Source organism: Canis lupus, chromosome 10, assembly GCF_011100685.1.
Source record: "Canis lupus familiaris isolate Mischka breed German Shepherd chromosome 10, alternate assembly UU_Cfam_GSD_1.0, whole genome shotgun sequence".
Lineage (NCBI taxonomy): Eukaryota > Metazoa > Chordata > Mammalia > Carnivora > Canidae > Canis > Canis lupus.
In genome coordinates this window covers 44,918,974-45,933,164 of record NC_049231.1, presented here as the reverse complement: position 1 = coordinate 45,933,164, position 1,014,191 = coordinate 44,918,974, and the positions used below count along the sequence as shown (strand labels likewise).

General features: G+C 40.1%; 8 protein-coding genes, 3 long non-coding RNA genes and 1 pseudogene across 43 annotated transcripts; 6 read left to right on the top strand and 6 right to left on the bottom strand.

Annotated features, from left to right (window-relative positions):
- Positions 1-14,515: 14,515 nt before the first annotated feature.
- LOC106559399 lies at positions 14,516-14,872 on the bottom strand (annotated as a pseudogene).
- A 34,873-nt stretch (positions 14,873-49,745) lies between these two features.
- TMEM131 (transmembrane protein 131) lies at positions 49,746-277,188 on the bottom strand. Its single transcript, XM_038551086.1, has 41 exons — positions 276,990-277,188; positions 216,557-216,618; positions 185,316-185,356; positions 170,384-170,452; positions 150,091-150,214; positions 129,707-129,823; positions 127,169-127,291; positions 123,066-123,146; positions 120,219-120,369; positions 120,059-120,115; positions 119,054-119,115; positions 110,114-110,222; positions 106,679-106,787; positions 105,485-105,638; positions 105,221-105,391; positions 104,072-104,182; positions 103,843-103,977; positions 99,645-99,749; positions 97,690-97,776; positions 94,938-95,090; positions 94,762-94,837; positions 94,467-94,584; positions 92,445-92,583; positions 92,221-92,330; positions 91,701-91,767; positions 86,271-86,422; positions 85,707-85,849; positions 85,088-85,274; positions 83,844-84,029; positions 82,897-83,055; positions 81,893-82,476; positions 69,783-69,958; positions 65,730-65,857; positions 59,602-59,726; positions 59,256-59,405; positions 55,130-55,295; positions 53,848-53,969; positions 53,665-53,761; positions 52,791-52,888; positions 51,863-52,023; positions 49,746-50,821 (listed from the first exon to the last, which is right to left on the bottom strand). Exons 1-41 carry the CDS (start codon positions 277,186-277,188, stop codon positions 50,537-50,539), a joined length of 5,649 nt encoding a protein of 1,882 aa, XP_038407014.1. The 3' UTR covers positions 49,746-50,536.
- A 29,147-nt stretch (positions 277,189-306,335) lies between these two features.
- On the top strand, positions 306,336-307,810 carry LOC119876730 (dnaJ homolog subfamily A member 1). The gene has a single exon (XM_038551085.1). It carries the CDS (start codon positions 306,453-306,455, stop codon positions 307,644-307,646), a length of 1,194 nt encoding a protein of 397 aa, XP_038407013.1. The 5' UTR covers positions 306,336-306,452; the 3' UTR covers positions 307,647-307,810.
- A 66,574-nt stretch (positions 307,811-374,384) lies between these two features.
- Positions 374,385-603,960, top strand: VWA3B (von Willebrand factor A domain containing 3B). 8 transcript variants are annotated; one of them, XM_038551080.1, is made up of 30 exons: positions 374,385-374,577; positions 378,850-379,081; positions 388,849-388,943; positions 390,954-391,204; positions 392,937-393,096; positions 399,610-399,779; positions 403,405-403,520; positions 425,031-425,156; positions 450,538-450,734; positions 457,848-458,002; positions 464,369-464,507; positions 465,537-465,668; positions 476,929-477,027; positions 483,598-483,780; positions 491,787-491,917; positions 494,301-494,458; positions 511,396-511,512; positions 512,930-513,017; positions 513,110-513,257; positions 525,090-525,208; positions 529,801-529,851; positions 536,019-536,223; positions 555,037-555,148; positions 562,335-562,459; positions 563,699-563,836; positions 565,906-566,006; positions 576,602-576,781; positions 577,161-577,212; positions 578,492-578,591; positions 603,907-603,941. In XM_038551080.1, exons 2-30 carry the CDS (start codon positions 378,886-378,888, stop codon positions 603,924-603,926), a joined length of 3,864 nt encoding a protein of 1,287 aa, XP_038407008.1. In that variant the 5' UTR covers positions 374,385-374,577; positions 378,850-378,885; the 3' UTR covers positions 603,927-603,941. The 8 variants fall into 8 exon arrangements, 5 of the variants coding, with proteins under 5 accessions (XP_038407008.1, XP_038407009.1, XP_038407011.1 ...); XR_005365789.1 differs by lacking the exons at positions 578,492-578,591; positions 603,907-603,941 and adding an exon at positions 577,664-577,727 and having other exon boundaries at positions 577,068-577,212; XM_038551081.1 differs by lacking the exon at positions 578,492-578,591 and having other exon boundaries at positions 603,907-603,960.
- Positions 603,961-604,466: 506 nt separating this feature from the next.
- On the bottom strand, positions 604,467-607,468 carry LOC119873660. The gene is made up of 3 exons (XR_005365792.1): positions 607,014-607,468; positions 605,886-606,100; positions 604,467-604,622 (listed from the first exon to the last, which is right to left on the bottom strand). It is a non-coding gene; the product is annotated as an uncharacterized LOC119873660 (long non-coding RNA).
- A 14,826-nt stretch (positions 607,469-622,294) lies between these two features.
- CNGA3 (cyclic nucleotide gated channel subunit alpha 3) lies at positions 622,295-649,048 on the top strand. The gene is given in 8 exon segments (NM_001301112.1): positions 622,295-622,380; positions 630,731-630,844; positions 632,982-633,161; positions 635,694-635,744; positions 642,094-642,162; positions 643,375-643,482; positions 645,567-645,673; positions 647,637-649,048. Coding segments are annotated over 8 exon segments (2,127 nt in total).
- Positions 636,703-661,546, bottom strand: LOC111097716. Of its 2 annotated transcripts, XR_005365790.1 has the most exons (5): positions 661,245-661,546; positions 646,951-647,109; positions 642,592-642,681; positions 639,738-639,788; positions 636,703-637,488 (listed from the first exon to the last, which is right to left on the bottom strand). It is a non-coding gene; the product is annotated as an uncharacterized LOC111097716 (long non-coding RNA). The 2 variants fall into 2 exon arrangements; XR_005365791.1 differs by lacking the exon at positions 646,951-647,109.
- Positions 661,547-661,788: 242 nt separating this feature from the next.
- INPP4A (inositol polyphosphate-4-phosphatase type I A) lies at positions 661,789-796,737 on the top strand. 17 transcript variants are annotated; one of them, XM_038551059.1, is made up of 26 exons: positions 661,789-661,847; positions 737,765-737,835; positions 738,753-738,961; positions 739,563-739,607; positions 746,379-746,497; positions 748,925-749,041; positions 749,327-749,406; positions 751,007-751,118; positions 751,925-752,015; positions 752,505-752,652; positions 755,316-755,446; positions 757,765-757,869; positions 758,373-758,481; positions 760,707-760,724; positions 763,273-763,456; positions 764,941-765,159; positions 766,215-766,470; positions 770,133-770,165; positions 774,244-774,416; positions 775,418-775,541; positions 776,695-776,821; positions 777,125-777,265; positions 778,948-779,045; positions 780,985-781,097; positions 784,780-784,934; positions 794,077-796,737. In XM_038551059.1, exons 3-26 carry the CDS (start codon positions 738,856-738,858, stop codon positions 794,207-794,209), a joined length of 2,937 nt encoding a protein of 978 aa, XP_038406987.1. In that variant the 5' UTR covers positions 661,789-661,847; positions 737,765-737,835; positions 738,753-738,855; the 3' UTR covers positions 794,210-796,737. The 17 variants fall into 17 exon arrangements, with proteins under 17 accessions (XP_038406987.1, XP_038406995.1, XP_038406984.1 ...); XM_038551067.1 differs by lacking the exon at positions 794,077-796,737 and adding an exon at positions 791,448-794,070; XM_038551056.1 differs by lacking the exon at positions 794,077-796,737 and adding an exon at positions 789,057-791,441 and having other exon boundaries at positions 760,710-760,724.
- A 6,186-nt stretch (positions 796,738-802,923) lies between these two features.
- COA5 (cytochrome c oxidase assembly factor 5) lies at positions 802,924-810,083 on the bottom strand. Its single transcript, XM_038551079.1, has 3 exons — positions 809,874-810,083; positions 804,160-804,243; positions 802,924-803,452 (listed from the first exon to the last, which is right to left on the bottom strand). The coding sequence occupies exons 1-3, from the start codon at positions 809,970-809,972 to the stop codon at positions 803,411-803,413; spliced, it is 225 nt and encodes a 74-aa protein (XP_038407007.1). The 5' UTR covers positions 809,973-810,083; the 3' UTR covers positions 802,924-803,410.
- Positions 810,029-825,016, top strand: UNC50 (unc-50 inner nuclear membrane RNA binding protein). Of its 3 annotated transcripts, none has more exons than XM_038551076.1 (6): positions 810,029-810,140; positions 811,330-811,613; positions 812,356-812,476; positions 823,529-823,668; positions 823,755-823,856; positions 824,698-825,016. In XM_038551076.1, exons 2-6 carry the CDS (start codon positions 811,334-811,336, stop codon positions 824,832-824,834), a joined length of 780 nt encoding a protein of 259 aa, XP_038407004.1. In that variant the 5' UTR covers positions 810,029-810,140; positions 811,330-811,333; the 3' UTR covers positions 824,835-825,016. The 3 variants fall into 3 exon arrangements, with proteins under 3 accessions (XP_038407004.1, XP_038407005.1, XP_038407006.1); XM_038551077.1 differs by lacking the exon at positions 810,029-810,140 and adding an exon at positions 810,147-810,280; XM_038551078.1 differs by lacking the exon at positions 810,029-810,140 and adding an exon at positions 810,371-810,586.
- A 1,372-nt stretch (positions 825,017-826,388) lies between these two features.
- Positions 826,389-952,615, bottom strand: MGAT4A (alpha-1,3-mannosyl-glycoprotein 4-beta-N-acetylglucosaminyltransferase A). 6 transcript variants are annotated; one of them, XM_038551073.1, is made up of 16 exons: positions 952,595-952,615; positions 947,241-947,570; positions 903,713-903,880; positions 901,373-901,513; positions 880,287-880,420; positions 863,685-863,731; positions 860,468-860,581; positions 858,975-859,050; positions 851,444-851,558; positions 850,168-850,298; positions 846,721-846,828; positions 846,409-846,602; positions 841,880-841,958; positions 841,141-841,207; positions 831,778-831,890; positions 826,389-831,662 (listed from the first exon to the last, which is right to left on the bottom strand). In XM_038551073.1, exons 2-16 carry the CDS (start codon positions 947,332-947,334, stop codon positions 831,636-831,638), a joined length of 1,608 nt encoding a protein of 535 aa, XP_038407001.1. In that variant the 5' UTR covers positions 947,335-947,570; positions 952,595-952,615; the 3' UTR covers positions 826,389-831,635. The 6 variants fall into 6 exon arrangements, with proteins under 6 accessions (XP_038407001.1, XP_038406999.1, XP_038407000.1 ...); XM_038551071.1 differs by lacking the exon at positions 952,595-952,615 and adding an exon at positions 951,930-951,999; XM_038551072.1 differs by lacking the exon at positions 952,595-952,615 and adding an exon at positions 951,825-951,845.
- Positions 833,324-846,753, top strand: LOC119873659. Of its 2 annotated transcripts, none has more exons than XR_005365785.1 (3): positions 833,324-833,470; positions 844,927-845,067; positions 846,607-846,753. It is a non-coding gene; the product is annotated as an uncharacterized LOC119873659 (long non-coding RNA). The 2 variants fall into 2 exon arrangements; XR_005365786.1 differs by having other exon boundaries at positions 833,357-833,530.
- Positions 952,616-1,014,191: the final 61,576 nt, after the last annotated feature.

The following is a 1,014,191-nucleotide window of genomic DNA, read 5'->3' as shown; positions in this document are numbered from 1 at the left end:
GGGAAAGATACTATTTCATTGTGTAAATGGACAAATTAGCATTTCTCTTATAAGTGGCATGGTTGAACAATATTTTCAAATATGCGTATGGGTATGATGAGGCCTCTCAGCCACCAGAGAATGTGCATCATCTCAGGAATAAAAGAAAAGCTCAGCCCTCTGGCCATGTGGGTGGGGAAGGGATGTGGCAATATTCTAACTTTCCTTTGATTTATCGTTTTTTCCCCCTCTCCTTTTATGTCCCTTCACAGTTTTAAATTTCTCCCTTTTCTGTTGGCTGGGGTCCCATGCGCTTATTGCTTTGTCCTTATCTGAGGGTGCCTTTGAGCCAAAGGACAGGGCTGTGAAGCCCCAGGAAGAATGTTCCATGTGACAAAATTCTGATGTGCTACATAAATTTCCCGCTTAATTCTTGGGGTGCCTGGCTGGCTCAGTCAGATAAGTGTCTGGCTTGATTTCAGCTCATGATCTTTGGGTCATAGGATTTCAGCCCTGTGTTGGGCTGCATGCTGAATATGGAGTCTGCTTGAGATTCTCTTTCCCTCTCCTCTGCCCCTCCCTCCACTTGTCCATGTACTTTCTCTCTAAAATAAATAAAAGCTTTAAAAAAATTTCCCACTTAATTTTCAAAAATCTGCCTATGGTGGGGACCCTGAGGCTTAGAGATGTTAAGACACAAACCCAGCATTTAATGACAAATATATACAAGAGGCAATTCTATTGGCTGCTTTTCTAGTCTTCACTTAACCAAATCCTCTCAGACATCAAGATTCTGTTTAAGTTCCAGAGAAGAGAGGCTGCTAACTCTCCATCTTGAAGAGAAACCTATTGTCTCACTCTGCCCAGTCAAGGAATAGAAATCTTGTCTCTCATCTAGGAAGGAGTTGTGGAGTTTAGCTCAGTACAGTCTTACACTTCAGAGAAAGAAGAGAGAAAGAAAGAAGGAGAGAAAAACAGGACATCCATGCTCTTCAGAGAACCTAACTCCTGGGTTTGGCCTTGGCTCCAGGTCTATGTCTGCCACTAGAATCTGATGTGACTTTGCTAAATCCATTCTCAGTTCTGGGTCTCCATTTCCCCGTCTATTGAATTTTTATTCTAGTAACTATACTTTTTATATTTGAGCTCTAACTCAGAGTTTTTTCCATTCACTTGTTTTTGCTTCATAGTCTCCTGTTATTATTTTATGGTGGTTATTCCTTCCTTTGAGTCATTTAATATATTTGCTGTTAAGCCCTTTTTAGATTGTTCTTATTCTCTATTTTCTCAGAGATAAATTCTTGTAGTTGGGGAGTTTGTGGGAACCTCATGTAGTGGTTGTGACTCCATTACCTCAGGATATTTCTCCCACGTATACTTAGAGCCTTATAAGAGCATGTACTCTTGCCCTTGTATATTAGTGGTCCCTATGCTGGTCCTAGCCTCCTATGGGTAGGTGGATGCTTCAGTCCTGTCATTGAGCACCTCTGCTATCACCTCTTGTTCATGTTTGCCTGTCATTTCTAAGGTTTGAAGTGGGATGGGTGGTTTCAGTGTGTACTTGGTTTGCTATCTTAAATAGAACTCCAAGTTTATAATCTATAAACATATCGCAGATCTAATGGAAGCTCAGAGAGGTGGCCTGACTTGTTCAAGAACACACACCTAAAAGGAAAATTATAATCTGGCTAGACCCTCTCCATTACTTTCTGCATCTAGCAGCCTGGGTGCTAATCTCAGTTTTGACTCATTGCTAGCTATGTGTTCCTTGGCCAATTTTTAAAATTCTGTTAGCTGGAGAGTAGCAACTATTAGTATCTCTATCCTTCAGATATACAAGACAGACTCAAAGTGAAATGAAAAAGTGGCAGAAGAAGTAAAAAAACATGACAAGGTTTAACCTGTTATATTAGAAGAGGTGTGGATCTGGAGCCTGGGTATATGACCTCAGGCAGGTCACTTAGTCTCTTGGAGTTGCAGTTTTTTCATCTATAAAATGAGGTCAATAATTACACTTACCTCTCTAGGTAGATAAGTGAAGTGAGAAAATGCATGAGATTGACACATAGTAGGTGCTTAATAAACATTACTTTCTTCCAGGGAGGAGAGTAAACTGGGTGACTATGGGAGTGGAGGAATGTGACAGTTTATTCATCAAATCCCTCAGGGTTTTGAAAACCAAGTGGGGAGAGATTTTCCATGGACCCAAAGAAAGAACAAAGAATAACAGGGAAGGATCCAGGGAAGACAGATTTTAAGCTCAATTTTAGAAAAACTATGTGGACTTAACCAATCTGGAAGGAGCTGACTTTAGAGGGAGTGAGTTCCTAGCCACTTAAGGAGGCCAAACAGAGTCCAGCAATAAACCCATACAGCTATGGCTAATTGATTTTTGACAAGGGAGCTAAGTCTGTTTATTGGGGGAAGGAATAGTCTCTTCAACAAATGATTCTGGGACAACTGGATTCCCAGATGCAAAAGAATGAAGTCATACTTCTACCTCACATCATATATTAAATTAAACTGAAAATGGCTCAAAGACCTACATATAGGAGGCAACCCCCCAAAAAACCCCACCGCCAAACAAAACAAAAACAAAAAACCCAAACTCTTAGAAGAAATCATAGGGGTAAATCTTCATGATCTTGGATTTGGCAATGGATTCTTAGATATGATACTAAAATCATAAATGGCAAAGAGAAATAGATAAATTGGCTTTCAACAAAATTAAACTCCTGTGCCTCAAAAGACATTATCACAAAAGTGAAAAAAAAACAACCCACAAATGGGCAACACTTTGCAAGCCATGTATCTGATAAGGATCAGAATATATAAAGAACACCTACAATTTTACAACAAAAAGACAACCCAGTTAAAAACTGGGCAAAGGACTTGAATAGACATTTTCCCAAAATGCAGATCAAAACTGTAATGAGATACCATTTCAAATCCACAAAGATGGCTAGAATAAAAATTTTCTTTTAGATAAAAACCCCAGAAAATAACAAGTATTGATGAGGATGTGGAAAAATTGGAACCTTCATATATTTCTTGTAGGAATGTAAAATGGTGCAGTATAGTGGAAAACAATTCCATGGTTCCTCACAAAGCTAAACATAGAATTACCATATGATCCAGCAATTCCACTTTTGGGTATATACCCCAAATAATTGAAGGCAGGAACTCACACAGATATTTGTACACCAATGTTCACTATAGTATTATTCAATAGACAAAAGGTGGAAATAACCCAAAATCTATCAACAGATGAGTAGATAAGCAATATGTGGTGTGTACATATGATGAAATATTTCTCTGTCATAAAAAAGGAATAAAGACCTGACACAAGTTACAATGTGGACAAACCTTGCAAATATTATACTAAGTGAAATAAACCAGACACAAAAGAAATATTGTATGGTTCCACTTATATGAAATATCTAGTGTGGATAAAGGTTCCCAGGGACTGAGTAAAATGAGGACTGAGGAATTATTGGTTAATATGTACAGAGTTTCAGTTTGTGGTAATGGAAAAATTTTAGAAATAGTGGTAATTGAGTAACATTGTGAGTGTAATTAAGGGAACTGAATTATACACCTAAAAATGGTTAAAATGGCAAATCTTGTATTATATATATGACAAATAAACTTTAAAAACTCGTAAGTTTTCAAAAAGCAAATACATAGTTGCTTTATAGAAGTCTAATGAGGATCAAGATAAAGCAGAATGTTTCCTGCTTAGAGGACAACTATGACGTCTGCTTTGCCACAATTATGTTTATGAGACCTGTGTTTTTAGGTTTCAGTTTGAGTAGAGGTGAAGAGAACATTCAGAGGAAGTTAAGATTATTTTGCTGCTGTTGTGGCTGCCACTGAAACAAAATGGAAGTGCCTTGATAGTTGGAGATAGGCAAAGTATGGGGTCAGATTAGGTCAATGACTTCCACATTTATTTTTACTGTGACTCACAGTATGAAATACAATTTACAGCATGACCCAGTAAACACAATTAAAAAAAAAAAAAAAAGATTAGTCATTTTAGAGCAGCCCGGGTGGCTCAGTGGTTTAGCGCCGCCTTCAGCCCAGGGTGTGATCCTGGGGACTCAGGATTGAGTCCTGCGTCCAGCTCCCTGAGTGGAGCCTGCTTCTCCCTCTGCCTGTGTCTCTGCCTCTCTCTCTCTCTCTCTGTCTCTCATGAATGAACAAATAAAAATCTTAAAAAAAAAGAAACTTAAAAAAATAAAATAAAGATTAGTCATTTTAGATTTTGGACCAAAAATTGTGTTGAAGAATCATAAGGTAGTGCCTTCTAGAGGATTCTAAAAACTCCTCAGTTTAAGATTTCCAGAAGGAATGGCTGTCCAGTATCCCAGAGAAGGTGATGTATATTTGGTGATGGTTCAGGAAACAAGAATCTAAGGATAAATATTTTGAAATGAAATTGACCTGTCAGTTGTTAACAGTACTGTAGATCATATGGAGGGAGGTGTTTTGGAAATGTCGTTTGTATATGTTGTGATAAAGTTGGAGGTGACATCTGAGTTCCTCATTAATTAATCATGTTTGTTTACAATAAGGTAGCATCCAAGACTAGGAATGAAATTTCCAAATTCATAGAAATGCCTAATGCTAACTCATAAGGAAAGAGTGAGAAAGCAATAGCAAGGAAATAATTATTCACGATGTTGATGATGGGACTTAAACCCAATGCTGTCATGACAAGGGAAGGCAGTTCCTTTTAATTACTGTGTTGGTACAGTACTTGTAATTAAAGACTAAAAACTCAGCCTACTCAGAAAGTTGAAAGCAGGTTTTAGCTAATCAAGATGAAGCTCATTTTGTTGTTTTTAATATGTCACAACCATTTCTTCTTCCTTTCCCTAATTTTTTTTACTTTTTTTTTTTGTTTGTTTGGAATTTCCTGTGGTGAAGAGGAAAATGGAATTCACTCAAGAAAATAAGCCATGAATAATCTGATCTTTCTTTACTCTGGCCAAGGGCTGGTCTGCTGAACTGCAGGAGTGTTATTATCTATGAAATAGAAATATCAGAATCTTTCAAAGTTAATGATTATTTTGAACTGACCCCTTTGTGACCACAGCACCCTGGGCTGTATGTGACACATGGAAGGTGTTCTGGGGTATTATGGGCATTTTTCTTCTGCTCTGCCATCCGGTATGAAGTAGTTGGGCATTTTTTAAGGCGGTTTTCAATGGAAAACTTGCACAGTATGAGTACTCCAAGATCCATGCCATTCTAAAAGTAATTTCTGGTTCTTATTTGATAAACAGTACAGCTTTGTAGCACTTAAAGGCCAATGTTTAATTTCTAAAAATAGCAAGAAAGGAAAGTCTCCCAATATTTGGAAACCAACACACTTCTGAATAATCCATGGGTTTGGGACACCTGGGTGGCTCAGCGGTTAAGTGCTTTTATTTATTCATAATAAATAAAGTCTTAAAAAAATAATTCATGGGATTAAGAAATCACAAATGAAAAAATACTTGGAATTGAATGAACTTAAACATCAAAAATTGGGGGAGGGAACAAAAACAGTATTTAGGGAGGTTAGCATTAAATGCATATTTTAGAAAAGAAAAAATATCTAAAATCAGTAATCTAAGTGTCTACCTTACATAACTAGAAAAAGAAGAGCAATTTAAGTCTAAAGCAAGCAGAAGAGGGCAGCCCCGGTGGCTCAGAGGGTTAGTGCCGCCTTCAGCCCAGGGTGTGATCTTGGAGTCCCGGGATTGAGTCCCACATCAGGATCCCTGCATGGAGCCTGCTTCTCCCTCTGCCTGTGTCTCTGCCTCTCTCTCTCTCTGTGTCTCTCATGAATAAATAAAATCTTAAAAAAAAATAAAGCAAGCAGAAGAAAAGAAATTATAGAAATTAGAGCAGAAATCAATAAAATTGAAAACAATAGAGAAAATCACCAAAGCCAAAAGTTTGTGAAAATGTAAATAAAAATTGATAAAGCTTTAGTCAAGTGAAGAAAAAAAAAAAAGGACATACAAAAAAAAAAAAAAAAAAAAAAAAAAAAAAAAAAGGACATACAAATTTGTAATATCAGTAATGAGAGAAGGGTCATCACTAATGATTAAAAAGATAACAAAGGAACACTATCAACACTTTGTAACTTACAAATTTAATAGCTTAGATGAAATGGACCATTTATTGAAGGACACAAACTACAAAAACTCTCACAGAATAGGTAATCTGAATTGCTTATACAATTAAAGAAATTGAAGTAATAATAAATAACATTCCAAGATGAAGAAAGAACGCACCAGAACACAATGGTTTCACTGGTGAATTCTACCAAACATTTAAGGAAGAAATGATACCAATTCTCCACAATCTCTTCCAGAAAACAGAAGCAGAGGAAGCAATTTTTAACTTATTGTGTAAGGCCAACAGTACCCTAATAGCAACACTAGATAAAAGAATTATAAGAAGGGAAAACTATAGAGCAATATCTCTCATTATCATAGATGCAAGTTGAATCCAACAGTGCATTATACACCACAAAAATTCAACACCTATTCATGATAAAAATCCAGCAGACTGGTAATAGAGGGGAATTTCCTAACTTGGTGACGAACATACATAAAAAAACCTATAGCCCAACACCATTCATGATAAAAACTCTTGGTAAACTAGGAATAGAGAAGAATGTCCTGAACCTGATAAAGAATATCTCCATATCTAAAAAAAAAATCCCAAAAACATTAAAGCTAACATTTTACTTCATGATGAGAAACTTGAAGCTTTCCCACTAAGGCAGGAACAAGGTAAGGATGTCTCCTCTCATCACTCCTTTTCAACATTGCTGGAGGTTCTAGTTAGTGCACTAAGACAACACACAGAAATAAAAGATACACAGACTGGGAAGGAAGAAATAAAAATATTGTTTGTAGGTGATGCAACTGTTTATGTAGAAAATCCAAAAGAATCAACAACAACAAAATCCTGGAACAAATAAGCAATTATGGCAAAGTTGCAGGATGCAAGGTTAAAAAATCAGTTGCTTTCCTGTGTACCAGAACTGAACAAGTAGAATTTGAAATGAAAATACATTACCATTTACATTAGCACTGCCCCAAATTTAAATACTTAATATATCTAAAATGAGTCTCTTGTAGACAGCAAATAGATGGGTCCTGCTTTTTTATCCAGTCTGACAACCTGCACCTTTTGATGGGGTCATTAAGCCCATTCACATTACTATTGAAAGATATGAGTTTAGTGTCATCATGATACCTATTCAGTCCTTGTTTTTGTGGATTGTTCCATTGGACTTCTTAAAGGGGAATTTTAAGAGTCCCCCTTAAAATTTCTTGCAGAGCTGGTATCAGATAAAGGGCTAATTTCCAAGATCTATAAAGAATTTATTAAACTCAACAGCAAAGAAACAAACAATCCAATCATGAAATGGGCAAAAGACATGAACAGAAATCTCACAGAGGAAGACATAGACATGGCCAACAAGCACATGAGAAAATGCTCTGCATCACTTGCCATCAGGGAAATACAAATCAAAACCACAATGAGATACCACCTCACACCAGTGAGAATGGGGAAAATTAACAAGACAGGAAACAAGTGTTGGAGAGGATGTGGAGAAAGGGGAACCCTCTTGCACTGGTGGTGGGAATGTGAACTGGTGCAGCCACTCTGGAAAACTGTGTGGAGGTTCCTCAAAGAGTTAAAAATAGATCTGCCCTACGACCCAGCAATTGCACTGTTGGGGATTTACCCCAAAGATACAGATGCAATGAAACGCCGGGACACCTGCACCCCGATGTTTCTAGCAGCAATGTCCACAATAGCCAAACTGTGGAAGGAGCCTCGGTGTCCATCAAAAGATGAATGGATAAAGAAGATGTGGTTTATACAATGGAATATTACTCAGCCATTAGAAATGACAAATAACCACCATTTGCTTCGACTTGGATGGAACTGGAGGGTACTATGCTGAGTGAAATAAGTCAATCGGAGAAGGGCAAGCATTATATGGTCTCATTCATTTGGGGAATATAAAAATTAGTGAAAGGGAATAAAGGGGAAAGGAGAAAAAATAAGTGGGAAATATCAGAAAGGGAGACAGAACATGAAAGACTCCTAACTCTGGGAAATGAACTAGGGGTGGTGGAAGGGGAGGAGGGTGGGGGGTGGGGGTGACTGGGTGGTGGGCACTGAGGTGGGCACTTGACAGGATGAGCACTGGGTGTTATTCTGTATCTTGGCAAATTGAACACCAATAAAAACTAAATTTATTAAAAAAATAGTATAAATCTAAAGAAAGATGTACAAGATGTATGTGAAGAAAATCACAAAACTGACGCACATCAGGGGCACCTGGTGGCTCTGTTGGTTAAGCGTCCCACTCTTGATCTCAGCTCTGGTCTTGATCTCAGGGTCGTGAGTTCAAGCCCCACACTGGGCTCCATGCTGGGCATGGAGCTTACTTAAAAACAAGCAAACAAACAAACAAAACAAAAAAAAAACTAATGCTATATCCTAAGTAAGTGAGGAGATACATGGATAGGAAGACTCAGTATTGTCAATATGTCAGTTTTTCCCAACTTGTCTCTTACACTGTTAGTAGGAATGCACACTGGTGCATCCACTCTGGAATAACAGTATGGAAGTGCCTCAAAGGTTAAGAATAGAACTACCCTATGACCCAGCAATAGCACTGCTAGTATTTACCCAAAGGATACAAAAATAGTGATTCAGAGAGGCACATGCACCCCGATGTCTATAGCAGTAATGTCTGCAATAGCTAAAATATTAAGAGTCTAGATATTCATCAACAGATGAATGGATAAAGATTAAAGATGTGGTATTTAAATACAAGATACAATGCAATCATCAAAAAGAATGAAATCTTGCCATTTGCAATGATGTGGATGGAATTAAAATGTATTCTAAACAAAATAAGTCAGAGAAAGACAAATATCATATGATTTCACTCATATATGGAATTTAAGAAACAAAACTGATGAACATAGGGGAAGGGAAAGAAAAATAAAATAAGATAAAAACAGAGAGGGAGGCAAACCATAAGAGGCTCTTAACTATAGGAAACAAACTAAGGGTTGCTGGAGGGGAGGTGGGGGGGATGGAGTAATGGGTGATGGGTATTAAGGAGGGTACTTGATGGAATAAGCACTGGGTGATATATGCAACCAATGAATCACTAAATTCTACCCTGAAATTAATAATACACTACATATTAACTAACTTGAGTTTAAATGAAGCAAACAAAAGGCTGTCAGTTCTTCTCAACCTGACCTACAGAGTCCATGCAATCCCAATCAGAATCCTAGCAAGTTATTTTGTAGATATCAACAATCTAAAATTTATGGAAGAGACAAAAGACCCAGAATAGCCAAAACAGTGTTTAAGAGGATGAAGTTGGGGGACTGACACTACCTAACTTTAAAGACTTACTACCAAGCTGTAGTAATCAAGGCAGTGTGGTATTGATGAAATCATAGACAAGTAGATCAATGGAGAAGAATAGAGAGCCCAGAAATAGACCCACATAAACATAGTCAAGTGATCTTTCATGAAAGAGCACAGGCAATGCAATGGAGCAAAGATAATCTTCAACAAATGATGCGGGATACCCACATGCAAAAACATGAATCTAAACATAGAACTTAACATCCTTCCTAAAAATTAACACAAAATGGATCACAGGCCTAAATACAAAATGCAAAACTTAAATTCCTAGAAGATAACATAAGGGGAAAACCTAGGTTCTTGGGTATGGTGATTTTCTTTTAGATATATCGCCAAAGTCACAATCCATGAAAGAAATAATTGATAAGCTAGACTGCCTTGAAATTTAAAACTTCTTCTTTGTGAAAGACACTGTCAAGAGGGTGAGAAGACAAGCCACAGGCTGGGAGAACATATTTGTAAAAGCACATTTATTAAGGACTGTTATCCAAAATATACAAAAAACTCTTAAAACTCAACAACAATAAAACAAATAACTGGGTTAAAAATGGGCCAAAGATCTTAACAGATACATCACCAAAGAGGATTTATAGATGGTAAATGAAAAGCATATGAAAAGGTGCTCTACATCACATGTCATCAGGAAGATGCAAATTAAAACAATGAAATACCACTACACACTCATTAGAATGGGCAAAATTTGGAACACTGACAACGTCAAATCCTGATGGATGTGGAGTTGAAGATGTGGAGTAATAGGAACTCTCCTTCATTGCTGGTGGGAATGCAAAATGGTGCAGCCACTTTGAAAGACAGTTTGGGGGTTTCTCACAAAACTAACCAGACTCTTACCATACTATCCAGCAATTGTGATCCTTGGTATTTAATCCATAGGAGTTGAAAACATGTCCCCACAAAACCTGCATAAGAAGTTTTGAGCAGGGGATCCCTGGGTGGCCCAGCAGTTTAGCTCCTGCCTTCGGTCCAGGGCATAATCCTGGAGTCCCGAGATTGAGTCCCGCATTGGGCTCCCTTCATGGAGCCTGATTCTCCCTCTGCCTATGTCTCTGCCTCTCTCTCTCGCTCTCATGAATAAATAAATAAAATCTTTAAAAAAAAGTTTTGAGCAGCTTTATTTATAATTGCCAAAACTTGGAAGCAACCTAGATGTCCTTTAGTAGGTGAATGGATAAATAATTTGTGTTACATCCAGACAATGGAATATTATCTGGAGCTAAAAAAACAAATGAACTATCAAGCTATGAAAAGATATGGAGAAAACTTAAATATATATGATTAAGTAAAAGAAGCCAATCTAAAAGAAAAAGGCATACTGTATGATTCCAGCTATATAACATTCTGGGAAAGGCAAAACTATAGAGACAGTAAAAATTTTAGTGGTTGCCAGGGATTGGGAATCGGAAGGGATAAATAGGTGGGTCACAGATAATTTTCAGGGCAGTGAAAATGCTGTATGAAAGTCTTGTGATGGATACATGTCATTACATTTTTGTCCAAATCCATAAAATGTACAATACCAAGAATGAACAGTATATAAACTATGGACTTTATGGATTATGATGTGTCAGTGTAGTAGGCTCATCAATTGTTAAAAAAGTACTATTGTGGTTGGGAATGTTGATAATGAAGGAGGCTATCCATGTGTTGCGGCAGGGAATATTTGGAAAAAATATATATCTTCCCTTCAATTTTGTTGTGAACCTAAAACTACTCTAGGAAACAAGACTTATTAAGCAAACACTACAGTTTGCATCAAAGATTAATGGTGAGAAACTGGACACTTTCCTCATAAGACGGAGAACAAGGTAAGAATGTTGTCTTTTAGCTTTTGCATTCCCATTATACTAGAAGTCTTAGTTACTCTAATAAGACATGAAAAGGGAATAAAAAAATATACAGATTGAAAAGGAAGAAATAGAATTTTTTAAAAATTTTTAAAAAATTTATTTATGATAGGCACACAGTGAGAGAGAGAGAGGCAGAGACACAGGCAGAGGGAGAAGCAGGCTCCATGCACCGGGAGCCCGATGTGGGATTCGATCCCCGGTCTCCAGGATCGCGCCCTGGGCCAAAGGCAGGCGCCAAACCGCTGCACCACCCAGGGATCCCTGCGCCACCCAGGGATCCCGAAATAGAATTTTTTAAACAGAAATTATTGTGTAGAATACTAAAGAATCAATCAACCAAAAAAAAAAAAAAAAAAAACACCCCTCTCCTCAAAAGAGTAAAACTCTTGAAACTAATAAGCAGGTATAGCAAGGCTTCAAGGTAAAAGGTTGATATACAAGGTTGCTTTCCTATATACCAGCAATAAACACTGAGCATATGAAATTTAAAAAACATACCATTTAGAGTAGCATACAAAAAATGAAATCTGATAAAATATGCATAAGATCTATATAGGTGGTATTTTGATAGGGATTGCATTAACTGTGTGGATTGGTTTGGGAAGTATAGACATTTTAACATTGTTCTTCCAATCCATGAACATGGAATGTTTTTCCATTTCTTTGTGTCCTCATCAATTTCTTTTATAAGTGCTTTATGGTTTACAGAGTACAGATCTTTTACCTCGTTGGTTAGGTTTATTCCTAGGTATCTTCTGTTTTTTTGGTGCAATTGTAAATGGGATTGATTCCTTGATTTCTTTTCTGCTACTTCATTATTGGTGTACAGAAATGCAACATATTTCTGTATGTTGATTTCGTTTTTAAAAATATTTTATTTAAAATATTTTGTGTGTGTTTGTGTGTGTGTGTGTGTGTGTGTGTGAGAGAGAGAGAGAGAGAGAGAGAGAGAGAGAAAGAACTAGAGAGAGAGCAAGCACAAGCCAAGGGTAGAAGCAGAGGAAGAGAGAGAAGCAGACTCCCCATTGAGCAGGGATCCTGATGTGGGGCTTGGTCTTAGGACCCTGGGATCATGACCTGAGCAAAAGGCAGACACTTAAAAAAAAATAAAGGGATCCCTGGGTGGCGCAGCGGTTTGGCGCCTGCCTTTGGCCCGGGGCGCGATCCTGGAGACCCAGGATCGAATCCCACATCGGGCTCCCGGTGCATGGAACCTGCTTCTCCCTCTGCCTATGTCTCTGCCTCTCTCTTTAAAAAAAATAAATAAATAAAAATAAAAGGCAGACACTTAACTACTGAGACATCCAGGTGTCCTATTAAATGCTTTTTCAGCATCAATTGAGATAATCATGTGATGTTCTTCCTTCATTCTGTTAATGTTGTATATTACATTGATTGTTTTTTGTATGTTGGATCATCTTTCAGTCCAGGAATAGATACCACTTGGTTGTGGTGCATAATCCTTTTAATATAGTGCTGGATTCAGTTTGCTAGTATTTTGTTGAAGATTTTGCTTCAGTATCATCAGGGATATTGGTCTATAGATTTCCTGTAGTATGTGTGTTTGGCTTTGGTATCCAAGTAATGATAGCCTCATAGACTAAGTTAGCAAGTGTTCTTCTTCAATGTTTTGGAAGAATTTGAAAAGGGTTGGTATTAATTCTTCTGTAAATGTTTGGTAGAATTTACTAGGGAAGCCATCTGGTCTTGAGTTTTCTTTTTGGGAGATTTCTGATTACTTATTCAATCTCCTGACTAGTTATAGTTATATATACTATTCAGATTTTCTACTTCCTAATGATTCTATCCTGGTAGACTTTGCATTTCTAGGAGTTTGTCCATTTTTTATTCAATTTATTGGCATACAAGTGTTTAGGGTGCTTTCTTACAATCCTTTTTATTTCTGTAAAGTGGATAGTAACATCCTCTCTTTCATTTTGTTGTAATTTGGTCCTTCCCTCTTTTTTCTTTGTCAGTCTAACCAAAGTTTTGCCAATTTTGTTGATCTTTTTAAAGAACCAACTTATGGTTTCACTAATTTTCTCTATTACTTGTCTGTTTTCTATTTTATTTATCTCTGTTCTAGTCTTTAGTATTTCCTTCCTTCTGCTAGATTTTGTTTGATTTTGTTCTTGTTTTTCTAGTTCCTTAAGTATAAACTTAGGTTTTGATTTGAAACCTTTCCTCTTTTTTAATATAAGCATTTCTACCAATAAATTTCCCTGTTACCATTGCTCTCACTGCATCCCATAAGTTTTGGCACATTCACATGGAATTGGGCAGCTGTTGCTAGTAAGTTGCAAGCTCTACATGAGTGTTAGATCAGTTTGAAGTCTGTTCCCTTGTCAAAAGTTTAACACTGATAGAAGGTCAGCCTCACATTCGGGTGTTTGGAAATTGATTAGCTAGGATAGATCTGGTCAAAAAGACCTTGGTGGCAAGCCAGATGTCCTATTACATCTCACTAGAGGGAAGGAGGCTGTTCTAAGCCCTGCCTAACTGGTCAGGTTGGAGACACCAGCGATGTTTCTTCGACTACCAATAACTCCTCCTAGCAGCACAGCTGCTGTTGTGTCTTACCCCATTCTGTCATCTCAGCTTCACCATGGGCTGTTCAGATGGTGACATTCTGAACTGAGGAAGAGCCAAGGAACTTCTGGCCAGACATAGCTGTCTGTCATCTTGGGGCTCTAGGCTTGACTGAAACATCACATTAGTGCTTGGTTTCAGGCTGGACACTGCCAGAAGCCTACTGCTTTACCTCTGTTGAAAAGAAGGCCTCCAAGGTCTTTTCAGTTTATTGGAGGAAGGAATTACACAAGTCCAAGTTAAAAGCAGATCCCACATGGTTACAAACCTACAAGCTGTGAAGTTTTCAATTTGTGACAAGGGGTAGAAGGGAAATTCTACTCATTGCAAGGAAAACCTCATTTGAGGGGCACCTGGGTGGCTCAGTGGTCGAGTGTCTGCCTTTGGCTTGGGTTGTGAGCCCAGGGTGCTGGGATCAAATTCCGCATTGGGCTCCCTGCAATGGGACTGCTTCTCCCTCCACCTATGTCTCTGCCTCTCTTTCTGTGTCTCTCATGAATAAGCTTTTAAAAAAGTCTGAAAGAAGAGAAAAGAAAAGAACATAAAAGAAAAGAAAAGAAGAAAAGAAAGAAAACCTCATTTGGGCTTTATTGATCCAGAAGCTCTTAAAACCCATGAACCTTCAGCTGGTCATCCTTAGCTTGTCCAGTCTCTAGGAGGAGCTGGCCCATGTTCTTGTGCTGGTCACCCTTTAGCTGAATTATTTCTTCATATTCTGGATGCTCAGTTACAGTGCCATTACAGGCAAATTTCTTCTTAAATGCCTTTACTAGTTTATTTTTTTTTATCATAATCATTAGTGATCCCTTAGATAGTAGTAGGGGTGTTCCTGCCATTTCTCTATTGAATCTTACATGGATATAATCCTCAGTGCAAACAGGAAGTAGATCATCACCCTTACTTGCATCAGCAAAGGGGCTGAAAGAGTGGACGTTCTGGATAGCAGATGTAATATGATTCATTTTCTTCAGTAGAAATGGCCTGTGGAAGGTGGTGGTGGGGGAAGGCAGACTGGGGTATGGAATGCGCAGAAGCTTGGGAGCAAAAGAGAGAGGCTGCTGAGTCCTCTGTGGTGGCTCAGTGACTGGGGCTTATCTTCATTTTCATTTATCCCAAGACATTTTAAATTTATTTTTGGACTCCTTTGTTGTTTAAGAATGTGTTTTTAATTCTCACATAGTGAATTTTCCAGTTATATTTTTGCTGTTGATTTCTCTTGTAATCTCTTGTTGTATTCCTTGTAACAAAAAAAAATACCTCGTATGACTTCAATCTTTTTATGTTTAAGACTGCTCTGTGTCTATATATGGTCTAACCTAGAGAATGTTCCATGTGTACTTGAGAGAAATGTATTTTCCTGTTGTTGCTGCTGGGTGGCGTGTTCTGTTTTATATCTGTTAGGTCAAATTGTTCTACAGAGCTGTTCAGTTTCTCTACTTCCTTACTGATAACCTTTTTGCCTAGTCTATCCATTATTTTTTTTCCCATTTTTTAAATTGAAGTTTGATTTTCCAACATATAGTATAACACCCAGTGCTCATCCCGTCAAGTGCCCCCTTCAGTTCCCATCACCCAGTCCCCCGCCCACCTCCCCTTCCACTACCCTTTGTTTGTTTCCCAGAGTTAGGAGTCTCTCATGTTTTGTCACCCTCTCTAATTTTTCTCACTCATTTTCCCTTATAATCCTTTTCACTATTTCTTATATTCCCCATATGAGTGAAACCATATAATGATTGTCCTTCTCCAATAGACTTACTTCACTCAGCATAATACTCTCCAGTTCCATCCACGTCGAAGCAAATGGTGGGTATTCATCCTTTCTAATGGCTGAGTAATATTCCATTGTATATATAGACCACATCTTCTTTATCCATTCATCTGTCAAAGGACATCTAGGTTCCTTCCACAGTTTGGCTATTGTGGACATTGCTGCTACAAACATTGGGGTGCAGGTGTCTCAGTCTTTGACTGCATCTGTATCTTTGGGGTAAATCCCCAGTAGTGCAATTGCTGGGTGATACGGTTGTTCTATTTTTAACTCTTTGAGGAGAGTTACAGTGTCATGTTATCTGTGAAGAGGGAGAGTTTGACTTCTTCTTTGCCAATTTGAATGACTTTTATTTCTTTTTGTTGCCTGATTGCTGAGGCTAGGACTTCTAGTACTATGTTGAATAGCAGTGGTGAGACTGGACATCCCTGTCATGTTCCTGATCTTGGGGGAAAGGCTCTCAGTGTTTCCCCACTGAGAATGATATTTACTGTGGGTTTTTCATAGATGGCTTTTAAGATACTGAGGAATGTTCCCTCTATCCCTACACTCTGAAGAGTTTTGATCAGGAATAGCTGCTGTATTTTGTCAAATTCTTTCTTGGCATGTATTAGGAGGATCATATGGTTCTTGTTTTTTCTCTTGTTGATGTGATCTATCACTTTGATTGTTTTATGAGTGTAAAACCACCCTTGCATCCCGGGGATAAATCCCACTTGATCATGGTGAAGAATCTTCTTAATGTACTGTTGGATCCTATTGGCTAGTATCTTGTTGAGAATTTTTGCATCTGTGTTCATCACGGATATTGGTCTATAATTCTCCTTTTTGGTGAGGTCTTCATCTGGTTTTGGAATCAAGGTGATGCTGGCTTCATAAAATGAGTTTGGAAGTATTCCATCCCTTTCTATCCTTCGGAACAGCTTTAGTAGAATAGGTATTATTTCTCCTTTAAATGTTTGATAGAATTCCCCTGAGAAGCCATCTGGCCCTGTATTTTTGTGTCTTGGGAGGTTTTTGATGACTGCTTCAATTTCAAAAAAAAAAAAAGTAAAGAAGAAAAGAGAAAAAAAGCGAAAAAAAAAAGGGGGGGGGAGAATGGGGGATGGTGGTGGTGAAGAAGTAGTAATGGAGAGAGAATGTAGTCTACCTGAGGGGTCCTAGAGGGTGATCCTCTTGGTTCTGAGTGTATTTTGTTCTGTATGCTAGAAGATGCTCAATCCCAAATTTATATAAACCAGTAATACTTATAGAAAGCCCCAACACTGACCACCAAAACATAAACAACATAAAAGAGGGGAACAGAATGGGAAGAGAGAATATAATCTCACAGAACCAGCACGGTATTCCACTTGGTTCTGGGCGCATGCTGGTCATGTTTAGAAAGTATTAAATTCTGCCATTGTAGAACAAAACGAGGCAGAGAACACAAAAAGAACAAAACAAAATTAACTTGAATATGTTGAAGGGAATCCAGAAGTGAAAAATATATCTAAGACATGTAATTGTAGAAATATGAAAGTCAAAAAGGAAAAAACTTAAAAATGAAGAGCTGGTAAAACATGGTAGTTAAGATGGGAAAAGAGAAAAAAATATTGAAAAGTTTTAGTCTGCTATGAAAACAAGTTGTAATGGAAAAAGGGAAAAAATTTTTAAAGAGGGGGGACCCTCTAGTTCTATATACTATATTCCCTCAATTTTCCCTTGGTCCTGGAGCTTTCCAGCGCTGCTTAGTGAAAAACTTGCTCTTCCCTTGTTCTTCCAGCTGGTCTTCTGGGGGAGGGGTCGGCTGTGCTGATTCTCAGGTGTGTGTGCCTGAGCAGAGATGCCCCACCCCTCGCCAGGTGCTGGGCTCAGTGTGAGCTGTTTACCCCGTGAGGCCTCTGTTCCCTGGTGGCCCTGCCTCTCCCAGGCACCAGGTGAAACATGGAGGAAAAAGTACAATGGCAGTGACCAGATTTCCAGCTCTGGAGTCAGCTCTCCGTGAGTAACTACCGCAGCCCCCCAGTATGCACTGGCCTAGATGCCCCTGGGGCAGGTGCGGGTGCGCTGATCTGCACAGCTTGGGGGGCGCCCAGTGGCAGGAGAGCCCTCGCTGTCCTGTGCCCTCCCCACTGCTACCTGTTCCTGGGGGAACGCAGGATCCTGGCTTTGTCCACTTGGGCACCCTGGGATCTGAGGCCCTGTGCTGCTGGAACCGTGCTCCTGCCTAACCGACAGGCTGCTCCCAAATGCCCCAGGGCTGCGGGGCTCCAGCCCTTTACTGAGATCCCACCTCGGTTTGTGGTGAGCTTTTCCCCAGGGCGCCCCTCCTCTAATAGTGATTCCGGGAATCTTGAGGCTTCACTGCCCGCCCCCCTGCAATTCTGCCCGATTTCCCTGCTAAGCACTTTTCCATCTGAAAAAAAATCCGGTGCGGATTTTTAAAGTTCCCGCTTTTCCAGGGCTGGGCTTTCCTGTCCCAGAGGCTCTCTTGGCTCCGCTTTAGCCTGGCTCCTCACGGGGCCCCTCCCCCACTTCTTTCTTTTCCTTTTCCTTTTTCCTTTCCTTTCCTTTCACCTTGTTAGAAGCAAAAACTTTTTTTCTCTGTAGTGTTCTAGCTGTTCTCTCTTTAAATTGCAGGTCGAATTCGTAGGTGTTCAGGATGTTTTGAAAGTTACCTGGGGAAGTTGGTGGGACCAGGTGAGTTGAAGACCCTACTCTTCTTCCGCCATCTTGTCCCCTGGTCTATCCATTATTGAAAGTAGAATATCGAGGTCTGTACTAGGATTGTAGAGCTATCTATTTCTCCCTTTAATTCTGTGAGTGTTTCATATATTTAGGAGTGCTGATGTCTGGTGCATATGTAGCTGTTGAGTTATAATTGACATGGTACATTAGTTTTAGGTGTACAACATGATTCCACATTTGTATATATTGTAAAATGATCACTACAACAAATCTAGTTAACATCTATCATCATGCATGGTTACAATTTTTTTCTTGTGTTGAGAACTTTTAAAATATACTCTCATAGCAACTTACAAGTATACAATACAATATCATTGACCATAGTTACCATGTTGTACATTATATCCCATGACTTTTTAATTTTATAACTAAACTTGTACCTTTTGACCCCCTTACCCATTGTATCCATCCGTGGCCCCTGGAAAACACTAATCTGTTATCTGTATCTAGGAGTTTATCTCTTTTTGTTATTTATTTATTTTATTTTAATCTTTTTAGATTTCACTTATAAGTAAAATCATGTAGTATTTGTCTCTGTCTGACTTAGTTTACTTAGCATAAGGTCTGACGTTTCAACCATGTTGTCACAAATGTCAAGATTTCCTCTCTTTATTTGATGGAATAACATTCTGGTGTGTGTGTGTGTGTGTGTGTGTGTGGTGTGGTGTGTGTGTGTGATGTTTTAAACATTTTCTTCATCTATCAATGGACACTTTGTTGGGTGCATATATATTTATAGTTATTATATATTCTTAGTGAATTGACCTTTTTGTTACTATATAATGTCCTCTTTGTCTAATAGTTTCTGACTTAAAGTCTAATTTTTCTTATATTAGTGTAGCCACCCCTGCTGTCTTTTGGTTACATTTGCATGAAAATACCCTTTATTTTCAATTTATGTGGGTCCTTAGATCTAAAATGAGCCTCTTGGGGTACCTGGGTGGCTGAGTTGGTTAAGCATCTACCTTTGGCTTGGGTCATGGTCCCAGTGTCCTGGAATCAAGCCCCACATTGGGTTCCCGCTCAGGGAGGAGACTGCTTCTCCCTCTCTCTCTGTTGCTCCCCCTGCTTGTGCTCTCTTGCTCTCTGTCAAATAAATAAAATCTTTTAAAAAATAAAATAAAATGAGTGTCTTGTAGACAGCATATAGTTGGATCCTAGTTTGTTTTTTTTTTTAAGTATCTATTTTGCAAATTTATGTCTTTTGGTTGGGGAGTTTAATCAAATGAATATTTGCCATTTTAGTACTTATTTTCTATATGTCTGATAGTTTTTTTTTTTTTTTTGGCTATCATTTCTTTCATTACTGCTTTCCTATCTATTTGGTTGATTTTTGTAGTAACACAGTTTGAATCCCTTGTTTCCATTTCTGTATATGCTCTAGATATTTTCTTTGTAGTTACCATGGGCATTACATGTAACATCCTAAAGTTACAGTAATCTATCTTAAATTGATGTCAACCTAACTTTGCTTGCATAGAAAAAGCTACCCCCTTACAATTCTGCCTCTTTCCCGTATTATTGATGTCATATATTACATTTTTACATATTGTGTATCCATTAACATATATTTATACTTATTTTTGTGCAGTTATCTTTTAAATATTATAGAAAATAAAGAATATAAAACAAAATTATAATAATATTCTCTTATTTGTCCATGTATTTATCTTTACTGGAGGGTTTTATGTTTTCATATGGCTTCAAGTTACTGTCTAATATCCTTTCATTTCAACCCAAAAGACTCCCTTGACTATTTTTTATAGGGCAGGCTAATGGTGTAGAACTCCTTTCACTTTTGTCTGTATGAGAATGTCTTACTTCTTCCTCTTTTATTATTTATCTGTCCATTCATTTATTTACTTTTATTGAAGCATAGTTGACATACAATGTTACATTAGTTTCAGTTATACAACATAATGATTCAGCAACTCTGAATGTTAGTCTGTGCTTACCACAAGTGTAGCTACCATCTGTCACCATACAATGCTATTACAATATCACTAACTATATTCCCTGTGCTGTACTTTTCATTCCTGTAGCTTGTTCTTTCCATAAGTGGAAGTTTGTACCTCAATTCCATTCATCTGTTTTTTCCATTTTCCATCCCCCAGCCATTTCCCTTCCAGCAACCACCTGTTCATTCTTTGTACTTATAGGTCTGTTTCTGCTTTTTTTTGTTTGTTTATTGTTTTCATTTATCTTGTTTTAGATTCCACCTGTAAGCAAAATCATAATGTATTTGTCTTTCTTTCTGTCTAATTTCACTTAACATAATACCTACTAGGTCCTTCCATGTTGTTGCAAATGTCAAGATCTATTCTTTTTTTTTTTTTTTTTACAGCTGAGTAATATTCCATTGCATACATATGCACACCCCACATCTTTATTCATCGATTGATGGACACTTGGAGTACTTCCATATCTTGTCTATTGTAAATAATACTGCAATAAACATAGAAGTTCATATATCTTTTTGAATTACTGTTTTTATTTTCTTTGGGTAATTACCCAGGAGTGGAATTATTGGATCATATGGTATTTCCATCTTTAGTTTTTGAGGAATCTCCATACTGTTTCCCACAGTACTTGTATCAGTTTGCATTCCCATCAACAGTATTTCTTTTAAAGTCTACTTTGTGTGACATAAGTATTGCTACTGTGTTTTTTTTTTTTTTTCACTTCCATTTGCATGGAATCTTTTTCCGTCCCTTTGAGTCAGTATGTGTCTTGAGGTCTGAAGTGAGTCTCTTGTAGACAATATATAGGTGAATGTTGTGTTTTCATTTATTTATTTATTTATTCATTCATTCATTCATGAGAGACACAGAAAGAGAGGCAGAGACAGAAGCAGAGGAAGAAGCAGCTTCCATGCAGAGAACCTGATGTGGGACTTGATCCCAGGACTCTGGGATCACACCCTGAGCCAAAGGCAAACACTCAACCGCTGAGCCACCCAGGCATCCCGAGTGTTGTGTTTTCAACCATTCAGTCACCCTATGTCTTTTGAGTGGAGCATTAGATCATTTACATTTAAAGTAATCATTTGTATGTATTTACTTCTTACTAATTTGCTAATTGTTTTCTGGTTATTTTTCTAGTCTTTTCTGCTCTTGTTCTTTTTGATTGATGATTTTCTTTAGTATAAAGCTTGTATTACTCTCTCTTTACTTTTTGTATATTATTATACGGTTTAGTTTTACCATGAGTTTCATACATAACACTTAAAATATATAGCAGTCCATATTAAGTTGATGGTTATTTAAATTCAAACACATTCAAAAAGCACATTTTTTACTCTTTTTCATCCATGTTATAGGTATATGATGTCATATTTTACATCTTTTTATTTTATGAATCCCTTAACTAATTTTTATAGATATAATTTTACTACTTTGTGTTTTAACCTTCATATTAGCTTTATAAGTGATTGATATATTACTTTGTATATGCCTTTACCCATTAAATTTTTTCCTTTTATAATTTTCTTCTTGTTATTGCCTTTTCTTTCCACTTAAAGAAATCACTTTAGCATTTTTTATAAGGTTGGTTTAGTGTGATGAACTACTTTGACTTTTGTTTGTCTGGGAAACTCTTAATTTCTCCTTCAGTTCTGAATGATAATTTGCCAGGTAGAGTATTCATGGTTGTAGGTTTCTTCCTTTTAGCACTTTGAATACATCATGATGCTCTCTTTGGGCCTGCAAAGTTTCTGCTGAAAAGCCAGCTGATAGTCTCATGGTATTTCCATTGTATGTAACTATTTCCTTCCTTTTTGCTGATTTCAAAATCCTATCTTTAAGCTTTGACATTTTAATTATTATGTGTCATGATGTGGACCTGCTTTGGTTCATCTTGTTTGGAACTATCTGTGCCTCTTGGACCTGGACATCTGTTCCTTCCCCAGGTTAGGGAAGTTTTCAGCTATTATTTCTTCAAATAAATTTTCTGTCCCTGTTCTTTCTTTTCCCTCCAGGACTGCTATAATGTGAATGTTTGCTTAATGTTGTCCAAGAGATTCCTTAACCTGTCATCATTTATTTCCTTTTCTTTATTTCTTCTCCTTCCCTTTCTCTCTCCCTTCCTCCCAGATAACTTTTGCAGTATTCAAAGAATGGCCTTTTGTAGGAACATCCCCTTTGTTGCTGCCTGTGTCTGGTAGCTTTGGTTGGCTGGCTGGAGCTAGAGCAGTCATTGGCCAGTGTTTTCAGGCCACTCTTCACCAGTGCTTCCCTGGTGGTATGGCTGGAGCTGGAATGGGCACAGACCAGGTAGTTCCAGGGTGCTCCACAAGGGGGGCCGCCATGGCAAAGTGGCTGAAGCTAAATCATATGACCTGGAGTATACTCTATGTGGGTAGTACCCTGGTGGGAGGGCTGAAGCTGCAGTAGATATAGGTCAGGTGGTTCTGGGCACTCTGCTAGGACAGCTGGGACTGAAGCAGGCACAGGCAAGGGGTTCCTGAGGGACACCATACCATGTTCTGGTGGGATGGCTGGAGCTCAAGAGGGGAAGGCCAGAGGGTCTTCTGCAGGAGGTGCCCTGGTGGGACAGCTGGAGCTGAAGTTGATGTTGTCCTGATGTGTGCTGCACCAGGGCAGCTTTGGTGGGACAGTAGGAGTTGATGTAGGTATGGGGGGGTGGTGCCTGCCTTGGGGAAACAGTTGGAACTGGTGTGGTCTAAAGGCCTTGGGCGTACTGGGGTGGAAAGCCAGCTAAAGTGCCCAGACTTTGCTCTCATTTGTACCATCATGGTGAAGGGTATGTAAACAATGGTATAGGCCACCACTTTGACTCCAGAGAGAGTTCCAGTAGTTCTACCTGGTGTGGCAGTTGTTTTAGAGTTAGTAAATGATTTTCCTTCACTTGTAATCTAGTTGCCATTTAAACCACTTTTTTTTTTTTTTTCTGGGTCCCAGGTCAGGCAAATCTGTGCAAAGTCCCTTGGTCCTATCCTTTTCTACTATATTTACGGCTTTGGGGATGGGGTTCCCATTGTGACTGTGTTTCTGTCTCTCTGGCCTTTCTCTATGTAGTCCTACTATCCTTGTGTAGTAGCTGTCTAATAAGCCCTCGGTTCTCTTTCAGGAAAAATTGCTCTTCATGTAGGTATAGACTCAGTGTGTCCAGGAAAGGAGGTGAATTCAGTTTTTGTATGCTATCATCTTGCATCCTTTCTCATATTTGAAGGACAGTTTTGTTCTATATAGAATTCTTAGTTGTCAGTTATTTTTCTTTCAACACTTTCAATGTATCATCCTATTGCCTTCTGGCCTCCAAGGTGGTTGCTGAGGAATCTACTCATGGTCTTCTTGGGGACATCTTGTATGTAAGGAGTCGTTTTTCTCTTGCTGCTTTCAAGATTCTCTTTCTGTCTTTCGATAGTTTGATTATAATGTGTCTTGGTGTGGGTTTATATGGGAAATCCTACTTGGAATTCTTTGAGCTTTTTGGATTTTTAAAAAAATATTTATTCATCTTAAAGAGGGGGAGGGGCAGTGGGTGAAGGAGAGAAAGAGAATCTCAAGCAGACTCCCCATTGAGCGTGGAGCCTGACATGGGGCTTGATCTCATGACCCTGAGATCATGACCTGAGCTGAAGTCAAGAGTTGGATGCTTACATGACTGAGCCACTCAGTTGCCCCAGAGGTTTGGATTTTTTATACCCATTTCTTTCCTCAAATTTGGGAGATGTTCAGCCACTATTTCTTCAAATAATCTATTTGCCCCCTTTACTCTCTCTTCTTCTGGGACTTTCATAATGTATATATATTGATCTGCATGATGGTTTCTCATAAGTTCCTTAGGCTCTATTTTCTTGATTCTTTTTCTTTTTATTCTTCAGATTCAATAATTGCAAATAACCTGTCTTCAAGTTTGCTGATTCTTTCTTCTGCCAGTTCAAGTCTGATCGAGTCTGCTTGACCTCCTTTAATGAATTTTTCAATTTAATTATTGTATTTTTAGCTCCAGAATTTCGATTGGTTATTTTTTAAAAGCTTATTTGACATATTATTGACATATAATGTTATATTAGTTTCAGTGTATGGTACAGTGATTCAACAATTCTATATATTACACCATGATAAGTGTGATCATTGTGTATCACCATACAACATTAACACATTTTAACTATATTTCCTATGCTGAACTTTCCATCACCTTGACTTCTTTATTTTATAATAAAGTTTGTATAATTCCCTTTGCCCATTTCACCCATCCCTCTCCCTCTTCCCCTCTGGCAACCACCAGTTCTCTGTATTAATGGGATCCATTTCTGTTTTTTGTGTTTGTTCATTTATTTGTTTTTTTTTTTTTAAGATTTTACTTATTTATTCATGAGAGACACAGAGAGAGAGAGTGAGCAGCAGAGACACAGGCAGAGGGAGAAGCAGGGAGCCCAACATGGAACTCGATCCTGGGACTCCAGAATCATGCCCTGGGCTGCAGGCAGGTGCTTAACCACTGAGCCACCCAGGAGTCCCCATTTATTTTGTTTTTTAGAATTCATATATACATGAAACAATATGATATTTGTGTTTCTCTGACTTATCACTTGGCATAATGCCCATTAGTTCCATCCATATCCCAAAGACATACAAGTGGCTAATAAGCACATGGAGAGATGTTCAACATAACTGATCATTAGGGAAATGCAAATTAAAACCAGAATGAGATAATACTTCAAAAAGAGAAAAGAAAAGAAAAACAATAACAAATGTTGGAGAAGATATGGAGAAATTGGAACACTCATACATTGCTGACGGGGATGTCAAATAGTGTAACTGCTTTGGAAAGACAGTTTGGTAGTTCCTTAAAAAGTTAAACATATTTACCATTTGACTCAGCAATTCCACCTCAAGGTAATACCCTACAGAATTAGAAACATATGTTTAACAAAACTTTTATATGAATATATTATGTATACAAGCAGCATTATTCGTAATAGCCAAAAAGTGGAAACAACCAAAATGTCCAAGCATTGATGAATGAATAGATGTAGTATATACATACAATGGAATATTATGCAACCATAAGAAGGAATGAAGCACTAATATGTGTTACAACATCTATTAACCTTGTAAACATTATTCTATGTGAAAGAAGAATGATACAGAAGGCTTTATATTGTATGATTCTATTTACATGATATAGCAAATGTAGGCAGATCCATAGAAACAGAAAGTGGATTAGTTAGTTGCTCAGGACTGGGGTTAGGAAGTGATAGCTAATGAGTATGTTTTTTTTTTTTTTTGGCAGGGGGCAAGTGGTGATGAAATGTTCTGGAATTATAAATGCTTTTTGAAATTGGAGTATAGTTCACATGAAATATTGATGCTAGTTTCAGGTGTACAGCATAGTGATTTGACAATTATATACACTATGAAATGCTAACTATGATAAGTGTGGTTATCATCTGTTACCATACAAACTTACCATATAATTGGTTATATTCCCTATGACTTATTTATTGAAATTTTCTGGAATTTTATACGATGACTATTCTACCACATTGTGAATATACTAAAAACCACTGAATTGTACATTTTAAGATGGTTAAAATTGTGAATTTTATTTTATGTGAATTTTACCTAAAAATGATGCAGAAGAGTGTTTATTTTTTTTAAGATTTTATTTATTTACTCATGAGAGACACACAGAGAGAGGCAGAGATATGGGCAGAGGGAGAAGCAGGCTCCTTGTGATGTAGGGCTTAATCTTGGAACCCCAGGATCATACCCTGAGCTGAAGGCAGATGCTCAACCACTGAGCCACCCAGGCATCCCCAGAAGTGTCTGTTGAACATAGCTGCACTAGCAACCTGGTTTCTCTTTTCCTCTTTGACCATTGGAGGACTCGTTGGCCATCTGTTGTAACAATGTCAGCTCTATAGCATTTAAGACTCTGGAAATGTGTCATATCTGCCAACTATAGTGCAGATAATTGAGAGGAACAAAATGACTTTTTTAGTTTCAGGGGTACAATATAGTGATTCAATAATTCTGTACATTACTTAGTGCTCATCACAATTAAGTATCCTCTTAATCCCGTTCACCTATTTTACACATCACTCCAACCACCTCTGCTCTGGTAACCATTAGTGTGTTCTCTAAAAGACTGTTTATGTCTCTTTTTTCCTTTGCTTTGTTTCTTAAATTCCACAAGGGTGAAATATGGTATTTGTTTTTCTTTGATTTATTTTGCTTAGTGTTATACTCTCTAGCTCCACCCATGTTGTTGCAAGTGGCAAGATTTCCTTCTTTTTTATAGCTGAGTAATATTCCATTGTACATATACACCACATCTTCTTTATCCTTTCATCTATCAATGGACACTTGGGTTACTTCCATATTTTGGCTATTGTAAGTAATGTTGCAATAAACATAGGAGCACAACTATCTTTTCAAATTAGTGTTTTCATATTCTTTGGGTAAATACCCAGTGGAGTTACATATAGTAATTCTATTTTTTAATTTCTAAAGGAGTATCCACACTGTTTTCCAGAGTGGCTGCAGCAGTTCACATTCCCACCAACGGTGTATGAAATTTCCTTTTTCCTCACATCCTTGCCAACACTTGTCGTTTCTTTTGTTTTTTTATTTTAGCCATTCTGACAGGTGTAAGGTGATGTCTCATTGTGGTTTTGATTTGAATTTCCTTGATGATTAGTGATGTTGAGAATCTTTTCATGTGTCTATTTTCCATCTGTATGTCTTCTGCCCATTTTTTTAGTTGGATCATGTGGTTTTGGGGTGTTGAGTTGTATACATTTTATATTTTAGATACTAATTGTTTATCAGATATGTCATTTTCAAATATCTTTTCCCATTCTGTAGGTTGCCTTTTAGTTTTTTTTTTTTTTTTTGCCTTTTAGTTTTGGTGGTTGTTTCCTTTGCTGTGCAGAAACTTTTTATTTTAATTTGGTCCCAATAGTTTATTTTTAATTTTATTTTCCTTGCCTCAGGAGATATATCTAGAAAAATGTTGCCATGAGTGATGTCAGATAAATTACTACCTGTGCTTTCTTCTAGGATTTTTATAATTTCAGGTCTCATATTTGTGTCTTTAATCCATTTTGAGTTTACTTTGTTACAGTGCAAGGAAGTGGTCCAGTTTCATTCTTTTGCATGCACCTGTCCATTTTTCACAACACTATTTGTTGTCTCATTGCATATTCTTGCCTCCTCTGTTGAAGACTAATTGACCATATACTCATGGGTTTGTTTCTAGGCTTTCTATCCTGATCTATTGATTTATATATCTACTTTTGTGCCAGTACCATACTGTTTTTATTACTATAGCTTTGTAGAATAACTTGAAATCTGGAATTGTGATACTTCCAGCTTTTTAAAAATTATTATTATTATTCCTATCGACTACAGTAAATCTTTAAAATGTGTCTGGGCCTTTAGCAGGCCAGATTGAATTACTGTATGGTGAAGTAGTGGCCCCAATAATTTGTTCCTTTAGGAGTTTTTAATTGTTTTCCTTAATTTGAGTATGTCCTATTAAAATATTTTCTAAATGGGACCTCTAAGGCACTTAGCCTTATCAGTTCTATGATCAGTTCTTAGGAACTGTAGTACTCATGTCCCAGGGTATTTTTCTGTTTCAAGATTGTTTTGGCTATTTGGGGTGTTTTGGTGTTACACACAAATTTTAGGAGTATTTGTTCTTGTTCTATGAAGAATGTTTTTGGTATATTGATAGGGATTTTATAAATCTGTAGATTGCCTTGGGTAGTATGGACATTTTAGTAATATTTGTCCTCCCAATCCATGAACATGGAATATCTTTCTATTTGTTTGTATTGTCTTCAATTTCTTTCATCAGTATTTTATAGTTTCAAACTACAAATCTTTCACCTTCTTGGTTAAATTTATTCCTAGGCATTTTATTATTTTGGGTGCAATTGTAAATGAGATTGTTTTCTTAATTTTTCTTTCTGCTACTTCATTATTAATATTTAGAAATGTAACAGATTTATGTACACTGATATTGTATCCTGTGACCTTACTAAATTCATTTATTGGTTCTTGTAGTTTTTTGGTGTAGTATTTAAGGTTTTCTACATATAGTATTGTGTCATCTGCAAATAGTGAAAGTTTTAATACTTTCTTACCAATTTGGATGCCTTTTGTTCCTTTTTTTTTTAATCTGACTGCGGTGGCAGGACTTCCAGTACTGTGTTGAGTAAAAGTGGTGAGAGAGAACATCTTTGTCTTGTTCCTGATCTTAGGAAAAAAGCTATCAATTTTTCACCATTGAGAATGATGTTAGCTGTGAGTTTTTCATAGCTGGCCTTTATTAAGTTGAGGTATATTCCCTCTAAACCTACTTTGTTGAGGGTTTTTATAATGAATGGACGTTGTAATTTTTCCTGCATCTGTTGAGATGATCATATGGTTTTTTACCCTTTCTCTTGTTAATGTAGTATATATCATGTTGATTGATTTGTGGATATTGACCCACCCTTCCATTTTGGGAATAAATCCCACTTGATTGTGTTGAATGATTTTTAAATGTATTTTTGGATTCAGTTTGCCAATATTTCATTGAGGATTTTTGCATGTATGTTCATCAGAGATATTGGCTTGTAGTTATTTATTTTTGTTTCTTTTTTAAGTGTCTTTGTCTAGTTTTGGTATCAGGGTAATGCTTTACTCATAATGATTTTGAAAGCTTTCCTTTTCTATTTTTGGGAATAGTTTGAGGAGAGTAGGTATTAACTCTTCTCTAAATATTTGGTAGAATTCACCTGTGAAGTTGTCTGGTCCTGGATTTTTGTTTGTCAGGAGTTTTTAATTTATTGATTCAATTTCAGTGCTGGTGGTTGATCTGTTCAAATTTCCTACTTCTTCCTGATTCAGTTTTGGGAGGTTATATGTATCTAGGAATTTATCCGTTTTTTTCTAGGTTGTCCAATTTGTTGGCATATACTTTTTCATAATGTCTTATAATCAATTATATTTCTGTGGTGTGGTTATTTTCTGTTTTCATTTCTGATTTTGTTTATTTGAGTCCTTTTTTTTTTTTTTTGATGAGTCTGGCTGAAGACTTATAAATTTTGTTGATCTTTTCAAAGAACCAGCTCCTAGTTTCCTTGATTTGTTATATTTTTTAAGTTTCTATATTATTTATTTCTGCTCTTTATTATTTCCTTCCTCCTGTTGGTTTTAGATTTTCCTTATTCTTTTTTTCTAGCTCCTTTAGGTTAAAGTCAGGTTATTTGAGATTTTTCTTGCTTCTTGAGGTAGGCCCATATTGCTATAATCTTCCCTCTTAGGGCAGCCCCGGTGGCTCAGTGGTTTGGTGCTGCCTGCAGCCCGGGGTGTGATCCTGGAGATCCGGGATCCAGTCCCACGTCCGGCTCCCTGCATGGAGCCTGCTTCTCCCTCTGCCTGTGTCTCTGCTTCTCTCTCTCTCTGTCTCAATAAATAAATAAAATCTTTAAAAAAAATCTTCCCTCTTAGAACAGCTTTTGTTGCATCCCCAAAGATTTTGGACTGTTGTGTTTTCATTTATCTCCATGTATTTTTTTTTACTTCCTCTTCAATTTCTTGGGTGACCCATTCATTATTTAATTGCATGTTATTTAATCTCCATGTATTTGTGCTCTTTCTAAATTTTTCCTTGTCGTTGGTTTCTAGATTCATAGCATTGTGGTTGGAAGAGATGCATGGTATGGCCTTGATCTTTTTGTCTTTGTTGAGACTTGTTTTATGACATAATACGTGATCTATTCTGGAGAATGTTCTATGTGCACTTTTTATTTTAATTTTTTATTGACGTATAGTTAACAGTGTTGTATTAGTTTCATATGTAAAATATAATAACAATTTTGCATTACTCAGTGCTCACCACAATAGGTGTACTCCCAATCCCCTTCACCTATTTCACCCATTCCCCCACTCACCTCCTGTCTGGCAATTACCAGTTTTTTCTTTGTATTCAAGAGTTTAGTTTTTCACTTGTCTCCTTTTTTTCCTTCATTCATTTGTTTCTGAAATTCCGCATGAGTGAAGTCATATGGTATTGGTCTTTATCTGACTTATTTCACTTAGCATTAAACCTTCTAGATCCATCCATGTTGTTGCAAATGGCAAGATCTCATTCTTTATGAGGACTTAACTTTTTAAAAAAAATTTAAAAAGTCATGACATTTTCTTCTTCTTTTCCTAATTTCTTGTTGTTCTGATTTTCCTCAAATTAGGAGGAAAGAGGAAAAGAACTAAGAAAACATGACTGTGACCATAAAAAGTCAGTTGTGTATTTCCACCCAGCCAAAGGGCTGGTCTAGTGAACTGCCTGGGTAGTGTCTAAGCAGCAGAAATGCCAGGATCTTTTTTTAACCTATGATTATGTTAGACTGACCCCTGCTGGCTGCCGTGTCTGGCACAGAGACATTCTATAGGTTCTTAAAGCCAGTTCTCTCAGCCCTGTCATTTCTATAAAGTAGGTCAGTGGGATTTCATCATGAGGATATTTTCAATATCCAGTATGTTTTCTCCAGAGTTCATGCTTATTCTAAAATGATTTTTTATTCCAATTTTATAAAATGTACAGATTTGTGTCACTTTAAGTTCAAATTTTTATTTTCTATGAATTGCTTTATATAACATTTCTCCTGAAAATAGAATCACAGATTCCCATCCCTGTTTGACCCAGGAGACCAGGAGAATACATTGATTGTGATCTCATTTGTTCTTGTTATGTTGACTGATATGTCTCTGATGGTTTAGTTTGGGAGTACATTTGTAGAGGAAGTATTGCTTATGGTGACTGTACATTTTCTGTTAGAAGCAGAAAGCTAGAAGAGCATGAGCAGTAGCCTGCCTTTAGGGAGATGAGGAATGGGGGGTGGAGTTAGGGTAGAGATGGGGAGGTGCTTTTCTCAAAGGGACAGTTATGGGGCAAAGAGAAGGGGATAATGAAAGACAATAGGTCTTTCTCAGCAGCAACAAGCCATGCTGCCCTGGGGTTCTGGGTGGGCAATGCATGTCATGGACTCAGGTCTGCAGATGTTTCTAGTAACAGCAGTAAAGCCATGACTGTAAGCACAAGTTCAGAAGTGAGAGGGTGACAGAGTAAAGCAATTAAGTCACTGAAGGATACTGGATGTGTTAAATTTGCAATCCCACCCTGGCTAACTGGAAAAGAAGGTGGGAATTTGTGGGCATACCAGACCTGATGCAGCCTCTTCTCTCTAGAAAAAATAAATAAATAAAATAAAAATTTAAAAAAGGGTATGGGCCAGGAGGATCCCTTAGGCTATGATAGATACCATATCCAAACCCAGTTCCTTTAAGAAACTTGCCCTGCATTTGCTGTCACAAGGTGTTCTGACAGACAGGGAATGAAGCAATGGCCATCTAATGTTTACTGTGGATCCAGGTGCATGGTGAAGGGTGGGCAAGTGCAGGGGCAGGGCTGAGTGAGGTAGCAAGGAGCTCAGGGTGTCTCAGGTCCATTCTCCCTGCCAATATGAATTAAATCCCCTAGGAAAGTTTGTATTTCAAAGGCTTAGCACTTGACATGCCCTTGGAATAATTTATCACAGTGACCAATAGGAATGGGAAGTGCTGGGATGCCTGGGTAGCTTAGCGGTTGAGGATCTGCCTTTGGCTCAGGGCATGATCCTGGAACTGGGGATCAAGTCCCACATCGGGCTCCCTGCGGGGAGCCTGCTTCTCCCTCTGTATCTCTGTCTCTCTCATGAATAAAGAAATAAAATCTTAAAAAAGAATAGGAAGTGCTGTATTTATTTTGAAAAATGTTCTTGAGATATAATTAGCATAAAACATTAATTTCAGGTATACATGATTTGATGTTTTTATATATTACAAATGATCACAATAAATCTAATTAACATCCATCACCATATAGTTAAAAAAATTTTTTTGCCTTGTAATGGGAACTTTTAAGATTTGTGCTCTCAGTCACTTTCAGATATATAATAGTGTATTATTTACTATAGTTACCATGTTGTACATCACATCCCATGACTTCCTTTACCCATTTCACCTCCACCCCCAACCACCAATTGATTCTCTGTATCTATGAGTTTGATTTTTTGTTTTATTTAAAATTTGGAATTATTTTTCTTCAGGTATAATTAACATACAGTATTATATTAGTTTCAGGCACAAAAATAATGATTTAACAATTCTATATATTTCTCAATGCTCATAGATAAGTGTACTCTTAATTTCCTTTGTATCACTCATCCTGTTACCATCCTCTCGTCTGGCAACCACCAGTGTTTTCTCTGTATTTAAGAGTCTGTTTTCCTGTTTATCTCTTTTTCCTTTGTTTATTTCTTAAATTCCACATCTGAGTGAAATCATGTAGAATTTGTGTTTCTCTGACTGATATTTCTGGTAGCATTATAACCCTCTAAGTTCATCCATCCATCCCTTCTTTTCATTGGTGAGTAATATTCCATTATGGATGTATACTACATCTTCTTTATCCATTTATCTATTGATAGACACTAGGGTTGTTTCCATATCTTGGGTATCATAAATAATGCTGTAATAAACATAGGAGTGCATATAGTTTTTTGAATTAATGTTTTTGCTTTCTTTGGGTAAATATCTAGTAGTGAAATTACTGGATTCATTTGGTAATTCTATTTTTAATTTTTTGAGAAACTCTTATACTGTTTCCCACAGTAGCTGTACCAATTTATAATCCCACCAACAATGCATGAGAGCTTCCTTTTCTCCACATCCTTGGTAACAGTTATGATTTCTTTTGTTTTTTATTTTACCCATTCTGACAGGTATAAAGTGATTTCATATCTATTGTGGTTTTAATTTGTATTTCCTTGATATTTAGTGATGTTGAGCATCTTTTCATGTGTCTGTTGGCCATGCATAATGTCATCTTTAGAAAAATGTCTGTTCTTGTCTTCCTATTTTAAAATTCAATTATTTGTGTTTTTTTTGGTGTTGAATCATGTCTTTATATATTTTGGTTACTAACTTCTTGTCACTATGTCATTTGCAAATATCTTCTTGCATTCTATAGGTTGTCTTTTAGTTTTGTTGTTTGATTCCTTTGCTGTGAAAATGCTTTTTATTTTGGTGTAGTCCCAATAGTTTAATTTTGCTTTCATTTCCCTTGTCTTGAGGAGACATATCTAGAAAAATGTTTCTATGGCTGATGTCAAAATATCACTGCCTATATTTTCCTCTAGGAATTTTATGGTCTTATGTATTGCATTTATGTCTAATTTATTTTGAATTTGTTTTTGTGAATGACATAAGAAAGTGGTCCAATTTCATTTCTTTATATATAGTTGTCCAGTTTTCCTGACACCATTTGTTGAAGACTGTCTTTTTCCCCATTGTATATTATTGCCTCCTCTGTCATAGATTAATTAGCCTTATAAGTGTGTTTGTTTCTGGACTCTCAGTCTATACCACTGATCTATGTGTCTATTTTTGTGCCAGTACCACACTATTTTAATTACTATAGCTTTGTAGTATGTGTTGAAATCTGGGATTGTGATACATCCAGCTTTGTTGTTCTTTCTCAAGATTGCTTTGGCTAGTCAGGGTCTTTTATGGTTTCATCAAATTTTAGGATTGTTTGTCTTGCTCAGTGAAAACTACTGGTATTCTGATAGGGATTGCACTAGATTTGTAGTTTGCTTTGGGTAGTATGGACATTTATACAATATTCACCTAATCCATGAACATGGTATATCTTTCCATTTGTTTGTATCATTTTTTATTTCTTTCATCAATGTTTTATAGTTTTTGGAGTACAGGTCTTTCACCTCTTTGGTTAAATTTATTCGTAGGCATTTTATTGTTTTTTTTTTTTTTTTGGTGCAGTTGTAAATGAGATGGCTTTCTTAATTCCTTTCTGCTACTTCATTATCAGTGTATTGAAATGCAAGGGATTTCTGCATGTTAATTTTGTATCCTGCAAACTTACTGAATTCATTTATCAGTTGTAGTAGTTTTTGGTTGGAGTCTTCCAAGTTTTCTCTATATAGTATCCTGTCATCTGCAAATAGTGTAAGTTTTATTTTCTTACCAGTTTGGATGCCTTTTATTCCTTTTCTTGTCTGATTGCTGTGGCTAGGACTCCCAGTATTATGTTGAATTAAAGTGGTAAGAGTGGACATTCTTGTCTTATTCTTGATCTCAGGGGAAAGCTCATTTTTTCCCATTGAGTTTGATGTTAGCTGAAGGTTTTTCATATCTGGCCTTTATTGAGGTGTGTTCCTTTAGCCCTACTTTATTGAAAGTTTTTATAATGAATGGATGTTGTACCTTGACCTTGTCAAGTGCTCTTTCTGCAGCTAGCAAGATGATCATATGGTTTTTATCCTTTCTCTTGTAAATGTGATGTATCACATTGGTTTATTTGTGAATATGGAACCATCCTTCCATCCCTGGAATAAATCCCACTTAATTGTAGTGAATGATTTTTTAAATGTATTGTTGGGTATGGTTTGCTAATATTTTGTTGAGGATCTTTGTATCTATACTCATCAGATATTGACCTGTAGTTCTCTTTTTGTGGTGTATCTTTATTTGGTTTTGGTATCAGGGTCATACTGGTATTGTAGAATGAATTTGAAAGCTTCCTTTTCTATTTTTTGGAATAGTTTTAGAAGAATAGGTATTAACTCTTTTAAAAATATTTGGTAGAATTCACCTGTGAAGCAATCAGGTCCAGGACTTTTATTCTTTTGGAATTTCTTAGCTTACTCATTCAAATTTATTGCTAGTAATCAATCTGTTTAAATTTTCTGTTTCTTCTTGATTTAGTTTTGGAAGATTATTTATCCATTTTTTCTAGGTTGTCCAATTTGTTAGCATACACTTTTTCATAATATTGTCTTATAATCATTTGTATTTTTTGTGGTATCAGCTGTTATTTCTCCTTTTGTGATTTTGAGTTCTCCCTCCTCCCCTCCCCACCATGAATCTAGCTACAGTTTTATCAATTTTGTTGATTTTTTCAAAGAACCATCTTCTTGCTTCATTGATCTGTTCTATTGTTTTATTAACTCTCTCTCTCTCTCATTTATTTCTGCTCTAGTATTTATTATTTTCTTCCCTCTACTGGCTTTGGGCTTTGCCCTACTTTTTTCTAGCTCTCTTAGGTGTCCTGTTAGTTTTTTTGAGAGTTTCTTTGCTTCTTGAGGTAGGGCCATATTGTTATAATCTTCCAGAAAAGCTTTTGCTGCATTCCAAAGATTTTGAAACATGGTGTTTTCATTTTGTCTCCGTGTATTTTTTTGAATTTCCTCTTTGATTTCTTGGTTGACTCATTCACTGTTTAACGGCATGTTATTTAGCTTCCATGTATTTGTGTTCTTTCCAGGTATTTTCTTGTGATTGATTTCTAATTTTATACCACTGGTGGATGGAAAAGGTGCATGATATTATTTTGGTCTTTATGAATTTATTGAGACTTGTTTTGTGTCCTAATATGCTCTATTCTGAGAATGTACCATGTACACATGAAAAGAATGTATATTCTGCTGTTTTTGGATGGAATGTTCTGAATATATCTGTCAGGTCCATCTGGTCCAATGTACCATTCCAAGCCACTGTTTCCTTGTTGACTTTCTGTCTGGATGATCCATCCATTGATGTAAGTGAGGTGTTAAAGTCTTCTATTATTGTATAATTGTGAATTTCTTCCTTTATTTCTGTTAATAGCTGCTTTATGTATTTGGGTGCCCTTATATTGGGCGTATAAAAATTTATATCTTCTTGTTAGATTATTCTCTTTATTGTTATGTAGTATTTTTCTTTGTCGCTTGTTACAGTTTTTGTTTTAGAGTCTATTTTTTCTAATAATTATTGCTACTTCAGCTTTCTTTTCACATCCATTTGCATGGTAATTGTTTTTCCATCTTTTCACTTTCAATCTGCATGTGTCTTTTGATCTGAAATGAGTCTCTTGTAGGCAGCATATAGATGGGTCTTGGTTTTTTTATTCACTTGTCACCCTATGTCTTTTGATTGGAGCATTTAGGCCTTTATATTCAAAGTAGTTGTTGATAGTTACATATTGACATTTTGTTACTTGTTTTACAATTGTTTTTGTAGTTCTTTGTTATTTTCTCCTTGTTCTTTCTTCCTTGTGGTTTGATGGTTTTCTTTAGAGTTATGCTTGCATGGCTTTTTATTTATTTTTTGTGTATCAAAGATTTTTAATTTGTGGTTACATTTAGGCTCATATATATCATCTTATGCATATAGCAGTCTATGTGAAGTTGATGGTTGCTTAAGTTTGAATCTGTTCTAAAAGCACTAATTTTTATGCCGCCACCACACATATTTTTTGTATGTAACATCATACTCTTATTTTGTGAATCCCTTGGCTGATTTTTATAGATATAACTGATTTTACTGCTTTTGTAAGTAATAATCTACTTTAGTAGATTAATTAAGTAATCTACTTTTATTATATTTGTATTTACCTATGAAAATTTTTCCTTTCATTATTTTTTTTTTTACTCCTGATTATAGCCTTTTCTTTCCACTCCAAAAATTCCTTTTACCATTTATTGTAAGGCTGGTTTAGTAGTGATGAACTCCTTTAACTTTGTTAATGCCTTTAACTTTGTAAACTCCAAAATTTGTCTGGGAAACTTTCTCTCATATTCTTTTTTTAAAAAATATTTTATTTATTTATTTGACAGAGAAAGAGGGAGAGAGCACACACACAAGCAGGGGGAGTGGCAGGGTGGGAGAGAGAGAAGTAGGCTCCCTGCTGAGCAGATAGCCTGACATGGGGCTCGAGCCCAGGACTCTGGTATCATTACCTGCACCGAAGGCAGACACCCAGGCACTCTTTCTCTTTTACTTTGAATGATGGCCTTGCTGGTAGTTTATTCTTTGGTTGCAGGTTTTCTCCTTTCAGTACTTTGGATATATCATGTCACTCCCCTCTGGCTTGCAAAGTTTATGCTGATTGCTTTATGGGGTTTCCCTTGTATGTAGCTGTTTTCTCTTATTGCTTTAAAAACTCTCTATCACTACTTTTACTTTTTTTTTCTTTTCAAAAATTTTATTTCAATTCTAGTTAGTTGAGATGCCTGGGTGACTCAGTGGTTGAACATCTGCCTTTGGCTCAGGGCATGATACCAGGGTCTGGGGATCAAGCCCCACATTTGGCTCCCTGTGAGGAGCATGCTTATCCCTCTGCCTATGTCTCTGCCTCTATCTCTTTGTCTGTCATGCATAAATAAAATCTTTTTTTAAAAATTCCAGTTAGTTAACATACAGTGCAATATTGGTTTTGGGAATAGAATTCAATGATTCATCACTTATAACACCCAGTGCTCATCATAACAAGTGCCCTCCATAATATCCATCACTCATCTAGCCCATCCCCTCTACCTCCCTCCATCAGCCCTCAGTTTGTTCCCTTCATTTTAATTATTATGTATATTGGTGTGGACCTCCTTGGGTAGATTTTGTTGGGGGCTCTCTGTGCCTCCTGGATCTGGATGTCTGTTTCTTTCCCAGGATTAGGAAAATTTTCAGCTATTATTTCTTCAAACAAGGTTCTGTCCCCCTTTTCTCTCTCTTCTCCTGGGATTCCTATAATGATAGTGTTATTATGCTTGATGATGTCATTGAGTTCCCTGAACCTAATCTCATTTTTTCTTCTTTTTTCTTTTTGTTGTTTGGCTTGGTGCTTTCCATTATTCTGTCTTCCTACTCACTGGTCCCCTCTTCTAATGTTATTGATTCTGTTCTAGGGCATTATAAATTTCAGTTGAGTTCTCCATCTCTTATTGGTTCTTTTTAATATTTTCTATCTCTTGGTTGAATGTTTCACTGAGATCGTCCACTCTTCTCAAGTCCAGTACATATTTTTATGACCATTATTTTGAATTCTTTATTAAGTATATTGCTTATCTTTGTTTCATTTAGCTCTCTTGCTCTAGTTTTGTCTTGTTCAGGACATATTTTTATTCAGGACATATTTTTCTGTTTCCTCATTTTGTCTGACTCTCTGTGTTTGTTTCTATGTATTAGGAAAGTCTGTTACATCTCCTGATCTTGAAAATAATGGCCTTAAGAATAAGAAGTCCTGTGGTGTCTTGCAGTGCAATGTCCTCTGTTCACCAGAACCAGGTGCTTCAGCAGTGTTCCCTATTTAGGTTGTATGCACCCTACTATTGTGACTAATCTGTGTTTACCTTTAGTCCAGTTGGTTGCAATGGCCCACTTAGCCTGTTGTGGGCATGGTTTGGTTCTTATGCTCTTAAGGGGACAATCTGGATCTGCTGTGGGCTTGTAGTTGGGCAGGTTCAGCAGTCAGACCAGATGCCTGCCCTCAGCCTGTCACCTGTGGCAGTAGTTACACTGGACTGCAAAGTACTCACCCCTCCTTGTCACCTGAGAGGATTTTCTCGTGGGTGGGGCCTGCAGTTAAACCAGATGCCTTCCCCCAATCCATCTGTTGGGCCTGCAGTGACCCTGAACTACAGATGTCTCTCCACATGCTGCTTCCTGAGAGGTTTTTGTTGGTGGGTAGAGCCAGCAGGCAGACCAGATGTTTGCCCTCAGTTCATCTGCTGTAGTTGAACTGGTATGTGGTTATCTTCCCCTCTCCCCGGGGCAAGAGTCACTTTGGAATGACACCAGTCCTTTCCCAGGCTGCTTACAGGGTGTGTTGCAAGAGAAACTACTTTGGAGGGATGCCTACTGGGTGGAGGCAGGTTAAATGGGGGCAGATCTGCAGGAGAACTCGGGTGCAGAGTGAGTGTTGTTAGCAAGGTAGGCACAGAGTGTTCTCACTGGTTCCTTCAGGTGTCTGGCTATCTAGGCATGTGTGTGTGTGTGTGGGGGGGGGGGCGGGGTGGGTAATGGTGTCTGCCAGCTCTTTTGTTCTTGGATAAGTCTCCTAAGATCCTGCATGTTGAGAGATCAGAAAATAAATCTTCACATATACTCCAGGCACTTTTCAAACTGTTGCTTTAATGCTGTATCTTTGTTGGGTTGTTATGCTGTCTTTAAGGGTGGGGACTCTGACTATTGCCCTCTGACTCTTCCAGAGCTAAGCCCACTGATTTTTAAAGTACCAGAGGTAAGCCCTGCTGATGGCAAATACTTGCAAAGTTAAGTCTCACTGGTTTTCAAAGCCAAATATTATGGGGGCTTGTACTTCCAGTGAAGGTCCTCTGCCTGATGTGGGGTCCACTCCTCTCCCTTCTCTGTGCGGGTGGTTCCCTCCCATTTGTGGTTAGTCTTGCTGGGAGTTTGTTTCCCAACCATGTCTCCACCCCTCCTGCTCTTTTTGATGTGTCCTCTCTATGATTAATTGTATAGAGTCTGTTCCGTCAGTCTTTGGGCCATTTTCTGGGCTAGTTCACAGATGTGGCTATTACCTAGGCATGCCCATGGGACGAGGTGAGCCTGATATCTTCCGACTCTGCCATCTTCCCAGAAGTCTAAAGTGTGGCTTTTTTCTGTGCCCCATGAATGTGCTCAGCATTCCTCAGTATCATCCCTCCCCAGTAAAACTTACAGCATTGGGAGTGAGGATTCCCTTCACATAGATAGATAAGTCTCTATCTCTCTTGCTGTACTCTATGTGGTTCCTCTCATTTTTTTCCAGAAGCTGTTCAATCAGCCCTCAGTTTTTCTTCAGGAGGAACTGCTCTATAAATAGGTGTAGATTTGGTGTGTCTATGGTGAGGGTGAGTTCAGGGTCTTCATACATTGCCATGTTAGATTATTTTCCAATTATTGATAGGTATGTACTTATTTCCATTTTGTTGTTTTTCTTTTTTTTAAATTTTTTTTATTTGTTTATGATAGTCACACACAGAGCGAGAGAGAGGCAGAGACACAGGCAGAGGGAGAAGCAGGCTCCATGCACTGGGAGCCAGAGGTGGGATTCGATCCCGGATCTCCAGGATCGCGCCCTGGGCCAAAGGCAGGCGCTAAACCACTGTGCCACCCAGGGATCCCCATTTTGTTGTTTTTCTTTAGCTATTTTGTGATTGCTTTGTTCTTTTCTTCTTGTTCACTTCCTTTTTGATTTGATGATTTTCTGTAGTTTTATGCTTAGATTTCTTTCTCTTTTGTGTATCTACCATAAGGCTTTCTCTTTGTTATTTACTTTGAGGCTTACATTAAATAGCTTATAACTGCTATTTTGAGTTGAAATACTTCAGTGTGAACACAATCAGAAAGTCTACATTTTTATTCCCCCTCTCCACATACTGTGTTTTTGATTCCAACATTTACACCTTTTATCTTATGTACTCATTAACAAACTATACAGTTTTTAAAAAGATTTATTTATTTATTTAAAATATTTATTTATTTATTTATTTATTTATTTATTTATTTATTTATGATAGACAGAGAGAGAGAGAGAGAGAGAGAGAGAGAGGCAGAGGGAGAAGCAGGCTCCATGCCGGGAGCCCGACGTGCGACTAGATCCCGGGACTTCAGGATCGCATCCTGGGCCAAAGGCAGGCGCTAAACCACTGAGCCACCCAGGGATCCCCACTATTACAGTTTTTAGTCATTTCTACCACTTTTGTTTTTTGACTTTTATGATAGCTTTGTAAGTGCTTAAGTCACCATATTTGCAATATTAGATTATTCTAGTTTTACTATATATTTACCTTTACCATTGAGGTTTATACTTTATGTTTTCCTATTAGTAATTAGTGCCCATTTGTTTTCTTTTTTTAAGAAAAAATATTTATTTATTCATGAAAGAGACACACACACACACACAGAGGCAGAGACATAGACAGAAGGAGAGGAAGGCTCCATGCAGGGAGCCCGATGTGTCACTCGATCCCGGGACTGTGGGATCATGTCCTGACCCAAAGGCAGATGATTAAACACTGAGCCACCCAAGCATCCTCTATTTGTTTTCTTTTAAAGAAACATTGGATATTTCTTATAAGGCCTGTCTAGTGATGATGAACTCCTTTAGCTTTTGCTTGTCTGGAAAACTTTCCTTCAATTCCAAAGGACAGCTTTGCTGGGTAGAGTATTCTTGGTTGGCAGTTTTTTTTCTTTTAGCACTCTTAATATATTGTATTACTTCTTTCTGGCCTGCAAAGTTTGTGCTGAGAAATATGATAGTCTACTGAGTGTTTCCTTATTTTTGGCAAGTTGTTTTTCTCTTGTTGCTTTTAAGATTCTCTCCTTGTCTTTAGCTTTGAGACTAATTACATGTGTCTTGTTTTGGATCTCTTGGGTTAATCTTATTTGGAATTCTCTGGGCTTCCTAGATCTGGATTTCTGTGTCCATCCCCAGATTAAGAAAGTTTCAGCTATTAGTTCCTCAATAATTTTACTGTTCCTTTCTCTCTTCTCCTTTAGGGACTCCTATAATATAAATGTTGGTTTGTTTGATGTTGTCCTATGTGTCCCTTAAGCTATTTTTATTCTTTTTCATCCTTTAGAAGTTTTTCTTCTCCAATTGGTAAGTTACAATGCCCTGTGTTCAGATTCAGTGACCTTTTCTTTTGCCTCTTCTAGTTTGCTGCTGAACAGTTCAGTTATTGTATTCTTCAGCTCTGTGACTTCTATTTGGTACTTTCTTATATTTTCTATCTGTGTTGAAATTCTCACTTTGTTCATTCATTCTTCTCCTGAGCACAGTATCTTTATGACCATTATTTTGACCCTTCATCAGGTAAGTCATTTATTTTCACTTCATTATGGTGTTTTTCTGAGGATTTACCTTGGTTCTTTCACGTGGAACATATTATTCTTTTTCTTCATTTTCCTTATATCTCTGTGTTGTTTTCTATGCCTTAGATAAAATAGTCACCTTTCCAAATCTTAAAGCACAGACTCAATTGGAGATAGTCCTTATTATTAAGCCCTTCTTAAGCTCTTGGCTGTCTCTCAAACCTTGGAACTTAGCACCTAGAGTTAGTCTGTTTGGAGGCCAATCAAGCAGCTGCTTTTAGACTATGCAGATAAGCTTCTTTCAGGGGAATACTGGAAGCTGGGAGTTTCTGTTGGCTCCCTCTGCACTGAGCCCTGTTATCCTGTTGAGCCTGTGAACACAAATCCTATTGGCCACTGGAGCCAGGCTACCAAAGGAAGTTATTTTCTAAGTTGCAGACACAAAAGCAAGGCATCAGACATATACACAAGCTTCTTTCTCAGAGACACTGATGATCTGGGGAAGGGCAGAGGGAGAGCATGAATATGTGCCTGCCAGCCTCCCACTCTATGCGGAGTCACCCCTAGATGTGTGTTTAATTAGCTTGCCCTTCAGGCCATAGCTATGAAGATAAGCTAATAGGCTTCTTCACAGAAGAAGCCTTCTTCACCTTTACTGGTGACTTGAAGCAAGGTAGAGGAGAGTGCAAAGATGGACCCTGGCTTATGTTCCCTGGGAGCAACTTCATAGGCCCCTAGATGTGTGCCAAATCAGAGGCCTGTCTCTCATGGCTAAGCTGTAAGGCAAGCAAATAAGCTTCTTTCACAGAAAGACTGGGGGTGTGCTATCTTAACTGTGCCCTGGGGTGGTGGCCAATCAAAAACTGTTTGTTATAGTCCCATGGGACCTATGAAACAAGCCATCCTGGCCACCAGAGTCAGGTGATCAAGGGGGACCCCCTGGGTGGCAGGCATGAAAACCAGAAAACCAGATACATGTACAAGCTCCTTTCCTGGAAATACTGGCAATTTGGAGTATGGCAGAGGGAAAGTGTGAAGATAGTATTCATCTGTGGACTTTGGAGATGAGACATCCCTGACAGTATCTCTAACATTACCCCCATTTAATATAATTAGCAATTTATTTCTGCAATTATGAGTAATATCAAGAATTTTGTTAGAACTCTAAGGTTTTTGGTAATATAAGTTGGTAATCCTAAAACATAATGCAGATCACAACTTTTCCCATTTACTTTTTACCTAACCAAGGGCTTGTTACGACAATTTATAATAGCTTCTCTGAATTTCTCCAACTTTTGTTACCAATGAGAGTACATAGTATGTTTCTAGGTTAATCTTGTTTTTTTTTTTTTTGTTTATGTTTTTTAGAATAATGGTCAGCCCAAGAAGTCTGGGTCTTTGTGTTTTCATAGTTATTGTTTTTATAGCTATTTTCTTAGATAGTTGTAAAGCATATAAAACGTCTTTATGGGGCACCTAAGTGGCTCAGTCGATTAGGTAACTGACTCTGATTTCAGCTCAAATCATGATCTCAGAGTCATGAGATCGGGGCCCTTCTCAGCAGGAAGTCTTGCTTCTCTCCCTCTTCCCTCTGTCTCTCCCCATCAAATAAGTAAATCCTTAAAAAAGTCTTTGTCATTCAACTTTTATAGGATTTTTGTCAAAGAAAGTATTTTTAAAAGACTCTTTGAGTAAAAAGAAGTTAAAATCCCCCCAAATGTAACTATGTACAATACAGTAATAGAAAGCAGCATCGTATGTATCTGTCCTCACTAGAAATTAGCAAAGCTGGATCCTGGAGTGACATTCACTCCTTGATCTTCCACCCAGAAATTAGCAACGCCTCCTTCCAAGTGGAGTCCAGGGGAAGGCAGAGCACCTTTATCTGTCTCTCTAGGTCACTTGCTCTGCTTGACCCCTTTTATGTGGTTCTAATACCGTTTCTGCTTGAGGGAAATGGTGGCAAGCGGTGAGCCACCAGTTCCCAAGTGGTATCAGCTGAAAGAAGAACTTTCAGCACCACGGACAGCACCCCAGTCTGTTCTGTGCTCCAGGCTCCTGCCACTGTTTCCCGACCTCCAACCCTGTGTTCTCACGACCCTTTACCTGGGGGCAGGGAGATGGGGAAGCAATTTATCATTCCTTGACCCTTGGCTAGCTCTGGCCAGTGACTGGCCCTGCCACTTCTGCAAGAATCCATCTCCAGAGCTGGTTCTTTTGCCTCTTTCAGTCAAGGACTCAATGAACCCCAACTCCACACAGCTCGGGAGGCGAGGTGTGGCGTGCCAGAAGTTGGCCAGAATCCTGCAGTTGCAGCCTTCCTAGCATCTTTCCTCCACCTTCCCTTTGTTTCTAGTCATTTGGCAACTTCTTACTTTCCAATCATAATAGAAGATATATATTTATAAAAAAATAATCCACACGTAAGCGACCTGCACAGTTCAAACTCATGTTGTTCAAGGGGCAAATGTATATCATCATCTAAAAGCATTTGCATATTTTGTTAATCTGACATTTAAGAAAGGGTAAATTAAAAAAAATTAAAGATTTTATTTATTCATAAGAGACAGAGAGAGAGAGAGAGAAGCAGAGATACAGGCAGAGGGAGAAGCAGGCTCCATGCAGGGATTCTGATGTGGGACTCGATTCCAGAACTCCAGGATCACAACCTGAGCCAAAGGCAGATGCTCAACCACTGAGCCACCCAGGTGCCCCTGTATGTCTTCTTTGGAGAAATATTTGTTCATGTCTTCTTCCCATTTCTTGACTGGACTTTTTGTTTTTGAGTGTTCAGTTTGATAAGTTCTTTATAGATCTTGGATACTAGTCCTTTGTCTGATAAGACACTTGCAAATATCTTTTCCCATTCTGTACATTGCCTTTTAGTTTTGTTTCCTTTGCTGTGTAAAAGCTTTTTATCTTGATGAAGTTCCAATAGGTTTTTTTTTCTTTCTTTTGTTTCTCTTGCCTTTGGAGACAAAGCAAGTCGCTGCAGCCATGGTCATAAAGGTTGATGCCTGCATTCTCCCATAGGATTTTGATGGATTCCTGTCTCATATTTAGATCTTTCATTCATTTTGAGTTAATTTTTATATATGATGTATGAAAGTGGTCTAGTTTCATCTTCTACGTGTGGCTGTCCAATTTTTCCAATACCATTTGTTGAAGAGACTTTTATACATTGGATAGTCTTTCCTGCTTTGTCAAAGATTAGTTGATCATAGAGTTGAGGGCCCATTTCTAGGTTCTCTATTCTGTTCCATTGATCTATGTGCCTGTTTTTGTGTCAGTACCATACTGTCTTGATGATCACAGCTTTGCAATAGAGCTTGAAGTCTGGAATAGTGATGCCACTAACTTTGGTTTCTTTTTCAACATTCCTCTGTCTAGTTGAGTTCTTTTCTGGTTTCATACAAATTTTAGGATTATTTGGGATGCCTGGGTGGCTCAGTGGTTGAGCGTCTGCCTTTGGCTCAGGGCATGATCCCAGGATCTGGGATAGAGTCCCACATGGGGCTCCCTGTGAGGACCCTGCTTCTCCCTCTGCCTACCATCTGCCTCTGTGTGTGTGTGTGTGTGTGTGTGTCTTTCATGAATAAATAAATAGTTTAAAAAATTTTTTAGGATTATTTGTTCCAGCTCTGTGAAAAATGTTGATGGTAATTTGATAGAGATGGCATTGAATGTGTAGATTGCTTTGGGTAGCAGAGACACTTTAACAATATTTGTTCTTCCAATCCATGAGCATGGAATGTTTTTCCATTTCTTTGTGTCTTCCTCAATTTCTTTCATAAGTGTTCAATAGTTTTCAGAGTACAGATCTTTTACCTCATTGGTTAGGTTATTTCCTTTTTTTTTTTTTTTTTTGGTTAGGTTTATTCCTAAGTATCTTACGGTTTTTGGTGCAATTGTAAATGGAATCAATTCCTTAATTTATCTTTCTTCAGTCTTATTGTGAGTATAGAAATGCAACTGATTTCTATGCATTGATTCTTGTATCCTGCCACATTGCTGAATTCCTGTATGAGTTCTATCAATGTTTTGGTAGAGTCTTTTGGGTTTTCTACATATAGTATCATGTGATCTGTGAAGTGAAAGTTTGACTTCTTCTTTGCCAATTTGGATGCCTTTTATTTCTTTTTGTTGTCTGATTGCTGAGGCTAGGATTTCCAGTACTATGTTGAATAACAGTGGTGAGAGTGGACATCTTTGTCCTGTTACTGACCTTAAGGGAAAAACTTCTTCCCTGCTGAGGCTGATATTTGCTGTGGGTTTCTCATATATGGGCTTTATTATATTGAGGTATGTTTTCTCTATCTCTACATGACAGAGTTTTTATTAGGAAAGGATGCTGTATTTTGTCAAATGCTTTTTCTACATATACTGAGGGGATCATATGATTCTTGTCCTTTCTTTTATTAATATGGTGTATCACATTGGTTGATTTGTAAATATTGAACCAGTCTTGCCCCTGGGAACAATCCCATTTGGTTGTGGTGAATAATCATTTTAATGTACTGTTGAATCTTATTAGCTAGTATCTTGGTGAGAATTTTTGCATGCATGTTCACCAGGGATATTGGTCTGTAATTTTCCTTTTTGATGGGGTCTTTGTCTGGTTTTGGGATCAAGGTAATGCTGGCCTTATAGAATGAGTTTGGAAGTTTTCCTTCCATTTCTGTTTTTTAAAGAGTTTCAGAAGAATAGGTATTAATTCTTTAAATGTTTTTTTTAATGATTTCTTTTTTTAAAATATTTTATTTATTTATGACAGATACAGAGAGAGAGAGAGAGAGAGAGAGAGAGAGAGAGAGGCAGAGACACCGGCAGAGGGAGAAGCAGGCTCCATGCACCGGGAGCCCGATGTGGGATTCGATCCTGGGTCTCCAGGATCACGCCCTGGGCCAAAGGCAGGCGCCAAACCGCTGCGCCACCCAGGGATCCCTAATTCTTTAAATGTTTGGTATAATTCTGCTGGGAGGCCATCTGGCCCTAAACTCATTTGTTGGGAGATTTTTGATTACTAATTCAATTTCTTTGCTGGTTATGAGTCTGTTCAGGTTTTCTATTTCTTCCTGTTTGTTTTGGTAGTTTATACGTTTCTAGGAATGTATCCATTTCTTTCAGATTGCCTATTTTGTTGGCATATAGTAGCTCATAATATGTTATAATTGTATTTCTTTGGTGTTGTGATCTTTCCTTATTGTTTTGAGTCCTTTCTCTTCTTTTTAATAATTCTGGTTGGGAGTTTATCAATCTTACTGTTTTGTTTTTTTCCAAAGAACCAGCTCTTAGTTTTATCTGTCTTACTGTTCTTTGGTTTCTAGTTCATTGATTTCTGCTCTAATCTTTATTCTCTTTTCCTGCTGGGTTAAGGCTTTCTTTGCTGGTCTTTCTCCAGTTCCTTTAGGTGTGAGGTTAGGTTGTATATTTGAGACCTTTCTTGTTTCTGAGAAAGATTTGTATTGATATATACTTCCCTCTTACGACTGCCTTTGCTATATCCCAAAGGTTCTGAACTGTCATGTTTTCATTTTCATTTGCTTCCATGAATTTTAAAATTCCTCTTTAATTTCCTGGTTGACCCATTCATACTTTAGTAAGATGCTCTTCAACTTCCATGTATTTGTGTTCCTTCCAAATTTTTTCCTGTAGTTGACTTCAGGTTTTAAAGCATTGTGGTCTGATTATTCATTCCATGCATGGAATAATCTCAGTCTTTTTGTACTGGTTGAGGCCTGATTTGCGACTCAGTATGTGATCTGTTCTAGAGAATGTTCCATGTGGACTCAAGAAGAATGTGTATTCTGCTGCTTTAGCATGAAATGCTCTGAGTACACCTGTTAAGTCCATCTGGTCCAGTGTGTTGTTCAAAGCCCTTGTTCCATTGTTGGTCTCTGTCTTAAATGATCTGTCCATTGCTGTATGGGGTGTACAAGTCCTCTACTATTATTGTATTATTATTTATTTCTTTAATTTTATTATTAATTGGTTTATTTATATATTTGGCTGCTCCCAAGTTAGGGACGTAAATATTTACAATTGTTACATCTTGTTGGAATAGACCCTTTCATTATGATATAGTGTTCTTCTTCATCTCCTATTACAGTCTTTGGTTTAAAATCTAGTTTGTGTGATAGAAGGATAGGTACTCCAGGTTTCTTTTGATGTCCATTGGTATGATAAATGGTTCTCTACCCCCACACTTTCAATCTGGAGATGTCTTTGGGTCTAAATGAGTATCTTGTAAGCAATCCATTCTGATACCCTACGTCTTTTGATTGGAGCCTTTAGTCCGTTTATATTTTAAAGATTTATGTATTTTTATTTTTGGAGAAGGGAGGGAGGGAAAGCAAGCATGAGCAGGGATAGGGGCAGAGGGCAAGGAAGACAGTCCCAAGCTGCCTTCTCATGGGGAGTGCAGAGCCCAATGTGGGGCTTGATCTCACAACCCTAAGATCATAACCTGAGCTGATATGAAGAGCTGGATGCTTAACTGAGCCATCCAGGTGCCCCAGAGCTTTTACTTTTAAATTCAACTTTAGCTTAGTGCAGGGTGAACTATTGTGTTAACAAGTTTTTCACCAACTATTAGATCGACTTCTGTCAAGAGTTCAGGTTAGGTGGGGATGTTGCCAGGCAACCACGTACTGGGAGTTATTTGGAAGTAACAAAGTAACAGCAGAAGCTCTTTTTTGTATTTTTTTCGTTTCATGTGGATGGATGGTGCTACTGAGAGCAGCATAGGGTGAAATTAGAACTTAAAAGAGGAAGGCCTTTGGGAGTCTCAGGTCATTCTTATGAAGAAGTTCAGGAGCCCTTAAGGAGATACCTTTATTGAGGTGAAGTTTGCAAACCATGTTTCTTTTGTAAATGAGGGTTAATACAAAGCTCACCTGTTTTCATACCTCTGTAATGCCTTATGTGCTTTTGTGGAGAAAGACTCTCAAGCCTTAAGTGTGTCTCAGTTTTGCAAGTGCACACAGGAGATCCTGAGTGAGACTGTGTAAGGTCCAGGTCTGCGATGGGTCCAGAGCACCAGAGCTCTGACTGTACAGGAATCTGGTGCCCCGAGGGGCAAAATACAGGTTGGAAAAGCTATGTGGCTGGTTCTACTGAGTGTTGGTGTAAAGCAGAGAAGAGGTCGGACTCAAATTCATTTTGTATATTTCACCTAAACCAGTCTGACCTTGAGGATGGTTGGATTTTTTTTAATGATGTAATTGACCTCAGAACATTTATGGTTAGCATCTCCTGGTTACCCAGCAAGGCTGAGTGTTCAGAGGCTGGCTTTAAAATAGACTGCAAATAAGCAGGTGGGAGAGAAAAGCAAATTGGAGCAGGTAAGACTTTCTGAAAGATTAAACCAAGTTGATGCATTTTGGCATACCCAACTTGCCTGGTATGTGTTATTTCTACAGGTGCCATTAGGATTTGTGGGTATTTTAAAATTGGGAAAGAGTCAACACACTTCTGTTTAAACGAATACATTTTAGGCATGTCAATTGTTTTCTCTCAAGGACCTTTGGTGACCACCATGGAAAGACATGGAATTTAGTTAGACCACAGGAGGTTCCAGCTACGATAAATCAAACTGCACAGGCAATGATAGAATGATATATTTTGGGGTGAGAGGATCCAAGTAAATTCATCTTGCCATAAAGAAGGGACACACAACTATTCAAGGCTTTTGAAAAAAGCATCATTTATTTCAAAGTACAACACAAAGTTGTATTTTTAAGAAATACACATTCAATCTTGTATCCCAAGACTTGGCTATGTGCATTTCAGTTTATCTTTAAAATAAATTCAGGTATACAAATGGTACATACCTCAAGTACAAACAGCACAGAAAATGCATATGGTCTCAACCGAATGTTTTTACATTCATTCACTGTTCTTAAAGTTGACTTACATTTCTGTAATCTGCTTTTAAACCAAGACAGCCTTATTTTAAAAAAATACTCTGTATTTTTCAGCACAAAGTCCTCATACATTTTTAAAATTAGATCTTGGTGCATAATATTGCGAAATTATTAAAAACCAAACTTGGTAATTTAATAAAATTGTCACATGCCAGGACTTCTGAATCAACTCAAATTATTTCCTTAGCTGTAAATGTCAAATTTGTGTTCATACAGATAAATAAAGGATGGAAGAAGACAGGTGGTGGAAACTTGATAGCAGTTAAGGTTTTTCAGATGTACAGGTCTTATTAGAGTTTGTGGCTGAGTCCAGACTTTTCCCTAAAAGCACAACAGCAAATCTCGTATTCTCATAATTGCAAGAAAGATCTGAAAGAAGCGAGTGGTACAAGCCTGCCCTGCTTGAATCTGTTTTGCAAAGATGAGGAGGGTGGGGAGTGGGAAGCTACAGCAGTAACAGCCTTAAAAAGAGGTCTCAAAACTGGCATATCATGATCTAGATGAAGGGCCCCCACTTTGTGGTTTTGTTTTTTTTTTTGCCTAATTTCAATTCTCATGAGGGAAGTGTGAATTAGACCAAGGATCAGAGCTTCTTCTTCCGATTGTGGGGCTCCATATCCGCCATGGGTTGTAGGTCTGCCCCAAATCGTCGGCTGGGCCAGAGGTGGAGGGAGCATGGGAAGCAGAGGAGTTCTCTGTGCCCATGAGGCCAATGCTGGGCAGCGTGCTGGCTGGAGTGGTGAAGGGCAGGGTACTGTTCAGGTTGCTGGACCAGATCGAGCTGCTGAACGGAGTGCTGGTCCACAAGCTGCTGGTGTTGCCAAGGATCGACTGACAAGACAGAAAATACACAGCATGGAGCAGGCAGGTGGCAACGCTGGCGAAGCTTATGCTACAAATCAGGGCTGGGCCATAGTTTCTTTCACCTTACTTTGAAACAAATGTTTTTCACATACAGCCATCTCAGAGTCTGAGCAGACAGGTCTGATAACTTAAGGAAGAGTTGACAAACTACAGTCAGTGGGCCCGATCCAGCCCTGCCTGTTTCTGCAAATAAAAGGTTTGCTAGAACACGCTGTAGCAGCTTGCTGATGTGCCGTCTGGCTACTTCTTGCTACTGTGGCAGAGGTGACCAGATGCAAAGCAGCAATGTATGGTCAGCAAAGCCTACAGTATTTACTGACCCCTGCTTTAGAAGCATCTTAACCATTCTTTAAAACTGAAGCCAGAATGACTTCAAGTGATGACAAGCTTTGAAATATATGAAGGTAAAATATCTGCTTTCAACCCTGCCTGCCTAATTTAGTTTTCCTGAGAATGCAGAAGGAATCACAGTGGGGTGAGAGCTGAAACCAGTAATTATCTTGGTAAGAATACTTTTTTGGAACATGATCTTTACAGAAAAATTTAGCTGAAAACCAAACAAAGGTACACTGGAAAAGCTCAAGCTAAGACAGAGTTGTTTCCCAGAAGCAAACTCAATGCAACCTTCTAGCAGCTGGCTCTTGGGGGCCCAAGGGGCCACAGGACAGAGAGGCTGAAGCCCACTGTCAGTGCCGTCTGGCTCCCAGCCTCATGTGCAGGCTGATTCGCAGGCTGGGAAGAGGCTGATGACTCCTCAACTAGGAGACACAGCCACAGGTGCTCACTTGTTCTTCCTCTAATTTCTGGACTGTAATAGCTCTGAGGACTAGGGATGGGTCACTCTGGAAGAATACGAAGACCCAGCAATGGGGACCCTAAAGGAACTAGCCTTCACCTTCCACACTGCCGTCTGGTCTTTATATAACAGCGTCAGTGTCGCCTGAGTAACAGCGACAAAACCAGCAGTAATGATGAGGGAGCAGGAGAGGCCAAGGCCTGAGTACTCACTGTGGCCGTGTGGGTCGGGGAACTGGAACTGCCTGGCCAGGAAGGGCTGGGATCCGTTGCTGGGGAGTCCCAAAGGTAGGAAGGGCCACTGCTAAACTCGTTCCAGCCTCTTTGGGAGGCCTGATTGCATGACCGAGATAACCCGAGTTTGCTGAAAACCTCTGCAAGGGAGGAAACCATCAAGTCTGTATTACTGTGCCACGTTCACTCACCTAGGACAAAACGGGGCATTCACTCGGAGGCGCCTGGGCCCCACTGCTCACTCGGAGCCTCCCACCTGGCCTATCAGCCCACCACACCCTGGGGGAATGGGGCACCGGGGCAGTCCCCGGAACCCAAGCACGCGGCACCCAATCTGAGCTCTTTACCCGTCCCATCACTGAATGGCATCAAGTGCAAACACCCCAGCTTTGACATGACTGCATCTAATGCAAAGTTCACATTATTGCCTCTAATTCCAGACACCAAGTAAGGAGCCCAGCATGGCCTGGAGTAATCTCTCAGACACAGAAGGCTTGCTCAAGTTCTTAAATAAATGCTGGGGAACACAAACCAACCGGCACTCACGGCCCTGAGCTGGCTCCAACAGACCCCTGGGCTGGTAACGGGTGGGGGAAGGGGGGAGGAGACCCTTCTGACAGCTTCTTGCTGGGCCTCGCTCTTCATGGACCACTGTCCCAGGGGCTGAGGAGGCCTGGGCTCCCGAGCACCTGACTGGGAGAGCAGCAGGCAGCTGCCCTAGAGTCAGCCTGCATACATCCGGTCTCTTGGTGCTGGACTCCAAGGACAAGGAGACGCACCTGGGAAACGCCTGCTAAATGACGGGCTTTCCTATTTCATGCGTTTCTCCACACACAAAACTAGGCCTCATCTTCCTTCCTTCTTTGTCCACAGGCTTATTAGTGTAGGTCTAGTGTTAAACACTCACCACCAGTTAGGTTAAAAGAATTTCCAAAGGCCGAGAACGAATTGAGGGGTGTGAAGTCAGGGCTGCTGGGGTTGCTGGCGGGACTCCACAAACCCGAGCTGGATGTTACAGGAGGAAAATGCAACACACAGAGATGTATAATGGTTAGTGGGAACAGGCCTGTTACGCATGGCTTCAGAAACAGCAGGCGCTGCTTCAACTGGGGGCACTCAGATATTAAAGACAAAGGCAGAACTGAACATGGCTTCTCTGCTACACAGGATTCAGGCACAGAGAGGTCCTGCGCTCCTAGCCTCCCGGAAGCTGCAAGCCTGGTTCAAAGCAAGTGTTTTGCAGAGAGAACAGGTATGGTTTTTCTCTTATGTTTATTTTTTGGTAATGGAAGATTTATTTAAAAACTTCAAATCTAGGACTCATTCCTTTTAGTACAAGGTAGGTAAAATTGGTGCTGTACTAACAACCTTTACTGTTATTTATCTGGGAAAATGAACCGAGGCAATAAGTGCATGTATGCCTGGGAGGGTTGCTTGGGTCAGGAAAGTGTCGCCTCCAATTAATTTACTATACACTGTCTAGTACTATAATTTCCTTCTCAATCACATTTTGTTCCCTATCGCTAATTATCAGATCACATCTTTTCTTATGACAGACCATGCTAATGAAGAAGGATGAAAACACACCTGCCCCTCTGTTGGGGAAGCCAACCAGTAGAAGCACAGCAACCAGGCTTTCTGCTTCCACCCCAAAGATAAGAGTTCCTAGAGGCACCGACCACTTTGATGGCCTACTTCTAATCTAGGGGAAATACGCCTATGGATGGAAGAACCTAACCTTGACTTTTATTTTTCTTTTGATTAAGAATGGTCTACTGTACCTGTCTGAGCCATCGCTGTCGACAGGAGTGTGTGAAATGCCAAGGCTGCTGGAAAAATCTGTTTTGTTTGAAGAAACTTTAGCAAAGCCATTCCCACCTGTAACAATGGACTCTGAATCAATGAAAGACAATTCCACCATGCCCGAAGCCCAGCTGTGAAAGGTCTGACAGCAAGCCACTCACCTGGGCTTTTGTCGTAGCCGGCTGTGACTGCAGCAAAAGTGGGGTTGCCATTCTTGCCAGGGAGTGAGGCTGCTTTTGTCAATTTGTGTTTGCTTCCATTTGGCTGCTTGGTTTTAGGGTCACTTGAAGGAAGAGGCAGAGAGAAGGGTCATTCCTCCGTAGTCCATGGTGGAGGCCCATGGGGGGGGGGGGGCGGGCAATTGTCTTAGGTGGTGTGGCTGCCACAGGGTGGAGCCCACACAGTACCCTCACTGTGGCTGGGCCCAGGTTTGGATGGGAACCTGGAAACAGCCCAGGGCAGCCCCCAGAGCATGGCTTGGCCTCATGTAAAATGTTCCCAGACCCAAGACTGTGCCATCAGTCTCAGAGGACGTAAGGTACTTCAGGGAAAGGTGTGAAAATAGAAGGGCAGGGATGAGCAACTAGAAAGGCTGCTCTCATTTTAGAGAACACTAGATAGGGAGCCACCAGTCATGGGCCGAGGAGGACAATAAGGGCTCGCTGGTGGGCAACAACAGGTGACAGGGCTGAAGGCTCCTGTCCAGTACTATAGTACTAGTCAGGACCTGGTATGGTGCCTGGTTCGGTAAGGGCCCTGAGCAGGGCAGCCTGCCCCCGGCTCAGTCCTCACTGCCTCTTTGGCAAGAGAGAAACACTGGGCAGGCTTGCTGTGGGTTCAGGCCAGTGGTTCCCCAGTGCAAAAGCAGGGAGGGTGATGGCACCTGAGCCGGGCTTGCTGGGGCGGACATATAGTGCTGATGGAACTCCTTCCAGGCTCCTCTCTCCCACTGAGGTTATTGTTACACTGAGTTAGGCAAACACAGTGGGGGCTCTGGGTCTCCAGGGAGGAGCAAGGAGCACAGTCAAGGGGTGGTCGCAGCCTCCTATGTGCACGGCACCTCCTGCAGCCCCTCTGGCGGCAGCCAGTCTCGCACCAGACCCTGCCCTTGTAACCGCTCGGCTCCACTGCCAGAAGGTCAAAATAAATGTCCTGTAAAGCCACTTCCTCAATACACAAGGCATCTGTAGATCTTCATTTACTACTTAGGATGCTTACTGACTCTTGATTTAGAATGTAATTCTACGAAGTTAAATGATGCACTGCTGGGATGGGACACTGCACACTCCCCCCCTCCCCCTGCAAAGGGCAGAACACTGCAGAGGACAGACACGAGAGGCAAGCCAGGGCAGCAGGCTGTGACCACTGAGCGTTTCCACTCGGAGGGCACAAGCATTTACAGAGCTTAGTCATCTCAAGAGTGGGGAGCAGCCAGGGACCCACCTGCTGGAGCTGCTGTTGACGATGCTGCTGTAGCTGCCCCGGGCCGAGAACGGGCAAGGAGCAGCGGGGGGAGAGGGAGAGGCAGGTGTCGGTGAGGTCTGACGTTGTTTTAAGAAAATGTCTGCGTTGAGGGTTTGCAGAGAAAGTTTATAAAGACTGTCCGTAGCTGGAAATGAAAAATAAAGGGTCTCAATGTAGCATTTTGATTTTTACTTTTGAAATTAGTTACTTTTGATGTTCTGATACAATTCAGAACTCAAGGGCTTCTATAAAAAAACCCAAAAGCTTTTACATGTCTTCTGTTTAAAGGTTTGAAAGGAAAAAGGGAAGTCCTGTGTGTCTCTGCACTCTGAGGCTTTCCGAGTCCCCAGTGTGACTGCTCTCTGCTCAGTGCTCTACAGGACCCTCCTGGACTGCTCCTCCCACCTCAGGCTGCAAAGGCGGCTTTTCCAGGTCCTTCAGGGACAGCCAGGTGATGTCACTGCTTGGAACTGGAAAGAGTCTCTGTCCTTCCACCCAGGCTCATACCTGCAGCAGGTGCAGGGTGGCAGGCGAAACGCCCCCGAGTCCTACAATGAGACCCTACCCTGCACGGCATGGGCACCCCTGGTGCGCTGCCACCCCCAGGCTGTTTTCCAAGGATCCAAGCTCCTAGGAGAGTCCTGCTGCCCTGCAGGGTAATGTGTACACAGGTGTTTGAAAGTTTTAAAACAGAAAAAACTTCTGTCGTGAAATATTTGTTTTGCACTCACTAAAAGGAAACACATATGATCTCTTTAAGAAAACGGCATCCTCTTGAATGTCTACCATGTGCAGCATGGTGGCATCCTGCTCCGGCTACTGCGATACAAGAGTTTGTGCAAAGGAGGGGCTCTGGCTTCTGCAAATTCAGTCTCCATGGGCTCCTGGTGTGTGAGGTGGCACATCTACCCAGTTATCCTGGCCCACCTGCCTCGCCTTGTCTCCCTCATTTCTCATCCCGGCCCAACACAGCTTGCTCTTCCGCCCTGGCACATTTCCATCTTATCCCCTCCTGATGGCCCTTCGTGCCCCATGCCAGCCCCGTCTACAGTGAAGATGGTCTGCTCTACTCTCATTTTCTGTGAAGGGTCTGTTTCACTTCCAGAACTGAAGCCTGCTTGGCACGGTGTTTCCACTTCCGTTGTGATTCTCTCCCACACCAGTGATTCTCCCCAAACTCCCAGTGATTCTCCCCAAACCCCAATCTGATTCTCGCTCAGACCCTGGATAAAGCTGCATGTTCCTCGGTTATGTCAAGGCATCAGTTATGGCACAGTCATACTTAACACCCTTCCTGTTGAAGCCCAGGCTATCTGTTCATTCGCCATCCTCAGTGCCATCTTGTACCTACCCCAGGATTCTGACTTTCCTCAGTGGTACTGGCACCTTATTCACTGTCCTTGTCTTCACTCCACAATTCTCACACCTCATTATGTGGATAATCCCTTCCTTACATGCTCTGTTGTCTGTGGACTTGCTGCCTGTGCTCAGGGCCCATCTCAAATGCCATCTCCTGTACGGGTCCTGCTCAAAGCTATCCACCTTTTTGCCTGCCTTGGAAGCCACCACAGCACAGTGTGACGGTCTGGTATCACTTCTACATGTAGGGTCGTTATTTGTACAACTGTCCTGATCCTTCCCTAGCCCCTCTTGTATGTCACCATTTCTGATCTTCCCCCAGTCCTCAAGAAGTGAGTTAGGAACTGTCCACAGTGGAACAGGCCACATGCTGTCTCATGTGTGCTTGTAGGCCCCAGTGCTCAGCCTGGGGGAGAGTGCATGGCATCCCCTCACAACTGCCCTTTAGTGGGATGTGTTTCACTGGGCCAGTAACTGCAGAGCACTTAATAAATGTTGGAACAAAACAGGAGAAGTTAAGAAAAGTCAGAAAAAGACCTTATGGACTAATGTTTGAAGAAGGAAGAGAGATTGGGGGAAAGGTAGGAGGTGATCAAGAATAGCACAGGGCATGTGCAATTAGAGAACTTGTTGACTCAATATACTTCCTCTGTGGCTTTCTATTTGCCTTTCAGTAACCCCTCGGATTTGTTGTCTTTTAAAGTCATGACATTGTTCCAGGATAATTTTCTCAGTATCTCCAATGGATACAGGATACCATGCTATAAGGGGTGCTGCCTGAGGGTAGAGAGATCTCTATACATGGATTCCCAGTGAGGTGTGGGCTTGGCACAGCCTTGAATGGAAGATGCTTTAACCTGCTGGGAAGCCTAGAAAGTGAAGTGGTACTAACAGGGTTTGGAGGCTAGGTCTCAGCCAGATCCATTATCAGCAAAGGGTGGAAGAGGGAGAAAAGATGAGAAAGCAGGGTAGGGGAAGTGAATTAGAATCAGTCTTGGTTCTTAATGGTTCATGTAGCAATAATGTGTATATAATGAAGCCCTGCTAGAACTTTTGAGTAAGGTTGGTGGAGAGAGCAGAGAGGTTATAGGTTGTGGGATCAAGGTAAGGTATTCCTTGGCTGAACACAAAATAATTATGCAGAGGTGGGCCTTGGAGTGAGTATACACTTTTTCCAGTGGCAAAGCCATTCAGCTGTATGATAGGGAGCTCTGCCCTGAGGCACTGAGCTCTCTTGGTAGGCATCAGTTGGCCTTCCTGGATGGGCCTGGGGAGGAAACAGAGGCCCACAGCACTGTGTTTTTCAAACATTTTCTTCTCCAGACCATTTGTCTAGCATTTCTCACATTTCTCCCCTCCTGAGGTGTGGAGCCAAACTCACATGGGGTTGGATCTGGTCATCTTTTTCTCCTCTATCCCAAAGGAGTGATGCTCCTCAGGAACCACTTGGTGGTAACACCGTCACAGCCAGCTCTCTTGTCTTGAAGGCTGTGACCGAGGCCATGACCCTTCTTTCCTGCACCATGTATTGTATTACTCACACCAGCAGAGCTTATGTTCACATCACTGGGTTGCAAACAACTCTATGAAACTCACTCCCTGGGAACACTGTATTCCCAGTGCTGGAAACCTCCCACCATGGAGGTGATGTCTGTTTAATGTGTAACTGCCCAAATCAAAGTAGAAGCCAAGGACCAGCGTCCAGTTGAAACCTCAGAGGGGAATCTAACAAAAAGCATTCAGCCTGGACACAGGGACTACTGGGAGATTTGTTCAAGACCTCTTGAATGATCAGGGATTTAGGTTTATACCTCAACCCCAGGCAAAAAATAGTATTAAAAGTGCCAGGACATCTCCTAGCAATTAGGGGGCTACAGATTTTAACACAGCACCTCTGTCCACTGTGTATTTATATAAGTGAATATGTAAAAGGCACCATGCTTAATGTATACTGCACTTGGGTTTTCAAGTTCTTTTTCTCATTCAACTCACTGAGGGCTTCCATCACCCACTCTTTCATTTAAATCCCCCTTGACCCCAAACAATCTTGTTGTTCAACCTCGATTTTCCCTCTGGCACAAACTAAGTGTGAATTCACTCTAAACACATGAATCAGTCCTCAAGCTGGTCCACTCTTGACCCTAAATCCCTATAATTAGGCCCCTCCCTTGGGTTGTCTCTGTTATCTTCTATTTTGGGTCCTAAGTATCTAGGATGAGGACCTCTATCTTATTTTAGTAGCCTGTGCTACTGTCATGATTTATGGTAGGCCAAGTTTGACAAACAAGATCAAGAACCTAGTGAGTAAAATAATGAAACCCTCACATAGGCTGTTTATGTAAAAGATGTGTCAAGTTGAAGGAAGATTGAATTTTTACAAAATTATTACACTGTAAATGTATGAGGAACTAATAATGGCTACAGTTTCATAAAGAAGTATTTCTTTGGATGATTCAGTGCTCCAGACAGATCTTTCCATTTTGTATACTGGGAAGTGGTGTGGTTTACCACCTCTGGATAAAGAGCCCTCGTGTGAACTGTCTACTGTTTTCTCTGGTGTAAACACTCTCAAAAAGGCCAAAAAAATGATGACAGTTTCACAAAGGGCAGAACAATGGGCTTTGGCTGGCTGGTAGAAGTAGCTTCCAGCAGACTGCAGATGCCAGGCCTCCTTTCAAAGCAACACACCCTGTGGGGTTTTTCTGCCCAGAGTAGGGCAACGTGGTTTCTAAATCCCCATACTTACAGCTGCCGGGTTTGTGAACTGGCACGGAATCCCATTCTGGTGGTGGAGAGTCTTTTTCACCCTCTGAGCTACTGGTGTTGCCTAGTTCTTGACTATTGGGGAGGAATTTTGCTAGGACAGGTGGCCTGTTATCCACTAACTTAGTTGTACCTGCACAAAAATCGGGAGAAAAAAAAATCATTAATGGAGGATAATTCCTTTCAGGTCTTGTCTCAATGAACCTCCTAATGAGGATGAGAACACCACTGCAGCTTCTTATAGCTACTAATTGATTACTGGTAACTTACAACTACTAGTTACTAATACAACGAATCATGGAAATATCTGTACAGTCAAATGAAAATACCTTTTGTTTTCTGGGAATTTCGTGATTTGGATCCACTTGTCAATGCAGTTGGAAGAGGAATCTTGGTAGGGAGATTTCTGCGCTGTTTACTTTCCAATGGGGGGGTATAAGGGAGCTCTAAAGAACTGGAAGACAATCACGGGTGGAAAATTCAGATGTATGCCTTCGTTTTGGAGTAGAGAGTAGAAGTCATTGATGATGCTACAATTTTCACTGTATATGTTTCTCTAATCTGGCCTCCTCAGGCACTATGTAGTCATGGTCCTAATTTAACACTGCTGCTTTCCAAATGTTTCTAAGACTGTTCAGGAGACACACAGCACTTGCAGATTTATCCTTTGCTACAATGAATGGAAGTCCATTATTTGATAATATAGAATGAGTTAGAGTACCCACAACCTCACATAATATGTAAAACCTTTAGCACAGACTTGCTGTTTTGGGGGATGCTAAATACAGTCATTTTGCTTGTTAAGGAGTCTCTCCCAGCATTTGGACTACTAGCAGGATTCCTGAATGTGGAGATTCTGAAAGGTCTCAGACTTAAAATGTCAAAGGGTCTGCACATGTTTCTCATAGAAACCATGAAATGAAGCAGGGCTAAGATCCTGGGTCACCTATGAAAATTCACTAGCCTACTGCAGAGCAGCAGGATTAAGTAAGGGATTTGCCTAAGTTCTAGGGTGAGTAGGGAGAAAAGGATTTTCTTCTTTATTCTTGAACTCAAGGTTAACCCTGAGCAAAAAATTTAAGTATTCTTTTTTATTTATTTAGAGTGCACATGATTCTAAAAGATTTAGAGGTTAGCCTAACATAATAAACATGTATGAAGAGAATTGGCTCTGACCTTTCTGTCCAAGGCAAAATGGGAGGCATGCTGGGGTATTTTAAGTTTCCGTAGCCTGCTGAAGAAAATGTTAACATTGCCTGGGAGAGGAACGCCTGGGTGGCTCAGTGGTTGAGCATCTGCCTTCAGCTCAGGGTGTGATCTCTGGGTCCTGGGATCAAGTCCCACATCAGGCTCTCTATAGGGAGCCTGCTTCTCCCGTCTCAATCTGTCTTTCATGAATAAATAAATAAAATCTTTAAAAAAAAATTCACTGGAAGAGAAGCAATCTCTAGGAGAAATGGGTAGATGACCTTATAGGAGGTAGCAGTGTGAGCAATGTAACTATCTGGAAGAATAAAGATATTCTTTACAAAATTGTTTCTGTAATGCCCACCAAGATCAAGTCATAGGCTTCGGAAGGCCCCTGATGGAAGCTAAGCTAACGTGGTCCATAGAAGGGCATTTTCCCGAGAAGGCTGAGACATAGCTGAGAGAACCCAGGGGCCTCTTATGAGAATTCTTCCAAAAATCATCAGTGATCTCTACCTTCTCCTGGTGATGGCCAGAAAGCTGTCAGTTCAAGGCTGAGCTGATAGCTTGCTTTTCATTAAAAATCTGACAAAGTTTACTGGCTGATGTAGATATTCTAAAGTGGGTGTGTCTCTGGCATTTTCTACCTTAGGGTACTTCCTATTCTGTCCCCAAGCCCCAGGTGTGTGAATCCAACACACCCCTCTGGCTTCCCCCAGCCTATCCTTCAGGTTCTTTCTTCATGCACGGCATTACCTTCCTACCTTGCTACTCCACTTCTCACTCCTAGAAGGCAGCCAGTGTTTGCTAGGTTCTGGGACAGGGACAGCCCACCATACTACACTAGATCTCAAAGGTCAGAATGTTTCAAACCTTCCAGACTATAGGATAGTATATAAATATTATTAATAATATAAAGAAATATATTTTAACATAGGCTATTTACAAATATTTATATGGTAGTAGGTTAAAGGTCATTTTCTTTTCTTTCTTTTGTTTCTATGTATTTTACAAATTTTCTATAATAAATAAATAGGTATTATATTTGGAATTAGTAAAAGAGCCAACCAAAAATCCAAAGGGCTCAGTTAACCCAAGTAAGTAGAATTTTTGGCAAGTTAACAAACCAGTGTGAAAAAATTTACTGTTTACGGGCAAGAATATTAATGCTACAGTTTTATAAATCTTCCATGTCCTTCCACTTCTGACAGTGTTATTTAAAAACTCCATCTTAAAAAAGAAACCCAAAAAACAAAGGCTCCCATGAAACAGAAACAGACACCTCTGGTGGTGGTGGCAGAGGTAGGTGTGTGGAAGTTATTTTTAAATTAAGTCATTTATAAGTACGGGGGTGGGGGTGGGGGCTATTTATACAAACATAACTCTATGCCACTGTAAAATTAGTTGGCTTTTAAGAAAAAAAGGTGCCAGATACCTATTTTTGCTGATTCATACTTGCCTAAATTAAGCTAGATGATCTTTATCAATAAACCTTCTTTAAAGGCTTTTGAATAAAATAGGTTAAGAGCCTACTTAATTGAAATGATTCTTTCTAAAAGGGAAAAAGTGTAAGGTAGTTTCAGATGCCAGGCTTTATTTTTGCTCATGTAATGTGCAGTCTATGCCCCCGTCTGGGGAAGGAGGGGGAGGCAGAGAGCTAAAGCCAAGGCTAGAGCTTTCCCAGTGCTCTCAGGTCAGGAGGCCAGTGTGTGAAATGTGGCGCCCATGGCTCTGAGTGGAATGCGCTGTTAGAGCAGAATAGTAGATAGTCCAATTATTCTATGAAAACTTTTCTCCCCCTTCATTTTAGATTATTACCTTTAAGCCATACAGCATGTAAAATGTTGACAAATAAAGAAAACAGAAGGATAGTTGCTATCCTAAACCAGGCCCAGTTCCACAGAGTCCTTTCTGTGCCTGAGATGGAACTCTCATTCCCTGGCATCTTGGACCTAAAATACAGTCTTCTGGAAGTCTACAGGCCGATTCCCTTCTATGGAGTCGAAGCTGGCCAAGATGGATTGGCTAGGTCTCTGCTATTGCAACACTTTGCTCCCCACTCCCAGGAAATGATTTTTTGAGGTAAACTTGTAGGAGTATGGTAGGAAGTGGCTACAGTGGCAGAGATGATGACACTGCTCTGGGTTTATCACCCTCCTATTTATAAGAACACTAATTCAAATTCCTCAACCTTTCAGGATATGGCCTTCTGGCTTAGAGTTAACATAATACTCCAGTAATTTATTTATTTTTTATTTTTTTATTTTTTTTACTCCAGTAATTTAAAGACAGTATTTAAAGACTAATTTTTGATAAAGCAAATGTGAACTAAGTCCACAGATTTTATTAATATTAGAATACAACATTTTGGCTAACTGACATGTAGAAGAAACATTTATTCCCAATCAGATAAAGCTTTAAAAAGAAGGTGATAATACATATATGACTTATTAATGGTATCTTTTTTTTTTTAAATCTGGATACTGGTTATTTTTTTTAATTTATTTTTTATTTATTTATGATAGTCACAGAGAGAGAGAGAGAGAGAGAGAGAGAGAGAGAGGCAGAGACACAGGCAGAGGGAGAAGCAGGCTCCATGCACCAGGAGCCCGACGTGGGATTTGATCCCGGGTCTCCAGGATCATGCCCTGAGCCAAAGGCAGGTGCTAAACCGCTGCGCCACACAGGGATCCCATGGTATCTCTTTTTAAGAGTGCATCTATACCTTTCAGATTGCAGAATCACAGAGTAAGATACTGACAGTACTTCTGAGGTGACAGGAGTTTTGGGCATCATTGATATTAGGACTGGCAGTGATTTCACCTGAGTGACAGAGCAAGACCCTTACTGTCATAACTCAGTGTACACAGGGAATGGCTCTATTTGGAGAGGCCACATTTCTGGTTATTAAAAAAAAAAAAACCAAACCCAGTCTTTGTTTAACTCCATATTTAAGTGATGAACTAATGAATTCTGACTCTTAATATTTTTATTACTTAATACTTCCTTGAGTTTGGAAAAATGTAAAACAAGATTGGTGAGTTTGAAGACATTAGATTAAGGAGATTAGAAGGGTAAGGGTGCATATGGATTTCTCCAGTTACAAAAGACAATTTAAAAAGATTAATTCAGAAACGTTAAACTGTCTTGCTAGTAATGATTTTTCTCTTAACTATGTAGCAGGAAGTCATGAGTTATCCTTGTAACCATCCCTTGACAGAGAGCCAGTAGAGAAATGGCTACTGTAGCCTTTTCTTTACCAGAGAACTTGAAATCTTTACAAAGTTAGTGGCATGCAAGTGAAATCTCTTATAAAATTTTCAAAATCAAATCTGCTAATAGTCAACTTGTTTTATAAAAAAAATCAGAATACAGTAGAAGTCAGAGGAAAAGGGATGAGGGTAAAATTAACATGTTGTATTTGTATGAAAAATACTATATCTCTGAGCTCAGGCATCAAGGCTAATACACATAGTGCAGAATGGGCAAAAGTCACCCGTGGAATGGTTTTGCTATGGTATTTCTGCTAATGGTCAATTTCATAAAAATTTGTAATATAACAGAAGTCAGAGTGGAAGAGGGATGAAGGTAAGAATTAACACGTACAAACTGTTTAAAAAAATTATGTCTGACAGCTCAGGCATCAAGGCTAATCAAGAAGATTTGGGAAAAATCAGCTATGGAATGTTTTGTTCTGATCATTTTTAGAAGCTTGGTTTTTAAATTTGTGGTGAGAATTACAGCATGATTGTCTATTCTTACAAGATCTCCATGAAAACTAGGGTGTTTCATAATTTGTATTTTTTAGCCTCATAATCTTAGAAATATCTGATCAATCACCTAAGTCTAAAAAAGGTCTAGAAGAATAATCCCTATCATTAGAGTATTATTCCTGTCCTGGGGTACCAGAATGTTGTTAGCACTAATTAGTGCCGCAGGTTGATTGTTCTCAAGAGAGATCCAAGTGTGTCAACCATTACTCCATTTGACATTGCTTCCAGCTGGGTCAGACTATTTTCAACAAACTGTGGGACTGGATCACTCAAATAACAATCTGCACATGAGTGAATTTTAGGTATAAATATTCTGTTAGTAATTAATGACTGCCATATGCTGTATTATTTCATAACTTCAGGGACGAGATTTCATTTTACTAGAGTTAACACCTAATTTCTTATTAGCTTCTGGTTCTATGGAAGAGACTGCCCATGCCTGAGTTAAGCTATCTAGGGAAAGAGTCTAGTTTCTTGGTATTTCTGGAAAGCTCACCTATTATTCCCAGAATTAGAGTATTTAATAGGCCTTCCAAAAATGTAAGGCCAAGTCTAATGATAACAATGCTCTCCTTTAGTAATTTATACCCAATTTCTTCAAATTCCTAGGTCAATGCTCACTTACCACACAAGGTGAATGTCAGCTTCTATGCTGATCAACTATGAAGGGCATGAACATTGTTAAAACTAAAATTAGCTTATTTGGGAGATCTAAGGTTTAATGAAAGTATGATGTAGCCTTAGTTAATGACCCAATAATTCAACCGTTTCATTTACTTGAAGAAACGTTCTGGAGCAAGCCTTCCCTGTGGGGTCCACCAGAATCCTGTTCCATGGTGACTAGAATGGAGTTATTTCCTACTTAATTCTTATCTGATAGGGGATATCTATCCCGAGCATTTTTTTTTAAATGAAAGAGAGATAGAAAAGAGGGGGAAGGGCAGAAGGAGAGACAGAATCTCCAGCAGACTTTCTGCTGGGCAAGGAGTCTGATTTTGGGACTCAATCCCAGGACCCTGAAATCATGATCTGAGCTAAAATCGAGAGTCAGCTTGACTGACTGAACCACCCAGGTGCCCCTGCCCTGAACATTTTTAAGGTAAGAATAAATTATTTCTAGAAATTCTAGAATCCGATTGCAGCTCTGGGTTAGTGAAAAGATCATAGCTCTTTTTGAGAAAAGTTATACTCCTACCTGTAGTTAAACTATCAAGGTCACCTTTGTACAGAACTGAAATGGCTCTCTGCCTGGGAACAAATTACTAACCTAAATTTTCATAACAAGTCATTAACTCTGCCTTTTACATGTCTGACATCAGAAGTATGTGGTCCCCTATCAACACTGGCATTAGAAAAAACCTGAGAGTAATACAGTGCAGTCGTGGCTTTTGTTGCAGAAACCCCATAATAACCAACCCACCCACAAAAACATGACCCAATTTCACCGTAATGTCTTATGTATACCTTATTTCTCCACATACATGAATTTTTCTTACCTGGGTTTCACATCTGTTGGGATTTCTTTCTTAACATTTAAGAGTTTTTTGCTTTTTTGCTTCACTTGAGACATTTCATTTTCATGTTTTTCAGGCATGGCTTGTTTTCCCTTTTGCTTTTCTGTATCCTGTAAAAGAGGTACACTTAATTGCTGAGAAGGATTAATAAAAATGAGTGACATAGTCCTACATGAAGGCAGAAACACAAAACCAAAGATGTAGCAGATAAATGTTTTATGTGTAAAAACAATAAACTCCTTTCTATCTTTATTGTGGTCTGTCAATTTTTTAGCCTTTGATTATTAAGTTTCGGTGAGCCTGAATTATAACAAATATTATTTTATTTATACTTGTAACTGCCTGGGGTGGGTGGTGGCAGTGGCAGCAGCATATTGATAGCCTTCATTTTTAAGCACTGGGGGGTAAAACCTTGCTCTTTTATAAGAAAAGTCAGCTTGGAAAACAATATAAAATCATACAGTCCTGAGAATGTTCCTAATCCTAAGTACAGGTAAAATTCAGAGCAAGAAAACAGTGCAGGCAATACTAAGTGTTCACACCTATTCATGAGGCATTCACAAATGACACTGTGATTATGTGTTATGGTGGGTTTAATGCTAACCATTCACCCCCAATGAGAGGGGCTTAGTTATTCATTCACTCACTCAACTTACTAGTTACCCCCTTGGTGCTAGGCAATGGGGGTCCAGGGCCCTTCCTCGAGGACTATGAAGTCTAGCAGGTGGGAGATGCATATGATGGTTGGAGATGAACTTGTACCCCGGTGTGGAACTAAATGTCCACTGGCTATGACCGGAGCAGAGGAGGGCCTGAGTCTTACCTGGCCTGAGTGTGGAGCCTACACTGAGAAGGCCACACCTGAGCTGCACCTTAAAGCCATGCTGTGTCACTGGTCTGCCCACTGCGGTTTCTGGGCCTTGACTGGGTAAGTACCAAAACCGCACCTACGCATGTTTATAGTAATTCCTTGCTGTTGTGGCATCCAAGCATGAGACCAGTGAGCCTGTCTCCCAAAAAGGGCAAAGATCCACTCAGGTATTACTGACCTCACTGGGGAACTGCATGTGGCATGGGTGTGTACTTCTCATGTGTGGTAGAACCACCTATATGACAGATTGGAAATAAACACCCTGGTTCTTCATCACACATAGCTGGAGCAGCACTGTGTGCAAGGATGTCCTGAGACTAAGCAGGGGGACAGACAGGGGAAGGACATGTTCAACAAGAGGGCACAGCTGTGGGTATGGGAGGAGTTACTGGCACAAGGTAAATGAGAAGCTACCCAGCTTCATTTATGGTCATTAAAGCAACCCGGGTTTTAATAAGTCATGTCAGGTCAATCTACTTAGCTGTCAGGAGTAAATAACCAGAAAAAGGGCTAAAACACCCTCTTGCCCACACACCTTTTAAGACTATTCTGAGTTATTCAAGAAGTATTTCTTGAACACTTGACTCAACAAGGACTTTGTATACCATGAACTCTTTGAGGACAAGTAGATGCCTTTTTGTCCTCAGCTGTCTCCCAAGCACAACGTCTGGCACTCCAGTGCTCAGTATCTATTTTCATTAAAAAAGATTTTGAGTATAGCTGACACAAATGTTGCTTAAGTTTCAAGGTACAACATAGTGATTCACATCTCTATACATTATGCTATGCTCACCCTGTGTTGCTCCTACTGCTCACCAATCAATGCTACTGTGATATCATTGCCTATATTCCCTATGCTGTGCCTTTCATCCCTGTGACTCTTTCATTCCACAATTGGAAGCCTGTATCTCCCACTCCCTCTCATCCATTTTTGCCCATCTCCCCATCTCTTTCCCTCTGGTCACCACCAGTTTGTTCTCTGTATTTGTGGGTATGATTCTGCTTTTTGTTCGTTTACTCATTTGTTTTGTGTTTTAGATTATACACATGTGAAAACAGGTGGTTGTCTTTCTCAGTTTGACTTTTTAAATCTAGCATAACCTACTCCATCTATGCTGTCATAAGCAGCAGGAGCTCATCCTTTTTAATGGCTGTATAATAATCCACATATGCCTTCCTTTTTGAATGAATAGGTAGAAGGTTGGAAAAGGTATCTATGGGAAAGTGACCTATTAAGTCTGTTATCTGTTAGGAAGAAAACACAACTGACAAACAGATCAGTCAAAAAGAAATAAAAACAGATAAACTATATGCAAGAGGAGGAGGAATAAAAACCAATCAGAAGGGAGGATGGTGGGCATGGAGGCCACACGGAGTTGGCACTGTGTCTCTAAGAAACAAATGGTGGGGAAGGAGATGGGAGGATCAGGAGGAAATGAATAGAGGAAAGAATTATGCCAGTATGTGCAGAGAATGGTGGCAGATGGGGGTCAGCTGGAGAGAAGCATTATGAGAAAAGCTGGAAGGGCAGGAAAGGAAGTGAGGAAACACTCTGAAGAAAGCCTGCCCTGAAAGTGCTTTCCAAATGCTTATTCGTATCATTGAACCCATTGGGATTCCACTCGAAGACGAGCAGATGGTATTCTGCTTCTCCGAAGGAATCTGTTAGAAAAAATATAGTACAGAACTCCAGGACTATGCACCGTACCAAGGGCAGACAGAGCACCCAACCAAATGTGAAGGATGCAAAGGAAAATGGAGTTGACAAGAAAAATAAGTCACATAAAAATTTCATTAAAAAATTAACATATGCAGATGACACTGTTAGATATCTTTAAGAAATGATTCCTTAGGTCACTAGATTAAAACTGAAAAAGAAATTTGGGCCTGTAATATTAAAGGCTATATTAAGATCATATTAAATTTGGAATATAGTTATCCAAAAATAAAAATGTCAAAATAGAATTATGCCCTTACTTTTCCGCATAGCACTCATAACTCACAGTCTCAGACCTGTTCCCAAAAGTAACTTTACCTTCCATTTACCTAATGCCACTAAATACCAGGCATTTTGCAGTATTATTTGACACTGGTGGCCACCCTGATTGCTGAGGACTTTGAGAAGGGAGGCAGTTTTTTTTTTAATAATAAATTTATTTTTTATTGGTGTTCAATTTGCCAACATACAGAATAACACGCAGTGCTCATCCCGTCAAGTGCCCCCCTCAGTGCCCGTCACCCATTCACCCCCACCCCCCGCCCTCCTCCCCTTCCACCACCCCTAGTTCGTTTCCCAGAGTTAGGAGTCTTTATGTTCGGGAGGCAGCTTTCTTGATAAGTGGTGATGTGCACTAAGCTGGGTCCCCAGTTCTGGGTGACCACTAGAGCCTTGGGTCTTTCCCTGGCCACCTTCTTCTCCAGGATAGTCACTGCCCTAACTGAGGAAGGAGTGAGCTGCTACTGAAGCCTGCCATACCAGCAGTGATAAAGACAGGAAAAGTCTAATATAATTAAAATGGTCTAGTTCCTTCTCATTCTCTTGTGATACTTAAAATTTGAAACCAATTTCATGAGCCAGAGAAGTTTCTATTCCAGACAGTCCCTAACTTTCAAGCAGTGTTTGCAATCTCTAACTATTTTACTTGATCAACATGCTTGCCAATGTTCTTGCCTGGGAGCAATCAAGATCTCCATCCTGGGGGTTGTGACTGCTTCCTGCAAGACAGTGACTGGGCATACCTGTGCACATGGAGAAGCAGTCCCCAGAACATGTGCCTATGTTAAGGATAAAAGGTTCATTCTGTATTAAAAAGCCTGATCTACATATGGTTTCACTCATATGTGGAATATAAGAAATAGTGAAAGGGACCATAGGGAAAGGAGGAAAACTGAACAGGGAAAAATGAGAGGAGAATACAAACCATGAGAGACTCCTAACTCTGGGAAACAAACAAAGGGTTGCAGGAGGGGAGAAAGATGGGAGGGAGACGGTGACTGGGCGACGGGTACTAAGGAGAGCATTTGATGAGATGAGCACTGGGTGTTATACTATATGTTGGCAAATTGAACTGAAATAAAATACTGAGCAACAACAAAAAAGCCCAGTCTATGAGACAGGGTCTTGGGCACTACAAGAGACACTCTCTTCTCTCATTTGTTGATACCTCCTTGAGGAGAGGCTCTGTGTCTGGGTTGGAGGTCTCTGTGGTGGTGGAGGAGCTGTCGTCATCAGCCAAGGAGTCTTTTAGATCATCTTCCTGTGGCTTTCCCTTTCCCTTCTTCTCCTTTTCCTCTTGCTTCTTAGGTGGTTTCACCTTGCGCTGAAGAGGTTTTCCTTTCCCTGGGGATGAGAATCAAAGTAAAGTAACTTCTTGATTTTTAAATAGCTCAGTGAATATGGCCCTTATAACTTTTCTCCAACAGACTGGATTCTTTCTCATTAACAAAGGTTTCTTTCTCTACCTTTTTTCTTTAATTAAAGCTTTCCAAATCATGTTTGACTTTTTGATTAGAATATTTGTAAAAATCAGTTTTATTGAGACATAATTTATGTACAATAAGATAAACGCACTTTGAGTGTACAGTTCAATGATTTTTGGCAAACTTAGTAGTTTTGACAAATCTACGTCTGTCTTAGAATACTTTTTATACCCCTGAGGATGATGTAGTAGCTTTGAAAAATCACTGAAGTGAAAACCAGAGATCCTTTCAAATCTGTTTGGAGATGGAAGCCTGAAAGGGACACAGGATGAGCAGCACATGTGCATCATCCGAGGGGTGCTAAGAGGTCCAGTGGCAGAGCCATGGTGGCAGAGTCCAAATCCTGGCTCTCCCTAACCAGATGTGTGGTCTTGGCCTCCCATCTGTAAGCTAGGAGACACAACACCTCATAGGGTTGAAATGAGGAATTGCATAAAGCCTTCAGAGCAGTGCCTACCACATGAACACACCAGAGAATATTCTATATGGACAGACTGAAACAGAGCTATAGAGAGCCTAGTATTTTAAAAAGATGTGGATGTTCCTAAGACAAATGAGAAACCAACCCACGACATATTTGAGTGCCCACTATTTCCCAGGCAGTGCTCCATGTCCTGGGAATACATCTGTAGCACCAACAACATAATCCTTGCCCTCACTGAGCTAGCTGCATTACAGTGGAAGAGAAATCCCCAGATTCTGTGGAATCACCTGGCAGGTAGGCAGGTTAAAGCCTGCAGATGCTACATAAGTCAAAGTCTAACCCATTCTATATATGTCATTTAAAAATCACATCCTTTTGATAATGATAGCTTAAACAAGTTATATAAATCCTAATGTTTCATGGCCACAGTTAATGTTGCCAGAAACACAAACTTTGGAGTCTAGAAGAGGTGCTGGCAAACTATGGCCCATAGACAAGATCTGACCTGTGGCCCGTTTTGTATGGCTTGTGAGGTGAGAATGGTTTTTTTCATTTTTAAGTGATCGAAAAAAAGAAACAATATATGACAGAGACAGTTGGTGGCGCACCAAGCTTCACATATTTACTGTCTGGCCCTTTGCAGAAAACCTCTGCTGGGCCTGATCTAGAAAAATAACAGGTAAAGCTCTTTTAGGAATGTCATTTTGTCATTTACTTTCACACCGATTCCAGGAGGTAATAAATTTGAAACCATAACTAGGACATTATGTCTCAAAAATTGAGAAGCCTTTGTCTTAGCGGAAGACTGGCCAGTTGGTTTAATTATAACAGCTCCTGATCCACTTCTGCCATGCCAAACGGGAAGGAGCCTGTCTGGCTCTGGCCCCGGCCCCATGAGACCCCGGATTTCTCAGACTGAGTTCAACAGTACTTAGAGTACTGCAAACTTTCCCAAGTGACTGACAGCAATCCAGCAATCCCCCATGCAAGGAATTTCTCACCTGCAATTATACAATTCTGTCATGCTTATGGTTCACTGGGTGAGGGGCATTATTTGTATAAATAATCTGTATCTACAATAACCCCAAACCTGCTTAATTAAATAGGAAAGTGCTAGAAGTGATTGTTTAAACTGGCTCAAATTTTGAAGATACGGATATACAAAGGAGAAAAACACTTAACAAACCAATAGTTGAAAATTTGGGTAAAAAAGCTTACTTCTGACAGATGCTTTTTATCTCCAAATCCCCATCTTTTATTAATTTCTTAATATCCTGCACTTGGAATTCTGTCCCTAGCATCTTAATGAATGGGATTTTGAAAAGGTTAACAATAATGCCTTAACTGTCCTATCAATGACCTCTAGTACTCCTCATTCTGCAAGTTCAATTGGACACTGGATTATCTCTCTTCCCACTCCTGCCAGACCACAGATTATTATCCTTTTCTGGTACTGTGATTCTTTTGGCAACTTTTTTGCTGGCTTCATCTTTGCTGATGTCCCTAAAGAGATCTGCCCTTGGAACTTCTCTTCCTCCTTTGTATTATCCCTGGGGGATCACTTTAATTAAACTGACATAAGCAATTCAAATCTATGCTCAAAACTGAGTTAAATATCCTAAAAACATCTTCTGGAATCTTAGTCTGTAACAATCATTCTTAATCTCCTGCACTTTAGCCTAAGGAGCTTTTAACAAATATTGCTTTGTTTGGGCTCCACCCTGAGATTCTAATTAAGCATTTCTGTGTGGGACGTGGTGTGGGTAATTTTTAAGAAGCTTCTCAACTGATTCTACTGTATAACTAGGCTGAGAATCAGTAGTCATAAATCAACACAATCACTACAGTGTCAATCCAATGGCTCAGGCTAGCAGCTACCTCATTGTCCTGGATGGTTTCTTCAGCTGCTTCGGTTTCCAATTTCAAATGTTGGTGGGAAGGGAGAGAGCATGCTTTCATCAAAGGACTAATAATAATTTGGACTGGATCAGCCTGATGACAGGCCTATGTGCCCTGAAAGACTGCACGTACAGGGGTGGCCTCTGCCTTCCTCTTGCCACTTCATACAGTGGGGTAAGAAGCTTATTTCTCAGCAAAGCTTGTTCCCAACGATCTCTTCTATTCCTCGGGGATTGGTTCCCAGTGGAAAGATTGGGCTTTGGGGAAAGGAGAGTCTAAAATGTTTTGCTAGGAGGGGACTGGGAAGTGGGAATCAGAAGTGAGAGGGAAACTGCCCTCTCTAAGATAAATTATTACCTCGATACACAGTGGAGGACACAGGTATCACCTGTCTTAAGGGAACCATGTCTTAACTGGTGCATAATATATATAAAAATTAACCCATCTAAATAAAGACTCTACAAACTGAAGGGAGATACAGCTGAGAAAAACAATGTTTCCAGCACTGGGCAAGGGATATACCCAATGTGAGTGACAGGGTCCTCAGGCTTCACACCACGGTCTGGATGAACGGTCCCTGATGCCACTCACCCTCTGTCTGCCTACTGCTACCATCACCAAGTGGACTCTTGATTGAGGATGCTACCTGACCTGCTGTGGGCAGCATTTACCCCCTCTGCCCTATTCCTCATATAGTTTAAGCACCTGAAGGGCAGCGATCAACCTTACTCATCTCTCCATCCTCAGCACCTTACGTGGTACCCAGCACATAGCAGGTGTGCAGCCAATGTCTGCCAAGCTGTACAAGTTGGTTTTGTGCCTTTCTAAACACTGAAATATGCCTACACTGTGACCTGCTCTGAGCTTCCACATGCCAAGTCTGGAAGCTTATCCCACCTCACTCTTTTATGAGTAACATATCAAGATTTGAATCCAAAGTTGGTCTTCATAGTAAACCGCATGATTCCATGTATAGAACATTCTCGAAATGACATATTATAGTATTATAGAAGTGGATATTAATGGTTGCCAGGGGTTAAGGAAGGGATAGGAGTGGGAGGGAAGTGGGTGTGGTGAGAAAGGACACATAAGGGATCATTACGGAGATATAAATGTTCTGTATCTTGACTAGATCAGCATCAGTACAGGCATACTGGAGATATTGCAGGTTTGGTTCCAGACCACCACAATAAAGGGAGTCAAATTAATTTTCTGGTTTCCTAGTACATATGAAAGTTATGTTTACAATATATTGTCATCTATTAAGTGTGCAATAGCATTGTATCTGAAGAAACCCCAAATGTATGTACTTAAAAAATACTGCTAAAATGTTAAGCATCATCTGAGCTTTCAGGGAGTTATAATCACTGAAACAGATCACCAAATAAGTTTAATAATGAAAAAGTTTGAAATATTGAGAGGATTGCCAAAATGTGACACAGAGACATGAAGTGAGCAAATGCTATTGGAAAAATGCCGCCAATATACTTGCTTAGTGTAGGATTGCCACAAGCTGTAAGAAACTGCAGTTATCTGGTGAATGGCAATAAAGTTAGGCACAGTAAGATGACGCATGCCTGTATCCTGGGGGTTTGATATTGTACTGTTGACTAAATTATGTCCAGTTGGTGGTTACTATGCTTACTCATAAAAATGGTCAGAATGAAACAGTTTCTTCATTGCTTTAAAGCCTAACCAAGTATTATTTTTTCTAATAATTGAGTGGATACAAAACTCTTTCATTGGCAAAAGCCATTTGTCCCTGTCTGCAGGGTACTTTAGGGCTGACCTATGTTTATACAAGAACACAGGCAGGCTGCTAAATATTTGTGACAGAGTACCATGTGCATCTTACAGATCTGACATCTTTACTCAACAGTGAAGTTCTGAGCCTCATCAAATAATCCAAATATGAGCTGACTATATTCTGTAGTCACCACGACTGTTGTGCACGTGGGTGAGGCTGACTGTACATCTAAGAGGCATGATATAGAGGAGGGGTTATGATTGATTTAATGTTATAACACCAACATAAAGCATCTATGTGAAGAACATTCCCATACTCTCTCCAATAAAGACACAATGCCCATTCTGTTAATCAGTGTCCTCAGATCCCTGGGTGGCTCGGTAGTTTGGCGCCTGCCTTTGGTCCGGCGTGCGATCCTGGAGTCCCGGGATGGAGTCCTGCGTCGGGCTCCCTCCATGGGGCCTGCTTCTCCCTCTGCCTGTGTCTCTGCCTCTCTCTCTCTCTCTCTATCATGAATGAGTAAATAAAATCTTAAAAAAAAAAAAATCAGTGTCCTCAGATTGAAACTGGAATTTAATGTAAGCAAAGTCTGTTTTTTTTTTTTTCAGATGAATTCTCAGGCTTCCATTTCCTGCATGAGAACTATATAACAATGTTTTACTTTGGCCCTGCTGCCTGGAACTATGCTGCTCAATTTAACACTTAATGGTAACAACTAAGTTTTCTAGGTTTCTGAGGAGAGAGGACCATAATTAACAGCAAAAGATAAAAACATCAAAAACTCTTTTTTGTCTTTTATTCACTGCTTTACACATGCTTTAATAATTTAAGCCACCTCCAATTATTTTAAGTAGGCAAAGTATGAATTATAAATTTAAAGCCTATATCGTACTCATTTACTTTTTGTCTTCCCTAAGTACTGAATACATGAATTTGTAATTAACTAGTTTGGGCAAGCTACTTTGGCTCTCCTACTTGAAGTCATTTCATTAACTTCTACCCAAAATAATTGCTTTAGGAAAGTTTCAATTACCAGCAAAGTGGTTTCTCTGAATATGTGCAGTCCCTGGCAGCAGTGAACTCCAGGCAGGCCATGTAGTATCAACTATAACACCTGACTAGAATGTCTAGAGAAGCACTAATTTTAGCAGGAATTTGTCTTCCTCCTCACGTTTTGGCTGCTGAAATGGTCTACATGAGGCCAATAAATAATACAGACCCATACACAATTTACTTGGGTTAGTACTGGTCATGCAAAGTTACTTCCCTAAACAGTAACTTTATAGGAGTATGTTAAATTAAAACGTAAATAATGCATATGAAAAAAAACTCTTCAGGAGTTCTTTAAGCTAAAGCAAATACTGTTTTCAAAGTTTTACAGTAATATTATTTTGTCTAGGTTCTGTGCTTATATTGTGAAGATATTTGTTTAGCTAAATACAAATTAGAAAAGAAGTCCTTATTAAATGGAATAATTTTACTTCTAACCCAGGCAAGGAATTAATAATGAATCTGTAAGAACACCCATGCTCTTTTTGCTCCAGCTTTTCTTGTACCTTTATAAGGTTGTACATACCATTTGTGATAGTAAGCAGAACCAATAAGGTATCCAGGAATAGAAAAAAAAAAAAAAAAAAAAAGGCTACACTAACACAACTTCTAGTACACCGAATTCAATTATGTAGGGTTTTTATAAAATTACTGCACTGGATTAATTTTGGATTTGTTTATTCTAGAAACCAAGTATCACAGATAATCAAAGGCATGCTTAACTACAACTTAATGTTGGGAGAGGACAGTTTCTGTCCCGTCTAGGCATTTCTCTCCACTCCTTTTAAGGGCAATTCCTTGTCTGCCCAAAAACCACCAGCGGGACCGCACTGGTGCCCACCTCCCAAGGGCATTCCCTGGTTATATTCACTAGTGGGTTAACAGAGGTTATCCCAATCACCTGTGCACCTTGTTGAGTGCAGAGTCTGATTCAGCAGTCTGGGCTGGGGACCATGATTCTCCATTTCTACAGGCCCTGGGTGATGTCATTATTGCTGGTCCCCGCACTACAATTTCGGGTAGCTAATACTGCCAACTGCTCCCCTTGTGCTGATACTAGCTTTACTCTGGGCTCCCTCAGGTCCACTTCTCCACTCGTATTGGGCAAATCAAGTTAGATTTATTCTAAGGACTGGTTACCTTTGCCTGTGGGACAATATATAGTAGTGGAAGAGGTAGTGGAAAGTTTCTCAACCAAGCCTCAGGCTTCACCAATACTTGGCAGATGCCCTGCTTTTGGAGGGAGGTGAGGTTAGGTAGATTTTATAATGTTAGCTCTGAATCTAGTTTGTCTGTTTCCTTGCAAATAGCCTGGAAGGCAGATCAGATCTATGCACCTAGACCCCTCTACATCTGTGACAACTGCATATATATTGTTCCTGCACACAGTCTGGCCTCACTACTGTACCCTGCATGTCTTCTAGTCTTCCCCTGAGGAGCCTGGCACCAGCCTCATGGACTTCCCCTGATTCTCAATCTCCTATCGTCTGGGCTCCGGGCCTTGCCTGGATCAGGTTAATCATCAGTACCTCTGAAATCCAAAAAGCTCTCTGAGTTTTTCTCCTTAACTCATTTAGAAACAAAACTCAAGGGATGCCTGGGTGGCTCAGATGGTTAAATGTCTATCTTTGACTCAGGCCATGGCCCGAGGGTCCTGGGATTAAGCCCTGTATCGGGCTCTCTGCTCAATGGGGAGCCTGCTTCTCCCTCTTGCTGCCACTCTGCCTACTTGTGCTTTCTGTCAAACAAATAAGTAAACTCATTAAAAAAAAAAAGAAATAAAACTTGAGGCCTAAACTCTTGGTGGTACAACTTAAGGCAAACTGACGTTAGTCTTATGAATCATATGGTGCATGAACTTCCCAGAATTCTAATTCCCAAACACATGAAGCTTCCAGAGAGTTATGTAAGGGACCACAGACCTGTAGCTCTGGGGCCTCACTGTTGCTAACAGGCTTTACTTCTACTATACGTCCACATCCCATTTCCAAGGCTGCACGTAAGAACCTGTTACTGCCCAGAACTGCTTTTCCTCTGAAAGGCCTCACTTTCAGACCACAGTCTCCTGTCATTCCCTTGCTTCTACCATCCCTGTAGTTAGACGTGCTGGATCTCCTATCCCTTGACTGTCCATGTTCTCCTTGTTTGTGGGGCTCCTTCTGGCCTGACGTCCTTCTCTATCCTGCAAATTCCACACAATCTGGCAGATGCATCTCTCTCCTGCCAACAGCCCCCATGGCATTCTCAGCTCCGGTCTTTTTTTTTTTTTTTTGCCACCCCAGCCCTGCAGAACCCCGACAGAGCTGTAACACAACTCTCCAGCTTTCACTCCTCACCCCTGGGCTGCGGTGGAGGACAGAGAAAAAGGGCCAAAGTGTGATCTTGCCCCTCAGCTGGGGCTATGTTACCTGAGGGGCTGCTTTGCACATTTGGCTTTCATGTCCCATAGACTCCCAGTCCACAGAAATGTAAGCTTGTTGGAGTCAGAATACTCCAAACTGTCTGTTTTCTGTTTCTACCCTACTCCACCCTCAGTCCCAGCAACTGTGACTTCAGCTCAAACAGAAGCTCTTCTGACTCCCAGTACCGCCTCTTCATCTCTACCCATTCATCTGCATCCACAAAGCTGTGGAATGAGTGCTCTCCCCGGTCCCCGCTTTTTAAAAAATATTTTATTTATTTATTCCTCAGACACACAGAGAGAGTCAGACACAGGCAGGGGGAGAAGCAGGCTCCCCCCAAGGAGCCCAATGTGGGACTCAATCCCAGACTCTGGGATCACAGCCCTAGTGGAAGTCAGACGTTCAACCGCTGAGCCACTCAGGTGTCCCAAGTGTCCCTTCTTTTATAATCTACTGAACTGGGTCTCACCTCACCCTCCTCTTTGGGCACTTGCTTTTCTTCTTTTTGGAGGCAGCAGGGCAGTGTAGTTATAAGCTGAGAGCTTAGACTCAGGCCTGGGCATGGCCTCCCATATATACCTGTTGCAATCTTTCTTTCTGGACTAGATTCCTACCTGGAGACAGAGTCACAGAAGTGCCCATCATGATGGTGCACAAGGCATGCACAGTTGGGCCTAGACCGCTAGTAAGTGTTGACCAACGCCACTGCTCTCAGCTCTACTAGCTTTTTGTCCTTCATTCATAGATATTTCCAAACACTATGCTTCCCGTTTTTTCATGAAAAATACTACCACACAATATATTTACCCTCCCATCTTTTTTTTGGCTAAAAGTTAAAGAACATGGAAACTACAGATTAAAGAGTAAATGCCCCCTTACTTGCCCTCAATGCATACACTAAGTGGTTGCTATTAACACTCAACTCTCTATGTCACCGTAACCTGGTTTCTAGTCCTATCACTTCACAGAAACTACTCTGCTAAGGTCAAGCAATATCCTAGCTGCCAGGCTCTGTGCTGTTCTACCTTTGCTTCTTTTGGCATTGCTGGGATATGCCAACCACATCTTTTCCCGGCTTTCTGTCATACTGTCTGGTGGCCTCCTTACTGGTCCTGTCCTCAGGATTCTGTCTTTAGCCCCCTGCTTGTCCCATTTCTCGCCCATAAGACTATGTTCCAGGTAGACATCAGTGCTGAGGTGTTCCAAAGCTCCTTTCAACTCAGCAGGTGAGTTGAGCACCATTTCCTGCCCTAATAACAATCACAGCAGGAGCTACATCCCACAATGTTAGGTAGTAGCTATCTTCTCCAATTTAAAGATAACAAATGGGGGCTCAGAGAATAAATTTCATAGAGTCACACAATAAGGGGCAGAGCCATGATTTAATCTGGGCTTGCCTTGTGGCTGAGCCTGGCCTCAGTACTATGTGCTACTGTGCATCTCCCTACCCTAGATAAAGCTGTCTCTCATGCTACCAAAGCCAGAAATGAGCATGGCTGCAGATTCCACCATTTCTTCAGTTAATGCAGATACTGACAAGTGACTGCACTAGCTTCAGAGCTTCTTCAGGTTTTAACTCTTAATCCAGCAATGGCCTCTGTCCAGTCCCTTAAGATTCTGTATTGTTGGGGAAGAAACCACACAGCTATAGAGTCTAATGACTGCCCATTAGAGGCGCTGCTCAGGTCAGGTGTGAACAGAGGGCATTTCTGGGTGCCAGCTTCTCTGGGGAGTAGTGACAGGAGGAATGACTATGGAAATGGCTGGCTGGCCTACAATCTAGGTAAGACCTAGGAGATCATATTTATTTGGAGAGAAGTCACTCTGAGTGGTCTCCAATAGTAGAAATTACATAAGCTCACTACAAAGTAGACTTTTGGTCTGAGATACTGTGGGGAGGCAGGGGGACCAAGGTGCTTCTGAAAACAGAAGGTTCACATTTGAAGTGAACATGATGATGGTTTGCAGAGGCTTGGGGTAAGCTTTAGAGAGGTTATAAAGGCTCTCCCCAGCTAAAAGCCTATGATTTTATGACACACCACTATTTTGCAACCTGAGGATGAATGCCCACCTTTTAAAGTTCACTTAAGAGGCTAGTATTCCACATGTATCTTACACTTCAATAAAAACACTTGTTTTGTTTCCTTCCTTCTTTCTAAACAGCAGCAGTAGGAAGGATAACAAGTAGAATGGCCACTCATATAATGCCTGGAATCATTATGTCCTCATGGGCTCAAGAATCACTAATGATGTGGTGGTACCCATACCCCTTCATTCAATAGGTTTTAGTAGGTCGATTCTAGCACCACTGTGATAATTAAAAAAACATTTTTTAATTTTAAAATTTATGTTCTAGATGAATGACCCTGAAAATAAAAATGGACCTATCACATTGATGTTAGTGGATTATTTTAGACATAGGCAGTGAGGTATTCAGTTTGACTGCCAAATTCTTTCTGGTAAGGAATGATAATATATGTTTATTTTATTCATGCCCTCAATATGGGAAAAACACATTATATAACTTGATCTAATAAAAAGAATCTTAAGCGTTCCATTAATATTACTATAAAAATTACCCTAAAATAAGTAAGTTCTATTAATAATAAGTTAACAAAAACTATATTCTCTGGAAAAAGTTAAATAATATTCAAGACATTTTGCTCTTTTGTAAATTGAAATGCATGTACTTCTACGAGGACTCTATATAACTAGTTTTCGTATCACTGGGATTAGGAAATTCTCTAATAGAAAGTCCTGGATTCTGGGATATTGGTTTCTTTCTTTCTTTCTTTTTTTTTTTTTTTTTTACATTGGTTTCTTCTGGCCTCTCAGGATGGCCATGTTCTCTGTCCCCCGTGTAAACAAAAGGCAACCCCCCCCGCCCCCCCGCCCCATACACCAGTGAGGGAGATACTGAAACAGACCTGGAATAATAATGTGCTAGCAGGGCTGCCTGGGAGAGAGAGGAAGATGCAAAAAGTTCAGGCTGTAAAGGGATTACATTGAAATATAGCTACAGACCGATTCTTGGTTTTTATATTTTGATTTTGGAAGTTACCAAATAGCCTACCTCTGTGTATATGTGTATATGTGATGTCTAAGATGAATCCCACTAAACTCTACCCTTCTGGTGTTTATGCTCTGTGGAATTCTCTCTCCTGGAGTACAGGCCAGACCACATTTCTAATGAGCAGAACACTGAAAAAGTGATGTGATGTCACTTCCAAGATTAGGTCGTAAGCGACTGTGACTTCTGTCCTACTAGCTTCTTCTCTCTCTTGCCTTCTAAGCTTCCTTGCTCTGGTGAAGCCAATTGCTTTAAAGTGCCCTATGGAGAGGACCCATGAGGCTGGTGGCACAGCCAGCAGGGGAACTGAGATTCTCAGTCCAATAGTCCATGAAGAACTGAATCCTGCTATCAATCACCTGAGTGAGCTAGGAAGCAGATCCACCTTCAGTTGAACTAAAGATGGCTTCAGTCCCAGGAAATATCTTGACTACAGTTTTGTAAGCCAGAGAACCCAGCTAAGCTGCACCCTGATGCCTGACCCACAGCAACTCTGAGATAGTAAATGTGGGCATTTTAAGTGATGAAGTTTTGGGGTAATTTGCTACTGAGAAATAGGTAACTAATACAGTATACAGAACTCCAAAGCAGGGGTCAACAAACTTTTTCTGTAAAGAGCTAGATAGTAAATATTTTCAGGTTTGTGTCCCTTATGGTCTCTCGCAGCTACTCAACATTGTTGTAGCATGAAAGCAGCCATAGACAATATGGAAATGAATGAGCATGGCTATGCCCCAATAAAATTTTATTTATAAAAACAGGTGGTGACTTGGCCCCCTGGCTGTGGTCTGCCAACCCCTGCTCTCAGTACATGTTCTGTGGAAATAATATTTTTGAGTTAAAAGGGATGGTCTCCATTTTACCATTATATTAAAAAGGAGTCTAACAATGAAAAAAAAAAAAAAAGGCTCAGCCTATCACAACACAATAATCACAGAAAGCTGAAAATGGAATCAGATGTCTAACAAATTTCTAAATTTGGTAAATAATCTAAGAAATTCAAGTATCTCTTATGATAAATGTACCTCTCTGTTTGCATCAGATATGGAAAAGCTGAAGTGCAAACTAGAGGTAAATTTAAGCCTGAAAAACACCTACTAAATCAGCTGTTTATCACAACCACGATCACAATAGCTCCTTAATTATGCACCTGCTTTCCCCTCATACATCATGCTTTTCTGACAGTGAGAACGGATGATTACCTTTGCTTTTTGACAATGGTGATGGCGGCTGCTCTGTAAACACTTCTAGGGGTGGGGAATCATGGTGGTCGAAGTCTTTGTCCATGGCTTCTATGAGACTGGTGATGTCTGAGTCCTCTGAGCTGTGCCTTGTACTGCTGGCACGTTCTGGGTGGGAAGGGTGTGAGAGGGGGGCGGGTGATAGCCTTTCCAGCTGTGGTTCCTGGTGCTGAGGCACTGGTGGTGGTGGTGGAGGTGGGGAGTGCTGCTCCAGCGGGCTGTGGACATGGTGCTGACTGCTGTGCTGGCTCTGTTTGGCCCCTTTGGACTTTCTGCCTGCTGCATGACCTTGGGCCGCTGCATTTGAATCTAAGATGAGGGGGCTTGCTTTGCTAGCAGATTGTGCAGAAGTCCTACTAGAGGTACTTGAGCTGTTTTTGGCTCTGACGTTTTCCACGTCAGCTGAGTTTCTATTGCTATGAGTGCTGTGCGGGTGGACTGGTGGGCCACAGTGCTTATGACTCCCTGCACTGGGTCGGGATGACGAGCCGCCTGCTCCGCAGAACCCCCTACTGTGACCAGGGTCACAGCTGAGTGTGTTCAAGCTGAAAAAAGGACCAACTGCAGATCAGTGAATAGCAACTTATAAAATCTAAGATTAAAAAAATTTTATTTCATCAGTACAGCCACAAGAGAAATATAAACTACTCTAAGGAAAAAAAAAACAAACCCAGCAAGAAACAGGAATACTTTCCACAATTGTATAGGGTCTATATCTGAAAATTTAGGAATCAAGTAAGTGATCTAGTGAAGAATATTTTAACCTTCACCAACATAATAAAAACATGGGGTTTGCTGTGAGTTCTTAGTAGAGAAGATAGCTATACACAAGAGATTACTAAGTAATTAGAATTAAGATTTCTTCCCCCTTGAGCAAAGATGAAAAGAAAAACTTATTTTTTCTTTTAATTACATCAGCCACATCTATGTATACTAAAGAATTTATTTCCAGTATGTGAACATACTTTCCTTCAGATGAAATACCAACGATTCTCCTGAGATCAAATGGTCTTCCCACATCAAAGGGTGGGTTCGAGGCCTCAAAGGATAGTCGCCTTCTAAATGGCTCCCAAATTCCTTGAGCTTCTAAATAGGCTGTTCCAATGACCAAGAGAAACAGTGCACTGCAGGGGCAGAGAAGGTGGAGAGTGGGGTTCATCTATTAGTGTACAGGTAACAAAGTTTGATATGAAAGGCAGATAAAGCATAACAGGTTATAAAAAACAGACGTGTGTGGCAATTCTTGTTGGACTAGACAAAAACAAAGCATCAGGGATAAAAGTTTGCACACTCACTTTTACAGAATGCCAACTTACATGGAGGCTTATATAGAGGAAATAATTAACTTGTATCAGAATAGACACTTGGAGGATACTTTTCCTTTTCAAAAAGCAGCTTTTACCTTGTGGTTTTAAATTCTCTAGACTATTCTTTTCCCTTAAAGGACATGCGGGGTAACCATGTAAATTTAGAGGCATATCTATCAGATTTTCCAAACACATAAATATACTGAAAAAAAGATATGGTTGCCGAGGATTTGAAAAATATATCTCATGTTTTGTGTTACTTCGCCCTGTTTCAAAAAAAATATATGTTGAGTAAGTTACATATGCGCAAATCAAGTAACTTTACCTGGTAAATCATGAGTGATTTTTCTCCTTTAAGAAATTAACATGTACTTATTTTAAGAAATTTTAAAGGTAAAAGACTTTTGCTTATTGTCTATGCCACTCAAGCAGGGTTCAGTTCTGACTGCTCCTACTAGTATATGCAGACTTGATCGGGGCAAAAAGATTTGTTCTGTTTGCTTACAGATTCCCAGCACCCAGAAAGGTGCCTGGCACACAGTGGGCATGTGATGATCAGTGTCTAGTGATGCCTGAATACCAGCCTCAAAAGAAGACACAAATACCTCATTATTCCTGAGATGATGATGTACAGAGCCAGCTCCCAGTTAGGTCTGGGTAGGGCTTCTGCACAGGTTGCTAACATATGATATGGAAGGGATGCATTCAATACAAATACAAATTCGGAGCCACTGGTTGTTATAAACTTCAGTTCACGAATCACTCTAGAAGCCGTGAAATCAGGAGTAAACCTAAAACAGAATAGTGGCAGTTAGACTAGTTTCAAAAACACACCACAGCCGTTTACAATACCAATCCCATACAACTTTGAAATCTCAAAGAGAATTTTAAAGCCTGATACTTCTCTTTAACTTTCTCATTTTAAGATGGAGGAAGCATTATCCTATGAGGTTAATAACAAATACAACTACATTCTGCTCATAACTGGAGAAACTGCATGAAAAAGAACAATAATCTACATACTTATTATTTCAGGAAGTGCTGAGTTTCTCTCCCTCCCTCTTTTCTCTTCTATCTGAATCCACTCTCTTCCCTCGATATATTTCCAATAATGCCTTAAAAAAACCACACACACAGAACCAAAACCATCCTAGCCCTACTGATCTTCTCTTCGTCCCTACTGTACTGTTTTCTGCACTATTTTGTTTTTATTTTTTATTAACTGTATGCTCTCCAACCAATGATTTGCACCTTGAGGACATCTTATTTTCCACCAAGCACTATGACTTATATGAGTATTATCATACACACTGAGTGATTGTCCATTGAAGATCATGAAATTATCACTCAATTAAGGGGACAGAGGTTACATTTTATTACATATACTCTATAATCTAACAAGTTATCAATTAATTGTTAAAATAGGCTGCAACTATTTCTGATATAGGCCTTAAAACTGCCTTCTGACCTAAATATTATACACTTCTACATTGTACAACATGGAAAAACTGCACATGTGTGATACTGCTCTGTTACTGAGACTGAATTTATAGTCAATTTCCTACCGGTACCTTATACTTTAACACAACCCTGAAAATAATTTTGAAGCTGATCTCTAAGCTGATCTCTAAGATTATCTGATCCATTTTGGATACAGAGGAAGTTTCACAATTTTGAAAACAAAGATATGAAGAAATAATTGAAAATTAAGTGGAAAAAAGTCATGAGTACATTTGTGAATAAAGATCTTTTCCGTGAGCATGAACACGTATCTTTGCAGTTTGAACAACTGTAGTACTTGAAGTTAATGAAAAGCTGGTGATTCATTACACCTCATAAGAATACTTACAATATGATTATGTCTTTAGAGGCGTTGGCACTTAGTGCAAACTCTTGACAATTAATGACTTTAAAGCCATATCCCTCACATGAGTACCCACTGACTTCAATGGTTTCTATGTGAATCTGAAGCTGCCCTGTATTCTCTACTTTAAATGTTCTTTTCAATGTGAAATTTGGTTCTCTTAGTTTCAAACCTAAAGGAAAGAAAATCAAGAGTGAATATAAATCTTGCTAGCCTGTGGTCCAAGTCCAAATGATTGTCACATTCTCCATAAATATTGCCAAACATTATGAACCACCTCCTCAGGCCAAGAGATGAGCTGGTACCCAGACTTCATTAGCAAGTACTTCACTTTGTTGTGTCACTTTAGAGAGAAGTTTAATTATGATTTATTTTTCATACTCAGAGTAAATCGTCTTAAGACATGCAATGAATATTGAGCCTTTAAGCCTCTGAAGATCCAAATCAAACAACCCTGAAAGCAAGTCAGGGTATTTCATTAAAAATCTGAAGTATCCATCATTAATACATACACGTGCACATATAGAAATACTGTCCATTTGGGTGGAATTATGTATTTTTAGAAGCAAATGCTGAAAGTTGTGGCTTAGTTAGGAATACTTACTATCTGTACAATCTTTTAACAATGCTTCTGTGATTTTAAAGCGTAAGGAACTCCCTGGACCTGGAAGCTTGCCTGCCACCCTCAAGTTCTCAGTTGTTCCTTGTCCCTGGACCATCACAGCATCCACCACGGTCAGATTATTTCTATGCAAGAACAAGAATTACAGAATTTTCTCCCATTAAATTTGCATAAGAAATTATAAATTTGCAGTACTTATAATTGATCTATAATTTTTAGTGTTTAATAAACCACATAGAAATGAATATACTAAACTGAAGAGTGAAACATTTACACTTTAAGAATTAAAAATCTTTACACAGAGAGAAGCAAGTTTTTCATTTTTAAGAGTCACACATGGTACAGTCAGAACACTATTCAGGCTTTCAAGTTATAAACGTAGTCACAGAGGTACATTTCATCAGGTGTGGTATATTGTGTGCATGTGTGGACAAACCAAATACCCTATTAAATAAATCAGACACACAAAATCATATTAAAAGAAATCAAATAAGGACTTCCGAATAAGTACTGAAAATCAACTCACATTTAAATCACAGAACATACCTGATTATGATTAGTGAAGAAACAGTTCTGTTGTGAATGGGAGTAAACTTTACTTTCACAGATTTCTTTTCTCCAGGTTTTAAAATCAGGTTTAAAACTGAATGTCGAGAAAGGCCTTCTGTAAATCCTGTTGAACTCTGCAGTGGATGAGTCTTCAATCGTGAGATAAACAAATAGAAGTCACTACTTCTCTCTGGAGGAAGTTTTTTCCTTTACCCCATCCACAGTCCAGTATTAGCTTCTTGAATTAAGTATGTGAACAGTTTTACCCCCATGATTTAGATACTGGTTAGCTTGCAAGCAGAAGTGGGCAACCAGTGGTGATCCCTCTCATTAAGTCCCTGAAAGGGCTCTGATCCTCACATCACCATAGTCCCTTATTTGTACTGAGCAGTTGATTTTGTATATAGATCTTTTTATTTTTAACTTAAAAAAATTTCTGAAATGTAATACACATATATAAAAAGGATATAAATCTAAGAAGCACAGCTTAATGTTTTAGCACAAACAGCTATACAACCAGCAACCCAGCACCCTGAAGTCCTATCATTGTTATTCCCACTTCTGGCCAGTTTTCCTGCTCCTTCCTCCATCCTTCCCCCTCTAATGGGTATCAGCTGAAGGGTCTTCAGGGTGTCATCAGACTTTTTTATTTATAAAAATACTTCCAACTCATATCAATCTATCTTTGAACTTTATTTTGAAAGCCCAGCACATAATTACTGTTTAACATTTGATGACTGAAAATTTAATAACCAAGATGGCTTGACAGCCAGTTACAGATAAGATTTAAATATTCATTTTTTAATTAAAAATATAGTTTACACATAAGGATACAGTGTTCCAATTTTTAAGCAATATTAAATTTAAACTTTTTTTGGGGGGGAAGGGTTGGCAACACTTGGCTATTAATGTCCATGGCTCTGCTAACATGTGGAAGGGGAGTGAGGTTTGCATGACTTTCTGCTCCACTTGGCATACTTAGGTTTAAAACATATAGATCTTAGGTTTAAAACATATAGATCTATCTACTTGTGTTAGCATGATTCTGCAAACATAACTTATAGTCAATAGACTTAATGAAGCCACTACTTTTTAACTCATGCTTCTGAGGCAAAAAATTTTCTTCTGCATCTAACATTCTTCTCTGTCAATGTCTACTAGGACAACAGAATATCCTGACTGCTCCAAAATGGTTAATAAAAGTTCTCTTCTCGATAAACTATTCTGAGTAACTGATGGACACATTACATACTATACATATATTCCCAATAAACACTAATTTAAACTCTGATGACCTGGCAAACATTTGAGGATGTTGTGATGCCTCAGGGATATCATTAAGGCTTCAATTAATTCTCAATAATTATGCAGTAATGGCTCTTTAGAGAGTGACCAATGGGACCCCCACGGATTTCAGAAGCTTTTCAGGATATCTATGGTGTCAGAACTATTTTTGTAACACTGACAGATGTTATCTATCTTTTCCACTGTGTCGACATTTGCACCGGTGGTCAGCAAAATCAATGGCAGGTAAAACAACTGACCCTTTAGCTAAAAGTAAGACCATGGTATCTAACTTCTCTATAACTACTGTCTTCTTCACTGATATGTACTTGTACCTAAAAAAAAAAAAAACTACTGATTAAGCAGTTAATGATATTAATTTTAATAAATCTCAATCTCTGGGCACATGCATTTTTAATACTATGATACAATGAGAAATTTGCATAAAGCACTCCTGCTGCCTACTTAAGCACCATGTTGTCCTGAAAAGCTATCATCTGAGATGCAAACTGAATTAGTTCTTTTCTCATGGAAAACCATTTATACTTGAAAGAATGACAATCCATCTGTGATTATTCACACTTGGGTATTTGGTAGACATTTTCACAAAAATGAAGTGTGTCTGTCCAATTAAGGAAAAACAACTTAAGTACCTGTTGCCAGTGATAAAATTTGAGTGAGAAAATTTAGAAATTTGGAAGACTTGAATCTACCCCTGTGAACTTCATAGCTTTTCAATAATTAAAGAATTCCTTGATGAGACTGATAGTTATATTAGTGCATGTGATTTTTTTTTTTTTAATTTTGTAGAGTGAATCATGTCAACATTTGGAAGCTCTGCATCTCAGTGAACCAGTATTTTCCAAATGACTGATGCATGCTGGTAGAATTACTTAAAAAGGCAATTAAGACACTCTTTTTGACAACTATGTATCTGTGCCAGGTCAGATATTTTTCATATACTTCAACCAAAACAATAGATCATGAAAGACTAAATGCAGAAGCAGTGGGAATCTGTGTATTACATCTGAGAGCCATAAAGAGATCTGTAAAAATGTATAACAGTCCGCTCTTGCAAAAAATCTTTTTGGGGGGCAGCCCGGGTGGCTCAGCAGTTTAGCGCCGCCTTCAGCCCAGGGTGTGATCCTGGAGTCCTAGGATCGAGGTCCCATGTCGGGCTCCTGCGTGGAGCCTGCTTCTCCCTCTGCCTGTGTCTCTGCCTCTCTCTGTGTGTCTCTCATGAATAAATAAAATCTTAAAAAAAAAAATCTTTTTGGGAAAATACAGCTATTTTTAATTTTTATGTTATCTATGTTAAATGGAGTTTATTATTACTTTAAATGAACTAAATCAATATTTTAAAGATCTGTTTTTTTTCCAGTTTTGAGAAATAATTGACATACATCACTGTATAAATTTAAGGCATGATGGTTTGATGTACATATACTGTAAAATGATTACCACAACAGGTTCAGCCAGCATCCAACTTTTCATTCAGATACAATGAAAAGAGTAGAAAAAAGAATAAAAGGAAAAAAAAATTTCTCCTTGTGATGAGCAATCTTAGGACCACTCTCTTAACAACTATAGTCAACATGTTGTATGTACATCACATCCCTAGCACTTACTCATCCTATAACTGGAAGTTTGTACCTTCTGACCACTTCCCTCCAATTCCCTCTTCCCTCACCCCTCTGCCTCTGGTAACAAGTCTGATCAGTTTCTCTAGAGGTTTAGGTTTTTATGCGTAACACCATTAAGGTCTATTCATGTTGTCACAAATGGTAGGATTTCCTGTTGTTTTTTTTTTTTTTACAGCTGAGTAATATTGCATTTTATAAAAATATATGTACATATATATGTATAAATACATACACACACACTACAACTTCTTTACAGCTGAGTAACACTGCATTATATATTATACGATCTATATCCTATAACACACACACACACACACACACACACACACACACACTACTTCTTTATCCATTCACTCATCAATGGACACTTACACTGTTTCCATGCTTCGGCTATTATAAATAATGCTGCTAGGAAATGGGGGTGCAGATATCTGTTTGAGTTAGTGTTTTTGTTTCCTTTGGATATAGTCCTAGAAGTGGAATTGCTGGCTCATATAGTAGTTCTATTTTTAATTTTTTGAGGATCCTCCATGCTGTTTCTGATAGTGGTTGTACCAATTTATATTCCTACTCTTTTTTCCACATAGACACCAGCATTTGTAATATCCAGTCTTTCTGATAATAGTCATTCTAATAGGTGTGCAATGATATCTCATTGTGGTTTTAATTTGCATTTCCCTAATGACTAGTGATGTTGTGCATCTTTTCACATACCTTTTGGCCTTTTGTACAAAAGATCTCTCAGTTTTAATTTTTAATATGGTAAATACTGATAGATATAACCCACATGAACATAAAACCTCTTTGGAATCATGAATAATTTTTAAGACTGTTAAAGGAGTCCTGAGACCAAATACTTTGAAAACCACAGGTTTTATAAACAATATAGAGAACTATGATAGAATTTATCTTCACTTTACCCAAAGACTTAGAATTTCATATTTAGAATACATTTCTGAGGTCTAGAGTATTCTTATTCATCCTCTTGTCTCTCAGAGTACCTACACTTCAGTGTTTTAAACCTTGTAAATAACATTAAAGAACTTGTTTTTGATAAGAAAAAAAGATAAATATTACCTCATTTACTTCTTATGTGTATTTGCTCCCTTATAAAAGCAGAGCGAAAGGAATTTCTGATTATTGAGCTTTCTAATTATTTGGAATTTAGATAACCTTGAGCTTATTAGGTTGTCATTTTATGCATGGAAAAAACTGACCATTAAAATCTTGAGAAGATTCCAAGAGAAGGGCATGAGACTAGAATATATGACTGTCTACATTTCAGTCTAATGTTCTATTTGGCAGAAAAAAGATACTGAAAATTACTTTAAAAAAAAAAGATTTTATTTATTTGAGAAAGCGCGAGCAGAGAGGAGGGGCAGAGGGGAAGAGAGAAAGAGAGAAGCAGACTACCCCCTGATGCAGGGCTCAATCCCAGGACCCCAGGAATCCTGATCTGAGCTGAAGGCTGACGCTTAACTGACTGAGCCACCTTGGCATCACTGAAAATTACTTTCTTATACAAAACTGGCTTATAGACAGTAAAAAAAACCTATTATTCTACAAAGGTGTAGCTAACCCATGTCTTATAGAGTGGGAAAGAACACAAGTATTTCAAGAACTATAAAATATCTGGTTTGACAGGCTAATTAGGGAACCTAATCAGCAATGACCATGTGGCATGACAACATACAGATGAGAGCTCTCAGGTCTGAGAGAAATAGACTTGAATTTGGCCTTGCCACTTGACACAGGTATGAACTTGGGCAAGTTTCTTCCTTTTCCTGAGCTTTGTTTTTCCCTAGCAACAGAACAAGGAAATACTTACCTTTTAGGGTAGTTAGTAATTGCCCAGCCTGGCTGCTGTAATGTGAATATACCTGTTATAATGCTGACACACATTAGATGCTCATGCAATAGTGGGAAGCATTCTTCAATGCAGCCCCCAAATACTGAAAACCTTCCCAGCTGCTTTTCTTTCCTGGCCTTCTTAGCCACAGACTGACTTATCTAATGAACATTCACCATGGTCTTTCTAAATACCAAGGAGCCATTTGAAGGGCTTCCCGTGAGCTTGTTTAATCTATTCAAAAACTATTGGACTCGCATTCATGGAGCTTACAATTTTATTTGGAAGAATCCAAAATAAAAATTTAAATGATCAAGCTCAGTACTTTGGAGCTTAATAAAAATACATTATGTTAGTATATATACCTCATTTAGATATTCTCAGGTTTCTGGTAGCCAGTATTATAAACCTTTATGGGCTAAGGGGTGTTGCCTGCAAATAGGAACTTTCTACCCAGTGTGCCTCATGTTGATCTAAATCCCATCCATTCCTCCTGGGTTTTTGGCCTCTAAAATAATTATTGGACTGCTCTGACTTTTTCAGTAACTTCTCCTTGAGCCAAATTTAAGGATAGTCAGTAGTTTTCCTCCACGTTTGTACTGATCATATCATAGTTATTTCTCTGGGATAGTATGAAGTTTGCATACTTACACTGTTTCTGAAGACTTGGAATTCTAGTGTTCTTAAATCAATCTTTGCCACCTTACTCAAGTTAAATCTAAAATTAAAAAAAGTACATATTTTTCTTTATAAACAGCATCATAGTTAAAGGGTAATTAGACTAATTATCAAATTACCTTTTGGCAGATTTTGAGGTCAATATTGCCAGATTAATAGCCTCCAAAAATTAAAGGCCACAACTTATAGTTATTTCGTTCATTTTTTAAAACTAAAATATTTGAAAGGTTCTAGCTTTCTAATTTATTTATTTTTAAATAATTTTTTTTAGAAAGGAGTTCAACATTACTTTTTCTGGTCTTAAACTGAAAAATCTTCTAGATATTTAACATATTATCAATCTCTCCCCAGAATCTTCCCTCAATTTTAATTATGAATCTAGAATTTCTCTAAGCCAAATCTATTACTGTATAACTACAGTAAAGTTTTAAATGTGTAAAATAATAATTCAATGCTAATATAGAACATTTTGATTATTTAAAGCAATGCTTACCTTGATATTAACTTATCTACAAAGACTGAAGGATTGGAATATAAAGCCAGAGGAATAAATTGAATATAGACAGGAACATCTGCAGGATTTTCTAAAGTAATCTCTTCTTCCTTAAACAAAGTAACAAAACATTAAATGAAAGGTTTCCATAGTTAAAATTAAGAGTAGACACTTTATAGCCCCATTATAAATTTCCAAAAATCAATGTCATTCTGAATACTTACTGAGGAGCAGTTTGTATTAGTAAGTGGAAATTTCAAGTGCCGGGGTGAGCTAATTATAGAAGGCCAGGAGAGCTCAGCAGTGATTTTGGATAGTATATTTTTTTGAAGGTCTGTATTTACTTCAAATAAAGCACTCAATCTAGAAAAAATAATTTGTAAGTCACTATATCAAAATGAAATATTTGAGTTTTCTGAATGCAAGAAGTTCTACTAGGCTTGTATACTTGAGAAATTTTATTCTGGCCCTGAATAAATAAAGGTTTATTTGCTCTGACATTTTACTATGCTTTTAATAGACATGTATGAAGATGTCTCTGTTTTGGCACAAAGATTGCCAAAGTCTCTATCCCTGATCACCTGTGTTGTTTTCATACTGAATATGTGAAGCACAAGGCAGACATATACAGACAACATATGTTGGTAAAGGGATCCTAAACAATCTTGCATGCCTAGTGGAAAGATCTAGACACCAACAGTAAGGTGCTGATGCATATTCATCAGTAGAACTTATGAGAAGGCAGTGTACTGCTCGGCATATGGCTTTCCTCCCCTTGAGATTAAAAACAAAATGAAGGAAAATCCTGATATGCAATGAATACGAATATGTCAGGTGAAGTGGTAATACATATGAGAGTTTTGTGCAGATATACATAATGTTATCAGCAATATTCAGGACCTTATTTAAATATTTCCCTACTTATAAGTGCTCATAAGCCAGCTGTTTAGAACTCAAGAATACATTCCCTAATGAAACAATATTACATACGGGGCTAAGGTCCCTGACCCAAACACTGAAGCCTATTTTAATCCACAATACTACTGAGTTATGACACTCTAATATTGTTAAGAGTACAGGTTTTATAAGACTATGGACAGAAATTCTCTGTAGTGTGTACAGGGACAAGGTAACACAAAGGCAGGTGCAGGGAGAATGCCACAGTCACTGAGCACCCGGGACATGATGGTATGGACAGACGGGGAGCCCAGGTTTTTGGCTGTGAAGTGCTCGGCACACAAGGAGGAAGGTAGAGGTTTTGGTGGAAGGGAGGTGAAGAGGTTCCTTGGCAGCGCTCCAAGCTATTTATTCATAACATTAACATTTATGAGACTCTATACATTGTAATGTCTGTAATGGAAATGCAGGGGACCAAGAACTACTGAGTTCATTAGAGGGGTCTTGACTTATTTTAACCATTTTAAAGTAGAAATTTAACTCTCTTTTGCCTTAAAAAAAATTCTGATAGTAGACAGTTCAAATAAATAGAAACTCTCAGATTTAATCACTAACGGTTTGAAAAATTTATAGTACTATAAGTTAGATTATTTAGATACTAAGAAATACATTCAAATAAGCCAAGTGAAGAACAGTTTTTATCATTTGTCATATTATCAATATTCCAGTCAAATTCTCTTCTGGAGCACAAGAAAAACTGTACTTCTACACTGCTAAGGAAGTGTGTTCCTGCTTTTGAATCCAGGTAGTGATTTGTCATTAGCACGCTTTCTGCCTGCCACAGATATATAGTTGAGCCTTAGTAAACTGGCCTCCAGGTGCCCCCTAATGGCTCACCACTTGGAAAGGGAGAAGGTGGTTCTTTTCACAGTGGCCAAATGAATACTTGGTCTCTCCGCTGTCAGACTGAACTAGGAAATGTTTTCTTTGCCTTTATCAGAGGTCAGTGGTAGGTAAAAACTTTCTTACGGAAATGTCTGTATCTAAGGTGAACAGTGTATTCATTCTATATAAATAGTTATATTCAACTTCAAATAGTTCTTTGATTTTAAGGTATCTAGAGTACTGGAGAAAAGAGAAAACTGGTAGTGTGTAAATTTCTGAGCAACATGCAATTAAAATGTCAACTCAAGATGCCTCATTAATAATTTTCTGAAGATGAGGCATTATTTTCTTAGCTAGAGAGAAGTAAAATAACCTAATATAAGAGTAACATTTAGAAAGTAGTATCAACAGAGACAATTCAAACTTGTAAAGATAGCTAAACATACTTAAAGCAAACCACTCACCTATGACCTGAATTTTCCTTTATTCCCATCCATCCTTTGAACAGGCTTTGATGCAAATCCCAGTCAGCATCCCACGTGTCTTCCTGCATGGCTACACCAGGTTGTACTTTGGGTTCGGCTAAAACAAGGAAACTTATGACACACTCGGCCTACCTCTACATCCACTTATCATTTTTCCCTCAAATGATTTCCACAGTACCAAGGGAAGGAGATGAACTTTCAAAGTGGCAGCCTTTCATCAAAGAATCTTTTGGGTGGAGTGAAGGGTATGAGTGAGAACAGTAAGATAACTTACATTTGGATAGAAAAGGCAAGCCAACATAGCAATGATCCCCACACTGCAGTCCAGGATCAAAATAAATGTTTGCAATCTATAAAGAGGCACAGGAAAACAGTGAATCCCAAATCCACAGAAGGTCATAGTAACACAATACTAACAGATGGGAATCCTCAAATATGATGTTTTCAAACCTTTGACTTTTTTCCTGGCTCCAAGTCTTCTTTATTGCCCCGTAATCGTTTGTAGTAAAATCGTACATCTTCTGACAAAGATCGTATTTGTTGTATCTTTACCTTCTGTGAGAAGGAATTCATAATATTTAAGCTTTGATGAACTATTTTTCCCTGGAGAAAGAAAACAAACAAAATCATTAATATACGGCTGGATTTTCTTAAGAACACACAATTTAGAGCCTACATATTTTTCAGAAACCAAACCCCAAAAGACACTTTGAATTTTTATCACTTGATAATCTCTAATTTTGTAATCAGAGCCCTCCCAAATATATATTTGTTTTCACAGCCTGCTACATAAAAATTAGAGGACAAATCTCTGCAATCTTGTGAAAATGAAATAAGACAGTAAGAAAAACATTCACACTTAATGTTAAAATAATGAGGCTGCCAACAAAGGTAACAAAGATAGCTCTGAATAAAGGAAATGGTCACTGTCAGTTTTTGAAATAAGGTTCGTTTATGCCAAGGCCAGGCTATCCTCAAAGTATCCAAATTCAGGATGAAATAATTTAATTCTAAAATCAAAAGCCAAAAAAAAAAAAAAAAAAAGACCCCCCCCATCAGATTTATTTAGAAGAATTTTCTTTTAAAAAGAAAAATATCATCTGTGCCAAAGAGAAATTAGACATCTTTTAAAAATACAGGTTATCTAATATATTAACACAGCAGACAGATTAAATCACCAGATAACCAATGATAGCTCTTAATCAGCTGCATGCTTCTCCCTATGATATCAGATTTTAAGCAAAAAATTAAATGATTTAAATAGTCCTAAGAATTATATTATAATCTTTATTTTCTTTTGTTTGAGTACAGAATTTTATCTTATAATCTGATTCTTAGCCATTTCAAGAAGTCTTGAAAATGACCATATCTACTGGGCTAATACCTGGTATTAGAAGACACAGAAATTAAGGGAGTGCACAGAAAAAAAAAAGAGTTGAATGAGGGTGAGGTTAAAAGTTAACACTCATCTTTTGTAGCCTAGCCAGAGGAAACAGAGCAGAATGTTATCAGAGGCCCAGTATGCTACTGGGATGGGGAGAACAGAGAAGGAAGCACAAGGCCTCTGACCAGCTGTGTCTTCCTGGCATGCACTGGTAATAACCATTTTGCTCAAGTCCATGTCTTGTCTCTTAGGGGTATGTGTTGTATCAGGGGTGGTGGTCAAAGAGGTAACAGATATAAACTCATTTTACGATGGTATTCAAATATTAAGTACTAAACTATGAGTACTTGAAATGTTTATTTGGATGTATTGTTTTCATTCAATTGGCACTAGTATACCCTACTAGATGAGAGATTTTACAGAACCTGGTGATTGTTATGGAATGAATGTGAACCCCCTCCCCTCACTCAGAGTTGAAATTCTAACCCTCAACAAGATAGTATTAGAGGTGGGGCTTTTGGGAGGTGATTAGGTCATAGGGTGGAGTCCCAGTGAATGGGATTAGTGACCTTAAAGGAGAGAGAAAATAAATAGCTCACCCTCCCTCCCTGCTCTTCTGGCTAAATGGGGATACAGTAAGAAATAGCCATTTGCAAATCCAGGAGGAATGCCCTCACCGCACACCGGATCTGCCCGGCGCTTTCATCTTGAGCTTCCTAGCTTTCAGAACTGTGAGAAATAAATGTTTGTTGTTTAAGCCATGCAATCTATGGTAATTCTTTATAATAGCCTAAGGCAATAACATCAAGTTAGTTTGTGATTCTAAGTAAATATCTGGTCATGTAAGGCATCTGAGGATATCTAAAAGTTTGATCCTATTTGTTCAAAACCAACACCTTGTTTTTATACAGATGCTTTCTCTTTTACTCCATCCATGGGCCTTTCACTGTGTCATCTACTGAATTATTCTCTTCCAGGATTTATGCTGCGTGTAAGGAGATCATTGATTGAAAAGGCAGTTGAAGAAAGGACAAGGTCGTTTTAAATAAATAAGGAAGGGGAAGAGGAAGGGCATTCAAGACAGACGAACAGCCAAGCTTCAGAAGTATGAAAGGACTTTACTGCCTCCGCCAATGCCCTCATCCAAACCTCTTCTTGACACTTTTCAAATGGACTGTGAACAGGGTCCCTGGATTGGTCTCAGGCACTCTACTGTCACTTCCTTCTGCCAGAGAAGCAATGTTTTTAAAGATCAGCTTATATGATGAAAAACCTCTGCTTAAAAACTTTAGATTTTCATGGACTTAAATGCATCATTTTTTTCATGCTATCACTCCAACATGTCATTCCCATCTTCTCTCTTAAAATTTCCCTCCATTCTTGTCAAACTGGGCAACTCATACTGCGTAAAGCCATCTCAGACTTTACTATCTCTGTGCCTGAATGCTAGTTTTTACCACCCCTATCTATCCTGCCAAAAGAACATTCTAAGCCAGCTCACATGTACCTTCAACAATTACATGTGTATCTCATAGCACGTCATTTTTATACCTTTTAGGGCAATTTCTATATCCTGCTTTACATTTGTGAATCTTGGGCTCATATCCCAATCTAGATGGAAAACTTTTTGGGAGATGTAACTATTTCTTATTCCTCTTATACCTCTTATAGAACCTGGTTCAATGTCTTACCTTAAAGTAAATTATTGATAAAGAATAACTGACTTTACTGTTGGATTCTAGGAACACAGAGATAAAGGCAAAGAAAAAATTATATATATATATATATATATATAAATCCGTAAATGAAATCCCTTACTGGAAAAGAAGGTGGAAGAACCATGTGTTTTGGGAAGCAAGTCAGTGAACCCACTGCAATTACAGCCTTCACAGGAATTGTTAGGATCTGTGGAGTAAAGCAGACCATAAAGAAGTAAGTGTTTACGTCTGAGATTGAGTTTGACCATTACTGCATTATTTTTGAGGATGTAAAGAAAGTCATTTTGGGGTTATATTAACAATAACCAATGCAAAAGCAGTATTAAAATTACCCATGAAAATTGTTTAATTTGACCAGTGTACTCCATCAAATGCTATGAAATACAATAAACTTCGATGTATTTTCAGTGATTCATTGAAAACATAGTAAATAAGACCAAACAGTAGGGAAGGAGGAAGGAAGAATTGATTTTTCGTAATACAGGTTATTTTGTAGACTATTAATTTAACAAGGAAAGTCAAATTATACTCCTAAAACAATGTATGAAACACTTAGTATTTTCTAGACTTATATAGTTCTGTATTTTTTGTATGCAGCAATAAATAAACATCAGCTTAATTTAAAAAATAAGTTCAACATTATAGATGTTGAATATCAACTCCATACTATATGTAGCTCAAAAAGATACGTTTTAAAATATTTTTTCCTAATTCTCATTTTGATCCACACTAACAAAAATTTGTCTTAGCTATGAAATGTACTTATTTCTATTGTGACTGATGAATTCTTGTGATTCAAGTCATGTCATTCAAGTGACATACATGAATTCTTCACTTACGGAGGTTATTTGATACACTCCCAACAAATCCATTATTATTATATATTATTTACATATATTACATACATTATTATTATTAAATGACCAGCTTTGTTTATTCTGAATTAGCTTTGTTTCATGTGGGGGTTGTATGTGCTGAAAATAGTTAGGAGACCAGCAGTAGCAACTTGTTGAATTCAGCAGTGTTCAACTTCCCAAAGAACTTGTAAATATTAAATTAAAATGCTGAGTGAAGTAAGTCAGTCGGAGAAGGACAAGCATTATATGTTCTCATTCATGTGGGGAATATAAATAATAGTGAAAGGGAAATATAAGGGAAGGGAGAAGAAACGTGTGGGAAATATCAGAAAGGGAGACAGAACATAAAGACTGCTAACTCTGGGAAACGAACTGGGGGTGGTGGAAGGGGAGGAGGGCGGGGGGTGGGAGTGATTGGGTGACGGGCACTGGGGGTTATTCTGTATGTTGGTAAATTGAACACCAATAAAAAATAAATTAAAAAAATAAAAAAAATAAAAAAAATAAATTAAAATACTTAAGTGTGGCAGAAATATATCCATTCAAAATCTCATTGAATGCAATAAACACCACAAATAGTTTTTCAAAAGCTCAATGATTTTCACTTTGGCCCTTGACTTAGAATGACTGATGTAAATACAGTCATAAGAATTCAAATTAAGATGTGATTTCTTCTTTTCTTTTCAAATTTTTATTTACTTATACATGAGAGAAAGTCAGAGACATAGGCAGAGGGAGAAGCAGGCTCCCCATGGGACCTGGGATCATGCTCTGAGCTGAATGCAGACACTCAACCACTGAGCCACCCAGGCATCCCTAAGATGTGTTTTCTTGATTGTATATTCCTTTTTGGAAAAATTACACAGAAGGCTATTAATGACTGCAGAAGAATCAGTGATCTCATTCAGGAATTTCAGTTAGGATCTGTGCAATGCTATAACTATGTGTAAGCAGATTTCCAACACAATTATAAATGTGCCAAAGCCATTTTACTGAAGTTGTTTTTAGTTAAGAGGTTTGGGCATTATCAGACTACCATGAGCTAATGAACACCAAGACTGTGTAAACTCTTCTCAAAAGCTCAGTTTTTAAGGTATGGAACAGTTAAACTATAACTTTATCAGTAAACTTAGCTGTTTCTGTAAAAGGACTGAATTATCAGAAAAACTTCATTAACATGAATCTCCATAGTCTTTACCTCATAGTCTGTGGTGATCTGTATGGCTCCATCATGAATCCCTTCCAGTTTTTTGGCAGTAAGTTTGACTCTGAACACTGCAAAATAGCCTGAAGATAATATTACCTGTTTATGGTAAAAATGACATTGTTCATTAATCTCGCTAGTTGAGGTTTCCTATTAAAATGGTAAAGAGCAATATTGTGATGAACTGTCTTCGAAATTCTAACATACACTGTATGACACTGAATTACCGCACCATCTTGTACAAATATCTCAGAATAATGCCCATCCTTAGATGATTATTTACTATACTTATTCATTGCGCCAACAAGAAAAATGGCTCCCCGAGGAACAGTCAGATTCCCATCTGCCAAGGTAGAAAGGGGTTTGGTCTCCACACATCCTACATGTCCCTGCATGGACAGAGAGGGTGAGGGTGGAGCAAAGGGACACACCCTTCCACTGACCCTTCAGCCACATTAGGGCATTAAGCATGCACAGAGTTGGTTTTGTTTCAAGTTCTGAATTTAACTCTGCACATTAAGAATCAGGCCTTCAGAGCAACTGAGATTGGGGTCATATGAAAACATCAAAAATCATGGAAAGAAGAGTTAAGCAATAAAAATTTGAAAGAAGTATGGAAATTTTATTTGTTTTCTCAAGCTATTTGCTGATGTTTCTCACACTCTTCTCTTAAACTGAGGTATAGTTAACATATAACATGATATCAGTCTTAGGTGTAGATCATAATGATTCAAGATTTGTATGTATTATAAAATGATCACAATAAATCTAATCACCTCCCATCACCATACATAATTAAAACATTTTTTTCCTTGAGAACTTTTAATTACCCTCCTAACAACTTTCACATATACAACGCCTTGTTATTAATATAGTTACCATGCTGTATGTTATGTTCCCATGATTTATTTTTAACTAGAAGTTTGTACATTTTGACCCCCTTCCTCCATTTTGCCACTCCATTTCCCTACCTGCGTGAACCATCAATCTGATCTCTGTACCTATGAGCTTGGTTCATTTTCTTTTGTTCTTTTAGAGTCTACATCTAAGTGAAGTCATATGGTATTTATTTTTCTCTGTCTGACTTCTTTCACTTAACATAAGTGAAAGATCCATGTTGCTTCAAATGGTGAGATTCTATTCTTTTTTTATGGCTGAGTAGTATTCCTGTGTGTGTGTGTGTGTGTGTGTGTGTGTGTTGTATGAAACAATCACATCTTCTTTATCTATTTATTCACTGATGGTCATTTAGGTTGTTTTCATATCTTGGCTACTGTACATAATGCTTGATAAATATGGGGGTGCATTTATCTTTTTGAGTGTTTTTGTTTTCTTCAGATAAACACCCAGACGTAGAATTACTGGATCATATGTTATTTCTAATTGAGGCATCTCTATACTATTTTCTACAGTGGCTGTTTCCACCAACAGTAGATGAGGGTTTCCTTTTCTCTACATTCTCACCAACATTTGCAATTTCTTGTCTTTCTGATAGCCACTCTAACAGGTGTGCAGTGATACCTCATTGTGGTCTTGATCTGCATTTTCCTGATGATGAGTGATGTTGAGCATCTTTTCATGTGTCTGTTGGCCAACTGTATGTCTTCTTTGGAGGAAATGTCTATTCAAATCCTCTGTCCACTTCAAAATCAGAATGCTTGTTTTTTTTTTGCAATTGAGTTGTGTCAGTTTTTAAAATATATTTTGGATATTAACTCCTTATTGGACATATAATTTGCAAATATTTTCTTCCACACAGTAAGTTGCTTTTTCCTTTTGTTGATGGCTTCCTTTGCTATGCAGAAGCTTTTTAGATGGATGTAGTTCCAACAATTTCTGCTTTCTTTGTCTTTGCTTTTGGAGTCAGATCCAAAAAAATCATCACCAAGACTGCTGTCAAGGGACTTATTCTCTTCTTCTAGGGGGTTTTATGGTTCCAGGTCTTAAATTTAAGTCTTTCATCCATTCTGAGTCGATTTTTGTGTGTGGTGTGTGACAGTGGTTGTCCACTTTCCTTCTGTCAGTACTTTTTTCAATTGTGAAATTCCCAAAGAAAGTAATTCATTTTTGAAGTTGTACTTTAATTATTAGTTATATTTTATCGAGAATTCATATTTAGCTTAAAATAACAAATGTTGATACACCAAAGGTATGCACATTCTTCTTTTAAGAAGTGTTTTCTGTGTGTTGATTTTGTGGCAATTCTAATACTTTCTACTGTATAGACTGCCTAAATCAGAACACAGGTCTGAAGAGCACACAGTTGTTGGCACTGTGTGTTTCATAAGGAACAAGACCGTAATTTAGCTCACAGCTTTGCTTTTGGGAAAACAGTCGAAAATTTAAGCATTATAAGCTTAAAAAAAATCATTTTGTGGAATTGCTATTTTGAAGTTGGCACCTCACTACAACTTCTTTTAAGATTCCTAACAATGATCTCATCTTTCTGTCCTTTGTTTTTAAATTTATAGTTTTATATACAAGCTAATTCTAAAGCCTAAATTGTCTAACAAGCTTTATGCTATTAAATGGACTTCTCAAATTTACATAGTATGTGTTAACATATGCTATTTATGGCTAGAAATGATCCAGATTTCTAGAATTATTAGATTTATGATGTCTTACTAGGAAATAGTAAAATTCAACCAAATAGGAGTGGATATACATATGATTTTACTCTAACTTCACTGTTGAATATATTAATGGCTGGCTTAATTATTATCATTTTTCTACATTCTATTTTTATTAAAAATAAAACCCTAGCTGGAGTGAAAATATTACTTCTCATGGACATATACTTCTTTGTTTTAAAAGAATGCTTTATTTTTGAATCAAATTTAAAACAAATTATTAAAATATAAAGAGCCATAAATTACCACTGTTCACAAATATCTGATTATGTAGCTTGAATGCTACATAGTTGCAATTAGAATATACATTATTTAAAACTGTTTTCCACTATTTCATGAATCCTCTTCCAAGTTATTACAATCATTTATAATTTTTTATTTGTAAATTTTATTTACTAATTTTTTATTTGTAAATTCAATAATAAGATCATGATTTACTTTATGCATTTGATGGTTTCCAGGTATTTGAAATTATTCATAACGCTATTACAAACATCTTGATTCTCACAGCTTTTAGTTCTTTTTAAAAATTTTTAATTTTAATACTGTTTTATAATATATCCAAATTGTTAACATTTTAACATGTAATCAATATTAAAAATTATTTACAACCCAAAACTAAGTCTTCAAATCTAGTGTGTATTTGACACAAGACATCTTAACTGAGATTAGCCACATTTCAAGGGCTCAGTAGCCACCTGTTAATTAGTTGCTACCGTCTTGGGCAGTACAGTTTTATACCAGTGAGTTTTAGCTCTTTAAATTACTTCTATGGGAAGAATTCTCAGGAGTGGTACATACTGCCAAACTGCCCTCCAAAAGGATCCTTCTACCACAAATTATTTAAATAAATTTTTATATCCTATGGCATTCCATAGAAGTGTATTTGTTAATCATCTCTGTGCTTAAGAACATTTTCTCTTTCTTTTGTAAAACAGCCACAAGAAATTCTTTCCTTAACTTATAGATATGTTACGCTCCTTCTCACACAAGGTAACTCTACTAGTTCTGTTCTGAGTAGGTATAAACTCCAAGTTCCACTTTCACTAGCGGCAAGGGCTTTTACTGACATATGTGTTTTCTTTTGTTTCATCATGCTCTTTAGTGACCAAATGTACATATTTATAAGATAGAATAAAAGTACATGGGCAGATCTACTAACGGATCAAACAATGTTTGTCTTACTGATACTCTCTTCTAATTGAAAGCAATTTCTACCAATGTGCAGGGCTATCTCTTTTGCCAAATAAATTCAATGAACATAGCTTTAGTTTAGTACTAATGGGAATTTCTCTTATAATGACATTTGTGTTACAAAAAAATTATTTAGATTTTGTTACAGAAGCTTTTATGACAAAGTAGAACTTAACTTCTTTGGGTTTCAAGTGCCCTAGTCATAAGAGGGGTTGAAGTAGACTACCCACAGAACATTTTAATATCAAATAACTGATGCTAGTATGAGTTTCATAAAAATATTAGTTCAAGTATGCGTCACAGAAATAGTCTTTTATTTGGTGTTAGACATACAACTAAGTTTAAGCAAACAATAAGAGTTTACTTACTGATGATTGCTCTGATAAAGAGGATTTTTCTAATTCTGGAAGGCTTGCAATTATTGTAGTTCTATTGCCTCTTTCAGTAGCTACGAGTTCTATTGATAAACCGTCTCCTATGATGTGCCAACTTTTTATAGCCAACTTAAAAAAGAGAAAGATAGGAAAGGGATATTATTGCAGCACTGGTAGAAAACCCTTAAATGTGATTTAGAATAAAAACAGATTCTTTTTTTACCTCAATTGGATTGCTGTTTATAATTGCAAATAAAATATTACTTGCTTCTGTAGCACTCAATATGCCAAAATCTATGAAACGTTCCTCTATTTTGGGGGGTAATACAAAGTACTGAAAGATATAAAGAACTAGATTAAACATTAAATCACACTTATATAAAAGCATGTTATCAAGAGAAAGTAGTTTTATGGACATACTAAGGTTTCTATATTTTATGTCAATATACACATATACACACATATAAAATATAATTAAGAATTCTGTACAATGAAGTATTTTGAGTAATCAGAAATGAAAACACTCATAGTCTCTATTGAATAACTATTTCTCCTCTGAAGGCACATAAAAGAAGCAGGAAGCTTAAGTACTAGGGAGGAGTAAGTAGAGCCCCAGAAGATTAGGGAAAAAGTCCCTGGTCTCAGTAAATATTATGCATTCATGAGAGCAGCCACAAATATATAATCACTCAAGCAAAACAAATGAAGGAGTGGGATAATACTGAAAAGTCCCTCAGCTCTGAAATTCTTATTGATGTCAGCTTTTTAGAGAAGTACATCTCTATGTGTTCTAATTTTCTTTTTATCTTTCATATCTTTCTTATCAGTTTCATCTCTTATCTAAAGTTCTTTCGTTGATTATCCTAAGGATAGCTTAGTTCGGATTTTTTTTCCTGGCTTATGTTCTGCATTAGAAAGACTTTTCTTCTTTCCTGCTATTCCAACTGTGTCTTTACCACCTTACTTTATTATTTGTTTCTTTTCTTTCTGCTATCTTTCCTGGTTTTGCTCACTATTTCCTTAAGTAATTCCCTCTTTGCCCTTCTTGTGTTATTTTTTCCCTGCTTATTATTTTCTTCCACTTAGTTTCCCCATGATTATAACAGTTTAAAAGCAAAACCAAGAGAAAGCACAACGTGGAAAAGTTCTAAGTGCCAACCGTAACAAAGGGACTCAGCTGTGTCACAAGAGCTGGCTGCTGGGAAGGGTGAAAAGCAGCTATCTTGGCAGTACCGAGAGAGGAGGGATTAGAGTAACGTCTAGAGCTCAGAAAATGCAAAGTTTAAGCATGTACAAAATGATCTCCTAATACCATCTGGACACACAAAAGATGGCTGGGAGCTTAACTTTTAAAGGTAGGTAACATACTTACATCTAAAAAGCCTGTATATACCCGCACAGGTAAATGAAATTTAGAGGCATTGGTAATAAGTAAAATATTGTTATCTATATGCATGGATGATGTGGATGGCATAAAAAACAGAGTAAAAATGTATCCTGATTCATTTGGAAGAATTAAGACTGGTTTGCTGAAGTTGTGAACCTAGGAAATGAAGGGAGAGAAAAAAAACAATGGGTCAGCATCATCTAGTTGGTGGAGCAGGAAAATGAAGAGTATGGGGGTTCCCAGACATACTTTAAACATTGTCTTGGCTTCTTCTGGTAGCAACACATCATGAATGAGGATCGCAAAGCTGAAAGTGTTAGTCAGGTAAATCGGCCTTTCCACAGGGTCAGCAGGACTGTCTCGGATGTGAAATAATGTGGCAGCATGATCAAATCCCAGATACCTATTTGAAAAAACATAAACAAAATAAATCATTTTTATCTCCGTGTGTGAATTTAAAATCCAAGTTCTTCAGCTGTAATAATTTTAAAATTTTCTGTTGTAGCATTAAGGCCTGTTACTAGAGAATTAGAACTATGAATATTTCAAGCCTGAGCGCATGATTTAAAACAGCTTGCAAAATATCAACATGTAATATAAAGGATTATTCTCTACTTAATTACATGCAATCAAACAATTAAAATCAAGAACATATTAACGGAAGGTTTTAAGCTACTTAAAAAGATCATGTTTATCATTTAATTGCAACCAGTATTGTTAAAATGAGTCCCTACAAAGTTGGATATTAAACTATTATTGTTTCAAGTATAATCAGAAAATGAACTATATATTATTACCAATTTATAAAAGGTTGTAATTCTGGAACACTGATTACAAGTTTATAAAGGAATACAAATTATTTTGTTTCAAGTGACAATATATTTTAACAACAAGACACAACTGCTTGTATGTTACAAAAAGAATTACAGAAAGGAAATAGCTCCAATGATTTAAATATTATTTAAAAATCACTATTTCATTTTTCTATTGCATTAATGAATCACTAAGACTTCATTTAAGCCCAAATCATATCATCCCATTTATCTTTTTCTTCCAAAAAAAACGTAAAAACAGGAAAATTTTCTCCTTTATATAAAAAGTTGTTCTTTTCAACAATACTTTCACGGAGCTTATGTGAATTTGGCTACTACTTTTGCTAAGGTCAATTAGCAGGAAAACAGAATTTACTGATTAGTGAAAAGTTATAAATATTATTATTATTATTTTTAAATTTTTATTTATTTATGATAGTCACAGAGAGAGAGAGAGAGAGAGAGAGAGAGGCAGAGACACAGGCAGAGGGAGAAGCAGGCTCCATGCACCGGGAGCCTGACGTGGGATTCGATCCCGGGTCTCCAGGATCGCGCCCTGGGCCAAAGGCAGGCACTAAACTGCTGTGCCACCCAGGGATCCCTATAAATCTTATTTTAAAGAGAAACTTACCCGTCTAAAACTTCAGCTTGATATGGTATTTCGAGTTTAGAATAACTCTTTTCCTTTGCTTTAACAGTTATTTTCCCAGAAAACTGAGATGGTTTTCTTGCCTTTGATGCTAAAAGGAAACATAAAAAATAATATCTGTCAGCTTTTGATACCAGGGTTTATTCAGAGGAGGATGAGTGTGACTTGATGCAGACTGACAAAATCTTTTAACAACAAAGTTGAGCTTTCAGACTGGCAAACAGGAGATTTCTACAACATTTTACATCCAAAAAGGGAAAAATATTTTAATTTTCCTGTAATGGGATTAAACAGATAAGGAATTAGCAAGTGAAGACAACTTAAGAGGAAAAAACACTCAATTTGAGCTCCTTCCCTTTAGCCCTAAGCTGTGGCTTTCCTTACACTAGAGCTTTTCACCCTGGGCACTATTAACGTTTTAGGCCAGGTTAGATCTTTCTAGAGTGCAAGGGCTGTCCATCCTGTGCATTAAAGAATGCTTTGCAGCATCACAGGCCTCTACCTGCTAGGCAGCAGTAACAGCCCCTAGATGTGACAACCAAAAATGTTTGTGGACACTGCCAAATATACCCTGGCCTGGGAGGCAAAACTGGCTCCTATTGAGATCCACTGGTTTATAGCTATATTAAGAATAACATTCCTTGTATGCTAGACTCTTGTTATAAATATCAGTAAAGTAGCATTGTACAAGAAGTGCCAGGTGTCATGAGTTATGACTTCCTGTATTAGCCAACCCCAGCTCATAGTATAAGACCCTCCCTGCCATCATACTGTCCTCAGATATGAAGCGAAATCCTTAGATTTTGTGGCAATTATGAATTATTCCCTCTGTGATTACAGAAATAGATTTGGTTGGATCCAATCTGGATACCCATCAGATGTTCCTTTCAAAGCAAATAAAGAAGCTGTTTAACTTTATGCTGTTTAAGGTACTTCAGGAACACTTCTAGTTAGGAGAATTTATCTGTGAGTTCTGCAAATGTGCATTATTCAACTTTAGCAGAAAAAAAAGAAAAATAAAAAAATGGTATGACATCTAGCATGTGGCTAAGCAGATAGTGACTTCAGATTTTTAAAACTCCCATTAAGCCCCATTTCTTTTTGCTTGCTGTATAGCCATGACTGGGTTTATTATTTTAGGAGGCTTTACAATATTCCCTTATGCACAGGGGTGGTGGAAGGAGAGGTGTGAGTTGAAAGGTCAAAGGATTTTCCCATGATAATAAAAACCATTTTTAAGAAATGTAGCATTTGCTTTAAAAGATACTTTTCCTTTTACTAATATTACACAATTTAAGAAACATTTATTTTTTTAAAGAATTTTTATTATTTTTGTAATTTTATTTATTTGTCAAAGAGAGAGAGAAAGCACAATCAAGGATATCAGGAGAGAGAGAAGCAGAATCACCACTGAGCAGGGAGCCTGATGTGGGGCTTGTGGGTCCTGGGATCATGACCTGAGCCAAAAGCGAATGCTTAACTGACTGAGCCTCCCAGGTGCCCCAAGACAGACTTTTTTTTAGAATCTGTGACCTCAGAGAGCCAACATTACTGACACTCATTTATCTCAAGAAGGGAAACATTCACTAGGTTGTTGAATCAGGAACTGGAGAAGAAGAGCTTGAGAGAACTATATAGCACACCCGCTCCTGGTATGCAACTCCCCTACTGCTTGGATTTAACAGAAGGATGGATCCTTCTCAGGGTCTCAGTTCTCAGTGTCAGGAATTACTACTGCCCACTCTCAGTGAGAGAAGAGAAGAGAATGCACCTGCTGATGCTGATACTGGTAGATGTTACTGTAGTATCCCAGCAACAGAGAAGACAATTTATCATAAATCTGGAAATAACTGTGGCATCAAAATTCTCTACAATACTATTTTTTGATAGCTGGGTTATGAAAGTATGACACATATTTAATCTTGATTTCTTCAGGAGTTTTCTCCGATCTCAAATAGGATGAACACTAAAGCTTGGCATCCAGCCTGTGTACTGCTCCAGATCCTCTCCAGAACTCTTCATGTAAAAAAGTGCAGATGCTGTCGCAAACACTGTACAGTCTTACAGTATTCCTTTTTATTTTTTTTATTGGAGTTCAATTTGCCAACATATAGCATAACACCCAGTGCTCATCCCATCCAGTGCCCCCCTCAGTGCCCGTCACCTAGTCACCCCCACCCCCGCCCACCTCTCTTTCTACCACCCCTTGTTCGTTTCCCAGAGTTGGGAGTCTCTCATGTTCTGTCTCCCTTTCTGATATTTCCCACTCATTTTTCCTCCTTTCCCCTTTATTCCCTTTCACTATTTTTTATATGCCCCAAATGAATGAGACCATATAATGTTTGTCCTTTTCCAATTGACTTATTTCACTCAGCATAATACCCTCCAGTTTCATCCACATCGAAGCAGGTGGTGTGTATTGGTCGTTTCTAATGGCTGAGTAATATACTTGGTAGGTCACAGTGATCAAACACTCTCTTCTGATGAGGAGTGTGGCTGTGAAATGTGAGCTATGAGCAGAGAGGTGGCTTCATCATAAAGCCAAAGCGTAAGCTTCAGGGCTCCTCACTTGCAAGAGCCCTTATGAGAAAAGCCCCATTTGAGTGGCAGTGCTCATTGAGTATAATTATATAAACAGTTAAGCAGCCATTAAATCACTATTTTAAAAACTTTGTGATAGCAAACTCAATAAATGTTCTAGTAAAGTGGGCAAAACTGAATAAAAACATGCAATTAAAATATGTTAAAGCATGGGTTAACATTTCAAATGTCAAAATACATAATATACAAGTCTGAAATAATAGTTAATTTTTTTTCAGTTCTCTAATTTGACAATGCTATCATAAAGGTTATTATTTTAGGTTAGGCAGAATTGTCTGCCTTGTTTAAAAAGCCAGTACATGAAACTGTTATGGAGAATACTTTATTTCTATTCTCAAATTCAAACATGCTTCTGAAATTCAAATACATTATCACTCAATTACAAAAAATGACATAAGGCAAAGCTTACTAGGTATATATGTGAAAACGCAGATCACAAAAATTTAATTACAATTCTAATGTATTGGCTAATACTAATTTCAGTTTATGAACTTGCATTTTCTTTTGTGAAGCAATCAAATAAGAGTTTGTAATGGTTTATAAAGAGGTGATGGGGATTAAGGAGTGCATTTGCTGAAATGACCCCAGGATGTTGTATGGAAGTGTTGAATTACTACACTGTACATCTGAAACTAATATTACACTGTATGTTAACTAATTGGAATTCAAAGAGAAACGAAAAAAAAAAAAAAAACCTAAGTTGTAATGTAAAATCTGACTGTAAAATGATGTTTCTATATTAAGATGTCAATATACATGCCTTCTAGTTTACCAAAATAAGATCACTTCATCAGAGAGAGAAAGCTAAATACTTACCATCAAAACTAATACTTGCAACCTTGGTATATTTACTTTCCGAAGCTTTTAATGTAATTGGTTTAAAGTGTACCGTTATAGCATCATTTTGTGGTGTAGGTCGAACACTCTGCAAACAGAACAATATATATCGCATTATTTTAGTTTAATGGTTCAGTTACATTACACTGGAAGAGTGTACTGGAAAAGCAAAGCAGAACCAAAATTGGAAAAGATTATGTGCTCCCTTTAAATAGAATAAGCCGCGCTGACACCACTTCACATTAATTTCATTAGAATATCTTCATGAAATAAAATGATGGCCAGAAGAAAAGTATATGATAGGTGAGTATAAAAATCTGGAGACAAACCAGGGTAGACACTGGGTATGAATACATAAAACAGAAAATAAAGATATTTATTTTCTAAATAAGTGCCCAATTCATACATGAGAGGAAGAGATGTGATAGGGTGCCTCTTAAAGAACTTCACAATACCAAATGTAATATCCTGACTATATGAAGATGAAGAATAAACATGAATTTGGAAACTGGTACTCCACTGCAAAAGCAGTTTTGCAGATCCCACTTTTGGTGGTGCTTTCTCTATGTCTCTAGGATGTGGCTGTGCAAGTGAGGTATGCCGCTGTCACCAGGCAGGGCTAAGCTCGCAGCTGTGGGCCTGAGGAGTAGTGTGGACTGAAGGGCTTTTTAGCATGGAGAGGTCAGAACAGTTCAAACTTAAAAAATAAAATCTTTCTATTCAACAAATTAACCTTTAATAACAAACACAGTAAAAGCTTGCATTTTTGGAGCAAGCCAGAAAAATAAATGCATTTTAAAGTGCAGTTACTTTTTTATTATCCTTACTGACACAAAGCATTTGTCATCAGAAGGAACCTTAAAGATCGCTACCTGATTCCCTGTTTTACAGATGAAGAGAACCTTGCAATGTGGAGTGGTATTTCAATAGCTAGTCACCAAGAGGTGGGGCTGGAAACCAGATGCTCTGAGTTGGTCCAGGGTCTGGGCCCTTTACTTGGCATCTAGTGCCTAAACATATATTAATGAAGTCATGGTATTGTACACAAATCTTGATCAATAATCTTCCTTTAGAATTCAATTAGAATCTTACTTCGGTCTTAAAACCCTTCTAGGGGGAATCCCTGGGTGCTCAGCAGTTTAGCGCCTATCTTTGGACCAGGGCATGATCCTGGAGTCCTGGGATCGAGTCCCACATCGAGCTCCCTGCATGGATCCTGCTTCTCCCTCTGCCTGTGTCTCTGCCTCTCTCTCTCTCTCTGTATCTCTCGTGAATAAGTAAATAAAATCTTAAAAACAAAACAAAACAAAAAAAAAAAACAAACCCTTCGAGGGTTTTTGGTGAATTTTCAGGGGCTTTATAAACTTGTTGTCAAAGCCTTATGTTTCTCATTGAAATAACACAGTTCTCTTCTGTGACCCTTACCAGGTGTGCCTGCTAACATGAGTGCAGTCAGATCCCCGCAGGTCACCCAAGTTCTTCCCCCGGCTCCCTACCCCCCTTTTCAGTTGATCCACAAAAGTGGAATCTGACTAAATTGAATAAGGGGCAGTTACGTGAAGGCAGAAGAAGCACCTGAGAAGAGTAGGAAGAAAAACTGCTCATTTTGCATTGTGTTCGCGATCACAGGGAACAAAGCTGGTTATACACGTGATTACGGATACTGCTTTTACACCAGACAGCAGGGCACCTCCCTTTTCAATCAGTGGTTAGTCTTTACTGGGTCTGAAATGATGGCGCTAAGGATGGTTCTGCAGTTCTCTGAGCTAGAAATCTTAATAGCCTGAGCTCTTGGCCTTAGGCTCTCTCAGGATTTTAACTTATCTTTCTTCTGAATTTCTCATTTGCTTTTGAATCTCTACTTGGGGCTGCAAGTGGATTTGTTCATATTGATATATTCATTATCAATAAGCTTGCTGTTAGTAGCAATCATTTAAGATACAAATTTCTTCATTCCTTGAAGCCTGTGTGTGCACGTCTATTATTTTTAACAATAAAAGCAGTTTGATCTGTGAGATAAACTACAAAATGGAAAGGTTTCATATACTATACTACTACACTAATGCTTCTTCCAAATGAAAGGAAGGCAGCACAGAAGTAAATATGAGTGCCACAGTGATCCTTTATGCAACAAAAGGATATTAACTATTTAACTAGAAGTGTCAGTTTGAGTAAGCTGTCTTACTCTGGGCCTTATTTTTCCTGCCTCTCACTAGAGAGATTGGATTAGGTATTTTGTAAGATTCTATCTATCTACAAAGTATTGTGATTTTAATTTTGTTCTTTTTTCAAATGAGCCACTTTCATCCTGAGGTCATTTGTTAGAGAGATGATCAGATGAAGTTTTGTAGTTTGCAGAGGACTTCCACATGCTCTACTGAACATGACAAAGCAGCAATGGAATCCTGACCATTTTCAAACATGCTTAAAGTGGCAGTTCAGTAGTAACAACCATAACACTTTTTGTGCGTTATCAGCCTGCACAATACCATACTAGAAACAACTAAGCAATGGTATTTTGTTGAAATATAGTCACTGTAAGCTGTTTGTGGGAATGCAAACTGGTGCAGTCACTCTGGAAACCAGTATGGAGGTTCTTCAAAAAGTTAAATTAGAGCTACCCTATGACCCAGCAATTACACTACTAGTCATTTATCTGAGGATACACATATAGTGGTTCTAAGGTATACACACACTCCAATGTTCATAGCAGTAAAGTCCACAATAGCCAAAGTATGGAAAGAGCCCAGATGTCCACTGACAGATGAATGGATAAAGAAGATGTGGTAAATATATACACAATAGAATACTACTCAGCCATCAAAAAGAATGAAATCTTGCCATTTGCAACGATGTGGATGGAAATAGAGGGTATTATGCTAAGCGAAATAAGTCAGTCAGAGAAAGACAAAGACCATATGATCTCACTCATATGTGGAATTTAAGAAATAAAACAGATGAACCTAGAGGAAGGGAAGGAAAAATAAAATAAGATGAAAACAGAAAAGGAGGCAAACCATAAGAGATTCTTAACTATAGGAAACTGAGGATTGCTGGAGGGGAGATGGGTGGAGGGATGGGGTAACAGGGTGATGGGCATTAAGGAGAGCATTTCATGTAGTGAGTACTGGATATTATATGCAACTGATCAATCACTAAACTCTAGTTCTGAAACTAACTACACTAAATGTTAATTAAACTGAATTTAAATAAAAAAATTTAAAAATACACTCACTGTTAAGTAGTAAGATCTTAGAACACCTGATGAAAAATATTTTTCTCACATGAAATATATTACTTTAAGGATTTCCTTATCACAGGACATTTTTTATATTCAGTATTATTGCCTTTATATATATATATATATATTATACTAATAGTAAACAAATATTCAACTGACTTATGTTCCATATGAATGATCTCAATTGTTCACTTATTATCATTGAAAAAAAACCCCCAAGCCTAAATCAGCTAAAATCCATTTTTTTTAAGATTTTATTTATTCATGAGACACAGAGAAAGAGAGAGAGAGAGAGAGAGAGGCAGAGACATAGGCAGAGGGAGAAGCAGGCTCCATGCAGGGAGCCCGATGTGGGACTCGATCCCGGGACTCCAGGATCACGCCCTGAGCCGAAGGCAGACACTAAACCGCTGAGTCACCCAGGGAACCCTAAAATCCATTTTTCAAGGAAACAAAAACAAAGGCAAACAAATAAAACACCTAAATAGTTGGCTCATTCTGGTGGCTTTAAAGAAAAAATAATAGATGATCATTAACTTGTATTAAGCATATTTACACTAACAATCTGTTTTACTATTAATCACTAACTGTTGCTTACTAAAGATAATTGAGAAGTGGAAAAAAATATGGCAAGATTCCCAGGAAAGGCAGCTTGCACATGTTCTAAATATAGTTCTAGTCTTTTCTCATGATATTCATACACAACTATGCTCAGTAACTCTCAATTCAGATTGAAAGGCCCAGGACATTCTGAAACTATTTACAAAAACATCTGAATAAGCAAGGAAAATAACCTTTCAGCATGTAACAATTGTATTTTTAACAATAGGTACACAAATTCACTAAAGCTCATATGAAGATGATAGTGGCAAAACTGAGAGATCGATCGATCTATCTATCTATCTATCTATCTATCTATCTATCTATCTATCTATCTATCTATGATTTTTACCCATCAATCAGCAAGGAAACTTTGTACTAATGTTCCTCTTAAGATATCTCAAGCAAATTTATTCCATCATTTATACCACACTGCTTTTTTAAGTGGTGCAGAAAATCATATTTTCAAAGTTGCACTACAATGTCAGGGAGGCTTGAACCTGGGCATTTTGTCCATTCACAGGTGAGAAACTCTTATTTTGAGACACTTGCTTTAGGACTCCCATATCTAGAAAGATGAGGATACTCTGGATTCCCGGAAGGGGAATTAAAAAACCCTTCAGCTTCTAGTAACACCTAGTTTATCCTAAGATGTTACGTATTTGTGAAATGGACAGAGGTAGGGGCACTTCTAAAAATGTCAGTCTCTATGTCTGGTATATTATGCAGAAAAATAGAGGGGAAAAAAAACCTTAGGAAGCTCTCTTAAAACTCTGTTTCCACAGTAGATGCATTTGTCCCTGGGCAATACAGTAAGAAGTCTAAGCTAACAAACATTATCTCAAGTGGACCAGTGCAACAGATTCCCAACTCACTGTAGGGCACTTTCCACAAAGTAGCTACTATGACTTTTACGACACATAAATCAGATGATCTTGCTCCCTTGCTTAAAATTCTAGAATTTGCTGTTGCACTTATAATAAAATCTAAATACCTCTCAAAGCTCAGAAAGCCATGATGAACTCGTGGGCCCTCACCTTTTACACTCAACCCTTATTACTTGTTTCCCATGACATCCAAAGCTGTTTCTGCTGTGGGCCCAACTTCTAACTCTTCAGTTATTACCTCAAACATCGGCTTCTCAGAGACAACCCTAACTAAACCACCTCCCTCCCACACACACATGGATTCTGTTTCTTTTTTGTTAGAACTTGGTTCAATTTACAATAATGTTGTATACTTGTCATCAGTCTCCCAAGCTAAACGGTGAGCTCAATAGGGGCAGAAACCCTGGATGTCTGATTTACCACTGTGTTCTCAGTACCTAGTATAGAAGCTGGCTTAGAGTTGACGTTCATTAGATATTTACTGGGTGAATAAAGGAAGAATGAATGAGGAAATAAGACAAAACTACCAAAACACTGGTAGAGTGTAGGCTCTGGACATTAGAAAAAATACAAGCACAAGTACCTACAGATGCAGATACACAGACAAATATTACAGATCAATGTTTTTAGTAGAAATACTGAATATGAAATTAAAATGATGTATCTGTAAAGATTCGATTGGTATCATTATATACTAACATACTTTTAAGTAACTTGAGTTTCTACAGTTGAAGAAGTCGCTTCAAAAAAAAAGCTTTGATTCATTCTGCTTCTTTGGAAAACTAGAACCTGTGTATGTTATATAGGACTGCTGTATCAAATAAAGTAATCCATGTAAAGAACCTGGCATAGTGCCTGACCCATAGTTAAGAACAAAAATGTTGACTTATCATGTATCCTTAAAGGCAGAACATGGGACTCTTTCCTTCTAAGTTATAAGTAAATTGAATACTATGGTATTTTTTCATATTTTTATGATTAATTGATAATTTCATTTTAAAGAAAATGTTTATTGAAAAAGACATTTGTTTTGGCCCGTTCATTGTATGTAAAAAGTTAGAAAGATTGCTTGGGCTAAGTAAAAGCATTTTTTTCATCAAATCTCTCAATTCTTCCATTTGGGGAAGTAACTGCAGGAATGAAGTCTGCCCAACATTAAAGTTCTTCTAACGACCCTGCATTGTGCCATGGTGTCCCACAGACAGAAGAAACCAGTCATGGACAAACAGCATGGAGAACACACAAAAATAAAAATTATCTGACATCTTGAACTGAGGCAATAGCCGGGTGATCCATCGACAGCCAGTGTCTGCCCTACAGCCAAAGAGCTGCTCTCCGCAGCCAAAGAGGGATCTCCAAATGTGCTGCCAGGAAGCTGTGCTATGAGATGCTTTCCCAGTGGAGAAAATACTTGGGCTTACCAGAGAGAAAAAGGGCTGGGAAGAGTGGTACACTAACCATTGATACAGTAAATGTGCTCTATGTGGCCAACTGGGGCAAAGAAGAAATCAGCATCAAAAAGTTCAAAGAAGGTAATAAGTTGCAGCCAAAGCAATCTAAACTAATCTAGCAGAAGGAATCATACTCTATTAGGGAGAAAACTTGGATAAACTAACCCAGAGAATTCTGAACATAAAGAATCACAATTCTGGATAAAGAAAGATTTTAAAATGTTAACCTGGAACAGCGATACTGAGACCTTTGCGTTTCATTTTAGGTAAAATCTAAAACGTGTGCTGTGTTTATGGCTGGGGAGGGAAGTCTAACTAACAGGTTTTCTAATTTTTTACTTTGCAAATGTGAGGGTGATGGTGGCAAGGGATCAAGGGGGGAATCTCCTACTACCTACCATCTTTATTCATCACATAAAGGATGTTTTAATGGCAAACAAATAGGGAAAATTAACAAAACAAAAAATTAGCTATTTTAAAGGATCAACAAAATTGACAACCTTAACTAGACTGACCAAAACCACTTTTTAAATACAGAGAAGACTAAATTACTAAAATCAAGAATGACTAAATTACTAAAATTGAGAATGAAAAATAGATGTTACTATCTACTTCATAGGGACAAAAGAATTGTAAGGGAATGCTATGAACACTGGTATGCTAACCAATTAGGAACTTGAGACACAATGACATAATCCCTAGGAAGACATAAGCCACGGAAACTTAGGCAAGAAGAAACAAAATCTGAAAAGGCCTTAAGAGAATGAATTTCACAACTTCCCACAAAGAGAAACCCTGGCCCAGAGACTTCATCGGTGAATTCTACCAAACATTTAAGAGGAGTTAACAATAATCCTTCACAAACTCTTCCCAAAAATTGAAGAAGAGAGAATACTTCCCAACTCATTCTACTGGAAAACAAAGATAACAACAGAGTTATCTACCACCTTTATAAGACAATAGATATTTTAACATCAAACAAAGAAAACAAGTATATTATTGCATAACAGTACTTATCTAGAAAGGGTATTTATATTAACATATGTACAACTCACATTTATACTATTCTTATTTTGCTCATTTTTCTATAGACTTGTGAAAATGTCAATATAGTTAAAGAACCAAAACCAGTCACTAACCCCTCAATAAAGTAACAAACCACGTTATGTATTTAGAAAGATGTAATTAATTACTGCTATAAATAGGAATTACAAAGAAATTATAGAACAGAAACATTCATCGAATATTTTGTTATGTAAAGTCATTATTGGAGAACATGTTGATAGTGGCATTCCATAGGGACTGAGGACAATCTTTCCAAAAACTGAATTAAAAAAAAAAAAATCAAGTCACTGAATCAAAAAAAAAAAAAAACAAAAAAGAATATATTTTTAAAAGCAAGCATATAAAAACATATGCACTATGCTTGCTATTTAAGAAGAAAAATAACAAAAATAAGAGACATAATGCTGCTGTTTACTGCTTTTGTGTTTTGTTTCAATGGCATCAAGGTGGCCAGGTCAAAAGAACTGTTCCTCATCATCTGTGGTGCAGTCCCAACCCTTGAGGACCCTTGAGGAAGTCATCTTCCTGTGATCACAGCAGGCCCAGGCAACTGCGATACAGGTCTGTCAGCCTGCAATAGTGGACAGGCGGGAACTCTAAGTGAGGCAGTTTCACAGCCCACTGTGGAGTGGGGGAAGTTCTCTACCAGATCCCATCCCCTCAGTTTTCTACCTAGCAGGAAAAAATACTAGGTCAGATGGCAGGACATTGCCTGGACTATGATCAGTGAGTACTGTTATCGTACATTAATATGGTTACCTGGGATGACCATCTTTTGTTCCCTCATTTAGGGTTTGTAAACTCTCTTCTCTTTGGTCTACTCCACTAGCTGGCAGTAAACTCTGGATTTGACCATGGATGGACAAAGGTCCTTTAAGTCTTATGCCCATTTGATGTATTTCATTTTATTAGAATTCTCTGAATTTTGTCTTCTGACATCAGCACAGGTTATAATAAAAATGTACTGCCTCCTTTTTCCATTATTCCCTATGTACGTTTCTTGGGGACTTTGCCAGGAGGTAAAGTTGTGGGCCAAACCAAAATTTGGATCTCTCTCTCTCTTTTTCCCCTAAAACTGTGTAATGGCTTCCCAATTCCACTGAAAGGCATCGAAGTCACTTGTTCTATGTGCATGTGTGAAAGGAAGAGAAGATCCTAGTCTATGGTCTGCTATCTAGTATGTATAATAGCTGCCAATTAGAAGGGGTCCCTTTGACAAATATTAACAGCATTCTAACATTACCTACCATATCTCTGCTTTATTATTTCTCTTCCCAATTCAACTGAACTCATTTTCCCCTTTCTTTTTACTTTATCCATATCTTACATCTAAAAACTAAACCTGATGGAATCCTTATAATCCATTTTTCTTTGTACCTGGTACACACCCTAGGATTTATTAGATCCATAAGCCCCTTATATGATTCTGCCTAAAGAAGAACCTCAGGGACTTTGGTTCAGACTTAGCTTGGGGAAGATCACCTACTTTCCCTCTCATCCTTAAAATCTGTTGGTTATAGGCAGGCTAGGTTTCTCACATAACACTTAGAACTGAAGTGTCACTAGGCCACCATAAAACAGAATCCTTTAGAGTAAGAGTTTAATTATTTTTAACTCTGTTGTAAGTTTAAAAACAAAGAATATATAAATTAGGAGAAAACAGATAAAAACTTACTGTTATTGGTACATCTTTTGTTCCCGAATTTAATAAATGAAGGTTTAAAACTTTTGGTAGATCTGTTAAAATTGAAGAAAAGAAATATTTCTTTAACAGGTGTGCTTTATAACAAGCTAGAATTTTTACCTTATTAGGTATCAGAATGAATCTATTCTAGAATGTGAAAAGAACTACAATCACATTAATAAAAAGAATGTGATTCTATCTAATTCACAGATAGCAGTCACCTTACTCACAAGGATACAGTGTATTACAAGAACTGCCCCCTCCTAAATAACCACAAAAACAAAACAAAACACAATCTATTAGTGGAATTAGACATTACTAATCTTTTAGTTTTCTAGTAAAGCATAAGGAAGCAAATTGATAATGTGCAATGCGAAATTATATTAAAACTGAATCTAATTTTCAAAAAGTGGTCTTCAATCCTAAACAATCAAATTCTAATCACATATGGACCACAGAAATTCCAAGTTATAATTATTTCTATTTTTTCCTTAATAAATCCTTTAGCTTGAGTATTTTCAATTTTAGAATTTGATTGTTTTCTTTGGCCACCTGGGGCAAAATTTAACATTTTTAGTATAATATAACTGAGTAATCCATTTCTAAGTAAGAATCCAGAAGTAAAGCTTTTTATTTCCTTTCTGAAAAAGATTCAGTGTAACTGAACATGTGACAAACTGGATTCAAAAACTCAGAAACTACCTTCTGCCTCAATCTTCTGTTTGGAAGACTTACACTTATCTCACGACCTTGCTTTCCCACCTGGTAAGCAACTGATGTCCCTCAGAGAAATGGGGTATGAACCTGTAAGGGCTTTGAGTTACCAACAATAGCTTTCTACGTGATCCTGTGACCCACTGAAAGGTAACTTTCAAAGCTGAGTTACCAGGGAGTTAAAGTAGAGCCAGCTGTTCAGCTCTGATCAGAGGGATTCTTCTTCTTCTTCTTTTTTTTTTTTTTAAAGACTTACAAAAAAACACGGTCTCTTTTCTTTACCTTGTGTTCGTAGTGTACCAAAATCTAACATTTCGGTTGAGGAATAAATTCCAGGAGCTTGGAAAAGAGAAGAGTAAACCATTAGATTTCACTTTGCCCAGAGTAAGATGCATAGAAGACAAAACAAACACTTCTGCAGCTCCTTTGGTTTTCCACTAACCTGTTGTAACTTCTACCTCAACAGGAAGAATGATAAACTCTGTGCTGTCTGAAGCATTTGTCTTTATTCTGATGAAGGCTGTGTGATTATCTGCTTCTCTGGATGAAAAGCTGGCTCTCATCACTCCCTTGGTTTCATAAGGAGGAATTTCCTGACAAGTTAACAGACCATAATATAGCACAGCTTTTGTAATGTTGCAAAACCACCACAGTTTAGTGAATAAGATGACAATGACTCAAAGATGCATTATTATTTTATATACCTACTAAGAAGAAAAGCATTGCCAATTAAACAAATATATTCCATGGATTGTAACAGACTCTAGTTTCGAAGAACATTAAAATATTAAAAAAAAAAGTGCATCTTAGAATTGATGAAGCATGGGGTAAAACTGAACAAAGTGAAAGAAATAAAATCTGAAAACAAATTGTCAGTTTCAAAATTATCATTAAAAGAATTAATCTATAAAATCAGTTATTCTTTAACATAACACCTGGGCATATAATTCAGTCCTAAAATTCTCTAACAAATAGAAATGTCATCATCAGAGGGAAATGCTTTTCCAGAAGTCTAAAGAGGAATCTCTTTAAATAATAACATAGAGAGCTTAGATCTCGTCTTTTCATTTAAAATTGAACTCAACAGAGCTTCCCAGGCAAATCTATAGTTCATCAACTCCTTTTAGTAAGGCTCTTAGCAAGTAAGACAGTAAAAATTTTCAGGCCTGTAATGAGAGAACACTCATATTCACTAGAAAGAAGATGCATTGGGGGAAAAAATTTTTTTTTGAGATATAATTCTTATCACTTCTTGGCCTGTTGGCTAAGATCAAGTGGAGATGGAATTCTTTTCCGGTTTTACAACAATCTGGCTTCCTTGGGATCACCAGAATTGCTCTGCACACACCTTCTGGCATATTTGAGGAGATCCTGTGACAGAACTTATTGGTCTTCACTTACCTCTATTCTCTGAACTTTTTAGCCTCAAAGTAGGGAAGAAGTGATTGGAACCCTCCTGGGACCACTAGAGATGCACCATCTACTTCCCCATCTCTAGGGAGCTGACTTGGTCTCTGGACTTATGTACACTGTAAATGGGCTGAGGGCGAGGTCAAGGCCAATTGACTTTTTTCTTACTCTAGGTTTGTAGGAATAAGAATAACTCTATCTTTCCTTGTAGCCACTGGGAGTATTAAAACATTATGCCACCTCTGCTACCATTCATTATAGTTCCTAACTAATTAGAAATCTGAATTCTCAGGGATCCCTGGGTGGCTCAGTGATTTGGTGCCTGCCTTTGGCCCCGGGCGCGATCCTGGAGTCCCAGGATCGAGTCCCATGTCAGGCTCCTGGCATGGAGCCTGCTTCTCCCTCTGCCTGTGTCTCTGCCTCTCCCTCTCTATGTCTATCATGAATAAATAAATAAAATCTTTTAAAAAAATCTGAATTCTCTTATGTTTATTAGATACCAATTATATTTCACAGTTAATTCTGAGTTCTTCTATCTATCTAGATAGTTCTACAAATTGAATAGTTTATAGTTAATTCTCTGAAGCACTGTTTTACATACTATTTCTCCCAAAGACTTTTTCAAACAATAACAAAATTTCAAGATGAAGCATTTTTGTGAAAGAATATAAATGAACTATCCATTACATATTTCTACTTGCTAATGTGTTCCAATATCTGAGGAGTTAACCAAATCCTTGACAAATTTGTTTCTAATTGCTCAAGTTAACATCCTAAAAATGTCCCTTCCACATCTATTCCTTAGTTGAGACTGGTCAGAAGACAGAACAAAAAGATAGGTGTGTTTAATAGAGCAATTAATAAATACATTTGGGGCAGCCCAGGTGGCTCAGCGGTTTAGCGCTGCCTTCGGCCCAGGGTTTGGTCCTGGAGACCTGGGATCAAGTCCCACATCGGGCTCCCTGAATGGAGCCTGCTTCTCCCTCTGTCTGTGTTTGCCTCTCTCTCTCTCTGTGTGTCTCTCATGAATAAATAAATAAAAATCTTAAAAAATAAATTTGATCTTCAGACCTTATTCGTAGCAATAAAGTCTGTTGTCTTCAGTTATGGATAAGAAGCAATCTGAATATCATTGGTACAAGAACTGCTCTTACTATGTCATTCCCCTCTTTGATTAAGGCATGGTAGATAACATTTAAAGAAAAACCTTCCTATGGCAGGAAATTTTACAACTAAGGTAGTTGCTACATAATCATTGATTTGGTTAATATTTGCCAGCATTTTCTCAGGAAAAGTGTTTCTCTAAGCACTGACAGAAACTAGTGTTCAATATTCAACAATATTTTTTTTTTTTTTTTTTTAATATTCAACAATATTAAAGGTGGATGTCGATTACCTAAGAATTTAAAATTCTCTAAGTTGTCACGAGGGCTTGAGTACGTTCCCTCTGAAAATGTCATCTCTATCAATAATAAGCCTGCATGTTCAATTCTCTATCTCACACATATAATGAATCCTTCTCACAAATTTTTTTTTCTTAATCTTAGCAGAGAGCACATTATAAATGATTAGATTCAGAGACAACTTTACCAATATTATTCTGTGAAAAGAATAGTTGAAATCTCTTCCTTTCCACACAGTGGGTTAAATCTCTGACCAATTTTGTTCACTGTTCTTTCCAAAGATTACTTATACTTTTCTCTCCCTGTATCATCCAATTTTCAAATATATCTGATGTAAATTTAAAATTAAGATATAATTAAGGGAAAGGCACCCACATTTACATAGGTGATAAATGTAGTGTATAACTCCTGGTTTACTTAAGAAAATAATTGGTTCCATGTGACCACACATGAGGAAAAAGTATACCAGCACTCACCCACAGTTTCCTGGTGCCTCCTTGTTGACCCGTTGGAAGCTCTAGGTGAAGATCTCCTCCACTAGAGTACATTTCTACAACCTGTGACAAAAGAGCACATGATGATTAAGTTTGATATCATATTCTCAATGCAAGCCATTTGCTGTTACACAGAAATGAGCCTGACACCCTGTGTGGTAGAAAAATAAAAATATTTACAGATATAAAAGTAGGATAAATATCATGTCTTATCACTGGAGTCAGTGCTTCACATGTGTGACCAACGGTGGTTATTTTTAATTAAAACAAGGTAAATTTCCCAACAGCAGAGTTAATTTTCAAATATTAAACTTTGAAACAGTAGTTATTTTGACAATGGATTAAAGAAAATTCATCCGTAGAACACTTTTTATTTTTTCCCAAAGGAAAAATAGTTTATGAAAATACAAATTTTATACTTCTTATATTAACACAAGTGCTTCTTTAGTCACACACTTATAAAAAGATCTAGGAGCAGATCTAACAACTACTATAATCGTGAAATAGTGAAGAATATGTTATTTTGGGATATATGTAACCGTTTTAATGCAGTATGATAGCATTTGGTTTCTCTTTGTGGCAAAATCACAGCAAATGTTAATACCTCTGTGGCTTGTACCTATACTCATGATTTTGCAGAGATGTAACTGATGTACAATAAACTACCCATATTTCAAGCACACAACTTGGTAACTTCTGACACACATATGCAAGGGTGAAGCTACCACTGCAATTAAGACATTAAATATACCCATTATCTCCACATTTTCTTCATGCCTTTTGCAATCTCTTTATGCCCCCTTACGAGAGGGGGGACCAATGAGCTGTGCTTGGTCATTCTAAATTAGGTTTGTATCTTCTAGAGCTTCATATAAATGGAATCATACAGTATGCACTTTTGTTCCCGGCTATTTTTACTCAATGTAATTATTTTGAGATTCACCATGTTGTTGTATATATTAATAGTTCATTTCTTTTCAATTTTATGGTTATGCCACAATTTTTGATCCATTCACCTACTGATGGACATTTGGGTTGCTTCCAGTTTTTGGTCTTTACAGATAAAGCTGCATTTGTATAAGTCTTTGTGTGACCATCTGCTTTCTTTTCTCTTCTGTAAATACCTAGGGAGAGAATGGGTCATATGGCAGGAGACTTTCTTTTAAAGGCAGGTAACCCTATCTCTTAAAAAGAATATACTTAATTAAATACAAATTTGGGGTGAAGTAAAAGAATGGGTGGAAGACATTCACTTGTTTTATCACATAAGTCCTTAAGGAGGACATAAAAAAAGACAAAGCAAGAAAAACAGCAATACTCTAGTATAAACTTAAAGGTTGTTGATGTATGTTGTTAAAGTAATACATTTAGCAAAGACTGACAAGCTAAGATTTTCTTTGAGTATTATTGTTACCTGCCTTCTGAATTATTATTACAGTGTTTCCCTATAGTCCCAGTTGTATTAATAGTGATACCACTTTAACTGATGGAGTGACTGTAGAACCTTTTCTGAAAACCCACATCATATATTATTTTGTTTAATCTTCCAAGGTATTAAGGAAACAAGCATAACAATGTGTGGAAACAGAAGATTAAAAGGTGGACTACTGATTATAACGAAAGGAATAAGGAAACGGGGACAGAAAAGGCCACATTATAAAATTCAAAGGAAAGATCACATTAAAACTAGGAACACAACATATTCCTGATTTTAAGTCCAGTGCTATTTATTCTAATTTAGCAACATATAGATAAAAAGGAAGCCAAAAATATATAGAGAATATAATTTATGTAAAAAAATTTGCACAAAGAATGTTTATTTTTGGGTGTCCACATATATGCATGCAAATACACTGAAAAGGGTCTGACAAGACACACCAAGATAGTACGCATAGTATATATGAAGAGAGGGTTGGGACTAGAACTGTGCTAATACAACAGTTATTAGCTACATGTGATTATTTAAAATAACTGAAATAAAATAAAACAAAATGTTCAGTTCTTCAGTCACCCTAGCCACAAATTCAATTGTTCATTAACCACATGTGGCTGCTGGCTGCTGTACTGAACAAAGCAGATACAGATACATCATCAAAAAGAATTCTACTGGATAGCACTGGATTAAAAAGTAGAAATTCAAGAGGACTTGTGCTTCACATGTTTGAATTGTTAACATTTTTTTTCAGTGAGAACACACTCATATTTGTGTTTTATATATAATCAGTTGCAACTTATTTACAGTATTTTTTTTAATTATTTATTTATTTATTTACGATAGTCACACACACACAGAGAGAGAGAGAGAGAGAGAGGCAGAGACACAGGCAGAGAGAGAAGCAGGCTCCATGCACCGGAAGCCCGACGTGGGATTTGATCACGGATCTCCAGGATCGCGCCCTGAGCCAAAGGCAGGCGCCAAACCGCTGCACCACCCAGGGATCCCCTACAGTACTTTCTTAAATTTAATGATAAAACTAATGGACACAGCATAACATAGAACCATCAGGTAAGAGTGCCTTCTAGGTAAATCTCAACTGGTTTTAAGAGGGCAGTTTTGGTTTTTCCAAATGCTCTCCTATATGCTGGTGAAAAGTCCAGTTTAGCATATATTCTTCATTAAAATGTTCTAATTGGAAAAAGTCTAGATAAACAACAACAATAAAAATCAGTTGATGGAAAACAGTCAAAGAAAGCAGCAAGAATTTATGAAATTCTGTATAATTTGTGATAAAAATTAGAACAGGGAAAATACACCATTATGTAAAGTTAGCCCAAAGGATATAAATGATCAAGTGATGATGAAGAGGAAATACTTTTCACCATAAAAACAGGACAGAAGAATACTTTCTTCTTTTGTAATAAAGATATCTAGTTAAAAATAATTCAAATTTGGACAGAATATTTTTATTTTTAAAAAAGATTTTATTTATTTATTCATTAGAGACAGAGAGAGAGAGAAAGAGAGAAAGGCAGAGACACAGGCAGAGGGAGAAGCAGGCTCCATGCAGGGAGCCCGACGTGGGACTTGATCTCCGGTCTCCAGGATCCTGCCCTGGGCTGAAGGTGGCACTAAACCGCTGAGCCACCCGGGCTGCCCTGGGCAGAATATTTTTATTAGAAGCTATGCTCACCAAATGTTAGCCAGGTGTCAGGGAGAAAACTCTTTCTTGCTAATTTAGTAAATAATCTCACAATTCATGCTCTAAAAATCTCACTATGCTCTTCCTCATTTTCTCTTTCTTTGTGAACATTTCTACCAGGGGTTTCTGAGATGACAAGAAGAATCATTTTGGTTGTGAAAGCTCTGTAGCTTACCACAATATGTAGTGTTTTCCCTCCACTGGTCACGTTTAAGCTAGTGTTAAGGCCTGTAGTACTGGTCCTAAAGAACTCTGGGAAGCGTGGGTGTGGATATTATGGACTATTTTGGAAAGTATCCAGAATACTTTCCAATCAGATGACACAACTTGAAGCTACAGTGGCAGCAAATGTCACATAATTGGAAGTCGTTGGGGATGTAAGGTGGGCATTTTAGGAAGTACATAAAGGAGCAACACTGACCACTCCCACTGTACAGAGACAGAATTAGGGAGGAGATTCCAGATTTGAAAACAGTCAGTACTAACAGACTGAGTAAGATTAGGAGCTGGATTTTTTAATTAAAAGAAAAAAAAAAGTTTGCTTTTAATCATGATTCTATATTACCCTACCCTTGGACTTTTAATTTTCAGGCTGCCATCACCCAAAACTTATTAGCAAAAATAAGTTTTAAAAAAATTTATGTTATGCCAGAAAAGTAGTGGCATTATGTAGCTGAAAACTCTTAAGTTAAATGCAGAGCTGCTAAACTCTACCACCAGAGAAACCACAGTTTTAAAAGTGGTTCCAAAAATTCAATACCAGGACTACTGTAACCCAAAATTCCAACCACAGCAAGCTGCACTAGAAGAATACCCCCACTTTGATATATCCATAAAACTTCATTATTTTAAATAGTCTCAGAAACTCTAACAAACTGAGATTTCATGCTAAGTATTAATTTTTGCCAAAATGAAACTCATTCAAAATCACCATCATAAACTCACCTGTAAAGGCTCACTATGAGGATTGTGTATATTTATGATAGGTGAGAAACTGCTGTTCACAGGGACTCTGGCCCCAAGGAATGGCCTCAGTCGATATGGGTTTGGAACTCCAACACCAAATACCTATTTTAAGGGTGAAAAAAAATACATTTTGAGTTGTTTTGATAACTAACATTTTTATAGTTATAACTGACTGATCTAGGGAAATCTAGGGAGTCTTATTTAGATGGAAAATCTTTACCTTTAAAAAAAAAAAAAAAGAAAATCTTTACCTTTAAAAAGAACACTCATGTAATTTCTATAACTGATTTGGCTACACATTTGATTTACTACATATATATGTATATGTATTTGGAATTATTTCTATAATATATTGGAAATTAAAATGGCAGCAGTCCTTCATGAGTTCATAGAATAGACAAAAGAAGAAAATAGGGAATCAAAAGATTTCTTTACTCCAACCACAGCGAGATGGATCTAGGGCCCAAGCAATTTCTCAAATATTAAGCCCAGCTCCAGGTCATACCCACATAGGAAGCCAAGGCCCTGGGCTGACGGACTAAACAGGATGAACCAGTCATTCAAATGAAAATATTTATTAAGTGCCCATGATGTGCTAGGCACAAATATATACAGTACTGAATGATTCAATAGTGAATAAGATAGATAATATGCCTGCTGTCATAAAGCTTATATTCCAGTATGAGGGATGGACTAGATAACAATAAAAAAGTTTTTTTTTTTTTTTTTTAAGGATTTTATTTATTTACTCATGAGAGACAGAGAATGAGAGGCAGAGACACAGGCAGAGGGAGAAGCAGGCTCCCTCCGGGGAGCCTGATGTGGGACTCGATTCCAGGACCCCAGGATCACAACCTGAGCCAAAGGCAGATGCTCAACCACTGAGCCACCCAGGTGCCCACAATAAAAAAGTTCTAAAGAAACAGGTAATTGGATAACTGGCTGGGGTGAGGCTGGGAAGTGATGTAAGCTGATGTCACCAGTAAGATGAGAAAAAGCCAGCAACGAGAGTGTATTCAGGTAAGGGGAAGTATACAAAGGGCATGACATGGGAAAGGGTTTACCTATCTGAAGAAGCATGGTCAAACGGAATGAGGTAAGAGGAATATATGGGAATCAGAATCTCAGAGCCTTGCTGGCCTTGGTAAAAAGTTTACATTTTGCTCTAAGAGCAATGGGACAACATTAGGATTTCCATGGGCAAGTTGACTAGATGTGATTTATGTTCACAGAGGATCCCTCTGACTACAGTGAATGATGGCCTGTGGTAGGGCCTGGGGAGGTGTGGAGGGTCTGTTGGGAGGCTACTATGTCATCCAGTAAGAGGCAACAATGGCAGTGAAGAAGAGAGAGGTAGACAGACTCAAGATATATTTAGGAGGGGGATTTTGTGAAAGACTAGATGTGGAGAGGTGAAGAAAGACAGCTGGCCACTGAGGCTCTACTTGAGAATGACCTGATCACAACCCTCAGGTAGTCCAGCCTGGCCACAACCATCCAGACAATTGGGGGTGCCTCTGTAGAGCAAAGGTCTTAATATTCTTATGACAGTCTTCATTTACTCAACAGGTGCATGTTAAATGAATGTCATCTATACAGCACTTCAAAGTTACTCATCTATACAGGCTGTCTACTAAAGAACCATTAAAAAAAAAAAAAAAAAAGAACCATTAAAGACTTATTCACCATAAACAAACACAAGTGCCTGACTAATTAGTTTACTCTGACACTAGTTTTCAAGATATATGGTATGTTCTGGGTCCTGAAGAAGAAATGCTCAAAAGAAAATAATAAAAACTGTCAAGTAAGACATTAGCTAAGTAAGGAGCTCAGTGTTCCAAGTGCACTGTAACACAGTAGTTAATAGGATGGTCTTTGTAATTACATTATTGAATCCCTGCTCAATAACCCATTAATATCATAATTTCAGCCAATTATTTAACCTTTTGAAACTTCACTTTCCTTAACTAAAATAATGAGGACAATGGTATCTATAACACAGGCAGAAATGCATGTAGAGTATGTAGTACAGTGCCATATAAACAATTCTTAATGATCTTGATAACCTTGATATTCCAAAATTTTGATTCATAAAACATTAACAATCTTTAATAACCTAAACAATACTTACACGTAAAAAGAACAATCTTAATCTATTTACTAAAGAAGAGTAGGCATGTATGTTTTAATCTTGAAACTATTATTCAGTGTGCTTCATAAATGCACAAAGTAAAATTTAAAAAATTTAGTCAGTGTAAAATATTCATCATTCTTTTGCTAACCAATCTTACATTAATGCTTTAGCTGAGCTTTAAAAGATTGTTCAGTCTGATCTGAACAGGGATGGTCACAGCCACAGCAGTGAGTAAAAATGCTCTAAATAAGTCTAAACTCTTACATTCCCTATTATCCTATTATGAGTTTTTAAAGAGAGTTCTTGATAGGCTGTCCTATGATACATCAGAGATGAAGGCTATAGTTTATAAAATAAGTGAAAGTCTTAATCCTGGTTCTTACCTGGTATGTAAATACCCCGTGATTGGATGTGTTAATAAATAAAGTATTTTCTACATTTCCCACTACTCTTGCAAGAAAAACTACATCAAATGATGTATTTCCTCCTGGAAGTATTTTCTGAAAAAGAACAGCAATAAAAAAAGTTAAATTAAGTTAAATTAATACATAAAAATATGATTATGCTAACCACAATTAAATAGCTTAAGTTCTCTAAAAACTATGTCTTCATACTGATGTCTCCAGTCATACCATTTTGCCAATTAGTAGCCTAAAACCCTCTACAGCAGATGGTTTCCTTAGATTCTATTCATTCAACAATCACCAAGCTGGAATGAAGTGCCTAATTATAAGCTGTTCCCTCATCACATAATCAGGTAGGAGTTGAGCCAAGGCTGAGCTTCTTATATAGATGTACTATTCTACTACTAAGCAGAAACTTGTTATTCCAAAGAAGAAATAAGCCCAGGCCTCAACCCCTTGACCTCTGTCACCCATTGACACAAGGCACTGTTATGTGTCTACATCTTAAATTAGGAAAGAAGGCAGGCAGGGTGGCAGTTACGTGCAGAAACTCACTCCTGTTATTTTGTGCAGATTGAGAATATCATTGTAGTTAGTGAAATAAAACATTATTACAACAAAACAATGGGGCTACTCCATGGACTTTAAGGGACCATGACAAGTTCTGTCTGTGATGAAGCCTTATAATGCAGATATCGACCTCTCTCTTTCTGCCTCCATGGCTTGAACTCTAAAAAGCTCCCCAGACTGTAGCTTAAAATACATGGCACTGAGACTTCTGGCTTTACCTTATGATACAGAAAGCTGGAAAGAACATTTCCCCTGCTTATCAACAATCAATAACCTACAAAATCATAAATTTCCTTGAACCTATCACAGAGTTTATGTAACAAGTAGCCCCAAATTTGAGGAAAGACAAGCACTGCCAAGGAGAGATGGAATGTACTAGCTCACCCATGGCAGAGAATGGGAAGATGAGGCTACCATATAAGAGGGTAAAATGCATTCAGCTAAAATTTTTACACTCTGCTAAAAGCTTATAGAAAGCTGAAAGGAGACTATTCAACCACTGGAAGCTGTAGACACTAGATGGAGGTCACACTTGAGCCAAAGTCAGTAACAGAAGATACTTGGTAAATCTCTAAGTAGCTTGAAATTAACACACTTCTCAATGACCCAGTGGTCAAAGAAGTAGTCACAGGGAAATTAAAATATTTTGAATCAACTTTAAATTAAAACACAGCATACCAAAATTGTTGGCTGTAGCTAAAGCAACACTGGAAATGTATACAATTACATGCTTATTTTGAGAAGAAATGCTTCAAAAATCAGTAATCTATGCTTCCACTTTGAGAAACTAGAAAAAAGAGTAAATTAAACCCAAAATATCCAAAAGGAAGAAAACAATAGACAAAAGGAAGGAAGCAGAAAGGAATAAAATAAAAAATAGAAAAATAGTAGAAAGTCAATAAAACCAGAAGATAATGCCTCAAAAAGGTCCATAAACTGATAAAACCCCAGACAAAATGACCAAGATTAAAAAGGAAGAAAACAAAACTATAAGAAATTGAAATGTGAGCATTAATATATACCTTTCACACAAAAAATAGGATGATCAAGGAATATTACAAACAACTGTATGACCATAAATCTAATAACTAGAAGAAATGGACAGATTCTTTGAAAAACACAATCTGCCAAAGCTCATTCAAAATGAAACAATCTAGACAGACTTATATCTATTAAAGAAGTTTAAATTTGTAATTTAAAACCTTCCCACAAAGAAAAGTCCAAGCCCAGATGGTTTCATTGGTAGAATGGCAGAATTCTCTACCAAATACTTAAGAAGGAATTATCTTAAGTATTTTACAGCACACGGAAAAGGAGATAACATTCCCCACCTTGTTTACTGGTTCAGCATTACCCTGATACCAAGACCAAAGACTTGAAGAGAAAAGAAAACCACGTCAATATGCCTCATGAATGTACACATATAATCAATTACAAAATATTGGCAACTTAAATCCAGTCAATATATAAAAAATGGTAATACATCAAATGACCAAGTGGTTTTTTATCTTGACAATTCAACTCTAGGGCAACAGGCAAAAGTCAAATCAATGTAACTGGTATTATCAACTTACTACAGAAGAAAAGTCAGATGGTCATTTTTATTTTTTTTAAGATTTTGTTTGTTTATTCATGAGACACACAGAGAGAGAGAGAGAGAGAGAGAGGTAGAGACACAGGCAGAGGGAGAAGCAGGCTCCATGCAAGGAGCCTGATGTGGGACTTGATCCCGGATCCCAGGATCATGCACTGGGCCAAAGTCAGACACTCAAGTCAGACACCCAGGTGTCCCATCAGATGGTCATTTCAAAAGGTGCATAAAACAAATTGACAAAATCCAATACCCACTCATGATTAGAAATCTCAGTAAACTGATCAGTAGAAGAGAAATTCCTCAACCTGATAAAGAACATCTAAAAAACCCTATCTAGAGCTACCATATTTCATGGTGAATGACTGAATGCTTTCCTCCTGAAATATAGCACAAGGCAGGGATGTCCTCTCATGTTAGCTGATCAACATTATATTGGAAGTATTAGTGCAATGAGGCAAGAAAAAGAAATAAAAGGCATACATATTAGAAACTAAGAACAATCTGTCTTCATTCACAAACAACATAGCTGTCTCTATAAAGAACTCCAAAAATATCTTCAAAAATCCTTCCAAAATAAAAGAGTTTAACCAAGTCACAGGAATCAAGGTCAATGTATAATGATCAGTTGTTATTTCCATACACTACCAATGAACAATGGAATTCCAGTTTTTTAAAAAGTATCATTTACAATCACACACACAAAAATACTGAGGTATAAATCTATTAATGTGCAAGTTCTATAAGATGAAAACTACAAAATACTGCTGAAAGAAATCAAAGTCTTTAAAAAATGGAGAGACATACTGTGTTCACGGATCAGAAGATTCAATTGTTAAAATGTTAATTCTCCACCAATTGATTTATATATCCAATGCAACTGCAATAAAAATTTCAGTCTAAGGGAAAGAGCTACATGCAATGTTGAGATAATATCCTATAGCAGAAAAAGTACAATGGTGATAGGAAAACTGATGAAATTCATGTAAGTTTTTTAAAAGATTTTGAGAGTTGGGGGCGGGGGCATGGGTAAAGGGGAAGGACAGAGGGAGAGGGACAAGAGGAGTCTGATGTGGGGCTTGATCCCAGGACCCTGAAATCATGACCTGAGACGAAGGCAGATGCTTAACCAACTGAGCCACCCAGGCGCCCTTCATATAAGTTTTTTAATAATATTGTACCAATGTTAATCTCCTTGTTTTGATAATTGTATATAAGATGTTAGCACTAGGAGAAAGTGGGTAAGGAATCCAAGGAGATTATCTGTGCATATTTTTTAAATACATTTAAGAGTACTTCAAAATAACATAATACAAAAACCACAGCAAGATTTAAAATAAAAGAAGCTGATTCCAAACTTTAGATAGCAAGAAAAGGGAATAAAAAGAGCCAAACAAGGGCACCTGGGTGACTCAGTCAGTTAAGCGTTTGCCTTCGGGTTAAGTCATGATCTCCAGGTCCTGGGATCAAGCCCTGGATTGGGCTTTCTGCTCAGTGGGGAGCCTGCTTCTCCCTCTCCCTCTGCTCCTCCCTACCCGCTCACATTCTCTCTCTCTCTCAAATAAATAAAATCTTAAAAAAAAATTAAAAAGAGCAAAAACAATTTTGAAAAAAGGAAAACCTGGAGGACTCATAATATCTAGAAATTATTCAAAAGCTCCAGTAAACATAAAAGTGTGATATTGGTGGAGGGTAGACATTTTAGAGTCCACCTATTAGATACATATTAGAACATAAGGGAGAGTCCAAGAAATAGACCCACACACTTACAAGGTCAACTGATTTTTGGCAAAAATGTAGAGGGATTTGAAAGAAGCCTTTCCAATCAATGGTGTAGGAACAACTGTATATTTATATGCAATACAAAATGAGCTTGATCTGCAACTCATACCATAAACAAAGATTAAATCAAAATGGATCATAGACCTAAATATAAAATCTAAAACTATTAAACTTCTGGAAGAAAAACTGGAGAAAATTTTTGTGACGTTGGTTTAGGCAAAGAGTTCTTTGCTACAAGTCCAAAAAGCATGACCCATAAAAGAAAACTTGATAAAATGGACTTCATGGAAATTAAAAACTTGTCTTTGGAAACATTCTGTAAAGAGAATGAAAAGACATGCTGCAAACAGGAAGAAAAGATTTGCAAATCACATATGTGATAAAGACATATCTAGAATATATAAAGAACTCTCAAGAACTCATTTAAGAAAACAACCCAATTAAAAAACAGGTGGGAGAATTGCAGACATTTCACCAAAGAAAATAGATGGTTGGCAAATAAGCAACTGAAAAGATGTTCACCATCGTTAATAACAAATGTAAATTAAAACAAAAATTAAAAATAAAACAAAAATGAACACCATACAACTACTCTAGTGACTAAAATTAAAAACAAGCAAACAAAAATCCATCCTCACAATACTAAGTACTAACAAAGATGCTGAACAACTGGAGCATACATTCATTCCTGGTGGGAATGCAAAATGGTACAGTCACTATGAGAAACTGTTAAGCATATACTTAGTGTAAGACTCAGCAATTCCATTCCTAAGTATTTATATAAGGGAAATGAGGAAATGAAACATTTATGTTCACACAAAAATCTATATATGAACATTTATAGTGGTTTTATTTATAATAACTCCAAATTGAGAAGAATGTAAATATCTTTAACTGGTGAATGGATAAACAAACTGGAATACTGACATCTAATGAAATATTACTGAGCAATAAAGTGGTACAAAGAATGGATATATATCCAACTACATGGATAATGTGAAATGCATTATGCTAAATGAATAAGTCAGACTCAAAGAGCTATATACTGCATCGCTCCATTTATATAACCTCTGAAATAGGGTATACTCAGAGGCTTGAGTTGACTGAGTCATTGATTACATCACTATGAGTTTGTCAAAACTCAGAACTATACGTTAAAATGGGTGAATTTTACTGAAAGTATACCATTATATATAACATATATATAATTTGCATGATATATAATTTGCAGATTCACTCAAGACTGTATTTTAGCCTGGATCTTTTTTATAAGGGTCTTCAGTTTCCTGGAACAAGGACAAGTAATTGAATGTTTAGGTTAACCACTGGAAGGCAAGAATCAACTCAAATCTACTTTAAGACAACAAAAATCTCTAAATAAAACAGATAATTTCACTAAACACATGCAGTCTGTCCACACTTCTCACAGCTGTGAATTTAACTCTAAGGGGTCATATTCCTGGCCACCTATTTATCACCCTCATTACCCCTTGGACAGTTCAGGACTCACTGCTGACATCTAGGGGCACAGAGAAGAACCTCAAGGCTGTTTGAGAAAAGAACATTATTTTTCCCATCTAAGATGCCAGTGCTTATAATACAGATGCTAAATTTTGTAACACTAAAAGATGCAGAGCTAATCAGAAACTTCCATGTTTCAAAGCAAGAAATAAGGATAACAAAAATCTCACAGAAAGGAGCAGTGAAGAAATCTGTATGGCTCATTCTGGGCACTGTATTGAGGGAGGAAAACTAATTTACTCTCAAAATTTCAACTGTAACTCAGGACTCATGCAGATTTATAATATGATTATATAATAATAGTCCCTCAAAACCTCAAGCAGTAAATATAATGTTTAGCTGGTAGCGCTGAGACCACTAGTATTGTCACTCTGGGGAAAAAAAATCAACTTCAATGCAAGCTAACAGGGACAGTACTATGCCCTTCACTGTAAGATGGGCTCCAATTTCAGAGACATAAAAATGTTGAAAAAATTGTTTTAGAATCAATGAGTATGGTACTCCTGTTTGACAGTAGTTCTAATGTCAATGAAAAAGATATTCATAAGGCCTGTGTTTACTACAGGGAAATTTTTCCAGCGAGAGAAAAACTGGTTTCCTTTAAAATTTTTATAGGAACTTATGTACATATTTAAATAATATCTTTCAAAAGCCCATCTAAATTTAAAAAGGAAGGCACATTATCATGGAACACTTAATTCCTTTTTTTTTTTTAAGTTTTATTTATTTATTCATGAGAGACAGAGAGAAAGAGAGAGAGAGAGAGGCAGAGACTTAGGCAGAGAGAGAAGCAGGCTCCATGCAAGGGAGCCTGATATGGGCCTTGATCCCGGGACTCCAGGAACATGTCCTGGGCCAAAGGCAGACGCTTAACCATTGAGCCACCCAGGCGTCCCAGGAACACTTAATTCTTTGTATAATCTTTTACCACTATCAGAATTGGCTATCTAGTCTTGAGTAAGTAGGTGATGTACTGGAGACCTCAGTTTCTAGTTAGGTCACTAAGAAACTGCGATTTTGGCAAGTCTTTTTAACCTCTGTAGGTTTCTTTCTATCTTTTTCTTTCTTTCTTTTTTTTTTTTTTTTTTAAAGATTTTATTTATTTATTCATGAAAGACACGGGGGGAGGGACAGAGACACAGGCAGAGGGAGAAGCAGGCTCTGTGCCAGGAACCTGATGTGGGACTTGATCCTGCGACTCCAGGATCACATCCTGAGCCAAAGGCAGGCGCTAAACCGCTGAGCCACCCAGGGATCCCCCCTCTGTAGGTTTCAGTGTCTCCTAATTTCAAAATGAGCCAGTTTTATTAGATGATCTCTGAGATCTTAATTATTTTTTTTTTGAGATCTTAATTATTAAATAAACCATAAACATGATCAATCTTGTTGCTTAATTCCTATGCAAGATGAGGCTTTGCTTTACGATGTCATTTACATCCAGGGAGGGGTGGAGAAGAGTCTAGAAATCAGAGTACAAGTTCTCTTTGATAGTTCTTAATACCTATCAAGACTTGATTCCAGGGGGATCCCTGGGTGGCTCAGCGGTTTGGCGCCTGCCTTTGGCCCAGGGTGCGATCCTGGAGTCCCGGGATCGAGTCCCACGTCGGGCTCCCAGCATGGAGCCTGCTTCTCCCTCCTCCTGTATCTCTGCCTCTCTTTCTCTCTATGTCTATCATAAATAAATAAATCTTAAAAAAAAAAAAAAAGACTTGACTCCACTATAATTTCAGTACTTTAAGAAGACCCTGAGATAGAAAAAACAAACATTTCTTTTCTTCTTTTTTTAGTAACAGGGAAAATCTAATTACAAGTGACACATAAGGATGTAACAGAACAGCAGGCTCAGGAATGTAATCTTCCCATTAAGAATTCATCAGATTGGGATCCCTGGGTGGTGCAGCAGTTTAGTGCCTGCCTTTGGCCCAGGGCGTGATCCTGGAGACCCAGGATCGAGTCCCACGTGGGGCTCCCGGTGCATGGAGCCTGCTTCTCCCTCTGCCTGTGTCTCTGCCTCTCTCTCTCTCTGTGTGTGTGTGTGTGTAACTAAAAGAAAGAAAAGAAAGAAAATAAAGAAAAGAAAGAAAGAAAGAAAGAATTCATCAGATTTGCGACAATGTATTCTTTTGTCCACTTTCCTGCACACTTTCTAAATTAGATGAATTTGGTGTGATAAAAAATTAGAAAACAGTATAAAAAGTAATGAAGAACAAGTAAGGTGTGCTAGCTCTAACCTAACATTATGTGCAGCTAAGTATTTCACCTTTGTATCATTGCTCATTCCCTGGCTGGCTCCCTTGGTAAGCTCATCTCCAGGTCCATGACTTCACCACGGACTCTTAAACTTCCATTTCGAATCCAGTCCTTTCTCTTATAATCTGAACTCAGACACCGATTGTCACTTGGCACTTGTACCTGAATGTCTAAGAGACATCTCAAATCTAACTCGTTGAAAACTGAACTACTGATTATACTCCCCAAACCTGCTCTATCCTCAGCTTCTCCACTCGGGTTGATAACAACTCTGTCATTTTGGTAGCTTGGGACAAAAATCATAGAGTCAGTCTTGACTCTTTTTCTTAGTCCCACATCAGGAAACCCTATTGGCTATATCCTTCAAATATATCCCAATTCCAACAGCTTTCTTCACTTCTTCACTCTTGTCAGAGTAATTGTCTTCCTACCATTAGGTGCTGCAACAGCTAATGTAACCGGTGTCCCTGATTCTCCCCTTGCTCTTCTGCAGTCTCTTTTTAATAGATTCTTAAAAAACAAAAGCTATCATTTCATTTCTCAGCTCAAATCCATGGAGGTTTCCAATTTCAATCAGGATAAGAGCCAAAGTACTCATCATAGCTTGTAAGGCCCTTCACACTTTGCCCCCTCCCATCCTCCTTCACTTCTCTCACCCTTGGTCACTCTGGTTTAGCCACACTGTCCTCTTTACATACAGTCATACGTTCACATCGGACCCTTTGTGCTGTCTGGAATGTTGTTCTTCCATATATTCCACTTCCTTCCATTCAGTACACTCTCTGACCTCCTTCAAATCTGTTCAAAATGTCACCTTCTAAATGAAGCCTGTGCTATCCTACTGAAAACTGGAGGAGTGATGGCAGCATAAGATGTTCCTCCTTTTTGTCCCCCTTTGAAGTTATAGTAGATTAGAAATCCATTTACAAACAGAAGGGCCTTTGTAGGAATTGTGGGATTCAGCACCATATGCCAGGGGACCTAGGAATTGTCTCGACCACTTGTGCATCTGGTAGTAGGTAGATAGACTTCAGCATGGGCTGCAGAACCAGTGCACTTGTCCCAACCACTTTCGCCATGGTGGGGACAAAAGTTGGAGAGTGCTGTCCTAGGCAAAATCCCATACAAGACATACGTTACAAAAGTCCAGGCTTTCTGTGGACACAATGAAGCAAAAAAAGAAAGTATGGTCACAGTAGAGACCATAAGTGGAATTTTCCAAGTGCCACCCCCCCTCCCCTCCCCCATGGGAACACTCCATGGGAGTGAATTATCCAGCAGTGGGACTTCTACAACAAGGGAAAAGGAGAGCAGTAAGCGAGTACCCGGCTACCCCACTAATGCAGGACACAGCAGGAGAAACTTGTTTCTCTCCAGTAGCACCCAGAGCACTGAAGCAGGACCTCCAAACTGGGGAAGGGAGAAGAGCAGAAAAGAGATAGGTAAGAACATCAAAGGGCATTAAAGGTATATAATTCCTGGAGACTGCACTCAGGACTTCAGCAAACAGTCTGCCCATGAGCCTCTGGGAATACTTTGCCCAAAGATATGCCCACGTTGTCTATAGGCACCCCAATGTCCTGAGTGCTAAACCCACATCTCTTCTCACTCCCAAGCGCAGTGGTGAGAGCAAGTCCGTAAATGGACTGTTATCAGAAAAACAGCAGGATGTGTGGGCAAGGCTGAAACCACAAATTAGAGTAACACCTTCTAGAAAATCTAAAAGGTAGAGAAAATCCAAATATAACAGCACCAACAAATAATATACCCCATCTGAAGACAACTAGTAAAGATTTAGGAAAGGGTCTGCTACTTTAAACACAAAAGCAGAAATGTAAAACTACAAGGAACATGAAAAAAAAATGTGATCACTAGAAGAACAGTAATTCTCCAAGCAAGAGCACAGATTTTTGCAATCTAGTTGATGAAGGATTCAAAGCAATTCTTTTTTTTTTTTTTCTTTAAGATTTTCTTTCTTGTTTTGACAGAGAGAGAGAGCACAAGCAGGGAGAGTGGCAGGGAGAGGGAGAGGCAGGCTCCCCACTGAGCAGGGAGCCTGATACGGGGCTCAATCCCAGGACCCTGGGATCATGACCTGAGCCGAAGGTAGACGCTTAACCAACTAGCCATCCAGGAGTCCCCTCAAAGTAGTTCTTTCGAATAAACTCAGTGATCTACAAGAAAACTCAGGAAACAATACATAAACAAAATGAGACCCTTAACAAAGAGAAGAAATAATAAAAAAGAACAAAACTGAAATTCTGGAACTTAAGATTTCAATGACTAAATGAAAAAACAATGCAGGGCAGCCCAGATGGCTCAGCAGTTTAGCGCTGCCTTCAGCCCAAGGCGTGATCCTGGAGATCCGGGATCGAGTCCCATGTCGGGCTCCCTGCGTGGAGCCTGCTTCTCCCTCTGCCTATGTCTCTGCCTCTCTCTCTCTCTCTCTGTGCCTCTCATGAATAAATAAATAAAATCTTAAAAAAAATAAATAAATGAAAAAAACAATGCAATAGAGAGCATGTACAGCAGAGTAAAACAAAGAAAAGACAGAATATGTAATCTAGAAATTCTAAATTATCCAATTAGAATAGAACAAAGGAAAAAGAATAAGAGTGAAGAAAGCCTATTGGAACTATGGGATTCCATCAAAGAACAAATATAATAATCCAAGCACCAGATAAAAGAGGGAGAAGGGGGCAGAAAGTTTATTTAAAGAAATAATAGCTGAGAACTTCTCAAACCTGGGGAGATGCTTGGATACCACGTTCATGAAGCTAATGGGTCATCCTATTACCTCAATGCAAAAGACCTTCTCCGACACATGGTGTAATGAAACAGTCAAAAATCAAAGATAAAGAGAGAATCCTAAAAGAACCCAGAAAAAAAGATTGTAAACTATAAAGGAACTCCATGAGGCTATTAGTGATTTCCCAGCAGAAACCCTACGGGCCAAGAGAGAGTGGATGACATACTCAAAGTACTGAAAGAAAAAAACTGCTACCCAAGAATGCTCTCATCTGACAAAGTTCTCCTTCAGATGCAAAGGAGAAATAAAGACTTTCTTGGACTAACAATTCACTGGTGAATTCTGAGGGAGTTCGTCACCCCCAGACTAACTTTTAAGAAATGCTGAAAGGAGTTCTAGCTGAAATGAAAAGATGTTAATAGTGGTCCAAAAACATGAAAGTATACGACACACTGGGTAAAGGCAAATATACAGTCAGACATAGAAAATCCTAATTCTGTAAAAGGATGATGTGTTAACCTCTTAACTGTAGTAGAAAGGTTAAAGAAGAACATTAAAATTAATTATAGCTACTATAATTTATCAATGAGCACACAATTTAAAAAGAGGTAAATAATGACATCAAGCATATTAAAGAGGGAAGAGTAAAGGGTAAAGCTTTTACACAACTGAAGTTGTTATCAGCTTAAAATGGATGGCTTTATGTTTTATGTAAACTTCATGGTACCAAGAGGCAAAAACAGATTCACAAAAGTTAAAGAAAGGGGAAACAGACCGACACCATGAAAAATCATGAATCTATAAAGGCCGGTAGAAAGAGAGGCAAAGGGATGCCTGGGTGGATCAGGGGTTAAGCGTCTTCCTTCACCTCAGGGAATAATCACAGGATCTGGGATCGAGTCACGCATCAGGCTCCCTTTGAGGAGCCTGCTTCTCCCTCTGCCTATGTCTCTGTCTCTCATGAATAAATCAATTAAAAAAAAAGAATAAGAAGAAACAGAGGGAAAAAGAATCAGTGGAGACACAAAATCACCAGAAAGCCATTAAGACGACTGCATTAGTAAGCCCTTATATATCAAGAATAACTCTAAATATAAATGAATTGATTCACCAACCAAAAGGAACACAGACTAGATAAAGAAATGAGACCCAATTCTATACTGCCTAGAGAAGGCAAACTTCTGCTTTAAGGGCACACATTGGTTCAAAGTGAAGAGCTGGAAAAAGACATTCAGTGCAAGTAGAAACCAAAAGAGAGTGAAGGCTGCTATGCTTATATCGGATGAAATAGACTTTAAAAGCCAAAAATGGTAATAAGAGACAAAGTAGGTCATAATATAATAATAAAGGGGTCAATATGTAAAGAGGATATAACAACTGTAAATACATTACCCAACATAAGAGTACCTAAATATATTAACAAATATTAACAGATTTGAAGGAAGAAAAAGATGACAATACAATAACAGCAAGGGACTTCAATACCCCCACTTTCATCAATGGATATCATCCAGACAGAACATCAACAGGGAAATGGACGTGAATCACTGATTAAACCAAATAGACATAACGGACATTTACAGATCAATCCATCCCATAGCAGCAAATACATGTTCTTCTCAAGTGCACACAAAACATTCTCCAACGCAGACCATATGACAGTACACATACCACGTCTAATGGTAAGTAATAATATCAAGTATATTTTCAGTCATAACGGTATGCAACTAGAAATCAATCAAAGGAAAGCTGGAAAATCTACAAATGTGTGTAATTTAAAAAAAAAATTTAAAAAGATTTTATTTATTCATGAGAGACAGAAGAAGAGAGAGAGAGGCAGAGACACAGGCAGAAGGAGAAGCAGGCTCCATGCAGGGAGCCTGACATGGGACTCGATCCCAGGTCTACAGGATCATACCTGGGCTGAAGGCGGCGCCAAACCACCGAGCCACCCGGGCTGCCCCAAATGTGTGTAAATTAAACAACATACTCCTGACAACCAAAAGGGTCCAAAAAGAAATCAAAAGGGAAACCCCCCCAAAAATTGAAACAAATGAAAATGGAAATATACCATACCAAAACTTATGGGATGCTGCAAAAGCAGTTCTAAGAGGGACTTTATAGTTGTAAATGCATATATTAAGAAAATAGAAACATCTCAAATAAACAACCTAACTTTACACCTCAAGGAACTGGAAATAGAACTATAAGCCCAAGTCCAAAATTAGCAAAAGGAAAGAAATAAAAATCAGAGCAGAAATAAATAAAATAGAGACCAGAAAAACAATAAGGAAAAAAACCAGTGAAACTAAGAGCTGGTTTCAAACAGATAAAACAAAATCAGCAAATCTTCAGCTACACAAACCATGAAAGAAGAAGACAAAATCCAAAGTCAGAAATGAAAAAGGAGACATTACAATTGATACTACAGAAATACATGGGATCATAAGAGACTAGTATGAACAATTATATACCAACAAATTAGATAACCTTTAAGAAATGGATAAATTCTCAGAAACATACAACCTACCAAGACTGAATCATGAAGAGAAAATCTGAAAAGAACAGTGAGTAAGGAGACTGAATCAGTAATCAAAAACCTCTCAACATAGAAAACCACAGGATAAGCTGGTTTCACTAATGAATTCTACCAAACATTTAAAGAATTAATGCCAATCCTTCTCAAACACTTCTAAAAATTTGAAGGGACAGAACACTTTAAAATTCATTTTATGAAGCCAGCGTTATCCTGATACCAAAGCCAACAAGGACAAACAAGAAAACTATAGACCAATACTCTTGATGAATACAGATGAAAAAGTTCTCAAAAAATATTAGCAAACTGAATTCAACACACAAAGTATTATACACCATGACCAAGCAGGATTTCTCCCTGGGATGAAAGGATAGTTCAATACATATAAATCAATAAATGTGATACATCATATTAACAGAATGAAAGATAAAAATCAAATGATCATCTCAATAAATGCAGAAACACATTTGACAAAACACAACATATTTTCATGATAAAAACTCTCAACAGACTGGGTACAGATATGACATAACTCTGTATGATCAAGGCCATATATGGAAAATCCATAGCTCACATCATACTCAACATAAAAAACTGAAAGCTTTTCCGCTAGGATCAGGAACAAGATAAGGGTGTCCACCCTACCATGCTTACTCAGCGTAATAATGGAAGGCCTAGTTAGACCAGTTAGGCAAGATAAAGAAATGAAAGGCATCTGAATCAGGAAGGAAGAGGTAAAATTGTCATATTTGCAGATGATCTGATCTTATATATAGAAAATCCTAAATATAGACTCAACCAAAAAAACTGTACAGTGTAAACATAAATTTTATGTGCCCTGGAAAACTAAAAAATTCATTTCATTGTGATGTTCACTTTATTATGATAATCACTTTACTTTACTCCAGTGGTCTGGAACTAAACCTGTAATATCTGAGATGTATCTGTGTTATGAAAACTACAAAACCTTGATGAAAGAAACGAAAGACACAAACAGATGGAAAGATATTTCACTCGTTGATTGGAAGAATTAATATTCCAGTAACTGTCTGTTAAAATGTCCATACTACCTTAAAGTCATCTGTAGAGTCAAGGCAATTCCCATCAATATCCCAAAGGCATTTTTAGAGAAATAGATAAAACAATCCTAAAATTTGTATGGAACCATAAGACTCCAAATAGCCAAAGCAATCATGAGAAAGAACAAAGCCTAAGGCATCACACTTCCTGCTTTCAAACTATACCATGAAGCTGCTGTAATTAAAATAGTATAGTACTGGCAAATAAACCAATGGAACAGAACAGTCCAGGAATAAATCTCCGCATATATAGTCAACTAATATTTGACAAGGAAGCCAAGAACACTCAAATGGTGTTAGAAAAACTGGATAACCAGATGCAGAAAAATGAAATTAGATCTCTATCTTCCATCACTCACCAAAATTAATTAAAAATGGATTAAAGGCTTAAACTTAAGACCTGATACAATAAACATCTAGAAGAAAACACTGATATTGGTGTAGGCCATGATTTTTTTAAACATGACACTAAAGTCCAAGAAACAAAAGCAAAAATCAGTAAGTGGAACTATATCAAATTAAAAAACCTCTGCAGAGCAAAATAAAAGATCAACAAAATAGAAAGGAAACGTGTAACATGGAAGAAGATATTTGCAAATCCTATGTCAGATAAGGGGTTAATATCTAATATACATAAAGAACTCATAAAACTCAATAACAAAACCCCAAAAATCTGATTAAAAAATGATTATATCAGATATATATATATATATAAAGACAGATGTTATCTGAGCAACAAAACAGGTATTTTCCCAAAGACATAGCCAACAGGTATACAAAAAGATGCTTGACAATTTTATTTGTCAGGGAAATGCAAATCAAAACCACAGTGAGATATCACTTCACAACTGTTAGAATGGCTATCACTAAGAAGAGAAGAGAGAACAAGTGTCGATGAGATGCAGAAATATGGAAATCCTGTACACTGTTGGTGGTAATGTAAATTGGTTCAAAACGGTATGGAGGTTCCTCAAAAATTAAAAATAGAACAAAATAATCTGGCAGTCCTACTTCTGGGTATTTACCCAAAGAAAATGAAAATAGGCTATCAAAGAGATATTCACTCCCATTTTTACTGTAGCATTATTCACAATAGCCAAATATAGAAACAACCCAAGTATCTTATCAACAAATAGATTAAAAAGACAGTGCGCATACCCACCCCCACACACACCCCATGGAATACTTATTCAGCCATGAGAAAAAAGGAAATCCTGCCATTTGCAACATGGATGGGCCTTGAGCGCATTGTGCTAAAGGAGGTAAGCCAGACAGAAAAAGACAAATCCTTTCTGCTATTGCTATATGGAATTTTAAAACGCCAAACTTGTAAAAATCAGAGCATAGAATGGTGGTTACCAAGGACTAGATGGTGGGGAAATTGGTGATACATAATTGAAGGGTACAAATGTAGAAGAAAAAGAAGTTCTAGACATCTAATGCAGAGCACAGTGATCATAGACAACACTGTATTATAAACTTCAAAGCTCCTAAGAAACTAGTATAGTTCCTACCAGAAAAGGGAAATGAGAATTAAGTGACATGATAGAGGTGTTAGCTAACCCTATAGTGGTAATCATATTGCAATATATAAATGTATCAAATCAACACACTGTCCATCTTAAATTTACAGTGTTATAATGTCAACTGTATATCTCAGACTTACACAATGTTAAATGTCAATTATATCACAATTAAAAAAAAATTGGACCACACCTCCCACTGTACTCCTAATCCATTTATCCTACTTTTTTTTTTTTAATTTTTATTTATTTATGATAGTCACACAGAGAGAGAGAGAGAGAGAGAGAGAGAGAGAGGCAGAGACACAGGCAGAGGGAGAAGCAGGCTCCATGCACCGGGAGCCCGACGTGGGATTCGATCCCGGGTCTCCAGGATCGCGCCCTGGGCCAAAGGCAGGCGCCAAACCGCTGCGCCACCAAGGGATCCCTATCCTACTTTTTCTGTGCTCATCATCTAATCATCTGCTCATTACCATCCAGTATTCTATAAAATTTACTTATTATTCTTGCCTTCTCCCCTCTATTGCTATCTCCCAAGCTCCCCAGAAGTATCATAAGTGAAGGATCTTTGTTTTTCAGTGATAAATCCAAAGTGCCGGGCACTTAGTAGGCATTTAAGAAATATTTGTTTAAGTCCTTATTTCCACACAGATAGTAAACTATTTTCTAATTTAAATTTTCTTACATGCCTTAAATTCCAAAAGTAGTGCTTATTTTACTTGGAGATACAGTATCAAGATGTATGAAGAAACAGTTAATACAACAAACCTTCCCCCATTCTCTTCCTTTTCAGCTTATCTAGTTAACCTATCTGTACCTTACTCTGACTCTTATTAACTGTCCAAATATGTACGTCATTTTTACTTTTTATAAAAATGGCATCATATCCTACTCTACAATGTGCTTTTCTTACATATTAACACAAATATCATAGTAATCTGTCAACAGATATAGATTAATTCATTCTATTATCCACATCATAATATTCCATACTATTGCTAGATTACATTTTGTTCAATTCCCATTAACATATGTGGATATCAGAGTTTAACCTGAAATAGAATAAACAATGTCCAGGCTTCTATATCTAACTAAAAATAATCATTGATATTCATTAATGACCTTCAACCTCATGAGAAGAGATTATATTAAGCATAATAAAATATATGGGCTAAAAAGTTTTAATTTTAGTCACAGACTGAAACAATGTTTTCCTAGTTAATCTTCGGGTTATCTGAAAATTTAATCGATCAAAAGGTTCTAGACAATCATGGAAAAGTAATTTGTGTATGCTTACCTATATCTGTTAGGCACTGCATTTTTATAAATCTTACTATAATCAAAATTTGACTATTATAACTAGAGTATTAAAAATCTGCATTCTTTGATACAAAACATATACTACATATTTTATGGCCAATATACAAAACAGTCACGAAAGATGAATAGGTCTAAATTGCAGTCTTAATATTATGGTATTTTAAATTATAATTATAACTAACTAGATAATTATAGTTAATTAACAGGTAATTACAATAACAGATAATTATTAGAAGTCATATATAGAAAAACAAATTTTCATATAACCACATTCCTTATTACTCTTATTTTCTTGATTTTCAGGTTAAAAGAAACCCTTACTAAGGGGATTATTTGTGTGTGGGTTATTATATGGTTATACAAAACTTGGGCCTTTTAAAAACAATAATCACTCTTTTCTCTATTTCCTTCTAGCTAATTAATGTAAAGATGATATTGGTAAATACCCAAAAACTTAAGTGAGTTACAGAAAATTTCCATTCTCAAGGAAATAAGATCTGACCAGGAATTCTAAAGGTGACAAAGAGTTAAAATTGCTCTCCTGGACACAAAAAGACTCTTTTCATCTTTCACCAAAGGCTGCCATAGGCCTAAAACTGAAGTGAAGGGGAAATAAAGTTATCTCTTTCCCCAAGAGTTCATTTCATTTCTCCCATCCACTTCTTGAGGTGCTGGAGTCCACACCTTACTGCAGGGAACTAAGATGGAAACCAAGAGGAAGAAGTAAGAAAAGATAGCATAGACTTCAGCCACCTCTTTTTGAAGCTAAAACTAGGTGAGTTAACTAGATTTTGACAGGTTATAATAGATTTTTATTGTTTAATTCCATATCCTGACAAATTAGTTTTTAACTTGTCCTTTGACTAACATACACATTTAGTTTTTCTTTTGAAGATTTTTTTTTTGAAGAATTTTCAGAAAAACTCTTCTCTTTGCATAAAGTTCATGTGTAGAAATAGGTCCCTGGGAAAGTCTAGTTCGGAAATGTCAAGCTAGTGGCCGTTAGCTTGTTTTGTTTGGTCTACACCATCTGTCTTTCTAAAATTGAGTTTATTTTCAATGTGTAAAAGCTGGAAGATATCATATAAAAATTCCTATTTCTGATTTTTCTTGGAATATGAGAATTACCAGGCATGGACTTACATTCCCACATGGTAACCACTGGCTAGAGCTGAGTGTGAGCTGATCGCTTTGGACAGGACACATGTTCTCCAGGTGACCCTCACTCCATGTGGCCTCCTTCGCTCATTTACATTTTCTATGTGGTTCCTATAACAATCTTTATTTGTAACTCTTGGTTTAGTCTTTGTCTTACAATAGCAACATGAAAAAAGTGAAAAGTCTGGCCTTTATAAGGGGTGAAGCTTGGGAGTTTAGAAACAACAAAACATTGCTTGAATTAGCAAAGAACGTTAAAAAGTTAAAAATAAAATCTGTAGGGCAGTTGTGAACTATTTTTAAATTGTTTCCATTTTCACTTCACTATTTTGCTATTTAACCAAACATGTCTCTACACATTGGCCATGCCCCAGAAGCTGGGTTGTTGAATTTAGGCATAAGTGTACCTCTATATTCAGGTGGTAACATATACGTCACACTATAGTTTAATAAGATACAAATCAGTGGGTAGGCCATAGAGCACCTAGACCCTCAGCTCCGGTCCTGTCATTAACTGCATGAGAGGTGCAATCTCTGGAGTTGAGTGCTTTCTTCGTTTGTATAATGAGGGTACTGGACTGGATGAATACATGAGTCTCTCCCAGCACAGGCATTCTATTATTTGAGAACATCAGCACGTTTATAAAAGCTCTGAAAACATCTTTTAGGTAACAATAAAAAATAACTCAAGGAAAACTTATTTTAAGAAATATTTTCAAAAAGGGGTGTTTTCCAGGAGTACCACAAAAATAAAATCTTTATTACTGAAAGCAACATGCTAACTCATCAGTTCCTTGTTAATAGAATACTTTTAAATTTAAAAAAGTCAAAATTGGGATCCCTGGGTGGCGCAGCGGTTTGGCGCCTGCCTTTGGCCCAGGGCGCGATCCTGGAGACCTGGGATCGAATCCCACATCGGGCTCCCGGTGCATGGAGCCTGCTTCTCCCTCTGCCTGTGTCTCTGCCTCTCTCTCTCTCTCTGTGACTATCATAAATAAATAAAAAATAAAAATAAAAAAAAAATAAAAAAATTAAAAAGTCAAAATTATGTTCCCCCTTTTTTTCTCCAGAAGTTGCTAGCTAAGGACAACCTATGATGAAGTAGGATTTTTGAAAAGAGGAATGGAAAATCTAAATAATTTATATAATTTTAGCTGCTTTTTAAAAAAGTTGCTTTTTATTTGGTCATCTCTCTTCAAAGGAGCCAGTGAAAACTCTGGGAAGATGAAATTAGGTTCCATTCATTTACTTCCCTCTGATACTTGCTTTTTAGCTTTTTTGGGAGCTCATTTATTATTATTTTTTTGCATCCTATCTATTAAAGCTTAATGTGTGTATTCTCTCAAATCCAAAATTTATGAAGACCCAAATTTTTGGTCAGATAATTTTTTTAAATAACAAGTTTGCATACTATCTACAAAAATGATTGTAAAGTTAAATTTTAGAAGGTACTTTTGGTAGGTGGAACTCTAAAATAGCTCCCCAAATTTCCTGCCCTTATCTCTGAAATTGTAATTATGAGGAGATACCATGCCTGTGGTTATTTACATTACACCATAAAAGGGATTTTGCAAACGTAGCTGAGGTCATCAGTTAGTTGACTCAATTAACCAAAAAAGAGACTATCCAGATGGTCCTAACCCAATGGCATGATTGAGGCAGAATTTTCTCCACTGGTGCTGGCTCGAAGATGCTGACAAGCAATGTGGGCGCCCTAGGAAACTGAGAGAGGTCCCTGGCTAAGAGCCAGCAGTGAATTGGGTCCCCAGTTCTAAAAGCACAAGAAACTGAATTCTGAGTGAGTTGGGAAGTGGATTTTCCTACAGTCCAGTCGAGGACTCAGCCCTGCTGACAATTTAATTACAGCCTTATTATGATACTCTGAGCAAAGAGCCTACTGGACTTATGACTTATACTATGTGCTAAGTGGGTGTTGTTTTAAGCTATCATGTTTGTGGTAGTTTATTATGGAATAATAGAAATCTAACACGGTACTGAGGAATCACTTATTATTAAAAAGGAAAAAAGTCAACTAAATTTCTGACTGCTACATTTTTCAGAGTGCTTTGGTTCAAAGTTAAATTGTTAAGTTGTTTGATGTTGAGAAAAACAATGTGTATTTAAAAGAAGTGGTAATTCTTAGGAAATGAGGCAAACTGAAACCCAGAACAAACATGAAACATTCACATTGGATTTTAATTATAGCAAAATTAGATTATACATGAAAAAATCTAGATATTTCAATTTCAAACTTAAGGGAAACGTTTATAGTGGAAATACTTACCCTATTTTGAAAAAATGATGCATGAAAATGTGATGTTGTAGCAGATATTGATACTAAAGTAATAGTTTCTTCAGAACTAGGATTATGTAAGTAAACTTTTTCCATTTTTGGCATTCCAACTGGCCTGGAAAAGCAACAAAACAAAACAAAACAAAACAAAAAAAACACCAAAAAAAAAAAGTCATAAGTACTTCAAAGATTATTTCGGGTTGTTAAAAAATTAAATATCAAAACTATTAGACAAATACATATCTAAACATATAAAATTATTTATTAAATTGCTTTATATTTAAAGTTACACATGAAAATGCATTCAACAAATATATAGTGAGTGCTAATTTTATGTCACACATTGAGCCAGGGACTGGGATATGAGGAAGCAAATCTCTGCCTGAAAGAAGCTTCCAGTCTAGTGAGGAAGCAGGCAGGGAACAAAATAGTCAGATCCTTTCATTGCTCTCTGTAATACCACCCTGCTTTCCTACTAATTCTGAATCATGTCCTCTTCTCCCTCAAATTCCACTAATACATGTTTTTCAATTTAGGAGAAACTGAGTGGCAAAGTTATGTGAGCAGATCTGCCTTATGAGTTAGGGGCTATTATTGTTCTCACTTTATAGATGAGGACACTGAGGTGCAAAAAAGTTACTTCACTTCAAAAGTTACAGTCCAAAGTCATACTTGGAATCTAAATTTGAATCCAGGCTATCTGGCTTTAGTCCATGTCCTAACCTATCATTCTAAACTGCCTCCTCTCAAAGGAACAACATAAAACACACACTCAGTGGTCTGATATCCAAAGACCAATTTTAATGTTCTCCTTGGCATCCACATTAGTTTGTCTTAAGAGTGAAATCTCTTCAGTTATGTAGTCCACTAAGTACATACACAGCTAATCTTAGTTGTACAGACCTCCTAACTCCTACAGTATCAGAGAATTCTACATATAAATTACATTTCTTCTTCACATTCTCTATTCATTTAATTGGCACTAGTCTTATTTCCTTAACAAGATTATCAGCACTTCTCTGACAAAGGTTACATTATATATGCACTGTGTAACCCCACATTATCGAGCACAGGCACTTGGTAAGAGTGTGCATAGGTAAGCTTGCTCCCCTCCACATCCCCCAGTGGAAATTAAGATCCTCCCTAACCCGGCATCACTCAACTTAAGCAAGTAACTAACTCCCTATGTTTTCACAACCTGGTTCAGGCTGGTTTCATATGCATGGCCCCCATGTCTTTACCAATCTCTTTGTTCTGTGTTTTCCTCTAACCTCTTTGCCGATCCAAATCCCCATTTTCTAATTCAAATACAACTTCTTTCATAAGGTCCTCTCTTCGGGCAACCATTCAGGTCTACATTTTTATTTTATTCATGCTACTGCTCTCCTTGAACACCCTAACTCCCCATACACATATAAACAACAATGCTGGAAAAATGTAGAAGCTAGAGAAAGGTACTGATTCCATCCAAGGATTAACTAAAAAACAGTAAGAAACCCTTGTGGGGAACAGAAGGTTGCCTTGAACTGGCAGGTGGGGAAAAGTGAGGGACAAAGAATAGCTTAAGCTGACAATGAGAGGCCAGGGAAAAGGAAGTTTTCACAACTTTATTCTTCTCCATTTCCTTCCCTGCTTGCCTGGGGACAGTCAGAGCCTTCCTCTTCAACCTAGAAAATAGCAGAGGGGCTTACAGAGATGAGAAGCTGATAATCAACTACTCTGGAGCATACTTACCTCTAACTCCTCTCTTTGGTCTTCTAAAGACCAAGGGCTGTTTCATTACAATTTAGGAGGATATGTCCATCTAGATGTTTCTGTCTAAGCACTATCAGATAGAATGCTGGCCCACATAGGACAATCAATAATTTTTACATGTATAAGAGTGTGTAGTTGGGTCTTTCTACTTTGGGGAATCTCTCTCTTCTTAAATTCACAAGAGACAAGGGCCAAAAGGCTTGGTATTTTGCCCTTCCTCAATATGCATTACAATACAAGAGCTCTTAAGTTCATACATCAAAACAACATCATCTGTGAGGAGTATAATCAATTAGAAAACATACCATGTTGTGATAAACTGTAGTGTTCCCAATCTTTGATAGAGCCTGTGAGAGGATCACACATCTCCACTTCATTAACATTAGGCTTGGCCATAATGTTTTCTTTGGCCAATGAAATGTGAGCCAATGTGACATATAACATTAAGTTTTAAAAGTCATCTTGTACTCTTTCTCCTCTTGTATACTGTTCCAAGAAATGGCATTTCTCAGAGAGGAGTGCTGATTTCAGTGTTAATCCCACTAAAATTTTGGGTTTGGTTGTGGTCATTTATAATGGGTAAGGGCTGAATAATACAAATCTGAAGTTGGAAAAGTTAAACAAGAACTAAAAATAAGCACAATGTAATATACTTAAGGAGATATGGCAAAATAGTAAAACAAAGAAATCATACAGAAAACAAAAAAATGCTAGTACAAAAATATTATGTATATGGGTAGATAAAAGTAAGTTGGAAAATCAGGCTGACAATTTAGTTCAGAATTCAGCAAGAAAAAAATATATTTAGAATATTTTAAAAGAGCTAAAACAAAACAAAACAACAACAACAACAAAAACAAACCCAAAGAGAAGCAGATATGTAGGACATAACTAGAAATGGTTATATTTAGAAGATGGACTGTAGGAATATTTAAAGAATATGGACAAAATTAATGGGCAAAATCCAAACTTTAAAAAAAATGATAAACTAATTATTTTTCTTTAAAGATTTATTTATTTGAGAGAAAGCATGTGTGCACAAAGGTGGGGAGGGGGGAGAGAGTGGAGGGAGCAGAGGGAGAGGAGGAGAGAAACTTTAGCAGACTCTGTACTCAGAGAGGTGCCTGACCCAAGGCTTTATTTCACCATCCTGAGACTGTGACCTGAGCCTAAATCAAGAGTAGGAGGCTTAACCAACCATGCCACTCAGGAACCCCAAAGGTAAACGAATTCTTTTTTTTTTTTTTTTTAAAGATTTTATTTATTTATTCATGAGAGAGACAGAGAGAAGCAGAGCCATAGGCAGAGGGAGAAGCAGGCTAAGGCTCCCTGCGGGGAGCCTGATGCGGTACTTGATCCCAGAACCTGAGCCAAAGGGAGATATTCCACCACTGAGCCACGCAGGCATCCCAGATAAACTAATTCTTAATTGAAAGGGTTTATGACAAAGAAACTTCTTACTTAATTAAACACAGAGTAAAATTTAAGAAAGTTGCAAGAGTTCTTTATACAATGTGAATATAATCATCTTAGGAGATTTTTGCAAGTATTTTTTCCCATTGTGTGGAATCTTTTGATTTTCTTGAAGGTATCATTTGTAGTACAAAAATTTTTAATTTTTATGTAATTCAATTTGTGTGTTTTGTCTTTTATCACTTGTGCTTCTGAAGTCATATCTAAGAAACCACTGCATAAACCATAATGGAGATATATTCTAATGTTTTCTTCTAAAGGTTTTATAGTTTACCTTTATTACACTTACATTTAGCTCTATGGTATACTTTGATTTTTGTGTATGGTGTGAGGCTGGAATCCAACTTAATTCTTCTGCATGTGGATACCCTGTTGTCAAGCACCATTCGTTGCAAAAACTATTCTTTCTATATTTAATTGTATTGGCACCCTTGTCAAAATCAGTTTGCAAAAAACAAAGTTCTATTTCTGGAATCCAAATTGTTTTCCATTTACTTATATTGTTTATCCTTTAAAATTTTTTTTAAAGATTTTATTTATTTATTCATGAGAGACACACACAGAGAGAGGCAGAGACATAGGCAGAGGGAGAAGCAGGCTTCATGCAGGGAGCCCGATGTGGGACTCAAGCCTGGGACTCCAGGATCACGCCCTGGGCTGATGGTAGACAATCAACCACTGAGCCACCCAGGTGTCCCTTATATGTCTATCCTTATGGCAGTGTCACAGTGTCTTGACTAAAACTTGTAGAAGGTTTCCGATATTGGGCACTGAAAGTTCTCCCACACTGGTCTCCTTTTAAGAGAATGGCTACTTTTGTTAAACTTATATCTAAGCATTTTACTTTTTGAGTTATTATAAGTGAAATTGTTTTAATTGTTCATTGCTAATATGCAGAAATATAACTTATTTTGCATACTGACCTTATATCCTGTAACCTTGAACTCACTTGAAGTAGATTGCTTATGATTTTCTATATATAAGAGTATAACACCTAAAAATAGAGATGGTTTTACTTTTTCCTTTCTAGTCTCAGCACCTTTTGTTTCTTACTCGTGTAATAGCCCTGTTCTTGATGTAAGGGGAAATCTCTCAGTCTTTCACTATTAAATATGATGTTTGCTGTGGGACTTTCATAGGTGCTCTTTATCAGGCTGAGAAAATTCTATTCCTATTTTTTGAGTATTATTATCATGAAAAGATGTATTTCCAAATCCTTTTTGTTTACTGACATGATTGTGCTTTTCTCCCCTTTATTCTATTAACATGGTGTATATTACATTAATTGAATTTCAGTTGTGGGGCTTGAATTCAAGACCCTGAGATTAAGACCTCAGCTGAGATCAAGAGTTGAACACAGAACGAACTCAGCCATCCAGGCACCCCAGTATATGATCATTTTTATGTGTTGCTGATTTTGGTTTTTATTATTTTGTGAAGGAATTTCAACAAAAGGGGTATTGATCTGTACTTTTCTTATAGCATCTTTATGTGGTTTTGGTATAATGATAATGCAGGCCTAACATACTAATTTGGGAAACGTTCCCTTTTCTATATTACTTGGAAACGTTTATAATGGACTGGTATTACTACTTCTTTGAATTTTTGGTAGAATTAATTCCTAAGACTTTCTGTATGTCACAACTTTCATTCTGGGAAGTATCTTGATTACTAATTCAAACTCTTTACTTGTTATAAGTCTATTCAGATTTTCTATTTCTGCTTAGGTCAGTTTCGGTAATTATGTAATTACCAAATTTATGTCTTTTTAGGAATTTGTCCATTTCAACTAAGTTAATGAATTTGTTAGTATACAGTTATTCATGGCATTACTTTATAATCCTTTTTTAAAAATTATTTCTGTAAGGCTGATAGTAATGTCATCTCTTTCACTCCTGATTCTAGTAATTTAAGAGTCCTTTTTATTGCTTGGTCAGTCTAGCTAATAAGAGTTTGTCAATTTTGTTGCTCTTTTCAAAGAACCAATTTCTTATTTTTTTCTATTAATCTGTATTTCACTTATTTCTAGTCTTCATTATTTTTTGCTTTCTAATTATTTTTATCCTTGCTTTTCTTCTAGTTTCTTAAAGTAGAAGGTTAGGTTTCTGATTTGAGATTTGTTTTCTGTGATTATTAAGACATTTATAACTGTAACTTTCTTCCTGGGCAATGCTTCTACTGCATCTCATAAGTTCTGGTATGTTATATTTTTATTTCACTCATCTGAAAGCATTTTCTCATTCCTCTCTTGATTTTCTTCTTTGATTCACTGGTTATTAAAGAACATGTTGCTTAATATCTCAACTTTTTTTTCTGTATTGCTTTCCAGCTATTTAACTGGGGACAAAGTTACCAGAGAACATACTTTATATGACTTTAAAACTTACTGGGGCTTGCATTATGGTCTAGCATATGGTCTATCCTGGAGAACAGTCTGTGTGTGTGTGTGTGTGAGAAGTATAAGTACTTTGTTGTTGAGTGGAATGTTCTATAGATGTCTACTAGACCTAGGAGCTCTGTACTGTTTTCAGGATTTCTATGTCTTTTGTTATCTCTTGCTTAGTCTATCTGTTATTGAAAGTGGAGTACTAAAGTTTCTATGAATGCTGAATTGTCTATTTTTCCCTTCAGTTCTGTCAGTTTTACTTCCTTTACTTTGGGTTTCTATTGTTAGTTAAGTCTTGCTTTTTTAATCTGAAAATTTTGGTCTCTTAATTGGTGTATTTAGACTATTTATATTTAATGTAATTATTGATATAGTTAAAGTCCATCTGCTAGTTATTTTCTATTCTCTCTTCTTTGTTTATAACTCTTTTATATGCACAATTTTAAAATCTTGGTACAACTAAACTAAAAATCAATAACAAAAAGATAATGTGGTTCTCTATAAATACGTAAATAGATCAATGGATGTGTAAATAACCCATGGATCAAAGACAAAATCTGAATAAAAATTAAGAACTATCTGAAACTGAATGAAAGTGAAAAACTTAACTCATTAAAAGCTTATATAATACAGTTCATTCTGTGCTTACAGAAAAATTCATGAATTTAAATCTACATATTTGAAAAGAAAAAAGCCTAAAAGTTAATGAGCATCCATGTCATTAGAAAAAGAACAGCAAATTTAAATCTAAAGAAAGTACAGGGATCCCTGGGTGGCGCAGCGGTTTGGCGTCTGCCTTTGGCCCAGGGCGCGATCCTGGAGACCCGGGATCGAATCCCACGTCGGGCTCCCAGTGCATGGAGCCTGCTTCTCCCTCTGCCTGTGTATTTGCCTCTCTCTCTCTCTCTCTCTCTCTCTCTGGGACTATCATAAAATAAATAAAAATTAAAAAAAAAAGAAAGTACAAAGAAAGAAATGATAAAAATAAGAGTGGAAATCAGTGGGGTAAAATACATAAAATAGAAAGATCTATGAAGTCAGAAGTTCACACGTCTTGGGGGTAAAAACTAGTAAGTTGATAACTACTTGACAAGATTGAGGGAAAAAAAAGAGATGGCACAAAATATCAATATCAGCAATGATAAAAGGAATTACCACTACAGATGCTACAAACATTAAAACAATCATAAAATGATATTAGCAACTTTATGTTAGTAAATTTGAAAGTTATCCTAAAATTGCCAAACTCCTAGAAAAACACAGCTTACCAAAACTGGTAAAGATTTTAAAAATATATAAGCATTACAAAAAATAAAACTTATAAAGAGGCATCTGGTGACTTAATCAGTTAAGTGTCTGACTCTTAATCTCAGCTCAAGTCTTGACCTCAGGGTCATAAGTTCAAGCCCTGCATTGGGCTCCACATTTATAAAAAAACAAGACGAAACAAAAAGCTACTAAAGAAATTAAATTCATAATCTAAAATCTTACTACAAAGAAAATTCCAGTCCAGGAGTACTCTACTGGCAAATTATACCAAATATTTAAAGGTAATATTCTACTAATTATTTGAGGAGAAAAGTGAAATACAGATACAAAATGGGGAAAAATGAAGAAGACCTCTATGACTCTAGATCTGAGTTGGGAAAATATGTATTAGAATTATCAGTATGAGACATGATTTACATATATGCATTTTTATTTTTAAATTATTATTCTTTTAGAGAGAGAGAGAGAGAGGGGAGAGAGAGGGGTGCAGGGCAGAGGGAGGAGAGCATCTTAAGCAGGCTCCATGCCCAGCTTGATTTCTCAACCCTGAGATGATGACCTGAGCTGAAACCAAGAATCTGATGCTTAACTGACTGAGCTATCCAGGTGCTTCTACGTATATGCATTTATATATATGCATATATTTGACCATAGATCTGTTCATGCAAGCCTAGAAGCAATGACTTTCAGAGCAATAAGCACACTTGGTGCCTAGATATGATTTGAAATGTCATTCCACGTTAAAACAAACCAAGACCTCTTGTACTTTTGGGTCATTCCAAGTCTAGGACAAGGAAAACAGAAGGAAGTCTAGAATGTCTTATTGAATCAGAAAGCAAAGAAATGTTCAAAGCTTAATGGGACATATCAAAAAGCAACAGGAATCAGCTTAAACAGGCTCCCATTGGGAAAATATAAAGAGATAGATACTCTAACTTAATACTAATCAGAGAAATACAAAATTAACAATGAAGTATCACATTATCCCTATTTATCTAGCAAAATTGAAAAGTTGGCTAATATTAAGTGTTAGTGCAAATGTAGGGAATGTGGAACTATAGGAATGCACATGCACTACTCTTATGAGTATAAAGTAGCACAGATATTCACAAAAGCAATCAGGCAATACCTAGATAGTGAAGTGAACTCACAGTCTATGACCCATGAATTCCACTCCTGGCCTTATATTCCAAAGAAATTCTTATGACAGTCCATAGTGAACCTGTAAGAGGATTTTGTTGCAGGGCGGTCTGTGGTGGTAGGGTATTAGAGGCAATATGCATAGCCACTGAAGAAAAAGAGTTATGGGTAAAATATGGATACTTTACTATTGTTAGAAATAAGAGAACAGATGGACATAGAACAAAAATGGACCTTTAAAAAAGAAAGAAATAGAATGAACTATGCAGCCACTAAGGAAAACAGCATGGAGGTTCCTCAAAAGTTAAAAATAGAACTACCATATGATCCAGCAATCTCACTTCTTCCCATATCCAAAGGAAATGAAAAGAGGATCTCGAAGAGATATCTGCACTCCCATGTTCACTGCAGCATTATTCACAATAGCCAAGATATGGAAATAAATGAAGTATCAATCGATGAATGGTTAAAGAAGATATGGTACATATGTATACACAGTTGTCAATACTGTACTATATACTTGAGTTGCTAAAACCTTAAATGTTCTCACCACAAAAGAGAAGTGGTAATTATGTGATGTGTTGGAGGTGTTAGCGAACGCTACAGTGGTAATCATTTTGCAATATGTGAGCATATCAAATCAACATATTGTGTACCTTAAATTTATATAATGCCACATATCAATTATATCTCAATAAAGCCAAAAAAACCCAGAATGAACTATATCACAATATTCGTATACTAAAATGTAATTACATAAATTAAAAATATATAATAATATCTATCTGGGTGGCAGATGTAAAACTACATATATACCTTACGCATTTTTCTGTGTGTATACATTTCCTGAAAAAAGGTAAAAACAGTGTTAAGGTAAAGTAATGAGAATACGCTGGAAAGGAACACTGCTCTACAATTGTTAAGCATCATCCTATAAAACTAGAATAAAGCATTTGGAGGTTGGTTTGTTTAGAGTGACCACATCAGTCAAGATGCTTTTGCTGGATGAATTTTTCACTTGAGGTTGATGAAAGGTATTCAGTGAAGGCCTGTATTTGAGCCAGCTTTATAATGATGCTGGCTTATTTTTATAGCTGATTCTTATAAAACTATATAACGCTCAACCCAATTTAGTCAGAAAGTGAGCCCTGTATGTTAAATATGATGCCTCAAGAATTCAATTTTAAAAGTATTTTAACAAATGCTATATAAAGTAGAATATTAAGAACTCAGGGTGGAAGTATTACAATTAAACATTACAAAAAATAAACTCAAAGGTCATTTTATTGTCCAAGTAGAAATCTTAGTCTGTTTCCTTATGGGTTTTTGTGTAACTTCCTCACTAGGACTTCATAGTTTGTTTTTTCTCTTTTAAATCCTTAAAGTCAGAAGTTGGTCAGAATTTGTTGTATTCAAGCTGACTTAATAGTTACATTATTTCACTTGATTTTCATATTCTGTATCATCTAAATCAACATCAAAATCTAATTTGCCACCACTTTACTCAGTTCTTCTGCAGCTTTATCTACAGTTTAACCTTGGACTATTTTAAACATCTTGTCTTTTCTAGAATGGAGGAACAGTCTCTTCTGCATCACACAGAAAATGTAGGGTTTATCTGCATAAGGTTTACCCATTATGTAAATAAGAACTATTCAATTTTAATGGTTTTGATAATGGTCTGCGCTATGGTTTATTTTACACATCATTTGATAATTTCTTTATAATGATGACATGAAGTTTTGTTGTGGTGGTTAATGTCTTCTGCTGCCTCTAAGGGCTAAACACCAAGTCTTACTCCCCTTCTGAGAGCTCATCAATGTAGATGCTACGACCTCTTGTCACAAGTGGAAAGGATGTGGAACCAAAAACCTGGTCCAAAATCATTTTATATCTTACAGCCCAACCACCATGAGGTCCAAAATCTTTCTGTGGCTCAACAGACCAGCAGTGAGGGAAAAAACCCAAATGTGCAACCAGGACTTGGTCCTGAGGCAGGGACAGAGAGGTATCTACAGAAAGGCTTACGACAACACATTTAGGGTTAGGAAGTAGGAAGCTGAGTGCCCTCAGAAACTCTTTAAACTTAGTGGAATTCCTCTTGTCTCTGGTAAAAAGTTTCTCAGGAGCTAGACCCCTTAACCAACGACTCATCAATCCCAGGTAGGGGTCACAGGACCATGGAAGTGGGGAAGTAGGTATAAATCCAGCTAGGGCATCAAATTTTGGGCAGGATGCTGCAGGGAGAAGCTGTATAAAGACAATATGGAAGATAAAACTCTTTTTCCTCAAGCCTGATATAGACATATATAGAGAACAACAGTACGCAGAAATAAAAATGTCCTTACATCCTGAAAGTTTAACACTAATGTGCTTTCTTCAATAAATATGCTCTTTTACAATTCAAGTGTTCTGTGGGCTACCTGGCAATCACTCATTCACCTTCCTATGAATTTATTCTTAAATGTTTTCTCTCCTGTGACCTTAGTGTCCTCAATCTCAGTTAAGATAGAAGACAGAATATAAGATGGACAGTTAGTCTGAGGGATCCTTCTGGAAGACAGGACTCAAGATGGCCTGCTACAGGAGAGGACTATGATGAGGTAAAGAAGCAAGCTTGGAGGTACTGGGAGCCTGAAAGCAGGGAGTGAATCAGAATGTACAATGCTGCTAAGGCTGGCCTCACCCTTTCTTCCAGGGATCAAAGAGGAAAGGCCCTGGCCACACCCTATAGAAATGAACCTTTGCTCAGAGGAGAAGGGTCATCTACTTACGTTCTTCAAAGAAGGTTGGAGTAAGGAGAGTAAAGGTCTCAGGAAAGGTGTCAGTAGGCTACTCTAGTTAGGCAGGCTCAGACAGAGCAGGATTCCTGCAGCTCTGGGCAGTCCACACCACAGGAAACAGAGGGAGTCCTCCTTGAACAGCCCTCATATAAACAGCTTCCCCCATCCCCTGTCTCCTCAGTTCCCTTGGAAATATGAACAGAATCCATGATAAAGGAGGAAACTGAAAGGAGAATGTCACACTGAAACATGGAAAACTTTGGCCAAGGTACTAATGCATGCTTACTTGTAAATAAATAAGCAGTGCATTAGTTTTCTGCAACATAACAAATAACCACAAACTTAGAGGCTTTAAGTGACCCATTTATTACCCTGCAAGTCTGTAAGTCTGAAGTCCAGGCCCAGCATGACTAATTGATGTGGTCAGGGTTTCACTCACTCAAGCTCAAAATCCTCTCCTAGGCTTACATAGGTTATTAGTGATATTTAGGTTATTTTCTGTCTCATGCCATATGGCTCTCTCCATTTCTAAAATCAGCACAAGACACTCCCTGCATCAAACACCTCTCATAATTGAAATCACTGTATTTCTGTCTATGACTGCTACAAATGTTGACATGACATCAGCTCAGGGCGTCAGATTATCTCCCTATCTTAAAAGGACCTTAATTACTTTCAAAATCCTTTATAGAAACATCTAGATTAGTGTTTGATTGGGAGAAGATGTGTGAGCATCTTGGAGACCAGGAATTTGGGGGACCATCTTAGAATTCTGTTTGTCAAAAGCAGCATGTGTAACTGCGTGGCTAGACAGGTAAGATTTAAAAATAAAACAAAGATTTCCAAATGCCTGCAGTGCTGGTTCTGTTTATTTCCACTGTCAGCTACTCCGAGGACAGAAGGAGATAAATCAAGCAGAATCAAATACATGGCTGTTCTCTGGGCTGTTTGTGCACAGCTACCGACCGTCCGTATTCCGGAAGAGTCTGAGGTACAAAAGAATTAGGAAGAAGCAGCTATGAACTAGAGACTGGTCTGGAAAGTTGCAATTTTGTGGTCAGTGGCAAGTTTCCTATGCCACAGAAAGACACGCAATGCCAGGAAACAGCTGAAGAAATGGCTGAGCAACTGCCCTCAGACAAACCTTATGAATGACAGTGACATAGCACTCTACTAAACACAACTTTTGGCAGGAAACTGGGCCGAATCAATATGCAGTACTTTATACCACTCAATTACCACAAAATCAGAGCATCTTCTTGTACACATTTAGGATTGAGGGCTGAGGGAGCTGTTGGGGGAACAGTTAAAAATTGAAAAAGTGAAAAGGCACCAAACATCCCTTAAGAAAAGAGAACATACTTGATTTTATCAGAATAGAAAAAATGATTAGAAGAGGCAGCTTTCATAAACTGAATTTAACTTGAAAATGAAGACCTCCATTTTAGTAACAAACTATTCAATAAAGTCCATTTTTAAAGTCATTAATTAGGTCTCCATTTTAAGCTTTAGACTTGAAACCAGGATTTTCTGCACTTAATAATTACATAAACCAAAGAACTCAGTAAACCAAGTTTCCACCCAAAGCATCTTTTACAGTCTGCAATAAATGTCTGAAAAAAGGAGTCGTTATGGAAACAAAAATATTTAATAGCATTGGCATAAATAACTAGGAGGGGTGCAGAGGGATGGGGGGAGGTGGTCATGCTCAGATTGCTCCAACTAATTGTTACAGAGAGAGCAGGGAAGGGAGGGCAGAAGGGAAAGGATGAGAATTAAAGAATAAATTTAAAGGTAACGGATGAAAACAAAGCCTATTTTTGAAGAAAGTTATGGTGAAAGAAGCCCTAGAGGGCAGTAGGGATATTCAGAGTAGTGAGAGGAGTCAGTACAGATGGGTACTGACTAGAAGGCGGCCAGGGTACTAGAGCTGCATCCTTGCTAAAGGGCTTGAAACTCTCCTGGAAGCCCTGGATGACCATCAAATGCAACTGAGAATGGTCAATTCTATCCAATTTAAAGTTTTTCCACATACTGCAAGGGGTGTTTTAAAATTATGAGTGACTTCTAGTTTAGCAAAAAGACCACAAGCAGTATGGAAATAGTTACAGAAAATATAAGGCAAAACTTCAGTGCATGAGTCAAGGTAGTAAGCAATGATAACTCTACTTTTAATTTTTGGAAAAAATATTATAAAGTGTTCTGTTAATACTTTCTTCTTGAATCCTAAAATTGCTGCTATATATATTAAGTCAATGAAACATTTACAGCATGGGCAATACAGTACGCTGCCAGGTCAAGAAAAGGTATAGCAAATGTTCAATGTAGTCTGGCAAAAACACTTGAGAATGTAAAATTAATTGATTTAATCTTGTTGGACTTAAAAATAATATATGTGTTAAGTGTGAAATATGCACCAGAGATACAAAGATAAAGATTAGATGTCTACTTCCCTTCTAAACCAGGCTGTGAAGATAAATTACCTTAACAATTAGACAATTGGAGAAATAACCAGCATGCTGACAGAAGTTAGTAGATGTCATGACTAAGGAGACTCTGATTCCATTTTTTATTTTTGATTCCTGACAGTTTTCAAGCCCCATAATGTCCCTTCACGTTACATCCCACAACCGAGCAAGCCAATAAGAAAGCCTGGACTCTTTCTCTTAGATCCAGCAAGAACTTCAAACTTTCCAAGTCCGTACAAGCCTCACCCCCAGCCACCATAAAAGCCAAGCGTGTCTCCTTTCTCTGCTCTCTCAGGCCATTTTTTCAGACTTGCTTGGGAGCCCACCCTGCTCTCCCCAGAAGGCTTCATTATAGGAGTATAATAAACTGTTCTGCACCCTCTTCATGTGTGTGCATTAATATCACCTTCTTGACAAGTGAACCAAATTTTGGGTGAACACAATACCATGGAAGCAGAGAGAAAACAGTTTCTACTTAGGAAGGCTAGGGAAGGCTTGCTGTATGAAGAGCTACACTCTACAGTACTGAAGGCCTTTAGGCACAGAGTTGTAGTGGACTTCAACTGGAGTAATACCCATTGTACAATTTCTCTTCATTGGGTGAAATCCTGAGACACAGGACAACACCTAGAAGACATGTTCACTATCAAATGCCCCCCTTGCTTGACTGATGGGGTAGATACCTGATCTAAGCATGGGTCATCATTGTACTACTCTTGAGATTTTTCAAACTAAGGAAAAAAGAAGCTATGCTGTGATGGAGGGAAGCTACAGAAACCTAGTCCTAAGAACACTAGTAGATTTATTCTTATCACTGTAGGAAAAAGATATTGTCAGTGGAAGAGAATAAGCCAATACAGAGTGAGGCAGAGATGACAAAGAAGACTCCTGGTGGTGCTGGATAACATGGATCCTTCCTGTTGTCCCTGCGTCACAGCTCCATTTCTGACCTTTCTGTAGATACATTACAGTCCTCAGTGTTCCTTCCAAAACATGCTCATTTTTGCCTCATCTAGTTTCAGTCAGATTTCAAATACTTAGGATCAAACATCTGAAGCACTGGCTAAAACAGAGGGAATACAGGCACTCTATAATTACTGTTAATTTTTTTATAATATGAATAGCAGTACTGTAGTTATGTCTTTACATATGGAAATGTGTGCTGAAGAGTATAGGGATAAAATGTTACTATGTCCGCTACTTTCAAATGATTTAAACTTGACAAAAATATGAATGTGGCAAAACTCTTAATTATTGAATTTAGGTTAAAAGTACATTCATTATTTGTTCTTTCACTTTTTTTCTTAATTCTGTGAAAGCACCCATAACAGCTTACAAAGACCACTTACTTCAGGAAATGGTAAGTCATCCTTCACAGGGGTGGCTTAGGGTGGGGAGGCATATAAGAAAGGTAAAGGACAGATTTTATGTGGAGAAATTTAGCATCTATCCTAAAGATGCTAGGAAACCATCAAAGGATTTTTTTTTTTTTTTTTTTTTTTTTTTTGTGGAAAAGAGTATTAGGAAATGACATGCATGATTAGGTTTGGATAGCAAAAAGATTTCCCTGTCAATAGCATTGATCATAAATTGGAAAATGGCAGGCATGTGGTAAAAGTTTAGATAAGAAGTGATGAGGGGGCAGCCTGGGTGGCTCAGCGGTTTAGCACCGCCTTCAGCCAGGGCATGATTCTGGAGAGCTGCGATCGAGTCCCATGTCAGGCTCCTTGCATGGAGCCTGCTTCTCCCTCTGCCTGTGTCTCTCTGCCTCTCTCTGTCTTATGAATAACTAAATTAAACCTTAAAAAAAAAAAAAAAGAAGTGATGAGGGCCTGAATTAAGAGGAGAAGCGTAAGAAGGGTTAGAGAAGAGCAGACATGAGGAGTAGACAGAAGTCTGGTAATGGATTCAGTGGGAGAAGGGATAGAGTGCTCTGAGAAAAGAAAAGAATCCAGGAAACATCAGGATTGTTGGCTTTGGTGACTGACTTGCACCATTCATGGAGACTGGAGATCCAGAGCAAGAGCAGGGGACACTGAGTTTAAGGTGTGTTGCTGGAGACACAGCTAAGTGTCTGGAGAGAAGGGTGACATACAGATCAGGAACCCATAGGCATATGCCAAGGGCACCTGAGAGAGCACCCCATAAGGAAATGTGGAGTTGGCTGAAAAGGGATGAAGGAAGAGAAGCAGCTATAGTTAGGGGACAGACAGGGAGCAGAACCCTGAAAGAGACTAAGAAAAAAGGGCTTTAGACACAGGAAGAAAACACAGAATGGTTCACAAGGATAAAGGCCAAGAAAGATCTGAGAGGGAGGAAGAAGTCAGCAGGGCCACATACTCTACAAGAGATCAAGAGACAAGATTAGTAAGTGTCACCTAACAAGAAGACCTAAAGTAGGGCAGTTCCAGGGTCGATTAATTCTGCAGTTCAACACTATTATCAAAGACACAAGTTCTTTCCATTTTTCTACTTTCAGACACATTTTGCTGGCTTTATCCTCAGAGTAGTACCCTTGATGGATTGCAAGATGGTTGCCATAGTACCCCAGGCATCGCATGCAGACAATATCCAGCATGGAAGAGGGGAAATTCTTTCTTAAGTCTCTTTTTTAAAGTGGGGGTGGGGTGGGGAATCTTGTTCCCAGAAATCCTTTAGTAGAACCTGACATCATATTATTGGGTAGAATTGGGTCATACATCTACCCCTTAACTGATCATAAACAAGAAGGGGAGTATTACAATTAACTCAGATTGATCAGCAATACTGAGCTGGGGACAGGATCACTTTTCCTAAGGTCTGGATAGCTGAAAACTCTGGGGTTGTATTAACAAAAATACTGAAGAGCTAACTAACAAGCATGAAAAGGGGCCACTCCGTACCAAGGTATTCTAATCTGATTTTTTTCCACATAATAATATTTATCTAAGAAAGAGCAGGGATTTTTGGAGGCTGAAAGAAAAGTGGTCAATGCAGGAAAAAATTCCAATCAAGTAAGCTTTATGCTTCTGAGAATGGAAGAAAGCCCAACATACAATAACTTTAAAGGAGGATGTATCCTAAAACTTCTCTGATTTCTTTTGGCAATCGGCTACTTTCTAACTCACTAATAATTTACCTTCTGCAGTGAAAATGCACAAGTTCACCTTCTTTGTACTTTCTACTTTCAATTTTCATAACAAGAAACTTAGCTCTAAAACTGCTAGGCAAATTCTTCCGATCATATTGCTTGCAATCTTCTAAGGGCAAACAAACTTCTAAATTTAGAAACCTCTCTGTTTATATCCGTGTGGTAGCCCTGTGGTAACCTGAGTGGGCTAAACTCCAGTCCCCAGAATTTCCTTATACGTCTCAGCTTAGGGTGGGTTACATGCGATGCACTCTCCTGAGAGCTGTAGAACATGGAAGGGAGGCAGCTGATGTTGTGTAGTATACACGTAACTTCTCCCAGTTATTCACTCAAACACCAATGTAGGTGCTGCTGGGGAGGGATTCTGCAGATGTAATTCAAGTCCCTAAACAGCTGACTTTAAATTAAAGAGAGATTAGGCATAGGCAGGCTTGTCTTAACTAGTCAGAAGCCTTTGCAAAGAGAATTTAGCCCTTGCCTAAACTAAGAGACTCCAAACAACAGATGAATCTACAATTGCTCTGCTTCCTCAGGATCTTCCCTGCCTGTGGACATCAGGCTTTAGCACTTGCCCTTGGAGTTCTAGTCTACTCAACAACACTGTTTTCCTGATGACTTGAAAACGTAACTTTCTCAGTTACTACTCATGATCCTCCCCTTTTGACTGCCTGCCCCTATATACTATGGGCTTGCTTAACCAGCTCCCACAATTATAAGCCAATACACAAAAACTCCACACTCATATACATACACACACACAAAATCTGACTGATTGAACCCTAATACACATGTATTCACATCTGCCCCCAAGTCCCACTTCTACAGATCCACTTTTACCTTTATGAGATAAAACCAGCTCCATTCAGTTTTCTCAGACTGAATGCAGAAAAGATTAAAATGATAGAATGTTTCCTTTTTCTTTTATTTCCACTATTTTGGAGCACCATGTAAATTTGCTGGTTTAGGGAATAGTTCAGTATACCTACTATATACCTTTCCTATGCTGTAATGAAGAGTTCATGCTGTGTTTCAAATAATTTCTTCATTGTATTACCCAATCCTTGCATGCACTGGAGTTCACCTTCCATTTGTACACATTCAATAAACTTCCACTGTTTCTCTCAGCTCATGAGATTTCAGTTCTAGTCTCTTAAAGAAATCCTATTTATTTCCTCTCTGTCATACATTAATTCACTTATTCCTATCAGTTCTTTGTTCATGATACCAAATTATTCTCTAGCCTAAATATTAACTGAAAATCTTTGTATTCTGTATATCCTTCATCTCATAACTCTGTTCTCAGGACTCTCTCCTGATGATAAAGTCCTGCTATGTTTAAATCGTTAGTTTCAGCACTGATTATAAGAACAAAAAAGTTTAAAATAATGCAAAAGAAGAAATGAACTGCACAAATGTATCTGTACAATTTGATGTTCTTTAATACCATAAAAGAAAATAACAGATAATTCAATAAAGAAAAAATACCTAACATATTATGTTTAGAAAGCAGGTTATAAAACAATGTATGTTCAGAATATACAGTTATGTCTTTTGTAACTTGATAAATAAATACAGATGCACAGAAAAAAGGACTTGAAGGAAAAAAGCTCAATGTTAATGTTTCTTAGTGGTGGGACTGCTGGCAATTTTCAATTTTCTTCTTTCTCCTGATAAGTATTTTCTAAGTTTACTACAATAGGCATGCACTGCTCATGTAATAAGCAAAATCCTAGTAAGTTCCGTAGTGGTGAGTTAATAATCTGTGGCCTAGAATACAGGCTTTCAGAAGGATATCTAGAAAACCCCTGAACCTGTGTGTACAATGCTGTGTGTGTAATGCTGTGTGCCTCTGTGTGCATTAGAAAAGGTAAAGGAAGAGGTTCACAGCTTTCATCAAGTCCTCAAGTGATCCATGATCAGAAAAAGGTTAAAACTACCCGTCTAGAATCTTGCATGATCTTACCTCAATTTCTCCTATTTCAGGTGTGGGGCATTATTTAAAGGGTCCAGGGAGACAGAATGTGAACAGGAATTCCCAATTCCTATTCAAGCATTTTGTATAGCTGAAAATGTCTTTTATCTCAAGTGATGTATAAAATTTGTAAAAACTTTCTCAAAAACAAATTATAAAGTCAAGAACAGCTGGATATAATTTTTGACAAGATCTTTCTAGAATGGTTACTGCTAAGCTTTCCAAATAAGAATACTCTGTGTTTGACACTAAGGATTTTGGTGTTGTATGCCAACCTCCTCTCCTGGCCCTCAGGTGGCATCCGAAATACCACTCTTACCCTAGTCTCAGAATGGAGTTCTGTTCTGGTCCATTCTAGGGTGAGCAAATATACTCCAAGAGCATTTTACTGTAGAGAGAAAACTTACTAGTAGTTAGAGAATAATGAACTCTCTTATGAAGATCAAAATATGTGTCACATGTGTTTCATTAAATTTATCTTGCATTTGACAGAAGACAACTGTAGGAGACATGTTACTGTGATTGGCTTAAGGTCTCTACTTTAGGTTCCTCACAATCTTGACATTGTATAGCTAAATGATTTTTATAAGACAGTAATGATAGTGATAGGTTTCCCATCTAAACATTATGATCTTTAACACCCAGAAGTCAATTTTACTTACATAATGACTATCAGAAATACTGACTCCATCTAGAAGTGCACAAAGAATCATATAAACTTTTCTCTGCATTCCTACCCCTAAAATCCATGGTCTCTGTGGGAATATAATCTTAAAAGATGAGATCTGCTATCAGATATCTTGCTTTATAGCTAACTACTCAACCATGGTTCTATACAAATATAATTAGTGTATTTGATGATTTCAGGTTTGAGACTGTAAATAAATTATTTAAACTTAATGTGTTTACCAGTAAAAAATGGTTAATTACAACTTTGACCACATTAAAGAAACCTATAATTTTCATTTACTGAATTAGAATAGATCTATATATAGTTTCTCCACCACTTACTTCCCTCTTAAATTCTTTCTTTCCCCCTGCTAATTTACCAGAGTGGCATTCCTTTAGCAGTTATATCACTCAGAAGTTCTCTTTATCTACTTGCTGAATTAGATTGGAACCAAATATAGGTGAAGATTTGTCTTTTCTTTGGTGTATCTGAGGTATGCAAAACCTGAGACCCAGAGGTAGAAGGGAAGGCAGAAATATGGTTGGAGGAAGCAATTCTATGGCTGAACCATGTCTTTCTGCAGGATTTTCTTTTGTTTGCTCTTCTGGGTTAGTGACAATAATATGTATTTGGTGATGTACAGAAGTCTGTACTTTAAAAGCACACACAAATAAATAATATTATCTTTCTAGGTACACATGGAAAATTTTAAATAGTAAAAGTGGAAATGAATAACTAAATCAGAAAATTAACCTGAGAGTTCTATGCTGCTTCTGAAGATAAGATCCTTTGAACCAGGGACTTTATTAGGTATCTTTCAAACTTCAAAAGTTAATATTATATATTAGACTCATAATAGGTACTTGCTTCCCATTTTCAAACTGCATTCAACAACACTGTTTTCCTGATGACTTGAAAACGTAACTTTCTCAGAGAGATAACATAGGTGAAAAGCAAGACAAACGCTTGCATAAAATACACGTAATAGTTTAGTGGGGGATCCCTGGTGGCGCAGTGGTTTGGCGCCTGCCTTTGGCCCAGGGCGCGATCCTGGAGACCCGGGATCAAATCCCACGTCGGGCTCCCGGTGCATGGAGCCTGCTTCTCCCTCTGCCTGTGTCTCTGCTTCTCTCTCTCTCTCTCTCTCTCTCTCTCTCTCTCTGTGACTATCATAAATAAATAAAAATTAAAAAAAAATAGTTTAGTGGGAGACCACGGTCTTAAAATTTTAAACTTACTGTTCATGGAAATCCAGCATCGGTGGCTCAAATCGTATAGGTCTGCAATTACCCCGATATAGAGATATACTGTAAATAAAAAGAAAAGAGCATAAGAAACAATTCTTTAAAGCATATATCCCCAAACTGAAGTCAGACACTTGAGTTTTGTCACAACAAAGTACTTTTAAGAAAAGTAGAGTCTAATGGAAAGGCGGGGGGGGGTACTTCTATTTAAAGGTATGTGAAAACAGAAAATGCTCAAGTAGACTCAATGTTGAAACTTATTTGGTTGCTACAGTTGATAATAATATATCTTAATATGTTCATTTGGCTTTTTTGGATACATGCACAATGAATAAGAAATAGTCAACACAACTAAATATACTTGGCAGATAATACAGTATACAGACAAAAAACATAATCTCATTGTAACTAGAGTGGCAAAGAACTAAACAAAAATGAATTTGGGGCTAGAAATTTTTAAGAATTGAAATATCTTTTTCATCTGAGAGTTTAGAACACATTGATCCATAATGTCTTAGCCTAAATATCTGAATATCATTTCTAACTATTCCACTAATACTAGAACTTCTCACTAAAACCAATTTCTAAACAGCAAGCCTCCTAGACATCACCATGACCTAACAATGATGTGATACAGAAATGACCTGGGGAAGGGGGGGATGTCCACATGCTTCAACTCATCTTTAAGTACTGAGAAAGTCAGAAATTCAGTAAGCTACTGAAGTTTCTAAATAATAGATGTTTATCTTTGTTGTATTTTAAGAAATGACATTAGAGCAAAACCATTCTGTAAAACTTTATTTCCATCACCACAACTCAGAAGAACACAAGTTTCAAATGATACAGTAATTTCATTCAGAAATACATGATGATATACATTAGAAATAGACAAGGACATTCAGAATACGTAGGAAATTTGCTTTAACTCAGTTCTATAAAGATTAAATAGTCTGAATAGTAGAATTGACGTGCTAAAAGTAATAAAGTCTTAAGGTATTTTTACCTTAAGATTATTTGATAATCCCTCTACATAGGCTGAACAGAAAAAAATGAAAAACACAAACAAGGAGGCAAACAGCAAATGTAAGATTCTACTTTACTAGAGCATAAATCTAAAGACACTGGGACAAAGAAGGCACAGTCCCTCCCCTCCCCTCCGCCCCAAGGCAGTATAGAATCTACTCCCTCTTGATTTCTGCTCTTCTTGGGCATGATATAACAAGGGCGCTTTCTGTCTCTTTTAAAATAAGAGATGCTGATCAGCTCATTAGTTTCAAGGGTGTGAAACCCAAACAATAAAATCTCAATCCAATCAAGGGGAAGAGTATAATGCATGAGGTTAATGTGTAGAAGTCATTAATTCATATACATAAACACTGACTGTATTAGATGCTAGAGACACAAAGATTAAGATACAGCTTTTTCTTTCACAAGACTGAGAATCTATTCCCCAAGTTGCAAAAGGCTATGTCTGAAGTGGCCCGGCAAGGTAAGAAAAAAACCAAAATAAAACCATACACGCTCCACTGATTGAACACAAATATAAGGATTGCAAAGGGGCTGTGTAGTGGCTGGGGCTATGGAAACAAACCAAAGAGTCTGCTCTCACTGTGCTAACATCCCAGTAGGGGAGACAAAAGTAGAATATATTAGGTAATATGGGACATATAAAGACAAACCAAACACAGTAGAAACAGAGGTCTTTCTGAGGAGGGACGCTAGAGCCAAGACCCAAATGGTGGAGATCTGGGGGAAGAACGGAGATACACTTGGCATGCTGAGGAACAAGAGGGCTGAAGTAGCCAGACTGACAGGAGAGAGGGGAAGAATAGAGGGGGTTGAGATCAGAGAAGTACAAAGGCCAAGTTTCCTTGCAGGAGTCTGGATTTTATTCTAAGTGTAACAAAAAGCCTCTATAGTGTCTTCTGCAAGGGAGTAACATGATCTGACACACCTGAAAGGTTAATTCTGGATGCTGTGTCAAGAACAGATGGTAGGAGCCCCAAAGTGGAGGCAGGGAAGTCCTGCAGTAGTTCAGACAAGAGGGGCTGGTAGCAGTGGTCTAGAGGGACTGCAAAGCAGAGTGGTGAGAAGTGGCTCTTTTCTGAATATATCTGGAAGCTAAAGCAATGGGTCATGCTGATGGATTGATTTTGAAACGTAAGAGAAAGGAGAGAAATCAAGGATGACATAATTATAAAATTTTGGCCTGAGAAAATGAGATATAGAGTCATAGAATGGGAAGAGTGGGTTAGAGGTGAGGAAGGATGGATGGGTTAGATGTTCAACTGTGTTTATTGTTTTAGACATTTAAATTTGAGATGTCTTACCTAGATGAGATTTTGAGTAGGCAGCTGGATATACAGGGGTATTGCTTTCCATAAAAATGTTACTGACTTTTGTGTACTGATCTTAAACTTAAACCCAAGTCACTCTGGCAAGTTAATTCTAACAGTTTGTATAGATTCCCCTTAGTTTCCCCGGCACTACATGGGCTGTCAAAACAATCACTACCTTGGGTTACTTCTGTAGATACATCATCAGCAAGTAACAACACTTCTACGTCTTCCTTATATATCCCTAGACCTTGTTTTCATTTTTTATGCCATGTGTGGGCTAAGACCTCCCAAAAAAATGCTCCACAGCAGTGTCCAGCAGTGTCCAACAACTGTTATTTACAGATTTCTCACAAAATATGATAGAGGGAACAATACATAAAAGATGATTCCCTCATAAATAAATGTATATTTTCAAAATAATAGCAGAGTTATGTCTAAGGAACAGTTTAATATTTGAGTGGGTACAGCAGGAGTTGTCATAGATATAATTTTATCTTAAAAAAATTGAATAACATAGCTGTCATGTATCCACAGCTGACTGAGACGTTTGCTACTATGCTTATTATAAAGAGGACAACATCCTCTTTAGCATTTTAGTAACAGAAAGCAAATGTTTGCAAATCTTTAATGTTGAAAACTAACCTGAGGCAGAAGTAACGTGATAAATGGTACTCTGCCACTTTCAAAGAAACAGAATCTGAGACATTATAATAGTATACTGCATGATTTTATGCTTTCCAGTGATTGTATCTGAAAGTCTCAAATATTTTATTCTTATTATTTACTTGGGGATAAGGGGATACAAAAAAAAAAAACTATTTTCTGACTTCAACCAAGAGAACAACTGGATAGATAGAAGAAATCTTGTGGGACATGGTCTAAATTTCTTGGTGAACTGTCGGTCAAAGTTAGGCAAGTGGCTTTCCAATGAAGGATGTAAAGCCTTCTTGGAGCTTTGGGAGTTTGTTTAAACTAGGAAACTTAAATTTGTTTCCTAAAGGCAATTACTACCTAAACAAAAGGTACTCTATGGCCCACTATTTCTTAAAGAATGCTTTGTAGGTCTACTGACACCTTAATCATCTAGGACACTTGTAGAAATGCAGATTCCAGGGCCCCTGCCACCATAATGTGATTCCTTACATCTAGTCTGAAGCCTAGAAACCAGTGTTTTATGTATGCTCTCACATTCAGGAATTACTCTTTTGCCATCCTGAGCCACAATAAGCATTGCAAGCAGAAGTAAGAGGGGACAAAAGTATCTTAACAAATAAAACTTTCAAAGTCAACAGTTTAAAAAAGTTTCAAATATGATTTCTTTTAGAGACAGCTAAAAAAACAGTGACTTACATTTTAGCTTAATTTTGCATTTCTCTAAGGACTAATAATGTTGAATATCATTTCATTTACTTATAGTCCAACTAGATATCTTCTTTGGTAAAGTGTCTATTCAAAGTTTTAAAACTGGGATGTTTGTCTTACTTAGAAGAGTTCTTTACAGGGGCAGTTGGGTGGCTCAGTGGTTTAGCATCTGCCTTTGGCTCAGGTTGTGATCCCGGAGTCCCAGGATCGAGTCCCACATCAAGCTCCTTGCAGGGAGGGTGCATCTTCCTCTATGTCTCTGCCTCTCTCTCTGTGTCTCTCATGAATAAATACATAAAATCTTAAAAAAAGAGAGTTCTTTACAGATTCTAGATATAGATGTACAGCAACCAGCACTTGGCAGACCGCGCTCCTCTTTGCTACAACATCCAAGTGGAGATCCTAGTCAGTGGCTATGCCCATTTGCAAAGTCAAGCAAGTGGCCCTGTCTTGCCAGGGATCTTGGTGGACAATTCCACATGATTTGGGTCCCTACCCAATGAACCATACTAGCCATGAGCCTGCTCTACAGTCCCATCTGGGCTGGGAAGCAAATTAAAAGACCTGCTTAGGGTTAAATATAACCTCCAGCCCCACCCAACCAGGAAGCCTAACCAGAATATCTGGGAAGCTGTATAGCTTAACCTGTAGCCCTGCTTAAAATGGCACTTGAGCAGAGAACTCACCTGCAGAGCTGAGCTGGTGGCCCCAACTGGCCAGGGAGCTTTGTGGGCAGCTATGCTAGATTCAGGTCCCCCACCATCAAGTCATAATGGCTATGGAGCCTGCTTTATGGCTCTTTGGGGGCAGGGAAGCAAATTCATAGTCCTGCCTAACTGCTGAGTATAGCACCCAATCTTGCTCAACTAAGAAGCATGAGCAGAGAATCTAGGCACTATGAAGGCCGTATTCCAGCTATGCATAGACAGGGAACCAAGACAGTAGTCCTATCCAACTGTTCCCAGGCAGTGACAACCGTACTGACATGAGATCTCCAAAAACATCCTTGGCCAAATAGAGACCTAGATGGTAATACGTCCCACTTGCCCAAGGACACTATCAGTTGACTCATCAAGAACCCTAAATTAAGCTGGCTAGAGAACTGTCTCTGCAAGGGCACACAACTAAACAAAAATTTTAAAAAATGCATGAATGAAATGAGAAGTTCAACAAAGAAAGAGAAACCATTAAAAAAAAATCATCAAACAGAAATCCTCGAGATGAAGAATACAACGACTGAACTGAAGAATTCAACAGAGACCTTCAACAACAGATCTGACCAATCAGAACAAAGAATCAATGAATTGAAAGGTCTTTTGAAATTACCCAACAACAAGAACAAAAAGAAAACAGAAAGGGAAAAAAGTGAAGAAAGCATGCTGGACTTATGGAATAACTTTAAGAGGAGCAATATAGAGTTGATCTTTGAACAACATGGGTTTGAACAGCATGGCTCCATGTATATACATCAATTTTTTTTACAACACGGTACTTTAAGTGTATTTTCTCTTAAAGTTTTCTGAATAACATTTTTTTCTAGCTTGCTTTATTTTTTTTAAAGATTTTTTTATTTATTCATTCATAAAAGACAGAGAGAGAGAGAGAGGCAGGCAGAGACACAGGCAGAGGGAGAAGCAGGCTCCATGCCAGGAGCCGGACGTGGGACTCGATCTCGGGTCTCCAGGATCACGCCCTGGGCCAAAGGCAGGCACTAAACCGCTCAGCCACCCCAGGGTCCCCTCTAGCTTGCTTTATTGGAAGAATACAGTGTATAATAGATAAAACAAACAATATATATGTTAATCAACCGTTCATGTTACCAGTAAGGCTTCTGGTCAACATTAGGCTATCAGTAGTTAAGTTTATGGAAAGTCAAAAGTTTTATGTGGATTTTCAAATGCACAAGAGGTTGATAAACCTAACCGACACATGGTTCAAGGAACAACTGTTGTTTTTAGCATATGAGTTTCAAAGTTTTTTTCATAAATTTATCCTCACGTATGTAACATCCTTTGAAGCTATTGTTATTTTTCTATAACATTTTTGCACTTGTAATATAGAAAGAATTGATACTAATTATGTAGTTTTCAATCTTATTAAATTCACTTATTCTCATATTTTTAGGATCTTCTATGTAGACAATCAGGTTTTTGTAGACAAACATCTTTCTTTTCTTCCTTCCCAAATGATGCCTCTTATTTCTATTTCTTGCCTTAATGTATTGACTAGCACATCTAGAACAATACTGAATAGAAGTGATGATGGTGGACATCTCTGCCTTCCTCTCAACAGAAACCAAGCATTCAATTTTTTATCATAAGCATCATGCTGTCCCTGCCCCCCCCCCCCCATCACACACGCACAGCTGCTCTTTATGAGACTGAGGAAATTCTTTTCTATTCCTAGTCTGCTGAGTATTTTAAATCATGAATAGATGTTGAATTGTGTCACATGCTTTAATTTCAATTTTAACAATTTCCCAAGCTATTAATGATTTCTTTAATTCTGCCCATGTCAAAAGACATAATGTATGATTGTTGGGTGCAGTGTTTAATAAATACCTATGAAGAAAAATATCTACCAGGTTAAGTTCGTTGATAATACAGTATTAAGTCTTTTATATCCTTACTGATGGATGAGTATTGAAATCTCCAACTATAACTATGAATTTATAATTGTGAATTTACCTTAATTTCTGTTTATTTTTTCTACATGTATTTAGAAGTCCTGATAGTAGGCTTAGAGACTTAAGACTGCTGTATCTTCATGATGAATTATCTCTTTTATAATAACAAAATGTCTCTTTTTATTTCTGATAATATTCCCTGTCCTAAAGTCTAATTTGTCTGATAGTGTTATTGCCTGCCCCATCTTTTTACTTTTAACTTACTTGCATTTTTATACTTAAGGTGCTTTTCTTCAAAATCAAATCTCCCTGATTACAGGGAAATAATATTTGCAACACAGGACTACTATCTCTAATAAGAAATAGTTTAACATGGAAGAAATAGAGGTGTCTTGGGTGGCTCAGATAGTTAAGCATCTGCCTTCCACTCAGGTCATGATTTCCAGGTCCTGGGATTGAGCTCTCAGCCCAGTGAGGAGTCTGCTTCTCCCTCTCTCCCTCTGCCTCTCCCCTTGCTTGTGCTCTTTATTTCCTTCTCTCAAACGAGTAAGTAAAATCTTAAAAAAAAACAAAAAAAACAAAATGGAAGATATAAATATCAAAGGTCCTATAGAAAAATGCATAGAATAAATACCAACAGACAATATCAAAAGATAAATATAAGCATGGGCTAACATATGTGGAAAGATATGCAACCTCACTCATAACTAGAGAAAGACAAACTAAAACTACATGACAGAATTTCTGACATATCAGAATGACAAAAATTAAAAAGTAGATAACAGGGTAGCCCCGGTGGCCCAGCAGTTTAGTGCCGCCTTCGGCCCAGGGTATGATCCTGGAGACCGGGAATCGAGTCCCACATTGGGCTTCCTGCACAGAGCCTCCTTCTCCCTCTGCCTGTGTCTCTGCCTCTCTCTCTCTCTCATGAATAAATAAATAAAAATCTTTTTTAAAAAAAGTATGATAACATATTCTATAGGAAAAGCTGTAGGAAAATTGGGACTCTATTTTACCAGTGAGGGGTATGCAAATTGGTACAGCTCTTGAAAGAGAATGTGGCAACACTAACAAAACTACATATGCATTTACCTTTTGACTCCGCAATTCCATGTCTAGGAATTTACCCTAATCATGTACTTTCAACAATACAAATTACATATGCACTTACCTTTTGACTCAGAAATCCTATTTGTAGGAATCTATTCTGCAGATAAGTTCCAAAAATATAAGTTCCAAAAAAAATATAAAAATAACGAGAAAGGTCTCTATAGGATATATTTTTAAATAGATGAAACAAAACACCAAAAAGTCTATACTATGCTTCCTTTTGAAGAGGAGGTATAAAAAATATCCACATGTTTGACACTTATATATAGTTCTGGCTTTTTGAATTCTATTGTTTCACATATTTAAAATAAGCGAAATCTTTAAAATGGAGGTAAAAAAATCTCAAGTGGAATACAGACAGAAACCAATGAGCCAAATTTTCTTCCAAATGAACATAATCACAATGCAGATGAGGATGGAGGGAGCAGTGGAGAAGGATGGAAAGAAAGGTGAAGAACACAACACATGTAAATTTTGAATAAAATATTTTGACCATATACACTCAAACTAAAGAAAATAAATTCTAAACGCTGTACTTCCAACTATTTGTTTTTCATGGTAGTATGCATTAACCAGTCTGAAATGAATTTATTTGTATTCTAAGATTGAGCATTCAAGTATATATTCTGTGGATAACTGAAGCCAGAGTTCTCATCACTGGAAAATACACGGAAACAAAAAGGGAAAGGACAGAAGGAACATTGTGGTGGTGTTTAAAAATTGGAGTTATCAGTAACAACTCATGGCTTTTATTTTATTTTATTTTTTTAATTTTTATTTATTTATGATAGTCACAGAGAGAGAGAGAGGCAGAGACTCAGGCAGAGGGAGAAGCAGGCTACATGCACCAGGAGCCCGATGTGGGATTCGATCCCGGGTCTCCAGGATCGCACCCTAGGCCAAAGGCAGGCGCCAAACCGCTGCGCCACCCAGGGATCCCAACTCATGGCTTTTAATAAACATAGATACAGAAATAGATGTGTGTGCACACACCCATAGAGAAGTATTTCTTCTTATCTCTCACTAACAAGACCTAGAGACAATGATACCTCAGGTGCAATGACATCCCAGCAGCAATGAGTACACATAGCACAGAGATCTTAGCTTGGAAATAGCCTCCATTAAAATGAAGCACAATTCTCTGAAATAGTGCGATGTTCCAGGGCTGGGGCAGGAAAATTAGGAAATAAGCCTGAAACATCTTGATGTGCAGTCTATACCTTGAATGCTAAGACCTCCCACACTATTCTTACGAAGATTATATAGATTTTGTTGAATAAATATTTCTCAATTCATTTTAAGTCCTCTGAACAATCTCCAGATACTCTGTCTTTGCTAATTTTAATTGTCCTAACAAATGCTTCTTATGGGAAGAAGTCCCCAAGTTCCTCACACCATCACTGCAGAAATCTCAATTCTGTCACACTTTTATTTAAGGTGAGAGTAATCTGGTGCTTTTAAAAAATAAGTGAGGTAAACTGGCCTTCTCAGAGGAGCTTACCAACATCTGCTCTGTGGTTTAGTGCAAAGTTAATCATATCTCTACTTAAGCTCACTTCTTGTAAGCTGACTTCCTATCAACAACTTACTAGTCTTCAAGATTTATGCAAAGTAGTACTTTTTTTTTGCATGTTTGTCACTTCATGTGCAGCTAAAAGCTCCAGAGTGAGAAAAAAGTACAAACCCAAATGAATTTTTTTTTTTTCCCAAATGAAATCTTAAGAAAACAACTGACGGACATTCCCTTTAACTTTTTCACAAAATTTAAAACAGATGTTAGTGAAACTGTAAATATTAGATTTTTTTTAAAGATTTTATTTATTTACTCACAAGAAACACACAGAGAGAGGCAGAGACACAGGCAGAAGGTGAAGCAGGCTTCCTGAGGGGAGCCCAATGTGGGACTTGAAGCCGGAACTCCAGGATCATGCCCTGAGCCAAAAGCAGATGCTCAACCACAGAGCTACTCAGGTGTCCCAATTATTAGCAGAGTTTATCTTCCACTAAGATATTACCAAGTTTTGGATCTAATTACAATCTTCCAGATGCTTATGGCTCACTGTAAGCAACCAAAATAGTTGCATTTAATACTAAGCAAATTATACAGTCAATTCAAGAATCTCAACACCACCCTAATTTGAAAAGTATTTTCCGGGCCAATATTTTTAGCTTATTCCCCAGCGATACCAGGAAACTTAGAGATTAGAAGAATCTGATTCTTCTTATGAATATTAAGTATACACACACACACACACACACATATTTTTCTCACCTAGCTGTATAAACTAACATTTTCAGCTCTTATAACAACAGTAGCATTACTCCCAACCCAAGACCTCCACATTAGCTGTTCCTCTGTCTGAAATGCTGTTCCCTAGGATTTTCCCCAGGTAAGCTTAAACACCTTTTCAGAGAAACCTTGCTTAACATCCAATCTAAAGAAGCAATGGAGTCCTGTCTATTCCAAACTACTCTAGAGCTGAGTTTATTTATTTAGTGGCTTACTGTTTTACCCATTGGAACATATGCTCTATACCAGGGCAAGAGTCTTGGACTATCTTGCCCAATCAGTACTGTAGTAGTTTTAAAATATGTGCACAGATTCTCTGATACTCCTCTCTTCAAGAGATGGAGGTTAATTCCCCTAGCTTTGGGTGTGACTTCTTATGAATGGAATATGGCAGAGGAGATGGTGTGTGACTCCAAGACTCAATTACAAAAGACACTGTGGCTTCCTCCTTAGTTTCTCCTGCATCACCTGCTCTGGGGGTCACTAGTTGTCAGGATGCGGCAACACTCAAGCAGCCCTATGGATGGTTTTGACATGGTGAAGAATGAAGGCCTCCTGCCAACAGCCAGCAAAAACTAAGACCCTGTGCCAAGAGTTATAGGAGTGAGCCATCCTGAAGAGGATCTAGCAGGTCCAGGCCTTCTGATGACTGCAGCTTCAGTTGATACCTGGACTGCCATCTCAGGAGGGATCCTGAGCCACAACTACTTCACTAAGGTACTCCCAAATTCCTCATTCACAGAAACAGGATCATACATGCTTGCTATCTGAAGCTGCTAGGTTTGGGGGTAGTTTATTACATGGAGAGAGAGAACAAATACAATTACTGAGTCACTAGCTCTTATAACAGAGCCTGGTATACACAAAGATCCAGCAAATGTTTGCTGAATGACTGAGCAAATAAATTATCAAGTACCCAAAACTTATGTTCATATAACATTTTAAAGTTTATAAACTACAGTTACCCAAATAAATATTTTCATTTGATTCTCACAGCAAACTTATATAACCTTGTATCATATACATCATGGAGAGAAATAATCTTTCCCAGTTTGCAAATGAAAGTCACACTCAGAGCAGTTAAGCAGTTGCTTTCAAGGCAACACAGATGGTAAACAGAGAACTCAGGACTTTTGATTCCTAATTTTTCATCACAGGGCTCCACAATCCTAGGAAAAATCAACCATAAAAAATGGCCTCATGTCACAAAATTTTAAATCATTACTGGTATTTATTATAATACTTTGGTGTTCAACTCAAATCAACACTGAGGGAACACTGTATGACACCCTCCACCATTATATCATAGAGCCAACCCATGCTTTTCAAACAAAACAGTATCATGTAATTGATAACCATATTAAAACAAGTGTGAAAGGGTGAACCAGAACACAGGAGAGGAATAGAAAAAAATGAGTATCCTGGAAAATTGTTTTTCGTGGTTTTACTTCCCACAATTCTGAGGTCATGAAAGCAGCAGTTCATTCCCTTGCAGAGTGTCCTGAAAGTCCTTGGAGCCAAGCCTGTCCCCAAAACTAATGGAGATGATAATGGTAGGTGGTGAGGGGGAGGAGGGAGGAAAAGGCAGGAGAGAAAGAAATGGTAGCCAGAGGCCAGCATCTACCATTGTACTGCCATACAATCCACTAGCTACAGAATCATTCTATCAGCTAAGGTTTTCATGATACAAATTTCCCTGTGGCAGGTTAAGTTTCACTTACAGAGTCAGAGTTTTGACCCAAAAGATCATGTACAGGCAATATAAGAAAGGACAGGGCTGAATCTACTGGCTTCGTAACAGCCAGAAGGCAGGCAGCACATGGATTATACAACTGGGAAGCAAAAACAGTGAAAAATTGATGCAGAAATGACTACAGAAGTTCAAAAGACAAAGCATCCCTCTCTCCCAGCAATCTCTAATGCTCAGTGGACACTGGTTGTGCCCCTAAGGAGAGACTGGTAGAGGCGGGCAATGTGCAGAGGTAGAGACCATGCTCTCAAGTCAGAAGCCAACCTTCAACTCAGCTATGACTTGGGCCTTGTGGACCATTTTGATGATTCAAGTGAAGCCCATGTGTGGGTCTTGTATACCTTGATTCCTACAACTAACCCCTTTAAAACATCCTTTTCAAGTGTGCTGCTTTCTTCCACAAAGTAGGCTCTGCTTTGTTACTTTAACACCTAGGCTTCATGATCACATCAGAGGGAATGTCTTCACTGCCCTTTGAGACACTTGTAGGGGCTGTGCATACAACAGTCCTGGCACGGAGCAGATATTTTTAAAAACTGCCAGGAATACTGTCTGCAAAGAGAATCGGGGGAATATGGAAGAACCGCATACTTGCTATGAAAACAAAGCAAACACAACACAGGACTGGTCATCTGAAGATGAGTTCTAACTGAAACTTTGCCGCTTTAGTCGTGAGCATATATCCTTGGGTCCTAAGGCTCTCAGCTTCCTCGTGTGTCAAGGGGCTCAATAAGACCATCTGTTAGGGTCTCCTGTACTTAGAATCCTCTTGAATCATGCAACTTGCATCTTAGTCAAATTCTTAAACCCAAACGCTGACATTTTTATCAAATAGTTTGTTTTTATACTGAAAAAATTTTAATTTCTATTGTTTTACAACTACATATCTTACTTACTTCTGTTGTTCTACAACTGCACGCTTTAGATTTTCATTCACATTTTATTTTATATATACATTTTCATTAAAGTTATGCTTACTGAAATGAGAGCTTTGGCAGTGTCTACTTTGTGCAGCAGTGAGCCACATATTAAAAAAAAACCACATGTGTGGAAGCTATGTTCTGATCATCATGTACTTTTTAAGTATGGAGGTTGTATTTGCTTTTCCATGTCACACATTTTTAAATGACTTAATAAGGCTAATTCGCAAATATAGTCCCTTAGTTTTTTGTTAGTTGATATGAGGCTCACAATCTAAATTTATACCTGTATATTGATATGGACTGAATTGCATCCCCCCCCAAATTTGTATGTTGATGCTCTAATCCCTAATATGACAAGTTTTGAGAGGTAATTTGGTTTAGAGAAGGTCACAGGAATGAAGCCTTCATGATAGTGTTAGTGCCTTTAAAAGAAATGACACCAGAGTGCTTGCTTCCATTCTCTCCCGCCACTTGGACCTCCTAGCCTCCAAAACTGTGAGAAATAAATGCTGTCTAAGCCACTCAGTCTGTGTGGTATTTTGTGACAGCAGCCTGGGCTAAAACATATGTTTAGTACCTAAACTAGCTTCATACCCACAGGGTATGCATACCAATTTGAACCCAGTCGTCTACTGAATTCATGATCTTAGTCAAAGAAAAAAAAAGTGAAGTGTGATGATTTTAAAACATTGCAAATCATCATCTGCTATTCCTGCCCTAGATAGATAGGGGTCATTCCCCTCACCCTGCCCCATCCCTACATCTTTCCCCCTTCCCCCATGCATGAATCAAGACCAACCCAAGTAACTGGCTGAACGGTAGCAGCTGACAGAGGTAACACTATGACTTTAGAGGGAAGGTCACAAAAAGTGGTAGTTTCTACTGGTTCTCTTTGCAATGTTCACTCTTGAAATCCAGCTATCATGCTGTGAGGGATGCCAAACAAGCCTTTGTGAAAAGACCACACAAAAGGGCCCACATGTAAGCATTCTAAGTGACAGCCCAGCTGAAGTCCCAGGTAACAAGCTACCATCAGCATGCAAGTGAACACGACTCCAGCTCCGGAGTCTCCCCAGCTGAGGCCCTGATCATCATGGAGCAGAGATAAGAAGTCTCTGCTGTGCTGTGTCTAAACTCCTGGCCTACAGATTCTGATGGCATAATATGATTGCTTTATGCCAGTAAACTGGAGTAGTTTGTTGGGCAGATGTAGATCCCAGATAAGTAGAACATGAGATCAGAATATAATTATGTACTGATGTAAATTCTTCATTATACTAGGAAAATAACTTAAGCCAAATCTTGATCATGGATAAATAACATCATCTTCATAAATGTAGCCAATATAATCTCATAGTTAATTTCCTAACGGCTGGAATGAAATAACAAGGAAGAAGCATAAGATAAGAGGTGTGCTCTCCCTCCCACTAGTTTAGCTCTAGAGGAGTCACAGAGTTCTACTAGGGTTCTTAGATGGTCTAGCCCATATGGCATCAGGCTAGATGTGTAGCGCTCTTGAAAACAATCCATCCTAGTGCCAAAAATATTTGGGAAGGAGTAGAGGGATGTAAGGGTGGCGTTATGCTTTATAATACAAAAGGCATACTATATACTCCCTTACTATAGGCAGTGGGTGTCTTTTGGGTAGGGCTCATGGGTAAAGCTGGTCTCAACAGGGCATATAACATTAGAACAATGGGAAGCAAGAGTTTCATTATTGTATTTATGAAGTTAAGCTTTAGTCGTCTTATGCTGAGTATGTGCTATTTCTCCCTCAAAATAAAGTTCTTTGCTAATAAAATCTGCATTTCAGTAGCCTGAGGATGTTCAAGGAGGTCTAATTCACAGCTCTTATTCTCTTTTAAATATCAAGTGCGGACCCTCACAGGGTATGGAAAGGTTATCAGGATAGTAACATTTTTTTTATATTGTTTCTCTAATAGATGTGAGAATCTACCAAAAAACCAAAGAATTTGGATGTGAGGAAGACATCTTCAAATTCACATGCACGTACATATTTTCATAATACCTGAGGGTACACTCCCTAGTTTATTATCATAGAGGAGCTGTGTTCAAAATGGGTCTCTTTTAGTCACAAGACTGGGTTTCATTGCTCTGAGTTCCTCCCCAGGGGCCTGCAGGCAGAAACCATGTAGTTATTGAGAAACAAAAATAGTCCATAAAAGGCAAGAAGAGCCATGAGAAGTTACTAGGGAGTTACAAAGCTGGCCCTTTAAGAAGCAAGAGGTGTTTCACCCCTTGTTATGAGTAACACCCCTTCAAATATGATGGGGAGAAGGGCTAAACAACACATTACATGCAAATTCAGATCTCAACTTGGTTTTCCATACTTGAAATACATGATAAAATGTAACTTATAACTTGCTCTTTCTTCTTCACCAAAAAAGCTGGTGTAGGAGAAGGACAGTATTGCTGGAATACCCCGGAAGGAACTGAAATTATGTTAGTATGTTATTAAATACAACAAATTTTATATATTATAAAATATATATATTCTTTCCTTACCTTTTCTGTTGATACGAACTGAGTCCAAGTGTTGTCTCAGTCTGTGAAAGGAAGAAAACAATGAAAATACTGAAAACAAACCTTTCTACTACAGACATACAGAACATCCAAAATATACTGCAGTTTCAAATTTGATCTTTTACTCACACTTAGATTTTCAGGTTAAACCCAATCCTTAAATCATATGAAATGATATTATGTAATTCGAATGAGAGAATAATTTGGGATTTAAATTTTAAACACACATGAAAAGAATACAAAGTAATGTGATTGATTTTTGCCACACTGGGACACCTGGGTGACTCAGCGGTTGAGTGTGCCTTTGGCTCAGGGCGTGGTCCCGGAGTCCCGGGATCAAGTCCCACATCGGGCTCCCTGCATGGAGCCTGCTTCTCTTTCTGCCTATGTCTCTGCCTCTCTCACTCTGTGTCTCTCATGAATGAATAAATAAAATATATTTTTTAAAAAGTTTCCCAAACCAATACATCCTGTGTGAAGAATCCTCTTTACAATTACTTTGTGAGGTTACTTGTGTCTCTCACTGCTCACTGCTTACCAACTGTGTAGCAGGTGCTGGTGTAGGGAGCCCTTCCCTTCCTCCAACTGCCAGGGAGCTCAAGGTTGTAGGCAAATGGAAAGGGAGACAGCCTTTTAAAACTAAATATACATGGAAGCCTGGGTGGCTCAGTCAGTTAAGCATCTGTCCTGGGCTAGGTCATGATCTCAGGGTCCTGGGATGGAACCCTGCATTGGGCTCTCTGCTCTATGGGGAGTCTGCTTCTTCCTTTCACTTTTCCCTCTGTGCGCAATCTCTCTCAAATTAATAAGTAAAATATTTTTTTTAAAAAACCTAAATAAATATGAAAGAACTAGGACAATGTTGAAAAGGTGCTGTGAAAGAGAATAAATAGGTGATATGCTTCAATATGTCATGAGGGTAGGCTTGTCTGAAGAGATCACATCTATACTGAATGTGATCAAGTGTAAAAAAGAGCTGTGTGTGGAAACAAGGCTGTATGGTGATGGAGAAAACAACATGTACACAGGTCCTACTTAGGAAAAAGCCTGGATGTTCAAGAATAGACAGAAGGTCTATTTGGATGGAGCTCAGAGGCAAAGGGCAAGAGAAGTTTATAATGAGGTTGAAAGGCTGGGCAAGGCCAAGACTATGCTGTGTCTTGGTAAGAAGCCAGGGTAAGAAGTTTGTAATGTGTTCTACTCAAATGAAATACAAAGGGGTCTGAAGGAGTAAGAGAGACTGAGACAGACATGGTCTGATTTAATTTTAAAGACAATATTCTGGCGGCAGTGTAGAGAGGATGGAGAAGAGGAGAACAAGTGAAAAAGCAAGAAATTGGTAGACAATCGGCAAAGGTAAGTTCTTAATGATATGTGAGAAAATGCCAAAACCTCTAAGGAATACCATCAGTGAACTTACCCCAAAAGATTAGTTTCTATGTTGTAATCAGAAAACAATAGAGTTGTGGCATTATTTTTCCCATTAAAATATATTATTTTGAAATAGTATTTTGGAGAATGTACATAGGAGAAATATGTGGGAAAATGACATTGTTTGAAAGTAAAAGCTCGAGTGAAGGTGAAGTGTCAGGATATCTGTAATTTTCTTTAAAATGTTTCAGCAATATGACTTGCATGTGCATGGAAGTATGTGTGTGTATAAAGCACATATGGCAAAATGTTAATAATCTATCTCAGGGTAGATAAACGGATATTCATTCTCAACTCTTTGTATTTTCTGTGCTTAAAAATATGTTTACCTTTTCATTATGAAAAAAATTTTTTAAGGATTTTATTTGAGAGAGAGAGAGAGAGAAAACAGGAGCAAGAGGAGGGGCAGAGGGAGAGGGAGAAGCAGACTTCCCACTGAGCAGGGAGCCAAACTCAGGGCTTGATCCTAGGACCCTGAGATCATAACTTGACCTAAAGGCAGGCACTTAATGAGCACCCAAAAGTCCCCAAGATTTTTTATTATGGGAGAAAATGTTTGCAAACCATGTATCTGATATAAAGGGTTAATATACAAATAAATAAAGAACTACTAAATTCAACGTTGCTATTAATAAACAGCAAACAAACAAACCTGATTAAAAAATGGGTAGGGGTGCCTGGGTGGCTCAGTTGGTTAAGCATTCACCTCTTAGTTTTAGCTCAGGTCATGATCTCAGGGTCATGAGATCAAGCCCTTGCGCTCCAAGCTCAGCATGGAATCTGCTAGAGATTCTCTCTTTCCCTCTCTCTCTGCTCCTCCCCTGTGCTCACACTTGCTCTCTAAAATAAATAAATAAATCTTTTTAAAAAATGAGTGATAGACATTTCTCCAAAGAATGTATACAAATGGCCAACGGGCCCACGAAAAAACACTCAACATCACTAATTATTAGGGAAATGAAATCAAAACTACAATGAGATACCACCTTATTCCCATCAGGATAGCAACTATCAAAAAACCAGAAAATAACAAGTGCTGGTAAGGTTGTGGAGAAATTGCTACCCTTGTGCACTGTTAATGGGAATGCAGAATGTAGTGCTGTGGTGGAAAATGGTATGGTGGTTCCTCAAAAAAATTAAATGTAGAATTACCACACGATCCAGCAATTCCACTTCTAGGCGTATACCCAAAAGAACTGAAAAGCAGAAAGCAGGGACACAAATATGTGACATTCATGTTCAGAGCAGCATGATCCACAATAAAGTGTGCAAGTAATCCAAGTGTCTACCAATGGATAAATGGACAAACAAAATGTGGTTTATATGTACAACAGAGTATTCAGCCTTAAAAAAGGAAGAAAATTCTGACATATACTACCACATGAAAGCATCTCAAAGACGAAGTCCATACTAAATGAAATAAACCAGTCACAAAAGTATAAATACTACATGATCCTATTTATATGAAGTACTTAAAATAGTCACATTAACAGAAAGTTGTATAGTGCTTGTCAAGGGTTAGGGTGAAGGGAATGAGGTATTATTATTTAATGAGTACAGAGCAATTTCGTTTTTGGATAATGAAAGAGTTCTGGAGCTGGTAGTGATGCAAAGACAAATACGAACGTACTCAGGGTCACTGAACTATATACAATTAAAATGTAATTTTTATGTTACATATATTTTACTACAATTTTTAAAAAGACAGGGTGGTATTGACATATAGACAAACAGATCAGCAGAACTGGAAAAAGTCCAAAATTGGACTCACATGTACAGTCATTTGATTTTCAACACAGGCATCAATGCAATTCAATGGAAAAACCTGTATCTTTTTCAGCAAATGGTGCTGGAACAATAGGACAAACTTATGTAAGGGAAAAATGAGCCTTTATCCTTATGTTACACCATGGACTCAAATTACTTTTATACATATCATAGTTTTAAGCATAAAAACTAAAATTATACAGCTTCAACAAGAAAACAAAGGCGATTATCTTTGCAATCTTGGAAACAAAGATTTCATGAAACAGACAAAAGCCACTAACTGTAAAAGAAAAAACTGACAGACTGGACTTCATAAAAATTTTAAAAATATTCTCACCAAAAGACATTGTTATGAAAATGAAAAGGCGAACCATATATTGAGAATATATGCTAATCACATATTTGATGAAATACTTGTATACTAAACATATAAAGAACATGTTAATCTAATAAAACCACACAGTCTTTTAAAATAAGCAATAATAAAAATATCAGCTAAGCACATGAAAAGATGCTCAGTATGTTATTAAGGAAAAGCAAATTTGAACTATAACCATATATTACACACCTTTTATAATGTCCAAAATTGAAAATACACCAAGAGTTTGAAGAATGTAGAACTAGAACTTCCACACATTGTTAGTGGGAATGTAAAACAGAACCACCACTCTAGAAAAAGCCTGGCAATTTTTTTACAAAATTAAACATACCCCTATCATGATGATGCCACTCCACTCCTAGATATTTCCCCAAGAGAAACACAAGAAAAATACTTGGACATGAATGATTACTGCAGCTTTATGTTTATAGCATGCTTACAGAAGTCAATACTGGAACAACCCAAATTTCCATTAACAGGTGAATGAATAAATGAATTGTGGTATATCTACACAGCAATAAAATACTACTCAGCAATAAAAAAGAATTAAAAACTGGGAACGTTTCTTTTTTCTTTAAACATTTATCATTTTACAACAATAAATTATTTTTTGAAAGAGCAGAAAATAACATTTGAGGAAAAAAAATAAACTGATGATACAATATAGATGAATCTCAAAATAAGTACGCTGAGTCAGACCAGACCTCCTTCCCACCCCATCAAAGTACATTTGTGTGAATGCATTTACATAAAATGGTTTACAATATAAGCTGATAGTGACAGCAGATCAGTGACTGCAATCGTCTAGAGATGGGAGAGTGAGGATGGAGGGATTGCCAAGGGTCACAAGTAAACTTCTGGGTGATGGATATGTTATCTTGATTTCAGTTATGGTTTCACAAGTGTATACGTATTTAGACTCTTCAAGTATTCTTTAAACATGTACAGTTTATTGTGTGTCACTCATACTTCAATAAAGAACATAACCTAAGAATTCTAGAACGTGCAGAACTCTGTGGTTCTCATGTGAAGTTGACAGAAAGGGAACTCAGAAAGTTTATCACCCATGCACACTTTCTTAAAGGGGAAAAAATTTTTCATGAAGACAATCTGGCCAACAAGATTACTCATGAAGAATTGCAAATGAGGAAGCTGTCTTGTGAAAGATAGGCAGATGGTCACGGCAAAGGAACTGTGGAAACAAGATTAGAAAAGCAGAAAGTAATGTTGTTTTTGAAGTGTAAGCCACAAAATAGAAAAGTCATTTAATTATAACAAATAAGAATAAAAATCTCAGCACATGCCAACAAAACACCCGAAGTATTGAAAGAGAAAGATCACAATAGACATTTTGTTTTTGAAGTAATTTGAGAAATAAAGGTTTAAAATATTTTAAATGTACATCTGAAAATTAAGCTCCTAAATCAAGAGTAAACAAAAAATAAAACATAAAAATTACATGGTATAAATATATATAGTATAAAATAAATGAGATAAACTCTTGTTTAAAAAAGACAAAAAGACTGTGTTAGAAAACCAAAGCCCAAATATAAACTGTAAATACCTAATACAAAATAATGCAGAAATGCTGACAAATTATGGGCAAAAACAGACAGGGTAAATGCCCCTACTCCCCAAAAAAGGAAGAAAAAACCACACCCTTAATGTTGTAAAGGTTACAACATTAATAATCTTAGAATGAAAAGATTTGTGAGTTTGTGGGTTTTAATTTGTATTTTCTGGGTGGATAATATGGCTGAGCAGTTTTCAAATGTCTTTTTGCCATCTGTACATTCTTTTCAGTAAAATATCTAGTCATGTCCTTTGCTGATTCTTGACTGGATTTTATTATTGAGTTTTGAGAGTTCTTTAGAAACTCTAAAAACTAGGTCCTTTGTCAGATATATGGTCTGCAAATATTTTCTCTTAGTCTATATATTCTCTGTTTTTTTATCTTCTTCACACAGTCTTTGGCAGAGCAAGCTTTTAATTTATCAGGTTTTCCTTTATGGATTGTACTTCTGGTATCAAGTCTTTGATGTCAAGAACTTCTGCCTAACCCTATATCCTGAAGTTTTTCTACAGTTTTTTTTTTCCCCTAAAAGCTTTATAGTGTTATATATTTTTGTATAGTTTTATATTTAAGTCTACAATCATTTTTTAGCTAATTTTTGTATAAGATGTGAGAGCTGTCTGAATATTTTAATACTGTTTTAATATCTTTTGGTGTTCTTTGTTCCTATTTTTAAGGCTATTTTTGAGCTAGCTATTTAACTTCTTTTGTACCACTTATTTTTAAAACAGAGGGTACGAAATGGTACTGTGAAGAGAGTACTGAGTCAAAAATTAGCATGTGATGGGGAGCAGATAGGTCTGAGAAGACTCAGAATTTGAAGTAAAAAAACAAAAACAAAACCAAAGAACCTGTGTTCAAATACCAACTCTGCTCTCACTAGCCAATAACCTTGGAAAATATCTGAAGAGGCTTTCTGTCAACTGCAAAGAGCTGTACAGATGTTAGCCTCTGATGAGGGACTTCTAGTGCCCCATACATTTCCCCACCTCCAAAAACAGGCAATTAACTTGACATTATGAGAAATAGCTGCTCTGGGCATAAAATTAGTTATTATAATGTAAAACTGACTGACTATGCAGAATGAGAAATCAAAGCTATGTTTGCAGAGAAAATCATGGAAAGGAAATAAGTATTAACCTGTATTACACTTGGGTATTGGGATATAAGGATAACCCCCAAGCCCCCACTCTAGAGCACAGTAGTTCAGAACTTAGGCTTTAGAGTCCAAAAGCTTGGTTTTGAATTCTGTTCTAGTTTTACCACATACTAAACATTTACTGGGTTAAATTACTTAAATTCTCTATTCTTTAATATGCTCCCCTGAAAAAGATCATAAAACTATTAACTAGCTCATGTTTTTAAGAATTTAAAAGAGTGTCTGGCACTTGACAATACCCAGTAAATACTATAGTTATTTATTATTTTTCCAAATTTTCCTATTTTCTACATCATATATTTCTTTTCTAATAGAACCACTTTCTTTAAAAAGAGGAGTACTTTAATAATTTTATAATTCTGTGTATGTCAAAATCACAGCTCCCTCTCCCCCCCCTTTTTTTTTAAAGATTTTATTTATTTATTCATTATAGACAGAGAGAGAGTGAGCGAGCACGCGGGGCAGAGACAAAGGCAGAGGGAGAAGCAGGCTCCATGCTGGGAGCCCGACGTGGGACTCGATCCCAGGACTCCAGGATCACACCCTGGGCCAAAGGCAGGCGCCAAACCACTGAACCACTCAGGGATCCCCTCCCTCTCCCTTTATCTTAAAAAAAACAGTAAGAAAATTTAGAACAGTGGTTGATAATTTACAGTCCATAAGCCAAATCTATCCTGCCATCAAATTTTGTTTTTCCTTTTCTTATAGTAAAATACACATGTGTAAAACTTACCATCTTAACTATTTTTAATTGTACAGTTCAGTGGCATCAAATTTATTTGCAGTGATGTGCAACCATCACCACCATGTATCTACAGAAATCCTTCCATCTTGCAAAGTTGAAATTCTGTAGCCATTAAACAACTCTCCATTCCCTCCTCCTTCCAGGCCTGTAGAGAACCATTCTATTTTCTGTCACTACAACTCTGACTACTCTAAGTACCTCATGTAAGTGGAACCATATAGTATTTATGTTTCTGTAACTGATTTATTTCACTTAGTGTATATCCTTAAGATTCATACACATGATACTACTATATGATAGGAGCAAACTCCACACCCCATGTCTGGGGACCTATCCTAAGAAGATAAGACCACATAACTTTTGACTTTGAAAACCAACGTAAAGTTAAGCTCCAATCAGTAGAGCTTAACACTGGGTACTTTAAAAATCAGTGGGTTTAGTTTGCTCTGGGAAAGCCAGAGGGCCTTAGGAAACAGAGTCCCTGCCTTTAAAGAGAAAACAAGACAAAGAATCCCATGGAGCTACATTAGCAGCAGTTTGAAAAGCACCTGGGGTTTATGTGAAGGTGATTTATTTACTAAAATCAACACGTGCTAGAGTGGCAGGGATCTTTAAGAGACTCCTCTATGAACAAAAGGCCTTCTATCTCCCACCCTCCCACGCAGCTGGACAGCTGTGGGAGCCAGTGAAAACACCCTCGTTGCTAAGACTGTGCACTACACACCAGCATTTTCCTGCAGATCTGCCCCATAAAACCTCCTCTACTTGGTAACACTCCATTCAAAGTGGCTCCTGCTATGTCACTTCCTGCAAGCAGTCCTGGCAGGGACCAATACCACTCCAAAGTAACTCCTGCTCTGGGAAAAGGGTAAGATAACCACACACACCAGTCTGACTGCAGCCCCAGCAGATAAACTGGGAGTAGACACCTGATCCAACTGCCAGCCCTGTCCACCAACAAAAAGATCTCAGGGGGCACCAGTTCCATGTAACTGCAGACCAGGGAAATGGGCTGAAGACAGGCATCTGGTCTGACCACTAGATACCACCTAACTAGAAGTGCGAGGTGGCTCTAGACTGGCTCTTTAACAGCACAGGGACCAAACTATGGCCCATACAGGTAAAGTGGGCAACGGCAACTGCAGCTGCCTGGAATGAAAGCAAATACAGCTTAGTCACAACAGTAGGGTACACGCAACCCACACAGGAGACACGCCTGTAATGCCTGGTTCTGATGAACCTGGGTCATTATGCTATGGGGCACCATAGAAACTCTTCTTCTGAAGGCCACTACTTTCAAAATCAGGAAACAGAGCTGATTTTTCCTAATACACAGAAATAAATTCAGAGAGTTAGACAAAACAAGGATACAGGAATATGTCCCAAATGAAAGAACAGGAATAAAAAATACCAGAAGAGCTACATGAAATGGAGATAAACAATATACCTAATAAAAAATTCAAAGTAATGGTCACAAAGACACTGGACTTGAGAGAAGAGAGTGAAGGATCTTAGAACTTCAACAAAAAGAAAATATAAAAAAGAACCAATCAGAGATGAATTCAATAATTGAAATTAAAAATATACTATAGGGAGTCAATAGCATATTGAAGGAGGCAAGAAGAACAGATCAGTGAGCTGGAAGACAGAGTAAATGGAAAGCAAACAAGCTGAAACAGCAAAAAGAAAAAAGAATAGTAAAAAATCAGAATAAATTAGGGAAACTCAGCGATACCAGTAAGTGTAATAACATTTGCATTACAGGGATCTGAGGAAAAGAAAGAGAAAACAGGACAAGAAATTTATTTGAAGAAATAATAGTTGAAAACTTCCTCACTCTGAGGAATGAAACAGATATCCAGATCTAGGAAGCACAGAGAATCTGCAACAAAATCAACCCAAGGAGGGCCACACCAAGACACACAATAATTAAGAGATTGGCATAATATCTTAAAAGTGCTGAAGGGAAAAACTTGAAACAGAAAATACTCTACCCAGCAAAGCTATCATTCAGAATAGAAGGAAAGAGAAAGAGTTTCCCAGACAAAAGTTAAAGAAGTTCATTATCACTAAACCAGTCTGACAATAGGAAAGGGAATTCTTTGACCGAAAAGGAAAGGCCATATCAGCAGTAAGAAAGTTATGAAAAGAAAAATTTCATAGGTAAATGCAAACATAATATAAGTAGTAGATTCAGCAACTATAAAAATAGTAGAGACATTAAAGCACAAAAGCAGTAAAATCAATTACATATATTAAAATGAGTCAAAAGATTCACAAAATAAAAGAATGGAGAGGATGACATTATAATACACAGAACATGGGTAGGGAGGAGTAAAAATTTAGTGCTTCTAGAATCAATTCAAACTTAACTGACCATCAACTTAATAATAACTACCATCAGCATAAGACTTATATATTAACCTAATGAAAAACACAAATTAAAAGCCTGTAATAGATATGCAAAAAATAGGGGCACCTACGTGGCTCCGTTGGTTAAGCGCCTGCCTTCAGCTCAGGTTATGATCCTGGGGTCTTGGGATTGAGCCCCACCTCTCCCTCTTCCTCTGCCTGCCACTTACCCTGCTTGTGCTCACTCTCTCTCTCCCTCTCTGTCAAATAAATAAATTTTTTAAAAATCTAAAAAAAAAAAAAAAAGAAAGCAAAAAATAAAAAGGAAAGAACCCAAGCATATTACTAAAGAAAGCCATCAAACAACAAGAAAGCATGAGAAGGAACAGAGAACTACAAAAACCACCATAAAACAAATGAACAAAATGGTAATCAGTACATATCTATCAACAATTACTTTAAATATGAATGCATTAAATGCTGCAATGAAAAGACACAGGGTGATGGAATGATAATAAAGCAAGATATATCTATATGCAGCCCACAGGAGATTCATTTCAGACCTATGGACACATGCAGATTGAAAGTAAAGAGATGGAAAAATACGTACTATGCAAATGAAATGAAAAGAAAGGTAGGGTAGCACACTTTTATCACAAAAAATGTGTCTTAAAACAAAGACTATATAACAAGAGACAAAGAAGGGCTCTACATAATGATAAAACAATCTAATAAGAGAATAATTGTAAATATTTATGCACCAAACATGACAGCATCTAAATATATAAAGCAATTGTTAAAATACATAAAAGAAATTGATAGTATTGCAGTAAAAGTAAAGGACTTTAACACCCCACTTACATCAATGAATAGATGATCCAGACAGAAAATCGACAAAGAAACAATAGCTTTGAATGACACACTGAACCAGAGGACCTAATAGATATATTCAGAACATTCCATTCCCAAACAGCAGAATACATGCTTTGAAGTGCACAAGGAACATTCTCCCAGATAGATCATGTTAGGCCATAAAAGAAGCCTCAATAAATTCAAAAAGAGTGAAATCATATTATGCATCTTTTCCAACCACAACAGTATGAAACTAGAAATCAATCTCAAGAAAAAAAATGTGCGAAGAACACAAATACATGGAAGCTAAGTAACATGCTACTGAACAATGAATGAGTCAACTGAGAAACCAGAGAAGAAATTAAAAAATATAGAGGTAAATGACAATGAAAACACAATGGCCCAAAATCTTTGCACTGAGGCAAAAACTGTTCTAAGACAGAAGATTATAAACATAACAGGCCTAGCTCAAGAAGCAAGAAAAATCTCAAATAAGTAATAAAACCATACACTGACAGGAGCTAGAAAAAGAAGAAAAAAAAGCTCAAATCTAGCAAAAGAAAAGAATAACAAAGATTATAGCAGATATAAATGAAATAGAGACTAAAAAAACAATGTAACATTAATGAAACCAGGAGTTGGTTCTTTGAAAAGATCAACATAAGCGATAAACCTTTACCAAAACTCACCAGAAAAAAAGGAGAAAGAGAGAAGATTCAAATAAACTCAGAAATGAAGGAAGAGACAAACAACTGAAAACACAAAATATAAAGGATTAGAACAGAATATTATGAAAAATTATAAGCCAACAATTTGGACAACCTAGAAGAAATGGATACGTTCCTAGAAACATAACCTTCCAAAACAGAATCCAGAAGAAATACAAAATTTGAGCAGACTGATTACCAGCAATGAAATTGAATCAGCAATCAAAAACTCCCAACAAACAAAAGTCCAGGACTAAAAAGATTCACCATTCACTAGGTGAATTCTACCAGAGAGAAAGCTATTCTTCTGAAATCATTCTAAAAAATAGAAGAGGAAGGAAAGCTTCCAAATTCATTCAACATGGCCAGCATTACTCTGATACCAAACCCAGATAAAGAAACTACAAAAAACTCAGCAATCAGACAACAAAAAAGAAAAAAAAGGCATTTAAATTGGCAAAGAAGAAGTCAAACTCTCCCTCTTTGCTGATGACATGATATTCTACATAGAAAACCCAAAAGACTCCACCCCTAAGATTGCTAGAACTCATACAGCAATTTGGCAGTGTGGCAGGATACAAAATCAATGCCCAGAAGTCAGTGGCATTTCTATACACTAACAATGAGACTGAAGAAAGAGAAATTAAGGAGTCAATCCCATTTACAATTGCACCCCAAAGCATAAGATACCTAGGAATAAACCTAACCAAAGGGGTAAAGGATCTATACCCTAAAAACTACAGAACACTTCTGAAAGAAATTGAGGAAGACACAAAGAGATGGAAAAATATTTTATGCTCATGGATTGGAAGAATTAATAGTGTAAAAATGTCACTGTTACCCAGGGCAATTTACACATTTAATGCAATCCCTATCAAAATACCATGGACTTTCTTCAGAGAGTTGGAACAAAGTATCTCAAGATTTGTGTGGAATCAGAAAAGACCCCGAATAGCCAGGGGAATTTTAAAAAAGAAAACCATAGCTGGGGGCGCATCACAATGCCGGATTTCAGGTTGTACTACAAAGCTGTGGCCATCAAGACAGTGTGGTACTGGCACAAAAACAGACACATATATCAATGGAACAGAATAGAGAATCCAGAAGTGGACCCTCAACTTTTTATTTTTAATTTTTTTTTATTTATTTATGATAGAGAGAGAGAGAGAGAGAGAGAGAGAGGCAGAGACACAGGGAGAGGGAGAAGCAGGCTCCATGCACTGGGAGCCCGACGTGGGATTTGATCCCGGGTCTCCAGGATCGCGCCCTGGGCCAAAGGCAGGCGCTAAACTGCTGCGCCACCCAGGGACCCCTGGACCCTCAACTTTATGGTAAACTAATATTTGACAAAGGAGGAAAGACTATCCACTGGAAAAAAGACAGTCTCTTCAATAAATGGTGCCGGGAAAATTGGACATCCACATGCAGAAGAATGAAACTAGACCACTCTCTTGCACCATACACAAAGATAAACTCAAAATGGATGAAAGATCTAAATGTGAGACAAGATTCCATCCAAATCCTAGAGAAGAACACAGGCAACACCCTTTTTGAACTCGGCCACAATAACTTCTTGCAAGACACATCCACGAAGGCAAAAGAAACAAAAGCAAAAATGAACTATTGGACTTCATCAAGATAAGAAGCTTTTGCACAGCAAAGGATACAGTCAACAAAACTAAAAGACAACCTACAGAATGGGAGAAGATATTCGCAAATGACATATCAGATAAAGGGCTAGTATCCAAGATCTATAAAGAACTTATTAAACTCAACAGCAAAGAAACAAACAATCCAATCATGAAATGGGCAAAAGACATGAACAGAAATCTCACAGAGGAAGACATAGACATGGCCAACAAGCACATGAGAAAACGCTCCGCATCACTTGCCATCAGGGAAATACAAATCAAAACCACAATGAGATACCACCTCACACCAGTGAGAATGGGGCAAATTAACAAGGCAGGAAACAACAAATGTTGGAGAGGATGCGGAGAAAAGGGAACCCTCTTACACTGTTGGTGGGAATGTGAACTGGTGCAGCCACTCTGGAAAACTGTGTGGAGGTTCCTCAAAGAGTTAAAAATAGATCTGCCCTACGACCCAGCAATTGCACTGCTGGGGATTTACCCCAAACATACAGATGCAATGAAACGCCGGGACACCTGCACCCTAATGTTTCTAGCAGCAATGTCCATAATAGTCAAACTGTGGAAGGAGCCTCGGTGTCCATCGAAAGATGAATGGATAAAGAATATTTGGTCTATGTATATAATGGAATATTACTCAGCCATTAGAAATGACAAATACCCACCATTTGCTTCGACGTGGATGGAACTGGAGGGTATTATGCTGAGTGAAATAAGTCAATCGGAGAAGGACAAACTTTATATGGTCTCATTCATTTGGGGAATATAAAAAATAGTGAAAGGGAATAAAGAGGAAAGGAGAAAAAATAAGTGGGAAATATCAGAAAGGGAGGCAGAATATGAAAGACTCCTAACTCTGGGAAACGAACTAGGGGTGGTGGAAGGGGAGGTGGGTGGGGGTTGGGGGTGACTGGGTGGCAGGCACTGAGGTGGGCACTTGACGGGATGAGCACTGGGTGTTATTCTGTATGTTGACAAATTGAACACCAATAAAAAATAAATTTATTATATAAAAAAAGGAACTACAAAAAAGAAAAACTATAGGCTAGTTATCTCTGATGAACACAGATACAAAAATCCTCAACCAAATATTAGCAAACTGAATCAAACAATACATTTTAAAAATCATTCATCATGATCAAGTGGGACTTATTTTTTTAAGATTTTATTTATTTATTCATGACACACACACACAGACATGGTGGCAGAGACACAGAGGGTGAAGCAGGCTCCATGCAGGAAGCCCAATGTGGACTCGATCCCGGGACTCCAGCATCACGCCCTGGGGGGAAGGCAGGCACTCAACTGCTGAGCCACTCAGGGATCCCTTCGTTTTTATTCTTTTGCAAATATTGAACAACCCTGTATCCCAGGAATAAATCCTACTTGTTTGGGATGCCTGGGTGGCTCAGCAGTTGAGCGTCTGCCTTCGGCTCAGGGCGTGATCCTGGAGTCCTGGGATCGAGTTCCACATCAGGCTCCCTGCATGGAGCCTGCCTCTCCCTCTGCCTGTGTCTCTGCCTCTCTCTCTGTGTCTCTCATGAATGAATAAATAAAATCTTAAAAAAAAATGAAAATATGATCATCTCAACAGATGCAGAAAAATCATCTGACAAAGTACAACATTGATTCATACTAGAAACTATCAACAAAGTAAGTGTAGGGGGAACATACCTCATTATAATAAAGGCCATATATGAAGAACCCACAGCTAACATCATACTCAGTGCTGAAAACTGAAGAGATTTTCTCCTAAGGTCAAGAATAAGACAAGGATATCCACTTCCATCATTTTTATTCAACACAGTACTGGGAGTCCTAGCCACAGCAGTCAAATAAAAAAAATAATAATAATAATAAAAGGCATCCAAATTGGTAAGGAAGAAGTAAAACTTTCACTATTTGCAGATGACAAGATACTATATATAGAAAACCCCAGAGACTCCACCAAAATACTAGAAGTGATTAATAAATTGAGTGAAGTTGTAAGATAAAAAATTAATCTAGAGAAATCTGTTGCATTTCTATATGCTAATAATAAAGTGGTAGAAAGAAAATAATCCCATTTACAATTGCACCAAAAATAATAAAACCCCTAGAAATAAACGTAACCAAGGATGGTAAAAGATCTGTACTCTGAAAACTACAAAATACTGATGAAAAAAGCTGAAGGCACAAACAAATGGAAAAATATTCCACAATTATGGATTGGAAGAATATTGTTAAATTACTCCTACAGCATATTACATGCACACATACATTTCCAAAGCAACCTGCAGATTTAATGCAATTCCTCTCAAAATACCAACAACATTTTTCACAAAATTAGAACAAATAATACTAACATTTGTATGAAACCACAAAAGATGTTGAACAGCCAAAGCAATCTTGAAAAAGAACAAAGCTGGAGGTGTCACAATCCCAGATTGCAAGACATCCGACAGAGCTACACTAATTAAAACAAATTGTTGCTGCCACAAAAAAAAAAGGGGGGGGGGGACACATAAATCAATGGAAAAGAATAGAGTCCAGAAATCAACTCATGGTTTTACTGTCAATTAATCTATGACAAAGGAATGAAGAATATACAGTGGGAAAAATAAGTCTCTTCAACAAATGGTGCCTGGAAAACTGGACAGCTACATGCAAAAGAACAAAACTGAACCAACTTCTTCTTATACAAAAATAAACTCAAAATAGGGTAAAAACTTAAATGTGATACTAGAAGCCATAAAACTTAGAAGAAATTATAAGCAGTCATTCATTTCTTTGATGTTAGCCAAAGAAACATCTTTCTAGATGTCTCCTAAGACAAGGGAAACAAAGGCAAAACCATTGGGAGTACACTGAAATAAAAGCCTTTGCAGTTAAGGAAACATTAACAAAACGGAAAGGCAACCTACTGAATGAAAGAAGATACCTGCAAATGATATACATGATAAGGGGTTAACATCCAAAATACATAAAGAACTTACACAACACTAAAAAAAAAAAAAAAAAAAAAACCCTATCTGATTTTAAAAATGGACAGAGGATCTGGATAGACATTGATCCAAAGAAGACATTCAGATGGCCATGAAAAGATGCTCAACATCACTAATCATTTGGGAAATGAAAATTAAGACACAATGAGATATCACTTTATATATGTTGGAATGGCTAAAATTAAAAATACAAGAAATAACAAGAGCTGGTGAGGATGTGGGAATGCAAATTGGGTCTGCCACTATAAAAAACAGTATGGAGGGGCCTCAAACATTCAAGATAGAATTACCATAGGATTCAGTAATTCCACTACTGGGTATTTACACAAAGATTACAAAAGCACTAATTCAAAAAGATATACTTATCCCTATGTTCAATACAGCACTATTTACAAGAGTCAAGTTATGGAAGCAAACCAAGTGTCCATGGATAGATGAATGGATAAAGAAGATGTGGTATGTATATATAATAGAATATTACTCAGCCATAAAAAGAATGAAATCTTGCCATCTGCAACAACATGGATGGATCTAGAGGATATAATGCTAAATGAAATAAGTTGGGCTGAGAAAGATAAATACCACATGATTTCAATTATCTACGGAACGTGAGAAACAAAACAAAGAAAAAAAGAAACAAACAAAAAACTCCAGACTCTTAAATACAGAGAAAAAAACTGGCAGTGGCCAGATGGGAAGTGGGTGTGTAGAGATGGGTGAAATAAAGGAGATTAAGAATACACTTTTCTTGAAGAGCACGGAGAAATGTAAAGAGTTGTTGAAACATCATTTTGTACACCTGTAACTAATATAACACTGTATGTTAATCATACTTGAATTAAAAAAAAAACAACTATTGAGACTTAAATGGTGGCCCCACATATGGTCTGTCCTGAAATAGGTCCCATGTGTACTTGTAAAGAATGTGTATGCTGTTACTGCATTTCCTTTTCTTTGTATTTTTAAAGTTAGTTTCTTCATTGTTACTCTAGAGATTATAATTTATATCTTACATTTTTAACAAACTAGTTTGAATACCAACTTGGCTTCAATAGTGTATTTACTTCTGTCATTTTGGTATTTGTTTTCTATATGGCTTATAGCTTTTTTTTTTTTTTTGTCCATTTCATTCTTTACTGTCATTTTTGTGTTTAGCTGATTTTTATAGCAAAATATTTAGATTCTTTTTGTGTATTTTCTATAGTTATTTTCTTCATAGTTCCCATGGGAACCCAACATCTTAGAGTTGTAACACTCTACAATATACAGAAACTTTACTTCTTTCTAGACTCATCCCTACACCTTTCAGTTATCAATGTCAGAAAATTTCATCTCTATGTAGTGTGTATCCAAAACACAAATAATTCTTTTAAATATAGTAGTCTTTAAACTATGTAGAAAATAAAATGTGGAATTACAAACCAAAGTTAACAAAAACCCTAGTTTTTAGACTATTAATTGCTTTTTAAAAATGCATTAGTCTCTTATACCATGTGGAAAACAAAAAGGGGAGTTGCAAACCACTTATAATAATACCAACCAACTTTTATAATTGCCCACATACTAACTTTTACTGTGATCTTTGTTTCTTCATATGGCTTTGAGTTGTTGTCTAGTATTGTTTCATTTTAACCTGCAGGACTCCCTTTAGCATCTCTTGTAAGGCATGTCTAATAGTAGTAAACCTCCTCAGCTTTTGCTTATCTGGGAATGTCTTCGCTTCTCCCTCACTTTTAAAGTACAGTTTTGTCTGATCTAGGATTCTTGGTTGATAGTTTTTGTTAGTGCACTAAATATATCAACTCACTGCTTTCTGGCCTCCAAAGTCTGTGATAAGAAATCTAATAATTTTAATAATTTTACTGTTTTAGCTTTTAAGACCATCTTTCAAAAGTTTGATTATATCTTAGTGCAGATCTCTGATGCTTATATTCATGGTTTTTGTTAAATCTGTGATATTTTCAGTCATTATTTTTTGAACACTCTACTCTGCCTCTTTCTCTTTTTTCCTTCCGGGACTCCCACAATGCCTATGTAGGTCTGAACCCCTCCAGTGAATTTTTCATTCCAGTTATTGTACTTTGAGATTTAGATTTTTTTAAAAAATATATTTTCAAAAAAATTTTTTAAGATTTATTTATTTATTCATGATAGATGTAGAGAGAGGAAGAGAGGCATAGGCACAGGAGGAGAGAGAAGCAGGCTCCATGCCGGGAGCCTGATGTGGGACTCGATCCCGGGACTCCAGGTTCATGTCCTGGGCCAAAGGCAGGTGCCAAACCGCTGAGCCACCCAGGGTTCCCCTAGATTTTCTTTTTCAAGGCTTCTTTTATCCCTCAGCTCCACTGAAGAGTAATTGCAAAATAAAAACTGTATTTATTTGAAGTATACAATGCGATGTATTCCTAAAGAGTATATATTGTGAAATGATCACCGCAACAAATGAGCTAATTAACATATTCATTACTTCAGTTACCTTTCTTGGGAGCAAAAACGGTTAAGATTTACTGTTAGCAAATATCAAGTATACAACACAGTATTATTAACTATGTTCACTCTACTGTACATTAAACCTCCAAAAATTCTTCATCTTACAAAACTGAAATACTATATATACCCTTTGGCCAACTATCATGACCCCATTTCCCATACCCTACAGGGTCTGACATCATTCTACTCTCTGCTTCTTTGAACTTAACATTTTTAGATTTCACATATAAGTGAAATTATACAGTATTTGTCTTTCACATAGTATCAAGTCCTCCAGGTTAATCCATGTTTTTGAAAATGGTGGTGGTCTCTTTCTTTGATATAATCAATCACCTTCCTTGTCTCTTGTGACAGTTTCTGGCTCAGGGTCTATTTTGTTTGATATAATACCCACTCCTGCCTCTTCTAGTTACTGTTTGCATGGAATATCTATTCTCAAGCCTTTCAGCATATGTGTGTCCTTAAAGCTAAAGGAAGTCTCCTATAGGCAGATTATGGTTGGGTATTGTTTTTTAAAAGTCCATTCAGCCACTCTATGCCTTTTGATTGGAGAATTTAATCCATTTACATTTAAAGTAATTATTAATAAGTGAGGACTCACTATTCCTATTTTGTTAATTTTTCTGATTGTTCTGTAGTCCCTTTTTCCTCTCGACACTCCCCCGTAATCTGATGATTTTTCTCTTGTAGTGGTACACTTCGATAACTTTCTATTTCTAAAACACAAGGTTTTTCATTTGTGCTCAACTATGAGGCTTGTATAAAACACATTATAGTTACAACATTTTATTTTAAGCCAGTAACAACTGAGCTTCACGAAAATCACTTTTACTTCTTCTTCATTCTATGTGATTGATGTTACAATTTGCATCATTTATATTATGTATCCATTAACAAATTATTTCAGTTATAGTTATTTTTCATACTTTTGTGTTTCATTTATGTTAGAGTTAAAAGCTTATACATTTACATATTTTCATGTTGCTAACTGGTATCTTTTCATTTTAGCTTGTAGAACTACTGTAGCTTTTTTTTTTTTTTTTTTTTTTTTGGTGAGGCAGGTCTAGTGGTGAGGAGTTTCAGCTTTTGTTTGCTGAGAAAATGTTTATTTCTCCTTCATTTCTGAAGGACAGCTTTGCTGGAAATAGTATCCCTGTCCGTTTTCTTGCTTTAGCACTTTGAATACATCATCACATTCTTGACCTGGAAGGTTTCTGCTAAGAAATTAGTTGACTGTCTTATCAGGGCTCCCTAGTGACATGTGCCCTTCTCTCTTGTTTATTCCTAGCTGTCCTAGAAGATTAGGCTCCATAGCTCAGCACTTGGTATGAGTTGAGACAAAAACTGGCCCCATGGAGGGTGCCCTAAGAAGTCAAGAGGATAGAAGAACACTCCAATCTCACTTTCCTATTGTGAAAGAAGTCACTGACTGAGGTGATCTCCTTGGCACTGAGCTAAGATGGTTTGGTGGAAGAACTAATGCAGGTGAAGTGAAATTGCTTTTCTTACCAGTATTAATCTGACTGCTCTCAGTTTGTGCTCTTCCGGGATACCTATACTTCATAGGTGAATTTTGAATTTCTCTCAAGGTATTTTGGTACCAATATTATTGCTATGTCAGTGTTTCTATGGAGGTATGAGACTCCAGGGCTCCTTACTCTGCCATCTTGATGATGTCACTTTTTTTTCCTTTTTCTTTTAAAAATTTTTAAAATTTAAATTAACATACAGTGTATTATTAGTTTCAGAGATAGAGTTCAATGATTTATCAGTCTTATATAATACCCAGTGCTCATTACATTATGTGCCCTCCTTAATGTCCATCATCTGGTAACCCCATCCTCCCCCCTTCCCTCCAGCAACCCTCAGTTTGTTTTTTATGATTAAGAGTCTCTTACAGTTTGCCTCCCTTGGTTTCATCTTGTTTTATTTTTCCCTCTCTTCCCCTATGATCCTCTGTTTTGTTTCTTAAATTCCACATATGAGTGAGATCATATGGTAATTGTCTTTCTGAGTGACTTATTTCGCTTAGCATAATACCCTCTAGTTCCATCCATGTCACTGCAAATGGCAAGATTTTGGGGGTGGGGGGGTGGGGGTTGATGGCTGAGTAGTATTCCATTGTGTGTGTGTGTGTGTGTGTACACATACCACATCTTTATTCATCTGTTGATGGACACCTAGGCTCTTTCCATAGTTTGGCTATTGTGGACATTGCTGCTATAAATATTGGGGTGCAGAAGTCCTTTCAGATGACTACATTTGTATCTTTGGGGTAAATACCTAGTAGTACAATTGCTGGGTTGTAGGGTAGCTCTATTTTCAACTTTGAAGGAATCTGCATACTGATGTCACTCTTTTTTGTTTCTTTTTTGAAAAGAAACTCTTTTCTTTCTTTTGTTTCTTTTTTGTTTTTTTTTTTCTTTTCTATCTTTTCACAGATATTTCCATTTTGTTTACACATCATTTTTCTGACTTTCTCTACACATTTTCCTTTAGCTTTTTGAGTATCTTTAAGAAAACTGTTATAAAGACTTTGTCTAGTATATCTGCCATTAGGACTTTTTCAGAGACAACTTCTGTTGATTTTTTTTCTCCCCATGAATGGGCTCCATTTCTTTGTACCATTGTTCTTTTTTTCTGTTGAAAACTGCACATGTGGGACACCTGGGTGGCTCAGCAGTTAAATGCCTTCCTTCATCCCAGGGTGTGATCCTGGAGTCTCATGATCGAGTCCCACATCGGGCTCCCTGCGTGGAGCCTGCTTCTCTCTCTGCCTATGTTTCTACCCCTGCCCCCTCTCACTGTTTCATGAATAAATAAATAAAATCTTTAAAAAAAAAAATAGAAAACTGCACATGTAAATCTAATAATGTAGTAATTGGACATCAGATTCTTCCCCTTTCATAGGGTTTGCTTTTCTTGTTTTTATTGCTTTTGCTTTTTTGATTATTGTAGGCTCCATCTATGCCAAACTTAAGCTCTTCTAGTCTTCCATGAGCCTGAGGCTTTCCCCGAACATTTGTAGTAATTTTCTAATTTCCCCCATATATGCAATTGTTTTTGAATGTCCTACTCATTAATGTCTGGCTCCCAAAAGGGAAAAAAGAGAAAAAGAAGGGGGGGGGGGTTGTTAGCCTTTTAAATTTTCTGGGTTACTTCAGGTGGAGAACTTTTAATAATGGGTGGAGCTGCAACAATGGCTACCTTCTTTGTCTATACCTTTGAGAGATCAGAAGTAGCGATCAGGGCATGGATCCCCAGTATTTCAAGGATAAACTCCTTTGTTGCTCACCATGGCTCCTGTAAGCTATGTACAAGCTGTTCAGTGCACATGTGCACAGCTACCTGCTACAGGACTAGAGGGTGGGAGTGGGTAGTTCCTTCTGTACTAAGAACTGAAATGAGTAAAATTTACTTCAATTTACTCCTAAGCCTTCCCCTGAAGTTGTAAGCTTTCAAAGACATCAGATAAATATTACCAATACACTGCTGTCTACATGGGGAAAGGATTCCGGCTGCTTCCTACTTCACTATCTTCCCAGAATCTTACACCTGGCACCAGTTTTTGGCAAATATAAGTTTTGTGACTATTTCTTATACACAGTCGGCTTTCATAGTAAAATGACAGGACTTGAGTAGTTGGGACACAGACCATTTCACATACAAACTCTAAAGTATTTAATACTTGCCCTTTACATAAAGTCTGGCAACTTCCAGTTTAGAAGAGCAACAAGAGTAATGTTTTTTTTTTTTTTAATTTAAATCCCTACATATGAAAATCTTTGACCTAAAAATCTAAGAAAACCAACCTGACATGACATGTCTTCTGATAAAAAACAATAAAAAATATACAATACTACTGGTATATTGTAACAGAATTCTGATGCTAACCACCTCAAGTTAGCATTAGAATCTACAGGTTAAAGGGCACAGTCCCTAACAAGACAGTCTGCACTTCATACACCAACCACAAGTTAGACAGTCTAAGCCATGTGCACTCTGACCACTGACTACAAATCTGGGGGGTTTCCATTATTCCTCCCCCTCAAGCTCAGAACTCAGAACTATTCTCGAATTAGTTTTCTTCTAAAGAAATACATATGGTGAGGTCTTGGGAGGCCCCCAAACAGAATTTCCATGCCCTCTCTCCATGGAATCAGAGTATGTCACTCTCCTGGAACATAAGTGTGCTTACTAACCAGGAAGCTCTATACAGCTTCAGTGTCAGAGTTTTTATTGGAGATTCATTTCAAAGGTATGATTTATTAAATCACTGGCTACCTATGTGATTGAACTCAATTTCTAGCCCACTTCTCCTTCTTGGAGGCAGTTGGGATGGTTCAAAGTCCAAACCCTCTAAACACATTATTGGTTTTTTTGATGACCAGCCCCCACCTTGAAGCATTAACTCAGGTATGATACAAGGGCTCATGGTAACAAAAACTTATTACTAAAGATGTTCCAAGATCTAAAGTTTCCCTAAAGGTAGAAAAATCTATATTCTTTGTCATACAAAAAAACTACCTTGAAATATTCTTGCCAAAAAAAGAAAATTTAATCTAAATCTGATATTCTGTATTTAGCTAACACTTGATAGAAAATCCACGAGAGAGGTATGTTAAATTACACCAAGAAGATGGTATTAGGTCAGCCTAGGTTGTAGGAAATCCTACAGACAAATGATCCAGTTTCTTCAACAACAAAAAATGGACATGGGGAAGTGGGTTAAAAGATACTTAAAATATATATTAAAAAAAAAAAGATATATATTAACCAAATGCAATGTATAGACCTTGCTTGGATCTTGATTTAAATAAACCAAATGTGAAAAAGAATTTTGAAATGGTGGAAGAAAACTGATACAGATCAACCAGGTATTAGGTGATATTAAGTGTTCTGGTTATCTAGTGCTGCATAATAAATTCAAAGTTTAACAGCTTAAAACAGCATTTTATTATTATCCTTCATGTTCTTTTGGGCTGACTAGACTCAGTTGGTTAGATCTCACTTGATATTTCTCAAACGGCTGCAGCCAGATGTGAGTTGTGGCTGATTCATCTGAAGGCTTAAAAGTGCTGCTCATCTACAGTGGCAGGAAAGTGATGATGCTTGGTAGGTGGGCACTTGGCTGGGACCACTGACTGCAGGACCAAATGGGGGCTCTTTATGTGGCTTAGGATCCTCATATCATGCCAACTGGGTCCCAAAAGAAATGTCCCAATTTCTAGAGGTCCAAGAGACCCAGGTAAAAGCTGCCAAGCTTCCTATGACCTAGTATTAATAATACTAGAATACCATCATGTTCTATTCATCAAGATACTATTATTATTGCTATATATAGTATACATTTAGTTATCCACATTTTTATTTTTTTAAAGATTTATTAATTTTAGGGCAGCCCTGGTGGCTCAATGGTTTAGCGCCGTCTTCAGCCTGGGGTGTGATCCTGGAGACCAGGGATCGAGTCCCATGTCGGGCTCCTGGCATGGAGCCTGTTTCTCCCTCTGCCTGTGTCTCTGACTCTCTCTTCTCTCTCTCTCTGTCATGAATAAATAAATCTTTTTAAAAAATTTATTTTAGAGAGAGAGAAGGAGAGCATGTGCACACATCTGTGGGGGCAGAGGAAGGGAGGGGGAGAAGAGAGAAAGAATATCCAGCAGACTCCCCACTGAGAGAGGAACCTGCCTCAGGACTCAATCCCACAACCCCAAGATTATGACCTGAACTGAAATCAAGAGTCGGGTGCTTAAATCAAGTCAGCTACCCAGGTGCCCTTACATATTTTTAATTTTAATGCTCTTTATCCTTTGCATTTTTGAGCTTCTGAGATCATTTACCTTCAGCCTGAAAAGTATTCTCCATTATTTCCTTTGGTGCAAATCTTCTGGTGATAAATTTTCTATGTTCCTATTTGAAAAAAAATTTTTTTTTTACACATAAAGGATATAAGGATATTTTCACTGTGTATAGAATTCTAGTTTTAATTTGTTTTCAGTAAATTTTATTATTTTTTGCCTCCTATTGTTTCAGTTTATAGGTCAGCTGTGAGCTAATTCTAGCCTTCTTTGAAGGTCTTCTCTTTTGTCTCTGGTTGTGTTTTGTGTGTGTGTTTTTTTTTTTAATATTTTATTTATTTATTCATGAGAGACAGAGAGAGAGAGAGAGAAGCAGAGACACAGAGGGAGAAGCAGGCTCCATGCAGGAGAGCCTGACGTAGGACTTGATCCCGAGTCTCCAGGATCATGCCCTGGGCTGAGAAGGCAGCGCTAAACCACTGAGCCACCCAGGATTATTATTTTAGATAATAATACAGATCTTTACATTTTACAGTGTATCTGTTTGCCTGTGATTATCAATAGTTTTAATATATACTGCTCAAATCTCCCTAAGAGGAAGGACTTGCCATCTAGCTATGAAAAAATGGTGCTAGCTATCAGCCCCTGACTATAGTAACTTTGGGATCAACTGTAGTAACTGAGATAAGTCCAAGTTATTTCTGAGCAACTCCCAGCCAATGAATGGGCCCAGCAGGTGTAGTAGGGCCTGACAACCTCTGTCCAATGTGGGATACTTCCAAAAAGCAGTCTTTGTTCAGAGTTCTCCACTGAGTTGGTCAAGATTCTGTATCACTGTCTGAAGCTCTTCCTACCCAATCCTATTTCCTCCCCCTTACTTTTCACAGGCAGTAGCCCTCCAATAAATCTCTAGTACTCCTTTAACTTTGTCTCAGGATCTTGCTGAGAACCCCAACATATGATAAAGGAGATCTATGCGGAGGGTGGAGAAAAACTATAATAAACAAGACACTTAACAGTGAAACGCTGAAGCTTTTATCTCTGAGATGAGGTATCAAAGTAGGGTCAAAGACACCTACTAAATACCACGTATATTCAACATCATACTGGTTGTAGCCAATAAAGTAAAGAAAAAGAATTAAAAACTAAAAGGATTGGAAAGTGAGAAACACATTATAAACCTCAGATTATAGTAGTTTATGGATCTAATCCAGAGCATCTAACTAGTTATTAGAATCAATAAGCAATTTAGCTAGTTTGCAGAGTAATAGTCAATATATAAAAAAAACCCTGCATTTTTACATTTTACATTAAGTCATATGAATTACCACTTTTATAGATCAGAAGAGGTAACAGAGAGCCCAGAAACACACACATACATGGATACTTATGAATAAAGTGTCACTGAAGAACACTGGGGAAAGAAAATATTGGGGAACAGTCAATAAAGTGTACTGGGACAAGTGAATATGTATATGAGAAATAAAACCATGACCTCACACCAATAACAAAATCAATTTGTTAGAATTACAGCTATAATTGTGAAAGGCAAAACAATAAACTTCTATATTTTAGATAATAATACAGGAGAATATCTTTATGACCTTGGATAAGAAAATATTTCTTTAGCAGTTCACAAAAAGTGTAAGCTATAATGGAAAAAAAGCTTAAACTACACTAAAATTAAAATTAATTAAAAGATTTCTGTTCATTGAAGTCACCATTATGTGTGGAAAGGGTAATCCACCAAGTAGAAAAGATATTTCTAATAGGGCACCTGGGTGGCTCTGTTGAGCATCTGCCTTTGGCTCAAGTCATGATCGCGGGTCCTGGGATTGAGTCCCACATCGGCCTCCCCGCAGGTAGCCTCCTTCTCCCTCTGCCTATGTCTCTGCCTTTCTCTCTGTCTCTCATGAATAAATAAAATCTTTAAAAAAAAAGATTAAAAAAAGATATTTCTAATATATATGTATATGTATGTGTGTGTGTGTGTGTGTATATATATCACACCAGAATTGTATCCGGATTTATAAAAAAAAAAAACCTCCTATCAAACAAGAGGGGGAAAGACATGCAATCCAAAAGCTAAATAGGGCAAAAGATTTGACTGAGATTTCACAAAAGATATCCAAATGGTAAAATAAACATAAAAAGTTGCTCCACCTTATTAAGAATCAGAAAAATGCAAATTAAAACTGCAGTAAGATACCATGACCTACACTTCAGAATGTTAAAAAAAAAAAAAAAAAACATATGAAGTATTGCAGAGCAATTCCTGATGATGGGACTGTAAACTGGAACAAGTACTCTGGAAAACCATATGGCATTATGTATGAAAATAGAAGGTTCAAAACCTATGTCCCAGCAGTTGCACTTAACTCTACCAGAAATACGTATGTTCACCAAAAAGATAGCAATTACTTATAACAGCCAAAATTGGAAACAAATGAAATGTCCAACAGCAGAAATGATATACAAATTGGGGCATGTTCATATAATGCAATACTATTCAGCAAGGAAAATGAATAACCGCAGTTACACTCAACAGCACAGAGAATCTTAGAAACGTAACACTAAGAAAAAGCTGGAAAAAATAATACAAATTGTATGAACTTCAAAAAACAGATGATACTATAGTGTTTAGTTTTTTTAAGATTTTATTTATTTATTCATGAGAGACACAGAGAGAAGGCAGAGACACAGGCAGAGGAAGAAGTAGGCTCCATGCAGAGAGCCCGATGTGGGACTCAATTCCAGAACTCTGGGATCATGCCCTGAGCTGAAGGCAGATGCTTACCTGCTGAGCCACCCAAGCACCCTAATACTACAGTGTTCAGAGACACATGCTCCGAAGGTAAGACTTCTAGGGAAAGAAATTATCATAAATTTCAGGACTATGGCCAACTTTTGGAGATAGTGACTGGGAGAGAGTTTCAGGGGGGAACTTAGGAGAGTGTTGGCATGTTTTTAGTTTTTAACTGGGGTAGTAGTTGTTTATAGGTATTTGCTTTGCAAAACCCCCCCACATTTTATGCATGTACGTATGAATTATATCTCACAATAAACACCTTAATTAAAGAAAAAGAAATAAAATTCTTAGACATCTTTACATTCCTTAGAAGACAACTCAATAATATAGGATCCCTAACTGAATAGTTAGAACCATTTATACTAGCCTACGTCTAGAATGAACCTGATTCATCTTACAGAATGCAGAGCTTCCAATGGCTTCAACTTCAAGCCATTTAGTTACAGAAACTAAAAAAACTTGTCTAGGAGCTCAAGTTATTCCCAGTAGCCTCTTTATAATTCCTGTTAAGTTTTACAATGGCTATCTTTAAAAATTAGTACCTTTTAAATGTAAGCTGGGTAGCTCCGTGGTTGAGCATCAGCCTTTGGCTCAGGTCATGATCCCCCAGTCCTGGGATCCAGTCCCACATAGGCTCCCCACAGGGAGCCTGATTCAACTTCTGCCTAGGTCTCTGCCTCTCTTTCTCTCTGCATCTCTCATGAATAAATAAATACAATCTTTAAAAAAAACAACAACAACAACAAAAAAAAAACAAATATAAGCTCACCCAAGAACAAGAGAATTACTAGACAACCAAACATGTTTGCTTGCTTATTCGGTTGAGTGTTTTGGTGTGTTGCAAATGACTGTCTAGTTAAGGAAGGCCTCTGCAGTCCTTTCCCCACCAACCTAACACAGAATAGAAGGCAAACTTTCCACAATCTTTTCCTCAACCTTCCTTTGAGAGGACTGAGAAAAGTTATTTCTGTAATATGAACTTTGGCTTACTAACATAGTCCTGCAGCTAAAATATTGGGGGCACAAGAGAAGTGGAACCTGTTATCTCTCATGTGTATGAAAAGATCTCTTAGACCTGAACTGTCTTCTAAGCACAACAATTAGGAATTTATCTCATTCCTCTAAGGCAACCTTGTTACTTCAGGTAACAAAGCCGTGGAAAATATAAAGTGTAAGAGCTCTGGAATCAAAACTGCTTCTTATTCTTCTCGTACCCCTTTTAGTACTGAAATTTGAGGCCAATTAATGAACTAGTTGAGACTCCAACAAATACTTTAAAAACACCAGTTCTAGCTATTCTTGCCTTATGTAGCTGAAAGCCAGGTAATGAGTACACATAATAGATGCCTGCAAGTTATGAGAACAACCAATGAGCATACAATGAGCACTCAAGAAAAAAAATTTTGTTTCTTGACCAAAATGAGAAAACAAAATTATGTGGTTCCATAGTTATGAGTTTTAAAAAACAAAGCTATGCATACATGTATTTTTCAACTCATGAACATTACGGAACTTGCCTTCTAACATCTTTAAATTCTATTTATTGTTCTGGTAGAATAGTGAAGGAAGGAAGAAGGAAAAAAGGAAGGGAGGTAGGGACAAAGGTAAGGGGAAGGAAGGAAGGGCAGGCAGGCATTTGGAATGGAAGGAAGATAGAAAAAGGAAAACACAAAGTCTTTTCCTTAGGCTTTATCTTTATTTGTTTATAAGAAAGTTAGATTAGGAAACAGGTAAAGGCTTTTAAGAGTATCTTTTATTATTCAATCTTATAATCTATCAAAGGAATGGGTCAAGAAGAGCCAACCACTCAGATCAGTTAGGACTGGAATGATGGTTTGAGATACTTCTTGACCTGCACCTCCTATGGTAATGAGTCTTCTGTTGAGAAGCAGAATCCTCAGTGTCTGTGTTCCTCTTAGGAATTGTTTCATCTTTCTATAGTCTATATACCAAATTTTAGTAGCCTTGCCAAACAGGAATGGCAACAGCCAAAGCACCAACTACAGAAAACATGAGCTAAGAGGATTACTGTGAGTTCTAATCATAACCTAGTAGGATTAGATTACCTAGTGGTAACCTAGGCAATACACTGGGAGGAACTGCACATGCATGGTGCTGTGGAAAGAGCTTTGAAAGCAGAAAAGTCTGGGTACTTACTAGATGTTGGATTGCTGCTCTAGTAAGTGAAGATTGAGCAAATTATTTAATTTTTATGAGCCTCATTTTATCTTTAAAAAACAAGGAAGGTAAATCCAAAGTTTCTAGCAAAATTTTTATGAGTTTTGGCAATTTTTATAGACTTATCATCAATTAATTTTCAGAGCTTAGAAAGTTACTATGAGCCAAGTTGCATGAATGTAACATAAAATTCAGGATTTGGGAAGCAATGCTCTCAGGCAAAATTCTCATTTTACATAATGCAACACAGGCTGTTGCTTTGACTCTCTCCCTGACTTAGTTCTAATTTAATTTGAAAAAAATTTGATATATATTCTGCCATAGGAATGCTACATGTACACACTTCTGTTCTAATCATATCATAAGAAATCCAGGAGTTGTTTAAGAAATAGTTTAACCTACTGGCAAATTATCATTAGAAAGAATGACATTATGTCAACATCAAAATTGTTATTTCTAGGACATGTTCTTCAGTATTAAAATGAACTTACACATATCTATTTAAAAGGATCTTATATTCTGCTACTTGAGGATAAATACACTATATATAGCATCTTGACATTAGACATTCTGCTGGAATCTTAGTGAGGTTTCAGTGTGGCTGAGATAACCAACTGGTACCACCTGTCCTCAACATTGTTCCTGTCTAAAATTACCTTTGCCAGAGAACTCTGAGGTCTTAACCAAGGTGTCAATCAAGCTCTTGTCCAAGCATTTCAGCAAACTCAAAGAGGATGAGCAAGTCACATCCCCGTCAAACTCTTCCACATCCAAGTCTATTTAGACAGGGACTCACAACCTCCCCCAATAAAAACACAAATCAAGCTCCAGAATTTTCAAAATGAATTACCACTTGCAACCTAGATGTCTAGTTCTTAAAAGACATGGATCCTTCTTCAATCAATAAAGAAAGGAGAATTTTCCAGAAATTCAGTCCTGATTTGCCTGTTATCCAGATCCTGCAAACCACCTAAAGGGAGATATTTAAAATAGTCATTCCTATCGGTTCTCTAAGTTCTCACCTTGCAACAGATTTAAAAACTAGAAAAGAGACACTAAGCTCATTTTCTAGTAAGGTAGCTTTATAAAATTTGAGATTATATATCTTTAGTTTTTATTCAGTTTTTCAATATAAAAGGCTGTACAAAGACTTTTCTGCAAGTATCATGCAGACACTGCCTGCTGTGTTTCTCAACATCTCTTACGTAAAGGTATGAATAATATGCTTATTTAAAAATTTGGAAGCAGGGAAAAAGTTATCATTCAGAACACTTACTTGCTTTATTGTCAGAGAAAAAGAACCTTAAAACCCATCACTTTTTTCTTGTTCTCTTTATTTGGTTTATTGTCTGAAATCTAAATTTATGATAAAATGCAAACAGAAATTTTATTTCAGGTCTCTAGCACAATTATTTTTTTTCTATTGCCTTAATCTAACTTTTAGTTTCCTTTCATTATTATAAGTTACAAGGAATATTTCTTCACAGCAATTTAAGTAATGTATTTAATTATAATTAAATAAATACACACATTATAGGCAGCATCACATATGAGAAAGACAATCATACCTGGAGTGAGAAAACAATAATTCTAATACCGGCCCCATTACCACAAAGTCATGGAATCTTTTGCACTTTCTTAAACTAAACCTTGGGAAGATTGTAAGTTATGCTACCAAACAGATGGTACTTGAAAGCATATGTTATAATTACAAAAGTGGTAAATACTATAAAACAAGCACAGAATATGATACAGGTTGGAAGAAGGAAAACATCTCAGCCATAAAAAATCAGAGGAGTGGTTAAGATGCTTTTCCTCTCTCTTTCAGCTCTGAAATTCTAGAACTGATTTTTAGCTAAGAAGATTAAAATAGGCTTCATGGGGTATCTGTGCTAGGTCTGAAAGGAAGGACACGAGATTCCAATTTTATGTATATTTAAAAATATGGCTTAGAATGGCAAGTGGAAAGATGATATAGATGTACATCTACAGAACTTATACTCTAGAGAAGTCTTCCTCCAGATAAATATTCTGAGGTCCAACATCTGAACAGAGTGTTTCACTCACTGGCTCCACACTCAAAGAGCTAACCACTAATTCCACTGTTCCTGATCTGATTCTCCTCACCTAAACACCTAACACCCCTCCAAGAAATACTGAATTTAAAAGATAATTCCTATAGCTAAGGAGATTTTTATTATTACTAATGACTCAGCTGACCTGTCTGCATATAAAGCTCATAAAATATATTTCACAGGAACCAGTTACATTTTTTAAAGATAAATAACAATCGGATATTATTCAAGGTTTGACACTGAGATAATTTTTCAACTTAAAATAAAATTACCTGTAGTAACCCTCCATCATCAAAACGTAGCACTTCTATTATGCTCTCCGACTGAATAAATGCTGTGAAGAAAACAAAACATACTATCACTTTATGGAAACATAAATTTGATTTAAATAAATATTTTACCTTAAATTTAACAAATACAATTATATATTTTTAAAAACATACTGCTTGATGGTTAAAGAGGAAAATACAATCTTTCAAGATTTTGGCAACTATGAAATGCTTTCAAATAAAACAATGCAATCCAATTAGAAAGCAGTTGTAACAACCTATAGGCTGTGTAAGCCACCTGCATAATATATTCCTGCTATACTGCCAGAAAGTACAAAATAGTCAAATTTAGATGCAGCTGATTATTTTCACCCACAGATAACTGAAAATATCACAAGCACATGGAAAAGATTATTAGAGGATTCCATTACCAAAAAAAAAAATGATAAACCAAAATTCTCTATCATCTGCTCTTTTATAGCAATGACAGGACTTGGAATCAACAGTCAAAAGAGCCTTGGAGGGAGAATGGGCAAGGAAAATGGCAAGAGGAGATTATTCCATTCCAAAAACCGGCACACAATGCAAAGACAAGATATTTCTAAAGTTCACATACTTTTAGCACATGATCTGGCGGTTGTGCTCACAGGTATTTACCCAACGGATTTGAAAACTTATGCCCACACAAAAATCTGCACTTCATTCTGTATAAGCAGCTCCATTCATAATTCCCCAAAATGGGACACAATCAAGACGATGTTCCTCAATAGGTGAGTAGATAGATAAACTATAGTATATCTATACAACAGTATTATTCAGCAATAAAAAATAAAAAGCTCCATACTGTTTGATTCTAAGTATATGACATTCTGGAAAAGGTTCTACTACAGAAACGGTTAAAAGACGAGAGGTTGCTTGAAGTTTTGGAAGAGTAATGAGGATGTGAGTAAGTGAAGCAAAGGAAATTTTGCAGAGCAGTAAAACTATTCTGTATGACGCTGGAATGGTAGCGTGTATACAGCACTATGCATTCATCGAAACAGAACTTTAGAGTGACCCTAATGTATGCAATTTAAAAATCCTTTAGGAGATCAAGGGATCCCAGGATGAAATGACAAAATAATTTAACTATATTACAAATCTATGAAACCACCTTACTGAAGTGGAGGGTAGAGAAAGGTGCTGACATAAGTAAAGTGAAAGCGAGTAGAAACTGTAAGACTAAAGGTAAAAGACTTAAAAAAAAAAAAAAAAGAAAGAAAGAAAGAAAAAGAAATTGTACATAAGCACTATACCCCAATTATTTCCCATGGGAGCTTGGATTAACAATTCTAATGTCACTATACATGTACACTGGAACTGAACAATTAAATACAAGGAGAGTGAAAGTCAGACTTCTCATTACTGGAGTAAGAGTTTACACAAAAGCAAGGGGAAGAAGCTATAATGATTCATATGATAATGAACCAAGTTGGCAACATCAGTATGAACTTATACTTAGTTTAATATACAGTTATGTACAGAAATATTTATAAATATGTGTATATGCAGGGGTTAGTATACATATACATACTTTCTTGCTTAGTCAGTTGAAAGGGCCTAGGAGCAATGATACCCCAATAGCATAATGTAGACCTAATGCATGGATCTTGGGTTCTAATACCATTCTCCAATAAAAGGAACCAGGGCTTCTTAGAGAAATGGCTCAATCTAGGACCAGGGCAGGATATATATATCACAAAATTGGAGTGCCTTATGGTCCCAGAAAGTAAGCAAGTGCTAAGCATCAACCACCCCCCCCCCAAAAAAAAAATCCTGTACTGATGAGAGTCTGTCAAAGGGATGTCAGAAATTAACAGAAAGAGTTTGCATATGGCCAAACCTGGAACTTGAGCAATACAATAGTGTTAGATTACAACCCAAAATAGAAGATTAATAGACATGGGTCCATACTGACATAAATAAATGATTGAATAAATGAATAAATGGGGTAGAAGATACAGAACTCCCAGGCAGAACCCTAAATAATTTATGTATCTAGAAGATGGAGCATAACTTCTCATCCATTAACAAATGTGGGATGCACACAGGGACTTCCTTCCAAAAAAAAAAACAATATGAAAAGGAGGGGGAAAAAGTATTTGTACAGTGGAGAAACTGGACAGATGTTAACTCAGATGATAAAGGTCAACATCCTCCAGCAAAATGTCATGCTGACAGTATGTACCCTTCATATGATATGACATAATAAAAATGGTACTTTATCTTTGTGGTCTTCCTCCTCAAAAATCACATAACCCCAGACACATTATAAGAAAAACAGACAAATCCCAAACAAGAAACATTCTACAAAATATCTGAGTAGTACTAAAAACTGTCAAAGTCATCAAAAACAAGGAAAGTCTAAGAGACTGTCACAGACCAGTGCAGCCTAAGCAGACAGGACTACCAAATGTAATGTGTTATCTTAGATAAGATCCTAGAAAAGAAAAAGGAAATTAGATAAAAACTAGGGAAATCTGAATAAAATATGGACATTAGTTAATAATCATATATTAATATTCATTTGTTACTTGTAAAAAAAAAGGGGTACCATACTAATGTAAGGTTTTAATAATAGGGTTTGGGTGGGCGAATGGGAACTCTGTGCTCTCTTTAAAATATTAATATAAATCTAAAACTTTTAAATAAAAAGTTTACTTTTGGGGCTGCCTGGCTGGGCTCAGTTGGAAGAGTATGTGACTCTTGATCTTAGGGTTCTGAGTTTGAGCCCCACATTGGGAGTAGAAATTACTTAAATAAATAAACAAACAAAAAAGCTGACTTTTAAAAAACTGAAACAATGATATTTCATTTAGCTTAATATAACATTCACTGATTCCTCTTTATTAGTCTTTGAGTATTCATCACAGAAGCAGCTTACTGTCTCATCCCACATACCTGGCTTTTCCAGTGTGACTAAAGCTGCAAGCCAAGTAGCAAGGTGAGATTAGATTACATTACCTAACTGGATGGTATTTCCAGCCTCCCAAGAATCACTTTTCCCTTGTTCTAATAATCATACCCCAATTTTATTTTGGGAAAGTCCTGTCCTTCATTTCTTGTGTATCTTCAACCACTGTGCCAATCTGCTCCACTGCACAGTCCCCATCAGTTCTTAGTATGTAGAGAATACTCAAATACTGAGCGCGTGAGTGAAATCCCACCTCTTTTGCTCAGATAGAAGTATTGGTATTTGCATTTGTTGATGCAAATGATCTCTTTCTGGTTTGTTATCTAGTAGTGAAAGCTTGTAGTTGGTTTCAGATTCACACTGTGAAGGTAAAAGGCTCTGCCTAGCTCACTCAGCCCATTTCAACCCCTTTTTCCACCTTTTAACATAAACTGAGATTTTAGATGATCTAGAAAATATCTTTTTGTGATACTCCTGTTGAAGACAGATTTATTGATGTAAGAACACAATTAATTAACAAGAATTAACCAAATAGCCAGATGCTCACAAATGAAGAGACAAAAAGAGTAGGAGCTCTTAGTTAGAAGCTTTCCATCTAGTCAGCAGTACAAAGGTACCAGAAACAAAACATGATCTATTTGGAGGTTGCTATTAGAGTTATGACAATGACTATCACCTAACTTCCCCCATCATCAAGCTAGATCACACCTTTAGCTAACTGAGGAGAACTTACCAATATAAAGATAAGGCAGCAAAATAATTTGGTTGTATAGTATTTTTAGTTAGGAGGTTTAAAAAAAAAAAAAAAAAAAACCATGAATTACCTTAGTTGAAAATAATCAGTAACAGCCACTGTTTTATAAAGTCCTAAAAGGAAAATATTGTATTATATATCATCAGCTTCCCTTAAAAGATGAAGAAATGAACAGAATTCAACTCAGGCATGAAATAAATTAAGATATTTTACTTTAAATAGCCAGTTATAAGAATGTCAAACTATGCCTAGAAAACCAAAACTGACACTAGATAAGTATTTAATCATTTGAAGTGTTAACAGTGTTAGGCTGTAAAATAAAAAAGTAACCAAAGTAAGTCAAATTCCTTCATTTCTGTATTCAAAACCATAACGTACATCTACTTCCTCTCAAGTTTTCCCCCTAATTTTATATTTTAAGTGAATCCCAAACTGTCCCAATGTTTCCCAGTTCAAACAGCAACCTATGTAATAGAATGAGAACATCTAATAATTATCATCACTATATTATTATTAATAACCTTCAAACTATCCTATGACCCAGACATTACAGGTTCCATTTTTAAATAAGCAGGTACAATGAGGTTATGCTTAAGGTCACTAAGCAAGAAAAGTGGCTAGAGATAAGACTATAAATTTCAGCAAAAGGACCCCAGAATCTATGGTTCTAAACCCATCACTATTTACTTACAAAGTAAATTTGGCATTATGACTAATGACACCTTAAAGCAACCTAATTTCTAAAATTAGGCATATATTTCCAATAACAAGTAAGGAAAGAAGGAAAGGATTTACATTTCTGGCTTTTATGATTTTGTAGGCATTAACTCTGCAAAGCTGGGCTCCATAAGATGTACTTTAAGGTCCCTGTAACCACCCACATTCTCATGATGTCTAAGAGGAACAAAGACATTTCCATACAGTGTAAAAATCTCCATGTGTTGGTCTTTAATCACTCACTTTCAAAACAGAAGTTGAGAAATTGAGTTCATTTACTTCCCTATCTTATTTAGTAATGAATGACACAAGAAAAATACCTTCAATTTATTTTTTTTTATTTTTTAAAATTTTTATTTATTTATGATAGTCACAGGAGAGAGAGAGAGAGAGAGAGAGAGGCAGAGACATAGGCAGAGGGAGAAGCAGGCTCCATGCACCAGGAGCCCGACGTGGGATTCGATCCCGGGTCTCCAGGATCGCGCCCTGGGCCAAAGGCAGGCGCTAAACTGCTGCGCCACCCAGGGATCCCCAATACCTTCAATTTAAAGGCAAATCTTTCTCTACTATGATTTTTTTCTTTTAGAGATTTTTTTCCCCTGAATGTTACAATCTGCCCGTTTCCCTACATCTTCTAAAATAATTGATGAAAACAATGAACATAAACAAGCAGTAGAAATATGTGTCATATGGGTATGGATGTGTGTGTGTGTGTGTGTGTGTGTGTGTGTGTACCAGGCATTGGGATCCTAGGCTGTAATCATTGATTCTCTACTTTCTAGCCTTCATGGTCTCCTCCATAAAGGGAGGAGGTTGGACTAGTAAAGTAAGTGACCTTTTAATAACCAGAAAGCAAAAAAAGGGCCACACAGGCAGGACTTGGAAAGGCACTCAAATCCTGTGTCAAACAATCACCCTGCCTGGAATATTCTCACGGCTATTGTTTTCTTCAAGTCTCCCCTCGAACACCATCCCTCAACCAGGCTTTCCTGAACTGCTCCAGGCAGTCCTGGATGCTCTATCATCTGCCCCATTCTAACTCATGACAATCTGTACTAGTTTCTGGTTTGCTTGTCATCTAGCACAAAGTTTGAAAAATGGCAGAATAAAAATGGTTAAAATAATGGCATTATTATTTCAGAATTCATTATTGTTAATGATATTATTAATATCCCTTTTACAGTTACACTTGCTCAGGATTTTATTTCAACAAATGCTCACTGATAAACATTTTTAAACATTCTGTACTAGATTTGTGTGAATCCCTTCTATCTGTAAAGATAGTCTGACTGAAACCTTATTTCACCCCTTATTAATTTTCTTATCTGAAAGATGTAATATATGTTGTCTTCTTCCCACACTAAAAATGCAAAGGAATTCACATGTCAAATTCTATTTTATCAAGACCACTCAATATTATCAACTCCGTAAAAAAAAAAAAAAGGCTGTGTCCATGTTATTTATTCCAACTCAAAAATACAGATTTATGCAACTCAGATGTGCCAGACACACATCTTACATCCAAAGAGGAGAGGCACATATATTTTCTAATTAATTTTATAGTTTATGATAAAATATCATAATTAATTTTCATTTTATCCTGAAGTGCTCAATTTATACAAAAAGATCAGTAAACTTAAGTTTTAAAATGTCTTAGAACCACCAATTACTCTAAACAAGCAACAGAAAATCACTAATACACAGAAGCACATCCTACTATTCCTCCCTAGCACAAGCAGGTAAATTAGGGGGAGTACCGGAGACAATATATAAAACAAGCAGATCAAAATAACAATATAGGGATCCCTGGGTGGCACAGCGGTTTGGCGCCTGCCTTTGGCCCAGGGCGCGATCCTGGAGACCCGGGATCGAATCCCACATCGGGCTCCCGGTGCATGGAGCCTGCTTCTCCCTCTGCCTATGTCTCTGCCTCTCTCTCTCTCTCTCTCTGACTATCATAAAATAAATAAAAAAAAAACAAACAAAAAAACCAAAATAACAATATAAAGGCTCTGAACATTATGCTGTTTCTGTAACCATAGGTCACAAAAGGATCTCTATAATAAACCTAAACAGCATGACTGACTACGAAACTAAAAAGTTTAGGGACACCTGGGTGGCTCAGCGATTGAGCGTCTGCCTTCAGCTCAGAGCATGTTCTCGGGTTCAAGGACCAAGTCCCACATCGTACTCCCTGCAAGGAGCCTACTTCTCCCTCTGCCTATGTCTCTCTCTGTTTCGCTCATGAATTAATAAATAAAATCTTTTAAAAAATAAATAATGTCCACAATAGCCAAACTGTGAAAGAAGCCTCGGTGTCTATATATTAAATGGAATATTAGCCATTTGAAATGACAAATGCTGTGACATGGATGGAACTGGAGGGTATTATGCTGAGTGAAGTAAATCAATCGGAGAAGGATAAACATTATATGGTCTCATTCATTTGGGGAATATAAAAAAATAGTGAAAGGGAATAAAGGGGAAGGGAGAGAAAAATGAGTGGGAAATATTAGTGAGGGTACAGAACATGGGAGACTCCTAACTCTGGGAAACGAACACGGGGTAGTGGAAGGGGAGGTGGGCAGGGGGATGGGGTGACTGGGTGATGGGCACTGAGGGGGGTACTTGATGGGATGAGCACTGGGTGTTATGCTATATGTTGGCACATCGAACTCCAATTAAGAAATATACTAAATAAATCTTTTCCAAGTTAAAAAATAAATTAAATTAAAAATTTAAATAGTATCCTACCACAATAGAAACAATCCAAGTGTCCATCAACAGATGAATGGACCAACAAAACACAGTATATAAATACAATGGATTATTATTCAGCAATAAAAATGAATGAAGTTAAAAAAAAAAAAAATGAATGAAGTTGATACATGCTACAAACATGGGTGGACCTTGAAAACATGCTAAGTGAAATATGACAGACACAAATGACTAATATTGTGATTCTACTTAAATGAAATATTTAATATAGGCAAATTCACTGAGACAGAAAGTACATTACAGGTTACCAGAGGCCAAAGTAAGGGGGAGTGGGAGTTATTTCTTAATGGTTACTGAGTCTTTGCGATGATGAGAAAGTTTTGGAACAGATAATGGTAATAGTGGCACAACATGAATGTAATTAATGCTACTCTATTGTACACTTAAAAATAATGGTAAATTTTGTGTTACATATGTCACTAATTTTTTTCAAAAAATTCCTGCACACAATATTAAAAAAAAACACTGCACCACTATATCTCATTAACTTGGACCCAAAAAAAGTACAACAAACTATAAATAAATTGAACCCAGAAATATAGAAAAAACTACACATCATAACCAATGAGATTTAAGTTGTAAAGACTGGCTTAAAATTTAAAAAACAATCAATATAATTCACTATGAACAGGCTAAAGAAGAAAAATAAAATTTTTAAAGATTTTATTTATTTATTCATGAGAGACACACAGAGAGAGGCAGAGACATAGGCAGAGGGAGAAGCAGGACCCTGGGATTACAACCTGAGCCAAAGGCAGATGCTCAACTACTGAGCCACCCAGGTGCCCCAAGAAGAAAAATTTCTTGATCATATCTACTGAAATAGAACAAGTACTTGACAAAAACCCAATACCCACTCATGACAAAAACTCTCAATAACATCGGAGAAAAGTAGAACTACCTCAATCTTCAGGTAATATCTTACTTAATGATTAAAAAATGAGACTGGGAATATCAGGGATGTGGCTCTTGCCGTTCTTAACATAGCATTAGAAGTTCTAGTCACAAGTCCTAGTCACTATAACAAAGCAAGAAAAAGAAAAACCTATACACTGGAAAAGAAATAACACTATCCCTATCTGCAAGTTCATAACTGTCTATGTAAAAATCCTAAGGACCCAAAAAGCAAACAAACGAAAACCTCATATACCTAATAAGCAAATTTAGCAAAGTTGCAGAATACAAGGTCAAAACCCAAAAGTCAATTGCATTTCTTTATATTAACAATGAACATGTGGAAAGCAAAGTTAAAACCATCATACTATATGAAATAATTAGATATTAAATGTAAGGTATCACGTACAGAATAATATACCAATATACTAAATGCTAATGAAAAAAAATTTTTTTTAATTTTTTTTTTTTTAATTTATGATAGTCATACAGAGAGAGAGAGAGAGAGAGGCAGAGACAGAGGCAGAGGGAGAAGCAGGCTCCATGCACAGGGAGCCCGACGTGGGATTCGATCCCGGGTCTCCAGGATTCGCGCCCTGGGCCAAAGGCAGGCGCCAAACCTGCTGCGCCACCCAGGGATCCCCCTGAAAAAAAAATTTTTAAGACCAAAATAAATGTGAAGATATACCACGTTCACAGAAGACTCAAAATAGTAAAAATGCCAATTCTTCCCATACCAACCTATAGTTTTAACACAAATCCTATGAAAATGGTTATTTGTAGACTAACACAAGCTTATTTTAAAAATTAGATAGAAAAATAAAAATAAATAAAAATTAGATGTAAAGGCACAAGCCCTAGAATTACTAAAAACAATCTTCAAAAATATGAAGTGAGAGCAATAACTCTAACAGATATTATATCTTACTATACCTATATCATTAGAGCACAATATTGCATACAAATGGACACATAAATCACTTGGATAAAACAGAAAACCTAGAAGTAGACCCAAACAAATAGGCCACCTTGACAAAAACCACAAAAGCAATTCATTGGATGAAGTATAATCTTAAAAAAAAAAAAAAAAAAAAAGCACCTAGACATCCACAGGCAAAAAGAAAAAAGGAAAAAAGAACCTTGACATCACTTCTCTACAAAAATTAACTCAAAATGGACCACAGATCTAAACAATTTTTTTTTAATTTTTTATTTATTTATGATAGTCACGCAGAGAGAGAGAGAGAGAGGCAGAGACACAGGCAGAGGGAGAAGCAGGCTCCATGCACTGGGAGCCTGACGTGGGATTCGATCCCGGGTCTCCAGGATCGCGCCCTAGGCCAAAGGCAGGCGCCAAACCACTGCGCCACCCAGGGATCCCAGACCACAGATCTAAAATGCAAAACTACAGCATTTAAAAAAAAATAATTGAGGAGAAAATCTTCAGAATTGAAGGTGGTAAAGAATTCTTAGAATTGACAACAGAAGCACAATTCAGGAAAGATAAAACTGAAAAAGTATACCTCATCAAAATCTAGAACTTTTACACTCCAATGACTGTTAAGAGAAAGGCAAAAAGGGCAAAAAGGTGAAAATTAAGGTGGAAATTTATCTAAACACATATTCAACAAAGGGCTAGATAGAATCTAAAGAAAATATATGAACAATTCTCAAAACCAAATAGAAAAAAAAAAATCCAATTAGAAAATAGGCAAAAGAGGGATCCCTGGGTGGCGCAGCGGTTTGGCGCCTGCTTTTGGCCAGGGCGCGATCCTGGAGATCCAGGATCGAATCCCACGTCAGGCTCCCGGTGCATGGAGCCTGCTTCTCCCTCTGCCTGTGTCTCTGCCTCTCTCTCTCTCACTGTGTGCCTATCATGAATAAATAAAAATTAAAAAAAAAAAAAAGGCAAAAGAGAGAAACAGACATTTCATCCAGATGGCACATAAGTGCAAGAAATGGCATTCAACATCATTAGCCATCAGGAATATGCAAACTCAGACCACACTATTAGAATGGCAAAAATTAAACAACTATCAGAATGTCATATCCAAATCATGATAATGTAGTATTGACAAGATGTTGCCATTGGGAGAATCTAGGTAGACTGAAGTGGTAGATTACAGTTAATTAGGTTACCAATTAGGTTAATAATAACCTAATTCTAAACTTTTTTTAAAAGGAAAAGTTGGGAATGAGATGTCTATGAGGGCTTTACAAAGCTCTGACGTCTTCCACGTAATCTAAAAGGCCATGTGTGCAAGGAGGCTATGTATATGCTCAGCAAAGACCTGAAGGCCTGAATGCTCTCATACCTGACTGACCCTGAGGTTTTTGTGTGAGCAGGATGTAAAGGCTAAGGCCTAACTGTCAACTGCCTGACTATTGAAGGTGTGCTCCAAGAGCCTCTTAGCAAAGACTGGGAGAATTACTGGTTCCAGGCATTTAAGGTAATCTCTGTTCAATTACTGGCTCACCATAAGCCTAACCAAGCCAACTTCAGTGACCATGTAGGACAAATAAGACACACTTAAAAGAATTAGTTCTGAAAGGACAAAAGAAACAAACAGCAACAACAACAAAACCTGAGGAGGGGAAAAATCTGATGGTCAACTGCGACATTATGTATTACTTTAAATGCCCAGTTCTCAATATAAAGTTGGAAGACAGGCAAATATATGGCCCATACAAAGGACAAGGGGTAGTCAATAGAAAGTGCTGCTGAGAAATCCAATGTTGGAATTACTAAACACTTTAAGTTAGCTGTACTAAAAATGTTCAAAGAATTAAAAGGAACCATACCTAAAGAACTAAAGGAAAATATGAAAATGATGTCTCACAATGTAGAAAATATTAAGGAGCTAGAACTTTTAAGAGAAATCAAACTAAAAAATAGTAATTGAAATTCTCTAGTTTTTAGTGAAATATTGTAGGCAATATAAAAACAAAACAAAACAAAACAAAACAAAAGGCACAATATGGCCAATACACAGAGGAAAAAGTGCAATGGATAGAAACTGTCCCTGAGGAAGTCCAGACAGGACTTACTGGGCAAAAATATTACATAAGCTACTATAAGCATGTTAGAAGTCAAGGAAACCATATGCAAACAAAAACTCCACAAAACAAAAACTAAAGGGTAATATGAGACTGTTGTCTCACCAAATAGAAAAATGTCACTAAAAAGAGAAAAAATTATGAAAAGAAAATATAAATCTGGCATAAAAAGTACAATAACTGAAATTTAAAAATCATTAAAAGGACTCAACAGCATATTTCAATAAGTGGAAGGAAAAAATCAACAAACTTGAAAACAGACTGAAATTATCTTGCCTGAGAAACAGAAACAAGAATGAAGAAAAATGAACAAAGTCTCAATAATTTAAGAGATACAGTCAAAACTACTAACATATGTACAACTGGTGTCCCAGGAGAGGAGAGAACAAAGAATGTAGGAAGAGTATTTGAAAATAGGTGGTATTAATCTGAACCAGAGTGTTATAAATTAAGATATCAGTCCCCATGACAATCATTAAAACAATTATGGACTTTTAAAAAATTATTACTAGAGAAAAAAGACATTTTATGACAAAGGGATCAATCTATCAAGAAGACATAGTAAATACAAATATATAGGCACCTCGTAAGACAGCTCTACAATACATTAAGCAAAAACTGAATGGTAGAAAACCATTCAAAAATGGGTAGAAAAACTAGGAAACAGATGGGTAGAAAAACTAAGCAAGAGATCAAGAGAGAAATAAGGACAGTTGAATAACACTAGAGGCCAACTAGACATCAACAGAACACTTCATCCAACAACTGAATATACATTCTCAAATGCACATGGAACATTCTGCAAGATAGGCCATGTGTTAATAAGCAAAACATATTACAATAACTTTAAAGACATGGAAGTCATACAGAATGTATTATCCAAGTACAATGGAATATAATTAGAAATTAGTAACAGTGTACACTAGAAAACTCAAAAAGTACCTGGAAATTTTAAAAATCCCATGAAAGGATAAAGATGTGATACACACACACACACAATGGAACTGTGTGCCATAAAAAAGAATGAAATCTTGCCATATGCAACAACGTGGATGGAGCTAGAGAGTATTATGTTAAACAAAATAATTCAGATAAAGACAAATACCCTACAATTTCACTCATATGTGGAATGTAAGAAACAAAACAAATGAACATAGGGGAGGAGAGGGAGGCAAACCAAGAAACAGACTCTTAAATATAGAGAATGAATTGATGATTAGGAAAAGAGTGTTGGGCAGGGGGATGGGTTAAAAAACTGATAGGTGTTAAGGAGGGCACTTTTGTGATGAGCACTGGATGCTGCATGTGACAGACCACTAAATTCTACGCATGAAACTAATATTGCACTGTATGTTAACAACTGGAATTTAAACCAAAACTTGGGGAAAAAACCCTAACCAATGTGTCAAGTAAGAAATCAGAAGAAAACTTAGAAAATATTTTGAAATAAATAAAAACAAAGGCACAAAATACCAAATCCAACAGATGTAGAAAGAATAATATAAATTAGAGTAAAAATAAATAAAATTGAGAACAGAGAAAGTAATGAAACAAAAATATGGTTCTTTCAAAACATCAACAAAATTGACAAATCTGGGGGCAGCCCGGGTGGCTCAGCAGTTTAGCACCGCCTTCGGCCCAGGGCGTGATCCTGGAGACCCAGGATCAAGTCCCATATCGGGCTCCCTGCATGGAGCCTGCTTCTTCTGCCTGTGTCTCTGCCTCTCTCTCTGTCTCTCTCATGAATAAATAAATAAAATCTTTTTTAAAAAATTGACAAATCTTTTGCTTAGGCTGACCAACAAAGAATTCATGAATGAAACAGGGAATATAATATGACTGCTGACCTAACAGAAATAAAAAAGAACCTACCAACCTTAGAGAAAAGTGATTATAAGAGAATAAGTAGGAGCAACTACATACTAACAACTTGGCCCAGATGAAATGGACAAATAATTAAGTAAACACAAACTACTTAAATTAAGTGAAGAATAAACAGAATATCTGAATGGACCTATAATAAGAGGTTCAATTAGTAATCAAAAATCTTCCTACAAAGAAAAGCCTAGGGACAGATAGTTTCATTGATAAATGTTACCAAATGTTTAAAGAACTAACACCAATAATTCACAAACTCCTCCAAATTTTAAGAGAAAAGGAAACAGTTCTCAACTTACTCTGAGGCCTTAATACTGATACTAAAATCAGATAAAGTTATCACAAAAAAAGAAACCAACATCCCTTATGAATATGGAGAATGAATTCTCAACCAAACACAGCAAACCACATTCAGCAACATATGCAGAGGATAATCTAAATAAATGGGAAGACATTTGATGTTCATAGTCTGTAAAACTTAATAATAATGTTGAGATTGCTAGACTCCTTCAACTGCTTATTTTTTTTCCAAACTGATAATTTGGCCCTAAAATTCTTAAGAAAATGCAAGGGACCCATAATAGCTAAAACCATCCTGAAAAAGAACATGGTGGAGGACTCGCATTTCTTGATTTCAAAACTTATTGCAAAGCTATACTAATCAAGACACTGTGCTACTAGGAATAAAGACAAATGTGCAGATTGATGGAACAGAACTGAGAGTCCAGAAAGATCAATCACATTTATGATCAATTGATTTATGACAGGAGTGCCAAAACAATTCAAAGAAGGAAAGGATAGTCTTTTAAACAAATGTTGGGAAAACTAACTGAAGGCAAAAAATAATAATAAAATAAAATAAATAAAAAGCTAGATTCTACCTTACACCATGTGCAAAAATTAACTCAAAATGGATCAAAAACCTGAGTTTAAGAGCTATAAAATCCTTAGAAGATAACACAAGTGAAATCTTCCCAACTGTGGATTAGGCAATATTTTTTATCTAAGACAGCTAAGCAATCAAAGACAAATATAGACACAATGGATCTCATCAGAATAAAAACCTTTGTGCTTCAAAAGGCACAATCAAGAAAGTGAAAAGATAACCCATAGAATGGGAGATTTTTGCAAATGATATATTTGTTAAGGGATATGTATGTAGACTACATATAAAGAACACCCACAACTCAATTTAAAAAAAAGACAAATATCCTAATTTTATAAAATGGATAAAAAATCCAAGTAAACATTTCTTCAAAAGAAGTAATGGCCAACGAACACATGAAAAGACACTCAAGATCAGTCCTCAGAGAAATACAAACCAAAACCAAAATAAGATACTACTTCACATATTCTAGAATGGCTATAACGAAATAGGTATACAATAATAAGCACTAGTGAAGAGGTGGCGAAATTGGAAACCAGTAAGTTGCTGGTGGGAGTAAAAAAAATGGAGCAGCCACTTTTAAAAACAGTTTGGCAGGGATCCCTGGGTGGCGCAGCGGTTTGGCGCCTGCCTTTGGCCCAGGGCGTGATCCTGGAGACCCAGGATGGAATCCCACATCAGGCTCCCGGTGCATGGGGCCTGCTTCTCCCTCTGCCTGTGTCTCTGCTTCTCTCTCTCTCTCTCTCTGTGACTATCATAAATAAAAAAAAAAAAAAAAAAAAAAAAAAAAAACAACAGTTTGGCAGTTTTCAAACAATAAGTGAATCTGGGTAAAGGTATGTGAGTGTTTTTTATTCTATTTTGATTCTTATAAATTTTCTAGAAGTTCAAAAATATTCGAAATAAGAAATTTATAAAAGAGAAAATCACTTATGCAATACTTATAAAATTTTGGTATTTAAACGCATTCACTCTTTTAAAAAGCCGTATCATGCTATGGTAAATGTCCAACTGGAAATACTGGAGGTGTTTAGTATGTTCACTGCTGGCACAGATTAACTTTGGCAAGAACAATAAACCATTCAAGTCTCTGTGACTGCAAGTGGTATTATAGCCATCTTAAAACTGTCTATTAAAATAATATGCCAACTCAGCTACTGTGCAAGGGATTTTATCTTGTATTTCCAACATGTAATAATATATAAGATACATAACATCTACACTGCATCCATATACAAACAAGCAATATATAACATCACATTTTAACATTGGTAAATAATCATCCATCTTATTAATATAGTTTTTATCCTCATGCCCAAAGAAATGACCCATAAAAGAAGTCTAAAGATGAAGAGCAAATTAAGCCTAAAATAGAAGAAAATAATAAAGAATACAAATCAATGAAATAGCAGAAAATAAAGAAAAATCAAAAGCTTTTTAAAATGTCTGAGAAGATGAATAAACCTCTAGCCACACTAGTCAGTAAAAAGTCACATATTAGAAACAAAAAATAAATAAATAAATGAGAGCCTGGACACATCTATACTCTCTATAGACAAAAGAAGGCTAATAATGGAATAGCATCAATAATTTTGTCAATTTAGTCAATGATTCAGATTATGAAATAGACAAATTCTTTCAAAAATTCAAATTACAGGGCAGCCCCGGTGGTGCAGCAGTTTAGCGCCGCCTGCAGCCCAGGGTGTGATCCTGGAGATTTGGGATTGAGTCCCACATCGGGCTCCCTGCCTGGAGACATCTCCTGATGTCTTCTCCCTTTGCCTGTGTCTCTGCCTTTCTCTCACTCTGTGTCTCTCATTAATAAATAAATAAAATCTTTAAAAAAATTTCAAATTACAAAGATCAGTCAAGAAAAAATAGTTAAGAATAGCTCTAGATGTATTAAATGAATCACCTTGCAGTTAAAAAGCTCACGGGGGGGCGGGGGGTGCCTGGGTGGCTCAGTTGGTTAAGTGTCTGCCTTCAGCTCAGGTCATGATCCTGGGGTACTGGAAACGAGCACATCAGGCTCCCTGCTCAGTGGGGAGCCTGCTTCTCCCTCTCCCTCTGCCTCTTCCCTCTGCTTGTATGCTCTCTCTCTCTCTCAAATAAATCTTTAAAAAAAAATCTCACAAAGAAACCTCCAGGCACAGATGGATTATTTTCCCAAATATTGAAGAAAAAAAATACCAATTCAACACCGACTCTCCAGAATATAGAAATGGAGAAACTTCCTGACTCACTTTATAAAGCCAGAATTACTGATTCCAAAAACAGACACTTTAATGGAAAAACTGCAAATATCCCTCATTATTACATATGCAAAATTTCTTATTAAAATTTCAGCAAAAGTAATCCATTAGTATACAAAAAGGATAAATATATCATGACTATATACAGTTTATCCTAGAAATGCTATGTTGGCTTAACATCCAAAATAATGATCATAATAATAATAATGAAATCCAACCTGTAAGACTAAAAAAAAACAACAAAAAAAACAGATGTATCTCAAAAGATGCAGGAAAGACATATGATAAAATATATCATCTTTCCATGATAAAAAGATCTTGGCAATGTAAGAACAAAAGGAACTTTTTTTTTAAAGATTTTATTTATTTATTCATGAGAGACACAAAGAGAGAGGCAGAAACACAGACAGAGGGAGAAGCAGGCTCCATGCAGGAAGCCCGATGCGGGATTCGATTCCAGGACCCCAGGATCACAATCTGAGCCAAAGGCAGATGGTCAACTGCTGAGCCACCCAGGCATCCCCAAAAGGAACTTTCTTACACTGATAAAAGTTTGTACCAAAGTCACAGTTAATAACATACTAAAGGATGAAAGATAAAATATTTTCCCTCTAAGATCAGAACAAAGTAAGGATGTTCCCTCTCACTACTCCTATTCAACGTATTGAAAAGTTTAGCCAACGCAAGAAGAAATAAAAGCATGTAGAGTGGAAAAGAGAGAAATAAAAAAAAAACAACAAAAACAATATTGATTCACAAACATGGCACATTTTTCCATTTATTTAGGTGTTCTTTAATTTCTTCAATTTTAGAGAGAGAACACACAAGTGGGACAAAGGGAGGAGGAGAGAGAATTCCCAGCAGACTCTGTGCTGAACACAGAGCCTGTTGCCAGGCTGGATCTTACAACCCTGAGATCACAATCTGAACCGAAAACAAGAGTCAGACACACAACTGACTGCAACCCAAGTGCCCCGAAAGACTCAATATTGTTAAGACATCAATTCTCCCCAGACTGATCTAGGTATTCAGTGCAATTCTAATAAAAATCTCACCAGACCTTTTTGTAGAAAGTCACAAAATGGTTCTAAAATATATAAGGAAAATCAAACAACCCAAAATTTAAGTAAAGATAGTTTTGAAAAAGAAAATAAGCACTGAAGGACTTAGCACATGATTTCAATGAGAGAATTTAATATAAGAGCTAAAAATTCAAAACTCCTAGAGATCAACAGATGATTTTAGTGACCTTGGGTTTGGCAATGATTTCCTAATTAGGCACAATACAAAAAAATTGTGAACTATATATAAACATAAAGAGATAAATTTGACTTGTTTTAAAACTTTTCTTTCTTTAAAAGATGTTATTACAGAAGTAAAAGTACAAGATACAGACTGGAAATAAATACTTGGGAAAACATTTATCTGACAAAGGATTTGTATCCAGATATATAAAGAGCTCTTATAACTAAATAATAAGAAAACAATGCAATTTTTAAAAAGCAAAAAGATTTAAAGAAACATCTAAGGAAAGACCCTATAAATGGCGCAAGAAGAAAAAAGTATATGAAAAGATGGTCAATATCCTCATTCAAGAAATACAAATTAGAACAATGAGGACATCAATACATAACCCATTGAAATGACTAAAAAATTCTTTAACATACCAAGGGTCAGCAAGGATGTGGAGGGATTAGAACTCTATTGTTGATGGGAATATAAAATGATGCAACCACTTTGGAAAACAGGTTGGCAGTTTTTTTTCCTTTCTTTCGTTCTTTTTTCTTTTTCTTTTTCTTTTTCTTTTTTTTTTTAAGATTTCATTTATTTGACAAGCGAGAACAAGAGCAGGGGGGAGGAGCAAACAGGAGCAGGGAGCCCATCTTGAATTGGGACCTGAGCCAAATCCTGATGCTTAACCAACTGAACCACCCAGATGCCCAGGTTAGCATTTCTTTAAAGTTGCCATATGTCCCAGATATTCTAGCCCTAGTCATTTACCCAAAGAAAATACATGTGCACACAAATATTTGTGCATGAATGTTATACGTAGCTTTATCTGGGATAGCTCAAAAATGGAAATTACCTAAACCCCCATCAATGGGTCAATGAATAAATAAATTGTAGTATATCCACACAATGGAAAACTAGTCAGCATTAAAAAGAAACTATTGAAACATAAAATATCTGAATGAATCTGAAGATAATTATGCTGAGTGAAAGGAGGCAGACAGCAAAAGAGTACATACTATATGGTTCTGTTTATGTAAAATAACAGAAAGCAAAAGGGTAGCTGCCTGGGTTTAAGGGGTGGGAAGTAGATTACAAAGAGTCACAAAGAAAATTTAGAAGGGTGCATATGATCATTATCTTTAGTGTGGTGATAGTTTCACCTGTATATACATGGATCAAAACTCAAACTGCACATTTTTAAAATGTGTACAGTTTATTGTACATCAATTTTACTGCAACAACCTTGTTTTAAAAAGTCAAAATTCCTTTCTGTATTCTACACATGGTTTGTTTCTTTGGTTGTTTTCATACAATAGCTTTTGAAGGATTCCAAATCACTACTTTATGTTAACTATATGAAGGGTTTTCTTCATAAGTACAACCATTCCCCTTATCTTATTCCTTGCACCTGTATACTCAACTAGCCTTATTATATTGAAATATTTCCCCTCAGAAATATGTAACATAAGGGAAGGGAGAAGAAATGTGTGGGAAATATCAGAAAGGGAGACAGAACATAAAGACTCCTAACTCTAGGAAACGAACTAGGGGTGGTGGAAGGGGAGGAGGGCGGGGAGTGGGGGTGAATGGGTGATGGGCACTGAGGGGGGCACTTGACGGGATGAGCACTGGGTGTTATTCTGTATGTTGGTAAATTGAACACCAATAAAAAATAAATTTATTTTAAAAAATCTCAATAATAAAAAAAAAGAAATATGTAACAGTCATGTGATGATGATGGCTATCAATTTCATTATGCTAAACAGATCTTTCTTGTAGAACAGCCATAATTTCAACACAAGTGAGACAAATAAATGCCTATCAAACCAGTGTTTAACCACTGCACTAAAGCAGTGAATGGCAGGGCAGTGGGTGGCTCAGCTGGTTAAGTGGCTGACTTTTGATTCTGGCTCAGTTCGTGGCCTCAGGGTCCTGGAATTGAGCCCCAATTTGGGCTCATACTCAGCAGGAAGTCCTCCTGGGGATTCTCTCTCCCTTTTCCCCTACCATTCCCCCTGCTCATGCATGTGCATACGCACATGTGCACGCTAATAAATAAATCTTAAAAAAAAAAAAAAAAGCAGAGAATTGGAAAAAGGATTTCCCAGTGAAAAATACTGGCAAAGCTTTATATTTTTTTTTTTTTCTGGCAAAGCTTTATATTCCAATTTTCATCTGGATGGCAATTATACTATCTATCTATATACACACACACACACACACACACACACACACAAATGTAAAAAGCCATATACCTATGTATATTCTTTAATGAATATAAGTTATGGTTCAATAAAAGATATTAGCCAACATTTGAGGGTACCAGTTCTATACTTTATAGACATTCCTACCTTCCCTCTCTGTGTCTTATCCCAGACATATCTCTGTGGCCTTGTAGCCTCAGTCCTCTCTCCAGAATGCTCAGAGCCTCATGCCTCTAAGCTTCTTTTCCCTCTTGGTACCCTTCCAGATTCCAGCAAAGATCATCAGGAAAAAAGGCCTCTTTACAGGATAGTCTCCCTCAGATGGTAACAGACTGGGGAAGTAATAAAAATAATAAACCTCAGCAACCTAGGAGAAACGCCGTTTTGACTTTTTTTAAAATGGTAATAAGTGTACCTCAGAAATCACACAGAAGCTCAATGAGTTCAGAGCCAGCCAAGGACATCTGTCTGCTGATCCTAGAGTCGAGTATATACACATCTACATCCTAATTTAATAGTTCAAGATTCCAAACTAGCCTTTTACACATCGGAATTAAAATCTGCTCAGCTGTAAACTTGTAACTAAGATGACTAAAATTTGAGCCAATAAAGTCAAAAAGGGGAATTAACTTTAATATTTTATGAGACACTAATGTCATTATAACAGCCTAAATTTGCAATAGAGGAAGTACAATGAGGCTGGACATAGCCAACAAACCAAGAGGAACTCATTTCCTAGAGAACATAGTTTTAGGATTTACCAGAGTCACCCATTTTAAAGTTAAAATGATTGACCAATAAGTATAGAACCAAAGAGATCCAAATAAACCAACAACTCGAGTGGAGACTCACAATAAACACCACCTGACATATTTTAAATGGCAAAATTCCCTTTGATTATGTGAAATTAATCTAAAGTGGTTAGAAAAACACAGTCTCATTTAAATTTGGTGTATAGGCTCTGGTCTAGTTTTGTGGTCTATAGTTCCAAAGACAATTTTATAACAAGCCTTTGTTTCATTCTTCTAGCCCTGCCTGAGCTCCCAGTGGATACCTTCAGGGGCTACACAAAGAGGGTGGGCAGGAGCACTTCTCTCAGCCACACAGTATGATGTGACTGGGTAGAAGAATGTCAGGCCTGCCGGTAGACAGCATTTACTGTGGCATGTTCTCTTGGTCACCCCATTGGTGAGATTCCCATTCTCTTCTCTACTGGGACTACTGCTGTGGGGAGACCAGGTCCATCACTGATGCCACTGGATAAATGTCTCACAGCAACATCCCTGCTGGACTCCCTCTTTCCTGGTCCTTTGGCCAGAAACAGCAGGTTTTTCTGTTCATCTATCTATGTCTGTTGGCAATTCCAAGTTGTAGGCCCTTCTAGTCTGGGATATAAGGGAAATAAAGTACAGAGACTCTACCATAGTGTCATCCTTCAAGTCCTAAAATCCCTACCCAATCTACCTTCTTTCCACCTTTCAGAATTTTTTAATGATAGTCTGTTGCTTCCAAGGTATTTAGTCTTATTCAGAGGTGAGGAACAGAGAAAAAGTAAGCCTATGCCATCTCACCAAACCTAAAAAGTAAATGCTGCTAAAACAAAGATAAAAGTGATCCAGAGTTTCCTAACAGACAATATTTTCAAATACAATAGAAAATCCCTCATGACACAAGACCACACAATGTAAATGAGAAAACGCAATCTATCAACTGAAGCCAAAACCAAGATAAATCCAATAATGGAACTGGCAAAGATTTTAAAGCTGCATAATATTAAAAATATACATAATAATGTTTCAGTAAGTAATTACAAATTCCCTTGAGAAAAATGGAAAATACAAATCTGAGTAAAGAAACATAAGTTATAAAAAAAGTAAATTATAGAAATGAAGGTTCTCAACTAAAGGTTAAGGAACTGAAAGTAAAATTCTTTAAGATCAAAACTCCCCAAATTTAGTGAAACATATAAACCTACAAAATAAATCCAAGACAGGATAAACCCAAAGAAGTTTGTGCCAGGACATGCCACAAATAAACTGCCAAAAACTAGACAAAAAGTCTTTTTTTTTTTTTTTAAAGATTTTATTTATTTATTTATTCATGACAGAGAGAGAGAGAGAGAGAGAGAAAGCAGAGACACAGGCAGAGGGAGAAGCAGGCTCCATGCAGGTAGCCTGACGTGGGACTCAATCCCGGGACTTCAGGATCACACCCTGGGCTAAAGGTGACACTAAATCACTGGGCCACCGGGGCTGCCTGACAAAAAGTCTTAAAAGCAGAGAAATGACATATTACCCACAGTAGAACAGCAATTCCTAGGAAAGTGGATTTCTCATCTGGGACCATGAGGACCTGAAGGAAATAGCAATACAAGAACTATCAATTGTGAATTCTACATCCAGCAAGCCATTCTTCAGGAAAGAAGGAAAAATTAAAATATTATCAAATGAAAGAAACCAAAAAACTTTGTCACCACCAGGCCTACCCTTAATAATGGCTAAGGTAAGCTCCCCCAAAAGAAAGGAAATGATAAAAGTAGACTTAGAAACAAAGAAAGAGATTTTAAAAATAGGGATAAATATAATAGACTATCTTTACCTTATGAGTTTCTTAAATCATACTTGATGAGACAAAATTTTAATGACATCGGTTGTATTAAATGTATAGAGATAAAATGCTTCAGAAATTATGTTATTGCATATTACATTATATTTATCTATTTATTTATTTAAAGTAGGCTCCAGGCCCAGCATGGAACCCAATGTGGGGTTTGAACTCATGACCCTGAGATCAAGACCTGAGCTGAGATCAAAAGACAGATGCTTAACCAACTGAGCCATCCAAGTGCCAGCAAAAATTATATCTTAAAAGGTGGGGAGGGCAATGGAATCCTAATGAAAGCAAGGTTTAGGATGCCTGGTTGCCTCAGTCATACACAGTATGCAACTCTTTATCTCAGAGTCGTGAGTTCAAGCCTCACGTTAGGTCTGAACCTACTTAAAATTAAAAAATTAAAAATTAAAGCAAGGTTTTAATACTACAAGTGGTAAAAAAAAGACTGATATGAGTAGCCTGTGATGAGTTACAAATGGTAGTGTAACGTGCAGAGCACCTACTAAGAAAAATATACAAAAGCAATACACTCAAAAACAATATAAAGAAAACAAGATGGAATCCATTAAAAAAAGGGGGGGGGGTTCTTTTAAGAAAGAGCAAAATAAACCCAAAGCAAGTAGAAGGAAGGAAATAAAACAAATAAGAGCAAAAATCAATGAAACTGAAAACAGGAAAACTATAGAAAAATAACACCAAAAGTTGGTTCTTTGGGAAAAAAAAAAAAAATCGACAAAATGGACAAGCTTCCAAGACTAAAACACACTAAAAAGAGAAGGCAGATATCATCAATACCAGGACTGAAAACAGGTAACAGCACTATAATTGCTATAGCCATTAAAAGATTAATAAGAGAATACAAAGAACAATTTCACCCTCATAAATTTAACAACTTAAAAAAACTTACCAATTCCTGAAAAACACAAAATACCAAAGCTCAACCAAGAAGAAACAGATGGCCGGCATATGTTTATAGTCATTTAAAACACTGAATTTGTCAATAGGAAGATTCCCCCAAAAAGAATTCCTTAGGCACAAATGATTTTACTGAAAGTCTTTATCAAACATTTAAAGGAGAAATAGCAACAATTTTACATAATCTATTCCAGAAAATAGAAGATGGGAATACTCACCAACTCTATGAAGGTAGTATTACCCTGATACCAAAGCCAGACAAAAACACAACAAAAAAAAATTTTTTTAGAACTACAGGCCAATATGCCTCATTAACTTAGATACAAAACCCTCAACAAAAAACTAGCAAACTGAATCTAGTAATGTGTAAAAGGAACTATACACCATGACTGATTAGTAGGATTTATTCAGCATGCAAGACTGATTCAAATATTTTAAAATTAATCAATAAAATCCACTATAGACAGTTAACTAAGAAGACTGTGTGATCAAAACAAATGATGCAGACAAAGCTTTTGATAAAATCCAACACCCATTCAAGACACACATTCTCAACGAAGAACAAAATGGAACTTCCTTCCCTCTATGAAAGAGCAATCTGCTAACAATGTCATTAATAGTGAAGAATGATATCCCCCTAAAACTGGGGAAAAGGTGAGGATATTGCTTTCACAACTCTTATTCACCATAGTATTAGAAATTCTAGCCATTGCAGTAAAGAAAAATAAATAAAAATGCACAGAACAGGAAAAAAGAAAAAAAAAACTCTCCCTACTTGCAGATGGCATGATAGTTTATGTAGAAAACCCAAAGGAATCTATAAAAAAAGAAAAAACAAAAAAACACTAAAACTCCTAGAATAAGTGAATTCAGTAAGGTAGCAAGATATAACACTCCAAAACCAATAACATTTCTATATACTAACAATGAACATGTGGAAACTAAAGTTAAAACCAAAAGACCATTTAAAATCAATACAAAAAATAAAATATTTAGGTATATACTTAACAAAATATGTATAGGATCTGTATGCTAAAAATCACACAGTGCTGATTTCTTTTAAAAGACCTAAGTATATGAACATACACACTGTAACATAATATAAATGTGCATTCACCCAAATTAGTATACAGAATTAATGTAATTTCTACCAGTATTTCAGCAAAGTTTTTTTTTATAGACATACACTATCTTACTCTAAAATATACACAGAGGGGATCCCGGGGCAGCTTAGCGGTTTACTGCCTGCCTCTGGCCCAGGGCGTGATCCTGAACTCCTGGGATCGAGTCCCACATTAGGTTCCCTGCACGGAGCCTGCTTCTCCCTCTGCCTGTGTCTCTGACTCTCTCTCTCTCTCTCTCTCTCTCTCTCTCTCTCTCTCTCTCTGTGTCTCTCATGAATAAATAAAATCTTTAAAATATAAAATAAAATATACATAGAAATGTATATTCCTTAAAGTAGCTAAAATAATCTTGGGATATAAGAATAAAGTGGAAGGAAAAAAAAAATAAAGGAGAAGGAATTACTCTATCCAATATTAAAAGCACTCAAGACAGAGTAGAACTGGAGGGATACACATAGATCAAAGGGAAACCACACAGAACCCAGAAACAGACTCACACAAATATCCCTAACTGATTCTGACAAAGGTGCAGAAGTAATTCACAAGAAAGACAGCCTTTTCGACAAATGGTGCTACAAGTAGGACACCTAGAAGAAATAAATAGTATCTTAGAACCAAGTTATTTTGTTTGTGCTAAGCAGAAATATGAACGTTATAAAATAGTTACAGATAATTTGTTTATACAGATAACAGTTTTTTTGTTTTTTGTTTTTTTTTTTTAATTGCAGTCCTTGTTTAACTCAAGGAGTTGCTCCTATATCAGCTTCAGGTGCAGATCAAATTCAAGTTTTTTTCAAGGAACTCATAAATGACAGGTCATGTTCCATAAATAGTAAAAGAATAAAAGACTTAATAATAGGAAAATTTCCTTGGGTACAGAAGTAATTGGGGGTAAAAAAAAATTATCAAAACGAGAATGTGTTATAATTAGAAATAAAGAGTTAAAGAATATTTCCTTTTTCAGTAAGCAGTGGAAACTAGATTTCTTTTTACTATTAAACATGATTTTTATAAATGCATGATTTAATATTTTTATTTACTGTCAGTCTTCAATAGCCTCTTTAATAGCTTATTCCCCACCTCTAAAATAAATTTTAAGTTTAAAAAATTATTTAACAAAAAAAAAAAAATTATTTAACACACTAACGTAAAAATGAAATTAGAGGTCCAAACACATTAAATGTGCAACTTTTTACAAAGAGAGAAAAAAAAGTTGAAGACACCAGTTTGGAAGGTTCCAAATCAACCAAAAATAAACAAAAATCCTACTATCCCTAAGTACTTAATGTTTTACTTAAATATAAATTTTAGCAGTATTATGAATTCTAATTTTTTTAGATTTATATATTTTCATGTTATCATCTGATTATAAGAGTACAAAAAAGTCATTATGCATATTTTTCCCCTCTAGCAACAAGGCACAAATCTTAATTTACCTCTAGTCTGTCCTGGTTTGCTTCAAAGCTCTAGGGATACCATTTTTGGCACTAACCATTGGCTATAAACAGAAGGTACAAGCTAACTCACAGAATAGGGAGGGGCAAGGTTACTTTAGGATCTCATCCTGGGGTAGGTCAATTTCAAACCTAAACTTAAAAAGAGAAACAAGTAACCTCTTCAGACATTAGGGGAAAGAAATGTGTTTAAGTGCTAAAATTTCTATTCCAAAAGGACATAGGTTTCCTGTTTTGAAAATGTACTGGAAAGTTTCCTACCTTTTGGCACAACTCCCAAGTATGCTGACAAATAAGTAAGGAAGAAAATTTCATAATTAGGCTTCCAAGATACAATTAGCTAATGACACAGTAGGTACTTTGATTATTATTTATTTATTTGTTTGTTTGTTTGTTTAGCTAAGTCCTGGTTTTTCCCATTTTTCTAGTAACTTGCTCAAAGCCATACTACATGTAAACAGCAAGGTCAGGATGGGAGCTCAGGCCAGTTTTTCAAAAATTCAGGCTCAGGCTTCCTCTCAACAATATTCCACACTAAAGAGGGGGAGGAGGTCTCTCAACATTGGCTTCTTGAAGGCAGAGGAATCCCATGGTAAACTAGTACAGTAACTAACCCTTAAATTGATCATTAATACAGCAGTTCTCACTGGGTGTGTCCTTGGATCCCTGCATCAAATCCCCTTGGTACTCAATAAAATGGAGGTTCTGGGTCTACATCTAAACCCACTGAATCCTATTCTCTGGGACTGAGCCTGGGACTTTGCATTTTATAGTGACACACAAGCTTTGGAGATTAGGGATTTAAAGGCCTTTTCAGCTGAAGCTAGGTGGATGACCAGATTTGAAGAGGAGTATGAAGGAAAAGGCTTAATTCAACCTCAGACATCCAGGATTTGAGAGAACAATGGAATAATGCAAGTGAAAATGCTGATGCAGGCAGTCCCAGGGCAGTATTTGAACTTGGGGAGAGAGGTCAGAACTGGAGACACTCCAGAAACAGATGAAAACTGAAGCTCCTAAGCTTTAAAAAGTCACCAAGGAAGAAATCGTAGAGAACCGTAATCTATATACAGTTCATATATAGGATAAGTATAGACGATTCTATATAATTCAGTACAGGGCAGGACTTCTCTCAGGCAGCAATGGAGTTACTGACAGTAGAGGTGTCTGAGAAAGAGCAACAGAAGGCAGAGCATGTATCATGCAGGCCAAAAGAGGAAGGTTCAACAATGTCTAAAGGTATTATATAAAGAGGATGGAGGGAAGGGGAAGCAAAGACTAAAATAAGCCACCAGGATTTGGCCAATTAGAAGCCACTACTAAGTCTTGAAACAGGTTTCAGAGTAGGAGAGCAAGACAACCAGTTTCTTTTTTTTTTTTTTTAAGACAACCAGTTTCATGTTAATCCAGTAATATTTTTAAAAATATGTAGTACATATTTAAGTTTACCTCAGTTGTCTACCAAAGTGTCTGATATTTTTGCAGTTCAGAATCCAATCAAGGATCATGCATTACAGATGGCTATAATGCTTCTTTAGTCTCTTTTCAATCAGAACAGTCTCAAATATTTTGTCTTTGATGACATATTTTTGAAGAATCCACACCTAATGTTTTACAGAGTATCCCACAATCTTGATTTACTTTACTACTGTGTCATGATGGGATTCAGATTAAACATTATTTAGATAACACTGCATCTCATCATCAGGGAGATACACTGGCTTTGTCTGACATTACTGGTGTTGCTAAACTGGATCACTTGGTTGATCCAAGTATCCACCAGATCTTTCCATCAGAAAGAGGTTGTTTTCCTTTTGTAAAAAACAAGTAGTCCACAGGGACCACACTGAGCTAGCAGGCATCGAACCGATAGCCTTTCACCAATGATTTTAGCATCCACTGATGATTCTTGCCTGAATCAATTATTACTCTGGTGGCTGTAAAATGGTGATTTTAATTTCAATCATTCATGGTACATTTGCTACATAACATTCTTTGGTAATGCCATTTTCATTTCCCTCCACCCTTTTCATTTTTGAGCATCACTATGGGCTCATGGATTTTTCTTCCAATAGAATTGATTACTGTTATTATTCTTTTTGATGCTCAAAATGTCCCAAATTTGGTCAAGTAGAGTCCCTTCAAGCCAGCTCATATCTTTATGATGTGTTCTCATTAGTCCTTGAGCACATTTTACTTCCTGGCACAAAAAATAGGTTTCAGGATCACCTTGTAGTTTTCCTCTCTGAGCTCTAGATGGTTTCCTGAAACAGCTTTAAAAAAAAAAAAAAAGACCAATTCTATATAAATATTTCAACATTAGAGGGGAAATACCTCATAATTAATTTTACAAGTCCATCATTATACTGCCACCACAAATAGACAAAATTTCAAAAACCTAAAACCAGTCCCCCATCAACACTAATACAAAAATGCTTAACAATGTTTTACAACACTGATCCAGCAATACATAAAAACTTAGTAACATAATGATCAAATAATGATAATACCAAGAATGCAATGTTGGTTTAACATTTTTTAAAAATGTTATTACATTTTAACATTACTTTAAAAAAGACCTATTTATAACCATCTCAACAGATATGGAAAAGTCATTTGACAAATTCACCAAATTGTAATGGAAACTATCAATGAACTAAGAATAGAAAGGAACATCTTCAATCTAATTATGAGCAACTAGGAAAAACCTATTATCATACACATGGTGAAAGACTGGATACCTTCCCCCTAAAACTGAGAACAAGGATGTCCATTCTTGCCACTTTTATTGAATGTTGTTCTGGAAATTTTAGCCACTGCATTGAGGCAAGAAAAAGCAGCAAAAGGCATACAGATTTGGGGTGCCTGGGTGGTGGTTCAGTTGGCTAAACATCTGACTCTTGATCCCAGGGTCATGAGTTCAAGCCACTTCTAGCATGGAATCTACTTTAAAAAAAAAGGGGGGGGGGGGGGAAGGCATACAGATTGGAATGGAAGCTGTAAAATTCTTCTTCACAGACATGATCATGTATGAATCTACCCAAAGTAGATGAATCCACATATGAATCTACCCTAAGACAGACATCATTAGAATCAATAAGTAAATTAATTAAGGCTGCAGGATACAAAGTCAACATACACAAATGAATATGTCTCTATATACTAACAACAAATGAAAAATAAAAATACAATTCTATTCACAATAGCATTCAAAAACCTAAAGGAACAAATTTAACAAAATACGTACAATACTTATACACTAAAAACTATAAAATACCTTTTAACAAAAGTAAAGACCTAAATAAAGAGACTGTTATGATGTCAGTTCTCTCTGAACGGACACCAAGATTCTAAGTCCCAACAGCCTTTTTTCTTTTTTTAGGAAATTGACAAGTCTAAAATATATATAGAAATGCAAATAAGCGAAAACAGCTAACATAATTTTTTTAAAATAAATTTGGAGAACTTTCACTACCTCTTTTAAAGACTTATTAAAAATTCTCAATAATCAAGACCGTGTGGTACTGACAAAAATTACTATTTCAATGAAACAGAATTAAGATACCCAAAATGGACAAATACATAGATGGTTAACTGATTGTGAGAAAGATTAGTTCAGAAAAATAAATTAATTTTCCAAAATTAAGTAGGAGAAAGGAAGTTCTTCATAATGGTGCTGGACTGGCTGAATACCTGTATGTAAATAATGAATATTTATTCTCTCCTCATAACAGATATTTTAAAAATTAGCTTAGAATGGATTATAGACCTAAAAGTAACACCTAAAACTATAATATTCTAGAGAAACAAATAGAAGTAAATCTTTGTGACTTTGTGGTGAAACTGTGGAAAAAACTGTTATAGGTCTCAGAAAGTAAAGAACCGTATGTGAAGAAGTTGAAAAATCAGACTTCACTTAACTTAAAATATTTGCTCTCAAAAAACTAAAAATGAAAAGGCAAATAATACACTCAGGAAAAAAACTATATATAGATAATAAGACATAAATAATAAAATATTAGCTATGTATCTGACAAAAGAATCACATACAGAATAGTAAAGAATTTATAAAAGCTAATAAAATTAAATGAATCAAAAGATTAACTAGAAACATTATAAAGAAGATCTATAAATAGCCTAGAACATGAAAAGATACTCATATCATTAGCTCTGAGGCAAAAGCTAATTAAAACCATTATGAAATACCACTACACATTTACTAAAATGACTGACAACACCAAGGGGGCAAAGACATACAGCAAGAATAGCTGGAAAACTCATGCACTGCTGGTGGTGACCAACTGGCCATTTCTAACAAAGGTAAACATAATCTTACCAAACATTCAACAATCCCACTAAGGTATTAAGTTAAAGAAACAAAAATATCTGTTAAAAAAAAAAAAAAAAAAAAACCTTTTCGGGTGCCTGGGTGGCTCACTTAAGCATCTGCCTTGTGCTCAGATCATGATCTCAGGATCCTGGGATCAAGCCCTTCTTAGTGGAGAGTCTGCTTCTCCCTCTACCCCTCCCCTTGCTCATTCTCTCTCCCTCAAATAAATAAATAAAATCTTTAAAAAAAAAGACTTTTACTTGTATGTTCATAAAACCTTTTGTCATAATAGACCAAAATGTGAAACAACCAAGATTTCCGTTAACAGGTGAATAAGTAAGTTGTAGTATATCCATATAAGAGATCAGTACTCAGCAATAAGAAGGAATAACCTACTATACATACAACATAAACGAATCTCAAAATCATTAAGGGAAATAAGTCAAGCAAACGACTGCAGTATGGTTCCAGTATGATTATATTTATTTTAAATTCTATAAAAAGCAAAACTATGATGACAGAAAGCAGATCAGGGGTTGCCTGGGGCCAGTAAAGAGAGGAAGGCATTGAATGCAAAGAGGCACAAGGGAACATTTTGAGATGGTGAAAGAGTCCTGTATTACAATGGTAATACAATGGTGGTGATTTCAGAACTGGGTATGTTTGTGAAACTAATCAAAGTGTACACTTAAAGGTGGTGAATTTATTGTATGCAAATTATTTCAATAAAGCTAGCTAAGCCATGAAAAAAAGAAGGTTGGCACAAGTCAATAAAGTTCACTTATCTTACAGGGCTGTTTTAGGTACATATTACTCTACAGCCATATATGCTCTAAATACCCCGAAGGCATACAACTGTCACCTAGTTTTCATCTTTTATTATTTCCTATGTAGTATGGGGAGAAGAAAACAGTTATGTTGCTTAATTTTTTTTAAGGTCATAGGAAGTAGGCAGCTTAAAAATATGTCTTCAAGATTGCTAGAACAATTTGATTTTCCACTTTAAATACCAAATAATGTTTATTACTACATCATGTATATAAAAAGGTTTCACATTCATTCAAATTTGTTGTGGTAAATTTCTATTAAGAGTTCAAAATATATGTATATGGAATGAACTAGTACTTGAAAGAATGTTATAACTTCAAATATAAACATTTTCCTCAACTTGGTTTTCTGACCCGTACATAAAAGTGGCACAGGTATAGTAATGTTTTATAACACTCCAACCTACCTCCTGGAAAACTAGCAAACCAAGCTTTCACATTCCTGCATGTTCTGCCAATAGGACAGTAGCAATCCCTTCACACCCATTACTGTAACACAGCTCAAGCAAAAGTCTCTTTTTCATTTTTAATCAGAATCCTATATCCTCAGACAAAAGAAAATAAAGGAAACTACCATCCAGAAGTTCCAAAATACTGGGGCAGCACTGGTGGCTCAGCGGTTTAACGCCTCCTTAGGCCCAGGGCATGATCCTGGAGACTCAGGATCAAGTCCCATGTCGGGCTCCCTGCATGGAGCCTGCTTCTCCCTCTGCCTGCGTCTCTGCCTCTCATGAATAAATAAAATCTTTAAAAAATAAAATAAATAAACAAATAAATAAAGTTCCAAAATACTGCTCTGAAATTTAGGATACTGGGACAACTCTTATGGCAGTCTATTGGGTTGACTCAAGGCTGACCTTTCACCTTTATTTCTTCACAATTATGCTCATGTCACTTTCTATTACTGAAATTGGTATGCAAGTTACACACCTCTCCTTTAAATTCAGTCCTACTGCAAACAACTACAGTTTGCAAGGATACAGTTAGGGAAGAAGTCAGTATTTTCCATAATTTCCTTAACACAGTCAAGTAATTCTCACCGAGGAAAGCAAAAAATTACATATAGTTAAGAATGGAGCTTGTTAAATACATAGTTAAGATATAATGTCCTTGGCTAAGTCAATCCTACTGCAATCAGACTGTTTTATCCTTATACTACACCTTCACTGCCAGACAAAAAAAATCTCATCAAAATAAAACATCTACTGAATGCCTTCTACCTACAGAGCACTGAATTAGACAATCTGCATGCACTATTCTTACTTAATCCTAACAAATCTTGAAAGATATTAATCTCTAAAATAAGGAGACATTATCAAATGATTACGATTACAACTATTAACTATTCTCAGGAAGATTTGGGAAAACACTGACTCATAATCTTTAAACTCCAGTTCCCTCACGTATATATTTCCTGTTAAAACAGGCAGTACTGTAGCATACCTGGTATATAATAGCCATCACTTACTAACCACCTACTATCAAGATTATTTATGGGGCTACTCGGCTATGCACAAATGGAAACTAGGAATAATAAATGTGGTGGTGTGACAAATCCTATGACTGGGCACCAACTCATCTGATCTCCAAACAGCACAGATTATTTAAAAATTCCCTGGTGTAATGAAAATTACTGCTTCCAGAAATATGAAGAAATTCTCCAGTGAATTTTGATTTGTAAGCTAGCCTACCCCTTGACAGGCTAACTTTGAAAGCTAGTTTCTGCCTTTCTTTATAGTCTGCCATAGAGAAATCATCTAAATATAATTTTGAAATTCACATAAAGGTAGAAATAGATGGTGATGACACTGGCCAAGTTTCCTGGTGTGGCTCTTTCAACTAGATCTAAAAATGTAAATAAGTAGAAAAAGAACGGTAATATAAGGATAATCCAATAAAAAAAAGTAAGCAGAACCTAAAGAAAAAAATTAATCAGAAGCAAAGTAGAAATTAAAGAAAAAGTTTACATGTGAGACTAGCAAATTTTTAAAAGATTTTATTTATTTCCAGGGGGAGGGGGGATGCACACATGAGTGAGCAAGTGTGTGTGCCCTGCAAACAGGGGGAGGGACAGGAAGAGGGATAACCAGACTCCCCACTGAGTGCAGAGCCCAATGTAAGGCTCCATCCCAGGACCCTGGGATTAGGACTTGAACTGAAATCAAGATACTGAGCCAGCCAGGAGTCCTAACACTAGCAAATGTTTATAGTTAAATTGCCATCATTAACTTGACAGGACTAGCTATATTTTTTTCCCTCTCATAAAACAAGTTTCCATTATGGATATCTAATTTGTTAAACTCTCTGATTACTAAGGCTGATGCAATGCATACACCAAACATGTAAACCTAGCACAGTAAGTAGAGTGGTTGCTCACTACATCATAATTCAGCAGAGGTTAAACCTGCACAGTGTCTGGCATTCCACTTAGATGCAGTCTTTCGGGGTGGTTAATAAGGTCTAGGAAGGGCAATTTACTTAAGCTACTTGATATTTTACTTATAAAGAACTCTTTTTAAATTCTCTTATCTCTTCCAATATTCAAATCTATTTAAATGTTCTGATCTTAAGTTTTTTTTTTTTTAATTTTTTATGATAGTTACACACACACGCACAGAGAGAGAGAGAGAGGCAGAGACACAGGCTGAGGGAGAAGCGGGCTCCATGCACCGGGAGCCTGACATGGGATTCGATCCCGGGTCTCCAGGATCACGCCCTGGGCCAAAGGCAGGCGCTAAACCGCTGCGCCACCCAGGGATCCCATGTTCTGATCTTAAAAGTACTCTGGGAAAGCAGAGTGCAATACAAATAAAAAATATACACTACTTGAGGACAAGAATCACCTCTTACTGGTCTCTGAGGCCTCAATGACCAACCCAGTGTCTCACACATACTTGGCCTGCAATACATGTTTGCTGAACTGAATATATGGAATACCTTCAGACTAAGGAGTCAGCCTAGTCCAATTGAAAATAACTACAATCTGGCTAGTCTGGTATTACACAAGCAGTCCAGATTGAAACACCATATGAATTTTGTAAGGACAACAAGAGCTAGCACTAATTTAGCACTTACTACATACCAAGCCCTACAGATGATCTCATTCAGTTCTCACACCAAGCCTAGAAGGTATTACTCCTACTATCCCCATCAAAACACATCAGGAGGCTGAGGCATGTGGGCTAGATAACCTCCTGATCACAATCAAAGTGGTATTCCAAATGACCTATACATCTAGTCTCTACAGGGAGATAGGAAGCCAAGCTCCATGTGAGGCTGATCGTTTATCAGAAAGACATGAGCTTGCTCTGATCAGACTTTTTTCCAGGAGTGTTCAAAGGTCTAAATTCAGCCACACCCATTTACTACATGAAACAAAAAAAAAGGCACACGTGTTAGATGGGTGGCCAGGGTGAGTCGAATGGACCTATGAAGAAGCAGTGTTTTGACTCACTGTAAAACTGGGTTATATGCATCCAGACCTAACATCCTTACTAGAATTGTTCTCTCCATTATATAAAATGACCAACATATCTTTATTTATACAATCAACTTAAGTCCTTCCTGTGGGCACACAACCTTGATACATATCTTTAACTCCACATTGTAATTATTTATGCCTGCCTCTCTAACAAGAAATTCTTAGAAGCTCATGACTAAGTCTTACTCATAAACTTATTCCCAGAGCCCAGCAGTGTGCTCAGTAAATATTGGTTGCATGAGAAAGGCAAAGTAATAGAGAACATGAAGTGTAACTTAGTATAGTGTGTAAACTTACTCACGTGTGACTACTGGATGAAAGGTTTGACAGGGCTCCATTTAAATTCCCTGTGTATAGACCAACTGGCAGAAAGGAGAAGGGAGTAAAAAATCAAAATATGAAGATCACATGGACATAAGGAATTTTAATAAATAATTAACAAATTATAATTAAAAATTATATACTTACTAACCTGAAACTTACAATGGGGAATTTTTCAAGAGGATTGATATTGAAGGAAAGATAGTGATGGTAGATTTATTAAGCATCCTCAAACCAAAAGTTTAAACTCCTCAACACTGCATAAAATATTTTTAATTCAATCTAAGAAGAAAAAGACTCAGTAACTTGCCCAAGGTCACAGAGCTACTAAGTACTAGAGTTTCAATGCTTTTCTTGTTATCAAACCATGCTGTCTTCCCACGTAACACATCCTGCTGAGAAGTCTTAAACAACTTTTTTAAGGTGGGGGGAAGGGAAGAGGAAAAAGGAAACCCCAAATTCCCTCTTTGAGACATAGACACATTATAACAAAGCTACTTACTCACTCAGTGTCAAGCCCAAGACCCAAAAATGAGTTACCTATTCTAAGCAAGGTCAGTTCACAGTGTGTTTGCTTACTTATGGGCCCCAAAAGCTTTATTCAAATCCAAACATTTGTAAGGAAGAAATGGTCCTGATAAGAAACGTGCAAACTGGATCACACTGAAATGTTTTTTTCTGATGGTTCCCAACTAAGGCCTTCTGCCTCCCAAAACAACCCTAGTCCACTTATTTCTGTCCATAGCAACTGGCCTATCTTGGGCAACCACTTGGAACTTGAAACTCAATGTCTGCAGGCCTGCTCACTCCACTGTGCTAGGGGCTAGGTCCAGAACTGTGTCTTTATCTTTCTAGACGTAGGCTAGGATAGAGCACCCACTAAATGAAAATGAATGAATGAATTTGCCAGTTCAGCCTAGTCTGATGGCCACATAAGAACTGAGATGTGACTACCAGATTAGGGCTCAGAAGGTCTATGTGAAAGAAAGAAAAAAGAAAGAAAGAAGAGAAGAGAAGAGAAGAGAAGAGAAGAGAAGAGAAGAGAAGAGAAGAGAAGAGAAGAGAGAAGAAGAGAGAAGAAAAGAGAAAAGAAAAGAGAAAAGAAAAGAGAAAAGAGAAGAAAGAAAAAGAAAGAAAGAAAGAAAAGAAAGGAAAGGAGGAAAGAAAAAAGAAAAGAAAAAAAGGAAAGGAAAGGAAAGGAAAGGAAAAAAAAAGAAAAAGTAAAGAGAAAAGAAAAGAATCAATGTTATGTTTTAAGCATTAACTTTTTTTTTTTTTTTTTTTTTTTTTAAGCATTAACATTTTGAAAAACCAACATGAAGTTCTGAGACAAACAAGGTCAGGAACTAGCCCACAGAGTATAATTCAATTTTCAACTGAGTCAAGATTTTCTGAGCACCTGCTGTGCACCATGCACAATGCAAGTAACAGTGGGTTCCTCTTTATCTATAAGGAGGGCTCTAAGAACCAGTTCCATCCTCAGAAGGAAGGCAGTCAGATGAAAACATAAATTCTGAAAGTATGCCAAGCAGTGTTGGCTTACACCTGCAGGAAAGACTGCACAAAGAGTGACTTTCAACAGCTTCTACTTGTCTGTGTGGTGAAGACAGAGACCTGACCATAGCAAGCTTCTCATCATAATGGGGACCCTTTACCCAACTTACCACCCAAGCCAGTTTTCTAAGGCACAGCCTTCCCATCAGAACAAGAAGGATATGACAAGTTATGCTAAATAGCTCACTTAACTCACTAAAGCACAATTTGCTGATATAATTACTGAGCAAAGACTTTTATCTTCAACTGTATAAAGGCTCTGAAGAGAAATCACCCTGTACATTGTGCATATGCTAAGGCCCCTAAAGATGTGCTGAGGATGGGTGGTGGCATGGAGGCTTAGACAGACCACTGTTTTATCACCAATTTCTTCCAGGCCCCAGGCCAATCTCCCTTGCTTAGGTCTTTCAGCCTATTCCCCAACATCTCTTTCTAAACCTCTCTCTGCTAGTGTTACCCTCTTTTCTCCCCTATGTCTATAGACACCTAATGCCTAGCTTACGTTTCAAAACTTTTCCTTTTCGGAATCTAGTTAATGCACTTTCAGGCTTGCTCTGTGATCTTCAAATGTATCTTTCTGTGCTGATGCTCCTCTACCTAGGCTGTTATCCCAAGGTCTTGGAGCACTCATTCTGCAATGATTCAGAAATCTATCTATACGCTCATCCGGTGAAGATTATCCATATCACTGTATACAATCTACTCCAATTTAAAAAACAAAAAAACTGACACTAAGAATCTTGAGGAACAGAACTAAGCTGAAACCCAAAGCCAAACACCTTCTCCCACAAGTAGCCTGGTACCCATCATGGGCTTTCATCAAAAGTACAACACTGGACTACCTGGTTTGCCTCAAATAATACAAAATCATCTCCTTCTCTAAATTTAACTCCGTGCCATTCAAAACAACTTGTCTGATGCTGAGCTATGCAAGGACACTAGATTAGTAGTCCACCTCTACAAACCAAGACCCTGGCAACATTCCATTCCATTCTCATTGTTGAGAATTGCTTTAATAGTGCTGCTGTAGCCAGTAAAGAAATGTTTCCAGGAATATGCTGCTATGAACTAGAAGTAGGAAACATGAGACATCTTCCAGGAGTATTCACTTAGGAAAAATTGTTTTTCTATTAAAATCAGCATGGAATGGAATGCAAACTTTGCCTATATGATTAAAATAAAAGACAACTACCTTAAAGAAATGGCTACCTCTGTGGGTATGTCCTTAATTAGACTTACCATGCCCCCAAGGAACTGCTTTAGTAGGGGGCAGCAGGGTGTTAAAGGCTGATGCAAGAGACAAAACCTCCAGCAGTTTTTTTTCCCCCTAGATGAAAGAGGCAGGAAGATGTGAACAGAACCACAGGCCAGAGAAAATAGCACAGAAAAAGGACTTTTTTTTTCAAGGTAGGAAGTATTCTCTAAAGATATCAAGAACAATTTGAGTACCCATGTAAAGTGCCTATTAAGCATGTGTATGCCCATTTTACAGCTGACAGAAGTCCACACTTAAATAATGTATTCTACAGACCACACAGCTAGCAAATGATAAACCAGTATGTAAAGGAAAGTCAGCCATCTGCAAAGCCTTGACCTTATCTATTTACCAGGCACCAGACCCCAGTCACAAACCAGCCAAATGGAAGAAGTGGTGTTCAGCCAGTCTGGGTCCAGGCCCCAGAACTGTGGCCATAGGAGGATGACAACCCTGATTCTGATCCTGCAACAAGGACAAAGTGCTGAGTTCTTTGGCCAACTTCTTATTGGTCTGCCATTCTGGGTACATCTAACTCATTTCCACCCAGGGGTGTGCCAAAGGCAGCGAAGCAGGACATAAGAAAGAAGCAGTAGAAGGTTTCATAAATGGCCTTCATTTATGTCACTGGCTTCACTGTGTGCTCTAAAAACTAGCCCTACTGACCTTCAACTGTGCTTGGTCATATAAAAGCCTAGTTTGTTTTTAATGTAGGAGAGGAGTAATAAAGTATGATTAAAATCTGCTTTACTGTTCTGCACTTTTGTTTCGAGCCTTGATTTCTAGATTAAATAGTAAAAGAAATATCATATTAAACAACTACTTTATCAAATATTCATCAAATATTATTTAGACATATGAGGAATAGGGGAGCCACAACACAAAGACAGCTGTGGAAGGAAAAGTGAAACATAATCACTGGGAGCTGCTCTACATAAATTACTCTTGTCAATATCAAGTACACGTAACCCTTCCCACAGAACCTTGGGTAAAGGTCAAGGAAAAATCATGGTTCTGCAACACTGACATTTGTCAGAGAGCACTGAAACTGTTGACATGCAGGAGATGACACTGCTAAAGACCTAACAGGAAAAGAACACACACCAGGACTTCCCAGCTGCACCACATGATACACAACAGAGCACAAGAAGTTAACACGATGGGAGGAAGGTGGGGTATGTTAAGAGAAGAAAATATTGAAATACAAGGTAGGTTAACATTGGTCTAAAAGTTACATTTATGGCAACACATCAACTTCACAAACCTGGGAAGTTTCTATAGACTGCCAGATAGAATGCTCGAAAAATTCTCAAATCACAACTTGTGAAGTAATCCATAAAAATTAAGATCTGAATTATATCCAAAACTAAAATAAACTATCTCTATATATTAGTATGTATGATAGACAAGTTATACACAACACTTTTTTAAAAGCGCAGATTTACAGTTTCATTGTTTCTAATAATATTTTTTAATGTGTGTAGGTTAAAAACAAAATTCTTAATATACCCATTTTTCTTCACTGTAACAAAAAAGAAAAATGTCTGAGACAAGGAGAAGGATGCTGAAAGCCATCTATCAATGACAGGCAAAATAATGTTCTCCCACCCCATAGATGTTCACATCCTAATTTCAGGTCCCTATGAATATGAATAGGTCCACAAGGCAAAAGGGAATTACTTAAAGCTGCAATCAACTGACAATAACAAGATTACTCTGGATTATCTGGGTAGGCCCAATATCCTTAAAAGTGGAATAAGGAAGCAGAAAAGAGAGGATCAGAGAGATGGCAGCATAAGAAAGACTTGGCCACCTGAATCTAACATTAACACTACATGTTAGCTACACTGGAATTAAGATAAAATTAAAATACAAAAAAAAAAAAAAAAAGGCTTGGCCAGATGTTGCTGGCTTTGAACACACAGGAAGGGGCTATAAGCCAAAGGAATGTGGGTGAACTCTGGAAGTTTAAAAAGCCAAACAGATTCTCCCCTAGTGCTTCCAAAAAGGACACAGCTCTACCAACACCATGATTTTAGCCCACATGATCCACTTTAGACTTCTGATATCTACAACTGTAAGATAAATTAGCATTGTTTCTAGCCACTAAGCTTGTGGTTATTTATTAGAGCAGGCAATAGGAAACTAATACACCATCCTATCTGATAATAATTACATAAAAATGTTTCTTGTATCAAGAGATTCAGGAACAGCACCATTTATTGAAGAGACTGTCTTTTTTCCAGTGGATAGTCTTTCCTCCTTTGTCGAGTATTAGTTGACCATAAAGTTGAGGGTCCACTTCTGGATTCTCTACTCTGTTCCATGGATCTATGTGTCTGTTTTTGTGCCAGTACCACACTGTCTTGAGGACCACAGCTTTGTAGTACAACCTGAAATCTGGCATTGTGATGCCCCCAGCTATGGTTTTCTTTTTTAATATTCCCCTGGCTGTTCGGGGTCTTTTCTGATTCCACACAAATCTTGAGATAATTTGTTCCAACTCTCTGAAGAAAGCCCATGGTATTTTGATAGGGATTGCATTAAATGTGCAAATTGCCCTGGGTAACATTGACATTTTCACAATATTAATTCTTCCACTCCATGAGCACGGAATATTTTTCCATCTCTTTGTGTCTTCCTCAATTTCTTTCAGAAGTGTTCTGTAGTTTTTAGGGTATAGATCCTTTACCTCTTTGGTTAGGTTTATTTCTAGGTATCTTATGCTTTTGGGTGCAATGGGATTGACTCCTTAATTTCTCTTTCTTCAGTCTCATTGTTAGTGTATAGAAATGCCACGGACTTCTGGGCATTGATTTTGTATCCTGCCACACTGCAATAAACGGTGCTGGGAAAACTGGACAGCCACATGCAGAAGAATGAAATTAGACCACTCTCTTGCAGCATACACAAAGATAAACTCAAAATGGATGAAAGATCTTAATGTGAGACAAGATTCCATCCAAACCCTAGAGGAGAACACAGGCAACACCCTTTTTGAACTTGGCCACAGCAACTTCTTGCAAGATACATCCATGAAGGCAAGAGAAACAAAAGCAAAAATGAACTATTGGGACTTCATCAAGATAAGAAGCTTTTGCACAGCAAAAGAAACAGTCAACAAAACTAAAAGACAACCTACAAAATGGGAGAAGATATTTGCAAATGACGTATCAGATAAAGGGCTAGTATCCAAGATCTATAAAGAACTTATTAAACTCAACAGCAAAGAAACAATCCAATCATGAAATGGGCAAAAGACATGAACAGAAATCTCACAGAGGAAGACACAGACATGGCCAACAAGCACGTGAGAAAATGCTCCGCATCACTTGCCATCAGGGAAATACAAATCAAAACCACAATGAGATACCACCTCACCCCAGTGAGAATGGGGCAAATTAACAAGGCAGGAAACAACAAATGTTGGAGAGGATGTGGAGAAAGGGGAACCCTCTTACACTGGTGGTGGGAATGTGAACTGGTGCAGCCACTCTGGAAAACTGTGTGGAGGTTCCTCAAAGAGTTAAAAATAGATCTGCCCTACGACCCAGCAATTGCACTCCTGGGGATTTAGCCCAAAGATACAGATGCAGTGAAACGCCGGGACACCTGCACCCCGATGTTTATAGCAGCAATGTCCACGATAGCCAAACTGTGGAAGGAGCCTCGGTGTCCATCGAAAGATGAATGGATAAAGAAGATGTGGTCTATGTATACGATGGAATATTACTCAGCCATTAGAAACGACAAATACCTACCATTTGTTTCGACGTGGATGGAACTGGAGGGTATTATGCTGAGTGAAATAAGTCAATCGGAGAAGGACAAACATTATATGGTCTCATTCATTTGAGGAATATAAAAAATAGTGAAAGGGAATAAAGGGGAAAAGAGAAAAAAATGAGTGGGAAATATCAGAAAGGGAGACAGAACATGAGAGACTCCTAACTCTGGGAAACGAACAAGGGGTGGTAGAAAGGGAGGTGGGCAGGGGGTGGGAGTGACTGGGTGATGGGCACTGAGGGGGCCACTTGACGGGATGAGCACTGGGTGTTATTCTATATGTTGGCAAATCGAACACCATAAAAAACAAATTTAAAAAAAAAGAAAAAAAAAAGAGATTCAGGAACAACACCTGAAAATAACAATGTTGGCTATACTAGAGAATAACAACTGATACAGATATCTAGACTTCTACTTCTGAGTATGATAGAATGACAGGGACCATACGTACCCTCCCACTAGAAACAACCAATCAGACAAAATACATGAAATGACAGTTTTCAGACCTTACAGATCAGTCAGTGAAGGACAACAATCCCTAAGAGATAGGAAACAAACAAGCTGAGCCCTATGATTGCCCTAATTTACTATCTTGAGAGAGTAAAGCCACAGTGCAGGCAGGGTAACTGTGATAGAGCCTGGTGGACTGAGTAGTTGAGACAGAGCTGAGAGTCTAAGGAATCCAAGTTAGTGAGAGTCCACTGGACAGAGTACCAGAAAGAAAAACACGGCACAGAGAACCCTGGAGAATCACTGAGTACTCAGCAAAATCCCAATCAGCACATGCACGTGAAGCAGCTACCGAAGGATGGTAAAAAATATCCAAAAGGATTCGAAGGACCAGTATGTGAGCCACTTAAAGTGCCTGTTCCCACCTGACAAACTGGAAAAACCCGTAATTCATGAGAATTGGGTCTTACCTTAGCTGTGGATAGTAATTAGTCCTAGACAGAGCACTGCTCCAGTGCTCTAACAAATCTTAAACACAAGCCTCCCAAAAAGATCAAGCTGTTTCAAGTAACTTAATTGATTCTTAAAACAAAGTTCAAGAATGAATTCATAACTAAAGCACCCAACAAAGTAAAATTCACAACATCTGGCATTCAATTACAGACGACTGAATAAAGAGGTTAAGAAAACATGAACCCATAAGAGAATAATCAGTTGGAACCAACCCAGAATTGGCACAAAAGTTAGAACCAGCTAATAAAAAAAATATTTTATAGATGTGTTCCGCATGTTTAAAAAGAAATAAAAGATATAAACAAAACTGAACTTATACTTCTATAGATAAAAACCACAATGTGTGAGATGAAAAATACACAATGGGATTAATGGCACATCAACATTGCAAAAGAAAAGATTAATGAACTCAAAGACACAAGCAGCAGAACCTATCCAAAATAAAATACACAAGAAACAAAAGCAAAAACTGAATAGGATATTGAGTTGTGGAATCAACTTCAAGCTGCCTAATACATGGATAACTAGAGTCCCAAAACTGAGGTTGGGGAGAGGAGGACAGGAAAAATATTTAAAGAAATAACAGCTGAAAAATTTCCAACCTTCATGAAAACTATAAATATACAGATCCAAGAAAACGCAATAAATCTGAAATACAAGAAACATGAGAAAACTCTACCAGGAGATATACAACTGTTCAAAACAAGGGGCAAAGAGAAAGCTTAAAAGAATCAAGAGAAAAAAACGTTATGTTACATAGAGAGAAACAAAGGAAACATGACATCAAATTTCTCATGGGAGGGAGGCCTGGGTGGCTCAGCGGTTGGGCGTCTGCCTTTGACTTAGGTTGTGACTCCAGGGTCCTGGGATGGAGTCTCACATTGGGCTCCATGGGAAGCTTGCTTCTCCCTCTGCCTATGTCTCTGCCTCTCTCTCTCTCTCATGAATAAATAAAATCTTAAAAAAATAAATTCAAAAGGATTCAACTCATGCCAAGTATAGTCTCCAACAAATGGCATTTAAATTATAACTCAATAATAAAAAAATCCTTGGTAAATCCCCAAGGTCCCCAAAATCAAAGATTTTAGTTCCTACCTTAAGAAACTAGAAAATGAAGAGCAAATTAAGCCCTATGGAAGCAGAAGAAAGGAAATAATGAGAGTCTTAGTGGAAATCAGTATAAAGAAAGATGGGAGAGAAAGACAAAAGAAAAACCAAAAGTTGTTTTTGAGCAGAATATTAAACATGATAAACCTTTGAACAGACTGACCAAGAAAAAAGAGGACACAAACTACATCAAGAATCAGAGGTGTCACCTCTACACATTCTACGAATATTCAAAAGATGAGAACATTATGAACAACCTTGTCAATAAATCTGACAACTTAAATGAAATTAATTCTTTGACAGACTTTAATTACCAAAGCTCACTCCAAAAAAGGTAACTTGAAAAGCCCTGTATCTTAAAAATTGACACTGTAGTTAAAAATCTCCCCACAAAAAAATTCCAGGCCCAGATGGCTTCAATTCTTAATTCTTATCACATGTCACAGGAAAAATGACACCAATTCTATATAGACTCTTCCGAAAAGTTAAAAAGGAAAAAATACCTCTCAACTAATTATTGGAGGCCAGTATTACCTTCATACCCAAAGTAAATATAAGAAAACATAACACTATCCTTCTGTTATGACCACAGACATAAAAAAAATCTAAACAAACTTTCAGTAACAACAAAAAAAAATCCAATAATACATTACAAGGGTAATATGTCATGATCAAGTAAGAAACTCAAGGCTAGTAATTCACCATATGAACAAGCTAAAAAATAACAACAACAACCCTCAATAGACACAGAAAAACCATTCAATAAATTCAATACCTATTCCTGCTAAAAACTATCATCACGCTGGACATAAAATTCTTCAACCTGAAAAAGAATATCTAGGAAAAATGTACAACTAAATCACACTTAGTGGTGAAAGATTCACTGCTTCCCGCCCCCCCTAAGTTTATGAACAAGACAGGAATGTTTAATCTTAACCACTTCTGTTAAACACTGTCCTACAGGTTCTAGCCAGTACAATCAGGCAACAAAATAAACTGTGACCAGACTGGAAAAGGAGAAGTAAAACTGTCTTTGTTTGCAAACATAATTATCAATGAAAATACAATGAAACTCATAGAAAAGTTATTAGAACTAATACATCCGTTTAGGAAGATTATAAAATACAAGATCAATATACAAATATCAATTCATTCCTATATATTAGTAATGAACAGTGACAACTGAATTTTAAAAAAATACCATTTAGAATACCATTTGATACTATTTAGAATAGTATCAAAAATATGAAATACTATGGGCGCCTGAGGGTCTAGATAAGTTAAATGACTGCCTTTGGCTTTTTTTTAAGATTTTATTTTTTCATGAGAGATATATATAGAGAGAGAGGCAAAGACATAGCAGAGGGAGAAGCAGGCTCCATGCAGAAAGCCCGAAGTGTGACTCGATCCTGGTACCCCAGGATCACGCCCTGAGCCAAAGGCAGACACCCAACCACATAGCTCCCCAGGCATCCCGCTACCTTTGGCTTAGATCATGATCTCAGGGTACTGAGATGGAGCCCCATACCAGGTTCCCTGATCAGTGGGGAGTCTTTATCCCTCTCCCTTTGCTGCTCCACCTGCTTGTGCTCTCTTGCTTGCACTCTCTCAAATAAATAAGTTAAATCTTTAAAAAAAAATACTAGAGATAAATCTGATAAAAAATATAAAAGATTTTTACAGTGACGACTACAAATTATTACTAAGAGAACTTAAAGACCTAAATACAGAAAATGTCTCTTTTCAGAAGACTATATTAATGTCCATTCTCCCCCAACTGATTATACATTTAACATAATCCCAATTAATATCTCAGCAATCTTTGTTACAGAAATTGATAATAGGACTCTCAAGTTCTTAGGGAAATGTGAAGGACCTAGAATAGGCAAGACAACTCTGAATAAGAAAAACAAAGTCTTGTAGGACTAACACTGTTTTAGTAATTATTACAAAGCTAATGTAGTCAAGACAGTGTTGTTCCAGCATCCAGATAGACGAATAGATTATTGGAACAAGAAACCTGATATAAACTGATACATGCATAGGCAACGGATTTTCAACAACTGTACTGACAATGCAGCAGGAAAAAAAAACAGCCTTTTCAAAGAAATCACACTAGAACTAGATATGCGTATGCAAAACAATATAAACTTGGATCCATACTTTGTTCCATACGTTAAAAAAAAAAAAAATGGACCATAGATCTAAATGGAAGACCTAAAACTATAAAACTTCTAGAAGAGAACACAGGAGAAAATATTTGATACTCTGAGTGAGGCAAAGATTTAGATGTAATACTAACAACACAATCTATTAAAGAACTTGATAAATTGGAACTTAATTAAAAACTCCTCTTCAAGAGAACGAAAATACAAGCCCCAGACATAGAGGAAATCTTTGCAAACGTGTATCTACAGAGGACTTACAGCCAGACTATGTGAGGAATTCTCAAATCTCAGTTAGAAAACAAATAATGCAATATACACATGGGCAAAAGATTTGAAGAGCTGGTTCACCAAAAAAGATACATGCATGTCAAATAAGCACATGGAAAGATGCTATCATTTTTTATTGAGGAATAACTACTTTGGAAAACAAATTAGCAGTTTATTAAGTTAAACATACAGCCACCACATGATTCAGATTTTCCACTCATAGGTACTTACCCAAGAGAAAAAGAAACATGTGCATGCAAAGACGTGTACGTCAATGTTCACAGAAGCTTTATTTGTAATAGACAAAAACTGGAAACAGCAAATATTTTCATTAAAATATGATGGATAAACAAATCATGGTATATTCACACACTGGAATACTATTCAGCAATTAAAAGGAATAAACTATGACACGTGCAAGAAATTGCATGAATTTCAAAGGCACTGTGGAAATAAAAGAAACCAATCTCAACATGATAGTCTCAAAACCATACATATCATATGATTTCATTTACGTGACATTCTCAAAAAGAGAAAACTATAGTGATGGAGAACATGTCATTTGCCAAGGTTTAGAAGTGTGGACACAGGGTGTGACGATAATGGCAAAGCCCGAGAGAGTTTTGGGGGGTAATGCACTGTTCTGTATCCTGATTGTGGTGGCAATTATGCAAACTTACTCATCTATTTATAGAACTACACACCACACATACACACAAACACAAAACATAAAATAATTTGTTAAAGTAGCATACTCTAACAGACAACACATATTCCCTTCACCCTTACCTCCTTCTCTTCCTCCTTTATCTTTGGTTCTCTTCTGCTTTCATTTTGCAGTATATCAGGTAATCACTGAATATCAGACTCTAGAGATCTTCTTCATTCGGTTTGCTAAGTATATAATAATAATCTGTATGGATGTAATATATTCAACTACACATATGGACATTTAGGCAGGTTCCAGTATTCTTCAATTACAAATAATGTTATGAATACCTTGTGCATATGTATTTTTTTATGTCAGAAGTGTACCTCCAGGGTCAGTTCCTAGGATTGGGACTGCTGGTTTTGTTTTTTTTTTTAATTTTTATTTATTTATGATAGTCACACACAGAGAGAGAGAGAGAGAGAGAGAGAGAGAGAGGCAGAGACACAGGCAGAGGGAGGAGCAGGCTCCATGCACCGGGAGCCCGATGTGGGATTCGATCCCGGGTCTCCAGGATCACACCCTGGGCCAAAGACAGGCGCTAAACCGCTGCACCACCCAGGGATCCCAAGGGACTGCTGGGTTTAAACCCTAAACATCTATGTAGTTGTGTCAGATAATGTGCTTAATTTCACTCCATTAAGGTTGTACCTTTTTTGCATTCCCACCAGCATGGTTGTGCTTTCCCACAAGTTCACCAGAGGTATTATCGAGCTTTTAAACTTCTGCCAGTCAGATAAGTGAGAAGCAATAGCTTATTTCGTTTCTTTTTTCTTAGACAAAAAGGACATTTGTCAATTTTTAAATAAACTTCTTAAATAACAGCTTTATTGAGATATAGTTCACATAGTATGGAATTTCTCATTTAAAATACAGCGTATAGTTTTTAGTATATTCACAGAGTTGTTCAATCATCACCACTAATTCCAGATCATTTTCATCATCCCAAAAAAGAAACCCCACACCTTTCAGCAGTCACTCCCAATTCTTTCCTCCCCCAGCCCTAAGCTGTCTCTACTGTCCTACTTTTTGTCTCTAACAATTTGCTATTGGGGACATTTTTTCCTGGTCACACATGGTCTTTTGTGCCTGGCTTCGTTCACTTAGCATGTTTTCAAGGTTCATTTGTATTTATAGCTTGCATCCATGCTTTATTTATTCTCTTTAATGGCTGAATAATATTCCGTTTTATTATCCATTCATGAGTTGATGGGACATTTGAGTTATTTCCACTTTTTGGTTATTATGAAAAATACTTCTATGAACATTCCTGAATGAGTTTGTGTGTGCACATGTTTTCATTTCTTTTGGGAATATACCCAAGAGAACTGCTGTAACATACAGTAACTCTATACTTAGCATTTTGAGGAGCTGCCAGTCTGTTTTCCAAAGTAACTGCACCATTTTATATTCTCAATAGCAATGTATGACATTTTAATTTCTCCACATCTTCACCAACACTTGTTATTACCTGTCATTTATATTACAAGTGTATCAGTGGGTGTAAAGTGGTATCTCATTTTAGTTTTGACTTGTATTTCTCTGATAGCCAATGACACTGAGCATCTTTTCATGTGCTTATTGCTTGGAGAAATGCCTATTCAGATCCTTTGTCCATTTATTAATTGGGTTGTCTTTTTTCTATTGAGCTATAAGAGTTCTTTATATGCTCTAGATACATGCTGCATATCAGGTGTGTGATTTACAAAAAATTTTGCCCATTCTATGGGCTGTCTTCACTTTTTTGACATTGACCTTTGAAACACAAAACTATTTCATTTTGATGACCAATTTATCTATTTTTTCTTTCACTGTTTGTGCTCTTGGTGTCTTATCTATCAGAGAAACTTAAACAAACACAGACTCGATGTTTGTGACAAGCTAAATAATGGCTTCTTAAGATATCCACGTCCCAATCCCCAGAATCTGTGAAAGTTAACTTTATATGGCAAAAGGCATTTTGTGGAAGTGATTAAGTTAAGGATTTGAGACAGGAGGATCACCCTAGATTATCTACAGGAGTCCAATATAATCACATTGGTCTTTACAAGAGGTAGGCAAATCAGAGGATCAGAAGGCAAGGTCACAATGAAAGAAGGTGGGGGGGGGGGGAATCCCTGGGTGGCTCAGAGGTTTAGCGCCTGCCACTGGCTCAGGGAGTGATCCTGGAGTCCCGGGATCAAGTGCTGCATCAGGCTCCCTGCATGGAGCCTGCTTCTCCCTCTGCCTATGTCCCTCCCTCCCTCTCTCTCTCTCTCTCTCTCTCTCTCTCTCTCAAATAAATAAATAAATAAATAAATAAATAAATAAATGAAATCTTTATAAAAGAAAAGAAAGAAGGTGGAATGATATGAGGAAGGGGCTATGAGCCAACAAATGCAGGCAGCATCTAGAAGCCCACAAAGGAGAGGAAAAAGATTCTCCACTAAAGCATCTAGAAGGAACACAGACATGCCAACATCTTGATTTTAGAATTCTGCCCTTCGGAACTATAAGAGAATAAATCTGCATTGTTTTAGAACACTAAAGTTGTGGTAATTTGCTACAGCAGTAATAGGAAATTAATATAGGGTGCAAGGTTTTAACTGGGGGTCTGGCCGTATAGGCACTCTCTGCCTTGCACATTCCAGACTCCCTAAAGGAAAGTAGGTATGCAGCATACATTACATGGACTTAAGATCTACTTAGGGAATTTCTTTTCTATTCCACTTATCTCTCTCTCTCTCTCTACACACACACACCAATATCTTACATTTTCCAAGTATATAAAGGCTTTACAGTATATATTTTAATAACTGCTTGTGCCAGTCACACCTCATAACTTTTCTTTTTCAGCATTTTCCCAGCATTCCTACATGTTTATTTTTCCATTTGAACTTTAACATCAATTTTCTTGACTATAAAAAATTGTTGGTATTTTTTAATTGCCAACTGTTACTAATTGTTAACTCAGAACTGACATCTTTATGATACTGAGTTCTCCCACCCAAGTGCAATAGAGGAACGTCTTTCCTCTATTGAAATCTCCTTCTCTAGCTACAAGAATGTTTTAGTTTTCCTCAAATTCTGCACATTTCTTCTTATTCTTCTTTCTTCTTATTCTTAAAACTACTTTTTGTTGTTGCTATTACTATTGACAGCTTTTTGGCAACATCTGACATATTTCAAAAGCTTTGAAAAAGAGTTTGGTAAAAAGAAACAAAGAAAAAAGAAAACAATAAAAATGCACACATTAGAGGGAGCAAATGTGTGAATGTGAGAGGGACCTGTTAGCAATTCAAGTTTAATGGGTATCATGGACAGGTTTTCTAGAGGGAACATAGATGTAGGTTAATTCACCAAGACAGGTCAGTGGAAGGAGTTAAGATAATTGCTGCTGTAATGCAAACAGCCAAAATCATTAACTTAAGAGTAAAAACCTATAAGAAAAGTTCATCTGATAAAACATTAACATAACATTTTGATCATATTTATTATCAAAAACATCTAATTCCAACCAATTGCCACAATCATACTTCACATAATGAGACACTGAAGGTACTTCCCTAAAAGATAAAAAAAGATAAGGCCTGCTTTTTCACTACTCTTATTTAACAGTACTTTAACACTCTAGCCAATACAGTACTACAGCATACATGTTAATATTATTGAATAAGCTATTATTCAATCATTTGGGGCCTACAAAAATGGCAATTTCATACAGCTCAACTTAATGTAAGGAAAATAAAGAGGAATATTAGATAAGATATCAAAAGGTTCCAAATTTGTCTAACATTTTAACACAACCGTAATCAAAAAGCAAATAGAATTTTATTTTCTTCAAAATGATTTTAAGGTTTACAGAGAATAAAAACAAAGTAGACAAGAAAATGCTTTCGGAAAAACAGTAATTTAGGGGGAGGGAATGACCTGTCAAGCCAGCTAATAAAACGGACAACTGAATAGAATAAAATACACAAAGATGGAATATTTAAATTTAAAACAAAAATATTTGTCAGTTAGGACAAAACCAGAAAATCAAGTAACTCATCCAACTGTATAACAGAATTTGCATGAAAAGGAAACACTGTGTATAACTCACTAAGTGGTGTTAAGGCAACTAACCATTTGAGACAAATAGATTCCCTACCTGATACCAAAAGACTGATGAATTAGAGATTTTCATTTAAAAATAGAATCGTAGAGAAAAAAATTAGTGAATATACTTTATGCATAGAGCTTTTTATACATAATAACAAAGGCAGTAACCATAAAGGAAAAGAGTGGCAGATTTGGCCAATAAATTTTAAAATAATGATAATAAATAGAAAATTCAAATGGAAATGGAAATTTGGAGAAACAAAATCCTTAATTAAGTGCTCATTTAAGTCAAAAATGAAAAATCCAAACCCCAATGAAAAAATTGACATAAGATCAAACAATACAAAGAAATACGGTTAGCAAATGTATAGGTTTTCAGTCTTCCTAGTAATTTTTTTAATGTCAGTCACCGTGCTAAGAGCTTTTCACCAACTACCTCAGTAAATCTTTGCAACAACTCAATAAGAACGATGCTGTTATTATCCCTACTCTATGGATAATGAAACTTAGATACAAAGTGGTCAATCATACTTACAAACATCACACAGCCAGAAAGCAGAAGATGACCAGAGCCCAAAGCCACTCTCTGAATCACTGTTTCCACTTCCCAACTATTACCTCTTAGAGTCCCAGGTAAGGTCATGAATTCTTTCTCACTGATTTAGGTAATTCACAAAGCACTTCTGTTATGTTCCTTCCTCCTCCAACTCCTGGCCATACATAGCAGAATGGTAGGTCCCAGAATTCTTTCCTTACTGACACACATTTTGACTTGGGTCCAAATGCAGAATACTGCCTAGGATCACTCAGAATTTCCCAAGGCTATGTGAATCTCAGCATACTAGGTAGAGCTCTTGACTCCTCCCTCTCTGAACCTGAGATACTACTTACACTTAACTGTATCACTCAGTAGTATGAAACCATCGTTAAGAAACAGTGGCAATTTTCTAAAAGTCAGTTAAAACAATGTGACAACTTTTCTTGCCAGAATGGTGAGGACTTAAGAGTAACAGCCAATGAGGGAAAGCTGGTACCCTCACAAAATACTGAACTGAAATATGAACTGACGGTTTTCTTCAAAGCCAATGAATGTGTCAATATCTATTTTTTTAAATGGGAAGTAGAGAAAAAGAGACAGAAGGAACAAAGACTAGAAAATTGATGACTGATGTTATTTTTTAAAAGATTTTATTTCTTTGGAAGAAAAAGAGGGTGTGAGTGAAAGGGAGAGAGAGAATTTGAAGCAGATTCCACACTGAGCACAGGGCCCAAAATGGGGCTCGATACCACCATGACAAGATCAGGACCTGAGCCAAAACCAAGAATTGGACACTTAACCAACTGAGCCACTCAGGCACCCAGTTCTTTATACTTGATAGATTATAGGAACTGCTCTCCATTTACTTATCTATATTTTATAACTAGTTTCGTTTTTACTATCAACATGAATTTTTTGTGAAAGTGAAAAAAGTTTTTCCAAACTGACCTCCAGACTGTATGTATAGAAAGACTTACTATATATTGTCATATTTTACTGGAGATTAAAACCATGTATTATACTATCACAAGCAAGGACTTCCCGGGAGTACTGACAGCCACAGAGGAATTGTAACCGAGAACAAACATATTTGAAGAGTTAAGGAAGAATTGACACCCAACATAGGGTTAATGATATGATTAAATGATAAGGCGTGCAAAGCAATTAACACAGAACTTGATACAAAGAAAGTACCTGATAAACACTAGCCATCATCATTAAGTAATTATAGGCATTACCAGAGGCAATAACCGCAAACAAAATATATTCCCAAATGGTGAAAATCAAAATTGTATAAATACTAGCTTTTCAGAAATATCTTTATTCATTCTGGTTCATTGTTAATTGGTTCTGGTTCACTGCCTCTTCTACCAAGAAAGGACTGCATTCACAGACTAGAAGACTTAATACTGTTTAGATGTCCAAACTACTAAAAGCAATTTACAGGTCAATGCAATTCTTATCAAAACCATGAGAGTACTTTTTGCATAAACAGAAAAAAAATCCTAAAATATGAGATTTAAAGGGATGCCAAACAGCCAAACCAAACTCTGAGGACTTACACTTCCTAATTTCAAAACATGTCACAAAACTACAGTAATAGAAAGTGTGGTATTTGCATGAAGAGACAGACCTATAGAATAGAGAGCCCAGAAATAAATTCTCATATATGATCACATGATCTTCATATAAGAGAAGGGTTCTTTTTTTTTTTTTTTTAAGATTTTATTTATTTATTCATGAGACACAGAGAGAGAGAGGCAGAGACACAGGCAGAGGGAGAAGCAGGCTCCAGGATCATGTCCTGGACTGAAGGCGGCGCTAAACCGCTGAGCCACCAGCGCTGCCCGAGAGAAGGGTTCTAAGACCACTCGATGGGGAAAGGACATCTCTTCAACAAATGGTGCTGGGAAAATAGGGTATTCACAAGCAAAAGAATGAATGTGGACACTCATCTTACATCTTATACAAAAATTAACTGTAAACAGATTAAGGAATAAAATGGAAAAACCTAAAAGTAAAATTCCTAGAGAAAACAGGGAAAAAGCTTCATGACATCAGATTTGACAATGTTTTCTCAGGTATGACATTAAAAGCACAAGCAACAAAAGCAAAAAATAGACAAATGGGACTACATCAGACCTGAAAACTTCTGTGTATAAAAGATTATAATCAAAAGAGTAAAAAAGTTACCTACAGAATGGGGAAAAAGTATCTGCAAATCATCTACCTGATGAGGAGTTCATAGTCAGTATATATAAAGAACCCCTCCAACTAAAAACAAATATAACCCAATTTAATAGTGGTCTAAGGACTTGGATACTTCCTCCCCCCCCCCCAAAAAAAATGTAAATGGCCAACAGGCATATGAAAAGATTCTCAATATCACTTACAAAAATGAAAATGAAAACCACAATAAGGTATAACCTTACTTTCATTAGGATGGCCACTATAAACAGACAAGAAAAATAGAAGATAACAACTAGTGATGAGGATGTAGAGGAAATGAAGTTTTGTGAACTGTTGATAGAATTGTAAAATGGTGCAGTTATATGGAAAATGGTATGGCAGTTGCTTTAAAAATCAAAAATAGAACTACCATATGATCCAGTAATCCCATTTGTGGGTATATGTCCCAAAAGAATAAAAAGCAGGATTTCAAAGAGACATTTTCACTCCCCTGTCCAAACGGAATTATTTACAACAGCCAAAAGCCAAAAAATAAAAGCAATCCAAATATCCTACTGATTGTTAAATAAATGGATAAACGAAAGCGAAAAAATGCTATACAACTACAACAGAATATTACTGAGCCTTAGAAAGGAAAGAAATATTGTCATATGCTACAATATGATGAACCTTCAGGATATTATGCTAAGTGAAATAAGCCAGCCACAAAAGACAAATCTGCTTGATTCCATTTATATGAGATATCTAAAGTAGTCAAAGTCATAAAAATGGAAAGTAGAATGATGGGACTGGAGCAGGGGAGAGAGAAATGGGGAGCTGCTGTTCAATGGACAGAGTTTCAGTTATGCAATATGAAAAAGTTCTGGAGATCTGTTCCATAACAATGTGAATATACTTAATACTACTGAACTGCACTCTTAAAATGGTTAGATGGTTAATTTTATGATTTTTAACAATTATATAGAAACAAACAAAACAGGTTTGACACTTGATCAGACAGACTTGAAGATCCTCTTAGACCTTAGGCATTTTTCATACTTTGCCATTAAGTGCTATATGCAACCAAATGAATCACACAGAGTTATGGCTTTTTAAAAATCTTTCTAAGGCAATCACACAAGAATGAAAGAAAAACTGATCTAATACTACAAACGAAACTAATGACTACCTAACCCAAAAATGCCTTCAGAAGAATGAACAAAGCATAGAAATGAACTTCTCTGGGAACTCCTGGAGCTCTAATGAAAGTCTCAAAGAGATTTCCCCACTGTCAAAAGCTGACACCACTACCAGCCTTTGGATTATTTCCAGTTCCTTATAATCAGGGCCAGTTTCTGAGAATAGTTCACATATCCAGACTAACTTGCCATACTAATCTAGAACTAAGCAATGGTCACAGAATTTAGCCTTAATCTTGACCCAAGAATATATTAGGTACTTCAATCATTGAGAACAGAATCAATAGCTTTCTTTTTTTTTTTTAATAGCTTTCATTACCAAATATCTGTTCCCTAGATTATCCATTCATGGGTTTCCTTGGGTTTCTTTTTTAAGAATGTACATGATCCAAAATGGCCTGTGATCATTTCAATGGTTAACAAGTAAATAGTAAGAGATATGGATGTTTACAGTTGTTTAAAAAAAATAAAAAAATAAAAAAAAAAGGTCCACTTCTCTAGAATACTTAATACACTGCCTTTTTAAGAACTGGCAGTTCTGCTCTTTCCCCAACTGGTATACATCAAAATCTACTACCTTAAGTACTACTACCTTAAGTACTCATCCAAGATTATACAGTTGGTTCTTTTTTTTTTTTTTTTTTTCTTCATTTATTTATGATAGTCACAGAGAGAGAGAGAGAGGCAGAGACACAGGCAGAGGGAGAAGCAGGCTCCATGCACCGGGAGCCTGACGTGGGATTTGATCCCGGGTCTCCAGGATCGCGCCCTGGGCCAAAGGCAGGCGCTAAACCGCTGCGCCACCCAGGGATCCCCTATACAGTTGGTTCTAGGAACAGACAGCTTGGGATGAAATCTTGGCTCAACTACCTACCAACTCTGTTACCTTCAGAATACTACTTAATTTCTCTGTGCCTGTTTCATGATCTATCAACTGGGGTACATGAGAATCTGAAACCTTAAATTCCGAAAGTTCTAAGTGTGGTTTACATAAGTGTATATCACTCAGTTACAAGAAAAATCAACAGGCAGAGAAGAAAAAAGTGGTGTCCCCCTGTCTTATTACAGTAGAATTCCTAATGACACCAGCAATCATGGTCAAGGTTTCACTTGTACTCTTAACTCTCCACCCAGTCTCAGGTATAAGAGGGAAGATAAGGTCATTTGAGGTAAACCTTCATTTAAAACTGAATGCCTGCTATATACATACACAGCTGTTGACAGAGGTTCAAAAATTCCAGTCTGCGTGAAGAAAGGTCACCCGTTCGATCATTTAAGTAGCTAAATGTGTCAGAATGAATGACAGATGAGTAATAAAGACAAAGCAAACAGAAATGGAGAAAGTCCACAGGTGAGAACCTACCCTAAGGCTGCTGGGCTGGAGGGTGTGGGAGAGCGGACCAAGAAGGTGAACAGACGTTGACACCACTTGCTAAGGGGTCAAAAATAAGACCAATGTGGCAGAGAGAATAATCCTAGTATTAATAAAAGCCAGGGAACCGGAGGTGGTGTGAGAGAATGCTGCCCAGGATGGGTACAGTGCACGCTGGTGGCTGGACACACACGTGAAAGAAGGCATCCATCCAGTGGGAGGCTAACGGCTAAGGCAGGATGATAACCAAGAAGTACAAAGTCATGGAAATGAAGGGAGAAAGGTTCTGAGAAGCAGCTATCAACAGTGTCTGATGCTGCTGAAAACAGATAGGAGAAAATTCAGCCATAGAAAAGAGGCCTCTCCATCTGCCAAGGCCAGTCAGGAAGCTTGAGCCATATGCAGATGAAAAAGAATTTCTAAAATATCAAGCATTCAGCAATGATTTAATTTTTCCCTAAGAGTAGTTTGGCTTATTACTACTCGGATGATAACAAATTAGATGATTTTACATCTATTCTCAAAGCTGATCTTTTTGGCAAGTGTCTATGAGGACCCACTGAAAGGATTATAAAGAGAAGGAAAATAGTCATTAACAAGAGAAAGAGGACACACTTTCTCCAACTACGGGATTCCAAAGCTTCTGGCGGAGGCAAACAGCTTTTCGTAAAAATAAGCCAACAAAAATTCATTAGTGAAGCAGTGTTAACAAAGTTAATATTCTACTTCCTAGGCTCTAAATTAAAGAGTAGCCATTCTACCACCATTCAAAGGATTAAAACACTTCACTCTTGAGAAAATCACTTTTAAAAATATTTTTACATTATAATCATTTGATTAGAAAAAAATGATTACCACTCCTAATTAATTCCACCATCCTCGGGATCCCTGGGTGGCGCAGCGGTTTGGCGCCTGCCTTTGGCCCAGGGTGCGATCCTGGAGACCGAGGATCGAGTCCCATGTCGGGCTCCCGGTGCATGGAGCCTGCTTCTCCCTCTGCCTAGGTCTCTGGCACCCCCACCCCCGTGACTATCATAAATAAATTAAAAAAATAAATAAAAAATAATAATTCTACCATCCTAAAATAACTCTAATTACATTTTAATCTCTTTTCTTCTGGCCTTTATCACTAAGTATTTTGTTCATATGCTTTGTAGATAAAACACTTTGTATGCTCCTCCTCCTGCATCCGTCACAAATACAACTTAAAACACAACTTTCCACACAAAACTAATGTATCCAGCAAACAAATATAAAAGTCCTAATACAGATTATCAAACTTTGCCTTGCCATTAATAGCTAGTTAATACATGTGACACTGAAATGTGTCACAAACTAAATCATATTCCTGAAAATCTATCCAAGTTTTATATCTACTAGATACATAAAATGTAGCTTTTTATTTATAATAAATTAAAAGACAACCGTGCCTTCCAAATACCCATTTCACAGTGAAATTTTATTACCTGATATATGATGCTTTTTAAAAAGTTTTTATTTGCTGGTCACAACAGGCAGATTAATAAATCAAAGCACTACTGGGGCACCTGGGTAGCTTAGTCAGGCATCCAACTCATGGTTTCAGCTCAGATCTTGATCTTAGGGTCACGGAATTGAGACCCTGGGCTCCGTGCTCAGTGCAGAGTCTGCTTGTCCCTCTCCCTCTGCTCCTCCCTCACACACTCACTCTCTTTCTCAAATAAATAAAAATCTTAAAAACCAACAAAATACAACTAAAAATTGTATGTTTAACATACACATATCTTCACAATATATTTTTTATCATATTTTCACTACAAACATGTTTTCACTATTCTCAATATCTAGATCTTAACTTCAAGAAAAATTTTGACACCAACCCAGAGTAAGTTATTTGTAGTAATTATAGAAACTTCTACCTCTCCCAACTCTTTCAAACTCCTTTCAAACTGCAGAACACAGCCAAAACATTCTCAAAGGTCCTTTTTCTCTGAAATAATTATACATCCCCATTGAACAGTAAAAGTGGATGTTAAGATATAGGAATGTTAAGACATCTAGGATGTTAAGACAAGGAATGGCTCCTGCTTCTGACTTAAGGAAATAAACATCTAGTCCAAACATAAAAAACTGCATTCAGTAATGTGCTTAGCTATTTCTGCTGTTTTTCTTCAGAGATAGTTTTATTTTGTTTTGAAGATTTTCTAGTGAAATTCTGCTGCAACGGAGGAAAAATATACAAAACACCCAGAGAATCATCATTAATATAGCAAGGAAATCTTAACCTTGAAAAATTACTAGTTTATACTACTAAAATAAATACAAAGAATCCTAGGGTTTAAACTGACAAACTGAACTCCGCTACCTTCAGAAATCTGCCCAGGCTTCCTGGGAAAATGAAAAAAAAAAAAAACCTCAACAGCACATTTTGGGGGCAAATGCTGTATTTGTGACCCATCAGACGCCAAACTCATGGTATCACAATCATGTAAAAATCAATCTCATTTCTTCTACTTACTCAAACAAAAACAATATTGTAGTTTGATCAGCAAGAAGGCTGAAAGCACAGGCCATTTTTGGAGCAACCTTCACGGAATATTTGATTAGAACCAGATCTCATCTATGATGGGCAGAGGCTTATGTTCTGTATTAGTATAATTACCATCAATATCTTGACTTGCTGGTTTGTACATTCAAACTGTTCATACAGACACAACATGAGTCACAAAAGCTGTTTGATTCTGCAAGGACCACTGATGGATTCAAATACATTTTTTCATACTTTACACCCTGGCAAGTCATTCTCCTCATCTGAGCCTTACATTGGTGAGTATTAGAGGCGTTCACTAAACCTTATAAACTAAACAAATAGGAAATTAACGAGTATCATTTAGACTGACATTTCTCAAACAAGGGATTTGTTAACTATACACAGCATATGTATGGCTGTGGGGGAAAAAGCAGCAGAAGGGTAATATAACCTTAATGTTTTATGAGACTCAATCATTATTTTATTTCCCTGTGCTAATGGCCCATGAAGATAGTCATTCACTCAAACAAATGTTAAATCCCTACTATGTGCCTGGCACTCTACAAGGTAAGCAAAAGAACAGAAAGGCAAGGACACAATACCTTCCAAGGACTAACCTGAAACAAAAGGAGACATGCCATTAAATTATTGCACTCTTTTAGCGCTTATAGGACACCAACTGCATGCCAGACCGTGCTGGACACACAATAGTAACAATCATCTAAGTGCAGATCTGTAACCAATCAATGAAAAGGCTTGACTAGTCCTAAAGCAGCAATATTTTATTCCGGAAATACTCTTGCCTCTGTCAATTAATTCTTTCTATAGATAGCCAATTCTCTGAATTATTTCCATCGATGTTCACCCAGACTAAGGCTGCTTACAGTTAAATGAGAGAATGTAATGTGTGGAACAAAAATAAAGAAACCGTAAAGAGAGGCACATTTGTACTTTAACATTAACCTCAGTAACGATTGCCTTCAATAACGATAAGAAGCGACTTAAGTCATAAAGCAGAACACCAACCCGAAAGTTACTGTGGCAAGACATTATTTTCTTGTAGTAGCAGTTCAGTGTGAAGTGGAAGCTAAACAAGTTTTGCTTAGCTTTTTAAAAACCACTCACTTTTAGTTATTTCTTTGTGAAAGCTCAGTGATCACTCATTTCCCTAAGCTCAAAAAAAAAAAAAAAAAAAAACAGGTAGTGCCAACACAGCTAGATGTTGGTCCTCTAGATTACAAAATAATTTTTAACCCTGTAGAAGTACCAGTTTTACAGTCATTCGATACTAATGCGCTTTTAAAAAAAAAAAAAAGGAAAAGAAAAAAACTGGGGTTCAGACCTTAACTAAATTATAGATAAAGGTCTGTACACTAGAAATGATATTTGTTTTTAAACTCTTCCATATTAAAGATGACAGCCCATCTTAACAACCTAAACTTACTAAAGAACTACACAGAACTGTATTATATAAACAGAACTGCTCGCTGAAAACAATCAATACTGCAAAGCGGTCAAGGAGAGGGAAGCTGAAGAAACAAGAGTCCTCTCCCAGAAACGTTTGAACGAATTCAAAGTAAAATCTTGTGAGCTGTTTTGATCCCTTTCCACCAGTCTTGCGATGTTTTTTATTACATTTTTCGGTGTGCACGCCGTTATTAAAACCACAACTAAAGGGGGGGGGGGAGTGTCCTAAATGTGACTATTAGCGGCGATCAGATCTAAACAGACGGCCCTCCGACCCAGTGGGCCAAGTGGCAAGAAATTACGAGAATTCAGGAAGTTTTGAAATGGCAGTGACAGGAGTCAAGGGGGAGCGGGGGCGAGGCAAGGGGAAGGAATCACGGAGGACAAGAGCAACTCCGTGCGGCCAACGCCGCGAGTTGGCATCGGAGCTGCAAGTTCCCGGCTCGGGACGGGGCTCGACCGAGCAACTTCGCGCCGCCCGCAGCTGCGCGCTCCGCCGCCCCCCGCGCCCCGCGCCCCGCGCCGAGCCCCTCCTCCCCGCTCGCAGCCCGGCGGCCGCCTCCGCGAGGGCGCTGACAGCCGCGGGGCCGGGCCCGGGAGATGCCGGCTGGCTGACACCCACCTTCCTTCTCGGCCCGCGCCGCGGCCACTACGAGGCTCAGCACCAGGTGCAGCGCTCCCAGTAGGCCGGCGGCCGCGCTCCGGGGACCCCCGCCGCGGCGGGCCGCGGGCTCCACACCGGCCCCTGCGGACGTGGAGGCGGCGGCGGCGGCGGCGGCGGCGGCGGCTCCTGCTGCTCCTCCTCCAGCCCGCTTCCCCATCCCTGCCGGCCGGGGCCCGCCGCGCTCGACGTCCGGCGCGGCCCTTCTCGGCGAGGCGGCGGCGGCGGCAGCGGCGGCGCGGGAGCCGTGGTCCGGGCTCTGGCCGCGGCGCCGGGGGCGAGAGTGGTTCCGGGCCCAGGGCTCGGGCTCCGGGCGTGGGTCTGGGTCCGTGCGTGCGTGTGAGCGAGAGTGTCAGTCACGGCCTCGGCCTCGGCATCGCCTACGAAGAGTCGAAGCGGAGAGGCCACGGGTCAAGCACGGCGGGCGGCCATACTGGAAACGGGCACGGGCCGCGGGCTCCGGGCGCTGGCCTGCGAGGGGCGGGGCGCGGCCCTGGGCACCGCCCCCGCCGTGCCGCCACCTAGGGGGCCAGCCGGCCGGTCTGTCTGACCCGGAGTCCGTGGGTTCGAACTTCTTGTCCCGCTCTCGGAGGCCCACGGCGTCACCGGCCGGACAGGACGCGGGCAGGACAACCCCAGCCTGTCACCGCTGCCCCGCGTTGGAGGAGGAGGGAGCCAGGCCCGGGCCCAGCCGCCAGGACTTATGATGGCGGCTCACGCTTCGCAGAGGCGGTGACGGCAATCACGTGGAGACAGGGAGGCCGTGCCGCGCAGCCGCCTTGGGGCGTGGGCGGGGCCGGAGGAGCTGCGGGGCGCCGGGGGAGGCCGGTCCGCTGCTCTAACGCGGGAACTGGCCCCTTGCGCTTGCATCTCCGGTACTGCAGTGCGAGAGCCTTCCAGAGCGCTGAGGACGCCTCCGGACCTCGAGGCCCCGCGCGGAAAATCCACTCCAGTGACTCCTCTTGGTCTCACCTCCGCCTTTCGGCCGTCTGAGGACACGCCTGGCCTGACTCAGTTCCTGGTGGCGCTGCTTGAGCCCTGGGACCTGCTCCATTCATCGTAATATCCTCAAGACACAGTACCCAGAAGCGCTGAATGGGATCGTCTCGCTCTTGGAATTGTGCCTGCTTTGCTGCAGGAAAACCCTTTGCTGTGTGTATCTAAAGCAGCAGTGACCCTGGACGGAGAGGGCAGATGGTTCTTTAGGAAAGTGCCCAGTGGCTAGGCTGCCTTTCTACGTCTTGAAATAATTCTTGAGACGCTGTGTACAGCTAGTTCCTGCGAGGCCCAAATCTAACGCCTTCTTTGGTCTCCTTCAGGAAGCCTTCTCAAGCCTTTTTCCACCTGAGGCCGAAGTTCTTGGTGGGCGTGGCTATTCCCTATACAATTTAAGTTCCTTGAGAGTCTCTCATTACTTGTCTTTCGTAACTTTCCGTAACTCCTAACTTGGTAACAATCTTAGTGACTTCCCCTAATTCCAGAGCCATTTGCTTATGCTTAGCGGTATTGGTTGAGTGAGTCCATATGTCTTTAAGGCTACGTTCACCCCAATATGTCTGAGAACTATAAAGGAAAGTAAGATCTCACAAAGACTTACAAAAGGAGCTCAAAGTGCTACCCTATGCAGTAGTCGTCTTTGTCAAGCAAACGCTTAAACTTTTGATTTGTAAATATATTTTTAATAGCCTTACTCCAGTGATTTTGAAAAGCAAATTTCTCTTCCTGAGTATTAGTGTTAAAATTGAGTAATCAAATCCTGTCCTTGATGTAATGAAGTCGGAATAATTATCTCTAACTTGGATCTCCTGTACTTGTGTATGTAAGGAAAGAAGGCTTTTTAACTCACTAAAGAAATCAAGCTCAAGGAAAAGTAACTGAGTGCCTTAGCTGTGTCTAAGTTTACCTTCCAACGTGCCGCACAGAGTTGGCCAACCCCGCCCCCATTACCGGGTTCAGGGCAGACAAGCCTCTCCAACTATGAAACGCTCAGGTTCTCTCACACAGGAATCAACCACATCCTCTGATTAGCCTGAGGCTCAAGAGCCACATGGGAAATAACTTGCATATGTCTATAATTGGAGCTTAGACATAATACAGACATGTTTGATCAGAGGCCAATTTCCCATGAAGCTAATGAAGCTTAAGTTTTAGGGCTTCTCTCTTACATAGGTTCCTTCCAAAGCCTTCCACCTAACTGTATTTATAAGCTTTAGTCTTGTTCTTAACGGTTAAGGTGATAATGGAAATTTGTTTCCCAGAAAGGACAAGAAGACTGCTGGGATAATAATAATAGAAGGAGGACTTAACCAGACAGCTTGGTAAACTGTTGGACACCTGAAGTTGAGCCACCATCAACCCATTATCCCCTCTCTCCCAACACTCATGTGCCTTGGGAAGGAGAAACTATGAGTTAAAAGAGAACTATCACCAAGGACCCTTCTGAAGTTCTTGATTAGCTCCAGACCTCCCTTCTTCCCTTTGAGGAATTAGAGAGACCTGAGCATTTGGCAGATGGAGGCAGGCTATTCATCTGGCAAAATTAAGGAAAATCTACTAAACCAGCGGTTCTCAATGTGCCATCCCCAGACCAGCAGCATCTGCATCACCTGAGAACTTGAGGGCCACCAATCTGTTTTAGCAAGCCACCTGACTGATTTTAGTATATGCTCGAGTTTGAAAACTTGATATAAGCCAGGAACTATAGGTTGTTGGGACTCCTCATCTTTTACTTGCTTTGCTCTCTAGCTAGATTAGTTAACTACTATTGGAAGCAGAGTTAAAAGGGACTCAGATGAATTGGGGCTTCAATCCCAGTTCTGCCTTTATTAGCTATATGATGATAGGCAAATTACTCAACTTTTCTAGCCTCACTTTTCTCTTGTGTAAAATGATACCTAATAAATTTGGGGAGATTAAGCAACATATAGACTATGTCTGGAACATAGTAGATTGTCAAACGTAGCCACTGAGTACTTATGTTTTCAAAACACCATATTAGGCACGGTGATAGTTCAAAGATCATTGATTTATACTCCCACTGCATTCACAAAATATTTAAGGAGGCTTACAAGAATACTTTCATTTAATACAAATATGTTTGAATTAAAATTTGAAATCAAAAGGAGAAAACACTGTTGGAAGTCCCCACAGCTCAACCTCACTGGCTCCCTAGTTTTCTGCATGTGGTCTACTGGTATTGGACACTACCTATGCTCTTTCAAGTCCCAACCACCAGACCTCACTGTGTCTATTGCTGGTCCCACCCTGGCATCTCATAGACCTCTTAAACTCACATGAACTCCTAATCTCCACCAGTGCCCTTTATTCACAGCTTTTCCTATCTCCAGGGCAACTGCAACTATCTAGTTGCATAGGCCATAAACCTAAGAGTTATTCTTTAGTCATCGCTGTGTACATCCAGAATCTAGCCACTTCTCATCACCTTCATGTCACACTCTGGCATGAATCGCACCGTCTTCTGCCAGAAATTCTGCAAGGACTTAGTAACAGTTTCCCATTTCCAACTACTTTTACGGTAAAAGGCATTCACTCACAGCACCTGCCTAATGGAATGCTGTGTTATACTTCAACGGGTTCAAGTCAATGGAAGCTGATAAAGGACTATGAACTTTGAGTGACCCCTAGGCCAGACCCTTATTAGACCTGACTGAAAACTTGTTCCTTTCTAGTGAACAAAGGGCCTTGTTTTATCTAACACTGTTCTTTCCTACCCAGAGTCCTTGTTTTCTGTCCTTGACTAGCATAACCACCTTGAACCTCCTTCCCTCTCTCTAGCACTTAAAAAACTCTGACTTTTCCTACTTCATGAATTATTTACTCAGTGAATTTTTTCACTGGTGTATTTCCTTGCCTGACAAGCATATAGATTCAGGTTTGATTTTTCTTTCTTTTCATTCTGGTGCTCTTTGCTTTATATTTTGATATAAACTTGCACCCTTATTGTCAACACAGTAGCCAGAATGACCCATTTAAAACATAAGACATCTCATCCCTCCTACAGTGGCTCTCATCTTAGGGTAAAACCAAGTCTCTTATGATGACCCACATGGCTGTACATGATCTGGCTCCCTGTGATCCTTGACTTCCAGGGTCAATCTGTTTCAGCTGAATCACCACTGTTTTGTTCCTCAAACCTATCACAGATGCTTCTGCTCCAGGGTCTATGCCCTAGCTCTTCCATCTGTCTGAAGTGCTTTCTTCTCCAGTTCTCTACTTAACTCTCTCACCTCCCTTCAGGCTTGAGTCCGTGACCACCTTCTCCACGAAGCATACTCTGATTACCATTGTTAATAGTGCAGTTCAACATGCCTACCCCCAAGTCCTAATCCTCCTTACTCTGTGCTTATTTTCTCTTTTTCCCATAAAAGTTATCACTTTAATCCTATATAATTTATTTACTCATTATGTATTGCCATTATCTGTCTTTCACCCCCATGTGTTTTGTTCACTAGTGTATCCCACGCTTCTAGAATGTATTAAGCACTTACACTTAAAGAGTGAATGGATGGATGGGTGGATGGAAGGATAAATTAATAAATAGAGCCAATAGATAAAGAACAGTAAGACATAGTTCTTCCACTCCATGGAACTTAGAATCCAGCAGATAAGATAGACAAGTACACAATATAATAGGAGGGAGTGAACCAAAGGAGAGAAGAGAGAGTTCAGGCAACAAGGGGTTCTACCAATTCCTTTATGTTTCCAACCTTTTCAACATCTTCAACTGATTTTTGTTTGTTTTTAGTTCTATGTTTCTTTCATCTAATTCAGAGTATGAATAAAGCCAGAGCAATCAGGTAAATAAGAAAGGTAGCATGTTGACAGTCTTCTACAATATACAGAGTGATCTCTTCATTTTTTTTAAAGACTTTATTTATTTATCCATGAGAGATACTGAAAGAGGCAGAGATAGAGAAGCAGGCTCCCTGCAGGGAGCCCAACATGAGACTGGATCCAGGACTCCAGGATCATGCCCTGGGCCAAAGGCGGCGCCAAACCCCTGAGCCACCCAGGCATCTGATCTCTTCATTTTGTCTGCTGTGTACCTTATTCCTTGTGAGGTTTCTCTTGGTGGTGTTCTTTTAATAAAGAATCAACTCACAAAGCCCCAGGTTTAAGTCTGCTCGACTTACTAGATAAGTCGTTGCAACCTAGGGTAGGGGAAGTAAACAAAGAGCTTAATGCTATAGGTTGAGGATAGTGATTTATGAGGTGGTGAGCTGATTCACTATCTCTGTGGACCCCATTGTATACGAAGCTCTTTACCCATATATTCCTCAAGACCAGATTCCTTTGCAGTTTCCAAATTCACATGAACTAAGGAAGACAATAACCACTATCACATATACACCTCTACTTATCACATCTTGATTTCAATGCTAGAATTTACTATAGTTTTAATATGTTCCTTCCAAACTGACACATTTTCTAAGCCTATATTATCTTTCTAGCATTTGTAAGAACTATTTTTCGTGGTAAACATCCTAATTTTAAATAAATGAAAAATTTCAGTCTGCCATTCAAATTCTCCACAACATATTCCAATATCTGTTCAAACTTTTCTCTCCTAGAAGACTTATTAATCTTATGACTTTTTGAACTATTTCATGTGGTCTTTCCAGTAAAAGGAAAGAGATAATATTCTTGAGGACAGAGGATACCTCAGTATTATTCTTCTTCCTCCCACCTCCCCTACTGTTGTTTTCTCTCATACTCAATAAGTACATTGAAATAGCATTTTTGGCTGTCCTGAGTTCCCAAACTGTCCTAAACACCATTATTAGAAAGACCTACTTCAACTATCATTCAGTTGTGCTTAAAAATGTCACCATTTGGTGGTAATTAGCAGCCTAGAAAAGCCATGGGGGGGGGGGGGGAGACATTGAACAATGTGTTGAGGGATTTTTGTGTTCCTACCTCTCCCTATTATTTAACTGTTTGTAACTGTAAAAATTCTGGGAATATTCAGTAAAGACAAGGACCAACATGTTCAAGAGCTCAGGTGGAGATCAGAAATGATGAAAAACAGAACTGAAGCAATACTGTACCAGAGTAAAATAATGACATCTGCTGAGATGTGCTATAGGAGAGACACAATTTTCTCTGCCAAGTCTAGTGTGAGTTCTGCAAATGAGGAATTAAGAATTGGCCACTATGTGTGGAGCCTATAATGGCAGTCTGAGAGCAGTTATCATAGCTAATACACACACATACTTGTGTAGTATTTTCTGTAAAGTGAATTCTACATTCTCTAAACATTATGGCATTAATTTCTGGTATTTTAACCACAAGTTAATTTTTTTTTTTTTTGAGAGAGAGTGAAAGAAAGTGCATGCATGCACACACGCAAGGTAGATGGAATGCAGGGAGAAGCAGATGAGACAGAGAAAGAGAATCTTAAGTAGGCTCTACACCTTGTGCAGAGCTGACTTGGGGCTGGATCCCATGACCCTGGATCATGACCTGAGCTGAAATCAAGAGTTGGATGCTTAACCGACTGAACACCAAGGTGCCCCCAAATTTTGTATTTTAAGTCTGGCATTTTCAAACCATGTGACATGGCTGGTAAAATGTTTTTATGACCACAAATTAACAAGTCTTTGAATTATTCTTAAAGAAAAGTGTCATCAAAGAAACTGCAAGTGCTCAAGAGTAATATTTGTGTTTCGGAGTTAGTCTACATTATGGTTGACATCTGTATTTTGTCATTAAGGTTTGATGCTTTTAATCCCTTTGATAGTACACAGGCCAGGGAATATTAATAGCAGACTCCTTGATCTTCATAAAATATGTGTTTTGTCAAACAATGGAAAATACAATTGCGAATAAGAGAACTTTTGTTGTTCTTGTAGAAAATATTGTTTTCTTTTTGGCAATACAGTTTCACTTGTAAATAGCCTCACACCAAAAATCTATAGGATTTTAGAACAAGAAATGACTGTAAATATTTAGTTAAGGCTTTGGAAGTATCTCCTCCACATCCAGCTATTGTTTGGCAAATTACTCAGCCTTTCTAAATCTGTTTTCACAGTTTCACGTTTTAAAAAATGGCAAAAGATAACTACTGATGGCTAGTTGTAAGGATTTAATAACTTCTGTGTAACTGTCTTGCACCTGGCAAGTCACCTGGCAAGTGCTCATTAATGTTCCTGTTGTAATAATGATCATCATTCTAGAAAAGGAAACTGAGGCTCAGAAATGAAAAGACTTGTCCAAGATAAAGGCAGCGCAGAATTTCACTCTGTCCATTTTATTTAATATTTTATATGTCTACAGTATTTAATTTGGCAGTGTTCTTATAATTTTTGTATTAATCTTATGATAATGCTAAAGGCTGAGGAATTAAAATTCTATTGCTCTTCCTAAGTGATAGCACAGATCAATCCAATAATATCATGAGGTGAATCAGGGCAGCCCGGGTGGCTCAGTGGTTTAGCACTGCCTTTAGCCCAGGGCCTGATCCTGGAGACTCAGGATCAAGTCCCACATCAGGCTCCCCGCCTGGAGCCTGCTTCTCTCTCTCTCTCTCATTAATAAATAAAATCTTTAAAAAAAAAAAAAAAGGTGAATCAAATGATTCCTCAAGAGGACTCTCCATAAAAGATTATTAGCCGAAGTTTGAACTTCCCTGAAAGTACAACTCAAACCTAAACTCTTTGTGCAGCCAAGGTAGGCCAAGTTATGCTGTGATAACAACTCCAAATTTCAATGACTTAAAACAACAGACTTATATCTCTCTTCCACTACATGTTGAAGCTGATGGAGTAAGCTGGGTCATTGTAGCATAGTAAAAAGAGTGCTTTTAAGAGTCTTATAATGGCAATTAAAGCATTCGATGGAATTGATTTTCTTCCATCTACTCACAACACATTGGTCACATCAAGTCATATGGCTGCACCTCACTTCAAAGGACAGGGAAGTGTAATCCTGCCTCTGGCTGGAGGGAGAGAAGGCAGGACAATTTAATAGCCCTAATGACTACCACAGGCTTTAAATTATTTTCTCTTCCCCTTGGAAGATAAGAAACAGCAGCCTGAGAAAAGATGGTGGAAACTGGTTTCAGTTTCTCATGATTTATAAAGTTATACAGATTAGCCTTAACTTTTTATAATTTATACTGTTGGTTTAATATATTTTTGTTTGTTTTAAATTTTTTATTTAAATTCCAGTTAATATACAGTGTAATATTAGTTTCAGGTGTACAACATAGTGATTTAACACTTCCATACATCACCTGGTGTTCATCACGACAAGTGCCCTCCTTATTCCCCTTCCCTTCTCCCCCATCCCCCCACCCACCTCCCCTCTGGTAACCATCAGTTTGTTCTCTCTAGTCAGAAGTCTATTTCTTGGTTTGGCTCTCTCTTTTTTTCCCTATGATTGTTGGTTTTGTTTCTTAAATTTCACATGTGTGAAGTCATATGGTATTTGTTTTTCTCTGACATTTTGCTTAGCATTATATTTTCTACTCCATCTATGTCATTGAAAATGGCAAGATTTCATTCTTTTTATGGCTGAGTAATATTCCATATTATATATATATTATATCTTCTTTCCTCCTTCATCAGTTGATGGACATTTGGGCTCTTTCCATAATTTGGGTATTGTAGATAATGCTGCTATGAACGCTGGGTACATGTATTCCTTCAAATTAGTATTTTTGTGTTCTTTGGATAAATACCTAGTAGTGCAATTGCTGAATCAAAATGTAGTTCAATTTTTAACTTTTTGGGGAGCCTCCATACTGCTTTCTAGGATGGCTGCACCAGTTTACATTCCCACCAACAGTGTAAGAGGGTTCCCCTTTCTTCGCATCATCTCCAACATCTGTTTTTTCTTATGTTGCTGATTTTAGCCATTCTGACAGGTGTGAGGTGTTATCTCATGGTAGTTTTGATTTGTATTTCCCTGATGATGAATGATATTGACTATCTTTTCATGTGGTTATACATGTCTATGTCTTCTTTGAGAAAAAGTCTATTCATGTCTTCTGCCCATTTTTTACTTGGATTATTTGTTTTTTGGGGTGCTGAGTTTATAAGCTCCTTTTAGATTTTGGATACTAACCCTTTTTTCAGATATGTCATTTGCAAATATCTTCTCCCATCCCATAGGTTGCCCTTTAGTTTTGTTGATTATTTCCTTCACTGTACAGAAGCTTTTTATTTTGATGAAGTCCCAATAGGTCATTTTTGCTTCTGTTTCTCCTGCCTCAGGAGACAATTCTAGAAAAAATACGCCACAGCTGATATCAAAGAGGTTATTGGTCTATGTTTTCCTTTACAATTTTTATGGTTTTCTGTCTCCATTTAGGTCTTTTATCCATTTTGAATTTATTTTTTGTGTATGGTATAAGAGAGTGGTCCAGTTTCATTCTTTTGCATGTTGCTATCCAGTTTTCCCAAAACCATTTGTTGAAGAAACTGTCTTTTCCATTAGATATTCTTTACTGGTTTGTCAAAAATTAATTGATCATATAGTTGTGGGTTCATTTCTGGGTTTTCTATTTTGTTCTATTGATCTATGTGTCTATTTTTATGCCAGAACCACACTGTCTCAATCTCTACAGCTTTGTAATACAGTTTGAAATCTGGTTTGATATATTTGAATGTAGTCACTGATGAACTCCAAAAGAAGTTGGAGAGAATTTAAATTTTAATTTTTAGAGTTTGTACATTAAAAAAAGCTGTAAGGCAATACTTGAATGCTGGCTGAATTTTTGATGAAGCATTGTTAATTGGTGTGATCATGGTTATTATGGATTTTTTTTAAAAAGACTTTATCTTTTAGAAATATATACTGAAATATTTATGAATGAAATGATATGATGGGATTTGCTTCAAAATAATCTACAAGGAAAAGGGGGGCATAGGGTAGGGTTACAAATGAAAGAAGATTAGTCATGAGTTGATTATTATTGAAGCCAGGCAACCAGCACATGGAGGTTTATTATCCCAGTCTCTCCACTTTTAGGTATGCTTGGAATTTTCCATAATAAAAAGTTTTTAAAAAGCAGCAATACACCGTCACACTGTCAGCTACTTCAGCCCGAGATCTAGCTTTTCTAGTTTAGCTAACAAGAGATCCCAGGCCATCACAGGTGCTGGTGGGGCCTGGCCTAGAAAATCAAATCATTAAGCTTCATCCAAAGTATTTGTGCACTTGCCAAATATTTGAAACAACCAAAGTTGGCCCAAGGTGGCAGCAGATAATGCCCACACCTTGTAGTATCTGGCAGGACCTCAGAACCACCTACTGTTGCCTACTAAAGAGGCTGAGTGCTCAGGCCTAAAGCCATGATTGCTTGTCTAGTTCAACATGTAAGACTCAAGTCCAACTCTGAGCTAAACTCCTCTTCTCAGATTACTCTTTAAGTAAAGACAGGACTCTAAAGTTGCTTTGATCATTAATGCAATGCACATAGACCATTGACATCTCTGAGGTATGTAGAAACGTGTGGGACATGAGCTTGGGCCACAAACAGACCTGAGACATGACACAAGGGCTACTTCAAATGCTCCACCCTGTTTCCCAAGGCCCCTGGACTTCATCAAAGTTCTTCTCCCCTGAGCCAGTCCACTGTCAGCTCTAGTCACTGCCTCCTTGTTCTTAATGGAGGAGCTGGTTGTAAGCATCATCAGGCTGACACCTGGTACATAGTACATCCTCCCTCTCTCAGCATGGCTCCCTTGCCTTGCCCACAGTTATGGATCTCTGTCACATGAATTTATTTTTCATGATCTTGCTTTCCCTGCCATAGGTGATTGGCAATGGACTCCTATCCAGCCTGGTCCAATCTGATACTCTTGAAAATTTCACTAAGAGATCTGGACATTGAGGGTGAATTCTGAGTTATGAAAATAGCAGAGCTTACATATGACCATCTCTAAACTTTTGCTGCAGGATCCTTAGAACTGTCTTGAGTCCTACAGTCCAGAGGACTGGCCATTTAACATTTGCACAGATGCCATGAAATAATCCAGTATGACTACATATGTCTGTATGTAGGACTAAGTTCCCTTTCTTTGTTGAGTGCCTTGAGGGTGTGGTGGGAAGGCTCTAAGATGGTCTCCAATTATCTCCATGTTCTGTTAATCACAGTTTTCTGTAAACCACACCCCCGCCCCCACCTGGAGTGTGGGCCGAATCCAGTAACACTTCTAATGAAGAGAATATGGCAAGAGTGATGTGATTATACTTTAAGATTAGGTTACAAAAATCTCTCTGTCCCCTCTGGGGGAAGAAAGCAGTGCTGCTGTTAATATCTGTATGGAAGAGCCCACTAGGCAAAGCCATAGCCCACAACCAGCAGGGACCTGAGGCTGGTCAAAGCTCCATGAGTACATTTGGAGAGTAACTGGGAGCCTTGTGATGACTAGGACTACAGGCCAGACTGACACTTCATTTATAGACTTGTGAGAAACCAAGCCAGAATAACCTAAGTAAGCTATCCCCAGATCATTGATAATAAGTGTTCATTGTTTTAAACTTCTTAGTTTGAGGTGATTTGTTACACAGCAACAGGTAGCTAATCCAAGGGGTTATGAATAATCAAAATGAAAAGGAAATCTTAAAAACTGATAAAAATGAAAGGAAAATTAGCCTAATCCAAATTTATGGTACTGGTTTTAATACTCCTTTTTCAGTATTTAATAAAAAAGGTATACAAAAATCATAAAAACAAAGAGGATTTCTGTAACACTTTCCAGCAATTTGACCTGATGTTTATGGAACACTTTACCTGTGAGCAGAACACACCATCTTTTCAAGTGTAGATGAGTTCATTAAGATACACCATCTGCTAGGCTGTGAAACAGTCCTTGATAAGTTTATCAGGACTCAAATCATTGCATATGTTCTTTAACCACAATGGAATTAAAATAGAAATAAATATTAGAAAGACATCAAGAAAGTGAAAATCCTCACATATTTGGAAATTAAACACTTTAAATAATGCACTTGTCAAAGAATAAAATCACAGGAGAAATAACGTGTTTTTGACTCAGGGATAATGAAGATCTGACATAATAAAATGTGTGGGATGAAGCATAAGCATCGCTTATGGGGGAAAAGGATAACTGTAATACCTACACTAGAAAAGAAGGAACGTTTAAAATAAATAATGTAAGTTTCTGCTTATAAAACCAAAAAATTATGCTCAGATAAATAGAAAGAAACAATAAAAATAGGAGTGAAAATTAATGAAATAGAAAATAGGCAAAAAATAGAGAAAAGCAAATAGTCCAAAAAAATTGGTGGTTGAAGGATCATTCTTCTGGCCTCCTGCTTCACTAACTCTTTCTTTCATTTTGGAGCTTGTTTTGACTATTAGACATGATGCTCAGCTCTGTCCTCATGACTAAGACTTCAGCTCCTATATCCTGTATCCACTCTAATTAGTTTAAACTGGAAGGAACTTATTAAGAGGCATTAGAAAAATCATTATGTCCTTAGAAGGGCTGAGATCTTAGGGACATTATCCAAAACCTCCTCACACAACCAGCATGCTCAGGAAAATCTGACCCCAGAACCACCCTGCCTCTGTCTCCACCGCACCAGCAACATGGTGCCTTGGGACCTGTTTCCTCTTGCAGTTGGCTTCCAAATGGTTTCTCATACTGATTTCATTTGATTGATGGAATCCAGTCAAATATCGGTACCCAAGTGGAAAGGGAGGCTAGGAAAGATAGGATCTGGCTTCTATAATTAAAGGTAACTTCACAATCTAGGAAATCATTAAAATATAGAGAAGGCATTTAAAAGATTTTAGAGGGCAGCCCCGATGGCCCAGCGGTTTAGTGCTGCCTTCAGCCTGGGGCGTGATCCTGGAGACCCGGGATCGAGTCCCACGTCAGGCTCCTGCATGGAGTCTGCTTCTCCCTCTACCTGTGTCTCTGCCTCTCTCTTCTCTCTGTGTGTGTGCCTCTCATGAATAAATAAAATAAAATCTTTTTAAAAAAATAAATAAAAGATTTTATATAGGCACTAAAAACTGATGAATATCTTAACTTCCGATTAGTTCTCAACACATTAGGCTTCTCAGCTAAGACATTCTGTTGTCTACCTCCACCATTCCTCCATCATTACTGCTGACCAGGGAACTCTCTTTTGGAACACTTCTTTCCTGCTATTTCCTTCTATATGTGGTATACTTTCCTAGGGTTCTGTTCATGCATTAATTGAATGTCTATCAATTGAGCCCCTACTACATGCCACACACTGTGGTAGGCACTGAAGACACAGTGCTGAGCAATCAGCTCAGTTTATGACCTTGTAGATTCTCACAGTATTCATTAGGACACTCCTATGGAAGGTGAGATAAACTGACACAAGCCAGATTAGCCAGAAAGGTAGATGTTATAATTAAAAAAATTAAAAGAGTCTCACAGGCCCCCAAGGACGGGGCTATGGGTGGGTTTCAGAAAGTATTTTGGAAAGAACAACTCTGAGAACACTTGCCTCTATGTACATCTCATCTGTTTCATTCCTATTGCTGAAGATGTGTGTTCTCTATCATTCCATTCCTATGACATGAAACATGTGGGCTGCAGTGTCTGCTCAAAACACAGAACAGACAGAACCAGAATTTCAGATTAGTTGCCAATTCGCGGGAAGGAGAAGTAGATGCGTTTGGGGGGTTGGTGTGGGGGACAGGTGTAGCATTTCAGGATATTTAAGGCCATTGGGGGGGCTCTTCCACTCCTGGTAAGAAGGGCACCAAAGGTCACAGTGAGCTGGGCTGATACTCTCAAATATTATACCACTTTGCCCAAGTTGCACAAGTAGGAATGTGATAGTGCTTGCACTTATTGATAAAGGCTATGAAGTAGCAGACATTCACCCTGACTTGGGCTCATCATGACTTCATAGAAAAATATGGAGTCAAAGACAAGCACTAAAAGCAGCAAAGGTAATTTAACTGTGACTCAAATCTTTGCTCTAGTTGTCCTATGATCTGATATACCACTACCATCAAAGTGATTGTCATTGTCACTTGGCACCCAATTTCTGGCACCGACACCATATAGCCACCAGTGTTCAAAGGCACATAAGAATGCCCATGTAAAATGTTTTTCATTGATTAAAAATAACAAAATCTTAGTCTTGGAAATCCATAATTTTTTAAAGTTACCATTAAAATATTCTTTATATTTGTTCTCAAACAGATCATTTCTCTTTTTAAAAAAGATTTTATTTATTTATTTGAGAGAGAGAGATCAGAGATAGCGACAGAGAGCAGGAGTGGGGAGGAGAGGGAGAAGCATGCTCCTCACTGAGCGGGGACTGCCATGTGACAGCTCAATCCCAGGACCTTGGGATCATGACTCTAGCAGCAGGAGACACTTAATGAACTGAGGCACCCAGGCGCCCCTCAAACCATTTCTACCATAGAAAGAGGGAAGAGAAAAAAAAAAAAAAAGAAAGAGGGAAGAGTCGGGCAGAGGAGGTGAAGGAAAAGCAAGGCTTCAAGGGAAGCAGGTGTAGCATACAGGGCTGCATAGTGGTAGGTGTCCTTGCAGGTGTGATGTCCCTAGGCCGGCCATGCTCAGCGGCAGAGAGAGGATCCTCACGTGGGTTCACCTCTTCCTCTGATTTCTGAAGTCAGGCTCACCCTTTTCCTGCCCTCGGGTTCTTTTGGGCTGTAATGCTTCCCTAGGAGTTTCATCTCCCACTTCTCAGACCCAGGTTTGCAGTTTCCAGAAACAGTCTAGTAGACCTGCCCTGCCCCCATGTTCGTGGTCCCTGCAGAGCCTCGTCTTGGGCTATCCCTAAATCTGTTTTTTAAATGCTAGTTTTCAAAAATCCATTTCCCCACAATTAAGTATAACTGTTTAGATAGACTGTTAAAAACAAATAAATATGAAAACAAAAAATGTGATATAGTACCCTCCAGTGCCTATAAAGTAAATTTCAGGTATATCCAACAGTGAAAGGTGAACAAAAGGAAAGTTATATTTCCTATGGATTTGGGGTGAAGCTCTCAGAATACAGAGCAAAGGTGTTCCTGTCTTCCTACAACCTTCCAGGAATACAGAATAGGAGCAAATACAGGGAGTTTACTCTGTGTTGCTAGACATTGAGAATCATTTCAAAGCTTTTTTGCCTCTTGATTACTTTTCTACCTATAGAAAATTTTATTTTAGTGGGAACTTGTGGAAGGATTGCAAATATTTTAGCATCTGTTTTCCCCTTACACTGAATTAGAATGTTTTATGTGGATCATTGTCATGAGAAAGTAAGGATTTAATTAAAATACTTAATAAACATATTCTAAAATTATTTTAAATTAGATTTATTCTTATTGCCTACTAAGGAGGTAAACAAAGCTTATCTTAGAATAATAGATATTGTAAAATATATTGTTTAATTAGTGAATACCTTGACACATAAAATTGTAACCACTGGTCCTACATCATGGTTAAGGCTTAGGATTGGAGCTCAGATTGCCTGCATTTTTTGTTTGCTTACTTTTTAACTTTAACTTTGAAATTATTGTATTCACATATAGGTGTAAGAAATAAAAACAGGAGAAATCCTGTGTACACTTAACTTGGTTTCCCCCAGTAGTAACATCTTGCAGAAGTATAGTATACCGTCAAAATTTGGAAATTGCTATTGGAACAATCCAGAGTTTTTTCAGATTTCACCCATTTTAATGCATTTGTGTGTGTTTGTGTGTGTGTTTAATTCCATCCAATTTTATCACCTGAATAATTGTGTAACTACCCTCCCAATCAAGATTCTGCTCCACTATCACAAGGATCTCTCATATTGCTCTTTTTATCACTACAGTCCCCTCTCTCCCTAACCTTTGGTGGCCATTAATCTGCTCTCTATCTCTATAACTTTGTTATTTCAAGAATGTTATGCTAGTGGAATCATTTTTGGCATTGACTTTTTCCTCCTCAGCAGAATTCCCTTGAGATCTTCCCAAGTTTTAATCCTGGCTTCATGTCTTACTGGCTGTGTGATCTTGGGCAAGTTATTTAACTTCTCTGTCCCAATTTCCATTCAAACCTAAGGTCCACCTGATTCCAAACCCTCACGGTCTCCAGCTACACCATCTACTTCTTACATGCAGTTGACAGGAGGCTTTTTTGGCTGTATCACAAGTTTCCCTATGGAACCTTGGAACGTGACTGGGACCATGGATTTTAAACCTCTCAACATTTCCAAACCAATATAGGGTAAGGAAAAATGCTATTGGGAAACACCAACTGGATATTGTAGGTATTTACATTTTTTAAAAATAGTCTTACTGTTTCACTAAGTGATTGTATGTATGTTCAAAGGTACATTGTTTTGAATGGAAGCCCGTTTCTTCTGCTGCTAGTTTTTGTCTTTGGTCGTTTTCTCCTTTATCAGTGAAGACTTTGTGCATACAGGTAGCATTTACCTGTTTTTTAAAAGTCACTTGATGTAGCCTTAGATTACGACACAGCTCTGAGTATACTGCCAAGGGAACAGTCCCCCTACTGTGCCAGTTGGCTGATTATCTGTGGTTATATGTGTATAAAGCATTTTTATAAGTTCACAGAGCTCTCGGCTCAAATGTCAGCTCTACAGAGAGGCCTCCCTGACCACCTCTAAAATAGCATCTGCCTCCTGTCTTTCTTCATTCCTTTACCCTACTATATTTATCTTCAGAGCTCTTGCCACCACTTGACACATTATAAATTTATTTGTTTACTGTCTGTCTCTCACCTTCAGAATGCAATCTTCAGGAAAGAAGGAACTCATATGCTCCCTGCTCTATTTTTGTTGCCTAATGTGGTCTCTGACACTATGACATTTTTGGAATGAACTAATGAAAGGCAGGAAGGAATGAGTGAGTTCTCCCATGGGTAGTAGAGGGAGGAAGGGGAACAGTTTATCCCTGGAGAAATGGGAGGACAGATGTTAACTTGAGCATGAAGGAGTCAGGGTATGTCAGTGACCTCCACTGGAGTCACAGGGCAGAGGTGAAAGGGTTCACAGAATGAAGGCAGGGACAGCCATAACAAAGGTAAGGAGAAGAACAACTCTGCAGCAGATCCCCGTCCACAAACTGGGGCACACAAGAAAAGCAACTTTATTTTTCTAAAACTTAACCCAATTCCTATTTTGAGTCTTGATGTTGACATTATGGAGGCACTTAGTAGCAGTAGAGTCACTGTCCTGTCCAACTTCTGCCCTGGGATTGGGCGGCGTGTTGACGTCATCCGCAGAGGGGTGAGAAATGCTACTGCCTGACTGTCTAGACTGGAGACACTGAGACCCATCCATGTTCTGAGCCTATCTCACCAGGGTTTCTCCTTCATCAGCTATTTCTGACTCACCCACTGGGTTCTGTTACAAGGAGGTCATTTCTCTACAGCTATGTTCTCTTTTTTAGCAATGCCCGTAATTTCTGTTCTCAATTCCGCGGTAAGTTTTAGTTCTTCATTCTCATCCCTGCATAAGACTTTTCCTCCTATTCTCAGGTCTAAAGGTTTGGTAATAAAATGAGGTAATTTTGCCTGGAGACTCCTACAGTGCCCTTTCTCATCATGAATGTTAGAGAACATTTCCTAATTAAAACATCTCATTTATTTCAGTAGGCATTCTTCTTAAATCAAGTACTCAGTTTCATTTAAATGATGGGTATTATATTACAGCTATATAGATTAATAAGGCATTAGTACCTGGGTTTCTTTTATTATAAATGAATTATTCATCTGAATAAAGTGTCTTTAAAAAACAATTTAAATATAATCATAATACCAACATTTCATGAGGGAAATTTTACCACTCTTATTAGATAGGTTTTACTTTTAAAAAGCTGGGGGTATTCATATCAAATGTTAGGAATTCAAAGAATCTAAGCCAGTAACCAGCAGAGTGTGGCAGACCCACCATGGAGGCCTGGGTGAACCCACCATTGAACCCCCTGATTTGGAGGCTCAAGGTGAGGTCTGAACATATGTGTGTCCTTGATCGCAAGTCCCAAGTATAATCCAACTCCTTTATTTATTTTACTAATAAAGAAATTGAAGCTCGGAAAAATGGTTTGTCCAACCTCACACATGTGAAAGAAGTGGTTTCCTTGAGTATATTCCAATAGGCAGAGACTCCAAGCTTTTCTGGGTGGCGATATTTAAAACTCATTACAAAACTCAACTTTCGTCATGACCTTAAAATTCTGTAAGTGAAAATGATGAAGAAATTCTTAGTTCCTACTGGAACCAACCCTCAAGTATTAGGTTAGCAGTTCTCAAAGGTCATATTTACATTTTGCCAGAGTCTGGTGCCTCAAAAGAAAACATCTTACAGTCTGGCCCGAGGCATAGTTGAGTTCATAGCAAGGGTGGGTGATGGACAGTGGACACACCTTGGTTAGAAGTGGGTTGAGAGACCTAGTGACTCTGTCATAGATGGTCCATCCTAACATGACCTGATGCTCAGATGGCCCTTGACATATCTTCATAGTACACTGGCTTTGCTCCTTCAGGACATGAATAGAAAAGGCCTGAGGACCTAGGACTCATCCTTGTCATGGATGTCACTCTCCAGAGAGTGTAAAACAAAAACTTACTTTGACTCTTTCCAAGAACTTACCTTATTATACTCTTTTACCATCAATTTTCTCAAAAGAACAGTGCAAATCTGCCATCTTAACCTCCTCAATACCTATGAGTCTAGTTGGTCCACATCCCACTGTTTCTGTGAAATAATACTGTTTCTTCTTTCATCTAATTAATATTTATAAAGTACGGAATTTGTGTCAGCCACTGGCTTAGGCTCAGGGTGAGCATAAAAGACATAGTTCCTATCTCATAATAACTTAAGACTCATGACACCACTACTTCCCAAAACACAATTAATGGATGAAAGCCCAAGCCCTTATCATCAATAAATATTAACAATAAGGCCCTGTAAAGTGGTTTTGATCAAACCCTCACCTTCTTTTGGGCCTAGTGTCTCAAATCTCCTACCTTCTATTTGGGGAATAACTGGCTGTTTCTCAGTTCTTGCTCCTTTTTCTGGCTGGAAGCTGAAGAAGACCACTAGACCACCAGGCAAGACAGGATGTGGCTTCTCAGTAACTTACTTTAGTTTCTTTTCTGAAGAGAATCTTAATATTTTGCCTTTGTGCTTGATCCCCTCAGTTTCACTATGATGTGACTGTAGGTGGATTTATTTCTATCCTGCTCATAATCCACTGTACTTTCTCCATTTGAGCACTCATCCTCCTTCAATTCTGGTAAATTCTCTGCCATTATCTCTGAAACATATTGCATCTTCCTAATTCTCTCTTCCTTTGGAACTCCTCTTAGTTTTCTATGGGGTTCTCTCATTCTCTATTTCACATTATACTGAATTTACTTCCATAATTTCTACTCTTTCCTCTCTGTGCTTTGGTGTGATTTCCTCAGACTCATCTTTCAAACCAATAGTTCTCTCTCTACTCATCTAGTCTGTTTGACTTGTCTATTGAGTTTCTAAAGTTTTAATGACTATATATTCCATTTCTAATTTTTTTTTGTTTCCTTATTCTCCCCCAATGTTTTCTTCCTGCCCTATGGATTTTATTCATTCTTTTATATTTTTGGACATTTTAAACTTCTCAGATTTTTTTATTATCATTAATTCTTGCAGTGTAAATTCCATCATTGGTTGTGTCTACTCAGTCTCTTCCTTATGATTTCCTATGACCACTTGTACTAACCTAATACTTCTGTGGTAACATAACCCAAATATTGCCAGGTAATATTCACTGTCTTCCTACAATGAGTGGTCAGTTTAGAGAGTATTGTTCTCACTGATGTTCAGACTTCACATTTTGTATGAAATAATTCATATCACTTTAAAGCCCTATTCTGAGGAGAATGGTTGGTTTTTCTAAGACTGGGATGGTGAAAATGAAGGAGAAAGTATCTTTCCAAATCACTTGGTCTATAGGTTTAATAGAAGGTAAGATGATAAAAAGCCTCTTCCTAAGTTGTTATAGCTATGTCACTATCAAGGCTAGATTTCAAGGATTTGAAAAAATTCTAACGGTTTTTGTCAAAGGACCTCATACTAAGGCATACATTTTCTCAAACATCTTCAAGTCTTCCATTTCTTCACCATCTGCTGCCATGTCTAGGCTACTAAACATCCTTGCTTCCCTCCTCCATATGCGCTTGGGAATGCCTCTACCATCCATCAGCATGCAGGTATGGAACATGACATGTGTCACAAGCTGAGAGAACATGGAACTCTTGACTTTGTCCCAAACCTTGCCCAAGTGCAGCTCAAGGCCATCAAAACTTTTTAGGTACACACATTATATCAATGAGTTGTAATGATCTGTTACTTAAAACTTTAAGTGTCTCATATACAAACCTGCTACCCGGAGGGCAGCTTGAGTATGTGACTTCTGTTGTATGATCATTGCAATACCAAAGGACATTCATAGAGATGGTTTCATGCTCTACTGCCCTCCAAGTATCCTATAATAGCCGTTTCCTGGTCTAGAGTCGAGGAGGCCACCACAGAGAGAAATAATATGAGCTTAGGTCCCTTCCCAGAAGGGTCACAGTGTTTCTGAGGAAAGAGTACTTGCATATATGAAACAATGAGAGTACGCAGCCAAATGCCAAATCATGTGGACCAGACTAAGGGAAGGGAAAGGAAAGAATGAGTTGGTAAAGCTTCTTGTGCAGACTCTGATCTACTCTAGGCTTGAGGGTTGAGTTGAGCCTGTGCATAAAACACTCCAGGTGTATGTGAGGATAAATACATGTTAGAATGTGCTGACTGCACAAGCTGCCCTTTTGGTATAAGTGGATAGGTAGGTATTGGAAGGGGGAGGGGCACCTGGATGGCTCAGTGGTTGAGCGTCTGCCTTTGGCTCAGGGTGTGATCCTGGGGTCCCTGGATTAAGTTCCACATCAGGCTCCCCACAGGAAGCCTACTTCTCCCTCTGCTTTTGTCTGCCTCTCTGTGTGTGTCTCTCACGAAAAAAATAAATAAGATCTTAAAAAAAAAAAAAAAAGGAAAGGGGCAGTAGTAAAAGGCAGGGAGTTGAGTGGGTAAGGAAGCTGGAAAGGAAAATACTGATAACTGACTGATGCTTAGGAGGGGAGGTGTTGGCAAGCAGATGACAAGCAGAAAATTATAGTAATGTAAGTAGCCACTGCTCACTATGTGCTCCTTATATGTAGGGCTTTGTGATAACTATGTTACATTAAGTTTCTCATTTAATCCTCACATATACTATGAATTAGAGGGTGCTTAGTATCCCCAGTTTCCAGATGAAGATCCTGAGGCTAAAGGAAGTTTATTAAGTTGCCCTAGGTTATACAGGTAGCAAGTGGTGAAGTATAGATTTGAACCCTGCCTCCTGAGTGTATGTTCCTAACAACCAGGAAATACTATACCTCTGAGAATTACAGTGACTTGCCTTAATGCTACAAAAATTGAAGCATGTATCATCTTGATCATTGTTTTCCGTCGATTGTCATTTGAAGTAAGACACTGCTCACTCAACAAATACTTATGATGCTGCCAATCCCTAGTTATATTGTACGCTGAGGAAATCAAGATGAGTCAGGTTGATCACTGCCCTCAAGGAAGTGACAAGCCCCATAAGGAGGTCACAAGAAGGAGAGTCATGCAAGCACATAATTATAATGCAGTATGGCAAATGATAGTTCAGTGGATATTTCTAGGTGCTAGGGAATGTGAATACTTTTAAAGCAGAGGAAGTAGTATTCAAGGGTATGGGGTGTGGGAGTGCGTGGTAGGTTAGGGAATGAGGAGTTAGAGGAGATAGAAGTACAAAATTCAAAGGTAATCTTCAAATATGTTCTTCAGACCATATTCCTGGGTGACATGAGTTTACCAGTCAAATATATGTGGAAAATATCGTGTCTTATAATTTCTTTTGGATATTCATAATGCATACAAGCATATTAAAGGCTTTATGAAGTACTGCAATAAACCAACCTGTCAACTCTTTTATAAAAATCTCCCATTTTAATTGTCCACTGAGTCCTTTTTTTTTTTTTTGCCCCATGATAGCATTTTTACTTTTCTCTTCAAGAATTTTGATTTTATATAGTTTTTATTTTTCTGTTGAGATTCGTTAGGTGTTCACTCACTAAGATCATATTTTCCTCTAATTCTTAGAACAGAAATTTTACATTTTGTTTAAAGTCTTTTTTGCTAGTTCTAAAACCTGGTCCATCTTAGATTTGGCTTCACTGCCTTAAAAAAATTACTGTGGATCACATTATCCTATTTCTTTGTATGTCTAGCAATTTATTATTATTTACTAGATATTGTGAGAATACATTTTAGAAACTCTGGTTTCTGTTCTCTCTGAAGGGTTCTGATTCTTGTTTTAGCAGGTTGATTAGTTAATGGGTTATTGCTAGGAACTTAGAAAGTCTTAGGTTTATACTTGATTAGTGTCAGTATGTGGAAAGTTCAAGATGTTTCCCAAGCCATTCTAACATGGTAGAAGTCAGCCTCAATCTCATCTCATCCCATGTGAACCTTTTTGGGACTTAGTTTTAAACTTTATTAGGGTGAGTTTGGAGTAGATGCTTCTACTATACCATTCTCAACATCATAGCATTTGCTGTCTTCTAAACTCAAGAGGTCTTTCTTTGCACATTAACAGCTCATCCCTCATCATCAGATTCATGGGCATTCCCCATATGGACTTCGGAGGTCCCTTTTCTTTATAGTTCCACCCTCTGCTATATCCCCCCCCCAACAGATTCCAGCTATTTCAGCTGACCCAAACTATTATTTCTACCTCCTCAGTTCAGATAGACCAGCGTTCTGCTTAGACTCCAACTCTCTGCTGTAGTCAGTTAAAACCTACCCTCTACCCTGCAAAAACAAACACACAAATAAACAAAAAACAAAGAACCCCCAAACTTTCCCCAAGCAGAAATTTGGGCAATGAAGACATTCACTTTTATAAGTTTCTTTTCTTTCAGGAATTACAGTCCTGTGCTGCTTGTTGTCCATTGCCTAAAACAATTACCTATGTAAATTGCCCTTTCATAGTTTATGGGAATCTCAGAAGGTGGAGTGGCTAATTCTATGAGAGGGAGTTTGGGAAGGCTGAAGAAAGAAGAGAATATTTAATTTTTAAAGGATGAATATTTAATCATATGGATGTGGGTATGTGAATACTTTTAAAGCAAAAGAAGTAGTATTCAAGGGTATGGGGTATGGGAGTGCAAGGTAGGTTAGGGAATGAGCAGTTAGAGGTTACCTGGTGCCATTTACCTTACCATGGTCAGAAATGGAAGTCCAATATTATTAAACAGCACATAAAACTGGCAACCTGCAAAATTTACTTTGAGAAATACCAAGATAAATTTATTCCTATTGTTAGCCCCATTTTTAGTAATAAGGACTCATATATTCTAGCAGCTTGCTTTACAACTCCATTTTGGATGTCTTAATAGGCCTCTTAAACTTAATATGTCTAAAGCAAGTCTTAATTTCCAAAGACTTTCTTCCATACCTGCTCTTTCCCCAGTATTCCCCACTTAGGTAAATGGTAACTTCATACATTTAGTTTCTCAGGCCAAAATCCTTAGTGCTGGTATTATCCTAGACTATGTTCTTTCTCTCATACTCTACATTCACTACATTAGTAGATCCTGTCTCTCTATATTCAAAATACATGCAGAATCTGATCACTTTTCACTTCTACATACTATCTTATGTTAAATGACCATCATCCTCAACTTGCACTATTGCAATAGCTTAAAAACTGGTCTCTCTGCCTTTTTCTTGGCACTTTCAGTCTATTTTTTATTTGGCAACCAAAGTGTACCTCTTAAAATGTAAGTCAGCTCATGTTATCCTCTATACAAACCCTTCCACTGGCTTCTCAACACACTTAGAATGAAATTCAAAGTCCTTCCTGTGGCCTAGAAAACCTGCATTGTTTTGAGCTCTGAATATCTCTTCCCCTCCTCCTTCTCTCTTCCTCTCTATCATGGCTCTTCAGCTATACTAACCTTCTTGGTGATATCTCTTGAATATGCCAGGCATGCTCCTATCAAAGAGCCTTTGAATCTGCTGACTCTCTTCCTAGAATGCTCTTCCTCCTAATATCCACAGGGCTCCGTCCCTCACATATATATGTTATATATGAAGAGAAGGCTTCCTTGACTGCCCTATGTAAGATTCTACTCTCTAGTGCCTTATGCGGTTTCATTTTTTTCATAGCATTTTTCATTGCCTGATATATGTTATATCTCTTCATTTACTTTTCTTTTCCCATTTAAAGTAAGCTGCACAAGAACAAAGACCTTTGTCTTCTTTGTTCATTGCTATACCCCAGGCCCCTAGAACAGTGGGTGGCACTTAGTAAACTCTCATTAAATGAAGTTGAACAAATTATATAAATTATAATAAATGTATTTAAATGTAATTTTTGTGAGGCAGTTCACAGTGATAAGGAAAGATTTTAATTTTAAAATTTTTAAATTTTTTTTTAATTTATTTATGAGAGAGAGAGAGAGAGAGAGGCAGAGACACAGGCAGAGGGAGAAGCAAGCTCCATGCACCGGGAGCCTGATGTGGGATTCGATCCCGGGTCTCCAGAATCGCGCCCTGGGCCAAAGGCAGGCGCCAAACCGCTGCGCCACCCAGGGATCCCAAGGAAAGATTTTAAAAGGCACCCTAAACTTCAAATACATTGGAAAAATCTGAATATTTTATTGACTCATAAACAAAGGCCATCAATGCAAATGTACTTGTTAGTTGCTATGTCTCATAGTGGGGAAATTACCTGGGAAGGTAATCTAAGTGAAGTTTCCTGGGTTTGATCATTTCCTAACCGGTTCATTTTAATAAAATCTGAGGAGAAGAACATATAAAAATAAGAAAAAAAAATGCAGCACCCTGGGACAATGCTATTATGCCATCTGTATCTTTCAGAAGAAACTATTTCCTGCCCCCCTTCTTCAACAGAAACAATGACATTCAAAGCCACAAATAGCCTCCATTACATGGAAGGTTTGTTATGCATAGGTTTTTTGTTTTTTTTTTTGTTTTGTTTTTTTTAAAGATTTTATTTATTTATTCATTCATGAGAGACATAGAGAGAAAGAGAGGCAGAGACACAGGGAGAGGGAGAAGCAGGCTCCATACAGGGAGCACGACATGGGACTCGATCCTGGGTCTCCAGAATCACACCCTGGGCTTAAGGCGGCGCTAACCGCTGAGCTACCCGGGCTGCCCTGTTATGCATAGGTTTGCTCTGGAGTATGAGAAAATGTGTCTGTAGAGTAAAAAAGACTCTTGTGTTTGCATTCATATAAAATGAGCAAATAACTATAGATCCTTACAGGAAGAGATTACCTGATAAAAATTCTGCCAAGATATGTTGATCCTCCTACATACTGGAGCTCTTATAAGGCCAAAGAACACTTCCTGAACAGAAGTAGGGCCAAAGAAGCAAATGCAATTTAATTACACCTTCTTTGGAATGAATTCTCATCTGAGATTGTTCCGTTTGCTCACTATTCCAGAAGAACACACCATGATAATATGAGCACATTATTCCAAGCCATTAGGATCAGCAAATCAAGGAATATTGGTTCCAATCTCCACACCTTCTTAAAGATCAAGAAAGGTCCTTAGGTACTTCCATTTTTTCAAATTCCTGATATGTTAAGAAAGGATGAAATTCCACAACAGGGCCACCAAAAATTGTAGTATATTTTATATACTTCCCTTGAACAAATAAATGTTTTTAAAACAAGAACATACAATATGCTGTCATTATGTCATTTGGAATAGCTCTGTGACTGTATAGAGACCTTATTTGGAAATAATATCAAAGGTCTAAACCTGGCCTCCTGAATACCCCCTGAATGTTGCTAAGATCTTTCATTGCTCAGCCAATGGTTCTGAGTGTTACAAGCTAAATCTCTTTAATTCTCACTTACTTCATTGCAATTTGATGGATAAATAGATGCCTTGATGTGCTGAGGCTGGTCTTGGTGGTAAAAAAAAAAAATTAATCATTTGACCAAATTAGCTGAAATATTCCAAGTAATTTATTAAAAAGCCTATTCCTAAAATCTCACTACCTACTGTTTATTTTAATAGTAGACAAAATGTTAAAAGTAGGACTTATAAAAATGAATTTCAAAGGGTGTTCTGGATTTGCAAGGTAAACCTCAGTGAGACCATACTTGTGTACACGCAGAGGCTTGTGAAAAATGTGGAAGTGTGGAGCATGAAAGTGATCAAACTGGGAGGAATCAGGGTATGCATTGACTAAGGATGTTAATTAATTCATCCATCTATCCAACAAATGTTTTACTCCTTATGTCCATTTATTCATCCACTCATCAATCCAATTCAATATTTACAGAGTGCCTACTATATGTCAGGGACTATGATAAGTATTGCCAGTACAGAGAATAGGATAGTAGTTCAAAGAACCCATTCTGGGGTGCCTGGATGGCTCAATTGGTAGAGCATGTGACTCTTGATCTCCAGGTCACAAGTTCAAGCCCCACATTGGCCATGGAGTCTACTTAAAATAAAATAAAATAAAATAAAATAAAATAAAATAAAATAAAATAAAAAGAACTCATTCTGGTTTGGGGTGGAAACAGCCTACAATGACAACCCAGATTATGAGTGCCCTCATAGATGTAAGCAGACTGCTCTTGTGCAGAGAGGACAGACAGCTACCTTAACCTAGGAAGATGAACAAATGCTATGACCCAATTCCTAATTTATTTCCATTTTGTCTTTCAATAAGAATGCTCTTGGAGCTATAAATAATAGAATATTGGTAAGAAGAAACTGAAGACCAAGATTTGAGACAAAAATGAAGGAGAGGCTCATATTTACCTACTCTAAATGAATTTGGATTTCTTTTAATATTTTACAGAGTCTCCAAGGGAAAGAGGTTCTATTTATTCTGTGTATTTTCAGGGGGCAAAACTAGGATAAATAGAGAAAAAGAAAGAGGAAAGGAGTTATAGCTCAGTATATAAAAGGCCTTTAAGTAAACATGTCTTTGAATTGTAAAGTTGTGTATATACCCTGTAGAAGAATTAGAATACAAAAGTAAAGTATTAACCTGAAGATCATTAAAATTATACTTAATCTCACAACTTAGTCATAATCATTGTTGACTATGTGGTATATTTCCATCCAATTTTGAGAAGCATTACATGGTTATGATTATGTAATATATGCAAATTCTATCTATCTTTTTAAACTTAACATTTAAGCATTTCCCACATCATTATAGATCTTCACAAAAAGTAATTTCAGAATTCTGGTTCCAACCAAAATGGAATAACTGTATTCTTCCCAGGATTTCCCTCTTAACAAATAAAAAAAACTCTGGATATAACACAACAAACAAGCATAGGAAGATTCTGAAAAGTGGAAAGAAGGCAGACTGTTTAAGAACATAAGGGCCTGGGGAACAACATGGTGGTGACTTTCCTGGGTTTCCTTTCTGCCTCTCAATGGACTGTTGGAGAAGCATGCAGTCTGGAACTACCAATAAGCACAGCAAAGAGGTAAAAAGGTCCAAGAAAATCTTATTCTCCCTGAACAAAGGACAAAAAAAAAAAAAAAAAAAAGAGAGAGAGACACAGAAAAGAACTGAAAACCTTTTTGATAACTTCTGCCCTACTCCAGCCAACATCAATGGACAAATATCCCCACCCAAGGTTTCTGTTATGCCAATATAGACCTACTCTTCCATTTTCCCTGACAGCGCCAAGGAAGCAGGAATGGAGTTCTGATTTAACCACCCAGTGGTATTGGCAGGGTCAAACAGGTAGCTAATCTTCTACCTGCCACCCAACAGAACCAACCAGTGCTCTGAGTTTCCTGCTTTGTTACTGTGTAAGGTCCAGTGGGTAGCAGAGCATCTATCCCCACCTGACAGCAATGAAACTGAAGGAGGCAGTTTGTGGTGAGGCTAGTCAGCCCTTCACATCTCCACCTAGGGATGGATGGGTTGTCTAAGCCTAGCAGAGAGATGAGTTTACACTTGACATGGAGACACTAAGACAGTAGGAGTCAGTGCTAACAAGGCTGCTGAGCTTCCACCCCACTCATTTGCAGTCACAGGCTGTATGAATCACTGCTCAACTTTTGTTAGGATGGTATCAGTGGGTGACCAGAAGGGAACGGAATGCCTACCAACTCCTTGACCTATATACAACATCTGTATGTCAAAATAGGTGACTGTCTGCTAAAAAAATATTAAGTAGAATTCAGTCTCATGGTGTAATAATCAAAATGTTCAGAATACAACTAAAAACCATAATATGAACAAACAAGAAAATCACAATTTGAGTGAGAGAGACAATCAACAGATGCCAACACTGAGATGACTCAGATGTTGGAATTATCTGATGAGGAATTTAACACAGCCATTCAGCAAGCAATACAAACAATTCAACAAGAAATTACAAACATGTTCGAAACACATTAAAAAATAGGAAGTTTTAGAAAACAAGTAAAAAATATTTTTTAAAGAATGAAGAGAATTAAATTATAAAAACTAAAAATATAATAACCCAATTAAAAAAAAAAAAAACCTCGAGTGGACTCAATGTCAGAAAAAAAAAATGTTATAGAGGAATGAATCAATAATATTGAGAATAAAACAATAGAATCCACAATTTGAACAGTGAAATAAAATACATGGAAAAAAAAAAAAGGACAGAACTGCAGGGACCTATGGAACTATGATGAAACATGTTGAACATTTATATTACTAGAGTCCTAGAAAGAAAGGTGAAAGAAAGTGGAGTTGAAAACATTTGAAACGGGATGCCTGGGTGGCTCAATGGTTGAGCAGCTGCCTTCAGCTCAGATCTTGATCCTGGGGTCCTGAGATTGAGTCCCACGTCAGAATCCCCACAGGGAGCCTGCTTCTCCCTCTGCCTATGTCTCTGACTCTGTGTCTCTCATGAATAAATAAATAAAACATTTTTTTTATAAAGAAAATATTTGAAACAATAATGACTGACAATTTCTCAATTTTGGCAAAAAATATAAAACAACACATGCAAGAATCTGAGTGAATCTCAAATAGTATAAAGCCAAAGAAATTCACACCAAGACACATCATAGTTAAACCTAAGGACAGGTTAAAAAAAAAAATCTTGAAGCAACCAGAAATGACATTTTACCTATATGGAAGAAACAATCTGAACAACCAAAGAGGTAAAAAGGAAGTGGCACAATATTTTTTTAAATGCTGAGAATAAGAATTGTCAACCATGGATTCTATATCTAGAAAAACTATCCTGGGGGAACTTTCCAGAACGCTCGGTGAGACGCGGAGGAGCGGCGGCTGCCCGAGCTGCGCCCAGCAACGCGCCCCTTCCCGCTCCCCCACACCGGCTTCGGCCCTCTCACCGGCTGTAGAAAATGGTGAAAGAAACCACTTACTATGATGTTTTGGGGGTCAAACCCAATGCCACCCAGGAGGAATTGAAAAAGGCTTACAGAAAACTGGCCTTGAAGTACCACCCTGATAAGAATCCAAATGAAGGAGAGAAGTTTAAACAGATTTCTCAAGCTTATGAAGTGCTCTCTGATGCAAAGAAAAGGGAATTATATGACAAAGGAGGAGAACAGGCAATTAAAGAAGGTGGAGCTGGTGGTGGTTTTGGCTCCCCCATGGACATCTTTGATATGTTTTTTGGAGGAGGAGGCAGGATGCAGAGAGAACGGAGAGGTAAAAATGTTGTACATCAGCTCTCAGTAACCTTAGAAGATCTCTATAATGGCGCAACAAGAAAACTAGCTCTGCAAAAGAATGTGATTTGCGATAAATGTGAAGGCCGAGGTGGTAAGAAAGGAGCAGTCGAATGTTGTCCCAATTGCCGAGGTACTGGAATGCAAATAAGAATTCATCAGATAGGACCTGGAATGGTTCAGCAAATTCAATCTGTGTGCATGGAGTGCCAGGGCCATGGGGAACGGATCAGTCCTAAAGATAGATGTAAAAGCTGCAACGGAAGGAAGATCGTTCGAGAGAAGAAGATTCTAGAGGTGCATATTGACAAAGGCATGAAAGATGGCCAGAAGATAACATTCCATGGTGAGGGAGACCAAGAACCAGGACTGGAACCAGGAGATATTATCATTGTTTTAGATCAGAAGGACCATGCTGTTTTTACTCGACGAGGAGAAGATCTTTTCATGTGTATGGATATACAGCTGGTTGAAGCCCTGTGTGGCTTTCAAAAGCCAATATCTACTCTTGACAACCGAACCATCGTCATCACCTCTCATCCAGGTCAGATTGTCAAGCATGGGGATATCAAGTGTGTGCTAAATGAAGGCATGCCAATTTATCGTAGACCATATGAGAAGGGTCGCCTAATCATCGAATTTAAGGTAAACTTCCCCGAGAATGGCTTTCTCTCTCCTGATAAACTTTCTTTGCTGGAAAAACTCCTACCTGAGAGGAAGGAAGTAGAAGAGACTGATGAAATGGACCAGGTAGAACTTGTGGACTTTGATCCCAATCAGGAGAGACGGCGCCATTACAATGGGGAAGCATATGAGGATGATGAACATCATCCTAGGGGTGGTGTTCAGTGTCAGACTTCTTAATGGGGCCGGTGAATAACACTGCTGCTGGCATTTTATATGCAGTAGTGGATGAGTGAAGGACTATAATCATAGCTCACTACTTGCTATTGTTTTTGTTTTAATATTCAACTATAGTAGTGTTTTAAAAGTTAAATGAAGAATAAACTCAAATATAAAAGCTCTGACTTTGCCCTGTATGTATGATGACTTCAGTGTGCAAGATAAGTTTAATACTGTAAAAACTACTTTAAAAAAAATCTCCCCTAGCGTTTGTTAGGCCATACCTTGTAATTGATTGCAGCTCTATGTATATGAAACAGTTCAGACTGAAATGCTAGGTGTATGTATTGACTTCAGTGTATGACCCTTAATTGTTAAAGCTATGAAGTTAAAACTTGTATTTAATTGGCAATCAGACAAAGAATTTATTAATTTGTAGAGAAGTGTTGGTCTGTAGTTACGTTAAGTAGGATTCATTGTGATGCCTCTGCATTTTATTGCCTCAACTGTTATTTGAAGATGGCATGCTATGTAATTTGGCCTGTGGTATCAGTGATAGAAAGGATACCTCTCTAAAGAAGTGGTTTATCATATGCTGCTGCTTGAGGGCTTGCACTTGTAGAATTGCATTCCCTTCTGTGCCATCTTTTTTTTTTAATATTATATATATATATATATATCAGTCCTGGTTACACTTTTTTTCCTTCTCTTTGGACCATGATAAACTTCAGAGTAGTGACTTCAGGAGCCAGGGTAACTTAGAGTGAAGAGACATTTATGTGGAGAAGTTAATTTGCATGTATGAGACAGGAAGGTGTCTTCTAGGTATGTGACAGGCTTACTTTAAACCATTTAACTTATGCTCCGAAGTAACTGTAATTTCATGTTGGTAGTATAGCAAATTATGATGAATAGCTTTAATTGTATGTTTAAAAGTCATGTTCACAAGCTTAAATCTGGAATCAGAATTAAGCAATTGAAATGTATGAATGTCTCCTTAATATACTGATTACAAAGCAAAAAAAAAAAAAAAAAAAAAAAAAAAAAAAAAATAGAAAAACTATCCTGGGATCCCTGGGTGGCGCAGCGGTTTGGCGCCTGCCTTTGGCCCAGGGCGCGATCCTGGAGACCCGGGATAGAATCCCATGTTGGGCTCCCTGCATGGAGCCTGCTTCTCCCTCTGCCTCTCTCTCTCTCTCTCTCTCTCTCTCTGTGTGTGACTATCATGAATAAATAAATAAAATCTTAAAAAAAAAAAGAAAAAGAAAAACCATTCTTCAAGATTGAAAGGGAAATAAAGACATTTTCAAACACAGGGAAACTAAGAGAACTTTCTGCTGGCAGACCTAGCCTTAAAGAAAGGCCAAAGGAAATTTTCTAAGGAAAAAAATCACAGAAGAAAGCTTGGAACTATAGAAGGGAAAGAATTATAAAAAGGGTTTAAAAAAAAAAAAAGGAGAGGTGTGTGCAGGTAAATATAATAGACTATCTCATTTCTCACATATTTCTTAAATAATATTTAACAATTGAAGCAAAAACCATAATATCTGATATAATCCATTTATGTAAGGGAAATATCAAAGAATTATATTTTAAAGTGCATAAATAGAAGAAAGATTTCTGCCTTCACTAAAAGTGGTAAAACAAAGACGACATATAAGTGATCAACAAGTATATAAAAAGATGCTCAACATTACTAATCATTAGGGAAATAGAAATCAAATAATGACCTGTTACTTCACATCTGTTAGGATGGTTATAGGTGTTGGCAAGGATGTGGACAAATTGGAACCCTGGTACACTGTTGGTGGGAATACAAAATAGTGCAGTTGCTATAGAAAACAATATTAAAGTTCCTCAAAAAATAAAAATTAGAACTACCATCTGATCCAACAATTCCACTTTTGGATATTTATCCAAAATAATTGAAATCAGGGTGGGGTAATTGGGTGATGGGCATTAAGGAGGACACTTGATGTAATGATCACTGGGTGTTATATGTAACTGATGAATCACTAAATTCTGCCTCTGAAACTAATAATACACTATACGCTAATTAAGTTAAATTTAAATAAAACATTTATTAAAAGAAAGAATGCTTTGGGGTTTTTTTGTTTGTTTTGCTTTGGGGTTTTTTAAAATGCTTTTTTTCCATCAATTGATGTGATCATATGATTTTTCTGTCTGAGCCTGTTAGTGTATTTCATTTGTTGACTTTTGAAGTCTAAATAAGACTTGCATAGCAAATGGAATAAATCCTGTTTTATTGTATATTTTTAATATGTTACTGGATTTGATTTGGTTAATATTTTATGAATAATTTTTATGACTAAGTTCATGAGAGATATTGGTCTACAGTTTTCTTTTCTGGCACTAAAATGAAAATTCATGAGCAGAGTTCAACAAATTTGAGCAAGCAGAAGAAAGAATCAGTGAATTTAAATACAGGCCAAATGTAATTCTTTAGCTTAAAGTATAGAAAGAAAAAGGAATGAAGGAAAATGAACAGACTCCTAGACTTTTTTGGCATCCCAAAAGAGGAGAGAGAGAGAAAGGCACAGAAATAATATAAGAAATCATGGCTCATCACTTCCCAAATATCATAAAAAACATTCATCTATACATCCAAGAAACCCAATATATTTCAAGTAGGACAAATTCCAAAAGATCCCCACCTAGAAACATCACAAGCAACCTGTTGATAGCTGAAGGCAAAAAATGAATCTTGAAAGCAGCAAGAAAGAAGCAACTCATTGTACATATGAGATCTTCAATAAGATTAACTGATGATTTCTTATCAGAAACCATAGAGCCAGAAGGCAATAGGATGAAACATTCAAAGTCCCAAAAGAAAAGACTGTTGACCAGGAATCCTATATCCAGTGAAATCTTTCAAAAAAAAGGGGGGGAGAAACTAAGATACTCCCTCATAAACAAAAACTGATCAAATTCATCACTTGCAAACCTGTCCTATAAGAAATACTAAAATAAGTCCACACAGAAATGAGAGGACACTAGACAGTCCTTTGATCTATTTAAAGATATGAAGAACACATATGTAGAGGTTACTACACAGATAACTGTAAAGGAAAAAATAAGCATACCTTTTGTTCTTAACACTTTTGCTCCTATTTGAATTAAAAGATAATTGCATAAAGCAATAATAGCAAACCTTTGTTGAGAGGCATACAATATATAAATATATAATTCCCATGAAATCTTGAAAAAGAAGGACAAAGTTGGAGGACTCACACTTCCCTTTCTCAAAATTTATACAAAGCTACAATAATCAAGATAGTGTAGAATTGGCATAAGGATAAACATGTAGATCAATAAAATAACACTGAGTGTTCAGAAATAAAACCATATGTCTATGGTCAATTGATTTTTGACAAAAGTGCCAAGACAATTCAAAGGTAGAAAGAAGAATCTTTTCAATAATTGGTGCCAGAACATCTGGGCTCTTTCCGTATTTTGGCTATTGTGGACATTGCTGCTATAAACAGTGGGGTGCATGTACTCCTTTGAATCACTATATTTGTATCCTTTGGATAAATACCCATCAGTGCAATTGCTGGCTTGTAGGGTAGTTTCTATTTTTTAACTTTTTGAGCACCCTCTATACGGTTTTCCAGAGTGGCTGCACCAGTTTGTATTCCCACCAACAGTGTAAGAGGGTTCCCCTTTCTCTGCATCCTTGCAAACACCTGCTGTTTCCTGATTTATTTTAGCCATTCTGACCAGCGTGAGGTGGTATCTCATTGTGGTTTTGATTTGTATTTCCCTGATGCCAAGTGATATTGAACATTTTTTCATGTGTCTGTTAGCCATTTGTATGGCTTCTTTGGAGAAATATCTGTTCATGTCTTCTGCCTATTTCTTGACTGTTTTTTGTTTTTGTTTTTCTTTTGAGGTATTGAGTTTGATTAAGTTTTTCATAGATTTTGGATACTAGCTCTTTATCTGATGTATTTGTGAATATCTTCTCCCATTCTGTAGGTTGCCTTTAGTTCTGTTGATTGTTTCCTTTGCTGTGCAAAAGCTTTATATCCTGATGAAGTTCCAATAGTTCATTTTTGCTTTTGTTTTTGTTTCCTTTGCCTTTGGAGACGTGTCTAGGAAGAAGTTGCTGCAGCTGAAGTCAAAGAGGTTGCTGCCTGTGTTCTCCTCTAGGACTGTGATGGATTCCTGTCTCATATTTAGTCTTTCATCCATTTGGAGTTTATTTTTGTGTATGGTATAAGGAGATAGTCTAGTTTCATTCTTCTGCATGTAGCTATCCAATTTTTCCAATACTATTTGTTGAAGAGACGGTCTTTTTTCCACTGGATATTCCAAAAGTCATTCTTGCTAAAAAAAAAAAAAAAAAAAAAAAATTCTTAGCAGACTAGGAAGAGACACGTAATTCCTAAATTTAATATGGAGCATCTACAAGAAATCTACAGCTAACATCATACTTAATGATGAAAGCCTGGATGCTTTCTCTCTAACTGGGAAAAAGGCAAAGATGTCTGCTCTTACCACTTTTAGTCAACAGAACACTGAAGGTTTTAAACAGTACAATAAGTAAAGAAAAAGAATTAAAATATGCACAGATTGTAAAAGAAATAAAATTACCCTTGTTTACAGGTGACATGATTATCTACTTAGAAAGTCCAAAGGGATCCATAAAATAATTTCTGGAACTAATAAGTGATTTTAGCAAGTTCCTAGGATGCAACATCAACACATACAAAATTCAGTCACAGTTCTGAAGACTAACAAAAACAGTTGGAATCCAATTTTTTTTAAAATTGCCATTTATAATCATTCCAAAGAAAATTAAGTAATTAGGTATAAATCTAATAGGCATATACAGGATCTGCATCCTAAAAATTGCAAATACTGGTCAATAAAACAAAACAAATGAATGGAGAGATACAGATTATTCATGGATTGTCATCCTCATCATTGTAAAGATGCCAATTCTCCCCAAATGATTTAGGCTTAACATAATTCCCATCAAAATCACAGCATAGACAAACTGATTGAATTCATGTAAAAAGATAAAGGAATTAGAATAGATAAATCAATTTTTAAAAAGAGGAATAAAGTAGAAGAAATCACTCTACTGATATTAGCACTTTCTATATACCTATATTTTTCCCTTCAAGTTTTAATTTAAATTCCAGTTAAACATATTACAAAGCTATATTAATCAAGGCAAGGTGTTATCAATGGAGAGATACATAGATTAAAGGAATAAAATAGATAATATCAAAGGAGATCTACAAAAAGATGCCCAAACGATTTTTTGACAACATTGCAAAAGATATTTAGTGGGAAAATTCAGTATCCTTTCTACAAATGGTATTAGAGCATTTGGACATCCATGGGCCAAAAAATAAATCTTGACTTAAAACTTGTACCTTATGCAAAAATTAACTCCGAATGAATCACAGACTTAAAGGTACAAAATTTATAGAATAAAACACAAAAGAAAATCTTTAGGTCCTTAATCCTGGTGAAGAGTTTTTAGGCTTAGCACCAAAAATGAGATCTATAAAAGGAAAAATGGGTACATTAGGCCTCATAAAAATTAAACAGTTTGCTCTTTAACAGGATAAAAAAGTATATGAAGAGTATTAAAACCTGGTAGAAATATTTGCAAACCATATATCTAACAAAGGCCTTGCATCTAGATTATATTTTTAAAAACCTCTCAAGACTCCCCAGGAAAAACAAAATAAAATCAACCAAAGCAAACAGTAAACAAAAACCCAATTAGAATATGTACAAAAGAATGATGAGACCTTTCACCAAAAAGGACATGCTAGTAACTAAACATGTGAAAAGGTGTTTAATATCATTAGCCACTATGGAAATGCAAATTAAAACCACAATGAAAACCCTACCTACCTATCTGGAGTAGCTAAGATGAAAAATAGTGACAGCATCAAACACTGGTAAGGATTCACTAAAACTGGAACTCATACATTGCTGGTAGGAATCTAAAATGGTACAATGATTCTGGAAAGCAGCTTTGCGATTTTTTAATAAAACTAAACACACAACTACTATTTACCCAGCACTTATACTTCTGAACATGTGTTCTAGTGAAATAAAACTTATATTTACACAAAAACCTGTGCATAGCAGCTTTATTTGTCATAACTTTAAACTAGAATCAACCTAGATGTCTTTCAACTGGCTAAACAAACTGTGGTACATCCATACCACAGAATACTACTACTCAGCTCTTAGAAGGAATGCATTATTGATACATGTAACAACCTGAATTGTTCTCAAGGGCAATATGTTGAGTGCAAAAAGCCAGCCTCCAAAGGTTACATGTTCTATGATTCCATTCATACAATTATTCTTGAAGTGACAAAATAATAGTGATAGAGAACAGATGAGTGGTTGCCAGGGGTTAAGGAAGAGATAAAGAGATGAGGGCGCTTGTTGTCCTAGCATGAGGGAGATCTTTGTGGTGGAGTAATTCTGTATCTTGATTGTGGTAGAGTTACATTAACCTACATGTCTCCCCCAGGGGTAACCTCTTGTGTAACTAGTATTATTGAAGCCAGAACCCAGGAAATTGACATTGGTAAAATCTGCAGAGCTTATTTGGATTTCACCAGTTCAACATTCTGTGTGTGTGTGTGTGTGTGCGTGCGCGCACGCGTGTATGTGTGTGTGCAGCTCTACTGTGTGAGGTTAAAAAATAGATTAAAAATTTTCAACAGGTATATTCCACAAACTCCAAATTTGGGTCATGTGAGCTGTTTCAGTCATCACTAGTAAAAACATTTGCAACTATACATCTTTGTGTACAAATCTTGCCCATGTTTTGCCCTGTTTCTTAATTTGGAACTGCTAGTTAATTGAATTTCATAGTTTTAGAGTAAGGAAGAACATTTTAACATTTGAGCTGTTCAAACTGGGATGAGCTATCCAGGGACCTAGTTGGAGCATTGTCATTGGTGAAGGTCAAGTACTGGCAGTGTGGTCACCTGTTAGGAATGCTGTAGAGGAGATGCCTATGTTGGTTGGATCAGGTAACTTCTGAGGTCCATGTATAACTCAGCATCCAGTGTGAACCATATCACAGGCCACCCTATGCAAGGATGATAAAACTGAATTCATTATCCTTCTCTTCAAACCTGCTCCTCCTCCTAGATTCTCTGCCTTAGCAGATGACATTACAATTGGACTGCTCATAGGGACTCACCCTAGACATCTCCCATCCATTTACCTTGTAACTGCCCTTAGTAGTCACCAGGTACTTGGAACTGTAGCTAAATATTTAGTTCCAAAATATTTCTCACCTCTGCTGCTTCTTTCCTTCCTGGCTGCCAAGCTACATCTGGCCTATCCTTTAGCCTATGGGTCTCTGCCTTCCCCCTACTGCTCTATAGATCTCCACTAATACACCTTTCACACTATAGTCAGGATAAGCTAGGGAGAAGCATGAAAGATGCTAACCCTTTTTTAAATACTTATTTGCTATCACAGCTTGTCTTTTTTGACATTCTAGAAAAACTTTCTCCCAAGTCAAGGAAGGGGTTAGGGAGAGGTGCTGGAGAGGAGAGGAAAACTCACTATTTCTTCACATACTGATATCCCAAAGGTTGACTATAAGCTCCTTGAGGGCAGGATCTGGGCCTGGAAGACCTTTAAATCTGACAGCCTGAAACACTAACCGTGTGCCTGGCATGGATCCAAGTTTACTGTGAAGCCTTCAACAACCCAGGAAGTAGTATCATTGTCATCACTGATATTGTACCACCACAGATAAGGATATTGAAACAGAAAGCACTCAAGAAATCAAAGACCAACTTACACTGGGATGCTGTTATCAAATCAAATTTTTGTAATGAAAAATTCATAGTGACTGTTGAAGTTTTGTTATACACTAAGGCAAATCAACTATTTGGCTTTATCCCCACTTTAAACAATTATTACTCCTTTGTATCATTTTTCATTTTCAGTGACTTTAGTGACTTAGGGGGCATGTCTAAATTCTTTAGACATTGGATAAAAGTTGTGTGACAGAGGATAAAAGTTTCACATTAGCTACAATCGGTTATTCGTATGTTAAAATGGTATAGACTGTAGAAAAAATGGTTAATCAAAGATATTAGGAACTAAAAAAAAAAGACTAAAAACAGGAACAATAATGCATTGATCAGGAGTGGGAGTGGGAAGTCTAAGATTGCATATGAACTGCGTGTGTGTGTGTATGTGTGTGTGGTCTGCTCCCATTCCTGTGTACAGTAACAATGGAATTAATGATACAGGTTTCTAGAGTTGCAGACAACCATTGTCATCAGAGCACTCAATCTCCTACCCAGGCACTCTTAATCCACAGGTTCCCTGAGAACTCTAACCACCAGCCACACAGGCTGCTTGTTTCACACATCTCCAAGCTAGCTCTGACTCCAACAGCCTTTCAGGCAGTGTGTTTTGAGTTAGGGTGTGTATTCATATCCTAGGGCTGCCACAACAAAGCACCACAAACTGGGAGGCTTAGAACAACAGAAATGTATGGTCTCACAGTTCTTAAGGCTGGAAGTCCAAAATCAAGGTGTTGGCAGAGCCATGCTCCCTCTGGAGCTTGTAGGGGATGGATCCTTCCTTGTCTCTTGCTAGCTTCTGGTGGTTTTCTGGCATTCTAGTTCTTTGACTTATAGGTGCCTTACTTCAATCTTCTGTCTTCAGATGATCCCCTTTCCTCTGTGTTTGTCTCTGGGTCCAAATTTCTTCTCTTTATAAAGACACCAATCATATTGGATTAGGAACACCTTAGTGACCACATTTCAACTTGATTACATCTGCAGAGACCCTATTTCCAAATAAGGTCACAGTCTGAGGTACTGGGGGTTAGGACTTCAACATAGCTTTTTTTCTGGGGGAAATAATTCAACGCATAACTGGGTCATAGGTCCACGGTTTCCTGAACTTATGGAGCTGGGAGGGCTCCATGGTACTGCCTTCCTCAAAATCACCTCCATCTTTGGGCATTTGGTTGGTTGGGTGCTGCCTGGGGAAAGCCTGCCCAGTACTCTGCTGCTATGAATATTAAGCACCTTGGATCCCAGATGTCACAGCAGGCAGGGGCTCCTCGGTGTAACTAATGCATCTGATGGCTCATCATGGGTGGAGACAGCCCAGCAGACCTCTGGGCTCATCTTCCTAGTTGTCCTTATTTACCCTTCAGCCTGAGGGCTTTCTATTTTTATCCTATTGTGTTGTATACTTGTTCTTACAACCTTCCTTAATTTTTTTTGGAATGAAATAAAGTATAAAAATAAATTAAATGAATGGCAATTCCCTGCCACAGTTTGGTGGCTTAACTAAATAGCAGCACAAGGGCAGGCTGTGATTTCTAAGGACTCAGTGTTGCCATGACAATCACAGGGCGCTGCCTCCTCCACTTGGCCCTTCCCCAACCTCCATTACTAAGTCCAGCTCATCCTTACGCCTCAGCCCAGCCTCGACCCTTCTGAGAAACTATCTCTGAGCAACAGACAGAACTACAGGGTTCTCCATTTGCCCCCTCCAAATCCTGGTCTCCCTCTGCTATACTCACCTTGTGGGATTTCGGTTGCTTGTTTAATTCTGTCTCTCTCTCTCTCTCTGGACAATAGGCTTCTCAAGGACAGATCACTTTATCAGTTATTTCTCCAAACACCTAATTCAGAACTTTGCCTTCAGGGACTCGCCATAGCAGTAGATGGAACACCAGCATTTATGTCTCCTGTAGGCCTACCTCTGGAGCTGCCATCACATGTTGCCAGATGTGGCTATTAAATTTGGAATTAAAATTGAATTTAAATTAACTCAAATTAAATCAATTAAAAGGAAAACAGTCCCACTAGCCTCATTTCAAGTGCTTAAGAAGCTACATATGGCTAGCAACTACCACATGGGACAACACAGCTATAGAGCATTTCCATCATCACAAAGTTCTACCAGACAGTGTTGGTCTAAAGGAGCCCATAACCAGTGCCTCCTGGGGATACTCTTAGTGTTTGCCCATTGCACTCCTAGCCCATCAGAGCTATGCCAACTAGGTTTAGCTTTGGAAACAGAAAAGAAAATGTAAGCAGTATATCCCTTTTTTAGGATCATGAGCTAATATCCCCTCACCAAAGAGATCAACATGAGTGGCAGGACACATTTGCCCACCAATCCCTAAACAAGCTTGGATCTTTCTGCCTCCATGTTTTTGCACATGCTATTCCTCTGCCTAGAATGTCCACCCTAAGAACTCCTAGTGTCTTACTCATTCTTCAGCTGTAAGTATATATGCCTTTACCTGCATAAATCCTTTCTTGATTTGTTCTCCCCTCAGTAGTGTGTGTGTGTGTGAAATTTTCCTTCTCACAGTACATCCTATATATTATTAGGTAGTGGTATCAGAACCTATGAGCAGATTATGTTCCATAATTAGCACAAAGAATAAACATCAAGTAAAACCAAAATTGCCCTTGAAATTCTCTTAAATCTGCCATAGAACATGCATTCTTGGTTTCATTTATACAACCCTGTAAAGCAATTCTTAGGGACATTGAATTGTAGATATGACTGAGAAGACTAAGGAGGAAGAAGCAGAAAGGAGATCCATAAACAGATATTCAGGCACACAAACCACATTCCCTTTAAGACAGCCAAAATTCCCCCTGATGGAGAATCATTCCCTCCAGTGGTACTCAAAGTATGCTCTGCAGGCCAGCAGCTTCAGGGTCACCTGGGAACTTGTTAGAAATGCAAATTTTGGGGCCCATCCCAGATGTACTTGATCAGAAACTCTGACTAATGAACTCTCCAGGTGATTCTGCTGCGAGTTAAATTTGAGAACCACTAGTTCACTCCCTCTGGCTCTAACATTCAGCCTCTGTAGCTAGTATAGGTTGGTGGATTTGTTTGCTATGTGAAGATGATGCTACAGTGAGGATGAAACATTCCAGGCCCTGAACTTTGAAAGCACCCAGCTCCGGGCCTAGCGTGTAGTGGGCCCTCCATATATGTTTGCTGAATTGTAATCTGCACAATCGAATGGTGTATTCTTTGAATGCAACTCTTTGAGGAGCTGGAGAAGATGTTGCCTACCTGCCTGCTGCTCTTCCCAGATGATGAACAGTGTCATTCCCACTCCTTTGGATACTAGTGTCTCACCTCAGAGGAAGTAGGAGGTTAGGTTTTAAAGTTTCCTGAGAACTTAAAGGGCATTGGAGATACACAACACATTCTCTGCCCCCAGGCGCTTACTCACTCATCCTCACAATCAAAAGCTCTGCACGGAGGCAGGTGAGGTCATTACGGTGGCAGAGAAGGGGCAGGAGCACTGGTGGAGTATGTGCTATGTTGCCAGCACTGTTTGTTCTGAGGGTTTTCCATGTAACCAAGCAATCCTCACAACAACGCTAGGAGGAGAGCACAGACATCATTCCCATCTCACACAGGCAAAATGCAAGTGGAGAGGGGTTACGTAACTCACTCACAGCTGGTTAGTATGAGGTAGAGTTGAGATTTGAACCCACTCTGGCTCGAGTTTCTGAGATCTAAACACTATCATCTGCTACCTCTCATACGGAGCCAAGTGAACTTTAAAAAGGATGTCCTATGGGGAAAATAAGGAGCATACTAATGTCCAGCCATGAGGAAAGGATTAAATAAATTCTGCGGGATTCATAAAATGGCATACTATATGGCTGTTAAGTATGCTGCCATAGGATTTACTTTGTCACATAGGAAGATGCTTTGGATCTAAAGACAGTGTGTATACATCCTTATTTTACCTCCACACACACATTATGGAAGGATAATGTGTGTATCAAAAAAAGACTAGAGGGTCACTAGAATCATTTACTAGAGTTTTATAACAAATGACCACAAATTCAGTGGCTTATAACAATGGAGACTTACTCTCTCACAGTTTTCTGGAGGCCAGAAGGTGTTGGCAGAGACATACTCTCTCTGAAGGCTCTAGCGAGGAAATTTCCTTGTCTCTTCCAGCTTCTGGTGGTCGTCAGCAGTTCTAGGTGCTCTTGGCTTGTAGATGCGTCACCTCAGTCTCTGCCTCCACCTCCATGTGCTCTTCTCCCCTGTCCTTGTGTGTCTGTTTCTATATCTCGGTTTTCTCTTCTTATAAGGACACCAGTCATTGGATTAGGGCCCATCCGGTATGATTTCATCTTAAGTTAACTGAGTACATCTGCACACGCTATATTTCCAAAGAAGGTCACATTCTGAGGTTCCAGATGAACGTTAATTTTGAGAGACACTATTCAACCTAGTATAGTCTGCCCTCTGGCACCTAAAAATTTGAATGCAAAATGCATTCACCCCATCCTAAGACTCCCAAACTCTTACCCTATTCTGGTATTAACTTTACACCCCAATTCTCGTGAAATCTAACAGTTCTCAACACGTATAAATGAGACAGGGTATGGTCCATCCTGGGTCAAAATCCACTCTGTGGATCTGTGAAACCTAGAAAATAAGTTGGCTGCTTCTAAAATATAGTGATGGGACAGGCAAAGGACAGAGAGGAGCATGCCCAATTATGCCACTGCCCTAACCTCCATAGCCACTGCCCCTTGACACTCAGTGTGTGAGATGCCCGGGACCACACAGTAGCACCTCCACCATACTGTTCCAGAAGAACCAAATGCCTCTACTACTGCTTCCCTGTTTATTCTAATCCTTGTCCATGCTTGATCACCTCATGTTGCTCACCTTTGTGTTCTAGTTTTCTATTGATGAGTCTAATTAAAAAAAAAAAAAAAAAACTTGTCACATGCTTTCTAGCTTTTTATGCTGGAATTTGAGACAGTGCTGAGTGAGTCAATTTGAAATGTTGACTATATTACATTATTTGTGGCACAGATATTCACAATAGTTTGTGAAACTGCACAATTTTGCTCTCGTGAAGTACATTTCTCTACCTTGTAAATGCTTTTTGTCTTGAATTTTCAACTTGTCTCCTATAGAGATTGTTATCCCTTTGTTACTTTTTGCTTTTTGTTTGTTTACCTTTGCCTGGGTCGCCCTTGCATATTTGTTTCCACAATTTTTAATCTTCCTGAGCATTTTGTTCTAAGTTTATTTCTTATATGTGGGTATGTTTCTGTATGTTGGAACTATGGGTTTTTTGTAATCCGGTATTGTTTTCCTGTTAATAGAAGAGCCTATTTCTATATTATATATATATTTATTTAGAGAGAGAGCAAGCCTGAGTGGGGGCATGGGGAGGGGAAAGGGGCTCTGCACTGGGTGTTGACCTCACAATGCTGAGGGGCTTGTGAGGGGCCCCTCACAATGCTGAGATCATTACCTGAGCCAAAATCAAGGGTCAGATACGTAACTGACTAAGCCACTCAGATGCTATATTTTAAATTTAATATCTTCAATTGCAATTCTGTCATTTTATGCTCTGCTTCTTGTTTTGATTGCTTTATAAAAAATCTTTCACTATATTGTCTGACTTTTTATGTGTGTTTCTGTGTGTGTGTATGTTTCAAATAATTAGAAGATATATATTTTGTCCTGGTGGATTCTTTTTAAAGAAATTTTTAATCGAAGTGTCATGTTGTGATCTGGTTTATGCTGGCCTCAACTTTTTGTCATTCACTGGAAAAGTTTGTGTATTGATGTTTGGAGAAATCCCCCACTGAAGCCATTGGAACTTAGAATTTTCTTTGTGAAAAGAGTTTTAATTATATATCCAAGTTTATTTAATAAATTAGTGATTACTATTAATTAAGTAATATATATTAATACTATGACTTATTTAGTATAATTTAATGTATAAATGTAGTCTGTACAATAAATATATTTAATAAAAAGTATTTATACTATCTATTCTTTCTTGAAACACTTGTTTTGGAAAATTGTGTTTTTCAAGGAATTTTTCCATTTCATCTACATGCTTAAGTTTATTGTAATTTTTAATATAGTCCATTATTTAAAAAAATATATTTTCATTATCTCTTTAACATCTACAAAATCTTTATATTGGTGTTTTTATGCTCTTTCTCTATTTTGTTCTCATTGGTCTTTATAGGAGATTACTAATTTTATTAGTCTAAATTTTAGGCTTTTAATTTTTTTCCTATACTATATATTATTCTTAGTACATTGATTAGCTTCTTGTTTCTGTCCCTTTTATTTTGATGATCTTTTCCTAGATTTTTTGAAAATTTTAAAAGATAAACTGGGGCATATGAAAATCTTAAAAGAGTTTGAGTAAAAATTGATTGGGGTAAGGCCAGGTGCTAAGCCAAAAGTGGTTAGGAGTGCTCCACTGACAGGAGCTAGGGGAAACTTTCATAGAGCAGAATCAGAAGCCAAGCAAAGAAATTATTTGATTGGTTTTGGCTTAAGCATTTGCCTTGTTTGGAAAAGCCTAATGGCTGTTTGTGATTGGTTGTTTGTAGGCTTTGATTTCTTGACCTTGAAGCATTTCAAGGCTTAAGGTTTGGGTTTGCTTTAGTAGGCTGCAAAGGATTGAGGTATGTTGGTCTAAAGGCCTACTGTTTATTTAATTTAACAAAATGATGCTTACGTAATTGACTCTTAGCCTTTTTTTTCCTCTCATAATATTTAGATTTAAAGCTATAAGGACACCTGGGTAGCTCAGCTGTTGAGCATCTGTCTTCGGCTCAGGGCATGACTCCCATTCAGGGATGGAGAGGAGCCTGATTCTCCCTCTGCCTATGTCTCTGCCTCTCTGTGTCTCTCATGAATAAATAAATAAAAATTTTTAAAAAGCTATAAATATCCCTCTAAGCCTGGTTTTAGCTGAATATCACATTGTTTATTTTCAATGTCATTTAATTTTAAGCATTTCATATTTCCATTATGATTACTACTTTGATGTCTAGATTATTTAGTGCATAATCACATCTTCCCATTAAACTGATTCTTTTACTATTATGAAATGTTCTTCTTTAACTGTAATAATTCTGTAATAAGTTCTTGTCTTAAACTCTACTTTTCTGATATTACTATAGCTATCACAGCTTGTTTTTGGTTGTTTGTATCATATATTTTTTCTATCCTTTTAATTTAATCTTTCTGGATCCCTATATTTAAAATGTTTCTGGGGTATCCCTGGGTGGCTCGGCGGTTTACCATCTGCCTTTGGCCTGGGGCGAGATCCTGGAGTCCCGGGATCGGGTCCCGCATCAGGCTCCCGGCATGGAGCCTGCTTCTCCCTCCTCCTGTGTCTCTGCCTCTCTCTCTCTCTATGTCTATCATAAATAAATAAATAAATAAATAAATAAATAAATACATAAATAAATAAATAAATCTTAAAAAAATAAAATGTTTCTGTTAAGCAGTATAGAATTTGATTCATTTTAATCAAATCTGACAGTCTTTCTTTTATTTAGTCCCTTTACATTGAATGTAATTATTGACGTACTTGAGTTTAAATCAATTAAATTACTATTTTTTCTATTTTTCTATATTTTCTTTGTTTATATTTCTCTCCTTTCGTGGTTTCCCAACATTAACAACTTTTTTTTTTTAGTTGTGTTTTTGTTATATCAGTCCATGCTCTTCCTTTTATAGTAAGATATACCATCTTTTATTGTTTGCTTACCTTAGAGATTGCAACGTACTTCTTTGATTTTTTTTAGTCTCCTTTAAATTAATATTTTAACCATTTTTCAGACAGTGCAAGGACCTTAGGACACTTCCATTTTCTTGCCTTCTACTTAACTTTTGTGCTATTCTTCTCATGTATTTTAGTTAAATATATATTTTAAACTCCTCAAGAAAAAAAAAACTATTTTAAGCTCAATTAATTTAGATTTATCCTCATTTTTACTTTTCTGGTTTTCTTCCTTCCTTCCTGCACCTCCAGTTGAAGTAAGTTTCCATCTGGCCTTTAAAAAGTAGATGGAAGAACTCTTTGTGCTCAATTAGGTAGTCTCCTGGTAAATGCAGACTCTAAGTTTTTTGGAAATTTTTGTTTTTTTATTCTTTGTTTGAAAATGACTTTATTTCATCTCCATTTTTGAATGCTATTTACTCCAGAGAGGGAATGCTAGTTTGGCAGTTGTATGCTTTCAGTACTTGAAAGATGACAATGCATTTCTTTGGGTTTTCCTAATTTCTGTTGAAAGTCATCTAGATGTGTATCTTTGAATGTAATGTGTTTTATTCTCTTTTTCTAACTAAGAAATGCTTTTATCTTTATCCTTTTATCCCTTTATCTTTGGTCTTTAGCCTTTGATGCTGTGTCTGGGTGTGGTTTACTTTGTATTTATCCTGCTAAAATTATTCAATCTGTGACTTGTTTACCATCATGTTTAGAAAATTATAAGCCAGATTCTCTGCTGTCACATTCTCTCTCAACTCTGTTTCTGGGACTTGAATTCTAGGTACATCAGACTTTTTCACCATGTCCCAAATGTCTCTTATGCTCTTTTCTGTATTTGTTATCCTTTGTTGTTTTTTGTTTCAGGATTACAATTTGGATATTTCCCACTGACCTATTTTCCAATTTCTTAATTCCCTCTTCTGAGTCTAATCTACTGTTCTCATTGGGAACGTTGATGTGATACAAAGGAGTGGATAACTGGAGAGATCTCTAAAGCGTTTACAATCTTTTGCTACTTTAATTTCATTTGCTTCCTTTTCTCAATTCTTCCTTTTATCTTACTGTGATTTTAACTAAGTCTCTTGTGTGCTTCATCTATTTTATTTAATCTTTGTTTCTGTAAATGTTTTGCTCTCTCACCCCACACTGCTTTCCCATGCTCTACCAATTCATATTCTATGTTCCTAATCTTAACATTCCTGGGCTCTTAAATCTGTGATTTGTGCTCTTTTTTTTCATAAGCAAATATTTCATTTCTTTCCGAATTTCTGAAACTATGTTTAATCAACTTTTTGTTTGTTCTTTTGGTAAGTGTTCATCTTCCACTTTCTCATTGTTACTTTTATAATTTTCTTTTTTGTGCTTTTTGTTTAGTTTCTGTGACTTTAAAAAATTAATAATCTTTTATAAATAGATGAATTCTTCCTAGAGGTTTAAAGTGAAGAGGGACTGGTGTCATTTCCCAAGCTAAAGATGGTTGTGTGTGTGAGTTCTTTTACACTTTATTTCTCTCTAGTCAGAAGAGATAAGCATGGCAGGAATGCTTACATTACCTTACCTCACCTTCACATTTCAGAATGCAAATGTGGCCTGTCTGTGTCCTTCCTCATTCAGTTTCATCTTTCTTATTTGTCAAGACTTTGGATTTAACCATTGTACAGAATCTCCAGCTACAAACCTTTACACAGTTCCTATTGTTCCAAAAAGATATTGTTGGTTTTGTTCCTTAGGGTGTGTCATTTACTTTGAGGAACTAGGCTTTCCTGCATTTGATTGATGTCTCCAACTGTGGATATCCTCTTATTATCTTCTCATGTGACTACTTGACCTTGACTGCATTTGTAAGCCCTTCCTCATCTATTTCGATTCAGGGTAATAGGTGTCACTTAATTTCTTTTAAGATACAGTTTTGTTCCTGTTTCTTATTCTCCTTCTTACTTTTTGGTGATTTTTCAAAGAAGAGGGAAATTACCCTCTTTACATTGCATTTTAAAACCAGAAGATTCACCCTGAAGGAGTGTTTTGCATACATTATTTTTAGTTTCAGTTCTGCACCACATATAATCTTTCAAGAATCATATTAAGTGGTGATTAGAGAACTGAATTTAAGTTTAAATTCAATCTTATCTGGTGCTACCAATGAAAATAACTCAATCAAATTGTCAGAAATTGTTGCACATGGCTAAATATGCATATGTGCAGGCAATGACAACCCCATCATAATGGTGACAGCTGGTAAAAATGTAAAAATATGGAAAAACAGTTTATGTTATTTCACCTGGGCCTGAATAATGGTTAGATTCCAACAGGCTGATGAAGAAGGTGAGCTCTTTTCATGGAGCAGCATCAACTTTTGAAAAGATTGAAATGTTAGGATGGATTTATATTTCAAAGTGCAAATAGTCCAATTGTGAAGGAAAATAGTTCTCTTTAATTCTATTATTTCATAGTATTCTCTCTCCTCCTCCCCTATTGAGTATGACTGGTGTGTCAGGCGTGCCTTGTACTTGCCAATATCTGTGCCATTACTCCATTTGTAATTCTTCTTTTCCTAGATAATCAACTCTGCTGATAAAAATCCTGCTTATCCTTCAAAACTCCACAGGCCTTTCCTGATTCTCCAACCAGAGATATGGATTTGCTTTTCACCTCTTGGACTGCATATTTCACAATTTTTTCAGAGCAGGTACTACTCCCCAGGGAAGCAAGGGTTATTACTTTGATGCTTTCATTCATCCCTCTGCCCTTGGAAAATTGTCTGTAAAACCAGCCTTCAAACTTTTGCTCTCCTGGTTCCCTCTATCTAATCAAAATTTTTCTCAATGGGATTCTCAACTTTGTTCTTATATACTTCTTGTTTTCTTGCTGGAACTTTCAGATCCTGTCCCCCACCTACTGTCTTGGTTTTTCTAGCTCCTGGCTGAAAATATATATAAAATTCCTATATTATTGACAAACCTGTCGATAAACTCCCAATTTCCAGAGTCTTTCATTCTCATGGGCACCACTCTTGCCCAGGTCATAATCCCCCAGCTGCCCATTGAACATTACTGGCTAGGATTTAGTCTTTGGATTATGTCATCTACTTCATGGACACTGAATATTTTTCTTGGATTTTAACTCTCTATATGCTTCTTTCACACTCTTGACTCCTTGAGTGGATCTTGCAATGGTAAGCACAGTGCCTTGCATGCAGAGGAGCTCAGAGGATATTTACTCAGTGCTGTTTGAATATGGGCACTTTAAGATAATTTGGGTACTGTTGTGCCCCAGCACTAGACACATCTTGGGGTGTGGTCCAGGTTCAAGTCCTGATTGCTTGAAAAGGTTGACAGCTTGTCACTTTCAGTATGAAAAGGACCAAAATTATCCCATTGGAATTGGGAATGTACATTTTCTGAATGTACCTCTCAGCTGTGCCTCTAGGACCCCCTCCCCCGCCCCCCCAGTCTCCTCTCCTGCCTCTCCCAACTTACGCTTAACCATTAGTCATATCAGACTCTTCAAGCTAGTCTGTAGGTTCACTGCCAGGCACTGGGCCTTTTTGTACTCTGTATCTCATCAAGGTCAAGCTCATACCTGACTCAGTGTTTGCATTCATTATATTTGTGGGTTGAATGCTTTCGTGCTCTAACTGTGCCTTTCATTCCTGCCATGCTTGCCTTCTGTGGCTGTCAGAATCTTTCCTTTCTCTTCTTTAAACTTCTGCCAGAGCATTTAATGACATTTGCATTTTTAATATTAATTGTTAATGTATACTCCTTTTATTGTTGATTAGAGAAAGGATAGAAGACAGAAGGGCCTGTGAAGGGATTGACAGCATGGCTCAGGGCCAGACAATTTTCTGTTTGAACTCTGCTATATTAGTTATCTATTATTACATAACCAATAATCCCAAAGTGACTAAAAGCAACAACTATTTCTTATTCCACACTTTCAGTGAAGCAGAAATTTGAGATCGACTTAGATGGATGGTTCCAAGCACAGATTCTTGCACATATTTGCAGTTAGCATGTCAGCTAGAGCTGCAGTCATCTGAAGGCTTGACTGGGGTCGAAGGGTTCACTTCTAGGATACTACATCCACATGGCTATTGGCAGGAATTCCTTGCCATGTGAGATTCTTCACCTTGGACATTCTCATGACATGACAGCTAACTTCTCCAAGAGCAAGGCAGTCCAAGAAAGAAAAGTCAGAAGCCACACATCTTTTATCTTTTTCTTAGAAATGATATGCCAGCATTTCTGTCATATTCTCTTGGTCCTACTGATTCTGATTCAATGTGGGAGGCTGGAACTATAGAAGGAAGCAGGCTACTGGAGGCCATCTTGGAGACTGGCCTAACACAACCTACATACCTAGGGTATTTCTTTGTGCAAGTTACCTCATCTCTCTAAGCCTCTGTTCCCTCACACAGAAATAATAATACTTACCTCATGGGGATTTATAAGGATTAAATGCTATAAATTAACTCAAACTGTTCCAGGATCTACCTCTTCCCCTTGCCCCTACTATTATTTAGGACTCTTCTAGGTAAGCCAGTTGTAACCCCTTGCCTGAAACCCACCAATCCTCTGCTCTCACCTCCTCTCCTTTTCATCCTCCTTCCTCCACACCAAGGGGTGGAGATGTGAATTTTCTAAACTGGAAGGGATGGGAGTGAGCCTCATTCTTCAAACCTTGATTCTCCTAAACATAATATTTGTGCTTCAGTCCTCCACATACCTCTAGGAACCCAAGCTTTGAAATCCAAAAAACAGGAGGAGTGTTTCTGGTATTTTTTTTTCCCTACCCTATCATATCCCTGATCATATATATATTTAAACAGAGGATACAATAGGATAAAATAGGGTTTTGGAGGAGCGGCTCCTAACCTTGACCAGCTTCCTGGAGCAGATGACAGCCAAATGCAAAGGAGGGCTGTCCATTGTGTTAGTTTCCTAAGGCTGCCCTATCAAAGTACCACAGACTAGATAGCTTAAAAGAACATAAATTTACTGTCTCACTGTTCTAGAGGCTAGATGTCCAAAATGAAAGTGTCAGCAGGACCATACTCTGTCTGAAACCTGTAGAGAAATCAGTCCTTATATCTTCCTAGCTTCTGGTAGTTTGCTGGAAGCTTTTGGTGTTCCTTGGCTTATAGCTGCATAGCTCTGATCTGTGCCTTCATCATAACATGGCATTCTGCCTATGTGTGTCTTAAACACACATATTAAAAAAACTGTTTTTTATGATTTTTGTTTTATGATTTATGTTTTTTATATATCAGTCATATTGGATTAGGAGTCCGTGCTACCCCAGCGTGACCTCATTTTTTTTTTTGTGACCTCATCTTAATTAATTACATCTGCAATTACACCATTTCCATATAAAGTACATTCTGGAGTGTGGGACTTAAGACTTCAGTAAATCTTTTTTGGGAGGACACAATTCAATCCATAACACCCAGGGAAGGATTGGGGCAGGACCTGAATGGGGTAAGGGCTCCGTGGGTAGAATGCACATATATAAACTCATATAGTTATAAAACATTTCTCCTGAGGCTGCCAACAGGGATTGCTTAGGGATGGCATGGGATGAAACAGTGGGGTGGGTAGCCCCAAGGTGTCATGGGAAAAGGGATAGGAGGCTGTGGGATGTGGGTGGTACAGAGTGAATCAAAGACAATGGTTAGACTGTGAAAAGAAACATGATCCCTAATGGAAGCTGGGACAAGCAGGGAACAAAGAAGCAAAGAAGCATTTTTCGATTCCTGGGTAAGCTTCTAAACTGAAATACTTGAAAAGTGATATAATTAGTTAGAATGGCAGGAAAAGGAAAGCCCAAGCAGATGCTTTGTGTTGTTCATGCGTATGCTACTTATGGAAACAGATTTCCTGGATCGTGCTCTTGGGAACTTCTGGAGATGAGGTATGTCATCAAGGAATGGTGCAGAGAAACATCTAACCTCAATAAGTATTAATGGAACAGTTTTTTTTTTTTTTTTTTTTCCTATGGTGGAAGGCAAAGATTGGTGCTCTGCATGAAATCTTCCTCTGCTAATTCTTGTGGTCTTATCTCCTCGTGCAAGGGGCTTAAACCATTTGAGGTCTATTGCTTGGCTCCAGTAAGGGCTCCCAGGCCTTACTTTTGACTTAGTATACTTCTATGTTAGCCAACACCCACATTTTGTTCCATTTGGTTTAGCTGTTTTAAAAAGTCATTCCACACTTTCCAAGTGACTGCTTGCTATCTTGTGAGCAAAACTTGCCCATGACTAAAGGCAGATTTCACACTGACTGCTTCATAGAGCAATTTAGGCACGGTTGGAGAGATACTGTCTGTTCTGCGAGTGTTATAAGTACTTTCAAATTTATTCCATCTTTCAATAGTTACTTGAGTGTCTACTACATGTCATAAGATTAAATATTCTGACTTTCCTAAGAAATTAGTCATCTGGCTTAGAAAATTTAAATATGTGGCATTTTTGAGTGTTTTCATTTAAAATATATTTGTCTTGGTGTTTCTTTAACTCTAATCTCACCCTTTTATTCTCTTTTTTTAAATTTTCTTTTTTTTAAATTGTATTTATTTATGATAGTCATATATATAGAGAGAGGCAGAGACATAGGCAGAGGGAGAAGCAGGCTCCATGCACCAGGAGCCCGATGTGGGATTTGATCCCAGGTCTGGAGGATCGCGCCCTGGGCCAAAGGCAGGTGCCAAACCGCTGCGCCACCCAGGGATCCCCTTTTATTCTCTTTTTAAAGAATTCAACAGAGATAATATAAAGATTCATTCTCTATTAGAGATGGAATTTCCTCTTCTAAACTCATTGCTGAGAAAAAATATTATCAGGCAAGGGCCTTAGACTAATGAAAAAAAGCTGTTTTCTGGTTTAAAGAACTTGTTCTTGTCATAAAGTTGGCTTTCTCACTTTGGAGAAACCACCAACACAAGTTTGCCTTGTTTTATTTTTAAAGAGGGGTTTAAGATGATTCTCAAAAATACTATGTTGAGCAAAAGAAGCCAGACAGAAAACAATACATTTATATGAAATTGTAGAAGACTCAAAACTAATCTATAGTAATAAAAAGGCAGAGTGGTGGTAGCCTAGGGCAGGATTTGGGAAAGAAATAAGTACAGAGTGGCTAGGGGGGAACTTTTTGTGAGAATAGAAATGTTCTGTATCACAACTGGCAGTGCTTACACAGATATATACATTTGTCAAAACTCATCAAGCCATGAGTTTACATGTGTTTTTATGTAAATTATACCTCAGTAAAATTGATTTAAAAGCAAGAACATAAATACAAAATGGAGCCAGGATCTGAATATACAGGAATTCTCAAGGGAATAGTGTAATTCAATAACGTTTAGTAAGCATACAGAGTTGTACAATCACCACCAAAATCCAATTTTAGAACATTTCTAGAACCCCAGTAAAAGCCTTTATACCCATTTGCTGTCAGTCTGCCTTGGAGCATATATTTTATTGTGATTTTGGGGAAAATGGGCTAAGGAAGTACCTTAAGTTGTCTGAGAACATTTGTTAGAGACCCCATAAAAAAAACTTTATCCTTAGTGAACTTGGCTTTGGGAGTGGCCTCACTCATGGTGTCTCAGGGGCCCCCTGGAGGAAGGCTTTTTTTTTTTTTTTTTAAGATTTTAGTTCCAGTTAGTTAACATATACTGCTATATTAGTCTCAGGTGTACAATATAGTGATTTAACACTTCCATACAAAATCCAATGCTCATCACAACAAATGTTGAGGTATGTTCCCTCTAAACTTATTTTGTTGACATTTTTTTTTATCATGCATGGATGTTATACTTTGTCAAAATGTGTCTGTCGAAATGATCATCTGGTTCCTACCCTTTCTTTTATTGATGTGATGTATTACATTGATTGATTTGCAAATACTAGAATAAATCCCAAGAATAAATCTCACTTGATTATGATGAATAATTTTTTTTTACATATTGTTGGATTTGGTTTGCTAGTATATGTCAAGGACTTTTGCTTCTATGTTCATCAGAGATACCAATCTCCTTTTTTGTGGTATCTTTATCTGGTTTTGGTATCAGGGTCATGCTGACCTCATAGAAGAATTTGGAAATTTTCCTTCCTTTTCCATTTTTTTTGGAAAAATTTGAGAAGAATAGCTGTTAACTCTTTTTTAAATGTTTAGTAGAATTTGCTTGTGAAGCCATCTGGTCCTGGACTCTTGTTTGTTGGGAGTCTTTGGCTACTGTTTCAATTTTTTTGCTGGTGATTGTGTGTTTAAATTTTCTATTTCTTTATGTTTCAGTTTTGATAGGTTATGTGTTTCTAGGAATTTATCCTTTTCTTCTAGATTTTCCAATTCATTGGCATATAGTTTGTCATAATATTCTCTTATAATTGCTGTGTTTCTATGGTATTGGTTGTTTTTTTCTCCTCTCTTATTTGTGATTTTATTTGAGTCCTTTCTCCTTTTTTCTTGACAAGTCTGGCTAGAGGTTTTTCAATTTTATTGACTTTTTTTTTTTTTTTCAAAGAAGCAGCTCCTGGTTTCATTGATCTGTACTACTGTTTATATAGTTTCTATATCATTTATTTCTGCTCTAGTCTTTATTATTTCCTTCCTTCTGTGGGTTTTAGGTTTTCTTTGTTGTTCTTTTCTTAGCTCCTCTGGGTGTAAGGTTAGTTTACTTGAAATTTTTCTTGCTTCTTGTGATAGACATTTCTTGCTATGAAACTTCCTCCTAGAATCAGTTTTGCTGGTTTTGGACCATTGTGTTTTCTTTTTCATCTATTTCCTTGCACTTTTTCATTTTTTCTTTTATTTCCTGACTCATTCATTATTTAGAAGCACGTTATTTAAATTCCATGTATATGTGATCTTTTCAGAGTTTTTCTTGTGGTTGACTTCTAGTTTCATAGTGTTGTGGTCAGAAAAGATTCATGGTATTACTTCAGTCTTCTTGGACTTGTTGCAGCTTATTTTGTAGACTAATATGTGATCTATTCTGGAGAATTTTCCATGTATACTTGAAAAGAATATGTATTCTGTTGTTTTAACATGAGATGTTCCAGTGTGTCATTCAAAACCACTGTTTCCTTGTTGATTTTCTGTTTAGATTATTTGTCCATTGATGCATGTGAGGTGTTAAAGTCCCCTACTATTATTGCATTATTATCGAGTAGTTCCTTTGTGTTTGTTATTAATTCTTTTATGTATTTGGGTGCTCCCATATTGGGTGCATAAATATTTAAAAGTGTTCTATCTTCTTGTTGGACTGTCCCCTTTATTATTATATATTGTCCTTCTTTATCTCTTGTTAAAGTCATTTTTTAAGTCTATTTTCTTTGATATAAATATTGAGACTCTAGCTTTCTTTTGACATCCATTTGCATGATAAATGTTTCTCCATTCCCTCACTTTCACACTGCAGGTGTCTTTAGGTCTAAAATGAGTCTCTTGTAGCGTATAGTTAGGTCTTTTTTTTTTTTTTAAATCTATTATGTCACCTTATGTCTTTTGATTGGAGCATTTAGTTTGTTTATATTTAAAATAATCATTGATAGGTATGTATTTATTGTCACTTTATTATTTGTTTTGTGTTTTTTTTTTTTTCTGAAGATTTTCTTTGATCCTTTCTTGTCTTTCTCCTTTCATGGTTTGCTGATTTTCTTTAGTGATATATTTACATTTCTTTTTATTCTTTGCACATTTATTAGTTTTTAAATATATGGTATCCATTAGGTTTGTATATAACCTCTTGTGGATATATCAGTCTATATTAAGTTAGTGGTCATTTAGGTTTGAACCATTCTTTACTCCTCTCCTCCTCATATCTTTGATATATGTTTTTATATTTTACATCATTTTATTTTCTGAGTTTCTTGACTGATTTTTTATTTTTTTACAGAAACATTATTTTTACTGCTTGCTTTTCTGTTTCCTACCTTTATACTACTAGTTTTGGTTTCTCCTTTCCACTCAGAATCCCCTTTAATATTTCTTGCAGGGCTGGCTTAGTGGTCACGAACTCATTTAGTTTTTGTTTGTCAGGGAAAGTCTTTATTATTCCTTCTCCTCTGAATGGTAGCCTTGCTGGATAGAGTATTCTTGGCTGTGGATTTTTTCCTATTCAGCACTTTGAATACATCATGCCATTCTCTTCTGGCTTGGAAAGTTTCTGCTGAAAAATTCCCTGCTAGTCTTATGGGTTTTCCCTTGTAAGTTACTGCCTTCTTTTCTCTTGCTGCTTAAAAAATTTTTTTCTTTATAACTATATTTTTGCACTTTAATTACAATATGTTCATGTGGATTTGCTTTTGTTGATTTAAGGGGCATTCTCTATGCCTACTGGATCTGGTATTTGTTTCTTTTCTCACATTAGGGAAATTCTCAGTGTTGCTTCAAATAAATTTTCTTTACCCTTTTTTCTTTTTTTCTTCTGGGACTCCTATAATATGACATTTGATGGAATCATCGAGTTCCCTAAATCTATTCTTGTTTGCATAATGCTTTTTTCTCTCTTTTGTTTACCTTGATTAATTTCCATTACTCTGTCTTCTAGGTCACTCATTTGTTATTTTGCTTTTCCGTCCTGTTGTTCATTCCATCAAATGTGTTTCTCATTTTATTTATTGAGCCCTTTATCTCTGCTATGTTATTCATTATCTCTGTGTTAAGGATCTCAGTCATGTTTTCTACTCTTTTTATGATCATTACTTTAAGTTTTCTATCAGGTATGTCAGTTATATCTGTTTTGCTTAGGTCTCTGACAGTGGCCTTGTCCTGTTCTTTCATTTTGGATGAATTTCTCTGTCTTCTCTTTTTGTCTATGGCTCTGTGCCTGTTTCTCTCTGTTTATGAAAGTCAACTATGTCTCCTGTTCTTGAGGGTAATGGCCTTATGAAGAAGAGATCCTAAAGTGGTGTTCCCTGTCCCTGGAGCCTTGTGCTTCTGGGAGTGTCTCCAATGTGTGTTACATGTGCCCTGCTATTTTTGTCCTGTATGCTTCAGGCCAATTGTCTTCAGAAGCTCTTTCTCTGTTGTGGGCGATGTTTGGTCCCTAAGTTGAATATGGCACATTTTAACTAGGTGTGTTCTAGTCTGCTTGTGAAATGAGACCTATTGCCACCTACTGCTGGTACTAAGGCTTCACAAAACTCTCAGGTTAGGAGATGAAGTATTGGCAAGGATTTGGACTAGTCTTCTGGGGGGAGGGGGACCTGCAGCACAAGGACTTAGACAAGCATGACTGGTAGGGATGGTTCCACTGGAGCATGGGCTTGGTGTAAGCAAGTTAGGTAGTGAGTGTCAGTGCTGTGCTGGTGCCCAGAGGTGGCTCTGTGCTTATGCTGAAGGGAAAGGGAAAGAAATGGTGCTGGCTAGTTCTTTTGATTCTTGAAGGGTCTCTCTATGGACAATGCTTCTCTGGGACACACTCCAAGGTGAGCAACTAACCACCCCACTGTGTGCCCCAGGCAGTCTTTAGATTGCTGTTTCTACACTGTATAGTCTTTGGCTGTTTGTCTCCATTCTGTCCAAGAGCAGCCCAGGGTCCTCCAAGCTCTTTTAGAGCCAAGCACAATGACCTTTAAAACTCCAAGCTTTAAGCCCCACTGGTTGCAATAACTCATGAAGTATAGCCCCTCCTGCTTTCCAAGCCAATTGCTCTGGGGACTCATTTTCCCTGAGTGGGCTCCTCTATGTGGTAGTCTGTCTCTCACCCTTCTCCATAGTTGCAGCTCCCTCTCTCTCAAGCCATGTCCCCACACTTCCTGCCTTCTTCAATGTGGCCTCTTCTCTCCCTTCAGTTCTGGAATTTGCTCTGCTAGTCTTTGAGTCAATTTCTGGATTATTTAGGATGATTTCATAATTATTTACTTGTATTTGAGGGATGAGTAATCCCAGGCTCATATTCTCTATGTTCCTCCATGAACCTCAAATGGATGGGCATAAGGAAGCCTATGGTTGTTTTCAGGTTCATCCTGCTGCCCTCTGAGCCCTGAGCTCTGCCCCTTACCCCAGATGCCCCTGCCTGGTCAATCTGCTTCCCTTATGTGCCTAGGCTGCTGTTAGGGCTCAAGTGCATAGCCTCTGCTTCTACCAGTTGTCCAAGAGCAGGACCAGGAAGAGCCTATTCCTGCTGGTCATCTATTGCTGGAAGCAGTGACAAGAGCAGGACTGAATATCCTAAGAGCAACACAAGTAAGTGGAGAGGTCACAGGAATGATCATGATAGACTTGGAATAAAAATTAACCTCACTTTGAACAATGATTGTGTTTTATCTGAAAATGATGATACACATTCAGAAATATGTGGTAACACTGCAACCATAATCTGCAGAAATCAAGGATAAAAAAAAGAAGAAGTTGGAAAGCAACCTGAGCCTCTCCTCCATGCTTCCATAGAAGGCCAAAGTTAAGGAACGATTAAGAGCTCAGGATTTACTTTTTATGTGCCTGATGGAAGTTAGCAATGAACAAAATAAACATAAGTCATTCATACACAGACTATCACAAATCTAAGGCTATGTGTTACAACTTCTTCAGAGTTAGGGGTGAGCTGAGGGTGTCTGTAGCTGGTTTGCATTGTTCTGAACGCACATCAGGCCTTAGGAGTGGAGTGTGTTTGAGAACAATGGGATAGCCTGGTCATCCCTGGACTACTGCTGTATTACAGATACAACCCCTGTGTTGGGGCTGTATTGAGTATGCCAACAAGTTGCACAGGGGTGCCTTGGCTTAACAAATTATCGATATATACACTATATGTTGAGTCACTGTTCTAATGGCTGGCTACACCATTGACAGGGCCCAGTGCAAGATGAAAATATGAGTCCCTTTGTTTACAAAGGAGGAAAATGGGTTTTTTGTTTTGTTTGTGTGTTTTAGTCTTTATCTCTTTTGATCTGATGAGGTGTTTCTTAATTTTCTATTTAATGTGGGTCCTCCTTTGACCATAGTGATTCTCATAGAGCAAGTGTGAACCCTCACAGATATCCAGGACCCCAACCCATAATTAGGTGCATAAGGCAAGTATGCTTGATCTTGATCTTCCCTGAAACAATGCTCAGCCCTCAGGAGTGGAGAGAAACAATGGCTACTGGGTAGGGGTGGAGGAATTGACAACAGATCTGGGGTTTATGAGACACAGCAAGAGGTGGAACTGCACTTGAGCTGAAGCTCCAAGCCCCTGATGCATGTTCCATTTTGCCATTAGAGTTCACATACAAAACACAAATTTAAAGATCAAATTTTTTTTTTTTAAGATTTCATTTGTTTATTTGAGAGAGAGAGAGAGAGAAAACAGGAGGAGGGGAGGGGCATAGGGAATGGGAGAAAAATCTCAAGCAGGCTCTATGTCAAGCCCAGAGCCTGACACAGTTTCATCTCATTACCCTGGGATCATGACCTGATCCAAAATCAAGAGTCCACTTAACTGACTGAACCATCCAGGCAGTCCCTGAAATAAAATTATTAAAGATTTCAAGATGGCAACCAAAGAGCACTAAACTCCAAGCAATTCCCTTCTGAGCTCATAGCCCTGTCTGGTCACATACTGGTTGTGAATCTATGGAGATAATCTTGATTGTTATTCATCCTTTATCACTCTGTGCAACCTCTCACTGACAGAATTTGCACCCAAATGTGCCAGGTACCCTGTCATGAATAGCAAGCATAATGTTCTAGAAAAGAGCTGGTAATGATAATGAATTTTCTGCTTGCTCCTTGGAAAACTCACTTAGCCTTTATGAATCTCGTTATCCTTATCTATCTGATGGACATTTAAATAGCTTCTTTTCAAAGATGTGAGGGCCAATAAAATAGGTAAACATATTTGTTTAAATTTATGGTTTTTAAATTTTTGAGTCTCTGGTATTAAGCAAGATGCCTAAAATCAGGAGAAAAATTCATTGTGCCCACATTCCCTAAGTCTTTTTTGTGCACAGTGCCAGCTATGTGCAATATTTTGACTCAGTGATGTTTTATCTTTCAGGACTCCTTTTCTATATAACCTTTCTTCCAACTCATTTCACATTCTTTTCCCCTGCTGCCTGCTAGCTCATTCAACATTGTTTTACCTGGACATCACTCCCCTGGTGGTGACTTCTGGTTCACATTCTCCTGATTCTCACCAAAATGTACCTGCTTAGTTTCCCATCTGCTTAAGGCTCTGCAAATTCTTCAGAGAGATAATGTGATGATATAATTTAAGGTAAATTTCCGCCACTCTAGCAGACTGTAGATGGTATTTGCATTTAAGCAAATAACTTTAATGTCTTAATTCAAGAAGCAGGTCAGCTAGGAATTTCAGAACTCTTAGGGTCAGTGGTGGAGATATATGAATAGCTGAGGCTACTGCAGAGCAGAACTGTGAATAAAGCCAGCCTGACTTTAGGGTAGAAGAGCTCTCTCAGAGAACAGCTGTAACATGAGGATCAGCAGGAGTTGGCTGATTACCTGGAAAGCTTCCCAGCCAGAAGTATAATTTTCAGGCTCAGAAGCTGAATTAGGCCCTCTGACAAAGGACTTGTTTGGTTGGCATTGTTTGTTTTTTCTTTTTCTTCTTACTTGAATGCAAATGTAATTAACTGAGGTCAGCCTCTCAGGTTCACTGGAGGCCCCACCTTCCTTATTGTCTGAACACTTCCCTCTTGGCTGGGTCATTAGCCCACATCCTCACCTTAAGGATGAGAAGTTGGTTTGGTTAAGACAGGCCAAGACCAGAGGGCTCTGCCTTTTGCTTGAGATCCTTTGTCAACCTTTCACATGCTGACCAGGGTGTGCCATCATTCCCAACAGCCAGTACCTGGAGTCTATCTGGTCTACTGCATTAGTTTTCTAAGGGCTGTTATAAACTGGGAGGCTTAAAACAACAGAAATTTATTCTGTTATGGTTAAAGAGGCTGGAAGTCCAAAATCAAAGTGTTGGCATGGCTGGTTCCTTGAGGAGGCTATGAGGGAGAAGCTGTTCCATGCCTCTTCTAGCTTTTGGTGGCCAGCTGGCAATTCTTGGTGTTTCTTGGCTTATAAATGCTTCACTCCAACTTCTGCCTCTTCACATGGCATACTCCCCTCTGTGTGTGCGTGTGTGTGTGTGTGTGTGTGTGTACGCACATGTGTTTTCTCTTCTTATAAAAATACTCATCATTGGATTAGGGCTCACCATTATCCAGTACCCTCATCTTAACTGATTATATCTGTCTGCAATGACTCTATTTCAAAAAAAGACTACATTCTGAAGTTCTAGTGGATATGAACTTTGGGGGGATACTGTGCAACCCAGTACTCCTCAGGTAAAGAAGAACCCAGGATGCTTAGGAATTTACATCCCTCCAACTCCTTTTCAGGGAGGAAGTACCCCCTAGCTACACAATTTGTAAGGCCCAGTGGAAAATGACAATGTAGGGTCCTTGTTAAAATTTTTTTTAAAGAATTTCAAGATGGTGAGAGTAGAGCATTAAACCAATCTCAGGCCCTTTTGAGTGAGAGGTTCTATATGACTGCAGAATCCCATGAAGCTAGCCCTGCCCTTGATTCTGATCAGGACAGCTCACAGAGAACACTTACACTGTCCCCATTGTCCCCTGGGGGCTCAAGCCAAAGTTACTTTCTTTGATAATGTATCTTTGTTTGTCTTCTCTCACTTCCCAGTCTTACCTCACTTGGCTACTGGTTATTCATTTTCTAATAAATCCCTTTCACCCAAATCTCCATCTCAGATCTACTTCTGGGCTACACCCCAGACTGACAGAGATTGCTCTACTCTAATTGGATGACTTTTGAAAAGACTATTGCTGGGAGATCCCCGGGTGGCTCAGTGGTTTAGCACCTGCCTTTGCCCTGGGGTGTGATCCTGGGGTGTGATCCTGGAGTCCCGGGATCAAGTCCCACATCAAGCTCCCTGCAGGGAGCTTCTTCCTACCCCCCACCCATGTCTCTCATGAATGAATAAATAAAATATTTAAAAGAAAAGAAAAGATCATTGCTGAGGCAGCATCGCATGGGAAAGGCTAGATCTCCATTTCTTTTCTCTATCTAAAGATAAATTTCCAAAGTAAATCTTCAATATACACAAGGGAACTTCTGGGAAAATAGAGTATATGCAATTTACTTATTCTTCTCATTAAGTAAAGCCAAAAGCCATTGACATTATGTAAAAAATAAATATAAGAAGACTGAGAGATGGAGAGGAGAGGGTAGACTAGCTTGGGATTTAGGATTTGAAGAATGACATGGTGGTGAGTTCTTTGGATTCTTTTCTTTTTTCTTTCTTTCTTTCTTTCTTTCTTTTTCTTTCTTTCTTCTTTCTTTCTTCTTTCTTTCTTTCTTTCTTCTTTCTTTCTTTCTTTCTTTCTTTCTTTCTTTCTTTCTTTCTTTCTTTCTTTCTTTCTTCTTTCTTTCCTTCCTTCCTTCCTTCCTTCCTTCCTTCCTTCCTTCCTTCCTTCCTTCCTCATATATTTCAGACTTAGAGCAGAAGAAGCTGAAAATGTGGAAATGTCAATGGTACAGACAAAAAAAGAAAGAAAGAAAGCCTTGTTAAAGCCTATTCTTTTTAGCCAAAGGGCCAGAAAAGAGACAGCCTATGACAGGAAACTTGAAGATAATAACTGATATACTCCAGCTAAATACTACAAACAAAAATCCCACCTATTCCAGCAAAGGCTGAGTGGGAAGCCTACACTTTCACCCTCATCAGTTGCAAAGATACACTCTAACCCCTTTTTCTAGCCAATGTTAAATAAGTATAATGGAGAGTCAGGGGGTTATTATTGCCCAGCAATAACAAGGCTATCCCCAGATGGTATCAGTGGAGGCCATGTGGAGATAAGTAAATGACAAACTCCTACTCCTTCCACCAAGGCAGGTACAGGCTAGTGAAGAGCCAGAATTTCCACCTATACCTGATAGTAATCAGGAGGACCATCACCCTTGAGTGTTTAAAGGTGGCCAAGTGGGAAACCTGGACTCTACCCTCATCTGGCAGTAAGAAGGAGGCAACCTCATTTCTGTTGAAGTGGTGTCAAAAGAAGCCAACTAAAACAGAAGTTTTAAATAAAATCCAGAATCTCATAATATAGTCCCCAATTGCCCAGGATTTAATTAAAAAATCACTCATCATATCAAGACCAGAAAGATCTCAGATGAATGAAAAAAAGACAATATATGCCAACACCAAGATGACAGAGACATTAGTTATCCTATGAGCATTTTATTTTATTTTTTTTTCCTATGAGCATTTTAAAGCAGCCATAGTAAAAATGCTTCAATGTCGAGCAATTATGAATATGCTCAAAACAAACAAAAAACTAGAAATTCTCAGCAAACAAATAATTTCCACAAATAAACAAGACATAAGGAAGAACCAATGGAAATTTTATGATTGAAAATTACAATAACCAAAAATGTAATAGGCTCAACAGCAAATTGGGTGATATGGAGAAAAGAATATGTGAACTTGAAGATAGAATATTATAAATTACTCTATTTAGACATCAGAGAGAAAATGCACTGAAAAAGTCAGCAGAATCTCTGGAAATTGACTATAACAAAATATTTAATACTTATCTATTGTATGTCCAGAATGAGGAGAAAGAAGAGAAAGGGAACAGGGCTAAAAAAGTCCTGGAAAAAACTTTTTTTTTCATGGCTAAAAAACTCCCCAAACTTGGCAAGAGATATAAAACTACAGATTGAAGAAGTTTAGTAAACACCAAACAGAATTAACACAAAGAAATTTGCACCCAGACACATTATAGTCAAAGTGTGAAAACTAAAGAGAAATATTAAAAAAAAAAAACTTCAAAGCAGCCAGAGAAACAATATCTTATCTATGAGGAATAAACAGTCTGAATGACAAAGATTTCTCATCAGAAACCATGGAGACTAGAAGTACACAATATTTTTGAAATACTGAAATTCTGGTAACCCAGAATCTTATATCTAGGAAAATCTTCTTCTTCTTCTTCTTCTCCCTCTCCTTCTCCCTCTCCTTCTCCTTCTCCTTCTCCTTCTCCTTCTCCTTCTCCTTCTCCTTCTCCTTCTCCTTCTCCTTCTTCTTCTTCTTCTTCGATAAATATTCTTAAGAAATGAAGATGAAATCAAGACATTTTAGGGGTGCCTGCATGGCTCAGTCAGTTAAGCATCTGCCATAGGCTTAGGTCATGATCCCGGGATCGAGTCCCATGCCAGGTGCCCTGCTCAGTGGAGTCTGCTTCTCCCTCTCCCTTTGCCCTTCTCCCTCTCCTGCTAATGTTCTCTCTCTCTCAAACAAATAAAGTCTTTTTTAAAAAAAGAAATTAAGACGTTTTCAATCGAAGGAAAAATAAACTATTGCCAGCAGACCTAACCTTAAAAAATGACTAAAAGAAGTTCTCTAAACAGAATAGAAATGTTAAAAAAAAAAAGGAACCTTAGAAAAGGAGAAAGAAAAACAGCAAAAATACAGTATATTCTCCTTCTCCTCTTGATTTTCCTGAACTGTGTTTGATGATGGAAACAAAAATTATAACACTATCTGATATTGTTCTAAATGTATGTAGAGGAAATATTTAAGAAAATTACAGTGTTAGTGAGAGACAGTAAAGGGCCATCAAGGAAAATAAATTTTTCTGTACTTCATTCAACGGGTAAAATGAGGATAGAACACTGTAATAATTTTTATATATATAATGCAATACCTATAGAAACTACTAGAAAAGCTACACAAAGAGGTGCCTGGGTGGCTCAGTTGGTTAAGCCTCTGCCTTTGGCCTAGGTCATGATCTCAGAGTCTTGGGATTGAGTCCCTTGTCAGGCTTCCTGCTCAGCAGAGAGTTTGCTTCTCTCTTTCCTCCCTACTCATGCTTTCTCATGCTGTCTCTAGTTCTCTCTCTCAAATAAATGGATAAAAATCTTAAAAAAAAAAAAAAACTACACAGAGAGATACACTCAAAAACACCACAGATAAAACAGAATTCTAACAAAATGTATAAATAACCCAAAATAAGTCAGGAAAAAAGAAAACACAGAAAAGAAAAACACAGAGAAAAAAATAAATGGCAGACTTAAGCCCTAAGATATACCATGCTAACACTAATCAAAAGAAACCTGGATCAATTTTAACTAGGGCTGCTATAATAAAATGCCATAAGGTAGGTGGCTTAAACAACAGGAGTTTATTGTCTTACAGTTCTGGAGGCCAGAGGTCCAAGAGTAAGGTGTCTGCAAGGCCACACCCTCTCTGAAGGTGAAGGGAAGGATCTGTTCTAGGACATTCTCCTAGCTTCTGATAGGTTCGTGGCTCGTGGCAGCATAACCCAATCTTCTCTTGGTGTTTTTCCTGTGTACGTATCTGTCTCTAAATTTCTCCTTTCTATATGGACAACAGTCTATATTGGGTTAGAGTTCTTACTCCAGAACAACTTCATCTTACCTATTTACATCTGCAACAGCCCTATTTCCAAATAAGGTCACATTGTGAGGTACTGGGTGGGGGGAAGGACACAACTTGGGGGAGATACAATTTCACAATTCAGCTCATATCGTTGGAGCAGCTGTATTAATTTCAGATAAAGCAGACCACAGAGCGAGAGTTCTTTCTGTGTGTTCTTTCTGTAATGTAAAGAACATTACATAATGATAAAAGAGTCCATTCTTCAAGAAGACATAACAATCCTTAATGGGTATGCACCTACCTAACAACATAGACAACAGACAACAGAGCATTCACTAAAATAGACCATATTCTAGGCTATAAAACACACTTTAACAAATATAAAAGAATAAAAATCATACAAAGTATGGTCTTAGATCACCATGGAAATAGGTTAGAAATCAACAACAGAAAGATGACTAAAAAAATCCCCAAATATTTGAAGATGAACAATATGCTTCTAAATAACATATGGGTTAGAGAAGTCTCAAGAGAAATTATAAAATATCTTGAACTGAATAAAAATGAAATAAAATTCATCAAAATTTGTGGGATGTAGCAAAAGCAATGTTGAGAAGGAAATTTATAGCACTGAGTGCATATATTAAAAGAGAAGGAAGATCTAGAATTTTTAATCCAAGGGATTTGAGAGCAAAGAAAATTACTAGCAACAGAGAGGATCAGTGTATCATAAAGGGTCCATCCACCAAGAAAACATAATAATCTTAAGTGTGTTTGTACCAAATAATAAGCTGCAAAATATGTGAAGGAAAACTGATATAAATGAAAGGAGAAAAAACCAGGTCCTTAATTGTAGATGGGAACTTTAATAATTTTTCATCAACATTTATAGAGCTACTAGACAGAAAATCAGCAAAAATTTAGAAGTACTCAACACCATCAACTAAGAAAATCTAATTGACTTTCATAGAAAACTCCATAGAACAATAGCAGAATACACATTCTTTTCAAGTGCCCACACTACATATACCAAGATAGACCATATTCTTGGCTTTGAAACAAATCTTCACAAATGTAAGGGAATTCTAACAATAGAGAGTGTGTTCTTCAACACACAGTAGAATCAAACTGGAAATTAATAGTATATGATAGGAGAATTTCCAAACACTTAGAAACCTAACAACATGCTTCTGAGTAATCCATAGGTTAAAAGGGAATTCTCAAGATTGATTTCAAAGTACATTGGATTGAATGAAAACACAACTCAAAATTTGTGGACACAACTAAAGCCATACTGAGAGGGCAATTGATAGTGCTAAATGCAAACATCGAAAAAACAAAATAATTCAAGCTCCTACCTCAAGAACCTAGAAAAAGAAGAGAAAAATAAACCTGCAAGTAAAAGGAAGGATATAGTAAAGATCAGAGCAGAAATCAATGAAATTAAAATAGAAATAAAAAATCATTTTAAAAAGGAAATACTTAGGTGTAAATCCAACATGACATGTTCAGGACTTATATGCTGAAACTACAAGATGTTCCTAGTTTATTCTCTTTTCAAATTGTCTTAGGTACTCAGTCCCTTTCCTTTCATATACATTTTAGAGTAAACACTCACACATTGCTGGTGGGGGTGTACAATAGTACAGCAGAAAGACAGTGGCAATTTCTTAAAAGATGAAACATGTAACCACCATGCAGCCTAGTAATTGTATCATAGGTTATTTTTTTTATCCTAGGAGAATGAAAACTTACATTCAAACAAAAAATATATACAGGAATATTTATAGCAACTTTATTCATAGTAGCCCCAAACTGAAAACAACCCAGATGTCCTCCAACAGAGGAAAGAATAAGGAAACTGTGGTACACCCATATTATGGAATTATATTCCACAATGAAAAGGAAGAAAACTATGGATACATTCAATAACTTGGATAAATCTCTAGGGTGTTAGGCTGTGTGATAAAAGCCAATTCTAAAAGGTTACGAAAGGCATGATTCCATTTATATCATATTCTCAGAACGACAAAATTTAGAAATGGAGGACAAAATAGTGGTTGATCAGGGTTTAAAGAGTGAGTGGATGTGGGGAAGGAAGTAGACATGGCTAGAAAAGCACAGCAGGAAGGATCCTTGAGGTGACAGACACGTTCTGCACCTTGACTGTATCCATGCCAATATCTTAGTTTTTATATTGTACTATAGGTTTACAAGATATCTTTGAGGAGAAAGTGGGTAATGGGTACATGGGATCTTCTATTTTATTTTTTACAACTGCATGTGAATCTACAATTGTCTCCAAAAAAAGTTTAATTTAAAACCGAAAAGATGCCCCAAAGGCTTTCTAATAATCCTCCTTTATTTTATTTTAACTATCCTTGATTTTTTCCCTTTTTTTCACCTTTGCAGCAATTACTATAATTGATTTGTGTCTTCCTGGGCAAGGGTTTTGATAAGGAAGAGGTAAGAAGTAGACCTTAAAAAGAAAAAAAAAACTCCTTATATTTGTAAAAATGCATGCTTCTCCGATATTCAACTCTCTGATAAATTTGAGGGTTTGCAAGACCTTGTCAGGGTCTGTGTTATCCCTGATGCTGGTGGCTGCTTCGCCACTGAATGGGTTGGCCCTCAGTTGTCCTCTACTAGTTCAGGGTGAAAAAACATTATCTGTTCTCTGTGACCTTGGCCAAACTCCCACAGAATCTGATGATTTCCTTCTGGGTCCATTATACCATGCTGGGCCACCGGTGGTCTCTGGGCTTCCTGTGCAGTGGTTAGCTATTGTGTCATGACCAATTTCTTTGCCAAGTTCCGCTTGCTGTGCCTCATCACGACAGCATTCCCTTTGCATTATTCTGACATGAGGTGTCAGGGTTTGGGCTGCAGTTGGAAGATCAGTTTTATCTCATGTGTACCGATGGCTTTCTTCTTCTGTATGGTAGGCTTCTCATTTATGTTACTAGAGATTACAGAACTTGAACTCTGTTATGATGGCTTCCCACTCTCCTAGGAGCAAACTTCAAAATAGCCATCCTGAGCTTCTCTTTGTGCCTTTGAATCTCATGAGCTTTTTCTATGTCAGTAGCCTACATAAAATCAAATAGATCACATATCTGAAGGAGGACATAAGTCTCAGGTGTGTTTTTTTTCACGGTAGTAATACTCCTTTGGCCTTTGGACCTTATAGACCTATTTCCTTATTTAAATAACTCTTGGAAAGCAGGAAATGGGAATTGGATTTCTGTAACATAGAGTATGATTTTTCTTTTCTGGGCATCACTTTTGTTTTATGACAGTTGGAAACATAGTGGATCTTGTGTTCTACATAGTGATCAGCAAAACCACTAGAAGAAGTGAGGGCCTAATGTATGTGTTATATGCAGGTACTAGAGGAAGTTTCTCCCATGGGCACTGTGAGGTCATAAAACAGCCTTTCCCGAACTGAGATCCCAGGGAATTGTGAATTTATGAGAAAATTAAATTTCTTGTGTTTTTAACACAATGGTAACCTAACAGAAATATTAATGTAAACTTTGGGGGTCATCTGGATGACCCTTATGAAGATATGGCCATTGATTACAGTATCATTTGGTGCCATGTAATTTCACTTTAAGAATTACAGGCTTGGGAGAAAAAAGCAAAGGAGGACATAGTATGTAAACAGGGTATTCTTCCAAAATAAAGGCCGAATGATGCCATGGCTTGACTAAAATTTCACAAGAGTTCAAAGGGAGAGGAAGATGGGAGAACTGTCATCAAATAAGAACACAGTGTTAGAGGCAAAGCTCTGGAAAATCATATTCCAGTTGTGAGCAGCAATTTAGGTTTTGCTAACCAGTATTATTCATATTAGTGAATTAATAATGTCAACTATTAATGAAAAAAAGTAACTGAAACTTAATAATATATAGATTATAATTTTTATTGGATTTGTTGTTTTGCTTGTTTCAAATCTCTAAAATTATTTACATAAAAAGTTTATATCTCATTCCAAGTTTATGTGTTTAAATAATATTTTAGGATTATAGTAATCAAGCACAGTTCTGGAAGTCCACAAGAATGCTTTTCCTTTAAGCATTATCCTGTCATAGAATAATTTTTGAACTGGAAATTTCCTCAGAGATTTAGTAGAGGAGAAACTGAAGCCTCGAGAGATTAAAGGACTTTGCAAGGTCAGACAACTAATCCTCAGCAGGGTTGTGACAGTACCAGGTCCTGGTCTCCAGCCCAGGCCCCCTTCCAAGTCACGGCTGTTCAAGAGAGTGATGCAGGAAGGTGGATTATTTAGCCCCAAAGGATTGGATGGAGATGTCCTCTCTAAAATAGAGGTTGGGAGCTTTACTTTTTCTTTTTCAGTCTGCTGACTCACAGGGGTATATGAACTGTGGGCCAGACACATTTGAAAAAAAAAAGAAGTTTGGAGACAAGATTGAGCATCTTTCCCCACCCACCTCCAGCAAACCCAGCAAGGCTGTGTTACCATCTACTACACCTTAATCACATTTGAATCAGAAGATGACACATGATGTGCTGAAGTGCCATTTTTAACATTTCTAAATTTCTCAGACAGTATGCATTAGAAAATGGGCTACCTAGTGGTTCTCTTATGGAAAGTTCTCTTCTAAAAAAAAAAAAAAAAAAAAAAAAAAAAGACTCAATTCTTTGAGGGCATCATCACTAATGCAGGCTGACAAATTTTGAACTTTAAGTTGATGTTTTTTAACCTTGAGTAGATAGTGAAATGATTCTCAAGCTTTGAACTTGTGCTATTTGTGGATGACAATCATCTGAGATACTATAACATAACGTATGCTTCATTGGCTCTAGCAACCTAGCAAATGATACAGGAATGTCCTTAGGTAATACTTAGGAGTGCCCAGGGGTACCTTCCAGGTGCTTACTAACACATCTAGTCAATTACCAAATGGTGTTGGCCATTTCTACGGTTTAATTTCCCCTGTGCTTGCCCTGTTTATTGGACAGTTCTATCATCTCCACTTCCTAACTGTGTTTTAAAAAATAGTTTATTTATTTGTGAGAAAGAGAGATGAATTCTGCCCATTTTGATCAGGGAAAAATTACATCTCTGCTTTCACTATCTTATGAACTGAAAAATTGCATTTCCCTCCATTATGAAAGTAGGCAGCAAACCATGGTAGAAGATGAGTACCAACAATTCTGCCACAGAAGAAATCTCAGGTATTTTCATGGATGTTACAGTTGTTGCAGACATCTCCAAATGTTGTTTATAATCATTATTACTTTAAAATCATAATAATTATTAGGTTTGCCACTAGATCTTATTATTTAAAGTTTTAATAAAAAACACACATATTATGATAGCACAAATTTAAAAAAATATTTTGAGAACTATATTTCAATATAACTGGTTTCCTTTATAATCCTATGTATTTTGTTTTATTTATTTAAAAGCCCCCTGCTTCCTATCACCCTGAGAAGGGGTCCATGGGCTTCCTAGACTGCTAAAGTTGTCTATGGCACAAAATGCTCATGAGACCCTGCTCTAGAGGATTAATTAACATAAGGGATGTTAGAAATTATTTTTCTCCCATGTCATTAGAACTGTTCAAGTTATGAGCCTGGCTCTTACATAGCTGGGGCACAAGAATAAGACCTGGCAGCTTACCATCTGCCTTTTGGACCAAGACCTTGGACCCGACTTTGTCTTCACTTTGCAAAGGACCTTATCACCTGGAAGGTTGGCTGGTCCTATGGTCAGGACATTGCTGTGTTGACTTTAGAGTAACGTTTTCTGGTGAGGTGTGTGCCATGAGTTGAACTGTGTCCTCCAAAATGATATGTTGAGGTCCTAACCCCTGGTACCTGTGAATGTGACCTTTCTGGAAATAGGGTCTTTGCATATATAATCAAGTTAAGATGAGGTCCAATAAAAAACAAAATTCAACTGAGTAAATTTCGAAGATCTCCTTGCTTTATTCAGTGATTCAGGAATCAGGCAATATCCCACCTAACATATATAGAGGAGCTCTAAGGAGTCGTACAAAATGAAAGACTTTGATACACAGAAGGGAGCAGGATAAATAAGTTATACTAGCAAAAAGTGGATTGACTGTGGCAAGATAACCTACGTTTAGGGGACAGCAAGAGTCTAGCAGGCAGATTACTTGACTAGTATTGACTAAACAACTTCAGCTTGATCTGTTTGACATTTTATTCCTGGGAAAGTCTGAAATTGTAATTAAGTATGAAGATTCAGTTTAGTGAAGTGGGACTTAGAGTAAGTGACTACATTTTGGGCCTATTATCTTGTTTTTAACAGTATCTGGGACCCAATCCAGTTTGACTGATGTCCATATAAGAAGAGAAGAGACACACAGGGAGAATGAGACACAGGAAGACACACAAGGAGAATGCCACATGACAACAGAGATGGAAATTTGAATGAGGCAGCTGCAAGCCAAGGAACACCAAGGATTGCCGGCCATCACCAGTACTGAGGGAGAGGGAAGGAATGATAATATTCAGTGTCTCAGAGGGAGCATGGCCCTGCTGACACCCTGCTTTTAGACTTCTAGCCTTCCAGAACTATGAGAGAATAGATTTCTGTTGTTTTAAATGACCAAGATTGGGTAGCCCGGGTGGCTCAGTGGTTTAGTGCCGCCTTCAGCCCAGGGCCTGATACTGGAGACCTGGGATCGAGTCCCACGTCAGGCTCCCTGCATGGAGCCTGCTTCTCTCCCTCTGCCTGTGTCTCTGCCTCTCTCTCTCTCTCTCTCTCTCTCTCATGAAAAAATAAAATCTTTAAAAAAAAATTAATGACCAAGATTGTAGTGCTTTGTTAGTGCAGCCCTAAGAAATGGGTCCACTATGTCTCAGAGTGCCTAATAAAGGAACAGTGGGAATCTCACTGAGGTCACAAAACTGGTTGTGTGACTTTCCGGGCCTTGTTGATAATGAGGCTTGTCCATGTGGCAGAATCTGGTCTGAGCCGAACACTGATTATTATGGGCCATCTGGTTGTTAGGTTGTGGGGAGGGAAATACATAGCAGCCACCCACTTCCAACTGGCAGAGCCTAGAGATACCCAAAATAGTAGCACAATTGTTGGGCCTAGGGATTAGCGTTGCTTAGTTGAAAACAGAATGCCTCTCTCCCTTTCTGGGTTAAATTCATCTAAAGCTGCCCCCATCCCACAAACGCTTCTAGTGAAATCGTCTCCTTACATTTTTATACATTGCCCCTTCTCTCTCTGGGATTCAAACACAAGTCCAGGGAAGCCTGGGTGGAAAGCCTTTTCACTGGCAAAGTCTATGCTGGTTCCACATAATTCTGTCGCCCTCTTCCTTTGGAGGAGTTCCTTCCCAAGGAGAGTTCAGTCCTTTACACCCAGACATAATGCAAGTCTGTCTGGTGGGTTTGCTAGAGATTTACCCTGTCTACTTCCCAGGAGTGGGTGGGGTTTTACCTCCATTGGGACCCTCCTCTCTATCCACACAATAGTCTTGTTTGCCCAAGAAATCAAACTCTACTAGGGTACCAACTCAGACAACCATTTTAGAAGACCCTTTGAGCTCTCAAGCAGGAGTGTTCCGAACCTAGAACACTCAAGTTAAAGATGAGGGACATCTCATTGCTTGTAGCTACCACTCCTTCCATTTTAAGTCCCCATTTCCTTCATGTTTGGCTCCAAATCTTCCTTCATCCAAGATTGTTTTTCCATCGAGACCTCTGCCTTCTCCTCTTGCCTGGAAATGTATCTTAAAATGGACTCCTACTCCCAGTATGTACATATGTGTATACACACACACACACACACACACTCCTTTAAAATACACTCATGCTCTCAATAGATGAATATGTATATGTGTGTATATATATATTTTTTTTACTTAAATATACCAGAGAATTCATAAGAGCCACCCAATCTTTCAATATTTCTCCCAGACCACAATGCAAAGTCAAATATTGACCTGCATTAATTTACATTCGTGTACACTAATCTTCAAATGTCAGAAAAATGGTCTTCAACATTCTCCTCCATTCCAGAGAGGGGAACTATGCAGCTCCTTTGCTCTCACACAACACCTTCAAAATGTCAAGTCCTGAGCCTCCAATTAAGTTATAAGTTAAAGAAAAAGCAAGCTCAAAATGTCTGTGAATGAGTCCTTCATGTTACTAAACTACCCAGCTTCATCTGCTAATTTTAGCCACTGAACTAACTCCCATTTATTGGAGATATAATTTACATACCATAAAATCCATTCATTTAAAGTGTACAATCAAGTGGTTTTTATCATAGTCACAGAATTATACAACCATCACCACTGTCTAATTCCAGAATATTTTCACCATGCTGAAAGGAAACCTTGTGCCCGTTAGCAGTCACTTCTCATTATCTTCTCTCCTACCGTGCAGGAGACTGCTATTTGACTTTGAAAAAGCCAACTCTATTACATTCTCTTTATGCATAACACAAAGAAAAAGGGGCAGGTGGCCATATAGATCCCCAGGAGATACTGGGAGTCAGGGGTTAAGTTGGTGTGGCAGCAGCAAGTGTGAAGAACACCCAGGGCTCTGACTTTGTAAACTTCAGCCACGCATGCTTCATTAGCAATAAGGCTTCGATAACCATGGAGAATGTTCGACAAGCTCAGGAATCTTTGTTTCTGATTCCTGGAGTGTTGCTGTAGGTGGTTGCTAGCTTTCAGTGCAAACAGAAACAAACTGAAATGTCCATTGAATGACTGGAAACTTGATTCTCTTGGACACAGTCCACTTGGGCCCCATTTGTCCTCACAGCAACCATTTGTCGGATCTGGCATTGCCCAATTGACATCATCTGTGCCCTTTTCCATGGCAAGGCCATTATTACATCACCAGCTAACTAAAGTTCTACATGATGAGAATAATTTTAAAGATACCTTTGGAAAATACAACTTAGCCTTAAAATACATAAATAGGCATATCCATTTTGCTAGGATGTTTTTAATGAATCTATAGTAATTCTAAGTATACTTGTAATTTTGGAAGTATAGTATCACACATTTTCAAATAATAATGTAAAAGGACATTTGTTTGTTGTTTATAAATTAGATTCCAAACCATTTTCAGCAGTGCTTTTTTCTTTTGATAGTACTTACTACTATGCAAATGATAAATGTTTTTACCTTGGTATTTTTTTAATTCAGTTCATCCCATTTCATTTATATATTTTCATATTGCGCCCTCATTTATAATCTCATAACAATTTATGCATTTATATTTATCAATATTTACCATATTAGAAGTTAAAACTATAAACTTCAAAAGCTCTTTAGTTCATTAAAAAAAAAACAAAACCCATTGTGTTAACATGAACAACGTATTTTAAAGAAAAATAAGTATATTTTCTAAAAAATGTAGTGGGAAGGAATGGCATTTTTTTATATTTTTGAAAATCTCTTTCATGACTGTCTCAATAGGAAACAGCTGGATTCTCTTCTTTAAAAAATAACAGTTTTATTTAGATATAATTTACATACTGTACCATTCATCCGTTTAAAGTGTACAATTCAATGGTTTTTAATATATTCACAGAGTTGTGCAACCATCACCACAATTAATTTTAGAACATTTTTATTACTCCCCAAAGAAACCTTGTATCCACTATCTGTCACTGCTTATTTCCCTTTATGTATATCCGCCCCACCCTACCATCCTGGTCTTGTTCTAGGCAACCACCGATCTGCTTTCTGCTTGTATGGATTTGCTTATTCTGGACATTTCACATAAATGGAATTAAACAATATGTGGCCCTTCATGACTGGTTTCTTTCACTTAGCATAGGGTTTTCAAGGTTCATCTACATTGTAGCATGTTCATAATTCATTTATTTTTACTGCTGAATCATATTCCATTGTATGTACATACCACATTTTGTTTATCCATTTATCAGTTGAAAAATATTTGGCCATATTCCCATTTTTTTACTATTATGAATAATGTTGCTTTAAGGTTTTTATCTGGTTAGAAGTTTATTTAGAAGTGTGTACAAGTTTCTGTATGGACATATATCTTTTTTCCTCTTGAGTGTATGCTTAGGAATGAAATTGCTAGATCATATGATAACTGTGTTTAGCATTTTGAGGAACTGCCAGATTGTTTCCCACAGTCTATTTTATATATCACCACCAACATAGGGAGTTCCAATTTCTCCACGTCCTCTCCAGCACTTATAATTATCTTTTAAATTTTTTGCTATATTAGGGAGTGTGAAGGACTACTTCATTATGGTTTTGATTTGTATTTCCCTAATGATTAATAATATTAAACATCTTTTCCTGTGCTTCTACATCTTCTTTGGAAGAATATCTACTCAGATCCTTTGTCCAATTTTTAATCGGCTTGTTTTTTTATTGTTGAATTGTAAGTGTCTTTATCTTTTTGTCTTTATCTTTTAGATACAAGTCCTTTCTCAGATATATGATCTGCAAATATGTTCTCTCATTGAATGAATTGTCATTTTACTCTTTTTGATTGTATCCTTTTCAGCACAAAAGTTTTTAATTTTGGTCATGACCTATTTCTGTTTTGTTTGGGTTTTTTTGCTTATATATTTGGCATCAAATCTAAGAAGCCATTGTTTAATCCAGGGTCATGACATTTAAGCTTATATTTTCTTCTGAGATTTTTTTATACTCATAGCACTTGCATTTAGGTCTTTGATCCACTTTGAATTAATTTTTATGTATAGCGTGTGGAAGGAATCCAACTGCATACTTTTGCATGATGATATTCAGTTGTCCCAACACCATCTGTTGGAAATAATATTCTTTCCCCGTTGGGTGGTCTTGGCATCCTTTTTGAGAATCAATTGACAATGAATGTGAGGACTTATTTCTGTGCTCTCAATTCTATTTTATTTCTCTGTATGTCTATCCTTATGCCAGTATCATACTATGTTGATCATTATAGTTTTGTATCAACTTTTAAAATCAGAACATGTGATTCCTTCAACTTTGGGTTGTTTTTTTTTTTTTTTTTTTGACATTGTTTGGTTATTCCTAGTCCCTTGCATTTCCATAGGAATTTTAGGATCATCTTGTTAATATCTGCAAAAACCAGCTAGAATTTTGATAGAGATTGCATTGAATCAATAACTCAATCTGGAAACTATTACCAAATTAATTTTAAGTCTCCCAATCCTTGACTAGAGGATATTTTGCACTTAACTAGGTCTCTTCAATTTCTTTCAACAATATTTAATTTTCAGATTATAAGTTTTGCATTTCTTTTCTTAATTTTATTCCTAAATACAAAAACGCAATTGATTTTTGTGTACTGATCTTGTACCCTACACTATAGCTGTACTTGTTTTTTTAGTTCTAATTGTCGTTTTAAAAAGATTCTAGGGCAGCCCGGGTGGCTCAGTGGTGTAGCGCATGTTTTCAGCCCAGGGTGTGATCCTGGAGATCCAGGATCGGGTCCTGCGTTGAGCTCCCTGCAATGGAGCCTGCTTCTCCCTCTTGCCTGTGCCTGTGCCTCTCTCTCTCTCATGAATAAAAAAATAAACTCTTTTAAAAAAATAAATAAAAATAAAAGGATTTTCTATATACAAGATCAGGTCATCTGAATATGGAGTTTTACTTCTTCCTTGCCATCCTAAGTGCTTTTTATTTCACTTTCTTGTCAAATTGACCTGGTTAGAACTACCAGTACAATGTTGAATAAAAGTACCAAAGTAGATATTTTTGTTTTGTTCCTGAGGTTGGGGGGAAAGCAGCCAGTCTTTTACTATTAAGTTTGATGTTAGCTTTAACAGATATCATTTATCAGGTTGAGAAAATTCCATTCTATTCCTGGTTTGTTCTGTTTTCATCAGAAAGAGTGTTGGATTTTGTAAAATGCTTTCTGCATATTGAAATATTCATGTGGGTACCGTCTTTTATTCTATTAATAAGTTACACTGAACTTATACAGGAATACATAGGAATATTGCATTCCTGGGATAAATCCCACCTGATTATGGTGTATGATACTTTTTATACATTGCCAGATTCAAGTTACTAATATTTTATTGAAGATTTTTATATCTGTATTCATAACAATATTGGCTTATAGTTTTCCTTGAGATGTCTTTTTTTAGTTTAGATATCAGGGTGATAGTGACCTCATAATAAGTTGTGAAGTAGTTCCTCCTCATTAAATTTTTGGAAGAATTTTTAAAGAATTGGTATTACTTCTTCTATAAGTGTTTTTTTAGATTTTACCAGTGAAGCAGTCTGGGTCTGGACTTTTGTCAGTTTTTCATTTTTAATTTAATATTTCAAATTGTTATAGGTCTATTCAGATCTTCTAGTTCTTCACAAGTCAGTTTCAATAGATTGTGTATGTCTTAGAATTTTTCTTTTCATCAGTTATCTAGTTTGTTGGCCTACTTGCTGTTTATACTTGTGTGCTGGTCTCAGCCTACTGATCATCAGTATTGTGGTTGGACCAGCCCTTGTGATTCTTATGATTGCAAAAAGCCCTTCAGTAATAACCATCAGAAAACTTAAGGAAGGGATCCCTGTGGTGCAGCGGTTTAGCGCCTGCCTTTGGCCCAGGGCGCGATCCTGGAGAACTGGGATCAAATCCCACTTCGGGCTCCTGGTGCATGGAGCCTGCTTCTCCCTCTGCCTATGTCTCTGCCTCTCTCTCTCTCTCTGTGACTATCATAAATAAATAAAAATTAAAAAAAAAAAGAAAACTTAAGGAAAATAAATGTTAATTCCTTATAAGACCTAGAAATTACACAGCACATGGGGGAAGGGGACACATAGCAAAGAAGGGAGTAGGGAGACAGAGAGAGTGAGCACATGGGTCTGGGGTTCTGCTCTTCTTTGGGTGGGGTGGGGGGCTAGGGGAATTTAAAACATAAGAGTGGGAATTTAAGGTGTGGCATGAATAAAAGCAAGAGGCCCAAATGGTCAGTTATTGCAATCAATCAGGATTTCTAAAACAAAGGCGCCTCAGTGGGGGGAGGTGTCCCCCTCTTAATCTCTTTGTGTGGCCAGCCATGTGTTTATTCAAGACAGCCATCGCTGAAATGTATGCCTTTGCAATCAAAGCTTAAATCAGGCACTCACATTACAAACAAAACAAAACAAAACAAAAAAAACAACTTTCAGAATTTACAATGCACTTATAATCCTTCTTATTTCTTTAAGCTTTGTAGTAATGTCCCATTCTTTCATTCTTCATTTTTGTCTTCTCTTTTTGTTTAATCTACCTAAAGGTTTGTCAATTTTGTTGACTTTTTCAAAGAACCAAAGTATGTTTCTTTGATTATCTTTATTGTTATATTGTTTATGTCATTAATTTCTACCCTGCTCTCTATAATTTTCTTTCTTCTACTTGCTTCAGGGATTAGTTTGTTCTTTTTGTCCTCCAATGTAGTAAGATGGAAAGTTAGGTTATTGATTTGAGAGGTTTCTTCTTTCTCTTAGAGAGGAGGAGGGAGGAGGAGGATGAGGAGGGGAGGAGGAGGAGAGGAGAGGAGTAGGAGGGAGGGGGAGGAGGAGGAGGAGGAGGAGGGGAGGAGGAGGAGGAGGAGGATGTAGGGAGGAGGAGGATGAGGAGGGGAGGAGGGAGGAGAGGAGGAGGAGGAGGAGGAGGAGGGAGGGGAGGAGACGAGATGGAGGAGGATCATGAGTGGGGTAGGTATTGAGGAGCATGAGAAAGAGGTCCCTATGCTTCTTCTTATTCTTCTTTTTTCTTCTTCTTATTCTTCTTTGCTTATTCTTCTTCTTTATTCTTTCTTTCTTTTCTTCTTCTTCTTCTTCTTCTTCTTCTTCTTCTTCTTCTTCTTCTTCTTCTTCTTTTTTGGATATGGTATTTAGAGCTATAAATTTTCCTCTAAGCAATGCTTTCACTGAATCCCAGAAGTATTGTTATGTGGTGTTTTCATTTTTATTCATCTCAAGGTATTTTCCAGTTTCCCTTCTAATGTCTTCTTTGACTCATTAGTTATTTATTTTTTTAAAAGATTTTATTTATTTATTCATAGAGACAGAGAGAGAGAGGGGGGCAGAGGCACAGGCAGCGGGAGAAGCAGGCTCCATGCAGGGAGCCCGACATGGGACTCGATCCACGGCGGCGCTAAACCACTGTGCCACCGGGGCTGCCCTCATTCGTTTTTTATTTTATTTATTTTTTATTTTTTTATTTTTATTTTTTTAACTTTTATTCATTTATGATAGTCATACAGAGAGAGAGAGAGAGAGAGGCAGAAACATAGGCAGAGGGAGAAGCAGGCTCCATGCACCGGGAGCCCGACGTGGGACTCGATCCCGGGTCTCCAGGATCGCGCCCTGGGCCAAAGGCAGGCGCTAAACCGCTGCGCCACCCAGGGATCCCCCCTCATTCATTTTTTAAAAGTGCATTGTTAACATTCCACGTATTTGCGAATTTCATAAATTTTTTTGTTATTAATTTACACTGCACTTTCAACATTTGTACTGTCTTTTAAAAATACCTGTCACATCTATTGGAGCTGTGTGTGTGTGTTGGGGGGGGGGGGCGTGTATTTGTGTGTTTGAATTTCCATCTTTAAATCTTAAAAAAAAGATTTATTTATTTATTTATTTACGATAGACATAGAGAGAGGTAGAGACACAGTCGGAGGAAGAAGCAGACTCCATGCTGGGAGCCCGACGCGGGACTCGATCCGGGACCCTAGGATCGCGCCCTGGGTCAAAGGCAGGTGCCAAACCGCTGAGCCACCCAGGGATCCCCCCAAAAGTCAGCTATTAATCTTATTGGAGGTCTTTTGTATGTATGTGATGACTCATTTTTCTCTTGCTGCTGTCAAGGTTTTCTTTTTCATTTGGCTGTTAGCATTTTTACTATGATGTGTCTGGGTGTGGGTTTTGTGTGTATATGATTCAATTTGGAGTTCATCAAGCTTCCTGAATATGTTGATCAATGTGTTTTTAAAATCAAATTTTGGACATTTTCAGCCATTATATCCTTGAGTTTTTTTTTGAACAATCATAATCTATCATTCTTTCAAGTAAAAATAATATTATATGGGTGGTATAGTTGTTTAAGCATCCAACTCTTGGTTTTAGCTCAGGTCATGATCTCAGGGTGGTGTGATTAAGCCCTGAGTTGGGCTTCTCACTCAGTGTAGAATCTGTTTAAGATTTTCTTTCCCTCTCCTTTGCACTCCCATCTCTCTGTCAAATAATGAATCTTTAAAAAATGATACTATATGAAAAAAGTCGCAGCAAATGTTTAAAGAGGGTTGAGATTTAATAAATTAGTAATTTGAATTTTAAAACAATTTAAGAGTTGATATTTGACACAATTAATACATTTGAGGATTCATCAAGGATATTCTTAAGTGAAATTTTCTTTTTCCTTTAGTATGTAGAGAAGAATGCAATGACTACCAGTACAGTATGATGCCACCACAAGGCTCCATGCTAACGTTCTAGCAATTTTACCCACCATTGCTTTGTGATATCAATACGAATGTCAACACAGTGAAAAAGACGAAGAGTATCTCAATATTATTATAAACATAATTTTGAACTTGTAGACTCCCTAGAAGGGCCTCTCTAGGAAAGTTGTTAAGTAAATGTATATGACCTCTATAGTACCAATAGTTTCCTTCTAAAATTGTTCAGCTGGCACTGCCCTACCTTAATCATCCATACCATTCTGAAGTACAAGTTTGATTGGGAGAATGAATAATTTCTAAAGTTTTATCCTGGTCCTGTGAATCTAATCTTAGCATGTTTTCACACAACTCTGCTGACCATACATGACTTCATGCTGGTTTTAATTACCAGTGCTTTACTTAAATTCAGTGCTTTACTTAAGTTGTAGCTTTCCTGACTATAACAGCTTTTGGAATGGAGAGACACAAACACAGAGAAGTTGGCCAGATTGCCCAAATGGGGAAATTTAGCTCCCTTATCTTTTCTAAGTCTTTAGTGATAAGAGCAAACATACGTAAGTTCTTTTGGACATGAGTAGTGTTCATTGTAACCCCCTTCCTTGGGTTCATCCCAAGTGGTACTGGATCTAAGATTCAAGAGATTTAAACTGCAGGCTCCTTCTAGTCTTACGGAAAAGTGTAAAAAGCTATGTTCTTCCTGTTCTGGCTAGAGCTTAGAACATCTGAGCATGTAGTCCATACACATGTAATGGCAATGATAATATCATCAAGAACAATAATGACAAGTCTAAGAAGGAGCTGCCAATTGCTACATGCAAAAGAATGCTACCTTGATCACACCTCTTTGAGCAGTAGGACATCTAAGAGGATATATTCTGAACTATCACATATAATCAAATTCATATCAAAATCAAGAACATTCTTTCTTTAGCTGCTGAGGTGAGGAATATAATTACCTATTAAAAAAAATCAGTTAACACATCTGTTTGGGGAGTTTCCTAGGTTATTCTTCCTCTTTTCTTAGCCCATTATTTGGTTTTTCTTTGTTTTTGTCTGTTGAGTCCACTAGTCTCAGAACCATGTGCTGGCTGGCACCAGGCAATGGATGACTTGATGCCCTTACTGAAATCATATATGTGCTAAGAGCAGGGGATGAGAAGCCCCATCTGCCTATCATATACCTGTCAGTGGGCCATATGCCACAACATTTTTTCTCAGTAGTAATTATCACTAAGGGCCAATACACCAGTTAAGGTTTTTAAAACCCAAGCTGAAACCAAGAGTCAGTCACTTAACTGACTGTAACCCAGACCCCTAGACATTTGGTAAGGTCTATAGTAGGTAGTATAGGTTGCAAGCAAATTAGATAGAGTCATGGACTTTTAGAGCCTTAATACATGTGGTAGATAAATAAAAAGACAAACTTTTATTTTTTTTTTTTTAAAAGACAAACTTTTAAAGCCAGGGTTTCCTAATCTTGAGGAATATGTGGAGTCATTGGAAGGAAAAGAAGACAGTCACTTTTGTCTTACATTATTTTTATTACAATATTTCTCTTTTTTTTAAAAGATTTATTTATTTATTTGAGAGAGAGTGAGGGAGGGGCAAAGGAGAGGGAGAGAGAGAATCTTTAGCAGTCTCCCTGCTGAGCATGGAATACAATACAGGGCTCAATCCCATTACACTGAGTTCGTGAGCTGAGCCTAAGTCACAAGTCTGATGCTCAACTGACCGAAACACCCAGCTGCCCCTATTATAATATTTCTTAAATTCACCAACATAAAGCTAGTAATAAAGTCCTCATGTTTTTAGCACTTATAAAAATTTAAAGCCAGAGGAGATTTATAAAATAAACACAGAAAGGCCAAGAAACCTAATAAAATTCAAGTTGGCATTTTGGATATGCTGCTGTTCTGCTGAGCCCACACTTCGACTTGCAGTGAGGATACGCTCTGACTGTCTCTACTGCAGGCTCTGTTACTGTATGTGACATGATGACTCCATTTTCCCACCACTGGTCTTTATCAAACTCCTGTGAAACCTCCTCTTATAGAGGTCGCTTTGACAGTCATTTTGTCTTGATGTGGAAGAAGGCATCATTTCATATTCGTGGTAATCTCCCAGTTCTTGTCTAATTATTGGAGACATTTATTTTTTTTTTTTTTGTTTTTTTTTTTTAAGATTTTTTTATTTATTTATTCATGAGAATACACAGAGAGGAGAGAGAGAGAGGCAGAGACACAGGCAGAGGGAGAAGCAGGCTCCATGCACCGAGAGCCCGATGTGGGATTCGATCCCGGGTCTCCAGGATCGTGCCCTGGGCCAAAGGCAGGCGCCAAACCGCTGCGCCACCCAGGGATCCCTATTGGAGACATTTAATTTCTGGCACCAACACATCCATAAACACAAGTAGACACAGTCACTCAAATCCCATTGGTTAATAGGACATCATTCAAATAATCATGAATGAGTCAAGAATATAGCTATATGTTTTTAAAGAAGATTAATAATGGAAATGAAAGCATAAAATTAACACATTTTCACAGAGCATTCATGGACATCCAAATATAAATTTAAGGAATATAAGGCTGGGAGTCTAGTGTAAGAAACATTGGTTATTTTTTGATGCATTAGAAAAAATGTACTGGTCTCTTTTATGTTTAGACACTAAGGGTTGGACATTCAAAGGGGAAGATATACTGGGCTGGGGGGGCAGCACCACACCAGCCAGTTCAATGTGTGCATGCAGCACTAGAGGCACGGTGCTCTGGAGACTAGAGGGAGGGTTTACCCAGTAGATGATATCAGTGCTGAGCCTTAATGAATGAGAAAGAATTCTCTAGGTGGAGAATGAGAGAGGAAAATGCAGAGTAGAGGGATCAATATCCCTGGAATGAGCGTTTGCATGTGTTTGCAATTCTATGTTATTATAGTAAGTCCAGTAAGCAATAGTGAGTACCTACTTTGTGTTTATTTCAGAGGGAACACAATAAAGTTCATGTCCTTACTTTGGGAAGCTGAGAATCTAATTGGAGATTCTAACTACACAGTGAACTTAGAAGGCAATATAGGATTGCTAAGGATGTGATTCAGAGTCTAGATGCAATAGGAGTGCCAAGCAGCCTGAGTGGCCCAGGAGTGTGGTGGTGAGAGCCAATTCCATGGGAGGGACAGCTGAACAAGACCTAGGAGGAAGGAAGAGAACAGCAAACCCTGCAGTGACATGCCTCCCAAAGGGCAGTCAATGAAGTATGCAGGGAGCTGAGGACATCCCCAAACTGAAAGGGAAACCTCACACATGAGAAGAGCTGGTATGGCCAGTAGAGTAATGGTGCCAAGCCTCTGTTCAATTTTGATCATGGAGGTCAACATGCTCTTTTTTTTTTTTTTTAAGATTTTATTTATTTATTCATGAAAGATACAGAGAAAGAGAGAGAGAGAGAGAGACGCAGAGACACAGGCAGAGGGAGAAACAGGCTCCCTGCAGGGAGCCTGACATGAAACTTGATCCTGGGTCTCCAGGATCAGGCCCTGGGCTGAAGGCGGCGCTAAACCGCTGAGCCACCGGGCTGCCCTCAACATGCTTTACCCAATCAAATCAATGACTTTCCTTCATCCCTTCTTCTCTCTCTCTTTTTTTTTTTTTAATTTTTATTTATTTATGATAGTCACAGAGAGAGAGAGAGAGAGAGAGGCAGAGACACAGGCAGAGGGAGAAGCAGGCTCCATGCACCGGGAGCCTGATGTGGGATTCAATCCCGGGTCTCCAGGATCGCGCCCTGGGCCAAAGGCAGGCGCCAAACCGCTGCGCCACCGAGGGATCCCCGCTTCTTCTCTTTACCACCAGTGAATCACCAACTGTATAGCAAGCAGAATTCACTACAGGTTGTTTGGTCAACTGGAGCCCACAGACCACATTCGATTAATATTCCACCTACCGTTATCAGGTTCCTGGAAAGAGTAACCATGACTGTACTTTAGGAATGTGCAGTTTCCTTAGGGATTCCATGTAGTGAGTTAGCTAGGAAAAGCTTTGACTGGATATGCTGGTTGAGGTCTTAGGTACCAAAGGCTTGCCAATGACATTAAGGCGAGGACTTGGTGAATGCCTGCTAAAGATGACTTTCAGTTGATCCTGATTGACTTTTTAATTTTAATTTAATTTAATTCAAATTATTTTTTAATTTAATTTAATTTTTTGAATAGGCTACACATTTTCTTGGTATATAAATCAAAAGACAGAAAACAATGTTTAGTGAAAAAATCCTTCTGCCTGTGTTCCAAACCACTCATTTCCCCCCCCGAGGGGCAACCAATATTACAATCTTGAGTCTCCTTTCCAGAGGTAGGGCACAGACAAGCAATCATATATATATACATTCTTAAAGAAAAGAATTGATTAGTGTTAGGTTTTCATATCGTAAATAACATTAAGGATGTATTTTCCTTCACTTAAGGGGCAATGGTTATTAGTTTCTCCAATTACAAAATAATGCACATTTATTATAAAAAACTAAAAACTACAAAAAGGAAAAGGAAGAAAACTGCATGTTATCATACCATTTGGAGGTAATCTCTGGGGACGTACAATTATTTATATTCCCTTTTAGTACAAGTACACTACACACAGAATATTACACTGGAGTCTTTTTGTTTTTACTTACTATAGTGTTTCAACCTTTCCAAGGTCTGCTATACATCGTTTTTAATGGCTTGTTTATATATATCATAATTTATTTAACCAAGGCCTCTTCTTTGAAACTCAAGTGGATTACAATTTTGTACCATTATAGACCTTTACTTGATATATATTTAGTCTTTATTTATTGATGACTTTGTAATTTAGGTGCAAATTTCCTAAGGGAAAAGATTGTGCTTGTCTTGATTACTTGTAGCCCTATAGCACCATGCCTGGCTATAAGGTTTAACTATTAGAAGACCATATGTGCAAAAAAAAAAAAAAAAAAAAAAAGGCAAATTTTAAGTGGATTTCAACCTCAACAATTTACTTCAATGAAATTAAATCTGACAACGGGTTGTGTTTCTGATTTCTCATATAAGTTGCTTTTTGGTTTGGAAGATAGGACAGGATCCTTTCACCTATAGTTGCAAATCCCATGGAGGACACACAAAGGGTTTGTTTATATTCTGTCATAAAAAGAAGATCTGTGAGAAGGGGCCTTAAATACAAGAATGAGGTCACAAACGGGCCTTCATTTCTAGTAAGCAGCACCTCTACAGTTCCTAGTATAGTAGGACAAAAGAGTATGGAATTAACAAGTTTAGGGCACCCTTCCCAGCTGAAACAAAGCAGATAAAACTTTCCCTTCACAAATGACTGTCAGAGAATGCCACTTGACACTACAAAAAGCTACTTCCTCAAAACAATCCCTTGTTCCTTAGGGAAGGTCTATTTTAAAAGATGATGGTCACTAGACAATTGTAGTCTTATTATTCTTCTAAACGAGGTAACAGAATCCCTTCAGCTTATTCAGTCTGCAAAGAAATCTTTCCCTATCCCTAACTTGAGTCTTCACAGTGGAAACAAAGATGCTTCCAGGGCAAAGGACAGACTAGCAAAGAAAGAGGGCAGATAGGGCCGGGCTTTTTAGAGTTCCACTCATAACACAGCTGAAGGTTAACATTTCAAGTCACAAAGAATGTCTATAGATGGCCCTGCATTGACAGAGTCCTGATGCCTGGCATAAAGGTGTCCAAGGAGATCAGAAACACTGAGTGCCCTGGTGGAGCAAGATGAATGGGGCGATTGTGCATTTGGGCACCCCATGGCATTGTTTCTGTCAAAAGAAACTTGCATAGCAGGCCCATGTTTGAGTTTAGGTGTGTGTAGGTGAAAAGAAATCTGCAAAGGTTTGACTTCGAAAACATTTGCAGAGAGAAGAGAAACAATCAAGGCTTTTTCTTCACAGGAAACTAGACTGTTGACTATTATGTGCCGAAGGAAGCTCTTTCTTGGGTCTGCTCTTTTCCAATGGTATAAAAAGCACTTCTACTTCTTGCTGATTTTTTTATAATGATCCTTAAGATGCTGATGGCAAAAGTTCCAACGCCTTCAGAATGGTACTTTTAACATTAACTTGGTCCACATTTATCTCCAATGCATTGGACTTTGCAATGGACCCAACACCTCAAAGATATTTTAGCTCTGTCTCTGTCAAGAACAAGATATAATCAACAAAAGTTCATAAAGTCAACTATATAAACTGAAACATATGCCCCCTTTAGGAAAAAAACTTTTATTTTAAACTAATTAGAGACTTAGAGGTATTTGTAAAAATAGTACAGAGAGTTCCCTATTCTCTTCCTGAGCTTCCAATGGTAACATGTTGCATAACTGCAGCACATTATCAAAACCAGGCAATTGACACTGACATTGGTGTTATTGCCATTATTCATTTTGACATTTGACAGTCTAAAAATAAAAACCTAAAGTCCTAACACCTAAGAAAAAGAATGAATTCTGTCTTCTGCTAAGATCTACTGCTGCCTGGTTCAAGTTCTCCACACTCCAGCCCGCTCAAGCTTTTTTGGTTTTGCAACATCCATGTCTTCTTTGAGCGAAGAAATGCTGTTTCCTGTAAGACTTGCTAACCCCCCGGAATACACAGATCAGGCCTCCTTATCCCCCCTCCCTGTGCCTAACAGACAACCTCCCTTCTACCAGAAGGGGAAGGTGGGATCTCTGGGGGTCTCTCCTGGTGTTCTTAAATGTTTTTTTTTAACTTTTTATTTCAAAATAACTATATATTCACAGGAAGCTGCAAAAATAGTACAGAGAAGTCTTGTATACCCTTCACCCAGTTTCTCCAGTGGTTACTTAAGGCTCAGTTTACTACATTTGGAAAAGATAATGAAGTTCTGCTGTTTTGTTTTGTCTTTTTGTTAAAGTTGGAAACACCAAAAAATTTTTTTTTTACTCTTTTTGTCCATTGAAAGAAAATCTATTATACCTGAAACTGTCTTATTCAAGAGATTGGGACTAATTGCTAACCAGTTAATTGAAAATGTAAGAATGATTTTAAAAAATGACAGATTCTACATACCTTACTTTAATTCAGCTCATGTAAAGGTGTTCGTTCTCCAATCTTTTGACATAGGGTTGTAGAAAAAAAAATCTGTGCTTCAGTGGAAAACAATGCATCATCTGTAGTTTACCCTTCTGCCTTATCAGATCAATTTTATGGAAGCTATTTTGTAAATCTGCAATATGGGTAACTGATACACATGCAAATTATGTCCTGTCTGGTAGAAATGGACTTCCCTCCCCACTGTGGAAAAGCCAGTCTCTGTCCTTTTGCACATTTAATTCAACATTATTTTATTCATATAAAATTAAAAAAAAAACTTTGCCTTTGAATTGGTTACAGTATCTTCCTGGTTTCTTCATTTGATGAGTTTAATAGAATTTTAACACATGTTCATTGTTATATCTGAACAAGAGTCATGATTTTATCTTTTTCTGAAACATCAGCATTCTTTTTTAAAAATTTAAATTCAATTTGCCAACATATATTATAATACCCAGTGCTCATCTCATCGTGTGCCCTCCTTAATATCCATCACCCAGTTACCCTATTTCCCCACCCACCTCTCCTTCTTTGTTTGTTTCCCAGAGTTAGAAGTCTCTCATGTTTTCCTCTCTCATTTTAGCCAATGGAATTGAAGTGAAAGGGAGGAAAGCCTCTTCTAGGTCTGGCCCACAGAAACCTCCCCACCGCCACTCCCTAGTTCTCTTTCCCCTTCTGCTGGTTTGCGATAGACCACACCTTGTAGGTCAGTGATAAAGACAGTGGAGTCAGAAGACATCAGGAAACTGGGTCCTTGGATCACTGCTTGGAGGACCTGCTGATCAGGAACATCACATTTGGTCTTTAAGTGAGAAAGATCTCGACTTCTGTAGGGTTTGAGCCAGTGTGTATTTTTGGCTTTGCTTGTTACAGCAGCTTAGCATCATTGTAACTGATCTAGAGTTTCTACCTGATGGCCACAGAGGAATATTAAGTCTTTCAGTGTGGATTACCTAGTTAAGGTAATCAATTAGCTTCATTATTCTGATGAAGTTGTTACCCTACAGAAATACCCTTAAAAAAAAAGTAGCAGGACTTAAGTTCCTCGTATCTTTATTCATTCCACAAAGTTGCATGGAGGACTTATTGCTTGTCAGGCACCACTCTGGTCTCTACAAATATGCAGAAAACTAAACAGACAAAAATCTCTGTTTTCTAAGAGCTCAGGGGAGAGACATATATGCAAAATTAATGTCAGAGAAGTTGGACAGTGACCTATGCTATGATGGAAAGTCAAGGAAGGCAGAGAGTATGGGAAAAAGAGAGTGTTGCCTGTGGTTTTCAGCGCCCCAGTCAAGGAAGACCTTGGTGAGAAGGTGACATTTGAGCAAAGACTTGAGGGTAGTGAGAGTAAATCACATGGTATCTGGAGGAAGAATACAGATTAAAGTTCTACTTCCACTACCCAGTTTCAAAAGTCAAGTCTATGTTGGGATGGGGGAGGATCCCCTCAGTATGCCTGCCTGTGATGCTTGCTTCTTCTCTTGCTCTTTGGACCAGCATCTTGGGTAGGTCCAAGGGCGCAAAAGACCTGGCCCCTGCACAAGGGGATTCTGAGCTGCTGGGAGAGTGCAACCCAGGGCAGCCGTGCACAGGTGTCTTGTTCAGCCCTCACTGCTGGCACCCATCAATGTGGCTGTATTCACCCCTCTTTTCATGGCGTGGGCTTCCTGTGGCCATCGACCCTTTAGTGTGTTTGCATTCTACCCTTCTGGTCCAAAGCCAGGCTCCTTCCTTCTCTGTTCCATGTCTGTCCTGGCAGCTTGATCAGAGAGTGTAAATAACTTGACTAAGATTGCAGAGTTTGTAAGAGTCTTTATTCAGTGCATAGGCCCATTGGCCCCTTGTCTCTGATTCCTACGCCCTTTATATCCCCTCTTTCTACACTTTGGATAGAATAGGTATGGCCCAGGAACAGAATTATTGCCTGTTGGTTTCATGAGGTTTGGCATATAGGCCCCCAAATTCTATTTAAAACAAAGGGCCACCTTATTACAATAATCAAGTGTGCAGTCACTGAGACACCCATGTATACCAAAACAGATAAGGGAATAAAGATGGATATGACCTATGTACCTGACACTTAATTTTATACAGCTAATTAATGGATACATCTCATTGGAAAGGGGTTACTTTTTGCTTCTCTTATTTAGATGAATTTATTCTTTTACAGAATGGCTCTATGGGATTTCTATTTCACATTAGTCATAATCTACTCCTTATCCTGTTCTTTCAGGAAATGCAGTTTGGATCTTAAAGACTGAGGCTTGCAGCTTTGCAAGGGATTTGAGCTTGGCATTCACCATGATGTTAGAAAAGTTCTCCACCAAGGGAAGAAGCCTACTAATTATGTATTCTCTTAAAATCATCCTTTAAGGAATAAAGGGGAAAGGAGAAAAAATGAGTGGGAAATATCAGGGAGGGAGACAGAACATGAGAGACTCCTAACTCTGGGAAACGAACTAGGGGTAGTGGAAGGGGAGGTGGGCAGGGGTGGGGGTGACTGGGTGACAGGCACTGAGAGGGGCACTTGATGGGATGAGCACTGGGTGTTATGCTATATGTTGGCAAATTGAACACCAATAGAAAATACATTTATAAAAAAATCATCCTTTAAGTTAAAGAGGACTTCAAAAGACAAAAGGGGGCATATATATAATGACTTTCTGGGAATTTTGCTTCAGCTTGTACTGTAGCTAAAAATCAACAATCTCTCCATTATCTGTTAATGATTCCAGAACAGGACTAATTCCTTGGTTAGGAGGAAGGACACATGTGAAACTGAGCTAAAAGGCTGGGTTTTGGGGTTTGGAGGGTGGAGACAAATTCCTGCCACCTTGAGAGAGGAGGTGGCATTGGCGGCTCCAGGTGAGTGAGGCCTTGGGGGCTTTGCTTGCCCTTTGGAAGCTTTAGCCATGGAATGATCCTTGATCCTTCACCTTCCAGAAGGTGGAGAGCTGGGAAAGGAAGCCTTAAGTAAATAAGAGGGCAGAGCCCCTTTCACCCCAAGTTTCTGAGCCCTGAAATATGTGAGACCATTGGCCCATTCCCAGAGGTGGAGTGGTCTCTGTGTCCCCACCTTTTCCAGCAACTCCTCAAAACCACACCATCTTTGGAGGACACAAAGACAACTCCATTTCTGTTTGAGGCTTTATTTATGCCCTATTCTTTTCTTGAAAGGCACAGAGCTACACTTAATAGCCCGTCCCTTATGCACCCACAAAAAACTTAAGACCAGAGTAGAATAATTCTGATTGAGAGCTGAAAGAGTTGGGGGAGGCCAAGGGTTTCAGAGAGATACTCTGGGTGAGTTCAAAGCATAATAAAAACCAAAACCAAAAACAAAAAAGCACCCACTCAACAAAGGTAACATTTCCATAGCCCTTAACTCCCAGAGAAACATAGGGCATTTGAAAGCTGACTTATAATAACATAATGGCATCTTCAATAGGTACTTGAGGAATATGTAGAGATAATCTTCACATGATCCTTTCTTAATATTTTACAAAAGCCCTTGGCATATATTATAAACCCAATCTTTGTAACAACATTTCTTTTTTTTTTTTGTATATTTTTTATTGGAGTTTGATTTGCCAACGTATAGTATAACACCCAGTGCTCATCCCGTCAATTGCCCTCCTCAGTGCCCGTCACCCAGTCACCCCATCCCCCTGCCCAGCTCACCTTCCAATAACCACCATTTGCTTCAATGTGGATGGAACTGGAAGGTATTATGCTGAGTGAAGTAAGTCAATTGGAGAAGGATAAACATTATGTGGTTTCACTCATACGGGGAATATAAAAAATAGTGAAAGGGATTATAGGGGAAAGGAGAGAAAATGAGTGGGAAAAATCAGAGAGGGTGACAAAACACGAGAGACTCCTAACTCTGTAACAACATTTCTATCTGAGCAAGAAAATGTCAGCATAGTTGGTCCTTGAAAGTAGGGTCAGGGATGCTGACATGAACAGTCGATTAACACATATTTTGTATGCTATATATATTATATACTATGTTCTTTTTTAATACTATATACTTTCAATGAAATAAATTAGAAAAATTAAGTTATTAAGAAAATCATAAGGAAAATACATATATGCTACTGTACTATGTTTATTGAAAAAAAATTCATGTAAAAGTGAGCCTGCACAGTGCAAACCCGTGTTGTCAAGCATCAAATATATATAGTTTTAGATGAAGCTAGACTAATGTGCCTGTATGTATTTTTCTCCAGCTCTCTATATATTCTGCATGCCCTTGCTTATGAGACTGACGCGCTGCCCACTGCGCTAAGAAGGCGGTTGCATGCCCTTGCTACCACATTCCTCCAGGCAGCTTGTTTTCTACTTCATTTCCTCAGGTGATGTATATAGCACAGTGGAAAGCAGAGTGCCTGCAACTCTTTCTGGCAGTTGTTTGCCAAAGGTTAAACCTTGGCTGATATGGCAAAGAGAAATTCCCAGTGCCCAGGGATTATGCTGTCCTCCCCATATTTTCCATCTTCTAGCAATTAGATGGGTCATGTGACTTGCTCTGGCCAATGGGTTATGAGTGGAAGCAAACATGAATGCATCAATACAATTGTGTGTGTGTATGTGTATGTTTTTAACACAAAATGCCCTATACCTCATGTATTTGTTTTGCAATTTGATTAAAAAAAAATCTCAACAGTATACCTTGGAACTTTTCTATATTGTCACAGAAAAGAACTTATTTTTAACTGCCATCATATCACAATGAGAATATACCATAATTTCAACTACTCCCTTATTGATGGACATGGAGATGATTTCCATTATTTTGCTATTTTGCGTTATAAAAATACTTCTGTATGTTCTCAAGGAAACCTACCAGGGGAATTGCTTGGCAGAAAGGTATGTACTTTCACACTTTTAAACCAATGATTAAAAAAAGTCTATTAACATTCAATTTACTACTATTTTACCTAGGATTTTTACAATTAAATTCATCAGTGAGAATGCTCTAACTCTTCTAATTTCATCTGTCTCCTCTCTTTCCTCTCTACCTTCACTCCTTAAGAAACAGGAGTATTGATCTAATTGGATCAGATTCCAAGATGTTGATGGTGCCAAGTTTACGAGTGTGAAGTTATCCACCGGGTGTGTTTCTCTCTCTGGCACTTTGCTCTTTCCCCCAGGGGAAGAAAGGGAAGCTATACCAGCTATATCTTCCTGTGGGCAGGTCCTCTTTTCTTTCTTCCTCCCACATAAGCAGTGCCACATATTTGCCTGCCAGGCATGGTAAGGAGCTGGTAGAAAGACCTGAGCTTAGAAGGGGAAAGGCTGGGCAGCCCCGGTGGTTCAGCGGTTTGGCGCCGCCTTTAGCCTGGGGTATGATCCTGGAGACCAGGGATTGAGTCCCACGTTGGGCTCCCTGAATGGAGCCTGCTTCTCCCTCTGCTTCTCTCTTTCTCTCTCTGTCATGAATAATTAAATACAATTTAAAAATAGTTTTTTGTTTTTGTTTTTATTTTTTTAAAAAAAAAAGAAGGGGAAAGGCCTTAGCTCTGAGTCCAAGTCCTGAACTCCCTCAGGGCTGCCCGGTCAATTTGTCCTTGGGTTAGAGGGACTGAAAACAGGAAACACCTATTGCCCATTGCCACTGGCCTATGTGTGCACTTTTCTCCTCAGGAACCATAAGAAGAGGATGACCCAGCCTAAGGCAAGATTCAGGCCCATCCCTGAGTAACATTTCCATATGATCAAAATCTTATCCAGCAGTATTGTCTTCACCAGGTTTTAGGATAAGTATCTATTTTGAAGAGTGATTTTAAATTTCCAAGTGTTTGGAAATTTTTTGTTTAGATAAGATATTGCTCAACTCTTAATTTACTAATCAGGATGGAGTAATAGACTAACAAGCATCCAGTTTATTTAAAAACAATGGCACGTTGCAAAGTAAACAGGAAGTGTGGGAGGGAGGGGTAATTAGAAAACAGACTTGCTTTATGCCATTCAATGTTGAGATGTGTGCTGTTAAAAACCCACTCAAATCCAGTGAGGTTTCCATTGTGGCATTAATATCCAGTTCTAAATGAATACTGTATAACTGGGATGATGGAAAATTTTTTTGGAGGAAATGAGGGCCAATAATTGATCAACACAGCATATAATGAGGGCAGCGTACTGAGACAGGTTGCTTGGGTTCAAATTCTGGGTGCTCAATTCGCTAGTTGAGGGCCTTGGAGGAGTTGCTCAATCTTATGTCTTAGTTTACTTGTCTGTAAAATGGGGATAGTTATGGTATTTTTTTCCTCCTGGAACTTTTGTAAGGATTGAAAGATGCAGTATATTTAAATTGCTTGGAACACTGTCTGGCATTCAATAAATACTAGCTATTGTTTTAAAAGTTGGCTAACCCTGAAGATAGTAATTATCAAGAGTAGAACAGTTATGCACAACAGCTCTATTCCTTACAAAAGATGTTAGATGGAGAGCCACAGGTCTGCAATCACTCCCCCAGTAGTGAACCATGAACTGCTGAACCTTCCCCTGCTCCCACACACTGATCTCCCTCAAGGCAGCCCCTGACAGCCCAAACACCTTAAACCAACTGCCCACCAAGGCAGTGGTGACTGAAATCTGACTTCGTTGCTCTACTCCCAACCCCCTCTCCCCGGCCTTCCTCTTCCAAGGGAGTGCTTTTGTGCTAAGTTTATCTCACACATATCTATGATTCTCTTTAATCAATATTCTACTGTTCTTTCTGGTTCCAGTTCTTGCAGTGGGTTAGAAAAAGTGGAGTCCCAGGATCGAGTCCTGCATCAGGCTCCCTGCATGGAACCTGCTTCTCCCTCTGTCTGTGTCTCTGCCTCTCTCTCTGTCTCTTTCTCTGTGTCTCTAATGAATAAATAAATAGTCTTAAAAAAAAAAAAGAAAAACTGTTTCTTCTCCCTTAGTTTCATGGGACTCTGTCCTCCTCCAAAGATTCTAATTATGATCGTAAGCATATATAGTGCCAGTAATAGACTTGTTTAAAGGAAAAGAAAAACCATTCAACCTGAAAAAAACAGCACAAAGGTCAAATAACAATCGAAGGGCTGTCACAAGCAGTACACCACTGCCAAGAGGGCTGACTGCCAACTGATGCTCGGTGTCTGGATAGGTGGGGAAAAATGATTGGGGCTGGAGTTCCATGGAAGGCTTTGTGAAGAGAGAAGAGCTTGAACTGACCCTGAATAGACCTGGGGCTCTGGGCCTCCCAAGCTGGTGCAATCCAGGTGAAGGGGGTGGTTTGAGTAAAGATATCTGTGGTCAGAGGCAGGCACCAGACTAGTACCTCTGCTGGAGCATTTATGTTGTGGGCAGTGGCAAAGAGTCTGAGGTAAGGATGGGAGTGACACGATAAATACCACTTATTAAGGTTGAGAGTAGGATACAAATGATCTGTGAAATGCAAATTCAAAACAAATTTGTTAAAGTTCAGAACAATGGTATATCACAACCTGTGCTAAAAGTATTCTTACTCTAGACCACTCAACACGCAAAAATGAAATGAGCCAACCTGTGGCTAGCTGATCTGAAGTCAGGAACAATTATACAATACTTCAAAAGGACCTAAGCTTCCTGCTTACTTATCTATCTACAATTTAAGTAATTAATGTTTAACACTTTCATATGAGCTAATGCATGAAGGCATATACACATAATTAACAAAAGCATAGAATCATTTACAATAACTTGCGTATAAGTGGCAAGTGTCCCAGGGAAGGGAAAATGCAAGGGGTGAAGGTGGGAACAGGAGTGCCTGGTGTGACCTTGTAAGGCAATGGGTTTGGCTGTGTGAATGCTAGGCGCTCTATCTAACTCATGAGACCCAATAATATTAGGCTGGCAGGGTGTGGACGCCAGGGATTACTGTGGCATTGGCAAATGTGGGCGTGGCTGCTACTACTTCCCTTCTGAGCACAATCATTTAGTATTGTTGAGTTTTTGTTCTCTGGTGGTGTGATTGCAGGTGTCATTTGTAAGGCTAATATGGTATACAATCTAACAATTTTATGGAATGATTTGTGACCTGAGATCAAACCTGTTAGTACCTTTAAAGTTATAAAGGCATTAAAAGAATGTAGGAAAAATAACCCCCCTGTGGATAAAGTAGACTTTTTTTGGGGGGGAGGGGAGGCTGGTGGCGGACAGAATTGTTCAGTTCTACTATTAACCATGTTTTATTAGATCTTTGATTCAAAAACCTACAAATGACCTGGTTACTTTTTGAGTTTTAAAATCTAAAACATAGTTTAATATCCCAACATTGTAAAACAGTACTTGCCTGTGGGATCTTAAATTAAGGCTTTAAAGACGCTTTTCATTAAGCACAAATTTATCTCCAAGGGCCTGAAAAATCAAAGGCTTATATTTTGAGCTCTTTGCCTGATATGGTCAAAACAAGTGTTAAAAATAAAGCTGAATGGAGAAAATAATGCCTTAGGAATACTCATATCTTATAGATAAGGGTATTTTTGGTAACTGCAGCCGCTCCTCCAAAATTGCAGCTCCATCTCACCTGTCTTACCTTCACTCACAGCCGCCCTACCTCTTTAAGCTTCTTTCCCTCAATTGTAAAATGAAAAACAATAGCTCTTCACAGCGTTCTGGTGAAAATTAAACAAAATGACGCAGGGATAAGTGCTCTGCAGGCTGAAAAGTAGGCACAAAAGTTAACTAACGTTTCCTGCGGTGCACTGGCCTCCCTCCGGTCTTGCCCTCCCGTCTTGGGCGCCTTCGCCCCTTACCCGGGCTCTGCGGTGTGTTATCTGCTTGTTAACTTAATTAATAAATATTCACCACCGTTGTTAATTTTCCTAGTAACAGTGGGTGCAGGGGTCGGTCCGCCCTGTTCCCTGGCGTGGGGCTCTTGCTTTGCGTCCCAAAGGAGGGCTTCGGGGGCGGGGGGCAGCCCAGGTGGCTCAGCGGTTTAGCGCCGCCTTCAGCCCAGGTGTGATCCTAGAGACCTGGGATCGAGTCCCGCGTCCGGCTCCCTGCACGGAGCCTGCTTCTCCCTCTGCCTGTGTCTCTGCATCTCTCTCTCTCTCTGTGTCTCTCATGAAAAGAATAAATAAAATCTTAAAAAAAAAAAAAAAAAAAAAAGGAGCCTTGGGGACCCGGACAGCTTTCCCAACCTCGCCCTCAAACTCGCTTCGAAGCCCCGCCCCTTCGGGCCGCTGGCCCCGCCCCCGCCGGGCGCGCGCTCTGTGGGCGGGGCCGGCTCAGGGAGCCGCTCCGTGATTGGCCGTGTCCAAGCAACCGCGGCGACGCCGTGGACAACACGCCGCGCGCTTTGCGCTGGGGTCACAGAGAGATCGAACGTCTGGAATCCTTCGCGCCAAGCGGCGACCCTTCGCCCGCGGGAGTCGCCGCTTTATCAACCAGCGGGATGCGCACCTCACCCGCCCTCTGGGGTCACGTGGCCCTCAGGGGAGGGGAGGGCGGCTGCTGAACAGGAACCTTCTTGGCTCTCCTCCGACAGATTGCCTAGTAAGTGGGATGCCATCCCTTCCATGCCAGAACCTTCGAGGTGCCGAGGTGTTCCGCAGGCTGTGGAGGGAAAGCTTGGAATTCGGCAGTGTCCGACCGCCCTCCACGAGAGGTTCCCCGAGCTACCCTTTGGCAGTAGGGCCGGCTGAGGCACAGGTGGCCCACCCCACCCCGCTCCCCGCGGAGCTCAGTCGCGCTGCTGGAGGACCAGCTCTGCTGGTTTCCGTCTCACCATGGGCCAACAGTAATAAGAAGTGAAGTGCACGTGGGCTTTGGAGTTAACACAAGAACCAAGACAAATTTATTTTTAAGAAGTAGTGATAACATGAATAGTCTAAAACAAAGGGATCTGCTTGGAGTCCAGCTTTCTGCAACTTTCCGGGTCTGGATTATCCTCTGGTGCTCTTCCATTCTTCCACGCTTAACGTGGTTTTCACACTCACGTCACTAGAACGAGCCCCATTTTCTTTTCCTCTTTTTATGTGGGCATAAACCTTCCTTAGGTTTAGTTTCCACTTGGGAGAGTTTTCCTTTGGTCTTTTTGGGAGCTCTTGGTTTCTTTCTTCTCAGAAGTGACCTTCCTAGAGCAGCCCAATTATTCCTAGATTTTCTTTTCTTGGCCCCTGTTTTCTCAACTGTGGGCCAACCCATTTCAGTCTCCTTGCCTCTACCCACATGATTGGAGCAGATGATCAAGAAGGCATGGCTAGCCTTGCTCCTCAAGGCCGGAGAATAGAGGGAGGAGTAGATTAAGGGTTTCTGGGGAAGAGTTGCAGCAGGATACCCACTGGGGCTTTATTCCAGCTTCCTTTCCCCCTGGAACAATTGTAATTCAACATCCACATAAATCACAAGATAGATCAACATAATCTAGACTTCATTTTCAGCAAGGACTAACAAGGATATAGGACATTTTGGGTGTTGATAATAAAACAGAACTATACCAGATGTTTGAGCTGAATAATGGACTTGAATTTGTGTACTGTGCCTCCATCTCTGACCTTATAGGACCTACTCTCTTAAGCCATGACAACTTCAAGGTGCTCACCTCAGGACAACCTTGGGGCATCTCTTGGCTGCCCCCAATGGGCAGATTTCAGCAGCACAGGCTGGCTGCCCCTGGTTCCTTTGATTGGGGCCTTTGGCTTGTGCCCACTTAACCTTTCTATTTTTTCCCCCCAGGCTCTGCCAGTCTGCTCCTGCCTTCAGCTCAGACTTTCAGTCCTTCTTAGTCTTTTATTTTTTTTCTGTTTATACTTCTTCATTCTATTTGGAAATCCCTTCCTATTTTCCCCAAACATTAGCTCTTGGGATAGATTTTAAAACTTAGGGCAGTGTTCAACTGTATTTGTTGTTTCTTACTTCTGGATTCCTCTGTTCCTCGATTTGCAATAACCTCGGGTAAAGAAATCTTGGAAAATCACACTAATAATAAAAGAACATAGTAATATCTGGAAAACAATATGTCTCCGTTAAAGAGACAGCTATTTCCTGATACTGGCCTTGTTCGACCTAAAAAAAATCACTGCCTTGTTTGAAAATCAGTATTCTCAGTAATTCTGAGTGATCAATTTAATTCAACTCAACACCATTACAAAGTGCCAGCTGTATCTAAGGCACGGTGCTGAGGACATTCATATAGTTTGTCCCTGTAGTCATTGAACCTTCTTTTAGTCTAGAGAACACATATCTGAAGTGCCCAAAGTCATACTGGGGAAGTGTCAATGTGAACGTTGGAACTTTGCTGGAGAGATGCTACAGAAGGTTGGTGAGAGGTCTGGAGAGGCTTAATGGAGGAAATAGAGTCTGAAATGGGCCTTGAAGGTTAAGATTTCACATAGGAGAACCACCTGAGACCAGCTTGGAGGTGGGAAAGCAGGTGGGTGATGTGTGGAGGGGTTGCTTTGTCAGGTCATTTGGCATCATTGCTCTGGTAGGCTTCCTTGCTCTGCCAGAATATCTCTTACCTAGTCTGAGCGAGTGATCCTTTCTTTTGGGAGATGCCCTTTCTTTCCTGTTTTCTTGGAATATTTACATTTTCCGGTTGCTTTCATTTCCGACAATATGGGTATTCTCAGGCTAAAAATCCCTAAGAATCGAGATCTGAATAAGAGTGACTCATACAGGTTCTCAAATTCAGTAGAGCCAACCAGACCTTTAAAAAATATTTACTTAAGTCTTTTTTAAAGCCATGTGAGTGCAGGAGGCACTGGGGCATGCACCTTAGCTGGAGGGTTCAGTTGCCTTTTGCTTAAAATCAAAACGGCTCCATTTGGCCTTAACACATATGACTTTTCTGAAACCTTTAAGTTTCCAAAATCCAGTTTAGGAGTCTTTTAAGGATAATTTACATAGCTGTGCTACCTTTTGAACCTATGACATGTAGTTCCCTCTAGTATGAAGAACATAGGCGGTGGGTGAATGTGTGTCAGGGAGAAGAAAGATTAATTGGACATGATGAAATAATAAAAAATCTTTATTCTGAGCTTCCTTTTCTTGTTTCCATGGAAACCGCTAGCCAAATTTAAAAGTCCTTCCGCTGGCAGTCTTTTTGGACAGATCTCAAATAGAAAGTTGAAGTCTGTTCTTATTTTCATATTCTGTGAATCTAAAGGAGGAGGAGAAGCCCAAACTTAATAGCCCATATGACTGGGAACTTGGGTGTAAAAAGGTACTTGGAGTAAAAGTGGGTATAAAAACAAGGTACAATTACTAAAGGATAATGACTTTTAAATAATTTATTTGGACATAGCTCTTTCCAGTCCATCAAGTGCTTTTCCATGCATTACTCATTCATTGCTAATAATAATATTCCTAATATCTTTTCATGAAACCTCCCTAGCTTCTGTCCAGTTGGCTTCTTTATTTGACTGATTTTCTTTTTTAAAGATTTTATTTATTCATTCATGAGAGACACTGAGAGAGAGAGAGAGGCAGAGACATAGGCAGAGGGAGAAGTAGGCTCCCTGCAGGAGCCCGATGTGGGACTTGATCCCAGAGCCTGGGATCATGCCCTGAGTGGAAGGCAGACGCTCAACCCGTGAGCCACCCAAGCGTCCCTTGACTGATTTTCATATCATAACCGAGACCTTCAGGGAATGTGGTTGGAGTTTTAGAAATGGGAAAAAAGAGCATTTCTGTTGTTGCAAAGTTTGACAGTCCAGGGAACAAACTTAAATGTGTTTCATGCTCTGGGTACAGAGGTTAAACAGACCTTTCTTTTTCTTCCAAGTTAATCACGCCCTGCCTGAAGTTGTGGTGAGTGGGTTAAGATTGCATGACAGTCTGGGCCACTCCTTTCCTCTTGTGTACACTAGCTATATTTAGGCAGGTCTAGATAAGTTTAATATGTAGCATATTGCCTTGAGTCTAGTTGGTCCCAGAACAGCTGGCCACATGATTCAGGATGTTTAAGTCCAACTTAATTTTTTTATTTTTTTTAAGTCCAACTTTAAAATAAGACATTTGGAGGGACGCCTGGGTGGCTCAGCGGTTGAGTGTCTGCCTTTTGCCCAGGGTGTGATCCTGGAGTCCTGAGATCAAGTCCTGCATCGGGCTCCCTGCATGGAGCCTGCTTCTCCCTATGCCTGTGTCTCTGCCTCTCTCTCTCTCTGTGTCTCTCATGAATAAATAAATAAATAAAATCTTAAAAAAAAAAAAGACATTTGGAAAGTGAATCCATGTATTCTATTCTGAGCCGTGATCTTGTTCCCACTCTGTCATTAGTTCCCTGTTACACATTCCACCTGTAGAACAGGTGTGTTTTCTCTCGGAGTTTTACCCTGTGTATCCTTTTTGGAAGTAAAAGGTTAGGTGTAATTATAATTGGAATATTGATGTGTAATGAAGGTTCAGGAGCAAATGTTTATTTTCCAAAATGGAAGAGCTTTGCATTTTTCTGGTTATAAAAGTAAATCCTCTTTCAGAAATGTTTTAATAATGTAAAAATTTAAACAACATAAGAAAGGCAAAAACTACACTTATGTCCACCACACAGATAAAAACTACTATAAACTGTTAACAGTTACCTTTCTCGATGTTTTTCTCCTTGTATATAGGGATATATGGATAGATATTGAATTTTGTGGATACATTTTAGCAATGTATGTGGATATCTTGTCAGCAAATATGCATCTATGTTAACATTTTTAACATGGTAGATGGAAATCCACTTAATGGTTGTACTGTAATTAATATGAAACCAATCCTCTGTTGATGTTAGATTGTTTCTAAGTCTTCAGGAATACTGATTTTTGACAATTGCCCTTATAGGAGGTCTCTGTGACTTACTTAGATCCCAATTCAGAGATGGCACTATCAGTCTTATCTTCCACCATCTCTGAGCAGCCGCTGCCGGGGCAGGAGGGACAAAGCAACACCAAAACAGACTTGGCTGGGCAGAGTCTCATCTCATCGGAGGAATGGCTTCAACTGCATGGGCTTAAGAACAACAAATTGACCTTGAAACAAATTCTGTCACAGATTGGATTCCCACACTGTGAAGGTAGAGTACTCAGAAAACAACACTGATTGGAAAACACAACCAGAATGCCGTCCTTTAGCCTTTGAGGTGGCTGCATCAACTCCAAACCTCCTCAAACCACAGACCTCTGAGCTTTTTTGATCTCACATCCTTCTTGGCAAAAAACGTGCATGGACCCCCAATGCATGTGTGTTACATAGAAGTATAATTGTCAGTCCACTCATTAAATATTAGTGATGCTTAATTTCATTCTTAGTCCTTTTCAAGATGAAATAAAAAATAAATAGAAGTTGTACATACTCTAGCGGATGTCTTCTTCATCCCTTGGAATGTATAAACCCCTTTAGGAAGCTGTTGATTAAGACAATGGCTGTGTGTGGTTTCGGGGAGAATGTGCTGTTTTCCTGTTGTGGCCTCTCTTATGTGACAGGCTAGCTTTTCTAAACACATTTAGAAATTTGGTTCTGAATTTTCAGTAGTACTGCCCTCCAACAGGTAGTATGAAATGGATGAGGATGTGTTTTATTTTTGTTTTTATTTATTTTCTGATGACATACTGATTTGGGTTGCTACTGAAATATAGGGCCTGAGGACCCGGAATACGGAAAGTCTTACAGAGTGTGATATAGCCCACCCAGTAGGTGTATCCTGTCCAACATGTCAGTAACACCCCAGTTGAGGAGCACTCCTCCAGTCAGGCAATTTCCAGTACTTGGATTTTACTCAGTAATTCTGGATTAGCCAATTAATAAATTAAACACATATTTATTGAGTGGCCAATAATAACTATGTTTTTGAGATTTTTTCACTTGTTCCCTTGGCAGTGTTGTTCCATATTGGTCATAAGGAAGGTCTAGGGGATGCGGCTTTGGACTGATCTGGAGGTCCATTCTAATGGCAAGGCCTTGCTTTTCAGATCTCAGGCTGTGTGTTCCCATTTATCCTTTCACAAGGGGTGGTACAGCCCTGCATCTTTGAAATACCTTTGGAATGGGGTTCTGCCAGAGTTGGGGTCTATGGGATTTTTTTCCCTTCTATATAAGGAAACAAAGCAGGAAAAGTTTGATGAGAAATTCTGTTCTGTATGGGTGCCTGGGTGTCTCAGTCAGTTAAACATCTGCCTTTGGCTGAGGTCATGAGCTCAGGGTCTTGGGATCAAGCCCCCTGTCAGTCTCCCTGCTCAATGGGGAGTCTGCTTTTCCCTCCTCCTCTGTTTCTCCCCCTGCAGGTGCTTGCTCTCCCTCTCTCTCTGAAATAAATAAATAAATAAAATCTTAAAAAAAAAAAAGAAGATGAAATTCTGTTCTGTAACAGGCATAGAGATTTTCTGTTTCATCATGCCAATGATGAAAGTTGGAAAGTTGTGTTTTTCAAGGTATTTGTCCTTTTCATCAATGTTTTTTTAATATATTAACAAAACATATTTCATAATATTCCCTTATTATTTTTTAGTGCCTGCAGAATCTATAGTGATGTTCCTTCTTTCAGATATAATCTGTGGGGTTTTTTTCTCACTTCTTTCTTGATAAGTCTTGTTCAGGGTATATCATAACTGTTTTCAAAAAACCAGATTTGGGGTTTGTTATTGTTGTTGTTTTCCCTATTCTTTGTTTTCTCTTTCATTGACATCTGCTTTGAACTTTATTATTTATTTTCTTTAACTTACTTTGAGTTTAATTTTCATTTCTTTTTCTAGCTTAAGGTGGAAACTTAGATAATTGCTCTTAAGCCTTTCTTCTCTTATAGTCATTTAAAATTTCTCTAAGCATTCCTTTAACTGAATCCAAATCTTGATAGGTAATATCTTCATTGTTACTGAGTTCAGAATATTTTTTTTCTCTGGTAGCTTTTTTCTTTGATTCATTTTTAAAAGAAATGTTTAATTTGTAAATATTTCAGGATTTTAAAAGATACCTTGTTATCTAATTTACTACAATTTATGTCAGAAAACATAGCCTGTAACAGTTACATCTTTTGAAATGTACTGAGATTTGTTTTATGGCCCAGCATGTATCTTGGTGCACATTTCATGCACACTTGAAAAGAATGTGTATTCTGCAGTTGTTAGGTGGTATTTGTAAATGTTCATTAGTTCAAGATGGTTGGTTTTATTCTATTATAGAGATGTGCAATGTCTTCAGAGATTTTTTTGCCTTGTGGTTTTGTCCATTTCTCCCTTTAGTACTCTCAGTTTTTTTTCTCTCAGTTTTATTCATGTAGTTTGAAGCTCTAAATATATATACATTTAGGGTTGTCATATCTTTTTGATGAATTGACAAATTTTCAAATGTCTGTCTTTATCTCAGTTGGTAGGCCTCATTTTGATGTTTACTTTGTCAGATATTGATACCACTGTAGCTTTCATATGCTTCATTTGCATGTGGCATATATGTTTACAGTTTTTTTCCTTTTAAACTATCTGTAGTCTGTCTACTTAAGGAGTGCCTCTTTAATCCATTCTCATAGTCTCTTTTAATTGTAGTGTTTGATTCTGTACATTTAATAATTGATGCAATTAGATTTAGGTATGCCATTCTATTTGTTTTCTATTTGTCTTATCTTTTTCTTTCCTCTGTTTCCCATTTCCTGCCTTCTTTTAGGTAAATTGAATATTTTTTAATATTTCATTTCATTTAAATTTTTCCATTTAAATTTCAATGGGCTTTTTACATATGCCTTTTTACATTATATTTTCAGTGGTTGTTCTAGTGATTATATCCTTGTCACAGTCTGCTAAAAGTTAACTTTGTACTATATCATGTAAGATGTAAGAATCTTGCAATAGTGCAACTCCACTTAGCCTCACTCTGGTCCTTAGTATTATTGTTTTAATATATTTTATTTTTATATACATCAAAAATCTCATAAGCCAATGTTATAATTACTGCTTTAAAAAGTCATTTGTCTTTTAAAGAAACTGAGAGGGAAAAAATAACATTTTACAATCTATATGTTTATTATTTATAATATTCTTCCTTCCTGTAAGACTTGCAGTTCCATCTGGTATTTGTTCCTGAAGAATTTCTTTTAAGCATTGCTTATAGTGCAGGTCCTGCTACTGACAGATTTTCTTAGTTTTTGTTTATCTAATATTGTTTTTATTTCACCTCTCTCTCTTTTTTTTGGATGATTGATTGGTTGGTTGATACTTTTTTTTTTTTTTTTTGAGAGAAAGAGAACACGTGCACTCACACTTATGTGTGCTACAAGAGGGGGAGAGGGGCAAAGGAAAAGGGAAATAGAGAATCCTAAGCAGGCTGTACACCCAGCACAGAGCACAAGGTGGGGCTTGATCCCACAACCTTGAGATCATGACCTTAACCAAAATCAAGAGTTGAACACCTAACCTACTGAGCCACCCAGATGCCTCATTGGTTGATACTTTTTATCCTGAAGTGATAGCTTTACAGGAAGTTGCAAAGATAATATAGAAAGATCCCAAATACCCTTCACTATGTTTCTCCTAATGGTTACATCTTATAAAGTTATAGTATAATATCAAATTCCCGGATTTGATATTGATGCAGTGTATGTGAATAATTCTGTGAAATTTTAGCACTTGTGTAGATTTGTGTAGTCACCACCACAATCAAGATTCAGAATGTTTATCACCACAAAAATCTCCCATGTGTTACAGTCTCCCTTGTGTTATATCATTATGGTCGTACAGACCCCCTACCTCCAATATCCTTAGCTTCTGGCAACCATCAGTCTGTTTTCTATTCCTAATTTTCTCATGTAGAGAATGTTTATATAAATGGAATCTTGTAGTATGTGACCTTTTGAGATTGGCATTTTTTTCATTTGGTATTATTTCTTTGAGGTTCATCCAAGTTGTTGCATGTAGCAATGGTTTGTTTCTTTTTATTGCAGTAGTTTTCCAGAATATGGATGTACCACTGTTTGTTTAGCCAGTCATCTTTAAAGACATCTGGATACTTTCTTTTTTTTTTAAGATTTTATTTATTTAATCATGAGAGACACACGGGGGTGGGGGGTGGGCAGAGACACAGACAGAGGGAGAAGCAGACTCCATGCAGGGAGCCTGATGTGGGACTTGATCCCGGGACTCCAGAATCATGTCCTGGGCTGAAGGCAGGCACTAAACCACTGAGCCACCCAGGGATCCCCATCTGGGTACTTTCCAGTTTGGGCCCATTACAAATAAGTGTATTATGAGCAGTTGTTTATAGGTTTTTGTGTAACCATAAGTTTTCATTTCTCTAGGGTAAATGCCTAGGAATGGAATTGCTATGTAGTATGTTAAGTGTGTGTTTATTTATTTATTTTTGTTTAGTTTTATTTTATTTTGTTAAGATACTGCCACACTTTTCCAAGGTGGTTATACCATTCACTTCAGTAATATATGAGAGAAACAGTTTCTCCGCATCATAACCAGCATTTGGTTTTGTCACCATTTAAAAGTTTTAGCTATTTTAATAGTTGTGTAGTGATATTTCATTGTGGTATTAAGCCTGTATTTCCCTAATGTCTAGTTTTGTTGAACATATTTTCATGTGCTATTGTCTTTGGCAAAATGAATGTTTCTTCATGCCTTCTGATCATTTTCTAATTAAATTTTTTAATGTTTAGTTTTGAGAGCTCATTATATATCCTAGATATGAACATGGCTTGCAGATATATTTTCCTAGTCTGTAGTTTATTTGTTTTCATCCTCTTAAGAGAGTTTCTCAGAGCAAAAGTTTTAAATTTTGGTGATTTTATTGATTTATTGATTTTTTTGCTTATATGATCTTGCTAATTCTTAAAGACTTTCTCCTATTTTTTTACCAAAATTTTATAGTTTTACATCTTGTATTTAGCCCATGATCAATTTGAGTTACTCCCTGTATAAATTTCATTTTTGGACTATGGATATCCAGTTACTCCAGCCCCTTTATTTAAAATGAAAATATTTTAAAAGCTTTTGCACACTGAAGAAAGCCATCAACAAAAAGACAACCTACTGAATGGGAGAAGACATTTGCAAGTAATATATCCAATAAGGGGTTAATATCCAAATTATATAAAGAACTTATACAACTCAACTAAAAAAACAACCTGATTTAAAAATGGGCCGAAGAGCTGAATAGACGTTTTTTCCAAAGAAGATATCCAGATGGCCAACAGACATGAAAAGTTGCTCAACATCACTCATCATCAGGGAAATGCAAATCAAAACCAAATGAGATATTATCTGTCAGGATGTCAGGATGGCTAAAATCAAAAATACCAGAAATAGCAAGTGTTGATGAGGGTGTGGAGAAAAAGGAACCCGTATACACTGGTGGTGGGAATGTAAACTGGTGCAGCCACTGTGGAAAACACTGTGGACATTCCTCAAAAAATTAAAAATAGAAACACCATATGATCTAGTAATTCCACTACTGTGTATTTACTCAAAGAAAAGGAAAACACTCATTTAAAAGATTTGCACCCCTATGTTTATTGAAGCATTATTTACAATAGCCAAGATGTGGAAGCAACCTAAGTGTCCACTGATAGACTAATGGATAAGGAAGATGTGGTATATACTTACAATGGACCATTATGAATCCATAAAAAGGGATGAGATCTTACCATTTACAACAATAAGGATAGACCTAGAGGGTATTGTGATAAGTAAAATAAGTCAGACTGAGGGGGATAAATATTACATGATTTTATTCATGTGGAATCTAAAAAACAAAATGAGTAAACAAATGAAAAGCAGAGTCAGACCTATGCAGGGGACCTTTGATTGGGTTGTCTGAGTTGGTGGCATGGAGGACACAAGATTTCAGGTATGGAATGAGTAAGTCACAAGAATAAAAGGCACAGCAAAGGGAATATAGCCAGTAATATTGTAATAGTGTTGTATAGTGACATATTGTAGCTACACTTATAGTGAGCATATAACATAGTATTTGGAGAAGTTGAATCACTGTGTAGTGCACCTGAAACCAATGTAACATTGTATATCAATATAGGAAAATAAAAAATGAAATGACAAAAGACTGTCCTTTCTCTTTTGTTTTACTTTTGCATCTTTGTTAAAAATTAGGTAGTTGTACTTGTATAGGATTATTTTTGGGTTCTCTGTTTTGTTTTATTTGTCCATGTGTCTGTGTCTCTACTAATAGATCTAGATTAATATAATTGTGTAATGTCTTGAAATGGGCATACGGATTCCTCCACTTTAATCTTTTTTTTTTAATATTTCTTCCTCCACTTTAATCTTTTTCAAAATTGTTTTAGCTACTCTAGTTTCTTTGCCTTTTCACATTTTAGAATAACTATGTGTTTACAAAAATATTGCTGGCATTTTGATAGAAATTGCATTAAACCTGAGTGCCAATTTAAGAATTGACATCTTTACTATGTTGAGTTTTCCAGTCCATGAATATGGAATATTTTTTCTATCTATTTATGTTTTTGATTCATTTCATCAGTTGTAATTTTCAGTATACAAGTCTTGGACATGTTTTGTATTTTGTTTTTCTAATCAATTGTAAATGCTCTTGTGTTTTCAATTTTGGTTTCCACATGTTCATTGCTAATATATAGAAATATGACTAATTTTTTAAGGTTGACCTTCTATCCTGTGACCTCATGTACTGGTTCTAAGAATTTTTTTGTTACTCTTGATTCCTTGAGATTTCTAGGTAGACCATCATGTCCTCTCCAGATAAAGTTTTCACTCTTCCTTTGTGATCTATATACCTTGTATTTCCTTGTCTTACAATGTGCTGGCTAGAAGCTTTCAGTACTGTGCTGCAGCAGTGAGAGTAGACATTCTTACCTCATATTAGATCTTTGGGGAAAGCTTTCAATCTTTTACCACTAAGTATAATGTTAGCTGTAAGTTTTTGTAGAATTAAAAAAATCAGGTTGAGGAAGGTCTCTTATTTTCCTAATGTGCTGAAAATTTTTATTATGAATGGGTATTGAATTTTGTCAAATGATTTCTCTATGTCAGTTGAAAGGATCATGTGATTTTTCTTTCTTCCCTAGCCTATTAATTTGGTTGATTATATTGATTGGTTTTTGAATATTGAGCCAATATAGCTAATGCATTTTTGATATGTAATCATGAAGGATATTAGTTTGTAGTTTTTTTTTTTTTATGCTTCCTTTGTCTGGTTTTGGTATGAAGGTAATATTGGCCTCATAGAATGAGTAGGGAAATGTTCCCTTGTATTCTATTTTCTGGAAAATATTATGTAGAATTTTAATTATTTCTTACATGTTTAGTAGAGTTCTCCAGAGAACCTATCCAGGCCTGGGGATTTCTTTTGAAAAGTTTTTAATTATAAATTCATTTCCTTATTAAGTAGGATCTATTTCATATTAAGAAAGTTGTGGCAGTTTGTGGTTTTTGTGGAATTCATTCATTTCATCTGATATGTGTTTGTGTGGAGTTGGTTACAGTATTCCATTATTCTTTTGATTTCTGAAGGGTCTTTTTTTTCTGTGCCATTCCTGGTATCAGTAATTCATGTCTTTTTTCCTTTTACTTTTGTCAGCTTTATTAACCTTATTAAAATTCAGCTTTTTATTTAATTTATTTTCTCTATTGCTTTCCTGTGTTCAATTTTCTTGATTTCTGCTTTGGTCTTTATTTTATATTTCCTTCTGTTTACTTTAGATTTGTTTTGCTATTCTTTTTTAGTTTCTTAAGATGAGAACTTAGATTATTGATTTGAGGCTTTTCATCTCTTCTTATATAAGCATTTAGTGCTATAAATTTCCCTCCTGGCAGTTCTTAAGCTGTGTTCCTCACATTTTTATATGTTGTATTATCATTTTCATTCAGTTTAAAGTATTTTTAAAATTTTCTGTTATATTTCCTCTTTGACGCATGGAATTTTTAGAAGCATGTTATTTAGTTTCCAAGAGTTTGGACATTTTCTTGTTATCTTTTTTTTTTTTTTTTTTTGTTTTGTTTTGTTTTTTTTTCTTGTTTTTTTTTTCTTGTTATCTTTTTGTTACTGATTTCTAGTTTGTTTCCATTGTGGACAGAGAACATGCTCTGTTGTTTTTAGTTCTTTTAAATTTTTTGAGGGTTTTTTTTTTTTTTTTTTATAGCCATGGATATGATTTGTCTTGGTATATATATTCTGCACTTGAAAAATAATGTGTATTCTTTTGTTGTTGTGTAGGTTTTTCTTTTCTTTCTTTTAAAAACATTTTGTTTATTTATTTGACAGAGGGAGTGAGAGCACAAGCAGAGGGAGTCACTGGCAGGCAGAGAGAGAAGCAGGTCCCCCAAGGAGCAGGGAGCCTGATGTAGGGTTCGATCCCAGGACCCTGGGATAATGACCTGATTTGAAGGCAGATGCTTAACAGACTGAGCTACCCAAGCACCCCTGGATTTTTCTATAAATGCCGATTAGATCCTGTTTGTTGATGGTATTGTTGAGTATCCTTGATGGTTTTCTGTCTTGCTATTCTATCAACTATTGAAAGGAGCAATATTGAAATTTTCAATTATAATTCTGCATTTGTCTTTTTTGCCTTTCAGTTCCATCAGTTTTTGCTTAAGATATTTGCAGTCTTTTGTTTGGTGCATACACATTTAGGATTGCTATGCTTCCTGGTGGGTTGACACTTAAATTTATATAATGTTCTGCTCTATCCCTAGCAATATTCTTTGCTTTAGTTTACTTTTCTTATATTAATAAAGTCGGTTTGCTTTCTTTTTATTAATATTTAAATGATGCCTCTTTTCTTTTTATACTTTTAACTTATATATGTCTTTATGTTTGAGGTAAGTTTCTTGTAGATACCCTATGATTGGGTCATTTTAAAAAATCCTCTTTGCCAATCACTAGCTTATTTTCTCTTTTTAAATTTACTTATTACATTTTTTTTTAATTTTTATTTTTTTATGATAGTCACAGAGAGAGAGAGAGAGGCAGAGACACAGGCAGAGGGAGAAGCAGGCTCCATGCACCGGGAGCCCGATGTGGGATTCGATCCTGGGTCTCCAGGATCGCGCCCTGGGCCAAAGGCAGGCGCCAAACCGCTGCGCCACCCAGGGATCCCTACATTTTGATTTTAATTCCAGTATAGTTAATATACAATATTATATTAGTTTCAGGTGTACAATATAGCAATTTGACAATTCTATCCATCACCTGGTATTCATTTTGACAAGTACATTCCTTAATCCCCATCAATCACCTATTTCACCCATTCCCTCACCCATCTACTCTCTGATAATCACCAGTTTGTTCTCTGTGGTTAAGAGTCTGTTTCTTGGTTTGTCTCTCTCTCTGCTTTTTTTTTCTTTGCTCATTTGTTTCTTAAATTCCACGTGAGTGAAATCATATGACATTCAGCTGTAAAAAACAAAAATGAAATCTTGCCATTTGCAATGACATGGATGGAGCTAGAAAATATAATGCTAAGTGAAATAAGTCAGAAAAAGCCAATCACTAACTTTTAATTGTTCTACTCAGGCCATTTACACCTAATATGATTATTAATTTGTTAGAGCTTAGACTGTGTATTGCCTTTTTGACCTCTGTCCTAATCATTCTGGACAAAAGAACCGGGAAACCAAGAAATAAACTTTGGTTTTCTTCTCCATTCATTCGTATTAAAGGATTATGCATGTCATAAATAGTTAACATATATCATAGCACCTAGAAACACTTCATTATTTATGACAGAATACCAAGCATCACAAATTTTTGGTGTCACTAGAGATATAATTTGAATGGTGTCAGGGAAAAATTTTTGAAATAAAAATAAGAAACGTTGGTAATGCACCATTTTGACTGCTTTTCGTTATAAAAATGCAGATTATGTGACTTCTCTGGGGAGACTTGTGGCATCCCGGTATGCTGATGGCCTGTTCCCACAGTTCTGCAGACCTGAAGACGGCAGAGTATACAATGTAAGTCAGCATTCCCTTGATGGACAGGCTCTATGTCCTGCTTCTGAGGTCTGGGAGTGGCCTATGTGAAGAGGCTTACACTGCTTCCTATTGATGCAGTGGAGCCAAGGCCTTATCAGGGCTGGAGGCTTTCTTGTGGCAGCGTGGAGCGTGCTGAAAGTTATGGCTTAGTTAGGACCTGGGAAGGGAAACACTTGACCTCTTAGAGATGAATGCATAAAGCTGTTCACCAGAAAGTGAAAATGTTTGCATGCATATCAATACTTTGTTTTCCCTTGAAAATAAAGGCAAAAGAATAGTATGACCAAAGTTAGCTGATAGGCAAGAGCAGCTACTGACCTGACAAATGCCATGGAGATAGAGGGCCACTTTTACAGGTAGTAGTGGACAGAGCAAGCAGCACCTCTTACCGAGGTCCTTAATTCTGGCAGTTCAACACATGACTTGTGTATACCCGTAAGTGTCTGTCCCTATGCACACCCTGGCCCACCACAGGAAGTTCAGAAAGACACATGTCCTATCACATCACTTTATGGATATTTGTTCATGTCACTGTATATCTGTGTACCACCTGGTAATTTCTTAATATTTAAAAAATTTAGGGGTGCCTGGTTGGCTCAGTTGGTGGAGCATGCGACTCTTGATCTCAGGGTTGTCAGTTTCAGCCCCACATTGGATGTAGAGATTACTTAAAAATAAAAATCTTTAAAAAAAAGTTTAAATTACATTTTGAACTTAGCCTGGTCGTAAGCAATAATATCCAAAGAATCCTGAGTTCGGTGTGCTAAGTATATTTTTTTATCTGAACTACATGGAAATCAGTAGGACTATTGTAACATCCATCTTTGTCATCTCATCACCTTCACAGCCACTGTGACATGGTCTTATCCTTGTTTCTGTACTGTGGTAGGAAGTTTAAAAAGTGCTGTGAATATTGATGAGAGATTTAGGAATTTTGCCATAAGCAGCCATGGAGAGCAACAGGAAGTGGTGCTGGAGCTTGAGGGATAAGCTGGAGAGACGTAGGAAATAGAGAAGAAAAGCAGTTTAAGGCAGAGGGAACGACATGAGCCAAGGCATGAGAATGTGGAATTATGTGGTGTGTTCAGAAAACACATTTTGCTTAACAATTTAGGTTATTTATACAGGGGTGCTCTGAGTGTTGTTAAAGGTAAAAATAAGTGCCAGGTCCTTCAAAATTTGATTCTTCACAGAATAGGGCACATTTTTTTCTTATTCCTTTTTTGTGTTCTTCTGCCTCCTTACTCCCTAAGAGGCCTTGTGCAGTTGTGACTGATCTGTGTGGACTGATGGTTTGTGTATACAAGAAATTGCCTGCAAGCCTCTGTCTCCTTTCAGGGATCTCTAAGTCATCAAGTGATCCAGGTACTGGGAAGCTTGGCCTCAGAGACAGAGGATACAGGGCACAGGTTGTGAGCAGGAGGATGAGTCACTGGGTGGCATCCCTAGAGGAAGCCAGGCAGATGTGCTGGCACGTCTAGAAGCATTTTCAGAAATATTTTTGGCATGTTGTCCTTAGGAAAACTTTTTGGTGAGACTTATTTTTCCATCTGCTTTTGCTGATTTCTCTTTTCTTGATCTCTGATTCCTTGAAAGTTCTTTTCTTCTACCTAATTCCTGAAAGTGTCCCCTGGACATCTTCTGGTAAAGATAATTCTATAATTATAAAGATAAAATGTAATTTAGAAACAGGTTTTTTTCCTTTTAAGTGCTTTGCTTTGAATAGATCACATCATCATCATTTCTTCTGTGAGGAATCATCCAAAGGTTTTTTTCTAGTTAAAAGATTGGAATACTTCCTCCTGGATTATATGGGGTTTGGAGGATCATCTACAAAATTGTTATTAATGTCCTGTTCTTGCTGGCAGAGGCCATGACTCAGTGGGTCCTGTTGTTTTGGTTGCATGATAGTTCAGATGACATATGCTGGTGTTTTTTTTTTTTTTCCTCTGTTTCTTCTTTTTTTAATCTGTTTTGATTTTCTTTAAGTTGACAGCTAAATCAGAACTGATCTATCAGTTTGTGGAACATCTAACACGAGCTGTGGAGAGTTACAAGCAGCGGATGGACTGGCTCACCAGCAGAAGCCGGCAAATTTTTGGTGTCATCTTGGAACAGTGCATCACCATAGTGCTGGATTTTGGTGGCATGCTGGAGGAGGAGCTTAATCTGTGTCAAGATGCTCTAATAATGGTCCTCCGGGAGCAGGTAGCTCACATAGCCAAGTTTAATATCATATGGTGAGTTCCCATTGGAAGGGGATATTTCAGTAAAACTTCATAAGTAGTTTTCTTTTATTTGGAGTTAGGTAACATAATTAACATAGTTCTTTGGGGAGGGAGGAGGTATCACCTTGTCATTTCCTAGAATATGTGATTCCAGGATAAGACCTACAGTAAAAACTTTTTATCTGCTTTGCATGTAGCATCTTCGTTTTTAAATTAGAGATTTACAAACCTACTTTTCTTCAATGCATGGTAAGGTCAAAATATGAGAATAAGAATTACATTGAATATATATTTAAGGCCATAAAAATCCTGTCATTTTAGATTTTAGCCTGAATAATGAACTCAGCCTTGTCACAGATATCACTGTTTTCAGACTGAGCTCGTGACTTCCCTTGTAAGTTGATCCCCTTAATACAACAGCAGGTGGCCGGTTTTATAGAATTTCCCGTATTTCAGAGTTTTCACAATTATTTATGGATTCTTGAATTCAAGAGAATTTGGGCTGGAAGGCCAACTTTTCATGTGGAACAGTGGTTTTACCTCCCTGATAGGAAAAATCTGGATGAAGCGGGCATCTCTCTGAGTTTTTCTTTTGAAGAAAATATTTTCAGCTAAACAAATGATGTCTTTGGGGATGACACCTAATTGTGTTCTATCACAGATTCCTATTTCTGTCACAGATATATTACTGAAGGAATAACGTCTTAAGTCTGCAATGCCTTAGCTTTTTGGGAACCTATGCTATTGTATTTAGGCCACTCAGCCTGATTTCTACCCAGAGGGGCCACATAGAGGTGACCCCTCTATGTGTGAGGCAGCCTCTGTCTCAGGGTGGGTTATGATGAACAGCCAAGGCTGGCTCATTAGTCCATGATTCATGTAGTTCTTATAATTATGAATATATAAATGATTCATATAATTTGTTTGATTATAAACACAGAGATAAATAAATTCAAATGGCTTTTCTTTCTTTTCTTTTTTTTTAAAAAGATTTTATTTATTCATGAGAGACACAGAGAGAGAGAGGCAGAGACATAGGCCGAGGGAGAAGTAGGCTTCATGCAGGGAGCCCGACGTGGGACTCCATCCTGGGTATCCAGGATTACACCCTGGACTGAAGGCGGTGCTAAACCCCTGAGCCACCTGAGCTGCCCATGGCTTTTCTTTCTTGAGGGGAATTCCATTATTCCTTTCTATGTCCAAACTACATGATTTCAACATATAGTCCCAGGATTTAAAAACTAGTGCTTTGCTGAACTCAATACTATTTTTGATCCAGAGGGGTAACTGATTGGAATTCAGAACAATGAAAACAGCGTTTTAAAAGAATTAGAAATGAAATTTTAGAGAAATAAAATTGCTGCTGATTTATAAATCTTAATGCTGTGAATCTTTATACATTTACTATTAATGGAAGATAGTTGTATATAAACTGGTTGTTTATGAAAATAACTCCCTCAATAATTTTAATGCAGCTGTTAATATCTACATTTTCGAGATTTTTAAATTCTCCTATATGCATTGTCTTTCCTAGTCAGTACAGCTTATGGAAGATAATGGTGCTTTGGAAAGCAATCTTAAACAGCTCACCTGATATGTGGGTGACTTTTAGAGGGCCAAGAGCTGCATTTTCTTTCCTTCAGCTCTGGTGATGTTAAGTGGCTTGTTGTTCTCAGCTCTGAGACTGAGGGCTGAGAGCTGTGTTGCCCACTGTCCCATGACAGGGCTATGTGATTGCTTTCAGGATTTCTCAGGAGCCTGTGAAATGGCAGGAAAATGCTGCTCCTGTGACAGAACAGTCCATAGCTGCTGCCATCAGTTGGGTTGAGAAACTGCCTTTTGAGCTGGCTGTGAGCCAGGCTAGCCGCCTGGATGTTCTGTTGGAAGCTGGGAAAGACAAAACGGTAAGTGTGCATCCATGGTGAGCCCCAGGTCACATAGGTGGCATCAAGTTTGTCTCTTCACACCCAGTATCCTCATACTGTCTTTCAGCTGACCTGGGTCCTCCCAGCAGCATCCCACAGAGATCCTATCTCTGGCATTGAGGAGCCCTATAAGTCTTAATCCTGTTCACCTCTGAATTTTGAACCAATTGAGAAATAGGTGATGGGCCCCAAGTGGGAATCAAAATAGCAGCTTTGGTGATGGCAGAGCCAGACCAACCAAAATAAGAATCTCTAACCCTGCCTTCTGAGCCTGGCAGGGCTCCCTCTGGGTGATTAAGGCATAGGGTAGACCCTCATTTAGCCAGTGCCAGCAGAGCCACATGCTGCTCACAGCCACTGAGCATTGAGAAAGGACAGGAAATTAGGCATAGTTGTTCATATCTCATATTTTAATTCTGCTCTTTTTATCCTGACAATTAGATAAATCAGTCTGTCTCTTATGGGGGAGAGAGGTTGGGAAGACTCTTCATAGAACCCTGAGTTTAAGGATATAGGGGTTCCCCACATCTATGTTCTGCATCTCTCCCAGTTCCTCTTCTTCACAAATGGGTCTGTCATGTGCTTTTCAAGGTAAAGTATATTTATGCAGATGAATCATCCATTTTTTAATATTACTGCATTCACATGTGCTTTTTGATAGGACCTTTTGAATATGAAGCTTTACTTGGAAGAAGTGTTGAAATGACAATGGTTTATGTTCTTTTAGCCATAAGGGTGTTTGTTTTTGTGAGTGATTCTAAGGATGGGACTTGAAAGGAGTGGCAAGCTAGTGGGGAAGGACTCTGGGCAGGTGGGGTCCTTTGGCAGCCTCAGCTTCCCTGGGGAACAGATCTGCTTTCCTTTTGGATATAAATACTTAATTAGTGCTTATTGATTGATATTAATTAATACTTAATTGCTTCCTCTGCTCTGGACTCTTGGTGATTCTGTGGATTTCGTGCTTTACTTTGCTACATTAAGAAGTCCTTTCTTGGGCAAGGAGGCCATGTGCTAGCACCTTGAAAGCATAGCCCCCAGTGGTCACCAGACTGTTTATTGATACTGAGGATGATAGTTTAAAATTGGAAATGCATTGTTTATCCTTTCGAAGCCAGAGGAACAAATGGTTCCCATTAAAGAACAAAATAGAAGCTACTTTGTTCTTTGGCCTTTCAAGTTTGTTTTAACATCTGTAAAATTTCAATTGTCTGGACACTATAATAAGCATTCACAAATGGAACATTATACAGGCTCTTAGATCCGTGTGCGTGTGTGTGTGTGTGTCCGTGTGAGCATGCCTGTATGTACACACATGCACGCACGGGTGTTCTGTTTCTTTGTTCACCTGGCAACCTCCGTCATAGCTGACTCTGGTGACCTGCCATGACTTGAAGATTTCCTGGTAACCTTTGATTTTCTATTTTACTTCTCTCTGGTTTGTGCTTCTCCTTTTTTGGGTTCATCTCCAGCCCAGGAAATATGGAACAATTAGTGAGTTCCAAGGAAGTTTTATAGAAGAGGAAGAACCCAGAGAGAGGTTAACAGGCACTGATTATCAAATGTCACTTAAAAACTCTTGAGAAGAGACTGTGGAGTATGGCAAATATACAACATGTTCAGACCACTGTATCCTTCTTCCTAGAGCTTATATCTGATGTGGTTCCCTAGGAAAATTCTAGTAACTGCAACTGCTTCCTATATAAAAATGCCATGCCCTATATTGGTGAGGTGTGTAGAGTGGGAAGAAGAACTGGTTCCCCTGAGGGACTGCTCCTCTGCCCTATGCCCTCATGCCCACCCCACTGAGTTTCAAATTGATCCACATAGCTGGAGTTTTCTATAAATAGAAAAGATATAAGGTTTAAGAAACTTTTGAATAGCAAATCTCAGTACCCAGACTTTTGCTAACAAGGATAATCTGCTTGGGTTAGCATCTCCCATGAGTGAGTCCTGAGAAGAATCCGGAGAGTGAGTATAATCTTGATTAGGTTAACATGGAAGTTGGGTTTTTGTACCTGATCCACATGAGGAGGAAGGGCCTACTGATGCACTGGGTAAGGGTGAAGGAGGATGCTCAGAGGCTGTTGGCCTCCTCCAGAAGTGGGCTTTGTACCCCTAGTTGGGTAAGAAGACTGATGAGGCAGGAATGACTGAGGGTGAGCCTTCGAATCCAGAGGCACCAGGCAGTGTGGGGTCTGCTTGAATCCCAGCTCTGATGGCAGCATGTAGAAAGCACTACTGATGGACGAAGTATCCTGTTGTGTCCTGTGTCAAAGGGCCTGGCTTATGGGGAAGGCAGCCTGTGGGGTACCGAGGCAACATCTGGCAGTTTAGAGGGGCTGCATTGTCCTCAGAGCCCAGGTATGCTGTCCAGTGCAGGGTGTCTGCTCTGCAGTGTCTCGTGGTCCCAGGATGCATCTTTGAGAGGTTGGTAGCTTTCTTGGCCCTTAATGAGGAGGGAGGGATATTGTTCTGGGAGGCCCTGGAAGGCCTGCTAATTCAGGTTATGAGGAATTTTTGGGAAAGAAAGGGCTGGCTATCCAAAGCCCTGATTCCCAACTACCTAAGAAGGCTAACTGAGGGGGCTTTGCTCCTACTTTCAGCAGAAGGCTACCTGCCCAAAGGGTCCCTGTGTTTCTTGTGTGTTGTCTCAGCCTCTTTTCCATCCAGCTGATAGGCACACATTTGTTTATTTAAAACAAAAATCCTTTTCACTGGTAGAGTAAATGGGTGAATTAGAGACAGACCCGTATGTTTCCATAAGGAACCTTCACCACTAGATAGTAAACTAAAGGGCTGGCCATACCAATCACAAGCTTGGCAGTCAGCCAGCCAGGCATCAGATCTTTTCACCTTGTCCCTAAAAATGACAGTGCCTGGCAAGGGCTTGATAAATGTTTGTTGGACATTGAAGGAATGGAAAATAAACATTGTTGAGATTCTTGAGGTTGGGTCTAGATGTGAGTCCAAGAAATTCCCATTCCCCAAATAATACAGATTTGAGTTTTTGGAATTGAAGGGTGAGAGTCTGCATGTGGGACCAGCAGAAGAATTTGCTGAGCTTTGGGTGGAGACAGGGACCCTGAAGCCTGGCAGGCCAGAAAGTTTGTGGTAGTCAGGGGTGTTAGGAAGGATTAGAGAACTGAGCCAGATTGACATCAAGAGGACAATAACCACTATGAGGGTATCAGAAAATCAAAATGGGCTGAATAAGGAAAGGGCTACCCCAGGTATAGGGAAAATCTGAAAGTCAGATCCAAGGTCTGGAGTTGGTCAAAACTGTTGAAACAGCCAAAGTTTGATGAAGAACAAGACAGAATTTTGCTAGGCTTTTCATTGCTGTTCTGGTTGACTTTCATTCTTGGAGAGTGGAGTTTTTTACAGCCAGAGGCTTCTGACAGGCTATAGCAGAGGACAGTCAGGTAGAAGCAGCTGCTGCCAGTCTGGTTCTCTTTTCCTACAAACCTATGTCTGAGAAGATGTCAAGGCCTCTTTAGCTGGGCTAAATGCAGGTTGCTGTGGACAGCTGCAGAACAAATGACTGAGGCAGAATAAGACATTTCAAGTGGAAACAGAAATGCTCTACCCTATTTTATGTTGTGTAAAATGACAAGAGTTTTTGACTCACAGTAAAATAACTGAATGGAACCCAAAATACTTCCTATATCTTGTGCTATCCAATTCAGTACAAATTAGCATTTAGGGAAATGCTGGTCAGTGAGAAAGTTGCTCCCGGTCCTGGCTGCTGCTGCTAATCCTCAAGACCGGCCCTTGCCCTGAGATGCTCAGAAGTACTGGGTCAGGGGAGAGGATTCCACTGAGGACACTTCCCTTGAACCATATAACCTCACCCAGTTTTTGGTCAGTGATGTTGATATCAGGGGTGGGAGCCTTGGATGGTGTGGGAGCCAAGGAAGTGAAAACAGTGCCTGTCTCTAGCCACCTTCCTCTCTCATAATCTTGCTCGCACAGTTCTGGGATTCACATCCGTCTCTAAGAGGTGACTAGCCTTGCCATGATGAGCCAACAGAATCAACTGCAAAGGCAGAAGCTCGTGGGGTTAGGCAGCTGAAAGACCAGGTCAATTAACCTGCCCAGACCTCAGTTTCTTCATCTGTAAACTGAGTGTGGTAATAAGAATTCATTTTTCCATGGGACTGTTGTGAGCTTTGAATAAAATAATTCATGTTGGCTTATCCCAAAGAGCAGATGACCCCAAAGCCAGGTCACTTTAAAAGGCATTTTGCCAGTTTGTGGGGGATGGGACTAGGTAAGCATATTTGCCTTCCTCTTCTTTTTTTCTCAGTGTCATTATGTGAGTGGAAATGAGAGGCAGGAAGGCAGTGTACAGGAGTGGATTGGGGGTGGGATAGGTGGTCTCATTAGAGAGCATGTCCCAGGAAATCCATAGCATGGATAACTGAAAACATAGGCAATTAAGAAGCTGAGACGTGAACTTAATAGTGAATAATCCCATAGACTGAGTAAAGACTCACTCCTGACTAACTGCTGGCTACTGCAACTTTTAGCTTGATGAAATCTCAAGGGAAAAACATTTCTGCACAAGGATTTCAGACTTTTAGGTCATCACCAGAGCAGAGCAGCTGAGTTGGCATGATGTGCAACAGAGATGTAGCATGTCAGAAGCCTTTGACGGACCACCTAGAGATGTTTGTCCTCACTCATTCCCTTGTTGAACTAACAAATCTTAGAAAATACTCCCTGTGTCTGTTCTCCTCCCTTGGGCCACATGTGACTGTAGATCCTTCTGTGAGGTGGAACCTGTCGCCAGGGTAAGGTTGGGCCTGGACTCAGCCAGAGCACTAATAACAGTGTGGCGAAGGGGAGCCTGTTTAACATATCTCAGCGAGATAACGAGTGACACAGGGGGAGAAGGGAAAGAAAATGCATTTGTTGGGAGAAGAATATTAGTTGCCTCACATGGAATGTGGAGAACTCCATTTCTTCCTTCTTTCAGTGTTTTTTCTGCCTCTCGGTAAATGGCTGAAAGAGAGAAACATCGTAGCTCAGTCTTTACTTCCCATTAGGTCCTTTTTTGAAATCAGGGAGTGGGTTTGAAAGGCCCTAGAGAGAGTCATGGGGTGGGGATGGGCTTTTCTGGTTGTCGCTGGAGTAGGCTGCTCCCAGCTCCACCCCTGGCCGTGGCCTCACTCCCAAGCAGAGCCCCTGGCCACCCTCCTCCCACTGCCTCTTGGGCACAGTCGGCCCCAGCTGCTGCAGCCAGGGTGGCCCAGCCAGCTGGGAGGCTGACCATGAGTCCTCTTATCTCTGGGCCATGTGTGTTTCAGCCCCAGGTTTGAAGTCAAATTAAGGTACCTGACTGTGTACCATCAGCTAACAGGGGTTTGTGATTAGAACAGAGAAAGGCTCATGAGTCCCAAGAGAGTGGTGACATCTATTTATTCCATCAAAACCAGTGCATTTTCTGGAGTTTCTCCCCCAGGTATCTGTGGAAACAATCAATTGGGATGTTTTAAGGGACAGATGTAGATGATATGTACTCTTAGATCTCTCTGGGTTTTAACTTTCTGAGATATATGCATACATATGTGGAGGTCTTCTTGTTTAAACTCAGTCACGAGGTACACTGCATTACCTTCCTTTTTATAAGTGAAAAACTGAAGCTATATCACTTGCCCAAGTTCACAAAACTCGTTGGTGGTAGGGATATGAAACACCATAGAAGGAAGAATCCTTGGGAAGAGCAAGAACAGTGGGTTGAGGCTGGGGTGGGACCCTGGTCACGGGGCCCCCTTGGGTGGATTTTGTGTCTCTAAGTTAAGCAGAGAGCACTTTGGGATTTTCTCCTGCCTGGGTGAGGTGTGCATCTCCCAGGTCCCTGGTGGAAGGTTGGGGTGTGTGTATGGTGGGGCTCCTGACATGGATTTGTTCATTCTTCTGTTCTCCTCATGGCCTGGCATGGTGGCAAGAGTCAAGGCCCAGTGTGTATAGACTTGGCTCCTGACATGCTCCATGAAGTCAGGACAGCCTCATCTTCCCAGGCATGTGTTTCCCTGTGACAGGAGAGCAGAGCATGAACCAAGTGGGAATATGACCTCCTAACCCCTTACTCTGCCTCAGGCTGAGGATAGATGAGTTTGTATTATAGAATTCTGGCATCACCATGGGAAATGGTTAATAAGCTTCCTGCTCACAGTGGCTGTGCCACTCCTGACTGTCTTATGTATCAATGGACTTGGTGGAAGATGTTTTCCATGTTGGCCAATCATATCCTTTTCATATAATACCTGAGACTGTGACCATTGGCAATAGACCATCTTGACACCAGGCCTTGAATATCTCATATCCTGACTTTGGCCCCCTAATGTCCTCACAAAACTTGGAGCAGTGCTGCTATTCTTGCTGTCCTCTACACCCAAAGGCCATTTTGTAGAAATTATATTGCCAGTGAATCCAGTACAAGGCTAGGGCACGTCAGGCAGATAAACTGTCAGTATTACTCTCTTACAGATTGAATCCATTTACTACTTTGTGGTGGGAGATGTTCCTGAGCAAACCAAGGGGCTTCTGCTTCAGAGGGCTTTGGAGATTCCATGCCCTGTCTGCACGGTGTCCTTCAATGCCAGAGGAGAAGGCACTATAGCTTTCTTGAAGGATCTGAGTGCCAAGACCCACAGCAGGTAGGCAGAAAATGTGTTCTTGAGTGGCAGTGGGTGAGCTGCCTGCTTCTGCAAATCAGCAGTAGTTTTCCTAACCAATTTGTTCCTGTGTTATCTTCTTTCCTGTTGCCTTTCATCTCCATGGCTTTTTCTTCTCTTCCTTGTATTAATCTTGCCTTATTCTTTTCTGTAAGTCTGATGCTTTGACTTTAGGGGTCCTTGCTGACCTGGAGGAGACTGCTCCCTCCAAAGCTAGCTACTTCCCAGAGAGCTTAGATGACTCACCCAGGAGTGCACCTGTCATATGTGAACTAACTGATCCAGAGCCTGCTCTGGTGCCTGCAGGCATTCACACTCAGAACTGCTATTCCCCTGCACTAATCATGCCAGGGCCAGGTACCAGACAACTTGGCGCAGCTCCTACACCCCAGAACCCACTGAAATTCTTCAGTTAGCCAATTCTGAACCTGCCTGCTCTGCCTCACCCATTTTATCCTGCAGAATCCACAATAAAGGCTCTTGCTCCTGTTTTTGCCATGTTCCCTCATGCCTGCTGACTGGCCCTGTGCTTCCCTGTGTGGTGTGGTGTGCCCCCTTATCTTGGGAACTATATTAGTAGTCATTTTGGGTCACCATAATAAATACCACAGACTGGATGGCTTAAACAAGAGAAATTTATTTCTCACACTTCTGGAGGTTGTAAAGTCCAAGATCAGAGTACTGGCTGATTCAGTTTCTGGTGAGAGCTCCCTTCCTGGCTTGTAGACAGCTGCCTTCCTAACTCTAACCTCTCATGGGAGGGAGGGAAGGATGGATGAAGGGGGAAAGGAGAGAGAGCGAGCGAGTGCACAAGCATGCCTGTAAGCTCTCAGGTGTATCTTCTTAAAAAGATACTAATCTTGGGGCACCTGGGTGGCTCAGTCAGTTGAGCATCTGACTCTTGATTTCAGCTCAGGTCATGATCTCAGGGTCCTGAGATTGAGTCCCATGGGGCTCTATGCTCAATAGGGAGTCTGTTTGAGATTCTATCCCTCTCCTGTGCCAACCCCATTCCTGCTCACTCTCTTACACACTCTGTCTTTCAAATAAATTAATAAATAAATCTTAAAAAAAAAAAAACCCAAAGGATACTAATTGCATTGAATCAGGGCCCTACCTTTATGACCTCATTTAACATTAATTACCTCCTAAAGGCTGTATCTCCAAATATGGTCAAATATAGTTGCATTGGGGCTTAAGTCTTCAACATATGAATTTGGGGGGTGGGAGATACACTATGGTCTACAGCAGCAGCTGTGAGTAGCAAACTGTATTTTCAGTGGCAGTTAAACTGATTCAGTGGCCTCATCATAGCTGAGTAATAACTGAATCTACATTTTTAAAACGTTCCCACCCTCGTCTGTGTGTATAGGTTTAGGTCTCTTGTGGAAAGAGATCAGCTACTTAAGTAGTTGTAAGGAAAATCCTTACAACTTGCCTCAGTTATCCTATCTGAAGTGGGTACAATTTCTGCCATTGAGCATTTGTTCCCAAATTTAATTGCTCATCATGTTTGCCTGGGGAGCTTGTTAATAATTCAGAGGTCCAGGGCTTCACCTTACAGGCTGATTCTACATAATAGAGGGGATCCTGGGAATATGCATATAATCATTCATTTTGCATAAGAGCTGCCTAGAGAGTTTGTTTAAAATGCAGACATGTTGCCCACAGCCCCAGAGATTCTGATTTTTGGGCTCTAGGGGAGGGCCAAGAATATTCATTCTTAACAGGACTCCTGGTGATTCTGAAGACCACTGCTCTGGCTCCCATGAAATATTTTGAAAATTTTTTAACATTAGATGTTTGGCTTTAATTCTGGGTTCCCAAATCCCAAATACAAGGGGTCTCCCTGTCCTACTTTTGCTAGTGGAGAGAGTAAAAGGCAACTGGCAGGACCACCTGTCTTGCTGGTCCCCTGCTTAATTCACATGGGGCACTTTCTCTGGGCTGGGGAGAGGTTGGGGGATAATTTAACATGGGAGAAGCTGCCATTCAGCTCCTGACTTCTAGGCTGTGTACAGTTGAGTGTGAGTTTTGCAGAAATGATGACATGTATACTATGTGCTTTCCTGTCCCTGCTCTGGCCCTTGCAAGTGCGTCCAGCTCACAACCGGTGGTGCTCTGGCCTGCCGCACCCCCTGACAGACCCCATGTCTCTTGGTCGGCATCCGCACACCTTTGGCTGTTGAAGTGCAGTTACTATGGAACTATAAAGGGTGTGCCCTGAGCTGCTCAGCTTGCAGGGAGGCTGGACTCTTGCTTCCCCAACGCCTGGGTCCGTGTCTGAACAGAGCCACCAGCCTACAAAGCAGGTTTTGCTTTCTGCACAGATGAGGGTGTATTAGCCAGAGGAAATGCCTGCCCCTATTTTCTTTTCTAATCCAGAGAATGGATCAGAGAGTAGGAAGTCCTGGGCACCAAAGGCCTTGGCTCTCAGGGTGTGGGACCTGGCGGGACAAACCTCAGCCATCCCCCCTCTGCCTTGTAAGAGGGTCACAGGACAAAGTAAACTGGCCATTTCTGCTCTGGTGGAAGGACCTGTGGGAGGCAGGCACGGCCAGATTAAGGGTCCATTGTCTGCATGAGGGGCTTTTGGAACAAGGCTGGCTTATTGATTTCCTTCAAGTCCTCATTCTAGTCCCACCTGAAACCCTTTAGAAATAGGCCTGAGTCTTTCCATGGCCCAGGTGAAGCCCCCACACCTCTCCTACCATTTGTGCATCCATCTCTCCATCCCAGCCCCTGCTTGAGGATTTTCTTCATGCTGAGGAACAGGCAGAGGCAGAACTCTTAAGGGGCTGGAGGAGCATTATCCAGAGATCTCCTATTAATCTGAAAGAAATTTCCTGCCATCACCATCTTTTTGGATTCCAGATAATTGGTGTCAAGGGTGTACTTAGCCCATCATTTTGTAGACTACTCTAGGGCTTTTTGAGCTTTAAGGTGCCCATGAACTCCCCAGGGATCTCGTTAAAGTGCTTATTCAGCCTCAGCAGATCCAGGTAGGGCCCAGGAATGTGCATCCCTGACCAGCTCCCAGATGCTGCTGCTGCTCATGGGACCACATTTTGAGGAATCAGGCCCTAAAAGCTTGTCCACACAAGAATTCTTTTCATTAGTGCTTCTACTTAGGTTTTGGGGAGGTGCGTGTTTGCCGAGTTAAAGTTGACTGAAGCCTATCAGCAATTGGCAGATGAGCTAATGGTGCCTGTTGTCGCCAGCTTTCAACACTGAACCCACAGGGCCATGGGCACTGTTGGGGCCTCATTAGACTGTTGGCTTGTCAACATGGTATTGACATGATTGAAGCCTGGGAACAGAAGGATAAATATAAAGCAGAGGATATCATTTTTCCTGGGTCAATAAATACCATTTGCTTGGGCTAATTACCCTCTAATGAAGAGAAGAGTCATCCATTAAAATCCTAACACATTTACAGTTCTCTCTTCTCTTGCCTGCCTGTCTTTTGTTTGGGGGAATTGACCAGGTACAGAGAAAAGCCGTGAAACATCTAAGATGCTTGGCACCACAGCAAGTTCACGGTCCTGGGAGAATGAATAGATGTGTGCACTAGTAGCCTAATGTTGCAAATCTCTTCATGTTTCAGATTCCACGCATTTGCAGAGAGAACAGAGTGTGTGGAGTTTCCAGCATTTGCCATAAAGGATGGTGACAGTGTAATTCCTTGGAATTTAAGGAAACTAAAGGGAAAACCCCCTCCAGGTATCTGGGATCAAAAACCCCCCACACAACAACACAGTGTGGTTTTTATCTTAGTAACTTCAGATTTTCTGCATCTTTGGGAAATAAAGCACTAGGTAGGGACTCACGGTATCTTTTTTTTATTATTTATATGGTCCAGGGCAGTTCATGATATTAATGCTGAGTTTGTCAACCTAGCAACCAGGCATAAGTTGATTACCACCAAGGGAAGTGGCCTAAGTAATAGGTGTTGAGCTACTGGAGAACCTTCTGGAGATGTGGTCCTGATGTGTCAGTACTGGACTTAGTGCCTGGGAAGGCAGGGCTGCTCTGCTGTCCAGGTGAGCTGGCTGCTGTAGTGAGGACACCCACAGTTCTTGTGGGTTCTCTGTAGCTCCGCCCAGTGACAGTAGTGCTTGTAGATTCATGTGTGGGATTGACCTGCCTCTTGCAAAGGCCAGGGCCCCACAGAAACCTGTGGAGGCAGAGTGAACCTCCCCCTTTCATTCAGAGAGGATGATCAGAGAGTTTAACAAGCATAGAGAGTGAGGTCACAAAATCAGAACTAGGTTCAGAAAAAACCTAGTGCCAGAAGGTTACTCAGAAAACCAAGTGGTGAGAGTTTCTTTGGGGCTGATGAAATTGCAAAGTGACAAAGACACCAAGTGAACTCCACCAAGAAAAGCAGAGAAGGAAGCTTGTGTTTGAGTGTGAGATGCTGTGGTGTGATGGCAAGTAGTGGTCTGAGAGGACCCATCCCCACCTCCACCCTCCTACTCATTTTAAGTCATTGACAGAAATCTCTAGCTTCAATATAAGGCAAGAACTACTCTTGGGAGGAGCGAAGAAGCTACAGGATCTGCTTGACCCTGTCATCTGCTTGACAGGGTCCTCTGTTTACAGGATGGTAGGGAGAGGCTCCCCAGAGAAGGGCACTGGGCCTGAGGAGGACACAGTTGCATTAAGGGGTGAGGTGGTCAGGTGGAGGCCAAGGCCGGGGGTTGAGTCACAAAGCCTGTCCCCTACACACACTTTGTGCCTCCAAGTAAGTAGGGGAGAGCCTCCTCTAGAGCTCAGTGGTGCTTATGGGTGGTACTGTTTCAGGTACCTTATGCCTTTATTGTGATGGTGAAGTGGCTATCTCCAGAGAATTTGAAAAAAATGTCAATTGTTAAGCAAGGTTACTGCTAAATCAAACAGAAAAAAATTAATTCAGGATATATACCATGCCTAGGGAAAGTAATTTGCCAGATTAAACCTCATGGGCAATGTTTCAATCAGGGTAAAGAGTGTGAGGTGGGACCCATTCCCCAAGACATGCCAGTTTTTGTAAAGGGGTTCAGTTCTGGGTTATGTGTTCCTTGGCAACTTAGTTATAAAGGGAAACCTATCTGGCCATGTAGCTTTACATTTTCAGCATCTACCATCTCCCCAACCCTGTGACTCATACAAATTAAATTATAGATTAAAACATTTTCTGAGGCTGAAGTGCTCAGAGTGTGGCCTGCCGTTCTAGTGCCATTTCAGTGAACCCACGTTCTGAATTTGAGGAGAGATCCCAAATCCTAAACATACAATCTTGTCTCCTCTATCCATCACAGTGTCCCAGAAATGCCAACATTGCATTTCTCTCACTCAGAAACTGCCCAGAAATCCCTGACAGGCTCTTCTGGAAAATGTGTGGTTTCCAACCTGATCCACAGCCTCAGAGGTAGACGATCAATCCCTCTTGCTCAGTGCCCTTTCCCTATTTCTCACCCTTGGAAAGCAAGCATTTGCCAGTGTGAGTTCACTTGGGCCCCTCTCCGGCCTGGGGAGGGAAGACGCCCCCTCAGGAAATCCTGCTCAGGGGTTTTTTGTGGCTCCTGTTGCATGGAAAGAGACTGTCAAGTGAGGGGTTGGAGGAACACTGCTCAGACAGCTGACCTGGCAACAGGAAGAAATTCCCTGCTATTACTGACTTTCTGGACTCCAGATAATTGTCTTTCAGGGTACAATTTCCCATTACCCCATGCACTACCCCTGTGCAGAAAAGCTGTAGTCAAGATAAATAAACATTTAAAAAACTGTAGTGAAATAATGTAACGTAAAGTTTACCATCTTAACTGTTTCAGTGCACAGTGCAGTAGTGCTAAGAATGTTCGCATTGCTGTGCACCCCATCTCCAGAATTCTTCTCGTCTACAAACCTGAAACTCTGTGCGGGTTAAAATGACAAATCCCCATTCTCCCCTCCCTCAGCTCTGGCATTTACCATTCTACTTTCTGTCTCTGAATTTGACTACTTAGGTACCCCTGTCTGGTATTGGTCATTTTGTGTCTGGCTCCTTTTACTCAGCTTGTGTCCTCCAAGTTCATCCATATTGTAACAGGTGTCAGAATCATCTTGTCTATGTATAGACCATATTTCTTTGTCCGTTTATCCATCAGTGGACGCTTGAGTTGCTTCCACCTTTTGGCTACTGTGCGGAATGCCGCCGTAAACACGCATATACGAATATCTCCTGGAGACTGCTTTGAGTTCTTGGCATATATACCCTAAAGGGAATATCTGGATCACGTATGTTCGTTCTGTTTTTAACTTTTGAGGAACGTCTGCATCGTTTTCCATAGCGGCTGCTCTGTTTTTCATTCCCATGGACAGTGGGTACTCCACATCTTCTCCAGCATTATTATTATTATTATTTTTTTTTTTGGTTTTTGGTTTGTTTTCTTTTTGGTTTTGGTCAGTAGCCATCCTCCTGGGTGGAAGGTGGTATCTCATTGTGGTTTTGATTTGCATTTTCCTAATGATTAGTGATTCTGGGCGTCTTTTCATGTGCTTGTTTAGATAATATTACAGTGCAGTGTTTTAAAAGTTCAAAATTGATGCTAAAAAAGCCATGGTGATCAGAATGTCACAATTTTAAATAAAGACAGGCTCCGGCATTGATGTGTTAAGTCATAATGGAGCCTGGGGTAAAGGGAAAAATGTATGCCTCTGTATACATGTTTTAATTTATTATTATTTTTTAAAGTATTTTTTATTTATTTGAGACACACACACACACACACACACACACACACACACACGCAGAGGGAGAAGCAGGCTCCATGCAGAGAGCCTGACATGGGACTCGATCCCGGGTCTCCAGGATCATGCCCTGGGCTGAAACCAGCGCTAAACCGCTGTGCCACCCGGGCTGCCCTAATTTATTATTTTTAATGATTGTGTCTGGGTTATTAAAATAGTTGAAAAGTATTGAAGAATTAAGATACAGGTGTATTGAAATGATGGTATTTTAAATTTAAATACTTTGGGAGTACATTTATAGCTCTTGCTGAAGTTTTTTTTTATCAATCAAGCATGGTTACTGCTTGCTCAATCCTGTCCCACCATGTAACCTCACTTTTGCATAGGGCCCCTACTTTCTAGCTCTGTCTTGATGTTTGCTGCCTCTGTAGAGCAACACATATTCACTCTAAATTGAGCCCTCAAAGATGCCTCTCCCACTGCCTTTACTTGGGTTTTTCCATCCCCTCTGCACATGTATTACCTTTCCGAGGACTCTTTCCTGACCCTCCTCTGCTGCTCTTCCCCTCTCAGGCTGCTTGTGAGGCATCTGCTTGTGGCTAATGAGTCACCACCAACAGGACAGCATCTCTTAGTGATGGTTTGGGAAGGGTCCAGAAACCAGGGCAGCCAAGAATCTCTTTATAAACTCTGGTATGCAAGATAGAGCTGTTAAAAATTTCATAGTCTTATTTTTGTCACTACCTCATTCCCATTTTCTCACACATTAGGGAGAGTTGTGCAGACTGTTTTTCCCCTGCTGTGGACATCCCCTGAATCCTGCAATCACAGAGTAATGTAATGACAGTAATAACAAAGGGAAAGGGGTGTGTGTGTGTGTGTGTGTGTGTGTGTGTGTGTGTAGGGTGCAGTAGTGATATTGGAGAGGTCATGGCATGGTCTCAGCCATCTACATTTCTGAAGCAAATCTCCACCTTTCAAGAAAGGAATGGTTTGCCACCTGCAAGAAGATAGGGCTAGGTCACTGAATGGCCCTGGGCTCTCCGCCATCGGCAGCGCTGGGATGGCCAGGTCATAATATGCCGGGCTCTCAGGAGTTGGATGTGGGAACCTGGGCGCTGGGTGGGCTCCTTACCTTTCACTTCTGGGGATGACTTCCTGCCTTAGAGAGTCTGCCTTCTCCCAGTGCAGGCTCCATCACCCCCAGATGGGCCCTCCTCACTGTGGAGAACAGGATTTTTGGTTTAGATATAGGAATTGTGGGAGATTAATTCTGGCAGATGACGCCTACTTGAAGCTGTGATTCTGTGCTTTCCATCCTCACAGCCATCCTTCCCCTCAGCTTTCTGCCTGGAGCTGACTGGGTCCCTGCCTGCGTTCACACTCACGGGGCAGTGAGCAACAGCACTCTCCTCCCGTGCTTCTCTCCATGTAGGTGTCCTGCCTCTTTTTCTTTTTTTTCTGGGCTTGACTATCTGTTGGAGAGGAGGAGGGGTACCAACAGAGCCTAATTACTGTGGGACCAGTGTGGTGCTGCCTCCGGGAGCTCTTCTGAGCCATCCGGCCCCCCTTCGGCAGGACTTCCCTTCTAGTTAATGAGGATGGGTTCTCTTCATGGTCTTTATATATCATGAAATATTCATCTCATCCATAAGCAAAATAAAACAGAGCCATTTGAGCTTCCCTGAATTCTAAGCACTTTTTTTTTTTTTTTTTTAAAGAAAAGATTCCTCTCCAGGACTGGGTAGTACTTTCACTGTTCTTGCCTGGGCCAGGCTTCCCCCTCCCCCGTAGTCTCCTGGCATGTGTCCCAGGCCACCTCTTTGATGGCAGGTTAAGAAGTGAGTCAGATGGGCAGGTAGCAGGGTCTCCTTGTGTTGGTGGCTGGCTCCTGAAGAATCTGTGGACTTTAGCTTCCTAATCCTCTACACAGATTCTATGATTCTGTGATTCTGGAGGTAATCCCATCAGTCAAGGGAATAGACAGAGGTGTGTACCTGTGGAAACCAGTCTATAATCACAGAATCACAGAATCCCCACTGAGCAGGGAGCCTGATGTGGGACTTGATCCCATGACCCCAATATCATGACCTGAGCCAAAGGCAGATGATCAACCACTGATCCACTCAGGTACCCCAAATTATATCTTTAAATATTTGTTCTGTTTCATTGGTTTTTATTATTTTAAAGTATAAATTATTTTTTATTATTTTCAAATTTAAGAAAAACTTAGACATTGCTTGGTATGTGCCAAGTACTATTCCAGTCTCTTATCAAATTTTAAGTCATTGGGTTCCCTGGGTGGCTCAGTGGTTTGGAGCCTGCCTTTGGCCCAGGGCGTGGTCCTGGAGTCCCAGGATCGAGTCCCACATCAGGCTCCCTGCATGGAGCCTGCTTCTCCCTCTGCCTTTGTCTCTGCCTCTCTCTCTCTCTCTGTGTCTCTCATGAATAAATAAATAAATAAATAACCCAAATTTTAAGTCATTTAATCTTTATAATGACCCTGTGGAGTAGATACTATTATTATCTTCATTTTAGTGATGGAGAAACTAAGACAAAGAGGTTATGAAGCTTCTGCAAATTCATATAGCAGAAAGGGCTAAGATTCAGACTCAGTTTATTCTCTTAACCTTTGCATCATGCTGGTTTTCTTCTTCAGGGACTCATTTTTTGTGTAAGGTATGATAGATTTCCATGGACTATCATATCTATCATTTTCCCTCTAATATTTTATTTTATTTTTGAATTTTATGTATTTAATATCTAATATTTTAAAAATACTTATGTTCATGTTCACCTTCTCTGGTTTCTTACAGTGAGTTCCATAGTATATTTTCTTCATTGAATTTCTACCAATTTCATCTGTGATTTGGTTTCTTCTTTCCTGAATATTTCATCTCTTCCTGTTTATTGCCATCTTACTCTTGAGTTCTTGTATTTTTGCTTCATTTTCTTCCTTCTTTGAGATGATGGCTTCATATATATTTTTTAACTTATGGTGAAATATTGATCATAATTTTTCATGTGTTTCTTGATAACATTTTTAGTGAATATTACTCATCTCTTGATAGTTTTGCTGTTCTTTTTTTTCATTATAGTAGCCTTGTTTGGATGCTGTGTGCATCCTTTTTATTATTCATAACTAAAGAGAGATAAGATAGATATCTGTATGGAGGTTGTATGGGAGGTAGTGAGGCAGGGGTCTGTGCTTCACTGCTCAAAGGCTTGCTTCTCTGCTGCTCAGAGAGAGAGGTTCCTACAAGTAAGTCTGTGCTGGGTGACACTTTGTGAAGCCTTACCTCTTCTGCTTTTCTCTAACAAATAGACTTTTGCTATAGCCCTTGTCATTGAGGTTCAAGTATCCAGTGTTGCCAACCAGGCACACCCTTGACTTTGGGTGGGTCCTCCACTTTCTAATACCTGCCCTAGCTGTCTGGACCATTCCAGGTGCACTTTCTCTGTGCTTACTTCACAGCTTCTGCCTATTTCAGCTGCTCTTGACAACCCTTAGCTGGATGTTTGGTGGAAGAAGGCAAATGTGTTTTCTTTTTTAATTCTCATACTCACCCCCCATAATCTTTAGGAAAACGAAAAGATACTGAGTTATATAGTTGTGTTTATCCTGGAAGTAAAGACTAAGTCTGGAATGTTCAGAGATGTATTAAAGTGAGCTCTAAAACCAACGTGAAACCTGATGTCTTCATCTTTTGTATGGAGTGGACAGTATCTTTCACTTTTTCTTGTCACCCATTTATGTGTCATGTATTATGTTACCAGTCACTTTATTTATATAAAATTAATAAAGTATCATTTGAACACTTAGCACATCTTTTATCAACTTCTCAAATTCCAAAATATTTTCCAATAGGTTGGCATAAAATTCTGGTGTTTTAAAGAGTACAATTTGTAAATTTTAAAAAAGTAACATTTTAGGTCATTTTTTTCCCTTCCCACTATTTCTTAGAAACCATGATATATCACTTCTAATTATTGGGTGAGACTGATAAAGTGTACTGACCTGCTCAGTGTTTAACTCTTGTTACTTTAAAGGGTTTTTTCCCAAAATGATTAAAACGTGTGTGTGTGTGTGTGTGTGTGTGTGTGTGTGTGTGTATGTGTTGTTAGGTGCATTATATACATTACCTCATTTAATCCTCAAAACAAGTATGTGAAGTGAGTGGTGGTATTATTCCAATTTTTCAAAAGAAAAACAGCCTTTGAATTCTTTTTTAAAGTTACATGACTGGTAAAGAGACAGAGCAGAAGGTCTGAGCCTAGGCTGTCATAAACATTATGCTTTCCTGCACTGTGCATAGTGTAGACAATTTAGAAAATACAGAGAAAAAGGAAGATAAATATTGTTGCCACCCAGAGATTTTTACTATTGAACAGACTGGTGTATTTCCTTCCAGTGTTCTTTATTGTATACTTTTTAAAAGAAAATTAAAGCATCAGCATCATATTATGTGCCACTTTGAATATTGCATTTTCCTTAATATCATAGCAAGTATTTTTCCATGTTCTTATAAAACTTCTGTAAGTGATATTAAAAGATACACAATTTGACTTTTGACCAACACAAGGGTTAAGAGCATCAAACCCTAAGCAGTAAAAAATCCACATTAACTTCTGACTCCCTGAAAACTTAACTACTAATAGCCTATTGTTGACCAGAAGCCTTATGATAACAAAAACAGTTGATTCACATATTTATTTTTATGTTATATGTGTTAAATATTGTGTTCTTATAATAAAGTAAGCTAGAATAAAGAAATGTTTTAAGAAAATCATAAGAGAAAATGTTTATAGTACTGTGCTGTATTGAAAAAAAATCTGTGTATAAGTGGTCCCACATAATTCAAACCCATGTTGTTTAAGGGTCATTTGTACTTCATTAAAGTGGTATACTATGATTTTATAAATCACTTGTTGTTGGACATTTGGGTAAGTTTGAATTTTTTTTGCTATTAGAGATAGTAAAGCACTTATCTTTTTCTGTGGTGTATTTCCTCCTGTATTTTAGACTTTTGGGGGAATAGATTTCCTAGTAGTGAAGATACTGGATCAACATGTTTGAACATTTTGATTAGTCTCTTACATGGACTTGCTTTCCAAAAACTGTTTTAAGTTGGTATAACTCAAGTCAACAGTGTATGGGGAATCTCCATTTCATGGAAACTGAATTTGCATAAAAATTGTTATCTCATTTATATCTGAATTTCTTCCATGAAGAAACTAATGTCATTAGTAGTAAATACTAGTGGAATTGGACATTTTTGTATTTAACTTCCTTTATGAAGTACCTGATTGTCTTTTGCCCATTTAAGTCTTGTATTTCTTATCATATCACGTGAACTCTTTGTATATTAATGACATTAACTGACCAGTATTATTACTTATTGATAGTTTATCCTAGTTATTGTTTTCCTTTTCATTTTGGCCATCATTTATATGCACCCTTAAAATTTGCATGGCAAGTTCAGTCTGTCAATTCTGTAACTTCTTTGTGATTCCGTATCTTTTCCTTTTGGTCTTTATGGCCTGAATTGAAAGTGAAAACAAAGATCTTTTTGGTCCCTCTAGATTTGTTTTTGAGGTGTGGTGTAATGTAAGGATTGTAAACAGATTTTTCCTTAAATAGCTAACAGTTGAATTCACATCATTCATACTCATGAACCTTTATCTTTCTTCACTGATGTCTGTGGCTTCCTTTGTAATATATTGCATCCCTGGGTGTAGGCTTGCTCCTGGGCCATCTGCCCTGCTCCATTGCCCTTTCCTGTTCTTGGCTTTCCTTTCTGGTGGTGACCTTTTGACATTAATTGGTCTTTCATCCTGCCCTGGATATTTATTGTAGATGTGAAAAACAAATCTGCTGTTATCCAAATCTTCATTTTGGGTGTTACCGGACTGAATCTTCTGAGGGGAGAGCACGTGTGCTTGGTTTCTGTGCTTCAGTAAATACTTACTTGTTTTCTCACAATATCCATGGACATTTTAAGGTTTTTATTTTTTGTACATGATACCTTTTTCTTTCCCTCCTTTCTCTTTTTTTCTTTTCTCCAGTCCTCTTCGCACACTATTTATTAATATAGTTTTGGGGAGGTCCAGTGGTACAACTTGAAAGCAAAACAAAAGATTGAGCTGTATCAGTGGTTTGCTTACTACAGCTTGTCAGTGTATTACATCCTTAAAGAAAATTTGGGAGAATAACGTTGGCATTTTTACTTATCATCAAGTAGAGATGGCTGTAATTATTCTCTAAAGTTTCCAAAGTCATTTAGAATGCTCCACCATAAACTAACAGAGACTGGGTAAACTAGATGCATTGCTACAAATTCTGATTTCATTTTATTTTGACATTTGATACTTATTGGCAAGTAGATATTTATAGGAGTCTGCCTTTCTCATAATGGGTTTAATAAAGAAATTATAGTAGTATCTGCAAATAAATTAATTATGCATGAATTATTACCAACTTTTAGGCTTTGTATTTTGGGGTAATTCCTTACATCAGTCTCTTCCTCTAAGAAAGTAAAAACTAGTTGTAGGCTGAGAGCAATTTTGTCTTGTTTCTTATTTCGTTGCAAAGACAACAATTGATATATCATGTATAGTCCTTTATTCTGCTCTTGCTTTGGGTTCTTGTATGTGTATTAATTCCCTGGAAGAATTTCCCTCCACATTGAAGTTTTTCCTGTTTATTTTTCTAGGATGTTCTTTTCAGGTGATGGAAAGCTTTTCCATTGTTTTGACAGAGACTGCTTAGGATGGTACATTAAATAGCACATGACATTTTAAGTTGTTCTTACATTACCTCCCAAGTGTTTAAGGTCAATCTTCTTTGACTGTCAAGAATGTTTAGAGAGAGGATAGGAAGGGGACTAGGGTTTGTGGCACGTCCTGCGTTAGCCCTCTTGAGCAGTTGTGCAGATGGTGGTGGCTACCCACCTCAGGGATCAAGAGGAGATTGCCTCTAACCCTGATTCTGTGGCCAGGAGCTGTCTAAAGACCTTCCTCCTGGACTTCTTTTATGGGAGAACTTTTATGGGACGAGGCATAGCCTTTTGTTCCCCTTGCCCTCTGGGATCCTCTGACTGCCAGCCCTGTGTTTGGTTTTCCCCAATCAGCCTGGATGAAAATTCAGCTCTTCTGTTATTTCCTTCTACTGCCCTTCTCTCACACTTTTCATTAGGAGTGACTTTAAATGCTACTGACCCTCTGGAAGTTGAGAAAAAACTGACATACATCCTCCTTGGCTCTTCCCTTCTATTTTCTCCTTTTGGGTTTCTGAAGCCTCTCACCATTCCTTTTTAATCCTAATGATGTGTATCTTGTAGTTGGGGTTTTTGATCTTCTTGGACCTGCTGGTTTATAGTTTCCATCAAATTTAGAAAGATTCAGCCATTATTTCTTAATCACAGGTCTATAGGTCAACTGTAGTTTGGTAAATCTAGGATGGACTTATCCTTTCTTAACTGGTGCTATCCAGGATATATTCTTATTGTCATGAATAGCATGAGCACAAGAGCCAGGCCAAACCATGCAGCCATACGTAAGGCCCCTGCTCATGTCATGTCCACTAACATTCCATTGGCCAAAGCCAATTACATAACTAAGTCCAACATCAGTGGGATGGGGAGGGAAGTAAATTTTTGCTAACAGCAATGGAAGCTTTCACAATCTTTTGTTCTTGTGTGGTTCTTTTTTTGGTTCTGGAAAACACTGCTGCTGGAAAGTGAATCAACTTTGGAATTAGACCTAGATTCAAACCCTAGTTTTGCCACTAACTATTTGTGTGACCTTAGCAAGTTACCTAACATTTCTAAACTATGTTCCCTCAGTTGTAAAAATGGTAATAACAGCATTTACCTCATACGGTTTTTGGGAAAATTAAAACATGTAACACACATGGAAATGTCTAGTGCAAAGTTGGCATTCAGTTAATGTTAGTTTCCTTTTGGGATTCCAAGTGGGCTTTTATTGCAGATACTGGTTCTAGAAAGTAAAACAATTTGACATGATACAAAAGCCTCTGTCATAAAGAATATTTTTAGAATAGTCATGATATTAACCATTTTATTTTCTTTTTTTTTTTTTTTTTTAAATTTTTTTATTTATTTATGATAGTTACAGAGAGAGAGAGAGAGGCAGAGACACAGGCAGAGGGAGAAGCAGGCTCCATGCACCGGGAGCCCGACGTGGGACTCGATCCCGGGTCTCCAGGATCGCGCCCTAGGCCAAAGGCAGGCGCCAAACCGCTGCGCCACCCAGGGATCCCAACCATTTTATTTTCATTCACAATGATGGATGAGAATTGGCATTTGGATCCAGGAAGTAATACAGTACTGTTCAACTATGTCCTGATAGGATGAAAGTCCATTTTTACGGGAGTACCCATTCTTCTGGTAGAAGTAGTAAGTAGGACTGTACTATGGGGCCTTTTCTCCATGCCTTTGTCCTACTTTCCTGTTGTCAGACTGGACTTAGGGAGAAGCTCGAATGGTGCAAGAATAGTTGTAAATTGGATGTGGTAGTTTTCAATTCTCAGAAGCTTTTGTGTAGATTGTTCTGGATGGGGTCTGGGTTATTGCTCTTTGGGGGAAGTAGCTGGTACTTTCCAGTGACTATATCTTTTTTTTTTTTTAAGATTTATTTATTTATGATAGACATAGAGAGAGAGAGAGAGAGAGAGAGAGAGAGAGGCAGAGACCCAGGCAGAGGGAGAAGCAGGCTCCCTGCAGGGAGCCCGACGCGGGACTCGATCCTGGGACTCCAGGATCGTGCCATGGGCCCAAAGGCAGGCACTAAACCGCTGAGCCACCCAGGGATCCCCCAGTGACTATATCTTAATTTTTAAGGGATATGGTCCTAATCCTATGGGGAGCTGGCCACTCCTTAGGTTGTGAAAGCCCTATGAGCCTCAAGTGAGGGGTCTATTTGGTGGTTTGGGATCTCCCTTTTAGGAAGGAAAAAGACTTCTGTTCTCTTGGGTTTGGAGCAGGCCTCATATTTTATATTGGTTCTCTTTTCTTGTTTTATCCTTGAAAAATTTAATTAAACTAAAATGGTAAATATGCAATAAGAAAATCATGTTAGGGCTGCCTGGGTGGCTCAGTGGTTGGGCATCTGCCTTAGCCTCAGGTCGTGATCCCAAGATCTGGGATCCAGTCCCTCATCGGGTTCCTGTGAAGAGCCTGCTTCTCCCTCTTTTTATGTCTCTGCCTCTCCCTTTCTGTCTGTGTCTCTCATGAATAAATAAATAAATCTTAAAAAAAAAAAAAAAGAAAATCATGTTAGAGTAAAAATGTCCACTTAAGGGCATCAGGCTAAAAAAAGGAAAGAATTCTGGCATTGATGTAGCTCTCCTGGGATCTAGACTGATTGATGACACTGAAAGTGGACTTAATTTAGATGGTCTATGATGTCAGGCTCTTCAGAATTGGAAATTCAAGACACTCCTATGGTAGAATGAGCATCCAGGCTGACAGCCAGGGTCAGAGCTCAGAGCTCCCACTTCAACCCAGAGCATCACACTTTATACCTGAGGAGCAGATGGAGGAGGAGTGGGGTGGGGGGAGGGAGGAGGAGGAGAAGGAGGAGAAAAATGAAGAGGAAGAGGAGGAGGCAAACTAGACAATTGGGGCAAAGTTGTAACTTCAACATGGTTTCATATATACAACCAAAAGAGCTATCAGCTCAGGACCCTCTCATGGTTCCAGGAGGTCAGAGATGGGCAGCACAGCACCTTTCACTTATATCTGTACCCATGTCAAGCATTGGTAATGAATTCCTCATCGTCCTTGCCACTGAGCAGCACTGCCCTAGGCCTCTGTATCGCTCGCTGGCCAGCCTCTAAGTGAGTGGAACTACAAACAGTTCACTGTACTCACCACCATATTGGCTCTTGACTCCAAGAAAACACTTTTCAATGAATAAATAAAAAGGAGTATCAGGTAATAGGAAAAGGCACTGTTTTTTCTGAGAATGTTTTTGTTTGTGTCTGGTATTCTTGGCAAAATGGAGTCAAAAAAGCTGCTCAGATCAGCTAGTTTTATTCTGAAGTCAAAAAATGGTATAGCTGTAAAAATTTGGCTGATTCTACCTTTGGAAACTGTACTTTTCTGTGTGTGTTGGTGGAGATAAATGCATGAACTAAAACTAAATATTATGAAACCAAACTTTATTTACTTTAAGATATGTTCAGGCTGTTAGGCTTGGAGAGAAAAAATAACCAAGTTGTGTTCTTGGAAGGCACTTCCGATCTTTAATTAGATATTTAAAGTTTACTGGCCCATCACTCAGGCTTGGCATTGCCTCTTTGTTTCTAATCTCTGATTTAATTTAGAAGCACTGATTGTAACTTACTGACAGCAGGAGGCTCTCAGAGGTCTTCTTTCTCCCTAGAACTCAGTTTAATTCAATGGATGATGCTGGAGCATCTGCACTTCCAAAATTGTTGTCACATTACAGTTTTCAAGGCTGAGAGACTTTAATTATCTCTGGAGTCCTGCTCCTTCCAATAACGGTTAGCCTTGAATTTCTGTGAGATGGTGCTCTGGTTAGTTAACAAGCATTTGTTCAACATCTTCTGTGTCTTTAGAAGCTCACAAAGGCTGAGGAGGAGATTCTGAAGGAATAAAAGACAAAGTTCCTATTCAGGAAACCCCAAACTTGTAGAATATTGATTATACTTCTGCTTGTTGATTTAAAAGTTGTCCTTTCCCACCATAACTCCAGGAGCCCAGTTTAGGATTTAAGAATTTCCCACCTCCACCTCTACCTTCTTTTTCCCTACCTCTGGTAGGTGTTAAGGCCTAGTTTTCCTAACCAGAGAGTAAGACACTTTCATGGCAGGGAACCCCTGTATCCCTTCCCCTATAGTGGGTTTGTATTCCAGGTTCCTTTGTTATTCTCAGCTCCTGGCTGCAGTATAGCCTGTCAGCAGGATGCCTCCACTGTTCACTGTAGTCCTTTTTTGGCACCAGGCAGTGGTGGGCACAGCCCAGTTTTCTGGTCACCAACACAATCAATCTTTTAGAATCCCACTGAAATAATTGAGTGGATCCAGACATCTTGCATCACCTAACAAAATATATGGCATAGAGTAATCCCTCAAGAATCTCTTAAAAATTAAAATGAATTACTAGGTAAAAGAACTAGTGTCAATTTCTGATTACCTTTGAATAAACTTGCCCTGGATTTGAGGGGACATTTGCTTTTGAAAGTCAAATACCAGGCTGAGCTCTGGGGATACATGTTGAAAAAGGAAGTCCCTCTCCTTAGGAAGTTTATGCTCTGGAACAGCCTATTTGGAAGTGTCTACCAGCTGTCAGGGATGTATCAGGGAGAGTGGTTATAGAAACAGATAAACATAGTTCTGTCTTCAAGGAAATCACAGTTGGATAAGGGAGACAAACATGCAGATAGCAGAAATCCAACACTTGAGAGCTCTCAGAGTTAATAACCCATGAGGCTGTCTTGTGGGTGACTGCTAATCCCAGTGCAGGCAGATACCAGCTAAACCAGCAGGTGTGTGTTGCTACTTGTCAGAATCTCACATTAGGCCCTGGCCTCAGAGACACAGCTCACCAACCATCATCACCTACATATCTGAATTATAGACCAGGTGCTTTTCATCCCAGAAAGAGATGAGTCTATAAGCCCCTTGAAGGAAACTAAGAACAACCAGCACATAACAAATAAGATTTGCTTACATAGATCTTGTATTGTGATCATTTATGAGGATACACAAGGACAGTGTTCAGTTGGAAAGAGAATGGGGAACTTTGGAGACAGACAGACCTGATTTGAATCCTGACTGCGCTACTTATTAGCTGTGTGGCCTTGGTTAAGTTTCTTAATTTCTCTGAACCACACTTTGCTCATCTGTGAAATGGGGGTGATGATTCTTACGTATGTGATCATTGTGAGAATAAATGAGGCAGTATGTTTCAGTGTCCAGCACAGTGGTTGGGACATAGTAGGCACAAAGTAAATTTTAGTTTTCCCCCTTTTCTCCTCCTTTATGCATTATAAAGGAGGCAATATAAAAGACATTTAATCTAAAATTAACAGCACTATTAGAAATTGTGGCATGTAATGAACCATATCGTGAGAATGGCTTGGAGTGGGTATCTAGAAGACAGTATGTCAGAGATTCTCCAGCACTCTAAAGGGAAAAAGAGCTCTAACTTCTTTGGAGAACACTTCTTTAGGGAAGGAATAGGGACATCAGGGTATTAGAATCTTGTTCCCAGAAATCACTTAACTTTTTTTCCCCAAGCCTATTTTGTATAGAAATAATTTGTTTGCATGCCTATCTTGCCTTTTAGACTAAGACTTTGCAAATTTCATTGCAAAAGAATCACTGGAATGCTTTTAAGAGTACAATTTCCTGGAGATCCCCCCCTCCAACCTAGAATGTATCTTGGGTATGGCCTAGGAGTTTACACTTTGATAAGCACATTGGGGGTTCTGACACAGGTACTGAGGATCACACTTTGGGAAGACTACACTGGAGTAAGAGCACCTCAAAAGCTTGGACTGTTTCCTATTCATTCTGTATTTCCAGTGCCCAGATATAATAGATATTGATTGAGTTTGGTTGAATAACTGAGTGAATAATGATTCTCTGAGAAGATGTCCTATTGAGAAGAGGATCTTTTACAATAATTGGCTCCTTGGGTCCTAGGTCAGTGTCTTGTGAGTTTGAAGAAAATAATTAGTCTGCTAAAACTTGTGAGTAAGACCCAGTCCCTGGTAGCCCACATGACCTATTTCACAAAAATGGGCTTTTGTTGAGGACAGGTGGCTGAGCAGATGCAAGCCTGGGGTTGCTCCCTCAAACAGTAGCTCTCACCTTACTATTTCTCTGTTGATTCAGGGTTAGAATTAAGGGTTAGAGACGAGGGAGCAGCTCTGTGACCATAATGCATTCCTTTTGTGTACTGTAGGTCCCTTAGGACCAAGAGAGGTTCAGGCCTTTCTTTGATGGAAAAGATGAAGAACAAGAGTTTTAACAAATTTTCTTTAAAGGAAACTCATAAAGTTCTCCTGAATTTTACTGTTTCATTAAAACACCTCTTGATTTGGTGCCTTTTAAAGGGTATTGCCTATTCTAAATTGAATAGATTTATTCAGCTAAACATTATCCATGGGCATTTGGGCATTGTTTCTTTAGATATTGCTTCTCTTTCCCTGTGCCCATGTCTTTATCCCTGCTTGCCCAGTAGCACCCAGAGCCTGGGGCCAACCTTCCTCTTGAGTTTGGTGGAGAATAATGATGGCTTATATTCACGTTTTCTAGGTGAATATTGGATGTGAGACTGCATTACATTTGTACTTTACAATGTTCCACTTAGAAGAGAGAGGCCTCAGGAGATAGTATCACACCCACTTATTAAGAGTTGCCCATACTTGGTGTTTGAAATTACTTTTAAGACATCGTGGCCCTTGTGAGACATATATATTCATTGCTCCAGGGAAATGCTAGATATTTATCCATTTGGTGAAATGACTCTATTTTCTTTAAATAAATTAGTGGTTAATTTCCATAGAGTGACTGAGTGCAGCTGCCCACACATCTCAGTGGTTGGGCGGTGGGGCCAGATCAAGCCAGAAACTGTTCTATGACCTCTCAACACCAAAACATCTTAATCTGGAATTTAACTCAAGTAACTGGGGATTTTCCATTGCAACAAAAACTACTGATTTCACCACTTGCATTACCTTCATAGATGTCACTTTCCCCTTTCACTGGGCCCTTATTATAATTTTAGATCTCTGGGGATTTTATTCACCTCCTAGTTTATTATGGTTAGAAAAAGACATTGCATTGCTTTCTGTAAATAGAAGCACGTGCTGCCTCTCCCTGAAAGTACTGCCTTTTGATAGTTCAGTTCTTTTAGAGTCTCACAGCTGAATAAGGAGGTTAGAGCTGCAGCAGACAGCGGTCTCTACCCACGTAGGTCAGATCTTCACCGAGGAGTCCTGGGCAGTGGGGAGGGATCACAGACAGATGAGCTGCACTGGGACTAGGGAGTGGTCTGGGAGTCAAGGTTGCTGATGGGGCTTTTAGTTTCTGGATTGCCCTCTCCCTGTGGTACATTAAATTGTCCTGGGAGCAGTGTCACATCTAGCTGCTTTTTGAATTGCCTTTCCTCTCCTGCCCTTGGAGTGCTAGTGTTTCAGATATGTGGGGAGGAGCCTTGTGTAGCTGTGGCAGGGAAGATCTAAAAAGGAAGGGACGTACTGTTTGAGGACACGACATGTTATTATCTGGAATACCTAGGGCACAGTCATGCTTAAATGATGTGAGTCTGTTACATGCTACTCAGAAGAATTTCTTGCAATATTGGGACCTAAGGCAGGTCAATCCTGAGGCAGGGCAATTCTCTGAGGAAAGAATGTATTAGGTGCTCAGTCATTGTTTCTTTGTAATAAGGACAATAAAAACAAGGAAGGATAAGAATTCTTGCTGAATCCTGGATCCTGTGCTAAGTGCTGTGGAAGATACAAAGAAAGAAAAGACACTGTCCCTAAATTTAAGACGTTTACCATCCAGTGAGTGAAGTCAGCCCATGTGAACACAGGCAGTAATCCAAGCCGATGTGCTCACACCATAGGAAAGCTTTAGACCATAGCTCTTGACAGCAGGATGACTGGGGACATACTGCTGAGTGGTGAGCTATGTTGTAAGCAGCTGCATACTAAAAATAAAGTGTCATGTTTATGAAGGATTGACTTAAATTAGACTGGATTCAAGGTCATGTAAATACTCTTTCACCATCACTGGCTGATACTTCTTTGTCTTCCTTGGAATTGAAGGTGGGGGTGACAGGCAGCCAGGAATTACATATACTATGAGCCTATTTAATGATGGGGTGGGGGGCGGACCTAAGAGTGTGTCCTGGCAGCAAAAATGACTGAGAACAGTGGTCCTGACTAATTCCTTCCACGGGACTGAGAAGGAGCTGGAGGCAGATCACAGTCTGGGATGGCTGGGCCAAGCTTGATGGTGGAGACTGAACAGTGCCTGAATGAAGGGTAGGGTGAGTGCAGGGGAGGGCTCTGAGGTTCCTGGTGGTGAAGATAGTGGCGTACAGGAATCCTAGAGGGCTGGGAGGACAGCGCCATGTGGCAGAGCGTTAGAGGGAATGTTGTAGGGCCTTGAACCCTGGACTCGATTGCAAACAGGGCCCTCAGCACTGGCAGTGCCCGTCCACCACATAGTAAGTGCTCGACAAATATTTGCCAAATGAATAATTAATGAATTGGACTCTGACAACTGGACTTTATCCTGTAGGTGAGACATGGAAGATTTGACAAGGAGGTGGTGTTCCCCTGACATATCAAAATATATTTGACCTGGGGCTCATTTCATTTGTTAAACCAGCCAGTCTGAGAAATCAATACCAGGTGCTAATGAAAAACAGCAGCTTAATGCGACCTCTCTCTCCCAGCTAGTGTCAGAATGCTGTCAGCCTTCAAATTGCTACCTCATGGCACATGGGAGATATCAGGGCTTGGGGTGGGAGGGGGATGTTTGGGTTGGAAGATTTTGTAGTTTGTCTGGATGTCTCTTTGAGGAACCATATCCTTCTTCTGTGCACAGCAGATCTTGACTGGCTTGTATCTTGATGATCAAAATCCGTATGGCTTTATTGTGGTTTTGTCTCCTCTCTGGTTTAGCCTGTGGCATCTCAAATTTATAAAGCTCTCTGAATACTGGGATTTCCTGTGCCTTGTCCTCCATCCTCTTGGTCTTCAGTAGGGCTATCTCCCTGGGCTGCAACTGTCTGTCATCCCAGCTAAGTCCCTTAGAAGTGACCCTGATAAAAATGGCAGCCCTTGCTCACTGCCTGTGGAATAATGAAATAGAACTTCTATGTCCTAAGATTTGCTTCTTATTGCTCTGCTGTTTTTCTTGTTTTATTTATTTATTTTTTTAATAATAAATTTATTTTTTATTGGTGTTCAATTTGCCAACATACAGAATAACACCCAGTGCTCATCCTGTCAAGTGCCCCCCTCAGTGCTCACCACCCAGTCACCCCCACCCCCCGCCCTCCCCCCTTCCACCACCCCTAGTTCATTTCCCAGAGTTAGGAGTCTTCCATGTTCTGTGTCCCTTTCTGATATTTCCTACCCATTTCTTCTCCCTTCCCTTCTATTCCCTTTCACTATTATCTATATTCCCCAAATGAATGAGACCATATAATGTTTGTCCTCCGATTGACTTATTTCACTTGTTTTATTGTTAAAGCAAGCCCAGTTAAATGGACAGTTTTGAGTTGCTTTGTTTTCTGATCACTAGTGTGGGAATTTGTAGGTGCATGATTATAATGACTAAACCAGTGTATCAATAATTTGATTACTACCACCTGCACAGGGAACATGCTGTCCATTGCTGACCCTTAAATACACTGTCCTGTATCATCAAGACCAGTTCTGTTCTTTGAATTTTCCCTTCGTTGCTAACCTCTTAAGACATTATTAGCAAGTCTGGGGAAAATGGAAAGCCTTGACTCATTCGAAACTTTTAAAGAAAGGATTCTGCTACATAACACCTCTGTGCTACAATAAGTAGCTGGAAGTCAGTTTTGCTTTTACAGCAGTCAGAAAGTCCTGTGGGCTTATGATTTGCATTTGGCAGCAGTTTGTGATATTTTTGGAGTTCCAGCATGGAACTGGGAACATATCACGTTTCACCCCTTGGGCTGTCAATGGCCGTAGAGCCACAGTGACCCTCCATCTCTGTCAGGGCTTGTCACTTGCTTCTTTATGAATATAGCTTTAATCCTCTCACTCGATCTAGCCAACTTTGGGAGAGCCAAATCCCTGGTATCCCTTTACTTCTGCCCTGCCCTTCTTGATTACTTTTGAAAGTTAGAAACATCGATCCTGTTCTGCCCTGGTCTGTCCTGGTTATTTAAAGTTAGTCCTTTCACCCTGGGTAGGTGAGTTTCCTGGGGGCAGCCCCTAGAGGTCTGGGGGTGGTAGTCTCTCATTCTCTGTGGGTATAGGATGTCAGACATCTGTGGACTGTTATGTAGACAGGCTTGGTAGGTGGGATCTTATTAGCAGCTGGGAGGAGGGGGCTGCAGGGACATTCTATAACTATCCATTCCTTTTCTAGGGCAACTATTCAGGGTGGCAGAGTTGGGATAAGTCATGCCAACTTGGCTTTGACTCCCTACTCTGACATTCATTGACAGTGTGACCTTGAACAATGCATATTGCCTCAGTTTATATGCAGCTGTAGAATGAGGACAAGATTAGAATTGGCCTGCAGAGCTGTGGTAGAGACAGAGACAATGTTTAGAAAGGCCCAAGCACAAAGCAGGTACCCTCAAAGGTATTTATCATTAAAGGGTTTGGACTAGCTTACTTTAATAACATCGTCAGAGTTCTCTCAACTGACTGTATAGAGTCAGTGAATTGAGTTAGTTGGTTTTTTAAGCTGTTTTTTAACTGGAATGAAGTTTTTAAAACTAGAGAATACATCTGCTAGATTCTTGTCTCTGCAACCATATTAGAACTCCCTGGTAGCCCCTGAGCTGCCTTGAGTAGTACCAGGCCAGTAGCTGGGCCCAGGGATGCCACTGAATAGATGATTCTCTTGTGGCCTCTTGGAGTCACCACTGGCCTCATGTGCACAACAGGCTCTAGTCAAGAGGTATGTGGAGATGATGGTAGGTTCACACAGAGTTTTAAGAACTAATAGAGATACTTAGGTGCTCTTTACCCAGTTTCCCCTGTCATAACATCTTGCAAAACTATAGAACATTACCATAGTCAGCACATTGATATTGATGTTGTCAAGATACCACCACAGGATCCCTCATGTTGCACTTCTATGGTCGTATCCCTTTCCCTCTTGCTCCTACACCCTCCGGAATCTCTGGAAACTACTCATCTGTTATGGCCTGGACTTCTTACTCGTGGAATAAAATGTTATTGATTGTGAGAATGAGATTAATATCTATATTAAGAAGCCATATAATTTTGAAAAAAATGTCACACAGCCAAGCCTAATCCTTAATTGAGACAGTAGAGATCCAGAAAAGGAGGCCAAAGAATCATTTCTTACATTAGGGGAAAATAAAGACTGTGAGGTGGTTTTCAGAGAAGTGGAAAATCTTAGCTTAAGAAAGGTTAGGAATTATTACTTTCACATGCCATTGAATTTACCTTCCTCACCCTGGCTTTTATTAGGTGCTTTTGAATAATTTTATTCTTTACCTTACTTGGGTATTCTCAAGAATTCATCTTAAAATATGGCTGGTACACATATTTACAAAGCTTTATTGAATCCTAAAGTCGGCATTTATGATTTCTTGAGATGACAGTACTTCCTTAGGGATTTTAGTTATGATTCTCAGATTAGTGGGGAAAGTGGAATTTGATGTTCAGAAATGTTCTAGAAACTTGGCTGGGGTGGGCAAGCTTCTGGGACTGCTAGAGAGTTCTTGGGCCTGCCAGAGCCGCCCACTCACGTTGTGTTTCTCTTCTCAGGAGCTGGAGTCAGAGAGGACGTGTTTCTCATTTGGAAGGAGATGGAGGAAGCCTGCAACACTCTGACCCAGATCCAGAGGCTGATCACTGAACTACCCAAGTCTAACGTGGCCACAATAGACCGCGGTGGGTGCTATTCATGTTTGTAGTGTAAGAGGCCTAATTGTTACTAGTTGGGGATGAAGGGCTGTTTCATGAGAGTTCTTTCAGAGTTGTGCTGTGGTTTGTGTGCGTGTGTGTATGTGAGTGAGAGTGTATGTGTGTGTGTGATTGTCCAAAAAAAAACCCCAGTTGGACTGGAAAGTGGTGACTCTTGCTAGGGGAAAGAGGCCTCAGTGTCGAGCTGGGCTCAGCGATGACTGCAGCATGGATAAGTGGGGATTTGTAGCCAAGGAGCAGGGTGGGGTTGGTGGATAGGAAATTCCTAAGAGGAAACATCAGGAGTAAAGGGGGATTCTGCTAAACTCACTTGACAGGATTCTTGCTGAAGGCAGGTTGGTGACCAGACATCACCTGGGGGTGGTAGGCTATGAGGAATTTTATCAGATACAGAGGGTGGGGGATTCTGGCTAAACTGACTTAGGGTTTTGCTAAAATTGGCTGATGAAAAGATAGACGTGGAAGTCCAAAGGTAGAGACCTAGTTGAGAAGAGAATTCAGAGGAACCTGAGTTTTGAGTGAGAAAGTCCTGGTTACAAATCCCAACTTTATCATTAAGCAATAACCTGAATTAATCTCTTTAAGTTTTACTTTATTTTTCTGTTAAATAATTATATCTGCCTTGAGGGATTATTTTAAAGATTAAGTAAAATGATGTATCCTTTGCACCAAGCAGGTATTTGATAAACATTAGCTTACTTTTTTCCCTTTCACAGTTAGAGAGTTAATATATTGATTCTCCTTTCTGAATTCTTGAGTTAGTAAAGGATTTCCTCTGTAGGGCACTGATTTCCATTACAGCACCTCTGGTAATAATGGTAGTTAACACTTAAAGCACATCCCTTACATGGCAAGCCCTGTGCTAGGCTCTTCACAGTATTAACTCATTTAACTCTTCCTATAAGCTTATAAGATAGGTGTTACCATTAGCTCTATTTAGGTTGAGTAACGTACCCAAGGCCACAGAACTAGAAGTGATGAAACCAGGACTCAAACCTAGTTACTACTTTTACTTTTATTAGTAAAAGTACCAAAGTCTGGCTTTCCCCCGAGACATTCCAGTTGAATCCATAGAGTATGTGATCTGGACATTGAGGGTTTTGAAAGCTCCCAGGTGATTTTAATATTCAGCAAAGTTTGGGAACCTTTGCCAGTCTATATTGCCTTTTAGTACCCTGCCTATATTACAGAGGTGTTAATGTGAAAGGAGAGCAAGGAGCCAGATCAGCTGGGGCAGAGATGCAGTTGAAGAGAAGTGGGGAAGGGACATGTGTAGAGGAAGAGGTTAAAAGCATGGGCAGACTTGCCCTGTGCAACCTGAGAAATTTCTGGGGACAGTGAGTTTTTAGTGTGGCTAGGTGTCCAGTTATGGGTCCGGGGCAGCCCAGCTGCAGTTTCTTTGCCAGTGCCAGCTCTCTGGAGTCCCCAAGGAGGGGCCTAATCAGGCTTATCCAGAGGGGCTGCTCATTTGTAGTGACATCATATACAGGATGAACCCAAAAAGTCCTCTGTCATCCCTGAAAGAATGAAAATGGGCTAAAGTCAGCATCCATGCTATACAAGGAGAATGATCCTGCTGCTCAGGTGTTTGGTAGAGTACAGTGGACTGAATTGTTCCCACAAAGTTCATGTATGAAAACTTTAACCGCCAATGTGATTGTATGAAGAGATAGGGCCTTTAAGAGAGGTAATTAAGGTTAAATGCGATCATAAGGCTGGGACCCTAATCCAGTATGACTGGTGTCCTTATATAAGAAGAGGAAGAGATGCCAGAGACTTCTCTCTTTCCACACGTGCACAGAGGAAAAGCTATGTGAGGATGACCGTTTACAAGCCAGAAAGAGATGCTTCACCAGAAACCAAGCCTGAGGGCACTTTGATCTTGGACTTGCAGTCTCCGGAACTGTGAGAAAATGAATTTATGTTGCTTAAGCCCCCAAGTCTATGGTATTTTGTTGTGGTAGCACAGGTGGGATAAAATAGGAGTATTTAAACTTGGGGTAGTTAGGTTTGAGGATTAACAGAAGATTTTTAGATACTATTCCTAAAGGAAACAGAAAAGAAAAACTTTTGGCCTCAGTAACATAGAAGGATAGATCATTGTCCCTTTATTTCAGTCTAACACAGACACATAGCTAAACACTAAACATTTTCAAAAAAAATGCTACAAGTATATCATTTCTATTTAAAAAGCAAAAGTTGTTCAGGACCTTTCCACTGTTGGGTACTCATTGAAACTTTTATAACCTTGCTTTGGCCCCAGAGGCCACATTTGGGGTATCTGACCTGTTCCTTTTGCCACCACAGCAGTGGTTTTGAGGCACAGGAGGGTCTGCTTAATGTGAAAGCATAGCCATTCCCTATGTTTGGCTGCCCAAGGCCTGCAAGGCCAAAGCAGATAGCATAGCCATCTGAAGGGGATGAGTTAGGAGTTAGGATGGAGGGCAGTTATATGGGCTTCCATTCATGTGAAACCTTCATGTGAATTAGACAAAGTCTACCTTCCTGGGTGTAACACCCCTTCGGCCAGGTTTACTGGTTCAGGGATCAGCTGGTGTATTGTTATACCAAAGGCCAGGAGGGTGATATATGGTAGGGATGACTCATCAGCTTGATGCCTAGGATAAGAAGATGGTGAGACTAGATACTTGTTACTAGTAATTTTGACCTCTTTAAATTGTCAAGAGTAGGACATGAGAACTCTCTGGAGGAAAAAACTGACAAAAATATAAGAAATATATTTTTTTTAACAAACTGAGCCACCCAGGTGCCCCTAAAATAATGATTTTAAAGACACTGGACCCTAAGCAATAAAGACCAGTGATCCCTGATATACCAAATATCCAGATTGAGCTCTGTGATTATCTCAACTTAATGCTTTAAGAGAGTTTCCAGGCCATGATGTAGGGAGAAGGATCCCAGGTGTAGCACAATAAACTTATGATTCTGGGAGACAGAGATAAGAGTCCAGGGAGACCAAGAAATCTAGATTTCTTAGGATGAATTACCAGAAAGGAGAGAGGCACACAGAGAGAGAATTCAGGAAATCTTCAGAGCCCCCCTTGAGAATTTCAGTTCAGTATGGATGAACTCTTTCATCTGGGGAGATTACCTGAGGCTGGGAAAGATCCATTGGGAAGAATTAGAAAGAAAAGGCTTAGAGCTCACACACAGCCAGAAACAGTACCTGTTCTTAACAGCCCGAAGTGGAATAATTCATAACTCATGGGGCACCAGGTGGACTACTTGGGAAAGTCTAGCCTCAGTAATAGGGAATGAGTAGCATTCAGTAGAGCTCTGGGCCCTCCTAGGAAATCATCAAAGCAAGATATGGAAGGAAAAAACTCTTTATAGGTAATGAAACTTCATCTCAGAACAAGGTTCTGGAAGATTTAAAAGAACACAAAAACAAGCAGTAGCCAACAAGGTAAAATTCACAATTGGCTTCCAATCAGAGATTACTAGGAGTGAAAAGAAGCAGGAAATGTTTCTCTTAATAATCTATCAATCCAAATTCACTGGGAACTGACACATTAGAATTGTCAGAAAAAGAAATTCAGTTATTATAACTGTATTCTATGTGTTTAAAAATTTAAGTAGGAATACGGATGGATATTTTTTAAAAAGGCATATATTGAACTTTTAGAGATGAAAAACTTTTAAGGAAGAAAATATCTTTGATGAAAACATGCTGAATGAGATCAATGGCAGATTATTAGACATTGCAGGAAAAAAAGATTAGTGAACTTGAAGACATAGCAATAGAAACTATACAAAATGAGACAATCAGAGAAAAAGAATAATAATAAGTAAAAACCAAACAAATAGACCCAGCAATTGCACTGTTGGGGATTTACCCCAAAGATACAAATGCAATGAAACGCCGGGACACCTGCACCCCGATGTTTATAGCAGCAATGGCCACGATAGCCAAACTGTGGAAGGAGCCTCGGTGTCCAACGAAAGATGAATGGATAAAGAAGATGTGGTTTATGTATACAATGGAATATTACTCAGCCATTAGAAATGACAAATACCCACCATTTGCTTCAACGTGGATGGAACTGGAGGGTATTATGCTGAGTGAAGTAAGTCAGTCGGAGAAGGACAAACATTATATGTTCTCATTCATTTGGGGAATATAAATAATAGTGAAAGGGAATATAAGGGAAGGGAGAAGTAATGTGTGGGAAATATCAGAAAGGGAAACAGAACGTAAAGACTGCTAACTCTGGGAAATGAACTAGGGGTGGTAGAAGGGGAGGAGGGCGGGGGGTGGGAGTGAATGGGTGATGGGTACTGGGGGTTATTCTGTATGTTAGTAAATTGAACACCAATAAAAAATAAATTAAAAAAAAAACAAACAAATAACAAACAAAAGAGCATCATTGAGCTTCAGTTGGCCAAAATATACATATAGATGGAATTTCCAAAGAGAGGAGAGAAGGGGGAACTGAAAAATATTGGAAGAAATAAAGATTGAAAAATGTCCAAGTTTGATGAAAACTTTACCTCAGAGATCTAAGTTCAATGGATGTCAAGTACAAGAAAATGAGGGAAAGTCTACCAATGGACATCATAATCAGTTTGCTCAAAACTGGTAATACAGAGGAAATCTTAAAAGCAACTAGAGGAAAAAGAAGAAATGTTGTATACAAAGGAACAAAAATAACCATGACAGCAGAATTCTTGTTGCAAGTAAAAAGATAGGGAAGCAACATCTTTTTTTTCATTTTAGTACTTTAAAATTTCAGCCTAAAATTATATAGTCCATGAAAATATCTTTAAAAAAAAGGCAAAATACAGATCTTCTCAGACATATGAAAGCTGAAAGAGAGTATTATCAGCACATCTGCCCTTCAGGAAATGTTAAAGGGCTTCCAACAGGAGGACAATGATACTTTTAAATGGAAAAATGAATGGAAATCATGGAGCTACAAAAAACAGAGAACACAGAAACTAACTACATGGACAAAGATACCATATTTTTCTATGGTATGCATAAGTTCCAAAGATGTCCAAATGTCTACTGATAGATGACTGGATAAATAATGGTGTGTGCATACAATGGAACATTATTCAGCCTTTAAAAGGAAAGAAATTCTGACACAGGCTACAACATGGATAAGTCTTGAAGGTGTTACACTAAGTGAAATAAGACACAAAATAACAAGTATTATATGAGCCCACCTATATGAGATACCTGGAATAGTCAAATTTATAAAGACAGAAAGTAGAATAGTGGTTTCAAGGGTTGGAGGGAATGGAGAATGGAGAGTTATTATTTAATGGGTGAACAGTTTCTGTTTGTGATACTGAAAAAGTTGTGGAGATGGATGGTGGTCATGGTTGCACAACAATATGAATTCTTAATGCCACTTAATTGCAATCCTGAAGATGGCTGAAGTGATAAATTCTTTTTTTTTTTGATAAATTCTATGTTATATATATTTTACTACAATTAAAACAATAACAACAACAACAAACCAGTGCATTACAAAAACAAAACAAACTCAGGAAAGGAGAAATGGAAGTATGCTATTATAAGGTTCTTATAGTGTACATGAAGTCATATAATATCAATTGAAATTAGGGCATGATATATTGAGGTGTTTGCTATATCTAAAATAACTACTAAATAACAAGCCAACAAAGGAGATAAAATGGAATTAAAAATACTTGATCCAAGATCTGTCAGGAGAAAAAAAAGAGAGCCAAGGACAGATAGGGCCGATAGAAGACAAATGGCAAGATGATAGACATAAACTTAACCATACATCAAAATGTATCAGTTTGTACATTTAAATGTGGTTTATTGTATGTCAGTTATACCTTAATACAGATGTTAATAAAGTAAAAGAGGAGGATGTGGATCACTCTTGAGATGCTGAGCTGTTCAGAGATATTGGTGCTAATGCATCTGAGCATTCTGTGTGTGTGTGTGTGTGTGTGTGTGTGTGTGTGTTTGAGTGTGCCAGGTATGACTCTCAAATAAGAAGATGGCTTTTCTCACAAAACGCTCAAGAAATTGTCCAAGTTAGGGAGACTTGACTCTTCTTTGAATGATTCTACAGCTTAAAACATTTCAGGAGCTCTTCATTTGTAGTAACCTTCACAACCATTTTATTACTCACTGGAGATAAGTCTAATCATGTTGTATAGTTATGCCAAGATTGGACTCCCAATACTTGATTGGTTCAAAATATCAAACTCAATGTCAAATGACAAGAAAGAGGCTAGAGGCACACTGAAGCCCTACAGTCAGTTCCAACCAAAAGCTCTATAGGAGTTTTGAGCACTTTTTTTTTTTAAACACACGGATGGGTGGGGGCAATGTTTGTTTTTATTATCACTGTATTAAACCACCAGTTAGATGTCTCTGTTGTTATAAGTTGTGATAAAGTACACAGATTTGGAATTGGAAAGATATTTCTAATCATGGCTCTGCCCACTCCTGTGTGACACTTGGCAAGACATTTAGTATCTGTGCTTCAGTTTCCTTATTTGCAAACTTGGCATGATAATGATAATACCTACTACACAGGGCTATTGTGAGGATTAAATGAAAAAATACATGTAAAAGATTTATAACTATCTTATCACATAATTAAAATGTAATGAAGTCTAAGAAAAGGTTAATGCATTTTTTCTTTCATTTATTGAGTGCTTACTATACATAGTTCTGTGCTAAATGATGAGTATCATGATAAGTAAAACGGACATGGGATAGGTGCTAATAAAGCAGCACCTTGTACCATTTCTTGCTTGGTGAGAGCAAAAAATCAGATGCACATGCAAATATAATTACCAGCTAGAATAGTGTGACTAAGGAAAAGTGTGAGTTCTTGAGCTATTGAATTTCTGGGGTCAAGGAAAGCTTTACTGAGGAAATATTATTGGAATGGATATCTGGAGATTGAGGAGTCAAGATAATAAGGTAAAGAGGTGGGAGTTAGGGAAGAGTATATGCTAGGCAACAGAATGACTCATGCAAAGGTCCTGAGTCAGGAAGAAGTATGGCACTTTAGAAGAATTTGGGCAAGATAATTGTGGGTAGATCTCAGAGATCAAGTTAGCAGTTGGCCCTTGATGAGTCTAGAACTGTGGGCAAGGACCAGATCATGGTGGGTCTATAGACCATCATATGAGATGTCAGTCCTTAATTTAAGACCAGTGGGAAACCACTCGAAGATTTTAAGCAAGGGAATGATGAAATCAGATTTGCATTTAGAAAAAAAAAATCACTTTGGCTACTAGGTGAGAAAAAGATTAGAAGAGGGAGGCCAAGTGAGGATGAGGAAGAGAGTTAAGGTGTATAAGTGAGAGGTGATAAGTAGGCAGATCTGAGGGAATATTCAGATATTGAACTTGGCTGGCAGGACTTGGGGGTGAGGAAGTTATAGGTGTCAAAGCCAAGTTCCTAGATGGATACCATACTAGAGGATAACCAGGTTTGCAGGTAAACGTGATGAGGCTAGTTTGGATTTATTAAGACTGAAGCACTCTAGAGAGACCAAACAGAGAAACAGGAGAGGCAATTGACTCTACAAGTCTGGAGTTCACATAGCTGTGAGTGATACACTGTTGGATGAATTGAGCATTCTTGATGTAAAGACATGGCCCCATCAAGTGGGAATGTCATGTTTCTGAATCTTTTACTCCAAGATCTTTGGCTTCTGATACATACGTAGAAGAACATATGTAAGTTCTCTATTCTGTACCAGTGATGCCCAATTAATGTAATAGATAAAGACTATTTTACCAACATGATGACTTAAGATCTGAAAGCAAAACAGACTGATTTACAGAGCCCTTGTACATATTTATTTTCTCAAGAATATATTTCCCTTTTGTTCAAGTAGGACTTGCAGGATGAGATCTAGGGCAGGGCACAGCTGGTTTCTTATGTAACCAAAAGCAAATCTAACACTTGGCAAAGTGCTCACACTTCCGGCAAGGCAAAAGAGAAAATAATATTTCTTCCCAGAACTGAATTTTTTCCAACATTCTTTTACACCTTTAAAACTCTTTATAGTTAAATGAATGTTGACAGGGCTGATTAATAAGCAGCAAGGATACTGCTAAAAGGGCCAGGATTTTGTTGAACTCAAATGCATTTTCATACAGTAAACTTGTATTTTCTAGATTAAAAAAAGAAACAGAAAAACATCTGTGTAAGAATATCATATAATGATTCTGCAAGTCAGAGTTTAAGCTGTCATTGTCATTCCTCCAAAATGTGGGAGAATAATTAGTTCATTAGAATCCTGTAGATGTGGGATCCCTGGGTGGCGCAGTGGTTTAGCGCCTGCCCTTGGCCCAGGGCGCGATCCTGGAGACCCAGGATCGAATCCCACGTCGGGCTCTCGGTGCATGGAGCCTGCTTCTCCCTCTGCCTGTGTCTCTGCCTCTCTCTCTCTCTCTCTCTGTGTGACTATCATAAATAAATAAAAATTAAAAAAAAAGAATCCTGTAGATGTGATGCATTAAATTTAGGAAGAATATTGGAATGTAACACAAACTATGATGAAATGTCAGAGCTAGAATCATTTTATTACAAAGTGACTGTGGTAAATAAAAATGAAAGTTCAACTTATCAAGATTTTTAGGATGCAGTGAAAGCAGTGCTTAGAGGGAAATTTATAACATTGAATGCATAAATTAGAAAAGAAGATAGCTCTAAAATCAGAAAGCTTCTACCTTAGGAAACTAGCAAAAGAAGAAAAAATTAAACCTACTGTACCCAGAAGAAAAAAAAAACAATAAAAATTAAAGCAGAAATCAATGAAGTTGGAAACAAGAAATTAGAAAAAAATCCAGCAAAATCAAAAGCTGGTTCTTTGAAAGGATAATAAAATCAATATGCCTCTAGCCAGGCTAAAAAAAAAAAAAAAAAAAAAAAAGACAAATTACAAATACCAAAAATTAAAGAGGAGACACATCACTAGAGATCCCATGGGTATTAAAAGAATAATAAAGGAATATTATGAAAATTCTATGCCCACGAATTTGAATGGGTCAATGGATAAAATGGATCAATTCTGTGAAAGACACAATTTGTCAAAACTTCCACAAGAAGAAACAGACTATCTGAATAGGCCTAAACCTACTAAAGAAATTGAATCAATAATTAATAACCTTTCATAACAGAAAGTACGTGACTCAAAAAAGGAATTGTGAAAGAAGCTAAGACAGAAGTGACTCGCCATATGCAAGAAATCTTCAGTAAAATGAATAGCTGATTTCTTTTTTTTTTTTTTTTTTTAAATATTTTATTTATTTATTTAGGATAGTCACAGAATGAGAGAGAGAGAGGCAGAGACACAGGCAGAGGGAGAAGCAGGCTCCATGCACCGGGAGCCCGACGTGGGATTCGATCCCGGGTCTCCAGGATCGCGCCCTGGGCCAAAGGCAGGCGCCAAACCGCTGCGCCACCCAGGGATCCCTGAATAGCTGATTTCTAATTAAACACCATGCAGGTCAGAAGCAATGGGATGAAATATACAAATTGGTAAAAGAGACTGTCAACCAAGAATGGTATATCTGGCAAAACTGCCCACCAAAAAGAAGGAGAAATTAAGACATTCAAGATTAACAAAAACAGATGTCATTGTTAGCAAACCTACCCTACTAGAAAAATATTAAAGGAAGTCCTTCAGGATGAAATGAAAGGATATTAGAGAGTAACTTGAATCCACATGAGTAGAGGGCACCAATAACTACATAGGTAAATTATAAAAAAACAGCATAAATGTAGTTTTTGTTTACTATAACTTTTTTTTTCTCTTATGAGATTTAAAAGACAACTGCATATATCAATACAGGAACACCTTGGAGATATTGTGGGTTTGGTTCCAGATCCCTGCAATAAAGTAAATATAACAGTAAATCAATTCAAGCTAATTGTTTGGTTTCCCAGTACATAAAAAGTTATATTTACACTATACTGTAGTCTATTAAGTATGTAATAACATTGTCTAAAAAAAAACACAAAGTACATACCTTATTCAAAAATTATTTTATTGCTAAAAAATGCTAACCATCACCAGAGCTTTTGGCAAGTCATACTGATCACAGATCATCATAACAAATGTAATAATAATGAAAAAAATTAAATATTATGAGAATTCCAAAATGTGACACAGAGACATGATGTGAGCAAATGCTGTTAAAGGAGTGGTTCTGATAAACTTGCTCAATGTGAAGTAGCCACATACCTTCAATTTGTAAAGCAACACAGTATTTGAGAAGTATGATAAAACAGGGTATGCCTGTACTAGGGATGTAGTGTACAACATGATGATGATAGCTAATGCTGCTATATGATATATAGAAAAGCTGTTAAGACAGTAAATCCTGAGAGTTCTCCTCACAAGAAGAAAAATTTTTCCTTTTTTTTCTTTCTTTTTGTTGTGTTTGTACGAGAATCTATTAATTGTATTAGTTGAAACTATTATAATTATCACTTCACAATATATAAAAATCAAACCATCATGCTGTATGCCTTAAACTTAGTGATGTATGTTAATTCTCAATAAAACTGGAAAATATGAAAAGACAACCCATAGTATAGGAGGAAATATTTGCAGATCACATGTTTGATAAGGATCTAGTGTCCAGAAGATATAAAGAACTTTTACAATTCAACAGAAAAAAGACCAACAGCCCAATTGAAAAATAGACAAAGAATTTGAACAGACATTTCCCCAAAAAAGATAGATAAATGGCCAAGAAGCACATGAAAAGATGTTGTGAGAGATATATAAGTGAAAACCACAGTGAGATAACACTTAACACCCACAAGGATGGCTATGATAAAAGAGATAGACAATAGCAAGTGTTGGCAAGATACAGAGAAAATGGAACCTTATACGTTGCTGGTGGGAATGTAAAATGGTGCACCCACTTTGAAAAGTCTGGCAAGTCTTCAAATGTTAAGATAGAGTTAGCTTATGTCCCAGCAATTCCACTCCTAGGTAAATACTCAAGGGAATTGAGAACATATGTTCATAGCATTTTCCAGAATAGATCACATGTTAGGCCACAAAATAATTGATAAATTCAAGAAGACTGAAATAATATCATGCATATTTTCCAACCACAGTGGTTTGAAAATAGAAATGAATCTCAGAAAAATAAAAGCTGCAAAGAACACAAATACATGTAGGCTAAATAACATGCTACTAAACAATAAATGGGGCAACCAAGAAATCAAAGGGGAAAGAAGATACATGGAGACATATGAAAACACAATGGTTCAAAATCGTTGGGATACAGCAAAAGCTATTCTAAGAGGGAAGATTTTAGCAATACAGGCCTACCTCAAGAAGAGGAAACATCTCAAACAAGCTAACCTGACACCTAAAGGGATTGGGAAAAGAAGAACAAAGCCCAATGCCAAGAGAAATAAGGACATGATAAGATTAGAGCAGAAATAAATGAAATAGAGTCTTAAAAAACAATAAAACAGAGAAACCAACTGGTTCTTTGAAAAGATCAACAAATTGATTAACCTTTAGCTAAACTCATCAAAAAGAGAGAATTCAAATAAAATCAGGAATGAAAGGGGAGAGATGATAACCAACACCACAAAAATACAAAGGTTTATCATAGAATATTATGAAAAAATCATATGCCTACAAATTGGGCAACATAGAAGAAATGAATAAATTCCTAGGAACATGTATCTTCCCAGAACTGAACCAGGAAAAATAGATGATTTGAACAGATCAATTACCAGCAGCAAAATTGAATCAGTAATCAAAAAACTCCCAACAAACGAAAACCTGGGACCAGGTGGCTTCACAGGTGAATACTACCAAACATTTAAAGAAAAGTTAATATCTTTTCTTCTCAAGCTATCTAAAAAATAGGAGAGGAAGGCAAGTTTCCAAATTGATTATCCAAGGCCAGTATTACTCTGATACCAAAACCAGATAAAGACACCACAAGAAAAGAAAACCACAGGCTAATATTTCTGATGAACATAGATTCAGAAATCCTCAGCCAGATATTAATAAACTAGATCCAGCAATCCATTAAAAAAATCATTCACCATGTTCAAGTGGGATTCATTCCAGGGATGCAACAGTGGTTCAATATTCACAAATTGATCAATGTAATACATCACATTGACAAGAGAAAGGATAAACACCATACAATTATCTCCATAGATGAAGGAAAAACATTTGGCATAGTACAACATCCATTTATAATAAAAACTCTCAACAGAGGATCGTACCTCAACATAATAAAGGCTATATATGAAAAATCCATAGATAATGTTGTCAATGGTGAAAAATTGAGAGCTTTTCCTCTAAGATCAGGAACAAGACAAAGATGTCCACTCTCACCACTTTTATTCAACATAGTACTGGAAGTCCCAGCCATAGCAGTCAGACAAGGAAAAAAAAGTATCCAAATTGGTGAAGAAGAAGTAAAACTTTCACTGTTTGCAAATGACATGACACTATATAAAGAAAATCCTAAAGACTCCATCAAAAGACTGCCTCAACTGATAAATGAATTTAGTGAAGTTGCAGGATGCAAAATTAACATACAGAAATCTGTTGCATTTATATACACTAATAATGAAGTAGCAGAAGAGAAATTGATAAAAGAAATTGAAGACAACACAGAATGATAGTGTGCTCATGGATTAGAAAAACCAATATTGTTAAAATGTCCATCCTAAAAGCAATCTAGAGATTTAATTCAATCCCTATGAAAATACATGTTTCACAGAACAAATAATCCTAAAATTTGTGTGGAATCACAAAGACCTCAAATAGCCAAAGCGGTCTTGAAAAAGAATAAACCTAGAGGTACCACAATCCCAGATTTCAAGACATACTACAAAGCTATTCTGATCAAAACAATATGGTACTGGTCCAAAAACAGACATAATGATCAATGGAACAGAATAGAAAGTCTAAAAATAAACCCAAGCTTTTATGGTCAGTTAATTTATAACAAAGGAAGCAAGAATATACAGTGAGAAAAAGACAACCTCTTCAACAAATGGTGTTGGGAAAGCTGGACAGCTACGTGCAAAAGAATGAAAATGCATCAGTGTCTTACACTACATACACAAATAAAATAGATTAAGAACCAAATATGATTAGCCACTCTGCACTGAGCAAAATGACTAGAAAGAACTCACCACAAAAGAAAGAATCAGAAACAGTACTCTCTGCCACAGAGTTACAGAATTTGGATTATAATTTGATGTCAGAAAGCCAATTCAGAAGCACAATTATAAAGCTCCTGGTGGCTCTGGAAAAAAGCATGAAGGATTCAAGAGACTTCATGACTGCATAATTTAGATCTAATCAGGTTGAAATTAAAAATCAATTAAATGAGATGCAATCCAAACTGGAGGTCCTAACGATGAGGGTTAATGAGGTAGAAGAAAGAGTGAGACAGAGAAGATAAATTGATGGTAAGGAAGGAAGCTGAGGAAAAAAAGAGAAAAACAATTAAAAGACTATGAGGAAAAGTTAAGGGAAATACCTCAGAAGGAAAAGTCTTTGTTTAATTGGGGTTCCAGAGAGTGCTGAAAGGGACAGAGGACCAGGAAGCATATTTGAACAAATCATAGCTGAGAACTTCCCTAATTTGGGAGGGAAACAGGCATTCAGATCCAAGAGATAGAGAGGTCCCCCCGCCCCAAAATCAATAAAAACCATTCAACACCTCAACATTTAATAGTAAAACTTGCAAATTCCAAAGATAAAGAGAAAATCCTTAAAGCAGCAAGAGACAAGAGATCCCTAACTTATATGGGAAGAAATATTAGATTAACAGCAGAACTCTCCACAGAGACCTGGCAGGCCAGAAAGGGCTGGTAGGATATATTCAGGGTCCTAAATGAGAAGAACATGCAGCCAAGAATAATTTATCCAGCAAGGCTCTCATTCCAAATGGAAGGAGAGATAAAGAGCTTCCAAGATAGGCAGAAACTGAAAGAATATGTGATCACCAAACCAGCTCTGCAAGAAATATTAAGGGGGACTCTGTAAAAGAAAGAGGATGCCCAAAGAAATAATCTACAAAAACAGGGACTGAATAGGTATTATGATGACACTAAATTCGTATCTTTCAATAGTAACCCTGAACATAAATGGGCTTAATGATCCCATCAAAAGACACAGGGTTTCAGACTGGATAAAAAAGCAAGACCCATCTATTTGCTGTCTACAAGAGACTCATTTTAGACCTAAGGACACCTACAGCCTGAAAACGAAAAGTTGGAGAACCATTTATCATTCAAATGGTCCCCCAAAGAAAGCAGGGGTAACAATCCTCACATCAGATAAATTAAAGTTTATCCCAAAGACTGTAGTAAGAGATGAAGAGGGACACTATATCCAACAAGAGGACCTAACAATCATGAATATTTATGCCCCTAATGTGGGAGCTGACAAGTATATCAATCAATTAATAACCAAAGTAAAGATATACTTAGATAATAATACACTAATACTGGGAGACTTCAACACTTTCTACAAAATGTTGCTTTCTACAAATGACAGATCTTCTAAGCACAACATCTCCAAAGAAACAAGATCTTTAAATGATACACTGGACCAGATGGATTTCACAGATATTATAGAACCTTACATCCAAATGCAACTGAATACACATTCTTCTCAAGTGCACATGGAACTTTCTCCAGAATAGACCACATACTGGGTCACAAATCAGGTCTTAACCGATACCAAAAGATTGGGATTGTCCCCTGCATATTTTCAGACCATAATGCTTTGAAACTACAACTAACTCACAAGAATAAATTTGGAAGAAATTCAAACAATGTGGAGGTTAAAGACCATCCTGCTAAAAGTTGAAAGGATCAACCAGGAAATTAGAGAAGAATTAAAAAGATTCATGGAAACTAGTGAGAATGAAGATACAACCACTCAAAATCTTTGGGATACAACAAAAGCAGTCCTAAGAGGGAAATATATCACTATTCAAGCATCCTTCAAAAAACTGGAAAAAACTCAAATACAAAAGCTAACCTTGCACCTAAAGGAACTGGAGAAAGAACAGCAAATAAAGCCTACACCCAGCAGAAGAAGAGAGTTAATAAAGATTTGAGCAGAACTCAACTAAATAGAGACCAGAAGAACTGTGGAACAGATCAACAAAACCAAGAGTTGGTTCTTTGAAAGAATTAATAAGATAGGTAAACCATTAGCCAGACTTATTAAAAACAAAAGAGAAAAGACTCAAATTAATAAAATCATGAATGAAAAAGGAGAGATCACCACCAATACCAAGGAAATACAATTTTAAAAACATATTATGAGCAGCTATATGCCAATAAATTAGGCAATCTAGAAGAAATGGATGCATTTCTGGAAAACCACAAACTACCAAAACTGGAACAGGAAGAAATAGAAAACCCAAACAGGCCAATAACCAGGGAAGAAATTGAAGCAGTCATCAAAAACCTCCCAAGACACAGAAGTCCAGGGCCAGATGGCTTCCGAGGGGAATTCTATCAAATGTTTAAAGAAGAAACAATACCTATTCTATGAAAGCTGTTCCAAAAGATAGAAAGGGATGGAGTACTTCCAAACTTGTTCTATGAGGCCAGCATCACCTTAATTCCAAAACCAGACAAAGACCCCACCGAAAAGGAGAATTATAGACCAATATCCCTGATGAACATAGATGGCAAAAATTCTCAACAAGATACTAGCCAATAGGATCCAACACTACATTAAGATTCTTCACCATGACCAAGTAGGATTTATCCCTGGGATGCAAGGCTGGTTCAACACTCATAAAGCAATCAACATGATAGATCATATCAACAAGAGAAAAAGCAAAGAACCATATGATCCTCTCAATAGATGCAGAGAAAGCATTTGACAAAATACAGCATCCATTCCTGATCAAAACTCTTCACAGTGTAGGGATAGAGGGAACATTCCTCAGCATCTTTTTTTTTTATGATAGTCACAGAGAGAGAGGGAGAAGCAGAGACACAGGCAGAGGGAGAAGCAGGCTCCATGCACCGGGAGCCCGACGTGGGATTCGATCCCCGGTCTCCAGGATCGCGCCCTGGGCCAAAGGTAGGCACCAAACCGCTGCGCCACCCAGGGATCCCCATTCCTCAGCATATTAAAAGCCATCTATGAAAAGCCCACAGCAAATATCATTCTCAATGGGGAAACACTGGGAGCCTTTCCCCTAACATCAGGAACACAACAGGGATGTCCACTCTCACCACTGCTATTCAACATAGTACTAGAAGTCCTAGCCTCAGCAATCAGGCAACAAAAAGAAATAAAAGGCATTTAAATTGGCAAAGAAGAATTCAAACTCTCCCTCTTCGCTGATACTGTATATAGAAAACCCAAAAGACTATACCCCAAGATTGCTAGAACTCATACAGCAATTTGGCAGTGTGACAGGATACAAAATCAATGCCCAGAAATCAGTGGCATTTCTATACATTAATCATGAAACTGAGGAAAGAGAAATTGAGGAGTCAATCCCATTTACAATTGCACCCCAAAGCATAAGATACCTAGGAATAAACCTAACCAAAGAAGTAAAGGATCTATACCCTAAAAACTACAGAACACTTCTGAAAGAAATCTAGGAAGACACAAAGAGATGGAAAAATATTTCATGCTCATGGATTGGAAGAATTAATATTGTGAAAATGTCAATGCTACCCAGGGCAATGTATATATTTAATGCAATCTCTATCAAAATACCATGGACTTTCTTCAGAGAGTTGGAACAAATCATCTTAAGATTTGTGTGGAATCAGAAAAGACCCCAAATAGCCAGGGGAATACTGAGAAAGAAAACCAGAGCTGGGGAATATTGAGAAAGAAAACCAGAGCTGGGGGTATCACAATGCCGGATTTCAGGTTGTACTACAAAGCTGTGATCATTAAGACAGTGTGGTACTGGCACCAAGACATACACATAGATCAATGGAACAGAATAGAGAGCCCAGAAATGGGCCCTCAACTCTATGGTCAACTAATAATTGACAAAGATGGAAAGGCTATCCAGTGGAAAAAGGATAGTCTATTCAATAAATGATGCTGGGAAAATTGGACAGCCACATGCAGAAGAATGAAACTAGACCATTCTCTTACACCATACACAAAGATAAACTCAAAATGGATGAAAGATCTAAATGTAAGAGAAGATTCCATCAAAATCCTAGAGGAGAACACAGGCAACACCCTTTTTGAACTTAGCCACAGCAACTTCTTGCAAGATACATCTATGAAGGCAAGGGAAACAAAAGCAAAAATGAATTATTGGGACTTCATCAAGATAAAAAGCTTCTGCACAGCAAAAGAAACAGTCAACAAAACTAAAAGACAACCTACAGAATGGGAGAAGGTATTTGCAAATGACATATCAGATAAAGGGCTAGTATCCAAGATCTATAAAGAACTTATTAAACTCAACAGCAAAGAAACAAACAATCCAATCATGAAATGGGCAAAAGACATGAACAGAAATCCCACAGAGGAAGACATAGACATGGCCAAAAAGCACATGAGAAAATGCTCCACATCACTTGCCATCAGGGAAATACAAATCAAAACCACAATGAGATACCACCTCACACCAGTGAGAATGGGGAAAATTAACAAACAGGAAACAAAATTTGGAGAGGATGTGGAGGGGAACCCTCCTGCACTGGTGGTGGGAATGTGAACTGGTGCAGCCACTCTGGAAAACTGTGTGGAGGTTCCTCAAAGAGTTAAAAATAGATCTGCCCTACGACCCAGCAATTGCACTGATGGGGATTTACCCCAAACATACAGATGCAGTGAAATGGCAGGACACCTGCACCCCGATGTTTATAGCAGCAATGTCCACAATAGCCAAACTGTGGAAGGAGCCTCAGTGTCCATCGAAAGATGAATGGATAAAGAAGATGTGGTCTATATATACAATGGAATATTACTCAGCCATTAGAAACTACAAATGCCCACCATTTGCTTCAATGTGGATGGAACTGGAGGGTATTATGCTGAGTGAAACAAGTCAATCAGAGAAGGACAAACATTATATGGTCTCATTCATTTGGGGAATATAAAAATTAGTGAAAGGGAATAAAGGAGAAAGGAGAGAGAAAATGAGTGGGAAATATCAGAGAGGATGACGAAACATGAGAGACACCTAACTCTCAGAAACGAACAAGGGGTGGTGGAAAGGGAGGTGGGTGGGGGGATGGGGTGACTGGGTGATGGGCACTGAGGAGGGCACTTGATGGGATGAGCACTGGGTGTTATGCTATATGTTGGTATATAGAACTCAATAAAAATTATATATAAAAAAAGAAAAAAATTATATATAGAAAAAGAACCAAATATGAGCCCTTACTCCGTAAAACTCCTGGATGGAAACATAGGCAGTAATTTTTTGACTTCAACTATAGAAACATTTTTCTAGATATGTCTTTTTCTGGCAAGGGAAGGGAAGCAAAAGCAGAATTAAACTATTGAACTGTACTAAAATAAAAAGGTTTTGCATAGCGAAGGAAACCATCAACAAAACAACAAGGTAACCTACTGAGTGATTTCAAATGATATCTCTGATAAGGAGCTAATGTCAAAAATATATAAAGAACTTATAGAACTCAACACACAAAAAAGCAAATAATCCAATTTTAAAATAGGCAGAGGACCTGAATATTTTTCTAAAGAAGATGTACAAAGGGCCCACAGACATGTGAAAAGATGCTCAACACTACTAATTATCAGGGAAATGTAGAATAAAACCACAGTGAAATATTACTTTGCACTTGTCAGAATGGCCAGAATAAAAAAGACAAGAAATAATAAGTATTGGTGAGGATGTGGAGAAAAATGAACGTTTGTGCACTGTTGGTGGGAATGCAGATTGGTGCAGCCACTGTGGAAACAGTATGGAATTTCCTCAAAAAATTAAAAATAGAATTACCAAATAACCCAGTAATTACACTACTGTGCATTTACCCAAGAAAGTGAAAATACTAATTCAAAAAGATATATGCACCCCTATGTTTATGTATTTTTAATAGTCAGGATATGGAAGTGACCCAAATGTCCATCAGTAGATGAAAGGATAAAGAAGATGTGGTATATATACACAATGGAATATTACTCGGCCATAAAAAATAGTGAAATATTGCTATTTGTAACAACATGAGTCAACCTAGAGAGTTTAATGCTGAGTGAAATGTCAGTCAGAGAAAGACAAATATCATATGATTTTACTTATATGTGAAACTTAAATAAAACAAAGAGAAAAAGAGACAAATGGAAAGCTGACTCTTGTATACAGGAAGCAAACTGGTAATTGCCAGAAAGGAGGTCAGGGGTGGGAGTTGGGAGGGGTGAAACAGATTAAGGGGGACTGAGAGTACAGTTATCTTGATGGAGCACTGAGAAATATATAAAGCTGTTGAATCCTATTGTACACCTGAAACTCATATAATACCATATATGTTATATACACTTCAGTTTTTAAAAGTCCTTAAAAAGACATATGTTCACAAAAAAACTTGTACATGAATGTTCCTAGCATCATAATAGCCAAAAACCCAAAAAGTGAAAACAACTTATATGTCTAGTAACTGATTAATAGAAAAGCAAATGTGGCATATCCCTACACTGGAATATTATGCAGCCATAATAAGTTATGTGGTACTGATACATGCTGCAACACAGATTAACTTTGAAAGCATTATGTTCATTGAAACGAGCCAGACTTTATAAAAGGCCACAGTTTGTATGATGCCATTTACACGAAGTGTCCAGAATAGACAAATCCAAAGAGGGAGAGGAGAAGGGAAATGAGACGTGATTTGTAATGAGTATAGGGTTTTTTTGTGGGGTGACGAAGATGTGCTTGAATTAAGTAGTGATGATGGTTGCACAACCATGTAAATAAACTAGAACCCAATGAACTGTATACTTTAAAAAGGTTAGTTTCATAGTATATGAATTATATCTCAACAAACAAGTTTTGAGAGAATTCATGAAATAAATAGGCTGGCTAACAATAAAAAACAAAACCAAAACCAAACCCTGGCAGTGCTAATGCAGGATCAAAAAAGTGGCACTATTTTAATTTCCCAAGGGAAGCAGATTCAAATTTCCCTATTGGTTTCATCCCAGTATCCCCACTCTGCTTTATGGTTTCCATTCTCACTACCACATGACCCTCATGTTCTCAATCTAAAGTTCCCAAACTCCATCAATCCTCTTCTCATTTCTTAATCTTGATTATTTCCACTTTATAGCAAGCATCTTGAATTGGTTTGTCTTGCCACATCACTCTATTTTCAAAGAAATCATTGCCAGAGGTATAATTTGTTGCCTATGCCACTGATCCTCAACTATTTTGAGTGTATTTTAAATGTTATTGCAGACACAGAGACATTCAAATGTGGCTTTTGCAGTTCTTCCCTTGGAGTGTATGCTCTGCAAGAGGTTTCTTCTCAGCCTCCATGCAGGTCTGTCACTGACTGCTGCTCCTTATTTCTCAATAGCCAGTTGTAGGCCTTGAGTTTAATTAAACTTTTGTCCTGCAGCTGCCTCATTCATAGCCCACTTGGAAAGCAAATTTTTTTTTCAGTTTCCTTCTTTCAGAATTGGGCAGAAGAGAAAGGAAGTGACATTAGCTCCTCTCCCACCTCCTGTCCACTGTTAGTACTTTTTGGTCTTTATCTTTATGTCTGCTTCTTTCTTGCCTCTTTGTTCAGTTGCCTTTCCCTCCGACTTTCCCCTGCTGAGGAGGATAGGAATTAGAGGCACTTGGGGCTGCAATCAGTTTTCCACTGGTTTACAAACAAGTTGACTAAGCCATGGAACCCTTTTCCACAGAGGTTTTGCTTTGACTTTTACAAGCATTAAAGGAAGAAGTAAAGATCATTTCATGGTAATCCAGGGGAGAAAGGGCCTAGAATTCATCTGAATTTTTTCCCATTGTACACTAGTCCACGCAGGACTATCTCTACAACTGCCCATTTGACTCAGTGCCATATTAGAGCTGAGACTTCAGGCACATCCCTGCATCTCCTTATTCCTCAGCCCTCGTGTATATAACCCTGGGGCATTCCAGAGAACAGTTACCCAAATCTGCCTAGCAAGTCAGTTCTGCAGAATATTGGCAGGTTACCATTCTCTTCCCCTGCCTCCCCTCCTCCCCTTTCTTGGCTCCTGTGCAGTGCCAGGCAAATATGCTCAACACATGGTACTTTCACAACTGTAGATAAAGAGAAAAATATCAGTCAGCAAGTACGGTGAACAAAGTGTATGACTACCCAGAGACAGGCTGCTCTCTTGAGCCATGCTGTCAACACGTTTCCTGGGTCCCCACCCCGGCAGTATTCATTGTTTTACCTGCAGACAACCCTTGGCCCCACAGCTGGTGTCTGCTGGGCTTACTCACATGTCTGACAGGCAAGCGGCTGGATTTCTTGTCCTAACAGTTGCCACCTTTCTCTCTCCCTCTCAGCTGTCCTTAATTCATTCCTTCCTTCCCTCCCTCTCCCCAATCCTTTCTTCCTTCCCTGTCCCCCACCTTTTCCTTCTTTCCATTGGACGTCACTTTCAGCTTCTTCTGAACCTTTCCTTTTCAACTAATTCACAGCATCCTATGACATGCCACTTCCCACCAAGTGTTGGCTTAGTGTCTCATGCTACTCATGAGAACAGAGATGTTGGAAAGTGTGTACCAAACTGTGTTCTAGTTTATTCATTAGCTGATGGTTCCCTTGAAAGGCATGTGACTCTAACATGGCAGGAATACGGTGCTGGACAAGGAATCTTTAGTGGAAGAGGATGAGCATATGAATCAAAGTTCTTCAGAGAAACAGAGCCAAGAAGATGGGTGTGTGCATATGTGTGAGCACACATGCACACGGGTATACAAAGAGGTTGAGACAGAGATTGAGATATTTTAGGACTTGGCTCACATGAGTGTGGAAGCTACCAAATCCCAACTCAACCTTCATGAGCTGGTGTTGCATTTCAGGTCCCAAGGCAGTCTGCTGTCAGAATTCCCTATTCTTCAGAGGACTTCAGGTTTTTTCCCTATTAAAGGTCTTCAGCTGAATGGAGGATGCCCTCTCATGATATGGAGGGTAATCTGTTTTACCCAAAGTCTGCCCATTTAAGTCTTAATCTCATCTAAAAATACCTTCACAGAAATATCTAGAATAATCTTTGACCAAATATTTGGGTGCTGCAGCCCAGCCAGTCTCACAGATTAACTATTGCCACAGCGAGGGCAGTTATGGTGATAAATCCTAGGTGGCCATGAGCCACTAGGGAACTGTACCTTGAGGGGAGGAGTGGGCACAGATAAACAGTGCCCAAATTACCTTTTTGCTGTGGCCCTGGCTGTAGCAGTGATATTTAAAAAGCTTTGGCTAGTAGATGTTGCTCATTAAAACATGTTTTGAGATCGACAAGTAGGATAGAGACAACCAGGCACATTAATTCTGTGACATCAATGTGATCTGCTATGTGCTTCTCCTGCAGTAACTCCTTAATAATCTCACGCATGGTATAGGATGCACTGTGAGCTCTCACCTCTGTCATAAATGAAAGTATTAACGCAAGGCTCTGTGGGTGAAGATTTATGTATCACTTTTAATTAAGATAACTGTAGGGGATTGGAAAGAACTCCTTCGTAAGGAAGTCTAATGAGTGGAGCACTCCCTTCCCCTCCCAACCTGGGAAAGATGAGGCTCAGCCGCTAATTGGTGTAATTAGCACTGAAAGTGGGGAGACTTCCCCCCTTCCTCTCTTTCCTTCAGCTTTGAGCACCTAGGCTCTTTGTTTTTACATGCTTGGCTGCCCCTTCTTTCCTTTATGAAGTTCAAGTTGCTTTGAGGTTATCCTTGAGTCTCCTTTTCAGAGAGTAATTGGGAGCCTCAATCATGCCCTCAGGATGACTGTACTGCCTGGTCCAGGGTGAAGCCAGGAGTCAAAAGTTAGTCTCTGGTTTTTCAAAATCCCTTGTTAGAATTGGTTTGATGTGTTTTTAGGAAGTCCTTTTGTGGTAAGCTTGAATTTATCATTGAAAAAAGACTCTTTTTAAAAGAAGGCAACCCCCAGACAGAGTAGAAACATCCTAATTTGTGTGTTGCTATGGACATAAGTGAGTGAAAATTTTATTTCCCACTATACCTGTTAATCAGAAAGAAGGGAGGAGAATAAAGTAGGAAGGAAGCGGAGACAAAGCCTCAGAATGTAATTAACAATAATGGAGGAAAAATAGTCACTCAAAGGGTTTCTCCAAGGAGGCTGGTCCCACTGACAAAAATGGCTCTGTTCTCTTTGCTGTTTCCCTGTGATGCAGGAGAACATGCAGGAGAATCTCAGGGATCAGAAGCTTTGGGGGAGCCTCTGATTTGAGCTACCTGTACAGGGTAAGAAGATGCTTTGTGAATCATATAGAAACCAACCGCTGGTAACTGAGGACCGTGTGCAAAGGGGCTTTTGATGCCAGACTGGTTTAAAGTTCAAAAGCCAAAACCAGGCTTCTTTGAGAAGTCCTAGCTCTAGTAGGTGTGAGTGCATTATTTGAAAGGTGTTCTATTAAAATCTGAGGACATAGCTCACATGTAGCATTACTTGGCAGATCCTTTACATACTATTAACTCTGAAGCGTTTTATTTCTTCAAATCCTATTCTGATTTTATATCCCTTTAAGTATAATAATGGGCAAGTATAGATGATGTTTTTGTTTCACTAATATTGAGTACTTCTTTTTCATTAAAAGTATAATTGAACTTGAATCTGTCTGTGGTAGAAGCATAACTGATGGGATCACTAAACCATAACATAGAAGTCACTTTCCATATGACCTTAGTTGCAAAGCTTAGTTGCACAGTATAATCACCCAGGGAGCTTTGAAAAATCTCAATATCTAGACCAATTAAAGCAGAATCTAATGGATAGGGCCTATGCATCAGTATTTTTAAAAACTCAGAGAATTTCCAATATGCAGGGCGGAGAACTGCTTATCTAAGTGGAAATAAACTTTATAGGGCTGGTAGACCTAATTTGCAGTAGTACATGTTATTAAAAAAAACCAAAAAAAACAACACCTCTTTTCCAGCCTACCCTGCTGGTCCTCCTAGAGCTCTGCTGGTCTCAGTGGGGCAAAAAAGCTCAGAGTCCTTTCTGCCTTCCTTCCAGTGGATTGAGATAAATGTTTGCCAGTCCACTCACTGGAATAAAAAAGCTCTGATTTCCAGATTCTGTAAATACTCCCAGCATGGTCAATTTTACCCTACCAGTGTGCTACCGCACACTGTGCCACCAAGGAGCATGGAGTTGGGAGGAAAGTTATACTGTTAGCTCCCATGGGCCAGTGCTAGCCCACTTCAGATACCAGTGCCTCCTTCTCAGCTTCAGATTTGCTCACCCCAGTTGTCTATGCTCCCCCGCCCGCCCCTGATACTTCTGTCTTCTCTAGGTGGCACTAGTGGTTTGAGCACCTAGGGGAATACTTTTCTGTTGTATGGTGATCTGCTCAGCTAACATAGCACCTCCTCCCACTTAAAGAGAGTATAGATTACCTTTGGAACATGCCAAGGGAATGTGCTGAGGGCTGGGAAGATTTGGGCAATTAGGTTTCTGGGTTGTACTTTAACCTGCGAGCCAGACTAAGGTAAGTTATAGATGCAGCTCTAGGTTCTTAAGCTGACTATAGGAGGTTTCTGAGCCTGCTGAGTTGAGGGTCAGGCTCTGAATCAGAATAAATTCACCAAAGCTAACAGCAGAGTTCTGGGGAGGCAGCCTGCCAGGCTTCTCTGGTTCACTGACTTCTACCTCAACACAGATTCCATGCCTGTAATTCTCGTCCCCACTCCCCACAAAGCACTTCCACGTGACTTCTCTCGTTGAATCACTTCAACACACTTAGGAAGGCCAAGCAGATGCTATCTTCGATCTGCAGGTAAAGAGTTCTGCTGAAGCTCAGAGGCTAAGTGCTGTGACTCACCCAAGTTTGAGCAACTTAGCCAAGCCATAAGTGGTAAAGCCATGACTTGAACCCAAAGCTCCTGACCATAAATTTAATGCTCTCCTGGCACATGGCCTTGGTCTGTCAGCCATCTCCATAGACACATGGGGTAGGCAACTTAGATAGAAGAGGAAGTGAGATGAAAAGCAGTAGATTCCTGCCTTCCAGTCCTTGTGAACTAAGTCTTTGCCAGTCCTGGTTTGGAAAGCATGCTTCCTGAAATGAATGTGATCTGGCAAAGAACATGTTCCAGCTCAGTAAATATTGAGGATGTAGTACAAATGGCTTATAGAATATGAATGGTACTGATGAACTGTAATTCCAAAAATAGAATCAGGAGCAACCTCTGTCAAGAATAAGTCAAACCCAGAGGATGCCTGGGACTCCAAGAAGTGGCTTCAGAAATATGGCTTGAAGGCCCAGAAGCTATCTTTTTTTGACATCCTTGCTGACTGCTCCTTTCGCCATGCTGATGGGGTCATTGATGTAAGAGCCAAACCAGAGAATGAATCCGTTCAGACCAGTGCGGTAAGTGAAGTTAACACCTGGGTAGGGCAGTGGCTTCCCTTGATGCCATGGGTGGGTAAGGCCTCCCTCAGATCAGAACCCAGATCAGGACTAAGGTTGAAAGGCAGTGGGGAGGAAAACCAGCTTGGGTTTCCCTGAAGGAAGATACCCTTGTGTTTCCCATCCTGCACTTCTCTGAATGGTACTTGTGGGAGTAGATTCTGAATATAAGTGGATTATACAATAATCATATGATTATTAAGCCAGGAGCTGAGTTTGTAGAAATGCAGGCATTATGAGTCTCAGAATTACTCAGTCTTGTCAAAAGAGAAGCTCTTTGTTTCCCAATATTGAATGGAAGAGAGAAACTGCTGGTGAAGATGCCCCAAGCAGACATTTCTATAGTCCTCTTGTATTGTCACTCTCTTAAAGATGCGTTAATCTAGCGACTACCAGCTAGCATCTAGTGGATCCCCAATAAATATGAAATCAAATTCTCTAAAGGATTATAGCACTGGAAAGGTGTATATTGAAAACTTTCCAAAGGTTGAGTTTCATTGTGTCAGTGGGGTCTGGAAGGAATACAGCTTGCCAAAGTGCCTGACTCTGGGTCATGACTGAAGGATAATGAATGAGTGGCTCCTAAACTTTAGCATCTGTGAGGCAGTGGTTTTGAGGTGGGCCCAGGTGATGCTGAAGCTGCTGGCCCAGAGGCCATACTCTAAGAAACACTGATGTGTATATGGTACTCCAAAGGTTATCAAGAGTTTAGAATTATGGAAAGACTAAAAAGTATCACAATATGAAACAAAACCAGGATAAAATGAATGTTCTAAATTTATAAAACCAAAGGAAAGCTCTTTTAGAAAGTACTAAAGGCCCAGGTATATACTGTGAAGTGAAAACCAAAATGTGATCAGCATAGTACATGTGCCAGTCAGGGCAGCCCAGCAGAGACTACTGGAGAGGCAATCAGGATTCTCCGATATACTGTCACTGTCTGTGTTCTCTAAGTCTCCAATTCAATGTCTCGATCACCACTGAGATTTCAGTCCATCCTGCAGAGGTGAAACTCCAGTCTCTTTGCCATTCCTTAGGCTGGCTGGCCACTGGACTCAGCAGGTCCTCCTGAGAAAGGGCTCCTTCCTTGGTGGCTATGTTAGCCACACGATGTGGTGTTTTAGCCCTCTTATTGCCATGTGTTTGCAATGAACTACAAGGAGGAAGACTTAAAAATTGGATGGAAAAAAATGCAGAATTGAGGCACCTAGGTGGCTCAGTTGGTTAAATATCTGACTCGATTTCAGCTCAGGGGTCATGATCTCTGGGTTGTGAGATCGAGCCCTGCATTGGGCTCCGTGCCGAGTATGGAGCCTGCTTGATATTCTTTCTCTCCCTCTCCACTCATATTCTTTCTCTCTCAAAAAAATAATAATAAAAAAGAAGAAGAAGAAGAAAAGTGCAGAATTAACAAAGACTTGTTTCCTAGCTTATGTACTAGGATACAGAGTAATTGCTACGTTGCAGGGAAATCTCATTTGTGGGTTTCCTCCCCCAGCACAGTTCTCTGATTTTGTAGTCATTATTCAGTAATGTTATTAGTTCAGGAAATCACAGGTAAATAGATTTTCATTTTTAAAATACATCAGGCCCTGAATATTTAAAAACATCAATCCCTGTCAATTTAAACATAGCTTACTGTGAGCTGGTGACAATGTGGTAGATTCAAGTCCATCTCTAAAACTGATTTCTCCTTACTCTTTCTTGACAATTTTGAGTGAAATCTTACAGGGACAGTTTGAAGAGTCTGGGTCATACATGGGGAATTTTACCTCAAATTTCTGTTGCTAAAAAATAGCATAGTAGAAGTTGAAAAGTGTACAATACAACTGTCTTCGTTCACAAATATTGATGAAAAAGGGACAATTTTATTTTCAGCATTTGGGACTACATAGCTGAAGTTGGATTTACACCTAAAATTGTGATGTGTGTGTATGTGAGAGAGTAACTGAAGCTGTGATATAAGTTGATTATTTAGGGCTCCCCTCAGACTCCCACTGGGCAGGACCCCCTAAATGTTTACCTATAAAAACTGATTTGTAGGGATGGATCCAGCAAACTTGTTTACACTGAGAAATAAGTAACTAAAAAGGCTTTCCTGTGTGGTACTTCTAAGATAGATAAGCAGGTATGAGGAGGACACAAAAATGTATTTCAGGCAAAGTCTAGTAACTTGATATTTGGGGGCATCCATTAAATCACATTGCATTCATAAGTGCTTATGCTGCTTGTGCACAAAGCTAGCCTTGATGTTTACAAACCCACTCTAGTCTCACCATTTATCCCCCTAACCAATATTTATTGAGCTTAGGTGCCAGGCCATGTGGTCTGGATTTGGAGTAAGAAGACCTGGCTATAAATGCTACTTCTCCAGTTACTAATTATGAGATGTTGAGCAAATAATTTAACTGTTTGAGTCTTTCTTTCTACATCTGTAGAGTGGTATAACATCCAAATTTAAAAATGCATGTCTGAGCACAGTGTCTGGCACTTGGGAGATACCCAGTAGATAGTTATCTTCCTTCTTTTTTTAATTGCAGACATTGTGAATCCGAAATGAGCATTCATGGAATGCCTTTGTGCTTTATACATAAGGTGAATATATGTGCTTTCCTAGCACGCACAAGAAGACAAAGTCGCCGGGCCTCCGAGAAGTTAGGCTATGAGATTAAAGCGTTTGAACTCCTATCTGCTGGGCCCTCATGCTGTGCTTTTCCCATTCTGACACCTGTATTCACGTAACATGTGGTCTGGTGTGTTTCCATTTGAGAGTGTATAAAGCACAGTTGACAAAGGCCATGTGACAGGATTGAGAATAGGGAAAACTCTCATGTGACAAGAACATGGTGAGAACAAAAGAGAGGACATCTTCCTCCTTCCATCCTTGTGTTGTGCCTGAAATGTGGTTCTCCTGGAGCCTGTCTTGGGAACATCAGGACTGATCTCATCATGCCCTTCAACCCTGTTCACATCAGTCACCACCAGACTTCTCAATTCTTACCTCTGTGTGGCTCTGACATCCCTTCTCTGAGCCTTTTCTATTCTTCCTTGCTTCCTAAATTCCCTTCATTGTGCCCTCTGGCACTAGAAGTTGTCACTACACTCATTATAGCATCACTTGCCAGCAGAGTTCCCTTTGCCTGCTTGTCTGGGTTTTCTCTTGAGGACCTGGTTTCTCTCCCATTCGTTTAGACCTGTGGGTGGGAAAGGCAAGATGGCAGCCTCCTTATTCCTCATTGCTGTTTCTTGATCATTCTCCCTCCCTCTTCCCATGTCATCAGGATGTACCACCCACAACACCTCCTGTGACTGATGTCTTTTGAGCCCCAGGTTGAAGATTATAGCTTCTGGCTGGCAGCCATTTTTAATGTCAATCTCATGAAAATGGCCCTTCCCACACCCTGACCTTTCATTTTTCTAACCTCTTCTTCTCCAGTGACTTCCTCCTACACTTCATCTCTAACACTCCTGCCATGGGCATTCCCTTGACCTTGTCATTACAAATAACACTGCCATTATAATCCACATAATCAATTCCAAAGGTCCCACTTTTCAACTTGTTTTAAGGTCATTTCCTTTACTACCCTAATGCCAGTCTTTCAGCCCCACTGGAATTAAACATTTTGTTCTTTCTACTCCTTGTACTCTGCTCTCTATATCCTTTTGTTCCTCTCATACATGCTCAACTACTTTTCCTCTCTTACATTATCGTGCTCATCTGGTAAAACCCCAATCCTAGTTAAATTCAACTCTCAGCCTTTTCTACCTTCTAGCCATGCAGATGACTGCATCAGAAGAAACTGGAGGAAAGCACACAGCCACAGTGCCTGGCTTCCCTTTAAATTCCTGACCTCTGACTTCACATGGATCTCTTGTGCTGCCCACTGGTCCTCCTGTGCTTTTCCAATCCACTCAGATGCTCATTCTCCAAGATACCTACTCTTTTCTCTTCAAACTTCAAATATCTTCTCCTCTTTGCTCACTCTCAGCAAGTGACCCTTGTTCCCATTTCATTGAACATTGGAGTGAACAGCTATGAATATCCACTTCATATCTACAAATTCCCTAGCATTTGTGCCTATATGTTCTACCCTCATTTGTTCTAGAATGACTGAATTGTCCCCACTTCTGCCTAAGGCCAATCCCTCAATATGTGCACTGATTCCTGTTCCCCATTTACTCATTCTCCCCCTTTCTATTCTGTATCATCAATATTGTCCCCCATTTCTGGTTCTTTCCCATCAACACCAAACATGGCATTCTTCCTCACATCTTGAAAGTACAGTTTTTGCGGACACCTGGGTGGCTCAGTTGGTTAAATGTCCAAGTCTTGTTTTTAGCTGAAATCATGACCTCAGGGTCATGAGATGGAGCCCTGCATTAGGCTCCACGCTCAGAACTAGAGATTCTTTCTCCCTCTGCCCCTACCCACTTCCTGCTTGCTCTCTCTCTCTCTCCCAAAAAACACCCCCCCAAAAAAGTTTTTTGACCCCTATATTTACCTCTGCTTCTGCTTCATTTGCCTCATTCCTCTGCTCCTTTTTAGAATTCAGCTTCTCAATAGTTTTATATATTCCCTTTTTCCAGTCTTGCAGTTCACCCATGCCATCATGAGTGCACTCCAATTAGGAGTGCAAGGCCCCCTCTCCACCAACGCCTACTCTTTCCAGGGATACCTGAATTGCTAATTCTGGGGGTCAGTTCTCAGTCTTGCTCTTACTTGACCTACTGTCAACAGTTGGTTACTTCCTTGAACTTCTTTTGCTTACAGAGAACACACTGTCCTGTTTTTCTCCCACTAGCTCTTCTTTGTCAGTGTTCTTTGTTTCTTCTTTCCCACATCCCTGGTCTCTAAATGCTCCTCTGTAACCATTCTCTACGTGATCTCATTCAGTCCTGTGGCTTTTACTACTGTGTACATGCTGATGACTTTGACATTTGAATCTCTAGCCCTGAGTCCTTCCCTCATTTCCACCTGACTACTCCATGTCACTGGGATGTCTGATAGGTATCTTGAACCTAGCACATCAGACACAGATCAGATCTTCCCCTTCTGGGCTGCTCTTCCATAATCTTATTCCTGTCAATTCATTGCAACTCCATTTTTATAGCTCTCTGGGCTGAAAACTGTAGTCATTCTTAAGTCCTCTCTTTTCTCTCATACCTACAGCTGACCTTTGAGTAAAGGCTGTCAGTCCTGTCTTCATAACATGACCTTAATTCGAAATAACATGTCTAGAATCCAGCCACTTCTCACTATTGTCAATACTATCCCTGGTCCATGCCACCTAACTGATCTCCTGACTCCCTGCTTCTGCCATTGACTCTCTACAGACTATTCTCAACAGATTAACCACAGTATTCTTTGTTTGTTTGTTTTTTAAAAGTCAGCCCCATACCTAACATGCAGGGCTTGAACTCACAACCCTGAGATCAAGACCTGACTAAAATTGAGAGTTGGACACTTAGTCAGCTGAGCCACTTAAGCGCCCTACCACAGTATCCCTTAAAGTGACATTTTTATAAATTTTAAAATTTTAAATAAAACTTAAAACTATAAATTGTGTCACTTCTCTAAGAGGGTAGATCTTAGATCATCACAAGAAAATAATTTGTAACTGTGTGGTAATAAGCATTACCTAAATTTATTGTGGTAATCACTTTGTACTATGTGCATATATCAAATCGTATTGTTTTGTTTTTAAAGATTTTATTTACTTATTTGTTCATGAGAGACACACACAGAGAGAGGCAGAGACAGGCAGAGGGAGAAGCAGGCTCCATGCAGGGAGCCTGATGCGGAACTCGATCCCAGGTCTCCAGGATCAGGCCCTGGGCTGAAGGTGGTGCTAAACCACCGAGCCACCTGGGCTGCCTATATATCAAATCATATTGTATGTGTAATGCAATTTTATTTGTCAGTTATATCTTTTTTTTTTTTTTTAATGTGTCACTTCTCATGGTAAAGCCCTTACGTAGTTCCTTTTTCACTTGGAGGAAAAGCCAGAGTCACTTCCATTGGCTAGCAGACTATGGAGTCTGCTTCTGACTCCCCTCCTTATACTGCCCTGGCTTCATCTTATTCCTTCCCCTTGCATACTCTGTTTTGACTACGTCAGCCTTCCTAAAATTCTACAGACATGCTAGGCAGACTCTTACTCTTACCTCAGGGCTTCTATACTTACTGTGCCCTTAGACCCCTCACCAGACCTCTATATAGCCACACTATTTGTTCCTGCTGATTTCTGCTCATATTTCACGTTCTCTTTTTTCAGGTTTTAACTTCATCCTCCCATCTCCTGTTCTCTGTTCTCTTCCATAGCTCTTGTCATCATCTGACCTGTTGTGTGTTTATTATCTGACTCTTCCTCTGTAATATCATCTCCAGAAAGGCAGGAATTTTGGTCTTTGTTTATGGATTATATTGCTGGTACCTAGAAGATTGTATTGCTGATGTCATGGAGTTGTGCTTGATAAAATCATAAATCGGCTGGGTGAGCTCTCCATGTGGGAAGCCAGTGTCCTCAGATGAGTTTTGGAGGCACCAGTATGGGGTTCTAGGTGTGGAATGGGTGTTCTTGGCTACTTTTCTTCATTTGAGGCTGGGAGTAACAATGGAAAGATGTTCTTTGTGACTTGCAAGGCCCACTTCCTCTATATAGTCCTCCTGAATCTCTAGTCCATGAGGGCTCTTTCTTCTTTGCCAGATTGCCCAGTTATTATTGTCTCAAACCAGCACTGCATGCTGGGTATCTAGTACTCTGCCTTGCTAACTTTCTGTGTGTGTGCGTGTGTGCGCATGCACACACACACACATGCAGTGTCTCCCTTTGGGAAACATTATCTTCTCTGGAGCACAGATGGGATTGCACATGTCTTTCTGACCATCATTCATGACATCTGACACAGGGCTCCATATAGAGCAGGCCCAGTACATGTTTTGTTGAAACAAGAGTTGAATGATTTTACCATGGGAGTGAGTGCCAAGAGCTGTATAATAAGGCAGAGATGGGGTACCATCCAGAGACTTCTTTGAATGGTCTGAGTGGCTTCTGTCCTTTGTCTTTTCCTTAGGAGACCAACAAGAAGACAATCCATGCAAAATACTGCAGTAGATTTGTCCATGCTCCCTGGAAGGATGGGAGCTTGGTCCATGTCTGCATTACCAAGGAGAAATGTACCTGGTACAGTGAGAGAATCCACACAGTCCTTGCCCAGATTCAGAAGAGGTTGGTATATTTGCAGGACAGTACAAGTTGTTTAGTATCTCTTGGAATTCAAATCTGCTTGACCTCCTCATAAAAGCTTCACCACGAGAAATAGCCAATTAACATTGTTAAATGAGGGTTGCCATCTGATGGCTTGCTGGTGGCCTTGTTAATCATAAAGGGAAGTTTTTGGATCTGATTCCAAGCTGCCTTGATGCCAGTGCAGACTCTTAAAAACAGCAAACAAAAGTGTAGTTATGTTGTTTGCACATTAGTATCAAAGGCTAAGGAATGCTTTTGCTCATGTCTTGCATTTTTTGTGGGCCACAAGTATACTGCAGATTGTATTACACCCGTCCTCTGTACTCTTGGATATTACATTTCAACGCAACTGTTAACAATGTTGTGAAGTATTTGAATACAATGCAATAATATATATGTAGCTAAAAATAACTTCACAGGATCCCTCTCAACCTTGCTGGTTCTTAAAATCTTCCAATGCTAATGCATTTGGTGTGCTAATGCTGTGACCTCAGCATCAGCCCCATGAGGATGATCTACCTTAATGCTTTTCACTTCCCTGATGCCAGGGGACAGCTTTAGACCACAAAGACCAAATCCATTTAGGTGCATGGTCTCTGAGGTCAGATAGAGTACCAGCTCTGCCACTTGCCGTGTGACCCTGGACAAGTTAGTTAATGTCTTTGTGCATCAGTTTTTCCTTTATAGAATGAGAATAATAATGTCATTTATAAATGTGTATGGATTGATTAGATACTAAATCTAATAAGTATAGGCTAGTACCCAACATGCGATAGCCACTTGAAAATGAGAGTTCCTTCCATCCTTCCATGTTTTCTGATATAAAATCACAAACCACAGATCCCTGTCTGCCCTTATATTAACTCTTCAGAGCCCCAGTTTCTCAAAACCCTACTGGTGATGGGTAACTCAGAACAAGTAATCCTTGTGTCTGGAGTTTTCTCTGCTAATGGTTTTGGGGCTGACTTTTGGGGAGAGTAGTTTGTATTTCCAGTGTGGGAAAAAGGATACTGTTTAAAAGACATTGCACTTGGTACCTGCCAGGTCTATTTGTCCCTCTCCACCCCTACCCCAAGTGATAGGAGTTGTTGGGAATTCTCTCCCTTCTTCTGTTTTCCAGAAGTCTTTATGGAGAGTTTTACCATCTCTTTATTAAATGTTTGTAGAATTCATCACTGAAGCTATCTAGGTCTGGATTTTTTTTTGTGGGGAGGTTTTTTTTTTTTATTTAAAAGATTTTATTTATTTATTCATGAGAGACACAGACTGAGATAGAGAGACAGAGACACAGGCAGAGTGAGAAGCAGGCTCCATGCAGGGAGCCCGACATGGGACTCAATCCTGGGACTCTAGGATCATGCCCTGGGCTGAAGGCAGGCGCTAAACCGCTGAGCCACCCAGGCTGCACAAGGTTTTTAACTATGAATTCAATTTCTTCACATGTACGTAGAACTGATGTTAGTAACTGATGTCATCTTTATTTTCAGTGTGCTGGAGGTTATCCATTTTATTGATCTTTTCAAAGAACTAGCTTTTGGTTTCAGTGGGTTTTTTTCTGTATGGTTTTCTCCTTTGTGTGCCATTGATTTCTACTCTTTATTATTTCCTTCTTTCTCATTACTTTGGGTTTAAGTTTCTTAAGATGGATACTTAGATCACTGATTTGAGACATTTATTTCTTTCTAATATAAGTATTTACATTTTCTTCTGATATTGCTTTAGTTGCTTCTCTCAAATTATGTTGTATTTCATCCCATTCACTTAAAAATATAGAAATGCCACTGATTTCTGGGCATTGATTGTGTATCCTGTCACACTGCCAAATTGCTGTATGAGTTCTAGCAATCTTGGGGTGGAGTCTTGGGTTTTCTATGTACAGTATCATGTCATCTGCTAAGAGGGAGAGTTTGACTTCTTCTTTGCCAATTTGAATGCCTTTTATTTCTTTTTGTTGCCTGATTGCTGAGGCTAGGACTTCTAGTACTATGTTGAATAGCAGTGGTGAGAGTGGACATCCCTGTCATGTTCCTGATGTTTGGGGAAAGGCTCCCAGTGTTTCCCCATTGAGAATGATATTTACTATGGGCTTTTCATAGATGGCTTTTAAGATGCTGAGGAATGCCCCCTCTATCCCTACACTCTGAAGAGTTTCGATCAGGAATGGACACGGAGAGGGGCATTTGACAGGATGAGCACTGGGTGATATGCTATATGTTGGCAAATTGAATTCCAATAAAAAAAATTAAAAATATTTTTGAATTTCCCTTATAATTTCTTCTTTGAGCAAAGGTTATTTGGAAATATGTTGTTTATTTCTCAAATATTTGTGGATTTTCCTGGTAGCTTTTAATTTCACTATGGACAGAGAGATACTATATGATTTCAGTTCTTATAGAGACATGTTTTGTGGCCCAGAATATGAAGAAAAGCTACACATTTTGCTTTTGTTGGGTAGAGTGTATTATAAATATCTCAATTCAGGCTGGTCTGATAGTATTGTTTTGGTCTTCTATATTATTACTGATTTTGTTGCATTGTTCTATAAATTGTTGAGAGATAGAAGATCCTAAAAGCTACCATTTATCCCCTTCCCAACGCCTGGTTGGTTTTTTTTTTTTTTTTTTTTTTGGTTTGTTTCTTCTTATCTTTTGGTCCCCTTCACACATTTTTCCCACCTTGCCTCTTGCAACCACCCATCTGTTTGTTCTTTGTATCTGTGAATTTATTTTTATTTTTATTTGTTTTAGATTCCACATATAAGAGAAGTGACAGTCATATTTCTCTTCCTCTGTCTGACTTACCTCCTTTAGTATATTGCCTTCAAGATCCATCCATGTTGTTGAAGATAGCAAGATTTCACTCTTTTTTATAGCTGAATGATATTCCCCTGCATATATATATACATGTATATGTGCGTGTGTGTGTGTGTATATATATATACACACACACACACACACACACGCACATATACATGTATACCACATCTTCTTTATCCATTCATCTGTCAATGGACACTTAGATTGTTTCCGTATCTTGGCTATTGTAAATAATGCTGCAATGAACATAGGAGTGACTATATCTTTTCACGTTAGTGTTTTCTTTTTTGGATAAATACCCAGAAGCAGAATTGTTGAATTGTGGGGTATTTCAATTTTTTAAAGAGTTATTTATGTATTTGTTTTAGAGAGAGTTTGTGTGCAAAAGCATAAGGGACAGAGGGAGAAGGAGAGAGAATCTAAAGCAGACTCCATGCTGAGCATGGAGCCTGACATAGGGCTTGATCTCATGATCCTGAGATCAGAACCTGAGCCAAAATCAAGTGTTGAATGCTTAACCAACTGTGCCACCCAATCACCCCTGCTATTTTTATTTTAAGATTCTATTTATTTATTTGACAGGGCAAGTGAGCACAAGGGGGGTGAGAGACAGAGGGAGAGGGTGAAGTAGGCTCTCTGCTGAGCAGGAAGCCTGATGTGGGGGCCTGATCCCAGGACCCTGGGATAATGATCTAAGACAAAGGTAGATACTTAACCAAATGAGCCACCCAGGTGCCCCTATTTTTTATTTTTGAGGAACCTCCATATACTGTTTTCCACAGTGGCTGCACCAATTTACATTCCCACCAATAGTGCATGAGGGCTCCCTTTTCTCCACATCCTGGCCCACACTCGTTATCTCTTGTCATTTGATAATAGCCATTTCTAATCTCTGTCTTTTAATTGGAGTATTAAGATCATTTCCATTTAATGTGATTATTTGGATTTAAATCTAAGATCTTGTTTTTGTTTTCTTGTCTCACCTGTTCTTTGTTCCCTTTTTACTCTTCTACCTTCTTTTTTTGGAGTATTTTTTTATTCCATTTTATCTCTACTATTGGCTTATAAACTTTCTCTCTTTATTTTGTTTTGTTGTGTGTATGACAGTTTTAGCATTTATAGTTTATATCTTTACCACAGTCTACCTTCAAATAATATTTCACTGCAATTATATCATAAAAACCTTACAGCTTTCATTCCTCCTCCTGTCTTTTCTTTTGTTGTACTACACTTTATTTCCATATGCTACAAGCCCACAATACATGATAAATAATCAATTGTCATATAAATAGTATTAAAATGAGAATTGATGTATTTTGCATTTATCCACATATTTGATATTTCTGTGGCTCTTTATTCTTTTGTATAGATCCTAATGCAGGTCTGTTGGTATGAATTACCTCAGCTATTTTAGTCTGAAAGACTAATTTCCTTTTAGTTTGGAAGATTTTTTTGTTTTGCTTTATAATGAATTGTAGGCTAACAGCTTTATATTTCAGCACTTTAAAAATATTTCTCCATTGTACTTTGGCTTGCTTGATTTATGATGAAAAGTCTTCTATTATTTTTATGTTGTCTCTGGGTGCTTTATTCTCTTTGTCATTGGATTTCAAATTATATTATGATGTGTGTTGGTGGGGTTTTTTTTCACACTTTTCTTCTGTTTAGGTTCTTTGAGCTGCCTGTATATATGGATATATTGTTTTATCAAAATTGGAATCATTTGGCCATCCTTCTCCAAATATTTTTTTCTGTTTCCAAATATATTTCCAGATATCTCCAAATATCTTTTTCTTAGTCTCTACACAAGTGTTAGACTCCTTGATATTACTCCAGGGGTTGTTTATTCTCTATTTTTTTAGTTTTTTTTTCTCTCTGTGTTTCATTTTTTTCCCTCTGTGTTTCATTTTTAAAAAGGATTTTATTTATTTATTCATGAGAGGATGCAGAGGGAGAAGCAGGCTCCGTGCAGGAAGCCCAACATGGAACTCAATCTTGGGACTCCAGGATCACACCCTGAGCCAAATGCAGACGCTCAATCGCTGAGCCACCCAGGCATCCCTGGTTTCATTTTAAATTGCTTTCTATTGCAGTGTCTTTCTTGAGGTTCCCTGATCTTTTCTTCTGCTAGTGTCTAATGTCTGTTAATATCATGTAGTATATTTTTCATTTTGGTTATCATACATCTCTGTAAGTTTCTTCTTATATTTTCCATTTCTGTCCTTGTTCTGCTTATACTTTACCTTGTTGGACATATGGATTATGTTTATAATAGTTATGTAACATCCTTTTCTACTAATTCCACCATTTGTGTTTTTTTAGGGTCTGTTTCTGTTGATCTGTTTTTCTTCTGGTTTTGGGTCATATTCTCCTGCTTCTTTGCATGGCTAGTAATTTTTTTTACTAGAATGTAGACATTTAAATTATACATTCTTGGGTACTGGATTTTACTGTATTTTTAAGATACATGTTCTGTGATGCAGTTATGTTCCTTGTAATCACTTTGATCATCTATGGCTTGCTTTTAGGTTATGTTAACATAGGTCTAAGGCAGCCTTTAGTCCAGAGCTAATTGGGTCCTACTGATAAGGCAATACCCTTATGAGGACTCTCCTTGATGTCCCATGTATTAAGGAGGCTTTCCCATTTTGATTGTTTGGAAGATGAAGTAGCCTGGGTAAGCTCAGATGTTGATCTATTTACTCCTTAATGGTAATTCATTCCTTAGCTTTAATAGTTTCTTTACATGCATGCCCAGCCCATTACTTAGCTAAAATCTTTAGGATATTCTCTGCAGATGGCCAAAGCACATTCTCTCTCCTTCTCTCCCCACTCCATCCCTCCCTACCCTTTCTGCTTCTGTGCAGCAACGTCTTCTTTAGTATTTTGCCCTACAAATTCTAGTTGTCTAGCCTTGGTGAACTCTCAACTCAGTTTCAAGTATTTTTTTCCATTTGCCCAGCCCCTCTCCAGGTCTCAGCTGTGGCTATGAACTTAATTTATATCCTGTTATGGGAGCCTGAGTCCCAATCACAGAAGCAGTGCTGCTCATACAACTGTCTGATGCGTAGTTATTATAGGGATCTGGGGTTGCTTGATACTGTCCATAAGCTTCACTGATGCTTCAGGAATGTGCTGGCATTACTAACTTGACTGTAGTCAGCAGAGTTAAAAGAACAAATGGTCTGAAGTCATAGCTGAGGGGATTCAGACTATCAGATAACAGGAAGTAATTTACTTTTTGGCTTTGGAACCCAGTATTGGATTTATTTTTCTGTCCTATTGATTTTCCTAGTTCTGTTGTACTTGGACTGATGATGGAGAAGTGGAGGGGGTAGTGACAAGGGAGTCAGCCTCAATGTAGGATTTTCCACAGAAAACCCACCAAGTGAGTAATCCACTCACAGAAGATTGTACATAACCAATACAGCACAGCTTGGCCTCTGTAAATGTATTATTAAGTGCTTAGGAAGATGCTGACGTTGCCCACAGGCTCTAAAAATTCACTTTCAACCTATTTCCTGCCTAGGATTAAGTGGCTACAGGATAGAAGTCAAATCCTCTTTGGAAAAGTACATGATGATTGCATCTACATCCTCATTGATACATCTCACTCAATGAAGAGCAAACTGGACTTGGTGAAGGATAAGATCATCCAGTTTATACAGGTTAGACGGAACTGTCAGATGCATGGATTTAGGGGCCTTTGTATCATGAATGCATCTGTGGCAGCCTTCACCTGCACTGGTTATGAGAGGTGCACAGGCAGGGTTTGCACTCAGGTAAAAGCTCCCTTTTGCCAGTTAGAAGAATCATCAGTTCTCCTTTGCAAGCAGACCCTTCCTTTCTGTAACACTTGGATTGCTAAGGGAGTTTCAGTGTCCACTGCTTCAGGTTTTCTCTGTCCTGAAATCTGTGGTGTGCACACATCTCCATTGTTTTCCAGATGCTTTTCAGATCAGCATTTTAATTTCCAGTATTTATTAACAGTGTTGCATGCACTGGCAACAGAACTGATGTGTGGGAGGGGTGTAGGCTGATGGTTAGAAGCTTCCAGTTCCTACTCCACCTGTGCTGCCTCTGAGTTGTGTGACCTGAAGCAGACTGCTTCCTAATTCCTAGTCCCCACACCTACAGATGGGTGTCCTGGTACTGTCATTAATTAGTGTATTGATGTGTGTGTTACCACAGAAGATAGTGGTAGGGAGTGTTCGCAAATACAAAATACAGGTTTTAATTTTATAAACCTCTGTTGGAGAAATATAGGCTGGTAGAAGGCAAGTGAATAGATGTGTAACCAAATAATAGCCTTCACAAAAACATGATTACTGAAATGATGATGCCATTTTGGATTTCTCTTCCTTAAGCAGATTGCATTTACTGTGCATATGTAGTATACCATCAATGCTAGTATTAAAGACATTTAATATCATATTATAAATAAAAATTTATGCAAACATGTGATATATAATATATTCACACATAAATATATTTATAAAAGTATGATCTCCAAACTGTAAATTTTATTTAAATATTTTTTGTACTAGAAAAGATTTTCTCTTTTGAAGGTAATTTTTAGCTTCCAACACTGAAAATAGATAATAGTGATTAAATAGTGATTAAAATTTATCAAACTATGACCTTTACATTTTCTTCCATCTGAGTGGTGTTATGGTTAGATAATAATTCTCTTACAGGAACAGCTGAAATATAAAAGGAAATTCAATTTTGTGCAGTTTGACGCTCAAGCAGTTGCTTGGCAGGAAAAACTTGTTGAAATCAATGAAGATAATTTGAGAGGCGCTCAGTCCTGGATTAGAGACATTCAGGTAAGAAAGATGGAGGCTGGATCTGGGGGAAGAAGCCTGACTTGATCATGTGCTGAGTTAATTCATGCCATGGAAAGTCTTGAGAAAGGATTCTGAGCCCCAAGATGGCAGGGGTTTCACACACTTATTTTGTTTACAATGGTCACATTAATCTAAGCAGTTTAGTCACTATCTTAACATTTAGTTGAGCCTTTGTTCACACACACCATTTCCAGATCTGCTCTTGGCTCAGATCTCAGCCCCTCTATGAAGATAAATTTCAAAATTTGATTTTTTGTATTCAAACCTTCATATTTGATTTTTTGGAAACCTCATTTTTTCAAATAATATATTGCTGCTATTTGTAAAGTAGTACACTGGTGGAAACACACAGTACAGTGTGAATGGCAGAGACCAAAAGCAAGGAGAGAGGGCAGCGGCAGGATGCAGTGAGAAAGTGAAATGATTTCTTCAGGCCTGCCTTGTACTTGGAGAAATTTAAGGCTGCCCCTTTTGGCATTTACACAGACTACTAGGAAGGAATTTCCTTTCCTTAAATTTTCTCTTGTCTTGAACTTATCTTAATTTTTTTTTAAAGATTTTATTTATTTATTCATGAGAGACACAGAGAGAGAGAGGCAGAGACACAGGCAGAGGGAGAAGCAGGCTCCATGCAGGGAGCCAGATGTGGGACTGGGTCTCCAGGATCGCGCCCTGGGCTGAAGGTGGTGCTAAACCGCTGAGCCACCTGGGCTGCCCTTATCTTAATTTTTTAAAGAGTCCAGAGCCACATAGCATTCCAGATATTTGAGAAATGCTCAAATTCAAAATAAGGGCTTTTCTTAATAAGTCAGATACAGATCACAAACATCTTCAAAATAGTTTGGTGCCTGGGTTTTGAGTCCCAGATTTGCCAAAAAGCCACAAATGGATGCTAGAGAAGCTCCTTGAATATTTCTTGTGCTATCATTAGGATATACCAGAGTTACCCTTGGGATTGAATTTTTTTTTTTTTAATGGGGAAAGGAAGAAATATGTTTTATAGGAAATAATGATGCCTCTAAGTAATCTTGATCTAACTGGCCACCTTATCCTGGGAAAGAATATTCAATTCATACCCAACTTGATAAATTTCTAGGATTAACCAGTGAAATTACTTGAGATATGTGCTCCTTCTTTATATAGACCATAGGTAATTGTTCATTCAGAACCCACTAATTTAGAGTTTGTCATGACAAGATATTATAAATGTAATATCATTAGATAAAAACATTAATGGATACTGCTTTATACAAAAAATCACTAATGGAATAGAACTAGCCATTTAAATGGCTAAAAATATAACTCAAATCATTCTTTGTAAAGTATGATTCTGTTCTCTTCAAAAATCTTCATTGAAGCTCTTGCTTGCTTGAATGTGCAAAATGTATTTTCAAGATGACCAGATTTCTCTATATTCTTCTGACTAGTTTGGCTCAGGAATCAATACAGTGAATTCAGGACTACCACTCAGGCGTTCTGAAACTGCCATGTGCTGGTGTTGGAGCAGTAGTTCCCCAAGGAGGCATAGCCAGTCCTGAGGTCAGAGGAGCACAAGATGGGGCAGAGTCTCCCCACTGGTTGAGGGTAGGGTCTGGCCCAAGGCTTTTGGGGAGCAAGGAGGGAGCAGGTGCAAAAGAGGCACCAACTCCTGACCATCTTTCCTGTGATTCTCTCAGTTTGGCTTTCTCCTAGCTTTTCAGCATTCCCTGAACAGTGAGCTTATTAACAAGACTATTGAGATGGGGCTCAGAGAGGAGAGTTATGCTATTTACCATCTGAGCTACATTTCTGGTGCCCAAATGCTGAAGGAGTTTATCTGTGTGTGTGTTTTTTAACTTTTTTTTTTTTAAGATTTTATTTATTTATTCATGAGAGACACAGAAAGAGAGAGAGAGAGGCAGAGACACAGGCAGAGGGAGAAGCAGGCTCCACGCAGGGTGCCCAACATGGGACTAGATCCTGGGTCTCCAGGATCACGCCCTGGGCTGAAGGCGGCGCTAAACCACTGAGCCATCTGGGCTGCCCCTTTTTTTTAACTTTTTAATTTGAAATCATTTTAATCTTACAAAAGAGTTGCAGAGATAACACAGCGGGTGCCTGTATTGCGCTTCAGCCAGCTTCCCTAAAGTTAACATTTGACATAACCATAATTCATTTGTCAAAGCTAAGAAAATCACAGGGGGCACCTTGCTGGCTCAGTTGATAGAGCACGTGATTCTTGATCGTGGGATCCTGAATTCGAGCCCCATGTTAGGCTTAGAGCCTACTTAAAAAAAAATTTTTTTTAAATAAAGTCTGTTTAAAACAAAACAAAAACAAACTAAGAAAATCACATTGCTTCATTCACAGACTTTAGAGTTCATTAGTTTTTCTACTAATGTTACTGTTCTGTTCCAAGATTAAATCCAGGGTCCCACACTGCATTTATTTTTTTTAATTTTATTTATTTATAGTTAAAATATTTCATATTAGTTTCAGGTATACAACATAGTGTTTGACAATACTATACATTACTCAGTGCTCCCCACAGTAAGTTCAGTCACTATCTGTCACCATATGATGACATTACAATGTTATTGACTGTATTCCATCCACTGTACTTTTCATCCCCATGACTTATTTATTTGGTAACTGTAAGTTTCTACCTCTTAATCCCCTTCACCTCTTTTCATCATCCCCCCACATTACATTTAGTGGCAGAGTCTCCTCAGTCTCTTCCAGTCTGTAACATGTCCTCAAGTGATTCCTCGTCTTTCATGACCTTGACACTCTTTTGAAGAGTATTGATCGGGTGTTTTGTAAAATGTCCTTCAATTTGATTTTTTTCTGATGTTTTCCCATGGCTAGTTTGGGGTTACCACAGAAGTGATGCGTCCTTCTCAGTGCATCATGCCAAATAGTACATGATGTTGATATGCCTTAATACTGGTGATACTAACTTTGATCTCTTGGGTAAGGTGGCATCTGCCTGGTTACTCCCCTGTAAAGTTACTATTTTATCTTCTTATAGATAATATATGTTTTGGATGAGATTCTTTGAGGCTATGTACATATCCTTTGCTTTTGTTTTGTTTTTAAAGATTTTATTTATTATTCATGAGAGACACAGAGAGAGGCAGAGACATAGGCAGAGGGAGAAGCAGGCTCCCTGTGGGGACCCTGATGCAGAACTTGATCCCAGGACCTCAGGATCATGATCTGAGCCAAAGGCAGATGCTCAATTGCTGAGTCACCCATGTGCTCCATATCCTTTGTTTCTTAAACATTTACCCACCAATTTTAACATTCAGTGGTAGATCTTCTCTACAGCTACTGTGCTATTCTAATGGTGACTTTCTAGTTCCTCTATTCCTTTTATATTTATGTGTTAGAATTCTTCTGTAACTAAGAGTTTTCCCTTTCCCCCTCTTTTTTTTATTCATCAATCATATATTTATTTCATTATGGATTCATGAATATTGATTTACTCTTTCAATAATAATTCAATACTATTGTTATTTACTTTGTTACTAACTTGTTCCCACTTTGGCCTTTGAGAACTCTTTCAGGTTGCCCTGTGTGTCCTTCACATTTGCATATATCTTTATTTTTTTTCCTTGAATATTTCCTTATTTTCTGGCACTGTGAGATGTTTCATGATCATCTTCTATTTTCCCAGCCTCAACCCTCGAGTTTACCACTTTTCCAAGGAACCTTTATTTCTTTTATTAGAGAATGGTGTTTATAAGCCAAAATCTGGGCACTTGGATATGCTTATTGCTGCTACTAGACTCATTGGTTCTAGGTCCTGTCAGTGGACAGAGATGGGAAATATATGTATAATAGCCCATCTATATTCCTATAACTATTTATTGATATTTTCATTAAAAGAGAAAAATAAAACCATGAGTTCCTACTAATACCTCTTACACCAATCCAGAGCCACAGGGTTTATTTGTTTTTTTTTTTTTTTTTCAACTAGAGAGTCCTTTTATTTTTTCAACTCTAATCTTTATATATATGTATATATATTTTATTGGACTTTGAATTGCCAACATATAGCATTACACCCAGTGCTCATCCTGTCAAGTGCCCCCCTCAGTGCCCATCACCCAGTCACCCCATCCCCCCGCCCACCTCCCCTTCCACTACTTCTTGTTCGTTTCCCAGAGTTAAGAGTCTCTCATGTTCTGTCACCCTCATTAATATTTCCCACTTATTTTCTCTCCTTTCTCCTTTATTCCCTTTCACTATTTTTTGTATTCCCTGAATGAATGAGACCATATAATGTTTGTCCTCTGATTGACTTACTTCACTCAGCATAATACCCTCCAGTTCTATCCACGTTGAAGCAAATGGTGGGTATTTGTCATTTCTAATGGCTGAGTAATATTCCATTGTATACATAGACCACATCTTCTTTATCCATTCATCTTTCGATGGACACTGAGGCTCCTTCCACAGTGTGGCTATTGTGGACATTGCTGCTAGAAACATTGGGGTGCAGGTGTCCTGCCATTTCACTGCATCTGTATGTTTGGGGTAAATCCCAGCAGGCAATTGCTGGGTCATAGGATAGTTCTATTTTTAACTCTTTGAGGAACCTCCACACAGTTTTCCAGAGTGGCTGTACCAGTTCAAGTCACAGGATTTATTTGTAATGGATGTATTTGCTTATTTGTAACTTCTTTGCCCGCGAAAAACCTGATTCTCATTACATGTATTTATTCATTTTTTAAACGCTAGTATACATATAAAGTAGTTTCAGAATTTCTAACCCATACTCTGAGAAACAAATTTATGAGCTGGAGTGCACTGTTTACACATAGTTCCTTCTCTATTTAGCCTTACAGTATCTAGCCAAAAAATTATTTTCTAAAGATAGTAAGTCAGATACTCTTTTACCCAACTACTTCAGTGTGGTTATGTCACTAATTAGTATGTTGGTTTCCCCCACCCCCATATACTAGCTGAATTATATTTTAATTTGTACACGGCACTTTTTTGTGTACAGACCTGTGGATTTTTAACAAATGAATAGAGTCATATATATACACCTCTCTGACCAAAGATCCTGGGAAAAGGTAGACTCCAAATCTAGTAATCTAGTGAGAATCCTCAAACTCCATTCCACACTGCAGGCCCTGGCACATAGTCCAGTTCATTGGAAGCAGTGACAGTAGGAAAGTCATGGCTATCCTAGTCCCTGCTCTTCACCTCAGATCCTATAAAGTGGTCTGTCTGCTGGTAGCTACAAAATTCCAGCTGCCCAGTTGCCATTTCACAACCCAAGTCTTGTGGGCAGTCTGATCCACTAGAAACAATGGCACCAGTAAGGTCCTTGGCCAACCATGCCCCCGTGCCACAGCACTGTATGAGTGATCTGATGTGTTGGCAGCAGCAACAGTAGCAACATCCCAGGCTGTCTCAGACTGCACTCCATGCCTGGGGTATGGGCAGGTGGTCCCATACAACTATAGCAGTGGCAGCAGCAGAGCCTGCGGCACTTCTAAAACCAGGTCACCTGTAGATAAAGTGACCTGCCAGCAACAGCAAAGTCCCTGACTGTCCCAGCTTCACAACTGGGGCACCAATGGGAAGTCCAGTACTGCAACAACAACAAAGGCAAGGCTTTGTGTCTTCTTGCTCTCAACTCCGTGGTATAAATAGAGTCAGGCTCAGCAGCTTCTGCTCGTATACCCCAGAAGGTCACCTAGCACCATTAGACAGCCTAGAGATGTGCCTTTCCTGGGCTTCCTACAGACAGCACCAAATAGGAACTGAGTAGGAGCCCCAGCAGCACAAGAAGAACAAAGCAGACCAGAATAGGATTGCATGGGGTGGAAAATTTAATCGTCATTGGAACTAAAGCCCACAAACATAGGCTAAAATAAACATGCTAAACCTGAACAGGGTGAGTGCCCGCTAAATGACATTTAAATGGAAATAGTCTCCTAACATAGTAACCAAATTGTCTAGGACATAAAAACATCACTCAGCATACCAAGATCCAAGAAATCTATGTTTGAATGAGAAGAACAATCAGTTGATACCAATACCAACAGAGCCTTAGAGGTCTATGGGACAGTAAAAAAGATGTAATATTCATAGCATCAGAATTCTAGAAAAGAGTGTGGGGCTGAAAAAATATTGAAAGAACTAATGGCTAATGCTCCCCAGATTTGGTGAAAAGGCAAAAACTATAATTCAAGAACCTAAGGAAACTCCAAACAAGGTAAAATCAAAGAAATCCATACCATGACACATTATATTTAATCTTCTGAAAACTAAAGACAAAGAAAAATCCTAAAAATAGCCAAAGAGAAATAACACATAAACTATAAAGGAACACCAATTCAAATGTCAACAGTTTCTCATCTGAAACCATGAGAACAGAAGAAAGTATACAATATTTTTCAAGTGCTCAAAGAAAAGAACTGTAAGCCATGAATCGTCTTTCTGGTGAAAATATCCTCAGGGTTGAAGGAAAAGGAAAATGAAGAAAACTTGATGCTGGGAGATATATCCTTAGAGAATAGTTAATGGAAGCTCTCCAAATAGGAAGAAAACTTGGACCTTCAGAAATAAAAGAAGAGCAGGTGGAACAGGTAGATATAGAAGTAAACATGGTAGAGAATCCGTCCTCATGAGTTGCTTTATTCATGTTTTATGGTTCAAGCAAAAGTTTAACACCATCTAATACAGTGTATAATAAATATAGAGGAAGTATTTCCGACAAGGAACTAAATGGAAAGGATAGTTTTTACACTTAACTCGAAATGTTAAACCATCAGTATCAGTATGCTCTGATAAGTTACACATATGCATAAGAAAATACCTAGAGCAACCATGAAGAGCACTACATAAGGCAACACACTCAAAAACATTACAAATAAATCAGGATAGAACACTAAAAAATGTTCAAATAATCCTTATGAAGGCAAGGAAAAATAAGATATAGGAGAAACAGAGGAGATACACAAAAAACAAAAATGGGAAACTTAATTAAATGTCTATAATTATATGCAAATGGTCTAAATATGCCAATTACACGACAGAGGTTGGAGAGTAGACAAAAACATGACCCAACTGTATGTGGTCTGTAAGAAACTCCCTTCAAAAATAATACAGGTTGAAAGTAAAAGGATGGCAAAGATATATAAACACTAACTTTTAAAAATCTGGAGTAACCATGTTAATATCACATAAAGTAGAGGTTAAAGCAAAGAGAACTACCAAGAGACATAACAATAATAAAAAGATCAGTCCAACAAGAGGATAACAATCCTACTAGCTACACTCTTGGTGAACACAGCATAACATATAAACCTGTACAATCATGGTGTTGTACATCTAAAACTAGTGTACCATTATGTGTCAGCTATACTTTAATTTAGAAAAAAGAAGACAATAATCCTAAAGATGTATGCACCAAATACGAAAGCTTCAAAATACATGGGACAAAACCTGATGGAGTCAAAAGAAATGATAAATATAGCAATTCTAGTTGGGGCCTTTAGTACCCTACTCTTAGCAGTTGATAGTCCTACTAAAGAGTCAGGAAGGATTTGGAAGAACTGAACACCACCATCAACTAACTGTATCTAATTAACATTTGTGGAATGCTCCATCCACCAATAGTATACATATTCCTTTCTAACAAACATTGAACAGTCTCGTAAATAGACCATATCTTGAGTCATAAAACAACCCTTAACAAAATTTTAAAAATTGAAATCATACAATATTGAGTCACACAGATGTTTTCTGACCGTAGTGGAATCAAACTAGAAATCAATAACAGATACCACGAAAATCTCAGAACACTTGGAAATTAAAGAACAGGCTTTGAATAGTTCACTGATCAGAAAGGAAATCACCAAGTTTAAAATTTCATAGAATTTAATGAAAATTAAGCAAAACATGAAAATTTGTGGAATGCAGATAATACTGTACTGAGAAGGAATTTAATGCACCAAAAGCCTACATTAAGAAAGAGGAAATGATTTCAAATCAATAATCTGTGTCCTTATGTCAAGAATTTCTGGTCTCTCTTTTCATGGATGTCTATATAGCAAACAGCCTTGGAAAGCAGCAAAAGGTGGCATGCTTAATATCCAGTATAAAGATAATATCTTATTCCAGAGCAAAGAACAAGCATGCTTACAGTCCATTATAGGATATTCAAGGTCCCTCCACTTTAACATAACCTACTGTGTGTACAAGTGTCACTTAACCCTCTTCCCATTACCCTTTGGGAATCGAGGCTCAGGAAACTAGTGCAAAGAAAAAAAAAAAAAAACCCAAAAAACAAAAACAACAAAACCCTGACGTTCTGGCCACTGCTATTGCTGTGAGTGGTAAAGTCCTTTGTCAGTGCCCCAGGAGGCTTGGATCATCTCCCAGCACCCACGTTAATTTGCAAGTAAGGTAAAATCTCAGGCCCTTCACAGCTTTTTATGTATATTCATGCAAAAACTTGTAACCAAATGTTTGTAACAGCTTTATTTATAAATGCTCAAAATGGGAAATGACAGATATCCTTCAGTAGGGAATGGATAAACAATTTTACATCTATACAATGATGGGTGCTACTCATCAATAAAAAGGAACAAACTTTCAATTCATGAAATAACTTAGGTAAACCTTAAATGCATTTGAAAGAGGCTTGACCCAAAAGGCTGCATACTGTGAGGAAGACGTAGAGGTTAAGTCCAGTTTCCTTACTTGGACTCTGAGGGGTAGAGTACCTCATTACTGCTGGGTAGGAGTGGATACTGTTGGGCAGGGGGGACTTGTTACTTCTGGTGAAGATGAGAGTCTTGGCTCACTACTTCACCTTCTCTGCCACCACCCTGGTAGGAGTGTCAGGGCATTTTATTTTATTGATCCTACTTGACCTTCTTGGGTCCATGGGTTTATATCTGTTATTGTTTTTGGAAAATTCTCAGCCATTCCTTTTTTTTAGTTATTTCTCCTATCCTGTTTTCTTTGTTGTGTTCCCAATTATGCACATGTCAGACCATCTGATATCATCCCACAGCCCTTTGATGCTTGTTTCTATTTTGATTTACTCTTTGTATTCATCTGCATTACTGTGTTTTTTATTTTTACTGTTCCCATTCAATTATTTCTTAAGGTTTCCATCCCTCTGAAATTTCCCATCTGGCCTTCAGTGTTGTTCAACTTTGCCATTAGAATTTTTCGTGTATTAATCACAGTTTTTTAAAAAGCCATTAGAAACGACAAATACCCACCATTTGCTTTGACATGGACGGAACTGGAGGGTATTAGGCTGAGTGAAATAAGTCAGTTGGAGAAGGACTAACATTATATGGTCTCATTCATTTGGGGAATATAAAAAATAGTGAAAGGGAATAAAGGGGAAAGGAGAAGAAATGAGTGGGAAATATCAGAAAAGGAGACAGAACATGAGAGACTCCTAACTCTGGGAAACGAACAAGGGGTGGTGGAAAGGGAGGTGGGCGGGGGGTGGGGGTGACTGGGTGATGGGCACTGAGGGGGGCACTTGATGGGATGAGCACTGGGTGTTACGCTGTATGTTGGCAAATTGAAGTCCAATAAAAAAATAAATAAAAATAAAAATAATAAAATAAATAAAAAATCTTCTTTCAAACATTTTCAGCCTCTGTTTCCTATCTGAATTTGTTTCTGATGAGTGCTTTTGTATCATAGCAATATGTTGGGTTTTTGTCTTTTTAGTATGCTTTGTTGTTGTTGTTGTTAGAAGTTGGACATCATGTATAGTACATAGAGACTGAGGTAAATATTATTTATGTCTGGAAATGAGCATAACTTTCTTTTGGAAGGTAGAGGGGTATAGTTAATCTAATCCAGAGTCGGGCTAGGTTTGAGGTTGGTCTATTACCATTACCTTTTGCACACTGTGCCCATCATATTCCTGTGGTGGTACTTGGGGTTACGGTGGGAGATGATGTGCTAAAGACCCGTTCTTCAGTGTCTGCTCCACCCTCAGATTGTCATTTTCAACTCACATTGGGCTGCCAGGAGAGTCTGTCTCTTATAAGTTTCCTGCCACTCAGTGTTCATAGGGGAGTGCAGGAGTGGGTGTTCTCTGAATGAGCCTTCATCTTAGATGGCCTGGTCTCCTGGAGGCTTCAGGGTGTGTCCCTCCCAGGAGTTTGGAGCCTGACACCTAGGCCGGCTTCTTCTCCAGGAGTGGATGGCTTAGTTTTTTCCCCTTCCCTTCCCTCTGCTGTCCTGGATTTTCACCAGTGCCCTAAGGGTGACTGTGTTACCCTCCTCTCTCCCCCACTACACACATTCACACATAAGGGCTTTTGTTCTGAGGGTGAGATAGAGGATGAGGGTCCCTTGTGTCCTTGTTCCTCTCCCCCAGTTCTGCACCATGAAGACTTTTTTGGGCCAGTCTTTTCTGTGAGCACCCTGTGGCCTTTGTGGCAATAAGCCTTCAAGAGGGTGCAGATTTCCTTAGATCCGTGGCCCATGGACCTTTACCTTCTCACCAGTATATACCTGGCTAGCCTCTACCACTTCCTCAACCACCCCAGCCCAACTCTTCTTACTAGTATCTATCTGCTGCATATCATCCCAGAAGCCAGGGCTTGCATCTCACTGGTCTTTGCAGGTGTCTGTCTGTTCTCACAATTTGGGGTAGGTGAATTGCCCTGTTATCTGAGCACTCTGATGAGCAAAACAAAAGGCATTTACTTGTTGATCGTCTGGCTTCTTCTTGTTACAAGTTTGGCAGTAACACTCTTGACAGTGCTCCGTGTCCTTGGGCAGAAACTGCAGGAGTTTGAAAAACTTAGAGTTTCTTTGCTCTACTCCAGATTGCTGATGTTACCATGCTTATGTTTGAATAAATCCTGGTGTGCCCTGCCAGGCTTGTAATCAGACTCTATGTTTAAGCCGTGTTGACAGCCGAATGAACAGTAACTGAGTTAGTGCCTCACACATAAACACACAAAGATAAAGTTGCATTAAGAGCTGTGTCGTCATGACAGGAAATCCATAGTCCTGGCTTCTAGCAATCCTGGAATTGTCTGGATAGAGGTTTTTATGGCACACCCAGGGATTTGGCTCCTGGGAATTACTGAGTTTAGATTATTAGCCCAATATTATTTTATCTTTTATTTCACAGGTATTTTTCTTTCTTTCATTGGAAGCAGAAAATAAATAGCACTTATTTGTGAGATCTTTTTTGAGATTCAGGATGTGCTTAGTCTCTCTCTCTCTCTCTCTCTCTCCTTTGTAGATCGGAAGTTCCACAAACACCCTGCATGCCTTGCAAATTGCTTTTGCTGATAAAGAAACACAAGTAATCTACCTTTTGACAGATGGGAGACCTGATCAGGTACTTACCAAAGTTGGGAAGAAAGAGGGATTCACCAATATCCTGAAAGTAAATGCCGAGAATGGGTTTGAGAGACCTTTTTCAGCTGCTTGAAACAGCTTGAAAAGCTTTTGAGGGATGTTTCCTTGGCTTAGGGACCCAGAACTAAGGTGACAAAATACAACGAGGAATTCCTTTGTCTGCCGAAATGCAGAGGAAAATTTATGTGACAGCCAAGTGTTGTCTGGTTTATACGCCACACACCCACAGGCCTGGAGACCAATCCCATGAAAGGAGATATCCACTTTCCATTGAGGTCTGGTTTATATTTTATTACAAACTAAGAGTGAGGAGATTCTTTTTGATTTTTTTCCTTTGGGGACTCCAAATCTAAACATGTCACTGCACAATGTCCTTGGTTTTACCCCTAATTTTAACTTAGTAATCATTTAAACAAAAGCATGCCTTTCTAGTGAAATGTTCTTTGTTTTGCTTAGCCTGACTGGAAAATATTTGAAAAGTTTTAGCGGAGTCTGTTCATCTTCTTTTGAGCTTTGTGAATGAAAGACTAATGCTCTGGGCATTAAATAAACATACGGATTTGCAGGCCAGTACAATGTAAATTAACCGCTAAAGTGAATTAGTATCAACTTGCATCCTTCATTGTGAAGTGTTTGCACGTGAAGAGTGCTAGGCAAATATTGTAAAATATCCTGCGTCAAATGGGCCAGGGCTTAAATAGTAAAGCAACTAGATTTTATTATGGCATTATATCTATGACAAAGAAGTTATATGTAAAGTGAAATTTTATTTGGAAAGATTTTTTTTATCAACTTCACTGGGCTTTCTATTCAAAAACAGTTTATTGTGTCTTGCTTATGTTCCATGTGTGGTGCCAAGGTTTGAGGCTACAAACGTGAATAGTATTTTACCCCTGCCTTGGGGACACTTACACTTTGGAAGATATGCTTAGACATATGTGGTTAATTCTGATCTGACACAGGGTGCGGGGTTGTTATGCTGTGAGATGTCTGGGAGCAGAAAGATGAATTCTGCTGTACAAGATGGAGAGAAGGCTGGGGAAGGTTCCACCGAGGAGGAGAAATTTGAGCTGGAAAGAGGAGAAGGAATTTTCTAGACAGAGATTACTGATATTCTGGGCAGAAGGAACAGAGGTGTGGAACTCTGTGGATTGCGCAGAGAAACAATCTGAGAGCAAGGGCAGTGTTGGAAGAGTGTCAGGGCTGAGGCTGGAAAGTTTGGTTGGGGGAGATTGTCCTTGACGGCCACCTGGAAAAAGTAGGTGGGCTTTACCACAGAGGGTGGGTGGGGGCTCAGCAGGTCAGGTGGTCCCATTCACTTGTATTTTAGGAATGTGCCTCAGCAGTGCAAGGGAAAGACTAAATCTTGATGGGAGCTGGTGAGGGCCTGCCTCAGGTAGGAAACAGAAATGTAGGAGAGGATTCTCCTCAGAGATGAGATAATAGAGTAGCATCAAAGGACTTGGTGACCAGTTTGAGAGCAGAGGAGGACAGAATGAGGAAAAGATGGGAGCAAGAGAGAAAGGAATCATGGTGACTCATTTTCTGGTTTATAATAATTATGTTAGTAACTGACTTAAATTTAAATTTAAAGAAGGAACAAGCTTGGGAATTGCTGGTGGAGGAAGTCCAGTTTGAGCACCTGTGGTCTAGGAATGACCGGAAGGCCCTAGAAATGTGGGGCCAGTGTTTGGGGAAGATGGGAGCTAGAGATTCCAATCTGAAAGCCATCTGGACAAGCAGTCTTTTCCTTTTTAATAAACTTACAGATTTTACTGTTTGCACTATAGGCAATTTAGAAAATATAGATAAGCATATAAGCATAAAAAAAGAAGAAAGTTTAACTTAGTCATAATTCAATTTTGTGTTATGCCTTGTTTCATCTAATATATATATTTTTTTGCAAGTCATGAGAAATTCTTCCAAAACATCATTCTCAATGACTGCATCATATTCCATTACATAGATTTAATATAATGTCTAATATAATGTCTTAGAAATTAATTTTGTTTATTTTATTTTTGAAGAGTAATATATTCACATGATTTAAATTAGGGAAGTACAAAAGGGTATGCAGAGAAAATTCTCCCTCCAACCTCCTGTTCACTAGCTAAGAGGCAATGTATGCTACCAGTTTCTTGTATCTTCTTTCAGAGATTGTTATGCAAGCAGAAATGTATTTACATATACTCCCTTTTATAAATATATCAATGGTAGTGTATTATACACATGATTCTGCACCTTTATTAATAAAACAACATGCCTTGGAAATTGCTTAATATATAAAGAGCTTCCTCATTTTTTTTTTACAGCTGTCTAGTATTCCTGGAGATGGATGTTGAGGTTGTTTTCAGTCTTTCTGTTTTACACTGTGTTGCAAAAGTAACTGTGCACACATGTTTTGCATATGTATATCTGTAGTATAAATTCTGAGAAGTAGATAGTCCAAAGGTATACATTTTGATAGATACTGCCAAATAGTCCCCAGAAGGGATGGACCAAGTAACACTCCTGTTAGGGGTGTATTGGGAAGGATTCTTAATCCACTTCCACCATGTACTTCTAAGGGTCTAGAATCTCCCCAGAGTGTGTACAAAATGTACTTGTACATTTCTCTGGGGGAGAAGAGCCCTCCCTAGCTTTCACTGGAAGGCCTGTCCACTTAAAGATCAAGAACTATGGATACAGATGATAATTGGAATCGGAACAATGCAGGCCACCTGAACAGTAATTTCTAAATCCTACGTAGGCATTTTGTGTTCATAGCTGCCTTTTCTCACATGCAGTCCATTGCTTCTGCATTGTCTCTCAGATTCTCTCCAAAAAGCAAAAGAATATTTGATATTCATGTTCTGTGTGGAGGACATTAAGATGTATCACTAGATCTACATTTCTTTTTGAATTTTTACTGACTTTGTAGGACCTGAATATGTTAAGGCCAGTGCTATTGTTCCCAATACTCAGCAGAATTTTCTGCTTGATAGGACACACAGAGATGATTGTTCCGGATTTAATTCCATAGATAGCAGCTTACTGCTTGTTTATTAAATGTCCAGGGAAGAATAATATAGCAAGACAAGTCTTAAATTAATCAAGTTAAAAGAATTCTAATAAAGAATAATAATTCTTTATTAAAGTAGAATTGCTATGTGTCCTTGTGGGCATCTCCAGGTGTGAATGGACAAAGCCCAGTGCAGTCTTTGGCTGCAGTCATTTTGAGGCTTCTTTGAAGTTAGGAACTTACCCTGGCAGATATCAAGAACATGGGAGTGAGAAAAGTTTCTTGCACCATTCTAAACAAAAATGAATGGGTAAAACCTGATAATGAGGTGTGCAAGGGGTGGGTACAGTGTGAGCCACCTGCAGAAACAGGCCTTCATCAGGCAGTTAGGAGGACCATCCTTGCCTTTCTTGCCACCCCAAGTTGACATTATAGGTGAAAGGGTCCTCTGGCTGCACATCTGTTTAGATTCTGACAAGAGTACTGACAAGAGTCTCTCAGGTATGCTGCTTGGCCTCATTTCGGTATTGAAGGGACTTCTATGGGGGAACATATGGAGGAGTCCAGAGCTGAGAAATGTTTCCTCTATGTGATACAGGACTCACACAAGGAGAAGGCCCACTACACTCTATAGCAGAGCTAATAGAGTAAGTGGCTGGGAGGAGTCAGGGTCCAAGGGGCTGCTGTGGTAAAAGGTTTGCTTCTATATTCTGAGTCTCATCTTAAAGCTGTGAGGGGATAAACCAGGGAGAGGAATCCTTGGGTGGGGTCCAGGCAGGAGGTCAATGGCTATTTTCCACTGCAGGGATAGAGCTCTTTCTGGAGTCAAGGTGCACCCCAACCCTCTGCCTAGCTCTCTAACACCATACCTGGTACTAGAACATCATACCAGGTTAGCAAATATTACCTGAGGCTGAGTGCAGGTGGGGAGCTCACCACATTATACTAACAGACTTTCTCCTGCCTGTACCCTCTTTAGCTTTATGCAATGATGGAAATGGCTTTGGAGCCAGAGACCTGGGTTGGAAGCTCACCCCCAGCACTGCCCATCAGAATGACCTTGGGCAAGTCCTCTACTGTGAATTTCCTCATCTGTGGCTTAAAGCTAATACTCCCTACTCACAGGGTTGCTTTGAGTAAATGAGATGATGCTCCCATGAATGCATTCTACAGTTACTGAGCATCTTTTATAGGCCAGGCACTATCAGTCTGGAATACAGTGGTAAGCAAGATGAACAAAGTACCTGTCTTTAGCAAAGCCTGTGTTTTATAGGGAGATAGGCATGTTCAAATAAATAAATGAAATAATGTCAGGTAGCATTTTAAAAGATGAAAATGCTGCCCACAGTACCTGGCACCCACAGTCATTACTAAATCAGTGTTAATTTCTTTCCCTTCCCAAATATCTTAGCTGTAAGTCAGTATAGGAATAGTTCTTAGCTAAAACACTATAAAATTAACAGAATTTAGAGCTAGCATCTCCAGTCTGGTATCAGGGGCAATGGCCACGATTCCCTGGTAAGAAATGAGGACAACAACAGTACCCACCACAGAGGGTCATAGGGAGGGTGCAGGCAGAGAGCAGAGGCAGAGCTCTTAGTGCTTGATACATAATAGGTACTCAGAAATGGAAGCCAGGCTGAAGGAAGGGGAGGCAGCAGAGAGGGCTTTGCTCTGTGTTTGCTTTTGTCAACAGGGATGTGGTCAGCTTGGTTAGGTTACTGTTTGATTAGAAACCAGCTGATGGCCAGAGGGGAGAGGAGAGAAAAAAAATGAGAGGTGGAGGTGGACTTAATGGGCAAGGGGCAGGCTCAGTGCTGGAGCCAGACACAGAGACTGAGGCTGTATGTAAGCCGTGGCTAGAATGAGATCAGACCACTTAACCAGCCACCTTACTGGGCAATGTATTAGCTGCCCAAGGCCAGCCAGTGGTGTGTCCAGAGTCCTCTCTCCCTTTTCACTCTGCCTTCCCAGAGCGCATAAGACAAATACAGGGAAGGGTTAAAGGCCAAATGTAGAAACTGGAAGTGGAGAATGCAAATTGGCTGAAGGAGCCAGCAAGTTGGGTCAATCAAAGAGGGACTCCTGGCACTGAGAAATGCAGAGGAAGTGGGGGCAGGACCATCGGAGGCCGTTTCTGAAGGTTCTCAGCAGGACTGTGGTAGTGTGGTGGAGAGATGGCAGGAGAACTCATCAGTTCATCTTTCCTGAGGGTCTGATAATGGAACATAACCTGAGAGTCAGTCCTTACCAAGAGACCAAATGAGAGGAATGAACAGTCTGGCATTGCTTCTAATACTAAAAGTTGGCTTTGAATTCCAGTGTTACCACTTAAGAGCTTGATGGTCCTAGGACACTGAATTCTTCTGAATCTCAATTTCTCCTTCTGTCTGTGGGGCCACGTTAGATTTGCATATTACTGGGAAGAAAAGCAGAAGAGCAAATGATGGCTGAAACATGGAAAGATTTATATTTCTATGGATAAGAATCCCAGCAGTAGGTAGTCTAGCCTCTACAGCTATTCAAGGATGTCTCCAAAAAACAGCTTTTTGTGTGTGTGTTCATTCTCCACCATCTGTATTTATAATTTCTGCCCTCCTGGCTGCAAGGTGGCTGTTCCACATCTAGGCAGTGTCCATTTTCCAAGGGTGAGCGGGAATGGAAAGGGGAAGAACATTAGGTTTTGTTGTTGTTGTTAAATATTTGTCTTTTTAGTAGAGAAAAGGAATATCTGACCTGAGACTTCTGCCTGTATCTCAACAGACAGAACTGGGTCACATGGCTAACTCTAGCTGCAAGAGAGTATCAGAAGATGAGTTTTTATGTGTATGTTTGTTTATTTGTTTTAAACTGGGCGCATTGCTGTCATGAAAAGAAAACCAGGTTGCTGCCAGTAAAAAAGGATGAAAGGAATTTATATTAGTAGGCAATTACCTGTCTTTCTAACACTACCTCACAGGGTGGTTGTGAGGATTAACTGCCATGTTAAACTCCCAACAGAGCGCCTAGCACATGGAGCCCTCATAACTATCTCTTCTTTCACTCTGTGGGAGACACATTGACCGTGGCCTGTATGAAGCTGGAAAATCTTCTTTTCAAGTAGATGCTTTGGAAGCTACATTGAGATCCAGTAGCCCTACCCTGTAGAATTCCAATAGCCAGGATGTTCTACCCTGATACTTCCAGTGCTCTAAAGTATATCCCAGCACTTTAAAAACATGAACTCTAGGTTTGGGTGCACCTAAAATTGAATGATTTGGTTAGTCATATCTCTCTTTCAGATTCTTTTCTACATCAAATTGTGAGCCCTCAGAGGCAAGGGCTGAGTCATTGGTCTTTATCATACTCTCACCATCTGGCAGTGTTTGCTTTGTTTATTGAATTGAATTGACACCTTTCCAAGAAGCCACTCATCAATGTATAAGGAATTACTAGTTGAGAATCTCACTATTTCTAGCAAATACTAAGGATTTTCACATCTTATTTTTTCTTTCTCTTCCTCTCTCTCTTTCCATCTGCCTTTTCCCCCCTCAAAATGTATCATTTCAGCCACCTGAAATGGTCATAGAGCAAGTCAAAGTTTTTCAGAAAATTCCTATTTACACCATCTCCTTCAATTACAATGATGAGATTGCAAATGGCTTTTTGAAAGAGCTTGCTTCTTTGACTGGGGGAGAGTTCCACTTTTATAATTTTGGCTGCAAGGATCTGTGTCCTCCAGAGGCTGTTCAGGTAAGAGCTTAATGAATTGAGAAGAGAGTGTTCATTTATTTGAGCATTATAGACTGGAGGCTATTGGAAGCCTTATTTGAGAAAATTGTAACCATAAAGACAATTAAGTTGACCAAATGAAATCACTTCACCATGTACTGCAAAATATGATCCAAGGACCATCTGAAGTAAAGGATTTGTGAAAATGCAGATTCCTGGGTCACACTTCAGAGCTGCTAAATTAGGCTCTAGGCATAGAAGCCCAGGAATCTTAATATACTTTGTTTTTCTTCTAGGCTTTTTATTATAGAGAGTTTCAAATACACAAAAGTAGAATATATGGACCCTTGCCCCACATACCCATCAGTCAGATTCAATAATTATCAAATTTTGCCAAACTTTAGGAATCTGTATTTTTAGCAAGCATCCCAGAGGGTCCCTACCTGAAGTTTGTTAACCACTATTTGCAGACATTTGTGGGAAACTTAAGAAAAATTCAGATCCTAGGTAATTGTCTCCTTACTTCTCAGACTATATATCCATGGGACCATCTGATAAAGAATTCATTCTAATGACCTGATAGGAGAAAGTAAATAAAATTCTATTCTCCAATCCTCTAGTGTTGGCCTGAAGATATGCATTTTAAGAATGTCTTTCTAGAGAATATTTTTTGTCTTAATCTTTGTCCTCTAGAGTCACTTTAAATCCAGGACAAGCCAGAATACCAATCAGTGTGTACATTTGAAGAAACTACCAGAGTCTGGGGGATTAATCATCTGAAAGGATTGGAGGGAACAATGACCTTTCTGAGCTTACACAGGACAGGGAATAGTGACTACCCCCCTCAGCTAGACTGGAAAACATCATAATACTGTGGGTATTGGGTAGAGTATAAAGAAGGATCTTGCCTCAGGTGTATGAGCAACCAAATGCTGCTCCAGTTCTGCCTTGAAAATCTTAAATTCAAGACCCAAAAGGATAAATCTTTTCTAAGGAACTTAACTACATCCCTGAACAAACCCCAAGAATAATTATAAAAAAGCAAAAATATCCATCACCTAAAAAAATAAAATTGACAATTTCTACATCCAATCAAATAGGACCAGGTACATAAAGAAGCAGGAAAATACAGGTCCATAACGAGAAAAAGTGAACAGAAAAATTAAAACATATGCATAGCTGACTCAATATTAAAGCATTAAAATAGTTATTGTAGCTGTGTTTGATATGTTCAAAAAGGGAGAGACATGCAAGATTCAAGTAAGACACAAAATTTTTAGAGATGAAAACTACAATGCATGAGATGAAAAATACATGGAATAGGAACAACAGCAGGTAAAACACTCCAGAACAAAAGACTAGTAAACTGTAAAGCAGCAATAGAAACTATCCAAAATGTAGCACAGAGAAGAAAGAGAATTAAAACAATAAACAAGCCCCCAGAAAATAAGGCATAAGTGAGCTGTGGACAAATTCAGGTAGCCTAATAAATGTGAAATTGAAACAATAATGTCATAAATTCTCCGAATTGGTTGAAAACTATAAACCCACAGATCCAAACACAATGAGCGCCAACCACAAGAAACATGAAGAAAATCATACCAAGTCATATCAGAATTAAACTTCTCCGAAGTATTGACAAAGAGAAAATCTTTAAAGAATAGGGTGAAAAAAGACAAATTATGTATGGAATGCAGATAAGGATGACAGCATATTTCTCATCAGAAACAAGGCATGTGAAGAAACAGTAGAATGATATTTTTAAAGTACTGAAAGGGAAAAAAAAGCTCAGTGTAGAATCTATACACTGAAAATATCTTTCAAAAAGGGAAGTGGAATGAAGACTTCAAAGATATACAAAAACTAAAAGAATTCATCACCAATAAATCTGCTGTACAAGAAATGTTAAAGGAAGTACATTAGGCAGAAAAAAAATCATACCAGATGGAAATACATATCTACACTAAGGAATGAAAAGCAAAGAATAACGGCACATGGATAGCTGCACATGGATAGCTGCATGGTAACTGCATGGGTAGATATGTAAGGCTTTTCCCCCCTATTTAAATCTAATTATAAGATAAATTACTTTTTAAATCTAATTATAAGATAAATTACTGGAGGGACTTCCAGTTCCTGCAATACTGGTGTAGTCTCATTTCTCCTAGGTTCTATATCTTAATCTAAAAAAATCCTGGATTTAACACAACAAATAAGCATAGGAATGCTCTGAAAGGTGAAAAGAAGGTAGAATTCCTAGGGACCTCCAAACTTAAGGAGATCTATGGCAATAAGTCTTGTGGGATTTGTTAATGCCTTCCACATATTCCAGATAGGGCACTGCTGAACTCTGCAACTTGAAATCTCTAACAGACAAAGACCACCCACACCCCCTGCCAAAAAAAAAAAAAAAAAAAAAGACCCAAGAAAATCTTATTCTCCAAAGGACTGAGAAGAAGGTGCCCTAACAACAGAAACTTTTTTTGCAGTACTTGCATAATTCAGCCATACAATAATGGAAAAACTGCCCTCCTTACCCTGCAATTTGAGTGGAGCTGAACAAAGAGCTGGTCTTCCACACTTCCATGGAAGCAAGCAATGGTGCTCTGATTCCTCTGCCAGGTGGTATCAGTAGGGCTGACCAGACAACTAACTAATCTTCCATCCCTCACTGCTGGAGTAGTGTGAGGAGGGATGGATGGAAAGCTGATCCTCCAAATCCCACTAGACAGAGTAGATGGTACTCTAAATTCTGTGCTAGGATAGTATCAGAGAATGAGAGGGAAGTTTATTGTCCATTCCCTCTCCAGTAGATGGTAGAAGTGCTCTGATTTTCCCACCATGGAGTCCAGTGGCACACTGGGCCTTTATCCCACCAGAAAGCTCTAAGACTTAGCAAGGCAATATGAAGACAGTCTAGACAGTGCTGTGCTTCACGACATCCCTTATTTCAACAGGATTCAGCGAGGAGATGAACTTCTACAAACACTCAGCATCAGTGAAAATGATAAAGGAAGTGTGAGCTGCAGATAGGCAACACTCCACAGTACCCCCATCCCTGATGGCAGTGAGGGTTGATGGGGAGCTGAGCCTCCATTAACACCCCATATAATAAAAATAATTGAAGTGTGAAAGGGAAGTAACCCCCACTGTAGTCCTCTCTGAGTGGAGAGCTAATCTTCCACCCCTGTCCAGCATCAATAAGACCAAAGGGGCAGTGCTTTCTGGGGCTACTCAGTACTCTTACTCCCTACCCTTAAGAACTCCCTCTGTGAACAAAGTAGAGATTACTGTCCCACAAAAAGAGAGCTGAACTCCTAATTCTTGAACTCTTGACACCGTAGCAGCTTGCCTTGATGAAAATAACTGGAAAAAAAGCACTGCACACACAGTTGTGCCCAACTGAAAGTGAAATTTAACTATGAGAGTCTCCAAACGTATAAAAAGTATACTAGAAAAATAGGTTCACTGGGGTAGGTGGGTAGGACAAGCCAAAGAGACACAGCCACAAGTGGTCCAGCCTGGGAAGCCTCTTTTCCCCCCACAGACCTGAGACTCTTCTCTGCACAGAGACACCAAAGAACAGGCAAGAGGGACCCAGTCAAAGCTAATGGTCCATTCCAGGAAAACTCTATTCCAATGTAGGACAGAGATCATCCTACATCACCCAGTGACATAGGACACCCAGAAGACAGCAGTAGAGGCACCAAGAAACATCTGGCAGTCTGACTAGGGAAACTCCTTCTGCCTGCTCAGACAACACCAGCAGGGGCCAATGGGAGCTCCAGTAACACCAGATTAATAAAGAAGACCAAAATAATATCAAGAGGGCTCTGAAAATTAAACTGCCTATTGGAGTAACAGCCCACAAAAGTAGGACGAAGTCCCACATGCTAAATTTAAACAGGGTTACTGCAAGCTAAAATAAAAGTTTTAAAATAGGACCCAAGTCTTATAACACAATATAGCCAGAATATTCAGTATACAGTGAAAAATTACTCAAGAACCAAGAAAATCACAATTGAATAAGAAAAGACCATCACATGACTCCAATACTGAGGTAGATGAATCAGATGCTGGAATTACCTGACAAAGATTTTAACCTATAATAAAAATGCTTCAGCAATCATTTATAAGTTACCTGGAGATAAAGGAGCAAATCGAAAATCTCAGCAAAGATGTAGAGTCATAAAAATTTCCAAGTAGATATTATAGAACTCAGAGCTATAATAGCAAGTAAACTCAGTGGGTGGGCTCAGTAGTGATAGTGGAGATGACTGGATTTTATCATTGAACTTGAGACCAGATGATAGAATTCAGCGAAACTGAACAACAGAGAGAAAAATTGATTTAAAAAAAAAAGGTAGAACCATGGGAACCTATAGGACAATAATGAAAGATCCAATATCAGTATCATTGGAGTTCCCCAAAGAGGGAAGAAAGAGAGGGGAGCTGAAAGACTACATGGAAAAATAATAACTGAAAAGTCCTCAAATTTGGTGAAAGATACAAACATACAAATTGAAGAAGCTGAGTAAACTCCAAAGAAAATAAACCCAAAGAAATCCATGCCAAGACACACCATGTTAAACATTTGAAAATCAAAGAGAAAAACAAAAGTCTTAACAGACTGTAAGAAATGACACCAAACTGATAATGGATTTGACTGAGGAGGCCAGGAAAGAAGTGGCACAATATTTTTCAAGTGTGGGAAGAAAAAGAATCATCGACCACAAATTTTATATTGGACAAAACTATCCTTCAGAAATAAAGAGGAAATAAAAATATCCTCAGACAAATAAAAATTAAAAGAATTTGTTGCTAGAAGCCCTACTCTTATATTGGCGATAGGAAGTCCTTCAGGCAAAAGGAAATGATAAAATAAGAAATCTTGGAGCATTATGAAGGAAGGGAGAAAGAGTGAAAATATAAGTAGATGTAATAGAGCATCCTTTTCCTTGTGAGACTTAAAAATCATATTCAATTATTAAAATAAAAACTATACCACTGTCTATACTCAAGACAGTGATATTTAAAAGTAAGGAAGGTAAAGCAACCTAAGTGAAAGTGAGGTTTCCATATTTCTCTTGAAGTAGTAAAATGTTAATGCCAGTAGACTGTTATAAGACACATACATATGCTGTGCATACCCAGAGAAGCCATTATGAAAACAATAAAAAGAGATATCCTCAAAAACAGTACAAATAAACCAAGATAGAATTATTTTTTAAAAATTCAAGTAACCTGAAGGAAGACAAACAGAGGAACAAAACCATTTAAACAAGTAGAAAACAAAGTAACAGTAGTGTTAACATACCAAATATTACTTTAGATGTAAATGGTCTAATTACATCAGTCAAAAGATAGATATTGGCAGAGTGGATAAAAGAACATGACTGAAAAAAAAACATGACTGAGTTATATGCTAAATACAAGAACTCATATCAAGTACAGTGACATAGGTAAGTTTAAAAGAAAAAGACACACCATATAAATATTAATAAAAATCTGTATTGGCTGTATTAATAACTAATGAAGTAAATTTCACAGCAAATAAAATTTACCTATTAAGAGAATCAATCCACCAAGAATATATAAGGGTCCTAAATGTGTATGTATAAACCAATACAGTTTTAAAATATTTGAAGCAAAAATTGATAGAGCTGAAAGGAGAAATAGACAAATACAAAATTATAGTTAGAGACGACCTCAGCACTTTCCTCCCAGCAACTGATAGAAACTACTAGATTCAAAATCAAGAAGGACAGAGAAGATCTAAACACTGTAGTCAACCAACAAGTTCTAATTGTCACAGGTAGAACACTCCCCACCACAACAGCTGAATATAAATTTTTTTCTAGTTCTCAGAGTATATTAAGATGGGCTGTACAATGGGCTACAAAACAGACCACAGCTAATTTAAAAGCACTGACTACAATAGCTGAATTATGGAAACAACTCAAGTGTCCATCAACTGATGAATGGATAAGGAAGATGTGATATGTAAACACAAATATTACTCAGCCATTGAAAAGAATGAAATCTTTCCATTTGCAATGACATGGATGGAGCTAGAGAGTGTTGTTATGCTAAGTGAAATAAGTCAGAGAAAAATAAGATTTCACTCATATGTAGAATTTAAGAAACAAAACAAATGAACAAAGGAGGATAAAAGAGAGGGAGGCAAACCAAGAAACAGACTCTTAACTATAGAGAACAAACCAATGGTGACCCAAGGCAGGGGTGGGTGGTGGTGGTGAAATAGGAGATGGGGATTAAGGAATGCACATATTGTGATGAGCACCAGGTGATGTATGGAAGGATTGAATTCACTATATTGTACACCTGAAGCTAACATGGCACTGTATGTTAACTAACTGGAATTTAAATAAAAACTTAAAAGGGAAACAGAACATGGAAGACTCCTAACTCTGGGAAATGAACTAGGAGTGGTGGAAGGGGAGGAGGGCGGGGGGTGAGGGTGACTGGGTGGCGGGCACTGAGGGAGGCACTTGACGGGATGAGCACTGGGTGTTATTCTGTATGTTGGCAAACTGAACACCAATAAAAAATAAAAAATTTATTATTTTTTAAAAAAGTTTTCCTAGTTAACAAAAAGAAAAAAATAAAATCTTACAGAGAAAAATAAAAATAAATAAAATAAAATAAAATAAAATAAAATAAAAGCATTTAAATCATGGAGTCTGTTTTCTGACCGTAGTCGAATCAAATGAGAAATTAATAATAGAAGGACAGTATGAAAATGTCTAAACACATGGAATTTAAACAACACAGTCCTAAACAATCTATAGGTCAAAGAGAAAGTCTCAAAGGAAATTAAAAATACTTAGAACCAAATGAAAACAAAAACACCGTGTATCAAACTATGTGGAATACAGCTAACACAGTGTTGGGGGTGAAATTTATAGCAAATGTTTGTTGGGAACAAGGAAAGTTATTGAATCAACAATCTGAGTTCTTAACTCGAGAAACTAGAACAAGAGAGGCAAAATAAACCCAAAGCAAGAAGGAAGGAAACAATACAGATTGCAGTACGAATCAATAAAATTGAAAATCGGAAAATAGAGAAAATCAATGAGATGAAAAGCTGTTTCTTTGAAAAAAAAAAACCTCAACTGATAACACATCTTGGAAGGCTGACAAAAACAAAAAGAGCAGACACAAAGAACTAATATTAGAAATAGGGGATATCATACTAGATCTTATAGCCATCGAAAGAATTATAAAAGAAATATAACAAACAACTTTGCATTCATAAATCTGACAACTTGGGAGAAAATGGGCCACTTCCACACAAAACAAAAACTACCAGAAATCAACCAAGATAAAATGGACAATGTGAATCACACTAAAATAAATATTTTTTCAATAGAAATGAAAGCAAATGTCCATACAAAGACCTATACACAAATGTTTTTAGCTTTGTTCATAAGCAGCCCAAGTATGTACCTCAACAGGTGACTGAATTTTGGTATTCACTATACAATCTAATACTACTTAGCAATAAGGATGAATGAACTCTTGATTCATGCTGGAACATGGGTCAATCTCAATTATATGAGTGAAGGAAGCTGGACAAAGAATATATACTGGATTATTCCATTTATATAAAATTCTAGAAAATTGAAACTAATATATAATGACAGAAGGAAGATGAGAGTTGCTTAGGAATGGGAGAGGGGTTTGGGGGTATGGAAGATAGCAAATTTACAAGGGGGTCTGAGGAAACTTTTGGGGTTGATGGATATGTCTGTTATTTTGATTGCAATGAAGATTTTACAGGTATGAATGTCAAAACTATTCAAATGGTACGCTTTAAATGCATTCAGTTTATTTTATATGAGTTATACTTCAATAAAGCTGTTTATTAAAATGAAATAATATGAGAAATACATGAAATTCTTCAGATTCTTCTTTTCCTGATACAGTTGGTTTCCTATTAGAAATGTTTGAAATTTGAACTCTTTTATACAATATCACAATATATTTACTTCTCATTCTGGCAGAATGAAGATCTGACTCTTTTAATTAAGGAAATGGAGCAGGGACAAAGTGACCTGGAGAAGGTGAAAGACCTTTATTCGGAGTCCTTGATCATGGATTGGTGGTACAATGGAGAAAAGGAAGGGAACAATAAGTGAGCATGCCAAAGTCCCTGTTTTCCCCATCACTGGAGTCCTCTCAGATACTCTGTTCATTCTCCTTGACATTTATTCTTTCTACAGTACTTTTGGGATTTATCTTAGTGAAAAGAATCACATAGCTTGATTATGTTAGAATTTTTTTTAAGGAAAAAGAATTCATAATCTAATAATTTAACAATCTAATATATGGCTTAAGGAGGCCACATATTTGACCTTTATGTGTAAGTTCTGGAATCGTTTAGTGGCACCTAAGAGCAGTGTTAAGGGTTCATCTCTATCCAGCGTGGGTTGGTCCCCCAAATCCAGCAGTGACAGAGCACAGCAGGAGTGCTGTGTAGTGCAGGAGATTTGACTCAGGGATCAGGAGGCCCAAGGGTCTGGACTCCACTCTGTGTTGATCTTAGAGAATCCCTGACTTCTTTCCAGACCTGTCCATTGCTGTTTGAGTCTTGGTTTCCTCATTAAAACGGTGGCTGTGGTGGTAGGATTTGGGATAGATAATGCTTCGGGTCTTTTTCTACCCTATATTCTAATATGTCTCTAATTAGTAATATGTAAACAAAAATCAAAACCACCCCAACACTTAGGGAAGGTGTCAAATCTTATGAAAACAATTTAACACTGCACAGATTTTCAAATATACCAGCTTCATATACATACTCATTTAGGAGGATGTCTTTTTATTTTAAAAAAGTGATAGCAAGTAGAAAGAAGTTGAAAAGAAATTTATCAATCAGGATTCCATCTTCATCAAAATTCACTGTCTTCCTGTTAGCAAATTAAGCATTAATATGGGTAGGAGACAGGGCATGAGTATGGGATCAGTAAAAAGAGATCAATGAATACTGGGCCATCTTATAATGAAATTTTACATTATTTTTGGAGTATTTACTTGGAAAAGCTTAGATACATCTTCTAAATTCAGAGAATTTGAACAAAAAACTTAGAGTCAAATAAATGGACAGCACCTCAGTGTAAATTACTCTCTATACCTTAACTGTCTTCTTTCCCTTGTTTAATCAAACTAAAAATCTCAGGACAATATCACCAGCAATTACTTGGAAGTTGGCTTAGTCACTTTTTATATCTGCTATTGCTTGAGTAGTGGATACACTCTTGTTTTTTATATTTCTTTTTTAGAGGCTGGATAGGGCAGGTTCTGGAGTCATGCAGAAATGTGTTTTAATCCAGGCTTCCCACCATTACTTGTTGGGTAAATTTGGGCAAGTTATTTAACCTTGCCAAGCCTCAGTTTCCTTATCTACAACATGGGAATAATGGTAGTTATAGGGTTGTTGGGAGATTAAATGAGGATATGCCTGTCATGTAATAAGAGCTCTAAATTAATATAAGGGAAAGACTAAAACTCAGTGCCTCATTCCTCAGGTAGCATGCTTCTATTCTACTGTATAACAGCACATTAGGAAAAGTTAACTCACTGACCTGGCTATAGTCAAAACCAAATTGCCTTTTCTAGTTTTCTACCAGGTGAAAAAATGTTTCGGCCCCCAAATCTCCTCTCACCTTCCTTTTTTTTCAAATATTTGTGGAGTACACACCATGTGCCAGGTAATCTGGGATGCACAGATGAATATAAACCCAGTCCCTTCCATCACAAGATGCACAGTGTAGTAGGGGATACAAACACACACAAGATTGTGAAACGCTGTGGGGGTCGTCTATGAAGCAGGCATTCAGGTGGGGGATAAAAGGGAGAGGCCGTGCTTTACAGTATTGGAACTAGAGATTGTTCTGGAAACTTTTCTTTCTGTGGCTACTATGTTAAGAACTTCAGAAAAGATGCATCTGGAATATTCTCAGGTATTTCTCGGGCCCCTCCTGGCCCCAGATCTTCACTAGCATGATTTGCTATCGTCTGGTACTTGCACAGGGGTCTAAGGCAAGGATTTCCCTTCTCTGGCTTTTTTAAGGGCTAGGTGTTCAACTCTTTGGTTGGAGAAATGGTTTTCTGTTAGGCTTTCTGGTTTACAGCTGGCTCTCCCTCATGTTAATTCTCACATCAGTCCCATAGAGTCAGTGCACACCTGAATTTCCTGTAGTTTATAGAGGAGGAAAATGATGATGTTCAGGGAAGATTGAGGGACTTCACAGAGTCACACAGCCAGGAAGGAACAAAGCTGTGATATGAGCCATATATAATGACACCACATCTGGGCCCCTGTCCACTCTTCTGTTTTGGGTGGGTGGGCATAAGGATTGTCCTTAAATTAACCTGTTTTGTTCCAAACAAGAGGAGACTCACTTCTTTGTAATATAATCGTATTGATCTAACTCTGCCTTATTGTTGGAAATCTTGTGTCTTCCCCCTCCTCTTTTTCTTCTTTCTTTCTTTGTTTTTCATCTAAATCAATACAGGCATCAAAAAGAAATCTCTTCTATGGTTTCAACCCCAGAAAAGTGTGCAAAACCTCACTCTGACATCGAGTCAACACAAATATCATCCCTAAATCTGTTCCAAGTACCAGAGAATCTTTCAAATCAAAAGATTCAGAAAAAGAAAGTCCTCCATGCAGGTACCAGTGAACAAAATGGTTTGATTCTTATTACCGGTTTTTCCTCAATGCAAGAAGGTAGAATAAAACAAAAATCCATTTATTTTTTTAAAGATTTTATTTATTTATTTGAGAGAGAGCTCACACATGTTCAAGTATGTGCATGTGCACAGGGGAGGGGGGGGCGGAGGGACAGTCCTGGTAGAGCCGATCTGGTGCTCCATCTCACCACCCCGCAATCACTATCTGAGCCAAAATTCAGAGTCAGATGCTTAACCGACTGAGCCACCCAACTGCCCCCACATAATATTTTATAAGAAGCCTAACCCTGTGGGGTATCGTGGTTTTGTTTTTGCTTTATTGACATATAATTGACATAGAACATGAGAGACTTCTGATTCTGGGAAACAAACAAGGGATAGTGGAAGGGGAGGTGAGTGGGGGGATGGGGTGAGTGGGTGACGGGCACTGAGGAGGGCACTTGACAGGATGAGCACTGGGCGTTATGTTGGCAAATCAAACTCCGATAAAAATATACAAAAAATAATATTATATTGGTTTTAGGAGTACGACATAATGACTTGATATTTGTATATATTGAAAGATGATCACCACAGTAAATCTAGTTACCATCCATCACCACACATAGTTACAAAAACTTTTTTTTTTTTGTTGTTGTTGAGGACTTTTAAGATCTATGCTCTTAGATTTTGTTTTTGTGTTTGGTTTTGTTTTTAGATTCCATGTATAAATGAAATCATATAATATTTGTCTTTTTCTGTCTGATTCACTTCACTTAGCATAATGCCCTCAAGGTTTATCTATAAATGATGTGACAAATGACAAGATTTCTTTTTATGGCTGAATCATAATCATGTGTGTGCGCATGTGTATATAATGTTTATATATTACCTCTTATTTATCCATTCATCCATCAATGAAAATAGGTTGCTTCCATATCTTCACTATTATAAATAATGCTGCAATGAACATGGAGGTGCATATATCTTTTTGATTGGTGTTTTTTTCTTTTCTTTTCCTGAATACCCAGACCCAGATGTGGAATTGCTGAATCATATTGTAGTTCCAATTTTTTGAGGAACCTCTATACTGTTTTCTATCATGGCTGCATCAATTTGCATTCATTCCTACCAACAGTGCACAAGGGTTCCCTTTCTCCACATCCTCACCAATACTCATTGTCCTTTTGATTTTAGCCATTATAACAGGTGTGAGGTGATGTCTGCTTCTGATTTTGATTTGCATTTCCCTGATCGTTAGGGATGTTGAGCATCTTTTCATGTATCTGTTGGAGATCTGTATGTCTTCTTTGGCAAAAACTTTATTCAGGTTCTTTGCCCATTTATTAATTGAATTATTTAGGTTTTCTGGTGTTACGTTATAAAAATTCTTAATATTTTTTGTTATTAACCCCTATTGGACATATCATTTGCAAATATCTTCTCCCATTCAGATTGCCTTTTCATTTGTTCGTGGTTTCCTTCATTGTGCAGAAGCTTTTTATTTTGATGCAGTTCCAATAGTTTAATTTTGCTTTTGTTTCCCTTGCCAGAGGAAATATACCTTAGAAAATATCTCTGTGGCCAATGTCAAAAAATTACTGCTTATGTTTCTTCCAGGAATTTTATGGTTTCAGGTCTCACATTTAGGTCTGTAAACCATTTTGAGTTTATTTCAGTGTATAATGTAAGAAAGTTGACCAGTTTCATTCTCTTGCATGTAGCTAGCTATCCAGTTTTCCCAGCACCATTTGTCAAAGAGACTTTCCCCACTGTATATTCTTGCCTCCTGTGTCATGGATTAATTGACCATGAAAGTGCAGGGTTTTTTCTAGATGCTCTATTCTGTTCCATTGATTTGTGTCTGTTTTTGTGCCAGTAGCTTACTTTTTTGGGATCTGTATAGATTTGTAGTATGTCTAGAAATCTGGGATTGTGATACCTCCAGCTTTGTTCTTTTTCAAGATTGCTTTGGTTATTCAGTGCCTTTTGTGGTTACATACAAACATCAATATTCTTTGTCCTAATTCTGAGAAAAAATGTTGTTGGTATTTTTAATAGGGATTACATTAAATCTGTAAATTGCTTTGGGTAGTATGGACATTTTAACAATGTTTGTTCTTCCAGGAGAAAGGATTATTTTCTTATTTGTGTCATCTTCAGTTGCTTTCATCATTGTTTTATAGTTTTCAGAGTACAGGTCTTTCACCTCCTTGGTGATAAGATTATTCCTAGGGATTTCATTCTTTTTGGTGTAGTTGTAAATGGGATTGTTTTCTTAATTTCTCTTTTAGCTACTTCATTATTAGTGTAGAGAAATGCAATAGATTTCCGTATATTAATTTTGAATCCTATAACTTTACTGAATTCATTGATCAGTTTTAGTAGTTTTTTGGTGGAGTCTTTTGCGTTTTCTATGTATAGTATCATGTCATCTGCAAATACTGAAAGTTTCATGTCTTACCAATTTGGATGCCTTTTATTTCTTTTTCTTGTCTGATTGATGTATCTAGAACTTCTACCACTCCGTTGAATAAAAGTGGTGAGAGTGGACACCTTTGTTTTGTTCCTGATGTTAAAGGAAAAGTTCTCAATTTTTCACCATTGAGTATGATATTAGCTGTGGGCTTTTCATATTATGGCCTTTATTATGTTGAGAGTTCCCTCTATCCCTATTTTGTTGAGAGTTTTGATCATGAGTGGAGTTTTTATCATTTGCACTTTGTCAGATGCTTTTTCTGCATCTATTGAGATGATCCATATGGTTTTGATCCTTTCTTTTGTTATATTACATTGATTTGTGAATATTGAACCACGCTTGCATCCTTGGAATAAATCCCTTGATTGTGGTGAATGATTTTTTAAATGTATTGTTGGATTATCTTTGCTAATATTTTGTTGAAGACTTTTGCATCTATGTTCATCAGAGATATTTACCTGTAGTTCGTTCGTTCGTTCTTTCTTTCTTTCTTTCTTTCTTTCTTTCTTTCTTTCTTCCTTCCTTCCTTCCTTCCTTCCTTCCTTCCTTCCTTCCTTCCTTCCTTCCTTCCTTCCTTCCTTCTTTCTTTCTTTCTTTCTTTCTTTCTTTCTTTCTTTCTTTCTTTCTTTTTTTCGTGTGTGTCTTTATCTGGTTTTGGTATGAGTATAATGCTGGCCTTATAGAGTGAATTTGGAAGCTTTCCTTCCTCTTCTATGTTTTGGAATGGCTTAAAAAGAATAGGTATAACTTATCTTTAAATGTTTGGTAGAATTCACTTATAAGCCATCCGGTCCTGAACTTTTGTTTATTGGGAGTTTTTGGTTACTGATTCAATATGGTTGCTAGTAATTGATCTGTTCAAATCCTATTTCTTCCTGATTCAGTTTTGGAAGGTTATATGTTTCTAGGAAGGTATCCATTTCTTCTAGGTTGTCCAATTAGTTGGCATGTACTTTTTCATAATATTATAAACCTTTGTGTTTTTTTGGCGTTGGTTATTATTTCTCCTCCTTCAATTTCTGCTTTTATTTAATTGAGTTCTCTTCCCTTTTTTGTGGGTTTAGCTAAAGGTTTATCAATTTTGTTGATCTTTTCAAATAGCCAGCTCCTGGTTTCATTGATCTGTTCTATTTTTGGTCTGTATCATTTATTTTGCTCTAATTTTTATTATTTCCTTCTACTGGCTTTGGGCTTTGTTCTCCTCTTTCTAGCTCCTTTAGTCATACAGTTAGATTGGTTTTTTTGTTTTTTGTTTTTGTATAAAGTATGAACTTTACATTTTTTCCTATAGATGTTGCTTCAGCACCATTTTTTGAAAAGGCTACACTTATACTTACTCCAATGAATTAATTTTGTATCTTTGCTAAAAATCAGCTGGCTCTATCTGTGTAGGTTAAATCTAGGTTTTATACTTCTGTTCCACTGTTCTTTGTATCTCTCTCCACCAATACCACAATGTCTTTTTTTTTTTTTTTAAGATTTTATCTATCTATTCATGAGAGACACACAGAGGCAGAGACAGAGGCAGAGGGAAAGGCAGGTTTCCTGCTGAGAGCCTGATGCAGGACCCTGGGATCATGACCTGACCCAAAGGCAGACACTCAATCACTGAGCCACCCAGGTGCCCCACAATGTCTTGATTAATGTTGCTAGATGCCTTACTATCAGGTGCCATGATTCCTCCAACTTTATCTTTCTCTTGTTATTTTAGTTATTCAGGGGGGACTGAAAGTTTGTTTCAATTTTAGAGTATGATTATTTAAAGAAAACCTTTTTGGGATTTTGATAGGAATTACATTGAATTACATTACAACACATCTTTATAATGTTGATTCATCCAATCTGTGAACACGACTCATGAATATGACCATATATTTAGATCTTCTTTAATGTCTTACAGTAGCATTCTGTAATTTTCAGCTTAGAGATCTTATACATGTTGTATTAAGTATATACCTAATTATTTCATTGTATTTAGAGTGATTGTAAATGGTATTTGTTTTTGAATATAGGTTTCCATATGTTTTTTTTTTTTTTTATGATAGTCACACACACACACAGAGAGAGAGAGAGGCAGAGACATAGGCAGAGGGAGAAGCAGGCTCCATGCACCGGGAGCCCGACGTGGGATTCGATCCCGGGTCTCCAGGATCGCGCCCTGGGCCAAAGGCAGGCGCCAAACCGCTGCGCCACCCAGGGATCCCAGGTTTCCATATGTTTTTAGTTAATTATGTTCATTGTCTATCAAAATGCAATTCATTTTGTGTGTTGATCTTGTAACTGGCAACTTTACTGAACTCAGTAGTTCTAGGATTTTTTTTTTTGTGTGTGTGTGTGTGTATATATATGCTTGTGGATTTCTTGCCATTTTTCGTATAGACAATATGTCATCTACAAATAGGGACAGTTTTATCTTCCTTTCCGGTCTCTCTGGCTTTATTTCTTTTTCTTGCCTTGTTGCAGAAGTTAGAACTTTCAGGACTATGTTGAATAAGAGTGATAAGAGTGTTCATTCTGGCCTTTTTCCCAGTCTTAAGGGAAAAGATACTCAGTCTTTCACCATTGTGAATGATACTAACTGTAGACTTCCTGTATATATTCTTTATCAATTTAAGGATGGTTCCCCTCATTTTAATTTTCTGAGAGTTTTTATCACAAGTGGGTGCCAAATTTTGTCAAGTGCTTTTGCTGCATCAATTGATAGACTGTTACATCAATAGTCTGTTGCATCAATAGACTTCTTTACTCTATTGGTGTGTGGATTACTGATTGATTTTCAAATGTTAAGCAACCTTGTATATCTGAATATTTTCCACTTCTGTTTTCTCAGCATATAATTCTTTAAGGACCTTGCTGGATTTGGTTTGCTAATACTCTATTGTGAATTTTTATATCTAAGTATATGAAGGATATTGGCCTATAGTTTTTCTTTTATCTTCTGTTTTTTTTCACATTTTTTAATTGATGTGCAGTTGATTTATAATACCATACTAGCCTTAGGTTTACACCATACTGGTTTAACATTTATAGAAATCATATAATCACCATCACGAAGTGACCACAATAAATCTAGCTACTATCTCACTATACAAAGTTGTTACATATGTTACATATTCTCTATGTTGCTTAAGGCTTTCTCTTTAATCCATGGATTATTTATAAATGTGTTGTTTAATTCCACATGTTTAGAGTTTTTCCTGTTGACTTTCTGTAATCACTTTCTAGTTTGATTTCTCTATGGTCAGATAACACACTCTGTATGATTTAAATTCTTTTAAATTAGTTGGGATCTGTTTTAGTGACTAATAGTTTATCTTGGTAAATGTTTTGTGGGCACTAGAAAAACACATGTATTCTGCTGTTACTGGGTGGAGTGTTCTGTCTATGTCAGACCCTATTGGTTTATTGTGTTGTTCTCTGTCCCTGCTGATTTTGTGACTAGTAGTTCTTTAAGTTTCTGAGGGGAAGTTATTAAGTTTTTAACTATATTTGTTGCTTTGTCTATTTTTTCTTTTGAACTCTATCAACTTTATTTAGCTTCATATATTTTAAGACTGTTTGGTTTACATGTACCCATTTAGGATCTATATGTTTTCCTGGTGGATTGATCCTTTTATTATGTAAATTTTCTTTGCTGTAAATTCTATTTTAGCAGATATTAATATTAGTCCCTCCAGGTTTTTATTAATATTTTCATGGTATGTCTTATTCCATCGTTTTACTTTCAATCTACCAGTGTTGTACTTGTAGGTAAGCCACTTGGGTGGCACAGTCAATAGAGCCTCCAGCTCTTGGTTTTGGTTCAGGTTGTGATCTCAGGGTCATGCAATCGAGCCCTGTTAGGCTTTGTGCTCAATGTGGAGTCTGCTTAAGACTTTCTCTCCCTCTTTCTCTGCCCCGCCTCCTATGCTTGTGCATACACATACACAGTCTGCCTCTAAAATAAATAAATCTGAAAAAAAAAAAAAATCTGGGCAGCCAGGGTGGCTCAGCGGTTTAGCACCACCTTCGGTCTGGGGCATGATCCTGGGGACCCGGGATCCAGTCCCATGTTGGGCTCCCTGCGTGGAGCCTGCTTCTCCCTCTGCCTGTCTCTCTGCTTCTCTCTCTCTCTTTCTCTGTGTGTGTCTCTCATTAATAAATAAATAAAAATCTTAAAAATAAATAAAATAAATATTTTTTTAAAAAAATGTAAATTTCTTGTAAGTAGCATATAGTTTAATAGTGTTCTCTTATCTACTCTGCCATTATATACTTTTCGATTAATAGTGTTAGACTATTTCTGTTTAAAGTAATAGTTGATATGTTAGTACTTCTGTTATTTTATTATTTTTTACTTATTTTCATTGGTCTTGTTCCTCTGTTTATTTTTTCTTGCCTTCCTTCAGGTTACTTGAACATTTTTTAAATTATGTGTTCGTTTACTTGGGGTTTTTAAAAAATTACCTCTTTGTATGATTTTTGTAATTGTTTCTTTGAGTATGACACATACATAAGGGCTTATAAAAGTCAACTAGTGTCAACATTTAGCCACTTTGTGTAAGTGTGGAAATCTTACTTCAATTTAGGAAATTTCGAATTTCTTTATATTTCCCATGTTTAAATAGCATTGTCTTAAGTATCAGGTAGTGTTATAATTTCTATTTCAGTCATTTAAGGGTTGGTCTGCTAGCTACAGTGTTTTTTATTTTTATCTTTCAACTTCGTAGGAATGGTTTTATCTTCTCTTAATTCCTGAAGGACAACTGGACAATTTTACCACATTTAGAATTTGCAGTTGTTTGTTTTTTCCTTTTTGTAGTTGAAAAATCGTGAGTCTTCTCTCTGGGACCCCCTACATTTTAAATGTGAAATTTTCAGTCATTCAAACTGGTGTTCCCTTAGGTAATGTGTCCTTTCTCTCTGGCTACTTTCAAGATTTTTTTCTTTGTCTCTAATATTCAGATGTTTAACTGTAATGCATCGTGGCATGGATTTCTTTGGGTTTATTCTCTTGGTGTTTGTTCAGCTTATTGAATCTGTACATTGTGTCTTTCACAAAATTTGGACAGTTTTCATCTACTATTTCTTTAAAAAGTCTCCCTGTTCTACTTTCTGTCTCCCTGTCCTTTTGAGACTCTGATGATATAAATGTTGGATATTTTGTTATTATCCTACAGGTGTCTGAGTCTCTGCTTATCTTTTGTCAGTGTTTTTTTTTTCTTGTTGTTTAAATTGACTGAATTCTATTGTTCTGTCTGCAAGTTCTCTGATACTATCCTCTGTCATCTCTGCTCCACTACTAAGCCCATCCAACAACTTTTTTTATTTATTTTTTAGTTCTTTAATTTCCACTTGGAAATTTTTATAACTTCTCTTTCTTAGTTGAGATTTTCTATTTGTTCATTTGTTTCAAGAGAATTTATAATTAATTGTTGAAACATTTTTATGACAGTTTCGTTGAAATCCTTATCAGATAATTCCAACTTCTGATGCATCATTCATTCTGCTGGCATCACTTGATTATCTTTCTCATTTAAGGTATGATTTTCATGGTTCTTGCTATGATGGGTAATTTTTATATTGTCCTGAACATTTTGTCTATTACGTAAGGGACTCTGAATCCTATTTAAATCTTTTATTTTAGGAAGTAGTTTCCCTATTTAAAGTTAGCACATAGACCTTAGCCTGCTTCTGTGATCTGTGGTTCCAAAAGTAATTTAATTTTCACAGCCTCTGTGGTATTATTTTGGTGCTTGGTTTGCTACTCCCAAGCTACTGCTGGTCCCTGCTGGTACTACCGAAGGGAGCATCAGGAGTTTCTTCAGGGCAGGAGGCTTGATGTCTCTCAGTGGGGAAAAACTGTAGTAGCTTCCCCACGACTATCTTTTTTCTTTTTTTAAGATTTTATTTATTTATTCATGACAGACAGAGAGAGAAAGAGAGTCAGAGACACAGGCAGAGGGAGAAGTAGGCTCCATGCAGGGAGCCCAACATGGGACTCGATCCTGGGTCTCCAGGACCGTACGCCAGGCTGAAGGCATCGCCAAACCACTGGGCCATCGGGGCTGCCCCCCACGACTATCTTTTGAGTGCATTCTTGTCTCTGGGCAGGAAAGGAAAGCCTTGAACATATAGAGGCCAAGGGACTTCCTGGTATGGGCCACCTGCCATAGATGGATCAGTCTTACATGATCTATCCACTTGTTGTGGTATCTCTGTACAAGGGAGGAATATCTTAGGCTCATGTGAACATAAAGGCTTCCTATATCAGGCCGCTTGTGTAGCCTATCTGCCCATTCCAGTAAACCTGAGTTTTGCTAGAAATGCTACTTGCTATTTGTCCTAAACATTTTTTAAAATAAATTTATTTTTTATTGGTGTTCAGTTTACCAACATACAGAATAACACCCAGTGCTCATCCCGTCAAGTGCCCCCCTCAGTGCCTGTCACCCATTCACCCCCACCCCTCACCCTCCTCCCCTTCCACCACCCCTAGTTTGTTTCCCAGAGTTAGGAGTCTTTTTTTTTTTAATAAAATAATTTTTATTGGTGTTCAATTTACCAACATACAGAATAACACCCAGTGCTCATCCTGTCAAGTGTCCCCCTCAGTGCCTGTCACCCACTCACCCCCACCCCCCTCCTCCCCTTCCACCACCCTCCTCCCCTTCCACCACCCCTAGTTCGTTTCCCAGAGTTAGGAGTCTTTATGTTCTGTCTCCCTTTCTGATATTTCCCACACATTTCTTCTCCCTTCCCTTATATTCCCTTTCACTATTATTTATATTCCCCAAATGAATGAGAACATACACTGTTTGTCCTTCTCCGATTGACTTACTTCACTCAGCATAATACCCTCCAGTTCCATCCATGTTGAAGCAATTGGTGGGTATTTGTCGTTTCTAATGGCTGAGTAATATTCCATTGTATACATAAACCACATCTTCTTTATCCATTCATCTTTCGATGGACACCGAGGCTCCTTCCACAGTTTGGCTGTCGTGGACATTGCTGCTATAAACATCGGGGTGCAGGTGTCCCGGCGTTTCATTGCATCTGAATCATTGGGGTAAATCCCCAGCAGTGCAATTGCTGGGTCGTAGGGCAGGTCTATTTTTAACTCTTTGAGGAACCTCCACACAGTTTTCCAGAGTGGCTGCACCAGTTCACATTCCCACCAACAGTGTAAGAGGGTTCCCTTTTCTCCGCATCCTCTCCAACATTTGTGGTTTCCTGCCTTGTTAATTTCCCCCATTCTCACTGGGGTGAGGTGGTATCTCATTGTGGTTTTGATTTGTATTTCCCTGATGGCAAGTGATGCGGAGCATTTTCTCATGTGCGTGTTGGCCATGTCTGTGTCTTCCTCTGTGAGATTTCTGTTCATGTCTTTTGCCCATTTCATGATTGGATTGTTTGTTTCTTTGGTGTTGAGTTTAATAAATTCTTTATAGATCTTGGAAACTAGCCCTTTATCTCATACGTCATTTGCAAATAACTTCTCCCATTCTGTAGGTTGTCTTTTAGTTTTGTTGACTGTATCCTTTGCTGTGCAGAAGCTTCTTATCTTGATAAAGTCCCAATAGTTCATTTTTGCTTTTGTTTCTTTTGCCTTCGTGGATGTATCTTGCAAGAAGTTACTGTGGCCGAGTTCAAAAAGGGTGTTGCCTGTGTTCTTCTCTAGGATTTTGATGGAATCTTGTCTCACATTTAGATCTTTCATCCATTTTGAGTTTATCTTTGTGTATGGTGCAAGAGAGTGGTCTAGTTTCATTCTTCTGCATGTGGATGTCCAATTTTCCTGGCACCATTTATTGAAGAGACTGTCTTTCTTCCAATGGATAGTCTTTCCTCCTTTATCGAATATTAGTTGACCATAAAGTTCAGGGTCCACTTCTGGGTTCTCTATTCTGTTCCATTGATCTATGTGTCTGTTTTTGTGCCAGTACCACACTGTCTTGATGACCACAGCTTTGTAGTACAACCTGAAATCTGGCATTGTGATGCCCCCAGATATGGTTTTCTTTTTTAAAATTCCCCTGGCTATTCGGGGTCTTTTCTGATTCCACACAAATCTTAAAATAATTTGTTCTAACTCTCTTAAGAAAGTCCATGGTATTTTGTTTTTTTTTTTGTTTTGTTTTTTGTTTGTTTTTTTTTTTTTTTTTTTTTTAGTCCATGGTATTTTGATAGGGATTGCATTAAACATGTAAATTGCCCTGGGTAACATTGACATTTTCACAATATTCATTATGCCAATCCATGAGCATAGAATATTTTTCCATCTCTTTGTGTCTTCCTCAATTTCTTTCAGAAGTGTTCTATAGTTTTTAGGGTATAGATCCTTTACCTCTTTGGTTAGGTTTATTCCTAGGTATCTTATGCTTTTGGGTACAATTGTAAATGGGATTGACTCCTTAATTTCTCTTTCTTCAGTCTCATTGTTAGTGTATAGAAATGCCACTGATTTCTGGGCATTGATTTTGTATTCTGCCATGCTACCAAATTGCTGTATGAGTTCTAGCAATCTTGGGGTGGAGGCTTTTGGGTTTTCTATGTAGAGTATCATGTCATCGGCGAAGAGGGAGAGTTTGACTTCTTCTTTGCCAATTTGAATGCCTTTAATGTCTTTTTGTTGTCTGATTGCTGAGGCTAGGACTTCCAGTACTATGTTGAATAGCAGTGGTGAGAGTGGACATCCCTGTCTTGTTCCTGATCTTAGGGGAAAGGCTCCCAGTGCTTCCCCATTGAGAATGATATTTGCTGTGGGCTTTTCATAGATGGCTTTTAAGATGTTGAGGAATGTTCTCTCTATCCCTACACTCTGAAGAGTTTTGATCAGGAATGGATGCTGTATTTTGTCAAATGCTTTCTCTGCATCTAATGAGAGGATCATATGGGTCTTGGTTTTTCTCTTGCTGATATGATGAATCACATTGATTGTTTTACAAGTGTTGAACCAGCCTTGTGTCCCGGGGATAAATCCTACTTGGTCATGGTGAATAATTTTCTTAATATACTGTTGGATCCTATTGGCTAGTATCTTGTTGAGAATTTTTTCATCCATGTTCATCAGGGATATTGGTCTGTAATTCTCCTTTTTGGTGGGGTCTTTGTCTGGTTTTGGAATTAAGGTGATGCTGGCCTCATAGAACAAATTTGGAAGTACTCCATCTCTTTCTATCTTTCCAAACAGCTTTAGTAGAATAGGTATGGTTTCTTCTTTAAACGTTTGATAGAATTCCCCTGGGAAGCCATCTGGCCCTGGACTTTTGTGTCTTGGGAGGTTTTTGATGACTGCTTCAATTTCCTCCCTGGTTATTGGCCTGTTCAGGTTTTCTATTTCTTCCTGTTCCAGTTTTGGTAGTTTGTGGCTTTCCAGGAATGCGTCCATTTCTTCCAGATTGCCTAATTTATTGGCGTATAGCTGCTCATAATATGTTTTTAAAATCGTTTGTATTTCCTTGGTGTTGATAGTGATCTCTCCTTTCTCATTCATGATTTTATTAATTTGAGTCTTCTCTCTCTTCTTTTTAATAAGGCTGGCTAATGGTTTATCTATCTTATTAATTCTTTCAAAGAACCAACTCCTGGTTCTGTTGATCTGTTCCACAGTTCTTCTGGTCTCGATTTCGTTGAGTTCTGCTAGAATCTTTATTAACTCTCTTCTTCTGCAGGGTGTAGGATCTATTTGCTGTTTTTTCTCTAGCTCCTTTATGTGTAAGGTTAGCTTTTGTATTTGAGTTCTTTCCAGTTTTTGAATGGATGCTTGTATTGCGATGTATTTCCCCCTTAGGACTGCTTTTGCTGCATCCCAAAGATTTTGAACGGTTGTATCTTCATTCTCACTAGTTTCCATGAATCTTTTTAATTCTTCCTTAATTTCCTGGTTGACCCTTTCATCTTTTAGCAGGATGGTCCTTAATCTCCACATGTTTGAAGTCCTTCCAAACTTCTTGTTGTGATTTAGTTCTAATTTCAAGGCATTATGGTCTGAGAATATGCAGGGGACGATCCCAATCTTTTGGTATTGGTTCAGACCCGATTTGTGACCCAGTATGTGGTCTATTCTGGAGAAAGTCCCATGTGCACTTGAGAAGAATGTGTATTCAGTTGAGTTTGGATGTAAAGTTCTGTAGATATCTGTGAAATCCATCTGGTCCAGTGTATCATTTAGCTCTCGTTTCTTTAGAGATGTTGTGCTTAGAAGACCTATCGAGTATAGAAAGAACTAGATTGAAGTCACCAAATATAAGTGTATTATTATGTAAGTATTTCTTCACTTTGGTTAATAATTGATTTATATATTTGGCAGCTCCCACATTCGGGGCATATATATTGAGGATTGTTAAGTCCTCTTGTTGGATAGATCCTTTAAGTATGATTGTTAAGTCTTCTTGTTGGATAGATCCTTTAAGTATCATATCCTTAAGTATGATCCTTTAAGTCCGTCTTCATCTCTTACTACAGTCTTCGGGGTAAATTTTAGTTTATCTGATATAAGGATGGCTACCCCTGCTTTCTTTTGAGGACCATTTGAATGGTAAATGGTTCTCCAACCTTTTATTTTCAGGCTGTAGGTGTCCTTCTGTCTAAAATGAGTCTTTTGTAGACAGCAAATAGATGGGTCCTGCTTTTTTATCCAGTCTGAAACCCTGCGCCTTTTGATGGGGTCATTAAGCCCGTTCACGTTCAGAGTTACTTTTGAGAGATATGAGTTTAGTGTCACCATAGTGTCTATGGTGTTTAGTGTCTATTCAGTCCTTGTTTTTGTGGATTGTTCCACTGAACTTCTTCTTAAAGGGGAATTTTAAGAGTCCCCCTTAAAATTTCTTGCAGAGCTGGTTTGGAGGTCACATATTCTTTCAGTTCCTGCCTGTCTTTGAAGCTCTTTATCTCTCCTTCCATTTTGAATGAGAGCCTTGCTGGATAAAGTATTCTTGGTTCCATGTTCTTCTCATTTAGGACCCTGAATATATCCTGCCAGCCCTTTCTGGCCTGCCAGGTCTCTGTGGAGAAGTCTGCTGTTACCCTAATACTCTTCCCCATAAAAGTCAGGGATTTCTTGTCTTTTGCTGCTTTAAGGATCTTCTCTTTATCTTTGGAATTTGCAAGCTTAACTATTAAATGTCGAGGTGTTGAATGGTTTTTATTGATTTTTGGGGGGGAGAATCTCTCTATTTCCTGGATCTGAATGCCTGTTTCCCTTCCCAGATTAGGAAAGTTTTCAGCTATGATTTGTTCAAATACATATTTTGGCCCTCTGGCCTTTTCGGCGCCCTCGGGAACACCAATTAAACGTAGGTTTTTCTTCCTCAGGCTGTCGTTTATTTCCTTTAATCTATCTTCATGGTCTTTTAATTGTTTGTCTCTTTTTTCCTCAGTTTGCCTCTTTGCCATCAACTTGTCTTCTATGTCACTCACTCGTTCTTCCACCTCGTTAACCCTCGTCGTTAGGACTTCTAGTTTGGATTGCATCTCATTCAATTGATTTTTAATTTCTGCCTGATTGGATCTAAATTCTGCAGTCATGAAGTCTCTTGAGTCCTTTATGCTTTTTTTCTAGAGCCACCAGTAGCTGTATAATAGTGCTTCTGAATTGGCTTTCTGACATTGAATTGTAATCCAGATTTTGTAACTCTGTGGGAGAGAAGACTGTTTCTGATTCTTTCTTTTGAGGTGAGGTTTTCCTTCTAGTCATTTTGCTCAGTGCAGAGTGGCCAAAAACAAGTTGTATTGGGAAAAGGAGAAAAAGAGAGAAAAAAAGGAAAGAAAAGAGAAAAAGAAAAAAGAAAAAAGGAAGAAAAAAATGAAAAAAGAGAAGAGAAAGAAAAAGAAAGGCGAAAAAAAGGGTGGGGGAAGCAATCAGAAATCAAAAAGAGGGGATCCCTGTGGCCCAGTGGTTTGGCGCCTGCCTTTGGCCCAAGGCGCGATCCTGGAGACCCGGGATCGAATCCCACTGTCGGGCTCCGGGTGCATGGAGCCTGCTTCTCCCTCTGCCTATGTCTCTGCCTCTCTCTCTCTCTCTCTCTCTCTCTCTCTCTCTCTGTGACTATCATAAATTAAAAAAAAAATTAAAAAAAAAAGAAATCAAAAAGAAAAAAAAGAAAAAAAAAAACACGGGGGAGTATCTTTGACTCTGTATACTTTAAATCCCTTGGCTTCCCCTGGAACTTGTCCGTCTAGCTGGTCTTCTGGGGGAGGGGCCTGTTGTGCTGATTTTCAGGTGTTAGCACTTGGGGGAGCTGCTCTGTCCCCTGCCTGGTGCAGGGCTCAGTGGGGGTTGTTTACCCCGTGAGGCCCCTGGAGGAACAACCCTGAGGCCAGCTCTGGAGCCCTGGCTTCAGCTCCCGCAGTCTGCAGGGCCTGGAGGCTCCGGGGCGGGGCCGCTGATCTGCTCAGCTCGGGGCAGGAGCGTCCTTGCTGTCCTGGGCCCTCCCGGCCTCTGCCTGTCCCGGAGGGAGGCCGGATGCTGAGCTACGTCCGGGCGCCCAGTGCTCCCCAGCCTGTGCTGTTGGATTCGCTCTCCCGGCCGCCCAGCCCCCTCCGCAAGGAGCCTCTTCCTCTGTCCGAGCCCGCCCGAGCCCCTCCGAGCTGCTCCCGCCCCGCAGCCCCCTCCGCGGAGCCGCCGCCCCAGCCCCTCCGAGCTGCTCCGGGTCCCGCCGTGTGCTGCAGCCCTTAGGGAGCTCGGCGTATCTCCCGGGGCGCAGGTGTCTGTTAGTGTCCCAGGGAGCCCGAGGGCATCCCCGCCCTCCTGGGTCCTGCTCTAACTCCCTGCGAGCCCCTTTCCGCCCGGGAAGGTTGGTGCAGCCCCTGCGTCTCCGGGACGGGGCTCTCCTGTCCTGGGGACACTCGCCCCGGCCTCAGCCCGGCTCCTCGCGGGGCTCCTCCCCCTTGGAGGCCTTTTGTTTCTTTATTTCTTTTTCCCCGTCTTCCTACCTTGATAGAAGCGCGAACTCTTCTCACTGTAGCCTTCCAGCTGGTCTCTCTTTAAATCTCAGGCCGAATTTGTAGATTTTCAGGATAATTTGAAGGTTATCTAGGTAATTTGGTGGGGACAGGTGACTTGGGGACCCTCCTCTTCCTCCATCTTGCCCCTCCTCTGTCCTAAACATTTTAATGGCCTTTGTCACTTCCACCATTTCGCTTAGATTTGGGATTGTTGCTATTGATACATGTCCCTGTCCTGAATTTTTGTTCTGTTTCAATTCTTAACATAGAAGAGTAATGAAATATAGTGACTGACTGCAGAGCTTGGGGAGTAGTTAAGTGCTTGAATCCACTGCCAGATAAATATTTTTTTATTTGTTTTTTTTAGGGTTTGGGAATAGTACAGTTGTTTTTTTATTTTTTATGTTTGGAGACTTTGGGAGCTAAATTTGTTTTCATTTTGTCATACCTATTATTTTGCCTAACAATTTTGGTCAACGTGGCCTTGCCAGAGTTCAGCTTCCTATGTGGATCATAAAATTTATGCCTTTTATTCACAGACATAGCTCCCAATGAAATTTACCCATCTTAATTCCTGGTTACAGAGGCAACCAAGACAGGCTTCACCCTGTTGTTGCCTAGAAAAATAATGAGTAATAAATAGCACAGTCCTATCTCTATGTACAGAGACCACTGATGTTAACTTTCTGTGCAAAAGGGAGACAATTTATAGATTACTAGCTCATCTTCCACCTAATTATCTAGTTTCTTATAGGAGAGGTTAAGTGCCTTTTGTTGAAAACAAGGACACATTCCATTGATGAGTACTGCATAAACCCTTGGTACTTGTGCCTCCAAATTGTGAAATACAGAACATATAATTAATGTGGCTTCTGTAATCACATATGAAAAATAATCAAGATGTCTTGGTACAAGCTCATTACCTCTGTATAACACTCAGATTAAATGTTAGTATTTGATGAGTATCTATTTGCTAGTTAAAGGCCTGCAGTCTATGAACATGGTGAGAAATCACTCCTAGGGTTATGTTATGTTGCCCTTAAGCCACACATATCTAGGAGAGCCCAGTATACTTACATGAGCTCTTAAAAGGAGGGGCTTTTTCCAGCCCATGACAGAAAAGAAAGTCAAAGAAACTTGAAGCATGAGGGGAATCCAGTGTGCCATTGCTGGCTTGAAGATGAAGGGGCTACCTGAGCAGTAACATAGGTGCTTAGGGAGCTGAGAGCCCCCCCACCCCCCACCCCAGCAGCCAGCAAGGACTCACAGCAGTCTCACAACTGCAAGGAAAAAAGTTCTGCCAACGACTTGAATGAGCTAGGAAGTGTATCTGTCCCAAAGAGGGGGAGAGCTTGAGCTCAGATAAGTGGAACAAGCCTTTACTGCAGTGTTTGGTTGGTAGCAGAACTGTCCTCTGAGGTTTGGAAACTATACTCTTTTTTTTTAAGGATCCAAGGAAATAGATACATCTAATAAAGTCTCTCCTTTGTCCCAAATTCCTTTAACCCCTTTCCTTTTTATACCAACAGAATCCACCAAAACTAGCCTGCTCAGAAGCCAGATGTCCACCCTCAAGAGCTCAACTTGCAGTGAGAGGACAGATGGCCTTTCTGCTTCCAGCAACTGGAACACTTCAAGTGACAGAGGCAAGCCAGAGAGGGTCTCTATGGCAGGAAGCCCAGGATGGCCTCCCTTTGCCCAGTGTGTCTGCTCCTAAAAGAACTGGGTGTAGAAACACTTGGGGGGGAGACAAATCTTTTTTTTTTTTTTTTTTTGGAAACAAATCATTTTTAAATGGGTTGGGATTGCTTTCTGTTCAGGAACTCCTTGTAAATCAGGTCTGCTTACTATAGTGAACTGTATTTTCTTAGACTGAAATTTGCAATTACTGTGCCTAGATGTTTAATATACAAGTGGTTCACATAACTCTAGTGCTAGTATAGTGCTTGCTGCCACTCCAGGGTTTGAACTTGAAAATCGAATATTTCGCAGCTGGTTTATTTTCTTCCCTTCATTCCCAGGTGGCACATCTGAAGAGCCCCTCTCTGGTCCATATAGTCAGCATTTGCGGGGCTAAATGTGAGGAAAATAAGACTTTTCCACTCAGATTTTATTACTATTGATAAAATCCTTATTCTTAAAGTAGTAAATTTCTAAGAGTTTAAGTCCTGTAGTACTTTTTGCTATATTTCAAATAGTTGATAAATAATAAATCCCAGCTAACCACACAGATACATACAATCTATCCTCGAGGTAGGAGGAAGTAACTGAGTGACAAGTATATACTCCATCATAGCTGAATCTAACCTTGTGTTCTCTATTGCTGATCATTGTGATGTCTTTTCCTCTGTTTCAATTAACCTGTCATAGTCCCTAGGTCTGCTACATGCATGATTCTTAAAGGGCTTATATGATAAAGAGAGTATGATTTCTTAGACATTTAATTAGCTCATTCCCAAACACCCTTCCTTCTAGATGCCGCCAATTCAACTAATATTTCTTTTTATTTAGAAGTCCAAGTTTATGTAAGGATTATATTAAAAACCCCAAATATTAATTTGAAAATGTGTATCTACAACTAAACAGGATTTAATAGGGATTTTGGTTTTCCATACAGAATGGAGGAACCACAAATCAAACTATCAGAAACTAAAATATTGATCAAGATTCTTTTGTATACTTTGGAGGAAGTCTAATGAGAGCAATATTGAACAATCATTGGTTAATGACATTCTCATTTAACATTTAAAAAATGTGTTTTCTGAGGAATGAGAGAATGAGTGTTTCATTCTTCTATGGAGAGAGATCTCAAATGGATATAGGATGAAGTCGATAAGCAAAACAATGATAGGGTCATATTTACCTATGTATTGGTTTTTAGTGTAATTGCAAATGAATCTTGGCCTGAGAACCCACCAGGACAAATCAGTATTCTCTGAAATGTGATCCATTTGTTAGCCCTCAGCCATGACCGAACTGAGAGAGAAGTATGACCCTTTTGCATTTTGATTTAAAAAACCCATATATTAGGAAATTATACAACTGTCATTTCTCCTTCCACAGAAATAAGCATCCTACTGACAAATGAGTATCTAGATGGCAAATCATTAGAAACATTGAGTCGAGAAGGAAGTCAACTTCACAACCAAGAGTGAGTACTTTCATTTTACCAGGGCGATTTAGTTATGTTTTTGTTTATTACAAGTTTTAAAGCATCACAGTTTGTGTTCTTATTTCTTCAAGTATGTCTTCAGAAAACTGGCTCAAGACCCATGGCTTGGTTGCCAAGAAACTCACCATCATGGATGCCTTATCAGTGACAGCAGTCCCTCACATCCCCACCTATGTTCCCATTCTGGACAAGCTTGTTGTTTCCAAGGTTTTTGACGAGGTAAGACTGATTTTCTATATATCCTGCTTGATGTATTTTTCATTTCTGGTTCAAAAAAATGTATTCCACTTTGGTCTTCTACAGTTGTAACAGAAATATATTTCAGCCATTGAAAAGAAAATTATTTGTAAAGATATTTAAAAATGAGAGAGGAAAGCTCTTAGTCAGTTTTGTTTTTAAACTGAGAAGAAATTGGCCTTTTTTGGGTTGGCAGTTCATGGCTGGTTGCTGGCGGATGGTAGCGTGGAGCTGCAAAAATGTTTGAAAAGCCTCTCATAGTCATGAGTAAATATCATCCAGTATCAAAGGACCAGGGGAGAACTTGTAAGAGATTATGTCCTTCCTTTGCTTACCTTCTCTTCTTAAATATAGTGGCATTTTCTTTTTTTTTTTTTTAAAGATTTCTTTATTGAAAGAGAGAGAATGTGCACTCCTGCACAACTAGGGAGAGAGGCAGAGGGAGAGAATCTTAAGCAGACTCCCTGCTGAGCATGGAGCCCAAAACAGGGCTCCATTTCAGAACCCATGAGATTAGGACCTGAGATGAAATCAAGAGTTGGCCCCTTAACCAACTGAGCCACCTAGGCGCCTCCAGTGACATCTTTTCCATCATAAAAGTCTCTAAAGGAAAAAGTCAGAAAGAGAAAGAGAGAGGGAGGGAAAGAGAGGCAGAGAGAGAAAGAATGAGAGAGAGAGAGAGAGAGAGAGAGACTGAGAATGAACCAGAGCAAAAGAACCATAAGAGAGTGACAGTCAGGGATCCCTGGGTGGCGCAGCGGTTTGGCGCCTGCCTCTGGCCCAGGGCGCGATCCTGGAGACCCGGGATCGAATCCCACGTCAGGCTCCCGGTGCATGGAGCCTGCTTCTCCCTCTGCCTGTGTCTCTGCCTCTCTCTCTCTCTGTGTGTGACTATCATAAAAAAAAAAAAAAAAAAAAAGAAGAGAGTGACAGTCATGTCCTGGAAGGGGAAAAAGCAGTGGGAGGGTATGGTAGGGTTAAATGTGGAGGAAAGCCAAATAAATACTGAAGAGTTTCTCTTGAACTAGGCGACTAGAAGGTCCTTACCCTTAGCAAGAATAGATTCAGTGGACACCGAGGCTCCTTCCACAGTTTGGCTATCGTGGCCATTGCTGCTATAAACATCGGGGTGGAGGTGTCCCGGCGTTTCATTGCATTTGTATCTTTGGGGTAAATCCCCAACAGTGCAATTGCTGGGTCGTAGGGCAGGTCTATTCGACAAACATTATATGTTCTCATTCATTTGGGGAATATAAATAATAGTGAAAGGGAATATAAGGGAAGGGAGAAGAAATGTGTGGGAAATACCAGAAAGGAGACAGAACGTAAAGACTGCTAACTCTGGGAAACGAACTAGGGGTGGTAGAAGGGGAGGAGGGCGGGGGGTGGGAGTGAATGGGTGACGGGCACTGGGGGTTATTCTGTATGTTAGTAAATTGAACACCAATAAAAAAATAAATTAAAAAAATAAAATAAAATAAAATAAAAAAGAATAGATTCAGTGGAGCAGCCAGACTGTTCAAGGATGAGGAACACACAAAAAACAAGGATCTGAGGATCAAACCCCCAGTGCTTCTGGACAAATATGGTGGCAGCTAGTGATTTAAATAGAAACATATCAGACTTTATAGGTACTAAATGGAAATAGTATCCTTAAAAGCACTTATCTCATAATGAAATAGTTACAGGAGAAATGTAGGGTGTTTGGGACTTGCTTCCAAATCTTGGGGTAATGGGAGTTGTTGGGGGCGGAGAGGAATAGATAAAACAAGATTAGCCATGAGTTGATAACTGTTAAATTTACATAATAAGAATATTGAGTCAGAGGAAGCTCATTCTACTATTCTGTCTGCCTCTTCCCATAGTTTCCATTTTCCATAATAAAAAATTGAAAAAATCAAAGGCAAGAAATCTTTTTTTTAAAAAAGGCTTTATCTAACTGGTCTTGATGTATTTGGAAGAAGCAAAGGAATTGGTGAATTTTTTCTATTAGTCACATTGAAGACATTACATGAATGGAGTTCAACATGCATCCTGGTTTGGCATAACCAGTGATTTTTGCTCTGGAGGTTGCGTGATTGATGCTATATTCCTGATGACTGTGCCTCATGATGAGTGGTTCTGTCTCTAACGGAGATCTTGGGAGTGGCAAGTTCTATTTGTATCTCCAATGAACTCTAGCCTGATTAATTGGGTGGCAGTGTATCATTTGAACTTGACTTCTTCCAGAAGGACCAGAGAGAAGCTGAACACTGATTTCTTCCTGGATGTTTGGTGGCAACTTCTATTCTTTACATTTATTTTATTAGTATTCCTCAGTTTTATTCAGAATAAGATATATTTACTGAATTCTACTGAGAAGTAGAATTTTCTTGTGCTTATCATGTCGTCTCCTAAGCATTCCAATAACCTAAAATGTGGAAAAGTAAATTTCTCATAAAATAAATATGATAGGGTAGGGATGTACAAACATAAAAATCAAAGGAAGAAAAATTTATGGATTGAATACAGAAAAATGTTAAATTGTGTAAAAACAAATAAAATGAAGGCAAAGCTCAGAAAAATATTTGTAATATATACAACAAAGAATTACAGGAGCAGTGTCTTAAATAGGTTTTTGTGTGTGCATCTGTATAAGTCTATGTGAGTATGTGTGTATAAATCAGTGTTCTGTTGTTCTGTTTACACATACACACACACACATATCCATACCATAAAAGAATTTTAAAGATGGTGAATACTTCAGTGGAAAATCTAGGGGAAAAAATGAAAAAGAAATCAAAACCCTATACAAAAATATGTCTTACCTGGTAACCAAATATGTGCATTTATAAAAAATTCATATTGAAAAATCAATTAGATAACTCCCCCCAACCATTAAATTTGTAAAGTTAAAAAATACTAATAAATAAATAAAATAAAATAAACAAAAATACTAATGAACACTGATGGCAAAGATAGGTCATATCCTGCTGGTGGGAGTATAAATTGGTAGAGCCTTGGCAGTACACTCAGAGCTGTTAAGAGCATACAGCCTTTCCTCCAGTGAATCCATATGTAAATATTTTATAATCAGAAATACTGATACAGGGCAGCCTGGGTGGCTCAGCGGCTTAGTGCCGCCTTCAGCCCAGGGCCTGATCTTGGAGACCCAGGATCAAGTCCCATGTCGGGCTCCCTGCATGGAGCCTGCTTCTCCCTCTGCCTGTGTCTCTGCCTCTCTCTCTCTCTCTCTCTCTCTGTGTCTCTATGAATAAATAAATTAAATCTTAAAAAAAAAGAAATATTGATACATAAATTCAAAGAATAGTTAGTACTGCCTTATATCTAACAATGAAAATGCTGAAAACAACATTGAAATGAAATGTCTAGTGGGTATATCCATATCATGGAATGTCATATTTCCGTTAAATGTCATATTTCTGAAGGATAAGGAATGACATAGGGAAAAGTTCTCAATATAATTAATGCTAAATAGGGGCACCTGGTGGCTCACTGGCTGAGCGTCTGCCTTCGGCTCAGGTCGTGATCCCAGGGTCCTGGAATTGAGTCCTGTCAGGCTCCCCGGAGGGAGCCTGCTTCTCCCTAGGCCTATGTCTCTGCCTCTGTCTCTGTGTCTCTCATGGATAAATAAGTAAAATCTTTAAGAAAAAAAAATTAATGCTAAATGAAAAAAATCAGGTACAAAACTCCACATATAGTACATAAATTTGGTTACATGTATGTATGATGTAGACATAGCACTCTCTCTCCCTCCTTTTCTCTTTTACCAAAATATTAATAGTGTTTATCAGAGTCAGGAGATTATTGGAGATTTTGGGGTTTTATCTATGTACTTGCTAGTTTTCGTTGTAGTACTTTTAGCTCTAAATATATATTATACACAACTTTTATATACATTATAAGTGTTGAGTAAAACAGACCTATAACAAATGATAAACTGTGAAATATAAAGGGACCTTAATTTTTAATTAATTTATTGGTTTATTTTTATTTGCTAAGTAATGTATTAATATACTCTCAGTATGGAATGACCATTTAGAAGTCTTTAAAGGAAAACATGGAAGCTTCTCTCTCATCTACAAAGGAAACTGAGTAGTTTGGTGACTATCTTTCCAGTTGTTTTTCTATACACACACACTCTTATATATATATACACACACACACACATATATATACACATAACATGTATTCATACACATATGCATAATGATTTTAATAAACATAAATAAGGCAATATGGATTTGCTATTTTATCTTTTATAAATTATTTTTTATTTTATAAAAATTATCTTAAAAATTAAGGTCTTAGGGGCCCCTGGGTGGCTCAGTTGGTTAAGTTGGCTCAGATCTGACTTTTGATCTCAGCTCAGGTCTCAATCTTGGAGTCATGAGTCCAGGCCCCACATTGGGCTCTCCATGCCGGGCAAGGAGCCTACTTAAAACAAAAATTAAGGTGTTAGAAACCTTTACATATGTGTAAATATGTCACTTAATCTTATAAGTTTCAAGGTTCTTCCTCATTATTTTATCTAATTGAAGTATAGTTGATACAGAATGTTACATTAGCTTCATGTGTACAACACAGTGATTCAATAACTCTATAAGTTATGCTGTGCTCACCGCAAGTGTAATACCCTCTGTCACCATCAAATGCTATTTAATAGTGCTGTTCACTATATTTCCTGTGCTGTACCTTTCATCCCCAGTACATTTCTTTCCCAGTACATTTACATTGTGTCCTTATTTTCCATATCACAAATAATTCTGTAACAGATTTCCTTGCACACAAATTTTGGGGCACGTGTACAAGTCCGTTTTGGGGATAGATTCTGCAAAGTGGTATTGCTAGATCCAAAGGATGTATACATTTAAAATTTTGACAGAGGAAATAAAATCAACTTTCAAATAAATTTTACATTTCTACTAGTGATAGTCCCACAGACAGCCTATTTCCTAAGAGGAACTCTATATAATATTTATAGATAAGCGTTTGTTCTTATGAGTATAGAAATGCTTTGGAAACCCTGAAAATAGTATGCAGACATAAAATCTTATTCAACCTGTCCTCTCTTCACTGGTTCATATTCTGAAGAAGTAAACATAGTAATTCATGTAAAAATAATATACCTACTCAGATTGTTATGGGATTAAAAGAAGTAATGCATATAACAGACTGTACTCAGCAGGCACTCAATAAATTTTGGCTTTTATTATAAAAATATTCAACAAATATTACATGCCTACTGTATGCAGGCCCTGAGCTGGTCTCTAGGGTACTGCCAAACAAAACAGCCAGTGTTTGTTCCTACCCGAACACAGTTTGCCATCTCATGGAGGAAATAGCAAGTAAAATAAGTCCTAGTTAAATGTAACAAATGGGAGGTGTGGAGTGAAGATGCTGGAGAGGCCCCTAACCCAGTTTCAGTTATCAAAGAAGGCTTCACACTTGGTTGTGAGAGTTCAAACTCAGGGGGCAGAAAAGGAGTTATGAGGTGAGGAGGTGGGGAAGGACGTCCTAAGCAGTGGGGGAGCTAGTCTAAGGATCAAAGAAAGTTTGGTGTGACTGGAGGAAGGTGTTAGCACTAGTAAAGAAAGGGCCTTGATTACTTAAAAAAAATTTAGTGTTATCCTGAGGACAATCAAAGGGTTTTTAGAAGAAGATCAAGTTTGGGCTTCAGCTACAAGGTACAAGAATAGTTGGAAAAGTTTGAGGCTAGGAAGGTGAGGGTCAATCAGGAGGCGAGGCCTGGGCGACTGTGGCCCAGGTGGTAACAGTACGGGTGGAACCCAAGGCTAAAGTAGAACTTTAGATAGGACTAAAACATGTGGGGGTGAGAGAGAGAAAAATATGGAGTGATTCCCAAGAAGGAAAAACTGGAAGAGTGGTGAGGGTCCTGTTCTTTAGAACATTCTTGTCTTAGCCAAGGGATGAGGATCAACATTTTTCAATTGCATTTCACCATTGGCATTGTACTTGGTACCTTTTGTGGCAATGTAAATTCTCATCACAGACCTTGGATGGTAGCACACCATCCAGCTTGCTTACCTTCCTCTGTTATTGAGAGTAAGAACAACAATCATGATGGTGATAGAAATATACTGCAGTAAATACCAATTTCACTCTCAAAGCACACTTAACATCTTTTATTCCTTAACATTTCCTCTGACTGGAAGAAACCTTCACTTGGAAATAGAAAGACTAGGAAGACAATAACCTAAAAATATATACTCCTTAGTGAGATGTATAGCTTTTTGAGATTTGGACCTAATGTTTTATGAAAAAAGTAGACAGAAAAGTAGAATGGAGCTGAAAAGGAAAACTGAATCTTAACCCACTTCACTGAGAATTTTAATTGACTCTAACTCCTGTGTTCTGTGCACGGCCACATCTGTGGGGGCCAAATTATAAAGCAGTGTTTGGCTTTGTCCCCGGGTCTTTGTTTCATTCATGACTTATGTATGGGTTCTTTCTTCTTCTGGAACACAGTGATGTTTTGGTTTTTCAATGTTTCCCAGACCAGCATCAAATCTGTCACCTTGGAAATGAAATATTGAGCAGAGAGGTTGCCCTAGCAACTCTTCATTACAAGATGCTAACTGGCACTTTTGGTTTCCAGTGGGCCAGATAATTTTACCTTAGCTTATTCAAAAAGATTAATTCATCACCAAGTCATATACAGAATAAAATTGTTTTAGTTATTTGATGAATCTGGAATTCAGAGCTCTTTATTGCCAATTGCTTCAAAAAAGATGAAATAATTTGGGAATTTTAATCTGTATCATTGGAAAGTTTACATCATCATCAACATCATGATGTTCTTTAACAGTATCCCTTCAAGGCCTCCCGCTTTGCCATAATCAGAGTTCATTAGGATAGAACTGTGGTCAGATACTCTGGGCCTGCACTCTAGCTCTGTCATTTTCTCCTGAGAGGCCATGGCACAATCCCATTAATATAGTACATGATGAGCCCTCATATTAGGTTCAGAGCAAACCATCTGATATCATCAAAGTATTGTATCTAAAAGTTAGAGCAACTTAGGTAAGTTGCTATTCATCTCATCATTTAGCTGATAAAGAAGTTAGGTACAAAAAGGTTAGGGATGCTGTCAAGGACATTTTGTTACTGTCATATATAGTAGCATTGAATATAACAAAATTATGTATTGATAGACATCTTAATTAAAAATTTAAAAAGACAATTATTACAAAAGCTATATATGTTCACTGGGTATAAAGATGAGAAAATACAGGTAAGTGAAAAAGAGTAAGTCATAATTCCACCACTGATGAATCATTTGGTGGTTGTCTGACCAGACCTTTTTTGCTCTAAATGTATCCTTTATTCTTTGTTTTTGTTTTACCAAAACTGAAGTAAAACTGAATATATAGTTTTTACTAAGCAGTCTACAGTGGACACTGTTCCAGGTCAACACATAAGCTTATCTACTATGCCAATTAAAATGCTCACTAAGTTGAAAAGAACAACCTTTTATTTTCTAAAAGCTTGTATGAAAAATGTGGGACATAATCTACCCTGTAGTAAGTAACATATTTTCATGGGTTTATGAATGATCTTGTCAACACACTCCTCCTTCACCAGGTAATTCTGTGGTCCTGGTCCTTCTTTCATTTGTTCTTTGGAGAATGGAGATGTTCCAGTTTGAAAGCAGATATTTAAGCTTCCGCACTCTGAAGCCTGTGCAACTGCACTGTCTATAAAGCCACTGCATCTGTGTTCAGAATTATCCATGCAGGATTTGCTCAGCTTTTGTATTTTTTTTTTACACATATCCCATCAGACTTATCCTTGGCCAATCTGGCAACAAGCTCTGGGATATTTGTTGGAAGAGCTTATTTAGTTTAAAAAAGTGAAGCTGGTGAACAATAAATAGATAAACACCAGTTTCATACTGCTTTCTCATTTTCAAAATCTGGGGTTGCTGATAAACACAGGAGGAACTCTATATGTAGTGTGACCTTAACTACTAATACCTGTGCATACAGTTCTCTATTCTGCTTCCTTCATTTCGCATACATTATGAACATAGTCCCTTGTAATGACCATATTTGGATGGATTTTTAATTTTGCACTAATAATAATATGAATTACTGCGACTTATTTAATTATTCCCCCATTATTGTACAATTTACTTGGAATTTTAACAATGTCAATCTTTGTTATCACTTAAGAGCAGTACATTAAAAATACTTTGCCAATTGCTATGTTAAAGTGTACTTCATTTTAATTTTCTATTCTTTCATTATTTCAGTATAGTTTTACTTACATAAGCTAAATCTCTGAAAACCTTATCACTTTATCCATATTTCTAGCAAATACCTCTTTAAAAATAGCAAAGTTATATTCATCCCATGCTTTAATGACCAAGAATTCAAATTTGATGGAATCCAGACTTCATTATGTTTTACAATATAGATAAACAGGGATCCCGGGTGGCTTGGCAGTTTGGCGCCTGCCTTTGGCCCAGGGCATGATCCTGGAGTCACGGGATGGAGTCCAACATCAGGCTCCCTGCAGGGAGCCTGCTTCTCCCTTTGCCTGTGTCTCTGCCTCTCTCTCTCTCTGTGTCTCTCATGAATAAATAAATAAAATCTTAAAAAAAAGATAAACATTATTTTGAGCCTTGAGCATTAATTTACATATAGTTTTAGTCTTTCAAGTATTCAATAAATGTTTACTTTGTACCTGTATTAGGCTAGAAAACTAGTAGTTTTTTTTTTAAAGGAATAAAGAACAGCAGAGTTTAATAGAGTAAAAAGCCATATAACAAAATCTGCAGTTCAGTGTATATATCTATATAGGGACCGAATGAGAAAATATGTAGAGAGTGCTTAGTGATTGGCAGAGAGTAAAGGAAAAACACTGTTACCATTATTGACAAAACTATTCTTCTTGAGTCTGGCTGCTTAGACCACTTGGCCATTCTGACACCGCCAAAACTATTCTTAAATATAGTGGTTGCTTATGGGCCTAACATTAGGAAAAATTCTAACAGAATCAACCCAAATTAGCTATTAACTTATTACCTCTTATAATGAAAATCAAGAGACCTCTTGGACAATATTTGGCAACAAAAGAGAGCCTCAAGATATTACCTACTTTAATTCTCTTGAGATTAACTTAAAAGAGGCCTTACCAAATGGTTAACCATTTTCAGAGGAGAGGTGATCAGGTTTTATTTCCTTCCAAACAGAGCTGTCAGCTTCTTCATAACTGCACTCTCCTCCCCTAGTGCTTCCTTACAAAAGCTGGGCAGACCTGCTTCTGACCTCTCAAGTCCTATGAGAATGCCCCTTATGACCTCATAGTCACACTGCATCTGACATCATAAAGAGAATATCCCATGGGACCTCCATATGACCACCATGTTGTAAAAACTAAGACCGCAGACTGAAGGTGTGGAGTATGACTTTGTCTTTCCCTAAATCTGCATGCAGAAAGGAATGAGAGTGGATGCACAAAACCAAATTTGAACTACTACCACACTGAAGTACATGATGGCCATGCAAGGCATGAAATCCAAAACCACAAAAGAGGGAAGTAGAACATTAATTTAAATGTTATGGTGTTGACTTCCATCTGGGCCATATGCTGGCAAACCTGGAGAGCTATTTATAGACTTCTAAGGGGGTATTTTTTCCAGGGGTGATAAAACTGTAAAGGTCTTTCGTTTTGTGAAGATTGATTTCTTTTTCCTCTGAAAGTTTTTGTGATATGTAACTCTATTTTGAGAGTTGTGGATTTTTTTTTTCCATTACTGCAAGCTTCAATCAGTGTTCAAAGCCCAGTCGACTCACCTTTTAACCTACTGTTCTGGCCTCTTCCTTTTGACAAAAGTTGTTCTAGAAGCCACATGCTGAATTTCTGTATTTGACAAGTAGTGAGGTTCGATTTCACAGCCTCCTCATTTCTTTCACTTAAGTTTTCTGAATCTTTGCCTATTTTCTTGTTTTGGTCTTGATGTTTAAATTACAAAATTAATAATGTAGTCTTCTACTTCAATGTCCTTTTATTCCAAGATAGGTTTTATTTTATTACTTAAAATACTCTTTTTCCTGCCTATTTCTTATGGCACTTCTGTATGTTTTTGTACTTTTACATAACTGTTACTTCTTTGAACAACCTAATCATAATTAATTTTAATTATAACTACCGGAAAGTTGTTGTTAGATGGCTCATAAGATTAATTTCTTCTCAAGTGAAGTGACATTCTCATTGTTGATTTTCTCAGCCATTATTTTTGCACTTTTTCATCATATATTTTGGAATTTTAGGATAGTGGATCATTTTAACAAGATTTTTTAAATGTATTTTTCTTTCTCCTTCTGTTTTGCAGTTGTCTAAATCCATCCCCCTAAACCCCCCTCACTGGCGTTTAGAGCTCTTGTTCCACGGTGGTATTAGAATGTGATAGATATAGAGGGCTGTTCTTGGTGGTGAGGCTACATCAGTGTCCTCTCTCACTTGGCAGAGTTTTCTTCAAGGAATGAGAGATCCTCATACCACATGGGCTTCAGGCCCTGAGCCTGACTTGGGCCCTCTCTTACAAAACACTCACAGTCCTACTTGCTCTCCAGGGGTTGTGCTCTCACTCCCCTGCTCTCTTTAGACACAGAGCCAGAATGTCCGCAGTTTTAGCCCTGCTCACTTGTTCACAGTTCCATTCAGCTTTGTATCTAGAAATTTAGCAACCATGCATCTGACATTTTTTTTCTTTCCTTTCTCCTTTCCATTCTCTTGCATTTTTTCTTAAGCAATAACAATATAATTTTTGTATAATTTTTAATGTAAGAGGGGACATAAAAGCATGAACCGTATCATCTTGATTGAAAGTAAAAATTGACTTCTCAACAGCTATTCTACACATTTTCAAAATGCCTACATGCTGCTTACAGTTGGAATCATATTTAATTTTGAAACAATATTTTAGCTTGGTATTCTGTTAGACTTTTCTTTTTTGTTTAAATATTAAGATATGGAATATGCCTTTATGAATATGTATTTATTCATTTACCAACAAATATTTGTTGAGGGCACGCTATGTGCCAGCCAATGTTCTAGGTAATGGGAATACAGTAGTAAGTAAAATGAAGTTTCTGCTCTGATGGAGCTTACATTCTACTAGGGAGAGAGAAGTAATAGACAAAGAGGTAAATAAATAACATTATAGGTATTATTAAGATGGCTTGGAATCCTAGGCATCCCCAAACCTGAAAGTAGGCACCAAATGCAGACAGAAAGAATAAAAAAGGAGCTTTCTCTGGCTCCTCTGCTGTGCTTATAAAATGTGATCATTAAGGCTTCTCTATATGTCATTTATAAGAATCTCTTATAAATTGACAAGAAGATAGTCTAAAGATGTCAAATATAATCGGATATTTTCAAGAGAAAACAAAATGTAAAATAAATATATGAAAAAGATGTTTAACCCAAGAAGCAATTTACAAGGTAGGCAATCCCTTTTCTTAGAAATTGCTCACTCTCATCAATTTGACAAGGGCTTATGAAGATGATATTTGAGTCAGATGAGAGTTTCCTGAAACTATTGTTTTGTGTGTGTGGTGGTGGTGGTGATTTTAAAAATATATAGTTTTAAAACTGGAAGAAAAGGGTTAGTGAAGATACCTCGGATTCTTACTTTTTTTCTTTGTGATATTCTGTATTCTCTATTTTTTCTGTAATTATATTGATTTTGTAGTTAGAAAAACATGCTGTATGGCCATGTATATCTATTTTTGAAGGCACATGTTAACCTATCAAATGACACCTTCCTTTGGTATCAATGTGTAGGTGTTCCCTCTGGCACATGTGTCCAACGACACCAATAAGATGACATTAATTAACCCCCAAGGAGTCAAGCTCAATATCTACAAGCAAAAAGTGGAACAGGCAATTAAGAGCTATGAAAGGTGAGTATTATTCCTGGCAACTCTGTAATGGCTGTGGAATTTATTTGTTTGGGCTTGTTTTCTTTTGTTTTAGCTTAGATTTTACTCCTTTACCTGGAGCAGCTATTTAGTGGTTTCCCAGAAGGCATATTAGCAGTCGCAGCCACAAACAGAGGTGCTTCCTCTGTGCCAGGTACTACATGAAGTATATGACCTGAAAAAGTCCAACAGAGTTTTAAAGGAACCACCTTCCCTCTCCAAAATCTATAGAAATTTCATGTTTTCCCTGAGATCCTTAAAGTTTTCCTATTAGCAGTGTGAATTTGATCATTTCAGCACCTCAGATGTTATAAAGTGATTAATGAAACTCCACAATAAGGAGATAATGGAGATAATGTGAATGTCTCCTACTACGTAAACCATTTTTTTCCCAAGATCAGGAAGACAAGTTGACTACAGTGAAAGTTATAGTCTTAGTCCCCATGTTAATGCTGAGAAGTGGTCTCTTCTCACAAGGGAGATGCCCAGTCTCACACTTGGCCTAGCTCTGTGGTCACTGCCCCATCCCACTCCCGGCACTTTATTAATCCCTTGTGCCCAGCACCTAAACTTTGAGCATGCCCTCTGTCTCCAAGCAGGCCTTTCCTTGGTTCTGGAAGCTGTGCAACTGGATTTTCACCTCCCACCACGTAGGGGGGAGAAATGAAAGTACACAAAAGTTAATGACATATCCTAGCCAGCATATGCTATTCTGTTGTCATTTTGCAATGTGTGTCATGTGTGTTCCCCTCCTGCCACATGAGGTGCGCAATCTGGTCCAGACACTGGCCTTTCCCCACCAGGCCCATCACAGGCTTCTGCAAGTCTCCTTTCACGGGAGCCTTCTCCTGCCCTCACAGAAGAATGGAGACTGTCTTACATGAGCTCCTTCAGCTGCCTCCAGGCTCCTTAGGACTCCTCTGAGTCTTTGTCTGCCCTTCATGTCTCTTGCAGACACAATGAACTATGCCAAGGCTTACTCTTCTCCATGGGCCCGACCTTCTGCTCTGTTGGTTTCTCCTGCATCCCCGGCACACAGGGGCTGCCCCTCTGCTTTGCCTCTCCTCCTGCACCAGGCAGGCCTTCTCTGGCCTCCCAGCAATGACAACCCTCTTCCTGTCCTGCAGTTGGTCTGTTTTCACTCCCACCTTGCCTCAGCTCCAGTGGGCTTCCTCAGAGAGGCCCATCCCTAGTGACCCACCACCCACCCTGCTTGTGGCCCTCAGAGGGCTCACAGCTTCTGCATAGGCTCCTCCCTCCCCTGCAAGGAGATCAACTTCCAAGGGCCAGTGCTCGGCATCCTTGCTTTCCCCCTTATTGCCTCTCCCTCACAGGTGTTGCTACGTATGTATTTGACTACTGGAATTTAATTTGATCTAGTTAATGTTAATTACTTTCCCCTTTCATTCCTTGAATCTGCTGATCCTAAAATAACCATAAATACATTGAATATAGTTGTCATGCAGCTCTTCCTCCTGTGTTCTTTCTCTGAAAGACAAGGATTCTTCCTTCCCAAATAGCAAAACCGAAATACAGACATAGTGAGTTGTCCCACTTCCTACTTCCAGTGAGTGAATCTGGAAAAGCCTTTTAGGATTCTTAGAGAAATGTTATGCTAAATTGTTATTAATAGTAACATTAATTTTAATATTAATATTATTTAAAATTCAATATCATTGAATTAATATGTGGTAATGTGATGTTTATATTAAATGAGTTATTTAATATTATTTAATAATATTAACATTAATATTATACAGAACAAAACTTCCTGATCTTTTGCATTCAGTAGTACTTAAGAATTTTGTTGGCGTGTCACTTCCCTTTCCCATCTTGCTCTCTAGCTTTCTAAAGATTACACATACCATGAAAAGTAATTAATGAAACTTGGTTTACTCCCACTCTGTCTGCAATATGGCATTTCTAAGGAGTTTCCCGTCACAAGCCAGATACAACTCTGAATTTGTATGGTAAGCGATGACCACACAATTGGGAAGCTCACAGCCCTTTAGCCAAAATAGTGACGTAACTAGCTATGTTAGTCAACTTAGTGGCTGTGTGTTGGGAGTTCTTTTATTTCAATATTTTAAGAATTGAGATAGCAATTTTGGCTTTGTGTGTCTGGGTATAAACTTTGAGTGAGGATTGCCAGAGCTGGCTGGCTTCTGGAGTCATTTTTCAGCAGTATATTTCGATTTTAAGTGTAAGGTCAAGGCTGCAGCCCTCAGTTCCACAGGAGAAGCATCAGATCTAATCTGGCTGTGGGGCCATGCCTAGTAACCTCTGCCTATGACCTCCTATATGCTCTGCCTGCTGGTTAGATTTCTGAAACATCATTAGTTACAAGTTGCTTTGCAAAGTCTGGCAATTCTTGGCACAAGTAGATTTGTCAGTTAGAGATATAGAGAGCTAGTGAATGCAACCCCCCAACCAAATTTCACTTTCCTAAAACAAAAAAAAAAAAGAGGAAAACTGTGGTTAGTAAAATCCGTGAATCAAGGGATGGACCAGCCTCAGAGAAGCCCTCATGTCCCGTGCCCTCTCAGCATCCCGCAGGGATGGCCTCATCCCACACCTCTTGTGGCTTTCCCACCATCACATGGCCAATTGGGAGCCAGGATCAACGCTCTCAGCTGCCCTCACTTCACATGCACCCACTTTTTCTGCTCTTTGTGCTCTGAAGTATTTCAGTATAGATGGAAAATAGGGGGATTACAAGGTTATGTAAGTGTGCTTTTAGAAGAGTATTTTCTAAAGGATTGAATTAAAATTAGTGGTATGTGCTAGCTAATTGGACCCACATTCACTCAGGGCTTCTCAGTTTCCAAGCCTCGCCCATCCTCAGAACCTGGAGGGAATAAACACTGAGTTATTCCTGGTCACTTTGTATGTACATCTCAATCCTCCCAGCACCAAGGTAGGTGGTGTTATCCTTGTTTCAGATAAGAAAACAGAGTTTCAAAAAGTTATGTAACACAGGATCATACAACAGCAATGTAGAAGCACTGGGATTTGAACCCAGAGCCATGTAGCTCCAAATCCTGTGTCCTCACTCCCAGCCTCCCTACTATACTGCATCTACTTTCAAGGTTTAGATTTTAGGGGATTTTTAAATGAAGTTGTATTTTTCATTTTGTTTTCAGAGAAGCATACACACACAAGCCAAAAATGCATCCGACGAATCATTTAAACAAGTCTTAGAAGCCCTGCTTATTGATACATGAACTCATAATTTAAAAAACCCAATTTCCAAATAGGCCCCAAGGAACCCAAAACATCCAGGTAAGACAGAAGCACTGAGATGGCTTCTTTCCTGCTTCCTGACAGCTGATATCACAGAGCATTTACTCGTGTCAGACAGGTTCTGTGTGCTGTGCCCACACTGGCTCACTGAGCCCTCATGGCAACTCTAGGAGGGAGATGCCATTATTATCCACATTCTACAGAGCTGGCTGCTGGCCTAAAGTCTCACAGCTCATAAGAGGAGAAGCCAGCTGAGCTTGGACCCAGGCCGTCTGGCTCCAGAGCCTGTGCTCTTCACCACATGCCAGACCCACTTCCCGTGGTCTCACCAGGCTCACGAAGGGAGGTCAGGCAGGGTAGTACCACTCGAAGTGTTCTCAGCGTCCTGTGCTGCTGCTGCTCCTGGGTCCAGGAGTTAGAGACCTGGGTCCAGGTCTGCCTCCTGGAGACAGACAGTATTCTCCTACCAAATTTTATGGCAGCTTGGTGGTTTTTGTTTTGTTTTTATGGAACACCAGCTCACAGCCCCCCCCCCCCCCCCCCCCCGGGGCCAGTGTTCTGTGCTCTGTACTCTAAGAAACCTGCTTTGGATAGTGATGTAGTGATACAGGAAGGGGGAACAGACTGGGGCTGGCACCCCTGAAAGAAGCATCACTGATTTGTAACAAGGAAAGGAGCTGTGTTTGCCCCATAGAAACCACTGGCTCCAGCCTCCTCCTCTCCTCACTCCACAAACATGTTCAGTGATAAGCTTCAGAACGTCTCAGCACTGCCACTAGCAACAAGCAGTGACGAAAGAGCAGGGCACTTCATGTGCTTGCCCCTCTCAATGACCTTGCTTAGACAACAAGAAGGTCAGCCTGATTGATCTCTAAAATGTGTCCCGATCCTATTATTTATGACCCCCCCCCAACTGCTTTTGCTCTGAATTCCAGGTAGAAGAATGTCTATAGAAGGTAAACTAAGGGCACAGTTGTACTTTTCCATAGGAAGAAAAACAGGGTGTTTAGCGACTTCATGCAGAGAGAATGACAACAATTTTGCTTACTGCCATTTCTTTACTCAGGTTTTACCTGACTGAGCTGAGAGCCATGCCCTCCTTTAATATTGAACACGATTGCCACAAAGCTAGGAGGTTTCTGCGGTGATGCCAAGGGAGGCAGATAGATACTCATATTCAATATCTGTAAGCACACAGCAGTGACATGGTCCAGTGCATGTGTCCCTTGGCTTGGGCTTTGCCTGCAGTGTCCTTCAGAGCCTGGGATCAGCCTTTTGCCATGAAATGAAGTACTACTACCAAATAATTATTGTTTTTTCTTTTTAAACAGACGTTTGAATAAAATTGTTTGGAGAGCATTATCTCAAGAAGAAAAAGAAAAGTAAGCCAGCATCTCTCCACTTTCTTTTTTATTTTGGTGAAATTCACATAACCTCCAATTAACTGTTTTAAAGCTTACAGTTCTATGGTATTTATTCAAAATGTCGTGTAAACCACTACCTCCCTTGAGTTTCAAAACTTTATCTACCTCAGAAGAAACACCATGTACCGGTTAAGTAATCCTCCATACCTCTCTCCCTGTCTGGTAACCACTAGTCTGTTTTCTAATTTCTGTCTATTTGCCTCTTCTGGATCTATCGTAGGAAAGGAATCCTACAATATGTGACATTTTTGTGTCTGTCTTCTTTTCCTTACTTTTGTAAAAATTTAATGTTTCTAAGTTGTAGCATATGTAGTATCCTTTATATGCCTCAGTATGGATTCATTGTATGTATATACCAGTTTGTTTCTCCATTCTTTCATTGGTGGATATTTGAGTTGTTTCCATCTTGGGGCTGTTAAGAACAATGCTGCCATATACATTCATGTAAAAGTTTCTGTGTGGACATATGTTTTCATCTCTCTTGAGAACATTTCTAGGAGTGATTTGCTGAACCACGGGGTAATTCTATGTTTAACTTTTTGAGGAACCATCAGACTTTTTCATAGCAACTGTACCATTTTTCATTCCTACCAGCAAAATATGAGGGTCCTTGTTTCTTGACGTCCTTGCCAACACTTGTTATTTCACTTTTTTTTTTTTTTTAAATAACTAAAGCCATCCTCGTGGCCTGGTGGTGTGAAATGGTATCTCCTTGTGGTTTTCATTTGCATTTTTCTTAATGATCAATAATGTTAAGTATCCTTTTCCATGCTTGTTGACCATGAGTATATTTTCTTTGGAGAAATGTTTATTCACGTTCTTTACTCACTTTTTAACTCAGTTATTTTGTTGTTGTTGTTGTTGTTGTTGTTGAGGTAGAGGAGTTCTTTATGTATTTTGGATTTTAACTGCTTATCAGATAGATGATTTTCAAGTACTTTCTCTAACTCTGAAGGTTGCCTTGACACCATCTTGATGGTTTCCTTTGTTGCATAGTTTTTAAGTTTGATGTAATTCCATTGTCTGTTTGCATTTGTGTCTGTGCTTCTGCTGTCATATCCAAGAAAGCATTGCCAAATCCAATGAAGCTTTCCTCCTCTAGTTTCTTTTAGGAGTTTTATTGTTTTTGGTCTTCTGTTTATGTCTTTAATCCATTGTTTTGACTTAATTTTTATATATAGTATTAGTTAAAGGTTCAACTTATTCTTTTGCCTGTGGATATCCAGTTTTCCCAGAACCATTTGTTGAAGAAACTGTCCTTTCCTCCAGAACGAGGTCTTGCTACCTTTGATGAAGATCATTTGACTATATACATATAAAAGAATTTATTTCTGGGCTCTTTATTCTGTTCCACTGATCATGTTTGTCTTTATATCAATACCACAGCCTTTTGATTATTGTAGCTTTGTGTAAGATGTTCTGGAATCAGGAAATGTGAGGCCTCCAACTTCGTTCTTTATCAAGATTGTTTCGGCTATCTGGAATCCCCTGAGGTTTCATGAATTAGGATGATTTTTTTCTATTTCTGCAAAAAACGCCATTGAGATTTTTACAGGTTGAAATGAATCTGTAGGTTACTTTGGATAGTATGGATATTTTAACAATATTAAGCCTTCTAATCCAGGAACACAGGATGTCTTTCCCATTTATTTACATCTTTTAAAATTATTTTCAGCAACATTTTATAGTTTACAGTATACAAGTCTTTTACACCCTTGGTTAATTTTATTCCTTAGTACTTTATTCTTTTAGTTGCTATTGTAAATGGGATTGTTGTCTTAATTTCCTTTTTGGATTGTGCATTATTAGTGTATAGAAATGCAACTGATTTTTCTGTGTTGATATTTTATCCTGCTACTTTGTTGAATTTATTTATTAGTCCTAACAGTATTTTTTATGGAATCCTTAGAGTTTTCTACATATAAAATCATGCCATCTGTGAACAGATGTAATTTTACTTCTTTCCAGTTTAGATGTATTTTATTTTTCTTGCCCAATCTCTCTGGATAGGACTTTCAGTACTTTGTTGAATAAAAGTGGTCAGAATGGACATTGCCTTGTTCCTGACCTGGGAAGAAAAGCTTCCAGTTTTTCACTGTTGAGGATGATGTCAGCTGTGGGCTCCTCATATGAGGCCTTTCTTTCATTTTGTTTTTAAAGATTTTATTTATTTATTCATGAGAGACAGAGAGAGAGAGAGGCAGAGAAAGAGGCAGAGGGAAAAGCAGGCTCCATACAGGGAGCCTGATGTGGGACTCGATTCTGGGGCTCCAGGGCCAAAGGCAGGTGCTAAACCACTGAGCCACCCAGGTGTCCCATATGAGGCCTTTGTTATGTTGAGGTAGTTTCCTTCTCTTTCTGGCTTGTTGGGTATATATATATATATTTTTTTTTTTTTTCATGAAAGGGTGTTGAATTTTTTGAAATGATTTTTCTGCATCACTTGAGGTAACCAAGTGGGGTTCCCCCCCCTTCATTCTGTTAATGTGATGTATCTCATCAATTTTTATATGTTGAACCATCCTTGAATTCCAGGAATAAATCTCACTTTTAATCGTGTGTAATCCTTTTAATGTGCTGTTGAATTTGGTTTGCTAGTATGTTGTTGAGGATTTTTGTATCAATGTTCATAAAGGATATGGGTCTGTAGTTTTCTTTTCTTGTATTTTTGTCTGGCTTTGGTATGGGGAAATGCTGGCTTCATAGAATGAGTCTAGAAATGTACCCTCCTCTGCACATTTTGGAAGTATTTGAAGAGGATTGGTTCTTTAAATGCTTGGTAGAATTCTCCCTTGAAGCCATTTGGTGCTGGGCTTATCTTTGTTGTATTTGCTTACTTATTCAATCTCCTTTCTAGCTATAGGTCTGTTCAGAATTTCTTTTATTTCCTTGTGATTCCGTCTTAGCAGATTGTATGTTTCTAGAAATGTATCCATTCCTTCTAGGTTAACCATTTGTTGGTGTATAACTCATCATAGTAGTCTCTCATAATCCATTTTACTTCTGTAACATGAGTTATAATGTCCCTTTTTTCCTTTCTGATTCTGATTGTGTGAGTCTTCTCTTTTTCAGTTAATCTAGCTGAGCATTTATCAGTTTTGTTGTTCTTTCCAAAAGTCAATTCTTAGTTTCACTGATTTTTTTCTATTGTTTTTCTATACAGCATTTTATTTATTTCTGCTCTAATCTTTATTATTTCCTTCCTTTACTAACTTTGGATTTAGTTCTTTTTTCCAGTTCCTTTAGGTATGAAGTTAGGTTATTTATTTGAGATCTTTCTGCTTTTTTGATGTAAGCATTTAGCACAATAAATTTTTCTCTTAGTACTGCTTTTACAGTATTTCATACATTTTGTTATTTTGTGTTTTCATTTTTAGGTATCCCAAGATATTTTCTAATCTCCCTTGTAATTTCTTCTTTGACCCACTGGCTATTTAAGAGTGTGGTATTTAATTTCCACATGTTCCTGGATTTTCCAGTTTTCCATAGGCTATTTATTTCTAATTTTGTCCCATTGTGATGAGAAGATTTTTTTAAGTGACTATGATTTTGAAAACTTTTAGCACTTGTTTTGTGGCCTAATATGTGGCCTGTCCCAGGGAATGTTTCATGTCTAAATATAAGAACTATATATCCTGCTGTTGGCTGGTGGCATGTTCTGCATATATCTGTTAGGTCCAATTAGCTTATTGTATTGTTCAAGTACTCTTTCCTTATTGACCATCTGTTTGGTTGTTACATCAATAGTTAAAAATGTGGATTGAAATCTCCTACTTTTATTATTTCTCCTCCCTTCAATTCTGTCAATGTGTCATATTTTTAGGAGTTCTGGGTTCATTGGGTTCATTGGGTGCATATATATTTATAATTATATCTTCCCGGTGGACTGACCCTTTTATCATTATATAATGTCCTTCTTTGTCTCTTGTAACAGTTTATGACTTAAAGTAGCAATAATTTGCTGATTTTTTTCTTCTGCTTGATCAAGACTTTTAAAACTCTCTGAGGAATTTTTCATTTCATAGTTATTCTTCAGATCCAGAATTTTCTTCGTTCTTTTTTATAGTTTCTGTCTGTATTTTTGTTGATATTCTCTTTTTGTTCATGCATCATTTTCCTGATTTTATGTAGTTGTCTGTGTTCTCTTTGAGCTCACTGAACATCCTTAGGACAGTTATTTTGAGTTCTTTGTCGGGTCGTTCAGAGAGCTCCCATTTCTTTAGGAAAGATTTCTGGAGACTTATTTTGTTGCTTTGATTGAGCCACCTTTCCCTGTTTCTTTGTATGCCTCAGAATCTTCAGTGGAGATTTGAGTATTTGAAAAAACCAGATACCTCTCCCAGTCTAGTCTATACAGAATAGCTTCTTACAAGGAATGACCTTCACCAATCCTCTGGGCTAGAGATTCTGGGAATCTTTCAAACCTTTTCTGAAGTGTGCCTTACCCAGGCTTGTGTGTTTACTCATTTTTTTTTTTGAAGAGGTTTGCCCCCTTTCCTCTCAGGAGCCCATAATCTCTTGCTCCCCCTGGTGCCTATTTTTGGTATTGCAGTGTCTGGTGCTGTAACAAGCCACGGAACACCCCTTTTTATTAGCTACCCCTAAAATGGTATCCAGAGGGTACTGAGTGCTCTGAGTCACATGAGATGGAAACCAGTCTCTTGGGGAGTCCCCCAGAAAGCCAGAATGTTGGATGTATGTTTCCTCTCTTCTGTCCCTTCCAAGGAGGAATCCACAACTTATGAGTTTTCTCCTAATTACACTGCACTGTGCCAGGGAAGCAGGGGGACTAGCCTAGGCAAAATGCAACAATATTTTCTATCCACTTTAATCTACTATTCTTCTTGGCTTTGTGTTCATCTTGAGTGCTGTGACCTCCTACCTGGTTTCTGGAATTCTCATAGAGGGAATTTGGTCCATATATTGATGAGTCCATATCTCTTAGGGGAGAATGGGGGCCTTGGGTTTCTTAGTCCACCGTCTTGCTGACATCACTCCAATTTAGATTTTTTTAATAAGAATTTTTGCTGTTATCTGACAGGTTTGCTTGTGGATTGAGTCCTTTGGTTTTACTGGGTTTGCAATGTACTCTTCCAACACCCCAAATCTAAAGAAAGTCACCCTTTAAGCAGTAAGAAAATAATTAAGAAATGCCCTCCCCTTCCCTCCCTCTATATCTCTTTCTTCCTCCTGGCTCCCTGCTTCCTCCTTCTTCCCTTTCTTTCTCTCCCTCCATGGGAGTGTCAAATGTAGCAGTAGCTGGACTGGAAGTAGTATGCAGGACCTGGGCCATCACACCACACTGGCTTCCCCTGGAGTCACACTTGGGTTCATCAGCTCATAGAAAGTTTGCCTTCTGTTCTTTGTATACCAAAACAGCGAAGCCAGAAAGGTTTGCCCTATGTAGGCCTATAAAAGGAGAAGAGGAGGGCAGCCCCAGTGGTGCAGCGGTTTAGTGCCGCCTGCAGCCCGGGGTGTGATCCTGGAGACCCGGGATTGAGTCCCATGTCGGGCTCCCTGCATGGAGCCTGCTTCTCTCTCTGCCTGTGTCTCTGCCTCTCTTTCGCTCTCTCTGAATAAATAAATAAATAAATCTTTAAAAAAAAAAAAAAAAGGAGAAGAGGAGATCCAAATAGCTAGAATGAGCTGGTAAAAGAATTACTGCACTGAGGCAAATATTTGGCTTTTGTTTTACTTCCCTTCCCTTTGCTTTGCTCTGTTTCCCAGAGTTATTCCTGGGCACAGTGTGTGAAATCTCTTCAAAGCTCAATTTTGGTCCTGCCAAATGGTAGGCCTAGGCAGAAAGGAATGGGCTCCCAATATGCCCAAAAAAATTGGAGAAAAAAAAAAGCTATATATATCAAACTTCTTCAAGATCAGATCATCAGATTAGGTAGTAGGGAAGAATGCCTACCATAATTCACAAAGATGGTTATTTTTAACTCATGTAAGCTACCACAGTCTTGATGGACTGTCGAGTGTGCCTGTGGTTCTGTCAGCTGATAACCTGACATCTGTCTGAGAGATGGTTCTCAGGGGAGGTTTTGCTGGAAAATCATCTTTCCATGTGTTTTCTATTATCACTTTCTTTGTCTTTTTTCCTCCTTTTTTTTTTTAATTTTTAGATTAGATGCATATAAGCCCATGCGGTACTTAGAGAACAAGGCAGCTTTAAACAGGGCATTAGAACGGTTGAATTGGCCCATTTCATTGAAGGAGCTGTCGATGCTGGAAAATGAAATCCTTGCTGGGAAAATGTACATCCAACAGGCTATGGAACTCCAGGAGGCTGCCAAGAAGGAGAATCATGCAAACAAGTCACAAGGAGAGGTAGGTGCCCTGGAGGCATCTATATGTCCTCCCTCCTTCCTGTCCCAAATCATTGCCATCCCTGTGTTGGCCTTCCTCTCCCTCTCACCTTCCTCCACAGTGATCTCTTTTTTTTTTTTTTTTAAAGATTTATTTATTTATTTATGATAGACATAGAGAGAGAGAGAGAAAGAGGCAGAGACACAGGAGGAGGGAGAAACAGGCTCCATGCACCGGGAGCCCAACGTGGGACTCGATCCCAGGACTCCAGGATCGCACCTTGGGCCAAAGGCAGGCACTAAACCGCTGCGCCACCCAGGGATACCCCCACAGTGATTTCTATAAGAGTTAAAGCCAACTCAGTTAAAGTGTGTGAGGACTTTTTTTCAACAGAAAGGAAATGCCATTTGATTTTACTATGACCTTCTTTTTTAAACAACAGTCCTCTTAATTAAAAAACAAAACTAAGAGGGATCCCTGGGTGGCTCAGCAGTTTAGCACCTGCCTTCAGCCCAGGGTGTGATCCTGGAGTCCCGGGATCGAGTCCCACGTCGGGCTCCCTGCGTGGAGGCTGCTCTCCCTCTGCCTGTGTCTCTGCCTCTCTCTCTCTCTCTTTCTCTCTCTCTCTCTCTCTCTCTTTCTCTGTGTCTCTAGTGAGTAAATAAATAAAATCTTAAAAAAAAAAAAAAAACTAAGCAGAAGTATAATATGGAGACCAAAGGCCTGAACCTTGCTATGAGCCAGACCAGGGTCCAGCCTCAGATCTGCACCTAATCCCTATGTTATTTTAGCCAGTTACTCCAGCTCTCTAGATTTTAAGGTTTTTTGTTTGTTTTGTTTAGATTTTAAGTTTTTTAATCTGTAAAATAATAATATTACTAGTATCTGCCTCATAGGGCTATTATGAGAGTAAAATGACTTTTTAAAATACTTCATGTTGAAAGCCACCCCCGTAAATGTTAGTAATTATTATTAATAAAACATACCTTTCAAAAAGAAAAAATATCTGACTGCCTTGTTATTACCACTGTGGATCACTTACTTTTAGCTTTCTTGTCCTCTTTAAGTTTTTTCACATAGAAACAGGGTTTACATAATCATTTCATATTCGGCTCTTTTCCTTAATTGCAGTATAGGTGATACGTGATGTTAATTAGTCTCAAGTGTACCAACATAGTGCTTTGACAATTTAATATGTTCTGCCGTGCACCACAGTGTAGCTACCCTCTGTCAGCACACAATGCTATTATAGTGCCATTACAGTGTGTTACAGTGCCATGTATTCCCTGCACTGTATGTTTCATCCCCAGGAGTCACTCATTCCATAACTAGAAGCCTGTAGCTCCCACTTCCCTTCACCTATTCTGCTCATCCCCCCACTCCGTCCTGTCTTGCAACCATCAGTTCTCTGTATTTATGGATCTGATTCTGCTTCTTTTTATTTGTTTTGTTTTTTAGATTCCACATACAAGTAAAACCATATGGTTTTTTTCTTTCTCTGTCTGACTTATTTCACTTAGCATAGTACTCTCTGGGTCCATCCTTTTTGTCACCGATGGCAAGATCTCATTCTTTTTTATGGTTTAGTGATGTTTCACTGGGTATATATATGTATACACACACACACACACACATGCATGCACACACACCTTCTTTACCCATTCATCTATCAGTGGATACTTGGGTTGCTTCCATATCTTGGCTATTGTAAATGATGCTGCAGTAAACAATAGGGTGTCTGTATCTTTTTAAATGAGTGTTTTTATTTTCTTCGGGTAAATCCCCAGTAGTGAAATTAATGGATCATATGGTAATTCTATTTTTAATTTTTTGAGGAATCTCCATGCTGTTTTTCCACAGTACCTCATCAATTTACATTTCCACTAACAGTTCATAAGAGATCCTTTTTCTCCAGATCCTTGCCAACACTTGTTTTTTTTCTTCTTGATACTAGCTATTCTCACTGGTGTGAGATGGTATCTCCTTGTGGTCTTGGTTTGCATTTCCCTCATGATTAGTGATATTGAGCGTCTTTCTATGTGTCTGTTGGCCATCTGTATGTCTTTAGAAAAATGTCATATTCTGCTTTTTTTATTTGGCATTGTCTCATATGCTTTCTCAGATTTTTCTGAATATTCAGATTAATTTTTTGGTGGTTATATAATATTTCATGGCATGTATTTTACCCTGATTTATTTGATTCTTCACTGAGTATTAGACATTTGGAATATTTTCAGTTTTATTTCACTTGTATTAATGACTTCTATGGTGCATTTGGTTTATTCTGTTAGGACAAATTCTCAGGAGTGGAATCCTTGGTTCAAAGGGCATGAATATTTTGGGGCTCTAAATACTTGTTGCCAATATAATACTCCCTTTCTGACTGTGTGTGGGGTGTGTAGACCTGGAATAAATCATTTGAAATCTTACTGAATTCTGTGTAATTTTGGTATATTCACTATATATTCCCAAAATATATACCAAAGAACTGACCTTAGAGTTTCATCATTTCGGTTTCAGTCATTGCTAAGTGATACTGGCTTTGCTTGATTTTAAATTCTGTATTTGCTGCTCTGGATTCTTTGATTCTGTTTTGACTCTGTTTTTCTTTAGTTTTTTCTCCAACAAATCTCACTTTCCCCCTCCATTGTAGAAAACTATGTCTTTTGTGCAGAATGCAAATATTTTATCACAAAATATCTCATGGCTATTAATGTTATTCAAACAAAATAACTTCCCCAAAGAATTGTTTAGTATTCCCTTGGGAGGCACCATCTGATGCCTCCAAATATCTGGCTATCTGTTGGCCCTCACTGGATGCCCTGTGGGCACCCAAAAGTCAAGAAGACAAGTGAATTAACTCCCTGTCCCTGAAAATCTGCTCGTCTTTTCATCATGCCTCTTCTCTGTTCTTTTATTTTTTCACTGACATACTTATGAGTTCCTGCAAGGTGCCAAGCACTATTCTAGGTACTAAAAGTACCTAAACAGACAACCACATCCCACCTATATTCTAGTCAGGAAGAAAGACTAGTACAAGTCCCAAATGAGGGACTTGCCCAAACTGAACTATAGAGACAGTGCCTAACAGCAGATTTTGCTAGCATTATTTTTTTTCTATACTTTATATTAAATTTAAAAATGGGAAGTTTTGCAAAAAAAAAAAACAGCTCTTGTAATTCAGAATAACAATAGTGTGTTCTACTTGATTTGTCTGGAATCCTGGGAATCAAAAGTTCATTGTTCATGAGATATGAATTTAATTGTTCTATTTTTTTATTATCTTAACCACAAAGTGGGAATAAAAATACTTTATATCATTTCTTTATCCAAAAATACTTGTTCATTTCTTATCACAGGTCAGATTCTATGCTTGGCACAGGTGACCTCAGGCAGTGAAGAGCCTGTCTCAATCTTTTCTCTCTACTTGGGGGCCCCCCAAGGTGATAATATACAATGGACACAATATGGGGTTTATTAACTGCATTGAAGACATGGGTCCAGCTTGGTGAAGATGTATTGGAACAGAATGTAACATCCATGAGAGCTAAGACCTTGTTTGGCCTTTTTTTTTTTTTTTAAGATTTTATTTATTTATTCATGAGAGACACAGAGAAAGGCAAAGACATAGGCAGAGGGAGAAGCAGGCTCCATGCAGGAGAGCCCAATGTGGGACTTGACCCCAGGATTCCAGGATCACACCCTGAGCTGAAGGCAGACACTCAACTGCTGAGCCACCCGGCATCCCTTGTTTCACATTTTTTGTAGCCAACTGAGAATGGCACATGGTGGACACTTGACAACCATTTATTGAATAAATGGAACCCAGATCCTTATAGCAGAGGATTATAAATGTGAAAACAGAGGCATACACATAGACCAATTGGAAGGTGGGGAAAAGTGAACTGGGTAGTTGGAGGAGGCTCCACAAAGGGGATAGTTAAATTTGATCTGGAATGATGTATAGGATTTAAGGGTTTGGGTGTGCAAAATGTTCTGAGTGAAAGAAATGGCCTATGCAAAGGCAGGGAGGTGGGATGAGCATGGCATGTTCATCAGGGATATAGCAGAACATAAGATAGGAAAGGGAAGATGGCACCAGAATACAAGGGATGTGGAATTCTCTTAGGAAATGGAAACCCAGGGAAGAGTTTTCAGCAAGTGGAAGACATTAACAGATTTGTATTCTGACAGCAGGATGAGGCCCAGTGTAGGAGGGAAAGACCCAGACTGGGTGCAAAACTCTGTTGAGCAGTGTTGAGTCCTTGAGCCAAGCCAGAACAGTGAGGAAGAAATAGAGAAAAGAGATATGAGCTCGTAGAAAGTGAATGTGCGGGCTGAACCGCAAAGCAAAGCTGAGGATGCCCAAAAACTTTCTGTCTTGGACATGGGAGAAACAAGCACTGTTAACTCTTCATCTCTGCTCCTCAGAGACAGATGTTCCCTGGGCAGCCCAATCTAATCACCTTGTCATTCTCTAACCCCTGGCCACATTTTTGTTCTTTTCACAGCACAATTCACTTGACATTATGTACTTGTTTGTTTATGATCTATCTTCTCTACTAGAATGAAGGTGGCCTTGGTCCATTTTATTCTAGGCATTCCCAGTGCCTAGAAAGTGTTTGGTACCTTGTAGACATTCATAAGTATTCAAATGACTGAATGAAAGAATGAATAAGAGGAAGAACATATTTTCTGGGAAAGGTAATTCACTTTCCTCTTGATTCTTAGGTGTCCCTGGGGTATCCAGGTGAGAAAGGCCACATGTTTGGAGCTTAGAAGAGAAGTCTGAGTTGAGATAGTTTGAAGGTCATCTGAGGTAGTGAGAAAAAAATAGACAGTGGAAAGAATGAAGACAAGAAAGTTAGAGGAGCCAGAGGGTTCAGGGTAGAGTGCATGATGTGAGAGCCCAAGCAGAGACGAAGAAAACCCTGGATTTGGAGTCACAGGCCTGCGTGCAGTTTCAGCGCTGCAAGTTTCTAGCTCTGTGGCCTTATTTAGGCCCCTAAGCCTAGTTTCCTCATCTTTAAAATAGAAAAAGCACCTACCTTAAGGTGGTTGCTAGATAATGCACATAGTATGCTTAGAGCAGCATGCAGCCCCAAGAGCTCAACAGTAAATGCACTCAACATGTATGACCCACTACTGCTAAATCCATTGTTCAAGTTTTTATGGAGGAGTTTTGAAAAGTCATACAGAAGGATGTCTCCAAGCCATTTGATTTGGCAAGAAGATCATTAGTGATCTTAGAATAATTTCATAGAATTCTGAGAGCAGAAGCTAGTTTGCAGTGGGTGAAGGAGTGGGTAGAACTGAAGAAAGCGGGTATAAGAAGTGAAGCTTTTGTTTCAAGATCTTCAGAGAGAAGGGAAGGAGAAATAGATGAGGAACTATTGGCATGAACTTGAAACATGAGCTTGAGGAACTTGAGGATGAGCCAGAGTGAGACAAGACATTTAGTGTGTATAATGGTATTGATGGGTCCCACTGCTGCCCCCTTCTTGGTCAGGGGCTAAAGTTTCCCCTTCACTGCCCTGTCAGCACACAGGGTGTGCAAAGCTCCCAAAGTCTGTTCTGGGAAGCGTCCATATGCCCAGCACAGTTATCCACAGGTAATGAATTGAGGTGGGGGGATGGCTTTCACACTTGGCATCTTATCTTCAGAGTCCTTTCCACTCTTAGCATAGCCCTTAGCAGTGAGATATCTTGTATATTACTTTCTTAAAATGTACTTCTCACCATGTGTGATCATTATGAGATATTTTAATTCTATATCTGCCATACCCCACTGGCTTGACTTTATGACCCACTAACAGGTCTTGCTCTCCTGTTGTGAAAAAATATTGGTTGGGACCAAAGCTCAAGATTGCAAGGGCTTATATGACCTAGGGTGAAAATTCATCACAGATGAAAGTCATTTTTATATTTATATTTTTGATTCATATATAAATATAGTCTGATTATAAATTCTTTTAGCAAAGGCCAAAGATTCTGATGAATGATTGTAAATTGGAGAGCAAGAAACCGTCAGTTATTTATTAAGGTCCTCTGGAATTTATTGATAACATGTGACAAAAGGTGATCAAAGTTTGTTAGGAATGGGGATCCAATTGGAAATGCCCACACACAGAAGGAAGTGGCCAGTGGTCACTTTCCTCTACTTAATCCACACCAGGGCATGTCATGCAGTCTGGATGTCTTTGGTTCTCTGATATGTAGTCATTCCACTGGTTCCTGAGTTTGGGACAGCTTTGTGATTTTTCTGTTGGTGAGGATCAGATGTGGTGAGAAGTGGCAAAATATGATGATGTTAGGGTCACCTGTACCTTGCTTTTTCCACTCAGGCTTTGACTGACAGTCCTATGTTGTCCCCAGGATCAAACCTGAGGGGAGAACTATCATCCCACCTGCTCTATCATCCCACCACCATGGTCACAGTTGTGCATGGCTGAAGAATTGCTTACCCTATTTCCATAACCCACTAGTTTCGTGGTGTCCCTAGAGACAGGTGCTTGGTTCACAGACCACGTAATGAAAGGAAAATTCTGAAGTATGAAATTTTAAATTCCCCTTGAAAACTCCCTCCGTTCACACCCTTCTTATTGTCATGATTACAAATTTTACCATCATTTGCCAGTCAGAATTGTACTAAGGTGGAAATCACCTCTGGTCATCTGAATTATAATTAACCTTCCATAGTTTTTCCCGGGAATCTGGTATAGGCAGCCCAGCCATTCTATCCTACAACATATCCTTACTAAATAAGGATTATTCTCCAGAGCAAATCCCATAGAACTCAGGCCCAGAAAGACCCAGCAGGCTCTTCACACTTATAACCCTGACTTCCTTGGAAAATTTGGAGGCAGAAAATCCTGTGAAGCATCTGTAAACAACCCTAAAAGAGTTCTTGGGAATGGATCTACACAGGTGGCCACACATGTTTATTTCTCCAAGTTGTGACCAGCAAGAAGTCTGGAATCCATGGTCTTTAGGGATGGTGCATTGAGTGCTCCACTCCATGAAAAACTAATCCAGGAGAGTGCTGGTGAGGATACAAGTGAGGCTAGGTGAGGTGGGACTAGAAGAATGAGAGAAGGAGAGAGACCTTTGGGGCTGGAAAACATCGTCAGGAAAACAGTGACTTTGTATAAGAGAAAGTTGGTTGGGAAGATTTAGAGAGAGATTTAAATTTTGAGTTGTATAAAATGGAGTCAGAATGAGTAGAACTGTTATCTTTGCTCCTAAATAATGGTTGGACCCATTGTCATTCTTGCATTTTACAATTCTTAGTATTTCCTCTTTAAGGTCAGCAAATGCTCCAGGCTGGCCTTGTCCTTTAAAGGGAGAAGGGAGACCTCCCACCATTACCCTTTACAACTAGGCAGCCTTCCTCATTTACTGGGAAAACTTGAGTCTGTTCTCCTGATCCCAGAGTCTGGTAGGAAGGCTGACTCTGGTGACTGTGAATTGTTCTTAGCAGCACATAAGATCTCCTGGTGGGAGGGCAGAGAATTAACAAGTCTGGGTTGTGCATCTGTGATGTTGCCATCACAGAAGGAATGACACATGCACATTCAGACGAGCACCTTGGAGGTGAGTTAACACCTGGAGACCTCAAATAGGCTCTTGAGGGGTGATGGTGGGAGGTGTAGCCGGGTGGAGCTGAAGTCTCAGAGACAACAAGGCGCACTGATTGGACAGGACAGAGTGCTAAAGGGAGAGTGCCACCAGCCTCGTGACTGTGCCAGTTAGCTGGAGTTAAGACCCTAGAGTACCAATCACTGGAGGAAATTGAAAAGGGGAAAAAAAACTCACACCAAATTTAAATATTATCTCAAAAGTTTTATGTCTAGGATCCTGATGTTCAGGCATGGGAAGAAGGGTGTCAGCTCTAGGGAATCCCCGAGGTGACAAAAATAACAGCCAGATTGTCTTTTCATTCTTCTAAAGCTAAAGACAACCCTCTTTGCTGGAGGTTTTAGCTGAGCAGACCTCAACATTGTCCTGCCACTAGGTTTTTTCTCTACCCTCAAGGTTTAGGGATGGTTATTGACTTCCCCATCTGGAGGAGAACGGAGTGTGGAGGGCTTATCAGTAGGGTCCAGGCAGGAAACAGAATCCCTTTCAGTCAGTTCAAGTGAAGAAACATTAATGCAGTGGGCTGCTCATAAAGGTGGATATAGGTTTAAGGCAGCCAATGGGATTTGGGGCCCCCAGTCACAGCAATAGCAGGAAGTTGTCATCACCCCTAGACTTGAAAGGGTAGAAGGAAATGGTGCTCCTGGAGCCCTCTGAGAGCTAAGTTCACTAGCAGGAGTAGGAGGTCATTCTAGAGAGACAAAGGTCAGAGAAGAAGCATGAAACCAACACCCCAGTCTTTCCTCCTCCTGCTGCCCTCTGACCACCTGCTGCCATTGGCTCACCATGTCCAGAAGCCAGCCAGCAAGGGAAATAAATCAGATAATCCATGGAGGTCAGCTTCCTGGGGCATGGAGCAGGGCAGGGCAGAATGGATTTAGGAGCAGGTGGGTGGACCAGAGCAGCCAGCCACAAAGATGTCTTGAGAAGTTTTCTTAAAGGCCCAGCATTTATTTTTATATTATAGCCTTGTGTGAGATACATACTTGTATATAGTAGATAGCTGGTTATGGTCCACACTTCAGGCAGGGATACAAAAGTAACTCCAGTATCTGGCTTTTGTTTCTCTCTGGAGCAGCAACATATGGATAATTGAATCAGTAGCATCCGAATTACAGATGACAAGGCTGTGGTGATTTTCAGATTTAAATATTTAAAACATTTCACATTTTTGTCTTTGATTTTTCCCAGAAAGAGCAATGAAGAAATATTCCTTGAGATGATGTTATAGGTTTGCTCTTCACTAGGGAAATAATTTTATGCAGCGTCTAACGCATATATATTAGGTTCCTTGCCACTACCAAAGAAAGAAGAAGTAGGGGGAGAGGGAGGAGAAGGAGGAGTAGAAGAAGAAGAAAAGCAATCTTTTTTTTTTTTTTTCCCCACAAAAGCCCTTTGAGTTGCAATTGATCAAGGTTTGTTGGAGATTTTACTTTCAGAGTGGTTAGCTCCATAGCCCAGCACTGCGTGGTATTAGGGAGCAGAGGATGGTTTTGTGGTTCAGAGTTCCATCCTGTGATTGGTTTCCTGTGCTTTCTGAGGAGCCACACACAGCAAAGAACCACAAACTAGAGGGAGTGCTAAAGCCAGGCAATCTGTGATCTGCTCAGGAAGCAGGCCTCAGGAGAAGAAAGTGAAAATTGCATCTAATTTCTGGAGATGTGTGTTTCTTGTGTTGTGTTTTCCAAAGTTATACTATTCCCCAAGGAAGACAGAGGAAAACAACTCCAGGAAAGCATGCCCCAACCCCCTGTTTGGATTTTATTTTTTTTATTTATTTATTTTTTATATTAAATTTTATTTTTATTTTTTTAAAGATTTTATTTTTTTTTAATTTATTTTTTATTGGTGTTCAATTTACCAACATACAGAATAACCCCCAGTGCCCGTCACCCAATCACTCCCACCCCCCGCCCTCCTCCCCTTCTACCACCCCTGTTTGGATTTTAAAGCAAGGCTAGGTGTCCAAGACTCCTTCAAGGGGGTGATAATCCTCTCTGCATGTCTGCCTGGCCACAGCGTTCCCCTTAAGCTGTGGACTCATATGCAGTATCCTTAGTGTCCCTGTGGGCCCCAGTGCTGACCTGCTGTGCTCCTGAGAGGTCTTACAAGAAGACTTAACTTCCTTATCAGAAGGGCAGGGCCAAGGCAGAGCTTCACTCCTTTGGCATGATGGTTTGCCTCCTGTTAAAATGCAAATGCCCTGGGAAGGGAAGCACATGAAGCTCTCAGACTCATTTACTTGGGTGATCACTCCATGACCAAGAGGGGCTGGGCAGGAGTTGGCCACTCGTGATACACATTTTCCTATAAGGCCTCCTCATTCTCTTTCCAGAACCTGTTTTTAAAAGGGATGCAGATCCTAGATAATCTCAGGGTCAAGGAAACTCCTCTAAATCTGAATGAGAACAGAGATAGTGAAGGTCAGCAAATGCCCAGGCTGGCCTTGTCCTTTTCACTACGATTTTAAAGGGAGTTGAATTATTTACAGAGATGGTTTGCAAATGTTCTGGTCTTATATTTAGGTATCCTAGAGAGAGGAAAGGTCAAAACCTTTGATGATACTATGAGTATTATCTTGATTACAGCAGTCACAGACTTTAATTGGTCTTAAAGAGAAAACATGGAGAGAGAAGCATGCTGGAGCTGCTGGGTGTCAGCAGTTCCTTGATTTGGGGCAAAAAAAATCTAGTAGTGGTTTCAAAACAAGATTTGGAACCAAAGACTAGTTCTAGTTAAGTTGTAGAAATGCTCTCTATACCTAATGTGGAAGCACATTGTCAAGTGGAAAATTTTAAAGCATCAAACATTTAGTAACTTCAATGTCCCACTAATGCAAACCTGAGAGCATGACCTCGAAATTAAATAATAAAGGAGGGTGGCTCCATTTTTGATCCTGCTCTACACCGCCTGGTAATTGAATCTGACAAAGAAATGAATTGGATTCTCTAAATTTTGGAAACAAGGCAAAATCAAATTATCCAGTGGCCAGCATCATTGCCCATCTGACCTCCACACTGAGACTAGCATGCAACTGTTCTCATGCACCTAAGCCTAGATATATGTTGCCTTATTTGTTGGTAGCATTTTTGTTTTCACTCTCTACCCCCTTCTGACTTGTCTTCCGTAGATTTCTTTGTGAAATAAGTCAGTCAAGAAGGACAAATATCATGTGATTTCAGTCATATGTGGAATTTAAGAAACAAAACAGATGAACATAGGAGAAGGGAAAGAAAAATAAGAGGAAAATTGAGAGGGAGGCAAACCATAAGAAATGGTGAAGTCTAGGAAATAAACTGAGGGTTGCTGGAGGGGAAGTGGGAGGGGGAATTAGGTAACTAGGCATTAAAGAGGGCACTTGATGTAATGAGCACTGGATGTTATATGCAACTGATGAATCACTAAATTCTGTCTCTGGAACTAATTTTTTAAAAAAGGAATAAAAACCCAAAAAACTCAATAACATGTTGTATTTTATATGTGCATAGATAAAGCATGCCAGGAAAAGACACGGCTGTACAGTATCTCTAAAATCTTTGGCAAGATTCAAAAATTGTGGCACATCATCTTTCTGGAAAGGTGCTTTCAACATTGTGGCTGAAGAGATGATGGTGTGTCTAGCTGCCCTTATTGCTGTCTTTCCATCTTGGCAAACCAGTGTCATGTTTCTATGGAATGAACCATTGTACTAAAGTTGGCCGTATAAGTTTGCTTTCCCATGGCTATTCTACTTAACCTGTGGTGTAGCTGAATTGGTTTTGTAAGGATATGAATGAATCATTGAGGGTACAGTGAATAGTTCCTTCCATAAAGCTACATGTTGTAGAAACAACCAGAAATGAATTATTGCCAATAGTAGTAACAGTTGGACTCAAAAGCAGAGTAAATGTGTTGCGTGTACAAAGCTCTTTAGTTCTATAATGGTCCTTTCAGGTGAACCCATAGGTATATGAGTAATTTGAAGTAGTTGATATTTTTCAGCCAGGCATTTTCTCAGATGGCAGTTTTCAAGGTGTGAAAAATGAACATGATAGCACTCTGTGTTGCTACTGTTAATTTTGTTGCCCATCCAGGGAAGGTCTTCACAGAGTAAATGATGATTCTATATTAGTTGAATTGGGAAGTGAGTGACAACTATAGAGAGAAAAAAAAAAGCTCTCTGATGATTTCAGGCCATTGACTTCACAGGTTTGTACCTATGAAAATATAGAAAGCATTTTTATCAATACTCCAAAATCAATATTTGGAATCTAGAGATAAAGGGGGCTAGTTACATGATGTGATTTTACTCATTTAGAACTTTTAAATATATCTAGGCATAGATTCTAGTAAGTGGCTTATCTCTTATGTTGATGAAATCTGAAGGGGGGAAGTTGCCTTTCTGGGATCAACGTGGACATCTTTTTGGAAATCAGGATGTTATCCATCTGGAGGTGGAGAGGCTGTCTGGTGACCTCCATGGTTGCTTGGTCTGTGATGTGGACAGTGTGATATGAAGCAAGGTGGGTTTATAAGTTAAACTGTATGTAGAGGTGATGTTTTTAAACAACAGCTGATTTAACTTGGCATGTTTCAGATTCCCAAGATTCTAACTTCTATCAGTAATGAGAATATTTTACCTGGAGATTTCCACTGAGGAAATGATTATAGGAAACTAGTATGGGCATCTCTTTGGAGTATTATGATGGAATATCGTGCTACTCATGTTCACGGTTCTGGTTATTGCATTGCCCTTAGGTTAAAAAAACTGCAAAAAAAGATATCATGCTAGTGTCCTAGTCTTTGTATATACATGGTCTCACAGTTTCTCCAGTAGTGCAGAAAAAGGTCTAGTAAGGCCTAGATTCTTCTGGACAGAAATATGAATTAGGAGATATTAGAAGTCATTTAGTTTGTACCATCTCTTTACTTATGCAGAAATTAAAGCCCCCAAAATGTTAAAAGATTGCAAAGTCACACAGCCAACTAGCCAGCAGTTGGTCCTATTTCTCCTGTCTCTTGGTCCAGCTTCTGCCCTTTAAGGCCATCTCCGACTGCAGTAGGTCATTCTGAAGCTCCCGTGGGAAGGATTACTTAGGTTTCTCATCTGAGTAAAAGCCCAGAAACAAATAGGTAATATTCACTATATGCCCCAGTGATGTTGGGGCATTCTCTTTGACATAATAACTGCATCGGTAAAAATAGACATTCCATAAGGATGGAGGAACTCCAGCGAAATCAGGTGAAAATGGAGCATCATAAATAGAAGAGTGGTATTCAGCTTACATTTGTATCCATGGCTGCATAGGCCACAACCTGCACAGGTGTGAAGTCTTGTTAATATCCCACAGTTCCTTCAAGAGCCCTTAACTCCTTTGGTTCATTATTTCATTACTTCTGAGGCCCTGGCTCTATGTTTTCATCTGCCCAGATAAACCATACTCCCACTTCTTTTGATGAACCTAAAAAGCATCTCTAAACAGATCCAAATGTTAGATGGCTGCAACAAAATCCGGTAACATCAGGGCACCAGGAAAATGAGCCTACTTATTTCCAGAGCCCAAATTGTACTGAACATGAATAGTGACCCAAGAGCAAATTGTGTTCAGAGTTTCTGAAGTTATTTAAATGTTTATAGTCAATTGTTTTCATAAATTAGAGTCTTCCTTAACTGAAGACCAGTATATGGATGCATAAAATATGCATTGAAGGCTTTATTTGAAATATAGCTATACCATTGCAAAAAAGTGACATCAAAAAGCATGTAGAAGCACTTTATATTGTGGAGGAGAGGGACATTTGATGATCTGTGAAAAGAAGAAGCTAGAGAATGATGTCATGGGGGCACTCTGATTAGGATGGAGGACTCATTTCATTGAGAAAACCAAGTATTAGTAAGTTAATGGTCAGGAAATTTCTTTTTAATGAAACAAATCTAAGGAAAAATCCCCCATTTCACAATGTAGTGATCTGAAGAAAATAGACCTTTTTGGTTTATCTTTTAAGAATAAGTTCAGAAGGTTGTGTGCTCATTCATTCATTCAGCCCACTGTATGCAAAACACCCTGAACAGCTCATAAAACAAACCAGAAATAAATGATTGTCTATTTTTACCTTTTTTAAAAAAACACAGATATATGGAAATTTGAGTTTCATATTGTAAAATTTACCTACTTCAGGTAGGTAAATTTCAGTAAAACTGACAAAGCTGTCAACACCCACCAAATCCAGTTTCAGAATATTTCCATCATCCCAGAAAGATCCCTCCTGCCCATTTACAATCATCTCTGCACTCCCAATTCCAGATAACAATTAATTTCTATTTCTATAAATTTGCCTTTTCTGTGCATTCTTCATATAAGTGGTTGAATAATATTTCATTGTATGGATATATGACATTTTGTTTATCCTTTTTCCCCAGTTAATGGACATTTGGATTATTTCTACTTTTTCATTATTGTGAATAATACTGATATGAATACATACAAGTCTCTGTGTGGTATAAGTTTTCATTTTTCTTGACTAGATATCTAATAATGGTATTTCTGGGGCATATAGTAAGTTCATGTTTAATTTTAAAAGAAATTACAAAAAATTTCCCAGAAGTATTGAAAATCAATTGACCATAAATGTAGACATTTGTTTCTGGACTCTGACTACTATTCCAGTGACGATAAGACTATCCTCATGTCAGTACTGCACTTTCTTGATAACAAGTTTTGAAATCAAGAAATATAAATCCTATAAATATATGTTCTTTTTCCACATTGTTTTGGCACTTTTATTTATTTTTAAAAAGATTTTATTTATTTGACAGAGACCATGCATAAGTGGAGGGAAAGTCAGGCAGAGAGAGAGGGAGAAGCAGGCTCCCCACTGAGCAAGGAGCCCAATGTGTGGCTTGATCCCAGGACCCTGGGATCATGACCTGGGCCAAAGGCAGACACTTAATCAACAGAGCCACCCAGGTGCCCCCTTTTTGGCACTTATAATTTTAGTATCTCAATTTCTACAAAAAACTTACTGAGATCTTGATATGAATTATATTCGATCTATAGGTCTGTTTGGGAAAAACGACTATTAACAATATCAAGGCTTCCAATCCATTAAGATGATATGTCACTCATTAGACCTTTAGTTTCTCTTAGTAATGTTTTTTTTTTTATTGCAGTTCAATTTGCCAACATATAGCATAACACTGAGTGCATCCCGCCAAGTGCCCCCATCAGTGCCCATCACCCAGTCACCCCCACCCCCCGCCCACCTCCCTTTCTACCACCCCTTGTTCGTTTCCCAGAGTTAGGTGTGTCTCATGTTTTGTCACCGTCACTGATATTTTTACTCATTTTCTCTCCTTTCCCTTTATTCCCTTTCACTAATTTTTATATTCCCCAAATGAATGAGACCATATAATGTTTGTCCTTCTCCGATTGACTTATTTCACTCAGCCTAATACCCTCCAGTTCCATCCACATTGAAGCAAATGGTGGGTTATTTGTCATTTCTAATGGCTGAGTAATATTCCATTGTATACATAGACCAAATATTCTTTATCCATTCATCTTTTGATGGACACCAAGGCTCCTTCCGCAGTTTGACTATTGTGGACATTGCTGCTATAAACATTGGGGTGCAGGTGTTCTGGCATTTCACTGCATCTGTGTCTTTGGGGTATATCCCCAGCAGTGCAATTGCTGGGATGGATTGGAAGAATTAATATTGTGAAAATGTCAATGTTACCCAGGGCAATTTACACATTTAATGCAATCCCTATCAAAACACCATGGACTTTCTTCAGAGAGTTGGAACAAATCATCTTAATATTTGTGTGGAATCAGAAAAGACCCTGAATAGCCAGGGGAATATTAAAAAAGAAAACTAGAGCTGGGGGCATCATGATGCCAGATTTCAGGTTGTACTACAAAGCTGTGGTTCTCAAGACAGTGTGGTATTGGCACAAAAACAGACACAGATCAATGGAACAGAATAGAGAATCCAGAAGTGGACCCCTCAACTTTATGGTCAACTAATATTTGACAAAGCAGGAAAGACTATCCACTGAAAAAAAGACAGTCTCTTAGCAATGTTTCATAGTTTTCAGTGTATAGGTCTTTCACTTAAATTTAATCCTAAGTATTCTACTCTTTTTGATGCTGTTATAAATGGAATTATTTTATTTTCAGATTGTTCATAGCTGGTACATAGAAATACAATTGATTTTTTTTTGCATATTTGTCTCATATCATGACATCCTACTGAACTTGTTAATTAATTCTAGTAGTTGTTGGGTGGATTCCTTAGAGTTTTCTACATAGAAGATCATATCATTCCTAGATAAAGACAGTTTATTTATTCTTTCCAATCTGGATGCCTTTATTTTTTTCTTGCCTGATTGCACTGGCTGGAACCTCAAATACAATGTATAGGAGTGGCTGAGTTCTTTGCCTCCTTTCTGGTCTTAAGGGGAAATCATTCATTCTTTCACCATTAAGGATCATGTTTACTGTCGGCTTTTCATAGATGCTTTTCACCAAGGTGAGGAAGTTCCCTCCTATTCCCACCTTATTGAAAGTCTTTTCATGAAAAGGTGTTGGATTTTGTCAAATGCTCTTTCTCCATACATTAAAATAATACAGCTTTTGTCCTTTATTCTAGTAATGTAGTGTATCACTTTGATTTGTGGATGTTAAATCAGCTTTGCATTCTTGGGATACTTGGTTGTTGTGTACAATCCTTCTTGTATGTCGCTGGAGTTACTTGCAAATAGATTTTTGCATCTATATTCATGAGGGATATAGGTCTATACTTTCCTTTTCTTGTATCTTTGTCTGGTTTGGTATTGGGATAATAACTGGCCTTTCCTTCTCCTCTGTGTTTCCTGGAGTGCATCTCTCCAATCCTCCAGCAATGGTCCTCACATTTATTGGGAATTAAAAATATTGACTGTTCTAGATGATGTAATGGAGGCTTTGGAGTTTTAGGGGGAGTGGAGGGTGGCAGGAATTGGGTCTTTCTATTAATGATGAGTTTAACAAGCATAGAAAATAGGATTTTAGGGGATCTCTGGGTGGCTCAGCGGTTTAGTGCCTGCCTTTGGCCCAAGGCGTGGTCCTGGAGTCCCGGGATGGGGTCCTGCATCGGGCTTCCGGCATGGAGCCTGCTTCTCCCTCCTCCTGTGTCTCTGCCTCTCTCTCTCTCTCTATGTATCATTCATAAATAAATAAATAAATAAATAAATAAATAAATAAATAAATATTTTTTAAAAATTTTAAAAAAGAAAATAGTAAAAAAAAAAAAAGTGGGTATTTGTCATTTCTAATGGCTGAGTAATATTCCATTGTATACATACCCACCATTTGCTTCAACATGGATGGAACTGGAGGGTATTATGCTGAGTGAAATGAGTCAATCGGAGAAGGACAAACATTATATGTTCTCATTCATTTGGGGAATATAAATAATAGTGAAAAGGAATAGAAGGGAAGGGAGAAGAAATGGGTAGGAAATATCAGAAAGGGAGACAGAACATAAAGACTCTGGGAAACGAGCTGGGGGTGATGGAAGGGGAGGAGGGCAGGGGATGGGGGTGGATGGGTGATGGGCACTGAGGGGGGCACTTGATGGGATGAGCACTGGGTGTTATTCTGTATGTTGGCAAATTGAACACCAATAAAAAATAAATTTATTATTATAAAAAAAAGAAAATAGGATTTTAGAGTTAGACTCTACAAATCAAAATAATGCTACCGATTTCTTCATGTAGTGAACACAGCATGACATTCACTTCAAGCCTTGACTCATACGGTACTGTTTGGAAATTAGAGAGTGGTCCTTTCATTTGCTTTTACTGAAATTGCCTGTGGGTAAAATCTTCTGGAGAGATTATAACTGAGCTGGGCTTTGGACAGATTATTTGAACAGGAAGAACCTTGCTCATTTTTAAACATCTTTTTCCTCTGTATTTTTCAGAGTGGATCATTTCTGTTGATTTGTTTTCAGGCTTTTTTCTTCTGTCATATCAGTTCTGCTATTGAGCCCTTCCAGACATTGCGTTTCTTACTTCTAAGACTTTCATTTTTTTTATAGTTTATATTTCTCTGCTGAAAACAACTACCTTACCACTCATCTCAAGAGTATTCAACCACATGACCATGGTTATAATTGCTGATTTAAAGTCTTTATCTGATCTCAGTGTTATGATCTACTGATCACTTTTTAAAAAATTTTTTCAAACTCTTTTTTTCTTTTTTAAGATTTTATTTATTCATGAGAGACACAGAGAGAGAGGCAGAGACATAGATGGAGAGAGAAGCAGGCTCCCTACAGGGAGCCTGATGTGGGACTTGATCCCAGGACTCCAGGATTATGACCTGAGCCAAAGGCATATGCTCAAACACTGAGCAACCCAGATGTCCCTACTAATCACCTTTTAACTTTAGAATTGGTCATATTTGCTTGCTTTTTAAAAGTATGTTGTATTTTGGATTGTTTGCTGGATATATTGAATATTATGTATAAAGACCCTGGATCCTATTTAAATTCTTTGGAAAAGGTTCACTTTTTTGTGTTTTAACAAAATTTGAGTAAGTTTATTTATTTATTTTTTTAATTTTTATTTATTTATGATAGAGAGAGAGAGAGAGGCAGAGACATAGGCAGAGAGAGAAGCAGGCTCCATGCACCAGGAGCCCGATATGGGATTCAATCCCGGGTCTCCAGGATCGCGCCCTGGGCCAAAGGCAGGCGCTAAACCACTGCGCCACCCAGGGATCCCAAAATTTGAGTAAGTTTAGATTGCAAATATGTCTCACTTTTTATGGGCATTGGTTCCCATATATCAGTTCATAAATCCATGGTTTTTAAAAAATATTTATTTATTTGATAGAGAGCATGCACAGGGAGTAGGAGCAGAGGGACAGGCAGACTCCCTGCTGAATGGGGAGACCCACATGAGGCTCAACACAGGGCTCAATCTCAGGACCCTAAGATCATGACCTGACCCGAAGTCAGATGCTTAATTGACAGAGCCACTCAGGTTTTATATATATGTTTTAAAAGCCTATTCCCAATAACATAGAAAGTATTCCAGAGTGGTTATACTTCTGTATATTTTGATAGTGCAGTTCTCAATAGATAATCCCAAGCTACCTTGTATCTGTGATGGTCTGTGTTGATCTCTTTAAATCAATTATTAATTAATGTTTTATATTTTTTTAGCAACAAAAAGTTCAAGGAAATCCAACAAAGAAAACGAAATCAAAAAAATTGGATCCTCTCAAAGGTCAGAAAGTTATTGCAAGATGTGATGAAAATGGCTTTTATTTTCCAGGTAATATTTTCTTTTGTAATATTTCTTTGTTAAATAATATGATTATCAGGGACCCAAAGTTATCAAACTGTGTTTTCCCCAGAACACTGACATTTCATGGGCTGTACTAAGATAATATTCCATTTCTAAAATGAAATGATGATGGGGTTTCTACCTATATTTGTGGGGGAAAAAAGAGTCAGAAAATGTATATATTTTAATCTTTTATTTGTTTAATTAAAAAATTGTACTATACATCTAGTTCTATGTATGTAGTATGCCTAAAGTGCTGGTTTGGTGTAGTGAGCAAACAAATGAAAATTCTTGTCTTCACAGAGCTTATATTCTAGTAAGGGAGACAGACAAGCAAGCAAACAAATATATAGTGTGTCAGATACAATGCTATAAAGAAAAATCAAGCTACAAAGGGAATTGAGAATGTCAAGGTAAAGGCTGCAATTTTATTTTATTTATTTATTTATTTTTTACTTAAAGATTTTATTTATTTATTCATGGGAGAGACAGAAAGAGAGGCAGACACATAGGCAGAGGGAGAAGCAGGCTCTCTGTGGGGCGCCCGATGCAAGACATGATCCCAGAACTCTGGGATCACATCCTGAGCCACCCAGGCGTCCCGAAGGGTGCAATTTTAAATATGGTGGTCAATGAAGAACTTCTGGGGAAGGAAGGCAATGTGTGAATAAGATTATCTGGGGGAAAAGAGTCTTTTTTTTTTTTTTTAAGATTTATTTATTTGAGAGTGAGGGAGCACGAGCAGGGGTGGGGCACAGGGAGAGGGAGAGAGAGAATCCTCAAACAGACTCCATGCTGAACAATCCTCCGGATGTGAGGCTCTACCCTAGGACCCTGAGATCATGACCTGAGCTGAAGTCAAGGGTCAGATGCTTAACCTACTGAGCCACCCAGACACCCCTGGGGGAAGAGTCCTAAGTAGAGGGAACAATAGTACAGAGACAGAGTCCTGAGGCTGGGGTGCATATGGCATGTTGGTGGAAAGGTCCAGTGTGGCTAGACCTGAGAGCTTTTCCCAAGAGTTTCTGGGACATGTGATCCTGAAGGAATCAGCCAGGTGAAGTTCAAGTGAGAGCCTTGTGGACAGTAAAAGTGATATGTAGCTAGAGATGGAAAAAAAAAACATTTTATATCTAGAGAAATAAAACAGATTACGACTAGAACCCAGAAAGCAAAGAAAGGGGAGAAAATAATAAAGGTCTTCAGAGAGGGAAGTACAGGGCCATTCATAAAAGTTCATGTTCTAAGAAGTTTGGACTTCACTGGGGAGCCACATGGAAAGCAGGGAAGAACATCATCACACTTGAAGCTCACAGAAACTCTCTCTCATTGTGGGAAGAGTGGATAAGGAGTGGGTTGGAATGTCCCTCCGGTCCCTGGTTTGGGCCATATGATAGATAGTGGTACCAACAGGACATGTTGGTATGCACGGGAAGATAATGATGTGTCTGTGACATGATGAATTGTAGGTGCACTACTTATGTGTTGATATCTCAAAAATCTGTCTTCAGACAGGTTTCCTTTTGAATTGCTTCCAATTGCTGAAGTTGTCAGAAAAGCAGTTAAAGTTAACGATCTAGAGTCTCAAGAGGAAATCTGTCTGGAGATAGAGATTTTTGAGACATCAGCACATAAGTGTCATTGATATCATGGGACAGGTCTGTGGGGAAAAGAGAGCTTAGGGAGAGCCCTGAGGAAGATCCATGGAGCAGAAAAATGAAAAGGCAGAAACATAGCCGGTCTTGCATAGGCACTGTCAATCATCAGTTAAAAGAAGCATTCTTTATTGATTAAATTTCATTAAATCTTCTTTTTAAGTGTGAAAAAATACTTCGCAGGAGTTTTGGTTTCCAGCAGGCATATGTAGAGAACTGACAACTAGGACATTTTCTTTGAAATTCACTAGATATGCATTGGAGCTGGCTGGATGAGAGTAATTAAATACGGATCAGAGCATTTGAGATGAGCTCATAGGCCAAGGCACAAAACACATTTTTGCAAGAGCAGGGTCCCCAAACCTTCCCTTTCTCTAGGACTCAGATTTGCTGGGTGGTGATTATGGGGGGCTACCCCTGCTTGATTTTCTGAACCCTGGAGAGAGGTGGGAAGCTATTTTGGCAATTGAACAGAAGTACAGGAAAGGACTGGCTTCCAAATGGCTGCATTAGGGTTTGGGATTAGTTTGCAGGCCAGGGTCCTGCAGAAAAGTAGAACAGCTCAAACTTTTCCTCCTTACCATTCTTGTGTGATAAGAAATGCTAAAGACCTGCTACTAACAGTCTGAGGAAGTAGAGGAAGCAGGTAACACCACATGGTCACGTGCAATTCCTGAGATCACGGCAGCAATGATTATTGCCCTGTTCTTTTTTTTTCTTTAAATATGCAATTAGAGGGACACCTGGGTGGCTCAGTGGTTGAGTGTCTGCATTTGGCTCAGGGCGTGTTCCCAGGGGTCCTGGGATTGAGTCCCACATCAGGCTCCCCACAGGGAACCTGCTTCTCCCTCTGCCTATGTCTCTGCCTCTCTCTGTGTATCTCTCATGAATAAAAAGATAATCTAAATATGCAATTAGAGTCAGAGTGCACACCCCTAACAGTTGCATGGGATCTGGCTATTCGAGAATTGTTAATTTGTGGCTGTGATTAAGCTCAGATAAGTCTGTGTGGAGGAAATACACATTTGAATTTAGTCATATAATCAGTAAGTTGGATTAGGGACTGGTTAGTCAATACTGACTCAGACAAATCAAATGATCATGCCTGTGTTCCTAGATGGTGCTTGATTTTTGTTCCTTCTCCCCTCTAAAGTCAGTAAATCTTTCATTGGGAATTTCAACCCAACCCATAGAGTTATTTTTTTATAAAAAATAATTTCAAACTTACATAAAAGTTTTAAGAATAATAGAGAACTTGGGGATCCCTGGGTGGCTCAGCAGTTTGGCGCCTGCCTTTGGCCCGGGACACGATCCTGGAGTCCCGGGATTGAGTCCCACGTCGGGATCCCTGCATGGAGCCTGCTTCTCCCTCTGCCTGTGTCTCTGCCTCTCTCTCTCTCTCTCTCTCTCTCTCTCTCGCTCTCTCTCGCTCTCTCTGTGTCTATCATGAATAAATAAATAAAAATTTTTTAAAAAGAATAATAGAGCTTTTATATACTCTTTATACAGATTTGCCAATTTTTAACTTTTGTCATATTGATTTTACCACATTTATTATTTTATTTTATTTTATTCTCTTTCTCTCTACTCATCTCCACACATACATATTATTTTTTCTGAACTATTTAAGATCAGGTAACATCATCATGCCTCTTTACTCCTTAATGTGTCAGTCTATGTTTCTCAAGAACTAGGGTATTGGGGCACCTGGGTGGCTCAGTGGTTGAGCGTCTGCCTTAGCTCATGATCCTGAGGTCCTGGGATCAAGTTCTACATCAGGCTCCCCGCAGGGAGCTTGCTTCTCCCTCTGCCCTTCTCTCTGTGCCTCTCATGAATAAATAAATAAAATCTTTTTTAAAAGAGTATTATAGTCTTTTAAAAAACAAGGCTATTAACATAATCATAGTAAAGTTATAAGATTCAGGAAATTTAACATTATGCTACTTTTTTTCTGTATATTTCAATTTTGTTAATTGTCTCAATAATGGCTTTATATTTTTTGTCTCTAGAATAAGCCTAGTCTGGAATTATGTAAACATTGAGTTAACATATCCCCTTGTCTTCTTTAGTCTAGAGTCATTCTCTAGACTTTCCTGTCATTTTTCATAATACTGATGTTATTTAAGAATAAGATCAATTACTCTATAGAATGTTCTTCAGTTTACCTTAGAATCAGAGTGTGCATTCCTGGACAGTTTGCTACCTAAGTGATGGCATGTTGTTGTGTCCCTCTCAGGGCATCCCATCCAGAGGCACATGATGTTCATTGGCCTCATTAGTGGCACTCCTTGAGCTCACCTGATCACTGTGTGTTATTATTTTCTCCCTTGCAAAAAAGGTCAATAGAGATTTGTGGAGTATAGCATGATAATCATCGATAACTCCTTTTTCTGATAACTGTTGTTCGAACACTGCTAAACATTTCTAATGAAAGATATCTGGCTTTGAAATGTACCTCAGTGGTAGGTTGGCTTTGGAATAACTGGATCAGAGTGTCTGTTGCTTCAGGCCAGGCCCACACTGGAGCAGAGCCAGCCTGGTTGTTGCTGCCGTCCTTGGCAATCAGGGCAGGGATTTCTGTATGGCTGACTCTCTTCCAGGGTCTGTGTGAAATATCTATCTAGTTAAGGAATGATAGCATTGTTCAGAATGGAAGTGACAAGCCAATAGTCTGGCTCATCAGGATGCTGAAAGGCAGGGAGGAAGGTAAATTTCAGAACCTTATTTTAAGTCATTTGCAAAAATCAGGTCCTCCTTCCTGTTCTTCAGTGAAAAGAAGCATTTACCTCAGGAAATTCAAGATGATGAAAAGTCTGAGTTGCAAAATTTCTGCACTATGCCAGAGAAACAAGTTACTATGGAAGAAAAAGGCAGTTGGCAGAGGCGGGGAGACGGCGCTGAATACCTTCTGGGGTGTAATGTGTTAGGGTCAGAAAATCCCAAATTTTTATTTATTTGAAGTCTGCCTTTTTCCTCTACTAGCCATGTGACTAGAATCCCTGCAGTTCTCTGAGCCTCAGTTTCTTTATCTTTCCAAATGAGATTAAAACAATTAGAACCTCCATAAGATTGTTGTGTAGATTAAATATGGTAATGTACAATATTTTCTAAATTGGAAATGTGAATTGCATAAAGAGTTTTTTCTCTCATGTGAGCACTTTTCTTAAAAGATAGAAACAACTCCTGTCCTCTCTTGGGGGTCACAGTTGCTGCTTGCAATTAAAAAACTTTGTCAGCAGTTTAAAAACCCTAACAGCAATTCAAAGAGGCAAACATTAGCCCAGGGGAAGAAAGGAAACCTCTGAGGCTGAAGGAAGGAGAAAATATGAGTAGTAGATGCACAAGAATGACTTTCAGTGGAATGGGGCAGGTAGAGAGATACTGCTTTTGGTGAAGCAAAGCTAAAGCCTTTTTTGGGAGATGGAATTGAAGTTGGGCTGTGCATATCAGAAAGCTCTTACAGTCAGAAGTAAAAGATCCAGTCTCCAGCCTGAGAAATTCCTGTTTGGAGTAAAGATTAAGAACTGTTCCCACATCTCTCACTGAATGAACTGACCTACTGACTTGGAGTATTTCTGCAGTCTTCTGACCACTGAGAATGGGCCACATTTTTGCTGAGGGTCTCCACAGGGGCACATTCCCTCTTCTCCAGCCTGAGTACAGGAGAGCCCTCCGGCCGAGGTAGGGAGCCCAACCTGTACCAAGGAAGGTGTCTGCAATCACCAAGCGTCCACTAGGAGGAACCCCAGACCCCTGAAATGGTTCCCGGAGACATTTCAGAGTGAGGAGACATGGTCTCACCTCTCTGGGGTGAGGACAAAGAGAAGCTGCAGCACACGAACAAAATTAGATACCGATATTGAATCAGGACTTAGAAATGATAGCAACTCCTTAATTAGTTGGAGAAGGAGCAAATGCAGAGGCTGAGCCATAACTCAACAGGCCAGCTCTTAGTCCTACAGCTCCCAGAGCACAGCCAGCCAGGCTGTCCACAGGGTGAGGCTGGTTCTAACATTACGTTGGGAGACACTGCACTAACTTCTGCAGGTAAACAAGGTCCCCCTTCTGCAGAGAAGAAAACAATGGAAGGAGCTAAAAAGGTTGTTGCAACATACCAAAAAGTCTAGATCTAATCAGGTAGAGCAGGGATTGGCAGACTTTTTCTGTGAAAGTCACATAATAAATGGTTAGACTTTGTGGCCTCCAGTCTCTATCACAGCGACTCCATTTAGGCAAACAACTGAAACCGCACATAGCAGGTTTATGACTAGACTCTCCTGAATCTAAAAGGCTAGGAATTTGAGGAAGATCACACTGGTCAGTGTGGCCATTGTGCCAGCCCAGACCCTTTGCTGTGAACCCCAGGAGGGGGTGTGGGGCTTGCCAGGGTGAGGTTTGTGAGCATTCTCCTCAATTAGGAGTGGGTCTTCATTGCTTTCCTAGTAGGAATTCTTTCTAAAAAGTAGTATTTGTTTTTCTAACTAAAAGGATAAATTCAGTTTATGGCAGCAAACATGTGAATAATGTATAAAGAATATTTCAAAATTCAAATTGAACATTTTGATCCAATGAGAAAACACACACCAATGGAACTGGTTTTCACGTGTGTGTATTTGTGCATGTTAAAAAAAAAAGTAAAAGGCTGTCATTTCTTTGGTCATTTAAAACAAGAGACATGAACTCAAGATGAAAAACACCAGCCATTTCTTTGCCACATAAAAGACCATGGGACTTTGCCAAGGCAAGTGTGCGAGCTGAGGCAGCATTGCCAGGCCCTGGTGGAGACATGCACATTTCTCTCTTGGAGCAGGAGTCTGACTGCAGCTTTACTGCTGCTTGGAGAAGTATCCCTATCAAAACTTCCCTTAATATTTATAATCCCTTTATTATAGGAAAATAAATCTCAACTAGGGTAAGTGACAAAACATGTGAACCTTAAAAGAGGTATTTTTTTTTTCCTAATCATCCCTTTGAATACAACTAAGAGACAAGGAAACTTCTTGCGTCTTTTTCCATTGTTCATTTTTTGGTAGTGCCTTTTAGGGAAGCCGTGGGATGCGTTCAGCCTACTTAGCATTTCATTTATCTAATATTAGATGAAAAGTTGATGATGGAGTTCCTATTTCCTTTTACTTTCACAATTTTAACAACACTTATTTTCTATATGTAAGGAGTATAGAAGGAAATATGGGTAAAATAAGTAAATAAGGAAATCAGATGGTGAGAAGCACCCAGGGAGAGGATATTTGTTTCTAGGAATGATGTTTTTAGGATTGCTGCTGGTGATGCTGGACAAACAAGCTACTGCATCTTCTTTAGGCTTCTCAGCTCAGCAGGTGCTCCAGACCAGAGCTGTGCACTTCACCACTGAGTTGGTCAACCCAGTATGCATCGTACAGATCTCATGGAGAGATCAAAGGGGCATACTGATTTAAACAGGCAACCAACAGGATGGTGCAAGCCTAAGGGAATGGGCATTATTTGTCTTTATTTTTTATTTTAAATTTGATTCCTTTCAGGGGTTGTGAAGAAGTGTGTGAGCCCCACCCATGCACTGGTGGGTTTCAGGTATGGAGACACCAAGGTTGTGCCGACCTCGTTCATCACGCCTGTGGGGGGTGCCATGCCCTGCCCACTGCTCCAGGTACCTGCTACAGTGATCTTTTCTGGGTGCCCTTCCCACCATCCCCACAGTTATGGATAACAGAATGGCGAGGCCACTGTCAGGCCTTTGCTGAACATCTGGTTAGGCTCCTTCAGGGAGCTTATGTTTGGGCAGGAAAAAGCAGTGACCCCTGTTATGGCCCCTTGCCTGGCAACTATTTTGCTTCACCTTGATCTCTTAATACCCTGTTAAGTAACCTCATGACTGCATAGACTTGCTTGCATTAGGACCTGTGGTCCTTGTCATTTTACAGACAGTAGATGATTGGGGAAGAGAGCTGCTGTAACTGCTAGCACCCTTGAAACTTTAACTGTAAAAGAATATATTAAAAGCAATTTAAATAATGAGGGCAGAAGTAGAGCTTCCCTTGACATCATAGACATTGCCATACCTTGATACCATAACATGGTTACACCTGAACATGCTTTCCACAGGTGAGCCAGGCTAATGTGTTCTCATCTGCATATAAAGTCATAAAAGCAGCGCTGCATCTTCATCCCAGCACCCAGGCTAGAGAGGAGACAGAAGGCCCCCCAGAGCTCCACCACTGCTGTTTCTTGACAGCAAGAGCCAGGAGGAAAAGTACCCAATGAGCACTCAGGATTCCACATTGGTTGTCTGTTGCCACTTCCTGTGGCCAGACCCAGAGCATCCATCAGTGTACTTGCCCCCTGACAGTTGGTCCTATCCATTTCACAAGTGTCCACCAGCCTCTGTATGCCCCTTCATAATATTTTCTTTCTGCTAGAGGCTGTCTCTTTGTAACTTTTGCCTGTGGATTCCAGGTGTGTGCTTTGTAACAACATGGAGCAAACCTGCTCCATTCCATTGTCTGGGTGACAGCCCTTCAGATACATGAGGATGCTGTTCATATCTCTCCCTGGTCTTTATATGAAATAGATTCCTTCAACCAGTCTTTGTGGGATATGGTTTCCAGACCCCTTGCCATTTTGCTAGCTGTCCCCACCCCACTCTGGGATCCTTGTCAGGTGAAGAAGTCCTGCTAAAACTGGTGCTCACAAAATTCCAGCTGTGGCCGGGTGAGCCTGGAGAAATTTGAAATGGTTGACTCTTTCTTAGCTGAGATAAAATATATATTTGAATGGTAACATTGGTACTTGCTAATTATCTTGGGGCATTTTAAATCAAGCATATATTAACATTGCCTATAAGATCTATAAGCAAAATATTTGCTAGGACATATGTTCTTATCTACAGGTTGGAGATTATGTCTTTGCCAAAATTGTGATACCCAACGGATTTGATTTCTATGTCCCTGCCATTGTCATAGCACTTCCAAATCAGGATATGGCTGAAGATAAATTCTACACAGTTTTGAAGTGTAACAACCGGAGAGTAAGTAGACTTTCATGGAGGAAAGGGCTTTCTCACTAGGCAGAAAGTGGCTTCTTTAACCACCCTCCTTGCCACCCTCCTTCTGGGCAATACCTTGCTACTTCTGGGCACCCTCCTTGCCACCCTCCCACCCTCTTTCTGGGCAATACCTTGCTACACTACAACTAGGGAGGCTCACTCTCGTTCTCTACTGTCCTCCCCAGGTTCTTCTAGTACCTTTCTCTCTCTCTTCCTTGCCTGCTGCTACTCAACCCGCTCTGGCCTTCTGTTCCCCTCCCTGTGTTCCTTGTGAATTTCCCTAAATGCTTTAGAAAGCCTCCATATCAGTTTATAGAACTGACGATGTCATGTGTCTGCCTGATGTACCCCACCACTCCCCACACACTCATCCTTCTCATCAAGCTTGAGGAAAAGCCCAGCCTGACCCCAGCAGGGCCCCACAGCCCCATGGAAGGCTCACTGCCTCCTGAATGCAATGGGCTTCTCCAAGGCCCTAGTCTTTCCCTCTTCCTGGACCACCCTCCCATCTCCTTTCCACAGAACCTTCTGTCACTGGAAAGATACTGCTCAACTATAACTTCCTCCTGAGGCCCTGGGGTTCCCCTGCACACTGTGCTTTCCCCTCCCCACACCAGTTTCCTCGCTAACCTCCCAGTTCCTTAAAGGCAGGGACTGTGACCTCTTCATCTTTGTAGCCACAGCACAGCCCCTGATGAAGAGAAGATTCTCAAAATTGCTTTTTAAATTACTTAAATGAATGACATTTTTAATAGAAATAAGTCTTGGTGGACCATTTGATATGTCTGGAAAATAGACTAGCAAGACAAAAGTAAGAAGCAAAATACCAGTGGCTAACTTTATTAAGCACTTACTATGTGCCACAGGTACCAATCGGGTACTTTATAGGTAATGAACAATTGAATGCTCAAAACACTGTGAGCAGGTACTTTATTCCCATTTTAAGATAAAGAAATGGAAGCAAAGGTTAAGTCACACATAGGGTAAGCAGGACAATGGACATATGAACCCAGGCAGTCTGGCTCCATGGCCTGTACTCTGAATCTCTGTGCCCAACTGCCTACTATACATAATTAAAATATCCAGTGAGTTCTTGGCTATAGCATGAAATATATCCATCAGAAGAGAGGTCGTGGTAAATGAATTTTAGAATTAAGGGCAAAAAGAGTGAAGACCATTACAGCCAGTGGTCCCAAAAGCAGTTTCCAATCTGACAGAACAAGAAGGAGAAAGGGACACCTTCTCATCAACCCAGAAAAACAATTTTTTTAAAGATAAAATAGACTTTCCTGGAGCTTTCTGAATGACAGTAAAGAAAGCGGTCTAGAAGGCAGCAGTCTAGAAGCTTGAGTAGCAGCAGGCAAGGAAGAGAGAGAGGCAGTGAATCAGAAGCTTTTCTGACATGAGGCACCACTCTGGGGATATGTCCTAGGCAAGGGAGGAGAAAGCACATCAAGGGACATTTAGAGAGATGTCCCTCGGCATGCCCCAGGGTGTGAAGAGATAAAGCAGTTGTCCTAGGGTCCCTGAGAATGAGCCTCAAAGCCCAGGGGGGACCTTGGAATTTACCCATAAGGCAGCGAGGCCTTGGAGACTAGAACAACAGTGTCATGGTGAAGGATGAGACACTGGAGATAGTTCTGTAGAGATGTATGGGGCTGAAGTGGCACATTCGGCAAGGGGTGGTGGTTCTAGTTTCTGAGTCTAGGAATGAGGTGGGCAAGGCTGACCTGAAGGTAGATAGGAAGGTGCTTCTGTGGAGGGATGTGTGGGTGTGTGCGTGCACGTGCTTGGGCAAGCGAGTGCAACTTTACTGAATGGCCTTGGCACCTGATCCAGGATGTGGAGAAATGACCGGGAGGAGTCACTGATGACTTTTATTCTGCATGTAATTACCAAACCAGGCTCTGCCATTTGACTGCTCTTGTAAGTGTCACCCTGAATAGGATAATGGCTAGCAGCTATTATAACAGATCAAGCTAAATTAAACTTCCACGTAACTTGTGGACATTCTGATTTAAGTCACGTGAACCCTTTTGGTATCATTACAGGAATTTTGCCCTCGGAGTGCACTTATTAAGATCAGCCAGAACAAGTATGCTCTCTCTTGCTCTCACATAAAATCACCCCTGATTCAGGAGGATCCAAAAGTGTGAGTAGACCCTGAACTTTATTTATATCTTTGCACCTTTAATCTGTTTCAGAGTTGGGATTCATGATCCCTAAATACTTGGGGAGAAAAACAGAGGTAGAGGACCTCCTGCTTAAAATGTAGTTCTCTATTTTTTTAAGGTTTTATTTATTTATTTGACAGAGAGAAAGAGAGAGAATGCACAGCCCAAAGGGGGGAGCAGCAGAGGGAGAGGGAGAAGCAGGCTCTCCCCTCTTAAGCAGGGAGCCTGATGTGGGCTCAATCCCAGGACCCTGGGATCCTGAGCTGCTGAAGGCAGAGACATACAGGACTGAGCTACCCAGGCGCCCCTTAAAACGTAGTACTATCATTATTATTCTTTCAACATCACACCTCTTACCTGCTGGTTATTTTTCCATCTGGTTCTAATCTCAAATGCAACGTTATTTTACTGACTCTTCGGAAAGCATTCAATCCTGTCATGAATTTAAAGGGATTACTCCCCTTTTATTTGTAAGGATTCAAGGCCTTTTTTTAAGGTTTTATTTATTTGACAGGGTGGACAAGCAGGGGGAGTGATAGGCAGAGGAAGAGGGAGAAGCAGGCTCTCTTTTGAGCAGGGAGCCGATCGTGGGGCTCAATGGGATCTGGGCCAAAGGCAGATGCTTAACTGACTGAGCCACCCAGGTCCCCAGGTTGAAGGCCTCCTTTTCTTTTCTTTTCTTTTCTTTTCTTTTTTTTTAATTCCATTCATTCATTCATTCATTCGAGACACACAGAGAGGCAGAAACATAGGCAGAGGGAGAACCAAGCTCCCCATGGTGAGCCCATGCAGGACTCGATCCCAGGACCCAGGATCACACCCTGAGTCAAAGGTAGATGTTCAACCACTGAGCCACCCAAGTGCGCCCCGGGTTCAAGGCCTTCTAATGAAGTCTCACCGTAAAGCAAAAGTTAGATTAAATTGCAGTTGGGACCAATCAACTGTCTGCTTCTCCTCTTGCCAGGGAGTGAGAATGAGATGCTGGCCGGGCTTGCCTGTGCCCAGGTGAGCATGGGTGGGTGGCGGTTTTCAGGGGCTACAGTGGGGTGAATACATTTTCATCTGAGGAAGTAGGATTACTAAAAGCTGGAAAAGTAGATTAGGGCAGCCCGGGTTTAGTGGTTTAGCGCCGCCTCCAGCCCAGGGTGTGATCCTAGAGACCTGGGATCAAGTCCCACATCAGGCTCCCTGCATGGAGCCTGCTTCTCCCTCTGCCTGTGTCTCTGCCAATCTCTCTCTGGGTGTCTCATGAATAAATAAATAAAATCTTTAAAAAAAAACTAGATTAAAACAAAGTCAATAAAAGAAGCTGAGGTCCAGAAAGCAGGCAAAAACCCAAGTCTATTGGGCCAATCAATGAGGGGCAGCATCACAGCTGGAGTCATAGCCATGACTTGGAGGTGAAGGTGGATTTGGGGCAAGGGTTAGGGAAAGGGATCCTGGAAACACCCTCCAGCTTCACTTGGAGTTTCTGGATTGTCTTGGGTGCCAACCTTCATTCGCCTGAAGTGCAAGCACTTCATAAACAGAAACCATCAGACATTCTCTCTTCCACTTCTTCCCTACCCCCTAACCCCCTGCGTCTGAGCTTGTAGAATCCTCTGCCTTTCCCCCTGATGTCAAAGTGCCCTCTTTTATCCAAGGCTGACCTGCCCACCAGGCTCCAGAGCCTGTCCCCATGGTCCGGCTCTTGCTCCATCAGTTACCCTGGATTCTTTCCTATCTCCTCAGCTCCTCTCCTGATTCCTTCCCCTCAGCAAAAACCCGAGTCTGCCTCCCCTGTTTACATACATGCACAAGTGCATGCACGCACACCCCCAGTCCTAAATCCGTAGAACTCCCTTGGTTCTGCACTGTGATCTGGCTCCTCCCTCCCTTCACAGCTACGCTGCTATGTATGCACAGTCTCATGGGCTGATGTCTCCCCTCTTTTGCCTTCTCTTCCCTCCCCAAGGGAAGGAGCCTTGGGTGTTGGCTTCCTCCTTTATCCCTTCGTGAAGCTGTGTCCACAGGAAACACTCAGAACCTCTCCCACGCTCACATTGACTATGCATGCTGTTTCAGTCTATGATCTATTTGACTCTGTCAACTTCCCTTCCTTCCCTTGAGACCTGTCATGGCTCCTCCCCCCTCTACATTTCCTCCCTGCTCTATTTCAACCATATCCCTTGCTCCCATGATTCCATTTACACTAAGGACCTCATATCTCCCTCTCCACCCCAGACCACCCCTGTGCTCTGGCATCAGAATCGTAGCCTCTGAGAGTGAGGCCTGGAACGAACTTTTCTAAAAGCTCTCCACTGGCTGTAATGTGCAGACCTGGCTGCTAACTACAGTGGAAAGGGCCTTAGAAGCTAAGACCTGAATTCCTATCCCAGCCCCAGCCTCATTTAGTTTGTGCCCTTGGCGGGTTGCTTATCATCTTGGAGCTTGTTTGCTCACAGTGAGATTCGGATGGGGTTGAGGATTAGAGATGGTCATTGCATGCCTGGGGTAAAGCTCAGCCTATGGCAGGAATCCTGTTATTTCTAGCCGTCCACCTGAGTGTAGAATCTCAAATTCAACATATCTAGTCTTAAATTATAGCTCCCCACAGACCCACTCCCATCTCTGCCTTCCTTGACTCATTTCTCTTTTCCACCTGCCAGTCACAGTTTTCCAAGCAGAAATCTGGTAGTCATTTTTGGCTTCGTCTTGCCCTTCACCGACCACACCTCGCTGGTCTCCAAGTTATATTGATCCTAACTTGCAAATATTTCTCAGCTCTGCTGGACCTGTACTGCCTTGGGTCAGGCCTCTCATTTCCTGAGGCCCTTGCCTTTGGCCTCCTCCTGCCACAGGACAGTCCCAGCCGTCTTCCAGAAGGGCTGAGCAGAGGAATCTTCCTCGCATGCAAATCTGTTCCTGCTCCACCTCTACTGAAAAAATCCTTCAGAGTCTCCCTCCCATGCCCTTTCTTGTTCTAGCTTAGCCTCTTGTGGGTCTGACCCAGGCCTGCCGCCCTAGCCTCACTTCTCTCTAGTCATCCCCTAAGCAACCTCCCACAAGCCCTCTGCACTGTGATCTAGCATCCTCCCTCCTTTCACAGCCACACTATGTATGGGCAGTCTCATAGGCTGATGTCTCCCCTCTCTTGCCTTCTCTTCCCTCCCCAAGGAACCTTGGCTGTTGGCTAGGAGTATAACTATACTAAACTACTTGTAGCTTTTTCCCCATGCCATGCTTTTTCAGGGCTCTGTGCTATGTATAAGCTAAGCATTCCCTCCCTGGAATGTTATTCTTTGCCCTTGGCCATCAGGGAACTCTAACATTGAACTCAAGCATCACCATCTCTATGTCATGTTCCAAGACTCAGCCATCCTATGCAATAAAGTGATCCCACTGCATCCTAGAGAGGTTTTCATTACAGAAATTTTCCCTTTTGTTGGGCCATGTACTTTCTCAGTTTCTCACTCCTGTTAGGCACGTGTCCTTGAAAGCAGGTGCCAGATTCTGTCCCCATCTAAATCATAGTTGCCAAGGTCCAGCTCGTAGGATGTGCCCAAAGACTATGTGAAGAATGAACCAGTGAACAAATACTAGTAGATGCCCAGCATTGTTCCTTGAGAGGTGCATGGTTTCATAGAAGATCTTTCAGTATTTTTATTGAAAATCCACAATTCTTCATTCTCTTCTAGATGAGTATAATGTTTGTTTAAAATTATAGCACGTTTTTTGTGAATCTCAAAATCCTACTCAAACAAAATGATGTCCAAATTATAATACATTTGAAAGGAATATAAATAGATGTGTCTAGGTATTGACTATTTTCACTAAATTCAACATTATCCATCCTATTTTCAAATTAAAATTCAATTCTTTCTCTGCTTTGAAAAGCCTTTAATTGTTTTTCTGTATTAGGCCTTCCCCAGGCCTTATTTAAAGCTCTTAGATGCTAATTATCTACCCTAGTTTCTAGGGCTTTCCCCAGCAGAAGTAGACTGACTCTCTAGTCTCCCCATGGTAACTTCCACTGTTGTTTTGCTCTAGCTGCCTCTGTGCTAGCAAGAGACTGCATTTAATTCTCTTAAGTAGAAGTCATGTCCAACCTGCTAAATTCAGAGTTTAATCTGTCTCTGTTTCCGTAATCAGGGCTGGCAAGTGTGAGCACACAGACTGACAATGTAGGTCTTATTTTGTATCTCCACTGGCATTTCCTTCCGGTAGGTCCTTTCTCATCAGGAGCCCTTCCTATGTATGTGCTTTATAAAGGTACCATCCCCCTTTGGTTTTTCTTTAGTAAGCCTTTATATCATTATAGCAAATGAGACTACTAAAAAAAAAAAAAATACTGGTACCTTCTTCAGGGGCTGCTAAAAGAACTGTGCAGTAGCTTGCAACTCCAACAGAACAGCTTTTGACCACATTTAACTTTAAAATATTGAATCCCCTATAACCATCCTTTTGGGGTTGGTCAGACAGGGGCACATGGCCCCAGGCATGCACCAGGATGCCAGACATTCAGCTCTCCCATCTTCTGCATCCCTGCTTTTTCTTCTTTCTTGAGGCCTTCAGCTGTGGGTGACAGAGTATTTCCTGCAGGCCCCTTTTTTGGTTCCTAACTGAGGGCCACACACAGTGAGGGACAGGAAGGGAAGTATCTGGTGGGTAACAAGTTCAAAACTGAGTGAATATGGTCAAAATCAATGCCTACTTTTATTTTCAGCTTAAAATTTGACACTTAAATGATTCTTGAGGACTTTTGTCCTCCATCATCCAATATGGTACCCATACTAAATTCCAAATAACTAGTTCTTAAAGAAGAGAATTGTAGTATCACCATATTTACAATGTGAAATCAACTGAGGGTATTACTGGCTTGATCTTCTCTTTCCTCTGCCACACGATGAGTGCATTTTCTGGCAGCACAGCTGAGGGAGGTGTACCTGCCTTCTGAGAGTGTGCCTGATGGAGGGATGTGATTTTTCTTGCCTTACCTGCTTTTAGTGATGTCCCTGAGCTTTTTTCTATACTTCATGGCATAGAGATGTCTGTTCTGAGTGAAAACATTCCCTAACCTAGCTATAACTTTCTGTTTAGAGGATACACATATAATTTCTCCTAATTCCAAGATGCAAGCAGACCAGGAGGAATTTCCCCCCACTTGGCATCCTCCCTCTTGCCACACAAAGAACTCCCAGCAGAATTGTTCCCTGATTCCTCCCCGGGGATCCTATTCCTATCAGAAGGCTGTGGCCTCCACTGGCGCTGTTGCTGGGGAAGCATGCCTGGTGGGTTGGATGCTCTGGCTTCTGGTTTTCTCCAGTAAAGGGGAGTGCCCTTACCAGGCATTATTCAACCATTCACAGAGAGGTTGGTGGAGGACAGGCTGGGGACTATGAGCTCATCCAGTCAAGGTGCCTCTGGCAGGCCTGAGCTAAATCCCTGTACTTGGTGCCAGGTAACTGGCTGGATATCCCTTCCAGCGATAGCTAGGATCCCTCCTACATTATTGACAGAGGAAGCCTTGGGGCAAACTTCTGAGTCTCCTCCTTAAAAAGATTCACTTTGAGGGAGTTGGATTTCTTGAAAAAATTAGCAACATTCTAAATGTGATCAGGAAAGCCAGAGAGAACTAATCATTTTCTCTGCTCCAAAAAAAAAAAAAAAAAAAAATCAATGGGTATCTGAAAGAAATTGCTGGGTACTGAGATCCTGAAGGCAAGGAATGTTCTCTTCTTGCTGTGTGATTATAATTGTGTGACCTTGGGGACATGGCTGTGTATGAGTCTGTGGGAGGGGAGACCACTCTCCTAGGGTTCAGAGGTGTTTTATCCGAGTCTGTGGTCAGCTCCCAATTCCTGAATATTAGCCTTTTGAATCATTTTCCATCAAGCCATTTGGATTTAGGAATATGTCCCCAAAGAAATTATAATTCCATGTTGGTTAACATTCCTCCCTTTCTCTGTGTAGTGTGGGACCGTCACACCATCTTCCTGACAGCAGTGATATTAAGTGGTTGATTGAAACCTCAAGATTCAGTGCTGGCTCTGACATTACATGAGATGAATCACTTCCCATAATCTTGCCCTGTCACTGCTGACTGTGTTTCCCTTAGAAGGAGCTGTGCATCTGAAATCATTAAGCCTCAGTATGTTATTAGCCCCCTCGTTCCTTCTGGTCAGATTAGGAGCCCCATTTCCTATGCTGGAACAAAGCCCTGAAAAATCAGCAGTTCAGCAGCAAACCCTGTTTGTGAATGTGCCATATTATCTGGAGAGACAAATGTCATTGCCTGTTTGTGGCAAGTGTGCTGTGGTGCTCTAATACGGGAACAAGAGAATGTTGAGAGTCATAGAGATTTGTTCACCCTGAGGGCCAGTGGTAACAATTTGGACTTTCATAATATTCTCTCCATTTTCTCCTCCTTCCATTGTTAAAATTCAGGGGCCTTGTGGTCTTTATCAGACATCTACTTGGCATCTACCTTGTAGGTCCTCCTCTTTGGAGACCAGCTTTCTGATAAACACATAGGGCAGAAAAGAAATGAGGCCTCAGAGAACCAGTGAGAATAGGACAAGATGAGCTGACACTAATCAAGCAAATGAGGTGGATTTTGACCCAAGGAGAGTGTGGAGTAGGTGCTCAGTGCTTTCTTACCCAAAGTGGGGTCAGCTGCTTCTGAAGAACCAGTGAAGACACAGTGCCTGGCTTCTCTCATCTTACCCCCACCCTCTGACACAATGCACATGTAATTTTGACCTGTTTATCATACTTAAACAAACCTATAGCCTAAAATAATTAATAGGACACTGAATTTTTCTTGGTTTTGGCATAAAACAAAAGAAAGCCATTTATGCTTTCCAAGTATGCTGATGGATAATATCCACTGGCCAGAGTCAGGAGCATGGCCACCTTCCCCTTTCCTCAGAGGAGTTTGGATGGAGTAGTGTGAGGGTACATGGTTTTGGGGGGCAGGTGGATAAGAATTCACATCAGATTCACATCTACCCTGCCCCCCCCCTTCTACAAGGGGACATTTCCTTGTGGAATATCTTGAACTTGGTCGACAGTAGATTCTGGAGAGTAAATGGGGTAGCTGAGCAGCATCTGCTTACTTAATGTAAAGGCTTTTTCTTGGTTAAAATCCTGGTCTGCTTTTTATTCTGATCATGACAATTTGCCAATTTTTATTCTTATTCCAAAAGTATGCATAGTTAATATAATTTAGAAATTAAAAGCAAAAAGAATATGAAAACCAGCTATAGTTCCATATTTCAAAAGTAATCACCATTTATATTTTGACATAGTCCTTCTAGAGTGTATTTTCTCTGCTATGTTGTTTTTCCTCAAAATCAAAATTTTTCCCCTTATGTATAACAGTTAAATTTTTTTTTTAATGTGCAGTAAGTGGAGTATCTGGGTGGCTCAGTCAGTTGAGCATCTACCTTCAGCTCCGATCATGATCCCAGTGTCCTGGGGTCAAGCCCGCTGCATTGGGCTCCCTGATCAGCAGGAAGTCTGCTTCTCCCTCTCCCTCTGCCCCTACCCCACACACACAGGTGCATTCTCACGCTGTCTCGCTCTCTCTCTCTCAATCTTAAATAAATAAAATATTATTAAAAATAAAAAATAATTGTGGAGTTGACAATACTACTAGAATTCTTTTCCCTAAGGCAACTATTAACAGTTTGATGGAAAGATTTCTTTCTAGTCATCTTTATGTGTTCACAATTTTAATAACCACAGGAAAATGTAACATACATTGTTTGTGACTTTTTTCCACACTTAATAATATATTACTTGCATTTTGGCATGACGTCAACACTTCTTATTTCATTATTGCCTACTTAGATTGTAATTATCCTGGTAGTGTGTGATTTCCTGGGTTCTTTCCATAGTCATCTTCCTGGTATTCTTCAGGTAGGCAGGTCAGCCTCTCTTCTATCTTAATCTTTGGGTGCCTTTCTCTGTACTTCCCATTCCTCCTTCCTGTTGCTCTTCTTTCTGAGAGTTATAGGTGGTAGACTGGACTATGACCAGACCTGATACATGGGAAATAGAAGACATCTCTGAAAAAGGAAATAGAACATATTAACTTAGTCTGCTCAGGAGAGAGACAACAATGTGAGGGATGGTTGATGGTAATGTGGTAGGTAGGTTTTTATTTTATTTTTTAAAGATTTATTTATTTGAGAGAGAAAGGGTACAAGCAAAGGGAGGGGCAGCAGGAGAGGGGGAAGAGACAATCTCAAACAGACGCCCCACTGAGTGCAGGGCCCAACTCAAGGCTTGATTTCATGACCCTGAGATCATCACCTGAACCGAAGTCAAGAGTAGAACACTTAACCAACTGAGCCACAAGATTTTTTATGTTACAGAGCAGGGGTGGCGTTACAACCTTGTCTTGTGATTTCAAGATGAGTCTCTGAGAACATAGTCTCACAGAACTTACACATCCACATAGGTGCTGGCCTCCTATTTCAAGATAATTTTGTTTCTGGCCTCCTGGGACACTTTCTCCAATGTTACTGCTGTTGCTTGGACTATTTTTTTTTTATTGTTGTAAAATACACATATTATAAAATTTATCATTTTAACCATTTTTAAGCATACAGTTCAGTGGCATTAAGTACATTCACATTGTTCTGCAACCATCACATCAGCCACTCCCAAAATTTCATCATCATCCCAAACTGAAACTCTGTACCCATTGAACACTAAGCCCTCCCCATTCCCTCTCCACACCTAACCCTTGGCAACCACCATTTTACTTTCTGTCTCTCTGATTGTGACTAGTCTTTGTGTATTATGTAAGTGGAATCACTCAGTATCTGTCCTTTGTGACTGACTGATTTTACTTAGCATAATGTCTTCAAGGTTCATCCATGTTATATAGCCTGTGTCAGAATTTCCTCCCTTTTTAAGGCTGAATAATATCTTTTTGTGTGTATATATCACAGTTTGTTTATCCATTCATCTGTTGGTGGACAGTTGGGTTGCTTCCACCTTTTGGCTGTTGTGAGAAATGCTGCAGTGAACGTGAATGTACATATCTGTTTGCGTCCCTACTTTCCTTCTTGTGGATATATTCACAGAAGTGGAGTTGAGGGATCATATGGTATTTCTATTTTTAATATTTTAAGAAATTGCCACACAGGAGCTTTACCATTTTATATTTCCACCAACAGTGTACCAGGTTCCAGTTTCTCTATGTCCTTGCCAACCTCTGTTATTTTTTTATTTTGTTTTGTTTTCTTGATAACAGAAGTGGGATTCATGGATCATATTGTCGTTCCATTTTTAATTTTTAATTTTTTGAGGAGCTTCCATACTGTTTCCATAGTGACTACCAGTTTACACTCCCATTTACAGAGTAGGAGGGCTCACTTTTTTCCACACCAACAGCTCTTGTCTTTTTGACAATAGCTATCCTAACAGGTGTGAGGTGATATCTCCTTGTGGTTTTGATTTGCATTTCCCTTGTGATTAGTGATATTGAACATATTTTCATGTCTTTTTTAGAAAAAAATGTCTGTTCAGGCTGTCTGCCCATTACTTAATTGGATTATTAGTTTTTTCCAGGACTAAATAAGAGTTTATTCTGCAGAATTTATTTATTCTTGATATTAAGTGGTATGAGTTCCTTATATATTTTGGACATTAACCCATTACCTGGTATATAGTTTGCTAATATTTTCTGTCATTCCTTAGGTTGCTTCTTTGTTTTGTTGTTTGATTCTTTTGCTGTGCAGAAGCTTTTTAGTTTGATGTAGTCTTGTTCATTTTTGCTTTTGTTGCTTGTGCTTTTGGTGTTGTATCTAAAAAACCATTGCCAAACCAGTATAGAGGAGTTTTTCCCCTGTGTTATCTTCTGGGAGTTTGATTATGTCCATTTCACGTTTATTTTTGTGAGTGTTGTAAGATAGGAACCATGGGGATTTCTAGTTTTCCCAATTTATTGAAAAGACTGTCCTTTCCCTATTGAGAATTCTTAGCTCCCCTGTCAAAATTAGTAGATCGTGTACACTACATTTTTCTAAATGATAAGACTAGTTCTGTAACTTCATAGTACTATCAAATGTCAATTAAATTAAAAATCACACTGCTTTTGAATTTAGGGGACATTTTTCTGATAGTATGCCATACAGGAATTAGGGAAAACTAAGAGAGCTAGAGCATCTCTACTGTGCAAGCTCCAGTCACTATGTCAGGAATGAACTGAACTATGATGTACCCAAGCTTATCATCCAGGGGTAGTAAATACAGGTCAATTCTGCGGAGGCATGCTAAGGGACTTCTTGGCCAGGAATTGTTGCTTCACTTACTGACTTGGTCAGGACACAGTTCAAATGACATTAGGTTCTCTGTGCCACAGAAGCTCAGATATCAAAGATTGGTGGAAATGACCTGCATGGAATAAAGCTCAGCCCAGACTGTCAGAGGCCACAGGACTTCTGTGACTTCATTCCATGGGAAGAAAGCCAAGGGACAATGAGCTGAGAAACACCTCAGGGCTAGCTTGGACATCTTTGTAGACACAGCAGCCAACAAGACCAGGGTTACACTGTTCTGTCTCTCTCTTTCTCTGTAGGGAGGATGTGAACACGAAGAACTCTACTTTCTTAATATGGCCACTCAAAGAAATTGATACTGGGGATTTACGAGAGCTAAAACAGGAGAATGTTAGAAAGAAGAAAAAGAAACCTGCCAAGAGGCTGCCTCTCCAGGAGACGATGTCCTCAGACTCAGATGACTCTTCTCCTGGCATCAGGTCCCAAGAATCCTACCCCAAGAAACACCCCAACCCCAAGGTGGGAGGGGCACGACATCACCTATCACTGGAACACCCTGAAACCTCTCTCAAGAATAGTATACATGAGGTTACTCCCCAGTTTCCAGGCCAGTTTAGTTCCCAGTATGGCAAAAACTCTAATACCCTTAAATAGTGCTGACATCCACCTCCCCAGAGAAGGTCCTCGGCCCAGGGTCTAGGAGTCAGCCAGCCACGCCATCGCTGCCATACCTCCACCTCAAGCAGCCCTGCCCTTCCCTCCTAGAGCCACCCACAGCAGCAAAGGGCTGAGGACCACTTCTGAGAAACCTTAAAGCAGTCTAGTGGCAACTTTGTTTAAGAGCCAACATTCCTCCAGGGCTGCCCAGACCTCAGCCGCTCAACACTGTGGAACTAGCCCCTCTGCTGAGGTAAGGCTGCCTTTCATTCTACCCATTTCTACCCTATTTGTAAAACAGGCACACTTACCTGTTATCCCCCACCTGGATCTCCTGTCTGTTTACATTTACAGGTTCTGGCTTTTTTCTAACCATTCTTTATCCTATTATTTTCCCTGTCCTCACAACACTACACTCAATCTTTTGGTAAACTCTACATACCCAAAAGTTTAATCTGACAGATTATTGCATAGGATTTTAAGATTTTGGGGGCAAGTTAATGTAATTATTATCCAGAAACTGCAGCTATAACCTGGAAGCTGCAGAATTGTTTTAAGTTGATTATCTCATCTGAATTAAGGAATTTTATAATTTAATTTTAAGACTGAAATGAAGACCTAGTAACTTGTGTGAGATCTGCAAAACAAAATTATTGATTTCTGGAAATTTTTATTAAGTCCTTCCTAATTATTTTTGTTTGTAGTCTGTTGTAGGTACCTCTAATTGAGTGTGGAACCAGAATAAAAACTCTTACATTGGAAACATTTCAAAACTATTGTATTGTTTACTTATTACTGTTTTCTTTGAACACATTTTAGCAATGACATAAAAGTGTTCACTTCTTTTCACTTTATTTCAAAAATGAAATAGCTTTTCCAAATTCTCTTTTTCTAGTCAATAATAGCCACAGGGCTGTATAATAATAGGGTACAGATTATTAATAAGAAAAATATTAGATGCTTTTAGCAAATAGAAAAGATAGATTTTAGAGTATCAGCAAATTTGCAACCTAATTAAAAGTGGGGTTTATATACCTGAAAACTTGGGTGTCACCAGGATTATGGCAAAGAAATTAAAGGAGAAATCTACCTCCAAAAATATGAAAGAAAAAGAGACATCAGCTCAGCATCAGGATAAAGGTAGTAATGTAGCAAGAAAGGAGTTTAAGAGTGAGGAAATAAAGCAGAATAAGATGTGAGACAGTGTGTGGGGAGGTTTGCTACCCTCCCAGAACCCAGAGATTTCTCATAGGCAGAAAGGCTCTGAAGTAGTTACTTAGTTTTGGTCTGTACAGTGGAGAACTGGTAAGGTAGGGAAGAAACCATTCATCAAGTCATATGCATGCATGCAAGCATGCATTCATGTAAGCCTGCCTGCATTCATTCAATTATTCAACAAGCAGTTGAGTGCTGACAATATGCCATGCTCCAAAGAAATACTGTATCAGACATTTGGAAGGTACTTACCTTCTCTATGCTACCTCTCTATATCTCCATTTTATTTTTGGACCAATCACTGTTTTCTGGTTTAGAGGCATGTAGAGAGAATGAAGAACTACAGGACAAATATACATAAGAAAATTTTGTTGATACTATATTACACAATGCATGATACTCTCAGTGATATTAAAGGTATGTATACTGTGTTGTACTTTATTGATACTGTCCAGTTCACTGGCTGGGGAAAATTGCAATAAGAACAATGTATTTCTACTTCTAGCTGGTGTGGAATAACAGGAACCTGATTTCATTCCCAAACCCCTGCTTGAAACAATTAAAACACTAGGTAAAATATATGTAGCCACAGTTTCCAAAACATTGGACACAGGCAATAAAGTACAATGATCTCTGAGAAACAAGTGAGGTAAGCCCCATGATTGCACAGCTTACTTCCTAGAGTCAGTTTCCAGGCTGCAGCAAAGGGAGCAGGAACCTAGGCAGAGCCTGATACCTTCTGTGAATGGAGGAACTGAAACTAGGATTCTGAGAAGACCAAAGCAACTGGAGTCTACAGAATAGAGAGCTGGAGAGGAGAAAGCTACACAGAGAACAATTCTGGATATATGTCGATAAGCCCCCTTGAGTTTTCATCTCTGTACTAGTCAGTACCTGCCTGTGAGGAAACTACTCAAGGCTGGAGGGAGAACTTTTAAAAAAAAGTTAGAGGAAACAATCCCTATAGATCACACAGATCTGGGAATATCTCCTGTTTCTTCCAGTCAGGATAGATAATAGATATCTTTAATCAGGAGGCATCAAGTAGAGTACTCAGAAGAGGTTTGCCTCAGTCCTGAAACAAAGTTGGCCTTAGGCTAAACACTTCTCTGGTCCTGTACAATAAGGCTGAAGAGCAAGCCCTAAAGGAATCAAACTGTTTCCAAGTAACCTATGTCTCAAAACAAAGCTCAAGAATATTTACAGGGATTTAAAAAAAAAAAAAACACCCAATAAAGTAAAATTTACAATGTGTGCCATTCAATAAAAAATTACCAGGCATACAAAGAAGCAAGGAAATAAGAACCATAATGAAGTGAAACTAACTCAGAAATGGCACAGATTATGAAGAGGACCAGAAAAAATTACCATGTTGGTATACATAAGACTTTATTTTTTATTATTTAAATATCTTTTGAAGGATAGTTGGTTGTATAGAGTAATGGCAGTGGTGCACTAATGCATTTCCATCCCCATACACACATCTGTAGTCATTACCTTAGGTGATTTGTGTGCTTGATTTTCACTGCATAAATCTACGCTTTTAGTGTATGCCAGAAGAAGTAATACGTGGGGTTCAGTCTGCCAAAAAATAATAGTTATGTGTCTAGATTTTTTGGCCACCACATATAATCGGCCTGGGTCATAAGCCAAGAGTGGGTCCAGGATGGAGCGATTGACAACCATACAAGTACTATGTGGAATGGGTACAGGGGAACTCTCTGAAAGAGATATATACTCTTACCAGAAGAAATGGAACAGATATTCAAGAAACTGGATGACCATTTGAGCGATATAAAAAAAAAAAATCCATCAAATAGCAGACATTACCTCTGAGTTCCTTTTCAACTCCAGGAGTCTCTGGATCAATGACCTAGTCTGTTACCAACTCAGAGCAGTTCCATATAGATAACTGCCCTAAAAGGTGGGGAAGATGTGGTAACCAAAACATTTAGACAAGAGAAATTAATTAGGGGAATAGAATTGAAAAAGTAAAAGTAAAATTATATTTGCACATGATAAAAGAGCATACCTGAAAAGCCAGCGAGAATCCGTGATAACAGTAATTCAAACAATGTAAGAGCTCAGCTAGGTGGCAGAAAAGAACTTTAACTACAGAAATCAGTAGCTTTTGTATATCCAAATAATGATCAACTAGAAAATATATTGATAAAGGAAACCTCACTTATAATTGCAAACAAGAAAACAAGATATAGTTGATTCTCATTATTCATGGTACTTCTGTATTGTAAAGTCATCTGTAACACTGAATTTAGCAAATACTGAATCATTGCCCCCAGTGAAATATGGGATTAAGTTCCTGCAAACCTTTGATCATATCATTTTCACTAATTGATCAATATATAACCTTCTTTTGTGTGACTGTTTAAAGACACCTTATTTAATAAATATTTATAAGCATAGAACTCACAGCCAACAGTGCTATAACTCATGCCTTAAAGAAGATTGTATAACACTCATTTTTTTTCTTGCGCTTTGGAATACTAGATAGTACTTCAACACTACACTTGGGGACCATTTTATTATTATTTTTTAAATCCATCCACCTTTTTTTTTTTTCTTTTTAATTCAATTTGCCAACCTTATAACACCCAGTGCTCATCTTGGGAATCATTTTAAACAGCAAGATCACCAACAGTAAGCATAACAATGTAGAAAATGTGGCATTAAAATACACTATTAAAAGGACACTTTTTTAGAGCAGGAGAGCTGAAACGAGGCAGGTGAGTGACTCATTTTTCACAGCTCGGAGCATATGCATATCCACAAAGTGTACTGACTATTGATTTTGGAATTACAAATAAATTCTAGTGAGTATATAAATTCACAAATATGGAATCCACAAATAATGAGGATCAACTATACCTAAAATTAACAAGAAATGTGGAAAAACAACATGAGAAAAACTTTAAAACACTACTGAAAGACACAAAAATAGATGTAGACATCTCTTCGTTTTAGATAGGATGGCTTAAAGTCATGAAGATGTTGACTCTCCTGGAGTTCACTTATTAAAGTAACACAATCCCAATAAAAATAACAGCAAAAATTTATAGAGTTTAAAAAGTTGATAGTAAACTTTGTATGGAAAATAAACATGTGAGAGAAACTAGAAAAAACTGAAGAAGAAAAGCCATGAGGAGAGAGGCTTGTGCTAATACATAAAACACTATAACATCTTTATGTTGTGCTAGCACAAGAAAAGACAGACTGATGGAATCGAATAAAATCCAAAAACAGACAAGTATATATATGGAAATTTAGTGTATTATAAAGATAGCATCTCAAATCACTGAAACTTTTTGGTAACTGAACCTGAGATGCCTAATGGCCCTTGGAAAACAATAAAATAGATCCATGTCTCATACTACATATAAGAATAAACTCCAAATGGATCCAAGTCCTAAATGTAAAAAAATGAAAACCTATAAGTAAAAGAAGAAAATGTGAGTGAATTCCTCTATAACATGGGTATAGAGAAAGATTTTTTAACTATGATTCAAAATCCAGATGCAATAAAAGATTGCTCAACTCTGCTACATAAAAACTTATTTTAAAAAATGCATTACCAAAAAGGACCATAAACAAAATAAGACAAATGATAAATTGGGAGAAGGTATTTGCACGATACATCACACAAAGGGCTAATGTCTTAATATATAAAGAACTTTTAAAAATTCAGGTAAAAGAAATGACCAAAAACTTGGCAGAAAATTAGGCAAAAGTTATGAACTATTTACAAAGATAAAAGAATAGACCTAAAAATATGAAAAGATGTTTAACTTCACTAATGATAAGAAAAATGCAGATTAAAATTACATTTAGAGAACTTCTGGAAATATGGCAACATGAACTGGTAATGCAAATCATTTCACAAATAATTTTAAGATCTGGATAAGATATTTTTTAAAAATCAACAAATATTTAAGGGCAAAATAAAATGCTCAAAAGCAGACAGAATGTAAAGAGTTTATTCTTCAAAAACTACAACTGGAAAAGTTAAGAATTATGTTTCTGACACTGTAGCCTAAGGACATTCCCCAACTTTCAGGACCAAGACAATAGAAGAATGCAGCCTGACTGGCTCTTGGTGCCAGAGATGAGTTCAAGGCTAAAGAAGTGAAAATTTGAGGAGATAACCCCATCAGCAAGAAACTACAGTAAGAGAGAGCCATAAAATCTGAGCATAAACTCTCTTTTAATTCTTGGCTGATCACTAAATTATACATGTAAAAGGGAGAACTCAGGAAACTCTGTGTGTGTGTGTGTGTCTTAAGGAGAAAGCAGAGAAGAAGCTACTCTTGAGAAAACTAATGGAACAAGTCTGTGTGTTTGTACTTTTTAACTGAAATGCATTTCCAAACCATGCATAGGTTGGGCAACAGTAATCTACTCTTAGGGAATTAAAGTGTCAGGGGAAAGAGCCAGAGACTGGCAGAGCAGTTGAAAATTTAAGCAAGTAAATTGCTGAAAGAGTGTGCTCCAAAATCTGCCCAAATCTTTGGCTGACCACCAAATTATTGGGCATAGAGGAAGTACTGAAGGTGGCAAGGTAAAAAAAAAAAAAAAAAGCAGCAGTGAGAAGCCATAGAGCAGAATAGAGATTTTGAACTTCCAATTACAGGAAATAAAAGTTTGTAGTTTGAGTACAAGCAAGATAACTTATTAGAATAGAAAAAAAAATCAAGCAGACCAAAAAGATTTTAAAAATTTTAAAGACTTGAAGAATGCAGTAGAATCCAGCATCACTAGAACATATGCCCTAAAGTATCCAGTTTTGAACAACAACAACAAAAACTTAGTAGACATACCAAGAAATAGAAAAATGTGTTCCATTCTGATGGATCAAAGACCCCATCATTAGAAATTTTGATTGAGTCCATATGTTCTGTTTAGCAGACTTCAAAGCAACTACTATAAGTATATATAAAGAATTAAAGGAAAATATAGTATTAATGAAGAAATTAATAGGGAATCTCAATAGAAAAATGAAGGTTTTAAATATTTTTTTTAATTTTTATTTATTTATGATAGTCACAGAGAGAGAGAGAGAGAGAGAGGCAGAGACACAGGCAGAGGGAGAAGCAGGCTCCATGCACCGGGAGCCCGACGTGGGATTCGATCCCGGGTCTCCAGGATCACACCCTGGGCCAAAGGCAGGCGCCAAACCGCTGCGCCACCCAGGGATCCCCAAAAAATGAAGGTTTTAAAAGTGCAAAAGGAAAACTCAAAACCTGAAAAGTACAAGAAAACATATGCTAAATGGACTGTGAACAGCAGAGTGAGAAGAGCAGAAGAATCATTGAACTTGAATATGGGTTAATAAAAACTATCCAATCCAAAGAAAAGAAGAAAAAAGATTGAAAAAAAGTAAACAAAAACCTCAGAGACCTGTAGGATTATTTCAAGCATTTCAAAATACATAAAATTGGGATCCTAGAAGAGGAGGAGTCAGAGAAAATTTAAAAAAACAAACAAACATGGAGACAATGAAAACTTCCAAAATGTTGTGGAAAATGTGAATATATCTGATAAGTCTAAGTAATCCTAAGCATTATAAATACAAATAAAATCAAGTCATGCCATAGTCTAACTGATAAAGATGATGATAACAAGAAAATCTTGAAAGCAGCCAGAGAAGAACAGTGTGTTGCATTCAGGGAAATAATTTCACAACATAAATGACTTCTCAACTAACACTAGAAGATGTAGGAATGGCAACTGTGCAGAAAGAAAGAAAAAAACAAAAAACCTGTAACAATTATATATTCGGTGATCTACCTTCCAGACTAAAGGTGAAACGAATACACTTAAGTATGTTTGAATAAACTCTTAACACAGTACCACCCTCTGACAGATAATTATAAATTCTGGACAGAATACAAATAATAACTATCCAGAGACTCTGGAGAGTGATTTAGGCAAGCAGATTCTGATATGGTGAATTTCCTATTATTAACATATTTTAGCTTGAGAGCAGGCTGAGGCAGGATATGGTCAGTGCCACATGTGGAGACTTACTCTCTAAATGAAAACATGTATTCTTTCTTGATCAAAGAACAGAAAACAGAATTTGGAGAAACTCTAAGTTCTGGAAAGTGCAGAAAGAACCAAAAAAGGAAAGAGCCAGAAACAGGGAGCCACAAATTTTGTGTATTTAACTCTGCCCAAATCTCTGACTGACTCCCTAACCACACATGCATAGGCAGGTTATAAGATCACCATCAAAGGCTAAAATAATTACACAGAACTTTGAACTGCCACCCAAGAGGCAGAGGTTTCTGTTTAACAAAATTAATGTCTGCTTAAATACCAAGGCTTGTGAGTGTTGTTATAGAATCCAGAATCTCTGCAACCTAATATGGACGACTTCTGGAATAAAACTTTAAGTTATTCAACTTTTAATCATGAGAATGTGATTCAATTTCAAGAGAAAAAGCAATAAACAAACCTGATATGACCCAGATGTTGAATTATCAGACAAGGACTTTAAAGTAGCCATTATAACAATGTCCATTCAAGTAAGGAAAAGATGCTTATAACAATGAAGACAGAAAATACCAGCAAGGAAACAAACAGACAAACAGGAAATTCTAGAACTAAAAATTAAAATATCTTAAGTTTTAAAACACCATGAAATAGGCTTGTGAAAAGAAGGAAGGGTCCATGGATCTGGGATAAATCAATAGAAATTAGTCTAACAGGGATGCCTGGATGGCTCAGCAGTTGATCCTGGAGACCTGGGATCGAGTCCCACATCGGGCTCCCTGCATGGAGCCTGCTTCTCCCTTTGCCTGTGTCTCTGCCTCTCTCTCTCTCTCTGTGTCTCTCATGAATAAATAATAAAATAAAATAAAATAAAATAAAATAAAATAAAATAAAATAAAATAAATAAAATAATTAGTCTAATAAAGGATAAAATAATTTTTTAATGAACAGAATTTCAGGAAATGGTGGGGGCAATGCCCAGAAATCTAATATACTTTGTAACTGGAGTTTTAAAATGAGAGGAGAGAGAGGATGGAAAAAAATGGAGAAACATTGGCTAAAAAATATCCCAGATTTCTTGAAAGACATAAATTTATAGATTCAAGTTCAGTGAACTCCAGACAAAATAAATAATAAAATCATAGTTAGAGTGTTGAAAACCAAACACTAAAAAAAAATCTTGAAAGCTTCCAGGAAAAAAAATGACACATCATGTAAAAAGGAACTATAATTAGAAATCACTGACTTCTCATCAGAAACTGTAGAATCTAGAAGGCAGTGGAACAACATCATTAAAATGTTGAAAAATAAAACATCTCAAACCAGAATTCTATATCAAATGAAAATATTCTTCAAAAATAAAGGCAAACTAAAGACATAAAAAAGTAAACCAAGGGAAATAAAAAGTAAACCAAGGAAAATTATTATCAGAAGACTTGCACTGCAAGAAATGCTAAAGAAAAATTTTCAGGCTGAAGGGAATATATACAATATAGAAAATTAGATCTTAAGGATGAGATGACCAGCATCTATGAAATATTTTTTAAACTGTTTTTCCTCTTAATTCTCTTGATATATATAGATGTATACATGTGGCAACTATGGCATAAAAGGCAACTAACTGGTGGAGTGGTAAATGGGTCTATATGGTTGCAAGAGTTTCTTTCTTTCTTTTTTTTTTTCTTTTTTAAGGGTTTCTAGATTTTAAAGAGTTGTGAATTTTAACTTCTTTCTTTCAGCACCTAAGTAGGTCAGAAAAAAAAGTAAAAATATACATTATTTTAACCTTGACTTATACTTTAAATCCTGGATAACTTCTTTTCCAGTGTGCTTGGTACTTTAATTAATATACCACATGCCTTGGCCATTAAACAAGTTTCAATAAATTTAAACTTAATTAAATTTAAATTTAATTGAAATCATACAGAGTATGTTCTTGGAGTACAATGAAATTAAGTGAGAAACCAATGGCAATAAGATATTTATTAAAATGTCAAAATATTTGGAAATTAAACACATTCCTGAATAATCCATAGCACAGAGAATAAATTACTAGGTAAAATGACAAATCCAAAAGTTAGTTCTTTGAAAAAATCAATAAACCTTTAATTAGTAAGAAAAAAAGAGAACATAAATTAACAGAAAGAGTGGTTATCACTAGAGATCCTACAGACATTTTAATATTAAAATTAGCAACAAATTTTATGAGAATATTAGCAACAAATTTTATCCTGAAAATTCAAAAACTAAGAAGATATGGACCTTGAAAAAGAAAATTAATTAAAACTGACATAAAATGAAGCAGAAAATCCGAATCACCTTATCTATCAAAGAAATTTAATGGGGCATCTAAACCCTTTCCACAAAAGAAGTTCCAGGCCTAGATGGTTTCACTGGAGAATTTTATCACAAAGAGTGAAAGAAAAAATAATACCAATCTTACACAAAATCTTTCAGAAAATAGAGGAAGAAGTAGTACTTCCCAACTTTTATGAGCCTAGCAAAACTCTAATATCAAAACAAGGGTAACAATAAAAGCAAAATACTATGTAAGTTAATCAAATCCAACCATACATAAAAAGATGCTACCTCATGACCAAGTCAGATTCATCCCAAAAATGAAAGATTGTCTTAACAATCAATAATACTCCATTCATGTAATTCAATTTATTGCCACATAAAGGATTATCTCACTAGGGTTCAGAAAAAAAAATGATCTGACATAATTCAGGGTCCCTTCATGATGTAGACTTTCAAGAACATAAGAAAAGAGAACTTCCTCAAATTAATACAGGGCTTTGTATGTAAATGAGCCAAAGATGGCTCTTTGGTGGATTATTTCTTTACTGCTAACTGAGACCCATTTGTGCAACAGCCTGCTGGCGCCAAATTGAAATTTTTTGCACATCCAATTAGTTTTAAAATAGTTCAAACAAGTATTTTTAGCTATTTAGACTGCCTGCTTTGCATAACTCATGAAACCTCACTGAAAGCTGTGCCTACTGATAATATTGGGCCTTGTAGCTATTAGACTCCAAGCAGCTGCTGCCCTTTGGAGGTTTCTCATCCAGAGACTGACTACCTGCCTTATTGCTGAATGGCATCACCTAAACATGTAAGCCCTCTCTCCAATCTTCCTCTCCCCCTGCAGTTTCCTGCCTGCCTTCTAGAAGTGGCTTCTTTTTCTAAGCCTTTGAGAAGTCTCATGTGAGGGACTCTCTCATTCAACACTTTTCAAATGTCACCCAATAAAGCTTGTTGTGTATAACTGCCTCTTCTGATAATATCTTTTTCCTTGATCAGTCCCTGAGTCCCTCAAACTCCCTACAGGCATCTACCAGAAAAAAAGGAAATCTACAGTTGCCATAAATGCTTTACCCTATGATTGGGAATAAGGCAAGGATACCCACTACCACATCTATTAAACATTGTACTGAAGTTCCTAGTCAGTGTAATAAGCAAGAAAAAGAAATAAAAGCCACCAAGATCAGAAAATAAATTTTTAAAAATGTTCGCCTAAGTCACAATTATTTACCTAGATAATTCCAAAGAATATTCAGCACTACCATTAGAACTTATATGTGAGTTTAGCAAAGTCACAGAATACAAGATCAATATTATAAAACTCAATTATAATTCTGTATACCGGCAACAATTGAAAATGGAAAGTTTTAAACATTTAAAATAGTGTCAAAGACCACAAAGTATTTGGTAATAAATTTAACCAAAGAAATGACAGCCTCTACATTGTAAATTCCAAAACACTCCTTAGAGAAATTAAGGAAGACCAAAATAAGTGGATATATCATGTTTATAAATTGGAAAAATCAAAATTATTAAGATATCAGTTCTCTTTACATCTGTTTATAAAGTCAATGTAATTCCACACATCATTCCAGCAGATTTTTTGATAAAAACTATGAATCTGATTCTAAAATACGTGTAGAAATGTAAAGGAACTAGAATTTCCAAAATGTTCTTGAAAAAGAAAAACAAAGTTGGGTGACTTAATTTACCTAATTTTGTGGTTTATTCTAAAGCTAAAATAAACCAGAGTGGTATTGATGAGATAATCACCACATCGATCAATGGAATGGAAAAGAGTCCAGAAATGGATTGACATATATATATATGGTCAATTGATTTTCAACAACAGTGGCAAAGCAATTCAATGAGAATTATGTTCAAAACCTGATACTGGAAATACTGGATCTGCATGTGGAAAAAAGTGAACATCAACCATCACACCAAGCCACAGACTTGAAGAAAATCTTTGCAAAGCATATAAATCTAATAAAGGACTATTTAAGATATCAAAGTAACTCTTACAACTCAATAATAAAAAGGCAGATAGCCCAATATTCTTTCACAGATTAAATTTTATTGTGTATTTCACAAAAGAAGGCCTGTGATTAGCCGTGAATGCACGAAAACTATTCAGTATCATTAGTCATGATGGCTTTTTTTTTGTATGTCAGCTTGGTAATGCTACAATCCCCAATTTTCAATCCAACATGAGTCTAGATGTTGCTGTGAAGGCATTTTGTAGATATGATTAAAATCCATAACCAGTTGACTATAAGGGGGATTATCATAGATAACCTGGCGGGTCTGATTCAATTAGTTGAGGGATCTTAAGGACAGAACTGATGCTTTCCTGATGAAGAAGAAATTCTGTCTGTGGACAACAGCTTTGTTCAGTGTCCAAAGAGTTCCGGCTTGCTCTTCCTGACAGCCTGCCCTAGGTGTGCAGTTTTAGCCAGACTGCAGAGCATGAAGGTGAGGAGTGAGAAGGATATTGTCTGGCAATCCTTCAGGAGACTCTAGAGGAGACAGCTGACCTCATCTGAAAGATGTTGTACTTTGATTTTTGGACCTATAAGAACTAGGGTAGAGGGACGCCTAGATGGCTCAGGGGTTGAGCATCTGCCCTCGGCTCAGGGTGTCATTCCCATCCAGAGATTAAGTGCCACAGCAGGCTCCCTGCAAGGAGCCTGCTTCTCCCTCTAAGTCTGCCTCTCTCTCTCTCTCTGTCTCTCATGAATAACAAATAAAATCTATAAGAAAAAAAGAAGAACTAGAGCAGAAATACCACATATTCTGCTAAATTCTGGACGTGCTGCTTTCACATGGGCTTCCTGGGACATTAGGTTCACCATCTTCTGTAAAATGGGCTGTGCAGAGGCATTCACTGTTCCAGAAATACTTGGGGGCTAGAGGGCCAACCTCAGACACTTGCTCCATTGTATTTCCAACCCCCAGCCTCCAAAGGAGGACTTGTGTCTTACTAAGAGCTCTTCTTTTACTTTCCTGAGGGCAAGGATTTGGAGGACAGTGGTCCAGGGACTTTTAGTTCTAGGACTGCTCTGTGAGGTTAAGTGAATAATGTTCTTCCTCTCATTTCTTTTCCACATTTCCTCTCTTTGTTAATATATTTAACCTATACCTCATGCCCAGCAGAGAAACGTCTCATTTGCTGTTTTGCTGTGATTGAGATCAAGGAGAAAACATCAAGGTCCACCAACAGCTCAATTTTCGAAGCACATCTTGCATCTCTGCTCCCTGGGCAATGATCTAGTCTACTTTCTCTATAAATTATCTGTTTTCATGTTTGAGTTATTCTAGATGTCTGTGGAGAGACCTCTGGGGTTTCTGCTCACTCTCCATCAAAGTTTAAGGTATCCAGGCAAGGTGGTGGTCTTTAATCAGGAGTCTGCATCAAGTAGGCCTTCTATGAACCCTGCAAGAGCGTGTTACTGCAAAAGCTTTGCTTAAAGCAAAGGCTGAGATGCCTCATGCTCCTTGAGGTGGCCTTTTCCACTTTTAAGTAACTCTGCCTTCATTTGGAGTTACAACCTATCTGCTGGAGAGTGTCATAAGGTTTCAAACCTCTCTCTGGGAGTTTTTGGAGGTACAACCTAGCAATCCTGTCTACATTATCAGAAACCTTCATTTGTGTTTCTCTGCTTCCAGAGTAAATTTGAATATAAATGATTTGCCTTCTGCCGGGAACCCAAAATTTTATTCGTTATATGTGAGTCTTCCCAATATTCCATCCTTTCCTATAAAACAGAGTAGAAATGGTCCAAGGTAGGAGTTACACCCTCCAGTCGAAGCTTACAACTTTAATATGCCTATAAATTGCCTTATTGAAAAAGCACAAGACCTGGCCCTATTCCCAGAGATTCAGACTTACTGGGCCTTAGGTGGAGCCTGGCATTCTGTATTTTTAACAAGCTCCTGAGCAGGATCTCAGCAAATTATACCTGGGGAGCCAGCATCTAAGTAGGTGATCTAAGAGAAATGCTCCTCCCCACTATGCTTCTCACCTCCCAGTTCTTTTTTTTTTTTTTTTTTTAAGATTTATTTATTTATTTATTCATGATAGACAGAGAGAGAGAGAGGCAGAGACACAGGAGGAGGGAGAAGCAGGCTCCATGCTGGGAGCCCGACGCAGGATTTGATCCCAGGACTCCAGGATCGCACCCTGGGCCAAAGGCAGGCACTAAACTGCTAAGCCACCCAGGGATCCCCCTCACCTCCCAGTTCTGAGCCCTAAGCACCCTCCCTCTCATCAGGGCCAAGGAGAGCTCAAGAGCTTCTAAGACCCAGAGCCAGTTTACCTCTTGACTATCAGGCTTGTGGTCCCTACAGAAGGCCTTCTGGGCACCTGGAGTGAAAACTATGCCTGCCTTATAGGGCTGTTGTGGGCATAAAATAGATAGAGGGCTTGGAACAGGAGCCAGCACACAGAACTCAATAAATGTTAGCTCCTCTATAATCATTATCACTGCCTTTGCTACTACCATCACTCCCGCTCCCACTGAGAGATGGCAGGGAGTCTCCTAAATGCCTCCACCCTCATGCTTTGTGAGGAAACCACTCAGAGCAGTCCAGAGCCATGTGGTGCAAGGGATAATCATGAGCTTGGCATCAAAACCAAATTTCTTTTATCTATCTCCCTCCAGGCATTGGGAGACTTTCCCAGGGCTCTCAGCCTGTGGAGGATTAGCCCATCCACCCCTCCCAGCAGTGAATTGTCCCTCCACTGAAAAGTTAGTATCTCACCACCCCTCTCCATGACTGTTTCTTTCCTATATGCCACTGCAATCCTGAAATCCCCTTTATGTCATTCCAGATATGCATGGTAGTCTCATTCTGATCTAGCTCCCTCTTCCCAGGCATCAAAGGGCTGATGGAAGCCCTCACCAAGCCCTCCTTCGGAATCACAATGCTATAACTCTCCCCTCAAGATAGTGATGACTGAAAAAAAAAAAGATAGTGATGACTGTGTGGAGGCTAGTGCCCTTCCTGGTGTTCCTCATGCAGTCCTTCAGAAGCTCATCAACCTTTGTTCCAGGAAGTAGAATGGCTTTGGCTTGAGACTCTGCTGACCCATTCACAAAGAGTAGGAATTCTTTCTCAATGTACTAAGATGAACCAAGTACATAGTGTAAGTGCTCAATACATGTAGAATGGCTGGACCTTGGTTTAGGTAACCTTGCTCCTGGGCTTCAAAATTCCCTGATAAGGGCAAGTGTATTTCAGAGAAATAACTCAATCTAGGCCACAGCAGGGGCTAGCATGGACCAGATGATGCCTCTCCAGGCAATCCCTCTGGGATATGGGAAGTATATCACCTAGATCTTTCTGGAAGACCCTACTCTGTCCTTTCTATTTGGCCTCTGGCTAAGAGGCATGTAGTATGGCCTGGCCACACATGTTCTTTCACAGGACCTGTAGTCACCAGCTTTTTGGGCCCTACTTGATAATATTTTGCATTGTATACCCAATATCCTCTGACTAATGTAACAGTTATGAGTGGGACAGATGCTACAATCAGGATTAAAATAGGAGATCCCATTCTTGGAGGATTAGCTAGGTAACAATGTTTGCCAGTGCCCCCACCATTAGGCGTGATTATGTAAACTGAAAAGGAAGAGGTCTACCACTCATGGTGGATTGCTGGTTAGGGGCAACCAATGAGAGAGGGTATCATTCATACTGGGGAGATGCTCATTTGTTGATTCCTCAGTAGTTAGCCCAACTGAAAGCTGACTATTCAGGATAAGGTCAAAGTGACCATACCTTACTTCACCCAGGCTATTAACTAACCTTCCCTCTGATTCTGCAGATGGGTTTGGACAGAGTGAGGGCTTCATGCACATATCAACAACCATTTTTGTGACTTGAGAGTTCACACCCCTCTGTATAGGTGCCTGGTGGGAGATCCTAAGTCCTGAAAAGGCCTAGGGGCTCAGCTTCGTGGTATGACAGAGACCATAGGGAGACAGTTTAAATGCATGGTTAAGAATCCACCTCTGATGGCAGCCTAACTCTACAATGGTGAGTGTTGCTCTTTGCTTCAGCTTCCCCCTTTGTTATTGTGGAAATTCAATGAATTAATTTACAAGTGCTTTGCACAGTGTGTGGCACAGAGTAAGTGCTATGAACGTGCTATCGTCACTAACTGGAGTTCATGTTTTCTCAGCATCTCTCTCTAAATAACAAGCAGGTTTCATCCTGGTGGGATTGCTATAAAGTATCTTCTAAAACCAAGCCTTAGTTCTCCAAAAATTGCAAAGCTGTCAGTTTGATGGTTTTGCAAAATTCTGTGCTTTCTTTTTAATAGGCTGGAAGCACAACACAAACCTATTGGCTCACTGTCTCCCATCATAACCTTGGAGAAACTCAAGGGACATATGGGACAGAAGATCTGGTTTGAAAAATAGGACCTGATCACCAAAGGTGGTCACTGGTAAAGAGCAAAATAAACTTGCCATATAACCTTGAGTTCATGGCAATGCAGCCAATGATCCCTAAAGAACCTCCCAGGTCTCTCTCCTATGACCCCTCTCCCCCTTCTTCTTCCATAACCCAAGACAGCATTAATAGTAACTCTGGGGCCCATGCAACATACAGACTGTGAGCTCATAAGGAGAGAGAGAATGATGGCAATACCCTCATCTCCAAAGGGAAGGTAGAAGCCAGGGTAGGGAGTGGGTGGAACAGAGAAGAGAGATGAAAAGGAGAGAGAAAAAGAAGAAAGAATAAAGATTGAGAGAGGGAGAAAAGGAAGAAGGAAAGAGGGAGGGAGAGGCAAAAGAAAAGAGCTAAGTCCTCTATATATCCATTTGTAAGAAATCAGAATTCAATAGAGAAGAAAAATTCAAAAGCCACACTTCACAAAGAGTGAAATGGAAATGTAAAATACCCTTGTCTCCTCTAAAATATATTATTCATTGCTCTGTGTCACTGCAGATGTGTGTCTGTGTCCACTCACAGATAAGCAGGATACATTTGCATGATTTAAATGTCATCCAGATCCTGTGAATAATAAACTGGTGTGAAGTCAGTCCAGAGGGTCTGAGTCACTTTCCCTGGAAACTCTTACTTCATCAGCTAAGTCTCCACTCAAGGGTTTGAAATTCTAAGTGCCTGAAACTTCTTGTTGTGCTATCTCATCACTCCCAGAGGAATTAGGTCAAAACAAACCATGTTCCCGTCATCAGCAGCTTTCAAACACCCCCCCCCTACGTAGGGCCACTTCATCATATCAAATAAGTTAGACCTAGTCTCTGTCCTCCTGGGAATTTTAATGTCCAGCATTGAAAAGATGTAAGATAATATCTGCAGAATGAGAAACAAGTAAGTATGTAGGGGGAAACAATGACCTTCTTCCAGAATGGCATTAAAATTTGAACATTATTTAGGTCAAGCCATTTTGACATATATTATCCTCATTATCTATATGATAGATATAGATATAGTACATTCCTGGAGTTTGGTACTCAAAGCTAGGGTTCACATATTCAGCAAGTATTTAGTGAGTTGTTACTTGTGCCAGACTTTATTCTATGCACCGAAAAATATAGTAATAAACAAAGGAGGGGCACCTGGGTCAGTTGGTTAAACATCTGCCTTCAGCTCAGCACATGATCCTGGGGTCCTGGGATCAAGGCCCACATCAGTTTCTTCTGATGAGGAGCCTGCTTCTCCCCTCTCCTACCCCTCCCTCATGCTTTCTTTCACTACCTCTCTCTCTCTAATAAATAAAATCTTTTTAATAAAATACAATAAGGAAGATAAAATCCCTGTCCTCATGGTGCTTATGGGAGTGATAGACTATGAGGGTGATAGAAAATAAATAATATATGTAGTATGTCAGATGGAGAAAAGTGCGATGGAGAAAAATAAAGCAGGAAATTGAGATTGAGAATGTGGGTGGGAAGAAGTAGGGGTCCTGAAGTTTTAAATAAGATATTCTGGAAATGCCTTCTTGAGAAAGTGATAGATGAGCAAGATATGAAGGAAGTGAGAGAAGGAACCACATGGATGACTGCCAGAGGGAAGAACAGGTGCAAAGGCCCTGTGCCTAGCTGTGTAAGGATTAACAAGGAAGCTAGTAATGGGGAAATGTTGGAAGCAGCAGGATCAGTTAGGAGGTGATTGCAGTAACCCAGGCCAGACATGATAAAAAGGGTAACAATGGAGGTGATCAGAAAACATCAAGTCTAGATTTATTTTGAAGGAGAACAGCTTGAGGTCATTATAGATAAAGCTGCTATAAACATTAGTGTAAAAACCATTTTGATGACTTATGTTTTAATTTTTCTTGAGAAAACATTTAAGGCTAGAAATGTGAGAGCATGAGCTAAGTGTATGTTGAGCTTCACAAGAAAGTGCCATATAGTTTTCCAGAGTGGAGGTATCATTTTACATTCTCACCGTCCATGTATGCATTGTTCCACATCCTCCCAAGTTTAATGCTGCCAATATTTCTAATGCTAATCATTCTAGTCGGTGTGTAGCAACAGTTCATTTGGTTTTACTTTGCGTTTCTAACTTGTTCATAATTTGATTAGTAATGACACAATACTTTCCATGTGCGTATTTGCCATCTATATAGCTTCTTCTGTGAAGTGTCTGTTCAAATCTTTCCCATTTGTTAATTGGGATATCTTTTTATTACTGATTTTGATAAATTGTTACATACTTTAGAAGTGAGTCATTTGTCAGATATATGTCCTATGAACATTTCCTTTTAAATACTTATGAGATAATTTGACTTATGTAAAAGTTACAAAAATAGTACAAAGCATTTACATTTAGTCTTCATCCAGAACCCATAAATGTTAACAATTTTACCATTTACCATTTTTACTGTCTCTAACACACACAAACACACTAATTTTTTCTGAACCATTTGAGACTAAGTGACAGAAATGATGCTCCTTTATCTCTAATATTTCAATGAGGATTTTCTAAATACAAAGATGCCCTCTTAACCACGGTACAATTATCAAAAGCAGTAAATTAACAGAGACATGCAACAATTACCTAATCTACAAATCTTGTTCAAAACTCATCATTTTTCTCTTGATATCCATTATAGAAAAAGAGTTGCTAGACTCAAGGATCCAAACCAAGATCACATTGCATTTGGTGACTGTCATTAATCTTTAGTCTTCTTTGATTTGGAACAGTCCCTCTGTCTGCTTATCTGTCTGTCTTATTTATGTATTGTCTTTTATGACCATGACAATTTTGAAGAATATACATCATTTATTTTGTAAATTTTGTATCTTCATTTTCTTGATGGTATCATTTGGTGAAGAGAAATTTAAAAAAAAGAAATGTTTATTTTGATAGAGTATAATTTATTGGGGATTCCTTTATGGTTAGAGCCTTTGGGTCCTAAGAAAGTTTTGCCTACCCCCAAATCATGAAAATATTCTACTTTTTTGTTCCTATGCATTATGGTGGTAGTTTTGTATTTAGGTCTGTCTGAGGTTCATCTCAAATTAAATTTCCTGTGTGGACTGAGATAGGAGTTCAGATTTATACATATTCATACATACTCCAGTTGTTTCACCACTATTTCCTAAAAATGAATTTTTTTCTTGATCAAATTGCCATGGCACCTTTATTAAAAATCAATTGACTGTATATACCCGGGAGTTTTTTTCTGAAATTTCTACTTTGTCCCACTAGCCTGTTCTTTATGCCAGTACCACACTGTTTTAATTGTTGTAGCTTTATCCTAGTCTTGAGAAGTAGTATAAATCCTCCAACTTTATTCTTCTTTTTCAAGATTATTATGTCTAACATTCTTTGCATTTCCACAAAATTTTAGACTCCAGCTTCTTCAAAATAAAGCCTGTTGGGATTTTGATTTTGTCTATGATACTATTTTAAGTGGTATATTTAAAATTCCTTTTTCTGTTTTTTGTTGCTAGAATATAAATACGATTGAGTTTTTGTATTTTAATCTTGCATCCTGCAATCTTATTAAATTCACTTCTTCTAATATTTTTTGTAGATTAGATAGGGTTTTCCACCATCACGTTGTCTTTGAATAATGACAATTATCTTTTTCTCATCTTTATGCCATTTGTTTCATTTCTTCTTTTCCTGTGTTGTACTGGCTAGGACTTGCAGTACAATGTTGAATAGGAGTGCTAAAACTGAAAATCTGTGCCTTGTTCCTGATCTAGGATTTCAAATTAAGCATTTTGTTAACTGTAAGCTTTTCTAGCATGACTTTTATCAACTTGAGGAAGTTCCCTTCTATTTCTAATTTACTGAATCCCTTCCTTCCTTCTCTTTCCCTTTCCTTTCCTTTCCTTTTTTCTTTCTTCTTTCTTTCTTTCTTTCTTTCTTTCTTTCTTTCTTTCTTTCTTTCTTTCTTTCTTTCTTTCTTTCTCTTCCTCTTTCTCTTTCTCTTTCTTTTTCTCTTTCTTTCTCTCTTTCCCCTACCTTCCTGCCCTGCCTTGCTGCCTTCCTACCTTCTTTCCTTATTCTCTCCTTCCCTCCGTCCCTCCCACATGAATGAGTGAATTTTGTGACATTAACCATATGTCCTGGAAATCTAAAATACTTACTATCGAGTCCTTTAAGAAAAAGTTTCTGACCTTTTCTCTAGATAAAAATATAAAAGATACCCTGGTTCATAGTATATATATATTAGTGTGGATGTAATCAAGAGACAGAAGCCATATAATATAAATTAATATATGTTAATAATATAATTATTAACTATAATTTAAACAAGAGATTAATATAAAGATTATTAAACATCAGATGTTTACATCAGATGTTAATATCTGAGGAGGGTTTACATGGTACTACAGGGCTGAACCAAGGACGGACAAACTTTGCAAGGAAAGCCCCCTCCTCAAGGCTCGCATTTAGACTGTTGGAATTGGCATAATAGCAGCAAAATGGATGACAGGGAAGTTCACTGGTCTGCACAAGCCTGAGCTGACCTGCAGTTCTTGGGCCAACAGGAAGCAATTCCCAAAATGCAGCAGACAGGGTGAGCCACAACCAGTGACTGGCCACATATGAGTGCAGAGAAGGTGGGAGCACCAGTGTGGGTAGGAGCTGGAGCTATGGTGCTTATGAATCAGGAGGGTTGGGGGACCAGAGGGTCATACGAGACAAACCTGGGGGATATGGGACTAGGGAAGCAGAAGGAGTTGGAACTCAGTGCAGGCAGGGGTGCTGCAGCATTGGGTGTCCAATGAGACAGTTGAAGGAGGGTTAGGTTGGGGCCGGGACATTGTCAAGGAGCTGTGTGTTCTAGACATGTGGTTAAAGCAGAGCGTCACTGGACATTCTCACATGTTTACTCAATAGTGCAGCCACCAGAAATGAGAGTATAGTCCCCTCCTTCTTCAGTGTTGCTCCAGCATCCTCTACAGAGAAATCTTAACATTGTGCTCACTGCAAAGAAATGCTTAAAGTAATTCTGTGGAATAGGTACTGAAGGGTAGATATGCAGCTGAGAAATGATGAATTGATAACTGACATAGTGTTGTTGAAGAATGGAGTATCCTAGGTAGTCAAGTATTGGACCCACCCAATATTCTATTAGAGATTCCTGGAATAAAAGTGACAGATGAGGAACCTGAGTCCTACATTAAATTAATTGCTCAAAGTTAGAGATTTTAGGTAAAATTGTCTAGACCAATGGTATTAAAGAGTTAATATTAAGAATGAAAACGTATGAAACCATCAAAAAAAAGTAGACATCATATATATAATGGGATTATGCATTCTAGGCTTTTAATGAATTGAATGAATCTCGGTGGAAAATGTTTGCAAGTCTCTAGAATAAATATTATCATAACTCAAATAAAAAGGCAAGCAGACTGGGGGAAATATTTTTATCAAATAAGCCAGGGGGGGGATCCCTGGGTGGCGCAGCGGTTTGGCGCCTGCCTTTGGCCCAGGGCGCGATCCTGGAGACCCGGGATCGAATCCCACATCGGGATCCCGGTGCACGGAGCCTGCTTCTCCCTCTGCCTGTGTCTCTGCCTCATTCTCTCTCTCTCTCTCTGTGACTATCACAAATAAATAAATAAATAAATAAATATTTCAAATAAGCCAGGGGAAAGTCTCTGTCATTATTGCACAAAAAACTCATGAAATTTTAAAGGAAAAATATCAACTTTAATGTAAATTGGCCAAGGACGTGAATAGCTGATTCACAAAGAAGAGACACAGTAGCAAACAGACATAAGAAAATGTTCAACTTTACTACCTCTTATTGAGATGCAAATTAAAACTATAATGGGGTACAATTTATGCATGAAATCTAAAAATAAAATAGAACGTTGCTGGAAAAAACTAGCAGAACTGGTAAACGATTGATAGCAATAGAAATTGCTAAAACTTTTCTTGAATTTAGATGCTTACATCTCTGGAATATACTCTGGGAATATAACTAAGAAAATAGTTACAAAAATAGGAAGAGGTATTTCCTGGCAGTCAGTTAAAAGGTTGGAAAATGGGAAATAATTTAAATGTGCATGAGAAGGTCAATAACAGTGTATATCATTCTATTAATTATGTAATTCCTTTGGCCATGATCATGACTAGTGATAAATAACTTGGACATTGACCAAAACTCACTAGTAACTAACACAGCAAGATAAGCTATTTCTCAAGATATGGCACCTAATTAAAAATAGAATAACCAAATTGTACTTACACATTAGTATCACTGTGAAAAAGAATGACATATATGTGAAGAAAAACTAGAGCATAACGTAAAATGTAAAATGAATTTATTGAGTTGATTTTAAAGTTCTTTTATTAATATAATTTTGTTGGCAACCCTTCTTTAAAATGTGACAACCAAAATGAAAATAATCCAGGTACGCTGAAAAGAGAATAGTCTCACCTCTTTTCTCATGATATACTTCTACCAAGTCAGCATTTTTTGTCTTGAGCTTTTTGCCAGGTTTTGTGGAGACAGGCCATCCTGACACTTCACATCATATTGAATGAGGTCTATTAAACAATGCCTCTTCTCTGTACTTGTGGCTGATTATTTTGGATCCTGGTGCAGAATCTTACATTTGTTCCTGTTACATTTTTTCTTGGTCTGTATATTAAATTCATCATTAAAAGCTCTGAAGATTGGGGATCCCTGGGTGGCGCAGCGGTTTGGTGCCTGCCTTTGGCCCTGAAGACCAAGGATCGAATCCCATGTCGGGCTCCTGGTGCATGGAGCCTGCTTCTCCCTCTGCCTGTGTCTCTGCCTCTCTCTTTCTCTCTGTGTGACTATCATAAATAAATAAAAGAAAGAAAAAAAAAAGCTCTGAAGATTGCTGCAGCAACTTCTTACCAGACACATATCCAAAGGCAAGGGAAACAAAGGGAAAAATGAACTGGGATTTTGTCAAGATAAAAAGCTTTTGCACAGCAAAGGGAAAATCAACACAGCTGACAGAATAGGAGGAGACATTTGCAAATAGCATATTAGATAAAGGGCTAGTATCCAAAATCTATAAGGAACTTATCAAACTCAACACCAAGAAGTAATCCAATCAAGAAATGGGCAGGAGACATGAACAGACATTTCTCCAAAGACATACAAATGACCAACAGACACATGAAAAAAATGCTCCATGTCACTCCACATCAGGGAAGTACAAATCAAAACCACAATGAGATAGCACCTCACACCAGTCAGAATGGCTAAAATTAAGAAGTCAGGAAATGACAGATGTTGGCAAGGATGCAGAGAAAGGGGAACCCTCATATACTGTTGGTGGGAATGCAAGCTGGTGCAGCCACTCTGGAAAAAAGTATGGAGGTTCCTCAAAAAGTTGAAAATAGAGCTACCCTATGACCCAGCAATTGCACTACTGGGTATTTACCCCAAAGATACAGATATAGTGATCTGAAGGGGGACCTGCATCCCAATGTTTTTTGCAACATTGTCCATAATAGCCAAACTATGGAAAGAGCCCAGATGTCCATTGACAAGTGAATGGATAAAGAAGAGGTGAGATATATTTTTTTCATGAATACATACATATGAATATATATATGAAGATGTGATATATGTATGAATACTACTCAGCCATTAAAAAAATGAAATCTTACCACTTGCAATGATGTGGATGGAACTAGAGGGTATTATGCTAAGCAAAACAAATTAATCAGAGAGACAGTTATACGATCTCACTCATATGTGGAATTTAAGAAACAAAACAGGATCATAGGGGAAGAGAAAAAAAAAGCAAGATGAAATCAGAAAAGGAGATAAACTATAAGAGACTCTTAATCATGGGAAACAAACTGAGGGTCGCTGGAGGGGAGGGGTAAGATGCGGTGATGGGGTAACTGGATGATGGACATTGAGGAGGGCATGTAATATAATGAGCACTGGGTATTATATAAGACGGATGAGTCACTGACCTCTACCTCTGATAACAATAATATATGTTAATTAATTGGATTTAAATTTAAAAAATTTTTTTAAAAAGCTCTGAAGATTTTTTTTGGATTCTTATTTACATTCCTCATTTGCCATATTTCCTGAATGCATGTTAGCTATACATCCTATCCATATTCAAATATACAGAAGACTCCATCTGTTTACCTAAGGCCTTGATGAAAATGTTGACCTAAGCAGTACTGAACTCCAGGGATGTCCCTTCTACTAATGAGCACCTCTGATGACATTCATGTTCTAATTCGCTGAAATAACCTTGCATCCAGTACACATTTGCCAGCTCTAACCATTCGAAAAGGTGATTGTCCTTCTTTAGTATGTGGGAAATAAGGGCATTAGACTTAGAGGAAAGCTCAAGCGATTTTCCTGGGCCAGAACCAAGCTTAGTTGTGATAGGGACCAAGTTTGCCCTCGGTGTCCAGTGTCTGTCACCTGGACCTTTGCCCCTGTCAGTTCTACCTGTCCCTGGGGTGGCATCCACGCCATCATACCCTTACTGTTCTCCAGGGTCATCAAATGCATCCCACAGTTGCATGCTCTTGGAGTTAGCTGCATTTTAAAGGAGATCATAGTTTCACCTGGCTGGCTTGGTGGGTGGAGTATGAGACTCTTGATCTTGGGGTGGTGAGTTCCAGCCCCATATTGGCCAGAGAGATTACTTTAAAACAGCAGCAACAACCAAGTAAAAGGGATCAAACTTTAAAAATAAAAAGATGAAGTTGGTCAAAACAAGTGGCTTCTGCATCTTCTGGGACCACCTTTGAGGCTCCAGAGCCTCACCTGACTTTCCCAGAGAGAAGCAACAGACTCTACTGCCTGCAAGGATGACCCGAAGAGACATCTTCAGGGGACAAGTTAGGTTAGATCCCACGACAGTCCTCCTTAGGCTCTTTTTTTTTTTTTCCTCCTTAGGCTCTTAATGATTTTTTTTTTTTTAAGATTTTATTTATTTGAGAGCAAGAGAGAGAAGGAGCAGGGGGAGGGACAGAGGAAGAGGCAGAAGTGGGCTCCCTGCTCACCGGGGCTTGATCCCGACACCCCAGGATCATGACCTGAGCCGAAGGCAGACACTTAACTGACTGAGCCGCCCACGTTTCCCTCTTAATGATATTTGGATAGAATTTACAATTCTTCAAATCTCATTAATTCAATTTTATTTTCCTTCTATTTTGCCAACTTCCAGGAAGGTGAGGGAAATATACTATCATCTTCATTGCCTGAGAAGCAGGCAAAGTGAGCCATTTTAAAAACTGAAAATAACTGCTTCTCCCACCTTGCGGGGCCTTTTCCCCCTGATAACTTTACACTGACTGAGAATTCCTGCTGGGGAAATTGATGCATCACCGCTTCTCATGTGAGCCTCACCTGCCTCTGAATAAATATTTAATTTCCCCAAAGCCATTCCTACAAATTGCCTTATCATTTGCCAAGGATCTAAACCATCTTCCAGAGCAAGCCTGCACTCTCCCCCTTACTGATAACTGGGCTTATCTGTTTGCATTTCTACTTATCATCTGCTAGTCTGGCTTATCTCCTTATCAGATTGTGTGCTCTTTAACACACTGGACACCAGATGGCCCCCAGCAGAAGTGACTGCCTTATTACTCACCTATGGGCACAGTTTATGTGCCTCTGAACCCTAATCTGTAAATATCAGGTCCCTAGTACATCTGAAATTTGTTTGGACTGGGCAAATAGGAAAAATTTAGTTTCTCTCTCCAGTTTTTAAAATCAAAATGTATAATATACTCCTAGAATAATTAACAAATTGTATATTTACACACAGTAAAACTGAACGAATTATAGCTAGAAGCAACATCACTGAATCTTAATATGGGGGGGGGAAGCAAATCCCAGACTATATAGACCATAATTACACTTTTTCTAAAATTTAAAAATATTAAATCTACATCTTATTGGGGAGTCCCCTAAGCCACACTTGTTCATGTTCATGCTTGAATTCAATCCCTCTGGGCACAGCTAGTATTTATCCTTTCATTTCTCTGGCAATGAAATCATAGGTAGGTAGAACTGGTCTCACCAGGTTCCCTGAGTCCACTCTTCCTCAGCCCCTGATTCCTGGATGCCCCCCTTTCCCACACAGACCCCTCTTCATTTCCTTAGTGAGTACTGACTGAGGCTGAAGCAACCCAGGATTCACCTGAACCTCCCCTACTCCGATATCACCTGCCCAATTGGTAGGAAGCAGTGCCTTCTCCATAGCTCCCTCCTCACTGAAGTCTCCCTATTCTAGCTCAAGGCTTTAGGTTTTGAGGATCTAATTCTGGGTCTCTTGACTCGTGCTGTGGACCTATTAGATACCCCACTAACTCCTCTGGGATTGCTTGGTGCTGATTATATCCTGTATCTTAAAGGATTGCTGTCCCTTCCATGCTGTTCCGTACACACCTGGTTTACCTCAGATGAAACGTGAACAATAGGACAGATCCCCAAAGGCCACCCTACTCAGTGAGTCTGGCCAAATCTGGACCCTCTTTCCTGACAGCCCAGAATCTTGCTACTGGGTGCCTTTTGCAGGCAAATTCACTAGTATGTTCCCCCTGCCCTGGCTCTTTCTGCTCATTTCCAGTCTCAGCTTATCTGTACCTTTCAGGTATGAAAGTTCTTCAGTAATAATTATTGTCACACACATCATTTCCAAAGGCTAATTATGTGCCCGATCTGCAATGGATGCTCTACCTCATTTTGCCAGATTCAGTGTACTTCTCCACTTCATTTTGTAAGTTAATTTCTTAAAGTCTTGTTTCCCGCCTCAGATTTTAAGAATGGTCTGCATTTCAAAAACAAAATCCAAAGGAATTTTTCACTTTCAAGATTATGCATTAAAAATGTCTCATGGTAACTACTATTTTTTCCAAATCAGTATTTAAGATTCTTTTGAAGCTCTGAAATGTTTCTGGACAACAAATGATAACCATCTGCTTCCAATCTTCCCTTCCTTTCCTACAGGAAACAGCTTTAACTTGTAGTGTAAATTACTGGGATTAGAGAAAATAAAGTATTTCCTGACAACAAGGGCTGCAAAAAAGTTGCACAAGGTAACTGAAGAGTCTCTGGATTAAGGATGCTAAAGGCCTTGATGAGGCATAGTCTCATGAATTATGTTTCCTCTTGTGTTAAATTCATTTCAGTTTTCTTCCAGAAGCCCAAATAATAAAACAAGAACTCTCCTCTCCTCCAGTTTGTTTTGTTGACTCAGCACTTCTGTTTATTTGCTTTCCCACTGCCAGAATCCCTTAAATCTGAACAATTCCCACTATCAACATCCCTTGAATCTGAACAATTAAGCCTGACTTTTCTTTGGGAAAAATTTTTCTGCATTTTGCTTACTTTGCTTCCCTTTAAGGGGTGTGTGTATGTGTATGTGTGTGTGTGTGTGTTCTAATTCTTTATTTCTCCAGTAAATAATATACACTTGATCCCTCCAAGTGTTGCATGAACTCAAGAATTTAAGCCTTCTAAAGACCATCAGCTCCATGAATAGACAATTTAATAGGTATGTTCAAGAAATCCCATGAGCTCCAAGTCCTCTCATTTTCAGGCTGCTGCGGCATCTGTTCCTGTAGTTTCTTCCCATAAGGGTGTCAGCCATGGGTACCTGGAACCCAAGGGGCTTCCAGACCTTGTTCCAGACAGGAAGGCTGGATTTCTCCTGGGAGCCGCTCCTGCAATCCAGAACCAGAGTGAGGAGGAGGCGAGTTTAGGTTTCCTTCCTTGATGGAGAAGTGTGTCCTTAGATACATGCTTTCGGTGAGGAAAGTGAGTCTGGAGAAATGTGGAGGCTTTGTTAAGTAAATTTCTCCAAAGAGTTTAAGTTCCTTTGGCTGGATTGGTGAGTTTAATGATTAGATCAGGGAATCTGGTGGTGTCTGCTGTGTTAGAAGGAAACAAATTTCTGCAAGACTATGCAATATCCTTAGGAGAGATTTGTTTCTGAAACCCTCTCTAAGTTTGCAAACGAGTTAAAAGGGATATATATTCCCACCTTTAAACTTCAGACTGAAAAAATAAATAAAAATAAATAAACTTTAGACTGCCAGGTCTCCGTTGTGTCCTCATCCAGTATGGATTGAATTACTGGTAAAAACATCCCAGCTAAGAGTCCAGGGTGGCGGCTCCCGGTTAGGCAGACCTTCCTGTTTTCTTGCTCCTCGCTCGCTCCCCTTGGAAGGGATGCTGATACGAATGGGCGGCTTCTGCCTCTCCTGGGACCGCCTTTGAGACTCCAGAGCCTCACCTGACTTTCCCAGAGAGAGAGAGAGAGAGAGAGACAGAGGGAGGGAGGGAGAGGGAGGCAACAGACTCCTTCCGCTGTCCGCAGAGCAGTGTCCTGGGGCCAGAACGTTGGGGAGGGAGTGAGACCAGAGCTGTTGCCCAGAACCCGAGGAAGCGAGGAGACGATTTGCCAGATAGAGGCGCGCCGCGGAGAACTCCAACTTTGGCGGGTAAGGATTGCGGGGCTCTAGGGCTGGGAGTGCCTGGGGCGCTGGGACGGGTACCGGGTCGCTGGTGCCATCCAGCCGGGACGTGGACTGAAGCCCGCGCGGGGCCGCGGGGCGCGAAGCACTCCCTGGAGCGGGCGTGGCGCTGTCCGCAGCCCCCGGTGCTGAAACCGCACGGGCCGCGTCTAGGCGAGAAAGGGGCGGAAGCAAGGGCCGGCTCCGGCGTCTGTTCCCACCCCCGCGCACACACACCCCTCCAGCCGGGATCACAGGACAATGCCGTCCCCTGTGCCTAAGTTCATCGCACCCCTTACACTCACGTCCGGCACCCGCGCTGGGCGGAGCCGAGCCGGGCTGAGCCGTCGGGGCAGGAGGCTAAAGGAATTGGCTGGCTCTCGCGGGGGACAGGTAGGGGGTCTGGGCCTGACACCACTCCCGGGAACGCCTCCCTAAGACATCCTGCAACCCAGAGGCCGGGCCCCATACCTCCATGGCCGCCCGTCCTGGAAGAGGCTCTTTGGCTGCCTCGTTTCTGCGGCTTCAGTTTGGGGACTAGCAGAGTCTCCCCGAGTCCACGCCGCGCGTGGGGAAGTTGTATCCGTGGCTTGGAAGGAGCGGGAGCTAGGGAGATCGGCGGGCCAAGGACAAGGGACCGCCTCCGCTAGACCCTACTCAGCCCGGGTGATCCAGAGACAGCTGGGCTGAGGAGAAGGTAAAGAGTTCAAATTATTTAGAGAAGTGGGCATTCACAGTTTCTCTTCTTTCTTCTTTTTTACTGATAAAAATCATAATCCGCGGTCTTGGCCACGCTGGGCCTTGGGGCTTAGTGCTTGGGTATTGAGAAGAAGGGCAGCTGGCCCTCTGATCCCTTGCAATCCCCTAACCGGATAATCATACGGGCTCTCTGTCCTGGTCCTAGGGCTTTTCTCCGTAGCTCAGTTCCCATCCTCAGTCCGATTCCCTAGGAGGCTCTTTGGTTGTCCTGGCAATCCTGGACAGGAGCTGGGGCCGGGTGACTGGGGAGATGGGAGGTTGTTTCATTTTTCTACCCTTGTAACCCCTCAATTCACAACTGCCCTACTTTATGCTGTTTCAAAGATTTTAAACTTTATCTTTCTAAAGAGGGTGTCTCCAGCTAGAGGAGAAATGTGGCCTAGGATGAAGGGGAGGGAAGAGCAGAAAGGACCTGAAGCTGGCCCCTGGGCCTCTCTCTCCATGGGTCGGGTGCCTCCAACAAGCAATTTGCTTGCTCAGGACTCCCAGTGAGAGCTCTGCAACCTCTCTCCTGGAAACCAGGGCCAACGGTGAACACTCCTCACCAATCTTCTAGAAGGGCTAACTGGGGTCAGCATGGTCCTTGGTACCCCAAACCACTGCGCAGGGGTACTCCCCCCTGGGTTCGGGCTCTCTCCCGGACTAGGCTGTCCAGATCCGTAACTTTTTCTACGGACCTTGCGCCAGCACCGCCCTGCCCGCACTCTCCCCACCCCCCTCTCAGCTGCCTCCTGCGTGGTCGCAAGCACACCACACACACACACACACACACACACACACACACACTTTCGTTCATAAAACTCAGTAACAATATCATTGTCTGGGCACGAGGTCACTTACTCCCTTGGTGAGAAATCATTGGAAGGGGCGGTGAAAATTTGGGCCATGAGAGGGAAGGTGACTACAATCGCTGTTGCTCTCTGTGCCAGGTCTTGTGTGCCAAAGTCTTGGATTCTTGAAAATTCTGCCAGCCCAGGGAACCCAGCTGGGATTTCACTAAGCTGGTGGGAGCTCCTTTGGTAGGGATAGGGGTGGGGAAGACACAAACTGCCCTTCCTTCACGTGAATGCCCAAGCACAGGCACCTTTCCTCTTCAGTCTCCGTTCAGCCCTAAATGGGGTTCTTGCTGGTGCGGGATGCCAGGCCAGGTGAATGGCTGCTCTGTGGGTAACTGACTGGTCAGAGCAAGATCTCAGTCGCTTTAGCTGGGACTTTGTCCAGGACTGCGTGTGCCCCTTGTCTTTGATGTACCCGTTTTTATGCCTTTTCTATCCTCATTCACTATCTGCCAGGGATTGCTGCGTCTGGTTAATAATGGGGTTGCCATGGCGACCAATCTCCCATCCCCATGGTCCCCAGGAGGTAAACACTTGGAAGCTGCAGAGGCTCTTTGCTAGCTTCCCCAGATTGTGCATGGACTTCGGGTTTTCTGGGGGCATGGGGGAGGGATGGCAATGACCAGGCTCTGTGAACAGCACTCACACACACACACACACACACACACACACTCCCTGCCTAGAGGCTAGTTCACCTGAAATCTTTTCTGATCCCTGCCAACCACTGTGCCCTCCTGATTCAGATCGTCAAACTTTTATTTTCCATCTCCAGTTGCATACACTGAGGCCAAGGGGTAAATGGTTTTCCCTCTGACCTAATTAATATTAGGTGCACACTAACTACTCTTGAGTACAAATCACAAAGCTAAGTCCAGTGGGAGATAGAATTAATTAAACAAACACAAGTCATGCTCTCCGGATCTCATGGTGTTGGTGATAGACAACAGTTAGTGATAGACAACAGTTGGTGATAGACAACAGTTACAGTCCCTGTCAACTGGGCTCTGCTCTGGGCTGAAATAGAGGTAATGATAGTGCCTGACGGTAGAGAAGGTGGGAGTGACTAACTCCCAAGGGCAGTCAGATGGAGTTAAAATGTGAAGGATGATAGGAATTTCAACTGGTGAGAAAGAGGAGAAACATCTAGACAGAGACTACTGAGACCAAAGATGTGTGAAGCAGCCAGAAGAGGATAGATCCTACTGTGGTAATGTAAAGACTTGGAACTTCGCAGGGGCTAGCCCATCCTTTGTTTATGCAACATCTGAGGTTAGGAGGAACTGGGGGACCCTACATCATGGGAGGAGTCTACTGGCCAGGACCTGTTATTCAGCCCTCACCTTGCCTGGAAGGGAGACTGAGAAATACAAGAAGTCCAAGGTGAAATTTAGTGAGTCAATAGGAGGGACAAGAAAATTCACAACACACTTAAGGAAAGCATGAGTAATTTGGTTTGAATGGAGCTTCCCTTTTAGTCTGACATGATCAGGGTTATGAAAAGCCTTGAATGTCAGTCTAAGACTGCATGCTGGAGAAAATGGGCAACCTCTGAAAGTTTCTGAGTGACATGATTCAAACCACCTTTTAGAAAGACCCTGCTACTGGTGCAGAAGATTCATTCATTCATTCATTCCATACTCACTGAGCACCTCTTAAGTGCCAAGCCTTGGAACTATTACAGAGGTGAGGCAACTATTTCAACAATCCTGGGGAGGGAGGCCAGGACCCCCATTCTCACTCCATTTCTGAATTAGTGAATGAATGATGGAAGAGGACAGAGGGAACAGACAGTTGGCAGTGTAATTGAGAAGACTTGGGGATTTTGGATCTGGGGAATTGAGGAAGAAGGAGGACTAGAGGCTTATTCTGGGTGATCAGTTGGCTTGGGTGTTCATAGTGTTAACCCAGACAGGGCTCCAGGGAGGAAGAGCATATTTGAGAGTAGTTGGGGTGGTGCCATTCTGGATAGTTTTGTACTAGTGATGCTCTTCGCTGCCTATGCTGCATCTCACACATTGCACCCTGGACTTCATCTAGTACTCAAAGCACTTTGTTTGCCCTCCTTTGCAGGACTTCACACATTACCTCTTGCATTATAACAATGCAGTGTAGGGGTTAAACTCAAACAGGCTTTTACTCCCTAGTTCTGCCACTGGGTGACTTTGAACAAGTTATTCAACCATTCTGAGTCTCAGTTTCTTCATGTGTAAATTGGAAGTAATAGCTATAATACCTGCTTCAGTGGGTTGTTGGGAGGAGTGAGTGAAGTAATTGGAGTGAATTTCTGAGCACAGCACCTGACACACCAAGTGCTCAAAGTTAGATATGAACATCTTATTACTTTTCATAATGACACCATACTTTATAATCACATCCCCAAAATTAATTTTCAAAACAGAACACTCTATCTTTGTACCTGCAGCTAGGCTAATGAAACAAGTCCTTGGGGAAGAAAGGGAGGTTCTTTGCCTGACCATGTTGGTCCTGGGTGTGTGTGTGTGTGTGTGTGTGTGTGTGTGTGTGTTTGTGTTGGGGGAGAGATAGAATTCTGAGGAGAGTATCTATAGGGCTGGCTACAGAGATGTGGGTTCTCCAGCTCTAGCAACATCTGGAAAGCAATTTCATCCTCTTGGAGTCTCAACCTGAGCAGCTGAATCTTCTTGCAAAGCAGTCACTTAGAAATTGCGCACACATAGAGCAGAGGAAACCACTGTCACATTAATTCCAAGTCATCTCTGCATAAAACCAAGACACTTTCTAGGCATGGGACATGCCTCTGTCTGGTGGTTGAGTAATATAATTGATAACCTTGTTACAATTTCAATGCATTCTCTTTCACCTCAAATTTCTTCCTGTTCTTGGGAACAATGTTAATTTTTTCTCAGACAGGAATTGAAAATCTGCAGCTGGTGTGTTCATACTTCCTTTTGCTTGTGTTATAAAAAGGCACAGAGTTCAGAAGAGAGAGAGAACTCTACCCCACAGCCATTCGGTTGTTCCTTGGGAAACCAGACACAACAACCCTAACTTGGACTCCTTTCTATCTTGGTGTGGGGACATTCCTGGGTTTGCCTATCCTCCACTCCACAGAAAAGGAAGAACACACATTCTGACTTCCATTTTCCCTCATCACCTAGAAGCTCAATCTGACCACAACTAGACACAACCTCATGGTCTAAGAACTGAGCTGCTCTTCTGGACATTTATTGGGCAGATAGAAGCAGCTTTGTTACCTACTGGTCCCCAAAATTGACCTTGTTTCTTGCGAGGCAGAGGATTGATTTTGTAAGCTCTAAACTAGATTGCCTGCTATAGTGCTACCTGTGTGAAACATGTGCCTTGGTTTGCTCAACTATAAAATAGAGATAATAAGAGTTATCCTCATAGAGTTCTTATAAGGGTTAAAAGAGTTCTGATTTGTGCAAACCTATAGAACAGTGGCTGGCGCCCTACGACCCAGCAATTGCACTGTTGGGGATTTACCCCAAAGATACAGATGCAATGAAATGCCGGGACACCTGCACCCCGATGTTTCTAGCAGCATGTCCACAATAGCCAAACTGTGGAAGGAGCCTCGGTGTCCATCGAAAGATGAATGGATAAAGAAGATGTGGTTTATGTATACAATGGAATATTACTCAGCCATTAGAAATGACAAATACCCACCATTTGCTTCAACGTGGATGGAACTGGAGGGTATTATGCTGAGTGAAGTAAGTCAATTGGAGAAGGACAAACATTATATGTTCTCATTCATTTGGGGAATATAAATAATAGTGAAAGGGAATATAAGGAAAGGGAGAAGAAATGTGTGGGAAATATCAGAAAGGGAGACAGAACATGAAAGACTCCTAACTCTGGGAAATGAACTAGGGGTGGTGGAAGGGGAGGAGGACGGGGGGTGGGGGTGAATGGGTGACGGGCACTGAGGGGGGCACTTGATGGGATGAGCACTGGGTGTTATTCTGTATGTTGGTAAATTGAACACCAATAAAAAATAAATTTATTATAAAAAAAAAAGAACAGTGGCTGGCATAGTGTAAGCTCTCAAAAGTATGATCAATATCATTATTACTAATGTGATATTTGGCATTTCTCTCCTTTTTACCCTTATATAATGTGAGTTTCTTGTAGCAGATACTGTTAGTTTTTCATTTTAATAGAAGTTTTTATATTAGATTTAATATGACTTCTGTAGATATAATTCAGATGCCATAAAAGTCATCCATTTAAAGTATACATTTCAGTACTTTTAGTAATATTCACAGTTGTGCAATCATCACCACAACATAATTTTAAAACTTTTCGGTACTCCCAAAGAAATCCTGTAGCTATTAGGAGTCATTCTTTTTTCTGGTCACCCCCTATCTGTACCCCTTCCCCCAGCAACCACTAATCTATTTTCTCTCTCAATGAATTTGCCTATTCCGGACATTTTGTATTAATGGAATCATATAGCATGTGGCTCTTTGTGTCTTGCTTCATCCACTTAGCATGTTTTCAAGGTTCATCATGTTGTAGTGTATGCCAATATTTTATTCATTTTTATTCATTTTATTCATTTATTATTTTATTCATTTATTCATTTTCATTGCCAAATAACATTTCAATATGTAGATATACCACATTTTGTTTATCCAGTTATCAGCTGATGGACAATTAGGTTGTTTCCACTTTTTGGCTATTACAAATAATGCCGATATGAATATTCATGTACAAGTTGTTGTGTATTTCATTTCTCTTAGGAATATACTCAAGACCAAAATTATCGGATCATATGGCAACTATGTTTAGCATTTTGAGGAACTTCCCAACTGTTTTCCAACATGGTGGCATCATTTACATTCCTACCAGTAGTGTGTGAGGTTTCCAGTTTTCTCCATATCCTTTCCAACAGTTGTTATTATCTGCATTTTTTTATAGCCTTTGTCATTGGTGGGCAGTAGAATCTCACCATGATTTTGATTTGCATTTCCCCATGACTAAATATGTTTATATTCATGTGTTAGTTGGCTCTTTGTATATCTTCTTCAGAGTCACATGTACTCAAATCCTCTGCCCACTATTTAATTGGGTTGTCTTTTTATTATTGAGTTGTAAGTGTTCTTTATATATTCTAGATGTAAGACCCTTACCAATATATGATTTAGAAATATTTTCTCCTATTCTGTGGGTTGCCTTTTTTACTTTCCTTTTTTTTAATATTTTATTTATTTATTCATGAGAGACACACACAGAAAGAGAGGCCAAGACACAGGCAGAGGAGAAGCAGACCCCATGCAGGGAGCCTGACGTGGGACTCGATCCTGGATCTCCAGGATCAGGCTCTGGGCTGAAGGCGGCGCTAAACCGCTGAGCCACCAGGGCTGCCCCTTTTTCACTTTCCTAATGGTATTGTTTGATGCAGAGGCTTTTCATTTTGATGAAGTATAATCTATTTTTTCTCTTTTCATTTATGTTTTTGGTATCATATCTAAGAAACCATTGCCTAACTGAAGGCCTTAAAGATTTATTACTGTGTTTTCTTCTAGAAATCCTATAGTTTGAGCCCTTATGATCCATTTTGAGTCCATGTTTGTGTGTGATGTATATTCTTTTACATGTGGATATTCAATTTCCCTAGTAATATTTGTTGAGAAGGCTGTTCCTTCTTCCATTAAATTATCTTGTTATCCTTGTCAAAAATCAATTGATCGTAAAAGTGGGAGTTTATTTCTGGACTCTGAATTCTATTCCATTAATCTGTATACCTATCCTTATGCCAGTACCACACCATCTTGATTACTGTAACTTTGTAATATGATTTTGAAATCAGAATGTGTGAGCTTTCCAACTTTGTTCTTGTTTTTCAAGATTTCAAGATTGTTTTGGCTATCTGGGGTCCCTTGAATTCTATGTAAATTTAGGATCATCTTGTCAATTTCTACAAAAATTCCAGCAGGGATTTTGATAAGGTTGTGTTGAATCTGTAGATAATTTGGGGAAGTATTGCCATATTAATAATATCAATCCTTCCAATCTGTGAACAGGAAATATCTCTCCATTTATTTATACCTTCAGTTTCTTTCAACAATGTCTTATAGTTTTCAGTGTACAAATCTTCAGTTTCCTTGGTTAAATTTCCTAGGTGTTTAGTGCTATTAAAAGTGGGATTGTGGTGGCTCAGCAGTTTAGCACCTTCCTTCGTCCCAGGGCATAATCCCAGGGTTCTGGGATCGAGTCCCACATCAGGCTCCCTGCATGGAGCCTGCTTCTCCCTCTGCCTGTGTCTCTGCCTCTGTGTGTGTGTGTGTGTGTGTGTGTGTCATGAATAAATAAATAAAATCTTTTTAAAAAAATGAGATTGTTCTCTTAGTTTCATTTTCTAATTATTCACTGCCAGTGTATAGAAATACAATTGATTTCTGTATGCTGATCTTGTATCCTGGCATACCATTAAACTCATTTATTAGTTTTAATATTTTTTTAGTGAATTCCTTAGGATTTCCTATATCCCATATCATGTCATCTGCAATATAGTTTATTTTTTCTTTTCCAATCTGGATGCTTTTTTTGTTTTTCTTGTCTAATTGCCCTGGCTAGCAGTATAATGTTGCATGGAGGTGATAAGAGTGAATATCTTTGTCTTGTTCTTGATCTTAGGGGAAAGCATTCAGTCTTTCACCATTAAGTGTGAAGTTAGCTGTGGTTCTGTCATAGATGCCCTTTATCAGTTTAACGAACTTCTATTCTTATTTGGTTGGTTGTTTTTATCATGAAAGCATGTTGGATTTTGTCATACAATTTTCTCATGTCTGTTGCATTCATCATATGGCTTTTGCCATTTAATTAATATGGTGCATTACATTGATTGATTTTGGATGTTAAATCAAGTTTGCCTTCTTAGGATACATATCATTTGATCATGATGTAAAGCCCTTTTTATATATGGGTAGATTTTGATTGTAGTATTTTGTTGAGGCTCTATGCATCGTAATGTAATTTTCAAAGTGTCCTCTCATGTAAGTTCTGGGATTCAAGTTGTTTTTATTTATATTGTACAATGTCCAGTGAATTTTAACATTATATAGTTTTTCCATTCTGTTTTTGAAGCTCTGGAATACTTTAATTCTTCCAGTAGGATCACATTCACACACAAACCAGGAGAGGACTGTAGGCACAATATTTACGCTCTACAGTTATATTTCATCATGGAACTTTTGGAATGGAAGGACCATTAATAATCAACCAAGGCTTGGTTTTCAGCTCTATTCCACAGAGTTCCCTAAGGAGTTCTGTGCACGTGTTAAGATTTTTAAATGTATTTTCCCAAACTTTAGTATACTGGATACCATGATCAAAATTAATTTTGGTGTCCCACTGATTGTCTTTTTTTAAATTGTAGTATAGTTGATACACAATGTTACGTTAGTTTCAGGTATAGAACATAGTGATTTGACAACTTTATATCCTATGCTATGCTTACCACAAGTGTAATACCATTTGCCAGGTGTACAACATAGTAATTTGACAACTGTATATCCTGTGCTATGCTCACCACAAGTATAATACCATCTGTCACCATACTACACTATTATAGTACACCCTTGACTATATTCCCTATGGTTTACCTTTGCTCTCCATGACTTATTCATTCCATAACTGGAAGCCTGTGTCTCCTACTCCCCTTTATCCATTTTTTCCGTACAACAACCATCAGTTCTTCTCTGTATTTATGAGTTTCTTTCTTTTTTAAATTTGTTTGTTTTTGATTCCATATATAAGTGAAATCATAGGGCATTTGTCTCTCTCTGTCTTATTTCAGTTAGCATTATATCATGTTGTCACAAATGGCAAGATGTCTTTCTTTATGGCTGAGTATCTATTGATCGTCACTTAGGTTGCTTTTGTATCTTCGCCATTGTAAATAATGCCGTAATGAACATAGAGGTACACATAGCCTTTTGGATTAGTATTTCCACTTTGAGGAAGAGGTAAATACCCACTAATTGTCTTTGTAAATGTTTTCAAATACATTTAAATAAAATAATACAAGTAAATGTTTTATTCATTGGGTTTCTGTGGAAGTTTTCACTTGCAGTAAGTCCGTGTCCATCATTAGATGAATAAACCAAAATGCTGGATCACTTGCCTAAATTGGAGGCTGAGCTAAGAAGAGAATCCAGCTTTCCTTTCACTCAGTACAATGCCCTTGGCCACCTACATTGTCTTTCCAATACCATTTGCCTCAAACAAAAGATATTTTACTAGAGTTTCCCCCTACATAAGCCTAGGACTGCTTGAAAACACACAGGCTTCGTCCTTGCCTATAGTAATGTGTGTTCTGTTCCTTGTATTTGTTCTGTGGGCTGATTCACAGGTCTCAGAGTGATTAAGTAAGTGGCTTAGCATTGGATAGTTTCCTTTCATCCTGCAGTTTCCAGATTGGATAGGGAAAGAAGGGAAAGACAATTTGAAATGTACTTTAAAAAAAAGTTCCAAGGCATGTAGACCATGTGGGAGTTATTGACTTCTCTTTGGAGTTTAATTTGACAAAGCAAGGCTGTCCAACCTCACATTTACTGAGAATTTGCTGAGTGCTTTTGCCCAGAATGATGCTGAGAAAGTTGAGTTGTAGAGAACTGAAATGGATGAAACCCAGAGAGAAAATGGATGGTGCCTCACTAATGGGACCTGACAGCTAGCTGCTGGCCATATAGGAGTCATAACCTAAAACAATGATAATCAGAAAGTCCTGCAGTGGGTCAGAAGAGTATGCATTTTGGGCTCTTGGCACCCCTTTATTGTCTCAGCTACATTTAGGGATTGGAAAATGATAATGTTTCAAATGACACAAACCGAGCCAGGACTGGTTTTTCATGTTTAAGTCTTGTCTTAAAGACAAAAGGACAGAGCATGGACAATATTTTTTTAGTATGAAGAGAAAAGGACAGAACATAAACAATATTTTTTTAGTATGAAGAACTAGTCATCATAAGAAGGGACGAAGATTTTTTTTCCAGAAGCACATTTTAGTTTAGAAGAAAGAGATTTACATGTTTGACTTCCTTTGTTGCTTACTTGCTCTCTCCCTTATAAAGTTCCATCCATGTTTAAGTAAGATAGAAATGTTCAGTGTGACTCATTCATGGAGCATTGTGAGAATCAAATGAGTTAATACACATTTAAAGTTATTGGAACAATACCAGGCAGAGAGTAAATAGTAAATATACTGTTGTTATTAGTATCATCATTGCAATTACTCACCTATTCCTCCTCCATTTATGCCACCCCCTTTTTATTACCCACCATGTGTATATACACTGGTGTTTAAGAGGATAAAATATTTTTTAAGTAAAAGGAAATAGTTCTTGTCTTCAAGTCTTTTGGAGTTAATAAAGAAATGAGAAAAGTATGAGAATAACTGGAGTGCAGGTGAGCTGTGTTAGATTCCTGGCCTACTGGTGTCCAAGCCAAGATCAATGGAGAAAGTTAAAGATATGCACTAGAGCACAAAAATCACAATGAACTCCTTTAAGGTGCATAGCACAATGGCTAACACATGGTAAATGTTGAATAATGTCAAATAAATATTGTGATCACCTGAGAAGCCTCCTCAGACCTCCTTGGCCTCTGAGGCAGAATTAGTGTCTTCCCCTTCCACTTTGCTCCCCACCACACCCCTACCTCTATTTCAGCACCTCTGCACCCTACACCCCCCACACTCTCCCCACCCCCATTTCCATTCCTGTTTCCCTCACACAGTTGTGTGATTTCAAAGACAGAGACCTATCTTCCTCACCTTCGTAATTTTCAGGGCCAAGCACCATGCCAAGTGTGTTTGAGGGTGGAGGCAGGGGGGAGAAAGCATGCTGGATTTAGTAATACTGCAAGGAAAATGGGAATTGTCTGAAATGATGTGCTGTTAGTTCCCCAGTTGAGCTCTAGAAAATTCACATTCATTTGAAAGATGCTCATAAACCACTCTTAGACTCACACCTAGGATCCACTTCAAGGTCACCCTCGTAGTTGGCAGGATATATCTTCTTCCTGTGCTTGAAAATTAAAATTATAATCTAATCTCCTGCATTTCTAATCTCCTGCAGCGGGTGTGATAATCAAAACAAACCATGGACTTTAGGGTCAGACAGACCCAAGCCTGCAAAATCGGCATCACTATTACCTCTTGGGGCTCTTGAGGATTAATGAGTAATAGATATGCAAGTGCCTTACACTCCAGGGGGCCTGCCTGGATGGCAAGTTTCATTTTCAACAGCATTTTCAACAGCCGCCTCAGGATCATTGACTGTAATTTCGCGATCTCATTTGTGAGTTCTCCCAGAGTTTGTCTGGGTCAGGAAATGTGAAAATTCATAGGGCAGTTGGGGAATCACCGAGGCTGTCAGGACTTAAAAACTGGTAAATAAGAGGAAAAAAATGTTTTATCCTACCTTTCCTGTATGAACTGAAGAGCCAATGTACCACTGAAGAGCCAAATAATAAAATTTTCTTTAAGAATATAGCAGCTAAGTGGTAGAGAAGAAATGATAGAACATCACCAATTTGCAACTTGTAATGAAATGGTAGGTCCAGGCAATGATTATCAATGGCTGCGAAATGTTCTCGCAAAAAAAAAATTTTTTTTTTGAACCCACGCTTGACCAAACCTCTGAGTACAACTACCAATTTACAAAAAACATCATCAATTTGGAATTTGGCAAAAATCCATACTATAGGAAACTCTGGAGTACAATTGTTTCTTCTATAATAGAAAGAAGAGAAATGCATCAAAACTTTTGATTAGGGGTACCTGGGTCACTTAGCTGATTAAGCATCTGCCTCTTGGTTTTGGTTTTGGCTCAGGTCATGATCTCTTGGGTTGTGAGATCAAGCCCCACCCCCACCACCACTGGGCTCCTGCTCAGAGTTGGAGGGTGGTCCTCTTGAAGATTCTCTCCCTCTGCCCCTTCCCCCCTGCCCCTCCATGCACAAGCACTTTCTCTCCCTAAAATAAATCAATCTAAAAAAAAAAAAAAAAAACACTTGAGATTTTAAAATGCCAGTCAGCCAATCAGAATATGTGGACCTAGTTTGGATCCTGATTTTAAAGGTAATTTTTTTAAAAAAGACAACGATTATGAGGTTTATCAACAATTGAGGGAAAGAGATCTTATGACTTATCTTTAACATTTCTCTTTAATCACACACATTTTGCCTTGTCCTACCTGTTAGGGGCCCAAGTCAGGAGTACACATAACCCACATACCATTGTACCATTTGTCTAAATATCTAAAAAATATTCTCTTAGCTAAGGTAATTACCTCCCACCAAAACAAACAAACAAAAAACCTAGAACCTTGGACAAGGACATGCCAGGGAGTGATTGAGGAGTGATTCCAAGGAAGAGAAGTGAGGGTCTTAAAAGAGACAATAACACAAGAAGGGAAAGCCACCCCAAGTGTACTTTATCAACTGATCAGCCACTCTGAGCAACTGGCTTGATCCTTCAAGGGCATCTCCAAATAGCCACGTAGAGTACCACTAAATTTTCTTCCTGAGGAATAGAAGATGGGAATATTTACTGCCGGTTCCTGAGTTCTGGTAGTCAAAAGTTGCCCAAAGGGGGAGTTACCTCTTTAGCACTTCTAGGTTTGTACATGTATCAGAATGGCACAAGCATCCTAGCATATGTTCTCTGGGGGAAGCAGGGAAGCCCCAGGAAAGGTGAACAATCCATGGTGTAGCTGAGGCAAGGTTCTGCTGGGTCACCCCACCTGCAACTGGTTTCCATAGCAACAGCTGGACTGATAGAAGGGCAGGAAGGATATGAGGTTAGAGACCCAGAGATGACTGTGACAGAGACCAAACTAGTACACTGTCTATTCAAACATGCCCTATCCTCCTATCTTGACGAATCACTTTCACAATGACTAGAAGGCCAGATTCAAATAACGATCTCTCAAGCCCCTTCGAGTTCAGCCTCAGAACATAGTGCAGGGGGAGATTTGATCTCTGGTCTCCCAGCCATGGTCTGCCTCCTTCTCTGCCCAGCTCTGAGTCCACCCCATGTCACAAGGGGTCTTTCACACATGCCTGTGGACATGCTGCCTGCATCTCTGAGGTCCACATCCCTTCCCTCCAAACAGCTGCTCCTTGGCCACTTGGAGCTCTAGGGGAGTGCACACTGATGCCTGTCTCAGGCGAACAGACGAGATAAGAGGCCCACAAGGCCCTAGAATCAGCTCAGAGTCTCCTGAGCACAAAATGTGGGAGTCTTGGGCATCCAGAGCATAGACTACAGCAGGGGGCAAGATTGTGGATGGACAAGTCCCCTTGGCCTTATGGCTAGAAGAAACTCAGAGTAGAGTCCTTTAAAGCCTGGGATCCCAAGCAGAGACCTCTCTTGCCCAGGCCAAAAGGCAATGCCAGTTCTTTGTCACCCATTAACTTTATACTATCAGGTTCTGGAGTCAGAGAGAACTTTGTCAATCCTGGCTCAGGCTATAAGGAACATTATGGAAATTATGTACCTGCTTCTCCACTTGTAAAAGGGAAGGAAAGGGGAGGCTATTTGTGAGTTAAAGGAGCAGTATTTATTACATGAGCACCTACCCTGTTTTTGGCATATAGTAGCCCTCAATAAGGACCCCAGAAGTGCTGCCTCCATACAATAGCATCTGAAGCCAGGGTTTGTACACCTGGGGATGGCTGAGGGAAGGGACACAGGCTGGAGCAATGAACTTTCCCTGATGCAATTTTCCTGGAAATGTACAAAAAGAATAATTTAATAGATTTCCTGCAGAGTCCCAAAGCTTTTTAAAGACTTGCTCTAGATTCCACTGGATTGTAAGCTCCTTGAGGTCAGAGATGTATATCCTTCTCTGTAAAACCCTAGCTCTTTGCATAGTGTCTCACATATAGTAAGTGCTCAATAAAAAAGCATTGGAAAGGGGCAACTGGGTGGCTCTGTGGTTAAGTGTCTACCTTCAGCTTAGGTTGTGATCCTAGGGTGCTGGGATCAAGTCCCACATCGGGCTCCCCGCAGGAGAGAGAAACACTCTCTGTGTGTTTCTCATGAATAAATAAATAAAATCTTTTTCTTAAAAAAAAAAAAGCATTGGATGAACAATTTCAAATTGGCTTGTTGCTTTTTTTAAAAATATTCACCTCAGCTGAGGTTTTTAAAAAAATATTTATTTATTCATGAGGTACACAATACACACACAGAGAGAGAGAGAGAGAGAGAGAGAGGCGCAGAGACACAGGCAGCGAGAGAAGCAGGCTCCATGCAGGGAGCCCGAGGCGGAACTTGATCCTGGGTCTCCAGGATCATGCCCTGGGCTGAAGGCAGAGCTAAACCACTGAGCCATCCGGGCTGCCCCTGGCTTATTGCTTTTAATGGAAGACATTTATTTCCTATGTTAGCTCTAAAGTTTCCATAGACGCCTCAAACTAGAATCATTCTCTTTCTCAAGCCTGCTTCCTCCCCCTGGATCCATGCCTCAGTGTACAAGACCATCAATGCCCTAGACCAGCAGTCATGCATCATGCTCAGCACCTCCCTCCTCATCACCTTTTATACTTGATTAATTACCATGTCCCAGTGATTATATCCATTTGGTAGTTTTTTAATTTATCTGATTCATTACCACAAATCTAGTTCAGGCAACTATACTCTCTCTCTCGAGATACTGCAGCAGTATCTGCTCATCTCTCATCAACTCATATTCCCTGAATATGTCCTCCTCAGTGCATCCAGAATGGCCTTTGCATATCTGACTACATCCCTGCTGAGCTCAGGGTAAAACTCAAGCTCCTTAACGCAGCCTGGAGGACCCTCTGGTATCCATCATCTGTCCTACGAGACTATAAGACCCTTGAGAACAGTCTTCATCTTATAGTTCTTTGTATCTCCTGCAATCAACCAGAAACTCGCTGTTATATAAGTGAATAGTTTTTAAAAAACAAAACAATTTTTGATCTATTGAGAAAAGTATAAAATTTAAATCACAGACTTAATTCTCAAACATCAGAGATGAACCAAGACCACTGTACCGACAATTGCCCTCCGAGTAAACTCACAGTGGGTTGACTGTGGTGAGCAGGACTATATCCATGCTTTGGCACAGTATTCTAGGCTCCTTTCATTGTCCTTCCTTTGGATATGGAATTAATTTAGTCTTGGAGTGTGTCACTGGACTATTTCTCGAAATCACTTTCTCTGGAGTTGTCTCTACTGAGACAAGAATCCTTTGATTCTTTTGATCAAGAATAAGGGAACTGGCCAAGTTTTGTGTTCATCACATCAGCCCTGTGCTCACATCAGCTTTCTTTTCTCATCAATAATAGGGGCACCTTTCATTGTCTGCTGAAGGGAGAGTATTCATGGTCTGATTTCTAGCACCAGGATCATGCCATCAACAGGTTTTACCTATTTCTTTGCTCGATCATGATGCTTAATATCTCTGAGTCTCAATTTAGTCATCTTTAAATGGGGATAAAAATTGTAAATATCTGATGAGGTTATTATGCAGATTAAATGAGATGAAGCATATTTGAGGATAACATCACATTGTAAAGGTTTTATGAATGTCAAGTATTGTTTGATTTTATGCTTTGTTTTATTTTTTTTTTATTTTTTTTATGCTTTGTTTTAAAATGCTATTTGGGTAGCTACTAAAATATATGAAAACTAAGTGATAAAAATAAGTAAATGAGAAAACCAGGGCACTTGAGTGGCTCAGTTGGTAAAGCATCTGCCTTCATCTCAGGTCATGATCCTGGGGTCCTGGGATCGAGCCCCACATCAGGCTCTGCTCAGTGGAGAGTCTGCTTCTCCCCCTGCTCCTCCCTCTGATCTTTCTCTCTCTCTAACTCTCTCTCTCAAATAAATAAAAAAAATCTTAAAAATCTTAAAATGAAAGACAAGAGGAACATCACAGCATTCCACAGAATCATGAGGATTTAACTTTCTTAAATCAAATATCAACTTGGCCAATCATTCATTCATTGGCTGGATCAGCATTTAGCTTTGAGCAGCTCTTCAGTATCACAGCATACACAGAGGAGTGAAAGACCTTGTTTGTGCTTCAGGCTGGGAAGAAGACCTCAAAGATACCCAATTAAAGTGCAATGTAGCTGGAACTATGGGAGAAATGGAAGAGGGTATGTGTGTGCCAAGGCTTGCCTGGGGAAATAGCACCGACCAAAATTGAGCTGGGTTTGCAGCTGCTTCCCTGTCCTGATGTGATCTGCTTTGTGTTCATGTTTCAGCAACCACCTTGGGACTGAACTTGACAAAACAAGATGGCCAAGATTAACACCCAAGTCTCCCACCCTGTGGTAAGGACCATGGACAGAGATCTCGACCACGTTGAAAATGGCCTCAGCAGGTAAGACAGGCTTTTCATTTTATGCCCTTAAAATGAGTTATTCCCATAGCTGATCTAGACTATGGAGTAAAGAATGCCTTAGCCTGTGGCCAACCACAGATTGGAGGGTGCTTACTATTCGCAGTGCTCCTTCTGACTTAAGCCATCTCACTTAAGCCTCACAAACCCATTGAAGTAGGTTTTATTCTCATTTTAGAGAGGTGGAAAATGAAGCTCAAAAGGTAATGTAACAAAATGAAGACTCAGGGCACCTAGAGGCTCAGTCAGTCAAGCGTCTGCCTTTGGCTCAGGTCATGATCTCAGAGTCCTGGGATTGCGCCCCACATTGGGGATCCCTGCTCAGTGGGGAGTCTGCTTCTCCCTCTGTCTTTCCCTCCACTCAGGCACTTATCTCAATATCTCTCTTTCTCTCTCTCTCTCTCTCAAAAATAAATAAATAAAAAATCTTTTAAAAAATGAAGATTCAAACGCAGCATATAATTTTACTGTAAAAATTTTTCTAAACTGCCATACTTTCTTATGAACACAACAGACATTCATTGGACTCTCTGCACCAGCCATTATCCTCAGTGCTAGGGATGGAATATGAATCAGATGTCTTGTCCCTTGCTTCCAGCGGAAGGTCAGGATTCATGCTGTGTTCATGGTCTGCAGGGAGTGGGCCATGCCTTGCCAATGAAGCCATTAGCCCCATCAATGACATCCCCACACAGGCAGCCATAGAGAAATCTGGGGCTTGAGTTCTACTTCTAGCCCTGTTCATAGTTTACAGTAAACTGGGTAAAACCTACTTAATTTCTCCATGCCTCAGTTTCTTCAACTGCAAAATAGAGCAGCATCTTTTCCAAGCTCCTGGCACAATAGTGAGGAAGTGGGAGTGTATCTTTTTTATGCAAATGGACTTACATTTTTATGTTCCTTAAATTCTCAGTGGGTTGCTTAAGTTGAACCATGAGAAACCTTATTTCCAATATTTATGTTATTGTTGGCCTATATATATAACACTGAAAACTTCTTGCTCCCATAAAAACTTCTCCCTCCCATGATAACTACATATTATCCAATGACAACAAACTGCAATGACAGTCTCTTGGTTCTCACTTCCCTGGTACTGGGCCCTCATCCACCATTTCTGCTCAGTTACCAATGTATATCACTTCCTCTCTCAGATGCACATTTTTTTTGTCTAAATTATTTTTTTAAAGATTTTATTTATTTATTTATTTATTTATTCATTCATTCATTCATTTATGGGATACACAGAGAGAGAGGCAAAGACATAGGCAGAGGGAGAAGCAAACTCTCTGTGGGGAGCTGATGCAAGACTTGATCCTAGGGCCCTGGGATATTATGACCTGAGCCAAAGGCAGATGGTCAACCACTAAGCCACCCAGGTGCCCCTCTGTCTAGATTCTTGGTCCCACTCCTTAGCTAATTCTGCTCATGAGTAATGGACAATCATTTCCAAAGAGATTGAGTCCCTATCATCACAAACTTATGTAGTCCTAGGACCCCACCTTTGGAGATTCAAGCAAAGAGAGGAATATCTCAAAGCATCCCAACAGATATTTATTGGTTCCAATTATTTTAACAGGGTGCTGGGGCCCCAGGAATTTTTCCTTAAAGATTTTATTTATTTATTTATTCATGAGACAGAGAGAGAGAGAGAGAGGCAGAGACATAGGCAGAGGGAGAAGCAGGCTTCACGCAGGGAGCCCCATGTGGGACTCAGTCCCGGGACTCCAGGATCATGCCCTGGGCTGAAGGTGGCACTAAACTGCTGAGCCACCCAGGCTGCCCGCCCCAGGAATTTTGATGTGACTCAGGACCATCCGAAATTCTCACTCTATTCAAATTTCTCCCTCCTAATTGGCCGACTGTCAATATACCATTGTCCCACCACTGGGGACTTATTCCTTTAGGTTAAGTCATTGCCCCTAATTTAAAAGAGAAAAAGAACACTCTTAGGACAGCCATCTGTGCATTGTGACTTTGGTATGCATTAATAGCTTCTTTTTCACACCTGTGCTAATAAATCTCTTGGGGCAGGGTATTCAAAGAAGATTTTGTGGAGGGGGAGGAAGGTCTATACATGTGACAAGCAGTAAAGTCAAGCTCCCTGGGCAGCACTGGGCTCCTGGGACCTGGGCCCAGTGGGAGAAGGAGAGAGGCTGTTAGGATCAGGGGGAGTTTGAAGCAAAATGGTGCCTCATTTGCCCCATTGCTCCTTTTGTGTTGAGTGGGATATAATCCGAGCATCTCATGGAGCTTCCAGACTCCCTGGGACTGAGAACAACAGGGTCTTAGTTTGGCTCTTTACAGTTAGATACTCAAGAAAAGGCAGGCCTGGTTAGAGGGCCGGGGCTCCTGCCCAGAATGCCTACTTGACCAGGTACCATTGTGGCCCAGCTCTGTCCTTTTCATCTTGGCTCGGCCTCAGCCAGCAGCCTACAAGCCCAGTCTGGCATGTGGGCTATTCAAGAGAGCTCACTGAGTCTCCTGGAAGATTACCCTTTACAAAATAAATGGCTAGCTCGATCAGTGGAAGCCACACAGATCCCAGTGATGGACTGCTGGATTCCAAGAGACTCTCTGTGAGCTCATGCTGGGTTCATGCACACTCGGAGGGTCAGTCAGCCACACAGTCAGGGCTCTGAATTGATACCCCTCGATAATTCTATCTGCCATCTTCATGGATGGGAAATAGCCCTTCAGTCTCCTTCCATCCCCCACCCCCAACCAGCATGGTGACTAAGAGGCTCAGAGTCAGGCTGGGTGAGTTTGAACATTGGCTCTGCCACTGACCAGCTCTGGAAAGTTGTGCAACTGCTCCAAACTGCAGTTTCCTCATCTGAAAAATGGACTAGTCCTGACCTCGTAGGGCTGTGGTGAGGTTAAAACAGGTGAAAGCTCTTGGCACAGTCCCTGCTGCGTAGGAAGTGCTCAGTCAGTGCTCTGTCAGTCTTGGAAACGATTCCACATCCCGTGGGAGCTTCCCTGGTGTTCCAGGCTGGAAGCCTTCTCCTCCTCTGACCTCAGAGAGCTCCAGCTATCCTGACATCTGGATCTGGCCATTTCCTGCCTGTGACCAAGTCATACTTTCTCAGCCTGACTACTAGTCCAGTCTCATTAAGCCTCACTTGGTTGCCCAACCTCTCCCGTGGAAAAAGCTTGTTGACAGATTAATACAGAATCCATAGAGATGCTGTGGAGATTGCAAAAGGAGAGAGAGAAAGAATGCTTCCTTCATGAGAGAGATGTTTGCTTTATGTTATGGAAGCAGGACTGTATTAATAGATGGAAGTTTCTAGAATGGGTTCCTTGGTGTTACCAAGGATTGAGCATGCATGTACAGGCTGAGGGTGGAACAGCCTTGGGCCAGAGGTGGGGTCCAGGCCCCTCTTCTGCTTCCCAGCACAGCCCAGCATCTAAATGCTGACAGACTAGTTTTCTCTATAAGATCCGTTTGAACAAGGGACTCTGGCACATATACATAAGAATTTTAAAGTTTCAAATCACTACTTTTAGGGAGGAAACAGTTTTCAACAAACTATAGATCTTTAATTTAAAATTCAAATCCTTTTTGAGACACCTGGCTGGCTCAGTTGGTAGAGCTTGTGACTCTTGATCTCAGGGTTGTGAGTTCGAGGCCCACACTGGATGTAGAGATTAAACTTTTCAAAAATAATAAAACACAAAATTCAAATCTTTTTAGAAAGCTTATGGGAGAAATAATTGTGAATGTTTGTCCTTAAATATTAATCATTCTTTGTCCTTGATGATATTAAGAAGCTATGCTGAGAATCTGTGTGTCACTGTGACCCTTTGCTGAATGCCCCTAGGAGGGAGGAGAGATCATGTCCCCATCCCCTGAGACACCATGTCCCCCAAATCTTTCACCAAATTGGAAAGCCAGGTTTCTGTTTCTCCTTTTAAATTATTGGGATCACTTTCCTAGTGACAAGCCATAAGGAAGGATAAAAACATGTCATTTGAACCAAAAAAGTCAAAATGCTGGAAATACCAGAAATAAAAATGTCTTGAATTTTTCTTTTCTATTTAGATCTGTTTAGTTGACTTGATTATTTAAGAGCTGTCGGCATATTTGAAAAGATAATGCAGTAGGGAAAGACTTCAGAATCTGCTACGGAGGAGTGCAGCAAGGACCGAGGGTACCTCAAATCTCAGATCAATCTCCTGGTGTAGCTATTTTAGGTGAGCTTTGGGGCACAGGGGTTTGTATCCTACAGAAGAGAAGCCTTCTTCGTGCTGCTCTCTGAGCAGAGCCCAAAGCAATTATCACCAAAGAAAGCCATTTTCAGCCTGCTACCGCAGGACCAAAGACAAAAGTGCACTCACTTCAGTTCCCTGGTCACATGTGGCCAATGGCAGTGTATATCGGTCATTCAAGTTCCTCAGGGCTTGAGAGGAGGGAAAGACAAGGGATCATCTTCTCCACCGTGTTCTCCAAGGTTTGTTTACGTCCCCAAAGTCACCGGGTGCTCCACAAAGTGCAAAGCTAATGACAAGCTGCAGTTCTGATGAGCACCCCTGTCTTCTCCCAGTGACAGGGGAAACCTTTACCTCACAGACATGAGGTTCCTCTTTGTAAGAAAACTTAGAAGATGAACAATTTTCACAAGTTGAAATTACCTTGTCTTTGGAAACAGTCACACCATTGTGCTGTGCTGGTTGCTCTTGTTCCTGCTAATTACCGCCTTCACAGAACTCCTTCCTGCACAGGCGTCATCTCTGTCGTCACCACCGACAGTCGGAGTTGGCAAGCGGAAGGGCAGCTTCGGGGTTGTCCTGGCCTGATCAGTTCATTGTTTTGTTTTGTTTTGTTTTGTTTTTAACAGAGAAGTCCCCATCAGGTCCTTGCCCCCGGCCCCTCCGCCAGCTCTCGGCAGGACAGGGCCTGGCCCCCAGTTTCTCCTGCCTCTCTATTTCTCTGGAAGATTCTGGATCCCCATTCCTACTTTGGTTGCCAGAAGGTGCTCCCTTTATTCCGTACCTGTGTGTCCCTGGGGACTCAAAGTGTCACCTCAGACATCTGGTTCTTCTCTCTTCCCATCTCCTCTTCCATCTGCTTCATAAAATCCATGTCTCTGAGGAGTAACTAATTGGGTTTACTATCTAAATACCCCCACGCACTTAACAAGGGTAGAGCCTCAGGAGCTAGGAGACATCAGAGAATTTCAAGCATCAGAAACAAGTGGCAAGATGCGTTGAAAAGAAAGGCCCCTTTGGGTCCCTATTCTTCATGGCTAACTATGCCTTTTCTGGACTTGGCTGTTTGAACAATGCTTAAGTTGAAATGAAATCACCAATTATTCCTTTAGTTCCTTTTTGAAGACTATAAAACTTCAGGGAGGGTAGGGCACTTGGGTGGCTCACTGGTTGAGCGTCTGCCTTTGGGTCAGGTCGTCATTCCTGGGTCCTGGGATCGAGTCCCACATTGGGCTTCCACTAGGATCCTGCTTCTCCCTCTGCCTATGTTTCTGCCTTTTTCTGTGTGTCTCTCATGAATATATAAATAAAACCTTAAAAAAAAAACCTTCAGGGAGGGTAAGTGACAAACTCACAGAACACCTAGCTAATAGATGTTAGGGTAGGGATTTGAACCCAGGCCTCCTGGCTCCCCACTCTGCTGCCTGTCCTTCAGGTGAGTGTCCTAGCCCCCACATGCCAGCCCTCATCACCACCAGTAACAGTGCTGCTTTGGAGCTGCTTTGGAGTCTGAGGTGGGTTTTGCCCTCCTCACATCCTCATCAGCTCTGATGTCATTGATTCCTTTGCTACTAATGCAAATAAATCTGATCTCAGGATGTGCCCTCACGTAATTAACAGAGCGCAGACAAGGCAGGAATGCTGGGCCGACTTCTTGGTGCCCAGAGCTCCCTGAGGAACTGCTGGTGGGGACAGAACACTTTCGCCCTTGGGATTGCCTCCGTGTCTTCCGGGCACACATTCCCTGATGGAGCTGCAGCCCAGTGTTTGGTTGTTGCAGCCCTAACCCCACCAGATGCCAGCTGCTAGCATCCAGGGACTAGAGATATGGACTCACTCACTTGTCCCACTGCTCCCTCTTCTAGGAATGACCCTGGTGCCTTGGAATGTGCATTCCACCTTCCTAGTATGCAGATTATTAGAAAGGCAAGGGGATCAGAGCTTCCTAGCTGCAGCAGGACCTCTGACAAGGTTTCTCATATGTCTAAGGACAAAATGTGAGTGGTCTTTTAAGCGTAGAGAGGGCCAATTCAATTAGATGGCTTGAAAATAAAGAGCCATGCCCAAATAGTATAGCCCGGTGGACCAGAGCCATGTCTCTAGTGGCATGCCGCAGGGCTCAGTCCTCAGCCATGTCCTATTAAATTTTGCTTTGACCAGTGCCATATGTGAAAATACAGGGAGTTGCTTCATGGAGTGGGTGAGAGCAGGCTCTGACACGGGATGGAATGACATTCAAATATCAGCTTTGCCACTTGGCTGTATGGTCTTGGGGAAATTATTTAACCTCTCTGAACTCCAGTTTTCTCTCTTATAGAGTGGTTATGTGGATTAAATGACAAGATCAATGTGGCTGGCATACAGTAAACAGTCAATAAATGGCATATGCCTATGATTGCATGTGAATGAGATGGAGTTGGGAGGAAAGGCTAGTATGGCACCACTGCATACCAAGGGCCCCAAAACATCCACCAGGGACTCAGATAAATGGAAAGGTCTAATACTGACTTCCAACAAATCAATTGTACATGCACAAGATAGGATCTTCTGGCTTAGCCGCAAACCATGTTCCAAGACTGGGTTTTGGCTGATGAGCACACAAACTCACAAACCTACAATGACCTCTGGCTTAGAGTCCAGGAACAGCAGAGTGGCCTAGGTCTCCAAGCCCAGTCAGGTGGGAATGCAGGAATCTGCTCACAGGAGCATGACCATAATGGGGAAGAGCCTTGAATCTGATGAGGCATGGCCGGGTAAGCTAGGGGGTTCCAGCCTGGAAAAACAGATGTGGCATGGGTGTGAGAGGTGTCCCTTCCATGTCCCAGCTACACAAAGGTGGTCATATAGAAGATGAGGTGGCCTGACTCTGGTTCCAGCACCAAAAAAAATTAGATTAGCCTTGGTCTGAGGAAGCTGAGGGAGGGAAGAACCTGCTACAAAGATGGCCCATGTGGGCCGTGGGACAGTAGCGAGTGCCCTGCGGCTGGAGATGGCCAGGACTCTGCCATCTAATCCCTCACTGAGGGATCTAAAGAGGAGTCAGCAGATCAGCGGCTGGGATGCAGGACTCTGCCTTCTAATCCCTCACTGAGGAGAGAGAGAGAGAGAGAGAGAGAGAGAGAGCCTTTTCCTGACATTAATTATTGCTTACTTCCTCAACTGTGTTGCCACCTTGTTAAGAAGGCTGATTAGGTTGGAATAGGTCACGTGATGGAATTAATTTGTCCTGCCTGGGCTCTTCAAGACTCATAGAATGAAGTGTAAATCCCTAGGGGCCAATGCCTGGATGGCTTTTAATCAGGCTGATCAAATTTCAGCCCTGGGAGATTTTAAAAGACAGGGAACGAAAGGAAAATATGTCCAAACACATTGGTCTTATTCCAGGCAGTTTGACAAACACCAAGGCTCTGCTGGTGTGACTGGTGCTCGTACTGAATTGTGGGCATCGGTTCTATGTGTGCTCATGCTTTTCGCCCTGCGCTGCACAGGTGAGGTCACTGGCACTGCAGGGGACGGAAGTTAGGGATTTGACACGAGGGCACAGGGGAAATGAATTTTCATGCAAAAGCTGTATACAAATGCACATGGAGGGCTAGGCCAATGCCATACGATATTCCAGGACACTCTTAACCACATACGAACTGGGCTCCTGGGAGGGCCACCGGACAGGCACACAAATAACTGCTCCGGGAGTGTGATTGTGGCGTACATACGGTCTGGCCTTAGCAGATAGATCTCACTATGCAGACATGTGTTTGAACCAGAATCCTTGTTCTGGAATCCCTGGGTAGAAACAGCTGCCGTGGCTCCCGCTGGCGGGCACCAGGCCACCCCACTCCAAGCTCTGATGGGGAGCATGTGCTGCTGGCCTGCCTCCTTAAGTCCAAGGGCAGCAAGTAGCTGGATGGGCTACCTTCCTCTGTCAGGCTCGCTGGAGAGGAAAGGCCACATTTATCCTAAAAGCAGGATCTGCTGGATCCTGCTGGTGCATGGACAGAGTGAAGACCGGTGCTGGCGGCTTTCCTCATTAAGCGGGACATCTGGCCATCTCATCCCTGAGTGTGTCCAGGAGGGGATGAGCTTGAAATCAATTTAGCCTGCTGCATATTTGATTTCCTAGGGTCCACTCGCGGGGCGAGGAGACTTCGTCAGAACTGCAGCAGGAGATCGCCATGGAGACCAGAGGACAGGCTGAGTCCAGGCAAAGCTCCTACACCAGCCAGGGGCAGGCCAGGTAACCAAGCAGGCTCAGCACTCACCTTGGGAAGAGGGAAGCTGAGGCAGGAGGAAGGGAGCTGAGTCTCAGGAAGAAATGGGGGAGCAGTGGTGGAGGTGGGGTTGAAGACGTGGGGAAGAAAGGGGCAGGAGAAGAGCAGTCAGAAATCTATCACTGAGTAATAACCTCTCAAGTCAAGTGTCCTGAGCTGAGAAAAACCTAAGAAAAACTGTTATCTGAAATTGCTTTCATACAAAGTGATATTGAGGTACTTGCTTTCAAGTCTGGAAGAATTTAGAAAAAAGCCAAACCCTAAGGGTTCCAGAAAGAATTGAGAAAAAAGACCAGCCGGCTGCAGGAGACCCATGGTGGACCTCTGTGGCGCCGTCTGAGGCAGCCTCTAGCAGGCCCTCACAGGTGCATGTCTAGGCTTCCGAGCACACATCCTTGCAGGAGGATTTGAAAGATTATCTAGGCTCTGAGCTGATGATGTCTGCACTCCAGCTTCAAGAGCCGTGCCACCTCGAAGAAGTCATTTTACCTTTCCAGATCTCATCTGGAGACACCTCGAACAACGTGAGGGCTGCATCAGAGCCAGGTGCTGATTCACAACAGGTGCTCAACAAATGTGGGGCTTGTTATTTCCTTTCACCAAATTTTTTTAACCAATGCTATAGTTTTATATAGTCACGTGTTCTGCAGTTTTTGCTTAAGATTGTTGCAAAAATTAATTCTTCTAGTTATTCTCTGTATTTTGCATTGGAGGAATATTTATTTCACTAGCCCCTTGTTGCTGGACATTTACATGATTTCAGTGCTTTTGTCTTACTAATAAAATGCTGTCTTAAGTCTCATTGATAGCAAGGAAGAGGACACCTTCAAACCAGCTCATATTGAAAGGCCTGGGGGAGGGCCGAGGCAGGAGGCTGGTGCAAACTCAGACAGACCACCTCATGGAAAGGGAGCCAATGGGGCTCATGACAGGGGAGCAGGGGAAGCACCTGCCCTCTCCCTCTCATTTTCTCCTGGAGTGTCATGATCTTCCTGATTTTTTTTTCTGCACATCTCTGTTTTGGGCTTTCTCTGTTCATATATCACCAGGCACAGGCTGAAAATAGGCTTTGCTATTTGCTATTTGAAATACCCAACCCCATCTTGGAATGGCTTTTAGTTCAGAAGCTTGAGTGACTCTCCTGGGCCTGTCAGCTGAAGCTGGAGTCGGGAGTGTGACCTCGGCTCCAGCCCCTCAGCAGAGGGAGATTGGGGGTGGGAGGAGTGTCCAGAGCAGAGTGGCTGAGCTGGGCAAGCACTTCAACATATGTCTGTAGCAGCAGCTGTAAACATCTCTGTGCATGGAACATCTTCTCGCTTTAATGGATTCTCTCAGGCAAAGTGCCCATGTATGTGATTAGGGTCAAGGCACGTGACAGCTTATGACCTCATTCTAGGTTGCTCAGAACTTATTTTATTGGAAACAGTGGCGTGCACTGTAGGTGCCAAGTCAGGGCAACCAGAAACCAAGAAAACAGAGTTCAGGTTCTCTTCTCATTCCCCTTTTGAAGAAACAGGGAAGGCAGGAGGCACAGCTGAGGGAAGGCTGAAGCTAAGACAGGCTCTGGGGACAGGGACAAACTAGTTCCAGGTGCTGGAGACCCCAGCAAGGTCTGGCTCCAGGAGAAGGAACTTATGCAGAAGCCTGAGGAGCAAACACAATAAGACAAGGGTTAGGGAAAGAACGTATGTAAGTCGTACCTGGGTACTTGTTCCTCTAACCTTGTTCTAAATTTGATCACCATTTGCAAATTATTTTTTTTTTCCTATTCCTATGCTTACTAGTCATAACAAAGAGCTCTACAAAAGGAATGATAAGCAGAGAAGCTGCTAATGCCCATTTGAAAGATCATGCCTTTGGCAAAGTCCTAGTGTTAAAAGGGCAATGTTATACTGAAGACGATGCCCCCTATCTAGAGAGCTCTGTCTCAGGCTGCAGATGATGGAGGAGAAGGGAGAGGGGAGGTGCACACCCAAGCCCAGGGCCCCCAGGACCTCCAAGACCTGTGTCCTGCCAGCCATCTCTGCTTCTGCCCCAGCCCTGGAAAAGAGGGCTTTCTATCTCTTTCCTTTCTGCACCGGCTGCCTGTCCACGGCCTTCCAGGGTATCTCGCCTGATCGTCTCGCTGCGAGCATGGGCCACCAGGCACTTAAATCGTGAGGCCCAGAGACCAGACTCCTTCCTGGAGCGTTTCCGTGGAGCCGAGCTCAAGGAGGTGTCCAGCCGAGAAAGCAATGCCCAGTCAAATGTGGGCAGCCAGGAGCCACCAGACAGGGGGAGAAGGTAAGGAACCAAATGGATGGGCCACCCGCACCAGGTAGGGTGGAACAAGAAGCACTTCTTTGCTCCTGCAGCTTAGATCCACTGCGTGGGTGGCTCAGAGCACCAGTCTCATGACCCATAATTTGAAGAAAGTGTCTGTGGTTGGGGAATACTGCATGCTCTCACAGTTGCTGCCCCAAGTCCAAGAAGGACCACAGGAGAAGGAACCCCCTAACCAGAGTCCTAGCCTCATTTGACCCTGCACAGAATTTCCGCCAGCACCCCATGGAACTGGAGCTCTTAAATGCATCTGGGGATGCCGGCCTCACCCATCTCTCTCCATCAAACAGGAAGCTTCTTGCTCAGAATCTGCTTTCTGAAAAGAGGGGTTACAAAGATCTTTGGGCTGAATGCTCTAGGTAATGCCAAGATTTACCAAGATGTAAAGGTGGAAACAACCATAATTGTTGCAGAACAGATGATCCCTATATAATTGCTAGAGAAAATCCTGTGTTTTTTGTGTCAAATGAGCAAAGGAAGGGCTCAGGTGTGTCTCAAACAGGCATCCAAGGGCCCCTGGGAAGGGAAGGTCATGAAGCCTCCGAGGAAATATGTGTAGGTGTGTGTTATAGGTTTATTCTGGATTCTGCAGTAGATTGCAAAATATACAAGCATATTTAAGATAAAATATGAGAGTTCAAGGAAATTTCTTGCTAGCAACCACTCTAGGAGAGCCACATTTAGTCTTCCTGCTGTGAAAGGCCTAAGAATTGCTGGCTGAGATGCAAAGGCCTAGCATTCTTGGGCTCACATTTTCACCTGAGCTTGGACCACAAACTATTGGGATTTCTGGGCTTGGGAAGGGACCACGGAGGGCCTGGGTGCTGGTGGGGATGTGTGTAGGGAGATTCCAGGTTCCCAGGGTCAGGCATCCTAGACTGAGAGGGAGCTCCAAAGGTCTGCTGAGCCAGAAAGAAAGGAGGGATGACAGATAAGGAAGAAGAAAAGATAGAGGAGGAGGAGGTGGGGAGAGAGATTTGCTATCGAGCCAGTCAGACTGGTTTAGTTGCTGGTAGGCAAGCAAAACCTTCCTTTGCTAACTTGATCAAATTATCTTCTCTACAACCTTAGCCTAATGAAGATGAACATTGGCTTCTTTGTCCTTTTCCCAATGTGACAAGGGGAGCAGAGGGTTGAGCCATCAGGGCCAAGTCCCTACTATGCCTCAGATGCCTGGTCACTCACCCAAGGGTTCAGAGTGGGCAGGTGCATGCAATGGTGCAGGATCATGGCTGATCAATCAGGGAGACTTCCTGGGGGAGGAAGACTTTGGATTTTCCAGGCGAATCTCTTTGGCATAGCAGTATATGCAGAGACAGGTCTTGGTTGTTCTGCTGGTTTGCCCTTAAGAGATCCCAGACACAGAAATGTGGTGAACACAGGCCACTGCATCTCAAGGAGCAACACTTTCCCAATTTCACAGGAGTTGGGAAATTCCCTGGGGGACTTTCCGATGATCAGAACCAACCCCCAAACAAGGAGTTAGAGCCACATCCTGGATGATGAGAGGGAGACTTGAGCAGGCGTGAGCAGAAGTACCAGAATGGCATTTGGCTCGGTGTTCAGCATCATAGAAGAGGTGCCCTGAGAGCCAGGCAGGAGTACCACTAGCCACTGGCTTCAGTCCCGGCTGTCTTCTGTGAATGGTCTGCAGTGGTGACAGGCAGCTGTGAGGCCAACGGGCTTTCTTAAACTAGCTGTGTCAAAAACACGTGTATTAGCAATTGAGCACTAGGAGATAATACCTAGAGAACACCATGAAGGACCATGGGATTTGGCTTTAAATAAACATGCAGTTTGGGTGCAAAACCAGCCTCTGCTTTCTACCCAATCCTCATAGAGATCAGGGATGGCAGGCCGGGAAGTGTTAAGATTAATGCAGTGACAAGGGCCTAGGGCAGGATAGAGCCTCAAAACTGGGACAGTTCTGCCCACGGTCTATTTTTTGGACCTGCAAGTCGGAAGTGGGCTGCTGTGATTGTGTTTTCGGCAGGAGGGTTGGGGTGTGTGTGTGTGGGGGGGTGGCTTCTGAGAGCCCTGCCTGTGCAGGTGAGGGGAGCAGGTTGCTGGGGCTGCTGAGTATGTGCATTCTGAAGGCACTCAGCCCGCATCACCTAAGTGCACCCCAAGGCAGGTGCCCCTCAGCTTCACGTCTGTGCCCCTTGTAGCTCCTGGTGCCCTGCCTGGCATATGGTTAAATGGAATGAAATTGAGTGGAATATGAGGCTGGGACTGGGTGGGATTCACATAGCAACTCTCGTTTATTCAGAAGAACTCAGTTTAGCCAAATGTTCATCCTCTCTTCCCACAAAGCTTTATTTACTAGGGCTAACTAGTCCCCCAAATTTTTGTGGTGGATCCTTCAAGCTGTGTGGAAAGGCCCAGGGGACCGGGCATGGGGGGGTGCCTAGAATAACCACCTGGGGCTAATGATTCCCAGCAATTGGAACTGAGCTCAGATTCCCATGCTGCATTCTCTCTACTTTTCTGCAGTGGCTGGCCCCTGGCCAGAAACAACACCAACACCTGCAACAATTCAGAGGAGTGAGTACCTCTGCTTCCCAGCAGAGCCCCCTCGCTTTCCCTGGTCCCACTGGCCACTTGCCTCCCCGTAGATGCCCCAGCCTCGCTCCCCCTGCTTAAACACACTCCCCAAACACCGCTAGATTAGAATCCTGTACCTTTCACCAAAATTCCATCCCCGTGGAAAAATGGGGAAGGGACCTGGCCCATTATGACTTTTTGGAGCAAGTCATTTTCTCTCTTTCCCTCATTTTTCTCATCTATAATGCAAAGGGGTTGAATTGCATAAATGTTTTAAGCTTTGACGTCCTCTAGCACTATGTGTTTGAGGGTGCAAAATCGGAGTTCCTTTATGGAGCATGGATGCTCTCCTTCATGATGAGTATGCATTTTCCATTCTATGACCTCAAGCTCCAGGGTCCCCCCTTGTCATCAGGTCAGTCCAGGCCAATTTGGAGGGTGCGATCAGGACAGTGGGAAGAGGAAATTTAAATACTTCCAGAAGATAGCCTCTTGAAATGATGGCCTGCTGTAAATACTTTTTTTTATCACCAGATGCTGAGCTGGAAGATCAATATGATGTGTGATTCTGGCAAGTGCCACTCAAGAGTCCAAGGAGGATGTGTGTGATCATATACGTGGGTTAGCACGTATGTGGGTGCACCATTCTCCAGCCTTCTTTATGGAATACCATGGGGGCAGGCGTGGGAGGAAGTCTCAGTTGAAGCTTAGGGGAAAACCCAGCAATATCAGCAGGAAGAAATCTGAATTTCTGACTTACAATTGAAAGAGAAATGTGCCAAGGCTTTTTCTTATTTTCCTTTGTTTCTTGGATAGAGGTTTTCTCCATTTCCCTCCATGAAACTTAGTTGCATTTTGTTGGGTGGATATCAGATTCAGAGACCCAAAAGCCAGCAATAAAGGTAAATGAGATTATTTAATCTGCAAAACAGCAGCAAAACAGCAGCTATGTGCTTGATCTAAAGCCAAACTTGATATTAAACACCCTGGAACCCCCCAGTGTTGAGTCCCCGTAGTCAGAGATAGGCTCTGGGCACTGAAAACCACAGATGGAGGTCCTGCAGGCCTCTAGCCTTTTCTTTTCTGGGGCTGGGATGTGGGTGAGGATGGTGGGGGGGGGGGGTGTTGGCTGCATCAGGCTCCTATACATCTTTTCAGATGGGTTCGGATCATGGATCCATGCTGCAGGCCAAGGACTGAGGGAGAAAATTGGGGACTGTCCCAAAATATGACCAGTTGGGCAGAGAGTTACAGAAATAATTCTTATGGATGCTCTTCCCCATTCTTCCAACACGTTTCTGGCATTTTCACTTAATCCCATGGGTCCTGAATAATTTTTCTCTGTCCCAGAGCAAACTGTTCCCAGCCCAAACTGGCATTGTTTTGCAGCTCTGTATAGGTCCTTCAGGGCAGAGCTGGGTGGATTCTGGGGTGCAGTGGAATGGTGCTGGGTTTTTCATAGGTCCACAGCAGGTTGATAACCAGGGGAAAGGCCAAGGCCTGTAACCCCCATGCCATACATCCTGGCCAGGTGTTAACTCCCTGCTGGTCTAAGCATGCTCCATGAGCTTGTAGGCAGTGCCCTCTGCTGGTATCTTGGCATTAAGACTTCAGTGGCAGAAAACCCTTCAAGGGACACTTCATTGGTAGATTGAAGAGGACAGGAGATGGGAGACTGTCCTTGCTCTTCTCATTTACCAAGTTTAATATCCTTTTATTTTGATTCAATTCATTCATGTGTTCACTGTCAAAAACTCAGAAAACACAGAAAAGCACCCATGAGCATACACCCTCAAAAAATATGCTTCATTTTAGTAGTAGAATCCCATTATCAGAGATAACTCCTCTTACATGTTGGGAAATATCCCTCCAAGTTTTTCTATGGATACTGAATAGATAGAAAGATTATATTATATATAAAAAGATTATTATATACTGGTATATACTATAGTATAACTGTTATATGTTAATTATTTTTATTATTTAAATTATACATAATTACACATATGATATATATGCTATCAATTACAAGTAAGTACATATATATGATATATATGTTATCAACTTTTATATCATATACACATATAGTATATACATATATCATTATATATATGCTGGTTAAGTGCATTTGTATCCCTATTCAGCCACAAAGAGCTTTGTGACCTTAGGCAAGCTACCTGACCTTTCTGTACATTAGTCCCCTGATTTGTAAAATAGGGTTTGTACTAATGTCTTATGAGGTTGTGCGAAGACTATGTAAATACATGTACAGTGCTTAGAACAGAGCCTGGTATATAGTAAGTGCCCAATAAATACTGACTAGCGAGGTAAGCAGAACAATTTCACCACCACCTCCCTAAAATGGCTACATCCTAATCCCTGGAACCTGTGGAGAGGTTACCTTATATGGCAAATAGGACTTTGCAAATGTAATTAAATTTGAAGACCTTGGAGATTATCCTGGATTATCAGGTGGGTCCAATATAGTCACATGAGTCCTTAAAAGCAGAAAGAGGGGAAGAAGCGTGGGTCTGTGAGACAAGATGGAAGGAGGAAGAAGAGGAATTTTCATTGTGAGAAGAACCCAACCAGTAACTGCTGGCTTTGAAGAAGGAGAAAGGGTGACACAAAGCAAGGAATACAACAGCCTCTCAAAGCTGGGAGTAGCCTTCCATTTTTAGCAGCAAGAAGACAGATACTTTGGTCCTATAGCTTCAAGAAACTGAACACTGCCCATAACCCCAGTGAGTAGGAAACAGATTCTCTCCCAGGGCCTCCAGGAAGAAATGCAGCTTGCCCGCCCCGATTTTTGTCCAGACTTTTTCCAGAATTTTCATCTAGAGAACTATAAGATAACATATTTGGGTTGTTTGAAGCCTCTAAGTTCGTGGTAATTTGTTATGGCAGCAGTAGCAAACAAATAATACAGCTTTTGATATCAGGAAGGGGGTTCTGCTGAAACAAATACCAAACAATGCAGGACTGGCTTCAGAACAGACCCCAGAAGAATTCTGAAAGCATAATTTAAAAATAAATAAAAGCCTAGATTGCTTTGAATAGGCTGGTAGTAGAAATATGGACATCAAAGCCTCTTCCAGTGAGGTCTCAGAAGGAAATGAGGAACATTACAGAGAAAACCTAAATTGTCCAACCACCTTGTGGCTTGAACCATTAGGAGGACCCAGGGCTTTAAGGATGCTGCTGGTGGGATGGTTCACCAGCAGCATCCTGCTGGGTAGCTCAGTGGCTGAGCATCTGCCTTTGGCTTCAGGGTGTGATCCTTGGGTCCTGGGATTGAGTCCCATATCGGGCTCCCCACAGGGAGCCTGCTTCTCCCTCTGCCTATGTCTCTGCCTCCCTTTCTGTGTCTCTCATAAATGAATAAATAAAATCTTTTTTTTTTTTTTTTTAAAAAGGATGCTGCTGCTAAGGACTTGCAAAAAAATGAGGAGAATGCCATTGGAAACTGGAGAAAGAGGACTATTGTTTTACAGTGGCAGAAAGCTTAGCACAACTACATCCGGCAGGCGGGTGGGAAATAGGACTTGTGGGCAATGAACTTGACAAAGTAGCTGAGGATATTTCCAACCAAAGGTGTTGAAGGTCCAGGCTGGTGTCTTCTTGCTGCTTATGGTAAAACCCAAGAGGAGAGAGATAAATGGAAGGAAGAATTTGAAAGAAAAAGGAAACAGGACTTCATGGTTTTGCAAATTCTCAGCCTACTCAAAAGGGAAAGTTACTAAATTTAAAAAACTGTCAGGAAAGTGTGCTTTGAGAAAAAGTCGAGGGTGTGGCTTAACAGTCATTTGCTAATACCTCAGAAAGTTCAAAAGTTCTGAGTAGGCAACAAAAGACTCCCAGAAGAATTTAAGGATGTGACTCAAGCTCCCCTCTGCCATCCCAGCAGAAGCCAAAAATAGAGAAGGGATTTCTCAGACAGATCTATGGAAGAGCCTCTTGTCTGGCACAGTGATTCCCTCTAACATACATTACCTGCAGTGTTCTAGAAGATTTCCTGCCAGCAGAAACACCACCAGCTTGGACCTGAAGGGACAGAAACAGTATGAAATGGAGGGAGATTATGGGACCCCTAAATTCTAGATGCAGGAAACAGGTTGATTAGAATACTCAGCTATAAACAGGTGATTCCTTTAAGGAGGAAGAAAGGAGGGCTCAGAGGGCAAAGCTCTGAGCTCAGAGGGTGGAGGCATGAAAACTACCAAGGATTATTCTCAGGCCTTGAGACAGAATGGCTGGTGCCCTGCTGGATTTCAAAATTGCTTGGGACCAGTAACACTCTTGTCCTTTGGTTTTCTCCCTTTTTGAACTGGAATATCTATAATTAATATCCTATACCTGCCCTTGCATTGTATCTTTGGAACAGATGATTTGTTTTAGTTTTGCAGGTTCACAAGTAGAGTGACTCATGCCCTAGGATGATTCCCAGACAGAGTCTTACCCCTACCTGATTTAGATGATAAGATTTGGGACTTTTGAGCTGATGAGATTTCAATAATACTTTCAGATTCTGAGTTGATGCTAGAATGGGATGAAACTTTGGGGGGTCTTGGAATTAGGGTGAATGCATTTAGCCCACGGGATGGATGTAAATCTTTGAAGGCTAAGGGACAGACTGCGGTAGGTGGCATAATGGTTCCTCCCCATGTCCATGCCTTAGTCCTCACCTCCTGTGACTAGGTTACTTCACACAGCAAAAGGGACTTTGCAAATGTAATTAAATCTCAGTACCTTGAGATGGGGAGATTATCCTGGACTATCAAGGTGGGCCCAGTCTAATCACGTGCATCCTTGAAAGTGCAGAAGCTTTCCAGCTGCAGAGAACCAGAGAGATGGCATCTTGAGAAGGACTCCGCCTGCTGTTGCTGGCTCTGAGCATAGAAGGAAGCCTCTAAAAGCTGGGCATGCCCTCAGCTTACAGCCAGCAAATAAATGAGGATATTGGTCCTCTACTTGCAAGGAATTAAATTCCACCAATAATCCAAATGAGCAGGAAACAGATTCTCTCCTGGAATCCTCAAAAAGAATCACAGAGCCCTGCCGACAACTCAATTTCAGCACAAGGCTCAATTTTCAGCCCATACCAGATTTATGACCTACAGATCTGCAGTTTGGGTTGTTTTAAGCCACTAAAGTGGTGACAGTTCTGGCAGCAATAGAAACCTCATGCAGCTGTTATTCTGAGCTTTTTTGCAGTCTGCTTTTAACTTGGCAAAATATTAGAAATGTTTTCCCATGTTCCCAAATACTCTTCCACATTACTTTGAGGAGCCTTGTAGAATTCCATTGTTGATGAATCTCCTCCTGTTGTAGGACTAGATTGCTTATGCTTTTGACCATTACAGCTAATGGTAGTGATTATTTTTCTGTACGCCTGTTTGCACACATCTTTGATTATTTCCTTAGGAACTGCTGTGTAAAGTATATTGGTCTTTTCCAATGAGTGTTTAATTGGCAGGTGCTTATTTCTCAACCTGTGCTTCCTCCAGGATGTGGAACAGGAAGATCAGAGAGGGGTCTCTGGATGATTCTCTAAGGGCATTAATGCCTGCCTTGAAGAACTAATATAATTATCAACAGGCAACCTTTGTAACAGTGTTAACCCTTAAAGATATGCCATAAAGAAGAGGAAGCCGAGTAAAGTCATGTGTTGAGGAGACACCTGCACTCATAGGACCTTCCTGTAGATGTGGATGGAAGGGGGCCATGCAGTCCCCAGCCTCACGGTCCAGAAACATCTGGATAAGTATCTGAACATGACTGCGTTTGCCTCAGATGACTCTTTAAGATTTGCTGTTATGGGGCAAACCTGTTCCTGCCTGTGTGTATTTTGCTTCCCTTCTCCTCCCTGGCTTCCTTATCAAGGGCCAGATTTCATCTGCTACACGGGCGGGTTTTGAGAACAGCTACCAAGCCATACCCTTCCCTTCAGAACAAAGAACTGTACATGAGCCTCTGAACCCCCAAGTGACTTTTCCGCTCTCAATATGTGGATGTGGGTTCATTTCCCATTACCTCAAAGTGTCTCTGGTCTCAAGCTCTTTGTGACTTCCCAGGGGCTCGCGAAAGTCAGTCAGAAATGCTAGAACATTAGACTGGACCACTGTGTATACCTGACTACGTATGACGTATGCTTTAATGGGGTGCTTTACCTCAAGCCCCAGGAATAATAATAGCAATAAAAGCTATAACCTCGCTTCATCCCAGTGTGCTAGAAATATCCATTTCCCACACCATACCCTCTCCTCCTTGTGACTGTGGCCCACTCTCTCTACTGTGGTAGTGTCCTTGGCCTATGAAAATTGCTAAATGTCCCCCCTGTGTCATCCAGTGACAAGGCGAAAAAGGAGGAGAAGGAGAAAAAGGAAGAGAAAGAGAAAAACTGCACAAAACAAGAGGAGTAAGTACTGAGAAGAGCTGCCTCCAACAAGGGGGTGCAGTGGTCCCCGAAGGCCTGGCCTCTTCCTGGTTCCTGTGAGTCTGAGAACCATGTGGTCAGGCCTCAGCATTGGCCCTAGAGAGGGGCTGCCTAGTGTTGTGGGAGCACAGTGGTGCCAGGTGGGGATCAGGCTTCCTGAGACGGTGTGAGGGGCCCACCCTGCAGACAGAGTCCCGCCCCAATTCAGAGCACCCAGAGGGGCTGTCCCTGTGAGCCCACTCCTGTGCACCCCCACCCCATATTCTGTTTGCCTGTCTGTACAGTCGGGGTAAGCTGAGGTCTACTCCCTGGCACTAGGAAATACTATATTCACAAACTTCATTCCACACCCAGGGGTGATATGTGTTGTTAACATTCCAAAGCCCTGTCAGTGAGCTGTTGATCCTGTACCTGCTGAATCAAGGCAAAGGCAGAAAGGCATCCCAGGGTCTTCTCTGGGGCCTGGGAGCAGCTCTGCGGGCTAGGGCCAGCTTGTGGGACCTATGGGGCCAAGGAGAAGATACATGAATCCAAAGGAAAAGAAGAATCTCCAATACTACCTATAAACACTAATCCTCAGAAAATCTGGAAAATAAAAACAGAAAGCACCCTAAGCTATTGCTTCCTCCAGTGTTGGCCCACATAACCTAGATGATTCCCATGTTAGTCGTTTTTTGATGAAGAGGCAGGATCCAAGTACTTGGATAGGAGTCTTCAGATCATCTGCGCAGATGCAGTTAGCTCCTGAATGCAGTCCAGAGAGGAGCTGGACTGCAGAACCAGTGGGCAGTGTTTAAATGCACATCTCAAGTCCCAGCCCTGGAGGGAATCTGGGTGGGCCCCAAGAATCAGTGTTCTCACAGAGCTCCCCCAGGTGGCTTCAACATTACCGTGCTATGCTGCAATTTACTCCCAGCATGCTGAAGGATGTAGGTTATACCACAGACACATGGGAATGTTAGCACCATGGTTTTATGGTCAACTGTGGCTTTCTGGGAAGCTGAGCTAGGAGGGAAGGGCCTCCAATCTGCCCTCTCCCAGCCTGTCCTCTCATGCAAGGATAACCCGTGTCCTTGAGTCTCTTGAGTTTAGCCTGCAGCTACCCTAGGGTCTCTAAGCTAGTCCAAATCTCTAAGACTGTCCAATGCTGTGATCTTTCAATATACTGCATTGTTTGTGTGTTGGTGTTTCCAGAAACAAGAAGGCCACCATGGTGATGGACCCCTCCAGCAACATGTACTATCGCTGGTTGACTCTCATTGCCCTGCCTGTCTTCTATAACTGGTGTCTGCTGGTGTGCAGGTAGGGGCATGGGGCAGGGTCACCATACAGGGAGGGGTGAGGGTGGAGGAGCAAGGAGGGGTGAGGCAGTCAGGCCTCAAGATAGAGCTCTGGGTCCCACTCAGGGGCTGGATTTCTGGTCCCCACATGGCCACCATCCAACTGAGTGTCTTCATTTTTCCATCTCTGAGGAGGATCTAGAAGACCATCAGAGTTCTCTGAAGCACGGTGGGGGATCTGTGCTTGCTATGGGCAGCAAGGGTCCTGTCACCTTGGAACATTCTTAATCCAGCTGTAGGAGGAAGATGCAGGGGCGAGTAGCTACTCTTCTGCAGGGAAATGGGTGGGGGCAGGGTGTTCCTGAGCAGCCTGCAGGACAAGGATGCAGGGGAAGGGCACAGTTCTCTGATTGTAAGCCCAAGCAAGTCGGAGTGCTGGGGTGCAAGCTGCTGCTCTTGTGAGAGCAGGGTGCTCCTGAGAAGGCCTGCAGGACAGGGATGAGGGTAGATGTGGGCTTTGTGAAGTGCCCCACAAACGCATTTCTGAGGTACAAGGCAAGCTGTTACTCTCCTGGGGAGAACTGGAGGCTCTGGAACTTTTCTAAGCAAACTGGGAGGGAGGTACAGGGTAAGCTGCTACTCCTCTAGTAAGAGATTGAGGGAGGGAAGGGTTTAGGGTCTCTTAGGAAATCTGCTTCTTGGGAATACAGGGGCAGGATGCTGCTCCTCTGAGGGCCAGCTGGGGGATTGGGCTTCTCTACAGGATTTGGGGTGCCAAGGGGCTATGTTCTTCTGAGGGCAAACAGGACCCCCGGGCATCCCTGAGCAAGCTGCAGGACAGAGATGCAGGGTAAGCTGCTTGCTCTCTGTGGACAAGCAGGGGTGTTGGGGGGCAGTTTATGAGTAAGTCCACAGGAGAGAGATGTAGGGATACCTGCCTCTCCTCTGGGCGGGTTGGTGGGAGTCTGTGTGGCATATCTGAGTGAACTGCAAGGCAAGGATGCAAGGATGAGAGACTGTGTCCTAAGCATTAGGCTCTGGAGCCTTTCTGCGCAAGCCCATGAGACAGGCATGCAGGGGTGAGCAGCTGCTCTTCCCACAGCGGGTGAGGCTTTGGGTGCTCTGGAGGGGGAGGGGGAGGCTACTCTTCTGAGGGGGCAGGGGTTTGGGGAAGTTCCTGAGCAAGCAGTTTGAGGACAGAGAGGCAAGCTGCTACTTTTCTAGAAGTACACAGGAGGCCTTGGGGCTTCTCTAAGCAAGCTTCGGGGTAGGATAAGGGGTGAGCTGCTACTCTCTGAAAACAAATGAGAGGGCTCAGGGCCCTTAACAGCAGCCCTTCTTCTGCAGTTGGTTGGGAGAGGTGCAGGGGAGGCAGGGGGCTTTGCACCAATCCTGAGCAAGCCTGCAAGACATGCTACTGAGTATAAGTGCGGGCTTTGGGGATTATCAGAATGAGGAAGGGAACTCCTGCTCTTCTGAGGATAAATGTGGGAGTGAGAAGGGGGAGAATTTGGGGCCCCTCCTAGCCCACCTGCAAGATGGGGATATGTGGGCCAGTTGCTCCTGTGTGAATGGGGCTTCTGGGGCTGCAGGAAAGTTGCTATTCTGAGGAGGCAGCAGGGCCTCAGTTTCCTGAGTGAGCTGTAGGGTGGGGATGCAGGCACCAGCTGCTGGTCTTTTGAAGTGAAGAGGGGTATTTGGGGGGTATTGTCTGCATGAGAAATGGTGAGCATAATGATCTAGAAAGTAGAAAATATTTACTGGCTTTTCCAGTTATTAATTTCTGAGAAATTCTTCTAGTTTTGTTGGCATTTGACCCCAGAAAGGGCAAGTGCTCCATCTCTTCACATGACTCCACCAGTGAGGCCTAGACGCACTGCCCCTCCTGGGATCTCAGAGCATATGATCTAGAGGCAAAAGGGTTCATTCTTTGGGACAGAAAACCTCAGAGCTGGATCTCCTCATCAGAGCCTGGGGTGATAATGCTGGGGCCCAAACCCTGCAGGTGGGCTAACACAAAGATGAAAGCTGCAGGATTTAGCACAGAGATGGACCCTGCCTTAGACCAAGGCCTGGACATGCCCACTCCTTCCCTCACTTGCTTAGGGCCTGTTTCGATGAGCTGCAGTCTGAGCACGTGATGCTGTGGCTGCTCCTGGACTACTCGGCAGATTTCCTCTATGGCTTGGATGTGCTGGTGCGAGCCCGGACAGGTGAGTGGGCCCAGGCCCAGGGACTTCTCTGGGCCAGACCACAGACCCACCTCATGCATCAGGAGGGGGACCTCGGGGACCACAAGGCGGGTTCAGGAGATCCAGAATGGGTGACATTACCTCCCTCTGACTGCAAGAGTCCAGGCAGGTCTGGGGTAGCTCAAATAGTGAGGCGTGGTACTGCTCCCTCTACAATGGCCCTTGAGTAGAGGTCAGGATACCTGGGTACTGGTCCCTGCTGTCCCAACAAGCTGTGTGACCTTGAGCAAGTCAAGTTGTCTCTCTGGGCCTCATTTGTATCACCAGTGAAATAAGGCCAAACTGTCATCTCTCAAAGGACCCCCTCCAGCAGTGATGGTTCAATATCTCAGGAAATAGGAGGGAGAACTCCATTGATCTTGGAGTTCCTTTTCCTGGACAGTTGGAGGATCCAGGACATGTTACTCTGGGGCTTTCGGATATAAGGAGGAAACAGGACCCAGGTTAATGATGACTTCCCTCAGATTGCCTCTGATCAAGAGTGGGGTTAAAACCCCCTGTGTCTGAGGGTCCAAGCTGTGCATCCTTTGGGCATCTTTTTGTAATCTGCACAAAGACATCACACCAGCTGGCAGAGGCCTGGCTTGTCACTTTCCAGATTTTTGAGCTAAAAACCATGCCATAGTTGTCAATAACCATCATCACATCATGGCAGCAAGCCTCCGTGTGGCTTCACAGCATACAAAGCATTTCAAGCACCTTGTTTTCTCATTAGAACTGCTGCAGGAGATAGGAAGCACAGGCGTAATTATCTCCATCTTGCGGATTTAGAAACTGAAGCCCAGAGACACTGAGTGACTGGCCCAGAGTCTACAGTCACTACCCCACAGGGCCATACTGACACCCCCCACGACCACCGCTTCCACACACTGCACAGCATTACAACTTAGAAGACCTCTGGGGAGCCTGGGTGGCTCTGGCAGTTAAGCATCCATCTCTTGATTTCAGCTCAGGTCATGATCTTAGGGTTCTGGGATGGAATTATTCCTCACTCCTGGTTCAGAAGGGAGTCTGCTTGTCTCCCTCTCTCTTTGCCCTTCCCCCTGCTTATGTTCTCTCTCTCTCTTAATAAATAAATCTTAAAAAAAAAAAAAAAAGAAGGAAGAAGACCTCAAGTATGCAGCTTGAGGATTGCATGGGTAACTTAGCCAGTCCTGGTGGTCTGCCACTTTGTGGTCACGTAAGCCTACTAAGACACAAGAGCTCCCTGGGTGGCCCGACTCATTGAGCCAACTAACCTTGTTTCAACCAAGCTTCAATGGGACAAGTTATCCCCAGTCAGACAGTGATCTTGTCCCTTTTTGTTCTTGGGTACTGTCCCTGGTATTCTAGGATTCCACAGGAAGCCTCGTGTATAAGGCAGGTAAGTACAGAAACCAAGTGGCCATGGATCATAGCTGAAAGGGAAAAAATCTTTAGAATCTAGAGAGGATATAATTAAGGAAGTAGGGAGGACCTATCATCTAACACCAGTCCACATTCAAATTTACCCAATTAATCTACATTTTTAACTGAATAAAAAAGGTAGGATATCATAAATGAGAAGTGCATTTTCATAGTAATAGGTAAATGTGGTTTTTGAAGTTGTTTCTGTCATATATGTATAACTACGCCTTCTTTTTTTTTAAGATTTTATTTATTTATTTATTCATAGAGACAGAGAGAGAGAGAGAGAGAGAGAGAGAGAGAGGCAGAGACATAGGTAGAGGGAGAAGCAGGCTCCACACAGGGAGCCCGACCTGGGACTCGATCCCGGGTCCCTAGGATCACAGCCCGGGCTGCAGGCAGCGCTAAACCGCTGTGCTACCCAGGCTGCCCTAACTATGCTTTCTTTAATCACGGTGTAAAATATTTTCCTGTGGGCCATGGTCCAAAAAAAAAGTAGTCTCTTTAATGCCCAAGTGACCTCCATCTTTTTCTTTAGGCTTCCTGGAGCAAGGCTTGATGGTCAAGGATGCCCAGAGGCTGTGGAAGCATTACACAAAGACTGTGCACTTCAAGCTAGACATATTGTCCCTACTCCCCACAGACCTGGCTTATTTTAAGTTGGGTGTAAACTACCCAGAACTGAGGTTCAACCGCCTACTGAAGTTTTCCCGGCTCTTTGAGTTCTTTGACCGCACGGAGACGAGAACCAACTACCCCAATTTGTTCAGGATCGGAAACTTGGTCTTGTACATCCTTATCATCATTCACTGGAATGCTTGCATCTACTTTGCCATTTCCAAGTTCATTGGTTTCGGGACAGATTCCTGGGTCTATCCAAACGTCTCAAACCCAGAGTATGGACGCCTCTCCAGGAAGTATATTTACAGTCTCTATTGGTCCACCTTGACCCTGACCACCATCGGGGAGACCCCACCCCCTGTAAAAGATGAGGAGTACGTGTTTGTGGTCATAGACTTCTTAGTGGGCGTCCTAATCTTTGCCACCATTGTTGGCAATGTGGGCTCCATGATCTCGAACATGAATGCTTCACGGGCCGAGTTCCAGGCCAAGATTGACTCCATCAAGCAGTACATGCAATTCCGCAAGGTGACCAAAGACTTGGAGACACGGGTGATCCGGTGGTTTGACTACCTGTGGGCCAACAAGAAGACGGTGGATGAGAAGGAGGTGCTGAAGAGTCTCCCAGACAAATTGAAGGCCGAGATCGCCATCAATGTGCACCTAGACACTCTGAAGAAGGTCCGCATCTTCCAGGACTGCGAGGCAGGGCTGCTGGTGGAGCTGGTGCTCAAGCTGCGGCCTGCAGTGTTCAGCCCAGGGGATTACATCTGCAAGAAGGGCGACATCGGAAGGGAGATGTACATCATCAAGGAGGGCAAGCTGGCTGTGGTGGCTGATGACGGGATCACCCAGTTCGTGGTCCTCAGTGACGGGAGTTACTTTGGGGAGATCAGCATCCTGAACATCAAGGGAAGCAAGTCAGGGAACCGAAGGACGGCCAACATCAGGAGCATCGGCTACTCAGACCTGTTCTGCCTCTCCAAGGATGACCTGATGGAGGCTCTCACTGAATACCCGGAAGCCAAGAAGGCCCTGGAGGAGAAGGGGCGGCAGATCCTGATGAAGGACAACCTGATCGACGAGGACGTGGCCAAGGCCGGGGCGGACCCCAAGGACATCGAGGAGAAGGTGGAGCACCTGGAGTCCTCCCTGGACACCCTGCAGACCAGGTTCGCCCGGCTCCTGGCCGAGTACAACGCAACCCAGATGAAAGTGAAACAGCGTCTCAGTCACCTGGAGCGCCAGGTGAAGGTCTCTGGGAGCGACCCCCTATCTGACGGGGGTATTCCTGGGGATGCCGCAAAAACAGAGATCAAAGAGCAGTGAAATGCAGAGGTCTGTGTCCTGCTTCCCAGAGTCCGCCGTTGCTGTGATGCACTGTGGCCGCCGCCGAGTGGCCCAGGACTCGGTGGGGTTGCATTCGCATTCTCCTTACCCTTTGCAAGATGTGTGGCCCTGGGAGAGAGCCTCAGTTTCCTCATTTAGGAAGGGGGACTCATCGCATCGGCCCCAGTTAAGTGGCAGGTTATTGTGATGTCCACATGGGACGCTGCACAAGGCAGGGCTTTGTGCGATGTGAGGTGTCCCCAGTCCACGCATACGAGTGTGGGCACAGCACAATTATGTTTTTAATCCATGAGGAATTTTTAGACTTTTGAACTTTATTTTCTTGTAAATGGAAGATTATTTAGTCATCCACCCCCTTGCACACCCCACGCCACCACCTTCTGATAAGGGAGCTGTGACAATTTGAGTGCAATGTGGGATCTCAAATTCAACCTTACACGAGACAGTTTGGGGCACATTTCTGAATCTGGTCTCTCCTCATGTGCTCTTTGGGATTCTAGAAATCCTGGCCTTTGATCGTGCTGTGATAAGCACAAGAGATGAAGCTAAGTCACCCCATTTGAGGTCAGTTTGAGCCCATGAAGCAAATCCAGATTCCCTGTCAGCCGGCCTCCATGAAACTGGAATCTGTTTCATAGAAAAGATCATCTCGATGAGGGAAAGAAACATCTTCTATTTCACCAAAGGGGATTGAAGACAGCCTCTCGCCTGATTCCTGAGTCAGGAACAGGGGCAGCCTGTTCTGGCGTGAGAGTTATGCTCAGGGGAGAGCCTTGCAGGTTGCAGTTTGGGATAGGGTCCTGAGTTAAGCAGAGCTGACTACTAGAACTTTTAGAAGATCAAACCCGTAGGCTGTATCTGCAAACTGCCCCTCCACTCAGAGAGGAAGCCTCACTCACCCTTGGAATTATGTCAGTGTGGCAAAGCTCTCAGCTTGCCAGTCACTGGAAGTGTACCCACTGTAGGACCTAGCTTTTTCTTTTTTTAATCCAGTAAATAGAATTCCATTTCCATTGTATATGATATTTCTATATTCAGTTTCTATGATTACAAGTTATAACCTTACTGGTCCATCCTCACTTAAATACACATTGTAAATTACCGAAAGGTGAGTTATTCTTCTGATGCAGAGAAGCCATATGTACAGGTTTCCTTCTCTTTTTTTCTCCTCCCTTCCCTCCCTCTTTCTCTTCTCTTGTCTTCTCTCTTGTCTTCTCTCTTCTCTTCTCCTGTCTTCTCTTCTCTTCTCTTCTCTTCTCTTCTCTTCTCTTCTCTTCTCTTCTCTTCTCTTCTCTTCTCTTCTCTTCTTCCCTTCCCTTCCCTTCCCTTCTGATTTCTCTTTCTCCTCCTCCTCTTTCTTCTCAGAAAAAAAAATGCCCCATTTTGCTTTATGAACCTTGAAGTCTCTGTGGTCTGATGTTATAATCCATATGCTATATAACTGGGCCCTAATGTAGTTCATACAAAAGGTGCTGCATTTTCAAGTATGTATTTTGGATTTATATGGGTCTCTTCTGTTTTTAATATAGATCATTTGACCATTTTAACGTTCTAAAATGAACTTAAAAGGACTATTAAAGGAAGATATGCTCTAAGCTCATATCATCAGCAAAGTGTAACTAGCAATGTATTCTCAAAATGCGTATGTTTTAAAAGCCTTAACTATTAATTATGCCTATGTTTATATTTGCACAGGAAAAATAGAGACCTGGATTAAAAATATATTGAATGACTCCTGCTTCATATTTTGTCAAAGGGAATATTTAGCTCTGGGATATGTGTCTAAGGCAGTGAGCCCGCTCTCCCCAGTAAAACAGGCACCAGTGTCTAGGGGACGGCACACACTTCATATGACGGGACATGCATAGCCAGAAGCAAGTGAGAAAAAGCAACCAAAGCTGCAACATTTGTCAGAGTAAATGAGTCAAACCATTCAAATATATAAGAAGTGGATCTCAGGCAGGACGCTAAGTGGCCTGGTATCATTCGTCCCAGTTTGCTGTGGGGGATAATCGGGCAGCTTGGAAAAGCATGCGTGGACAGAAAGCAAGAGGCAGACTCTTCCTAGAGTCTTCCTCTGTTTATGCCCAGGGAGTTGAGGTGGTGCGTAAGAAAGTGGCGCTTGGGGAGTCGGGCCTGAGTTTGTTCAAGTCCCAACTGCCACTCAGGCAAATTACTTTACTTTTCTGGGCCTCACTTTCCTCATCTCAGAAATGGGAACATTACTGCCCACATCACCTCACAGGGAAGGATACTGTGAATAAACTTTCAAACAGCACAGTATAATGGGAATGGCCTGTGCAACCCCTTGGGTGCAGAAAACATCACATTGTTCTCCTTAAGGAATAAATGAAAACGATTTCATCTAGTTAGTCTCCAGCTGCCAAGATTGTTGGGAGGTTAAGTCCCTGGAGTGTGTGTGTGTGTGTGTGTGTGTGTGTGTGTCTCAGGAGAGAAATTCCTTGAGACAGGAAGGGAGGAAAATATTGTTGAGCATCCCTCCAAGTATGGATGGATGCAGGCTCCTTGGCAGAAACCCAGGATGGTGGAAGGTGGCAGGATCTCAGATGAGAGGACTGGACTTTGGCTCTGAGGAACCCAGCCTGGCAAAGATCCCAGTGCCCCAAGCTTGGAAATTCCCAAAGCTGCCAGAGAGCCAGGAACTACACAGAGCTGCACAAAGGGTTTCTTGTCAGTAACCGGTAAAAAATGGTGTCTGAATATATTTGTAACTCAACTGATTCATCAAGAGGGACACCTGCTCCATTCCCCTGAAGCACGGGCTCTCAGAGATCTGATACTACCAACTCACAAAGTTAAACAGGGCCAGGGATCTGTTATGGTTTTGTCAGGCAAACTCTGGTCTATCTCAGACCCTTCTTCCAGGAATGTATCAAAGAGAAGCCAAGGCAGCTCCTTTCTCTGGGTCTCAGGGCCATTAATAATACCCTGAGGAAGGAAAGGTAAAATGCAAGCTGTAATGAACAAAATGGAAAATAAAAATGCTTCTTTGAAGTGCAGGGCATGATTTTTGTCTAATAAAATTGATTCTCATACCTGTGACCTAGCAGTGCTACTTCTGGCTCCATATTCTTGGAAAAATTCAGATATGTGTACCCAGAGGCATATACAAATGTTTATTGCAACATTGTTTTTCATAGAAAACAGGAAATAACCTAAAGATCATAATCTAAGGACACATTAGGAAAATATATAATATTTTAGGTATTTCACCAAAGAGAATTTAATAGAGGGAATTAAATGAATGGGCTTTGGAGGGACGAGAGGGCAGAAAAGGAGCACCGAGGTTACCCAGAGAGAATAACTGCAGAAAGCAGCTGTTACCCTTAGGGCTGGGGGAACAAAGGAAAAGGGATGCTCAGAGGGGAGCCCCTCAGAGCTCACAGCTGCAACTGAGACCTCTGAAGGGGAGTGCAGCTGGTGGTTACTGGTACCGTAGGAACTCAGAGGAATCTGGCAAAGATAGGACTGGGGACATTATCTGAAGAGGGGCGCTGCGTGGTGGGACTAGTCCTGGGGCGTCCCTAAAGAAGTTCCCAAAGGTGGCTGGATGCAACTGCCACTGCCAGGACAATCTGCTGCTGTTATGGCTATATAACCAGGACAGCTGGCAACCAGGAAAAAGAAAGTCCCTTGTCCCCTCCTCTTCCTTCCAATAGTCCTCAGCTGTTGCCTAGTAGAAAGTTCTAGGAAAGGGAAGACAGAGAGGAGGAAGTCTTGGATTTCAGGGACTGAATATCTACCACAGACTGGAGGCTCTACCTCGGATGTCTTGGAGGATGTGGTGAAGACCCTCTCCCTGCCAACAGATGTTTAAAAGCCTACTGTCAAAGTGTTTTCCTTTGTCCCGAATCTTTTTCCTTTTGAGAATGCAGAAATCCCTGAGGAAAGGCAGGATAGGAACAAGGGAAAGTATCGTTTCTCAAGCATCTCCTGTGGGAGGGCATCGTTCTTCATGCTGAAGTATACATTTCCTCAGTTAATAATCACTCCTGTTGGGGGAAACGTCTCTCTTTAGGCATTTACTCTTTAAATATAATCAACATCATTCATTAATTGATTTTTAAAATGTACGCCTACTCTGTGCAAAGTAGTTTAAGAATTGTTTTTTTGTTTTTGTTTTGTTTTGTTTTTTGGATGCCTGCGTGGTTCAATCAGTTAAGCAGCCAACTCTTGATTTCAGCTCAAGTCCTGATCTCAGGGTAATGAGATTGAGCCCTAAGTGGGGCTCCCCACTCAGCTCAGTGTCTGCTTGTCCCTCTCCCTCTGCTTCTCCCCCTGCTCTCTCTCTCTTTCAAATAAATAAGTCAAATCTTTAAAAGAGAAAAGAATTGCTTTCCTAAAATTCATCTTTCAGAATGGCTAAATACAAGAAACTGGCGATGCCAAATGTTGTCAAGGATGAGAAGCGCCAAGAATTCTCATTCGTTGTCTGGTAGATATGCAAAATGGTACAGCTACTTTGGATAACAACGTGGTATATTTTATAACGTTAAAAATACACTTAACATATGAGTACAAAGGGGACACATAAGGGAAATTTTAGAATGATGTGTGATACTGAGGTGGTGGGCATATGACTCTATGCATCTGTCCAAACTCATAGAACCATACATCACAAATAACGAACTTTAATGTATGCAAATTTTAAAATGTCAACTAAGATGTGGAACGATCCTGGGATGGAAAGACAATTGTGACAAATAGATTTAACTGCACTAAAAAATATATGATATAACCTCACTAAAGGATTTAGGGTAAAATGACCTAAGTAATTTTTGGTCAGGATAAGTCCTCTAACATTGTTCAACACTTACAAGATTGTTTTGGCTATTCTGGGTCCCTTCCATTTTCATAAAAATTTTAGATCAGCTTGTCCATTTCTGCAAAGAAGGCAGCTGGGTTTTTATAGGGATTGCACTGGTGTATAGATCCATTTGGGGAGATATCACCATCTTATAACTAACTATTGAGTCTTCTGATCCATAAATACTGGATGTCTTTCCATCTACTTGGGTTTTCTTTCTTTCTTTGAACAGTGTTTTGGATTTTCAGCATGGGAGTCTTGGACTTCTTTTGTTAAATATATTGCTAAGTATTTTATTACTTTTGATGCTATATTAAATGGAGTTTTCTTAATTTCATGTTTGGATTGTTCATTGTTTACACAAAAAATATTGATTTTGTATCCTGTGTCCTTGCCGATCTGGTTTCCTCTAATTCTTTTATTTATTTATTTATTTTTATTTTTTTCCCTCTAATTCTTTTGAATGGATTCCTTAGCCTTTTCTAAAACAAGATCTTGTTATCTGCAAATAGAGATGGTCTTACTTTTTCCTTTTCAGCATGAATGCCTTTATTTTTTCGCTTGCTTACTTGCTATCACTAGAATCTCCAGTAAAATGTTTCATGGACATGATAGGAGACATCCTTGTCTCCTTGTTCCTGGTCTTTGGGGTAAAGTACTGTCTTTCATCAAGTAGAATATCAGCTGTGAGTTTTCAAAAATGCCCTTTGTCAGCATGAGGATATTCTCTTCTATACCTTGTCTGTTGAGTTTTGGGTGTTGAATTGGCTCGAATGAGTTTTCTGCCTCTCAGGAGATAATCATATGCTTTTTTGTCTTTTATTAACATAGTACCTTAATTGGTTTTTAGATGTTAAACTCACCTTGTATTCCTGGGATAAATCCCACTTGGTCACAGTGTATAACCTTTTCCATCTTACTAGATTCAGTGTGCTAGCATATTTTTTTGGAGGATTTTAAAAATCTGTATTCATAAGAAATACTGGGCTATAGTTTTTATTATTCTGAGTCTATGTCTTGTTTTGGTATTAGCAATACAGGCCTCATAGAATGAGTTTGGAATTTTTTTTTCTCCTAATTTCTGTAAGAGTTTGTAAAGGATTCTTTAGATATTTGTTAAAATTTATTAGTGGAGACATCTGGGTCTAAGGATTTTTTTTTATGGAATGTTTTAAAGTTACTAATTCTTTTTTTTTTTATTGGTCTATGCGGGTTTTCTATTTCTTTCTTGTTTCCTTTGTTTCTTTCCAGAAATTTCTCCTTATCTCCCCATTTATGTAGTTTGTTGAAATAAAGTTGTTCAGTTTCCTTTATAATCCTTATGATTTACCTAAGGTTAGTCGTGATGTCTCCTCTCTCATTCCTAACTTTATTTCTTTTTAAACTTTTTATTTATTTATTTAAGAGAGAGAGAGAGAAAAAGAGAGAGAGAGAGAGAGAGAGAGAGAGAGAACATGGTGGGGAGGGGCAGAGGGAGAGGGAGAAGCTGACTTCCCACTAATTAGGGAGCCTGACTCCATCCAGGCTTGATCCCAGGATCCTGAGATCATGACCTGAGCCAAAGGCAGACACCTACATGGCTGAGCCATCCAGGTGCCCCTCTCATTCCTGGTTTTAGTAATTTGAATCTTCTCTCTCCTTTTTTCTTGGTCTCTCTAGCTAAAGGTTTGTCAAAATTGTTAATACTTTAAAATAATCAATTTTTAGTTTTATTGAATTTTCTGTACCATTTTTCTACTTGTATTTCATTTGTTTCCATTCTAATTTTTATTATTTCATTCTGCTTCTTTAGGTTTTGTTATTTCTCTAGTTTCTAAAGATAAAGTTCAGTGACTGATTCTAGTTCTTTCTTCTTTCTTAATATAGATGGTTCCAGCTATAAAATTTCCTCTAAGCACTGCATTAGCTGCATCCCAAAAATTTTCTTATGCTGAAGTTTTATTTTATTTTTCTTATGCTAAGCATGGAGTCTACTTTAAAATAAAATAATAAATAAAATAAAATAAAATAAAATAAAATAAAATAATTAAATTAAATTAAATAAACACAGAGTGCCTGGGTGGGTCAGTTGGTTAAGCGTTTGACTCTTGATCTCAGCTCAGGTCTTGATGTCACAGCCATGAGTTCAAGCCTCATTTTGGGCTCCTTGCTGAGCATGGAGCCTACTTAAAAAAAAGAAAATAAAGTAAAATATTTTCTCATTTTCCTTTTGAGTTCTCTTACGGCCCCTTGTTATTGAGGGCTGTGTTGTTTAATTTACGCCTACCTGTCATTTCCTTCTTTTGCAGATGTTTATTTTAGTACCATTGTGATCAAAGAACATACTTTGTATGACTTTGATCCTTTTTAATTTATTGAGTTATTTAATGGCCTACCACATACTCTATCCTAGAGAATGTTTCATGTATAATTAAGCAGTATGTACATGTGTTCTGATACTGTTGGGTGGAGTATTCTATAGATATATGTTAAGGTTAGTAGGTTTATAATGTTATTCACGTCTTCTATTTCCTTGTTGAGCTCCTGCCGCATTGTTTTATCTGTCACTAAAATTGGAATATTAAGATCGTCAATTATTATTATTATATTGTCCCTTTCTTAAATTCTGTCAGTTTTGCCTCATATGTTTGGATGCATGATCCTTATAATTATTATATCTTCCTAATGGATTGACCCTCTTGTAAAATGTTCCTCTTTGTTAATAGTTTTTGTTTTGTTCTGTTTTAAGGTTTATTTTGTCTGATGTTACTGTAATCACTGCAGCACTTTGTTGGGTAGTGTTTCCATGGTGTACTTTTGTCCATTATTTTACCTTCAACCTATTCATACTTTTGAATTTTCAGTTTGTTTCTGTAGACAGCACATGGTGGGATTAAAAAAATATCCACCAATCTCTGCTTTTGGTTAGAATGTTTAGTTTATTTAGATTTAATATGACTTGTGATAAGGTAGGACTTATGTCTGCCATTTTGCTATTCATTTTCTATATACTTTGTATTTCTTTTGTTCATCTCTTACTGTCTTCTTCCTGGAATATGGCTATGTTCTAGGATACTATTTTAATTCCCTTTTTTCTTTTAATCTGTAGCTATATCTATATCTGTATCTTTATCTATGCCTAGTGTTTGTCCTGGCCAATTCACCTAATTTCAGTGGTCTGCACAAACTCTGCTCCAATCAAGCAGTTTTATCCTTGCTCCTTTATGCTGTTACTGCCATATACATTGTATCTTTTTTCATATTATGATACCGGCAGCACAGATGATATTGTTGTTTTATGTAGTTGTCTTTTAACAGAGAAGGGGTGCAAACTGACTTTTACCTTGTATTTGTCTTTAGTTTTTATTCCTTTGTGTGAATTTGAGTGACTCTCCAGTGTCCTTTCATTTCAGCCTGAAGGACTCTCTAGTATTTCCAATAGGGTGGAGCTTCTGGCAATGAATTATCAGTTTGTTTATTTGGGAATATTTTGATTTCTCCTTTTACAAAAGAGCTTTGCTGAGTATAGAATTCTGTATTTACAGCCTTTTTCTTTCACTACTTTGTATATGTGATCTTACTGTCTCCTGGCCCCCGCAGTTTTTGATGGGAAGACAGTTCTTAATTTTATTGAGGATCTCTTGTACATAATGGGTGGCTTCTTTCAGAGCTTTTAAGATTCTTTCCTTCCTTGGCTTCTGATAGTTTGATTATGATGTATCTAGGTGTGGATCTCTGAGTTTATCCTAGTTGGAGTTTATTGAAGTTCTTGGATAAAGAGCTTAGTGTTTTTCATCACATTGGGACATTCGTGGCCATTATTTCTTCAAATATTCTTCTGTACCTCGTCTCCTTCAGGGACTTCCAGTATGTCTATGTTGATATACTATATGGTGTCCCACAAACCTCTGAGGTTATGTTCATATTTCTTCATTCTTTTTGTGTTATTTTCCTCAGAATAGGCAATATCAATTGACCTATCCTAAAGTGTGAATTCTTTCCTCCACCAGCTCAATCCTGCTGTTGTAGTTCTCTGGTATAACTTTTACTTCAGTTATTGCACTTTTTAATTATGGTATTTATGTTTGGTTCCTTTATAATAATTTCTATATCTTTATTGATATTCTCTTTTTGTTGCTCTTGTACTTTCCTTGAATTTTTGAGGTATGGTTTCCTTTAATTCTTTGAAAATATTTTCGTTCTTTGGACATATTTATAATAAGTGACTTAAAGTCTTTGTCTAGTAAGTCCAACATTTGTGTTTTCTTATGGACATTCTATCACTATGTTTTAGCCTGGTTTCTTTATTTTTCTCACAAATTTTTGTTTAAAACTGGACACTTAAAATAATACAATATGGCAAATCTAGATATCAGATTTCCTCCTGCCCCAAAGTTCATTGTTACTTTTTGTTTGTTTAGTGACTTTCTTGGAATAATTCTGTAAAGTCTATATTCTTTGTCATTTTTAGCCACTAAAACACTTGCCTGGTTAGATGAGTGATTCACTAATGATTAGACAAATGTATTCTCAAATGCTGGAACTGATTGATATGTCTTCTTGCCTTGATAGAGGGGTTGTGTGTGTATGTTGAGGCAGGTCTTCAATGCTTAGGCAGGCAGTTTACAATTCTGCCTGGGCCTTCACTCCTTGTTTGCTCAAAGTCAGCCAAAAATGAGAGATTATGTACTTTTCAAGTCTTTCCTGAGCATGTGTACAGTTGCACACGGGTGTGTCCTTTTAGATTCCCAGGATCTAAAGATTCTAGAATCTTCCCAGAAGCATGTCAGATCTTTCCAAAGTCCCTTAAGGGATAGCACTTCCTGATTATTTCCTCTTAAGTTACTTGGTCAATCTTTTCTTGGCTCCAACCAGTGTCACTACCTTAGGCAGCTGCAGTGTTAAACGATTGCTGCTGATTGCTTTTACCAAACACTTTGTGGTTGGGACCATTCCACGAGAGTAAGCTCTGAGTCAAGTTGATTAAAATCAAGCCCCAAGTGTGGAGCTTTTCAAATAGTGACATGTCTCTGGGGATACAGCTTTTTGAGGTGCTCCAAATCCCTTTGCCCCCTCTAGTAGCTGCCTGACTGTTGTTTTTCACAGCTATTATGGGGGCAAAGCTGTTGGTTTTCAAGACTACATATATTCTCTAATGAAAACACATATAAATATAAATATATCAAATTTAATGACCCAAAAAGGAATTGTGAAGTTGGCTGGTTCTAATCCCCAAAGTAACACTGTATATAGAGTACCTAGGTCCACATGTTTACAGAATCCCCTGGAAGGCTTATTGAAATACACATTGCTTGGTCCCACTTTCAGAGATTCTGATTTAGTTGGTTTAGTGTGGGGCCTGGGCATTTACATTTTCTAGTAAGTACTGAGAGGATGTTAATGCTGCTAGTTGACGACATGACATTGAGAGTTTCTAAAGGATACTTTCCCACCAGCACACTTCTAGGATACTTTCTTCCATCACACTGTGATGCATAGGGAATGCATAGCACCATATTTACTAACAAGCTTGGAGCCTTTTTCTCGTGATAATGTTCACTCTACAGTAGGATTGGGGCCCCATTCCTTATTATACTAAAACGTGATTATTAGAGGATCTGGAATTACATACCAGTCAACTGACAAATATTTATTGGAAGCCTGATCTTCATTCAGTGTTCATTACTATGCTAAATGAATTTTTAAAAAGATTTTATTTATTTATTCATGACAGACACAGAGGCAGATACATAGGCAGAGAGAGAAGCAGGCTCCCTGTGGGGAGCCTGATGCAGGACTCGATTCCAGGACCCTGAAGCCAAAGGCAGATGCTCAACCACTGAACCACCCAGGCATCCCTGTATTCCTGTTCTTACAATGGCAACAACTACACTTACCTTTCATCTAAGTACACCACAATGTTGCCTTATTTTTGTGTGTGTGAGGTTTGCCATGATCCCTAGATCCTTTTCTTTTGTTATCTCAAATAGGAGGAAATTCCTAATTGTATTTTTCACAGTTCCTCTTCCTCCCCTTCCTCCTCCTTCTTTTGTGGACCTTTCTTTTTTTTCTGAGCATTGAGCCCGATGTGGGATTCAATCCTGGGACTCCAGGATCACACCTTGGGTGGAAGGCAGAAGCTCAACCACTGAGCCACCCAGGCGTCCCTAAATGAATGAATTTTTGAAATTGGACTGACATCTATTTTTAAATATTTGTGGGTTTAAATTTGTTTCTTTTTTTTTTTAAAGCTTATGATTTAAAAACACTCTTGGCTTGATTAATGCTAATACGGCCATAGGGTTATCTGAACACTTTTGAGAACACTTGTGAGACACAAAGCAGGTCTTATTAATACTTTTGCTGGATAAAAGGTGTAAACTGGGGCTATCTCAGGTAAGCCAGGTATATTGGTCACCCTAATTTTAGAAAATAAGATATAAAAACATTTTCACATTCCCACAAGTTTGATTTTCTTGGCTTTAATTTTATACTAGGGTTAAGTCAATCTTTTTTTCTATTTATCTGAAAAAGTAGTAAAAAGTGTTTTGTTAATAAATTCCTTTGCTGAGGAGAAATAAAAGTCAGTAAATAAATTGAGCTTTGAAAATAGTTTTATATTTATTTTTACTCCAAACTATTGCATCTCGTTTTTGGTGACATGGGGAGGCTTAAATCTAATTCTAAATGAGATTAGAGGATTCTTGTTTATTTTTTATCTCTAGTTAATATCTTTTCTTTTTAAAGCAAATTATAAATGCTTGCTTTTACACCTGAGGAATGTGAACTCTGATAAGTGTTCTGTCTTATGGAGTTAGTTTTCATTTAAGAATTTTTAAGAATTTTTTAAAAATAAAATTTAGGCTTCAAAATAAAATACATGCTTATAGTCAGTCCAATATTTATCCTTGCTCAAGCAGAAATATTAAGGCTTGCAGTTATATTAAAATCGGAAATTTCCTCCAAAACTTTTATTATATATATATTTTCCTATGAAAATAATAGGAATCTGGGGAAGAAGTGTAAGGAGCTGATATGTGGTGAGTCTATGAATGCATATTTATACAGTTATGCCAGAGCAGGTCTGCAAGGGTGTTAGTAGTTTCTCTCTTCTTTTTGCTTATCTGTATTTTCAAAGTAGGGTTGTTGTTGTTTTTGTTTTTTTTTAAGATTTTATTTATTTATTCATGAAAGACAGAGAGGCAGAGAGGCACAGGCAGAGGGAGAAGCTGGGTCCGTGCAGGGAGCCCGACGTGGGGCTCGATCCCGGGACTCCAGGATCAGGCCCTGGGCCGAAGGCGGCGCTAACCGCTGATCCACCCGGGCTGCCCACAAAGTAGGGTTTTAATTTTGCTTGTTTCTGGTTACCTGTTCGGTTCCCTAAACGTCTCCTAGACGCGCGTACCTGCACCACGGGAAGCGCGCTCGCCGCGGGGCACACGGCCCGAGCCTCTCACCCGGTGGCCGCTCTTCGGGGATATGTCAGGGCCTCGGAAGACTCGGGCTACTGAGGGCGAAAACGCCATCGCCGGATTAAGTCCAGAAGTTCAACTCGGCGCAGGAGACTCCGTCCCGGCCGAGAGCGGGGTCTCGCGGGAACCTCGGGGCAGAAACCAGCGCGAGGCCCTCAGACGCCCCTCTCCGCCGCCCGGGAGGCGCACCCCGAGGGGCGGGGCAGCCCGGCCGGGGCTCGCGGAGCGCGCATGCGCGGCGAGGGGGCGGGGCCGGGGCGGGGCTGCGCGCGACCTCCGGAGCGGCGGCGGCGGCGGCGGCGGCGGCAGCGGAGTTCGGGTTGCGGCGCGGGCGGCGGGTTCGCGGCCGGCCGGCTCAGGACGACCCAGACCCCGGCCACGGCCCGCGACTTGGTGACCAAGCGGCGGCGCTACTGCTGCGGGGCTCGGGCGCGCGGCCCGGCGGGACCGAGGACGGCGGGGCAGCAGGGCGCGGGCGCCGCGGGCCGGGGCGCGCCAGGTAGGTGGGCCAGGCTGGGCGGGGGGCGGCGCGGCGGGGCGGGCAGCCGGGCGCCGGGATGCACCGGCGGGGCGCGGCGCGGCGCGCATCTCTACCGGGTGCACCGGACGGAGACGGCGCCCGCGGTTGTCATGGAAATCGGACAGCCTAGCGGTTCGCCGGCGGTTGCGTCTTTGGAGAACAATCCAAGCCTGGCCGACCCCTGGCTAGGAGGAGACCTGGGCCGTCTCGCGCTGAGGGGAGTGCGGAGCTGGAGCGGGTGATGGGGAGCCAGGATGCAGGACGCGGCGACCCCGAGGCCGCGTCTTGGCTCTTGCTTGGATCTAGTGACTTCAGACGCTGAAGGCCTCGCTGTGCCTCGGGTGTAAACATAACCGGGTAAAAATAAGCATGCATCTCAATCTCAGTAGGACATCTGGTCTCCATCCTCTCAACTCTTTCCTTTTCTGCGGGCCCATGCCCACCCGACCTCCTCCCCCCCCCCCCCCCCCCGATATTTCTGGCATCTTTGCTTTTTGTGTATTATTTCTTTCTGGCTGTGCTAGGCAGTTAGTTGAGGCCCGAGAAATTTGCAGGGAATCTGTGACCATCTCTGGAAAAGCCAGTCATGAATGTGTAGGCCACAGAAGATTGAAACACTCAAAACGTCAAAGGTAAATTTATGTCTTTGTGGGCGAAGGGATCGGGGATGGGCTTGCTTTCCCTTCCCCTTGTCGTCTGCCCTCTGACATTACATAATGTTGTGTTCCTCCCCGCCTCGAGTTCATCCATAATGACAGATCATGAAAGTATTTCTCTGGCTGAGAAAGAAGTATAAGCATTTGCAAAGCCCATTTTCTCGTCTTTTGCTTTGCTACTGAAGGTGTTTTGGTTGGGAGGCTGCTTAAGAGTAAAATGCCCACAGGGCATCTAAACCGGGGGACTAGGGGGTGGGGTGGCAGTTTGAGTGTTGCAGTGAAATTCTGCTGGATTCGTCTTGGTTCAAGGTGGGTTGGGTGGCCTGTGGGCAAGCCAGTGGGGGTGGGGCCTGAACAGGCTGTCTTGGGTGAATCCTGGGTCTGCCACTTGCTAACTTTGGTTCTTAATTTTCTCAACTCTGAAAGGTGAGAACAGAACCTGCCCTGCCATTTGTTTTGGGATGTAGATGCTGTTGGCATTGGTAAATGCACATAGAATAGGTTGTCCTAGAATTAAACTTGATTTTTCATTGGTTGAAAACAGGCTTTCTTTAAGAGGAATTTTGGTTTGGGATCTAGGCTAAGGCCTTGGTTTTGGGGGATTTTTGGTAAAATGTTTACATCTGGAAGATTCAATTCATCGATTTCTCTGAAGAAAGATGAATGATGGTGCCCACGTGGGGAGGCCAGTATAGTGGTTCTGTTGGAGGGTAGCTGTCAGAAGACCATGATGCTGTCCCAGGGGTGGTTGTTGATTGTGAATGGAAACCCGCAAGGCCCTGTTCCCTGTGGGGTCCTGTAAACACACCTCTGTAGCAACAAGCCAGAGTTCCTGGGAGGGTGTGCCCTGAACACAGGGCTTCAGTGAAAGGAAGCTGGACAGATGCAGGGAGAAAAGACGGCTTGTTTCTCCTGGCTTCAGCATCAGAATTGGCTCTGCTGATTCTAGTGGCTGCTTTACTTCTCAGTTTTTCATTAGGCTTACGCCATCTCAGTGTTTATCTGCTTTAGACTTGAAGTCGGGTAGGTTTGTGCCATTGTTTGGGAACCTGGATATATTCTTGTATTGCTATTAAACTGAATATTAGGATTTTTTTTTTTAAAGGTTGCCTTAAGGAAAGGATGAAATAGAATAATATACACAAGAGGTTGTTGTGAATGGTAAAGCACCAGAGAGATGGGGTGTATATGGCTGAGAGAACCACTGACCCTGCAAGTTCCTTTAGCCAGCGGCCTACCTGGGAACATTTTGCTCAGTCAGCAAATCTTCGAATCACCCAAGGAATGGACAGAAAGGCATGTGGGACCAACAGACCCCTGACCCCCACCCCACAGCATCTCAAGAATCCAATAAGACAGAGGGGTGAGGAGACTTTGGACTGAGGTTGGATCTGGTTTCTTATGAAAAATTCCTTTATTGATTATGTATTCCAGCAAAGTCCTCAGCATCATCAGCTACTCATGGTGTCAGGATGTTTTGGCTTTCACTGAGGAAAAAAGAGGACATATCTGCAGGGAAGGAGGCTTGATTATGTGGTCGCTTCTTTTGTAGAACTTGATTAATGGTCTGGTCTTGAGAGATCCTTCAAAACATATTTTTCTAGTGTTCTGGAAGAGAAGGTCTGTGAGGAGACTGTATTCTGGGGAGACCAGTATTAACACCAAGCAGGCCTGCTTTATTTTGTCTTTCTTGTGCTTTTAAGGAAAATACCATCATGAACCGAATACACAGAAATTTACCTGTATTTTTATACTATGCACACCTTGCTTTTTTTTAATTGTTAAAACAGTATTTCAGATTTACTGAAAAGTTGCAAGATTATTTCAAAGAATTTCCAGATATGCTTTACCCACATTCACCAAATGTTGACATTTGCTACATTTGCCTTATCCTTCTCTCTCTCTCTCTTTTTAAAGATTTTGTTTTAATTTATTCATGAGAGACACAGAGAGAGAGAGAGAGGCAGAGACATAGGCAGAGGGAGAAGCAGCCTTCAGGCAGGGAACCCAATGTGGGACTCGATCCCAGGACGCCAGGACCACGCCCCGGGCCAAAGGCAGCGCTAAACTGCAGAGCCACCCAGGCGTCCCTATCCTTCACTTGTATTTGTTTATGGGTGATTACTTTTTTTTCTGAACTGTTTAATGGTAACCTGCAGCCATAATGCCCTTTTACCTCTAACTACTTTATTGTGTATATCTTAAAAACAAGGACATTCTCTTACATAACAGTATAGTTATTAAAAATAAGGAAATCAAACATTGATACTAAACTATTATTTAGCTTACAGGTCTTTTTCAGGTTTTGTGAGTTGCTCCAATAATGTCTTTTGGAGCAAAAGAAAATCCAAGATTATACATTGTGTCAAATTGTCCTGTCTCTTTAGTGTCCTCTCATCTGGAACAGTTACTGAGTCTTTGTATTTTATGACGTTGACATTTTTAAAGACTGCCACCTGCTTTTTTGGATAATGTCTCCCAATTGGGGTTTGCCTGCTTCCTCATGATTAGATTAAGATTATGTGCTTTTGGCAAGAGTAGCACAGGGATGACCCTGCAGCCATCTCAGCATGTCCCATCAGGAGGAGGCATATGCTGTTGATTAGTCCCATTCACTGGTCACGTTAACTTTGATCACTTGATTTAGGTAGTGTCTGCCTGGTTCCCTTACAGAAAAATTACCATTTTCCCTTAGTAATTAATATGTATCTCATAGTAAGATAACTCGAGAATCTGTAAATATACTGTTACTCCCCATACTTTGACTCACTAGTTTTAGAATCCGTTGATGATTCTTACCTGAACCAGTTATTATGCTGGCTGACAGATGGTGGCTTTCTAATTCCATATTTCTTTCTATACTTACCAGAGGGAATTGTACTGAAAGGAAGGACATTTCTTTCTCCCTTGTTTATTCTATGATTTACACCCCTGCTCTCATGAATTCCTGCTTTAATGCAATAGATTATAGTCTCTTACTCTCATTATTCATTTTTTTGCTAAAATTGTCCCAGACTTGGCCTGCAGGAGCCCCTTATGTCCTTTTGACATGTCCTCATCATTCTTGAAGGACTTCTTCACTCTGACGCAAAACCTTCGACACTCAGCTTACACCTTCCAGCCCTGGAATTAGCCATTTCTCCAAAGAGTCTTTGTTCCTTTTAATGGAGAATGGTATTTAAAAACCAAGATCTGGCTTCCAGGTGTGCTCATTGCTACTGAGGTGTTGCTGCTTCTAGGCCTTTTTAGCGGATATGTGTGTCCATTCACACATTGCAGAAAATTGTCTCTGATTTGCATTTTAAACTTAATGCATGAAAAGGTTTTTGTTTTTATTTCGTTTTGACTTTGGTCTGTATTCCAGAGTTTATGCTTATCACAATTTATTTAATTGTCCTTTATCAATGGACATATAGGTTATTTCCAATTTCACACTCTAAAGGTAGTGGAGAGGGGCACCTAGTGGCTCAGTGGTTGAGCATCTGCTTTCAGCTCGGGTCGTGTTCCCAGGGCCCCAGGGTCAAGTCCTGCATCAGGCCCCTCTGCCTCTCTCTCTGTGTTTCTTGTGAATAAATAAATAAAATCTTAAAAAAAAATAAAAATAGTGAAGAATTTGTGAATCAAATCATTAGGATTTGATGATCCTAATTTGATGATCATTTGAATGATCAAACAAATCATTTGTTAATACTTGCAAATATTTCAGTCTTCTGGATCCCTAGAAGTAGAATTTCTGGGTCAAAGAGCAATTTTAAATGGACAGCTTTGCCAAATTGCCCCCATTTCCAAGAGGCTTTCACTTTGTACTTCTTCCATTAGAATGTGAAACTGCCTGTTTCTTTTTAACTCTGCCAACACTGAGGAGTATAAATCTTGTCAATTTTTGCCAATCTAATGGATAAAGAAGGCATTATTATTTTAATTACATTTCTCAAATTATCAGAAAATTGAAAACCTTTTCATATTTGCTTATACTTTTGCTTCTGTACATTATGTGTGTATATCCTTTACCTACTTTATCTTATTAGATTATTCTTTATATTACTACATTGTGGAAGTTACTGTAACTTTATACTTTATTCCTGGGAGCCTTAGACATCTCCTTTAAGCATTATATATTTTTCATCCTAGAGGAAGAGGAAACTACCATTTTCTGAGCACCCTCTATATCCCAGGCCCTGGGCCAAGTGTTTATATGCATCCCCTGCAAGGTCTTGTTAGAAGGTGAGCTGTGGTCTTGAGGAGTCAGCTGAGTGAAATGTGATTAAGGTATCCACTGAAGAGTGGTTAGAAGAGCTTGGACTGGGATTCAGACCCAGGCCTGTCTGGATCTAGTGCTATTTCCATTAAATCACTTAGCTTCTTCCACAGGATTTAAAAAATAAATATTCTACTTTATTGTGTCAATGTAGGGATGGGGATTAATTAGTTGGAGCCCCGATTATCAATAACTTCTATTTCTAGTATTTTGATTTATAGGGAAGGAACTTTGAGCATGCATACACATCTTTCAAAACCATTTCTTTTATCTCTAGAACTATTGTGGACTCTGGAACCAAAGTCCCTGTGAGCCTCCAGCAGCTATGGGACTTTGGGCAGGTAGCTTCATCTTTTTGTATCTTGGTTTGTTCATCTGCAACTGCAGAGGCTTGTTAGGGGGTTGGATGAGTTAATACACCTCAAGTGCTTGGAATGACACCTGTGCCTGCCAGCACTCAGGGACGGGAACCTTTCTGATGAGTTCGTGTGGGCAGTGTGGAAGTTGGAATGAGAGCAGCCTTTTCTTTTTTTTTTTTTTTTAAAGATTTTATTTACTTATTCATGATAGACACAGAGAGAGAAAGAGAGGCAGAGACACAGGCAGAGGGAGAAGCAGGCTCCATGCCAGGAGCCCGATGCGGGACTCGATCCCGGGGCTCCAGGATCACGCCCTGGGCCAAAGGCAGGCGCCAAACCGCTGAGCCACCCAGGGATCCCCCAGAGCAGCCTTTTCTCTTCAGGTTTCACCATCCCTTTTTCATAAGCTGGCTGGGAAATGGGGAATCAGGGCCCCTGGGTGCCATGTGTTTGTCTCGTCAATATGGTCTCTGTGCACACCTTACGCATGCTCTTTCACATGCCTGCCAGCCCACCCAGACGGCTCCTGGTGTTTGCTCACAGTCCTGCACCTAGGGCAGGTGAAACGCAGCAACCCTTTCTGGGTGGAATCTGAAAGTTCCCCTGGTGAAGGCCTTAGAAGCAGGAAGTCTCTGGGGGAGTGTCTACGGTGATAAAGACAAGTCCATTTTCTGGTATGGAGTCAGAAAGACGGAGGGGTGTCCCCTGGGACGGGATGTCTGGAGGAAAGCATTTGGCGCCTTGCGGCTCCCTTCCTGGGATCAGAGCCTTTCCCCTCAGACATCTGCTAATTCTCCTGGCCTGGAGTTGGCGCAGTGCCCTTCCTGTTGCCCTTACTAGGTAGAATTCTGAGTTCTGAAATCCTCTGCCACTCTTCCTGTCCACCACGCCCTTACACAGTGGCCCTTCCACTGCTGGGGTCAGCTGCCGTCTGATAAAATTCATTCACTCCAGGATGTGGGACTCCTTCCCTTGTCCCGTGTTGCCTGCATTTCAAATGGTTCATCCTCTAACCCACCAGTTAGAGTTTTCAAGCAGGATGACCTAGGTGTACAGATTCTGGAAGTGGCAGGTATACATTTCTGAAGAGGAGAGTCCTTTTAGAAAACAGGGATGCCCGGTTCAAGAGTCTCCTGGATTGTGGGGTGTGTCTCTTGGGGTGCTTTTGGCTGCCAAGTAGACAGTTCATTTATTAATCTCCTAGAACTGGAGTTCTGCTCTATCAACAGTTTTGCAGTTTCAACAAGGACGTAGATTCTTCTCTCTCTGGCCATCACTGCTGGTATCATCCCAGAATCAGCCTTCTCATGTTGATGAGATGGTCCTTATGGTCAGTGGAACTGTGTGTTTCCCGGCTCCTGACACCAGCCCCTCCCTGGCCACAGCCCCTACCAGCTATCCCTCTGGTCTGTGGGAGCAGTGAGGACCACGTGGCTTCCCCAGGACCCAAGGCCGGAGGCTGTGAGAGTGCTGTGTGCTGATTGGCTTAAGAGTGTTCCTCGGTGTCTGGGCCCCAGGCCAACGGCATCAGCATCCCCTGAGACTTATTAGATGTGCAGGCTCAGGCCCCTCCCCAGCCTACTGGATTAGAAACTCTGGGATGGGGCCTAGCGCTCTGTTTTAGCAAGCCCTGCAGGTGATTCTGATGCAAGCTCCAGTTTGAGAATTGTTCATAGTCTAATCAGGAACACCCCCATTCCTCACCTGGAGATGGGGCTGGCTTTTCCTGAATCCAGAGAGGCTTATTCCCAGAGTAGGAAGAAGGGAGAATGAGTGTTGGGTGGTCAGCCCGTAGTGTAAACAGAGGAGCCTGTGGGTGTCTTTGCTCTTCATGGCCCCCCGTGGCCTGTGCCCCAGTTCACTGGCCCAGCTGTTTCCCAGCCTCCATGCCTGCAGCCTCTCCAGCTTCTCTGAGAGTGGCTCACATCCTCCATGCAGGACTAAAAGGAAGCAACATGGTGACCTCCCAGCCCCAGGTTCTGTCTCTGGCCCAGTGGGGATGGGAGTCCCCTGGGCCAGCTGCTGAAGATCTAGTCTGGCCCTTATGACTCACTCTCCAGAGCTATTCTGGAAGTAGGTTCTGATGTGTAGAGTGTGCTTACTCTGCTACTCCTTGCTCAGAAAGAAGTAGAAAATGGTACAGTTAGTAGGGACTTGGGAATGCTTCAGGAATTGCCCTGGAGACAGCCTAAGGGACTCCTTTCAGTGGCAGTTTATAGTTCTCTCTGGCTCCGCCCAGTGTGACCTTTTTGCAAGTGCAACTCCAACTTTTAGGTGAAGAGAAATAGCCACCTTCATGATATGATTTCTGAGCTCAAAATAGTTCAGTGTTTCAGATTTTTCCAGAAACTAGTGAGCTGAGATATTTTGGATTTTCTTGACTTTTCAAGGCTTTCCAAAGTATTTCTAGGTTTTCTTGACTTTTCAAGGTTCATCCTAACCCAAGAAGTCTCTGCTGTACCACATCAGTGCTAATTGCTGAGGAAGAGCACCTGAGGAAGAGATGGGGTGGGAAGGGTCTATGACTCACCATAAATGGAGAACTGCTGATCTGAAAGGGGACTTTTAGCAGTGTGGACCAGTGGGAATGAAGCTGGAGCCCAGGAAGACAGCAGGACAGAAGGTGTAGATGTTGTGGTCTTGCTCCAATTTACTGTCTGTGGTGTTTGACCACCTGGGCCAGATCCTCCTGGTGATGTTAAGGATCCTTGGGACGGCTACTCTGAGTGATGGGGAGGCAATGGCAGGGAATGGATGGATTTGTCAGAGGCTTGCAAGTTAACTCTGGATACCTGACCCCTCCTTCTCCTAACAGGGTGGATCAGCATGTCTGCCTACACCAAGAGAGTGAGAGAGAGGGAATGAGACGAATAGGTTGGTATCTGAATCCACCTTGTTTTGAAGCCAGCCCTGTTGGAGCCATTGCTACCTGTGATTCCCTCTGCAATCCTTTGTGGCTTAACAGGACAATTTCCATGTTACTTTGGTTGCCTTTAGGATGCATGTGTTATACATTAATGCAGGTGTTCGTCTGGTTTGTGTCACAAAACATGCATATCTTTGGGGTGTCTGTGTCTGGTTTTGAGGGGGACAACTTGGATTATGAGAAGAAAAAGTGATAGACCTGAACCTAAATCAGCTTTCTTCTCTGGGAAATGGGGGAATGGTCTGGCTCACAAAGGGTTATGTGAGTTAAATAATGTAAGTAGGAGATTGTGCACTGTGATGCTCTGGGCCGGTGCAGTTGGCAAGTTACTATCCTGTGCGAGACTCAGTGTTTTTCCTCTCAATTCTATGGTCTTGATAACCTTGTTTTTCCCATTTTTGCCCCCATTTTAAAAAATGTATTCAGTTTTCTCAATATCCTTCAAGTCATGTCCATGCTTTAGAAAGTTTCTCTGTGGAAGAAAAATGGGATTTATAATATTTGAAAATTCTCTAAGATGAGATATCTTAGCTACTTTCCAGGGTTGCAGCCTGCCAAGAAATGTTGAGATACCCCAGAATCCTCCAAACATTGTTACTCCTCTGGTTCTGAAGAGGAGGGAATGATGGGTAAGCCACTCAGCTTGCTTATATGTTATTGGAAATACTTTTTTAAAGACTTATGAATTTTTAAATTGAAGTATAATTAATATAGGTGTTATATTAGTTTCAGGTGTACAACATAATGATTTAGTAATCCTGTGCATTATTCAGTGCTCACCATGATAAGTGCCATTACCATCTGTCACTAAGCAATGTTAATACGGCACTTCTAAAGTTTGTGATGGGGTCCTCTAGAACTTTCCTTTTGGGGAAAGTTCACTGCCCTACAGTCATTGCCATACCAATTCATTAGAATTCTTGAACTATAGCAGGAAAGAGCCTCCTATTATTTTTTCCATCCTCCCCACCCCCATCCCAAATACCATTTAGAACTTTCTTTAATAATAAAGGTGGCAGGTAAAAACATATGGAGCCTTTTCCATTATCTTAGGTTGCAGGAAACCTTGTAGTTTTTGAAGTTGAACACACTGTGTATTCCTAAATTTACATTAATTACTATCCTATTAAGTATGTAAAACATTCTTTTGCACTGATGCACTTTCTATCTCCTTCCATTAAAAGCATAACAACCATTAAAAAAAAATGTATTCAAAAGGCTAGAGCACATCCATCTCTGACTCCTGCCCAGGGTACCTCTGAGGGGAAATATTGCAGAAGAAGGTTCTGTGAGGGGACTGCCAGCAAAGGTCAGAGAAGGATGTGGGCAGAGGGGGAACAGGGAAGTGGGAGGGGCCCAGGTTCATAAAGTTTTGTGAGGTGGTCACTGACCCAGCTAAGCCTTCTACTGACACTTTTTTTTTTTTTTTTTAAAGCACATAAAAACTTGTGATTGTGTGAATTGGATGTTGAATATTTTCACATTTCTTATTCATTGCTTTGGCTGTGTTCTGCATATACAAATGTTAAACAGTGATCACATTATATAATTGGGTGATAATCTAATGGCTGATAAAATGCAATAATAGAGCCCAATTAAGATGGGACTGTGTGCCAAGAAATGTTGAGATACCCCAGAATCCTCCAAACATTGTTACTCCTCTGGTTCTGAAGAGGAGGGAATGATGGGTGAGTACATTGGTCTAAGGGAAACACCTTACTGGTAGTTCCCTAAGGCAGCAGAGAAGCATGCCTTTGGATTTTGCCCCTGACCTGTCAGTGACTTGGTAAAATCCTGCCCGAATCTGACCTCTTCCTTCCTTGTTCATCTAGGGAAGACAAGTCCCTCATTTCTTTCTCCCTTGGTCACTAGTCCAACAGTGAAGCAGAGTCATGATCACGTCTGAGAGCCACATGTGTAAAGTTGGCATTGGGGGACCCCCTCCCCGCCACACACACAGACACAGTGTTTAGGGAAGTACTTTTTTGATCTGTGGCCTTGGAAATCAAGCTCCTGCCTCTACTCATTCACTTCCTGGCTCTCCTGTGCAGTGGTTCAGCAGCAGCTTCCTAGAGTACATACAAGTACATACACTTAATACCAGAGAACCTGAAATACCCCAGATATGTCCATGGAGGTCGAAGCTGTCTGTATATCATGCAGATTAAACTCTTCCTGGTCAAGTAGAGTGCCCGGGGCCTTTCCCTGGCTCTTCCTCCCTGGACCCCTCCCCATACCTCCCTCCTGAGGCTGTTTGTGTATGTATAGTCCCCCTAGTACAGCTATGGGTTTTATGGTGACACTCAAATCTTTCCCATTTTCTGTGGACTGATGGAGGCTACTTTACTTCATAATGTTTTCCCCTGATAATGTATGCACTGCAGTTCAGATCTGGATTGTCTTTCTGGCAGTTTGATATCCTTCCCTAACTTCTTCACCTACCTTTCTGACATCCTTTTACTCTATTTTTGACCTTTTCATTTCCTGTTATCCATTCCTGACCTTTTACACAAAGGGTGCGTGGATTCAAGGTTATTAGTTCAAGCATAAACTGATGAAAAAGAATTGAAGATGGAGCTTCAGATGGATACAACTGTTCTGAATGCCATCCCTCCAAGAAGAGCCCTGAACAGATTTTGGGGATGCTTCCATCACTAGAAGCTGTCACATTCTTCATTTGTTTGTCTTTCTCCTTGAAACACTGCAGAGCCCGTAAGACCAGGAACCTATCTTACTTGATAGTGCAAAAAGTCTTCCACATAGTTGGCAACATACCAGTGATTTCCTAAGATACACATTTTGTGATGGTTGTTGTAGGCACCTTTAAACTAGATGGTAAAAACAAAACAAAAAAAAAAAACCCTAGATGGTATTTCGAATCACTTTACCAGAGGGAGAAAGATGTGTTTGCATTTTGATTCAACTTGATTATTTAATCATTCCTTAAGTAGTCAAATATCTCAAATATATATAGGATATATCTATATATCTCAAATATAGCTAGGAGTTAACCTTGTTGGTCACAGAAGAAAAGCCAGCAGAGTTTGTGAAGCAGTGAAAAGCCTTTTGCAGATTGGTTGCCTGGCTTAAAGAGAAAGGGTACTTTCACGATGGCAGTACCACTCCTACACCGACTTGGTTGTTAGGAAGCATCAGGCTACCCTGTCCAGTGTTCAGGTCTGTCCTCATTACCACAGTCAGCACAGCTTCAGCCCCTTCCATAGCAGAGTTTTCAGCTGCAGTGGAACAGACTCATTCCAAACAGGATTAGATGAGATCTTAAATGCCAGGGCAGTGATCACCATGTCATTCCTCGGAACTGGGAATCACAGGGTCTGACCAGCATTATATATCTATAGGTTGGCTGTTTTGTAAACTGTTAAACATTGTACCCATATTTATCATGACTCCTAGCAGCCCGTGGCTTAGACTCTGAACTGCATTTAATGGACTAACTGAAAGGATAAAAACAGGGACTGTTTTTGCCTCATAACCTAGATTTGTCTGCACTAAATACACAAGCTGAGCTATTAAATGGTTGGGGCAGTAAACAGGAATTCTGTATATTAAAGCTTTTTGAGCTTGCTACTCAGAGAGGCCTACAAATAGGGTTGGTTGCCTTTTTTTAGGATTATAAATGTTGATTATATTGGGGAGAAACTGTTTTATAAAGTAACTCTATAACACCATGAATTTTATTATGCTTTTAAGGTCTGGTGAGAATGTACTCACTCTAGCCTGGAGCCCATGGTAAATTTGAGAATGCTTCATTTAAAGCATTCCTGACTCCTTCTGGAAAAAGGAGATTGTTAATGAACTTAAATCTAAAATAGTATCCTCCTCTATCCCTAGCTCTCAGCATTCCAGGATGGTGACATTTTCCACCATTGGATATAAATGGGGAATGATAAAATTGTTAGTATTAACATTTGGCTGCATATAACAGGAAAAAAAAAATCTAGAGGAAAAGAGGCTTAGTCAGGACAGGCGTGTGTTTCTCACAGTCAGGACTTGTGTCCTACCTTCCCTGTGACAAGGCCCAGTGCCTCCTGTCTAGCGTGGCGGCTAGAGTGCAGCCAGCTCATGGGTCTTCCAGACACCAGACTGGAGGAAGGCAGACTTCCAGAGAACTCATCATCAAATTTGTCTGTACGTCTTGTTGGCAAGCCCCGAACCCCTGGCCACACCTAGCTGCAAGGGAGGCGGACAACCCCAACTAAACGTCAGGGTCCTGGGCCTGTCACTAAGGAGGAAGCAAAGAATAGACAGTGGAGGCAATCTTTCCTGCAAGTTATCTTTTTTGGAAGGTTTTTATGCTTGTTGGTAAAATGTTGGCAGAATTTTTGGAAACTTCTGGGGAGGCTGTAGGCATGGACAGCTAACTGAAAAGCTGAGTGCTTGAGACCTTTCTCATTTCACATTGCGAGGCTGAAAGAGGTCACTCGATCCTCCTTCATTTCCTCATTTAAAACACAGAAATATTTTTAAATTCTCAGAGTTCTGAATTAAATTCTCAGGGCCAGTGCTGAGGCTTACAGACCAGAGCTGCTTTCCACCAGTATTCCCTCTGGTGCCTCTGGACCCGTGCGTGCATCCAGAGGGAAGGGCTGCCTGTATGTAGGGGGGTGAATTTCAGGCAGCATGTGAGATTCAGGCAAGTACCTGTGTGGACAGGATACCCTGAGTGGGAAGCGGGGGCGGTCCGGGAGGAGGCAGGTAAGCTTCTCCCTGCACCCCCACCCCCCTGTGGTCTCCAGGGCTGGCTCATCCTTCCCTACTCTGATCCACCATCCACAGGTCCCCTCCCAAAGTGTGGGGAGGGCCAGTCTCACTAGCTGAATTGAGGGTAGCACCTGGGTCTGTGTTTCTATCCTGCCTCTTTCCTTCCTTGTCCTGCTTTTCCTTTCAGGAAGGTGATCCTAAATGTCCACTGTCTTTTGGATGAAAGGGATTTAATAACCAATTTATTCTAGGTGTCCGTAAAATTGCATGTGTTCTTCTTTTTGAGGCATTTGGGTTTGTTTTTTTGTTTTTTGTTTTTTTGTTTTTTTTTTAAGATTTTAGTTATTCATGAGAGAGACAGAGAGAGAGAGGGGCAGAGACAGAGGCAGGGGGAGAAGCAGACTCCCTGCAGGGAGCTGGATCCGGGACTCAATCCCAGGACCCCGGATCACAACCTGAGCTGAAGGCAGATGCTCAACCACTGAGCCACCCAGGTGCCCTGAAGCATTTGGATTTTAAGAAGGATAAATATGCTGGCAGTTCCTAAACTCAAGAGAGCCTCTCCAACGGTCAGATATCAGACCAAGGAATAGGCATGGGTAGGAGAAGTTTGGGCCATTCTTTGCCTGTCATCGACATGGATGTAAGCATTTGTAAAGGTGGCTGGGCCAGCTGTTCTTGTCCTTTTCCTTCTACCATGATCTAGTGCATGGGCTCGACATACATGCCTCTCGTGTGCTCACACTCCACTCATGTGCTCGCACACACCATTCATGCATGTACTTACAGCTGCCACTTGCACATGTGCATACACATCTTTTCTGTACCACAAGCACACCTTGCAAGGCAGTAGCTGCAGGAAGTTGAGCTCCCCTTAGGAGCCATGCTTTGCTTTCTGTCTGACTAGAATCCCTGGGACTTAGGGGTGTATACGTGCACGTATTCAAGAATTTTTACAAAGAAACACCCTGAATTCATGCCTCTGAAATGAGGAAATTTCTTTTTGTGTTTCCAAAACTAACAATGAAAATTTGCTAATCTGTAGTAATTTTTTCAAACCTTTAAAAAAATTTTAACTTCACATTTTAAAAAGGCAAGGGTTATCAAATGGCCCTTTCTCACCTTCTCTACCCCAGGAGTGGCTGCTGTAGGCAATGCATGAACATAACACCTTTCCTTACATCCCAGCAGGAATTGTTACTTCTTGAGCTGTTGCTTCTCTTCCAGATTGTTTTGCTAATCAGTTCTTATTTGGTATGAACATAGGTTTTTTTTTTTTGTTTTTTTTTGTTTTTTTCATCTTTGAAAGTGAAATGTTCTACTTAAGGGAGGTCTCCATCAAACTTCATGGAACTACTTTCCTTCATGGGTGTGCAGGTCCATGTGTTATGGACTTGTCTTCCTATTCCACAGGTGCCCATGCTGAGTTTCTGGCCCCAGAGAGCTAGATGCTGCACTTTTTCAGGGGAAACAAAGACTGTTGGGACACCCTCAGTCTGCAGTATGAATGCAGAAAGTGAGGCCCTGGCAGTGGAGGGGGTGGGGGGAAGTGGTTTTGATTTCCATGTTTCATCTCCCACTCTCAAGGGAGTATGGTGGAGAAGAAAAGTACAGGCGAGGCAGAAGTTCTTGAAATATCACTGACTGTAGAAGGTGGCTGTCAGCACACTTCACACGGCCACTGGCCCGGGTAACTCTTGCCAGGGACATAGCAGGCATTTGGGCAGCATCTGAGTTCAAGATGGCAACCACCAAAGGCCTTGAGATGCCTGACGTGGAACATATGTGAAGCACAGAATAAAGTCCTAGGTCAGGATTGTCAGCACTCAAGCTGTGCTCTGCCCAGTGCGAGTGACGCTCACTGTGATACAAGATGGACGGATGGTGCAGATCTGGACTATCCAGAGGAAGGAGTGACACAAAGTGGACCTGGGTCAGGTGCTCACCCTTGGTGTTGGGGAACTTGATACTTCAGTTGTCTGGCCTGGGTCTTTTGACCACATGCGCCCCCAAGTTGAGTGGCCTGAGAGAGCAGGTGCATGCACAGTTCCACCAGTGGAGTGTAATTAGGGGGTGAGTGCCAGGCCACCAAAAGGAATACAGCACCAAGGTGAGCTAATTTACTCCAGGCACCCCGAAGGGCTGGCACGTGTGGGGCTCAGTGCCTGGCTCACTTGCACCCCTGTTTGGGAGCCCTCTTACCCTCTCCTCCTTGGTGTGTAGTGCCTTGAGAATAAATCCTTAAGAGTCTAGAGGAATCACTTAAAATGTTAAATTCTGCTTTACTGTGTTTTATGGGGAGGGGCATTGTGTCCCACAATGGCATTCACATTTATGAAGAGAGTTCTCTGGAGACGTGCCCAGTGAACCTAACAGATCTGGGGTGTTGAAGGACACAAATGTCCTTCAGGGCAGGAACAGTAGCTCAGTTTTCTTTGTATCTCCAAGTATCCCACGGAGCCTGGTACAAAATAGGTGTATAATCAGTGTTTCTTGAGTGAATGAATGAACAAAGCTATGATTTCATTGTCAAAAGTGTAAGAAAAGCCTCAGCCTGTCCCAGGAAGACAGCCCATTTCCCAGAGGTCAAGTTGGAGTTCATTCTAACTTAGGAGAGGGAAGTGAGATGGCAGCTTGTGGCACAGCTGTACCTCCAGTCACTTCTCAGGGTGAAACCAAACCTAGCAGCTTGTGTTCCTGGGCCTGGTATGTTCTCTCTGTGGCCTGTCAGTGGTGTCTTTGGCACACAGGCCTGTCAGCCAGCTGCTGGAAGCTAGCAGCTGTTTCTGCTCCTCCGAGAAGGGACCACACCTTCTTTGGGCTTGATCATCTTGGATTTTTTTTTCTCTCTAAACCTAATTAACCTTTTTCCCGATGCACAGGGTTGAAAGTGTAGTACTAAAAGAGAAGCCCAGTAGGCTGCCCCCCTCCTTTCTTGGGTCTTAGGGACATCTCAGGACTTCATGGAGAGTTATGTGCCAAGAGTGGGGCGATAGCTCGAGCTGGGGATTTCAAGAGAAAAGTGTGGGGAGGACTGAGGGTAACGCATCAGGAAGGAGGCTGAGGAGAGGCAGCCTCAGCTCACTGAGGGGCTCAAGGTCCATCAGGCCCTTTAAAGTTTGGGACTTCATCCCGCACAGGAGCTTTTTCAGACTTTTTAAAAACCTTGTCTGTTTTGCTTATATCATTATTTTATTTTATTTTATTTTTTTTAATTTTATTTTATTTATGATAGTCACACAGAGAGAGAGAGAGAGAGGCAGAGACATAGGCAGAGGGAGAAGCAGGCTCCATGCACCGGGAGCCCGACGTGGGATTCGATCCTGGGTCTCCAGGATCGCGCCCTGGGCCAAAGGCAGGCGCTAAACTGCTACACCACCCAGGGATCCCTATATCATTATTTTAAATGACAAAAGCAATTCCAGAGTCTTTTTAAGGGTTTGAGGAGACCCTTGCTTAAATGGTAATAGTTTTTATAACCGTACCTGTACTCTAGCCAGGTTTGTGGGCCAAGATGGACTCCCTCATTTCTGTTCAGTGGCATGGGCACTGCAGCTCACTGGGCCCAGATACAAGGCCCCCAGAACTCACCATAATGGCCGGGGAGCCGTGTCTGTGAAATGATAGAAATGAAATAGGATTAGGGAAGGATATTCTAGACCACCTGTGAAAACTGGGCCGGCTGTGAGAAGGAGAACTGTAGAAATAGGGGTTTCTAGAAACAAATATTAATTGTGTCAGGGTCTTCTCCCTGCAGTGAAACAGCTTCAGTTGCCCCTACCTCCTCCACAGACACACGCTCTCCTATGACCTTGTAGGGTCTTCACAAAGCAGTGCAGTGTAGACAGAAAACATAGTCAAGCCTTTTGGCCAGTGGCTGGGGGAGAGAGGTTGGTAGTGGTTGTGCTAAAACACTCTCCTCCTCCAACAGTTTGTGACTCTGGGGCTGGGAGCATAAATGTTACTGTGCCATATAATGTGGTGATGTAGTCAGGGAGAAAAACATGATGGAAGAGCAAGGCTGGGGAAGAGGGAAGTGAAGAGCAGAGAGCGAGAGACGCTGGCAGGGGCAAGGTGATGGATATTATTTCTAGTAGCAGGTGCAGCCTTAAAGATTTCCTTACCTGCTGGAGGTGATATTGACCTAGAGAAGCACCCCTTTAAAACCTCTACCCTCTTGTTAGTGGCTATAATACATTAATGTTACTTGGTGGGAGTCCTCAAAACCTCTTTGTATTTAGCTTTATGACATATTTGAGAACATTTTATGTTATGTTTCACAATAGGCATACCTGTTCATGGTTAACAAATTATAAGGTATAGCAGGATATATGGTAAAGTCTGCCTCCTACCCCAGCCATGCAGATCCAGCCACGCAGGTTTCCTCTCTGGAGACACTAATGCCATGTGTTTTTTCTGTGTTCTTCCCAAGATATTCCATATATGCCAGCAGACTTATGTATGTACACAGAAAAAATTTTTTTTCACGCCCGCAGTATCACATTCCACGTCCACTGTACCCCTCACCATCTCCCCTTACTGTGTCTGGGTACTTACTGCAAAGAGTTTCTCTTTGTTTTGCCCAGCTGTACAGCATTCCCCTGCCAGGCTTTAACCAACATTCTCGAGCATGGTAGTCTGTTCCCTGCCTGTGCTGGGCACTACTGTGTTAGCTCTTTGAAAGAGGCTCTTCTCCCCACCCTCTGTGCACCCTCTAGTTCTCAGGTATGGATTGAGTATTGCCATGGCTGGAAGGAGAGTGTGAGGTTAGGTGACATTTGGAAGTTCCTCCCCCATTGATTGTGATTTTCATCTGGGCTATAACTTTTTCTTTGGAGAGTGAAGGGCTGCTAATGGTTAGATATTACTGTTTATAAGATATTCTTCTTTAAAATATTACCTTTAATTCTAATTAGAATTCTAAAGAATTCTAATTCTTTTAAATCAATCTATAGCATCCTGAACAAGGCTAGTCAAGGACACCTTTGACCCCAGCTTTAAGAACAGTGGCTCTAAGGGACTTTGTGGGGCCCATCGCAGATCCAAGCTACCAGAGGTGCTGCAGATGGTTCTGGAGTGATGTATCAGACAGCCAGGACTGGGAATGCATTGTGCTTGTGGAATGGAGCAGACTTCTAGTTGTGGCAGTGTCAGGCTGGGGCTGGTTCTGGCCATTCCCATCCAGCATATCGGTTGCTCCCATCACCAGGCAGTGTATCTGAGAGGGAAGTGAGCAACCTGGACACAGGCATTGTAAATACGTCTTGGAGTCATGTTGGATGGTCCTTGTCAGCTTCTCACTCTGGAAGACAGTCCTGGTAGTTCACCACAGTGAAGTGGGTGTGCAGTTACTCCCTGTGGCAACATTGTACAGGTGGAGGACATCTGGGAGGGGTCGTGGTGGGCTCCTTGGAGCATGCCCACTTGTTAGCATTCACTTCTGTAGATTTCGGGGACACATGAAGTGACCATTGCCACACTGGCTCTGGGGATGCTCCAGAGAGCGGGACTTGATGGTAGCCCACCCCCAGAGGGTTTCTAGGTATATATGTCTTTGAGGCTGCTTACCAGCCCCTGGGCAGGATTCAGCAGGATGCATCCAAGCTGTGATGCCTCTGTGGGGGGAGCCAAGGGCTGGCAGATGTTAGATGATAGCCCCTGGGGTCAGCTGTGTGCAGTGTCAGTGGCCGAGGAGCACGAGGTGGGTCTTTCTTCCGGCCATAGCTCAGTCTTTATATAGTGCTGTCTTCTTTCTGCCCTGTTAGCTGTCAACCAGTTCAGGGCCCTGGTCTCTGCTGGGTAAGCCCAGCTATTGCAGGAGATCAGAGAAGATGGGAGCAAAGAAGGCAGCTCTGGGGCCAGCAGATGACTGCTTTCAGGAAGTGAATGGGCTTCTTCTTTTTGTTCATATTTTCTCTAAAATACTTTTGAGGTTTTCTGGCTCCACCCTGAGTGCCTTTGTGGCTAAGGGCTGCTTGGCCTGGTGGAAGGTATGCTTGGGCAGGCCCAAGTCAGGGTGGCAGGGTCCTGGGGCAGCGCAGTCCTGACTCTGAAACTTTATGGGGGCAGAGAGGAGGCCAAAGAGCTGTCAGGATCACGGGGCCTCCTCCACACAGAGCCCAGGAGGAGGCTGCTAAGAGCAGAGGAAGTGGAATTGTTGCACATTTTGCATTTCGACACTGGGACTCAACCCTCAAGAAGGAAAACCAAGTGTGGGGGTGCACGGTGCCAGGGCTGTAGAAATGAAAAGAAGAGGTCAGAGGGCCAGACGTTAACCGCCCTGTCTTTTGCTTGCCCAGCTGGCTCTTCTGGGCTGGCCCTGGCAGGGCAGAGTTCTCGGCCCCACACCAACTGCAGGGCCTATTGCTGTGGGCGATGGCCCTGTGAAGTTCTCGTGCTGTGTTTATTCAAGGTAAGAGGGCCCTGATGACAGCTCATGACCCCTAAGGCCAGGAGGGTCTAGTCTGTGAGATGTGACATCAGTAAAGCTAGCCATATGGATATCTGAGTTAATAATTGTATGAGGTGTTTAAGACAAATGTCTGTGACAGTATTGTACTTATATGGCAGGAGCTAAGAGTCCTTGCATAGCCCGGGAAACTCCCTTTGGGATGCAATTGAGAGAAGCAATAAATATGAAGGTGTTTTTTTAATGGAAGCAGGATAATTGCAGCATAAGGCTGTAGCTCTTCACACCACTTGTGGAGACTGGCTGGTGGTCCAGGGAGGATGGCACAGACCATCCTTCAGTGTTTGTGATTGTTTTAGTTTCTACTCTGCTGGGCGCCTTGCTGATTGCTTCACATGCAGTTCTCATTTAATCCCTTGTATTAGTTTCCTAGGGCTGCTGTAGCAAATTCTTGCAGACTTGGTGGCTAAAACCAACAGAAATTTATTCTTTCACAGTTCTGGGGGCTAGCAGTCTAAAATCGGTATCACAGGGTCCAAACCAAGGGTTTAGCAGTGCTGTGCTCTCCCCAGTAGTGTTAGGGAAGAGGCTGTTTACCAGCCCCTATGCAGGATTCAGCGGGACACATCCAAGCTGTGAGGCCTTTCTGCAGAGAGCCAAGGGCTGGCAGATGTTAGAAGATAGACCATTCCTTGCTTTGTCCGGCTTCCCATGGCTGCTGGCATTCCTTGGCTCCTGACCCCCAACCCCCCATCTTCAGTGCCAGCTGTATAGTATCTTCTCTGTGACTTCTTTCTGCCTCTGTTTCATGGCTTTCTTCTGTCTGAAATCTCCTTAGCCTCCTTCTTATAAGGGCGTTTAAGATTGGAATTAGGGCCCACCCATGTAATCCAGGACAATCTTCCTATCTCAGGATCTTCAGTTAATTACATCTGCAAATATCTTTAGTTAATTCATCTGTGAAATAATACTCGTAGGTTCCAGGGATTAGAATGTGGACATCCCCATTACTTGCCCCACTTATGGGATATGGTATCCCACATCAGCCTTCAGAAGACATTCAGGGGATGTGTGAGGAAGCCAAGGCTGGAGAGGCTGAGCAGCTCTTGGGTGGCCATGGTTCTTTTTTCTCTCTCCCTCTGCAGTAGGGGCCATTTTGTGATGTTGCTGGAAATGCTCTTGATAAATAGATAAGCCCTGTCATTTTCCTATGTTGTTACCTTGGTTTGAAAAAAATAAGAGCTTTGCGGTCAGGTGCCATGGGCTGCAACTTGTTAGGGACATGTTTGTTGAAAGAATGAATTTGTTTCACTGTGGCTGGGATGGTTTTGGGCAGCCTTGTTCTCATCTGTATGTTGATGATAGAACAACCTGGTGAAAATTAGTTGGTATCCCATGGGTGAAATGGCCCAGCATGGATGTCCCAACAAAGGCATGCATGCTGAGTCCTTATTCAGTGTGAGTTCCCAGTCCCAGCCAGGGAGAAGTCACCTGAAGAAGGCCAGGTGACATGTAGCACTGACGGTGTTAATCCCTGAAAGAAACAGTGCATTGGGAGATGTGTAAATAGTTGACTCATTGATAGGACAAACGTCAGTTGGATACCTACTTGTGCCCAACAGTCTGGAAGGCAGAAGGGAAAGAATAGCAAACAGAACATACTATTCTTGCCCTGGGTTGGGGGCTGGGGAGCCAGAGGACAGACATTTGAAAAGTCATTCCACTATTGCGGACTGAGGAAAGTTGCCTTGATATGAATGTGAACATACATGTGTATCACATATTTGTTAATATTTATATGTTACAAATAATGTGAAAATTGACAGTAATTCATGTTCCTGAGTCTGATACATATCTTCAGCTGATTCTCCTTCCTGCATCCACCTCAGTGGCAGTTCAGAGTCCCCGATAACTCCCTGGGCCCAGTTAGCTCCTTCCCCAGAGTGGAGCCTGTGTCCTACTTCCTCTCTACACTGAGCCCCCTGCTCAGGTGGGTGTAGCCCTGGCTTCTGCCCAGCAGCCTGGCATCCAGGGCTCTGACCTCCCTTTGGTCACTTGGCTCCACATCCAGCTCTGCCCACCTTGCTTAGTCTGTATGCTGGTCCCCCACAAGTCTTGTTCCTGCCTTTTCCCAGATGTTCAGGGAGGCCCCTTTCTTGTTGTGTTTTTTAAGCTAACCTTGTTGAGCACTCACTGTGCACCAGGGCCTGTTGGCTCAGGTGGGGTGACACATATTCCCTGTCACGATTAGAAGCCACTAGGACTAGTGGAGCCTTGCTGAGTGCTAATCACTGTGCTCTGTCTCCATGTGCATCATTTTGATTAATTCTTATAAGACCCTCATGGATTTTTGTCTATCCTCCCATCTTGTGGATGAGAGAATTGGGCTGCAGAGAAGTTAAATTACCCAGCTGGTCAGTGGCAGAGCAGGAGTCACAGGTCTTTCTGTACACAAAGCCCCTTACTCACCCTTACTTAAGTCAGGTAGGCCTTGCTCAGTGATAGATCAGCCACCAAATGCACAGCAGCAAGGAAGTGCCAACCTCCTGCTGACAGGAGGTGACAGTGTCTGTCTGCATGCTTTTTGATGGGGACCCACAGTTTTATTTTCATCTCTCTTTTAAATACTTGTCTCACACTTGCATATGTTCTGGCAGTCATTGAGGGAGCAAGCCAGACTTTTGGACTCAGCCTCTTTGAGTAGAGCCGGGGAGACAGAGTTGATTTGTTTTCTCCCTGGATGCCCAGAGCCCATGCTTACATTCCCCACCTTCTCTTTCATCTATTTATCAGTCACCACTCTGTTTCCTTGATCTCTCCATTTGCTTATCTCCTTTCTCCTTTGCCTGTCTGTGTTACCAGTTAAGACTAAGAACCTGCAATGTTAGTGACCAACCCCCACCATGTATTGTGTCAGGTTCAGTAGAGACGCAGCATCATTGGTGTCCTCCACTCTTGGAAATGAGCAGAAAGTCTCTTCTCAATCTCCATGGATAGTATTTGAGTGTTTGATATAAAGCTTCTTTTTCTTTCTTTCTTTCTCTTTCTTTCTTTCTTTCTTTCTTTCTTTCTTTCTTTCTTTCTTTCTTTCTTTCTTTCCTTCCTTCCTTCCTTCCTTCCTTCCTTCCTTCCTTCCTTCCTTCCTTCCTTCCTTCCTTCCTTCCTTTCTTTCTTTCTTTCTTTCTTTCTTTCTTTCTTTCTTTCTTTCTGATTTTTATTTATTTATTCATGAGTGACAGAGAGAGAGACTGAAGAGACACAGGCAGAGGGAGAAGCAGGCTCCATGCAGGGAGCCCGACGTGGGACTTGATCCCAAGTCTCCAGGATCAGGCCCTGGGCCGAAGGCAGCACTAAACTGCTGAGCCACCTGGGCTGCCCTAAAGCTTCTTTTTCTTAAGTAACAGAAGATGTTTTTGCATATACCCGGCACACATACATTCATATTTGATTTTCTTGTATATATGCATGTGGAAATACACACTTGATTTTTCTTGTATCAGCATTTTCCTTATTTTAAAATAGCAAAAGCCAAATGAGTTAAAAAAGCATTTGCCTATTTGCTTAGAAACTTAAATATCATCTTAAAGGTAATTTTATATGAAAAGAATTATTCTCTAGGTTCTGTATAACTTATAAATGGGCTTTAGGAATGCAGCCTATTGATTGAACTGCCCAGAAGTTCAACCTCATCTTTGTGGAATTCCAGAACTGAGTTTTAAAATATTTCTCAGTGATAATGCTTTGTTCACTTTCCAATGCAATGAAACCATGAACTAACTTAATATGTGATTGCCCTAAATAAGTGGAATAGTAAAACATTGAGGTTTTATAGTAAGGAGGTGAGATACCCCAATTTTGATATCTCAGTAAAGAGAATAGAAAATCTGAAGGTGCCATCAGGGAAGTATAATAAAGGAAGGGAGGGAAATAAGACCCATACCAGAGTTATACCATGTGAGGTAAGGCTGGTGGGTCACATTTTTGGTCCTGAGATCTGTGGCATTTCTTTTTTGTTGGTCTTGAGCCTGAACCCAGCCTTCAGTTTGTGAAGGAGAAACAACACACACCCTTTTAAAATATATATATTTATTTTTATTTGAGAGAGAGGCAGAGGGAGAGGGAAGGAAGAGAATCACAAGGAGCGATATCGCTGAGCATGGAGCCCAACTTGGGGCTTGATGTCATGACCCCAAGATCATGACCTGAGCCGAAACCAAGAGTTGGACGGCTAACCAACTGAGCCATCCAGGTGCCCTGAAACAACACACTCTTGAAAGCCATAAACCAAAGTCTCCAAGCACCTGGGCAAACCATTAGCTACTGTCATGAGTCAGCAGTGATCTATAGCTTAAGCTCTCGCTTGGTCCATGTCAGAATCAGCACTTTCTGGCTATTTGATGTCCTTATCTTTCCTGATAATTTTGTAATAAAGATTTCTCGGGAAGCATGGTGGCAAGAGCACTGGACCAAGAGCCCAAAGTTGGAAGACCTAGTCAGGAGTGTGACTCAAGGCAGGTCATACATAAAACATCTCTTTGCCTCAGGATTTTTCTCTGTAAAATCGGTAGACTGAAATTGAAGTTTGAGATACAGGAATCGGTTTTTGTGGTTGTAAAACGCAGCACCTATGAATTTAAGATAATTTGAAGAATAAATGTGTTTATATTTCACCTCAGCTACAGCCACTTGGGAATTTGAATAATTTTGCATTTTACATTGTTAGTAAATACAAGAAAATCTGCATTATAATAGATGCATATTTCATGTAGTTATTCATGCTAGAAATTCTAATGTAACATCGATTGTATAAAATTTGTGATAATAATTACCATTAATAAAAAAAAAGAAAGCCATAAACCAAAGGCCCACGGAGAATATCATTCTCTTTTTTTTAAAATATTTTTTTATTGGAGTTCGATTTGCCAACATATAGCATAACAGCCAGTGCTCATCCCGTCAAGTACCCCCCTCAGTGCCCGTCACCCAGTCACCCCGTCCCCCTGCCCACCTCCCCTTCCACTGCCCCTTGTTCATTTCCCAGAGTTAGGAGTCTCTCATGTTCCATCACCCTTACTGATATTTCCCACTCATTTACTCTCCTTTCCCCTAAAATCCCTTTCACTATTTTTTTTATTCCCTGAATGAATGAGACCATATAATGTTTGTCCTTCTCTGATTGACTTACTTTACTCAGCATAATACCCTCCAGTTCTATCCATGTTGAAGCAAATGGTCGGTATTTGCCATTTTTAATGGCTGAGTAATATTCCATTGTGTTTGTGTGTGTGTATCTATATCTATATCTATATATCTATATCTATATCTATATCTATATTTATATCTATATCTACACCACCTTGCCATATCACCCTGAATGTGCCCGATCTTGTCTGATTCCAGAAGCTAAGCAGAGTCAGACCTGGTTAGTTCTTGGATGGGAGAAGATCATTCTCAATGGGGAAAAACTGAGAGCTTTTCCCTTAAGGTCAGGAACATGGCAGGGATGTCCACTATCACCACTGCTATTCAACATAGTACTAGACATCCTAGCCTGCCTCAGCAATCAGAAACAAAAAGTAGTTAAAGCCATCCAAATTGGCAAAGAAGAAGTCAAACTCTTACTCTTTGTAGATGACATGATACTCTATATGGAAAACCCAAAAGACTCCCAACCCAAACTTGCTAGAACTCATATAGCAATTTAGCAATGTGGCAGGATATAAAGTCAATGCACAGAAATCAGTTGTATTTCTATATATCAACAATGAGACAGAGGAAAGAAATTAAGGAGTCAGTCCCATTTACAATTGCACCCATAGCCATAAGATACCTAGGAATAAACATAACCAAAGAGGCAAAGGATCTGTACTCAGATAACCGTAGAGTGCTCATGAGAGAAATTGAGGAAAACACAAAGAAATGGAAAAACATTCCATGCTCATAGTTTGGAAGAACAAGTATTGTTATAATGTATATGCTACCTAAAGCAATCTAAACATTCAGTGCAGTCCCTACCAAAATACCATCAATTTATTTCATAGAGTTGGAACAAATCCTAAAATTTGTATGGAACCAGAAAAGACCCCGAAGAGCCAAAGAATGTTGAAAAAGAAAACCAAAACTGGAGGCATTGCAATTCCGGACTTCAAGCTCTGTTACAAAGCTGTAATTGTGAAGATAGTATGGTGGTACTAGCACAAAAACAGATGCATAGATCAGTGGAACAGAGAACCCAGAAATGGACTATCAACTCTATGGTCAACTAATCTTTGACAAAGCAAGAAAGAATATCCAATGGAAAGAAGATAGTCTCTTCAACAAATAGTGTTGGGAAAATTGGGCAGCCACATGAAGAAGAATGAAACTGAACCATTTTCTCACACCATACACAAAAATAGATTCAAAATGGATGAAAGACCTCAATGTGAGACAGGAATCCATCAAAATCCTAGAGGAGAAAACAGGCAGCAACCTTTGTGACCTCAGCCAGAGCAACTTCTTACTAGACACATCTCCAAAGGCAAGGGAAACAGACAAAAATGAACTATTGGGACTTCATCAAGATAAAAGGCTTTTGCACAGCAAAGGAAAAAGTTGGCAAAACCAAAAGACAACCGGCAGAATAGGAGAAGGTATTTGCAAATGACATCAGATAAAGGGCTAGTATCTAAAACCTGTAAGGAACTTATCAAACTCAACATCCAGAGAACAAATAACCCAATCAAGAAATGGGGAGAAGACATGAACAGACATTTCTCCAAAGAAGACATACAAATGGCGAAGAAACACATGAAAAAAATACTCCATGTCACTCCACATCAGGGAAGTACAAATCAAAACCACAATGAGATAGCACCTCACACCAGTCAGAATGGCTAAAATTAAGAAGTCAGGAAATGACAGATGTTGGCAAGGATGCAGAGAAAGGGGAACCCTCATATACTGTTGGTGGGAATGCAAGCTGGTGCAGCCACTCTGGAAAACAGTATGGAGGTTCCTCAAAAAGTTGAAATTGGAGCTACCCTATGACCCAGCAATTGCACTACTGAGTATTTACCCCAAAGATACAGATATAGTGATCCAAAGGGGCACCTGCACCCCAATGTTCATAGCAGCAATGTCCACAATAGCCAAACTATGGAAAGAGCCCAGATGTCCATCAACAGATGAATGGATAAAGAAGATATGGTATATGTGTGTGTGTGTGTGTGTGTGTGTGGACACACACACACACAATGCACACACACACAATGGAATACTACCGAGCCAGCAAAAAATGAAATCTTGCCATTTGCAATGATGTGGATGGAACTAGAGGTTATTATGCTAAGTAAAATAAGTCGATCAGAGAGAGACAATTATCATATGATCTCACTCATGTGGAATTTAAGAAACAAAACAGGATCATAGGGGAAGAGAGTAAAAAATAAAACAAGACAAAATCAGAGAGGGAGACAAACCATGAGAGACTCTTAATAATGGGAAACTAACTGAGGGTCACTGGAGGGGGGAGGTGTGTTGATGGGGTAACTGGGTGATGGACATTGAGGAGGGCACGTGATGTAATGAGCACTGGGTGTTATATAAGACTGATGAGTCACTGACCTCTACCTCTGAAACCCAGACTACATTACATGTTAATTAATTGAATTTGAATTTTAAAAAATTAAATAAAAAATATTTTTATTTGAGAGAGACTGAGATGGAAGGAAGAGAATCCCAAGGAGTGTCCCCACTGGGCATGGAGCCCGACTCGGGGCTTGATGTTATTACCCTGAGATAACGACCCAAGGTGAAACCAAGAGTCAGACGCCTAACCAACTTAGCTACCCAGGCACTAGGAAACAACACACCCTTGAAGCTGAAGATTTGAAGTCTATAACCCTTCATGGGTTCACAAGGGGACCATAAATTCAGCTAAGACCAGTTGCAGGGGTCATGCCTGGACATTGAGGGCAGGAGGGACCTCTTGTCATCACAGACCCCTGTCACTAGGAACTCCCAGGCTTTGAGGATGCCTCTGGAGGTGGTGGCTGAGATGGCAGAGGAGCCAGCCCTGCAGAACACCTGTAAACAATCTGGGGAGAGGAAGTTCTGGGGGTTAGGGAGGGACCCAGACAGTGCTGCAACTTTCTCCACCACGGCAGCATATTACACTCAGCTGGGGGCTTTCGAGAAACATGGAAGGCTGCTTCCACCCCCTACCCCCCAGTAAAGTAATGTGGAGGTAGGGCCAGCATTGGCATTTGTCACCTTTCCATTAGATGATTCTGAGGTGCAGTTGGAGTGGAGCAATTAGGCCCTGGGGCTTTGGAACTTGGGCTTCTGCACTGGGCCAGCTTGTTTTGAATCCCTGTGGCTGTGCTGAGCCAGTCTCTTACGTCCTGAGTCTCAGTCTTCCAGTGTCTCAGGCTAGAAAGTAAAACGAGACCACGGGTACCGGTGCGGTGTACTCTGCCTGGCACTGGGGATGGCTTCGTGGTGGTAGTGGCTGATGATTACAGAACAGGCCCCTGGCCCATCTCACTTGACAACTCACTTGCTGAAACCACGCCCTGGTTTTAGGTGCATCTCGACTCAGTGGCCTGTGGCTAGAGAGGACACAACCACGTTGACAGGTCTCTACTTCATAACCACAAAGCGTTGTTAGGGACCACTTGGCACCCGGAGCATATTTCCCCACTGTCCTAGCCCAGGGCAGGGGTTGGCCATCTTTTTCTGGAAAGAGCCAGATAATATTTTAGGCTTTGTGGGCCATACAGGCTCTGTGGCAGCACCACCCAGCTCTGCTGTGATGGTGTGAAAGCCACCATAGACACTAGGGAAACAATTGGATGCAGCCATGTCCCATTAAAACTCTCCAAAAACAAATGTTGGGCAGGATTTGGCTGAGCCCTGTCCTAAATGGTCATTTCAACCTCTTGTCTCTACATCACCTCACCCCACTCCCTGCTGCTGGTCTTGCTTCCAGCAGCCTGGATTGCACTTGTGTGTACCACCCACTAGCATGGGTGCCACTCACGTGTTCTGAGGCCAGCCTCTCATACACCGCTCCCTGTCCCCAGCAGTGGCCAGTCCCCAGGCTTCATTCTTCGGTGGCCTCTCACTTCCTCCCATGTCCCTGAAACATTCTCCTGACAGGTCCCAGAACTCCTCACTTTGGATTGCTCTCCTGCTTCACTCAGTCTGCTGGCCTAGTTTCTCCTCTACTCCCTGATACCTTTGGGACCCAGTCCTGGGTGGGACCTTTGCTCTGCTCCCTTCTCTAGTGCTGTCGTCCCCTCTGGTGGCTTACTTACCTCCTCCAGGCAGCCAGTTCAGCAGTGCACTGCTCCAGTCTAGACATCTCCCCTGGACTCCAGGCTCTTGTATCCACTGCCTTCCTCACAGTAAGCACCTCACACGTGATGTGTCCCAGACCAGACTCATTCTCATGCTCACCCGCTCTTCCTCACCTCAGCAAATCACCACACACTCTTGTGTTGCTTAGCTGTTCGGTGAAGCCTCAGAAGTGTCCTTGACAGCCCTTCCCTTTCTGTATCATCTGTCAGGAAGTCCTGCTGGCTCCACCTGCCGAACACATGCGTCTCCTTTCCCTGTGCCTTCACCTTTGCCTTCAGTTCTGCACCATCTGCAGGGCGTCTGCCCTTCCTGCTGCTCTTGCCCCTGCTTGGGCACTTTCTAGTGGAGCAGCCAGAGGACTTTTCAGAGCAAAATCACATGAGTTCACACCTCTGTTCAGAACCCTCAGAACTTCTCATGGATGTGAAGCCATGGTCATGAGGCCCCACAGGGCATCCCCCTAACTCCCCCGCCACCACCCCCTGCCTCTACGCTCTCTCCTCCTACTGTCCCTATTCTAGCTTCAGGCAGGTTGCCCTGGCTTGCCTTCTGCCTGCCATCTCTTCCCCTAGATACCCATATGGCTTTCTTGCTCTCATAGCTTCCTTGGGTCTCTGCTCAAATGTCACCTTCTTAGTAAGGCCCATCGTGACAACTCTGTTTAGAATTACAATTCCCCCACCCCCTGTTTACCCTAGCAGTCTCTTCCACGATGGCTTGGGCACTCACCCTGGGTGCTTTAGAACCACAGCATTGGCACAGGATGAGACCCTCATGATACCGATGCACTGGCAGCTGTTTACAGATCCCCAGCAATAGGGTGGGGGCATATTTGCAGCAGGCCTCCTGTAGTGTAGCCAAGTGCCTGGTCTGGTGAGGGAGAGTGAGGGGGACGACTACAGGGAAGGCCCACTTGCTTCTTGATAGCAAAGGCTACTTTATTTCTCGTTAGGAACTTAGGAATTACAGCCACAAAGTCTTCTTAATGGCATTGATTATTAAGATTGTGTTCCTCTTAAACACATAAAGGAGTAACACATGGGCTGAGGCTGTGAGGCATTAACCCATCTGGCAGGTTCTGTATCAGACCCACTGCCTCACATAGGATTTGTGACTGCCACTAAGACTTTCCTCAACCTTTTCTTTTTTCCTTTCCTTTTCACTTCTTGAGGTTCTAGAATCCTACTTTTTGCCTTGTCATGTCCTTGGATTTTAAGGAGCCCAGCTCTGGACTTGGGGGCATGGTGGGGGAGTAGGGTGGGGGCTGATGAAACACAGGCGTGCCCCACTCTGAATGTCTCCTGAACTCATGACCTCCATCTGGATGCCTCCTGACAGGAGCCTTGCATGCCTGTACACACCCACTGCATAAAGGGGAGCAGGAAGCTCACCTGCCACAAGCTCTGAGCTCTAAGGGAACTGAGGGCCTGCCTGGTAGGTCTGTCCCCAAGTGGACAACCCTTCCCTTCCCCTCCATTGGAAAGCATGGCGGGAACTGGAACCCAGCACCCTGGGCCCATGCAAGGAGAGTTGATGGGGTGTTTCTCCCTTCTTGGCCAGGCACTTAAGGAGCAGAAGGAAAGAAGTGTGATTCCAGGATTGTGGAAGAGGTGGTGGTCGATTGGGTGGTCACTTCTTTGGATGTTGCCTCTGGTCAGGTGTGGTGCAGGGCCAGGCTGCAGGAGGAGCTGAAAGACATTTCCAAGGAAACCTTCACGGGTCTTCTTTAAATAGGTTTCAATATGCATTTCCCTCTTGCTATAACCCATTCAATCCGTAGTATCAGAAACCAGAATGATTTGGGCAAACTTTTGATTGGAGGTCACATTAAAACAGTGTTAGCAGGGCACCTGGGTGGCTTAGTGGTTGAGTGTCTGTCTTTGGCTCAGGTTATGATCCCAGGGTCCTAGGATCGAGTCCTGCATCGGGCTCCCCATGGGGAGTCTGCTTTTCCCTCTGCCTATATCTGCTTCTCTCTCTCTCTGTCTCTCATGAATAAATAAATAAAATCTTTTAAAAAATAAAACAGATTTAGCCATGAGTGTTAGATGTGTGCATATGTGTGTCTATAGCTCCACTGCAGATGGCCAATTGAATAATGTCCTGACCTAAGCCCCATGAGAGACACTGTTTCGTTATTTTACAGCCATTTTGTGTAGGAGGAAAAGATGAATGCCTTTGTTGGGTTAAAAAGAAATATTTGAACTTTGAAAAGCTTTTTTTTTTTTCTTTAAACTTGGCAATCTCACTAAGCTTTCAGGAGAAAATGTAGAATCAAAATATATAATAGGTGGGAGTATGTTATGTGCATTTTTTTTTAACTTAAGATTTCTGTGGTATCTCGTCACATTTGGAATATTCTTATTAGGCCATCTGAGAGGTTTAAAGTCTTGCGGATGAAGGTGTGGATGATGGTGCTTTTGGACATTAGGCTTGTGAATCTGCTGTTTCTCAGAGGCTAAACCCCAGGTTGAGCTTTTGGGAATCAGGGACAAGCTCAGTGTTTGGTGAGTGGACTGCAGGTTTGAAATGCTTAGCCCGGGGATCTGCAATTTTCTTCCCCACCCCACCCCCAATATCCCATAAACGTTGACGCTCTCAGCATGTTGTTGGCCCTATTAGTGGATTTGCCTCAGACCCCTCAGCCCCCAGGAGTGCCCAAGAACCCCTGTGTGGCTGAAGTCACAGCACGTGGAGATCAGGTTATAGATCTGCATTTCCACCCCATGCCAGGCAAACTGTTGGAGGGTCTGGCCGGGGTGCAGGCTGACTTAAGTGGGGACCACCTTGTGTGATGTTGAAAGTGCTGAGGAGGCCCCACTGACTCTGGCATCAGTACTGAGCTTGTGTTTGAGAACTACCTGTCCTTGTCCCTCCTCTGTGCCCCACAGGAGTGTGTGGGGAACCAAGAGTATCACCTGGGCCATGGCTTCTCCAATGAGAAAATAGAATTCTTTGTGATTCTATTTTTTCTGTTTCTGTCCATACCCCCCTCCCCTCTGGACATCAGTAAAGAGCTGGGGGCTGTTGGCAGTGATAAGTAGGAGCCACGAGTGGGGTCCTTCATCAGGGGAGGAGGGTACAACATACACAGCTGTACTGGAACCCAGCAGCCCCTGACAATTCCTCCAAAACCTGTCCAGAGCAGAAGGGTCAGTGGTGTGTATGTACACAGCAGCAGCACCGAGGCCAGGTCATGGCTGCAAGGCTAGTTGCTGCCTCTTGAGCTTTGGTGAATCAGTGGGTGCCTGTGACACCTTGCACCTTGGAGTGTCCTCCTGGCCCACTGACCGTCCCACCTTCCCTGTGTTCATCCACTCATTCTTCATCTGTCCTTCTCAGGTCCAGGAGGGTCAACAGCTCCTATTTGCGTAGTGCATGGGGTGCTTTTTGTCTGTCTAGTCTCCCCTGGAAACAGAGAGGCGTAGTTTACTTGTTTCTCAGAAGCTGAAAGTGACAACTTTTGTTAAATGCCTGCCCAAGGTCACACTGCATTAAAAAGCTGATCTGGGTCTTAAATATCTTGACTTCCCACTTCACCAGGAAGTGGAATGAAACGTTTGAGAGTTAATATTTATGATACTGGGAAAGATACAATTTATTCACTGGGGGACAGTTTCAAAACTTATTTGAGGCTATTACATGTCTTAAATAGTTACATACTATGACGGTGTTCCTTACTTGTGGCATCACTCAAAAATTACAGGTATAGAGACAAAAATCATGGCTTCTGTCTTGTCTTCCAGTTCTGCTCTCCAGAGGCCACCAGCAGGACCAGCATTTTTGTGCATGCTCTTGGAGATGGTCTGTCATATATAGATATGTATGATTCTGGGTCCTCTTTCTTTGAAAACATGCATTAATTTAGGCTTATGTGGAAAGCCATACACATGGGTTATGAAATCACTGTGGCTTTTAGTCTCTTTATTCTCTCTTTGTATTAATAGTATCTAATATTACCTTGCTGGCCTCAAGATCAACCTGTGGCTGAGTTGGATTTTGGTGTCCATGGCAGAGCAGTTGAGGGCTATCTCGCATCCTTCTAGGTGCTTGGTAGGTCTGTGGCAGGTTTTATTTATTTATTTATTTTTTTTAATTTTTTTTTTTTTTTTTTTTTTTTTTTTTTATTTATGATAGTCACATAGAGAGAGAGAGAGAGAGGGAGGCAGAGACACAGGCAGAGGGAGAAGCAGGCTCCATGCACCGGGAGCCTGACGTGGGATTCGATCCCGGGTCTCCAGGATCGCGCCCTGGGCCAAAGGCAGGCGCCAAACCGCTGCGCCACCCAGGGATCCCCAGGTTTTATTTTTTTAAGCAGGACTCCTACACACCAGGATATCCTCCAAGGTAATTAGAGGTGTGTTGTGTTCTTTGCAACATGGAAATCCCTTAGAAATCTTGGTGTTCTGTGCTCTGAAGAGCTTGGGGTGAGATGAGCCCTGACTGGTGCCATGTCACTGTTCACTCACTCCACAGATATCATTGAGGGTTGGAGCAGATAACTGGCCTGACTACTGTCTCCTGGCTGGTGAGTGACAGCTGAGATCCAAACCAGGCTCCTGACCCCAGGTCTTAGCCTTCTTGTATTCTGTAAGGTACTAGGAGCCTGTAGACCCATTCAACCAGTCGTGGCCTAGAGTGCCACCACTCGGGCAGTTTGCCTTGTCCCTAGCAGTTCATAGACTCTCTTTGCACATTGCCATTGACATCAGCCTAAGTGAAGAGCAGAAAAATTGGTTTCATTACTTTAGAGTCATGGCTTTTAAGAAAACATCTATTTTATCGATAAAAAGCACTTCCAAATAATTTTTCTTATGTACTGAACCTGTCTGGTGCACTAGAGATAAAAAAAATTATGTTTCTTAGTCATTTAATCATTTAATAAAAGCTTGTTTGGGGCTGCTTCCATGGGTCAGCTCTGTGCTGAACACTAAAGGGTTAAAGATGGAGATGACTCAGTCCCTTCCCTTGAGGAGTTCGCAGGAGATGGGGATTTAGAGTGTATTAAAGGTGTTTTTCTTTATGGCTATAGGGAGGGCTGTGTCATAAAGAGCAGAGGGTATTTCTGCCTGGGTGTGGGAGAAGCTTCACAGAGGAACTGTTATTTAAACTGGGCAAGCATGAGTAGGAATTGTCAAGCCCAAGCCCACAAGAACAGGAAGGGCATTCTAGATGGAGAGGAGACCAGAGTAAAGGCATGGAGATGTGTACGTGAAAGCCAGAGAGAAACTGCTTTCTCAGAGAGGTGGATGGTCCATGCCGGGTGAAGGGCTCTGGAGCGCATCCCCTGTGTGCTGAGAGAGCCCTGGAAGGGATTTCATTTAAGTCAGAGAGTTAGTTAGCCCTGTTGGATCTCCAGGTTACAGAGAGCCTTCTAAAACCGGGTGGGCGGTACTTCAAGTACAAATCCTCTCTCTCCCCAGCTGTTGAAACTCAATTCTTGATCAACCAGGAAAGCAGAAGAGGTTGGAGAGGGAGGCTGGGCCTTGGATAAAGCAAAATCACAGGTGACACAGAAGGAATCAAAACGTAGTGCAAAAGGAGTTTAATCTGGGAAAAGTTATATGTAAAATTTAGCACATTGGACTATTACAGATATATTGCTTTTCTGCTTTAAAGTGTCAGTGTTCGATTGCATGACCAAAAATGGTTATAGCTGTGGCAGACAGGGCTGTGTGGCGTGGGGGTGAACCCAGCAGCCCACTCTGGGCTCCCTGTTTCCTTACTGGGGTGGGGGTTCCGGGAGGAAGGGAACAGCTTTCTTCACGGTGGGGAAGGGCCTGCTTCTGTAGCAGGAGGATTTATGGAGTGTGCCCTGTGTGTCCCCCTCTGTTGCCAGCAGTTGCAAATAACCGTAGAGTGCAGTTATCATGGTTTTAATTTTTTCCCACAGAAACCTTCTCATGGTTTCCCAAAGGCGAATCCACACGTTTAACCCACCCACGAGTAGTCAAGATTTGATGGTGGAATGGCTTTGTGGTAACAAGCCTGCCTTGCCATGAGGTTTTGCCCACGTTTTTCTCCTTAATAAAATGAGTCAGACTTGCCACCTGAATTTTTTTTTTTTAAATCTCAAAACTTTTGAAAGAATTTAATTAGAATGGGCACATAGGATAATGAAGATTCATACCATAGGAAACTTTTTTTTTTTTTAATCAAGATTGCAGAAAGCTTTTAAAGATTTGAGTCTTGATGGTTCCTAGAATTTGAATTTTGCTTATTCAGGGCTAGGTAACCCCAGCCTCCTGGTCAGGCATCGCTGGGCCGCACGCATCAGTGCCACCGGCACCTGGGCTCTAAGGTTCTGTATACACACACACTCGACTGGCTTCAGTCCAAACACCCTTCCACATTGACAGGAGGTTGCCCTGCTTGTCTGAGGAGCACCTCGGGGCAGGAACTATCTCCAGCTGGGTCACACCCTTTATTGTGGGGACAAGCAGCACCCTCACCCTAACCCCCACCTCTGCCCCCGGGTTTCCAGTCCCCCACCCTGGAGTCACCAAAGCACTGTGGCCCAGCCCTGGGTGTGTGCAGGGAGGAAATGTCTGGAGGCTGAATTCTGCTGAGGGTGGGGTTCCAGGACACCTCCCCAGCGCCAGAGTAGAGTGGGGCCCACCTCCCTCTGAGTTCCAGGTTGCCAGGGTAGAAATTCTCACAGGGCCCTCTGACCCATTCTTTTCTAGCCAGGTTTTTAATGGGTTCTTTTAATAGATTTATCGACCTTCATCAAGGCCTTATTTCCTGTTGTAAGTTTTCTCTGTTCTCTGGGTACTTTCAGCCCCTTCCCTGTTGTCTTGATCTAGTGGGTTGGCACAAGTGCTTCCAGAACCCTTATTTCTGAATGGATGGAAGTGTCAACAGGGATTTGGGAGTGTCACATGGCCTTGGTAGTAGTGATAGTAATAATGAGTAGCAGCAAACACTTAAGTAGCTTTTTGTGTGCCTCATAGTTTGTGGGGATGAAATTATAATGTCCTTGCAACAGCCAAAGTAGATGCTTCTTTGGCCAGTTTCAGACAGGGAAACTGAGGAGTAGGAGGTTGAGCCAGTTAGTGCCCGTTACGCCTAGCCTGGTGAGTGGCAAAGCAAGGATTGGAACACAGATGATCTGGCTTCAGACTGTGCTCCTGACTGTGGGGCAGGCCCCCTTCCAGGGATAGGAGGCATGCCCCACCCCTCCGTCTGCCATCTTGCCTCCTTCAGGTGCCCACATCAGCACACCCTTCACCTTTTGTCATGAGCAGGTGTGGTGGCATGTTCTGGTCATCCTGCTTGAGCTGGGGAAACCATGGTCTCAGTGACTGCTTCAAGCCCTGTTCCCCAATCTAGGGGCATCTTTGCTTGCAGCCTTTCTCTAGGGTACTCAACACTGTTCGCAGACCACAGCCTAACAAGAAAGGTTTAACCAGGGCCTCAGTTCCAGCAAATCTTGAGCTGTTTGGGCTGGCCATCACCCAGGACACAATGTTGGTGTTGAGGGAGCTTCCCTCCCTTTGTAAGAGAGTAAGACCTTGGTAGTCATAGTCCCTCCAAGAGTGACTGACTCTCTTCAGCCCAAAGTCTGGCTGACAAGCAGAGGCTTTCTCCCTCCACCACACCCTGCTCCCCATCCCCCACCTATGACGATTTATGGAGGAGTGCTCTCCTGCCCAGGAGACCACAGTGGTGAGGGAGGACAGGCTGCAGACTCCTCTGACTCCTGTGGCCTGAGCCCCTGTATGGGAGGAAAGATCAGAGGTGGAGGATGGAATTTGAGCCAGGAGGACTAGAGCAGCCAGTTTAGCTCTTAGGGGTCCCAGTCTCTTGGGCCTTAAATAGGCTGGAGTAGGAGGTGGTTAAACACCATCTGCAGCCTCTAACCCTAGGTTATTATGCAGCCCTAATCTTCCAGACTCTAGGCTGGCTTTGTAGCCCATTTAGAAACTCCTTTGATCTCCTTAAAATAGGCTGGACTATTTTGGACATTGCTCTGTGTGAGAGGGATATGTGTTTAGTGCTAAAATAGGGTGTACTTTTTAATTTGTGGGTATTTCCTTTTCCTGTTCCATGCACACTGTGTTTAAGTCCCAGTGTCCTCCCTCCCACCCAAGAGGACAGCCTCAGGCCAGCTGAACAGACTGGTTTTGGTGAAGGCCTCCGTTCTCGTGGCAGGACCTGCTCGGTCCAGACTCAGGATGTCTCTGTGTCCAGGGGAGCTTTTACAACATTCCGTTTCTTGTCTGCTGATCGAGGGCTGGGTCATTTGTCCAAGAGTCTGAGGGATTCCAGAGCAGAGGTGGCCGGCTGCAGAGTGGCTTTCCACCTGGCTCTGCTGCACTACCGGTCACAGTGGGGGTAGGGCAGCCCTCAGCCCAGATTCTGAGTTAACTGTAGGCAGGTGTTGAGTTACACACACACACACACACACACACACACACACACACACAGCCCTTGCACCAAATGGTGGTGATCTCTCTTCTGACCTTTTTGTTGGTCACCGACACAGCTGTGAAGAGGGTGCCGCAGTAGAGGGGAGAGTGGGAGGCTGGGGTGGGAACAGCTGAGGAAGACGCAGCTCTCTGACTCATTCAGTCCTGCCTTATTCTGTGGTCCATTCTTCTGTCAGTGAGTGTGAACATAGCTCACACCCTGGTCTTCCTCTTGTGCTTTTTTTCAGTGTATTGAAAAGAGGGAAGTCTGAGTTTTCATAGAGCATGAGGACTTCATTGAACACAGTTGTGTCAAGCTTCAGGCCTCTTTCTAAGCCAGGAAACTAGATCTAGGACTTACCTGGACAAATTGTTCCAGGTCTGGTGCTGGGCTCCGCCCCCAGGGAGGCGGCTCTAATCCTCCAGGCCTGTCCTACAAGCTCCCAGGTGATGCTACAAGGTCTCCAGAGTGCTCTTTGAGTTGTCTTGGACACTTATCCCTCTTCCACCCTCCACTAGAGATACTACTTCATTTTTATTACCTTCTGAAAACTGGGCTACTTCTTTCAGTGTTAATTGATAGCCTGGCTGACTCTAAGAGCGTGGTGTGGGGTTCGTGGCGCAGTTCTGATGGGGACACAGAATCTGCGGTGCTCTGGCAGGAGCTCCTTCCTCCTGCTTGTGCCTCATGAGATGTCCCAAAGCTACCCTATCACGATGAGTTTAGCAAGGTGACTCAAAAGCCAGGAGCCAGCTGTTTTCACCATTAGCTACATGCCAGTTCTCATTTACAGAGGCCTCAGAGATGAATGAATAGTTTGGTTGTTGGCATCTCTTCATGGGAATAACTGGTCTGAACCAGTTTGTTCCAGCCATGGGGACCAGAGTTGTGGCCCTGCTGTTTATAAATTGGAAAGGTATGATGTGTTAGGATCTTCTCAAGTGTGCCAGGAGGCACAGAACCCACTTATAGCCCGTAATCCATATTGTCTATGACACAGGCAGGTGGTGAGGATGGGGTCCCATTTGGTTTACTTTGGTCCATAAAACATCTGTCATGTGCCAGCTTCTCTGAAACAAATTAACAGTCACAAATGGAATCTGAGGTACAGAGGATGCCAACAAACTTCTTTCCCCTCTTCTCTTTCCCAAGGGAGAGTCACCTAAAAAAGAAAAATGAACCCTGCCCAGTCTCCTTGGCTTCTGGTTGGCCACGGGAGTTGAGCTGTTGCCATGTGTGATCTCTAGGGCCCTTCATGCGTGGCCCTGGGCTAGACCAGGTTCTAAAACTGCCCCTCAGACCTATGGTTGGTGACTTCCTAGAAGGCCTTTCCCAGAGATGCTTTTATCTTCTCATGGCCTTAGAAATTGCATCCAAATAGCCTACAGGGCCAGAGAGCTGCTTCCAGGGGTCTTGCCTGAGGTCAGTCTCTTCCAACAGGAGCTACAGGGCTCTCTCTTCCAGCAGTGCCACCATCCTTCCCTTTGGGCTACCCTCTCAGCCTCTGGGAAGCAGAAAGCCTTTTTTTCCTGATTTGTGAGGGTACCTGGTGGAGCCCCCAGAGGGTCCTGCTCTCTCACAGTCTTGGACAGGTGGAGGACTCATCCCCAAGAGGTTGGCTCACATGCTAGATATTGTGCCAGGCATATTTCAAGGATTTTGATGCACCAGCTACCTGGTAAGGTGGTTATTATTCACTTCCAATTGCAGAGGAGGGAAGGGAGGCTCAGACATGGGTTCAGATTTTATCCAGTGTCCTGTCATGGTTTCTGTTGGTTCAGTGTAGATTTTGCTGTGGAAGGATTGTTTTTGTAACTTTACCTGTTAGTGCAAAGGAGCGCAGTCAGCGAAAATGTCGCATTGCTATCAGCTGTGGAGAGGCTGGTCTTCCTCTCCTTTGGCTCTCTGTCCTCTCAGGCTGTCTTAGACCTAGGTAGGCTCCTGTTATGCTGGAGAGCAAGTGACCAAGGTGACCAGCCAGCCACTGTGCATTTACACATTTGGTCCCTTGCTTCTGGCCAGCAGCCTTTTTAGGCAGATTGTGTCCCCCCTGAGTAGCCAGTGCAGCCCCAGGCCCTCCATGGGACTGAATCTTTAACCAACCTGCCTTGTTCCAGGTGTAGCGCATGGTGCCCGTGTGTCTGTCTCCAGCCACATTCCCCTGTGCCAGCCTGGGGAGGGTGAGCAAGCAGATAGGGCCACTGCATGCCTTGGATCTGGACCCTTCTGGCAATAAGAATGAGGAGTGGTGTGATGTGTGCCCCATCCTCACATGCCAGTCAGTCCATGGCTATGTGGGAGCCCTGGCAGGCGCATTTACAGCAGGCAGCACACCAGATATTTGCTAATTCACTTACTAATTACTTTTCAACTCCAAACTCTTTTGAGTTGGGTCCTAACAAAACAGAATTTAACTAGAGCACCTGTGACATTTTCTTGCATCTGGTGCTTCTATGGTGAGGTCATCGATGTCACTCAGTGTAAAGCCTCACCCCACAGAGGCGCCAAGGGTTTGTGAATAGGAGGGGTCGGGGGAGCATTGATGGACATGGTGTGACCCTATGAGTGGGGTCAAGACATCTTCTGAACATGCTCTAGAAGGAAAGAAACTGCGTGTCTTTCCCAAAAGCCTCAAGGCATTTGATGTGCTAGTGCCAGCTCGGTCAGTTGGCATGTCTCAAATGTACTGCAGTTGGTGATATGGGAGAGCTTGGTTCTTGTCTCATGGAGTTGAAGAATGAATATCATGGACACAGGAGAGTGAGTAAAGGGTTAGAAGTTTATTAAGTAAAGATACAGAGAAAGCTCTCAGGAGTGAGAGGGGTCCCGACAGGGTTGCCACTGAGGGCTTGTGGGATTGGGTTTCATTGAGACCCTAATCAGGGAACCTAAATCCTTTTAACATTATCTATTGACATCACCATTGAGTAAGGACTATTGATAACATCTTTAATGGCTTACTTCTTCTTTGGGGTCTGGTTGTTCTTTGTTGGTCATTAAGTAGCTGTTACAACAAGACACCCTCCCCACCCACACCTTAGGGCAGAGTGGTCTGGCTTGTTCCCTTATCTCTAGTTTCCTTACACTTCATCATTTTGGGGATTTTTGTGAGACTGCTTCCCGTGGCCCTATATCTAGCCCTGCCTAGCCCCATCTGTCCCTAACTCATTGGCAGGTGAAACCCTCTCTTGTTTAGAGTCACTTATTCTGGTTGCCATCGGTCCCTGGCTAATCCCTTGGGTTCTTTATGGAACTGCATTTATTTGCCTTAAAGTTGGCATGTTTTACCTGTCTAAAGTGATTTTAGGTATAAAGATTCAATGACACTATTCCCTATGTAATTTAATGCCATACTTCTCCATATGAAATGATCTTATTACATGAAGCCTCAATAGCAAAATTATGAGGAGACTTTATTATATCTCCAAGTGATCCAGCGTAAGCAAGCAGGCTTGTGTTTGGAGAGAATTCTAGGCATTTTGCTGTCCCTCCTAATAAACTGTGCTTTGCAGAGTCCCAGGAAGGGGAGGAAAGTAACCACAGTCTGTAATGGGATGCTTGCTGGGCTTGAGCATTTGGTAGCTGGACCTCAGGGGTGTACCACCCCACCCCTACCTCCGGGCCAGGTTTTTTGTTCTATTTACTTGTTTGTTTGTTTGTTTTCCAGGTAGGCTTCATGCGTAGTGTGGGGCCCACAAGGCCCAAACCCTTGACCTTGAGATTGTGACTTGAACTGAAATCAAGAATCAGACACTTAATCAACTGAGCCACGTAGGCATCCCCAGGCTTTCTTTTCTTTAGTGAAAGGTTGCAGCAACAAGCGCTTTTGCCTTTCTTTTTCCTTTGCTTTGAGCCTACCATACTGGAGTTGGGTTATGTGAAATCTTTTGCTGGTTTATTAGCTCAACACTGTGTACTTTAAAAGCTTAATAGTTTTATTTATTTTTTCTTTTTAAAAAGATTTTGTTTATTTGTGAAAGATAGGCAGAGGCATAGGCAGAAGGAGAAGCAGACTCCCTGCAGGGAGCCCAATGCGGGACTGGATCCCAGGAACCTGGGATCATGACCTGAGCCAAAGGCAGATGCTCAGTCACTGAGCCACCCAAGTGCCCCAAAGCTTGAACAGTTTTAATACACAGAAGCAGCAGTAAAGAAAGAGGCAAAGCGGGTGATGTGAGGACCCTGTGTTCTGGTCCCTTTTCTCCCTGCTTTGTGCTTGCGACTCCTACATGATCACATTTTGGGGGTGAAGATCTTGGGGGTCTGGGTAAAATCAACACCCTGCCAGAGGAATGGCAGGTTGAGTTGCTGCTGAGCGCCATCTTGGCCAAGTGTGGTTTAGCTTATTGGTGCAAGTCACAGGTGGGCCCCAGTGGATGTCAAGGATCAGTCACGCCTGGTCCAGGCTGTGAGGGCCCCGCAAGGAGGGCAGGCTGGTGGGGGTTAAAAATGAAAGTTGTGCACTTCTGGACAGGTATAACTGGCTCTCTTGCAAGGTGGAAAGGGGCAGGCTGTGGGCAGCTGTGAGGTTCCCCCCCCCCACCCCCCACCCCCCACCCCCGCCATCATTTCTGCCTGAATGGAGTTATCTCCCAGTGGGCCTGGCTTGGGGGATGGATACCAGCAACCAGCAAGTCCACACTGATAGTGGGCAAGTGTGGTTGACATCCAGGTCTTGATCTAAAATGATAGGTGCATATGCTCTCATTTAAAAGAAATGGCATGGCTTCTGATTGAAGATTTAAAATTTTATTACACCTACTTTGCTTTTTTGAAAAGAAAAGTAAAAAGGTACATGAAAATATAAAACAGGGATTTTGGATCTACTTCATTTTATTTTATTTTATTTATTTATTTTTGGATCTACTTCATTTTAATAAAAATTTTTGTTATGCGATACTTTATATGAAAACCCATAGGAAGAATAATACAAATAATGTCTTCAGCTTGACATTTTAATTCCCAATACAACTGAAACTACATGTACCTGCACCTCTCCCTGAGGTTACTACCATCCTCAATTTGCATTGTATTCTTTTTACCCACTTAAACCCTTGTATTTTGTGACTCTGTCTTCACAGAGTCTTGTTGATGGGGGATGAGAAGCAAGCACTACTTTTTTTTTTTTTAATTTTTATTTGTTTATGATAGTCACAGAGAGAGAGAGAGAGAGGCAGAGACACAGGTAGAGGGAGAAGCAGGCTCCATGCTCCGGGAGCCCGACATGGGATTCGATCCTGGGTCTCCAGGATCACGCCCTGGGCCAAAGGCAGGCACCAAACCGCTGCGCCACCCAGGGATCCCAAGCAATACTTATTAATTCTCAGTTTGTCTTCAGATACTTGGGGTCAGAAACAGCTGTTCTGAATTTGGGCTTGTGGCTGCCCCAGGTGGTAAGGCAATGAATGGTCAAGTTCAGGGTGGAGCCAAGTCCTGATGGACTATGCTCCCTCCTCTTATTCTTCCCTCCTGCCTTGCTGTCATGGGAGCATGCTTGAGTGGGTGTGGGCCTTTCCAGGTTTCCATGGCAGAGCACAGGCTGGCCTTGTGTCCACCTTTGCTGCAGAGTTGGCTTCATTTGGGGAATTTCTATCTGCCACTGAGCATCCCCATGGTCTCTGCTTTAAACACCTTGTCTCTAACATGGCTCATGAGTCCTGCCCTAAAGGTAGAAGCCCAGACCAGCTCTCTGTTTCCTCTCTTCCTGGGCTGTCCCAGCCTCCTACTGGCTGCTCTGGTCCCATGGAGGGTAGGACAGGGATACTGTCTGCTGTGTAGCCATCCAGGATTTGGTGACCAAATGGCCTCTCTGTCAGATGGACTGTGTTTATGTTCAGTGAAGCCCTCCTTTCCACTCTCTGCTGGGAGCCTTTCCTTTTGCATAAAGAAGCTCTTGCTCCCCACTCATTTCCCCCTTCATAGATGCCCCTTTGCCTCCTCACATAAACTGAAATATGGTTGGTTCTCCCTAGAAAGAGGCCTCAAAATGGAGTAGACATTCTTTCTCTCCTCATCCTACATCTCCTTCCAGAAGTGGACTTGACTCATGACTGTGCTGTTGTTTCCACTTCCTTTCACTGCCCTCTGTCATTCTAGGTTACCCTGGTCTCCAGAAAGGACTTGGCACCTGCCTCTGAAGTCCTGTTCCCTCTTTAATATCTCTCATGTCTCCAGGGATGACTAGCATCACCACACCCACAGCTTTCCGTTTTCTGCCCTGTGGTTATTCCTGAAACTGCCCCCAGTTGGCTTTCCCTGGGTCCCAGCTTTCTGCATTCCCGCGTCCCCTTCTCCTGTGTAGCCTGGTCTTTGCTCCCTCTTACTGCTTGTCTGCCAGGCCCGCTGGAACCTTGTGTCTATTGGCCCTGTGGTATAGAGATGGTCAAGCCGCAGTCACTACCCTATGAGCTGAGAGTGTGAGGTGTGACACATTTCATGTGACTAGGGTGATGGAGGGGATGTGTGCAGAGCACTGTGTGAGATTGGGGGAGGGGTGAGGTATTGCTTTCCCAGCAGAGTTTGGAGGGAGGCCAAGAAGAATTAGCCCCAGGAGCAGGGTGAGAAGGGTACTGCAGGAGGGCCCAAAACACTGTGTGTGTGTGTGTGTGTGTGTGTGTGTGTGAGATTTACTTATTTCGGTATGAGAGAGAGAGAGAGAGTGTGTGTGCAGGGGGAGGAGCAGAGGAAGAAAGAAAGAGAAACTCAAGCAGAACACTGAGCAGAGCCTGAAGAGGGGCTTGATCTCACAATCCCAAATCAGACCCAAGTTGATACCAAGAGTCAGACACTCAACTGACTGTCACCCAAGCACCCCCACAGCATGGAGATACTAAATAACCTCATGTGGGTACAGTTAATAAAATTTTGCATGCTTATTATAAAGAGTTTAGAAAAACATGGTCCAATAGATAAACAAGAAAATTACGGTACAACCACTAGTAGTGTTAACATTTTAATATATTTTCTTCTCATGTCTTCCACTTTGTGTGCGTGTGTGTGTGTGTACATCTGTGTATTTGTATTGGTAGAGCTTAGAATTTTTTTTTGCTTGTCAGTCATTGTAAACTCAGTGATTTCCGTTTAAAATTCTGCATAATGTTTCACCATATAAACAAACCATAATTTACTGTGTCCCTAACAGGCATTTACGCTGCTATTAAATCTTGCAATTTATGGTGTAAAATACGTTACTGCAAAAGTAGTGCTGCAAGTGAGTGCCTCAGTCTGAGATCCTGCTAGAGAGCAAGGACTTCAGTCTTCTGATCTCACTGTGGTGGAGCTCCTCCAGCAAAGTTTCCCCCACCCCTCCAACACATATACACAGTGGCTGAGCACATTCATGCTCTACTGTGCATCTGCTTGTGCAGGGATGGCCTGGCCCAAAGGGGTATGACCGCATTCCATTAACACTTCTTGCCTTTGCACCAGCAATGACTGACCACTACCACAACCACAAAGGGTTTCTGGAGCTTTGCCAGCCTCGCCCTTGGCTGTGTAAGAGCTGGAGACATAGCCACATGGTACCTCCTTTGTAAGATATATTTTGGATTAAGTTAAAAAGTGTGTGTCAAAAAAAAAAAAAAAAAAAAAAGTGTGTGTCCCTGAAGGTGCTGATGCAGCAAATAAGATCATCATGCAGCCTGGCAAAGCATGAAATATGTTTACAATCTAATGTACAAATGAAAAAGCAGGATATTGTATCTGTTGTACACACTGATCTTATCTATAAAAACAGAAAGAGTTAACTTCAGTAAAGGTGTGATTATGAGTGAGGATTTCCCACTTTATTGTCCAAACTTAAACAGTAAGGGGACTATGGTAGTTTTTCTTTTTATAGTTCCTGAGCTTACTGTCCTTGGCTTACTACAAGGTCAGATTCCTTGAAAGCCACCAGGGCCGGTGGCACCACTAGGCTGCTGGACAGTTGGTGTGTGGTTGTCCCCCTGACCTGTGGGGTCAGCTGTCACTTAGGGACCACTGCCACTGCTCTCCTGGTGATGGGAACCCAGCTGCTTAATTTTGTTGATTTCAGAGTATAAGCATCTTATTAATGTTTGAAAGTATGTTGATTTTTTACATGAGGCTTTTGAGGACTTTCTTCATTCATCATCCTTTGAATGGGTTAATCCAGAGTTTTGTTGTCCTTGTAGAATATTCTTTACTTGAGGTAAGTCTGTAACTGAGGAAACAGAAATCTGTTGGGAACACCTTGTCTGAAGGACTAAAACAGGGCGTTTGCTAACCACCTAAATTCTCTCGTCTTCATAAAATTATTTAAGTTTCATTGAAAGAGTACTCTCTACAATAAGAGGAGGGGCACCTCCTGATGAGAAATCTAAATCAGAAACAGGACCACGTAGAATTTTTGAATCCCCACCTATGGTGGGAGATTTGCCACAGTCCCACAGAGTGGGCCACACTACTTTCCAGGGTCCCTGGCAGCAGATTTCTGGTCCCTGACTGCTCCCTCCAATGGAGGGCTCAGTTTCTAGCTTTTTCTTGTCTTTTTCTGGGGATCTTCATAGAGAACCGTAATTGTGTTAAGTGAGTTGTCATTTCCTGGAATATTCTGTATGAATTGGGCCAAGTTTAAGGAAATACCTATACATTGTGGGTGCTCTCTCAAGATGACCTAAGAATCCCATGCATCCTGGTGACACTTTGTGGAGCAGCAGGCGTGCTGTGAACTCTCCTGGGGCACTGAAAGTCTGGAAAGTTTGAAAAATATTCCTCCTCGTCCAGCACCTTGCTTCCCTGTTGTCTGTCTCATCTTCCCTCTTCTGCTCGCTTTTTTCCTGTCCTGCACCTTTCCCTGCTCTTAATTGCCTTTGGAAAGAGGAACCCCTTCCATGTTTTCATCAGCCTGGTATCCCTTTCCCCCAAGCAGTGGTGCACCTTGATGGCCTGAAAGGTGGAAACCAGTAGATTTTTAGGGGAGCTGGAAGAAGGAAGACCTGGGTCAGGCCGGGCAGGAGCGCCCCAGGGTCGCCCAGAGGCCCTGCAACTTGGGCTGGGTAAATCAGGCCTAGCCCGCAGAGCTTTTAGATCACTGACTGGATTCCTGCAGAAGAGTTACATCAGAGGAGTCTAAGAATAGAAGTCAATTCTTAGAAGGCCCGGCTGCATGAAGGGCAAGGCAGCTGCTTCTCAAATGTCTGATTGCTCTACTTCTGACGGCCTCAGCCCGGTGGGAACTGTCATGTGAGGAGAATGTGTGCCTTGACCTGGAGCCGCAGCACTGGGGACCTCAGCCACCTGAGGTGGGCGTGGGGCAGACTGGAGCATTGGCTCCTAAGGAGGCTGTGGGGAGATAAAGTATAGGTTACCATTCCGGTTGAAGGAAAAAATGTAGGAGGGACGGGGAAGGTTGTTGACTCAGAGCTAAGATTATTTTTTTTAAGTAAATTTTTAAATTTTAGAATAGTTATAGGTTTACAGAAAAGTTACAAATACTGTAACTAGCTCTGCCTCCCGACCCCCTCTGAACCCTGTTTCCCATATTGTTAACATCTTATGTTGTTATATTAGTCACAGCTAATGAACCAATATTGATACATTTTTTTTGATACATTATTTTTAACTAAACTCCATGCTTTCTTTAGATTTCCTTAGTTTTTTTTTTTTTACCTAATGTCCTTTTCCTGTCCCCAGATCCTATCTAGGACACCATGTTACACTTGCTTGTCTTGCTTCCTTAGGATCCTCTGAGTTGTGAGAATTTCTGACTTCTCTTGCTTTTGGTGACCTTGACAGTTTTGAGGAGTACCATTTAGGTATTTATCACCCACCCTCCTTCTGGGTTTGTCTGGTGTTTTTCTGTTATACTGGGCATACGGGTTTTGAAGAAGAAGAGCACTGAGATGTAATGCTCTTCTGGTCACGTCATAGCAGGGCACACACTGTGGACGTGACCAGATTTCTCCCCTGGAAAGCTACCCTCCCCTATTCCTCTACAATGTTCTCTGCAGAAGGCAGTAGCCCTGTGTCACCCACAGGTAAGGGGTGAGAGGCTTTACCTCTTTGAAGGGACAGGGGCATTTACATAAACTATTTGGAGTTCTTCTGTATAAGCGATTTGTCTCTTCTTCATTCATTTATTAATCCAGTCTCATTCATTTATATTAGTGTGGACTCATGGATATTTATTTTGTACTTAGGTTTATAATTCAGTATTAGGTTATTTATTTATTTATTTATTTATTTGTTATTTATTTTTTTATTCTCATTGTTTCAGCGTTGGCCGTCGGAAGCTCTTTCGTTGGCTCCTTTGACATATTCCCAGTATTATGGGGTTTTTTACTGGTTTGTTGTTTGTTTGTTGTCGTTGTTTTAGCACATCTTTCCTTTTTGATACCACAGGATACTCCAGGCTGGTCTTGTACATTTCCTGCCCCCGCCGCAGAGTCAGCCATTTCTCCAAAGAATCCTCATCCCTTTTACTGGAGATTGGTATTAGAAACTAAGATCTGGGCACTGAGTGGCAAAAAATATTGTAATTTCAGTTCCTATCTATTTAAGCAACAAAAGCAAAACACATAAGTGGAAATACTAGCAAAGAATAACTGCAGATCTTTCTCCATTGACCAGCTCTGCCTCCTTTGTGGGCTCTACAGACACCATCTTATATTTGTAAACTGATACAGACCTCAGTCTGAGTTCCATTTCTGATATTGTCTCTGCAGTGGTGATATCTCTGTGCATAGATTCTCACTCTGACTCTGAAGTCACACATTCTCTTGCTGTGTCCCAAATGAATGATTCATGCTCCTTGAGTCTTGTAGTGGGTTTTGATTGAAAGCAGTGAAGTCTAAACCGGGAAAAGAACTCAGTGGAAGAGAAGTTTTAGACACATGATGAGCTGTGTAAACAGGAAGCAGAGCCAGAGTTCCTTAGAGGGAGGGTTGTTTGAGGCAGGGGTTCGGGGAGAGAAGTGTAGGGGATGGAGCCAGCTCCTGCATCTGGGTGTGGGGGGAGTGCTGTGGGATCTTGACATGAAAACTGCAAGTTCAGGGGACTGGAAGGAAGCCTTGCACCCCAACCTAAATATTCCGGGCCCTTGCCTTTAAGTGAGTGCATGCCTGTGCATGTGTGTGAGTGTATATGTGATGTAGTTTTGGCTCTCAGCCTCATGGGGAGGCAGTTCTGAGCCTATTGCCCTAGCCCTATGTGGGGTGCCAGTGGTATTAGAGAAGAAAGTGATGAGAGCAGAGAAACCTCAGAGAGAGAGAGAGAGGACAGAACTGAATGACCAGTTTGGTTGATGGATGGAAAGTGATGTCAGATCTGTCTGAGCACAGTGGGGCCCCAAAGAGAATCCAGGAGAAGCCAATTCTGAGGAGAATGTGTTCTTACACTTCAGTAGGTGCCATGAGTCCACGGCTGGTGGCTAGTTGACTTGAGGATGCTGCATTGGGCCTCAAGAGAGTCCTTAGGGCCAAGGGAGAAAGATTTAGGCATCAGCTATTGGATGGCTTAGTGGGTAAAATTGGCATGGTGCAGGAGAGTGGAGGCACACACTGAGGACCAGGCCTGGCCTGCAACCCATCCCTGTCTTTGTGGTTGTCCTTGGTCAAAGGTCCTGTCATGCTGAATGACTGATGGGCACTGGTTCACTGAAGCACCAAATGGAGCTGTCATTTACACACCCTCTGTAGACACCATCAGTACCAAGTGATTTAGTGTCTTTTATCTTGGTGACTCTGGACCCTGTGTTGTAATCCTGAGGTGCCTGACTCCTTCGACAATCTCACTCGGAGGGAAATTTGGCCCTAAAGTTTTCTTCTTGGCAGAGAAAGAAAAGAGAAGTTGTCCCCTTTCTTCCTAAGGCTGAGAGGATGCACAGGAATGTGCCCCCCGCCCCCAATGACTTTGGGCATATAACTTGCTTCCAGAAGGGAGATGGTTGGGGCATCTTTAACTATTTGAGTTTTTGTCCTTGGATGACATGGCATTTTGTGTAGGGTTTTTACATCTTTCCCTATGTAGCTGCCAAATTTGGACTGCCTTTTCCACTCCTTCCATTTGGAATTAGTATCTTCATAGGATCCATGTATATGTGGAGTGACATGGATAGTCAAGAAAGGCCCAGAACTCATTATAATAGTGGAGTGCAGTTAGTGGAATGTGATAGCTTTGAGGATAGTGTGCAAGGCTCCAGTGTGGGTGTGTCACCAGGACTTGTTGATGGATTAGATGTGGGGGAGGGAAGGGCCCATAGAGGAGACCAGGAAGACTCCATATTTTTGGCATGGCGATGCTATCTGCTAAGGTGGAGGGAAGCTTAGAAGTGGAGCAAGAGGAGCGAGGAACAGCACTGACAGCCCTAGAAAGTCAAGAATGTCCTATTGCAGGGTTGTGTTTTCTGCTGGTTTCCTTTCTCTGACCATGCTGCACATCACACAGAAGTCTCTAAAAAGAGAGAAGGTTTGAGATACAGTATCTGGCTCTGGAGGATGGAACCCCGTGTGATGATGAAGACACCCATGTGGGAGGGGCTGTGTCCATGCTATGGTGGTCTTCTCAGTTGGGCCTCATAGAGGCACCCCAAGTCCTTGCACCTGTGGCATTATGGTTAAACATGGAGGGAGTGCTTGAGGATTCATACTCATTGGTTAGATATGAGGTACTTCCTGAGGTATCTGTCTGGTTTGGTCCTGACCCTTCATTGTCCTTGTGAGGATGGATGCCTTCATCTCATTCTGTTTGAAACTAGGCTTTACTTCTCCTTGCCCTAGACTTACCGCTACCCTGTGACACCATGGCCTCTCAGTAGACAGGGTGGGAATCTAGAGACCCCTGTCAGTAGTGACAGCTAGGTGCGGGGTGGACAGGTTGTGCCTGCCACAGGTCTGGCCAGAAAACGCTTTGAGATGAAAAATTCGGTCCTTTGAGTTTCACAATAGATCATGTAGGGTTTGTTTGTTTTCCAAAATTACTGTTTTACAATATGTGGACCCTTTCTGCTTAGAACAAAATAAAACACTTCCCAAAGAAAAATGTTTGATGCTAATTTCACAATTAAAATTACAGTGGGGGAAAAAGTAAAGTGAAGTTGTATTTCTTTATGGAGATGGAGAAAAAAAAAATCAAAACCTAAACTGTGTCATTCAGACAGTAGTAGTAGGAACAGTAAGTTCTATCTGTATCTAATTGTAGCTGAGACCCTGCTAATCAAAAACAAATTGTATTTCCAAAAGGGAGTAGGAAGTGAGCTTTGTGCACTTCTAGAAGATTTTCACATTGAGTAGTAACATAGTCAGATGGTGGATTTTTTTTTCAAGATTTTATTTATTTATTCGTGAGGGACACAGAGAGAGAGGCAGAGACACAGGCAGAGGGAAAAGCAGACTCCCTGTGGGGAACCTGATGTAGGACTCGATCCTAGGACCATGGGATCATGACCTGAGCCAAAGGCAGACGGTCAACCACTGAGCCGCCTAGGAGCCCCCTCTCCCATTTTTTTTAGTTTGGGGTAAAATCTCTATTTTCAGCAACTACCTTCCTAAAAGTATGCTGCTCCCTGACCTGGTAGCCCAGTAACATGTAAGGCAAAAGGGTTTCATGAGCAACCACCATGGACCCAGTGCAGGGTGAGGTCTGGGAAGCCAAAGGTAAACCAGCTGTCTGTGAGCTTGTATGGCCCTCATCCATTGGATGTTCTCTTTAAAGCATTCCCTCATGTTTTCATCTGAATGGTTTGGTTTCCAAGCCAGCAGAGGGGAGCCAGGGAGAAGCAGCATACTTAAGTTGACAAGAACATTGAAACCTGATAACCTGATTACAGGTAAAGAGAGGAAAGCTGTCATAATGGGTAGATGTAACAACAGAAAAAGAGCAGCCAGCCAAGTGCATTTAATATAGAGATAAGTCCTGCACCCTGATAGAAGGCACATTTGTGAACAGTCACATACCGAGTTCCTCTTTATCCCCATACTATAGATGGGAAAGAGGGCCTCAGGAAAGGGACTGTCGGGGCATGCAAGTTAGGGACAGGATTGTTGTTGTAGGATCTATGTTGTAGATCTCTTATTCAGGATAGCCCTTATTGTCAGGGAAGAATATATTTTATAACATTTTCTTCTAGCATGGTTTGCTTTTTTAAAAATTGCCACCCAACTGATATCTCACTGGCCAGAAGCAAGCAACTGCTAGAGATTTCCCTACTAGAACATCTCTCTTACTGTCTGAAGGGGTGGGCCCTGTTGATATGCTGTCTTTGGGGGCCAGTACATCATGTCCCGTAACACTGATTTCCATCTCATGCCTAGAATTTTCCCTGCTTCAGCCAACTGGGAAGAAATCTCACAGGGGTGTGAGATTTCAGGGGACCCTTCAGGGATGACTCTTTTGGTAGCTTTGTGAAGGTGAGCAGTCAGGTCCTTGGGGAGGTTGAGGCATGGGCTGACTCTGGAAAGGGTGCCCCTGGGGCCTGTATAGAAGCACAGCCCTTGGACCTTTTGGCATCAGTTTGCTATCTGGAGGGACCCATAGGGGAAGCAGAGCCTATTGAGGAACCCTGTCCAGAGTAATGGGTTTGCTAAGTATTGACTTTGGGCTTTGTAAGTGATTGAGGATCTTTATTTTATAGATGGGGAGTCTGGGGCTGGGCGGGGGGCGGGGGGTGTTCCAGAGTCCAGTCCAATTCTCAGCTGCTGCATGTCGGAGCGAGCGTTGGAGCCATCCTACCCACTACCCCCTGTCCATCAGGGAGAGATGGTTGGCTGGTGTTGTCACATTTCTAGCCCTCTCCTCAATTTGGATTCTGAGAATGCCATCTTTTTGGGGACTGGACAACACTTGGTGACTTCTTCCAAGAATGTGCTGGCGACAGTCTTTTCAACCATGCCTGGTTACCCCAAGCTAGTTGTTTTTTGGGAGAGATAAATACATTGCTCTCAGATGTTGATTGGAATCCTTTTGGCCTTCTCAGCTGAGTGGTCCAGAATGAAATGAGCCTCTTATGTGTAGAGGGGGTTACTTGAGGGGTATTTATTTTTGAGGAATGTATGTGGTTCATCTGCTTACTCTGACCTCCTGATGATCTGATTTGTGATTGCATGCCTGCCATGCATGATAACATTTCCTTACATTTACAAATGACTTGCTACTCATGATATACATCTGGGTGACTGTTATTATTAATAAAAAGTGTATTTTTAAGGTATGGCTCCAGTTCCTCCTGGGGGAAGTTTCCTCTTAGAGTGTAAAATTCATATTCTGCTGGTTGATGCCACTTCCTTAACATGGACTATTAGAGTGAAAGGAACTTGCACATAGTGTTTTGTTCTTTAATAGAAATTTAGGTATAAATTTTATCAGAATCTGCTTCTGGAATAGTAGTATTAGGTGTTCTGCAGACCTTCTCCTCAGCAAAACAACAATCATTGATAAAAACTGTTTTAAGAAAGTAATCAGTTAAAATATCTGGAAATTGCTTTAAAGGCATACAACAAATGAAGAAATATTTATTCAGGAAAACCAGCTAAACTCAATAATAACAGTAAGAGTTTGTAGCACTTGATCTGTGGCCCACTTTTTCCTGCCCAGTTCAGCATGGCAGAAGCTATACTCTTGGCTGGTTGTGGCCAAGATATGTGGCTCCCTCTCCCCTGGGCTTCCATCAAGGCCTGGTGGCGCAGCGGTTGGCGCCGCCTGCAGCCTGGGGTGTGATCCTGGGGACCCTGGATCAAGTCCCACATCGGGCTCCCTGCATGGAGCCTGCTTCTCCCTCTGCCTGTTCCTCTGCCCCCTCTCTCTCTGTGTCTCTATGAATAAATAAATTAAAAAAAATTTTTTTAAAAAGGCCTACAGTATCTCCCTGGGAGGGGCAAGCTGCCAGCGTTTCTCATTCCCCTTGAGCTCCGTGTTGTAGAGCTAAATTCCAGGAAAGTATAGTTAGCCTCTAGGGTGGAAGCTCTTTACCAAGCTGAGAATCTTCAGGCCCCAATTGCCCTCTGTCATCCCAGTTTGCATGTAGGGCAGAGGCTCAATTCGAGAAGAGTGAAGCCTAGAAGATCAAGGGCTACGCCCCCACCCAGCATTGTTTGTAAAGTTGGCATGTCACTGAGAGAAGTGGGCCACTGTCCTTGACCCCAGCTCCAGGGCAGTGACTCAGAAAGGAGGTGAGAAGTAGGCCATAAGAACAGAAAGCTCTGAGGCTTCTCCCAAAGGTACTGAATTTATTTGTAACAGAGTGTGGGGAAGTTCAGACCTAACAGTACTCTGAGAAACGAGGAGATTTTGGTGGTAAGCAAGTAACAAAAGGCTAGTAGCTCCCTGAGAGCAAGTGTTGAAACTTCAGGCTAGAGACAACCAGGGAAAAAGACAGCTAGGAAGAACCTTCCTGGTCAGAACAGACCTCAAACATTGACATCAAAAATGACCCCTGCAAAAAGACCTATATTTAATTGGATCCAGTTGTGCAAAAATTGATGCCCCAGAATATTATTGAAAACGGAACAACCAGCCAGCAACTCTTGGAGCCTCACTGCTGGGTGTGATGACATCAGAGACAGGCAGCCTAAAGGAGACCAGGAAGAGGAGCAGAGAGCCCTAATGAGACCGTTTTCATCCCAGGAACACTGTGCCTCCTGAGAACCACCACTGTAGGCTGCACTCTTGGGGTGGGGTGGAATGGGGCGGGGCTAGACTTCACTATAAACTAGTACAGCCCACCCCTGAAAGAGGAAACAAAAACAAGCCCCTGGGGAGGAGAAGAACAGCATTCAGAGTTGCTGCAATATATTTAAAAGGTCCAGCTTTCAAGGAAAAAAAGATAAGACATGCAAAGAAATAAGAACGTGAGATGGGATTTTTAAAAAGGTACAGAAATTGTGTGGGAGAGGGCTGAGATGTTGGGCTTAACAGACCAAGACTTCAGAGAAGACATGATAAAGAATGATAAATATATTCAAAGAACTAAAGAAACATACTTAAGAAGCAAAGACTGACATGATGATGCATCTGACCAATTAGAGAATAAATCAGTAAAGATCTAGAAAGTATAAAAATGAACCAAATGGTTGGGGTGCCTGGCTGGCTCAGTCTCACATCTGACTCTTGATTTCAGGGTTGTGAGTTCAGTCCCCATGTTGGGCATGGAGCCTACTTAAAAACAACAAGAACTGAACCAGATGGAGATTCTGGAGTTGAAGAATAAAATAACTGGTATGAAGAATTCACTAGAGGACCACATCACTAGTTGTTCACCATTGGAAGACAGAATTAATAAACTTGAAGATAGAGTGGTAGAGATTATGCATTTCATTTTTAAAAAAAGATTTGAGTTAGAAAATGAGAATGAGTGGAGGGAGGCTAGAGGGAGAGAATCTTCGAGCAGACTCTTCACTGAGTGTGGAGCCCTACATGGGACTCCATCCCACAACCCTGAGATCACAAGCTGAGCTGAAAGCAAGAGTTGGACACTTAACCAACTGAGCCACCCAGGCACCCCAAGATTATGCATTCCAAATGATAAGGGAGGTGGGGGGAAATGAAAACAGAGCTTCAGAGAAATTTGGGATATCATTAAACATACCAACATACATATAGTACAAGTACCAGCAGGTGAGGAGAAAGGAACAGAAAAAAATATGAGAAGAAATAATGTCTGAAAACTTCCCAAATTTGATGAAAAATAATCTATACATTTAAGAAACATAGGAAACTCCAGTAGCATAAATATAAAGAGGTTCATATCCAAGCACATCATAGTAAAAGATGGTAAAAGAGAAAATCTTAAAAGCAACAAGGGAAAAATTAGATTGGACCAGAGAATCCCAGTAAGGTTAACAGTGGACATCCCCTAGACATGATGGAGGTGGGATGGAGAAGACAGGGGGATGGTGTATTCAAAGTCCTGAAAGGACAAAAACCCCATCAACCAAGGACCTTATATCCAGCAAAACTGCCTCTTAGTAATGTGAATGAAAGATGTTTTAAAATTAAAACAAAAAAAAAAAAAAAGGAATTTGTTGTTAGCAGACCTGTCTTACAGGACATTTAAAGGAAGTTCTTGCTGACAACAAATGACCACAGACGGTGGTTCAGATCCATATGAGGACACCGAGAATGCCAGGATTGGTTATTATATAAAAGACAGTATAAATGTGTGTCTCTCCCCCTTTCTTCTTTTAGCTGATTTAAAAAGCAATTTTATTAAATGATATGAATACAATTATATTGTTGGGACTGTAACATTTAGAAGAGTAATGTATTTGTCAATAATAGCATAAAGGAGGCAAAGGGGAGCAAAGCTTTCTTGGAGTAAGGAAATTACACTGTGTTAGGTAACTTGAATCCACAGGATAAAAGGAAGAGAACCAGAAATAGTAAATAAGAAGGTTAATATTTCAAACTCTGTAAATACACACTTGCTTTCCTTCTCTCAGCTTCTTTAAAGAATTTTTTTTTTGAGAGAGGGGGAGGGTGCACATCTGAGTGGGGGTAGGGAAGAGGTAGAGAGGGAGACAGAATCGCAATCAGGCTCCACACTCAGCACAGAGCCTGATGTCAGGTTTAGTCTCATAACCCTGAGATCATGACCTGAGCCAAAATCAAGAGTTGGACGTCTAGCTGACTGAGCCACCCTGGTGCCCTGCCCTCACCTTCTTTAAAGACTTGAAGTAATAGTAAAGAAATAGTGACAATATGTTTTTGGGTTTCTAATATATATAGATAATGATACATGTAACAATAATTGAACAAAAAGGAAAAGGGAATAGAACTGCATAGAAGGAATGTTGTCTTGTCTTACTGGAATTGTGTGGATAAAGTAATTAAAGGTCACACTAGAAAATATCACTTAATGCAGAGGAGAACAATAAATGGGGAAGAGACAAACAAAAAAGACAGAGATGCCTGTGCTCTTGCTCTTGTTCAGATTTTTTTTTTTTAAGATTTTATTTATTTATTCATGAGAGACACAGAGAGAGGCAGAGACATAAGAGAGGGAGAAGCAGGCTCCCTGCAGGGAACCTGATACGGGACTTGATCCCAGGACTCCAGGATCATGCTCTGAGCCGAAGGCAGACGCTCAACCACTGAGCCCCCCAGGTGCTCCCAGATGGTTTTTTATTATACAGGTACAAACTAAATATTTGAATTTGACTTTCTTTAATTCTGCATGAAAAAAATTTTATCGGCCTTTCCTAGAGAGAGCCCTCATCTGGCTCCGATTTATTCTAGGTCTTTTTGTCAAAGATATATTTTAAATGTTGCATTCAGGCCTGACCTGAAGGTTGTAAAGATATAGAGAGCAGGTGTGGGGAGTGAGAGAGAAGCTTGGGGCCTGGGATTGAGGTTTCCTGGCTCTGGTACTGAGTAATGACCTTCAACTGGTCATTTTTCCATCTCTGACATTGGATGTCAAATGTTAAAAGATTGCCCTGAGCACTCAATGAGATAATGACTGGTTAGTGCTTGACCATAGGCTCCCCCCATCCCCATCCCAGCAGGTCAGTTGCCCAGAGGGGAGAGAAGGGATTCAGGTTCTCTGCCTCAGTGTGAGGATACTGCACCTCCTGCAAGCAGAAATGGGAGGGTCATTTTAGGACCTCTGGTCCTTGACTTCCTACTGGCAGCTGCCACCAACTCAGATGCTGGACTTGGGCATTGCATTAGATTAGAGGACTAATTTGTCCCTCCCACCGCCATTCATATGTTGAAGTCCTGATGCCCCAGTGTGTCTATATTTGGACATAGCCTCTCTAAAGAGGTAATTAAGGTTAAATGAAGTCATAAGGGCAGGGCCCTGATCCAGTACAGCTAGTACCCTTAGTAGAAGAAGAGACACAGAGGAGGGGCTCACAGATGAAAGGCCATGTGAGGACACAGCAAAAAGGCAGCCATCTACATGCCCTGTAGAGAGGCCTCAGGAGATACCAACCTGCTAGCACCTGAGTTTTGGACCTCCAGTCTCCAGTACTGTGAGAACTTAGGTTTCTGTTGTTTAAGCCACCCAGTGCGTGGTGTTTTGTTTAAGCAGCTGGAACATCCTAACACATCTGTCTAGTGTGTTCTTTCTTGATACCCACCAGCATTACTGAAGCTTTGACCCACTGAGGAACTGGGGAGGCAGTCCAACTCAAAATGTGTAAGCATGAAAGATAATTACAAATAAGGCTGTTTTGGAGATTGTTTTCTCTCTGTCCTCCTCCTGTTAATGATCAGCTGGGTGACAGAAGCCATTTAAGTGGTGCTGTCAACCTGCCAGAGGGGACTGTGACTCTGGTTGGTGTTACCCAATGCCAGGTATGTGTTGGATTTCGGTCTCCTCCCTGTTTTCCCCCCTGAAACAGTAGTGGTGGATAATCACATGGTATTTTTAGAACTGCTTTGCAGTTTCTCTGTGCAAACCTTTCCCTGGGTACATGGTTTAATCCTCTCATCCAGCCTTGTTTAAGATCTGCAGAGTACTATATTTATTTGACTTTCTTTGAAATTTCCAAGCTTTTCAGAATGTTGCTGCAAGAAGTCTGATGCTTACAGAACTCTAGAACTTATACCTTAGAAGGCTTAGCCACTGGTATGTTTGTAGGCATTCTTATGACTTCTCTCTCCCCTTTTTTCCTAGACCTTCTAGGGCAGGGCAGCTAACAACCCCCTTGGAATTAGTGTCAGAAAGTCCTTTTTTTTTTTTTTTTAAATGAATCTTGTATTTGTTGGTTTGTTTGTTTATTTTAAAATATTTTATTTATTTATGAGAGACACAGAAAGAGAGGCAGAGACACGGGCAGAGGGAGAAGCAGGCTCCCTGCAAGCAGCCCGATGAGTTACTCGATCTTGGATCCTGGGATCATGCCCTGAGCTGAAGGCAGACACTCAACTGCTGAGCCACCCAGGCGTCCCATAAACTTTGTTTTTTAGATCAGTTTTAGATTCATAGCCAAGTTGTACAGAAAGTACAGAGAGTTCTCATACACCCCTGGTCTCCACACAGTCTTTTGATTGTGCCCTTGTGATCTTCCAAGGACAGTTGGGGAGAGTCTCCTTTCTAGAGAAGCAGTAAGTTTCTTTTCTTTCTTTCTTTTTTTTTTTTCAAGATTTATTTATTTATTTATTCATGAGAGATACAGAGAGAGAGGCAGAGACACAGGCAGAGGGAGAAGCAGGCTCCATGCAGGAAGCCCAATGTGGGACTCGATCCCCGGGCTCCGGGATCACGCCCTGAGCCAAAGGCAGACGCCCAACCATTGAGCTACCCAGGCATCCCAGAGAAGCTGTAAGTTTCTAAGCTACATCAGTTATTTTCAGTGATCAGGTGGAGGGTGAGGGTGACAATCTGCCTGCCTCAGTCTTTGACCTGAATGTAACTTGGGCCTGGCACCCAGTAGACTGTCCCTGTGTCTGCTGTGGGCCCAGTGGAGCCACAAGAGAGGCCCTTGGCAGGCCCGGATCTAATTACTGGGGAAACCTTCCTACTCCTCACAACCTCAGGCTGTCTCATTCTCCAGAAAGAATGTGTCATTTAAAGATTTAAATGCTGACTGCTATCTTTTTAAAGCATTTTTTGCCTTTCTGTCTCATCTGACCCTTAGCAAGGCTTTGTGTCACTTAAATTTTATTTAGTAACCTTTGGTCTACAAAGCCTTCACATCCACACTTTCTTAATTGAGATTTGCAACAAATCTAAGGTGAGACTGTCTCCCCAGCTTAATGACAGGGGATGCAGGTTTAGAGTCAAGCCTTTCCACAGTGAAACAGCTGGCTGGTCGTTGGGGATGGAGATGGGATGGCGTGTTCCACGCAGTCTGCTCTAGGCCCAGTGTCCTAAAGGGGACATGTCTGCTTCTGGAGGGATGGGTGTAAGCCTTATATCTGAATAATTAAATGCGTTTTATATATATACGAAAAAATACTTAACTGGTTCAAATATTACATGTAAATTTAAAGAAATTATTTAAAGAAAATTCCTTTTTTATTTAAAGAAAAATCTATAACTGTCAGTGTAAGGTCACAGTAGAAGTCATAATCCCTGTGTGCCTGCCATTTGGGAAGTACCCAATATCTGTGCTAACCTGTAAGATGACCAGGGAAACCAGAGTCCTGCTGTCTGTCCCAGCCTTGCTAGTTCTCCACGGCATATCCTCTCTGACACAGGGAGCAATGATTCTCTGTGGCTGAGGCAGGCTTTGTTGTGAGGAGCAAATGACAGAGCAGAATGAACACAATTTAGACCATTTAGGGCACTCTAGCAGTGTAGATAGTAAACGAGGGATTAAAGGGAGGAGGGGCTGCATCCGTCAGAGGGAATGCCGAAGTGCCCAGAGTTGGTGGTGGTCCTGAGATCTGATGGCTGAATTAAAACCTAAAGCAGACCAAGAGCCCAACAGCTTCAACTCTACACAAGTTATGTTTCAATGACATTTCTTTGCCCCTTATTTGTGTTTGATAAATATGCTGATGTACCAGGCGCTGCTTAGCCAAGCAATGATAGGAGAATTCTGGCCTGATGCAGGGTATCTCTGGTCTGATCCAAGACCTCAGTTGTCTTCATGTATCTGTGCCTGCTCTCTTCCTGCATGGTATTCTGAAAAGATGTGAGTGTGTTCACACCTGCCTGATGGGTGTACATCTGGCCCCTATATAAAAGTCCAGTCCTCATTGACCCCTAGTGATGGGCTGGATAAGAGTCCTGGGAGTGTTAGGTGATACCTGTCTGGGGCTGGCTGAGTTCTCCAGATGAGAACATTGCATGTGGTGGAGGCCTACCCCTCTGACTCTATTGTCAGCGCCTTGGCCTGTGCTGAAGGAGGCAGGACCCAAAGCTGGCTGGCAGGAGGGCTTGAGGTGGCTTAGGAAATGTATGTCCTACATCCTGGCTTCCAGTTTTTTAGTTTTTCTACAGATCTCTTCTAGTGGGAGATGGGAGCAGTTCTAGAAAGTAAATTTTGAAGACACATTTTCCCTAGTCCCTTTATTACTTAGAGAATGTTAACAAGAATGTTAAAGAAAAAAAAAAGTGAAAGCACAAGTAGAGATTTTAATTAGTTTTCGTTGTTACTGCTCTTGGTGATGGCAATTTTATATATGATATATGACAAGGAGGCATTTTATGGGGGCCTTTGTTCCCAGTGTGTTCTTCACATTTCAAAACTTAGCTGCAGATTTGGGAGAAAAACCAAGTAATGGCAAACGTACTTCTTGACATTTTCCTTGTTATTGCACAGATAGCCTGACTGGTTAGCATCCTCTTTCTAAAGAAAAGCACAACCAGCTTAGGAATCTTTCTGGAACAAGGCCACAGAAAAAGGGAAGATGTTCCTGGCAACTTTGTGTAGCAGCCTCACTACTGCTCGGCTTAGGGTGAGGTTATTTGGGTGAGCCCCCTTACAGGGGGAAGATGACCCTGGACTAAGGTGTTTGTGATAGACCTGAATTGCTTGGCCTCTTCAGTTACCAAGTGGTGTTAGTTCTTTTTGTGGTTGTTGATGTCATTGGGTTTTATTTTATTTACAGAATTGAACAGTGCTTCTTTCCAGATAGTGGCATGTCCTAGCTTTAGGTTTAATTGTTGTGATGACAGAGTGACCTTTGGAACGCCCTGGAGACCTGCCAAGACAGGAGAGTTGTTTTTCAAGTGTCTGTTGTAGATGTTGCCCATCCCTTCTATGTCAGGTGCCATCTTGCCCCAGCTTACCCAGGTAAGCAAGAGGTTTGTTCTCAAAAGCCCAGTAGGAGAGTTTAAGAAAGTACCAAGATTTTTCCTAGAGGGTTCTTCATGCCTACTAGCTGAAGCCCAGCTCTGTGGTCTAGTGTGAGTGGCTACCTCGAATTGACCCTGCCTGGTTCTCTAGTCTGTTCTCTCTGTCCCTTAGAATGCTGGGCTTCCCTGGTCCCTGAATTAATTGTCCTTGAGTGTGCCTGTGCCTTTTAAAGTCATATCTGTCCATGCTTGTCTGGATCATCTTTGACCAGACTTACCTCCCTCACAAGCCTAGGGCATGCATTTCATTTTGTCTTGTCTGAATGTCTTACTCCTTTGTTACACTGTGGGTCATTTCTGACTCACCTGTGTGTCCCCTTTAAGTATCTGGCTTGGCACCTCTTGAATGAATGAATGAACAACTGCAGTTTAGATTACAGGCCTCCATGAACACTCCTGTCAGCAAATGTTGCTGGTCATTGGTGGGCCAGGCTTGCCAGATGAGCACAGAGACCTCCCTAGAGCTCCTCTCTGTCCTCTGCCCCCTGCGCCCTGGTTCTTCCTCTGTTGGCCTAATCTTCACTGGTGGTTGGGAAGGTGTGCCATGGCAGGTGTTGCTGTTGAGTACGAGGACACCAAGTGTCAGTAGGTGCCTCTTCCTGCCCAGTTGAACTCACTCACTGCTCCAGGCCACACATGTGAAGGCTGTGAAGGGAAAACACTGATTAGTGAGAAAGCCCTGGCACCCCTTCTCACCCCGTTAACCAGAGGCAATCCTAGGGAGGGATCCTGATTTCTTCAGCTTTGGTCATGCACTCTCCTCCTTACAAGGAAGAACACATGGGAGAAATAGGTGAAAGAAAGGACTTTCTTTGGTGCCAGACTAACTTGCAGCTGATCAGCCAAAAAGCTGGTTTCCCTATCTCAATCCTACCATATCACATTGTCAGAGAAAACACACACACACACACACACACACACACACACACACACACAAACAACCACCAAGAAAACCCAAACCAACCAAATAATGCAACTGAGTTAGCTAAAACTGTAAAACCTTTTCTCCAGAGAAGTCTCATGTAAAAATCGGGACTGCTTGCTTTTTATTTTATATGAAAATATGGAACACAAAAATCCTTTCAGAGTTTCTCTACATGCTCCACCCAACAGTGATTATTTAAAACAGCATTTCTCTCTTGCATCTCAAGTAAGCTGATAACATACCATTTTGCCAGAGATTTACATATGGTAAAGCTTACAGAATGTGTGACCCACTTTGTTTCCAAGGTATGTAAAGACAGACTTCTCTCCCTAATTTTGGTTTGTTGGTGCAGAAGCCAAAATCAGCCTGGTTGGGTGCTGCCCACTTGGAGGCCTTGGGCAAGTCATCCTTAGTCTCCTGGCTTATTGCCTTGTTCCAGAAATAACTTTGTCCTCCCAGCATTTCATTGATCTGTGGTTGTTGCTTCACATTTATAGCCCTTTATGGAATTTTGTGGCTACTCAGAAAGCTTTATATTCTCTTGTGAAACCAACCTTGACACTTCTGAATTAGAAAACAAGCTTTCCTAGTGATTATAAAAATAAACTGAATCCTCCCAACTCATCATCTGAAACAAATTGGAACTTTGAAATTATTGTCAGTCCTGCTCTGTAAACAGTCTAGAAGGAAATCATGTATCAGGAGTGAGCCTCTAAGTGCCTCTTCGGGCCCATGTACCATCCTGCTGAAGGTGCTGAAGTGAGGATGGTAAAGGGTTCAACAGGAGCAAGGGGGAGGTACTAGGGCACTGTGCATGTGGTTGGATAGGAAACTCTGCATGGCGGATGCTGGCATGTAGATGCCCGAATTTGAAGTAAACCTATAGCTATCATATTAGATAAGCCCTAGGAGCTGGATCCTTCTTTGTTTTCTCAAAGCTCCATTGGAATTAGCATGGAGTTTTGAAAGTTGCCTGAGTATTTGGTTCTAGTAAACAGAACCAAAGCCTGGCTTCATGGTTGCTCACTGACCTGGCATAATCCTGGAGCTTCCCATCCTGAAAAGGCTCAGGCAGCCTCAGGCTTGGATCTCACTAACCTCTCTGGGAGCTGGTGTGGGTGCCCAGCTTCCCTTCCAGGAGTGCATTTTGCTGTTAGGTTAACAAAAAGTACCAGCAAAGGGGCACATGGGTGGCTCAGTTGGTTGAGTGTTCAACTCTTGATTTCGGCTCACGTCATGATCTCGAGAGTCCTGAGATTGAGCCCGGTGTCAGGCTCCATGCTCAGCAGGGAGTCTGCTTGAGATTCTCTCTCCCTTTGCCCCTTCTGCTGCTTGCAATCTCTCTCTCTCTCTCTCTCAAATAAATACATAAATCTTTAAAACGTACCAGCAGGTCTTTGGGACTGTAGGATCTCCCAAGTAGGCTAACCTTGGTTAAGGCCTGTGTTTCTCTACACAGGGACTGCCATTTTAATGTGTATAGCCACTGTCCTGAGTAGTGAGCTGGTTCATTTCCTTGTACTGCTTCCGTTGACAAACCTCAATGAGGACGTGGGAGTTTCTGTAAAGAGAGGGAGGATGCATGTTTTATTCTTGAATTGTGGAATATGTGTCATCAGTGTGAGCTGGGGACAGCATGTTAACTGTTTCCCAAAGCCCCTTGACATATTCTTTATTTACTATAAACCAGGATATTCTACAGTGAATAAATAAAACCTGTTGGGAACATTAAAGAGAAAGGAAGAAATTTTAAAAGCCACAGTAGTTGTAGAAAAAGAGTGGAGGAACCCCTACTAATCGGGTTAACATGTCACCACAGAAACTACGTGTTGAGTCATGACTTACTGGTTCAGGGGTTCCCATCTACTTTTCTATTGAAACATATCACAGTATTTATGTAAGTCCTGTCTCCACCATCAATTATAGAACATTATATATGTATATATTTTTTTAACTTTAGTATTAATATAGTTGACTAGGTTTTGTCTTTCTACCCTATTCATAGAGTTTTGTGTTTTTTAGTTTTATTTTGCCCCTCCCCCCAGTTTTGTAGGCTTTAAAATTTCTTTTGAAATATTTTAACAAAATATTGATAATATTTTTTTGAGGTACTTAATTTCAGCTTATGTAGAGGAAATCAAACATCAATGATGTAACACAAGAAGTCCTCCCCCATCCTGAAGTTCTCTCTTCTGCCTTCTCGAGGAAGGTCCATTTCCTCTCCAATCTGTAGCTTAACATGAAGGCTGGAGTTTGGGTTAGAGAAGAGACTTTGTGACCACACAAGCCTTGTAAAGACGTGGGTGGGGGTGGAAAGGAAAAAATGGTGTTTGTCTTGGATCTGAAATGTTTTCTTCCTAGGGGTCCTGTAAAGAGGTGGAGGGAAGAAAGTAATATTCTAATAAACATTGTAAAATTAAAATAATATATGTGCAGGGCGCCTGGTTGGCTCAGTTGGTTAAGCATCTACCTTTGGCTCAGGTCATGATCCTAGAGTCCTGGGATCGAGCCCTACATTGGCTCGCTGCCCAGTGGGGAGTCTGCTTCTCCCTCTCTGTCCCTCTGGCTGCTGCTCCCCCTGCTTGTGCTCTCTCTTTTGCGGTCTCTCTCAAATAAAATCTTTAAGAAAAAATATATGTGAAAGCACTTAAAAAATGAGGAACTAGCCAAGGGAAAGGATTGTGCCTTTTACCTGAATCTGGTTGTAGTTTGAATTAATGGGCCCTGCAGGCTGTTTTGCTTGTTGGAAAGTGTGCAGGACAGTGAAGGGTTGGCTCATTGGCTCAGGTCCTGACTTTGCTCCAAGGCTCATGACCTTGAAGAAGCTCGGGTCCCTTGTAGGCCTGACTTCCATCTGTCCAGCAGCCCAGGGCAGGGGGGCGTGAGGAGGGGGAACCAGGGGGCGCAGGCGGCACTTGCCAGCGGAATTGTTGCTCCTGCTCACAGGGCTGGGCTGCCCTTGAGGGTTTTCCACCTGAGGCATCTCTGGACAGGGTGTTTCTTTCCCTGGATACCAGATGAGGCAGGTGAGCGGCCAGAGGCATCTGAGGCTGGGCACTTGTCTCCTTTCTTGACCTTCTACTCCTGTGAGCTGGAAACATGATGAGAAACTCCAGTAGCAGCAGATATGCCTGGAGGAGCATAAGGCTATGTGACCAGACTGAAGGGAGGGAGGACAGACGGTGCTCTTCACGCGGGGAAGTGTTGCAGCCACTGTCTGGTTTGCCACCTTAGTGGCCCATAGCAGGAGCCCTTCACTGTGGAGACTCAAAGAAGGTGACCGGCATCTTCAGTATTGCATTTTTACACAGTGAGCCATAAAATTATGTTTTGCACTTTTTTCCCCTGTAACCCTCTTGATGTCATGAGGGAGCAAAACCACATGTCCCGCCATCTGGGACCCTGAGACTCCTTGTTCATGGTCCAGGGAGGTGTCAACATATCTCCCCTCATCTGCCTTGCTTGACAACTCATGTTTCTGGGGAATGGTGGCTGCTGGCCATTGTTATTTTGACCACATAGCTGCTGTGTAAACTAAGTGGCCTTTGTGGGCAGGAGAGGCCCCCTGGGGTCAGTCAGTTGTGTTTATGTGACAGTTTCTTTTTTTTTTGAAGATATTTATTTATTCATGAGAGACACCGAGAGAGGTAGAGACATAGGCAGAGGGAGAAGCAGGCTCCCTGCCGGAAGCCCAATGTGGGGCTCGATCCCAGGACCTGGGGATCACATCCTGAGCCAAAGGCAGACACTCAACCACTGAGTCACCCAGGTGCCCCTGTGTGAGGATTTCTGTGGCCACACCTGCCTCATCATGTTATTATAAACGTGAGTTCATTTATGTCCAGGTCTTGTAGTTGATGTATAGATCTCTTTTAATTTTATAGTAGTTGAAGAGCTCCGAGAAGAGAGAGTTTGTACCTCATTTTATGTTTATGTTATCTATTTTAAACAATATGAGAAACATTTACTTAACAGTGGGAGTTCTTCAACTTTTTTAAAGTTTGAGGACAACTTGCTACAGAATCTCTCCATTTGGATCCTAAAAGTTGTGGTGAGTTGTGAGGATTCCCTCCAGCCTCCCCCCTCACCCCTTTTGTGGGGATTCTCTCCCACCAAACTCATGGTCTCATGGGAGCACTCATGCTGCAGTGTGACCCCAGCCTCTGGCCTGGGTGCACCTGGCCCAAGTTATACCCTTGGAGTGCCTTCCCCAGAATGAGCTGCATGGGTAACTGAGGGAGAGTCCATGCATTCAGCCTCTTCAGTGGCTAGACCTAGGGAGTAAATTTGGGGGCTGTCGGCTGCCTTGACATCATCATGAGCACAGGTTCATTTTCAGGGAAGGGGAGAAAGACATGGGTAAACAGAGGAGAGCCCAGACAAATTGTGCTGCTGACATTGGGGTCCTTTGGCCAGTTAAGCCACTCCCATTCAAGTTTTATAAGTCAATCCTAAACCTTTATGACAGATGTGCTTTTTTGCTCAAACTCCTCTGAATTGGCTTCTCCAGGCTGCAGCACAAGTGTTCTGGCTGTCGAGTATGATGTTTTGGCCATGATAGCAGGAGTACCCAGAACCTGCCCTCACCATGATGGCCTCTTCACTGAATCCTTAGGAACAGTGGGGTGAATGGACATACTGTCAGGGCAAGGCACTGGGAGTTGCTGTAGCTGGGTGTAAGCCACCACCCCTGGGAGGGCACGTGCTCTTTGCACTGTGAAACTGAAAAACGTTAAGCAGCTGTAGCCACACCCCTCCCACCACTCCTTGGGGTAAAAGGACAGATCCCTTGCAAAGGGGAGAGGGGAGAGAAGCAGAGCCAGGTGGCATCTGCCCTGGTGGCTGAAGAAAGTCAGGGCCCAGCTTCCAGGGGGCCAGCTCTGGTGGAGGGACTGGTGGAAGCAGGCACCAGGCCAGACGTTATAGTGTTGGGTTTGAGCAGGGGAAAAAAAAAAGGGGAAGAGAAAGAGCAGTCTCAGGCAGTGAATGGGTCACACCCAGCTGATCGTTAGGGCTCAGGTCCCCAACCCAGCTCTAGAAGAGCCAGAGAGTTCTTACTTGCTGCATCTCCTGGAACCAAGCTTCGAGTAAGTGCCCTGGATGTAGGGAGCATCTCGTCTGAGATGCTATCTTCCTTCATTGGCAGGTTGGTCCTTTGCAGACCTACAGTTGGAGTTAAGCTAACCCATGGGTCACGGGGAAGCTGTTGTCCTCATCTCTTTGATTGTTAGTTCTCCGGGAGCTGTATGTCTTCACTGACAGGGGGAACTGATATACACTGGATACAGTTCTTTTACACAGCTACTTAGGAATTTCTCTGGCGCTCCTGAGAGGCCTTCCTGGCTGACATATAGGTGAACTTTCAGTTAATTGTGTGAGGGCTTCAAGTGGCCAAGCTGACAATGGAGAAAGACATGAGACTTGTCAAAGTCATGGACATTTCTAGGAGAGAGAAGAATGCGTTGACACTGGTGTGCATTGTCTTCAGTAATAAACAGGCAGCTCTTACAATAGAATACAGTGATTAGTGCTTCCATTATCTTTGCTTGTGCTACTCTGGTAAACTTCTGTGGCAGTCAAGTGACAAATGAAGCCTGGTGCATGGGAGTGAGAGGACTGAATCAATACTGGGTTGATTCCCACCGAGAAAGAGCCTCCAGAATCCCTGGTTCTAGCACCTGGGGCACCCCTGCCAGTTAAGGGGACAGCCCTTCCACGAGGGAGGGTTTGGGAACATGTTTTACCAGCACCAGTGTGGTCCTCAGATTGTCCTCCATTCATGTTTCTGTTGCAATTCTGGTCATGCATTTCCTGACCAAGTCCCCCTGTTCATCTTTGTGTCCTTAAGGCCTGGTCCGTGAGAGACCCTTGTTGAAGAGATTGTCCATTTATAGAGAAGAAACAGCATGAAGCGTAGAAGGAAAAAAACGTGCTTAAGAAAAGTGGCTTAAGAGATGTGGGGTGTGGGAGGGCTCAGAACAGCAGAGGCCACCAGAAGACCCCTTGGTGCAGGCCCCCTTTCTGCATCTGCTGCCCGCATTTCTCCCATATAAGCACTTACTATTAACACATCTCTCTCATCTCCTGGATGTGAGCCCCCAAACCACGGTTTGCGCCTGTGTTGCTTGACACAAATCCTTCTACGCACTTTTTCAGGGTTACTTATTTTCACGCTAGTTCTAGCAGACAGTCCCCCAAAGTTCATGGCTTATATATGAGCCACAAGTCAGTTTTAAGCTGGACTGTCCCAAAGACCTTCTGGAGAGGCTGGTTTTTAGGAAGGACATATTGGAGGTGAGGCGACTGCCCTCTGCTGTATTCCAAGGAAGAGCAGCCTCTAAGAGGTTGGCTGACCAGGGAGGTCTAAACAGCAAGCAAGCCAGGTAGGAGCCAGATGAAGATGCTGGCAGAAAGGTTCCTGGCCTCTCCAGTGCCATGTAGAGACAGCTGCAGAGGGACTGTCAGAAACCAGGGCAGTGGGGCAGGGGTGCTGAGGCAGGCTGGAGTCTGGATGTGTGGGGAAGGTAGAGCGGAAGGATCACCGATGCATTGGGTGTGGGGTACAAGAGGCAGAGTAGTTGAGGAGCCGGCACTGATTTTGTTTCTCGGCTGGAGCAAGTGGAAGGATGGAGCTGCCATTGACTGAGATGGGAAAACGGGGGTGGGGTGGGGGGAGGTGGTGCTGGGGGGGAGCTGGAACCGTCTGGGCTTGTCCTGCTTCTGGGCCCTAGCCCCAGCTGAGGGGAATATGTGCGCACCCACCCTAGGTGACTGACTCCTCCCTTGGAGGCGGAGACATGCAGAATCTGGGTTAAGGCATTGTCTTATATCTGCTACCATATTCCTTAAATGGAGGAGGCAGGCTAGTTAATTAACTTGGGCCAACCCATTACCACTGCTGCCTGTTCTGCGTCACCAGCAGAGAACAGGGCTTGGGGAAGTGGAAAGCTGGAGAAAAAAGGTGGCCAAGTGCAGGCCCGGGGTGGGGGTGATTTGTGCATGCAGGTGACAACACACTCCAGCCACACACAGATCTCTGGCCTGACTTTCTGAGGCATTTTTGTCCTGCATTTTGCCACCGGCTGCCCTGGGTAGGTTTGCAGCACACTCATTGGTTAGCGGTGTTCTCACAGTCGGACACTTAGAGGCACAGTGAACCTCTTTCCTGGGTCCAAGGCCCTGTGCAGCACAGAGACTAAGAAGTGGAAGAACCTGGGTCCCTGGCTCAGAAGGGGAAGGAGGAAGCAGGCCTCCACAGAGGGAGGACTGTGGTGGGTGCTGGCCCTCAGAACAGGATCCTAATGGGTGTTCAGCCCCGAGGCACAGAGCAGCCACTCCTCTTCCCTGGGGGGCTGGGATGGGGTCCGACCCTGGAGCCCTTATATCAGCCAGCTTCTCATTTTACCATCGAGGAACTTGAGGCTCACAGAAGGTGCTTTGTGAAGGAGACGAGGCTCCCGGTGGCTGACCATTTCTGACACCCACCACACTGCCTTTTGGAATGGCGCTCCGTTCACCCATCCCTTCCCCACGGCAACCTTTGGGCCTGGGTGTTTGGTTTAGGTACCACGATCACTGTAAACTCTGTAAACTGAAGCACGGGCAAAGTGCTGTGGACCTGGGTGAAAAGTTCTGGCTGGAAAGTTGGGTAGAAATGTCAGTAAGCTCAGCTGGAGGGAAAGAAAGGCCTTCTCCAGGCTCATCGGTGGCCCCCTTAAAAGTGTGGCTTGGCACTAGACGCATTAGAGGCTAGGCAGAGCCAGGAGACTCGCATGCCCGATGCCAGTCTCTGCGCCAGGCTCTCTGTGGGGGTGTTACTCATCTCTTTACATCCTGGTGAGGTGGGTGTTGTTACTCCTGTTTTATGGATTGTGAAACTGAGGCTGAGGGGAGCTCAATAGGTTCCACCCAGCCCCCCCAGAGAGGGGAGTGACACTAACTGAGCAAGTACATAGCCTCCTGCACCCAGCTCCGGGCTTCCACAGGGTTGACTCGAGGGTCTGGGTCACACAAGGGCAGGTGCTAAGAACCCTCTGTGGAGCAGGCTGTCCAGGACCTGCTGGGCTTGGGGCCAGAGGGACACTACAGGCCTTCCTGTCCTCTAGCCTTGTCTTCGTTCCTGCGGCATCGGGCCTTTCCTGCCCAGTTAATACCTGAGCCTTGGAGGCAGGCAGCATTCCTGGCTTTTTATGGTAAGGAGGCATCTTTGACTTTGTTTAAAAGATTAAGATCTTTTCTAGGCAGTTGGCTTGTTTGAAAGAGAAAAAGATGAAAGATCTGCTTGTTTCCACTAATCTCATGCATTTTAGGGTAGGGAGGGGCACAGAGGTGAAGCATCCAGCGGAGGAAGAAGTCCCCAAAATGGGCAAATTATGATCAAGGAACCCTTGCTGCTAAGTTCCAGCTTGGCCTAATTCCTGCTGCCCCTGCCTGCCAGAACCTGTGCCTCTGCTCTGCTTACAGTGGTTCATCCCACGTGTCACCCTTACCTGCTGTACACCAACTGGCGGTCTTCTCCACGGTTCAGCACCCTCCTAGGCTTTCTCAGCAGCCTGCTCAAGTTTGTGTTATTTAAGGAAGAATGCTTTTAGTGTGTCTCCCCACCCCAGTAGCACACTTCTCTGTTTACAACCATTCTGGCATTTCCTGTGCACCAAAACTTGACTCATTGCCCTTACATTTCTGGGATGTCATGTAGAGGCACACATTTATTCATTTATTCCATATATAAGCCAGAGCTTTCTGCTGCCATTGCCTGCTGTTCTGGAATATTTAGAAGCCAGACCTTCCTGGTCCTTGCCCATCTACTGAATCTTCCTTTACTGGTAACTGACCTGGTCAGATGCCTGGGAACAGAACAGGAGCTGTTTTGGCACTGGACGCACTCACACACCAGATCTCCCTTTGCCTAGACAGGAGCCTCTGACTTGCCCTTGGCCATTCTGGAGATACTGCTCCTATTCCTCTGCACTGGCCTTGCCCATCCCTGTTTTCGTAGCCACCGTGGCTCTGGCCCATTCACTTTTTGTCATGGGCAGCTGTACCCCACCCACTCTGTGCCCAATTGAGGTTTGTGTCCATGTTGTAGTGTTTGTGTCCATGCTGTTGTTATTCTCTTATTTGCTGGGATTCAATGCATCCACGGCCCTGAAACCCCAAGGGTCCCAAGACGCCTCTTGGGTGTGGACCAGGTCTGAGTGGAGCCCTGGGTGGCCCCAATTCCCAGCTGGCTCCTGTTGGAATGAGGCTAACCTTGGGTGCCCGGTGGGAGAGATGGGTCTCTTTTTCTCTCCTGGTTGAACTAGCAGCTCTACAGTCACCTCAGAGAACTTGCTTTCTCAACATTAATGCCAGCTTCCATCCTAGCGTGTATCTGGGGTGGTGAGATCCAGGTCCAGCCAGGTGATATTGGGGTGGGGGAGGGACAGGAGAGATATCAAGGTGTCCTGAGCCTGATGTGGGATTAGAGGGGACAAAAGACTTTCTGGATTGATTGTCTGCTAAAGTGGGTTTTTTACTTCTCGGTGCTCTGTTCATTTCCTGGCCCCAGGTGGAGGTCTCCCTGCCACCTTTAAGCCCTTTTCTCATACCTCCTGTAGAGAATAAAGCAGCATCCTTTCCTAAGCACTGTATGTAAGTATGAACTAGTGGCTGTGAGTTTTATTTTCATCATGACCATTTATTGGGTGCCTAGAATGTGCCAGACTTTAGTCCAGGTAACTAATGTTAGTGGCTATAACAGCCACCTCCCAGATCTCAGTGGCTTCACACAACAAAGGTTATTTCGTACTCAAGCTCAGCTCCGTGTAGGAAGGGGTAGGGAGTGGGGGCTCTGTTCTGCCCAGACTCGAGGACCTAGTTTCTTTCTGTGGAGTCCTTTCCTTACCCTGGGCCTTGGAATCATTCACTCAGTGCCCTGCTTCCAGCCAGGAATCAGGAGGAAGGGTCCCTTGGAGGATCCCAAGCCCCCCAGTCTGTGTTCAGGCTTGAATGAGGCACCTAGGAGGATATGGAAGAAGCAAGGAGTTTAAGTCTGGCATTCATAAGACACAAGGTACCCCTCTGCTCACCCCGTGGTCACACCAGGAAGTGCGTTATCTTGGGGTACAGATTGGCTTGCCGTGTTAGGGAGACTGAGGCAGGGCTGTTGGCTGCTGGGCACTGGCTGTAGGCGGGGGGCTGCATGTGGGAAGTGGCAGCTGTCTCTCTCAAGTTATTATCAGGAGTGATGTGCCAGTGGACACTGTGATGCCTTATTGATCTGTGATCGTGGCTCTCCTGGATTGGGGGTTTTGATGGAAAACTTCCTCTTTCTGACTCCTGTAGTAGCCTCCTCCTCAGGGGCTGCTGATTCATGCTCTGATTCACTCGAGCCTTTCGTCTGACTTTCTCTCCTTTGCTGCCTGTATTTGGAGAGCAGAGAGGCCCGGGGAAGGTTTGCTGGGAGCCTCTTCCCTGTCTACAGCGACAGTGACAGGGTGGGCTGGGGAGGCTGAGTGCCCCAGTTGTATTTGGGCTCTTTGCTTTTGGTCGATTCCGGTAGTTCATCCATTACCTCCATGTGACCTTGAGGAAGTCACCTTGTCTGGACTTTGGTGATATCATCCGTGCAACTCCTCTTTAAGGTTATCCTCAGAAGACCCCCCCCCCCCGCATTGTTTAAGACAGATGAAAATGGAGTTTTGTGGCTAGTTCTTCCCACTCTGCTCCAGTTCAGCTGCTCTAAGAACTTACTGAGCCAGAGGGGCCTCCAGAACTCCTTCTGCACCTAGGAGCCCTGTTCTGTGGAGGAGGAAGGCAGACCTTTTCCAAGACCGGCTTCCTGAGAAGCTTCCAACGTCACGAATGCCATGGACCTACATGAACCACCACATCCCTCCTGTCTTGCTTATGCTCCCTCTGCCATCACCCCCTGCCCCCACACAGGTGGAAGGGACATTACTGGGTTTGCTACCAGGTTGATAATTGGTGTCTTCTTGTCAGAAAGGGTCCCATGTCTTTCACAGAGTGAGAAGAGGCAGTTAGTTTCATGAGTTACTGCTTCTTTCTTTCTTCTTGCCCCCAAGAAAAAAAATTTCCAGTTCCCTGAACAACTCCCACACGCTCTCCTCTTTGATGTAAGTGCAGTTTTTCCTCCTAATGAGCTCTGGTCTTCAAATGGGGCCAGGAGGAAAACTGGGGACCTTGGGAATATAAGAATCCTTGGCAAATTACTTTAAATTAATGAGACTAATCAGGAAAATCGAGTTCAGTTGCACAGATCAGATCTGTGTTCTGGGTCTTGATAACTTAAGTTGCAGATCCTAATTAAATGCCCTAAATATCCATGTAGTGGCTCTGAGGTCCTGTTGACCCAAAAGCTTCTCTGGTCTGTGAACTCTGTGAAATGTAAAATTAATCTGTCAATATTCCCCTTTAAGCATTTCTATCCGCAGGCTCCTGTGATGCCTGTGACACCCTCCGCCCTCCTAGGAGAAGGGACCCTGCAAGGGGAGAGGTAGCAGGTAAGGGAGGTCAGGGCATTCGAGAGCCTCCCTTGGGCTGGCAGGTAGTTGGGGTACAGTTGCCTTCTGTCAGGTGACATGTCTGCACTGTCCCAAGTGTAGGGGAGTGATCACGGTTTCATTACAGGCTGAGCAGGGCAGCCAGGCAGGGCAGTGGAATGCTGCAGACACACTGGGAAGAAGGTCAAGAAAGAGGAGTGCCTTCTTTGAGCCGATTCATGCTCAGGGTGCTGCCTCTGCCTCTGGCCAGCGTGGGGTGCAACTTACAGTGATGCAAGAGGATGACCTTAAGTTGAGACAGGGACCTGTTCCCCGTGGTCACACCCCCAGCATGGCCACCTTCTCCATGTGGTCTCCTCCTGGATCTTTCCCTCTATGTCCAATCTTTTTTTTTTTTTTTTTTAAAGATTTATTTATTTTAGAGCGAGTAAGCCAGATAGATGTAGGGCTTGATCTCATGACCCTGTGATCACGACCTGAGCTGAAATCAAGAGGCAAGTGCTTAACCGACTGAGCGGCCCAGGTGCTGCAATCTGTGCGCTATCTTTTTAAATGACTATGATCAGAACACAAGTAGAATATTTCAGTAAAAACATGACGCAGAGCTGATGTAAACATTTTCTCATGCTGTTGTCTTTATTGTAGTCATTAAAATAATTAAGCTTTTTATTGAAGTATAAAAATCACTCATGTACAGTTCAATGAATTTTACACAGTAAATTCAGTCTTAAAACCAGCGCCCCAAACAGGAGACAGAGCATCACCAGAGAGCCCACAAGCCTTCTCCTGCCCCATGTGCCCTCTCCAGTCAGTATTCGTCCCTCAAACATATCACTGTCTTGACTTCTGGCACTACGGACTCATTTGGCCTGTGCTTGAACTTTATAGAGATAGAATTCCCTAGATATTCTCTCATGTGACTGGCTTTTCCCCCTTGACATCATTTCTAAAAGCCATCTGTGTTGTTTTGTTTACAGCAGATGGATGCTTGGATTGTTGCTTGAGTTTGATTACAAATGTTATGCTGTAAATGTTCTTTATACCTTTGTGAACATAAATATGCATTTCTGTTAGCAATTCCTCTCTGAGCTGTATACTAGGTCACAGTGTAGGTGTATGTTCAGCTTGACTAGGTACTGCTAGTTTTCCAGCATGGCTGAGCCATTTCACCCTCCACTGGCAGTGTCTCGGGGCCCCTTTTATTCTACATCCTTACCAAGACTTGGTATTTTCTTTCTTTTTTTTTTCTTCCATTTTTAGCTATTCTAATGAATGTGCAGGGATCACATGGTTGCAGTTAGTAGTTTCCTGATCACTAATGAGGTTGAAGAAATTGTCATGTGTTTATTAACTTTATCATGACCATTTTAACAGCCATGTGATAGTGTATCTTATAGATACTCCAGAATCCACTTACTTGTAGCTGGGCATTTAGATTGGTTCCAGTGTTTGTCAGTATAAGTAATGCCTCTTTGGCCTGATGACAAGAATTTTGTTTTTGTTAATAAATTTTGATATATAATGTGATAAATAATTTGATAAATTTCTAAAATGCACATTCCACTTAAAAATGTTATCAACAATATAGGTGAACCCTATAGTTTCCCCTAGGTCTGCCAACAAAGCACGTACTCATGAGAAGAACAAACAAACCTCTTTTAGAAGACTACTTTAGATGAATATAAGGAGTATTTAGCATTCCTTTGTTATGAATGAGTTTGGTCACTTTTCCAAAATGTTTACCACATGTATTCCTCTTTTATGAATTCATATCTTTACCACTTGCATTTTTAGTGAGGTGTTTTTTTGTTAATTTGTACAAGCATTATTATAAATTACAGATATTAGTAGTGTAAGTACTTTCCCTGTTCTCTTTACCATTTTCATTGCATATTGTGACTTTGTATGCCTCTTGCTGTCAGCTGCCACTGCCCTCTCGGCTGAGGTGCCCAGGCTAACAGTCCCTAGGTGCTCCAGTGGGAGGGGGAGGAGCTCAGCCTGCAAGAGAAACAGAGTTTGCGCGAGGGCCAAGCACACTTCTGCCTATCATCTGTACCCAGACTCCAGGTATTTCAGATAGCTCACACACTGGGTCCTGAGGTCTGCCCTGACAGTCTCTCTTGACTGAGTCGGAGCCTGGTGTTCTGTTCCACAGGAAGGCACCCAAGGCCCACGCAGCCACGGCAGGGTAGAGCCCTCTTCTGTTTTTGCACATTTGGTTCTCGCTGCAGCCCTGTGAGACAAGTACAACCAGCCTCATCTTAGACACCAGAAAGCAGAGCCTCAGAGGGGCCCGGCAGTTTCTTCCAGGGCCTGACATTTGTGAGCAGGATGACTGGGACTCAGATTCTCAGCTCATTTTTCCTTAACCACATCCAAGCCACACAGTGAATGCTTTAGGGCTGGTACGTGTTCCCCTGGATCACTCCTGGAAGAGGGGAGTGGGAATGTGCATTTTCTGTTTCTCATTCTTTTGGGCATCAGCAAAAACCTTTGCTTTTGAGCCAAAAGATTAGATTGTTGTGTGGAGCTCAAAGGAACTTATAGTAGCTCTTGGCTTCCCCATATCTTCCCCATATCTCTAGGCATCTCTGATAGCATAAGCATTGCGTTATAATATGCATTCTCAAGAGCTTCATATTTGACCAGCTTGTTAAGTTTATAACTTTCTGTTTTTAGATGATGGATTTGGACGAGCTTCTATGAAGAAATGCCACGTGTCTCAACTAGTCCAAGAACAAACATGTCCAGTAAGTTGCTGGGTGAATGAATATTAACTTGAGAGCAAGAACACAGGCCCTTTGGGGGCACAGGTGTTGACAGACTTTGAGAAGACAGTGTCTGGATACGTGGAAACCTTTGAAAGGAGTGTCTTAAATCAGCTTTATTGTACCATCTAATTATCTTCACTTCTAAAGGTTGGTTCCTTCTAGACACAGCAGGAATTGTAGCATAGAGGGCTAGAAAAACATGAAACTCACTTCTTACTGCTTAACCCACTTCTTAGAGCATAGTGTGTGTTCTGTGCCATGCCAAAGCATCTGGCTGAATCTGTCTGATTCAGCCTGTGTTGGCACTTTGCCCAGAGACTTCTGTATCCATAGCACAGCACTGTCCACTTGAGTCAGTCATAAATGACACACACATGTGTTATAGGAAAGCAAGCCCAAGACCAAAACACATGTGAAGTTTCTGTAGCTCTGGGAAGAAAGCGAACGGGTTGGAGAAAAGTGCCTTTGTCTCTCTAATGTTCTACTGTGCAGCCAGTGGGCTGCAGACCTCTTTGTGTATATCATATCCTTCTGGCAGAGGTGAATTGATTTAATTTTAAAGATTCTAAGAGACTTGTCAACAGAAAAGGCTAATAAAACAAGAAAATTTCAAAAGCCTTCTTTTATGATTATATCTAAACCATCATTTCATGTAGTATGTCTTTGTTGAAGAGATCATGATTTCCTTACATAATCCCATGAGCATATGTACTGGTGGTATTTGAGTGTTAGTGTTGAAGAGCATAGAGGAAGAGGTCACTAGACGGGGCCTAGATCATCTGACTCTCCATTCCTGGCTCCTCACTTGCCCATGTTAGACCCATACTGTCTCCATGAGAGCGCAGTCTCTCAGTCACCATCCGTGTTTCATACCAGTATTTGTGCCTCTTTCTCAGGACTACTGCCACCTTAGGGGACTAGGGCTTGGTGACAGCGCTTCCCGGGGAATCAGGCGTGGTCTGACCCAGGAACAGGAAGTACAACATCACCAATGACATCATGACAGCAAGAGAGCACAGCCCTCGCCATGGCGCCAGGGCCCGTGCGATGCAGCGGGCTTCCACCATTGACGTGGCAGCCGACATGCTGGGCCTCTCTCTGGCAGGTGAGCCTCATAGGACCTGCACTGGGTTTCTGGTACAAGGTCACAACACATAGGTCCCACACCATAGAGGAGCTGGGAGGGCCACACCTGCCTCCTGGGGTACCCTGAGGATAGTCACAATAAGCCCCCAGTGACTGCCCCAGGCTGGAGGGCACCCTGGTGTAACATTCTTCTGGTTGAATCAGGGAATGGGGAGGGAGGAGGTCAGCTCTCTTCCTGGAAACTGCTTCCGTTGCAGTCTGCCCACCGGCAGTTTTCCAGCTTGGGTGGGCACCCCCACAGCTCATTTGCCAGTAGGCGATATGGGAATGTCCACAGTGCCCATCTGGCAAGTGCCTGTCTGGCAAGTGCCCAGGCCATGATCAAAGCCCTACTTGTTGTGAATATGCAGAGCTGAGTAGGGAGGGGGGTTTGGTCTAGGAGTCTGAGACTTCTTAGGAATCTCAGAAGCAAAATGTTTAGAAAATGAAGTGATCTCATATACCAGTTTGTGAAGTGGGGGTGGTGGGGAGTAGAATGTTGAGTCTTTTGAATAAAATCTAAATGCCAGGAAAAGTTTATTAAGGGTGACTTTTTTCCCTGTCATTTCTTCTTTATTCAGGAAATATACAAGATCCAGATGAGCCCATTTTAGAATTCAGCTTAGGTAAGTATCTTTTTTAATTTTTTGTTTAAAAATGTATGTTGCTTAAAAACAAAAGCAGGATCTTGGCATGAATTTGTATCAGAAAAGTCACTGCTGTTGAATTGTTTCTAAGATGAAGCCACGAGGTGGGTGTCAATGTCTTGTGCATGGTAGGGAACCTGGAAGCCTCAGGCCTTGGGTCTCTTCAGCATGCGTTTCCTCCAGGCTGGCAGTGGTCAGGGGGCAGGAGATAAGTGCCCACAAGTTGTAAGGACAGCCCCCCTCCTCCTAGGGGAGGGTTGGAGAGGTGTGAAAACTGGTTCAGGGCCAGGGTTGTCAGACCCAGCCATAAGGCCCTGTGCAGTTGAGTTTACTTGTCTAGCCCTTATTCCCTGCTTTGTGAATGAAGGTGATGACACCTAGTGCTTTCTCACTTGGACAGCATCAGAATATCCTAAATACTGCCCTGAATGTCCTAAACTTGTCCTAAAAAACTGTAGTAGAATGTGCTGGCTCTGGAATCAGGGAAGCACGGCATTACTGTGGCTTACCCAAAAGGTCCAACCACCTGGCCCACCAGTTGCAGATGGTTCTTTGCCTGAGCCTGACGTTATCTTGTGTTCCTCTTCCCCTTCCCTTGTCCCCTGGGCAGTGGTGGCCGGGAGGTGGTATGACTTAAAAAGAAGCATCTCCTCAAGAGTCAGATGACTTGGATTCTAGTCCAGATTATTACAAACCAACCACACAGCCTTGAGTCTGTCGCTTGACCTTACTGGACCAGTTTCCTCATGTGCTGTAAGGGATGTTACCATTTGAGAGACAAAAAAGATCATGGTGCTTAAAGCAAAATCAGACAAACAACTTTGACAAATGACAAAATATTTACAAATATAAGGGCATTATTCTCAAATTAATATTATACTTTGAAAGCATCCCCATTTCCAACCGAATGCCCCTAAACAAATTCAGAGGGTTTCCCAACTGTGACTTGATGGCTGGTTCTGCACTGGCAGGGAGTCCTGCATTTTGAACTAGGGACAGGAGGTTGGGAGAAGCAGTGTTTAATCCTGCTGGGATTCCCGCAGCTGCCCACTTCCAACCTCGAGCTTTATTGTTTTTCACAAGTTGTAATACTAACCCAAGAACCTCCAGTTTCACAAGTGAAAAGTGAACTTATTCCCACCCCCTTGCCTTAAGTCATCTCACATGTCAGGAAGAATAAGAAACAGAAACACACACATTGTGCAGTGAGACATTTTTGGAACCCCCAAAATGTAACCCATGAGGAGGAGGGAGCAGATGGAGAGGAGTGTGGTCACACCTTCATGGCTGTGAGGCTGCTGGATTTATCCCAGAGATACTGTGGAGTTTAGAGACAAAAGCAGGGACTTATTGGAAAGTTTGTGTAAGGAAGAGTTTGGGGTTCAAGTTCCCACCACACTGTCAGCCCTGCATGGACTGGTGGTTACTCTTGTAAGAAACTTGGGAGGCAGAGAGGCTCTGGGCTGAGGTCCATCAGCTCAAAAGAGAGTGTGATGAAGGGCCAGAAGTCTACTGAATAGCAGCCCCGACCAAGCCCTCCCCAGCCTTCTTCCTCTTCCCCTAATTTTGCCAGGCTTATTCTTCAGGAAGGAGGCTCTCACTCTGGAGAAAGTAAACCATCCACTTCCACTCCCCTCAAAGACACAAATGATGGCTTTCTGGACCCCAACCAAAAAGTAGGCTGACCAGCCACTCAGGGGCTGTTGTGGAACCCATCCAGCCCACCCTCATACTCAGCCTTCTGATACCTCATTCTTAAAAATGAATGGGCATTCTTTTGTGCATATATAAAGATTGGTTACATGCATACTGGTTGCATCTTTATTCATAATAGCCAACACTGGAAACAACCCACATATCCAGCACCAGGAGAATTCACTATGGTACATGCATACAGTGGAATACCACTCAGCAAGGAAAAAGAAAAGGTACTGATACATACATGATGAATCTCAGAAGCATCGTGCAGAGTGAAAGAAGCCAATTCAAATGGTTGCGGTTGTATATTTATGATTGTTTATGTGAACTCAGGAAGACTAATCCACAGTGACAAAAGACCTATCAGTGGTTGTCTAGGAGTACTGGTGAAGACCAACTGGAAGGAGCACAGGGGACCCTTTGGGCAATGGAAATGTTCTCTCTCTCTCTCGACTGTGGTGGCTATATGGATGTATACATTTATCAAAAGTCATTGAGCTCCACACTTAAAATGGGCATATTTTTTTACATACCCCTCAAAGTTGATTTAAAACAAAATGTGAGAATGGTTAAAGATTGAAGGCTTTTGTAGAAGGCCCACACATGAAAGAAGAAGTAGGAAAAAAACAGAACTTGGAAGAAATGCAGACATTAAAGAAAGTAGAAGAAAATGTCAAAAAAATTTATAGCCTCAAGAAAAGATGGCATATCCATAAAATAAGAACAGGATGCTGTTTAAAAAAAAAAAAAAGAAAAGAAAAACAAGGGCAATCTTAGAAACTTAAAATATGATTTTTTAAAAATACCTTAAAAAGTCAATAAACGTTGGAATATATTCAAGGAATTATCCCCAAAAGTAAAAATTTTGAAGCAAAATAGAAAATGGGAGAGAACTTGAAATGGAAAATTAGCAAATCCAGGAAGCCCGACATTTACAGGAAAAAAAACAGAAAAGGGTGGAAGGGAGGGGAATTACCAAGAAATAAGAAGTCTGTTAGAACTGCAGTGTTTCTGGGTGACAAATGCCTACCAGGGCCCAGCATAATAATTGAAAAAGCCCCAGAACAAGGCACATCCTGGTGAGATTTCAGAGCACTGGGAATAAAATGAAGATCCTTAAACTTTCAGAAGGGGAAAGAAACAAAACAGGTCATATCCAAGGACTGGGGTCAGACTGGAGCAGAGGAGATTCTCAGGGACACTGGGAACTTGACGATGGAAAGGGAGCACCTTTACTGTGAGTGGGAAAATATTTCCAATCTGGAATTCTCTACTCAGCCAGACAGTCAAATATGAGGGGAGAAAGAAACTTACTTCAGCTTTGCAGACTCTCAAACTTCTCCCACATCCTTTCTCTGGAAATGAGTGGAGGATGTGTTCCACCCAAATGAGGGAGTAAATTGAGAACAAGGAAGACATGGGAGCCAGAAAACAGGGCCCAGCACAAGAGAAAAGCGAAGGAAATCCCACTTAGCTCATAATAATATTCACTTAACTTTACTAATGCAGAATATGGATTTAACAAAAAAAACCTTGAGCTAAACTGATCGAGTATAGAGACAGGATGAGAGTTGATGTAACCAAGGTAAAAATCTTCACTCCTGTGATAGAAATCAGGATATTTCTGATTCTTGCAAATCAAGGATGGTACAATAGCCATTTGATTGAGGCACACGGGGGAAAAACAGCTTAAAAAGGTAAGGGTGAGTTTCATCTTAAGTTATTTTTACCACAATGGGGGAAAAAAAAGAGGATTGAATGGTCAAATATTTTATGTTAAGTTTAAAATTAAAAAGGGCTCATTTTAAAACCTATAATAGAGGAAAATACCCTATCAGAGATAATCACAGTTGGCATTTTGGTATGGATCCTTCCAGAAATATTTTTTTATACCCACACAGTGCTATACAGAATTTTTACTGAATTTTTTTTTTTTTTTTTTTTGCCTGTAGGGGTGATGGGATTATCTACAAAAATGTCACGCTGGTATTTTTTTCATGTGGCAAAATGTCACTGGTATTTTTTCATTGTAATAAACCTGAAATCTGCCCCATCACTTCAGATGCCTACGTAGACTCTACTGTATGGCTGTACCATGTTTATTGTAACCAATTTCCTGTTTAGATTCTTTCTAACTTGCCAATATAGATACCACCCCAGTGAATACATTTGTACATAGATCTTTCACACGTTTTGGTGATTATTTCCTTGAGGTAAATGCTTGGATACAGAATTGCAGTCAAAGAATATGTAGTTGAAATCCATTTTATTGCTTTTGCCTCAACAGCACTTATCCAGCTGAGATTTCAGGTGATCATGACTTCTCTGGGAATATGCCAAAGCAATGTAAGCAACAGACAGCAGATGTGACTTTGGGCTGCTGAGGGAAAGAGCCATGGAAGCCCTAGGGCTAGGAATAAACACTGAATGAGACTTAGCTGTCTAGGGGTTGGGTCTGAAGAGCAGTTACCTACAGGAGGGTGTGTTTTGAAGGTGGCAGTTGGCTGATTACCCCTTACCCTGACACCAGTCTTCCCGGCTTTAGCCACCTGTTATACCTCAATCTGTCCGCTGTCACTTGTGCTTGAAAGACTCAAATGTTCCTGCTTCACGTGGGTATGAGAACCCACATCTGACGAAGGGACAAGCTGAGTGGCCTTCAGTCACTTAAACATGAAGCTTAAGGGAGGACAGACAAGCAAGTGAAATGGTCAAATCCCTGACTCCTGCTGCACCAGACCTAGCAGAAGAAATCAAAGAGAATGTTCAAAATGAATAAAGTGTTAAAGCTTCTAGAAGAAAACAGAGGGTCACTCCCAACCTCAGGGTAGGCAAAGATTTCTCCGTGCAAAAAGCACTAACTCTGTACTTTAGTGTGCTATCACTGCCGTAACACAAATTACCATTGAACACCTTGAAACAACACAAACTTATTTACTTAGGTTAAAATCCAGTGGGTTCAGCGTGGTCTCTGCTTAAGCAGATTCTTGACAAGTTATAAAAAGGAACAACAAGCACATGGTGAAAAAATGCTTTGCATCATTAATCATCATGGAAATGCAAATTCAAACATCCATTAGAACAACTATAGAATAAAGACTAACCCTACCAAATGTTGGTGGGGATGCAGAACAGCTGGAACTCATATACATTGCTGATGGGATTGTAAAATGATGCAGCTACTTTAGAAAACATATCCTCTGCTATAACCCAGAAATGTCACTGTTAAGTACTTATGCAAAAGAAATGAAAGCCCATGTCCACAGAAAGACACAAACAGGAGTATTTATAGCTCCTTTATTTACAATGGTTCACCGCCAGAAACAACCCAATGTCCATTAATAGAATGGATAAATAAATTTTGATACATTCATACAATGGAATCTAACTCATCGGTTTGAAAAAAGAGAGTGATTATCAGTACATGCAACAATATAGATGAATCTCAAATTCAAGAACAGATAAAAGTGATGGAAATCAGAAGTTGGTTGCAAAGGTAGAGGAATTGACTGGGAAGTGTGAAGGGGAAATTTCCAGTCTGGTGTTTTGAAAAAGTTTTTCATCTTGTTTTGGTGCTGGTTGTACAGGTGTGTATGATTGTCAAAACTAATTGAATGGAAAACCTAAGCTCTTTGTATTTTATTATATCCAATAAATAATGAAAATTCATAAAGGCCTGTGAGAAGATAATACACATGGATAGAAAACTAAAATTGTTTTTCCAAAGCAAAAATCAATTTCTATATTTTAAATCACCAATGAGCATTTTTAAAAATGGAAATGATGAGGGCGGGAATCGGCAGAGTAAGGATCTCCAAAGAGCCTCTCCTCCATAAAGGGGCAGTGAGAACACTGGCAAAAATGGTCACAATCAGTTATTTTAGATCTCTGGAAACCGACCAGACTTGCCACAGTCTGGGGAGCATGTATTACTTCTCAAAAAAAGGTAATTGTCCCTACAATTGTGTTGAACTTTGATTTACCATGTATTTCATCAGTTCTAAGATGTGTGTTTTCTCATGTTTTACTTTCTATTTAATCAGAAGGTGTCTTACAATCAATAGCGTATCATAATCTAATGGCCCCAGGTCCTTTAGCTTTCATAGTGCACTTCACAACAGATAGGGTGTTAGATTCAGTGGTAAAATGTGATCATTGTTCCTGTGGGTCACTTATATGCTAGAATGATCTGAGTATTGTCTATTTCAAAATGCTTGTTAGTACAATAAATTTTGCAACTGAAACAGTTCCAAAGGAAACTGTTAGTTCCAAAAAGTAACATTTTTAGTAATCTGGCTTTTTTTTTTCTTAAAGATTTTCTTTATTTACTCAGAGAGAGAGAGAGAGAGAGGCAGACAGAGACACAGGCAGAGGGAGAAGCAGGCTCCATGCAGGGAGCCTGATGTGGGACTCGATCCCGGGTCTCCAGGATCATACCCTGGACTGAAGGCAGCACTAAACCACTCAGCCACCTGGGCTGCCCAGTAATCTGGCATTTCATATGAATCTTATAAGGAGAATAGATGAGCAATGACATCTTTAAAAAAAAAAAAACACGTTTGTGTTGCAACAGATTTTTAAATTTGCTTCCAACATGTATTCACACAGAGACCTTGGCATGCCACAGCTTAAGGCTAGCCACCACAGCCATAGGATGCAGGCATGTGTAGCTGTGTTGATTTTATAAACTCTGTGGCCGCTTAGCTCAACTGGTTAGTTCAGTTGGTTAAGGTCAAACATTATGGGTCATCAAACATTATGGGTCAGACCCCATGTGCGGTTGTGTTCTCTAACCCATGGACACAGAAAGTGCTCTTCAGCTCAGCCTTCCACTGATAGTTAGGGCCTAGTTCTCATGGGAGTGGGAGACAGGTGGAGAAGAGATTGTTTCCAATGGAAAAGGCCACCTCCATGTGATGACTAATTGTCTCATCCCCTTAGTGTCATTGACTTTTTATTTGTTTGCTTGCTTTCTTTGGGTGTGTTTGGAACAGAGAACTAATTAGAGCCTGATTTTAAAGGATTTGTTTCTTTCCTTTCTTGATTCTATAGCTTGCAGTGAGTTGCATACTCCATCGCTAGATCGAAAACCAAATAGTTTTGTAGCAGTGAGTGTAACCACCCCTCCTCAGGCATTCTGGACGAAACATGCACAGACGGAGATCATCGAGGTAGGTACTGCTGGCTCTGACCCTGAAGCTCTGCAATCTTTAAACATCGCACGATGTTTATAGGCTGCGGGTGACCTGAGCGCCCTCCATGGAATCCCAGTACATGGATGCTTTTCTTCACATTCATATGAGTGGCATTATATTTGCCATATCCCTTACAATTATGGATTAGCTATTGGCTGGTTGTTTTTAAACAATGATCCTATGAGGTTATTGCCTTTTAAGAGGTAAAGAGCTCATTCTTCCTTGTCATTTTCATTTGGCTGCTGCTTTTGGAGAATTGTGTTCTTTAATCAAAGTTTGGAGAGCCATTAACTATTAACCAGCCTTCTTACTGGGCATACCCATATTTTTATTGGCTCTTTTTGTAGATCCTTTTGCATTGTGTGTTTTATATTTATATTTTACATTAAATTAAATGATGTGCATTCATCCTGGGACTTTTAGAAATCCCTTTTAGATAATTGAGCACCGTATATGAATTAAGAAACTAAGTGTAGGATCTGTGTGAGATTGTGCAGGATTTTGTTTGTGACATGAGCATCTATATTAATAGCCCCTCCCTAGCAGTCTCAAACAAACATAAACTGCGTTTCCTCCTCTTCCCCCTTCATATTCTGGAACCCTTTTTCATTCTCTTGAAAACTTATTTCCAAGTTCAAATCAACAATTTTGTTTTCGAAGCATTTGCTGAGCTCTGCCTGCATGGAGCACAGTGCCAGGCGCTGTGGTTGACACAAATACCTTGAAGGCCCAGTCCCTGCCTTCAAGGAGCTCCCCATCCTGTGAGTGGGGAGGCAGAGTGAACATGGCCTCTCTCTACATAGCCATGTGGGAGGGGGTGGAGTAGAGAGATGAGAGCAGCACCTGGGAGGTGGGAGGTGGGGAGCATCCAGCTCTGAGGATTGGAGAGGCTGCCTTGGTGGTGCTTAGTGAAATTCTGACTTAAGAGATCTGAGTGCGGCTCAAGACTCTGCAGTTCTCACAAGTTCCCAGGTGATGCCATGCTGTCAGTCTGGGGACCACGTGTTGAAGAGCACACCAGAGTTCTGTGCTAGTTTTGCAAAGGCATGCAATAGGAAAGCATCATGTGGGTTTGGAGAATAACCTTATCCTGTTTTGTGTGTGCAGAAGGCCTAAGTGGAAGAACAAAGGAGAGAAGCCTTGATCATCAGGCCAGGATTTTGTATGGGCCAGTGCAGGCCTTTCAGAGAGGAGTCGCCTGACTAGATGTGTTTCAGGGAGGTCCTAAGTTGGTAGTCATTTAGGGGAATATGTAGGACCTGACTGGCAGTGGGAAGGAGTGAAGAGAAGGGGTGCATTTGACAGGCCCTGGAGGTGGGTATGTGGGGGCAGTTCATTGTTCCTGGGTGGTTGAGAATGATGGAGAAAGAAACACCAAAGCAGACGTTTGTAGCCTCCTTGGGAATAGAGCCAGAAGTAGCCGTAACCAAGGGCAGATGAAGAGAAAGGTTGGGTGGGCTGCGGCCCCAGCAGGCCACCCAGGAGGTGCTGCCCAGTAGACCTTGAGAGACTAGATCTAGCAGCTGCAGAGGGAGCAGAGCTAGAGGCATGGAACCCACAGTAGGCACAAACAGGAACATTAACCATTAGGCTGAGATAGTTAACCACCGCCTGAGAAAGAAAATATGTTATGGGACTCTGGGGGAGCAGGACTAAGCTGCCAAAAATGGGCACCTGTGAGCTAGAAACTAACAGCTTGTCTTTTGAAAAGGATAGCCTTAAAAGGGTCACTTCTTAATTATTCCAACTATGGGATTCTGGAAATAAGAGATGACTTAAGCCATTCGTTTCTTTTTTCATCTGCCTTTGTACATCCTGAAGGAACAAGCCAAAGTAGTAGATCCAAATACATTACTCATCTAAAGTTGTAATACCAAGAATACATGTGGACATCCAACTTCTTTTACTTTGAGAGAATCCCTTCTAGTGAACAAGAGAATCCCTTAGAGTGAGCCCTCGGGTGTGGCTGTGCAGTGGGCTTGCCTGTGGTGGCTGCATCTGTAGAGGTCTGTCACACTACTTTGTCCTTGCTGAAAGTAGTGTTTGGGCTTGTTTGTAGGCATCCATGTAGGCTACCATGAGAGTCTGTGTTGATCCAAGTCAGTAAGAAGACTAGTGTCTCATTCTGAAAATGTTGGTGTGTTTCAAAAGCAATTACTTGGAAAAACATAACACTGTATTCTGATTTTTTTTTAAAGATTTTATTTATTTATTCAGGAGAGACACACAGAGAGAGAGAGGCGGAGACACAGGCAGAGGGAGAAGCAGGCTCCATGCAGGGAGCCTGGTGTGGGACTCGATCCCGGGACTCCAGGAACATGCCCTGGGCCGAAGGCAGGCGCTAAACAGCTGAGCCACCCTGGGATCCCCTGTATTCTGATTTTATTCTCTTTTCTGTTCTAGGGAACCAACAATCCTATATTTCTAAGCAGTATTGCCTTCTTTCAAGACTCTCTCATCAATCAGATGACACAAATCAAACTCTCTGTGTATGATGTCAAAGATCGATCTCAGGGAACAGTTAAGTAACACGTTGTGGTTCATGAGATTTTGTTCCCTTTTTATAGAGTTCTGTAATCATCTAAGCGAGAGGTGAACACAGATTAACTTCACTGCTTTGCTCACAGATTAACTGATGTTCAAATGTATTTGTCTTTAGGAATTTCTTCTTGAGCATCCCTATTGGGCTCCTGAGATAGGGTCAGATGTGTTGTGGGAACCAGCCAGCTGGACTTCTCTAGGGCCTGATATTGGATCAGAAGTAAAGCAAGCGTACTAATGCCTTCTCTCCCCACTTTTCCTCAGATGTATTTACTGGGCTCTGGAACATTCATTGTCAAAGATCTGCTCCAGGACAGGCATCATAGGTTGCATTTAACACTAAGGTTGGTATTTAACTTTATTCCCTTGAAAGGATCTAGAATTATGCAGTCCAGGGACAGAAGGCAGGAAAGGCCTCATTTCCTGCACAGAAAGAAAGCCCAGCCCCTCCCAAAGGCTGAGATAAGTGAGGAGGTGGTTACTCACCGAAGTGGGATTAAAACTCAGCCTATCAGAAGACCTTTAGGGAATGGCAATGTGCAATATCCATAGGAAACATAAACCCTGTTGTATGCGGATCTAAAGGAAAACCTAGATACGAATTTAGTAATACTTAGCATTTTTGTCTATTATCTTTTCCCATTAGAATATGATCTCCAAGGAAGCAGGGTTTTTGTCTACTTTGCTTCATTGCTGTATCCTCTAGAACAGAGCCTGTTTTCAACAAATATCTATGGGAGGAAGGAAGGGGAATCCCCACTTTATCCCTGGAAGGGAGATGAAAGAGGTCAAAGATGTCAGCCCTTCCCAAATTCATTTCAGAGACAATTCTCATGGAAACCCTAACATGGTTTTTTTTTTTTTTTCCTCAAAGTCCGTTGGGAAGCTATTCCAAAACAGCAAGAAAGACTTAACAAAGGTTAATGACCTGCTGGATAGTGCACCATTCTAAGGCTGTAGTGATAGTGGTGTTACAGGCATGGGCAGAGCGAGACCCCTGCTGTGGCCCTTGGTTTGCATAAAGAGCCTGATTCAGGCTGAAGGACAGGTCTTACAGAAGATGCAAGGGGTCATGTGGGTGAAAGGGCTGCTGAGAGGAAAATATTCAGGTATATCATATGCCAGAACTAACTCTAGTTGCATCAGAGCTAAATGTAAGAAATGGACATCATCCTTTTGAAAAGGGGCTACATAGGACTCTTGAGCAGAGAGCATGGGGAGGCACTTTTCTACAGATGAGAACAGTGAGAAGAAGTCACAAAGGAAATTGTCAGTATATGTGACCACATAACAATTTTGGACCTTGCTAAATCAGACATCTTAAATAAAAAGCCAGAGGCTTTAAGGTATCGCTGGGGCTTCCCTGGATGAGTCAGATGGGCCCAGGCAGCTGGCAGCCATCCTGAGGGATCTTAAGGGTGAAGCTGACTAGGGCTAGAGAGGCATTAACTTTATCATATCAGGATTCAAAGGCTTTGGGAAACCCTTAGCTTACTTGGGGTCCAGATCTAGGTCTTGGGTCTAATCACAGCTTATGGGTGGATGAGAGGGAGCAAAAGGGGGCTTCATGCCAGAAGAAAGTGCTCCCCAGTCCCTGTTCTGAGATGTGTCCTCATCACTCTCTAGGGCAGGGGTCAGCCCAGGTGCTGATGGGTGCCTCCCAAACAAGCACTGGCTCTTCCCCTGCAACTGTACCCCAGGCACATCCATGCTTCTCTGGGGTGCTGTGTCCCCTCTCAGATGCTGCCCTTCCCTGTGCTTTCACGTTTCCTTGTGTGCCTCCCCCAGAGCCTGTGCATGTAGTGAATGCTGCTGACTGACTGGCAGGCCAGATCCTGGCACTCCCAGGACCCCTTGATGACCCAGGATGGCTGAGCTTTGCATTTAAGCAGAAAATGAAATGCAGGTACAATGCCTCTTACCAAAGTACTTTGCCCACCGCAGATCTGCAGAGAGCGACCGCGTGGGTAACATCACCGTGATTGGCTGGCAGATGGAAGAGAAGTCAGACCAGCGGCCCCCTGTGACCCGGTCTCTGGACACTGTCAATGGGAGGGTGAGTGTGCCACCTTGCTCTTCTCTGTTAAAAGGAGTAGGAGGACCTGATGGACTTTGCCTCTGTGCTCAGCGAAGGGAAAGACAGGGCCCCCGAAGCAGAATGTGCCAGTCTCCGTAGGCACTTCTCAAAGTATCAAGAAGGGGAGTTACCTCAGGGAGCATGACATGCAGGGCTCTGCTGGGTGGGAGCTGCAGTCAGGAGGGGAGAAGGTGGCTAGTGAGGGTATGGAATGAGACTTGGATTAGTTTGTTGTAGTTTCCCTCCCACGTACACTGGTGCCTTACAGCCACTGTATGCACATCTCCTATCTATACACCCTCTGCAGCCTCTCACATACCTCTCCTCCTCTCCATCTTCACTCTCTCTCTGTCACTCTGTTTCCCATGCACAGTCGCTCACATAGGTCCCTCATGCTCTCAGACTACAGTTCTAATATACCAAACATTGGTAATTGGTCATTGCTGTAAAGTATGGAAATAACTCATTTTACCCAAAATAAGCCCAGGATGTCACCTGTGCAAACATTCCCAAGCGTCATCTCTTTCTTCCCCTCATTCTGTATGTCACAACACCACAACATCAGGTGAAGTGACCTAGTCACTAGAAAATCGTGTGTGTGGCCCAAGTGCAGTGTACTGGCAAGTGGATTAATATGTGGCGTAGGCAACGTATTTACTGTAGAGTTAATGATGAATACAATTTTAAGAATTCTTTGATGATGCATCTGGACTCCATTTCTGCTGAGTGATTTAGAGTTGTCTGAGTCTCACTGTTTTTCTCTGCTTTTCTGCACACATTATTAGATGGTTCTACCCGTTGATGAGAGCTTGACAGAGGCACTGGGAATCCGATCCAAGTATGCTTCGTTGAGAAAAGACACTTTACTGAAATCGGGTAAACAGCTTCCTCCGTTGGTACTCTTGCCACTCTTGTGAGTGTCCACTCGGGCCCATGCTGACCTTTTCCTCCCTGCCCGCTCTGATTGTCACGGCCAGGCATCCCGACTGTCACCTCTCTGCCACATTTCTAAGTGCCGTGCTTTTTGCCAGCATGTGGAGTTAGTAATACTCCAAGCAAGGGGAGAGGGTGGGGAGTCTCCTCCTTCATTTCATTCTCATTTTGCCTCGGATTTGTTGACTGACAATCTCCCCACCCCAGCCCCTGCACTTGAGAGTTAGTTACACGCCCTGGGACAAGAAGATTGCATGTCTCAAGGGAGGAGCAGCCAGGCTCAGTCACTTGGTGGACTTTGGTTTAAAGGTTTTAATTTTCTTGAGATGAACAGTAAGAAGCACCATTGAAGGCCTGGGGAGGAGGGCACATGTGGCAGATGTGTAGCCAGCTCACACGCAGCCTCCATTTCCTCCACATCCCCCACCTCAGTGTTCGGCGGAGCCATCTGCCGCATGTACCGATTCCCCACCACGGATGGCAACCACCTGCGGATCCTGGAGCAGATGGCAGAGAGCGTCCTCTCCTTGCATGTGCCCCGGCAGTTTGTGAAGCTCTTGCTGGAAGAGGATGCGGCCAGGTGAGGCCATGTGGAGAGGCCAACCACCCATCATGCCCTTCCTTTCCAGAAAGCTCTTAGATGTGGTGGGTAGAGAGCACTGGCAACAGAGGCCAGCTTCAGATCCAGCCTCTGCCACTTGTTTGCTCTGTGGCCTCAGCTTGCTGAAGCCTGTGTTTGCTCACCTATATCCTAGAGTTTCTGTGTGAGGCCTTCCCTTCCCCTCTCCTGTTCCCTCTCAGTGATGAGGAATGGCTGCTCGTTCTTTGGTCCTGGCCACCTGGGTCAGTGGTTTTCTAGGGTAGGGCCAGGCTACACAGAGCTAAGTATGACCCATTGGGGCCCTCAGCTCTTTTGTATCTCTCAGCCCGAGGCATATTCCATCGATCCCATGGCAGAGAGAGGCCGGAGGGGTGGTTCAGTGCCGCAGATCGCAGAGTGTGTTGCCTGTGTTCCTCAGATGTCATTTCTCCTTGCTGTCATAAGACAGTGTTAATTATGAACACAATAGCATGAAAGGAAACAATGCAGTCAGAATCTTACTATTTCAATACAGCCATTTTAAAAAATTTTTTTCTTGAAAAAAAATTCAATGTAAGAATGACAAGAATAATGCAATGAGCTGCTTTATCTATGTGTACAATTTAATAGTTATTTTAATTTTAAAAGTTTCCTTTCAGCTTTTCCATATTTATACAGATTTTCCAAGCTACTCTGTATAGTTGCATAGGTCTTCAGTTTTCACTTATAATTTTAATTATGGCATAACTTCCCATTATTTGGTATACTAGATTATAACCTTAAAGAGTATACTCATTTCACCAGAGCTCTGGTTTTGAGGCTTTTGTTGTTGTTGTGTTTCATCATACCAGTTTCACACACATGACTGGTGTGCATGGTGTAAAAGTCTTCTTAATGAGTGAGACAGATTGTGGAAGACAGTCCCTCTGGAGCAGTGGGGATTGCTCTCAGAGCCCAAGCTGCGTGAGCAGTGTGCAGAAATTAGAAGGGATGACGAGGAGGAGGGTGGTCAGGGCAGGCCTTTGTGAGATGGTGGCATTAAACTGACACCCGGAGCGCAAGAAGGAGCTGCATGAAAGACGGGCAGAGACACTGGAGAAGGTCCATCAGCAGCCACAGCAGACGGGGCTCATGTACTCATGAACAGACCCACAGCCGCAGGGCCAGTTGGCCAGCAGTGAGCAAAGACATAGGTCTCACCGCAGCTCGTGTGCGTATTCTTTTACTTTGATTTTGCTAATTTCATAATAATAAAATGGTATAACTTTCTTTTTAACTTCAGACAATTCAGTAGATTCCATAAAGTTAACTTTTTCCCTCCAGAGGAAAGCATGCATAGTATAAAAACCAAACAGTGGGCAGCCCCAGTGGCTCAGCGGTTTAGCGCCGCCTTCAGCCCAGGGTGAGACCCTGGAGACCTGGGATCGAGTCCCACGTCGGGCTCCCTGCATGAAGCCTGCTTCTCCCTCTGCCTGTGTCTCTGCCTCTCTCTCTCTGTGTCTCTCATGAATAAATAAATAAAATCTTAAAAAAATAAATAAATAGCGCCAGAAGGCTTTTAACAATGACGTAAGTCTTGGGGCCCTCTACTCTGTGATCTGCTTCCTAGAAACAACGCTTTCAGCTGTTTTGGTGTTTACCACTATATTTCTAAATAAACATATAGCGTACTCTCTTAACCAGTTTTGGGGATTGGCTACTGTTTCCATGAGATGAGGATTTCAGGTCTTTTGTACTTTCCTCAGCTTCCTAATATGGTTATCCTTCTTTTTTTAAAGTCTATCTTGTGTTTTCATTATTCTGATTATGTAGCTGTTATTTACTGCTGAGCTAAGACATTTATGTTTCAGTTCTTAAACAGCTTTTATTTTTCTGTAGGTAACAGATCCTCTTTTTTCTTCTCTTCTCCCTTTCCCCTTTCCTTGCCTTCATGCTACTTTTAGATTTAGACAGCTCATTTCTCATGGAGACAGAGAAAGTAAGCACAGCCCCCTCTGGCCCTTGTCCCTGACCCCGAGGGACAGCACAGAAACAAAGGGGGCCGAGTGAGTGCAGCAGAGCGTGGCTGCCCAGTTCCCAGCAGCTGTGGATGTGGATCGCTGTGTGGGATCCTTATGTTCTGCGGCAGTATTCTTAGGGACAGGGCAGGAAGGCCTGGCTTCCCCAGAACAGGGGGGCCATGAGAAGCTGTCTCACAATAGCCCCTGGGGGAGACAGGTAAGTGAGATGGCCTCAAGTACTTGCTTACAAGCCTCCACTCGTCTCATCTTCCAGAAGAGTCTCACGTCCTTCTGTCTGCCCAGATTCCAAAGGGCTGCCTGCGTGGCCCGTGTGAGTCCTGGCAGGAGCCACTCCCCTAGAGCCCCTCTGCTCCATCTAGTTCCCCTGACATTTGACAGGATTTCTATGAGAAGGGTCTCTGTGTGCTTTTCCACGTGGTAGGTAGTCTGCCCTTCATACAGCCACTACCCCTAGAGTGGTCTGTTGTGCTGCCCCACCGCTTGCTCTGTAGATGTGTAGTGTAGCTGTGGTCTGAGGCCTCCCTTGGCATCGACAATACTTCTGCCTCCATTCTGTTCTCCTGCTTGGTTGGGACACCTGCGCCTCTCCCAGGGAAGCGAGGCAGCTCCGTGGCCTGATGTGCATGTGTGTCTTACTTGCAGAGTGTGTGAACTGGAGGAGTTGGGGGATCTCTCCCCTTGCTGGGAGAGCCTCCGGCGCCAGATTGTCACTCAGTACCAGACCATCATCCTCACGTACCAGGAGAACCTGACCGACCTCCATCAGTACAAAGGTGGGTGCTGGGTCTCCACTTTCCCAGCTGAAGCATGAGAACCTGGCTCAAATACTCTCGCCAGCAGACGCTCTAATGGATTTTTTTAAAAATAGATTTTCCTGTAGGTGTGAATTTTTTCAAATATGGATTTCTCAGATCTTAATTAAGAAGACAAGTATGTGATTTGCATTGAAAATTCCTTCTATGGTGTCATCTGCCAAAGCAAGTAATGTAGGATAAAATTTAGGGGAGATGAAATCTCAGGCTGTTGGTTTGTGTTATTTTTTTGTCTTGGTCTTAAAATGCCCAAAGGAAATGCCCCAAAAGACATAAAGCATTTGCTTTGAGACAAAGTGGTTTCCTAGATTTCCCAGTTTAAATATTCAACAGTCCTGGGGATCCTTGGGTGGCTCAGCGGTTTAGCGCCTGCCTTTGGCCCAGGGCGCAATCCGGGAGTCCCGGGATCGAGTCCCGCATCGGGTTCCTGGCATGGAGCCTGCTTCTCCCTTGGCCTGTGTCTCTGCCTCTCTCTCTCTCTCTCTCTTTCTCTCTATGTCTATCATGAATAAATAAATGAATCTTTTAAAAAAATAAATATTCAACAGTCCTTGTATTGAACATCTGAATTGTCTGAGTGGAGCTCTCCATTTTAAGGCTCAAAAGAGAAAGTGAAGGGCAGCACGGGTGGCTCAGCGGTTTAGCGCCACCTTCAGCCCAGGGTGTGATTCTGGAGACCCGGGATCGAGTCCCACGTCGGGCTCCCTGCATGGAGCCTGCTTCTCCCTCTGCCTGTGTATCTGCCTCTCTCTCTCTCTCTCTCCGTGTCTCTCATGAATAAGTAAATAAAATCTTTAAAAAAGAGAGAGAAAGTGAAGTACAGGCACCTCACCTTTCTTCTTAAAAGATGCTGTTTGATTTTCAAAATAATCTAAACATAGATTTAGAAGACTAATCTTAATTCCCTTTTTATTCCAAAATTGAATCAATTTTTTGGTTTTTCATTACTTTTCTTCTCTATCTTCAGATTCTTTCCACCTCCCCCACTACATAATGGAATTTCAAGATTAAAAGAAAATCATAAGTCCTTAATATTAAGGTTTTGACATAGAACATATGAACATCTACATGAACTTGGCTGAGGAGAAGCCAGATACAGTTATGAGGACAAGATGATGGTGTGCTTGGGTTTGGTTTGAATCTGAAGGGCAGGTCTAAATGTATTGGCAGCAGATGACTAAAGAAATTTAGGGACCTCCCTGTGCTGGATACCTGTTACCTGGGAAAGCAGGAAATCCACAGGAGCTTGAGTTTCCAGAGCAGAGTATCTCAAGTGTCAGTGTGTATCCCTGATCCCTAAAGATCTTGCTACAGTGCAGATCTAGGATTTTGAAATGTAGATCTGCATTTCAAACAGGCTCTCAGGATGCCACTGCTGCTGACCTCTGAGCCACCTGCAAGTAGCAAACCCTGAAAGACAATCTCCTCACACAAAATGCAAAGCAGACAATGGGTGGTCTGTATTTCATATACTGGTACAATTTACCTTTTATCACTAGAGAGAAAGTTTATTTCTTCTCTTCTTCTGATTATCAGGTAATTTGTAATCCCTTTCTTTTCTAGGCGTGCAGTCCTTAATTAGTGTTGGATTCTGATCCTAGAAACAAGATTGTAAAAAAAAAAAAAAAAAAAGAAACAAGATTGTAGGTTTAGTTACAAACATCATCCAACCTCCTTAACCTCCCTGAGGATAATCAAGGGAACATGTTTAGGTTTGTGTTTGGAGGGCCAGGATCCATAGCTATGTAGCATTTGTTCATCTTGATAGATCTGAGGTGATGAGTAGATCTTTTCATCTCTTTGTGGGATTGAGATGTGTTGCTGTAGTTGAACCAATTTCTTAGATCTTGCATGATGGCAATCTCCAGGGTTGGAACAGACAGTCCCTGGCAGGGGCCCATTTGCTTTATATAGTAGTGCTGACATCGTGTTGCACAAAATCAGTCTTTGTGTCAGACTTCTCAGTTGAGAGCTGAGTCACAGGAAGGCAGGGCACTGATAACCATAGCCTTCTGAAGCTGCCTCTACCCAGCTATGCTTACCACTTGAGCACCTAGAACCAGTCTTCTGACCAGTGAGCTGCCCTCCCTCCAGGGTTTCACCTACCTGCTATAATGGAAATGAAGTGTGCTCACGGTCAACTCAGAATTTCCTAGGCCACTCCCAGCATGTACCTGCTTACTCTCAGCAGCTTCCTGAAAATATCACTGTTCTCCTTGCTATTCCTGAATACAGGGTACATGTCAGTGGTCCTTGTTTTCTCCTATTCTGTTTCTCAGGTCCCTCGTTTAAAGCAAGCAGTTTGAAAGCAGATAAAAAGTTAGAATTTGTTCCCACAAACTTGCACATACAGAGGATGAGAGTTCAAGACGATGGGGGGTCAGGTAACTATTTTTCTGTTCCCTTGCCAAATCACACTGCACTTCCTTCCTCCCTGTGTGCCCGGTTCCCAGGCTGCCCCACATATGCCCAGCCTTCCCTGTGTGTTCTGCCTGGCAACTCAGATAAGAGACATGTCATAGGACCTTTGTAAGGTCTGTGTCCCCTAGTCTCTGCCCTCCCTCTGTTCCTTCCCCTGGTCTATCCTCCCTCCAGCTTCCCTTTGTGTTTCTGGGACAGAAAGTCGCCTGGCAGTTATCCTTCCCAAGGAGGGATGCGAACTAGGCACTGCCGGAAATTGCTTCTGGCCGTTGAGACACCCCCTCTCTGCTGAAATGATGGTGCTGGGCCCCAGGACCCTCAGACAATCCAGGCTGTGGGACTGAGGGAACAGGCTGCCTGGAAACGGGCGGAGGGGCAGGGTCCCAGAGTTTCATGCATCTCCCTGTAGCTGGCTCATCCACAGGCCTGAGCCCAGAGTAACGGAGAAGAGCTTTCTGTCATTCAGATCAGAACTATGACATTGTCACCATTGGAGCGCCAGCAGCACACTGCCAAGGTTTTAAGTCAGGAGGTCTCCGCAAAAAGCTGCACAAATTTGAAGAGACCAAGAAACAGTAAGTACTGAGAGGGTGTTCATGATTCTTGTACAGCTGTCTGGTGCTTCCCAGGTTAATAAATAAATAAATAATGTGACCGCAAAAACATCCAGCCATCCGATGTGCTTTTGTGTGGCGGGAGGAGCTGCCTCATGGCCCCTGTGCTTCTCTGTGTGTGACCAGCTGGGTGGTGATGAGGGCACCTGAGTAGTGGTCCTGCAAACGAACAGCAAATCAAAGTCCCCCTTGAAGACTACCCTGTGTGGACTCTCTGCTGGTTCAGTTGTCCCTCAGAGCCCTTGGTCTGTCACACCAGATGTGTGGTGTGTGTTGAACACCACAGAATGTGAAGCCTGCAAGAGATTGTCTCCTTTCCTAAAAGGACTGCAGTGGTAAACACTCTTTGTCTTAAGAAGGTTAGAGTAAGGTCGGGGGGTGGAAGGGGAATAGCACACAGCCGCAGTCCAAACAAAAAATTGTGGAGCATGCAGTGAGGTGTGGCTCAGGCATGGTGATTTGAGGACAGGAGTTGAGGGAGAGAGGGTTGGCCTTGCTGGTAGCCTGCTCAGTGCAGGTCCATGTGCTGGTGACCAAGGATGCAGGGTGACAGATATAGGTCAGGCCCTGAGGGGCTTCAGCCTTGCCTAGGAGAACATAAGTGAACAACACCATTTGGAGCAAGCAGTGCCACGCTTGGAGCAGGGGTGACAGGGAGAGAGCCATAAATCCCAGCTGTTGTGTTGGATATGTGGGAGGCATTGGGGATGTTCCAGAATGTCACCCGTCAAGATTTAAATAGATGAGGGAGGCAAGTGTAAGAAGTAGAGGCGATGAGTATAGATAGTCCTGTAAGATCCATGACCATGGAGTAGAGGAAGTAGCACGCAGTGTCTGCTTGGGGAAAAGGATTATTACTTGATCATGTGGTCAGACTGATGGGGATGACAAAAGTGACAAGGTAAGAGAACGTTGATAGAGCAAGGTTCTGGAGCAAAGGCCAGACTAGGCAGGTAGTCCTAGAAGGGACAAGAGAAGGTAGGTGCAGAGAGATCTTTGAGGAGTAAAGAAACAAGCTGAAGATACCATGGATCAGCCTCCGCAGAAGGTGGAGTTGAAAGACTGGGACTTACCAATGGAGACTGGAACAGTTGGAGGAAAGGTGAAGCCCATAGGCCCAGGGAGTATCAGGAGAATCGACAAGGCAGCCAGGTGGAGAGGAGAGCATTAGCACCTGCTGGGGAATCAGAGGCTATGTGTTGCCGTGGCCAGGAGCCAGGACATGGCTTGAAGAAACTGATCACATACTAGATCAAGGAAGGGTGAAAGGTCAGGCACAGTGGCCAATCATGGGCCCAAGGGGATCTCCGATGCAGCTAGGAGCTTTCGCCCATGGTGTGCAGCTGGAGGGGTGAGCCAGCAGGTGGAAGAGAGCACACTATTAGAAATTGTCCCTCAGATGTGTGCACAGGATGCCCAGAGCCAAGGGAGCCCTCCAGGCAAGAGAAGGAAATAACAAAAAGGGCCAGTGATTAGGAAGGGGAATTCCAGCCTTCAGGGTGGGGCAACGTTCCTGGGAGGCCCCCAGATAGCTCACTTGACCTTGATTGATCCCACCAAGGGGTCTTCCCCTGCCTAGACAAGCCAGGTAATCAGACTGGCCTGTTCCCTGGGAATTACAGTGAAGAGGAGGCTTCCTGTGCCCACCATAGCTCTGCACAGCCAGTCAAGAGATCGTGTGTCTGTCACTCCATTGCATGTGACTGTGTGGGGGATTTGAGGATGCCATGGGGGCCCCAGTAGGGAGAGCCCATCAGAAAGAGGGTGCCACTGTCCATCCCTGCCCCAGAAAGGTCCAGATGTTGATACCTGATTACTCTGTTAACTTCAGAACTTATTTCCAAAATGTCTCTGGAGTATTTTTCAAATCAATAATATAAATTTTCATTTAATTTCCTCCTAATGTTATAAAACCACCTGAAGAAATGATTTTCATTATTTGAACTATACTTTAAATGCAGACATAACTTGCCCACAGGTGGAATGTCTCCCTGGGCTTGCGCAGACACTGGTATTGCTCTGATGAGTAAGCAAATGGGGCTCAGAAGTTTTATTGGCCCTGTCATGGGTGCCTCAACACGTAAATTTCAAGGAACTTTGTCAAAAGATAACTTGGCTTTTTAATTTTTTATTTTGCATTTGGTGTTTGCTAACTGCTAATATTTCGTTTTGGTTCTTTTCTTTAGCAGTTTTGAGGAGTGTTGGTGAGTTTTCTGTCTGTGGAGAGTGTTTGTTTGGGTCTTGCTCTCCTGTAGAGAAAGCCTGTGTTGTCCCCTCTTCTGTCAGGTGCCTCAGCCCTCTGTGCCACCGGGGGCCCCTGGTTATAGCCTCGTAGACAGAATTCTCCCTTCCAACTGCAATGTTCTTTGATAATGAATAGCCCATCTTCAGCCTACCAGTTTACCTTCAAAATCTGGCAGCAGTTCGTTGCTGTGCGCGCTCTGAGAGAGGACTCTGTTTCTCCCAGGCCGGGCAAGTCCCCTGTGCTGGGATTTCAAGTCAACCCATTGGTATGGTTGGGAATCCCTTTCTGGCTTCTTTTATGACAGTCTTAGGGCTTTGATTTTCACTTTACCATCACCTCTTAGGGGAATGAAGCCAGCATCCATTTTAATGATAATTTAGGTGGATATTCCAAACAGTGTGACTTGGGCCAGTTATTCCCCGCTCCGAGGGCAAACCAAGAATTAAAATAACCAAGTGACTTTTCCTACCAAAGATGGCAGCCAAAACCCACTGTGTCTACTGCCTGGGGTCTCCACTACTGCCCCAGGCTCTCCCCCATCATGCTTAGCGTGCTTACTCAGGCACAGCTAGTACTCTACAGTGGCGCTTCGCTTGGTGACAGGCCCCAGGAGCACTTGCAGCCCATGAGAACTGCTGCCATCTCAGAACTGGTGAGGCTTGGCGTCCATGGCTGGGCCCTGCCTAAGATGGCAGAGATCTGCAAGGCATAGCTGGATGTGCTGAGGAGGGAACCTTCTACCCAGACTGAGACCTCCTGGGCTTTTCCCATGTTTAGGATGACATAGTTGAGCACATGTGCTTGTATATATACCATCATCCCTAACAACAGCTCTTTGAAATTTACTCTTCCACAACTGGGCCATATGCTTCCTATGCGTAAGTCCCAGATTATTTTTATTAGAACTGACCTTAAGAACACAAGGTGAGTAGGGGGTGGTGCTTTCCTTCTGGGTTGGGGGACAGTATGTACTGCTTGAAGTGTACACAACCATCTACCATACACACATGTATATCTGCATGAAGCACACATTACACATGTGCTCGAAGTATTGGGGCCAGGGAAGAACAGATTTTTAAAAATCCTATTTGAGATTGTATTTTTATGACTCAATTGTCAAGTGGCAGCTATTCATTTGCAAGAGTGATTGCAGATTGGAAAGTAGTTGTGTGCACATTGTGCTGTGAAATTACTTCTCAGATCACGCAGGCTTGGTTGCGATCTGCTGCATGGGCTTCTGGCAAATCCATTGTGTTTTATCGTGGTGTGTGGGCTTGGGGTGTTGTTTCTTTCTGGGGTGCTTTGGTTTTTGGGTTTTGCATGTTTACACCATAGTCTGTCAAGGGAGGTTTCTTGGGGACCTGTCTTCAGGGTCGAGAGCCCAGCAGGGGAGGGTCTCAAGTCCTTATATCCAAGGGAAGCCATGGAGGTTGTGCTCCTCCACCTTCTCCCTCCTACCCAAAACCCAAAGGGAAGCTAGCTCTTTGAGGGGACCAGTGAGGGCTGAGAAGGATGAGGACCAGTGAAGGATGAGAATCCCATTCTAGCTAGAGCTCACAACTTCAGATTCCAGGAGACATCCTCACTGGTGCCTCATACTACTCTCTGCTTTTGTTGGCTTTCTCATATAGTCTGAAAAATAAATTTATCCAATTACATTGATTTAGGATCCTAGCTGAGAGACTTGGGTTTATCATGTCCATCTAGAATGGCCAGACATGTTCTCCAGGCCCCACACAGCTGGGACATGGAGCCATTTCTCCCAAGGCTGGCACTTGTGCCTTGCAGGGACTGGGCTATAGCTTTGACATTAATCCTAAGATCCCATACTGTTTGGTGATGAAGGAAGGAGGAAGAACCAGGTTTTCAAAGCTGTTGAAGTGTCCAGGCCTGGCCTCTGGCTTAGCATGTTCTTTACCTCCTTGTCATCTGCTGAAATACTATTTTTCAAAGTAGAGAAGCGCTGGAGGAGGAAGTCTGGTTTTCAGGGTCAGAGGTGTGAGGGAGAATTATGGGTGTGTGCACAGAAAATTTGAAGATTGGCCAAATGGAGAAAGAGATTTCTTGTGGAAAGTCTGGTACCCACAGCAGTTTCCCTTCACTGTGGTAAACTGACCCCTTCTGAGATCAGCAGACTCTATGCCTTCACCTCAGTACTGCTGATAAGGTGACAGGTGAGGTTCTTAGGTAAAAGGTTATGAGCATTTGGGTAATTATTGGATTCAATATCTGCATACACATTTGCATAAGAATACAGACAAAAAGAGAGACAAAAACTTCATTGTGTTTTAATATTTCAACCCTTCTACCATATAGAAGACAGAGAGAATCATAGAAAGAATCTCTTGAGATTTGCTTTTACCCATCAACAGCTAAACTAACCTAGAAGAACATCTCTGAGTATCAGAATGCTTTACTTGGTGTTGGTTGTGGGCTGGGGTTGGGAGGCTGCTACCATCCTCATAGATTTGAGAAAACTCCTTAGAATCTGTTCTTATCCTTTTTAGTACACCATCCAGCTGCCAGTCCATAATCTACATACCACAGGACATCATCAGAGCAAAGGAGATCATTGCCCAGATCAATACCCTGAAAACCCAAGTGAGTTACTATGCAGAGCGGCTCTCGAGGGCGGCCAAGGACAGGTCTGCCACTGGCCTCGAAAGAACCCTCGCCATTCTGGCAGACAAGGTAGGAGGCACTACCCTGCTACATGTGGGATGGGGGCTCCCTTGGGTTTCTGGAAACCCTTGGACACCCCATGTGTGTGCTTCGAGCTATCCTACAAGAGGTGACATTGGCATGACCTTGAAGATCTAGCTTAAATTTTAGTTCCCCCAAAGGCCCAGGGAGGTTTGATGATTTGCCTGTGGTCACAGAGCTGAATGGGGGCAGGCCCAGGACAGCACCCAGGGCATGTGATTTCAGCCGCTGCTTCATTCAGATGTGTCTCCCCTCAAGCCCACAGGGTCCATTGTGGAGGCTGGGATAGTTCCACAGCTTTCTTAGCAACTGCTTACTCAGCATTTTTTGCCAATTTTTATTGATTGGAATTTGAAAAAAAAAAAACTGAGTTATTATACAGACATACCGTAAGGGAAATGTAACTTCATTGGCTTACATAAAATTAATAAACCATTTTCTAGTTAGCTGTAATTTGATCCTGATTAAAAATATATATAGGGCCACCTGGGTGGCTCAGTTGATTAAGCATCTAACTTGATTTTGGCTCAGGTCATGATCTCAAGGTTCTGGGATCAAACCCAATGTCCGACTCTGCACTCAGCAGGGAGTCTGCTTGCAGTTTCTCTCCCTCTCCCTCTGCTCTTTGCCCCACGTGCATGTGTGCACGCACATACACTCTCTCTTTCTCAAATAAACAAATATTAAAAAAATATATATAAATATTAGTCCATACTGGGGAGGGAATTAGATATACCAGATCATTTTGATGGATGATGCTTTTTCAAATTACTCAGTCTCTCAACACACACACACACACACACACACACGCCCGCACACACACATATGCATGCATATGCATACACACATGTATGGAAATTCTGATCACACTTCCCCACTCACACCCACTTTGCTAGGGTGAGGTGTCGTTCCTGATCATAATGTGTTATATCCTTCACATGTGTTCACTCAGCAAAAAAATTGAGAGCTAGGAATTAGATCTACTTGGAAAGGAAAGATAATGTTATGAGAAGGAAAATTATAAGCCACAAAACTCCTGCTGCATACAGAATTTCCCAGAACTCTAGTGCTGTGCTGAGAGTCCCACTACCCCAGAGTCCAGGGCTTCAAGTATGAGATCAAAAAGATGAGACATAAGTGATCAAATCAAATTTCTGCCTGTCCCCTGGAACTAGAGAAAACAGTCCAGGAAGTCAGTGAAGGCAAGGATACTGGACTCTCTTCAGGCCCTTCCTTGAGTCATGTCAGGCTCAGAGGCAGGCAGGATCGAGGAATGTCAGAGATTTCTCGACCTCCCTCATTCTCCCTGTGTTCTCTAGTCCTTTTGTGGGAGCCTCAGCCGTGCCAAGGACTCTTGCACTATGGAGAAGGGTGTGCAGCTGGGTCTTGGGACAGTTCCTGAGCTCTTAGAGATAACTGGCCTTGCAGCCCCTCTGCTGAGGGCTCAGCGGCTTTGGCTTTGTGTACTGCAGACCCGGCAGCTGGTCACCGTGTGCGACTGCAAGCTGCTGGCCAACTCCATCCATGGGCTGAACGCGGCGCGGCCTGACTACATTGCTTCCAAGGCCTCCCCCACATCGAGTGAGGAGGAGCAGGTGATGCTTAGGAATGACCAGGACACCCTCATGGCTAGGTGGACGGGGAGGAACAGCCGGTCTTCTCTGCAGGTGGACTGGCATGAGGAGGAGTGGGTGAGTCTGCTGCCCATGGCCCTCATTCTGCTGTGCTTGCATTGAAAAATTCTAAGCCTCTTGCCAGCCCCTCCCCCTAGAGATACCCTAACAGGCCGGCTGGTTGGTAGACAAGCTCTAAGCCTCCTTCCCGGATGGCTCTGGGGCCACCTGATTTAGGGAGGGAAGTGGCATTTTCACACTTTGTGTCCATCAGAGGGGCAGGGCTGCTGCAGGCCAGGCTGTGTCAGACCTGGTTGTAGAGGGGGTGATGTTCTCCGTGGAGCCTTTACCCTGCTGGAGGCCTGTCTGCTAAAGACCAGTGAGGCCCCCTGCTTCCTCAAAGCTCTGAACCCAGTTAGCCCTTCTGGGGCCATGTGTATTTGGGGGGTGGGGGAGGAATTTGGAGATGCTACCTGACATTGTATGCCTTGCATTCTGCTTCCTCACGAGGTGGCCCTGAGAGCTGCATCTGTCTCTCCTGAGGGAGTGACACCTCACACAACTCGTTTTTGTCATTTTGGGGGACTACCACTTGGAGGCGTTTTTCTGTGAAGCACTGAATTTTTAGCAGCAGAGTGCTCCTCCAGGCCTGCCCTGGTGTCCTGTATTCTGTGTGGGTTTCTGCAAACCACTTCCAGCCCTGCTTCCCACCTCCCCACTCCTCACTCCCCATCTGCTTCCATTATCTTCCCTTAGCCCCCTCTGTGTTGAGTGGTTGTAGGAGGTCCACAGAAGAGGGGGAGGGGGCAGCTGGCTCACTGGGCCCTGTGGCCCTGCTGCCAGCTCTGGAAGGCACTGGGAAGTCTTGTCCAGTCTCCATGACAGTTACTAGCAAACACATCTCCAACTTTAAAAACAATGACCACAGTAGATTGATTTGTGTTTTGAAAAGCAAATACAACTGTGATGGGGAATTCTGAACTTTGATATTTCTAAATATGTGGCATTTTAATGATCACAGTGGCCCAGGGTAGGGAAAACAGTGGTGGGGGCAGGAGGGAAGGGGTTGTGTTCTGTTCTGTTTTTCCCCTCACTGGGAGAGCTGACCCAAATGGGCCTTTTTGGTTTGGAAGGAAAAAGTGTGGCTGAATGTAGACAAGAGCCTGGAGTGCATCATTCAGCGGGTGGACAAGCTGCTGCAGAAGGAGCGCCTACACGGCGAAGGCTGTGAGGATGTCTTCCCGTGCACAGGCAGCTGTACCAGCAAGAAAGGTAACCGGGACAGCCACGCCTACTGGATCAAACCGGAAGACCCCTTCTGCGATGTCCCTTCCTCACCATGCCCCTCCACCATCTGCTCTGCTGCATGCCATCCTCACCTGACCACACGTGCGTATGCATCCACGCTTCCCATTCATCTGCCTCCACCTCACGCTGCGTCGGTGTGTCTGTCCGTGTCTGACTCCATGACCTCTTCCCACCACACAGACTGCAGGGAGGGCTGTCAGGCAGAGCCACATGGCGCGGAGCTCGGAGCAGTGGGCGGTGAGGGCAGAAGCGCCTGTGGTCCGTGCCCATGGAGCCCGTGTGTGAATCAGCATGTCTGGCAAAGGCAGAATCTGGAGGCTGTCTTGGTTCTCACATCAGTGAGGATGGGGCTCCTGGGCTCTTCTGGTTGGTAAACCAGCCTGAGCACCTGAAGGAGGCCGAAGCGCAGATGCTTTTCTCAGGAGATTGTTTATTGCCTCAGGGATCGGTAGAATCAAGGAAAAGCTGACTCACGTAGGGACACAGCTGGGGGAGAGTGCTAGCAGGCTCAGCACACTTGCCTTAAGGCCGCTTGGCATCAGCTGGTGTGCTGTTCTCCAGCAGGAGATGTTGCCGTGGGACTTGTTGGTGACTCAGTCAGGTGGTAGGACCCCCTCATGGGGCTAAGTTAGGTTCCTCTGTTCAGCAGCACCTCCAAGCAGGGTTCTCAGTAGATGCCGACATTGGCCTGAAGCAACAGGCTTCAGAAACAGTCTTCTGCCTGCGGAGGCACAGAGCACAACCAGATTACCCTGTCCTGCATATATCCCTAAAGCCGGGCACGCGTGCTTTCTCAACCAGCACATCCTTGGTCCCTGCCACTCAGGGCCGCCTTCCACCTTCTGTAAGAGCTGCGGGGGGTCATGGGCCAGGCAGCTGAGGGCTGGCTGTAGACCTAGCTTCTGCTCTCCTTTGGGTGTGGTAAGCTGTAGTTCATAAGGACCAGGTATGCCAAAGTTAGCCCTTCAGACAGCAAGTACCTTTCATTTCTGAATTGGACAATTTTTATTCAAAGCAGAATCGTGCTCCTTTATCAGAGCCTCTTGATAAATCCTTCATTTGTAACCTGCCCTTCACCCTTTCAATCTTCCTGCAGTCTGTTCCCAGGGCACAATTTCACTTGAGCCTCTGATTCAGCAGTGTTCATGTCCTCCACCCTTCCATCTGTGAAGGACTATAGTTTCAGTTCCCCAAACCTGTGATTGGTTTCGTGGAGCTGTTTTGTCCTGTTTGTCTTCTCATTTTTTTATGTAAATTGTGTTTTTTTTTTAAAAAAAAAATCTGAAAGCTCATTGCTCATTTCTCTTCAGTATTGTCTTGCTTGTAATTTTAATTTTTTTTCTGCAGAAGTAAAAGAGTGATTTATTGGAGTTTTTTAATGCCAAGAGAATTTATTAATCAGATATTCTGTAATATCCATAGCTTAAATGTCACTTTCCTTCTAGGCACATCCCATATTGGTCAAATGTAGACAAATTTAAATGCAGTTTTCAAGTTATTTAAATGAGCATTTATTTATGGTATTTAGGGTATGACTTGCGTTTGCCATGCAAATCAGCTCAGTTGTGATTATGGGAATATGAAGCATACATTTGAGAGAGTCTAACTTGGCTGATCAGTACTCAAAGAAATGTGTGAAACCGTATGCCACTAAATTAACTGCGATGATCCTTAATTTAAAAATCTTGAGCATAGCTAGGTAGCTGTTGAGAGCTGGACATGACCAGGAGGATCAGAAAGAACGAGACTGCGAGCTGTTTGTTTTACCCAGTGTGCCCTACCCTGAGAGGCCAGAGCTCAACTCCGTCGTGATTTTTTTATACCATTCCAATTTCCTGGGCCAGTTGTTTTGACCTAGTGAGCAGGTTGTGTTCACACCAGCTTATTATATATGAAGAACTCTGTGCCTCTTTGAAAAGCATCATGACTTTTCATTCTAGCTATGTATATTGTCCTAGGTTTTGGTTTTCATCTTTTGCTAAGGAGTCACCGTCCCTTCTAGCTTGCTCTCCCACAGAACTCATCAGAGTCTTGCCTGGCAGGCATGCATCACTGTAGGAATCACTGACAGGTCCCTGCCAGCTGGAACCACAGAGACTCCATGAGCCTGTCCTTCCTTCTCCTGCTTTCCGCACAAGTGCCCCATAACCCTCTGCATCACCACCCGCAGCCACCCCATCTGGTGGCTTCCGTGACCTGCCATGCATGCACTCCCATCCTCTCTCCTCATTGCTGAAGAGCCATTCAAACCCCAGACCAGGTTGCTTTAACCTGCAGCCTGTGGGTTGTACCCTAGGTTCATATGCCCCTGTGATTATGTGCTAAGACAAGGAAGTATATAGTGGTCATCAAATCTCAGGGGACTCCATGGCCTAAGACAAGATGCAAGCCACTGGTCCAGAACTATCAAAGGAGACAGACACCTCCCCCAACACACACATACTCCCTGCTTTGATCGAAAGACTGAATTTACCCAGCTGAGTTTAACTCTTAATGCCTTTTCCGGAATGGTCAAAACCCAGCTATTTGGAATCACCAAAGAAGATCATGAAAGCAGGTTCCTCGACCTTCCTCTTCACTCAGACTCAGAATTTTGGAGGAAGGGTAATGGGGAGGCACAGAAATCTGTTTTTTTTTTTTTTTTTTTGACCTGGGGTAACTGATTAGCTGAACAGAGGTCTAAGGATCACTGCTCTGCATCACTGCACACCACTGTGGGTTTCTCTCTTTGTTAGGTAGATGGTCTCAGGATATTTGGGTTCTTATGAAGAGGCTGAAGTCTTCAGCTCTCAAGGGCCTTTACTTTTGCTGTGTTCTATCCCCTTTGCCAGTTGAAGAAGTCACCGCTAAAGGTGATTAGAGAGGAAGGATCCCTTGCCACACCCATCTCTGGACAATCCAGGTTGTAAGCATCTCTACACAGCTGGTTCCAGCTATTTTGGGGGCTCTGAAACCACCGATTTCAGTACCCTGAAGACATAAAATGACCCCTTTTCAGACTTGTTTTCTTCCAGGTGGCATGCCCAGTTAACCAAGGAATTTTAGAGTTTTTAAGGGAAATACAAAGTTGAAATGAGTACTTCACTTGCTGAAATGAGACATTGTAGGTGATATTGGACTAAAATTGGCATTCTTTGAGTGACCTGGAGGGACATTGTAATTCTAAACTTCCCCCAAATCATAAAAGCTTTAAATTTGATTTAAATTTGAAAGATTGGCATAGATGTTGGTTGGTATATTGGTTTCATCACTGGATCCTAACCTTTGGGTCTCAGCATTCAGTCTGCAGCCCGGGTTCCACTCATGAGTCAGAGCAGTGAGCTCTGAATTGGGGATGATTGATTTGCTGGTCAGTCTCTCTCATTACAAGTGTGCTTCCAGATGTTGTGAGTCAACAACATGGGCTCCACCATATACAATGTGATCGATGCAGGCACTTTATCACATTGTAATCTGTTACTTTGCTTACTGGAAGAGCATTCTGTTGAAGTCTTAGCAACATGAACGAATGAATCAGTGAGTGGGTCAGTGTTTACCACGAGGAGGGCTTGGCTGCCTCAGAGCAGCTGAGTACCTGCATGGGACCTCTCAGGGAAGAGGCAGGCAGACCTCTGACCTCTTCTCTGTTCAGTTGAGCCACCTTACGGGCGGCTGCTGATGCAGTTGCTGTAAGCGTTGAGTTGTTCATGTTTGAACTTTGTGCTGCTCCTTAATCATCCGTGTCACCCTCCATTTCTGTGCAGATTGCAGCCCCCCTCCTGACGGGTCCAGCCCAGGTACGTGGTTTCCGTTCAAGGCTTCTGCAGATATCTTTTTAATCCTCAGGTAGTGTCTGTAGCTAAATTCTCCAAGATTGCCTATGCTTCCAGAGTTAGGAAAAGATTTTAGGAGTTTATTTAAGGCAGGTAGCTACTTTTCTTAGGTTTGGTGAGGAACCAGTTGGGTTGGGGACTGTGGCCCAAAGCAGCCTACTACTTTTTTTACTTTCCCATCACAAAACCTTTTCAGCTGATTCATGTCTGTGGGCGCGCTGGACTTCCTGACTCAGAGCAGTACATGTTTGTAAACAATACTTCCTGTGATTTCACCTGAACTTGTGAGCACTACTTGGAGGTGGTGTAGCCACCCGAATATTGCAGCACTCATAATCACACAACATCCTCTCTTCTGAGTCTGGATGCAGCTTAGAGTTCTTACTAGGTATTGCTAACAGGCTCAGTTGCAGATAGTGCTAAAAATGGAATCTTTTTGCTGCCTTTGCATGTAGAAGTCAATGTTTACAGCTCTAGTTCAGGGGTCGGCAGACTACAACTCTGAACCAAATCCTGTTCACCACCTGTTCTTGTAAATAACATTTAATTGGAAATCACATCTACTCATTTACATATTGTCTATGACTGCTTCCGTGGGGGCAATACCAGAGTCAAGTAGGTGTGACGGATTCCATCATTCTCTAAGCCTAAAATATTTACTGTCTAACCTTTTACAGAAAAAGGGTGCCGACCCCTGCTCTAGTTCATGTTGAATTTCCTGGTTATGACTCATGGGTTCCCCAGAGTGAGCATGAGACCCCCAAATAATATGCTTTTGCTTATACCCCCAAACCAGCTACCCAATCAGTCTGATGATTGCCTATTTCTGACTGGATATACATGGGAGGTAGCAGGACACCTGTTTTATATCTAGAGCACAGCAAACTGGTGATTTGGGGATTAACCAAACTCTCCCTGTCAGTTTTAGTAAACCCTCTCAGCTCATATAGCACCATGAATTTTATATCAGCTGTGTCATTTCTAGAAGCACTGGTGCCTTGTCCACAGTTAATGTCAATGGACTAAAATGGCCCCCTGCCAAGAGTTCCTTTGGCTTTTCCTGGAGAGCTATATTTTAATCTCAGTTAAAACCCACATGCATTTTTTTCTCTCACTCTTTCTTATTCTTCCTCTTACCCTCTCTCTCTCCTTCTCCTGTTAATGAGGAGGAAAATGCAAAACAGAGTATGGATTTGAAAAAGCTCTTCAAAGTTACCCAAAGTAGCATGGTCAATGGATTGGCCACCAGTCAGTGAGCATTAACAGATTAATAACTAGATGAGGAGCTTGCCCCCTAAAGTGAATTAGCTATATCACTAAGGACATTGAGCTGATTAGTTGAGCTGATTTTTTTTTTTTTAATAGCAAGATTTTGTTGACAAAGGGAGAAGAATATGACCCCGTTACCATATCTAACTTCCTGATATCTTTACTTAGCTGGGTCCTGGCAGAAATCTCATTTTTGTCCCTGAAATTCATTTTGTCTAGAAGTTTCTAATTATAGTTTTTCTTCGTATTCTCCCTGAATATATTTCCAGCCCCCAATCCCTTCTCTCTCCTTGGCAGAAACAGCCTGACACAATAGAAATTACATAGAGTTTTAGAGTTAGACACATACAAATGCTAGTTTTTTTTTTAATGTGTCTGGGAAGACACTTAACCTCCCTGAGCCTGTTTCCTTACCTGTATTAATGATTCTTCCTCTGTGGATTAAATGAGAAAACAGTTGAAAGATAAAGCACTAACAGTTTTTACATACATGGTGGTTGGCACTCTTATTGTACTCTGGAACCATCCAGACGTGTCTGAGGCCTTTTCCAGATAGATGGCAGACACATCTCCTACCAAGACCCAGATCTCTTCTCCAGGACAAGCTCCCGGTGTTTTTTAACCATTCTTCCTTTATTTCTATTTGTTATTCAGGATTGTTTTTTTTTTCCCCTAATGGAACAAAACTAAATCATACTTAAATGGATTTTTTTTTTAAGATTTTTATTTATTTAAGAAAGAGAGCAAGAGAGCACAAGCAGGGGGGAGGGGGAGAGGGAGAGGGAGAAGCAGGCTTCCCACTGAGCAGGGAGCTGGATCCTAGGACCCTGAGATCTTGAGCTGAAGGCAGACACTTAACCAAGTAGGCCATCCAGGAGCCTCTTAAATGGAATTTTTTTTTTTTTTTTTTTTTTTTTTTTGAGAGAGAGAAGTAGGTAAAGTCAACAGGTATTGCATGGAGATTGGCTTAGTTAGCTAAGACTGCTTGTACTTTCTGATAATTTTCAGATTAAAATGATAATTTGCATATTAATTGCATATGTACATGCATGTTAAGTGGGAAAGCAAAGTAAAATTGGCAATACTTGTTCTACAAGCATTTATTTCTTAGCTAATGACTTAGTCAATGCATCCCCAATTATTTGGCTATTAAAACTAAGCTGCCATCGATCTTTTTAAATAGTTGCCGCTGAATAAAATTTACATGTGTGCAACAGAGTTCTTTAAAAAACAAAAACATGGCCTCTGAGATTTTTTAGAGGAAGGGACTTAGATGTTAATTAGCAGAGCTCTTCTGTTTTATCAGAAAGAACCCATATAGCCGAGGATTCAAAAGACTTGTCCGTGGCCACCACTACTTAGCAGCAGCCCAGACCCAAGACTCACATTGTCCACTTTTCGGTCCAGTGTTCTCTGTCACTATGAGTTCTTTGCTAAGACCTTTTCTGCTGTAGACTTTCTAAATCTAAGCCTACTGTTTTTTTTGTTTTTTGTTTTTTGTTTTTTTTGCAATACAGACACAAATCCTTGTCTATATGCAGTGTGCCTATATACAGTTAGCTCATTTCTAAATTTTGAATGGCTATGTATACTTGAAAATCTACATTAACCAAACATTGAGTATAGGGAAGTCCTTTTGCAAGTTTCAGGCAATTCTCTAAATTTGTTTTTCAACAAAGTGCTACTCATATATTTTGAGAGGAGTGGAGCTACTCTCCCTCCTCTCTGGCTTTTTAGATTCTGTTTAAGGCAGAGCTTACCCTCTGGCAGCTGCATTGCTTGTGCAGCCCTGTGGCCTCTCCCCAGTGCGATGATGTTGGTGGGTGTTCTGTGACCCGCACCTCATCCTAAGGGAGCGTGTGCTGTCCTGGCTCCACTCCCCACCTGTGCCACATTTGCTGTGGTTAGGCTCACTCAGTGTTGATGGTTAAATGCCTATTTCTGGGCTTAGTGATCTGTTATAAATAGAACTGATGAGGGCATGTCTTTTCTCTTTTAAATGCCTTCAAAATAGGAAAGCAAAAAAAAAGAGCCAAGGCCCAAAATACCTTTAACTCTTGTTTTTCTACCCTGAGTTCTATTTTTTAAAAATTGTTTTGGTACAGGGTCACAATTTCCTAGTATTTCTAAAAAAAAAAAAACAAAAACAAAAAAAAACCCAGAAATAGAGGGTACCAGGCAGGACGGTCTTGGGGGTGGGGAATAAAATGTGGGCAGAAGCAAGGGATATTCTGAGAATGGAAAACCTGGGAAACCGTCTGGAACACTCTTTCCTCCAGACATGGGAAGTGAGACTGTAACAGCCGCACACAGCTGCACAAGGATGGAGTGTCCTTTGCTCTAGAAAGATGGGGGCCTCTGCCTTAATCACTGGGTCAGGAGAAGCAAGATAACAGGTCACTTTTCTGAGGGCCCTTCTCTCCCTGGATGGTGGAACAGTGGTGATTTGCAGGTGACTCGCAGAAGCTTCTTTGTCATTTTCCTCAAAAGGAATAATCTTGAGCATTTAAGTGTACAGTCCCCAGTAGGTAAGGGAGACCAGACCTACATCAATGGCCCCCGGTAGGTCTGCTGGTTATTTACTGGAAAAGCTTCAGGCTAGAAAGTTGAAGACTGGGGTGGTTACAGGCAGAACTTGGTGCCACGCAGTTATGAGATGCAGAAGGGGTAGGGAGGGGGAGACAACAGGGCTGTAGGGCCACATAACTTACTAAACATCTAGAACCTGTCTCTTAAAATCTTCCTCCTCAAATGACTCTTTCCTCATGACCAGGCGAATGGAGCGAGGCCCTTTACCCCTTGCTGACCACACTCACGGACTGCGTGGCCATGATGAGTGACAAGGCCAAGAAGGCAATGGTCTTCCTGCTCATGCAGGACAGTGCTCCCACCATAGCCACGTACCTGAGCCTGCAGTACCGCCGCGATGTGGTCTTCTGTCAAACCGTAAGCCATGGGAGTGGTGTGCGGGAACCCACAGGCCCTTCTGCCCCTAGAAAACACAGCCTTAAAAAATCTCTCACTTCACACTGAAAAAAACAAGGATGGCAACACTTTCTCCTGTCTTTGGCTCTTAAATTTATTTAATAGAGAGGTCTAGATTTCTACCCTAAGGGAGGAATCCTACTTGATAAGTATTTAGGAGAGGGTCTGAGTCCATGCTTGCTTCTCCCTGAGGAAGTGGTGGGCATAGGCATGGGCACTGCTCCCACCCAAGGCGTGCTGGCTTCCAGACCGCACAGGCCTCTTCTGTCTTTCTTCTTACAAAGAAGTTTAGTGAGGGAGATACCAATGCTGTAGTCTGTTTTCTTGTTTATAAAACAGCAGGTGCCTTAGTTCTGCTGCTCATGCACAACTGTTATAATGGTTTTGGAGAAGGGAAGAGCTCAAATGAATGTCACAAGTTCGGTAGATGGCAGGTATCACATTAGCGAAGTACACAGTGACAGAGGGTCAAGCTGGTTCTCTGAGGTTGTGCCGGCCCATCCCCACAGGAGATATCCCACTGAGGTAGCTTACAGGGTGACTATGTTCTCTCTCATTTCTGTTCTTTGTTGTGATTGTTTCAGTTTCCAGCCAGAGCTGGTATGGATCTGTGAGTAGATAGGCCATTTTCACTGTTGGGATTTAATTCTGGGCTTCTAGGGGGTTCTAGCCCACGAGTAAGCCCAGGCAGTTTGGGTTAGAAGCTGAGCTAAAACCAAACCAGCCTTTGGGAGCAATAGGAGTGGCAAGCCTAGAATGTTATGCGGCCTCCCCGTGGCCTGTAGCCTGCATGGCCTCAGAGCCAAACACCCCACACACACCAGATAGAGGAGGGGAAGAGGTGCTGCTGCAGCCCAACCAGTGGAAGCAGAGAAACTCGGGGCCAGGGGCACGGCATGGGCTGGGAGCCACTTAGGAAATGTCTGCCCCCCACACCTGTTCACCTTGTGTCTCCCCGACAGCTGACTGCTCTCATCTGTGGCTTCATCATCAAGCTGAGGAACTGCCTGCATGACGACGGCTTCCTACGGCAGCTATACACCATCGGGCTGCTGGCCCAGTTTGAGAGCCTGCTGAGCACTTACGGTGAGACTCCAGGGGCACCCCCTACACTTTTGAGATCCTGGGGTTCATAAGCAGTGCGGACATATGTAATTCCCATTCTTTCTTCCTAGACATTTTTCTGACTACGCACACAGTACATGCTGATTAAAATAAATCCAGATATCATCAAAATGTGTAAGGACCAAATGAAAGTCCTGTATAGTTACACATTCACCCCTTCATTTGTTTTGTTGTTGGTTTTTACAATCAAAGATCTTTCTAATTTGAGGATGGTTGATAATCATTTAGCAGTAATTTCCTGTAGGTCATTTGGACCATTTCTGAATTACTCCTATGAAAACAGTGCTGCCGGGATCCCTGGGTGGCGCAGCGGTTTAGCGCCTGCCTTTGGCCCAGGGCGCGATCCTGGAGACCTGGGATCGAATCCCACGTCGGGCTCCCGGTGCATGGAGCCTGCTTCTCCCTCTGCCTGTGTCTCTGCCTCTCTCTCTCTGTGTGACTATCATAAATAAATAAAAATTAAAAAAAAAAAAAGAAAAAGAAAACAGTGCTGCCATACATCTCTGCACACAAGTGTGTATGCACCTGTGTGCCCATTTCTGCAGCCACTACATTATTAGAAGGAATATTTCTGGTTCAAATAGTAGGAATATTTTAAAATCTCAAAGATATTTCCCGAGTGCTCTTGAAAAAGACTCTCTTCTTTCATTTTCTGTTTATTTCTTCTAAGAGTAAAACTAGGGAATTTTTTAAGTAGCATTTGTCAGTCTTTGGAGTTATAAGACATCCAATAAATACCAAGCCCTGTGGAGTGGAATGATCTGGCTACAGTGTGCTATTTGGCTATCCTTGTCCATCTCTGAAGTGCCAGCTCTGCCTTCCGAGGTCCGTGCAGCCCGGTTCCCTCCCCACGCTGTCACCAGGAGGGGGCTGGAGACTGGCATATCTCTCCACCAGCAGCATTGCTGGATGTGGCTGCAGGGTTTTAGTAGCAGCCTTACCCACAGAGGAATGAGTCCACTGGTGAAGAGGCTCAGAGAAACCCTCTCTCCTCACAGCTATGCCTGATCCTGTCACCTCCCGTCTGTGCCCAAATCTGTGCCTGTTCTGAGCCCACAGAAAGAGTGGCAGGTCCCTTCTACCTGACAGCCTTCCGTCCCTCTCTTGCATCCAGGTGAGGAGCTGGCCATGCTGGAGGACATGAGCCTTGGGATCATGGACCTGAGGAACGTGACCTTCAAAGTCACTCAGGCCGCTTCTAATGCATCGACTGACATGCTGCCCGTCATCACTGGAAATCGGTAGAAAGATTTTTTTAATCCTCAAAACTAGCACTGTGTTTTAATTTATGTTCATTACATGTGACGTGCTTTTCATTTTTGTTTTATTGCCTTTCATTCAGTTAAAAACATTGATCTTCTACAGTAATTTCACGGGCCTTTAAAAGGTTCATGACTAGCACTTTGGAAACCACTGAGCCAGACGGCCAGTCCCTACTCTTGTATCGAGGCCAGCTTGGTTTTCCTCTTCTCACTCGCCTCCTCTCCTGCCTCTCCCCTGTCACAGCCCTTACCCATCCTCTGCCTGTCTTCACTATTTTGCAGGGATGGGTTTAACGTGCGGATCCCTCTGCCGGGCCCCCTGTTTGACGCCCTGCCCCGGGAGATCCAGAGCGGCATGCTGCTGCGGGTGCAGCCCGTCCTCTTCAATGTGGGCATCAATGAGCAGCAGACTCTGGCCGAGAGGTGGGTGCAGTGGTCACTTACCGCATATAGAAAATGTCCTTAGCCCTCTTCAGGTTCTGAGCACTGAAGAGACTTTGTCATCACTCCCTTCCTTTGGCCAGCATTCTTTAAGTGCAGCCGTACACCTAGCTCTATGTGTGGTGCTGGGGACACAAAGATGACCCAGATGTGGTCTGTATCCTCAAGAGACTTGGGCTGGTAGGAGAGAGATGTAGGCACAAGGATGAAGATGAATGCAGGGAGTAGGGGGCTCCTAACAGGAGACCCAGGGAGAAGGTCTGGGAGGGCTTCCTGGAGGGGATGATGGCTGAACGGAGTTTCAAAGAGTAAGTAGGAATTGGTCAGATGAAGAGGTGGAGGGAAGGCCTGACATCTCAGGCCAATAAGCCTGAACAAAAGCAGGTAGGGAGAAACCGTGTGGCAGCTCGAGGCTAAGGCCCCAGGCCAGGTTGGCCAGTGGTGGTGTTAGAGAGGCCTGTGTTTGAGGCTGAGAGCCTTGCCTTGATTGCAAAGGCCTGTGTCTTGTAAACTCCCTCTAAGTTCCCCTGCCAGGCAACAAGGAGTAGTCACATGTACCCGTGTGTGCAAGTAAGTGTGTGCATGTGTTCAAGGTATGACCAGAGCTAGAGGAGCCCACTCCAGGGAGAGTAGGCAGCATCAAGAGGCCAGCAGGGAGGTGTCCCAGGGAGGACAATAATGTTCCCTGTGTCTGGCAGCTGCCATTCCTGTTGACTGCAAGAGCAGTTTCTGGAAAGTGTTGAGGCAAGGCCATATCACAGTCAGCAGAGGAGCAGGTGGAGAGGATGAGACAGTGGGGATGGGGAAGACTTGGTGAGTACCAGGTCTTTTGCTCATTCATCTGCTTTTGGGACACTCTCTTCTCAGCTGTGTCTTGGGGGCAGTCCTAGAGGTTTTCCTAGAGGAAAAACCATTGCCGGCATCAGAGTGGATGAGCTGTGATGGACCCACAGGATGGAGTCCTGTGGATGGGAGTCCTAAAGGATGACATGGGTCCATGAAGAGGCTGATGTGCATGGAGGTCACTCAGCAGGGCAGTGGTGGAGCTGCACTGGGCATCCAGGCCTTAGACTTCAGAGCCTGCCTGTGTTAATGACCACCTTGTGTCTTCCTCAAGGGTGACTTTTCTCTGCCTCTGCCTTACATATCTGGCATGTCCTGGCTACCTGGGAGGTGTGCACAGGATGAAGCTGCATGGAGAGAAAAGAGCTAGGGCCTCACAGGGCAGGAGGAGCAGCTAGTCAGGCGTGGCAGCAGGCAGAGTGACTTCAGCTTCGAGTACAGGACTGTGTCCTCACTCCCCAGCCAGAGCCCCATTGCTGTCCCTGTCTCCTAAGCACCTCCAGGATGGGAGGACAAGGGCTTCCCAGTGAGTGGCCATGAGGCATTTCTGTGCGTGCCTTACTAGGGGACAGATAGTGTTCTGATTATCTTTTAGGCACATCTGTAACAAACATGCATGGTTTCTGCTGATGTTTAAATACGTGTCACAGACACAGTAGAAATGGCCTGATGCTTGAGAGGAGGAAAGAGTTTAAATGTGTTTAAAGTTTAAATGTGCACAATAACTCTTGAGACGATCAACATTATTAGCTTCAATGCAGTGATGCTGATGCTAGTAGAAAGTGTCAGTAACTAATGGTGTGCCCATATGACTCCTGAAGGTTTGGAGATACATCTTTACAAGAAGTTATCAACGTGGAAAGTTTGGTGCGGTTAAATTCCTACTTTGAGCAGTTTAAGGAAGTATTGCCTGAGGATTGTAAGTATTTCCTCACTCACGGTAGGTTTCCTTTTCACTTGTTGTCTATCCTGTGTCACCTTGGGTGTTTGAGCCTTTCCTGCCGCTTAGGCTGTCTGCTCACCCACCGTCCAGATGCTGCCTCCATGGGCACAGTTCTTCCTCTGATTCCCTGTTCTCCCTGGCAGCCTGGTCACCTACTCAGACTCTGCCTGGCTTGAATCCTCACCCACAGGAGAAGCTTCCTCAGGCGTGGCCTGTGCTGATTCTTCTCTGGTTGGTTCTCTTGTCACCTAGATAATGTGGGCTTTCTCATACATCAGCCCAGCCACTGGTGTCATTGAGGCCAGTGATGTGCATTGTGCTCCTGCTGGTAGGACAGGTGGGGGTCACAGGGGCAGGACCCCACTCAGCCCTGCACTGGTGTGAGCTCTCCACACACCTCCCTCTGTGGCGTGTAGAGTAAGATACCAGGCAGATACTTACTGCTGGATGTGGGAGGCAAGGAGGCCCGTGTGCGGCTGTCCCTGGAGGCAGATGGAGTGACAGCAGCCATCACTCTGCAAACAGCCTTCTCTGGGCTTCTGGACTCAGGCAGGAGCCCAGGGCTCTGCACACTATCTGTAAATGGAGAATTCTCTCATGATTTCGTATTTACTGAGCACTTGCCCTGGATAAAGCACCACAGGACCTAGTGACAAATGAAACCAAACCCTGCCTGGTTAGGAATGGACTCTGCCTCTCTGTGCTCGCACTGCCCCAGCCATGAGGGGGCTCCCCAGGTGAAGGAGGCCAACTGGGTCCCTGGGTAACCCCCGCATCCTCTAACGGGACTCCTAAGGAGGAAGATGGGAAAAGGCTTCATTCGCATTCCCGGGTCACTGTGTGCCAGGCATTGTGCTGTGCTAGGTGCACATTTCTGCGCTGACTCCCCACGACAATGCTTCGAGGTAGGCATTAGTATTGGTGGCACAGAAAGGTTGGCTTGGATCTGAGGCTTAGTGCTTAGATAGTTGGAGAGAGCCATGGGCACATGGTGGAGAGACAAAGGGCCTACACTGGCTGTGGCCACATGACCGGGTGACTGCTGATAGGCGGAGCTGGGGGGCAAGGAGAGCAGTCCAGGTGCCAATGGCCTTGTGATATGGGACAGGGGGCACAGATGAGGCCAGGTGGGGCACACCTGTCACCACCTTGGTCAACAGCACGGGGTAACAGGGCTGTCTAGTGGTTGAGGTCACTGTGTGAAGAGGAAGGGGCTGAGGACAGAGCCTCTGGGGAAAGGCCCCGTGTGGAGGTGGCTTGTGAAGAAAAGATTCAGCAGAAGGGTGGGAGAGAGTCCTTGCAGGCAAAAGAGCAGCAGTGTTACCTGGGTGCCAAGGAGGGGGAAGGGGAGGGGTCCCTGGTGACTTCTGAGGCGCATTCAGTGTGGCGAGGGCTGCAGTCAGGGCAAGTAAGTGATGAAATGGCACTGCCTTGATGGGCCACTCTGCCCCAGAGATCAGCAGAGGTGTGAGATGGGCGATGGGGGAAGGAGCTAGGAAAACACCGGCTGTGAGATGGAGGAGCAGCTCAGGACTACGCATCAGGGATTGCTGTGGACAGGCGGAAATACAAGCAGGCAGCCTCCATCTCCCCAGGGAACCGCAGAAGTGCTGGCCCTGACCACACACTGGAATTCATTGGGGAGCCTGGACAGTCCTGATGCCTGGGCCCCACCCCAGAGTGATGGGCATCAGCAGTTCCAGAAACTCCCTAGGTGGCCAGGGTTGGAAGCCGTAAGGGGCATGGAAGTAATTTAAGTGCTACCCATGCCAGTAGCCAAGGCCAGTCTCTAAGCGTACCCCCTTTTCTTGCTTAAGTCACCCTAAACTTCCAGCTTGGCTCATGCTACAGTAGCTTCAATAGGCCGCGGTCCTGGGTGTCCCACCAGCTCTCATGGACTCCCCCTGTCTTGCAGGTCTACCTCGATCTCGGAGCCAGACGTGCCTGCCGGAGCTGCTGCGTTTTCTGGGCCAGAACGTTCACGCCAGGAAGAATAAGAATGTCGACATTCTCTGGCAAGCCGCTGAGGTAGTACCCTTGTCATAGTGAGGAAAAGAACGTTATTGTTGCACTTGCTGCCAATAATAATAATTATGATAATAAACCAAAATTGTAGCCAGGAGTCGAGAGAACAAATTTCTCCACAAAAACTTATGTCCCAAACTCTGGAAGACACTGAGAGGTGCCAGTGCGTTCATTACTTAGGGCTGTCTGAAGTCTGAGAAGCTTGACACAGACTCTGTCCCCTGGGGCATTTAATAAGCAGGTTGATGACAATTGTTACCTCCAGAAGCCTGGGCAATCGATAGCAGCTACAACTCACTGCCTCTTCTAATAGCTTCAGCAGTAGACCATGGTGACCTTCCTAGTCTCTTTACAGTTATTTTTTGTATATTGCAGTTTGGATCTCTTTTCCCAAGTACTTCCAGTATTTTCTCATAAATGTACTTGCAGAGGTCCATAGCTAGCCATTCACTCATCCCTGTCCAGAGGTGACTTTAACTGGTCTCCACGGCAGCACTGACCTGTCCGGTGTTGGCACTTGCACACATAGACTCGGGAGCACGAGTGATCCCCATATGGCATTCCAGCTCCCAGCCTGGCCTGAGCGCAGGGGAGGAATGGACACCTGCCACTCTGCCCCTGGGGGAGGAGTAGACACCGCACTGCCCATTCACACCTGGTTACCCCCTGGTTCGCAGAGCCCAGGCAGCAGTTAGGAGGGCTGTCTAACCCTCTTCCTTCCCCCCATTGCTTTCCTTAGCTACTCATTCTAGAGCTTTCCTGTTCTCTTCATCATGAACGTGTTCCTCTCAACCCTGGGTCTCTTCCATGGCAGCAGACAGTCCAGTTGGTCATGGTGCTTGCCAGCTATTTGGTAGACCCTGTGTTTGAGAGCCTGTCTTCATGGAGTCCTCTCTTTGAACACGCCCCCCTTTGTGCCTTTGTCAGTGGATATGGCCACTGATGCCTTTCTGTCGGATGCAGCTGTGACCAGTGGATGTTCCCCTCTGTATATTCATGTGTTCATTGAGCCTACAGGTGCCCCAGCTGCTAAGACTTCATGCTCATGAAAACTGTGGGATAGGTCAGCCTGAGGAGCTCCCTTTCTGGGCTAGGCTACCCTTGGAATCTTTTCACAACAGAACACATTTGGAAGCACTGAGTGACAGGAAGCTTGAGGGGATTCATGGGCCTCATTGTTCAAATATTGTCCTGGTTCTGAGGTCACATCTGCCCTTGTTTGCTCAGGCCAAACCTAACAAATAGGGTGCAGGGTGAGCTCATGCATGCCGGGGTGCCTCGGCAGGCAGAGGAGCCCCTTACTTTCTTAGTATATTTTTTGGGGCTGCTAAAATCCTTTGGCTGGCCATGACAAACCTGCTACACAGATATCTTTGCAAGAATTCAGATATAGAGCAAGCCTTTCCTCATGTGGCACAGAAGGTGACACAGCCAGATCCCCCACAGTGGCCCAGAGCAGCACCCCCTGATTCACTCTCCTTAGTACAAGTACGCAGATGGCCTTACAGATGTAAGTAGATGCTGAGACCCGTGTGTACCCCGTTTGGGAAGTGTGCTTCTCTTTTCCTCTTGCTAGATTGTAGTGATCCACCAATCCCCTGTGCCAGGTCAGAAAAGCAGCCCATCCAGTCCCACATTTTCAGTTCCCAGCAGAGGTTCAAGGTATAGATTTTCAGGTGGAAAAGTCTCAAAGGCCCTGGACACATCACCTCTTGTATTTTCCCCTTGAGGGTCCCCTGGGGAGAGAGGTATTTGTGCAATGCCAAGTCACTCAGCTATCAAGGCCTCCCATCCCCAGTCTGACCAGAGCTGCCCTCCTTTTCTGAATCTTATTTATTTTCATTTCTGTGTATAAACCCTGACTAAACAGTTTGGGTTTAGTCATTGGTCAGGTCTAGGCCCTCATTCCATGGATGGGGAGATCCGTCAGAGCCCCAAAGCTGGCTGATGGCCCCCTCGAGGATGGAGCTTGGCACTGCAGATGGCCCTCTTGTGCAAGAATGCACCTCTGGTCACCTCTGCCTGCCTTCTGGAATCTGATGTTCTGGATACCATGTCTCTGAATGTAAGCGTTCTTTGAACCTATTTGTGGTTCTGGCTTGTGCCATGTGTCTGGATCATGAACTCTGCAGCCTGTGGAATTCAGTGAGCAGTCACGTGCACCCTCCCTTCATCAGCTATGGTTTTATGCATTTGGATTATATCACTCTTTGCTGAGTTTAGGGGATGCTTAGTGTCCTTTTTTTTTTTTTTTTTTCCTTTCCTGTAAAAATTGTTTTTGCTCTCAAAAGAAGCCTGTCTTCCTCCTGATAGTCTTGGCCAAACTTGTTTGGGCCTTTTCTCTTTTGTCTTTTTCTAAACACCGTGCTTAGGACTACACTGTGCTCTCTCTAGTGGCATTCCTGGCAGTGGCTGCGCCTCTTGGCTCTGCTGGCCTGGGAAGCAGGTGTGGTCCCATCTCCTGGGCCATCTGCAGGGGCTCTGATACTGCTCTGGAGTGTGATAGCTTATTGGAGTCCACCGTCATCTAGTTTTGATTTTTCACTGAATACCAATATTGTTCTCGAGGTGCAGTACCTGATACAGGTTCATAGGCCCTTATGTGAAGCTCTCGTGGGTAGATGTTTTGGAATTCCATATTTTAAGAAAGTGACATGGTACACGGTTGGTGCACATATATGTAATATAGTGCATATCACCTATGTTTGATGTGGCACACATATGATTGAACATACCCAGAGGTGTCTGGAGCAGCCCTCTGAAACAAACTCATTAATATTGCTTTATTGAGAAATACGAATGTTTATACAAAATGGGATAAATGAAGATTGTAGTCTCACGTCAGCTCAGATCTGATTGTGTTGCCAAATGAAGTTGCTGTAAACTTAAAAAGAAAAACAATCTTCTGTTCGAGGGCTTTCTGTTCATGGGGACTGGGTACCTAGAATTGTATCTAGTGGTGCAAAAAAAAGGCTCCCAAATGACCTTCCTGTGGGGAGAGAAGGTGCCCTGGGGTGGCCTTTTCTCAGCCTGGAGGATGCCCCACTGTGAGCTCCCACTTCCTCTGCTTGTGAAGGGGAAAGTGCACTGACCTGTCCCCATGCACAGCCCTGAGTGAGGTGGATAGTGGAGGGCCTGTGGAGTGTGGTGGTCAGGAGGAGACTAAGGGGAAGCATTTCTGAGCTATTCCCATCTGTGCAGGTGAGGAGAAAGCAGAGACCGTGGGTCTGTGCTGTGCCTTCCAGAAAGGCCCGGAGATTTGGCCAAGGGTGGAACATCCCAGGAGCTGCTCTGACCTCCTGAGCTGGTCTTTGCTGCCCTCCTCTGCCCAGGACCTGCAGCAAAGGTCTGAATGTGATGAGATGGCCTGGGCAGTTTGGAAGAAGGCACAGCTGGTAAGGTCAGCAGACAGGTGGTGATACCCCAGAAAAGAAGGGAGCCTAGGCCTTAACGGAGTGGCCTGTGGTAGGGGGAGTCACAGGAGGGATGGCCAGGGACAAAGGCCATCCCATGGGCAGTGATGTCATCTCTGCGGTCTTCTCTGGCAGGACGTGGAAGTGGAGGGAATGCCGGCCTGAGGCATTGCCATATGCCACCCTTGGCCACCCGGAACCTGTGTCCCACCCAAAGCTTCTTGCTGTTCTTTGGAGTCTCCCTCTAAGCACAGCCTGTGTTCCTGTTGCAGATCTGCCGCCGCCTTAATGGGGTCCGGTTCACCAGCTGCAAGAGCGCCAAGGACCGCACAGCCATGTCGGTGACGCTGGAGCAGTGCCTGATCCTGCAGCACGAGCACGGCATGGCTCCACAGGTGTTCACCCAGGCCCTGGAGTGCATGCGCAGGTGAGTCCCGCTGCCCCCGCCGCCCGCCCCGCCTGCCCCGGGCTCCGTGTAAACTGCAGATGAGCCGGTCCTGCCGGGGCGCCCCCGGCCCAGGTCCCCTTGACTCCAGCTGGCATGCTCTAGTTTGACTTGGGAAAATTCACTGATGTCTGCCAAGTCAAACTGTCGATGGTCTCACATTGAGACCATGTTCTCTTTTAAGTCAAGGGGTACTAGAGAGCCAGCAGTCTTCATGAGCAGGACTGCTCTGAAATCGGGTGGTCTCGGGGCGAGCTTAGGAGTTAGGAAGTCGTGTGCAGCCATGTGCAAGTGGTCTGGCACGTGGCTTTCCCTCGGCCCCCTGCCTTGCTGTGGGTGAGAATTAGGGCCAGAGCTTCCTCAGCAGGCATCGGCTGCTTCCACCATGCCTCTTAGCTCCTTCCAAACTTGAGTGAAGAAAACGCGTCTGCAGGTTGCACCGGTTTGCTCCGCTTCTTCTCTAGCCATCGACACAGTTTGCTTCTCTTAGCAAAGTGTCAAATGAGTGTCTTATGGTAACGGCAGCAGCCCCCCACCTGTCCGTGTGCCGTGGCGACCTCACCCTAATGATGTTCTGATTCTGAGGCAGCAGGCGTGTTTGCAGAATGAAACCCAGGACTAAAACTGTCTACTGTTGATCGATGCCTTGTTTCAAGCACTGCTGGGGAGCACCTTACCTCACATACCAAAAGAAAGGATAAGAAACCTGGTTTTCCCGTCTCCTTCAATGTAGCCACCAATGCTGTCCAAGTCTCGTTTCCAACAGTCACTCCTACTGAATGTTCTGTATCATTTGTCCTCTCACCAAATTCTTTGAAGCGTTCAATTCTCTTATCCTTTCTGTATGTTTCTGCCGTTTGACCTTCTCACAATAACCCACCAAAGTGATGCCTGAGCTCCTGCCTCTTGATAATAGCATTTTGTAGAAGTGGAATCGTGTTGTCCCTGTTTTGTCTTTCCACATTCATCCAAACCTCTCTGTTACCTCGGGGCTTCTATGTATGCACGTGGAGAAAGTTCACCGTCCTCCCTGTGCTGAGCCTCAGGGAAGCAGTGGAGACTCTCGACCCCCTGCCTGGGCACCCTTGGCTAAAGGCCTGTCCTCACGGGCTGCCCTTCAGGCTCAGTGTCCCTGAGGCCACGGGGTGGCAGTTGCAGGGTGCTGGGAGGGACCACCTTGGTGAGATGCAGGCCTCTACCAGAGAAGAAACACGAAAAATGGAAGGGAGGGGATACCTGTGGTGGTTGGAGCAACGATTAGGATCAGGTCCACTCAGTAGACCAGGCCGTGGTGTTTGCAGTTGATGTGTAGACATCTGTCCAGTCCTGGCTTCTAAAACCAATTCAGTGAGAACAAGGATTCATTCTGACTGCATCTGAGCACAGGGAGAAAGGAGCTCCTGAGAAAGACACACGGGCAGCCACCTCTGCTGGCCCATGGCCTGCCTTGGGGCTGTGTGGGGGGGCCCACATGTGCACAGAAAACCGCTGTGGTTTTCAACATGCACAGCCCTTTACCACCTAAGAAATGGATATTCCTTGAAGCAAAATTTAAAAATATGGATAAGCCCCTATACCAGCTGTTCTCACACCTTTACCTCAAAATCCTCCATATTCCCACTTTTGGACAAGTAACTGTGCTAATGTGTGACGCCTACTCTTCCTGATGTAGACACGTATATACAGTCACATAGGTGTGTGATTAATACACACATTGGTTACTCAGTCCCTGAATAATACACAACACACATACATGCATGAACAGATGCAGTTATATGTGCAATTTTAGCCTGTTATTTTAGCCTACTTTTTTCATTTACCTGTCTCATGGGCATTTTTTCAGGTTAATAGAGACCTTCCCATTTTGAGCACACCATAATTCCCCAGTTTGCCGTCATTGAATAAGCTCTATGTAGTTTTTAGCACCTCAAACCAGGGTGTGGTGAATACCCTTAGGTATGCTCCTGTCCACATTTACTGCATCGATCCCTTAGGTTAAACAGTATACACCTTAAAAAAAAAAAAAAGTATACACCTTTGTAAGGCTTTTAATACAAACTGTCACACTCCTGCCCACTATCCCGAGCGCCTGCTCGTCCATCTGGGTGTTGTCGTGCCTATCACTCATCAGAGTGCTTTGGAGTCTGTAAAGTCAGTGTTGCATTCCATTGTCCCAGGTGAGGACCCTGAGGTCTTGAGTAGAGAAAGACCTTCCTCCCTGGGCCTCCCTCTGCCTCTCTAAACCCCCGACCCACCCACGTCCAATTATGAAAGTCTTTTTATAAAAGTCCTATTTGTTTTTCTGAATTTTCTAAAATCTCTGCAGTAAACATATAATCTTACTTAATAATCATGTAAGATATTATTACATAAGAACCAAGCTCTATCACGGCCCCCCTACACCCACCCCCAGGAACCAGTAGCTCTAGCAGCCGGGGCTCCATGCTCACTACCACCTGTCTGCCTGACCATGTAGCAGCTCAGGCCATCACCATGTTTGATTGTTTTAAGGTGATTTTCTGGATTCTCCCCTGTGGGGAAGACACGCATCTGTTCGTAGACAGCAAACCTGAGGTGGCTGGGACACTAGCCAGTATTTCTGGCTGTGGTCAGGACCTGTGGCTCAGCCGGGAGCCCGAAGGAGGCCGCAGAAAATACTGGCCATGCCTTGAGTGGAGGAATGCATTTTGGTTCTCTTGCTTTCTCGCTTGCATCTTACCAGATGGAAGAGTAGAGCATGCAGGCAAGGGTGTAGGGCGGAGAGAGGGGTGGGGTAAGGGCTGACACTCGGGCTGTGTTTCTCTCGGAGGCCCAGGGTGAGCAGTGGCCAGTGCTGTGCTAACAAATGTTTAACAACCAGCTCTCTGCCTCCACCACCGCCAAAAAAAGCCCCGATCTATAGTGTTTGCCAGATTCTATGGCATAAATACTCCCACTGGGGCTTATTTCAGGCTACCAGTGTGACACCACGGAACATGGAATTAAGAGGCGATGTGACATTGGAGCCAATGCCAGCACACCACTCATGGTGCCTCTCTGTCCCCAATCCAGGGGCTGAGACATTCACAGAGTGAGCTAAGTAGCCACAGTGACACCTCCCCAAGACTGCCATCGTTGGGAATGTGACAGTCAGTTGGAAAGTGTCCCCAGTCAGAACGGCACACCTGAACAGTGCCATTCCAGGCCTTCCAGGTTCCTCTGGGAAAGCCCAGGAAAATTCTGCTTGAGGGAGGACCTCATGCTACTCATCTCTGGGTGGATCCTCAGAGGCCACCTGCTGTGTCCCCGCATCTCTGCTTCTGTGTCACTGTTGCCACTTTGGTGACATTCATTGAGGATGTGGCTCCAGAGCCGTGTCACCTCAGTATATTTTGTCTGTGGTGCCAAAAGGGAAAATTCCAAAATTTCTGACGTGAGCTCGGTTGGATTCCATTGTTGGGGATCACCCTGCCCACTAGTAAACTTGAATGTTCAGGGCCACCAGCAACTCAGGTCCTGCCACTGCTTAGCCTGACAGCCGAGGTGAGTCTGGGGAGGGCTCTGCCTTTGACTGGTACTTGAGGTAAATGGTAATTGTCTGAGTGGTTCATCAAGAGGCAGCTCTGGCAAAGTCGGCCGCACGGCCCCCCGCTCAGGCATCTGTGAGAAGGTCAAACCACCCCCACCCTTCCCCCAATGGTTCTTCATGTTCAGCTTGCTTTTGGAAACCCATGTCTTGGCAGCATGTGAGAGCATGGCAGGGCAGCATGGAGTTGTGCTTGGCCAGCCGAGAGAGGGCGAACATGGAAAACCATTTAGTCAACCTACATGTGTTTGTTTTCGGTAGACGACAGTATTTTTTCTTATTTTCACTTCTCTTTCTCTCCTTTCTTCTTGTGACTGTGCTGGTTTTGTTTTGGTATCCCTTCCACACCCTTTTCTGCACATCACCTTTTCTTTCTGTTGTGGCTCCATCCCATTTTTTTTTACCTTACCATTTGGTTCTCCTCTTTTTTTCCATACTTTTGATACAATCCATTGCATGTGTCTCCTTTTTTTTTTCTCTTTTCTTTATTTCCTTTGCCTTTTTCTTTTCCTTTCTCCCAAACTTTTTCCTTTTCACAGCATTGGAACACGGGAGGTAGTCACCCAGAAGAACTTGAGCGGCCTGGTGCCCATCCGAGACTTAAGACTAGACCCCAGCCTCCTCTGTTCCATCCCTTTGTTAGCTCTGAGCCCCAATTTACTGATTGTGTGGCTCTTCCTGAGCATAGCCTACCTGGTGACCAAATTGCGTTGCAAATGAGTATCCTTGCGAAAAGTCAGTACTAAGTCACAAGAGAAACAAAAGTGCCAGAGTATGTCCAGCCATCTGTGTCCCTAACTGGACAGAAGGAATGTGTCAAAGCGTGGTCTGCCAAGAAATATTTCATGCCTTACAGTTTGATGTTCTGTTGTTCTGAACTGTAAATACCCATCAAATTATTTCACCAAGAGGACTCGTTCGTTTAAATTCCATCGAGTTTTCAGAGCTTGTAACACATTCTGACAGTGCCCTGTCGCTGCATTGTTTAGCTGGCCTGGAGTTACTTGTACCAAATCTCTCACCTTCTGATGTACAAATCTTCATTACCTGTATATCTCCTGTGCCCTGTTTCCAAGAGAAGGGGTTCTGTCTGAAGAGAGTTTGTGTATTTGATACTATTCTTTAATGTACCGCTAACCTTTCCTTTCCTTTTGAAGAGAAATGAAAAGGATAGATGCTTTATAACCGGCTCATCTAGATCTACCTATTTAATAGGACATGTACTTTCTGCTTTCATTTCAAAGCGTAGTCCCTGAACTCACAGTAGCAAACACTTTGCAGAATCGTAACATTCCTCTCTTGTGTTTATGATTTCCAGTCTGAGATGACACAACGCTGTGACTGCAGTAGCACGTTGTACCAAGTCAGGCACATTAAAATAACATGCTGCATGTGACTTTTGACCTACTCTTTGAGATCTTTAGGGATCACTAAACTGATTACAGAAATTAGTGCGTATAGTAACAAAAGGCTGTTAAATACATTTATTTTTCATGAAGCAGTATTTTTCATTTTAAAAATTGCATCTTGAAATACAGATTAAAGTCCAGACATCTTTTCTCTCTGCCAAATCAAATGCGGTTAATAATGATCATTTAGAAAATCAAAGAAAAATGAACCAAAACTGGAGGCCTAACCTTTGGGCACTTGTGATAGATGGAACCATGCTTGGATTTGTGCTGTTAGCACTCTTCACATAATGTGGCAATGCCCAGAAAATGGAATGGTTCTTAACCTTAACTTTCACATTTGGCAGAAGAGTAATTGAACGTGTGTAATGGTAACAATAAATTAGGTGGAAATGCCATAGATTCTGTATAAGAAATACTCAGTGGCTTCTCTGTTTTCCAGTTCAAACTATGCCATGCTTCTGGTTTTGACCGCCAGCTGGTTCCCCATGCACAGTATTTTATGAAAGTGGATTTCTTTTTACCAGTCTAGAAAAATCAGAGTGAATTTACAGAATCTGTCTTTTCCAGAAACTTTACACACATGCATACACACAAACCCAATCCACCACAAAATCTGCCCTCTCTGTTCCTCCCTCAAGATATCAAGAACTTACTCTGGGACTTCTCTGGTTTGACATCAGACTCTAGGAATGGTAGAAGTGGTTAGCAGTGAATGACAAACGCTGAACTCAGGATTCTAAGACTGTTCTCCTCCTCATACCCTGGGAGGCCCTTCTTTTCCTAGACCCCCTGAGCACTGCAGGAGCCCTAGGGCAGGGTTCCTACCTGTAGGGGAAGCCAGTCTTCTCACAAGTGCCGTGTGGCCACCGCGTCTCTGAGGTGGCCGTTCTGTGGCATAGCTCCTGACACCCTTCAGTAGGGAGTCTCACCGGATGCCCAGTGATAGGTGGTGTTAAGTTGTAGCAACACAACACTCGTCACTGTCTGATCCGTGATTTTTGAGAGGCATGTTCACCTCCTGCCTCCTTCACTTTGGGGCGCATGCATCAGCACCCGAAGACTGTTTAAGATCCTTTATTTGAAAGGGAGAAAGTAGAGTTCACAGGCCCTTTCAGCTCCTGTTCCACAGCCTCCCAGTCCCTGCTCTGGTTCAAGTGCCCCTGAAGCCCCTCGGTGGTGACACGTGCTCGTGCCCACCTCCAGGCCTGGCAGAGACTATGCACCGATGAGGGTGGCCCTTTGACTATAGACAGTGTGCCCCCCGCCGCTCCCCGGGCTTGTGGGCATTTCTGTCCCAGTCCCTCGAGACTCCTCCTGGGACCACCTCTCCACCCCCAGCAAAGGGAGGGCATGGCCACTAGAGAGGCCCCTCTGAGGAGGTCTCGTGGACGCCACAGCCTGCTCCTCGCTGCCATGGTGCCAGCCAGGCCTTCCTGCCCTGTGTAGATTTGGCTGCTAGATTGACAGAGAAATAAGTTGGAAAAGAGAGAAGATAAAGTTCTTTGTTTTTCTCTTCAGGGGCTGAGCCAAAAGGCAGTCATTCTAGATGTCCGGTCATGAGGGCAGCACAAGAAAGAACACCAGGAGATCAGCCTAGACTCTGATTGTTGTTGCCACCTTTCTTCAGACCGTCTGAGGAAAGAGACTCAGTATGCTCACCCTTTGTGCTGAGTTTTAGCATCACTAAGGCTTTTTACTTAGGAAATAAGACTAAATATATATCTGAAAATCTTATCTGCTTTAGTGAAAAATAGGCTGGATGAAACAAACATAGGAAGGATGAATCACCAAAGAGGAGTCTGGTATTTGGTGATGGTTTTCAGGCTGCTGCTGAGGTGATGCTAGCAGCAGGTGGGACATTGTCAGTGGCCACCAACACTAGATATTCAGGATCACTGAGATCCCAGTGTATCCACATGAGTTCTAAAGTGGAAGATCCACACCAGAAAGGGAGAATCAGAGGAGTCCTCAAAATTAGTTGTCATCTGGGTTTCCATTCTAGTTTCTCATTCAAAAAAATGGATGTCCTTGAAAAGAAATAATTTACCTATAGAATAAAAAAAAATCATGGAGCTTTGAAATAGTTAAACCCCTCTTTCTAAAATCTATCCAAGACCTTTTCAATGGGTGCTATTGACACCCAAGAACTATGCAGCCGATGTGGTGGATAGAAGTGTTCTATCTTAGGACAGCAGGCTGGCCCCTGTGGCAGGAAACACCAGTTAGGACACACCCTCTCCCCTCTGCACACTTCAGTCTCAAGCCCTAGCACCAAGCTCCTGCAAATAAGTCATGGCAGCATTGGGGTGCCATCAGCCTCAGCAGTCAGATTTTGTAAATTCAAAAACATTTGAAGGAAAGTAAGTACAATTTGCTTTAAAAACTAAATCACATGGAAAGAGTAATCTTGATTACAATGTCGTGTATCACCTATTCAGTCAGTTAAACCCATAATTAGCTTCTTTACCATGTGTAAATAAAAGATAACAGCAAAGTTGACAGATGATTCTTCTGTGCTCCTCAAAGCAGTTTGGCATTTACTAGTGATAGATGGCCTTTTAAAAGTGTGTACATTTCTATATAAATAGAGAAACCATATCTGAAATAGTTTGATAACAGGAGAGCTTCCAAAGATAAAGTCAGACTAACTGTGCATAGGAACCTATAGCTTCTGCTTTACATGAGATTATATTTTTATCTGATTACTGGATGCTAGACAAACATGATCATCCTTTACCCTACAGGGTTCCCTGTTCATATGGCCTAGGCATTCAGCTCCAATGACACCTGTCTCACTGAGGGCTTGAGGCTCTGGTGACAAGAAAGCCTAGCTGAGTTACTAAATTACTTAATAACAAGCAGGTGGATACTTTTCTAAAATACCTGAGCTTACCTTTTGAATAAAATTACTGTCGTACCAAAAATATTTTACATGTTGTTGATAATGAGACTGTCATTTTCACTTTAAAAGGCTTGAGCAATTGCCACTGATATTTTTTTAAAATGCATGACATAATGGTCTTCATACAATTTGAAATATTTTTTTTAACTCACTCTTTCTTGGTAACTCCAAATTTTACATCTCATAATGGGGATTTTTGTACTAAATTTGATAACTAGTCGATTTAATTGCTAGTCTAAGAATAATATAAAAATGTAAAGTTCTGTGCTTATAGGAAGTCATTTATATTTAGAGTCGCTTTTGCCTGTTAATTTAATGTCTACAGCAGATCATTTCCCAGAGAACTCCCCTGATGCTCTCACTTGGGAATGTGAGGCCTGCCTGATGGCTCATCCTCCTGTTCAGCATTTGCTGTGCCTGCTGGGTTGCCATGACAACCCTCCATCCAGTACAGCTGGGGATGATGCCTGATGCCGATAGGGGGTTCTCTAGGGAAGGGCACCTGTGGGCTCTCACTGGCTTAGTGGCCTGCCTATGAGAGGTGACCACAGTGAGGACAGCCCACCTGGAGAAGACTGCCATGGGGAGATCTCACTGGGCTCACTCCTTCATGATTGTTCTAGCCCAGACAGCTGTGCAGACTCACCGTGCCACCATTGCATGGGCTCACTGTTGCTTTGCACCCAGGACAGCTATCTCCTCAGTGGGGATGGCATGTTAGAGCAGCCTTCTCAGCCAGATGGCTTTGCTACATTCTGAATTCTGCAAGGAAAATGAATTTTGAATTTGAGGTGATTAATAGCCATTGCTACTACAGAAAAATGCAGCTCCTGAAAGCTTTGGTAAGAGTAGCACTATTTCTCATTCTATTCAATTTGCGACGCCACAGAACCTTTGAACTGCTAGTTATGATAGAATTCTCAGATTACTAGACATGACATTCATGGAAACCTTCCACTTAAAAACAGAAGTTTGCTTCTACTTAGATATAGTGCTGCCTCTGGAAATGCCAGACTCGCAATCCCATCCAGCATGTGTCCATGTCTGTGTTTTTCTTAGTTGCCTTCCTCGTTCAGAAGCCTGCCATCTTGCGTGCGTATTGTTGTAAATGAGTCCGGCACCCATTAGAATTAATCAACCTTTTTTTTAATGCTATGAAAATAATCAACTCATTTCATCTTAGTTTAAGTCTTTTCTTTTTTCCTTTTTTACTGCTGTCATTTCTTGTGCTTGTTTTTTCCCCAGTGAGGGTTGTCGAAGAGAAAATACAATGAAGAATGTTGGAAGTCGCAAATATGCATTTAATTCCCTGCAGCTGAAGGCTTTCCCCAAGCATTACAGGCCTCCCGAAGGGACTTACGGAAAAGTTGAAACATGAACACACGGTTCCTCTAATTAGCTGTTACATACTAAATGTGGGTACCCTCTAGTGTCATATATGAATTCTTCAAGAAGACCTGAAGGATTGGTTTTTATTTTTGTGTTTTAAAAAAAATTCACTAAAAAGTCTATGGAGCATGTTTTTTCCCACTGGAATTAATAGGAGGTGATGTTTGGCTCAGTAGTGTGGATTGTAGCGACTGCCCATTTAAATAGCCTCAGCCATAACCACACAGATATCATTGATAGTTCCCTGTATGAATCAAGCTAGATATGTCTGAAATGCTAAAAGACTTTTTAAAATGCCCACTTAGGCAGCTGCACACCTAACGTATTTTTCTACTGAGTAACTCAAAATTGAGCATTGAATTACAGTCTACTTTTAAAAACTCTGAATGTAAAACAGTAAATAATATATTAAATTATTGGATCCTGGGCAGACCAATAGATGTTAAATGTTAACTCAAGCTTTGGGAAAGAAGCCAGCTCTAGCTCGTGCAGTGAGAGCAAATGGTTCCAATGAATTGTCCCATCTGTAACGGCACAGGTGAAATCAGAAGGTGAAGTGAGGGTCACTAAATAATGCCTGAGATCAGACTTCACTGGAAGGTAGTCTCTGCATAGTGGCTCCCACAGCTCTGCCCCTGATGCCTTGTAGAACAGGGTGTGTGCTGGAGAATGTGAAGCCAGCTGTCCTGTTCTCTTCAGCTCTGGGGCTGGTCCTGCACACGCCCCCTCCTTCCATCACTCCAGAACCCCGCTCACTCATGAGGTGTCTGCTGCCTCTCAGATAGCAATGGGGGATTTTTGTGTGTGTAGGTGCTGGAAGCCTAAATATTTTCAGAACAGATGTCCTTTCGTGGGTTTCCCAATTTATTGTCTTCTAGAAGACAATGCAATCATGTTGAATTGTCTGATGAAAGTGTCTCTTAGGTTTGCAGTACTTGTTACAGTCCTCTTCACATTCTCTTATGTAAGATGACTATTGAGAAAGTTGGATTTATCTCCTACAGTGAGATTTTGAAAGGGATTAATGGGCCATAAAACTTAGGAATTTCATAGAAAATTATGTCTGGTCATCTATTATAAGATGATGATGAGTCTTATCTGCACATAGCAGAGATTTTTTTTCTTAGTTTATATGTTTATCAGTTGTTTATCATGATGATTATGTTTACATGTTATTTAAAAGGCTGTAAAAGAAATCTATGTGGCACATACCCATGATGCTGATCCTAATGATTTAGGAAATTCCTACATCTAAATTTGAGGTATTATTCGTGGGCTCCTTTAGAAATGCCCCTTGGAAACATGTAATGTATGTCGGCTGCTGAGGCCCAGGCAAAGCCACCCACCGGCAGGGACCCAGAGGGGTAGGCGCAGGTGAGGGTGGAACTGTATGGATGACCCTCCAGGCCCTACCTTCTCAGACAGAGCCTACTTCTCCTGATGCCTGGTTGGGTGTGAGAGGATATGGAGGACGCAGCAGGGAGTGATGGCACAGCTCACACATCTCCCACGGCTGGCTCACTGTGGAGAGTGCGCGCAGACACTGCTGTCCACCACCCCGCTGCAGAGGTGGCAGCAGCTGGTATCACCTTCTGCTGTGTCAGACCCCGCTCAAAGACAGTTTCCAGTATGGCTGATTGGGCCTCTCACCACTCCCCCATTTCATTTAATTTGTAATTTCTCTAGCATCTACCTATTTCCGTCTTTTCTCGTTTTAACATCACTACCTTTAAAAAATTCCCTTGTCTTTTTAAATTAAATGTTACCCATATTGTTTCCAGAATTTTATTTTATTTTATTTTATTTTTGGTCTGAAGAGCATTAAGTACCTGCATTTATCAAAAGGGAATACAGCAAATGTTGAGTCATCTGTTAGCAATTCTGCATGTGGCACCATTATGTGAATTATTTTAACGACTTTGGCTTCATGTTAAGGATCACCATAAAACTCTAAGACTTGGCTAATCGTGTAGAAAATGTGGAGGCGTCAGTATTCCATGTGAGCGCTCGGCCGGGCTGCGGCGAGAGAGCCTGGCTCAGCCTCCCGGTGGCCTCACGCCCTCCGCGCTTGCTCTGCGCCAGGGCTCCTGCCCGCCGGGGTGGCCGGGGCTCCTCCCGTGGGCCCAGAGCCTTGAGCTTCGGTTGCACAAGGAAAGCCGCTTCACAGGTTCCGGCCAGTGTTCCTGAGAAGGCCCCTCCTTTCAAAAGAAACGTGGAGACCCACTAGGAACGTGGGACGTGACGTGGATTCTGTGTAAGCACGTGCAGCACAGTTGCCTTTGGTTTCCTTTAAAAATGTACAAATATTGTATAATACAGTTTTGTCCCCACACAATTGTATTTGCCAAGCTTAGTGCATTCAAGTACTTTTATTTATTTGTTTTGGGTGGGCAGTATTAATATATATAAACATATAGTTACTGTTTTATATATTCTTAGCTCATTCAAAGCCATGTATGCTGTAAATGTGCTAGTCTTTAGAATGACAAATAATAAATAACTGACAAGAACATTAAACTTGGTGTTGCCTGATTCATCCCGTTCCAATCAGTAGGAGGACTAGTGGTATGGCCGCAGCGGGCCGGGCCACCTCAGTGGCATTGCATCGAGCGCTCGGGAGTTTGTAAGCATGAGACCATGACAGACTTCTGTTTTATAACCTTGTTCCCGTTTAATTTGAAGCAGAGGGGCAGTAGGGGTGAGATCAAGAGCGTGGACTTCGGCTTCGGATAGAGCCAGCTCCAGTCCTGTGCTGCCACTCACTGGCTGGTGACTGAACAAGTTGCTTGCCCTCTCTGAGCCTTGGTTTTCTCACGTGCAAAGCATGGACCCAACAGTATGTTCTTCGTAACATGCTTGTAAGGTGCCCTGGCATTAAATGTTCTTCAGTGTAGCTGTTATTACCGTCCCACGTCCATTAAGAGGGATTGCGTCTTCTCTGTGGGTTGCCTGGTCATCTGTTTTGTGTGATTTGCTTAAAATGTAGTTCCATTAATGGTTGGCTTGTTGTAACAAGGACTGCATCTTGTACCTTTGCACCTTTTTCTCAGCCATGTGAGCAATGATTTCCTTTGGATGAATTCCTGGCAGCAGACATTTAGAATTAAAAGATCACTTAAATTTTTTAACATTTTTGAATTTTTACTATTACTGAAGTGCTCCCAGAAAATTAACCTACCACCTATTAACACATGCCTTTTTTCCTTTATTCTCAACTTCTGTTTGATGACTATGAAAATTGAACATCTTTTATACTTTTAGTGATATTCCTACTTTTGTGGTTTCATTGGAGTGTTGGTCTTTTTCATGTGCCTTGTTTCTAATATATATTAACTCCTCTGTCGTATGTAGCAGTTTTTAAAAACCTTCTCATTTGTCTTTGGTTTTGTTTATAGTAGGGAGTAAGAGAACTTTTAAAGTTTTTATGTAATTAAATATGCTTGTCTTTTTCTTTTTGGTGCTTGTTCTGAAATCCAGTCCTGGCTTCACCACTGAAGGTGACAGACTGGGCACCCGTCCCTTGTCCTTGAGATGGATGAGGTGCTGTGCACTCAGTGAAGGACCACAGTAGCCTGTGCCACCCTGGATAGAAAGCTCCCTCCCCATTGCTAAGATCTGGCAAGTGGGAAATAACTTTGTCTTATTTTTATCATAGCTGTCAGTCTCCAAGCTTTGACAGATTCCTGAGAGCATAGGATCAGAATATTCACATTACAAATTCCCCCTTGGACTCCTCTTATATCTCAGCGCTATCTTTGTGATGATTCCTTCCTGCACCAGGCTCTTTGGTGGGCCGTTTCCGCAGTCCAGGCAGGTCTGAATTCAAATATAGACCTCTGCGGTATTTTCACGCTCTGTTGTATCATTTAATGACAAGCTGGGACAGGTTAAAGAGGATAGGAAACTTGCTTATGTTTCCACTCCTGGGAAGACGATGTCCGCATCAGAGAGACAAATTTAGAAAGAAAGCATTTCACTGCTACGTACCCCTTGCTGCTCACCCCTCTCTCGGCTTCCATGCCCTCACTTTGTCTCCTTGTTGTCCTCCACCCACCACTAACATTTTGGTGTTCCCCATGTTTCTGTCCATAACTCTCCATCTCCTTTCAAATGCTCTTCCTGAAAAGTCTTAATCACTCCTATGGAATAAATTGCCACTTATTTGCTAATGATTCCCAGATTTCTAGGTCCTCCCCAGACTCTAGGTCCATATCCATCTACAGACCCAGCCACCTCCTAGTCATTCTACTTGTCTATCTTGGGGTCTCATAGCCTATCACAAAGTCATGCTTTCTCTCCAAGCTGGCTGAGCCATCCTCTATTAAATGACCCTACCCTCCACCCAGTGGTCATCTTTTCTCTTGCCATCCACATCTCATCAGCTACTAAGATCTGTATCTCATTACCCCTTCAGCCTATCCCATAATTCACCCCCACACTCACAGCCCTAGTCCATGTCTTGTCCCCACCACCCCCTCAGCCTTCTCACTGCTCCTTAAATGCCCATCTCAGGCCTGCCCTCCTCTATGATTTCTCTCCATAGAATGAGTTGGTCCCTTAAAAAAAAGTATTTTTCCTCATTTCCATTTTGAGTATAACTATCATATTGTGTATCTCCTACCCATCATATTACGTTTTACTTTGTCCAGCATGTTATTTTGTGTCTTCGACAGCAAACATAATGCCTGTCACTCAAAAACGTTTACTGAATGAAAGGATAACTTTTGGGAGGGAGGTGTTCAATTGAAATTTTTCTTATTTTACCACTAGACCATTGTTGCTTTTGTCTCTCTGTATAATCCGTCATTCTAAACAATGACAAGGAGCCAAAACTAACTGTCTCAAAGGAGAAAGCAAACAAGAGCAGCAGGGTGTGGCAAGCACCAGGATGGTAGTTTTCTCTCCTAGGGTAAGCGGTAAGCAGCAGGGTCTCTGAGGAAAGCCCAGTATCATAGCGGGTTCACACAATGTCCTTTTGATCTAGATGGTAGTGACATGATGATTTACTTTATAGTTATTTGTTAACATTATACACCCTGTGCACCTTTCTATATGGCTGTTATATTTAACAAAAATTAAATGTTAACCCATCATTATTCAATCAATAATCTGTGAAGAGAATTAAGAATATAGTTCTATTTATAATAGTATAAAAAAGGAATAAGAGGGATCCCTGGGTGGCGCAGCGGTTTGGCGCCTGCCTTTGGCCCAGGGCGTGATCCTGGAGACCCGGGATCGAATCCCACGTCGGGCTCCCGGTGCATGGAGCCTGCTTCTCCCTCTGCCTGTGTCTCTGCCTCTCTCTCTCTCTCTGTGACTATCATAAATAAATAAAAATTAAAAAAAAGAAAGGAATAAGATACTTGGAATTAACCGCATCAAGGGGGCAAAAGTCTTACACTGAAAACTACAAAATGTTGTAGAAAGAAGACACCAATAAATGGAAAGACATTCATGTGAATGGACTGAGAGATTTCGTATTGTTAAGATGCCAATACTTTCCAAGGTGATGTACAGATTCAGTGTACTCCCTATCAAAATTCCAGTGGTGTCTTTTGCGGAGATAGGGAAATGCATCCTAAAATTCATCTGGCATCTCAAGGGACCTAGAGTAGCCAAAACCCTCAAAAAATAAACAGTTGGAGGTTGCACACTTCTTGATTTCCAAACTTATTACAAAGCTATAGTAATCAAAATAGTGTGGCACTGACATAAAGACAGACATATAGACCGACAGAAAAGAACAAAGGGCCCAGAAGTAAACCCTAGCATATGTGGTCACGTGATTTTCATCAAGGACACCAAGATCATTTAATGAGCAAAGGGCAATATTTTCAACAAATGGTATTGGGAAAACTGGATATCCCCGTCAAAAGAGTGAAATTGGACCTTACACTATGTACAGAATTAACTCCAACTTGATCAAAGACCTAAATGTAAGAACTAAAACTGTACAACTCCTAGAAGAAAATTCAGGGGAAGAACTTCATTGGATCGGTCAATCATTTGTTGGATATGACACCAAAAGGACAAGCAACAAAAAGTAAAAACAGATACACTGGACTGCATCAGAATTTAAAACAGCAATGGTGAACATAATCAACAGAGTGAAAAGAAATGGGAAAAAGTGCAGATGGTCTCCACTAAGGAGTTAATATCCAGCATATACTCAGAACCCCTAGAGCCCCACAACAGAAGAGCAGACAGCCCTATTTTACAAGGGGCAGAACTTTGAATAGACATTTCTCCAAAGAAGGTTTATAAAAAGCCAACAAACACATGAAATGATGCTCAACATCAGTACAACAGTGGTTGCCAGGGGTTGGGGGTACAGGGTAATGGGGAGTTGGTTAATGGGTGTACAGTTTCTGTTTCACAAGATGAATGAGCTCCAGAGATTGGCTGCCTAACAAGGTAAATGTACTTAACACTATTGAACTATATACTTAAAAATACTTAAGATTGTATGCTTTATGTATATTTTACCACAGATAAAATTTTAAATAGTTACTAATAAAGGTATCATAAGTTTCAAAGTGGATCACAGACCTATATGTAAATTAAAACTATAAAATTTTTACATGAAAACAAGAATAAATTTCTGTAAGTTTGAATTAGGTAATGATTTTTTTTAGACATACCAAAAGGAAAAAGATAAATTGGAATTTATCAAAATAATTGTGCTTCAAAAGACAGCAAGCATCAAGAGAATGAAGACAGATCACCTTTGGGAGAAAAACATATGCCAATCATTTGTCTTTAAAGAACTTGTATACACAATATATAAAGTATTCTTATAACACAGTAATAAAGACAGCTTGGAGCACCTGGGTGCTCAGAGGTTGAGCATCTGCCTTTGGCTCAGGTCCTGGGCCTGGGGTCCTGGCATCGAGTCTCCCATAAGGCTCCTTGCAAGGAGCCTGCTTCCCTCTCTGCCTATGTCTCTGCCTCTCTGTGTCTCTCATGAATAAATAAAATCTTTAAAAAACTCCATTGAAAAATGGACAAAGGACTTGAATAGACTTTTCTCCAAAGATCTACATAAGGCCAGAAAGCACATGGAAGCATGTTCAACCTCAGTAGCCATTAGTGAAATGCTGATCAAAATCCCAATCAGTTACCAGGTCATACCTAGTAGAATGTTTATAATCAAACAGATGAAAAACAACTGTGGCTGATGTGGACAAATTAAAATCCTCATGTTGTTGGTGGGAATGTAAAATGATGTAGTCACTGTGGAAAAGTTTGGCAGTTCATCAGAATGCTAAACATGGAGTTGTTATACCATTGTTAGGTGTATACCCTGGAGAAATGAAACATATCCATGCAAAACTTGTTCGTGAATGTTTGTAGCATACTCTTAATACCCAAAAGTGCAAACAACTCAAAGTCCCTCAACTGATAAATAGATCCATAAAATATGGCATATCTGTACTATGGAATTAGTATTCAGCAATAAAAAGGAACGGACAGATGCTATGTATGGATGAAACTTGAAAACACGGTAAGTAAAAGCCAGTCACAAAAGTCCACATATAATTCCATTTTTGTGAAACGTCCAGAATGTGCAAATCTATAGACACAGAAAGTGTATTAACTGTTGCTGGGAACTGGAGGGAAAGGAGGGATGGGAGGAGTAACTGCTAATGGATATGGGTTTCCCTTGAGAATGTTCTGGAATTAGTGGTGATGGTTGCACAAACTTGTTACTAAAAAAAAAAAAATTGTATGCTGTAAGTGTGAATCTTATGGAATGTGAATTTCTCCAAATGAAGCTGTCAATAAAGCTATTACTAAAAAACAGAGGGTTCTATAAAATAAATTTAGTGTTTCTTACCAAAGTTCTTTTAATAAAAGTTGGAGCACTTAAATAGATATACAAGAGTTACTGGGGGAAAAAAACCCCACAACAACAACCCATCATTTTCCCTTTCCCAGTGAGAAGCCGTATACATACACACACACACACACGAGCCCAGTGACACTGCAACAAGGACCAGTGTGCAGTCCTCACTTTAGGTGAACCTTTTAAAAAAGCATTTGAGCTACAGAACACCTTGACTGCTTATACTCCAAAGAACCGTGGCTGTAATGAAGTATAGTGTCTTCATTATTCTTCAGTACTGGAAAGAGAGGTGAAACAGAATCATATTGGACTCAATTGTATTAAATGATCAGAATAAAATTACTGTGCTTCTAAACTTTTTCAAGCATTTCCTGGTTTTCATTCCTGCTTTGACTAGGAACATCTATTTCAGTTTGCTCTGAATCCTTTCTTTTCAGGATGAGGCCCCCCACTTATCCAATGCGATTCTGTTGGGAGTTACTACATACAGTGCATAAGACCCAAGCCGGCCAACATCATGGGGCCCTCATCCCTTTTTCCACAGGGACTGGTCTGATTCAAGGGTGAACCAGGGAAGACAATTGTCCTTTTGTAGGATTTGATTAGTGAACCCTAGAAAAGGAGGTTAGTTCTCTTATTTTTGGATCACATGTCTTGAGGTACACTTTGGGCTGCCTGGTCTCTTTCCCATTATGTAGAGAAGGGACCAACCAAAAATTGAAGCCAGAAACAAAAGTCACAAGATGGAGGCCAAGAGCCCTGGCAACATAACTGGAGGTTTGCATCCAGCTATGCCTACTGTTTGATATAAAGTTTTGAGGTTATTTAGTGAGTCCGTGCAAATGAAACATTTCTTCTCCAAGGAATCAAACACAAATTTATTTCAGAACCATATAGGACAGATTGAGTAAAAGAAAGCTTTATCCGAAACTTTCCCGATAGACATTTTCTCCCCCGACTGCAATGTTATCAATTTTCACAGTCCCATCGGTGGCCTTCGTAATATTCAAAAGGATGTGCAAATGTGTCATTTGGTTGAAGAATCAAGTTGGAAAATAACAATCTTTTCACTTTTTATGCTTTCAAAAAATTCTCAAACAGTATGATGCTCCCAGCTCATAGCTGTTCAATTAGATTTTTCCTTGAAAAGTTAACTTGGAGCAAGAGAATCATTTAGCTTATACATATTCAAAAACAGAACTCATCCATTTTCTCCATTGTTCATGGAGGGAAAAACTGGACCATCCCACTAGATACAGCAAAAAGTCTGTCTCCTATTCGGGCTTTTCTTTTGTAAGTGACTGGAGAAAACTTGTTCTCATTTTGGCTTCATCATGCTAGCATTCAATATCCTTTTCTTCCTCGGAATCTGGCTCTGGCATCCAACTGAAAACAAACGTACAGTTAAATCAATTTTGTACAACACAATTAAACACAGCTTTGGTAAGGGGTCTCATGACATGACAGAAGTAAACCAGTTTCTAGCACAGTCAAAAAGGCAACTGTCAGAGCTACCAAAGGAAAAAATAATAATAAAGATGACATTAAAAAGAAAAGTTCCATTTAAGGTCCCAATAAGGATTTTCTTCTTAAGTAGAATCCAAATTACACTTATGTTTTTCTCTGAACTACACTCAACATGTGTTCTAGCAAACTCAACTTTTTAATTCAGTTTTGCTTGGGTTAAGTTCAAATGTATTTGAAATTTTTAAATATGAAATAACAGCTATCTGGGGATTAAAAGGATTTAGTCATAGGATGATTGCATGTTCTTTGACTTATACCTCACAGTGCTGCCTCCTTGAAGGGTGGTAGGCTAGGTAGAGGGTTTCAAAGTCAATAAACAAGGCAGATTTGCATCTTGGAGGGCTAATAGTGAGTCTTGGACAAAGGCTGTAAGAATCTATTAATCTGCTCAAATGTTTCCTGGACCACTCTTTTCAGTATCAGAGTACAAGTAATAGGTAAATAATATTACCTAATCCTTTTTTTCTGAATGATCTCACTGCAACCTATCTGTAATTAGTAAGTCATTCCATATTTAATTATGTATAGCTAATTTTTAGCATAAGCTTTTCAAAAGCTTTACTTACCATTGATCTTTTACATTCAAAAAATGAGTATTTCAGAGCTTTGCAGTTTCCTTCCTTCAGACACTGTCGAGGGGATTTTCCTTCCTAGGACGCAGAATACAGTATAAATATCTGGGAAATTTCCTCACAAAGCACAAAATCACTATCCTTTTGAAAGTAGTACTTTTTGAAAAAAATTTTAAAATAGTAAATTATATGAGAAAATGCAGTTCATTTTGACTCGATGTTTAGGAAGAACAGGACAGAATAAAAAGATGTATCATAATTCTGGAGCACTTTGAGGGTGCCCTTGAGTTCTTAAAAACACTGGTGCCCTTGGGATACTTTTCTTTAAAATGTTTATATAAAAAAAAAAAATCTCAAAACTGGTATTTTTTAGCTCCTTACAGGTAAGAAAGAGTAAAGGTGAAAGTAGTAATGAGATTTCTTAAGTGTCTTTAAATTTTTTACACTCCAGAATTTTTCAAGACAGAACAAAGTAGTGTGTGTGTGTGTCAGAGGAGAGAGAGTGTGTGCACGTGCACACATGCATATGAGAAATTAGGCCTGCTGTCATGGGAAATGGGAGGGTTTGTTCTGGAAGGTCCCATCAAGTAACTTTAAAGCCTCTAGTTACATCCTTTTAATGCATGCAGTTTTACCTCCAACAGATCTCTGCACATTCCCACCCCAATGCCCGCAAAAGTCAAGCTCTCTAGTCGGAGAAGCACAACCACGTAGACGTGGAAGAGCAAAGGGAGATGTTAACAGAATTTATATATGTCTGTGAGAGGAGATCTGCCTGGGCCTGATGTGAAATGAACTCTTTAAGCAGTGAAAGTTGAAAAGATAGGATGCTGCTACAAGAATATTCACAAAAGATATGCTTATTTCTGATTCTTAAAATGAGACTTTTTAACCTATAACTTAAAAATCAGACTTGACAAAGCAACAACTGCAAAACTAGGTAAGAGCAAAAATTTAGTAGAATTTTTTTGAAGGTAAACATGGAATAAAAATTTTAATACTACCTCTTCATGATCTTAAAATATTTTGAACAAATACACTGTTGTATGCATAACACAAAGGCATTTAAAGATGTTGGAACATGGAAGCATCTACAAATAATAAACTTCACAATTCAAAGAAGCAAGATTAAAATTGAATTGCAGCAAAATTTCTCTTTTGATGCCCTATCCTGCTAAGTTGTCTATTAATAAACTAAGCCCTCAAGGACTAACTTATTAAAAAAAACTCAGAATGGTCCTAAATCTGTTAATGGGAGGTTAAAAAATAAATACTAGATATTCCCACCTAGATAGAGCTTTTATTTTTTTTAGTTTTCCTTGCCTAGACCCGGCTTTTTTTTCTTTTTTTTTTTTTTTAAGATTTTATTTATTCATGAGAGATACAGAGAGAGGGGCAGAGACATAGTCAAAGGGAGAAGCAGGCTCCCTCCCCACAGGGAGCCAAATGCAGGACTCAATCCCAGGACCCCAGGATCATGTCCTGAGCCAAAGGCAGATGCTCAACCACTGAGCCACCCAGCTGCCCCTAGACCAGGCTTTTAAAACCAGGTAGCAGAAAAGATGTATGTGTACAAATGCTAACTGCCAGTGTGGGCCTATCACAAAGCAGGAGAGCCAGAGGGATAACAGAGGTGCTAAAGGGGTTCTGTTAATGTAAATATATAGAAAACATCTGGAAAAAGTAGACCAAACTTACATTTTCTGAATTACCTGAGGTTTAATGACATCAAAATGTGATATGCAATTTGTGAAGGAAAAAAATCAAAACCTTAACATTATTATTTCCATTAAAGAAATAAACCCATACTGCTTATAAACATTAGCCTTCTGCAGTCCTTGACAGTATAAAGGAAAATGATGAAACCTTCCTACTCAAGTTGAGTTCCAGTGTAAAATGGGTCAAACAATTTTGAGAATAAAAATGACCCTGTTCAGTGTCAATTTTAAAAGCTCAAACAGCCAGAATTAGGTGCCCTAAAGTCAGATCAGTTTCAGTGTTAATAAAGAACCTAGCTAGAATACTTCCTACCTAAATAGAAACACGGGGTGCATGCCCCAGGAAAAAGGTAACCCCAATTTCACCTGCTTTTCATCATCAAGGATTTCCCTTCAAGCAGATTTTGACACCTCAACCCCACAACTAAAACCACTTCTCCACACCTTTATTTTGCAAGTGCTAGTCACACTTCTGGTTTTTACTGTGAAAAATGCTACAGGGTACCGCATCTGTGGCATTCCTGATCCTCTGGAATCTTGCCACTTTCTAGTCTGTCTGCTTAGGTTCTAGATTTTAATGGCCACCTACACCCGTGAATCTCAAAAGTGAATCAGAACAGAGTAGCAAGCTTCCTTGCACTATGCTGGGGGAGCCCAAAATTTTGTAATGAGATGCTGCTGATGGGATGTGTGTTACCCATATAAGTGAGACTAAATAAAACTATACAAAAGACTAGAACTATAAACCGATGCTACCCCAAACTATCTAAGATGTCATCTTTTTCATAAGCTTTTAAGCCATACTGTCAACAGCCTGCTGGGAAGATCTATCTAGATACACCAGATCTAAAAGAGGTCCTGGGTTAATTCATCCTCCTTCATCTCTGCCAAATGGCAGACTCTAGTTATCCCTTAACATTTAACTCTTCCTTTCTAGTGAGGCCTACGGCTGGGCTAGACTTCCCAGACACCCTAGCAACTAGGCTGGGTCACATGACTAAATTCCAGCCAATGGAGTATGTGAGGAACTGAAATGTAAAACTTCTGGGTTGGTCCTTAAAAAGGCACGTGGCTGCTCCCCTTCTTCGTTTATGATAAGATTTAGCTTCTTGTATACCGAAGTTCATACCATCCTTTCATAGGCAATCTTAGGTCATGAGTTGAGAATAATATCCTGTCTCCCATCATAGCACCTAAAACCACAAGATCAACAATGTCTAGGTTCAGGGAAGGCTGAGAGGAGCTGTCCAAGCCCTACTTATAGGCGCACACAAGAGCAAAAGAGAATTTTCTATCTTCTTTAAGGCAGTGTTATTCTGGATCTCTGTAATAGGTACCTGAACCTATATCCTAATCAATACACTCCCAAGCTCATTTGCCTTCTGAGGTCAAAATTAGTGATTCCCAAACATGGCTGTGCCCAAGAATCAACAAGGGATACTTTTATGGGTGTTGGGGTTGGAGGTACTGGAATCTATATATCTAAGCTCTCTGCCCCCATCTCCAGGTAATTCTAATGAAACCCAGAGGTCTGGGAGCTTCTTAATGGAGGCACAAAGGAAATAACCCATGATTGAGGTTTTTTGGACAAACTTTTTGATCTCCCAGGAGTCATACAATCCTAAGAAGTCTATCCAAGAGATGCCTTTTGAATCTGCTTGTCCTTGCTTTTCCTCTCCAGCCCCACTGGGGCTGACATCCTTATCATCATTACCCTGAGCTTCTCCGAGGCCCAGTATTTCCTTGACTTTCTCTCATTGCAGCATCTATTTTGAATTCCTTCCTAGAACGAGGTCGAGCAGCTTTTTCAGTGGGTTAAAGACTGGCAAGGAGAGATTACAGCATCCATCTGTCAAAAGATCAGATTAACTTCTGTATAATACAAGAAGCTAAATCTTATCATAAACGAAGCGGCCACACAGGGCAGACGCAGACCTCAAGAGAATGTCCCTTGGTCTTCAGAGTCCCTAGGAGGGGAGAGGCGGGCTGTAGCTGCCAGTGACACCATCTGAGAAGAGAGGATATTGTCCCAGATCTGCAAAACTCGATGTTCTGTCTCAGTACTGCCCTTTTACACTCCCCCTGAAGTTACGGTAAATTTAACACAAACTAAAAGCACTCCCATTTAAGGTACTTTTTATAATTATCATTTTCTCCTAAGTGACCAACATCAATAAGACCACAAACTTAAGTTTGTGGCATGTGTCCTGGTCACTATCTTGTCTAGTTTTCTCACTTTCTAAAGATCTAATTTCCATGCAGGAGGGAATGTATCCCAATCATCTATGTGTCCCAAATTAGAGTTTGGCACTCAAATGTTTGCGGAATAAATTATTACAAAAATACAACTTGGGATCCTTCTTGCCCTCAGTATCTTCCTCCACTCCTAGAGTTTCTTTCCTCAGTCCCACTGTGTACTTTATTCTCTTGATTGCTCATCCTCATGGCCTTCCTGATGCTGAATGTCAAGATAAATTCAGGGTCCTCACTCTGAGACACAAGGGCCTTCACACATGCCAACCTTCTTCTCAAGCCTTCTGTCACATTCTCCATCCCCCAACAGAGCACTAGCTTCTCCTGGTCACATCTCCCTGACTTGCCCATGCTGTTCTTTCAGCTTCTCCCCTCAACCACCACATTCCCCACTCCTTTACTTGACAACCTACTACTCAGCCTTTAAGACTCCTATCAAATGTCACCTCCTCTGTGAGAAGTTTCCAAATTCCCAAGAAAAATAAGTTGCTCTCCAGTGGACTCCCACGGGATGTTGTTCCTAAATCTAATCATTAAACAAATATTTACAAGATGCTTACACAGATGCTTATACTGCTGGAATTTAGACCCTTCCATGACTGTCCTTCCCATCAGACTGAGGTGATGTAGGGTATGACTGTAACCGATTCATCTTGGTATCACCAATGCCTTGACATCATGCCTGCCACTTACCAGGCATTACTAAGAGCTGACTATTTGCACCAATGAAGCAGTCGACTGGAAAAGCCCTGTGCAGGGAAGTGTAAAGTGTGAAGACAGGGCACCTCCGTTTCCTCCTCCGTGTGAGAGGGACTAGAGAGCCTCCTAAGCCCATGACAACTCAAAGTTTTAGGACAAATTGGGCAGCCAGTCCGGCTGACTGCTAAAATCAGTGAACCAAATGTAAATCCTGAATCAGCAGAAACACTGATACAGCTTTATGATGCATGTCCATTTGGGGATAGTCTTTCCCTTTGAAGAGCAAACTCTGAAATTACATCTCCAAATGCAAAAAATAATTGCACGCAACTGATTGCCCTTTCATCAGGCCTTTGTAACTGGCAAAGGCACTTGCGTTTGAGTTGGGCGCTAAGCTAGAACCCAGCTTTGGACCTCAACCGTCAACTCTGGACCTCACCGCTTGCTCTCTGCACTCAGGTTGAGAAGACATGATTGTAGTGAGGGGAGACTGCGGTGGAAGCAAGAGACAGAACAGTGAAGAAGAAAAAAAAATGGAGCCGCTTCGTTTACAACTTATTCAAGAAGGCACATAACTCCAACTCAGAAACGATTTCAAACCAAGAGAAAGTATCTATTCGACCACGACGGAACAGAGAAAGGAGAAACTACTAGTCAATACAGCGTACCAGGTTTATGTAATTCTCTGATAATTTAGATTCTCATTTTCTAGCACGCAGGAAACCGGCCTCATTCTCCTTTATACTTCCAGAACCTAGTGGAGTGGCAGGCAACATTTAATCAATGTTTCTTGAACCGAAATGGTTTATCTTTACGAGAATCCAAAGGGGAGGTTTCATGATCCCCAACCTAACACCGGAGGGAGCTGACGCTCCGACAGCCGACCCGCCCAAGTTCACCAGGCTGGCGCCGTGATCTATCCCTAGGCTGGCTGGGTCACCTCCCCTGGGCGCCACCGCAGGCTGAGCGGGAGGCGTCGGTCGGGTCCTGCCTCCCCGGTTCCAGCGTCTCCTCACCCCGGGCGCCCGGCCGCGCTACCTGGAGCACACAGTCCGACTGCAGCAGACAGGCGCCCAGGTCCTCCTTCACGCCCGCGCACGCGCCGCCCTCCGGCTTGTCCTCGTAATAACGGGGCATGACTGCGTCCCCGCCCCAGCAGCCGAGACCCGCTGGCGTCCGCAGCCGCAGCAACCCCTGTGGGGCGCAACGGACACCCGCGGAGGGAAGGAACCGGAACTTGCAGCCACAACTTCCGGCGGGCCCCCGGAAAACTACGGGGCCCGAGAGGCCGCGCGCACGGCGGAAGTGGGTGCACGTGACGCGCCGCGCCCCCTGCGCCGGCTACGTTGCGGGAAGGGAAGTCGGCCCGGCGCCTGCTGGGTCTGGCTGCTGGGCGGAGGTGGCGGGTTAGCTTGGACCTCTTGGAGGCCGCAGGGCGGCTCCAGGTGAGACCCGAGGACTGCTCCGTGCACGCGCGGCTCGGGCTCGCCGGCGCCTTTCCTCCGGCCCTTCAGGGCGCGCCGGCCCTCGGCCCCGGAGTGACCGTAGCCGCGTCCGGCGGCTCGGCCTGCGGTAGGGCTGCCAGATAAATAAGCCAACGACGCCCGTTTACGCTTAAATTTCTCATGAACGACCGACAGCGTGTCCGTGTCTGTCCCACCCAATGTTTCGGACAGTCTTCTACTGAAAGTTATACTTGTATCTGAGATTGATTCGAATGTAACTGGGCGTCCTGTGTTTTCATCTGCTAAGTATGGCGACCTTCCCCGCAGCCCCGGGGTGACGGGGAGCCTCTGGAGCCGGCGCGGCGCCGGGGGCGACCGGGAGGCCTGGGGGCGGGGCGGGAACTGGGCGGCCGGCCTGTGAGGGCTGGACGGTGAGCCGCGCTCCCCGGGCTCCAGGCTGGGTCCACCGGCCTCCCACGCTGCCATTCCCTCTGCTGAACTATTCACGGAGTAATGCACTATGGGGCTTGAATCTTGTTTTTATATCATATTCCAGTGAAAGAGTTGCTTGGTGGTCTTGCACTGATGGACCCATGTGAACATGCCATTATTTTACCTCGTCGGTAACATTGTTTCTAATTGGCTTTTAAAACCGATTCCCTTAAAAGGCCTGGTGGTTTAGAGCACGGGAGTTTTGGCTCCATAGTCCTCTCTGTGCTCCTGAGGGGGTCCCTTCACCTCCTAGTGCTTTTCTTTCTGCCTCCCTCTCCTCCCTCCCTGTGGTTAACAGTGACTACTAGGGGGAGCTTCCCCAGGCTTGAGAGAGGTGAAGCGTGGGAAACCTACAGACCCCGTAGAAGTGCTGTGAGGGTTCGGAAGGGACAGTTCTTGAGCCCCCAAATAAGCCTCAGAACCACCTCCATTAGCTTTTGACCCCTGACATTTACCAAGGATTGGGGCGGAAATGTAAGATGGCATCCCTCCTGAATATCTCAGAAGAGGATACAAGAGGATATCCTTGTAAAAGATTTTTTTTTTCTTCTATCTAGGAAGATGTTACCGAGTACTTCAGTGAATTCCCTAGTGCAGGGGAACGGAGTGTTGAATTCCAGAGATGCAGCAAGACACACGGCTGGAGCAAAACGCTACAAATACCTGAGAAGACTTTTTCGTTTTCGGCAGATGGACTTTGAGTTTGCTGCATGGCAGATGCTCTACCTATTTACTTCCCCACAGAGAGTTTACAGAAATTTTCATTACCGAAAGCAGACAAAGGATCAGTGGGCCAGAGATGACCCTGCTTTCTTGGTCCTCTTAAGTATTTGGCTCTGTGGTAAGTGTCAGTTTTTCTGTAATAGAGTTGAAGAACAGACTGGTTTGTTTTTGTTTTTTTTTTAAAAAGATTGTATTTATTTATTAGAGGATGCAGGGAAAGGGACGGATGGAAAAGGAGAAGCAGGCTCCCCACTGAGCAGGGAGCCCAACACGGGGCTCTATCCCAAGACCCAAGGTCATGGCCTGAGCCGAAGGCAGAAACTTAATCAACTGAGCCACCCTGGTGCCCCGAAACTTAGTGTTTTAGATTGTACTTGTCCTTTGCAAAATCTTTTGTTATAAACATATTGTGGGTCAGGATTTAGGATATTTGAAGCTGTTTCTTCTTTTCTGAAGCCTCAAAAATCTCACAGGAAAGAGTGTTGTTTTTTCTGGTTTCGAAGGTCCCAGGCAGATGCCAGAGTAAATTGTTTCTTCGGAACATGGAAAAGCAGAAGACAGAGTCACTCCGTGTCTTTTAACTGCTATGATAAAGAAGTTGATATCAAATGCAAACTAACTGTGAAAAGGACTATCAAGATGGGAAATTGCATTTCACGGGCAAATCTAGAGTGAGAGTGCTAAAAGTACCAATGCAAACTTGTGAAACTACTTTTAAATTCTCCAATAATGTAGTGAGAGAGTCCTAACTACCTTTAGGATATAAATGTATAAGATTTTTTTCACCTTTACCTGGGCTTAAATATGTGACTGCCTTTTCAGAACCTGTCCTGAATTTATCACACAAATCTTTCTTTCAGTGTCCACTATAGGATTTGGCTTTGTTCTGGACATGGGATTTTTTGAAACGATAAAGCTTCTCCTTTGGGTTGTATTCATAGATTGTGTAGGCGTTGGTCTTCTCATATCAACTTTAATGTGGTAAGTATCATAATTTGGATTTTTCAAGTCCTGCTGTAGAGCCTGCATTTGCTTCCTTTAGAGATACAGTAGCTGATGTGCACTGAAAGCATGAGTTTAAATTTTTTTTTTATCATTGAAATATAGTTGACACACAATGTTACATTAGTTCCAGGTGTACAACATAGAGATTTGAGATGTATATACATTATGATATGCTCACCAAGATAAGTGTAGTTACCACTTGTCACCTTACAGTGTTGTTATAAAATTGACAGTATTCCCTATGCTGTACTTTTTATCTCTGTGTCTGATTTATTTTATAACTAGAAGTTTGTATCTCTTAACCCCCTCCACCTATACCACCCATTCCTTAAACTCTCCTCTCCTCTACCAGTTTGTTCTCTGTATTTATGAACCGGTTTGTTTTTTGTTCATTTTGTGTTTTAGACGCACATATAAGTGAAATGATACAGTGTTTGTCTTTCCTGACTTATCTTGCATATCATTATACCCTCTAGGTCTATCTATGTTGTCACTAATACTAAGATCTCATTGTTTTTTTATGACTGAGTAATATTCCTGTGTGTGTGTGTGTCTGTGTGTGTATATACACCCCGTTTCTTCTTTATTCCTTCAACTATTGATGAACACTTTAGTTGCTTCTATATCTTGATCATTGTAAATAATGTTGCAATGGACATTGGGGTGCGTATAACTTTTCAAATTAGTGTTTTTATTTTCTTTGAATAAATACCCAGTACTGGTTCTGTTTTTAATTTTTTGATGAACTGCCATACTGTTTTCCACAGTGGTTGCTCCAGATTACATTCCCACCAGCAGTGCACAAGGGTTCCCTTTTCTGCACATCCTTGCCAACACTGGTTATTTCTTGTCTTTTCAATACTAGCTATTCTGACAGGTGTAAGGTGATATCTCATTGTACTTTTGATTTGCATTTCCCTGATGCTAAGTAATGCTGAGCATTACTTTTCATGTATCTGTTGGCTTTTTGATTGTATTCTTTAAAAAAAAATTATTCGGGTCATCTGTCCATTTTTTATTGGATTTTTTTCTTTATTGTTGAATTGTATAGTTCTTAATATATTTGGGATACTAGCCCCTTATCAGATATATCATTTGCAAATCCTTTCTCCTATCCACTGGATTGCTTTTTTATTTTGTCTGTGATTTTCTTTGTTGTGCAAAGCTCTTTATTTTGGTTTAGTCCCAGTAGTTTATTTTTGCTTTTGTTTCCTTGCCTGAGGAGATAAATCCATAAGAATGTTGCTGAGGCCAATATCCAAAAAATTACTGTTTATATTTTCTTTAGGAGCATTATGGCTTCATTTCTCATATTTAGTTCTTTAATCCATTTTGAATTTATTTTTCTGTATGATGTAAGAAAATGGTCCATTTTCATTCTTTTGCATGTAATTGTCCAGGTTTTTCCACACTATTTATTGATGAGACTGTCTTCCCCACTGTATATGTTTTTCTCCTTCGTCATTGGTTAATTGTCCATGTGTTAGTTTGTTTTTTGGGTCTATATCTGGTTCCATTGATCTGTCTGGTTTTGTTTTTGTTTTTTGTTTTGTTTTTAGAGAGAGAGAATGAGAGCAAGCGGGAGTAGGGGTGCAGAGGAAGGGGGAGAGAGAGAATCTTAAGCAGGCTCCATGCATAGCATGAAGCCTGACAGGGGACTTGATCTCATGACTCTGAGATCATGACCTGAGCCAAAATCAAGAGTCAGACACTTAACCAACTGAGCCACCCAAGCACCCCCAATCTGTTTTTGTGCCAGTACTATACAGTTTTAATTACTGTAGCTTTGTAGTATATATTGATATCTGGATTGTGATACCTCTAGCTTTGTTTTTCTTTCTCAAGATTGCGTTGGCTATTTGGGGTCTTTTGTGGTTCCATACAAATTATAGAATTCTTTAATTCTCTAAAAAATATTATTGGTGTTTTGATAGAAATTGTATTGAATCTGTAGATCACTTTGAGTAGTATGGACATTTTAACAATATTGATTCTTCCAATCCACAATCATGGAGTATCTTTCCAAGTGTGTGTCCCCTTCAATTTCTTTCATTAGTGTCTTACAGTTTTTAGAGTATAGGGTTTTTATCTCCTTGGTTAAATTTCTTCCTAGGTATTTTTTTGGTGCAATTATAAATGGGGTTATTGTCTTAGTTTCTCTTTCTACTGCTTCATTATTAGTGTACAGAAGCACAAGAGATTTCTGTATATTTTGTGTCCTGTAACTTCACTGAATTTATTGATTAGTTCTAATAGTTTTTTGGTGGAGTCTTCCAGGTTTTCTATATATAGTATCATATATCTGCAAATAGAAACATTTGTACTTCTTCCTTACCGATTTGGATGCTTTTTATTTTTCTTGTCTGATTGCTTTGGCTAGGACTTCCAGTACTATGTTGAATAAAAGTGGTGAGAATGTATGTTCTTGTTTTGTTCCTGATCCTAAAAGAAAAGCTTTCAGCCTTTCACCATTAAGTATGATGTTAGCTGTGGGTTTGTCATTTATAGCCTTCGTTATATTAGGTACATTCCCTCTCAACCCATTTTGTTGGTAGCTTTATCATGAACTAATGTTGAATTTTGTTAGATGCTTTTTCTGCATCTATTGAGATGATCATGATTTTCATCTTCCATTTCGTTAACATGTATCACATTAAATGATTTGCACATAATTGAACCATTCTTGCATCCCTAGAATAAATCCCACTTCAAGTGGAATATCCTTTTAATGTATTACTGAATTTGGTTTGCTAATACTTTGTTGAGTATTTTTGGATCTTTGTACATCAAGGATATTAGCCTATACTTTTCCTATTTTGTAATGTCTTTGTCGGATTTTGGTACCAGGGTAAAGATTTCCTGGTAGAACTGATTTGAAAAATATCCTTTCTCTTTGTTTTTTTGCAGTAGTTTCAGAAGAATAGGTGTTAACTCTGCTGTAGATGTTTGGTAGAATTCACCTGTGAAACCATTTGGTCCTGGACTCTTGTTTTTTGGGAGTATTTTGATTACCAATTCAAATCCATTACTTGTAATAATACATTTTTTTCAGACTTTGTATTCCTGATTCAGTTTTGGAAGGTTGTATAATTAAATTTATCCTTTTCTTTTTTTTTTTTTTTTTTTTTTTTTTTTGGCTGTCTAATTTGTTGGCATATATTTTTTCACAATAATCTCTTGTAATCCTTTGTATTTCTCTGGTGTCAGTTGTTACTTCTCTTTCATTTCTGATTTTACTTATTTGGGTTCTGTCTCCTTTTTGATGACTCTGGCTGAATGTTTTATCAATTTTGTTTATTTTTTCAAAGAACTAGTTCTTGGTTTCGTTGATCTTTTCTATTGTTTTTTCAGTTCCTGTTTCATTTCTTTCTACTCCAGTTTTTATTGCTTCCTTCTTCTGTTAACTTTAGCTTCTGCTTGTTCTTTGCTCATACCTTTAGGATTAAAGTTAGATTGTTTATTTGAAATTGTTTTCAAACAATAACATTGTTTATTTGAAATGTTTATTTTTGTTCTTTCTTGAGGTAGGCCTGTTAGAACATCCCTCTGGCAATTGCTTTTGCTGTGTCCCAAAGATTTTTGGAACATTGTTTCCATTTTCATTTGTCTCAGGAACTTTGTCTCTTTGGTTTTGTTGTTGTAGTTGATGATGATGACCTGTTATTTTAGTAAAAGGTTGTTTAGCCTGTGCATGTTTGTGGGACTTTTCCATTTTTTCTTGTAATGGATTTCTAGTTTCATACCATATGGTTGGAAAAAATGCTTGATGTGATTTCAGTCTTCCTAAATTTATTGAGATTTGTGTTGTGGTCTAAACTGTGGTCTGTTCTGGAGAATATGTCCTATGCACTTGAAAAGATTATGTATTCTGCTGGTTTTGGGGGGAATATTCTGTATATGTGTATCTAATATGTTGTCCTTCCTTACCGATTTTCTGTGTGGATGACCTATCCATTGATGTAAGCGGGGTATTAAAGTCCCCTATTTTGTGTTACTATCTATTTCTCTCTTTATGTCTGTTAGTATTTGCTTTATGTATTTCAGTGTTCTCATAGTTGGGTGCATAGTTATTTATAATTGCTAAATTCCCTTGTTGGATGGAACCTTTTATCATTATGTAATGCTTTTATGTAACGCCTTGTTTTGTCTCTTGTTACAGTCTTTGTTTTAAAAGCTATTTTTGTGTGAAAGAAGTATTGCTTCCCTGGCCGGCCTTTCTTTCTTTCTTTCTTTTTTTTTTTTTTGGCTTCCATCTGCGTAGAATATCTTTTTCCATCCCTTCATATTCAGTCTGTATGAGTCTATAGGTCTGAAGGTAGCCTTATTGTCAGCATATAGTTGAGTCTTGTTTTCTTATCCATTCAGTTACCCTGTCTTTTCTTTCCTTTTTTTTTTTTTTTTTTTTACATTTTTAATTCCTGTTAACATACAATATTACGCTGGTTTCAGGTGTACAAAAGAGTGATTCAGCACTTCCATACAACACCCTGTGCTCATCACAAGTGCACTCTTTAATCCCCATCACCTATTTTACCCAAGTCCCCCTTCCCCTCTCTGGTAACTATCAGTTCTCTATAATTAAGTGTTTTTTTTCTTAATTTGTCTCTTCTTATATTGTTTCCTTTGCTTGTTTTGCTTCATAAATTCCACACAAGTGAAATCATATGTTGTCTTTCTCCGACCTATTTTGATTAGGATTATACTCTCTAGCTCCATCCATATTGTTGTAAATGACAAGATTTCTTTCTTTTTTATGGCTGAATAATAGTTCATTGTTTGATGTGATCTCCTTTATCCATTCATCAATCCGTGGACATTTGGGCTGCTTCCATATCTTGACTGTTATAAATAATGCTTCTATAAACATAGGCGTGCATGTATCCCGTTGAATTAGTGTTCTTGTATTCTCTTGGTTAATACCCAATAATGCAATTGCTGGATCATAGGGCAGTTCATTTTTTAACTTTTTGAGGAACTTCCATACTGTCTTCCAAAGTGGCTGCACTAGTTTGCACTCCTACCAACAATGCAGAAGGGTTTCTTTTTCTCCACATCCTTGCCAACACCTGTTGTTTCTTGTGTTGTTGATTTTAGCCATTCTGACAGGTGAGAGGGATTTGCATTTCCCTGATGATGAGTGACGTTGAGCAGCTTTTCATGTGTCTTTTGGCCATCTGGACATATATCTTCTTTGGAAAAATGCCTGTTCATGTCTTCTACTCATTTTTTAATTTGATTATTGGTATTTTGGGTGTTGAGTTTTATGAGTTCTTTATATTGGATACTGACCCTTTATTGGATAGGTCATTTGCAAATATCTCCCATTCGATAGGTTGCCTTTTAGTTTGTTGATTGTTTCATTCACTATGCAGAAGATTTTAAGTTGATGTAGTCCCAATAGTTTATTTTTGCTTTATTTTTCCGTTGCCTTAGGAGACCTATCTAGAAAGAAGTTGCTATGATCAGTGTCAGCAAAGTTACTGCCTATGTTCTCTTATAGAAATTTTATGATACCAGGTCTGAACATTTTGGTCTTTAATCTGTTTTGAATTTATTTTTGTGTATGGTGTAAGAAAGATGGTCCAGTTTCATTCTTCACTGTCCAGTTTTCCCAACACCATTTGTTGAAGAGATGGTCTTTTTCTCCTGCTTTGTCAAAGATTGACTATATAGTTGTGGGTTCATTTCTCACTTCCCATCCTGTTCCATTGGTCTATGTGTCTATTTTTGTGCCAGTATCATACTGTCTTGACCACTACAGCTTTGTAGTATAACTTGAAATCTGGAATTGTAATGCTTCCAGCTTTGTGGTTTCTTTTCCCAGCTCACTTTGGCTAGTCAAGGTCTCGTGGTTCCAAAATTTTTGGATTGTTTATTACAGTTCTGTAAAAGGTGCTGTTGGTATTTTGATAGATTGCATTAATGTGTAGATTGCTTTGGTATGAATGAAAATAGTATGAATATTTTATCACTATTTGTTTTTCCAATCCATGAGCATGGAACGTCTTTCCATTTCTTTGTGTCATCTTCAATTTCTTTCACTGGTGTTTTTAAGTTTTCAGAGCACAGGTCTTTTACCTCTTTGGTTGATTCCTAGATATCTTATTATTTGGGGTACATTTGCAAATGGGTTTTCTTAGTTTCTCTTACTGTTACTTCATTATTGGGTATAGAAATGCAACAAATTTCTGTATATTGATTTGTATCCTGCAATGTGACTGAATTCATTTATCAGTTCTGGCAGTTTTTTGGTGGAATCTTTCAGATTTTCTATTTATTGTATCAATTCATCTGCAAATACTTAAAGTTTTACTTCTTCCTTACCAGTTTGAATACCTTTTATTTCTTTTTGTTGTTTGATTGCTTTGGCTAGACTTCCAGTACACCATGTCTTTTGATTGGAGCATTTAGACATTTACCTTGAAAGTAGCTATTGGTAGGTTTGTTCTTATTCCTATCTTGTTAGGTTTTTTTTCCCAGCAGTGCCCTGCTGGGAAAGCTGGATTCGAACTGGGCTGGTGATTCCAGGGTGCTCTGCACAGTGGGGGCCTTGGTGGGAGAATTGGAGCTAAAGTTGCTGTGGCTAGGGGTGTGGGGCTCATTCAAGTGCTGGGCAGTTAGGGCATCTGTGCCCTGTTGCAGTCTGAGTGATGGGGCATGATGGGGGTTGGGGGGACATAAGCAGTGGTGCTTACCAGCCCCTTTGGCCCCAGAATGTGTTCCCACAGGCCATGGCCATTTGGCTGAGGGTTAGTTTTTTTTATATTCTAGTTGTGTTTTAAACCACTGCTCTTGGGATCCCTGGGTGGCGCAGTGGTTTGGTGCCTGCCTTTGGCCCAGGGCGCGATCCTGGAGACCCGGGATTGAATCCCACATCGGGCTCCCGGTGCATGGAGCCTGCTTCTCCCTCTGCCTGTGTCTCTGCCTCTCTCTCTCTCTCTGTATGTGACTATCATAAATAAATAAACATTTTTTAAAAAATAAAATAAAAACATAAACCACTGCTCTTTTGTGTGCACCTCAGTGGGAGTTGGGCTGGTGTGGGATAGGGTCCCAGGGTTCACTGAAGTGGCAGGCCAGCTGGGGTGGCCATATCCCGCTCCCATCTACGCTGTCAGTGTTGGGCCTGGTGGGGGAGGGAACATACACAGTGGCACCTGCCAGCCCTCTGAACCCTGGAGACCAGTTCCTCAGGTCCCAGCCATTTGGCAGATGCTCAAGGACTGGTTCCTTTGAATCCTAGTTGCCCTTTTACAGTGGGGCTTTTTTCCATGCGTTAGGGTGGTATAGTCTATTCCTGGTTCCTTGGTTCTATCCCCACCCCTCACAGTTGACAGCATCAAGTGGGGGGTTCCTGTTGTTTCTGTGCCTCTGTCTCTCATGTTCTCTGTGTGGTCCCTCTGTCCTTTGTTGTGCAGAAGCTGTTCAGTCAGCCCGTCAGCGCTCAGTTCTTTTTCTGGAAGAATTACTCTATATGTGGGTATAGATTTGGTTTGTCCATGGAGGGGAGTTCAGGGTCCCTCCATCACCATCTTGGACGGTCTCCTGAAAGCATCAATTTTGATTGCTAGGATTATGAGAACCTGCCCTCCCGTGTCACTATTTGTATCAGAAAATACTCTAAGGGGTGGTCTGTATTGTCAAAGTGCAGCAAATAAGTGAACTGAAATAATGATTATATTAACAAAGTCCCTGGTTTTGCAAAAATATTATGCAGTTAGCCAGTTCTGCTTACATTGTCTGAATGATGGCATGGTTTTCACCTTTATTTGTCAGTGGGTCACTTCTAGATGTTTAAGCTATAGAGGATTATTTTATGGAATCTTACTCTGAATATCAGATATTAAAAGAAGGACATTTGAAAAAGGATTTGTTAAACTTGGTGCCGTCTTGCTGAGACACACAGGTTTTACTGGACAGGTACATAGTCTGACTTCTGGGTTTGGTTTAACAACGGTAGTGTACTGAGTAGAAATGTATAAATCCAGCATTTGGTTTTTCCATTTTCTCATAGATGCAGGCTCCAATATGGTTGGCATGCCAGATGAGGGGATTGGATGTTTTAAGTGAGTTCATAAAAGGCCAGTGTTTGAGTAGAGGTTGTGGGCATCATGTATCAGAGAAAACACTACGGAAATTTTAGTCTCAGAGAGGCCTAGGTTCACATGCCAGCTCATTAGTCCCAGTCTAACTGTAACTCTTAGTCCCAGTTTCTTTTGTAAAATGGAGTTAGTGATCTAATTTGTAAGATATTTGAAAAGATTGTGGTATAAAAAGTACCTGGTATATAGGAAGTGCTCAATAAATAGTGGTTATTAACATTTTAAATAAAGTCCTGAGACTTTAACCTCTGATAGCAATGTGTTCATTTGTAACTCCTTACTAGTATAAGTTTTGTATGTGCTTGGGAGTCAATAAATGGTATGTGTCATTAATTTGGGATTCTAACATTTGGGTTAAAAAGAATACTACTAACTAATAGAAGTTACATATTCATTATCAAAAAGCATGGCAGATGAAACAGTTTCAGTAAATAGGGCTTTCAAAGGAATAGATTGTAGCAGGCATTCTATCATTGTAACATTGACTCTATAGGGCCATAGAAATCAAGTCGTTCTGGAGTTTAGCACCTTTAGTTTGAGTCCATATTAGTTAAGTAGAAAAGGACTGGGTGGGGGGTGCTGAGGTGGTTTAGTCGGGTAAGTTTCCAACTCTTAATCTCAGCTCAAGTCTTGATCTCAGGGTTGTGAGTTCAAGCTCCATGTTGGGCGTGGAGCCTACTCATTAAAAAAAAGAAAAGGGACTGACTCAGTATATTTTTCAAAACCTATATTTTGTTGCATCGTGTTGTGAACTGTGTTAGAAATGATGACATGTAGTTGCTGTCATCCCAGATGTGCCAAGGAATCAGCAGGAGGAGGTGTTTGGGGGAGATGGGATCATTGATTCCTCATGCACAAGAGCAACATCCTGGGTCTAGTGGTGCAGGGTGACACTCACCAGCTCAAGAAGATACGTGACTATAGAATGTGGCCTTCAGTGCAGTTCAGAAAAAAGAATTGGACTTTATCTCATAGCTTGCATATGTTGTTTGGGGAGAGGAGGAGAGGTGGAGAACATGGAGGCTTTGGAATAAGGAAATATCAGATTTACACTTGAAGTAAAGTCTTCTGTGGCTGTGAAGGAGCTGAAGGAGAGTGGTGTGGCTGGATACAACTGTGGGGGTCTGCACAAGAGCAGAGCACGCCCAGACAATGTGGTGAACTCAGGAAGAGAGGAGAGAGATGGATCTGAGAACATTCTGCGATAATCGGGTATGATGAGGGTAGGAAAAAGTGGCAGGTGCAGATGAAGCATTCCATGTCAGACATGCTGAGTTCTGGTGTCTTGAGGACTTAAGTGGAAATAAAGGTAGAGTAGCCATGGGGTAGATGACTCTGAACCTACCAGTCTGGGCCAAGATGAGAATATTATTGGCATTATTAAATGTGGAGGTGGGAGGTGAAAACTACAGATGTCTTGAGCTCTCCCAGAAGGCATGTCTGTGTTCCAGAGGTAAGACTCAGAGTGAAGACAGAAGCCTGGAAAGTGCGCATCTAAGGAGTAAGCAAAGGGGTAGGAGCAGCAGGAGGAAAACCACAGAATGAGAGCTCTTGAGTCGTGAGCTAAAAGCTTTTTCATCCACTCATCAGTTAACTGAGCTGGTAGGCTATGCTGCAGAACAAGGACAGAAGCTTGAAGAATTGTTTTAATGGCTAGAGAGGTTACTGGCAGCCCTTCCCTTACCGGTTCCTCCTGATTCCTTGAGCTTTTAATGGAGAGGTGACCTATTAGGTGTGAGGCTTGGACCTATTCTGTATCTGCATTCATTTTTTGGAGGGGGGAGGGGTCTTATGCAGGCCCATGGCTTTAAATATTTATACATGGATGAGTTTGTATCTCCCATTTTCAACCTCTCCTCTACATTCCAGACTTTATATACTTCTTACTCCATGTTAACCAGCATCTTCAACATCACAGGTTCACATCCAGACTTCTGCACTGCCCCAAACCGATCTTGCTCACTGTAGTTCATGGCAGCTCAATCCTCCCATTGGTTTCAGACGGAAATCTTGGTCATCCTTGACTGTTCATCTTTTATCTTATTCCACATGCAGTACTAACACAGATCCTGTTGGTGCTGCCCTCCAACCATAGCATTTCCCCCATGTCACCACCTCTACTGCTACCACCCCTGCTCATCTCTCATTCGCCGTAGCCTCCCCCACCGGTGTCCCTGTTTCCCTCTTGTCCCTGTAACCTGTTCTCAGTCAAATCCAGTCTCAGGAAACCGTGTCAAAACAGTGAGTCAGATATCCTTCTGGGAACTGCAGTGACTCCTTATCTCATCGAGAATAAAAGCCAAAAGTCTTAAAATGGCCACAGGCTCCATAAGCTCTGGCTCCCTACTTCATGTCCTGCTGCTTTTCTCACTTGTTTCAAGCAGGCCTCCTCACCCAGCCTCAAACAGGCCACACCCTGCCCCTTCCTCCGTCCTCCTCCACTTCTGTGTTTAGACGCCTTTCTGCCTGGAATGAGGGTAATTCCCATCCCTGCCCTTGGGTCCTGACCCAGGTGTTAACCTTCATAGGACTATCCTGTCTATTTTTTTTTTTAATTATTTATGATAGTCACACAGAGAGAGAGAGAGGCAGAGACATAGGCAGAGGGAGAAGCAGGCTCCATGCACCAGGAGCCCGACGTGGGATTCGATCCCGGGTCTCCAGGATCGTGCCCTGGGCCAAAGGCAGGCGCTAAACCGCTGCGCCACCCAGGGATCCCAGGACTATCCTGTTTAACACTGCATTTCAACTTTATATTTTCTGTCCTTCCTTATTGCTGAGTTTTTCTCCATATATGCCATCTGACGACTCCAACTAGGTGGAAGGCAGAGATCTGTTTTGCTCATCACATTGTCTCCAGTATCTAGAATACTGCTTGGAATTAATCTTATTATATTATGAAAGAAATTTTAACTTTGCTCTTTAGGTTTATCTCTAACAAGTATTTAGTGAAACGGCAAAGCAGAGACTATGATGTGGAATGGGGCTATGCCTTTGATGTGCATCTGAATGCTTTTTATCCCCTCCTAGTCATTCTGCATTTTATCCAGCTTTTCTTCATCAACCGTAAGTAGCAGTTACTTCTTAAATGAGCATCAAAAAGTCACCATTATATGCCCTGAAAAGAGATTCATTGTACACCTCTTCTGCAGATGTTATCCTGACGGATACATTCATTGGATATTTAGTTGGAAATACCTTATGGTTGGTGGCAGTTGGCTACTACATCTATGTAACCTTCCTAGGATACAGTGGTAAGTCATGGTACAGTTTTGATTGAGAACATAGGTGGGAGGTGGGGTGGTTTTGCTGTAATAACAATTAGCTTACTTTTATATGAATTACCTCATTTAATCTTCACAGTTAGATTTACTTAACCCCATTTTTCAGACGAGGGTACAGAAACTAATGGTCATGCAGCTAAAAAGTGGCATGGTTGGTATGTAACAAATTTTATAATTTTAAGGAGCCATGTTTAAACCATGTTGATATTTCCAGGTTACTTGTAGGAACCCACACCCCATTTCCTTTCTTCCCTGGCTTTCCCATTCTTGGTCCCAGTAGGGGCTTAGAGTGGGGCATGAGTTGGAGCTGACATATGGTCACATAGGTAAAGGCACCCTTATGAACAACGTATTTCAAGGTGTTAAACCTTTGCCTCCCTTTGTTTTTACGATCACTGTGTGGTTCTACAGATGGTCACAAGTCAGGCCCAACCTCTGCTAGCGTGAGGACGCAGTTTTCAAATTTACTGTTAATCCTGCTAGAAGTTTCTTTTTCGTAGTAATGAAAAACATAATCCGGCTTGTCCTTTCTTGTCACTCTGGATGATGAGACCCTTACTGTAAATACACACCCCTGGTGCTCAAGTATGACTAGCTTCTCTGGTCAGCCGTGAGGAGGTGGCGGCACCAGCAGCAGAGCAAGTAGCAGACTCTGGCTTTAGAGCAGCGTTTCCCCAATTCAGAACATTCAGGGGTTTTTTTTTTTGTTGTTGTTGTTGTTGTTTGTTTTTGGCTTCACCTGTTGTAATAACTTTCAGAATGTTCATTAGTCATATTTCCTTTTTTAAAAAAATAAATTTTTCTTTTCCAGCATTGCCATTTTTGAAAAATACAGTTATTCTTCTTTATCCGTTTGCACCTCTCATTCTGCTCTACGGCCTGTCACTAGCACTAGGATGGAACTTCACCCACACACTGTGTTCCTTCTATAAGTACAGAGTGAAATGAAAGCAGTATTGAAACTATTCCATCGATTTCTTCCAAAACTTGTAAATAAACTATCTTTGTAGATATCTTCAGGTGTAAAGTTTGCAAATTTGAGAAAATACATATGTTGACACCATTGTCAAGGTACATTCCTTAAAACTAATTAAATGTACATTTCTATAATAAATATTTTTTAAACTAAAGCATGTATTTTATTCATTCTAATAAAGCTTTAAGTATTTTTGAAAGAAATCCCATTTGGAGAACTTGATGATCATCATATGCTCCCCACCACTGTTACTGACAAGATATATAGTCTGTCCCCATTTTCTAAGAGGTTGTATTTTAAACATTTGTGTAGACCACGGGATTCTAGTATAACCTTCGAAAGTCTCCTTGACCCGTAACGTAACTCAAAGATGAATCACTGTACGATAGGACATAAAATCATCATTTACAACATTTTCTATACAAAATATATTCGATTGAAGCGGTGCATGGTGGCTACTCTCCTTAGTATACGTGAGAGAGAGTGAACACTTATATAACCCTGATAATCAGTGTCTTTTCCTTTGAAGTCCTCTCCAAAACCCACGTAACTAAAAATAGTGTTAGGTAAATTCCTATATCAGTGTTGAAACTAATAATAAAACTTACTACTCATTAAGTTTTATCTATTTTTATTAGAAGGAATCTTGAATTCAACATGGCTTCTTAAACTTCTTTATTCCAAACACATGAACGGTTGTGGCACAGAGAAACAGTAATGAAAGGCACAGTCAACAGGACCAGTTATTAGGTTTTCAATTATAGCAGCAAATTTGAAAATGACTTCCTTTAAAAATCTAACAGGTACCTAAAATATTACTACAGATATTACCATTCACCCAATGAAAACATTTTCAGGAAAATATGTACAATACATTTAAGGAGAAAAAAAAATTCTGATACAATCTGGAAAAGCAATTTCTCAAGCACCTTTTCTTAAGGGGTGCTTCCAGAAACATCTACAACCTTTCCAAACAGTGTTCTCAATGAGAAACACATTAGTTTTTCATTCCATAAATGAAACATTATGTTCAGTCAACTGATTTTTAAATCTTTGTTAGAAAACATCACTGTCTTTACAGAAATGAAAAGTGTTAAATCTGCTTACCTTACAGTGCTATCCATATCAGCCATTTTTAAGGCTCAAAGAATAAGTCTTCAAAAGGTATTTTCAACCAATATCAGCAAACACTGAGCATTTCAAATAATAGATGTCTAACCAAACTACTGAACTTTTGACTCCGGAGGGATTTGCTAATTATTAATAAATACCAAAAAAAAAAAAAAAAAAACAAAACCCAACCAGGAGCAAGTGACACATAAAGTAGCCTGCCTCATGTCCAAGAGTGTCATTAGCTATTCCCCACAACAACTAACCTTTACTTGGAGAACAATTTTAGCACCACTATTAACATTTTTACTGCAATATGAACAACACCGAGAACGGTACTTTTCACAAAGTGCTTTCCATTCAATACCCAGCTTACTTTCTTGGACAATGTCTTCTAAATTGTTCACACACACACACACACACACACACACACACACACACACACTGGACTGCCAGCTCTTTCCTGTTTGTTTCCTTGAAAATGATCTAGTTAGTGCCCCAAAAAGGTGGAGTATTTCAGGCAAGAAGGTATTGATGACAGGGATATATATATAACAAGTCCTTTTTTTTTTTTTTTTTAATACTGTGGTCATAGTCTTCTCAGCCTTGTATGTTCACATGCATTAAAGAAATAAGTAAGCATACTGGTTATCATGTCATATATCAAAAGTAGTAATTAAAACTGTACAGCTATCAAATTTCACACACTATAAATAATGCTACATAGCTTGAAAAAATTTACTTTTCTATAAAAGAAAGAGCTGGGTTATCTGAGTTCCTCTAGAACACGAAGATGATTATGACTTCCAATTTCTAACTTTCTGACAGTCTTAGCCTCTATTTTCTTCCCTTTAGCTCTGCTGTTCTTCTATCAAGGGTATGGCAATAGAGTAAAAATACAAACCAAAATAAAATACAAACTTCATTAGCAATTAATGTCTTAGAGGTATTTTGGAAAATATTTGCAAAGTACAAAAATTTGGTTGGCACATACAGGATTTGATCCGTGCTTACACAATAAAATAAGTTTTAGTTTTTTAAGAAAAAGTATGTTCTTCGATGCAGAGTAGATTATCCGATCTCTAAAGGCAGATTTTTTTTCCTCTCCTAATCCTTCTTTAAAAATGCCACTGTTCATCAACTTTTAATAATATACTGAACAGGCTCAGAGCAGACTAAATCAGTACACAAAGTATTACCTTTCCCAGGAAAAAGATTCCATATACACTGGGTCCTCATTCTGGAATGAGAACAATCCCATTCTAGCAGTTTCTTTACAGAACATTGCTAAGATACTCAAGTTTTTGGCAACAAACTTCCAATCAATACTACTTGAGATTCTCTGGCAGAGAAACCCCAGAGGAGGCCCACCGGTATAAGTTTGCTAGTGTAAGACTTGATTCATGTGATTATAGAGAGATCTCTAAGTTAACTATAGGCAATCAAGGGTGAAGACTTTTCCAACTCCCCTCTTTTAAATACAATTTTTTTCTATTGCTGCATAAGAAATCACCACAAATTCAGAGGCTTAACACAATACCTATTTATTATCTCAGTTCTACAGGCCAGAAGTCAGGGCAGGCTTGATTCGAGTTCTCTCAGTGTAGGGTCTCACAAGGCTGGAATCACGGTGTTGGCAGGGCTGGGCTCTCCTCTGCTGGAGAAGACTATTTGCAAGCTCGCTCAAGTTGTTGACTAATCAAGTTTCGGTGGCTGTAGGACTGTACTTCCCATTCCCTTGGCTGTCGGCTGAGGCCTCTCGGCTCCTTCCAGGCAACTGTGTTCCTTCTCCTGTGGTGCCTCCCATCTCAAATCAGCAGTGGTGCCTTGAGTCCGTCTGCTTTGCATCTCTAACTTATGCTACCAGCCTGAGAATGGCTTTTAAAGGGCTCACACAGTTAGATTAGCTGCCCCCAGATAATGTCCCTTTCACTATATAACATAATTATGGGTGATATTGTATAGGTAAGACTGCTTCCGCCCACATGCAAAGGGCCAGGCGATCATCCACAGTACCTGAGGGTCATCTGTAGAATTCTGGCTACTACAAACCCACCCTGCTGTCAAGTAGAGCAGTCTCTCCAAATATGCTGTTTCCATGGTAAGCAAACTTGCCTTTGAGGATAGCACGGTTGGGAGACAACATTTCGTGATGACAAATCAAAAAGCCCCTCAGAACACTGCAGAAGGTTCTTGAAATGAAGACCCCTTCTGATCACTCATGGTGCAACCACTGATCTGAAAAGCTGCACCCTTCTCAAAGACCTCTCCGTGGTTGTATGTGTCTACAGCCTGCCTGCAAAATAATCCATGTGCATTCATTTTTTCCAAAGCTTTTCGATCTCACTGCCTGAAACCATTGTTCTTGACTACACAGTACAGCACCGAGCATGCTGAAATAACACAAGAGGGGCAGCACGGGGGGCCCAGCGGTTTAGTACTGCCTTCGGCCCAGGGCCTGATCCTGGAGTCCTGGGATCAAATCCCCTGTCAGGCTCCCTGCATGGAGCCTGCTTCTCCCTCTGCCTGTGTCTCTGCCTCTCTCTGTGTCTCTCTTTAATAAATAAAATCTTAAAAAATATATACAGCATGTGAGACCCAGAGACCTCAGAAATCTGGGGTCTTAGAATCCCAGAAATAATCCTCAAGCTTCTCAGTGACAATACTCCTCAATGCACTGTGATACATTCTGCATGCCTGCTCCTGCCCTCCTCATCAGAAGTCATTACTCTGGTTTCTAAAGTGTTCACACCAGTGCTCTTGACACAGTGCTGTCCCTCCAGAACTTTCTGTAGTGACTGCAGGTTCTGTATCTGTGCTGTCCTGTCCAGGCTAACAAGCACCTGAACTGCAGCTGCTGTGACTGAAGAGCTGAAGGTTTTCTTAGTTTAAATTTACCTGGTCACCCTCCGTCTCCTTGCTGCCATATGGGACAGGGCAGCTCTGGGGCCAGAACAGCTTATGGGAAATAAACACTAGATGCAAACCATGATTTATTTCTCTCTATATGTTATTATATACTGGACACCATTGGACATTTTCCCCACTCACGATTCTGATTTAAAAAAAAGTGGTTCAGTGTCCTTTCGAGGCCAACTGTATGCTCCCCTCAGTTCCAGGTTCTATCCCCAGACTTCACTCCCCAGCTACTCCTGAGGGCTGCCGCCTGCTTGAGGAAGACAGGACTGTTTCCATTTCTAAGGGTCTCCGGAGGAAGTGGGGGAAGGGAGAGACCGACAATGAGAGGATCGGAGCACCTCTGCACCAGAGATGAAGGGCGAGTTGCAGGCTTGCCCCCGCCCAGCTTGAAGCCTGGCACGTGGAAGAATGTGCATGTGCACACGTGTACGTGCGCGCGCGCACACACACACACACACACTCCTCATGAACAACCCAAAACGGGACGGCTGGGGGGGAGGGGGAGAAGGGGGCAAGGACCCTAGGTAAAGAGAGTTAAAAAGAAAGGTGTGTGGGCTGGAGCAGCTGGTCCCCAGGGGCCTGCAGACCCTCGCCCCGCACTCGTGCCCGGCACTCCTGGCCAAAAATTCATGGGGGGGGGGGGGGCACAGAGACTGAAAGCTGGGGGGATGTGGCTCAAAGGAGCCTTGGGGAATGGGAGGGGAGCTGAGGCCGGGAGTGGAGGCTGAGCGTGAACCCAGGGAGGAGCTGGCTAGTGAGGCTCCCCAGTCCAAAGGCAGAGCCGGGAAGCAGGGTGAGGAGCTGCAGCCACCATCCACCCCCAGCCCCGCCTCCACCTCCCCACCCCGGGTTTCCAGAGCACAGTCCTTCTCCCCAAAGCCAGGGCAGGCTACCGTGCAAGCAGGGAGGCCAGGGGACTTCGCAGCCCACCCCCAGGGCTTCCCTCCTGACGCTTGGCCCTTCTAGCAGCGGGTCAGTGTGTGAAGCAGCTGCCCAAATTTTATAACAAAAGGTTCTTTTCACACGAAACTGGCCTACAGGCATCAGGCCAGGAAAGCTTGAGGACAAAACTCAAAGAAAGCGAAAAGTAAATTTAAGAAACCCAGTAAAAAAATTTTAACTAGACTTGGACATAAAAATTATTAGTGGCAACGGGTAACTTTCTAATCCAGGAAAGTAACTAACGATTCCAACACAAGTAATGGAAAGACCTGTACCCTATGTGTCTCCCACACTTCTCACTCCATCACACTGTACAGAGCAAGGCTGTCTGAAAGCTCTTTGTTCAGCATCCTGTGAAACCACGGAAACAACTCCAGGCAAGAGGCAACAGCTGGCACTTCCAGCCTCAGCCACTGGCTAGTGGAGAGCTCAGGGGATCAATCTCTGCACGTCTACCTGTAACCCACCTGCAACCCCCACCCCCACCCCCACCCCAGGCATACCAGGCTGGCTGGGAACCGATGCTGATAATTCGGAACTTCCTAAAAGTAAAATACTTTTGTAAAGATCACTGATTGCTAAGGCTGATAGTATTTTTGTTTACAGTAGTAATAACATTTGGAATTGCCTAAGAGCTTTTAAGTACTCTTCAGATAGGAATTTACTTGTAAGTTCATAATGCAACAGAACAAATCGTTTTGGAAAAACATACAACTGTTACAATACCTCTCCCTAAAAACCAATATTACAATTTTATTTTTCTTGAAAATTAAGTGATTTTGACTCATACAATAATATTGCCTAGAAAACATTTTGTCAACTCATAAAATGGGTGCAGATATAAAAGGATCAACGAGAGATAATGCATCTAACTCATGGATTCAAGACAAAGATTTAAAAAGAAAATAGAGTTTGTCATCTTACATATCAGAGCATATCAGAGGGAATGTAATGAGTTGAGTCCATGGTAATTTGGGTTGAATGCATGACCCCCACACATTAAAATTTATCAGACTGATTTTTTACACCATAAACAGTATATAGTAAAATAACCCTCAAGAAGGACATTGGTCTTTAAAATCTTGGCTTTACGGAATGACAAATGCCTTTGAAAATAGTTTGTTCTGAATCACTGCAATTATAAAAGTACTTCGGTTAGGAAATCAATCTAGAATCATTCTTAAATGGCAGTGCATTTGAAAAATGGCATTAATTTGTAATGTTTGCATTTCCAAAGAAAAATATAGAAAGAACTTAAAAAAGCAAGGTAACTTTTCAAAAAAAGTATTGATTCAAAAATTTACTGCACAAAAATATGTACTTCTTAAATGTTTCTAATAAATTAACTCCATAACATTTTTATGTATATTTATATATTTATATATATATAATCCCTGATAATCTATAAAAGAGGGTCTATAATAGTAAAATAAATGAACTTCAAAAGTACCCCCTTCATAAAATGTATTTAACATTAATTTTTCTCAAATTTAAGGAATGTAACAATATGTACAACTCTTATGTATTAGTATAATACCAAAATAGTACAAGTCATATTAACAGGCTGTCATAATTGTAAAATGTTTGAGTCAAGTTAAAATTGGAGGACAGCTTAGGTTTGAATGAATGCAATTATCCATGGGACGTTCACTTTCCAAGCGGAAATGACAATCATCTTATCTACAGTAGATTTCACAAGAGGTAGTGTTCAAGTAAAAAAAAAAAAAAAAAAGGTACATGCTTAACTATCTTTAATTAACAATTTCACAGGAAAAAATATGTACTGGTTTCTTAGCAGATGGTCAGTTGGTGACTTTTTTAATATGAATCTGAAATACAAAATAACGAGAAGTACAATAAAGGTCTTACGCATGAAATCAAAATATGGTAAAAAAAAAAAAATGTACCTTCTAAGCAGTGTACCAATAGCACACATTGTCTTACCTCATTAAGAATGGCCCAAACAGCAGAATTCTGAATAACGGAAAGTCGAAACGCTGAAATGGGGTTTAGCCTGGGATCCACCATTCCTTCGGCAACACCATTCTCAAATTTCCCTTCAAAATAAAAATCAACATGTGTTGGTTAGACTAAAACAGCACACATTAAATAGGACTTAAAACAGGGACGAAAAACAAAATATCTCCAGTGGACATCGTCAGACAGGGCCTGGGTTAACTTTTCCCTTCTTTCTACTTGTATTCAACTTTCAAATTTTTCATGAAGTATATATAAGTTTACATTAGAAGCAACCTATTAGATGAGGCAGAGCTATACTTTTTCCTATTGCAAATTAAATATATATACATATATATATATAATTTGTTCTTGCATCAAAAATGTTTGAACATGTAGGTTTTTGATAAAATGTGACTTAACCAAGCCCTACCAAAGTATATTCTGTATTATCTCTTAGTCTGACCCTTTGAGGTTTAAGTTAGTAATAACACGTTTCAATGCTTGCAGACATACATACTATGGTTGGCCTTGTGCACGGGCTCAATCTGTATGTATTTTATCCCTGTGTCACTTCTAGAAGGGATTATGAAGTGATACCTCCTCCAGGAGGTTCTAATAGAAAGCTCCTATGATAAGTTACAAACTGAAAAAGCTCTCCTTAGGGATAGGACCAAGATGTTCTATAAAAAGGTACCAGGCTCTGTATCCAATTTTTCTTGCTGTGAGGAATATTCTAAAACCACAACAAAATGCTATTGAAAAAGTGACAGAAAAATGGTTTGTTCTGGGCCATGTTTTGTCATTTATAACTAGCTTTTAACCACAGATAATTTCAGGATTCTAAGCATCACAACTGGAGCCTAGCATAAAAATCTGGGTTGCAAAATATAAAAGAAAAAAAAATCTGGGTTGCAAAACATATGCATATTGCACTTATGTGCAATCATAAAATCAAGGGGTGTTTTCTTCCATTAGCATTGTTGCAAGTAGTTTCTTTTTCCATTGGCTGCTAGTGGTTGCTATTTTAGGTCCTCTATGCATCACTAACGTAAGACGACTATGCTAGGCTATGTTGTTTCATACTAGTTTAGTTAGGGGTCCCATTTTCATTCCTCAGGAGATTTTCTGTATTTCTCATATGCTTCTTCGCTTATGAATTCATCCAGTTCTGAAGGATTCCTGAGTGCTATCTTGATCAGCCAACCATCTTCGCAACAAGATTTGTTGACAAGTCTTGGATTTTTCTGCAAGAGCTTCGTTACTTTGAGTTACTTCTCCTGATAAAGAACAGGGTTCACTAGCAGCTTTCACACTTTCCAAAGCACCAAACCCATCTTGCCTGTTCAGTGTTGTCCCAAGGCCGGGCTGACTACAGTCAACAATATCTCCCAAAGCTTCCTGCGCAAAATTGCTGATTCTCGCCGATTCTGATACCATTTCCTGCTGGTCTCCCTTCAGGCTAGTCTGTGAATTTTCGCACGGGGAGCAGAGCAGGGCGCATGCGCGGGCCCAGGACAGAGGCTGGTATGGCCCCGCAGTGCGCATGCTCCGCTCAGCAACTGGCGCCATGTTGGTAGCGGTGCGGGGCCGGGTCGCGGCACCCCGGCTGCTTCTTACAAAGGGCAGGTGGCAGGTATTTTGGGCTTTGGGGGCCCAAGAGGAAAAGGGAAGATACCAGGTTGGTACTTACAGAAGTTTCCACAAAATGTTTACTGATGAAATCAAATTCTAACCAATAGTGAGTACTTTTATGTTTTTGTGAATGTAGGTGGGCCAAGGAGAACGTAATTCCTTTGCGGGGTGGGGGTTAACATTTCAGGCACTGGGATTCTGAGTCATCTTCCTCATTACAACTGATTGCAAGCGTTCATCTGTGTGGATCCCTGAGAGCTTATGTAGTTTACCGTGGGTGGTGCCCTTCCCACGGCCTGGATACCGCGAGATCCATGGGTGCGAGCACGTGGTTTCAGTGGCGCAGCCTCGTCCCTTGGAAGGTGTTTATGATGGAATTCCCTTGGGTTCTTCTTGATATTTGCCGTGTATGGGTCACTAGGCACAGGATGTAAGTCACTTCCAAGCAAAAGTTAGGTGGAAGCCCCTGGATTAATCTGTATAGTTCAAAATATGTCATCCTTGACTTAAATACAAGGTTTGCATATAAGCACTATTTTGTCTCGTAATATTAGGTTGAATTAAGAAACATCAAGTCTTCAGCAAAAACGGACTTTCAAAGAGTTAACAGTAGTGAAGGGAAAAAATTCGGATTTTTTCTTCTTACTGGGAAAAATTCTAATCTTATTCCTGCCCCCCCCCCCCAAAGAAAAAAAGAAAGTGGAAAAAGGTTTTGTTTTTGTTTTCCATGATAAAATTTATCACTGGTAAGCCCCAGAGCTGCTCTGTGGTCCAGCAAGTCACACTATTCATTCAGTTCGTATTTCTGACAAAAATTCACAGAACTGATCATGGCAAAGCCTGTGAGGGTGAGTGAAGTTCACTCCTGATGCTGCTGGTTCAAAAAAACAATGATATAGGACAGATTCAAGTATTTCCCGTACACTATCTGATGAATAATAACTATTGGTTTTAAACGGTTTACATTTTCACAAACATTGTAAATTTATCCGACTAAGCCGCCTTCTTCATACGTATCTTTACCACCATTCACCGTACCACATCCTAGCAGATTCCACTTCAGGTTGTACTCCGTTTGTGTTTTCTCAGCTTGCTGGAAAATATTCTTGCCTATACTTGCTTCCATGCAGACGGTTCAGAGACCAATGCTTCAGTTACTTCAATCTTGGCATTGACTCCAAATAACTGGGTCGTACAAGTAACATATATCAACTTGAGACAAAATAACTTCCTTTTTTAATGAAAATGATAGAATTGAACCTATTTTTATTCTAGTGTTATCTTAGCATAAGAAGATTTTTAGGCTTTCTTTGTACTGCAGGTCTAGATCCGGTTTCCCACATATTATAATGACTTTTTATGCACTGAGATATCCCCAGATACTCTGCACGAGCAGGATTTCTGACAGTGATCTTGCAAATAGCCTCATCCAAAAAGGTCCAAAATTCATTAGTGTACTTAAACCCTTACACACACAAATGCAAAAAGACCAGGAAAAAAAAAAATCACCAAAACAAAAAACCCCAGCAGCATCAAGTAGTTGGGAATCAACTAAGTAAAGAACATTTAGTGAAAATCACATTTAATTTTGAGGAAGATGATACTGTTGGGGTTTTGGAAAGATAAACAACTGGCATAATAAAATACTTGCAGTATTTTTTCATCTTCTATGAAGGGAGTTGTTTCTTAGCAAGATGTGAATATCTGTTACATAAATATTAAATATAATTCTTATAATTACAATGAGGAGGAAACCTTCGAACACTCTCTGGTTTAAATTGTTTATTTTCTATCCAACCTCTTTTTACATATCCATTTATTTATTTTTATATTATTTTTATTGGTATTTTAGATGTTACAATTTACTTCTTTATCAGTCTGGTTTCAAAAAATACTGTTTTGCCAATTACTAATAATCTTACAATGATATACATTTATTACCTTCCTGCTTTGTTACCACTTTCGTCTAGTTTACCTTAAAATATGCTATAAATATATCACATTGACAACTACACAGTCAATAGTCTGTTTTTTGACTGATACCATTTCCAATGTCCTCAATTCTTCAAGCAGTTTTTGCTGAAAGCTTTATGGCCTTTAAGTTTATCTGCACATGTATCTTTGGCTGCTCTGATTAAATATGATTTTTTAAAAGATTCTATTTATTTATTTGATAGAGAGAGGGTGCACAAGCAGGGAGAGCAGCAAGCAGAGGGAGAGGGAGAAGCAGGCTCCCTGCCAAGTAGGAAGTCTGATGCAGGGCTCGACCCCAGGGCCGGATCCAGGGATCATGGCCTGAGCTGAAGGCAGAGACTGAGCCACCCAGGTGCCCCTAATTAAATACAGTTTAACTCACTGTTGGTAATCAGTTTTATTTTCTTGGCTAACACACGAGTGACTCTGAAACTCACTTAGGTTACAGCCTCATTTGAATTTTTTATTTTTGTGAAGAAATTCTGCTGGAATGAAATACTCTTTTAAGTTTTCTAATTTTCTGACCTCTGCTTTCCTGTGAGTTGGGAGTATTATGAGGGCTCAGAATGGTAATATATTCTCTAGCACAGCTGTTGCATCACAGCATAATAACCACGATGACCTGGCGTCTGATTCTGTAAAATTATCGGATTTTTGTGTTAGAAAGTGTTAGAAAGCACTGACATTCAAAGTCCACTTGTATAGTTTTGACATGATGGGTACACACTGGTCATTTTTTTAAAAAATGTCCCAGTATGGTGGTACACAGGTGCGTGTGGCACTTGAAAACCTGTCAAATTATAAATGCATTACTGCCATTTGTAGTGCACTGAGTGCTGATACAAAGCAATCAGAGCACCACCCCAACCTCTACTACAACTATTTGCTCATCTCTGCTGTTGTAGCATAAAAGCACACAGACAATACATAAATAAAGGAGCATGGCTATGTTCCAATAAAACTTTTATTTATGGACACTGAAATTTAAATTGTTTATAATTTTTACATGTTACAACATATAATTCATTTTTCAAACCACTTAAAAGTGAAAACAAAAATTTTAAACATTCTAAGCAAAAACAGGAAGTGGGGGGGGTGAAAAACAACAGGAAGTGGGCCAGATCTGGACCAAGGGCTATTGTTTACTCATCATGCAGTCTACTCTAGAGTTTTACAATATAATCACTAGGGTTTTAGTAAGGTATGTTCAACTTGAAAACCATACCAGAGAATACTTGTGTATTTTTTTTAAAGATTTATTTATTTTAGAGAGAAAGAGCGTGCACACATCAGAGTGGGGACAGGGGCAGAGGGATAGGTACAAGCAGACTCCATGCTGAGTGCGGAACCCCATGCCAGCCTCAATCTCACAACCCTGAGATCATGACGTGAGCCAAAAATCAAGAGTCCTATGTTTAACTGACTAAGCCACTGAGATGCCCCCAAGACTTGTAATATTAAACATATCAACTTCCAAAGTAATGTTTTTATTAAAAAAGTATTAATTTTATTTCAGAAGAGTATATCCATTTTGGGGCTATAATGGGGTAGGAAGTATATGCTACAAAAAAGTGTTACTGAATTACTGAGGGCTGAAAAATAGTATGAAATTTAAAACATTTTAATGAGGTATTATACTGTCATCTGATGGGCTCATTTAATTAGAAAGATGATTATCTAATGATATAACTGGCCTCATTACAACACTTTTTACCCAGAGGCCACCTGGGTGGTGCAGTCAATTAAGTGGTTCTGGCCCAGGTTGTGATCTCAGGGTTGTGAGATCGAGCCCTGCACTGGGCTCTGGTTAAGACTCTCTCCTTCTCCCTCTGTGCCTCCCACTCCAGCATGCGGGCACCCACATGCACTCTCTAAAATAAATAAATCTTAAAAAAAACAACAACACTTTTCACCCAGGATTTTATCCTGCAGATATACTCTGACATGTCTGAAGAGAGTATATATTGCAGCAAAAACTGCAAACATCTCTATAAATTATGATATGCTGTATAACATGAGGGAATTCTGGGCAGTCAATTAAAAGAATGAAGAAAGAATACAAATAATAAACTAAACTGAAGATAATGCAGCTAAAGACCTACTTGCATTCCCAATGCAGAGAAACTCTCATACATGTGCAGAATTGCTCAGACCAACATTGTTTGTAACAGGAAAAAAAATGGAAACAAATTTAATAGCCAAACAGAACAGACAGTGATATATATTCATCCATGGAAATTTACGCAGCAGTGAAAATGAATGAGCCATTGATACATCCACGTGGACAAATCTCATAATGGTCAGAGAAGACAAACTGTAGACTACAGAACATCTCATCGCTCTCAAATTTAAGAACAAGCAAATTAACACTGTGTGTTGTTCAGGAATGTATCACACATAGGTAATAAAAGCATACGTGCAAACGGTAACCACGACGCTCAGGACAGTAGTTCTCATCAGGTGGAAGGGGAAAAGAAGATATCAGGGAAGAACAACTGACTGGCGCATCTCAAGCCAGATACACAGATACTCATTACATTAGTATCTGTATCTTCTGTGCATCTGAAATGTTACAGCTTTTTGGAATGTTCATCTCCCCTGTATATAGGTATTTTGCTCAGTGAAAAGACAAGATGCAGAACAAAGTGCAGAGCATGTTATCACTTGTGTGTGATTGTGTGTTTTTAAAAAATAAACTCGCATATTTTTATTTATGAACAGAATACTTCTGGAAGGACACACATCATTAAGGGAACTGCCTCCGGGAAGCACTGGGTAGGAGGGAAAAGAAGAGCAAAGGAGACTTTTAAGTTTCTGTCTTCAAATTTGCGTTTGGTACCATGTGCCTGTCCTGTGTTTCCGAACAAGAAATGTACTTTTTGTCTCTGACCCAACAGTCTGTTAGGTCACCATTAAAAGACAGCAAAGAAGTAGGAAAGGAAGGAGGAAATGACTGAGAAGTGACTAGAATTCCCAAATCTTGGCACTGGCGAGACTTCCAGGGTCCCACCCTCTGAGCCCTCCTGGCGCCTCACCCAATGGCCCTCCATCCTCTCCTTCCAGGGTTTCTGACAAGGCTCTTCCCCTCACAGCTTTAACTTACTAATGACGGCAGGATTTCCTTCAACAAGCCTGTCCTCGGCCGTGATGCTGTACCCGCCCACCCTGCCCCCAGCCGTCATGGCTCCACTACCTGCTGGCTGGGTTCCATCTTCAACACACCTTCAAGCATAAATGGCTGCACACTCTGCCCAGTTAAGTCCAGGCCCCCACGTGGGGCCTGTCTTTGTGGCTTGTTCCCACCACAGGAGGCTCTTAGTAGTTCTCTCCTTCCCTGGTTCTGTCAAACTTCTGGATGGTCTACAATGTAGCTACCTGTCTCCTCTTAGTTGCTTGCCATCAAAATCTCCGTTGTATTCCACAGTGTCCCTCAGAGGCCTCAACTCCCCCAGGCTCTGTTTCAAGTTTATCAGTCCCCTCAGGGAAAGCTCCAGTGTTCAACTGACTCTCTCCTGGAGAACACCTCTGCACCACTGCTCAGGATCTTTGGTAGGGACATCAGCCCACTTACCTTGGAGTGACACCCCTGCTCTCTGAGCACTGACTGGGTTGTAGCAGTCACCCTTTGTTTTCCTGGCTTCCATCTCCCAGGGTGCTGGGGCAAGGGAGCTTAGGTGAGGGTGATGAGGGTCACCCCTGAGTGAGGTTAGGTTGGAAGAAGGAGCCTCACATCTCTTAGCTGCTCTGGTCTGGAATCGAGTTTCTGCAATATGGAGTTGAGGATGATGACAGATGCTGGCAGCCTGCTCTTCCCGGTGAGAAACCACAGCCCTACAGTGGGAGCTGGTGGAAAGGAGTCTAGTGCTCCTGGCTGCACCCGCAGAGAGCAGCATTTGGGTCTCTGAGCTTGGGCAGAGTGGGTAGTGGAGCAGGTCAGGTCGCTCCAAACACCACAGCCCCTTCGTGTACTTACTGAGATTCAGGTTTTCATGAGTAATGGCTCTCCATTTGCTATATTTTCTTGAAAATAATTTTCACCAGTTATGGCTGTTTCACCAAGAGAAAGTTGCCTGCAAAGCTATTCCACTAGAGCATACTTAGGGAGAATTATATTCAATTGCAAAAAAGTCGATTGCTCTTTGTTTCTGATGTACCTTTTTGTTACACAAAAAGACTGGCTGATCCATAAATTCTCTTCAATTCTAAATATGAATGAGTTGATGTTTTAGATGGTCATTATCTTCAAATTGCTGCAGAGAACTTACTACGAATGTTCAATTTCCTATGCTTTCCTAACCTAGAACACAACAATCTCAGACACTAAATAACTGACAAGTAATAGGGTTAATAAATGTCTTGTATATGCAGCCAATTTTATGTACATTTTTAGAAACGAGCTAAGATATAATCCAAATATGAAAATAATTAAACTCATCCATCCACCAGAATGACACAAAAATTAGGGTTATCATCCAAGCCTGGTAGCAGAAACAATGCCACCAAATGTAAAACCGCTCTAGAAAGAATTTTAAGAATGTATCTGTCCTGTAATACAATGTAAACTTAACCAATACTCTCTTCTGCCTACTATTGAGGAAAGCATTCATTTGTTTTAAATAAAAGAAAATATGTAATCATTCACTGAGTTGATGACCATGCAGCTACAGGCCCCATGTCAACTGCAGGAGACACATGAGGGACAAGGCCCCCCTCCCCTCCCACAGTGAGTGCGCACGACTGTGGCACAGCAAGGTTACACGGTCAGGGCGCACAGAGCATGGTAACAAAGAGCAGAGAGGAGGGGCAAATGCAGCGTTTAATAAAGAATGAGAACGCATTCATTAGGAGAAATAGCAGTCAGTCATTTCAGGCGGAGAAAATGGCCAGACACATGGCTACACGTGAGGACAAGGAACATTAAAGGAACGAGTGTCTGAGGACCAGGGACATTAAGGATAAAAGGAAGCAAGATGTGAAAATGGACGGAGCTCAGGGATCTGATGATGGAATGTGGTTAAGGTCCATCCCCAGGTTAACATAATGGGAACACGTACATTTTAGAAAGGAAACCACGGTGGCAACCATGGTGGCTCCGGGGAAAGCGAAGGAAAGGACGCAGGGAGATGCAGTCCTTCCCTGGCTCAGAAGTGGAGGCGGAGGCCGAGAGCACCGTCCCAGGCCAAGGACTATGCATTCCCACACAGACAGACGTGTTTCATGCTAATGCGCAGTGCAAAGGAGGTGGGTGCTCAGGGTGTCTCCCAGAGTTAGGCATAAGCAACCAGGTGAATGGTGACATTGAAAACCATGGGGACCAAAAGACATGACCGTGTTACAGATGCTCAGAGTAGATGAGTGTGGGGCCACTCAGAAGGCACACAGACCTGAAGGTTTGGGGGGAGGTGCGGGCTAAAAGCACAGATTCTGGCATGTGGATGCTGCATGCACTCTGCAAGTAGCTGAGGTCACCCCGTGAGACTGCAGATAGGTAATATAGGTAATATCAGTGAGGGGGACAGTGAAGGGGCAGGTGGACAGAGGAAGAGAACCAGCAAATGAACCTTTGATCTGAGCTCCTGGTTGGGTTGAGATAATAAAAGTATGTAGTGACACATGAGGACAAACAACTTGGGAGCACACTGGTAACTGTAACCCTAAAGTGCTTAATGTCCAACAAGAATTTAAAACTAGGAGTAAGTCCAGAAAAGTCAAGCACGTTTTACTAAGGCAGGAGGTTATTACCTATTCTGAAATAACCATCTTCTAATCGTTTGTCTTTGGTTTCTTTGCTTATTTCCAAACCTTCACTCTAAAACAGAACAGAAACATTACTTTTACAAATCATTACTTCTATTTAAAACAGATCTAACAGAGCTTAATAAACATAAAAGTGTTTGTGGCACAGCTATCACTAAAAAAGAGAAAATGTCATCTCAATCTTGAACCTTAAAGAGTTTATCAATACATTTTTTTAGCTATCTGAATCTATATATTAGTGGTTAGAAAATATTAGTGGTTAGAAAATTTAAATCTTAATCAACTTTAAATTTAATAGAACATGATTTTTTTTATTAAAAGTAAAAAACCATCTTAACTTGAAAGAAATCTAAGCACTCCTTAAAGACCAGTAAATTAATTTTGTGTATTAAGCAACAGGCATTAAAACCACATGGCGTTTTGAGACTGAAAACATTAAGCAGCTAGTAAATATTCAAGTAAGATGATAATTCATTTATTTTCCTAGCCTGAACTTCCAAGTTATTTTCCAACATGAAACAAAATGGAGGCTCTTTCTATGAATAAGACAAATGGGACAATATACTATGTGTTCCATATTTTTTAAAAAAATTAATTCTGCTCACTGCTAAGATCCTGCAATCATGAGACTTTTCTTTACCACATAAACAAGAATAACCTCCAACCAAGTCTACCTATCAGTCTCTGTTCTTAAGAAAAATTAAGGGGGAAAAAATAGGCATACCTTAAAAGGCAAAACTTCCACAGTTGTGTTCAGCAGAATATCTCCTGGATGTTCTTGGTTACCACTGTGGAACAAATAACTGAAAAAACAAACATAAAAGTATGAGTCGGATGAGACTTTACAAAGATTCAAGATTGCCCTACCTCAGAGCGAGCTTGCTTTTTTTTTTTTTTTTTTCAGAGCGAGCTTTCTAAACGAGCCTCTGACTACAAAGCTGACAGCACCAGAACGTATAGCAATGGCATGATCCATATTGTGCCATTGTGCCATATCTGAATAGTTACTGGGCACTTAAAAATTTAAAGAAGCAATCGGAGGTGGATATGTCCATTCCTTCCATCAGAAGGGGCATGTTTGTTGCTTACCGTTAATAATGTATTTAATAGATTTTTTTTAAAGGACAATTTTATATTGCTGTTTACACTGTTTTAAATATATAAACCCCTCAAGGGGAATAATCAAAGCTGCAGCACCTAAATAATACTACTGTATCTTGTATCAGAGAAAACTTTCACCAGGACAGCCGTGAGCCACAGCAAGTTCAAAGACTCATTTTATCCAATACAAATAGTTTTAGTATTAGTAGCCTGAAAGTAAATTAACCAATTTCGAATACTTGAATAATTCCACTTATCAGTATGAACATCTGAAAAACAACTGTGATCAATCTAAAATACTCTCTGGGTATGAGGATAATGTCCTCAGGTTTTGATATCCTGAAAACTAGTGTGGATATGTAAGTGTATCGGGGGGAGGAGGGCATAAAACCAGACAGGGCATGCAAAGCATATCTAAATCTAAACTGAAAACTCAAGTTTAGCTAAGTTAAATGGTTAGAAGTTTATACTTAGACTTGGATCCAAATTCAGGGTGTCGCATTTAACAGAATTCTCACCTTCAGCAAGTTCCATTAGCTTTCTGAGCCCAAGTCTCCTCTATACAGTGCAGAGATTCTCACCTACTTCACACGATTGTAGCAAGGAGCAGTTACAGTATGGTTAAGATACAGTATGGTATTTGTGGGCAAAAATCACCTGTGATTAAGGCCTGATTTTCAAATGTTCACAGGGAAGGGCACCTTCTAAGCTAAGATTAGCTCCCTCTAAGCTACACCAAAAAATAATTCCAACATTTTCAGATGAGAGACCACTTTTTTAAAAGGTATCTTTGACTTGGAATGCTGCTTCCTTTAACCATGGGCCACTCACCTCAGCTATAGATGCAACAATACAAGACAGAGGAAGCCACTTTTAAGAAAAGAACAATGGACAGAACTTGGTGTTTAGACTGACTGAGAGGTATTTACTGTGTGATTATTTACAGTGCAAAACTCAATATGATCTGTAAAGTTTAATACTAGAAATAAATGATGGTACAGCCAGGCATTGGGATATTGTGCAACCATTAAAATGTTTACAAATCACTTATAACAGATTATGATATAAAATATAAGATATAAAATTATACATAGACTATGATGGCTTTCAAAGTAGAAAGTGCACAGTATTACCAAGAAAAAATGTGCCATTATGGTCAAAATGGTGTCGTTCAGGTTGTGATTTTTTCATTTTTCATATTTTAAAATTTTTGTATAGTCAAAACATATGTTATATATTCAGAAAATATTTTCCCCAACACTTGATTTCTGTATTGAGAAACACAACTTCTGCTTTTCCCCTCTAACAACAAGTAAGTTACTGTGCAAATCAAAAAGTGATTCCTTTTATCTATTCCAGCAGAATGGGTCTGTGAACTCTAAGAAAATTCAAATGTACTATGATTTTTAAAAAATGTCTTTTATTACTAGAACTGTGTCCTCAGTAAGGTCAACAAAAGTTTATTGTAAATATATTTGTTAAGAAATTGAATCTCCAGTACAGGAGTTCTTCAACAGATTCCTTGCGAGCACTATTTTAACTTGCTAAAAACAGACCAAAAGACATGGATTTGAGACTATTCCTATTTATGGAGAGGAACTAATTGTTTCTAATTCTATGATGACTCTTTGTTCTTAAAATTCTTTGAGTATAGCTGACACACAATGTTACATTACTTACAGGTGTACAACATAGTGATTCAACATCTCTATATGTTATGCTCTGCTCACAACAAGTGTAGCTGCCATCTGTCACCATACATTGCTATAACAGTAGCACTGACTATATTCCCTATGCTGTGCCTTTCATCACTGTGACTTACTCATTCTATAACTGGAAGCCTGCATCTCCCTCTCCCCTTCACCATTTTTCCCAACCCCCCACTCCCACCCCTTTGGCAACCAGTTTGTTTACTGTATTCACAGGTCTGATTCTGTTTTTGTTTATTTGTGGGATTTAAGATTCCTGAGTGGAATTATATGGTATTTGTCTTTCTCAGGCTGACTTCTATCTCTTACTTTAGTAATACCCTCTAGGTCCATCCATGTTGTCACAACTGACAAGATCTCCTCCTTTTTGTGGCCACGTAATATTCCCTTGTGTGTACATATATGACATTTTCCTTATCCATTTGTCTACTGATGGACATCTGGGTTGCTTCCATATCTTGGCTATTGTAAGGAATGCTGCAGTAAACACAGAGGTGCAAACATCTTTTCAAATTAGTGTTTTCCTTTTCTTTGGATAAATACCCAGCAGCGGAATTATTGGATCATATTGTATTTCTATTTGTAATTTTCTGAGGAAGCTCCATACTGTTTTCCACAGTGGTTGCACCAATTTACATTCCCACCAGCAGCGTGCATGAGGGTTCTCCTTTCTCCACACCTTTGCCAACACCTGTTCTTTGTCATTCTGATTTCAGCCATTCTAACTGGCATAAGGTGATATCTCATTGTTTTGACTTGCACCTCCCTGATGCTTACTGATGCTGAGCATCTTTTCGTTCATCTGTTGGGCATCTGTCTGTCATCTTTGGAAAATGTCTATTCAGGTCCTCTGTCCCATTTTTTAATCAAACTGTCTTCTTCAGTGTTGAGTTGTATAAGTTTATATATTTTGGATATTAAATTCATATCAGATATTTACGATGATTTTTTTTTCATGTAGGCTCCACAACCAACATGGAGCCCAACACGGGGCTCAAACCCATGACCCCAACCAAGATCAAGACCTGAGCTGAGATCAAGAGTCAGATGCTCAACTAACCTGAGCCACATAGGCACCCCCATGATGACTCTTTTAAGCATGGTAAGCACTACCTCAAAGTGCTGAATATCATGCTATCTAGTATAAAAATGAACATTAAATAACAACAAAAATATTTTATACTCATAAATGCAAAATATTACTCAAAACTATTTTTATACATTTTTCCAGTGATACTCCCATCGCCAAAAACATTTTACACACTTAAATTCCTCTTTAGAATCAGTTTAGAATAATAAAATAAAATGAATAACATTATCACTATGCATTGTTTCTGACCACCTTAAATAGAATTATTACAAATGATTTTTGGTGGGTTCTAAAAACTGGACAGCCCTCTCATGAGAACACATAACACAATATGCCACGGGCTACAAAAATCATATTCCATTCAAGGATTGCATTTAAGTGTACCACAGACAGCATACAGTCTGGGGAATATACCCAAAACCAAGGGGAAGTTGAAGACATCATTACCACTGAAAAAACAGGGAGAAAAGAGTCCTAAATTTCATAAAATGAACATAAACTCTGAAAAACATTAAGAGTTTCTAAATTCTTCTGTGGTGGTCTAAAAGCAAACCAACTTGTGTAAAATCACTGACTAGGGATGGTCTCACGGTCTGTCAAATTTATCATTTCAGTCAAATTGCTAGTTAACGGACTCTAAGTCCTAAGGGATATTCTAGAATAAGGACATGAAAACTAATTTTATATTTTGAGGGACAGTTCTATATAAACGTACTAAAAAACTATACTAAATACATGTTCAGCAATACCAATGGAATTTACCAAACATGCTAAGTGCTGGGGTCGTATCTGAAAACAATGCACTCATTTTTTACCAAGTTGTAGAAGATGTATTTATAACTTAACATTTGGGACCCACTGTCTCCTCATATCTGTTATACACACACACACAAAAAAAAAAAATCATAAATTACACTATGAATAAGAGGCATACATTAGAAATGACAAATACCCACCATTTGCTTCAACGTGGACAGAACTGGAGGGTATTATGCTGAGTGAAGTAAGTCAATCAGAGAAGGACAAACATTATATGTTCTCATTCATTTGGGGAATATAAATAATAGTGAAAGGGAATGGAAGGGAGAAGAAATGTGTGGGAAATATCAAAAAGGGAGACAGAACATAAAGACTCCTAACTCTGGGAAATGAACTAGGGGTGGTGGAAGGGGAGGAGGGCGGGGGGTGGGGGTTACTAGGTGACGGGCACTGAGGGGGGCACTTGACGGGATGAGCACTGGGTATTATTCTGTATGTTGGTAAATTGAACACCAATAAAAATAAATTTATTATTAAAAAAATGAATAAGAGGCATAAAATCGTAGGACCAAATATATTTCAATAGTCACCAACCTTTCTACATTAACTGGCTTATCAAACTTGAACAAGATGTAGTCTCCAGCTATTGGGGTTATAGCCCAGAAGAAATCCTCCCCCATGTAAGTTTTCTCCAGTGTATGTCCTTGGTAGACCTTCAAAGAAGTAGATATCTCTGCAGGTGGGTTTACATGGATTTTAAGAAGTAATGGTTTCATGTAATCTTTATCCTAGGAGGAAAGACACGTATGCTGTTAAACAACAGACAACTTATTTATACTTAAGAAGAGGAGGAATGACTATACACTAAATATATGTGCATGAGAAAAATAAAATTAAATCACTAACCGTGAGTTTCTGAATTTTTCCTGATAGAGAAGAATGCAGACCCACATGTTGGAAAAGGGAAGGTCTGAAGCGAATTCGCAGATTTGCTTTTTGTCTATCACAATGTTTCTAAATATTGGGGAAAAAAAGCATGTTAGTATCACATTACAAAGTGAAACCTGTCCTCATCAGAAAAACCAGAAGTCCTTTTATTAGTTTTTGTTTTTGTTTTTGTTTTTTAGAGACAGTTTAAAAGTAGGGTGGGAGGTGGGGGAACAGAGGGAAAGAATGGGAATTTTAAGCAGGCTCCGCACCCAGCACAAAGCCCGACATGGCACTCTATCCCACAACCCTGAGATCATGACCTAAGCTGAAACCAAGAGTCAGATGCTCAATGGACTGAACCACACCCAGGTGCCCCTTCCAGAAGTCCTATTAAGAATATTGAAAAGAATCCAACTTCATCTCATAATTCCAAGTCAAAAAATTTTAGGGGCCTTTTTAAGACATAAATAGATTTGCTACCTACTTGATAAACAGATTTGATATGGAAATTTAAAATAAGCACAACTAAGAGAAGAGCTAAGGATTTAATTCCAACCTTCTTCAGGATTTGTCAAAATACAGATTTTACTTTTAACATTAAAATGCACACACTAGGGGTACCTGGGTGGCTCAGTGGTTACGTGTCTGCTTTTGGCTCAAGGTGTGATCCCAGGGTCCTGGGATCGAGTCCTGTATGGGGCTCCCCTCAGGGAGCCTGCTTCTCCCTCTGGTTATGTCTCTGCCTCTCTCTCTCTGTCTCTCATGAGTAAATAAAATCTTTAAAAAAATAAAAAGTAAAATGCACACACTATAAACTAGAAGTTTGGTTCATATATACAGAATATAGAATAGCATCAGATAATACAATGAAGGATTTGCAAATAATAAAGGACACATTTTGTTGCATCAAAGTAATCTGAAAACGCAAGGCAATAGCTTGACCATAAGGAAGTGCATGATATTTAAAGTTCCACAACTCAGCACAGTTATGGGACACTTGTGTTTCAACCTGAAGTGCCTCATGGTCCAGACTTCAGATTACAACCTGTCCTCACTCTTGGTCAGGATGTGAAACCCATCCTCCTGGCAGGGCTCTCATTGTGTGTTAAGTCAGTACTTCAAGCCCCGGCTATTTTGTCATGCTTTTTCTTTTCAGGGAGTTCTACAAGTTCTAGACCAAGAACATACTGGAAAGACACATTTGTAGGTCTTTGTTTGTAAGACACTTCCAACTTGGGAAGGACTCCAATAATTTTCTGGGTACTAAAATGCTTGCTTTTTCTCAAAGAGGTCTTACTTCATTACTATTATTACTAACACTACACTAAAGGTAACATAACATATTCTATTCACATAAACTCAACTACTCAAGTAAAAGGAGAAGAATGGAAGGAAGGCAGAGTAAAGGAGAAGAGTGCAGAGGTGGGGAGAACAAACAGTGCCTAGACTGAGCCCTCTCACTAAGCAATGGATACACTGGTGCCTGAAGAGTCAAAGTGGGCTGATAAACCTGTGGAAGAATGTGTGAACGCCCTGAGGGGCTTCCCAGACCACAGTTAAAGAGATGGTGTTCTGGAGGCCAGCGACTATGTGGTGACAGCTTCCCTGACATCCTAGCAAAGCAACTGAAGAATTATGGGCCACAGAAGAACATGGCCTAGGGAGCAGTGACAGAGTAGATCAAACTATCTGAAGGGCTGTGTGCTAAAATTTATAGATTTCAGTGGCTTAAATTTTTTACCATCAGTTATTTTAGAACCTAACCATATAGGAGGATAAGATACTGCACGGGACCAATTAAATATAAGTGTACTGTAGGCGTATAAAGATCACATGAATTTTCTTATGTCCTACAATAAAAATTCCTGTAAGTCACAAAGAAAATATAGGTTAGGACTTGTAAAAATGAATTGTTCAAATCAATGTACATGTTCAATCATTGTTGGAAAATAGCTACTTTGCTATTTGGCTATATTCCATGATTTGCTCTATGAAAGTGGTTTAAAAACAAAAAAAAAGAATATAACAATAGCTTATAAACACCAGAAGACAGTGTCCTAAAAAGTAATTGGCAGGTAGAATGATCAAACTATTCTAGAGAAAATAGTAAGTTCATGAAGCCAAATTAAATGTTTGTTAAAATGAATGTCAAGTCATCCCTATAAAGACACATGCCCATAATAAAGATTTCCTGTTATTACATGTCAAAATTGACTTATTTTTAAGAATATGTATTCACATTTTATTTATGCTTACACCAAATAAATATCTTTTTTCCAGATGTATAATTCAAATTGGACAAGGAAAACATATCTAATTACTTTTTACAATAAGATTTCTATGGAAATAACAGGATAAAGCAAAAATCATTGTTTACTTACTTTTACTGGCTACCATCATCACCCCAAAGGTCAGCAAATTACTATGAAAACTGGTTTCTTTCAAGTAATATACTAAAAAGTACATTTTGACTCACCATTGTTTTTGTATAAAGTATTACTTCTGTCTTATTCCTTATTTTCATATGTGTTGGGGCCTGATATTGTCCCCAAAGTATTTGAAAAAAAGAAAGATGACAGAGAGTATAAGAAAGCTGAAATAACCCCCCGGCCCAGGACAGATATGAGAACATTTATAGCCCACAGTAACAAAATATCAGAGCCTAAAGACATTACTAACATCTATCAGAAATTTAAAGAAAGGTGGAGACTTCACTGCTTTACAGGACTTTCCACTGTTATTTAAAAGTCTAATTTAAGAACTTTTTGTCAGTTCAAGAAAGCAAGCAAGCACTTCAAATGTTAAGTGAAAACACTGTTTTCATTCATCTATTTAACTGTTCCTTTACAAAATCTGGCTTCCTGAAAGTCACTTTCATGAAATACAGAAAAGAAGCCTCTTCCACTGTTAACGGTAGGGGAGGAACCGCTAAGTATTCCTCAAACTGAGAAAGCACAGTTTAATTTAAGGGGACTGAAGGTGTGTGGGGGTGAGGATTAAAGGGGATGAGGATCCAACCATGCAGTTCTTCTCTGCAAGGTCTGCACTTTAGTCCACAGATTCTATAGAGCAAGAGGCTACATACATTGTAGTGAGCAAGGGCCTTGTCCTGAGGTCCAAGGGGTTGCACTGGACCTAAACTGACAGCTAACCTTTAATTAGATCTTGTATTACCACCTGTGTGTCAGGAAGGGGAAAGACTATTTTATCTCTAACAGAAACACAGGAGACCCAAACAAGTGTGTCGCCATCCCAGTCTCAGTCTCAGGGGGCATTTCTAACCTAGGTACAGTAATCATCATTAGCCCTGAACACGCAGCCCCAAGAGAGGTCATAGAGTGAACATGAACAAAATGATGGGCCAAATATAGGAGTCATTTTTGCCAGCACTCCTACATCTACCCTCGTAAGAAATTAACTTACTGCATCTTTTTCAGGATTGCAGACTTTTACCCAGAGTATATGGTCCAAGAGCCAGTCAATGGGTTTCTCCTTATAGAACATAAATATGAATTCCACAATCAGAGTCAGGTCTGGTGCTTGAAACATTTTACCTGAAAAAACATTCTCAGTCAGTAGCTGTTACGAGGAAACCAAGCATCAAGATGGCTTTAATAAATGAAATCTATACAACAAAGACATGAAAGCTTGTGCTATCAAATATGTCGTTATGAATAACCTCCCAATTTGTCTTATCAAAAGCAAACAAACATGCTTCAGCAAAACATTCGGAGTTGTCACCTGGGTATAAACAGGACTACAGAGCTCCTGACTTTCTTTCTTATAAAATTTGTCATACAATTATTGACTCGTAGGATTTAAGAACCGAGTCAGGGATTTTTTTTTCCCTTCATGTCTTATTACAACTCTCCCCATTAAAAAAAAAGAAAAAAAGAAAAAAAGAAAAAAAAAGAACTTTAGGTTCTTTTAGATTCCTTCAGATTTAAGTACAAAAAAAATTAACCAAATGAATAAATGCCAAAATCAGGGTTTCCTAATTCTGTCTTCAACAAAACCTTCACAAGCAAAGATACTATTTGACTCTTAAATTAAGTTTTGAGATAAATGATCAACAAGGTCAAAGGCTTAGTCTCTAATACTTAAAGTTTTAGGGTGCTTTTGGAAGTGAAATGTTATCCTCTGCGTTTTTTTTAAAACCTGTAAACTGCCTGCAGTTCTTCAAGTTTAAACATGTACTCTTTAGTTGAATGATTTAGGAATTTTAGTGGGAAAAAATTTTAAATGAACACCCTAACTAGTCTATGAAAGCAACAAACAAATACAAATTAATCACCAAACAAGAACTTCGAGTACTACATCAAATACCAGGAATTCATACTAGAAAACATTTAGTGTGGCATTCTTTTTTTTAAACCCCAATGATGCAAAAGCACTGGGCCATAAAAGAGCATCTGGAAGTGTCAGAGGAGAAATCAGACGTGCTCAGCACCATGGCTGGCTTTAAGTGTATATGTAAGAAGCCAGCAGGCCTGCCTGATGAACGCCATAGTAAATACGACAATCTTTTAAAAGTATCCAAATACTATTTGGGGTTGACTTTCATCATTTCACATACAGAAGTTCACCTAAATTAAATTTCCTCAAAAGCAATCCATTTCCAGAGGTCAAAGAAATTAGTTTAAGATACCAAGAGTCACAGTTATTTCTGAAAAGTATATAAATCTGACACTTTTCTTACCGATGAAGCCCAGCTGGGAGAACTCTAGTATCATCCATTCCTCAGAAGAAAGTTGAAGTGCAAAATTTTTTATAGTGTTGAAGTAATTCTGTTTGACAATAATATCATCTTCAAGCTAAAGGAAGTTGAACAATTGAATAAATATATCAGAAAGAGATGGAAAGATCCAGATAAAAGGACATTATTAAAAGAAAACTCAAGTATACTTTTATAATGCAAATCGAGAAAAATATGGTCAAAAATGATGAAAATATAAATTTTATTGAAAGAAAATAAGGACAATAAAATGGAAGAGGCATATAGTGAGTCACTGAAACTACTCCCCTACTGTGGAAAAATCACAGTCCCGTGCCATGAATACTCCCTTTTTGGTCCTCTCATGGTGCCCAACATGATTTCACACTATCATTTCTACTTTTCAAAGTAAAAGAAATTTACTAAATTTCCAAAAATTTCCAAAAGAAATTTTTTGGGCCTTTAATTTTTTTTTTTTTTTTTTTTTTTACATAATACGATGTACTAAGTCAAAAAGTCAGCAGTTTTCCTTCTCTGCCCTCTAGCCTGCCAGCTGAGGTAACCAACGTTAAAAGTTGGGTTGTGCATCCATTTGCTACCTTCTATATGGCCGTAGAGCACAAAAAGACCCATATGTACTTTAGGTTCTCATCCACGTTTACATTTTTATAAATAAGGGATATTATCACACTTTTTTCTCTTAATATATCTTGAGTATCTTTCCAGGCTAATATTTAGTAGATATATAATATTCTATGATATCAATGTAAAAGAATTCATTCAGTGAATCCCTGATCATAGGCATACATCCAGCTTGTTTCTCATTTTTTGTCGATGCAAACAATGATACAGTAAATGTGCTCATATTTACATATTAGCGCTTTTCATTTATGTGGGACAGATTCCTGAAACTTTTGAAATTTTAAAAGAGATCTTCAGGGGCGCCTAGGTGGCTCAGTCAGCTAAGCGTCCAAATCTTGACTTCAGCTCAGGTCATGATCTCAGGATTGTGAGACTGAGCCCTGCACTGGGCTCCATTGCTCAGTGGGGAGTCTGCTGGAGATTCTCTCACTCCCTCTACCTCTGTCCCTCCCCTTGCTCGCTCTCTCTAAAATAAATCTTTAAAAATGAAAAATTAAATTAATAGTTAATTAATATCTTCAAAATACTTAAGAAGCTGTGGCAATTCAGAGCGCCAGTTAATCCCATATGCTCGGCCAGCATTATGTGTTATTTATGCTTGCTTGGGATTTTCACCAATTCAATTAGGAGTTGACAAAGATCAGCGATCATAAGTGTATGCAAAGACTTCCACCCCAGAATCTCCTATCATAAAATTTTCAAGTCACAAGATAATTTTAATATCCTAAATTTTTTTCCTTTTCTTAATTTCATGTTACCACTTCTAGTTACTTGCTAAGCAATTTTCACTTATTTTAATATTTAGATTTTTTCATGCATTTAAGTCTTAAAAGCTTTCTTCTTCCCACCCATGAAGAAACAGTAGGAATATTTGGAAAGACAGGATACTGACTCACCAAATATTTATCGAGCTTCTGTTGTGTTTCAGACACTATATAACCCCAGAGAATACATCAGTGAACAGAAAAGACATTTTTTATGCCTTCAGAATTTTAGGGAAGCTGGAGGGCAAACTTGACAAAACACAGAACTACACTGACACCTAACTTTCCTTCCTGAAAGAAGAGCTGCCTACACCCAAACCTAAATACTACCTATGCCCAAAGGAAAGATGATCCCTAATACCAGGCAATTCCAAATTTTTTCCAGTAAGTAATTTCCAAAAACAAGTCTGGGACTATTTAAATGCATAGAAATGTAGATGTAACGGTCAAATGCCTATTTAAAATTTAGTACGTTAATTTTGGCTACCACACATAAATTCACATTTTTACATTCAATTAGGAAAATTGCTTTGTCCCACTATCGCATCTCATCAAACACTTTCACTTTTATTTCTGAGTTCTCTATTCTATTCCAATGATCTTTGTGTCAATTTTTGTCCTTGTACCATACTGTTTTGATTACTATCCCTTTGTAGTATAGTATATCTTGAAATGTAGAATTGTGTTACCTCCAGCTTTGTTTTTGTTTTTGTTTTTTTTTTTCTCAAAATTGCTTTGGCTATATTCATGATCTTTTGTGATTCCATACAAATTTGAGTATTATCTGTTTGAGTTCTAAGAAAAACACTGTTTGTATTTTGATAGGGATTGCCCTGAATCTTTAGATTGCTTTCAGCTGTACGGACATTTTAGCAATATTAATTCTTCCATTCTGTGAGCATGGAATATATTTCCACTTGGGTGTATCATCTTTAATTTTTTTTTAAGATTTAATTTATTTGGGGAGGTGGGGGGAGAGAGAGAAGGAGCAGGGGGAGGGGCAGAGGGAAAGGGAGAAGCAGATTCCCTGCTGAACAGGGAGCCTGACGTAAGGCTCCATCCCAGGACCACAGGATCATGACCTGAGCTGAAGGCAGACACTTAACCAACTGAGCCACCCAGGCACCCCTTATCTTTAATTTCTTTCATCACCATCTTATAGTTCCCAGAGTACACGTTTTTATCTCCTTGGTTAAAGTTTATTTCTAGGTATTTTATTCTTTTTTGGTGCAATTGTAAACCAATTGTTTTCTTAATTTCCTCTCCTGCCACTTTGTTATTAGTGTATAGAAATGCAGATTTTTGTATATAAGTAACTTCACTTTTAAAAAACAATTTAAAGGTAAGAGTAGATTCCTGTGTGGCCATAAGAAAACACAGAGATCTCGAATACCTTTCACCCAGTTTTCCCCAATCTAACATTCTTCAGTATAACTACACTATAATTGACTGATACAATTCACTGACCTCATTCAACTTCACCAGTTTTCCATGCATTCCGGTGTGTGTGTGTGTGTTTAGTGCCATGTAATTTTTGGGAAACAGAACAATTCCATTATAAGGATTCTTGTGCTACCACACTACCCTTTATATTCACAGCCACCTCCTTCCTTCTCCACTTTCAGCATCCGGTAACCAACAGTCTACAAGTTTGTCATTTCAAGAATGCCATATAAACGGAGTCATACAGTATGTAACCTTTCAAGAATGTATTTTAAAGTCCCCATAATTCCATAGATCCAAGATGTGGTATCAATAGTTTGTTTCTGTTCATTATTTCATATTCCATGGTATAGATGTATGACGGTTTCTTTAACATTCACCAACTAAAGAACATCTGGCCTGTTTCCAGATTTTGGCTATTACAAATAAAGCTCCTATGAACCTTCCTATATAGGTTTTTTGTGAAAGTATGTGCTTCTCTGACATGAATGTTTTGTCACAGCAAGAGCCGTTCTTCAACAAATCTTAATCTCACTAGTAATCTCTAGTTTACAGAGAGAAGCTAAAAAACAAGATTGAAAATATTTTTACAATATTCAAATGAAATATCAGAAAAATATATATTGGAATATTACATATAAAAAATATTATATATTTTTTTGCTTAATTTTTATTTAAGTACAAAAAGAAATAAAAAACTAGCCTGGGTGGCTCAGCTGGTTAAGCATCTGCCTTCGGCTCAGGTCATGATCCTGGGGTTCTGGGATCCAGCCCAGCATCAGGCTCCCCGCTCAATGGGGACTCTGCTTTTCCTTTTCCCCCTGCTCCTCTCCTCTCCCACTTGTGCTTGCACTCTGTCTCACTCTATTTCAAATAAATAAAATCTTAAAAAACAAAAGAAATAAAAAAACTAATGGTGGTTACCCATGGGGAAGGGAGAAAACAATGATGGGAATGGGAATAAAAGTGAGACTTCTGCATCTTATCTTCTGTAAGTTCTGATTTGGGAACTTTTTTTTACAACTAAAAGGGATAAAAATTCCTAAAAACTGAATATAAAATGAAACAGACCAAGTTTTATATCAATTTGGCACACAGTATAAGGAATTTCTTCAGTGACTTTCAAACACAGAATTTTGGCTATATATTCCTATTAGGATATATTCTAAGGCGGGGGGACAAAGAAAATCTAAATCACATTCAGTAGTCTAACAGTAGTGAATAATATATTATTATTATTATTTTGGATGGTATTATTATTTTGAAACTATTTCAGACATATTATAGAATAAAAGAATTATGTTAATAGGATAATGTTAGTAAGACTAAGACTCTGAATGTAAGAGAAAAGAAATACAGGTATAAAATTTTTAAAGTTAAGTAAAAGCCCTAAAATCTTCATTTGATTTGGGAATATCAATATGAGTTTGTAGTTTTCCTCCCTGAAAACTAAATTACTCTTTTCTTTGCTAAAAAGCCTAGAAACAGAGATTCCATAAGAGCAATGAGCATCTCAAGCACCCGGATTGTGGTCCCAAATACTATGTGCCTCTAAATGGACCAGGGCTCCTTAGAGAAATGGCTGATTCCAGATCTGGCACAGCAAATGTGCAAATCTTGTGCCAGTCAGCACAATCTTGATCACAGAAGTGATCAAAGATTACTGGACTTACATGGAAGGAATACAAAAGCCAATTCGAAGAGATTCCCAATGGCTTATGATGTATTGATGTGAATAATGATGGCAAGGACTAAGGCAAATCAAATATATTTTAAAAACCCATGAATTCATAACAATGTTTTCTAAATGGCCACCACTGGAGATTTCTAGGGTACCAACTTTAAAAATTAATGAAGAGAAAGAACAGGCATCTATTCCGCCTTTCCTTAGTGGACTATTTCTCAACCAAATAGTTGAGGAGGGAAGAAATTTCTTCACAGAAGAACTCAGCTTATAAGAATGTTAGAAATCACAGAATTACAAAATTATCACTTGGCCACCTCTTGTGAAATAACCTATCCAGGGAAAAATAATCAATGGATGCAGAACTCCTGGAGGAGTAGCTGCTGGGGAGCTTCCCAAAGGAGAGATTAAGCTTCCCACCAAGCCCACCAATGAATGTCAGCATCACTACAAGTGGGGCAACCAGCCATATTGGGTCTTGGGACAGGATACAATAGGAATTCCACAATGCCACCTAGGAGGTACCTCAATCACCCAACAGTGTTCCAGAAGACACTCTTCAATTCCAGGTCATCTGTGATACAGCACTTTACGAACGTGTAGGATTGTGTCACAGGAAACTTCATTCCAACCCTAAATGGAACACCAGGACACGTGGCATTTTTTCCCTTTCAGGAGCATGCCTACAATGACCATAGGGTAACCTCTGACTCTACTGCCTTTCTAAAAGCGCTCTATCAAAAGCATCCTGGATAAGATACACCCCAGCATATGCAACCATGAAGTCACACACCTAGGACACTGATCAAGTCTGGATTAAATCCCTTTGCTTCCTCACAGACTAATCTCCCCCAGTTTTGTGGGGGGATTTCTACCTTTCACCAACATATAGAACCAATATTAGGGATGCCTGAGTGGCTCGGCGACTGAGCGTCTGCCTTCAGCTCAGGGTGTGATCCTGGGATCCGAGATCAAGTCCCACATCAGGCTCCTTCTTTCTCCCTCTGCCCCTCTCTCTCTCTCTCTCTCTCTCTCTCTCTGTGTGTGTGTGTGTGTGTGTGTGTGTGTCTCATGAATAAATAAATCTTAAAAAAAAAAACAATATTAAACTGGGGACTTTTCAGACTGATGTGCTTTTTCCCCCCTTTGTAGATCATAATGAACTGAGAGAACCCTACATAATACAAAACTATGTGAAGACTTCAATACAAAGCAACTTCCTCTTTTTTGAGGCATAATTTCTTTAGAAAATTGGGTAATTTTAGGAATGTTCATTGGATTCATCTGTGACACAACTAAAAAGTTCAGAATAATCTAAATGACCAACATAAAGGTCATTATGATATCTGAATAGTGATACTTCAATAAGCAATTATTGCTTCCCATAAAAATTCTTCCTACCCATTATTACTGGCAAGTAAAGATGTCTATCATGTTAGACGACAGTAAAACAGGCTATGAGACAGTACGTACAAGATGATCTTGTTCTTAGAAAAACAAGATGTTTTAATTGAGTAAATATGTGTAAAGCCTAAGTTGTAATGAACAATGCACGACATATGGTAAATGTGCAATAAGCGTCAGTTCATAGCTCCTGTGGCTTTAACACCACAATACGCACACCCTGCTTAAAGGAAGTTTTCCTTATCCTCTTTCTTAACTCTATTCTTTCCCTAATTTCCTAAATGGTTACTTTTTCCTCTATTCCACTAAAAAAGCTTTAAGATTCCATTAATTCTATTCTTAGAAATTTAAAACAAATTTTAAAAGCAATGTAACTACACTTTTAAATTCTTTCTGTAAAGTCCTTGACCATAGTGTAAATATATAGTGGCCCTAGAACAAACAACACGGTTCAACTACAATAATATGGGACGTGTAAAATTACAGTAAGACTTCCTTAAGACATTTAAAGGAAATGTACTAATTTTAAAATACCATGTTTGTTTGTTTTTTTAAACACCATGTTTTTATACTCACAACTCTTACACACTATTACCTACAATGTTATATTCTGACCCTATCACTATTTACATTTCCCAACCTGAGAACCAAGAAAGGATTCCTGCACATCTGAACGCAGGTGGCCCGAGATAAAATGTCAAAGGAGACAGAGTCTGTCCTCATGAAGTCTGCCCTACCATGTGATAGCAGACTTTTCCTTCTTTCCTTACCTCTCAAGCCCCTGCCAGCAGCTGCAAAACCATTTATTTCCTTTCTGATTCAGGGACCCAGAGCCTCTTCTTGACACTTTCATCAAAACATCCTTCCAGGGAAAGATCTAATAAACTTTTTATACCAAAAAAATAAATAACTGACAGGCTTAGTGTGCTACATCACTCAGTGGTATCTGCATTTTGAACAAGTAATAAAGACCTTTGGTTAAAGAATGAAATTCCAATTGTAAAATTTAAGCTTACGTCTCTAAGGAGAATGAGATTTGGAAGAAGTAAGAGCTTCCTACAGTGATTTAAGTTGTTGCCTACCTGTCTAACTTAAAAGCCACATCGTTACAGACTTATTTGTTGAGCCATGCTGCTAAAAGTTGGGACCATTAGAGTTAAATGTCAGTTTTATTATCTTTGATATAAATGTAAATGTATTGAAGTAAAAAAAAAACTGTAAGAAAAATCCTTCTTTAAAATTTGCCAAGTAATTAGACCTTAGTTCTTCTTAACAATGGAGAAGGGAGGAATGACAGCCAAAATGGAAGGATGGGAGAGGAGGAAAGAGATGAGTTACCTGCCCACCGTCACAGCATTAAGTAGAAAGCTAGCGTTTGTGCTAAACCAGAGAATGGAACTGCAGAACCCACATTATCAGTGACTATGGCAGACTCTTCTGCTCTCTGATATATTGTTATAATCTTATACATCTTAGAGGGCTTACACTTTCAAAACTTCCTGTTTTAATGAACATATACTCTGGATATTACTTTTCCCTTAAAAGTGTGAAAAAACATTAAAGGACAAGCCACACTTACCTGAATATAATATATTCCCTTTTCCTGAGCATACATCATTAGAAAACAATAATCTAGGTTTTGCTTTGTTCTCCATCTGAAATAAAAAATTTTCAAAAGTAAGTTAGGAATCAGACTCAAATTTAGCAAAATAAGATTAAGTGTAAATATTTTATAACACATATTGCATGTTACATTTTAATAATACACATACACATTACATATACATAGACTATATATAGTCATACACACACACACACACAAAATATCTGTCTACCCATAGATACACAAATATACATACACACACGATACACCCATGTAGGGGAGCATGAAAGAGAATTAACTTTTCTCTAATGAAACCTTTACTGAAACACTAATCAAGATGTCCTGAGGGAAAAAGGAGTCTAAAGCAAGTAAATTTGGGAAGCACTTATATTCCCCTTTTGGAGACATATTAGAAGCACTAGTATATATTAGAGGCATATTAGTATATTAGAAGATGTTGAAACATCCAACAGTAAATACATTTGTTAAAAAAAAATCTTTTTAGTCCAACTTCCCAAACTTCTTTGACCACAGGCCGTTTTAAAAAATGTAACATATTAATGTCTCTGGGAACTCATGCTTTGGGGATCACTGCTTTGGTGCCTAGGACTGTGCTTTGCATAAAGGCAGAAATTAATAAACATTGTACTGAATGCTTAAAAAAAAAACAAAATACTTTAAGGTTTACAATATTAAGTCCTTTTACTGAATTCCTGGTAGCCTACAGAAAGACTAATGTTGAACAATAGAAGTGGTTGTAAAGCTAGTTAAAGGGAAAAAAAACATAAAATAAAAGGTTTAACTCATACTAAGTAAACTTCTCCAGAATATACCTTGTAAGCTGTTCTGAATTTAATAAGACCTAGAATTTTTCACCAAATTCATTCCTAAATTTTGTAAGACTAAAACTGTATTTATTGAGAGACAACCAACTATGTGGATCTATCTTTCAAATTAACAACTCAAGAAATATAATAAATCTCTCCCCCAACACTATTTTTTTTCCTTTTTTCTAGTTATATAAAATCCAAAACTAATATCAGGATCTCTTAGATTACAGCATTCTTAATAGATTTAGAGACAAATAAATCCAGTTGACTGGATTTTTACATTATTACAGTGTAATTCTGCAGAACAGTAATATTGTTTTTATCACTTCCACTGAATCAGTTCTCATTTATTTTTCATACAGATATGAAGTTTCTATCTAAACTAGCTTTTGAATTATTCTGAATATACTCTTAGGAAAAGTTACAACCCCACAGAAGAGCAGTTATAAAAGTTATTGAGCATACCAAATTCAATCTCTTGTTAGAAACTCCATAGAATTTCCAAACAAATAACCAAAAATTCATAAGCTCTCACAAATTAGCTCAACCTTAAAACATATTATATTTCTGTAAAGGAGAGCTACATTTATTACACATCATACTCACAAGGGTGGGAGATCTTAAACAACACAGGCTCACCTTACTCTTTCTTTGGAGTCTCCAAATGTCTCCTTTAAGTTTGTCAGGTCAGGATAATAGCTTTCAGGAGGTGATATTATTTCCACCAAGCCAGAAGTGATTTCTTTAGAAAATCTGCCAAAAGAAAGGTTAGCTGAATTATTTAAATTCTGTGGGATTTTATCATAATGCTCAATTTACTGTGTTTAACATAAAACATATCAGTAAGGCATACTGTTATGGTCACTGTGTGCTCATAGAAGTAGCTCATTATTGGTTTTACTTGCCAGAAAATACAAATTTTTTCCAATAACATGAAGTTTTTATTTTTAAATAATGCTTTTAAAACAGTGTAAAATGCTACTATCCTTAGAGAAATATAGAAATTCTAGGCCAGCTGCAGGAATATTCCTAAAAAATAGGAAAATTTTTAAAAAATTAAATCAAGGTATCACAGAAAATTACAGAATTAAAGAAAAACAAAGGAATGTGTGCGTCTATTTCTATATCTTTATGCAAAAACCAAAGTGCCCCAACTTTCAGGACAGTTTAGTTGTGAGTTATAGACTACATGTCATCCTAACCTTGTCATTTCTCAACTGAGGGCCATCTTGTCCTCCATGTGTACATTGAGCAATGTCTAGATGAATCTGGTTGTCCTGTGGGCAGTACCATTGACATTTAGTGCGCAGACACCAAGGATGCTGCTAAATATCCTACAATGTGAATAACGGTCCTGACAACAAAAAATTATTTAGCCCAAAATGTCCATAGTGCCAAGGTTGAGAAAACCTGTTCTAAAGTTTTTGTAAACAGCTTTACTAACTCAAATGTACTTTCTTTCATATTTACATTCTCCCTCATTTAATTTTCATAAATCTCCACAAAATCTTTGTGCAACTACCCGCCTTCACACAAATGTTCTTCATGCTCAGCTGTACTTTTTTTCTGGGCTTGGGGTTTCCACACATGAAGGGAGAAGAGAAACTACAAAATCACAGCATGAGCCCCACAGACCTGCCCATGTGGTTTATGGGAGGAGGGGTCAGTAATTATTGCCCTGTTCCTATATTTGAGTCTATACTAAATTGTGTTTATATAAAGGGATGCCAAGAAATTGAATACTTGAGGGAAAAAATCTAACAAATGCACAATTTAGTTCTGAACTCCATATATATTTTTAAAAATCTCTGGTTTCTTTTGATAAAGAACCACATTATTTTAAATCTAGAGTTGACAATTGTTTCTTTTTGTCTTTTTAAGTAAAAGTCACATCTTTGGGGCAAAACAAGTAAAAGTCAATGAATAAACTCTTATCAAGACTAGTTTTTAGGATATCACTATTAAACTATGAAGGCGATACTATAAAAATGAACAATATCTGAAACTAAGCTTTCCATCTGTTAGCTGCTAAGTGCCTTTCTCACAATAAATTGTTACTCAATCTTTGCAGAATAGAAAAGACTTAGCCATAGTTTTTAGCACTGAGGTTTGAAACTGCTATAAGACGGTCTACCCCTGACAGCAGAAAGTTTTTTATCTTAGTCGAAAGAGGGTGAAAGACATATGACTCTCTCTATATTCACTGTCTTCAAGACTTAAAATTTATTTGATAGGGTTACAGATGTAGGACATTCAAATATTTTCTATTCTGAAATACACCAATTTACCCATAATCAGAAAACTGGGTATATACGCATGTACTTTATGAAAATATAAAAGATCAATGGTAGTGGCCAATGAACACTAAACTCCACAGAGAAATGAACTAGAAAAAAGGCATTTTCTTTTAGCAAAAGGCCAGTACCAGTAATTAAAATATTTCCATTTTCTGGATGAAAGATCTAAATGTGAGAAAGACCCTGGGTGGCGCAGCGGTTTGGCGCCTGCCTTTGGCCCAGGGCGCGATCCTGGAGACACGGGATCGAATCCCACGTCGGGCTCCCGGTGCATGGAGCCTGCTTCTCCCTCTGCCTGTGTCTCTGCCTCTCTCTCTCTCTCTCTCTCTCTCTCTCTCTCTGTGACTATCATAAATAAATTAAAAATTAAAAAAAAATCCTAGAGGAGAACACAGGCAACACCCTTTTTGAACTCGGCCATAGTAACTTCTTGCAAGATACATCCACGAAGGCAAAAGAAACAAAAGCAAAAATGAACTATTGGGACTTCATCAAGATAAGAAGCTTTTGCACAGCAAAGGATACAGTCAACAAAACTAAAAGACAACCTACAGAATGGGAGAAGGTATTTGCAAATGATGTATCAGATAAAGGGCTAGTTTCCAAGATCTATAAAGAACTTATTAAACTCAACACCAAAGAAACAAACAATCCAATCATGAAATGGGCAAAAGACATGAACAGAAATCTCACAGAGGAAGACATAGACATGGCCAACACGCACATGAGAAAATGCTCCGCATCACTTGCCATCAGGGAAATACAAATCAAAACCACAATGAGATACCACCTCACACCAGTGAGAATGGTGAAAATTAACAAGGCAGGAAACCACAAATGTTGGAGAGGATGCAGAGAAAAGGAACCCTCTTGCACTGTTGGTGGGAATGTGAACTGGTGCAGCCACTCTGGAAAACTGTGTGGAGGTTCCTCAAAGAGTTAAAAATAGATCTGCCCTACAACCCAGCAATTGCACTGCTGGGGATTTACCCCAAACATACAGATACAATGAAACGCCGGGACACCTGCACCCCAATGTTTCTAGCAGCAATGTCCACGATAGCCAAACTGTGGAAGGAGCCTCAGTGTCCATCGAAAGATGAATGGATAAAGAAGATGTGGTCTATGTATACAATGGAATATTACTCAGCCATTAGAAACGACAAATACCCCCCATTTGCTTCGACATGGATGGAACTGGAGGGTATTATGCTGAGTGAAATAAGTCAATCGGAGAAGGACAAACATTATATGGTCTCATTCATTTGGGGAATATAAATAATAGTGAAAGGGAATATAGGGGAAGGGAGAAGAAATGGGTAGGAAATATCAGAAAGGGAGACAGAAAATGGAAGACTCCTAACTCTGGGAAACGAACTATGGGTGGTGGAAGGGGAGGAGGGCAGGGTGTGGGGGTGACTGGGTGGGGGACACTTGACGGGATGAGCACTGGGTGTTATTCTGTATATTGGCAAATTGAACACCAATAAAAAAATAAATTTATTATTAAAAAAATAAAATAAAATAAAATATTTCCATTTTCATAATTAAGAACTTACTCTTTCTCCAGGTTGGCTACAACACTGTGTACATAATCACTATCTGTCTGGGAAAGAAAAAAAATTGCAATACATTAATGTTTTTAAATTTTGTTAATATTAAATCCTGAAAAAGAATTACAACATTCAACGAAAGCATTACATTAAATTTTCAGACAACTTATGGATTTGCAGTTCTATATTCTACTTTGTTGCACTACAATATATCACTGAATCATTAGTACAATGTACTAATATATTAAGCAGATGTCAGTTTTTATTACCTTCAATGGTTTTTAATTCAGTAGAAAAAACTGAGTACAGAAACTGTTTCTACTTATTTTTAAACCACTGAACTATAAGTAGTTAATAAATAAATAACAGATGCACCATGCTATAGGGAAAGATTTTTCCTTTTGCAATCATAAACCTTAAGTTCAAGATTTGTCTCTGTAGTTACCTGGCCTGTATAACTGAGTCTGTGAGCCTTCCTTTCCTATCCTATATATATAAAAAAAATACAAGCAGGAGGAAAAAATACCTTAGAGACTATGACACTAAATGATAAAACCATGTAATAAAAAAGCTTTTATCATCTGTATTATTATCATCATTATTAGGCTTATAATGAGACCCCAAGTCAAAAATCGCTTTATCCACAGTTAGAAATTAATGTTTATCAGACGTGTGTACTTTAAAACTACATATAAATAGAGGCGCCTGGGTGGCTCAGTCGGTTAAGCATCTAACTCTTGATTTCGGCTCAGGTCATAATCTCAGGGTCCTGGGATTGAGCCCTGCTCCCAGCTTGGAGTTGGGCATGGAACCTGCTTAAGATTCTCTTCCTGCCCCTCCCCAGTACTCAGGCAGTTTCTATCAATCAAGCAATCAACAAATTATGTACAAATAACAATCTAATACTGTCTACCAATTTTAAATACATTCATGGCTTATATTAAAACATTCAATTGTCAGAAGGAATCAATAATACATAAATTATGATCTGTATTATAAAGACCACCAAAACACTTCATACTTGAAGAAACAGTTCGAAACAAAAAGATAATGCTTAATCCTGGGAATTACAAAACTATTAAGCTATAAAAAGTTGTATATATAGAAGATTTTCTGGAAAAGTATTTTAACCTTAATTTCTGTTAATTGAAAGTAATTCCTATTTCTACTGTTAAATTTAAAGACTGAGGAATGATACCTTAAGACCACAACCTTCAAACTCTTAACAACTACGGAGATACAACTGGCACACAACTCAAAACTTTCTGTACTTTCCCTATATAAACCCAAACATCAGTCAGTGACCTCTCCTTAATTATTCACTGAGTACCTTACCACTCATCAGCTATAATTTTGGAGAATATCATCAGAATTGATTTATATAGACATTAATGTTTAAGCAACAACCTATAATTCAATTTGATAAGCATTTATTAAGGGCCAGTAATTTGCCCAGCCAAGGAAAAATGAATACAGAGATGAACAAGATCAGCTCTGTCCCCAGTAGGCTGTTCAAGAGGTGGGCCAAGAAGAATAAGCATATGCAAATATAGATTTATTAAGTAATATGTAATAAAATAAAAATATGAAATTCAAGTGAATCGTATCTAATATTATCTGTAATCCTTATGTTCCATGTTAATTGACATAAATAGCAAAAGATTTGCTTAAATGACTGCAGCTGGTGTCACTTTTGTACAAGAGAATCAATCCTTTCTGATGTCAGCTAAGGGATTTGTTTTGGGAAGCCTCTGAAAAAAGCTAAATGCATAACTGGCCTAGAAACAAACAGCCCAATCTTTATCTCCATTAGGGCCTCTATTTGCTTCTCCCTGACTCTTACATGTTGACAGTAAGATAGGCAGTAACTGAGATCTTGGGAGTTTGCTTGCTTTAAACTAAGACAGTGCTTTTTCCTGAGATGTTTTTTGAAAGGCATGTGGGAACTTTTTAAAAGGCAGTATTATCACACAATTTTAGGAATGTATCTGTGAACATAAAACTGAAATATATGTATTCTAGGGGTATGTGAATGGTATGTTTGGGCTAGGTGGGGAGAAAAGTGTACATACATAGAAAAAGAAAGAACATTTTTTCCAGAAGAATCAAGTGTTCCTCATGGTTAAGTAAAATTAAATATTTTTATATTAAAACTAAGATATTATTAATACATACAACAGGGATGAGCCTTGAACACATTAATGCCAAGTGAAAAAAAGCCCAGTTACAAATGTGTAACTACATATTATATGACCATATTTGTATAAAATGTCCAGACTGAACAGTCTATTTAAACAGAAAGTACATTAGTGGTTACCTAGAGCTGGAGGGAGAAGGGTATTAATGAGGTTGGCTAAGAGGTATAGAGTTGTTTTTTGGGGTGATGAAATGTTCTAAAACTGAGTTCTAAAACTGCATAACTATGACTAATAAATAGGTAAATTACAAAAAACAGGATTAAAAAAGTTAAATGTAAAAAGCCATTTTCTATTTTTTAAATATTTTTGGGAGTATAATTATGCTATTAATAGTATATATGTATAATTTGTGAATGTATTATATAATGCAAATTGGGAATACAAGATCAACAGAATGCTGAACAGAAAAGCTTAGGTCATATTACTGCACTGGACCAGTGCTGGTGGGACAGAGTACAGAATACTCCACCCCAAACCAACATAATACACATTCTTTTCATGGAACATAAATTCAGTAACATTATACGACACAGTTAACATACTGTTGTGTTCCCATACACTAATAATCAACTATCAGAAAAAAAAATTAAGAAAGTCAACCTATTTATAATTGCATCAAAACAAATAAAATACCTAGGAATAAATTTAACCAAGGTGGTAAAAGATCTATACTCTGAAAACTCCAAGATACTGATGGAAAAAAACTGAAGACGACACAAACAAATGGAAAGATAAACCATGTGCATAGATTGGAAGAATTGTTACAATGTCCACACTACTCAAAGCAGTCTACAGAGTCAATCAATCCCTATCAAAACACCCATGGCATTTTTCTCAGAACTAGAACAAATAATCCTACAGTTTGTAAATAACACAAAAAACCACAAACAGTCAAAGCAATTTTAAGAAAAAAGAATAATAAAATTGGAGGTAACATACTCCCAATTTCAGACTATATTCCAAAGCTATAGTATTCAAGACAATATGGTACTGATGGAAAAAGACAGATCAACAGAATAGAAGAGAGCCCAGAAATAAACCCTTAAATGGTCAATCTACAACAAAGAGACAACATACAAAGGAGTAAAGACAGCTTTTTTGATCAGTTGTGCTGGGAAAACTGCACAATCACATGGAAAAGAATGAAACTGGACCACTTTCTTACACCATACCAAAAAAGAAAAAAATTAACTCAGAATGCACTGAAAACTTAAGTAAGAGATGAAACTATAAAACTCCTAGGATAAAAACAGGCATTAAACACTTGGACATCATTCTCAGTAACATTTTTTTTGGATACGTCTCCTCAAGCAAGGGAAACAAAAGCAAAATATCAACAAATGGAACTACATTACACAAAACTTTTGCACAGCGAAGGAAACCATCAACAAAATGAAAAGGCATTCCGAGAATGGGAATGGGAAGAGATACTTGGAATGGTTGCTATCCAAAATATATGAAGAACTACTACAACTCAATAACAAAAACCTCAACAACCTGATTTTTTAAATGAGCAGAAAGCCTGAATAGACATTTTTGCCAAAGAAGACACACAGGCACATGAAAAGATGCTCACTGTCACAATTATCAGGGAAATGCAAATCAAAACAATGAAATACCACCTCAAATCAGTCACGATGGCTAGAATTAAAAAGACAAGAAATAACAAGTGTTGGCAAGAACATGGAGAAAAGGAAATCCTTGTGCACTGTTGGTGGGCAAATAAATTGGTGCAGCCTCCTGTGGAAAATAGTACAGAGGACCCACAAAAAAAAAAAATAAAATAAAGCTACCATACAGTCCAGCAATTCCACTCCTGGGTATTTATTTAAAAAAAAAAAAAAAAAAAAAAAAGCACTAATTTGAAAAGATATATTTATCCCTATGTTCAATGCAGCATTATTTATAATAGGCAAGATATGGAAGCAACTCAAGTGTCCATTAGTAGATAAATGGACAAAGAAAATGTGATCTATAAAGTGGAACGTATTCAGCTATAAAAAAGAATGAAATTTTGTCATTTGTGACAACATGGGTGGTGGACCTATACTAAATAAGTCACAAATACAATATAAGTTTGCTTGTATGTGGAAACTAAAAAACAAAACAAGTTTACAAACAGAATAAAAACAGATTCATGGATATACAGAACTGGTGACTGCAGTGGGGTGGATGGGGGGAGATGCGTGAAACAGGTGAAGTATATTAAGAGATACAAACTTCCAGTTATAAAATAAGTAATTCATGGAGATGCAATATACCGCATAGGGATATAGTCAATAATATTGTAACAATTTTGTGTGGTGACAGATGGTAACTAGACCTTTTGTGATGATCATTTTATAATATGTAATATTGGATTGCCATCTTAGATATTTGAATGAACATAATATTGTATGTCAATTATAACTCAATTTTTAAAAAAGGCTGAATTAGTCAAACAGGCCACAAAGATAGTCTTTCAAACAAGTTCACAAAAATAATGTCCACCACCTTGGATATTTACCTCCTAAATAACCTCTTCAGATTTTGTATCATTAGGTTGATAGCAATGTACAAGTCTTCTCTATTCTTACTCCTTTTTTGTTAACTCATTCTATCAAGTAGTGAAAGAAATTACACTTAAAATATCAAAGAATATGAACGAACTTGCTTAGAACTCAGATGCCCACTGGTCAAGAGTTAAAGCCCATGACATAGCAGAAGGCCAAGCATGGGAGTAGTGTGGACCGGCCCTCAAGCTGATACCCAGTAGGGTATCTCTGATTCTTTGCTCTAGTTCTGAGAAAAATGCCACTGTTATTTTGATAGAGCTGGCACTGTATCTGTATACTGCTTTTAGAGATGCCCACACACCTGGGTGTCACGAGGATGTATGTAGCATGAATACTTCGTAACAATGACTAAATCTAAGACAATTTATCTAAAAATTTTAAAACTAGAAAAAACAGGCTCCTCCTCCAGTCCTTTAAAGATGTTGTTCCATCATCTTGGGCTGGCATAGTTTCTAACAAGAAACTGTAGTTTTCTTATCTTTTTCTGTGCATGTGTCTTTTCTTTGGCTTCTATCTAAACCTTCTCTTTATCTCTGGTTTTCAGCAATTTGATTATAACATACCTGACAGTAGTTTTGTGTTTATTCTGCTTAGGATTTTCTGGACTTCTTAAATCTAAAGATTTATACTTTTCTTCAAATATGGAAAAATTTCAGCAATTATTCCTTCTTTCTCCTCTCCGTTCTAGAGTTTCATATGGTAGATCAGTTACTATTACCCCATAGATAAATGTAGTGAATACCACTGTTCTTTTTCAGTCTTTTTTTTTTATATATATTAATTTTGGGTACATTCTATTATCATTCTTAAATTTACTTATTCTGCCTTCTGTGGTATCTAATCTGTTAAGATTACACAGTAAATTTTAAATTTCAGATATTTTACTTTTCATTGCTATATGTTCCTCCACCATTTGATTCTTTTATACATCTTCCATTCTTCCTTGTTGTGTTAAGTGCTTGAAAATGTTTATAACAGTTGTTTTATTATCCTTTCCTGCCAGTTCTATCACCTCTATCATTTCTAGATTTGTTTCTATTAGCTAAATTTTCTTTTAGTTATGGCTCACTTTTTTCTCTCCTTGGTATACTTACCATTTTTTATTTAATAGACATTACAGACGCTACATTGGTGAATGTCTTAATTTTGTTTTTCTAAAAGTGTTGGGCACTTTTTTTTTTGGAGGCAGTTATTTGTGGGTCAGTTGATCCCTTAGAGACCTCTTTTTAAGCTTTGCTGGGGTGGGTCTAGAATAATCATTTCAAAGACAGTGCAGTGACTCTGGATTCTCCATTAAATGCCCTGGGTGATTACCAAGGACTTGCCATTCTGGATGGTCAGAGGTCATCCTGTATAAGCAACAGCAATGTTCATGTTGCAGATCCCTGATCATTCTTCCCCCCAGACTTGTGAATTTCACCTTGTGCACGGAAGGCCCAATACAACAAGGACCCAAAGGCACCATCATTTTCTGTGTAGCAATTTCCTTTCTGCAACTCTGTTCTGTAGTAACCACTCACTCTCTGTGATTGCCTTTCCTGCACTGTGATCTGGAATACATCTCCAGGCAGAAAGCTGGGGGAAATGTGGTATTCACTGCATTTATTTTTGTCTTAAGAGAATCCCATCGTGTATAGTCTGCTGTCCAATGTCTGAGAACAAATGAATCACATTTTGTCCAGCCTTCTAGTTGCTTATAGCAGGAAGGTAAGTCCAGTCCTTCAGGACCTGAAACAGTTGTCATTTTACCTAATGAGGAACCAATGAAAATTCCAGCAAGTTAATGTGTACAAGTGACAAATCAAAAGGACTAAAAGGACAAGCATGTGCTAGAATAGGGCTGGCAGCTCATAATAAATTTTATTTCCCTAGGGTCCAAGAAAAGCTATTCCTAGCCATCTAATGTTTGGCTTTATGATACTTTAAATTCAATGCAGATGTATCAGCAAAGGCTGACAAATAGTTAGCCTTACTAGTCTCTAAAATGGTCAAGTTGTTAAAAGAATAGTCAAACACTTCACTTTCAATAAATCTTAGTCTTTCTTCCTTTCTTTCTCCTAAATAGTTGATGTACAGCAATAGTTCTCAATCTTTTCTAATTAGAAACCATTCAAATTCTCAACCACCTCTTCAATTATCCTAGTCTATGCCTCACTTGGATATTATAATAGTTGCCTAAGTAGATTCTTTGCTTCCCTTTCCAAAGAAGCCAATGTGACCCTTTTAAAAGGTAAGTCAGGTTATTCTTGCCACAAATGCATGACTACAGTCTGATCATGAGAAAATATCAAACAAATCCAAACTAAGACATTCTACAATGTAACTGACTAGTGTATTCATTAAAAATCTCCAAGTTCATGAAAGACAAGAAAAGTACAAGCAACTATCATGTATAGAAGGCAACTAAGGAGTCAGAACAACTAAATGCAATGTGATATTTAGGACTGGACACTAACACAGAAAAACAACCTTCAGTTAAAAAATGTCCAATTTGAATAAAGTCTATAGTTTAGCAAATATTATACTAATTTTTGTTTCCTGGTTTTGATAATCTTAACATGTCTAGATAAGTTGTTAGCATTACAGCAAGCTCAGTGAAGGGAATACTCTGTATTATTTCTGTAAATTTTCTATAAACCCCAAATTACTTCAAAATAAAGTATTTTAAGGTAACTTAAAGGAATGAAAAGTAAATCAAGTGTCTTCTCTACTTAAAATCCTCAAAAAATTTTGTGTTAATTAGATCAAGAAAGACCCACTGTCTGTTTTCATAAAGTAAAAATTTCCTGGAACACAACCCCATCCATTCATTTACATATTATTTCTGGCTGTTTTCAGGCTACAACAGCAGAGCTGAATAGATGCAACGGAAACTGCACAGCATGCAAAGCCTAAAATATCTGCCATGCAGCCCTATAAAAAAACCTTGTTAGTCCCCTTAGAGTAAAAACAAAGTTCTTAAAACGGCCTGTAGCGTCCTATGTGACATGGCCCACCCCACTCTTTCTCTGACTTCCTCCTGCTAGTGAACCTCTCATCTTTTCTTTTCCAGCCCTACAGGCCTCTCCCTGCTGTTTCACAAAATGTGCCAAGCAATACTCTTGCCTTAGACCCTTTGCACATGCTGTTATTCAGCTTGGAATAATCAACCTTTGCATCCTTCAGGTCTTTACCCACATGTCCTGACCACTCTAATAAACCATCCCCTGGCAACCTCATACTCCCTTTCCTATTGCTCTGATTTACTCTTCAAGCATTTACTACCACTTAATGTATTATGTATTGGGTTTTTTTTTTTTTAAGATTTTATTTATTCATGAGAGACACACAGAGAGAGGCAGAGACACAGGTAGAGGGAGAAGCAGGCTCCATGTGGGGAGCCCAATGTGGGACTTGATTCCAGGATCCCGGGATCATGACCTGAGCCAAAGGTAGATACTCAACCACTGAGCTACTCAGGCTCCCCGTATGTTTTTTAATATGTCTTTCCAGTAAGTTTCATTGGGCTGAGGTTTTGTTTTATTCAAAGATATGCCTAGTATTTATCACTGTTTTGGCAAATAACTGTTGAAATACATGCAAATTTAATAGGACATTATGTATGTACAATTTCTTCCTAATTGGCATTGTATGATTTGTAACAAATGTATAACATTTTAAAATAAAAATGCTAAAAAAATTATAAGCCAAAACCATTACTGATACACTTAACACTGTAATCTGTAATTTAAAATAAAAAACAGAAACACTAGACAGATACTCAGAAAGTCTACAGAAGACCTGAACAACACTACCAATTTGATCTAACAGACATTTATAAAACACTCCTTCCTCTTGGACAATAGCAGAATCCATTCTTTTAAGCAACATGGAATCTTGTCCAGGATAGATCCTATGCTAGTCCATAAACAAGTACTGATAAATTTAAAAGGCCTGAGTTAGAAACAAAACAATAGAAGGAAATTTGGGAAATCTACAAATAGGTAAAAATTAAACACATTAAATTAAATACATTTCTAAATAACCTATGGGTCAAAGCAGTAATTAGAAAGTATTTTGGTCTGAATGAAAGTAAAATCTGACATACCAGAATTTGTGAGATGAAGCTAATGTGTGCTTAGAGAAAAATTTATAGCTTAAAATTGCCTCTACTAGAAGAGATCTCCAGCCAATAACCTAAGAATTCAGAAAAATCTAGAAAATCTAGGAGTGCCTGGGTGGCACATTCAGTTGAGCATCTTACTCTTGGCTTTAACTCAGGTCATGATCTCAGACTCCCAGGATTCAGCCCCGTGACGGGCTCCATGCTTACCATGGAGTCTACTAGACACTCTATCTTACCCTCCCCGTCTGCCCCTCTCACGTATGCTGTCCTCTCTCCCTAAAACAAATAAATAAAATCTTTAAAAAAATTCTAGAAAAAAGTATCTAACATTTCAGGAAAACCTAAAAATCTAGGAAAAGAGTAAAGCAAACTAAAAGCAAGCAGAAGGGAAGAAAAATAAAGAATGGAAATTAACATGACAGGAATATAAAGAAATGATGAAGTCAATAAGACTAAAAGGGAATAAAGAGAAAGGAGAGAAAATGAGTGAACATATCAGTGAGGGTGACAAAACATGAGTGACACCTAACTCTGGGAAACGAATAAGGGGTAGTGGAAAGGGAGGTGGGCAGGGGGTTGGGGTGACTGGGTGATGGGCACTGAGGGGGGCACTTGGCGGGATGAGCACTGGGTGTTATGCTATATGTTGGCAAATTGAACTCCCATAAAAAATTAAAAAAAACAAAAGTTAGTTCTTTGAAAAGATCAAAGAATGTCACCTGAATAGCATCATAGGGAGGTCTGCTCTGCCTGACTGCCAGTCAGCCAAGGCTAGAAGCCTCAACAGGTCTCAGAGGGAGGGAAATGGAGAAGGGAAAAGAAGGAAATTGCAGGGGCTTTAGGAAAAGTGAAGACAGGAGACTACTGTTTAGAATAACAGACTCTGTAGACTACTGGGACTCTTCAGCCATGTGCGTGTATAACTAATATATATTTTTTAATGCAGAAAAACAAAAAGAAAGAGAAAAAAGATTCCTGTGGAATCTAGATTACAAGTGAAGGACATAATCTACTATCCAGTGGGTTTTTTAAAATCTCTTCCAGTACTTTCATTTTAGTACTTCAATAAATACATGTTCAGTGAATGAAAGAATAATTAGAACAATATCTATACTTCTGCCTTTATTTTAAAAAGATAACAGACAATTATGAGAGCTTGAGAAAACATAACCAGATGGAATACAACTGTTTCAGAAGCTACCTCCTTCTCAGGTGCCTTGCGTGGAAAAGTTCCAAAGCACTCAGGTAACTAATCCCTAGCCGAAAGCACAATAAACTGTCTAACTTGAAAAGATTAAGCCACTTATATAGAATTTGCCTAGGAAGCACTGACATTATACAGAATTATCAATGAGAAACAGATACAAAACTGTAAACTCCATTTTCAGTAAGATCCATATTAATAACCAAACTTCTTAAGCTCAAAAGGAACTCAATGTGGTTCCAATAATCAGAGGTAGCCTGAAGAATTGCACAGACTAACTATATTTGCAGCAAGCATCCTGACTCTGTAGCAGTTACAAAGACAGTCTTTGATTTAAAAAAAAAAAAAAGAAAAGAAAAGAAAAGAAAAAAACTAGTCTGGAACACTACTTTGCCCCCTCCCCCCACGTAAACTATTGGCCTAGAGGGGGGAAAAATAAGCTATTTCTTTCTATGATTCATTAAAAAGGAACCAGCAGAGCAACTATACAAAAATATAAGAGAAAAGGGAGAAGCTCAGCAAAAACAAAAAAACTATATGGCTAGCCAAAAAACAGCTGAAAAATTGTGACCAAATATCTCTCCATTAATTTAAAAGAAAAAACACCCAGTTGAAGCACTTGCTACTATGAAGCAACACCAGATATTAGAAATGACTGTGAGGAGTCTAAATGTCCAAAATATCTAGATCAATCCCAAAACAACAAAATTGGAGGATTTAACCCTACCTGATTTCAATATTTAATTCAAAGTAATAGTAATCAGGATAGTGAGGTGTTTGCATAAGGATCAACCTACACATCAATGTAATAGAACAGAAAAAGACCTAAACCTATATGGTCATTGGATTTACAAAGAAGGCATCAAACTGATCTGGTGGGGAAAGGAAAGTGTCTTCAACAACAGGTAGTGGAGTACATGAACACCCACGTGGAAAAAATGAATGTGAACACCATGTTACTGCACAACCAAAATTAACCCAAGATGGACTGCAGACCTAATAAAGAAGTTAAAACAAAGTTTTCAGAAGAGATAATCTTCACAATTTGGGGCTAAGCAAGAATTGCTTAGGTCACAGAGAACAATAATCATAGAAGGAAACATTGATTAAATTAGACTTCATCAAAATTAAAAACTACTCCTCACCAAGAAAATGTGAAACCTGAATTTAATCTTAAGGAAACATGACACAATCCCAAACAGAGACATATTCAAGAATCCTTGCTTCTTTAGAAAAATATATTTAGAAGAAATGCTTTTTTGTTACTGGTATATAGAAATATAAATTGATCTCACTTGGTCACCTTGATAAATTCCCCTATTATTTCTAATAATTTATCTGTTTATTCTTTTGGGTTTTCTGTGTGATCAAAAAATAATTAAGCTCCACTCAAAGTCCAGGATAGGAATACCCAAGCAGCTGAGCCTAAGTCATATGCTTGAACTGGTAAAGCAATTACCTGGGATACTTAGGTTCCATAATGGGAGAGAGGTTTCTTCCCACCAAGATTCATAAAATGGAGAATTCTCCAAATACAAGAACAGAACAGGAAAAACAAATTTTGCTAAAATCCAGAGTAGGAAAACGTTTTGTCAGAAATGGTCGTGAGTGACAGAAATAATATAAATGATGGTACAGTATAAAAAATATTATAAAACAGCATAAAATATATAACAAATAATGAGGCACACAGACAACAAAGGATTATTAAAATACAAAGGTTATAATTTAAAGTAAAAGTAAGGTAAAAGTAAACATAAGAATGATACAATCTTAAAATCTGAATATCACACTTGCATTATACAATGGATCCTTCAGAGTAACTGGAATTTATTCCTCTTAACTCCTGCAATTCTAGAATAGAGTCAAACAGTACATTAACAGTCAACTGTTCAAAACCTTGCGTGTTCTATAAATGTCTCATCATTTATGCCCAACTGACCCCAAGAGAGAAATCACCAGAGAGGAACAAAGAACAAAAATAGATCTAGTAACTATTTTTCTGCGTCTTCTCTCTTCCCAGAGGGGAGTTCTTATGGACCCTCCCCTTCAAGAAAAATAGAACATGAAGAACGGAAAGTCTAACAAGCATAAAAAGATTATACATTTTAACGTCTATAGGTATTCTTCTACACGTTTTTTTTTTCATACATTAAGGTGGACCAAAGGTAATTAACACCTTTACAAAAATTAAAAATGTTTGCGAAAGATCAATTTACTTCTACCTATTTACTCTAAATAAAATTCATACGGGTGATAGGAAAGTTTCATAGAAGGGGTGAGCAAGGACCTGAAGGATGATTAAGGAAGAGGCAACATTTCAAGCTAAGGAATAACACAAAACTGAAAACACACTAGATCCACATAACAAATTGAGAGTAAAATAACTAGAACACAGACTTATTAATTCTGTGGTATAAAAAAAAAAAAACCTTTAATAAGCACATGGGAAACCTGGAAGAGAAGTAGTTTGAGAAAACCAGATATTTTTTTTAAGATTTTATTTATTCATGACAGACAGAAAGAGAGAGCGAGGCAGAGATACAGGCAGAGGGAGAGGGAGAGAAGCAGGCTCCATGCAGGGAGCCCAATGTGGGACTGGATCCCGGGTCTCCAGGATCACACCCCGGGCCAAGGTCGGCTCCAAACCACTGGGCCACCGGGGCTGCCCGAGAAAACCAGATTAACTTAGTTATGGACAGATTAAAAATTGCTCATCAAACCATTTACCATTCAACTAATGTTATTAAGAAGGCAGTTGGAAATATGGGCTTAGGAAGACGCTAGAGATCCAGAGCTAGAAACCATGCAACATGTAGATAGATCATGGTCCTAGTCACAGAATATGTATGCACTTGTTACTAGTGTTAACATACCCTGATCTACCAAACACATAGACCAATAACGATTAATCAAGGTAGAATCAAATATAGTGATTAATATTTTTAAATTGCCTAAAGGCAATTCAATGAATTCTATAAATCAGTTCTGCTCAGGACAGACTTTCTGCCAAATACTGAAATTCTACATAGATACATATACAAATACTGCAATTCAGGAGTCTTCAGAGATCAGAATATTGCAGGCACTCACACTGCACTGTCAGCATGCAACACTTCTCCATGTGTGTGATCTCATTGTGTCTGCCTGCAACACTGTTGAGCTTAAAAGGCTCAATAGCATAATTCTCATTTTAGAGATGATGAAACTGAGAATGAAGAGAGAAAAAACAATCTGCTCAAGTGACAGTAAGTAGCAGAATCCAGGCCCTGAATATGGGTCATCTGACTCCAAACCCAGTGTTATTACACCTTAGTGATCAGGTGAAGGGCTATGGCAAGAGGGTCTGGAATCGTTTCGTACACACATCTGTACCTATAGACTGAAACTAATTTTAAGTTATGATATTTTGATTTATAATAATAAATATATATTTGGTCTTTGTTCCATTTCTGGCACAGAGCTCCCCAAACCCTTGAAATTTCCTAAGCAATGAGAGCAAGACTGTCTTTTGTTATGTTAATGAGGTGCCTTTTTTGATCCACCCCAATGAAGGATGGGGGCTGGCTGCCAGGAGACCCTACCATGTGACCAGAGTGTTGGAACTTTCAATCCCACCCCTCCAACCTCCAGCGAAGGGAGATGACTGGGAGGTTGAATCAATCACCAATGGCCAACAATTTAGTAAGTCATGACTGTAATGAGGCCTCCATAAAAACCCAAAGGACAAGGTTGGGGAGGTTCCACGCTGGTGAATACATAAAGGTGTTGGGAGAATGGCACCCTAAGAGAGTATGGAAGCTCCATGCCCCTTCCTACATACTTTGCCTTATGCATCTCTCCCACCTGGGTGTTTGTCTGTATCCTTTATCATTAATAAATTAATAAACATAGATGTTCTGCAGAGTTCTGTTAGGCACTCCAGCATATTAATCAAACCCAAAAAGGAGGTCTTTGGAACCTCCAGTCTATAGCTGGTTGGTCAGAAACACAGGGCTTGCAACTGGCATCTGAATTACGTGTGTATGTGGGGGCAAGGAGCAACTTGGTACAACTAAGCCCTTAACCTGTGAGATCTGTAGCTAACTTCAGGAAGATAGCATCAGAATTCAGTTAAGCTGTAGGACATCCAGCTGCTGTCACAGAGAATTCCTTGGTCTGGGGAAAAGCTTCCACACATTTGCTGACCAAAAGTGTCAATGAAGTGTCTGTGTAAAAGCAGAGACACCGAGAGAAGAAACATAGTAGGGAAGAATAGAGTTTTTCCCTACAAAGGAAGAAAAAAATTGAGTTTTTCCTTTACACAAATGTATATTTCTTTCCTTTCTAGTGTTAAGGCTTTTCTTTCTCTCATTAAAAAACCAGTACATGCTCAGTATTCTAGTTTTACAAAACTGTATACAAGACAAAGCGGCATATCCCCATAATCCGAATCCTCATGATATCTGCTAGAATAGTTTAGAATATATTCCACAAGACCATTTTCTCTATTCATCTAATTAATGCACATGTAAGAGCTGTATAAAAGTGTGTATGAGCTTGAATATATTTACACACTTGCAAATGTTTCTACTGGATCAATTTTTAGAAGCAGAATGTTAGGTCCCCGAGTACAGTACTTGAAATTTTAATAGCTATTGTCAAATTGCTTTCCAAGGAGATTGTACCAATTTCTACTATACAATGTGTGACTGACAAATAAAATTTGTATAAATATAAATGGCCAAAAGACATATAAGCCAAGAGATTATACAATTTCTACTAACATACAATATGCGACTGACAAATAAAATCTGTGTAAGTACAAGTGGTCAAAAGACATATAAACCAATATTTAATCCCATTTGGTAAAGAAACCCAAATTAAACAAAAGTAGTATATTATTTTTATCCATCAACTTGGCAAAAAAAAATTAAAGACTAATATTATCTAGCAGAGCATGGGGACAAGAAAACAAGCTCTCTCACAGACTGCTGAAAAGGGATAACCTGGATTAATTTCTGTAGGGCATTTTGGCCATCTATGAACATTTTAATGCATATGGACTATGACCCAGCAATTCCACATTTAGGAATGGATCCCACATCAGTAAGTATACAAGTGCCCAACAATTTATTTACAGTAATGCACAGAGCAGTCTTAAAAAGGGGGGAGGGGCAAAAAATTTGTACAGAGTCTAAATGTTTATCAATCAGAAATTAAGTCAATTATGTTAAAACTATACAATGGAATACTTTGTAGTCATAAAAAAACGATGATGATACTCTTTTTAGCATAGAAAAATGATATGAAAAAATGTACAGAACAATTGCATTTATATATAAATGTATACAAGTCATAGAAAAAGTTCTTTTTTTTTAATTTTTATTTATTTATGATAGTCACAGAGAGAGAGAGAGGGGGGGGGGGGGGGAGACACAGGCAGAGGGAGAAGCAGGCTCCATGCACCGGGAGCCCAACGTGGGATTCGATCCCGGGTCTCCAGGATCGCGCCCTGGGCCAAAGGCAGGCGCCAAACCGCTGCGCCACCCATGGATCCCCAAGTTCTTAAAATGTATTTCAGAATATCCATAGTATTTCTATTTACATGGAGGAGAAGTTAAATTTTCATTATACATTTCTGTAATTGTTTTAAATGGTATGCTTGTTTTAAATTGTTTTAAATGTATGCTTTCTTTATACTAAAGAAAACATTAAGAACATTTTCCTTTTAAAAGGCATGAGAAACCATGAAAAGTTGGGAATCAGTAAGCCAGAACCAGATAATCTCCTAAGTCCTTTCATATTCTGAAATTCTATGTGATTATTAAGAAAATATTCCAGGGGCTTTTTTCCCTTCATTATTCGCAAAAAGCATATTCAATATGCTTTCCCTAGGTCTTGCAAGGAGACTGAAATATAAGAAATGTTTCACATTCTTATCCATATTTTGACTTTTAAAATAATAATGATGGCTGAGGAGCTCCTGGATGCCTCAGTTGGTTAAGCATCTGCCCTCAGGTCAGGTCAGATTCCTGGGATCAAGCCCCCGCATCAGGCTCCCTACTCAGTGGGCTGCCTGCTTCTCCCTCTTCTTCTGCCTCTCTCCTTGCTTGTGCTCTCTCTCTCTCTCAAATGAATAAATAAATAAAATATTTTTTAAAAATAGTGATGACTGCCTCTTGGAAGTACACAGGAGGGGTGGAGAAAATAAAGAAATGATAAAACCGCAACCTATGCAAAGCCTTTCTCAGGTTTCAAAACTCCCAAAGAAAATCAGTGCAAATCTCCAAATTTAAGCCCTACAGGTAAAAACGGGGACTCACTGCTCTTAAAGATTTATGAATATAATATTATCCTACTCACAACAAGTTATTATTCCTGGACTGTTACTGCAGGAGACAAGTTAAGGCAAACACAACAAGCTACACTTAAGTTTAATATCAGAAAGAATGTATTATCTAACCTTGATTCATCACATTTTTAAAAGTGTATTAAAACATTCAATTATGGCTTCAACTCTTATAGATTAAATGTAGCAAAAAATAATGACAATTAAATAATTACCTCTCCTATGAAGACTACTATAACACAGTCCAACTTCTCTTCAGGATACAGATTATCAATAAGGGAATGAAGAGTTTCTATGAGGTAAGATTTAACTTCTCTCTTCACTGTGGGAATTCCCATTACTATTGACACTGCAACAAAATAATGATAGTCATTACATAAAAAGATTTCACAAAGACAGTATAAAATAATACTAGTATTTCAAAAGTGATTATACCCTCTCAAGTTGATAGAAATAACTGAGAAATCAAAATACACTATTCAACAATAATTGAGGAATCAGAATATACTACTATACAGAGAAAAATAATCACAGGATATAAAGGCATACCCATAACAGTGTAATTCTTTTCCACAGGGCTTATCCATTAAAAAAGTCAATGTACTGATAAAAATGAAGACTTTAAACCTCACATGAAAAACAAGTGACTGTAAAGTATAAACAAATATAAATTATACAATTGAAAATCAGAAGCACTGAACACATCTTTAAAATGTCTCAAAAAAAATCAATGTCTCAGATATCATGTATATAATGCAATCAGAAGGACACAACATCCCTTCTATGGTTTTCTTGCCAAAAATGCATAACCTCAATCTAACCATGAATACTAGACAAATCCAAATTAAGGGGATAATCCACAAAATAATTGTCCAGGTATTCTCTGATGTGTCACGATCAGGAAAGACAAAGAAAGAATAAGGAACTGTCCAAGATGGCAGAAGATGAAGGAGACATGACAAGCAAATGAAATACGGATCCTGAATTGGATCCTGGAATAGAAAAAGAAGAAGGATGAGAAAATGACAAAATCTGAATAGGATCTACTAAGGTTAGTTAACACTATAACATCAACATGTCAAGTTCCTGGTTTTGATCATTACATTATATTTACATAAAATTTGAACCTTTAAGGGAACCGGGTGAGATATATGAAAACACCGTGCATACTATCTGTGCAACTTTCTGTAAGTCTAAAATTACAGCCAGTTCTACTATAATGCTTGTTTTGGAACACAAATTTTTTCCTGAGTGATTAATGTATTGGGAAATTCTCTGTGCAATTTCTCCTCTGGGACAAGCATTCACTAGATAAACACAGAAAATGACATCCATTTGAAATGAGTTCAAAAAACAGAACCAAGCAATGTAGCAATACACAAACCGTATGTATATACTTCTACCTTCTACCATCTGTCTCAGTTTACTGATGCTAAGAACCACACATATCTAGTGTTGAAATTTCTACCAGATTGCAAATAATCTGCCTTGCCTCACACTTCTCAGAACCTTCCAAGCTGCAATTCTTATGAAGCCCAGCAAATCTCAAGTATTATTCAGTGCCACGTTTACTATAGTATGTTGTATTTCTTAATAATTTCACGGTATAAAACTGCGCTGTTTATGTTTTTTGTCTTTTTGTATGTGTAACCGACAAAGTTTCTGACCACTGTAACACTGACTTTTCTCCTTTTATTGCACAATTCTCCACAGCATGATAAACTTTAGGAATGTATATATTGTGTTATAATAGGACTGTATTCCACAGGAAGTCTTTTTTAAATGACACCTTAATATCCTGTTATATAGTAGTAGAGAGATATTTTGCAAATGTTAAAAATATTTGTCTCAATGCAACAATTTATTGGAAATGCTACAAAATATTTAGAATTCATAAAATCTTGAAATTAAAAGGAAGCTTGAATCTACCAGAATCTACCATGCCAGTTAGTTACACCATACACAAAAATAAACTCAAAACAGATTAAAAACCCAAATGTGAGACATGAAACCATATAAATCCTAGAAGACAATATTGGCAATAATTTCTCTGACAATGGCCATAGCAACATTTTTCTAGGTATGTCTCCTGAGGCAAGGGAAACAAAAGCAAAAATGAACTACTGAAACTATATCAAAATAAAAAGCTCCTGCACAGCAAAGGAAACTTTTGACAAAACTAAAAGACAACCAACTGAATAGGAAAAGGTATTTGCAAATGACATATCTAATAAAGTGCTGGTATCCAAAATATGTAAAGAACTAATACAACTCAACTTTTTTTTTTTTTTTCAAAAAAACAAAACAAAACAAAACAATCCAATTAAAATGTGGGCAGAAGGGCAGCCTGGGTGGCTCAGTGGTTTAGTATCACCTTTAGCCCAGGGCATGATCCTGGGGACCTGGGATTGAGTCCCACATTGGGCTCCCTGCATGGAGCCTGCTTCTTCCTCTGCCTGTGTCTCTGCCTCCCTATCTCTCTGTCCCTCATGAGTAAATAAATAAAACCTTTAAAAAAATAAAACAAATAAAAAAAATAAAATAAAATAAAATAAAATAAATAAAATAAAGGCAGAAGATATGAACAGATATTTCTCCAAAGAGGACATACAGATGGCCAACAAAACACATGAAAAGATGCCTGACGTCATCACTAAAGAAATGCAAATCAAAACCACAATGAGATAATACCTCACATCTGTCAGAATGGCTAAAATCAACAACACAAGAAACAACATGTGTTGATAAAGACATGGAGAAAAAGCCTCATGCATTGTTGGTAGAAATTCAAACTGGTGCAGCCACTGCAGAAAACAGTATAGAGGTTCCTCAAAAATTAAAAATAGAACTACCCTATGATCTAGAAATTGCACTACTGGGTATTTACCCAAAGAATATGAAAACATTAATTCAAAAGATATATGCAACCCTATGTTTATTGCAGCATTATTTACAATAGCCAAATAATGGAAGCAGCCCAAGTGTCCATGGAGTAATGAAAGGATAAAGAAGATGAGGTATATATACACACAATGGAATATTACTCACCCATAAAAAGAATATAGTCTTGCCATTTGCAACAACATGGATGGAGCTGGAATAAGTCAATCAGAAAAAAACAAATACCATATGATTTAACCCACAAGTGGAATTATGAAACAAAACAAAGGGGAAAAAAAAGACACAAACTGAAAACACAGACTCCTAACTGTAGAGAACAAAGAGATGGTTATAACAGAGGAGGTGAGCACAAGGATAGATGAAATAGGTGATGGGGATTAAAGAATACACTTACCATGATGAGTACTGAGTTACACATAAAATTGTTGAATCACTGTATTGTACACCTGAAGCTAATCTAACACTATATATTAACTGTACTGAAATTAAAATTTAAAAAGCAATAATACTCCTCCCAATAAAAAAGAATATTGAGACCCAAATGGTTTAAAAGCTATCCCCAAAGATGGGTGTCACATTCCTCTCTTCCATTTTCAGATGAAAAACTTCCCAGGGCTCAAAAAGAGATCTGTCATATTTGGACTTCTGGGAAGACGGCAGAGTAGTAAGATCCTGAACTCATGGACACACAGTGCAACTAACTCTGAAAAAGACTCAAAGACTGGCACAAATTAATTGTAGAGAAGGTTACACTGAAAAGTGCAAGAGGGGTAGAAACACACTTAGGAACCAAACCTCTGTGAGACTAGCCACACAGAGGAGGGATACCACAAGCATCGAGAAGGTATCACAGGCACAGACAAACTACCCTGCAAAGAACAATCTCCATAACATCTGGCTTTGAAAACCAGTGGGCTTAACTTCCAGAGTTCTACAATCAGCAGACCTTAACTCCAGGTACATTAAAATCAGCTGGCTTAGCTCCAGGAGCGCTCAAGGATAATAGGAAACCAAGTCCCCACCTTTAAAGAGGCAGCATAACAAATAACTCTGCAGAGACACAAGAAAGCAGTAGTTTGGAAAGTGCCTGGGGTATCTCGGATTTTGTACTGGAGGTTCAGGAATCTTTAGAAGACTTTAAGAACAAAAGTGCTGGCAAGCACCATTCTCTTACCCCAGCCTCCCTCCCTACTCCCTGATATAGGCAGACACCTGTAGGAACTAGCACAAACACTCTCTACGTACTCTGCTAGCACCAAGTGCCCCACCATGTTCCCCATCAGAGGCACCACATCCAACCTGATCTACTCTGCAGGCATGCCTCCAAGGCCACTTCTGCCCCAACATACCATGCAAGCAACCCCAGCAGGGACCAGTGCTACTCCAAAGTGACTCCTGCTCTGGGGTGGAGGGAATATAATCACACAAACCAGTGTACCCAACAGTCCCAGAAGCCAAACCTTATAGCTAGCAGTGCAGAGATAGTGCCCTGCAGCACGGTGCACCTGCAGTCCCAGAGCACATAATGAAGGGCAGCCATCCAGTCTGATTACTGACCTGCCTGCCACAAGCCCCTAACAGCATAGGGACCAAACCCTGACCAGTGTACCCCAAACCGGTGAAGCGGGCCTTTGCAGCCACTGGACTGAAGATAAGTGCAGCTCAGTCACACAGCAGGGCTCACACAGCCTCACAAGAGACATCTGACGCGCCTGGTTCCAGTGAACAGAGGACATTGTGCTGCAAGACATCACATCTTGCGTCTCATCTTCTTATGAAGAAGAGCTCTTCTTCATAAGGCCACTTACGGAGATATACCTGATCAGGAGATATAGCTGACAGAAACAAACACAGAGTTAGACAAAATGAGGAAACAGAGCAATATGGCCCAAATGAAAGAACAGGACAAAATCACAGCAAGAGAGCTAAAGGAAATGGAATATGCCTGATAAAGAATTCAAATAACGGTCATAAAGATACTCACTGGACTTGAAAAAAAAAGTGGAGGATCTCAGTAAGACCTTCAACAAAGAGATAGAAAATATAAAAAAGAACCAGTCAGAGATGAAAAATTCAATAACTAAAATCCAAAATACACTAGAGCAAATTGACAGCAGACTACAGGAGGCAGAAAAACTAAGCAGTGATCTGCAAGACAGAGTAATGGAAAGCAACCACGCCAAACAGCAAAAAGTGAAAATATATATATAAAAAAAAAAAAGAGAACGGGTTCAGCAAACTCAATAATATCATCAAACGTAGTAACATTCACATTATAGAGATCCCAGAAGAAGAAAGAAGGCAACACAAGACTTGTTTGAAGAAATAACTGCTGAAAATTTCCCTACTTTGGGGAAGGCAACAGACATCCAGACCCAGGAAGCACAGAAAGCCCCCAACAAAATTTACCCAAGGAGGTGCATACCTAGACACATAATAATTAAAATGACAAAAATAAGTAATAAAGAGAGAATATTTTAAAAAGCAAGAGAAAAGAAAACAGTTATATATAAGGGAAACCACATAAGGCTATTAGTTGATTTTAAAATAGAAAATTTGTGGGCCAGAATAGAGTGGCACAATATATTCAAAGTCCTGAAAAGATAAAACAAGCAACCAAGAAAACACTATTCAGTAAGGCAGTCATTCAGAATAGGAGACACAATGACTTTCCCAGACAAACAAAAGTTAAAAGAGTTCATCACAATTAAACCAGGTTTACAAAAAAATGTTAAAGGGAATTCTCTGAGTAAGAAAAAAAGGCCATAATTAGGCATAAGAAAATTAAGGAAGGGAAAAAGTTCACAGGTAAATGCAAAGATACAATAAAAATAGTAGATTAATCACTTATAAACCAGTATGGAAATTAAAGCATAAAAGGAGTAAAATCAATTTTAAGTATAAAAATCAGTTAGGAGATTCATAAAAGTACATATGACATCATATACATAAACCAGGGGGTGGAGAGCACATAGGAAAATTTCAGTGCTTTTAGAAAGGGTTCAAAAATTTAAGTGATGATCAACTTAATACAGACTGCTATACACATAGGGTATCTTAAATGAACCTAATGGTAACAAACAAACAAACAAACAAAAAACAAGAGAAAGGTATCCCAGCATAACACTAAAGAAATCCATCAAACTGCAGAGGAAAGAGCAAGAGAAGAAGAATGAAAGAATTGCAAAACAACCAGACAACAAGTAACAAAATGATATTTTGTACATACTTATCAATAATTGTAATATGTACAAACATATATTGTACATACTTATCAATAATTATTTTAAATGTAAATGGACTAAATACTCCAATCAAAAGACATAAGGTGCCTGAATGGATAAGAACAACAGACAAATTGCAATTGCAAAACAACCAGACAACAAGTAACAAAATGATATTTTGTACATACTTATCAATAATTGTAATATGTACAATACATATATTGTACATACTTATCAATAATTATTTTAAATGTAAATGGACTAAATACTCCAATCAAAAGACATAAGGTGCCTGAATGGATAAGAAAGCAAGACCCATATATATGCTGCCTATAAGAGACTCACTTCAGACTTAAAGACACATGCAGATTGACAATGAAGTGATGGAAAAACACTTACCATACCAATGGAAATAAAAATAAGACTGGGAAAACTATATTTCTATCAGACAAAAAAGACTACAAAACACTGTAAGAAGAGACAAAGGACACTACATAATGATAAAGGGAACTATCCAACAAAAGGATGTAACAATTGTAAATATTTATGCACCCAACATTGGGGCACTTAAATAATAAAACTATTAATAGACATAAAAGAAGAAATTAAGAGTACTATAATAATATTAGGAGATACCCACTTAGAGTAATGGATAGATCAAGACAGAAAATCAACAAGAGAACAGAGACTTTGAATGATAAATTAGATATATTTTGAACATTCAATCCAAAACTGGCTGATTACACATTCTTTTCAAGGGGATATGGGACATTCTCAGATTGTTAGACCACAAAACAAGCCTCAATAAATTAAAAAAGACTGAAATCATGTCATCCGTCTTTTCCAACCACAATAGTATGAAACTAGAAATCAATCACAAGAAAAAAATCTGTAAAAATACAAATACATGAGAATAAATAAGAAGCTACTAAACAATGAATGGGTCAACCAAGAAATCAAACAAGAATAAAAAAAAACACATGGGGAACACGAAAATGAAAACACAACAGTCCAAATCTTCGGGAGGCAGCAAAAACTGTTCTAAGAAAAAAGTTTATAGCAACACAGGCTTACTCAAGAAACAAGAAAAATATCAGGTAAACAACGTAACATAACATTTAAGGACCTAGAAAAAGAACAAACAAAGCAAAGCCCAATGCCAGTAAAAGGAAGGAAATAATAAAGATTAGAGCAGGAATAAATGAAAGAGAGACTTAAAAAACAATGACACAGATCAATAAAGCTAGGACATGGTTCTTTGAAAAGATCAAGAAAATTAATATCCCTTCAGTAAGATTCACCGAGAGAAAAAGACTCAAATAAAATCAGAAATTAAATAGGAGAAATAATACCACCATCACAGAAATGCAAAAGTTTGTAAAAGAATATTATAAAAAATAATATGCCAACATATTGGACAATGTAAAAGAAATGGATAAATTCCTAGAAACCTACAACCTTCTAAAACTGAATCAGGAAAAAAAAAAAAAGTAAACAGATTACTAGCAACAAAATTGAATCAGTAATTTTAAAAACTCCAAAAAAAAAACAAAAGCCCAGGACCAGATGGCTTTATAGGTGAATTCTACCAAACATTTAAAGAAGAGTTAATACCTATTCTTCTCAAATTATTTCCAAAAAAATCCCACCAAAAACAGAAAAGGATGGAAAGCTTCCAAATTCATTCTCTAAGTCCAGCATTACCCTGATACCAAAACCAGAGAGAGGCACTACAAAAAAAGAAAACTACAGGCCAGTATCTTTCATAAACATGGATGCAAAAATCCTCAACAAAATATTAGCAAACTGAACCAACAATACAATAAAAATCATTCACCACTATCAAGTGGGATTTCTGGTGGCTCAATATTCACAAACAAATCAACATGATACATTACAACAACAAGAGAAAAGACAAAAACCATATGATCATCTCAATAAATGCAGAAAAAGCATTTGACAAAATCCAGTATCTGTCATGATAAAAACTTTCAAAAAAGTGGGTTTAGAGGGAACATACCACAACATAGTAAAGATCATATATGAAAAATCCACAGCTAGCATCACAGTCCATGGTGAAAAACTGAGAGCTATTCCTCTGAGATCAGGAACAAGCCAAATATATCCACTCTTACTACCATTATTCAACTCAGGAATCAAAGTCCTAGCCACAGCAATCAGACAAGAATAAGATATAAAAGGTAAGGAAAAAGTAAAACTTGCACTATTTGCAGATGACATAACACTCTATATAGAAAATCACAAAGTCCAACAAAAAACTACTAGAACTGATAAGTGGATTTGGTAAAGTCTCAGGATACAAAATATACAGAAATCAGCTGCATTTCTATACACTAATAATGATATAGTATAAAGAGAAAATTTTTTAAATCCCATTTACAATTGCACCAAAAAGAATAAAATACCAGGAATAAATTTCACCAAGGAGGTGAAAGACCCATATTCCAAAAACCAAAAAGTACTGATGAAAGAAACTAAAGATGACACAAATGGAAAAATATTTCATGCTCATGGCTCAGAAGAATCCATATTGTTAAAATGTCTTTACTACCCACAGCAATCTAAAGATTCAATGCAATTTGTATCAAAAAACAAAAGCATTTTTCACAGAACTAAGACAAAGAATTCTAAAATTTGTATGGAACCACAAAAGACCCCAAATACAATCTTGAGCAAGAGTGAAGATAAAGGTAACACAATCCCAGACTTCAAGATACACTACACAAAGCTATACTAATCAAAACAGTATGGTACTGGCACAAAAATATACACATAGATCAATGGAACAGAATAGAGAACCCAGAAACAAACCTATGCCTATATGGTCAATTAATCTATAACAAAAGTGGTAAGACTATACAATGGGAAAAAAGAGAGTCTCTTCAATAAATGGTGTTGGGAAAAATGGATAGCTAAATGCAAAAGAATGAAACTGGATCACTTTCTTACACCATACACAAAAATAAACCCTAAGTGGATTAAAGATCTAAATGCAATACCTGGAACCATAAAACTCTTAAAGGAAAAGATAGGCAGTAATCTCCTGGACCAATGTCCAAGCCTTAGCAACATTTTTTGGGTCTGTCTCTTCAGGCAAGAGAAACAAAAGCAAAAATAAACTATTGGGACTATACCAAAAATAAAAAGCTTTTGCACAGCAAAGGAAATAATCAAGAAAATAAAAAGATAACCAAGTGAATGAGAGAAGATATTTTTGCAAGTGATATATCCAATAAGTGGTTCATATCCAAAATATATAAATAACTTCTACAATTCAATACCAAAAAAGCAAGTAATCTAATTAAATATGGACAGAGGACCTGAGCAGATATTTTTTTGAGAGAAGGAATATAGAAGCCCACTAGGTGTGAAAAGATGTGCAACATCACTCATCATCAGGGGAATGCATATCAAAACCACAATGAGGTATGACCTCATGCTTATCAGAATGGCTAAAATCAAAAAGACAAAAAATAACGTTAATAAGGATGTAAAGAGAAAGGAACCTTCATGTACTGTTTATGGAAATGCAAGCTGGTGCAGTCACTATGGAAAGCAGTATGGAATTTCCCCAGAAAGGTAAAAATAGAACTACCATATGATCTAGTAATTCTACCCCTGGGTATTACTCAAAGAAAAGGAAAACACTAATGCAAAAAGATACATGCACCCCTATGTTTACTGCAGCAATTTTTCAACATCCAAGATATGGAAGCAACCTAAGTTTCCATTCATAAATGAATGGATCAAGAAGATGTGGTATATACATACAATGGAATATTAGCCATAAAAAAGAATGAGATCTTGCCATTTGTAACAACATAGATGTACACAGAGAATATAATGGTAAGTAAAATAAGACAGAGAAAGACAAATACTATGATTTCACTCATATGTGGAACTTAAAAAACAAATGACAAAAAAAAAAAAGACACAAGAGAAATGGACTCTTAAACATAACAACTAAGCTGATGGCTGCCAGATGGGAGGTAGGGGAGGGGGATGGGTAAATAGATACAGGGATTAAGAGTATACTTATTGTAAGCACTGAGTAATGTACAGAATTTTTGAATCATGTTGTACATCTGAAACCAGCACACACTGTATGTTAATTATATACTTCAACTTTAAAATTAATTAAACAGAACTATTTAAAAAAAGAGATTTCCCAAATTTGTTCCAAACATATTTACTGAACACTTATCAAATGCAAGATATTATTCTAGGTGATAGGGATAATAGTGAACAACATAGATAAGCTCTCTGCCCTCATGGAATTTATTTTCTAGAAGAGGGGAAAAGATAAACAATACAATCTTAGTGGGTGATACGTTCTATACAAATTAAAATGTGGCAATATCAAAAATAATGGGTGGGGGAATGCCTGGGTGGCTCAATGCTTTGGCGCCTGCCTTCGGCCCAGGGCATGATCCTGGAGTCCCCACGTCGGGCTCCCTGCACAGAACCTGCTTCTCTCTCTCTCTGCCTCTCTGTATCTCTCGTTAATAAATAATATCTTTAAAAAAAATAATGGGTGGGGAATAGGGGAATTGACAGGTACCTCTATAGATAGTAATGTCCTGGAAGTCCTCCATCACCTTAACTGATAACTAATGGTAACAAAGAGCAGAGGAAGAACATTCCAGGAGAGGAAACAGCAAGGCCCCAAAGAAATAATGATCTTAACATAGTTAAGAAATAGAACAGAATGTATCTAAAGCAGAATAAGCCTAGATTCACAGGATTAGTTAGGGGTCAGATCAAAATTAACCTTAAATTTGTTTTTAACTGAGTGCAAGAGAAAGTCATTGAAAAGTTATCAGGGGACAGACATTATCCAATTTTTAATTTTGAAAGATTACCAAATTTTGTGGCAAAAGATACAAAAGTGTTCAGAGTAAAAGCATTTTGGGGGGATCAGTCAGAAGTTAGGTGGTATGAATTAGGGTGCTGGAAATGGGGACAAGTGGATGGATTTGAGATATGTCTTGGAGACCATCAATGGGGCTTAACCCTAGGGAAAGCATGGAAGAGAAAGAAGGAAAGGTGACTTGATTAAGCAGGTGAGAACAACACACCTGAGGAGGAAAGGGCTCCAAATCAAGATTTCTGTTATGATCATGTTACTCCAAAATGCCTCATGAGGTACCCTAGAAGCAGAGTACCATATATAGTTGACCCTTGAACAACATGGGTTTGAACTGTGCAAGTGCACTTATACATGGACTTTTCTCAATACAGTACAGTACTATAAATCTATTTTCTCTTCCCTATGATTTTTTTTAATAGGCTCTATGTTCAATGTGGGGCTTGAAATCATAACCCCAAGATCAAGAGTAGCATGCTCTACTGACTGAGCCAGCCAGGCGCAACTCCTTATGATTTTAATAATGTTTTTTTCTCTAGCTTACTTTACGGTAAGAATACAGTATATAATACATGTAACATGCAAAATATGTGTTAAGCAACAGTTTATGTTACCAATAACAACTAATGGTCAACACTGGCCAATAATAGTTAAGTTTTGGGGGAGTCAAAGTTACACATGGATTTTTGACTGTGTGGGGTATAGAGGGTCAGGGCCTCTAACTTCATGTGGTTCTAGGGTCAACTTTACCTAAGAATTTAAATTAAAATTATGTTAAGTGTTTAGAATATAGACTAGAAATATAACAACTGTGATGTGAGCTTTCCAATGCAATCCTAGCTTATATGGAGTTTAATCTTTGTTTATGGAAAAAGCAAACTACATGCTGACCCAGAGTATGCAAACAAAAATAGTATAAAAATGCGAACTCTATTCCCTACCATAGTCTTGAGTTGTTTATTGTTTTAACTTTAGATGGCATGTATAGAGAAGCAGCCATTTTTTCCCCAAATATACTGTTAAGAGATCTGGAATTTAAATTCTTTAGTTTAAACCAAGGCACTCAAGGTCTCCAAGAGCATTAGAAGTGTAAATACTAATTTCAGCTAAACCTACAGACTTAAGAGTGTCCAGGCTTGTGGTAATTCACAAAATTACCACAGAAAAAGACAGTTTTCCCTGCCTTCTGGAACCAAGGTAAGATGGCCCTTCCTGGTCCACTCATTCTTCTGGCCCACAATGTACTTCTGTGGCTTATAATCTATAAAATCTATTTATTCTAAGGAGGTAGAATTCAGAATAAATGTAACAGCAACGTAAACAACATAACTATGTCATACTTTAAGGAAGGAGCAAGGTGGACCTTGCCAAAAGGTTGGACTAATTACTTTTATTAATTGTCCAGTATTTCCTATTCAAGTAGTAACTGTGTAGCATCTGTAATATATCTATTATGTACTGAACAATCTAAAATACAGTCTATAAGATAAAATAGAGCTATCAACTGTTGTTATCTTGGTTTTCTTCAACTTTCTTGGAAAGTTTTTAAATTCTAGTGGTTCCTTTAAAATTAAGAAAATTTAGAAACAATCTTATTTTGGCATTTTCCATCTTCAATCACTAGTCTACCTTCAGCTGTACCTTCTCCATCTTCTTTGGCTTTATCTTTCTCTTTCCTGAAAATTAACTGTAGAAAACCATCAAGGCTCAGTCTTAGGCCCTATCCATCCCCGTATTTTCAATCAGTTATTCGCAAATAATGAGCCATAAAATTATATCTAACTCTGATCTCTGAATCCCCGACCTAAATATCCAACTATCCTTCTCTAGAACTCACAATCACTTCTTCACTTAACATATCCAGATTTAAGTTATGATCTTCTTGCAAACCAATGATGCAAAATATTTACTGCTGTTCCCTATCTCGGTGAAGAGCACCTGCCATCCACCCAGTTACATGATCCAGAAACCTAAAACTTAATCCTTGACTACATCCTCTACTTCAGTCCGCAAAAACAGTTGATCACTAGCTCCTCCCAAATATGTATGTCCCCATACATCCCAAACAACTCCTCCACCCGTCCTCTTCTTTGCATCTCTACTATTATCACTATTATCTAGTCCATAACTGTCCTTTCTCAAGGGGATCACTACAATAGTCTTTTACTGGGGCCTTTCAAATCTACTCTGCTGTCCATAAACTCAATCATTCTTCCCATTGCAGCAGTTGCAGTCTTTGTAAAATTTATATCTTATAAAATCATCCTAAGTAAGTCCTGCTTAAAACTCTTCAGTGGCTTCTTTCTGCTCTTAGGATAAAAGCCCAAATCCTGGGGCAGCCTGGGTGGCTCAGCGGTTTAGCACCGCCTTCAGCCCAGGGCATGATCCTGGAGTCCTGGGATCGAGTCCCATATCAGGCTCCCTGCATGGAGCCTGCTTCTCCCTCTGCCTGTGTCTCTGCCTCTCTCTTTCTCTCTCTCTCTCATGAAGAAATAAAATCTTTGGAAAAAAAAAAAAAAGCCCAAATCCAATAAATGGTCTGCAAGTTCCTGCATTGTCTGGCTCCAGTACATCTCTCGTCTCATCTTATTCCATGCTTCCCTTCACTCCACACTTCATCTACGGTGAACTTCTTTCATTTTCTAGAATATTCCATGCTCCCATCACAGGGTTTTTGTGATGCTCTTCTCATTTTCTGGAATACTTTTTTCTCCCATGTGGTAACCGTAATAATATCCCTACCATGTCCATGTCCTAACTCCTGGAATTTGTGAATACATTACCTAACATGGCAAAAGGGATTTTATGGATATGATTAAAGATCTTGAGATTGGAAGGTCATCCTGGACTACCCAGGTTAACCTAATGAACTCACAAGGGTCCTTATGAGAGGAAGGTAGGATAGTCTGTGAGAGGAGGAGATGTGTCACAGAGAGATGTGCAGATGAAGGAAGGGGCCCTAATGAATGTAGCCAATTTCTAGAAGATGGAAAAGGAAAGAAGTAGACTATCCCCTAAAGCTTCATAAGGAACACACCCTAGTCAATACATTGATTTTAGGACTACTGGCTACCAAAACTAGAAGATAATAAACTTAGGCCATTTTAGGTCACTGGGTTTGTGGTAATTTTTACAGCACAGTGAAGCAACTAATACACCCACTTTTACCAGTGAGCTACATAGTTCACAGATCTCAGGTCAAATGAATTTTTAAGACTTCCCTAAAAGCCTTAATTGAAGCAAATGCCTCTTTTATACATTCTTCAAGGCATCCTTTGTATCACCAATTAAGGCTGTAACTGTACAATTACTTACATAATTGATCATTTGACCCCTGCATTCTCCTTTACCAGACTAAAGCTCCACAACACTAGGAAGAACATCTAATTTTGTGTACCAAAGTACCTGGCACACAGCAGATGTGGGTGAGTGGATGGATGGACTCATTCATTCATTTTACTTCAGCACAAAGAACCACCTGCTGTCCTCTACCAATCAGTAATGCCATTTTGGTAGGTAACCTGTGGAGGACCTTTCTTCACCCATTCCGCTCAGCACTAAATGGGCCCTGAGTCTAAAGAGCTGAGTTTCTTCAACTCAAAGAAATTTTTCTCTATTATATATTTGCTTATTTCCTCTCTTTACTCCCTTTGTTCTTTCCTTCTGAAAGTTCTATTAGATGGGTATTAGAACTTTTGCCTACCCCAATTCTTTGTGCCCTTTATGAAGGATTCTAGAACTACACAGCTCAATTGTTCAGATTGCTAATCTGATCTTCAGCTGTGTCTACTCTGTTTATCAGTCCATCTATATGGTAATTTTAAATACAATCAATGAAATTAGAACACAGAGATTTCCAGTCAATCCTCTATGAATTGGCCTACCATCCCTTTAAAATATATTATGTGTAATTTCTAAATGATATTCTGCTTGCCCTACAAATTCAATTTCCTTGAGTATTAAGTCATTCACAATGTGGGTTTCCTCAAATATTTTGTACCCCTAGTTGTACAATATGCCCTTTTACCTATCTGTAGTTGCTGTATCTATTTATTGCAGCCTGCAGATTTCATGGAAGGAACTAGATGTGGTGTGTGTAGGGTGGGCTGGCAGTTCTTTGTTCTTCACAAAGGAATTCAAACCCCTCTTTAGATAATCAATAGCTGTCTAGAACACATTCTCCCTCTTTAGTCTTAGTAAGACTTAGTGGATCTGAGTGCTGTTCTCTATTTAACCAGCCTGACCACTGAAGCACAGAAATTTTAGCAAAAAACAGTTTTTCTTTGACCTAAAAAAACAGAAGGGGCGCCTGGGTGCTCAGCTGGTTAAGCATTCCCTTAGGCTCAGGTCATGATCCCAGTGTCTTGGGATCAATCAAGCCCTGCACCAGCTCCATGTTCAGTGGGGAGTCAGTGCCTCCTTCTGCCCTCCCTACTTGTGCTCTGTCAAATACATAAGTAAAATCTGAAAAAAAAAAAAAAAAAAAAAAAGTAGTTAATATAAAGTGCCTGAAAAGGTTTTAGAGTTCCAAAAAATCCCAGAAATTCTATACTTTTTCTATGTAATTTCTATTTCTAGAATTACTTTTTCTATGTGCATTTTTCTAAGTAGAAGGTTTATCGTTTTCCTAGGATAGCAAAGGGTTCTAACTCTAAAAATGTTAAAAACCATTGCTTGACGATTTAGGAAGGAAGATTTTAATGTAAACACCTGAGGGTTTTTTCCAAGCTGTTGCATTTTCTACCCCTCAAAAATAGTGCTAACTTAATAACAATGTTAACTAGTAGAAAGATGGTTGACCAAGATTTCATTATATTTATGATAAAATCATAAACAAATGGGATGGAGTAAGTACTTCAAAAGGATAAGAGAGAATGTCACATTCACAAAATAACAATGAGCTACTATGGGAGAACCCATTAGAGGTTCTCAAGTTGTAAATGACTTTAAAAATACTTCTCGGAGGAGGAGGGGCAAGATGGCAGAAGAGTAGGGTCCCCAAGTCACCTGTCCCCACCAAATTACCGAGATAACCTTAAAATCCTCCTGAAAATCTACGAATTCAGCCTGAGATTTAAAGAGAGAACAGCTGGAAGGCTACAGTGAGAAGAGTTCGCGCTTCTATCAGGTAGGAAGACGGGGGGGGGGCGGGGATAAAGAAAGAAAAGGCATCTGAGGGGGAGGGGCCCCGCGAGGAGCCGGGCTGAGGCCGGGGCAAGTGTCCCCAGGACAGGAGAGCCCAGTACCGGAGAAGCAGGAGCTGCACCAACCTTCCCGGTGGAAAGGCACCCGCAGGGAGTTGGATCAAGACCCAGGAGGCCGTGGGTGCTCTCAGGCTCCCTGGGACACTAACAGACACCTGCGCCCCGGGAGAGTGCGCCGAGCTCCCTAAGGGCTGCAGCGCGCAGGGCCGGACCGGAGCAGCTCGGAGGGGCTCGGGCGGCGGCTCCGCGGAGGGGGCTGCACCACCGGGAGCGTGAATCCAACAGCGCAGGCCCCGGAGCACAGGGCCCCGGGACACAGCCCAGGATCCAGCCTCCCCCGGGACAGGCAGAGGCCGGGAGGGCCCAGGGCAGCAAGGACGCTCCTGCCCCGAGCTGAGCAGATCAGCGGCCCCGCCCCGGAGCCTCCAGGCCCTGCAGACGGAGAGCTCCAGAGTTACTGCCGGGGCTGAATCCAGGGCTCCAGAGCTGGCCACTGCCCCTGTTGCTGTTCCTCCTGGGGCCTCACGGGGTAAACAACCCCCACTGAGCCCTGCACCAGGCGGGGGGCAGAGCAGCTCCCCCAAGTGCTAACACCTGAAAATCAGCACAACAGGCCCCTCCCCCAGAAGACCAGCTAGACGGACAAGTTCCAGAGGAAGTCAAGGGACTTAAAGTATACAGAATCAGAAGATGCTCCCCCGTGTTTTTTTTTTTTTTTCTTTTTTTGCTTTTTGATTTGTTTGCTTCCCCCACCCCTTTTTTTCTTTCTTTTTTTTCTCTTTTTCTTTTTTTCTTCCTTTTTTCTTTTTTCTTTTTCTCTTTTCTTTCCTTCTTTCTCTCCTCTCTTTTTCTCCTTTTCCAAATACTTGTTTTTGGCCACTCTGCACTGAGCAAAATGACTAGAAGGAAAACCTCACCTCAAAAGAAAGAATCAGAAACAGTCCTCTCTCCCACAGAGTTACAAAATCTGGATTACAATTCAATGTCAGAAAGCCAATTCAGAAGCACTATTATACAGCTACTGGTGGCTCTAGAAAAAAGCATAAAGGACTCGAGAGACTTCATGACTGCAGAATTTAGATCCAATCAGGCAGAAATTAAAAATCAATTGAATGAGATGCAATCCAAACTAGAAGTCCTAACGACAAGGGTTAACGAGGTGGAAGAACGGGTGAGTGGCATAGAAGACAAGTTGATGGCAAAGAGGGAAACTGAGGAAAAAAGAGACAAACAATTAAAAGACCATGAGGATAGATTAAGGGAAATAAACGACAGCCTGAGGAAGAAAAACCTACGTTTAATTGGTGTTCCCGAGGGCGCTGAAAGGGACAGAGGGCCAGAATATGTATTTGAACAAATCCTAGCTGAAAACTTTCCTAATCTGGGAAGGGAAACAGGCATTCAGATCCAGGAAATAGAGAGATTCCCCCCCCCTAAAATCAATAAAAACCATTCAACACCTCGACATTTAATAGTGAAGCTTGCAAATTCCAAAGATAAAGAGAAGATCCTTAAAGCAGCAAGAGACAAGAAAGCCCTGACTTTTATGGGGAAGAGTATTAGGGTAACAGCAGACCTCTCCACAGAGACCTGGCAGGCCAGAAAGGGCTGGCAGGATATATTCAGGGTCCTAAATGAGAAGAACATGCAACCAAGAATACTTTATCCAGCAAGGCTCTCATTCAAAATGGAAGGAGAGATAAAGAGCTTCCAAGACAGGCAGGAACTGAAAGAATATGTGACCTCCAAACCAGCTCTGCAAGAAATTTTAAGGGGGACTCTTAAAATTCCCCTTTAAGAAGAAGTTCAGTGGAAAAATCCACAAAAACAAGGACTGAATAGATATCATGATGACACTAAACTCATACCTTTCAATAGTAACTCTGAATGTGAACGGCCTTAATGACCCATCAAAAGGCGCAGGGTTTCAGACTGGATAAAAAAGCAGGACCCATCTATTTGCTGTCTACAAGAGACTCATTTTACACAGAAGGACACCTACAGCCTGAAAATAAAAGGTTGGAGAACCATTTACCATTCGAATGGTCCTCAAAAGAAAGCAGGGGTAGCCATCCTTATATCAGATAAACTAAAATTACCCCGAAGACTGTAGTGAGAGATGAAGAGGGAGACACTATATCATACTTAAAGGAACTATCCAACAAGAAGACTTAATCCTCAATATATATGCCTCGAATGTGGGAGCTGCCAAATATATAAATCAATTAATAACCAAAGTGAAGAAATACTTAGATAATAATACACTTATACTTGGTGACTTCAATCTAGCTCTTTCTATACTCGATAGGTCTTCTAAGCACAACATCTCCAAAGAAATGAGAGCTAAATGATACACTGGACCAGATGGATTTCACAGATATCTACAGAACTTTACATCCAAACTCAACTGAATACACATTCTTCTCAAGCGCACATGGAACTTTCTCCAGAATAGACCACATATTGGGTCACAAATCGGGTCTGAACCGATACCAAAAGATTGGGATCATCCCCTGCATATTCTCAGACCATAATGCCTTAAAATTAGAACTAAATCACAACAAGAAGTTTCGAAGGACCTCAAACACGTGGAGGTTAAGGACCATCCTGCTAAAAGATGAAAGGGTCAACCAGGAAATTAAGGAAGAATTAAAAAGATTCATGGAAACTAATGGGAATGAAGATACAACCATTCAAAATCTTTGGGATGCAGCAAAAGCAGTCCTAAGGGGGAAATACATCGCAATACAAGCATCCATTCAAAAACTGGAAAGAACTCAAATACAAAAGCTAACCTTACACATAAAGGAGCTAGAGAAAAAACAGCAAATAGATCCTACAACCCAGCAGAAGAAGAGAGTTAATAAAGATTTGAGCAGAACTCAACGAAATCGAGACCAGAAGAACTGTGGAACAGATCAACAGAACCAGGAGTTGGTTCTTTGAAAGAATTAATAAGACAGATAAACCATTAGCCAGCCTTATTAAAAAGAAGAAAGAAAAGACTCAAATTAATAAAATCATGAATGAGAAAGGAGAGATCACTACCAACACCAAGGAAATACAAACGATTTAAAAAACATATTATGAACAGCTATACGCCAATAAATTAGGCAATCTAGAAGAAATGGACGCATTCCTGGAAAGCCAAAACTGGAACAGGAAGAAATAGAAAACCTGAACAGGCCTATAACCAGGGAGGAAATTGAAGCAGTCATCAAAAACCTCCCAAGACACAAAAGTCCAGGGCCAGATGGCTTCCCAGGGGAATTCTATCAAACATTTAAAGAAGAAACCATACCTATTCTCCTAAAGCTGTTTGGAAAGATAGAAAGAGATGGAGTACTTCCAAATTCATTCTATGAGGCCAGCATCACCTTAATTCCAAAACCAGACAAAGACCCCACCAAAAAGGAGAATTACAGACCAATATCCCTGATGAACATGGATGCAAAAATTCTCAACAAGATACTAGCCAATAGGATCCAACAGTACATTAAGAAAATTATTCACCATGACCAAGTAGGATTTATCCCCGGGACACAAGGCTGGTTCAACACTCGTAAAACAATCAATGTGATTCATCATATCAGGAAGAGAAAAACCAAGAACCATATGATCCTCTCATTAGATGCAGAGATAGCATTTGACATAATACAGCATCCATTTCTGATCAAAACCCTTCAGAGTGAAATGTGTGGGAAATATCAGAAAGGGAGACAGAACATAAAGACTCCTAACTTTGGGAAACGAACTAGGGGTGGTGGAAGGGGAGGAGGGCGGGGGGTGGGGGTGAATGGGTGATGGGCACTGAGGGGGGCACTTGATGGGATGAGCACTGGGTGTTATTCTGTATGTTGGTAAATTGAACACCAATAAAAAATAAATTTATTAAAAAAATAAAAATAAAAATACTTCTCTTTTCATTTGATATTCTTATTAGTGAGACATCGTTTAAACCAATAAATGTACTAAATGACTGAGACATCTGATCCAAATAGTGATTATTAAAGGGAGAGATATAATATCAACTTTGGAAATAATTAATGATCAATCTAGAAAAAATAACAGAGTACACAACTTTTTTTTTTTTTAAGTACACAACACTTCTTGTTAGTCTTTTGTACATCCAGCACCTCCTGGATAAATATTTATTGAATTAATAAGGAAACTGGAAAAATGAGTTATTCCAAATATGATATTTTAAGAATTATCACTTCCTTAGGAAGACAGTGTGGCAATTTTAAATGATTCATAAAGTAGAAAGATGGCAGAACTAAAAAAAGACAAATATAAAAGCTTATGCTAATAGATCAAATAATAGGAGACAAAAGGTAAAATACTTAATCCTACTGAATCAAAAGCAGATTAAATCAGCTTCTTAAAAACATTATCACAAAGATGAATTTCAGTATCTGTTTAAAGTGATGGTTTTGTCATTTGTTAAAGAGTTACTAGGGGAACAAAATGATATTTTGCTCTCTACATTTTAAAATCTCCAAAAGATTAACAAAGTCAAAGTAGAGGAATAAAAATCATGAAAGAACAGTAAATAGGGCCCACAAGGAAAATTCAAGCTTCAGCAGTTCTAACAAGAGGAAAAAAATATGCAATGAACTATCTTTTCACTGTATTAGAAAAAAAACAAACCAAAGTATTTCTATTATTTCATGAAAGGTTAAACAAAAGTGATTATATGCCTTCCAGCTGTCTGAGAAAAAAGCAGGGGCAAACATAAGAAAACCTCTCTTGACAAGACAGAGAGCTATTAATGTTGAAAGAAGACACAAGAAAAAAAGTCATCTCTCTACGTCTTAAATTCTGAAAACAGAACAAGTAAAAAGGTTTAAACATTTTTCTGCCTGGAGATGGGGCAGATTTCTCATGACCCTTTTCGATTCTATACTCTGATCTATGGAGAAAAATACCCAACTCCTTTCAATGTAAATGAGTCCTAAGTTACTACTATGTAGAGAGAAGGAATTTTTCTTCTTTGACCTGCCAGGTTTTAATGGTCAATGTTGTACTCCAAGATCCAATTAAGGCCAGCAGCACAACCACAGTAAGAAACAAAACAAACATACCTCCCGTTCTTCCATTACCAATTTGGAGAGCAGGCTGAAGGCTTCTTTCGTTTTGCAATAAATGAGGCAAATGATAATAAATACTTGGCACTTGAAGAGATTTTTTGCTTGTTAACTCCTTTAATAGCTTTAGGGTATTATCTAAAACAAAAAAGCATAATTAATGTACAGGATCACCTTCCTTACAGAAGTTGCTGATTTTACAAATACAGCAGCTAAAATTTATGAGAACTAGAACTCAAGAATTTTCTTTCCTGACTTCATACTTTGGTGAATAAGATCTCCATTTAAAGTGAAAAAGACATTTCTGCAACCAGAGTCTCACAGTCGTGATGTTGGTAGCACTGAATGAAGCCAAAGAACCGTGAGAAGGTGGATGCTTTCATCATTTGTTGTTATGACAGTTCAGAACACAGGCCCTGCAGAACACATTCTAAACAAGCTACCCAATTATGAAAATGTAATAGGGACATTTACCACCAATAACTTTCACTTTCCTATGCTATTCTATTTTACTGAATTTTCACATGGAAGTTGCTCCCGGCCCCGAAAAAATTCAAGTATAATAATTTAAACAGTACAATTTGAGAATGTCCAGTACAGACCCTAACTTTCAAATAGTTTTTCTTGGAGGAGTTAATGAATCCTTTAATATAATATGAAATAAAAACTCAATCTGGTAGACAATACTGTTTCCAAAGTTCCAACTATAATATAATTTGACCTTTTAAATACAGAAGGTTAACAGTAAGGACTTAAAGTCTCACAGAAGATTTCTGTGCAAAACTATATGAAAATTCCATTAAAAATATAACAAGAACCCAAAATTCACAAAAGAAAAGCACAGGACTTATATTAATGTTTAATGAAATTAATGTTTAATCTCATAAGTAAAGAAACGATTATGAATTACAATACAGAAATTTCAACCTATTAACTTAGCATAAGATTAAATAATAATATTAAATATTGTGATAATGTGACCTATGTTTCAGCTACTCAGAAGAGCACTGAAAACCCTAAAACATTTGTCTTATTAATAATTTCCCTCCTAGGAATTTCACTTTTATGCACTCAATAAATACTTAGTGATTATCTATTTTATCCCAGCCACTGTGTCATGTGTTTAGAAATCAAGAATCATCAAAACATAGATCCTTGTTGTTGTTGTTTTTTTTTAAAAAAGGTGATCCTTGCTTTTAAGGAAGTTATAATGTAATAAAATAACTTGAGGGCTGCCAGAAATGTGACCAATTTATACACAAAGATGTTCATCACAGAGTTACAAGTTAGAGAGACAAAAAACCACACGGAAAAATCCTATTTGCCTAATAGTAGAAAAATATTTAATACATTATCGTATATGATTAACAGACATATGTCCATTGAAAATGGTGTTTCTGAAAAACATCCATTGACACAGTAAAATGTTAATAGCCTATTTCAAAAGTAAAACTGAGGTTCTGATATACAATCCCAATTCCAAAGAAAAAACATACATGGAAAAAAGACTAGAAGGAAACAAAAAATGTTAACAGAAATCACTTAGCAGCAGACTTATAGCTAGTTTATATTTTATTCTCTCTACCATTCCATAATTTTAAATGTTTCTGTGCCATAACAGGAGAGGAAGCATAGAGCATGAAAATTTAAAAATCAGGTCAGGCAGTGGCCTGCTTGATCAATCTAAAGACAAGAGGAATGAATGATAAAAGATGGGAAAAGATGATAATTGAAAAAGTGTTCTAATCTTGAAAGATGACATAAATTTCGAGGCAACTGATTACATACATATGTCAATTTAATCATCAGACTAAGAAAAGCACAGAAACGGAGAAAGGATCATTGGCATTCATCTTACTCTAACCAGAAGTTCTTAGAGAGGGAATAGATCAGACACCCTCCAAAAGTACCCACTATAATAAAGCCATATTTTTTTCTTATAAGTCACAGATAAGAATACGAATTGCCTCAAATAGCTCAAAGGTTATCCAGAGTCTATCTACGGTCCACACAGGTCACAACATAAAACATGTAAAAATGCAAAATTAAATTTTAATCTCATTTGGAATACGTTTTTTAAAAGATCTGTTTTTTTTTGCTATTAGGGAAATTCGTACAACTGAAATCTAAATCAACATTACTCTCTTACAACCACATTTAGCAATTAATAAAATTTTTTTTATCATTTACCATTATAGGGAAGTTTTGTGTGATGTTTCTCTCTGAAAACAGTTAATAAATGTTGGCTGAAAAGCTATTTTACACAACTTCCAAATAAATTATGAAAATTCTATTTTCAAAGGGTTATGTGAAATAAAACTAAAGTATCATTTGTACCTGAAAATTTATTTAATGAATCCTTACTTCCATTTGTTTCTGCTCCTACACGCTTGAACTGCTGTACAATGGCATTTAATTCAGAAGAGCGCTGCGAGATTCTATGTTCAGCTATTCGAAGACGTTCTTTCAAGGCAAGAAACTCTCGTTGATAAGCAATCAGTTTTTCTAGAAGCAAAACCAAAAGTTTTTAATATATTTCTTTAAAAAAAAACATAAAATATAACTGTAAGATCAGAAATTTAAAAGTCACATTTTCCAGAAAAAGATACTCATGTATTGATAAAGGATTAAAAATTGGGGTGCCTGGGTGGCTCAGTCAGTTAAGCATCTGCCTTTGGCTCAAGTCATGATGCCAGAGTCCTGGGATCAAGCCCCTCATCAGGCTCTCTGCTCAGTGCCTGCTTCTGCTTCTCCCTCTCCCTGCCACTCTGCCTACTTGTGCGTTCTCTTTCTCTGTCAAATAAATAAATAAAATCTTAAAAAAAAAAAAAGTCCCAACCAGTTAAATATAACAAAGCTTCCACTAACATAATGCTCTATTTTTAATGTTAGAAAGCAATTTATTTTTTCCTGAGATTTTCTTTAAATTTTATTTTATTTTTTTAGAGTTTTCGTGAGTTTTATTTTTTTCTTTTTTTTATTGGTGTTCAATTATTGCCAACATATAGCATAACACCCAGTGCTGATCCCACCGAGTGCCCCCCTCAGTGCCCATCACCCAGTTACCTCCACCCCCCGCCCACCTCCCCTTCCACTACCCCTTGTTCATTTCCCAGAGTTAGGTGTCTCTCATGTTTTGTCACCCTCACTGATATTTTCACGCCTTTCCCTTTATTCCTTTTCACTAATTTTTATATTCCCCAAATGAATGAGACCATATAATGTTTGTCCTTCTCCGATTGACTTATTTCACTCAGCATAATACCCTCCAGGTCCATCCACATAGAAGCAAATGGTGGGTATTCTAATGGCTGAGGAATATTCCATTGTATACATTAAATTTGATTTTAATTCAATTTATTAAACATACAGCATATTACTAGTTTCAGGGGTAGAATCTAGTGATTCATCAGTTGCATATAACACCTAGTGCTCATTCCATCAAGTGCCCTTCTTAATGCCCATCACCTAATTCCCCATCCTCCCACCACCTCCCCTCCAGCAACCCTTAATTTGTTCCCTATAGTTAAGAATTTCTTACAGTTTGTAAGCACTTTCTACTTAGCACTTCAGAATGTAAAGATAGAGAAAAAAAAGAACAAAAGATTTTAGAATTAACACTTCAAGCATAATACTAACATCATTTTTCAAAAGATTTAAAGAACTATAAAGACCTTATTTGTATTAAGAAGACAGAGATGAAGTATTGAAATTGATGATAATGTATCTAATAATAAAATGAATATTACCTCTTTTATATATAGCATAATCATTTATTTCCATAGGCTGTTTCCTATGTACTTCCTATTCAGGCAAAGATTTCCCTAGGCCAGACTTTGGCCAAATTTCTGATTCCTAAAAACTCTAACAGGCAGATGTAAAATAAACTGGGATGACCCCAGTTAAAAGTCATCCATTTTAATTTGAGAGAATCACAGGTCAGGAAAACCTGATCTGGGAAATAAAAGTGGATTTTATGAGGATAAATGTAGACACTGAAACAACAGTATGAGACAGCTCAGAGAGACAAAGTGCACAGTGAGAAGAAGCCTAAGGACAGAACTTGACATCAAAATCTAAGACACGGTGGAAGAGACAGCATTCATTAATCTCGATCAACAATGCTGAAAGATAGCTGAGGTTATGGAGCAGTAGGAGTAATTTCCACAACCTCATTAAATTAAGAGAAACCCGAACAATGGTTTTCAACTTCTGTATCAAGCTAGATAATCCAAAGCTACTATTTTGACATCTAAACAAAACACACTTTAGAAAGACTACTTTTTTACTTAATATTATCTCTGCTTTATTCAAGGATAGACTCAATTTAAGAAACAGACTTACAAAAAATAAATCTGTATGTTTCATAAAGCTAGTCTTAAAAAAGGCAATTATGTTGTTCCTTGTCCCTTATACAAAAGCCCACACAGTAAACATCTCTTCAGAATTTTGTGGCAGGGATAAAAAAAAGTCTGTCCTGCTCAACTGTCATTCTTCCCTATAATGAACAAGGACAGCCATGTAAGTAGCTGTATTCCCCTTAACTTGCTGGCTTTAGAAGGTAAAGAAGAGCAGGCTGTGATTAGGAAGGGACTATACGGAACTTTGAGGTGCCAGCAAGATTCTCATCACTGACCTGGGTAGTGGTCCAATAAAATTCATTATTATACATTCACAATTTAGATACTTGTCCATATGCACAAACTTGTTAAATGTCAAAAAGATACTATTCCCAAACACAAAACTATAAACAATTATACTCTCACAAAGACTGTAACAATTATAACAAGAGATACCCAAGATTCATGTGATGAAAACTACAGACCCCTTACCGATACCTTATAATAGAAGAATAAATGAAGTTGTGTCTTAATCCTAAGTGAGAAGACTCAATCTTGAAAGAAAAGAGGGAGGGAGGGAGGGAGGGAGGGAGGGGGGGGAGTCGAAGGAGGAAGGAAGGAAGTAAGGAAGGAAAGGCAGGAAGGAATGGCAGGAATTGCCGATCATTTGCCATTGGGTCCGTACCCTTTTCTTTTTTCCTTCCGTTTGCCTTTTTTCCTTCCCTTCTTCCTTTTTCCCTTCCCCTTTTCCTTTTTCCCTTCCCTTCCCTTCCCTGTTTCCTTTTTTCCTTCCCTTTTCCCCTTCCCTTTTCCTTTTTTCTTTCTTTCTTCTTCCCTCCCTCCCCTCCCCTCCCCTCCCCTCCCCTCCCCTCCCCTCCCCTCCCCTCCCCTCCCCCTCCCTCCCCTCCCCTCCCCCCCCTCCCCCCTCCCCTCCCCCCTCCCTGCCCTCCTCTGCTGCTTCTCTTCGTCTCTCTTCTTCGCTTCTCTTCTCGCTTCTCTTCCTTCCTCTCTTCTCTTCTTCTTCCTTCTCTCTCCTTCTCTTCTCTTCTCTCTCTTCTCTTTCTCTTCAAGAGAAGAGAAGAGAAGAGAAGAGAAGAGAAGGAAGGAAGGAAGGAAGGAAGGAAGGAAGGAAGGAAGGAAGGAAGGAAGAAAGAAAGAAAGAAAGAAAGAGAAAGTCTACCATAAGTTAAAGAATAAATTTAATACAATACCTTTCAAAAAATAATGAAACTTTTTTGGAATGAATTTTTACATGTGATTCTAAAATTCATCTAGGAGAGAGAATGTTTTTAAAGAGAAAAAATCAATAAATAATAAAGGGGAAACTTGCTCTGAGATCAGAACACATTAGAAGGGTATCAAAAAAAAAAAAAAAAAAAGAAGGCTATTGAAATTAAAACAGTAATGGTTGCCAGGTCCAGACAGTATCAACAAGGGCCGATTACATCAGGCAGGCTGTGTTCAAAATTAGTGTGAATGAATGGTCCTCTTGGTTCCTCCCTCTTTATGTGAGCAAGTTAAAATTCTCTAGCACTCATGCAGTTAGTTTCTTGACATCAACCACCCAAAAGAGAATTAGAACTCTCTGGAGAAATAAGTTGAAGATCAAATTGAAACAATCTGGTGTAAAGTAAGAAAACATTATTTAAAAAAAAAAAAAAAAAAAAAGACAGGACTTGTCAAAAGGGCTCAGCAAGGTACTTGAAGGGCTCCTGACCAAATTAGGGACAATGTAAAGTACAAAACAAATACTGATAGTAACAGATGAGGAAGATGTCTTTCTTATAGCAGAATGCCAACTAATAAATGTAGAAAGAATGATGAATGTTGGAAAAATCACCATTTTGCAACTATCAAAGCAATAACGGATTCAGGCAAGAATAAAAAACAGATGCTAAAACTAGCAGGTGGAAGTGTGCTGAAGAACAGGATATGTACATATCTCCCTACAAAGTACTTGGTAATTAACAAAGGGAAAATATGCTAATTTTACCATGGATAAAACTAGCAGATATCTTATTTAAGGGACCAAAGTTCACATCAGCAACTAGAAAACAGATATGACATGCTTCCCAATGTAATGCACAGAGGATACACCTCATTTATGTGGCATTTCTGCCTAAAAGGCATAATCTGAATCTAATCTCAAGGAAACATCAGACAAGATACAAAACAAAAGGCTTATACTATAAAAAATGCCAAGGTCATCAAAGACAAAGGCTTGTTAGGAAGTGCAGCAGATCTTTAAAGAGGCTAAAGGAGACATGACAACTCAATGCAAAAGCACAGTCCTGGGCTGAATCTTGGATCAGCAAAACTAAATTCTACAAAGAACATTACTGGAAAAAAATAATAGAATATAGACTATATATTTGTGCTCATGTTAAATTGCCCTAAGTTTGATACTCATAATGAATACTTTAGTAGAATTCCTTGTTCCTAGGAAATAAACATTAAATTAGGGGTAAAAAGGCAGGATTTCTGTAATTTACACCCAAATAGTTCTAAAAAGAAAAATTATCTACAAATAGAAAGATGATAAAGGCAAAATATTCACAATAGGTGAAATGTATTGAAAAGTCTGAGACATCTGGGTGGCTCAGTGGTTGAGCATCTGCCTTTGGCTCAGGGAGTGATCCAGGGTCCTGGGATCAAGTCCCACATTGGGCTCCCTGCAGGGAGCCTGCTTCTCCCTCTTCCTGTGTCTCTACCTCTCTCTCATGAATAAATCTTAAAAAAAAAAAAAAAAGAAAAAAGGAAAAGAAATGTATAGAAAAGTCATTTTGTACTATACCCTTGTAACAACTTCATTTGAAACTTTTTTAAAAAGTAGGCTAGAGGACTGGATGGCACACAGGTTAGGTCTTTCAGCAGCTCTTGATTGGGAAGGTGGGATATGGACCTGAGGGCAGTCTCTGTTCCTACATGCCATTTTCTTGGTACTTTTTGAACCCAGAGGCCAGCTTCACCAAGGAGGGAGAGTGACCAGTACCAGCAGAGAAATACCCCTACTCCTAATTCCAAAACACTGCCCTGCTTTGAGGTGACTTGGACATGCTCCTGAAAAGATTCCTTGGGCCTGCGGAGTGCTAGATAAAGTCCTAAGTATTTTCTTTCAGCCCAAATGCCAGTGCTGCTCTAAGCCCAAAGCCCACAGCTAAGAACGGGCTCCAGATGGGTCATTTCCCATATCTCACATCCATCTTTTGTTTCTAACTCCACCTGTCAATATGAAAAGGGTTCACTCCATATATCAGAGCAAGTCCATTCTCCAGCTAGAAAGCCATGTCAAAGAAAAAGAGTATGTGTGGTAAAAGTCCTCTGCTAGACCTGCTAGGAATACCACAGGATGCTGTTGGCTCCTTTGAACACAAAGAAGTTACATATAATCTTCCCACAGCCCTCCCAGGAGTGCAGTCCATTCTCCATCACCTACCCAAACACAGGCTAACTAGTGACTTCCAGAATTTTCTCCACCTATATTTTTCACAATATTACACTGCTCCCTGTGGAGATAGATGTATCATCCCAGAAGTTAAATTCAAACTTTAGCGTAACAGACAAAAAAAAAAAAATTCCTTCAAATTAATGATCATGTTTGACAATTCCCTGTTTTTAACATTAGGAGCACAATGCTTATTTTTGCTTTTCTTTAATCATTTCAATCAGTTTCTGTTGGGGGACTGGCAAGAAACTGTGGGAATTCTGATACCTATCATCTTAATGGGAAATGCCTAATTTTGTTTGGTTGGTTTTTATTGTAGACAAAATCTTAACTTTTTTAATTGTAGAAAATTATATATTCAGATGAGACAATGAATGAAAGTACAAATCATGTTGTGTGAACCTAAGACTCTGAAACATATAAAAATTTCCAAAGAAACCATTTTAATTTCTTCAAAGCAAATAAGCCAGTTTTCCAGTGAAAAGCATACCTTTAGGTCCTCAAAGGCTTATTAGGTTGAACCATATGAAACTGCTGGTATTTGATCATTTTTGACAAAAATGGCAATTTCAGATGGCTCAACAATTCTTTGGAGTCAACAATTTAAAAATATGTGACCAATATATACAATACACCAATACGATATGAAAAATTAACACAAACTGGTAATAAAAACTAATCCCAATACATAATATATAAAAACAGAACAAAAGACTTCATTTTTCAAATAATAGTACACTCTTTATTAGCAAGATGTGGAGGATACTACTGAATTCTATGAGCTAATGTTAAAAACTGGCTTTTAATAAAAATTATCAAAAACTAAATCCACATTTAAATTTCTTAATTTTAAAATATATTAAATAGGGATCCCTGGGTGGCGCAGCGGTTTGGCGCCTGCCTTTGGCCCAGGGCGTGATCCTGGAGACCCGGGATCAAATCCCACGTCGGGCTCCCAGTGCATGGAGCCTGCTTCTCCCTCTGCCTGTGTCTCTGCCCCTCTCTCTCTCTCTCTGTGTGACTATCATAAATAAATAAAAATTTATAAAAAAAAATAAATAAAATATATTAAATAATAAAATTCTAGCCCTGGAAAGAATGTATATAAATAATCTGGTCCATCCCTCTGTCCTTTAGTACTCTAATGAAATAATGCAACAGATAAATATTTTAAAATTTCTAAAGGAGTGAGGAGCTCTCTTAGAAAAAGATTCCACAATTTAACAAGCCTTATTTTTCAGGAAGTCATTGCCTTTGAATAACATTTCACTTCACATTCATCATTCTTATACAACCATTTTTTTAAAAAGAAGGCCCAGCTGAAATTATGGGCAATTTCCTACTTAAAAATCTCTTAAAAAATAAAAGAACTGGATTCATAAAGAGTTTAGAAGAACTAGTCTAGAAAAGCCAAAAGACAGGGGAGCAGGAGTCCAAATGAGATAGGTTGAATGGAATGCGCACAGACAATCCTAATTAGAATGGATAACTAAAAGTTACAAACAGGACTTAGTATCTCATTCTCTAACTTTACTGAGTGTAAGAATTACATGGAAGAGACTGTTAAAACACAAAATTCTGGATGCCATCTCCAGAGATTTTGATTTAGTAGGTCTGAAATTGTGCTTAAGAATTTTAAATAACAAGAGCACCTGGATGGCTCAGTTGGTTAGGCATCCAACTCTTGACCTCAGCTCAGGTCATGATCTCAGTTGTGTGATGGAGCCCTGCATCAGGCTCCATGCATAAAATTCTCTCTCTCCCTCTCCATCTCCCTCTGTCCCACCCCTCTTAAAAAAAGAAAATTCAAACAAGCTTCAATGTGATGCTGAGTCACTCACTGAGCAGCACTGAGGTAACCAATACTGTCCTCAAAGTAGGTCTAGAATCAAGCAGCCTGTAAATTTGCATAGTTCTACTACCTACCAGCTGCTCCTCCTCTCTCTGGCTTGCAAGTTAAAGGAACCAGGGACAGAAGGATGCCATTAAAATGTTCAGGACATAATCCTCAAGATTACACTTGGGGCACAGAGAGATTTCAAAATGTCCAGTGGACATCTATTTCCAAGGCCCTCTTAAGAATTATGTAGAATTACCGAGATCCCTGGGTGGCTCAGCGGTTTAGCACCTGCCTTCGGCCCAAGGCATGATCCTGGAGTCCCGGGATCGAGTCCCATATCAGGCTCCCTGCATGGAGCCTGCTTCTCCCTCTGCCTGTCTCTCTCTCTCTCTCTCATGAATAAATAAATAAGATCTTTTAAAAAAAAATTATGTAGCATTACCAAAATCATTCCCTGTTTCTGGAGTATTCTTCTCAGGATCCATACAAGCATGGATTAGAAAAAGACCTGAATCATTCTATATCCGAAAGGGAAAATGGGGCTCATAGATATACAGAATCATATACTTTAAATTAAAACAATGAAAAAATAAAAAATAAAAATATAAATTAAAACAATGAGTAAAATTCCTCTGTTCTCTTACATGTTTTCGCTATGCTTATAAAACATACTAACTAGTGAATGAATACCAGATAAGCTATGGTTGAGAAGTTGTCTGGAATACAATCGTTATTTGTGAGTTGTCCCCGAAGTAATATAATCATTAACAATGTTATTCAAAACAGACTTCCAGGTAGAGGCTTAATAAGTTAAAATCTATCCACTGACCTTATAAAGCACAATCCCTGAAAACAATCAAATGACCCGTTACAACAGACTCCTAGAAATATTTTCTTCATCTAAATAGCTGCAAATCATTTCTCTGAGAACTGGGCAATCTCTTTTCAGCAATTATCCTAAAGTCCCAAATTCCATCATTATAGTGAAATGAGATGAAAAAAAGAATAATAAACTACATAACTTAGGATAATGCTTACTAGAGTATATTTAGCCATATTTTTATAATCATTCTTTACTTTTAAAATATATCAACAATTTTATTAAACTTGATTTTTAAAAATTCAAAAAGTTATAAGGAGCTTGGAGTAAAAATTATCAGTCATGAACTCTTTTTCTTAAGTACTAAAACTAACTGGCAGACATGTTCCAAAATGCTGCTTTGTTTCAAAAGAAAAATTGTATTCTAGGGGCTCCTGGGTGGCTCAGTCAGTTGAGCATCTGCCTTTGGCTCAGATGGGGTCCTGGGATGGAGCCCTGAGTCGGGCTACCCGCTTTCTCCTAAGTGCTCACTCTCAAATAAATAAAATCTTTTAAAAAGATTGTATTCTAGAATATATAATGAGGGCAGCCCAGGTGGCTCAGCGGTTTAGCGTTGCTGCCTTCAGCCCAGGGCGTGATCCTGGAGACCTGGGATCAAGTCCCGCGCCGGACTCCCTGCATGGAGCCTGCTTCTCCCTCTGCCTGTGTCTCTGTCTCTCTCTCATGAATAAATAAATAAAGCCTAAAAAAAAAATTATATATATATATATATAATGATATGTATTTTCCCATGAAGACTCCCTGAAGACAGAGCATTACTTTCTACATTAGAATCATCTTTATTAGGGACGCCTGGGTGGCTCAGAGCACCTGCCTTCGGCTCAGGGCGTGATCCTGGGGTCCTGGGATCAAGTCCCGCATCGGGCTCCCTGCAAGGAGCCTGCTTCTCCCTCTGCCTAGGTCTCTGTCTCTCTCAATCTCTCTCTCCCATTAATAAGTAAATAAATAATTTTTAAAAAAGAAAAAAAAAGAATGATCTTTATTTAAAAAGCAGAATACTGACCATTAGCCAATCCTACACTATGGACTGCCCCTACCAATCAACATGTCCTCTTTCTGGATCTCCTTCAATAGATCAGGTTATTCCTTTTAAGATCTAGTTTGTGCTTTTTTTCTTCCCTCCTTTTCTACCTTCCTCTTGTTCCTTTTTTTCCACTTTTCTCTCCTACTACTCTTCTGCAAAACCCTTTTCAAATTCTTCTGTGTTTCTTTCTGGACTTCTCATTTTCATCCACAAAACTTCACAGCTCTTACCCCATTTTTCTTTCATATTATTCACACTCCCCGCATCCACCCTGCAAAATCTCCACCTTCTCTGTTGTCTTTGTTTTCAATTACTGGAGACTTTTTTTTTCCTCCAATTGACCTAAGTAGTCCAATTGCCTGGAGATACTAATTTTGTTGTTTTTGCAAACTTCACTAAAAACAATCGAGAACTTAGGATTTTTCCTTCTTGGAACCACAATGGCCAAAAAAAAAAAAAAAAAAAGAAAATTGACAGGAAAACATTTTCACAATTAAATCAGAAAATGAATGTAGAGAGACAGGTAAGATCACCCTAAACCCATAATGTTGATGAAACATTATAAAAGATTATAAAAGTGAAATATCAGACGATGACTCTTCAGATGACAATATCATGAATGAATTTTATCAAGATCAAGGCTTCCAGCTACAGATCAAAACAGAGATCCTCCTAGTCTTCCCACTAAGCATAATAAAACTCCTGGACTTTACATATTATAAATACAAAGACAACCCAGCGGTAGAGAGAAGGCAGCAGATAGAAGGGACAGTGGAGTCAAAGAACAACACATGGTGAGTTCTCAGTCTCTTCTTTCTGCTTCATATATTCCAGATTGCATACTGGAGAAGCCAGCATCCTGGAAGCACCATAGAGGCACAAAAACACCCCCGGAAAAACTGCTCTCTCTTGCCAAAGGACTAAGGATGGAGCAAGAAAACTTTGAGACAATAACCACTATATTTCTGACCAAATACCATGAAAACAACCAGAGTCCCATCTTCATCCCAATGGCAAAAGACAATCACAAAGTCCAGACCTCCACCCCTGTCTGACTGTAACAAGGCTGCCGGCACATGTGTGCGCGCGCGCACACACACACACACACGACACATACACACCACACACGGGTAATATAAAAAAAGACTATGTGCAGGGCATCTGGGTGGTGCAGTTGATTGATTATCTGACTCTTGGTTTCACCTCAGGTCGTGATCTTGGGCTCATGAGATTGAGCCCCACATCAGGCTCTGTGCAGAGTCTGCTTCAGATTCTCTTTCCCTCTGCCCCTCCTGCTCATGCTCTCTTTCTCTCTAAAATAAAGAAATCTAAAACAGAAAAGAAAGACAAGACTGTGTTAAGAGTGAGGACTTACTTCATCCCTCAGCAAAATGTGCCCCTGATTATCTACTGATAATGTGCTTGAAACAATGAAAAGCACTAACAGGTACATTCCCGTCTGCCAGCCAGGTGGCATCATCAGAGGCCTAATAGGGAACCAATCTCCCACCACTGCACAACTGTAATGAGGAGCCCCTTTCCACTGGGAACAAGCAAGGAGGATGGACTTCTACCTCACAAGGCAGTAATAAGGTGGAGTGCCAATCTACCTTATTACTTCCACCTTCCACATTATTTGGCCACCTTCCACCAAATTTTGGATTTGGCGACTTCCCCTCCAAATCCAAAAACAGTGTCAGAAAAGACCAGCTAAGGGGTACCTGGGTGGCTCAGTGAAGCATCTGATTTCAGCTCAGGTCATGATCTCAGGGCCCTGGAATCAAGCCCCACATCAGGCTCCCCACAGTGGGGAGTCTGCTTGTCTCTCTCCCTCTTCTTTTGCCCCTCCCCCTGCTCAGTTCTGTCTCTCCTTCAAATAAATTAATTAATTAAATATTTTAAAAAAGAAAAGGCCAGCTAAGACAGAAACTTCAGACCAAGAGTCTCATAAGATAATACTGAAAATGCCCTGGTTAGATGAAAACCACTCATTACACTAAGAATCAGGACAATTTCAACTTGAAAGAGAAAAGACAATCAGTAAATGCCAACACCAAGATGACACAGATATTGAAATTATCTGATAAAGGTTTAAGAGCAACCATCATAAAAATGTTTCAACAGGCAAATTTTTTAAAAATTGAAAAAAAACCAAACCCTACACAAAGAAATAGAAAAGATATAAAATCAAATGAAAATTTTATACAAGAAAATACCATAACTGAAATTTAAAAAATTTAATGTATGGGCTCAACAGCAGAATGAAGAAGAAAGAAGAAAGTGTCAGTGAATCTTGAGAAGACAACCAAAATTGCCCAATCTGAACAACAAAGAGAAAAACCGCTCAGAAAAAAAAAGTCAAACAATCTCAGGAACTTTGATACTATAACAAAAAAGATCTAACATTCCTGTCAATAGAGTCCCAGAAGGAAAAGACAAAGACAGTGGGGTGGAACAAGAATTAGGAAAAATAATGGCTACAATTACTCAAATTTGGCAAAAATATAAACACACATAAAGATGTAAGAAGCTGAGAAAATAACAAAAAAGATAACCCCCCACCCCCCCAAAAAAAAACCTGTACCAAGCAACACCATAAATGAATTTCAGAAACTAGATACAAAGAAAAAAATCTTGACAGCAGCCGGAGATAAATGGCACAGTATCTACAGGGAAAAAAATAATAATAATTTGAATAACTGCAGATGTCTCCTCAGAAATCATGGCAGCCAGAAGAAAGTAGCATGACATTTTTCAAGTACTGGGTAAAAAAAAAAAAAAAAAAAAAGAACTACCAACCCCAAATTCCCCATCCAGCAAAACTATCAAACCAAGACATTCTCAGACAAAGGAAAACTAATGGAAATTTTCATCAGCACATCTACCCTAGAAGAATGGCTAAAAGGAGGTTCTTGAAATGGAAAGGATAAAAGAAGGAATCTTGGAACATCCTTCTTGGAACATCAGGAAGGAAGAACCAAAAGCAAAAATAGGGTAAACACAACAGATGTTTCTGCTTTTTTCGAGGTTGCCAAATTATGTTTGGTAGTTGAAGCAAAAAGTGTAATGTCTATGTACATTATCAATACAGAGAAAACATTTTATAACAATTATAAACTGTGGAGGCTAAGGGGCTTTAAAGGAAATAGGTTTCTATATTTCACTCAAACTGATAAAATGCCAATAGCAGTAGACTGCAATAAGTTATATATATACAACAACCAGAGAAACCACTAAAATATCTATACAGAGGGATATACTCAAAAACACTAAAGATAAATAATAATGTGATTTTTTAAATTTCCTTTTTATTTTTGAGTGAGATTGCATGGCATGGGATAGCATATAATTGGATTATGGTTTTTTTAAGATTTTATTTTTATTTTTGAGAGAGAAGGCCCAGGTGTGGAGGGGTAGGGAGAGAGGGACAAAGTGAGAATTACAAGCAGACTCCCTGCTGAGCATGGAGCCTGAAGTGCAGGGCTTGATCCTGCAACCCTGAGATCAGAACTTAAGCTAAAACCAAGAATTGGCCACTCAACTGACTGTGCCACCCAGGTGCCCCTGGATTATGTGTTTTTAAACCACTCTACCAATCTTTTAATTGGTAATTTTAGACTGTTAACATTTAATGTGATTAGTGATGTTAGGCTTTATAAAGTCCTGTCATTTTATTTTTATTCACTATTCTCTCCTTTTATGTTGCTGTTTCTCTGTTTATTTTCCTACCTTCTTAAGGATTGTTTGAATGTTTTAAAAATTGCATTGTTATTGGGGGACCTGTGTGGCTCAGTTGTTTAAGCACCTGCCTTTTGCTCAGGTCATGATCCCAGGGTCTTGGGACATCAGGCTCACATCAGGCTCCTGGCTTCTCCCTCTGCACCTCTCCCTCCTTGTGCATGCACATGCTCACTCTCACTCTCTTCTCTCTCTCTTAAATAAATAAATTTTTAAAAGAAAAAGGAACAAACTATTCAAATAACTGACAACTTGGATGGACTTCAATTATGCTGAATTCAAAACATCAACTGTAATAATAGGTCGCATACTGTATGATTCCATTTGTGTAACACTTTCAACATGACAAAGTTATAGTAAGGAATAACAGATTAGTGGTCACCAGGAGTTAGGGAGGCAGGGGACAGAGGAACAGATGGGACTATAAAGGGGCGGCACAAGGGAGATATTTATGGTGATAAAATTGTTCTTTACCTTTGTACAAGAATCTGTACAAATGATAATATGGCAGAGAATTATACACACTCATAGTTTCAATGTCAGTTTCCTGATTTTGGCATTGTACATTACTCATATATAACTCATCATAAGAAGTAACCATTGGAGACAAATGGGAAGTTAGTTACACTGTATCTCTCTGTAGCATCTGTAGCTTCCTGTAATTCTATAATTATTTTAAATAGTTTTTTAGAAAGCAAAACAAAAAAGAACCAAAGGATGAACAAAAATTTCTAAGGACAAAAAGGAAATACAGCATTTTCTTCCAGTTGGTCATTCAACTAGAAGGACATCCTCACAATATTTGCCATAAAAAGTGAAAACATCCTGTTTTGCTAAAACGATGGATAATAGTATTCTCTTGACTAGCATGTATGTGTGCAAAAACATTTACTGGATTAGTTCCTAAACAGACAAATGGTAAAGGCTAATGCGCATATCAAAGTGATTAAAAAGAGATGATGCAGAAATGAAAAAACTTCACTAGGTTCATCATTCTAATTGCTGTTTATCAATTTAATAGTGAAAATGTTTTGCAATTAATAGCATCTTCAACAAAATTATCAAGTGTAAAAGTTCCCAAAAGTTTTGTGTTTTGATGATTAAAATGCAAAAGAACTGTAAGTAATGATGAGCTAGAACATACTAAAGATGTACTTAAAATCAGGAATTTCAAAAAAAAAAAATCAGGAATTACAATTTACAAGCAGAATGTGTTCCAGGTTCATGCATGATCATAATAGTTGATGAGCAGTTAGTTGTGTTCAAAGGACATTGTCTATTGGAATTTGTATACTTACCAAACCAGAAAAATGTACAAAAATGTGGCTTTGTTAAATTTAGATTATTAAAATTTACAATAAAGTTGTTTTTCACTACCCCTTTATTCTTATTTCTGTATTATTTGTAAAACTACTTACAGTGAAAATAAATGAAGGTTGTCCACTGGACGCAGATAAACATTGATAAAATAATAATGATAAAAATCATGTATATGATAATCATATAATAAAATGATAAAACAATATTTTTCCTGGTATAATGAGGGCTTTTAGATTGAGTTTAGGGAAACTGCCACTTTCATCCACAGCTCACCCTTTCCCACATTACTTAAGGTAAACCTCAGTTTGGGATTTCTACTCTTTAGAACGATGCTGCAGAAGGGTGGAAAGGATCAATGGATTCAATAGACATCTCGTTATTTAGTCTACTCTAGGATCTATTAAGACCTGTTAGTGGAACAGATCATCTACAATATTAATCCAACTTTACATCTCTTTCATGATGTAAGGACACACAGAGAGGATGGCCCTACTCATAAAATATCAGAGGTTGCAGTTGCTGCAAAAAATACACACCAAAAAAAAAAAAAATACACACCCTGAAGTTCTCATTTATAGGTTAAGCATACTTCTCAAAAATTCCTTAGGCCCTCTCTGAAGTTTTTCATGCACTGAAATTTCACCACATTTGCTTACTTTGGTGCTCATGGATCCTCACTTCTTCACATAGATGCCTCTATAAGCCCTCATTTTATCTCCACTTGGATTAGAATATAACTGTTCTCCACATCTTCTTGAATTCCCCTCCAGCTATTCTATGGATGATCACATAGCTTACCCTCCAAACTGGAAACTCTTAAGTGACTTCCTAGTTAACTCTCCAACATTACCTGTAATGTCACTTAGGATTATTTCTTGCTTCAACATTATCAAATTGCTTGGGTCTCTCCAAACTCACTATGAGTTTTAACCCTCTTAGTGCATGCTGTTTATCAGACCCACATTTCTCTTTCTTCATTTGATAAAATTCCATTCATCCTTCAAAACACTCTTTGGTCATCTTCCCCATGATGCTTTCTCTGACCTCTATCCTCTGTTTAGCTCCTCTTTGTCTTTTTTTTTTTTTTCTTTAAAGGTTTGACAGAGAGAAAAGAGAGAGAGAGCAAGCATGCACACTGTGGGCAGGGGCAGAACAAGAGAAGAGAGCCCAGAACCTGAGACAGGAATCAGTCTCACAACCCTGAGATCATGACCTGAGCCGAAATCAAGAGTTGGATACTTAATCAACCATAGCTCCTCTTTATCCTAACTACACTCCTATTTTATATCTACTACACTGCTATAATTACATATATATCTCCTTTTCCCTACTAAACTGTGAGCTTCATGATGGCAAATATGTCAGGAATTCCCAAGACCACACCCAGGTTCACTGATTCAGCAGCAGGACTCACAGTACTCAACATACAGTAGTATAAGCAAAGGGAAAAGGCACATAGGTAGAAGTCTGGAGGAAACCAGGTACAAGCATCCAGGTCTTTTCTCAGTGGAATAATACAGGACACACTTAATTCCTCCAGCAATGAATTCTGACAACACATGCAAAGTGTTATCTACCAGTAAAGCTCACTAGAGACTCAGTGCACAAGGCTGTTATTGGAGGCTAGTCATGTAAGCAAGCTCTGCCTAGCACATACCAATATTCCACACTCAAAGAAGGAAAGCAGATGTTCAGCATAAACCAAATTGCTCGTACAAATAATTTAGGCACAATAAGCCACTCATCATGTAGAGTAAGGTTTTTTTTTTTTAAGATTTTATTTATTTATTCATGAGAGACATGGGGGGAGAGAGAGAGAGGCAGAGACACAGGCAGAAGGAGAAGCAAGCTCCATGCAGGGAGCCTGACGTGGGACTCGGTCCTAGGTCTCCAGGATCACGCCCTGGGCTGAAGGTGAAGCTAAACCACTGAGCCACCCAGGCTGCCTGGAGAGTAAATTTTATACCAGTGTTTACCAGCCAAGTTCCCAGATTCAAGTCAAGTTCCAACCTTGCAAGCAAGCCTTTCTAATGATAAGCTGTCTCACATCTGTTAACTCTCTTTACAGCAGAAATCACATTTTAGATTTTTTTCCCCTACATGTCCGTGCCTTGTAGAATGCTAGGTAATTAGCAGCTATGCCAGTGAATGGCAAATCCTCTTAAATTTAAAAAAAAAAAAAATTATAGAAACTGATATGTGTAAAATTCATCATAGCATTATTTATGTAGTTAAGCTAATGATTGTAAGTTTACAATAGAATGCTTTGGACCCACTAAACACCATGACATGGGAAACATCTGTGTTACATTAAGCAAAAACGTAGGTTATACAATGTGCCCAAAATGATGCCAATTACATTTATACTTAGCATAGTAGTTCTCAAACTTTTTGGTCTCAGAACTCCTTCACACTCTTCTAAATGAGAGGACCCCAAAGACCTTTTGTTTATGTGAATTATATCAATATTTACCATATTAGAAATCAAAACCAATTAACATGCAAAATAATTAAAATTATTTTAAAAATAAGCCCATTACATGTTAACATAAATAACATATTTTACAAAAAATAACTGTTTTTCTAAAACAAAAATTTAGTAGAGTGATATTTGCTCAAATCTAATGTCCTGCTTACCAAAATATAGCTGAATTCTCATAGCTGCTTCTGTTATTTGAGACTGAAAAAGGCAATAACCAAATAACTTATCAGTTTTTTTACAGTGATATTTGCTCAAATCTAATGTCCTGCTTACCAAAATATAGCTGAATTCTCATAGCTGCTTCTGTTATTTGAGACTGAAAAAGGCAATAACCAAATAACTTATCAGTTTTTTTACAAAAATAGTCTTGACTTTGTGAACCTCCTGAAGAGGTTCCCTCGAATCCTCATGTCCCTGAACCACATTGTGAGAACCACCAGTCCAGAAAAATGAGAGAAAACACACCAAAAACGTTAACATAGTTTTACCTACTAGATTCCGTTGACTAGCATTCTCTTTCAGGTTTCTCTTTTTTTTTTTTTTTTTTTTTTTTTTAAGATTTTATTCATTTATTCATGAGAGGCACATGGAGAGAGGAAGAGAGAAAAGCAGAGACACAGGCAGAGGGAGAAGCAGGCTCCGTGCAGGGAGCCCAACGTAGGACTCAATACCGGGTCTTCAGGATCAGGCCCTGGGCCGAAGGTGGCGCTAAACCACTGAGCCACCCGGGCTGCCCTCTCTTTCAGGTTTCTGTGCATTTATATTCTACTAAATAAGACTGATCTTTTTTTAAGACTGATCTTTTAACTTTTTTTCTAGCTATTCTTGTCCACTACTGGTTTAAGGGTGCAATGTACTTTATCCATGTACCTTGTTAAACAATGGAGTCTAGAACTGGACAATTACTCATATCCCCAAAGCCTGGCTGGCAGTCTTTCTAAAGCATCACAAAAAATTCAGTTAGCTAATGTTCTGTAATAATTCAGTGTTCTCAATTTAGTCCTCCTCTAATATGTCAACCATGAATAATATCCTTTCAGAGCTAAGAATACGTCAAGCATAGATTTCCACACAACCTCTGAGCACAGCACATGCTTAAGCAGCTTTCCAACCTGGAAAAATTAGATTAAGAAAGTGTTTTAGGAAATGGATGGTAGCCAACTCAGCTGAACAGAAAATAATTCCACACTAGCAAGCCCAAGGGCTAAATCTGCCAATTTTAATATATAAATAAGAGAGGCAACTGGCCTACCTGGCAGCAGTTAGGTCTATATTCTAGCCCCTTCTCAGGTCCTGTTTTAAAATTAGGTCCTTATTTGTAATACCTCAGATTTTAAAGAGCTTTCTTTTTTTAGAAATTCAATATGGCAAAAACTTTACGCCATTGTTTTATGTGTATTTAGGACTTGAAGAATCCTAGTAATGGGTCTCGAGTCTGCCTCCAAATTCAAAATCACCTGATGGAACATTTTAAAAATGCCCAGGGGACTTCTAACTTCTAACATAACAGACTGAGGAGGCCCACAGATCCTCCTCCCAACAGCAACTGTGAAGCTAGCCAAACAAATCAAAAACAACCATTTCAGTGCTCTGGAAATCAATTAGAGACATACAACAAATTGTTTATTCATGAATACACTGCACTGTAAGAACCGAGTAAGTACGTGACTTTATTGCCAGAAACTGCCCTCATCCCTCCTCAGGTCTATCACTTCAGAAGTTCAACAAGGCAGAGGCAGGCCTTGAAAGCAGTAGATCCATGGTCACTACTAAAGGGGACTCACCTGATTTGGAGTGTGGGTCAAAGCGGCAACCTCTGAGGCAAATGAAAGAGAGGGTCAGGGGCTCCGCCAGCCTGAGGTCATTGTACTATAGGGAGCAAGCAATGGACGGGCAGACGGGCCAAGAGACTGAACATGGAGCCCCAGGAAGTGAGACAGTTATAGGGAGCTTACAAAGCTCCTCACAGGTCAGGCTGACTGGAGGCCATGAGCACAGCAGAGACCAGAGTGGGCCCAAGCCACCCACACATGCCTGGCTGACAGAACCCATACACACACACACAGAGAAACAAACAGAGGCAAGAGGAAAGTAAAGCCACGACAGACTTGAAAACAGCCTGAAGTAGAACTGCTCAATGAGTACCCACCTATCAGCAGAGAATGGAGGTCTCACTGCCTCAAAGTGTTTGACTACAACCCCAACCAATATTTGGCTGAACACTATCCTATGCACTGAAAAATAAAAATAAAAGTGTAGAAAGATATCAGGAGTCACATACTGTGGGAGAGACAGACTTGGGAGATGTAGCTCACTCAAGCTACTAAACAAATAAGCAAGCAAAACTGCCAACAGCTTCAGGAATAAAATTTTTAGAAGAATCTACAGCTGCATCAACATATTATCTAAGATATACAGTAGTCAACAAACATTTACAAGCATACAAAGAAAAAAAGAAAGTGTGACCAGTACCTCAAGCAGAAAAAAATTAGAAGCAGTCCATAGAAATGGTCTCTGAGTGTTCCCAGATGTTGGAGTTAGCAGATGAAGACTTCAAAACAGCTAATATAAAAGAACTAAATAAAACCACATTTACAGAATTAAAAGAAAGTGATGTAATGAATAGAGAAAATAAAGAGGTAGAAATTATAAAACAAGATGGAAATTCTTGAGTTGAGGCTCAACCCCAGATTTTTTTTTTAATATTTTATTTATTTATTCATGAGAGACACAGAGAGAAAGGCAGAGACACAGGCAGAGGGAGAAGCAGGCTCCATGCAGGGAGCTCAATGTGGGACTCAATCCTGGGACTCCAGGATCACATCCTGGGCTGAAGGCGGCGCTAAGCCGCTGAGCCACTAGGGCTGCCCCAACCCCAGATTTCTGATAGCAAAAGAAAGAATCCATGAACTTGAAGTTAGATCAATAGAAAGTATCTAGTCTGAAAAATAGAGACAAAAGATTGACGAAAATTAAGCTATCATCAAGCATACCCAGAAGAGGAGAGAGAAAAAGTGTCAGGAAAGTATATGGGAAAAGTAATGGCCTTCCACAAAACAGGAATAGAGGGGAACTTCCTTAACTTGAGAAAAAATATCAACAAAAAAGTCTCCAGCTAACCCCACATTTAATGATGAAAAACTAGATACTCTCCTACTAAGATCAGGAGCAAGGCAAGGATGTCTGCTCTTACCACTCCTATTCAATATCATACTGGAAGTTCTGTATGATGCAAGAAAACAGGAAAAGAAAATAAAAAATATATAGATTGGAAAGAAACATAAAACTTTCACAAATGACAGTGTCTACATGAAAGACTCCAAAGGTCAACAAAAAAAAAACTCCTGAAACTAATAAACAATCATAACAAGGTTTCAAGATACAAGGTTAATATATAAAAATCAAGGGCTTTCTTACATACCGGCAATAAACAACTGGATTTGAAATTAAAATCACAATACCGTTTACATTAGCATCCCCCCAAATTAAATACTTAGCTATAAATCTAACAGAATATGTACAGAACCTATGCAGAAAACTACAAAAGTCTGCTGAAAGAAATCAAAGAAGATCTAAATAGATATTTCATGATGTCAGTTCTCCCCAATTTAATCTATAGAGAAAAATCAATAAAGCCAAGTGTTAGTTCTTTGTAAAAATCTTCCCCCAAAAAACAAACAAAAAACAGGTTTAGAGGGTAGTAAATCGTGGCTGGTTCAACATCAGAAATTAATTATTATAGTAGGAGCACCTGGCTGGCTCAGTTAGTAGAACATACAACTCTTGATTCTCAAGGTTGTGAATTCAAGCCCCAGACTGGGCACAGAGATTACTTTAAAAAGTTAAATCCTAAAAAAAAAAATTAATACACCATGTTAACAGAATAAAAGACAAAAAAACATGAATTTTAAAGGATGCATTAAAAGCATCTGACAGGGCAGCCTTGGGTGGCTCAGCGGTTTAGCGCCACCTTCGGCCCAGGGCATGATCATGGAGACCCGGGGTCGAGTCCTGCATCGGGCTCTCTGCATGGAGCCTGCTTCTCCCTCTGCCTATGTCTCTGCCTCTCTTTCTCTCTCTCTCTCTCTCTCTCTGTGTCTCTCATAGATAAAATCTTTAAAAGAAAAAAAAAAGCATCTGACAAAACCCAAGACACACTGATGATTAGAAAAAAAAAACCTATATATAATTCACATCATACTTAAAGGGATCATGTCACTTTTTTTTTTTTTTAAGTCAGCTCCACGCCCAGTGTGGAGTCCAACATGGGGCTTAAACTCACAACCCCATGATCAAGACTTGAGATGAAATCAAGAGTCAGATGTCTAACCAACTGAGCCACCCAGGCACTCCCATTCATGTCACTTTTATTCAATGTTGCACTGGAGTTTCTAACCAGTATCATAAAGAAAAGGGGAGGGGAGTAAAGAAAGGAAGGGAAAGAGGGAGACAGAATTGGGAATGTAAATTTTTCAAGTTTCTAAAGGGAAAGGACGAACTGGTAATACACCAAAAACACAGGACTCATCTCAATAACTACAGTGGCTGCTACAAGACAATAAAGGCAGGTCTTAAAAATTAAAAGGAAACATATTTTTCAAGTTAAAATCCTTTACCCAGGGACACCTGGGTGGCTCAGTGGTTGAGCGTCTGCCTTCGGCTCAGGGCATGATCCTGGATTTCCAGGATCGAGTTCCACACTAGGCTCCCTGCGAGGAGCCTGCTTCTCCCTCTGCTTTGGTCTCTGCCTTCTCTCTGTGTTTCTCATGAATAAATAAAATCTTTTAAAAAAATTTTAAAAAATCCTTTACCCAGACATCAATTTAATATGAAACTAGACTTTTAAAATATTCAAGAATGTAACTATTCAGGAAGCTACTAGAGAAGGTGTTCTAACAAAGCAAAGGAAAAAGTCAAGGGGAAAAAAAAACAAAAAACAAAAACTCAGGATCTGAATGTGGGAGCCCAAAAGGGAGGCAAAGAAAACTCCCAGGATAATAAAGAACAGAGTTTCAGGAGGAAACTAACCGGAAAGAAAATAAAACCGATAGGTTATCTGGCATAGTAAAGCATCTCATCTGGAGAGAATTACAGTGGACATATGGCATAGACAATCAACTGGAAAAAATAGACACAGAATATTATACAAAAGAAGAATTAGACAACTATTAATACCAGGAAAACCAGAAAGTTGTACAACGAAGGAAAGGTCCAAGACTTAGCTTAAAGTAGGATATTTATTCAGTCACTATAGAGTAATGATTTAGCTAAAACTTGCAATATAACTATACTGGAAGGATGAGAAGGAAAAAGGGAATAAGAGCTAAATGCTCATCTATAATTAGAAGTCCACAGATGACATCTAAAAATTTTTTTTAAAAATCAAGTAATAATAGCACATATATGTAACTTATAAATCTGGAATCAGAAAGAACAGCCAAAAGAACTAAAAATAGCTACTTCTAGGAGCTGAGACTGGAAGAGTACAGAGAAATTAAGCTGGACACCATTCTTTCAATATAACCTTTCAGTATTATATTTTAACTATAAGCATATTACACTTTAATAAAAATGTTATTTAATTTAAAAGCACAAAACACACAGATAATAGTAACACAGCTTTGATTAAAGGATCTAGGAAACAACCAGAAAATCCACTCTGCTTATAAGAGTATGAGGACAAAGAACCATGAAAAAGTAATGATCATAGAACTCAGGGAATGGAGTTGGAAAGAGAGTGTGAAGAGGTACTGGGATGCAACAAGCTGGGAGATACTGGCAGGAGGCTGGGCATACTTCTGTACTGTGTTCCAAGACTAGTACCTGGCTATCATGGAGCACAGGTGAAATGCTGGTAAGGAGGTATCAGGAAGGGTCAAAGGGACAGCTAGAGATCATGAGAGTGCTAAGGCACTAAAGCTAGAATCTATGGGAGAGGCAGGCAAGGCTATGACAAACAGGATCAGGAGAAAAGAGTATAGAAAGGCAATACTTTTGGGTTAACATTAGGTACTTAGGATGGTGATAACACAGGAGATGAAGATGAGCTAAATCCTGGAGAACAAGCACAGAGATGCCAGGATTAGAAATGAGAGCTGTAAAAAAAAAAAAAAAAAAAGAAGAAGAAGAAGAAGAAATGAGAGCTGAACATAAAATTGGTCTGTCCTCATCTCACACAACCTCTCAGCAGCATGTCACATGACTGACCATTTTTCTCTTTCCTGAAACACTTCCCTCAATTGATTTCTTTGGTATCACAATTTCCTAACATTATTCCTACTTTGCCAACTGCTTCTCCTCTACTTGACCTCAAAGATGGAGTGGGACAGGACTCAATCCTGTAAGTTCTCTCATTCATTCCCATTACTTTAAATGTTATCTGTATGCCAATAATACCAAAATTTGTTATCTCCAGCTTAAGTATCTCAAATTAATCACAGAAGTCTTGATTCCCCACACTCCCTCTTACTAGGCTTTACCTATCCTGACTTTGTGTTCTTTCAACATGCCAAGCTCATTCTTATTTGAGGACTTTCATACCTGCTAGTCCCCCTGCTAGGACTTCTCTTCACTCTACTCCTCTGGCCTCAATTACACTGCCACCACCTCAGAGAGGCTTTCTCTGACCACTTACCTGTACTAGCCTCATTCCCACCTCTGGCATTCTCACATTAGCTTGTCTCACTGCCAGTATTCATTGCTATCCAAAATAATTTAGCCTGTTCAGTTGCTCAAATATTATTGGGTAACTCTCTCCCCCCACCCTTAGCATCTCTATAAATAGGTGATATCCTTGCCGTCACAGAGCTTAACTTGTTTACCTGTATATTACTAGTGCCTGGTGGAACAGTACCTTGCATGTGCTCAATAAACACTTGGAAAAATGAATGATTTAACTAAGCTTAAGAGAAGGAAAGGAGTAATATGAAGAAAGCTGCTTACAAATCCAGGAGTATTATGTCCATAAACCCCTAATATCCTATAGCTAATAAGATTAGTACATTTCCCTCAAGATCTAATTCATTACTGTAGTAGTTTAAGCACTAAGACAGTTTAGCATATTAACTTCTAGACAGTCCACCAAAAGAACAGAGGAAGCACAGTTCACATGCAAGAAGAAACTTTCTCTAGGGAAGGTGATAGAAGGCCATCTCAGAGTGTCTTATTTCCACTTTATCTTTAATCTTAGTTTTCTGATAAGGAAACCCAGGTTATCTTTACTCTTGTATCCAACTGGTTCAGAAAGGGCAAAACTCATTTCCCTTGAGAAGACAGTTTATTAACCTCCCAGATCTTAATCAGCACACTAAAAGATAACTTCCTTTCATTACTGCTTCAGCAAATGCTTGCTACTACATCAAGAAATGTTTCCCCTCTCTTGTTTATACTTCCTTCTGAAGGCACGGACTGCAGTCCTGTGTCTGTTTCATGTGTTTGATTCATGCACTGGATCACGCACCCTCTCAGGTACATAAGTTCACCATGATTCTGAATGATGACTCTAGATACTGAACTTCACTTCCCAAGCACAAATGAATCCATTTCCCTGTTGTGCACAAACATGGCCAATCACTACCACTGTCTTTCACTTCACTAATAGGGTGACTACATATTTATCCTTGCTCAGGACAGTTCCAACGTACAACTATTACCTGCAGCGAAACTGTTAATATCACCTCCTTTACTCTCAAGTGCCCCAGCTAGGACATTGTATCATCATCCTAACTGCATAGGAAATAAATAATGTACATTGAGAATACTCACACAACTGATTATATGATCATGGAATAGTATGAATTGAATGAAAATCAACTAATAATAACATTCCTATTACTAGATATCAAGAGCCAAACGTACCCAAACATTGAAAATGAGAACTACAATGTGGATGTTGAAGAGACTGATAACACAAAGGTCTTGATGTTGTATCCTATTATCTACCATGTATGCAGTATGCAAGGACAAAAAAAAAAAGTCACATCTGCCATGCCATGACCTAAACTCTAAAAGACAAACTTCTGAAGGAACAAAAATGAAAATGTTATATATCCAGTTTAGAAGAATTTGGACTAGAATCTTGCTGGGCACTAGAGAACAGAATGGTATGAAAAGCGGCTATAGTGTGACATCAGTGAAAACGATGGAGCAGGGATTGTGAGGGTATGCCCTCCATCCCCAGAAACAGTGAAATAATGTGAGTAAAAAACAAAACAAAACAAAACAAAACAAAAAACACCACCACCAAGATGTTTTTATACATACAGAACAATAGTTATATATACTATTACATATACAGTAAATGCTATCTGTGTAAACATTTTAAAGCACACATGTATATGCATACAATTATGGGATTTATAAACATAAATCAATGTATAAAAAATATATTAGAAGAATACACAAATGGGGCACCTGGGTGGCTCAGTCGGTTAAGCGTCTGACTCTTGATTTCAGCTCAGGTCATGATATCAGGGTCCTGATATTGAGCATGTCTCATGCTCCATGGGGAGTCCGCTTGAGATTCTCCTGTGCCCTTCCCCCCACTCACACACACACCCATGTTTTCACTCTTTCTTAAATAAATAAATCTTCTTTTAAAAAAGTTCATTATCTAGCCTAAATCCTAGTTTATTTTTGCTGGCTACTAGCAACCACTTTTTCTTGTGAGGCACCTGGGTGGCTCAGTTGGTTAAGTATCTGACTCTTGATTTTAGCTCAGGTCATGATCTTGGGGTCCTAGGATTGAGTCCTCTTAATTAAGCTCCACACTCAGCAGGGAGTATACAACAGATTATTTGCATGACTTGGGCATCCTTTAACTAACGGCAGAAGGAACTAACTTTTAACCTAAAAATAATCAAGTTAAAATGGATTTTTTGCTAAATTTTTTGAAAACTGAAACCCCATACTTTAAAAAAAAGTAACAAATAGAGCTAGAATATGGTTAAATACTAGCAAAGGAAATACTGCTTTTAAAGAAAGCACATAGGGATCCCTGGGTGGTGCAGCGGTTTAGCGCCTGCCTTTGGCCCAGGGCGTGATCCTGGTAGACCCGGGATTGAATCCCACGTCTGGCTTCCGGTGCTTGGAGCCTGCTTCTCCCTCTGCCTGTGTCTCTGCGTCTCTCTCTCTCTCTCTCTGTGACTATCATAGAAAAATAAAAAAATTTAAAAAAATAAAAATAAAAAAAAAAATAAAGAAAGCACATGAAGGGGGATCCCTGGGTGGCTCAGTGGTTTAGCGCCGCCTTTGGCCCAGGGTGCGATCCTGAAGTCCCAGGATCAAGTCCCACATTGGGATCCCAGCATGGGGCCTGATTCTCCCTCTGCCTGTGTCTCTGCCTCTCTCTCTCTCTCTCTCTCTCTCTGTCTCCCATGAATAAATAAAATCTTAAAAAAAATAAAAAATAAAAAAGCACATGACAAAAAGTCACTTTAGATGACCAAAAGAATGAGACTTCCAGAAGCTTCTCTATGGAGACCCCACTTAGGTCTCTAAGATCTGCTTCCTACGGTACACCTGGGCTCACATCCTGTATTCTATCATTTTCCAGTCACATAATAGAGTGGGATTAAATAATTTACTGGTTGCATGTCTCCATGTCAAATAGGGATTTAATACTCACCTACTTCCCTCGAGTTGCTGGGAGGACTAAATGAGACCATGGATGCAAACATAGTCAACGAATGGTATTCTTCCTTGTTCTCAAATACCAATGCTATGCTTATGCTGGTCATGAACCTACAGGCTTATTTCTCCTGAAATGGCAGCAGTATATGGCAATAACAGAATTCTCATCAGTCTTATTATTTCTTGCAAAATCATCTGCAAATAGAACCTTACCAATGATTAAAAGTAAAAATGAGGAAATATGAATGGATAAGACATTTGGGGGAATGTTGCAGAGCTACAAAAGAGACAACTTGAGATGAGTGCAAATTATGACAGACAACAAAAATAGGAAACTTTACACCACAAGTCTTGAAGCTTAACCTCCACTGACATGAAAGAACAAGGTACCAAGGAAAAATCTATCATGACAGCAAACCACTAGACATACAGTCTAGGATTATTATAGTTCCTGGAACATTTACCTCTTTTTCCATAACTCATGCACAGGATTTGGGAAGAAAAAAAATTTTTTTAATTTTTTGTAGTCTGAAATAGCAATCCAGGTGCCAACAGAAGTTTCTCTGTACAGATGCTGGCCAGAACTAACAAAGAGGTAAATTCAATTAACAACTGGCTGTTTGCCACAGTGCAGAGAGAGATAAACTAGCAGGCAAACTCTTTTCATATTTCATACAACTTTCCATTCTCTTTTACGTAACAAGTCCCAGACTGCTGAGTTTTCCTGCAAAACTTCAATCCTATTCAAACTCTTCTTTAGAGAGCTAGAGTTCATCGTCAACATAGACCAAAGTTGTAATGATGGATGAAACCTCATACAGAAGGGAAAGTAGGACAGGGCAATGTAATCAGTTAAATCTGGAAAACCAACCAATGACCATTTCCTAATAACAAGAACAGCACTTTTGTCCATCATTAAGTCTCATGGGCATCCAAGTTTTGGTCTCTAATACAATTCCTACTGAAAGGAACTAGGACCCTTAAGGCATAGCTAATTCCACATCCACTGACGGGGGCAGTGGGGGAGGAATCAGGATGTGTCTAGAACCATGGGAATAGATGCTTTCAAAGATGTCAGGGAGAGTTTAAAGAGATAAAGAAAGAGCCTAAAAGGGGCTCCATTAGACAAGTTATGACTATATGGGCATTTGAAGAAAAAAATTACATTTAGTGGATATAAACTTATTCTGTAAATAATGCTAAAAAAGAGAAAAATATTCAGAAACAGGCTGAAATGTGAAAAAGGTAGAGAATAGAACATGGTTAATTTTCTGTTAATTTAAACAAGTAGAAGACTGCCAGTATACTTGAGTATTTGTTTCTTATAATAAGCATGTCTGCTTATAAAGCATAAACATAAATTTGTATCGCGTCTACCAAGAAATGGTGGGGATTCTGGGCAAGTCTAAAACTACGGGAAAAAAATAAGAAAAGCAATAAGAACAAGGGGGTGGGGGGGAATGATTAGAGTAATGGTCACACCAAGAAATTTGGCTAAAAAAAAAAAATACATATATATATATATTCCATGATCTGTCCTAAAATGATCAAACTCCTAGACTAATCCCTTATCTTAGAGGAAGAAAACTCTAGGTGGCCTTCTAATCACAAGATTCTAATAAGGCATGCTTAAGTTCGCAGTATCTCTACCAGGTCAGGGTAATGATAAGAGGACAATTAAGAATCCTATTCCAGAGGGAAAATACCAGCATGGAAAAAAACGAAAATCTATATTAGTAATGGGAGCTTAAATGGTCTTATTAACCTAACAAGTTAGGTTTAATTGCAGAAAGAACCCCCACTAGATAATAAGCAGCCCAGATTTAAATCATCTTGGGAGAACCAACCAGGTTTCCTGCCCCACTCAAGATTCCATCAATAACTGTGATCATGTTTAGCATGAGTGGTCTCAGCAGACATTCATTTTGTTTTTCCCAGGCTGGTGAGATTTCTAAAACGTCAGAAAGGTATAAAAATAAGAATTTCATAACCTTAGGAAGATTCGGAAATAAGGAAATGAATGAAGCCCATGCTATTGATAGTTTAGAAGAGTTTAAATATAAATACGGGTGGTATGTTTCGCAATATTTGTATTTGTCTGATTGAGGTGTTTGAAATTCAAAAACAGCTACACTTTAAAACAAAACTATGAGAAAAAAGATGTGTGCACACACACCCATATGTGCCAAGTTGTCACCTACCAAAAAATGTACCCAAGTCTAAAGAAATAAGATATTTTACTGGAAGTAAAACTGAGGACAAAATAGTAAGATAATGACCCTCTTCATCATAAACTCTTTCCTAGTTCTTCAGATCTATCACCTACTTCACTTTCATTATACATGCTTCTGATCTAACAGAAGCTGCCAGTCCCTAGACTGATTCCCCCAGTCTCTTGCCACTATCTTTCTACCCTTTATGCAAGAGGTCAACACTTCTGGTCACAATAAGGCTAAAATTAAACTTAAAAAAACCCTATAAACTAGATTTCCATTACTCAAGGCCCAGCACAATACCTGACAGAAAATGTGCACTTAAAATACTAAATGAATGCATTAAAAACCTAAGTGCCTAAAGAGGAGAGAGGCTGGATAAATTATGGTACATCCATACAATGGAGTCTTATGAAGTTGCGTAAAAAAAAAAAAAATGAGGAAGATCTCCATGAACTGAAACAACTTGGAAACAACTTCCAGGACACATTGCAAAGTGGGAATTGCAAAGCACAGAAGAGTATCTACAGTATGCTACCCATCACATAAGAAAAAGGATATAAGGAAATGATTATGTATTCATTCAATTTATGCAACAAGGAATACAGAAAGAATAAAACAGAAAATGAGACTGAATACCTGCAAGGGATAGATGGAAACTAGGTAGAAAAAGGGGAGAAATGGAAATAGGATAGAAGGAATGAGGAGAGACAGTTCTCATAGGCTATTTTTTTTTTTTTACAGTTGAGTCTCAGAACCAAGATAATGTTTCATATATCCAAATGTAAATAACTGCAATAAACAGGACATGGAGGGAGGCCCAAAACAGAATACAAGCAGGAATAAATGGGCTGACATGTATTATAAACAGAATAACCACACTGAAAAGGAAGTGACTACGAAATAAGCTAAGTAACTTTGGAAAACAGCATTTCACTATATAAGTTTAAGACAAAAAAACCAGTACACAAATACTGTACCCTAATAAATTTATTTTTCACTTAGATTTTGGTTAGCAATTCTGATACTACTGTCTATATATACTATAATTGAGCAAATAACTATATTAGGGTATTAACAGTCTTTTTTTTTTTTTTTGCATGTGTGAGAGACAAGAGATAAGTTCCAAAAAAAGAAATGTAGAAACCAGAATGAACACTGTTGTACTGGATTAAAATCAGAGGGATCAATATAAACTCATGGTGTTTTTTTCTTGCACTATCTAGTGAGAGGCTGAGTGTTGATGCCATAGTAGGAATGAGCACACCAAAACTCCATTCTTTAAAAGAACTAGAGGGTCCATGAAGCGAGGACTACTTCCAGGGCTGGGGCAGGGAAAATATAAGATGAACCTGGAGCACGTTACAGCACCAGAAAAATAAAAATTGCTCATAAGATGAATGAGAACCAGGGATGCCTGGAGGCTCAGCGGTTGGGCACCTGCCTTCGAGGGGCGGATCCGGGATCGAGTTCTGCATTGGGCTCCCTACAAGGAGCTTGCTCCTCCTTCTGCCTGTGTCTCTGCTTGTCTCTTTCAGTCTGTGTCTCTCAGGAATTAATAAATCTCAAAAAAAAAAAAAAAAAAAAAAAAAAGATGAGAACTAGATCAAGGTGCTGGTTGTGCCACACTGTGAATGTACTAAATGCCACTTAATTGTTCACTTTAACATACTTTGTATTTTATGCTATGTAAATTTCACCTCAACAAATCTGAAAAAAAAAATGACAGGGGCATGCTGAAGGCACAAAATCCTCATTGAAGAAGCTCCCAATGGCCACCGCTGGGACTAACACTAAAATAATTAATGATAACAAAGGATCACAACCCACAGAACAAAATAAGTAACCATTGAGTCCATTCACTGATCAAGATATGAGAAAGAAATGAGGAAGAAGAGACATCTCTTCATTTCAGCAGAGTTCCAATTACTAAATGTAAAAGAAATGGCAGAAATGGAAAATCACATTAGGCAAACACCACAGTAATAAATTGTTGCAGACAAAAATAATCAATGGATATTCAAACTTGTGGGCAAAAGTATGATGAGAAACAGGATATCTGCTTAATTTTAAAGAAGCCTCCACAAAATGCTTATTAATTACAAAGAAAAAAATAGTAACTTTATAGGGGAGAAGCCAGGCAGATAGCAGTTTAACTAAGTGATCAGAGTTATTATAACCTGTGATAAGACACTTCAGCATCATGTACTTTGTGATATGATGCACTGAGAAGGACACAATGTTGTTTCTGTGGTATTCTTGCCAAAAATGCATTACTTCAATCTAATCATGAGAAGTCATCAGACAAACTCAAATGAAGTGACATTTTACAAAATAATTGGCCAAAGCCTTCAAAAGTGCCAAGAACATAAGAGAAAAGATTAAGGAAATTTCCCATAATGGAGGAAACTATAAAACATGACAACCAAATGCAATGTGGGATCCTGGACTGGATCCTAGAACAGAAGGACATTAGAACTAGTGAAATTCAAGTAGATGAGTTAATAGTACCATATCAAAGTCAATTTGAGGGTTTAGAATATTATATTCTGTGGCAATGTAAGTTGTTCTATTAGCAGGTATAAGGGAACTCTGTGTACTAATCTTCAGATTTATTATAAATCTAAAATGATTTCAAAATAAAAAGCTTAAAAACCCCATTTATTATTCACCAGCTTACTATTTATTTATTGGTTTTTAGCTATCTCCTTTCCTCCTCTCCCAGACTAAAGCAAGGATTTTTCTGATATGTTCAATAATATAGCCCAAATCTCCAATAGTGCCTGACACACAGAAGGCACTGGACAAACACAATTATACAATTTTGGTTAGCCAGAACTATGATAGTATACTCCAAACCCTAGATTTACTATTAATTTCCTTTATATCCTGTTTGAAAGCAGTCTTCTTATTTTGTAAAGAAAAACTTTTAAAAATCTAAAAACTTGTATTTACTGTTTTTATTTGTAAATAAAATTCATAATTTTAAATTAAATGTTTTATTTGGCTTCTATATTTTTATACGCAACAGGATAGGATATCCAATCTTTTCATGCACCCAAGGCTCTATCTTGGATGCAACATACTGAGACTACTGGGGGCCCAAAAGTCATTCCACTGCCTAGTGAGGCAATGGTTCCATGCCAGAAGAGGCAGAGTCATGACATTCTCTTGCTACTGGCCCCCTCCATGCACCCAGTGCTCAGTTCCTAGAGCAGGAGTACCACTCAGAGAGAAGCTAGTCATTAGCCCCATCCCCACCTCCAGAGCCCTGGCTCAGAAATTCTTCCTGGTGAAAAGCAGGCCATAAAATAGATAGCTCCTAATCTCTTCCCAAAAGAACTAGCTTCATTTGTGACAGGAGTGGAGGAATTTAAATTAAGAGCCGTCTGAAAAACAGAAGTCGTGGTGAAGAGAATTGGGAGAACTGTGGATCTAATGAGGATATAACCTAGATGATAGGAGTTCTGTGGCTAGTTTGCAAGAAAAAACTAGGAAAATGAACAACTAAGAGGAGCCTTCCTGTGGTCAGAACAAATAGCGAAAATACAAACTCAAACATTTCTTCAAAAGAACCATAATTTGATTAGATTAGATTAGTTTGTAGCAGAATTTATGCTCCAGTGCACTGTTGTAAACAAGAGAACAATCAGCCAGCAATTAGTGTAGTGGTCACTGAAAGAGTGAATCCTACCAGTAATAACAGTCATCCTAGAAGTGGGCATACCTAAAACACTGTCTCCCTGAGGAGCAACACATAGACTCAACCTTATGGGGGATGAGAGAGAAGACAGACTAAAATAATCCAGCCAGTCACTAAACAAATAAATAAGCAAATAAGCAAAGTGATAACAGCCTGAGGGTAGCGGTGGGAGAGTATCCAGTGTTGCTAAAACTATCTAAGATGTCCAGTTTCCAACAAAAAATTATAGACAAAGAAATAGGTAAATATGACCCATATGCTAGAAACAAAGCAGGCAGCATAAGGCACTCACTGTGAACATGACTAGATGTAGGATTTAATGGGTAAGAAGTATTTCAAGAAGTCATTATAAATACAGTCACAGAACTAAAAGAAAACTTCACTGAAAAAGTAAAGGAAGGCATGACAATATTGCATCAAATAGAGTATCAAAAAAGAAACAAATTTTAAGAAAGAACAAAATGCAAATTCTGGAGTTAAAAAGTGCAATAATAGAAATCAAAAATTCACTAGAAGACCTCAAGAGTAGATTTGAAATGGCAAAAGAAAGAATCAGCCAACCTGAAGACAGATCAGTAGAGATGACATAAACCAAAGAGAAAAAAGATGAAAAATGAACAGAACCTCTTAAAAAGTTAGGATACCATTAAGAATAAAATCATCAATGTACTGGAATACCAGAAGAGAGAAAGGTTTTAAAAAAAAAAATACATATATATATATATATATATTCTTTGTATATATGATAAATATAGAAGATGATAAATACTGCCCAAAGACACCTGCACCCCGATGTTTATAGCAGCAATGGCCACGATAGCCAAACTGTGGAAGGAGCTTCAGTGTCCAATGAAAGATGAATGGATAAAGAAGATGTGGTTTATGTATACAATGGAATATTACTCAGCTATTAGAAATGACAAATACCCACCATTTGCTTCAACGTGGATAGAACTGGAGGGTATTATGCTGAGTGAAGTAAGTCAGTCGGTGAAGGACAAACATTATATGTTCTCATTCATTTGGGGAATATAAATAATAGTGAAAGGGAATATAAGGGAAGGAAGAAGAAATGTGTGGGAAATATCAGAAAGGGAGACAGAACGTAAAGACTGCTAACTCTGGGAAACGAACTAGGGGTGGTGGAAGGGGGGGGGGGTGGGAGTGAATGGGTGACGGGCACTGGGGGTTATTCTGTATGTTAGTAAATTGAACACCAATAAAAAATAAATTAAAAAAAAAAAAACACTGCCCAAAGTTACTGAAAAACCAATAATCTACACATCTAGGAAGCAAGACCCATAAACAGACACATCATGGGGGCACCTGGGTGGCTCAGTAGGTTAAGTGGCTCCCTTTGGCTCAGGCCGTGATCTCAGTGTCCTGGGATGGAGCTCTGCATAAGGCTCCCTGCTCATCCAGGAGCCTGCTTCTCCTTCTGCTCCTCCCCCTGCTTATGCTCATGCTCTCATGCTCTCTCTCTCAAATAAATAAAATCTTTAAAGAAAAAAAAAATAGACACATCATGGTAAAAACAATAAAAGTCAAACACAAGACAATCTTGAAAACCACAAAAGAAAAACAATCCATCACTGACCAGGGAACCCCAAGGAGAACAACAGCTAACTTTACAGAAGAAATAATGAAGGCCAGAGGCAGTTGGGGTAACGAGAATATCTCAAAACAAAACAAAACTCTGTCCACTGGGAATCTTAAGTTCAGTAGAGCTATATTCAAAACTGAAGGTAAAATACACATATTCCAAAATAAACAAAAACTGAAAGGATTCATTCCTAGCAGACCTTCCTTACAAGAAATACTAAAGGAATTCATTAATTTGAAAGTAATCCTAGACAGATTTAAGTCAGCACAAAGAGCAACAGTGATTATGTAATTATAACACTATTAATGCATATTTTTTCTTTCTCTTAAAGTATTTAAAAAGAAATAGTATAAAATGATATGCATATAATGTATCACCAAGTCCATAACACATGGAAATGTAATATATTTGCCAATAACAGAACAAAGGAGGTAGGTGAGAATAAAGCTGTAATGTGCTAAGGAAATAAATGGTGGTAAAATAATAACAATGTATTGTGTTTATAATATTGACAGATGTAATGTCTACAACAACACATAAAGAAGGGATGATAGAGCTATATCAAAGTAACATTTCTACATATTACTGGAATTAACTTAGCATAAATCTGAAGCTGATTCTGAAAAGTTGAGAGATGTATACGATAAACCCTATGTATACAATAAGCCACTAAAATATACTCAATAGTGAAAAAAGTCAGTAATGAAATTAAAGTGCTACATTAGAAAATATTGAATCAAAAAAGTAAATAAGGAAAAGAAGAAAAAAGACGTGAGACATATGAAAAACAAAATGATGGCAGATATAAATCAAGCTAAATCAATGACAAGCAATGTGGATGGATAAACCGCCTGCCTACTCAAAAGGTAGACACTGTCAGACTAAATCCAGGAAATCATGATCAAACTATGTATTGTTTACAGGAGTCAAACTGTAGAATTAAATACACAAATAGATTAAAGCGAAAGAACAGAATAATGCAAAACATACAAGCAGAAACCAAAGAAAAGTTGGAATGGCTATACTAATATCAGACAAAACAGACGTTAAAACAAAAATGTTACCAGAGATAAAAAGAGAATATTTAATAATTAATATAAAATATTTAATAAAAAAATGTCCCCAATAACAGAAAATACATGAAACAAAACTGACAAAAATGAAGAGAGAAATGGAAATTTTACAGCAATAATTGGAGATTTCAATATTCTACTTTCAATACTGGATAGAACAACTAGACAGAAGGCCAACAAGGCAACAGAAGGCCCCTGTTGCCAACTGGACCTTACAGACATCTACAGAACATACAGCAGCACCACATACAGTCTCAAATGTATATGGAACATTCTAGAGGACAGACCATATGCACCAACTGGTAAAAGAAAAAAATAAAACATCAGAAAATACTTTGAAATGAATAAAAATCAAGACAGAACGTACCAAAATGTATGGGATGCAACTAAAGCAATGCTTAGAGGGAAATTCATAGCTATAAATGCCCACATTGTGAAAGAAAAAAGATCTAAATCAATAACCTTGCCTTCTAGAAAAACCTTACCTGCACTAAAAAAAGAAGAGCAGGGATCCCTGGGTGGCACAGCGGTTTGGCGCCTGCCTTTGGCCCAGGGCGCGATCCTGGAGACCCGGGATCGAATCCCATGTCGGGCTCCCGGTGCATGGAGCCTGCTTCTCCCTCTGCCTGTGTCTCTGCCTCTCTCTCTCTCTCTCTCTCTGTGACTATCATAAACAAATAAAAAAAATTTAAAAAAAAATTAAAAAAAAAAAAAAAGAAGAGCAAACTAAGCCTAAAACAACCAGAAGAAAGGGATCAAGATTAGAGTAGAAAGTGGGACGCCTGGGTGGCTTAGCAGTTGAGCCTTCAGCTCAGGGCGTGATCCTGCAGTCCTAGGATCAAGTCCCACATCGGGGGTCCCTGCATGGAGCTTGCTTTTCCCTCTACCTCTGTCTCTGCCTCTTTCTCTGTGTGTCTCTTATGAATAAATAAATACCATCTTTAAAAAAATGATTAGAGTAGAAAGTAATGAAATAAAGAGTAGATAGAGAAAAATCAAGAAACCAAAAGCTGGTTCTTTGAAAGGTCCTCAAAATTGACAAACTTTTAGCTAGTTTGACCAAGGGAAAAAAAAACAAACAGAATACTAAAAAAGGGGGCTTTACTACTGATCTTACAAAAATAGAAAGGACTATAAAGAAATATGATAAATAATCGTACACCAATAAATTAGATAGTGTAAATGAAATGGACAAATTTGTAGACTACAACCTACCGAAATTGACTGGAGAAGAAATACACAATCTGAAAAGACCTGTAACAAATAATGAGATCCTATCAGTCATCAAAAAACTACCCACAGGCCCAGATGATGTTGACTCCAAACATTCAAAGAATACTTATTTTCCACAAACACTTCCAAAAATAGAACACTTCCCAAATCTTTCTATGAAACCAGTATTACACCCCAATATCAAAACCTGACAAACACAATATAAGAAAACTACAGACCAATAACCCTTATGAATATGGATGCAAAATCCCCAACAAATATTAGCAAACCAAATCCAGCAACATATAGAAAGAATTATACAGCATGTGCCACATGTTATTTATCCTAGGGATGCAAGGTTGGTTGAACACCTAAAAATCACTTAATGTAATACATTTTACCAATAGAATATAGATCAAAAATCACCCAATAGACATGGGAAACTCATTTGACAAACTTCAACACATTTTCATGATAAAAAACACTTAGCAAACCAGGAATAGAAGGCAACTTCCTTCACCTGAACAAATGGTATCTACTTAAAAACCACAGCTAACACCCCACTTTAAATGTAAAGACTGGCTGCTTTCCCCTTAAGAATGTCAGCTCTTACATCGCTTCTATTTAACACTGAAATGAAGGTTCTAGCCAGAAAAATAAACAACACACAGAAAAAAAAAAAAAAAAAAGACATCCAGACCAGAAAGGAAGAAATTCACAGATGGCATGATCTGGTACATGGAAAATCCAAAGGAATCCACTATTAGAATAAATAAGCTCAGTACAGTTGCAGGATACAAAATCAATATACAGAAATCAATTGTATTTCTACACACTTGTAATGAAAATTGACAAAAATAAGAAAACAACTCCATTCAAATCCTATCAGAACATATAAAACACGTAGGTATAAATTTAAAAAAAGAAGCATAAAACCAATACTGTGTAAACATGCACAAAAATTGCTGAAAAAATTAAAGACCTAAATAAATAAAATCCTATGTTTTATGGATTGGAAGACCAAACATTGTTAAGATGGTAATAGTATCCAATCTGATGTATAGGGTCAATGTAATCCCTATCATAATCCCAGCTGACTTCTTTATGCAAATTGACAAGCAGATGCCAAAATTCACATGGAATTGCAACAACCCAAAAGAGCCAAACAATCGTGCAAAAGTATACAGTAGAAGGACTTACACTTCTCAATTTCAGAACTTACTACAATGCAACAATAATCAAAATAGTGTGGTACTAGCACAAGGACTGTCAATGGAATAGAATTGCAAGTCCAGAAATAAATCCACACATCTACGATTTTCAGTAACAGTGCCAAGACCATTCAATCAGGAAAAATAGTCTTTTAAACAAATTGTTCTAGGACAACTGTATAGCCAGATGATGGACCTTTACTTCATATCACACACAGAAACTGACCTAAAATGGTTCAAAAGGTCAAGACTCTTAGACCCAAATATAGCAGAATTTTCATTCTCTTGGATTTCACAATGAGCTCTTAGATATGACACGAAAGAAAGAAAAAAAAAGATATGACACGAAAGGACAAACAACAACAACAAAAATAGACTGAACTTCACCAAAATTTAAAATTCTTGTGCTTCACAGGGTACCATCAAGAATATAAAAGACAACCAAAAAAAAAAAAAAAAAAAGAATATAAAAGACAACCCACAGAATGGGAGAAAATTTATCTGCAAAAATCATGTATCTGATAAGGAAATTATATCTTGAATAAATAAAGAACTCTTACAACTTAATAAAAAGACAACCCCTTTTTAAAAATAAGCTAAGGAATCTGGCATTGTGATGCCCCCAGATATGGTTTTCTTTTTTAAAATTCCCCTGGCTATTCGGGGTCTTTTCTGATTCCACACAAATCTTAAAATAATTTGTTCTAACTCTCTGAAGAAAGTCCATGGTATTTTGATAGGGATTGCATTAAACGTGTATATTGCCCTGGGTAACATTGACATTTTCACAATATTAATTCTGCCAATCCATGAGCATGGAATATTTTTCCATCTCTTTGTGTCTTCCTCAATTTCTTTCAGAAGTGTTCTATAGTTTTGAGGGTATAGATCCTTTACATCTTTGGTTAGGTTTATTCCTAGGTATCTTATGCTTTTGCGTGCAATTGTAAATTGGATTGACTCCTTAATTTCTCTTTCTTCAGTCTCATTGTTAGTGTATAGAAATGCCACTGACTTCTGGGCATTGATTTTGTATCCTGCCACGCTACCGAATTGCTGTATGAGTTCTAGCAATCTTGGGGTGGAGACTTTTGGGTTTTCTATGTAGAGTATCATGTCATCAGCGAAGAGGGAGAGTTTGACTTCCAGGTTGTACTACAAAGCTGTGGTCATCAAGACAGTGTGGTACTGGCACAAAAACAGACACATAGATCAGTGGAACAGAATAGAGAATCCAGAAGTGGACCCTGAACTTTATGGGCAACTAATATTCGATAAAGGAGGAAAGACTATCCATTGGAAGAAAGACAGTCTCTTCAATAAATGGTGCTGGGAAAATTGGACATCCACATGCAGAAGAATGAAACTAGACCACTCTCTTTCACCATACACAAAGATAAACTCAAAATGGATGAAAGATCTAAATGTGAGACAAGATTCCATCAAAATCCTAGAGAAGAACACAGGCAACACCCTTTTTGAACTCGGCCATAGTAACTTCTTGCAAGATACATCCACGAAGGCAAAAGAAACAAAAGCAAAAATGAACTATTGGGACTTCATCAAGATAAGAAGCTTTTGCACAGCAAAGGATACAGTCAACAAAACTCAAAGACAACCTACAGAATGGGAGAAGATATTTGCAAAGGACATATCAGATAAAGGGCTAGTTTCCAAGATCTATAAAGAACTTATTAAACTCAACACCAAAGAAACAAACAATCCAATCATGAAATGGGCAAAAGACATGAACAGAAATCTCACAGAGGAAGACATAGACATGGCCAACATGCACCTGAGAAAATGCTCTGCATCACTTGCCATCAGGGAAATACAAATCAAAACCACAATGAGATACCACCTCACACCAGTGAGAATGGGGAAAATTAACAAGGCAGGAAACAACAAATGTTGGAGAGGATGCGGAGAAAAGGGAACCCTCATACACTGTTGGTGGGAATGTGAACTGGTGCAGCCACTCTGGAGGTTCCTCAAACAGTTAAAAATATACCTGCCCTACGACCCAGCAATTGCACTGTTGGGGATTTACCCCAAAGATACAAATGCAATGAAACACCGGGACACCTGCACCCCGATGTTTATAGCAGCAATGGCCACGATAGCCAAACTGTGGAAGGAGCCTCGGTGTCCAACGAAAGATGAATGGATAAAGAAGATGTGGTTTATGTATACAATGGAATATTACTCAGCTATCAGAAATGACAAATACCCACCATTTGCTTCAACGTGGATGGAACTGGAGGGTATTATGCTGAGTGAAGTAAGTCAGTCGGAGAAGGACAAACATTATATGTTCTCATTCATTTGGGGAATATAAATAATAGTGAAAGGGAATATAAGGGAAGAGAGAAGAAATGTGTGGGAAATATCAGAAAGGGAGACAGAACGTCAAGACTGCTAACTCTGGGAAACGAACTAGGGGTGGTAGAAGGCGAGGAGGGCGGGGGGTGGGAGTGAATGGGTGACGGGCACTGGGGGTTATTCTGTATGTTAGTAAACTGAACACCAATAAAAAATAAATTAAAAAAAAAAAAAGACCCAGGCTAGAGGCTAATAAATAACAGTTTTTTTTCAATCATAAAATAAAATAAAATAAAATAAAAATAAGCTAAGGATCTGAATAGACAATTTTCAAAAGAATATATGCAAATTGCTAAAAGTATATAAAAAGATGCTAGACATCATTAGTCATCAGAGAAATGCAAATCAAAATCACAATAAAATACTATCTCCCCACCACTAGAATGAGAATCGAAGCCAGATAATAAGAGTTGTCAGGAATGTGAAGAAACTGGAACCCTCATATACTACTAGAAGGAATGCATAATGGTCCAGCTACTATGAAAAACAGTCTGGCAGCTCTTCAAATGATTAAATATAGAGTTACTACATGATCCAGCAATTCCACTCCTAGGCAAATACCCAAGAGAAACGAAAACATACATCCACATAGAAACACGTACATGAATGTTATCTGTCCCTTTGGACGTACAGATTGCTTGCTCGGTCTTCCCCAATTTCCGGATTGTACCTGACCAAAGTAGGAAGCTCTTTAGGAGAACACCAGCTACAAGTGAGACATGTAATGACTCTGGTCCCACTCTCACAACATCTGCTTACAACTTTCCCAAACTTATCCATTCCACATAATTGGAAATTGGAGTTCTGCCTCACTTTTATGTGGGAATGCTGCATACCCTGCTAAAACTGGTATCCCGGCCCAAATTCCATCTTCCCTGGCTGGGTTCCCAACATCCTCCCAAGCTTATGCCAATCCCATGGACCAGCTCTTGTATTCTTTCAAGTGTTAAATGAAGACCTATGAAAAATACAAATCATTGCACTGTGATTACCAACAAAACCTTGAGAATCTTTCATAGTCTATGTGCCAATGAAACTCAGGGTCTCATAACTCCAAGGCACAAATACTCTACCCCCTTTTTAGAACTTTTTGGCTGCATAAGGAGCTCTCTCTACCTGACATGCCCACTGTCTACTACTCTGCCTGGCATCACCTTCATATTTATTCTTCTTCTATGAAGTGACTCAAGAATTAGTAGCCTCTGTCTCTGCCCTTCTGGGCAGTAGACCAATAGCTAAGAGCATAATCTCTGGAACCAGCGTGACTGAGCTCAAACGCCACTCTACCACTTAATTGTATGACCTTGGCAAGTTTCTCAACCACTCTGTTTTCTTATTATTGAAAGGGGGTAATAATTCTTTCCAGGGATGTTATAAGGATTAAATGAAATAATGTATAATATAACATGCTTCCCAGCACCGTATTATTTCTTCTATATCTCAATCTATTGATGGTATTGCATTTGTTTACTTGAATCTTCCCTACCAGTACCCTACATTCACAAAAAGTGTTAAGCTTCTTATTTCTTTCATATTCGTAGCATTTAGTGCAGGGCTAAGCACCTATAAAAGGGACCAATGAGTGAATGAAAAATAAAAACTATTAGCCCAGCAAAGTCAATGATTATGGAAACCATGTTTTCAATATAAAAATCAGATCACATGGTTTATGAGTAGTCTAGAATTGCAATATTTGAAATCAGGCCTGCTCTGGAAAATCCAGGCTGATCTAGAAAGAATCCAAATGCTCAGCAGTTAGACTGGTTACACAAATGACAGCATTAAAATACAATAAATTGGGGCACCTGGGTGGCTCAGTTGGTTAAGTGTCTGCCTCCAGCTCAGGTCATGACCCCTGAGACCCAGCCCCACATCGGGCTCACTACTCAGTGGAGAGCCTGTTTCTCCCTCTCCCTCTGCAGCTCCCTCTCAAATAAATAAATAAAATCTTTTTTTTTTTAAATAACAAAAAACCAGAGGATTTTACATAACCATAACAGGAGTCCTCTGCTGATAACGTGAAGAAGTCTGGACAAAACACTAAGCAGAAAAACAGAGAAGAATATGCATGAAAGTGTTACAGAGCTGGTCAAAGAATGATAACCAAAGAGAACGGACTTAATGTATGAGAGAACAGACATTATGTTTATCTAATATCACAGGATGAAATAATATATTTTTAAATTTTTGATTCAACAGACAATACAAAAAGAAAATAATGCTTATAATGCCTTCACATAAGAAACAAGATAAGTGGAATGGAGATTCCAAAAATTTTACTCCCTTAAGACACAGAAGTTAAGTTTCTCCATTACTTTAACTCTGAATAGATAAGCTTCCTGATAAGAAAAAAAATCCACATAATCTCCTTATGGTCAATTCTCTGACTTTATAAGTAAACTTTTAAGGCCAGTCATCTGTTTTGGTCATATCTCGGACAATCAATAGTTTGATTAAATTAACCAGCTAAAGTTCTTTCTAAGTATATCTTCTCCTTTTGGTAACAATTAAAAAATGAAATCTAAAACGTACATATTTGTCCACAAAGAATAAAAGTTTTCAGCAAGTTTTTCATTCATTTCTCCCTGGAATAGTTCCTCTCCAATTACAGCCCAACTCAGAAAAAAAAGGAGATAGTATACTTGCTCAAAGAACAGATCATATGGTTTTCACTTTAATCAACTTATTTTGTTCATATGTACTCACACAGATATACACACATCTACATATTCATACCTATATACATGCTAGAGGAAACTAAATAATGAATCCATCTTTTCAGTTATCTTCATATAAATTAATAAAATAATGCCAGCAATAGGATCCTCAAATAACCTGGTGATGGTAACTACTCTAACTTGATTCTAAAAAACCAAACATGTACCTCCATCCTTCTTTGCCATCAAAATTCCTTAGGTTAACATAAGGAATGAGGGCACCTGCACCTGGGTGGCTCAGTAGGTTGAGCATCTGACCCCTGATCTTGGCTCAGGTCATGAACTCAGGGAGATCATGTGATTCCATGCAAGATCAAGCCAAGTGTTGGGCTCTGACAAAAAGACTGTTCTCTTTTTGGGCTCAGCAGGAAGTCTGCTTGAGATTCTCTCTCTCTCTCTCTCTCTCTCTCTCTCTCCCCCTCTCTTCTGCCCCTCCCCCTGCTCATTCTCAATAAAATCTTTAAAAAAAAAAAAAGCAAAGGTATTATCCCTGAATATCACTTAATAATCTCCTTTAAAAAACATATTGCAACATTCTTGATACAATAACATTTGTTTCCAATTTTTGAGTAAGAATTTATCCTCACCCACTTCATAAATACTCTTGCCCAAAGAGCAATCTGTCAACACATGCAGTTTAATTCATTAACTACACAGCACCAAATCATTAGTATAATCAGCATGTAAATTTCATGAAGGTGCTGATTGTGTCTTTCTAAGCACTCTAAACACCCAGTACAAGGAAGCTTATTAAACATTTATAATGTTTAATAAAAATAAAATGCCAAAACAAAAGTCTTTATTATTCAACTTGGCTCCCATGTATAATATAACCACTGATCAGTATCTATTTTTTCAAGTGCAATTATAAGAAATCGAAAACAAACCCCATTCAAATTAGAAATTCTATCTCCTCTGTCCAAGAATAGTTTCATTTTTGTGTCAGAAAGAAACTAGCAGACCACCAGCGGAGAGCATGCAACATGCAAATAGTTGGGATATTTAACCTAAACCTGTGTGCATCCTTTAATTTGTGGAGATACTTTCCTTACCTTTCCCATTTTGCCACGTAGTATACCAAGATAAAGTCAGGAACGAAGTGATAAATGCTAAAACAGTAGCTACAGTTCCATTTCGGAGCCTCATCTCATTTCACCATCACACTGGTTCATATGTTTATGATGATAACCAAGACTGTTCTCTTTTTAATCCTGAAGTCAACTGAATCCACTACTTCTGGTTCTGGGCCAATAAAAACAATCAATAAGAGAGGTTCATTTCAGATGCTCGGCAGAACAAGCCTAGCAGCAACACCATTCATAATTGCTATTCAGGATTGTCTTCACAGTCTTCATAGGCTGATGTCTCAGGCTTCTTTCTTCCTATTCAGGGAAAAAAATAGAAAGAAAAATGTGTTTAATAATGCAAAACATTACTTATTTCATTTATCATTCACCATTATGAACAGACTTTTGGCTGGGCTAATCTTTATCTACAAAGATTATCCCCACAACTAAACAACTCATTTAATATACTAGAATTATATGGTTTTCCTCCTCCAGGAGAAAAAGCTTCAAACTATATTCCCTTCTCATTGATTCTGTTTTGTCTGTAAAAAGAAAGTTATGGTTCATTATTTAAAGGGGGAAGTTGTGGGGCTGGTTAAACAAATAGCCACAGATTCCAAGCGATAACTCGAAAGATCACGACACAGTTACTAAGTAACAAAATTGTTACACTCCTCAGTTTTCCTACTGCAAAATAATAATGCTTTGAAATTTTTAAGAAAAAGTGACAGACTACAACACATGAGCATTAAAAAACCTGGGCTCTAGATCCAACAGTGTCATTATATATATGACTTCGAGTATGCCACTTATCTAGGCCTTGCAATTTCATCCATAAAATGAGAATCCATCCTAGCTCCACTTTGGGGACACAAATAATGTTATAAATAATAGAAAAATAATAGGTCACAGGTGTTATTGCCATTTATCAATGTCATAAAAGAATGTAGTTTTCCCAGTGATTAACCTACTGCCAAGGTGTAACTTGGGAATATGTAGGCATTTAGAAAATGCAGTAACCTAACCAGAACACTGAATGACCTAGGACCTACCATTGCTTTCACTCAGAAAATGGAAGACCACCACCCATCTAACAAAACCATTGAGAAATTCCAATTCAATCAAGTCTTTGTAAGTACTTAAGTATAGTACCTAGCCCTTAATAGGTTCTCCATAAATATTAACTGTATAAAAAATAAAATCGAACAAGGGACACCTGGGTGGCCGAGCAGTTAAGTGTGCCTTTGACTCAGGTCATGATCCTGGGGTCCCATATCGGGCTCCCTACAGGAAGCCTGCTTCTCCCTCTGCCTATGTCTCTGCCTCTCTCTGGGTCTCTCATGAACAAATAAGTAAAATCTTTAAAAATAAATAAATAAAACCAAACAAAAAACTGCAGCCAGCCACTGGTTTGATCTACTCTATGCATAGCCAGTCTTATTCCCTGGGGGCATGTCAGGCACTCCAAGATGTCCACTGATTCCCAGGGGCCTCAAAGAGACCACAAGATGCACTTGGCAACATACTAAAACAGACTTTATTGGGGTAAGTTAATGCACCTCCAAAAAAGCCTAACAAGCCCAAGGGACAATTCCCTCAGCTACAGAGTATGGCTGATTAAAGCAGCCATTTGTAGGCAATTCAGAAACCACCATCTCAGCTACTTTGTAACACTGAACATTACTAGAAACCTCCCCTAGTCTAGGGCATAGTACTAATGGTAACAATGACAGACATTACAACACAGTCTCCTGTGCATCTATGGTATGCTTTAAATCTTCACGAAACCCTACGAGGCAGGTATTTTTTTAATTAAAGTTTAATTGACACACAATATTACATTAGTTTCAGATGTAATGAGACAGGCATTGCTAACCCTATTTTACACACAAGGGAAATGAACCCAGAGAGGAAACACTAATCAGTAGGCCTCCAAAGTTCAAGCCCTAACCCACCGCCCTTTGCCTCTCAGACTAGGCCACCTGTACCTTGGAAGTATGAAGAGACTGCTAGAGCCACTCAAAGTCTAGATAACCTTCCTGAGGTATTAACTGTACCCAACGGTGTGTGAATTTTTTAAATCTTCTATTCTATAACAAATATGGATCTATTATGAAATAAGTTGCAAAATTCATATGAAATTTCCAACTTTAAACCTAAGACTTTAAACACATTTCTCACTTCCTGCAACCTCTGGCTAAGCACCCCTCCCCCCACCCCGTAAACACACCGAAGCATGCCTTTTAACCCTCCTGGGCCAGCAGCTCTCACTGTGATATATACTATTCTAGAAGCACTGAACCCCTCTACTTCCTGGCTTCCTCTTACTATCTGAAAACAAGGAAGTCCAAAGGTATTCTCAAAAGTTATCACTATTTCCCACCACCAAAGTTATTCACCTTCTTCTATAATTAAGACAAGTTAACATCAAACACGCCAACATGGATGGTTTAGTTTTTTAAATCTTTGTGGTGAAATCCTACAATCTGAACTAAATTCCTTAAAGTGCCTAATATGTTGTCTTACATCAATAAACATCCAATAATGAGTCTTGGTAATTCAGTGAATTATATAATGTAGAATCTCTGTGTGACATTATATAAAAATGCATATAACTTTCTGTTGCTACACACTTAGCCCCACCCTACTTCAGGAAGGATTCTGTCCTTGTAAAAGATTCCAAAGTACACAGGTTATTAAAGGTCCAATCAGTAATTTCAAGGAAGTAGAGAAAGAATCATAAAGATATTTCAAAGTAGTTTTATTAAATACAAAAAAAAAAAAAAGCCCACACAATAAAAGTCAGTATAAACAAGTAGAGACAATAAAAGCAAATAATTTCTAAAATCAAAGTAGACCATGGATAAACTACTGATGATATGTGAAAAATATATCAAATATTAAATCTGCCCCAGGAAGCTTTTAAGCTCTGGTTTGAAGGAGATACATATCAATTCTACTAACAAATAAGACCTGAAATTCTGCAGGAGAAATGGAAGGGTACTTTACTCAGTAAGAATGCAGTCATACATTTTAATTAGGGTTCCCAAACTAATGAAGTTAAACGGCACAGTACAAGTGAACACTCCAGACCAAAGCAAAACTAATGATCTCCATGCTGTTCAACCAGGAGAGGCAGTCACAGGCTGGACAGCCAAGAGCCCTCTGGATTGACTGACTACCTAAAGCAAGAAACAAAGTGACTCGTATTTTGATCAGTGTCCACATTTGCAAAAATGTTAATCTAACACCTTAATGCTCTCTGAGGTTATCACTTAACATATTGGAATCTTCAGCAACAAAAAAGGTGGTGGCTAAAATTACGAATCATCTTCATCCTGCCAAAGATGAATCGAACTTCAACTCTAGATCTTAGACTGAAAAATGTGTTTTATTTAACTGCCCTTTAAGGGCTGCAGTCCTACTGTTTTATTATTAGACACAAAAACCTTCATTTAAAGTGTTCTCTAAAATATTCAATACGTTTTATGGTTGAGGACACTCTGCTGAACACTTGGCATATCCCCTAATTATCCCACAGACAGGACAGTGGTGCCTGATGAACGAAACGCACAAGCATGAGACCCATGACATAAGCCGTAAAACTTTATACACAGTAATTATGTAAAAAGAGAATTATTTTAAATGTACAGAATTAATATCTTTCATTAATACAGCTTACATAATTTCATCGTCCTGTACGTTTTCCGATTTACAAATGTGGGCTAAAGATCCCCATGCCACGATAACCTGTTAATAAAACTGTGTTGTTGTTTTTTTTAACATTCAGAAAAAGAAAGAGAAGCCACAATTCGCATGATTATGGGATTGTAAATGTAGGTTCTAAATTCCACCGAGCGACGCTGTCACTATCTGTCATGAGAATTCGTCCGACAGCAGAAGCACAACGGCAAAATACACGGAAGGCATTAAAAAAAAAGAAAAAAAAAAAAAAAAAAAAAAACGTACGTTAGGTCTGATTATATTCCGCAATTCGGACCGTAAGCGGCGGACGCACGGGCTCGAGAGGAAGCCACGGCGGAGAAATCCAGGCGGGCGCGCAGGTGGTGCGGCTGCCTGCCCCTGCCCCTGCCCCTGCCCCTGCCCCTGCCCCTGCCCCTGCCCACGCCTCGGGAGGGTCGCCCGGCGCCCGGCGCGCCACCACCCAGACCCGCGAGGGCCCGGCTCCAGCTGCCTCGGGGGCGGGCGGCCCGGCCGGCCTGGACCCTCACGTCGCGCCGACCCCGGCCCCGGAAGGTGCCTGCCCCGGGGCCGCCCGCTGCCGACGGAGCCCCCCTTGCCCCCGGCGCCCCGCAAGCCCGCACTTTCCTCCACTTTGCCCCAAAGTCGACGAGCCCCGCCGCGCCGGGGAGCGCGGGGAAACGCACCAGGCGCCCCGCCGGCCGCCGGGAGACCGCGCGGCTCCGGGGGGCGGCGGCGGCGGGCTGACCCCGCGCCCCGCCCGAGGCCCAGCCCGCGCCCCGCGCCCCCGCGCCCCGCGCCCCGCGCCCGCCCCGCAGCAGCCCGAGGCGCGAGCTCCCGGCCGGGCCCCGGCGCGCGCTCCGTTACCAGCAGGTGGATCTGGGGCGACCCCGGAGCCTCAGGACCCGGCGGCCGGGGCCGGCCCCGCCCCTCCGTCCCGCGCCCCGCCGCGCAGCCGCCCTGCGCCCCCACCTCCAGGCCGCCGCCGCCGCCGCCGCCGCCGCCGCGAGCCTCACCGCCGCGGGCGCTGCCAGTGCTGCCGCGGCCGCCGCCGAGGCTGCTGTGGCCGCCGCTGCCGCCGCCGCCGCCGCCGCCGCCGGGCGCCCCGCCTCCCCAGCGCGGCTCCGCCCCCGCCGCTGGAGCGCCGCGCCCGCCCCGCCCCCGGCCCCGCCCGCGACCCCGCCAGCCATTGGCCGCTGGGGCTGCGCGCTCGCCGCCGGGCGCCCCCGCGCGGCCGCCCCGCCCGCCCGCCCGCCCGCCCGCGTCGGTGCGCTGCCGGCTGTCCCCGGGGGCGCCCCGGACCCCTTCCCCCGCGCCTGCTGCCGGCGGGGCCCGAGCTGGTCCCGGCCCGCGGGCCCGCGCCGCCCTCCGCCACATCTGGCTTCCACCCTCCCGGCGCGTGCAGAGGCAGCTCGGCGGCCCCGGGGGCCCTCGGCCTCCGCCCGCGCCTCCGCCCTGCGGCCCTGGGCCGCCCCCCCCCCCCCCCCCCGTCAGCAGCAGCCCGAGGCCCCGCGGGTCCAGCCGCCTCTCCGCCTGTCTCCGACCTTCGCGGCATCCCAGCCAGAGGCCCCCAGCCCAATCCGGGACTCGGGAAGACGGACGAGCTGAGGCGGAGGAAGGAGAAATACTAGGCTTACCGGCAGAGGCTTTGGGTGCTAAAGCCTTCCATCTTCCCACTCCATCCCTGCCCTGCCCTGCCCTGCCCTGGCCTGGCCTGGCCCTCTCTCCGGGGCCCCGTGCTCTAAGCTGTCACCGTGTCAAAAGGTTTGAAGTGACCCCAATAGACCATCATCTACAGAAAGTCCGACTGGCCTGCCCGGCTTCTGCTGAGGGTTCTTGTGCACTATGACCCGTGTTGATAGTAACTACCATTGGGCAGTTACCATCGTCTTTCGGATACCCGCCAAGAGCTGTTGTTTTACCATCACAATAATCCTCACAACAACCCTGCGAGTTAATATTTACAGGGAAGCTGAAGATCAAGGGACGCCTTTCTTCCTTGCCGCCAGGCTCCCAAAGTAATAAATTTAGGTTCCTTTTAGAAAAGAGTAATCCGAAAATTCAAAACTTGAAGAGGCGAAGCTCAGAGTATTTTTTTCTTCCCGGCAAATTCCTTGCTTTTGTCTCGAGACAACAGTAATTAATAATCAGCTATGACATGCATGGGTTTCTTAGCTCTCCCGTGGTGATATTTCTCTCCAGGACTATTAAGCTGTTTTAAAGGTCCAGGAAGAGATACACGATTCCTTCCTCCGTGGTCCTCCCTGGTTTCAGGGGGAATGGACAAAAAGGTTCGTCCACTATCCAACACCATGAACAAAACTTAGTCATGACAGCCATGACATCAAATCGCAACTTTTCTCTCTGCTCTGGGGGCCTGAGAACCAAATTTCCTGTATTCTATGACAAAGACATTTCCTAGTAGAAGGCTGGCAGTAAGATTTCTTTTTTTTTTTTTAAGATTTTATTTATTTATTAATGAGAGAGACAGAAAGAGAGAGGCAGAGACACAGGCAGAGGGAGAAGCAGGCTCCATGCAGGGAGCCTGACATGGGACTCGATCCCAGGTCTCCAGGATCACATCCTGGGCTGAAGGTGGCGTTAAACCGCTGAGCCACCCAGGCTGCCCTGGCAGTGAGATTTCATGACCAGATGTAAGCAATAAAGATAGACCATTCAGAGATACACCCTTTGAAACACTGAGTGATACGTTTTGCCTAAAATACCTTGGGAATGGAAAATCTTAGGCCTTAGTGTACATTGTTCCTAATGACAGACAAGCACACCCCCCCCCCTCTTGCAAATGGAGAAATCTTTGCCATTTGACAAATGATGGTAAAAGCCACCAAGCCGTGCCCACAAGATTGGCCAAAAGGACAATTATTCTTTTTGCTACTATTCCTATTTTATGGAGGAAGAAACTGAGGCCCTGAGAGATCAATTTGGCAGATACAAATAGTAATTTAGGCAGCTAGTAAATGATGGAACCAGAGTTCATACCCAGGTCCGTTTGATTCCAGAGCCCCTATGTCATCCCACCACACTACCTCTCTGCTCAAGCCTTCAGCAATTGACAAAATTTTGTTAAACGGATGAATATTGAAACGACATGTTCCTCTCCACTTTCTCCATTCCCCCCCCCCTCTCAGTAAGGGACAGAAATGAAAGCACCCACAAACATACTGAAAGCAGAGGCATATGTCAGAGGAGAAAGGAAAGCCTGGAAGGACAAGTTTCAATTACAGACTCAATGGGCTTATTCAGGAAGACAGCAGGAATTCCCCCTGGACACTGGTTAGTGGTGAAACCTACAGCAGAAGACAGAAAGCAAACAGAAAAAAACAACTGCCTTCCATTTGGGGCCTTTTTGATAATATGTTGCTTCTCCATCTGTCAGCAGAAGGGCAGGTTTTATAAGACATCTGACCCTACAGTTAGACTCGTCATTAACCATTCACATTTAGCTCAGGAAAATCTGGATTTCAGTTCATTGTCCTAAGAATGCTAATGGCATTGAAAATGTGCCTCCAAAGCATGGGTCATAATCGGTTGCTCATTCACCCTAACTTTGCAGAGCACATGATCCTGGATTTTCCAACCAGGTCTATGGTCTCTGTTTAATAAAGGCAGTCATACCAAACCCCACTGAGTCCTATCTCTTCTTCACTTTATCTCTTCCATGATGATTCCCCTTCTCTTTTATTCCCTTTTTATTCCTTCTCTACTGTGCAGTTTCTTTTTGCCTTCTCAAGGCCTTTACCTCACTGTCAGGGGAAATACAGGAAATGCATAGGCAAGAAATGCGGCCTGTAACTTCACCAATCTGTATTCTGTCCCCAACAAAACTGCTATGTTCTTTCCATGTTTTCTGAGTGCCTATGAGATGCAGAGGCAGCCAGCGTCTAACGGCAGGGCACTCACACACTCGTGGGAGAGGCAGGTAAGGAATCTAACCCCAAGACAGTGCCATAAGTTCAAGGTACTAGGATAGAAGATAGGATGGGGCCATCAATCAGATTCTCAGGGCAGGGAAGGCTTCCTGGAGGTGACACCTGAGCCAAAAGCAGAGTCCTACACCAGAAGCTAATCTTTTCCCTTTACTGCTTTGATGGTGCACAGTTGCTGGTGGGGCTGTGCCTACAGCAATCATCTTCTAAGAAATCACACATGGGATCTTTAGTTCTCAACTCCAGTCCCCTCCAAGTCTTAGCAATCAAGTTGGAGTGCCTGGGTTGCTCAGTGGGTAGCATCGGCCTTCCACTAAGGTCATGATCTCAGGGTCCTGGGATGAAGCCCTGTGTTGGGCTCCCTGCTCAGCAGGGAGCCTGCTTCTCCCTCTTCCTCTGCTCCTCCCCCTGCTCCTGCTCATTCTCTCTCTCTCTCTCTCTCTCTCTCTCTCTCTCTCTCTCTCTCGCTCTCAAATAAATAAAATCTTTAAAAATAGATGTTGTGATTCTGGTTTGTTAGCTACTCACGTAAGTGGAATTTTCTTTCAATTGTAAAGGCTTTAAGAGGAATCGTCCCCTAAGATCCTCCTTGGCTCCTGTAGAAGTGGCAGGAACCTCTCGTTTCACTTGATAAACAAGTGTACTTTATCACTTCTAACCTAGAAGTTACAGGGGAGCTAGGATCAGGATGGGCAATAAAAGCTTATGTATTTTCAGATACAATGTCCAAACTGTTTCTGTTGCGTAATTAGGACACACAGGGACCAAGAATTTAACGAGAGAATGCAAATGGAACCAACTTATGTAATGTTCCACAATAGGTGGACATTCAGGTTCATCCAGGTGAAGGAAAGCAGAGAGCTAAAGGATTTTTATTTTTTTAGGTTTACACTTCCTCCTCACACTTTTGCTTATCCTGATGTGAGAGAAGCCTTGAAAGATGCCTTTCCTATTTCATTCGCATTCGCACTGTCTGGTAGATGAATCTACCAGATTATTCAGACGAAAGCCAACCTGTGCAGCTATGTAATTTGTTATGATGAGACCTCACCATACTTAAGTATTGTGGTCAGTGGCATTTGCGAACATATACAAGACATTGCTAAAATTGTTCAAGGTAACCCCAAGATGAAAGAGAATCCAACCATCTTACCGGGAAAGGGCTCCCTTCCAGGCATTGTTAGAACAATCAGCAATGCCCCATGGCAGGAAAAGTCTCTGCCAAGAGTGTTTAGGAGGATTGGAGGGATCACTCTCTTTTTAGCCACACCATTAAAGCTGACTCACTGGTTTTATTATATTTGATGTATACTCTGAAGGCACGATGGAAGAGAATTGTGCGCCAGAGAATTGCAGAGCTTTAGGGATTTTTTCCTTTTCTTTTTCTTCCTCTGTGAATTTGGTAGTTGTAAAAGATGCTGGATCAACAGCCCTGCATCTGAAATCCATCCATGCATAAAACCAATTCCAGCAGTTCAACTGTGCTACTCCATCAATTCATTTCAAACAGGATAAAAAACCTTTACTCGAAAAATACACTCAGGACCATCCCTGCCAAGTATTGGGCCATTTGGAGCTACGGATAGCTAGACAACATAATCGTCGTCTCCTTTTTTCCTAACAACCAGTATTTCTTTACCCTCTCTTATAGTGACTTATCACAGCCCTATAAGCTGGTGTCTGTATCAGCCAGGCACCCATAAGAAAGGAAAAAAGAAACTATTCTAGGTATTTTGGATAGAGGAACTAATACACAGATTGGTTGCAAAGGTGTTGGAAGGGCTGAATGAAGAAAGAAGAGGATGAAGACCAAAAACAAAGCAGGATGGATACCCAAGGATCAGGGGGTGCTAATGCCCCTGGGGTAGACACCTGGAGCTTGCACCTGCTGCAGCACTATTGAAGAACTACTGCTATTGGCTCTGGAACCCTGGGGGGCTAGAGACAGGAATCAGCCCACCCCCTCAGCTCACACAGCTGTTACCAACAACCTCCAGCCAACTGCCACACCGTTGGTGGCAGAAGCAGGAGGCTTCTCTCTTTCCTATGCCTTCTGATCTCCAACCAGTGCCTCCTGTCAGCAGACACTAACAAAAAGCTCCAGGAAGCCCGGGGAACTGTAGCCAGCTCATTCCCAGCTGCAGCATCACAGAGCAGAGGACACGCAGCCCGTGTGAGGCGAGAGACAATGCATAGATAACCAACCCAGTGTCAATAAAAAGCCATGTCAGGCATTCTTTAAAGGCAAACCAGAAGCTTGTCCTGGAAACAGGAGGGAATGGAGAACTGTAAGGCTATCAGATCTTTCCACTCCAGTGGGGTTTATACAAACTCTAGGAAAACACAGTTCACATTCACATTGCTCTCAAGAGACTGCTCTCATGTCTCGTGGCAGCCATCAAGACACTGTCACTAGTAAAGAGAGACTTTTCTATCAAACGGTGCCATATTAAGCCCTTACAGGATCAGTAGTTTTCAAGACATGGAATTATAAATTGTGGTCTCAACCCTCGAGGAGTTGACAGCCTGGTTAGAAGAAATTGAACTCCAATAAAAAAAAAAAAAAAAAAGAACACTCACAGCTCTCAGGGTCTCATGCCCGCTTGCCACTAGAGCCACATTCCTCTGCCCCTCTAGCCAAGCCATGCTATCCTGAACCTCTCCCTGCCCTCCACAGAGGGGCACAGGCAGTTGCCTCTGGCAACTCACTCCCCATCCCCACTCCACCACCCTCTTTGGCCAGCTAATATCCATCAAGATTCAGCTTGCTGTCACTGCCCTGAGAAACCCTTCCTTACCTCTGAGCCTGGGAGAGGGATGCATGGCCCTCCTGTCCCTACTCCTACCTGCGGATCCATCACACGGTAGCATTACCCTGAGTCTCCAAGCTGGTGTTAGTTGGAGGAAGGGCAAGCCCTGGCACTTCTCAGCCTTTGGAGTGATTGGGTCAGATCTGGGGCAGCTGGAACCCTCCAGCTACAAGTGGCTTGGGGACCATGAAGAATGTTATCATTTTCTCTGTGTCTCGTTAAGTGAAAAAAGATGGGCCCCGCCAATATAATTGCCAGCTGACTTCTATGCCTCACTCAGCTGTTATACTGCTGTGGGCAAGGACCATCTTTTCTTTTTCTTTTTTCTTTTTATTTAAAGATTTTATTTATTTATTCATAGAGACAGAGAGAGAGAGAGAGAGAGAGAGAGAGAGGCAGAGACACAGGTAGAGGGAGAAGCAGGCTCCATGCAGGGAGCCCGACGTGGGACTCGATCCGGGGTCTCCAGGACCACGCCCTAGGCTGCAGGCGGCTCTAAACCGCTGCGCCCAGGGCTGCCCTCTTTTTTTTTTTTTTTTTTTTAAGATTTTTATCTATTTACTCATGAGAGACACAGCGAGGCAGAGTCATAGGCAGAGGGAGAAGCAGGCTCCCTGTAGGGAGCCCAATGTGGGGCTCAATCCCAGAACCCTAGGATTATAACCTGACCTGAAGCCAGACACTCAACTGACTGAGCCACCCAGGCACCCACTACTTTAAATTTAACATTGGTCTAAGATCAAATCACCAGGCCTACGAAATGCCAAAGGAGAATAGAGAAAGATGGTTCTCTTCAGTAAATGACATTCTAATATTGGTGTCTCAGATGCAACCCCAAAAATGCTATATCACTTCAGAAATGAACTATAGTGGGAACAGCGATCCCTGGGTGCACAGCGGTTTGGCGCCTCCCTTTGGCCCAGGGCACGATCCTGGAGACCCGGGATCGAATCCCACGTCGGGCTCCCAGTGCATGGAGCCTGCTTCTCCCTCTGCCTGTGTCTCTGTCTCTCTCTCTCTCACTGTGTGCCTATCATAAATAAATAAAAATTTTAAAAAAAAGAAATGAACTATAGTTCATAGTTCATTTTGGGAACTAAGGCCTCTCTTCAGAGGAAAGAATCTTCCAGAATTCTGAACACTCCATTCAAAAGACCTGTTCAAGTTCTCCTCATTATAAGGACTTTGGGGAGGTAGAAACACTGTTAGAAATTGAGAATGTCTTCTGAATACAAAAATCTTGGTGCACAGAAGTACCAGTAAGACATTCCAAGACAGTCTCCTCAGAGTGCTTTGTAAAACTAATTTTTTTAATCATGGTTTTTTTTTTTTTTTCCGAAGATTTTATTTATTTGAGAGAGAGTGAGTGAGAGAGAGCTAGAGAGATCATGAGCAAGGGAAGGGGCAGAGGGAGAGGAAGAAGCAGGCTCCCCGCTGAGCAGGGAGCCAGAGGCAGGGCTTGATCTCAGGACCTCAGGATCATGACCTGAGCCAAAGGCAGACACCCAACCAACTGAGCTACCCAGACACCCCTGTAAAACTTATTTTTTAAAAAATTCTCTACAAAATTTTTGGACATCCATTTGTTTTGTGTACTTAATAAATGCTTATTGAGGGCACACACTCTAAGAGTAAGCTGCCTCTGGTTCTGTATGGGAAGGTAATGGAGGAGCAAGGTTCAACTCATACACACCCTGGAGGCAAGAGGGGTGTCAGGAAGCTTCCCAGGTTAGGGGGCAAGAGAACAGTTCTAATAGGTAGGAAAAAAATAAACATAGCTAAGAACACGAAGGCCCCATTCTAGGGCAACTCAAGTCTGGTGCCAGCTGGGCCCTGTTGCCTTTCATCTGGGCCCCTACGGCTGCCTCCTAGCCGGCCAGCCAGCCAGCCAGGCTTTTCCTAAGATCTTGATTTCTTTCACCAACTGAATAATTGCCCCATCCTTCCATCATGGAGAACTGTTTGTTCCTGTCAGTTTTCCTCATAAAGACTCCACATGACCTAAAGCTTTACACAGCACACAAGCTAAATATATTGAGTAATCATTTTCCTAATTTGTCCAAAGATACGCAGATAGATACATAATCAAAAGTTCTGAACAGTGTGATTGCCCACTCAAAGATGGCTAGCCATTAACCAACTAGCTGGTGTCCCAGGATACGGGGCCCTCATACTTGAACCCTGCCCTGTTTTGACAACAGAAGTCATCAAATCTTTTCTCTGATGGGTTTGGAAACAAAGGTATGCAGTGTCATGCAATGTCAGGGCCAAAGCAGAAAGACAGAGTATGGAGTAGCAACGAGGAAGCCAGAGGTAGAGAGGAAAGCAGAGAGAAGAGAAAGCAGTCTGTGAAAGGGAAGAAGCAGCAGCCTGAGAGAGAAGCGGACTGAGCAGTGGAGGCCACTGTGGTATGGGAGTGTCTACGCGGGCAGGACAAGTATAGTCAAATTGAACTTGTCCAGGAGGCTGAGGGCTGGGTTCCTGCTCTTCTCTGTATGGAAGGCAGAGTAGAAGGGTCAGGGATTTGAGGAAGGCTGCTTGGTTTTCATAAGTAGGACTTGACTGTTTTTATGAAGGACCAGGAGCTCTTATAAAATCATATATGCAGATTCAAATAAAAAAAAACCTAACATATTCTAGAATCAAAGATGTATTTTATTTTATTTTTTTAATTTTTTGTTTTTATTTATTTACGATAGTCACACAGAGAGAAAGAGAGACAGACAGAAACATAGGCAGAGGGAGAAGCAGGCTCCATGCACCGGGAGCCCAACGTGGGATTCGATCCCGGGTCTCCAGGATTGCGCCCTGGGCCAAAGGCAGGTGCCAAACCACTGTGCCACCCAGGGATCCCTCAAAGATGTATTTTAGATCATCCACAGTTTATATTATATGCTCTGTAATCCCATTCTCCTGTCACCCGTTAGTGGAAAAAAGTAGGTAATTATACTTATTTTGAAATTTGAATTTAAGACAATTGGGCATGGATTGAAAAGGTAGAGAGGCCAACCCCCGAAACTGCATCAAGGCAGCCAGAGATCCAACAAGGCCAAGGTTGGCTAAATGTGTGACATATTGATATACAGATTCTAAAATTGTCATAATGAGGACAAAAGTGATCTATTTCTAATAATGATGATCATAATTTCCATGTTCCATTCATTTTCCCCAAACCCAAAACATAAGATCACTTAGATAAATCCTCCTGCATTTTAACATTCATTAGAACTGCCTGTGTGGTCATTTTTTTTTATCACTTCTCTAATTTCCCAACCTGAATCCTATCTCTCTGGCCACATTTATGTTGCCATTCAGCAGTAACAGAAAGATGATATTCAGAAGTACCAGCGAGTTGGACTCTCAAACTTCTAGCAGGATGTGGATTTGGCACCATGGGCTTATAATGAAAAAAATATAAGAACTGCTCCCAAAAAAAAAAAAAAAAAAAAAAAAAAAAAAAAAAAAAGAACTGCTCCCAGCTAATGGAAAAATAAATTGGAATTGTATTGGGAAGGTGCCCAAAGGAACTTGCCTCAAATGAGAATTGAGTTTTTATTAGAAAAATCTGATAAGAGTAAAAAAAAAAAATTCATGCTCTGATCTCTCTAATCATCTAATGGTCCTTATAATTTATTGTTTCATTGCCCTCTTATAAAGGGACATTACACTTGAGTGTCTGTCAAATGTTTTTGTAATTATGAAAGTACCCTCTGCCCGGCAACGTGAAATAATTTCTCCTTTCAAATGAAAGCTTCAACCTTGCAGTGAAAGTACATGTGCCAATTTCTGCAACATCCAAGTGCTAAAGGAAAAGTCATCATCTTGGCCTCTGCAGAGAAGAATAAATATTTAGGAAGCTTCTTCCTCATTTTAGCATTTGCCATAGTTGCTATTTGGTTACATATCATATTTCTTTCCTGTTTGACAAATATTGACTGAGGGCTTACTATGTTCTGGGCACCAAGCACTATGTGGCACACACAATTGAACAAAGCTCTTCATTTTGTCTGGAGTGTGGGGTGAGGGCAGGAGTATAGTAAGAAATGAGGCTGCCCTGAAAGATTGGTGTTTGGGATCAGTTTTGCCGAGGAGGAGACTGGGGGAGCACTTCAGTGTTAATATAAGGAGTATGGACTTTGTTCTGTAGATAATGTGAAGTCATCAGATGTTTTTGAGAATGGCTGGTTGGAGCTCTGGTCACAAGACACGCCCTGATCCTCCTGGTGGCAGCCTGCACTGTTGGGTATAGGGGAGGGGGGTGGGTCCTCTGGTCAAGAGCAAGAGAGCAAGAGAGAGGAGGTGAGGAAGTGGCACGGAGACTGAGCCCAGCCCCAGGGATGGGGTAGCATTCCAAACCAAAGCAGAAGGTACAGCAACGGAGATGTTTGGGAGAAAGATGACTTCAATTCTGGCTCTGCTCAATCAGAGCTGTTAAGAGATACAGAGATAGAGCTCTTTGGCAGGAGTGGAAAATGAACATCAGACCTTAGGAGAAAGATCAGGTGATGCCAGCAAGATGGAGAGGGTTGAGGGTGAGGAGAAGCTACAGGGTTTACCTGCTAGGTCACCAACCACCTTCACAAGAGCCATTTCAGTGGAGCAGTGCCAGCGAGAGGCTCCAAGGCCATTTGCCGAGGATGAGTGGGTGGTAAGGAAGAGAAGGCGGTGAGTGTGAACTGTGCTTTCCAGAGTGGAGAGAAGCCTTTCTGGCTTTGTTGTTAAGATCAGAAACATTTGAAGATTTAGAAAAAGGGGATCTAATTGATGAATCATAATCTCATAACTGGCTGCATCCTACTGAGCATTCTCTTTTAGATTTGCTTGCTTAGTATTCCTAATCATTTCTCATGTCTCTGCTATTTTTCTATACTCGCAAATCAGAATGAAGTAATCATTAATACAGCTAGGATTCCCAGAATGTTTACCCTCTGCCAAGCATCACACTAAGAACTCTCAACATACTAATTAATGTAATCTTCATGACTGCTCTAAAAGGTTGAAGCTCTCATTTTGCCTGTTCCACACATGAGAAAACTGAGGCCAAAGTCATGAAACAATTTGTGTAAATGCATGCAACTAGGAAGTCACTGAGCTGAGATTCAGCCCAGGTGTCCTGCTGGAGTCTACCCAGGTCAGGATGCCTCCTCCCCCGACCACTGAGAAGGTATCAAAGGAGTCCTAGGATCTTTACAGAAACTAAACACAATCCTAGAAAGCTTTCAAATATGTATTGTTATTTTTAGACTGACTCATTTTAGAGAGTGACTCGGGCTAAGTTCATCATCACTCGTCTCAGGGCCAACAGTTATGTAAGGGAAGCTGAAAAATCTGCCAACATCCTAAACCTAGAATGGAGGACCCTAGGAGCGAAGAGGAATCCTAAAGTCCCTCTGGTCAAGTGTTTTCTTCCCATAAAAAGAAACCATCATCTGGGGTTCCTGAGTGGCTCAGTCAGTTAAGCATCTGACTCTTGATTTGGGCTCAGGTCATGATATCAGGGGATATCCTGGGATGGAGGCTAGTGTTCAGTCTGCTTTAGGAGTCTCTCTCCCTTTCCCTTTGCCCCTCCCCCCAACTAGCTCTCCTCTAAGATAAATAAATAAATCTTACAGGAAAAAGAAAGAGGGGCACCTGTGTAGCTTAGGTGGTTAAGCGTCTTCCTTCAGCTCAGGTCATGATCTCAGGGTCCTGGGATGGAGCCCCGTGTCCAGCTTCCTACTCAGTGGGAAGTCTGCTTCTCCCTCTCCCACTCCCTCTACTCATGCTCTCTCACTCTCTCAAATAAATATTAAAAAGAAGGAAAGAAGAAAGAAACAGAGAAGGAAAGAAAGAAATTAAGAAACCATCTAGAACAGCAGGGTGGCTTGGCCAAGGTCATATCACCAGTTTAGGACCCGCTAAGCCCAGAATATAATATCCTGGGTCTTTCTACTGCCCCTAGAGGAGCTGGAGGTGGAGGAAACAGGGGAGAGGGCTGTGGTGAGACAGGAGGGAAGCAGCAGGAGCGAGGGTGAGGGTGAGGGATACCAACCTGTCCCCAGGCTGCAGTCCTCCTCAGGCCTTTCCCTGAGGTTGCGTGGTCCTGTCAGCCGTTTGGCACGACTCTGATTTCCTCATTTCTCCCCATCTCCCCCCCTCCTTCTCACTCTCACATAGGGTCTTACAGTATCTATACTAAGGAGAAAGGGTGTATGAGGCTCCACACACAAGTGGTTAATGAATGTCTTAAAATTCATTAGCTGACCCACAACACATGAGTGAATAATTACAGGAGACACATGCAGAGGAAGAGCAGCTCCACGGTTCTCCCAGGGAAGCCAGGAAATAGCTTCAGCGGAAGCCTCTCGGATCCTGCGGGTGCACACCTGTGGTCTGGGCTGGTGACTGGAGCTGTGCAGTGGTGGGACCGGTCCCTTTCTTCTTAACATTGAGGCTCCCACCGTAGGAGCTGTAGTTGGTAACTTTCACTTTTTACTGGCATTTCATTCTGCTGCCAACAGGGATACAAGTAATGTGAAAACACTAAATGGGTGTCTCTCTCAAGAACAACTTTCCACAGAAACGCTCACTGTGCAAACACGGCTGCTCCCTAAATGGCCCTACACATGAGGCCAAGAAACAGAAAGCGCATTTTGCAGAATAACGGCCTCTCCCAAAACAGTTGGAGCGTTGGAGGCGGTGTTAAATCTCGTAAGCAGGGAAGGGCCAAGTCATTACCATCCAGTGATCCTCTTCTGTGGTCGGCGTGGAGATGTTTGGAGGCTGTTTTATTCATACGATTCCATTAAATGACTTCAGGAAAATACAAAATTACTGTTTGTCCTCATCACAAGAAAAAATTTTTTTCTGGGGATGTATATGATGGATGCTAACTAGACTTGTAATGATCATTTCACGATGTGTTCAAATAGTGAATCATTCTGCTGCACACCTGAAACTAATACGGTGTTAAATGTCAATTATACCTCAATTAAAAAAAAAAAAAGCCAGGAGCACTTGGGTGGCTCAGTGGTTGAGGGTCTGCCTTTGGCTCAGGTCGTGATCCCGGGGTCCTGGAATCCAGTCCTGCCTCGGGCTCTTCATGGGGAGCCTGCTTCTCCCTCTTCCTGTGTCTCTGCCTCTCTCTCTGTATCTCTCATGAATAAATAAAATCATAAAAATGAAATATAAATTTTTTAAAAAGCCAGAGATAAGAGGTCAAGACAAAAACACAAACAACCCCTTTTTTACATGAAAAATGTAACAAGTTTCCAGCTTGAATTCAAGAGTATGCGGAATTGGAAGTTATTTATATGGGCTTCATTTTAGGGATTGTGGGACAACCCCAGACAAAAAATATTTTTCTTGGTGATTCTCTGCTCCCTGAACATTAGTACTTTGTTATGACTTATCACATAAGTATGAGAATTTTTCTCTTCGATAATTCTCTGGGTCTTGGTAACCATTCTACAATACATGTTTATCAAATCGTGTTGTACACTTTAAATATATACAATAATATTTGTCAAATTATTCTATAATAAAGGTTTTTGGGTCTTGTTTTATTTTAAGAGTAAATGCCCCTGGAAAGGACATTGAATTATACCAAGGCTGGCACAGGCCTGTGGGTCTAGACAGGTCATCACAACCACTGACCAGAGCCAAGAGTGGACTTTACCCCATCAGTCACCCAGTTTGTGTGAAGGGGTCACCACTATACAACTCCAGCCAGTTGTTGGCTCCTGAGGATAGAGGCCCAGAGGAGCCAGATCTGCTTTTTCAGAAGAAACTGAAATTCTGATTCTAGAGTTACTTTTCCCTATTTTTAAAAATTATTTTTTGAATTTAAATTCAATTAATTAACATATAATGTATTATTGGTTTCAGAGGAAGATGTCAGTGACTCATCAGTCTTATATAACACCCAGTGCTCATTGTATCACATGCCCTCCTTAGTCTCCATCACCCTGTTATCCCATCTGCCCACTCCCCTCCCCTCCAGTGACCCTCAGTTTGTTTCCTATGATTAAGAGTCTGTCATGGTTTGTCTCCCTCTCTGCTTTTGTCTTGTTTTATTTTTTCTTCTCTTCCCTGATGATCCTCTGTTTTATTACATTCCATGAGTGAGATTATAATTATCTTTCTCTGATTGATTTATTTTGCTTAGCATAATATTCTGTATTTCCATCCACATCCTTGTGAATGGCAATATTTCATTTTTTGATGGCTAAGTAGTATTCCATTGTATATATGTACCACATCGGCCTTAGCCATTCTTCTGTCCATCTGGGCTCTTTCCATAGTTTGGCTATTGTGGACATTGCTGCTATGAACATTGGGGTGCAAGTACCTCTTCTGATCACTACATTTGTATATTTGGGGTTAAATACCCAGTAGTGCAATTGCTGGGTCATAGGGTAGCTCTATTTTCAACTTTCTGAGGAACCTCCATACTGTTTTACAGAGTGGCTGCATCAGTTTGCATTCCCACCAACAGAGTGAGAGGGTTGCCCTTTCTCTACATCCTCACCAACATCTGTCATTTCCTGGCTTGTTAATTTTAGCCATTTAGTATCTCATTGTGGTTTTGATTTTTATTTCCCAGATGCCAGGTGATGTTGAGCATTTTCTCATGTGTCTATTGGCCATTTGTATGTCTTTTTTGGAGAAATGTCTGTTCAGGTCTTCTGCCCACTTCTTGATTGGATTACTTGTTCTTTGGATGTTGAGTTTGATAAATTCTTTATGATTTTGGATACTTTAATACCAGCTGGACCAAACAAAATACATTTTCTAGCCATAACTGAACTGCAGATCTCAGCTTCCAACCTCTGCAGTATCTTCTTAGTTAATGATATCTTAAAAAGTGAACCAATGGATATGATCCTTAGACTTAGTTTGAAGCTCAGATTTTCCATTGAATAAATGTATTCAATGTATTATATGATATATGATATATGATGTATATATATGATATATATATATATATACATTAAAAATTTTATTTATTCATTTGAGAGACAGAAAGCACATGAGCAGAGGGAGGGAGAGGGACAAGTAGACTCCATGCCAAGCAGGGAGCCCCATGCTGGCAGATCCCACAACCCTGAAATCAGAACTTGAGCCAAAATCAAGAGTCAGATGCCCAACTGCCCGAGCCACCCGGGTGTCCCTATGGTATATATTTTAATAATGCATGTGCTGCATATAAGGATAGATGTTATATATTACATTATGCATATATTAACATATCAAGTATTTAGACCTACTTAATGCTTAGAAACCCAGTTTTCACATCTGTAAAATAATTATGACATTGGCTACCTTGCAGGGATGTTCTAAGGATTTATTATATACGTTCCTTTCCATTCTGATTGGATGTCCTGGGGGAGCTATAGGAAACCTGAGGCCTACTAGGCTTGATATTTTGTTAAATATAGCCTGTGGTTAGGGCCAGCAGAAAGCAAATAGGAATGGGAAAAGTCTGGAGCAGCCACAGAGAAGATTGCTGAAGATTGGACACATTTTTCTCATCTTCAGTTCTCATATTTTATTGTATGGCTGAGCTTTGTGAACTTCAATACAGTGTCCTCTCCAAGAGCATTCACCCAATGAGATGGGACAAAGCCTGAATAGAAAGAGTGCTCTGGCAGAGAAGGGCTGGGGAAGCCACACCCCAGGGCAGGAAGTGGCCCCTTTGATGCCCAGAGGTTGACTTCTCCCACATGCTCTGCAGCCTGAGGCCTCTGCAGCTCCTGTATCCTGAAGTTCTGCCCTAGCTCAGATCTGCCCAGACACTGTGGTGATCACCTTATGTTGTTTAATAAAAGCAACTTATGGTCAGTGTGTAAAATACAATTCTAACTTCATAAAAAGAAAAGGTATACATATGTATCTAAGTATGGAAACTATCCTGGTGGAGAATACCAAACATCCTGGTAGGGGTGGGGGTGCTAGGAGAGTTCCTGTTGTATCTTTATGTTTGCAGAATGGCTAGTTTTTCTCAGGGCCCTCAAACTCCCAACCGGATTGTCCTCCGTCTGGATTTCTCCCCTCTCCTAGCAGTGTTCAGCTCTGCTGGGGTATCTCCAAAACTCCTTCTGCTGTACTATGCACAGTGCTTCACTGTTCAGTGCCCTTCCTAGTATTGAGTCTATACTTTCCTCCCACTCTGCCATGTAAATGGGTCCAAGTTCTGGTGCTCAGCAAAGGCCCCTCATCCCCTTCCTCCCTCTGCTTTCTACCAGGGCACCCCCCGACCCACATTTCTGCCCTCAGCACACCTCTCAGGAAGCCAGCATACTTCATCACGGCCACTCCTGCATCTTTGTCTGATTGCCTTCTGCCTATAGACTGTCCAGCAAAGAATGAGCCCAGAGGGGCCTCTCTCTTCTCAGATGTTAGCAACCAGCTCCCATCCTTTTTCCCTTCTCAAACCAAACTCATCATCTTTCTCCAAAATCCATCTTCTCTGCCCATGTCCTCATCTGAGGGGTTAATATGCCCTTGCTCACAGTGGCTGAGGCAGAAATCTCAGACTGAGTCTTTGCTCCTCCCTTTCTCTTCCTACACTTGGGGTCAGCTGCCAATTCCTATCTATCTGCCCTTCAGAAACATTACAGGCATCTGATCTCATTTCTCCTGTCTCCTCATTAGGACAAGGCCTCATGACATCAGCCTTCCTGAAAAGTCTGGAAGAAATTCCTGCCAGCTAGCTCAAACGTAAAAAAGGGATTCATCTGGACTTCATGAGGGATGGAGCCAAGAACTAGAACCCAAAACTGGGGCACACCTGGCAATAAGTTAGTCTTCATTGGAAAGAGGGACTGGGGAGTGATGGGGGAAACAGTGCACTCCATCCACTGCAAAGGATGAGCCCCAAACTCCAGAGCCTGGCACTCAAAGCTTCCCAAGGATGTGCTGTTTCCTGCCTGGCCAACAGTACTTTATCATTTTTTCTCAAAAGCACATGACCATCTTTTCTTCTCTTTCCTGATACTATTCAGAAAAATATGATTTAAAATCACAAGGGGCCTTACACAATAAAAATGTCTGAGAAAAGAAATATGTCTCTTTAAGCTGAAGACCTCTATTTCAGTAAGACATATGTAAAGATGAGATTTAATGTGTCTTGATCTTTTTAGAAAGTACACTTTTATTTCATTTATAGTTAGAGTGTATGGCATAGGTGTTTCATCTGCATATCAATTCTCCACTCTGCTTTACTAACAGAACCCTGATTTTTTCTGGGAATGGCAACGTACCCAAATAAATACATTTCCCAGTATTTGGATATGGGTGGCAGTATGATGGGTGACGGTATATTGAAGTTCCTGCCATTGACAGTTATGCAGAAACTGTTATGTAAGGCTTTTACCCTTGCCCTTCCTCCTACCTGTTGTGTAGAATAGAAACCCAATGGGTGAGGCTTTAGCAGTTATTTAATGATCACACCCTCAGGGATAGTAAAGCTCTACGTTAAGAGGAGCCTGGTCCCCTAATGCTTTGTGAAGCTACCACACCAGCCTTAAACTGCTTAACTTCAGATTTCTTGTCACATAAAAGAAAAACCCTATTCAGTGGTTCCAAGCTTGGGCTGCCCTTAGGACTCATCAGAGGGGCTTTAAAAATTACTGTTGCCTGGATCTCACCTCAAAAGATTTTTATGTGGGATGCCTGGGTGGCTCAGTGGTTGAGTGTCTGCATTCAGTTTAGGTCGTGATCCCAGGGTCCGGGATCGAGCCTGCTTCTCCTTCTGCCTGTGTCTCTGCCTCTCTCTGTGTGTCTCTCATGAATAATAAATAAAATCTTTAAAAAAAAAAAAAGATTTTTATGTGATTGATATGGGGTGCAGCCTGGACATGCAGTTTTTTAGAACTTCCAGATGATTCAGTGCACCAAAAGTTGAGGACCACTGCTCTATTCTGTGTAAGCCCCTGCTTTCCCAATTTTGTTACTTGTAGTCAAATACAATGGCTCACAGGTATGATCCCCATTCTCAGCCACCCAGTGCGTTTCTAGCTCCTAGTTAGAATGATAATCAAGAGCAAACAAGCTACTACATACAGTCAGACCCAAGGGTAGGTGTATGACCTAACCAGGACCACTAAAATAATAAAATTTTGAGAAGCAAACACAGGAGAATGATTTCATGACCTTGGGGCAAAGGTTTCTTCAATAAAATATAAAAAGCACTAACCATGAAAAAAAAAGATCAGAAGGTTTTTCTTTTCATTTTTATTAAAATGAAAAACTCCTGTTCACCAAAAGATACCAATGAAAGAATGAAGAGGAAAGCCATGAATGGGAGATCATTGCACTACATATACCCAACAAAAGACTTATGTCCAGAACCCCAATCAGTCAATAAGAGGCAGTCAACCCAACAGGAAATGGGCTAAAGACTTGAACAGACACTTCATGAAATACGATATCCAAATGGCCATAAATATGTGAAGAGGTGCTCAATCTTCTTAGTCATTAGGAAAATGCAAAATGTAAAACTATAATGTGATACCATCGTATACCCATTGTATAATGGTGTAAAATGTCTCAAATGAAGAAGACTGGCAATACCAAGTGTGGGTGAAAATATGGAGTAACTGGAAATCTTCCATACTGCTGATGGGGGGGGGGTAATTAATATCACTATTTTTGGAAACTGTTTAGGCGTATCTATAAAGTCTTTCAAGGGGAGAAATGTAGAATAATTTTTGGGCATCTTTTATAACTGCCAAAAATCCCACCCCAACGCCAAATTCTGAATACTTTAAAAAGAAAAATAACCCTGCAAACTTTGACACAAATCAAAGCTGGAGAACCAAGTTAATTGCATGCTGTTTATGGTAATGATACACACCATCCATTATAAAGTGTAAAAGGTCTTTAGGAAGGTAATATGCAATTGCTGTGTACTTGTTTGTATTGATAGCACATGATCTAACTTCACTGTGATGATTAGGACAACTTTGGTTATCAGTGCTACAACCCAATCAGAACAAAATTTAGCAAAAAGGGGGATTTTTATGGATGACTGCTAGCTTAAAAGCTGTAGGAGAGGAGCGACAAAGACAGCCTGAGGGACAGCTGGACCCAAAAACCTCAGGAATGCCCTTTATCCCTCCGCTCTTTAATTTCCCGCTATGTGACTTCCTTTTTCTTGCTGACTACCTACTTGCCTCTGTCTACTTAGTTCTATGTACAATCTCATCCACTGGGAAGATATGCATTTTTTTTCTCATTTTCAGTCTTAAAATTCCAGCAAAGGAGGGTGATTAGCTCACATGGGTCAAGATTCCACCCCTGGGCTCCCCAGCTGTGGGTGGGACCTGACAAAGGCACCGTGAATGTCCAGCTCCAGCCAGGTGCCCAGTCTGAACTGTGGCCAGGAGGCTATTTTCAAAATGCCTCCTCCTGAGTTATCATGAAGATAAGGTGAACATGAAGGGAAGCAATACCAAGAAACATGGAATACCTCATGATGGAGGCACAGCACATTCACTTTAGGGAAACTTTGATTTTCCTATTAAACACCAAGGTGTGGGATCCCTGGGTGGCGCAGCGGTTTGGCGCCTGCCTTTGGCCCGGAGCGCGATCCTGGAGATCCGGGATCGAATCCCACATCGGGCTCCCGGTGCATGGAGCCTGCCTCTCTCTCTCTCGCTCTCTCTGTGACTATCATAAATGAATAAAAAATTTAAAAAAAAAAAAAAAAAAACACCAAGTTGTGATTGCATTTTCCTGTATGACCATTTCTCTAGTGCAGCCTCTATGAGGACTGGAATTGGGAGAAAATCAACCACAGCCCCTTGTCACGATACACTTGGACATACATCTATAGAAAGCCTCGGATGCCTAAAACAATAGATGGCCACACTCCATAAGCCATAAGCTGTATCTCAAATTATGGGATTGGGCAGCACCGTGTGTACCTAGAACACAAAATGTCAAGCATCAAGACATGGCCTGCATCAGAAAATGTTCACCATGTAGGATGCCCTAAAATAGAACTCAAGAGTTGCTAGATAAAGCCCAGTTACAAAGTATGGGGTAACAAAAGTACACCCCAATCTGCTAGAGTTTGGGGAGGGTCACACTCAAAAGAAGAAATCTGTTTTCTGAAGACAGGCTACTTGGGAGATCCCAAATACCAAGGGTAAGTCAGTGTGTGCTGCTCAAAATAAAACATTGAGGCCAAAGTGTGTGCCCTCAAATACAAAGCATAGTCTCTGAATACCCCAAATGGGGATCAGGGAAAAGTGGGGATCAGGTTGTTGCCCCCTTCCCTACAGAGAATTATGGAATGTCTGTGTTGATACCATTAGCTGCAGAAATCTAAGAAAGTCCCAGAAACTCCAAGACTGGGTGGACAAAGTTCTTTCAGAACAAATTGTGTGTGCTGGATTTCCCTGAATAGTAGTAAAGCTTTGCACTTCGTATCACACAAATGTTTAGAGTATTTTACAGGAAGTTGTTCTTCCTGTATTTTTACCAGCAAAGTAGATGTACTATTGTAGAACTCAGTCTGATCCCTGCCACCATCAGCATTATATCTATCTCCTCATGATGTGGGCCATGAGTGCAGAGACACCGCAGACTTCCTGCTGCATATCTGTCTGGGTTTTTGCATAGGTGGAAACAAATATTGCTTCACTGGGTTTTTCTCAATTCATTTCCTGAAAATATAGCTGTCTTCTTTCAATTCCCTAAAACATGCTTTAACGTCTTTTTTTTTTTCTTAAAGATTCTATTTTTAAGTAATCTCTACACCCAACGTGGGGCTTGACCCCACAACCCTGAGATCAAGAGCTGTGCACTCTACCAACTGATCCAGTCAGGGGCCCCCTTCCTTTAATATCTTTTATAGCTATAGTGTAGTTCTGAAAATTTTGACTTCATGCATCACAGTAAGCAAATGGTCTGGATCTGCTTCCTATGAACAGAACTCAGTTTGTGACTTTCTCAATATCCCAAGCATGTACACGCACGCATGCACACACACACACACACACATACACACACATAAACCAAACAAACTGCCTGTTGGGCTCAAAATAGCCACTTCCCCAACTGAATTTTATTGAAGATTTTGGTGACTTAGGCAGACACAGCCTACGTTTCTTAGGGTCCCTGGGGCATGTCATCAAAGACAAAGTATCTGGTTGAATGGAAGATAGCATGAGGAGTCAGGAGGCCTTCCTCACAAAATAAACCCCAGAATAGGGAGCATGTTTCCAGAGATGGTGGGCACATGGAGCACTGGAAACAGGGTAGTGTGAATGGAGATGGGCCGGGCAGGCCTCTTGTTGCTCTAGCACTGCCTTAAATTAAAGGAGAGGCCTTCTGAATCCTGACCTGGAATTCCTCCCTTTTCTCCTGAGCCCCTGCCCCCTTGGTCAAGCCTTGGTAATGTAATACAGAAACCAGGGGATAGGGGCTTTGCACGCATTGTCTTACAAATGAGGGCATGTGGTCGGAAAAGAGCTTCTGTGATTCCTGCTCCTGCTTCCTCTTCTCTCTTGGCATCTGGAGAACTTCGAGTAACAAGAAGTACAAAAAAGAAGAGGGGTCTAAAACACGAATCAAGTGGCAAAAAGTGTCTTGTTCTGGAAATCATAATAATTATATATGCTATGCAACGTGCACAGTGTGGTGAGGGGGAGAGAAAGCAAAAGAGGAGCACAGGAAAATAAAAGGCAGAGTTCCTTCCCACAAAGGACCCATTTATAGAGGCACAAACAAGATTGGAAACTATAAACAGCATGGTTGAATTGGACCCAGAGAAGGGTTCATTCAGTCCCCAAATTTAAAAAACAGATTTCCACAATAAAATTGGAGAATTGGACTTCTAGTGAAAAATCAGAGGACGCAATGATCCCAGATGTGTATCCTTACAGGCAACAACCTGTTTGGGTCTGGAGTGCTGGGCATTCCCCACTTGGGAACAGTCCACACCGCTCCCTGTTGCCTTACTCTTGAGCACTGTAACTTCATGAGCATTGTAGCAGATCACGTATAAATGTGTCATCCCTGACAGGAACACCAGAGCCACAAAATTAGAGGATGACTGTGTAAATTCAACAAAAGACCACTTATATAGCCATCACGAATACTTGTGGAGAGAGGAAGAGCATAAATCAATTCCATAAATTATCTCAATTCACTCAAGAGCACTGGGCTGAGGCTGAGGAATTCATTCATCTTCTGGCAGTTGGACAAGGAGGCCTAATTGTAGTGGCCAACCTCCAGTTTCTAGGCCCACTTGGAAGAGAACCAAATCTAGGATGGGGCCTTCTGTACACAGCTGCTGAGCGCGGGGGTCAAAGAGGGGAGCACAGGTCCTGCTCTGACATCAACCTTCAACAGAAGAGCGCCAAGGCGGAATCCATGAATAATTCATATCACAACCAGATAGATGCTCAGTGAGCTTCAATGGCAATGAATTACCTTGTGTGCATTTCCTGCCTACACATCAGTCCATCTTTTCACCAATGTCTGGGGCAAGTGTATGAATGGGCACATTCTCTAACGCCTCTGCTTTAGGCAAGGCAGTTTCAGGATCTTGGCCCAGGTTCCCAAATATCTGACTTGCTATTTACAAACTGTATACCCTAAGATTGCGAATAACTCATGACTAAAAACATGCCCTTGCTAGAGAGGAATCTGGATGGAAGAGAAGAACAATGTTTCTTTTAAAGCCTCTGGAAATTCATGTATGTCCAAGTCATGAGACTTGGGTGTTCTGGTGAGAAAATGTGGTGGGAGAGGAACAAAATCATTTATAGAACACCCGCTATTTGGGCACTTTACACGTGTTCTCACTGCTAACTTCACTGTCCAGATGGAGAGACGGGTTCTGTGATACCACCGTCCAGCTGAAATATAGCGTGAATCACATTTGTAATTTAAGACTGTCTCATTACCACATTTTAAAAAGGTAAAAATAGGGGTACCTGGATGGCTCAGTGGTTGAGTGTCTGCATTTGTCTCAGGGCATGATCCTGGAGTCCTGGGATCGAGTTCTGCATCAGGCTCCCCATGAGGAGCCGGCTTCTCCCTCTGCCTGTGTCTCTGCCTCTTTCTTTGTGTCTCTCATGAATAAATAAATAAAATCTTAAAAAAATTAAATTAAAAAAATGAAAGGTAAAAATAAAAGGGTGAAATGAGTTTGAATAATGTTTTACTTAACTCAATGTATCCCAAATAATCATTTATAAATGATTTGTATAATGATTTGTAATATGAAAAATTACAAATGAGATATTTTACATTCTTTTTTCAGACTAAGTCTTTGGAGCCCAAGACAGAGTTTACACTTAGAGCACATCTCCATTTGAACCAGTCACATACCAAGTGCTCCGCTCAATAGCCACGTGCGACTGTCACACAATACTGTGGGATTGAGCAGCCCAGCTCTGAGAGATTGACACACTCAAAGTTGTGTGACCTTGGGAAAATTGCTTCACTTTCCTGGTCCCCCATTTCCTTATCATGAAATGTGAAGAGTAATAGTTGGGTAAAGCATGAAGGCACAGTTCCTCCAAGGTCTTACAATAACAGATTAGCAGGACACAGAGGCCGTTGTTATGTGGTGGCAGGATGGTGGCAGACAAATGGCAAAATGGCATACATGACATATTTACAAGTTATATCTCAAATCTAGGTGACACAGCTTATTAGTGGCAGTTTTCGCAACCACATAGACTTCAGAGTGACAGATGGGAGTATTCCGGGCCTGGGCAGCCCCCATCTGGGGCTTCCAGCAACCTGTCAGGCCTTCACCTGGACAGGCAAAATTCTAATGCCAACAGCCACTAGCATCTTCTATGAGGAGCTGGGGAGATGAAAACAACCCTCCTTAATAACCTTATTACAATGAACTATAACTTGTCTAAGATTTGTGTGTCAGATATTTATTACTACTAATTACTAATTATTACTGTACCAAAATAACAAAACACATGCAAAAATGCTATATCCAGCTCATTTGAACATTCATGTGTTCAATTCTATTGAGACTGATCACATTGTCTTTTTTGTTTTGTTTTTACTATTTTTTTACGTTTTTATTTAAATTCCAGTTAGTTAACATACAGCATAATATTGGTTTCAAGTGTAGAATTTAGTGATTCAACACTTACATACAACACCCAGTGTTCATCACCCCAAGTGCCCTCCTTCATCCCTATCACTTCCCCTGCGGTAACCATCAGTTCTCTATAGTTAAGAGTCTGTTTCTTGGTTTGTCTCTCTTTTTTCCCTATGTTTATTTGCTTTGCTTTTTAAATTCCACATGAGTGAAATTGTATGGTACTTGTCTTTTTCTGACTTATTTCACTTAACATAATACTCTCTAGTTCTATTCATAGTTGCAAATTTCATTATTTTCTATGACTAAGTAATATTCTACTGTGTGTGTGTGTGTGTCTGTGTATGCCACATCTTCTTTATCCACTCATCAGTCAATGAACGCTTGGGCTGTTTCCATAGTTTGGCTATTGTAGGTAATGTTTCTATAAACATAAGGGTGCATGACTCCCTTTGCATTAGTATTTTTGTATTATTTGGGTAACTATCTAGTAGCACAATTGCTGGATCATAGGGTAGTTCTATTTTCAACTTTTTGAGGAAACTCCATACTATTTACCAGAGTAGTGGCACCAGCTTGAATTCCCACCAACAGGGCAAAAATGTTCCCTTATCTCCACATCCTCACCAACACCACACCTGTTGTTTCTATGTTGTTGATTTTAGCCATTCTGACAGGTGTGAGATATTACCTCATTGTACTTTTGATTTGTATTTCCCTGAGGATGAGTGATGTTGAGCATATTTCATGTGTCTGTTGGCCATCTGGATGTCTTTTTTGGAAGAATGCCTAGTCATGTCTTCTGCCCATTTTTTAATGGGATTGTTTTTTGAGTGTTGAGTTTGATAAGTTCTTTATACATTTTGGATACTAACCCTTTATCAGATATGTCATTTGCATCTTCTCCCATTTAGTAGGTTGTCTTTTAGTTTTGTTGTTTCCTTTGTTGTGTAGAAGCTTTTTATTTTGATAAAATCCCAACAGTTCATTTTTGCTTTTGTTTCCCTTGCCTCAGGAGATATATCTAGAAAGAAGTTGCTATGGCTCATGTCAAAAAGGTTACTGCCTATGTTTTTCTCTAGGATTTTTATGGCTTCAGGTCTCACATTTAGGTCTTTCATCCATTTTGAATTTATTTTGTTTATAGCGTAAGGAAGTGGGGCAGTTTCATTCTTTTCATGTTGCTGTCTGGTTTTCTCGACTACTTTTTTCCCCATTGAATATTCTTTCCTGCTTTGTTGAGGATTGATTGACCATATAGTTGTGGATTCATTTTTGGGTTTTCTATTCTGTTCTATTGATCCATATGTCTGTTTTTGTGCCACTACCATCCTGTTTTGATCACTACAGCTTTGTAGTATAACTTGAAATCTGGAATTGTGATACCTCCAGCTTTGTTTTTCTTTCTCTAGGCTGCTTTGGGTATTCAGGGGTCTGTTGTGGTTTCTACAAATTTTAGGATTGTTTGTTCCAGCTCTGGGAAAAAATGCTGATGGTATTTTGATAGGGATTGCATTAAATGTATAGGGTAGTATAGACATTTTAACAATATTTGTTCTCCCAATCCACGAGCATGGAATATCTTTCCATTTCTTTGAGTCAGCTTCAATTTCTCTCATCGGTGTTGTATAATTTTCAGAGTACAGGCTTTCACCTCTTTGGTTAGGTTTATTCCTGGGTATCATATGGTTTTTGGTATGATTACATATGGGATTGATTCCTTCATTTCTCTGTTGCTTCATTATTGGCATATAGAAATGCAACAGATTTCTGTACATTGATTTTATAACCTACAATGTCGCTGAATTTGTGTATCAGTTCTAGCAGTTTTTGGGGTGGAGTCTTTTAGGTTTTCTATATAGAGTATCATGTCATCCGCAAACAGTGGAAATTTGACTTCTTCTTTGCCAATTTGGATATCTTTTATTTCTTTTTGTTGTCTGATTGCTGAGGCTAGGACATGCAGTACTGTGTTAAGTGGCTGGTGAGAGTGGACATCCCTGCCTTGTTCCTGTTCATGGAGGAAAAGTTTGCAGTTTTTTTCCCATTAGGAAAATACTAGCTGTGGGTTTTTCATATATGGTCTTTACTATGTTGAGGTATATTCCCTCTAAACCCACTTTGTTGAGGGTTTTTTATCATGAATGGATGCTGTACTTTGTCGATGCCTTTTCTGCATCTATTGAAATGATCATGAATCTCATCCTTTTACTAATGTGGTGTATCACGTTGATTGATTTGCAAATATTGAACCACTCTTGCAACCCAGGAATAAATCCCACTTGATCATGGTGAATGGTTTTTTTAATATATATTGTTGGATTTGGTTTGCTAGTATTTTGAGAAGTTTTGCATCCATGTTCGTTAGGGATATTGGCCTGTAGTTCTCTTTTTTTAGTGAAGTCTTTACCTGGTTTTGGTATTGGGATAATGTGGGCCTCATACAATGAATTTGGAAGTTTTTCCATCCTTTTCTATTTTTTGGAATAGTTTGAGAAGAATAAGTATTAAGTCTTCTTTAAATGTTTGATTAATTTCCCTGTGAAGCCATTTGGCCCTGAATTTTTGTTTGTTGGGAGATTTTTTTTTTTTTTTTTTTTTTTTTTTTTTTTTTTGTTGGGAGATTTTTGATTACTAACTCAATTTCTTTGCTCGTTATGGGTGTGTTCAAGTTTTCTATCTCTTCCTATTTTAGCTTTGGTAGTTTATATGTTTCTAGGAATCAGGTTGTCTTTTTAATATAAGTATTCAGAGAATTTACATTCTTAACATTAGATCTTAGCTAAAGAGTCAGCTAGGATGATAATTTAATATAAATGAGAAGATCTTTATCATCAAAGGTGAAGTTTATTCTGATAAAATAGAAAGCTCCAGTATAGAATAAGATGCAGCATAAAAATATTGCAAATAGAAATGGGACAGAGCAGGGACTAGACTCAGATCCCTTCAACCTTAAAGGCAATATCCAGCATTCCTCCAGCCTCTATAAGGAAAAAAAAAGAAAAGTTCAAACTCTATACCTCTTAAGTATGCCATCTTGCAGAAATGCAGAGAGAGGATGCTCACTGAAAGGAGGATGTTCACTACAAAGATTGGTGAAGACCAGACCAAACCAGTCTGCTCCAAGGTGGACCCCAGTGTTGACCTTTCACCAACTTTCCCCCTTATTATAATACTAAAAAACACCACCCCCCCATGGAGATTTAACATGCTAATGAGACAGAGGACACAAGAAGCATGACCTTTAACTGCACAGGTTCTAATAAATCCCTGTTTCTACATGTTTTGAAGATGCCCTTTCCCACTTGAGTGTCTAAAAACTCTCCCTGAGGGGCACCTGGGTGTTTCAGTGGTTGAGCGTCTGCCTTCAGCTCAGGTCCTGATCCCAGGGTTCTGGGATCAAGTCCCACATCAAGCTCCCAACAGGGAGCCTGCTCCTCCTTCTGCCTATGTCTCTGCTTCTCTCTGTGTGTCTTTTATGAATAAATAACATCTTTTAAAAAATTAAAATAATAAGAAAAAATAAAAAAACTCTCCCTGACCTCTGCTCGGGGAGTCAGCCTGAGGACACCTTGCTCTGTGCTGTCTCCCTTGCGCTGACCATGAGCTTGGATAAAGCCTTACCTGAAACTCACATTTGGCCTCTTGTCAATTTCTATTGTTTAGGGAGCCCAAGGGCCAGGTATGGTATCATATTTGGAGGGACCCTGCCAGGACCCCAGGGGTTCTTTTTCCCCATCCAGGAGAATGTGGGACCCCCTGGGTCAGCCAGATGCAAGCCCTTGCAGCTGACCAGCCATCTCCTAAACGTTTATTTCTGTGTCACTGCTGCCTCTCCTGTCATGGGGTTCCCACTACTCTCATTCAGACAATATTTTTCCCTTTTCCCTTCCTTCCTAAACATCTAACCTCCCTCTCTCTTCTTTTCCATGCTCTTTCCCCTCCTTCTCATACTGCGGGCTGCCTCTAAGAGGCCACTGCTGGACTCCACCCAGCCTCTGAGAATGTGCCCCAGCACCGCAACCAACCAGCCCAAGTGGGAGTGGCCACCAAGTACCCACAGACCTGGGTGGCCCAAGATTTCCCCAACGCCAGACTCATGAGACCAGTGCATATGTAACCCTCACATCATGGATTGGCTAGAAATCTGATAGTCACAGGAAACTCCTTTTTTTTCTTGTCTTTAGTTGCCTGATTAGACCCTTGCAGGAAGGCGGGTTGAGCCTGATTCCCTGGGCCTGATCACCCAGGGACCAGTGAGAGTGCTGCCTCCCTCCACCGGCCACCGTTTGGTTCCTTTGAATAGACATCTGTGTGGGATAAGTGGAAAGCCATTTCTTTCTTTCTCTCTCCTTTTTCCTTCTTGTCTTCCAGCTCCCTCCATTTTGCCCACTGTCCACTTCTAACCTGGAGGTTCTGTTTTGCTACCCAACTTGAAACACCTGGGTACTTCTCTATCCTCTGTTCTCATCTGTGGAGAGAACTGTGTGGACTTCTCTGTCTCCTGTTTAGTCAGATTTATCACCTGGTTAGATCTCGCTGCCTCTGTGAAGACCACCCAAACTGGGGTGCCTGGATGGCTAAGTTGGATAAGTCTGCCTTCAGCTCAGGTCACAATCTCAGGGTCCTGGGATCAAGCCCTGCACTGGGCTCCCTGCTCAGTGGGGAGTTGCTTCTCCATCTGCCCCTCTCCTCTTCATGTTCTATCTCTCTATCTTTAAGTAAATAACTAAGATATTAAAAAAAAAAAAGACCACCTAAATAATACCTGGGCTCGCAGGGAAGCTATACTTTAACATTTACCGAGGTAAAAATTACTGGACAAAACCTTAGAGCACAGCCTCTATTTCTACCTCAAGCACACATTGTACATCTGCTTCATTTAAAAAAATAACCAGGGATCCCCGGGTGGCGTAGCGGTTTGGAGCCTACCTTTGGCCCAGGGCGCGGTCCTGGAGACCCGGAATTGAGTCCCACATCGGGCTCCCGGTGCATGGAGCCTGCTTCTCCCTCTGCCTGTGTCTCTGCCTCTCTGTCTCTGTGTGTGACTATCATAAATTAAAAAAAAAAAAAAGAAATTAAAAAAATAACCAAAATGGAACATTAACATAAAGATTAAAACCTCAAGTTCCCACGAGACTGAAGTCATGGAGCCTTGCACAGACTGGAAAGGTTAAGATAAGGTCTGCAACTTTCTGAAATCTCCTTTGTCTAATGATTTGTAACTTTTTATGTTAACCCTGCATCAACTGTTCCTTCCCTGGAGCACTTCTTCTTTTTGAAGATTGTGTACCCAAAGCAGTTGTCTTAACTTGGGCTCAAATAAAATTATTTTCCTTCTACTTTAAAATTTAAAAAAAGGTGGGGGGAGATCCCCGGGTGGCTCAGAGATTTAGCGCCTGCCTTTGGCCCAGGGCACGATCCTGGAGTCCCGGGATCAAGTCCTGTGTTGGGCTCCTGGCATGGAGCCTGCTTCTCCCTCCTCTTGTGTCTCTGTCTCTCTCTCTCTCTATGTCTATCATAAATAAATAAATAAATAAATAAATAAATAAATAAATAAATAAATCTTTAAAATAAAAAAAAAAAGTTTGTTCATTTAAGGTTTGTTGCCTTAACTAAAAGAGGCATGTCTTTAGAGTTATCAGCATTACAATATTTCTTGGCATAGTCAGCAGGATAACAGAGCAACTGGCCTGAGAACACCTTGGGGTTTTCTGGAACCTGGCATTCAGTGCCAGCACAGGCCCTTTGGGCCCCTCTGGCTTCTCAGCACCTCACAGATGCATGGATGAGTTCTCCTGATACCTAGACCTCCTCAATTTGAGCCCATAGTCCTGATGTTTATTTGAGCTGTTAGGGGCTCCCGGTAATGTTCTGTAGGTGGGCATAACCTAGAGGGGCTAAACCTGATGGGTTGATTGTTTTCATGTGACATTGTACTAATTGATGTTATTAACATAAAGCTTGAGTAAATGTTCTGGCTAGAAATATGAGTGACGAAGTCATCCAGCTCCAGAGAGAAATTACTCAGAAGTGACTCTGTGCCAGTCTCTCCTTGAAGGCAGAGAATCGGCCGGGCTATGCGGCACCTTCTATGTGTATCTGTTTCTGGAATCTGTACAAAGCTGAGAGAACTTAATTCCAATCCATCTCAGAGCCCGCTGGCGTGAGTTCTGACTGATAGGTGTGCTAACAGTTATGATCCTGTATCTAAAAGGAAATGATGTTTTTCCATTGTCACACTGCCTGGCCTATGTATATGTTAAACTAAGAGAAAAGATAGCCACTAAAGGCTCTCTTGGATTCCTTGCTCCCATGTGGTTGCCTTCACAAAGGGGGTTTTGGTTTGATTCTCTTCGCTTATCAAGAAAGCCATTTGGTTCAGTAGGTGAAGCTCCAACTTTTGGGGGAAGAAAAAATGCTAACAGGGGTACTCTGGGCTTCATTTATGGTTCTTTCTGAGCTTTTGCCTAGGAAGATGGGGAATACTCCTGTTCTCCCACCACCACCATCCCCCCCCACCCACCCACCCAAATGTCCTTTAGGACATGAAATAAATGGTTCAGAGGAAAAGCCTGTTTGCAAGAGGGAGAGACAAGAGGCAGAATAAGGAAGGTTAGTGCAAACTTTAAATCTGCCTCTGGCCTAGCCAGCTGCACCCCTGTCATCTCTGCACCCACACGCCCCCATTCTATTTCTGCACCATCACCAGCATGACTCGAGTAGCCAGCTTCTATACCATCCCTGATGCCTCCAGCACCATGGCTCTTGTTTCTCCTACCCTCAGTATCAAGGAGCAAAAAACACCCCAAGCTGTTGTGTACTTCCTTATGAGGTTCAAACTAAAGCACTTCACGTATCAACATGAATGGGCCTCTGGACTCAAAGCGCCCACTTCAGATTTCCCCATCGGAGTCCTCCCAGGAGTTCCCACTGGGGAACAAATTGATGACTTTTTAGTGGACACAGGCACAACACATTTGGTAGTAAAGTTAATTTAGGTTTGTTGCCTTAACTAAAAGAGGCATGTCTTTAGAGTTATCAGCATTACACATAACTCTTCTAGTCTACCAAGGTTTACTAAAGGTCAGATAAGCTCATGTTATCCCTGTTGCAATTTGTCAAAAAAAAGAGGACTTTAAATGATGGTTAATTTTTGTCTGTCTCTCAAAGCTTTCATGGGTAATTGGTAAGAACAAGCAGATTGACAAAGCAAAAATATTTATAGCTTTCACAATCTTTAGTAACCTAAAACTCTGAAGTTTTGCTAAGTTAAAAGTTAGTTTTGTTAAGTTCATTAGATATCTAAGTCTTTTCCAAATGAAACAGACTACTAGAGCATTAATAGACCATTGATTACCGAACCTACTTAGGCTTTTTTTTTTTTTTTTTTTTTTTTTACTTTGGCTTATTATAAGAGAAACTAAAGATAAATTTAGGTCTGCTAGTAAGCATGTCTTATGCTTTATTGAAAGTTGTACTATAAAAAAAGAACCCATATTTCTAAAAATTATGAACACTATGCATAAATTTTGAATCTAAAGAATTCTGATGTAACAATAGCTTACTGCTGAGTTTTTACTAGAAACTGAGATTTCTAAGAATTAAAGTTCTGATAAATGGAATTGATACTACTAGGAATGATAAGGAAAACAACTCTGTATGCAAGGAAAGTAAGATATGTTTTTTATAAGAAAGGTATGAGAAATGAAAATATACTTCTGTTGAGGAAAGAGAAAATAATTTTGTCCTAAAATGACACTGGTTATTTAGAGAAGGCTTAGGACACAATCTAAATTTAAAAAAAATATATAGAAAGCTTGTGAAAAGAGGATCTTTAGAATTGTATGTATGGTAGACTGACTAAGACTGAGATAAATGAGTTTTAAAAGTACCCTGGTCGGGCACCTAGGTGGCTCAGGCAGTTAAGTGTCTGCCTTTTCGGGGTCCTGGGATTGCGACCCCCCCAAATCTCCCCACTCAGCGGGGAGTCTGCTTCTCCCTCTGTGCCTCCCCCTACCAAGGCTCTTTCTCTCTCAAATAAATAAAAATTTTAAAAAATTAAATACTCTCATATGAGATTAAAATTTGGCTTTTCTCTGTTAAAAACAAGATTTTCTTACCTTGTTGTTCTGCTCTTTGTAAGAATTTGTAAACAAAGATTCTCTTTGTCTTTCCAGAAAAACAAAGTTTCTATGTTTTGTCTTTATCAGGTCTTTGATTATTTAATTTAAAAGGCTAGGTTTTGCTAACAACTATGTAACATCCAGCAATTGCACTACTAGGTATTTACCCAGAGAATACAAAAATACTAATTCAAAGAGATACATGCGGGCAGCCCGGGTGGCGCAGTGGTTTGGCACCGCCTGCAGCTGGGGTGTGATCCTGGAGTCCCGGAATCGGGTCCCACGTCCGGCTACACGTCCGGCTCCCTGCATGGAGCCTGCTTCTCCCTCTGCCTGTGTGTCTGCCTCTCTCTCTCTCTCTGTGTGTGTGTCTATGAGTAAATAAATGAAATATTTAAAAAAAAGAGAGAGAGATACATGCACCCCAAAGTTTACAGTAGCATTAGATACAATAGCCCAACTATGGAAACAGCCCAAGTGAACATCAGCTGCTGAATGGAGAAGATGTGAGATATATATATGTACACACACTGGAATATTACTCAGCCATAAAAAGGAATGTATTTGCCTTTAGAATTTCTTGCTGCCCTCTTGGTTAAATAGATAAGTTTTGAGTTTTATAATGATTTTTTTATCCTGTTTTAGGCACATGACTTAAAACCTTCTGTTTTTCTTTTTTAATAAACTTTCCAAGACTCAAATTCTAAATAAAGTCCTTTTTGACTAATTAGGTTTGCTAACTGTTCCAGAAAGCGTATGAAATTCTTAAAGTTTTAATATGTCTTGTTATAATGTCATCAAGTATAATGCTAATTATTAAAATGTTGTATGTCACAGAAATAACTAGATTTCCTTGTCAACTGCATTATAATGAGCTCACATCAGCTTTTCAAACTTGTCCATGTTTGAGTCTTTTATTATTTCTAGTTATTGCTCAGATGCTCTTGACAATGTTTCATCTTCGAAAAGATACAGATTTCTGTTATCTTTAAGATCATAAAACTAAACTGGGTAAGAATTTCTAGAACTAATGGGAAAACTACATTTAAACAGAATAAGAATTAATAGTGTGGGGGGTAGATAAATTAAGAAAGATGACTATAGTTTTTATGACTCTTAGGTAAAAAATTGCTGTTCTCTAATGTTTACTTTTCCAGATTTAAGGAAACTTTTTCTCTTAAGATATCTATGTCTTACAGAAATATGTTACAACATCCCTTGTCAACAAATTGAAGTGTTTATCTTTTCTCTCTACCTCTCTCTCCAGAATTCAGAAACTCTCAGTGAATATCCTTTCTTTCGTGGCAATTATAATTGCTTGCATAAGTCCAATAAGAATCTGTTCTCCTTGGATACCATTGGAAACGTCGGTTATTTTACCAAGGCTTTGACTGGAATGCCGTATCTGAGGGAGACATATTTAGATGCACACATGACCAGGAAGCCTTAAGAAATTAATGTTGACTTTATGGAGTCAATAGAGCCCCCTGGAAATGTTGGCCTGATTCCTTGCTTCCAGAGTTCCCAGCAGTCTTACCAGGTGAGTAAAGAATGTCACTTCCTGGCAGGTGCAGGAGACCTCAGAATATATTGGGGACCTTGAGAAGAACAATATCCCCACAACTACAGGTATTGCAGGCAAATCCGACAGCAACTATTTGCCTTAGCATCTAGCCTTGATCTCAAGGTCCTGGGATCAAGCCCCACATCAGGCTCCCTGCTCAACAGAGAGTGTGCTTCTCCTTCTTCCTTTCCTACCACCCCCTGAAAAAAACAACCAAACATACAAACAAAAACCTGTATGGTCAGGGGCAATACAAACAAATGAGTATTAATTTGACTGTCTTTGACAAAAGTGAGGGTAACTTTAGAGAGACTACATGTCTTCAATAACACAACTTCATGAATGTTAGACTCTGGTTCCGGTTAACTGTCTTTAAATGTTTGTTGTTTGCTTCTCAAACTGAACTGGATCCTACATTGTTCTTGTTTCCTCCAATATCTAGCTATGACTCTCTAAAATTAAAGCCTCCAATTTTCTTTCATTTTCGTGACTTGGAATCATTCAGAACCAGAACTAAAACTGTTCCTTTTCCTGAAGCCCTGCAAACTGAAGCCAGACAACTTGAGGTAAACTACAGAGAAATTGCCACAATGGCCCATGTTTACACAATCTTCGTGTCTATTACTCCGTGGGAATAATAAAAAGGTTCCATGGACATATGATTATTTAAACAGTTAGACAACAGGACAGACTCCCCGACAATTGTGTAAGCCTGCTATCACCGAGGTCCAGATCAGCAATAGGTTTGCTGACTGCCAAAACAGTCGGCTTGGTTGATTGTTTCCTTGAAAGGTCTAGCCAGGGAAGTCATTTACAACAATGCTGTCTTACAAAATGCCACAGTCACTGTGTTCACAGTGGTGACTGAAACAGGACAAGATTTTAAACTCATACAAAAATCTCTGGCTTCAGTGGTCTTAGACCACTGACTTGCCTTGGATAAATGCAATCACAAATACATCTGGTTGTTTCTTCATTAGTGTTTCTGGAGAGGTGGAACAAAGGGCTGACATCCTCCTCCAGCAGACTACGTGGCTACATAATTTTAACAACACCACCACTCAAACCATCTGGGACTCCATTCATGGTACCTACCAAATGCTACTTGTTTCTTGCCTTTCGTTGGGCCCTTAGTGGCCATTTTATTGCTGTTACTTTGGGGGCTCTTTTTTCAAAAAGATTTTATTTATTTCTTCATGAGAGACACAGAGAGAGAGGCAGAGACACAGGCAGAGGGAGTCCCGCAGGGAGCCTGCTGTGATACTCAATCCCAAGACCCTGGGATCACAACCTGAGCCGAAGGTAGATGCTCAAGTACTGAGCCACCCAGGTGTCCCTGGGCTCTGTCTTTTTAATCTCCTGGCAATTTTGGTGTCTTCCAGGTTTCAACAATTCCAAGTCAAGTGAGAGGTGACACAAGGTTTCCAACCTCTACCTTTATGGAAGGATCTGAATCCCTATAAATCATTAGAACAGTCAGGGAGAGATTTTTACACCTCCAGAGTAGGATAGGGACTTAGCCCCTGCTCAGCAGGAAGCAGTTTCAGAAGATGAGACCTCTGGCCCTGTCTCCTTAGGAATAAGGAAGGTAAAGTCTCTCAGAGGAGAGTGAGACAGAGCAAGGACTGGACTCAGATCCCCTCAACCCTGAAGACAAAATCCAGCACTTCTTGACTGCCTCCATAAGGGGGGGAATAATAAAAAGCTCAAACTCTATGCCTTTTGAGTAGCATAACTTGCAGGAATGCAGAGAAAGGATGCTCACTGAAAGGAGGATTCTCACTACAGAGACTGGTAAAGACCAGACCAACCAGGCTGCCCCAAGGTGGATTCCAGGGCTGACCTTTCACCAACTTTCCCCCTCATTATAATACTAAAAAACACCCCCCGGGGGGAAAGGTTTAACATGTTAATTAGACGTGAGACACATGAAGAAGCATGAGCTTTAACTGCACAGGTGCCAATAAATCCTCACCTCTACAGGCTTTGATGGTGCCCTCTCCCTCCTACATGTTTTTAAAAAACTCTCCCTGACCTCTGCTGGGGAGTCAGCCTGAGGACACTTTATTCTGTGCGGTCTCCCTTGTGCTGAGCATCAGCCTGGGTAAAGCCTTGCTTGAAACTCCTATTTGGCCTCTTGTCAATGGGTCTTGGGCCCCATTTGGTAGGAGGGACAGCAGACACACCATTGGAGCTGATGGACCTGTGCTCACCTCTTGGTTTCTCCACTCTTTTCTTTATGACTTTGATTCCTTACATTGAAAATGGCAAAAATATGCCCCTTCCTGGGCTGTAGGATGGAATTAGCTTCTGAGCGGGATGAATGTTAGTACCCCATTTTTTCTACATCAGTGAGAAAGGGTGAGATGAAACAGTGAAAAAAGAAAACCATCAAGCAAAGGCCTTTTGTGTTTTGTTTTTGCCTTTTTTTGTGGCCTAATTTCTTTTAACAAATAACAATAATTTCTCTGATTAGGAAAATAGCACATTCATTGCGGCAGATTTAGAAAATGCAGCAAAATATATTTTTTGAATTGCTACTATATCTACCACCCAGAGAATATTAATGTTTTTGTGTTTGTCCTTCACATGCCTACATGGAAACATTCGTCTTTCTTTTTACAACATGGGGATAATATTGTTATATAAAGTGTTAGATCCCATTTTTCACTTTATATGTACTCTTATTTTTTTAAAGATTCTTCAGAAGTTTTGGAATTTCTCTTATTTTAAAAATATTGTTCAAAAACATAACTTAATGGTTATATAATATTTCACTATATTGATGTACCATATTTTACTTAGTCCTATTTTGGAGCAGTTAGACTGTTTCCAAGTTTTCTCAAAATAGAACTTCTGCATGGTACTCTTGCACACAAATTTTGGTGCACATCTGTTGAAGTCTTTAGGATAAATTTCTAGGAGTGGAATGAGTAATTCTAAGGGTTTTTAAGTGGTCCGGACACATTACTAAATCACCCTTCTGAAAGATCGTAACAATTGATGAGTGGTAATTTTTGTACCATCTGGTCTCAGAACCGAATGACCAACTACATTTTGAAAGTAATAGATTGAGGATTGATGGATTGCAAGTACATATGGGAGTTCTATTTATCTTTCTATGAAGCTCTATATGTGATTTTCCACATTTTGTAATTAGGATGCAGAGCTACAGAAATTTGGGAGCAAGCCAGATAATTTCCGGGGAAGAGACTGGCATGGGCATGGAAGACGGGAAACATTTGTCAGTCCTGGAGATCAAACACAATCAAGTCCTAGTACTTGAGGAAGGTCCATACAATTGGGGGGATGCTGGGTCAGCCCCAAGTCTTTAAGGGGAGCTTCCACAAGACTTGACTTCCGCACTTGGCGGGTGAGGCTTCTGGCTGCCTGCCAAGGAGGAGCAGCTAGGAACAGAGCCTCACAAAGTGGGGGCTGGGAGACAATGCCAAAGGGCTGAGGGAGTGGGGCCACCAGAGAAGCAAGCTTGTGAGAAGAAGGAGCTGGGTCTGGGATGCTCCTGGGGCCAGCTGGACACCCCACTGCAGCCACAGCAGCAGCCTACTGGAGATGAATCACAGAACTTTCCAGAAAGGTGAGGGTTCTCTGTAACCTATGAGAATCATTCTGTGGGTGCCTGGAACTGTCAGGAGGATGTCACCCACTGATGTGGGGAATACCACACAGCATGAGAGGCATGTCACCCCCGAAGTTTGGCCTGAGCCAGCAGCTGCTACTGCCAACAGCAGGCTCTAGGTTATGTGAAGACTCAACATTAGAATTAGGAATGTGGAGGAGGTGATGTGCAAGTAAAGAAATAATTTATATTTATTTAAACCAAAGATATGCACAAAACACAAGTCCTGAAGATTCAGAGTGCCCAAAAAATTGCCATTGATTTTGATAACTTTAGGAGAATTAGCAAGGTAACTAAGTAAGAAACGGGTGAAAATAATTCTCTGCTGGGGGGGATGGTGAAACAGGTGAAGGGGATTAAGAGGTACAGATTTCCAATTATAAAATAAGCAAGGCACAGGAATGAAAAGCACAGCATAGGGAATAGAGTTGATAATATTGTAATAACTTGGTGCAGTGACTGATGGTGACTACGCTCAGGTTGTGCAGGTTTCCTGCATCATTGTCGAATCATTATGTTGTACACCTGAAACCCATAAAATACTATATGCAAACTGTACTTCAATTAAAAAGAAAATGATTCTCAGAATTGTCACAAAGACAAATACCTCACTCTAGTAATTATGGATCCCCTGGCTTTGGACTCAGGAGCTAGGGCAGGCCAAGGGGGGTTCACATGGGGCTTGGGCAGGAAGGGGGCTGGCCAGCTCCCAGCAAGGGTTGGCTGACCCTTTTGGGGACCCCAGTGAAGGAGTTTGGGCACTCCGAAACACCCTCCCTCTGCCTTCCAGACCCACTGTCTCAGCAGACATATTCTTGCTGGGCACAGGTGTGGACTCCTTCAAATCCCCCCATGTTGCTCTTTGGAGACTTGGCCCTAATTGTTTTCCAAATAATTATGGATCCCTTGGGACTCCCAGGTGGCTCAGCAGTTGAACATCTGCCTTTGGCTAAGGGTGTAATTCTGGAGTCCTGGAATCGAGTCCCTTGTTGGGCTCCCCATGGGGAGTCTGCTTCTCCCTCTGCCTGTCTCGGTCTCTTTCTCTGTGTCTCTCATGAATAAATAAATAAAATCTTTTTTAAAAATTATGGATCCCTTACTACTTAACCATCCCCAGAAAAAAAAAAAAGAAAACAAAATGTTATTCACTATCACTAGCCTTAGGAATAACAAATCCTGCCAGACTGGTAAAATTTGACTGGCTCTAAGTTTGGTAAATCAAAGGCTATCGTTTACATGATATATATTAACTTCAGCAAGGGGTTTGAGCTCATCCACTCAAACCATCCACTCAAACCACTCAACAACCAGAAAAATATGTTCAAAGCATCTGTATCAGAAAACACACAGAGCATTTTCAAAGGCTGGTCTTGGGCCAGTATATCCTAAATTTTCATCAGTGATGGTACAAGCTGGTGCATATGAATAAATGGATCAAAGAGATGATCCAGTCTGGGGTTAGAATCTACTAGCACACTAACTACCCATGTAAGATGGGAGATAAAGACTTGGAAATCAAGAGTCACAGATATATGGAATGAGGGTTGAGGGCATCAGGTATAATAAAGAACAAATTAAGCAAATAAAAGTGATATAGTATAATAGTATAAGTACAATATAAAAAATAATATAGTATTTACATAGTATAGTAAAACTTCCACCTGCTGGAGTCTCCAAGAACAAGTCACTCCAGAAAGCCAAGTTTCCAGGAATTGAGACACCTTTAGGCATAAATTTTAGGTTTTTATCTATTTTTAATGGAAAATTTTCAAAAAAGCTATCATTCACTGTTTTCTTAAAGAATTTAATGAGTCTAATGTAACCTTTTCTTGATTACTCAGGGCAATCATTTATGATCAATTTCAATTCAGTAAGTATGTCCTGAGCATCCCTACTTTGTGCCAAGTACTATATATTGAACTTTAATCAGTTTTCCTTTACTTTAAAACCAGATTTTGAAAACATGATGCTAAAGGAAAGAGGCCAACCACAAAGGACCACAGAGTGGGTGACTCCACTCATATGAAATGTTCGGAAGAGGCAAACCTGCAAAGACAGCAAGTAGATGGGGATCTGCCCAAAGCCTAGAGGGGCTGAGTAGGGGGGATCGAGGCGTGATGGCTCAGGGGCACTGGTTTCTACTGGGGACGGTGATGATGTTCTAATGATTCACAGGTCTGTGGATATATTAAAAGCCATTGCACTGTACACTTTAAATGGGAAAATTCTGTAGTGTGTGAAGTATATCTCAATAAGGCTGTTAAAACAACAACAGGTTGTCAATATTCAGAGAACAGGAAGAGACAATACCTGAGCAAGGTGGGGGGGGGGGAGGGTGGCCTGCACTGCGCATCTGGGGAGGAACCGGGGATGTTAAGCTCCTACTCGGTCTCTGGCCAGGCTGGCTCTGCTCTCTGCTCCCTCTCCTGTCCTCACGCCTGCCTGTGACAGGTTCTGTAGCATCAGCTGCTTACGATCGGCTCTGGTTCTGGAAACCACAGAGGTGCAAGGCTAGGCTCAGGAGTCAGAAAGACCTCGGTTTGGTGACTAGGTTGTGACTCCATTGGTGTGATTGTGGGCAATTTCTTTACCTTCCCCAAGCCCCAGTTCCTTTATCTGTGAAACAGCAATGATAATATCTACCTCATAGTGTTGTTATAAGGATTAAATGAGATAAAGCTCAGAATGTGGCCGCTTTGTGTCTGACTCATCATAAGTGTTCAAAAGAACTTTGTGTCTGGGAAGTGAAAGTGTCGCTACGAAGAAGCCAGTCCTCAGAGCATGAGCTTGGTGGCACTCATTTTGGCTATCGGGCTGTTGGGACGGGTAAGGACATTTGTGTCAATGGCTGTTCCTGCCAGGGGAGGTGTTACCAAATTACCAGCTTTCCCTAACATAGTAGAGAAGGAATAAACATCAGTTGAGCGTCACTATGTGCCAGGTGCTTGACATCCAGGATCTCATTTAATCCTTCTAATAGGTCCGTGCTGTTGATGGGGAAACTGAGGCTCACACAGCTCATCCTGACGATGATGCTACAGAACGTTTTTACAATGTGCTACGATCGAGTACTAGCTCACCTAATCCTCACTAACCCTGGGAGGTCATGTGAGATGATGATTTATATGAAATATATATGTGGTCTGCGTCTCCACTTCCTGCAGTTACCCAAACCCTGAGAGTGATACAGGTTATGTTAATGGGGTGAGTTTCTGGGCCGCACCTCAGGGCAGGAGACTCAATCTGATTCGAATGGGGTCTAATTTCGGTTCCACCGTCCGAACTTCCCGGGAGCAGAGGGGGGCTGGAGGTTGAATGAGAGGGCAATGGCCAGTGATTTGATCAGCTGTGTTTATGTAGTGGAGCCTCCATAAAACCCCCAAAGGCTGGGTTCAGAGAGCTTTGGATTTGGTGAACTCACGGAGGCTCCAGGTGAGCAATGCACCAGAGGGCATGGGAGCTCTGTGCCCTGTCCCCAGACCTCGCCCTCTGCATCTCTCCCACCTACCTGTTCCTGAGTTATATACCCTCTTATAATAAACCAGCCATCAAGTGAGTAAAATGTTTCTGAGTCCTGTGAACTGCTCTAGCAAAATAATCGAACATAAGGAGAAGGTCGTGGGAACCCAGTTGGCTAGAAGCACAGGTAACAACCTGAATTTGCAACTGGCATCTCGAGTTGGGGGTGGGAAGCCTCACAGGACTGCACCCTCAACCTGTGGGACCTGAGGCTCTCTCCGGGGCCACAGTGTCACCATCGAGTTGAATTGCAGAGCAGCCAGCTGGTGTCTGAGCATTACTTGTGGGTGTGGGGGAAGCCCTGCACACACACATGGGCACACACACACACAAACTGGTCTCAGAATGTCAAAAAAGTAGTTATCATCATTATCTCATTTTACATATGAGGAAACTGAGGCAGAGAAAGAATTAACTTGCCCAGGGTCACATATATTAAATTGCTGATCTGGGACACAAACAGAGAGAAATCTGATTCCAAAGCCTACATCTCTTCCACGTCTGTGCTGCCCACTAGGAACACAGCAGAAGGTCCCAGGGGGCCCCATATCTAACAGGAAGACATGCTTCAAAAGGCACAGGGGATGGGATGCCTCGAGAATTAAAAGGAGGACAGTCCCTAGCTTCAATCATTCAATCAGGCAGCTGGCATCTTTGGAAACACTGAGGGGCTTCATCAGACTCTTCTAGACCTTCCTACCTGAGAATACATACAGACAGTACCTTTTTATTTTACTTTATTTATTTATTTATTTTTTTTAGCTGAAGGCTACTTATGGTTTTGGGTTTGTCAAAGGGCTCTTAACAGTTGTTCACCACTACAAGGGGGCTGGTGGCTGAATTTCTAACATTTTTCTAGTATATTTGTTGTTGCTGTTGTTTCTTACTTGGTTTTGAGCGCAGAGAGGAAATCCCTGGGGGATTTGAGAGGCTCGGGGAACTCTGAGGCCTCACCCACCTCCCCATCTTGCACATGACAGCCAAGGTTAGTCTTAGGGCTTTGTGTGTAAAGTAGGAGGAAAGAGGTCAGGACTCCCACTAGATCCTTTTATCTCCTTCAAGTCCACTCTAAATGAGGAAAGGAACAGTCCTTCATCTGCTGCCTCTACTCTGTTTGGTGAATCCAATGTTGGTGACCTCTAGCATCTGGACCAGAGAAGTTTTCTTATTCATAGACATCCTATGATAGTGGCCAGCTGTTCCCAGTCTCTGCGGAGCCAGCCATCCAGGTAATAGGTTCATACCTCCCACCTGCTCCTTGAACCATCTGGACTAACCTTCCTTGCCTGTCCCTTATAGGTCAGACCCATTTGACAAGACTGTCCATAGCCTAATGATAACTGCTTAATTGGTTTTAACTTTGGGGTGGAGGAGTGGGTTTGGTGGTACACGTTTCAAAATGTTTTTTCACGGCTTATATAGCTAGATGAATGCAATTATAATATTCAGACCCGGGACACCTGGGTGGCTCAGCTGTTAAGCGTCTGCCTTTGGCTCAGGACATGATCCTGGAGTCTTGGGATCGAGTCCCACATGGGGCTCCCTGCATGGGGCCTGCTTCTCCTTCTGCCTGTGTCTCTGCCTCTCTCTCTGTCTCTCATGAATAAATAAATAGAATCTTAAAAAAAATAATATTCAGACCCCTTCCTGAAATGTTTTCTCCAGACTGAGGATTATTTTGCTGGGGTCCAGTGACCCTGGCTAGAGGAAGAAATTCCCACAAATCAAATAACTGTTAAAGCTTCTTTTTCTTGTGCTTTTTCCAGCCACAGATGTGTATTATTAACAACAACAACAAAAAATCACTATACTTACTCACGTGAAGAGGGTACCCCCACTGACTCCAGCAGGGGCCCGAGTGGTCCTCCTAAGCCTCTTCCCCACCCTCCACCAGAGGCGGCTCCAGGTCTCTCACTGCAGGAAGAGATTCCAATCCCTTTCATTAGGATGGGGTGGCCCTGGCTGAGGAAACAATTAGGTGGCGGCCTAAGGGAGCACCTGGCAGCAGTTAATATTTGACTCCTTAATCAAAGGACCAAAATTCAAAGGGCTTCCAGAAAAGAACAGTGACCACCTGCGACCAGCGATGGCGGTTGTAAACCGGCCCTGGGAACAAGGCAGGTACAAGGCATGGCTTTGGGGCGGGGGTGGGGACAGGACAGATGGGCTCCTTGGCTCCCCTGAATCTCCTGTGTTCAAAGGCATCTGATGAAGTTCAAAGTACCTCTTGGTTTGCCTTCTCATTTCCTGGGCTGAGTCACTGCCATGATCAGGGTAATATATTAAGCTATTCACAGTTCCTTACACTTTAGTAATCTCCAAAGCTCAGCTGCCAAGATCACATTTTAAAAGAGAGAGACCTCCACATGGGGCAAGCCTGAGCGGGGACACACTTGTGAGGACGCCAAGCATGGTGGCAGGAATGGGGCGCAGGCGGTGTGTTAGTCTGCTTGGGCTCCCCTAACGGATACCAGACAGGTGCTGAAACAGCAGAAATTCGTCTTCTCACAATCTTGAAGGCTAAAAGTCCAAAATCAAGGTGCACTTTCTTCCAAGGCCTCTCTCCTTGGCTTGCACGTGGTCGTCCCTCGGTCTGGGATGTTGGCTTCTTCATCTCCTCTTCTCACGGAGATGTCATTGGGCCCTTCGTGTCTTCTCCAACTCCTTAATCACGGGGCCAAGATTCAAAGGGCTCCCAGGGAAGAACAGTGTCCACCTGGAACCGGGGACAGCTATTGTAGACAGGCCCTGGGAACAGGGCAGGTGCGTAACAATCCCATGTTAACTGAATTATCTCCTGAAAGGCCCTGCCTCCAAATACAGTCATATTCTGAGGTCCCAAAGTTTGAACTTCAACCCATGAATTTTGAGGGAGACAGCATCATGCCCTTAACTGATGATGTGAAGGACAAACTCCAAACACAGCCTCCTTCTCCAGTGTGTGGCAAACATCAGAGCCATATGTCCCTGTGAAGAATCTCCTGCGAGATGGGTTCATTCTTCCTGGGGTGCCCTGCAGAGCAGGAGCAGTGACTGCGGCTCAGGGGCTGGCCCTGCCCCAGGAGGGTCACGCCGCTGCAAGGGCTTCGGTTTTGTCTGAGCAGGAGACCCAGCAGGGAACAGAGACCCCTTCCCTGCTCCACAGTTCTAAAATACTTAGGGGAGAATCAAACTCCATGCTAATTTAATAGTTATTAATAATTGATAACATCCATTCCTCAAGGATTGTTTGCACAGTGCACGGAGGCTGGAGAATTAGTGATAATAAAATTTTAACAATCAGATAAAACTGGGTTAACAGTTTTCCTGTCTTTGTTTTAAATGTGTATATGTATAAAATATTCATTGGGAGTTATAAACTAATAAACAAAGATGCCCCCCTCCCATCCTCAGGCTCCAATGTGTAAAATTCTAATGTGAAATTGTAAATCAAGAAACAGTAATGAAGGAATTATAAGAAAATGATCAGAAATTATAAGAAAATGACCATTCCGTACCAAGTGATGATTGGTATGGAATGAATACATTGCCAGGGTGGTAGGTCAACATGAAGGTAAGGACGGGACAGGAAGGGGAAGGGGCTGGCATTTCCCCTGCTCTGTCATCTGTGTTGATGTGCGATTGGCAGGTTTCACCTTTTCCTCAGCCGGCATCCGCTGGGCAGCTATGACCTGCCAGATTCTGGGCTGGTCTCACCACCACCTGGAGATGGGTTCCACACGTGTCCTCACTCACCGTCCTGCCCTCCTTTTCTAGAGCAGTTCCACGAATGCCAGAAGGAAAAAGAAAAGAAAAAGAAAAAAAAGAAAATGAAAATGCTTTTGGTCCTTAGGCCTGCAGAGTCTTTCCTGTGTCAAACCTCCAATGGCGGGGGATGCGTGCAGTCTCCCCGTCTTGCCTCTGATGGCTCTTTCTACCCAGTTGACGATTCTCAGGGTTTTTCCAGGAGCTTCTGTTCATCTCTATCTACATCCCTAGTTGGATTCTTCCCTTCTTATGGCCTTAAAAAATGTTGGCGCTGACAACTCCCAATTTATTTTTATTTTTTAAAAAAGATTTTATTTATATATTCATGAGAGACACACACAGAGAGAGACAGAGACACAGGCAGAGAGAGAAGCAGGCTCCCCATGAGAAGCCTGATGCAGGACTCAATCCCAGGACCCTGGGATCACGCCCGGAGCCAAAGGCAGATGCTCAACCCCTGAGCCACCCAGGTGCCCCACAACTCCCAATTTATATGTCAAGCTGAGTCTGAGCCCCAGACTCACAGATGTATCTCCTGGACATCTCCACTTCAATTCACTCAATTCTCAAGGCTCCTCAAACTCCTCCCCACCCTTCACCACTCTTCCTTCTGTCTCAGTAAATGCCAACACAGCCACTCACCTGCTCAGGGCCAAACTCCAAGAGGCATCCTTAATTTCTCTCCTTCCCTCACTCCCCATATCCAACTCATTAGGAAGTTCTTTCAGTCCTCCCTTCAAAGTCCATTTGGAGTATGGATTTTGAGCACCTATCCATCTCCTTGGTTACAACATTGGGCTGGCCACTATCACCTCTGGATGCCATTTGTGCAATAGACTCCCAGTGGGTCTCCCCACTGTCACTTTGCCTGCCCAAGCAGCTGCTAGAGTGATTTAGAAACCAAAATTAGGTCATGTAATGCTACTTCTATCCCCTAGTCTGCATAAAATCCTCCAATGGGTTCCTGTTGTGCTTAGAATAATATCCAAACTTCTTATTGTATCCCCTAGGCCTTGACTGAGCATGTCCCACTCACCTCTCCAGCCCCATCTTGAGCCGCTCTCATGTCTCTCAAGACATTCTGGCCAGGTTGGCTGCCAGTGTCCCCTGGTTCATGCCTCTGGCAACTGGCCCCCACCTTCCCAGAGTCCCTTCATTAGCATGAGCTCAGGTATAGTTGAAAGGGACTTGTGACTCATAGCAAAAGCCTCCCCTCTCACCCATAGCAGGAAATTGTAGGGTTTTAGGAGCTCTTATGCCAGGAACCAGGACAAAGACCAAATATGTATTTCTTACTATATCACAGGACTACGCCAGGAAGACCAGGCTGTGTGTGGGGAAGGTGTCTAGATCTACTGGGCTTCTGGAGATGCTGGGAAGGCAGATGGATTTCAGAGCAGCAGTCTGGAACTGGAGACACAGAGCTGGTTGTCGTTAGCATATGGATGACAGTCACATAGGCTGAAACAAAAACTTTGCAGTGATTATTCATGGATTTTAGAATAAACTCTAAACTCCTGAACATTCTCTCTCATAGGGCCCCCTCTCCCCTCAGCTAATTTCTACTCATGGTTTGGGTCTTCACACAGTCACCCCAGGCAGGGCCTCCCTTCCTCCTCCCTCTCCTGAGGCAGGGTCAGGAATGCCTCTCCTGTCAGCTCCCACGGGGGTCCCCTGTCTCTACAGCAGTCCTTACGTGTGTCACTGCACAGGGGGGCCACACTGTCTCTGCCATGGGACCTGGCTCTTTGCCTCTGTGTCTTCCCCGACGCACACCCATCCCTGGCTCATGGTGGATGGCCAGTACGTATTTGTCCAAAGAGGCCATTAAGAAATGAGCCTTCTGAGGCCGTGAGCCAGTCTCAAAGAATGCAAATCCCAGTGTTGTTGGTGTTGGAAGGATCTGGTCACTAGAGTCCTGCCAGGCTCTCCTAGGTGTCGTAGACTGTGTACTCAGGGAGGCCTGAGGACTTTCGGAAGGGCCAGCTCCCAGAGATGCCAGGAACACGTGCTTATTTGTTCCCTCAGTGTCATACCTCCCCTCTCCCTGCCACATTCCAAACCTGTCTCAAAAGCCTGACCACTCGGTGAAACTTTCCTCAGTCCACCTTGGGTAAATACATGGCCGCTACTGCCTGCCTCTCGCTTGCTGCACTCACACGGATTTACCTTAGAGCTTGAGCTCTAATTTCTTTTTTTTTTTTTAAGATTTTATTTATTTATTTTAGAGTGAGAGAGAAAGAGCACATGAGTGGTATGGAGGGATAGAGGGAGGGGGAGAAGCAGGCCCCCCTCCGAGCAGGAACCCCCCTCCCCGACATGGGGCTCGAGCCCAGGACCCTGAGATCATGACCCAAGCCACCCAGGTGCCCTCAAACTCTAACTTCTTATTATTTTTATATTGTGCATCCCTTTACAGCTTGGTTTCACACAAAAGAGTGCTGATCTGTCGCCTCATCGAAGTGTTGTCCCTGTTGGCTTGTCAACTGCTCCAGCAGGAAGGAGGCCGGACCTTGACTTTGAGCTTTAGTCGTGGTCACGAGCCTCCTTGGGTGACTCAGGGATTCCTCAGGGTAGTTGCGACAGTGGTGACAGAATGTCCCTTCATTCCAGATTGCCTGTCTGGGGCTGTGCAAGATGCCAAGCAGAACAGAACTTGTCAGGTTCCTGGGAGCCGGTATCAGCTTTTCGAATCAAGTAGGAAATGTCTGTACCTGTTCTTTATTCAACTGGATTCCTAGCGGGATCCCTGGGTGGCGCAGTGGTTTAGCGCCTGCCTTTGGCCCAGGGCGCGATCCTGGAGACCCAGGATCGAATCCCACGTCAGGCTCCCGGTGCATGGAGCCTGCTTCTCCCTCTGCCTGTGTCTCTGCCTCTCTCTCTCTCTCTCTGTGACTATCATAAATAAATAAAAATTAAAAAAAAATTAAAAAAAAAAAACTGTATTCCTAGCTCAGTGGCAAGGTGCCTGCAGAGGACCCTGGGGGCACAATGGCCTCGAGGGACCAGGAAGGTCCAGGTGCCCTGCTGCCCTCCTGCCCTCTCTGAGGCCTACTGGGCAGTCACCTGCAGGTGGTGGCTCTCTGGAACAATCGGAGGAAGGAGTCAGGAACGGTGTCCCCGTGAGGCCGGCTTTCACCACTAACCTGCATGGCTGTGCTTCAGCTGTAATGAAGGTCTAAGACTCCAAGAGCCTGTCATGAGAAGGCCATGAACACCTGTGTTTTATAGGCTTGCATCACTTCAGGGTCCTTGAGGTGCAATCTCAGGGAGCAGTCAGCTGTGTGTGGGAGGGAGTGGGCAGGGAGGACAGCCCCGATCCCTCCTCTTCCCAAGTGATCCCTCCTCTTCCCATCCTCCTTCTGAGCTGGGGGGAGACCTGTGTGCAGGGATGGGTGAGCACTTGCCCTTCTCCAAGCTGGCTGCCAACCAGAGGCGAGTCCCAGGACTAATGAAACACAGAGCCTTGTTTCTGCCTCTGGTTTTATTTTATTTTTTACCTTTTTTTTTTTTAAGATTTTATTTATTTATTTATTCAGGAGAGAAGAGACACAGGCAGAGGGAGGAGCAGGCTCCCTACCGGGAGCCCGACACGGAACTCGATCTCAGGACTCCGGGATCACGTCCTGAGCCCAAGGCAGACACTCAACCGCTGAGCCACCCGGATGTCCCCTGCCTCTGATTTTGAAGAGGAAGTTATATGAAGGTTCTCCCTGGGCCCTTCCTGCCCCACCCTCTTGTCTGAGTTGGGGGGTGACTTCACCCTTCAGAGAACACACTTTCTTGTCCTCTGTGTTTCACTGACCTGTTTCCAAAGTGGGGGGAAATGATGGCAGGTAGATTAGCAGTCTGAACAAGCACTTCTCGTGTCATTCCAGAACGAAACGTGTGAGGACAGACAAGATACTAATTGTCCTTAAAATTTGACATTTGAATTAACGGTTAGATGGTATATTAGTAGGGGTTTCTCCAGAGAAATGGAACCAATAGGATTTGTTTGTTTATTTATTTATTTATTTATTCTAAGGTATTGGCTCACGGGATTCTCAGAGGCTGAGATGTCCCGGTCTGCTGTCTGATGTGGGAAACAGAGGCAAAAGGGAAATTAAGTTTCCTTACTACTTACTGCCCATTGACAAGTCCTTGAAACAAGCAAAGTGACCTTCCTCTAGGAACTCGGCTGCCTCCAAGTTAATACTTTGATAAGTACAAAAGGCAATCTTAGCCGGCCTCCCAGGATCCTGTGAGTCTATTTTAAGTTATAAAAATTCCTTTGGAAATTTCCTTTATCTCTACCCCTCAAGAGCTGTGTTGGCAATCATCCCCGGAGCGTATGACCCATCGATACACATCTGAAGAGTCTCATGACTGAGTTTTTACTAAACAGTAATAAATGACCTTTTCCTAACAATAGCTAGCCACCTTGGGCTCCTGGAAACCTGTTTCCAAAATACCAGGGATGAAAAAACAAAAAACAACAACAACAAAAAACAAAATACCATGGATGCTTACCCTATCCCTAAACCCTCCCCACTTGAGAGTATATAATGGGCCACTCTTCATGACCCCAGGGCAGCTCTTCCAGCCCACAGGTCCTGTCCCCGTGCTTTAATCAAACCACCTCTTTGCACCAAAGACATCTCAAGAATTCTTTCTTGGCCATCGGCTTCGAACCCTGACATCTTTCCGACCTCACTACAAGCTGTCGCCCTAGGAAACCTGGTGATGTAGTTTCAAGACCTGATAGCCAGAGAGAGGAAGGGTGTAGATTCCAGTACAAGTCTGAAGGCCTGGGAACCAGGAGCCCTGCGGGCAGAAGACTGGGGTCCCAGCTCTTAGGCAGAGAGAGGGCAGATCCAACCCTTCCTCTGTCTTTTTGTTCTATTCAGGCCTTCAACCCATTGGATGTTGCCCACAGAGGGGAGAGCCATCTGCTTTACGGAGCCTACTGCTAAGAGATTAGCATTTGAAACACCCAGAGATAATGTTTAACCAGATAGGTTAAACATCTGATGATCTAGTGAAGCTGACACACAAAATCAACCATCACAGGCCTTGGTGGTTTTTTCCCCATCAAAGTGGCTAAAATAAAAGTTAGGCAGTGTCCATTTTACATCGTTAACAAAACACAAACTAGTGAACACCTACAACGCTTTGGCATTTTCAAGACCAAGTCCCCAGTCTGGTGTGTCCTTCTGCCAATATAAGAAACTGCTTTTTATTCAAGGGCCCAATGGTCATAAAATGCCAGCTGAGTGGTTACAATTTGCAGAGGAATATTTTAAGTGGTACATTATAGAATTTTTTTTAAAGCCCTTTGTTTCTTTTCATATTATAAGTAACATTCTTGGCAATGCGGTTATGCTTTTTGTATAGAGGACACAAGCGAATATTGTGGCAAACACATCCGCGTACCTTCCACGGCCTTAAAACTCATGGCAGTCATCAAAGTCTCAAAAATGCCCCGGCACTAAATCATGCGGCCTCAGAAATGCAAAAATAAATCTGCAGTCTAGTCTTTCCAGAAGAAATGTAAACTGCAAATCAACTGACCTCAGACAATTCATTTATTTAATTTATCCTTTGGGTTTATGAAGGAGTCCAATTAATTTAAAGATGCCTTCATTACTGCTGGCTGCTCTGGATGGTTCTTCACTAAGAATGCTAAGTTCCTGGAACCGATGACTCACCTCTTACAATTCTGTGTATCCTGCTCAGCCCCTTGAACACAGGCTTCTCTGTCTCAGAAGGTCAAGGGATTAACCCTTTCAACACCTGAAAGGGGATGCAACATCTGGATTGAGATGCTAGGACTTTTCTCCCAAGGGAGAATCCTTCAAGCAAACCGAGCTGGCTCAGAAAATACCCATCCAGTCACCAAATGCTGACTGAGGATTTCCAGACCCTTTGTTCAGACTGCTGAGCATCGGGATCACATGAGCCAGTGTGTGAGCTCAAAGCTCCTATAGGAACAATCAACTCACTCCTTACTTGGTACAGCTTAGGCTGCTGACTTTACTACTAGCTGACTATTACATTGATGATATGATCAATGATATTAATATGCAGGGAGGAAGGAGAAAACAGTTCTGTTTAATGTATTCAAAATATTCTTTCAAATACCTCTACAATATGAAGAACTGTTGCCAAGAATTGACACTTTGGAGAAGGGGAAATCTATTTCTTTCTTGGAAGTATTTGTTCCTTATATTCAAACAATGGGAAAAAATCTAAGCAATTATTTATTTATTTATTTATTTTTTAGAAGATTTTATTTATTTATTCATGAGAGACACAGAGAGACAGAGACACAGGCAGAGGGAGAAGCAGGCTCCATGCAGGGTGCCCAACGCGAGACTCGATCGGGGTTTCCAGGATCAGGCCCTGGGCCAAAGGCGGTGCTAAACCGCTGAGTCACCCAGGCTGCCCTTTACTTTTATTTTTAATTTAAATTCTAGCTAGTTGACATACAGTTCAATATTGGTTTTTGGAGTAGCATTCAGTGGTTCATCATTTACATACAACACCCAGTGCTCATCACAACAAGTACCCTCCTTGATACCCATCACCCATCTATCCCATCTCCCACCTATGTCCCTCCATCAACCCTGTTTGTTTTCTATTGTTAACAGTCTCTCATGATTTGTTTCCCCTTCTCTCTTTGTCCCCCATCCTGAATGTTCATACTTTTTGTTTCTTAAATTCCACGTATAAGTGAAATCAGATAGTATTTGTCTTTTTCTGACTGGCTTATTTCACTTAGCATAATACACTCTGGGTCCATCTACGTCATTGTAAATTGCAAGATTTCATTCCTTTTGGTGACTGAGTAGTATTTCATTAGATATATGTATGCTACATCTTCTTTATCCATTCATCAGTCAAGGGCATTTGGGTTCTTTCCATAGTTGGGCTATTGCTGATAATGCTGCTATCCTGGGGTGCATGTACTCCTTCAAGTATGTATTTTTGTCTCCTTTGGGTACATACCTAGTAGTAAGCAATTTTTTTTTCCAACGGTAAACCTTTGTGTATTTTATCTAGTGTATTTTAACCAGTAGGCAAAAGTGCCTCACAGCTTCAGGTTTTCTAGGTTGCCTGCTGATGGTTTAAAAAGCAAAAGAAAGACAAGATAGAAGATGAACACACACATTTACCTGGCCTCCTTCCCACAGTTCCACTGAGAATCAAGAATGAGTTGGAGTAATTCCACAAGACAGCAGACAACAGAAGGGGATATCAACAGAGATCAGATTTGGATATAATTCTGGAAGGTGGAAAGTGGGTGTAATGACATAGCAGGTTGAGCCACAGCTCAGAAGATACAAAGGAGAAAACTGCCTGACAACAGAGTCTTTGTCTTGGCTTCCAAAATTTCTACACTCAGAATTCACAGTTTTGTGCCTGGTCATAATTAAGCCTATCTGTTGACCCTCCCTTCCATGGACTTGGTCTTCCTATTCCAAATGGGTATTTGGGGAGAAAAGAGGTACACAAGTACAGAAGAAATGACAACAAACTCCCCAGATCAACCAGTCTCGCCTTCATCCATAAATACAAATGGACGTGAGGAGAGCCTTCAGGATAATCAACAGTTTGAAAGAGAAGAAACCCAAGGATGGTTCGCAAGGTTAAAATTAAATTTAAAAAACCAGCAGTCTTAGAGCTCCATGTGAGAGCATTGCTTCCATGAAACAAGAATAGGTTAACCTGGAAAAGGAGCAGAGAATCAGAGTTCTTAAAGATTAGTGATGGGATTTCTATGATAACACTGCACACTAATATGTGATATGATTTTGAGTATTTGCTGAAGTATAAGAAAGAATAACCCACATGGCTTTGATACTTGGAACATTCTCTGTGGAGAGATGGATTTCGTACTAGAGGATTACATTTATTTCTCCAATCACACTGCTTGGTTCTGTAGTGATTGATATTTACATAATTAAAATGTTGTGAATGCTATTTCTTAGTTTGCATTTTAAAAATCAACTTCTGAGAGAACACCAAAGACCTGGTTAATATATAAAATGGAGTGCAAGTAATATGACATGGGTACTGGAAAGGTAATGGGAATTGACAGCAGTCAGGCAAGGATAGGAAAGAGTATAAGGTGATGAAGGAGTAACCAGATCCTCACATCATGGAGAATCAAGAGGAGTGGTGTCCTGTTACCAGAAAAGAAACAACAAAGTGATGCAAGTAAACAAAACTATAAATATGTATGTTTATAAAAGATGAGTCTTGCGGAGTAGTAGAGGGAAGAGATAATATGAGTCACAATTTTTTCATATTTCATAGTGGGCTCAGTAGATGCCATGTAAAATTAATAAATCAGGAAATAAAGTTATAAGCATATTACCTAGAATTATGGATATAATCACCCAAAGAATACAAAACTGGGTAAATGTGGTTACTCTGGTGAGTGGAACTGCCTATGGGAGTGTAAGTCTTTGATTTTTCATTTCATATTATCCTGTAGTTCAGGTATCAGAAAAATATGGCCTCAGGCAGGCTGCCGGTTTTTGTAAATAAAGTTTTATTGGAACATAGTCTAGTTCATTTATATTACCTATGGCTGATTTTGTGTTAGCAATAGGAGAACTGATTGACAGATATTGTGTAGCTTGCAAGCTGATATTTACTATCTGGCCTTCTACAGAAAAAGTTTGTTGGGATTACCAAACAGATTAAGATTTTTAAAAATTGCATGCATTATCCTTTTATTTAAAAAAAATAAGAAAAATCTTTATACCAAACATGGGGCTCAAACTTATGACCCCAAGATCAAAAGTCACATGCTCTGTTAACTAACCCAACCAGGTACCCTGCATGCATTATCTTGATTCTTTTTTTTTTTTTTTTAAGTAGGTTCCATGCCCAGCATGGAGCCCAAGGTGAGGTTTGAACTCACAACGCTGAGATCAAGAACTGAGCTGAGTTCATGAGTCAGACACTTAACTGAGCCACCCAGGTGCCCTATGCACTATCTTGATCCTTAAAAAAGAAAATTAAAGTAGGGGGGAAAATAAACATCCTACTTTTCAATACTTATTTCCAAACCACTGTCAACTTGAACTCTGAACCCTAAATACAGACCACACTAGACTTGTGTATTAGTTTGCTAGGGCTGCCATAACAAAGCACCACAGAAATTTATCTTCACTTAAATCTGGGAGGATAAAAGTCCAAGATCTAGGTATCAGCAGGATTGATTTCCTCTGAGGCCTCTCTCCTTGGCTTGTAGATGGCCATCTTCTCCCTGTGTTGTCACATGGTCTTCCTTCCCTGTGTGTGTTATGTGTGTGCACCCTAATCTCTTATTAGGACACCAGTTATGTTGGATTTGGGCTCACCCTAATGACCTCATTTAATTTAATTGCCTCTTTAAAGGTTCTATCTCCAAGTACAGACACTCTGACATACTGGTGGTTAGGACTTTGACCAATGAATTTGGGGGGTCATAATGAAGCTTATAACAGCTTCCAAGTCCAGCGTCCTGTTGGAAGAGATCATAAATAGAAGAAAACGTCTGGAACTCTGCTAGAGTCAATGCAGAGGTGTCAGTAGATGAACAGAACCACAGCCTTCAAGGGCAGGAGCTGCTGGGACCTCTGGGTTCACCACCACTGAGGGCTGCCTTCCACTCAGCATGGTTGCAGGCACCCAACCTCTGCCTTCTGCTCTGGCCTTGGAGCACTCACCTATAGAAGTGCCTGAGTCTTACAGATGAGATGGTAGATGAGGTGGCAGGGGTGGGTGATAAAGAAAACAATCTAATCTTTTTTTTTTCCCCTCCTCCCCTACCTTTGGGAAGAAAGATGGGGCATTTAAATTTCAAGGCTTCAGCTTCTGAAATTTGGGTTTATTTTGTCTGAAGGACTCCCTAAAGATTTGCCTCTAGTTTCTTTTGTCTCTGTAGCAATTCTGCATTTTCCTAAGCTTGATACCAGAATTCTTAGCCTTGTGGGGAATCTTTCAGATAGAAGGTGTTCTTTACTGGATCATGGGCTAAATGTTGAGTTTCTGTTTTCTGCAAATGTAACAGCAATTGTCAAACTAGGTGCTTGGCAGGGAGGGTGCTCGCAGGCCTCTGGCCTCTCTGCAAATACTTCAGGATGCTTCGGAGAGGTTAATAAGCACACCTCAACCACCAGCTGGACTGTTGCTGTTTGTAATAATCTTCTGGGCATCACAAACATCTCTCTCCTTTATTTCCATGCTAATAAGGATAATTTCCCTACGGAGAAGGCAGGAAGGATGCCAGACAATACAATAAAGTAAATGTCAACCACCGCCTGAATACCTGTGCTATTACCCACAAGCACGCATTCGGCCTGCATTATTTCTGGTATTTGGGCCTCAAAAACCTATTCACTAGAGATTATTTTCATCTATCAAGGAATAAACAAATATTTCCCTACACATGGGAGTTATGTAGAACTGACAGGACGATTCAGGGGTGCGGCTGGAGAAGCAGATCTACATGCCTCCCCCCATCACTTTCACCCATAGAGAGGGACCACGAAGGTCCCATCTTCTGATTGGCTGGTTCTGCGTGGCTTCCTTCTCTTGGTAAGAGAAGGCTTTCAAAGCACTCTGAACAACTTCATTCTGCATAAAAGCCCATTTGGATCATTTTTCTGGATGATTACTTCTTAGTAATAATTACTATTAAGAGCAATGTAATGTAATTACCTTATAAAACAAATGTAAAAGACCCTGCTCTCAGACTACTACATGTTGTAGATGCAGAATAGTTCTATCCAGGGAAGACACTGAGCTCAAACTCCTTTCCAACACAAAGATCTGGACAGCTTCCCAGAGGGATGGCCATCCTCCCTCAGCTTGCTAACTTTGAGTGTCAGGGAACTCACTCCTGACTGGCATCCTGTCCCATGCTGGACAACAATAACAGAACATTCTTTGTCCTTCTCTTGAACTTTCATTTCTGGTCCTAGTTTGTTCCCTGGGGAATTGCATAGAATAAGTCAATCCTTCTTCTTTCTTCAAACATCTCAAGATGCTTCTCCTGCCTCCCCTTGGTCTTTCTGAGCTAAATATCTCTTTTCTCTGAAGTTTCCTGCACAGGACACTCCCTTGGCATCTTGGTTGTCCTCTCCTGAGCTCTCTCTAGAAAGTTAAGCTTTGTATGTGGGATGCACCTCATTGCCACTCACAGCCCATTAGCCGGAACTCAATGAGGTCCCATGAATAGGTAGATGTGTTGGGTGGGAGAGGGCGGAGGCAGGAGATGCAGTTTCTGGCTGGACATCTGCTTCTAGATACAATCTCATACTATGCAAGGGGATTGCAGGTCTTTGATGTATCCCTCCCTCCCTATCCCTAGCTATCTCTGCCACAGACCCTAAGACTGTAGTTTGGGAGGTGTTAGGTAAAATTCTCTCACACTGTGCTTATGGTCACATTCTTAACTTCACGTAAGACATTAACTTCAAAAACAAGTAGGGATTTCTCACTTTAGGACCCAGAAAAAGTATATGAAACTGCTATATTAGGTACCAGTTGCTATGTAACTCCAAAATTTAATAGCTTAAAACAATATTAAACATTTGTTTCCTAACAATTTCAGTGCGCCAGGATTAAGAGCACCTCACCAGATAGTTGGGCTTGGAATCTCTCATGAGGTTGTGGTCAGTATGTCAGCTGGGCTGCAGTCATCTGGAGGCTTGACTGGGGCCAGAGGAGCTGATTCTAAGGTGGTTCATTCATGTGGCTGGCAAGTTAGTTTGCTGTGCTGCCATGACAAAGTACCATAGACTCGGTGATTTAAACTAGAGAAATGTGTTTTCTCATAGTTCTGGAGGGTGCAAGTCTAAGATCAAGGTGTTGACAGAGTTGATTTTTTTTTAAGATTTTTATTTTATTTATTCATGAGAGACACACAGAGAGAGGCAGAGATACAGGCAGAGGGAGAAGCAGACTCCCCACAGGGACCCCAGTGCAGGACCCTGGGATCACGCCCTGAGCTGAAGGCAGACTCTCAACCGCTGAGCCACCTAGGAGTCCCAGGGTTGATTTCTTCTGAGGCCTCCTTCTTTGGCTTAGAGATGGCCATTTTCTCCCTGTATCATCACATGGTCTTCCATGAGTATATCTGTGGCCAAACTTCCTCTTCTTACGACACTAGTCTTATTGGATTAGGGCCCACCCTGATTACCTCAGTTGAACTGAATTACTTCTTTAAAGGCCTTGTCTCCAAATACAGTTATCTTCTGGGTACTGGGGGTGGAGTTAGGACTTCAACATATGAATTTTGGGAGACACAATTCAGCCCATAACAGGAGGTCTCAGTTCTTTTGACATGGGCCTCTCCACAGGCTGCTTGAGTGTCCCAGACATGGTGACTGGCTTCTCTTAGAACAGTCCAGAAGGTAAAGACAGCAATATCTTTCACTACATTGCTTCAGAAGGCTCACATGGTCACTTGTGCTACATTCTAGAGTTAGAAGTGGGCATGAAGTCTGTCTTATACTCAAGGGAAGGGGAATTAGGCTCTATGTTTGAAGGCAGGAGTATCAGAGAATTCATAGAGATATTTTAAAACCACTGCTGCTGCCATAGAAATATTTCCCTGTTGTTTTCTCTTAGAATCCAAAATAAGGATTTCAGTTTTTCCTTTTTTTTTTTTTTTTTAAATTCCTCTGTCTTCCACTTAAAACTGCTGCAAATCTAGAACCTACCTTACTGATTGCATTTTGCTTAAAATTTCACAGGCACATGTATTTGCTCGGTATTTTTTTTTTCTTTTTGATGACTCTGTCCTGTGAAACAGATGAGTAGGCTCTCCTCAGTGTGGATGAGGGAAGCTTGGTTATCCTGCAATTGGCAGCCTTGCTCAAGCTAGAGACAGTGACTGTAGTCTAAGGGGGAGACTTATTCAATCCTGTATAAAGTCTGGAGGGAGATTATCTCCAGGGCTTTATATGGAGTGTTATAAAATGGATGCTTTGAGGAGAGAAGTGTGACAAGTCAGGCTGGATGGAATCACAAGAACTTCCCAGGAGCCACAGAGCCTCTCGGTGATTTTAAACATTAATCAAAGGATAGACTTGAATGAAATGGAGAAAATTTTATTCATCAAAATTTTCCTCCACAGATCATTCCATTTCTTTTGAAGACATTTTGTTAAGCCTCTTAACAGTGTGGTATATGAATGTGCAGGCCTGAGGTACTCGAGACAACCAAGAGCAATTGTCCTGATGGTGGGGGTTGGCTATGGGAGTAGGAAGCTAGAGAGGTATATGGCCTCTTAGGTTTCTTCTGTGTGACTCCACCCTCAAATATTTAATAGACCTGACCAAAATAAAAGATGTCAGGTGTGCATGGATTTCTTTTGCAGACTGCTGAGAGCTGGAGAAAGACAGCAACAAAAATGTGTAAGTCCCACGTATGAAGTGGGCTGTGAGAATGGAAGACCCAGGGCAAGCAGGGGAAGGACATAACCAGGACATTGTCATCACAATTGGGCCTCCCTTGGCAGCCAGATCAAAACCTGGGGTTCCTGTTTCTAGGAACAAGAGAAACCCACAAGTGCAGGTATTTATCCTTGCGGGAAGCTCTGGAAGGCAAGGTGTACTTTGGAAAGACCTACCTCAGCAATTTTCCCTTCTCTCCTCCTACACATTAATTCCCATCCATACATAAACACACTCTTGTTTGTCTTTTCCAACAAACAAATGAACAAACCAACCCTCTGTTGGCCATGTGCCCCTCCTCCCTTCTAGTGCCATTTCTCCCATTCACAGTAAAATTTTGAAAGTTCAGTACAGCTGATATCTAAGCAGGCTGGCTCACCTTGACTCGCTCTACTTGTGCTTCTGCCCTCAGCCCTCCACTGAAATAGCTCTTGTCAAGGTCACCTATACCTTCCACATTCCCAGAGCCAGTGCTCACTCTTTTTTCCATCTGTCTGGATCTCTTAGATCCCAGCTTACACAGCTGATTCCTCTCTCTTCTAACACTTTCTTCTCTTGTCTGCTATTCCTTTTTCATAGACCATTCTTTCATAGATCTGTCTCCTTTGCTGGCTCTGCTTTCTTCAGATCTGTAAGTGTTTATGTGTTCCGGGATCAATCCTGATACCCTTCTCTTCCTTTTCTGGACCCTTGATCACTTATCCAATCTAAATGCTGATGATTTCCAGCTGTATAACTTTATTTTGTATTCTACTTAGCTGTTTAATGGGAATCTCAGATTTGAGATATCCAAAATCATACAACAAAGGAGGCAAGGATATATAATGGGAAAAAGGCTATCTCTTCAACAAATGGTATTGGGAAAACTGGACAGCTACATGTACAAGAATGAAACTGGACCACTTTCTTACACATACACAAAAACGAACTCAAAATGGATTAAAGAGCCATATGTGACACCTGAAACCATAAAATTCCTAGAAGAAAACATAGGTAAGAATCTCTGACATCAGATGTAGAGATATTTTTCTAACTATGGCTCCTTTGGTGAGGGAAACAAAGAAAAATTAAGCTATTGAGACTACATCAAAATAAAAAGCCTTTGGACAGTGAAGGAAACCATCAATAAAAAAAAAAGAACTACTTACTGAATGGGAGAAGATATTTGCAAATAACATATTTGATGAAGTGTTAATATCCAAAATATACAAAGAACCTTTACAACTCAATACCAAAAAACCAAATAATCCAATTTAAAAATGAATTACAATTAAAATTGATAGACATTTTTCCATAAAAGACATACAGATGGGGGATCCCTGGGTGGCACAGCGGTTTGGCGCCTGCCTTTGGCCCAGGGCGCAATCCTGGAGACCCGGGATCAAATCCCACGTCGGGCTCCCGGTGCGTGGAGCCTGCTTCTCCCTCTGCCTGTGTCTCTGCCTCTCTCTCTCTCTCTCTCTGTGTGACTATCATAAATAAATAAAAATTAAAAAAAAAAGACATGCAGATGGCCAAAAGATACATGGAAAGATGTTCAACATCATTCATCATCAGGGAAATGCAAATCAAAACCACAATGAGATAATCACTTCACAACTGTCATAATGGCTAGTATCAAAAAGATAAGAAATAGCAAATGTTGGTGAGGATGTAGAGAAAAAGGAACTCTAGTGCACTGTTGGTGGGAATGCAAGCTAGTGCAGTCACCGTGGAAAACAGTATGGATGTTCCTCAAAAAGTTAAAAATAGGGACACCTGGGTGGTTCAGTGGTTGAGCATCTGCCTTTGGCTCAGGTCATGATCCTGGGGTTCTGGGATTGAGTCCCACATCAGGCTCCCCCTGGGGAGCCTGTTTCTCCCTCTGCCTATGTCTCTGCCTCTCTCTCTGTATCTCTCATGAATAAATAAAATCTTTAAAATAAATTAAAAATAGAATTACTATATCATCTAGTAATTCCACTACTGGGTATTTACTCTAGGAATTTGAATACACTAATTCCAAAAGATATATTCACACCCATGTTTATTGCAGCATTATTTACAATAGCCAAAATATGGAAGCATCTTAAGTGTTCATCCACAGATGAGTGGATAAAGAAGAGGTGGTATATATATAAAATGTAATATTACTCAGCCATAAGAAAGAATGAAATCTTGCATTTGCAGCAGCATGGATGTATCTAGAAGGTATAATGCTAAATGAAATAAGTTAGTCAGAGAAAGACAAATACCATATGATTTCATTCATATGTGGAATTTAAGAAACAAAACAAATGAACAAAGAAAAGAGACAAACAAAAAAACAGACTCAAGTATAGTGAATTAAGCTGGTGGTTATCAGAGGAGAGGTGGGGGGGGATGGATGAAATAGATGAGGGATTAAGAGTGTACTTATCTTGATGAGCACTGAGTAATATGTAGAATTGTTGAATCACTATATTATATACCAGATACTAATATAACACTATATGGTAATTACAGTTGAGTTTTTTTTTTTAAATTTTTATTTATTTATGATAGTCACACAGAGAGAGAGAGAGTCAGAGACACAGGCAGAGGGAGAAGCAGGCTCCATGCACCAGGAGACCGACGTGGGACTCGATCCCGGGTCTCCAGGATCTCGCCCTGGGCCAAAGGCAGGCGCCAAACTGCTGCGCCACCCAGGGATCCCCCAGTTGAATTTTTTAAAATGTCCACAATCAAACCCCTTTTTTGTGGCAAATCCTCTCCGAATTCAATTTCTGTAAATGGTATCACTACTCACCTGGGAGCTCCAACCAAAAATCTAGCTGTCATCTCTACTTCCATCCTTTCCTTTTCACATCAAATCAAACCCACCAACATGAGGGATTTTATACTCACTTTAAAAAATATTTTGAATCCATCCACTTCTCCACTTCCATCATTACACCTAGACCAGGCCACCATGGCTGGGCAGGCTCCTAGCTTTGTTTCCACCTGTGCCCCCGTACAATACATTTTCACTTAGAAGCTACAGCCATCTTCTTAAAATGTAAAACACATCACCTCCCATCACTTCTCTTCATTGATTTCCCAAAGAACTTAAAACAAATCCATCTTCCCACATGGCCTACCAGGACCCCCACAACTGGTTCAGCCTGCTTCTCCTGTCTGCACCTGCCTGTCTGCACCTGCTTCTCCCCCTTATCCTGTACACACTGGCTATGCTGCTTCCTGAACATGCCAGGTCTGAGGGCCTGGGACTTTACAGAGCTGTCACCTTCGCCCAGAGTGTTCTCGACCAAATCGCTACATGGCTGGTTCATTTTTATAACTAGGTCACCTCTTCAGCAAACCCTTTCCTAACCAGCCACTCTCAAATAGCCTTTTCTGCCACAATCAAGTCCCTCTGTTTTAGGCTCACCATTGCAGGAATTGTTGCTTTTCCATGTTTTTCTCAAGTTTCATGTTTATTTAGTCCCAGCCCCAAATAGAATGCCTACTAGCCATTCGCTCACCAGTGTGCCATCTTGGTAAAGTGCCTGCACAGAACTGTCAACTGAATGAAAGAATGAATGAAAACACTTCATAGTTTGTGTAGGTACTCACAATTAAAAATTACAACACAAGGGATGCCTGGGTGGCTTGGCGGTTGAGTGTCTGTCTGTCTTTGGCCCAGGGCGTGATCCCAGAGTCCTGGGATGGAGTTCCACATCAGGCTCCCCTAGGGGAGCGTGCTTCTCGCTCTGCCTGTGTGTCTGCCTCTCTCTCTGTGTCTCTCATGAATAAATAAATAAAATCTTTTGAAAAATTATAACACAAAAGAACCTTCATACTTTCTCCAGTCCTTCTTGGGAATTGAAGGGTAAGGGTGAATGTAGTCACTCAGGGAAGCACCATGAGTTACATGCTTGTCTCCAAGACACATGTCTTAGTCTGTTAGGGTTGCCAAAAGCTCGGTGGTTTATAAATAACAAAAATGTCTTTCTCACTCTTCTGGATGGAGGCTAGGTACTCCAAGATCAAGGCGCTGGCAGATCCGGTGATTGATGAGAGCCCTCTTCTTGGTTCATAGAGAGCCGTTTTATTGCTGTATCCTCACATACTGGAAAAAGCAGGGAGATCTCTGGGAACTCTTTTATAAGGGCACTAATCCCATTCATGAAGGTCCACCCTTGACTTAATCACTTCCCTAAAGGCCCCACCTCCTGATACCATCATACTGGGTTAGGATTTAACATGAATTTTTGGGAGACACAAACATTTAGTCTATAACCAGTAAGAGCCCTTAAGTTCAAGGTCAGGACTTCCTTGTCTATACTATGTTCTTGACACAGATTCACCTCCATGCTAATGCTTTTTAAGAATGGGGACGACTCTGAAGGGTAGTGTTGAAAAGGCTAAAGTCAATTAT

Coding starts and splice junctions, on each gene's coding strand:
- TMEM131 (XM_038551086.1), bottom strand. CDS start 277,188: ATGGGGAAGCGGGCTGGAGGAGGAGCAGCAGGAGCCGCCGCCGCCGCC. Junction 105,392..105,484: donor AAGCCAAGACAATGTTTAAA/GTATGTCTGGGA, acceptor TTCATTTCCTAG/GTTCACAACTTCAGCAAACC. Junction 91,768..92,220: donor GTAGATAAGTTAATATCAAG/GTAAGCATTGCT, acceptor TTTTAATTTTAG/ATTTAACTTGAGTAAGGTGG.
- LOC119876730 (XM_038551085.1), top strand. CDS start 306,453: ATGGTGAAAGAAACCACTTACTATGATGTTTTGGGGGTCAAACCCAAT.
- VWA3B (XM_038551080.1), top strand. CDS start 378,886: ATGGCACTATCAGTCTTATCTTCCACCATCTCTGAGCAGCCGCTGCCG. Junction 403,521..425,030: donor AAAGGGAAAACCCCCTCCAG/GTATCTGGGATC, acceptor TTCTCTTCTCAG/GAGCTGGAGTCAGAGAGGAC. Junction 555,149..562,334: donor AAATGGCTTTTATTTTCCAG/GTAATATTTTCT, acceptor GATTCCTTTCAG/GGGTTGTGAAGAAGTGTGTG.
- INPP4A (XM_038551053.1), top strand. CDS start 738,856: ATGACAGCAAGAGAGCACAGCCCTCGCCATGGCGCCAGGGCCCGTGCG. Junction 746,498..748,924: donor CACAGACGGAGATCATCGAG/GTAGGTACTGCT, acceptor TTTCTGTTCTAG/GGAACCAACAATCCTATATT. Junction 776,822..777,124: donor CCCGTCATCACTGGAAATCG/GTAGAAAGATTT, acceptor ACTATTTTGCAG/GGATGGGTTTAACGTGCGGA.
- COA5 (XM_038551079.1), bottom strand. CDS start 809,972: ATGCCCCGTTATTACGAGGACAAGCCGGAGGGCGGCGCGTGCGCGGGC. Junction 804,244..809,873: donor AGTCGGACTGTGTGCTCCAG/GTAGCGCGGCCG, acceptor TCTGCGTCCTAG/GAAGGAAAATCCCCTCGACA. Junction 803,453..804,159: donor TTGAATGTAAAAGATCAATG/GTAAGTAAAGCT, acceptor GTTTGTTTTCAG/TTGGATGCCAGAGCCAGATT.
- UNC50 (XM_038551076.1), top strand. CDS start 811,334: ATGTTACCGAGTACTTCAGTGAATTCCCTAGTGCAGGGGAACGGAGTG. Junction 823,669..823,754: donor CCAGCTTTTCTTCATCAACC/GTAAGTAGCAGT, acceptor CCTCTTCTGCAG/ATGTTATCCTGACGGATACA. Junction 823,857..824,697: donor AACCTTCCTAGGATACAGTG/GTAAGTCATGGT, acceptor TTTCTTTTCCAG/CATTGCCATTTTTGAAAAAT.
- MGAT4A (XM_038551073.1), bottom strand. CDS start 947,334: ATGAGGCTCCGAAATGGAACTGTAGCTACTGTTTTAGCATTTATCACT. Junction 903,881..947,240: donor TACGTGGCAAAATGGGAAAG/GTAAGGAAAGTA, acceptor TTTTGCTTCTAG/AAAAACTGATTGCTTATCAA. Junction 859,051..860,467: donor GACTCCAAAGAAAGAGTAAG/GTGAGCCTGTGT, acceptor TTTTTATTTCAG/ATGGAGAACAAAGCAAAACC.